This window comes from Cervus elaphus, chromosome 26, assembly GCF_910594005.1.
Source record: "Cervus elaphus chromosome 26, mCerEla1.1, whole genome shotgun sequence".
Lineage (NCBI taxonomy): Eukaryota > Metazoa > Chordata > Mammalia > Artiodactyla > Cervidae > Cervus > Cervus elaphus.
In genome coordinates, this window is record NC_057840.1 from 14,538,756 (window position 1) to 15,681,027 (window position 1,142,272).

Genomic DNA, 1,142,272 nt, shown 5'->3' on the forward strand with positions numbered 1-1,142,272 from the left:
TAAAGGGACAAGAAAACTTCAAGCTTGAGTGGAATGGAAAAGAGGCTTGGAAAACCAGGTAAGACTAGTTGTACATAGATAATTAGTGATAAGTCAAAGTATTAGCATTCTTCAATTAAGAACAATTAAAGCTATAACATTTCATATACTAGATTGAGCAGGATTGAGACCATTATATGTGACAAATAATACAAATCAATAACCTTATATCAGTCTTTTTATTCTAACCTTTTAATTAAGCTACCTCAAAATACATAATAATACTATCAACCTAAAATATAAAAATACTCATAAACAAAGAAAATATTACTTTGAAAAATTGTTGTGAAAGTGTTGCTTTATACCATATAGCTATTATCAATGTCAGAATCTATTGTTTTGCTATTTAGTCGTCCAGTAAAGAGAAAAGTACCTCTGGCAATATCACTTTCTTTATTATCTCTGCTGATGTTATCCAGAAAGCAGAATATTGAGTCATTGTCCTAAAGCAGAAAAAAATGTCTGCTGAGGTCTGCTCAGAGGTTTACAATATATTCTAAAGTAAAGTCTAATTTTGTAACTAGGGACTTCTGACCCAATTTCACAATCCTAAGAAATTTTAGGCCCATGGCAAAAGTCTTAATCTAATGAGTTGGGTTTTTATTTTTATTTTTTTGAGTTGGGTTTTAAATTCAATCACAATCTTATATTCTTCTTCTTTCATATGACATTTCTTTATCTCTTTATCAATTTTCTCCAAAAACAAAGCAATATCATATGTCAAAATTACTATATATTTTTGGACCTTGTGAGAAGTTAATTATGCAGTTATAAACAGTGTCCATAACAGGTAAGAGGGTGAATTTAGTATTAGATAGACCTGAAATGGAATTTTTTTTCCTGTTACTTATTAGCTGTGACTTCAGAGAAACTATTTAAACTCATTGTACTTTAATTTCCTCTCCAAAATGAAGTAACATAAGAACAAAATAAACATGTAAAAAGTTCATAAGAGCATATGGCGATGATAATAACTTGTTAAATATTAACAATTTATATTGAATGTTTGCCTTTCTGCTTGTTTGTCTATCATACAATCTTCCTATGCATAGTGAATTACCCATGTAAAAACCCTTGAGAAGAGAGACAGTCTACTGTCTTATATGGCAAGTATTTATGAAGCTTGCATGTCTAGCCTCCTTTGTATTTAGGCTTGGAAACCAAATGCATGTAGCCAGTATTTTAAATTGTGAGATAATGATGCAAAGAAATATCCACAGAAATGAATCATTCTGCAGAAGACCAAGACAAGTGTAGCAGCAACAACCATTGTCCGGGGCAGTGCCAGGGGTCCTGACAATGACCAAGAGTTGCCAGTGGTGTGTTTTCTGTGGCTTTGAATGTTCAACAGTGACAATGGCACCACAAGAAGTGGTCAGTTTCTAGGGTGCAATTTGGCTGCTTCTCTGGATTTGTGGCCTCTGAATCTGGCTCTCCAGCCCCCTTGGCATTTCTTTCAAAACATTCTTTTATCTTGAATCAGCCAGTGTCAGTGTTTGCTGCTCTCAGTGAAGATCCCTGACTAATTACAAAATTAGGACCAGAAATGTTTGCAGTCAACAAGCTTAAGGGAAAATAGGAGATGGGGTGGGAAAAGAGCTCCTGGACACGTGCATGTTGACAAGTTTGAGATTTGTTCACTGGCCTAAAGGCAGAAAAATTTTAGCAAATATTAAAGAGTAGAACTCTGATAGCCAGTGGCACATGATACCTGAGCCACTAATTAAATTATCCCCTGGGGTCATCTGCTATAACTCAAAGCAAAGCTGTGAGGGACCAGTGGCTGCTATAGTCAAGTATGAAGGGCAATTCAGTGAGTATGAGAGATTTTTTTCCTAAATGCCTGGACATCTCAAAAATAAAAAAGAGAGAATGGTTTGCTCAGTTCCAAAATTCTTGACTTAAGCCACAGACGGTAAATAAGAGAATCTTTAGGTCTGTGTTAAAAGAAAAAAGAAACTCTATCAACTTTTGTTATTGTTCATTGTTCAGTCACTAAGTCCTGTCTGACTCTGACCCAATGAACTGTACCACGCCACACTTCCCTGTCCTTCAGTATCTCCCAAAGTTTGCTCACAAGCAAGCCCTTGAGTTGGTGATGCCAGCTAACCATCTCAAGCTCTGTTGTCCCCTTCTCCTCCTGCCCTAAATCTTTCCCAGCATCAGGGTCTTTTCCAGTGAGTCAGCTCTTCACATCTGGTGGCCAAACTATTGCAGCTTCAGCATCAGTCTTCTAATGAATATTCAGGGTTGATTTCTTTTAGGACTGACTAGTTTGATCTCCTTGCTGTCTAAGGGACTCTCAAGAGTCTTCTACAACACCACAGTTCATAAGCATCAATTCTTTGGCACTCAGCTTTCTCTATGGTCCAATTCTCACATCTTTGCAGAGGCAAACAGGGCTGGTTACCATAAAAGGCAGTGGAACTAAGAAATCGGATTGGTCATAAACACAGGTGTTGTGATGGTGCTTTTCTTGTTGTTTTGAGGTGGCTAATTGACCATGGAATTTCTAGCACTGAAAAAGATAAACAGTTCTTTAAAGCCCTACTTGATTTATATTTACCAACAACTCTGGATCTAAAGAACAGAGGCCTGATTTGAACTCATAAGACCCGAGTCTATTTACAGGTTCTCAGTCCCTGGATTAAGGGAGGTGAGTTCTGCAGAAGGAGGACCTCTTAGTAACAGCACAGTACACAGGATACCATTAACCAGGATAACCGTGTCCTGTGGAAAGAGAAGTTCCCACAGGAATCAGGAATGGATGATAGCCTGAATGAACACTGGCTTTAGGGGACTAAGTATGCTGATGAGCCACTGGGAAGAGTTAAGATTTAAGGAAGTTAATTGATAAATAGAGTTCTGACCCATGCATACCTCCCATTAGGCTGAGATAAATCCGTCTGTATTCATTAGGAATTATGTATGCCTGCAGATGATAGAAAATCCAACTAGTGTGGTTTAAATAATCAAGCATTCATGTTGCAGTTATCCCAGGAGGTGTGGAGGTGAGAGATGTCAGTGAGTGGGACGGTTCCATGATATCAGAGGCTATAGCTCTGTTTCCCTTTGACATTCCCTCATGTCAAAGGACAACCCCTGCAATTCCTGCCTCTGCATTCATGTTCAAGGCAAGGTCAAAGTAAGGAAAAAAGGCTAATCTTATGCCTATTGCCCTTTTGGGAAACAAACAATTTTCTAGGAAGTAATATCAATCTAACACACTCTGTTAAGAGATCATTTCTAGGATTGTGTTGTGTGTGTCTACCCTGACAATAGAAAAGTGTAGGAAAAACAGGGAAGGTTGTCATGATGCATTCAGTTGGGCTGAGCAGCTTGCTCCCCTGAGTTAGAGTTAGAGTGAGGCTGTTAGCAAGGATGATGTGGGGAATGGATGTTACCAACCAATAAACTCTGCCTTATCACCCCATGTTTATCTTAGCACATCTTGACTGTGTGATTGGAATACATATATTTCATAATGAGTAACACCTTCTATTTACCCATCTGAACCATGAACTATAAGTTACTATGGTAGGGAGGAGAGCCAAATGAAATGCCCTGGAGCTTTCCTTTCCTAGCAAGATATTAACTTGAAACCAATATCTTCTCCCTGGTGGGTATCAGTACCATTATCAAAGATTTGAAAGAACCACAGAAATCCCAGCAAGTACCATGCTCCGTGTTTAATGTTGGGAGGTGTAAGATACACCTTGCAAAAGGATCTACCTGCATGTCCCCCAAATTTCACTAATATAGTAGAACCCTGAATTGTTATAGTTCCTTCTCCCTTTGTGGGGCTCATTTGTGTTATCAAGGCTTTGATGTAGCTGCCTCCTATTGTTTATGTGGCCCTTTTAGGATGATGTCATTGATATATAGGAAAATAACATGCTGCTCTGTGGTTAGGCCAGATGTTCCAGGTCCCCTCTAGCTATATTGTGATTGAATGTGTGTGAGAGAATGAACACGGACTGGGGACAAGATTGCAAATGTTTATGCCGAGAATAGGATCCGTGTCCTTAATTTTTCTTTAGATTTGAAAGCCTGAGTAATCACAGTCGTGTGTGTGTGTGTGTGTGTGTGTGTGTGTGCGCGCGCGCGCATGCGTGTGTGCGCGCGCGTGTATGTGTGCACGTGCGTGTGTGTGTGTGCATGTGTGTGTGTGTGCGTGTGCGCTGTGCTTAGTTGCCCAGTCATGTTCTACTCTTTGCAACTGCATGGACTCTAGCCCACCAGGCTCCTCTGTCCTTGGGGATTCTCTAAGCAAGAATACTGGAGTGGGTTGCCATGCCCTCCTCCAGGGGATCTTCCCAACCCAGGGATCGAACCCAGGTCTCCCACATTGCAGGCCGATTCTTTACTATCTGAGCTACCAGGGAAGCCCTTCTGGGGTGTGTGTGTGTGTGTGTGTGTGTGTGTGTGTCTGTGATGTACACAAAGACAACCGCAATATATAAATTGGCTATTTGGACCTTGGATTATTCCTAAATAAAAGCATATTTTATTCTTAATCAGGTTGGTTACTAGGTCAGCCCACAAAAGCTAATTTAGTCCTATTAGACTGTAGAGTAGATATAGTATGATAGTATGATGTAGATTTTAGATCCTATGAAAAGATAGCCATGAAATGCAGTAGAAGAAAGCAGAGATTTCTCCTTCCTTTAGGTCTAAAAACAAAACCAAGACAAAGCAAAATTTCCCGTCTTGATTATTGATCCTTTTGTACTTCTACTTCCTTGCCTGAACTTAGGTTGTTAACCTAGGTATTAAAGTATAGCACTGACCCAACCTTAATACATGATCTAAAGGGATCCATGTTTCAAAACTGTCAATTTTTAAATATTAATTTATATTAATATTTATGCCACTGTATTGGCATGCAAAAGTGGGAAAGCATTCGATTTAGGTTGCTGAAACACTGTGTCGGTAGGCTGCTCCACCTGTATGTCTCCTCCAAGGTTGGTTCCCCAAAGCTGTTCTGCTTTCTATGGGTCCTTCTTTTCTCCATTTCTAAATATATAGGTCCCTTTAAAAAATACTTTTAAGTTCTTCTGGAGATTCCTTTTGTGGCACAAGATTGGCTTCTGAGTCTGGAGACAGTGAGTAAAAGTAGGTGGTTACATTTTGAGATTATTTGTAAATTGAGTTCTAGTAAAACCAAGACCTGTAAAATAAACATTATCTTCTCATTAGGCAGATATCATCATTAGAGGGTTGATAGTTTTACTCAGGAATGGATGATGCCCTAGAGGTCCAAAAGAGGGGAAAAAAGAGACAAAAAACAGACAACTGTTGAAGGGGCAGGGCTCCAATTCTCTTCCCTCTTCCCTCCGATGGTAACTCCTTCTGCCCCACTCCCGACTGTATTCAGGTACTTTGATCTGGTTTTACACATTAGATTAACATTACTGGTTCTGTGTTTGATTTTCATTTCATACTTTATTTAAAGAAAGGATTCCATTGCACAGAGATTTTTGGGAAACACTAGATAAGATGATGTTTCACGTCCATTCCAAATCTGAAATTCAGTGGTTTGTTACTTAAAATCTCACCACTTATAACATCCTACAATATTTGAAATATGTGAAGTATTTTATTTGTATTTTCTAATTAATTTGAGAGAAATTAAATAAAATGTTTTTAAGTTTGATTATAAAAACAAAATTTAAATGTTAATAATAGTACATTAAATTTTAGAGCAAAAAAGTTTTTTATTTCTTGCAAGGTTTGATATTTTAAAACAGCCTTGAAATTCTATTCTATCATTTCCTAGCACTGTGAACTGGATGATTTGTCTTGAACTTCTTATTCTTCAATTTCCTTATCTGTAAAGTCTCCTTAGTAGTTAGACAAAATGGTAAGACATTTAAGAACTTCAGGAGGCTGATTGGAATATAGTATGACCACATAGTCATACCATACATAGTCATACATAGTATTACTAATAATAATTAGTAATTATTATTATTGCTTATGTTGAAAATCAACTCTGTTACTTGTTTGATCACTGAAAATTTGAGTGACTAATTTATAAAACCATTAAAAAAGAAAGAAGGATGAAAGAAAGGAAAATTAGGACATCTAGAATAGTTTGAAGTAGAAACACAAAAAAGGAGAACAGATGGGCAATATCCAGAAAGAAAATTTTGCTCTGTACTGCCCATCTGCTGCTCTTTGCCTGCATGCTTTGCAAGTAATATAAATTTTCAAACAGCCAAGCAATATAATCCTCAATCTAGTTTAATTTGTGTTTGCACCTCATTGGCTGCTGGCAAGGGAATGGTTAGATTCAGATTTGATGGTAAAGCCAGATAGTCCTCATGTTTATCCCATGAGAGGCAAAGCTGTAAAAAGATTAAAATTAGTAGGAAGCAATTATTCTCGTTATTAATCAATTCTAGACACATTTGGCAGCTTTTCTCTGGCAGCAGAGATACCATTCAAATAAAGGTGGTAGAAACTGTTTTAACAGTGTTATTTTAATTGAAAGTTTCAAGCTCTCTTTAGTAGCATAACCTTCTTTGCCCAAGAAGGTGTTAAGATTAGTGTTTCTCATTTGAAAATTACATAATTTTCTAAAAGCACCATTATTATTCATTCTCTTATTAATTTAAACCATGCTTATTCACAGTTAAGAATAAATAGATGTTTGTTTGATTCAGAAATTAGAGAATAATACAATTTCCTCTTAATGGGAAAAAATTGGTATTATTTTGTCTTCTTTTCACTCCAGGTCAGTTATCAGATGACAATTTTTTTTAAAGGTAGTACTAAAATAAATTTCTGTATTTAGTAGGAAGTTACAAGTTTTTATAGAAATAAAGATGGTAAGGGATTAAGTCTATAGTCTAGACCAAATGACCATTTTAGTCTAGACCAAATGATCATTTTCTCATATAATCAGTCAAGCACTTAAAGATGTATTTTAAAAAGAGTGATTTTTATTTACTTTTAATACTGAAGAGGAAAGTATACTGAAGGTGTTTTTTCTCTCTTCTCTTGGGTAATTCTTGGTACCTTTGGGGATAGGTATAGTCTAATGCAGTCAACAACAATTCCAAATTTTCAGGGTCTTACAACAGTAAATATTTATGTCTTACTTACACTGCATGTCACTCTAAATCCCAGGCTGATGGTCCTGGCTTACTTGGAGCATTGCTAGTCCTTAGGACAGAGTCAGGGAGAAGCATAGTGAAGCACAGAATGACAAATATCACACTTTCCCACTTCGCGGGCCAAAACAAGTCACACGGCACACCTGAGTCCCACACAGTGGGGAGCTGCGGTCCCCTCTGGTAGCGTCGATATCTTCTTCAGGACTTGTCACAAATACAGCAAAAACAGGTCCTGGCAAATTTCTTGTAGGCCTGCACTAAAAATGTGTAAGAAGAGAAGAATTTTAATTGTAAGTTGGTCATCTCTCTAGAGTGGAAGGGGTAGGAAAGATCAAATGAGAAGTGAGAAAGTTAAAATGGATGTTTTATTGTGAATATCTCTTCTGCTGCTACTGCTGCTGCTAAGTCGCTTCAGTCATGTCCGACTCTGTGCGACCCCATAGACGAATATCTCTTCTAGCCTTTCCCAAATTACTCTGATTAAGACTATGTGTCCTGACAAGAACAGAGTGTTAGGATTTTGTAAGGGCATTTTGCTCACTGATTTAAAATTAAGAGAGTCTGTCAAATCATTTTCTTTCTGAATACCTCTCTTGATGTGTTCTTTTAGTGGAAAATTTCTGTGGTCCTACACTAGTTATAATGAACCTATGAGTACTTTGTTATCCTTCATATGTTCCTTTTTATAATTTTTGCCTTCATGTAGATCATGGAAATATTTTGTTCTCAGTTAAACTATGATACAATGTGAGGCAAATAGGTTGGTAAGACATTGATCCTAAAGAACATTATTAGACATTAACATATAAATTTAAACCCTATTTTTTCTCCTCAGAGGAGTGCTGATTCAAGGATCATTCTGTATTCTTAAATAAGTCAAGGTTAATGATACATTTTATATTTCATTTAAGATTTTCAAGTTTATCTGCTAGAGAAGTTACATTAAAAAATCTGAAAGGAACAAATTCCCTCTGAAATAGTAGAAACTGTTTTATAGTACGCTTTTTAATTTATATTCATAACTGTGAGGTAATTATTCTTTGAAATGTTTCATCTCTTCTCTTAAGAAGAGAGGTGGTAATTACACGTTTAAATCTCCGCTTTTTCTCCTAGTCTCTGTGAGAGGGGGGTGGGCCTTCCTTTTACTTGCCTTCTTCTCTGGTGAGAGATGTGGTTCGACATTCCCGTTCTCTGTCTCCTCATTCCCTCTTCTCCATGGGAGGGTGGAGTGACCTATCTGGCTGATAAAGTGGTGAGTGGGAGTCAAGCGTGTGACGCTTGGGCCTTCTGCTCTTGGTGTTTGCCTGCTCAGGATCCCAGCCCCGTAACAAAGCTTTATTTGGGTGGGCTCCAAGGGGCTGCTTGTAGTTCCCCAGAGCTGACTGTCAGCAGGTGCATAAGTAACTGCCTCTGAGTTGGGGCTTGATAATTTGCGGCTACACAATTAAACAACATTCTCCAAAAGTACCATCATGTTATGTGTTATACTGATTTCCCACTGCTCTGCCTGACTTCCGTGTATAACTTTGAATTGATTCTGAGTTTAGGCAAGGAAACGCTTGCTGTTCTTTAAACCCTAACCATCTATGCCTCTTTTAACCACTCCCACACCTTGCTCACTTCTGTGGTTTAATGGCTCTACAATACCATGTTATTCTATCCAGCCTTTCTCTTCCTCTTGGCCAGATTGAACTGGAAGATCTGAGTATGGAGCTGGCATCTATATTTTCAGAAAAATACATATTTTTTTGATGTGCTCTGAAGTTAAGGAGCTATTGACTTATATCAGCTGTTTCGGTTGTATATATTTTAAAGTTTGTGCTTGTAGTCTCATTTTATTTATGATTTTTGAGATAGGTATGAAATTTACTAAGAAAGATTATTTGTCCTTTTTCACCTTTTGTTCATTTCTATCCTCTTCTCTCCTAAGAGCTAAAAATTTTCTTGTAGATCTTTAGTATTTGAATTTAAAGTAGGTTATTTAATATCACCTTAGCAAAACAATACCAAAAGCAAAAACAATACCCAGTTGTGGATGTGACTGGTGATAGGAGCAAGGTCCGATGCTGCAAAGAGCAATATTGCATAGGAGCCTGGAATGTTAGGTCCATGAATCAAGGCAAATTGGAAGTGGTCAAACAGGAGATGGCAAGAGTGAATGTCGACATTATAGGAAACAGTGAACTAAAATGGACTGGAATGGGTGAATTTAACTCATATGACCATTATATCTACTACTGTGGACAGGAATCCCTTAGAAGAAATGGAGTAGCCATCATGGTCAACAAAAGAGTCCGAAATGCAGTACTTGGGTGCAATATCAAAAACCACAGAATGATCTCTGTTCATTTCCAAGGCAAACCATTCAATATCACGGTAATCCAAGCCTATGCCCCAACCAGTAACACTGAAGAGGCTGAAGTTGAACAGTTCTATCAAGACCTACAAGACCTTTTAGAACTAACACCCAAAAAAAGATGTCCTTTTCATTATAGGGGACTGGAATGCAAAAGGAGGAAGTCAAGAAACACCTGGAGTAACAGGCAAATTTGGCCTTGGAGTATGGAATGAAGCAGGGCAAAGGCTAATAGAGTTTTGCCAAGAGAATGCACTGGTCATAGCAAACACCCTCTTCCAACAACACAAGAGAAGACTCTACACATGGACATCACCAGATGGTCAACACCAAAATCAGGTTGATTATATTCTTTGCAGCCAAAGATGGAAAAGCTCTATACAGTCAGCAAAAACAAGGCCAGGAGCTGATGTGGCCCAGATCATGAATTCCTTATTGCCAAATTCAGACTTAAATTGAAGAAAGTAGGGAAAACCACTAGACCATTCAGGTATGACGTAAATCAAATCCCTTATGACTATACAGTGGAAGTGAGAATTAGATTTAAGGGACTAGATCTGATAGAGTGCCTGATGAACTATGGATGGAGGTTTGTGACATTATACAGGAGACAGGGATCAAGACCATCCCTATGGTAAAGAAATGAAAAAGGCAAAATGGTTGTCTGAGGAGGCCTTACAAATAGCTGTGAAAAGAAGAGAAGTGAAAAGCAAAGGAGAAAAGAAAAGATACACCTATTTGAATACAGAGTTCCAAAGAATAGCCAGGAGAGATAAGAAAGCCTTCCTCAGAGATCAATGCAAAGAAATAGAGGAAAGCAACAGAATGGGAAAGACTAGAGATCTCTTCAAGAAAATTAGAGATACCAAGGGAACATTTCATGCAAAGATGGGCTCAATAGAGGACAGAAATGGTATGGATCTAACAGAAGCAGAAGATATTAAGAAGAGGTGGCAAGAATACACAGAAGAACTGTACAAAAAAGATATTCATGACTGAGATAATCACTATGGTGTGAGCACTCACGTAGAGCCAGACATCCTGGAATGTGAAGTCAAGTGGGCCTTAGGAAGCATCACTACGAACAAAACTAGTGGAGGTGATGGAATTCCAGTTGAGCTATTTCAAATCCTAAAGGATGATACTGTGAAAGTGCTGCATGCAATATGCCAGCAAATTTGGAAAACTCAGCAGTGGCCACAGGACTGGAAAAGGTCAATTTTCATTCTAATCCCTGAGAAAGGCAATCCCAAAGAATGCTCAAACTACCGCACAATTGCACTCATCTCACACGCTAGTAAAGTAATGCTCAAAATTCTCCAAGCCAGGCTTCAGCAATACGTGAACTGTGAACTTCCAGATGTTCAAGTTGGTTTTAGAAAAGGCAGAGGAACCAGAGATCAAATTGCCAACATCTGCTGGATCATCGAAAAAGCAAGAGTGTTCCAGAAAAATGTCTATTTCTGCTTTATTGACTATGCCAAAGCCTTCAACCATGTGGATCACAATAAACTGTGGACAATTCTGAAAGAAATGGACATACCAGACCACCTGACCTGCCTCTTGAGAAATCTATATGCAGGTCAGGAAGCAACAGTTAGAACTGGACATGGAACAACAGACTGGTTCCAAATAGGAAAAGGAGTACATCAAGGCTGTATATTGTCACCCTGCTTATTTAACTTATATGCAGAGTACATCATGAGAAACGCTGGGCTGGATGAAGCACAAGCTGGGATCAAGATTGCCAGGAGAAATATCAATCACCTCAGATATGCAGATGACACCACCCTTATGGCAGAAAGTGAAGAGGAACTAAAGAGCCTCTTGATGAAAATGAAAGAGGAGAGTGACAAAGTTGGCCTAAAGCTCAGCATTCAGAAAACTAAGATCATGGCATCTGGTCCCATCATTTCATGGGAGATAGATGGGCAGACAGTGGAAACAGTGTCAGACTTTATTTTTTTGGGCTCCAAAATCACTGCAGATGGTGACAGCAGCCATGAAATTAAAAGACGCTTACACCTTGGAAGGAAAGTTATGACCAACCTAGATAGCATATTAAAAAGTAGAGACATTACTTTGCCAACAAAGATCCATCTAGTCAAGGCTATGGTTTTTCCAGTGGTCATGGATGGATGTGAGAGTTGGACTATAAAGAAAGCTGAGCTCTGAAGAAATGATGCTTTTGAACTGTGGTGCTGGAGAAGACTCTCGAGAGTCCCTTGGACTGCAAGGAGATCCAACCAGTCCATCCTAAAGGATATCAGTCCTGGGTGTTCATTGGAAGGACTGATGCTGAAGTGAAACTCCAGTACTTTGGCCACCTCTTGTGAAGAGTTGACTCATTGAAAAAGACCCTGATGCTAGGAGGGATTGGGGGCAGGAGGAGAAGGGGATGACAGAGGATGAGATTGCTGGATGGCATCACCGACTCGATGGACATGAGTTTGAGTAATCTCCGGGAGTTGGTGATGGACAGGGAGGCCTGGTGTGCTGCAATTCGTGGGGTCACAAAGAGTCGGACACGACTGAGTGACTGAACTGAACTGAACTGACTTATTTAAGATCACTACAAAATTATCCATGAATATATACATATTATTTTTAACAAGCTTTAAATCGTTTAGAAACATATTTACTAAAACTTGAAAATTCTCCTCTAATAAAATTTGCTTCCTTGTATATAACCGTTGAGAATAATCTGGTACTTGTAGATATGGTTTTATATTCCTTATTTTAATGTAAATAATGCATATTACTTAGAGACATTGTAAACGATATATCTTGGTGAAATTTCCATGCCTCATTTTGATAATGCAATGGGATTCTATAGAAAAGACAGATCATAATTTATCTAACCATTCCCAAATGGATAGACTAGGTTTCTGGTCATGTACCATTGCAATCCCTCCTGCTCAGTTGTGCAAGAATAGGCTTTCTTCTTAATGCTATGTATGAGAACCTAAAAAAACCACATGTTATTCAAAATAGTGCAATTAAAATACCAGAACATAACACAGAGTTGTGCAGACTATTCAGTACTTCTGCAAATTTGAAACTAGAGCACCAAACCAAATTGATACTTCGGGAGATCATGGGGATGGTCTGGGCAAGAGAGCTTTTTGTGCCTGGTGGCTACACAGTGAAGATTAAAAATGTGCAAAATCACTAAATAACAACATCGATAAGTGTAGGGCTGGTGGTGCTGAAAGCATACAGATTAAGTGGAGCTGAAACTGGGTGTATGCCAGGAAGGCAGCAATACAAATTGCCAAAGATGAAAGTGACATGAGGCTGAGGGTGAGCCATCATGGGGGAGGCCTGGGCTCAGGCACTTACTTTATTTTCTAAAATAAAGCTGAATGGAGTCCTGATACTACTGCATCAGTCCAGCTAAGGTCTTTTCCCTTTTCTGCTTAAGGTTGTAATTTCTTGCTTTCTCTGCTTCCTTTGCCTGGAAAAATAATGTATAAATCTACACAGCTTTGGTGTTTTGCATCTTCCTCCTTAGGAATCAAATATGAGTAATTCACATTAGAAAAACAAGGGCTGAGGTAAAACAGACTGTGTTTATGAAACATACATTTCTGCAAGTGGAATAATTCGGCCAAAGGCAATGTATGTTTCACATGTGTGAATTCTGTCAAACTGTTTCTCAAAAGAATAATAAGATTCATGAACACAGAATATGAGAAAATCTGTTTTGCTATTATCATTTTTACCAGCACTAAGTTGAATTAACCTTTAAATTTTGTGATAAATTTATTTCACTTAGAGTGGAAAAATATTTTACTGTTTTCATTTAGATTTTCATTTAGATTTCTGAGATAACTGGCGGAACAATTTTTACATCTTTAAAAAACTGAATCTTCTTATGAGTTATTTGTTGATGTTCTTTGCCTAATTTTATATTGGATTGTTTACTTTCTTGTCAGTGGTTCATAGAAACTTAAAAAAAATGTACATAAACCATGTACCCATAAATGATTTGAAAAAAATTTCTCACAGTCTTTGACCTATAATTTAACTTTGCATGTGGTTTCTTACATTTTTCTGAGTTCAGGTAATTTTTCTCTTGTAGTCCTGAGCTTTGTGATTTGTTTAGAAAGAACTTTCAAGCCCCATATTATCTACATAATCTCTGACGTTTTTGTTTATACTTTTTAAGTGATTTTGTTTTGTTTTGTTGTAATTTGAATTCATATGGTATTTATTTTTATGTAAGCTATGCAGTCGTAACCTAATTTAATTTTTTTCTCAACTGATAACAGTTCTGGGTGCTATCCTTTTGTTATCAGCTCATGTATATTTATAAATCTAAAAATAAACTTAAATTGATCTGTTTCCCTATTGCTAAAGTGTTCCCTGGTTCTTTTTTTCCTTCAGTTTCCAAAGGTTTTATTGGTAAACTAGCTTTAGAGAAGAATGACCAATCCTACTGCATCTAAGCAAGAAGAGCTGTATCCAGGGCCACATCGAGTGGCGCCCAAGGAGGCTGCTCCCTTGTCCACCTCTTTTTCATGGATCCAGTCATAAGCACAAGACATGTCATCAACCAATTCTTCCAGCTGAAACCATAGGTTGGTTTCTTTTTCAGGACTTTTTACTGAATTACTACCACAAGTGACGTTCCTCCCAACTTGAGTGCAGAGGTCCCAAGAATGGTGCCCAGCTTAGAGTCTGCCGGGTTGCCTCCCCAAGCATCAGCCTCCCTGACCTAACTATATCCAGGCCCTTCCAGACCATGGCCACAACTGATCTTGAGTCCATGCACTTCTCCAGCCCTGGAAAGAATGAACGGTCTTGCAGGGCAACATATTGCTGCTCAAAATGTTCATCAGAGACCTGAAGGAACGTCACGGCCACAACATAGAATCCTTCTTGCTCAAAGACCTTGATGATCTTGCCCATAAGGCTTCCATGCACATCATCTGATGGCAATGAAGGTGCTCTGGATGTCAGCTGAGGTCCAAGAAGCTAGTGGGATGTGGATGACTCCTGTTCTGCTGTGCCAGAGCTGGAACTGGAGACTATCTTTAAATTAAAATTTTGTTTTGACTAATTGTTAACATTTCTTTTTTCCGCTAAAAGAACTTCAGGGTGACAAAGACACTCTCCAAACTTGACCAAACTGTAGTCAGGTGTTTCTGAGGTCTTTTCTAGACTGTGCCTCAACCTTGGGCTTTAGTCACCATCCTTGTAGTCGAGTTTTAGCAAGAATCTTCCTGAATCAGTTTAGACACTTTTCCCTTACCCCTGCTATCTGATCACCCATGATATATGATCAAAATTCTCATCCCCCTTCACTCCCCACCCTCCATATCTCATCACTCTGACTTGCCTTCTGCAACATTAAATGCATATATAAGAAATGTAAATAAACTTTCAAATGAGTTTTTTTGGGGTGAATTTGTAAAGTTTATGCATCTGAAGTTATCAAAGTTTAAAGCAGCACCAAGACATTTGGGACACGTTATCTATTGATTGAATACAATTTGTACAAGATGTCACTCAATATAAATTCTTTGAAGAAAAAGGATATTTCATTGTAAATGGAGGGGAAAAGTTTTATTGGTATTTTATCTTGAAAATAAGATAAAAATTAAAGAATAAATATTTTTCTTAATTTTATCAAAATAAGGGATATAATTTTTTTGGATCATTAATTTTATTTTGTTTTTAAAATTAATTTATTTTTTAATTGAAGGATAATCACTTTACAGAATTTTGTTGTTTTCTGTAAAACCTCAAAATGAATAAATCTTAGGTATACAAATATCCCCTCCCTTCTGAAGCTCCCTCCCAACTCCCTCCCCACCCCACCCCTTTAGATTGATACAGAGCCCCTGTTTGAGTTTCTTAAGCCATACAGCAAATTTCCATTGGCTATCTATTTTACATATAGTAATATAAGTTTCCATGTTACTCTTCCATACATCTCACCCTCTCCTCCCCTCTCCCCATGTCCATATGTCCATTCTCTCGGTCTGTTTCTCCATTGCTGCCCTGTAAATAAATTCTTCAGTACCATTTTTCTAGATTCTGTATATATGTGTTAGAATACAATATTTATCTTTCTTTTTCTGACTTATTTCATTCTTTATAATAGGCTCTAGATTCATCCACCTCATTAGAACTGACTCAAATATGGTTCCTTTTTATGGCTGAGTAATATTCCATTGTGTATATGTACCACAACTTCTTTATCCATTTATATGTTGATGGACATCTAGGTTGCTTCCATGTTCTAGCTATTGTAAATAGTGCTGCAGTGAACAATGGGATACATGTGTCTGTTTCAATTTTGGTTTCCTCTGGGTATATGCCTAGGAGTGGGATTCCTGGGTCATATGGTGGTTTTATTCCTAGTTTTTTAACGACTCTCTATACCATCTTCCATAGTGGCTGTATTAAATTTATGTTCCCACCAATGGTGCAAGAGTGTTCCCTTTTCTCCACATCCTCTCCAGCATTTACTGTTTGTAGACTTTGTGATGATGGCCATTCTGACCGGTGTGAGGTGATAGCTCATTGTGGTTTTGATTTGCATTTTTCTAATAATGAGCGATGTTGAGCATCTTTTCATGTGTTTGTTAGCCATCTGTCTGTCTTCTTTGGAGAAATGTCTGTTTAGGTCTTTTCCCCACGTTTTGATTGGGTTGTTTGTTTTTCTGGTATTGAGTTGTATGAGCTGCTTGTATAATTTGGAAATGAATCCTTTGTCAGTTGTTTCATTTGCTATTATTTTCTCCCATTCTGAGGGTTGTCTTTTCACCTTGCTTATAGTTTCCTGTGCTGTGCAAAAGCTTTTAAGTTTAATCAGGCGTCACTTGTTTACTTTTGTTTTTATTTCCATTACTCTAGGAGGTGGGTCATAGAGGATCCTGCTTTGATTTATGTCATCGAGTGGTTCTGCCTATGTTTTCCTCTAAGAGTTTTATAGTCTCTGGTCTTATGTTTAGGTCTTTCATCCATTTTGAGTTTCTATTCCATTACTCCAGGAGGTGGGTGGGTCATAGAGTATCTTGCTTTGATTTATGTCATTGAGTATTCTGCCTATACTATCCACTAAGAGTTTTATAGTTTCTGGTCTCAAATTTAGGTCTTTAATCTATTTTGAGTTTATTTTTGTGTATGGTGTTATAAAGTGTTCTAATTTCATTCTTTTACATGTAGCTATCCAGTTTTTCCAGCACCATTTATTGAAGAGGCTATCTTTGCCCCATTGTACATTCTTGACTCCTTTGTTAAAAATAAGGTACCCATAGGTGCATGGGTTTATTTCTGGACTTTCTATCTTGTTCCACTGGTCTATATTTCTGTTTTTGTGCCAGTGCCATACCATCTTGATGACTGTAGCTTTGTAGTGTAATCTGAAATCAGGAAGGTTGATTCCTCCAGCTCCATTCTTCTTTCTCAAGACTGCTTTGGCTATTTGGGATCTTTTTTGTTTCCATATGAATTGTGAAACTATTTGCTCTAGTTCTGTGAAAAAGGTCATTGATAATTTGATAGGGATCACATTGAATCTGTAGATTACTTTTGTTAGTATAGTCATTTTCACAATATTGATTCTTCCTACCCAGGAACATGGAATACCTCTCCATCTGTTTATGTAATTTTTTATTTTTTTCATCAGTGTCTTGTAATTTTCTGTGTAAAGTTCTTTTGTCTCCAAGATATTTAATTCTTTTTGTTGCAGTGGTGAATGGAATTGATTGCTTCATTTCTCTTTCTGATTTTTCATTGTTAGTATATAGAAATGCAAGTGATTTCTGTGTATTGATATTGTATCTTGCAACTTTGCTAAATTAACTGACTAGTAATTTTCTGATACTATCTTTGGGGTTTTCTATGTGCAGTATCATGTCATCTGCCAACAGTGAGAGTTTTACTTCTTCTTTTCCAATCTGGATTCCTTTTATCTCTTTTTCTTCTCTGACTGCTGTAGCTAGGACTTCCAGGACTATGTTGAATAATAGTGGGGAAAGTGGACACCCTTGTCTTATTCCTGATCTTAGGGGGAATGCTTTCAGTTTTTCACCATTGAGAATAATGTTTGCTGTAGGCTTATCACAAACAGCCTTTACTATGTTGAAATAAGTTCCTTCTATGCTCATTTTTTGAAGAGTTTTATTCATAAATGGATGCTGAATTTTGTCAAAGGCTTTTTCTGCATCTATTGAGATTATCATATGATTTTTATCTTTCAACTTGTTAATATGGTGTATCACATTGATTGATCTGCATATATTAAAGAATCCTTGCATCCCTGGAATAAACCCAGCTGGATCATGGTGTATGAGCTTTTTGTTGAGTTGCTGAATTCTGTTTGCTAAAATTTTGTTGAGGATTTTTGCATCTATGTTCATCAGTAATAATTGGCCTGTAGTTTTCTTTTTTTGTGTTGTTTTTGTCTGGTTTGGGTATCAGGGTGATGGTGGCCTCATAGAATGAGTTTGGAAGTGTTCCTTCCTCTGAAAATTTTTGAAAAAGTTTTAGAAGGATGGGCATTAGCTCTTCTCTAAATGTTTGATAGAATTCTCCTGAGAAGCCACCTGGTCCTGGGCTTTTGTTTTTTGAGAGATTTTTGATCACAGCTTCAATTTGAGTGCTTGTAATTGAATTATTCATAATTTCTATTTCTTCCTGATTCAGTCTTGGAAGATTGAACTTTGCTAATAATCCGTCCATTTCTTCCATGTTATCCATGTTATTGCCATATAGTTGTTCATAATAGACTCCTTTAATCCTTTGTATTGCTGCATTGTCTGTTGTAACCTCTCCTTTTCATTTCTAATTTTGTTGACTTGATTCTTCTTTTTTCCTTGGTGAGTCTGGCTAAAGGTTTGTCAATTTTGTTTATCTTCTCAAAGAACCAGCTTTTACTTTTATTAATCTTTACTACTGTTTATTTTATTTCTTTTTCATTTATTTCTGCTCTGATCTTTATGATTTCTTTCCTTCTACTAATTTTCGGGTGTCTTTGTTCTTCTTATTCCAGTTGTTTTAGGTATAAAGTTAGGTTGTCTATTCAATGTTTTTATTGTTTCTTGACATAGGATTTTATTGCTATAAACTTCCCTCTTAGAATTGCTTTTGCTGCATCCCATAGATTTTGAGTTGTGTTTTTGTTGTCATTTGTTTCTAGAAATTTTTTATTTCCCTTTTGATTTCTTCAGTAACCTGTTGTTTATTTAGAAATGTATTGTTTAATCTCCATGTGTTTGTGTTTTTTACAGTTTTTTTCTTGTAATTGATATCTAGTCTCATAGCGTTGTGGTCGGAGAAGATGCTTGATACGATTCCAATTTTCTTAAATTTACTGAGGTTTGATTTGTGACCCAAGATGTGGTCTATCCTGGAGAATGTTCCTTGTGCACTTGAGAAGAAGATGTGTTCTCCTGCATTTGGATGGAATGTCCTGAAGACATCAATGAGATCCATCTCATCTAATGTATCATTTAAGACTTGTGTTTCCTTATTAATTTTCTATTTTGATGATCTGTCCATTGGTGTGAGTGGGGTGTTAAAGTCTTCTACTATTACTGTGTTACTGTCATTTTCTCCTTTTATGTCTGTTAGTGTTTGTCTTATGTATTGAGGTGCTCCTTTATGTTGGGTGCATAGACATTTACAATTGTTCTGTTTTCCTCTTGGATGGATACCTTGATCATTATGTAGTCTTGTCTCTTGTAATATTCTTTAAGGTCTATTTTGTCTGATATGAGGATTGGGACTCCAGCTTTCTTTTGCTTCCCATTTGCATGGAATATATTTTTCCACCCTCTCACTTTCAGTCTATATGTGTCTTTAGGTCTGAAGTGGGTTTCTTGTAGACAGCATATACATGGGTCTTGTTTTTGTATCCATTCAGTCAGTCTGTCTTTTGGTTGGAGCATTTAATCCATTTACAGTTAAAGTATTTATTGATATATATGTTCCTATTGCCATTTTCTTAATAGTTTGGGGTTGATTTTCTAGATCCTTTTTCTTCTATTGTATTTTTTGACTATATAAGTCCCTTTAACGTTTGTTGTATAGCTGGTTTGCTGGTACTGAATTCTCTTAACTTTTGCTTGTCTGAAAAGCTTTTTGTTTCTCCATCAATTTTGAATGAGATCCTTTCTGAGTACAATAATCTTGGTTGTAGATTTTTCCCTTTCGGTACTTTAAATATATCTTGCCTTTCCCTTCTGACCTGCAGAGTTTCTGCTGAAAGGTCACCTGTTAAATGAATGGGGTTTCCCTTATATGTTACTTGTTGCTTTTCCCTTGCTGCTTTTTATATTCTTTCTTTGTGTTTACTCTTTGTCAGTTTGATTAGCATGTGTCTTGGCATGTTTCTCCTTAGGTTTATCCTATATGGGACTCTTTCTGCCTCTTGGACCTGATTGACTATTTCCTTTTCCATGTTGGGGAAATTTTCAACTATAATCTCTTCAAAAATTATCTCATACCCTTTCTTTTTCTCTTATTCTTCTGGGACCCCTATAATTTGAATGTTGGTGCATTTGATATGGTTCCAGAGGTCTCTGAGACCACCCTAAGTTCTTTTCATTCTTTTTACTATATTCTGCTCTTTAGAATTTATTTCCACCATTTTATCTTTCAGCTCACTGATTCATCCTTCTGTTTCAGATATCCTACTATTGATTCCTTCTAGAATATTTTAATTTCAGTAATTCTGTTGTTTGTCTCCGGATGTTTATTCTTTAATTCTTCTAGGTCTTTGTTAATTGATTCTTGCATTTTCTCCATTTTGTTTTCAAGGTTTTTAATCATCTTTGCTATCATTATTCTGAATTCTTTTTCAGGTAGTTTGCCTATTTCCTCTTCATTTATTTGAACTTCTGTTTTTCTAGTTTGTTCCTTCATTTGTGTAGTATTTCTCTGCCTTTTCATTTTTTTAAAACTTATTGTGTCTGAGGTCTTCTTTTCCCAGGCTTCTGGGTTGAATTCTCTCTTTCTTTTGGTTTCTGCTCTCCTAAGGTTGGTCCAGTGGTTTATGTAAGCTTCATATAAGGTGAGATTTGAGCTGAGTTGTTTTTTCCCCTCCAGTGGGCAAAGCTGAGTGAGGTGGTGATCCTGTCAGCTGATGATTGGGTTTGTATTTTTGTTTTGTTTGTTGTTTAGATGAGGCATCCTGCACAGGGTGCTACTGGTGGTTGGGTGATGCGGGTTTTGTATTCAAGTGGTTTCCTTTGTATGAGTTCTCACTATTTGATACTCCCTACAGTAGACTCTGGTAGTCTACCATCTTGGAGTCAGTGCTCCCACTCCAAAGGCTTGGTCTCTTCATCTAGGACTGATGAGATGAAAACGACCTCTTTGTTTTTCAGACCTCCTGTTGTAGTTATTTCCAAAATCTGGTCGACCACATCTTCATCCTGAGGCTTGCCTCGGGAGCCACAGTTCCTCTATTGGCAGGGATATCATTTTAATTGCTTTGATTTTTCGCATTCCCAAGGTATGAATCTAGAGTGTTTTGCCATAATTTTTTCTGAAAAAATTATATAAAAACACGATATGAAGTAATTTGCCTCATGTCTGACTTTTGCAACAGGGTTCTAAAGCAGGCCATTTTTGCTAAAATATGCAAGCTCTGTTTGCTAAACATTTCAATTTTAAAACAATGTTGTTTAAAGCATTTTTCTTGTTCCCATGTTTCATTTTCTTGTCTTTAATTGCTAATTTTTCATTTTTACATTATAATTGACTTGCACTGTATTTTTATTGTATTATTTGAAGTAACATCTGATAATAAGAGATGGACAAATAATGCAGTATGACATGTAGGAATATATAATTCACTTAGGTTTAGGAACTAATAATTAAGCTATTCAAATAGGCTATTTTAATACCATAATTAATAATTACTTTATTTTTCCCTATCTAGCCTCACAACTGTGTGGACTCAGAAAATTTCTATTCAGATAGTCTCCACATCCTTTTATCATGCAACTGTTATATGTTTTTTGGAAATTTCCTTATTTGGGTAAGTTATATATTGGATATTTTTCCATGTCAGGACCTATGAATATACTTTATTCTTTTACCTTGTATGTATGCCTCATAGGTTTATCTAGTCTTCTGTTGGTGAAAATTTGTGAAACCTCTTATTTTTCAATAATATAATGAGTATCTTGCATACCCTTTTTTAGAGATATGAGAATATTTCTCTAGAATAGCTATTCAGTAGACTTGCTGGGTTGAGGATAGGTATATTACATTTTCATGTATTTTATAAGTATGTGCTTTTCAATGCATTGGCCAATTATATGTTTCCCTGGACAGTATATGAACACCCCATTATCATGTTTGTCCAATCCGTGAATGTTTCAATGTTTCTTTTTTCTCAACCTGATGGATGAAAACTGACGTTTCATGTTTTGTTTTTTTTTTCCTGCTAACCAACAAAGTTGAGTTCTTTTTTGTATACATATTGCTATTGTTTCATTTTTTGTGAACATTCTTCATGTATATTTGCCCACTTTTCTGGTGAATTGTTTGACTTTTTCCTGTTGAATTTACAAGGCTATTTAATATATTCTAAGTACTAAACTCTAATCTCTTATATATTACACATATTTTCTACTTGACTATTGCTTGTCTGTTCATTTCATTTATTTTAATGTTGATCTGTTTATGATTTTTGAATTTTAAAAAGTTGTCTTCCCTATTTTTGACTGTATTTCCTTCTAATGCTTTTTCTATTTTATTTTTAACAGTTTTAAAAGCTAGCTTCTTAACCCACTAAAAATTTGAGTTTTTGAGAAGTGTGAAGCAAAGAAATCCTGTGGGCTCTATGTTTAAAATATATCCAAACCTGTTATTGCTCTCCACCAAGCTACTCCTCTGGTTCAAAACACCATCACGGGTTCTGGATTTCTGCTTCCCTGATTGTCTTATGTATACACTTGCTTCTGAGAGGCTATTTTCAACACAACCAGCAGGGACATCTTTTCAAAAAGCAGTATAGCAATAGCTACCCTTTTTACTCAGAGTGGAACCAGTGTTCTTCAGGCTAAAATGATCTGGCCTTATCTCCTCCTATGTGTCAAAGACCTCTTTGTCTACCCCTGCTTCTGCCCCTCACCATCTTTCACCGTGCATTGGCTTCAGTTTATACACCAGCCCAGGCCTGCTCACCTGCCCTGCTTTCTGCTTACAGTAGTGACTTTCTACTTACAGTAGTGACTTGCTGTGTCTCACTGGCCTAGAGCCGGGCTGCGGCTGCAGTAACTGCTTCTGCTTTAGATTGACATTCCTACTGTGCCTGCTGCTCCTGATCTCCCTTTAATACCTAGATACAACTTCCTCTTACTTCCTGTTTCTATGTTCCATGTTGCCACTGATTTTTAAGATACCAGTTGCAGCTCTCCATTTCACTAAGCACTACACATGTGCAGCTTGGAAGTGTAAGGGGCTAATTCATAAAAGATGGAACTTTGACTGAAGGGGAATGGGAGTGAGTGGATAAATTCTTCTCTCTTCTCCCTCCTTTTAAAGGCAGAGTAGCTTTATGTGATCTTTCTTAAGATGTCTTACATAACCCAGGCATCAGTTTATATAAGGCGGTGTCCCAATCCATAACACTCTGCCTTATTTTGTCCTATCTCATCCCCTACTAGAGCTTCACTGGTGGTTTAGATGGTAAAGAATCTGCCTCCAGTGTGGGAGACCCAGGTTTGATCCCTGGCATAGGAAGATCCCCTGGAGAAGGACATCTTCTGGAGAAGGGCGACCTGTTCCAGTGTTCTTGCCTAGATAACCTCCATGGACAGAGGTGCCTGGTGGGTTACAGTCTGTGGGATTGCAAAGACTCAGACACAACTGAGTGACTAACACACTCACACACACACACACACACTCACACACACATGCATACACTCACACAACACTCACACTCACATGCACGCACACACACACACGTGCGCACACACACACACTCACACACACATACTCACACACTCACACACACATCTCTACTCTTCCATTTTCCCAGTGTTCATGCTTCCCTGGTATTGTATTTCCCAATAAAATGTTAACAAAAATGTGTTTCCTTCAGAGTCTGTTTTCTAGTGGAACACAGTGCAAATATTTATTCTTAATTATTTTGTACGCTTACATTTGTTTCTAGGCTAGCTATGTCTTCTAGTTATTCCCTTCATACCCATTCCTCAACGTCATAGAGAAATCTGTTCCCTTGAATATGTGAACTGTTCATGGGAGGACTGTGAAATATGATAAAAGAACTAAAAATAACCAACTGAGCATCTCCAATAGCAGTTACCTCAACAGTTCTAACTCACATCTGACAGTCTTCCTGTATTTCCTATCTCAGTATTAACACTGCCAGATAGCCAGTTGCTTCACCCTGAAACTCTAGAATAATCCTTAAATCCCCATATCCGGTTGGTTAACAAGTCTTTCTAACACACTTGCTCAAACATCCCTCAAATATTTTCTCTTCTCCCTGATGACCTTGCATTCATCGAGCTCTGTGCTCTGTCAGATGTCAGCTTGTGTCACCCGCTCAGAGTGGCTCTCCTGATACCCTATTTAAAGAGCCTTCCCTTTATCGTTGTTGTACCCTGTTTATTTCCTTCATACTGTTATAACAAATCGCAATGACTCATTTAAACCTTTTTAACTAATTTATCAGCTGTTTCTTCATTGGAATGTAAGTGCTATGTTTTCTGAGGTAGCCACAGTGTCTCATTTCTAGTCGTAGCAGTCTCTCTGTAAAGAATGGATGACTGAAGAATACCATACTTTCTTATTGGGGTCTTTTGCTTCCACTTTCCTTACTCAGCTATTCTAATCCACCCTCCACACTGATAGAATTGTTTATCAGAAACAGAGATCTGATCATGTTACTTCCCAATTTAAAAACCTTAATTTTCATAAGTACAAGATAGACATCAATTTCTTCAGACTATAAAAAGAAACAAAAATGGATTAAAGAACTAAATGTAAGATTGGATACTTTAAAACAGAGGAAAACATACACAGAATACTCTTTGACATTAATCATAGCAGTTTTTTTGGATCCTTCTCCTAGAATAATGGAAATAAAAACAAAAATAAGCAAATGGGATTTAATTAAATGTAAAAGCTTTTGTACAGCAAAGGAAACCATCAGCAATACAAAAAGACAACATACTGAATGGGAGAAAATATTTGCAAATGCCATGACCAATCAGGTATTAATATCTAACATATATAAATAGCTTGTAAAACTCAATATAAAAAAAAAAACTGATTGAAAAGTACAAGAACTGACATTTTTTCCAAAGAGGAAATGCAGGTGACCAACAGGCATGGGGAAAAAAGATGCTCAACAGCACTAATCATCAGGGAGATGCAAATAAAAACCAAAATGAGATATCACCACACACCTGTAAGAATGGCTATCATCAAAAAGACCACAAATTACAAATATTTGTAAGTATGTGAAGAGAAGGGAACCCTTGTACCCTGTTGCAGGCAATGTAAATTGGTACAGCTATTGTGGAAAATAGTATGGAGGTTTCTCAAAAAACTAAAACTACATTAAAAAAATTATTTTTGCTGGGCACGGTCTTCACTGCAACACGGGCTTTTCTCTAGTCGCAGCGAGCTGGCGCTGCTCTTCACTGCGGTGAGTGGGTTCCCGTGGCGCTTCGCTCGTGGTGGGCAGGTTCTGGAGGGCGGGCCCAGTAGGTGCGTCCTGCGGGCCCAGGAGGTGCCCCTTGCGGGCTCAGTAGCTACGTCCTGCGGGCTCAGTAGCTGCAGCCCCTCGGCTCTCGGGCACAGGCTCAGTAGCTACATCCTGCGGGCTCAGTAGCTGCAGCCCCTCGGCTCTCGGGCACAGGCTCAGTAGCTACGTCCTGCGGGCTCAGTAGCTGCAGCCCCTCGGCTCTCGGGCACAGGCTCAGTAGCTACATCCTGCGGGCTCAGTAGCTGCAGCCCCTCGGCTCTCGGGCACAGGCTCAGTAGCTACATCCTGCGGGCTCAGTAGCTGCAGCCCCTGGCTCTCGGGCACAGGCTCAGTAGCTACGTCCTGCGGGCTCAGTAGCTGCAGCCCCTCGGCTCTCGGGCACAGGCTCAGTAGCTACGTCCTGCGGGCTCAGTAGCTGCAGCCCCCTGGCTCTCGGGCACAGGCTCAGTAGCTACGTCCTGCGGGCTCAGTAGCTGCAGCCCCCTGGCTCTCGGGCACAGGCTCAGTAGCTACGTCCTGCGGGCTCAGTAGCTGCAGCCCCTCGGCTCTCGGGCACAGGCTCAGTAGTTGTGGTGCTTGGGCTTTTGCTCCAAAGCTTGTGGGATCTTCCTGGACCAAGGATCGAACCTGTGTCTCCTGCATTAGTAGGCAGATTCTTTACCACTGAACCACCAGGGAAGCCCTAGAACTACTTTCAATCTACTTTAAATGAGGTTTTAAGAAGAATTGAATGTACAGTACTAGGTCAAAATAGTATAATTCATATTTGGCCTCAAATTACTCATTGAAAAAACTTGATCCTCTATAGTTTTGGAATTTAAAAAGCCCATGAATTTGTCTAGATTATATTTATCCTTTCTCCATAGACAATTTTTTCATAGATTAAAATTTTTTTTTATTTTTAGCGTTTCTTTCATTTCCTATTTTTAAATTTCAATTTTTTTCATATTTTAGAATCTTAATTAAACAGTATCATTTTCTAGATAGAGCTATAGAAATTACACAAAAAATAATTGTATTTTGTGATTAGTCTGTGGGGTTAATTTCTCTTATGCCATTCTTCTGCAGATTAGATGTTTAGGTGTGGCAATTACTAAAAATTTACATTTTAATGTCTTTTTCTTCAAAAATAATTTAAGAAGCATACATAATTGACATTAAGCTTTTGTATTGGCCGCGTAACTGACTTTTGATAGTTTTCTGTATTGGTCCTATAATAGTTTGGAAACCTTTTTCTTACTACAGTTATTTCCATGCAGGTTTAGAGAATTAATTTTATTTATTTATTCCTGGCTGTGTGGGGTCCCTGCTGCTGCACGGGCTTTTCTCCAATTGCAGAGAGTGGTGGCCACTCTGTAGTTGTGATGCACAGGCTCCCAGGCTCTCGTTAAGGGGCCTTCTCACTGCGGAGCGTGGGCTCCAGGGCGCATGGGCTTCAGCAGTTGCTGCATGCAGTCTCAGCAGTTGTGGCTCCCAGGCTTTAGAGCGTGGGGTCAATAATTGTGCCACATGGGCCCAGATGCCCCAAGGTGAGTGCGATCTCCAGGATCAGGGACCGAACCCGGGGTCTCCTGTGTTGGCAGGTAGACTCAGTACCACTGAGTCAGCAGGGAAGCCCCTATTTCCGTACAGTTTAATGGTGTGATTTGATTAATTAGTACTTTGTCCCTTTCAGATCTATGCTGTTCTAACATACATTTTTTTTTTTTTAAGTTAGTCTTTTAAATTACATTGACCTTTGAACAATGTGGGAGTGAGGGTTTCAACCCTCTCTATTCAGTTAAAAAAACCCGTGTACACCTTATAACTGACCCTGCATGTTGATGTTCTTTACATACATGGTTCCTGAATATCAGCAGTCTGCATTCTCAGATTCAACCAGCCGTGGGTCATGCGGCACCAGAATATTTAGTATTTTTAAAAATCCATGCACAATTGGACCCACACCTGGGTCAGACTGGTGTTGTTCAAGGATCAACTGTATATAGATAAAACACACTTTAAAAAAAAAAATTTCCTACCTTGTAAATCAACTCTTTAATTTTCTGATCTTTAATACTACTTTGTAGGATAAAATGTTCCCACATTCATTGCCAATAAAATGTTTAGTGATTAACAATTTAGAGAATACATTTTGAAAGTCCTTGGCATATTAATAAGTAGTGCTATGACCTCCCCATTATTTATAAAATGGATAAATTCAATAAATAATCTGACATAATTTTATGGATTGGTAAGAAATGTTAACATTGTTAGCTGAAATTATTTTCCCAATTATTTTCTTGATCTTCTCCTGTTTTTTTAAAGTAGAGTTTGTGAGAAGCTATTAAGTATAGTTTGAAAAAAATTTTAAACCCTGTAAGCCATTTCAAAGATCATATTATCAAATATGACGAAGTAATAGACTAGTCGGAGGCTGTGATCCTCAAAATTGTTCTGCTCATTGCATTTCTCAAGTCATTAGGATGGATTATTATTATTTGTATTGAACAGTCTTTTTTAAAAAATTATTTAAAAACTGTAACTTTGAGGCATTTACTCCTAGCCATGAGGGACTAATAGGTACTGAATTTCCTATATATGAACAACTAGGGAAAAATATGAACAACTGGGGAAATGTAAACATGCTATTTTAAGACACTAGACAATAGTGCCTTGAGAAAAAAGAATGTCTTGAGAAAGAAGAAACACACTAGTTGGTGCCAGTGATTGAACCAGCTTTCTGCTGGAAACAGCTGATGAATTGGAGGGCAGGCAGAGAAAACCCAAGCGAAGCACAGCGGTCCCGCTGGATTGCAAGATAAATACCAGAGTTTGGGGAGGCAACTTAAATTTGCAAAGCGGAGTACTGGCGAAGAATGATTTTGAGGTATAAACCTCTAGGAATCTACTTGTGGGTCCACTTGTATTTTTGACTGAATATCAAGTTTCTCCAGGAAAAATTGAAATTCTATGCAACCACGTGAAGAATTACATGGAACAATTCCAGATATGGAGGAACCGTGTATGTAAATTTGAAGTTGAACGTACAAGGTTGGAAGACTGTCAATCTACTGGCTGTAACTGTCATTTCCAGCCAGTTACAGTAGAGATGTATTACAGTTCTATAATCCTACACCTACCTTAGAGGAGTCACGCATTAATAGGAGAGCTAAACTAGACCTACAGTGAAGGCTACTGTATTTATACCCTTAAAAAAAATCTTAACAACCAACACTGAAAGGATCATGGTGATCCACAAAACACTTAATTTTAGCCAAAAGGCCAAGAAGTGATTAATATACAAAACAAAAAACATAATATTTGAAATGAAGAAATCAAAGTCCAGACACTCAACAACATAAAATTTACAATACTTCATCATTTTAGCAATCAGTCAGTAATTAATAGACAAAGAAGTGTAAATATATGATCCATGGTAAAAAAAAAAAAAAGTACAGTAATAGAAACAGAACCAGAAACAGCAGTGATGTTTGAATAAGCAGACAAGAACTTCAAAATTTCCACTGTAAACACTTTCAAAGCATTATAAGTTAAATAAGAATACAAGAACAATAGAAAAGGAAATCATAAAATTAAAACTTATAGAATCTAACTAAAAATGCAAATGAAATATAAAACATAAAAAAATGTACAGTAAAAGGGCTTGAAAACAGATGCTACAAAGAAAAGATAAGGCATAATGCTATAGACTGAATGTTTATGTCCTTCCAGAAATCATATGATGAAACCTAATCTCTAGTGTAGTGAAATTTGGAGGTAGTGCCTTTGGGAGGTGACTAAGTCATGAGAATAGAGACCTCATGGGTGACATTAGTGCTTTTATAAGAGGGACCCCTGAGATTTCAGTTACCCATCTGTCATATGGTCTATGAACCAAGAAGTCAACTCTCACCTTACACAGAGTCTGACAACCTCTTGATCTTGGACTTTCTAGCCTCTAGAACTCCGAGAAATAAATTTCTGTTGTTTATAAGGCACTAAATGTATGATAACTGGTTATAGCAACCCAAACAAAGACACATAGATACAACAATAGACAGTAACCAAACTGAAGCACAAAGAGAAAAAATTTTTTAAAAATGAACGGAATGAGAATTGATCTCAGAAGTAAAGGCAGGCGGGGGTGATGTGGGGAAGGACATAAAAGATTATAGAAGAAATTGCTTAAATTTTCCAAAATTTTATGAAAACTTTGAGCTCACAGTTTCAAGAAGCTTAATGATTCCTAAGCAATATAAACATCAAAGAAATCCGTATTAAGGTATATTCCCAGTTGGCACAGTGGCAGAGAATCCACCTGCCAATGCAGGAGATGTAAGAGACATGGGTTTGACCCCTGGGTTGGGAAGATCCCCTGGAGAAGGAAATAACAATCCATCCCAGTATTCTTGCCTAGAAAATTCCATGGACAGAGGAGCCTGGCAGGTTACATTACCCGGGGTTGCAAAGAGTTGGACACAACTGAGCATGCATGCTTGCAATAATAAAATTTACCACACCAGGGATTACATAATAATCTTAAAATCAACCAGAATATAGAAAAACAAAGAAAAGAATAATTTTGTAGACTTGTCATCAGCGTCTACATATGCAATTGTAGAGTTGCATATTGCACGCCATTTATATATAAATAGAATGTATGTACATATATGTAGACTATTATGTATAATGTGTTATGATGTATAACATTTATATCAATGTATATATGTACAAGACATATATGTTTATATGATGTATAATATATATGTACAGTAGTGCAGATGTAAATAGAATACTAAAAAATAAATAAATAATTCCAAAAGAAAGAAAAAGAGAAAAAAAGAATAAAGAATATATGGAGAAAATACAAAACACAAAAAGCTGGTTTATTTAACCCAATCATACCAATTATATGAAGTGTAAAATGTCTAAGAAAGAACTGCGTGATAGAATTTTCAGTTATAAAATAAGTGTTCCTTGTCCACATGTCACCTATACTGTCCACACATGGTTTTTGAACATTTGAACTATGGCTAGGTTGACTGAAGATCTCAATTTTTTATGTTTTTATTGTAATTTATTTTAGTTTAAACAGCTCTATGTGGTCAGTTGTCACTGCATTAGACAGTGGACATCTCAACACTCCAGTAAGAAGGCAGTAGTTATCAGTCTAGATGAAAAAGCAAGATTCAGTTTAATATTGGCTGTAACAGACATACTCTATATATGAACATTCAGATTGAAAAGTATAGGATAGAAAAAATATGTCAAGCAAACATTAATTATCAGAAATATGGAGTAGATATATGAACAATCTGATGACCTGAATCAAGATTGCCAGGAGAAATATCAATAACCTCAGATATGCAGATGACACCACCCATATGGCAGAAAGGGAAGAACTAAAGATCCTTTTGATAAAAGTGAAAGAAGAGAGTGAAAAAGCTGGTTTAAAGTTCAACATTCAGAAAACTAAGATCATGGCATCTGGTCCCATCACTTCATGGCAAATAGATGGGGAAACAGTGGAAACAGTTACAGACTTTATTTTCCTGGGCTCCAAAATCACTGCAGATGGTGACTGCAGTCATGAAATTAAAAGATGTTTGCTCTTGGAAGAAAAGTTATGACCAACCTAGATAGCATATTAAAAAGCAGAGACATTACTTTGCCAACAAAGGTCTGTCTAGTCAAAGCTATGGTTTTTCCAGTAGTCATGTGTGGATGTGAGTTGGACCATAAAGAAGGCTGAGTGCCAAAGAATTGATGCTTTTGAACTGTGGTGTTGAAGACTCTTGAGAGTCCCTTGGACTGCAAGGAGATCCAGCCAGTCCATCCTAAAGGAAATCAGTCCTGAATATTCTTTGGAAGGACCGATGTTGAAGCTGAAACTCCAATACTTTGGCCACCTGATGCAAAGAACTGACTCATTAGAAAAGACCCTGATGCTGGGAAAGATTGAAGGCAGAAGGAGAAGGGGATGACAGAAGGTGAGATGGTTGGATGGCATCACTGACTCAATGGACATGAGTTTGAGTAAACTTCGGGAATTGGCGATGGACAGGGAGGTCTGGCATGCTGCAGTCCGTGGGGTTGCAAAGACATGACTGAGCAACTGAACTGACCTGAACTGATATGAACAATAGGAAAATGGATTATAGATGAAAAATATCAATAGAGATAGATGCATTTCATAGTAATAAAATATTAGATTTTGAAGAAGACATAATAATACTAATGTGTATACACTGATAATAGTGCTTCATATACCAAGCAGAATCTTATAGGATTGTGGTCATTTTAAAACATACCCACAAATTTTTAATATTCTTCCTTCAAAAGGTGGAGGTTAATTAATTCCTTGAGTGTGATCTATGCTTACTTATCCTACTTCTAATGATTAAAATTCGACACAAGAGATGGTATGTAACTTCTGGAACTAGATAATAAATAGTATTGTAGATTCCTCCTTCCTTTCTCCCTCTCAGATCACATGCTTGAGGGGAAGTAGATTACATCACATGAGGCAAGGAGCTAAAGCTTCCTGCCAAAAACCACTTTAGAAGTGGATCCTTCAGTCCCATTATAGCCTGCTAGTAACTATGCGTGCATGCATGCTCAGCTGCTCAGTTGCAATTCCCTGGACTGTAGCCCTCCAGGTTCCTTTTGTCCATGGAATTTTCCCGACAAGAATACGGAGCAAGTTGCCATTTCCTCCTCCAGGGGATCTTCCCAACCCAGGGATCGTTCTGTGTCTCCTGCATTGGCAGGAAGATTCTTTACCACTGAGCCTATAGCCCTGACTAATCTCTTGACTGCAGTCCCATAAGAGACCTACCCAAGTGAAGAAAGCACCCAAATAATTGGTTCTGAATTACTGATCCACAAAAACTTTGAGATAATAAATGTTTATTTTTTATGCTTCTAAATGTGGGGCTAATTTGTTATGAAACAATAGATAACTAATTTCAGACTGGAAAGGTTAAATAGAAATACCATTAATTACAGTGGAGATTTAAATATTTATCTCTTAGTAGTTGATAGAACAAATAAACAACAAATGAATATGCATAAAAACCACTCTATCAACTAATTTGATTTAATTAACCTTTACAGAACTCTCCAACTCAGAACAGCAGAACACCATTTTCTTCAACTGAATATGGAACATTCACTTAGATTGTGTGCTAGAATAAAGAACAAGTCTTAATAAATTTTAAAGTATTTAAATGTATTCTCTGACCATAAGAGACTGAAGCTAGAAATTAATGACAATAAAATATCTAAAAAGACATTAAAAAATTAGATATTAACAATGGTCTTAATCCGTTTCTAACTGCTGGAGCAAAATATCAGACTGGGTAGCTTATAAAGAATGGACATTTATCTCTCAGACTGAAAAGCACAAAATTAAGTAAGATGTCAGAAAATTTGGTATCTGGTGAGGACCTGTATCCTGTGTCCTCATATGGTGGAAGGGGACAAGGAAACTTCCAAGTCTATTTTATAAGAGTATTAACCCTATTCATGAATCACCATCCTCATGACCACATCATGCCCCAAGGGCCTCACCTCCTAATACCATCATTGTAGGCTTTAGAATGTCAATGTATAACACATATGTCTGTATCTTGGGGAGATACAGACATTGAGACCACAACAACACACTTCAAAATAACATGTGTGTCAAAGAAGAAATCAGAAGATATTTTTAATAATATTTTGAATTGAACTTTTCAATCAAAAGAAAAGATTTGGAATTAAATTTTTTTAATTCCAAATTTGTTAGTTGTAGCTCAATTTGTTAGTTGTAACAAATTTGTTAGTTGGCTATGCTTAGAAAATATGCTAAACTTTAAAGTCTTTTAATAAATATTAACATAAGGTTACAATAGTGATTCATTATGTAAGAAGAGGAGGAGGGTGTGGCAGCCCACTCCAGTGTTCTTGCCTGGAGAATCCCATGGACAGAGGAGCCTGGCGGGCTACGTCCATAGGGTCACAAAGAGTTGGACAGACTGAAGTGGCTGAGGACACTTGTACACATTTAACAGGGCTTCCCGGGTGGTAAAGAATCCACCAGCCAATGCAGGAGATGCAAGATGCAGGTTCAATCCCTGGGTCAGGAAGATCCCTTGGAGTTGGAAATAACCTACTTCAGTATTCTTGCCTGGAAAATTCCATGGACCGAGGATCCTAGTGGGCTACAGTCCCTGGGATTGCAGAGTCAGACATGATTGAGCATGCACACACACGTGTAAGAAGAAATGTCTATAATCAGTGATCTAAGCTTCTACCAGAAGATGCTAAAAAGAACAGTGAAATAAACTAAGTAGAAGGAAGGAAAATTTAAAGATACAAGGGGAAACCAATGAAACAGAAAATTGAAAATAAATCAGTGAATGAGACCAAAAGTTGATTCTTTGAAAAAATGAATGAAATTAACAATGTTCTAAAAATGGCTGATTTTTTTTAAAAAATAGAGGATACCCAAATTACCAATATTGGGGGGAAATATCATTTACTACAGATGCCATAGACATTAAAAGGATAATAAAAATATTGAGAATAACTTTATGCCAATAAACTTGACAACTCAGCCAAAAAGATACTTTGCTTGAAAGATACAAATTATCAAAACTGATACAAGAAAGAAATTTGAGTCATACAAAAAAATTTGAGTCATTCTATATCTACTTAAAACATAAAATGTGTAACAAAAAAATTCCAAAAAAATCCCCAAACTGTGGGCCCAGATGATTTTACTAGTATGCTCAATAAAACACTAAAGGAAGAAATTGTATAAATTCTATACAAATACATTCAGGAAGGACCATATTCCAACTAATTATATAAGGCCAGCATTACTCTGATACCAAAACTAGATATAAATTCTACAAGAAAATTACAATAAACTAATAGCCCTCATGAACATAGACATAAAAATACTTACTGAAATATTTAGTAAATCAAAATCAGCAACATATAATAGGGATAATCTATAATTAGGGATAATAGAAATAATCTACCATGACAAATTGAGATTTTATGCCAGCACTGTGAGTTTGATTAACACTGAAAACTCAGTTACTGTAATTCACTAAGTAGAGAGATAATAACCAAATAGAGAAAATGAAAATTTATTTAAATAGATGAAGAAAAAGCATTGTCCCAATTTGATACACTTTTGTCACCCAAAAACTTCCAGCAGAAGAGTGGAACTTCCTCAACTTTAGAACAAGCACATGTTGAAAACCAATAGAAAGTGAAAATGAAAGTCACTCAGTCGTGTCCAACTCTTTGTGACCCCATGGACTATACGCTCTATGGAATTCTCCAGGCCAGAATACTGGAGTGGGTAGCCTTTCCTTTCTGCAGGGGATCTTCCCAACCCAGGGATCGAACCTGGGTCTCCTGCATTGCAGGCAGATTCTTTACCAGCTGAGCCACAAGGGAAGCCCTAAAAACCAATAACCATCACTATAATGATGAATGAGTGACTGATTTCCCCTCTGATCAGAAATAAGGTGAAAATGTCCACTCTCACTACTTTATTCAACTTTTTTATTGGAGGTCACATATTTCCTGGAATATGGCAAGGGAAAAATATGAAAGTCATATAAACTGAAAAGGAAAAAGTCAAATAGCTTTTATTTGTAGATGGCATGATCTTGTACGTGAGGTATACTAACACATCCTACATATAAGCTACTTGAAGACATTTTAATAATTTTGCTAGATCCAATGTATATATAACCAAAATTACTTGTATTACTATTAGTATGAAAATTAAATTTTAAAATACTGTTTATGATACTATCCAATATCATGAAACATTAAGAGGTAAATTTTACAAAGTATGTTAAAACATATACATTGAAAACTACAAAGGACTCCTTATAAATACTTATTATATTATATACTTATAATGAAAATGTGAATAAATGGAAACATATTTTTGTGGATTGGAAGGCATGGTACTGCTAAAATATCAATTTCCTCCCATATTTACTTATATATTCAATCCAATTGCAATCAAACTCCCTACTACACTATTTTTGGGGGGTAGAAATTGAAAAGCTGATGTTAATATTAAGCTGGTGCAAAAGTAATTGTGGTTTTGCATTGTTGAACTTTGCCATTTGATATAGAAGTAGATTAAATGGGCTTCCCTGGTAGCTCAGCTGGTAAAGAACTCGCCTGCAATGCCTGAGACCCCAGTTCTCTTCCTGGGTCAGCAAGTTCCCCTTCAGAAGGAATAGGCTACCTACTCCAGTATTCTTGGGCTTCCCTGGTGGCCCAGATGGTAAAGAATTCACTTGCAAAGTGGGAGACCTGGGTTTGATTCCTGGTTGGAAAGATCCCCTGGAGGAGGGCATGGCAACCTACTCCAGTATTCTTGCCTGGAGAATCCCCATGGACAGAGGAGTCTGGTGGGCTTCAGTCCACGGGGTCGCAAGGAGCTGGACATGGCTGAGTGAGCGCAGCTCAAACACAATGTGAATTTCTTGCCTAATGATTTTTTGCTAATGCCTTATTACTTGCTGTGTATTTTATATTTATTTTAGACTATGGAAATGATGTTAGACAAAAAGAAAATTCAAATGACTTTCTTATTAGAGCTCAAAATGGGTTGTAAAGCAGTGGAGACAACTTGGAACATCAACAACGCATTTGGCCCAGGAACTGTTAACAAATGTACAGTGCAGTGGTGGTTGAAGAAGTTTTGCAAAGAAGACAAGAGCCTTGAAATGATGAGCGTACTGGCCAGCCATCAGAAGGGGACAACAACCAATTGAGAGCTATCATCAAAGCTGATCCTCTTACATTAGAAGAAGTTGCCGAAGAACTGAACACTGACCATTCTGTGGGGGTTAGGTATTTGGAGAAAACTGGAAAAGTGAAAAAGTTCAGGAAGTGGGTGCCTCGTGAGCTGACCAAAAAAAAAAAAAAAAAATCATCATTTTGAAGTATTTTTTATTCTACACAACAATGTCCCATTTCTTGATTGGACTGTGACATATGACAAAAAGTAGATTTTATGCAACTACTGGCAATGACCAGTTCAGTGGTTGAACTGAGAAGAAGCTCTAAAGGACTTTCCAAACTTGTACCAAGAAAGGTCATGGTCACTGTTTTGTGGTCTGCTGCTGGTCTGATCCACTATGGCTTTCTGAATCCTGGCAAAATCATTACATCTGAGAAGTATGCTCAGCAAATTGATGAGAAGCACCAAAAACTGCAACACCTCCAGCAAGCATTGGTCAACAGAAAGGGCCCAATTCTTCTCCACAATGACCGACTGCACAGGACAACCAGTGTTTCAGAAGTTGATTGAATTAGGCTACAAAGTTTTGCCTCATCCACCAAATTCACCTGACCTCTCGCCAACCAACTGCCACTTCTTCAAGCATCTCAACAACTTTTTGCAGGGAAAATGCTTCCACAACCAGCAGGAGGCAGAAAATGCTTTCCATGAGTTCACTGAATCCCAAGACATGGATTTTTATGCTACAGAAATAAACATTTCTCGTTGGCAAAAATGTGTTGATTGTAATGGTTCCTACAATTAATAAAGATGTGTTTCAGCCTAGTGATAGTGATTTAAAATTAGAGTCCAAAGTCACCGCTATATTTGCACCAACCCAATAATTGTATTGGAGAACGCAATGGCACCCCACTCCAGTACTCCTGCCTGGAAAAGCCCATGAATGGAGGAGCCTGGTAGGCTGCAGTCCATGGGGTCGCTAAGAGTCAGACATGACTGAGTGACTTCACTTTCACTTTTCACTTTCCCACATTGGAGAAGGAAACGGCAACCCACTCCAGAGTTCTTGCCTGGAGAATCCCAGGGACGGGGGAGCCTGGTGGGCTACCATCTATGGAGTCACACAGAGTCGGACACGACTGAAGTGACTTAGCAGCAGCAGCAGTAATTGTATGGAAATGCAAAAGACCTAGAATAGAAAAAAGAGTTTTGTCTGTAAAACAAAATTGTAGGATTCACATTACTTAACTTTGAGGTTACTGTAAATCTATAGTAATACAGACTATGATATTGGCAAACTATCAAATTTATTTATATACATATATATGTATATACATATTTGGATACATGAAAACAGAGTCCAAAAGTAGACCCACATATTTTCAACTGACTTCTGGAAAAAGGGCCAAGGTAATCAGATGAGAAAATAATAATTCTCTCAACAAATGGTACTAAAATGAATGCATATCTGCATTAAAGAAAAAAAAATAAAAGCCCTTACCTAAGACCTTTACAGCAAACACCATTAAATCATAAACCCAAGGTTATAAAATTGCTAGGGAAAAACAGAAGAATAATCACAAATTTGGGGTAAGTGAAGATTTCTGAAATGAGATTAAAAAAACAATTAAGTGGAAAAGCAAAGTCTTAATAAATGGAATTTAGAATTAAGAATTGCTCCTAAGCAGTTATAGCATCACAAACTTGTCTCAGTACATGAGGTAACACCCACTCAGTCAAATGGGTGTTTACATTTTTAAACATACCAAGTGGATGTATTTATTTTGTGTAAATTGTATCTCAATTAGATTTATCTGAAAAATATATAGCTCTGATAATACTTTTTAATCTTAATTTTGGTTAAATCATTTTGTATTTCTTTTATCCCTGTGTTGACAAACGAGTTGAAAGATGAGATCAGTCTTATTCTCAAGATTTGGGCCATTTTCCATTTTGCTTTTACAATAACGAATAAATGATTTTAGTTTCCTAGTACGAATATTAATAAAACTTGGAAACATGGGTAACAGTGAAGGATATCCATTCACTTTGGCACCATTTGGCCAATGGGCGCGTAGTGGCTTCAGTCATGTCTGACTTTGTGTGACATGATGGACTGTAGCCTTCCAGGTTCCTCTTCCATGGGATTCTCCAGGCAGGAATACTAGAGTGGGCCGTCATGCCCTCCTTCAGGGGATCTTCCCAACCCAGGGATCAAACCCTCGTCTCTTATATCTCCTGCATTGGCAGGCTGATTCTTTACCACTAGCGCCACCCGGAAAGCACATTTGGCCAAGGGGTCTCAATCAATCCTGTTAGAAACAATACCTCCTTTATTTTATCGACAGGAAATTCATAGATATTATCACTTAACTTCATAATATTCAAAAAAATACATATAAAATCAAGTATAAAATAAAGAGGAAAAAGTTATCTGTATAAGACAACATGTAGTTCAGTGTGTAAATGCTTGGGTAAAACTAGCAGGCAAAACGACACAGAAGCCTGAACCTACTCGGAGTCATCGTCAATGTGACAGATGGGGTGTAGATATTGTATTGGTGTCAATACCGCCAGCAGAGCTGTTTTCAGTTATGAGAATTTTCTGGAATAAACAAATCTTGATAAGGTTAAAAAACACAGATATATTCTTCCCTTAATTTATATAGTAGATACATCCAGGGGGGGAAAATGATGCAAAAACTTATGCTTGTGTGCAAAATAGACTTAAATTAGGCTTCAAATATAATGTGAGGGTTGTTATCTAAATGAATGTCCAGTGGCCCTTACAGACCCGCGTGGGGCGGGCGGGGAGCAGTTTACGGTGTGGGGCTTACCCACCGGTGGCATCTGTCCGCAGTGCGCGCTGATGCCGGTAGCCCCTCCGCACTGGGTCAGCCAAAGAACACCCTGGATGTCTCATAAAAATCCAGTAAGGAGCTGCTCCAAATCTTATGAGAGCCACAGACCATGGAAAACACACACACACACAAACACAAAACTAGTAAGGAGCTGTCATCTGCACACGGGGTGGCAGAAACCCGTGCAGAAATTCTGCTGAGTTACAGGGAAGAAATGGGGACTCGAAGCAAGAGATTTTGAGTCTCAAGGGAAACGAAAAGACTTTTTATCCTCTTTGAATGCATGTTACCTGACTGAATGGAAAACCTTACCTTTTACCTTCACATTCGTCATAAACCTCGCAGTGGATAAAGGGGGCTTGTTTTAGTTTGCGATCCCCTCCCCGCTCCCCGCTTGCTGCCTGGCCAGCGCTAAGTCTCCTGGCCTGATCGCCTCATCCAGCTCACCCTCGGCCTCCTAGCAGCCCGGCGGTCCTCTGTCCTTTGGGACAGCCTTGTCCCAGCGTGGATCACCTGGATGCCCAGTGCTCAGGCACAGCTCTGCCAGGCCTTTCTCACGAGGTCCCACCTTCTGAGCGTCGCTAAAGATCTGTGCTGATTTCCCACAAAATCGAATGCTTTCCACGTGGAGGGATTTCACGGATCCCAAAGTGGTCTCATATCAATGACTTCCTTTCACTGGAAGTTCAGCTAACAGATGAAGCCCGTCTTTTCTCGCAGTGAAGGACCTCGGCTATAGGAAAAGGCCTCTGACCGAGGACCCTTTAAGGGCCTGGGGGACGTCGGTGGGGCGAGGGCCCGGGAAGGGGCGGGCCGGGGAGTGTCTTCTTTCTCCCCCCACCCCCGGCCCGGGTGGGTGGGGGCTGGCTCCTTCCTTTAGCCCGCAGCTGCTGCTCTCTCAGCTTACTAGCCCGGGCCGGCAGACCGGGCGGCAGCGACTCCGGCTCCCGAAAAGTGAATCCGCTCGGGAGGCTACCGCAATGCCCCGAGCCTTCGGGGTGCTCCTGGCCCTGCTGCTCAGCGGAGGCCTCGGGGGCGGCCAGGCGCAGCGCCCGGAGCCGCCGCCGCAGCAGCATCGGCGGCAGCCACCGGCGCATCAGCAAAGAGGTACAGTCGAGGCAGCGGCTCCCGGTCACACGCTCTGTCGGGGCCCGCGGCCCTTCTCTGGTCCCTTCGTCCTACGCTTGCTGGAGGGGGACCGCTTTCTTGCTTTGCCTTGGGGAGCGCGCTTTGGGGCGAGAGGGTCTAAGTTTGATGCAAGTTCACTTTTAGCTCCCCGGGTTCACCCACCGTCTGCCTCCCTCCCTCCAAAGAAAACGGAGCGTTTTCATCTTCCATGCGTTTCTGGGTCGACTTGCTCTCACTGAACATCCTGCAAATTAATTTCCTAAGTCTTTCTAAGAGGCAAACTTTCAACCAATTAAAAAACTTGAAAAAGTTTCCCCAAATCCGTTTCCATCCCCGCAGAGAAAGATCTCCCAAGCTGTGGTTCGTCTTGGAGCTTTATGGAGGGCAGCTGATACATCTTTATTTTTAGAGACTTTTTTCTAACTCTTTGAACAGGGCGTGTAAAGGCGTTTTTTGTTGTTCAGTCGCTAAGTCGTTAACTATGTGGATTTTCTTCTTTCTTGGCAGTGGTGCCCCCAGACTCACCTTTTCTTTACCGACATCCTATTTTGGGTATGCTATTTTATTATAGTGAGATGCCTCCCCTTGCTTAAACACGGATGAAACCTCTATGTCATTTGTGTTTTAATTAAGACCACAGTGCCCAGATAATAACTCTTCACCTGACTTTGGAAAACAGTTATACTTAATGTAACGCAAATTACTCTCCTCAGAGCGCCTTAATGTTTATATGCATATGATTTCTGAAACTCTGGGGAGACTTTGCCGGGTTAGTTTATGGTCATGAATTTTAAAAAAAGTGCACGTGCAGCATTTAATACAATAATTTATAATACAGCATTTGAGCAGACTTTTCTGTAAGTTGGAAAACATGTATCAAAGTAAAGAAAAAGTTTAAGAAATATTTAAGGTTTGGTTTCAAACATCAAACTGTTTACCCTGAGAGCACAAAATCTGGAGATTAGTAGCTTTTGAAAGTTTTGATGAGACCGAATCTGCCAGAATTTTAAAGAATACTTATCCCTCTTTTAGTTAACTGGAATAAGCTATGTCAACATTTCTGATAGTTTTTCTGCTTGCAATCTAGCATTTCTAGCATTGCTACTTTATTTTAAAGGGAGAAAAAAAAAAATGTACTCTAAGCTCCTAGCTATAATAATAACCCCTGATTAAAATTCCTAGAATAAAAATGACCTTACATTCACTATATAACTTTTTTTTTCCCTTCTATTTTGGCTTTTGCTTTTCTGAGAAGTCAAATGGGGTCAATGTGGCTTAATTAATAGAATTTATGAGAATGATTTTGAGAATATCTTTGGCAGCTGATTTAAAAAAGACCACTTTTAAATATTAACTTTACTCAGTTATGTGATGTTTTAACAAAACATAATACTTTAATGCTATTAGGAGCTGGGAGTGAAGATACCAAGATCACCAACCCTCTGTTCACTTGAAGCTCAAAGCCTGCGGAGTAGGGATCAAGTGGGTTCCTGAGTTTTCCATGGCACGGCCCCCCTTTTTCCTCTTAATCTCTCTCCTGTCTCCTTCCTCTCCCCAGTTTTATTTGAGGTAAAATTAACTCTGATTTCTATGGTCCAGGCACAAGATGAAATGAATTCAGAATGGAGAATTTATACTGCCATTCTGTTGAGACATCATTTGAACATTATGCACAATAAGGAATTCTGTGCAAAATAACTGTAATATAGAGTCCACTATACACTGCTATATTTTGTGTTCTAGCATCAATTATTGTGTGTTTTATAGATTATTTGCAATATATTTAGAGACTGGCTCGTGGATAAATGGCTAAAGCTTGTTAATATTAAAGTCTACATAAAATATATTTCATAATGCCTTAAATTTGTATAGTGCTTTATATTTTTAAAATACCTTACATATGTGAGATTATTTTACCTTCAGTCATTATTTATTGTTGGACAAATTTAAAACCTGAGGCTTGGAGTAACTGTGACTTAAGTTCATGCAACTGATAATAACTTAATTCTTAACCACCAAGAACACTTCTAGTATTGTTTATGCTCAAGTTCCCATTTTATGCTACAAAAGGTTTTTTTTCCATTAAATTTTTTGAGGCCATGTTTCCTTTTCAATGCTGCTCTGTTAAAGCAAGGTCTCAGTGAAGATTATTGGATATGAGTTTGATTGAAGAGGTGTTTTCTTGGCTATCATCAATTTTCTCTTTTCAATTATACTAGCACTGACCTTCCTGGCCAAGAATTAATTGTTTAGGATGAGTTCTGTTTTCCCTTATAGTATGGTACCAGTTTACTAAGAATGTTGACATGAAGAAACATTTTTAGATATTGTAACTAAGTTAGAAACTTAATCAGATTTTTTTGTTTTTTTTCTTGGAAATCTTGTGTAGTTTCTAGAACACAGTGAATTGTGGTATGAATAGTATTGACTCAGCAGGAAAGATATTCTAAGGAAATTCCTTAACTAAATTTAAGATTGACAGAATAGGAAAATGATGCAAAGTGGGTCTGTATTTCAGCAAGGCAGTAGATAAAATCTTATCCTGATATTTGTGTAAATGATGTGTGGAAATGGAAATGTAGGTAAATTGCAACTGAGTGAAAATAATTTCCAAAGACTATTGCATAGTAGATCAAGATTGAGCCAGGAGGAAGTCTTTAGGGCTATGACAGAGGTTTCCTTATGTTCATTTGTCTTGGTAATGGCTTGATGGAAAATGTAATATCCAAGGTTATGACAACTGCCGGTATTCCAAAATTGATTTAGATGGCTAAGCTGGTGAGTATCAGCTTCAGGAATCTATAGAGGTCTCTATAGGCTGATCCATGAACAGAACCTACGTGGACTTGGTTTTGTTATTTGTATCCAGATGTTAAGTAATTTCATGTTGCCCTCTTCTAGACATTTATAGTGTACTTTATATGTACAGGAATGTGTACAAAGACAGGTTGAGAAAGGCAGTCTGAACTGCAGCCCGTTCAATATGAACATACAGTGTGATATGGTGACAGAATAATTAACTCATAAAAAACTTAGAAGCTGGTTGGTTGGTTGGTTTAGTACACATTTGAGTGCAGCATTGACAAATGGATGCAAATCCAGAGGAGGAAGAGCAGAAAGGTTAGAAGTCTGAAAAGATTTTTAAAGGAGGATTATTCCAAGTAAAGACTGCTAATTTGGAGAAAGACTTAGGAAGTCATAAGAGATATCCTTGAATTTTTGGAAGGGTTGTTATTTGGAAGAGAGACTAAAATTTTCTTTCTAAAGCCTGAATTTGAATGCATAGAAGAGTAAGACAAAGAGGGAGGTTTAAGTTAAATAAAATGGGAGGAGACCTCTCCTCCCTCCTCTCCCTTCCCTGTTCTGAGCTGTTCAGAAATAACTGGGCTGTGCTGGAACACCCAGCTTCTGGAAATGTCCGTGCAGTGATCAAATGTGCAACATGTCAGAGATGATTTAGATGGAATGCCTCTGCAGAAAGGAAGTTAAGACTCAAGTCTCCAGTCCTTAACCAAGTCCAAGATTCTAGAATTACATTCTATTGTTTTGAGAATGCATATGTGTATTTGAACTTCTGAATTCTTAAAAAATGTCAAGAAAATATTCAATGAATATAAATGTGTTTTTAGATGTCTTCTGAGATTTAAAATAAAAACATGTTTGAGATGATTGTCACTCATGTTTGGCAAATTTAATATGTAATTTCCACATCACCATAAATTGCACAGTTCTAAAACATCCTGTGCTATAAAATGTGAGAACACTTTATAAAATACCTGAGAACTTTTCAGGGGATTTATTGTGGCTGTAAAGCTGTAATTGATTTTTTTTTTTTTTGGTATTTCCTTTTGTTACATATGGAACTTATTGGCTTGTTCACTACATATTGGCCTACTAGTTTGGTAAAAATGATTTATAACATGTAAAGTGTATGAGTAAGAATATGAACATATTCATATTCATTGACTGTTATATTATGGATGTGTTAGAATTTATTTAAATAACATACTTTATTCTTAAAATCTCACATATTGGTGTATGCAAATTGCTGATATATCTTATTCCTAAAATTTTTTTATTCTAAGATTTCCTACAAAGTAATGAACTGAATCTGTATCAAGAGTTGCTTGGGATTATGAAAACCTTGCACATGCTTTGCCAATACTGTCTCTTTTTTTGTTTTTTATATTTAACATTTTATTGTATAAACAAATAGTATATTATTCTATGAACACTGTAATATGCACATGAGAAAGATATAGGACCTTTCTTGCAAAAGTTTGAATAAGGTTTTGTTATAATTCTAGTTAATATTTATTAATACACATCATACTCTTTTTATGATATATTAGCTGGGTCTCTCATTTTTTTATTTTAATTTTTTTATTTGGAGTATTATTGCTTTACAATGTTGTGGCAATTTTTGCTGTACAGTGAAGTGAATCAGCTATATGTATACATACATCCCCCCTCCCTTGAACATCCCTCTCAGCCCCTACATCCCACCCCTGTAGGTCATCTCAGAGCACCGAGCTAAGCTCCCTGTGCTATATAGCAGCTTCCTGCTGCTGCTGCTAAGTCGCTTCAGTTGTGTCCGACTCTGTGCGACCCCATAGACGGCAGCCCACCAGACTCCCCCATCCCTGGGATTCTTCAGGCAAGAACACTGGAGTGGGTTGCCATTTCCTTCTCCAATGCAGGAAAGCGAAGTCGCTCAGTTGTGTCCGATTCCTAGCAACCCCATGGACTGCAGCCCACCAGGCTCCACCGTCCTTGGGATTTTCCAGGCAAGAGTACTGGAGTGGGGTGCATTGCCTTGTCCACTAGCTATCTATTTTACACGTGGTAGTGTATATACCTCAGTCATATTCTCCTTGTTTGTCTCACCTTCTTCCCCTTCCCACCTGTGTCCACATATTTGTTCTCTGTGTCTGTGTCTCTATTCCTGGCTTGCAAACAGGCTCATCTATACCAACTTTCTATAGTCCATGCATACAAGTTAATAGACAATGTTTGTTTTTCTCTTTTGACTTATTTAACTCAGTTTGACAGACTCTGCTGCTATGTCTGTGTCTCTATTCCTGAATTGCAAACAGGCTCATCTATACCATCTTTCTATAGTCCATGCATACGAGTTTAATAGACAATGTTTGTTTTTCTCTTTTGACTTATTTAACTCAGTTTGACAGACTCTGCTGCTATGTCTTTGTCTCTATTCCTGGCTTGCAAACAGGCTCATCTATACCATCTTTCTATAGTCCATGCATACGAGTTAATAGACAATGTTTGTTTTTCTCTTTTGACTTATTTAACTCAGTTTGACAGACTCTGGGTCCATCCACATCACTATAAATGACTCAGTTTCTTTCCTTTTCATGGCTAAATAATATTTCATTGTATATTTGTTTCACATCTTCTTTATCTGTTCATCTGTTGATGGACATTTAGGTTGCTTTTATGTCTGGCTTTTATAAACAGTGCTGCAGTGAGCACTGGGTTGCGTGTGTCTTTTTGAATTATGGTTTTCTCAGAGTGTGTGCCCAGTAGTGGGGATTGCTGGCTCACATGGTAGTTTTATTGTTAGTGATTGAAGGAACCTCCATCCTGCTCTCAGTAGTATTTGTATTAATTTACATTCCCACTAACAGTGCAGGAGGGTTTCCCTTTTTCCACATCCTCTGCAGCATCTATAGTTTGTAGATGTTTTGATGATGACCAGTCTGGCAGATATGAGGTGATACATCATTGTAGTTTTGATTTGCATTTCTCTAACAATTAGTGATATTGAGCATTTTTTCATGGATTTGTTGGCATCTGTATGTCTTCTTTGGAGAAATGTCTATTTAGGTCTTCCACTCATTTTTGGATTGGGTTTTTTTTTATATATATTTAGCTGCTTGTATATTTGGAGATTAATCCTTTTTCAGATGCTTGGTTGCAAATATTTTCTCCCATTCTGAGGGTTGTCTTTTTGTCTTATTTATGGTTTCCCTTTGCTGTGCAAAAGCTTTTAAATTTAATTAGGTCGCATTTGTTTATTTTGTTCAATTGTTTCTTAATTCACTTCAGTTACTCTGAAGTGTAAGATGAGATGTCACCTCACTGTAGTGACTACACTTCTCACCTTCTTTAGATATAATTATTTAACAACTCAAATAGATACCCCAAGAGTTCTACCCAGATATGATTGCTGTAAGAAAAACATGGATTTTTTTCCCCCCAGGGGTGGGTTTTAGTTAAATAAGAAGGATTTCTGAAGTAGTAGAATTTGGAATTTTTACACCTTTCAGTTATACTGTAATAGCTGCTACTCAAAAAAATTTCCTTTTTTAGTAGATTTCCCAGTATTTTCTCTAGCCCCATTTATCTAAAGTAGATCATTGCCACTTTTTTTCTATTCATATTTTTTAATAAATACTGATTATTCATGGAAATGTCTAATGTGCTAGACTTTTCAATGTGGACCTCTGAGAATGAATCATTGTTTTTTCTTCTAGTCCAAATAGATTTAGCAGTGACCTATAAAAAGAAATTCATTTAAGCTTTATACGGGGTCTGACATCTCCTTTCATAATCTGCTTTAGAATTTTGGAACTACGATGGTGGGCCACAATGGAACAGAAGGAATCGAGGCCTATTGGGTCCAGAACAGGGAATACTAATTTCAGTTTAGCCTGTGCATAACAAGATTAGTGGTGTGGTTATCTGTCCTTATAGAGTCCAAAGGACTTATCAAATCACACGTGAGTCCAGCCAGCATTGGCTGTCCAGTAGGATTTTATCCTGTGGGTAGAACATGTCTGGAAGAGTTTCCAAGAGAGTACTTAAATAAAATAGGTGACTCCAGGCCATCTGTCCAATTTGCTTTGTGCCTTGTTTACCACCTGGAGACCCCGTGGAAAAGATGAGGAAGAAAACGTTGTCAGTGGCCAAATTGTCCAGTTTCTAATCTGGAAGACTAAAGTTTCGAAGTCTTAGTCATAACTTTGAAATGGGTGGCTACGCAAGAACCAAGGCAGAAACCAACTGAGGTGAAAGGGAAAAGAAGGTGGGGTTAGAGAAGGACAGCGTTAGATAGGCACATGATTCTCCAAGACTCAGGCCAGGCTCAGGTATACCAGGCAGCCAGAAAGAAGATGGATTCTGGGCTGAGCCCATGGGTAACTCTGAATTCCAAGGCCAGAATTTGTGCCAGAAATTGGTGGGTTGGGCCTATGTATATTGGAATATGGTTAAAGAATGATTGTATTCAGTGAGCAAAAGAGAGCTCCCCCCCAACAACAAAAAAAACCCAAAATTCAACATATCCCTGCTTTTATGGAGTTTATATTCTAGTTGAGACAAATATGATGAATATATAATGAATAAGTAATATCATGAATACCTATATTGTGTAGAATGTAGCCAGTGATGGATTTCTGGACAAATACAACAAAGAGGAGTCAGGAGTTCTAAGAATGAAGGATGGTTTCTATTTTTAAATAGTGATAAAGGCTGACCTCACTGAGAAGGTCACCCTTGAGTGAACACTTGCCGGGTTGTGGGAATGATTAATACAGATATCAGCTGGAAGAGTTCTCTGAGCACAGGGAACAGGCTTACAAAGGTCTAAAGCACAATTTGAAGGGCTAGAGAGTAATGGGGGCTTGATCACTGTAAAGATTTTGCTTTTTAGTCTAACTCAGGTGGGTGGTACTGAAGAGTTTTGAGCAGAATAAAATGAATGAATTGAATAAATTAATATTTTTCATCTCAAGTAAGCTCTAATCCATTGGGCTAGACCCCCAGGATAAATGTAAGATTATTTTAAATTCATCTCCTGCCCCTAATTTTTTTTTTTTTTTTTTTTTTTTTGCTTTTGGCATCTCACTTCCATTCTACTATTAAAGAATATGAGTAGCTCAAAACTACTCAAGTTCGAGGAGCTTCTACATATCCTTTTATTTTGTCCCAGTGTTCCTAGAAATATGCCTTAGGTTTCTTGGAGCATTTTTAGTTAATGTACTCGTTTAAACAGAAATTATCTATGATCCCACATGGATATGTATGTACCTTTGAGTTCTCTTTTTTTTATCATTCATTTCAGTATCAGAGCTAAAGTTTAGGTACTATTATTAGAAATGACACAGTGATGTATTGATCTGATGACTTTTTTTATGAAAGGAACTTTGAAATGTTATCAATTTTTCTACAGTTAGAAGCACTCGATGCTCTGCTTCGATTTTTATAACTCCTTTAAGGATCTCTGTAAGTCTTGCAGTAATCTTTGGAATAAAGTAACTCAATTTTGGCCTGACCTAATTTTATCATTTAAAACAAACCATCTCTGTCTTCCTTCTTCGCTCCTCCCTCCCTTCCCTTTCTCACTACCTCTGCTTCTTTCCTTCCCTCAAACCCTTCCTCCCTCCCTTCCTTTTCCTTTAATATCCTGATTCTGAATACAATATGGTTTTCAAAGAGATGATTCTGACAAATTTAACTTTTTAGAAAGTATGAAAGGGTAAACTTCACCTAAATATTTCTTATTAAAAGTCACAGATAATTATAATCTAAAGATAGTTTTGAGACATAATCTAAAATTACAACCCCAATGTTTATCGCAGCACTGTTTATAATAGCCAGGACATGGAAGCAACCTAGTTGCCCATCAGCAGACGAATGGATAAGGAAGCTGTGGTACATATACACCATGGAGTATTACTCAGCCATTAAAAAGAATTCATTTGAATCAGTTCTAATGAGGTGGATGAAACTGGAGCCCATTATACAGAGTGAAGTAAGCCAGGAAGATAAACACCAATACAGTATACTAACGCATATATATGGAATTTAGAAAGATGGTAATGATAACCCTATATGCAAAACAGAAAAAGAGACACAGATGTACAGAACAGACTTTTGGACTCTGGGGGAGAAGGCGAGGGTAGGGTGTTGCGAGAGAACAGCATCAAAACATGTATATTATCTATGGTGAAACAGATCACCAGCCCAGGCTGGATGCATGAGACAAGTGCTCGGGCCTGGTGCACTGGGAAGACCCAGAGGAATTGGGTGGAGAGGGAGGTGGGAGGAGGGATCGGGATGGGGAATACATGTAAATCCATGGCTGATTCATGTCAATGTGTGACAAAAACCACTACAATATTGTAAAGTAATTAGCCTCCAACTAATAATAAAAAAAAAAGAAAAAAGAAATATCATTATAAAAGGAAAAAAAAAAATTACATTGCAAGTTAGGGGATTGCCTGCCAAAGATGTTTAATATGAATTAAAACATAGTATTTTTCCAGTCATCTTGAATGTGGATTTTAATATGGGAGCTTTATCTTGTTTGGCACATAACATTTAGAAGAAGATTGTAGAAGCTTGTCTATTAGTGGTTTCTTACTGATAATGCTGGCTTTCTGTAGCAGGCCTAATCTAGTACAAATAGCAAGTTAATCTGTGTAAATTCTGAATGATGAACACCTGAGCAGCTATTTCGTGCCTGGCTCTTGGGAGAGGCACCTTGTGGGAAGTTAATGACATCTCTCCTCTTATGGTCCTCTCAATTGACTACTGGGCTGTGTGATTTCCCAAGGCTCCTTGTTCAACTAGGTCTGAGTACCAGATGTTTAGATTGGTTTAATAGTATCTAGTGCATTGTAGGAGAAGGCGATGGCACCCCACTCCAGTACTCTTGCCTGGAAAATCCCATGGACAGAGGAGCCTGGTAGGCTGCAGTCCATGGGGTCGCTAAGAGTCGGAGTCTTCACTTTCACTTTTCCTTTCATGCATCGAAGAAGGAAATGGCAACCCACTCCAGTATTCTTGCCTGGAGAATCCCAGGGACGGGGAAGCCTGGTGGGCTGCCGTCTGTGGGGTCGCACAGAGTCGGACACGACTAAAGTGACTTAGCAGCAGTGCATTGTGAGTGTTAACACATTCATTTACACAGCAAAAGTTTCTAACAGGTTAATATAATGATCCTCATTTTAGAGAAGGAGAAATTTGTCAAGGACAAACACATGTTCCACTGTTAGTTTTAGAAATGAGAATATGTTCCTGTTCTTGGTTTTGTGGACCCTAAGTTTTCATCTCTTTTGGAGCTTTAGATCCTTTCTGATCTTTTATAAAATACCTTAAAAATCATATTATCAGTTCTGAATTATGTTAGTAGTCTAGTCTTAAATTGAAGATTCACTAGGTCTTATGGAAGAACAAGAAAAATAAAACATATAGTCTTCAAAACTCATTTTCATTTAAACACACACAACTTAAAACTATGCAGAAATACACATGCATAATACTCAAAGCTATGCATAAATTTCAAAGTATCCATCAAATTTTAGTCTTTAAATTTTTAGGATTTGGATTATTGGGTGCTAGACTATAACAAAGTATTAATTGATTATTTCTGTAAGTCACCTTATAGAAATTACTTCAGTAGGCTAGAAGCAATTGTCTTTATAACAGATTCTTTAAAAATAGTTATTATATATGTCTGTGAATGAAAAGAGCAAGAATCAAACGATATACATAAGAATAAGAGCAGAGTTAATCTCAAAATTCCTTCTGAAAAGTGCAGAACCCTGGCATCTTCATAAAGAGATTTAAAGAGTTCTGTTTGAAGTCAAACCTCTCAGTTAAGACAGAAAATTGTGCAAACATCCTAGATTTTGAGAGGATTCGTATGTGTATCTATGTACTCATTACAGTTGAATACTATCAGTACTTAATATATTTAATATATTATTTGATTGTTTAATCATTAGATTTTCAGTTTTATAAGCAAAAATATAGAATAAAGGAATCTAAAAATTTTCAGGATTCTAAATTTTCAAAAAAAAACATAGTTGCCTTGATAAATGCTTATAGACCACAGAATAAGCTGTAAATGGGATCATTATAGTTTTCAGTCTGGTAGCTATACTGTTAAAACTCTAAAGTAGGTTGCTTGTAACATATAAGCTCCTATGATAAAGAGGAACTAAGGTTAGTCGAGTTTGCCACATCAAATATATTTTTTCAAAAGCCTGTAGTAGCTACCCCAATTTTCTGGCTTATTGCCTGCTATGCCTTTTTCAATTACCAAATGAGGCTGAAAGTGTGAAGGTGAATGCAAGTAGTGCAATTGTCATTTCAGGTAGCTGCTTCCCCTCATTGGTTTATTGTGAGGAGTATATAAAGCAATGAATATAAAGCATGGTGCATCTATTAGGGACTCAGTAAATGTGAATTTTCAAAGTGCCTCAAGAAAAATGAATTAAGTCTAAAAGTTGTCTTGGTGTCTCTGGCTTGAAGCAGCCTTTTTTTTCCTCCAGCACTGTGGCGTACCAAATTCAGCTGAGGCTGTTTATGAAAGTATTTGCTTATCTACTTGAAAATACAAATGTATGAATTCAATTTTAATTGGAATTTATGTTGTAGTATTTCACTATTGTGAACTTCATAGCTTAACTTACAAAAAAGACTCTTATTAACATATACTTTTTTTTTAAAGGTATAGTTGATTTACAGTATTGAGTTAATTTCTGCTGTACATCAAAGTGGTTCAGTTATATACACATGTATACATTCTTTTTATATTCTTTTCCGTTATGGTTTATCACAGGCTATTGAATATAGTTCCCTATGTTACACACTAAGGCCTGGTTGTTTATCCATTCTATATATACTAGTTTGCATCTGCTGATCCCAAACTGCCACTCCATCCCTCTCGACCGCTTCTGCCCGCTGGCAACCACAGGTCTGTTCTTTACAACATATATTTCTTTATGTCTTCAATTTCCATATATATTCCTCTGCTTTGGAGATAACTTGGATTAGCAGAAAAAGTATAGACTTGGGAGATGGAAGAATTGGATTCATAGCCATGTTGACACTTTTCTTACTGAGACCAAAAACCTGAGTCAACAGAGTTTAAATTTTCCATTAGTAAAATAGAATTATGCTAGATAATATTTGTGAAAACTGTTGTTGTTGTTCAGTCACTAATTCATGTCCAACTCTGTGTGACCCCATGGACTGAAGCATACCAGTCCTTCCTGTCCCTTACCATCTCCTGGAATTCACCCAAGTTTATGTCCATTGAATCGGTGATGCCATCCAACCATCTCATCCTCATTTGTGAAAATACTTGGCAGTTAATCAGTAAATGTTAGCCAGTTTCTTCCTTCTTTTATTACCTGATCACAAAATCAAAATGATATTTTCAGTGCATATAACACCTCTTTTGCTTTGTGAAAGTCACTCAGTCATGTCCAACTCTTTGCAACCCTATAGACTGTAACCTGCCAGGCTCCTCTGTCCATGGAATTCTCCAGGTGAGAATACTGGAGTGGGTAGCCGTTCCCTTTTCTAGGGGATCTTCCCAACCCAAGGATCGAACCCAGTTCTCCCACACTGCAGATGGATTCTTTACCGTCTGGATTGTTTACCATCTGAGCCACCAGGGAAGCCCCTAGAAACGCACCTTCCCTGACCGGTGACTGGTGTTGGGGCCACAGCGGTGAAAGGACCGAATCATGGCCACTAGACCACCAGGACCTTCTGCTTTAGAAGAGCAAAATATTCTACAAGTAGACCCTAAGAGCTTATAGATGACAAACTATTCATGTCACTACAGAACAGTTGAAGAATTCTATCAAGGTCACCCAAGTCAGTAATAGAGGTAGGAAGAAACACAAAGTCCTATAATTAGCTAATGTTTATGCTAGTAGCCCAATATGAGAACTTATTTAAGCAGGCAAAAAAATGGAAATTTTAGTAGTACTTTGTGGCTATTTATATTTCAATTATAATATAATAAACTTTTAAAAGGAATTTCTCATTTTTTGACATGAATTTGTTAGGGATTGATAAACTACTTTTTAAAGAACTCAATGTATGTATGGCACATGACAAGTGCTTCATAAAGATTAGTTATTATTTTCAACCTATGAAGCATCTGTCTTCATTAACATCTTCTTGGGTAGAGGTGACAATTCAGTATGTTTGCCACACAGTGGGAATTAATTTTAGGATGGTCTTCAATGAAAAGTCTAATTGAATTGTCAAAAAGCTCTCAGTATAGACTCTCTTTATTTGGAATCTCTCTATTCACTATGGTGAAAAACCAGTCTGAATTGGGAGAAGTTTTAGTTTGTCTACCTGTGAAGTAAGTCTAATGGTAAATTTCTGAAACAAACAAACAAAAACTACCTCAGGAAATCATGTAACCCAAACAGATCCCTAGGAAAACCTGCTTTTTTAAACTTGGGGACGTCAGATTTTGAAGAAAGAAAAAAAATCAGACAAAACACTTCCTAGGACTCGGCTGTAAAGAACCTGCCTGCAATGCAAGAGACCTGGGTTGGATCCCTGGGTCAGGAAGATCCCTTGGAGAAAGAAATGGTAACCCATTCTGGTATTTTTGCCTGGGAAACCCCGTATACAGAGGAGCCTGGCAGTCTATGGTTCAGGGGGCCATAAAGAGTCAGACACAATTTAGCGACTAAACAACAGACTTGCTATAGTCTCCTTCCCTATTTAAAAAGTTTCAATCATGTTTAACATGTAATTTACAACTAGTTAATTTTTCACCGTGGTAAATTGGAAAAAAAATCATTGGATTTGTAATTGGAACTCCAGGATACAAGTTTTGCCTCTAGTCCTTGCTAAAACTGTGACCTTAAACAATAGTTTAGATTCATTTAACTATTCTGAAATTCAATTGCCATCTATTAATAAAGAAAAATTGAGAACATGATGTTCAACTCTTATCTCATGGGGTTGTTGTAAGGGTTACATAAACTATGCCATACAAATAGTATTGTTAATAATACTACTCTGTATTATGATAAATGATAGGTTTGTTCAAAGGCATTGTTGCCATATAAAGTTTTTCTTCACTCCTTTCCTTGAGTTTTTTCCCTTAGTGACTCTTAATACACTTAGTTCTTCTGTATAGAAAACCTTGGCACATCCTCCTTTTATCTTTATTTACTTACTTATTTTTTGCCACATACCTCCCAGTAACACAGAAAAAGTAAATTGGTGTGGAAAGGAAATATTTAAAATGCATATCCTATCTTCATTGGTTTTGCAAATAGTTACAGATACACTTTGTATGTAGACATGATATGTTGAAAAATTCTTCAAAATACTTTTTATTTCTTTTTACTATCTTTCTCAAGTTTATACAAAATATTTTTCAGTCAACTTTCAAGGGCAGATTTTATCCACAGGTTTCCTAGTATGTGCTACCTAAGATGTTCTGAGAAAGCAAAACTGTCCTAAGTTTCCATATTCATCCAGGAGTCCATAGTTTAAGGTCAAAGTTGGCTCATGTATATAATGAGTCTAACCTCTTTATGATTTTCATTTATGTAATAAGTTGAATGATGAATCCAATGTTGTACAAACTTCAAGAGCTGTTTTTATTTCAGAAAGCTAGAAGAGCATATAATTAACTAGTTACTCTTTCAAGATCTTCAGCTGTGTAATGGTTAGAAATTAATATGGTAAGTTTCATAATAATGGAACTTTTAAATTTTACTGCTCTTTTCTTGTCTTTTGACTGGCATATGGTAGGCACACAATAAAAATTGTAAAATGAAGCTACTCTTTTTGGGCAGACTAAAGGAATTGCCTTTAAAAATTACTGTACATGTACTATATTTCCTAATGCTTTTATCATTAGAATGAGTATTTTTATAAGATATACATTTCAAAAAATACTGGAACACAGTATGTGCAATTAAGAGGTGTTGTTATTGATGCCACTAATGTGATAAATAAAATATTTTAGAATGCTTTTTATGCTTTTGAGGCATACTTTCTTTCTTAGGATATTCCAGTAAGAGCTGAGCAATTTTTAAGCTTTGGATGAGGAATGCATATTTCTTTGCTTAGTCAGAACTTTTCTGTGTGTGAAGTCTTTTTTGGATGAGGATTGTAATATATAAGATTAAAATGTTTACCAGCTATCATTTGAAATATATATTAGACACTAATATTTCAGGTTCTCCAGCAGTTTTGTCCCTAACACTTTAACATTTTCTAAGCTTATCATTTGGAATCTAAGCTTATCATCATTCTAAGCTTATCTTTTTTACCTTTTCCAAATTGATCTGTTTTCACCCATTTTTTTTTCCAAAAAGGTAATCTTCACCCTCTATGCCTTTACTGACCTCTTTGAGCCATCAAGAAATCTTTCCTTTTCTTCAGCACACCCTACTTTTCAGCATGCTTCTTTCTCTTATCTTTTTAAGATGGAGTTAAAAGCACATTTCCTCCAAGTCCTCAGGTGTGAATACACCTCTGATCACTTCTGTAACTTTAGCCCCACTTATCATTATGTATAGTGTGAAAATATTCATCCTATTGTATACGTAAATTTTTCTTAGGTTTCTTGATTGATTTCTGTGTTTATGAGCTGAGAGGGTGGGAGGGAGGAGTAGGAACTTCTGTTGCAATTAGGTATGTTTTCTTCCTTTTAATACCAGATGAATTCCTAGTCTATAAGAACTCATCAGGCCATGGCAATACTTTCAATTGAGAATTTACTTAAAGGAAATAGAAAAGTGACATGCTACTCCAATCTTTATTCTCTCGGTGTATATTATTCATAGATGAAGAAACAGTAAAGTGATTGAAATGACAATATAAATCAAATAATAAAAACACTCGGCACTCAACTATTTTTTTTCAACACTATAGAATTATTAGCATACTGGAAAATTTCTTTCAAGTTAACTATTGCACTATAACTGGGAATGAATATTAAACACTTTAAAAATTTCTGTTCAGCAATTAATATAAATTTAACAGAGCAGATCCTAAAAACTAAATTTAAGTAAGCACATACCATGGTTATCATGATGTCTATAGAGAGGTACAGGTGAGCGGTGGACTGCCGCAGGGGCAGGGGCTCTGGGTGCAGCAGACCTGGGTGTGGCGTAAACCCTCTTGGAGGAGGTTGCCATCAACCCCACCGCTGAGCTGCCAGAACTTACACAGGACTGGGAAAACAGACTCTTCGAGGGCACAAACAGAACCTTGTGTGCACCAGGACCCAGGAGAAAGGAGTAGTGATCACACAAGAGACTGACCCAGATTTGCCTGTGAGTATCCAAGAGTCTCCTGCAGAGGTGTGGGTCGGCGGTGGTCTGCTGCAGGGTTGGGGTCCCTGGCTGCAGCAGTGCATGCTTGGGGCCTTTTGAAGGAGGTTGCCATTATCTTCATTACCTCCATCATGGTTTGTCCCCAGGTAAATAACAGGGAGGGAACACAGCCCTACTCATCAATAGAAAGCTGGATTAATATTTACTGAACACAGCCCCGCCAATCAGAACAAGACCCAATTTCCCCCTCAGTCTCTAAACCTCTTACCCTTCTCCATCAGAGGGCAGACAGACTGAAAACCACAATCACAGGAAACTAACCAATCTGATCACATGGACCACAGCCTTGTCTAACTCAATGAAACTATGAGCCATGCCCTGTAGGGCCATCAGAGATGGACAAGTCATGGAGGAGAGTCCTGACAAAATGTGGTCCTCTGGAGAAGGGAATAGTAAACTGCTTCAGTATTCTTGCCTTGAGAACCCCATGAACAGTGTGAAAGGGCAAAAAGATAGGACACTGAAAGATGGACTCCCCAGGTCAGTAGGTACCCAATATGCTACTGGAAATCAGTGGAGAAATAAATCCAGACAGAATGAAGAGATGGAGCCAAAGCAAAAACAACACCCAGTTGTGGATGAGACTGGTGATGGAAGTAAAGTCCAACGCTGTAAAGAGCAATATTGCATAGGAACCTGGAATGTTAGGTCCATGAATCAAGGCGAATTGGAAGTGGTCAAACAGGAGATGGTAAGAGTGAACATCGACATTTTAGGAATCAGTGAACTAAAATGGACTGGAATGGGTGAATTTAACTCATATGACCATTATATCTACTACTGTGGGCAGGAATTCCTCAGAAGAAATAGAGTAGCTATCATAGTCAACAAGAGTCCAAAATGCAGTACTTGGATGCAATATCAAAAACCACAGAATGATCTCTGTTCGTTTTCAAGGCAAACCATTCAATATCATAGTAATCCAAGTCTATGCCCTGACCAGTAATTCTGAAGAAGCTAAAGTTGAATGGTTCTATGAAGACCTAGAAGACCTTCTAGAACTAACACCCAAAAAAGATATCTTTTTCATTATAGAGGACTGGAATGCAAAAGTAGAAAGTCAAGAAATACCTGGAGTAATAGGCAAATTTGGCCTTGGAGTACAGAATGACGCAGGACAAAGGCTAATAAAGTTTTGCCAAGAGAATGCATGGGTCATAACAAACACCCTCTTCCAACAATACAAGAGAAGACTCTACACAAGGACATCACCGGATGGTCAATACCGAAATCAGATTGATTATATTCTTTGGAGCCAAAGATGGATAACCTCTATAGAGTCAGCAAAAACAAGACCGGGAGCTGACTGGCACAGACCATGAACTCCTTATTGCCAAATTCAGACTTAAATTGAATAAAGTAGGGAAAACCACTAGACCATTTAGGTATGACCTAAATCAAATCCCTTGTAATTACACAATAGAAGTGACAAATAGATTCGAGGAATTAGGTATGGCAGAGTGCCTGAAGAACTATGGACGGAGGTTCCTGACATTGTACAGGAGGCAGGGTTCAAGATCATCCCCAATGAAAAGAAATACAAAAAGGCAAAATGGTTGTCTGAGGAGGCCTTACAAATAGCTGTGAAAAGAAGGAAGCAAAAAGCAAAGGAGAAAAGGAAAGATATACCCATTTTGAATGCAGAGTTCCAAAGAATAGCAAGGAGAGATAAGAAAGCCTTCCTCAGCGATCAATGCAAAGAAACAGGAAAACAGTAGAATGGGAAGACTAGAGATCTCTTCAAGAACATTAGAGATACCAAGGGAACATTTCATGCAAAGATGGATTTGATAAAGGACAGAAATGGTATGGACCTAACAGAAGCAGAAGATATTAAGAAGAGGTGTCAAGAATACACAGAAGAACTATACAAAAAAGCTCTTGATGACCCAGATAATCATGATGGTGTGAGCACTCACCTAGAGCCAGACATCCTGGAATGTGAAGTCAAGTGGGCCTTAGTACGCATCACTATGAAGAAAGCTACTGGAGGTGATGGAACTCCAGTTGAGCTATTTCGAATCCTAAAAGATGATGCTGTGAAAGTGTTGCACTCAATATGTTGGCAAATTTGGAAAACTCAGCAGTGGCCACGGGACTGGAAAAGGTCAGTTTTCATTCCAATCCCAAAAAAAGGCAATGCCAAAGAATGCTCATACTACTGCCCAATTGCACTCATCTCACATTCTAGCAAAGTAATGCTCAAAATTTTCCAAGCCAGGCTTCAACAGTATGTGAGCTGTGAAATTCCAGACATTTAAGCTGGTTTTAGAAAAGACAGAGGAACCAGAGAACAAATTGCCAACATCTGTTGGATTGTAGAAAAAGCAAGAGAGTTCTGGAAAACATCTTCTCCTTTATTGACTATGCCAAAGCCTTTGACTATGTGGACCACAACAAATTCTGGAAAATTCTGAAAGAGATGGGAATATCGGACCACCTGATCTGCCTCCTGAGAAATCTGTATGCAGGTCAAGAAGCAATAGTTAGAACTGGACATGGAAAAACAGACTGGTTCCAAATCGAGAAAGGAGTACGTCACAGCTGTATATTGTCACCCTGCTTATTTAACTTATATGCAGTGTACATCCTGAGAAATGCTGGGCTGGATGAAGCACAAGCTGGAATCAAGCTTGCTGAGAGAAATATCAATAACCTCAGATATGCAGATGACACCACCCTTATGACAGAAAGTAAAGAAGAACTAAAGAGCCTCTTGATGAAAGTGTAAGTGGAGAGTGAAAAAGGTGGCTTAAAACTCAACATTCAGAAAACTGAGATCATGGCATCTGGTCCCATCACTTCCTGGAGAATAGATGGGGAAACAGAGGAAACTCTGACAGACTTTATTTTTTTGGGCTCCAAAATCACTGCAGATGGTGACTGCAGCCATGAAATTAAAAGACTCTTACTCCTTGGAAGAAAAGTTATGACCAACCTAGACAGCATATTAAAAAGCAGAGACATTACTCTGCCAACAAAGGTCAGTCTAGTCAAGGCTATGGTTTTTCCAGTTGTCATGTATGGATGTGAAGTTGGAATATAAGGAAATCTGAGTGCCAAAGAATTAATGCTTGTGAACTGTGGTGTTGGAGAAGACTGTTGAGAGTGCCGTAGACTACAAGGAGATCCAGCCCGTCCATCCTAAACGAAGTCAGTCCTGAATATTCATTGGAAGGACTGATGCTGAAGCTAAAACTCCAATACTTTGGCCACCTGATGCAAAGAGCTGACTTATTTGAAAAGACCCTGATGCTGGTAAATATTGAAGGCAGGAGGAGAAGGGGACGACAGAGGATGTTGAGATGGTTGGATCGCATCACCGACTCAATGGATGTGAGTTTGAGTAAACTTGGAGTTAGCATTGGACAGGGAGGCCTGGTGTGCTGCAGTTCATGGGGTCACAAAGAGTCAGACACAAATGAGCAACTCAACTGAACTGACTAAGAGAAAATCAAATTCTTTCTGATGGACTTAATTATAGCCTCCTGTTTCACCGTGCTGTTCTCATATGCTTTATATTTGTGTAGCATCTGGTATCTAGGATGTTTTATTTTTTCACCACCATTTCTGTGCCTCCACGCAAAGCTTTTGAGTCTTGTATGTAGCAGTGTACTCCTAGATTTGGAGTAACATGGGTGTCAGTACTTAAAATGAATGACTGAAGTTGATAAAAGTAAGAATGAATAGAAATAGAATCCCAGAGTTTCTAAATCCCAGACATGCATTTCAGTTTTATATAAACCTTCTCTCTAATATAGAAAGTAGCAGTGTTTAAATGGAGAAAGCAATATAAAAACTGAAGCTTTGTAACAGTTTAGGGAGGGTAGGGTTAAACACTGACTCTATAGATAATCTATAAAAAGTTTTTTTGATTCAGTCAAAAAAATGATGGTTTCTCATGTTTTCCGGAGAGAAACATTCATTATTTTTTCTGTGTGTTTAAGATAATTTTTACTTCTTCTGTCACTTAATTGTATCATTTAATTGATTTTTTTAACATTCTGTTCATAAATATGATCAGATACAGCTTAGGATATATATGCCAAATTGTCTCATATTAATATACATGCCTTTTTATCTTTCCAGTAGACTTGTGTATAGTTTCATATATTAAGGAATTATAAACTGAATTTATTATAATTCACTGAGTAAAATATTGATTTTAAAATCTAATGTTATTTTGAATATCCCCTTTGAGAGACATTGGAGACTTATAGTGAAGTCATCATTTCACTAAGATTTCTTTCTAATAAGACATTCACAGTACTGGAATTATATTTTATGCATTACATTCCATTGACATAATTTTAAATTTCCATTCTACTTCACTATAAATGGAATTTCATTATATGTAACCCACAATAAGTGGGTTACAGTATCGTTGACATTTAGTAGGATTACAGATCTTGGTGCCTTTGTACACTCTGCATTAAAATGCATTATGTGTGTTTTCAGTTCTGTTTCAAAGAAACTACTATTGATTTACATAGTTGTTGTATAGAAAAATTCTGTTAAACTCCATTGCTTAATTTCATGGTGGTGTTTTTTTTCTTTTTCCTTTCTAAAACCATTTGAAATATTTCTTAGTGTATTTTGCAACTATTGGATAAAAATGAGATAAAACTTACGGATTATAAATATATTTGTGGGAGTTTCCTCTAATAGTAGGTCTTTATAGAGTCTTTGTGGATCTTAAGCTGTAATTGTAGTTTTCTCTTGTTAACTGTCTTTTATTCTATATTTTATTATGAAAGTTCTTGTAGAAAATGAAGTATTTTACATAGTGCTGAGAAAGCCTTTCTCTTCTAAAGAGTGAAATTAAAATATTTCTTTTGTTTCAAGCTCAGGGGAGAGATCTTAGTGAGAATAGACTCTTTCATCTGGAGATCTGTTTCAGGGATTTGAAAGCAGAGCTACTGCTGTGGAGGCAGCAGAATGGGTGGGCTGAGTTGAAGAAGGTGACAAAGACAGTGGACTTTGGTTCTAAGAGGCCTGGTGTTGAGACCTCCTTATCTGTTAACATAGATAATAATCTCAGATGTAGGTATCCAGTTGCAGATAATCCTTTCTTTTTTTTTTTTTTGGTAAGGAGTGTTAGACTCAAAGGGGAAATTGCCCTAGAACAGTCTAAAAGCCATTAATTCTAGAACTATTTCCTCAAAGATGTGGGACCCAGGGATGACCAAGGCATGGGACACATCAACTCAGTTCAGTTTGAGGGGAGGAACATTTAAAATTCAACTAGGACTTCCCTGGTAACTCAGCTGGTAAAGAATCCACCTGCAATGCAGGAGACACTAGTTTGATTCCTGGATTGGGAATATCCCCTGGAGAGGGGATAAACTACCCAATCCAGTATTCTTGGGTTTCCCTGGTGGCTCAGACACTAAAGAATCTGCCTGCAATGCGAGAGACCTGGGTTCGATCTCTGGGTTGGGAAGATCCTCTGGAGGAGGGCATGAAAACCTACTCTAGTATTGTTGCCTCAAGAATCACCATGGAAGAGGAGCCTGGCAGGCTACAGTCCATGGGGTCGTAGAGTTGGACACAACTGAACGACTAAGCACATAGGTCAAGATCATCTGCTACAGCTGTTTTTAAACTTTCCCACACTTCTTCTTTATACTCTTTCTGTGGGGAGTGTTAGTAACCACCTTGAAAGAGAGCTTTATATTTAATCATTATGCCACCCCTAGTCTTAGTTTTCCAGCTTGGTTTGGATGTATCCAGTTTGTAACTTATGGTAACAGATTTGGAATAGACATGCCCTTGTAGTTGTTCAGTCACTAAGTCATGTCTGACTCTTTGCTACCCCATGGACTGCAACACACTAGGCTTCCCTATCCTTCATTACCTTCCAGAGATTGCTCAAACTCATGTCCATTGAGTCAGAGATGCCATCCAACCATCTCATCCTCTGCACCCCCATCTCCTCGTTCCCTTAATCTTTCCCAGAATCAGAGTTTTTTCCAATGGGTAGACTCTTCACATCAGGTGGCTAGATTATTGGAGCTTCAGCATCCATCCTTCAAAAGAATATTCAAGGTTGATTTTCTTTAGGATTGACTGGTTTGATCTCCTTGCAATCCAAGGGACTCTCCAGTGTCTTCTCCATCACCACAGTTCAAAAGCATCAATTCTTTGGTGCTCAGCCTTATTTATGGTTCAACTCTCACATCCGTACATGACTACGGGAAAAACCACATCTCTGACTATGCATTCCTTTGTCAGCAAAGTGATGTTTCTGCTTTGAATACACGATCTGTTTGTCATATCTTTCTTTCCAAGGAGCAAGTGTCTTAATTTCATGGCTGCAGTCGCTGTCTGCAGTGATTTTGGAGCCTAGGAAAATAAAATCTGTTCCCTTTTTCCCATTTTCCCCCACTGCTTCCACTTTTTCCCCTTCTATTTGCCATGAAGTCATGGGACCAGATGCCATGATCTTATTGTTTTGAATGTTGAGTTTTAAGCCAGCTTTTTCACTCTCCTCTTTCACCCTCATCAGGAGGCAAGATAGTTCCTCTCCACTTTCTCCCACTAGAGTGGTGTCATCTGTATTCCTGAGGTTGTTGATATTTCTCCTGGCAAGCTTGACTCCAGTTTGTGCTTCATCCAGCCTGGCATTTCACATGATGTACTCTGCATGGGGGTGGTGGTGGTTTTAGTCACTGAGTCGTGTCCAACTCTTGCGACCCCATGGACTGTAGCCTGCTAGGTTCCTCTGTCTCTAAGATTCTCCAGGCAAGAATGGAGTGGGTTGCCATTTCTTTCTCCAGGGGATCTTCCCAGCCCATGAATTGAACCCAGGTCTCCTGCATTGCAGGCAGATTCTTCACCACCTGAACTAGGAGGGAAGCCCCACATAAGTTAAATAAGCAGAGTGATAGTGTACAGCCTTATCATACTCCTTGCCCAGTTTTGAACCAGTCTATTCATGTCTGGTTCTAACTCTTGTCTCTTGATCTGCGTACAGGTCTTAAGAGACAGGAAAGGTAGTCTGGTATTCCCATCTCTTTAAGAATTTTCCAGTTTGTGGTGATCCACACATTCAAAGCTTTAGCATAGTCAATGAAAGAGAAGTAGATGTTTTCTGTAATCCCCTTGCTTTCTCTGTGATCCAGCAAATGTTGACAATTTGATCTCTGGTTCCTCTGCCTTATCTAAACCCAGTTTGTACAACTGGCAGTTCTTAGTTCATGTACTGCTGAAACCTGGCTTGAAGGATTTTGGGCATATCCTTGCCAGCATGTGAAATGAGTGCAACTGTGCAGTATTTTGACCATTCTTTGGCATTGCCCTTCTTTAGGAGTGGAATGAAAACTGTTTTCCAATCCTGAGGTCACTGCTGAGTTTTCCAAATTTGCTGGTATATTGAGTGCAGCACTTTTAACAGCATCATCTTTTAGGATTTTAATAGCTCAGCTGGAATTCCATCACCTCCACTAGCTTTGTCCATATTAATGCTTCCTAAGGCCCACTTGACTTTACACTCCAGGATGTCTGGTTCTAGGTGAGTGACCACACGATCATGGTTATCTGGTTTATTAAGACCTTTTTGTACCGTTATTCTGTGTATCCTTGCCACCTCTCCTTAATTTCTTCTGCTTTTGCTAGGTCCTTCTAATTTCTGTCCTTTATTATGCCCGTCCTTGCATGAAATGTTCCCTTGATGTCTCCAACTTTCTTGAAGCAGTTTCTAATCTTTCTCATACCATTGTTTTCCTTTATTTCTTTGCACAGAAAGAGATGCCCTTGACAACATTTTAATGAGCACTTACAATTTCACCATAAAGTAATTCAAAGAATTGTATTCCTTTGTCTCTATCTCCCAAGATAAGAGTGTCTGGAGGCCAGAATTCCAGCTGAGTTCCTTAGCATTATTGCCAGGTCAGAAACTAGGCCTGTTAACATGGGACATGTTGTTCTGCATCTGGAAGCCAGAATATAATAAGCATTGTTAATTTAGTTAGAAAAAGACAGCTGTATAAGTTTAGCCTTGTGTGTGTGTGTGTGTGTGTGTGAGTTAACAGAATAACATCTCTTTCCCAAGATATGCATGTTTTTCTTTTGCTTGTATGCAGATTTAATTGATGAAGGAATTAATGAGCTAAATGAAATAATCAACTATTTTATAATGTTAATTGGAAATTGATTGACAGATACTCATCTAAATGGTGTTACATAGTTTTAGAAACCATATCGCTTCCAGTGGTCATGTATTCTGGTCATGGCTTCCTACAATACAACTATTAAGCCAGATAAAGAGGCTCTATTTCTAGAAACAACCTTCATCGTAACCATTATTTAGAACCCTGGCCTAAATGACATCTGTCAGTTAAAACACTGCTGTTTTCTGGTGATGTAGTTTGATAATTATCTACATTAAACACATTTATGTAGATGTGTGTAATGAGATTTCTTTGGAAAATATAGTTTGTATGTTGAGTTTAAACCTGTTTCCATTTAACTTTCATAAGCTTTAACTATTTTCCTGTTCTACAGAAGGGATAGTACCAGTTATATATCAGACATTTTATTCTCTTTGTTTCTGTTTCTGAGATCCCTGAGGCCTGGTATTATGGTTACCATTCTAGAGTCTGAGGATGAGAAAATGAAGTTCATATGACTGTAAAATATTTACAGTATGATATAAAGCCACAACCTCTTTTTTTTAGCAACTTTTTTTTTTGCAGTAGAATTTACATAGAAAATAAAATTCACGCATAACTATACCTTTTGGGTGACAACTGACAAATGCACACACCTCTGTAACTGCCATCCTAGTCAAGAAATGGAACATTCCACTTTCCGAGAAAGGTCCTGCTTGCTCTTTTGCATCTCCTCCCACTCCTCCAGCCTCTTACCTGCTGCATTTTGTCTGTTCTAGAATTTCCTTTATCTGGACCACCAGCCATGTTCTTTTTTGTGTCTGCCTTCCTTTGTTCAGCCCAATGTCTGTAAAAGTCATCCACATTTTTGTGTTCATCAGTATTTGATCCTTTTAATTCCTAAGCACTTACAGTGTATCAGTATATATCAGTTTAAGATTTAAAACCTGTTGACAACTTTTAGATTTCAGTTTTTAGCTATTATGAGTAAATTTGCTATCTACGCATGCACACATGCTCAGTCATTTCAGGTGTGTCCGACTCTTTGTGACCCTTTGGACCATAGCCCACCAGACTCCTCTGTCCATGGGATTCTCCAGGCAAGAATACTGGAGTGGGTTGCCATGCCTTCCTCCAGGGGGATCTTCCCAACCCAGGGATCCAACCCGCGTCTCTTATGTCTCCTTCATTGGCAGGTGAGTTCTTTCCCACCAATACCACCTGGGAAGCCCCTGCTATGTGTGAGTCTTGTACAAGTCTTTCTACAGACATATGTTTCCATTTCTCATATTTATCTAGGAGTAGAATTCCTGGGTTGCATGGTCAGTATACATTTAATCTTATAAGAAGTGGGAAAATTGTTTTCCAGAGTGATTGTATTGCTTTACTTTTCAAAACAAAGACATGGTCTTATTCTAGTGATGTTTACTTACATAAAGCAACATAAATGTTTGGTAAGCTAAATTTTGAGATAAGGAATGACATGACAATTGATCATTTTTCTCTCTCTTTTTTAAAGAAAATTAAAAAAAAATAAGGATTAAAATCTTGCCTTATTTGGGGGGATCTTAATCTTTAAGTCTTTCTGATAAATTTAAGATTTAAAATTTTATAGGTAGATAAAGCAGAATAAATATTCTTTTTTGACTTTTAAAGTAGTTTATTGGGAGGCAGGAGCGGGGATCGGGATGGGGACCACATGTAAATCCATGGCTGATTCCTGTCAATGTATGGCAAAAACTACTACAATATTGTAAAGTAATTAGCCTCCAACTAATAAAAATAAATGAAAAAAAAAAAAGAAAAAGAAAGTAGTTTATTGGTCGTCTTATCTATTTTGCATGTACTATGATCATGTGTAAAGCAATAATAATATTATGGGAGAAGAAAAATCCCAGTTCATTGAACAAGAGTGTATTGAACATTTACTATAAGTTTTCTATACTGTAAGATGAGAGAGACATAATCTTTTCCTCTAAGAATTGTCTAAGTAGAGAAAAAAAGTAAATGTATATATATATAATGATATTAATACAGGCAGTATGTATGTGGAAAGGGATTTACTAAAACTATTTAAAATGCTTAAAAATTCTAGGGGAAACAAGGATTTTCAGCTCATAGGAGTAGAGACAGTTTCACAGAGAAGATGGAATTTGGCTGAGCCTAACAGAAGAGAAGAATTTTAATGGGCAGATCAGGAAAAGGGCAGTTCAGGAGAGGGAAGGGTAGGTCATGGGTGTGACTGATCAGACAGGCAAGTAAGCTACAGCATTGTGGAACTGAGAGAACAAAGGATGAAGTTTAGGTATCATCTTCTAAGGAAAGAGGTTAGTTTGTGATGAGAGAAAGAGAAGCTCAAAGTGAAATTTTGAAAATGCACTCACTTGGAGAGATTATAAAAATGGACAGTGAGGTCTCCTTCTGTGTTACTGAAATGAAATGCAGAGATACCAGTTGTTGGCTTTGATAATATCTGGGAGGTGTGAGAAAGGTCATCACTATGTCAGCATTTCTAAGTGGCTGGAGACTTAAACTTTCAAATTTCACATTTTGAGTACCTTTTCAAATTTGATGACTCTAGCCAAAGAAAAAGGCATGCCATTATTGATTTAACCACTTGTTATAATGGTTTATTTTACTGGTGTGCTTTTTCTTTAAATGACACATTCTTATGAAGAAAAAAAAAGATCAGTTTTACTCTACTCAGGCTTCTTTTCACACTGAATAAACAACCACAGGAACCTAAGCTGTTTCTTTATCCCAGTTGTTTAGATGCCTTTAATAATATGGTTTTTCACTTACTGCTATTAACTAGAGGTATTTTAATGGAAAATTCCTTTAAAAATTGTGTACTTGTAGTTTATTGCAGCATACTGTGTATTTTAAAGCTGCAGTAATAAAGCAATCAGCGTTAAGCTCTCACAGAAGATTAGACATGCTTATTAACAATAAAATATAGTCAGAATATACTAGGCATAAACATATTTTTATGTGGTGGAATTACCTCAGCACATAGTTAATCTAAATTAAATGAGTTTATAATTGAGATCTGTGTGCAGAAAAAGGGAAAATTTATCTGTTCTGTAGACTATATATGTTTTTAATATCACAGCCAAAGTTTTAGGTATCCTTGGAGAGTAAGTGTGATGCTGTTAAATGCAGCTATGCTCTTCGGCTGTTGGTATGGATATATGGCAAAACTGGAACAAAACTAGAAAAATTAAAAACGTATTGTGGGGAAATGGGAAACAAAATTAGAAGAGGAAAACTAGCTTCCTCATCCTTTCTTTTCTCAAGGTTGCTAGCCCAAATAATTTCCAACCATAATAGTTATGGAAAAAATAGAAAAAAAGAGACCTATTTTTATTTAGAAAATGGGTCTATATGGCTTGTTTTTTTTCAGTTATTTAACTGTCACAGTTCCCAAAAGCCACATGTTTTGGGCACATTATGTTAGATACTTCAAACCAATGGTTTATGCTCATTGCCTTCCTGGTGTAAATAGGGAGATAAATGCTATTTAAAGAGCCTTCAGGTTTTTTTGATTTTACACTTTAGAAACTATGTGTGTGTTTGTTAGAAAGGTAAATGTTGAACTTATCAAACATGTGAAGTGAGTGACAAAGAAGTACTACGATGATAAAAGCTGACCTTTTTAATTTAGCTGTGTAATCCTCCATAACAGAAGTATGTAATGCTTGCTTCAATTCACCATAGCTTCCGGGCCCTGTACATCCTAGTCTGGTCTCGAGTGTGTCTAATTTTGAAATAGTTATGCTCACTTCAAAAGAAGAACTTGCTTTATTTTTTATTTTATTTGTTTTAACTTTAAAGATGTACCACCTAGCTAGATAACAAAGTCAGCTTTCATGGACACCTCTATTTAGAGGCATCTAGTTGTTGTTCGGTTGCTAAGTCATGTCCGACTCTTCACAACTCCTTGGAGTCGTGATTGCGACCCCCAAGCATGCCAGGCTTCCCTATTCTTCACTATTTTCCTCAGTTTGCTCAAATTCATGCCCACTGAATCGGTGATGCCATCCAACCATCTCATCCTCTGTGGCCCGCTTCTCCTCTTGCCCTCAGTCTTACCCATCATCAGGGCTTTTTCCAAGGAATTGGCTTTTTGCATCAGGTGGCCAAATATTGGAGCTTCAGCTTTAGCATCAGTCCTTCCAATGAATATTCAGGACTGATTTCGTTAAGGATGGACTGGTTGGATCTCCTTGCAGTCCAAGAGACTCTCAAGAGTCTTCTTCAACACCACAGTTCAAAAGCATCAATTCTTCTGAGCTAAGCCTTCTTTATGGTTCAACTCTCACATCCATACATGACTACTGGGAAAAACCATAGCTTTGACTATATGTGCATTTGTCAGCAAAGTGATGTCTCTGCTTTTTAATATGCTATCTAAGTTAGTTATAGCTTTCCTTCCAAGGAGCAAGCATCTTTTAATTCCATAGTCATAGTCACTGTCTGCAGTGATTTTGGAGCCCAAGAAAATGAAATCTGTCCCTGTTTACAGTTTTTTTCCTTCTATTAGTCACAAAGTGATGGGACTGGATGCCATAATCTTAGTATTTTGAATGTTGAGTTTTAAGCCAGCTTTTTCACTCTCCTCTTTCACCTTCATTAAGAGGCTGTTTAGTTCCTTTTCACTTTCTGCCATTAAAGTGGTATCATCTGCATATCTGAGGTTGTTGATATTTCTCCCAGCAATCTTGATTCCAGCTTGTGATTCATCCAGGATGGCATTTTGTATGATGTACTCTGCATAGAAGTTAAATAAGCAGGGTGACAATATACAGCCTTGACGTAGTCTTTTCCCAATTTGGAACCAGTCTGTTGTTCCATGTTTGGTTCTGACTGTTGCTTCTTGACCTGCTTTGAATCTGACTTTTCAGAACCCCATGGACCTTAGCCCATCAGGATCCTCTGTTCATGAGAATTCTCCAGGCAAGAATACTGGAGTGGATAGCCATTCCCTTCTCCAGGGGATCTTCCTGACCCAGGGATTGAACCTGGGTCTCCTGCATTGCAGGCAGATTCTTTACCATCTGAGGCACCAGGGAAGCCACAAAAGAGTCTTGAGAGAATTTCTTTACCTGAGCCTTAGGGTTAAGATAGCATAGTCTTTAAAACAGACTGATAATTGAACATGAGTTAGTCATTCTTGAGTCCATTACTATTGAATCTAAGTATGTTTTAGTTTTTAGTATCTAAAATGTGTTCTTAAATTTGGTAGATATTCTTATAGTTTGCTATTTTACAAATTTCCAAATTCAACAGGATTTTCATAATATATGGTACTTTTGAATTTGTTTCTCTTCTACTAACAGTAATAAAAACATTTTCCCCAAAATGTTTTTGTACTTCATATACCTTGTTGATTTTGTGTAATAGTAAAAATACTTAAGGGCTTCTCAGGTGGCTCCGTGGTAAGAACTCACCTGCCAATGCAAGAGTTGTGGGTTTGATCCCTGGGTTGTGAAGATCCCCCAGAGAAGGAATTGGCAACACACTCTAGTATTCTTGCCTGGGAAATCCCATGGACAGAGGAGCCTGGCAGACTACAGTCCACAGAGTCACAGAGTTGGACATGACTTAGCAACTGAGCATGCATACAAGAACGCTTAAAACAAATGGCTAGATCCATTTGTGAATAGTTCTACTTGGAGCGGTTTGTTACTCGACCCTATTAGGTAATAGAGACAAGGTTGAGATGGGAAAAAGTTGACCTAATTCAAAATACTTTGCTTCACATGGAACTTTGCCTGAGTGCCATTGCTATATATTCAATATTTGGCCAACAGCTGAAAATCAACGTATATTTTCCTCTGTCAAAACATAAGCATTCTACTTAGACACTCACATGAAAATGAAAGAAAGGATAATGGAAAAGTGTAGTTGTTTTCTTAGAAAAATGATTACACCTGCATACATACTCACAGAAATATTTTCCCCCTTTAATTGCTAATCTGTTTTTCAGAATAGTCTGTGGTTGACTTTGAAGAGTTATGGGAGAACGGGGTAAGAGCTTAGGGAGACATTTTACCAAAACCTTTCTGTTCCCCTTAGGACTTTGTGGAACTGTGTGAGAAATCCTTTCCAATTGTGTAGGATAAGTACAGCCCACTGAATACTTCTTAACAGCAGTTTACCACAAGCCAGTTATAATGTCAGAAACATCAGAACCTTTTCTTTTCTTCTGTATTTAAATAACGATAAATGCCTTCATGCTGTGTGAGAACTGTTGAAGTGTGTTTGTCAGCGGGTAAACTTGGCGGTGTCTTATATAACTCCACTCAATGGGAGTAGTACTTAAACAGTGTGAAATACATTGTCTGACGAGAATTGTCTCTCAATTTGGAGTGATGTGTATGCAAGCGGATAGCATGCCACTTATTTGTAGTTTTAAAACGGACCTCCGAGGCCACAATATAAAACCCAAGTCTTTATTTGTGGTGAAAACTATAATTGTTCCTTGTGGGTTAATATTATAAACTCAATCATTTAGCCATAGTCCATCAAGTAGGTGTGATGAGAGAGAACTTCCCTGTTCTTTACTTCTAAAATAAGGTGTAGAATATAATTAATGTCACTGTTTTTTTTTCAAGTGTCTGAATATAATTTTGGTGAAATTGAAGCATTTAATTGCATGTGTCCCTAATACCTGATTATCTACCTTTTTCTGCTGTTATTTGTGATCTAACTGCTGTGCCGTTTTTTGCTGCTGGCTTGTCACCATCCATCTCCCTGGGTGATGGCAGTCCTGCTGCTTATGGCAAATTTCAGTAGTGATTTCATTGCCCTAGCTGGGCAGAATAATAGCCAGGTAGCTAGAAAGTGTGTTTGGCTAGTTGAGATATGAGAATGGAGGCCACAATTCTCAAAGTCCTTGAAAAATTGTTTGAAAGACTTCAATTCTGTTAATTCATGTTCTATTCATTGAATCTGTAGGCACTCCAGAATAAATGCAATGATCAGAAAGAATGCTAAGTGTTGATACCAGTTTTAGCAACTGAAATAGTTGGTATCTGAATCACTGAGCTTCTGATATACGAATAATTCGCTAGTTACATGACTACTTGCGAAATGGTGTATGCAATGCTCTTATAATTGGGCATGGCAATCGAGTAATATAATCTGAAAAGTCTCATCACTGTGATCATGCTTCAGTAAAATAACTAGCACTTTAATTCTTTCCTTGTGATTGCTTTGTCTTTATTCAATGACTGCTTTTATGTTAGAATCTGGTTGCGTACAGCTCCAAGGTCCATCCCTTATAGGGTGGGGTTACTCCAATAGTGTGAACATTGAGAAGTTTAGGGGGCATCACACAGCTCTGAGAAGCTCTTGTGTCCTGTCAACAGAGGCTGTGAGGCCAGCCCATGACTTAGGGCTGGAGGTGATGCAAAGTCTTCCCACCCAACTTCTTTCCCATCTGATCGATCAAGTAAAATTGGAAACGTGTTGGTTCTCAAGCTGGATCTTTCCTCTGTTTTAAAAGAAACAATTGTGATATCCAACAGCAAACCACTTTTTTTTTTTTTCCTAAAGAATGAGGAGATGAGTCACTGACTGACTTTGTGACCAAAAATCATAGAGGAAATTCAGAAACAGAAGCTGAATTGAGAGAACTGAAACAACCATCAAAGAAATAGAGAAATACATGTATATTTTTCATAAAAAAAAGAAATGATTTGAGTAAGTCGCTGTGTCAGTGATAAGTGGATCTGAAGGGGTAGGTGTTTGGGAAGCAGAAAGTTTTAAGCATTAGGTTTAAGACAGGTGAGAAGTATTGAGCACTCCTCCCCTTATCCCATTATCTTTACATTTATGTCTATTATTCCCCCTTCTCTAGCTCAACCCACTTCATTCTTGCTCTCTCTTTCATTCCTGTGTTGGATTTCTTTCCATTTCCTCTATATCTTGATATCTCATTGCCTCTCCTTGTCCTCCCCCTTCCACAATAGAACATGAAACTGAATCTCCCTCTTAAAAATAAAAAACCTGATAATAAAAGTCATGTATGCTTATTACTTACTGACTATAATTAGAAACTATAAGCAAAAAGGAGAAAACTTTTCATTTTTCCAAACTAGAAATTAATCAAAAGCTTTGAAGCATTGTAATTTTATGTAGAGAAGTATAATTTACCTTGTTTTCTTAGCTATTTAAGGTTTTATTCTATGTTCACAATTTAAAGCTTCATTTTGTCTTTTGCTTTCACCTTCCTCCTTTTCCATGCTGCAAAAGCTAAATTAAATTTTATTTGCTTTATATAGGCCTGTTAACCTCAGTGGTAAAAAGAAGCTCCTCTTGCTTGCTTCAAGATTTATGATTTTGATTTTGTTTTGGAGGTGAGGAAAATAAGAGGTTGGCATCAGCACTAGTTCTTCCCCCTGGAATTTTAATTTCACTACAACCCATTTACTGAATGTGTACAATGGTGAATTTATTTCATTTTCTTACATCTGTTTTTCTCTCTGTTTTAGACATCCTTAGATCTGTCTTCCTTTCATCTTAATATCCCTTATCTGTCCTCTATATTCCCTTTCATTTAACCTCATTGTTATAGAGTGGTGTGAGTCAACCTAGTGTGACAGAAAGGTGAGTTTCGTTATTTTCTTATGAATGAAAGGTTGGGAACAAAAGTAATTTCCCAAGATTGATGATGTTTACCAAACTAGCATCATTACTGTATATTGTCTAAACTTACAATTCAGTTTAGTGAAGTAGGAATTCTGTACTTGGTTCTAGAAATATTGGAAACATACACTTTAGGATCTAAATCAGCTTACTAGAATAAAGGTACATATATTTGCATTCCAATCTGATTGTGTCTGAAACTATAAAAATCTACATAATGCTGAGTTATCTGAAGAGAGGTAGGAGTTAATGAAAAGAAACAGAGGAATGTTGGAAGTTGAATTTGCATGCTGATCATCTCCTCCTCTTCCAGCTGTCCTCCACCAAGCACTAGAGAAGCACTATCTATCGACCAAACTGTCGTCCAGCTGTGAACCTTGTGGTCTTCCTCGTGTTCACGTTCTTCATCCCCTCCGGTATACCCAGCTTTTCCTTGTAACGGGAATAACCTTCATAGTGTTGTGCAAAAAATGTATGAATGCATTTCATGTTTACAGTATAGAATTTCTTTGTAGCTCAGCTTTCAGGGTGCTTAGGCTAAGCAATTTTATTTAGGTGTTTTTAGGTAATTTCAATTACAAGCTAGTACTTTTGGGGGAGGGGTCACTTTTCAGTTTAAAACTGAGTCTTTACAAGAGTCAGCCTTCTGATATTTCTCCTGATAAAAGATCTGAGTGACCATATATAGCATTCATGGTGTTAGAACAGGGAGGTGTGCATTTTGGATTCTGATTAAATGTATCAACATAGAGAGAGTATATTGTGATTGCCTCAACTTGTGGAGATTGGGAATGCCTTCTCTTTTTTTTTTTTCAAATTTATTTATTTTTTAATTGAAGGATGATTGCTTTACAGAGTCTTGTTGTTTTCTGTCAAACCTCAACATGAACCAGGCATAGGTATACATATGTCCCTCCCTCTTGAATCTTCCTCCCATCTCCTTCCCCATCACACCCTCTAGGCTGATGCAAAGCCCCTGTTTGAGTTCCCTCAGACATACATCAAATTCTCATTGGGTATCTATTTTACATTTGGTGATGTAAGTTTCCATGTTACTCTCCCTGTGTCCGTACATCTGTTTATGTCTGTTTCTCCATTGCCGCTCTGCAAATTCTTTGGTACCATCTTTCTAGATTCCGCACATATGTATTAGTGTATGATATATATATCTTTCTCTTTCTGACTTACTTCACTCTGTATAATAGGCTCTAGGTTCATCCACCTCATTAGAACTGATTCAAATGTGTTCCTTTTTATGGCTGAGTAATAAGGAATGCCTTCTCTGAGAGTTTAACTTCCCTGTTTGCTTCACCCACACATCTCATCTGGCACGTGGTTTTCTCCTAAGCTGGCCGCTTTGCACTGCACCCTGGGCATCTCTAGCAAATGAACTGACTCTCGTCTGTCTCCTCAGTGATGGGCCCGTGAGAGTGTTGGGAGTTTCCTTCTCCCTCCTGCCTTGGGAACCGTGGAGCACTCGGGGATTGTTGTTTAGATTGCTTCCCTGCCTGTGCCTGCGTGTGCAATCAACTGTTCTCCCACTAGCTGAGTGTTGTCGGTATCATTGCCCCTAATAGTACTGCTCATATTGCCACTATTACTATCGCAATCATCTACAATTGTCCGGTGATTAAAATTTGCCATATACTATTGAAAGTGCTGCAAGTATATTAACTCATTTAAATCTCAAAACAGTGTAATGATGTAGATAGTATTCTTTTAATTTTGTAGAAGAGAAATTTGGGGCATAAGGTTAAATAACTTATTAAGTGACAGAAGAAGGTAATCTGCCACCAGAGTCTGCCCTTTTAATTCCTAAATTCGATGCGGAACACCCATATGTTTGACTTTTTTTCTCACCTCTGCCAATTATTTTATCCTCAATGGTTCAGGGGCTGATCTAGCCCAAGGGATGGTGGTGGTGGGTTGTGGAGGAACTTGTTCAGGGAAGAGAAAATGTTATTTGCTTTCAGCACTACTCCACTAATTCTCACCTGAATTCTGACCTTTTCCGTTCAGAAACCAGATTTGAGATCTTTATTTGTTCTTTCCCTCCTCTTACCGCTAGTCTCTGACTCCTCCCAATAAAAGAATGCCCTTAGAGTCTAAGATTCAGCCAGTTTTGGTCACATGGGAGGAAAATCAGAGCGTATTAATGTTTCAAATTGTTAATTTGTCTAGCTCACACTCACTGAAGAAGTCCAATCTATCTGATTTCCTGCAAATCTATTAGTTGAAACTTATGAAACTGCCACTTTTGTACATTAAAAATGGTGAGTGGCAGCAATTTCATGTGCTTCAGCCTAATATTACTTCATCAATTTCGTTACAGGACTCACAGTTATTACAATGATTCAGGCCACCGTCACCTCATAACTAGATGTATCAGAGCAATCTTTTAATGCATCTTCCTGCTTCTCATTTCACCCTCTCCCACTTGTTTGTTACACTTCAGCTAGAGTAAGATTTATCAAATATATTGAATATTGAGCCACTTCTCTGTATAAAATTCTGTAATGGCATCTGTTTGACCTTAGTATAAAATCCAAGCTCAGTTAATGGGACTTATAAGTCATGTAGCCACACATCCCGGTTAGTATCTGACAGCCCTGGTCATCCTCCTGCCCCAGCTTAATTATTAAAGGTGCCCCTTTTAGTCTCACACATGGTCTGGTTTGGATGATGAATTATACGATCATCTTATTTATAAGGTACCTTATGGCCTCGGCATCTCTTTCCAGCCTCATCTCTCACTACTTTTTAGATTATAATTTGAGCTGTAGCCATCCTGAATTCCACTGGATTTATAGAACAAGTCATGCACTCTCTCAGTTTTGAATGTGGGCCCATGATGGTATTGCTGCCTACAATACCCCTCTGTTAGCCTAATTCGTGCCAATTTGTTACAATTGCATTTATATGCTTACACTAGAAGCACGTCCTGATCTCTAGACCTGCTTGAGTTACCTGGTTTTCTGTATTCATATTTGCTCTGTACTTCCAAGTCAAATCTTCTTCCCATTTCACCAGGTTTGTATCTGATTTCTGTGCTTCCTTTCAGAGTGTTAGTTCTGGCATGACAAAGCTCTCAGTTTATTTGCTACTGTATCTCCCAGGTTTAATAAATGCTGATTATTTCATGGTCGTGGTGTGGTGGTGGGTGGTAGATGCTACTAAATATATACTTATATGTGTTTAATGAATTTATGAGACAGAAACCATTTTAGGGAGCGTTTGTACTTTGACATTTGCTCCTGACTCTGTATGTTATGAGAGAGATTTGAGAGACCATACACTATAACCAGGAGAGGGACCAAGTCTTGAATATCAAGAGAAGAACAAATGGAAAAAAACGGAGAGGCTTTCAACTGACAGTTTGGAGGGACACCTACATTCCATTTCTGATCATATCTTTGCCCTGCTGCTCCCACGTATCTTAGCAGGGGCACTTAAAAAGCCTGAAACCCATGATATTTTGCCTGCAGTGTGCAGACTTATTAGAGCATCATATATAGTAACATAATTTTCAGTAAGTGCAGAGAAGTAATTATGTTTGAATTTGAGGAAGTATATGGAACTCTGATAATCTCTCCTTTTAAAAGTTGGTAACAGTTATGTCAAACAAAAACAAAACAATTTCTGAAATGGTGACTATAAGTAAGAGCTGTTTAAATCCAATTTATAGCATTCACTTCCAGAAAATGAAAGTGGGAAGCTGTTTGTAAGCTATTGTTGAAAGCTATGGTTTGCAAGCTATTCTTGTGGGTTAAATTGTATCTTCCAAAAAGAAATATTGAAGCTTTAACCCCCAGTCTTTGGGAATGTGACTGTATTTGGAATTAGGGGCTTTGCAGATGTAATAAACTGAGATGAGATCATACTGGGTTAGGGTGAGCCCTAACCCTATATGATTGGTGCCATTATCAGAGGAGGATGAGAGGCACCGAGATACCAGGAGAAGGCCATGTGAAGATGGAGATGAGATTGGAGTTAGGCACCTACAAGACAACCAATGCTAAAGACTGTTAGCCACCAGCCATAGCTAGGAAAGAGGATGGAATAGATCCCTCTACCTTGATTTCAGATTTCTAGCCTCAAGAACTACAAGAGACACAATTTTTATTGTTTTAAGCCACCTAGTTTGTGGTAATTTGTTATGATAGCACCAGAAAACTAATACAGCTATTTTAAAAAGAAAAGTATATCCAGTATATTTGACATGGAAAAGATGGAGAGAGAAATGGTAGAATGATCAGAGGAATGCTTATTTAGGACTTAAATTACGTTTTATGCTTTCTTATTGCTCTCAATCCCACTGCTAATTCTTTAAATAACCAGTTTCAGCATAGTAGTCTGATTAAGGTCAGGCCATGCTCTAGGAACAACCCCCAAATTGTAACAGCTGATCATGACAGAGGTTTAGTTCTCAGTCATGCAGTGTCCACCACAGGTCCATCCAATGCCGCAGGGTCCCCCTTCTCCTCCTCTTGTGATGCGTCTAACTCAGCCAGTGGTTCAGAGGGGAGGTTGGGGGACGGGGGAACAAGAATTCCAGTTCTTCGGTGCTTCAGCTAAGAAGTCATACATATTTCTCTGATCCACATTTTATTATCAAGAAATAGTCATATGCCCTTCATAACTACAAGGGGCTGGAAAGTGTAGGGGTCACAAGGAATATTTGGTGAGAAAAGCTATTTCTGTTTAATCATAATGGCAAAGGAAAATAGCTTTCAACATCCATATATATCATACTATCTTCTCAAAGATTCTAGTTACTCCCTAATTTTGGTTTCTTTTTATCATAGTAAGAATCTTTTAAAAGCTTCTTCTCACGTACATACAACTATTACACATCCTTCCATTGCCATCAGTTTTATATTTGTCTGTGCTAGGACTACTGACAACATTGATAAGAATTCTTTTCCATCTAAAATCATTCCTCATTTTATATTCATGAATGTTCAATTTTAATATGTTTGAAATGTTATAATGGAGGAAGGGAGGAGGAGGAGATGAGGAGTGAAAATAAAGAAGAACAAGGAAAAGAAGTGAGGGGCAAGAGGAGGCATCCATTACAAGTTTTTAGGGTGAAAGAAACATCCTGATGTTTTCACTTGTATTATTTTGTCTATCAATTGAATGATCAGTTATTGGAATTTTAGGAAAAAATTCCCTTATATAACAAACTGAAACTTTACCCAGCACTCTTCTTAGACTCACACACATTTTACACTCCACTGTTGGATTACTATAAGAGTTCAATGCACAGAAGTCTAGGGTTCCCCTAACTCCCCCTAGATTTGTAGGTGCAGTGTATTCCAGTGGGTTATTATCCAGCATGTAGATGCTTTATCCGACTCCACCACAAGCCAAACCACCCTTTCATATCAAGGTGGTTGCAATTACTCTTTATAGGATTACATCTGTTTTAGGGAAGAAACTCATTCAATGAGTTAACATTAAAAAGCCTTTTACAGAATATATATGCTTATGTCTCTCAGCAAAATTAAGATATGTGCTTGCAAAAGTCAAATAGGAATATATTTTGCTTGTAAAAATTCAAATGTAACCTCACACACATTAGAATGGCTATCTTAAAAAAAGTGTTGGTGAGGATGTGGAGACATTAGGACCTTTGTACACTGTTGATAGGACTATAAAATGGTGCAGCCAGTTTGGGAAAAAAGTATGGCAGTTTCTCAAAAAACTAAAAATAGAACAGTGAGATAGTCCATATCTAATCCTTTTTGACTCTAATATTGTCTTGATTAATAAAATATATTACAGATAATATTTTGAATATTTATGCTCCTTTTAAAAATTGATAATCTTTTTCTAAGTTTGAGAAATTTGACCTTTCTTCTGAACCTCTCACTCCTTCTGAAGTAGATAGAGACTACTTTGGCAATTAACAATATTTATTATAGTAGTAAATTTCAGGGTCAATAAGGGGCTTCAGTATTCAACAGAAATAATGCAGTGTTATTGGTAAGATTGTGAAACAAATCCCAGTACACGTAAGCTCTGCTAACAAAGATGAAATGGAAAATGAAGTATGTACATGCTGAATCTGATTAAGGTTGACATCCGGTTTGAATACATTCATTCTCTAAGGTATAGTTTTGGTTATAAATCATCAACCAAGCAGAAAATGATGAAGTTGAAAGCTGCAGAACATAAATACCTGGTGGATTTTAAAAAACTGAGAATATTCTATGGCTGTTGAAGTGTTAGCCATAAGTGATATTTTCCTGTAACTAATAAGGTGACCAAAGCGTTTCCTGATTAACGTAGCAGTCTTTCTCCTTTGTCCTCACTCCAGTAGAGCTGTGGTTTTCAAACTCTTTTCTGGTAAAAAAAATAAAAAAAATTATGACCAGTTCTCTCTAACAGATGCACACATACACACACACATTGAAAATGTGTCTTCAGGCAATACTTAGACTTATTAAATTCAGTGCACTCTAGTATTTTAACTCTACATTCTTTATTTTAATACTAGTTTTGGCCTACTAACTTGATTTAAATAATGCACTCACAGATCGTAAAGTCAATTTGAGAAATCTTCCCCAGAGTGTTTCATTGTATATATTTGACTTCACTATGAGGGTAATTGAATGTGTATTGACTGAGTAATGGATTGCTTCATATTTACCTGCACAGACAAGTAAAATATTGAGCTGGAAGCTGTGTTCAGGAAATTTGCTTGAAATTTTTTATAAAGGGTTTACCTTGTTACTTCTCTACTAAAAGCTTATGCCTGTACGTGCTGAGGAAAAAGGAAAGGGAAGCCTAATTTTACAAAGTGCAAAACTGTTACAGTGCCATCCAGAGGGTTATCTTAAGTATGTGCTTATTAATTATCCCAGTGGAGATTAGCAGTCTTCATTTTTATTTGCATGATGACCTTCTAGGAATGAGATATAAAAGCTGTAAGATTATATTAAAGAAAGTCTCCTGAAGGATTTGAAATTCATAACTCTTACCAATTTTATTACTTAAAATAGAAGTGTATCTTCCTCCAGAACACCTACAAATTTTTCCTGTCTGCATTATTTTTTTTTTTTTTTATCATTGGTAGTTTATTCTCTCTGGGACTATGAAGCCAGTAAAAGAAGATCAGCATTCTCTATTGGCTCAAGAATGTGGTAAGGTCAGTCTAACAAAGTAAAATTTATAGCCTCATCTGAGCCCATAGATTTAAACATTACACATTACTTCTATGTCATTGAATATAAAATCCTTATTTCCACATTTGAACTCTGCTTTGAACTTCAGTTCCTAATTTTCAACTGTCCTTTGGATATCCTTATTTACATATCCCTGGCAGAGCTTATAACTTCATGGAGTCTAAACTTAATAACCAAGTATTCTCTGTTTGAAGTTCCCCATCCTCTACACCACTCCCCACCCCTCAGATTGACTCTTCTTACTTCCTAATTTCTACTAAAGACACCATTAGTCTTCCAGGTTTAAGCCCTTAGAGTCATTCTAGATCCCTTTCTTTCCTCCTGTATCACTTAGCAAGGCCTTGATTCTGGTTCTAGAGTATTTGTTTTACTCTTCTACTTCTTTCGATTCCCACTGCCTACATCCTTATTACCTTTTATCTGAATTGTTGCAGTCGCCTCTTGATACAGTCACTGGTACTGTTCATGGATCTTTCCCGTTCTTCTCCTGGATTCATAGTAGGATTGTACTTGTCCATCCCCTAAAGGTAGGCACAGCTATATGCAATGTGAACCGAAGGGGCATGTGTTACTCCTAGACTGAGTCTTTTCAAATCCACTGCACAGTTCACCATACTATGGAGACAGATGATCTTACAAATGGATATGCGAGTGGAGAAGATATGGATGAATGCTACCCACCCACAACCCCATGGGCCCTCACATCACATGGAGCAGGAGCAAGGAATAAGTCTCTGTTCATTTAATCCACTGAAATTTGGGAATCTCTGGTTATACAATATCCTAACCTGTCCTGAGAGAGAGGATACCTTAATTAATTTTGCAGAGTCTCTTCCCCTTCCACATATTCTCTATCACTGTCAAATTAATCTTTCTAAAATATGTCTAATTATATAAATTCTTGCTAGAATCTTTCAGTATTTCTTGTCTTCCCATCACATATGTGTCTTAACTTCCTTTTAAACAACCCTGCTGCTTTTCTACATGCCTCACACTGAACACTTTGTACATCAGTTGCTTTTCTGTTCCTCTGATCCCGGATGCCATTCCCTTCTAGTGCTGTCCAAGTGCTACCGATTCTTAAGTAACAATGCTGTGAGGGCGCTTCTGGACTCTTGTACAAAAAGAACAAGAGATAACTCCCTCATTTCCCGAAGGACTTTGAATCTCCATTATAGCGATGGCACTTTGTACTTGGTAGGTTTCTAGTCATTTTCAGGCTGGAAATGGTCTATCACTTCCATATTATTTCAGATTCTCTTGCATGATACCAGTAAATATCTTAAAATTGAATAAATGAATAAATAGATTAAAGTTACATTTTAAAACTTCTACTTTGCTGTAAAGAAACTTTGTGGTATTGGCAAAAATGAGACAAGTGCTACAATGACTATTTCTTAAGTTAGAAAAATATAAATCCCATGCTGGTCATTGCCTTCCAAATGATCTTCTTAAAAATTATTTTTTCCTAAGATCTGCTTTGACATTTACTCTTTTACCTGACTTATTTGACTTTTAAGCATTTTTTTTTTATGACTCTGGGTTTTAAACAATTTGAGCATAACAATTATTTCAGAGGACTGTTATTTTCAAGTTGTTGCTTTCTAAATAGTGCACTTGGATGGTTACTATAAAATCTGTTCTTATTCATTTTAGATCTATTACTTTGTTTTAAAAAAACAGCAGTTGCTCATTATTTTTTTTTTCCTCAAGCTGCTTTAAATGCACCAACATTTTTTTCTGAGTATTATAACAACCTATGCCAATGAACGGTCTTCTATTGATACATTGCCCTAATTGCAAATATTAAAATATAAAAATCTAAAAAAATTTATTCTATAAAATCATCCTTAAATATGCCTCTATATTAGACTATAAAAGTAATCTTCACAGTAATAGACAAAAGGACAAGATTAAGTCATTCTTCATCACAAATTACAAGAGCTTTGCCTCTTCTCTATGAATGCTTTGGTGATATTTTCACAAGTGGAGCTCTGTGTCACTGACTGCATATTTGTTACTGTGAAGTCTTTGTATGAATGACCAGGCCTTAGGCAAATCTCTTCACTTGTTTCTTCCAGAAGTGATGCCTTGGAGCCTGACAATCAGTCACTCAACAAGTATTCACTGAGGGCTTACTGATACTCAGACCTTAGGCTATCAATAGAGAGAATACCAAGTATGGGATATAATCCCTGCCTTAAGGGCCTATGTTCAAGACAAGATTCACATATATTACAGAGAAATGTAGAAGTAAATGATTAAGTTCTAAATTGTACTGTATAGCCTATAAGTGGAAAGAACTGAGAAAAATGAGAAATCAGTAGGGAGATGATCATATAGCAGAGAAATCCTTCATAGAGGCCAGGTGTCTGTAGATGAGCACTTGAGGAAAGCTTATGGGAACAAGCAAGACTTTCCTTAGAACCTTGTGGGAAGTTTAGGGTCTCTTGGAGGTAATATTTCTGACTCCAAAGTATATTCAAATGATGGCTTCAGCATCTGCAAACTGTGTAAGATCAATCCAGTCACTAGAACTCTGCCTCAATTCCTTTACCTGTTAAAATGGGGATGGTTGTAATATTCATATTAATAGTAATATGAATACCTATCTCATTGAGTTGTTATGGTAGGAATGAACCATAGGAAGGTTCCAAATGAACTGGTAGGAAGAAAGTAGTTGGAACAGCACGCAATATATAGTGTTCATTATTATTCCTTACAACTAATGCTTTATCAGCCCCTTACAGTGCTGGACACTGTTTACACGGATTGTTTCACTTGATCTCCACCACATTTACACGAAGAAGGGTTTGTTGTCCCATGTTTGTGTTGCAGAAACACTTGGAAAGGTTAAGTCAGTTAGCATAGGGAGGAGCTGGTATGCAAACCTCAGGTTTTTTTGTCTAGCACAGGAATCTGAGCACTTCACCACCTCATCTGCCTGCCCAGAGAAGCTTGAGTTTACTGCCTGAATTCCATGGAAATAAGAAAGGACTAAGGCACTGGGCATTAAAATTTACAACTCAAACTTGGCAGAATATGTGCTTTTCAGAAGTATTCCCCCTCCTATTTATTTGTGTTTTGTTTGTTTATTTGTAAGCATCTGTTGGTGCTTTATAAGATACCACAAGGAAGTCCCTGGGAGTACCAACATTTGAGAGTAAGCAAGAGGAGAGCCAGCACAAAGACTAGAATTCTGTCAGCTTGGCTCCCGAAGCTTCCATGTCCGGTGATCTTACTCTTAGTTAATGACCCCTGGTGCCTGATTCAGAAACCTCAGAATGACTCCACTCTCTTCTCTCCATCTGCACAGCTTGTTACATCTTTACAGTCCAGACTTCAGTATTTTCTCCTTGTACTTTCACTGCAGACTGAATTCATCTTCCTGCTGTTAGCCTTTTTTTTTTTTTTTTTTAATTTTGAGCAATCCTCTACCCTACCCTGAGTCCACAGTTATTTATTTATTTTTTCTAAAAACCAAAGTTTCTGCAACTTTTAACTTCTCATTTCCCACTCAGATCTTTCACATGCTCATTACCCAATCTAGAAAGGCCTTCCTCCACAGTTATCTTTGGGAAACTCTTTCCTCTTTTATGACTCAACAAAAGAGTTGCTTTTTCATGAAAACAGACACTCTTCTACCCTTTTGATATTTAACAGTTTTCTTATTTGTTCCTGTCTCTATAACAACGCTTATCACAATGTGTTACAATATATCTTCTTTATGGCAGGAAAGAAGCCCAAATTAGCTAATGTCTTGTTTTACTTCTGTATCCATATGCTTGGTACATGGTAGCTATTCAATAAATAGATGTTGAGTGAAAGCATGAATCTAATTATAATACCTTCTTCACTTGACTTTGAGTTTTATAAGATTTGCAACTGCTTCTAATTCATCTGATTAGAAGAGTATCTGAGACACAGTACAAAACTTAAAACATATTAAATAAACAAAGGTTAAATCCCCAATTATTCTGGTGCAAGGCAGAAAAGAAGATTTCAGTATCCACGAAGTCCACTCAGAGATGAAAGAGCAGATGGTTATCATGGTTACCGGTAGGAAAGCAGAGTCCAAAGGGTAGGGTCATAATCCAAAGGAGAGAGGAGCAGAAAGGTCAAAAGAAAGAAATGATCTATCTGGTTGAGTAGAGACTCAAATATGCACCCCCTCCCTTATCTTAGTGACCAACTCCTACTTCTCCTAAGATAATTAACTCAGGCACACCTCATCTGAGAAACAAGTGTCTCTCTTATGCAGTTGCAGCTGCCCTTCATGCTTTTCTCTAAAGGCTCTGAGCAAGTCCCCATCATTTCCTTCTATAAGAAGACCCCCCCATTCTTGCCCCCTTCAATCTGTTCTGTTCACAGAGCCGGAGTTGTTGTCACCCTCTATTTAAATTTATGGTGACCACGGGGTAAATCCTCCACAATAAAAAGGAACCACAGACCTCCAGAATACAGAAAGCCCACTCCAGACACAGCAATCTAAACAAGATGAAAAGGCAAAGAAATACCCAACAGGTAAAGGAACATGAAAAATGCCCACCAAGTCAAACAAAAGAGGAGGAGATAGGGAATCTACCTGAAAAAGAATTTAGAATAATGATAATAAAAATGATCCAAAATCTTGAAAACAAAATGGAGTTACAGATAAATAGCCTGGAGAGAAAGATTGAAAAGATACAAGAAATGTTTAATAAAGACCTAGAAGAAATAAAAAAGAGTCAATTAAAAATGAATAATGCAATGAATGAGATCAAAAACACTTTGGAGGGAACCAAGAGTAGACTAACGGAAGCAGAAGATAGGATAAGTGAGATAGAAGATAAAATGGTGGAAATAAATGAAGCAGAGAGGAAAAAAGAAAAAAGGATCAAAAGAAATGAGGACAACCTCAGGGACCTCTGGGACAATGTGAAACGCCCCAACATTCGAATCATAGGAGTTCCAGAAGAAGAAGACAAAAAGAAAGGCCATGAGAAAATACTCGAGGAGATAATAGCTGAAAACTTCCCTAAAATGGGGAAGGAAATAGCCACCCAAGTCCAAGAAGCCCAGAGAGTCCCAAACAGGATAAACCCAAGGCGAAACACCCCAATACACATGTTAATCAAATTAACAAAGATCAAACACAAAGAACAAATATTAAAAGCAACAAGGGAGAAACAACAAATAACACACAAAGGGATCCCCATAAGGATAACAGCTGATCTTTCAATAGAAACCCTCCAGGCCAGAAGGGAATGGCAGGACGTACTGAAAGTAATGAAAGAGAATAACCTACAACCTAGATTACTGTATCCAGCAAGGATCTCATTCAGATATGAAGGAGAATTCAAAAGCTTTACAGATAAGCAAAAGCTGAAAGAATTCAGCACCACCAAACCAGCTCTTCAACAAATGCTAAAGGATCTTCTCTAGACAGGAAATGCAGAAAGGTTGTATAAACGTGAACCCAAAACAACAAAGTAAATGGCAACGGGACCACACCTATCAATAATTACCCTAAATGTAAATGGGTTGAATGCCCCAACCAAAAGACAAAGATTGGCTGAATGGATACAAAAACAAGACCCCTATATATGCTGTCTACAAGAGACCCACCTCAAAGCAAGAGACACATACAGACTAAAAGTGAAGGGCTGGAAAAAAATATTTCATGCAAACGGAGACCAAAAGAAAGCAGGAGTCGCAATACTCATATCAGATAAAATAGACTTTCAAATAAAGGATGTGAAAAGAGACAAAGAAGGACACTATATAATGATCAAAGGATCAATCCAAGAAGAAAATATAACAATTATAAATATATATGCACCCAACATAGGAGCACCGCAATATGTACGGCAAACACTAACGAGTATGAAAGAGGAAATTAATAGTAACACAATAATAGTGGAGACTTTAATACCCCACTCACAACTATGGATAGATCAACTAAACAGAAAATTAACAAGGAAACACAAACCTTAAATGACACAATGGACCAGCTAGACCTAATTGATATCTATAGGACATTTCACCCCAAAACAATCAACTTCACCTTTTTCTCAAGTGCACACGGAACCTTCTCCAGAATAGATCACATCCTGGGCCATAAATCTGGTCTAGGAAAATTCAAAAAAATTGAAATCATTCCAGTCATCTTTTCTGACCACAGTGCAGTCAGATTAGATCTCAATTACAGGAAAAAAATTGTTAAAAATTCAAATATATGGAGGCTAAATAACACGCTTCTGAATAACCAACAAATCATAGAAGAAATCAAAAAAGAAATCAAAATATGTATAGAAATGAATGAAAATGAAAACACAACAACCCAAAACCTATGGGACACTGTAAAAGCAGTGCTAAGGGGAAGGTTCATAGCATTACAGGCTTACATCAAGAAACAAGAAAAAAACCAAATAAATAACCTAACTCTACACCTAAAGCAACTAGAGAAGGAAGAAATGAAGAACCCCAGGGTTAGCAGAAGGAAAGAAATCTTAAAAATCAGGGCAGAAATAAATGCAAAAGAAACTAAAGAGACCATAGCAAAAATCAACAAAGCTAAAAGCTGGTTTTTTGAAAAAATAAACAAAATTGACAAGCCATTAGCAAGACTCATTACGAAACAAAGAGAGAAGAACCAAATTAACAAAATTAGAAATGAAAATGGAGAGATCACAACAGACAACACTGAAATACAAAGGATCATAAGAGACTACTACCAGCAGCTCTATGCCAATAAAATGGACAACTTGGATGAAATGGACAAATTCTTAGAAAAGTATAACTTTCCAAAACTGAACCAGGAAGAAATAGAAGATCTTAACAGACCCATCACAAGCAAGGAAATCAAAACTGTAATCAAAAATCTTCCAGCAAACAAAAGCCCAGGGCCAGATGGCTTCACAGCTGAATTCTACCAAAAATTTAGAGAAGAGCTAACACCTATCTTACTCAAACTCTTCCAGAAAATTGCAGATGAAGGTAAGCTTCCAAACTCATTCTATGAGGCCACCATCACCCTAATTCCAAAACCAGACAAAGATGCCACAAAAAAAGAAAACTACAAGCCAATATCACTGATGAACATAGATGCAAAAATCCTTAACAAAATTCTAGCAAACAGAATCCAACAACATATTAAAAAGATCATACACCATGACCAAGTGGGCTTTATCCCAGGAATGCAAGGTTTCTTTAATATCCGCAAATCAATCAATGTAATACACCACATTAACAAATTGAAAGATAAAAATCATATGATTATCTCAATAGATGCAGAGAAAGCCTTTGACAAAATTCAACACTCATTTATGATTAAAACTCTCCAAAAAGCAGGAATAGAAGGAACATACCTCAACATAATAAAAGCTATATATGACAAACCCACAGCAAGCATCACCCTCAATGGTGAAAAATTGAAAGCATTTCCCCTGAAATCAGGAACAAGACAAGGGTGCCCACTCTCACCACTACTATTCAACATAGTGTTGGAAGTTTTGGCCACAGCAATCAGAGCAGAAAAAGAAGTAAAAGGAATCCAGATAGGAAAAGAAGAAGTGAAACTCTCACTGTTTGCAGATGACATGATCCTCTATATAGAAAACCCTAAAGACTCTACCAGAAAATTACTAGAGCTAATCAATGAATATAGTAAAGTTGCAGGATATAAAATTAACACACAGAAATCCCTTGCATTCCTATATACTAACAATGAAAAAACAGAAAGAGAAATTAAGGAAACAATACCATTCACCATTGCAACAAAAAGAATAAAATACTTAGGAGTATATCTACCTAAAGAAACAAAAGACCTATACATAGAAAACTATAAAACACTGATGAAAGAAATCAAAGAGGACACAAACAGATGGAGAAACATACCGTGTTCATGGATTGGAAGAATCAATATTGTCAAAATGGCTATTCTACCTAAAGCAATCTATAGATTCAATGCAATCCCTATCAAGTTACCAACGGTATTTTTCACAGAACTAGACCAAAGAATTTCACAATTTGTATGGAAATACAAAAAACCTCGAATAGCCAAAGCAATCTTGAGAAAGAAGAATGGAACTGGAGGAATCAACCTGCCTGACTTCAGACTCTACTACAAAGCCACAGTCATCAAGACAGTATGGTACTGGCACAAAGACAGAAATATAGATCAATGGAACAGAATAGAAAGCCCAGAGATAAATCCACGAACCTATGGACACCTTATCTTCGACAAAGGAGGCAAGGACATACAATGGAAAAAAGACAACCTCTTTAACAAGTGGTGCTGGGATAACTGGTCAACCACTTGTAAAAGAATGAAACTAGAACACTTTCTAACACCATACACAAAAATAAACTCAAAATGGATTAAAGATCTAAATGGAAGACCAGAAACTATAAAACTCCTAGAGGAGAACATAGGCAAAACACTCTCCGACATAAATCACAGCAAGATCCTCTATGACCCACCTCCCAGAATATTGGAAATAAAAGCAAAACTAAACAAATGGGACCTAATGAAACTTAAAAGCTTTTGCACTACAAAGGAAACTATAAGCAAGGTGAAAAGACAGCCCTCAGATTGGGAGAAAATAATAGCAAATGAAGAAACAGACAAAGGATTAATCTCAAAAATATACAAGCAACTCCTGAAGCTCAATTCCAGAAAAATAAATGACCCAATTCAAAAATGGGCCAAAGAACTAAACAGACATTTCTCCAAAGAAGACATACAGATGGCTAACAAACACATGCAAAGATGCTCCACATCACTCATTATCAGAGAAATGCAAATCAAAACCACAATGAGGTACCATTACACGCCAGTCAGGATGGCTGCTATCCAAAAGTCTACAAGCAATAAATGCTGGAGAGGGTGTGGAGAAAAGGGAACCCTCTTACACTGTTGGTGGGAATGCAAACTAGTACAGCCGCTATGGAGAACAGTGTGGAGATTTCTTAAAAAACTGGAAATAGAACTGCCATATGACCCAGCAATCCCACTTCTGGGCATACACACTGAGGAAACCAGATCTGAAAGAGACACGTGCACCCCAATGTTCATCGCAGCACTGTTTATAATAGCCAGGACATGGAAGCAACCTAGATGCCCATCAGCAGATGAATGGATAAGGAAGCTGTGGTACATATACACCATGGAATATTACTCAGCCGTTAAAAAGAATTCATTTGAATCAGTCCTAATGAGATGGATGAAACTGGAGCCCCTTATACAGAGTGAAGTAAGCCAGAAAGATAAAGAACATTACAGCATACTAACACATATATATGGAATTTAGAAAGAAGGTAACGATAACACTATATGCAAAACGGAAAAAGAGACACAGAAATACAGAACAGACTTTTGAACTCTGTGGGAGAATGTGAGGGTGGGATATTTCAAAAGAACAGCATGTATACTATTTATGGTGAAACAGATCACCAGCCCAGGTGGGATGCATGAGACAAGTGCTCCGGCCTGGTGCACTGGGAAGACCCAGAGGAATCGGGTGGAGAGGGAGGTGGGAGGGGGGATCGGGATGGGAAATACGTGTAAATCTATGGCTGATTCATATCAATGTGTGACAAAAAAATAAATAAATAAAAATTTAAAAAAAAAAAGAAGAAAAAAAAATAAATTTATGGTGATCTACCTTTACTGCTGTCCATTCAGTCCAGTTCAGTCGCTCAGTCATGTCCAACCCTTTGTGACCCCACGAACCGCAGCACGCCAGGCCACTCTGTCCATCACCAACTCCCGGAGTCTACCGAAACCCATGTCCATTGAGTCGGTGATGCCATCCAACCATCTCATCCTCTGTTGTCCCCTTCTCCTCCTGCCCTCAATCCCTCCCAGCATCAGGGTCTTTTCAAATGAGTCAGCTCTTCGCATCAGGTGGCCAAAAAGTATTGGAGTCTCAGCTTCAGCATCAGTCCTTCCAATGAACACCCAGGACTGATCTACTTCAGGATGGACTGGTTGGATCTCCTTGCAGTCCAAGGGACTCTCAAGAGTCTTCTCCAACACCACAGTTCAAAAGCATCAATTCTTCGGCGCTCAACTTTCTTGATAGTCCAACTCTCACATCCATACATGACCACTGGAAAAACCATAGCCTTGACTAGAAGGACCTTCGTTGGCAAAGTAATGTCTCTGCTTTTTAATATGCTGTCTAGGTTGGTCATAACTTTCCTTCCAAGGAGTAAGCATCTTTTAATTTCATTGCTGTAATCACCATCTTCAGTGATTTTGGAACCCAGAAAAATACACACCAAAAAAGTCTACACCATTCTTGCCATAGTGGGTTTTGCCACTATTTTTCAAGTTATGCTTGTTCATACTAGACTCTTTTGATCTCTTAAATATGTTCTGTTCTCTCTGAGTTAAAAAGTTCTTATCTATGAGCCTTCTTACTGCTTCAGAAGATCACTCTCACCTAACTTACTTATTTTTCAGACTTCCTTGGAAAAGTCTCTTTAGATTGCCTCCTTCCTACCAACTAGATTATATTCCCTTATTAGGGGTGCTGTTTGTTCCTATGATTTCCCTTCTTTGCACTTTTCAAAGGTTTTAATTGTTGACTTTTATTTTTAAAATTTATTTATTTTGAATTGGAGGATAATTGCTTTACCATGTTGTGTTGGTTTCTGCCATACATCAACATGAATCAGCCATGGGTGAGTTTATCACTGTCCCTTCTTTCTCTATTATAGGTTTTAAGAGGGAAAGAACTATTTCTGTTTTCCTTACCATCTCTCTCTCTAGTGCTTAGCACATTGTTCGGCACTGGTAGTCACCCAGCAAATATTTGTTGGAATGAATCAACATTGAATGAGGTAAACAGATAATGCATTCATGAATGCATAAAGAATGTATCACAATTTTGTGCTAAATATTTTACCTCCATGGCTAAACCTAAAAGTGTGCCGTATCATGAAATATGACCTATAAGCCATGGAAAACACAGGGAGTATGTTAGATATGCAGAATGTTATTTTAAATCTTAATGAGAGCTGTGTAGTAATTACTGAGTTGCAGAACCATATATTCCATAGAGGAAGACGTCAAGAGCAATGGCATGGAATTAAGACTGGGGCTCTTAAGATAAGTTGCCTGAAAGAAGGTTTTCTTTGGGGATGGTGGAAAATAAGGCTTGAAGTAGAGCACATAAGTGGAAAAATTTCAGTCAAGAAGAGAAATTTAGATGGAATGAATTTATCATAAACTTTCCACAAATACTGACTTAATATCTACTCATTTCTGGCCATTTAATATTAGATGCTAGGGAAATTGAGGAAAATAGAATGAGGTGGGAGAGATTTATTATAAGCTCTTGAAAAGTAAAGTACACAATCAAAGTTTGTGTTAGGAGATTAATTTGAAAACTTTTGAAAGACAGATCAAGAAGAGAGAGGAAGTTTGTTGAATTAATGAATCAATAAATCAAATTAAGTAAATGAGTCATGCTTTTCATGAGTATTGTCTGCATCCTCATTTACTTTGGTTCTCTTTACTGTAAAATTAGGCTTTGTATTTCACTAATTCTTTGGGTCTCTTTGTTTTAAGCAATTTTCAAATATGGTTTATAAGATCCAAAACAACAACAAATAAATGACATTATGAACAAACAAATCAGCTCAGAACTAAAAGAAAAGTAATCATATGATAAATATATAAGTGAGAAACACGATAATGAATTTCATTATCAAGATACACCATTAAATGCAAACATGTTCTCATGTGGATAATAGTCTTATGCTCTGTGCTCACTATGCTATAATCTACTGATGGTGATTTTTCAAATACACCATGTAGCTAGGGGTCATCACACAACCTATATATACCTCTGTCACTGAGCAATTTGGAGGTAGAAGACAAAGGGGGACATTCTGGACCTCTGTTAATCTTAGCTTGAAAAGAACATCCCTAGAGAACACTGTCCAAACTTCGCTGTGTTTAAAGTTCTCCACCACAAAAGAGCAGGAAAAAAAAAACAATCTCATTAAAACAAGCTTGGAAAACAACTCCGTGATGTATGGTTAAGAGCAAGCCAAACAACTGAAACACAAATAGTGTGACCTTCCCTTGGCTTCTACTTTCACAGCTCCACGCATTCAAGTTCCATTTTGGACATTAAGCTTTGTTCATAGCCATAACTTTTGTAGTTATTCACATCCCGTCTATTATGTTTCCCCTTTGACTTTTATAGAGTTCTTTGAGGAGAAACTTGAAAAAAAATTTTATCAACAAAGGTTTTCACTCAAGTGCTTTTAAAATAACATATGTCTACAGTATCATTTAAAAATGTCTATTCTATTGTCATTTAAGTTACTGTTTACTGAAACTTCTCTGAAGACCAAAGAAATCCTTTACTTTCAGCTCAGTTTAAAAGAAAAAAGTAATAAAAGATGAACACCAGCCAGAAACATTGAATAAATTATTCTCCTTTTTATTTAATTCTTAAAGCTATGCATTGACTCATTTAATGAATTCTAAAAGTTTTAAATGAGTTCTGAAAGTTTCCCCCCTCCCTGAGTGTGTCTGAACACTGTTGTCATGGAGATTAAAATATTTATTTTTCAGTTGTATATACTGAGAATGGCAGACTACTTCTATTTTTCCACCCAGTGATGGCAGTTTCCTTCTAGTTGATGCTTCTGTGGAATTAAAAACAAAATTGGTGTCTGTAGAATTCTGTAGGTTAAACCATCTAGTTGATCATTTAAAGAATTTTTAAAAAGCTTGGGCTTCCCATGTGGTACAGTGGTAAAATATCCACCTGCCAATGCAGGAGACATGGATTTGATCCTGGGTTGGAAAGATCGCCTGTAGTAGGAAGTGGCTATCCACTCCTGTATTCTTGCCTGGGGAATCCCATGGACAGAAGAGCCTGGCAGGCTACAGTCCATGGGGTCATCTTAGTTAATGGAAATGTTTCAATGGAATTGTTAACATGTAGTAGTATTTGGTGGAGAAGGCAATGGCAACACACTCCAGTGTTCTTGCCTGGAGAATCCCAGGGACAGGGGAGCCTGGTGGGCTGCCGTCTATGGGGTCGCACAGAGTCGGACACGACTGAAGTGGCTTAGCAGCAGCAGCAGCAGTATTACTGGATAGCATTTTTTTTTAAATCACATTTTTATACTGTGTATTATGGAACATATTGAACAATTACCAGTTCCATTGGTAACTGCCTTGGTTGCAATTAAGCCCAAATACTTTTCAGAGGGGACCCACTTGGGGTAGCAGGACTGACTGCAAGGTTGGCTAAAAGACTTATAGAGACCTGTGGGCAATGTCCTTACTGGCTGGATTGTTCACTTGATTAGGAAGAGTGCCATATGTGCAAGCTTCTCCGCTGGGCTCTCATTGCTCTGAATTTCTACATACTCTAGTATTTTTTTAAAACGCAAACTATTTTTAAGACATCTAGTTTTCATTTCAGGGTAATCAGAATGTGTCTTGAGCAATTTCTACTTCCTGGAAGTAACTATGGCTTTCACTGTGGGCTTGTACATAACACGTTTTCCATGTGACTAGGAAACAACGAGGGTTTCATTAAGTTTTTGTTTACTCACTTTCTTGTCAGAGAAAATTAGTGGAAATAACATTAAAAAGAAATCAGCAATACTTCTCATGAATAATGTAGGAGAAAACAGTTCTATGGTTTAGATAAAGAGGAGGAGAAACATAGCTACCTGTGAGAGTACCATATGTCAAATGAGAAGCTCTTTGGGTAGGAGGCCTTTATGAAGAGAGACGCACAATTTAATAAAGAGTTAGAGAGGCCACTTATAAAATATATTTATGTGACAAGTTCATTAGGTATATATGTAATATGATGAAATCAAGATCTCAGAAAATCATCAAAGGTTAGAGTGAGACATCTATTATGAGGCACATCTGTAGTACTATGTCAAAGGCTTTGTGATTTGTCCCTCAAACTGATAGTTTCATATTGCCTGGTAACTCATATTTACAGCCTTAGGGGATTGAGTGAACAGGAAGTTCATTAGGTGTCAGTCCTCTAATAGGATTATACAGTAGCTAATGGAATCTTACATGATTTCAAGAGAGAAATTTTCTCAAATAGGGGCTTATGGCTAACCTGAGTCAAAATTGCCAGTGGTTCAAAGATGTACTTTCAGGGGACCCAACCGAGATTAAATAATCATCATCTCCAGTAATTTGCATGGTTACCAAAATCCTTACAGGTACCCCCCAAGTTTGGTTTAAAATAAGGAACATGATAGCTCTGATCTGTCTTTTGTTTGCTGAGTTAAATCTGGAGGACCTAAACTTCAGATATCATACCTCTGAGGAGGCATGTAGACGTGGAAATGAAGGGTTGTTTGAATAATGCCTGAGGAGATGGCCAATATTTATCATATATCTGATGAGGCACAGGAAAGGTATACTAGTTGTCTTCAAACATTTTGGAGAAAGTAGGAGTTTCCCCAGTGGATCAGATTGTAAGGAATCCACCTGCAGTGGTAAAGGATCTCTTGGAGGAGGACATGACAACCCGCTAGAGTATTCTTGCCTGGAGAATCCCATGAACAGAGGAGCCTAGTGCGTTACAGTCCATGGTGGCTCAAAGAATCAGACTGGACTGAGTGATTGAGCACACATGCGATAAGAAGTGTATTTATAGTTCAGTTCAGTCACTCAGTCGTGTCCAACTCTTTGCAACCCCATGAACCACACCATGCAGGCCTCCCTGTCCATCACCAACTCCCAGAGTCCACTCAAACCCATGTCCATTGAGACAGTGATGCCATCCAACCATCTTATCCTCTGTCGTCCCGTTCTCCTTCTGCCCCCAATCTTTCCCAGCATCACGGTCTTTTCAAATAAGTCAGCTCTTCACATCAGGTGGCCAAAGCATTGGAGTTTCAGCTTCAACATCAGTCCTTCCAATGAACACCCAGGACTGATCTCCCTTAGGATGGACTGGTTGGACCTCCTTGCAGTCCAAGGGACTCTCAAGAGTCTTCTCCAACACCACAGCTCAAAAGCATCAATTCTTCAGTGCTCAGCTTTCTTTATGGTCCAACTCTCACATCCATACATGACTACTGGAAAAACCATAGCCTTGACTAGACGGACCTTTGTTGGTAAAGTAATGTCTCTGCTTTTTAATATGCTGTCTAGGTTGATCATAACTTTCCTTCCAAGCAGTAAGCGTCTTTTAATTTCATGGTTGCACTCACCATCTGCAGTGATTTTGGAGTCCCCCAAAATAAAGTCAGCCACTGTTTCCCCATTTATTTGCCATGAAGTGACCGGATGCCATGATCTTAGTTTTCTGAATGTTGAGCTTTAAGCCAACTTTTTCACTCTCCTTTTTCACTTTCATCAAGAGGCTTTTTAGTTCCTCTTCACTTTCTGCCATAAGGGTGGTGTCATCTGCATATCTGAGGTTATTGATATTTTTCCTGGCAATCTTGATTCCAGCTTGGGCTTCATCCAGCCCAGCATTTCTCATGATGTACTCTGCATATAAGTTAAATAAGCAGGGTGACAATATACAGCCTTGACATACTCCTTTTCCTATTTGGAACCAGCCTGTTGTTCCATGTCCAGTTCTAACTGTTGCTTCCTGACCTGCATATAGGTTTCTCAAGAGGCAGGTCAGATGGTCTGGTATTCCCATCTCTTGAAGAATTTTCCACAGTTTATTGTGATCCATACAGTCAAAGGCTTTGGTATAGTCAATAAAGCAGAAATAAATGTTTTTCTGAAACTCTCTTGCCATTTCAAAGATCCAGCGGATGTTGGCAATTTGATCTCTGGTTCCTCTGCCTTTTCTAAAACCGGCTTGAACATCTGGAAGTTCAAGGTTCACGTATTGCTGAAGCCTGGCTTGGAGAATTATGAGCATTACTTTACTAGCGTGTGAGATGAGTGCAACTGTTCAGTAGTTTGAGCATTCTTTGGCATTGCCTTTCATTGGGATTGGAATGAAAACTGACCTTTTCCAGTCCTGTGGCCACTGCTGAGTTTTCTAAATTTGCTGACTTATTGAGTGTAGCACTTTCAGAGCATCATCTTTTAGGATTTGAAATAGCTCAACTGGAATTCCATTACCTCCACTAGCTTTGTTTATAGTGATGCTTCCTAAGGCCCACTTGACTTCACATTCCATGTTTTCTGGCTCTAGGTGAGTGATCACACCATTGTGATTATCTGGGTCATGAAGGTCTGTTTTGTACAGTTCTGTGTATTTGTGCCACCTCCTCTTAATATCTTCTGCTTCTCTTAGGTCCATACCATTTCTGTCCTTTATTGTGCCCATCTTTGCATGAAATGTTCCCTTGGTATCTCAATTTTCTTGAAGAGATCTCTAGTCTTTCCCATTCTATTGTTTCCCTTTATTTCTTTGCATTGATCACTGAGGAAGCCTTTCTTATCTCTCCTTGCTATTCTTTGCAACTCTGCATTCAAATGGGCATATCTTTCCTTTTGTCCTTTGCTTTTTGCTTCTCTTCTTTACATAGCTATTTGTAAGGCCTCCTCAGACAGCCATTTTGGTTTTTTGCATTTCTTTTTCTTGGGGAAGGTCTTGATCCTTGTCTCCTGTACAATGCCACAAACCTCTGTCCATAGTTCATCAGGCACTCTATCAGATCTAGTCCCTTAAATCTATTTCTCACTTCCACAGGATAATCATAAGGGATTTTATTTAGGTCATACCTGAATGGTCTACTGGTTTTCCCCACTTTCTTCAATTGAAGTCTGAATTTGGCAATAAGGAGTTCATGATCTGAGCCACAGTCAGCTCCCATTCTTGTTTTTGCTGACTGTATAGAGCTTCTCCATCTTTAGCTGCAAAGAATATAATCAATCTGATTTTGCTGTTGGCCATCTGGTGATGTCCATGTGTAGAGTCTTCTCTTGTGTTGTTGGAAGAGGGTTTTTGATATGACCAGTGCATTCTCTTGGAAAACTCTTACTAGCCTTTGGCCTGCTTCATTCTGTACTCCAAGGCCAAATTTGACTGTTATTCCAGGTGTTTCTTGGCTTCCTACTTTTGCATTCTAGTCCTCTATAATGAAAAAGACATCTTTTGGGGGGTGTTAATTCTAGAAGGTCTTGTAGGTGTTCATAGAACTTGTCAACTTCAGCTTCTTCTGAGTTACTGGTCGGGGCATAGATTTGGATTACCGTGATATTGAATGGTTTGCCTTGGAAACGAACAGAGATCATTCTATTGTTTTTGAGATTGCATTCAAGTACTGCATTTCAGACTCTTTTGTTGAGTGTGATGGCTACTCCATTTCTTCTAAGGGATTCCTGCCCACAGTAGTAGATATAATGGTCATATGAGTTAAATTCACCCATTCCAGTCCATTTTAGTTCGCTGATTCCTAGAATGTTGACATTTACTCTTGCCATCTCCTGTTTGACCACTTCCAATTTGCCTTGATTCATGGACCTAACATTCCAGGTTCCTATGCAATATTGCTCTTTACAGCGTTGGACTTTACTTCCATCACCAGTCACATCCACAACTGGGTGTTGTTTTTGCTTTAGCTCTGTCTCTTCACTCTTCTGGAGTTATTTCTCCACTGATCTCCAGTAGCATATTGGGCACCTACTGACCTGGGGAGTTCATCTTTCAGTGTCCTATCTTTTTGCCTTTTCATACTGTTCATGGGGTTCTCAAGGCAAGAATACTGAAGTGGTTTGTCATTCCCTTATCCAGTGGACCACATTCTGTCAGACCTCTCCACCATGACACGGCTATCTTGGGTGGCTCCACACAGCATGGCTTAGTTTCATTGAGTCAGACAAGACTGTGGTCCGTGTGATCAGATTGGCTAGTTTTCTGTGATTGTGGTTTCAGTCTGTCTGCCTTCTGATGCCCTCTCTTAGCACCTACTGTCTTACTTAAGATTCTCTTACCTTGGACGAGGGGTATCTCCTCACGGCCACTTCTCCTGACCTTGGACATGGGGTATCTCCTGTCGGCCGCCCCTCCTGACCTTGGACACGGGGTATCTCCTCACAGGTGCCCCTCCTGACCTTGGGGATGGGTATCAACTCACGGCTGCTGCTCCTGACCTTGGACGTGGGGTATCTCCTCTCGGCCGCCCCTCCTGACCTTGGGCGTGGGGTATCTCCTCACAGCTGCCACTTCTTAGCTTGGACGTGGGGTATCTCCTCTCGCCTGCTCCGCTCCTGACCTTGGATGTGGGGTATCTCCTCACGGGCGCCCCTCCTGACCTTGGATATGGGGTATCTCCTCTTGGCTGCTGCTCCTGACCTTGGGTGTGGGGTATCTCCTCACAGCTGCCCCTCCTGACCCTGGACGTGGGGTATCTCCTCTCGGCCGCCCCTCCTGACCCTGGACGTGGGGTGTCTCCTCTCGGCCGCCCCTCCTGACCTGGGGTGTGGGGTATCTCAGCTGCGTGCAACCAGGTGTGCCTCATTTACTTATAAATTTTTATTAACTGCGAGATGACTCAGAAACTTAAAAAATCCTTTTCAACTTGTATCTTTTCATTGAAAACTTTAGGGAGGAGGTAGGACTTTATAATGTTTACTCATTATAATGTATTTGTGGTGAAGCTAGGAATGCTCTCAACAAACACTCATGGGATTAAAAAAGAATTATTAAAAGTGTTTCTTTAGTAGATGTAATGGTGCCTTTTTCCTGGAATGAACACCTGTTTGAACTTTAAATGCCTCAACCTACCAAAAACTTGATGTCAGCCAGATGCATTTGTTATAGCAAGGTTTTCACTTCTGAAATTTTTAATTAGCATCACTACCATCAGACTGACCAACCACCTTGCCTGCTAATCCATTTGATCCACGTCGCACTAATTCAGCAGCAGGTGGAGAAGAGCTGCTGTTCTAATTTCATTTCTCCTTCTATCTGTCATAGCATCCATGTGCTAATAACCAGTGATAGGCATGTTACCAAAGAGTTTTTACAATATCTGGAACTCAAATCCCAACTCATTTCCTACAGAAGAAAGGTAAACGTAAAATGAAAGTGAAAGTCGCTCACTCATCTCTCTGTGACCCCATGGACTGTACAGTCCATGGAATTCTCCAGTCCAGAATACTGGAGTGGGCAGCCTTTCCCTCCTCCAGGGGATCTTCCCAACCCAGGGATTGCACCCAGTTCTCCCACATTGCAGGTGGATTCTTTACCAGCTGAGCCACACGGGAAGCCCAAGAATACTGGAGTGGGTAACCTATTCCTTTTCCAGCAGATTTTCCCGACCCAGGAATTGAACCTGGGTTCCTGCATTGCAGGCGGAGTCTTTACAACTGAGCTAACAGGGAAGCCCCAAACTTGAGTGTCAGTCTCAATAGTGAAAAACAGATCTAATGTTTGGAGTTCAAATTTAAATCTTTTAAATGACTGGTCTGGATGTCTGAGGATTCTGTTTGTACACAATCATATTTTGGGACAATTAGGTTATTTGGCATGATGAGCACCCAGAGGTTACATGTGCTATATAATCACTTCCTTTTGAGTGTGAGTGGCACCTGCGAATATGATGGAATATCAATTTCATGATCAAGTCCCATCTTATGACAAAGAAGAAAAGGAAATTTCAGACATAGTTCAGATCTCTAATTAGGTTACTTTGAATTAATCAAAGGAGGGATTATCCTTAAAGGGCTTGACTTGATCAAATGAATGCTTAAAAGAGCACCTAGAGGTCAGAAAGATTCCTGTGCTGGCCTTGAAGAAGCAAATAGCCAGGTTGTAAGAGGGTCACATAATGGGGAACTTTGGAGGCTCTGGGAGCTAAGAACAGCCCCTGATTGACAAGCAGCAGGAAACCCCAGCTGGGTCAAGACCTGGATTGCAGGTTTGTGAGATGCTGAGCAGAGGACCAAGCTAAGCAATGTTGACTTCTGTCCCAGAGAAGTCGTGTGATGCTAGATGCATGATGTTTTAAGTCATGAATGAGACTTTTGGTAATTACTATATAGTAACAGAAACCAAATATATCAAGATTAAAAAAACAATACTACAATTCAACAATCCAGTACTCAAACACTGAATATTTTCTCTATAATATTGAATATATATAGGTTCTACTTATTTATTCTATGATTGTGAATTTTAGAGAATTCAGTGACAATAGAATGGAAAAGTTTGAATAATTATGTGTGTGTGTGTGTGTGTATGTATATATATATATTTTTTTCTTTTGCTTTACAAGTTACTACATTTTGACATTGCCTAGTTTTAATTCTCAGGTTGTAAACTGCTGAAAGTTGAGATTTTCCTATTGATAATTCTGTTAACATTTGATAAATATGTCTCATTGGGTACAAAAATTAAACTATTTAAGAAGAATGAGAGATTTGCTGTTTAATCAAGGAAAAGCAAAGTAACTTAGTCATGTCCAACTCTTTGCGACCCTATGGACTGTAGCCTGCCAGGCTCCTCTGTCCAGGGGATTTTCCAGGCAAGAATACTGGAGTGGGTTGCCATTTCCTTCTTCAGCCAAGGAAAATAGAATTATAATTTGTATGACCCCTCTACTTCAAGAACATTAAATACTAATTTAATGGTGTTCACCGTCTATGGCTTGTTAAATTACTTGCTATTATATCGAGCTGGAAAATAAAACATACCACAGACAGCTTTTCCAAAGGCAAACCCATCAACTTTGTTTATTCATTTGCTCATCAGCCTTTGGCTAGGTATCTATCCTGTGTTAGGGAGATGTTTACAGGTGTTGAATTTTATAATGCAAAGCCAGGGCACATCCTTTTTGAAAAAATTACTTTATGTTAATGTAATAATAGTATTTAACATACTCAGATACCTTCAGTTTACTGTCTTAGATTATTCATTGCTGGACTTATGTAAGATTTATAATATAGGTAGTTTCTCTGATTAGTCTTCAGTTCCAGGAGACAGAAATCACAATTTGGCCTCTGCTGACAACTCTTGGTATTTTGTCCAGAGAGAGCAGAGGAGACCTGATTTAACCATGTGTTGGCTAGGGTTTACAGTCACTTCATTGGGACTCTCCTCTCTCTCTTCTCAGCTTTCCTTTTTATTGTTTTTAATTTCATTCAGGCTCTCTTCACAGGGTGCCTAAGTTACAGGGGTAGGTGATCTTCAGCACTTTAAATGTTAGAAAGTCTTTCTGCTTCCGGGCTCTGATGGGCTTATATAGATCCTGTGTCCAATCATCTGTTCACAAGGGCCAAGATACTTGGCCAGCTTAGGTCATATTTCCCTGAGTATCAGATAGGTGAAAGTGCCTGATGTGTATTCCACAGCTGGTCCATATCAACTGGGATTGGAATCTTGCAAAAGATCACCCTGTTTCTTTAATTTTGTGTGAAAACCTTTTATTCTGAATTTTATGTAAAAGCAGTAAAAAAGGCCCCATAATATTTTCTTCTGACAAAGAAACTAGCTTTCACATAGGGTGGATTTCACTAGTAGAGCTTGTATTTAAGGAAGAAAAACATAGTTTTTTTAAAATATGAGAACATTCTTTAATATTTAATGCCTCCTGGATTCTAACATAATTGACAGCCTATATGATCCATTTCCTAACCTCTAAATATGCCTCTTGTTAGGAAGAACACAACAGTTTGTCTGTAGTATATATGCTTGTGTGTATGAATGTGTATGCATATGGATGTGTGTGTGTGTGTGTGAGTATATGTGTATACACTGTGTGTGTGAGGGTCAGGGAAAAGAGGGAAAGAGAGCATGATATTAGCTTATTGAGCTACTATGATCATTTTGTTGAATATTTCTTTGTTCTCTTCCAAACTGATAAAAAGGCGATTTGGAGTGTGCTGTTTAAAGGAGATAAATTTGTTTCCACCCTTTTCTGAGGGCAATTTTAAAGGAAGCTCATTTCTTAGATGTTTCTAGTCAAAATGACAAACCTACATTTTCATTATTCTGGGTATATTTTTTTGGCAATATCTTTTAAATGTTGAATCCCTGCTGATTATTCTTGATCTTTAAAAAGTTCAGGGACCAAATTATACCCTGCAGATTTTTTGTTATTGTTGTGCTAAATTCCATGTTTCATCTCTTCTGCTTTAGTTCTATGGAATGTTTAGATCAAGATACTTTGAAGGTAGACTTAACTCCTGAAGTTTGTCTCCTAGACAAGTGGATTATTTCCTAATTTCTAAAAATGTACTCTGCATGTTAAAAAAGATGCTTATTTTGAGTATCAGTGTGTTGTCATTTTTAGGAGCAGAACACATTTTTCAAAGAAGAAAATATGGACCTCATAATGATGGCTTATAATATTACTCTTGAAGGTGGCTCTTATTTTAGCTGTTATAAACAGGAAGTAACATCATGGAACATTAAAATATAATATCTGTAGCCACAGTAGCATACCATTAAATAAAGTGAAGACATGAATATTTAAATTAGGCTGTGTTTTTTTATACTATATTATTTCAGGAAGAAATTGCAAGGTCTGGAAATTCTTTGTGTCTGAGTGAAAGAAGATTCTGGTTTTTATAGCTCTTTTAAAGGACTATCTGTATCAGCAAAAGATTACTAACAGTCATCATATTTGATTTTATTTAATATTTCTTAAACACATATAGTTGTTTTTCTGAAAGGGGGGTTTGTTTTCATTTTATGTTACCGATTCCTAGATTTAATTTTTACTCTCAGTGCTGACCCGTCATATGAGATACATCTACACAGCAAAGCTCTGTTGTTCTCAAGTACATTGCCAGATATAACACATTTGAATGAACAAAATTATAAAATCATACAAGGAGGTCTATTTAAGAGCTTTTCCAAACAATCCTTTGGTTTAAAGCAGAGAAGTATTCTACCATCAAACACTAGATTGCATGAGATGAGTTTGTACGTGTTCCAGCTTAATTTTCTTTATCGTTCTAAGTACTCTCCACATTAATTTAAATTTCAGCAGTGTTAATGAGCATTCTTGAGTGTGTTAGAAGAAGATTATGATTTATGAGCTAGATAAACCTGTAAGAAACAGATGGGAGCAAGGAAAGTCCTAAAAGTAAGAATTTCTCTTCACAGGGAAATAATAAATGATAAAATTATTTAGTAAAACACAAATGAGGCACAATGCCAGTGGAAGGAAAATCCTAGTGGAAGTTATGGCAAACCCTCACAGCATATTAAAAAGCAGAGACAGCACTTTGCCAACAAAGGTCCCTATAGTCAAAGCTGTGGTTTATCCGGGAGTCATGTGTGAGTGTGAGAGTTGGACCATATAAAAAGGCTGAGTGCCAAAGAATGGATGCTCCCAAATTGTGGTGCTGGAGAAGATTCTTGAGAGTCCTTTGGACAGCCCAGAGATCAAACAAGTCAGTCCTAAAGAAAATCAACTCTGTATTCATTGGAAGAACTGATGCTGGAGCTGAAGCTCCAATACTTTGGCCAGCTAATGCAAAGAGCCAACTCATTGGAAAAGACCCTGATGCTGGGAAAGATTGAAGGCAAAAGGAGAAAAGGGCGACAGAGGAATGAGATGGCATCACCAACTCAATGGACATGAATCTGAGCAAACTTCGGGAGAATGGACAGGGAAGCCTGGTGTGCTGCAGTCCATGGTGTCCCAAAGAGTCAGACACAACTTAGTGGCTGAACCCAGGCCTAGTGGGCAAGACTGGTAAGAGAGAACACTGAATTGGAAACAGGATCCTGAGTGCTGCCAGAGCTAAGCACAGATTGCTGAGAAAATGAAGTGGGGGGATGACCAAGTGGGCATGGAGTTCAGAGAAAAGTCATGGTGAGGACCTTGCACAGAGTCACAGATCTCAGCATTGACGGGGTTCATATTCTAACTCAAGTTGTGCTAGCTTCAAGGCATCTGCTCTCGGTCACTAGCTGTGAATTTTAGATGGAAATATCTTCATTCATATTAAAAGATTGGAAGAGGAGCTTAATTTGGATGTGTTTATACTTCAGTAATATGTGATTATTTTATAAAAGACCTATTGAATCCCAGTGCCCAAACTGCATTATGTTTCTAATATATATCTCAGTTCCTTTCCTGATAACAGTGCAGGAATATAGTGAGCATGTCTAAGTATGTATTTCTTTCAATTTTTTAATAGAAAAATTTACTTGGACAATTGTAGATTCACATGTGATTCCTGGATCAGGAAGGTCCCCTGGAGAAGGGATAGGCTCCCCACTGTAGTATTCACTATAGTATTCAGCTTCCTTGGTGGTTCAGATGGTAAAGAATCTGCCTGCAGTGCGGGAGACCTGGGTTTAGTCCCTGGGTGGCAACCTATTCCAATGTTCTTGCCTGGAGAATCCCCGTGGATAGAGGAGCCTGGAGGGCTACAGTCCACGGGGTTACAAAGAGTTGGACACGAATGAGCGACTAAGCACAGCACAGATTCACATGCAGTAATAACACATAGAGGGTCTACCTAAACCTCGTGTTCCACAAAGACCATTTTATAATACAGAGAATGGCGCCCAGCTCCAGTATTCTTGCCTGGAGAATTCTGTGGGCAGAGGAGCCTGGCAGGCTACAGTTCATGGGATCACAAAGAGTTGTACACAATTGAGCAATTAATACACACAAGCATGTATTACCAAAAACATCAAGTTGTATGTTTTAAATATATGCCATTTTTATTTGTTGATTACACCTAATAGAGCTAAAAAAATTCCAAATTGATAAAGTTGTTTGAGTGTATTTTGATGTTTTATTTATTCCAAGGTTGCATTGTAAAAGCAATATAAAAAGAAAAATTATTGAAAAGCTTCATACAATATGTTTTCCACTCTTGCAGGAACTACTGTCTTTAGAAAGATAAAAAGTTCAATCTGATTATTAATGCAGTTATTCTAAGGTAGTGATAAATCTTGTGTTTACAGATGATTTATTAATTTTCTCACTAACTGTGATAAGAAATGTTGTTATTCCTGTTACAGATGAAGTCATGGAGATAGAGGTTAAATAACTTGAGTGAGTCCACACAGCTATTAAGTGGCAGATCCAGGATTTGGGCACATATAAAAAGGTGGTGTAATCTTGGTTACTTAACCACTAGACTATTTGACCACAATAACCAAATTAGAGAGATGACAAGTTTTAGCTTTATCAGAACTCAAAAAAAAATGTGAAAGCACTCAAAATTGGAAATACATTAACAATAGAGTAAAACGCATAGAAAAAGCCACCTTTAATAGCTTCATTCTTATGTTACTTTTGTTGTTCTGTCACTAAGGTGAGTGCAGCTTTTTGTTCCCCCATGCACTGCAGCACGCGAGGCTTCTGTGTCCTCCGTCATCTCCCAGAGTGTGCTCAAATTCATGTCCGTTGAATGCTACCCAACCATCTCGTCCTCTGTTGCCCTCTTCTCCTTTTACCTTCAGTCTTTCCCAGCATCAGGGTCTTTTCCGATGAGTTAGCTCTTTGCATCAGGTGGCCAAGGTATTGGAGCTTCAGCTTCAGCATCAATCCTTCCAATGAATATTCAGGATTGATTTCCTTTAAGATTGACTAGTTCGATCTCCTTGCAGTCCAAGGGACTCCCAAGAGTCTTCTCTAGCACCGCAACTCAAAAGCATTAATTCTTTGCTGCTCAGCCTTCTTTACGAAGTCCAACTCTCGTATCAGTACATGACTACTGGAGAAAGCATAGCTTTGACTAGACGGACCTTTGTTAGCAAAGTGATGTTTCCACTTTTTAATATCCTGTCTAGGTTTGTCATAGCTTCACTTCCAAGGAGCAAGTGTCTTAATTTCATTGCTGCAGTCACTGTTCACAGTGATTTTGGAGTGTAAGGAAATAAAATGTCACTACTTCCACTATTTCTCCTTCTGTTTGCTATGAAGTGATGGGACCAGATGCCATGATCGTAGCTTTTTGAATGTTGAGTTTTAAGCCAGCTTTTTCACTCCTTTTTCACCTTCATCAGGAGGCTCTTTAGCCCCTCTTCACTTTCTGCCATTAGCGTGGTATATTCTGCATATTTGAGGTTGTTGATATTTCTCCCCGCAATCTTGATTCCAGCTTATGATTCATCCGTCTGGCATATGTGACTTTTACCATTCCAATTATGAGCATTTGTATCCAGTTTGGATTTCTATATTTGGTTTTTATTAAAATAAATAAATCTGTCATCTACCGATTTATCTCCTTTTGCAAGTTTTGTCTAAGGAGGGGCAGAAATAGAGCTACCCATGTAAAGTTTTAACATTAAATAGAGCCATTGATTTATCATTTCAGAAACATTTAAAATGCTTCTATTTCTCATATGAGAGTAGGTAGTGTGGTTGATTAGTATATCTAAATAAACTCTAGTTATAAAAAATTCAATAAAAAATATTTGGGGCAAAAAGGAAAAAATAAAAGCTCATCTGAATAAAATATATGAATTCATTTGAGTTAATAATTCTTATATTATCACAAATTTCATTATCACTTTTAGAGAAAAAAATTCACACAATTTGCAATGTGGAGAGGAATAAAAGATACCCATGACTCAGTGATATACCTTAAATTCATAAAGCCACAACAATAACGTGGCATATCTTTTTGGGCCATCGATTTTTTTCCAGGGCAATCTTAAATAATATTTTTACTTAACGAAAACACATTATATAAGAGTAGACCAGAGTTTATTTGAATTTTTGCAAGATCCAGTCAGACTCTTCCAAAAAAATTTCGGAGTTGTTGCTGTTAAGTTGGGGCTAAGCTACCAGACCCCAGGGTAGATCCAATTTATTTTTTACCTTGAGGGAAATTTTGAAAAAAAGTTTGAGAAGTGCTCAGATAATGCAGCTTTCCATAGTTATTCTGTTTATGGATTGCTAATAAATTTTTGATACTTATTATGAAGCTAAGAATGAAGATGAAACACATATATAATAAACACAGATTAAAGCTATGTGATATTTTTATTGTATAGAATTAAAATGTATGTATGTCTGATAATTTTTTTTCAACTTATAATTATTGCTTTTTAAAATATCAAGGCATTTTTACTGTTTTTCGTCTGTGAAGATATCATGGCCCATCCTGATATTATCATCCACTGCTTTCATTTTATTCACCATGTCATACAAATTCATGTTCACTTCTCAAATACTACTGTTCTGAAAGGCCACAGATAGAGCTTTTTTGAAAAGTAAGGGACACTGAAATTGAATGATGGCATGAATGAATTTTATATGTGGCTGAGTGTATGTGGAGTGAAGAGAAATTCAAACTAAAATGCTCTATAAGACACACTCCTTGGAAAGAGCAAAACAGTGCAATTCTTCCATAAATTAGAGGCTCTACTTTCATTCAGAAGATAACATTTTGATGGAGGCCTCTCTTCTATTTTTGATTGTGACACCAAAAGACTTTGCAGGAAGAGAAATGATTTGCCTTCATAGTGTCTGTCTCATCAAATTAGGAATGTTTTCCCAAGCATTCATTCAAGTTATTGGGTGATTATTATTTTTTCATCTTGTTTTTGGCTGCACTGGGTCTTCACTGCTGCACGGGCCTTCTCCAGTTGTGGAGATCAGGAGGCTAGTCTGTGCTTGCAGTGTGTGGGCTTCTCACTGTGGGTTTCTCTTGTTGTGGAGCATGGGTGCCTGGTGTGGGGCTTTAGTAGTTGTGCAGTTGCCTCAGTAGTTGTGGTACCTGGGCTCAGATGTGGAATCTTCCTGGAGGAGGGCTAGAACCTGTGTCCCCTAAATTGGCAGGTGGATTCTTATCCACTGGACGACTGGGGAAATCCAGGAAGTGTCTATTACGGACAATGCACCAAGCTAATTGCTGGTTAGATATAAAGGTATTTGGATTCCAGTACTATTCTCGAGCACATATTTTTTTCTTTGTTAAGTCATAATACTTTTTTTTATTGAGGTATAATTGACAAGTAAAATTATGTCAGTTTCAGGTTTATGATGTAAGGATTTGACATTTGTATGCATTGTGAAATGATCACCACAGATAATATCTAGTTAACATCCTTCACATTACATAGTTATACATTTTTTTTTCTTGTGATAAAATCCTTAGATCTAGTCTCTTGGCGACTTTAAAATATTCCATGCAGTATTGTCAACAGTAGTCACCATGCTGTACATTACATCCCTAAGACTTATTTATTTTATAACTGGAAGCTTGTACTTTTTGACCTGTTTACCCATTTTTTGGCTTCCCAGGTGGTGCTAGTGGTAAAGAACCTGCCTGCCAATGAAGGAGACATAAGAGACATGGGTTCAATCCCTGGGTCAGGAAAATCCCCTGGAGAAGGAAATGGCAACCGACTCCAGTGTTCTTGCCTGGAAAATCCCATGGACAGAGGAGCCTGGTGGGCTACAGTCCATGGGGTTGCAAAGAGTTGGACATGACTGAAGCGATTTAGCCCTTAGCCCATCCATTTTTGTTACCACCCCCCTCTTTGGCAACCATTTGAGGCAATTTTTAGTTAGTGTCAGTTTATAAGCCACCAAATCCTAGAGATTTATACTTGGAGTTCCTTTTTTTCTTTAGTTTACCTGCCCCACAGTTTAAGGGGTTATTTCAAGTACAACTTGGAGATATGGTGGGTTCAGTTCCAGACCACTTCAATAAAGCAAACATCACAATAAAGCAAGTCACACAGTTTTCTGTTTCTCAGTGCATATAAAAGTTACGCTTACACTATAGTCTACTAAGTGTGCAATAGCATTATGCCTCAAGAGCAAATCAGCATAATTTAAAATGCTCTATTGCTAAAAAATTTTAGCCATCACCTGAACCTTCAGTGAGTCGTTTTTTATACTAGTAGCATCAAGGATCTCTGATCACAATCACCATAACACATAAAGTAAGTAACAATGAAAAAGTGTAAAATATTACAAGAATTATGAAAATGTGGCACAAACATCAAGTGAGCAAATGCTGATGGAGAAGTGGCAGCAATAGATTTATTCGAAGCAGAGTTGCCACAAACCTTCCTTCAATTTGTTTAAAAAAAAAAAAAAGCAAAACAACAAAAGACAGTATCTACAACGTGAAAAAAAATGAAGCATGCCTGTACGCAGCTGGCGTTTGATACAATGTTTGTGTCTTTGTATTTACATCGTTAATTGTCTTCTAAAATCTGTTCTATAGCAACCCCTGGATTGTAATAATTGCTTTTGTCTTTTTTCTGGACCTTCCATTAGGTCAATGTCCTCTCAAATTTGTGGTTACTTATAGATGTGTGAGGGGCACTTTTTGGGGCAACAAATGTAGAATAATAGTTTCCCTTTGGTTTGTAATATCCTTCTTGAGGATGCCTGATGTTTCATTGATCTTATTGGCTGCCTCAGTGGCTTAGATGTGTTATCTTTGAGCAGCAGTTGACACTGTGTGCATGAGGTTCCTGAGAGCTCAGAGCTCAGTTTTTATTAAGTAGAGTTTGAAGTATTTTTCCTGGGGTGTACTATTTCATACCAATTTTCTGCCTATTTTATTGAGAGTTTTTCCTGAAATGTATTTTTCTCTTTGTATTTGGCTATCAAGAAAAGCTGTGTCATCTGCAAATATAAGGTTTCACTTGAAAATCCTCTTGGCTCATACAGATGATAATGCAGTTCATCTTGAGTTGGTTCTCTTTTTCCCTTTTCTGTTTCCTATTGCTAATTTATTGCTTTTAAAAATTACCATGTTTTCCTTTTCCTAATGACAAAGTATTGCATATTTACATTAAAATTTGGAAAATTCATAAAAGCAGAAATAAGTAATCCCACCAGTCAAAAATAATGTCTGCTAACCTTTAGCATATGTTGTAACATTTCTATTTGCAAATATACATTTTGCACATTTGTTATCACCTATACTTACCTTAAGGGTTTCCCTGGTATTTCAGCTGGTAAAGAATCCACCTGCAATGCAGGAGATCCCAATTTGATTCCTGGGTCAGGAAGATCCCCTGGAGAAGGGATAGGTTGCCCACTCTGGTATTCATAGGCTCCCTGGGTGGCTCAGATGGGAAAGAATCCTCCTGCAATGCAGACCTGGGTTTGATCCCTGGGTTGGGAAGATCCCCTGGGGGAGGGCATGGCAACCCACTATAGTATTCTTGCCTGGAGAATCCCCATGGACAGAGGACCCTGGAGGGCTACAGTCCATGGGGTCACAAAGAGTCGGACACGACCGAGTAACTAAGATGTATTCCTGAATACCTGGCAACATGTCTGGTGCATGTAGGAATGAAAAAGATATTTGTTGAATGAATGATTTTCTGGTTTTCCACATTGAAGCTGAGGACTTGCCAGTTTTCCCCATTCCATATTTGTGATCATATTTTTCCTTCTGTAAGTCTTAAGATTATTTATGGATCCCATTGTTCTGCAATTTGATGGTGATAGGTATGAATTTTTTGACACTGGAAACTCATACCTTTTATTCTTGGATTTTAATTTTTATTATTAATTATTTAATGATGTGTTACCTATCTTATGGATCTCATAGTTGGATATTGGATTGGTCCTCTAAATTTCTATCTTTTCTCTAATATTTTTATTTCTTTTTACTTTTTTTTTTTACTTCTTGAGATACTTCCTCATCTTTCTCTTACAAGACAATTTTTTATAACTTTTATTTTTAATAAATCAATTGTACTTTGCCCTTTTAAAAATTAATATATCATCCTATTCTTGTTTCATGTGCAAAATGCATTTTCCTAGTGTTCTGATGGTATTGAAGAGTTTTACAGTTTTTTTCTTACCTTTTGCTTTGTTTTCTGAGTTGCTTTCCTCGTCTCTGTTTTGTTTCTCGTCTTTGGTAGATGTAAAATGTCTGGGAAACTGTGACTGTCCAAAAATATTTGAGACACAAAATTGTTAGATCTGTGGGCATCAGAAAATCTTGTTAACTCACTAGAATATGATCAAGATGTATTTTAATTGAGAGGTTCCAAAATTCCTTGGGCTTCCCAGGTGGCCAAGTGGGTAAGGAATCTGTATGCAGCACAGGAGACACAGCTTTGACCCCTGGGTTGGGAGGGTCCCCTGGAGGAAGGCATGGCAACCCACTCCAATATTTTTGCCTGGCGTGTCCCATGGACAAAGGAGCCTGGTGGGCTATAGTCCATAGGGTCACAAGGAGTCAGACACAACTAATGTGACTGAAGTGACTAAACACACATAAAATTCCTCATCTGAAGGCTCTTTTGTTTTGCACAAATATTTTTTTTTTCCACTTTTGTCTTCTAGCATTCCTGTTGGGAATAGAGTAAGGACTAAGGATTAGGATGATCACAATCATACTATTTAGTGTGTTGATTCTTCCTTTTTTTTTAGCATACATTCTACCTTCATCCCTATCCTCCACTATGTGGGGAATTGAGACTTTCTGTTTTAATTTCTCTGAGGACTAAATCCCCTATATCTTGCTGGGTCAGCAATGGGGTGGTAGCTAGACTTTATGGGGTTGGTGAGAGCGCCTGGTGGCCTGGCTAGTTTTTAAAGACAGATTTTGAAACCTCATTTCTTACTGTTGTCTTATAAATTATTTGATGCTTCACATTTCAGAGACTTTCGAGGGATCAGGCTATCCTTTCTGTCTCCCTGTCCTGGGGGACACATCCTCACCCAGCTGTCTCTGCTCTGAGTTAGGACCATTCACTCAATCCACTTACTTTTAATTCTCTATGAATTTCTCCTCTGCTGTTTTCTTCTGTCTAGTTATCTTAAAGTGGCTGTATATCTTATTTTTATTATTATTACTTTACCTCTTACTTTAGAAGGCCTCGGAGGATGTGTGTGTTTGTGTGTGTTAGTCGCTCAGTTGTGTCTGACTCTTTGTGACCCCGTGGATTGTAGCCCACCAGGCTCCTCTGTCCATGGGATTTCCCAGGCAAGAGTACTGGAGTGGGTTGCCATCCCCTTCTCCAGGGGATCTTCCTGACCCTGGGATCAAACCTGGGTCTCTTGCACTGCAGGCAGATTCCTTATGGTCTGAGCCACCAAGGAAGCCTCTTTCTTTAGAAGGTTTTGTAGTTTATGTAGGATTTGAATGTGTTTGTGTTTGTGACCATTTTTAACCAAACTCCCAGGTATGGGTTTTTAATGTGAAGCACAGATAGAATATGTTTTTTTCTTTTTTTCTAATCTGTTACTTGTGAGAGGCTGTGATTCTGAACCCTATGTTTTCAGTCAAGTTATGTGCAGATAGTGTTACACTGCTTAATTCTGTGTGCATTTCATTAGTGCAAAGAAGTATATGATGACTTCACAGATTTTTCAGTTGTGTGACTGTGGTGAGAAGGATGTCAATGAGTTTTTCTTCGTCTCTGTGGAGACAAGGGCAATGAAAATTTAGTATAACTACATTAAAGTTTTCATTAGAAGTTAGGTAGTGGCTTTAAATTATTAAACCACAAAGTAAAATTTCTTTTTAGCCCATGTTTATAAAGACAAAGAACCCTGAGTGACTTAGTCCAGGACTTCATCATCCATGTGATGTGGACCTCTTGGTCCTAAAGAGGTCTATAAATACAAACTATATCTAGATTTAACTTAAAGAATTCTGTATGTATGTATGTATTTAGCCAATGGCAGAGAGAATCAGTTAACACTATGTCAAGTTTAATGGCTCCCTTTCTTTGACAACTGAATCTTCTGGAATGGCAAAGAGAAGGTTTGTCATCTTCCTTCCTTATTAATGAAAGAACAACAAATACCCATAGTTTTCTTCCTACCAAGTAAAGCAAACTAATGATGAGAGGTTATGCTAATTATTTTAGTGTCTTTATATATTTTTTAAGAAACATCATTCTGTTAGGGGAAAAATATTGGCCTGAGAAATAGCTGGCCATTTGAGGGATAGTTCTTTCACTAGCTGATGTATTTAGTCCCTGATATGTGACCACAGATAACTGTAGGACTAGATGATCTATAAGGTCCCTTTCTTTCCATTTTCCCTCTTTCTGTGTTTTTGCCTCTCTTCTCTTTTTGATATTATGATATGACTCTTGCTGTCAACTGACTTGCATCCTAGGGATAAAATTGTTGGTACACGTTATTGAAAGTATACAAATAAATAATATCATATGACCACATTATTACTATAAAAATGTATGTAGAAAATTCGGGGGTGATAAGTACTATTTTTTTTAACAAAATCTTGTTTCTTACCCTAGAAGGCAGTTATTATTTCCAGTTATGGAAATGTAATTAAAATAGTGTCTCATATGACTGAGATCTTTCACATATGGCTATTTTTAGATCCTATGTTATATAAAATTCACTGGGTATTTTTCACCAAGTGTTTTGTTGACTTTTAAAAGATCTTAAAACATTACATCAAAGGAAAACTTTCATCAAAAGAACCTCAATGAAACCTGAAAACAACCAAACACTCTATTCATCTATTTAATGCTTTCACAAAGATAGCCCTATTATCCCAGCTTATACGCTAACTAGACTCATCACTTTAGTCCTTTCATGTACGCTTTTCCCATGGCCAAAATTCTGCAAATTACTAATAAACACTGGCAAGGAAAGAGGTTAAAAACAGACAAACCATTTCATTTTAGCTGAAAAAATATTTATTGAAATGTTATCCATGTGAAGTACTGGGAAATTCATCATCTGAATAGTCTAAATCAAAGTCTCTGAAGAATATAACCTACTTGATGAGACATTTACTTTCAACATTCTCCTTCTAGGTTAATTTAAACCAACACATAGATGTTTTATATGCTGCTTGTGTGGTATCCCAGAAAGTTGTGGTTTTCCCCTTTGAGTTTTGAAAATGCTGATCACCTCTTACTAACAGTGCCATTCAATGCACTTAAAAAACCAGTCTTTGTCATTTGGTGTAAGTGGTGGGAAGAACAGTCATTAAAGACTGGAGTGTAGAATTGTTGTTGACTGAAAGTGTATCAAGTGAGTTGAATGCCCTGTGTTTCTAAAATGGGAACGATCTCTCCTGTTATTCAGAGAATCTGCATTTATGTGATACCCAACATGGAAAAGGGATGCTTGATGAGTAGCCAATGATGTTGAACTTGCTGTATTTTCCAACTGACTTGTTTTTCCTACGAAGGCGGCATTTTGTGAAATTGTGTTTGTTTTTCTTTCTGATAGGTTCTAATTGAAGTTTGAAGGTTCATTACACAGTGCCTGGGAATATGTTGTCAAATACAATTCACCTCTCCCATAGTGAATGTTGGCATAATTTTATAGGACAAGGGACTGCAGAGTACTCTGCTCTCATCGTATTTAGCTCCAATTTTCTTCATCATGGGCAGAATTTCTACAGTATTTAGAACGTCTACTTTCAAATGTCAGGACACTGAAGCAAATATTAAAGAACAGATTTGAATCTGAGTAGATGAACATTGGCATTCAAACAACACTTTGTAGGATAAATCTTATGTCTCTTTCAATTATGTTGAAAAAATACAACCTTGAGTCACCGATGTATCACCTGAAATTCAAAAAACATGCTACTTCATCAAAGTCATCTTCATTTAAGTTTAATAAGAAAAATAAAAATTAACAAAATGTTTGCTCTTATCACACACACTTCTCATGTAGCAGAACATTTCTGATTTTATTTGGAAAATTGAATATTTGTTGAGTAGGCTTGGGTTGCTCGGTAAATGAGTCTGCTTTAGTGTAAGTGCTATTTTTATCAACAGATTTTATAAACTGGCTTGGTAGTTTCCAGTTCTGTGGCAAGAACAATCTATCATAATAAACCTGTAACATAAATGTACAAGATACATTCTTGTTTCAAGAGTCTATAAGAGGAAGTCTCCTCATGAACAATTTATATGAGAGGATCATAAAGTGAGGTTCAGCAACGGCGCAAGTAACTGCATTGACTAGTGCGTTGTTAAGGTCCTTTAAATCATGAAAAAATATATATATACTTTCAAGGATTTATTAATCTTACTCCAAGTATATACATATATATATAGTAAATAATAGTTGGAAAGAAGAGTTTATATATTTTTTTAGAAGTACTGAGTGGACCATATATTAGAAAAGTAAAGCAGACAGGGCAGTGACCTCTTTTTTTGAGTGAGATACTTTGCTGTGTTTGACATTTGGGTGTCATATGACTGTGCCAGGATCATTTTATTTTTCTCTTGTGCAAGTTTGATAAAATTAGTTTATATTTTGGAAAACACAAACTCTGTTATATTTCAAGGAAAATTTGCCTCAAGATATGAATCAGATTTAATAATGTGGTCATCAATGAAACTATTCTATTTATTTAATTATTTGAAACATTAATAGGTAACGCTGGGAAAGAAAGTTGGGATATGTCAAATTTTATTTTACTCCTACCTTCATTCTTATTTATTTGAATCATTCATTTATTCTTTCAGCTCAGAGGGGCTGAGTTCTCTGAAGGAAATGAGAAGTAATTTAAAGTATATAGGTTTGTGAGTGTACATATTTGCACACAAACAAACAGTAGCAATGGCATTATTACTTATGGCAAGGACTTCACATTAGGTTCAACCTGGTGTCTGAAATGCAAATGTTTTGATTTGCCCTTTTGCTAAATAATGATCAGAAATTGTTCATAGATTTTAGAATGTGACTGTCATTATGTTCTCTATTAGTACAGTTGACCCTTGAACAACATGGACTTGAACTGTATGGATTCACTTGTACATGGATTTTGTTTTCAATAACTATAGTACTTATATTTTCATTTCAAGTATCTTTAAGTGTAGTAAAATGTTTTCAATTTGAGATCACAATATGTATAATCCAAAGAATGATTCTATTCAAATTTTTTCAGCTTCCTGCCTCTGGGAGTCATTTATCAATTCTTTTGTTTCTGAGGCAGAGACAGCAGTAGGCAGATATTTTACTGTATGGGGGTCAGCACCCCTTTGCTGTTTACCCCCAAATTATTCAAGGGTCAGTTGTATAAGTTTAGACATTAGACACTTGTTTAAGAGCAACTGAATATCTGAGTTAAATTCTTTTTAGAAAATACAGGTCTCCTCTTTGATTTTTACCTTCTGCAGACAACTTCTGGAGGTCTCTCCTGTTGTTCCTGGTTAGCACGCAGGCCATTCAATTCAGATAAACTAAAACAATGCATGAGAACAAAGACTGAAAATAAAAGAAAACTAATTTGAACTCAAGGGATTTCCTTGGGCAAGGCCTCAGAGAATGTGCCAACTCTTTTTAAGAAAGGCATTGTATTTAAGGGCTGCAGTTAGCTGAATAGGTTGAAAAATCCTTATTATTTTGATTAATGGTTCAATTGTTGTCTCAATGCTAAATATTCATAAAAAGTATCTATTCACTCACATTTTAAAAAAAGGACATAAATTAAGGAAAAAGTAGGTCAGTGTGCTGAGAAATGAGCTTTTCTTTATCAAATGGTTAATTCTGTGCTCTTTCGAAAGAGCAAAGATCAGTTCGGCAAATAAGGTACTTGGAATAATGAAAGTACTGTACACAGTGAAACTGTCCTTTTGTTTTGAATCTAGAACTGATTAATTAAATTTCATTGTAGAAGCATTGCATAAAACACATTTCACGGGCAAAATTCTCCCTCATTACACAAGCTAGTGAAGATCCAAATTTCAACGACTAACTCAAGTGTAGGTGGGAAAATGTGCTCCCAAACTTTATGCGGATTGTTAGAGAAACCTACACAAGATCACTGGACATGGGGACCAGGGATGTAGCCAGGAGTCCGCAGCCTTGGTTCACCCCTGATGCTACGGAGCTTTGAGGGTCAGGCTCTTTGCACTGAGACAGCAACGTGAAGACAGCTTCCTTACCTTGTGAGCCCAGCGGGGTTTTTGTGACTATTGATGAGCAGAGAGTGAAGCTCTCTACCATTCCCCAGAACATATGACCAAACAGTCATAACGAGAGAAATATTAACGAAATCAACTTTAAAAGGAAAAGAAAAGAATTTTTTTTCTTTTTTTTTTTTATTGTAGTGGTTTTTGTCATACATTGACATGAAAAAGAATTGTTTTTAAAGTTATCAAAGAACAACACAAAAAACAGTCAATATCTATTTTTTTATTCATTGATTGAGCCAGATATCTGTATGGGCACTGGCAGATTGACCTCCTGTGTTTTGCATGAATACCCACGTGCTATAAGTCAAACATGGAGACATACTGCTGACTAGTTTTCATGGTACATGTGACTCCTGTCTGATACTGTACTGAGGAGACCAGAGGAATCTATACTGGACAATACCTGATGAATGTATTTGCCAGGCATTTAAAAAACTCTCCCTCCTGCTCAAGAATGTAGGGGAATCCCTGCCAGTCAAGAGCACAAGGTTTGCAGAGGTTTCTAGGAAGAAGACTTGATTTTGTACCCAAGAAAGCAAACATTACTGCTCAGGGGAATGATGCAAATTTGAGTCTGAACTTTGCAGCTCAGGTTGTTTCTAAGTTACTCAGTCTCCAAAGAGCATTAAGTGTCTCAGCCTCAGGTCTAGCATTGCTCAAGGATAGGATTGCAGAGCTTGTTCCTGCATTGTTTTTCTCCAGCCCAAATTGTAGAGATCAGTTTTGCTACTTAAGGATTTACATTAAAGAAATCATTCATTTTATTTTCTTTCTCCAGGTGAAATGGGTTTATTCAATCAAAAACAAAACAAAACAAAGCAAAAAAAAAAAACCAACCTATTAAGGAAGGGTTTTTCCTTCAGTCTGGTGAGCAGCTGCCTTGCTGACTACCCTGGGAGGTCTTTACAATGACTGAAATGAAGTTATAACAGCCCTAATTCCTGGGCTTACCTGTCTACTCTGGGTAAATATGTATGAATAAGCATATTGGGATATAAAGCATATTCATTCATTCACTAGCTCATTCATTAATTGTTCAGAAATCTTATGAGAAATCTAAGGTGCGGGTGGTTTTGCAGGAACAGAAGATTCAGAGATCCTAAGATGTGAGAGAATGTCTCCTGTGGGATGAACAGAAACAAAGCCATAATACTGACTCGGGACAAGGGTGGTTAAGAGGTGGGATCATAAGACATGCGGGGGTCAGGTCGATATTATAGGGTTTTTTAAATGGTGGGGCTTTGAGTCTTGTTATAAGTACATGGGAAACCAGTAGAAGGTTTTGAATCTGTACTTGTTTAACACTGTGTTACTTTGCCTGCTCTTTGGAAATCATGTGATAGGGAGACAAAAGAGTTAGAAGCAGGCAAAGACTGCTAGTCGAAGACTCCATGGGAGACTTTGCCAAGTTCAGTTTCTGTTACTCCCACTCTGAAGGAGACTCTGGGCTTCTTCCTTCATTGTGGTCATTTGTTACAGGCCAAGATAACCGAGTAGACAAACTCTGGGAGCGCCTAGGACTGTTAGTTCTGGCTCACAGCTTGGACAGTGGAACAGTGCTGTGCGCTTAGTCGCTCAGTCATGTCCGACTCTTGCAACCCCATAGCCTGTAGCCCGCCAGGCTCCTTGGTCCATGGGGTTCTCCAGGCAAGAATACTGGAGTGGGTTGCCATTTCCTTCTCCAGGGATCTTCCCAACCCAGGGATCAAACCCAGGTCTCCTGCGGTGTAGTCAGACTCTTTACCAACTGAGCTACGAGGAAACCTAGTTGAACAGGGTTAACTGTTCAACTATAGGGAAATGACAACTATAGGGAAAATGACAAAGGGTGATCTCTTATTTATTTTTTAAAAAAACAACTTTGTCTTTGGTCTCTACAATATGCAATGACTTTTAAAAATAATCACATTTGTGCAATTTAACAGAACTTTTGAAATCTTAGTTTATCACTGGTATTCCAATTTCTAAAACTGGTTCTTTGAGAACATATTTTAGTTATTATATTACAGCTTGCTGTGTAGTTTTGAATACTTGGGTTACTATTTTTTATTTTAATGAAAAGTAACATTCTGCTTACAGAAGTCATTGCAACAATGTTATTATTTGTATAGACAAGGAAAATCACAAGTGCTTTGTAAGTGGAAGGTATCACGTTGGTGTTCCCACAGAGGTGGGCTCAGGTCTAAAGCTGGATGAAGATCAACACCAAATACAATTATAATTGGTATGCAGTTATTTTGAGGTCCAGAAAGAGATAATAAACATTGAGAATCTGGATAGAGAATTACTAGAAATAATTTTTATTTCAGAATTAAATATCTTGAGTGAAATAAAGAATCTGTTTTTTTGGGGAAAAGTATGATGCCACTTTCTTTAAAATGTATAAGTTATAAGCTGCAAATCCCTGGTATTATTATGATTGCAAGTTACCAAGTTTAATTCTTAGGAAAATTGAAATAATCTTCTAGTCCCACATCATATTTTAGTCACAGGTCTTTTTGTTTTGTTTAATAATCAGTTCTTGAAAGAATGCAAACTTATGGTGACTTTCATTATGCTACAAGATATTTTTAAAAATTTTCTCTGGATAGAATATCATAGAGTTTGAATTCAGGAAGGAAAGGTAGAAATTAAAGTGTGAATAGCCTTCAAATATACTGTCACTTTAAATAGTTCTCTTCTATATTGCATGACCTACCAGTGTTAAGAGTCTGTATGAGTTTTTGCAGCTGCATTTGATTTTACCAACCGCCTGTGGGTACAGTTAAGAAGATGGCTTATTTAGGGCTTATAACAGAAATTGGATAAGGTTCAAAGGTTCAACTGATATAAACACACCTTAATTAAGAAAAATAGCATATTAAAAATTACCCAGCTTTTCTCTAAAATTCATTCCTGAACATTAACAAATAAACTTGCATTCATGATAGAAAATTCAATTGTTAGAAATCATATTCTGTGTTATTCTGATAATTTATTTCTCTTTACTTGTTAGGATACTTGTTTTTTAAATATGATGGATGAGTAATGATAATTGTCATCACTACGTTGATCATTCCATGTGATTTTACCTATACTAGCTAGCTATCATTTGGTGAAATGAATTAAGTTGTAAGTGGCTCAGTGGTGAAGAATTCACCTACCAAAACAGGAGACACGGGAGATTTGGGTCCGATTCCTTGGTCAGAAAGATCCCCTGGGGGAGGAAATGGCAACCCACTGACGTATTCTTTCCTGGGAAGTTCCATGGACAGAGGAGCCTGGTAGCCTGCAGTCAGTGGGGTCACAAAGAGTCAGACGTGATTGAGCGGCTGATCACACACAAGCCTGCAACTATGAAAACAGGTAGCTAAAGTGTCTCTTGTGAGAGGTGCTAGCTCTCTTTTGCATGTCACTCGAAGCAGGATTCATTTGCTGAAGGGCTGGTTTTATTAATGACTGTGTGGGAAGGTCTGAACAGGAGTCCAGATTACTCCTGTCATTTCCTAGCAGTGGCATCGCGTCTTCTAATCTTCCCACTGACTCCGGACAGTTTGGGTACCCGAGGCTTCTGCAGTCAGGAGAAGCTCATCTCCCTTGTCTTCCTTCACCTGGTACTGGAAAAGTATAGTGAAGACTAAAGGAAAAAATACTTAGCTTTCTTGTATGGAGAAAGCATTTTACAGCATTTTGTTTCCCATATATAAGATTTAACATGATACTTCTATTGTTAGCTTAAAATTCAACACATTGTATTTCAGCAGGCATTTATTAACATATTTTATGTACTTAAGAGTTGCTGTAGGTTTAAATGAAGTAGGTTACCTACCCTTAAGAAAGTGTACAGTTGACTCTTGAACAACATGGATTTGAGCTGTGCAGGTCCACTTATACTCCCATTTTTTTTCAATAAGGACATGCTATTGTTGATCCTTGAACAATGAGTTGGTGTGGTTAGGGGTACAGATCTCCAAAACAGTTGAAAATCCACATACAACTTACAGTTAGCTCTCCTTACCTGAGGGTCCTCTGCATCATTGGATTCAGTCAACCCATGGACTGTGTCGCACTCTAGTATTTACTGCTGAAAAAGAAACCCCTCCTGTAAGTGGGCCCGCCCTGCTCACACCCCTGTTTTCAAGGATCAGTCACATAGTAGTGCTTGATCCTTGGCCGGCTGAATCCACAGGTGCAGCACTGAAGATACTAGGAACTGTGGCTATGGAGGACAACTATAAAGTTATGCATGGATTTTTTTTTTAATTTTAATTTTTAAATTTTTTTTATGCATGGATTTTTGATGCCCCTACCTGTGGTGTTGTTCAAAGATCAGCTGCATAATTATATTATGGACAGGAAAATAAATGAGTGTTCGCAGGACACTCAGCCTCAGCCTGTCCCATGGTGTGGTCTGGAGAGAGAATTGCATCACAGAAAGGGTTTACTTATTAAGGAATGGGGTGTCAGGGTTTTATTCTCCATGTCAGTCAGCCACTGGCTGCAAGCCAGGGGATGGGGTTAATGCAGGTGATGTACTTCTCTGGGTGTCGCAGGCCAGGTGACTCTCGCCCACAGAGGGCAGGTCTCTGGAATGGGCATAGCCTCAAGCCACTAGCGGCCAACCCTGGCAGCAGCTAGGAGAGGAGTGCTCAGGCCTGGCTAAGTGTTCTGGGCATGGCATCAGCGGAATTTCCTATGCTGGGGAAATTCATGTTGGGAACATAGAGTATTAGGTGTAAGGGATGAGTCCAGCCTGCTGGGCAGTATCCATTAATGAGGTTTGTCAAGGCTTCTAATTGATTATAATACTATATTAAACATTAGTTACTGTTCCTTTATGCATTTTGAAGAAATGAGAGGTTTTTTTTTTAAAAAATTTACTTTGTAAAAGATCCATATCATTCCCTTCCTTATAGGTCAGATGGCTTATTGATTAAGAACATTTTACTTAGACCCTGGCTTATCTCTTACTGTATAAATGACTTTATGTGAGTTACTGAACTATGCTGAACCTCAGATTCCATCTGTAATGTGTGGGTTATTATGTCTGCCTCCAGTTTGTTGTATTAAAGCAGTAATCCATGTGAAGCATTCAAGAGAATGCCTGGGACATGGTAAATGTTCAATGAATGCCATTTATTACATTAAGTGAATAAAAACTTTATTCTTTCAGTACTGGGTATTTGGAGCCACTGTTGATTCTTTCTGGGGCTTTATTGGCAAAGACTGTGACCAAGGTGAGGTGGATGAGATGTCTCGGGCATCTGCCTTCTTAAATTTTGTGTCATAGGGCACTTCCCTCACCTCATCATTGAAAAGTAAATCTTTATGCTTGAATTAAAAAAAATTACATTGAAAAGGATGGTTTATTGATATGCTAGAGCATCCACAAAATTCATTGCAAAGGTAAAAATCTTAATAATGAGATGATTTTAGTGATACTTTAATAATAGCTCTGATTCCAAATGATCTCTGTACCTCTTGTCTATGACTCTGTGTCTTTTGTAATGATCTCTTTAGTATTAATGTACTTTCATTGTTGAGATGCAAAATTTCAACTGGGCACAAGAGTTGAGAATACATAGAAACATAATGGATACAATGTAATCAACTAGCTTATTAATTTAAAGGTGGTTACTATTAAGTTACTATATTGCAGTAGAAAAAAAAAATTAAGACTGGTGATTCAACAATTGCTGCCCTAATAGCTAAAGTCATTTTTATGTGGGGCAATCCTAAATCAAAGTCCTTGTAAGACGTTACAGATCTCTTAATAGCTTGGCTCATGTGCTAATGAGCCCAGGACATTAGAGCTCATTTGAGAGCAGGATTCATGATTTCTTTATTGTGCAATGCTCCTACCTCTGGCTTTGGCTCAAAGACATAGCCGTACAGAGAAGGACACTGATAATAATAGAGCTTGACATTTTTATAATTTTTCTTCTCTCAGCAGCACTTTATAATTCTCGAGTCAAAAATAACAATGAAGTTATTGAAAAAAATAGAAGCGTAATTTGAAATACAGTATTTTGTGCCTTTTTCTTTCTTTCAGAACACCTTTAAAAACTATTCTGGTGACTACAAATATTGAAACCACAACAGTATTTATGGCATGATTTTAAAATCCTCCATCACACTATCTGCTTCTCTAGCTAAATGATTTAATATTTGCTTAATTGTCTCTAGATAATTATAAGAGTTTGCTGGGTTGCTTCATGGGAATTAGAAGCTGAAGGAGGAAGAATGGAGGTTTGGATGGAGGAAGAATGGAAACTGCCTTTTTGACCCATGAAAAAGCTTCAAATGGCAAGAACTAAAAGGGTCTCTGAGACAAAAGACCCTTTAAGTATAGGGTTGGCGCTTCCCAGGTGCATTAGTGGGAAAGAACCCTCCTTCCAATGCAGGAGACGTAAGAACTGTGAATTCTATCCCTGAGTGAGGAAGATCCCCTGGAGGAGGGCATGGCAACCCACTCCACTATTCTTGCCTGGAGAATCCCATGGATAGAGGAGCCTGGAGGGCTACAGTCCATAAGGCTGCAAAGAGTCAAACATGACTGAAGCAAATTAGCATGCATGCATGGGGTAAGAAAAGTATAAAAATTTTTATATTAGGCTGTGTTCAAACATATTATGGTATATAATTCTACACTCATATGCAATTTTCAGATAACCCTCCAACTTAATAAATTTTCTGAGGTATGAATTCAGACTCTTCTGCCAATAGTATTAATGCAGAAACATTTGTGAAGCATTGTGCTGGACATCATTGATTTTCAGAGAAATACTTGCAGAAGAAGTCAGTTAGAGCTACTAGAAATGAACCTATGGATTCACTGATTCATTTATTCATCCATTGATCCATTCCATCCATCCATCCATCTATATATCTGTTCATTCACACAGTATATATTTATCAAGTCACTCTTATGGGCTAAATCTTTTTCTTATTAACTTAGAATATCAAAATTAATTGAATAGGAATTCTGTCTGCTCCATGATGCAATCTATTGAGAAACAATTTTTAAAGTAAACAGCATATGGTGAGCAAAGTACAGCCATAAATGAAACAATATGTTGCAGAAACATATGACAGGAAAATAATACGTTTTTAGAAGAGTTAGAGAAGATTTCCCAGAGGAAGTACAACTAATCTGAGATTTTTAAGGATGAACAGGAGAATTTCAAGTAAGCAGAATTTGCAGTGAGGTTGGGGATGGGAGGATGGGGCAGAACGTTTCAGGCAAATCATTTAGCACTTTTTCTTGTGAAGAGAGCCCTTGGTGAGAAAGTGTCTAACTTTTCCCAGAACAGAGAGTAGTTTGGAATGGTTGAAATTTAAGTGTGGGGACAATGATGGGGAAGGAGGAGGAACAGGGATCAGAGGGAAGAAGTGGAATTATAGGAAAGAATCTGATCATGAACGACTTTGTAAAACTCTTGATAAAGAGATTCAGGAAATCCCTCTGATGGTAGTGAGGAAAATGAGTCAGATGGGTCAGGATGGGACAATCCATTAAGACGTTATTGAGGTAATTGAAGCAACTGGTGATAGTGACCCGAACTATGATGGTGACGAAGGAGATGGCAGGCAGGGATGGACTGGCAGATTGTTTTTTAACAGTTTGACTCAAAGAAACTTGGTAACTGATTAGATGTAGAATATGAGAAAGAAGGGGTTAGGCCTGACACTCAAATGTCTAAGTTGGTTAAAAGAAACTCAGAAAGATTTCAAGAGGAAGCAAGAGTTTCCACTTGGGATTTTTTTCCTTTTTATTTCCAGTGCCTGACAGATACCCACAGGCAAGTATTTAAGTATTGGTTGAGCAAAGTCAAAGCTCGTGGAGAACTCTAACTGGTAATAATGATTTGGGAAATTTTAACATTTAGTCATTGGAGCCCAGGGGAATGGGAGATGTTGCCCAGGACAAATTTGTGGGGTGAAAGAAGGCGTGATAGGAGCACTATGAAAGATATCAACATGGAAGAGGAAGATACTTTGCTTGAGGATATAATCTGCATCTTGATTTTTCTATTTGAGAGAAGCATCATAACAAAAGAAATTATTTTACTTCCATATTTCAGGCTATTTTACAGCAGTATCTCACTGATAAAGAAAGTATAATGTGAATGCTATTAGCATTCATAAGAAATGTGTTGTGGGGCCTTCAAATCTGTAAATGTCATTTTGGTACATATGAATCCCAAGAAATTCTAAGTTTTAGGTTCATGGTTGTATTGCAAGAGATTCTTCCAATATATAACTTATGAAACTAATCCATACAGTAGCCTGTGATCCAGTGCCAATATATGGACATAAGTTACTATTTCTATAACCCCAAACTGGGATTCCCAGTATAATAGATCAAAACTACTGTGTACTACCGAATAGAAGACATAATTTGGTTACTTCTCCTCTTTGGATATGTTCAGAGATGTATTTTATTCTGGTGATATCTGTGATGAATACCTTTTTTGGCCTATAACCTTTTCCTGTATGATCACCTTTGGTTAGAAAAAACTTCACAAGTCTACGTGATTGCATTTCAGCCTCTCTTCTTATTTTTTTTCTTTTTTTGAGAGAGAAAGATCCTCAAACTATGTGAACTGAATTTTATTAATACTTACAATAGGCAATGGTTCATTGGCTTCAGTATTACTTTCAGCTTCTGTTGCTTCAGAGGAATGATTACGTATACTTTACATTTCACCTGATTTAGGTTTCCGTTGAGACAACCATTTTCTGACTGTTTCCTTACTTCTCACAATTCATTTATTTTCAACCTGTCTCTGGTTTTACCACTATTTAGATAAATAGTCTTATAGCAGAGGAAAACATTGAAACAATTTCAAGACTTTAAAAAATTTTTCTTGTTTGCCTCAGATAATATGTTTTATATGCTCTCTCTCCAGACTGGAAATACTGTAAAATCAATGTTTTACTTTTACATAAATCCCAAACGTATCTATTCTAGTTAAGAACCTTTACCATTATCAGTTGACTTTCTTCTAAGGGGAACTTCTCTTTTAAAAAGAACCCATTAAAAATTATTTCCTGATTTACTCTGTGAGGGAAGATGAGTATGGAGTAGCAAGTCCGCAGTAGAAAAAGTGTCCTGGGTACCAGCAGCTTCACTGACTATCTAATGAACTCACACATTAACCAAACAATTTTGAGATTCAAAGTAGGGCCTGAGAGGAACTGCCAGTGAATATTTGTAATAGATTATTGGAATTGCCTGTAGATAGTTGAAACTTCAAATATCAATTCTGTGTATCCCAAAATCCAAGTATTCTTTCAGCAGTTACTTTTCAGAGCACCTACTCTGGGTCTTAAGCACAGACACTGAACTAAAACCAGACCTCTTCTTTCTTTAAAGACCTTTGCAGCCTATGGGAGAAACAGACTATACCCAAGTACTCAAACTAACAGAAATATAATTCAACATGAGGTACAATGAGAATTGGGGTTCTCCAGAGTGCATCACCAAAGAATATGATCTTCAGGACAGGCAACGGTCATGAGTCACTTCTCTGAGAAAGTGACTCAAGTGTGAGTAGAAACTAGGGAAGCAAATTGGGACAGTGGGTTGGGGAAGGGAGAGTGTTTAGAGAGAGACGTTTTAGAGATTACGTGAAGGATTTCGTTCATTATCCTAATTAAATAATGTTGGCCATTTAGGTCAGGGTAGACAAGCTTACTTTGTGTAGGGTCAGATAATAAACATTGTTGCAGTTATTCAGCTTTGTTCTTGTAAGGGAGAAGCAGCCATAGACAACAGGTGTGAGAGTCGATGTGGCTGTGTTTCAACAAAACTTCAAGGGCGGTATCTTGCATACTCCCTAACTGGGTAAAGTTCCTGCCTTATTTCCAAGTTTCTCCACTGGAACTGGCCCAGGGATATTTGGGGGGACATTAATAGTGCATAGTCAGCAAGCATAAATGCACTTTATATGTGGAAAATTGGGTTAAGAAAAAAAAAGTTGGACTCCTTTGATTTTCCTTTGAACTCATCTCGCAAGAACAAAGTGGCAACCTGATTCATCTGTCAAGAGAAAGAGCATAAGAGACAAAGTGAAACGCCAGAAACTGGATAACTAGAGGGAATGAATACTAAGAAAATGTTAAAAAGTTTTCTTGAAAAGCAAAAATCACTTGGGAGGTGAACTTATTCAGAGCGTGCATTAACTTGCCTCTCCCAAGACAAACTATGTTAGGAGGCTGTGCCCCAGCTTGTCTGTTACTTAGCACCTGTGGTCTGCATAGATAGCAGACCACAGTATTGAGTTTAGTGCTTGAAAAGTATTGAGTTTAGTGCTTGAAAAGTATTGAGTTTAGTGCTCCTGCTGTAGAGAATGATGTAGTGTTCAGATGAAGTGGTAAAACTAAAAACACGTTTAGTTTGAGATGCCCTTATAGTACTAACTTTTTAGAGTAATTTCACAAAACTTTTTATGCTCAGATGTCCAGTGCATAAAATGCTTGTCAAAATCACATCATATAATAAAGACATTTTGGAGTTATAACACTAGGCACAATGTAGAGAAGACCTCTGTTACTCAGGATGGCCTAGGTTTTGCTGCAAAAACAAACAGCCCTAAAATCTCGGTGGCTGTAAGCAACCACCCCTTTTTTTTTTTTTTTTCGTCCCTCACGATATATGTTCAGTGTAGTCAGCACGGGGCTCTGTTGACCTTAGTCACTAGTGGAGCTGTAATCATCTCAGTGTTGCAGGTGGCCGCGGTGAAAGACAGGGCTGGCTCTGGAGCAATTAAACACTTAGCCAGGAAGTGACTCATATGGCTTCTCACAATGCATTGGCCAGAACTAGTTCAATGGCCCCTACTTACCCAAAGTGAGCCAGGATATACAGCCTTACTATCCATATGCCCAGAAAGTTGAAAGCTGGGAATATTTGGCAAACAAGACTCTAGGCCATGACACAGTTTTATAGTTACCTGTACAACTGTTTTATTAATGCTTATCTCTTTAGCTTGATAGGGAAAAACATGAGCAGGGGCTGTAGTTGATTTTGCTCAGTTTCCTCTATGTGGTGTATTAAAACAGTGCCTGGCACAATAAGGGGCTCAAAAAACAGCTGTTAAGTGGATGAAACTATTTCTCTAGTTTAGCCCTTTGATAATAGATCATGCAAGATAAAGTGCCCTTTCTTGTCATCAAAGTCTTCAGAAATAGGAGTTCTGTGTAATATTATCCTCAAAGTAAATTTAAAGTCACTATTGAAAATTATAGCCCTATAGTTTCTCTTCGAAACAGATGTTTTTTAGAAGGAATTGAGGTTAATTTTTTAAAATATCCACCTTTTTCCCATGATAGCAAGGGAAACAGTTGAGATGGTGGCACATTTGACCTTAAAGGGTTTGCTCTATTTGTTCATGCTAATCAAGATTATTCTACTATAATAAGCAATCCCTCAATTTTAGTTGCTGAATACAGCAAGGGTTTTCTCTCTGTCTGTCATTACTGGTCCAACTTGGATTACTAGGGAGGTAGAGAGAGGAGCTTTGCCCCGTATGGCCACATTAGAATTGAAACTAATGGCTGCTCCATTGAGCGGACACCTGCTGGGCACCTTGACTGATGCAGGGACACTTGCAGGGCCCCATGCATGTCCTCCTTTCTTGGCCAGGATGACAAGTATCACTTACACCTGTAGGTCACTGGCCAGAATCCCATCACATGACCTCACCTAATTCAAGGTATCTGAGTGACGTGGACGAGCAGATGGGATGTTTGGAGAGCACCACGTTTTTACCACATAGATAATCTCTACAGAGATAGTTGAAAGGTCTAAATATTTACATGTAGATATGTGGAGGATTCCCTTTGGAACTGTAGGGGTTTTATTTTGGATATGGAAAGCCCTAGAAAGCAAACACATGTTCAGATCATAAGGGATAGAGTAGCTCAGTCATGGTTTGCAAAAACTATCAATGTAACTGATATGATAATAAAATGATAGGAAGAGTATCAAAGAGGAAATGAATTGGGTTTTTAGAGTCATGGCTGGTCCTAATAAATACAGGCTGTCTTTGCTGTTATGGAACAAACCAGTGAAAGGTCTGTCTGCTCTTAGGGGAAACGTTTTATGAATTGATATCAAATAGTCATTTTTGATATCATATATTAGAATAACGCAAGGGAAAAATGGTTATTTTTTTTCATAGATTGGTGTCATACACAGTAACATTTGTTCCATGTTTTAAAATGTTTTGTTATTTGACCTGTAGATCCACAGACTTCCTGCACTCTAGCGTACTTGAAATGGGAATACTTCACATACATGAATGACATGCCAGGTTCTAGACTTTCATATTGATTAAAGAGGTTATCTTTGGTATTTCATTTTCTTTGTAACCAAAAAAGTCCATTCACTTTTTTTTTTTTTTTTTGAGGGACATTTCTCATGGAATAATGGGTCATATTAGGTTAAGTTTAGGAAATTTGTGTTTATCAAGCTGTCCACATATCTGTTAAAAGAATTTCACATCTATAAATAAGTAAGCTTATTTTTCCATGGTGCCAGAGAGATAATGAAACTTTTATATAAAAATATTTCTACCAGCTGAAATATCATGATTGTTATTCTAATATTTCCTCTGCAAATAGTCAGTAAACTGTGTGTCTGTTTTAGAAAGTTGGAGTAGATTTTTTTTCTTCTTGCTTCTTGAGGACTTTCAACAACAACAAAAGCAGATTTAATTTTAATGTGTATATCTTAAGATTTCTTTGGACCGGGACTAGTAATGTGAAAATAACTCTGGGATACCAATCATTGAACAAATGTAGGATTGGACAAAAGGTAGTATTCAGATAGTCTTAGTTCTTATTCTTCCACTTTACAGTTGTGATCAACACTTTCCCCAAACCAAGCTACACATTCTTTCCGATATTCCATGTTTGGTGAAGGAAATCTCATTCATTCAGATGCCTAAGCCAGAGCCTGGCATCATCTTTCCTTTCTTTCTGCCCCATCCAGTCACATGTAATTTAGTTCTGTGGTTTTCAGCTCCCGAATACTTGATTCCTCTCCCTTTGCCCTGTGTTTCTCTGCCCGTGCAAGTCATGTTCAGACTCCCTGCAATGATCTTTCTATCACCTACACCTCGCGTTATCATTCCTCTGATTAAAAGGCTTTGGCTGCTCTCCATTTGTCAGGGTACAGTTCGGAGTCCTGAGGGTTGGATATATTTCCTTTCAGGATCTCATCCTTGTTTGCTTTTCTAGCCTCAACTCTCTTTACCTGTCCACACACTATCTGAAGCTAAGACATTAAAAATGACTTCTGGTTTCTCCGAAATAGTCTGTTCTTTCTTGCAGCCTTTCCTTCGTAAATGCGGTTTGTACTGCCTTCATTGCAGAGACACAGCCCCCAGCTCCCAGGTCCTCAACTTCCATCCATCTTATATTTAAATGTCGGGAAGCTGTCCTGGAACTCTTGGTCAATTAGATCGCTGCCTTCTCGCCTCTCACAGCTCCGTCTAGCCCTCTAGCCTGGCATTAGTGACACATTTTCATAAGTGTGCTTTCCCCTGCATGTGTTCTTCACTGCTTTGCTCTTTGAGGATATTAACTGTGTTTTCTTTGTTGATTCATTTTTTATACTGAGAAAATTTATTAATACAAAAGAAAGTAGTACATTCTTCTCAGAATTAAGAAGTCTTGACATGTCATGTTTCTTTTTTTCTTACAAAAGAATCAAAGCACAACTACTCTCTCTCTTTATCCTAAATCCAACTTCTTTTCTGGCTCCCTTACAGGAAAGCCCCATCATGAGTTTGTGGAGATTTTCCATTGCACTGAAAAATACCTTTACATATGTATTATGTAAACATAGGAAATATTGTACATTTATATTTTTACAGTTTTAAAATGATTTTGTACATTCCACAAGATACCATTTACAATTTTATTTCAATGTTATGCACATATGTTGTTGTTGTTCAGTCGTGTCCCACTCTTTGCGACCCCACTGACTGTAGCACTCCAGGTTTCCCTGACCTTCACTATCTCCTGGAGCTTGCTCAGACTCATGGCCATTGAGTCAGTGATGCCATCCAACCATCTCAACCTCTGTCTTCCCCTTCTCCTCCTGCCCTCAGTCTTTCCAAACATCAGAGTCGTTTCCAGCGAGTCAGCTCTTTGAATCAGGTGGATAAAGAACTGAAGCTTTAGCTTCAGCATCAGTCCTTCCAATGAATATCCAGCATTGATCTCCTTTAGGATTGATTGGGTTGATCTTGCAGTCCACGGGACTCTCAAGAGTCTCCTCCAGCACTACAGTTTGAAAGCATCAATTCATCGGCGCTCAACTTTGTTTATGGTCCAACTCTCAGATCTGTACATGACTACTGGAAAACCAGTAGCTTTGACTATACAGACCTTTGTCGGCAAAGTAATGTCTGCTTTTTAATATGCTGTCTAGGTTTGTTATAACTTTTCTGCCAAAGAGCAAGAGGCTTAATTCATGCCTGCAGTCACCATCCGCAATGATTTTGGAGACCAAGGAAATAAAGTCTGTCACTGTTTCCATTGTTTCCCCATCTATTTGCCATGAAGTGATGGGACTGGATGCTGTGTTCTTAGTTTTTGAATGTTGAGTTTAAGTCGCTTTTTCACTCTCCTTTTTCACTTTCATTAAGAGGCTCTTTAATTCCTCTTTGCTTTCTTTGAGGGTGGTGTCAACTGCGTATCTGAGGTTATTGATATTTCTCCCAGCAATCTTGATTCCAGCTTGTGCTTCATCCAGTCCGACATTCACATGATATACTCTGCATATAAATTAAATGAGCAGGATGACAGTATACCTCCTTGACGTACTCCTTTCTCAATTTTAAACTAGTCTGTTGTTCCATGTCCGGTTCTAACTGTTGCTTCCTGACCTGCATACAGCTTTCTCAGGAGGCAGGTCAGGTGATCTGGTATTCCCATCTCTTTAAGAATTTTCCACAGTTTGTTGTGATCCACATGGTCAAAGGCTTTAGAGTAGTCAATGAAGCAGAAGTAGATATTTTCCTGGAATCCCCTTGCTTTTTCTGTGAGCCAGTGGGTGTTGGCAATTTGATCTCTGGTTCTTCTGCCTTTTCTAAATCCAGCTTATGCCTCTAGAAGTTCTTGGTTCATGTACTATTGAAGCCTAACTTGAAGGATTTTGAGCATGACCTTGTAGCTTGTGAAATGAGAATTATTCAGTAGCTTGATCATGCTTTGGCATTGTCCTTCTTTAGGACTGAAATGAATACTGGCCTTTCCCAGTCCTGTGGCTACTGCTAAGTTTTCCAAATGTGCTGGCATATTGAGTGCAGCACTTTCGCAGCATCATCTTTTAGTATTTTAAATAGCTAACCTGGAATCCATCACCCCACTAGCTTTGTCCATACTAATGCTTCCTAAGGCCCACTTTGACTTCACATTTAGGATGTCTGGCTCTAGTTGAGTGATTACACCATCATGGTTATCCGGGTCGTGAAGACCTCTTTTATACATTCTGTGTATTCTTGCCACCTCTTCTCAATATCTTCTGCTTCTGTTATGTATCATTCTTAAGAGTATAATATTGAGTGAATATGTCAAGAAGTAGAATGTTGCATAGAGTTTAATTTTTGTCAGTTTTATCAGTGAAAATGTTATATCATTGCAGTCTTCATTTACCTTTTAGATTAGTAATGAATTGAACATGTTCCCATTGGTCTGTCAGATGCTGCTGACTCTGAGTTTCCTGCAAATTCATGTGCTTTTCCTAGAGAATGAAAAAGTGAATGTTTGCAGGTTTGAGGAAGTGGGAGTATTATAATATGCTTAGGCAGGCAGTGTGGTCACTAATCACTTTATTGTGAAAGAATGATAAAAGAAGAGGATGGTGAGGAAGATGGAAGGGCATGATGCTAAAAAGCTTGGATTTTATTATCTGGTGATGGGGATTTATAGATGGACTCTAACTTGGGGAGCAACAGCTTCAGAGCTGAGTTTTTAAAAATGAGTTTTGAAAGATAATTTGAAGGTCAAGGCAATAGGGAAGCAAGAAAAGGGCTTAGGAATATATTGCAGTGGACCAGACAAGAAATGATAATGCTCTGCAATGAGCAGAGGGAGTGGAGACAAATGATTGCACTTGCCAATTATTTAAGAAATTGAATTTCAGGGATTTGGGTTGGGTCAAATACACAGGTAAGTATTTTGTGCACATAATACAAATATTAATTGTGACATTTATTTAATATGTACCACAGACCGTTATTTTTCCTTCATTAAACTGAAAATTAGGGTAATCAGACCCTATTAAACATTGTCCTCTGTTAATCATTTTATATCCAGTGCTAATAAAAAAAAGTATAGAATGAATGAATATAATAGACACACGGCACACTTACTTGCATTTTGTAAATTGAGGTTATCCTTGCAAGTTCCACTTTTTCCCTTTTTCTCAGGCCTTCTTATTTCCCCATGCTCCAGATATGGTTCAACACACACATGGCTCTCATTTGTTTTCTTTCTTTCCTGCTGTGATGCTGGGACAATTCAGAACAACTAGCAGATTCTCATATTGAGTCTGACATGATCTTTTTCTGCTCATCAGCTGCTCAACCTCTTACTGTGCTATAGTTACTATGTATCAGTATAAGCTGTTTGACCCGTGCTTCCTCATTCCTGCCAGATGTTTAAAAAGTTACCTCTCTCCTTAAGGACATATTCATATGGGTTTAAACAAGAAGATCATTATAAACAGGTGTCTGGATGTGAACTCTCTCTTCTGCTTTCCTTTTCTCCAAGCTTCTCATTTTCTCTGTTCAAAACATGGCCATCTTTCAACTTTCTGGATACCTCTTAAGGAAAAATGCTGTGCCTTACAAATTCTGCATGATCAAATTATAAATTTCTCATGGTGAAAAGCATTTTTCTATGGAAGAAACAAAGTACCTTTGTAGAGTAAAAAGTTAATGTAGAGAAAAAGTTAATGAAGTTTTCACAATGAGAAAGACATTTCTCATGAATCTTACTGGTTTCCCTCTGAATTTCTCGGTAATTTAATCTTCATAGTCACTTTAGATGACGACAGACATGGCTTAGTTACATTTTATTCGATTCCTTAGTTTTCTGGGGGAGTGCCTGGGCTGTGTTTCTATTACAAAACAACATAGGTTGCCTATATACACCTTGGGCATCACTTGACTGCATTGAATTGGGATGGAAAATAAAGATTCATGAATATTTCAAAACTTTACTAGAAACCATCATTTTCTTGCTCTTCTGTGTAGATCTTCTACAAATTAATTAGTAGGTCTGAAATTCATGATTTTTATTATGCATTCAAAGACTGTATCACTTTTTATTCATTTGATATAAATCATAATGTAGTGTCTTCTAAGTACAGCTTTTAAAAAACTCTTGTTCGTAGCCTGCTTCATTCCTGTTAGATTTATATCCATGACGTGCATGGTCCTGAATGTGGAATGGGTCTCTCTGAAGAAAAGTGGGTCAGATGGTTGCCTGTGCAGATTGAGGAGAAACTGATAGCTTCCCGGGCTCTTTTGAAGGGCGCTGTTTTATAATGTGGATTAGTCAAGGCTTATAGTGCAGTTACCAACCTGAACGCTTCAAACCACTAAGCAATTTTAAACTATTCCATGCTTATGGTAAAATTCTGGCCTTTTGATGTTGGGGAAGGGGTAGATGTTGTATTGGAAAATGAGGTGAAAATAAAGACAAAAACATTGGGTGGTTTTGGGGAAGGGGATTGACTTTAATAAGAAATTTTGTCTCTTAAGATCTTGAAATATCAACAAAAGGCACATGAAAGCAAAGCAAAGCTTCACTTTGGAGCCCACTGAAGAAGCTGATTTAATCCTCCAATATTTAAGAAATGTTTTACCATGGAAAATTTCAAACATTAAAAATAACAAATATATATACAGAGCTCCCCAAGTATACACTGTGTTAGTCACTTAGTCATGCCCAACTCTCAGTGACCCCATGGACCGTATCCCACCAGGCTCCTCTGTCCGTGGAATTCTCCAGGCAAGAATACTGGAGTGGGTAGCCATTCCCTTCTCCAGGGGATCTTCCTGACCCAGGGATTGAGCCCTGAGTCTCCTGCATTGTAGGTTGATTCATATTAGTAAACATTAGTCACTTAAATAAGTATTACTCATCACTTAGTTTTTTTTTTCAGTCTGAAACCTTACTGACTATCCTCTTTCCTTACTGGATTCTCTTGAAAGAAACCCCGAATAACATACTATATATAATCTATAATCTGCAAATATGTAAGAATGTCTGTAATCTGTAAATATGTAAGAATCCTAAAAAACAAGGATTATTTTTAAAAATATAATCCCAATATCATTACACACTAAAAAGTAAACAATAATTATTTTGTATCATAAGTAGTCAGTGATAATCTAATGTTCCTTTTTAATGTATTTTCCTGGAATACTTATATTTAAAAAAAAAAAGCTTTTCATCAGTAACTATTTTTTTAAAGCCAGGTGGAGTTCACACAGGAAAACTGATTAAATACTTGCTATTTTCTCTTTATTTTCCAAGTTTCTGGAAAAATCAGTCAGTTGGTTCATTAATAACCATAAATGGTGGGCAGTTTGTTTTATGTATTTTTTTGAAAATTTTTGTTGGCTCATAGTTGGTTTACAATGTTGTGTTATTTATAGTTTTAGATGTACAGCAAAGTGAATCAGTTTTATGTATATGCATATATATTCTCTTTCTCTCATATAGATCATTAGAGTACTGAGTGGGGTCCCCTGTGCATGCATAGGTCCTTGCATGCACGTGTGCTAAGTCGCTTCAGTTGTGTCTGACTGTTTGCCACCCTGTGGATGGTAATCCCCCAGGCTCCTCTGTCCATGGGATTCTCCAGGCAAGAATTCTGGAGTGGGTTGCCATGCCCTCCTCCAGGGGATCTTCTCTACCCGGGAATTGAACCTGTGTCTCTGATGTCTACCTGAACTGGCATATGGGTTCTTTGCTACCAGTGCCGCCCTTACCAGTTATCCATCTTACATATAGCACTGAATCTATGTCAGTCCCCTGGTAGCCATAAGTTTGTTTTCTGAATCTGTAACTCCATTTCTGTCTTGTAAATATGTTCATTTATACCCCTTTCTGGATTCCACATATCGTTTTGAACTCATGGGTTTTGAACATATTTGATGTCTTTCAGTTTATTGTAATTTTCTTTTTCAATGTTTAAATTGCCCCTCCCTTGTCTAGTGGGACTTCCCTGGTGGCTCAGATGGTAAAGCGTCTGCCTACAATGCAGGAGACCCGGGTTCAATCCCTGGGTGGGGAAGATCCCCTGGAGAAGGAAATGGCAACCCACTCCAGTACTCTTGCTTGGAAAATCCCATGAATGGAGGAGCCTGGTGGGCTACAGTCCACGGGGTCGCAAAGAGTCAGACACGACTGAGCGGCTTCAGTTCACTTCCTGTCTAGTGGGAGTGTCTTTGACTTAGCTTTTTAGTCTTTTCAGCTCAATTTCCTCTGCTATTTTCTGTGCTTTCTGGCATCTGAAGATGTTGCAGAATTGTCTTGCTGGTTTCCTGCCCTACTCTTGGAAAGGGTCATTTCACTGAAGAACTCTGGCCCTTAGGGAATGATGTTTGGAGGCCACCTCTAGGCCTATGGGCCTCCCCACGGGGTGCAGTCGTAAAGAACCCACCGCCACTGCAGCAGACACAGAAGATGGGGTTTGATCCCTGGGTCAGGAAGGTCCCCTGGAGTGGGAATGGCATCCACAGCAGTGCATTCTTGCCTGGAGAATTCCATGGGCAGAAGAGCCTTGTGGGCTGTAGTCCAGGGTGTTGCAGAGTTGGACACAACTGAGTGATGGGCATGCACGCACACACGCTCTAGGCCTAAAGGGCAATTCACTGTTAATACGTTGGCAGATTTTAGGTCTTGCAGTGGGCCATGTGGGAAATATGTATTTTTTGACAGAGAAAATACATCATGAGTTCATGCTGGTATGTCCATTTAGCATTATGAGGCTGTGTTTAACCTTTTATATTTTATATTGTATTTATTTTCTCATCTACTGAAAGTTTTCAATCCTAATGACTTATTTGCTTTGCCATGTTCTCTGTCTGTATATGTGGTTTCAGAATAATAGGAATATTATCATATACAACATAGTTACTGAAATTGTTTTTTAAAAATTCCTAGTCATTATTTTGTATTTTTTAAACATCTAACTAGGCATTTACAGTCAAAGTAAATGTTTAAATTGGGTGGAGAGGGAGGTGGGAGGGGGGATCGGGATGGGGAATACATGTAAATCTATGGCTGATTCACATCAATGTATGACAAAACCCACTGAAAAAATAAATAAAGGGGAAAATAAATAAATAAAAATTTAAAAAAAAATCACTTGAAAAAATTCTTTTATAGTTAAGCTACCAACTCTATAATCACAGCTTCATTTGTTTTCTGTGATTTTTTTTCTTTCAGGCATTACAATTTTTGAAGTTTTATTTCATAAACATTTTAATAGTTCCAAAGTCAGAGAAATCTAGACTCCATCTCTCTCCATCCATCTTCTTTGTTCCCTCCCTGATGTGTAACCATTTTCTTTAGTTTTAGATTATCTTTCCAGTTTGGGGGTTATCTCAAAATAGTTATGCAAAGAGCCCACTTAAAGTATGTTTTCCAGTCTTTTGCTCCTACAAGTAGACTGCAAGCAGCTGTTTAGTGCATGTCTCTCTCTGCAAGCAGTTGTTTAGTGTAGAGACATATCTATTTCAGTATCTATTTAGGTAGATTCCTAAAAATGTGACTAGTCAAAGGATAAATGTGGATATAAATTAGATACTGTCAAACTCCTTTCTATGTGTGTAGGACCATTTTCCAAGGTCAAGATCAGTATGTGATAGTGTACTTTCTCCTGCAGATTAACAAATCGTGTGTCTAAACTCTGTGTTCCAGAGATTCTGAGTATGTCTGATGATGAGGGAAGAGGAAAAAGGGAAAACTCAATTTGAAAGGAATAACTTCAAGTTAAAAGACCCAGGTTCAGTTCCTGGCCAGTCAATGACGTTTTCGACCTTAGACAGGTTAGTTATCTTTTTTCATTTGTTCCATAGATATGTGGTGAAGATTGTGCTGACTAAAAAAAAAAAAAAAAAAAAGCACAATGTGAGCGTTGTGAGTTAAGTTTTGTTTGGGACAAATGAGGACTGTAGCCCAGGGGATAGCATTTCAGATGGCTCTGAGAAACTGCTCCAGAGAGGCAAGTGGGAAGGTCAGTATATGTACTTTTGGTGAATGGGGAGTACATGCAATGGGGAGTACGCACATTTTTTGCAGAAGGTTGCTGTTAGTCTCATGAAGACTACTGCTAGTCACAAGAAACAGACGTCACCATGAAGGATTTCAGTGATTTTCTAGAGATGAGGAGATACAAGCAAGAATTGGGCTTATAAAATCTCCTGAAAATATCTGACTATCTGAAGACTAGTTCTACCAGTTTTCCCCAGAGCACAGAGGGCCTCCTTCCTGATCTCCACCGTGAACTCTTTTCAGAGAGTGTTGAAGGTCAGTAGCTGCGGCAGCTCATAATTTAATTCTTATAGAGGTAAATGTCAAGTGCCAATTTGTATGTGACAATTGAATGGGGTGATATTATCAAATGTATGATAGAATACCTTATCATAGTAGATATTCAGCATGCAGTTTTTAAAATGTAAAGCAATTGAGACTTTTTAACTATCTGGAATTTTCCAAAAGTCTGATGACAACAGACAAGGTAATATCTATTACTGACCAGTGATTTTAGGATCACCACTATCCTGGATGTTATGATAATCTCTAGTGCTGCCTCAAAAGGCCAAAGTCCATGTTGAACAATAATTAAAGTAATTATTTTAAATAAATAAAGTTTGATTATTGTGCATTTAAAAAGTAATACATGTTTGATTAAAATAATAATAAATATGTATTACTCGTAAAACTTAAATGCCAAACACTTTTCCTGAATTAAAAATTATGTAATTATAATTATCACAGAACTCTGTCATATAGAGGGTGTTATTAACCCCATTTGACAGATAGGTAAACTGGGATAAGAAAAGCTTAGTAATTGCACAGATTCATGTAACTGCCTTGGTTGAATCAGTGTTTGAAATTGACAGTCTGCAAATGTACGTACATGAGTGTGTGTGTGTGTGTGTGTTTGGGTTTAGGGGAAGAAAAAAGTTCAACAAATCAAAAGCAATTTAGTGCCTTATAAGTAGTATGACTGTTATGTCCTTGTTTGCCCAGGACCACGCTTGTGTAAGCTTGATAACCTGATAAAACTGCTAGTAGCCCCAGCTCTCATTTTTATTTTTATTTATTTATTTTTATTAGTTGGAGGCTAATTACTTCACAACATTGCAGTGGGTTTTGTCATACATTGACATAAATCAGCCAAATACATGTAGCTCTCATTTTTAGAAATGACCCCACTTATGAGTGAAAAGAGACTGCAACCCTGTAGACAGTTTGTGGAGTGGTTTAATGTTATAGTTGTTCAAAGTGTTTAGTGGAAGAATCTTCTCTCCTAAATTAGAGGAAGACCTTTGGATACAGCACCCTCCTGGTGGGTGGTCTGGTAACTCCTTTATAGTAGCTGGGGGTTAATTCAGCCTGCAGCTGTGATAAACACCCCCTTAGAGTCTGGGTCCTGGTGGGGCTCAGTCTGAAGTAGAGAAGAAACGGCTCTGCATGCTGGTCAGTGATTCCTCACGTTTTAACAGTTCATATATTCCCAGGGCTGGGATTAGCTAGCGCTTGGCGCAAACCGATCACTCAATGCTTTTTGAATGAATGAATTGGTCTCTTGCTGCTTTGATGAAGATAAAATTTTACTTAACCAGAGTACACACTTAGGTTGAATACTCACCTAAATAGTTACATTCACATCAATTCACCCGCTTCTTTCAGAGAAAAGTGTCACCATTTTTACATGTACATATCAGTTCAGTTTAGTCCCTCAGTCATGCCTGACTCTTTGCGACCCCATGGACTGCAGCACGCCAGGCCTCCCTGCCTATCAACAACTTCCAGAGTTTACTCAAACTCATGTCCATTGAGTCGGTGATGCCATCCAACCGTCTCATCCTCTGTTGTCCCCTTCTCCTCCTGCTTTCAATCTTTCCCAGCATCAGGGTCTTTTCAAGTGAGTCAGCTCTTCACATCAGGTGGCCAAAGTATTATAGTTTCAGCTTCAACATCAGTCCTTCCAATGAACACCCAGGACTGATCTCCTTTAGGATGGACTGGTTGGATCTCCTTGCAGTCCAGTAGACTCTCAAGAGTCTTCTTCAACACCATAGTTCAAAAGCATCAATTCTTCAGTGCTCAGCTTTCTTTATAGTCCATCTCTCACAATGATACATGATTCTCTATAGTCCAAATCACACAGCCATACATGACTACTGGAAAATCCATAACCTTGACTAGACAGACCTTTGTTGGTGAAGTAAAGTCTCTGCTTTTTAATGTGCTGCCTATATATATAAATGTATATGTACACATACACACATACACATACTCTTTTCCATATTCTTTTCCATTGTGGTTGTTCACGGTCTGTTGAAAACAGTTCCCTGTGTTGTGACAGTAGGATCTTGTTGTTTAGTCATAGCTTCGTTTTATTTTCTTTGTTACTTTTAATTTGTGCAATTTCTGCTGAACATTTGATCTGGTAATTAACACTTGAAACGTTAGTCTATTTAGAGAGTGCACCATGAAAGGACACATGAATGAGTTTTAAGAGGGGGTTTGCCCAATGCAAGTTTAGTGGGGAAAAAATAAAATGTTCACTTGTGTAACACAATAGGCTCGCTAATGCCAAACCCATGCATAGGCTATGAAAATGTGATTAAGGGCAAGTAACATTTTATTTTCCCCATCAGATGCATTTTTCAATAAAAAATAAAACACATGAAGTAAAGATTACTCACAGACAAATGTTTTACTAAAGAAGCTTTAGTTATGACATCTGCCACTGTGGGCACAAGAAGGGCTTGAGCGGCCTGAATACCTAAGCACTGAATACTGAGCCTAAGCCTGAATACTGCCTAGGCATTGCCTGGGCAATTAAGTAGGATTGGTATTTTCACAAGTTATCAGAATGTAAACTCAATTACAAATTTTTCTTTAAATCTCTGAAATCACAATACTGAGAGAAATTTGTTTCTCCAAATTTATTTTTGATATTGATGGAGAATAAATTTCATCTGAGATGAGCCAAATAAATGAACACTGAAGCATTTGATTTAGAAAACTCAGAGATTTCTTTAGGCTAAATTTGTCTAAATAATGGCTAAATATTTGTGGCTAAATAATGGCTAAAAATGTCTAAATATTTGGCTAAATAATGTCTATTAGATTCAATTCAAATTCCTATTGGATATGGAATTAAAATTAAATTATCCTTTCCTAGACAAATGAAAAAAATAAGATAAAATTTTTCTATAAAGTAACACATATTTAGTTTCTGGAGCAGAAAGTATTGTCTTCACACACAAAATAAAGCATTTTAGGGAGAATGGCGGTGGTAGTGATGTATGGATGAAGGCTGCTGAAGAATAATGATTATACAGAAGACATTGTGACTATGTTTGAGTCTGGCTTCTTGAATTCTGCAGTATTTAGTTAAACAGGTTTGTTGATACTTTATATGTGTTTTTGTTTATTTTAATGGCTGAAATAGGGTCCATCAAAATTCTAACAATTGAATGGTTCAGTTCAGTTCAGTTGCTCAGTCGTGTCTGACTCTTTGTGACTCCATGGACTGTAGTATGCAAGGCTTCCCTGTCCATCAGCAACTCCCAGAGCTTGCTCAAAGTCATGTCCATTGAGTCAGTGATGCCATCCTACCATCTCATCCTCTATCGTCCCCTTCTTCTCCTGTCCTCAATCTTTCCCAGGTCAGGGTCTTTTCCAATGAGCCAGTTCTTCACATCAGGTGGCCAAAGTATTGGAACTTCAACATCAGTCCTTCCAATGAATAGTCAGGACTGATTTCCTTTAGGATGGACTGGTTGGATCTCCTTGCAGTCCAAGGGACTCTCAAGAGTCTTCTCCAACACATAGTTCAAAAGCGTCAATTCTTCTGTGCTTAGCTTTCTTTATAGTCCAACTCTCACATCCATACATGACTACTGGAAAAACCAAAGCTTTGACTGGACAGATGTTTGTTGGCAAAGTAATGTCTCTGCTTCTTAAAACACTGTCTATGTTGGTCATAACTTGTCTTCCAAGGAGCAAGCTAATTTCATGGCTGCAGTCACCATCTGCAGTGATTTTTTAGTCCCCCCAAAATAAAGTGTGTCACTTTAAAGTCTATCTGTTTCCACTGTTTCCCCATCTATTTGCCATAAAGTGATGGGACTGGATGCCATGATCTTAGTTTTCTGAATGTTGAGCTGTAAGCCAACTTTTTCACTCTCCTCTTTCACTTTCATCAAGAGGCTTTTTAGTTCCTCTTCACTTTCTGCCATAAGGTGGTGTCATCTGCATATCTGAGGTTATTGATATTTCTCCCAGCAATCTGGATTCCAGCTTGTGCTTCATCCAGCCCAGCATTTCTCATGATGTACTCTGCATAGAAGTTAAATAAGCAGGGTGACAATATACAGCCTTGACATACTCCTTTCCTGATTTGGAACCAGTCTGTATTCCATGTCCAGTTCTAACTGTTGCTTCCTCACCTGCATACAGGTTTCTCAAGAGGCAGGTCAGGTGGTCTGGTATTCCCATCTCTTTCAGAATTTCCCACAGTTTATTGTGATCCATACAGTCAAAGGCTTTGGCATAGTCAATAAAGCAGAAATAGATGTTTTTCTGGAACTCTCTTGCTTTTTTGATGATCCAGCGGATGTTGGCAATTTGATCTCTGGTTCCTCTGCCTTTTCTAAAACCAGCTTGAACATCTGGAAGTTCATGGTTCACGTTTTGTTCAAGCCTGGCTTGGAGAATTTTGAGCATTACTTTGTCATCTGAGTAAATTCACCCATTCCAGTACATTTTAGTTTAGTCCCGTTGAATTGTACTTAAGAATATACATGTGAAACATTTGTTCTTAATTTAAGAATTGTGAAGATTAGATATAAATTATGAGAATGGAGTAATGCAGAGAAGGATCATGTGAATTTTAGTTTTTTTTTTTTTTTTGAGTGAATGAAAATCATGTATGATGCTCATATATGCTCAGGTTATAAATGTCTGTTTACAAAATAGCATTCAATTTGCCTTAATACGCTATATAGGCATAGAGCTTTGAATTTGTGTTAAAATTTGTGATGTATCTTTCTTAGCTGGGCACTTAGCAATACACTTTCCTCTCATGCCTCAGGTTCTCTTTCTATGAAATCCCTGCCTCACAGTTCTGTCCTAAGGATTACAGATAGTACATACAAGGACCTGGCACATAGTAAGGGCTTATACAGTATAACTCAATTATGTTTCACTTGTTTCCCTTGTGGCTCAACTGGTAAAGAAGCTGCCCACAATGCGGGAGACCTGGGTTCAATCCCAGGGTTGGGATGATCCCCTGGAGAAGCAAAAGGCTACCCACTCCAGTATTCTGGCCTGGAGATTCCATGGGGTCGCAAAGAGTCAGACACGACTGAGTGACTTTTATATTATTTTTATATAAATATATATGTTTCACCTCACATCAACTTCATTGATATTTATAAAAGCCAGCTTTCTTGAAAATTTGCTGAATAGAATGCAAAGTTCTTGTAAATATTTATTATTTTAAAATGACTTCTATTTATTATGGTCCCTGCTAAAATATTACCAAGCTCAAAGTTGTAGCATTAGCCAGGATATCTTATAAAGCCATGTTTCTGAGGAGTTTTTATCAGACTTCCACAGTCTAAAATATGTAGGTAGCTTTTTTTTAGTTTTCAGCTCCTCAACCTGTGCTGTTTTGGAAAAAAGTATTCTCTTTTGTATTTCCTGTTGGTTCCCTGAAGGGTGCAATTATTGATTATTTATGGTTTAATGGGGGAACATTTTATTGTAACTCATAGGAATGAAACAACAACAAATGAGATGCATGTGAAACATCTCAGAAATGTGTATCCAACAATGAAAACATACATCTTCAAATATGAATATGCATTTAGAGCCTGGCTGGCTGCCCAAGCTTCTAACAAGTTGTTCTGTGCTTCAACTTCTTATTATAATAGATTCTGCTAATGGAAGTTTTGGATCTACAGATAGAGGTAATAACACCCGCCTGAGCTTTGTGTTTGGGAATAAGTGGACTTCTTTGTGGTAGAGGTATTAAATATTTATCAGTTTGCCTTAAGCCAAGTACATGGTAAAAGACTAGTTTGTATTTGTGTTTTGTTTTCAAGCAGGCCACTTTCACTTTTATTTATCTTGCTTAATCAGAGAGTTCATTGTTGAATGCTTTAGTCTAAAATACTTTCATTGTGTTGTATGTTTGCTACCTAAAACAGATAGCTAAAAATAGTTTTTAATTGAGCTGTAAGTGAAGACTTGTCAGTACATAAATCACAATATCGTATACTGCTATATAAGCATACAGAGGATATTTTAATTAGCATGTGTTCCAATATTTAAAGATGGAAAGAATTACTCTACAGAGCTAAGAATATAGGTGTTAAAAATGCTTTGCAATCATTATAAAAAGAACAGTTTCAATGTTGTTTCTTTATTATTGGGTAGAAGGTTGTGATTCAATCAGTTTAAATAAGTATAAATGTAGAGATGATCATTTAGGTTGAATTTTGATTCACAGAGTAAATTCTTGACATCTGGGCTATTGTACAGTCTGTCCCATACAAGGGGAAAATCAGCTTCTTGTGATTTTTGCTTATTTTTTTTCATGAGAGCATCATCCTGCTTGGAAGCTTATTTTATTCTCCTAGATTTGCTTCCTTCTGCTTACCCCCTACTAATGATTACTGGTTTGCAAATAGAAATTTGTATTAATTGACACAGTCCTTTTTCCTTCTGCTGTCCTAAAATGTGAAACAGTATTGCTATAGTATTCCCCAAAATATAAATGGATGAAAATGCTACAATCTATTATGGAAGCAAAAACATCTTCATATTTGCTGTACAAATTTTTCAAAGTCAAATACAGTCATGTTTGTATCGTTACATAAAATTCATTTTAGAATTCTTCACAATAAATTAAAGAAGATAACACAATCTGTTTCTTATATTAGTGAAACAAAAGGCATGATTTTAAAAAGCTCTTCTTGTGTGGTTAGGTACAAAAGTCTGTGACAGTTGCTGACTTCTTTAAGAGGTCTTTCAGGAGAACCTTACAGTTAGCTATGAAATTTATTTTAGGACAAAATAAAATGATATTGGAATTACATTTCTAATTAAGTGGTGAAATATTTGAGCAAATTGACCATTTAAGTCTTAATTTTCATAAGTATTTCCTATGTACTCTTGATATCTGTACATGTGTTTAATTTCCAATGAATGCAAAATCCTGGAATTAGGTTTATTTGAGTATTAACTTGAGAAGTTCATTCATAGTCTGTAATATTCTTTTATGTCCATATTATTTTAATCACAGCGTAAATTTGCCACTGTGTTTTATGTCCAGAGCACATTTATTTGTGAATTATTTAACCCTGTTTATGTTATAGCTTATAGTATAGAACAATCAACATAATTAACTTAGAAAGTTTTAATACAGTGATAGAGCCTTGGCATTTATAGATTTATCCTTTAGAGTTGTAAATCTTTTAGTTTCAGATATTTGTGAGAAATCTCCATGGTATGTAAAATAGTTTGAAATTTTCTAGGACAGTAATTTGTGCTCTGACTTTAGTCACTAAGAGCCTGGAAGTGAGACCAGCTGACTACCCAATATCAAAATTGCAGTGTGGTTGTGAAGTAATTGGCACCTTATATTAACTTCTAAAAAGTAATGAAAACTTTGTTTTATAGCAGGAAGTGATACTGAAAAAGAAGTTTAACTACTAGTTATTTAACGTTTTATGTGTTATGAGATTTGTGATCTCAAGATACACCCCTCAAGAATGTTACGGTTTTACTAAAGTTAGTGGTGGTGGTTTAGTTGCTAAGTTGTGTCTGCATCTGTCCATGGAATTCTCCAGGCAAAAATACTGGAGTGGGTTGCCATTCCCTTCTCCAGGGTACCTTTCCCACCCAGGAATCGAACCCCAGTCTCCTGCATGGCAGGCAGATTCCTTACCCGCTGAGCTACTGGAGTTAGAGACATTTCTTATTCTGTGATCAGATTATTTTAGTAGTTGGAATGTAGCTCTCCATTAAATTAGAAAAATTGCAAATTAGAAATAGTTTGCAACTACAACGCATTCGAGTACTTATCATCTTTGATCAAAATCTTAGGGTATCTGTATATGAGACCCAGGAAATGGCATTTAAGGAGAACCACAGACGTGCATGGGGTTTCCCTGGTGGCTCAGTAGTAAAGAATCCACCCGCAATGCAGGAGATGCAGGTTTGAGCTGGGTTGGGAAGATCCCCTGGAGAATCAAATGGCAACCTAATCCAGTATTCTTGCCTTAGAAATCCCACAGACAGAGGAGCCTGGCGGGCTACAGTCCAGAGAGTCACGAAGAGTCAGACACGACTGAGCAGCTACATGACAACAATAATATATGCAAACACACACACATCATGCTTCCACATTTAAATGTAAATAAAATGGCTATATTCTATGGTATCCAATTACATTTATGTTTAGTGAAGAGAATGATGAATATAATTCTTGCCTGGCTAGGTTAGGGTAGGAAGAAACGAACTGTATATTTTGTGCAGTGACATTTCAGTGTTTCCTCATGGCCTTTGTCCTTTTTGTCTTCACTTTTTATTGACAGTTTTGTTGTAGGTACTTCATGTACATCGCCTCATTGAATCTACTGCTGTGAAGAAAAAACTGTAACTAAAGTTGAGACAATGTCATAGTAAGGTCCAACTCTCAGTTATATATAGGGCTATCCAAAAGGGGAATGGATATTTCATTTAGGATAGCATAATGTTTTGTCTTAAGTAAAGATAGTTTGGGTTTCATATGCCAGGTACATCACTGGTACTGTTTAATTTCTCTACCTGTCAATGAGAATCATCCCTGAGATACATTGCAAAATCTTTCTGTGGATGAAATCACTTAACCCCAGCAGTGAGTGCCATGGATTATTTATTTTAAATGACAACAGCAACATTTTTATGCACATATATCGATCATGCCAAAAACATCTTACCTGGAAAGCTGAAAAGAAAATGAAAAAGCACTCTCTTATCCATATGAAAACATTACTAGCAGCAGAAACTGAAAGACTATCCACAAAGAATTTAGATTTAATGTAGATAGGTAGGTCCTGACTTAACAATGAGTGAAATTGTTAATTCTCACGAATTTCAGTAACATTGTCTTGACAGTGTTTCTGGGTGCCTTCATGTTGCTAGGCAACTCAAAAGGGGATGGGAAATTTACACTCAAATTTACTTATATATGTTAGACTTTATATATTAATATATTGAGAATGTATTACATCATTACAGGCTAGCTGTACATTTCTATTCTGTTTCCTGTGAGTTTCTCAGGACTTGCATCCTGAGATGCACTCTTACTTGCATCCTTGCTCCACTTTATGTTAATTTTTGAAAATTAACATAGGCCTAATATACACAGTGTTATGGTTGAGTCTCCTGGCTGCATGAAAGAAAATATGTAGACTTTTTTGATGCAGAGTAATAATTAAAAAAAAAAAACATAACTTTTACAGTGTGTCTTGTGTGTGTAATGTGTCTGTGTCCGTGTGTACACGAGAGAGAGATTCTTAAACAAGAAATCTATGAAAGGAGCCGTCTCTTCATTCCACATGCTCTTTTCATTTAATTAATGTGATTTATAGACTCAGAAGAAAAATTAATAGAATGTTTAAATCCAGTGAGATATTAAAAGTCCAAATTGTGGATATTTGAATTAAATCCAAGACTAATCAACTTGGATTTTTTGAACAATATTCTTTGGCATTTAATAAACTGATGGCATAATTTCTAGCGGGAAAATTATGCTTGAGAAATGCAGCAGTTTTGTGAATCAGATTTTAAGGGTTAGTGCTATGTCAATGCTATGAACCAGAGAATTAGATATTTATGACAGTACAACTTTAAGGAATGGTGCATAATGGATTGTGATAACTGAAACTGCTGAAAATTGATGGTCCCAATCAAAAAGATAGATTAGGAATCTTTGTGGTATGACTACATACCTATAACTCTGTGAGAAATACAGGTGAGAAAAGCAAGGAATATGAAAGATTTTTCTTTGAAGAACTCCGGGGATTTGGGATACTCGTTATTTTATTAGTGTAGTCAGTTTCCCACTGGCTGAACGGTCCAATTTTGTGAATGGAGATGTTTTTAGTGTATCACACCAAGGTTATGGAACCATTCTGGGACCATAGGCCAGAGTTTGTAATGTGAATGCTAAAGGAATACTCAAGGGGTTGAATCTGAGCTATTTAGAGTCTGCTACACTTTGAGTTCCTTATGGTAGTTTGAATCAGTGTTTAGTTGAGTACTTTTGGTTTATTGATTAGTATTATTCCCATTTAATCGAACCTATGTAGTTTTATCTTTGAAACTGAAGATTAAATTGAATGTAGGTTCTACTGTATATTGTGCCAAGGTTACTTTTATCAATAACACATACAAATCCTGATCATGTATATAGTATAATCTTCTACCCTGTAGAAATTTAAAAATAGTTAAAAATTATTATTATAGATATAGTTTTTTGGCAGAGGAAATAAAGAGCATGTAAACATCATATTGAATTATATAGACAGCAAATAGAAATCATTTTTGTGAATGAAAATTCTCATAGATATTATATGTCAGATGACATATATATTTAACATACTTTTATTATACCTAGCATAATATTGTATTTACCTGGGTAGCTGAAGAAGATTTCTGTAGGATGAGTTTGAGAGACATTGGTAAGAACCAGTATTTAATAAAGAAATCCCATGATTCTTTAGATTTATGACTCATAAATGATATATTCAGTTACTTAATATTTGTGAATCTCAGCATTTTATGAAAATATGATTTAGCATATCTTTGTTATTTAATAATTTAAATCTGATTCTCTTACAGGTGAATTTCTGATTTCTATCTATATATTTTTCATACTACTTTGATTTCAGTTTTCAAAAATTAAATTTATATATTGCTTTCTTATTATATGAAACACCCCCCGTTTGACTTATTTTTCTCTTTTTTATTAGTGAAATTTTATGTCCATTATAACCAGTTTTTGTATAAAAGTACATTTGTATGACTTATTTTCTTCTTTATAGCAACGAAAATAAAAGTGTAATTAGTAGACTTGGTGTGTATACTAATTTTTGGGGGGTATTGATGGGTAAATAAATATTGAACTCTTTTTAAACTATTTTTAGTTATTCTTTCTAAATCAGTTTTTACTTATTCATTTATTTTTCTTCCAGTTATATTGAGATTTAATTGATATAAAGCACTGTATAAGTTTAAGGTGTACAGCATAATAATTTGACTCACATACATCATGAAATGATTATAATAACAAGTTTAGTGAATATCCATGAGATAAAAAGTTAAATAAAAAAATTTGTATGTGGAGAGAGCTAACAACTTTTATGTTTAATATACTGCCTTGTTAATTATGTTTTTCATGTTGCTTACATTCCTAGTACTTAGCTTATAACTGGAAGTTTTTATTATGTTTTGATTGCCTTTATCCAGTTTCCTCCCCGCTCCCTTTTTTCTTTTTTCTTTTTCACTAGTTTTAGATTTTTGAGAGGTATATAATAAAACCTTACCCTCATCTTACTTCCCTTTTATTCTTTCTGTTAATTGTATACGAATTTAATATCTGTTAATGTGTAGCATTAAAGTAAACAAAATAAGGCCCTTGTCTTTATGGAGTTTTTAAGTCAAGTGCAGGAGATAGCCAGTGAGTAATTAAACAATATAGCTATATAATCAGTATGTGCTATGAACGAAATAAAGCAGTGTAATAGAAAGTCATCGTGTCAAGTTATTTTAGATGAAATGGTTGGAGAAGACTCTGTGTAGAGGTGACATTGCAACCGACACAAAAAAGAATGAGAAAGAGGCTAGCAATTCAAGAGTTAGGGAGATAAGGTCATAAGGCAGAATGGTGAAAAAGTGGATAGGCATAATAGTAAGAAATGGTTTGATGGGTTCCAGAAATGGCCAGTGTGGCTAGAGTGAGGGGAAGAGTAAAATGGGTCAAGATTGGAACTGTAGACACAAGCTGGCTATTCGAGAGTCCATACCTATAATAAGATATTCAGAATTTCTCATGAGTTTTAAGCAAATGAATAAAGTAGATTTCTTAGAAGAGACGTAGAGGTGGGGAGGTTTGTAATGCAGTGATTTTAATGATGGATCTTAGAATCATTAAGCCACAGGAGGGAATGATGGCAGGTAGGAGGAGATTGAGAATAGAAAGGAATAACTTGTAATGGGATACAAGAGTGAGTGATGGATAATAGTAAAACAGTTCGAGGAAGTCAGGGACCTGAATACTGGGTGAGTCACATGTGTAGATTTTACAGTAGAGGTGGAAGGAAGGTGAACTGAAAGCTATACTTTGAAATGACTGAAAGGGTGGTTTTTTGAAAGCAAATGAGGGACATAATAGGTGGGATAGCTTGATTATAGAAGATTCAAATAAAGTGAGATTTGTGGAGGGAAAGAAAACATTGATTTGGTAGTAGCAGTAAAGCAGAACAAGGTGGACATGTAAACTACTGCTAGCTCTTGAAATATCTTTTAGAAAAATCAGTTTCCAAACCAGGGGTATGATGGTGATGGTCATTTTCAGTCAAATAAACCCCTGTCTCAGTACTCACTGATTTATACCCATATGTATTTCTGAACAATTTAGCCTGAGGCATTCTGTGAGAGCAGGGATCATGTTTGTTTTGTGGACTGTTAAATTCTTAGAACCTGACATACTGTCTTTTTAGTAAATAGAGTTTGACCTAAATTCATTGACTAAATTATAGACTGAGTTTCTTGTTTTTCTTATTTTGATTTTAATTTGAAAATTAAGAACAATGTACTTTTCCTATTTTCTAGCTTTATTTCTAAATTTTTTATATCCTATTACAGTATATGCTCATGTTTTGACACATTCTAATTACTGTCAAATTATAAATGCTATTAATATCTTTGATGGTTCATAATCTATTATTTGAAATTTAACACATTTCCCACTAAGTACATTCTGGGACATATTCATAATTAGTGCTTATTGACATAATTTCATCGTGATTTCAGTTTATGTGATCCAAATTTTCAAGTAAAACCTTAAGGGATTATCAAATTCCTCAATAACATTAGAAACTTGTATAAAATATGCTGAATTTTCAGAAATTTTTTTTGGAAAGACAATGTAATGGAAATAAAATTCTATTTAATGTGTCTTATTTTGGATAAAAACTTCTGTAAGTTATGTATTTATTGTTCTTTTTGTGTAAAAACACTAAAGTTCCTTTCCCAGAGTTTATTCACAGTCTTAATGTTGGCCACTGTGTTTATGTTGATTAGATTTGTATAATGCAGTGAGTTTAAATTCTCCTTCATTTTCCTCTCCGTACATCCTTCTTTCTTTGTTTTCTTCCTTCTTCATTAATTTTTAAAGATATACATCTCACACATTTTTCTTGGAGGAGTGGATAGTGACTGCCTCATTCTTAGCCCACTCAAATAGCTCAGCCTTGAAATTTAAAAAAATGAGTTACTAACATTATCTATTGTTTTTACGTAATAACAATATAAAGAAAACTTGCTATTTTCACATTTTAATACTGGTATTTTCCACATTTTGGGGTAATCGATACCTTGCTGATTTCTCATTACTTTAAAATATTTCCAGTAATAGTAACTATACAATTTTAATTCTAGCTCCTGTGCAAAATACACAGGGACTAATAAATTGTGCTTGAAGGAATAGTTGCATTAGTTTCATTCTGGATAAGATTTCCAGTCATTCTAAAGTTTTATAGACTGACCCAAAGATGCCTCAATGAAGGGAAAGAGTATATATAAACACATGTTTGCTCAGTCGCTCAGTTGTGTTCTGACTCTTTGCAGCCCCATGGACTATAGCCCACCAGGCTCCTCTGTCCATGGAGTTTTCCAGGTAAGAATACTTGAGCTTGTTGCCATTTCCTACTCTACGGGATCTTCCCAACTCAGGAATCAAACTCTTGTCTCTTGTCTCCTGCATTAGTAGGCAGATTCTTTACTACCGTGCTGCCCAGGTGTTGTGATTTCTTATTTCTTCTTCTGTATTCCTGATCGAGGTGAATGGCCCCATTCACCCACTGTCCACACCACAAGCCTCCCCCTGGCGCTGGTGTATACAGCTGCTATCCACTCAGCCACCAAATGCTGTGGGTATTGCCTCTAACCTCTTTCTAAAATCCATCTGCTGCTTTCCAGTCCTACAGTCAGTACCTTCATTTGGAATCTAAATATATTTCTTCCTTTGATTTCTGTACAGCCTCTTAAGTTAGTTATCTGCCACCCTCTCTTCCTTCTCCCATTATCATATCTCTCTTGCTTAGTATTCTGTGGGTATCATGATCTTCAATATAAAATCTATATTTGGACTTTTAATAAGACAAGCATCCCCTTTATAATCTGGTCCTTGGTTCATCAGCCCAAGCTAATCTTTGACACGCCTCCCACTGACACATTGAGCTCTTGTCATGCTGAGCCCTTTGTAGTTATTGTGCAGTCAACTTGCGCACACTGTCTCAAAGGCTGCCCCTCTGCCTGCCTTCTCCTAAACTTCCTCTTATTTACATGGGTAATGTGTCCTCACCCTTTAAGAATTTCCTGAAATTATCCCCTGATGTCCTAATCCCTTACCAGTCATCACTCTGGGCTACAGTGATCTTTGTAGTTATGTCATTTATCCCATGATATTGCCACTGAAAGTTTATGTCTGTTTCCCATCATGGGCTTAAGTGGCCCTGCAGAGGGCTTAGGGGAAGTAATCTGGTAGAAGGGGGCCAAGGAGACTTGTCTCTAAGATACATTGGCAGAGCAGTGTTTTATTTAGATCATATTTAGTTGAGATGGTTTTAGGGAAGCTCAGAGAGAATACTGGGGAAAGGCAAAGTATGAGGATCCTAAGCAATTCTTGGTAACACTGCTGATGTTTCCTCTACTATAGATGATCTCCTGGAAAACAGACTGCGCCTGTCATCTCTGTGTCCCCTGAGCATCGCATAATGTTGGGCAAATACATTGCATGCCTGGCACATAGTAGGTTCCTTACTATTAAGTGAATTGGGGATTCTAGATGCTATACATGAAACTTAATTGCTTTCAAAACATAATTTCCCTGTAGCATTGGAATCTATTGAAAATACATCCTTTTTTCCTCATGAGATATCTGATCACTGCTATTTGATTAAGATATGTGGACTCAAACAGGATTATCAAAGTGTTGCCATATATATGTAAATCACACATGAAAACTAGTCTAACATTCTGACCACTAATGGAGAGTTAGTGAAAGGAATCTCTTTGGCCAGTGCTTTTCTGGTGGAGGATTACATCAAAAATATTAATAGCCAGCTTTCTCCATTTTAAGCTGCCATTTTTCCCTAAGAGCTGCTACACATCAAGTATAGCTAAATTGCCTTTCTGAAATACGGGAACACAAGAGTATTGTCAGTAAAATGGTCTGTGTTGATTAGTTTGTCTTTGGGGTGCAGTCGATTCATCAGATGATGGAGATGCTGCTGGCGTTTCATGCGACCTGCCATGGTGCGCTGGCTTTATTGGCTTCCAAGCAGCATCGCTGACACAAATTGTCAGATTTTATGGGCAGTTTTAAACCTAATGAAATAGATCCTCTAGAAACTTCCCTTACTGTTTTAGCAGCTGTACTGTTTTAAAGAAAGGAACCAATGTATACAACACAGGATACTTCAGGACTGAAGTCATGGAAGATGGTGACAACATGCTTATTTTGTTCATGCACATACTGTCATTAAACTGTGCGATGGGATGCTGGTGTTGCCTTAGAGGCTGGTATTAATCTTCGTGGCAGAGCTTGCAGAATCCCTGCATGCCTTCACTGATGTAAGTGTCGCTGTCCATCTTTTTGATCATAAGATTACTCCTTTAGGATATAGGGGAATATAAGGCTGCCAACCTTTAAAAAAACATCCAAAGTTAGTAAAGGTAAAAGACGTTTGTTTTCTTCCAGTACTGAAAATCGAGTACAAAGTCACATAAGAATTGACATCCATCATCCAATTTCATCATAACTTTGGGAGAATGGAAATATTGTTAGTCTGATTATATCCATGAGAACTATAAGTTTTGCTTGTATTTGATCCTAGGTCTACAAGAACCCTAAGATGTTGCTTTAATTTGACTATATGGAGTCTCTTAACAAAGCAGTTGTTTATTAATTCTTGCTTTTTGTTAAACCTAGCTACAAAAACAAAAAATTCTATTTCCATAAGTAAAGGAATGCTGACAAAAATCTACATTCAAAGATAGCTAATCTTTTCATTTTTTTTCCTAGCTTTAAAATGTTCCCTAAATAGTGATAGAGTCAAGGTCTGTGTATTGCCAGGATCTTTGTCAGGGAACGATTACATTTTGGATAGAATCACTTGTAGGAATTTTCCAAATGATTCACACAGAATCAACTTAATCTTCTGGAAAACATTGTAGGGACTACAGATACACATTGTACCCAGGATGTAGAGTGCTTACTGCAGCGTGGTCTGTGAGTTTTCCATTGGCATGCATAACCCAAAGACCTAGGTAGAAGTGGCTGATTTTATCACTTCTACTGTAAAACAACTTCCTATAGGAGAATAGCTTCATTCCTATTAAACATGCCAGTATCTACCAACTACAATTAATTAAGAAAGACATACCATTGAAATCTCACTTGGTGGTGTTGAGGAAACTATCTTCTCCCTTGGATGTCTTTGGAGAGTACAGATGTTAACTCTTTAGTAAAAGAAAGACTCACTTAGTATAAAAATTGCTTATAAAATACTTGAGTCAGTGTAGAAATAAGTTAACTATCTTCCTACCCAGACCAAAATCTCTGAAGTGTTAGGAATTCTTTTTGCTTCCAAGCACTTTGGAGATAGTGAAAGTTTTTAAACACTAAAAATGGAATTTATTTTTCAAACTAGGATATAAAAGGATTCTTCACTTGTCAGAAGGATTCATCTTGAGGTTTTTTAATATTGATTTTTTTCCCCTAATGTATTCAGAGCTTGTAATTTTATTTTTCAAATTTCAGTTCACACAAATTTTCAAGAGTACCACAATTGCAGAAGATAAAGCATGCTGGTGTTACTTCTGTGTCATCGATAGTAAAAACTGAGTCTCCAAGTCTTGCTGAGAATCACAAAAACTCAAGAATAGAGTCCCCCAAATTTTGACTAATATTCCATAATTTCCTCTAATTGGGATAATTATTTTAAAAAGTCACAATGTACTCACTCCAGAAACCCAGGCTGGAGATAGACATTAAAATGAGTCTTCAGAAAAATGAAGAAATTTTTTGAAAAGCAGAGTCATTAGTTAAATATTTGACCTTTTGTGGCTTCTCAAATGTCCATTTTCAAAAAGGTAGAAGCAGTTAGAAGGAAAAGATATGAATGTAGATTCGGGGCCAGAGGACAGAAATAGTTTAAATTGCCTTAATATATGTTCACAGATTGCAAATGAGCACTTCTTAAGATTTAAACCCTTGAATATGATATCTCAGGCACTGAGTTTTTTATATATACAATGTGATTCTTACTGCCTTCCAGCTGCATTCCGATTTCAGAAAATGACCTTCCCTATAAGTTTTATATGTAACTCATAAAATGCATGACTCTGGAGAACAATTATCAATGACAGGGAGTATGCTTTCTTGATGATACGGTGGGGTCCTGTTTCCCACCTCTGTTTTTGAAGGGCATTAAGGTAAGATTAAAAATGCTCCAGTTGTTCTGCTTGCTCGACTGTAACAGTGAAGGAGACAAAACTGATTCTAGATTCTGGCGCAGTGTTTCAGGGTTATTCGGCTGCACCTGTGGGCCAGCAGCTGTTGGGGATTATTGCAAGTTTCTTTGTTAGGAACAATGTAGCAACAGTAATAAATCAGATTTAAACTGGTTATTGAATTGGTTTGTTTAAAAGGTTTAAACATCATTTTATAATCAAAGATGTTAATTCTAAATTGTGAACTCTAAAGAACCTGCATATATCTTGGGGCCAAGTTATATTTTCTAAATCTGGGTAATAATGGACCATACGTGTACTAAAGCCAGGACAATTTTCTCCCAGAAATATAGCAACATTGAAAGTATCCCTATCAAACACTCCTGAAAAGATGGGAAAGTTACAATATTCCTTTAATTTGTTTTTTCTTTTTGGTTCAGGTGAAATGGAGGATACAGCTCTGATAATTAGAATTTTTGTATGGCAAATGCTCACATACATAGTGGATTTGAGGAAATCAATTTTCACTAATTTAGAAACTTCTCTCAAGAGAGAAGGGATTTAAAAACTTTCATGATCTATTTAAATTCAACATACCTTTCTCCTATTTCAAATAGGGAAAAGTGACTCTAAGGTCATAATGTGGAATTGACTTCTCACTTCCTAGTATATTATGACATTTCACATTAAGGCAAAATAGGAAAAACATTCACGGGTGAAGATGGAGGAGGCAAATGTAGTTTCTTTATTTTTCATGGTGATAGATATTTTATGCAATCCATCATTCCTGGTTCTCTAAATATGTATTTTCCCTAACTTAGAGTCTCAGAACTTTTGGAAGATGTTTTAGTAGTTCTGCTGGGATGGTGAATGGTCTAGAGCTAAAGCAAGTGTCATATGACTTTTTATTTAATGTATTTGTTTCCTAGTCTATGACTTTATCTCTGCATACATGTACATCCATATGCCAAAAATTCATGTTTGTTTTTTCATATTCAAATTTTATTAGTGAGAAAAGCAGATTTATTCCTAATTCTATTTACCTGTGTGGACAATAGCCCACCTCGCTCATTTTACTTTGCAAACCCACTTGCTTTTCTTCTTCTCTTTCTTTTCATTCTTCACTAATAGACCCTTCAGCTCTAAGGCCAGACATCCAGGACTACTTTCCTAGGAGTAATCGAAATTAAACTCATACATCATTTTGGTGGCAAACTTGGCAGTCACCAGTCATTTATAAAATCAGGTCCCTGCTCTTTTGGTAACTGGTGTTAAGAAATGCTCCCCCAGCTCCTTCTGTGGAGAAAAGAGCTCTGCTGATTGTTCTCTTAGGAAGCCTTAACCCACCCCTACATCTTTGCACATTTATGAAATTACTGTGAGCTGTCTTTTCAAGTATTTATGTAATTAAGTTAGGATACACCTAACAGAGAGAAGTTGCTCTTACTCTGTGCCCAGGTGGTTCATCCATCTTTGTGTCTTTCCGAGCATCAAAGGTGGCAGTCATGTGCCTGGTATCAAGACTGAGCAAAGAAAAGACCTTCACGAAGATACACTCTTGAAATCTGTTCTGAGAACACCTGTTTTTCCTACTGTTGTTTACTTCACTTTCAGGGTCAGGAGGAAAGCTTTTCAACAAATCTGGCTCATTTATAAAACTATTTTTGGTAGTTTTTTTTTTTTTAAACATGTTCCTGGTAATTCATTTTAAATGGTAAAGGGAGGGGATAATGAGTAGATAGAATTCTAAATGCACTGAGACTCTTTTATCATTCTGGTTTTTTTTCCTGTAAATTTTATCTAACATGCAAAAGTTGTAAAAGTGAGTAGGTTTAAAGTTGAATACAGAAAATTTATTTAATGAGGGCAGGACAGTACTGAGTTCCTAGACAGACTATGGCTTATGTTCTCCCTTTATTTCCTCCAACCCAGGACCCTACTGTAGACTTTCAAGGCTAATTTTAGTCATTTCATGCAATACCATACTGTACCTTGTCTTTCTGCAAAGCAAAGATAATATTGTAGTTCAAAACTCGGCCATCCACAACCCTTAGATAATGTGTTCTTACTATTTCTCAGTAGGCGACATTTAAAATTTCTTTACCTAGATTTTGCTCTTATTTGAAATTCTCATACACAGAATATAGATGATAAATTTACTGATTTTTGTAACTCATTTACTATTAGTATAGTTATAGCTCTGATATAATACAATAACATTATGCACTGTTAATCTGTTTAAAACTATCTCTCTCAGCAAATAACTCCAGTCTCCAGGACTATTGCCCCCCTTAAATTGTTTCCTTAAAACTGCTATAATTTGGAATTAAAATGATTAAAATTGTTATAATTATTTATGAAGAAAATAATTTATCCATTTTCCTATAGATAAAATGCATACTTATTTTGGATATTAATAATATTTTGTTCATTTTTGGCATGCTTCCTTCTTAGATATCACTGGAAATAGTTATCATTTTTACATGTCTCTCAAAATCATTTCATTTTCATTAATGATCATGGGTTTTTGTCTTAGTGAAAAGATACTGTGAAAAAGATGCTTGCTCACTGAAGGACAAGAATAATATTGTATTTCTTTTTTCTGGTTCACCAAGGTGGTGGTTCATAAAGAATAAATAATGTTCCATTGACAATTCTAGTTATGTTATTTTAGTTTATTAAATAAATTAAAGCACAATGGAAAGAAGATCATTTTCAAACCTGCTGTGCTTGGCTCAAAAACTGATTATGTTTTTGTCTGTGGGATATAGATTTTAAAGGCTTTATTTAGAGTCAGTGGCAAATGCACCACTCATATGTGATAATATATAAAATGTTTACCTTAAGTAGGAAGGTGAACATATAAAATGTTTACCTTAAGTATGCTGTAATGTCCCCTTCTCCTTCAACATAATCATATTACAAATTTCCATCTCTTCTTGAAGTATTATCTATAGCTATCAGACTATGTTATGAAACTCACTTTTAAAAATGAAGCTAAGTATGTCCAAATATCACTAGTCTTTCAACCTTTTTTTATGTTCTTAGTTTTATTAAGTTTTTAAATATGTAGACTGATAGTATAACAAATGACCAAATAGTTTTTAAGGTGATCAGGGAAGACCTAGTAAAATAATCCAGAGTTGCAAGTTATAGGAACCAGTAGAAAGCTGGTATGACTGGAGCATTGAGGGTATGGGTTAGAGAAATAGAATGTTCCTATTCTAGAAAGAAATGTCCAGAGAAGTGAAGAGGGCTAGAGTATATAGGGCTTTGTAAGCCAAGAGAGACATTTGCATTTTATTCTAAATAGATTATAAGTAGAGATGTGTATTATTTCTGACATCTTTTAGAAATATTTCTGTTGCTGCCATATGGAGAACTTATCATTAGGATGCAGAAGCTGAAGTAGGGAGACCAGCTAGGATGCTGAGGGAACCCAGATATGAGGGTGGCTTATGTAGGGTGGATTTCATGGAAATGAGAAAAAACAGATGTATATGGGATACTTTAGCAGGCAGAATGAACAGTACTTACTGCTGAATTGGATGTAGGTGATAAGAGGAAAAGGATAAAGTTCAATTAAGGTAGTTAGGGAAGGGAAATCAAGGATAGATCCTGATTTTCATCTGGAGCAATTACACAGATAAGGATGCCATTGAAAGTGCTGGAATAGATTGGGAGGAGAGTAAGATTTTAGGGAGGAAAGGCTGGGGAATAGAGAGTTGAATTTGAGACATCTTTTAGACATCAAAATAGAGCAAGATTTCCTTGAGAAAGTGGGAGAGGTTGTAATACAGACTTTACAGACCACATGTGGAGAGGTTGGTCTTTGATAAGAAGAGTATTGTTTCCTCTGTAGCAACAGTGGTATGAACATGGGAGGACTGTCTCGTTGCTTCTTATTTCTTGAAGGGATGTGAGGCAAGACCAACATTGGAAACTGAGTCAGAGGAGAATGGAGTCTAGTGCACTTGAGGAGAAAGATGATATGGATCCCTCAGCTATGCCTTTTCTGGTCCTCTTACTTTGTAACCAGGGCTTCCCTTGTGGCTCAGCTGGTGAAGAATCAACCTGGAATGCAGGAGACCTGGGTTTGATCCCTGGGTTGGGAAGATCCCCTGGAGAAGGGAAAGGCTATCCACTCTAGTATTTTGGCCTGGAGAATTCCATGGACTGTATAGTCCTTGGGGTCGCAAAGAGTCAGACACGACTGAGCGATTTTCAGTTTCACTTTACTTTGTAACCTATGTACTTTTCACATTTGTCTGAACTATCTAGCAAAATCAGGAGCTAGGTGCATCCCCTTTACACTTTTACCACTTCAGTAGGCAGGTCTGGTTTTAGGTGCAACATCTTTTGGTTCATTATTCATTCATGCACAAACATTCATTGTTTCAACTTATTGAGTACCAGACATCACATTTAATCATTCTAACTTCAAGTTTTTCATCATTACATCATCTAGATTTCAGCTGTATCAGAAGAATTCATATAAAACCTGCCTTCAGATGGCTCTTTAGTGTTACTAAGATTCCCTGAAGTTGTGTTTTCTGAGTACAAAGCAGAAGAAATACACCATTTATCCTGTGCACGCTTTCTAGATATTTGACTATGGAAGAATTATTTAACTTCCCATATTTAAAACAAAGAATATAAAATCTACCTAGTAAGCAGATAACATAAATATGAACAAGTAAGGACATAAGGATACTATGAAATAGTGTGTGTGTGTGTGCTGAATCGTGTCCGACTCCTTGCGACTCCATGGACTGTAGCCCACCCGGCTCCTTTATCCATGGGATTCTCCAGGCAAGGATATTGGAGTGGGTTTCCCATTTCTTTCTCCAATATGAAATAATAAGCATTCAATGTTGTCATTAGACTCTAACCAATAATGAATATATCAGGTATTATATTCTGATTTTAGTATATGTGCTGCCGAAGCGAGCACACAGGTATTATATTCTGTTAGGAAGAATTATCAAGCCTTAATGCTTTGAAACATAACTAAGGAATCTCTTCAAATGATAAATAAAATTTACTCCAAGGTAACTGATTAATGCTTTTCAAAATAGCTGAGAACACTCTTGTCTGAGATTGAACTCAGTATAGACCATTCATCATTAAAAATGTAAAAATAGTCACTAAATGATACTAATTTAGAGGTTAAAAACTGAGTATAATCTTATTTGGAGACACATGTCAAGTACGGATATTAAGGAGAAGTTATCTGAGTTAAGCATATCAAATCTCCGGAGATTCCCCCCTTTCCGTTAAAAACACATGTATAAGTTTAGGCTGATCAGGATTGTCACTGTGGTCTTTACTGTGAGATCATGAATATCATGTGTAAATGTAAGAAGCATTGGTGACAAATGAGAGGCAGAAAGGGGGAGGAGGCTTGTGAACCCCTAAGGAAAAGGAAACAGCATCTCAGCCACTTTTGCTTCTCCCTAGTTTATCTTTATTATAGATTATAAAGATACTTTTTTAAAAATATTTTGTTTAGTGTAATATTGTTCACAAGTATTTCACCATGAAATTGCAACCCACTCCTGTATTCTTGCCTGGAAAATCCCATGGATGGAGAAGCCTGGTAGGCTACAGTCCATGGGGTCGCAAAGAGTTGGACACGACTGAGTGACTTCACTTTCAGTTTGACTTTCATTGCACCATGGAAAGTACTGAACATTTTAAATGTATATAAACACACCATCTTTGATAATTAATTTTATTGACCATATTCTTGTCAACTCTAACTTTATTAAGAAATTTAATACCCTAACACTCCAGAATTTTAAACTTGTTCTAGTTTTTTAAAATTTTTGTATGACTATGAAAGGAAGGCATTTCTTTAAATAAATATACTTTTCCTCATTGTTCCTAATGAAAAGATCTATTTTATGTCGTCTGCATAAGAAAATGGAAATGATGCACAAAAATACAGCTTTTTATCTTGCAAGTTGTTTATGCATCTTGGGTTTGCTTATTTTTGCAATAGTATGCATTTTAAAAATCACCATTTGTATTTTGTATTCTAGCTTTTGACTGTAGTGTAAATTTGGACTGAAGACAATGGAAACTAGATGTACAATATATAAGCTTACTTCCAACCGAGAAAAACCACCACTCTTGCCTGTACTTCAATCAGCAGGAGATTTTCTTTGTTTAGAAGAACCAGGTCCTGTCATCTGCATAGAATACAATTTTGACAGAAAAATTTTCTTTTACCCTTTGTGGCTTAAATGTTGAATGCCACAGAAGCTCTGTCTAGCTGAAAAACAGTTTAAACTATCATCTATGATGATGGATAACAATAAAACCAAGTAAAATTTTAAATTACTATGTATAATAGAACAAGAACCATTATCTGAATAACAAACAGAGCCAAAATTTTCTCTAAGATTCAGATTAGACATAAAAACATTTTAAAAACAGGTATGCAGGTATGTAGTATAAACCACTTTGGAAAACTCATTGGCATTATTTACTGAAGGTAATAAATAATACTCTGTGAAGCTATAATTCAACTTGTAGGCAAATAATCAAGAGAAATGTGTACTCCAAACACACATTCCAAAATGCTTATAACAGGGCTATTAATAATGTCTAACACTAGAACTAACCAATGACATATATATTAGTGTGGATAAATATTTTTGGCATAATTATGTAAGGAATGCTTCCCTTGTGGCTCAGCTGGTAAAGAATCCGCCCACAATGTGGAAGACCTGGGTTTGATTCCTGGACTGGGAAGATCCCCTGGAGAAGGGAAAGGCTACCCACTCCAGTTATTCTGGCCTGGAGAATTCCATGGACTGTATAGTCCAAGGGGTGGCAAACAGTCAGACACAATTGAGCAACTTTCACTGACACACATGTAAGGAATACTCCTCAGTTCAGTTCAGTCACTCAGTCGTGTCCAACTCTTTGGGACCCCATGGAGTGCAGTGTGGCAGGCCTCCCTGTCCATCACCAACTCCTGGAGTTTACTCAAACTCATGTCCATTGAGTCGGTCATGCCATCCAACCATCTCATCCTCTGTTGTCCCCTTCTCCTCCTGCCTTCAATCTTTCCCAGCATCAGGGTCTTTTCGAATGAGTCAGCTCTTTGCATCAGGTGGCCAAAGTACTGGAGTTTCAGCTTCAACATCAGTCCTTCCAATGAACACCCAGGACTGATATCCTTTAGGATGGATTGGTTGGATCTCCTTGCAACCAAGAGACTCTCAAGAGTCTTCTCCAACACCACAGTTCAAAAGCATCAATTCTTCTGTGCTCAGCTTTCTTCACAGTCCAACTCTCACATCCATGCATGACCACTGGAAAAACCATAGCCTTGACCAGACGGACCTTTGTTGACAAAGCAATCTCTCTGCTTTTTAATATGCTGTCTAGGCTGGTCATGACTTTCCTTCCAAGGAGTAAGCGTCTTTTAATTTCATGGCTGCAATCACCATCTGCAGTGATTTTGGAGCCCAGAAAAATAGTCTGCCACTGTTTCCACTGTTTCCCCTTCTATTTGCCATGAAATGATGGGACTGGATGCCATGATCTTAGTTTTCTGAATGTTGAGTTTTAAGCCAACTTTCTCACTCTCCTCTTCCACTGTCTTCAAGTTTATACATGTATAATGGGCTTCCCTGGTGGCTCAGACAGTAAAGGATCTGCCTGCAATGCAGGAGATCCAGGTTCAATCCCTTGGTTGGGAAGATTCCCTGGAGAAGGAGACAGCTACCCACTCCATTATTCTTTTCTGGAGAATTACATGAACACCAGAGCCTGGCAAGCTATAGTCTATGGGGTTGCAAAGAGTCAGACATGACTGAGGATATATATAAATATATAAAATGCATAGCATTTGTAATATATAATATGTTGGTATGTTGTTGTTGTTCAGTCATTAAGTCACGTCTGACTCTTTATGACCCTATGGATTGCATCTCACCAAAGTTCCCTGTCCTTCATTATCTCCAGAGATTGCTCGTCCATTGAATTGGTGATGCCATCCAACCATCTCATCCTCTATCGTTCCCTTTTCTTCCTGTCCTCAATCTTTCCTAGCATCAGGGTCTTTTCCGATGAGTCGACTCTCATTGGAATGTTGAAATGTAGCATGTACTAATTTTAACAATGCTTTAAAAAGAAAAAAAAATAAGGATATAAAAAAAATTTCATTTTCTTTTCATTAGAGATAATTCAATTATGCACAAGTTGTGTATATAGTAGGTATATATAGTAGGTATATAGTAGGTGTATATGTGTAAATAAGCAATTCAACAACCCCATTTAGATTTTCTGATGGACCACAAAATAGAACTTAGTTACATTTTTTAATCACTGAAAATTAAAGAAAAAATGTTTTTTTTTCTTAAGTCTTCAAGTACTTTAAACAAATTTAACATGATTTAATATTAGTTTAAAGGTTTATAACTCAGAATCTGTTAAATTTATCTCAATTTTCATTAAGTTCAACAAGTCACTTTAATTTTAACTAAAACATTTTATTTTGCTCCTACTCCATGTGAGGCACTATGGTTTTTATATAATAAATGTTCCTATTATGGCATTCCAGTTAGAAAATTTTGTGCATAAGAGTACTGTTGATTTCAGCAAGTGAGTATATATATGTGCATCTATGGATTTGTCACCTGCTGATCAAAAAGTACACTATGAAAAGTAGAAGATCTGTGTAAACATGCTTGGCATCTTGCAACTCAATTTGGTAACATAAAGTCTAAGAAAATTTTATTATTCAAATGCATAATGTATTACTAAAAATACATTCATAATCCCTTGGGGTGCATTATGTAAGAGGATGATAAAGATGGTACTGAGCTGCTATTTTCTAGGCAGTCATGTGCCGGGAACTTAGTGCTGGGGTTGATAATATACATGATACCTATATTTCCAGAAAGAATTAATTTAAGCAAGGATTTTTTTTTTCTGTTTTCCAAATTTGTCAAGTGATTTTCCTAAAACCATTATTTCCTTTATCTTTGAAAGAGAAAATTGTTCATTTTTAAAGAAGAATGCCATCCTTGAATAGTTATCGTCCTGGATCTTTAAAAATTCTTTTAAAAAGTTAGCATTAAGGAAGAACAAAAGCAAATGTAGTTATCTTACCTTAGACCTTATAGATCTAATACATGCACAGAAATATCTAATATCCTGAAACTAGCAGTTTTATTAACTGATAACATCTTTTTCCATTGCATAATTTAAAAAATTTAGAGGGATGTTCCTGTCTACTTTGTATGGGAAAAAATAGATTGAGAATATTTCTTTGTCAAATCTCTTTGCCTTGGAGCAAGAATGAATGAGTGTGTTGGACACTGTAAAGTGTTTTTGTTATTTCAAGTTAGAGTTGATTGTGAAATAATAGTGTCACACTGAATAACAGATTTCTTTTCAGAAACAATAATTATTTTAGAAAAGGACCTACTCAAAGAAAGCATGTGATGGATGATCTTTTATGTAGCTTTAAGAAGCATAATTGTTGTTATTATTGTTCAGTAGCTAAATCATGTCCTAATCTTAAAAATTTCTATTATCTTGTCCTAATCTTTTTATAAGCTTCTATTCATATTTTTCAATTTGTCAACTTTATATCCTTTCAATTGATATTCTGTTTTTGTAAGTCACAACTTAGCTTTCTTACACACCATCTTTCTGGCCCGTTTGTTGTTTAGTTGCTGAGTTGTTGCCGACTCTGAAATCCCACGGACTGTAACTAGCCAGGCTTCCTTGTCCTTCATTATCTCCCGGTGGTGGCTTTGTCGTTAAGTCATGTCCGACTCTTGCGATCCCACGGACTGTAGCCCTCCAGAGTCCTAGGCAAGAATACTAGAGTGGGTTGTCATGTCCTTCTCCAGGGAATCTTTCCGACCCAACGATCAAACTCAGGTCTCCTGCATTGCAGGCAGATTTTTTACCCACTGAGCTACAAGGAAAGCTACTCTCTCCGAGTTGGCTCCAATTCATGTCCATTGAGTCAGTAATACTGTCTAACCATCTCATCCTCTGCTGCCCCCGTCTTTTGCCTTCCATCTTTCCCAGCATCAGGGTCTTTTCTAATGAGTTATCTCTTTGCATCAGTTGGCCAAAGTATTGGAGCTTCAGCTTCAGTCTTTCCAATGAATATTCAGAGGTGATTTCCTTTAAGACTGACTGGTTTGATCTCCTTGCTCTCGGAGGGACTGTCAAGAGTCTTCCCCAGCACCACAATTCAAAAGCATCAATTCTTCAGCACTCAGCCTTCTTTATGGTCCAACTCTCCCATCCATACATAGCTTTACTATACGAACCTTTGTTGGCAAAGTGATGACTCTCTTTTTAATACACTATATTTGTCATAGCTTTTCTCCCAAGGAGCCAGCATCTTTTAATTTCGTGACTGCAGTCACCATCCACAGTTACCTCATTATTTTATTTAATATCTTTTTATGATGTATCTTAAATAGCTTTTATGATGTAAATATGGTTCAGTTTTAAAATATCAATAATTCTGTTTACATGCCTGATCTTGAGAGTTAGTTTTTATTTGTTTGTGTTTCCTGGGTTTCTAATTCTTCTACTTCTTGTACTGTTTGCAGGTATATTGTTCTATCTCTCAAAAATATGTAATACATTAGTTTGTTTCTAAGTATTCCTACTTTTCTTTAGATCTCTTTGCCCAGAGTCCTCTGTATTTTGCCTGAACTTGAATTCATTACTCCCTAGTGTTCTGTAATGTTTTCCTATATTAAATTCACTTTGTCTCGGAATTCACACCTTCCTCTTTCTTGGTTTATTTTCTCATTTTGCTGGAGTACATCTTCAAATCGTTTCTGAAGAAATGTTGCATGGACACTAAACTTTCTGAGTCCTTCTAATAAAGTTTAAATCATTATATTATATAAAATTTCAAGTCTGGGTAATTTATCTGTTTTTTCTTAATAGAATTCCTTCCATCTAGTTTCTTCATTGTATCTTTTTGAAGTTCCTTTTCTTCAAACTTTACCTTTTTGTATTGATTTTCTATTTCATCTTTCTCCTATTTTTAATCTATTTTCTTTTGTTTTTCTTTTATAGGCAGTGCATTCATATCTGTCTTCAAAAGTTGTATTGAAACTTTATTTTAGAAATAATTGTAATATTCCTTTTTCACCTTATTCTTTTTCTCCTTTCAAATCTCTCCAAGAATATTAATTAGATGTTTCTTTAAAAAATAAAGTATTATCAGTCCTTGTTTAATCTATCTTCCAGTTTTTTTCCTGCTTAATCTTGGTTCTTCTTTTCTATGAAGTACTCTTTACTAAAAAATCTGCATATCTTTATTCCTTATTAATATTTTGCTGTAAGATGATCTGCTTGAGGAGCTAATTGAGAGAGCTGAGACCCTGGGCTATAAGGGCAGGACATCAGGGTGATTAAACAGGGTATCAGGTTCTTCTGCAGGGGACAGTGTCAAATGCAAGAAAATGATTGTTTTCCTGTGGGATTGCATCATTTCCCCAGGAGGTAACCTTCATTCTTTTTCCTGGGGGAAAAGTAGCTACAGTTATTTGGAGCCACAGCTGATCTTGGCTGCAAATAGAAGTGTTCACCTATAGAGAAATGTTTTCATTACTTGTGTCCAATTACACCTCTTAATAGCATCACATCTTATGAATAACTTTTATTTCACATAACTGATTCATCGAAGAACATTTCATAACTTGAATACCCTAGTAACTCTTTGAAGTTTCTCCCTTTTGGATTCAAACTTCAGTGTGTAGTAGGCTTAACTCTTAGTGTTTGCAAAAAATCCCAGTTTTTGAACTATAGTCCACTTAATAATGTGGCGCCCTGGTTGCTAAATTATAGTATCTCATGCAATGAACAAAATATTGAGTTGTTTAGCACATTATATCACTTATTTCAAAATATTTTATCTATAAGTTGACTGCTCTATCATGTTGAGTTTTCTTCATACAAAAATTAACAAAGGCAAATTATTCTGAAATTGCATTTTCATTGATTTCAAGTAAATTATAAACTGAGAATTAGATGCGTGCTATATGTAACATAGCTTATTTCTTAAAATTATATGGTAAGTGCACATAATTCTGGAAATAAAAATGTTCAAGTGCTACTTGGTATAAAGGGGTGAAATGGGAGTCCCACTGGAATACCAGCAGCTTTTAACATGGGACCTGTGGTTCCCACCTTCCTGTCCCTGTCAGTGCTTATCTTTTGGCTAGCTTTCTGTGGTGTTTTTCTTTCTTGAGTTTATAAACTGGTTGATAAAGTTATTATTGCATTATAGTATACTTTCAGAAAAGCACACGTGTTATAAGTGTATCTTTTGCAAACTGAACACATCCATGGAGCTTGTACTTGGACAAAGAAATAGAGTATACAGCAGGCAGCATGCCCCTTGTATCCCCTCAGAATCAATGTCCAAGTGCTAAGATACTCTATCCTGTTATTTTGTCATTTTTTTTCCATTTGCTACACACACAGACACACACATACATATAGTGTATTTACTTCTGTAGCCATAAGAATTAGCAGCAGTTTGGGAGAGAAAAGGGAAGAGAAAGAATGCCCTGAGCATCCTTTTGAATAGCTCAGACAAGAACAGGTGTTATTATCCCAGGAGGAAGCTGGAAGTGACTTTTTTTGTAATTGGAAGTGTGTCCTGCCCTGATAAGAACTTGTGGATCAGGAAACAAGAGGCTGGTAAATAGCCAAAGGGAAGAAAGCCAGAAGAGCTTGCTGTGTTCCTCCACTTAAATATATGTCATTTCTTTAGAGATTGCAGGTTTTACAAAAAGATAGGGACTAATTTGGGATGCTACTTACCTCTGTTTCCAAAAGAAAAAGACTCCTCTAAAATATGATTTTAAGTAGGCCATGGACCAAAAGTAGGCCATAAGGCTTGTCAGGCAGCTTTATGAACTTCATGGTTCCAGGAAATTTCCTCCATTGGAGAGTTCCCTCAGTGTTTTACATAATATTAGAAAGAAAAGCAGCAATGAAAACTCAGCCACGCTAGTAAATGCCTCCCCAGCAGGACATCACGGGCAGTAGCACCGAGGCACTCACTGCTGCTCTTAGTTGGTTAGATGGTTTGTACTGGATATTTGCTTAATTCTTGCCTTGTTGATTTTCCATATTTAAATAAAACTTTGCAAGGCCAGGAAGCTTTAAGATACTGTACATTTTTGAGGATTTTAAAGCTGAGATCCTATTGATATTTTACTTTACCTAAAAGGAATGTTATAATGCTGCACATTTCCACTTATTCTACATTTTTGCTTATTCTTGAAACTCACCAGAAATTCTGCCTATGGACAAACTCTCACTGTGTATTAATCAGGACAAGAACTCATTTACTCTCAAGTGTTCAGCGCGGTACATGTTATAAATTCACTCTCAGTGGCAAAATTTTCTTGGTGCTTAAGATATTGTATTATTATCACTTTTAGCCAAGACATTTAGCAAAAATAGCACTTTGACATCAATGTCAGCATGTTCTTAGATTTTTATAAATGCAGACAAAATTGATAGATGTAAGAAGAGTGTCCACAAAGAAGTATCATACTTCAAAAACTTTTCCTAGGGTAACTCAACAGTTGTAGACTTCTCCCTTCAGTAATAAGAAAAAAGTGTTGATAACTAAAAAAACAAAAAAAGCCCCAATAACTTCAAACTACTCTTGTACTTAAAAGTATTGTGAGTTTTAAACAAATGGGACCTAATTAAACTTAAAAGCTTTTGCACAACAAAGGAAACTATAAGCAAGGTGAAAAGACAGCCCTCAGATTGGGAGAAAATAATAGCAAATGAAGAAACAGACAAAGGATTAATCTCAAAAATATACAAGCAACTCCTGCCTCTCAATTCCAGAAAAATAAATGACCCAATCAAAAAATGGGCCAAAGAACTAAACAGACATTTCTCCAAAGAAGACATACAGATGGCTAACAAACACATGAAGAGATGCTCCACATCACTCATTATCAGAGAAATGCAAATCAAAACCACAATGAGGTACCATTACACGCCAGTCAGGATGGCTGCTATCCAAAAGTCTACAAGCAATAAATGCTGGAGAGGGTGTGGAGAAAAGGGAACCCTCTTACACTGTTGGTGGGAATGCAAACTAGTACAGCCGCTATGGAGAACAGTGTGGAGATTTCTTAAAAAACTGGAAATAGAACTGCCATATGACCCAGCAATCCCACTCCTGGGCATACACACTGAGGAAACCAGATCTGAAAGAGACACGTGCACCCCAATGTTCATCGCAGCACTGTTTATAATAGCCAGGACATGGAAGCAACCTAGATGCCCATCAGCAGACGAATGGATAAGGAAGCCGTGGTACATATACACCATGGAATATTATTCAGCCATTAAAAAGAATTCATTTGAATCAGTTCTAATGAGATGGATGAAACTGGAGCCCATCATACAGAGTGAAGTAAGCCATAAAGATAAAGACCAATACAGTATACTAACGCATATATATGGAATTTAGAAAGATGGTAATGATAACCCTATACGCAAAACAGAAAAAGAGACACAGATGTACAGAACAGACCTTTGGACTCTGTGGGAGAATGTGAGGGTGGGATGTTTCGAGAGAACAGCATCAAAACATGTATATTATCTAGAGTGAAACAGATCACCAGCCCAGGCTGGATGCATGAGACAAGTGCTCGGGCCTGGTGCACTGGGAAGACCCAGAGGGATTGGGTAGAGAGGGAGGTGGGAGTGGGGATCGGGATGGGGATTACATGTAAATCCATGGCTGATTCCTGTCAATGTATAACAAAAACCACTACAAGATTGTAAAGTAATTAGCCTCCAACTAATAAAAATAAATGGGGAAAAAAAAAGTATTGTGAGTTTTAAAATTGTTTAGTGTTTCCAGTTTAGATATTTAGAAACACTATTTACATCTACATGCCAACATTGAGTCACACCTTGGATTTGAATATTCCCCATAATCTGATCCCATTATTTTTTTTCTTCTCTCTTAGTTTTCCTTTTGATATATTACTCTATTTCTTTTCCTTCAGCATTTCATTTGCTTAAATGTTTCCCTTTTAAAAGATAAACAAGTAAGCCAGAAAGATAAAGACCAATACAGTATACTAATGCATATATATGGAATTTAAAAAGATGGTAATGATAACCCAATATGCAAAACAGAAAAAGAGACACAGATGTACAGAACAGACTTTTGGACTCTATGGGAGAAGGCGAGGGTGGGATGTTCTGAGAGAATAGCATTGAAACAAGTATACTGTCAAGAGTGAAACAGATCACCAGCCCAGGTTGGATGCATGAGACAAGTGCTCGGGGCTGGTGCACTGGGAAGACCCAGAGGGATGGGGTGGGGAGGGAGGCGGGAGGGAGGATTGGGATGGGGAATACATGTAAATCCATGGCTGATTCTTGTCAATGTATGGCAAAAACCACTACAATATTGTTAAGTAATTAGCCTCCAACTAATAAAAATAAATGAAAAAAAAAAAAGAAAGTGAAAAAAAAACAAAAGCATTTAAATTAAAAAATAAATAAATAAAACATAAAAAAATTATACACTATCCCCTGCATCTGTCTCCATACGTGCTCTCTCATATCCATCCACTCTTTGACTGATGTAGTCTACATTCTTTCCATCTCTCTATAAAGCAGCTCTCATTAAACTCACCAGTAAGGGCATTAGTATCTGAAGAGTGAAGTTTTTTATTTTCCCTGAATTCTTTGTGACATTTAACCTATCTAAGCACGCCCTCTTTCTTAGAGAACTCGCTTCCATTGACTTCAGAGATGACAGTTTCTTTCACCTCTGTAGGGTCTTCTGTGTAATCTTTACATACAACTGTTTTTCTGAATTCCATCTTTGTTTGTTTTTTTTCAGTTCCACAGAATTTCTCTGTATATCTGCAAACATTTTCTTGGCTTCCATTCCAAGTGTATATTGGAGATTCTTAGGTCTAGACCCTCAACCTTATCTGTCATTCTTTCATGGATGCCAGCAAAGAAACTTGGGGGATCACCCTTGAGCCCCTTCTCAAGGGGAAGGGAAGGGGATCACTTCTCTTATACCCCTATTTAAGCAATTACCCCTCTCATTAATGTTACTTTCTTAATATCTCTTGAATTGTTGGTTTTTGTCTCAACATACTATTGTCAGTATCCTTCAGACATGATTATATTCCTCCTGCATTGCTAGAATGGCAGTCCACTTTGCTTTCTTGTCCCCAGTCTTGCCAACCCCATTCAGTCTATTGCTTTCGTCTCTATCTTTTTTAACATTTATCATATCACATATCAATTTTTAGTATGTATTTGATTTTACTTATTCACTTATAAGTCATGTTCTTTGTTAGCTTACTAGGTATCAATTTTATATCAACATTATTTTTGTCTTTGTCATTCAATCCATATCATAGTACTTGCTATAAATACTTAAAAATACATTTTTTTGGTAAATAGTTAGGTGAATGGAGCTTCCCAGGTGACACAGTAGTAAAGAATCTGCCTGCCAATGCAGGAATGCCGGAGACACTAGAGATGTAGGCCCGATCCCTGAGTTATGAAGATTGCATGGAGTAGAAAATGACAACCTGCTCCAGTATTCTTCCCTGGAAAATCCTATGTACAGAGGAGCCTGGTGGGCTACAGTTCATGGGGTCAAAAGAGTCGGACACAACTGAGTGACTGATCACACGCACACTGAGATAGTGAGTAAATACAGTCTCACTGCTCCAAAGCTAGTTGATAATGAACACGTAAGTAGTGGGGCATGGATACGAGCTAGTCACTGAAATGGGAAACGTCATTCAGTAGCTGTTTTAGCAACAATCTGGGAGAAGTTCTTTTTCTCTTCCTTGCATCTGTGAAAGCTGACTGTGTTGAAAGCAGGGTTATTCATACATTTAATATAGAACTTAAATATAATTCAATGCTGAATCTACTTAAGTATTTATTATATAGAGAGTATATAAATGAAATCATGTGAAAAAATTTAGGAAGTATGATTAACTTATTTTCTAATTTCTAGAATAGTATGCCCAAGGAATGGGTTCAATCCAATTATTGTGTAGATAAAGATTTATTTAACTAAATTGACATTATGTCATGATGTTAGTGGTATGTCCAAATGTCTTTCCATTTCTTGATTATGCAGAAATGTGCTTAAAGTTGGTCAAAATAAAAGGTTAAGTGCCACAAGAAATAACTTCTTTTAACTTTAGAAAATATAAAAATTAATTTAGTACTAAATATTTTGGGGATCACAGTGTATAGAAAATAATTTTGCAGTGAGAAAAATTACATGTAGTATGTCCATATCTGACTGAATTTATTAAATCTATTAGTTTGAGTCATTGGGAAAAGAGAGAATTGAGGTATTATAAAATGTAAAAAATTAGATGAAATGTATATATTTCTACTATTTTTGCATAAATTAGACTTTCTGGTGCCAATTAGGAACACCTCCCTGCCCCCGTAGCTTGTTATCTTTAGCAAGTAAATTTCTGAGAAAAGTGCAAATATTCATATACATTGTTTTTACATTTAAAAGAATATATAGACAGACAGTGCTACCGTTTAAAAACTTAAATGCTTAAATCATGAATTTTGTTTTATTAAAGTTTTTTTTAAAAAATAGTGATCTGACAATAGTTATTGCTCTTTTATAAAGGTAGAAATCTCACATTTAGCTTTAATATAGCCACAGTTACTCTTTTCATCAGTAGCTTTGTTAGTAGGTCAAGGAGAAATCATACTTAAGAAGGGTCCATGGGGTAGAGATGAACCATATCAGAATTAAAATTAAATTGAAAAAATTTAAATCAAGGAAACCATTTTTGCTTCTTTCAATATGATGTGCAAATTCATGCATTTAAATGGGAAATGGGACATTTCAAGCTGCTGAGCAGCGGTGATGTTAGAATGTGAGCTCTGTGTCAGGGTGGAGACAGGGTACAGTGTACCCGTGGCAGCTTTTGCTCCTTTAAAAAATTACATTTGAAATGTTCTGACTACTTCATGGAGCCACAAGAAAATTTACAGTGATTCCTTTTTAATGGAAAAAAGTACTTGCTCTTTGTCATCTCAGAATCATTTTGCAATCTTGCTACCCTTAAAGGGGAGCGCAGATTCAGTCATAGATACATTTACTATATGCACACCTGAACACACAGTCACATGTCAAAGTTTACCAGCTGTCTATATATTATTTATGTGTGTGTGAAATTTAGCCATCAATTCAAACTTATGTTTTAATTTGAATATTAATTTACCTCATCAGCAAAATGCTCTTCATTTTCTTCCTTTCTAGGCTGTCTTATCTAAGATGTATTTGTGATTTTTATTTAATAAAATTTGGAATAGAATGGAAGGTTGTAGGAAATTAAAATCATGGTATTGATTATCTTTCTATCATGCAGAAGGAAATAAGTATTTTGACTAGATTTAAAATGTACCTATGACAGTTAAATACATTTACACTATAGCAACCGAGTTTGTAGAATACTGATTTCTCTGCTAAGTTATATAACTTTTAACTGGGCTATTTGCAATTTGATAGTGCAAGTAGGCCCAGTGGCAAAATTTGCATTAAGACAGTTGCATAAATGTGCACTAAAATTGAATCTAACAGCAAAGATGAACACAGTGTTGATGAATTTAAAAAGAAATCCAAAAATAAAGCTGTTTAGAAACAATTAGTATATATGTACTTTGTGAATAGGTATGTAGTAATTCTTTCAGATATAAAAATTCTGTTTCCCAAGTAACTCCATTCCTGTAAGCAATACACTTCATGTGAGATAGGTTTCAGCTTCCAGCTGTTTTCTGATATTGGAAAGTAAAGTACTAGGACTTGAAATGGTCCTGGGGACACAGTCTCCTGTCAGGGATTCTGGCATATGCTGATATAATTTAATATTCGTGGAAGACAGACCAAATATAGAATAGCATCAAATTGATTTTGCAGTTTTCAAGCCAGATGTCCCTTGGCATTTACATGGAAAAAGTCTACAGTGTACCAAGTTGCATATTTTTGTGTGCAAGTTCTCAGCCATGGTATGTAGACACTGGTGTTTTGACAGCCATCTGCTCAGTCCCTACTTTCTCTATTCAGCCATAGCTAAAATTGAACATTTTTCAAAGTGGAAAATTCCAGGTAGTTTTCATTATAAGACAACATAAAACTAGTATTCAATATTAAAAAATAAAAGCAATATGTATCTTGTGCCTGGCCCTAACCCTTATATTAAGGAGAATGTCATAAATAGCTGTGAAAAATAAACAAGCTCTTTAACAGAGCACTTATCCTCTTATTGATTGAGTAACACAATATATATCTTTTACCTGGCACTAACCTTTATATTGGCCACCTCATGCGAAGAGTTGACTCATTGGAAAAGACCCTGATGCTGGGAGGGATTGGGGGCAGGAGGAGAAGGGGACGACAGAGGACGAGATGGTTGGATGGCATCACTGACTCGATGGACGAGTTTGAGTAAACTCCGGGAGTTGGTGATGGACAGGGAGGCCTGGCGTGCTGTGATTCATGGGGTCGCAAAGAGTCAGACACGACTAAGCAACTGAACTGAACTGAACTGAACCTTTATATTAAGGAAAATGTCATAAATAGCTGTGAAAAATAAACAAGCTCTTTAACAGAGCGCTTATCTTCTTACTGATTGAGTTTGTTTTAATTATGAGTAAGGCTCTAGAGAGACACTAAGTTATAGAAGTGAATAATTCCACAGTGATTTAGGCCAAGACCAACCTTGTCTTGTATACAAGACCTCCATAAATATTTGCTGAGTGAGTGAATGAATGAACATGTTAGAAACCATATGTAGTAACCAGTTTATTTGTAGAAACTTTCACCCAGTAACTTACAGGTTTTAATATGTGGAGATGTATGCCCGCACACTCATACACATGTGTGTGTGTGATAAGTAAGTTTGTATACTGTAAATGAATGAAGCAGAATTTGATAAGAACTTTTGAGCACTGTACCAATTTGCTAGGCATCCTGGTGATTTAAAACAAGTATGTAAAATTTTTTGTCTAATTTTGTAAGTATATTTCCATAAAAAATGTAAAATAAAGAACATTTATTTAAAATGATAAATTGTATGGTAAAGATTAATTGATTTTTTTATTCCAAAAGATTGAGAAAGGATGGATATATTTTTTTATCAAGATTTTGAAGGAAATGTTAAATTTAGACCCATGGAGATTAAGTCAGGTAGGGAAATTAATACAACCTAGGCAAGGGGGTAATGAGATAGTGTTTTCAGAGTAGGATACAGAAATTACTTGAGCATGAAATTTTCATTGAGAATAATAGAAAATTTTAGAAAAATTTAGGTAGAGAAGGTGGATTAGAGCAAGATTATGGAATACTTGAGATATCTAGATGAAACAATTATATTTAATCTTAGAATCATGTGAGAGTTATTAGAGGATCCAAAGTTGAGCAAGAACTTGAATAAAGTGGACTTCTGTGAAGGTTATTTTCACAATAATGCACAGGAATCTAACATATTATTATAGTCTCTGCTTTTAACAAAAATTGGATTTAGGCTGCATCAGTGCAGATAGAGGATAATGTAAATTTTGCTTATATTTTGAAAAATAAGTATAAGACCTGATGATTTAAAGATAGTAGGCTTTGTCTTAGATCACTCTAAAACAATGTGAATACAGACACACAGTTTAAATTAAATTGTAAGCTTATTCTCTCGGATGTGAGTTTATCTAATTCATATTGGAAACCAGCCTTTTAGATTGAATTCATACATTACTTGATTTATTTACTGACTGTGTTTTTTGAATATTTTCTTGGGTCCTGCATTACATTAAGCACTTATGTTATTAAACAAGTTTTCAGTTTAGTTCAGAAGGATGGAGACATAAGCAACTATTATTATAAATGTCTAGAAATCTTAAATCCCTAAATCCATCTATCAGTTTCATGAACATGATTTACAAGCCTACTTCATTCCTCACAAGGTTGACAAATTATACATCTCAAAAGAATAACATTTTACTGGGCATGTTTGTTATAGCCAAGCAAATATATAGTATTCTGAAAATGTTGTTTAAATCTCTTGTTTCAACATGCTTGGGACCAGTTAATATTTACAGTTTTGTGAGTGAATAAATCTATATACTGAAAACATTTCATTCAACAAGTTAACCTTCTTGAGTTTTTAATAAATTTTGAAGTCTTAAGTTTAATCTTTTATATGTGTCTGCATTTAATCTTTTTGTATTGCTAACTCTTTATAATTAATATTTTAAGTAAAATAATTACCTTTTGGAATATTTTACTCAACCAGTAACTTCTGGCCATAAGCCAGACTGGTAGCAATGATGAGATTCAGTATGAACAAGAAAAAATAATCAAAAATGACCAACCCTTGGCTGTCTTGACATGACTGAATCCAGTGATACATATACATACATATATATATATATATATGTGTGTATCACTTCTAAAATGATTCAAGACATATTATCTAGATAGGATTTTAGATGATGTAGTGTATTATTAATCAATAGTGCAAAACAGGTTAAAAATATTAAATATACAAGGAGAGAAGTTAGAGAAATGGGAAGACAGAAATCAAAAGTTACTTATATAAAACTGAAGAGCAATTTACTTTGGAAGCAAAAATCTCATGACACTAAAACAAGATGAGGGAGAAATTACTGTGTGTGCAAGTGTGGAGAAAAAAATAGCTTGTGATACCATAGTGATGTGAGAGCTCATTATACATCAGCAATGAAGAGCTCTAACTACCATGCAATTAAAATACTAGAGAGTATAAATAAGAGTGCATCATGTGTGGTGGCATATAAAAATTCAGAAGTGGATGGAACTTTAGTAGAATGATACTCTTGAAAAGCAAGACTGATTAGGAATATTTAATTAGAGAACAGTTACATAGACAACTTCTGTAATATCTTTCAAGCAAGAATGTCTCATTTTGGATATCATAGTAAGAATGATCTGCCCAAGATGCATCATCCCTGGTTGCTGATAGCGATGTTCTGGTTCATGGCCAGTAGTGTATATCCTAGACTCCATTAACATCTCTCAGTCACTTGACTACCAAACAAGATTGAGAACTGAGTAAGTTTCAATGTGGATAACTGCAAACTATACAGAATCCTATTCCTCTGTTCTCTGTGACCCAAACTCATGGATTCTAGTGACAATAAAACACTTTTTAAAGATCTTTGACATATGTATAATGGTATTTATTTAGGGGCAGGGGCAGACTCTAAAGAAAATTAAAACATTTACAGTTGACTGAAGTTTGGAGAAGGAAATGGCAACCCACTCCAGTACTCTTGCCTGGACAATTCCATGGATGGAGGAGCCTGGTAGACTACAGTACATGGGGTCATAAAGAGTCAGACACGACTGAGCGACTTCACTTCACTTTCAAGTTATTAAAGAACATAAAGTTTGTGAGGATGATGTCTTAATGCTGCCGCTAAGTCGCTTCAGTCGTGTCCGACTCTGTGCAACCCCATAGAGGGCAGCCCACCAGGCTCCCCCAATCCCTGGGATTCTCCAGGCAAGAACCCTGGAGTGGGTTGCCATTTCCTCTCCAATACATGAAAGTGAGAAGTGAAAGTGAAGTCGCTCACTTGTGTCTGACTCTTAGCGACCCCATGGACTGCAGCCTACCAGGCTCTTCCATCCATGGGATTTTCCAGGCAAGAGTACTGGACTGGGTTGCCACTGCCTTCTCTGATGTCTTAATGTCTACTAATAATTGAAGAAAAAAGACATGCTTCCACATAATTGTGAGAAAAACTGGGGAAAAGCCCCCGTAAGACCAAAGACAAGTTTTGAAAATGTTTATAACCTGCAAGACTAAGCTATTTTGGATCATATTTTGACAGTAGCTTTTCAGAAATTTTCAAATTTTGAAAAAGGTAAGTGGATTTTTAGGAATGGGATAGTTACTTTTTCCTCAGATTTCTAGAGCAACTAATGGTAGAGCTATTTTGCCTTTACTCATTGCAAAGGCTCCCTCTAGAGCAAAAATTACAGTTTTTCCCTTTGAAAGTAGCTAACTCAGAATCAGATGGGCTTCTCTAAGATCCGTAACTTAATAGCTTCATCGCCAAACTCAGATTTCAGGTCCTTGCTCGCGTGTCTAAGGTGAAGTTTAACTGACTCTGGTTTCTCTGGGCTTGTATCCACGTTTACCTTGGGATACCCTCTAGGCTTGACCGCTTGACCTTTGACCACACTTATTTTGAGTATCTCTGAAATTCTCTCCTTGCTACCTGTCTCAGCCCCTCCTCTAGTCCTTCATTTATTGTTTCCAAGGTGAAAATTTTTCTAATATAACTTATACAAAAATTCTACTATAGAATTCTCTTGTACTAGTCTGAAGCTCTGTGAAGGTGAGAGGGCTGCCTTGGGGTTCATTCTTAAATTCGCTGCCTTGCTGAGTGCCTGGACAGTTGGAGAAATTCAATGAATATGTTCATTGAAATATGATTTCAAAGAGAAATCAGGATTGGATTTGAAAAACACAAGCTCTATATTTAGGAAATGGTCTAACATTACTGATGTTCTGTTATTTTATCTATATATTCAAGTAAATAATACCTATGCTATCTATTTTATAGTTTTGTTGTGAGAGTTAAGAGATAATATATTTTATAAAATTCAGTGCTACACTTTTAAAAAAATTTATTTATTTTTGTTGTTCATGGGAATGTAAATTGATATAGCCACTGTGGAGAACAGTATGGAGATTCCTTAGAAACCTAGGAATAGAACTACCATATTACTCAACAATCCACACTGGGCACATACCCTGAGAAAATCATAATTGAAAGAGACCCATGTGCCCCAATGTCCATTGCATCTACACTTTTATTATGATCAATGAATTGCATTACTCAAACAAACATTAACAGTACATACTATGCAACAAAGGAAAGTTTATGGTTCTTAGTTTTATTTTTGTTTTAGATCAAACTAGAACAAATATACTTCAGAATTTTAAAAAGGAAATTAGAACGGATATGATGAAATCAATATACAAATGTCATTCATTAATGAGATTCATTAATATTTGAATCTTAACTGAGCATTTGTTTGATGTCACTTTTACCGGTTGTCTCTGAGAATAAAAAGTTTTGTAAATTATGCTCTCGGTCCTCAAGGAACTTAGAGTTTAGTGGTCAAAGAATGATGGTAAAAAGGCAAAAGCAAAATTGAAAAAACCTCGTTATATCTGAGTTTATATGTGCTTGGTAAATGAAAAGTATTATTAGCAACACTATGCTAAATGACTGTAAAATGCTGATTTTTTCACTTCAAGTATTTACAAGAGCAAACAGAATATTTGTGAGTTTTCTTGCATATTTATGTGTGTGTTCAAACAGCTGTTGGAGAACAAAGTGTTTTGCTATAAACACTGTCAAATCTCACTTTGAAAAAAATTTGTCTATAAAACAAGTATTTCCATAGATATACTGAAGCTGCGTAGAATTTGCTTTTAAAGCATAAAACTGAATTAGATGCTTGAGTCAGCTGTGAAGTGTTTTTTCATGCAACTCGCATTCTAAATCTTCACCCTATGGATCAGGCTAAGAGCCTGTACAATTTGGAAGGGAGGAGACACATAAAGTTCCAGCAAAGGGCTTAACTTTGTACTTATTAGAACATTTATATTCTAAAGGGTTTATTTTTGTAGGGAGACTTTTGGAGGAGAATGGACATGGACTAGGATATTGGGAAATACATCATTCAATAAATCTAACTTCTGGTTTATCAACCAAACCAATCAAATCCCAGAGAGAATTCACAGTGGTTCACACAAAACACAAAAGACAGTTTGTTTATTTTCCAAGACAGAAAATAAGAACCTACCCAGAGCTAAGGGACATAGATTTAAGAAGACAGTTAACTCAGTGAACTTTAAGAAAATAAGCAAATTACTTATTTTCTTGCTTTTTTCTTTGCGAAGAAATTGGCAACCCGCTCCAGTGTTCTTGCCTGGAGAATCCTGTGGACGGAGCAGCCTGGTGGGCAGCTGTCCTTGGGGTCGTATAGAGTCGGACACGACTGAAGCGACTTAGCATGCATTCCCTTTTTATAATGAAAATGACAATGCTAATAATAGCAATAATTGCCTAATAGGGTTGATTCTCAGACTAAATTAGGTAATGTACAAATAAAATAATTAGTTGAGTAAGAAATATTAGTCCTTTGGTCCTTGACTGTATTCATTTATTCAACAAATATTTCTGAACCTCTTATCTCTGTATATGTTATATTATAGATACTGGTATTGTAGAAGTAAACAAGAAAAAGTCCCTGCCTTGATAAATTTTTCATGCTAATGGACAAGTTAGATAATAAGCATAACAGTATAACATGGAAAAGTGATAAGATCATTAATCTATTGTGTGGTGGTTTGTTTGTGTTGTTTAGTCACTGGGTTATGTCCAACTCTTTGTGACCCTGTGGACTGTAGCCCACCGGGCTCTTTTGTCCATGAGATTTCCCAGGCAAGAACGCTGGAGTGGGTTGCCTTTTCCTTCTCCAGTGGTGGTTTGTAGCCAATAAAAATAGTTTATTTTTCAGTTACACATAATGCAATACTCATATTTATTTTAAACTCTAGTTAATTGTGGTGACAAATATATGAGCAAAAGCTCAGGCTTCAGCAAGGAAGACTTGGGTTTGAATTTTCCCTCTGCTCTAAATTTACCTTTAATTGAGTTTACTTAATATTTTTGCTTTGATTTATTTACTGTAAAATGTGGATGATGATACCTCTCTCTCAGAACCTTGATGAGATTCAATAAATTACATGGCATATTGAAAAAAAAATAAAATAAAAAAAAAGAAAATAATGGTTTTAGCCCTGGATGCTAACATTATTATCTTGTGAAGTCACTAAAACAATAAGAGAGGTATCTATTTTTTGTATGTTGTTCTGTTGTGTTTTGCTTGTTCCATGTTTTATTGTTTTGTATCTTGACAAAAGGAAGTTCTCCACGTCTTCAGAATGTGACTATACCCTAAGTTCTGAGATAAGTCTCCTTTGAGGGTATTTTGAGCACCTCTGTGCCCAGCCATGGCTGGACTCAGGGAACACAGGGGTACAGAGTAGGCGAAGGAACATGTTCCTTTCATCACGGAGCTTCAGCTCCAGCAAGGGAGATAGACCTTGGGCAAATAATCATTATGTAAAATTACACATGGGAAAAACATAACATAATTAGGGATTGTAATGGGGAGTTGTTAAGAAACTCTTAGGAACGATATCAGAAACTTTAAGGTATGAGAAAGAAAGATTTGTAAAAGATAGGAAGGTATGAAGAGTGGAGGAAAATTAAGGGACAAGGATTTCTAGGCAAAATCCTGAGGAAAGAAAAAGCAGAGCCTTGTTTTAGAAGCTGACTGAAGGCAATTTCTTTGAATATGATGAAAGAATATTATATAAAATAGGATAATTTAAAATTTTAACCTAAGTGAGATGGTACTCCCATGAAAGATTTTAAGAGGAGTGACTTGATCAGATTTGCATTGTAGGAAAATCCATCTCATTGAAAATGGATTGAAGAAAGGCAAAGGGTAATCAGGAGCTATTTAAGAAGCCATTTAAGAAGCTATTGCAAAAGTCCAGATGTTAAAAATGCCTGTGGCTTGGTATTGGCACTAGGGAGAAACATACGGATCTGAGATTAATCTTGGAGTTAGAATGGTGTTTGGTGATGGAATGCGTCAACAATGACTCCTAGCTTTCTGTATGAGACACTGAGTGAGTGGAATAAAATGTGTTGAGCCAGAGAGAACGCAGGAGTAGCTAACTCAGGATGGCTATTAGGGGGATGGTGGTGGTGCTTTGACCCTGGAAATCACAAGCTCTTCTTTGGGTGAATTAAATTTGGGATGCTAGTGAGAGACATCTCAGTGGAGGTGTCATGATGGTATTTGGATAATTAAACCTGGAACTTCAAAAAGTATCTGGCCTGGTGATATAACTTCGGTATTGTTGACTATGCAGATGGTATGTAAATATCTTAGAAGTAGATGAGATTACTGGGGATTATTTGGAGATTATTTGAGGATGAGAACGAAGTAAGAACAGGGTTTAAGATCAAGCCCTGAGGAATTCTGATACTTACTGATAAAAACAAATGAAAAAAGAGCAAAGTAAATGAATGTGACTTTTTCTTTTGGCTAGATCTTCTAAGCCAAAGGAAGCACAGTGTAGGACAGTATTTTTTCTTTTAAACTATCTGTTTCATCATTAGAAATAAGAAATTGTGTAGCAGTTCTTAAAGAGCTTGACCCGTGGGGAACAGCATCTTTCGCACCTTATTATGTGCATCAAAGCTTACATGAGCCCCTTTTGATATTTTTGTTTGAGGGCCATAAATACAAGCTCATGCTCTTTGCATAGCAATTAATTTAGAGATTTGTTATACTTTTATACTTTGGATTGTCAACAGCAGACACAGAGGTTTTTAAGTTTGTTTTCTATATTATAAACACCTCTGTTTGGGGGTAATTGCCAATTTAAGGTTCTAAATTTAATTTTCAGTGACTTAAAAGTGTTTTGCATTTCCTCTCCTTTGCCTTTTTTACTTCTCATTTTGAATTTGCAGACAGGCCTGCGAAAGAGACATCTAGTTTGTAGGCTTGGTTTTGGAAGCCAAGCAGGAGAGAAGAGGAGATAATGAACATATGCTCTGCTGATATTGCTGAAGTGAGGTTGGAAGAAGGAGGGAAACAGTCTATTTCTCCCCAGCTGCCACCCCCTCAGTGAATATTTTGGGTACCCTTATGTTAGTATATACTAAATAAATGCCCTAGCTATAATAATTACTTTTATCATGTGATTTTGAAAACCTCTAGGATGATTCCAGATTTTTCTACAAGTGGAGCATAAAAAAAATTAAAGCAGTTTGTGGATACTGATTTTAAATGGATAGTAAGATTTCTATGCAGATTGAAAGGACTAGAAATTCTGTGACCAGGGCAGTTTCCACCAGGTCCTCAAAAAATAATTGAAATGCCAATAGTGGGAACCTGTATTTTGGGGATATAAATTTAAAGTTAGATAAAAAATCTATTCAGTCTAGCCCTGCAGATGATATTTGGCTGAACAAAGATCATCTAGTCAAAGCTATGGTTTTTCCAGTAGTCATGTATGGATGTGAGAGTTGGACTATAAAGAAAGCTGAGTGCCAAAGAATTGATGCTTTTGAACTGTGGTGTTGGAGAAGACTCTTGAGAGTCCCTTGGTCCTCAAGGAGATCCAACCAGTCCATCTTAAAGGAAATCAGTCCTGAATATTCATTGGAAGGACTGATGCTGAAGCTGAAAGTCCAATATTTGGCCACCTGATGTGAAGAATGTACTCTTTGGAAAAGACCCTGATGCTATGAGTGACTGAAGGTAGGAAGAAAAGGGATAACAGAGGATAAGATGGTTGGATGACATCACTGACTCAATGGACATGTGTTTGGGTAAACTCCGGGAGTTGGTGATGGACAGGGAGGCCTGGCGGGCTGCGGTCCATGGGGTCATAAAGAGTTGGACATGACTGGGCAACTGAACTGAACTGACTGAACGAATTTATCCATGTCAAGAAGTCTTTATTGATCAGATGCAATGTGGTCAACTTCAATTTACTGTGCAAATAGTAGTTAGAGATTTGGTCTAAAAAATATATTTGGAGGTGTTTGAGAAACTTTGAGTACATACAAATGCCTTACTTTGAGTCATTGTGTTAGAAATGTCATGTCCTCCCTGATGTATCTGTTAGTGTTCTTAACAGAAACCCATATCATAGTGGCAGTTATTTTCTTATGTGTATTGTTTTAGATGATTGAGTATTGATGATGTAATCTTACCTTAATAAGGTCAATGTTTATCCTTTGTCTGAAATTCAATAAAATCCTATAGCCGCTTGGTTGAGTCAAGAGGCTAAGATGGCACTTGAGTTCACCATGGCTCGTGGAGTCCTTGTTTTAGCCAGAATATCTGTACACAGAGTTGATATTTTAAAAGCAAAACTTGCGAAAGACCCATTGGAGTATGTGCATTTACATCTGGTTTGTTTCCTGTGATATTCAAACTACTTAAATGTTCATCTTAGTCTGTTTAGAATGAACAAAGTAAACAATTTTTAACATGTACTTTTTAAAAAATTTTATAAAATGTACTTTTTATAAATGTACTTTTTTATAAAATGTACTTTTTCTGATTAAAAAAGTAGAAAGGAGACTAGACCAACCCTTAAGCCTCCAAAAATATCCATTTATTTTTGGAGAACCAAGCTGAAAAGGGGAGAACTAAACAACCGTATAAGACACATTTGAAAGGCTGGGTAGGACTAGAATAAGTGCCCCCTTTTTTTTTCCTGAACAACTGGATTTAGCATTCTTTTTTCCCCCAGTTTACAAACATTGTTTTGTCTAGATGGCTATTAATTCAAATTGGACTGATTTTCCAGTTCTATAAAACTCTTCATCTGCATCATGGATCAAGAGCATTAAGTTGCTTCTTGCAGTGCACAGCTGGAAATCATTCTCTTCAGCAACATTTTGTTTTGTCCCATTTTTGTTTTATACCAGTGTGTTCCTACACACCCACATAGCTAAGGATTTCCGTCAAGTATCTTCCTTTCTTCCTTGACAAGTCTTAGAACATTTTAAATTGGCAGGTTCTCTTTTGTCTTTCAAATGCTGAATTACTCGCAAACATCTCTGTTTGCCGCAAGAAATTTTTAAAAAATGCTCCACAGACCTAGAGACTGAAATGGAAAGTTAGAAACATTCAAACAGACAGTTTTTTCTTATTCTTTTGAGAGGATAGAGATGCTTAGCATAAGCAAGCAAGAGAAATGTTGTGAACCAAGACTAGGATGACAGACGAGGAGAGAGAAGGAGAAATGTGTATTGTGTTGTTGTAAAAAATATGTGATGATTTTTAAAAGTTATTTATAAATTGAATATATCGGAGAGAATTCATTGATTGGATGACTTTACCATAGCAAACTCTAGGTACTGTCTGTAATCAATTACATTAATGATGGCTGTTGTGAGCTGGACTGTAGATGTTAACAAGAAACGTTTCAGAAATTAAAATACATATATCAATATATAAATATGTTTATCAATATCTCTGAATGTTAATTAAAAATATAGTAATATGCTAGGCAGAGGCAGTGAAGACAGCTACTCAACAATATTCATTTAGTCTAAACTGATGAAGACAACAAAATGTATTTAGGATTTCTTTTAGCCAAACTATATTAGGAAGATTTTAAGATATGAATTAGATCACTGTCATTTTAAAATGCTGGTTTACCAAACTTCACACAAAGGTAACCAAAATAAAGTGCATGTTGGAGACAAAACAACCTGGAAGGAAATTTTCATCAGGAAATATTTAAAGTGATGCTGTGGCCGCTTTTGGACGTGACCATTAATCAACCCTGGGTCTGTGTGTAAAAGCTGATTATTTTCACTACTATTGTTTCACACTTTATCCTAAAGATGTTTAGATGAAGTAGCTATATATATAATATATTTATCCATACTGTTACTTTTAATAAAGTTGTTTTCTCAATCTTCCTATCTTCACTGTATGTGTGTGTGTGTGTGTGTGTATGTGGAGACATAATATATGATCTCTATATCCCTCTGACTTCTTGATCACAAGCAACAGAAATCACCAAAACTGTTTAACTTAAGCATAAGTGTATTTGAAATCTATCACAGAACTGGCATAATTGCTGGAAAGATTTGAAAACCAGGCTTAGGAGATGATGAACTTCAAGGTGATTCCTATGTGTCACTGCTTGAAAAGTCTAGTCAGGGTCCCTTTGTAGACATTCCTGTCATCACTTCCTGTCCTACTCATCCTGGTTCTATTTTCTCTTGCACTATTATGATCTTATTTTCCTTTTCTCCCCAACTCTATGCGTCAGGTGCTCCAGAGTTGGAGCCCAAGGCCAGAATCATGTGCACAAATGGCCCAAACTGCTAGAGGGAGGGAAAAGAAAGACCTCCCTGACTTCCATATCCTTGGCGAATGGTGGGGTACTTCATGCCTTTTGTACTGAATACAAGGCCAGTTTGCTAAGAACAGAAATGGAGGCTGGGTGTTGGACAAATAAGCAGTGATAGAGGTCTACTGCATTTTTAAAATAGCTTGGGTTTCTTGAATTATTTTAGTGAGCTAGGGTACCAAAACAGAGTTCTGTATTTTTGCTAAATCAAGGATCTGATTAGTTTAATAGTTTTATTTGCCAGATTTCTCTCTAGAAAGATTATACAAGTGTACAAGTGCATGAGTTTATTCTCATTGAATAAATTTAAATTTGAGTGCTATTATATGCTAAATGTTATAGACCAGAGATCCACTGTAAAATGTATGAAAAGTTTCAGTGTGATAAGGGTTAGAATAAAATATAAACTAAGTACTATGTAGACACCAGGAAGGAAATAACAAATTCTGTGTTGCAAAGTCAGGAAATACTTTCACAGAAAAGTGGATATTTGAGCAGAGTCATGCAAGATGGGTAGATGACCATGTATGCAAAAAAGGAAAATACTGTATGTAGGAGGGACAACATAATGTCATGACAAAGAATTTTCAAAACATCTGATATGTCTGTAAGCAGTAAGATGCCAGTACTCTGGACATGTAGGAAGATATTAAAGAGGATGGAAACAGTTGAGTTTCCTAGAGTGGTAGATAGTGCCCTGATTACAAACATTCAGATTATCAAGAAATTTGACTGCTTATCTTAGGTAACCAGCAACTCACAGAGGTTTAAACAAGAAAATGATGTGAGTAGATTTAATTTTAGGAACATAATTTCCCTAGCAGTTTTGTAGATGAGTGGAAGTGGACACTAGTGTGAGTGATGTTGTATTGGATGTATGGCGAGGTAGTATTAATATATGCTTATCTGAGAGTAAGGATAGATAAATAACATTAAGCTGGAGACAAAATAATTCATTGGAAGCAGAAATCTTAGAATTATGATTAGAAGTAAGACATATTTATCCTTAAACTCCCATATTAATATTTTCTGGTTTCTATGCAATAACATTTTATTATTTTATGTTCACTTATTTAGTAAGAATGACAGATTTGGAGGATAAAGATTATTGTGAATCAGTTATCAATGTTTTTGTTGATGGTCTTCATGAAATCAGTTAACAGGGATGAGCACTTGGAAAACTTGGATGATTTGACTTTTTAAAAAGTTTTGAATGACAGTGAGAGGAACCAATTCATAAGTAGCATTTAGAAGCCAGAAGGAGGCTGTTTTTCCTCTCCCAGTGATTCTAGGGATCCACTGGGGAGATCTACGGAAGTGTGATTGTCAGAGGGAATCAAGACTTCAATTACGATAAGAAGCTTGAAGGAGTTCTTTCTTAAAATGGAAACTTTGAAATAGATTATGGACTTGTAAAATTGTGAAGTTGGCTTGTGGTGTGCATATAGAAGAGAAAGGGAGAACTAGATGATGCAAATCTCAGGAATGACATAGGAGGAGAAAAGGATTTTCATTTAGATCAGGAAGGGGAATGAGGGTGGATCTTTAATGCTGAAATTAGTTCTAACTTATTTGGGTTTGCAATAATAGTGTTTGAAAACCAGCTGTGCCACTTAGGTTCTGGGGATTATTTTCCTCATTTGTAAAATTCACATTTGAAATAGACTTCTTTTTCCTACTGGATAACAGCATTCTAGATTATCACCTAAAGAAACATTGCCTAAATCCTAAGGAATGAACCTGAGTCTGCCACACAGTAGATCACTTACTGATATGTTAAATGCATTTCTCTCTGACTCACTTGTAGTTCTTCAAAAGACAACACTTACATATTAAATATGATGCTAAGTCAAAGTTCTTCATTTTTATGAAATAAAAACTGGAAGGACTGGAAAGCTGTATAGGGAAAATAAATTAACCTGCTAATTGCCAGCAAGTGTCTTGGAGAGACATTCTACTGTTTGGCTAATCCATTGCTTTCTTTCGCTCAGTTTTTCTGATTCTGAACAAAACTGAAAAGACTATTTCCCTTTATACTGTCTAAACAGATTTTCCACATTTGATTTGAGAAATGTCAAATTGAAATTTTATTGTTGCTGGTATTGAAAACTTATAAAACCCAAATAATGACATAAATCATTTATACAGAAATGTATATACATGTGTGTATGTGTATATATGGTTGTACACAGATATACACTTATATGTGTGTGTATATATAGTATTTTTGTATGTTGCCAAATTTTAAGAAAAATTTTCCCCATGTAGAAAAGTTGTAAGAATCATACAATAAATATCCATATACTTAGCCTCTAGATTCTAAAATTAGTATAAGCTTTATCATACTTTTTTCCATTCATATATAAGTATCCATCTTTATACTTTGATCTGTTGCACACTTTGTGCCAAGCACTTCATCGTGAATATCATAAATTAAGTTTAATATCGGCTTACTTTTTTATGGTAGAATTTATACACAGTAAAATGCACAAATGAGTGCAACATTTATTCATCAGTTTTAACACTGAGTTTTAAAAAACATATGTATCTGTATAATACAAACTTAAGAATATTACCGTAAGCCCAGAGATTTCTTTTATGCCTTTTCCCAGCCTCTCCCCTTAAAGTCAGCCATTTAAAAATTCTGTTTTATTCTCACAATATGTTTGCCTGTTCTAAAAGATCACATAAATGAATAACAACATATGAACTGTTTTGTAAACTGTTTTGTCTTTTATTTGGCATAATGCTTTTCGGATTCATCTTGTTGTGGCATATATCAATAGTTTGATCCTTTTTAATGCTGAATAATATTCCATTGTATACCACAGTTTCTGTATGAAGTCTCCCATGGATGGAAACCTGAGCTGTTTCTTTATTTGGCTATTATGATGAAAGCTTTTATGGATATTCTTGTATAGGCCTTTTCATGGTCATATACCATTATTTCTCCAGGGTATTTTCTTAGGAGTGGGATTTGGGGGTCATGAGGAAGATCTAGGTTTAGATTTACTTAAAAATGCCTGTTTTCTAAAGTGGTTGTGCTAATTTACACTCCTAACAACAATGGAGTGGAATTCCAGTTGAACCCCAAAACATTTAAACATTTGGTACTGTCAGTCATTTAAATAATGTCTGCCTAATGTAAAGCGTAAGAGCCACACTGACTTGTGTGTCCATTCACTGTGATCCCTTCATCCACCGCTGCTTTGATCTAATTGTCGTGTCTTATGTTGTGCCTCCCATGGGGTCGCAAAGAGTCATACCCAACCGCACAACTGAGCATGCACATATGCAGCATTACAATTCTTCTTAACATTGATATATATTTAAACAACTTGGGAAAAATCTGTTAAATTATATTCAAGTTTAGTTGATACTGACATTTTTCTGCTGATCTCATGTAATGATTTTTTTTATCCTAGATATTGCATTTTCTAGTTTTAGAATGTATATTTGGTATTTTTGTAGTTTCTATGGACTTTATTTTTTATTATAAGCATTTGTGTGTGTATGTCTGTGATCATAGTTATGAAAGCTGCTTAAAATTGTTTGTATACTAATTTCAACATCTGGTTGATATCAGTGTTGTTTTCCATTCACTGCTTTTCTTCTAAGTATGGGTGGCATTTTTTTTTGTTTGTTTCATTGTATGTCTATCTAATATCTCTTTTACACAATTGCATTCTGAATGTTATAAACAGTCCATGGTAGAAAACCTAGGATTCTGTTATATTCTTTTGAAGAATAGTCATCAGTCTTTTAGTTTTGTGTTATATTAGTTACTTATCTGTACTCCAACTCCAAACTTTTTGCATGCTTGTGGAATGCAGCAACTATGATCACTTGTTCTGATCATTTGTTCATTTATTCCCAACCAGTGAACTTGGAGCCTGCCTAGGGCATATATGTGTATCTGGTATTGATAAGAGACTTGGGAAGAATTTATATGCATATTTTGAGGTTCCTGTAGCTTTCTCTTTTGTAGTATTTCTTCCTCACTTTATAGCAACTGTAATTGTTCTTAGTTCTGTTTCTGGTTCTTTAAGACAGTAAAGTTAAAATAAGGCAGTGAAATGTGGGTTTGAGTTTTAGTCACCTTACATGCGCAGTCTAAGACATCCATTATCTTCCTTCTAAGCATATACATCCCTCCTGGTTTACTTACCTGTTTTGGGTTGCTCTTCAATGTCTTCAAGTATGAAATTTTAAAACATGTATTTTGTTTAGAATTCATTGCTGTTATCTGTGAACAGTTTAATAGTAGCTACTCCACAATTGGGCTTCCCTGGTGGAGCAGCAGTAAAGAATCCGCCTGTAATGCAAGAGACGCAGGTTTCATCCCCGGCTCTGGAAGATCCCCTGGAGAAGGATATGGCAACCCACTCCAGAATTCTTGCCTGGAAAATCCCATGGACAGAGGAGCCTGGCGGGCTACTGTCTGAGGGGTTGCAAAAGAGTCAGACAGTGAATGACAAAACAACAGCAATTCCACATTAATAGAGTAGAATCTGCATATGCAGGTTTTAAAGATGTCTCTGCCATTGCAAACCAAAATGTGGGATTTTAAGTCAGATCATCAAGATCATGCAAAATTGCATGAATATAGCACAGTGTTTGAGCAAGCAAATATAGTGTAAAAACATTCAAATAAAAACAGTGAAAATTTGGCGCATTTCTAAATGTTTACCATATGATAGCAGAATTTCTATTTTTCACATTACATAAACTTAGCCTTTTTCTAGATTATTTACTAAATATATATATTACAGAAGAGTATGTTTTTTATTCTCTAGTGTACATATTTTAATCTCTAATGAAATATACAGTATAGTGAAAATAAATATTATTTGTTTTTTTGTTTAGACTTGGTTTTTTAAGCTACAAATCCATATAAATTTACTTAGTCTAGATACTATTCAGAAGAAAAATGTCAGTCATAATTGTGTGGGTAATGGCTTTTATGTCATTAACATTACATGACCTCAATTTGAATTGAGGTTGTAAGTCGATACACTATAAAGGTTCACCATCTACTTGTAGTTCATTTACACTTGCAATGTTTCTATAATCTTTAAGTAACCCATATTGCATATAGCAATAAATATTACTCTGCTGCTTTTAAGTGGAAATAAATAGGTACAGTCTAACAGATTTAACTTATAATGAAGTGAGCTGCATTCTATAATACAACCTGCTGAAGATTCAATAAAAGCTCAGATATTGACTGACTCTTCAAATTGGTCATTAGCAGCTAATTGGGGACTTTCCTTGACCAGTACACTTTACTGACTTTTAAAAATAAACAACAAAGTAGCTAATAAAATTTCAAAAGGCCACTATTCCTTGACCACAAAGCAAGGCAAATAAATTATGAACAGGTTAATTTTGAGCACATGATCAATAAAAGTAACAGAAACAAATCAATGGAAAGAACTGAAAGATAGTAAATGTAAGTTTTATTGACGTCTTTAGTTTATGATTGGAAAACTCTATGAAACAACAAAGGAGTGGAGGCTGGATAAGTTATTTCTTTTATTAAGTATGTAAATTGATAAGCTCTGCTGAGAACCAGGTTTTGGCTCTTCTTTAAGCCCCAATGAGAATTAGCCTTCTGAGTTAAAGAGCTAAGTTCAAATCTTAGTTATTGGTCTTGCTAATTCATAACTTGGTGCATGTTGTTTGTCTTCTTTGAGCTGCATTTTCTTCACTTTATAAAGCGGGACTAATAAAAAGTACACAATGGGATTAGTGGGGATTAAATCATATTACTTATTGAATATGAAATAGCTTCTTAATCAATGTTACCTCTATACCCATAATCCTTTCATAATCATGTACTTTTGCTCACATTTTATATATTTAATATGTGAGAAATTTAGGATATAATTCAATTCTATATTTTGGAACATAACAATATACAGAAAAATAATTTTCACCAGTCACCTTCTCCTTTTGGCTTCCTCCCATGATTCCTCAGATCTGAAAAACTCCAGGCCTAACCAACTCCAATTAAGTCCCACAGTTCAGTTCAGTCACTCGGTCGTGTCTGACTCTGAGACCCCATGAATCGCAGCCCGCCAGGCCTCCCTGTCCATCACCAACTCCCGGAGTTTACTTAAATCCATGTCCATTGAGTCGGTGATGCCATCCAGCCATCTCATCCTCTGTCGTCCCCTTCTCCTCCTGCTCCCAATCCTTCCCAGCATCAGGGTCTTTTCAGATGAGTCAGCTCTCCGCATCAGGTGGCCAAAGTACTGGAGCTTCAGCATCAGCATCAGTCCCACAGGGCTGCATCACAGCAGGGCATGGGGAGTCTCACCCACACCTTCAAAGTGGAATCCAAAGTCAGGGTCAGGTCAGGACTAGTCAGAGGGGAGGGAGACAAAAATCACCAAGTAAAACTGACAGTGTCCTGGGGCAATTTTAGAGGTATTGGCTCCTGCCTGAGATGAATTGTTTGCAAATGAAGTTGTTTTGTTTGTAGAAGCTTGTTCAGTTGCTCAGTTGTGTCCAACTCTTTGGGACCCCATAGACTGCAACACACGAGGCTTCCCTGTTCTTCAGTATCTCCTGGAGTTTGCTCAAACGCATATGCATTGAGTTGGTGATGCCATCCAAACATCTTGTCTGTCCTCCCCTTCTCCTCCCGCCTTCAATCTTTTCCAGCATCAGGGTCTTTTCCAATGACTCGATTCTTTGCATCAGGTGACCAAAGTATTGGAGCTTCAGTCTCAGCATAAGTCCCTCCAAGGAATATTCAGGATTTATTTCCTTTAGGCTTGACTGGTTTGATCTCCTTACTGTCCAAGTTACTCTCAAGAGTCTCCTCCAACACCACAGTTTGAAAGCATCAGTTCTTCGGTGCTCAGCCTTCTTTATGGTCCACCTCTCACATCCATACACATGACTACTGGAAGAATCATAGCTTTGACTCTACAGATCTCTGTTGGCAAAGTAATGTCTGCTTTTTAATATGCTGTCTAGGCTTGTCATAACTTATATGTGTACCTATATCTATATATGATCACATAATCTAATAGATTAGAACAGTTACAAACTCAGTCCTCTGGCAGTCACTCAGCATCCACATAAGCTTTCAGAATAAAGTCCATGCTCATATCATATTCCCTCTGCCTGGCATGTTTGCTTTATTCCCTTCATTGTCTATACCAAATACATTTCTATTTTTCCTCCAAGATACAGTTTAGGATCCCTTCCCACAGTAAGCCCCTCATAATGGTATTTTCATTCTCAAATCTTTTATGGTATCTGGTGTAGTGTGTGCTCAACATATATTGTATAAAATAATAATTGTACTGATGGATGCAAAACTGGAGTAGGAAATGGCAACCCTTTCCCATATTCTTGCCTGGGGAATCCCATGGACAGAGGACCCCGGCAGGCTACAGTCCATGCAGTCGCAAATGAGTCAGACACGACTGAGCGACTAAAGCAAAATAAACAGATGCAAGACAGTGATGAAAGACAGAAGAGAAACCTTGTTTATTTAATCACATATTATTTACTAGCATAGAGAATTTAGTGTATAAAGGTAGATAGAGTATGTTCTGGGATGAGCTAATTATTTTAGAAATTGTAACCTGACAAATTTCACAGAACAGCTGAAATGCAGGATGGAAATTTCAGTAAAACTTGTGCCAATAACATGAGCAGACTTTTTAAAAGTGTATTTGAGAGACAGGACTTTCTAATTAAGTGGTAGAGGTTAAAAATTAAGAAGATAGCTTTAGAATTCATATTTAAGACCCAGCAAAAAAAAAAAAAAAAAGGAAATGCTAGTTTGATAACATATGCTATTTATGTAGTATACTTAATTAAGTCAGATATTTAATTATCACTGATTATTCTATTTTCACTTAATGCTCTGGAAAGCATCCTATCTTAATTTCATTTTAAAGTGCAATAAAATCATCCCACACACCTTCATTTGTTCATCTTTTTCAGGTTTATTCCCTGCTGTGCTGAATCTTGCTTCCAATGCCCTCATCACCACAAATGCAACATGCGGAGAGAAAGGGCCTGAAATGTATTGCAAGTTGGTAGAGCATGTCCCTGGGCAGCCGGTGAGGAACCCTCAATGTCGGATCTGCAATCAAAACAGCAGCAATCCATATCGTATGTATTTAGGATTACCTTGTATGGAATTGGGTGGAAGCTACCACTGAGAATGTTGAGGCCAAAGTGCATTAGTCAAAGGGCTTGTCTTCTCAATTTCTAGATCTTTTCTTCCACTGTGAGCTTTACAGTCCTTATCTGTCACCGACAAATATTAAAATTCCCTATGTGTAGCAGGTATGGTGCTTGAGGATATTTTTCTAGCTGAAGACCTGTGGCAGTCATTGACTTTACTGCCTGCAGAAAAGTATCTGAGGGTGTGGTTATGAATAAAGGCTTTAGTAGGTCAGTGGTCACAGTACTAGGAACACAGCAGGAATAAGATGTGGTCTCTGGCTCAGTTGAAGAAGTGGCAAGAAGCAGATTATTGCTGTAGAGGGTGGTAGGTATCAAGGAAAGAATGAGCAGAGGGGCTTCAGGGAGGAGAAGAGTCATGGATTCAGTCCCGGTATAGCTGGAGGCTTGCCAGAAGGGCATCTGAGCTGAGATCCAAGGGCAAATATGAGCTGAGAATGTAAAGAGGAGACAGAGGGACGAGAAGGAACCCCAGGGGAGGGGCTCAGAATAAGATAGAAAACACACTCGCTGGGAGAACTACAGATAGTTAGAAACGGCTGCAAATGGAAGTGTCAGAGGGCTGGGACCAGCCTGTATGCTTAAATACCACAGGAATAGTGTTTTAAGGAGAAGTGTCATACAAAGCTCTCTTGGTTGGCCTCTAGAAACCACACTTATATCTCAGACTCATTCATGCATTTATTCAGCAAGCATTTTAAGACAGGCTCCTGGTAATGCATTGTTCTGAAGCTGAGTGTTGAATCATACATAGCCCTTGACGTAAAGGCTTAGGAAGGGAAATAGGGGAGACAGAAAAGTAAATTGAGTGCTAAGGGAACACCCAGGGGCTCCTGGGGAAAAAAATGACGCATATGCTTAGAAAATAAGGGTTAGTAAGACAAAAAGGGGAAAATTAATGTATATAAAAAGCATACAGAAATTTGAAGACAGGAAACAGCATGATATATTCAGAGAATTATAAGAAATTAGGTTCAGTCAGTAAAGAATTTATATGGATAAGGGGAAAATGGTGTGAGTTAATTCTAGACATGGGAGTTGATTTGTAGACATACATTAAGAAATCATCAAATATTGGAGATATTAATGCAGTGAATACTTACTATCAGTGAGGTGAATTACAATAGAGATACAGTTTCACAATTATATTATTTTAAAAATTAGTTTTTCCTCTCTTTTGGTTCAAAGTTGAGATGCTTATAAAGTGAAAAAGCTTTTTCTCAGAATTTATATATTTTATCTTGAAAGAAAGCTGGGAGGTACCCTGCATTCTTTCTTGGAGCTGGTTAAAGGGAAGATTGCATAGTCCTATCTCTATTATGCAGTTTAGAGATGCTGAAAACTTTAATATTGTTATGTTTGAAGAACTGGGACTTTTGTGAATATGGTTTCTGGTCTTATATATTACAGAATGTTTTTAAGGAAAAAGTTAAGAAACCAAAGATGCCAAGTTTCTGAAACCTTTCTTACCTTTTAAATAACTCTCATTATTTTCTAAGATGTAGATTGTTATTGGTGTAGAAGGGGGAATATTAGAACATATCCTATCTATTTGCTATAGATCAAGTGTAGTATCTGTTCTTATCAGTTTAATATCTGATACGTCCTCTATCCGAGGACAATGTATTAAATGGATTTTTGGAGCTGGGAGTTGGAATAGGAGCTTGCTCCATCCACTCCACGCATCGACCTGGTATTGCAGTACTTCCAGGAACGGTGCACCAAAGAAAAAAAAAAACAAGAAAAGAAAAGAATAGTATGGGCAAAAGCTGAGGTCAGAGCAAGGGGAAACATCAGAACAAGAAAATTGAGGTAAAGGCTAGAAAATAAATGAATTGATGGACTATGAGCTGTAGGTTCATTAGGGAAGAAGATGAAGCTTCATGGGAAGAAAATTGCCTTTGGTGCAAGAATTGGTGGCCTTGATTTCATTGAATGTGAGAAAGCCTGGAGACATGAAATGATTGGGAGGGGATTATAGGGGTGGTTGAGGGTGTTTTGAAGATGGGTTGGGCAGAGAGAGAGTTAGATAAAGTTCGCAAAATCATATATATGTGTATTTGTGTGTGTGTGCATATATACATGCATGTGCATATATGTAGGGCTAGCTATACATGTATGTATATAAATATAAATATTTATAGTTCCTGTCTACAAGTACAATGTTAGGATAAACAGCACTTGGGTATAAAAGGCAATTTAACAAATATTCAAGGGAGTAAACTCAGGTCTATACCTTAGGGTACATGTCATCAATGATGTCAAATTTTGAAGAAAGAAAACATCAGTGGGACCCGAGGTAGCAAAAGAATTCCAAGAAGGTTGTCAGACTCAGGTTTAAAAACCTGAATTACCTGTGATAAGAGGGAGAGGCATTCCAGAAAAGGAGAAACTGAAGGAAATGTATATATAGATACAGATGGAAGGAAGGTACAAAGATTCAGGTAGACAGTAATTGAGTAGACATTTTATTGGGAAAACGAGATGTATTCACCAAGTTAAGTCCTTGAGTGAATGTCACTCTGCTCTTCAGAGTTCCATATTCGGGGTCTTTTATGTCTCAATGGAAGACATCTATATTTTGGCAAGACAAAAAGTGAATAATTGTTTTAGCAAAGCAAAACAAATATGAGTTACATTTCACATTTCCCATTTTATTTACTTGTGGTAAGTTTTTAAAACTTATCACAGCCTAGATTTACTTCATGTGGTTAATTTTGTATGAAATGTAATGCTTCATTACATTTCAAAATAATGTTTTTGGAATCAGAAATTTAGAAAGACTAATACCCTATACGAATTTAAAAAAATTTAGCAGTAATCCACATGGATATAGTTTAGTAAAAGTTGGAGCAACAGATGATAAAATTCCACAAATTGACTGAACAGCTAGAATGAATCTGGAAGGTCTGTACTTAATTACACACAAATAAAGGGAAATTTGAACCTCCTGGCTATTAACGGATTGTGCTTTCCAATTAAAATAGCAGTTTGAAAGTTTTACTTCATCAATGATTCCCTTGCCAATTTTCAGTTGCAGTTAGCCTTTGGATTGACGAGTAACTATGAGAATGTTTTAAGTTTCTATCTCTTTTTAAATAAGGGAAATATGCCAAAATTAATCAGTATTTGCAAATTAATTATGATTAAAACTTTCATAATAGGGATTATGGTTAATTGTTGATTCATCTCCCAGTCTTCCTTTTCATGATTAATTTTCATATCAATTTAACCTGAGGTGGTAGATTTCAACATTTCCAATTAGATAGCTCCTCTCACAATTACCTACAAGCCACAAGTGTGATTTGGAAATGTGATTGTGTACGTATTTTTCTATCACGTGTTAAACCCACAACTGGAAAGAAGGTTCTGGAGGATGTTTAAGGAACATATGCTGTGATATGTATTTTCCTTCAGAAGCAATGCGAGTAATATTTCATTTATGGTTCTGATTTCTAATGCACTGATTTCAGTATGAACCACCAAAGGCATTTATTTGATATTTGGTTATCTTCAGGTATTTGTTGTTCTTATAAAGACCGAACACTTTCCCTGTCTTCAGCAGAATAAGTTAACTAGTGCTAAATTATTACACTTATTCAGCAATTTTGCTTTTCATTAATGAAATAAGGTCTCTCATCTAAGTGGACTGCTACTATAATAAGACGTGGTAGAAAACAAAGTCCATCAAACTGTTCATTTGAATTAAATAATTTACCAATATAAATAGATTATTTTTGTCTTGTCCTGTAAGCTCATATTACCATAAGTAAATCTAAGATAAAAAAACCTTTATATTTTCAGTTAAAGAAGTTATAGCAGATTGTGTTAATAAAATTAATTTGTAATAAAAATGTTCACAATCTGAAAATGGCAAATTTAATAAATATTCCGTTTTTATAAACTTTTTGAAAAATGATTTTATTTTGCCCTCAGATTTCTTTTGCATTGAGGCCTGCTTGGTTTTTATTTTAAACATTTTTATTAAATATAATTTATCCCCAGTAAAGATTCAGAATTCTGCATATTTTGAACAGATATATAATTCATTCTATGTATATGCTCCAGTATTGTTTCCTGGAGAAGTCAATGGACAAAGGAGCCTGGTAGGCTACAGTCCTTGGGGTTACAAAGAGTCAAATACAGCTAAGTGACTTTAACTTTTCACATATACATAATAATGGTTAGAATATTAACGACTATAATGTTCTTCCGGTAGCTCTGTGAGTTGAGAGTTCCCATCCAAAATATTTTTATTGGTCCATGGCAAAATGAGAAAATGAGAATAAAATTCCAATTTTTTATGAGGATAAAATAAATACCTGTTGAAGAATTTTCTTTCATTTTAATATTATGATTTTTTAAAACTTTTGTTGTTTTTAAACATCCTCCATTTTATGAAACAAGTGATGATATCTTAAATAGTAGTCGTAGCAAGACTAGACTGGACGCTACTATTACTTGGAGAAATAAAGGGCTGTAACTCCGATTTGAGTTATATCACAAATTGTGGTATAACTCCACAATTGGTATATATTTTGGAGTCATATCAATTCCACAAATCTCTTTCACATACATTTTTTTAAACTTTTTCTGAAAGTTAAGATTTTGGGAACTTGTACCATGAATAGAGTTTGATTATCCTCACTTCAATAATGACACAGAGTTTAAGTGACTTGTCCATGGACAGTTAAATGCTAAATGGTGGATCCAGGTGGACTGTCCAGCTTCTCATTCTCCAGAGCTTCATGGCTCAAACCTTACGTGCTTTTATCACCAGTATCTTGAAACGCCTGGCTGTGTTACCGCATTATGTCCACAGACTGAGTCCATGATTGTTCCTCATAGTGATACGGTTTGCTCATTGTTTGAAATATTCCTTCAGTCTGCAAAAAAGATGATGTTCTAATAAAAGAATATTCTTAAGCCATTCATTTGAGAGAGCCTTCCAAAGGATTAGTGTTATAAAAGTTCTCAGGACTGACGCTCCAAATAATTAATCCATATTTACCAGAGAGTAGCAGGGACAGAGGAGCCTGGTGGGCTGCAGTCCATGGGGTCGCAAAGAGTCGGACACGACTGAGCGACTTCACTTTCACTTTTCCATTCATGCACTGGAGAAGGAAATGGCAACCCACTCCAGTGTTCTTGCCTGGAGAATCCCAGGGACGGGGGAACCTGGTGGGCTGCCGTCTGTGGGGTCACACAGAGTCGGACACGACTGAAGTGACTTAGCAGCAGCAGCAGCAGGGAAGTCAACCTCTTCCCTGTTTACATTTCTGCACGCAAATAGGCTGACTCCAAGTGGGATGTTAGGGAGTTAAGAACTCTTATTGCAGCCCTGGGAATAGAAATAGGAACAGCCTCAACAGCCTTTCACTCTTGCCATCCTCACCCATTCCTGAGCTGGGCCGGATTAGGAGCAGAACTTGTATTACTTGGGAAATAAAAAGCACAGATACAGACAAGAACGAATGACTGTAAACCAAAAAGGAACAAGAATTTTGGCGTTCATTCCAGAGGTGGTTGCTGTTGTGAGATGCTTGGAACTAAGCAGAAGACAAGGAGTCCATGAGTTTTGAGGATTGTAAGAAGGAAGGAGCTGTAAGAAAGGACTGTCAGGGATGTGGCAACAGTTATCCACACCTCCTCTTTTCTGTTCCAGTCTTGCTTTAATTCTCACAATAGGTCCTGTTCTCATCTATTTGGAGTAAAGGCAAGGGAAGACACATGCTTTATGGGTCTTTATGCTTTATGGGGTAGGATGGAGGCTCATGTGCCGTCCTATCCTTGTCTTTATTGTCCAGAACGCCACTGTTAGTGATTATGGGGATGAATGGGTATCATCCTGATTGGGAGATTTGGAGTATCTTTCATTTTATTTTTAAATAATGGCTTAAATACAAAGTTGGCAAATTGAGGACTGACTGCAAAAAGCCTCATAGGATGGATTTGACAGCATTTTATATTAAAACCAGATACATATTGAATTGCCCAAGTCTTGGTAATAATGTATGTGTCAGAAGGGCAAATCTTCAAGTACCTTTCAACCACAATTCAGGATTTTATGTTTCTGTTCACAAAGTTGATGGCATACTAGAGCCAGCTCAAACAGTAGAGTTTTTGCTTCTGTGAGTGACTGACACATCAATTAGATTTCAATATTATTTTTTCACACTTAATTTCTGTAGTTATCTTTAAAGTTGCCCATTTTAGTTGATAGCCAGAGTGCTGAACTGCATCTTCTCATATAGTTTAAGTATTTAACCATTTCATACTACCTTGCAGAATGCTGTGAAAAAGTCTACATTACACCAGTTCTTTTAGAGATACAAATTGCTCTCTGTTTCTATTATTTTAATGTTTGACATTCACATGGTGATGGTTTTAACTTCCTTTTGCTTTTTGCTTGTAAAAACAGCTATAAATTCTTTATATGATCTTTTCTTCTTTCATATGTTGCCGCTGATTCAACAGAGAGGCACCCGATTACAAATGCTATTGATGGCAAGAACACTTGGTGGCAGAGTCCCAGTATTAAGAATGGAATTGAATACCATTATGTTACAATTACGCTGGATTTACAGCAGGTATAGTACCTCTTTTTATTTATTGATTTTATCATTTTCTTGTTTGAAATTGTATTTGCATTTACTATTTGTTTACTTACTAGTTCTTGGGTGAAAGGATACTCTTTTATTACCTTCTGTTATTTTCTTGACTCAGTGACAAAAGGACTTATTCATTTAGTATATTGTTATTTTAAAATATTTGGCATTTATTTCTAAAGCACAATTAAAATGAATTCACATGAGGAATTTAAAACTGAATTAGGAACTGACTCTAACTAATGAGGGTTAATGATAAGAATATTGGTCAACAAAATTTTACATAAAATGTAACAGTACCATTTAAATTTTATTTTTGTTGGTCACACCTCATGTCTTGTGGATTCTTAGTTCCCCAACCAGGGATGAAACCTGCACCCTCAGCAATGGAAGTGTGGAGTCCTCACCACTGGACCACCAGGGAATTCTCATGTTTTCACTTTTAAAACAGTAGAGTGCTGCTACACTGTTCATGGTGTGTATACTAAAAGGTTCTTCGATAACCAGGCTCTTGAGTGAATTGCCTCTCATTACTGAGAGTTAAACAAGCTGTGGCAGTTGATTTCTTAACTTACACTTGGGCCAGTAAATGAGGTAACAAGCGTTGTAGTTGTATAAAAGTTGATGTTGGAGTTGGTTAGTGTTTGTGACACACAGGTCTAGGTACCTTCTATGCCTAATTTCTTTCTCCTTTCTGTTCACCGTATTCAGCTCAGGTTGAAATGTTTAGTCAAGAATAACCATCACCCCAAGTTATTTAGGGTTGCAAATAGGATGGAATCTGGAAGCATGTTCCTATATTTTACTGTTATTCCAAATACAAATTTTCTTTGATTGTCTGAAGGCTGAGACTGGAAATATTGAGCCTGGATGACTTCTTTAGCTCAGCCTGTTCCTCCCTCACTCTCTGCAGTCAGCTCAGAAAGACTCAGCCAGTCCTCCCTGCACTGTGGGTGCAGAGCGGCAGAGGAGTGTGGGGTTCGTGGAGAAGATGTAGCTAAAGTAGCCAATGACAGACAGTGTTCGTGGGAGAGGTTGTGTTTTCACGTGTGGTCACAGTGGAGGAAAGCACCAGCCAGGGGGAGTTAGTTACGCTCTCAGGAGGCCACATGGGCACCAGGCATCTCCCTAATGGGTGCTGTTTGTCATCAACAGTACAAACTGTCCCCCTTAGGTTGAGGGCCCGTTATGGCCAGGGTGCCCAGATTCAGGAATTGCACAGAGCTGGTTGGTGGGCCTCAAGGCAGACTCTCTTTCCACCTATCTGGAACTCATTTTGACCTGAGCAGCAGGATAGTGGCAAGGACTCAGTACTGTAGCAATTGCCCACAGGTGTGGATTTATTTCTACTCATCATACTAAGTTGCTTCAGTCATATCAGACTCTGCGACCCCATGGACTGTAGCCCGCTAGGCTTCTCTATCTTTGGGATTCTCCAGGCAAGAATAAGGGAGTGGGTTGCCATGCCCTCCTCGAGGGATCTTCTTGCATTGCACGTGGGTTCTTTACCTCTAGCACCATCGGGGAAGCCCTTACTCATTTTCTACTTATGTGGGCAACTGAATAACAGCTTTGAGTTAATAGTATTTGTCAGGAAGTCTCAGAGTACAATCAGGGAAGGAAGGCAAACCACTACACTGATGAATTATGCTTTAGTGAAATCTTGTACATGAATTCCCTTAAAAATCCTAACCTCAAAACGGGCTTCATCCCTCTCTGGATAAACACAGCTTCGTCCTTTGCCAGGCACAGCAGTCGTTCCCTGTCATATGGTCACTAAAAGTTGCAGTCTAACTTTCCAGTCAGGAATGAGTCTGCTGCCTAGTGTCTTGGGTCATCTCCTGGGATAGAGAAGCAACAAATAGTGACGTTTCATTGCTCAGGTTTACTCTTCACCTATGCTTTTAGATCACACATGGAGCAAGACACTCAACTATTAACATAATTTGCTCAAATCATGCAGACTATTCTTTGAGCTCAACCACAGTAATGTTAACAGGCAGAGCTCATTTCATTGTGATTCATTTTGAGTTTCACAGGTATTGCATTTTTTTTTCTTTTTTTTACAAATTGGAGGATTGTGACAACTCTGTGGCCAACAAGTCTCTTGGCACCATTTTTCCAACTGTCTCTGCTCACTTCATGTCTCTGTGTCATATTTTGGTAATTCTTACAGTATTTCAAACTTTTTCATTGTTATTATATTTGATATGCAATCTGTGATTAGTGAGCTTTGGTGTTGCTATTACAACCTTTTTTTTTTTGACTATAGCTCACCTGCAGTGAGCTTGTTTAGATGAGGCGTCCTGCATAGGGTGGTTGGGTGATGCTAGGTCTTGTATTCAAGTGTGTATTCCTTTGTGTGAGTTCTCACTGTTTGATACTCTGCGGCAACCCACTCCAGTACTCTTGCCTGGAGAATCCCATGGACAGAGGAGCCTGGTAGGCTGCAGTCCATGGGGTCGCTAAGAGTCGGACACGACTGAGCGACTTCACGTTCACTTTTCACTTTCATGCATTGGAGAAGGAAATGGCAACCCACTCCAGTGTTCTTGCCTGGAGAATCCCAGGGATGGGGAGCCTGGTGGGCTGCCGTCTATGGGGTCACACAGAGTCGGACACGACTGAAGTGACTTAGCAGCAGCAGCAGCAGTGTTACTTCTCTGGTAGTCTAGGGTCTTGGAGTCAGCGCTCCTACTCCAAAGGCTCAGGGCTTGATCTCCAAAGGATTTTTTCTCACTCTTGCAACATGATTGTAAGAGTCAGCTGTGGTTTTCCTCTGCATCATCTTCATTCTGTGACCCAAGTGGAAGAAGCAATACCCTTGCGACCCTGGCTTGTGCCAAGTTAAGGCTGCAGCCCGGATGATGAGACTTCTCATTCAGTCTCCTTTCCTCCTTTCCATTTCCCCAAGTGTGGCTGCTTGTAAAGATGCTTACGAGGAGGCTGGCACTCTGCCCAAGCCAAACATGGAGGCCTGGGCTCTGGTACCCTACAGCAGGAGATATGAAGGCGAAGGAAGCCAGCAGCCTTCCTTGCGTGGAACTTGCCCTCGGTAATGTGGCAACAGCAGGGATGCTCGCTACCCCAGAGGCAGAGGGTACGGCAGAGCACACGACACAGTGGCAAAAGGCCTTGTGTTTCAGGTGCCAAAGCCACAGAGCCCTAAAGACGCCAACCCGGTGCTGCAGGTAGCGGGGAGAAACCTCTTCACCCAGACCTCACGAGAGGAGCCGGCCAGACCTCACGAGAGGAGCCGGGTCAGGTGGGAAGGGGTGGACCAGCAAGCTCTATTATGACTTTTTGGAGTCCATGAACCATGGAGCTATATAAGAAGATGAACTTAGTAACTGTTGCATGTGTTCTGACTGCTCACTAATCGGTCATTTTCTCATCTCTCTTCCTCTCTTTGGGCCTTTCTATTGCCTGAGACATGCAACATTGAAATTCCTAACCCTGCAGTTAATAACCTTGCAATAGTTTCTGAGTGTTCAAATGAAAGCAAGAGTTGCATAACTCTTACTTTATAATAAAAAACTAGAATTAAATAAGCTTAGTGAGAAAGGCATGTCAAAAGCCAAGATAGGCGGAAGACTTGTCCTCTTGCAACAGTTAGTCAAGTTTTGAATGCAATGGAAAAGGTCTTAAAGGAAACTGAACGTCCACTGCACCAAACACACAGATGAGTAGGAACCAAGGTAGCATTATTGCTGACCTGTGAACATTTTATTGATCTTGAAAGGAGATCAGACTAGCGAGAGCCTTCCCTTCAGCCAAAGCCTAATCCAGAGCTAGGCCCTAACTCTGTTCAATTGTGCAGAGGCTAAGAGAGGTGAGGAAGCTGCAGAAGAAAACTGTGAAGCCAGTAGAGAATGATGTATGAGGTTTAAAGAAAGAAGCCATCTCCATAACATATAAGTGTCGGGTAAAGCAGCAAGTGCTAATGTAGATGAGATGCAAGCTGCAGCAAGTTATCGAGAGGATAATCATGAAAATGGGGACAACAGATTTTCAATAGTCTTCTATTGGAAGAAGATACCATCCAGGGCTTTTATAGCTAGAGACAAGAAGTCAATACATGGCTTTAAAATCTTTAAAGGACAGGCTGACTTCCTCTTAGCCTGTAAGGGCTAATGTAGCCAGTGACTTGGAGGTAAGGCCAATGAAAAGAAAAGGCCATTTACCATTCCAGAAATCCCAGGGCCCGATTGAATCTTGCATAATCTATTAATACTGTGCCTGTGCTCTATAAATGGAACAACAAAGCCTAGATGATTGCAAGCTGTTTTCAAGGTGGTTTACTGAATATTTTAAGCCTACTGTTGAGAACTATAGCTCAAAAAAAAATTCTTTCATAATATTACTGCTCATTGGCAACACATCTAGTCACTCAAGAGCACTGATAGAGATGTACAGTAAGATTTATGTGATTTTCATGCTCGCTAACGCAAGATCCATGATGCAGTCCATGGATCAAGGAATAATTTCAGCTTCTATGTATTATTATTTAAGAAATATATTTCATAAGACTACAGCTGTCATAGATAGTGATTCTTCTGATGGATCAGGGCAAAATAAATTGAAAATTTTTGGAAAGGATTCAACATGCTAGATGGCAGTAAGAAATTAGTGATGCCTAGGAAGAGCTCAAAATATCAACAGTGACAGGAGTTTGAAAGAAGTTGGTTTTAACCCTAATGGATAACTTGGAGCAGTTCAAGACTTTAGTAGAGAAAGTAGCTACAGATGAGGTGGAAATAGCAAGAGAACTGGAATTAGAACTGGATCTTGAGATATGACTGAATTCCTGCAACCTCATGATTAACAGATGGGGAGTTGCTTCTTATGGATAACCAAGGAAACTGATTCCCTGACTTGGAATCTAGTCTTGGTGACAGTGTTGTAAGGAGTGTTGACATGACAAAAAAAGGAATTAGAATATTACATATCTTAGTTGACAAAGTAGCAGCAGTGTTTGAAAGGATTGACTCCAATTTTGAAAGCATTTGGGTGAAATGTTATCAAATAGCATTGCATGCTACAGAGAAATTGTTCATGAAAGGAAGAGTAAATCAATGCAACAATATTGTCTTGTTTTAAGAAATTGCCACAAACACCTAACCTTTAGCAACCTCTACCTTGATATTCAACAGCCATTAACTTCCAATCGAGACTCAGTACCAACAAAAAGATGGTGACTCGCTGAAGGATCAGATATATTTAGCATTTTTAGCAATGAAGTATTTTAAAATTGAGATATGGTATGGTATTTTGTTTTTTTCTTTTAGACACAGTATCGTTACTCACTTAATAGCCTTCAGTATAGTGTAAACTTTTATATGCACTGGGAAACCAAAAAAATTCATGTGACTCACTTTATTGAGATATTCACATTATTGCAATGGTCTGGAATTGAACCTGCAGCATCTCCAAAGAATGTCTGTATTTGTTATTAAAAATAGCAGCATTTTTTTCCTTCTAATTCATCACTGAATGATGCAATCACAAGTTTTTACTAAATCATTTTTATTCAACATACCGATCATTATTAATTCCACAGGTCAAAGTGTGCATCTGAGAACCCATTTTTCAATAAAGTTATTTATATTTTCCTATTTTCTTTGCATCTCCCTTCATACATTCCCACATGGTATCTCAAGAGGTATTGTGGACTTGTTTTCCTGTTCTCTCATTTACCTCTTTCGTTTAATGGCCTTAAAATGAGTGAATACTCAAGACATCTTTTTTGGTTCAGTCTTCATAACAAGTGGCAGAAATATGTTTACAACATCGATTTGCCTGTCTCTAAAGTCTGAAATACATTTAGTGGAAGTGGTATGGAGATGTGTCCTCATATGGTCTCATAACCCAAGGTGGCGCCCACTCATGTCCTTATTCAGCCCTTCTTACTGCCTATAAATCAACTCATCCTGTGTTCAAGAGAAGGGGAAAACAATCTGCAAAATAAAATAAATCCTTATTTCTGCTTGTCTCAAGATTTTAATTTAGTCAATGATTTAATGATATAAAAAGCTAAACAGGTTTTGTTACCAGGTTTTATATGGGAATTCCACAGACAGAAAAGGACTTTAGACCTCTTGTTTGGCTTCAGGCTTTGGAGTAACAGACTGTGAATAGGTTCTCAGAACCTATTCAATTAAGGAGCAAAGCTGCAGGAAGGCATATTATAATGCGCTGGCAACATAGAAGATGTGGACATCTTTGTTACTTCATTTATTTCTCACAATTAGCCTGTAAGGTAGCTAGCATTATTATCTCTTTTAATAACAGAAGCACACGGACACTTTAAAAAGTTAAGTGACGGCCTTTTATAAAGTCTGTACAGGCAGGACTGGAATGTCGTCCTGAGTTTGTCTGAATTCAGACTCCAAACTAGGCCAGTGTTTACTAAGCTGGTCTCTGAAGACCTAATTTAGGGAAAATTTTTGGTATATAGTTTCAAGGGGTCCATACATTGTTTGGGTTCAAGAAATACCGGATTATCCTCTCACTTATGGGAGAGTATAGCCAACATCTCTTTTGTCATAAAACAGATCTCCTTTTCTACTACACTTCAGCATGTCTCCAAAACAGCATGACTTCAGTCTTTTTAACCTACAGCATGAAGGATTAAGAGGTTATTCATCATTATATGGCTATTATTCAGCTGGGAGACAAGGGCATCAGTTTTATAATGAATAGGCAAATATCACTAAATGTTTATTTGCCATTGATTCCGCAAGAGGTTTGACCAGTTATTAGTTCTCCTTTTTATTTTGAAATGCATGAATTTCAACAAGTGCCCTTTTTTTTTTTTTTGGTCATTGATATATAGTTGGCTTCTCTGTGAAATACTTTTGATAAATTACTATTTTTAATAGCAGTCACCATTACATTTCCTTGATTGCATCATTACAGATTACACTGGGGAATTTCTCTGGTATTTTAACATTCAAGGTAAGTACTAGAAAAATATAATACTTACTGAGAAGAAAGTAGGTACTTATTTTACAAATTGTTTTGCGTTTTTACTACTACGGAATTATTAATTTTTCCCAATTCTACTATTTATTCATATCATATATTGAGCAAATAATTTAATCATGCTGGTACCCTGAGTTCTAGATTAACAAAATAAATATTATAACATCATGGCAAGAAATTGAAATAAGGATAATAGCAATGTAATGACTAAATTCCATCTGACAATTACAGTTATTGTAAACAACCTAGTGTCAGCATAAACTTGAAAAAAAACAAATCCCCAGTATAATGGCAAAGAAAAATATACATCAATTTAAATGATAATAATAAAGAAGTGAAGATTAATAAGATGTCTATCCAACCAGATTTTCACTATAATATGTGTTATAATATCTGATCTCATTTTGTAACTTTTAAAAATCTGGCCAATTTCTTAGACCTGCCTTTTGGTTTGTTTAGGAAGAGAGTTGATTGGCAAGTAGGTTAAAACAGAGAGGGGTAGCTTTTTAAAAGACCTTTAAAAAACATATTCATATTCATTCCTGTATAATCCAGGTACACTGCAGAATTAGTTATGTGGGGATCTCCATTATTTCAATAAGTAATTCCCTTCTCTTCCTGGTTTATCCCCCAAAACTAAAAATATGTTTGTCAAGAAAGATTGTCTTCCAACGGCAGAGGCCAACTCTATATCTTATTGACCTGAATATTTTATTCATTGACCTTGCAGAACCATATCTAGTGAGACTGGTTAACAGTGTAAAAAGACAGCTATGTTTTAGAGGAGGTTGAATTAGTATTTCTATATAAATATTACTGTAATTTTGAAATCTGTGTGAATAGTCTGCTATTGTCGTTTAGTTGCTCAGTCATGTCTGACTCTTTTGCAGCCCCATGGACTGTGGTCTACAAGTCTTCACTGTCTATGGGATTGCCCAGACTGTAATACTTGAGTGGGTTGCCATTTCCTTCTCCAGGGGATCTTCCTGACTCAGGAACTGAACCCATGTCTCCTTCACTGGCATTCAGATTCTTTACCACAGAACCATCAGGGACTCTTGTGAATTACATGGAACCATTTTTTCTTGAACTGTTAATGTAATTAATCCCTTATGTAATAATAAAGCATGAAAAGCATAGGATAGGTACAGTTAACAGGTAGCAAGGGATTGTAAATGATATTCCTGCATTTAATATCCCATTATATAAATAAAAGGGCTTCTTAGATGGCTCAGTGGTAAAGAATCTTCCTACCAGTGCAGGAGATGGAGGAGAAGCATGTTCAATCCCTGGGCCGAGAAGATCTCCTGAAGCAGGAAATGGCAACCCACTCCAGTATTCTTGCCTGGAAAATTCCATGGACAGAGGAACCTGGCAGGCTACAGTCCATGGGATCTCAAAGAGGAAGGCGCGAGTAAGCACACACACATCTATAAATGAGGAAGACACACATGTGATATATTAAAAAGTCAGGCAAGATTTACGTAGTCCTGTTTGAATATGATTCTCTTCAACAAAGTCTATTTGATCTGTCTCTTGGAGACCTGCTAGATTGCACATTCTTGAAGACAGAGTTCACAGACTGTTTCTATCCCTCATGGCACTCAGCATCTGTCAGGAGCTCAGCAGATGTGAAGAAAGTATGATTCATGATTGCTCTTCAAATCACTGAATTTTTTTCTTGGTATTATTTGTGTCACTGCTAAATGGATGAATATAGAACTATAGTGGAGATTATAATCTACACACTCAAAATGTCCTATATGACATGTCTTTTTTAATATAGCAGAATATCATTAAATTCACAGTTCCTTTAGTTTTTTTTTTAAGATCATTGCTTCAGTGTCACAAGCAAGATATGTGGTTAATTAGAAAGCATATTCTCTCTCTCAATGAATTTGTGTTGACCTTTTAATCATTGCTTTCCTATGTGGCTCAGTTGGTAAAGCATCTGCCCACAATGCGGGAGACCTGGGTTCAATTCCTTGGTTGGGAAGTTCCCCTGGAGAGGAAGTGGCAACCCACTCCAGTATTCTTGCCTGGAGAATCCCATGGACAGAGGAGCCTGGCAGGCTACAGTAGTTCATGGGATCGCAGGAGTCAGACATGACTTAGTGCTATATTTCTTTTCTTTCTTTTTAATCACTAACAAAGGTGACTACCAAAAAAAAAAAAAACAAAGGTGACTACCAGCTTTAGTGTCTATATTGTGCAGAACATTAGTTATGGTTGTCTCCCCTTCACTTTACTTTCAACACTGCACTCACATTGATATTAGCACAAAATCAGATCAGATCTTAAAAATCAGATCAGATCACTCCTTCCACGAAAGCTTTAATGGCACTTGATGGAAAAAGCACAATTACCCACCAGGATTTACAGGCGCTTTACCTCACCTGCTTTCATCTCTGGCCTCAATCTCCCCTCTTCAGTTACTCCACTGGCTACTTTATTGGTCTTGAAATCCTTTGCACTTGCTGTTTCTTCTATCTGGAATCATGTTCCTCTGTTTTCTTTTTTTTTTTTCTTTTTTTATTTATTTATTTTTTTTTCTGTTTTCATATAGTCTGTTTCCCTATTTCTTTTGGATTTTTACTCAAATATCCTGTTCTTTGTGGGAATTTCCTTGATAATCCCATTTAAACTTGCAAACCCCTCCCTACTTCCTAGCCCATTTCCCTGCTTTATTTTTCTGCATAAAATTCATGGCTGTCTTGTTCATTTGCTCATTCATGTCCAACTCTTTGTGACCTCATGGACTACAGCATGCCAGGCTTCCCGCTCCTTCACTATCTCCCAGAGTTTGCTCAAACTCATGTCTCTTGAGTCTGTGATGCCATCCAGCCATCTCATCCTCTGTTGCCCCCTTCTCCTCTTGCCCTCAATCTTTCCCAGCATCAGGGTCTTTTCAAATGAGTCAACTCTTCGAATCAGGTGGCCCAAGTATTGGAGTCTCAGCTTCCGATGAATATCCAGCATTGATTTCCTTTAGAATTGACTGGTTTGATCTCCTTGCTGTCCAAGGAACTCTCAAGAGTCTTCTCCAACACCACAGTTCATAAGCATCAATTCCTTGGCAGTCAGCTTTCTTTGTGGTCCTACGCTTACATCTGTACATGACTACTAGAAAAACCATAGCTTTGACTATATGGACCTTTGTTGGCAAAGTGCTGGCTCAGCTTTTTAATACAATTGTTTTGTTATCGCTTTTGTTTCAAGGAGCAAGCATCTTTTAGTTTTGTGGCTGCAGTCACCACCCACAGTGATTTTGGAGCCCAGGAAAAGAAAATATGCCACTGTTTCTACTTTTTCCCCATCTATTTGCTATGGAATGATGGCTGTCTCACTTACTAATGTGGCTGCCTAACTTACTGCATATATTTTTTTATAGCTCTTCCTTGGCTGATGATGGGATCACATTCTAATGAACCAATAGCAAATGGAAAATATTATAGGCTGAAATGCGTTTAACACACCTAACTTACCAAACATCATAGCTCAGCTGAGCCTGCCTTAAACATGCTCAGAACACACACTGGAAAAATCACCTAACACAGGCATTCTTTATAATAAAGTGTTAAATATTTCACCAGTAATTTATTGAATACTGTACTGAAAATGAAAAACAGAATGGTTGTGTGTGTACAGAGTGTGGTTATAAGTGCATCACTTTCTTACTCTCCTGATCCCGTGACTGGCGTGGGACTTGTGCTCACAGCCCTATGTGCTCACAGCATCATAGGAGAGCATCGTTCCACTTATCTCAAGGCTGGAAAAGTTCCAAATCAAAGTCAGAAGTGAAGCATAGTAAGTCCAGGACCATCTGTATTTATGTTGAATGTTGTTTATCTCACCTTTTAAAATTTTCATGAGAGTGGAGATACTTTTTTGTTTTTTGTTTTTGAATTGCCACATTCTAAACACTTGGAATAGTACTCAACATATAAGAGATAGTCTATAGATTTATATTATATTTGTCTAGATTTATATTAAGTGAATAAATGATTGAATGAATAAATAGCTAAAACATCAATTCATAGTGTAAGAATTTTATTAAAGCTGAAACTTAAAGGAAGAAATATTCTTTCCGTGTTTCTTATGATAGAACATGCTATGAATTTTTAAATGTATGCTTTTTCCTTTAAGTCTAAGGTTAAACAGCATGAAATAAGTTTTCTTACTAATCCTTTTACTAAACATGTTCTAAATTTCAGTCATATTTGTCATAATCTGTGTGGCTTTACCACATTTATAGCTTTATTGGAGTAAAGCAGATTATAATAAATTTTAAGTCTTCCTTTGTAACAGAGAAGTCTAGAACTGTAATTTTTTAATTGACATTTTAAATTTTTCTAGTGGAAAAATGTATATAAGGGGGAAAATGCCATCAGAGTGCTGTTTAAACAAGATTCTAGACAAAGGATATTTTGTGTTTTGATGTAAATAACTAATAAACTAAATTCTTGCAACATCATGAAAATGTAAATTTTTTGGAGATGCAGGTCCTCCTTCAAATAGTGTCAAGATGATTGCCTTGGGAAGTGATTCTTGAAACCAGGGAGTAACTTAGAGAATTGTTTTTTTAAAAATAGAGGTAATAATACATGATGAAAAGATGTTAAATATCTGTGGGAAAATATCTGTTAAAAATTTTAAATCATACTGATTCTGTTATGGAAAGTCTGAACAGGACTGCCTAAAATAGACTGAATGTGGGCAATATTTCACAACTGTCTGATGACTTCCACACATGAAATACAACCATTTCCTCATGTTGGTGGAATATTGTGTATTCTCCCACTATATTGTTGGAGTCTAGTTTTCACTTACTATAATAATTATATATAGTTATACATTATATGCTGTGCTTAGTCATTCAGTCATGTCTGATTCTTTGCGATCCCGTGGACTGTAGCCCACCAAGCTCCACTGTCCATGGAGTTCTCCAGGCAAGAATACTGGAGTGGGTTGCCATGCCCTTCTCCAGGGAATCTTCCCAACCCAGGGACTGAACCCAGGTCTCTGCATTGCAGGTGGATTCCTTGCTATCTGAGCCACCAGGGAAGCCCAGTTATGCACCATATGCACATATAAATTAGAGGTATTTCCCTAGAAGTTGACTATATGTTTAAGTTACGTGATAACATGTGTGTTTTAATTTGTAGATAATACCTGTTTTCAGTATGATCCTGAGTCTTAAAAATACAAAAACGGCAAGAAGGATGAGTATGAAGCTAAGGAAAAGGAGTAGATATAATTTTGCCCACTTCCATTTCCTGATCTATCACTTGTCAGTTCATCTACGTTTGGTAAATTGTCCTACTTTTATACTCCTCAATTTGGTCATATGGAAAACAGAATTAATAGCACCACGTCTTTCCGAAGAAGACTGTTGTAAGAATGAAGTGACGTAATATAGGCAAGTAGCCAGTACGCTGCCACACAGTAGTTGATAGTAAGTAATACTTCCTGGCCTTCTACACTGGTAATAATGCTGAGCAGAGAACAAATGGACTTCCCTGGTAACTCAGCTGGTAAAGAATCCACCTATAATGCAGGAGACCCTGGTTCAATTCCTGGGCCTGGAAGATCCTGTGGGAAAGGGATAGGCTACCCACTTCAGTAAACATGGGCTTCCGTGGTGGCTCAGATGGTAAAGAGTCCTCCCGCAATGAGGGAGACCTGGGTTCGATCCCTGGGTTGGGAAGATCCCCTGGAGGAGGGAATGGCAACACACTCCAGTATTCTAGCCTGGAGAATCCCCATGGACAGAGGAGCCTGGCGGATTACAGTCCATGGGGTCACAAAGAATTGGACACGACTAAGTGACTAAGAACAGCACAGAGAACAAATGGGCTAGAATTGTAGTGAGCGTGACTTAAAAAGCAAAAGAAAAACTGGTTTAGCAGTCCAAAAACAGCTTAATTGTTGGGATATTTGAAGGCTACCTCTAAATTTCATTTGGCATGCAACTTGAAGAAATTATTGATTCTATATATATTTAGTATTATATGAAAATTAATATTTATATAGAGGAAGCCCAAAAAGGGGTCACTTGAGTGTTGAAACTTTTACAACACCTTCTGTACTATTTTGTTGTTATTATATCCTCCTGAAGACTTGAATTTTTAATCATTGAGAAGTAACCTTATTCATTACCAGTGTGTCCTGTACTTAAAAGCTGTCTCTGTCTGGTATTATTTCACTCGGGCCTCCCAGGGGGGCAGCAGCGGTGAAGAATCTGCCTGCCCGTGCAGGACACGAAGGAGATGTGAGTTCACGTCCTGGGTTGTTAAGAGCCCCTGGTGGAGGAAATGGCAACCCAGTCCAGTATTCTTATCTGGAAAATTCCATGGACAGAGGAGCCTGGCCGGCTACAATCCATGAGATCGGAAAGAGAAGGACACAACTGAGCGCAGTCTCCATTATAATTTCCCACAATACATGATTTATTTGGAGGCAACATACCCCATTCCCAAACTATTAAGTGTTTTTCTCATCTCTTTTTGTTATTTTTTCTCACTTTAACTCCACTGTGGTCATTATATTTTAAATTCTTTGAAATTCAATTTTTAGAGACATTTTCATTTATAATTTGGCCCATGAAATTTGTGCGCTTAGAAAGAATATGGATTCTGTAATCATTGGTTGCAGTTTTATAAATATATCCGTAAATTTTTGTTTATATATATTGAAACTATTTTAGGGTCATAAAAATTTAGGATTTGAGTTGTATCAACCCTTTTCAATACTATTGCTAGTTATAATTCTACCTTTAAGATTTACATTTTGAAAAATGTATTTTTAATTGGAGGATAATTGCTTTCCAATATTCTGCTGGCTTTTGCATACAGCATCCTGAGTGAGCCGTAAGTACGCATGCGTCCTCTCCCTCTTGAGCTGCCCTTTACCCCACCCTTCCCACCCCTCTAGGTGGTCACAGTGCTGGGCTGGCCTCCCTGTGTGATATAGCAACCTCCCTGAAAAATAAGCAATTCAATTATAGACTACTCACAACATGTACTCCTCCAGTATAAAGACCACAGAATAAACCAAAAAAACTTATTATGTAAACACTAACCAAAAGGAAGCTAGTGAAGCTACAGAAGTAAACCTTCCATATGAGAGTGTAGGATTGAAACACACATATTACCATATGTAAAGTTTACTTCTGTAGCTTTGTTTGTCAGTGTTTACACAATATAGATTTTTTTGGTTTATTCTGGGGTCTTTATATTTAAGAAGTGTCTGCTGTGAGCAGTATGTAGTTGAATTGTTTATTTAACCAGTCTAGTGGCCACTGCCTTTAAATTGGATATTTAATTATTTGCATTTAATATCAATCACTATTAATATTTGGGTTCAAAATGCCATATTCCCATTTGTTTTCTATTTGTCTTATTTTTGTTATATTTTTCCATGTGACTTTAGTTTTTTTGGATATTAAAGATTTTTTCCCATTTACCCTGTTTCTCCTTTCATTAATATGTGTCCTATGCAATCCTTTATTACTTGCATTAATTACCATAAATAGTACAGCATGCATTTTTGATTTCAGAATTTGCTATAAATTGATACTTTTACCACTTCCCAGACAAGGCAAAAGACCTTATGACATTTTAACTCTATACTCTCCATTCAACCCCCATTCTCCCTCACTCCAGTTATATTTTGACCTATAGTTCTGGTGTGCTTAATCCTATCTATATATTAAGTTCCAGAAATAGTCATTATTACTATCATAAACAGGCCATCGGAGAAGGCAATGGCACCCCACTCCAGTACTCTTGCCTGGAAAATCCCAGGGACGGAGGAGCCTGGTAGGCTGGGGTCGATGGGGCTGCTAAGAGTCGGACACGACTGAGCGACTTCACTTTCACTTTTCACTTTCATGCATTGAAGAAGGAAATGGCAACCCACTCCAGTGTTCTTGCCTGGAGAATCCCAGGGATGGGGAGCCTGGTGGGCTGCCACTACGTGTATGGGGTCGCACAGAGTTGGACACGACTGAAGTGACTTAGCAGCAGCAGCAAACAGGCCATATTCATTTAATTTTAAACACATGTTTAACTTTTTCTGTTGCTCTTTGTTAATTCTTTTGTTAGTATACTTTTGTATAAGCTCATTTTCCTCTTTTTATTTTTTAATGATTTGCTGGTGACAGATTCTTTCAATTTTTTCCCAAAAGTGTTTATTTTCCCTTTAATTTTGATTTATATATTTCATTAGTAACAAAATTATAATTTATAAGTTTTTCCCAACACTTTTACAGTTTTATATCATCATTGCCTGACTGATAATTTATATGGTAAAGTCAGTAAGTGTCTCATTGCTTCTTCTTTGAAAGGAAGGTGTCTTTTTCTGACTTTGAAGGTTTTATTTCTTTGTCTTTGATTTTCCAAGTTTTACTACAGTGTGTTTAGGAGTGATTTCATTTATATAAATAAACTGGTTGGGATTCAAAACCTTCTAGATTCTATGTATTTCTCTGGTTTGGAAATCTCCCAGCCAGTATTTCCTCAAGTGGTGTTTCTGTCCACTTTTTCTCTTCTATTTCTGGGATTTCAGATACACATATGTTAAATTTTTCCTAAAAATTTAGGAATGTTCATTATATATTTTACACTTGTCTCAATTTTCTTCTTTTCTCTCTCTCAGGCTTTCTTTATACATTTTCTGGTGCCCTATTTTTTCAGTATATTAATGCTTTCTGTTTTTTGATCTAATCTTGTATTAAATGCATGTACTGAATTCTTAATTTCAATAAATCTATTTTCCAGTTCTAGGTTTCCATTTGACACTTTAAAAATAGATTCCAGGCTACTTTTTTATTTAGTCATCTGGAACACATTTATTATAGTTATTTTTAATTATATGTCTGATAACTAACATTTGAAACATCTGTGAGTGTGTTTCTATTTTCTTTTTCTCCCTTCTTGGTTTACTGATTCATAGAAAACTTGGTAGTTTGTTTTTTTTTTAATTAAGTAATATACATTGTGTCTGAAAATTTCTATTCATATCAATGTATGACAAAACCCACTGAAATGTTGTGAAGTAATTAGCCTCCAACTAATAAAAAAAAAAAAAAAAGAAAAAAAAAGTAATATATATTGTGTCTGAAAATTTCTAAAAATTCTCATAAATGACTTTATTTTCATTCTGGCAAGAGTTAGAGTAGGATCAGATTGCCTTGATTGAATCAGCTGTTTAGATTTTTGTGGCCTGATCAGGAATTCTGATGGCTGTTTCTGATTTTCCTTTATGTGTAGGGGTAGAACTTCAGGGTTCATAATTGGAAGATTTTTGGCAGAGTCTGAGCTTTAACTTTTGTCTTCTAAGCTCTATGAAACTTACCAAAGATCTGCTTAGCTCTTCACCGCTTGTGAGTTAATTTTTGCATGGCGTTTATCTTCTGGTTCCTTTACCACTCAACTTGTCAAATCTCTTGAAGACAAAAGCTACGGAGAATGTGAGGTTTATGTCCCTATGGCTCATGGCCCATCACATTCTAGCTGACTTCATAACCTTGATCTTCAGTGTTGATCTTTTCATCCTGTGAGACTGGGGGGAAGCTCAGGATGTAACTTTGCGGAGCTTTGTGGATGTGGAGGAACATGCCCCACTCATCTTGGTCTGTGTCTCTTTAATCAAGTCTGGCTGCTTTGTTTGCTCTGTGATGCCTTAAAACAGCTGTTTTTAGTGTTTGATTCAGTGTTTAACAATCTTTCTATTAGAAAGAAAATATGTATTTGTTTTATTTATATTTAAAAACCAGAGGATATTATCTGATAATAATTTTTCAGGGTTTTGGGGTGAATTTAAGGGGCAGTTTCAATTATTGCTTCAATATTTAAATACACTAATTATTGGAACATTGTGATGGATTATGAAAAAGGCAAGAAAACATATTTAAAACAGGGAGCATCCTGAAAAATCTTAGAGGCATAAAATTATCATCTGAAGCAATCCTAATCAAAACAGAGGTGTGATCCTAGGTAGGAAGCACCATGCCCTAAATAATACATAAAGAAAATAATTTAATAGTAATACACTTGAAAAGTATTTATTGAGTACTACATGATGGACACTTTCTAAGCCTGAAAGTCTGATTATGAATGAGACAGAGGTTCTTGTTTTCCAAGATATTAAATTCCAATTGCAGGGGTTGTTAGGAAGAGGGAAGGGACGTGGAAAATTAAGTAAATAGTTTACAGTAGTGAAAATGGCATGGAAAAAATGAAAGAGGACAATGTGATAGTAATACAAGTGGCTGATTTATCTGTATGGTCTATCTATGCATTTTTTTACAAAGTGATATTTGAGGTAAGAATTACCTAACAGAAAGTGTCAATCATGAAAAATGCCTAGTAAAGTTTATACCATACAGGAATAAACTTGATAGGCTGAGGAATGAAAAGAAAATCAGTGTGGCTAGAGCATGGTGATGAATAGCAGGAGTTATATGAAATGATATCTGGGAAGTGCCCAGGTCTACTTACAGTAGGAAAGAGTTGTCCATCACGATAGGGAGGTAGATTTGATTCTAAGTGTAATGAGAGAACCACAGTGGGATTTAAGAAAGAGGTACTATGATTTCATTGATTTTGTTAGAGATATTATTATGCCTGCTAAATGGAATATGTTTAAAGTGAAATAGCAGTGAAAACTCAGTGACAGGAAACCATTGAAATGTTCTAGCCAAGAGGTGATGGTGACTTGGACTATAGTGGTAGGATCACAAGTGGACGGAAGTGGTAGTTTGGGATTTACTGTGGAGGATGATGTGACTAGATCTCATGGTGCAGTGGAGAAAGGAGTGGGGCAAAGATGTAGACTCCTAGGACATTAGCCTGAAGAAATATAACTTACTGAGATAGTCATAGACTCAAAGAGTAACAAGATAGGGATGGTAGGTAGTAAATAAGGGCTCTGTTTTAATGTGTTATGTTTGAAAAGCATATTAACCATCCAAGTGGAAACATTAAAGGCATGATTGAAATTATTAACACTGTATTTAACACTAAGGCCCTATTTAAGATCACCTAGAAAGAAAGTATAGAGTTAAAAGGAGGAACTGGAAATGAATCCTAGGCACTTCAAATTCAGTGGTGAGTGGAGTAGGGAGGACAGAAAGGTGAAGTCAGAGAAGCCAAGATAAAGTCGATCAAGAAAAAGGCAATGGTCAGCTATGGCAATGTAGCTGCTAAGAGGGATGGGTTCAACCACTCAGGTATTGGAAATATCAGAATATAGGGGGAAAAAAGCCCCATATTAAATTTCAGTGAGTGACAGCATTTTTTATTAGATTTAATAAAAGTTGAATGGCTCCAAACACCAAGATTTAATTTGAAAACTTTCACCACAGCACCTATCAATGTTCAGTTTATTTAAACACACGTGTTGATTGTGTAATTTTCAAATTAAGGTGATAGCTAATAAGACAGTACAGAAAAAATAGATTACAGCATCCTTTACTTATTAGCCAGCTTGTGTCTAAATATTAAAAGTAATATGTGTCCTGTCAAAATACTTCAGTTTTCTTTGTTTTTACAAATATTTTAATGTGATATTTCAGCCAAGTTTGCTATTGGAAGGTCATGGTAGACTAGTCTCAAATTTGCTGAAACAATGAACTCAACTGAAAGAAAAATCAGCACCGTAATGTAGTATAAGCAAGGAAATCAGTCCCAAACCCTAATGAGCAGTTGCCTCTCTGCATTGGGTCATTATGATTATATTAATTTAACAAGCCAGGTGGGGAAGCACAGATGAATAATCTTCCAAATGCACAGTAAATGCTTAATTTATAGCAATCTGCCCTCATAGTGTTGACTGTTTCTGTGATAAAATCTTGTATTCGAGGGATGGAATATGTCACCTTCTCAGTAATACTACATAAATACAGTTTCCATGATTGCTTCGTCATCATCATCACTGCCACTTTCCTCAGTTAATTCATTTCAGATGATAAGCTTTTCCATCCATCAGTGTTAAGAATGATTTATTTAATGATTCTGGGAGTATAGCACTGTTTATAAAATAAATTAGGAAATGGAGTAAGACATTAAAAAGGTATTTTCCACTGCTTTTAGAATATACTCAGGAAACTTGGTACCCATTACATAGTAACACTGCCAGTTGCAGCCCTGCCAGCCACTCTTCTACTTTCTGTCTTGAAATTTAACTATTCATACAAGTGGAATTATACAGTATTTATCTTTTGGGCTAGTTTATTTCCTGGCAACCACTGTTCTACTTTCTGTTTCAATGACTGTGACTATTCTAAGTACATCTTATCAGTGGAAATATACAATATTTGCCTTTTGGACTGGTTTATTTCGTATAGCATAATGTCCTCAAGGGTCATCCATGTCAGAATGTTGTAGCATGCCAGAATTTTCATTCTTTTAAGGCTGGAACAGGTCCATTGTATGTATAGACCACAATTTGCTTGTCTGTCCACCCATCCGTTCATGAAGACTTTGGTTGCTTCCTTCTTTTGGCTATTGCTAATAAGGCTGATATAACATATGTACAAAAATCTTTTTGAATCCATGCATTTGTTTCTTTTTTGAGTGTATACACAGAAGTGGAATTACTAGATCATGTTCTGATTCTGTTTTTAACTTTTTGAGGAGCCATCCTAGTTTTCCATAGCAGCTACATCAATTTATGTTCCCAACAGTGCATGAAGTTTCTCATTTTGCATACCCTTGCCAACCCTTGTTATTTTCTGCATTTTTCTTGAGAGTTGCCATCCCAATGCTGTGAAGTGATAATGGTTCAGATTTTCTTTCACAGTTTTTAATCTTTCTTGTGATAATTCAGAGAGAGAGATAACTTTTAGACCATATGCTGTTGGAAAGAATAGATGTAAAGAGTGCCTATGTAAAATTTGAGACTCTTGAAAAATGACAGATAAAAGAATTACATGAAAGGAGGTTAATTCTGGACAATTTTGTTCATCTTGCTAAAATGTGTCATCAATAAGAGGCCTATGATAAATCTGAGTCAGTTAGAAAATAAACTGTTTTGCTTATAATTTATTTGTATAAATTATGTTTTTTATAATATAAATAATGTTATAATATATAGAGTACCTGTGTTTAGAAATGCAGCGGAGGCATTTTTATCTAGGGAGTTACTAGTGGTACTTTTTGCAAACTTGTTTTGTCCAAGACATGGGGCAAAATATTTTACATGGGTCATCTTCAACTTTATAAGACACTGTTACAGATGAGAGATTTAGTAGCTTGGTCAGAAGTTCACAATTGGCAAGAATAGAGCCAGAGTCCAAGCCCAGTTCTCTCTGCTTTCAGACCTGCCCTCTTTACTCCCAATAGACATTCATGTAACTTAATTCCTTACCTGAATCTTAGAGTAATTAAGAGCATAGAACTTCTCTGTATATCATATACATTTGCATGTCAAATGGCATGTATATGGCAGTTATCGCATTATTTAATGCTATTCATTGCTCAATTTAAATATGTTTCATTTAAGGAATCATGCAGAATTCATGGATCTCTATATGCTCTTTGGGCAGTTAAAACCGTAATAGACTAAACACTGTGCTAGAAGATTTGAAAAAGATTATCATTGATTCAGTTTGGTTAAAATGATTTCCAGAAGTTTACATCCCTATTTCTTCATTTTTAGTGTTATTCGTTGATTTTCCTAAGGAAGGGCTTTTAAACTTCTCTCCTGTAATCACAGTGAAAGCCTGCCTGAATATTTGCATATCAGCATAGCTTTTAAAGTTCTTAGTGCTTACTTATACCAGGGCTTTCCTGGTGGCTCAGACAGTAAAATAATCTGCCTGCAGTGCCTGGAGACCTGGGTTCAATCCCTAGGTTGGGAAGCTGGAGGAGGGCATGGCAACCCATTCCAGTACTCTTGCCTGGAAATCCCTGTGGACAGAGGTGCCTAGTGGACTTCAGTCCATGGGGTTGCAAAGAGTTGGACACGACTAAGCGACTAAGCACATAGCCCAGTACTTACATTAGATAGAATTCCATACTCTGAATTTTATAGAAGAAGTATCTGAAGGTACATAAAGTAAGTATAATTTTTTAAACAATAAAAAATGTTTTATTGTATCATTGTTAAATATAGAAAATGAAGGTTAATGTGCTAAAACAACTTGCTAGGAAACAATGATCTATTATAAACTTTTTTTAACCTGTATATAAAATAGCTGGGGCTTTTAAAAGTCATGCATACCAATCAAAATATTTCCAGAAACATGGTGATACCTTTGACAAATCCCAACAATCTGTGGAAAATGCTTAAAGAGACAGTGCTTAACACCAGACCACCTTACCTGCCTCCTGTGACACCTGTGTGCAGGTCAAGAAGCAACACTTAGAACCAGACATGGAACAATGGACCGGTTCCAAATTGGGAAAGGAGCACTTCAAGGTTGTATATTGTCACTTTGATTATTTACTTCTATGCAGAGGACATCATGAGAAACGCTGGGCTGGATGAAGCACAAGCTGGAATCAAGATTGCCCGGAGAAATATCAATAACTTCACATATGCAGATAACACCACCCTTATGGCAGAAAGTGAAGACAAACTAAAGAACCTCTTGATGAAGGTGAAAGAGGAGAGTGAAAAAGCTGGCTTAAAACTCAACATTCAAAAAATGAAGATCATGGCATCTGTTTCCCATCACTTCATGGCAAATAGATGGGGAAACAATGGAAACAGTGACAGACTATTTTCTTGGGCTCCAAAATCACTGCAGGTGGTGACTGCACCCATGAAATTAAAAGATGCTTGCTCCTTGGTAGAAAAGCTATGACAAACATAGAGAGCATATTAAAAAGCAAAGACATTACTTTGCCAACAGAGGTCCATCTAGTCAAAGCTATGGTTATTGCAGTGGTCATGTATGGATGTGAGAGTTGGACCATAAAGAAGATTGAGTGCTGAAGAATTGATGCTTTTGAACTGTGGTGTTGGAGAAGACCCTTGAGAGTTCCTTGGACTGCAAGGAGATCCAACCAGTCTATCCTAAAGGAAATCAGTCCTGAATATTCATTGGAAGGACTGATGCTGAAGCTCCCATACTTTGGCCACCTGATGCGAAGAGCTGACTCATTGGAAAAGACCCTCATTCTGGGAAAGATTGAGGGCAGGAGGAGAAGGGAGCAACAGAGGATGAGATGGTTGGATGGTATTACGGATTCAATGGCCATGAGTCTGAGCAAGCCCCGGGAGTTGATGAAGGGCAGAGAAGCCTGGTGTGCTGCAGTCCATGGGATTGCAAAGAATTGGATATGACTGAGTGAACAACAACAACCTTTACAAAATAATATTTTATACTTGAAATAAAATGTATACTGAATGATTGGGTTAAAAGTCATAATTGCATATGATACTATTTAAATATAGAAATATGTAAGTTTTTGGTAATTCCTTTACAAATGTTCACTACTCTCTAGGATCTGTGGATATTGGTGACTGACAATAATAGCTGTCTAGTAAATAGCTGATGAGTGAACTGATGGCTTTGCTGAATCCTTCTGTTTCTCTGATAACTCAGTTGCTAAAGAATCTGCCTGCAATGCAGGAGACCCCAGTTCGATTCCCGGCTTGAGAAGCTCTGCTGGAGAAGGGATAGGCTACCCACTCCAGTATTCTTGGGCTTCCCTCGTGGCTCAGCTGGTAAAGAATCCGCCTGCAATGCAGGAGACCTAGGTTCGATTTCTTGGTTGGGAAAATCCCCTGGAGAAGAGAAGGGCTAGCTACTCCAGTATTCTGGCCTGGAGAATCCCATGAACTATACATATACAGTCCATGGGTCACAAAGAGCTGGACACGACTGAGAGACTTTCACTTTCTGTCTCTGAGCTTTCTTCTTTGTGTTGCTATGTAATTATCTTCTATCACTCCTTTATAATAAGATTATATAAATTATTCCTTGCTTGGGAATAACATAAATTGCTAATCCAGCTTCTTAGACATAACACTGGTTTTCAATAGTCTCTTAAATGCCCAATAAAGTTAGGATATCACGTGTGACTTCTGTAGTGGGTACCTACTTTCAAGTTTCAAAAAAAAGCTCAATTTCAACAAGAAATAGTTAATATCTATTGATTATATAATGTCAGAATTCTGTTTTGGGAACACAAAGTAGATGATATTTTAAATTTTAAAAAATAGGACTCATACAATCCTTTCTAAATGAGTCTGTTTTTAGTTTCCTAGGAATAGCTTTTTTTATTCCCTGTCTGAATACTGACTGTATTGACTATCTTTAATTCTTTTGATTTTCATTAAAACTCTGCACTCCAGATTAATTTGTAAACTACATGACAACATAAAAGTATACTTCATCAAACACCTTTTTCTTTATCTCTTCAAAATCATTTCATTTTACTATTTCCAGTATGGTTTACATGAGCAATTTAAAATTTTATTCTTGAAACATTTTCTTTTTTCCATCGCTACTTTCCTGTTGTTTCTCTCTTGTACATATCAGGATTTTTTACCTAGGTTTCATAGCAAGCTTGGCTATACTTACAGATTCTTCTTCTCATGAACTAACTTCTTGATATATATATTCTACTTTATTAATAAGAAAAGTTAATAGCAATAACGTTCAGTTTTATTTTCTTTCAGTTCTCTTCTACACACATGTACATACTCACACATATACCAACACATGTGCATACACAAGTACATATACATTGTAAATTGGTAGCCTGCTGTAGATAATTTTATCTTCTTTTCAACTATGTTTTTTTTTTTCAACTGGATATTATGAGCATCTTCCTCAATTATTATTCTTGGAAATCTAGTAATTTAAAAATTAAATAGCAAATATATAATCTCATAGACTATCTTTTTCCAGACTTCCTAGAAGTTGTGGACTCTGAAGTACAGGGGTAATATTAGTGTGACAGACCCCCTAGCCAGATCACAGGAAAACCATAGACTATGGTACCTGCAGTATCATGGGAGCAAACAATATGAGCTTTCAAAACAGGTAATAAATCTCAATAGTAAATCAGTTTAAAAGTGTTTCCTACCTTTGCATTATTTACAATCTCTTTTCTTCATTTTTTATTTCTTATCATGGTAAAACAAAAAAGTGAAAATGTTAGTCACTCAGTTATGTCTGACTCTTTGTGATCGCATGGACTGTAGCCTGCCAGGTTCCCCTGTCCAGGTAAGAATAACTGGAGTGGGTAGCCAGTTCCTTCTCTAGGGAATCTTCCTGAACCAAGCATCAAACCTGGGTCTCCTGCATTGCAGGCAGATTCTTTACCATCTGAGCCACCAGGGAAGCCCCTGAATACATACATAGAATACATACATATTCTATGTATTGGCTAGGAAATGGGTGAAAGTCTGGCTACCTAATATTTAATGAGTATGTACTATGGGCTGGACACTGCTGTAAAACTTTATGTGTATTGAACTTTGTAATTTTCACAATTTTGTGATGGAAATGTGCTATTATTTCCATTGTCCATATGAAAAAAATGTGGTACAAGAAGGATATGAAATTTTCCAGGTGGCAGTAACCCCTTTAAAACTGTTCTGTCTTGGCCTCTCAACCAGCAGCTCCACTTGACTCTCTAGTGGAACACCACATATTTTACAGTTCAAAACAGAGATCTTGATAATTTAGTTTCTCCAAACAGATACCTTCTCAGGAATAACACCCATTTTAATCCTGTTTTTCAGGCAAATAAATAAATACAAACAAAAACCTTTGGAATTATTTTTGATTATCCCTTTTTCTTCATCCCCCTTATCCATGTTCTGGAAACTCAACCAGGATTATTCACAATAATCAATATATGGAAAATATTCAAAATGTACCCTGAATTTGGCCACTTCTCATCTGTACCACTATCACCCTAACCTAAACCACCATAATCTCTCACTTGGATTGCTAGACCAGTCCCCTGACTAGTCTGCCTGCTTTCCCATTCCCTATTTATAACCTCCTCACCAAGCAGCAGTCACAGTAATCTTTTAAAAATATATGTTGGATGTTATCGTCTCGTTGCTCAAAATTCCACAGTGATTTTCTGACATACAGAAAACAGAATTTACACTTCTTTCCATATCCTGTAGAACCTGCAAGACCAGGCTCTTGTGTACTTCTCCAACATCATAGCTGACAAGAATCTGTTGCTACTATTTTAGTCTAGCCTCATTGGCCTTCTTGAGAGGAATCAAGTTCATTTTTGCATCAGGCTCTTTATATATGCTATTTCCTTTGCCTTATATGCTCTTTCCCTAGATCTTGACATGGCTTCATCTGTCATGTCCCTGGTTTCTACTCAGTTCAAACTTCTCTGATCATCATCTACTATAGAAATCCCTACCTAAAGTTGCACTATTGATTCATTTATCTTGTCTGTTTCAGTGGAGTCCTGGCAGATGTTGAACAGTTGATTCTCTGGGGGTACAAAAATCCTTGATTTGTAGTGTTGGCCAATGTTCATGGTGTAAATATTCACATCGGGACTGATTTCAAGCTACTAACATGATTTCACTAAACAAGGAATTAGGAAGAGATAAACACTAATGGCTTTTTAAAAAACTGAAATTTATCTCACAGACAACATTGTGTAAATCTGATATGTACATGTTAATGTTATACATGTATATATAATGATATGAGTGCCATTATGGCAATAATGAATATCTCTATCATGCTATATAACTATCGTTTATTTTGAGTGGTTGTAATAATTCTAGTTTCTTTGTAAGTTTGTTGATTTTAATGCTATATTGTCTGCATTCACATACTGTACATTAGATCTGTGGGACTTAGTTTGCCACACAATGGAAGTTTGTACCTTAAACCACATCTGTCCTATTCCCTTCCTCCCCACCCCCTAGTAACCACCATTTTACTTTCTGTTTTCACTAGTTTGGCTCTTTTAGATTCTATATATAAGTGATATCATATAGTACTTGTCTTTCTCTGTATGACTTTTCTAACTTAGCATAATATATGTACTCAAGGTCATCCATGTTGTTGCAGATGGCAGGACGTCCTTCCTTCTCACAGAGAAATAATAGTCCATTGTGTGTATGTGTGTGTGTGTGTGTATATATATATATAATCTCTTCTTTATGTATTTATCCATCAGTGGGCACTCAACCATATATTGATTATTGTGAATAATTCTGCAGTAGAGACAGGAGGGCATATATCTCTTCGTTACTGTTTCCAGTTTCTTTGGGTATAAACTCAGACATGGAATTGCTAGATCACATGCTAGATGTGTTTTTAATTTTTGAGGAATCTCCATGTTGTTTATCCAATTTATGTTTCCACCAACAGAGCACAAGAGTTCCCTTTTCTCCACATCCTTACCAAAATTGGCTTTTGAAAGTCAGTGCAGGCTGGCTCCAGCAGACTACTGGTGTGTTGTCTGTTTTTCTGAGCCACCAGAGGATCCCCATATAATCCCCATGAGAGAACAATGTTGCTATCCTCATTCTGTATTTCAACTCTTAGGTTAAGGGCTGGCATAACAAATAATGTTTGTCTTAATGCTATTTGTAGAATAAATGAATCATGAACTAATTTATATATCATTATGTGAGCCTTTAAAATATGTATGGAAGTACAGAATTTTAGAATCCATAATAGAAATCTTGGAACAAAAAGGTGAGAGTGCAAGTGAATTTGACTTAGGTATAACTGTCTTTCCCATCCTTCTTAATCAAGTCATCCCAGTTCCCATTTGAATATATTTTAAGCCTCTCTAAGTAGATTACTGAGAATGTGGACATCGAAATGTCTTCTGTTTATATTTAAATAATTTCATTTATGTTTAGTCTGCAAAAATTTACCTGAAGTTATTCCAGTATGTTGTGTTCTTTAAGCACTTGATGTATTTTTAAAGGGTTGTCCATGTCGATAATATATACAATTCAAATCATGACCTTCTTTTGGTTTGTACTATTATTTTAAAGTGACCTAGACACCCAAAGGACTAGATTAAAAATTGTTAGTAGTCATATAGCTATTCTTCATTTCTTTCACTTCTTGATACTTGATAGTGTGCTGTGCTGAAAAGGCAAACAATGGAAAAAGGGGCTCCTTCACCCACAATATGGTAAAATCTGCTTTCAATAAGTAACTGTCTTTACGACCTGCTGTTCATGGTCACTATTTGTGATACCATATTTATACTCACTGCAGATATGCGGCCTGGAAAAGAAAAAGCCCCTCAGTCTTCATACCTCTTATAATGCTTTGCTAATAGCGGCAGTTAATTTGCAATAATCCACAGTAGAGTGTGATAGTTGCTTAGTCGTGTCTGACTCTGCAACCCCATGGACTGTAGCCTGCCAGTCTCCTCTGTCCATGGAATTCTCCAGGCAGGAATACTGGAGTGGGTTGCCATTTCCTTATTCAAATCCACAGTATGTTTAGGTTTAATGGAATCTGGGCTTAGTAATGAAACACTTCATTAAAATGTTGTTTATATGTTTCTATTCACAGTATTTCTATTCCATATATGCTTATGGTAGAATTGTATGGATGTTCTGCTGTCATCCATTCTCTGCTGTTTAGACAGATTCAGTTTATAGTGTCGGATTTTACTCTTGATGATTTTGCAGCTTTATCATCTGACGTTGAATAATCGTAGTCAGTCAAACTATGTAAGAAGCCATATGGATGCTGTCTTATGACTTGGGTATCATAAATGAGATAGAGTTTGATTCCATAGTGATGAAATACTACTTCTCTTTCTCCAAGATATATTGTTCTTTACAATTTGTTTCTAGACATTGTGATTAAATGTTCTATTGGATAGCAATTTCAGTATCAGAGTACAATGACATTTTGTCGTGCTTTAAATGGAAATGTGTGTAGTCTTTTTCTAGTGAAGGCTTTTATATAAATTAATCATGTTCAGGGCTGATAGAATGTTCACAGCAGGACATGTAGTATTACAGAAAATGTCCAAAGCCATTTGCTCTTTTTCAGGACAACTATAACCATGACTTTTTGTGACATTCATAATCTGCTTAATTGGATGAATTTCAGTGTCAGAAAATTGTTCTATGTCACTTTTTAAACTTTTCTCCCCTCCCTCCTGTGCTGAGTCCTAATCTGATTAGACTTGATTTTCCTCTAGGGGGTGAGAGTTTAAAAGGAAACAAAAACTTTTTTACTTTGGTGCAGCCAATTAATTAGTCCTGCATGGAGAAGTTTGGAAAAATCAATGAGCAGTCAGACTTGCTGACAGAGTAAAACACACATTTGTGAAGGCAGCACAGAGAAGACAGTGGGATTCCCCAAGTGTTAACTGGGCCCCATGGATCCTTTTGGAGATTTGGAAATCCAGCTCAGCACTTCATAACTCATTTCTGCCTTGACATCACCAAAGTTCTGTGATGATTTGGTGCATATCTAATTCATAAAAAATCAAGAGCTATCTAGGCAGGATAAAAAGAGCAAAGAATTTGCAGGGTGGGTTTTGTAAGAACTTTGTGTCCTCTTGGAATGGTACCCTTTCATACATATTTGTCATAACTGTTGGCTTTCAGTCTTTAGAAAATATCCATACAGTTAAATGAGTGGCATCTCCTATCTTTATTTTAAAATCTCAGGCAAAAGGATACCAGGTTCTGCAGATCTCTCATTTTTCATTTCATTTACACTCTTCATACTTCACTGGCAAGTGAAGTCACCAGTTTAAAATATGGGGTAACATAAATCACAGCAGGATCCTCTATGACCCACGTCCCAGAATATTAGAAACAAAAGCAAAAATAAACAAATGGGACCTAATGAAACTTAAAAGCTTTTGCACAACAAAGGAAACTATAAGCAAGGTGAAAAGACAGCCCTCAGATTGGGAGAAAATAATAGCAAATGAAGAAACAGACAAAGGATTCATCTCAAAAATATACAAGCAACTCCTGCAGCTCAATTCCAGAAAAATAAATGACCCAATCACAAAATGGGCCAAAGAACTAAACAGACATTTCTCCAAAGAAGACATACAGATGGCTAACAAACACATGAAAAGGTGCTCAACATCATTGATTATCAGAGAAATGCAAATCAAAACCACAGTGAGGTACCATTACACGCCAGTCAGGATGGCTGCTATCCAAAAGTCTACAAGCAATAAATGCTGGAGAGGGTGTGGAGAAAAGGGAACCCTCTTACACTGTTGGTGGGAATGCAAACTAGTACAGCCACTATGGAAAACAGTGTGGAGATTTCTTAAAAAACTGGAAATAGAACTGCCATATGACCCAGCAATCCCACTTCTGGGCATACACACCAAGGAAACCAGATCTGAAAGAGACACGTGCACCCCAGTGTTCATCGCAGCACTGTTTATAATAGCCAGGACATGGAAGCAACCTAGATGCCCATCAGCAGATGAATGGATAAGGAAGCTGCGGTACATATACACCATGGAATATTGCTCAGCCATTAAAAAGAATTCATTTGAATCAGTTCTAATGAGATGGATGAAACTGGAGCCCATTATACAGAGTGAAGTAAGCCAGAAAGATAAAGACCATTACAGTATACTAACACATATATATGGAATTTAGAAAGATGGTAATGATAACCCTATACGCAAAACAGAAAAAGAGACACAGATATACAGAACAGACTTTTGGACTCTGTGGAAGAAGGCGAGGGTGGGATGTTTCAAGAGAACAGCATCGAAACATGTATATTATCTAGGGTGAAACAGATCACCAGCCCAGGTTGGATGCATGAGACAAGTGCTCGGGCCTGGTGCACTGCGAAGACCCAGAGGGAGCGGGTAGAGAGGGAGGTGGGAGGGGGGATCGGGATGGGGAATACATGTAAATCCATGGCTGATTCATGTCAATGTATGACAAAACCCACTACAATATTGTAAAGTAATTAGCCTCCAACTAATAAAAATAAATGAAAAAAAGAAAAAAAGAAAATAAAATATGGGGTACAGGCCGCTTAACAAACCTCAACATAATTCTATTTTTTTTGCAGATTTTCATTTCAGAGGGAAAATATGTGAGTTAGACATATATAAGATTGTTATCTTGGTAGCAGTTCCCAAGGAAATTGGGAATGATGAAGGATATATCATCTGTACTTATTAATATTTAATGGTGCTAGATACAGTCACTCTTTAGGTGCTTGTAGAAATCACTCTTGAGGTTCCTTAAATTATTTCAGAGGTGGCATTCCAATTTTGATCACCTGTTCTGTTGAATTTTAAAAATAATTGATAATCTATTATGTGTAAGGCATTAAAAGATATCTGTAGAATATTCTACAGTTTCTACTGTTAGCAGTCTGTGTCTTACTTTTGATTAAACTTGTCTTAGTTTAAAACAAGGGCAAAATTAATTTTTTACAAAGCAAAATTAAATTGTTATCAAAGATGTTCAGTTGTTTGAAATGTAAAATGGGACATGAGAATGTGGTTAGATTAGAAATTGATATATGGGAAATATCTGTGTGAAGGAGTTACTGGAAATAGTCATTGACATGGAATGTATTATTGTACAAAAGCAAAATTTGACAAAACCAGATCTCTAAAATTCATCCATAATTTACTAGTCACATGAAATGGAACAAGTTACCTAGTGTGCTGGTTTTCCATTGCTGTCATAACAGATTGCCATGGATTTAGTGGCTTAACACAAATTTATTATCTTACATTATAATAGGTTAGAAGTCTGACATGAGCCTCACTGTCCTAAGGCCAGGTGTGGGCAAGGTGATATTCCCTTTTGAAGGTTCTAGAAGGAAATTCATTTCCTTGATTTTTCCAATTTGTGAAGATTGCCTTTATTCCTTGGCTTGTGTCCTCTTCCTTTGGCTTCAAAACCAGAAATGGGCTGGAGGATTATCATGTTCCATCACTCTGCCCACCTCTTTCACTTCCATCATTTATTTTTAAGGATCCTTGTGATTATTTTGGGCTCACTCATACAACTCAGAATTATCATTACATCTCAAGGTCTTTAACTAAATAATATCTACAAAAGTCCCTTTGACATATAAGATAACGCATACAAAGGTTCCAAGAATTAAGATATAGACATTGTTGAGGGGTCACGGGAGAAATATCAATAACCTCAGATATGCAGATGACACCACCCTTATGGCAGAAAGTGAAGATGAACTAAAAAGCCTCTTGATAAAAGTGAAAGAGGAGAGTGAAAAAGTTGGCTTAAAGCTTAACATTCAGAAAACTAAGATCATGGCATCTGGTCCCATCACTTCATGGGAAATAAATGGGGAGACAGTGGAAACAAGGTCAGACTATTTTTGGGGGCTCCAAAATCACTGCAGATGGTGATTGCAGCCATGAATTTAAAAGACGCTTACTCCTTGGAAGGAAAGTTATGACAAACCTAAATAGCATATTAAAAAGCAGAGACATTACTTTGCCCACAAAGGTCCATCTGGTCAAGGCTATGGTTTTTCCAGTGGTCATGCATGGATGTGAGAGTTGGACTGTGAAGAAGGTTGAGTGCCGAAGAATTGATGCTTTTGAACTGTGAGGTTGGAGAAGACTCTTGAGAGTCCCTTGGACAGCAAGGAGATCCAACCAGTCCATCCTAAAGGAGATCAGTCCTGGGTGTTCATTGGAAGGACTGATGCTGAAGCTGAAACTCCAGTACTTTGGCCACCTCATGCGAAGAGTTGACTCATTGGAAAAGACCCTGATGATGGGAAGGATTGAGGGCAGGAGGAGAAGGGGACGACAGAGGATGAGATGGTTGGATGGCATCACCGACTCTGTGGACATGGGTTTGAGTAAACTCTGGGAGTTGGTGATGGGCAGGGAGGCCTGGCGTGCTGCGATTCATGGGGTCGCAAAGAGTCGGACATGAATGAGCGACTGAACTGAACTGAACTGACGGGTCATTATTCTTTGTACCGCACAAATTAGTGTTAACTCTCTCATTTCAGTTTCTAGACAAACTTCTGCAGGCCGAAGTGCTTGGCAGAAACTAGGCACTAAATAAAATGCTACTTTCCCCAAGAAAAGATTGTTAGGATATAGAATACTGGGATACAACTTAATGAAATAAATTCAGATGAAAGGAACCACAGCAGGCACACCTCCCCCACAGTGCTCTCTTCTGAATATTCATTTTATCTTCTCTCATTTCTCTCCTATTGTTTACTTTCCATTTTAGGAATAATGTCATCTTAGGAAAACATGTTTTTCTTTTAAAAAAAAAATCCCTGAATTACAAATAAATATCATTTTTCCAAAGATAAAGGGAATTTCAGATGGGGGAGAGCAGTATAGGCAAAGGCTACAGAGATTTCAAAGAAGATGAGGATGGAGAAACAAAACATGTATTTTCTGACCAGGTAACTCTTTTGAAAATAATTCAAGTAGGATGGTGAGTGGTGCATGTGCTGTAGAGGGTTAAATAGAGAAGAGGTGCTAAGGTGATAAACAGTGGAAGTTACAGACTACTCCTAAGAAAGTCCCTAGAGAAGGACAAGGAAGCTGGGCAGTATATAAGCATGAAAATAGCTGATGCTATTTCATTTGTAATAGCTAAAACTGAATAAGTGTTAAGTGACTCTGATCTGTTGAAAGAATTCATGAGCCAAGATCAGAAAGTTTCATCTGTCTTTGATTTGTTATTCTTGGCTGTTAACATTATATTTCCAACTCTTCTCATTACTACAAATCTTTGCTATTATTCCCCAAATGCTTTGAACTAGAGTGATTCATTCATGTCTGCAATGTCATAAATTGAAGAAGGCTAGGTTCTTCTTACCCTGGTAACTATAGAAGCACAAAAACAAAGGCAATGCTGGGTATTTCTCCAGGGTGAATAATTTTTAGAAGGGAGGCTTTAAACTGTCACAGTTCTGATTGTCTGTGATTCACACCAATATTGTGCTCTGTGATGGCTTCATTGAAAGGACTGTCGTGTCCTATAGGGGACTCAGCATACCTGCTCTTTTACCAGTGGCTGGTGTGGAAGCCATGCTGTGCCAATGGCCTGTTCGCAGGAGGCAGGTCAATCTTTGGAAACCATGGATTGTTTCAGATGAGAGAGAAATATGTGAGAAGAGAATAGATGTCAAGGGCAGTGCTGAAGAGAAGGAAAATGCTTGTCTGAGTTCTACCTGCAGCTGACATTGTTAAAAATGATAGCAACTTAATGAAGCATAGAATACTAATGCATTAATAAGCTGAGGGAGGACCTTTGCTCATTGCAATTTGGATTCTATTTATTCGTGTGCCTAGTTTTTTAAGACAGGACTAAAATTTGGGGCCAGCAATGCCCTTTAGAATTGATAATTAATTGGAAAGAATTAAGATACATTTCTTAAGCTCTGAATGCAATGTAGTTGCAGTATGAATCAGAATTAATCATTTATCAAGACAGTAAACACATTAAATATTTGCTTTTTAAGAGTGGGCACTGAATTGCCAATAGTGTAAAATCGTTATGTAAGAAAGTCATGTTTATTAAAATAAAATATATTGGTAATCTTTTTAAAAGCTCTGATTATGATAATTTCCTAATACATAGAAGTATAGAGAAGAATACTCTAGACCCACATAACCAATACCCACCTGTAAAAATTAACTCATGGCCCTTCCTATTTCAATTCTACATTTATCCATACCCCATCCCACTCACCAGATTATTTGGAAGCAAATTCCATACATATTACATCCTCCAAATCCTATAGAATTATAGGAATTCAGTGTATATTATAGAATTCATCATATATCACTGAGCTTTACAGCTCTTTTGTAAACAAAATCATTGTCATACCTAAAAATACTATTATTCTTCTTTAATACTAATAAATATTCATTCAGTATTAAAATACATCACCTTTGCCTCCAAGCTTTAAACAGTTGGTTGAATCAGGATGTACCTGAAGTCACATACTGCATTTATTTGATATATCTCTTAAGGTCTTTTAATCTATAACCTCATTATTTTTTATTGTCTTGCAATTTAGTTTTTGAAGAAGCCATACTGGTTGGGTAGTGAAGTTTCTCACATCCTGAATTTTGCTAATTGTACCTCTGTGGTGCTGTTTTCATGGTCCTTAGATACCTTATTTCCTGTAAACTGATAGTTAAATGTAGAGACTCACTCTGATTTGGGTTCACATTTTTGGCAAATTACTTTATAGATGGTGCTGTGTCCTTCCACGACATTGCAGAAAATATCCAGGTGTCTCTCTTTTGGGGACATTAGTGGCCATTTTGACCGTTAGTGGTCACCACAGATTCATCATTTCAAAAAAGGTCCTCTTAGTAAACCACAGCATCCTGTATATTGTAATTGAATTTTCTCCAGGTTGATTTGTTTCATTTAGTAATGTATTCCTGCATCCATTGCTCTTTCTTCTCAGGTTCTCTTGGCTATTTCTTGCTTGTTAATTTTTTCAAATCAGCTTTACAATAAACTTATCCAGTTCTAGGGACTAATAATGAAAATTATATTCATTTAGATTTGTATATTAACTTAGAGCTGAAAAGAACCTCATGTTATTTTTCAGAACGGGAGGTTGAGATTTTCTTTATTACATAATGAAGTGGAGCAGTCCTTCAAATACTTTCCCATGGATAGTTAGGCATTAATTAAAACTCTTTTCAAAAAACAAATTCAGCAAATGAACATTTTATTTTCAGAAGCTTATCTTTAGTCATCCAGTTAGATCATTATTTCTTAGAAATTAGATAATGATAGAGTAATTCATTTTCAAATGTATAAACTTTATATGAGCTTAATGTGAGTATAAAAAAATCTGTTTTGATTGAGGGCAGAGTATTTCTGTTTCTCTGAAAACAGAGGAGCCACTTACCCCGAAGTGAAATGGCATATTTGCTCACCTGCAACACATTAAATTCACACTCAGCAATTGTAGTGTACACTGAGGGGAGGGAATAAATGTCTTGTACATTATAACTGAGTGACAGGTACAAATCATTTCAGTCTGTGAAATTATTGTCAGTAAATTTGTGTGAAGGGACAGGCAGACGGGGGTTGTCCATATGGACTCCCCACCAATCCTAGGTTTATTGAAATAAGTGTTAATTTGCAAGGGAGATAAAACTTATCCAAAAAGTAATAATTGAAGTCATTTGTAGGTTAATTGCTTTAAGTTTTAAATTTAAAGCATCATTTAAAAGCTTCTGTTGTTTAGTTCAGTTCATTCGTTCAGTCATGTCCAACTCTTTGCAACCCCATGGACTGCAGCACGCCAGGCCTCCCTGTCCATTGCCAACTCCCGGAGTTTACTCAAACTCAGGTCCATTGAATTGGTGATGCCATCCAACCATCTCATCCTCTGTTATCCCCTTCTCCTTCTGCCTTCAATCTTTCCCAGCATCAGGGTCTTTTCAAATGAGTCAGTTCTTCACATCAGGTGGCTATAGTATTGGAGCTTCAGCTTTAGCATCAGTCCTTCCAGTGAGTATTCAGGGCTGATCTCCTTTAGGATGGACTGGTTGGATCTCCTTGCAGTCTAAGGGACTTTCAAGATTCTTCTCCAACACCACAGTTCAAAAGCATCAATTCTTCGGTCCTCAACTTTCTTTATAGTCCAACTCTCACATCTATTGTTTAACCTTGATCCAATAGGTCCAGTAATAGTATTTTCAAAATCTGTCTAGAGATCTCTTCAGGTAATTTTTAAGGTTATAGTGAGCCACTTGTTTCCTGTGATTGCTTAGAAATTTTTGCTGGGAAGTAATTTGGTTAAGCTTCCCAGGTGGCACAATGGTAAACAATGTGCCTGCCAATGCAAAATATATAGGAGGCAGGGGTTGAATCCCTGGGTTGGGAAGATCCCTTGGAGTAGGAAATAGTAACTCACTCCAATTTTCTTGCCTTGAAAATTCCATAGAAATAGGAGCCTGGTGGGGTCACAGAGAGTCAAACATGATTGAGCATGCATGTGCACGCGCACACACACACACACACACACACGAATTTGGTTAGGGCTTCCCTGGTTGTTCTGCCAATGCAGGAGACACAGGATTGATCCCTGGAGAAGGAAGCGGCACCTCATTACAGTATTCTTGCCCGGGAAACACCATGGACAGAGGAGTCTGGCAGGCTACAGTCCATGGGGTTGCAAAGAGTTGGACAGGACTTAGCGGCTAAACAACAGCAAAAGAATTTGGTTACATGTGTTTTGGTGGGGTGGGTCTTTGAGTGAAGCCTCTATTAAACTCAGACTTTAGATGAATTTCCTGCATTCAGCCCCACTTCTCACCCCTGCTCTGGTCAGACCTGCTTTCGTGAGTTTCTGCTGGTCTTGACCGAGGGAAACAGCCTCTCTGAGTACTTCAGGCCGTGACCTCTGCTCTTCCTCTGCAGCTGACTCTCATGGACCTTCCAGAAAAAATAATGGACCCGCCTCATCTTCTTTGTTGTTGTTTTTTTTTTAATTTATTTATCCTTCTTTTAGGTCTCAGGTGAAAGATCAGCTAATTATATGAACTATCAACTCAAACACAGAGACATGTGTGTGTTTCTACAAGGCTTTCCAGATTACTCTAGTGGGTACAAAGCTTGAAACTCTTGATTCCGAGGATCCTTTTTGGTTCTAGTTCTCATTGCTTTCTGAATGCCAACATACCTGTATAAATGAATGAGTATCTAACACACATACTGCTAGAACTAATAATACACAGAAGTGTCCAAAACATATTAGAGATGGCATCAAAGTTTGTGGAAATGTTTAAATTCATAACATTGGCAAGAGCAGGCATTAGAATATTGCAGAGCCTCTTTCACAATTAAGCAGTTTTGTTATGTGGACAGCTATTGGCTATAGGCAGTTCACAGACAGATAGCAATAGAGGGATAAAGGCAGAGCTTATCAGTGGCAGAAGTTAGATGGCCATGTGTTCATCTCTTGACAAATTAGGAAACAGAAATGGAAGAGAGTAATTCAGGTTAAGTTCTAAGAGAAAGATGAAGTACTATCTTCCTCAGAGAGTGAAAGTGAAAAAGTCGCTTAGTCATGTCCCGACTCTGTGCAATCCCATGGCCTGCACAGTCAAGGGAATTCTCCAGGCCAGAATACTGGAGTGGGTAGCTGTTCCCTTCTCCAGGGGATCTTCCCAACCCAGGGATCAAACCCAGGTGTCCCGCATTGCAGGCGGATTCTTTACCAGCTGAGCCACAAGGGAAGCCCTGTTTATAATTAATTAAACACACACACACACACACACACACACACACACACACACACGGGAAGTCCTGTTTATAATTAAACACACACGAATGATATGAAGCTTTTTTTTATGTTTAAAAAACGTGGCCGTTTCATTTATCGTCACAGACCATTTTAGTTTTCCCTCTCCACGGCTGGTGACAGAGGTTGCAAACAATGCTGGTCGTATATGCCCAGTTGTTTGATTTTTAGTCTCAGAGATGTGACCTAGTCTGCTGTCCCATAGACTGTAGCCGGCCAGGCTCCTCTGTCCATGGGTTTCTCTAGGCAAGAATACTGGAGTGGGTTGCCATTTCCTCCTCCTGGGAGTGGTTTTCATTTCCTCAGAGAGAGTGGTTTTCATTAGTAGTTTTATGGCTTCCATGGGGGGGTCAGCCTATAGGAAACAGAGGCCCTCTGTCCTTTGTGCATCTTTGGGGCGTCTTCCTGTGGCCTGGCTCTTTTAACTGTGTTCCAGTGACACTCAGGAGTATCAGTAAAATCTCCAAAACACAATACTATTTGGTAGCATTTTTCTAGATCCATGATTCTTCCAAGGACAAAGGAACTGGGATAAAGTAGGTTCCTGAGAGTCATAACAGAGAGTATTTTTTTAAAAATGCAGACCCAGCAATGTATGTGCTAGAAATTGATCCTGGAGATCAGACTTACCCAAATGGGTTATGAGTGAGCCAATGTATATTCTGCCCTAGGACAGTGTGTAGAGTGGCCAAAGTTTCCTAGGCTGTTCATTCCAGGCTGTGAGGTCTCCTTCAATGATGTGAAAAAGATGGGAAAACATCACCATATATGATGGTCATTGAAGGTTGCTTGTTATTTTGGGACTGAAGGATTCTTCAGAAAGACTATTCTCCTTTTCCACCTTAAATGAATTCAAATTCTTAAACACTCTAGGAACATCTGATTTAATGCTACATTAGTGACATAGGATTGTGATTACATGATATTTTATTTTATTTATTTATTACATGATATTTATTTATTACATGATATTTATTGTGCATTGTAATGCACAAATGGAATATGAAATAGGAAGGTCTCTATGTTACTGTAAAATGTCAAACATTTGGCCTTATTTCAAAAGTTATTTGGAATTTTTTAGCCACCAATATGTAAAAAGTGCCCTCCTACAACAAAAAATTGGATATAGTGTATTGAGATCTATGATTCATAGAAACCTAGCCGTCTTAGTATTTTTATGCTTATCATAAGCTATTTGCTTGCTTTGCTGCATCCCATACAGATTTTTTTTTCCACCTGGAAATAAGATTTTATAACTAGTGATTTTGAAGGGTCTTTATGCTGAAAACACAAGACAGAATTAATTAAAGTAACATAGGTACACTAGAGAATTATTCTGTTGGAATCATTAAAAATTTGGCATACTTAGAAATTCAGTTAGAATTTTTACAATCTTTTTCTGACACCTTCAAAGAATGCTTCTTCTATTCATTGTGTTTTTCAATAATGCTGTCTACCACATTTTAAAAAGTTTATTCAAATACTACATGCCAACTAATTTAATTAATTTTGCATGAAATGTGAAAGAATCCATAGAAAATAAGTGAAAGAAGGATATTGTTTTGAAATGAGGTGACTTTAATATTCTTGAAGGCAATGACTGCTTTTCCCTGTCACTTAATGCTGGCTGTTATATTGAATTATAGAAAGAGTCTGTGTGGTTTCTAGTACAGCTTCTTTTTCAGAGCCAACCAGAAGCTCTGAAGTCATAAATCCATGTTGTAGCTCCAAGACAATGTGGCCTTTTCCTATATTTGCTTGCTGAGTTGTTTCTAAACAAAGTTCTTTATCCATACATCAGTGTATCTTTATTTTTCTTATTTGTACCTGCAATCTGTAATTATGCTTTGATATTTCTCTTTTGGTTTTCCACTGAAAAAAAATCTCTGTGCAGTTTTTTTTTTTTCTTCTGGATGGACATTTGCTAATTTAAAACATTTATAGAGATTCTTTTTTCCAAAGAACACATAGTACTTTATTATCTTTTCCATGGTTCTTACTTTGAAAAAGATACACTATGAAACAGAGGGGAAAAGAGTTTAAGACATTTTCTCAACTCATAGAGATATTAACTGAATGAACATGCAAGAAATGTATGTCTTAGTTCCTGCAAGTGACAAAATATGCTGATTGACTGGAATTCAAGTTCTAACAAACAGAAAGAATAGTATTAGTCTAGTAAGAAGTCATATGGAAGCATGTACACTGGTTTTGATTATTCAATTAAAGCTAATAAATGTTAAATATACATTATTTCAAAAAGAATTTTACTAAAGGTTATAGCACCTCTGCCCTTTAGGAGCTCACAATTTAGTTATTTATATTCTTTACCAATTTAAAGATTTTTGTCACGAATAATTTAGAATTACTAGAAATTAGGAGCAAAGTGTTTCAGATTTTCATAGAAACAACTATCTTTCTGTGTTCTATCAGATTACTCAGTAGGGTTTGTCTTTTAGAGAATTCATTTTTAAAGAGGTTCCATGTGTATGTATTGAATACAGTGTCTAAGAGAAATAATCCCTAATGAATAGCACCTAAAAATGCAGAAATAGCAAATACTCTAGATTATGTTTGGTTGGCTTCTGTGCATCTTTTTTCTGCCCACATAACCTGTATTGGGAGCTTCCCAAGTGGTACAATGGCAAAGAATCTGCCTGCAATGCAGGAGACAGGAGTTCTATCCCTGGGTCTGGGTTGGGAAGATTCCCTGGATAAGAAAGTGACAACCTGCTTCAGTATTCTTGCCTGGGAAATCCCATGGACAGAGGAGCCTGGCGGGTTACAGTCCATGGGGTTGCAAAGACATGGCTGAGTGACTGAGCATGCATGTGGGCACATGATTGATAGAGTATGTTCCATCTTACTCCCACTCTTGTCCTTTCTTTGATGCTTATTTTAAAAAATATTTCCTTACTTTAAGAATAATTTTATTAAAAACTGAGACATTTATGTTAATGCAATTAGTATAGCAGGATAGTAGAAGAATTTAAAAGCTCTTTTTCTCTCCTTGACTCCTTATCCCCAAACCCCATAGGTCACATCTTAAATATGTCCATGTCTGCCCTTCCCCACAATGTCTAAGTGTATTCCAGTAATTACAAATTCATACATATATGTACATGTCTGTCTACACTTATCTGTATACCTTTGTAAATATTCATAATATTTCCTATATGGAGTGATAGTACATAAAATAGAATGGTCAAAGCCCAGACTAATCAGAGTAGGTGTCTTGGCTGTTCCTTGCACTCCCTAGGTTACCCAGATGTTCTCTGGAAAGAGAAGGCATTTGGGAGGCTTGGACAGCAGTGATTTACCAAGTACAGAAGTATTTCAGTATTTTAACTACCAGTATTTACTTAACTGTGCCTAAGAGGCAAATGGTATCCTTACTTTTGCTCATTAAATGACTCATGATTTTCCCCTCAGTGCACACAGATAGAAATGCTCACGTTTCAGTAAGGATCTCAAAAGACCAGCATCAAGCTAGCCGGAATAGCTCAGTTAGGAGAGCTTAGACTGAAAAGACGAGCATCTGAGTCACCTCTTTCATTTTAAATACCAACTTTTCATATTTTTAAATTCAGTCCCTTAGAGTTTGTCATAGACAGTGTGCATGTATTCCTGAAAGTCTCATGTCAAAACTGTGAAGCAGAAAAGGTATATTTTCAGAACATTACTTTCAAGCTCCCCTCTAAACAGACCCATTAATCATCTTTTAAAAGGTTTGTCCTCCAATTGTATCTTTTCAGTGACCCCAGTCACCCACAATTTAGGGTTGGCAAACTCCCCATGTCTCACTGAATGTACTAAAAAGACCATATACTATTGCTTCTTACTAGCATACTTTTAATGTATCTCATTATTGCAATTTATTATCAACTCATAGATAGTGGAACTATACCTTGAAAGAAAGTTGCTCAGTTGTGTCTGACTCTTTGCGATCCCATGGAATGTAACCTGCCAGGCTCCTCTGTCCATGGAATTCTCCAGGCAAGAATCCTGGAGTGGGTTGCCATTTCCTTCTCCAGGGGATCTTCCTGACCCAGGAAAGACATATACTATTGCTTTATTACTAGTGTACCTTTCATATATCTCATTATTGCAATATATTATCAACTCATAGATGGTGGGACTATATAAACTACCTTATATCTACCTTTCTACCCAGGACATCACAAAAAAATGTCAGTCAGTAATGTTTATGCATTATTTTTTTGGACTTTTGGATTGGATTGGTAAAGATGCACATATGGACCATCACAAAACATCTAGAATATTTATTTTGTATGTATTCAGATATTATGTAGATTTGAAAGCAGAGGATTGCCATATTCCCCTCAGTGGTCACTCTGTTGACTTATAGTAATTTGATGCCTTTATTTTCTTTTCTTTTTTTTTTTTTTATTTTTTTATTTTTTTTAAATTTTCTTTTCTTTAACACATGTTTATCTCTTATACAGAAGGTATAGAAATGCTTCATTTACTATATTCCAGTTTCAAACAGCTGCTGCGTGTACTAGAATTTCTTCTCCACTATTTTCTATTTGGGAATGTGGAGGGATCGACACTGAGTGTTTACAGCCAAGCCCTTTGTAGGTACTTTTGCAGACATTGTTGCATTTGGTCTACACTGTCTCTCCATTGTGTACTTAGTATTCTTATTATTGACCCTAATTAACAGAAATGGGAGTGAGTGTTGACAAAGCAAAATAATCTGCCTGAGGTCACATGAATGTTAGGGTCACAATTTAAATACGGGACTGTGCCTTCAAAGTGCTATATTTTGTTTTGTTTTGTTTTCCTGGGCCACAGTAATGCCATCTAAATGGTACTTGTCTGGGGATTAGGTGATACATGTAACTGTCTTCTAAACTATCAAGCACTATTCACATATGGAATTTCTAACTCAAAATCTCCAACAGAGTAATGTGAGTAAATTGGTATGTATCAGATACTGTAAGTGATTGTGATTACAATGGAATTTCAAAAATTAGATGAAATGATGTTAATGAGTTGTTGGAGAACTAAAATTCAATTTTAACCTGTTTCTTTTAAAGTCATGGGTGTCAAAATGGAACATATCATTTTAGTAAAAAGGTATTAAATATGGAGATGTAACTGTAAAAATATTTTTAGAGAATACGATTTTGTTGTTTAGTTGTTAAGTAGTTTCCGACTCTTTGCAACGTGTGGACTGCAGCCCGCCAGGCTGCTCTATCAATGGGGCTTCCCAGGCAAGAGTACTGGAGGGGGTGCCATTTCCTTCTCCAGGGAGTCTTCCTGACCCAGGGATCAAACTGTGTCTTCTGCATTGACAGGTGGATTCGGTACCACTGAGCCACCTGGGAAGTCCAGAGAATATAATAGGGTTATGGAATAATACCCGAAGTAAAAGTATTGTAGCCTTAGGCCTATATTTGATACGCAGCAGTGAGAAACTTTGGAATTCTGAGTTACATGTTGTTGTCACACTTCTCCAGGTGTTCCAGATCGCGTATGTGATTGTGAAAGCAGCCAATTCCCCTCGGCCTGGAAACTGGATTTTGGAACGCTCCCTGGACAATGTTGATTACAAGCCCTGGCAGTATCATGCTGTGACGGACGCAGAGTGCCTAACCCTCTACAATATTTATCCCCGCACTGGGCCACCGTCATATGCCAAAGATGACGAGGTCATCTGCACTTCGTTTTATTCCAAGATACACCCCTTAGAAAATGGAGAGGTAAGATGAGAAAATTCACCCTCAATACATTTGAGATGGCAAAATAGGCCTGTCAGAAAGACTTGAATATATCAGTCACTGGTGTCAGGGAGATTTTAAAATAGGATTTAGCAGAAGTACATTTAAAATAAGTTATTAAATAAAAAGGAAAAACTGAAGGGTATTAGAATTTTAACTGCCTTCATCTAGTATGTATCTTCTGTGTCCAATAAATATCAGAGAAGAGGAAATGGACTTAAGTTGGAAAGTCAGTGACTAATTTTAAAGAAACTTTTCTGACAGTGAGGCTTGCTAGTTATTGAAGGATTGAGACCTTAAAAGAAACCTTAAATCTGTGTGTGCTCTAGTCTGAAGATAGGGACAAAAGAGATAAATTCTGGAAGAAATAATTCACATGAGGGACCTAAAGAGAATGAAATGGTCTCAGTTTTTATGTTTTTCTACTGTTGCTGCATAGGGCTGCAGTGGGCTTTCTTTCCTTTGTTCAAGTTTTGCTTATTATATGCTTAATTCAAATCTGTTCAACTTCTCCATAGCATCTTTCTTCCTGTGGTTAAGATTTTGAATTGATCCATTGTTTTTCAGCCACGTTTTGTTCATTGTTTCAGCCATGTTTTTCATGGTTTTTCAAACCATGACTTCACCTTTACCAACTGCGCGATCTTGAATCAGTGCCTTAAGTTGCCTGTGCCTCCGTTTCATCTCCCAGAAACTAGAAACAATAGCAATAGTTCTTGTTTCTTATGATTAAATGAGATTAAATGAAAATGTTTAAAACATTATAATAGTACCGACAAACACATGTACGTCGCTTTGTTAAGCATTAACTATTTTTGTTGCTGTTATATAACAATCGCCATTGAGATCGGTGGTCGTGGTGTTGGTAGGAGTAGCCCCCTCTCAAGTACCCAAACCTAGACCTCGTGCCTCTTGGATCTCTAGTTTTATTTCCCTAATCAGTCTCCCTTCAGTATATAAGGCCTAGCTCTTTTTGTCCTACTTTCTTATGTCCATTTCTGTTTATACTCATGGCTAATATTCTCTCCTCACCAGTTCACGTGCTTGAAGCTAGTATCATTTTTCACATCTATATTTTCAGAAAACCCATATTCATACACTATCATGCCCACCTCAAGCAATCTGAGATTATTTCTTTAAACACTTCCGGGAGTAAGTTAGATTTTTGACATATATTGATCACACTCTCTTTTGGCACTATTATTCTATGAATGTATCCCAGTGCCTCACTATATTTCAATTTCATGTTCAAAAATATCAGTTTTGGGTGAAGAAAATTCCAAATGATGCTCTCAGCAGAGATCTCAATCTGCCAAACAATGAGTCAAAAGCAGTGAGTCAAACAGCTATTCAACATGCTTTGTGCCCAGAGGCATCCAAGTCCTGGCCAGACTGGCCTGAGGATATGGGAGTAGGGAGGGAGGGCAAGGAGAATATATTTGAGTTAATTTGTATAATTTTTTTCTTGGATCCAGTGTTGACCCAGGACTAATAATTATGTAATATTTATAAAGCTATTCCTTATCTTTAAAAAATGAGCCAATTCAGAAATGTGTTTAACAATATAAAATGTACCCAGATATGTAACACACAAGTTGCATACACACTCCAAAGCATGCTGACACTACATAGATGGTGGGTCTCCTTTCTTTAGACTTTGTCAACTTACCAATGTGGAACAGATATTTTATTTGTTTGTGTTTAACTGGCTACACTGTTTTAGACACTCACTATAAACTAATCATTACTGTTGACTTTTAAGAACAACTTATTCAACTGTCTCTGTGACATGCTTTTTAAAGTCTATTTCTCTCATTGGAAAGTGAATGAGGTGAGGAACGGAAAGTAATTCAAAGTATTTGAAGTAGATTGATAGTATTTAAAAATATGAATGGAATCCAGACCTCTCCTGGAATATCTGTTTTATTTTATGCCTTAGTCTGTGAAACATGGTACTTTTTGGAATGGACAGGTTCAGCGAAGGTAGGGGCTGGCCTCCCAAGACTGCCAGATCAACTGGTGACAAAGTTGAGATAAGAATCCAGATCCCCTGAGTCTTACATTAGTGTTTCCTTCATACTCTAGTAAAGACTGAAAGTTAATTTTTTAAAAATCTTGGTAATTGCTAAACTCAAAAATGATTTAGAAGAGATATTGGCCTGCTGGATCCATTAAAGTAGGAAGATTTCTAATCCTGAGATATGGTGCTATAGAAGAATGGGATGAGAAGATTGGGTTCTGCTTCTGCTACTAGTTTTTATGGGACATTGAACAGGTCAGTTAATCTCTGAGTTTGAATTTCTTTAATATATGAATTAGTTTCATATATAAATTATCCTAAGGCATCTTTTGGTTCTAAAGTAGTACAGTTTCAGATATCACCTACAATATAACATTGGGAATATTTTACGTTTTCTGGATGCTTGTCTCCAATATTTCCCAGACAAGTGATTGTGAAATAAATCTTAGTATCATTAACTTTTAGTTTTAAAAGCATTCACTTTTAAGTACCATCTGAAATCTAACTATTAGGTGCTTATATTCAAAACTTCCCAGAGAAGTGACATTCAAGTAAGAAAAATAAACATATAAATGAGTAAATGCAAAATGATAGTATAAATGCCACCACAGAATTGTTTACAGAAAGTGGTAAAGTTCTTCTGGGTGAGTTAAAGGAACCATGCTGAGAAGATGAATTCTCAGAGTATAGAGAAACATACAAAATTTCGTAGTATTTCCAAAGTTTTGAAGACAATTGCAAATTTATTGCCAATATGCTCCAGACATATGACAGAATTCACTCCATTATTGAAGGATATTTTTATTTGGTTTGAATTGTAGGCTTGTTATTATTTTAAATGTACATAAATATAAGAAGAGGACAGAGAATCCCTGTGTCCCTTTTACCCAGCTCCCACTAAGGATAGTATCTTTCATAATCTACATTCATTTGTCAAACTAAGAAATTATTATTATTTATAAATTATAAATTACAATTATTATTGATACTCTATTACCTACAGATTTATTCAGATTTCATTCAAATTATCATTAATGATTTTTTTTCTCTTTTGGGATCCAGTTTGGAATAGGACGTTGCATTTATTGCATCATTATGTCTCTTAGTCTCCTCTAATCCGTGACAGTCTTAATCTTTTTCTGTTTCTCTTGACCTTGATCACTTTTTAAAATTGCTCTTTGTTGTAATGTTTTTGTTTATTTGACTGCACTGTGTCTTTGCTGTAGCCTGTGGGATCTTTAGGTACGGCATGCAAACTCTAAATTGTAGACTGTGGTGTCTAGTTCCCTGACTAGGGATCAAAACCAGGTCCCCTGCATTAGGAACATGGAGTCGTAGCCACTGGACTGCCAGAGAGTCCTAGGCCTAATCAATTTTAAGAGTACTGGTCAGATTTTTTGGTAGCATATTACTCATTTTGAATTTGCCTACTATTTGTTAATGATTAGACTGGGCTTCTAGGTTTGGGGGAAAAATACCACAGAGGTGAAACAACTTCCTCATTTCATCATTCCTATTTATTTTTATATCCACATCTCCTGTCTATTTCCTTTTTATTGGTTTATTAGTCTTACTCTTTTCTAGATAGGATTTTATTTTAGACAGTGCTATCTAGATATTTACCATGATTTGAAATGTGTATTCTTGACTAAGCATCAAATGATCATTTGCTTCCAGATCTTCAAAATACTCTTGAAATATGAATTTAAGTCAGAGAATAAGAGAAATAACAGTGGAGTATTTTTAAGACTTTGGAAACTTGGATTGGGAAGATCTCCTGGAGAAGAGAAAGGCTACCCACTCCATTATTCTGGCCTGGAGAATTCCATGAACTCTATAGTCCTTGGGGTCGCAAAGAGTCAGACATGACTGAGCGACTTTGACTTCATTTCACTTCACTGTGAATAAGGCATTAAGAAATAAACATACATCAGTGATAACACACTAAGCAATAATGTTTATGTTATAGGTACAGAAAATTAATAGAAAATAGTCTTCTGTGACTGACATCAGATCTGTTGAGTCTAAGGTTTATTACATTGTCACTTGTCTGCAGAATTTTGGAGACATGTGCCAAAATGTTTAGAACATTCCTGTATATCATGTTTTAGATGAAAAGGGCATCATTTTAGAGCCGAACAATACTTTGGGTGAGTTCCTCATCAATATATTAAAGGATATCATAGCCTTGACTTCATCATCTGTATCCAAACTTCAATACTATCCTCTGTCCATATTATAATTGAAAGCTATTTAGCCTTTCCTTACGGCCTCTTGAGTCTTAGCAGCGGCATCTCTGCCTGTTTCTTCAGTATTGTTCGTTGCTCCAGCCACTCCCACTCTCCTGCCCCCACCCTCTAGCTTGGTCCATTCTCTGCCCTCTACCTCACTTTGCCTGCAAGAGATCAACAAATGTTGATCATGTGGATCCACTGGAAAGGTAGGACAGGGCACACACATCCAGCCTTCTGGATGACTAGGTTCGCCTGCATCCAAGGAAAAGCGTAGCCCTTCAGGTACCATCCTGGGCTTGCACCCAAAGGGAAAAAAGGGAATTCACTGAGCTGTGAGATCATCACATCCCAGGGCTGGCAAAGAAAAAGTAATACAAGGCAATGAAGACAATGGTAGACCCAGTATGTTGTTATCCAGACTATAAACAGAAAGAGACTTTGAACAGAAGCCTTCCAAGAGCTTCATTTGAGAAAGGCAATTTGGTGTCTATCAGTACCGAGAGAGGGCTCGGCAGGAACCCTGCTTGCCTTGCTTTGTGAGAATGGTCCTGAGCTCCAGAGTAGGAGTTGTGTGGTGTAAAGTAACAGATGGCAGCGGGCCTCCATCACTTTGAGGCCAGCCAAAGAGAAAAACTGTGGTGGGCACAGCTGCATGGACGTCCATCACCAGCAGTGCCATAGGGAGTCAACTCCGTCCAGAGCTGCTGTCTGCCTAAGCGCGGCCTCTGCTGAAAGCGTTTGTCCCGGGTGCTATTAAGAACTGCTAACAGGAACCTCCACTTGAAGGCACCACTGTGTGAAATATGATTGCACCCCTGCGTGTGTGCTAAGTTGTTTCAGACATATCTGCGTGTTTGCTACCCTATGGACCGTAGCCCACCTGGCTCCTCTGTCCACGGAATTCTCCAGGCAAGAAAGCTGCTGCCGCGGTAGCTGCTAAGTCACTTGAGTCATGTCCGACGCAGTGCGACCCCATAGACAGCAGCCCACCAGGCTCCTCCGTCCCTGGGATTCTCCAGGCAAGAATACCGGGGTGGGTTGCCATTTCCTTCTCCAATGCATGCATGCATGCTAAGTCGCTTCAGTTGTGTCCGACTCTGTGCAACCCGATGGACAGCAGCCCACCAGGCTCCTCTGTCCACAGGATTCTCTAGGCAAGACTGGAGTGGGTTGCCATTTCCTTCTCCACCAGGCAAGAATACTGGAGTGGATTGCTATGTCCTCCTCTAGGGGATCTCCCCGACCCAGGGATAGAACCTGTGTCTCTGATGCGTCCTGAATCATTGGGGCCATTTGAAAGAGCTATTTCTGGGACCAGGGTTTTTAATTCAGTAGTTTGGGAAAGGCTCAGAAGCTCTATGTATATGTTAAATAAGTACTCCTGGAGACTTTGATGCTCCTTGCCTTAGCTCATTGTTCAGATATTTCTAGCTTTCCCAAACCCTGGAGATAATAGATCATTAATATTTAGAGAAAGAGTATCAGACATGCTAACTCCTCCTAACTGAGGAAAGAGACTGATATTTTCCATCAGGAAACATCATTGGCTTTGGTGGACTGAATCTGTGGGTGGGTTTGAGTTGAGTAAATCAGCATTGAGCTGTCCCTAAGTTATAGATAATTGAAGGAGCGGCTGGGACAGGATAATCACATTGATAATACTGACAAGAATGGGGCTGAAGAGATGGCACCACTTTAGGGTTCCTAGAATTAAAATCGTAGTGATTGTGTTTCTGTTATATGAGGCTCCTCTTTCTATGACTGGGATTATTACTTTTATTTGGATTGTCACTAGACTGATAACTAAATATTCATGGTTACCATAGTAATTTTTGCTTCAGCTTCCTCATACAGACACCTTTAAGTTATTTACATATGATTTCCTCTCATTTTTACCGCAACCCTTCCCAGCTCTTGGGACTGCAACTCAATTGGAACTTAGATTCCCTTTGATTCTGCTTTTGAAAGATGGCAGGCTTGTATAGAAATTCCCTAGAGAAGCCGTCATTAATTCTTGAAGATACCTTTTTTCCCTGTAAACTGTGTGTAGAGCTTTGATATTATTTTGATTTCATATGTGACAGAGTTTTATATATACAGACAGAATATTTTTTCCCCTCTTTTCATCACCTGACATTATGGTGATCCTTAGAATTGCAAATACTGGAGAATGAAGAAACAAGTCCAACACTGTGTAAAAAAACCTTTAATGAGATTCTTCTTTGATGTGATATTGTTCAGGGTATGGCATGATTGCATGGGTGAGTTTTTGTGGAACTGCAGGAACGGAAGTGAGGAATCAACCTTTCTCAATTACCCTTGGAGTTGCTTCCTTACGGAGAAGCAGCAGGGTGTCACTAATTTATATTGGTTATGAATAGAGATTTGGGGAAATAATGATTGGAGGTTTCAGACTTCCTTCCTCTAAAAATAATTCTTGCATTAACCAACATGGAGTCAGTTAGTACCTGGAGCAGCAATGTGAAAGTGCCTCATTACAATGAGTTTACATGGCTTCCTTCAAAACCCCACTGCATATTTTAACTGCAGTTGAAATATACAGAGCACTTGAAATGTTTTGGAATTACAAACACAACTCATTTTAGGTAGCTGTATTATATTTCAAAAACATGCATGCCTTTGACATTAAGATGAAATTAAAAGATTGTATTCCTCCTTTCTATTAGTCAGTTTATAGACTCCTGCCAACAATTCAGTGCCTAGAAAATATCCGTAAATCCTTGTTAAATTAATACAGTGTTACTGAAAAATCAAAGCCCAGAGAAATCAAACAAGAATGGAGTCTTGAGGAGATAACACCAATTTTTAAAAAACCCTTTATTTTGTATTGGGGTATATAGCCTATTAACAATGTTGTTAGTTTCAGGTGAACATTGAAGGGACTCAACCATGCTAATACATGTATCCATTTATCCCCCAGATCTTGAGGAGATAACACCAATTTTTAAGACCTGATTATCTCAGTGTTGTAAAATAGGGTCTTCCATGATTCACTAAAATGGAACAAAATAGGCTCATGTTAGGCTGGGTAGGAAAGTTCAGGGTTGTGGTAGAAGACACACAGAAACTCTCAGATATAGCTCTGCCACTGATTAACCAGGGGGCTTGGACAGATGAATCAACAATCCAGTGTGTGCCCCAGCTAGTTCACATGACTATAATGTGTTAGTCATTGCTCAGTTGTGTCTGACTCTTTGTGACTCCATGGACTGTAGCCCACCAGGCTCCTCTGTCCATGGGATTCTCCAGGCAAGAATGCTGGAGTAGGTAGCCATTCCCTTCTTTAGGGGATCTTCCTGATCTAGGGATCGAACCTGGGTCTCCTTCACTGCAGGCAGATACTGGAGTAGGTAGCCATTCCCTTCTCCATGGGATCTTCCTGACTCAGGGATCTAACCTAGATCTCCTGCCTTGCAGGTAGATTCTTTACTATTTGAGCCACCAGGGAAGCCTTCATTATGACTATAGTGACGATCAAGTTAAGTCACTTATGGTAACGCCTCCTTGTGATCTATATAATAGGACAGTAGATGCTCTTGCTCAGTAGCTAACATTGGCCTAAGCCCCCCACCCCCCAGCGGTGAGATGTCGGATCAGTCAGTGCCAATGTCACTGTTATATAAGGAAATCTGCAAAGGGCAAAATAAAATTTAATTCCCTGATGGATCAAGGCTTCCCCAATGGCTCAGCAGGTAAAGAATCTGCCTGCAATGCAGGAGACACAAGTTTGATCCCTGGGTCAAGAAGATCCTGTGGAGGAGGAAATGGCAACATGCTCCCGTGTTCTTGCCTGGAAAACCCCAGGGACAGAGAAGCCTAGCGGGCTACTGTCCAAAGGGTTGCTAAGAGTTGGACACGACCAAGCACACTGGCCCGTTGATGCAGCTTATACATTTAATAATTTTTTCCCACATAAATATTGTAGACACATGTGCACAAGTTTCAAGTTTTGTGAGCACCTTGTAGAGGAATTTCAAGGAAGCTGGGTAACCCAAATCCCACTTGTACTCATTGGAACTTGTCATAGTGAAACCTGTTAAAGTTCTCTATACTGGAAATTATATTGTTAGTATTTTGAACTCTAATTCTAAAGCACATTGAAATTATAAAATTATGAACCAGGAATTTGTTTTGTTGTGTACATAGAGAGGAAAAAGCTATTAAATGTACAGGAAGTTATAAGAAGCATTTGATACTTATTTTGAGGCTTTTAGAATCAAGTCTGAAGTCTTGAGCAAACATTCCATAATAGAATGGTAGAATGGCAGGTCATACTAGACTTAATGTTGTCATCATTTTTTTTTTCCACATTACCAAGGTAGGGAGTCTTTCAGTTAAAGTGTAAATCCCACGGGAAGGAAGAGGATTTGTGGGTACTGTTGTTATTGTTATCAATAATGTTGGCAATGACCATTTTGGGTATGGTGCTTCATCAATTACAAAGTGCTTGTCATGCATTCTTCCATCTGAACTTTACCAAAGCCTTGAAGACACTTGAAGTCAAAATATTTATCATTCTCATTTTATTGATGGAAGTTAAATAACTTGTGTGGTCACATGATGATAAAAATTCAACGTTAATCTCTGATCTAGGTCTGGCTCAAATTTTCTGATGGCAAATCTCATAATCTTTCTACTTCATAAACTGAACCCTTTGGTCCCAATCAGCCATCTTCTAAATGTGTGTTTATTTACCATTTGTCACCAGGGCTGTGTGACATTGTGTGGTATTTAAGTGCCATGCACCATCTCTACTGGGAAAAAGCTGAAGACCTGAGTTGGTTAGTTAATTGGTTTCACATAGTAAAGATAATATGCTGTTATCTTTATTGCAGAAGTATACTTGAAAATACAACAAAGGATCTTGAAACTATTAAAATAAACTTCTGGTCCTTAGGGAAACTATTTCAATACTAGAGCTATCATCAGAAGTCCTTGAGACAGGTAACCCAGGAGTGGAATAGTTATGATAACACTTTACAAGCAAACCTAAAAAGGTACCAGGAGCTGCTTTACCAGGCTCCCTGCTATGAAATGAAACTGGAGAAAAACCTACTGCAAAGCATTTTAGCCTGAGGATGTGTACTGTTTTGCACTGTGGTGGGCTGAAGGCAGTCAAATATTTTCATTGGAAATACCTAAATGAGTAACTGCTGAATTCTGCTACGTGTGAATCACATTAGACATACAATTTAAGCTCTAATCATGGGTAGCAAAAATCTTATGATATTCATTTTACAACGGAGAGTGGCAACCCTGGCAAGATTACAAGTTAGAAAATTATATTCCTCTTGTATAAATTTGTTCTTCAGGTTCATTCAATAATAATAATTTATTTTCTTATTCAGCAGATAAGTGCCTTATAAAAGCAAGCTTACTTTCAGGTTGAGCCATATGAAATTGCCAATATTTGACTGGTTTTAGACAATAAATATGCAGTTTCATATGGTTTTAACTAATGTACACTAAAGCAAGAATGGAAATATTTGCAGAGATTTAAATTGTCCTCAACATAACCTCAGTTGAACACATTATTTTAGCAAAAGCATTAAAAGGAAATAAAGTCCCTTCACTGAAACAATAATTTATAGTAATTTATATTAGTTATTTTGTGAAGGTTTTTTTTTAAAGTGTGTTAGTTATATGGTAAATAGTAAGCTAAAATGAATCATACTGCATTTGTTTCTTGATTTTGAGTGAGGAGGAGAACAGCAAAGAGCACTTTGATATGAATAATGAAGTGTTACATCAGGTACCATGGGGAGCCATGTAGGAGTTGAAGATATATTGGTTACTAGGAATAGGTTTGGGAGCTGAGTAGTTTTGGCTCATAGGATGCAAAACATGGTTGTGTATATCTGTGTTTCTACACAAACACATTCCATTGGCCATATATGTGCAGCATAATCATGCGAGTCACTGTTAGTTGGGTCAGGAGTGAGAGCTACCACCTCCTCAGAGGCATTGCAGATAAGCAGATATTTTTAACCCTGGCATCTGTCTTATAGCAGTTATCCACTATTCTCTTCAGAGCTTCCACGAAGGCTCAGTTGGTAAAGAATCTGCCTGCAGTGCAGGAGATAAGAGTTCAATCCCTGGATCAGAAAGATACCCGAAGAAGGAAATGGCAACCCACTCCAGTATTCTTGCCTGGGAAATCCCATGGATGGAGGAGCTTGGTAGGCTAACAGTCTGTGGGGTCACAGGAGTCGGCCGTTACTTAGCCCCTAAACCACCACTACTCTTTTCAGTATGAATTACCCTTGTCATAAGATTATTGGTGACAATTCTTTTTTTTTTTTTTCATTTATTTTTATTAGTTGGAGGCTAATTACTTTACAATATTGTAGTGGGTTTTGTCATACATTGACATGAATCAGCCATGGATTTACATGTATTCCCCATCCCGATCCCCCCTCCCGCCTCCCTCTCTACCCAATTCCTCTGGGTCTTCCCAGTGCACCAGGCCCGAGCACTTGTCTCATGCATCCAACCTGGGCTGGTGATCTGTTTCACCCTAGATAATATACATGTTTCGATGCTGTTCTCTCGAAACATTCCAATTCTTAAAGATTATGTTATGGGGGGGAGTCATAGCAATGATTCCATTTTACTTTCTTATCTCTACATTTGTTCTTTTTGTCAGTGGGTGAAAAAACATTTTGTTCTTCCTCCTTATGATTTGTTATGTTGCATCCATTTATCTCATAAAGATAAAATTTAGTATTGAATTAGCTGCAGTAGAGCAGGTTACACATAAATCACTACAAAGCCACTGCATTACCAAAAAAGATAGGACATAAAAAATATGGCCAGGATACAGTTTCAACCACCAAATGATTTGATATTATGAATAAATGTTGCAGGTATATATAGCCTGTGACTAGTCCTTAACATTTAGCTATTGTTTTTTTCAATTAACAAATACCGATCACCAACTATGTTGCAATAAGTCTCTTAGGTTTGGGGGGATAAAAGACATATGTGAGGGGGTAAGATAAGAGATTCAGTAAATCAGGGTGGTAAAGGCATGCGTAGCACAGATAAATTCTTGGTTACAGAGGGGGTGGGGGGAGAAGAATGAGAATGAATGGCAGTAACCTGTCACTCTAGGGAATGAACGGTGCCACATAGAAAGCGTGGGGGAGGGGGTGATGGAGACAGGGTTATGCTCGTAGCAATTGCTTTGACTCACCATGATTACTTCAGCTACTGAATATCTGAATAAATTGAGTAGAGAGACTGTCTATATTGAACTGAAAAACAGTTTCAGAATGAGAAAATTCAATTTTAAAGTTATACCCGGAAAAAAACCCAAACACCTGCCTTGCAGAAACATATCACAGAAACAGATTTTAGGGCAGCAGAATTCTTTCCTGTACAATAATTATGGCTAAGTGCTTGTTAAAAATAAAAAGAAAAGGATGCTTATCAGCCCAAGGAATGAAAGCACTTTACTTTTATAAAATGTATGCTGTTTTGTAATTCTTTTCCAATAAGACTCAGGTACTGTGGGGTTTACCCTTTAGCATGAGGGACCTTTTACTCCAGTTGTGATGTCTGAGTCCATTTTTTTCTCTGTTCTAATCAGCCTTTTCATCAGGAGGTAACGTTTTTACAGAGTATTAACAGAGTATTAACCTCCAAGTTACTGCCAGAAATGAAGCAGTCCACTTGGTAAAATATCCATGTACCCCTTGTTAGCAGGGCTCTACACTAAGGAAGCATCTACATTTTTCTTGAGACAATAGCTAACTGAAAACATCAGAGACCTGAGAAAGAACTAATACAGCTGTAGGAAGAAAAGCCAAAATCAAAGTACTGCCCTTGGCGTTCCGCATGCATGGGCTCCGACTATCCTGTCATCTTATAAGGGACTTGAGTATCTGCTAAGATGCTAAGATCATGGCCTCCTGTCCCCCCATCACTCTATGGCAAATAAATGGAGAAACAATGGAAACAGTGACAGACTTTATTTTCTTGGGCTCCAAAATCATTGAAGATGGTGATTTGCAGCCATGAAATTATAAGACCCTTGCTCTTTGGAAGAAAAGCTATGATCAGCCTAGACAACTTATTAAAAAGCAGAGATGTTACTTTGCTGACAAAGGTCCATCTAGTCAAAGCTATGGTTTTTCCAGTAGTCATGTATGGATGTGAGAGCTGGACTATAAAGAATGCTGAACACCAAAAAATTGATGCTTTTGAATTGTGGTGTTGGAGAAGTCTCTTGAGAGTCCCTTAGACTGCAAGAGATCAAACCAGTCCATCCTAAAGGAAATCAGTCCTGAGTATTCAGTGGAAGGACTGATGCTGAAGCTGAAGCTCTTACATGTTGGCCACCTGATGTGAAGAACTAACTCATTGGAAAAAACTCTTGATACTGCGAAAGATTGAAGGCGGGAGGAGAAGGGGACGACACAGGATGAAGTGGTTGGATGGCATCACTGACTCGACGGACATGAGGTTGAGCTAGCTCTGAGAGTTGGTGATGGACAGGGTAGCCTGGCATGCTGCAGTCCATGGGGTCGCAAAGAGTCGAACACGACTGAGCAACTGAACTGAACGGGCAGAACATCTGCAGATTTTGGTAGGTAGTCCCAGAACCAGTGCCTCGTAGATTTCAGGGACCATTGTAACTCATTTGTCCGCACTTATATTGTGCTGTCTAGGTGCTATGACAAAGTCTCTTCTAGTTATTTCCAGGCATCTGATGTGTACTGAACTACTAACACGGATGACGTTAAATACAGGCAAACAGATGAATGAAAGCACCTCTCTGTGACCACCTTACGAATATCTAAACTTGGACTGAGGATCATGAGCAGTTTTTTCAGGAAGCCAGATCATTGGGGCAGTAGCAAAATGAGGGGACATGGTATCCAGGGAATGCAATCTTCTTATCCACGGAGCCATTCTGCTGAAGTTGGCCGAGGCTCACTAGTGTCTTCATGGTCCAGAGGGGAGGGGTGCCCAGGATGTCGGGCACCCTCAGCCTGGCCCTGATGAAGGCTCTGCATTGGTGCTGTGAGGAGAGATGTTTCAGGGCATTTTATCTCTATCAGTGGAGAAACAGCACAGTTGGTGCCTCACTTTCATTTCTGAAAATAGCACAGGTGATTTTTCAGCCAAATGAATTTTTATCAAAAGAGGAAACAGAGGCAGAATGTGGAAAGAGGCTGATATCAGCTTAAAATATGCAAAGAGTTGTTTTAAAATAATAAGAGAAACAGTATCCCCAGGCACTTTAGAGTCTAAAATTGGAGGTAGATCAAATAATGACAAATAGGATATTCATCCTTTAAAAAGAGGAGATGCATAAAGCATAAGGTAAATGCAAATCAGTTGAAAAGATATAAAATAATTAGGTAAGAGCAATCAGTAAAATGTGTGCCAAACCAAACAATACTTTGATATTCTGGTCTGGAATGAGGATTTGGGGTTATTTTGAAAAATAACGTCACTATGACTCTGTCCAGAACTTAACAGCTGCAGAAACAGAAGTAAACAAGTCATCCTATTAGAAGATGGGAAGGTTAACGAACAACTGAAGACTCAAAACTCAATGAAATTCTTCTTGGTGCTCAGTGATATGATTACCATGTATACAAGTCCCTATAGGAAAACTACAAAAGAATGTTTCTAGAGATAGGAATTCAAATACTATTTGTTCATCTGTTTGTTTTTAAATCAGATAACAAGAATGAAGATGAGGTAAAAGATGTTTTCTGTATTTGCTTTTAAAAAGTATCTCCATATTTTATAGTCCATCATTTAACATAAAATCTTTTCCCACTGTCATAGATCATTAAGTAAATGACGGATACTGCTGTTGTCCAAGCATTGCTAAAAGCTATTGAATTCCATGAGGGAGGGAAATATGACTTATTCTTTTTTGCATTTTCACGTTCCATAGTTTATATCATGTATTATATATATATATATATCACATATATAAATGTACACACATTTATATATGTGTAAAGTCTTCCGTGCCAGCAGCCAAATTGATTTATTCTTGCCTGGGAGTAGAATGTGGAACTTGACTTAATCTAGTTTGACTATCTTGACCAATAAACCTGATAACTTTCATATGTGTAACAGGAAAGTAACACTTTAGAATTTTTTAGTATTTTCATGTGTCATTCATTTATGTGCTAAAGTGACATTGAACTCCCAGGAAAATAAAGAACAAATTCTTAATTTGAATTTAAACATTTACATAGGAATATTAATGTTGGTCACTCATTCATGTCCGACTCTTTGTGATCTCATGGACTGTAACCGGCCAGGCTCCTCTGTTCATGGAATTCTTCAAGCTAGAATTCTGGATTGGGTAGCCATTCCCTTCTCCAGAGGATCTTCCCAACCCAGGGATTGAATCCAGGTCTCCCGCATTGCAGGTGTATTCTTTACTATATAAGCCACCAGAATAGATAAAATATATTTGTATGATAGTTTTTGAGTCTCATATCTCTCGGGGGTACCTAAGAGACCTATACTTTTTCTATCTGAAAGTAACACATAAGCAAAATGCTACAGAGACCCCAGAATATTATCTGGAAGACTGTGCATTAATTACTCATCAGGAAACTTAATTTTACAACCCAATTCTATCATATGAGAGAATAATTTCTAAAAAGTAGAGAAATACCCAGTCTCCTGTAACTTAGCAAAAAATAAAATTGGTATCTTCACTTTGATTTCTCTTTTGAAATTAATTTCCACTTTGGTTTTCTTTTGCCTCTAGTGCTCTGGATGATCATTTTGTAGCATCTGGATAATTTTATGTTAACATCTGGAATTGAGAGGTTTTTTTTCCCACTTATCTGCTGCATATAGAATACTTCTGTAAGAAATGTTATTATCCCAGCTGCTGTTTATTCATTTCAAAAAGACATGGTTAAGTGAGTGTAACAGCCTCTAAAATTCCCGAGGAAACACAAAGCATGTTTAATACAAAGTCCTGCCAATTGACTGTCTCTCCTACCAGCTTTTCCCATGGCAGACATGGTTGAGAACTGTATAGGAGGAGAGTTTTGAAAGGTAACAGGTGGTGTCCTTGAACACATGGCCTTTGAAATCAGGCTTGGTTTGGAATTTTGGTTTGGTGGCCAAGAGCTCTGTAACCTTGGGCAACTCTTTGAAGTTCAGTTTCCTTATCTCAAAATGGAGAAGTATAAATACATGTCTTCTAATGTTGGTCATGTTAAATTAGGCAATTTATATAAATTATCTGGATCAAGGTGGGGACTTAATAGGTGACAACTGTTATTAATATTACCATTTAGTTGTGTGCATTATGGAGTGCAACTTAGAATTTCTTCTTTTTCTGACCTCCTAGGGCTTTTATGTATCTAATCAGCAGTTTGGTAATTTGTACAGGTTTTTGAGAACTGTGATGGAATCTTTTCATTTAAAAAAATTTCTCTTTAAATGGAAAGAAATGGAAGGAATCAAGCTAGGTAAAGGCATTATTGAGGAAATCAGAGAACACTTCTTTCTGAGCTTCTATAGCACAGGCTATGGTGTGTGCTTAAAACGGAACTTGAATTTTTAAGCAATTCTTTGGGATTCATATACCAAAATAAAATCTATTAATTTACTACCTATTGTAATGTGAGGTATGAAAGAGTTTTACATTCATAATCATGAGTGAAATGTTGTTTAAAATGTTTTAGAACTCTTATTGGAGTCTATTATTTTTATATTGACGACTTCATTATCCACTCTTCACTCTAAATGATTTTTCTTCATTCCCCTACCCCTAAATATTCACTTTCAAAGATGAAATTTTGTAATCTTGACTTAGTTAAAGGAATGTAGTGACGGTTCTGAACATAGCCCTGAGGAGTTAAAAAGTCTCTTGAGTGCTGTTGGGATATGTGTAGAACCAAGGCAATTAATGTAAAATGTTTTTCATTCATTTCGTTGTAAGATTTTTTGATCTCTTTGTTAAAAAATTAGCAGCTTCATTTTACATTCACAGAAGGCAGTTTTCAAAGGAGCATGAGTTAACAGAGGTTCAGAGAAATGATTTTAATAACATGGGTTTCACACATTGATCTGAAAAACCAATGCTTTTCCTCAATATTTCTTTCCTTATGCTCTTATGCTATGGGTTTACAGACTTAATTTTTCATTGTTTCCCTGATACTTAGCAGGGTTGGTGCTCAGTAATACTAGGTAATAAAGATGAGTGAATGAATGAAGAGATGATGAAATAAATGAATATATTACCATAAATAAATATTATTTAAAAATAAATGAATTATTTTAGAAGCCACATCCCTTCTCATACCTCCACTTATTTCCAAGAAAAGTTTGTTGTGTTATGGTGTACGTAACACACCACTTTAAACTGACAAAAAGAGATAATTTAACTGAACAACAAAAATTTCAAGGGTATGTTTACTTCATCTGGAATGAGTTAGTTATTGCAGTTGAACTCTTAATTCAGAATTTTCAGATAATTAGGACAAAAAAAGAGAAAAATGTTAAATTGTATAGCTTCCTTGTCTGACAAAGGACAGCTTCCAAATTTTCAAGATGAACATTTTCTTAGCGATGAATTCTCAGAGAACATTTTCATGCAATCCTTATGTAAAGACTTCAGATAGCAGAAAGTGCAAGCTCTTCAAGCATAACTAGAACTATTACTTATTTATTTCTTCCACATAAGAAAGGTAAGAATATAGTCTTAAATTTTTTACTCAATAATGATATACATGTCTTTGAAGAATTAAATTAATATGATTGAGTTTCATAACTTCCTGACACGTGTGCTGTGGTCAGTTGTGTCCTCCTATGTGTGACCCCATGGACTCCAACCCACCAGGCTCCTCTGTCCCTGGGACCTCCCGGGAGATCCCATGGGCTGACATTTCCCTGGAGTGGCTTGACATTTCCTTCTCCAGGGGATCTTCCCAACCCAGGAATCAAGCCCACATCTCCTGTGTCTCCTCCACTGCAGGCAGATTCTTTACCTGCTGCGCCACTTAAGCCCTTCTAACTTTCTGACAGTCTAACTTAACCCAGGAAGGAATTCTGGGGATGGATGGGTGCTGTCTTCATTTTGCTGTCACTCTCAAATGTCAAATGCACAAGCAAAGCTTCAGGGTTGAATTACTTGACAGAGACTTAAGCATCCATGTTCTTAATGAATGTTGTTCTGGGCAGTCTTCTCGGTGGTTAACATAAAGAAGGAACTCCTAGACAATGGAGAGCCAGCCTCCTACTACCCAGAAGTGCATTGTCAGATGGCCTGTGGTTAGAACCAATATATTTCCCCAAGCATTAAATTTTGAGTGAGAGTTGCTAATGTTTACTGATTACTTGGCACATGCCAGATACCATTCTAAGTGCTTTGCATCTCTTGACTCATAAAGCTTCCATAGTAACCTCATGCCAATGCCATGGACATTGTTATCATTCCCACTTTATGAATGAGGAGATTGATGAATTGATGATTGATGAATCATTCCCACTTTATGAATGAGGAGATAGGATTAGACAAGATCACCTTGTCTAAGCCTATACTGCTAATAAAGGACCAAGACAGGATTTGAACCCAGGATGATGTGACAGCCTGGGTGCTTAACCATAGTCATGAACTTAACCTGTCTGTGAATTTGTATTAGCATGTAGGCTGGACAAAAGAGAGACTTTAGACTCTTGTAATATATAGTATGGACATGATCAGTGACTGATAAAGGGAGTAATAGCTAAACTTTTCTTGCCTTAACCGTGAAAGAACATCACTGTGACTCCCTGGTTAGTATCTGTTTATGAAGAGAATTGTATTATCAGCAGGTTGAGATGAAGAAAGCAAGAAATGTATCCTGAAATAGCCAAATGCATGGATCAACTTATTGCATGGCCTCAGGCTCAAAAAGAATGCTCATCTTATGAAAATGGTTGTGGTCTAATTGACAGTGTATTGGATTTGAAGTAGAAGCTAAATATAAACACTGTTTAATTTCCAGTTCTACCACTCATGGCCTCTTTAATCTCCTACTCTTTACTTTTTCTGCAGCCTTTGATGTGCCTTCTTAAAAGCTCAATTTTCTTATCCGTAAATTGGATAAAGATTCCTGCTCTTTCTACTCTCAAACTTTGTTGTGATACCAAGCAAAATACTGTATGTGCATACCTTTGCAGATTCTAAAGCAATCTACAAGTGCACAACATTCAAACATCCTTATATTAGGTGAAAGGCATGCATCCATAATAATCTACAAGTAATCTACAAAGCTGTACTAGAATGGCAACCGATTCCAGTATTCTTGCTTGGAGAATTCATTGCCATGGACAGAGCAGCCTGACAGAGCTACAGTCCATGGGGTCGCAAAGAGTTGGACACAACTGAGCAACTAACACACACAAAGCAATCTAAGTGTACAACATTCAAAATGCTTATCATAGGTGAAAGGCACGCATCCAAGTAATGTACAAGCTGTACCGAGTTATTTTAGTTCAGTTGAAAAGACGAGCAGCTTATCTATAGGCCAATTTCATGGTATTTAAAGTTGGAATTTCATCATTGTAAATTTGTTCTTTACTCTGATTCTGTCTTTAAGGAAGCTTTAATAGACTGGAATATATGCTGAGAGAGTATAGAGTCAGAATCTCTCTAAGAGTTGAAAGCTGATGAAAAACTTTGCAAAGCTGTGGAAAGCATGTTATCATTTTGAACTACTTCCCCAAAGAATGGAAGAGAAGCTGGACTAGTAGAGCCACTGATCTGCTCCTTATGGGTAATGCTCAGGCGTGAGGGATCCAGTCTAAAAATTTCTTTAAAGAGGCAAAAAGTTTTATAGCATGCATCAAGTTTTGTTTTAATGCTTTTTAAATGCCAATTTAAAAACGGACAGTACAAAATTATAGAACGTAATTATGTGAGGAGAACTGCACTATGATCAATAGGCCAAGACTAGAGGGAGAGTCCTCACTTCTCCCCCTGCTCTTTCTGCTACTAACAGCTGGTAACAGCTTGGTGTGTGTCCTCCTGGACCTCGCTTGTAATGCATATATGAAAATGTACAGAAAATGTATTGCTGGGTTTAGTCGCTCGGTCGTGTCCAACTGTTTGCCACCCCATGGATTGTGGCCCACCAGGTTCCTCTGTCCATGGGATTCTCCAGGCAAGAATACTGGAGTCGGTTGCCATGTCTTCCTCCAGGGGATCTTCCCAACCCACGAATTGAACCCAGGTCTCCAACATTGCAGGCGGATTCTTTACTGTCTGAACCACATGTATTCTTTTTTTTTTTTTTTCCACAAATGGAATTATCCTCTACATGTTATTTATATTTGCTTTTTCACTCATGATGCTATAGACAGGTTGTTTTTTTTTTTTTTCTCCCATTTCAGCATTGGTAAATTTACATTGTTTATTTTCATTGTGATACAGTACTTCATTGGAAAATAGGAGCCCTACCATTTATTTAATTATATCCTCATTAATGGTTCTTTATTTCCAACTTTTAATGATTATAAACAATGCGGTAATGGACATCTTTTACAAGTATGGTTATATTTGTCCCTAAATATATCTGTAAATAAATCTGATAAGATGAATCACTAGACAAAGGATATACACATTTTTATTTTTATATGCACTGGCTCAGAATTGAGTGAATAATCAATAAAAAGATATTTCTAGGGGGAAAAGAAGTTATAAATTATTATAAGTTATCACTTATATTAGTTCTAATTATATCTATGATGCGATCAACTTAAAAAACTTTATGACATTAGTATACAAGTACTGGAAATTGTATTTTAAAGGTGTTCTATTTATAACCAGAAACTTCCAGATCCACAGGAAAATCAAATATGTCAAAAGCTTTTTTAAAGTTGTCGGAGCAGATTTCAGGATGTACTAGCCTGAGTCCTTCAGATACATATTTTTGTACATTCAAAATAGTCAAAAGAATTTATTTAAATACCCAAAATTTCATTCTCTCCCTTTTCTCCTTTCTTCTCAAGAGTCTCTTTATAAGTGAGACATTATTGACATGGTAATGTAAAGCTCAAAATTAAGTTTTAATGTTTTGGGATTTCTGAACCCAATTAGTGAAAATCTGTAAATGGGTTAGCATTTTTTAAGTTTTAAAAGTTTATTTTCCAAAAAATGAAAAAAGTCAAACTCAAATAAAACAATAGGCTTTGTTCTGTGAAAACAGCATCACACATAAAAATTGGTATTAGACTAATAAAATTTTGAACTGACAAGATTTTATGAGAATCATACTGAGTGAAAATGTGTAATTATTTTGTAAATAATAGTGTTAATGATATTTCAGATTAAATCAATAAAAGTGAAAGAGTTTATTAAAAGATAACGATTACTATACTATGGATTTTAGATATGAGTTATGTGACATTACAAGTCAGACCTTTCTCCACAGGTTACTTTTGTCTTCTAGTGTTGTTTTGTTTAAAGACTTATTTATCCTCCATCAAGTGGTCTTTCTAAGGCTTTTCAGCATGTCTTTTCTGATTGATTGAGAAATCTCCTTCAAGTAAATTAGTATCCTCAGCAGTCTCCATTGTCTTTGGCTATTGTATTTGCTGTGACTTAGAACAAAGGCAGAATATCATACACAGGGAAATGTGGACGTGAACACTCTAGAAGAATCCAAATGTACCTAATGTCTTCTCATGCTGCTGCCTTATTGCCTTTAATAAAAAAATAGCTTTTGAACTGCAAGGATATTTTTAAGCCACATGAATCAGTATGCTCCTTTAGCTGGACTTTTCAAGGAGACTTTTTGAATGCTGAAATGATTAACAGTATCTGAAGTGAAATTGCGCAAACTGTGGTGTAGTAATAGTGGGTGGGAATACATATGAGCCTAGAGGCCCCTGCTGAGCGCAAGACGAAAACCTCCTTCCCCATTGTCCCTCACCGATGGTGGGCCTGGGATTTCAGAAATAATTACTTACAGAGCACTTATAAAAACAAATGACTCAACTTCTTCACGGTGCTTGTTGTGTTTGGGGAAGTTTGTCAACTAGGCTGTTAAATTGGGAGATTCACCAATTTAATAAAAATATTTGGTATCTTTTTGAAGACCTCAGAGTCTTCCGCAAATACAATTTCAGTGTTTTATTACAAACCTCCATGATACTGTTGTTTTCCATATATTTTTACTTACTCTGGATATTTTAATTTAGCATGAGTCATTCCTGTAATGACTTTTCATCCTAGCTCTGTCTAGCATTATCTTCTATGTTTTCAGCAGTGTGTCTGCTATTCCAAAGTTCTACCTAAACTTTTCACATTAGACCTGCAGAGCCTCATGACACTTGGAGTAAAAGCTGAGAACTCTGGAAGGAGGTGCTAACAAATAACCTGAATTCTGGAAAATGCTTTAGGAAAATGAAATCATCTTGTTAGTGAAGTTCTTGATTAAATCTGCTAAAAACCAATGTAAATCAATTTTAAGAAAATTGTATCTGGAGCCTCTAAAAACTATGGAAAATGCTGTGGAGCAAAGAAATTAGAAGGTATAGCAAATTGTAAATAATATATTTTGAAATTATAATTAAAATTTACCAGGGTTAATTTTCTGAGGCATTGAGCTATTAAAGATTTATGTTACCTAAATCTCAAATCTCTCTGAGGTAATCGCTTCAGTTGAGATAAAGGGAAGTTATCTTATTTGCTGCTTCACTGCTTAAAGCAGTATGAAAAAAATCAAATTTATGATTATCACCAATTACTGTGTTTATTTGAAAATTATGGTTAACTGTTAGTATGAAAAAAAGGATACTAAATGTTGTTTTGGTCTTTCGTTAAAACTTATAAACAGAACTTAACAAGTTTCCTATTCCAATTAATCTCTACTTGAATATCCTGCTCAATGTCCTATGAAAACTTCAGGTTTAACTCTATATAATACTTTCATCATATCAGATGAAAATTTTAAATGGTTAACAGAATATTGAAGGAAATGTATTTTTTTCTCCTCATCACATTTATGCAGTCACCATTTATAATGTGATATTGAAAAAAATCTTGTCTCAGAATTGCTTCCCTGTTTGTCAAATGTTCCTTCCTGAGATTGCACTGATACAGACAATGGAATTGCATTCTGGGGCACTTCATTGGGAAAATGTGGTGGAAAAATTATTGGAAACACAGCCTTATTAATACTTGTGGCCCAAAGTGACAATTCAACGAAATGGGCTCAGAATTCCTTCACGCTATTCTTTGTGCCCTGTGTTCGGAAATCTTTGGGAGGCCTAATAGCACTAGACAGAACATTGGAAAGCAGGAGGATATATGGAGTTTACAACCTGATTTTTGTAAATGGTGCTTATGTGAACATTTTGCAACTTGTGCTTTTGTGGGGACTGAACAATGTCTGGGTTTGTGGGACAGGAGTTGTGCAGAGGAGTTGTCTGTGGCGGGCACATTCCACTTGCGTTGCCTGCCCCAGCTTAGCGGCACAGCTCCGCCGCACACACTCACAGTTGGACTGTCCTAATTCTGTCACTTCCAACTTGTTTACTCTTGGGCAGGTCATTTAACCCTCTGAGCCCGTTTCCTCATCAGCAAAGATGAGGAACATAGCGAAAGTGAAAATGTTAGTTGATCAGTCATGTCCGACTTTGTGAGCCCATGGACTGGAGGCTGCCAGGCTCCTCAGTCCAGAGAATTCTCCAGGCAAGAATACTGGAGTGGATTGCCATTTCCTTCTCTGGGGCATCTTCCTGACCCATGGATGGAACCTGGGTGTCCCTCCTTGCAGGCAGATTCTTTACTGTCTGAGCCACAAGGGAAGCCCTCTGAGGTAAAATTAAATGATAAAATTAGTTTATCAATACCCATTTTAAAATTATTACAACTTGAAATCTAATTCATGTGATGTTTTCTTGAAATAATAGTTATATTTTGGTTAATAGTTGAGATTCGAAGCTTACACCTAAATTCAGATGACACACCTTGACAAATTGGTTATAAATTTTGACACCAGAAACATTGATCTTTGTCTTGGACTATCTTTTCAAGACTATGTCTAGAGGGAACATTCCTAGGAAATAGTGATAGTGTCCCCCTGTGACGTCAGGCAGGTTTGCTTATAGCCTTGGAAGATGTAAGTGGTATCTCCCTCCAGAGTAAAAGATTTGGGTTTCTTCTGCTCAGAATTCTTCATCTGTAATAGAACCTGCTGGAGCGCCAGTATCAGCTGGTTATCACTATATCTCTCTGTGTGGCAAAGTGAGGCTCAGGGGCTGGCCTCAAATATGCTGATGCTCATAATACCTCCCGTACTCAGAGTGATAAAGACCCTCTTCCTGTTGTTGGAGTCTGATAGGTTCTGCCAGCAACCAGCAAGCTGTGTTAGTCTAACTTGTTATCTTACAGGTAAGGTAAAATTGGAAAATCTTACCTTAACAGTTTATTTAGATATAATTCACATACCACAAAAATCAGAAATTGAAAGTGTACATGTCGGTTATATTTAGTATCTTCACCAAATTGTGCCACCGTCATCACAATCTATTTGTAGAACATTCTTAACACCTCAGAAAAGAAACCCAATACACTTCAACAGTCCTTCCCCTTTCCTGGGCTTCTGCCCCTCTCCCTGGCTGTCTTGGGTTGGTTAGCACATAGATGGGGAGGGTAGAAGCAGGAGAGCAGTTAAAGAGACATTTGCAGTACTTCAGGGGTTAATGATAGTGATTTAGAGCATGGTGGCAGGAGCAAAAGGTGCTAAGAATTGTCTGAATAGAGGATGTATTTTTAAAGTAGTGCCAATAGGATTTCCTGACCAATTGCATCTGCCAAGAGGATTTGCAGATGAGTTTTCCATTAGGTGTGTGAGAATGAGATGAGTAAAGAATGAGTCTACAGTTTTTGGCTGGAGTGACTGGAAGGATTGAGTTGCATTAAGCTTGTTGGGGAGGACTGTGAGTATATCAAGTTTTGATGGGCAAGAACAGGAGTTCAGTTTTGGATATGTTAAACTTGAAGTGTCTATTAGATATTATGGTGAGGTTGAATAAGTGGCATATAGTATTCTAGAGTTCAGTTGGTAAATACTGCTGTATTATCAAGGGTGAAACAGATCACCAGCCCAGGTTGGATGCATGAGACAAGTGCTCAGAGCTGGTGCACTGGGATGACCCAGAGGGATGGGATGGGGAGGCAGGTGGGAGGGGGGATCAGGAGGGGAACACATGTAAATCCATGGCTGATTCATGTCAATGTATGGCAAAAACCACTACAATATTGTAAAGTAATTAGCCTCCAACTAATAAAAATAAATTTTAAAAAAAGCTGCTGAAATATATGAATTTGAGAATTTAAAGCTGTAAGACTGCATGAGATCACCCAGGAAGTACATGAAAACCAAGAAGAGAAACAGCCCTAGGACTGAGCCCTGAGGCATTTCCACCTTTAGAGGTCAAAGAGATGAGGTAGAACTAGCAAAATCAAAGAGCAAACATACAGTTTTGGACAGAGAAATTTCTCACAAGAGCATTGCAAGCATTACATATTCTCTTTGTTGCAAGATGTGAAAATAATCTTTTGGGAAATGTGCACTCAGACCTTGGTGTGATTTATATAATAAGCAATAGACTATTTGATAATTCCATTTGATTCCTAAGAAAACTAAAATGTTATTTGTTATTAAAAAAAATCAGGGAGAAGGGCTCCAGGCTCATAAAGGAGAACTTGATTAGGGTTTTCCAGAAAGGTGTAGAAAGCCCAAATGTTGTTATATATTAAACAAAAGCAAACTAGCATATACTGATTTTATGTCCTTCAATCTCCACATTCCAAGTTGTTATATCAAATCTTATATATCATGTATTCAAAGTTGTATCACAATGGTACATTGTTGAAATAAGATCTAAAGGATGAACTCTGAATTTAGAGACTTGCTTTGAGAGAGACACAGATATATTGAACAGTCTTTTGGACTCTGTGGGAGAGGGCGAGGGTGGGATGATTTGGGAGAATGGCCTTGAAACGTGTAAATTATCATATGTGAAATGAATCACCAGTCCAGGTTCGATGCATGATACAGGGGCTGGTGCACTGGGATGACCCAGAGGGATGGGATGGGGAAGGAGGTGGGAGGGGGGTTCAGGATGGGGAACACATGTACACCCATGGAGGATTCAAGTCAATGTATGGCAAAACCAATACAATGTTGTAAAGTAAAATAAATTAATTAATTAAGAAAAAAGAGAGACTTGCTTTGAAAAACTGTTATGATATAAATAATTTAAATAATTTTGGTCTAGCTCTTGGCTGTGTTGATAAAACTTTGAAAGACATTTATTTTTAAGTGCAGTTGCATTTCTCTATCTTCAAAGCCTTGCCAGTCAAGTTTTACACATTAAGAAAAAAATAAAGCACCCGTCAGATCATTCATATTAGTTTCTCCTCCACCATAAAGTGCCAGAATTAAAAAAAAAACAATTTGGTAAAACTAAGTTGGTATCTTCTGTAATGCCAAACATCTGAGTGAAACAGAAAAATATAGTCATCAGTGTTTATTACCATCTTGATATTTTGTGTCATGGACATGATAAATCATAATTAGTTTTTCAATTTGTCAAACAGATGTTCACTGAAATACAAACACAACCTATTCCACAAGCTGGAAGGACATTTTAGATGACCCATGATTGTTCTTCTGCTTCTCAAAGTTAAAAAGAAAAATCTTAACATCATTCATCCAATGATGTGCAAAGATAGGGGAAGTTAATTTATAAAATGAGAATATACACTAAAATGATAATGTGTTGAAATTAATTTGACTCATTGGGTTTTAATGACATTAATGACTGAAAACAGCAGACAGAATGATATATTACATTAAAGATTCAAGCATGTATATTTTTGTCAGGTTTTCTTCTTTTAACTCTGTCTGTTTTTAAATAAGTGACATTAACAGAGTAAACCCCTTTCCATCATAAATGATTATTTATTTTCAATGGGCTAACAAGTATTTGATTTGAAAAGTGAAAAGATTTCTCAAGTAAATTCTCTTTGCCAGTTTCTTCCTTAAATGTGTAATATTTCCCAAAGGCTTTCTGTTGCTGATTCTTTAAGAATACTAAAGCTGTAAGGAATTCTGTAATTCTGGGTAGTGGAGGGAAAATGTAGGCAGGCTTTGCTAGCTGTATCTTTCTCTATTTCCAATTTGAATTTTTTATTTCTATCCTGACCTTTAATTTTTGTGATTCAGTTTTCTTTTCCCCAATAACCTTTGTTTTTGAAGTAGTCGTCCTTCTACCACTTAAAGAAAAACTTCAGGAATAGAGAAAAATGCAAGGAGTGTTAAAATGATTAAGGAAAAGATACTATTGTTATAAATAGAACACTGAAAATAATTATTCTAGAAGAGCAACATTCATTTGGGTGTATAAACTCTGTAATGCTTTTTAAAAATTTTTTTCACTTGTTTGTTGTATATTTATTTAAAGGAGGAATGGCATTGCTGGTGGTATATGTGCACTTCTGTAGATATTATAAACTGATGATTTATATAAATCATGATGGTGTTTATAAGAGAATATTTTCTCTTTGTCAATGCCATTTTTCCTAAATGGACTAGAGGAAGGAAATACGGATTTACAATTGTGAAGGAAGAGATTCTGGTAAAAACAAGGTGGTAATTTAAAATTGAGGGTAATTTTTATTTAAAATATGACATACTTTTGAGTCCCAATTAAAGGGACTTTAAAGAAGCTGAGGTATAGATGTAGCAGTTGAAAGGAAAGGTTATTTCTGCTACAGTGAATTACTGGAAGACAGAAAGGTCATGAGATAAACCAGTGAAAGAACTCAATTATGATAGAGAAGAAGAGGAAGGGGAAGAGAAGCTGGATTGTTAGGAAAGAAGGAATGAATATTGATCAGATTTTCAGAAATATCTGTAAATAAACAACAGCCCATACTAATGCCAGTCATAGGCCTTACATTTTTGAAAACTAGTTTTATTTCATTGTGAATAAAGGTGTGCTTTGAAGCATGGCCTTTGTGGTCTCTGGGCCTGGGCTATGGAGTGTGATGACTGGATAAGAGAAGTCTGCCTAACAGGGATGCCTATAGATAAGATTTCAGAAATTCTCCTTTGTGTCTCTCAAAAGGCTGCCATAACTAGTCATGTAATAAGGAATGACATCTATTAATGAGTCTATGTTTTAATAAGCACCTCATCAGACTTAGAAATACTGAAGATGGCAGGGATGCCGATAGTGGTGGGACACGGAAAACCTAGAGAAAAGATACAGAGAAGTCTGTGATGAGAGAGAAAAGGTAATTTTGGAATGGAGAGATTGGAAATCTCTTGTGAATATTCACCAGACTTACAGTGTTCTTTTATTTCAAGGAACCAAGTTCACAGCTGTTAGAACTACAAAAGCAACATAATCACGACGTATGCCTATTTTTAATATGTTAGATATCATTAGTTATCTTAGGTGTCATTATTATAAACTAGCTCAAAAAAGGGATTTAATGTTAACTTTTTATTTTAGAAATATACATAATAAGAGGAAAGAAGAAATGAAATAGTCTGGTTGCCAATTCTCATTGGAGCCAGCTTGGAAAGAAAACAAACCAAAAAAATCCTTAAGCCCAACAGCGACATTTATAACAATTTTCCTAATTTAACTGCTTTTCTCTTTTGCTAAGGAGGAACAGTTGTATTTTTGTCATTAACAGAAAAGGGAACAGTGCCTAAACAGCCTATTATAAATTCTTCTGGGAAAGCATATTACAAATAATTGAAAACAAACCTGATTCTGTGAACTTGGCAGTGAATATGTAACAGAAAGCAGTTCAGCCCTGGCCCCTAGATGATTGATTAAATGCTTTATTCCCTTTACCTTTCATTCATGCTGTGTTTGTCAGAGGAAAGAGAGAAGGGAGTGTTGCAAAACAAAATCCACTTTAAACAAATAACAGGATAATGATCAATGACCTCCAATTTTTTTTATTTTTATTTTTCTCGAGGTTTAATGTCTCTGAATACTCGTCATTATGCGTGGGTTCCTGCAGAAACTGAGTCCCTGAATTTGAGCACCCTTCCCTCCAGCCCCACCTCCCCCAGCTAACCAACAGCACAAGCTGTATTTGAGCTTCTTGGAGGGCAAGGCTCTGCAGCTTCCTGTGGTCAGTTATTAGTGTGAGTCCAGAGGAACAAGAACACCATGTACTCCTAAATCTGCAGAAAACCTCCTCTTCCGGTTGTGTGGGTGGAGAGGTCCCTTGGTGCATTCTGTTTCTTTGAAGGGACTAGAGATCTGTTGGTGCTATGCAGATGTCAGGGGTGTGAGAGCCAACATCTTACAAACCTAGTAAATAAATGATCATGATCCAGTTCTGTACAGAGAAATGGTAAGAACCTGAACTTAAACTACTGTTGACATGGATCATATTTGTTGTTCAATTAAGAGTGTAAAATTAATACCAAACCCCTTCAATGAAACATTCCCTTAACATCTTGATATTTTCAATGATATCTAGTCATCTGTGTACATCACAGTACTGTGTTCCAAACCTGGTGACTCCCAACAAAATTTTAAGTATGATGGCACATTTATAGAGTCTCTTCCTGTATCAGATCCTCTTCCTTTTCATCCTGCTCATCTCAAAAACGACTGCTCAGATGTTGGTAATTCTGCAGCCTCCGCTTCCCATAGCCTTTGTGTTGGCACTTGGTTACCTGCTCTGTCCTTAGCCCCAAAGCTGTCACATCAGGGGATGGACTATATGCCATCCCCAAAGCGGCAATCCCAGCACTGAGCTGGAGGGGGTAGGAACTAGAAAGTCCTGTGACCACTCTTTCTCTTAATTGCTTATCTGGAATTGGTGATGAACTAGGAGGCAAAACACAGGCAGAGGTCCTGCTCTTTCTTCTTGACGCAAAGTTTCCCACTGAAGTTCAATATTCTCAGCACTTCCAGAATCACCTCTCCATTTCTGAGCGGGGACTTTGTCACTACTACCTCCTTTGTCTGAGACTATTCCCAGGTGGCGCTAGTGGTTAAAGAAACCGCCTGCCAATGTAGGAGACGTAAGACATGCTGGTTCGATCCCTGAGTAGGGAAGATCCCCTGGAGGAGGGCATGGCAACCCACTCCAGTATTCTTGCTTGGAGAATCCCATAGACAGAGGAGCCTTGTGGGCTACATACAGTCCATGGGATTGCAAAGAGTCAGACATGACTGAAGCGACTTAGCCCACATGCAGATTGTTGATAAGTAACTACTGCAAAGGGGGCAGCACATACTGCTTAGCAGAGACACAACCAGTTGTGTTATTTTCCTTACTCTTTTGAAAGTAACAACAACTAACAGTTTTCCTGTGTGCCAGGCATTTTCCATTCAGGTTGCATGAATTATCTTCTTTAATCTAGCAAACAACATAATAAGTAGATATTATTATTATTATTACATGCCTTTTACAGGGGAAACCGAGGCATAGAGCAATTAAGTCAATGCCTAAATTCACATAAGTAGTAAGTGACAGAGCCAGACTTTGAACCCGGCAGTCTGCCTCAACATATATGGTCTTCAACTGTGATTAACTGAACACATGCAACACATGTCCACACATTCATTCATACAAAGCACCAGAAATGTAATTAGCCCAAATTAAAAAAGCATATATATATACAACATCTTTGTAGTCTTATAGGCAGACTCAGTGATACTCAGATTTACACTTCCACTGAAATAAAAATCCTTCTGCAGGTATAAAGTTTTGCTTTGTAAGAGAAAACAACTTATTTTGTTAATTATTTTACTCTTTGTATAATGAAAAATCTTAGGATTGGAGAGATGAAATCTGTAGTTTCTTCTCACAAAGCTAAGGCTACAGGCCATATTTAAAATAATAGAGCATGTGATTTCACTTACGCATAGAAATGTGCTCAACTGTAGATTGACAGTTTGTCTGTAAAGATGAAATAAAGTGAAGCAGAGCAAGAATAAGAAGCATGGAAGGTGAGCAGAGAATAAGCAAAGCTATGAAGAAGACATCAAAGAATTAATGATGTGAAGGCAAAAAAAAACATAAAGAGAGAGAAAGGTGGCAAAAGAAAAGAGCATTCAAAGAATGAGCCTGTCTTTGCGCTGGTGAGAGGGTGGTGTGTGTAGGCAGTCACCCTAAGTAGGAGACTAGTTTGCATACACTAGGGTTAGGGATGTTAGACACAGGGCTAACCTAGGAGGCGTACTCTATCTTGAAGACCTTGTGCTATATTTGGTCCCATCCCTAAGTATTAGTGTATGCTTCTGTCCTTTAAAGTCTCTGACATCTTGTGATTTGACATCGAAACTTTCTGAACATTAAATTAGTTCAAATTGCCAACGACCATCCCCACGTGCTCTTCTATGTAAGTGGAAAAAAAAATGAAGTAATGTATCTTCACATACTTCATTTCTATACTTGCAACATACACACACATACTTCTCTGAGGAACCCTTGAGCCAGAGAAAGAATGAGAGGCTGCATTTCTTTTTCAAGTACACATCTAGGTTTTGTTCCAATCTGATGACGCAGGATCTGGCTTTGTATCTAGACCTCTTGCTCCAAGATTTTATTTTAATTTTCAGCAAGTGTTCCCACACAGGGACTGAAAACAAAACAGGAAAATGTTGCTTAAGCTTTCCTTTGTGCTGTTATTATATGTCTTTCAAGTGTACTGATTGTTCTGTTCCACTAATGTAGGTCATTTACTCTCAGATGCTTTTTTTGCTATTTGGAACTGTCTCTAACAGTCCTCCACAGTAAGGAAGAGCATGTTAGTTTCACAGATACTAAGTTTTGATATTAACATATTATTTTCCCCTTCTCTCTATAACTTGAAATTTTCGTACTCCCTACTTAGTCGAAATTGCCGTAAAGTATAAATTAATTTATTTTGCATACCAATGTGTGGTTTTTATTTACAAAGATGCTTAAGTATGAAACCTGTCATAATCAATTTCATTTATTATGATGTTAATAAGACCTTAGGTGTTGGTTCTTTGAAGAACAATGAACACTTTGGCCTTCAATTCCTGACAGGCTTTGATTCTGGTTTTATTAATGCAGAGCTTTGCTTCCATTTACCAGAAGGTTCTCTACTGCTGGGGATCAGTGCCAGGAGACCTGATCTGGATCCCAGGTCTGGGACTGTCCCTCTGTTTTGTGATCCTCTGTGCTTTATTATATTTCATTCCTGCCCCTTTGCATTAGCCTCGACATCATCTGACCTGGGGATGGGTCCTGAGTGGTGACCTGGGGCACAGTAAACCGTTTACCCAAAGAACTCTAAAATGGATAAAACTAGTAGGATAAACCTGGTGCAACTTTGTGAAATAAAATCAAGAGCTGGGGAAAGTGAACAAGCTAGATAATCCCAGAGGAGGAGGAGCAGATAATAGAGAGAAAATGAAGTTAAAATACCAGTGTCAGTTACAGACAGGTTTGGAATGGAAGTGAGACAAATAAATAATGGAGGGAGTGCATGGAGAAGATTGTGTCACCAGTGGTAAGCTTAATGTTGTTCCAAGTCTTCAAATAGTGCCTGGATAACCAGCTGTTATTCATTCAACAAATGCTTATTAAACTCTTACTCTGTGAGATAGTGAAATGGTGAGCTGAGGAACTCAGCCAATGAGGTTGGACTAGAATCTGAACACATCTTGGCTATGTGAGCTTAGCTATGCTTGTTAACATTTCAATGTCAGTTTTCTCTTAAAAATAGAGATCATAATAACACCAATCTCATGAGATTGTTGTGCTTACAAAAATTGAGTTAATACTTTATGAGTTAGTATACACAGATCACCTGCAAGAGTCTCTGTGTGTTAAATCACTTCAGTTGTATCCAACTCTTTGCAACCCCATGGACTGTAGCCCGCCCGGCCCCTCTGTCCATGGGATTCTCAAGGCAAAAATACTGGAGTGGGTGGCCATGCCCTCCTCCAGGGGGTCTTCTGACCCAGGGATTGAACCCATGTCTCTTTTATCTCCTCCATTGGCAGGCGGGTTCTTTACAGTTAGCACCATCTGGGAAACCCACTAGAGTGTCTGGTATCCAGTAAATACACAATATAACCACTATTCTTTTCATACGAAAGCTCCTGGATATTGCAGAGCAATTTCTTAAATAGCTATGAGGTGGGGATAGATGCCTAATGATTTATTCTCTCAGTCTATCTTTGGTTGCGGCACACCCAGAACAAAATTCGGAGCAATGCAAATGTTTGAGGAGAGTCAAAGGATTTTTCTTCTGGTAGTTTTCCCCTCATGCTCTTCTCCGAAGCTACTCCTCTTAGATTCTTTCCTTGCTGTGAATTTCAGATGATGTCTCTATCCCTGTATAGTCTTAGTTTGACAGCACAAAGATTTAGTAATGACATCTGCATTTGATACAGTTTAAATGAGATATTCCCAAAACAGACTGAGGAAACTCATTTTGACAATTTTTCTTTTATCCATGCAAATATTGTATACTTTAACTGGTGGAAGAAAAACACAAATGATAAATGAAAAGTTCGCAATTTGGAGTACTTATATAAGTTGTTATTTGAAAATATTTATTAATTTTAAAATGAATGTAAAATGAGCTCATGTGAGTCAAGGTTCTTTTAGAGGGAAAAAAAGGTGATATTTACATTTAGTAATTATTTCCTTTTTTGAAAACTTCAGGATCTTAATTGTCATTGTTTCTTTTATACATCATGACCAGTGGGGTATTTTATTCAATTATGATGGATTACATGTCACCCATCTGGACATGTTTCAGATGTAACTAATTAAAGATCAAAGTACTTAGAATTAAATGCTTTGCTGGATTGTTTTGACTTTAACAAAGGAAGAAGACCATCAGAAGCTTTTTGAAGGAAGGACCATACCAATTTTGAAACTGAGAAAATTGAAACTCCTAAACTAACTAAGAATTTGCTTTTATTTTTGATCTTTCCAAACCACTTAGCCCTTCTATATGTTAAATCCATAGGAGTTAGAAACTACTACCACATGAAATCTGGTACTGGTATAAAAACAAATACTCTAAATAAACTCTTGATACAGAGAGAGATATAGAGAGAGAGACAGAGAGGCTGAGACAGAGAGAGGTGCTTTTCTTTGACCAAGAGAGAAGCTATACAACCTTTAGAGCACAATGTTTTAACTAGTTTCACTAGGATAGGAGAAAAATAAAAACAAGATGACCGATACATTGAAGAAAACTGATTTTCTTAATCTACTGCAGTTTGTTAACAACCATTGCTTTGGCAATGATGAATCTGCATAAATATTTCTTGGATGGAAAGGAAAAGCTTTCATCCAGAAATAACAATTTCAAGAATTGTAATTCCAAAGAAGAGAAGGAAAGCAATTTAAGTCTCAGGGGCAACTGGAACCAGCTCAGTTCAGTTCAGTCACTCAGTCGTGTACAACTCTTTGCAACCCCATGGACTGAAGCACGCCAGGCTTACCTGTCCATCTCCAACTCCCAGAGCTTACTCAAACTCATGTCCATTGAGTTGGTGATGCCATCCATCTCATCCTCTGTTGTCCCCTTCTCCTCCCACCTTCAGTCTTGCCCAGCATCAGGGTCTTTTCAAATGAGTCTGTTTTTTAAATCAGGTGGCCAAAGTATCAGAGTTTCAGCTTCAACATCATCCTTCCAATGAACACCCAGGACTGATCTCCTTTAGGATGGACTGGTTGGATCTCCTTGCAGTCCAAGGGACTCTCAAGAGTCTTCACCAACACCACAGTTCAAAAGCATCAATACTTCGGCGCTCAGCTTTCTTTGTAGTCCAACTCTCACATCCATACATGACTACTGGAAAAAGCATAGCCTTGATTAGATGGACCTTTGTTTGCAAAGTAATGTCTCTGCTTTTTAATATGCTGTCTAGGTTGGTCATAATTTTCCTTCCAAGGAGTAAGTGTCTTTTAATTTCATGGCTGCAGTCACCATCTGTAATGATTTTGGAGCCCCCCAAAAATAAAGTCAGCCACTGTTTCCACTCTTTCCCCATGTATTTGCCATGAAGTGATGGGACCGGATGCCATGATCTTAGTTTTCTGAATGTTGAACTTTAAGCCAACTTTTTCACTCTCCTTTTTCACTTTCTTCAAGAGGCTCTTCTTCTTCGCTTTCTGCCGTAAGGGTGGTGTCATCTGCATATCTGAGGTTATTGATATTTCTCCTGGCTTTCAGCACAAGCTGGAATTGCAACCAAGTAGGTGTCAGAAGGCAAATATCTTATGGGAGAGTGAAAGACTATTAAGACTTAGCTCAGGGTACATTTATCAGGGATACAGTCATATTTCTTGTATAGTTCATTAAGCTGACATTTCCTTGTATTCTTGGAATAAGTTAGTTAAGGGAGTTAATATCATGCACAGTCTTCAGTATTTTATATATTAATCTATTACTTTTCCAACATCATAGTAGTCATCAACCTTGGAAGTGTAATTTTTGTTGGGCTTATAAACATCTAATGATAGTATGATATTTATTCAGGACTTTTCAAAATAATTCAATACATTGTGCATGAAAAGAAAATCTTTCCAATTCTGATAAATAGGAATATTGAGGCACCTAAGGATATACAGGCATATTACATTATTATTAGATTAAAAAATGTCTCTATAAGTGACTTAAATAATATTTTTGATGATTCATCCAAATGTTGGGACTACAGGAATCCCTATATATTGTTTTTTAGGTATTTGAATTATTATACCCATAGTGAAGATTTATCGAAGTATGGCAAATAAAATATGTACTAAAATTCTTGATGTAAATCCAATAAATCCAATTAAAAAGATCAGTGAAATATATACAAAGTCAAAATTTAAATAATATACACAATGCAACAGTTGTGAATGTTTGAAGAATTAGTTCATTGGAAATTCTATCACAATCTATAACATTTAGGCACTGATGATTACTCATTCAAATTATTGAATCTATTATGCACTATTCATTAGTTTAATCAGTAAAACTGTACTGTAGATAAGACAAAGTTCCCACTCTTGGCAGAAAGAATAAAGTAAATGGGCAGTGATAATAGTGGAGCTTGCAGAATTCATAGGAAAAGTCCTAGACAGCCATGGAACTATGCATGGAAGAAAGAGAATTGACATCTCAGTTGAGACCAGAAGGATGTGTAAAGTACATCTGTGCTAATAATGGGAGCAGTAGGGAGACATAAAACATGTTTGACAAAGGCTCAGAAATGAGAGAGATTTATGACACAGAAGGGAAAGTGAAAGTAATTCAGTGACCTGGAATGTATTAATAGTAAGCATCTAATAAATATTTCTGAGTGAATGAGAGACTGACTGACTAAATGAATGAGTGAGAAATATTGAAGTATGAAGAGGTAGACCAGAGATAAAGTTTTGTAAGCATGTGTGTTAGGCCTTCAGAGAATTTCATTTTCTGGATATACAAATGAGCAGTATTTGAGTGAATAAAAATAACCATAAAACAACAACCATTAGTTGGAGGAAATAAAATATAGGGAAAAGAAAATGAAAAAAGGACTTCAATAAACTGTGCCTGATAGAACTGGAAATAATGGCCTGAAAACTGGTTATAATACCCTATTTTCTCACCAAGATCCTAAAGATTCTTTCACAGTGTTCCTTCTTTCCTTTGGCTGTCCTGGGTCTTCGCTGCTGCATGGGCTTTTTCTCTAGTTGTGAACAGGGGAGGCTCTCCAACTGCAGCGTGCAGACTTCTCTCTGGGTGGCTTCTCTTGTTGCAGAGCATAGGCTTGAAGGCTCTTGGGCTTTGGTAGTTGCAGCAATGGGCTCAGTAAATGCGGTTCCCGGGCTCTAGAACACAGGCTCAGTAGTTGGGGCCCACAGGCTGAGCGGCTCCATGGCATGTAGGATCTCCCTGGATGAGGGCTCCGACCCATGTCACTGGCATTGGCAGGTACATTCTTTACCGCTGAACCACCAGGAAGCCCAAGAACCTAAAGGTTCTTGATAGGGAAATCTCTAGTCTGAAATGTTTAAATATTTTATTAACTGGTTTTATACATGACATTTTGTAAGTTGTATTATTTATCCAGTGTATTTTTATTACCCATGCATTAATTTTCATATATTCATATATTTTCATATTTTTAAGACTTTAAAAGTATTGCATTGATCTGGAAGAGTTTTAAAAACAAACTGCACTGCAACTTTTCTGATGAAATAAAAGTTATTTTTCAATAACTATTTAGTTGCATATAGTAAAAATAGTGAAAACCCATAAAGATAATACATTTACTAATAAAATATTCTTCTAGAGACAAGGTAGTATGTAACTGTTAATTAACTTTATTGATAGCTATTGCATGTTCATAGGGCTTAAAGAATCTATAGTTTAAATATACTGATGTGTTTTCATGGACTCTAGTGTAACTAACAGCACATTGATTTATAGTTTGAACTATGAAATAGAATATCAATGGATAGATTTACTTATCTTGTGTTAAAATTAAGTTGAATAGTCCTTAAGTTGAAATACAATGTCTTATGACATTTGTGTATCTTTCTCAGCTAAAAATAGCCTGTTGAAATAAAGCTTAAAGTTAACTAATGTTTAACTAATATTAGCAAATATAGTAGACCTTGATGTAAGTAAATTGCAGATCAAAGCTGTTAATTCCTAGTTATCTCTAAATCAACTTAAAATGCTTTGACAGAAAATGATATAAAGGATTACTGACTTTAATTTCATACTATGGAAATACCATACTCAAAGATTTACTCATATAAAAACAGAAAAATTGATTAATTATTCTATGAAATTGATCTTCAGGTAGGAGGCTACTTAACTATTTAGAATTTATGTTTCTTTATCCAAATGTTTTTACTTAGCACTTATTTTTTTAAGGTGCTGTACTTTTTTCTGGGGATATATCAGTTAACAAAGTAGATTAAAAATCTCGAAATGCTTGGGACTTGTGCTCTAGAGAGTGGAGAGAAATAATCAACAAAGTAGAGAGGTAAATCATATTCATGGTATGTTAAGAGGAAACGTATTGTGGAGAAAAATGAAGCAGGTAGAGGAAAATAGTGAGTGCCAGGATGAAATTTGCACTGTAATTAGATAGTCTTGGAAGGACTCACTGAAAAGGACTAATCTAAGCAAGATTTGAAATGAGAAAGTAAGCATTGCAATATCTGGGAGAATAACATTCCAGGCAAGGGATCCAAGTTTAAAAGCCCTGAGGTAAGATCCTATTTGGCATACCCAAACAAAATTGGCAGCCTGGTGGGAGCAGTGTGGATGAGGGAGAAAGTAGGAAAAGAGCTCCAGAAAGTCATTGTTTTCTTCTTTGGCAGTTTTAGTGGGTGGGGATGGGGAGCTGACATTGCATAGTATAGGATCTCTCAGTTCATTGTAAAAATTTGGCTTTTATTGACAGTAAAATAGAGCAGCACTGAAAAGTCTTATGGAAAAGTATGACATGACCAGAGTTATATTTTATAAGGAATATTTAGAGAGGTCCCTGAAACAGATGCTGACCTCAACACAATTTGAAAGCCCATATTTGAGGTACCAAATGATGAGGAGAGAATAAAAGCTTTTGCTCTCATTCAGGAAATAATGACTTTTGGGCAGTTTGATGGTGATGAATGTGGTTATGGCATGAGGCTTGAGATGAGAATGGACCTCTTTTGCTATGGTTTATACCATTTTCATAAAGTTGATGACCAGCTTTTAGCTCTTGCATGAACCTATTGAAGAAGAATTTCTTTGCAGAAGTTATTGAAGATCATCTGGCAAACAGAAGGAAAGAAATCATAAACCAACTTACAATGTGACTGAGAGCTGGTTTTGTTTGGTCTACAGTACTTTAAATTATTAATGTTAAACTTGTGGTTTTTGTTTTTAAGAAATACAGAGAATAAATTGATGGAAACATTTACCAAAAACTTAGGGGAAAAAAAAAAAGAAAAAAATATCTGCTATGTTGCCAAAAAACTCCTAAGGAGCTAAGAGCAGTAGCAGGGTGACCTGTTCAGATCATTTTTGTAGTACAAGAGTTCAAGATGATGAAAGCCTGGACCACGTGGCTTTAGGGGAGGTGGTGAGAAGTGCTTGAATGCTGGATATGTTTTGATGGTAAAGTCAACAAGGTTTGCAGAAAAAACTGGTGGTAGGAAGAAGGAAAACAAAAGCAGGCAAGCATGACTCCAAGTTGTGAGTCCTGGGTAGTTGAAAGGATAAAATTATTTAATGAGATTGGAAACACTGGGAGATGAAGACTAGAACGCAGTTTGAGATACAAGTTTGAGGTACCCATTAGACAGTCACATAAAGGGATTCAGAAGGCAGTTGGATTCTGTATCTGGACCTCAAGAGGAGAGATCAAGCCTAGAGATGTTAAGGGTGGGAGGCATCAGTGTAGGTGACATTTAAATCTGCAAGCTTTGGTGAGATCGCTATCTGAGTGAGTGTGGATCAAACAGAAGACAAGGCCAAGGACTGGGCACTGTGGTATTCCAAGTTTAGAAAGTTAAGGAGGATAAAATGTAGGAAGTCTTGAGCGGAATTGAGAAGAGGTAGCTGGGGATGTGAGAGGAAAAACAAAGACAGTGTGGCATCTTGGAAATCAGTGGAACAATCAATTGTTTCAAATGCTGCTATTAGATCGAGTACGGTGGAGACCGAAAGTTGATCATTTGGGAGTTTCTGTGGACCACCTAAAGCCCGACTGCTCTGCGCTGGAAACAGTGACACGCTGTCAACTTTTCTTAACCTTCATATCGCTCACTCCCTTTCTCCAGAGATATGCTTGCTTTCTTTTTTCCCTCCCACTGGATAAAATACAAGTGATTAGGTTCATTTTTCAGAGTTTTTAATTGTGATCTTATTCTCCTTCTCTGAACTAATATATTAATTATGATTAGATCTAAGAGGTTCCTCAAGTTTTAGCCACTCATTTACATACACATTCTTTGACCACACCTATAGATGGTTGATCTCATCCTACACGTATGAACATTATTGTTATATCTCCTGGTGTCACCTTACTTTCAAACTATTATACCAGTTTCTTTGACACACCTAGAAATTGATGAATCAAAGGGGATTTCAAAATGTTCATCAAGTTGTCAGTTTCATCTACTTCCACTTCTCATTTTGAAGATTCTTATTGTTATTAATGATCCTTAAGTAGCCTTCATTCTTTCACCTATCCATTTACTCAACAAACTTGTATCATTGGGAGGGGTATTAGGAGTGTTGCTCTTCCAGTAATTTAAAGCAGATGTAGTAATATAATAGAAAAACATAATAATAATAATATGAACATAATTACCTAGACTAAAAATTGGATGGCTTACTTCATAAATCATTTTTAGTTATATTCTAATCATTAAGGTAAAAATACCCATAGAGGCCCCCAAATCTTATCCATCTGCAAGTAAATGTGATTTATATGGTATCCTTATACTAAAAAAAGATAATGGTTTCGATGGGTAGAGCATAATATTCATTTGGTCATTTGGTCATAAAAAGAGTTACCTCTCATAAGTTTTTTTTTCTTTTTATCTACAAAAACTAATTTCCGAGAAGAGTGATTTTTAAATCTAAAAACCAGTTGTTTCATCAGGCTGATATTTTCAGTTGGAATGGATTCCTTTGACAGCTTGAAGATATATTCACCGACATGTCTGTAATGGAAATCATTTCAGAAGATGCTAGACTGACACAGGCTTCCTACAGCCTCGCAGCAAGACAGTGGTAGTCTTGAGGAATGATACTTTTCATCTTTTTGAAGATAGACACTCTACAGTTGTCACCCCACAGGAAATCAGGAAGCATGCTAAACTCCAGTGGACTTGGAATTACACAGCCAAGTGCCAGTGGAAATAGCCTATCCAATATTATGATTTATTTTGAAGGAGAGCTTTAAAAAAACGGAAAAGGGAAAAAATGGAAGTAAGCTGCACGCAACATGGCCAAACATCTGTCTGGTTTTCTGTCTCAGAAACAGCTTGGAACTAACTATTCTCACAAGATCTCCTGGCAGAGTAGCTTGATGAAAATACCAAAGCTGTGAGGAGAAGTGTTCTTTTGCTGAATCCTTTCTGTAGCTATCATATGGTGTATTAACCTAAATGAGAACATGTGCACCTTTTTTAAAAGTTCCTTTATGTTTAAATGGGGCACTTACTAATTCCATGAACAGCACAAGTGCAGTTCACTTAGCATTAACACCAAATAAGCCTTAATAGTTTTTAGAAACATTAATCCTAGATGTGTTCTGATTTCCTTTTTTCAAATGGCTTTTTTAGAAGCAGTCAAGGAAGAGCTTGATAAGACAGAAATTTAAGTGTGAATTCAAGGACACTGGTGATTTCTTGGGTGCCAAAATTAATCTCTAAGGGGAACTCATTTTAGCTGCTGTATACATCTATTTATTCATTTTTTAATGTTTAATGGATACCGTCTTAAGTAATAGAGACAACTTGATTTTAAACACATTTCTGGCTCACCTGTTAGACGCCAGAACTGTGAAATATACAAGATCTATGTTACTCTTCAAATGTTCGGTGTCAGAGGGAGGACATTCAGCATTTCGAGATTCATTATTTTAGAAGACCTTGAATTTTATCATCCTCAAATGTTGATTAAGTGAATTTATTTTTTATTAAGTATTCAAAGTAGACTCAATTAGCTGGGACATTTCATATTTTTATCACGAGGCATTTTGAGTCTATCCTTTGTGACATCAGAATTAGTTTCTCATCTCAGAGTTTGCTGTGTTTATTCCTCTAGTGACTCAGATGTTTATTGGCAGTCAGTTTGTAAAATGCTCCCGGGGATTATCTAAATGCAGAATGTTGGGAATGGAAACACATATTGCCTCTCCTGTCAAAAAAATGTAATTAACACACATGATGTATCATCTTGCAAAAGTGGATGAAAATTCCAGCGGGTGACCTCAAGTCACAGTTCCCAGCGCACTTACAGACCGTCATGTTTCTGAATAGCTCCCAGCCCAGCACAGGACTCCTTTCTTCTTGTAATTCTGTCTCTTTAGCCTCCTGTGTGTGCATACACACAGTATGTGCATGTGTTCACCCCAAAACCCACCACTCAATTTCAATTTCTTTAACAATTTTAATTGATTTGGTTTATTGCATAGGTAAGAATGCATTTACAAAGTACAAAAAATTGAATGTACTTTTTCCTATCTTTATTTTGAGAGTTTCCTCATTCTTTTGTGTGGTACACTTAATTCACTGTATAGATGCATAATTTATTTAACCCGTCTCTTATTGATGCATATTAGGTTCTTTCCAGTCTTTTGCTATTATTAAAAAATATTATAGAAATTCAATGCATTTTTACATATCATTAATTACATGTTAATTGTATACACACACACACATGTATTAATAAAACATCTGTGTAGTGTAATTTCCCAGAAGTGGAATATCTAAGTAAAAAATTCTGTGCATTTGTAATTTTGACAGTTATTGCTAAATTCACCTTTATAAGGATTTATGCCATTTTACATTCAACCTTTAAATGTGTAACAATTGCTGTACCCCCTTTAGTCTTGTCATCAGGAAGTATTAATAATATTTTAGGATTCAACAATTTGAAAAAATGGTGAAAGCTTTTAGAGCGGATTTAATTAGCAGTTCTGTTATAAATGAGGTTCACTATCTTATCAGAAGTTTAATAGCCATTTATATTTCTGTGTCTTTAAATAGTTATCTTATATCTTTTGTCTATTTTTGTGTTATGTCATTGGTATTTTTTCTTGTTGGTTTATAGAAGTTCTTTAGGCATTAGAAAAATAGCTTGTTTATCTGTGATAGAAGTACTTCTTATTTTATATAATGGTTTACCTCCCCCCGACTCCCATTAGAATTCTCTGCTCTCATGAAATCCCTGTGAGAGCATGTGGGCCTCAATGCACCTTTGAAGGGTAATAATTTTTCTGATTTTTCATGGAAAATGGTATGGTTAGATTTGATTTCTTCTGGCGTAAATTTTGCAAAATTATTTTCCTAAAAAATATTCCATTCTACTCAAGTTTTAATATATTGTCAAAGAGCATATTTTTCATAGAACGTGTTATAGCCTTGGTAAATTTTGCCTTCTTAAGCTATCAATTACTAAAAAAGAAATAAAAGCCACCTTATTGAAATGTCTGTGATTGGAGATTTGTGTAATTTTTCTGGTAATGTGTCGATTTTTACTCTCTTTATATATTTTAAGACAATATAATTAGATACTTTCAAGCTCAGAATAAAAAGAAATTTGAGTTCCTGATGGTTTCTTGTTTTTGTCTGATATTTTGTTTTCTGGTTTCCCACCAGAAAATATATGGGAATATATGCCAGAATCTTAAATAATTTTTGGCTGCAATAATTTTCAGAAAAAGAATGACTGATTTAAGAATTTTTGGAAATCCTAGAAAGTTCAAGTAGATGCACTGACTTTATAGAAATATAAGCAATTGCAGTATAGAGAAAACACCTGAAATATAAACAAATAAATTGCAAGTACATGTACTAAAACATTCATAATATTCCTCAATTACTTCACTGCATTCTAGTAAATATAAACCTGTATCTGCTTAACTGAGAGAAGGGGAGCTTAACTATTTGTCTAAGAAAAGTTAAATGAAACCAGATATGTAAGTCTTGGTAGCCTTAATTGTTAAATTATTTCCCACATTGTGTAGATTCATATCTCTTTGATCAATGGGAGGCCGAGTGCTGATGACCCTTCTCCTGAACTGCTGGAATTTACCTCTGCTCGCTACATTCGCCTGAGGTTTCAGAGGATCCGCACCTTGAATGCCGATTTGATGATGTTCGCTCACAAAGACCCGAGAGAAATTGACCCCATCGTCACACGAAGAGTAAGTTATGATGAATCATATTGGCATCTGTCATTAACATTGGGCCTGTTGTTTTAATTGTCTGTTAAATAGTTTTGTTTTTAATGATTGTATTCATTTACGGTTGTGCAGGGTCGTCATGCTGCGAGGGCTTTTCTCTAGTTGGGCGAGCAGGGGCTCCTCTCAGTGATGGGGCGCAGGCTTCTCACCGCGGTGGCGCCTCTTGCTCCGGAGCACGCACTCTGGTACCCACGGACCTCAGTTGCGGCTCCCGGCTCTAGAGCACGGCCCCTGGTGTGATGCATGGGCTCCGCTGCTCTGCCACGTGGGGTCTTCCCAGCCCGGGGATTCTTTACCACTGAGCCGCCAGGAAAGCCCTCAGGCATGTTTTAGATTCTAGTTTTCCCCGGTCCTATCTGGTGAGAGAGGCCTGGGAGCTGGGAGTCCTCAGCCACAGTCCTGGCTCTGCCATCCAAAGCTCTGGGGCCTTCGGGGCGCGCCTGCTCCTCCCTCAGTGGTGTCTGACTCTTTGCACCCTGCGGACTGTAGCCCACCAGGCTCCTCTGTCCATGGGATTTCCCAGGCAAGAGTACTGGAGTGGGTTGCCATTTCCTTCTCCATAACTGTCTGTTAAATACTTTTAAAAAATAGTTTTCAGTGGAGGCATGAAAGACTAAAAATTTCATGGACCTTCCTTTGTTTAAATCCAAGCTCTGGGCCACTTATTAGATGTGTAACAAATATCAAACTTTTTAGCATTTCTAAACTTTAGTTTCCTCTTGGTACAGTGGAGCTCATACTGCCTAGTTTATTCTCTTGATTTTGAGGACAAAGTTAGTTTTTCCACACTTTGGGTGATCTGTACTATTATAATTGGCCTTGTGGGCTTGTAACCTGCACTAAGAAATGCATTTTATGTCATGACTTAGTACACACACACACACACACACACACACACACACTCACACCACATCACATCCTGATAAACTTTAATATGCATGGAATCAACTGGTGATGTTGTGGAAATGCAGATCTGAATTCAGTAGATCTAGGACAGAACTGAGAAACTGAAATTCTAACAATTTTGCAGGTGATATGGATGCCACTGGTCCATGGACCATTTTATCTAAATAAATAATTTAGTTTCATGCTTCTCTAATGAATCACAATGTACTTCTAGTTCAAAAGAATACAGATATTAGGGAAAAAACTGATTGTATACACTTTCATTTTCCTTTATGAATTGAATATCAGGAGAAAAATGGTTATAGCATCCTTTCAACATATCAGTGGAAACAGAAGCTAGTAGAGATGTTGTTTTCAAACAGGAATTTGAGAGATTATGACATAGATGATCTGCCCAGGTTCAGTCAGTTCAGTTCAGTCGCTCAGTCATGTCTGACTGTTTGTGACCTCATGGACTGCAGCACGCCAGGCCTCCTTGTCCATCACCAACTCTTGGAGTTTACTCAAACTCATGTCCATTGAGTTGGTGATGCCATCCAACCATCTCATCCTCTGTCGTCCCCTTCTCCTCCTGCCTTCAATCTTTCCCAGCATCAGGATCTTTTCAGATGAGTCAGTTCTTATCAGGTGGCCAAAGTATTGGAGTATCAGCTTCAGCATCAGTCCTTCCAGTGAATAGTCAGGACTTATTTCCTTTAGGATGGACTGGTTGGATCTCCTTGCAGTCCAAAGGACTTTCAAGAGTCTTCACCAACGCCACAGTTCAAAAGCATCAATTCTTTGGTGCTCGGCTTTCTTTATAGCCCAGATTGCTATGAGTCATAACTATGCTTCCTCCTATCCATGACCTGCCAGGTTCTCTGGTTTATATCATCTCCCTTATATGCATGTATACAATCAAGACAGTATTAGCTAGAGACTCAGTTCAGTGGTAAATCCGTAAATCAAATACAGGCAAACAGAATATCTACTGTGACTAGAAGCAAAGGAGAAAGGCGGATTGTAGGGAGAAACTGAGATTGTTCTACAGAGACCCTACTGGGCTTCAGCTCTTGCCACCAGTTAGCAAACTGCTGAGCCTACAGACTGAATATTGAAGGACTGTGCTTTTCACAAATATGTGAGGACTCCTCATATATTTTTTCATTGCTTAACTTCCTCACACCTAACTTCTCCATCATTAAAAAATAACTTTTAAAGTCTTATTGTCCTCATACAACACATGTTGGACGTTTTAGTGCCCTTTCCAAACCTGAAATAATTTTGCCTTGTGTTATATTTCAGTCTATTGTAAATTGTCTTCTGCAAAAGTAATCATTATTTCACAGCAAAGTTTAGATTCTTCACTTATTAAAAAGTCACTTTTAATTATAATTTTGGCATGACTTAAAAGTATACACCAAGGAAGACTGAATAATTTTGAAGTGAAATTTAATCTTTCCTGACAGTGTATCTATCAACGAAAAAATCAATGGAAGAAAACGTGTTCCTTTTATCATCTTTTGCTGAAGGCAGAGAGGGTATTGGGGTGCACATTTAATATTTATAACTTCATTGTATATGAACCTTTAAAATAGTGCAGTAAAATTCAACATATAAATATGGTTTTGAAAGTACTCAAGTTCTGTAAACACATTAAATTTAAATATATAAAAATAGGATATTGAATTTTAACTCCTCTTCATGACTTAGAAATGAAGCATTACACATATATATTTAATGCAAATGTTGCAGTTTTAAAAACATCTACAAAACTTCTGTATCAGCTTTCTGAGCAACTATGCCTGGTTTTATCTGTATTATTAGGTGATGAAGTTAGTGAAAAGCGGAGTTTAACATCTAAATTAAATCTAAACTTCCTTGCAAGTTACAATAGTGTGAGGTATAAGTTTATCAAGTCAGATAAAGTAACAAAAGTATTATAAAAGATACTGTATATAAACAGCAAAAACAAAAAGAAAAAATTTTTTGGAAAGAAGTAAATTAGAAAAGAGAATTTGTAGTCAGGGAACTCAGACTTGTATCCATCTATTTATTCTCACTAAATATGTGTTTGTGTGTGTTTAGTGTAAATAATTGGAATAATAGAACTATCTACAACTGTGATGGCTATTTGGATTCCACAAGATAATATGAAGTACTTTCACAACTATAACTTGTGATATACAAATTTGTTAAAATTTTTAAATTGTCCAGTTGTATAAATTATGAATAACCTTTCAAAAATAGCTAGGTAGATGAAGATAATTTGAGGCAGTCCTATGTTAACCCAAACAGGAAGGTAACTGCATGGACATTTTAACATAATAATGAAGAAATAGTGTTCTGCACATCCAGTTTACTCCTTGCATTATATTAAACCAATCTTGTAGTTAATTACTTTTCATGTGCTTCTTGATGTGCTTAAGAAATGTGTCATCATGAGCACCATTTCCCTTACATTGGTTGATTCTTTTCAAATTCATTAAGTAGAACAGTCTGCATATGATTCGTGAACACTGGCATTCCTAAAATGATGATAAAAGAAGTTTTCTGTCTTTGAACTTTTATGGAGAATTATTGTCCTTGCTTCCCCTCACCCCACAACAATTTGCTTTCAGTAATAAATGCTCCAGCATGGAGTTTGTGTACTGTGCAGCACTTTGTGCTGTTATGGGAAATAAATTTCTGAAATGCCCACCTAACATAAGCTATAGAGGCATTCTGCCCCTGGGTTTCAGTGTGAGGAGCTACTGGATACTCTTGTGAGCCTTCAGTTGTTCTCTCGAGCTTCCAACTAAGGGTAGAAGCATAAAGCCAAGTTTTTAACTGAATGCTCCTTTCACCTTGCAGTAGTCTTAACAGGATTTCTCTCTGGATTGCTTTTTGCAGTATTACTACTCGGTCAAGGATATTTCGGTTGGAGGGATGTGCATCTGCTACGGTCATGCCAGGGCTTGTCCACTTGATCCAGTGACAAATGTATGTATATTTTTAGGCTGCTTAGGTAAAATGAAGCTCTGAACTGTAAAATGCTTCATGAGAAGCTTTGCTGGCAGGGATGCTATAAATGGGTGTCAGGTCCCCACTTAGACGGTGTAACAGAAAACCAAGCCAGGGTGAAATAGAGCTGGCAGTTAGGATGATAGACTTTGAAGGGAGCCATTACAGTATCAGAAAACAGATTAGTTTTTTCCCAAAAAGGCTCCAAACCAGTCTATCTATTTTGAAACCTCTCTAGCTATGACAGCCTGCTATATGATTTAGCTTTAGAGAATGCCTGTCATCAATCAACCTGTTTCTTTTATGAATTTTCATAAAAAAAAATTAATGCAAACAAATGAAAAATGTACCTGGAAGTAAATATAAATGACCATGGAAGCAGAGACTGAGGTTAGATGGGGCAGTAAGGAGTAGAGTGAAAGAGAGTATTCAAGAGGGCTTGAAATCGCCAGGTCAGAAAACGCTGGAATGGTTTTGGGTTGCATTTTTCATTAATGACAATGTATTAAGTGAACATAACCTAAGCAAAGAAGATGAATGAGCGTCCATTTTTCTCAGGCATAAACAATCTGGTGAAATACAGAATCATCTACTCTATGTATGGAAGAACTATTTTGGATAGTGAGATCACTAGGTAAACACTTTTTCCTACTGCAACTGTTATACAAATGATATTTCTTTCAAAGCTAGTTTTCTGAGTAATGCATCATAGTATTACCTCCTAGGGAAGATTCAAATCCCTGGCATAGTATTCCTCGCAAGATTGTGGTCCTGCTTTCTGCAGGGTGTGGGCACTGTCTATCAGATGTACTGATGGGCAGTATTTCCTGAGATTTGAGAACCTGCACAGCAGCCTTGGAAGGACGGCTCCATGCAGTGAAAAAGACTGTACTCAAAACCCTTGCGGACAGGAGATGCAGGCTTGGAGTATTAGATTTCTGCTCTATCCCCGCCTCTCCACGCCTAGCCGTCTACTCTCTCCCCTCTTCCTATGCTAATTGCTGATAATCAGTTCACTTCAGTCGCTCAGTCGTGCCCGACTCTTTGCAACACCATGGACTGCAGCACGCCATGCTTCCCTGTCCATCAACAACTCCCAGAGCTTGCTCAAACTCATATTCATTGAGTCAGTGATGCCATCCAGCCATCTCATCCTCTGTCACCCCCTTCTCCTCCTGCCCTCAATCTTTCCCAGCATCAGGGTCTTTACCAATGAGTCAGCTCTTCAGATCAGGTGGCCAAATTATTGGAGCTTCCACTTCAGCATCAGTCCTTCCAGTGTTAATAGTACTTTGATGGAAACCTTAAATTGGATACATCCAACCCAGAAAACCTGTGGATCTCAGGAATTAGAGAAGTGATTCTAGTCTTCAAGACCACTCCTGATTCTAGTCTTCAAGACCACTCCTGATTGGGCCTTCATTCTCTGCTCATCTGAGCCCAGTGATTCCAGTACCAACCATGAACCTCCCTCCCAAAGCTGGTGTTGATCAAATATATTCACTCCCACTGCTGACACCTCTTCCTTCCCAGACTGACAGGAGTTTTAGGTTTTGGTACAGAGGCTCCATGTTTTCTCTTGTCTTCATTCTACCTTTCAGGAGAAACCCCTCATTTATGCTTCCAAAGGATGCTGAAAGTATGCTTCCCCACCCTGCCCCCCACTTTGTTTTTTTTTTTTTACTAGAAATCCCGCTGTGAATGTGAGCATAACACGTGTGGTGATAGCTGTGACCAGTGCTGTCCTGGATTCCATCAGAAACCTTGGAGAGCAGGCACTTTTCTGACCAAATCTGAATGTGAAGGTATGTTCCAGACAGGCCAACAGCATGTGTAAGTCTTCCTTTCCTGAGGCACAGGTGATGTAAACACTTGCTGATTTCAGGTGAACTATATGTCAAATTCATATGCATTTTATCCAAGATAGTAGTGGTAAGCTCTTTAACTCTCCTGTTTTAGAGTTTTCAAGATTTTATTTTTTTGACAAATATTTACAAAACACTCATGAATTTACCACTGTGTGAGAATTATGAGAAGTAGATAAAACCATAATGTACACTTACTGTTATCAGGGGTGAATCTGAAGCTTATAGTATAACATATATGAACTTCTGAAAGTGTTAGTCACTCAGTCATGTCCAACTCTTTTGTGACCCCATGGACTGTAGCCCACCAGACTCCTCTGTCCATGGGATTTCCCAGGCAAGAATACTGGAGTGAGTTGCCATTTTCCTTTCCTGGTGATCTTTCTAACCCAGGGATTGAACCCAGGTCTCCTGAATTGCAGGTGGATTCTTTACTGTCTAAGCCACCAGTGAAGCCCCCATATGAACTTCTGCTGAACTGTAAATCCTAACTAGCCAGAAAGCCAGATTCAATTGAATTCAAATATTAATGTTTTAGTGAATCAGTCCCAATCACATTTTTTCAAAGTGTCTATGGCCTTCAGAACAGGCAGACATTTTAAATAATGCCAACTTTATATATGAATTGAATAAAATGTATGTACCGTGTATCATGTATCAGACATGATTGGTCCTTAAAATTATTGAACTATAGCAGGCTTTAATCACATAATATTTCCTAACTATACATTATCTTTTCAGCCTAAGATTCTGCATATACTATCAATGTCTTGAGTCTCTTAGTTTTCTGCCCTTAGCTCTTTTGCTTTTTGATTTGTGTCTGGGTGCTTGTGAAGATATTTTGGGTTAGAAATCAGTCATTGTTCTGAGAGGTACCTGGAGGAATGGGGCCCCACTACACAGTGGTGTAAAGGGGTAAACCTTGACAGCATTGGATGTCCAACCTTTGTTTTTATTCCTCTACTACCAGCTCCATTCCTGATGATCCCTCAGGAGCTCCACAACTTCTCCCAGTTGAGAGCAGACTTTCATTCCTAAAGCTGAGTTTAAGTTGAATGACACCATGAATATCTCTTCTCAAATTTCCTTACATTTAATAAATTTCTCTTCTGCTTGTGGAATATCAGCAGTTACAGGGGGGAGTATCATTGAGGGTAGGGATTCCTCCTGTTGTCTCTGACCTTCTATCACACAGTTATCATAATGCTATGTTAAGTGGATCTGCAAAACTCTTTACCACTCTCCACTAATATGTATCTGTTTAAACAAAGAAACAGAAAGGTTAGATCAAACTTATTAGGGATAGACAAAGCAACACAGAAGGAAATTTCCACTTGCCGCTCTATACATTTTAAAAAATACTGTTATTATAAAACAATTTTATCTTTCTTTGTGGGAGAGATGGGAGGTTGGATTTCCAAACTGAAAAAAAAATAATTTAAAAAATCTACAAAATAAAGATAGGGTTTTTAACCCTAAAACCTTGTATATATAGTGCTTTTGGTGATATATATATTCGTATGAGTTTATATGAAAATTTTAGCTTCCAAGCTGAGTGGTGTTCCAGTCACTTCTGAAGATTTAGAAACATCTTTCTGCAATATGACAAATCCCTCTGTAAAATGAATCACTGTTGTTTAGTCACAACTTACAACGATTGTATAAAGTTGTGTCTAACTCATTTGAAAAGACCCTGATGCTGGGAAAGATTGAGGGCAGGAGGAGCAGGGGATGACAGAGGATGAGATGGTTGGATGGCATCACCAACTCAATGGACATGGGTTTGGGTGAACTCCGGGAGTTGGTGATGGACAGGGAGGCCTGGCGTGCTGCGGTTCATGGGGTCGCAAAGAGTCGGACACGACTGAGCGACTGAACTGAACTGAACTCTATGTGACCCCATGGGCTGTAGCCCGCTAGGTTCTTCTAGCCATGAGATTTTCCAGGCAAGAATGCTGGAGTGGGTTACCATTTCCTTCTCCAGAGGATCTTCCCAGTCCAAGGATTGAACCTGTGTCTTCTTGATTGGCAGGGAAATTCTTTACCACTGAGCCACCAGGACAGCGCAACCTCTCATCTCTCCTGCAAAGAAAGATAAAATGAATAATTTCCTTCTAATTCACTTGAAATTTGGATTTTGTCAGTCTAGCTTATTTGAGGCAGGGTCTATCTATAAAGTGCAAAGGATATGTATTCCATTGCTAAGCCTATACTAACAGACAGTTTCTATCATGTGTCATGAACATTCAATGAAATAACAAACTGCTGATGGCCGAGTGTAAAATGGTTGTTTGTGAGTAGCTACTCTCTGGGTCCTCTGAGGCTTTAGATGGAAGATGTGCAGGTCCAGGACCTTTAAACAGCAACCAGAGCTGTAGGCAGAGGGCCCTCATATGTGGAGTGTACGCTTCTCAAGCATTAGTCTTTACCTGCCTTAGCTCATGGTTATAAGTACAGTCAGCAATACAAGTTCTAAATAATGTGAGAATAAATTTGTATTCCTCTGCATTTCTCTGTAGTTACGCTGGTAGCAGAAATCTTGACAGTTTCTTGCAATATACTTTTACAATAAGATTTTTAAAAATTCTTGTGTGTTGTCCTAAAGATATAAAACTGCATATCATGCCTAGTGATTTATATTTGTGATTATATACTTCCCTAGAATAAAATTTGAAAACTCTCCATTAATACCGCAACAGTGCTATATCCTAAATCAAAAGCCAACAAACTGAAGAAGCTATTTGCAACAAACTGGACAAGGGAGAAAATATCTAGTGTATTAAGAGATCCTCCATAGCAATAAGAAAACTTTTTTTAAAAACTGTTAAAAATGAGCAAAAATTGAAATAGGCATTTCTCAGGGAAAAACTATGACATGACCATATAAAGAAATTGTCACAGTTTTTATGATTAAAGAAGTATCCATTAAAACAATGAAAGTACTTTTTAAAAACTTACCAAGATGTTCTTTCATTCACTCAACATATGTTTGAATGCTTACTATGTCTAGGAGCTGAATTAAAAATGTTGATAATACACAGTGTAGGTGAGGCTGTGGGGAATCAGTTTTAACATGTCTGTTAGAGGGAAAGTAATCTGATATAGCATTTTTAGAGAGAAAATTTTCAAGTTAGTTAAAATTAAAATTCTAGCCCCTGACTAGAAATTGCGCTTGCAGGAATTTAATCTGTAGATGTACTCGGACTCTCTATAGAACCTCTTATAATCCTTATATTAGCTGTTTAGTCACTAAGTGGTGTCTGACTCTTTTGTGATCTGCTACTGATATTTACGGGCTTTCCAGGTGACATTAGTGGTCAAGAATCCATCTGCCAATGAAGGGGCCATTTAGAGACACAGGTCCACTCTCTGGGTCGGGAAGATCTCCTGGAGGAGGACATGGCAACCCACTCCAGTATTCTTGCCTGAAGAATCCCATGGACAGAGGAGCCTGGCGGGCTAAGGTCCATAGGGTCACAAAGAGTTGGACACGAATGAAGAGAGGATACCCAAATCCAAGACTGGCACAAAATAGCATGATCTCATCACTGAACAAATCAGCTCTCCTCTTGTCCTGATTACTTTGCACTAATTGTACATCTTTTTTCTCTTATTAGATAACTTTTGAAGGGATTGTGGTAGAGATTGACCCTGAGACTCTGGAGCCTAACTTCAGAGTCTGGCTTACAATTCTGATTTGGTGACTTTTTACAAGTGATGGGTTAGTTGGTAAGTCGTATCCAACTCTTGCGACCCCATGGACTGTAGCCTGCCAGGCCTCTCTGTCCATGGGATTTTCCAGGCAAGAATCCTGGAGAGGGTTGCCATTTCCTTCTCCAGGGGATCTTCCCGACATAGAGATTGAATCCGGGTTTCCTGCATTTCAGGCAGATTCTTTACTGACTGTACTATATCTAAGCCTGCTTTACAAGTTATGGGTGGGTTTTTGTTGTTGTTTTTTTTTTTTTTTTTTTTTTTGCTAAATGCAGACAGCAGAGCTGCAGTTCTACACAATCTTCAGTTGGTCAAACTGGGGGATGAGAAGCCAAGTCAGGAAGGGCTGACTGCAAAGTCACACTCCAGTTTTGAATTGTGCAAAGGGTTAACACCCTTAATCCCTGTGATATTCAAAGATCAAATGTATATACACTAAACATCCTTCTTTACCCATAGGATCTAATACAGAGATTCACATATAGTAATTATTCATCACAGATTACACAAATGTTATTTATTCAGTGTCATACTTCAATAATAATCTGTTTGTTGTAATAGGAAGCTATAGGTTGAATTATATGAAATATCAGTTTTGTAAGATAAAATCAGTCAAATATTGGCAATTTCATACTATTCAGTTTAAATTATTTGTCTTAAGTTCCATTAATATATATTTTTTAATTTGTTTAATAGATTCATGCCCTTTCTAGGCATATTTGTATTGGCTTTGTATGTATATACATATCATATAATATAATTTGCTGTATGGTATACAAATCTCTTATGTAACAAGAATTATTTTTATATATATCTGAAATCTGAAAGTTTATGAATTTATTTTTCCCTACTGCAGCCTGCAATTGTCATGGGAAAGCTGAAGAATGCTATTATGATGAGAATGTTGCCAGAAGAAATCTGAGCTTAAATATACATGGAAAGTACATTGGAGGGGGTGTGTGCATTAATTGTACTCAAAACACTGCTGGTATAAACTGTGAGACATGCATTGATGGTTTCTTCAGGCCCAAAGGGGTAAAGTATGCTTTTTCTTTCATGAAGTATTATTTTGGATTTTTCAGACTGAGATGTATTACAGGAAAAAATAATTTTGATTGCTTCTTTAAGTAGTTGGACTTCAAATTTCAAAGGTGACTAGAAATATCTCATAATAGAAGCTGATATAAATCATTGAGGATGTGATATAAAATATTACCATCCCTCCACAAAGTCCCATGGTGACTCATTCCAGTCAATCCTTACCCCTCGGCAAACTTTGTTCTGATTTTTAAAGCATAAATTAGTTTGCCTCTTAGTGAATTTTCTAAAACTGAAATCGTAAGTTCACAAAATTTTTGGTCTTCCTTTCACTCAGTGTAACAGGTTTAGATTTACCCATGTTGTACACACTGATAGTTATTTCTTTTTTAAAAAATTCTAAGGAGTACTCCTCTGCATGAATGTGTCTTACTTTTTAATCCATTCTCCTATATATTTGGGTCATTTCCAGTTTTTGGTTAGTTCCTTCAAATCAATGTTATATGAGTCTTTTTGTGGTCATGTGTCATTAACCTTATGTGTGTCTAGGAGTATAATAGTTGTTTCATAGAATTAGATGTATTTTTGACTTTATAAGATACTGCCAATGTTTCATCAAGGTAATGATACTGTTTTACATGTTCACCAAAAATACATGTGAGTTCTACTTCTTCCATCTCTCTCTAACATTTGGTCTTAACTGACTTTTTGAAATAATCATCCTGGTGGATGTGGGTGTAATGGGTCTGGCAAGTCGGTACTAGGCTGTCACTAAGTCAGTCCTATCAATGCTGAGTGCTACAGCACATCTTCTATTATGAATTTATAGCAGTTTTTTTGTACTAAATTTATTTTAAGTACCTGCTGGCTATTCCTGTATCCTCTCTTGTGAAGTGTTTCTTCAAAATTTTTCTTTTTGATTCTAGAAAAGTCGTAATTTTAAGTTTTAGGGCTGTGGCCCATCTCAAGTAAATCTTTGTGTGGAGTGTGAAGTAATGATTGAGGTCTCCATGTTTCACCTGTTGTTCCAGCACCATGTTTTGAAAAATACTTTTTTTTTCTCTTTCAAATTGTTTTGAGCCATTTTTTGAGAATAAGTTGATCATTTGGGTTAATATCTGGAGCCCCAGTTCTATTCCATGGATTTATTTTTCCATCCTTGTGCTCACAGCACACTGTCTTCATGACTAGCTGGTTCCCATGACTTCAGAAACACTTTATGTACATCATTATAATTTATTTAAAATAATTTTTAAATCTACATTGTGATTTGTTCTCTATTGTTTAGTTTCTAAGTATTTGGGCTTTATTAAGTAAGTCCAGTGTTAGTCACTCAGTTGTGTCCAACTCTTTGCAAGCCCATGGACTATATCCCTCTAGGCTCCTCTGTCCATGAAATTCTCCAGGCAAGCATACTGGACTGGGTTGCCATTCTCTTCTCCAGGGGATCTTCCTGACACACGGATCAAAGCCAGGTCTCCCGCATTGCAGGCAGATTCTTTACCATCCCAGCCACCAGGAAAGTCCCATGTATTAATATTACTTATTATTAACATGGAAAATTTATATTTTGTTTTCATTTTTATAGATGTAATCACTGAGAAACACAGAGCAGCTAAATAAGTAGACAGAACTGGGAGGGAATTTGTTATAGCCCTGTACTCAGTGTATTATGGTCTTTTTTGGATTTCATTTATTCTTATGAGAAGGCAGCCATCATTTGTATTTTTGTTCTTCTGTATGTAAGGTGTCTATCTTCCCTAAATGATTTCAAGATATACTCTTTATATTTATCTTTTAGCAACCAAGCCATGTATTGGCTATGGCCCCTAGATAAAATTTGACCCATAGCCTATACTTGTATGGCCTGCAAACAAACAAAAAACAATTTTTTCTTTATATTTGTAAAAATTTATTTTAAAAAGAGGGGGAGGAGGAGGCGGGGGGAGGAAATGAAGGGAAAGGGAAAGGAGGTGGGCGAGAAGAAAAAGAACAACCCAATTAAGAAAAAGAGCAAGAATAAGATGGGACAATAGCTAGGAGGAAGAGGAGGAGGTGAGGAAGGCAAGAAAAAGAAGAAACAGACCTTAGATGACTTACAAAACCTACAATGTTGCTATCTAATTTTACAGAAAAAGTTTTCCAATCTTGGTTAGACCATGTTTGTCTAAATGTGGCTTTCTCTGTACGTATATTCTTGGTTACTAAACTTCTTGTAATTATAAATTGAGATTGCTGCATTTTGGAAATTTTAGGCCATTATTTCTTGACATATTTTTTTGAACTGTGCTCTCATCCTTTTATGACTCCAGCTACATACAGGCCAAGTTGCTGGACTGTGCCTATAGGTTACTGAGGCTGTGATAATTTTTTTTTTCTTTCTTTGTGCTTCAGATTGGATAATTTCTATTTATCTGTAAATAGCTATACTACTTTTCTGCATCCCATCAGTTATCTGTTGCTAAGCATATGCAGTTAATTTTTCAACTTTATAGAGTGCTTATATTTTTTTATAGTTTCCTCCACTCTGCTGAAAAAAATCCATGTATTCACTCATTATAAACCTTATTACCTTTATGCTCTCTTCAGCCTATCTAGAGACCTATACAAGTCCTTGTCTATTGATATTGGGGCACCTCACTGTTTTTGTTGACCTGTTTTTTTCTTGAACAAGTACCATGCCTTAGTTTTTCTCCTCATGTCTAGTAATTCATGATTAACACAGGAAATTTTGGTTGATACGTTGTAGTGACAAAAGATTCTGTTATCTTCTTCTGAAGATTTTTGGATTTTGTTTCAATTTGTAGTCAGCTTACTGACTAATCACTATGAAACTGGAAGCTTGCTTTTATACTTCTCTAGAGCAGATTAATAGAAAACTAAAGGTATGTATCTAACCTTACTTGGTTGATAAACAAATTTCTATTTAGGTCATATCATGTGAACTAGAAAGTCTATTCAGGTCATTCAGCTTTCCTGCTGTTGCTTTCCAGTGGGCCCCTTGGAGTCCCCAGAATTAATGTGCAATTAAGGAATCCGTTAATAATGGAGGGATATATATATGTAGATTTTGTTATTACCCTTATATGAACATGAATCTCATCTAGTGTGTTTTTTCTTTCAAATCTCAAATCCTTCTAATTTCTGCATGCTTTTAATTATTCTCCCAAGCCCTCAAATATTTGATTTTTTATATTTCCAGAATTCATCATTGTCATTTTAGGATGTGTTGGACCTATTAAAGACACTCTGCCATTATTAAAACTGGAAGCTTGATCAAGTTTTTAATACAACTTATTAAGTGAATCTGAATCTAGAATTTCATATTTTAGCACATAAAAATATGTATGCTCTATTTTGTGCTAAAAATTCAAGTATTTCAAGTGTTTAGTATTTGGGTGAAAATTCCTTATGTTTTTATGAAGATATAGAAATAAAATTTTTGTACACTGTGAATTTTATATCTTAAAAACATATATCTGCATTATTAAAAATAATTGCCCTAAAATCTCATTTTAGATATATCTACTAAGTACATATATTTAAAAATTAAAACATATATGTATATATATGCTTATGGCCATGTTTACTTTGAGAATTAATTAGTAATCTTATTTTAGTAAAATTAAAAATAAAGTATAAAGTAGATATATTTATAGGATATCTTATGTTAGAAGGTTTCCTTTGCATCATTTCTTTTTAGATCCCACATATAAGGGATGTCATACAATGTTTCTTATTCCTCTGTCTGACTCGGCTTCACTCAGTATGACTCTCTAGGTCCATCCATGTTGCTGCGAATGGCATTATTTCAATCTTTTTAATGATTGAGTAATATTCCACTGTATATATGTACCACATTTTCTTTATCCATTCCTCTGTTGATGGAAATTTAGGTTGCTTCCATGTCTTGGCTCTTGTTAGCAGTCCTGCAATAAACATTCGGGTGCATGTATCCTTTCGGATCATGTTTTTCTCTGGATGTATGCCCAGGAGTGGGATTTCAGGGTCATATGGTAGCTCTAATTTTAGTTTTTTAAGGAACCTCCATACTGTTCTCCATAGTGGCTGTACCAATTTACATTCCCACCAACAGTGTAGGAGGGTTCGCTGGAAGTTCTCCTGATCAGCAATCTGATTCAAGCAGATTTTCCCAGTTACTGTAAGGAAGGATAATAAATTAAGAGGCTTTGATTTACTCAAGCTCATCATTGTAATCATAAATTATATTCATAAAAGCTAAGAATTTATCCTAAAGAAATTTATTGCTATATATCCCCATAGAGGTGTTTTTTTGTTTTGTTTTTGTTTTTGTTTTTGGTGTTGCGGTTCTCTCTTGGTTAAAAAGTCCTCCCAGTTCTGCCCTCAAATTGCTACTCACGTCAAGCTCAAGTCTAAATGTCACTTTTCCTGTGAAACGTTGTTTGTCTTCATTGTGTTCGTACTCTCTCTTCTTTTGCTCCAGAACGCTCTTCTCTGTGTCTATCTTATCACTTGGCATATTCTACTTAATCAATATCTTTCAAGTCTGCTTTTCCAGTAAGCTTCTTTAATGCAGAAAGCAGGCCTTACCTATCTGGGCTTTGCACGATCCTTTCTTCACAATAGAAAGTAAATGAATGAGTATTAAATAATGATTTTGAAACTGATCTATAGACTTAGAAGATTGAGTTCTATCAGATGTGTAAATATTTTTCTGCTTATGACACTTTGACCTATTAACAATCAAGTTTTCATTATAAATTAAATCTGGATATATATATATGTAAACTATATTTGGGGACTTCCCTGGTTGTTCAGTGGTTAAGACTTTGCTGCCCGACCTTGCAGGGGTTGCAAGTTCAATCCCTGATCAGGGAGCTAGGATTCCACATGGCTTCTGGCCAAAAAAGCAAAACATGAAACAGAAGTAATACTATAACAAATTTTAAAAAGACTTTAAAGATGGTCCACATCAAAAAATAAAAAGCAGTATTTTATGGGAAATAGATTATATACATAATTATATGTATATTCAGCAGTATTTTAGTATTTCCTAGGCAAAGAATTTAGTTGCTTTTTTATTCTTATCCTATTGCATCTAGAAAATAAATCTTTTATATGTGGTACATTGGCACAGTCTAGGTTTGTTTAATTAAAATATTCTAACGTTAAAAACTACTTGTTGTATTGAATATTTGATATATGTGAGAAATCTTATGAGATGGTTTCTGTTATTCCTCTTAATGTTAATTTAATAACATCACTGTGATTGCTATTATTAATCTCATATTACCAGAAGGTAAAGTGCAGGAGATAGCGTAGTCAGTAAGTGGCCACAGTGGAATGTGAGCTTAAGGCTTCCTAATTATAGAACCTACATTCCCCTCCCCAGATCATGCTCCCTCCTGAGAAAATAAAAATTTTAATGTAAATATTTAAGACTACGTTTTCTCAAGCACCAAATTTAATTAGTTGTATTGTGATCAATGTGAAAAAGGTTTTGAAAAATAAAAATTTGGGGGAAAATTACTAATTTTGAACTACATTGCAGTAAAACAAAACAGTAAAGAAGATTTTATCATGGAATGTGTATTTCTCTTACATTTTCTATATAAGCAAACATTGCTATTTTGTTTCTTATGATAATTGTGATTATAAAAGAAAGAGGTACATTCTAAAATATGTAGATATTAAAAGACTATTTGGAATTTTCTTTAAAAACTTTAGCAAAGAATAAAGCATGGTGAAAGTTATATGGTGAAATTCTGGTAATCATTGAATCTAGGTAACAGTTACATAGGAGTTTATTATATTATTCTCTTTACTTCTGTATGTCCACCTAGGAGAAATGGATTCTGGCAGTTTTGAAAATATAGCAAAGAAATTTTCTTATGGATTATTTTCCAATATAGTTTCTTATTGCATATCATTAAGTTGTGAGAATAAAGAATTTTCTTATATTATCATTTTCTCAATATAATATCTTACTATATATCATTAAAATGATCTCTAAGGCTTACTGGATCAAAAAATATTAGTGTTTTTATTACAGTTGACCTAAAGCAATTTAATATTTTTGTTAGGTATCTCCAAATTATCCGAGACCATGCCAGCCATGCCATTGTGATCCAGTTGGTTCCTTAAATGAAGTCTGTGTTAAGGATGAAAAACATGCTCGACGAGGTGAGAATTTGGTAGAGGGCTGTTGTTCTGATTAAAAGTTAAAGTGTTTGTTGCTCAGTCGTATCCAATTCTTACATCTCAATAATTGCGTTTATGTTTATACTTTAAAACCAAGAAGAGAAAAAAAAAGCAAGAAGAGTTGAATTGTTTTACGTTAGTTATACATGTATATGCATATATATTTGCATATCTATGTGTGTATATATACATATATACAAACACCTTCTAGTCAATTATAGATCTGTGGTGTATGCACCTTTTGATGTTTTGTTGTTTATTAGATTACTTTGTAGCTGGTATGGTTTTTGGGGTGAAATGACAGTGCTCCTTGAGGGATGTGTGTACTACAAAGGAAGAGCAATAGATGAGATCACAGACTGAGCTGCAGTTAATAATACAGAAAGCAAGAAGTGTGCATAAAGGACTATTAAAGGCATTTCAGTTCAATTCAGTCGCTTAGTCGTGTCCGACACTTTGCGACCCCGTGAACCGCAGCACGCCAGGCCTCCCTGTCCATCACCAATACCCGGAGTCCATCGAAACCCATGTCCATCGAGTTGGTGATGTCATCCAACCATCTCATCCTCTGTCGTCCCCTTCTCCTGCCCTCAATCTTTCCCAGCATCAGGGTCTTTTCAAATGAGTCAGCTCTTCGCATCAGGTGGTCAAAGTATCGGAGTTTCAGCTTCAGCATCAATCCTTCCAATGAACACCCAGGACTGATCTCCTTTAGGATGGAAAAGGCAGTAGGAATGAGTTAATGAAGGAAAAGAGGCTGACATTAATTTAAGCTAATACCTGCTTTGGGGATTGAAATTCATGGTGAAATCCAAACGTTAGGGAATCAAATGCCAAAATAACTTCTGGATGTAAAAATGTTTACAAGCTACTTTCAGGAAAGTTGCTTGCCAAGGTTAAGTAGAAAATTCATAGAATATATCTGGAACTATTTCTTTATGTTTCCAAGACTGGATTCTTCTCTCCTGTGCAAAGACTAAAATAAATCATGGTTATGATATAGGCTTTTCCCCCAAAGACTTTTGAGTTAAAAGGCTGGCAACATTTCTTTGGCAGTTGAACTTGCTTTCTTTACAAAGCTCTGTGATTATGTATTTAGGCCTTAGAGTCTTAAATCTTAAAAGATTAAAAAATGATTATTTAAAAACTCTGATGGTGAATTATTGGTATCATTTTTGATTTTATGGTTCCTTATCTTATTATCATAATAACTAAATCACATTATTTTTATGGTAATTTAATTTTATTCCCTGAGTTTAAACAGTAAGTATTTTGCTATTGAAAAAGTGATTTTAAAAAAAGTAGAAAAGTAGAAAAATGGGTATTCAATGCAGTGGTAACTCAAATACTATTATTAACATTTGTGTGTTAACTTTAGATGGTGACTTTTTCCCCACATCTGTTCATATTTCTCTGAAATCTGGTTTTAGCTCTTAACTCTGAAAGATATTGTTTCCAAATTTTGTATATTTTAACCAATCTGTAATGAAGATCTTTGTATACAAGATATTTTTCAATTATTTTTTTCCCTCTGAGATCTAAATTCTTTTTTTTTCAAATTGAGGTATAGTTGATGTACAATATTATATATGTTACAGTTGTACAATACAGTGATTTTTTTCAGTTACAAGGAAAACAACACATGGTCAACTAAAATTTTAACAGTACGAACGGAATGAAATAGCAAATACAGTCCTCTTTAACCTATTCAACCCTAGTCTCATTTCCAAATGTAATCACAATTTAAAATTTTTTATATCATAACGTACCAAAATTCAGAAAACTCACCTTAGCTATAATAACGACATTATGTTAAAATCATTATACATATTAATTTTTGTATTGGATTTCTTATGTGCCTTTATAATCTTCAAATTCTTATCTACTCCAAGATAAGCAAATTATTTATTTCTTTAGTTCTTATTTCTTTCTATTCTTCCAGTTTTATTGCAATATAATTGACATACAGCACTGTGTAAGCTTGGGCTTCCTTTGTGGCTCAGCTGGTAAAGAATCCACCTGCAACGGCAGACCTGGGTTTCATCCCTGGTTTGGGAAGATTCCTCTGGAGAAGGGAAAAGCTACCCACTCCAGCGTTCTGGCCTGGAGAATTCCATGGACTGTATAGTCCATGGGGTCACAAAGAGTTGGACACAACTGAGTGACTTTCACTTTCACTGTGTAAGTTTAAAGTATTCAACACGATGATTTGACTTTCATGCTTCATGAAATTATTACCAGAATAAGTTTAGTGAAAATCCATCACCTCAAGGATTACTTGAACAGAAGCGCTGCAGTACCTTGACAGTCAATCTGAGAAACAAGATGGCTTTCTAAGTGATCAGTGGGTTGGGATCTACTGGGAAAAAAATGACTCATGCCCTGGCAGGACAGAGTGGGATGATGCAAGATTTCATCACTTACTCAGGATGCAAAAATAATGAATTGTTTATTTCTGGAATTTTCCATTTGATATTTTTCAACTGTGGTTGACCACAGGTTAACTGAAACCGTGAAAAGTGAAACCACAGATAAGAGAGGAAAGATGTATGTTTATTTTATAATTTGTATATTTTAGTAGTACTCTCTGCTATCTATTTGATTCTGCAGTTTGATTTTTTTGGTAAGTGTTTATCTGGGCCTTGTTTTCTTGTGTTTTTCCTAACTGTGGGGGTGTGTGTGTGTGCATGCACATACATGTGTATTTCCTAGTTTACCCTTTCGGGACTCCTCAGTTTATATGTAAAGTTCTCTGATATGTCATCCTACCTTGAATTGTACCTAGAATTTGTCTTTTGTTCAATAAGACCATGCTCCACACTCTAGACTAGTTAATCACAATTAATTGACTTTAGGAAAGACACTGGTCTGAGAAATGGCTTACTACTCTAGAAAATAATTATAGTTTCTGATCTCCATGGGATTTCTCTGCTTCATAACAGCACAGTCATTTTATATATATCTCTCTCTGCCAATTTCAACCCTCACAGTCAAGTGTTCTGAACAAGACATTTAGTTTGTAGTACTTTCAGAAACAAATATTGAAATAGACATTTTTTATTGCATAGAGTATTTCTCTGTTTAGTCTTGAGGTCTGGAGATTTTAATATCAGAAATAAATATGAATTGAGTGGAGTGTTTCTGTGGCCTTTATTAAAGTGGACATATTTCTTTTTCATTTTACTTCTACATATGATTAAGAAAATAAATTTATTATTGTTCAACAGTGCAGACATAGCTCAGAGATATTACAAGTTCAGTTCCAGACTACTGTAATAAAGCAAGTTCCACTAATTTTTGGTTACCCAGTGCGTATTAAAGTTATGTTTACATTATATTGTAATCTACTAAGTGTGTAATAACATTATGTCTGAAAATACAATACCTTAATTCAAAAAGACTTTCTTGCTAAAAAATGCTAACCGTTATCTGATCCTGTAGTGAGTTGCAATTTTTTAGCTGACAGAGGATCTTGCCTTTAGGTCAATGGCTACAGGGTGGTGGTTGCTGAAGGTTGGGATGGCTGTGGCAATTTCTTTCTTTTCTTTTTTTTTTTTTTTTTGGCAATTTCTTACTATAACTAAAAAATGATGTTTGCTACACTGACTGACTTTTCCTTTCATAAACAATTTCTCTGTAGCATGTAATGCTGTTTGGTAGCATTTTATCCACAATAAGACATCTTTCAAAATTGGAGTCAGTCTTCTCAAACCCTGCGGCTGCTTTATCAACTCAGTTTAGTCAATTCAGTCGCTCAGTTGTGTCTGACTCTTTGTGACCCCATGGACTGCAGCACACCAGGCCTCCCTGTCCATCACCAACTCCCAAAGTTTACTCAAACTCATGTCCATTGAATTGGTGATGCCATCCAACCATCTCATCCTCTGTCGTCCCCTTCTTCTCCTACCCCTAATCCCTCCCAGCATCAGGGTCTTTTCAAATGAGTCAGCTCTTCCCATGAGGTGGCCAAAGTATTGGAGTTTCAGCTTCAGCATCAGTCCTTCCAATGAACACCCAGGATTGATCTCCTTTAGGGTGGACTGGTTGGATCTCCTTGCTGTCCAAGGGACTCTCAAGAGTCTTCTACAAGACAGTTCAAAAGCATCAATTCTTTGGCACTCAGATTTCTTTATAGTCCAACTCTCACATCCATACATGACCACTGGAAAAACCATAGCTTTGACTAGACGGACCTTTGTTGGCAAATAATGTCTCTGCTTTCTAATATGCTGTCTAGGTTGCTCATAAAATTTCTTCCAGGTAGTAAGCGTCTTTTTATTTCATGGCTGCAGTGATTTTGGAGCCCCCCAAAATAAAGTTTGCCATTGTTTCCACTGTTTCTCCATCTATTTGCCATGAAGTGATGGGACCAGATGCCATGATCTTAGTTTTCTGAATGTTGAGGTTTAAGCCAACTTTTTCACTCTCCTCTTTCACTTTCATCAAGAGACTCTTTAGTTCTTCTTCACTTTCTGCCATAAGGGTGGTGTCGTCTGCATATCTGAGGTTATTGATATTTCTCCCGGCAATCTTGATTCCAGCTTGTGCTTCCTTCAGCCCAGCATTTCTCATGATGTACTCTGCATATAAGTTAAATAAGCAGGGTGACAATATACAGCCTTGACATACTCTTTTTCCTATTTGGAACCAGTGTGTTGTTCCGTGTAGAGTTCTAACTGTTGCTTCCCCTCCATAGAGCTTTCTTAAGAGGCAGATCAGGTGGTCTGGTATTCCCATCTTTTTCAGAATTTCCCACAGTTTATTGTGATCTATACAGTCAAAGTCCTTGACATAGTCAATAAAGCAGAAATAGATGTTTTTCTGGAACTCTCTTGCTTTTTTGATGACCCAGCAGATGTTGGCATTTTAATCTCTGGTTCCACTGCCTTTTCTAAAACCAGCTTGAACATCTGGAAGTTCACAGTTCACGTATTGTTGAAGCCTGGCTTGGAGAATTTTGAGCATTACTTTTCTAGCATGTGAGATGAGTGCAATTGTGTGGTAGTTTGAGCGTTCTTTGGCATTGCCTTTCTTAGGGATTGGAATGAAAACTGACCTTTTCCAGTCCTGTGGCCACTGCTGAGTTTTCTAAATTCGCTGACATATTGAGTGCAGCACTTTCACAGCATCATCTTTTAGGATTTGAAATAGCTCAACTGGAATTCCATCACCTCCATTAGCTTTGTTAATAGTGATGCTTCCTAAGGCCCACTTGACTTCACATTCCAGGATGTCTGACTCTAGGTGAGTGATCACACCATTGTGATTATCTGGGTCGTGAAGATATTTTTTTGTACAGTTCTTCTGCGTATTCTTGCCACCTCTTCTTAATATCAACTAAGTTTATCAACTAAGTTTATGTAATATTTGTTGTCAGTTCAATAGTCATAGCACCTTCACCAGGAGCAGAATCTATGCCAAGGAATCAGTTTGTTTCCTTACTCAGGAGGGGCAACTCTGCACTTCTTAAAATTTATCATCATGTTGTGGCAATTAAGTCCTATTTTCAGGCTCTACTTCATTTGCTGTTTCCGCCACGTCTGCAGTGACTTTCTGCACATTAGTTGAATCCTCCATAGTTCTCCATAAAGGCTGGAATCAACTTCTTCTCAACTTATGTTAATGTTGATACTTTTGACCTCTTCCCATCATCGGGGAGTTTGTAGTTTCCTCAATTCTGTCTCGTTGCAATAAAAATTTGAAGCGATGGACAGACCAGCATTACAGCCCTTGGACGGACCAGTGTTGCAGCTCTTGGATGGATCACTGTTACAGCTCCATGTTACAGCTCGGTTTTATTTAGAAAGTAAAGGAAAATACATCCTTGAGGTGTGAGGGCATGCTGCCCCAAAAGACAGGAAGAGAATAGAGGCCCCCAGCCCAATTTTGGCTCCTCTTTTTATGTTTTTTTCTCCTCCCCCTGGGCCTGCCCTATGTAAATTGGGCTAACCAGGAGTGCTGTTTGTTTTACCTGAGGTCCTCACTCCTGTGCTCGGACCTTCCTTTGTTCCAATTTTGCAGGCTTTTTCCTTACTTGTCTTTTAGCCGCCGGCATTCTGGACTCCTTTTACTAAACACCATTAACCTCTGATGTTCTTAATTGCGTTTAGAATAGTGACTCCTTCTAGAAGGTTTTCAATTGACTTTGCCCAGATCCATCAGTGGAATCACTATCTAAGGCAGCTGTAGCCTTAGAATACACACACACACACACACACACACACATATATATACACACACACACACATGTATATTAATAATAGGATTACTTTTTGATCCATGGGCTGCAGAATAGATGTGTTAACAGGCTTGGAAACAATGTGAATCTCACTGTACATCTCCATTGTAGCTCTTGGATGACCAGGTTCATTATCAAAATGTTCAGTAATATTTTGAAACTTTTTTTTTCTGAGTAGTAGATCTCAACACTGGGCTTAAAATATTCAGTAAACTGTGTTTTAAAGAGATGTACTATCATCCAGGCAGAGTTGATTTAGCAGAGGGCCCTGGGATTTCTGGAATGGTAAATGAGCCTCGGCTTCAACTTCAAGTCGTCAGCTGCATTAACTCCTAGTATGAGAGTCAGCCTGTCCTTTGAAGATTTGAAGCCGGGCCTCAACCTCCCCTCTCTAGCTATGAAAGTCCTACATGTCATCTTTTCCCAATAGAAGCCTGTTAAATCTACATTGAAAATCTGTTGTTGAGTGTCCTCACCTTCATCTTAGTTACATCTTCTGGATAACTTGCTGCAGCTTGCATCTGATCTGTATCAGCATTTGTTGCCTCATCTGGCGCATTTATGTTACAGAAATGGCTTCTTTCCTTAAGCCTCATGAACCAATCTCTGCTAGCTTCAGACTTTTCTTCTGTGACTTACTCATGTCTCTCAACCTTTATAGAATTGAAGAGAGTTAGGGCTACCTCGGGATTCGGTTTTGGCTTAAGTAAATATTGAGACTGGTTTGCTCTTCTATCCAGACCAATAAAACTTTCTCCATATCAGCCATAAGGCTGTTTCACTTTGTTAACATTTATGTGTTCACTGGAGGAGCACTTCTAATTTCCTTCAAGAAATTTTCCTTTGCATTCACAACTTGGCTAACTGGTTAAAGAAGACTAGCTTTAGGCCTTATTTCAGCTTTCAAAATTCCTTTCTCTCTCAATTTAATTACTTCTAGCTTTTGATTTAAAGGGCTTCCCTAGGGGCTCGGTAGTAAAGAATCCATGTGCAGAAGACCTGAGTTTGATGCCTGGGTTGGGAAGATCCCCTGGAGTAGAAAATGGCAACTCACTGCAGCGTACTTGCCTGAGCTATAGTTCGTGGGGTTGCAGAAGAGTTGGCCATGTTTATTTTGGGTTATCTCTGTTAGATTTTGATGTCATATATTCATGAGCTTTATAAACTGAATTACATACCTGTTTTTTTAATATGTTCCTTACGAGTTTCAGACATTGAGAATACAGTAAAAATTAACCAGTACTGAAATAGTTTGTGGGAATTCTTTCATCGTTTGCTTTCCTTTGATATCCTTAATTAGCCTTGTCTAAGGTTCCTTTTTATTTGCTTCCTTTTCATTTTTTTTTTTAATGTTTCAAATATCCCTTGCTTCCTGTGGTATTCATTTTGTTTTACATTTTTAAAAACTACATGAATTAAGTTTTAATTTGTTTACATTTTTAAATAATGAAAGTATTTAAGCCTAAAAGTTTGGCTTCAGTTTTTCCACATCCAATTGAATATAGCTCTCTGTGCTACACAATAGGACCTTGTTGTTTATCTATTCTCTATATAAATAGTTTGTATCTGCTAATTCCAAACTCCCAGTTCATCCTTGCCACAATCCTCTCTTATTTGGCAATCACAAATCCATTCTCTATGTCTGTGAGTCTATTTCTGCTTGGCAGATAAGTTCATTTGTGTCATATTTTAGAACCTACATGTGAGTGATAGCATATGGTGTCTGTCTCTTTCTGACTTATTACTTTACTTAGTATTATAATCTCTAGGTCCATCCATGTTGGTGCAAATGGCATTATTTCATTCCTTGTTATGGCTGAGTATTATTCCATGGTATATATGCACCATATCTTCTTTATCCATTCATTTGTTGATGGACATTTAGTTTGAATACCCTTAGTCTTTTTCTTTGTTTACTTAGATGATTGACATTAGGTTTTTATTTTAAAGTAGTATATTTTTACCCCCAAGCCACTTTTCCATCTTGTGGTAGTCTCGGAAGGTTTCTGAGTTAATTTGAAGATACTGATATGTGTTTCATCTTTTTTTAGGTCTGGCGCCTGGATCCTGTCACTGTAAGCCTGGCTTCAGAGGCGTGAGCTGCGATCGTTGTGCCAGAGGTTACGCTGGCTACCCAGACTGCAAGCCCTGCAACTGCAGTGGTGCTGGGAGCACCAACGAGGACCCCTGTTTTGGACCCTGTAGCTGCAAGGTACCTCGTGTACTCAAATAACGTCCCATTGTTTAGAGCAAAGGTTATTTTCCTTAGTTTCTCTCTTATGTTTGTATACATCAAGCGATTGGAGCTTCTGTAAATATCCAGTCTCTATTCCATGGCAGCACTCCTCTAAGTGTCTTTAGAATCAGGTTTGGTTCAGCAAGACACATGCCTTTGGTTTAAAAACTTACAAATACAGAAGAGAAGTCATCTTAAGAATGTGTTATTTTAACAGAAACACATTTGCCCCCTTATCTATCTAGTGTGTTAATTTTAAAATATACAACACTAAAGCTAGCAACCCTTTAAAACTACTATACACTCAAATCTACTTTAGCTTCATGTCTTATCTAATTCTGAAAAGAATTCTCTCAAAGATTTCATTCTAGATTTTTAAATCATCTTCTGAAGTTTGAACCCAGACAGGTCTGAAAATACCATGTTCAAAATCGTCTATTTAATTACCAAAAAATGTGAGACACCCTAGTGGATCTGATTACATGCTCAGTAATTCCTCACAAGAGTACTTTCAGAAATGCAACTTTGTTTATTGTACACACTCAGAGAATAGGACATCATGCTGTCACCACGGGACACATTGTACCTGCAGCTTACACATAGAGGAAACATAGAAGCAGGTACAAATTTGAAATTATAAAACTGGTTTGCGTGCATGCATCGCTTCAGTTGTGTCCAACTCTGTGCGACCCCATGGACAGCAGCCCACAGGCTCCCCTGTCCACGGGATTCTCCAGCAAGAATACTGGAGTGGGTTGCCATCTCCTTCTCTATAAAACTGGTTTACTTTACAGTAATCAGTTCCAAAACATTCAGATCAGACAATGTTAGCTATATTAGCTGAGAGAATAAACACTCCATTAAAAAAGTTAGAATCCCATACAAATATAAAAATAAATGTTACTTTTTTAAAGAAAAAGCATAGATGAAACTTTATTAAGAATATTTCCTTTATTAATTCATTAGCCTTATCTGCTGCTGCTGCTTAGTCACTCACTTGTGTTTGATTCTTTGTGACCCCATAGACTCTAGCCCGCCAGGCTCCTCTGTCCATGGAGATTCTCCAGACAGGAATACTGGAGTGGGTTGCCATGCCGTCCTCCAGGCTCCAGGGGAATCTTCCCATCCCAGGGATCGAACCCAGGTCTTTTGCATTGCAGGTGGATTCTTTACCATCTGAACCTCTAGTGAAGCAGTCTTATCTAGACAACTATAAACTATATACTGATAGTTTGTGTTTACGTGTGCATATGTATACAAACATTAAACCATAAAATAAGTAAATATTAGTATCCATGTTGAGAACATGTTTGTTGGGACAAGAAGCTAAATATTGTAATAGTTATATAATTAAATATATGTTATATCCAGGGCTATTTAGATACCTATCTTGGAACACTGAAACAATAAAACTCCTGTCTACATAAACATGCAGAAAGTCTATAGTCCACGGTAAAGAGTTGCCATGTGTTGAAAAATAGTAAATTAACTACATCTAGTACCTTTTAGTCTAATATTATCTAGGATGAAGACTTACTTGTAGATCAATACCAGAGTGGTCTGTGAGTGATCACTTGCTAATGGACACCACCTGTCTTGTGGTGTATATCTTTTGGAGTAATCCTAGAAGCATCTCTAATATTTATGAAATATAGTTCCTGTATGTGCTTTATTCCTTTCCCAAAACTCCACAGAAATCTCTTAGCTTTATCACTTGTTCAAGTAAAGGACAAGCACAGCTGAGCTTCAAATGAAAGAGAAACCTTCTGAGTCTCTAGAGTATAGGAAGTAAAACTGGAAAAAAAGGGAATGTTGTCATACACATATTATTCATAGAGGGAAGATACCTGGTATTTGCCACGAAAGAACAACGGCTGAAGGAGGCAGGCCCCATTCATTTTCTTTGATACATATATCAGAAAGGCTAGAACAGGAGAGTTGTCATCATTAGCAGAGCTCCAAGGGAGAATTGCTCAAGCCACTGGCTGGTCTCTGCCTGCCTCAGAGAGTGATTCCAATCCTAATAAGAAAAATGCCTCTTACAGTCACTTGAAACTCTACATAGACAATTAGAACACAACAATAAATAGTAATTAAGAAATAAAAGAGAATGAAAAACTAAGTAAGTAGCATCATTAAAAGAGTTCTCTTCAACTATGTGATATTTTAAATAGATGACTATAAGCTCTTATAAACTAGAATGCTTTATAGGATAAAAACTTGCAGAAAGCAAATCTCATTAGATATCTAAATAATTTTAGAAGTGTTGAATTTTATGCATGTTTCACAAAAACATCATTTGACATAGGATTGTCAGCTGATTACTCAAAACAACATGGATCAGAATGCTGTTTAACAGATGAAATGTTATTTGGAAGCTAAGTAGAGACTTAAATTCAAATATGATGATACCTATAAAGGCATTCATCTTCAAAATGTGTATTAACCAGTAAACATTTGCACATTTATTCTTTTTCACTGTAATATATATTAATTTTCCAAAATTTTCGTTAAAAAAAATACCTTAAGTCTGTGAACATTTTAAGAAATCACCTTGTTGTAAAGTCTCGGGCCTAAATTTATTTCTAGTGTAAATTGTAAATGACTAATGTTCTATTTAAATGCAGTACTGAGAAGAGTGGACACCTTATTCCCATTTCTTCCATTTCGCATACAGGTATTTTGGATAAAATGGAGCAAAAAAATTTGCAATCAGGTAGATTCAGGAAAGAAAGGGAATTTCCTAGATATCAGACCAAAGAAGGAAATCTGAGTTAAGCGTGGTGCTGTTTAGTCGCTAAGTTGTGTTTGATTCTTTGTGACCCCATGGACCGTAGCCTGTCAGCCTCTGTCAGTGGGATTTCCCATGGCAAATACTGGAGCAGGTTGCCATTTCCTTCACTTAAAGCATGTGAAGTGAAGAGAAAGTGTTAGTCACTCAGTGGTGTTTGACTCTTAGTGGCTATAGCAGCCAGGCTTCTCTGTCCATGGGGAATTCTCCAGCCAAGAATACTGGAGTGAGTAGCCATTTCCTTAGCCAGGGGATCTTCCTTACCCAGGCATTGCACCCAGGTCTCTTGTATTTCAGGCAGATTCTTTACCATCTGAGCCACCAGGGAAGCCCATAAACTCAAACAAAACTATGCAACTAAGGTCATGGCTTTGGAGATAGGAGGCTGGTCTTAATGCTGAGATAGGAATTCAAGTTTAGAGTTTTAATGGCTTCTCTGAACCTTGACACTAAGATTTGAACCCACCGAGGGAAACAGGAACTGAATTCATTTAAACCTGGACTCTAGAAATGCTCCCTAGCAGTCAACAAGCAGGCACTAGAAAATTACACCCAGAGGCGAGGCGTGTCAACCAGAAAACATTCTCTTTCCTTTGGGGCTCTAGGTAGGTGAAAATTAGGGCACTGTCAAAATCCCAAATCTGAGTGCCACATGGAATGGGGTTGGTTTTAATCTCCCTTTAGGTGCTGGAATTCTTCAACACGTCAAGCAAACGGTATTTCCACAGGAAGAAAGTATAGCCTTAACTGACTGTGAACTCACCATAAAGTAGTATACTGCACAATAGGAAAATAACTGCAAGAGGAAATTGGAAGTCAAAGAAGTCAGAATGTTCATAAACTAAAAACAAGAAAGAATCAGACAACCTGAAAAAATTGCACACACATAAAAATATTTAAACAATTTAATAATATATATCACAGAAATAAAATATGTAGAAAATGAATAGTCATAAAAATATGAGTAGAAGATAAAAGCACAAAGAAAGAAAAACAGGGGAAAAAACAAAAACTAGGGTACTATATTAAAAGAATAAGCAGGTTTGGAAAAAAGTTGATGCAATTTATTTCTAGAAATGAACAAAAAAATTAGATGTAGTCATTGAAATTTAAAATTCAGTGAGTGGGTTGAACAAGAGGTTAGAAAACTGTTGGATAGAGGATCAGAAATACAGAATGGGGTAAAATACTTATACATTGTCATAGGGAGGTAAAGAAATAAAAACATGAGATGCCAAGTGGCATGGTTGGTAGAACGATAAAATTCAATATAAGTTTAGCAGAAGTGGCCAAAGAAGATATTAGATGAAATTGGGGAGAAACAGTATTCAAGAAATAATTGAGTAAAGAATTATGAAGATTTAAAGAAGATTATATATGCTCAGTTTGAAGAAGATAAAAAAAAGTCCACCACCAGGGTTTAGTAGAATCCCTGCCCACCAGTCAAGGAAAAATATTAAAACCAGAGACAAATATCAGTTTATTGTGAATGTTCACCACCAGCAGTTCAACTTCACTGAAAAAGCTTCTCAGTGACATATGTACTTTAGTCAAAGAATATTGAACCCAGAAGAATTTCAGTGGGTTGAAGACTGTAAGAATCAGTCTATGGAAAGCAGTAGCATTTCTGTACACCAGCGATAGCCAATTAGGAAATGTAATAATATTTAGAATGCAACAAGACGATGTGGTACTCAGGAATAAATGTTCTCAATTAGAGGTATTTTTAAAAAGATTATAGAAGATCATAGGTAATACTTAAAATGGGGAGAAATAGCTGCTAATTTTAAGTGCTGGTAAAAATCTGGGGAGATGGAAGTGTTCACCATTGCTCTTATTAGAATGAATTAGGGACTTCCCTGGTGGGCCAGTGGCTGACTCTGCAACCCCAATGCAGAGGGCCCAGATTTATTCCATGAGGAGGGCATGGCAACCCACTCCAGTATTCTTGCCTGGACAATCCCTATGGGCAGAGGAGCCTTGTGGCCAGCAGTCCTTGGGGTCACAAGGAGTCGGACACCACTGGGCAACTAAGCATAGCACAGGAAGGAACTAGGTCCCACATGCTGCAGTGAAGATGATGGAGATCCCACATGGCACAACTTAGACCGGGTACAGCCAAATAAATAAATAAATAATTTTAAAAATTAGGATGAAGTAGTATCAAAACTCAGAGAAGGCAATGGCACCCCACTCCAGTACTCTTGCCTGGAGAATCCCATGGACGGAGGAGCCTGGTAGGCTGCGGTCCATGGGGTCGCTAAGAGTCAGACACAACTGAGCGACTTCACTTTCCCTTTTCACTTTCATGCATTGGAGAAGGAAATGGCAACCCACTCCAGTGTTCTTGCCTGGAGATTCCCAGGGACGGGAGAGCCTTGGTGGGCTGCCGTCTATGGGGTCGCACAGTGTCGGACATGACTGAAGTGACTTAGCAGCAGCAGCAGCAGCAGTATTACCATTAAAGGTATTTAAAACCTGTCAGCCAGCAACTCCGTACCTAGACATTTACCCTAAAGAATCTTATGCTATGTGTACAAAGAAGAATATGAAAGATGCTCAGCACACTCCTGCTTGTTATTATGAAAATTAGGAAAAATCTAAATATCCATAGATAAGAAAAATAGTGATATATTCATATAATCTGATACAAGAGCAAGTGAGTGAAATAGGTCTTACATGTAAAAACATTGATAAATTTCAGGTGAAGTGAAGAAAACAAACGCCGTTATCATTTATGTAAAGATGTAAAACATAAAAAAAACTATGAATACACAAATAGAAATTTTAAAATTTTAAATACACTGATATGATGTGTACTAATTTCAGCAAGACAAGGCTCAAAGCTTTTCCTTCTGCCCTCTTACTGTATCCTCCTCCTCTCCTACTATCTTCCCCTCCCAAAATTTGCTTCATCTCTCATATCCTAGCCTGTCTCTTATTCTTCCAGAAGTATATTACTTAACTTGGGCTCTTGTTGGATTTGATTTGCTGTTTTGTTGACTATATTTGCATCCACATTCCTCAGAGAAAGTGGTCTGTAATTTTCTTTTTTGTAGTATCTTTGTCTGGTTTTGGTGTCAGGATGATGGTGGCTTCATAGAATAAATTTGGAAGTGTTTATTCCTCTTCAACTTTTTGGAACAGTTTGAGAAGGATAAATTCTTTATTGTACATTTGGTAGGATTTCTCAGTGAGGCTGTCCAATTCTGAACTCTTGTTTGGAGAGATGTGTCTTGTTTTGTTTTGTTTTGTTTTGTTTTTACAGATTCTATTCCACTTCTAGTGATGATCTGTTCAAGTTAACTATTTCTTCTTGACTCAGTTTTGACAAGCTGTATGTTTCAAAAACTTGTCCATTTCTGCAATTTGTTAGCATAAAACTGCTCAAACTGGAGAAGGAAATGACAACCCACTCCAGTATTCTTGCCTGGAGAATTCCGTAGACAGAGGAGCCTGGTGGGTTACAGTCCATGGAACTGCAAAGACTCAGACATGACTGAATGACTAATTTCACAACTGTTCATAGCATTCTCTTATGATTTTTTGTTGAGCATTTTTCGTGTCTATATTCATCAGTGATATTTGCCTGTAACTTTCTTTTTGTGGTATCTTTACCTGGTTTTGGTATTGGGGTGATTGTGGGGCTGGGGTTGGGGAACTGTAACTGCAGGAAATGAGATAACTGTGCTGCTGCCTAGGATCTGGGCTGCCTCTTTGGTAGACTTCTTCTGGGACCTGTCTACTCCAGATCTAGTTCTCCGCTGTGGTGTGGAGTGAGCAGAGCGCATGTATTCTTGCTGGAGAACCAGTCACTGAATCCTCCTGCCCAGAGCCTCTCTGCCCAGATTTAGCACGTGTCCACTGTGTGTTCCTGTGGCACTAGCTGGTGGATGCGTTGACAATGGTCGTCTCAGCTCTGCCCAGATCACACCCCAGCTGCCCTGGTCTGTCTCTGCATAAGTAGACTGAATCGTTGGCTTGTTCTTGCACCAGGCTGTAGTGTGGAGCTGAGTGGAGCTGGGGCATTCACCCCTTCAGATTGGGAAGTGCAGCAAAGTGGCAGCCGCCATTGCAAGGCTCTCTCTGTTCGGACTGTTAGCAAGCCAGCGCTCCTCACCAGTAGAGTCAAGGTTTCCACTGCCCATCTGTCTTAGCAGATTTTCCAGCAGGCAAGGGGGCTTGCATCCTCCATGCAGGACCCCAGGACTGAGATGCACAGAGTGAATTAATCTGCTCTGTCCCCAAGGTGAGAGCCGCCAGTGTGGCCCTTCTCTTTCTTTCAGATCTTTCCAAGGGGAGTGGGTTCTGACCTGATGCCTCATTTTCCCACTCTAACCTGGTGGTGTGGAGGTCTTTCTTACAGTTCTGGTTGTATAGGAGATCTTCTGCCGGTCTCCCATTGGTTTCTCTGAGGATTGTTCTGCATGTAGATGTATTTTTGATGAGTTTGTGGTGAGCTCCCTGCCCACCTGCTCTACCACTTTGATCCCATTTCAGACCTAGATATTTAACTTACCGGATTTTGGGGGGTGGATGGGACATTCATCTATACTTTTTTTTTTTCTAGTTTTCAACTATTCTAGAGTTCCTAGAATAAATTGTAGCTGGTCTTATGCTTGGGGGAAAAAAAAAAAAAACTTAACTTGCTCTCTTTGACTACCAGTAACAGTCATTAGTACAGTCTTGCCTGGAAAATCTCATGGATAGAGGAGCCTGGCAGGCTGCAGTCCATGGGGTCACAAAGAGTTGGACACAACTGAGCACTGAACAGAGCTGAAACACACATAGGAAAATATGCATATTTTTAACTTCTAGATTGTGGATAATGGATAGTTAGCATATGTACTTTTTTAATGCTTTGAAGTAATTCTAGATTTAAAGTTTCTCTAATTGAAGGGAAAAAAAGGATTTCCTAATTTAAAAAGATATAAAAGCAATTTTTAGCTTACTACAATATCAACTACTGTAATGTCTACACATAAGATTTTCTGTTATATCCTTGTTTAGATAATGATATTACTGAACACTATCCTAATTATATTTCAAAATAAGAAAGCAGTGCAACTCAAGACACAAAAATATTTACTAATTTTATGTATTATTAAAATGTTTAAAATGTCTCTCCTGGTAAATTGCAAGAGACAAGCTAATTTCAGATATATGACAAGTCAATTAAATTTAAATGCTCTTCTGACTCTTGGCATTTATTTTAAGTACTACATGCTAAAATTTGGCTCTTTTGAAGTTTAGTATCATATTCTCTATTCAAAGTGAATTGAATTGCAGGCTCTGATAAATAATATAAATGGACCTTGATCTAGGTAGAAACATGCTTTTATTTTTATCAAAGTCATAATAGACAAATAGTGAAGTAAAAACTGGAAATCAAAGTCTATATTTTTATCTTGTTTTGCTTTTTTTTTTCGACTGCACTTTTCATTAACTTCTTACTGGCACACAAAATGATGTGATCTGACCTTGATTTACCTCTCCAGAATATTCGTGAGCTTCAGCCTCTGTCTTCTAGCCTTGCTTAAATTTCTTGAGTCACCAAGCTCTTTTTAACTCTGGAATTTTACAGATTCTATTCAGACTGCTTGGAAAACCTAACTCTGACCTTTTCCCTTTGCTTACCTAAGCAGTTTTCAAGGTTCAGTTCCTTTTCTCGGTAAACTATCCATTATCCCCAAGAGAAAATTATTCTTCTGCCATAGTCACTTGTCATCTTTTTCCTTGATTATCTTTTCACAATTTGCAATCCAGTGATGACATCAATTCTATGTATTTTCTTCATCATTAAAAACTAAGATAACACAGTGGCTCATACATAAAAAAGAAGGAAAGGAGAAAACTAAAAAGAAGTATGAAGCTTTGACAGTTGCTTAAACTGATTCATATTTCTTAATCCATAAAATTGTATTGAATCTTTCTTGCCTAATTCTCTATAGTTGTAACATTGAAACAAAATATAAAGTATAATCATAAATGCCTGCTGGTTCATCTCTTGTTTATATATTTTTATAAGTAGAGATAAGTTTCCATTCTTTTCCCCAATGGGATTTTTAAAGTGTATGCTAATATTTTTATTAGTCTGGATTTCCCACCTCTTTTCCATTTATGTACAGGGATGTTTATCTTACTTTCTTGTTAGGTTCAAACCCAGGGCATTTTTACAAAGGCATTCAATTTATATATTTGATCCCAAATCTAAATTACAAATGTAAAATTTTCAGCATAAAAAGTCTATGCCATAATTTGTCTTCTGTGACACAGTTCAAAACTATTATGTTAATTGTCTTTTTATATTGAAAGTTAAGGTTGTAAAAAATTGAGAACTAATTTTCATTGCTTTTCTTCTCTTTTTCTAACCCACCAAGTATTATTTAGCCTTAGAACAGTGTATTTAAAGAGTAAACACTCAACAAATACTGCTAATTATCTAATTATTCTTCTTTTGTTAACTTCTTTTAATACTAGGATGCATTAGAATGAAGGCCATAATAGAGGGAAGCTTTAATTGACTACAAACACCCCAACCAACAGTCATGGCTGCAAATTTTTCTGAAGAAATTATCACAAAAAAAATAACTTAAATGTCAGTGGAGATAGTCCTGGTAACTTCGTCAGTAGAATTCCCAGTTGGCTAACAATCACAGATAAACATGTACTGTTGAAGTTGTCCCTAATTTGTAAGAAGGTAATTTCATGAGAAAGAATACAGGGAAACTATTATGACTCTATTTCTCTAGAGAGAAACTGTGCTGAGGAAACTATAGCAAAAAGAAAACTGATGTAAAAAAAAAAAAAAGAAAACTGATGTCAACCCAACAGTCTCTAACTTCAAAAAAAAGGATCTAGTCATATTTTTCTAATTCAACTTTATTTTTAGGAAAAAAAAAAGAGCACTAAATAAAAAGGGACAGTTATTACATACTTTGTGTAGGGTAGATCAAAAAATATCTAATTAGATACTCAGCTAAATATGTTCAACAGAAATATGTATATAAAGCACATATTTCTCCCTAAGGAGATGAAAATTTGTTCTTGAGGGGCAAAAATATATCCATTTTGTGTATAAGGCAAGCATATTCATGCAGTGTGTTAACACATACCATGTATCTGTAGAATTAAAATTTCATTTTGGTGATGATTAGAAAAACATGACTAAGAGGTTCCTTAGGGACAAGATAATGAAAACTAGGTTGAGAACCATGGGTCTGAAGTGACAGTTTTTATTATCAAAATATGTAAGAGAATAAAAATATATGCTATGTGGATTAATTTTTGACAATGAAAAAATAGTTGACTATTATTAGTTCCTGTCTAATTTTTGTTAATATAACCAACTGGAATAATGCTTTAGAAATGAAAGAGCTAGAATATTTGGTTTCAGGAAAATAAGATGATATATGGAAATGTTAATCTCTAGAGTGAAAGTCTGGAGCACTCTGAAAATTAAATGTGGAGCATTTGGGAAATTACCTAGTTCAAAGGCCTATCTGTAAAAAAATTACCATTAAATTTTGAAATTAGAAAGAATACTCTTGAACTCTAAATAAATATTAAATTACTGGATTGATGAGAGCTGCACATTTGAAATGCCAAGAGACTAGATTTGACCCCATTTTGTTTAGATAAACAGTTAAAAAGACTTTAAACATTTTTATTAAATTATATGCTGACAACTCTTTTTAAAGTTGATCAGTATAGAGAGCTAAAAGAGAGAAATCTCATAATGACTAAATTAGTATTTGGGCTAAAAGTCATAGACTGTTACCATCATTATCAGGTATTTAGGATCAGTTATTTTCACAGCCATGCTTTAGAGACTGAGTTGGAGGTGACATATAAGAAGATAAGGTGCTTGTCCTCGAATATCTCAGTAATATAAGTGGCAAAAAGAGAACGTAAATGATGGTTTTATTGTTTGGGTTGATTGATTGACTTAAAAAAAAAAACTACTTAGACATTCTTACATCTGTAAACATTCTAATTATAGAGAACAGTGCTGCAGTGGCCCGTTTAAATCTGATGTTGCAAACCTTAGGATATATTACATTTTTTTCTTTCAACCCTGTGGCCTTTCTGTCTTATTTTTCCTTCAGTAGGTTGGAAAACTTTGGTCATAAATCTAGTGTCAGATCCAGAGCATGTACTCAATACCCCTCTTAAGACAGTAATTCCCTTGTGCTTTGTATTATACTTACTGGTCCACGTTCTTACTTCCTTTGCTGTAATTCTCTTGAGGACATTTTTTATATTCTCTTTGGCATTTCATATAATGCCTTGTATGTAGTATGTCAGCTATGATTTGATGAATGGGTGAGTAATAACAGAGAATAAAGGAACAGTGAGAAGTGATATACAGATCATTTATTAATAATTTAATATTGATAGCAAAGGAAATTAAAATGCTCAAAGAACCTACCCATAAAGCAGATAGTTCATTCTCAAGTTGAAAATGAATTAGGAATACAATCAGGGGTTGCTTCATGGGTGATAGTTGCTGATGACTCCTAGAGAAAGTTTGAAAAAGCAATTATGTACCTGGGAACACATAAAAAGAACTGAGACCCAAGCTTCCAAGATCACGTGTATTAGAAAAAAATAAAAACTACTAAGAAGTGGAGAACCTCTGTCTCTGTGAGGTGTAATAAAGGCCCTGGAGTGCCATGCTTCTGTGTTTGAATTGAGCCACTCTAAAGTGTATTAAATATCAAACTGTGATGTTCTCTAGTAAGCACTGTTTTAAAACTAGTATCTATTTAAAGAAAATTCTGGAGTCCTTAAATAAGAAATTACTTAGATATGCACTCTCTTAAGGGAGATTAGAAAGCTAAAAAGGAAGTAGAATTTGATGTAATAATCAAGTCTATACATATCAGAAAGCAGAGTGCTAGTGAGGAGCTAAAAAGATGTTCTCCCTGATTCATTATTTTCTTAGAAGCATCAATAGGCTCTTTAACCAGTCCATAAGAACACACATAGAAGAATTAATATATCCACCAATGGATCAAATTGCCAACATCCATTGGATCATAGAAAAAGCAAGTTATTTCCAGAAAAGCATTTACTTCTGCTTTATTGACTATGCCAAGGCCTTGACTGTGTGGATCACAACAAACTGTGAAAAATTCTTAAAGAGATGGAAATACCAGACCACCTGACCTGCCTCCTAAGAAATCTGTATGCAGGTCAGGAAGCAACAGTTAGAACCAGACATGGAACAATGGACTGGTTCCAAATAGGAAAAGGAGTACCTCAAGGCTGTATATTGTCACCCTGTTTATTTAACTTATATGCAGAGTACATCATGAGAAATGCTGGACTGGATGACGCACAAGCTGGAATCAAGATTGCCGGGAGAAATATCAATAATCTCAGATATGCAGATGACACCACCCTTATGGCAGAAAGTCAAGAGGAACTAAAGAGCCTCTTGATGAAAGTGAAAAAGGAGTGTCAAAAAGCTGGCTTAAAACTCAACATTCAGAAAACTAAGATCATGGCATCCAGTCCTATCACTTCATGGCAAATAGATGGGGAAACAATGGAAACAGTGAAAGATTTTATTTTCTTGGGCTCCAAAATCACTGCAGATGGTGACTGCCACCATGAAATTAAGACGCTTGCTCCCTGGAAGAAAAGCTATGACCAGCCTAGACAGCAACATTAAAAAGCAGAGACATTACTTTACTGACAAAAGTCCTTCTAGTCAAAGCTATGGCTTTTTCCCAGTAGTCATGTATGGATGTGAAAGTTGGGCCATAAAGAAAGCTGACTGCTGAAGAATTGATGCTTTTGAACTGTGGTGTTGGAGAAGACTCTTGAGAGTCCCTTCAAATGCAAGGAGATCCAACCAGTCAATCCCAAAGGAAATCAGTCCTGAGATACATTGGAAGGACTGATGCTGAAGCTGAAACTCCAATACTTTGGCCATGTGATGCAGAGAACTGACTCACTGGAAAAGATCCTGATGCTGGGAGAGATTGAAGGCAGAAGAAGGGGACGACAGAGAATGAGATGTTTGGATGGCATCATGGAGTCAATGGACATGATTTTGAACAAGCTCTGGGGGTTGGTAAAGGACAGGGAAACCTGATCCATGGAGTCGCAAAGAGTCTGACATGACTGAGCGACTCAACTGAACTACTATTTACCATATTTAGTATTGACTTAATATTCACTGTAGTAGAGGCTGAGAAAAATCAGAACCAATGACTTTTCTGTTGAGTGATTCTAACTCAATCGATTAGGAACTACACTCAATAAAGAAAAAGTATGGTATAGATTCAGGACTAAAAATGAAGAATTCTAGAAGCTTAAAGTTGTGGTTTCAAGCTGGGGTACTATGCAATATTCTATAAGGTACATGCAGACTTAGAGCTGATAATTGTTTTGAAGTGAGTTGAAGTGAATTGAATGTAGGATTCACTGAAGTAAATTAGTGTACAGACTTAGAAACTATAGCAGGATCTAAAATATTTTGCCTCAAGATTTGTCACAATAAACAAAGTAAAACTAACAGTTGGTTAACCTGTTTTTATAGGTATAGATATCCTACTATCCTTACCATGTTGTGTTGGTAAAGACCACACTCATTTTGAATGATTCACTAGAAAGAGTCATAACTTTGAAAAGCTGTTATAGTCATGGTTTATTAAAGTAAAAAAGGGGACTAGTGGTCCAGTGGTTAAGACTCCACACTTTCAATTCAGGGGGCACAGGTTCAATCCCTGGTTGGGAAACTAAGATCCCAGCTGTGCAGAGTGCAGACAAAAAAATAAAAAAGATAAAATGAGAAGGACACAGGTCAAAATCCTGTATCCGTTTGTATGCAACAAATTTTGTATGCAGCAAAAGGTGCATAGGAGAGAATCAAGGAGAGACTAAGCATAAACTTCCAGTCGTCCTCTCCCAGTGGAATCACACAGAGAGTGGTTAATTCTTCTAACAACACTGTTTTGCCACACATATGAGTTATTATCAACCAGGAAAACTCACTGAAGTCTGTGTTCAAGGTTTGTATTGGGGGTCAAATTAAGTAGATATGGAGTACTTATATGACTGACTTTGTCTACTCAGTCTCAACTACCCCAGGTCAAACTGACACATAATGGCAAGGACCCCAGGTAAACAAAACTAGGCATTTACCATAAATCATATCATTAGCATAAAATATCTCATATGACTCCTGGTTTCAGATATACAAAGACATTTTTATCAGGCAAGATATTCTAAGGGTTTAGTGGTTATGTCCCAGGAGCTGGTCAAAGGACAGTCTTTTCAATTTAGAATGTGCAAGGTTTGAATAAGACCATTGAATTAATCCTTTACTGCACCTTATGATATTGAAAATTTTCTTTGTTCTAGTGTCTCATGTTATGGATACTTTACTTACTATTGCCAGGTTTAACACCTCAAGTATAGTTGTATTGATTTGTCTCCTACTGTATACCTTTTAATGACCTTTCATCAATTCCTATGGGATAAGATCCGATCTCTTAAAGGTTTATTATGTGAAGTTAGGGGCCCTGGAACCCAAGTACCAAATTAAGATCCTTGGAGAAGGAAATGGCAACCCACTCCAGTACTCTTGCCTGGAAAATTCCATGGACGGAGGAGCCTGGTAGGCTATAGCCCATGGGGTTGCAAAAAGTCGGACATGACTGAGCGACTTTTCTCTAAATTAAGATCCTAGCATAAGGGAAATATTCAATATAGTTTTTTTTTCCCCAATTATTTTTATTTGTTGGAGGCTAATTACTTTACAATATTATAGTGGTTTTTGCCATACATTGACATGAATCAGCCATGGATTTACATGTGTTCCCCTCCTGATCCCCCCTCCCACCTCCCTCCCCATCCCATCCCTCTGGGTCTTCCCAGTGCACCAGCCCCAAGCACTTGTCTCATGCATCCAACCTGGACTGGCAATCTGTTTCACACTTGATAATATACATGTTTCTATGCTGTTCTCTCAGATCATCCCACCCGTGGCTTCTCCCATAGAGTCCAAAAGGCTGTTCTATACATCTGTGTCTCTTTTTCTGTCTTGCATATAGGTTATCGTTACCATCTTTCTAAATTCCATATATATGCATTAGTATACTGTATTGGTGTTTATCTTTCTCGCTTATTTCACTCTGTATAATGGACTCCAGTTTTATCCATCTCATTACAACTGATTCAAATGTATTCTTTTTAAAATGTCTGAGTAATATTCCTTTGTGTATATGTACCACAGCTTTCTCTGAATGAAACCTCTAAGTTTTGAATTATTTCTTATTCCTATTATCTTTGCTACGAGGTCTCTCTTCTATCCCCTCCATCAGGATGAACTTTTAAACCATGCTTGAAGGCTTAGGTCAAATTCCACTCTTGTCATAAAGCCTCCTCAAGCCTTCATAGCAGAAACCAGCCCTTTATCCTCTGTGCTCTTATAATTTATTTCTGATATCTTCTTTTCATGTTCCACCTTGCATTATGTTGGTTGTAAATGTATCTTTTTACTCAACTCTAGATGTTGGCTTTTAAAAACAGAGATCTTGACTCACTCATCTTTAGAATACCTAGACTTTCTACCATAATGTGATGCTTTGGTTTATTAAATTGAATATTGCAATTACTTAATCATTACTTTTCAAGGTCATATTGCCAGGCTAAAATGTAGCTAAGAAAAATGTAACTAATGTCTGAAAGTTTCTAATTGTTAGGCTCAGTATGAATCTCAAAAAAGTGGTATTACAAGCTTTCAAATCAGAGTAAATGAAAGTGAATTAGACCAAGCATGTAAGAACATAGTGTGCAGACAGCTGTACTGTGTCCTTAATGGGATAAGCGAAATTATCACTATTGAAAGTTTCATCTTTCCTGCCTCTGTCCTCTTCTGAAGGTGCTCTCAGGTTCAGGATTTGGGGGATGTATTTGCCATCTTAGGTCTGAAGTTAGTTCAGTTAGTTTTGTTGACATCTATCATCTCAAAATATCTGAAATTTACCTTAAAAATAGCGAGAATACTAGCAGGAAGATTAGTGCAATAATTACATTTGTGTGCATATTGGGAGGCTGAAGTTTGACATGTGAAACATGTCTAGAGACACTCTTTTGTTTAGGCTCCTGGCAGTGTAGAAATGGTTGAGGTGGTAAGTAGCACATAGAAATCAAGCCCAAAACTTAATTTCAAATATATCATTCTCTTGGATATCAGGAGAATATCTTTATTTGTTTATTTTTATAAATGTCTCTGTTTTTCATGCTGTTCTTCTTTGATCTTCCCCCCTATATTCTCGCATCTTTATTGCCCCATCTTCTGCCCAGTCTTTATTCAAATATGTTTTTATGAATCACCTGCTAGGTACACAGCGCTTCACTGTGCCTGAAAAATATGACCACTAGGAGATTTATTCAAAATTAATAAAGCTTTATTAAGCTAGTGTTCAATGTTGTGCCAGAAACACTTCCATGTTTGGGTATAATAAAGGCAGGTAAGACAGTGTTCTACGTCTGAATAGATTATGGTATGGCTGGAGTGAATGATCTTAGAAGATATAGCAGTACTTTTCTGTGGTTATAATAGAAGAATGGCAGAAGGCTGCTGCTGCTGCTGCTAAGTCACTTCAGTCGTGTCCGACTCTGTGTGACCGCATAGACGGCAGCCCACCAGGCTCCCCCATCCCTGGGATTCTCCAGGCAAGAACACTGGAGTGGGTTGCTATTTCCTTCTCCATTGCAGGAAAGTGAAAAGTGAAAGTGAAGTCACTCAGCCGTGTCTGACTCTTTGTGACCTCAAGGACTGCAGCCCACCAGGCTCCTCCGTCCATGGGATTTTCCAGGCTAGAGTACTGGAGTGGGGTGCCATTGCCTTCTCCGTGACAGAAGGCTATGGGAACACATTTGAGAAAGAAGTTAGTTTTCTAAGGAAAAGGAAAATTTCAGAATTGAAGTAATAAGAGAATTCAAGGAAGAGGGAAAATGTGGGGCAAATTCATATGTGGGGACTACTATGAATCTATCTCCTGAGAAGCAGGGAACTTTCATATAGAAGCCATTAGGCAAGAGTAACCATTCTTTAACTAAGAGATTATAGCCTTCCCAGTTTTTCATCATATAGTCAGCTTTCTCTGGCTTGAGTCCCATGTATAAACAATCTTTCAGTATACTGGGTCTAGGATTAATGAAGCCAATCTAGAGAGCAGTCACCGAATGAGAATTATTTTTTCCCCATAATGTTACTCTATGATTAACTGACTATACCAGTATGTTAAAGGAAACACTGTGAAAATTAACTAGGGAAAACTTTCTTTCTTTGCTACTGTATCTCATCAGGGAAATAGTGTGACTATTTGCCCAGTTTCTCTACCTGTCTCATTCTTAGGCTTGCTTCAAGGATTTGTATTTTTCATATGTGGTGTGAAAAATATTTTACCATCTGTATAATATCAATGTTCTATTCTACATTTATGTATCAGCTTAATATCTTTTATTTTATCATGTATCATGTGTTCTAAGAGGAAGCAGTTCAACAACATAGAATGGTAAACACTGAACCAAATGTCTAAGTTATTGCTGGATTTATCATGACATTGCTCCCCTCTGGACAAAAATGAAGATCAAATTGTAACTTGGTGCAGTAGATTAGAATCAAACATTATTTCCTACTAGTGTGGTTAGGACAGCATCTAGTTAATAAGAAATTTTTGAGAAGATTTTTAAAAATATGATTATACATTAAATAAAGTTGAGAGGTAACATGAAGAATATACAACTTATATTTTTCTTGAGCAGAAATAGAGACAATGTTCTATTTTGAAGGGCACCTGTGTTAATAACCTACTTCTCTGTTTATAGGAAAATGTTGAAGGAGGAGACTGTAGTCGCTGCAAATTTGGGTTCTTCAATTTGCAAGAGGATAATCATAAAGGTTGTGATGAGTGCTTCTGTTCAGGAGTTTCAAACAGATGTCAAAGCTCCTACTGGACCTATGGCAACGTAAGCAATAAATAGCCTTTGAATTCTGTGTGCTGCTCCACGGGGCTTCTTGCTATTGTCCTTCTGTAAGAAATTAACTTTTTTTTCTTGTAGTGAGCTTCTACTTAAACTTATCTTGGAGAAGTGATGGAATTTTCTTTCAAATGTTCGCTGTGTCTCTTTGACCAAAGCCTTTAAGGTTTTGTACCAGTGTGTAAACTGGAACCTCTTATAATAAATCAACACTAGCCTTTTCAGTCTCCATGATTAGTATGTGAAGCAATGATGGAATTAATGCTGCCTTTGCCTCAAAGGCAGAGAAGACATCTAATTGTGATAGGAAGGATTATGAACTGCATTCACCAGTATTTTTGGTATACACATTAAGAGAAACTCCTTTAACAGCTATGTATATAATACCTATTACCCACCAGTCTTTAGTTGTGATTTTATGTTGCCATAGCTCTTTCTTTGTTAAAAGGAGAAACTAAATTTGAATATTTTCATTCTTAATTGATTTGAAAAAGTTCAAGTTATTACATGTTTAGTGGTGGTGATGGTGGTTTAGTCCAACTTTTGTTACTCCGTGGACTGTCGCCCGCCAAGGTCCTCTGTCCTTGGGAAGAATAGTGGAGTGGATTGCCATTTCATTCCCCAGAGGATCTTCCCGACCAGGGATTAAACCTAGGTCTCCTGCTTTGCAGGCAGATTCTTTACCACTGAGCCCCGGGAAGCCCTGGAGTGTTCTTCCTCTACCATAAACATGAACCTTTTTCCTCCTACCTCCTTTGCCTGTCATACACTCATTGATTTTTCATCCCTTCACAGACAGCAGTTTGTCTCCTTATGAAAGAGGACCTTCAGGGAATTTCAAATAGTTTGTGTGGCAGCACTTAGGAGTACAAAATACCAGGAAACAGGCTGGAGAAAGGAGCAGAAACCTACGGAGGGAATGAGAAACTAGACACACATGGTTGAGTTTACTAAGAAGTTGAGCTCTTATCCTTGGAGAGTAACTGAAGGATTTTAGCAGGGGGGTGTTGGGATTAGAGTTGGATTTTACAAAGATCACTATTTTAATAAAACTGAATTCCAAACACTACTGCCTTTCAGCTTTAATGAGATAACTAATCCTTAATACAGCTATGAAAATTTTGTCTACTTATGTTGCTTTTAAGTCTGAAATATTATGAGTAGTTTCTGATTGTACTCTTCATACCTAAATGAACCTGTGCATACTTTACCAAGTATTGCTTATGGAACAGATTGTGTAGAACCAACGGCAAATGAACAGTTAGTCTAACTTCACCTTCTAGACTGTTCCATTAATGTACAAAAGTTTTATGGTTAGCAGAGGAGCAGAAGTAGCATTCAGCCTTGTACTTCAGAAACTAGGTTTACTGATATTTGCATTTCAGGCATTTTTCTGGAAAGAACTTTCTCTGAATCTCATTGGGCTGTCCTTGGAGGTCTGATGAGGGATGTTGGAAAGGGAAGAGCAGTAGTATGTATCTTGCTGCTTTTCTGTCCAATAAACCTTCACTGAATCTCTCTCTTTTGACAAGGGCAGTCCCAGCAGTTCCACAGCTTTAGGAGATACAGAGTCAAATGACCTCTTCATGAAGAAATTTTAAAAATATTTCATCCATGTGTGATCACCATTACCATTCTGCTACCCATTACCCACAACGCCAAGCAGCTCACACATGACTTGTGGGTTCCTGGTAGCCGTAAACCTCAGTATCCAGTCTTGTGGCCTGACTAGGTAGGACGGTTTAAATTTAGAATTGTAGCCATGTGCCACGCATAGCTGGAGAATAAACATGTAAAAACAAGTCATCTTTCCCTAATTCCTCCTTAAATGTTCCTTCCTTGTCTGGGCCAAGGATCAAGACTAGGAGTTCTCATAGCACTTCTGACCCCACAGGAAGGAATAGGAACAGTATTGTGAGCTGGCGTTTTTAACTATCCTGGAGCCTCAAATTGAAATTTAAATATATGAAAAGGAAGGAACTAGTAAATGAAAATCTACCTTTCATATCTTATCTCTTTTCTTCCTCTTCTTTACAAATGCATATATAATACCTTTTGAAATAATTGTTTCCATAAGAAACTGGAAAGCACTAGTGGAGTGAAAAATGGGCAATTCAAACTTCAACTATTTGGTAATTTATACAAAATTATGTGTGATTTTAAATAACTTTTTAAGAGTGTAGTATTTGAAATCATAATTTTTAAAAATCACACTGGATTAATAAAAACAGATTACGCTGTAATATCATCCAAACTCCTAGAAACATCAAGGAAAAAAATAACGGTGAGAACATATGAGACGTTTAATGATATACACAACTTTTATATTTTCCTAAACGTTCATAGTTTTTGTGTTATTAATTTTCAAAATAGGAGCACTACAGAAATAGGAAAGAGAAGTGTCTGGGTTCTTTTCTTAAGTGACAATGATTGTGTGTTTTCTTTAAGATACAAGACATGAGTGGCTGGTATCTGACTGATCTTTCTGGCCGTATTCGAGTGACCGCCCAGCTGGAGGACTTAGACTCACCGCAGCAGATCAGCATTAGCAGCGTGGAGGCCCGCCGAGCCCTGCCCCAGAGCTATTACTGGAGTGCCCCCGCGCCTTACCTGGGGAACAAGGTGAGTCCCTTCAGTGCTTGCTTCTTGCTACTTTGCTTCAGTTGATCAATAAGGAGAATGGGTTTTATATAGTCTTTCTTTAAAGGAAGATGAGATCAAATATGTACTGATTGGATTGCTGGAACCAACTGAATCAGATTAAGCTGGACTTTTCCACCCTGCCCCATGGATGCTTGCATCCCCACATCACAGTTCTATATAGTTGCTATCCTGTGTCAGACATTTTAAAAGAGCAAATAAAGCAATGAAGCCTTTAGGTATTTTTTTTGCAAAACAGATGGTAGATACTGGAAGACACGGTGTCATGTTTACTTGAAATAGCTGTTTTTCTAGAATTGTCGGTGGTGGAATACTTACTGAAGTCTTTCTCGTCTGTTTCTATTTCATTTCAAAACTGGTATTCAAGAGAGCTACTTTCTCTACCTTGTCAGAATGTTAATTGGAAATGAAATTTATTACATAACTAATTTAATACTTGCCATGAAGCTTATAATAAATACCATATTTCCTGGAGCTCAGGAAGAGAACTACCATAAAAGAAGAGCCAGATTGAAAGCACATGTTTGTTTTCAAGCCCACTGACACACATGGAAAAACACACTCACAGATAAACAAATGTAGCGCTTTCAGAGATGAAGGTACTTCTTTCTTCCCCTCTCTTGTGAATTAACTCTAACTAGATAGGTTCCTTGGCTTTTATCACTTTATTTTATTTTGCTTAACAATTCATTGAAAACAAAATTTGATATAGAAATTCTAAATGAGAATACTTGCTTGGTCTGTGGAACTTAATACCTTGTCAGCTCATAATTAAATGACCTGATCACACCAGAAATTGTCAGTCCCAGAAAAATCCTTTAGCAAATTGAAACTATTTAAGACTAGTTTTCAACTATAAGAATATAGCTTACTTTGGAGAAAATCTTCATGATTAAATAAAAATATTTTAATAATTAGTGGTGTGTGAGCATTAAGACAGAAAATCTTGCTAGTTCATATCAATGGAAACTAGTGGTTTTATCTGTTTGAAAACATTGTAACTTTTGGCCTGTTTCTTATTTTTACAGGCCTCTAGATACCATTATGAAAAATGTGTAAATGAGTAAAACACATTTTTCAATGAATATTTATTTTTAAAGAGACAATGTATGTTGCATAAAATTTTCCAGCTGTAATAAAAATCTAATTAAACTGTTACTTCAAAGCCCTTTCCAACAAGAGGTCTTTCTATTCTATTCTATTTAGGAATTTCCTGAATACCCAACAAGAATAAAATAGCACATAGGACTCAAATGTCTAAAGCTTAAAACTGCCAAGAGACAAACAAATAAACAAACAAAAAAACCAGGAGCTGTCTTTTTTTCCAACTTCTCTGAGGACTTTAGAGAAGAACCATGGATCAAAATTGGATGAGTTTCAGAGGTCTTATTTTTCTTACCACAGTGAAGTTTACTTATATAGGTAGTTTTTTAAAATAGAATATCCTTTGCCATATTTTCCATCATTTTTTCTTTGCCCATATGCTTTTTCTTTCTGTTGGCTGAAAATCAAACTGACAGAAGGAAGGCAAGCAAATAGGACATGAAATAGCATCAGAGCAAAGCATTTGGACATCCTGTTCGTAGTATTGGTTCCCAAAGATAACTTTCCTTATCCTGTCTGGACTGCTGCTTGTTAACCACCCACGATGAAGTACTTCACATCCCGCACAGATCATGTTCACATCAAAAAGCTGTGCTTGCCTGGGCTTCAGTTTCTGTGAACTGAGTACTTTGTTCAGTGAACCAAGTACTGATAGCCTGGTCTGCAAATTGTTTGAATATGGAAGACATTTTTTAATGTAATGTGGAAGCCCTCGGTGGTTTACTGTCAGACATCTCAGTATGAATGGAACAATTTGCTTTAATAACTGAACCATATAAATTTTTGATACTACAATAATACTGCAAGCTCTCACAAATTACCACAGTACATCTTAACTGTCATGTCACATCACGTAAATTACAGTCATGATGACATGCTTAGCTTGGTTGATATAATATCTTGCTGAGGAAATGGAAGATTGTAGGGCCTTGTTTGTAAATCTGGTAAAGTCACTTTTCTAAATAGTTGAGGCTAAATTCTTTCCCAGTAATTGCCGTTGGAATCAGAACCATTGCCAGACTCTGACAGAAATAGTATGTCAAGAAACTAGTATATCTGCTTAGATACTAAATCTGATTTACATCCATGACCAGGAAGCTCTGGATATATAATCCTTCCTTTGCCTTTTTCGTGTTAATTTCTAAGTTGAAAAAGTATTTATGAGATGCTATTAGCTTTTCCCAAATACTTGTATAACCGATTTTCAAACATTTTCCAAGTTCCTTGGTGGTAAATTCACGTGTAACAGATGGAGGATGTGTTGTACATATTTCATTTTAATGAAGGTGCCACATGCCAGTCTTCCTGTGTTTTGGTAACCTAACCCCAAATAATAAGACTGTTCTAACTTGAGATCCACTTTGCTAACATAGAAACCTGCCTGGGCATAATTAACTCAAGAGCACTAGCCAGTTTAGCAAAGGAATACTTTTCATATTAAGAAACATTTTTATTAACGACAGTCCCTCTTTGGAATAATGAGGAATACATAGGTGGATATAGTTGTGTATGTAGATAGTAGATGACGCCTGGAAAAGTGAGTGCGTTTTTATACTGCTCTTTAAAAAATTTCCATAATCTTGTTGTCTATGGCAAGTTTGTGTGCTGAACCCACAGTGAGGCCAAACAAACTGAAACATAAGAGTTTCGAGCTGAAAAGGGTTTATTGCAGGGCCGAGCGAAGAGAGTGAGGCAGCCCATGATGCTCAAAAGACCCAAACTCCTCAGAGCATTTTTAGAGGCAAGGTGATGGGGCTAGGGGGGTGGTATGTCACATGGTATGTGATCAGCTTGTGACAGTTCTCTGATTGGTTGATGGTGAGATAACAGGGCCGTGTTACAGGGGTTAACACTATCAGTCCTCAGGGTTCAGTAGGGGGCTACGTGCTCATGGTCATCAAGTAGTTAGCTTCTTCGATTTGATGGAGGGTTTAGCATCTGTAAAACAACTCAGGGAATGTGCATTAGTTTACTGTTATCTAGGTGCTTTAGGGAGCAACTAAATATTCTGTGGCTGTCATATGTAAGATTTATTGTTTAAATTCTTACCAGTTCTCCTGGACCAACTGCTATTTTTGTTACTACATGTTCAATTCCTTCAGTCATTACTTTCTTTTTTGTTTTTTCTTTTTGTTGTTGTTCTGGACTTTATTATTAATTCTTGAGCCAGGCTTTTATGACTCAGGAGGCCTGGGAGACTACAGATTTCCTAGAAATAAAAGACCAGCAGATGACATGGGGAAGGACTCTGTCCTGAGAAGGTCCCATGGAGTCCCACTGGGTTACAATCTCAACTAAGAGTTAATCCCTCAACAGCAACCTCGAAAATGTTTTTTTCTCATATATGTGTGGGCATTCAGCACAGTGGTCACAATCGAGTGTTAATTCCCTGCCCCTTTCATTGTAGACATTCGAAGAAAATTAAGTCAGGCACCCACAGGGCTCTACTTGGCAGCATCTTATTTTCTCGAAACACTTGACAGAGGTTAATACTTGGTTTTAGGGCATTTGTGTAAGCCTGGAACCAGGCATGAATGTAAAGTGCTAGAGCACAGAGTCCTGCTGATTTACTACAGGCCACAGCTATTGAGAGACAGTTTGGGTATTTCAGAGTTGGAATAATTCACTGCTTTAGTAAACTAAGTGCTATTGGAACATTGAAATAGTTATTTCTTTACGGTTACCCTAGTGGTCTGAAATAGTGCAGCCTCCAAAACCAGTTCTCTTCCTGTTTGTAAAGAGCCCTGAGAATCTGACTTGGCCTATCGACTGTTCCCCCATTTACCAGTAAGGTTTGCAAATCAGTCTCTGAGTGCTATTAAATTAATTTTGTGTGATTTGGTCTTTATGAAACAATGCTTATTTCCTACAACATGTATACTATCTTTTTCTGTTTCTAGCTTAGAGGAGCTTTTAAATTGTTTCATTGTAGTTGCCAAGAATATCTATAGTTTAGCATAAGCCTCTTATTATGAGTCAGCTGACAAAATAGCATCTGGTTCTAAAAGTAATCTCTGGTATTTCTTTGCTGTCTTGCTTGACTTACAGTTCTACCTCTAACATCCCTAATTAAAGCTGTGGATTTGAAGGAGATTGATATTTGAGATTTATATGACAGGATAGTTCTTGTCAGATGAAAGGAACTTCACAAATATTTTGTGCTCAATGCTACATTTTTAACAACAACAGAATAGTTTTGATTAGATTTCTCAGAAATGACTCTTGAGTTGAGATTTAAGTTAGAATTGAAAGATGATTTCCATCTTAGTTAAAAAATTAAAACCTCACTAATAAGCATGAGTTGCTCTCCTTTCAGCAACATAATTTATATTTCTGACTTCTTTGATCTATATGCCTCAGAATTATTCAAAGTAAAGGTCAGACTCTCTCCCTCATCCTTAATGTCCTCTGAATTAAGTCTCAGATTAAATGGATTAAGAATGTATTATATATGTGAAGAATGGCATGGCTATAAAGGTAAATAAGATAAACTGTGATTGAATTTTTATTCCATAAATCAGATCACATAAAAATGATTTGGCAATAGAATAATACCAGAAGAATATCTGTTGTCAAGAATAAACCAAATATATTGTTAGGGGCAAATGTTTATGAAAAAACAAACAAAAATCATAAGAACTCATTTATTACATGTAGTTCTGGTAATGTCTACTCTGCAAAGTTAGCCCAACTATGAGGACTCACAGTCAAATTTCTATAATAATAAAAATTAATAAAACTGACTGAGGGGGAAAATGTTAAGTCATATGAACATTAAAGCAATTGAATCAGTAGCCAAAAAAGTATTCCCATAAGGAAAACAATGGTTTTATTTATTTCTGTATAATTTGTAAATCAATATTTGAACCTAAAAAAGGTTTTTCAATCTTACACAGCTTTACAGAGAATGAAATAATAAGGACTACTCCTCAAGTAATTTTATGTGGCTTAATATGCTTGATATCAGGGAGGCCTGAAAAAGGAAATTTCTGCCCAAACTCACTCATGAAAATCGATGCAAGTATCCTAACCAAAGCATGAATAATCAGAATCCATAATCTATAAAAATGGTAAAATTAGCATTTATCATAGGAGTTCAGTGTTGATTTAATATTAAAAAAGTGTAATTGACAGTATTGATTAAATAAAGGAGAGAAACTGTTTCAATAGATGCAGAAAAATAGATAAAATTTAATGATGATTCATGATGTTTTAAAAAATGTGTAAACTAAGATTGGAAAGGTGCTTCTTCATCTGATAAAGAATACACAAAAATGAATAACATATCTACTTTATTATAAAATATGGAAAGAATTATTTAAGATCACAAACAATTTTCACTCTGACCACTTTTATTTAACATGGTACTAGCAGATTTGGACAGTGCATTAAGATTTAAAAAGAAGAAGTTAAAAGATAAAGAAGTTAAAAAGGAAGAAATAAAATTGCATTTATAGATGATATGATTATCTGCTTGATATGATTATGAACTCAGAAGATAAATTACTAATAGGTGAATCAAGAAGGGAACTGTATACAAAGTTAATATGTAAAAGCCCGTTGACTAAAAAATTAGTCACAACCAGAAAGTAGAGAGTCATTTTATTTGGTGGGAATGTTAACGACTCTGAGCCCCGGAGGTGGCATCTCAGTTGTTGTTCAGTCTCTCAGTCATGTTCTGCTCTTGGCAACACTATGAACTGCAGCACGCCAGATTTCCCTGTTCACCATCTCTCTGAGTTAGCTCAAACTCATGTCCACTGAGTGGGTGATGCCGTTCAATCATCTCATCCTCTGTTGCCCCGTTTTCCTCCTACCCTCAATCTTTCCCAGCTCAGAGTCTTTTCCAATGAGTTGGCTCTTTGTATCAGGTGGCAAAAGTATTGGAGCTTCAGCTTTAGCATCAGTCCTTCCAGTGAATATTCAGGGTTGATTTCCTTTAGAAATGACTGGTTTGATTTCCTTGCAGTCCAAGGGACCCTTGAGTTTTCTCCAGCACCACAGTTCAAAAGCATCAATTCTTTGGCACTCAGCCTGATTTATGGTCTAACTCTCACATCCATGCATGACTACTGGAAAAACCATAGTTTTGACTCTACAGACATTTGTTGGCTAAGTGATGGCTCTGCTTTTCAACACACTGTCTAGGTTTGTCATAGCTTTTCTTCCAAGGAGCAAGCATCTTTTAATCTCATAGCTGCAGTCATCATCCACAGTGATTTTGGAGCCCAAGAAAATAAAATCTGACACTGTTTCCACTTTTCCCCCAACTATTTGGCATGAAGTGATAGGACTGGATGCCACAATCTTTGTTTTTTGAATGCTGAATTTTAAGCCAGCTTTTTCACTCTCCTCTTTCACCTTCATCAAGAAGCTCTTTAGTTTCTCTTCACCTTCTGTCATTAGAGTGGAATCATCTGAATATCTGAGGTTATTGACTAATCTCCCTGCAGTCTTGATTCCAGCTTGTGATTCATCCAGCCTGGTGTTCCGCATGATGTAATCTGCACATAAATTAAGTAAACAGGGTGACAATACACAGCCTTGTCTTACTCCTTTCCCAATTTGGAACCGGTCCGTTGTCCCATGTCCAATTCAAACTGTTGCTTCTTGACCTGCATACAGGTTTCTCAGGAGACAGGTAAGGTGGTTTGGTACTCCCATCTCTTGAAGAATTTTCCACAGTTTGTTGTGATCCACACAGTCAAAGGCTTTAGCATTGTCAATGAAGCAGAAAGTAGATATTTTTCTGGAATTCTCTTGCTTTTTCTATGATCCAATGGATGTTTGCAATTTGATCTCTGGTTCCTCTGCCTTTTCTAAATCTAGCTTGAACATCTGGAAGTTCTCAGTTCACGTACTGTTGAAGCCTAGCTTGAAGGATTTTGAACATTACCTTGCTAACGTGAAATGAGCACAGTAGTGCGGTAGTTTGAACATTCTTTGCCATTTTCCTTCTTTGGGATTGGAATGAAAACTGATCTTTTCCAGTCCTTTGGTCACTGCTGAGTTTTCCAAATCTGCTGGCATATTGAGTGCTGCACTTTAACAGTGTCATATCTTTTAGGATTTGAAATAGCTCAGCTGGGTTCCATGACCTCCACTAGGTTTGTTCACAGTAATGTTTCCTATGGCCCACTTGACTTCACACTCCAGGATGTCTGGCTCTAGGTGAGTGACCACACCATTGTGGTTATCCAGGTCATTAAGATCTTTTTTGTATAGTTCTCCTGTGTATTCTTGCCACCTCTTCTTAAACTGCTGTGGAAGGCCAGAGAGAGGGAGTCAAGCTATATACAGCTTTGCAACAGTGAGGGCAGACAGTCTGAACATCAAAGATTATTGTTAAGTAAGGAAAACCAGATATCAAGCTAAGGGACAGCATTCTTCTGTGGGAATTTGCAAGCCTCTGGGCTCACTGAATTCTTTCCTTTCATATGTACTGCACCTATCTGGGACCACTTCCTGTTTCTTGATTGTTTATATCAGTAATTCCTTGTTCACCATAAGGAGTGGCAGAGGATAGTTGCTTCTTGCATTCCTCTGAGCTCCTTTGAAATCATTGCAGCGGTGGCAGCATTTGCTGGGCCACAGGTATTGTGTTCCCTTTCGGGAGCCCTCATTCACATTTGGAGCCCCAAGTCACTGATGGCTGTGACATTTCTTGCCCACTGGTGTGGCAGGAAATATTTCATTTCACAAGTCGATTGTATTTCTTTACATCAGCAAAAACCAATTAAAACAGCACTTTAAAAATAAGTCCTGGGCTTTCCTGGTAGTCCAGTGGTTAAGGATCCATCTCACAATGTAGGGGACACTGGTCTCATCCCTGGTCCAGGAAGATCCCACATTCCGCAGGGCAACTGAGCCCCTGAACCACAACTATTGAGTCTACGTGCAGCAACTAGTAAAGCTGGTTACCCTAGAGCCCAGGGCTACGCAGCAAGACAAGCCACAACAGTGAGAAGCCTGAACACCACAGCCAGAAAGAAGCCCTGCTTTCTGCAAGTGAAGAAGGCCTGCTCACAGTAAGGAAGACCCAGTGCAGCCAAAATAAAATAAAATAAAAATAAATAAATATTTAAAAATAAGTCCTTTACAATAGCAACAAGTCACAAAATACTAAGGATAGAACCTATATAGAAAAGCAAAGAGCTTTTCAAATAATAAAAGGAAATCCTAAAGAAGGAAAGAGATGGAGTTTTAATCGAAACTTACCTGATAAAAAGACTTAGGACTCATTTTAAAAAAAAAGAAATAATGATTGAGACAAAGTGCTATTGGTGTGAAAAAAGATATAGAAATGATCAATGGAGTTGAAAAAATAGCCCAGAAGTATCCCATGCATATATGGATACTTGATTATTAAGAAAATAGAAATTACAGATCAAAGACAGTAGAATAAACCATATTACAAATGCTATCAGTATCTGAGTATCTGAACAGACAAAAAATGACCATCCTGCATCCCTACCTCATTTTATACATAAAAATAAACTCTAGTTGAAACAAAGATTACTGGTTTCAAAAATCATATTATAAAGCATGGAATTTTTACTTCTGGCCATGACTGAACAAATCTTTCTTAGACAACAAGATAATTTGAGAAAAAATGTGAAACAAGTTTTTAGACACTTTACAGCAGATGTTGTAGAACTTTGATCCCTGAGAGAAAAAAAAGCTCCAGATGAATTGAGGCTTCTCAGCTGTCAAGGCTGATGCCTGGGTATCGTATCCAAGGTACAGGGCATTGAGGGAAAACCCCAAAGAGCAGTGTTTGAAAGCCTGAGAGATGGAGATGGGAGTTCAGGGAAGCCCAGGAAACTAGAATTTGTGGGACAGAATATTAAGGAAGAGGGATCTGGAGAAAAAATTAACGAGAGAGAAAGAGAATCGATCCAGGTATCTATAAAGATGTAAAGGAAACTTCCACCCTGGCTGTGTTGGATGGGAAAACTTGCCTATCTAAGGATGGTGGAAGAATTACCAAAAAAGTAGCGAGAGTTAACAATTCCTAGCTCATTTCCTACCACCTAATTGAAACTCCAATACTTTGGCCACCTCATGAGAAGAGTTGACTCATTGGGAAAGATCCTGATGCTGGGAGGGATTTGGGGGCAGGAGGAGAAGGGGACGACAGAGGATGAGATGACTGGATGGCATCACTGACTCGATGAACTTGAGTTTGAGTAAACTCCGGGAGTTGGTGATGGACAGGGAGGCCTGGCGTGCTGCGGTTCATGGGGTCGCAGAGTCGGACACGACTGAGCGACTGAACTGAACTGAACTGAATAATAGCACCATAATAGAGAGGACTTCTGGCAAAGTTTATTTAGTATTGTTAGCAAAGGAGCTAAATTAGCCCCAGAGTACAGGCTGTTCTATGTTCACCTTAACAAATCTTAAAAGCAAACCTTAAAAAAATTATTCCAAAACTGCATGCCAGAACAAAATCCAGTACTAATTAATTATAACAAAATTGAGCACCCAACAATGTGACATCCACCATGTCTGGCATCAACACAAAATGAGAAACCAGCAGGCGCATATGAGCCATAACCAGAAGGAAAAATAGTCAGTGCGAACAGACCAAAAATGACAAGGAAATAATGCAAAGTATGTCAGAATCAATTTACTATTTAAAAAAAAAAACCACAGTAGAGATAAAGAAATCTTAAAAGCATCCAGAGGATAAAAGACAAAACATGCAAAGAGGAATAAAGATAGAAGATTCTTGTTAGACATCGCAAGGACCAGAATACAGTACAGAGATATGTTAAAGTATTGGGGGGAAAAGAATCAACAACAAACAAACAAAAATAATTAATCTAGAATTTTTACAAGGCCAAAGTATCTTTGAAAAAGGAAGGCAAGACAAAGAGACAGTCCAGAAAAAAGGCTGAGATACTTTTTCACCAACATGTCTGTACGAGAAAAAAAGTGTAGAAACTTCTCATAAAAGTAATATAATAGTAGATGGAAATTTGTCCCTACAAAAAGAAATTAGGAATAAATAAATAGTAAAAACAAGTAAATAATAAAACTTTTTCCATGGATTGCCACCTACCACAGGACCTCAAGCTGGTCACCCTTTACCTTAAGGAGTATAATGGTTATTGAATAAACAACGAAACACATAGTGAAAATAGAAATTTGGGTACTCTGTATAATTTTTTATTTGAAATCATAAAATGGAAGACCATGCAACCCCCATTCCTATCACACAAGTAAAGAAAGCAAAACTGCCATCAATTTGATAAGGTTTCAATCAAATCTTATATTTTTGTGATATCCTTTTCAATAACACTTTTATACTCTTGTTTCTTGTGCAACTCAGTGGAGAATTATAGGGAACCAGTGGAGTGCTGGTTCTGATGTTCTAGCCCAAGTCCAAGTCCTTGTGAGACGAATCCCCAGTGTGCTGGCCTCTGCCACTTGTAATAGATCAGACCCATCAATTGTTGTTATGGTTTAGTGGAACAGTGTTATGCTCTTTCTGAGCCTATCATGGCCAGAGAGTGTTTTATGTACTGAGTTTTCGTATTTAACCCAGTGTGTATATAGTGTTTAATTGTTGATGGTAGTGGGAGAAGCAAAAGATGGTGGGAAGGGATGGGACACAGATTTGGATAAAGGAAGAGGGTCTTCTGTAAGCCAAGGAGAGAGGCCTGGAGCAGTTCCTTCTCTCATAGTCCTCAGAGAAGATCAGTCCTACTGACATCTTGATTATGGACTAGCAAAGGAATATGTTGGGCGTCCCAGGCGGTGCTAGTGGTAAAGAACCTGCCTGCTAATGCAGGAAACATAAGAGACTTGGGTTCAATCCCAGAATTGGGAAGATCACCTGGAGGAGGGCATGGCAACCCACTCCAGTATTCTTGCCTGGAGAATCCCATGGACAGAGGAACCTGGGGGGTTACAGTCCATAAATTCACAAAGAGTTGGACACGACTGAAGTAACTTAGCATGTATGCAAAGGAATACTTTATTTCTTCCTTTAATTTTCTATACATCTGTGTCCCATCCTTCCCCCTCATTCTACTCTTGACTCAAAGCTATTATTTATGCAAGGGAAACTCTGGTCAGTTATTTCAGTGTTTTGATCCTTATGCTTTTCACAGATCTGATTCAAATGCTGCATCTCTTCCTTATTATTTCTGTAATCTTGGACACATCCCATTATTTAGTTGACACTGACTTTCAATATCTGCAAATTGAGAGTTCTAGCACCTCCTCAGAGTTGTGCAAAGTCCTCAAAAATGCCTTTAGCACACAGAAGCTCTTCAATAAATGCCAATTACTTTGAGAACTTCTGTAGTTGTATGGTGCGGCAGTTTATATCAGAGGTAAATCTTTATATCAATAAAGCACATTTGTTAGAGAACACTTTGTCCCTTGCTTGTTATTTCTATCTAACTGAGCATCTGGTGGTGGTAAAGACAAGACAGCATTAAAAATAAAAATGGACAATCACAGAGAGTTAACTTTAGAAAGTAAGTCAATTATGTGACGTAAACAGCAGCTTGTGAAAATGTGAAAAAATTAAGGCAGTTATCTAGCTTTTGGAGAAACCTACAGAGTGTTTTGTACTTTATCTTGAAGATACCAAAATAAAGCAAATGAGCATCATGTCACGTCTTTCTAAGCAAATGATATGATAAGTAACTATTTCTGCCTTACAGAAGTATTTAAAGGGATTTAAGATTTCTGCCCATCAATAACTGATTAGGGAAGTAAATTTTATCGGCATTATAAGCAGCATCAATACCTTGTGGTTATAGTGTAGCAAGTTAAAATAAGGGCATTAAAGTAGACCCAAACTCAGTATGACTATTGTTTAGGTGCTACGTCGTGTACTGCTCTTTTGCGACCTCATGGACTGTGGCCCCTCAGGCTCTTCTGTCCATGGGACTTCCCGCTGGAATGGATTGTCATTTCCTTCTCCACGGGATCTTTCTGACCCAGGGATCAAACCCGTGTCCCCTGTTTTGGCAGGCAGATTCTTTACCACTCAGCCACCAGGGAAGCCCCAATATAATTTATATCCTTGTAAAAAGGGAAAACTTGGAAACAGACACTTATACAAGGAGAATGCCATATGAATATGAAGACAGCCATCAGCAAGCCAAAGAGAGAGATCTGAAACAGATCCTTTTGCCACAGCCTTCAGGAGGAGCCAACGCTGCTCCTTTGGTCTTGGACTTGTATCCTTTAGAGCTGTGAGACAATAAATTCTGTTTTTTTGAGACATGTAGGTTATGGTTTTGTTGTGGCAGTCTTAGTAAACAAATCAAGTAAAATATCAATTATTTAAAAAATTCAAAGGTTTTCATTTTGTCTTAATTTGTTGCAAACAAAAGCCTAATCTAATAGCAAAAGAAATTATAGACGTTGATAACAAAGACCAACAGTTCAACAAAGAAATGGGCAACACATATGAATGAACAGTTCGTAGAAAAGGAATACAAATGGCCCTTAGGTATAAGAAACAGCATACAACCTGCCTCATAATATAGCTATACTGAGAAACTGCCATTTATCTTAGAAGAGACAACAAAATGGTAAATGGATAGCATGCTGTTTTAAAAATTATTTATTTATTTGGCTGTGCTGGGTCCTCATGGCTGCACAGGCTTTCTCGAGTTGTGGCAAGCAGCGGCCACCCTGTAGTGACCATGTGCGGGCTTCTCGTTGCCTTGGCCTCTCTTGTTGCAGCAAATAGACTCTAGGGCACAGGGGTTCAGCAGTTGCGTCACGTGGTGGAGTAGTTGCAATTCCCAGACTCTAGAGCACAGGCTTAACAACTGCAGTGTGTGGGCTGAACTGCTTTGTGGCATCTTTCCCAACCAGGGAGTGAACTTGTGTGTCTCCTGCACTGGTAAGGCAGATTCTTGACTGTTGAGCCACCAGGGAAGCCTGGATAGTGTGTTATTACTGAGATGTTTAAAGGACAAAGATCCTTATAATATTGGTAGTGGGGATATGTATTAATGCAATCTGAGAAAACTAACTTAGAAATTTTTACCAAAGTTACAAATACACATGTGTTCATATATTTCTCTCCTGGAAATTTTTCCTATAGGTAGATATAAAGTGTGAAATACAAAGTTATTCATTCACAAATGTTTGTGATAAACACAAAAATGTTACTGATAGACTGATTAAATGCATTTTGGTACATACGCACAAACACTGTAATAATGTGGAATGCTCTCAGGTATATGGTTAAGTAGTTAAACCTAGAAATAGAACAGGGTATATGACCACCATTTGTGTAAAAAAAAGTAGTGGAAAAAAAGAATCTGCGTGTAATTATAAAGTAGCCTAGCTGTTTAAAGTCACAGCCAGCATTTGATTGGAGGTGAACTTGTCTGAGACTGTCTGCTGGCCCAATCAAGAACATAATATTGTTAAAGTTATAAAATAAATTAAGTATATGGCAAAAACCAACCCGACATTGTGAAGCAGTTATCCTCCACTTAAAAATAAGTTTTAAAAAGATATTTTATGTAGGACAATATTTTTGTTTTGCTCTATTCTATTAATTTTCTAGTCTAGACTTCATTGTGAAGATTATTGTTTGATGAGATCATTTAAGATGAGCCTCAATTCTATAAACTAAAAGTTGATTGTCATGCTTAATTAATCACAAGGATTCCAGTAACATTCTTATCTTTCCAGATAGTTTCAGCAAATTCTGTTAATATCAGTAGGGCCTGTTGGGGAAGCATAAAGCTTACATTTCTAGGACTGCGGTCTTCCCATGACTTCCAACCGTAGTAGTTGAGTAGATACCCTTTCACCTTATCTTTTCTGAAGTTCTTCCTCTATTACTTGGGTCTCAGATTCCAAGGAGTTAAAATTCAACATTTGCCACATGGAAAAAGGAGCTATGTGATAAGACCCCAATCTGAAATGTGATGAATTATTAAACAGGTAGTTTGTTGAGTGATTGAAAATTACCTGTGAAAGAGTGCTTATCTCCTTGAGGCACGTCGAACACTGACGGAATTGAGCCAATTAGACTGACTGTCTCTTCAATGAGTTGTGACCTCTCGATGGTAATAGCTTATTATGATGATAAATGAACCCATCTCTTCAACTGAAGCCTGAGTACACACTTCAGCAGTTTCCTTGAATCATGAGGCCATTACCTCTCAACTTCAGATCGACAGCAGTGACAGCCCTGGGAGCAGACGGCATGCATGACTAGACACGGATGATTGTTTTACGCCTGTGAATATATTTACAGCTGTCTCCAAAGAAACGACACCTCCTTGTGCATTGTGTGTTCACACCTGAAATAGTTGCCATATGACGTCTCCTTTAACAGGAAGAAGGCTGCATCAGTTTTGAGATAACTAGGTGTTTTTTTATTTTTAGTTTTTGTTTGTTGTTTTCAGTGTTTAAATTGCCCAGTCTTGGTCTCCTGATGGAATAAAATTTCAGAATAAAAAATATATTCTTTGCAATAAACATGTTTGTAGTATACAAACAGGTTTTTTTTAAATTAATTAATTTAATGTTACTAAATCTCACAATTTGTATTTGGTGTGAATTAGGGAAACTACTCAGAGATGACTTTTATTTGTAGAGAACTTTTGTAAGGATCTTTGTTTTTAAGAATCACACAAGCATAAATACTTTAGTTTTTGTATTCTCATATTAAGGAAATGTCAGAAGTTCTTTTTTTAAGTAGTAACTGAAATTTCATAATCAGTTTCTTTATTCTGCTATACTAATACCTCTGGATTGAGGAGAATTAGAGGACAACAGGTTGTTATTTTTATAACAAAATACAGTCTTCTAATTCCTGTTAATTATTAGACAGATGTAAGTTGCCAGCTTCTCAAATATAGGCCTGAAAAAAGCCCTATTAATCAAGCAAAACTAAGTTTATGAAGTTACTGCAATAAGGGAAAACATAAACCACCTTGACAAAGTCCTAGTAGTGTCTCAGAAGAGGAGAGATCAGAGGAGGATTGTCGCTGTTGTTTAGTTGCTAAGTCATGGCCAACTCTTTGTGACCCCCAAAACTGCAGCATGCCAGGCTCCTCTGTTCTCTACTATCTCCCAGAGTTTTGCTCAAACGCATGTCCATTGAGTCAGTAATGCTATCCAACCACGTCATCCTCTGTCACCCCCTTTTCCTTCTGCTCTCAGTCTTTCTCGGCATCAGGGTCTTATCCAGCAAGTTGGCTCTTTGCATCAGGTGGCCAAAGTACTGGAGTTTCAGCGTCAGTCTTTCCAATGAATATTCAAGGTTGATTTCCTTTGGGACTGACTGGTTAGATCTACTCACAATTCAAGGGAGGAAGATACTCATGGGTTTTAGGGGAAAGGTTGGATGATTTCAAAGCAAATCTTTCATTGTAGGTAACTGGGTAGAATTTGTACCATAGCTTTGAGTTTGTCACATGAGTCTTGAAGTGTTGAAGAGCTTGTTGATAGTATATAAGTAAGCTAGTTGAGACAGGTAAGGTTTTCTCAGAGCTTGTTTGCAGAATTTTTTAAAATAAGAATTGGAAATTATACTTGTTCCCAACCTCACCATAGGAATAGGGAATTATGTTGACCTCAGTTCTTACAGACAATAGCTGTGGGATCACAGTAAAGTCGCTTAGTTTTCCTTTGCCACTGTTTCCTCATGTTTAAAGTGGAGATAATACTAATGCCCATTCAACAGAATCATTTTGAGGATTTAATACATATACAGCACTTAAGATAGTGCTTGATAAAAAATAAGCACTCAGTATTAGCTATTAGTTTTTAAACTTCTTTTTAATTGAAGGATGATTGCCTTACAATATTGTGTTGGTTTCTGCCATACATCAGCATGAATCAGTCATAACTATTATTTTTAATTCCATCTTGGCCTATTTTGAGGAGAGACATAATTCCACTGAAATTTTAGGAAGGCTATCCATGAAGAAAGGGAAGGAAAGAAGGAAAGAAAGAAGAGAGGGAAGAAGGAAGGAACAGAGCAGAAAAGAAGAATCTGTTCATATATATTTCATTTTTAGGGTATTTTATAGGTTAGAAAATAACTATCTATTGGGACCTACTTCTTTTAGCCCAACTCTATCAAGAAGTGGTTTGGTCTTTGAGTAAAATACCTTTTTGTTTTCCAGTTTTCTTCTGGGGCTGAGTTTGACATGATTATCAGTCTCAGTGTTCCTGAAATAAGTCCTTTATAATGAAATGGAACTGGAACTAAAAGAAGTTTTGGCAGGCCATTGAAGGTCTCTAAGACTGTTTACTGCATTAAGCTTATTTTTGCTTATCATCACAGGAAAAAAAATGAGTAGAGGCATTGTTCTTATACCAAACAGTTTTAAATTAAGATGTGATTTTTAAAATAAGAGTCACAATGCTTTATTTTGCTTTTTCTTTCAAAACAAGTATAGAGATAAAATTTGATTATGTTAATATCTAATCTTAATTCTGCTTTTGAGAAACTTGAAACTTTAAACAGGAAACAACATAGCAATTTAATGGATCTCGCTGTCTAGCAAATTTTTGGAGGATGAAGGATAGAATAAGTGTTTGGAAAAAGAAATAACTTTCTATTGTGCCAAACACATGAACTTTGTGCTTGGTCAAAGATGTTTAGACTAAAGAAAACATAAACTATGCTGGGAATGAACCCCATGACCACTTGATCCTGTAAGATTTAGCAGGGATTGGGTTTGTTTGCATGTCCCTGACTTATATGGTGCAATAATTTTACTTAAAAGAGACAAGCCAGGTTAAGCAGTTCAGCAAAACCATTTAGATCAGCCTTTCCTTTAAAATCTGGTTAGATAGAGTTACAGCAGTCTCTCAAATGTGGCACTCAGACCCACATCAGAGTCATTTGGAGTCTTTATTGAAAATGGATATTTTTGACCTCTATCTTGGATTCACTCAGTCAGGAGATCTGGGGGAAATATGTGGAAATCTACATTTCTAAGCAACCTCCCCCAAATGATTGTTTACTCATAAAATTTTGAGTCACTCTTATGTGATTATTTTTTAAAATTACCAATGATCAAATAGGTATCCTTAGATGGTTCCTGAGACTAAAACTTCCCAAAGCTTAAAAAAATTTTACCTGTAGTTGAGATCTAATCTTACTGCACTGTGGTCAGAAAAGATGACTGGAATGATTTCAATTTTTTTGAATTTACCAAGGCTAGATTTATGGCCCAGGATGTGATCTATTCTGGAGAAGGTTCCGTGTGCACTTGAGAAAAAGGTGAAATTGATTGTTTTGGGGTGAAATGTCCTATAGATATCAATTAGGTCTAGCTGGTCCTGTGTGTCATTTAAAGTTTGTGTTTCCTTGTTAATTTTCTGTTTAGTTGATCTATCCATAGGTGTGAGTGGGGTATTAAAGTCTCCCACAATTATTGTGTTATTGTTAATTTCCCCTTTCATACTTGTTAGCACTTGCCTTATATATTGCGATGCTCCTATGTTGGGTGCATGTATATTTATAATTGTTATATCTTCTTCTTGGATTGATCCTTCGATCATTATGTAGTGTCCTTCTTTGTCTCTTTTCACAGCCTTTATTTTAAAGTCTATTTTATCTGATATGAGTATTGCGACTCCTGCTTTCTTTTGGTCTCCATTTACGTGAAATAAATTTTTCCAGCCCTTCACTTTCAGTCTATATGTGTCCCTTGTTTTGAGGTGGGTCTCTTATACACAGCATATATAGGGGTCTTGTTTTTGTATCCATTCAGCCAATCTTTGTCTTTTGGTTGGGGCATTCAACCTGCTTACATTTAAGGTAATTATTGATAGGTATGGTCCCGTTGCCATTTACTTTGTTGTTTTGGGTTTGCGTTTATACAACCTTTCTGTGTTTCCTGTCTAGAGAAGATCCTTTAGCATTTGTTGGAGAGCTGGTTTGATGGTGCTGAATTCTCTCAGCTTTTGCTTGTCTGTAAAGCTTTTGAATTCTCCTTCATATCTGAATGAGATCCTTGCTGGGTACAGTAATCTGGGTTGTAGGTTATTCTCTTTCATTACTTTAAGTATGTCCTGCCATTCCCTTCTGGCCTGAAGAGTTTCTATTGATAGATCAGCTGTTATCCTTATGGGAATCCCCTTGTGTGTTATTTGTTGTTTCTCCCTTGCTGCTTTTAATATTTGTTCTTTGTGTTTGATCTTTGTTAATTTGATTAACTTGTGTCTTGGGGTGTTTCGCCTTGGGTTTATCCTTTTTGGGACTCTCTGGGTTTCTTGGACTTGTGTAACTATTTCCTTCCCCATTTTAGGGAAGTTTTCAGCTATTATCTCCTCGAGTATTTTCTCATGGCCTTTCTTTTTGTCTTCTTCTCTAGGACTCCTGTGATTCGAATGTTGGGGCGTTTCACGTTGTCCCAGAGGTCCCTGAGGTTGTCCTCATTTCTTTTTATTCTTTTTTCTTTTTTCCTCTCTGCTTCATTTATCTCCACCATTTTATCTTCTACCTCACTTATCCTATCTTCTGTCTCTGTTATTCTACTCTTGGTTCCCTCCACAGTGTTTTTGATCTCATGTATTGCATTTATTCATTTCTAATTGACTCTTTTTTATTTCTTCTAGGTCCTTGTAAACATTTCTTGCATCTTCTCAATCCTTGTCTCCAGGCTATTTATCTGTAACTCCATTTTGTTTTCAAGATTTTGGATCATTTTTATTATCATTATTCTAAATTCTTTTTCAGGTAGATTCCCTATCTCCTCCTCTTTTGTTTGGCTAGGTGGGCATTTTTCATGTTCCTTTCCCTGTTGGGTATTTCTCTGCCTTTTCATCTTATTTAGATTGCTGTGTTTGGGGTGGCCTTTCTGTATTCTGGTGGTCTGTGGTTCCTTTTTATTGTGGAGGTTTCTCCCAGTGGTTGGGGTGGGACGAGGTTTTTGGTTGTCAAGGTTTTTTGGTTAGGGAAACTTGCATCGGTGTTCTGGTGTGTGGAACTGGATTTCTTCTCTCTGGAGTGCAATGGAGTGTCCAGTAGTGAGTTTTGAGATGGGTCTATGGGTTTGGTGTGACTTTGGGCAGCCTGTATGTTGACGCTCAGGGCTATGTTCCTGCATTACTGGAGAAGTTGTGTGGTATGTCTTGCTCTGGAACTTATTGGCTCTTGGGTGGTGGTTGGTTTCAGTGTAGGTATGGAGGCTTTTGGATGATCTCTTATTACTTAATGTTCCGTGTAGTCAGGAGTTTTCTGGTATTCTCAGGTTTTGGGCTTAAGTCTCCTGCCTCTGGATTTCAGTCTTATTCTTCCAGTAGCCTCAAGATTTCTCCAACTATACATCACTGATAATAAAACTTCTTGGTTAATGGTGAAAAGATTCTCCACAGTGAGGGACACCCAGAGAGGTTCACAGAGTTACATGAAGAAGAGGCGAGGGAGGAAGGAGATAGAGATAGGCAGGAGGATAAAAGGGGGGACTCAAGAGGAGAGAGACAGATCTACGCAGTACTCTGTTCCCTAAGTGTTCTCCATAGCCCAGAACACCCACAAAGATTCACAGAATTGGATTGAGAAGAGAAGGGGAAGGGAGGAAATAGAGGTGATCTGGGGGAGAAAAAGGTGAGTCAAAAGGGGGAGCGAGTAATCATCACACTCCTGAGTAAAAATGGGTACTGAAGATTGGATTCTTAAATGTCCAAAATTGATATCAAATACTGAAAAACAAAGATTAAAAATCTAGAGTAGAGGTTAGACTCTTAAAAATACAATATTAAAAACAAAAACACAAAAAATTTAAGAAATATATATGAAGTTTGCTTTAAAAATAGGGTCTCTTTTCTTTTGCAAGGTTATAGTGAAATGAAAATGAAAATTAAGGAGTAATAGAGGAGTAATAGGGAATTTTAAAAGAAAATTTAAAAATTTTTTAAAGAAAAAAAATTTTTTTTTTTTTTTTTAGTAAAAAAAAAAAAAAATAGTAAAAATATATCTAGGAATTTCCCTGGAGCTGTTGCGGTCAGTGTGGGTTCAGTTCAGTTTCAGATAGCTCCTCGTTCCAGCTTACACTTCTCGATATCTATAGGCCCCTTCCGGTGTCGTCGGTGTTACCTACAGGTATTTTAATCTGTTGCAGTGGTCACTTCTGAAGCGGTTCCCTTTGTTTATTTGGCTTCTGTTTGCAGGTCTCTTCAGTGTCTAATTTCCACCCTGACACAAGCGAGCGGAGGTGGTCTCTTGTTCAGGTTCGCTTGTTCAGTCCTGCTGCGGGGAGGGAGGGGCGCTGCAGACAAATGTCACTGGCGTGTGTGGGGAGCACTCACCTGTGTTCCGGCCACACTGGGTTTGCCCCCGCTCACGGGTATGTGCTTTCCCGTCTACACTGCTCAGGCTCCCGGCTGCTCTATAGGGAGTGGGCCCTGCATTGCATGCGGTTCCAGTTTTCGGATACTCCACCAAAGCGCGGACTCGATTGGGCCTGCGTTTTGTGCCTTCCCCCGCCCGAGCAGCTCAGGCCACCAGGAGCTTGACGGGCGCACTCTCCCCGGGTGTGGTGCACCTTCTCCCCTCCGCGGCCCCAGCCTCGGTTTCTGCACACACTGGTCTGGTGAGCGTTGTGTCTGTTCTCGGGAGCTGGTCTCTAGCCGTGACCCTCCTGGCAGATGTCAACCATCCTGAATCTCAGGACGTCTTTGGTTAGAAACTGGAAGCCTGTTTGCAGTTTGGCAGGGGGTGCCGTCTCTGGGGCCGAGTTTGCCCCTTTCCCCTCCCCCCTGCCTCCTGCCTCCGGAGGGGGATGGGCCGGTCCACCACCTGCTAGCTCTTCTCTGGAATTGCTCAGTCCTTCCTTCGTTCCTAAGCAATGCCGCCGGCTCCTCTCCATTCAGCCCCCACTTGCTGGTGGCCGATGTGAGCGACTGGGGTACTTATCTGCTGGGAGTTGCTTTTAGGCACGTAATCTGTGGGTTTTATTTATTTTTCCTCCCAGTTAGGTTGCCTTCCGAGATTCGAAAACTTCCCCCCGACTGGCCAGTGAGAGGGTTTCCTGGTGTTTGGAAACTTCCTCTGTTACGACTCCCTTCCCAGGACGGGTCTCTGTCCCTAGCTCTTTTGTCTCTCTTTTTATCTTGTATATTTTGTCCTACCTCCTTTTGAAGACAATGGGCTGCTTTTCTGGGCACCTGATGTCCTCTGCTAGCAATCAGAAGTTGTTTTGTGGAGTTTGCTCAGTGTTCAAATGTTCTTTCAATGAATTTGTGGGGGAGAAAGTGGTCTCCCCGTCCTATTCCTCCTCCATCTTAGCTCCTCCCTTAAAAAATTTTTAAAAATTAAAAAGTCCCACATCATGTTTTATCTGAATTTCAAAGTTGGCTTTTTTACCCAATGATAATAGTTTTGCTTTTGCCAGGGAACCCTCAAATAATATGTAGTTAGCTACCACAAAGTGTATAAATCCAAATCTATGTGTCTATCTCATTACAAACAGATACACACACACACACACATACACAACGCACACAAAAACACATATTCACATGAGAAGAAAATGAATCTTAGAAAGAAGCTGTTTTTTAATGGAAAGTCTAAAATGCACTGCCATTACTATCTGGAATGAGGAAATTCAGCAAGATGAGAATATAACTTGGGGATTAGGGGCAGTTTCAGATTCTAGCAAAGTTTCCAACTCTTCCTGAATGTGTATGAGCAGTTTTGCTATTTGAGCTCACCGACTCAATGGACAGGAGTCTGAGTAAACTCCAGGAGTTGGCGATGGACAAGGAGGCCTGGCGTGCTGCAGTCCATGGGGTTGCAAAGAGTCGGACACGACTGAGCGACTGAACTGAACTGCCCTGAAACACAAGCAAGATCCTCAACTTCATTGTGTTTAAAATTTATATTAGTGAAGTTAGGAGGAGGTTATAGTTTTAGTAACAGAACCTGTTTTACAAGCAAAATCTTTATTAGAACACACAAAATCAAGAAGAATCATTCAAGTGGGTGACGGGGCTGGTGCTGGTTACTGGGAAGACGGGAATGGTGCTGGTTACGATGACTGGCAGGGTGGGTTCTGGTTATACTGGGTGACAAGGACAGGAGCTCTGTGTGCATTGGTTCCCCTAGCCTTTGTAGTTTCCCCAAGAAACACCAAGGTTTTGGAAAAGACCTAGCATGAATACAAACAGACCAAATGAATGAGGAAGTCTCGTACAGATTTTAAAATTTTATGATTTAACACCAAACAGAATCATCCACTCAGCTGACTACTAACAATGAAATAATAACTGTGCAAAGCATGGTAAAGAGGCTACTTGATACCAATTGAAAAAATAAATGTTTCTTCTCCGAGCTATTGTCCATATCCAGATACCTTGATGATACATACTCCCAGTCATAGAAAACATGGGACGTTATCACAGCAAAGCAACCAAAATGATTAAAGACACTGAATAGTCAGTGTTGAGCCCACATCATTTCTTACCTAAATTACAGAAAAAGTCATTTAACGTTCTGCCTCCAGCCTTTGCATGCTAATGCTTTATTCACATGCCTGATGAAAGAAGATCTTTATAAAACTCAAATTATATTGCCTTGGCACCCCATTGAAAAGCCCTCTGTCTTAAGAATACGAGAGGTCTCTGAGACCATTCTGGGCTTGTACTCAGGAAGGAACTCCATGGACATTGAAACGTCCGTATGTATCCCATGCTCCCTCAGACTTTCGCATCTCAGTCTGAGATTCTCTTGTACCAGTTTCCTGAGTGACTAACTTGTGTTCATCCTTCAAAATGCAGTTCAGGTATTGACTTCTATAGGAAACTTTTATGACCCCATCTCCCAGAACAGGCTGAGTTAGGCCTTCCTCTATGTACTTCCGCTGATACTTCCCACCACCCAGAATTCAGAAATCTTCCCCCCAAACTGTGAGTTTCTGGATAAAACTGGATTCTGTTCACCTTTGTACTTCTAGGACATGGCTTAAAGTTGTTTAGGAGCTTAATAACCCCCTGTCAAATAAGTAAATAGATGCTCTGTGTGAATTGTTATTATTTCTGTTTCTATAGAAGATGAACGAGTGTAAATATATGTGGAATTGTCCTAAATTTTAAAAAAAAATTTATTTTGAAACCATAGAAAAAAGAACTTGGTTGGAGCTTCTTTGGAAGTTCCTGTCTGGATTTTATAAATATTTAAAAAAATACTTCTGGGATCATTTAAGGCCACATCCATTCAGAGCCAGGCAGATGACCTATATCATCTGCCAAATTCTTTTCTAGCCCTCAGATTTTATGAGCCTGAGCAGCATTGTTTGAGTAAAGGTCTTGTTCTCTCTGTGGATCAGGAGGAAGTTATGATGTTGTGAATGTTTACAGAGAAACAAAGAATTTCAGAACTGGAAATCATCTGAGCCATATTCTATCAAATGTTTTTTGCACAGTGTTCTGTGTGGTCTTCCTCTGCTGGGACAGGAGGCAGGATGGAGCAGGCAGGGAGCCCCCTTCCCTCTTTGACCAGGGGGTCTTTATCTGTTTTGCATGCTGAGAGTAGGTGGGATGGGATGGGGAAGACATGACTGTGAGAGTTTAAGTCACTTGAACAAAGATATACAGCTTCTCCAGAGACCAGGCTGACATTCGCGTTATGATTCCCTGACTTTCCCTGCAGATCTCTCTCCATTTTTCTATGCAGCACATGGTTAAATAAGAGCAGGTTATTTACTTTATGGTCAAGGTGAGTTAAAATCATGACATTGTTTTGAAACATCAGTTTAGAGTTCATGCCATCAAATTAAGTTTGTTAACTAAGTTTAATTTGCTTTCACTTACAAAGAAGCTGTCTTTCAAGATAAAAAAAATTAACAGATACAATAATATTTGGCCAGCTGCAGCTTTTAATTTAAATGTTTGACTCAGTACTGTTTAGTCTGCTGGATTCCAGAACTTTTGGAGAGAGGTATATGCATTTAAAAGCATTTTAAATGTTTCTTATGATGTTCTAGGTCTGGCTGTCTTTCTGTTCTTCTTTGCTTAAGCAGACTTGGTGTTGCTTTGGAAGCACATATTTTACAATGTACATGTTATTTTCATCATCTATATATTTTAAGGAGAAGTAACAAATATGAAACAGGCCATTTTCTTCTTTACTGTCTCCATAGTTTTCTCTTTCAGAGTGTTATATAATTGGAATCATAAGTATATAGTTTTCCCTGGTGGGTTTATTTCAATTAATAGAATACATTTAAGGTTTATGCATGTCTTTTGATAAATCGGTGGTTCATTGCTTTTAGCACTGAGAAATATTCCATTTGGGGAGTACACTGCAGTTTAGTGATCCATCCGCCTGTATCTTTGTTGTTTCTATGCATGTTCGGTTGCTCAGCTGTGTCCCACTCTTTGCAGCCCCATAGACTGTAGCCCACCAGCCTCCTCTGTCCATGGAGTTTTCCAGGCAAGAGTACTGGAGTGGGTTGCTATTCCTACTCAGTGGTTGTTTCTGAGTTTAGGCAAAAATGAATAAAGCTGCTACAGACATTCATAGGTAGGTCTTCCTGTGGGCAGAGAATGTTTTATGGGCTTCAGTTTTCAATCTCTTTAGGTTATGGTAAGAGAATGTTTAGTTTTATAAGTAACCGCCAGTGTCTTTCCAATGTAGTTGAATCATTTTGCATTCTCACCAACAACAAGTGAGTGTTCCTGTTACTCGACATCGTTGGCAGTATTTGGTGTTGTCAGGTTGTGAATATTAGGTGTCCTGACAGATATGTTGTTTAGTTACGAAGTTGTGTCCAGCTCTTTTGAAACCCCGTGGACTGTGGCCCACCAGGCTCCGCTGTTCATGGGATTTCTCAGGCAAGAACACTGGAGTGTAATAGGTGTATAGTGGCATCTCATTTTTAAAATTCATGATTCTCTAATGATGTATGATGCTGAGCATCATTTTATGTTTCTTTGCTATCAGTATAAAATCTCTGGTGAGTAGTCTGTTTATTTTGACCATTTTTTAAGCTGGATTGTTGATTTTTTATTGCTAAGGTTTAAATATTCTTTGTGTGTTTTGTAGATAAGTTCTCTATCGGATTCATCTTTTGAAAATATTTTGTCTCAAACTGTGACTGTCCTCTCATTCTCTTGACAGTGTCTTTTGCAGAACAGATCATTTTTCATTTTAATAAGTCCAGCTTATTAGTTTTTCTCCCATACTTTTGATACTATATCTAAAAACTCATTACCAAACTTCAGATTATCTAGATTTTCTCATATGTTATCTTCCAGGAATTAAAGACTGAATAAAGCCCCAAGGGATTATTCAAATTAGAGATTTTTATTCCCAATAGAGTCATAAAGAATTGTGTACAGTATGCTAGCTGCAAATATAACCCAATATCAAAGCTTCTGATTTAGACCACTCCCCCATAACCATAAGTCTTTTTCTTTTTGTCAGTAAGAAGTAACTGGAAATACTGCTTGCCACAACTCCATGCCACAATGCTGTATTTCTGGAGAATTCTAGGATACCCAGCTTGTACATACTTCTCAAGGCTATGTAGCATTGGATTGGCTAGAGAAGTTTGCTCGGGGTTTTTTCTGTACGACGGTATGGGAAAACCTGAACAAACTTTTGGCCAACCCAATATAAAATCAAAAACAGTGGAGGCAAACAGACATGATTTTGTTTTTAAACATAAGATTTACTAGCTGTGAGATTTTAGAAAAAATTCTTTCACTTCATGTGCTTCATTACTTTAGTTATAAAATGGAGATTGCAAATGCTACCTCATAGAATTAAGATGATTTCATTTAATAATACATAAAACATCTGGTATGTAATAGGAACTGGATTATTGTTTACCCCTTTGGTTTTCCTTGATAGTCCCATAAAAAATAACTTGATTCAATATGCAAACTTATATGATAGATTCTAGTTGAATAACTGAATCTGGGGGAAGAATTTTACCACTTATTTTTCTCTTTGGGTTTTAAAAAGTATCTGTAGAAGAAACAGAATCAGTGACTCCTAAAAAATCGCTGCCTACTGATTCAATATGAACAGGGACAGCACTGGTTGTCTGTGCCCTAATGTGCAGGCAAAAATGAGCTTACTAAATGACAGAAATCATGGGTTAGAAAGCAAATTCTGTTTTACAAATGATGGATAGCTCCAAATCACCTAGGAAATGCAGTCTCTGGTTATACAACTATGGTAACCTGCAGCTACAGTCTAGAAATAAACATCAGTGTAGAGATGGAAACTTTATTGTTTATATTTTATGAAAATGGTTCTTCTTTGTTATCATGTGGATTTGAGGATAGGAAAATATCCTTTAGGGCAATACATGCCTTTCATATTTTAGGGCTGCCTAGAGCACATTCCGGTACATTATATAAATATTAAGTAATTCCTATAATTAAAATGATGTTCCTTGAAATGAGGAGGGAGACACATGATCACCTAAATAGCCTTGAGGTAGCTCTGCAATAAGTAGTCTTTTGCTTTTCTAGAATGTGTAATGAATAATGCTATGTTACAAGTAGGTATTAATTGATGGTTGAAATACAAAAGACATTTTCTTGGGATTATATAATTATATTACAACTACAGGTATTTATCATGATAAATGCCAGTTAGTATTGAATCATGGAGGGATATAGGAGATCCATTTTCCTTCTTAATGGAAATTATTATTGTATTTTATTAATATAATATTAATAAAACTTAAAATTGTTAAGCTTTATCAACTTAATAAATAATAAAAGAACATTAATATAAAGTACCATCCTTAATATTATATTTATTATGCATGATTTTTGTTGCAAAATTATAGAAACTTTAAAGTTATTGAGAATACTTGAGATAAATTGCAATTACTGGAAACACACACTGTATCCTAAACATGGGTTAGGGCCGGTGTTTTGAAGTTAGATTTTGGATCAGGAAAATCAGCTGTATAATTATGCTTAAAATGCAGATAAAAACAAAGGGTGTGTTTTGAATACAAAATACATGTTTTTAGAGTCTTAAATCAGTAAGTTACTTCTTTTCATATGTAAGTCCCAGTATTTGGCTTTTGTACTCAGTTTATGTCTATTAGTCTTGTAATGATGTTAGTTATGTGAATGCATGTGAATATCAAATCATTGAATCAGTTTTAGAAATCTTTTCAGCAATCTAATCTTGGGGTTGAATTCAGCCTTCCCTTTAAACTAGAGCATAGAGTGTTAACAGACTACCTTCAACAAGACCACCATAGTAATATGGAGAACTACACCTTAGTTTACCTAAACAATTTTTCTCCTATAAATGTTTCCATTGGATTTTCCATGGAGTTCATCAGTTACTAACTTGTAAATAAATTCAAATCTTTCCTCTTTTAAAATACTTTGTTCATATTAAAACATGAAATGTTTCTTACTTTGAAATAAGATTGTTAAAAGATCTGGTTGATACCCTTTTGAATATTTTTCAAAGAGAAAAAAATGAAGACAAGTTTAAACAAATGTCAGAGTTTCTAAAAACTCTAGGATGTAATCTATTCTAGACTGTCATTCACAAAGACAGCTTCCTATTTATGGACTTTGGGCAGTTCAGCCTCTATAACTTGAAGAATTACTTCCAAGCTCAGATATAAAGAAATCTTGTCACATTTTGCAAAATGTTTCTAAAAGTCCCTTGAGAAAAATAAACTTGGGCCAGTAACCAGTAGTCTGTGTTCCAGAAAATTCTGTGTAAACCTAATAAAGTCAAAAAGTGTCTTTCTCTCTTCTTAGAAATATACAGAGCAGAAGATAATTGTCAATTGTATGCCAACCACAATTCTAGTGCCAAAAGCTCTTGGGTCACATCGCCAAAATTCACCAGAATTCATACTTTTAATTCCCAGATATTAGAAACATCAAATTTTTTTTGCCATAGCGTTCACAACATAGTTTCATGAAATGCAAAACCTATGAGTGATGAATCAAGGCTTAAACTGCTGAAGTGTACAGTGTAAACTACATTAAGACAGATAATATCCCCAAATTCATTACTGCAGATGACATTAAAAACAGTCTTGCTATTACCACAGATGGCATGGCAATGAACCCCTAATATATCAAAAATACAAGTGCACTCATATAATCAGTAGTATGATTATGACAAGCCAATTGAAATGTCTTACTGTATCATGAAAAAGTATCATTTGTATGATGTTTTCCCTCCTCTCAACTTTAAATTTCTTCAAGGAAGGAGCAGTATTTTATTCATCTTAAAGTGACTCTTTTCAGGCTGCCTTAAAGCTAAAGCAGTTCCACCCTAGTGTGTGTGTGTGTGTGTGTGTGTGTGTGTGTGTGTGTGTGTGTGTGTGTGTGTGTGTGTGTGTTCAGTCATTTCAGTTGTGTCCAACTCTTTCTGACCCCACTGACTAAAGCCTGCCAGGCTCCTCTGTCCATGGGATTCTCCAGGCAAGAATGCTATAGTGGGTTGCCATTTCCTACTCCAGTTCAACAGTGTTAACTGTATTCAATTGAATTGAATAAATCTGAGTTAAAGTTGCTTGATATACATTCAACCTACTAGTGCAAATTTTAAAGCATTTCTTAGAAACTGGCTAAAGGATATTGAGTTGTTAAAATTCTAGGGAAAAAAAACTGATTAGATGTGAACTACCTTCACATTATAAAATAGTGATAGGCTGCGAGTTAAAATAATGATTTTTCAATCTTTCAGTAACATTTATTAAAAGCCTATTACAATTCTGTACTTTTTGAAAATTTATCATGATGAAGAGATCCTGGCCATTATAAAATTGTCATCTAGCCACAGATAAAATAAATGAGAGAATTATAGTGATTTAACTGCAGAACCATTTAAACTGAAGAAAAGATGAATTTATACTTTTAAATATCTTAGTTTTCATTTTTGAATTTTATGTTAAGTAAAATAATATGGAAATATGTTTTCATTTATAGATGCTTAAATTTAGATACATATTTAAAATTAATCATTTTAATTAACCAGCAGTGTCATTTATTATTAAATATTGCCATATAAGGCCTTAAACTGATATATACTTTAATGGTGGCATTGTCATTAAAGTACTTGTGTATAGTAGAGATTTGTCAATTATTCCTTCAAGCATTTTTGGCAGTTTGCTAGTTTTCATGAGTTAGGTTAAAAAGAATGCCCTAAATGTAATGGCTTAAAGCTTGTCAAAATATATCGGTGTCAGTCTAAATCAGTAGCCTTCAAGAACTTAGGAGGTGTTTGATCTATATATGTATATGTAGGAGGAACATTAGGACTTATACATTCATATCTTATTTAATAATTAAGAAAAAATAAAGGCTTTTCTAACGTTCGGTGTATGAATTGACACTAGCCCATGCACTTGGCTGGGTACCATGCTCAAGATGTTCTGAGAGAAAAATTAGCATTTAAAGTCAGAGGGTTTGTAGTGGTTTGACTTGTTCATTCACTGACGTATTCTTGTGGTGTGTTGAGTCGCTCAGTTCTGTCGACTCTGCATCCCCATGGACTGGAGGCCACCAGGCTCCCCTGTTCGTGGGGATCCTCCAGGCAAGAATACTGGGTGAGTTGCCATGCCCTCCTCTAGGGGCTCCTCCTAGCCCAGGGATCATATCCAGGTCTCACACATTGCAGGCGGATTCTTTACCATCTGATCCAGAAGGGAAGCTCAAGAATACTGGGGTGGGTAGCCTATCCCTTCTCCAGGGGATCTTCCTGACCCAGGAATTGAACCAGGGTCTCCTGCATTGCCGGAGGATTCTTTATCAGCTGAGCTACCAGGGAAGCCCAACTGATGTGAAATATTGTACTTCAGTTTTGTTGAGCTAAGCTGTTTTATGAGTTATATTACCTAGTTTTTTTTAACTAATATAAACTGACCAAAAAAATGCATGAGTGTGCTATATCCCTTAAAAGAGTTACAGTGAAGATAGTATTGCCAATGCACACAGAAGAGAAGAATAAGAAAATATTAATGTTTTCTATTACTTTATGTAAGAGCTTTTCACAATCATTAAAGAGGAAGTAAAGACAACATCAAACATGAAAAAAGTTGATCAATGAGTAAGAAATTGTTTTTTTCAAAATCAGCTGTTATTATAGAGAAAGAGTTTTGAAAACAATTGTCCAGAAATTTTGTCTTTTTGTGGCTCAAATTAATGATACCCTACAATGATAGCCTAAATATTTTAAAGTAGTATTTATTTTTTCTCATACTTTTAAATCCTATCTTTGTTCTTATATAAATATACAACATGTCATAGCATATTATTTAAAATATAAATAAATATATGCAAGGAGTATATAGATACATGTGAGCATGTATATACACGTCTCTCTGTATATTTGTTGTTGTTCAGTCACTAAGTCGTGTCAGACTATTTGCGATCCCATGGACAGCATCATGCCAGGCTTCCATATCCTTCACTGTCTCCCAGAGTTTGCTCAAATTCATGTCCATTGAGTCAGTGATGCCATCCAACCACTTCATCCACTATCATCCTGTTCTCCTTTTGCCTTCAATCTTTCTCAGCATTAGGGTCTTTTCCAGTGAGTCAGCTCTTCACATCAGGTGGCCAAAGTGTTGGAGCTTCAGCTTCAGCATCAGTCCTTCCAATGAATATTCACGGTTAATTTCCTTTAGGATTGACTGGTTCAGCAAACTGATGTCTCTTCTCTTTAATATGCTGTCTAGGTTTGTCATAGCTTTTCTTCCTAGGAGCAAGTGTCTTTTAATTTCATGATTGCAGTCACCATCAGCAGTGATTTTGGAGCCCATGAAAGTAAAATCTGTCACTGTTGACACTTTCCCCCCAGCTATTTGCCATGAAGTGATGGGACTATAACACTTCTTGGTGATAATCACTTCTTTCCATGATCTTGGTTTTTTGAATGTTGAGTTTTAAGCCAGTTCTTTCATTCTCCTCTTTCACCTTCATCAAGTGGCTCTTTTAGTTCCTCTTCACTTTCTGCCATAAGGGTGGTGTCATCTGCATATCTGAGGTTATTGATATTTCTCCCAGCAATCTTGATTCCAACTTGTGCTTCATCCAGCCCAGCATTTTGCATGATGTACTCTGCATATAAGTTAAATAAGCAGGGTGACATTATACAGCCTTGACATACTCCTTTCCCATTTTGGAACCAGTCCGTTGTCCTATGTCCAGTTCCAACTATTGCTTCTTGACCTGCATACAGATTTCTCAGGAGGCAGGTCAGGTGATCTGGTATTCCCATCTCTTGAAGAATTTTCCACAGTTTGTTGTGATCCACACAAAGGCTTTAGTGTAGTCAGTAAAGCAGAAGTAGATATTTTTCTGGAATTCCTTGCTTTTTCTATGATCCAACGGATATTGGCAGTTTGATCTCTATTCCTCGGCCTTTTCTAAATCCAGCATTTACATCTGGAATTTCTTAGTTCATGTACTATTGAAGCCTAGCTTGAAGTATTTTAGCATAAGCTTGCTAGCATGTGAAATGAGCTCATTTGTTCAGTAGTGAATATTATTGGCACTGTCTTCCTTTGGGACTGGAATGAAAACTTTTTCTAGTCCCATAGCCATTGTTGAGTTTTCCAAATTTGCTGGCATTTTGAGTGCAGCGCTTTAACAGCATTATCTTTTAGGATTTGAAATAGCTCAGCTGGAATTCCATCACCTCCACTAACTTTGTATTAATGCTTCCTAAGGAAGGCCCACTTGACTTCACACTCAAGAATGTCTGGTTCTAGGTTAGTGACCACACCATTATCTGGGTCATTAACACCTTTTTTGTATAGTTCTCCTATGTATACTTGCCACCTCTTCTTAATCTCTTCTGCTTCTGTTAAGTCCTTGCCTTTTCTGTCCTTTATTGTGCCCATCTTTGCATGAAATGTTCCCTACATATCTCCAATTTTCTTAAAGAGATCTCTAATCTTTCCCATTCTGTTGTTTTTCTCTATTTCTTTGCATTGTTCGCTTAAGAAGGTTTTCTTATCTCTCCTTGCTATTCTCTGGAACTCTGAATTCAGTTGGGTATATCATTCCCTTTCTCCTTTGGCTTTTCATGTCTCTTATTTTCTCAACTATTTGTAGGGCCTCCTCAGACAACCATTTGCCTTCTTGCACTTCTTTTTCTTAGTGAATGTGGTTTTTGTTCTGGAGGCTATGGACAAAAACCACAATCACAGAATGCTAACCAAAATGATCACATGGATCATAGCCTTGTGTAACTCAGTGAAGCTATGAACCACATTTTGTCAGAACTCTCCACCATGACCTGTCCATCTTGGGTGTCCCTGAACATCAGAGCTGTGTGTATATATGTACTCTCATATATAGGTGTATGTGCGATGTGCTCAGTTGTGTCCAACTCTTTGAGACCCTATGGACTGTAGCCCACCAGGCTACTCTGTCCATGGAATTTTCCAGGCAAGAATATTGGAGTGAGTTGCCATTTCCTCTTCCAGGGAGCTTTCCTGTTCAAGTCTGTGTCTCTTGAGTCTCCTGCATTGTCATGCAGATTCTTTACCACTATGCCTGGGAAGCCCATATATGTGTATATAAATGCTAAAAAAGCATTTTTGTTGATAAAATTGTAAAACCAGTTCTGGCCACCTGCTACTGTAGGTAAGGGCATAGTGCAGTAAATCCAGCCCTAAGAAAAATCTATGGAATAGATGAAGCATATCTTCCATGTACAATTAACACCCTTCCATCTGTGGCCTTCATTCTCCAGATGATTATCTTGGATTCTTCTATTCATCTTTCTGTTGATGAGTGGGGCTGTGTTCCTTCCTTTTTATTTGACCTGAGGCCAAACTATGGTGGAGGAAATGAAGATAATGGCGACCTCCTTCAAAAGGTCCCAGGCACGAACTTCTGCACTCAGTCCCCCCAACCCTGCGGCAGGCCACCGCCAACTCACAAACAAGACCCAGCTTCCCCCTCAGTCTCTCCCATCAGAAAGCTTCCATAAGCCTCTTATCCTTCTCCATCAAAAGGCAGACAGAATGAAAACCACAATCACAGAAAACTGACCAATCTGATCACATGAACCATAGCCTTGTCTAACTCCATGAAACTATGAGCCATGCCGTGTGGGGCCACCCAAGATGAACAGGTCATGGTGGAGAGTTCTGACAAAACATGATCCACTGGAGAAGGGAATGGCAGATGACTTCAGTATTCTTGCCTTGAGAAACCCATTAACAGTATGAAAAGGCAAAAAAGATTAGGACACTGAAAGATGAACTCCTTAGGTCATTAGGTGCCCAGTATGCTACTGGAGATCAGTGGAGAAATAACTCCAGAAAGAATGAAGAGGCGGATCCAAAGCAATAACAACATCCAGTTGTGGATGTGACTGGTGATGGAAGTAAAGTCTAATGCTGTAAAGAGCAATATTGCATCAGAACCTGGAATGTTAGGTCCATTGAATCAAGGTAAATTGGAAGTGGTCAAACAGGAGATGGCAAGAGTGAACATCAACATTTTAGGAATCAGTGAACTAAAATGGACTGGAATGGCTGAATTTAACTCAGATGACCATTATATCTACTACTGTGGGCAAGAATCCCTTAGAAGGAATGGAGTAGCCCACATAGTCAACAAAAGAGTCTGAAATGCAGTACTCATCTGCAATCTCAAAAACAACACAATGATCTCTGTTCATTTCCAAGGCAAACCATTCAATATCACAGTAATTTAAGTCTATGCCCCGACCAGTAATGCTGAAGAAGCTGAAGCTGAACAGTTCTATGAAGACCTACAAGACCTTCTAGAACTAACATCCCAAAAAGATGTCCTTTTCATTATAGGGGACTGGAATGCAAAGGTAGGAAGTCAAGAAACACCTGGAGTAACAGGCAAATTTGGCCTTGCAGTACAGAATGAAGCAGGGCAAAGGCTAATAGAGTTTTGCCGAGAGAATGCACTGGTTATACATCAGATCATAGCAAACACCCTCTTCCAACAACACAAGAGAAGACTCTACACATGGACATCACCAGATGATCAATACCGAAATCAGACTGATTATATTTTTTGCAGACAAAGATGGAGAAGCTCTATACAGTCAGCAAAAACAAGACTGGGAGCTGACTGTGGCTCAGATCATGAACCCCTTATTGCCAAATTCAGACTTAAATTGAAGGAAGTAGGGAAAACCACTAGATCAGTAAGGTATGACCTAAATCAAATCCCTTATAATTACACAGTGGAAGTGACAATTAGATTCAAGGAATTAGGTATGATAGACTGCCTGATGAACTATGGACGGAGGTTTGTGACATTGTACAGGAGGCAGTGATCAAGACATTACCCAAGAAAAATAAATGCAAAAAGGCAAAATGCTTGTCTGAGGAAGTCTTACAAATAGCTGTGAAAAGAATAGAAGCTAAAGGCATAGGAGAAAAGGAAAGATACACCCATTTGAATGCAGAGTTCCAAAGAATAGCAAGGAGAGATAAGAAAGCCTTCCTCAGTGATCAGTGCTAAGAAATAGAGGAAACGATAGAATGGGAAAGACTAGAGATCTCTTCAAGAACATTAGAGATACCAGGGGAACATTTCATGCAAACATGGACACAATAAAGGACAGATATGGTATGGACCTAACAGAGGCAGAAGATAAGAAGAGTTAGCTAGAATACACAGAAGAACTGTACAAAAAAGATCTTCATGACCCTGATAATCACAATGGTGTGATCACTCACCTGGAGTCAGACATCCACTTGACATTAAAAGACAATTGCTCCTTGAAAGAAAAGTTATGACCAACCTAGACAGCATATTGAAAAGCAGAGACATTATTTTGCCAACAAATGTCCATCTAGTCAAAGCTATGGTTTTTCCAATAGTCATGCATGGATATGAGAGTTGGACTATGTAGAAATCTGAACACCAAAGAATTGATTCTTTTGAACTGTGGTGTTGGAAAAGACTCTTGAGCATCCCTTAGACAGCAAGGAGATTCAACCAGTCCATCCTAAAGGAAATCAGTTCTGAATATTCATTGGAAGGACTGATACTGAAGCTCAAACTCCAATACTTTGGCCACCTCATGCGAAGAGCTGACTCATTTGAAAAGATCCTGATGCTGGGAAAGATTGAAGGTGGGAGGAAAAGGGGATGACAGAGGATGAGATGGTTGATTGGCATCACAGACTAAATGGATATGAGTTTGGTAAGATCCTGGACTTGGTGATGGACAGGGCAACCTGCTGAGCTGTAGTCCATGGGGTTGCAAAGAGTAGGACGCAACTGAGTGACTAAACTGATTCATGTTAATTATACTATTAAGTGTTCAAGATCTAGGTGTTCAAGATAGACACTTAAGAGAATTATCATTGCAGATTGCCATCTTAAGACCAATGTATGTATTCATTAATCAGGAACTTTCTATCTCTCAGCAGTGAATGCAACAGACAAAATTCTGCCATCCTATAGCCTGAAAGTGAAAGTCGCTCGGTTGTTTAACTCTTTGTGACCCCATGCATCATAAAATCCATGGAATTCTCCAGGCCAGAATACTGGAGTGGGTAGCCTTTCCCTTCTCCAGGGGATCTTCCAAACCCAGGGATGGAACCCAGGTCTCCCACATTGAAGGCAGATTCTTTACTAGAAAGCCCCCCTCCCAAAAAATACAAAATTGATTAAGTACATAAACAATATGTTAGGAAATTATAAACGCTGAGGAGAAAAATAGAGCAAGGAAGGGGTAGGAAGAGCAATGGTAGGCATAGATGGTGGTACAATTTTAGATAGAATATTTAGTCAAAGAACTGAAGATGATACAGGAGCAAGCTATGTGGATATCTTGGGGAAAAGGGTCTTAGGAAGAGAGAAAAGCAATTGCAAATGCCCTAAAACATGACTAAGTCTGGAATGTTAAAACATATTCAGAATGGGGTGAGTGAGAGTGAATATAAAAGTAGATGGGGATAAGGATACTCTTGCAGGACTTTTTGTCATTATAATGTCTTTGAATTTTTCTCACAATGAAGTGGGAAGCCATTGGAGTGCTTTGAATACTAAAGTGTAATTATCTGATGTATCTTTCAATGTGAAAGGGAATCGAGAATGACTTCAAAGTTATGAGTCTGAACAGACGAAAGAATACAGTTACCATTTACTTCAGTGAGGAAGATTAGTAGCTCAGTCTAGCTGGTCCTTTTAAGTTAGAAAAGTCTTTTAGATATCCAAGGAGAAATGTTAAGGTGGTAATTGTCATACATGTCAGAAGCCCAGTGTGCGTGTTTGTATGTCTGTAGGGAAGGGAGGGCATTTGGACTTAATTTTTAAAATGTTTTCATCTTCTGTATGGATGTTATTTAAGCCTGGAAACTAGATATGATAACCAAGAAGATGAAAAAAGAGAGGTAAGAGAGAACGGCTGAGGATTGAGCCTTGGGCACCCCAAAACTTAAATGTTGGTAAAGTGAAGTGAAGTGTTGTTCAGTCATGTCTGACCCTTTGTGACCCCATGGACTGGGGCTTGCCAGACTCTTCTGTCCATGGGATTCTCCAAGAAAGAACACTGGAGCGGGTTGTCATTTCATTCTCCAAGAGATATTCCCGACCCAGGGACCGAACCCAGGTCCTGCATTGCAGGCAGACTCTTTACCATCTGAACCACCAGGGAAGCTCTAGTAAAGTGAGAAGAAGCCCCAAAAAATGAGTGAGAAGGATTGGCCTTAAAGATAGAAAGAAAACTAGGAGGGAGGAGTATTGAAAGCCAATTGAGTTAATTAAGAGTGCACAACTCTATCAAATACTACTGATGGGTCAAATAAGGTGCAGAATGAGAATTAACCATTGGATTTAGCAATGGATGCTACTGGTGACCTTGGAAATGAACCTTCTATAGAGCGATAGGTATGAAAAATTGACTGGGATGAATTTATGAGAGAATGACGAGAAAGGATTTAGAGACAGCAGGCATAGACTTCTCTTTCTAGGAAGAAAATAAAGACATACATATATGCTTGGATACAAATTGAAGTGGTTCTGGAAGGATTGAAGTTTTCTTCCATTGGCCTTCATGTTCTTAGAAAAATAGAAAATATTTGAGCATGAAGATATGGGAGGAGGAGTTTGGAGTTTTGAGAAGAAAGGAGAAAATATGAAATAGCAACCAAGGAAAATGGACCAGGCAGTACCTAAGAGTCACATGAGTTTAGTGATCACAAATTTGAGGCACGTTCAGTCAACAAGATGGTATGTGTTTCTTAAGATAAGTCCTGTTCAACAGTTGCAGATACAAAGAAGATGGAGAGTTGGGTTTAACTAAGGTGGAATTAGCCAAGAGAATACAGTGAAACTAGAGAAAGGCAAGGGAGTTGAGATTGTATGCAATGGAGAGATTAAAATTTTTGGCCATGGAGTTCAAGATGGTGATAGAAAAGTCTCAGGCCATACACTTCCTCATTTTCCCCTCCTTCTAAAGTATTATTGGTGTTTTAGGTAAGACAAAACCTAAAATAAAGAAACCTTAGTTTTATGGGACTATATAAAGCAATACAAAATATTTAGTATCCTTGATCCCCCCAGACATTAAATACCAGTATCTCTTCACCAAAATCAAAGGAAAAGTAATTGTGAACAGTTTTTTAACCTCATTTACTTTTCTTCTTTTTTGAAATGGATTTTTTTTTTTCTACATGCCCCCTCAAAACAAAGCTACTTTGGAGTAAGTGAGAAGAAAGTGTCAGTCACTCAGTTGTGTCCGACTCTTTGTGACCCCATGAACTGTAGCCCACCCAGGTTCCTCTATCCATGGAATTCTCCAGGCAAGAATACTGGAATGGGTAGCCATACAGAAACCAAGCCAATCATCTATTTGTTGTATCCAATACAAAATATGACATCAAGGAAAATACAGGTGAATGTTTTGAAATTATACACGCCAGAATATTTACCAAATATTTAAGCAATTGCCTTATTCAATACATATACTAATAACAGTAATAACTGGGATTTAATAAGTAGTCATATCTGAAATTCATTGTGTTCACATGTGTATATTGCATAGTGCCAATTGTTTTACCTACACTATCTTATTTTATCTTCACATAATCCTCTGAAGTATGTATTATCATTATTCTTATTATATAGCAAATGATTTTAAAATGTGCTTATTACTTGGGGGATGGAGGAATGGTTTGCAAAGTTATGTACAGTTGCTCACTTTTCATTCATATATGTTGACACTGAATAATTTCAGGCTGATAAAGCAGCATTGGAGAGTACACTCTTTTTTCCAGGAATAAACACACTTTATCCTTTGTCTTTTTTTCCCTCAAACTGCTCATGTACTTCCTTCCTCTTTCCTCTTTACAATGGTGATTAAAATGGAGAGCTTAAACTTTTTTAACAAAAAGCCAGCCAATGGGAGTCTATGCCCTCCAGAGTGTTTAGAGCATCTTAAACATAAAATGATTCAACTACTTAAAGAAAATGTTCGGCCACTGGAGTAGCATTCCATTAGATATTAGTGACGTTTACTTGTAAATGAATACATGTGTTCTGCCTCGCTGTAATTGCCGTCACTATATCAATTTGGAAGTTCCAAATTGATACTTCCAAATACATTGCAGAAAAATGATATAAAAATAATAGTGGTCACTAAGGTGCCCTTGATTGAAATGCATTCTACAATGTTCTTTCTTTTTAAGCTCAATAACATGAAAAATATAGCTGTCTATTTAAAAAAGACATTTCCTTGTTTGGCAGAATATTGTCATCACACAGTTTATGTATAGTATAGTCCTAATTTGTGTCTATATGTGCTAGGCTTATAAAAGTCACTTTAAGTTTTACTAAATTTATTTTGGAGTTTAAGTCTTACTTTTGACATGATTTATATTTGAAGGAGATCTCAGCTTATTCCTGCTTGAAACTCAGCAAAATGTCATTAGATACATAGGAAAGTATATGTATCTTATTATAGCTGTGTCTGCTAGGTCTGCTGTCCTATGTTAGAAACCTGTCAGAATTTTCAGTGTAAGCCTTCCTTTTCTGGGTGTTATGATTTAATCTGTTAGTTCCTATTGCTTCCTGAAAATTGTGCAACCATTCTGTATCTTAGAATGAAATCTATAATTGCAAGTTCCCGTTTTCTTTCTCCATATCTCCCCTCCCCCATGTTTTATTTTTATTATTTCAATATTACAGTGCTTGATTCCAAATTGGAATTCTCAGTCTGTTTGCAGAGCTGGTGACCAGTGACCCCTGAGGAATTTCTTTATATTGAATGATATGTGTAATAGGCCAAAAATGACCCCTTCAAATATGTCCTCATTCTAATCCCCAGAACCTGTGAAATTTACTTCATGTGGCAAAAAGTTCTTTGCAAATGTGATTAAATTTAAGGACTTTGAGATGGGGAGATTATCCTGAATTATCTAGGTGGGCCCAGTCTAATCACATGAGGCCTCAGAAGTAGAAGAGGAAGGCAAAAAAGGAGGTCAGATTGATGTGACAATAGAGGAAGAGGAAGGAGATATTCTAAACATGAACAAGATCCTGTCCCTTATTGCTGGCTTTGAAGAAGGATGGGTGCTTGGGCCAAGGAATGGAGATATTGTCTAGAAACTGAGAACGGGTTTTGTTAATCTCTAGTGAAGAAATGGGGACCTTAGTTCTATAACCACAAGAACTGAATTCTGCCAATACTGATGAGTAAGGATGTAGATTCTCCCCTAGGATCTCCAGAAATGAATACGGTCTGGCTGACACCATGATTTAGCCATTTTAGCTCAGTGAGGCCCATATTGGAATTCTCACCTAGAGAACTGTGAGATGATAATTTTGTGTTGCTTCCAGCCAAGTTTCTTATGACAACAATTGGAAACTAACATAATATATATGTTTGCTTGTATTTTTAGACAGGAGGGGGTGGAAGTAATTTTGTGCAAAAAACCAGGAAGAAATAATGGGATGAAAAAATCAATAGCAAATATGTCACAGTTTTTGTCCCTTTTTCTCCTCTCACCTTCTTGGAGGGTCACGAGAAACTGGTGTTTGAATCCTCATTACAATAGAGAAAAAGGTGGAGGACTAAAAATAAGGAAGATACTTTCTTGTGAAAAGTGTTATGAGACAAATTGTGAAACAGGGCAGAGGAAAAGCCCATTTTCTCCAAATCTGACCAAGAGCAGGTTTGATATCCAGAGACTAACAGCAATTTTGCAGGAATCTGGGTTTCTACTATGGGCACCAGCAGCCACATAAAGAAGAGATGTCATAATGAGGGTCTAGAACAGATTTTCTTTGAAAAGGAAAGAGGCCTAAGATTATCTTTATTGAACCCAATGTCAGTGAGACCTCATTTCTATCCATAGGTTCGTGAGGCCTGGGAATATGAAGGTTATGTAAAAAAGGCTATCTTTATCATTAGAAAAGCCTGAAGTAATTACTGTCTAAATATTCAGCCATTTTAGATGATGTATACATATATATAGGTGAAAACCCAAAAGATGAAGCATTCATCATCATAATTCTACCAATCTGTTTGTTTTTATGTAGAAGCTTCTCAGAGGGCACCTCTTGCTGACTTTTGTGTTTTCACTTATATCACAGAGTAAGGATATTCAAAGTGTAACAAAAATGGGAGATAAATTGAAAAAATAATGCAGTAATGGTATTTCTCCTCTATACACATGTTATATTGGAGCTATTTTTGTGATTAGAAATCCATTAATGTGAATATAGTTTGAATTGAATAAGTATGTTTTATTAAAGCAGCAAAATGTTTATTTGGGAAGGTACATTTATGAACAATTGAGAAATCACTGCATTTTTAAAAATTAAACCATATTGATGTGAAAAAGTCAGTTAATCTGCTCATTACTAACTATGTATATACTTTCATGCTATATAGAAAATCAGTTACATGGAATGTGTTTTAAGCATTCAAGTGTTAAGTCACCTGGGCATTTACTAGGAGGCATAAAACTGATCATTGACTCTATGTCTTTATGAAATTATATAAATAAAAGAAAAACCGGTCAATATACTCAAGTGAGTTCATCTCTAAATTTACCTACTGCAAATTGTGTCCTGTGTGTTTGAGTGAATGAAATGCAGTAAACTAAATTAATCTTAACTTATTCTAGTTTTAGATAAAATATATGATTTAAAAGCTGGAAGTAAAATTTTAAACACACCTCTGAAATGTTAAAAAAAAAATTTCATAATTCCGGGCTTTACAAGAATGTACTGACTCAGCTGAGTATGTTTTATATTCACAATTGAATGCTCACATTGATATGATTGACAAGCAAGAATATTCCATTGTCTGGGAAACTTAGAACCAATTGAACTGGAAGAATATAAGCATTAGGTATTTCAGTATACCTAATATAATGAACAGAGTTTGTGGACCAAAAAAAAAAAAAAACGATAATGGATTCTTCTGAATTATTATGCTCCTAGAGTTTGGGACTGTTTTGTTTTACTTTTAGCAAGTCATGGTGAGGGACCAGTGAGCTTTCAGAGGATGACTCAAAGAGTCTTGATGCTCTTCTGTTTTCCTCAAGAGCTGTGTGTGCATAATGAGCACCCCTCCAAAGGAGCAAGCTTTGCTTCACGCTGACTTTTTCATCCTTGACAAAACTATCAGGCTTTTCTATCCTCCTACCTTAATGTTAAAAAAGATTCTCATTTTATAAATCGCACCAAAATAGAAATACATGATTCTTTTTTGCTATATCCTTAGAGTTACACATACTTTTGCATAGGGCCAAGCCATATGTAAAAATGGATTTATTGAATTACCCAATAATAACTAAAGTTGTAATGTAATTTTATTTATTTCAGAAAAATGATCAAATTTTCTTGAATGTCAGATGTAAAAAATAAGATAGAAAAAGTTAATGAAATGATGAATGTGCTGTCCTGATGATTATGATACACATTAACATTTCTTCAATTCTCATTAACTAAATGTAATGTAATTTTAAAAATGTCTATTATGGCATTAATTTGTTAAAAAATTATTATGTAAATTACCTTGCATAAGAAATATTTTGCCTAGATGTTCTTTTTCCTCTCATTTATGAACTTAATGTGTTTAAAGTATGCTGTCAGATTTGATAACATTTTTAGAAATAGTGAAATTTCTTGTTTTATGTTTAATTATTTGATTTTTAAATTTACAATTATAAATAAATGGTTAGTATATTTTCTTATAATTACTTGATTGTTAGAAATGCTCTAAATGTTGTCTTATAGATATGAAACGGTACATACTATTAGTTTACCCTAGGCTTGTTTTGTTATAATTAAAACTATGCCATTAGTTTTAAGAATTTCTTCTTGTGTTTGAGGAAGACTCACCGTGTGCTCCTTGATACTTTTTAGTTGATATGTGAGCAAACAATTGTAGTAATAATAGACTTTAATACATGACAATTTTTGAAAGATGAGGAGAGAAAATGTAAACATTAGCAAATAAATGTTATTAAAGATTTAAAAATAAGTGATAGTATCTCTGAACACCTGTGGAGACATAGAACTGAAACCAGAAGCCAGCATCACTGCCATTATTTACACTATGGTCTCGGGCAGATCACATATCTTCTCTGGCCCATTTTTATGATAAAATAAGTGTTTGAGGGCTAAAAGACATATCAAGTCTTTTTGTTGATGAGGAATAATTGAGGTCAGTAAGAATTTCCATCAACTTCTTCATATGTGATTTCTTTCAGAAATATTGCTGTAGATTTAAGTGATGGGAGGTTCTTCATGTTATCAAACTTTTGCTTACTCATAATTGGATAAATGAGTGCTGTAGATCAGACAGTGATGCATATAGCTTTTCTTTTTACCTACTTTTAGTGAATTTCTAAAAAACATATAATATTTAAAATTAAACCTGTTACTTTCAAGAATTACATGAGTGGCCTAAATGATCTGATTTAGGAGAGAAAGGTCCGCATTTTTATGTCTCAGCAGTTCAGGGATAGATTAATTCAAAGAGGTGTTTTTCTTCTTCTCCCTCAGGGGGAATAGAAGATGCTGTTAAATGGACCAGAAAGCTTATGAAGTTTTGCTGTTGCCATTTACAAAGTATATGGGGTACTATACATTTAATTGGAAATGTTTTATATTAGTCATTAGTAGCTGGAGATAGCCTTCTGTTTTAACTGATAATACAAGTCCCATGCTTTTCTGCATAACATGATATAAATGGTAGCTCACTGAGAAAAACTGATGAGGAGCCTAAAAATTAATGAGACATAAAAGCTTTTGACTCTGACCTTGAGATGCAATTTGGTATTTATGATGTTAAATCACTTGTCTTCTTCAGAGTAGAGAAACAGCTGGTCTGTGTGGGAGGGATGTTCAGTTATGATTGAGAAGAAAGAACAGAGATGTTGAAACCTTTAGAAATAGTATATATAAAACAAAGTAAGTGTTACAAAATTCAATGCAGTATGCTAAAGTTCAAAGACTGTATAAATGTTGCCCCTCACCCAGAAAAGTATACAGTTGCTGTGCTGATGTGAATTTGTGTGAGGAAAATGAGTGTCCAAAGCTGCATAAATATTTGCACCCCTGTGAGAGTGTGAGAAAGTGTGTGTTTCATGTTGTGATTGATGGGACTGCTTTTATGCCCCTCTTTGAACTCTGAGCAGAAATTTTGGAGTGTCCTGAGGGTCTGTCTGCCTTTGTATGGCAGGAACTCTGTTTTCTTAGAAAATAGTAAGGAACACTGTTTGTACTCCCTTTGTTATAAAAGGGTACCTACAGTTTATTGGAATTGGGGAACTTGTAGAAAAATCACAAACTTTCTTCAATATCTTACAAGGAATACTAAGCTTTATTTTGAAATTTTGGCTATTGTGTTTCCCTGTCTTCTGGAATTTTTTTAGTTTTGTTTTGAGTTAAGGAGTCCATAGTTTGACATATTTTGATATATGTGTGATGAAATTTGTGGATTCAGGTGGTGGGTAGTTTAATCTAATGATTTATCTATTAAAAACAAAAAGCAATGAGGGCAAGGCAGATCTAAAATATTGTGTGATATATTTACTTGAATGCAATCATTGCTGCATGTTAGAGGCTTTCACTACTGAAGCAAGAAGTCTGATATATCAGATTTCCGTGGTCATTTAAGTCAGAATTTTAGGACTGAAAGTATCAAATAATAAAAATGTTACATGTATGTAGTCTCCAAAATATACTATATAACTATTACTTCATAGAAATCTCAAAACAATATGGTAAAATAGGAAAACCATTAAAATTTGCACAGGAAAAATGATAATTTTAAAGCTCTTTCAGATAAATATTTGTGAAGTCATACTTCTGTGAAATACTCATGAGCTGACACATTATGTCACCTCTTCTTGCTTTCATATTCAGAGTGTGGTTTTGTTCCTCAGAAACAAATGTTTTTAAATTGTACATCTGGTTGCAGTGGGGCTAGCCAACACTCAAGTCTCCTGACTTCTTTCTTTTGTATTTTCTTAATGTTACTCTTCTAGAAACCCCTCTAAATATATTTTCAAAGCAGTCTTAATAAAACACACTTTCTACTTGGTTACCACAGCCATTTTGCAGGTACTTAAATCACAAATATTTGACCTCTATCAGATATTTCAGCTAGTGATGATGAGACTGTTAGTTATGTCACCTGATAAATTAAGAATAAATAGTATCAAAATAGTAACTACCATGTATTTTGGGGTAACACTTATCTTCCCTATATCTACATTTCTTCTCATGTATATATGTTATAAATGCATAGATACATAATTTTTCTCATTTTATACAAGTGGTAGTATGGCAAACCTATTAAAAAAGCAGATTATAGTTTTACTTAATATAATAAAGATAATTCTATATTAATGAATAAAGGTTTTTTTCCTCCCTTTATAGAAATGTATATATGTACATACTTGTATACATACAATTTTTGGTTAGTTTTATTCTGTTGAACAGATGCATGCAAATTTGTTCAGCAATCATAAGAGGTTAAATTTTGACTCTAGTGCCAGATCGTGAGGTTCAAATCCTGGTTTTACCACCTGCCAACTTTATAACCTTGAGGAATTTATGTAATCACTCCGTGCTTCAGTTTTCTCATCTTCAAAATAAATGTACTAATGATCACAATATGCCTATCTCATATGGCTGTATGAATATTATTTTGAGAATTAAATTAGTTAATATATGTAAAGCCACATTGCAGAGTATTTGCCATCTCCATTATTTTCATTATTACTATGTCTATTAATGATCACTATTGATGGACATGAGTCCGCTTTCAATATTTTTCTAGTACAAACATTGTTGCAATGAATAATCATATGCTTAGCTATATCTTACATGTGCAAGTATCACTGTTGGATTAATTTCCAGAGGTAAAATTGCATATCAAGTTGTGTGTGCATTTGTGCTTTTGCTGTTACAAGTTGACCCCATAGACTGTAGATATACACCACCAATGTGGGTAAGCTCTTCACTAATAGAATGTGTTATTAAACATCTGGATATTCAATGAGTGAAAAATGCTATTTTAGAAAAAGTTTTGCTTCATTTTCTTCTCATTATTAATGAAGGTAATATATGTTCATCTTTAAGAAAAATAATCTTTTCTTTCCTACACAAGCATTTAGACTCCAATTAACAAACTTATTTTAAACTTGCTTAATTTCCAGAATAATTATTAGAGAAAATGAGACTCTGTTTGAATAAATTCAATATGCCTGATATAAATATTGAGAATAGGATTTACATAGTTTCTCATGTGAATTCTTTATAAAAACCCTTCAAGGTAGGTAGTTTCATTCTCTTTGAGACATAGCACTATGTATACTACAGAATTAATCTGTCCAAAGTTCACACAGTAATTGTATGGACTAAGATTGTAGAGTGGATCAGTTTTATTCTGGAGCAAAAGACCTTTGTATTATACATCCCATGCTCACCAAGTGTGTCTGTGTGTGTGAGTGTGTGTGTGTGAGTGAGCGCGAGAGAGGTGGGAGAGGTAGTCTTTTTTTTTTTTTTCATTTATTTTTATTAGTTGGAGGCTAATTACTTCCCAACATTGCAGTGGGTTTTGTCATACATTGACATGAATCAGCCATGGAGTCACATGTATTCCACATCCCGATCCCCCTCCCACCTCCCGAGGTAGAGTCTTGAATTGAAAAAATAAGCATACATCAAGGCTGCATCTCGGCATCCCTAGAGCATGACTTTGAATAGGTTAACCTCTTGAAGCCTTCATCTCCCGCTGTATATCATATAATAACAACAATATACAGTATTTGTTTTTCTCTCTCTGACTTCACTCTGGCGGGGTTGTGGAGACAGTAGGATGAATGGACAAATAAGCACTACTATGTGTAACATAGAGAGCTGGTGAGCAGTTGCCATATAACCCAGGGAACCCAGCCTAATTATGGTTGTATTGTTGTATAGCAGAAACCAATGCAATATTGTAAAGCAACTTTCCTCCAATTAAAAAGTTATTTTAAAATGAGATAAATAACAACAATAATACAAGATTTTTCTAGAGCAAACAAAATGGTGCCAGAATTGTTACTGAAATTCTAAAGTTTCATATAAATATTTGCTTGATTACATAAGGCTTAGTAATTGAGTCCCTTGATTGTTGAGACCTACCATAGTTTTATGTTCTGTATATCTTCCTCAGGGCTTCCGAGGTAGCTGAGTGGTAAAGAATTTACCTTCCAATAGAGGAGACATGGGTTCGATCCCTGGGTGGGGAAGATCCTCTGGAGAAGGAAATGGCCACTCTTGTATTCTTGCCTGGGAAATCCCATGGACAGAGGAGCCTAGTGAGTTATAGTCCATGGGGTTGCAAAAGAGTAGTACATAGCTTAGCATCTAAATGGCAACGTAGTATCTTACTTAAAAATGTGGCAAATGTTTGTTTTCAAACTTAAAAATATCCAGATCATACTGATTTGTTGCAGTGTTGTGGTAGTCAGAGAATATTGCTGTCAGTTCATTTTAGTTCAGTTGCTCAGTCGTGTCCAACCCTTTGGAACCCATAGACCATATCACACCAGGCCTCTTTGTCCATCACCAACTCCCAGAATCTACTCAAACTCATCTCCATTGAGTCAGTGATGCCATCCAACCATCTCATCCTCTGTCGTCCCCTTCTCCTCCTGCCCTCAATCTTTCCCAGCATCAGGGTCTCTTCAAGTGAGTCAGCTCTTCACAACAGGTGGCCAAAGTATTGGAGTTTCAGCTTCAGCATCAGTCCTTCCAAAGAACACCCAGGACTGATATCCTTTAGGATGGACTGGTTGGATCTCCTTACAGTCCAAGGGACTCTCAAGAGTCTTCTCCAACACCACAGTTCAAAAGCATCAATTCTTCAGTGCTCAGCTTTCTTTAGAGTCCAACTCTCACATCCATACATGACTACTGGAAAAATCATAGCCTTGACTAGACGGACCTTTGTTGGCAAAGTAATGTCTCTGTTTTTTAATATGCTATCTAGGTTGGTCATAACTTTCCTTCCAAGGAGTAAGCGTCTTTTAATTTCATAACTGCAGTCTCCATCTGCAGTGATTTTGGAGCCCAAAAAAAATAAAGTCAGCCACTGTTTCCACTGTTTCCCCATCTATTTTCCATGGAGTGATGGGACCAGATGCCATGATCTTAGTTTTCTGAATGTTAAGCTTTAAGCCACCTTTTTCACTCTCCTCTTTCACTTTCATCAAGAGGCTCTTTAGTTCTTCATTTTCTGCCATAAAGGTAGTGTCATCTGCGTATCTGTGGTTAGTGATATTTCTCCTAGCAATCTTGATTCCAGATTGTGCTTCATCCAGCGTTTCTCATGATGTACTCTGCATTTAGGTTAAATAAGCAGGGTGACAATATACAGCCTTGACGTACTCCTTTCCCGATTTGGAACCAGTCTGTTGTTCCATGTCCAGTTCTAACTGTTGCTTCCTGACCTGCATACTGGTTTCTCGAGAGGCAGGTCCGGTGGTCTGGTATTTCCATCTCTTTCAGAATTTCCCACAGTTTATTGTGATCCACACAGTCAAAGGCTTTGACACAGTCAATAAAGCAGAAATAGATATTTTTCTGGAATTCTCTTGCTTTTTCGATGATCCAATGGATGTTGGCAATTTGATCTCTGGTTCCTCTGCCTTTTCTAAAGCCAGCTTGACCATCTGGAAGTTCACAGTTCACATATTGCCAAAGCCTGGCTTGGAGAATTTTGAGCATTACTTTACTAGCCTGTGAGATGAGTGCAGTTGTGTGGTAGTTTGAGCATTCTTTGGCATTTCCTTTCTTTGGGATTGGAATGAAAACTGACCTTTTCCAGTCCCGTGGCCACTGCTGAGTTTTCCAAATTTGCTGGCATATTGCATGCAGCACCTTCACAGCATCATCTTTCAGGATTTGAAATAACTCAACTGGAATTCCATCACCTCCACTAGTTTTGTTCGTAGTGATGTTTTCTAAGGCCCACTTGACTTCACATTCCAGGATGTCTGGCTCTAGGTGAGTGATCACACCATCGTGATTATCTGGGTCATGAAGATCTTTTTTGTACAGTTCTTCTGTGTATTCTTGCCAGCTCTTCTTAATATTTTCTGCTTCTGTTAGTTCCCTACCATTTCTGTCCTTTATTGAGCCCATCTTTGCATGAAATATTCCCTTGGTATCTCTAATTTTCTTGAAGAGGTCTCTAGTCTTTCCCATTATGTTGTTTTCTTCTATTTCTTTGCACTGATCACTGAGGAAGGCTTTCTTATCTCTCCTTGCTATTCTTTGGAACTCTGCATTCAAATGGGTATATCTTTCCTTTTCCCTTTTGTGCTTTTTACTTCTCTTCTTGTCGCAGCTATTTGTAAGGCCTCCTCAGACAGCCATTTTGCTTTTTTGCATTTCTTTTTCTTGGGGAGTGTCTTGATCACTGCCTCCTGTACAATGTCATGAACTTCCATCCATAGTTCATCAGGCACTCTATCAGATCTAGTCCCTTAAATCTGTTTCTCAATTCCACTGTATAATCATAAGGGATTTGATTTAGGTCTTACCTGAATGATCTAATGGTTTTCCCCACTTTCTTCACTTTAAGTCTGAATTTGGCAATAAGGAGTTCATGATCTGAGCCACAGTCAGCTCCCGGTCTTGTTTTTGCTGACTGTATAGAGCTTCTCCATCTTTGGCTGCAAAGAATATAATCAGTCTGATTTCGGTGTTGGCCATCTGGTGATGTCCATATGTTGCTCTGGATGGTTACAAACTTTTGGGTATTGTTTACATAATAGCAACAAGAACAAGAATAGCAGCTAACCTTTATTCAACACTTGTGAAATGTCATGCACTGTCCTGGACCATTCAGTTGAATTCTTACACAGCTCTGTGTGGCATTTACTGTTGTGTCATGTCCATGTTTCAGATGACGATTTGAGACAGAGAGATTAAGTAGTTAGCTCTAGTCATACTCAGTTAACTGGAGAAGGAAATGGCAACCCACTCCAGTATCTTGCCTGGAGAATCCAATGGACAGAGGGGCCTAGTGGACAGTCCATGGGGTCACAAGAGTCGGATGTGATTTAGCGACCAAACCACCACCACCATACTCAGTTAGTAAGTGGCAGGACTATTTCTCCCTCAGAAGTTTAGCTCCAGATCATGATCTTTTCCCTCACTATTCCTTTCTGTCTCTCCGATACTTATGTATACAAGCAGTTTTCTCTTAACAAAATGTGCTGCTCTCCTATTAATTCTGTATCTCTAAAATCAGAGAGCGCGAAGCAGATGTACATAAAGCTAGTAGTATTCTGGTGTTCTACAGTAGAAATTGCAAAGGCTTACTTACCCTGGTATTTAATCAACCCAACTATTATTAATAATAAAATAGCTGTAAAACATCATGGTAGAATTGCAAGTTGCCTAGTGATTTCAGATCTAAGCTAACCTTTCAGAAGTGGAGGCATTTCTCCTCCATCTTCCCCAACGGATGGACCTCTATTCACATATCTTCAGGGCTGTGAATACCCTACAAGGTAGTTCATCCCATTTTCAATAAGGTAGTTCATTTCATTTTCTAGGTATTATGTTAATTTTTACACATAACCAAGCAGTACTCCTTCGCCTCACTTCCTTATATAGGCTCAAGTTCCACGCTACAAACAGAGCAAGTTTTCTACCTGTGGTACACACTAGACCTTCAACCATTTGTGAAAACAATCGTGTTTTCCCTGGTATTTTCTTATAAGGTCAGACATTCCCATTACCTTTCTAAACCTTTTGCTCAGCTTTTAGAGCCATCACCATCGCGGTCATTCCTCTTTGAATGAACTCTAATTTGTCAACTACTCTCTTAAACGGTGACATCAAGAATGTGTTCTGACTGGCTATGATCGCAGCTGGATCATTGCTTCCTTTAATCTGTATGCTAGGTATCTTCTTAATACAGAGAGTAGGTTGTTTGCCAATTTATCAGAGCATATTGAAAATGTGTTTGTGGCTTATAAAATATGTATTTGTGGGCACTGGAAATTGCACTATTATCCTAGCACATAGAAGCTAATGAGAAGTAATGGCATATAGTTGCTTCCTGTGTGTAAATGTCTAAATGACTTAAATATTGATTTTTCCCTTCAACTGCAGATCAAGCTTCCCAATGCTAAAGGTTCCTTATTTTAAAACAAATGCACGTATTCTTTGCCAGTCAGCAGTACAGTAAGTTCCTGTGGTAAGCTCAAATCATTAAAAAGCTCAAATAGGCATATCTAGTTTGGTTTGTTTTCTAGGACTGATTGAGATAATAGAGAGACCACTGAAGACCTACTTTAATAAGAACTGAAAGTTATCTCATGGAGTAGTATAAATTTTCCAAGTTTTTTTAATAACTTCTCCATCTATAAAATATTGAAATGATATATGACATAGAATTTGATTAAAATTCACAGATATTTATGTACTATCTACTGTCTGTGAGATACTTATGCAGAATACTGGAGGGAAACATTAAAACGTGAATAAGACCTGAATCCTGCCATCACTGTGACACTCCAAAAATGCTCAGATTTTAAAGTGCATGTAAAATTGTGAAATAAATATTATTAAGAAAATCCTCAAATTTTAAAGTGAATGTAAAATCATGAAATAAATATTATTAGGTCTTTTAGTGTGAAGTTTGTATATATTTAATTTTGAAAAGATACTAAAGCAGTATAGCATGTAACATTTATTAAAATATATTATGTGCTAAGTACTAGATGAGGAATTTAATGTGAATTTTCTCATTTCATCCTCAGAACAAAATTCTGAGGTAGGTGTAATTCAGCTCATTTAAGAGAAAATTAACTGAGACTCTGAAGGCATAAATAACTTTCCCAAAGGCCACACAGCAACTTAAAGGCAGAACCAGAATCCAAAATAAGATATGGAAAATCTCCAGGAATGGGTTTGATCTTTTGTGTGATTCAGAACTGACTCCTATATTAATAGACATGTCAGATAACTAACACAGCCCTTTATCTGTTCTTTCTGGAAGAAGATACTTAAAGGTATTTTATTAGCCTGTTGATTCTTCTCTGGGGTGTGACTTAGTTTCCACTGCACGTTTGGGAATCTTTTCTTCTAAAATTCATAATCAGCTTCTGCTCGTAATAAAGAATTACCTGCAGAGATCACGAATGAAAGAAGAAAGAAAAGGAGATAGTGGTAGATCAATTTAACCTCAGGTCAAAATAATATTCCAAGATGTGTCCTGGCTTCTGCTTTTGGGGAAGTAAATTGACGACTATCTCAAAATAACCTCTTTTTAAATAATATAACCTAAAATTAATTGAACTTATTTAAACACACAGCACTTACAACCATAGTGTTGCTAAACATACAAACTGTTAGAATTGTCTATGAGCAAAAGGAAGGCTATGTTTATTATAATTGTTGCTATTTTTGCAATAAGAAGGGAAAAGATTATACAATAGTCATACTATCCAAAGTAATGAATATACTTAAAAGACAAAATACTTAAGCAGTAAGGGAAAGATTAACTAAAATTCTCATTCACATAGGAAATAGCAATGTTGGTAACTCCTTTTTACAGTGTTTTCATAAATTTTCCACAAGGATTGTATGTTTTGTTTTCATTCATTTGTCATTTATGTGAAAAGAGTAAGTATGTTTCTCTTTAACTTAATGGAACTTGGATTAAAATGGGTTCTGTTGTTTTAATCACATTAATGTTGTATATCATGAGGAAACAGTTTCTGTTTCCTTGGCAGAGAACTTTAAAGAAAAAAATTAAGCCCTAGTCAATAAGAAACTTATGTTTATATAAAACCATAATTTATGGTTTATTTGATTAGATCAATGTTTAACTATGTGTTACATGTATTTTTTGTACTGAATATTTACTCATAAATTAATCCAACCCACAGCAGGAGTACTAATAGAAGCTTCCATCCAAACATAATAAGTAAACAGAAGACAAGCAGCTGTTGCAAACATCCTATTTTTGAGACTGGGCCTAACAAAAAATAACAAAAAATAGTTCGGAGAATTGGCTGCTACCATACATGCACATCTGTTGAAACTGTACTATTTCAACTCAGTACTTGATCACTGCATGTCACAAGATAGCAAGTAGTTCTCTTAAGTCAGAGAACTTAGAGAAAACACTAAATGCTAATTTATGTTTGGGATGTTGTGCTTCTAAGCTCTTCATCTTCTATGTAATGTTTAGTGAATTTATTCATGAGATGTTTATATTTTTAAGTATCCTCCGTGGATCTAGGTGTTTGTCAAAATATATTAAGTAGAAAAAATTTAACCCATTTAATTGTAGTATTTAGTAATTTGACCTGGGGGACTTCCCTGGTGACCCAGTAGTTAAGACTCTGCGTTTCCACTGCAGGCAGCACCGATTCTATCCCTGGTCATATAAGATTCTGCATGCCACACAGTGCAGGCAAAAATCATTTTTTTTTTTTGATCCTTCAACTTTTAGTGTTCTTGTTCTAGGAAAACCACTAAGTGTCTGCTTTTCAGTTGCAACCAGAAATGTGCTTATCTGATCAAACTCTGATAATTCCTTTTGCTTTGAATCATAACTGAATATAGGGAAAATATAACTGGGCCTTGTTTTGTTACACAGGAGACAGAAAGCTTATGCTGAAGATAGGTAGGCATTATTCAAGTGAATAAATAATTAAAAAAAAGTTCATATGGGAATCTCATATTGACTTCTTAATTCCTTGGGATGTATCTCTCACAATTACTTTGTCTTTCCTCTGCCAATGAGAACACTGTAAAAATATCTCTCGGCAGTATTTGATGGGAAACACTGTATATGAATACTGGCTAGGAGGTAGGTTGTGAGAATTTGGAAGGCATGGTGAGAGTTAGGAAGAATAAATGAGCTTAGGTAGTTCCATACGGAGTTGAGGGACTGTGCCGCGGGGACACTGATCGGTCAATGAGTGAGTGTTACACTAAGGGATGGGCTTCCTTTGGTGGCTCAGATGGTAAAGAATCTACCTGCAATGTGGGAGACCTGGATTCGATCCCTGAGTCAGGAAGATCCCCTGGAGAAGGGATAGGCTACCCACTCCTGTATTCTCGCCTGTGAACCCTCTGGGCAGAGGAGCCTCGCAGGCTGCAGTCCCTGGGGTCATAAAGAGCTGGACGTGACTGAGTGACTCAGCATCACGCACAGTGAGGGGGTCTCCTGCGGCCGCCACAGAGCTCTGTCCTCGGCCCCATCGCATCATGATTTTTGTCACTGCTTTGAACTTACGTGTGAACATTATTTTTTAATTTATTATATTTTTGAATTAATTTTTATTGGCATGTAGCTGATTTATAATGCTGGGCTAGTTTCTGCTTACAGCACAGTGAATCTGTCATACACATACATATATCCACTCTTTTTTAGGTTCTGTTCCCGTGCAGGTCATTACAGAGTATTGGGTAGAGCTCTCTGTGCTATATAGTAGGTTCTTATCATCTATTTTATATGTAGTAGCATGTATGTCTCAATCCCATCTCACGATTTACACCCCCCCTTACTCCCATATAAACATAAGCTTGTTTTCTACATCTGTGACCCCATTTCTGTCTTGTAAATAAGTCATTTGTACAATTTTTTTTTTTAGATTCCACATACAAGCAATATCACATGATGTTAATCTTTCTCTGTCTTACTTCCTGTATGAACTTTAGATGATACCAAGTACAAAGGAATGCAAAATTATCTTATCAGGTTGAAAGTGACCAAGTCTAAAAGGAAAAAGTTCAGAAGCAAGGTGAGAGGGAGATGGGCAGGGGGAGATATAAAATGAGGAAAGAGGGCAGGAAAAGCAAGCAGAAAGGGGGAAAAGGAAAAAAAGAAAGGGAGAAATAAGGCAGGCAGAAAGTAAAATTCCTCAAGAGTTCCCCCCCCCCATGTTTCTCCTGGAATACATAAAGAAGGTTCTTCCCTTCCAAAGCAACATTTCTAGAATGCATTATCTCCATCTGACACCCACCACTCCAAGTCCACTTTCTATGTATTAAAGATGATGTAACTTTATGATGTCTCATGTAAATTCTGTTTGTTTTCTAATTTAGCATCCTCTTGCATCTGGTCTATTCTAGTAATTATTGTACTATAAAATTAAAAGACACTTACTTCTTGGAAGGAAAGTTATGACCAACCTAGACAGCATATTAAAAAGCAGAGACATTACTTTGTCAACAAAGGTCCGTCTAGTTAGGGCTATGATTTTTCCAGTAGTCATGTATGGATGTGAGAGTTGGACTATAAAGAAAACTGAGCGCTGAAGAATTGATGCTTTTGAACTGTGGTGTCAGAGAAAACTCTTGAGAGTCCCTTGGACTGCAAGGAGATCCAACCAGTCCATCCTAAAGGAGATCAGTCCTGGGTGTTCATTGGAAGGACTGATGCTGAAGCTGAAACTCCAATACTTTGGCCACCTGTTGTGAAGAGCTGACTCATTTGAAAAAACCCTGATGCTGGGAAGGATTGAGGGCAGGAGGAGAAAGGGATGACAGAGGATGAGATGGTTGGATGGCATCACCGACTCAATGGACATGGGTTTGGGTAAACTCTGGGAGTTGGTGACGGACAGGGAGGCCTGGCGTGCTGCGGTTCATGGAGTCGCAAAGAGTCGGACACGACTGAGCGACTGAACTGAACTGAAAGGAGAGAATGTGCTCTCATTGCAATGTTCTAAATGTATGGAAGAACAGAACAAGTCCTGAAGTAGGACACTTCTGTTTTGAAAGAGATCTCCGTGAATGAATGAAGTAGTAAACACTTAAACAGGAAGTCCCTTTTCTGAGTTTAAAGCTCTGGGACTTGGAATCTAGAAAGATAAATCACCTGCCCACTTTGTGATACTAAATTGAAATTGACAGGTATGTTTCATTTATCTTGCTCAATATTACAAAGCCTTTCCCTCCTTTGATTTTAGTATATCCCTCCTGAAATATTTGCTCTGGTAAGAAAAGCAAATATTGGGTTTTACGCCCCACTTCATGAAGTAAGAATGATGATATTCTAACATCAGAGAACCAAATATTCCAGGCTTATTTTTCTGAGAAAAAATTTCCTTGCAGATAGATTGTCCTCCGTAGATCATCCATTCTTCACCCCTCAATTCATTCGTATTTCTTGAATTGGGGGAAAAAGAGAACACACAAAACTTAATACAAAATACTTTCATAAAGCTTAGCTTTATGAATTAACTTCAGCCTTTTCCACTCATGAGGGAAAACTTTCCTGCTTCATTAAATCTTTAATGCAATGCGCTGCCTGCACACTACATTATTATGTGTGACATTAGGTTATATATTGCATAGTAGCTATAATGTTACTTGCAATCAAGCTGTTTCTTTTCCCTGAAGGTAGAATTAAAACAGGTCCTCGTGGGAAACAGCTACCTGTGTTGCTGTCTTCTTAATGGGGTGAAATTGAGGATCAAGAGAGCGAAGGGCATAGCACTGAACCATCTCCAGGAAGGGATGGGTGCTGCTCCTTGGTCTTGCGGTGCCTTTGCAACTTGATATCTGAATCTCCGCAGAGAGAATTTTACTTCATAGATAAGTGAAAAAGTGAAAATGTTAGTTGCTCAGTTGTGTCCGACACTCGGCGACCCCATGGACTGTGGTCCACCAGACTCCTCTGTCCACAGAATTTTCCAGGTAAGTATACTGAAGTGGGTACCCATTCCCTTCTCCAGGGGATCTTCCCCACCTAGGAAGAGATTGAACTGGGATCTCCTGCATTGCAAGCATATTCTTTACCCTCTAAGCCACCAGGGAAACATAATTAAGGGGAAAAGTAAAAGGCTAGGTCTCTGGGGACTCCTGTGGAATGAAATATCTTCATTAAATTCACTTTCTCTTTGTATTTAAAAGAGATACAGTTTTCATCTCTGGGAAATATAGTCTAATCCATCCAGTACGTATAACAATTGCCCTAAAGTAAACTGGAATTGCACTTATTTCTACCTGTGGGAAAGCAAATATTTCTAGCTAATAGATGATGACAACTTGGTTTTTAATAGCCAGAGAAAATGAAATCTATTCTCTGTACATGGAGTGCTTCATAAAATTAGAGAAATCAATGTTGTCCCCAAGATGAACTAATATGAAGATGTCAAATATAAAACTGATAATTAAGTTTACAAAGTCCAAAACTGTGGAAAGCTTAAGTTACGCACAGTACACATAACTCAACAATGTTGTGTGATGTATTGTTAGGATTCTTTATTGCTGTGGGATGAGTTGGTTCATACAGAGTTCTGTGTGTTTTTGTTTTTTTAATCCTTTAGCTCTTTCACCACTTGTGGCTGCTGCTGATGTCTTGGTAGATTTTAAGAACATCACTGAAAGAGCTTCTTCTTCCTAGTCTTCTGTCCAGCGGGATATTTTCCAGGCAAAGAAAGAAAAGCAGCATTTCAGTGGTCAGAGAGCTGTAAGAATGAGAATTTCAGCAGAAAAATTACCTTAAGTAAATATCAGTAGCAGAATGGATATAAAAATAGGCTAGATTGGGAATTCCAAAACTTTTTCAACTTGTGGTTCTCTTCAGTTCAGTCGCCCAGTTGTGTCCGACTCTTTGTGACCCCATGGACTGCAGCACACCAGGCCTCCCTGTCCATCACCAGCTCCCGGAGCTTACTCAAACTCATGTCCATTGAGTCGGTGATGCCATTCAACCATCTCATCCTCTGTCATCCCCTTCTCCTCTTGCCTTCAATCTTTCCCAGCATCAGGGTCTTTTCCAATGAGTCAGTTCACTTAGCATCTCCATATTTTTTTCACATTGCCTTCTAGATCAACTGAAATGTGCCACAGTAGTTAGGGCTGAACAACAATAAATATTTGTAATTTAGCAACTTAGCAGTCGTTAAAAAATAATGCACATAAATTTAAACAATATGATAATTTCTTTTCTTCATAAATTACTGCAGTTACTTACTAATGGGATTTTTCTTGATGAGTAATATTCAAATTCTCAAAACCTAGAATCAGATGAGACCCTGCTACCCTTATTTTCTGTTACACATTAATTTTTGTACAACACTTGGTTTTTATTCACAACATTCACTGAAAACTTTCCTTAACAAAGATATGACATGACTGAAAATGCAAGTAAACAAAAACATAGCTCAAAATTTTGAGACTATCCCCTGGAGGAATACAGTATTATCTGTTAAAAGTGTGAACTACCCAGAGCTAGTTGCTTATGTGGTGTCCAATAGCTACATAGCATTTCTCTGTTTCCTTCAAACATTTGTAGCATCCCCCTGTGCCTTTGTGAGTTTACTGCAGTGCTCTGGGGCATCTGTGTGCGGAGCTGGTGAACAGGGTGCTAGATAGATCCTACAGTGTATTGAAATTGCACAGAAACGTCAATGATACGACAGATCTCAGGGCCACGGCAGGTTCTTCATTAAGGAAGTGCAACAGCAGAAGTAATTGTTGATAAAACTTTCCCCAACAAGACAAGAGTCAGAGAATTGAATTTGAATGCTTGATGAGAACCTAGTGAGTATGATATAGCAATGGGAACAGAAAGTTAAACAAGAAGCATCTCAAGGAATAGGATTGAGGCACTAATCTGATATAAATAATAGAGTGAAAACAGTATTATGTAATATCTATAGTTTCCACTTTACAACAGAGAAATGAAGCAATGGCTTGACTCATGTGACTCATGGAGGTTGGCAAAATAGTTGTTTATTTCCTGGGAAGAGCCAGATAATAAACTTCGGGTATTCTGAGTATTTGATATGTTATCAAACAATCATTCAGTACAGAACTGTTAGAGGCTGAACTGTCCCCCTGAAATGCACATGTTGAAGTCCTAATTTGAAGAAAGGATCCTTTATTCTGATTAAGCTAAAACGGGGCACTTAACGTGGTCCCTGATACACTATGAATTTTCCTTATAAGAGGAGGAAATGAGGACATAGGCAGACACAGAAGGAAGATCGTGGGAGAACACAGCAGAAAGAGGACCATCTACAAGCCAAGGTGAGGGGCCTAAGAGGAAACCAGCCTTGCTGACATCTTTCCTTTTTTCTGATAGGCAAGAAGTAGATTTATTAATATGGAATGCTAGTGATCGATGCAAGTGGGCAGGTGAGGGCGGTTCTCCCAGCTGACACCTTGAGCTCGGGTTTCTGTTGTTTTCCCAGTTTGGGGACCTTTGTTATGGCACCATGACCAGATTCATGCAGGAATGTGGGTCAGGATGGGAGATACAGACTGAGAAACCAGAGCTGAACACAGTTCAATCCATGAGAGGAATGGAAAGTCAGTAAGAAAGGATAACCAAAAAAGGGAGGGAATCTTAGAAACAGCCGTATACTGAGTACATATATAATAAAAGAAAAATGTATTTATAGTGGAGACAGAGGTACCTCTGTCATACTCCAGAGAAAGAAGTATCAGAGAAGTTTAGTGCAGTAGAAAACCAAGGAGTCAAGAATCTCAAGAATTATCACACATCACATGGAACTGAACAAAAGCCCGTCCGTGGTTGCCAGATAGAGCTGGTAAATGACTTTTCAAGACATACTGTTAGTGAAGTTCTAAGTGTGGAAAGCAGGCTGCAGTAGATCAAATAAGTAAGGTTGGATGAGTAGAAGTAAAGAAAATGAAGTAATACCCCATACTTGAGAGTTTGACAGCAAAACTAACAAATGCCCAGAGATAATAGCTAGCGGAGACAATAAAGTCAGTTGATGACTTGCAGCTCTGTGCACATTTGATTTGATGGAGATAGTGAAGACTGGGACATTCAAGGAATTATTGAAGGGTGGAGAAGCAAGCAGGTGAAAGAGCCAAGTCAATATGGCATTTGGAGTATGGAGCAGAATATAGATGGAGAAGACAGAGAAGCCTTCATCCAAAGCTATATTTGAAAGGACAACTTATAGCTTTTCCCCCAGAAAACAAATATTCCATAGGAAAGAAGTTTTTATAACTTTATTTAATTGGGCTCCAAAATCACTGCAGATGGTGACTGCAGCCATGAAATTAAAGGACACTTGCTCCTTGGAAGAAAAACTATGACAAGCATAGACAACCTATTAAAAAGCAGAGACATTACTTTGCCAACCAAGATCCATCTAATCAAAACTATGTTTTTTTTTAGTAGTTATGTATGGATGTGAGAGTTGGACCATAAAGAAATCTGAGCACCAAAGAATTGATGCTTTTGAATTGTGGTGTTGGAGAAGACTCCTGAGAGTCCCAGGACTGCAAGGAGATCAAACCAGTCAATCCTAAATGAAATCAGGCCTGAATATTCATGGGAGGAACTGATGCTAAGTCTGAAGCTCCTATACTTTGGCCACCTGATGCAAAGAGCTGACTCATTGGAAAAGATCCTGATTCTGTGAAAGATTGAAGGCAGAAGGAGAAGGGGACAACAGAGGACGAGGTGGTTGGATGGCATCATGGACTCGATGGACATGAATTTGAGCAATACTCCAGGATATGGTGAAGGACAGGGAAGCCTTGTGTGCTGCAGTCCATGGGGTCGCAGAGAGTCAGACACGACTGAGTGACTGAACAACAAATAACTGACTTGTTACAAAGACTGTCTCCAGTGATATGAACCCTTTGGGGAAGACGCATTAGCTGGAAACAATACTAAGAAATGCTTGGTTTCATTTCTTATAAAGAGATGGTTTCATTTCTTATAAAGAGATGGATAAATAGAAGCAAAGTTTTGTTGTGGTTCAGTCGCTCAGTCATGGCCAACTGTTTGCAACCCCATGGACTGCAGCATGCAAGCCTTCCCTGTCCTTCACCATCTCCCAGAGCTTGCTCAAACTCTTGTCCATTGGGTCAGTGCTGCCATCCAACCGTCTCATCCTCTGTCGTCCTCTTCTCCTCCTGCCTTCAGCCTTTCCCAGCATCAGGGTCTTTTCTAATGAGACGGCTCTTTGCATCAGGTGGCCAAAGTATTGGAGCTTCACCTTCTGCAGAGAATAAATAATTAACCCTAGGAGGTGTGCTAAGTCATTCAATATGTCGGACTCTTTGCTACCCCCGTGGACTGTAGCCCGCCAGGCTTCTCTGTCGATGGGATTTTCCCGGCAAGAATACTGAAGTGGGTTGCCATTTCCTCCTGCAGGGTATCTTCCTGACCCAGGGATCAACGCATCTCCTGTATTGCAGGCAGGCTCTTTGCCACTAAGCTACCCAGGAAGCCCTATTCCTCAGAGATGCAGTTTTTCAATTAAAGGATGATATTAAAACAAGCTTTTTAAAAAATTACTTAAATAAGTACTTGACTAAGTAGTTATATAGAAATATATCATCAGTATATACCTTAGGGTGAATGAAATAGACAATGATTTTAATATTATGGAAATGAACACTTGTAGCTTGGGGAAAAAACATCTGGTAACAATATCATGCATCTATTTAAAATTGCCTATTATTTCACAACCTAGGTGGAAGCAAAAAAGATTCACTCATGAAAACTGTTAGATGATTAAAAAACCAGTTCTAATGATGCCTAAGCATGAATATCAGAGATGCATGAAAGAGTATAGAAAAAAGTTGTTTAATGAAATATGAATGAGAAAGCAATCTCTCATTAGCATTACTACTATTACTATAAGCCCTCAGGTGAACAGGTTGAACGAATTCTGCTCCATTGTTTGTGCTATATATTATTGACCTGTAAAAGGCCCCTCTCTTTTTCTATGTAGTTATTTGTTATTTCCCCCCCATTTCTACCCTCATTACTTTCTCAGTGTTATATTACTTTATATGACTTTGTTATAAGTAGGTATGGAAAATACACTGATAATCAAATGTTGTAACAAATCAAACATTTTTCTTTTCATGTTGAGTCTCAACATCTGGGATATTCAGATTACATTTTGGCTCTTTTCTTTGGCAAAATGGGAGTTACCTTTAAGTTTCTTAAATTGAGTTAAGGAAATTAAGAATTAATTTACCTTGATCTTTTTCTTTTTTTAAGGAAACCTGTTCTGGAGGGATAATAGCATGTAATCTAAATTTTAATAATCAAAATACATTTAGAAGCTCAAAAGTTTGCGACATTATATATCTGTCCCAATGTCTTTTCCAAACTCATCCCTACCTCCTATTAAATATTTTTATTAATTTAGGAAATTCTGAATGATTAAGTCCTCTTTGAAATATATGAAACATTCTTTGCTGATGCCTTTCTGGACTCCCATCATTAAGAAAATGTCTGGTTGATTTTTGAACAAGCATGTTTTGTGTAATTTTGGAAGCTTATCTTAATAGAACCAAAAACTTTTACATAGATTCACACCTCATTACTCACAGTAATGCCAAGTGCTGTAGTCCAGGCAGATATTTATTATTTTAGATATGAAAAGACATTAGAATAGGGCTATTTTTCAGTGGAGCAGGGAAATAAAAGTTTTCTGAATTTTTGTTCCTTATAGAGCTCTCTGTAATGAGCTCTTAGAAGACATTGAGAAGCTGTGATTTAAAAACCTTGTTTAATCAGCCATGGCGAGCTGTGTTCTATTCCCAATGGAACAACTCTGAAAGGAATCTGGGTTCCTCCTCTTCCACCCGGAGCATCACCAGGAGTGGCTTTGTGGTCAGGGTCTGCCATGAGAAGCCACAGAGAGCCCAGGGCTGCGAAGCTCGGCCTCTGCTTGTCAGTAAGGAGGAAACGGCAGAATACAAATCATCAGCTTTGTTTTGAGTGTCTATTTACAATGCTGGGGTGGAACTTTTTAGAAAAGCACTGCAACATTTGCATCGTCTGTCATTCAAGTTCCAATGTTGATTCCTGTCCTGTAAAGGATCTTGCTTTCCTGTTTTTTTTTTTTAATCCTTTGTACAAGGTTACTGTCAATGTCAGCAAATATAAACCTCAAGCATACATTGTATGGGGTTCAGCATGCATGTTGGAAGGAAAGAATTTTGTGTAATGAAAAAGGATGACAGCATTCATTCACACCAAGCATATTTGATTGCACAAGGGAAAGTGTATCTTCTTTGGGAATTTTGATTAAATTTTATCATGATATAAAATTTGCTGCTTTATTTCTTTTTCTTTGACCAACAACATTCTCCAGCATAGCTTATAGTCTAGGTAAAGTACCTGTGAAATGGAGTGATGTCTTTGTTGGAAGCGTTCAGACCCACAGAAAGTGAGTGACCCTCGGCGATGAGTAGAAATCTCCCAGTTTTAGCAAAGATCCTTCTCTGTTTGGGAATTGTAAAGCTCAAGCTACACACTAGGAAAAATGACAGGAGGGGCTGTGTTTGGTTCCCTGGAAATTAACCTATTTCAGCAAGCCTGCAATACCAGGAAAAAGAATGCATGAATTTACATGTGTGTCAGGCTTGCCATTGATAGGTAAGGTTCGTATAAAGGTTACTCCTAAAGAAATGTCTATCATTCTCAATCCGCACACTCATGATTTCTGTTTCTTCCAAATCCTGCCCTCCAGAACAATAAAATAATTTAAAAATAATAAGCACAGCATGGTTTAATAGCCCATCTCCTGTCCTGTAATGATGACGCATCTTCTCTCTTGTAGCTAACAGCAGCTGGAGGACAGTTGATGTTTACCGTATCATATGACCTTGAAGAAGCAAACGAAGATGCAGAACACACACTCCAGCTTATGGTTATTTTAGAGGTAGAGTATGGGAAGTGTCATTTATGTTTAACTGCTTTACACTCATGTAATCTGAGGTTATCCTTCACTAACTAGTTTAACATTCATTTATGCACTACTAGAGAAAAATATTGTATCTTGGGAATTTTTTCCTGCCATTCACTCTGAGACATATCTAGAAGACTGAACATAGGTTTTGGGTTCCAATGGTAAAGGGGATTTTTAGAGCAAACTTGAAATTTAAGTTTAAAACCTAATGACCATGTTCCCCAGAATATAAGGATACCAAAAGTGTTTGAGCAAATGGCTGATTTATGTAGTTGTAGTTTTTCCATCTCTCCTTGCTTCCAAGTAGATTTTATTGTTTATACCTTTGTTTATATTATGTAGAAGTCAATGGAAAAAGGGAAACTTACCTGTTTAGGTACAGTTGAATCTTGACTTCAAAACTCTCTTAACTAAGAAAAATATAGGAGAAACTGCTTTGAGCATTTGGAGGGACACAGGCGGTTCCCAAAGGCTAGAAGCCTAAAGTTATCACATAAAAGCCTCCTTCCTTTCTCATATTCTTCCTTTCTTCTCCTCTGCTCACACAAAGGCACACACTTCATGCATATTTATGGGTCCAAAGGGATCTATGTTGATTTAGCATGGGGCTCTGTTGTTGTTTTGGTCTTGAAATGTTCATGCGTGAGAATCAATATTAAAAAAAGTCTTTCCCCAAAATGAATGTTTCCAGTATTAGGTGAAGTGATCTGAGTGATATATATCATTACATATGTGTGTGTGTATGAAAATAGAAGTATGTCATGGAATTCCTTTGAGATAAAAGGGGTTCTCTAAATGTAAAATATTGAGAAGCTATATATTATTAATATGAATGAACTAAGATAAAAGGTTAACCCAAATGATAATAATGCCATTATCTGATTGTAATCATGAAACAGTAGGATTTTTTCCTGTTTCTTTTTTCCCCAGATTGAAGAGTCCCTTAAAACAATAGCTTCATACACTGTTTTAACTTTTCTTCCCCATTTTCCTATATAATCCGCATTCACCATAAAATAGTATATCTGAAATATTTGGTTTTGCGCACTTCTATAAAATTGATGTATTTGTTTATAATCATATATATCTAGACTTACCAAGTATTAATTATTTTAGTTAATAGGGGAAGCAGAGCCGCCACGCATAACCAAGAAGCTTATACTTTGTGGTACATTGAGTTAAGGCTACTATTTAAATTGTTTTCTCTGCCTTTTATACCTGCTAGAAATATGCTGACAGGGAAAGCTAACCTGAAATAAACCTACTGAGGATAACCTACAAAGAGGAGAATCCCTTTTTTCACAGTTTTATCGTTTTATACTCTCTTTTCCCCTTTAGGGAAATGACTTGAGAATCAGCTCAGCCCAAGATGAGGTGTATCTGCAACCATCTGAAGAACATATTAATGTGTTGTCACTTAAAGAAGAATCATTTACCACATATGGTACAAATTTCCCAGTCAGTAGAAAGGAGTTTATGACGGTGCTTGTGAATTTGCAGAGAGTCCTCATACAGATCACATACAACTTTGGGATGGATGCCATCTTCAGGTAAATTCAGGAATTGCATCTCCCAGCTCTTAACACATTTGCCTTGGGGCAGACATGCAAGTGCTAAGTGACTGAAGATCCCTAAGGTTTGCCATCTTCAAATAATAGTTAATGATGGAGCACTGGTTTTCTGAAAAGTGTTTCTATTGATCTTTAAAATTTTACCTACCCAGGATGAATTTGTCTTAGTCCTTTTTCAGTATTGATGATTCTCAGTTCTGCCAGACCATGCAATAAAAATGATCCCTATACTGAGAAATGCGATACTGGAAAGAACAGTCTCCTTTATGATGACTCAAATAGTGGAAAAGTAAAGTGATATAATTCCAGGATACCCATATTCAGAAAGTGGTTTGCAAAATGTTTTCTTCCATTAATTTATTCCGTAAATTCTGACAATAGTATATGGTTGATAATGAGAGATACAAGTACCTTCATTTGAATAACCACAAGTTTTTTTTGTGAAACACTGTAATACTATAATGGCTGCATGATATCAAGGAAAATAAGACTAAGAATTCAATTAGCTCTATTGCTTATTATATGTGTGACCTTTGGCAAGTGGTTGGTCCTTATGGAAACTGGATTTCTTCAAATGTGGAGTGGAGATAATAGTGCCTACCTTTCAGGGTCATTGTGCAAAGTATATGTGATAATTATGTAAAGTGCTCATTACCTTGAACACTTTCAATGGACTATTCCTTTCTACTCTCTGTTTTGTTTCCTTAAAGAGAGAACTCCCCAACGTGAGCTAAACATGTCCATAAGAGGCACCCTAAAGGCTGCTTTCCATTAAAAAAAGAATGACTTACAAACTTCATGGCAATATTCTCCGCACGTGTGCCTTCTAAGTCGCTTCAGCTGTGTCTGACTTTTGCAGCCCCGTGGATTGTAGACCTCCAGGCTCCTGTGTCCATTTGATTCTCAAGCAAGGGTACTAGAGTGGGTTGCCATGCCCGCCCCCAGGGGACCTTCCAGACCCAGGGATCAAACCCAGCATCTCTTAGGTTTCCTGCATTGGCATGCAAGTTCTTTACCACTAATACCACCTGGCAAGCCCAATTTTGCCTTGAAGCAGCTTAAATTAGATGATCAAATGTGACCCCAAACCGACAGCTTGGCATACCCATCAGCACAGCAATGTCTCCAATGCTGGTTTATCTACAAGAGGGTTTTTTAATTGCTGTTGCTCCACACCCCCGCTTCATCTGCCTGTGCTGTCTAGTTTGTCTTTCACTTGTAGTATTTCAACTAAGTGTAATCATCATTACCATCTCCCTAAGGAGAGAATCACAGATTCAGAAACAGAACCACTGCCAAACAATGTGCCTCTTTTGCATAGTCAATGCTGCTAGAAGCTGGGTTAAAATGCCGTGAAGATGAGAAGCAGCACTTCGGAATTAATTATGTTTTTTCACATTTAGTAAACAGAGACTGTCATGATGTTTAACGAGTACAAAGAGATGAGTCCTCTGGATTTCAAAATAAATGACAAGCAAATTGACAAAAAGTGGCTGAGGGGTTTGTTTATTTTTGCCAGCCTTGCTTCTCAGACTAGTTAATCCAAAGCCTTTCTGCCTGATTCATGTGAGATAATTTTAGTGTCTACTCATCTTAAAATCACTGGCTTCATTTGAGCCTTCTGAGCTTTAAGCATACATGAGCAACATGTTCACAGAGCATGGCTGTGGGATCCGACGCAGGAACTAATCCATGTAAGTGATGCTGCTCTCTGCAATCTACATTACACAGGGCGCTATCGTTCAGGAGTCAAAGCCATGTTGTGTGTGAAACTCCTATCCACTCAGGTGAGCCACAAGCCAGCATGAATCTTGAGTCAGTAAGCTTGTTATATTTTATTTATCTCTCATCTATGAGTGGATTGAGTCCTATTTGTAAAACATCAGTTGAATTGATTCCAACTTGTCTTGCACAGTAGGCTTCCAACTTGGTATATGGCTTGTGTGTAAGCACAAGTAAATTGAAGCTATCACAACAGAAATTCATGTTTAGAATTATTTAAGGAGGATTTACTTCCATGGTAGTTCTCTCAGCAAATGGGCTTATGTTCCTCCTGATACAGAGGAACTGGAATTGAATAGTGGAAGGAGAATGGGGCGGCAGGTTAGAATTTTGACTTCTGTTTTCAAGTTAGCTGTTTAATAGTTGTGAACATAAGTGTTGTTTTAGATCTCTTTGGATTTCAGTCATCTCATCTGTAAAATGAGGTGGACGATTGCTTGTCAGTGTCAAAAAGTCACTGTGAGAATGGAATTAAAGCAAAAGTGCTTCACTCATGGCCAGTCAGCACCCAAATCTGAAGCATTTCCACCTGACCTGCACATTCTAGGAAGTACCATTTTCTCCAACTGCCCTTAAGACTTGAAGATATCTAGAATAAAGAACGGACTGGTATTTCAAAATTGAGACCATTTTTGCTGTTATTCTTTTCCACAGTACTGAGGGGCCCGTGTGATAAAATGAATTGATTTCCTTCTCATTGAACTCATTAATAAATGAAGATAAAAATGGAAAACTTTTCATTCTTCCTTTAAGAATGTAAGAGAAATCAACTTAACTGTGAATCTTTCTCCTTTAAATTCTCCAAACCTTAGTTTCAGTAGCAATCCTTGATATTTAACTTGATATTTTTCTTATCGCCTGTGAAAGTGAAAGTGAAAGTGTTAGTCATTCGGTCGTGTCCGACTCTTTGCGACCCTGTGGACTGTAAAGCGCCTGGTTCCTCTGTCCACGAAATTCTCCAATCAAGGATACTGGGGTGGGTAGCCATTTCCTTCTCCGGGGGATCTTCCCGACGCAGAGATTGAACTGGGTCTCTTGCATTGCAGGCAGATTCTTTATCATCTGAGCCACCAGGGAAGACCTTATACCCTATAGTAGACATTATAGTACAGTTCGTCAAACTTTTAATCTCCTTCTTTTGAAATATTGCATTTCCTTTGAGGGTAGATGTTATCATAGGTCTTGGTTTGGCCAATGAAATGTGAGCTGAAGTGGTGTATTATTTCTGTACTACTATCCCCACTCCCAACCCTAGAAAAGCATTGAATTGCCTGTAGGAGACTATGGAGCTTACACCGTTACCAGAACATAAAAACAGTCTGAAATATTGACAGCACGTGCAGGTCAGCTGCCCTGAAAGGTTACCCAGAACCGTAGAGGATTTTCCATGAGTAAACTTTTGTTTTTTGATAAGCCACTGAGAATTCAGTTGTTTGTTAGCCCAGCGTAACTGAGCCCATTGTGACTTTATTGTGATACAACCCATATATCTTTATTGTTTGAGAATAAATTTCTCCAAGGCTAGACATTTTCACATGACTTTTAAGAGTGTTCCCCCTCTCCCCCGTATCAAAAACATTACACAGAATTTATCTAATAAATTATCCAATAAATCATCTAGAAAAATCCATATAAACAAAGGAGTGTTTTGATGATTATAGAAATAGTGCAGATAGTATACTTTTTTTTTGGATAGTATACTTCTACCTTATGAAAGTAATAATCCAGGTAATCACATTTGAAGAAATTATCACAATGAAGGCTCTAATGATCTTAAAAAGATTTCTATAACTTGCTTTGGGGAAGAGGTTCAGCCAGGTTTTATACTAACATGTGCTTTTTTTCCCCATTGCCTTTCACTATCTCCCAAATCTATTCTGTAATATTGGATTTATTCAGTCTGCCAGCATTTACTGAGTGCCTTCCCTGTGTATTTGAATCTCAGCTTCCTCTTTTGTAAAATGGCAGAAGCACACCTAAGTTTCAAGATTGAATGCCCAGTGAGAAAACGGTGTATCTGAGACATCTGAGCTTCTGTCTGCTGAACAGTGGGAGACAGTGTTGGGCAACAGGCTAACCGTTGGTTTTTGGTTTCAGCCTGTGCTGCACAATATTTGCAGACAGTATTATATAGACAAAGCCCTTTACTTCTCTGAGCTTCGGGTTCTTCCTTTGTAAATGTGGGCAGAAACATGATCACCGCATTGGTTTCATTGATTTTTTAAAATATAATTTTATTTATTTCTTTATTTGGCTGTGCTGGGCCTTCGTTGATGTGCTGGCTTTTCCCCAGGTGCAGAGAGGAGGGCCACTCTCTAGTTTTGCGTGGGCTTCTCATTGCGGTGGCTTCTCTCGTGGAGCACAGGCTCTCGGGAGCACTGATTCGGTAGTTGCGGCGTGTGCTCGGTAGTAGTGGCTCTTCGCCTTTAGAGCACAGGCTCAATAGCTGTGTCACACGGGCCTAGATGCTCCACGGAATGTGGAATCTACCCAGACCAAGAGATCGTACCTGTGTCTCTATATTGGCAGAAATATTCTTCCCCACTAAGCCAGCAGGGAAGCCCTGTTTCATTGATACTTAAGGGAGATATGTCTCAAGTTCCCATTATAATGCACAGAAGTGATAATTATTATAATGCACACTCAGTACACAGTAATTATGATGTGGTAGTTCTAGGCTAAGGAAAGAGGGTTCAAAGATGGGTAAATGATCAGTGAATTCAAACAAGGTATAGTCCATTATCAAAGTCAGATGTATGTTTGTGGTATATATTAAGAGTGCAGTGGAAGTGAGCCCCATGCATATTGGTAGGACTAAGGAGAAAGAAATATGAATTCCCATATTAGCATTTAGTATATATTTGATGAATGGTTTGCAACAGTAGTAGATTCTGTTTGTTATTTCCCTTAGTTGGCATAAGACTGACAATGTTTGGGGGAAATGTCTAGCTCATACCAACATAGCTCACTCAGACACTGACTGAGTTTGTAAATGATTCTGTTGCCTTTTTAGGTATGAGATAAAAAATGATTAGATTTCATTAACTGAGTGGTACTTTGTGGAACTTTCACAAGACAGAGGCTAAAGGAAATTCTAAGTCATCATCTTGTGTTGCATCAAAAATGAAATAGAACAAAGCCCCTGAACAACAATAAAATCTTTATCTATAAAACTAAGATCATGTGATCTGGTCCCATCACTTCATGGCAAATAGATGGGGAAACAGTGGGAACAGTGTCAGACTTTATTTTTGGGGGGCTCCAAAATCACTGCAGATGGTGATTGCAGCCATGAAATTTTAAGATGCTTACTCCTTGGAAGGAAAGTTATGACCAACCTAGATAGCATATTAAAGAGCAGAGACATTACTTTGCCAGCAAAGGTCTGTCTAGTCAAGGCTATGGTTTTTCCAGTGGTCATGTATGGATGTGAGAGTCGGACTGTGAAGAACACTGAGCACCGAAGAATTGATGCTTTTGAACTGTGGTGTTGGAGAAGACTCTCGAGGATCCGTTGGACTGCAAGGAGATCCAACCAGTCCATCCTAAAGGAGATCAGTCCTGGGTGTTCATTGGAAGGACTGATGCTGAAGCTGAAACTCCAATACTTTGGCCACCTCATGCGAAAGTTGCCTCTTTGGAAAAGACCCTGATGCTGGGAGGGATTGGGGGCAGGAGGAGAAGGGGGCGACAGAGGATGAGATGGCTGGATGGCATCACCGACTCGATGGGCATGAGTTTGGGTAGACTCCGGGAGTTTTGATGGACAAGGAGGCCTGGCATTGGGGTCACAAAGAGTTGGACACAACTGAGCGACTGAACTGAACTGAACTGAACAAACCCAAAGTAACATTTATTTAGTAGAATTAAATGGAGGTCTTTCTATATTTAAAAAAAAAAGTGAATTAAAAAAATAATTATTTAAAAGGGTTTTAAGATCAAATGTCCTGTTATTTAAAAAATAATTTGGATTTTTTTTTTCCTGTTTTGTGAAGCATGATATACCTAACTCTGGTTGAAAATATAGTAAAAAAATATACAGAGCACTCCTTAAGTTGGTACCAGGGCAATGTTTCTTATATGATTCCAATATTTTCAATAATAGCTTATATAATTATGCCTTTGCTCTTCATCCATCATCTTATCTGTATTTCCCTTTCATAATAATTAGAAAGAAACGGCTAGAACATTTGACAAATCTTTGACAGTTTGTGCATCTCCAACAATACTTTATTACTACCAGCATTATGTATTTTAATGAATACAGCCTGTATCAAGAAAAGAAAATGACCATACTGAAAGGGGAAGAAGAATAAAATGCAGACGTCTTCAAGAGTAACACTAAAAACTATTAAACACATTAAAATCCCATTTAACAAATATCAGAACCTAATGAACATTGGGACTGCTCGGTGAATACTAATGTGGAATATTGCTGGGAAAGATGTTTGAGTGCTGAAATTTCTCATAGCTCAAAATGGTTACATAGATTAAGAAGAGGAACATCTGTTGTTTCAAAGACAAATGAAAGTTGGTAATTCACTGAAAATATTTTTGTTTTGTTCCATTTTAAATTGTTTCTTAATGTAGTCATTTACTTTCTTTCTATTCTAAAATGTTGCTTTACTACAGTCCACGCTTAGCTGCTTTGACTGAAGTGTCTAACTCTGCGACCCCATTTACTGTCGTCCACCAGGCTCCCCTGTCCATGAGATTTCCCAGGCAAAAATACTGGTGTGGGTTGCCTTTTCCTTCTCCTTGGATACTACAGTCCATAGGATCGCAAAGAGTCGAACATGACTGAAGCAACTTCAGTTTGGTTCATTTCAGTCACTCAGTTGTGTCTGACTCTTTGCGATCCCGTGGACTGCAGCACGCCAGGCTTACCTGTCCATCACCAACTCCCAGAGCTTATTCAAACTCAAGTCCATTGAGTCAGTGATGCCATCCAACCATCTCATCCTCTGTTGTCCCCTTTTCTTCCCACATTCAATCTTTCCCAGCATCAGGGTCTTTTCAGATGAATCAGTTCTTCACATCAGATGGTCAAAGTATCAGAGTTTTAGCTTCAGCACCAGTCCTTCCACTGAATATTCAGGACTGATTTCCTCTCGGATGGACTGCTTGGATCACCTTGCTCTCCAAGGGACTCTCAAGAGTCTTTTCCAAAACCACAGTTCAAAAGCATCAATTCTTTGGCACTTACCTTTCTTAATAGTCCAACTCTCACATCCATACATGACCACTGGAAAAACCAATGCTTTGAACAGACAGTTGGCACCACTTTATTGGTAAAGTGATGTCTCTGCTTCTTACTATGCTGCCTAGGTTGGTCATAACTTTTCTTCCAAGGAGCAAGCGTCTTTTAATTTCATGGCTGCAGTCACCATCTGCAGTGATTTTGGAGCCCCCCAAAATAAGGTCTGTCACTGTTTCCATTGTTTCCCCATCTATTTCCCATGAAGTGATGGGACCAGATGCCATGATCTTAGTTTTCTGAATGCTGAGTTTTAAGTCAACATTTTCACTCTCCTCTTTCACTTTCATCAAGAGGCTCTTTAGTTCTTCTTCGCTTTCTGCCATAAGTGTGGTATCATCTGCATATCTGAGGTTATTGATATTTCTCCTGGCAATCTTGATTCCAGCTTGTGCTTCATCCAGCCCAGCATTTCAAATGATGTACTCTGCATATAAGTTAAATAAGCAGGGTGACAATATATAACCTTGACGTACTTCTTTTCCTATTTGGAACCAGTCTGTTGTTCCATGTCCAGTTCTAACTGTTGCTTCCTGACCTGCATATAGATTTCTCAGGAGACAGGTCAGGTGGTCTGGTATTCCCATCTCTTGAAGAATTTTCCAGTTTGTTGTGATCCACACAGTCAAAGGCTTTGGCATAGTTAATAGAAGTAGATGTTTTTCTGGAATTCTCTCACTTTTTCAATGATCCAATGGATCCTGGCAATTTTGATCTCTGGTTCCTCTACCTTTTCTAAATCCAGCTTGAACATCTGGGAGTTCACGATTCACGTACTGTTGAAGCCTGGCTTAGAGAATTTTAAGCATTACTTTGCTAGTGTGTGAGATTAGTGCAATTGTGCATTATTTGAGCATTCTTTGGCATTACCTTTCTTTGGGATTGAAATGAAAACTGACCTTTTCCAGTCCTGTGGCCACTGCTGAGTTTTCCAAATTTGCTGGCATATTGAGTGCAGCACTTTCACAGCATCATCTTTTAGGATTCAAAATAGTTCAATTTAGCATGTGTGAATACTCTTTCTTAATTTTTTGTTTATTAATCTTATGTTGATTGTCTTGGAACTATATCTATATATAATTGACCAGGCTCCTGGTTAGTAAGCTGTGATAGTCTTTTATATGATAATCAACTAGTGTGCATGCATGCTAAGTCTCTTCCGTTGTGTCCTCTTTGAGACCCCATGGACTGTAGCCCACCAGGCTCCTCTGTCCATGGGATTCTCCAGGCAAGAGACTGGAGTGCTTTGGCAAGCCCTCCTCCAGGGGATCTTCTGTTTGTCTCTGGCATTGGCAGGTGGGTTCTTTGCACCACCTGGAAAGCCCAATGAACTAGTATTGTTGTTCAGCCGCTAAGTCGTGTCTGACTCTGTGACTCCATGAACTACAGCATGCCAGGCTTCCCTGTCCTTTCACTATCAACTAGTATAGTAATCATGAAATCATCTATTTCTGAAATTAAAGTGATCAGAAATGCAACTTTGTCATGTGACAGTCCATTAGTTGCAGGCAATTAGATGTCACAATAAATTCAGATGAGTTCTGGCCTTTGGCCTCAAGTCCTAATGCTAACAGCTTTCAATTTATCTTTTTTGTTAGATCAAATAAGTAATTTTTCTTTCATTTGTCTGATTTTATTCATCTAAATATGAATGTTAAACTTCATTGTACTGTTTTGGAGTATGTTACTCACTACTCGTCATGTAATTTCATTCCATTCCTCTATCCATTTATTTATTCATTTATGGTGTGTTTTTAGTCTTGTATCCATCCATTTATCCATCTGTCTCTTTGTCTACCCACTATTTGTCTATCCTCCTATCCATCCATAGATTCATCCATCCAATAAAAATGTGTTGGGTGTGTATTGAGGTGATCAGGCTAGGTTTAGAGATAACACATCAGAATCTCTTTTCTTAAGAACTAGCTTATAAACTCATTTTAACATAAACAAGTAGTATCTTTATTTTAGTAACTCTTGCAAGCCTTATGTTGTATTAAGAATCACCACATTTAGAAATTCCACTCCTAGTTATATACCCCAAAGAATTAAAAATGGGTACTCAAAAAGACGTATACACAAATGTTTATACCAGTATATTTACAATAGTGACAAAGAGTAAAAATAACCAAACATCCATCAACAGATGAATGGGTAAAGAAAATGTGGTATATTCATACCACCATGATAGAATATTGGGCTTCCCTGGTGGTTCAGACAGTAAAGTGTCTGCCTGCAATGCGGGAGACACGAGTTCAACCCCTGGGTTGGGAAGATCCCCTGGAGAAGGAAATGGCAACCCACTCCAGTACTCTTGCCTGGAAAATCCCATGGACGGAGAAGCCTGGTAGGCTACAGTCCATGGGGTCACAAAGAGTCGGACATGACTGAGCGACTTTAGAATATTACTACCATAAAAATAAATGAAATATTGATATGTGCTACAACATAGATGAACCTCGAAAACACTATGCTAACAGAGAGAAGTCAGACACAAAAAGTCATATATTATATATGCCCATTTGTATGAAATATCCAGAATAGGTAAATCCATGGAGACAGAAGCAGATTCACGGTTGACAGGAACTGAGGAAATGGTGGAATAGAGTGTGCCTGCTTGATAGACACAGGGTTTTATTGTGGAGGGGGAAAGGGGGGCTAGTGAAAATGTCTGGAACCAGAGATGGTGGTTGTACAACCCTGTGAATGTACTAAATGCCACCTTAAAGTGATTATGTTATGTGAAATTCATCTCAATTAAAAATAGTGCCAGTGACACTTTATATACAAGTTTATTTGGTGGGAGAAAAAGACTGAAAATTTGTTTAAATCTCTATGTAACCTGAATGCTGTAAAACAGTGATTTTTAATGCTTGCCAGTTTAGAACCTTCTGCCAAGCTGTCTTAACTGTGCCCCCAGAGAACTGTGCATCCAAAAAATGGTGTCAAATGAGTCAATCTGTAGGTAAATATAATTCACTTGTCTTTAGAGAATGCCAGCTAGCACCCAGCACCTATAGCATTTCCCATCCAAATGTTTGTTTTCTATGATTTCAAGATGATTTTCCTTTTCAGCTTCTCAATTATGTATTAACTTACACATGTTCCAAGGTATTATCAAGTCTTGCTATTGTTAGCGGCTCAGTCATATCCAACTCTTTACGATTCCATGGACTGTATCCCACCGGGCTCCTCTGTCCATGGAATTCTCCAGGCAAGAATACTGGAAGTGGGTTGTCATTTTCTTTTCCAGGGGATCTTCCTATAGATTATTCATGTAGTCATTTTGATTTGATTTCAACAGTCAATGTATGTTAATAAAATGCCTAGCATTTTATGACCACATACATGAGTTAGGTACTACATCAAGAACTTTGCATTCATTCTTTCATTTAATCCTTTAATCAATTCATTATGTATGGACTCTTGTATTATCTCTGATACATAGATGACAATTGAGACCTAGAGATTTTAAGTCATTTCTCCTAGGCTATGGGACTGGTAAATGTCAGAGACAGCATGTGAATCTTGATCTCTCTGGCTCTTGAGTTTGTGTTCTTAACTATGAAGATTTTGTATTTTCTTTAAAAAAAGAAAAAGTGAAAAGCCAATAAGACATCAATGACATTTATTTAAATTGTGAATGTATATTGGTTGCATGTTTTGGAAGAAATACATACACACAACGTACATATATACCAGTTTATGTAATGGCAGTTTCAATTTGGCCAAATCAGCGTTTTCTCAAAATACCGAGTGATACCAAATCTCTCTGCTAAAATCACCAGATCTGTACAGAAGTACCAATAAAATGAAACTCATAAATACAGAAAGCAGTGAATTTAATTTAGGCCTAAAACAATTTAGGAAAATAGATCTAACTAATATAACTGAACATTTGATAAAGTTTCACTTTTACCTATTAATATGCAGATTTATTTCTGAGAAAAGGCAACAAAAATAATTAGCTTCTTTCTTTTCCTTTGCTTCCATTTTTGTTTGAATTTAAAAGATTGGACTGAATATTGTGTCCCTCTGCTTTTCTAGTTTAATTATTAAAAATAAATCAGTCATATGAATATTTCCTGTTTTAAAATTTCCTTCAACTATGATGTTAAACTATCTCAAAAAAAATAAGGAAAACATATAGCCAAAAACCAAGAAATGAGCAAGAATGGTCTTATATCTTTTCAGCATTTGATTGTGGTACTTGTTGTGAGCACTTTTAACTGGGCTGACTTTGCCTGATATGATGAATGGCCAGAACTTCAAGTAATATTCATTTGCCTTCTTTCGCATCATAAACATGTGCTTATACTTGCATCATTGTTCCTGTACTATTCCTCAAGAGATGTAACACCTAGGAGCTTGTTTGCTTACTTACCATCTCTTTTTCCTTCTGCTCAGGCTGAGCTCTGTTGACCTTGAATCTGCAGTCCCCTATCCTACTGACGGAAGCTTTGCAACAGCTGTGGAAGTTTGTCAATGTCCACCCGGGTACACTGGCTCCTCCTGTGAAGTAAGTTTGCAAGAATATAGCTTCAGTGCATTCTAAGTTCTTTCAGCATTAACTATTAAACTATTCTAAAATGAATTTCCTTTTTTCATCAAGGATTACACAAGTGATAATGTCTTATTACTTGAAGAACTTCAATGTCTGCCAAAAGTCATGACTTTCAAATAGAGTGTTACTCATATGATGTCATCTTGAAATCATATTTTTCCTTATGACATAATAGCTAACAATCTGATGCTTTTGAAAGTTTTTGTTTTCTCGTTAATCTGTTGATAAAATGGGATGAATGATGGTGGAATACTATTTCAATATATTTCTCCTTCATTTCCACCTGAGTACTTGAGAGGAATTAAACACTATTTTTTTTCTTTTTCACTTTCTCCATTTTTTAATCCTATGTACCACATTCTTTCTCTACTTTATTCCTAAGAATACAACCAAGTCACAGTCATCTGAAGGACTCAGTCTTTAAAATGTCAAGAACATAATATACGGAAGAAATACCTTGATTCGGAAAATTTTCTACAGGTCTTTGATTTGTTTAGCACCTAAAGTTTGAGATATTTATTGTTGTCTCAGTATTCTAGATTCATGGTCCTTACTTAATATTGCAATGTGTCCTTCTAAGGTAATAATTTTTATTTACTTTTATGTATGTTTTAGGTAGTTTGAAAATTGATTTTACTTGAAATCTGCTCAAAAAATATAAGCACCATTTCCCTGATAGAGGGCATAGCTTGCATATAAATAGGAGCTTAAATTCTTTAAAAATGGTGCCTTTAAGGAATCATCTGAGTATACCAAGATGTTCCACTTCAGCACACTACCCCATTAAGCCATTTACAGAAATACCCTAGGCCTTGCTTTTCAGTTCTCTTGTATTCTAAAATAATGCTTGCTTCCAGAGGATACACAGGGCTTAGAGTCATACTCATGTCAGACGTGTTTTCTTTAACTGAGCTTGGATTCACCTATCTAAAATTAAAACTAAATGTAATTCGCCATCACTTTTTAAAAATTCATATAGAGAATACAAAAATAATAATGGAAATGAATTAGCTCTGTCAACCCAAATTTGATTTCACATATAAAATATATGCTGTATTTGATGAAACATATTCTTTGATTAAGAACCTAGCAGTTTTTATTTCAAACCAGAAAGCTCTCTTTGGCCCTCTAAGTTCTTATTTCAACTGAAATAAACTACTCTTATTATATTCTGGCTATCACACTTACTTCCACATTGGTGATTCTCAGTACTCTTCATCATCTTCTGTACAAATTTCAAATGCCCATTGAATCTAAAATTGTCTATATTAGAATTGTTTCATTGGCTATGCATTTTGTTTCTTCTTTTCTTTCACCAAAATATTTATTGAGAATCTTTGGTAAATTCTGCCCTAGATGCTGAGGGGATTATCAAGATTACATCACAATCCTTACTCTTAAGGAGCTAACAGTCTGTTTAGGAAGACAGAACACATACCTATGATAAATTGGATCACAGCCCTATAGAATTAAGGCACCAATAAGTGGTACAGAACATGAGTGCAATAATCTTTCAAAGATGTGATCAGTTCCAGTAGGGAGAGAGGTCACAGAAAATGTCCTGGGGTGGAAAATTCTCGACTTGGAGACTAAATAATGGTAACAATTAGGTAGGAAGAGAGAAGCAAGTGGGTGTGGAAAAGTCAGAACAAAGAAACAGAAGGATAAGAAAAGCTTCCTGTGCTTCTCACACAATAATGGATAAATAAAGTTACCTTGGAATCCATAAAAGAAATTAATCAAATCAGAAGACAAGGAACTCAAACTCTGGAGTTTCTCTCAGGCCTCTTCATTTCTTCTACTCTCTAATAATCCTTTCTTTTCTTTATTGAAGCTTCCGGTCGCTTAGCTTACTCTTATCTATCCATATCTTTTCCTGATTTCATTTGCTTTTTTACTGAGTTTGAAAGCACAGACATTCTAGCTTTGTTACCACTGATATTCCCAGATCCTTTAAGAGCTGAGTAAATTCCAAACACCATTGTTATTCTTGTTCAGTCCTAAGTTATATCTGACTCTTTGCGACCCCATGGACTGCAGCACACCAGGCTTCCCCTCACTGTCTCCTGGAGTTTGCTCAGATTCATGTCTGTTGAGTCCGTGATGCCATCCAACCATCTCAGCCTCTGTCACCCCCTTCTTCTCTTGCCCTCAATTTTTCCCAGCATCAGGGTCTTTTCCAGTGAGTTGGCTCTTCGCATCAGGTAGCCTAAGTATTAACATCTTAATTCTAGCTTGCCTAAAACAGATTATATGATTCCATGATAAATCATTCTTTTCTGTTTTCTTTGGGGCCATAAATGTTGATTCAGAATTTTTAAATCATTTCTACCTTTTATAAATCCCTACACATTTTATTTTTCAAATATTTTCATACTTTCCTGGAATTGTCATAGTTCATTTCACTTAACAAGTGAGACAGATGAGGAAGTGAAAGCAAAGTTAGGTACTAAAAAAGTTTTTTAATTAAAATCTCAGCTTCCTCTTCTACATGATGGAAATATTAACTACTTCATAGAAGCTTTCATACTTTCATTTTAGCTAACAGGTATTGATGACCATGTATTTTGAGATGATTAAAACTCTTGATATGGATGGTAATATGATGAACAACACACATACAGTCTGTGACCTCAAGGACATTGTATTTGATGGTAGACTAGACAATATGCCAGAAAGAAAATTTAAATAAATGTGATAAATTCCATGAAGGCAACAAGCAGGGGGCCTTGATAGAGGTTCTGAGAACAGGTGTAGGAAGATTAGATGGAAGGGACTATATTATGAGAGGTTGTTGGGAAGACTGTCTAAGGTGGTAGCATTTCAACTGAGCTCTAGGGTCTTCTTAGGTAAAGGGAACCAATGAGGAGGTGAAACACAGTTTGGAATCTGCAAGGACCTGAAAGAAGGCATGTATGGCTGGAACTTAATAAGCAAGGGGAGCATAGCACAAGACATGCCTGGAGGAGCCAAACCATTCAGAGCTTTGCATGCATGATTAAAAATTTGTAGTAGTATTCTAAATGCAATGGAAGGAAAACTTTGCCACTCCTGCTGCCCAGTCATGTCGGACTCTCTGCAACCCCATGAACTAGGCCAACAGGCTCCTCTATCCATGAAGTTTTCCAGGCAAGAAGACTGGAGTGGGTTGCCATTTGATATGATACCATGATCTGAGTGAAATTTTTTGAAAAAAGTCATTATAACTACAGTGTGTAGAACATACTGTATATGGCAGGGATGGCAGGAAGTAAAATGGTTAATATGCTATTTTGTTAGAATGTAATGATGATAAAGGTTTGTTAGGATAATGGCAGAGGATGTGAAAAGACATGTTGTTTATTTTAAACAGATTTTGATAGTAGAACCAATCAGTCTTACTGATAGACATGCCACGGGAACATTGAAAGTAATAATGATTTTGAGAATGAGTCAGATGTCGAGTCTGAGCAGTTGAATGTGGTGCCGTTTACTTAGCTGAGGAAAACTGAGGGAAGGTACACCTATGGTGGGGATGATAAAATCAACAATCCATTTTAGAAATAATAGGTTTGAAAGAGCTATGAAGTATATTCTCAACATCCAGTTAGAATATGTAGGTCTTGACCTCAGAATATCTGTGTGGTCTAGAGATATGTATTTGGAAGAAATCATCAACTAGACGGCTGAATAAAATTATCCGGGAGCAAGTGTGGAGGAAAAAAGAGGAAATGACTAAGCCCCCAAGAGCTCCTGACCATGAGAAGTGATTTGAACCAGAGGAGATAGCAAAGAGATGGGCAGGAACCCGGGACATCATGAAAACTGTGAGAAGAGGGCTTTTGAGGGAGATAGGAATCAACTAAACCATAGCTTGATGAGAGATCAAATAAAATGTTAATCGTAGAATTGTTCATTTGATTTGGTTCCCTGGAATTCGGTGGCATGGACAAGAGCAGTTTTAATCCAGTGACTATGGCACAAAACAGATGAGGATGGAGTGAACCATTGAAGGGAAATGAGAAAGAAAAGATATTTTAGAGCCGTCTTACCTAAAAGCAAAAATAGGTAGGCAATTGAAAGTTATGGGATATTAAAAGAGTATTTTTGTCTTTTTTTCTGTTAGCTAATTTTTTACAGAAATACAAGTCATATTTTTGAGCTGATAGTAATGATCTAACAGAAAGGAAAGCTATTATTGATGCAACACAGAGTGGGTATATTGGGAAAAGAATTACAAGTGGAGTGATAATCCTTTGAGAGTATGAGGAATTCTGCATGCCTCATCCCCATTTTTCCAGAGGGAAATATGTCTAATGGAACTATGGGCTTATGCTTGTGTACTTGGTAGTAGAAAGATAGTTTCCACTGCCTTCAATATTCTCTGTGACTAATGAGATAAAATCACTGGCTAAGAGAGAGGTATAAAGAGGAAATTTAAAGAGGATGCAGGATAAGTAATGTATTTGCAGATATATATGTGTGTGTATATATATATATACCTTGTTATATATATATGTGTGTGTGTGTATATATATATATGCCTTATATATTATATATATACCTGTATATAATATATATATATCTCATTAATGACAATCCTATGCATATTTTTCCTCAAAACGGTAAACCAGTTCTCTCCCTATTATCAACACCCTTAACTTCTACTCCCTTCTGATTATATAGCTTCACCAGTTTTTAGAAATATATATTACATTATAAAATCTATTCTATAATGAGTCTAGGGTGACAACATTTTTAATGAGGAAAAATTATTAGAAAGGGTTAGAAAATTGGCACCTTCTTTTCTCTACTGCCCAAATTAAGAAGAAAGTTGCTTTTGTTTTCCTTTAGGATATGAAGTATCAGATCATCCTTTTTTTATGTCTTTGCTATCGATGTTCAAATTTAAGAATCCTCCTATCCTGAGGCAGAAGGAACATTTCCAACAACACACAGCACAATTCTATATTCTTTATTACCTCAGTGGTTTCTCTCTCAGCTAGGAAAAAAAGGCCTTTTCATGATATACTGTGTTGTAGTTAACCATCCAGAAATATAGTAAATAACCCACAAGATGCAGTTTTAACTTGAGGGAGATCATAAGCTCCTACAGGGCAGCAGTGTTTACCCCCTTTATTTTGTACCCCGTCCAGTTGATAGTGACCCCCGCAGAAGGGATACTTACACATGACAGTGAACTGAAACCCAGCACTGACACACAGATGCTCTGTGACCCAAATACCCCTTTTCTAATCAGAAGTCTATTTTTGTATGAGAAAGTGTTTTACACTTTAAAAAGGAATGATGGATATAACTAGAGTTCTAGGAGAATAAAACCATAAAATAAAATATCTAAGGAATGTATGGTAAATAAATCATAAACTATTTTGTGTAAATTTGAGAAAGTATAATAGGATGGAAGAAGTTGAGAATGAGAACTATAAATTATATATGTGTAGAAGTCAGCCATGTAGGTGATCAAATGTAAGAGTGAGTGCTACCTTTTTTCCAGATGATTGCAAAGATTTTCTGAAAGTGACAGAGTTAAGGGCAGTTTGCATGTGAGAGAGGGAAGACATTCCAGAGAATCTACAATCCTTGGACAGGACATTAAATGCTCTAGGAGGCTAAGGTTCTGAAGAGTCCATTTATGTTGGCTGCTTCTTTTCAATACTTTTTCTTCCGTTTTCTTGTCTGTGCTTTTTACTTTGAGACTGTCATGGTTCAATTCTTTATATCTCTGCTTTATTTTGCTATTTCAGAAGAGTCATCAAGTTAATGCTTCCTCTAATCCCATACCTGCCAATAACACTAAGGTCAGTACGAAGCCCCAGGTCAGGAGGAATAGCTCTGTAGCCATGTCTCCATAATGGCAACGCTTTGACATGCACATTTCCTGGGTTTGCTACCTAAATATGTTTCTTTATCGGCTAAAGACAAAAGTAAGCTTTAAAAATAAAAATCCCTGAGACTAACTTGAGACCATGTTTTCCTTTCAGTCTTGTTGGCCTAGGCACAGACGAGTTAATGGCACTATTTTTGGTGGCGTCTGTGAGCCCTGTCAATGCTTCGGCCACGCGGAATCCTGTGATGATACCACGGGAGAGTGCCTGGTGAGTGCGTACTCCACGGGGGATGCTGACGGGCAGGGCTGACATCAGCTCATAAGCCCTGCAACTCGGCTACTACCTTTGGGACCATAAGCACTTGAGTCAAGAAGGGATTTGACGGCGATCTTTGTATTGAACTGAGTTGGAAGCTGAGAAGTTCTTTCATATGTGGTCTCCCTGACTAAGAAGCATTAGGAAGTGTTTACTCACATTATTCTAAGGATTGAGTTAAGATCAGATATATCATAATAAAACATAACTAATGACAAGGATACATATCTGCCACAAATATATATGGTTTCAGTCCCTTACATAATTCTACCCCAAAATTGACTGCGTTTCTGTAACAGGAAATGATTTGTAACCCCATAATATGAAAAGTATAAAATATAACCTCTGTAATAGGCATAATTACACTTTTTTTTCACTTTGAAAATGAGGGCATACTACATTCTTTTTTATTGGAAAATTTCAGCATTTAACTAAATTCAAAACATTGTGTGTATATTAAAAATAATAAATGTGTGCAATACATATTCACCAGAGCTGCTTACTCCTTCTACTATTAAGTCAATACTGTAACCAGAAAAAAAGCCCTGTACAGGGTGAAGCGCTTTCCATCCTGCTAAGAAGCTTTTGGATTGGAGATTACGCTGAATAGACCATTCTGTTTAACTCAAGGGCATGTTAGTTTTATATTGTCTGACATGACATGAAGCTTGAAACAACACTTCTCATTTCATTAATCTTGCAGAAACACAATTTGAAATGGTGCCAATTTAGGAGGATATCATATTCTCATTTCCCTGCAGAATTTAAGACAGTCTCTGTTATCAGGATTTCTTAATGTTCTCTCTTTCTCTTGCTCATTCTTCCCCCTCCCCTACCCTTTTTCTTCCATTTAAAAGCTTCTGGGAAAAATCCAAAATGAAAATTCAGGGCTTTTGTTTCAATTTGATTTGACATTTAGTTTTATTGATGCTCTTTCTGTTTTCTCTATAGAAGACTTTGTTTAATTGCATTTCAGGGTAAAGCATGATAGCCTTAATTTGTGGATCAGTAGATTTTTCAAATGGCATTGTTATGAACAGAAAGACTAAGTGATTTTCATTTTAATTATACAATAAGTCTTTTAAAATGTACTTTGGGAAAAATATTGAGTTACCTTTAAACCTTTCACTAAAGTACAAGAGGAAATAGTCAGCCCAAAACATATATAGATTTGTTTTACTTAAACCTAAAAAGACAAAAATTAATATTTCATGATAGCAGACTCATAATGCTTCTAATAGCAAATATTTCAGGCTGCATTCATTAAGATTAAGTCTAAAATCATGCTGTTAGTCCATTTGCTTATAGGATATTTCTAAGAATGAAAGCCCATTGTTTTAGAGTAAGATAGTTTCATCCAGCATAATTTTGGGGGGGAAGAAGTGAGGGGAATCAATGATTATCTAGGGTCTTCTACTAATGAACTTTAGTTTATTGACTTTGTTTCATGGACAAGGAGATAGGAGGCTACTTCAAATAAGCAAGGAATCTTAGGGAAGCAACAGAGACCTTAATGATTGACCTTAATGACCTTAATCTGGCATGTTTTCTGAATTTTCCATTGTAGCTGATAAATAGATAATCATGTAAGATATATTCTGGAGACTTCCAAATGCTCTTTATCAGTCGTGCCCTACTCTTAGCGACCCCGTGGACTTCAGGTTCCTCCATCCATGGGATTTGCCAGGCAAGAGTACTGGAGTGGGTTGCCATTGCCTTCTCCGATCTGAAATGATACTGATAACTAAATGCTGCTGTCCCAATTTGAGCATATTAATTCTAACATGATCCACAAAGATAAAAATATTTAAGTGCTGCACATCCCCAAGAAAAAGTGGAAATTGTTCAAGGAGGAGCCACTCAGCAGTGGACCTGAAGAGGCTGCTGCCAGCAAGAGCAGTGGCTCATAGAAAAAGAAAAAGCTCCAAAAGCTATCCCAGGAAAGTTAGAATGGACATCTTCCTAGTGGGACATAACTTACAGAGGTATTCCCTATCCCATCCCCTAGAGCCCAATACAAATAAAAACAAATTTAAAAAAAAAAAAAAAAAAAAAGCAATCTTACAGTTCAGTTGCTCTGCATTTTAACTTCTTTTTAAAAAAATTATTTATGCTTTCCATCCTAGCATTAAACAGAAAAATTTTGAAACTTTTCCAGATAAGCTACATTTTAGTTAGTTTGGCTTTGAAATCTAATTAGAAATAAATTGAAATATTTTTTGATATCAGACCAAAATCCAGATCTCTTTTATAGTGTGGACCTATATTGAAAGGTTAGTTTGACTCGCAGTACTTTTGAAGTGACCTAAGAAACAGTCAAGTCACATGGGAAGATTGCATACTTGCTCCTTGTCACTGTTCTTGTGATAAGTGATGTGAACAGACATTTGGAGAGCACTTTGGAACAGGATACTTATAAGAATCATCAGCCCATCAGAGTGAAACTTTCATCTTTTTTTCAGTTTGAGTTTCCATTGTATTGCTGTCTATTACTGTTTTATGGTTTCAATTACAAAAACAGTGGAGTTTTAAGATTAATTTTATTATTTCCATTCACTGACATATGACTTTAAGAAATGCAAGAATTATGTTATTTTTCTTCCAAATTAGTAAAGCAAAGCAGGGTCTCTGGGTTGTACAAGATCTTCAGCTGAGTTTTAGAAAAACCATTTTCAACATGGTTAAAACATAATCAGTTTTATGATCTTGTTTTTTAAAGCCCCTAAATCTTTGAAGATATAATTTTGATTGTGGCAGTATAACAATATACAAAGAATATTGAAATAAACATAGTATTTTTTTTACTAAGAGCCAACTTTAGTTAAACTTGAAAACTGAAAGGAACTAATATGAAGATGAAATCAAAGAGAAAAGCCTTTCATCAGATTGATCCATGTCTGGCAACTTCCAACCAGATGTGCTGTTATTTAGACAAGTGTTGATAATAAAGTTAACATCTTTGCTACTTTGATAGAAGGTTGATAAACAAATTTGAGAATTTTAAGTACCTTAAGGAAAAACCTATTTTCAAGTATTAACAGATACTAAAGAATCACCTATTCACTTGTAGTGTAAACTGTCATAGGATTTCAGAACTTGAAAGCTTCATACATTATGGGCTTCAGCTCTCACATTTTACAGAATGTAAGCAATTGATTCAGAGTTAAATTATTGGATTTTCATTTCATATATTCTATTCAGTAAAGAATCTGTCCCTCTCCCCAAGGAATTTGACCAACTGTTTTCTGAAATGTTATTTATGTGGTTTTAAATTAAATATATTTATTAAATGTAATTAAAATAGAACTTAAAATATACTGGAATAAATAATAACTCAGAACTTTCATTAAGTCAAACTGGCTCTCCCATTGGTCATCAAGGTTAATAAATTTTTACTTTATGCTTAAAATGAATTCATATTTTGGCTGTTAGCTATTTCCTCTACATATTTGGTTATTGATGATAAAACTAAAGGTTTTACACTCCAAACTCTGATGAACTCTTTTGAAATGAGAAAAAATGGAATTTTCTATGCTTGTAAAATTAAAAATATATTTCAGTCACAATAAATCTATGTTGTGTGATATTTAATAGGCATTATATACATTTTATTGTATTATGGGAGTTTGAAGAAGTTATGTCTACACAATGCCAAAACATCATATAAATTGATCAGATTGTGCTATTGAAAACTTTATAGACAATTTCATTCATTAACTGATTGTTCACCTTCACCAGTCTTGATGAATTTTGTGAACACTAAGTTGATAAGTCTACTTTAGTTAATATGAAGAAATCAAGATATGTTACTTTATTTTGATTTTTTTATTTTTAAAAAGTACATGGTTCCAGAAAATACTAATTGATGGAAAATACTATTTTATTTTAAAAACCAATGTCTGAGGGAAATTGTTATATGCCTTGTGGTTTTATTGTTTATTAGTATACATTTAAAAGTTTCTCAGTCTTCCCATCTTTTAATCATGAGTCAAGCAAGGCCCTCACAACTGTAATACATCAGTGCATTTTCCACATCATCAGAGCATACTGAGGTCCAAATTAATCTCAGACATAGGAGGGCTATAGTCGCAGAGGATTTGTGTGATTAGCCACAGTTCTCATTAAATCAGCAGTTTTAAGTTGAACAATTAATTTTTACCTAAATCAGGTACAATTTCCATTAAACATATGTCATTTAGACTCTGTGTAGAGTTACTACGCATACTCATACATATTTCTTTAAGAAAAAAAGAAAAACCAAAAGATACATAATGAAAAAACTTTATAGTGAATTTCAGTCATCTTTTTGTTAAGTATGCATATGCTGAAAGTAGCATGTAGTTTATAAGCTAGATATTAAATTAACTTTCAATGCTATTTCGCAGCTGTAAAATTGACCATTTTATGTGGGAAATTACTCTTCCTGGCGGGGAACAGACTAATGATGCTGTAGACCTACTTTTGGTAATGCGTTGATGCTAGAGACTGGAATAATAAACTCTGATGTGCACTTCTTCCTCAGAATTGTCAGGATCACACTGCTGGCCCATATTGCAATAAATGTCTTCCTGGTTTCTATGGTGACCCTACGAAAGGAACATCTGACGACTGTCAGCCCTGTGCCTGTCCACTCAATAGCCCGTCCAATAAGTGAGTAACAAACTTACCTCTTTCCAGAGTTGGGAATCTGGTTCTGCAAATGTATTTTTGATACAGAATTTACCCTTTCTCTTGTCATACATAAATAAATAATAAAGATGTGCATAAATTTCTCAGGAAGATAATATGAATTTTTCTAAATATAAAATATTTAAAGTCATGGCCGTTTATTCCATGAAATTTTTAATGTTTTTAGCTCTAGTTTTGGGGATTTAGTATCTAAGAGACAGAACTCAAATAGAATTTCTAAACCAACTCCAAAGAACAGACATATATTATACAAACTTAGACACGTACCCACAGACACACACACACACACACGCACACACACACACCCCTTCATACTGTATTAAAAAATACTACTAATAAAATGCTGCTTATTTGGGTCCCAGTCACACACTATTTGTAAATCTTAGGCAAGTCATAAATCCCTCAAAAAGGTAAAATAAGAAACAAATCTAGTGGACCTTTAAGCAACAGTTTTATCCCTTAGTTACTGCATGGTTTATCATATTGTCATATTGTCATATAATATCATGTTGTATATATATGTTTATCTTATTGAAATAGTTTAATGGTATTATAAATTATAAAATATTGAAATATGGGTGACCACATCATTAAAAGTTTAATGCAAACTTCATACAATTTTTCTATTCATCCAGATATATTTGTTTTTTAAAAAATTTTCTGCTTGTTCATCTGAAACAATAACTTTGTGTAGCAGAGTTTTTAAAGTATATATTTTGTCTGATCTTCCCTTCACCTTTTAGGGGAACACATTATTTCAGATGCTGTAACTCACTTTCCCCTCAGGGGCAACCATCCCATAAGCAAATATGTAAGCAAGACCCTGAAACCAAAAATCTCTTTTTATTTTAATTAAGCATATTAATTATAATAATAATCAGTACTTTTTATTAATAAAAATTGTAAGTAACTGTAGCTTTAAATCAAATTTTTAAAAATTTTCTTAAAGGTTAGCTTAGTGCTTAATAAAATTCATATTTTTGTGTGTAATTTTCATCTATTTCTGAATGCTGTAGTAATCCTTGAAGAGCAAAAGTTTTTCATGATGATTACATGTTACATGTTAAAAAGTTACAGCTTTTTAATGTGAAAGTGTTACCAAGTTGGTCATATTTTGCAGTCTTCTCCACAATATTCCTAATAAAAATGATCTTTTATTGCTAGAGTCCATGAATACTACAATTAAAGATTTTGAGATTAATTCTGTCATTGAATTTAAAAGTTATCTTAGGAACTATGCTTCCTGCACTTCAGCCACGTGAAATCCTTTTCCTCTTCCCTGGCAACATCCCTCCATCAGAATTTCCATCTTAGTCATTGGAAAAGAAAAGAAGAACTAAGATTTAATGAAAGCAGACTACTACATTCTAGGCATTGTACTTGGCATTGTTTTACACCCACTTATTAAACTGTTTCTGAAGGTTAAATAATGCCAAATATAATACCTGACCCTATACCTAGAATGTAGTAGTCTGCTTTCATTAATTATTAAGAAAGGAGTTTTCAGGTGGGAAAAGAGCATTATAGTGCCAGTTTCTGGAACTGGAATTCCTTGATTTAAATGCTGAATTTCATTCTTCCTAGCCATATGACTCTGGGAAAGTTACTTACAGTCTCTGTGCCTCAATTCTCTTGTCATAATTAGGACCCTCTCAGAGGGTTGTGAGAATTACATAAATTGAAATGCACCAAGCACCTAAAACCATGATTGAACATGGTAAGCGTAATACTGAGACTGATCATTTATTAAGTAAGTTACTGTCATAAAATATTAAAGTATCAGAGTTGAAATTTTAAGTTTAAAGTCATGTGCTTTCCATTCCCCTACAGTCTTACATTAAGAGCTTCTTTAAAAAAACACTGCATTATAAGCAATAACATTAAGAGACTTAAATGGGAAATGGGGTAATGTATATTAGTGATCAGCATATTTTCAGAATTTAGGGTGTGTGCCTGGATGGTTACTAAACTGAAGATCTTTTGGCAACCAGGGATGTCAGAGAAGAGGAAGAAAGCTAAAAGGAAATCTGGAAAATAATGAGTACGTTAGACATCCATGACACAAATCTTGCTCTCTGGTGTACTTGTGAAGGGTTACATCAAGCAATGGAGAACGTACTCACTCACTTCAGTGGAATTTTCCAGAACCATCCAATTTACACAAAACTTTGAGGAAAACAAAGGGATGGCATCTGGTTACTCATCTGCATTGCATTCCTTCTCAACCAAAATATCAGTGGCGTTAGCATTTGCTGTCAGTTCAGCAGAGCTGGCCATTCATAGTACCACATGAATCCTAGCCTAAAACATTTGCAGAATTATATAATCAAGTGAATATAAAGACCATATGAATTTATCCTCAAATTGGACTGGTATTATTATAAATATGGATGAGCCATGAGGGAGAGAACTTTGCTTGGGTAATTATAGGCATTCATGACCCATCCTTCTCTGTTCACTGTGCTTCTACTTTAAAATGGATTCTAATTGTGCTCCTGAAAGAAGAAAGTCAGCAAGCATTAAAACACCATCCATCATCTGTCAGTGATAAAAAGAATTGAGGTTCCAGTATCCAGTGATAAAATGTTCCTAAGTATGGTATTCCAGTTTGGTATATTGTGCAGATCTTGATTCTTTAAGGGAAAGCTCAGTAATAACAGTAACAAAATATTTAAAGATCCTTTCATTTAAGATGCTTTCATTTACATTAAATAATTGTTAAATTATTAGGTTATAATTTTATCCTTACAAGTAGAATTGGCAGTAGAGTGCAAAAACCTATTTAAATGCCAGCTTTAAATGTAGCATTTTTAGAGGGAATTATACCCAATACTTGTAATAACCTAGAGCGGGATATAGTCTGCAAAAAACCTGTATCACTTTTCTGTACACCCAGAACTAACAACAATATTGAAAATCAACTACAATAGAAAGGTGGCTTTCTTTTAAGTAAAAGAAGGCACAGTAACAATTTACTTTGTTTAAAAATTAAATTTACAGGTATTGGGTTTTTTAAGTTTACCACAATTTTACCACAATGCAGAATTCAGCTGCACAACTGTGATGAGACAAAATTTTATTTTAATCTAATAACCTGAATTTGTATTCACTAAATAATGGGATATTTTTTTTTGAAAAGTCATTATTCTTATAATCTGAGTTAGAAACTCTGAGGAATAAATTGACCAGTCACATATTATCCAGGAGATGTGATCTGAATGTTCACAGACTATTTAGGAAGAAAAAAAAAATCAACTAAAGGTTGCTGCAACCTTCATCTAGAAGTGTAAGGCTTAGTGATAGTTTTGCCTTGTGATTTATCTATTTAATCCCTGGTCATAAATCTTATAGATCACAAGCATTTTGGCTCCAAATTTCTTAGATAATATTGCAAAATAAATCAAATGTGTAGGGAGATAAAGATAGATTGGTATAATTATTATGATGTATGAATACAGACAAGCATATAATATTTAAATTATACATATATATCACTTTATCAGCTATTTACAGTGTCCACTATTTGCTTAGCCATCTCATCTTGGTGATGTATATATTCCAGCTATAGATTGTAACTAGGTAGTGATATTTATCTCGAGAGAAGCAAATAAAATTGTAAACATTTCAAATGTTTATATTCTTTTAATTCTGGCATCACATAACATAGATTAAATACGATATGAAAGAGACACATGACTATCCTTGAACACTTAGAATATGTGTGTTATCCAATAAAATTAAAGATATTCTTGGCACAAAGCTGAACAGAGAGTAGGCTCTTAATAAGTTCTGTATACTTATCATTGTGAATACTACTTCTTTGTGTGCATCAGAAGTACTAAACTTTAAATTTTTGAGAGAATTGACCACTTTTAGAGTTGACTTTGGGGCTCATCCTAGAGGCCACATTGAATTATAGTTGTTAAGTTCAGTTCTCTTCAGTCGCTCTGTCGTGTCCGACTCTTTGCAACACCATGAACCACAGCACGCAGGCCTCCCTGTCCATCAAAACTCCCGGAGTTTACCCAAACTCATGTCCATCAAGTCGGTGATGCCATCTAACCATCTCATCCTCTGTTGTCCCCTTCTTCTCCTGCCCTCAATCTTTCCCAGCATTAGGGTCTTTTCAAATGAGTCAGCTCTTCACAACAGGTGGCCAAAGTGCTGGAGTTTCAGCTTCCGCATCAGTCCTTCCAATGAACACCCAGGACTGATCTCCTTTAGGATGGACTGGTTGGATCTCCTTGCAGTCCAAGGGACTCTCAAGAGTCTTCTCCAACACTACAGTTCAAAAGCATCAATCCTTCGGTGCTCAGCTTTCTTCATAGTCCAACAATCACATCCATACATGACTGCTGGAAAAACCATAGCCTTGACTAGACAGACCTTTGTTGACAAAATAATATCTCTGCTTTTCAATATGCTGTCTAGATTGGTCATAACTTTCCTTTTGAGGAGTAAGCGTCTTAAAATTTCATGGCTGCAGTCACCATCTGCAGTGATTTTGGAGCCCAAAAAAATAAAGTCTGCCACTGTTTCCACTGTTTCCTCATCTATTTGCCATGAAGTGACAGGACCAGATGCCATGATCTTAGCTTTCTGAATGTTGAGCTTTAAGCCAACTTTTTCACTCTCCTCCTTTGCTTTCATCAAGAGGCTCATTACTTCTTCTTCACTTTCTGCCATAAGGGTGGTGTCATCTGCATATCTGAGGTTATTGATATTTCTCCCGGCAATCTTGATTCCAGCTTGTGCTTCATACAGCCCAACGTTTCTCATGATGTACTCTGCATATAAGTTAAATAAGCAGGGTGACAATATACAGCCTTGACATACTCCTTTTCCTATTTGGAACCAGTCTGTTGTTCCATGTCCAGTTCTAACTGTTGCTTCCTGACCTGCATACAGGTTTCTCAAGAGGCAGGTCAGGTGGTCTGGTATTCCCATCTGTTTCAGGATTTTCCACGGTTTATTGTGATCCACACAGTCAAAGGCTTTGGCATAGACAATAAAGCAGAAATAGCTATTTTTCTGGAACTCTCTTGATTTTTTGATGACCCAGCGGATGTTGGCAATTTGATCTCTGGTTCCTCTGCCATTTCTAAAACCAGCTTGAACATCTGGAAGTTCACAGTTCAAGTATTGTTGAAGCCTGGCTTGGAGAATTTTAAGCATTACGTTACTAGCATGTGGGATGAGTGCAACTGTGTGGTAGTTTGAGCATTCTTTGGCATTTCCTTTCTTAGGGATTGGAATGAAAACTGACCTTTTCCAGTCCTGTGGCCATTGCTGAGTTTTCCAAATTTGCTGACATATTGAGTACAGCATTTTCACAGCATCATCTTTTAGGATTTGAAATAGGTCAACTGGAATTCCATCACCTCCACTAGCTTTGTTCATAGTGATGCTTCATAAGGCCCACTTCACTTCACATTCCAGGATGTCTGGCTCTAGGTGAGTGATCACACCATCGTGATTATCTGGGTGGTGAAGATCATTTTTGTACAGTTATTCTGTGTATTCTTGCCAGCTCTTCTTAATATCTTCTGCTTCTGTTAGGTCTATACCATTTCTGTCCTTTATCAAACCCATCTTTGCATGAAATGTTCCCTTGGTGTATCTAATTTTTTTGAAGAGAGCTCTAGTCTTTCCCATTCTGTTGCTTTCCTCTATTTCTTTGCATTGATTGCTGAGGAAGGCTTTCTTATCTTTCCTTGCTCTTGTTTGGAACTCTGCATTCAAATGGGTATATCTTTCCTTTTCTCCTTTGCTTTTCACTTCTCTTCTTTTCACAGCTATTTGTAAGGCCTCCTCAGATAGCCATTTTGCTTTTTTGCATTTTTCTTGGGGATGGTCTTGATCCCTGTCTCCTGTACATTGTCACGAACCTCTGTCCATAGATCATCAGGCATTCTGTCTATCAGATCTAGTCCCTTAAATCCATTTCTCACTTCCACTGTATAATCAGAAGGGATTTGATTTAGGTCATACCTGAATGGTCTAGTGGTTCTCCCCAATAGTTGTTAAAGATAGTACTTATTCCAAGATGAAAGGAAAGTTAAGGAAATGTTCAATTCAGCAACATTATTCAGAAATTTTAGAACGTTAGGCATTTTAGACAATTTGCCACATGTTTTGTGTCCATGTATGAGATTATCATGTATATTACTGGTCCCATCTATCAGAAGGAAAAAGTAAACTCCAAAGAAATTAAATGCTTTGATCATATAGCTTGCTTATGGCAGAACAAATATTAGAACCCATATATTCCGATTCACCTCTCTGTGCTTCTTCCAATGGGGCTATAGTAATAGAAACAATTATAGAGACATTGAAGAGAGGAAACAAATTTAATCGAGCTCAATGTCAGAAAAACTGTGAATGTCCATTGTAAAAATTGACTGCTGTTTGGTGATAGCTATGCTAACTCAAACTTAAGAGACTGAAGCAGGATGAAAAACTGCAGGTTTAGTTATTAATACCTAATAAGTAACTAGGGCTTCCTTTTTGGCTCAGACGGTAAAGAATTGGCCTACAATGCAGGAAACCTGGGTCCTATCCCTCACTCAAAAACATCCCCTGGAGAAGGGAATTGCAACCCACTCCAGTAGTCTTGTCTAGAGAATTCCATGGACAGAGGATCCTGGTGGTGTCTGTGGTGTTGCAAAGAGCTGGACATGACTTAACGGCTAACACTTTCCACTGAAATGAGTAACCAAATGCCTTCAATATTAAACAAACCAACATATATTGGCAAAATTTTTAACTGTCCTTAAATTATAACTATAACTTATTGTGGCACTATGCTAAGTATTTGCTTTCATACTTTATCAGCATGTGAACTTTACTCAGATCATGTTCTGCTCTTGCTGAATGGGAAGCTCATATTTAGAGAGACACAGAAAATATGCAATTCTAATTACAAAATCCAATTATGGATATTCCATCAGATTTCACACTATTTGAAGACAATTAAAGAAATATGTTTGCTTAATGAGTCATGAGAATAAGTAGAGCAGAGGCCATTGAACTGAAATAAAGAAAAGCCTATGGACAATTTTCAAAAATTCATGTGGCCCAAACCATAGTCATGAAGTAAGATGAGTTTTCCCTTCATTTTTCTCCTCTTCCTCTCAGTCTTCCACTCCTTCAGCAGTTATGCATGGACAGTCTCACCAAATTAACCCTAGTTTCCTCACTCACTGACACATTGCAGCATCTTACCCATTTTATCTTTCTTCCCCCATGCAAGAGTTCCAGGTAACAATTAGTTAAAAGGAGTATTGCTCCACTATTGTACATGCAAACATAGAATATGTCCTGATTGTCTAACTTTCAATGTTGAAAACTTTGTGCTAGTGATGAAAAAATTCATTATTTCCTATCACATCACAGGAACCAAGAGTTTCTGGGTTCCCTCTTGCATTGGCTGGGAGAAAGTTCAAAGCCACATATTGATCTGTCACTCTCCAATGAACATATTGTACAATATATATATGCCTATATAAATGCATTTTTATAATATGAATTCTGTACTCTAAATATAACCTTAATTTTTATGTTAATTTTTAGTTTTGTTCTCTTTTGTTGCATCATTTTATATTAATGTACATATTTTGGTAGTTAGGATTAAATACTTTCTCGAACAAAGTGGATTGTATCTGTGTTTTTACCGTGATATATGTAAATACACACATATGCTCATATACATATTCATTTATATGTACATATATACACTTACTTATAAATGGATCAATATAAATATAAAAATCTATATTCAGTCATTTAAAAAGATCTTTTCTTTGTGTAGATACTTACTATTTTTTCTGGCAATAGCTTCTCTTGCTCCCTGTTTGTGAAAAATGCCTGCTATTCTTGATCTTGTGTCTACTGTGAGCAACTAAGCCAGGAAGCAAAACAGTGCCTCTGCTGATGTGGAGCCGGCCAATTAGAGCTAGGTGACATAATCTTGGAATCTCCTGAAGTTAGCAAAGATCTTCCAGTTCCCTCTTTCTTTCATAGAACAGTTAGCTTCATATATTTGCCAAAATCAGTGTCAAGTTGCTGCATTTGCCAATCCAAATTCCTGATGTATATGTTTATTTCTCATTCTAATTTTATGTTTGTGGCTGAATACCATCTTCGCCATAGCTACAACCACAGTTACAGCAGTAAGGGAATGAACCCTGTTTAAATTGTTTAAAGGATATTGAAGCACAAATACAAACATATTTTTATGAGGAGCTTTTTAGACTCATTGTGTCAAGTAGTTACACCACTAGAAGTCTGTGTGCTAAGTCACTTCAGTCAAAGTTTAAATTTACTTCATTCTGAATTAAGAAGATGTGAAGGACAGAGAAGCCTGGCATGCTGCAGTCCATGGGGTCACAAAGAGTCGGACGGACATTTCACTAAACAGCAACAAATAGGGAAAAGAGACCATCAAGTTAGAAACAAAGTTCTGGATTCCGTGCTAAATTCTTCTGGAAATTAGCATATGACTTTGGACAAGAAAAATTATGCCCACCCCAACCAGCTCATAGGATTTTGTGAAAATTTGATAGAATTATTCGTAAAAATTCACTAAAATTGTAAAGAGTTAGCCAAATCTGATATATTGTTATTGTTTAATTTTTTCTGAAAAAGCATTGTTTTTTGTCAATGAGTGCATTTTATATTACTTCTGTCATTCTAACTGAGGCAGGAGTATAAAAATTTGAAATCTATTTTATGAATAGTTTTAAGTCTCAGAAGCCTTGTGGAGCACTTTTTACATGAATTATAGTAAACTAATTTAGGATTAAAAAATAATCGATGTGGTTTCCTTTTTTATTTATTTATTTTAATTAATTTATTTATTATAATTGGAGGCTAATTACTTTACAATATTGTGGTGGTTTTTGACATACATTGAAGCAAATCAGCTACGGGTGTATATGTGTCCCCCATCCTGAAGCCCCTCCCCCCTCACTTCCCATCCCATCCCTCTGGATCATCCCAGTGCACCAGCTTTCATGCATTGAACTTGGACTGGTCATCTGTTTCACATATGGTAATATACATGTTTCAATGCTATTCTCGCAAATCATCCCACCCTCACCTTCTCCCACAGAGTCCAAAATTCTATTGTTTATATCTGTGTCTCTTTTGCTGTCTCGTATATAGCATCGTCGTTATCATCTTTCTAAATTCCATATATATGCCTTAATATACTGTATTCGTTTTTCTTTCTAACTTACTTCACTCTGTATAATAGGCTCCAGTTTCATCCACCTCATTAGAACTGATTTAAATGCATTCTTTTTAATAGCTGAGTAATATTCCATTGTGTGTATGTACCACTACTTTCTTACCCATTTGCCTGCCGATGGACAGCTAGGTTGCTTCCATGTCCTAGCTATTGTAAACAGTGCTGCGATGAACATTGGAATACACATGTCTCTTTCATTTCTGGTTTCCTCAGTGTGTGATTGCTGGGTTGTATGGCGGTTCTGTTTCCAGTTTTTTAAGGAATATCTACACTGTTCACCATACTGGCTGTCCTAGTTTTCATTCCCACCAACAGTGTAAGAGGGTTCCCTTTTCTCCACACCCTCTTCAGCATTTATTGTTTCTAGACTTTTTGATAGCAGCCATTCTGACCCATGTGAAATGGTACCTCATTGTGGTTTTAATTTGCATTTCTCTGATAATGAGTCATGCTGAGCATCTTTTCATGTGTTTGTTAGCCATTTGTATGTCTTCTTTGGAGAAATGTCTGTTTAGTCCTTTGGCCTATTTTTTTGATTTGGTCATTGATTTTTCCGGTATTGAGCTGCAGGAGCTGCTTGTATATTTTTGAGATTAATTCTTTTAATTAAGGTCATTTGTTTATTTTTGCTTTTATTTCCATTTCTCTGGGAGGTGGGTCATAGAGGATCATGCTGTGATTTATGTCAGAGAGTGTTCTGCCTATGTTTTCCTCTAGGAGTTTTATAATTTCTGGTCTTCTATTTAGATTTTTAATCCATTTTGAATTTATTTTTGTGTATGGTGTTAGTGTTCTAGTTTCATTCTTTTACAGGTGGTTGACCATTTTCCCAGCACCACTTGTTAAAGAGATTATCTTTTCTCCATTGTATATTTTTGCCTCCTTTATCAAAGATAAGGTGTCCATAGGTGCATGGATTTATCTCTGGGCTTTCTATTTTGATCCATTGATCTGCATTTCTGTCTTTGTGCCAGTACCATACTGTCTTGATGACTGTAGCTTTGCAGTATTCTCTGAGGTCAGGCAGGTTGACTCCTCTAGTTCCATTCTTCTTTCTCAAGATTGCTTGGCCTTTCGAGGTTTTTTGTAGTTCCATACATTACCGTTGGTAGCTTGATAAGGATTGTGTTGAATCTATAGATTGACTTGGGTAGTATACTCATTTTCACTATATTTATTCTTCCAATCCATGACCATGATATATTTCTACATCAATTTGTGTCATCTTTGATTTCTTTCATTGATGTTTTATAGTTTTCTATATATAGGTCTTTTATTTCATTAGGTAGATTTATTCCTAGTATTTTATTCTTTTCATCACAATGGTGAATGGGATTGTTTCCTTAAATTCTCTTTCTGTTTTCTCAGTCTTATTGTATAGAAATGCATGGGATTTCTGTGTATTAATTTTATATCCTACAACTTTACTATGTTCATTGATCAGCTCTAGTAATTTTCTGCTGTTGTCTTTAGGGTTTTCTATGTAGAGGATGATGTCATCTGCAAACAGTGAGAATTTTACTTCTTCTTTTACAACTTGGATTTGGTTTATTTCTTGATTTTCTCTGATTGATGTGGCTAAAACTTCCAAAACTATGTGAATAGTAGTGGTAAGAGTGGGCATCCTTGTCTTGTTCCTGACTTCAGGGGAAATGCTTTCAAGTTTTTGCCATTGAGAATAAGGTTTGCTATGGGTTTATCATATATGACTTTTATTATCTTGAGGTATGTTCCTTCTATGCCTGCTTTCTGGAGAGTTTTTATCATAATTTTGTCAAAGGCTTTCTCTGCATCTATTGAGATAATCATATGGTTTTTCTCTTTCAATTTGTTAATGTGGTATAAAACACAGATTAATTTGCAAATATTGAAGAATCCTTGCATCCCTGGGATAAAGCCCACTTGCTCATGATGTATGATCTTTTTAATATGTTGTTGGATTCTGTTTGCTAGAATTTTGTTGAGTTTTGCATCTATGTTCATCAGTGATATTGGCCTGTAGTTTTCTTTTTCTGTGGCATCTTTGTCTGGTTTTGGTATTAGGATGATGTTGGCCTCATAGAATGAGTTTGGGAGTTAACCTTCCTCTGCAATTTTCTGGAAGAGTTTGAGAAGGATTGGTGTTAGCTCTTCTCTGAATTTTTGATAGAATTCACCTGTGAAACCATCTGGTCCTGGGCTTTGTTTGTTAGAAGATTTTTTATTACAGTTTCGATTTCCATGCTTGTGATGGGTCTGTTAAATTTTTCAATTTCTTCCTGGTTCCGTTATGGAAGACTATACTTTTCTAAGAACTTGTTCATTTCTTATAAGTTGTCCATTTTATTGGCATATAGTTGCTGATACTAGTCTCTTATGATCCTTCGTATTTCTGTGTTGCCTTTTGTGATTTCTCCATTTTGATTTCTAATTTTGTTGATTTGATTCTTCTCCCTTTATTTCATTATGAGTCTGGCTAATGGTTTGTCTATTTTATTTATCTTCTCAAAGAACCAGCTTTTAGTTTTCTTGATTTTTGCTATAGTCTCCTTTGTTTCCATTTCATTTATTTCTGCTCTAATTTTCATTATTTCTTTCCTTGTGCTAACCCTGGGTTTCTTTATTTCTTCTTTTTCTAGTTGCTTTAGGTGTAAAGTTAGGTCATTTATTTTATTTTTCTCTTGTTTCTCGAGGTAAGCTTGTATTGCTATTAACCTTCCTCTTAGCACTGCTTTTACTGAATCCCGTAGGTTTTGGGTTGTTGTGATTTCATTTTCATTTATTTCTATGCATATTTTGATTTACTTTTTTATTTCTTTTGTGATTTGTCAGTTATTCAGAGGCATGTTGCTTAGCCTCCATCTGTTTGTATTTTTAACAGTTTTTTTTTCCTGTAGTTGACATCTAATCTTACTTCATTGTGACCAGAAAAAATGCTTGAAATGATTTCAACCTTTTTGAATTTACCAAGGCCAGATTTATGGTCCAGGATGTGATCTATCCTGGAGAATGTTCTGTGTGCACTTGAGAAAAAGGTAAAATTTGTTGTTTTGGGGTGAAATGTCCTATAGACATCAATTAGGTCTAACTGGTCCATTGTATCATTTAAAGCTTGTGTACCCTTGCTAATTTTCTGTTTTGTTGATCTATTCATAGGTGTGAGTGGGGTATTAAAATCTCCCACTATTATTGTGTTACTGTTAATTTCCCCTTTCATACTTTTTATCATTTGCCTTACATATTGAGGTGCTCTTATGTTGGGTGCATATATATTTATAATTGTTATATCTTCTTCTTGGATTGATCATTTGAGCATTATGTAATGTTCTTCTTTGTCTCTTTTCATGGTCTTTATTTCAAAGTCTATTTTATCTGATATGAGTATTGCTACTCCTGCTTTCTTTTGGTCTCCATTTGCATGAAATATGTTTTTCTAGCCCTTCACTTTCACTCTGTATGTGTCCCTAGGTTTGAGGTGGGTCTCCTGTAGACAGCATATATAGGGGTCTTGCTTTTGTATCCATTCAGCCAGTCTTTGTCTTTTGGTTGGGGCATTCAACACATTTACATTTAAGGTAATTATTGGTAAGTATGATCACATTGCCGTATGCTTTGTTGTTTCGGTTTCAAGTTTATAAACCTTTTCTGTGCTTCCTGTCTAGAGAAGATCTGTGATGAAGAGCTGGTTTGGTGGTGCTGAATTCTCTCAGCTTTTGCTTGTCTGTAAAGCTTTTGATTTATCCTTCATATCTGAATGAGATCTTTGTTGGGTATAGTAATCTAGGTTATAGGTTTTTCTCTTTTATCAGTTTAGGTATGTCCTGCCATTCCCTTCTGGCCTGAAGAGTTTCTGTTGAAAGATTAGCCATTATCCTTAAGGGGATCCCCTTGTGTGTAATTTGTTGTTTTTCCCTTGCTGCTTTTGATATTTGCTCTTTGTGTTCAATCTTCATTAGTTTGATTAATATGTGTCTTGGGGTGTTTTGACTTGGGTTTACCCTGTTTGGGACTCTCTGAGTTTCTTGGACTTGGGTGGCTATTTCATTCCCCATTTTAGGGAAGTGTTCAACTATTATCTCCGCAAATATTTTCTCATAGCCTTTCTTTTTGTCTTCTTCTTCTGCAACTCCTATTATTTAATGTTAGGGCATTTAACATTGTCCCAGAGGTCTCTGACCTTGTTTTCATTTCTTTTAATTCTTTTTTTTTCTTTTTTCCCCTCTGCTTCATTTGTTTCTACCCTCCTATCTTCCACCTCACTTATCCTCTCTTCTGCCTCAGTTATTCTACTGTTATTCCCTCCAGGGTGCTTTTGATCTCAATTATTGCATTATTCATTATTGATTGACTCTTCTTTATGTCCTCTAGGTCCTTGTTAAACATTTCTTGCATCTTCTCAATCCCTGTCTCTAGTCTATTTATCTGTAACTCCATTTTGTTTTCAAGATTTTGCATCATCTGTACTGTCATTATTTTGAATTCTTTTTCAGGTAGACTCCCTGTCTCCTCCTCTTACGTTTGGTTTACTGGGCATTTATCATGCTCCTCTACCTGCTGAACATTTCTCTGCCTTTTCCTTTTGTTTAGATTGCTGTATTTGGGGTGCCCTCTCCGTAGGCTGGAAGTTCCTGGTTCCTCTTTATTGTTGAACCTGATCCCTGGGCGGGGGGCGGGGGGGGGGGGGGAGGCTAGTGGTTGTCAAGGTTTCCTGGTTAGGGGAGCTTGCATTTGTGTTCTGGTGGGTGGAGGTGGATCTCTTCTTTCAGGAGTGCAAGGAAGTGTCCTGTAGTGAGTTTTGGGGTGTCTAGGGTTTGGCATGGCTTTGGAAAGCCTGCTCAGGGCTGTGTTTAATGCTCAGAGCTGTGTTCTGCGTTGCTGGAGAATCAGCCTGGTGGTCTTGCTCTGGATCTTGTTGGCTCTTGGGTGGAGCTTGGTTTCAGTGTAGGTATGGAGGCCTTTGGTTGAGCTCTTATCTATTAATTTTACCTGGAATCAGAAGTTCTCTGATGTTCTCAAGTTCTGGAGTTAAGCCTCCTGCCTAAGAATAAAGCTTTCAGTCTCATTCTTACAGTAGCCTCAAGACTTCTCCGTCCATACAGTGCAGATCATAAAACATCTAGGTTAATGGTGAAACAATTCTCCACAGCAAGGGACACCCAGAGATGTTCACAGAGTTACATGGAGAAGAGATGAGGGAGGAGGGAGATAGAGGTGATCAGGAGGAGCAGAGGGGGAGTTAAAACCAGAGAGACTAATATAGCCAGAAATCAGTTTCCTAAGTTCCTAAGTTCCCCACAGCCCAGAACACCCAGAGAGATTCACAGAGTTAAGTAGAGAAGAGATGGGGAGGGAGGAGATAGAGGTGACCTGGGAGAGAAAAGGGAGAATCAAAAGGGGAGAGAGCAATCAAACCAGTAATCACACCCCTAAGTGAAAATGGGTACGGAAGATTAGATTTTTAAAGGTACAAAACTGATAACAAATACCAAAAACAAAGATTAAAAATCTAGAGTAGAGGTTAGACTCTCAAAAAAACAGTATTAAAAATGCAAAACAAAACCAATCACAAAAATTATGAAAAATATATATATGAGATTTGCTTTAAAATGGGGTCTTTTTTTGCAAGGTAATAGTTGGTTATAAAAATAAAAATTAAAGGAGTAATAAATTATAAGAAAAATTTTAAAGTGATAATAGTAAAAATATGTCTAGGAATTTCTCCGGAGCTGTTGTGGGCAGCGTGGAATCAGTTCAGTTTCAGATCGCTCCCCGTCCCAGCTCTTACCTATTCTGTGTCTGCAGGCCCCCTCCAGTGCTTAGCCAGGGCTAACTACACGGCTTTAATCTGTCACTCCTCTCACTTCCAGAGCGGTTCCCGCTTCTTTATTTTGGCTTCCTCTGTTTGCAAGTCTCTTCAGTGTCTCACTTCCGCCCTGACATGAGGGGGCGAAGGTGGTCACTTATTCAGGCTCACTTGTTCAGTTGTGTTGTGGGGAGGGAGGGACCCTGCAGACAAACGTCGCTGGCGTGTGTGGGGAGCGCGCGCAGTGTACGGACCACACTGGGTTTGCCCCAGCTCGCGGTGTGTGCCTTCCTGGTCTACACTGCTCAGGCTCCAGGGTGCTCTGCAGGGGCGCCATCCGAAGCAGGGTCAGCGTCTCGTGCCCTTCCCAGGTCTAAGCGCTCAGGTTCCCGGGTCTGCGCAGGGCACAGACCCGGCTGGGCGTGTGTTCCTGCCCTTCCCAGGTCTAAGCACAGACCCGGCTGGGCGTGTGTTCCTGCCCTTCCCAGGTCTAAGCGCTCAGGTTCCCGGGTCTGCGCAGGGCACAGACCCGGCTGGGCGTGTGTTCCTGCCCTTCCCAGGTCTAAGCGCTCAGGTTCTCGGGTCTGCGCAGGGCACAGACCCGGCTGGGCATGTGTTCCTGCCCTTCCCAGGTCTAAGCTGCTCAGGTTCTCGGGTCTGCGCAGGGCACAGACCCAGCTGGGCGTGTGTTCCTTCCCTTCCCAGGTCCGAGCAGCTCAGGTGATCAGGAGCTTGCCGAGCGCGCTGTCCCAGGTGGGCCGTGCATCTTACTCACCTCCCGGTCCCAGATGCTCGGTTTCCGGGTGCGCGGTGAGAGCGCATTCCAGGTGTCCCCTGTGTCTCCTCTGGGGAGCTGATCTCAGGCTGCGACCCTCCTGGGAAATGTCAACAGTCCAGGAGCCCAGGGAGATGTGTTTAGCAGCTGGGCGCCTGCTCACAGTTTGGTGGAGGACGCCTGTCTCTGGGGCTGAGATTACCCCTTGCCTTCTGGCTGTGGCTGTCACACACCTACCTCTCTGCCTCTGGGAGAGGCCTGTACACAGCCGGCTAGCTCTCCTTTGGTATTCATGCACTCTGTTCTGTGAGCATGCCAGGCTGCACCTTAGAGCCTTTTGCGGGAAATTTCTCTTTTTTTTCTCTCTGGTGATCCCACAATTTGGGTTGCTGTCTCACATTAGTTCCCTCGGATTGTCCTCAGGGCATTCAGGCCCAGTCCTTACCCTAAGCATTGATTATGCAGTCTGCCCCTCCTTGTCCAGCACCCTCTTGCTGGTGGCAGACACGAGCATCTGAGTTACTTGCTGGCAGTTGTAGTTAGGCACTTATTCTGTGCTTTTTTTTTTTTCCTCTTGGTTATGTTGCCCTCTGAAGATTCCAAAATCCCCCCTCAGACCCACCTGCAAGAGGGTTTCCTACTGTTTGGAAACTTCTCTTCCTTCATGACTCTCTCCCCAGGACGGGTCTCCATCTGGAACTCTTTTGTCTCTCTTTTTGTCTTTATATTTTGTCCTACCTCCTTTCAAAGAGAATGGGCTTCCTTTCTGGTGCCTGGTGTCCTCCGCCAGCATTCAGGAGTTGTTCTGTGGAAGTTGCTCAGCATTCAAATGATCTTTTGATGAATTTGTGGGGGAGAAAGTGTTCTCCCCGTCCTGTTCCTTCACCATGTTTGGACAGGAGAGCATGGTTTCCTTTCAATCCTTGTAGTCCCACATGGGTGGGAAACCTAGGGGGTTTTTTTAGTTAAGAATTACTTTCTCTGTAGAAGATAAGGCAATTAAATAATGCCAATTTTAAAAGAAGGCATACATGCATTCTAGAGGTTTGTCAAAATCCAGTCCTCCTTTTATGTCTGACTACTGCTACTGCTAAGTCACTTCAGTCGTGTCCGACTCTGTGCGACCCCCGTGCCTGGGATTCTCCAGGCAAGAACACTGGAGTGGGTTGCCATTTCCTTCTCCAATGCATAAAAGTGAAAAGTGAAAGTGAAGTCGCTCAGCCATGTCCGACTCTATGCGACCCCATGGACTGCAGCCTACCAGGCTCCTCCGTCCATGGGATTCTCCAGGCAAGAGTACTGGAGTGGGGTGCCATTGCCTTCTCTGAAGACAATAGTAAATCACAGGATGAGGAGTTAAAAAAATGTTTCTTTCCATTCTTACGTGTGCCTCTTCTCTTCAATGCAGTCATCCTCTTGCCAAGAAAATCCCCCTTGCTGTGCTCCCATTCGGTCACAGGTCACAGGCCACAGGCTGCATCTGAAAGATGGGTCTCCTCTCATAGATCGCAGGCTGAGGATGGCTTGTTCTTCTGCTTGTAGCAGCCACCTTAATGTGAAATCTTTAATTTGAGTAAGATTTGTATACTCAAGATGTATCAGACCAGACTTTTCCCCACTTACCTCAACAGATGCATGTAAAATGCTTCACTGAATTGAAAAAACTAATATTAATTTTTGTTGGGGTGTAGTTGATTCACACTGTTGTGTTAGTTTTGGGAGTACAGCAAAGTGAATCAGTTATGCATATTAATGTCTCCACCCTTTTTTTTAAGATTTCTTTCCCATGAAGGCCTTTACAGAGTACTGAATAGAGTTCCCTGTGCTATACAGTAGGTTATTATTCCCAGCTGGCTCTAGTGGTCAGGAATCCACCTGCTGATGCAAGGGATGCAAGAGATAAGGGTTCTGTCCCTGGTTCAGGAAGATCCTCTGGAGGAGGGCATGACAATCCATTTCAGTAGTCTTGCCTGGAAAATTCCATGGACAGAGGAGCCTGGCAGGCCGTAGTTCACAACTGAGTCTGGACACAACTGAGCACACGCAGGTCCATGTTGTAGAATTTACATACAGTCGTGACCCTAATCTTGCAATTCATCCCTCCCCCTTACACCCTGGTAACCAGAAGTTTATTTTCTACATCTGTGATTGTACTTCTGTGGGTTTTTTTTTTTTTTTTAATGATAAAACTACTTGGTTCTAATAGCTTGCTACTATCAACAGATAAGAATTATTAAATCTTTAAAAATAACCCAATCAAAAAATGGGCAGATGTAAACAGACATTTCTCTGAAGAAGACATACAGGTGACCAGTAGGTGCCTGAGAAGATGTTCATTGCTAAATATTGGAGAAATGAAAAGCAGAACCACAGTGGGTTATTGCTGCACGCTGGTTGGAGTGACTGTCGTCAAAAAGTCTGCAAATAATAGATGCTGGAGAAGGTATAGAGAAAAGGGGGAATCTTCTTACACCACTGGTGGGAATCTATAAATTGGTGCATCCACTACTGAAAATAGCATGGAGGTTCCTTAAAAAACTGAAAAGAGAGCTACCATGTGATCCAGCAATCCTACTCTTGGACATATATCCAGAAAAAAACAAAATTCTTAATTTGAAAAGATACATGTACCCCCGTGTTATAGCAGCACTATTTGCAATAGCCAAGACATAAAAACAGCCCAAGTGCACATCAACAGACAGTTGGTTTAAGAAGATGTGGGGGCTTCCCAGGGGGCTCAGTGGTAAAGAATCCACCTGCCAATGCAGGAGACATGGGTTCAGTCTCTGGGTTGGGAAGATCCCCTGGAGTAGGAAACGGCAACCCTTTCCAGTATTCTTGCCTGGAAAATTCCATAAACACAAGCCTGACAGACTACAGTCCTTAGGGTTGCAAAGAGTCAAACACAATTGAGCATGCATATGCACACACACGGTGTGTAAGTATATATATATATATTTCTCACCTACAAAAAAAACAAAATACTGCCATTTTCAGCACCATAGATAGACCTAGAGAATACTATACTAAATGAAGTAAGTCAGACAGAGAAAGACAAGTATTATATCACTTATATGTGGAATCCAAAAATATAACACAAGTCAATGTATATATAGAATAAAAATAGACTCACAGATGTAAAAAACAAATTTATGGTTACCAAAAGGGAAAGTGAGTGGGGGAGGGATAAATTAGTAATATGGGATTAACAGACACAAACTGCTCTGCATAAAATAGATAGCAACAAGGACTTACTGTGTAACACAGGGAACTCTTCAATATCTTGTTATAACCTATAATAGAGAATAATCTGAAAGATATACACATATAACTGAATCATTTTGCTGTATACCCAAAATTAAAACAGTATTTTAAATCAAGTATAGTTCAATTAAAAAAGACCAATACAGTATACTAACGCATATATGTGGAATTTAAAAACAAAGAAATTATTAAATCTTTACAGGACTACCATGAGTTAAGCCACAGGGATAATATTCAAAAATAGTACCCATGATCTGATCTGCACAAAAGTTAAGAAAGTATTTCAAAGCCATGCAAGTGTCAAAAATAAAATGAACTCAAAACTTGTGGTTAAATTTGTTGTTCTTTTTTTAGTTCCTTTAACCATCAAGCAAGATTGTACTGAATTGTCCTGTCATATATAATAGAAAATAAATCTACTTAGGGAAAGCATGATGGGAGAAAGATTAATTGGGGGCATATCCTTTTAAATTGGTTAAGTAGCAGAACTCACAGAATTCAAAACAGTTGATGGCTCTTCAGAGAGCCATTGTGTCACTCTTGGGGTAAGGGTCTATGCGTGAAAGGTGTCTCTCACAAGACAAAGAAGTATGGCCAGAGTTGAGCATGTTGGTGAAGGCTAAAGCTAGACATAATCACTCTGTTGATTCCTGACTTGGTATTCAACTCTGTTATTTCAGACCCCGAATAGGAATACGTGCAGAGAGGCAAACTTTGGAACATAGCAGAAATATGAAATGGCAACATGGTTTTGGTTTGTTTGAATTTGTTAGAAATTTAGGCAGAATATGCTTGATCTCATCTGAAAGCGTTTCCAAGAGTTCCATCTGTGTAAACAGATGACCCATGAATGGGCAGTGGCCTGAACACACACATGCGTGCGTGCACACACACACACATGCACGCACGCACGCATGCACCCAGCCACCCATGCCAGCAGTACTGGGCAGAGGAACCCCATCACCACCACCACTACCACCACCACTGCTTCCATAACTACATTCTGAGTTTTCCAAAATCTGTATCAGGTTCCTTTGGGTTGCTTCAAATCCATCAGGATTTGGCTGGAGAGAAAACATGTAAGAATATGTTTTGCCAGGCCTGAGGAATCCCTCAAGAGCAGCTATAGCATCCCATTTGTTCCTGATGTCTGGGGACACAGAACAGTCAAATATCAATTACTAACATGTTACAGGGACACTTTTCCACTGGACTGTATTCACATCTGCAGAAATAGGCGTATCATTTCATCCTTGATGTCCCAGACCCTAATCGCTGTCTGTGAGATGAGAATGACTACCCTGTACCCTTTTGTCACAGCAATGTTGAAAGAAGAGAAATGAAAATATTCTGCTAATGACTTTGTATTTGTGTTTCTCCCTTGTCCCTGTTGTTCTGCAATGACAACAACATAGCTTTAGCCCGACATGCCATTTGGACCGGAGTCTTGGCTTGATCTGTGATGAATGCCCTGTTGGGTACTCAGGACAGCGTTGTGAGAGGTAAGCAGATACTCAGCTGTCTGTCACTGTGATTTCCACCTTGGGAGTTATAAAACTTCAGGCATCATCATCTTTTGCACTGCCCCGGAAAAGCCACCATACTTGGTGAGTTGAAGTAAAGTTTCTTACCACACTTGTCAAACAAATGCATTACATTCTTATAGTTTATTTATTTTCTAGAAATTGCACCATAAATCTCCATTCACTCAGAGAATGTTTGATTAATGTTTTAATCTTAAAGGTTAAGCATTAACCTGCAATCTTTCTAGAAAGTATTGCTCAAGTGGAAAGTCATGCACTTTAAGATTTATCTTGCTGTCTACATTGGCAACATTTGTTTTTCATAATTAGCTTTTTGTCCTTAAAATGTAGCTTAAGTGTGTAGTTCATAGTTCAGCAAGTGGTCCATAATTCACCTTAAATATATTTGAAAATTGAAACCAAATGTAATTTATTATCATGATTTATATGCCCATCTAATTGTTTCTAAGTCAATATTTTAATTCCTTTTGATTTTACTTGGTTGTTTTGCATTGGAGCAAGGATATTATTTGATGTAACTTGTGTGATTATTTTTTCTCCTAAAATCTTTCCGAGGAAAAGATTCTTCCATATTTCAGGCTCACTGAAAATGCAACAAAGTTCTCCCATGATATCATTGACAACTCTCTGATTGTAGCATTGAACAGTTCCTTCTGCTCCCGTTACCAGAGAGTAGGCCCGGGTGGGAGTAGACGGGGGGCAGAGGAAGCGACCGGCTTTCACCCAGCATCACCACGGTGAACGCCTCAGAAGGCTGTTCCTGCCTGTCCTTTCCTGTCCTCTTGGCAGCCAGCAGGCCTGTTTCAACCAGACTGCATAAAGTTAATGGAGCAAGGGCCAATCACCCAGAGAGAATTTAGCCAGCAGCTAGCAGTCTGTGGACAAGGCGCCCATGACAGCTCTAAGCAGCAGCAAATCCTATTTGTGAGTATGGCAGCATTTGTAAATTCGTAATGGAGGAACAGGGCTGAAGTAAAGAGGACTCAATTCTAATCGAGAAACTGGAAGTCTTTGATTGTGCTTATTTTTTTAAAAGGAGGGGACGTGCATGTTACTTACTGTGATAGCAGAGCGTATCCTTGCCTGGACAGTCTACATCCAGTGCCTGACCCCTCTGGCTCACTATAGGCAACCTTCTTCTTTTTTTTAGCAACTGGAAAATGGCAGCTCTGCTGTCATACAAGGCCATTTGATCCACTAATCTAGGTGGGCTTAGTCTCTGATGCATTTGTACTGCTCTGCTCCATAATATATATTTTCTACACGTTAGACACTGGTTTCTGAGCCACCTACAACTTAAACTCCTACAATTTTATTTAATAAATATTTGTTTATCAGCTATTACGTGCTGAGCACAGGGCTTAACTAAACATAGGCTATAAGCAGATGTATCCTATCATCCTTGCCCTCAAGCAGCTCACATTTTTAATGTGAGTGAGAATAGTTGAATGTATTCAGGAGAACATTCTAGTCTGAATAATAAAATTCACCTAGGAAAGAGATGCTTGAAAGAAAGGATGATTTCCTTTTTAAAGTCTATTAATTTGATTCAAAAGAAGGTAGAAACATGCATAGGCTGCTTATCATGCGGCATATCTTGCCTCTAACTCAAGTGTTTCAAATATAATCTTAAACTATTATTATATGAAATATGTGATGTTATATTTTTCTAGCCAAAATTTGGATTAGGGCTTCCCAGGAATATTTAGTCTATCATTTCTCTGTATGAGCCAAAAAGTACATTTGTGTGCATTGCATGCTCAGTCGTATCCGACTCTTTGTGACCCATGGACTGGAGCCCACCAAGCTCCTCTGTCCATGGGATTTTTCTGGCAAGAATACTAGAGTGTGTTGCCAATTCCTACTCCAGGGGATCTTCCTGACCCAGGGACTTAGGGATCAAACCTGTGTGTCCTGTATTGACAGGTGGATTCTTTTTACCTCTGAGCCACTGGGGGATCCAAAATATTAGAAACATTTTGGCAGATGTGCCGGCTGAAGTAGATGTGAAAGAGAATAAGGGTCAGGGAATGAAAGAGATGTGAGTTGCACTGAAAATTTTGTAATCAAAACTATTCTGGGAGTGATTAGAGTAATCAGTTATGCACATCATTTACAAAAAATCAGCGTTGAAAAACTGTGTTTCACAAGCTATAGATGTTCTTGGAATAGAGTTCTATGATCATGGAAGTCTGGGAAGCATCTATTAACTTGTCAAAAGTTCTGACCAGTCCTAGAGTGAAAAACATCTCTTCAGTTTGTTTAACTCAGCATTTTCTAATCTTAGGTGTCCATAAATCCCCTGGTTTTATTATATAGCTAGAATGCATCTCAGACTATAGCTCAGATAGATGGAAATTATAACTTTATATTTTTATCACAGTTTAATTTCTACTTTGAGATCAAATTCTTCATATGTAAGAGCTGTGAGAGCTTGGACATATAATCTTAGTCAAGTATCCTTTAAACTGAAACCCAATGTTATATGTCACTTATTTTCAAATTAAAAAATTTGTTTTAGCATTTTTTTCTCTTCTATCCTGCTTTCCACCTCTAGATTTGGTTAGAACCAAAGTCTAATAAGCTTACTTAGTACCAAGAGGCTTGAATGCTTGAGTGTGTGTGTGTGAGAGAGAGAGAGAGAGAGAAAGAGAGAGAGAGGCTGGCTTTTGGGCAATGGACACATAGTGGAGTCAGTCTGTCCTGAGTAATTCATCTAAGCGCATTTCTGCTGACCTCTTTCTGTTTACTGTCCACCTGATCACCTCTTCCCCCAGGTCCAGTAACTCTCTCCACTACTTTCCTGTCACTTGTGGGATCACAGGACACATACTGCTATTTACTCTCTACACTGGGACCCACCAACATTTCTGCTCTCATCATTTCTCCTCCATTTGCCTCTCTAACTCCATCCCTTTCCTGTTTGGGTGTGCACTGCAGAAAGAGTTGCCACATTCATAGAAATGGTGATTTTTTAAAGCCAAAGTCCAGAAGGTTCCGGTATTTCTGCTTTCCTTTCCATCAGATCTCTTTACTTGGTCATGCAGCCCACGCGGCCTTGCTGCTTGAATTGAGGGAATGGAGAAAAATCGAGACCAAGAGCATGGCAAAACAAAACATGACAAAATGTGAACCAATGGTCTGTCACATGTAAGGCACTAGTTACAGTTTTCAGAAACTTCTGCTTGGGGCCAGAGCACTCGTATTTTGAGAGATTACTGCCTTCCTCTGACTAGGGAATGTTTCAAACAAAAGTAAAAGAAGAGAACCAGGGGTGAAGGAACTGGGCATTCATCATGGCACTTTGCTGAGATTCTAGGCTTTTATTGTCTGGACAAGAGGAGAAAATACAGAAAATCAAGGAGACAGTGTTTTGATGGTCAAGAAAGGATAACTGTCAGAGCATCAAGAGGAATTAAAAAGAACATGGAGGGAAAAAAAAAGTGAGCTAAATGCTGATCACCCTGGCTCTACTTTTTAATTGCTATTGAAACATTTCTGTAAATATCTTAAGAATACTAGTCTCTGTATAAAAATGCACACACACACACACACACACACACACACACACGCGTAATAAAATCTGAATGCTCACTTTTAGTGAAGTGGCGTATGAAATGATGTATCATGTATATTCAGTAAGTCTCCTTACATGTCCTACAACAAAAAGACGGATGTTTCTTCAGTGATTCTATTTAATTGTAGTTATTTTCTTGTGGATTGAGTTGGTTTTTTAAATTATTGTTGTGGGACAATTTCAGACTGATTAATTGGTGTCTGTTTAAAAAAATTTCCAGATCTTGTTACATAGTGCCATCTCTCCTGAGGGCAGCAAGTCAGAAAAGTGAGCTGAAAATAATGGGGTTTTGTTGTCTGTGATAATGATCATTGTATATTGCTATTCTAGTGGAGCAAAGTCACTCTCTTAATGGTAAACAAAATGAGATGTGAATATATGTGGATGTGATCATGAGCTCTGAATATCAAGTGAGGCAAGAAGAATTGGGTTAAAATTTAAAAGGATTTTCTTGTTATCTTTACTGAATACCACTCCTTGAGGGATTGGGGGGGGGTGGATTTTATGCACTGAAATATTAGTTCATATTTTACAATAGAGAATTAATAAGCAATTGTATTTGGAGGTGTCAGTATTCTTCCAAGCAATATTTATATCATGACTTTCACAATTCATAAAATATTTTGTTAAAACTAGTAATCTTATTAAAAATTATGATAAATGTTTAATTCTACAAGCTTATTATGGCACCTGTAAATTTTCTAGAAAACTTTGAATAATCAATGTATCTTACTTACAAAATTAATAACTTTCCCTCATAATCATATTACTAAAGTGTCCTTATATGATGCACTGGATTTAAACCATTTCTGTCTCTATAGTAGAGAGCATTTTTCTGTACACAGTGACTTTTATATCTGTAAGTAAGTGAGCATAAACACAGTGTATTATTGAAATATATTCTCCCACGTTGTTTTTATTCCCCTTCAATTTTGACCCTCGCTGTAAAGGACTTTCTGTTTTGCTAAGATGGCACAGATAACAGAGCTAGCTTGACCACAAAAGTTCAGATGCGTTGTTTCATGTCTCCTTTGGCAAGTAAAGCTTAATATGCAGCATGAGCAAATGTAACTGAAAGAGAAGACAGAGTAGATTACAAATAAGTGCTTCCTGTAAAAGGTGTTGGGCTGCCGTCTATGGGGTCGCACAGAGTCGGACAGGACTGAAGTGACTTAGCAGCAGCAGCAGCATAAAAGGTGCATCTGTAACATTAAGTAACATTTTAAAACAGAACACATGGTTAAAGGGAAATCTGATACAAAATTTAAAACAATCTCTCCCATGCTTCCTAAATAATATGAATTTTTATTTTTCCAATAATATATAAAGTAGTATTTAGGCCTTTAAAAAAAAAAAGAACTAGAGTCTGCTAATGGGAAATGTGGGCACAATTAAGCCTCACGTTATGGCATTTTACCGTGATATGCAGCATGCCTGCTTCTCCTTGGTAAAGACTCTTCAGTGGAAATCTGCTTCTGTATGGACATGCAAATATATAAAAGCCTATGCAGAGACACAGCCCCCATACAAATAATGAGACTCTTTCAATTTTCTACTTAATACATTCTGAATTCTCACTACTGTACTTCCTTGTGAGCCTGTTTCCTCATAACAAGCTCTTGCTGCAACAACAACAAAAAAAATGTGAACCTTACATATTTGTACGGAAAACAACCAATTGGAGTAGATACCTATGATGTGTTGTACTACAAAGGCTCTCCAGCGTGGGCCTGGCTCCCTCCGGAGTGCCAGCAGCAGATTTCTTATCATGCTTTGGTCTCATCTTCAGTGCCAGTGACAGATTTTTTTTTTTTTTCCCTCTGGCTGAAATCTAATTACTATAGTGAAACTGGCAGTATCTACACTGCAGTAACAGAGAAAGCATTCTTTTAATCACCTTGCATTTGAGAAAAGGAGCACTTAAAGGGAAAACATATCCTGGGAGAGAAATAGAATAAAAAAATACATAAACAATGCCCCCAGTGGGTTTCATGGGTTCCTCCCAAATACTCACTGATGAAATGTTTCGCCTTAGGTGTGCGGAAGGCTATTTTGGACAACCTTCTGTACCTGGAAGATCGTGTCAGCCATGCCAATGCAATGACAACCTTGACTTCTCCATTCCTGGCAGCTGTGACAGCTTGTCTGGCTCCTGTCTGATATGTAAGCCAGGTACAACAGGCCGGTACTGTGAGCTCTGCGCTGATGGATATTTTGGAGATGCGGTTAATGCAAAGAACTGTCAGCGTAAGTCGTGAACTATTGATGCCCCTGACAGAATTGATGCATTGCACCTCAAAGTAGCTGATGAGTTCTTGAGTGGGGATTGGAGAGTAGGAAATTACCTGTAATACATGTAAGATAGATATCCAGCCTATACACAGAGTCTGAATATTCTAATACATTTCCTTTGTACCAATAGATTAAATCCTCTCAAAGTTGCTGCGTTGTGGAAGTATCATTGTTTTTCAAATGATACACATATTTCTGTCTACACATGGAATAAAGATTTTTAAGTAAATTTTTGTCTATGACAGGAAAGAAGAATTTGAAAATTAGGCCCTATTTATCCTTATTGTTTATCTCAAGTCTAATCATTTTCTTGACATACATTGATTTGCCCATATTATTTCATTAGTATCTGTCAGTAGGTTTTAATCTATTATGCTTTCATATGTAAACTTTACATTCTTGTGTTTCACAATAGGTGAAATGTTCTGCAATATTCTTACACACCAGCATTTGTAATTGTTGAGTGATTAACCATCAGCTTAAGACTACTCATAGAATGCCATTTCTGTATTTTACTTCCACAAAATTAGCTATTGTCGGACTTTATTCATATTAGTCAGTACATCCCTACCCTCGTCTTGAATTTCTCAACTATATTCTTTGGTATTGCATAGAATATTAGTGGTAACATGCAAGAGAAATCTCATTGTGGAGAGTCAAACGGAAGGAGCATCCTTGTTAGAACAGCTTAGTGCCGGACACTGCCATAATCAACTTCACGTACTGTGATAATCCTCAGGAAGAGCAAGTTATGATACCAGCTTAACAATTCACTTCTGCTGACTTCATTATATAAGAAGGGATCCTTCTAGCCATTCAGTTGGGTCCCAGGACCTGCAACTTTACAGAAACCACTGGCAATGTTGTGCCTGTTAGCATCTCTGCTATAAATACCATGACCTGCTAGGGTCCCCCACTTCAAGAAGAAACGTGTCTTTCTCCTCACAGGTTTGGAAGATGAGTGCCACCATTTTGTCGTTTAAACACGACAATTTGTTGAATCAAAACCAAACCACTCTCTGGAATAGTCAACAGCTATTAATATCACGTGTAAATTGTCAAGTTTTTTCAGCAAAATTTCCAACAGGCTCAGAAGCACCTTTAAACACTGGGTTTGTGGCATCTGTGTAAAATCATAAGGAGCTCAAGAAAGTCTCCAGTTCAAGCATATCATCTAGGATCTATACTTTCTACCAGTGTGACTCTGCGCAAGACGTTTGAGCTCGCTGAGATTCAGTTTCCTCATTTGCATAAAGCACTCTAAGTTTCTATGGAAATTAAAGGATCTAACACATGAAACTGTCTAGTGAGCTGCCTGGGGTATTCTCACCTGTTGGCTCCTTTGTAGCGATGCTGACAATAGTTGTGAATATTTATGGCTCACCAATTCTAGAGCTGTGTTCTTCACTGAATGACCTCATTTTCTATCTTCCAATAACCCCTTCTATAAAGTTGAAGAGACAGTTCCACTCTTTATTGTGGTGAATTCAGAATCTGCAGCATGAAGTCTTAAGAACACATAGAATAATATAGTATAAAACCATTTTTGAATCATCACCAATTTTTTTATCACTTGCCATGAAGTATAGACATGATTATGTTTTAATGCTCTTTAGCATATAAAAATATCAGAAACTTATTTATTATCTATTTTATGACTATTCATAGAAATAATAGCTGCTCTGTGCATAATTAGCAAACCTTTACAAAAAGAAAATTCATAATAAACTATTATTTTAGTTGCCTCTGCATCTGTTAAAAAGTACACCTCTACCAATTTGCCCTTTAAATTTACATATGTTGTTTGTGTCATACATTTTATTTAAAAATTGCACTAAAATTCTTCATTGCTTTATTTTTAAAAATTATTTTAATTGGAGGATAATTATTTTACAGTGTTGTGGTTTTTGCCATTCATCAGCATGAATTGGCCATAGGTATGCATGTGTCCTCCCCCCATCCTGAACCTCCCCACCCTATGCCCCTAGGTTGTCCCAGAGCACCGGCTTTATTGCTTTATTTTTAAAATGACTTTATAGTAAATTTAATCATTAAGTGTTCCCCACTCTAATAAAAAAGTGATGTTTAAATTATAAGGTATTTGATTTTTAAAATTTATATATGTATATAAATATAAAACATGTAAAGAAATTAGAAGTATATATAATAATTCTCGGAATTACCCTGGTAGCTCAGACAGTAAAGAATCTGCCTGCAATACAGGAGACCGGAGTTTGATCCCTGGGTCGGGAAGATCCCCTGGAGGAGGGCATGGCAACCCACTCCAGTGTTCTTGCCTGGAGAATCCCCATGGGCGGAGGAGCCTGGGGGGCTACAGTCTATGGGGTCACAGAGTTGGACACAACTGAGCAACTTCATCTTTCTCTCTTTGTATAATAATTCTAGTAGTCAAGTGAAATGGATCTTTAAAGAAAACATATCCTTCAGGCTCTTCTCACATGCCAGCTATACACTGTACTGCGCTTAGCTACCCAGTCGTGTCCGACTCTTTGTGACCCCGTGGACTGTAGCCCGCCTGGCTCCTCTGCCCATGGGGATTCTCCAGGCAAGAACACTGGAGTGGGTTGCCGTGCCCTCCTCCAGGGGATCTTCCAAGCCCAGGGATTGAACCAAGGTCTCCTGCATTTCAGGCCAATTCTGTACCATCTGAGCCACCAGGGAAGCCATAGACTATCCTGAGGCTACTGCCTGAGGAAGATAACTGGCTGGAGACAGTTTTTAATGGCCACCCAGCTAGAATCAGGTTCGCAGACACTGAAGGCCAAGCTACTGGAAGAAGAATCAAGCAATTTTTAAGAAAGCAGTAAAACTAAGTAGCACCTCCAGTCAGAGGAATAGAAAAATAGCATAGGCTGATAGAGGAGCTATTTATAATGTATTTATAAATTATACTCAAATTGACGTATTCAGAGATAAGAAATATTGTACAAAATTTACCAAAACTATCTATGAATAATCTATATGCCTGTGTCATCTCCCACTCACATTTTTATTCTGGGATCAGTGCAATTATATGTACTGATAAAAATACACTTGCAGAGTACAGAGTGAACCATTAATTGCTATTCTATTTGTGAAAAAGCCTCTTAATTTTTAGACTGATTTATTATATGTTTCAGAATAACATCAGACAACTCCATAACAGAAAATGATAAAAGATTAGTGAAATCAAATACATTTTCTATTGTTGGAGATAGTATATAAGTTATAAAACAAATATGATTTTTAAAAATTGTAATGCTGTACTGCTAATACTTTTGAAAAAATTTGATCTTATATACATTTTATTCAATGTGTTTTTATAAATTTAAGGTGTACAACCTTTTTGATAAATTTATACATTGTAGTGTGGTTGCCATTGTAGCAATATTTACCCTGTTACATAATTATAGTACAATATTTTTGTCTATGTTCATTATAGCTGTGCATTAGATCACTATATCTTATTTACTACTTGTTGCAAGTTTGTAGCCCTAACATCAGTTTTACCCCTCTACCCACCCCCCATCCAATGGTAACCGTCATTTCATGCTGTTTTTTATGAGTTTGACTTATTTAGGTTCCACATATAAGTGATATCATGTAATACTTATCTTTCTCTTTCTGACTTATCTCACTTAGATTAATATGCTCAAGGCTTATCCAAATAGCAGGATAGCTTCCTTTTTCATGGCTGAATAATATTCCTCTGTGTGTGTGTGTGTGTGTGTGTGTGTGTGTGTGTGTGTGTGTGTGTACATGCACACATGGGTGTGCATGCACATGCTTTGTCATTTGGTCACATCTGACTCTTGTGATTCTTTGAACTATAGCCCGCCAGGCTCCTCTGTCCATGAGATTTCTTCCAGGCTAGACTACTAAAGTGGATTGCCTTTTCCTTCTCCAGGGTATCTTCCCGACTCAGGGATTGTACCTACGTCTCCTGAATTGGCTGGTGGATTCTTTACCACTGAGCCACCTGGGAATCCCTCCGTTGTGTATACACCACATCTTTTTATCCACTTATCTATTGATGAGCATTTAGGTTGTTTCCATTTCTTGGCTATCGTGAATAAAGCTGCAATAAACATGAACGCATCTGTCTGTTCAAGATGCCGTTTACATTTCCTTTATGTATATATCCTGAAAGGAGATCACTGGAATGTGCATAGGAGTTCTATTTCTAATTTTTTGAAGAACATCTGTATTGTCTTCCATAGTGGTTGGACCCATTTACGTTCCCCCCAGTGGTGTATAAGGGCTCCCTTTTTCACTACATTCTCACCAACACCCACTGTCTCTTGTCTTCCTGATGGCAGCCACTTTAGCAGATGTAGGTAGCTCACTGTGGTTTTGATTTACAATTCCCTAGTGATTAGTGATGTTGAGCATCTTTTCATGGCCTGTCTGTCACTTTGATGTCCTCTTTGGAGACATGTCTACTTAGTTCTTCTGCCTTATATACTTTTCTAATCTTGAATGTTTTTCAGATTTATATATTTATTTTATATTTCATCTTAAGCTCATTTTTTTTAAATTAACACAAAAACTGGCATGTAGTAAATAATCATTTGGAAATAATAATGTTGCTTCATTAATGGTAGCATTAATATTATTCCATGGGTGCTATTAATTTTGATAATTTCTCAAAATTATTTCAGCTCTAGAATCAGTATGCTCTAGAGTCAGTGTTACTTATATGGAGATTATAGTATTTTCTGTGTTACCCAAATGCATCTATGAAGAGGCAAAACAGCTGAAGGAGTGATGGAAAGAACATTTTTACCTGAAATCTTCTAGATCACCTACTAATCATGTGGTCTTGTCCGACTTTTAATTTCAGTGTCTTAATTCTTACAACTGGAATAATAAAGGTGACAATAATATTTATACAACATATGGTGTGCCAGGAACTGTGCTGCTGTTTTACATAATTCATCTCTAGAGCTTATAGGGTTGTTGTAAAGATCAGATGATATAATGCCTAACCGAACGCTTAGCAATCAGAAAGCATTCTATTCTAAAACTTTGTGACCATTATTTAATAAACCTATGAAGACTATTAGAATACATTTCCCAAGCACAGATCTCTCCTCTCTTTGCAGCTTGTCACTGTAATGCCAACGGCTCCTTCTCTGAGATCTGCCATCCTCAGACGGGACAGTGTGAATGCAAACCTAACGTGCAGGGGCGGCGGTGTGATGAATGTAAGGTAAGAAGTTGGAGCTGACCAGTGAATTACTTCTTCCATCAGACTTTTCATTGGCTTTCAGAAATGACCTACACCTGAGTATATTAAAAGACAAGTTCAGGAATATCTCACTCTACATGTAAAATTACTGTGATCACTGAAATTAAAAAAAAAAATAGAACAACATTTGCCATACAATAGCATTTGACCCTCAACCTATTGACACATTTCCTTGGTAGTGAATTTGTGTAGTATTTACTCTAATTTAGACGTTTCTGAAAACATACAAACTTAATCCCTGTCTATGGTAAGTCACATACTTTTTTCTTTGCCTTTATGTTTTTCGCAGGAGAGAAAAATGTCATACCTTTTGCTTTTATCAAGCACTTTGTTCTAGTTCCATCATTTAAAGTTCCAGTGAGCATTCTACTCAACAAAATTTTTCTGTATAGAAGCAAATCAAAGGATTTTTTGGATACCATTTTGCTAAAATGAAACAAAAATTAAAATATGTTGCTTTCTTTTCCTGGGTACATTACCCTGCCTTCAGTATGCCGAGCACCTTGAGATTCCTCCATGAGAGTACATGGATTTGCACTATTTCTTTCACATAAATAGGTAATTTCTCATGATAGACACTGTTAAGGAGAACCAAGCACTTCTCAGATGCCAGATTGGCCATTCTGTAGGAGGTTTAAAAATATTATTTGCTTCTATCTCTTGAATAACGTGTATGCTCTCTTCTGTGTTTTTATTTTCCGTTGGCTTTTAAAGCCCAGTATGTGGTGGGACCCAAAGAAGCGATTCTGTGTGTCCTGTGGATGCAGTCCCATGGGCTCTGTGACCCCGCGGTGCGATATCACAGGAAGATGTGTCTGTAAATCAGGCTTCGTAGGGAAACGATGCAACCTCAGCAGGCAGGTGCAGCGACAGGAGGAACAGCCACAGAGAGCGCAGTGGGTGCTGGGGTCTCCCCAGAGGTGGGGCGCCGGCAGCTCCAGCGGATGCCCTCGGGGAGCCTACCGGCCTGCGGCTCCGGTAATTCGAGAGGCGCTGCATGGCTCTTGCCTCGGCATGCTGTGTTCCATGTGCTACTGCTGACCTGTCCTGGTGCCGTTTTACCAAATAGTGGTTGCTAAGTGTGTGAACTGCAGATGCGAAAACTTGGCAATTCCTGATTGAAGTCTTGCCTTTAAAAAATAGCTACTGATAACGTTTTTTAAATCCCGTTCAAATTCATATGTTCATAAAAGTTTCAAGTGATCATTGATATGTAGAAAACACAGAAAGTGACTTGCCTAAGAAAATCCAGCCCACTGATCTGACCTTTGACTGACCTTCCATCATCATCAGTGACTGTTACATTACCACATTAGAATTTTGTCCATGCATACAGCAAACACAAGACACACATTTTCAAACACTGGAAATCTACAACATGCACATAAGAAGGCAGCGTATCTTCCACTATAAAAGTTTGATCCCCCTTCTCATGGGGCAAGACAAAACAGATGGTGGAAGGAAGGAATTTGGGAAGGGAGAGAGAGGAAGAGAGGAATAGGACCGAGGCCAAGATGCTGAGTACCAGGAGACAGGACCTGTCAGTGGAGAATCAGAGCTTATGTGAGAACTGAGGGTAGGGAATAGGAGGAGATGGAGAAGGAGTAGGAAAAGAAGAGGTAAAAGAAGGAGGAAGGGGGATGGGAAAGGGGGGAAGATGAGGGAGGAAGGCAGAAGAACAAATTTATAGTTTTATTTCTTGCCTCTTTATTGACATTTTAAAATAACTAGTTTTGATATCAGACTGCCTGAGGTCAAATCCCAGCTCCAACACTTCTGATCCACCGTAAAACTGTTTCTTAGATCTTTTTGTAATTCAGCTTCTTCATCTGTAGTAGGACCTACATCATAGAGTTTGTGTGTTGGCTCAGATCCTTCAAGGAGCAAATGCCAAGAGATTTACTGGAGGAGGCTCCAGTGAAGGGTGATGGGGATGGAGCATCATGTGCAGGGAGACTTCTGCTGAAATGTGGGTCTGCCCATGTGGAAGGAGAGAGGGAAAAAAAGTATGGATAGAAAAGATTCACTGAATGCATTCTGCCCAAATCTCAAATTCTTGGCCAGGCCAGTTGGAAGTGCCCAAGCAAAATTTACCCATTGGAGGAATCTTGGATGGGGCAGGAAGATTCTAGTACTTCAGTGTACCAGTAACTGACTAGGAGAAGCATGACTTGGTATGAGCTCCTTCACTAGATTCAAGAGAATGGAAGCTGAGGCTTGTCAATGAGTGACATTCCCACTGCAGGCTCTCTTGCAGGAAAGTCTACCCAGGCACATCTATGGCTGTCTCCAGGTTGTTGTGAGAGGAGTGTGTAAAACACACATCGGAAGAGTTTTTAGTAATGATAGGTAGTGTTGCTGTTATTATTACTATTGTTATTAAGTGGAGAAATCTTTAAAAGAGATTATGTTTTTTCAGAAATAAATGCATACATTTAGAGTAAAAGAAAGGGACAATAACTGATCACTATGTCTCCAAAATGGGCTTTCCCATGTGGCTCAAGTAGTAAAGAATCCTCCTGCCAATGCAGGAGACTCAGGAGATGTGGGTTCAGCCCCTGAGTCAGGAAGACTCCCTGGAGGAGGAGCTCGCAACTGACTCCAATATTTTTGCCTGAAAAGTTCCATGGACAGAGGAGCCTAGTGGGCTGCAGTCCATGGGGCTGCAAAGAGTCAGACATGACTAGCATGAGCATGCAAAAATGTCTCCAGAACATAAATTTAGCAGAATTATGAGCCCTTATCCATGCCCTCTTCCTACATATCCTACAGCACTGATGTATGGAGTGGTGTTTTGTCCTGAGACCACTTTTCCTCTGAGACAGTATATGTGACAGCTAAGAACACAGACTCTGAAGCCAGCCTGGCTGATTTGGAATCCTGACTCCACAACTGGCTAGCTGCTGACCAAATTACTTGACCCTTCTGTGCCTCAGTTTCACCACTCTAAGAAGTTGATGATAATAGCTATCTTTCAGGATTGTCTTGAGAATTTAAATGAGTTCATATTTGTAAAGGGCTTTAGAAATGTTGCTTGGCACATGGCAAGAACAATATGTAAGTGCTGGTTTTTATTATTATCCCAAATGAGAATAAATTATGTGAGCTCATCAAACTTAGCACTGAGACTGGGCAGGCACTCGCTTCTCTGTGTGTTTTACCTCATTAATCTCAATTACTGACTAAGAATGTTCTTTAAAATTTGTTTACTACAGCATTTTCCCTGGACTGTGAAATAGATTTTTGAACAATTTATTAAAATTTTATTACTGAAATTTGGTAATATTTGTTTGGTATACCTGTGACTCACCTGGTAAAGAATCCGCCCACAATGCAGGAGACCCCAGTTCGATTCCTGGGTCAGGAGGATCCCCTGGAGAAGGGATAGGCTACCCACCCCAGTTTTCTTGGGCTTTCCTTGTGGCTCAGCTGGTAAAGAATCCGCCTGCAATGCAGGAGACCTGGGTTTGATCCCTGGGTTGGGAAGATCCCCTGGAGAAGGGAACAGCTCCCCACTCTAGTATGCTGGCCTGGAGAATTCCTTGGGCTGTATAGTCCATGGGGCCACAAAGAGTCTGAAATGACTGAGCCACTTTGACTTTCAGGTTTTAAAACTATACTAGGTAAATATTAGAAAAGTATGATGAAGACATTACTTCTCATATATTTCTTTACATAATCAACTTTGGAATTTTTTAAATAAGTAATAATTTGAAAGTTTACTATTTTATTGGTCTATCCACTAAAGATATTTGTATAGATATAGATAGATATGCTAAGTAAAGCAAACTTAGGAGGTAAAGATGAAAGTAAAGTACTATCTCTACAATGCACATTCTAAGTCAAGAAAATTTAGGAAATAAAAACAAATGCAAAATATTACTTTTTTAAAAAAAGTTTTACTATGTAATGCTCTAGTCTTTTTTTTCTATGTATATAAGTTTCTATTTGTTTGTGTCTGAGTGGTATGTGTACCTTTGTGGGTATGTAATTAAAATCATAGTGTATATGTAGTTTTGTATTCTGCTTTTTGAAATTTTACTTAATGCTATATTCTACCCATATTCATATCATTAAAACTGCTTCAAACCAGGAATTTAAATGATTTTATATATTTCATAACATGAATCCCTCATAATTTAATTTATTCAGCTTTTTCTCTAACATTGAACATTTAAGTACCTCTACAGTTGCTCATTATTAAAATAAATAATACTGTAATAAGCATGCATGCATTTTCTCAATTTCTGACTACTTCTCTAGGCCTGGTATTTAGAATTGTACACTGAATTGCTTTTTATGAATAAAAATATTATATGTTTTCTTTTCTTATAATTAATTTCAGAATCAAGTATTAGGTCATTTGTTACAAGTGTCACACAATTTCTTTAATTATACAGTGAATCTGAATTAGAACTAAAAATAAAGTCAAGAACTAAAATAAAATAAAGAACTATTTATTTTATTTATTTTATGAAAACAAATAAAGAACTAAAAATAAAGACAAGAACAAATGTAAAGATTAAAATGATTATCAACCATGATCAACCCATTTTAGATTTAAAAAGAAAACTATTCTTAGCAAGTCATTTTAAGAGACTAACTTTCAGTATGATTTTGTTTTATAGGACTTATTTTTAATATTGTTAACAATAATGGCAAAAATACATAATGAGGCTTAATCATGTCTCTTTGGGTGGTTCACATTAAATAGCTAGATTTATTTTTACCAAAAAGTAATTATTAAGTCTAATTTTCCAAAATAAGAATTAGTTTTACAAAGAAGTAATTACTGAGACTAATTTTCCAGATTAAAATATCATAATAATGTGACAAACTTCTACTTAAAAGACAGCCCTGACATACTTTAAGTAGGATATGTGCTTTTTCACTTTTCTGGTAGGAATGATTTTTAATCCATCAGCATTTTCTAATGTAGTCATTCTAGGTCTGATAACATGCATTTCCAGAAAGTCAGCCAAAGCTAGTAATGCTGGACCATGGAAGGTCATTTGTTACAAATAGATAAGAGATATGCATATGAATAACTCATCAGAGATGAAAGTTTCCCTTCATCTACCTAATTTGGTGCTTTGATATGTGTTCTCACAAATCAACTTTGATTGTTAGGATGAAACCCAAGCAACTAGATGTTAGTTGCACCAATTTTTTTGTCAGTATAGGCATAACCTAAGAGTTACATTTATAATGTAATGATGATTAGAAGTATTCATGGATATATGACAAAAATTAGACCCAATATAAGAGGAAAAAGATTTATTTTAACTTTAGGCTGCTGTCCAATAATATTGAAAGCTTTTTTACCAAGTAAAAGGACTTAAAAATATCTGAAAATAACCAATTCCAATTATTAGAAATGAAACCAAAATTTTCTTTAAATAGAATTGCCATCCTCACTTACTTCCACATTGCCATTAGAATCTTGAGACACATAGGGAAAGGCTGGTGAAAATATCACAGACTGAATGAGAGCACCCTAATTCCACCAATAATCTCAGTGAAATTTCAGAGTAATTGCACTTTTCTCTTGGACATCGTAGAAAAAGTCCACCAGGTTAAATGACAGTCCAATTCTCATAACATCACTGGAGAACCTTTACAGCCAACAGGCTCCTCTTTTCCCACCTGATCTTACAGTGCATCTAGTGTCATTGTGAATTAATTGATTTAAATTGAATTTTTCTCATTCCACTTCTATGCCAGCCTGAGACCTTTGGCCTCCAATCGGCAAGAGGGTGCGTCCCCTGCAACTGCAATTCCTTTGGGTCCAAATCATTTGACTGTGAAGAGAGTGGTCAATGTTGGTGCCAGCCGGGAGTAACAGGAAAGAAATGTGATCGCTGTGCCCACGGCTATTTCAACTTCCAAGAAGGCGGATGCACAGGTCTGTAAATGAGACTAAGCTCAATGCATTCATTACCTGGTTTTGGTATTTAGGCATCTGTAGCAGTTTGTTCTACAGGATTCCCGGAGATTAAAGGAAATACACCTTGACAGCAGGCAAACATATAATACAAAAAAATGCTTAACCTAATGCTTTACATATGTTTTTAATAAGTTAAAGGAAATACATTGTAATTTGAAACACTGCCCTATAAATAGCTGTGCCTGCAATAAAAATCCACCAGTAGATCCCAGTTCTGCTGTCTCCCTCCCTAACTGTGACCTCTGTTCAGCCAGTCACTCAAAGGCTACTGCAGCTTGAAAGTCAGATGCTCAATTTTTCTGGTGCCAGTGTTATCCTAGTTTAAACTTTACTCCCAAGCTAATACAGTTCAACTTTCCCTTTTCCTGTTGCAAAATTGGTACAATGATCAGAGAAGTTAGTATCTTTTTCTGGTATTGTAAAAAAATATATATATATTTTTTCATCCACTTTCAGGTGCCTTGAAAACTGTGATGTTCTGAGAAAGAAATAGATTGGCTGTAGATGTTTGTTAGCTCCAGAGAAAATGAAAGCTGGGGTTGCTAACTTTATATCTTTTTTTTTTTTTTTAATCCTTTCACCTGTGAAGCTTGTGACTGTTCCCATCTGGGTAATAACTGTGACCCAAAGACTGGTCGGTGCATTTGCCCACCCAATACCATTGGAGAGAAATGTTCTAAATGTGCACCTCATAGCTGGGACCACAGCATCACCACTGGGTGTAAGGTGAGTGAATTGCTTTATTTCATCTCATAATGTCATTTAAGGATTTCTATTTTGGTAGAACTCTGTAGGTGGGCATTTCAAGAGTCAATATTACAAAACGATACAGATCCATTGCTATAGCATCATTGCAGGAATCGATCACTATCTTACATTTTACTTGTAGGAAAGATGATTAAAGTAAGTACACATTTATACAGCTTCATCCAGGATACTTTCCAAAAAGGAGAACAAAGAACCAAAAATTCTAAAATAAAACTAGAAACATCTCTAACTTCATACCTACACACAATGAAATGTTAATGTATCTCCAAAGTACAAGGAAATTAAGAATGAATTTTTTAAAAATCCACAAGAGTTTCCCCAAAATTTTACCTGGATATCAGTTTTCAGGAGCTAGTTGAGAGGATTCTGAAGTCATTTAAACAACCTTTCCTTACAAAATTCCCCATTTTTTTCCATGAGTGAACCATAGTAAGTGATATGACCAGACTCACGTTTAGAGAAATCTATACAGCTTCAGGCTAGAAGGTTGCTTATAAGGCTGTTGCGAAAGTGTTGGTGAACATTGATAGAAGCTTGTGTGTGTGTGCTAAGTCATTTCAGTCGTGTCCTACTCTTTGCGACCCCATGAACTGTAGCCTGCGAGGCCCCTCTGTCCATGGGGTTCTCCAGGCAAGAACATTGGAGTGGGTAGCCATGCCCTCCTCCAGGATATCTTCCCAACCCAGGGATCGAACCTGTGTAGACTGTGGCTTCTGCATTGCAGGCGGATTCTTTACCACTGAGCTACCAGGGAAGCCCCGTAGCAGCTTGGCCTCAATTATCCACTAGTGTTTAGCGGGCAGGTTAAGTTACAACTCTTATGACTGAATAAGATATGGCTGAATTCATTTATTTAAGGAATGAGAAAGCAAAGGCTTAGGGATGACTGCCAGGTTTTGCTTTGCAACAGATGATGGATGAATGCAGACCAAGTAAGGTTTTTTCAATAACTTTATTTATTTATGTTCTTTCAGCTATTTTTGGCTGTGCTGGGTCTTCGTTGCTGTGGGCGGGCTTTCTCTAGCTGCAGCAAGTGAGGGCTGCTCACTCATTGCGGAATGCGGATTTCTCATTGCAGTGGCTTCTCCTGTGGAACATGGGCTCTAGGGTGTTACAGGCTTCAGCAGTCGCTGTGCCTGAGCTAAGTCGTTGCCAATCGAAGGTTCTAGAATCCAGGCTCAGCAGTTGTGGTGCACAGGCTTAGTCATTCCACGGCGTGTGGGATCTCCCTGGACCAGGGAATCTGACCTGCGTCCCATGCATTGCAAAGCGGACTCAACCACGGGACTACCAGCGAAGACCCTAGGCCAAGTTTTTAAAAATATTTGTATGTTTTGTATCTTTACATTTAGTGATCATTGAGTAAATACTATGTTGACTGAAGTTGAAATTTTTTAATTACTTTGAACCACTGTTACAAATCTAAATTTCTGAATAGCTAGACACGTCATCATTATGAACAATTACAAACAATTTCTAGAGCCCTCACAATTATTTATGAGGATGTATTCTACTATTTAAAATCTTGTATGACTATAATCTCAATGAACAGTGATTTTTGAGATTTATAGCTTTCCTTTCTTTGTGTCATGGATAATTTCTCTGTGCTGAGGTGTGAGCACACACATCATTTGAGCCTTTATTGAAGTAGAATATAAAGCCTGCCATCTTTCACTAGCAGGGGAACAGTGCGTAAATCCTCTATTGCTAAACAAACATTACAGCTAATTATGATTTAAGTTTCATGTTGGCTATAGTGTCATCTAAACATATGGTTAATGGTCTCATTTATTCTCTACTATAACTTCCTGAATAAACTTCCCAATTTGAAAAGGTCCCAGTTTTTTTACTAGTTTTTAAGAATTAATGCTTTCATTTTATATAATAAATTGAGAAATAGATACTTCATATTTTAAAGTCTAAAGAAAGTTATTTTAGTTAATAAAGTCTAATACATTTATTTTAGTTAAATATATCATAAGACAATTTTAAAATTTATTGTGTGATTATAGTTTCCATAACATATCATAGATTTATATTTCTGATTATGACCAATTTTGTTTAAATAAGTAAGGAAAAATTACTTAAGTGGATAAGTCAATCATCCTTATTTTGAATTCTCATTCTACATCTGATGTTCTATCAGAACAAGTTACTTGGCGGGATGACAGTGCTTTGTTCTATGCTTTTGAAACTATGGCGATGTTTGTAGTGTAATAAATAATCACTTTTAGTCCTTTGATTTAAAATAACTTTTAGCAGCATTCCATACTGCAGGTCTTTTTACTGGAGAACAGTGAAGACAGAAAAATACTGAATCATAAGGATACCAGAAATAAGGCCAGGTGATATTTTAACATCAGAATCTGAGAAGATATTTTACCAAACATTTGGACAGGAAAGAGATAATAGATGGGACGCTGGTGATTGTACATCACATCCTGGAAAGAGGAGTCCCATAACTCAGCTGTTGGCAGGAGCAGAAGCACGCCTTGCTTTAGTAGCGGTGGATGTAAGAATTGAGCTGAGCAATGAAAGTGTGAGAAATGGCAAGTGAGATCCAGCCAGACTTGGATCTGGAAATCTGGCGAGTCACTATGTGTATGAGTCTTCCATAGAGCTGTAGTTCTGAGGAGGAAGATTAATAGGAAAGTCCCAAAAAGAGTCAGGTCATAGACTTAAGTACAAACCCTGATGGAGGTAAACTCAGACACAGAGAGAGGTGATACCCTCTAGGGAGACAGAAACCACACCAGGGAAACTTAAACAGGGAAAGAAAGAAAGAAAGTGAAATCGTTCAGTCGTGTCCAACTCTTTGCGACCCCATGGACCGTAGCTTACCAGGCTCCTCCATCCATGGGATTTCCCAGGCAAGGGTACTGGAGTGGGTTGCCATTTCCTTCTCCAGGGGATCTTCCCAACCCAGGGATTGAATCCAAGTCTCCTGCATTACATGCAGACGCTTTACCATCTGAGCCACCAGGGAAGTCCAATATAAACAGGGACAGTAGAATATAAAGAATTGTTAACTGGTAAAAGTTAGTTACAAAAAGGATAAAAAAAAGGGATATAAAAGATCCTGAAGTGGTAGGTACAAAAGAGTAGCTACTACTTCCAGGGTGAAGGGAAAGTGAAAGTGTTAGTCACTCAGTTGTGTCCTACTCTTTGTGACCCCTTGGACGCGCCAGGATCCTCTGTCCGTGGGATTCTCCAGGCAGGAATACTGGAGTGAGTAGCCATTCCCTTCAGGGGAATCTTCCTGACCTGAGGAGCAAACCCGAGTCTCCTGCATTGCAAGCAGGTGGTTTACCTGAGCTGTCAGGGAAGCCCCAAGAGTAAGGGGGTGGACCGGAAAGGCAGCAAGGTCTTCCCCTGTTCCCCACTCCCAACAATACTCGGGTTCAGACATCTCTGGAGAGAGTGTGGCAGCCACAGGGATACGCAGCCTGCTGGTGGTACAATGACAGCAACAGCAACAAAGATAATAAATAACTTCCCGGAGTTTATGGGCAAGTGCTGGCCTGTAGACACTGCCCATCGTCACTGGAGGACGCAGACTTGCTGGGGCTACTGAGAAGCAGCCTGTCATGGTCAGAGCTTGAGTGCAGACCTAAACAGCGGGGAGAGAGTGGCCTGATGGCTCAGCTTGGAATCCTTGTGGACCTCTGGGATCCCATGCTAAATAAGTCAATAATAGTGATGACGATAGTAACGAACAGCCACAACCCAGAAGAGAAATGTCTTTCTATCACCATGGCCTTCTTTGGGTCTCTCCTGGACCCTCTAATGACTAATTTTAACATTCTGCTACTGGCCAGGGGGAAATGTCCATAGGGGTCTAACTATAATGTCATAAAACAAGGCAAAGAGGAGTGAGTTTAGAGCTCAGAGACAGCAGAGAGATCCTTGGCACAGCTCATCTCTGAAAATGATGTATTCCAAGATCTTAAATAACATTTTAGTAATTCACTTAAATTTTCATTTAAATTCAAGGAGCTTTGAGCTCTAAATCAGAAGCAGAAAGCCTTAGGGAATAGAAGACAAGACACGTGGATGAGCAGCAAATTGAAAATTGCTGCTGAGATGAAACCAAAAAATTATTGAAAAAAAAAAAGAAAAAAAATTATTGAAAAGAAGCTAAAAATGCAATACCGTAATTAAAATAAGCATTGATGGTATGTACATACAGCAGAGTTTTCACTGTGTAGGCGAGCAAGGGCAAAGTGGAGAACAAATTTGAGAGGCAGAGAGGGAGGTGACTGCAGAAGACATTAGTACATTATAGATTTGACAGGTAGACAGAAACTATGTACTTTCAGAATTACAGGTGATCCTGAAGAAGAAAATTGATAAATTAGAACAGGAGTAAAAATCGATAACAAAGTTAAAGAAATAGTACTGCATTAAAAAACAATTGTATTCTCAAACTGAACGAGCTCACCATGTTCCAGTAAATTAATTTTTTAAAAGACTCAAACTTGTATAAATTCTAGCAAGATATCACATTACATAAATTAAGAGAAGATCCTATGTATATCTAGGAAGAAGAAAAAAAGGTTACCAGCAAGACACCTCAAATCGGGCTTGTCTGCAAAACTTAACTCTAAAAAAAAATCCTAGTATCATTTTTCCTCTAAATTCTCCCTGGCTTCCCCACATCTGGTTTGGTACTTTTTATATACTTTCATAGGATTTTGCACTTCGCCTATTATATCATGTTTATTCCATTGTGTTATATTTATATATTCTCTCCCTTGACGAAACTGTAATATATGTCTCTAAACAATAAATGCTGTAAAAATGAAATGATAAGGTAAAATGGCTTTGTCAGAAGTTTACTCTGAAACAAGAGGTGTTTGAAGAAAATCTATACCTAACTTCTCCTCACCACAAAGAGAGAAAATGCAGTTTCTTTCTTATTCAATAGCTTTATGGTTTCTGGACACTCATATATTTTAGTAAGTGCAGGAAGCAATTTTAGCATTATGTTCACCAATGTTTCCCAAGCGACTCAACTAGAGCAGTACAAAGCATATAACAGACACATGATTAATATGTACTTAATGGAAGCATAGAAGCATTAGAATTAAAATTTAAAGATATTGCCTGTGAAATGGTGTTAATTGTTGCTGTTTTTATCTCCTCTATAGGCTTGTAACTGCAGCTCAGTAGGCTCCTTGGATTTCCAGTGCAATATAAACACGGGCCAATGCAAGTGTCATCCAAAATTCTCTGGTGCAAAATGTACAGAGTGCACTCGAGGTCACTGGAACTACCCTCACTGCAGTCCCTGTGACTGCTTCCTGCCAGGGACTGATGACTCAACCTGCGATTTAGAGACTAAAAGATGCTCCTGCATCGATCAGACTGGGCAGTGCACTTGTAAGGTATGTGCTGCTGAAATTCAGGAAGGAAAAAGAAAACAAACACCTTACTCAGTTCTATTTGCATTGCTGTTTTAACTTCAGTTATTTATTCCTGCATAATTTAGCCAAAAAGAATGACATGTGAAAATTCATTGCCAGACACAGAGACTTTTCCTGACATACAGATAAGCACTGCTTTTTAAGAACTTATTTTCAACCAGAACCAAATTTTTTTCCCCTAGCTCAAATGAATGATATATTTTCGAAAGTAAAGTTTAGTTTCTCTTTATATATTCACTTTTCTTAAACAAAAATAATCTGGAAGAGAAAAGAAGTCAGTTCTCTTAAGCATCACTAGAGAAAACCACAGCTAAATGATAAAGTTTATTTTTTAAAAAAGTTACTCTTCAAATTAATCCGCAATCACTGTACACTGAAAAATATATTTACTGATGTGGAAGTTCAGTAAAATTTCATCAAGTATAAACACTGACATTACAAACAGTGACTATATGCAAATTTCAGCCCTCATTAATATTGTTAAGTGATGTAGAAAAACATTTGATTAAAAATGATAAGAAGGATTTTTTCCCCCTAAGATATTTCTGGAAAATCAATCCCAGGATAAATGCAGTAAAGACTAGATCAGAAGTATTAGTATATTTTCAAGAAAAGTCTATGCAAAGAGGGTCCGAGGAAACAGGAAGGTGAAATCTGGAGAGGTTGTGGAGTCTTGAGAATTTAGGAAAATGAAAGCTTCTGCCATTAAAAGTCCTTGACAAAACAAAAAGTATGATGGTGCATTATTACATATTATGGTTATATATTACATTTAATACATGCTATATGTGTGTATATTCAGTATTCCAGAATAACTATATGAATCTATATTTTAACATCTTTCTTGCTTTTCACAACTTTGCATCACATCACTGTCTAGGAATCAGTGAAATTTCATTTCACTTTCAAAATTCTAATGACTCTTTCATAATTCTCACCTGGAATAGTAGGAAATGTGCTGCTTAAATTTAAAAGAAAATAATATACAATATTCTTAATAACATATGTAGTTATAAATAAAATGTTTTCTAGACCAATGACATGCTAACAGAGATGACCTACTCTGCTATTTGAGATGTGAGTCTAATATACAGTGTTCTTTTATTTATTTATTTTTGTTTCATTTTCTTTAAACATTCTCCTGAGTTTAGTTCTCTCCCAACTTCCCCATACGGACTCTGAAGAAGTCTCCTCTTTCTTCAGGTGAATGTGGAAGGGATCCGCTGTGACAGGTGCCGGCCTGGCACGTTCGGGCTTGAGGCCAAGAACCCACTTGGCTGCAGCAGCTGCTATTGCTTTGGCGCCACTACCCAGTGCTCTGAAGCCAAAGGGCTGATCCGTGCGTGGGTGAGTGAGGCCCTGCTGGGCCCTGTAATGGTGTAACGTTGGCTCCTGCTGGCGTCTTTTAGCCAGGCACCAAGGGGCAGGAGGAAACGGCAAAGCATTTGAGCAGCCTTTCCCCGAGCACGTTTAGAGCTGGTAGCGGGGCTGTGTGCCATTAGATGATGGGAGTAGATGTCTTTTTTATTCTTTCTTTAAAAGTATTCATTTGCTGTGGATAAGGAAATAGATGCCAAGTGAGCAAGGAAAACATTACAAGGGAAATGTTATGTCTGGGGATGGGAAGAGGCTGCCTTCTGCAGAGCGAGAGCATTATAGCAAGAAAGTAGATGTGTGCTCATGTAGTAATGAAAATCTGAACTGGTCGCTCATTTATTCCAACCAGCCTTAGAGAATAGTCGCTCTTTAGGGTGGAAAAATGTTCATTTTTAACCTTAATTTTCCTTTAACCCTTCCTACTTTCCATCTCTACTTTTTGTTAGTGTGAAAGACCAGTTTCACTGATGTTGTAGATTTCACTAGGCAAACAAGTCCAAAGGGTTTATCGCCTCTCCTGTCTTCATTGCCCGTGAGTTATGTTTCTCATGAGAACACTTCATCATAAGGCGGCCGGGCCGCAGATAGACACGCAGTCCTTTTACAGCCTGAGCTACCAGGGAAGTCTCTACGCAGTCCTTTTAGAGAAGACCTCCAAAGACTTACACTCAGCCCCCTGCTGTGTTCTGATTCCCACACAGGTGACGCTGAAGCCTGAGCAGACCATCCTGCCGCTGGTGGACGAGGCCCTCCAGCACACGACTACAAAAGGCATCATTTTTCAACATCCGGAGATCGTTGCACACATGGACCTGGTGAGACAAGAGCTCCATTTGGAACCTTTTTATTGGAAACTTCCAGAACAATTTGAAGGAAAGAAGGTAAGGACAAGAATGTTGAAGTCACATGAGAGCAAAATAAAACATGCTTTTAGAATAATGCTATTCGGAGATTTGTCTAACTCATCATTTCTCATTTTATTTCGTCAGTTGATGGCCTATGGCGGTAAACTCAAGTACACCATCTATTTCGAGGCTAGGGAAGAAACAGGTTTCTCTACATACAACCCGCAAGTTATCATTCGAGGCGGAACTCCTGCTCATGCAAGGATTATCATCAGGCATGTGGCTGCTCCTCTGATTGGCCAGTTGACAAGGCATGAAATTGAAATGACAGAGGTAAGGTGGTTAGGTGTTGGGTGCCATGTTGCCAAAGGATTTGCACTGAGTTTCTTCACAGTGGTTTCTTTTCTTGTTAACAGAAAGAATGGAAGTATTATGGTGATGATCCTCGAATCAGCAGAACTGTGACCCGTGAAGACTTCTTGGATGTACTATATGATATCCATTATATTCTTATCAAGGCTACATATGGAAATATCATGAGACAAAGCAGGTAAACTATAATAGATCTCCAAGTTAGTTTCTTCTTCTCAAGTCTATAAGAAAGAACAGTGAGATATGAGACAAGAAAGATTTAGAAGTTGGGTTGCTAGTGTGATGACAGAAGATTAGTCAAGAATGACATCCAGGTCACCTGGTGTGAGTTATCACCGCCATTACCCCAACAAAAGAAACAGAACCAGAAGCAAGATTAAGGGGGCAAATATTGAACTGATCCTCAACATGGTGAATTTCAGATGCTAAGCAGAAATTCAGGAGACGATGTCCTGCAGGGTAGAGAGAGTTTGCTGCTGGGCTATAAATACGTTGTGAGATTGCTGAGAAAGTGTCCTCCTTCAACCCTCAGGGGAGCTGGGCAGGGCCAAGTTGGTCCTGTCTCTTCCAACCATATGCATTTGCACCCGCTCACTCCAGTGTATCACACGATATAGCCATCTTCCCTCTGCCTTATGATGTGAAAGATTGGGGATCACATTGGATAAGAAAGTACACAGAAAAAGAGCAAAAATGACTGTCATGAAAGCCAAAGGATGAGAGTACTGTAAACGTGTGGGTGTGGTTTTTTAATGACCCAGAGAGGACAATTAAAATGAGGCTCTTTGAAAGTTAGAATCACCAGTAATAATTACCATGCCAGTTTTAGTGAAGTTCTAGGGCAGAAGGAGCCTCAAAGTTTTGACGAATGAATGGGACACAATGAATCTAATATTATGAGTGTAGACTATTGTTTTCTGTGAATAAAGTTGTAAAAGAGAAAAAAGAGGTCATGTCAAAGGTCAAGGGATGATTGTTTAATCTGAGAGACAAGTAAGCATGTTTATATACCATGGACCAGGGAGGGGGAAGAATTAGCAGCAAGATATACATAAAAATGATAGAATAACGAGAAAATAAATAATGGAGAAGTGGTGATACTTCAACATCTTGAGTACACATGTTTACTTGAGGTCATGTGCCTCAAGTATAACAAAAACTTTATCTATTGAGATACAGTGAGGAACTGTACAGATGTAGCTAAATGTTTACCATGGAGGCAGAAAGTTAATTTTTTACAGATAGTCTGTTTCTCTGGCATGTTAGTGTCTCTATTATATATGTAAGAATATGTCAATAGATATTTAAAAATAATCTTATGTAACAAAATAGTAGATCAATGCAGGAAAGCAAAAGAAAACAAAATTATGAACCCTCTCATTGACAAATCAATAAATCTAAAAATACCATGTTTCAAATGTTTCCATTATTAAGCATGTGGCAGAAAATCCTTTTTTTATTGTAGAAGATCCATATTGCTCTTGTGATTATACCAGAAGTAGAGACAAAATCAAGGACCAAAATTCACTTTCAAGTCTGTATTGCTTTGATTTGTTTTTCATATTTCTTATTTCTGACAGGAGATTATTTTTTTTAATCATAGGGTCTTGTTGGATATCTATTGGTATTTTAAATATAAAAATGTGTATATGTCAATCCCAAGCAGGAGATTCTTTCCATGAAATAATTTTAAAAAGCCTGAACTAAAATATCCTGTCAATTATATTGTTAATTATTTTAGAATATCAAATATAAATTAGGTGACAGAAGCCAAACAGGTTCACATATTGTAGAAGACCGCAAGTAACCTTGTGAGTGTGCAAATATATTATTTTGAAAATTGTTCCCTGCTTTAGTAAAAAAGTTTGCTAGTACACAGAACATTTTGTTAGTAGATCTGATAGAAATGATGTTGTCCTGCATTTTTCATCATGCTTTCTTCACCTCTCACACTGATCCCACCTTTCTGCACCTTAAGTCTGCTTTTTCCCATAAGTCCCTTTCTCTTATCACTTTATTTCATATACCTCACTAAATAATATACTTTGGCTTAGGATTTCCTTTTTAAAAACATTAAAATAAGTAAATACTTCACTTTTTCTAGAGTCAATAAAAACTAGAGTGAACACCTAGTAACGATAAAAACAAAGAAACCAGTGGATCAGCACTTGATTTTGTAAGACAAGGAATTTTGACAAAGATCAGAAGTATGTTTGAGTCTTCCTCTCAACATAGTTAAGACAGAACCCCACTTCTTTATTCAGTTACAAATTTAGACAGTCTCAGAAGCAAAGAGTTTTTTATATATGTGGTTTGAGATTCCAACTTCATACATGTCAACGCTGAAATTTCCTTTTTTCTTTGCTTTTTTACTCTCTTACAAAAGTTTATTTGAAGATCTTAACAACTTTGTTTTTTGGAGTTTGGCTAAATCCTTGATTCAGGCAAAACAGTCAGTCTCTCATTCCCCGGGAGAAAAAAAAGATAATGTGTTACAGAAATGTCTATTGATAACACCATTCAGGTTCCATTTGATTTTTAAATATTCACTAGTCTGTTGTGTGTGTGTATGTTCCAGAGGAAGGAAGATGATGCTAGTAACTCCTCAGGTTATAGAATACCATGAAATACCAGCTGAGATGATTTCTCAACAAACACCAGGTTACCTTCTTACTCCTTCAGAGAATGCAGAGTCCTCCTTAAAGGAGGGGAGTGGTTTATTTACATATCACAAATGCTATGCCTCTCTAAGAAGAGGAGAATGAAATCTGAATTTTAACTGAACATGTGTTTCATAAAGGCTGGCTGGTCTTCAGATCTCAGATTACAATAGGAGCCAAATCAGAATGTGCATTCATAATTCAGTACCAATAAAACCTACCTATGCCTGTTATAAAGTTTATGATTCAAGCTCCTTAAGCTTTTAGAGGTGCCTTTTATTGAAGCAAAACTATTCATTGTCTCATTTAAAAGTTTATTTGCAGAACATTTCATGTTACCAGTTAGTCAGTCATGAAATAGTCTGAGTTTATGGACTGCATATATTTTTAATGTATAATTTCAAATTACTGCAAAAAGTATCAGTATTTTCACTGTGAATAATTTTTTTCAATTACAAGGACCTTTCCACCAATAGGAAAGGTGGGTTAAGTTAGAGAGGTTCTTTATCTTCAGAAAGAGATCAATATTACTATATTATGCTCAAACATTGTTTTTCTAGGTGGTGTTCTAAAGTTCTTGAAAGAATGTTCAGAGATCCAAGAGCAAGAAATTGGGACCAGTTGCAAAGTAAAAGCAATTTAACTAGTAATGACAGGAGATTTGCCAACAGAGAATGACCTTGGGTTGTCTGTTTGAAAGAATGAAAATATCTAATTAATTGGCCATGTCTACCTGAAGCCACTCACATTTTTAGAAGCAGAGGGAAACTCTTTATAATAACTTCTCAACAGGACATCAGACATCTAATTTCCTAAACACTTTATGATTTATGTGAATATTTTGCTAATGTGGAATCTCACGCTTTGAGGAAGTCAAAATGCAGGGGTAAGATGTGGAACATAGCGCCCCTAGAATTTAGCAGCTTCAAAACAGTAGAATGAGTTTGTGGTTGTTAACAAAACCTTGGGAAGACCCCTCTTGCAGGATTGAGTGTTCGCTAGGTGAGCTTAATTTACTGGTACTGCCATCTAAATATTTGCTTGCTGTTTCCAGGATTTCTGAAATCTCAATGGAGGTAGCTGAACAAGGACGCATCACAGCAGTGACTCTTCCAGCTCACTTGATAGAAAAATGTGATTGTCCCCCAGGCTATTCTGGCTTTTCCTGTGAGGTAAGCTGGCTCCGACTAACCTGCTTAAGCCCGACTTACTTAACCAGCTGAATGGAAATACTCCCAGGACTACCTTTGGTGCAATCGGTTTTACTTTCAGGCATACCCTCAACCTATTTTATTTGATCTTCCACTCACAGTATGTGATTGCAGTAAGAAGATGATGTTATTGTTCCCTAGAAGTAGGAATCACAACTCAAGGGAAATATTTAATAAAAATTAAAAGATTTGTAAAAATATGAAACAGGAAATAATATTTTCTTAAAGCCCATTTACTGCATCTGATCTGTTTTCTTGGCACTTCTTTATGAACAGTTAGAGACATTGAAACTTCAGTGATTATGAGATAAGATTATATTGGGATTTGAGAGAATTTGAGAGATTGTTTTTAAATACAGTATGTCAGAACTTAGGCAATAAATATCAGACTGTTCCCTTTAACATAGGCTTCTCAGAAGGACATATATTGTTCCGACAGTGCCACTCTGCTTCAGTCATTATATTTTTAAAACTGCATTTGTTACTTTCTGAGATATTCATTTGACTATCTTCAGAACTGGTGAATTTTCTAGATTTTTACTGTGTGGTGGTGGTTTAGCTGCTAAGTCGTGTTCAACTCTGGCAATGGACTGTAGCCCACCAGGCTCCTCTGTCCACGGGATTGCCCAGGCAAGAATACTGGAGTGGGCTGCCACATCCTCTCCAGAGGATCTTCCTGACTCAGAGATGGAACCTGGTCTCCTGCATTGCAGGCCAATTCTTTACCAACTGAACCAATTTAACTTTTACAAATATTAAATCTTAATTGTGCTGTACTAAGTCACTTCTATGAAATTAAAAGACTCTTGCTCCTTGGAAGAAGAGCTATGACCAACCTAGACAGCATTTTAAGAAGCAGAGACATTACTTTGCCAACAAAGGTCCATCTAGTCAAAGCTACGGTTTTCTCAGTGGTCATGTATGGATGCGAGAGTTGGAGTACAAAGAAAGCTGAGTGCGGAAGAATTGATGCTTTTGAACTGTGGTGTTGGAGAAGGCTCTCGAGAGTCTCTTGGACTGCAAGGAGATCCAACCAGTCCATCCTAAAGGAGATCAGTCCTGGGTGTTCATTGGAAGGACTGATGCTGAAGCTGAAACTCCACCTGATGTGGAAGTTGACCACCTGATGTGAAGAACTGACTCCTTGGAAAAGACCCTGATGCTTGGAAAGATTGAAGACAGGAGGAGAAGGGGATGACAGAGGATGAGATGGTTGGACGGTATCGCCAACTCGATGGACATGGGTTTGAGCAAGCTCTGGGAGTTGGTGAAGGACAGGGAAGCCTGGTGTGCTGTGACTTAACTGAAGTTGCTTCTGTCATGTCCAGCTGTTTGCAACCCTATGGACTGTAGCCTGCCAGGCTCCTCTGTTCATGGAATTCTCCAGGCAAGAGCACTGTAGTAGGTTGCCATCTCCTTTTCCAGGGTGATCTTCCCAACCCAGGAATCAAACCCAGGTCTCCTGGGTACTCCTACATTGCAGGCAGATTCGGGGTATGATCTAGGGAAAGGTGGAACTGCTGACAACCTGACCTGGGTTTGAATCTCTACTTCATTATATGCTAAGGCTGAGACCTTATGCAGCTTATAAACTTGCTTGGGCTTCAGCTGGTAAATACCCAAGACCCTGAGTAAGTGCCCCCACGCCTGGTTCCTCCCCTTCAGACCCCTCAGTGCAGCAGCTGGCTGGCCTGGGAGGGGCCTCCAGGGCTTGCTCCAGCTCTACAGCACAAATTCTTTCCTCTTAGATTGGTTGGTGGCCACCACATACACCAGTTAGATATTTTTAACATCTCTCCCTTCTACTGCCCAAGAATCACAGAAAGACTAAATGAACTAGAACTTAAGCACTTATCACAGTGCCTGGTGGAGTCACTATTAGTTAATGTGGTTAATAGTATTATTACTGGAATAAATAGTTATACATCTGTGTTTTATTTTCAAACATAGTGGACTCCTGAACAACTTTGAACTGCCTGGATCCACTTATGTATGAATTTTTTTCAGTAAATATACAATGGGTCCTCCACCAGTTTCCATTCCATGGATCCAACCACCTGCAGTCAAAAATTCCATCCGTGGTTGGTTGAATCCACTAATGTTGAATCCATGGATATGAGAGAGCCGAGTCAGATTTAAGGATCAACAGAGACTCCTGGAACTAATCTCCTGGCAGATAATGAAGGAGGACTCTAATTTTGTATAGCTTTTGTAAATAGGATTTGAGACGTTCTATTAAGTATGGCTTTCAAGGCAGGTGAAATACAAATTTAAAACAATGACTGTGACTCTCCTGAGAGGTGGCATGGCATGATGAAAAGAGAAAGGCATTTTGTTTGGGTGAATCCCCCCTAACTTCTCCAGCTGAACAGGGCATTTGCTTTTTGTTACTGGACTTTGGGGTTTTTTTAACCTGTACAATCATCGTGTAGATTAATGTAAATGAAAATATACATATAAAATCTCCATTGTAAATTGAAATGCCATTTCAACTTAGCGATCATCATATGAATTTCACATAGTCAGAAAACCATTTCATAACTGTAAATATCTGTGAAATATTTTGGAATAGATTTTTAGCTCTGTGACTGCCCTGAACAGCAATATTTATTTGAATGAACAAATAATCCATCTCCTTATTGTCATAACTCCTTCATACACGTATATACTTTTGCACACACACCAGTAACTATATCCCTGGAATAGGAAATGGCAACCTGCTCCAGTATTCTTGCCTGGAAAATTCCATGGACAGAGGAGCCTGCTGGGCTACAGACCATGGGGTCACAAATAGTTAGACGCAACTGAGTGACCGAGCACAATAAGTATGTATATTGTACTTAAAATAACAATCCATGTGAAATATACATACGTACACACAGTGGAGATGTGAAAAAGGCACATACAGAATATGCTACCTTTTCAATGAACATGAAAAAAGATAAAAGATGGAGAGAATTTGAGATTTTTCTAGACAAAAGGTGGAATTTTATTTATCCCAAGGAATGTTGGCTGCACTGCTGTCTCACTGTGTGACCTTGCTCAATCCCTTAATTGCTATCAGCCTTAGTTATTATATAGTTATCCAATCTGTAAAATTACAGGTTGGGTTTTGTAGTTCCAACATTCTCTGGTTCTACAATATTATTTTTCTATACAAGATACTGAGTAAGTAATCAAGATTGACCTTTAGACATCTTGAAGAGAAACTTACAACAGATATATTTTCTGCATTTATTAAAAGAATACTCTTCCCTTATGAAGAAAAATATTAGCAAAGAAGCAAATGATTTTAATGTAATCTACTTTCACTCACATACACACCCACACACACACACCCCTTCCATTCCAGATTTTAAATGTTAAAACTCATCTGGTTATAATCAACAGGCTTATTTAAAAGTATATTCTAAATATAATATATTATTAATAGTATATTCTAAATATAGTATGTTATTATCTAAATATAGTATATTATTAATAGTATATTCTAAAATGTACTTTCCCATTAATTTTAGGAACTTTCCGTCATTATATGAAAATATAAATTAGCACAAATAAAGCAAATGTTATATGAAAAAAATCAAGAAAAACTAGACATACATACAAACTATGATCTGCATTGGTGACTTACCTATGTCCTGTGAATTTCACTTAAGCTCCTATGGACAGACAATAACTACAGTAATATCTTTAGTGGCAAGATTAGGGGATAAAGACCGATCTCTTATAATAAGGTACCTGAGGTTTTCTCCACAACCCATTGCCTCTAATCCATTATGCATCTTGTTTATAATTCATCTTGATTTTAAAGTATAATTACTCAGGCATAAAATCTCATCATCAAAGCAAGAACCAAGGACAAGTTTAAAATAATACATCCCATTCTAGTAACATATGCTTTGGGTCATGAATACACAAAGCAATTCCTTTACAATATTTTCACCAAATGTAAGGTATTCTAGAGACATCTGCATTTGCAAGCTACTCAGTTCATGTTTTTGTACAGAAATGTGGTTGCAAGTAAACAAAATTAAGTGTTAGTTACCATGGTAAATACAGCCAGTGTGAGGACCTAGCATTGTTGATTACCTGTAGGATTATAATACTATAGCCCTGTTCATTGAAAATGTCAGTTCTAGAAATGATTACTTTTTATAATTTATCATTAGAAGTAGAGACTGGATTACCTTTAGATATCAAATAAAAGCCACAATTTCCTCATCACATTTGCTGTTGTGGGAGCCTTTTAGATTACCATACTTTACCTAAGCTGTTCCTCACTGTTATCTCAGTTAACATTGTTTTCTCACCTGACCTAATCTCAGGTTAGTGTGTATGCAGAAACTGAAACTATTCAGCATTGAATATGTGGTTCTCTGCAATAAGATCATGGAAATCAGATATTCATAGATGATCTCTTGATGACGCTTTGTTCATTTCATCTTCTTTCCCCTTCCATCATGTTTTAATAGTGTTTCTGACTCACGGTTGAATGGTTAGTATATACTGGATCATCTCCCACAAACTGTCAGGTGACTGCCAAAAATAATTTTTTAAATCCTCAATGTATACCTATTACCAGCTCATAAAACTCAAAAGACAAAATAGTAAGACTAGACTGTTTTTCTTATACATGCATACTTCTGGGGATGTCCTTTACCACTTTAATTGTGCATGGAAGACCCAAAGACTCTTTTCATGGTCATTAAATATTAAGGAACATGGTATGGGTAAGCAGCATACATTGTGTGTTTCCCGATGCAGTAAAGAACAATTACCGTTGCCTTTTTTTTTTTTTTGGTACATTCTCAATGACTGTATCTAAAAAGTTACCTGGAATAGAAAAAACTCATATTGATTTATTAAATTTCAAGCACTGCACACACACATCATCTCATTTAATCCTCACAGCAACCCGGTTAAAAAACACACACACAACTGACCGTTTATTGCATGCTTACTGTACCCTTCACAGTGTTGGTGCATTCCCTAATGTAATACACCAATATTGAGTGTATTGTGATTCTCATTTTATGGGTGAGGAAGTGAAAGTCCAGGCAGGTTAGGAAACATGCCCTTTATCACACAGTGAGAAGAGAGCGAACAGCTATTTGAACCTGGCTGAAAAAACCTAGATACATGAATATGTGCTTGCATGCTAAAGTCACTTCAGTCATGTCCAACTTTTTGTGACCCTATGGACTATAGCCTGCCAGGCTTCTCTGTCCATTGGATTCTCCAGACAAGAACACTGGAGGGGGTTGTCATGTCCTCCTCCAGGGGATCTTCCCAACCCGAGGATTGACCCCACATCTCTTGTGTCTCCTGCATTGGCAGGCGGGTTCTTTAGCACTAGTACCACCTGGGAAGCCCAGATACATTAATACTCAGCCACTAAGTTCTGCAACATCCTTACATTCCAGGTGAGGGAACTTCAGTCCACAGTATTTAAAATCTGTACAAGTCATCTGTAGTAAGTGGTGGAATAGGAAGTAAACCCAGGATTGTCTGACTGTAAAACCTATGTAAAGATACAAGAGAGTGTTTTTACCAGCAACAGCACAAGTGTCTATTTTTGTTATTAAACTCTGAGGAGGATGGAGGGGTGTTGTGTAACCTCACACCTGGAGCATGTTGGCTTCCTACTCCCTTTGTATCACGTTCCCTTTTTTCCTCCCTCCCACATTTTTGTACAGTTCAGTTCTAACATTTTGATGGGATATTATGAAGACAAACATGGAAGAAGAGCAGAAGAAAATTGAGCTCTGAATAATTTCTGCACAAGAGAAGAGAACTTGGGGAAAGTTTGAGTTGGGAAAAAAAAAGGGATAATATTAGGACCATGTTTATTTACTTGCCTTTCAATAATTCTTTATTTTGTTCCAGAAAGGATTTTTAAACAGGACTTTAAAAAGTAGCTGTTATCTTTCCTCTTTTATTCCTAACTCAAACATAATGATTCTCATGAATTTTGCCCTAGTTGACTGAGAAGAAAAACATCTGATTTTAAAAAACATCCTCAGCAATGTGAAAAACAGAAAAAAATAAATACAAATAAGATCCACAAGAGTATGAGATTAAAGAGGAATAAATGCATTTACATTCCTTTACAAAGTGTTTTAAATTTCCCTTGTATTGTGGAGTAGTCTTTTTTTTTTTTTTTTGCTAACTCTTAGAAATTTGATCTATAAAGACACACAATTAATCTGGAGTGTTAGAACTGTAGAAACTAAAGAAATCAACTGAGTTAATACATATGCTCATTTGTGGGATGAGGAAACCACATCTCAATGACACCAAGTGATTTGCCTGTATCCCTCAGGCAAAACAAACTTGGAAAATCAAGGCTTCTGTATTCATTGATGTCACACTGCCAGAGTCTGTATGCCCTTCAAAGACACACACTTCCAGCAGAGAGTGAGGAGCGTGCCAGTGATTCTCAATCCTGGCTGCTTATTAGACCCTCCTGTGAGTTTTACAACCGACGCTGGCCCAGCTTTCCACCAATTATATGAGAATCTCTGGGGGCAGAGCCAGGTATCAGTAAAACGCTAAAGTTAAAGCTCCTCAGACGATTCTGTGTGCAGCCAGGGTTGAGAATCACAGAGACGGGCCTAGAAGCTTCCACACAGAGCTTGAGTTGAAGCCCAGACTTGTACTCCCCCTGGGGTGCTTTTCTACTTGGTCCTGCTCTTTCCAGAGAAGAGCCATAGCAATGGAGAAATTGGGTGGATTACAGTAAATGTCACCTGCCAGGGCTGCTTTCGATTTCAGTCCATAACATTGAATTGCATATGATTCCTCAATGAAAATGACCATCTCTTAATGTTATTCTTCTTGTAAGACTTGTTTTAAACTTCTGTTTGATTTAAAAAATAGAGCTAGGAACTCTCAATTTGTGTGTTTTTTAAAGACACCCCCCCCAAGAAAATATGCCAGTAAAATAACAGTAATTATATAGGTATCCAAGGATGAAATCTATACAAAGAAAATCCAATTTTATTCTACAGTCAGCATGCACCAGAGTTAGAACAACCTACACTGTGTAACATTTTCAAATACACCTTAGATTGTTGCCTCAATTGTGCTTAAATGAATTCCTGAGTCATAATTTCCAGACCTTACTTGGTAACAATAGCAAAATGAACCTTGATTTTGAATAATATGAATAAACTTATTCATGTATCTGATTTTTCCACCATAAGATAAATAGAACTCCAAATATTTTGAATACTATTCCTGGTTTTATCAGCTTGCTCAAATCCAGGACATTATTACATCTCATTAGAATTTCCTACAGGCCGAGATAAAAGCAGAGAGAATCTTAAGTGCTTAATTGAAGTACTCTCAAATTATCCAAATCTAAACAAACAAGAGAATGCAGATTATTGATCTATTGATCGTTTTCTTTTTCTAAGGAACCTCTCTACCTACTCCACCCTGGTTTGGTTCTTTTGGTCCAGAACCAAAAGAATGCAAAGGCATTAAGAAGTTCTTAATTTAATATTTTCCCCTGCTTATTCAGCAGTCACTTCTCTTTATCAGTGGGAGTAAGATATCCTATGGAAAAAAGTTGACATGGATAACATCCCTTCATAATCTTTAGTGGAATCTGAAAAACTAGCTCCTACCTCTTACTCATAAATCAACAAAGGCTGATAAATGCAGCAGCTTTGCATACTAAGAGATCTGAGCCCAGAACACAGGACTGTTCTCATTTCCTCTTCAGAGCGATGGGCTTTCTTCCAAAAAGCCAGTGATGTTTCTTGATAAATTTACATAATAAACCCGAATGAAGATGGAAGCCTTGATTTTGTGTATGTCAGCTTTGTTAGCAGTTTCCTGTTTGCTCTCAGATTTTTATTGCAAGATGAAAAAAACTACATCAAGAAAAGATACATTTTATTGGTGGCCTAATATTCCCAAGACGTGTAAAGCTCTTATTATTTTGAATTTCTTACTTTTATAGTCTTTAAATTATACCTATATAAATAATGCAACCGCAATACTTTTTATTTATTTAATTTTTTGCTGAGTCTCATTGGACTCATCAAGCTACCCATCAAGCACAGTGGAGACAGCTTTTAGGCTGTCAAGGACATTGGGATTCTCTCTTTAGTCCATATGACAATTTTATTTAAAAACAAACTTCTTCCTCAAGAAAAAAGACTATGTGAAGTTTGTTCAGGCTGAGTGGTATTTGCAAATGACAACTTTCCTTTGCTAACATCTGATAGCACAGATGCTGCCTGTATACTTGATGGACCAGGCAGAAATACACATTAGGAATCAAAAGTGACATTCACTGTTTGTAAGTAGTGTTGCCTTTACCACTGATGGGACGAAAAATATCTTTCTTTTTAACTACTGAAGAACCCAAGGTTTGCTAAAGAAAGCTTTCTAAGTTGGCTCTCCTAATTGGCTCCGTTTTCTTTCAGACATGCACGCCAGGATTTTATCGACTGCGTTCTGAGCCAGGTGGCCGTACCCCTGGACCAACCCTGGGAACCTGTGTACCTTGTCAGTGTCATGGACATAGCAACCTGTGTGACCCTGAAACCTCCATATGCCAGGTACTCACCTGAGCCTTTCTTGGATAAAGCCCATGCTCTCTTTTCTCCTTACACGTATTCATAAACTGAGTGCCGAGATCAGCTAACCTGCAGGGAACTTAATTGTTTGTATACATATGTGTGTGAGTGTGTGTGTAAGAACATTTGAAGAAAAGACATCATACTATGCATTTTTAAAAATAATGTAAAAATTATAACTGGAAAAATCACTGCTCATGTCAAGAAATAGTACATTAATACCAACAGCATCTTAGACAAGTACTAGAATCACAAGGGGTTTTTTTCTGATTATTACTAAAAATAAACTCTTTGTAAGAAATTCAGAAATTATAGAAAACTATTAAGGAAAAAAAGTAGTCTAAAATTTAAGATAGACATTTAATATTTTATGTGTTTCCCACCAATTTTATGTATTTGCTTATAAAGAAGATTTATATGATACCATAGGTGTAGTTTTATGTCCTGCGTTTTTTTAAAATGTACATTTCACGAGCGTATTATGTTGCTAGTCTTTATCATCTTTACACTCTTTGATTTGATATCCATAATTTAACTATTTTTTATGAGTTTTTAACTGCTCTTTTTTTTTTTTTAATTGTTGTGATATTCCTGCTAAACTCCATTTTTCTCATCCCTGGAACAATCAGAACTATGGAGAAATTCAAGTTTTCTGTGTCACTTGGGGCCCCCGAAATCTAATCCCCACACAGCTCTGGGTGTCTCAGTCGAACTCCTTCACCACCTCTCCTAGTCTTCTGAAACCCCTATGGAGCCTTGTGGAACTCAAGACCAGAAATAAGCAAAATCCCTACATAATCTCCCTCTTCCCTTGATTTCCTCTTCATTTGCTCAAAGTGAAACGTGGTTTTCCAGCACACTGCTCCCCCAGCCACACTCTCCAGTGAAAGCCACTGTTTTTTCTCACAGTCTTCATTCCCCTGACCCTGAAGGTGGGGCCACTTTCTTTTTTTTTTTTTCATTTATTTTTATTAGTTGGAGGCTAATTACTTTACAATATTGTAGTGGTTTTTGTCATACATTGACATGAATCAGCCATGGATTTACATGTATTCCCCATCCCGATCCCCCCCTCCCACCTCCCTCTCTACCCAATCCCTCTGGGTCTTCCCAGTGCACCAGGCCCGAGCACTTGTCTCATGCATCCAACCTGGGCTATATCACCTTTTCTCCTCTGTAATAGCCCCCAGCTTTGATTCTCACATCTCCATTGATTTGCCCACTCTACCTGCTTGTTGAAACCATCTTCTAACCCTCGGGTCGCCCACCACATTCCTAGAAGATTTTTCACTTGCATCATTGCCATTCACTGTAGCACCACTTCTGGCGTAATTCCTGCTGATTCCGATGTCCGTAAAATGAACTCTTCCACACCCTTAACTTTAGTGTCTTGTCCTCACTCCACGAGCCTTTCCAAGGACTTGTCATTATCAGGAACTGAGAGCCTCTATAGTCTCAAGGTAAACCATCCTCTCCTTTGACTGGGAATGGCTCCCCACTCCATTATTCTGCCCTGGAGAATTCCATGGACTATATAGTCCATGGAGTCGCAAAGAGTTGAACGTGACTGAGCGACTTCACTTTTCATTTCTTGATACTTCAGTGTCAACATTTTTAGTCTCATCATTGACATTCACATCTTTTATCATTCCTTGTGTCTCCCATGCCCTCACTTTCTTAACCAGCTTAATATTCATGACCCTTCTTTACTATCGCTGCTTTGTAATGTTCATTTCTCTTATTACTACTCGTTTACTAGCATTTACTCAGTGAATTCTAACTCTGGCTAAATCCTACTCCTCGAATGCCTGTGCCTTCTAAGCTGAATGTGGCTGTTGAAAAACACATGATTATGCCGACTAGTCTCACCATACTTTCACCATCACTGACTTCAAATGGAACCTCTCTGCTGCAATTCCACCATGCCATATCTCTCCAGTCCAGCATCTTGATCACTTTTCTGGATGATAATTTGATACCTTCTCTTCCCTCTTCAAGCTTCAAACCCTTCCCAGACCCATTTCCATCTTTACTTTTAGTTGATGGCCTTGCTTCTTCTTATTTCACTGGAAATTAGAAGCAATCAGAAGAGAACTAACCCAAGCTCCCACTAACACATGCACCTATTTTTTCTGCATCTGTATGCAATTACTGTGATTCTTCCATGAGTTTGGATAAACTGTTCTTGTTTCTAGAAAAAAACAAGTGTGCCACGTACGCCCTTCTCCCACTCAGGAGCATCACTCTGTCCACCATTATTCTCCTCTCCCTTCTGAATCACATTTTGATTCTTCTATCTAGAAAATCAATCAATCAATCTCTCTTGACTCCACTTTCCCTCTTGACTTGTATTATTTCATTCATCTCCTTTAACATAGAAAAGAGTTTATACTCCATCTACAATTTCTCTCCTACCATTCCCCCTTGAACTACTAACATCAGGCTTTCCCTCTACCACTTACCAACAATTAGTGTTCAGGTCTTCATTGTATTGATTTATCAGCAGCGTTTGCTACTCTGAATCACCCATTCCTCTTGAAGCTTTTCTTCAGTTTAATTTTCTGGACATGGTAATCTCGGGATTTTCAAAGTCTGCTCTTTGATACTTTTCTTTGCTGTTTTCTCCTCATTACCTGAAGTCAATATATTGATATTCCTAGGACTGAATCCTTGGAGCAATTTGCTTCTCTAACAATATTCATTCTCATGGTAATCTCCCCTGGGCAATGACTTTAAATGTCTATACTGAGATTGCATAGTATTTACCGTTATTTCTATGATTGCATTTTAGATCCAACTTTTTAATCTTTCCAGAATTTATTATAATGTAAGGAGATGATTTTTCTTCAAATATGTTACTTTAAAGAAACATTTACTTAATAATATTTCCTTTTCTCCCTGACACATCATGGTGTCTGAATATATACGTATTTCTTTTGCTCATGTTAAGATATGTTTTAAAGAGCATCTTTTCTTTTCTCCTTACATTTTAGTTCCTATTATAATGCCCTGATTACCTTCATTTTATGGTAAATTATAAATTCTAGTAAAGCAAGGCCCTTTGCTACACTTTTTTTTCTAATTTTCTTAGCTTGTTGTACTTATAAATTCTTTCAAATGACATTTTGATTCACTATTTCCTCTCTTCCCCAAAAAATAGTACTAGAATTTTTATTTGAATTGTGTTAAGCTATTCGTAAACAATCATCATCTTTACACTATTGAATTATCCTCCCTAAACCTAAGAATATGATACTCTTCACTTTCAAACATTTTATGTCTCACAGTTTTTTTAGTATTACCTATATGGACTATGCATTTCTTATGTTAAAATTATTGCCATGTATCTTACATTTTCTTCTTAATGGTAAACATTACATTTTTTTGTTTCAATGTATTTATTAACTGGTCATTACTGGTAAATATTGACAAAATAGATTTTTTACATGTTTTTTAATATCCAACCACTTTCTTTCTAGCTCTAGACATTTCTTAGTTGATTCAGTTATTTTTATATTTACAGTATTTTCAAAAACCTATATATGTGTCTTCCTTGCCAGAGCTATCTCTCATATAATAATTTCATAGTTTTGATTTGATTAAGTCTCAAAAAAATGTTATATAGGAGGGTGGTCAGCTTCCTATCTTATTAATGATTTTAATAAGAATGACTCAGATCTTTTATCACAAAGTACAATTCTGGTGATTAGTTTAAGGTAAAAGTTTTCATCCTATTAAGACAACGTTTTATTCCTGACTTCTTAAAGGTTATCTTCTTTCTACCAAGGCAAAATATGGAAATTTATAATATGCTTATTTGTGAGGACTGGAGTGGAGGTGAAGATACTAACCATCCTTGAATTCTTGAAATAATTGTCATTTGGTTTAAGGGTAATATTTTTTTCCAACCTCTGGCTTGTAAAATTCAATGGATAATTTCAGAGGAGGTGGTTAACATACATTCTTAAGTGAAAATTAAATGCATTTTTCTTTCTTATGCTATCTTCACTGGAAATTATAATAGTAATGTCACTCCATATGATGCTGGGAAAGATTGAGGGCAGGAGGAGAAGGCGGGCAACAGAGGATAAGATAGTTGGCTAGCTTCACTGACTCAATGGACTTGAGTTTGAGCAAACTCCAGAAGATAGTCAAGGACAGGGAAGCCTGGTGTCCTGCAGTTCATAGGGTCGCAAAGAATCAGACACAACTTAGCGACTGAACAACAATGAATAATTTAGAAGTCCTCATAAAAAATACAGTCTAATTTCATTTTCATTTCAGATAAAAGTTGTTGTATTTATACTGTCTGTACTCTTTTGACCAGCTGGTTATTATAACTATTTTTGTGCCAACAATTCTTACTATAGCTCTATTTTCTGAGATATCACTACGTGAAATAAAAATAAATGCATAGGTGCATCAGACATGCACAGCTAGTATAAATTACTGTGCTCTGAATTTTTATATTTTCCTTCAGGCAGCTTACAACTTTTGGGTTTAGGCAACTTCGTTCATTTTTGAAACAGCTTCATGAGGCAAATAGGAAATAACTATGACTACTCCAATGCTATAACTGAAGCAACTGAAGCATACTGATTTCTTTACTATTTTTACTGTGTTTCCCAGTTAAATATCATATCACCTACACAGTGCAATGCCCTCTATGTTGGCATGGTGGTTATAAACATGACCCCTTGGTCAGACTGCCTTGATTCAAATTATGGCTTCATCCATTATGGTCTGTGTAAGCTTAGTCAACTTATTTAACCTCAATGGTGTCTTAATTTCCTCATTTATAAAATGAAGATAATAATAGTACTGAATCATAGAGTTTTTCTATGGATTCAATGAAATGCTAGATAAAAGGCTTAGAACGTTACTTGGCACATGATAAGCTCTATAGTAGAAGTGATAGCTATGATGATTAATGATAATAAAGATGATAATTACCATACATATTATCCACCATTTATAATCTAAGAACCGATCAGATGATAATTAATAAAAAAATTACTGTAAAAAGCAATGCTATATCTAGTGCTATGCTAGATTTTCTCTTATCTTGTTTTTTCTTTTCCTTTATTCCTTTCTTCAAAAATAAAGAGTAGATAAAAGTATAGAAATTTTCACAAGCTAAGTATTTGAACTGTAAAATAAAACTCACATCACTTTGTAACTACTCTTAATAATTCTTAATGACACTTACAAGAGAGCTGTTGCTTCTTCGTAGATGCTAATAAATCCTACACATAGGCATGTTATTACCAATATCTAAGTTACAATTGCTTCTTAAGGAAAATTTTCTTCAAAATGAAGTAGTAAAACCTACAAGATATTGAACCTCATGCCAGAAGGGGGAGAAGAGGTAGGTGAATTAATACTAATCCATACACAGACACACACACAATCATAAAAATAGATAAGATAGAGTTTTAAGAGTTTATATAACACTAACACACATCTATAGCTTTGTCTCTTTATACACAATATATTCTCATTTAATAGTCACTACACCTATAGTCAATATTGGGCTTCCCAGGTGCCATTAGTGGTAAAGAACCCACCTGCCGGTGCAGGAAACATAAGAAACAGTGGTTTGATCCCTGGGTTGGGAAGATCCCCTGGAGGAGGAAATGGCAGGCCACTCCAGTATTCTTGCCTGGGAAATCCCACAGAGAGCCTGGCGGGCTACAGCCCATAGCGTCACAAAGAGTAGGGCATGACTGAGTGACTTACATAGTCAATATTATTTCTCCTATATTTTACATGGGAATATTGAAATCTCAACTGGCACAAGTAACATTCTCAAGACCAAACAATTTGTGAAAATATTATTTTTACTCTATCACAATTCTTATTTTAAAATGAAAGGATAAAATAAATATTGATCTGCTCTGTTGTCTGTAACACTGTCAGCCTCCATGGTTAAGCAATTAGCTCCATCTTCAGTAAACTCATAACTAGAATCTTCTATGTTTAAGGTCTTTTAAAAATAAACCTTATCTTATTTAATCTATCTTACCAAGATAGAAATTATTAGTATTGTATTACAGCTCTGAAAATTAATCCTAAAAAATATTAAGTAACTTGTAGACCCTTGAGTAAAAAATATTAGAATCATGTTTCACATCCAGTACAAAATAATAGTTGCTGATTGTAATCATACTTTTAGCTGATGGAATGACTGTGATTTTGAAGGTCCAGGTGAATTTTACCCCAGTGTATTAATAGAATCTGCAATGTGATTAAGAACCATATATGAAAAAAATTTGCAAAATCATGAAAATATGAAATTCATCATAGGATGGAAAACAGTAAAGTATCATACCAGGTTTTAAAAAGGAAAGTAGAATGTAAGAGACGGATTGAGTTTGATCTCCAGTGAAACATAAATAATGTTTATTACCAATCAGAATAGGTTCCCTTAAAATAAGACGTATCAGGCTAATTGCTTGAGTTATTATGTATATAACATCTGAGACTGTAGTTCCGTGATTCTCAGTATAATTTCAAACTCATCAGAGAATGTGATAAGTCATGTGTCAAATTCAGCAAAAAAGATTAACAGCTACCATGTGTCCAACCTTATGTATGTACCAGAACCAGGGCTTGCCACTGGAGATAATCTTTTCTCATTTGTTCTTACCATAGATTGATGAGAAAGGATTATTCCTTCTAATACAGCTGATAAAATGATGCTGAGAAAAATTAAATAATTTGCTTAAGTCATAAGCCTAAGAGATCTATGGCTCAAACTCTGGTTTGTTCAAATAGGCATTTGATAGAACATTTCTTTATATGCTCACAAACAGGGCTGAAAATATAGGCCAAATAGTAATCAGTTCCCAGGTTCAGTGGGTGTAGAAGCCACTAAACAGCATACCCTACAATAAGGTCTATCAATGTCTCCATTGATGAGGCATAGGATTTGTGTTTGACCCCGTCATGTTCAAAATCTCTATTAATGATTTGGTTGAAATCTATCAAATATTCAGATGATGTAAAGCTGGAAGTGTTACCTACAGTGTTGGATGCTGTCAATAATCAAAAAGAGCCTGGCGGGTAGAATTATGAGCCACAATTAACAAGCTTAAATTAATAGAGTAGGTTTTGAACTTAGGCTCACTTGTTTATTCATTGTTGAGGCATTTGTTAATAAGTATTACCATGTTCAGGCATCATCATGGGTTCTGGGAATATAAAGATGAGGAATGTGTGGGCATTGCCTTCTAGGAATTTATATACTAGTGTTTAAGGGAAAAAACAGAGGGAATGACACATAATAGCAATTTCTATGAAATAGGAGTTCTTACTTGACTACAGATTCACTTGTATAAGATCAAGATCAGGGATGGAAGTATGTTAAATATATTTGTGAGACTTATAATCTCTATTTTAAGAGAAATTCTGACTAATCAGGGTTGTTAACTGTTTAGCTTGAAAAAAAGATTTAGGAAGTAATAATGTTCTTAAGATATTTGAAGACTTTCCCCGGGAAATGGAAATTAGACTTAATCTGTATAGCTTCAGGAGGCAGAGCTTGGGTTGCTAATTGAAATTAGAGTGAAACAAGTTTCCAAGCAGCATAAGGAAAAGCTTTGTGAAAGTAAAAGTGTAGTCACTCAGTCCTGTCCGACTCTGTGACCCCATGGACTGTAGCCCATCAGGCTCCTCTGTCCATGGGATTCTCCAGGCAAGAATACTGGAATGGGTAGCCATTCCCTTCTCCAGGGAATCTTCCCAACTCAGGGATCAAACCCAGGTCTCTTGCACTGCAGGCTGAGTCTTTACCTTCTTAGCCACCAGGGAGGATTTAATCTGCAAAGCTTCAGAAGGCAGAACTTGGTTTTCCCATATTCAAAAAACAAAAATGAAAGCTATATATTGTAATCTACTATTGAAATGATACTGGCATATATTAATCTCCAGATCATTAAACTTCTCTTTAGGCCTCTAACACATAAAATTTTTTTCTAAAGACTAATTTCTGTATAAGAGAAATATTATGTCCTCTATTTCAAAGCAAACAGGAAAGTTATATGAAAGATTGATGTCAAAAGTTTCAAAAACAGCATCATGATTTGTGTGCTGTGTTTGTGGGGCTAAGTGGGACATTTGATTCAGTTAACCAAGTTTAGTATGTCAGCAACCCTGTGAAAGATTGACTGTCCAGAGAAAGTTCAAATATTTGCTATCTCTTTGTAGAAATTATACAGAGTTGTAGGTATAAAAGAAGCAAACCATATTTTTTAATATCTGTATTTTTAGTAATGATTAGCATTATTTTTTGTGTTGACTCACTTATCAGTATTACAGTAAGTTACATAAATAATTTATTATGCAGGTTTTCTTTTTTTTTTTTTTACAAAGGCAAATGTTAACAATTATTGCTTAAGATCCCATGTATTTTGGGGCATCTGCTCATTTCTATAACTATAAAGTATATTCTTAAAGCACTCCCCAGTTAACACTCTTTCATCATTTGGCAACTTGCTGAATGATTTGAGACTGGAATTCACAGATAATTATTTTATCTTGGAATCATTATCTCTCACCATGCTACTGTTAAATATGAAATGGCTATTTTCTTGCTGAAATACAGTGGTTCCTTTGGATGACTGAATAAGAGAGGATTATGGTACTTAAATCAGTATCCAAATATGACAAATCCTCTCTCCCTGCTAGCCACCTTACTGCAAATTCTTTAGACTTGAAACTGACCTTTTTCATCTTAAGAAGCCTAACCAGTTTTTATCTATAATACCTAGAAAGTACATTCATTTATGCAGTCATTCAAAATAATCATTGAATGTCAACATATTTCAGTCACTGTGTTGAGCGAGAAGGAGAATTTAGCCCAGACTTCAGGCATCAGGGAATGTTTATCAGAGAAAGTGACAGTGAAAATGAGAGCTGAATGAATATGTGTTAGCCAAGTTAAGAGGAGGAAAAACATCCCAGAACAAGACATTTGCATATGAAAACTCCCAGAGGTAAGGGGAAGCACTGCATAATTTGAGAATTTCAGATAGTCCCATATAGCTTTAGCATACAGTGTGAAGGTTACAGGAGCTAGACAGAAGACTGGAGGAGTAAGCAGAGAGGCTGAATTATAAAGGTCTTTCTTGCTATGCCAGGGAGATGATAGTGACCCCGCATTAAATGGGAGGTACAGGAGCATTAGGAGGTTTTGAAAGAGATGAACTTAATTTTTGAGATTTCTTATTCAAATACTTTTATGTTATACAAGAAGACTATCTAAGAAGCAATTAGAAACTTAAGTATGGAACTCATTAGAGATAGATATTAGGCAGAATATATAAAATTTAGAGTTTGGGACAGACAGATGATAGCTACGTGCTGTCACATCGGTCGTGTCTGACTCTTCGTGACCCCATGGACTGTAGCCCACCAGGCTCCTCTGTCCATGGGATTCTCCAGGCAAGAGTACTGGAGCGAGTTGCCATTTCCTCTTCCAGGGGATCTTTCTGACTCAGGGATCGAACTTGCATCTCTTATGTCTCCTGAATTGGCAGGCAGGTTCTTTACCACCGGCACCACCTGGGAAGCCCTGATAGCTGAAGTTCTAGGAATGCTTGAAATGACCAAGGTAGAAAATGTAGGAAAGAGAAAGAGAAGAAACGAGAGCCAAAGTTAGGAAGGGCCAATCTTACTCAACAGAAAGGGGGAAGAAATCCATGACGGAAGATAAGAAAGAGTAGCCACAGAGGAAGATAATCAGTCAGTACACTGTACTATTAGAGAAACTGTATTGTTGTTCAGTCACTGAATCATGTCCAAACCTGTGACCCCATGCACTGAAGCACACCAGGCTTCCCGTCCTTCACTGTTTCCCAGAGTTTGCTCAAACTCATGTCCATTGAGTCAGTGGTACCATCCAACCATCTCATCCTCTGTCATCCCTTTTTCCTCTTGCCCTAATCTTTCCCAGAATTAGGGCCTTTTCCAATGAGTGAGCTCTTCACATCAAGTGGCCAAAGTATTGGAGCTTCAGCATCAGTCCTTCCAATGAATATTCAGGGTTGATTTCCTTTAGGATTACCTGTTTTGATCTCTTTGGTGTCCAAGGGACTCTCAAGAGTCCTCTCCCCCCCAAAAAAAGAGTCCTCTCCAAAACCACAGTTTGAAAGCATCAATTCTTTGGCATTCAGCCTTCTTTATGGTTCACCTTTCACAGCTGTACATGACTACTGGAAAAAGCATAGCTTTGCCGATGTGGACCTTTGTCAGCAAAGTCATGTCTCTACTTTTTTAATATGCTCTTGAGATTTGTCATAGCTTTTTTCCCAGGAGCAAGCATCTTTTAATTTCATTGCTGCAGGCACCATTCACAGTGATTTTGCAGCCCAAGAAAATAAAATCTGTCACTATCTTCACTTTTTTCCCCATCTATTTGCCATGAGGTGATGGGACTGGATACCATGATCTTAGCTTTTTGAATGTTGAGTTTTAAGCCAGCTTTCTCATTCACCTTCATCGATAGGCTCCTTAGTTCCTCTTCACTGGTTCCTCTGCCTCTTCTAAATCCAGCTTGTACATTCGGAAGTTCTTGGTTCATGTACTGCTGTAGAAAGAGAAAATTTCAACCTAAGGATGGCCAGGAATATCAGCTGCTGCAGATGGTTCATGTGTCATGAAGGCAGATTATTGTCAGTAAATTTTGATTTAGCCAGAAAAATAATATTCATGAGCCTGGATGTATCTTTCAGTGGTGAAATCAGAAGCCTGTTTGGGGTCAGAGGGGAAGTAAATTAGGAGTTTAGGGTTAATATATACACACTACTATATATAAAATTAAATAAACAACATGTACATACTATATAGCACAGGAAACTGTACTCAATATCTTGTAATATCCTATAATGGAAAAGAATGTAAAAAAGAATATATATATATATATATGTATGTGTGTGTGTGTGTGTATGTGTGTGTGTTTAAAGCCTGTTTAAAGAATGAAGAGGTGAAAAAGAGATAAGGAAGTAGAGACTAGCAATGTAAATAATGTTTTTTAATAAACCTATCAAAGATAAGATGGAAGTTGTCCAGAAACATGAGATCCCAGAGATTTTTTTTTTAAGATATGAAAGGCTTAACCAACCTCAACTGTCAGTGGAAGTAAGCCATCAAGAAGGAGAAAATGCAGATGCTGGAGTTAATAGGAGACAAAGAAGGCCTTTTTTCTAAACCAGAGTTTAGGAGGAGAGCAGCTTTAGACAAAGAACAATGCACCACTTCTTGTGGACGGAACTACACATTGAAAGGAAGGAAAGTGAGGCAGAAAAGATAGTCTGTTGTTTGGCAGGAAGATGAGAGAACACCAAATGAGGACTTCCTTTTCCCTGAAAATAAGAAGCTAACATCTGCTGAGAGAGAGGTGGAGAATTAGAAGATTTGATATTTGTATCCTGTTAGAAAAGTAGATCAGTTTAACAGTGAATTATAAAATCTTATTTGTAACACAATGTATTTTCAACATAACACCAAAAAATGAAACAATAGACAGGGTTCCAAAATTCATTGTGATAATGCCATGGTTTCACCCCAGAGAATAGCATAAACTCTCAAAAAGAGTCAGAGGAAGTGACTTAAGTTATTGTTTGTGGTGAAACTATATTCCAAAACTGTTCTCATTCTCTTTTGGAAATGTCTTAAAGCATATTACCCAAATACCTCTTATTATGCAAACATAAAAAGAAAATACTGACTTGAGATCCCTGGTTTCAGATTGGGTCCTCTCTTTCTGTAGAGAACAATCAACACTTGGCAAGAATTAGATGAATAATATTCTTAATCTGGAAACAAGACTGACCTTTCTTTCTTTCTTTTTTTATAATTGTTTTCTCTTAAGATACTTAATGCTTTCCACCTTGGTTTGGTTTCAAAAAGCCCATTGATGGTCAGGCACCAAGACCTTAGGACTTTTAGCGCTTTTTTAACACTTGGTAGAGAAGAAACATAAATAGCCAGATGATACAATACATTTTAGAAATTTGTGAAGTCTATTCTCCAGATTAGAATAAGAGGAAAATTAATTCAGAGAGACTGATGTAAGGAAAAGAGAACAGAAACTCTTGCCATTATAGCTACAACAGCCCAGTATTAACTTCTCAAATGAAAGAGCTTCTTTTAAAAAATGTGTACATATACACAATGAAATATTACTCAGCCATAAAAAGGAACACATTTGAGTCAGTTCTAATGAGGTGGATGAACCTAGAGCCTATTATACAGAGTGAAGTAAGTCAGAGAGAGAAAGATAAATACCTTATACTAACACACATATGTGGAATCTAGAAAAATGGTTCTGATGAATTTGTTTGCAAGGCAGCAGTGGACAAACAGACATACAGAACAAAGTTATGGACGTAGGCAGAGGGGAGGAGAGGGTGAGATGTAGGGAGAGAGTAACATGGAATCTTATGTTATCACATGTAAGATTGATAGCCAATGGGAATTTGCCGTATGTCTCAGGGAATGCAAACAGGGGCTCTGTAACAATCTAGAGGGGAAGGAGATGGGAGGGAGGTTCAAGATGGAGGGGACTTATGTACACCTCTGACTGACTCATGTTGAGGTTTGATGGAAAACAACAGAATTCTGGAAAGCAATTATCCTTCAATTAAAAAATAAATTTTAAAATATATGTAGAGCTAATAGCTGAGTTCTGTCAATGGGGTGTGTGTGTGTGTGTTCACAGGAGCACACAGACTCCGAGGCGGGGAGCTCCGTGATAAATCACCTTCTGTCATTACTTTAAAAACAAACTCCTCTTCCTTTACAGAACTGTCAACATCACACTGCTGGTGACTTCTGTGAACGATGTGCTCTTGGTTATTATGGCATCGTCAAGGGATTGCCAAATGACTGTCAGCAATGTGCATGCCCTCTAATTTCTTCCAGCAACAAGTAAGGCTGAGAAATATTACCATATTTCCCAATCAGTAACACCATCTGTGTAGCACATGGACTTTTCTGTGATTTAGCTATTTTTTTCATGTAGACAAAAATCTCAATTTAAGATAGATTTTTTTTTAACAATATAAAAACAGGACAAAAGTGAACACTTAATACTCGATGGCTCCTTTTTCCTTTAAAACTCTGTCCCAAGTAAATAATGCTTATTAAAATGTAAATACCAATGTTAACGTATATTTATGAAATAAGTGATTTATGTACCAATGTGTATTATAAGTTTTTAGAAAGACCTAGTGTTTTCATATATTCTGCAATAACTTCAGCTATGAGGGATTGTTTGATGCATATTATATAAATTTTATAGCTGTTTTCATTCATTTTCTGTGTTTAATTCATGACTGATAAAGAATTATCAGGCAGATAATTGAAAAATAATGTGGTTACAGCAAGATGACTTATTGTTATGCTCCAAAATAAGTCAGTATCTCCCATAATCACAGCCCCTTTCTGTTAAGATAATCCAAGCTTGATACCATGGAAACACAGCCATAAGGGGAAACAAATGCAGGCATATTTTATTTCAGTGCTGTCAGAACGTTCTGCTTTGGTTTATGTATTGATGGAAACCCCTAGGTGTTTTCACTTACCTTTTTCCTAAGACTATCTGCACTTTCTTCTAAATGATTTATAGAATTCAATCTCTACATGGTAGGGTAATTTTTTCTCTAAGAATCTGCTTTTGAAGGAATGTAGGGCACTTTGTTCAGAATTAGAATCCTAGACACCTTTAGTATATAAGAACCATAAAGCAACTCAAATGAAGAGATAGTTCTACCTATTCCAAGTTTTTTTTTTTTTTTCCATCTTTGGCTTTGTTTACATTTTGAAAACATTTTCGTGTGATTATCTCCCTTTTCTCTGCAAGCATCCCTTTTTGGTTGAACAGAACATAAGTCTTGCATAGGATATCAAATGTGAATTTTTAGATAAATGGGATATTGATGAGGATAAAATACATGATCCTGTCATTCATTGAGCAAAAGTGGTTGGTGTGTGAAAGATATTATTTTCATCCTCCTTTCCCTAATCTACCTCTGATAAACTGATCTGAACAAGAGAAAGGTACTTATTTTATGGTTTATTAAAATGGGAATTAATAATTAGTTGATAATTTTCTGTAGGGTGAGCTATAACAAAAGCTACAGGATATATAAAAAAGAAGCAGAACACCTCTTGGAGAGGTTCACAGTTAAATGGCTGTCTGCAGAGAGGTCACCTCTTGGAGAGGCTCACAGTCACACGGGTGTCTGCAGAGAGGTCAGCTCTTGGAGAGGCTCACAGTCACACGGGTGTCTGCAGAGAGGTCAGCTCTTGGAGAGGCTCACAGTCACACGGGTGTCTGCAGAGAGGTCAGCTCTTGGAGAGGCTCACAGTCACACGGGTGTCTGCAGAGAGGGCACCTCTTGGAGAGGCTCACAGTCACACGGGTGTCTGCAGAGAGGTCAGCTCCTGGCGAGGCTCACAGTCACACGGGTGTCTGCAGAGAGGTCAGCTCCTGGTGAGGCTCACGGTTACACCGATGTCTGCAGAGAGGTCAGCTTAGATCTAAAGGAGACTTGAAGGCACAAAGTACCACACTTGAGTTTGGAAACTTAAAGAACATATTAAAAAATTAATAATATTCATAATAAATTTTTGGCTTCCTAGGTGGTTCACTGATAAAAAATCCACCTGCCAATGAAGGAGCCACAGGAGGTGCAGGTTGGATCCCTGGGTCGGGAAGATCCCCTGGAGGAGGAAATGGCAACCCACTCCAGCATTCTTGCCTGGAGAATCCCCTGGACAGAGGAGCCTGGCGGGCTACAGTCCATGGGGTCACAAAAAGACGCAACTGAGCATGCATAATAAATTTTAAATTTATTTTAATTATTAAATTACAATAGATTGAAGAGTTTTTACTGGCAGAGATAGTAGAAAATTAACAGAGTAAAAGCTTAGAAGCAGGAAACACAAATTATGTATAAAAACCAGTGAGAGTCTGGAGCATGGGTTGAAATAGAATTTTATAATTACAGGTGAAGGAATAAGAGAATGGAGGCCATACTGTAGAAATCCTTGAATACCAATCTAAGAAATTGCTATTTAATTTTCTTTGTAATGAGGAAACACTACAAATTTTTATTTAAAATAAAAGATTGATGTGATCAGAGCCACGCTTTAGGAGACTATTATGATGGAATTGAGTATAATGAACTGAAACAGGAAAATAAGAAAAGCAAAGAGACTAATTAAAAAGCTACTGCACTAACTTAGGCAAAAGATAATTAGAACCTGAAAATAGGTAATAGCAACAAAAAGAGAGACAAGGGGATGGATGTGAGGAAAACACAAGAAGGTAGATTGTTGAATGTGACCCTGTAGAACTGATAACTCATTAGATATGACAGGTTTAGGCAAGGCAGGAGTTGAAGCCAGGGCTTTGTAGCAAAATTGACCTACAATGGTAGTCATTAAAAGAAATGGGGAAACCGGAGAGAGCTGCTGTAGAAGAAAGACAATTTATGTTTCAAATAAGTTAAATTTATATGAAAGGTCTGTCTGAATGGAAATATGCAAATAGTCACAAGAAATCAAAATCTGAAAATTGGAAGGGCAGATGAAGAAGTGCATATGTGCTCAATTGTGTACAACCCTTTGTGACCCTGTGGTCTGCAGCCCACCAGGCTCCTCTGTCCATGGGATTTCCCAGGCAGGAATACTGGAGGCTGTTGCCATTTACTACTCTAGGGGATCTTTCCAACCCAGAGATTGAACCCATGTCTCCTGTGTCTCCTGCATTGCAGGCAGAGTCTTTATTGCTTGAAGCCATTGGAGAAGCCTAGATGAAGATAGAGAAATTTCCCAGGGTCGTGTTATTCAAAGGGAGCACATGAGAAGAAAATAGGAGTTCATACATTAGAGAAGTCAGAAGAGAAAGAAAAACCAAGAAAAGAGCTGTCAGGGAGGCAAGGACACTGAGGCCAAGCCATTGCCAACGTAGTGAGAGAAAAGAGCAGCAGAGGATGAGCATGGATGCTGCTTTCCCAGGAGAGACTAAGTACAGACCATGACATTAACCATGTGGGTCCCCAGTGGATTTGGACAGTCAACAGTGGAAGCAGACGTTAGGTTACAAGGGTGTGAGTAAACAGCTCTAAGAAATTTCAAGAAGGGGAGGAGAGAGTGCTACTTTGATGGTCAGCAAGATCAATAAAAAATGTTTTCATATTTGTTTCATTTTTGCTTTATATGATTTATGCAACATGTTTTTTATGCAAAGGACACTGTAAGAATCAAATATGAAATCAAGGCAGCTATTTTAATGGCTTTCCAACTTTATTGATTACAACCACTCTAAGAAAATCTTTTTTTTACCTCATAAGCTAGGATACAAAAAAATGTATGGATATCTATCTATCCATACATATGCACGTGTGTGTGTGTGTGTGTGTGTTAGTCATGTCCGACTCTTTGTGACCCCATGGACTGTAGCCCAACAGGCTTCTCTGTCAATGGGGATTCTCCAGGCAAGAATGCTGGAGTGGGTTGCCATGCTCTCCTCCAAGAGATCTTCCCAATGAGGGATGGACACAAGGTCTCCCACCTTGCAGGCGGATTCTTTACTGTTTGAGCCACCAAGAATACTGGAGTGGGTAGCCTCTCCCTTCTCCAGGGGAACTTCCCGTCATAGGAATCATACTGGGGTCTCCTGCATCGCAGGCGGATTCTTTACCAGCTGAGCTACTTGGGAAGCCCGTCTATATTATGTATCAGAGTTTATATTCAATTTTACTTTCTTGCATTATTAGAAGAAATTTTAGTCAAAACCCCTGAAAGTGATTTCATAACTCACTAAGGTCATCACATAAAGTTTGGAACATTAATTAACATAGCAAAGACTTTCATATGATGAGAAGAGAGGCGCTTCTCCCCGAGATAAGAAAAACAGATTCTAAAATATACATAGAGGAGGCTGAGATATCTCTCTGCAGAGACTTTGGCCAGTGATTACTAACTCACCCACTTTTTAGTTCAAGTATTCAATATCTCTTATCAGGACAAATAAACTTTTAATCATTGTGAAAGTATGACACTGCTCACATACCCTCAAGAGTTTCCCCTGCCTACCCAAGGAAAAGTCAGATGTTTTCTCAGAGTGTTAGAAACCCTCTGCAATCCAACCCCTTTTTCCAGGCTCAATGCCATCTCCTCTCTCTACAGTTAGGCCAGGTTTGAGTTTCTTGATATTCTCCAAACATGCTCAGCAATTTTTGCCAGATAGAGAATGAAAAATCTGCATGGTTTCACTTGGGGTGGAACCTAAAACAAACAAACTCATAGAAACAGTGTGCAATGGTTGTTACCATGGACTGGGGAATGGGAGAAGGTGATAAAAGGGTGCAAAGTCCAAGTCATGAAGTGAATAAGATCTAAGGATATAATACATAGTGTAATGACCATGGTTGATAATACATTATTGTATAATGGAAACTTACAAGGCTTCCCTGGTAGCCCAGATGGTAAAGAATGTGCTTGCAATGTAGGAGACCCAGGTTGAGTCACTGGGTCTCCAGTCATTCCCTGGAGAAGGGAATGGCTACCTACTCCAGTTTTCCACCTGGGCAATCCCATGGGCAAAGGGTCCTGTTGGGCTACAGTACATGGGTTGCAAAGAGTCAGACACAACTGAGCAACTTAGCACTAGGAGAGTAGAACCTAGAGTGCTACTAGAGTAGCACCAGTAGGAGGTAAATGTATGAAGTAATAGATGTGTTAATTATCCAGATGGTGGGAATCCTTTCACACCATACACATGTATCAAATCATCACAGGTACACTTTAAATATAATACAATTTTATTTGCAGTTATACTTTAATAAACCTGAAAAAAAATCCACAAATTTATTATGTAATATCAGTTAGTGAAAGTGCCAGCCTCAGTGAATTTGGAGAGAATAGGGTGCTCTTTTCATTAGCGTGTTCGATGGAGATCTTCACAAACAGATGAGGCTTGTCCAGAGCCTTGAATAAGTCATGGAGAGAGTCACATGACCATCTAAAGGAAGAGCCACCCAGCCAGAGGAAAAAGTAAGCACAATGGCCTGGAGATAGCCCACACTGGGCAGACAGCAAGTGTTCAGGGCAGCTAGAGCAGAGTGCGTGGGGATGGGGAAGGGTGACAGGAGGTGAAGGCATGGGAGCTCCAGTGAGTTAGTAAATGTCATGAAGGCTAAAAATCTTCCAATGGCAAGAGGTGGCTTAGAATAGGATAATGCAATGAATTAGTGATGGTAACACCAGCAGCATTTGCAGATAGAATATCTGTGGAATCTGAGAGAAGAAAAAGGTGATTCTGTGGTTTATGGCAGAGCAGATAGAAGCCACGTATAGCCATTGATTGAGCTGGGAAAATGACAGAAAGGTCAGTGGTAATTTTGGGAGGACAGGAGCTCAGTTTTAGATCTATTGGGATAGATACAATATTTAGAGCCTTTAAGACTAGCTGACTTTATTTTTGGGGGCTCCAAGATCACTGTAGATGGTGACTGTAGCCATGAAATTAAAAGACACTTACTCCTTGGAAGGAAAGTTATGACCAACCTAGACAGCATATTAAAAAACAGAGACAGTACTTTGCCAACAAAGGTCCATATAGTCAAGGCTATGGTTTTTCCAGTGGTCATGTATGGATGTGAGAGTTGGGCTATAAAGAAAGCTGAGTGCCAAAGAATTGATGCTTTGGAACTGTGGTGTTGGAGAAGACTCTTGAGAGTCCCTTGGACCACAAGGAGATCCAATCAGTCCATCTTAAAGGAGATCAGTCCTGGGTGTTCATTAGAAGGACTGATATTGAAGCTGAAACTCCAATACTTTGGCCACCTGATGTGAAGAGTTGACTTATTTGAAAAGACCCTGATGCTGGTAAAGATTGAGGGCAGGAGGAGAAGGGGATGATAGAGGATGAGATGGTTGGATGACATCACTGACTCAATGGATATGGATTTGGGTGGACTCTGGGAGTTGGTGATGGACAGGGAGACCTGGTGTGCTGCGGTTCATGGGGTCGCAAAGAGTCGGACACGACTGAGCGACTGAACTAAGCTGAACTGAAGACTGAGTGAGGTCATCTAGGGGAAAGAGGACAGGACAAGATAGGATAGAAAACACCTGAAAACTGAACCCTGAAGCATATTCAGAAGTCAAGGACATGACATAGATCCAGCAAAGCAGACTGGAAAGGAACAGTCAGTGAACTGGGATAAGGGAGTGGAACCCAGGAAGTCACTTCATTTCAGTAGACTCCACAGGAGATGACAGAGGGTAGCAGACTGTAAGTCCTAGAAGTTCTGTTGAGTAACTTAGGAATTAACAGACCTAAGGTAACATAAAATGGCCACAGAGAAGAGAAACTATAGGATTTCTAAGTGGCCCTGCAGACAATATGAAAATTAAGAGGAGATAAGGGATTCGGGACCGTAAAGAATAAACCCAAACCTCAAGTAAGATGTAATTCCTACATCCTCTTTCATAAGTCCATATATATGATGTAAGGAAAAGTTTGAGTCCACCATAATATCATAATTCAAAACAGTTTACATCAACTATCCAAGGAAAGTTATGACATTCTGGCATCATAATTGAGACAGATACATTACTATAAAGAAATACAATTTAATCATGTTGGCTCTATAGAATTTCACTTGAATGTATAAAACTCTGTTTCCCAAGTGCCTATATATGTATATGACTTTGTATGTGTGTGTTTGTGTGTGTGTATGTACAGATGAACTCAGCATCCAGCTTTAAAGAGCTAGAAGCTTAACAGAATGTGTCATTTACATGTCTGTGGGTCTATTTTTGTTAAGGCAAAAAAAAAAAAAACATAGCTGGATAATGAGTTGTGAGTAGTAGATCCCATATTATGCAAAGGTTAAAATTTATTACTCATTCATGTTCTACTTATTTAATGTATTAGCTGTTGTTCAGTCGCTCAGTCGTGTCTGACTCTTTGCGACCTCATGGACTGCAGCACACCAAGCTTCCCTGTTCTTCACCCTCTCCCAGAGCTTGCTCAAGCTCATATCCTTTGAGTCGGTGATGCCATCCAACAATCTTGTGTTCTGTCGTCCCCTTCTCCTCCTGCCTTCAATATTTACCAGTATAAGGGTCTTAGAATCTAATGTGTTGGCTCTTCTAATCAGGTGGCCAAAGTATTGGAGCTTCAGCTTCAGCATCAGTCCTTCCAGTGAATATGCAGGATTGATTTCCTTTAGGATTGACTGGTTTGATCTCCTTGCTGTCCAAGGGACACTCAAGAGTCTTCTCTAACATCACAGTTCAAAAGAATCAATTCTTCAGCCCTCAGCCTTCTTTGTGGTCCAACTCTCACATCCATACATGACTACTGGAAAAGCTGTAGCCTTGACTAGATGGACCTTTGTCGGCAAAGTAATGTCTGTGCTTTTTAATATGCTGTCTAGGTTCGTTGTAGCTTTTCTTCCAAAGAGCAAGCATCTTTTAATTTCATGGCTGCAATCACCATCTGCAGTAATTTTGGAGCCCAAGAAAAGAAAATCTCTTACTGTTTCCGTTGTTTCCCCATCTATTTGCAATGAAATGATGGGACCAGATGCCATGATCTTAGTTTTTCTTAGTTTTTTGTATGTTGAGTTTTAAGCTGACTTTTTCACTCTCCTCTTTCACCTTCAAGAGACTCTTTAGTTCCTCTCCTCTTTCTGCCATAAGGATGATTTAATCTTCATATCTGAGTTAATTGATATTTCTCCCAGCAATCTTAATTCCTGCTCATGCTTCATCCAGTCCAGCATTTTGCTGATGTACTCTGCATATAAGTTAAATAAGCAGGGCAACAATATACAGCCTTCACATACTCCTTTCCCAATTTGGAACTAGTTCACTGTTTCATGTCCAGTTCTAATTGTTGCTTTTTGACTTGAATGGAGGACAATTAAAATAGGGTCCAAATGGCACCTGAGCAATAGGAGTTGCAACTCTGGTCTACATACCTTATTGCTTTTTCAGCATCAGCTGGCTTAGCAGACCAACAAAACGCAAAACGGTGTTTGTAGCATTGCTGGTTTGCAACATTACCATTGTTTTTTCTTTCTAAATTTCCAGAGCACCATGCATTTTGTCCAGTGGAAATGAAGCAGTATTTGTATTTGAAAGAAATTTGTTACAACCCAAAACTACATTTTAGCATAGTTTTGTTTTCAAATCTTCTCTAGTCTTTCCTTTGTGGGGTAAGGTGATCAAGAATCTGGGAGCAAGGCTCACTGGCCAGTCTATCAGTGTTGTCAAAACCAGGCATGTTATACGAGACTTGCTTATTAGAAGGGTTTCCCTGGTGGCTCAGTGGTAAAGAATCCCCTGCCAATGCAGGAGATGTGGGTTTGATCCCTGGGTTTGGAAGATCCCCTGGATAAGGAAATGGCAATTCACTCTATTATTCTTGCCTGGGAAATCCCATAGACAGAGAAGCCTGGTGGACTACAGTCCATGGAATCACAAAGTTGGACATTACTTAGCAACTAAAGAACAGCAACAACTTCTTAGAAGAGATTATAAAATTGTTAGAAAATCATACTAATTTTCATGCAGAAAGATTTCCTGTCTTATTTCCTTACACTAGATCACATTATTTTGTATTTAAAGTAAAATCTAGTTTGAAATCCACATGTAAAATACAAAAGACAGTCTTTATTTTAAGTGAAACATCTATTCACACTTAATGCATTGAAATCCAGTGGCAATTTGATCTAAGTTTTAAAAAATTAAATTACTTTTATGTCCCCATTTTTTTTTTAACCTGAAAGATACTCAGTAATACTTATTCTACTGTCTGACAAATGTGCAGGAATTCTCATCATGTTTTTATTTTAATTCAAGAAAAATAGCACCCTTTTTCTGGATGTTTGATATTTTCATGACTGTCATATAATTATTAAAACTTCACAGTTGTAACATGGTCAGTGTCATGCATTGTTAATTCACCAAAAAGCAACCATCTTTACTTGTTAACTATTATTAGTAATATTTAGTTGTGATATCCTACCCTTGAATGTTGTTGTTCAATCATTAAGTCATGTCTGACTCATTGCAACCCCATGGACTATAGCCTGCCAAGCCCCTCTGTTCAAGAGATTTTTCCAGACAAGAATACTGGAGTGCCATTTCCTTCTCTAGGGGATCTTCCTGACCAAGGGATCAAACTCGCATCTTTTTGCAGGCAGAATCTTTACCACAGAGCCACCAGGGAAGCCCATTACCCTTGAATAGGAACTTATAATTACAAATATGACATTTGTAACCATCAAAAACCAGTTCCATTCATCTAGATATTAGATAGAATTGCTTAAATTTATAAAAATAAATAAGTCAAATGATTTTTTCGATCTTTATTTTTTTTCTGATTCAGTTTCAGCCCATCTTGTGTCATGGAAGGCCTGGGTGATTACCGCTGCACAGCTTGCCCACGGGGATATGAAGGGCAGTACTGCGAAAGGTACGGACAGTCGTGAGACAGAGAGCGCAGTGATGCATAGAGATCACATAGCAAAGGATCGTAGGAGAAAAGTATCTGTTATTTTTACAAGGTCATTTTCATGTTCTCTCATAGTTTATAAGCTTTCAAAAGTATTTTTGTATCTTTAGAGTTTATCTAAAGAAACTTTATGTTTTAGCACATATATGTATACATACACACCCTAGTATAGATTAGAAGGGAGAAAAAGAGCATTTTACAAGAATGAATCAATTTCAAAATGTTATGTGTAGTTAATGATAATAAAAGGCTGGTGACACATAATTCTAATTTTAGTTCATTGGGAAATATTGGTGGGCACTTCCTGCATGCATGTTATTATTCTGAGAACTCTGGCACTACATCAGCAAGTATATACATAATTCAGAATATAAATTGTATCAAGCATTCTTAATTAGTACAATCCAAATATTAAAGTGTTAATTGGTTCTCCTTTTCAACATACATACAAAAAAATATTATTTAAAGTCTTCCTCTCACCATATTTTTTACAAATTCTAATCATGCGTGTATGTAGTTGTCAGTTGAGCTATTTCAAATCCTAAAGATTGATGCTGTGAAAGGGCTGCACTCAATATGCCAGCAAATTTGGAAAACTCAGCAGTGGCAACAAGACTGGAAAAGGTCAGTTTTCATTCCAATCACAAAGAAAGGCAATGCCAAAGAATACTCCAACTATTGCACTATTGCACTCATCTCACAAGTTAATAAAGTAATGCTCAAAATTCTCCAAGCCAGGCTTCAACAGTACTTGAACTGTGAACTTCCAGATGTCCAAGCTGGTTTTAGAAAAGGCAGAGGAACCAGAGATCAAATTGCCAACATCCACTGGACCATCAAAAAAACAAGAGAGTTCTAGAAAAACATCTATCTCTGCTTTATTGACTATGCCAAAGCCTTTGACTGTGTGGATCACAATAAACTGGAAAATTCTGAAAGAGATGGGAATACCAGACCACCTGACCTGCCTTTTGAGAAACCTGTATGCAGGTCAGGAAGCAACAGTTAGAACTGGACATGGAACAACAGACTGGTTCCAAATAGGAAAAGGAGTACATTGAGGCTGTATATTGTCACCCTGCTTATTTAACTTATATGCAGAGTACATCATGAGAAACGCTGACCTGGATGAAGCACAAGCTGGAATCAAGATTGCCGGGAGAAATATCAATAACCTCAGATATGCAGATGACACCACCCTTATGGCAGAAGGTGAAGAGAAACTAAAGAACCTCCTGATGAAAGTGAAAGAGGAGTGTGGAAAACTTTGCTTAAAGATCAACATTCAGAAAACAAAGATCTTGGCCTCTGATCCCATCACTTCATGTAAAATAGATGGGGAAACAATGGAAACAATAGCAGACTTTATATTTTTTGGCTCCAAATCACTACAGATAATGATTGCATTTTAAATTAAAAGATGCTTACTCCTTGGAAGAAAATTTATGATCAACCTAGACACCATATTAAAAAGCAGAGACATTATTTTGCAAACAAAGGTCCATCTAATCAAAGCTGTGTGTTTTCCAGTAGTCATGTATGGATGTGAGAGTTGGACTATAAAGAAAGCTGAGTGCTGAAGAATTGATGCTTTTGAACTGTGGTGTTGGAGAAGACTCTTGAGAGTCCCTTGGACTGCAAGGAGATCCAAGCAGTCCATCCTAAAGGAGATCAGACCTGGATGTTCATTGGAAGGGCTGATGCCGAAGCTGAAACTCCAGTACTTTGGCCACCTAATGCGAAGAACTGACTCATTGGAAAAGACTCTGATGCTAGGAAAGATTGAAGGCGGGAGGAGAAGGGGATGACAGAGGATGAGATGGCTGGATGGTATCACTGACTCAATGGACATGAGTTTGAGTAAATTCCAGGAGTTGGTGATGGACAGGAAGGCCTGGCGTGCTGTGGTCCATGGGAAAGAGTCGGCCATGATGGAGTGACTGAACTGAACTAAACTGTAGTTATTAAGTGGAATGCTAACTGTAATACAAATGGCAAGTTAAGAAACACAGTTCTATATCAAAGAACTCCTGATTCCAGGGAACATTAGTAGAAAAGAGCTCACCCAAAAATCTCGACACCTACACTGAAACCAAGCTCCACCCAAGAGCCAACAAGTTCCAGTGCAAGATATAACCACAGTAATTCTCCAACAAAGCAGAATCATAACCCTGAGCATTAAAAGACATGCTTCCCATAGCCATGCCAAACCCATAGACACCCCACAACTCACTACTGGACACTTCATTGCACTCCATGAGAAGGGCTCCACCCACCAGAGCAAAGACACAAGATCCCCTGACCAGGAAACCTTGACAAGCCACTAGTCCAACCCCACCCACAGGGATCAGGCTCCACAATAAAGAGAAACCACGAACTTCCAGGCTACAAAAGGGCACCCCAAACACAGCAACTGAAACAAAATGAAAAGGCAGAGAAATATTCAGCAGGTAAAGGAATATGAAAAATGCCCACCAAATCAAACAAAAGAAGAGAAGATAGGGAGTCTTCCTGAAAAAGAATTCAGAATAATGATAGTACAGATGATCCAAAATATTGAAAACAAAATGGAGTTACAGATAAATAAACTAGAGACAAGGATTGAGAAGATGCAAGAAATGTTTAGCAAGGACCTAGAAGAAATTAAGAAGAGTCAATCAATAATGAATAATTTAATAACTGAGATCAGAAGCTCTCTGGAGGGAAGCAACAGTAGAATAAATGAGGCAGAAAAGAGGATAAGTGAGGTGAAAGATAAAATGGTGGAAATAATTGAAACAGAGACAAAAAAAGAAAAAAACTTTAAAAGAAATGAGGACAATCTCAGAGACCTCTGGGACAATGTTAAATGCCCCAATAGAAGAAGCTTGGGTGTCCCAGAAGAAGAAGACAAAGAGAAAGAGCATGAGAAAATCCTTGAGGAGATAATAGTTGAAACCTTCCCTAAAACGGGGAAGGAAATAGCCACCCAAGTCCAAGAAACCCAGAGAGTCCCAAACAGGATAAACCCAAGGCAAAACACTCCAAGACACATCTTAATCAAACTGACAAATATCAAACACAAAGAACAAATATAAAAAGCAGCTAGGGAAAAGCAACACATTATACACAGTGGATCCCCATAAGGATAACAGCTGATCTTTCAATAGAAACTCTTCAGGACAGAAGGGAATGGCTGAAAATACTTAAAGTGATAAAAGAGAAAAACTTACAACCCAGATTACTGTACTTAGTAAGGATCTTATTCAGATATGAAGGAGAAATCAAAAGCTTTATAGACAAGCAAAAGCTGAGAGAATTCAGCACCACCAAATCAGCTCTTCAATACATGCTAAAGGATCTTCTGTAGACAGGAAGCACAGAAAAGATTTATAAACTCAAACCCGAAACAACAAAGTAGATGGCAATAGGATCATACTTACCAATAATTACCTTAATTGTAAATGGGTTTAATGCCCCAACCAAAAGACAAAGACTGGCTGAATGGATACAAAAACAAGACCTGTAAACAACAGACTACCTCAAACCAAGGGACACATACAGACTGAAAGTGAAGGGCAGGAAAATTATATTTCATGCAAATAGAGACCAAAAGAAAGCAGGAGTAGAAATACTCATATCAGATAAAATAGATTTGAAAAATCTATTGAAAAAAAGATTTTGAAAAAAATCTTTGAAAAGATTTTTGACTTTGAAAAAACAGCCGTGAAAAGAGACAAAGAAGGACACTACATAATGATCAAAGGATCAATCCAAGAAGAAGATATAAAAATTATAACTATATATGCACCCAACATAGGAGTACCTCAATACATAAGGCAAATGTTAACAAATGTGAAAGAGGAAATTAACAGTAACACAATAATAGTGGCAAACTTTAAAACCCCACTCACACCTATGGATAGATCAACCAAACAGAAAATTAGCAAGGAAACACAAGGTTTAAATGATACAATGGACCAGTTAGACCTACTTGATTTCTATAGGACATTTCACCCCAAAACAATGAATTTCACCTTTTTCTCAAGTGCACACAAAACATTCTCCAGGATAGATCACATCCTGGCATATAAATCTAGCCTTGGTAAATTCAAAAAAATTGAAATCATTTCAAGTATCTTTTCTGATCACAATGCAGTAAGATTAGATGTCAACTACAGGAAACCATGCTATTAAAAATACAAACAGATGGAGGCTTCTGAATAACCCACAAATCACAGAAGAAATCAAAAAAGAAATCAAAATATGTATAGAAACAAATGAAAATGAAAACATGACAACCCAAAACCTATGGGATTCAGTAAAAGCAGTGCTAAGAGGAAGGTTCATAGCAATACAAGCTTACCTCAATAAGTAAGGGAAAAATCAAATAAATAAGCTAACTTTACACATAAAGCAACTAGAAAAAGAAGAAATGAAGAAACCCAGGGTTAGTAGAAGGAAAGAAATCATATAAATCAGAGCAGATATAAATGAAAAGGAAACAAAGGAGACTGGCAAGAATCAACAAAACCAAAAGCTGGTTCTTTGAGAAGATATATAAAATAGACAAACCATTAGCCAGACTCATCAAGAAAAAAAAGGGAGAAGAAGCAAATCAACAAAATTAGAAATCAAAATGGAGAAATCACAAAAGACAGCACAGAAATACAAAGGATCTTGAGACTACTATCAGCAACGATGTGCCAATAAAATGGACAACTTGGAAGAAATGGATGAATTCTTAGAAAAGTATAACCTTCTAAAACTGAACCAGGAAGAAATAGAAAATCTTAACAGACCCATCACAAGCATGGAAATTGAAACTATAGTCAAAAACCTTCCAACAAACAAAAGCCCAGGACCAGATGAGTTTACAGGTGAATTCTACCAAAAATTTAGAGAAGAGCTAACACCAATCCTACTCAAACTCTTCCAGAAAATTGCAGAGGAGGGTAAACTCCCAAACTCATTTTATAAGGTCATCATTACCCTAATACCAAAACCAGACAAAGATGCTACAGAAAAAGAAAACTACAGGCCAATATCACTGATGAACATAGATGCAAAAATCCTCAACAAAATTCTAGCAAACAGAATCCAACAACATATTAAAAAGATCATACATCATGACCAAGTGGGCTTAATCCCAGACATGCAAAGATTCTTCAGTATTTTCAAATCAATCAATGTATACACCATGTTAACAAATTGAAAGATAAAAACTATTATCTCAATAGATGTGGAGAAAGCCTTTGACAAAATTCAACACCCATTTATGATAAAAACTCTCCAGAAAGCAAGCATAGAAGGAACAAACCTCAACATAATAAAAGCCATACATGATAAACACACACCAAACATTATCCTTAATGGCAAAAAATTGAAAACATTTCCTCTAAAGTCAGGAACAAGACAAGGATGCCCACTCTCACCACTACTATTCAACATAGCTTTGGAAGTTTTAGCCACAGCAATCAGAGAAGAAAAAGAAATAAAAGGAATCCAGATTGGAAAAGAAGTAAAACTCTCACTGTTTGCAGATGACATGATCCTCTACACAGAAAACCCTAAATACACCACCAGAAAATTACTAGAGCTAATCAATGAATATAGTAAATTTGCAGGATATAAAATGAATACACAGAAATCCCATACATTTCTATACACTAACAATGAGAAAGCAGAAAGAGAATATAAGGAAACAATCTCATTCACCATTGCAATGAAAAGAATAAAATATTTAGGAATAAATTTACCTAAAGAAACAAAAGACGTATATATAGAAAACTATAAAACACTGATGTAAGAAATCAAAGATGACACAAATAGATGGAGAAATATGCCATGTTCGTGGATCAGAAGAATCAATATAGTGAAAATGAGTATACTACCCAAAACAATCTGTACATTCAGTGGACTCTCTATCAAACTACCAATGGTATTTTTCAAAGAACTAGAACAAATAATTTCACAATTTGTATGGAAATACAGAAAACCTCGAATCACCAAAGCAACCTTGAGAAAGAAGAATGGAATTGGAGGAATCAACCTGTCTGACTTCAGACTATACTACAAAGCTGCAGTCCTCCAAACAGTATGGTACTGGCACAAAGACAGAAATATAGGCCAATGGAAGAAAATAGAAAGACCAGAGATAAATCCACACACCAACACCTTATCTTTGAAAAAGGAGGCAAAAATATACAATGGAGAAAAGACAATCCCTTTAACAAATGGTGCTGGGAAAACTGGTCAACCACCTGTAAATGAATGAAACTAGAATACTTTCTAACACCGCACACAAAAATAAACTCAAAATGGATTAAAAATCCAAAAAGTATAAGACTAGAAACTATAAAACTCCTGGGGGAAAACATAGGCAGAACACTCTCTGACATAAATTATAGCAAGATCCTCAATGACTCACCTCCCAGAGTAATGGAAATAAAAGCAAAAATAAACAAATGGGACCTTATTAAACTTAAAAACTTTTGCACAGTGAAGGAAACTATGAGCAAGGTGAAAAGATAGCTTTCAGAATGGGAGAAAATAATAGCAAATGAAGCAACTGACAAAGAATTAATCTCAAAAATATACAAGCAGCTCATGCAGCTCAATACCAGGAAAATAAATGACCCAAGCAAAAATTGGGTCAAAGGACTAAAGAGACATTTCTCCAAAGAAGACATACAGATGGCTAACAAACATATGAAAAGATGCTCAACATCACTCATTATCAGAGAAGTGGAAATCAAAACCACAATGAGGTACTATCCCACACCAGTCAGAATGGCCATCATCAAAAAGTCTACAAACAATAAATGCTGGAGAGGATGTGGAGAAAAGGGAACCCTCTTACACTGTTGGTGGGAATGCAAACTAGGACAGCCAATATGGAGAACAGTGTGGAAATTCCTTGAAAAAACTGGAAATAGAACTGCCATACGACCCAGCAATCCCACTGCTGGGCATACACACTGAGGAAACCAGAATTGAAAGAGACACGTGCACCCCAATGTTCATCGCATCACTGTTTACAATAGCTAGGACATGCACACAACCTGTGTGTCCATCTACAGACGAATTGATAAGAAAGTTGTGGTACATATACACAATGTAATATTACTCAGCTATTAAAAAGAACTCATTTGAGTCAGTTCTAATGATGTGGATGAAACTGGAGCCTATTATACAGAGTGAAGTAAATCATAAAGAAAAACATCAATACAGGATATTAATGCATTTATATGGAATTTAGAAAGATGATAACGATGACCCTATATGCGAGACAGCAGAAAAGACACAGATATAAAGAACAGACTTTTGGACTCTGTGGAAGAAGGCGTGGATGGGATGATTTGAGAGAATAGCATTGAAACATGTATATTACCATATGTGAAATAGATCAGTCCAAGTTTGATGCATGAAACAGGGCACTCAAAGCCAGTGTGTTGGGACAACCCAGAGGGATGGGATGGGGAGGGAGGTGGGAGGGAGTTTTGGGACTGGGGATACATGTATACCTGTGGCTGATTCATGTCAATGTATGCCAAAAACCACCACAATATTGTAAAGTAATTAGCCTCCAATTAAAATAAATTAATTTTTAAAAAAGAGAAGAAATAAAGGTTAAGTGGGGAAAAAAAAGAAACAGTTCTAGACTGACTGTCTAGGAAGAGTGTAATTTATATTTTCTGGATCCATTATTTTCTATAAGGTCAGTACTATCTTGGATACTCAAACTTATCACCATCATCTTAGTAGGCTTTATTATTCACAAAGTAACAGAGAGCAACTAATATTAGCTATTAACTTTAAACACATCACAATTGTAGCATGATTGATAGCAATATAAAGTTTTATAAAGAATCGTGGACATAACTGAGCTCCACAGACTTTTCTGGGTCCCACTTTTCTAGTGTATAATATCAGAATAGTTCATGTTGTACCTACTTTACAATGACATTGTGAAGATCAAGTATGTAGAGGATACCCTGTCTGAGTACCTACATAATCTCCTCTCCCATAGGAGAGGCAAAAAGGCCTGAGATTTACCCCTAACCCCTTCCTCTAGTGGTCCAATAACTCACTTGTGTGTGAGTACAAAAGTCCAGCTCCTTTCCCCTAAAGCTGAACAAATTTTGAGATGTTATTTATGCTCCAGAGCTTTCCCTGGATTGGGCTGAGACTGGAACTTACCTGGATTCATACCATTGCTTGAATCCTTTCTTCTCCATGTCTTGCTTTACCTACTCCTTTGCTGAATTCTTCTATGAGCTTTCTTAAATTATGAATCTCTTTGCAAATATAAACCAATATTAATTTTATCATTACCCATTTAAGAATCTTCTTTTAATATAACCAGCAATGATATGTTAATAATGGAAATAAATGCACTTAGTAGCTCAGTTGTGTCTGACTCTTTACCACCCCATGGACTGTAGCCCGCCAGCCTCCTCTGTCCATGGGAATTCTCCAGGCAAGAATACTGGAGAGGGTTGCTGTGCCCTCCTTCAGGGGTCTTCCCAACCCAGGGATCAAATCCAAGTCTCCCACATTGCAGGTGGTTTCTTTACCATCCAAGCCACCAGGGAAGCCCAAGAAAACTAGAGTGTGTAGTCTATCCCTTCTCTAGGGGAACTTCCCAACCCAGGAATCGAAGCGGGGTCTCCTGTATTGCAGAAGAATTCTTTACCAGCTGAGCTACCTGGGAAGCCCATGGAAATAAATAGATAACTAAATAATTAAACATATGTTTATAAAGTTCAGTGCAGTTTCTATAAGTTTGCAAAATAAATTTCTCAATAATTCTGTATGTGGTAACTCTAAACACAAAAAAATATTCACTACTTGCATATATATATATATATATTGTATATATAGAAAACATTCACAGTTTTCATGCCAACAGAAATTAGTAACAATGAAATAACTAAAAGCAGGCAAAATCCAAAATATTGCTATTTGTTGTGGAGATATATACACCATTTGAATATATATATATTTTTTTCATGTCCACAAATGTGCTGTAGCGTTCATGCTTAGCCTAATATCCATTTCATGCCCCTGTAAACACCAGTAGGAGGACAACTAAAAGCATCCCTGGACACCAACAGGATTATCTGGCATAATTTATGAAAAATGTTTGATACTATAGCTACATTTATAAATTGGAGTTTCCAATATCTATAAAAGCACGTATATAGAAGAGATTGGAAGGGTACATGGAAATGACAATTATTGTTCTGAGCTAGAGTGATTATAGAAAATTTATATTTTTATTATCCATAAATGTTTAATCAATAAGAGTTGACAGTTTGTATAGCATAGAGATGAGCAGGGTCTTATGCTATCAAATGGGAATGGCTTGAATAGTTTTTGCAGTTCGCAAATGTTGTTATAGCTCTACATTCATCATTTCTAACATATAAATGATCAGGCTATATTTCCCTGAAAAATTACTTTTATTCAGCTAAATTAAACTAAAGGTCTTGCTTAAATTTTTATTGTAACCTTCCAAATAAATTTGTTTCACTTCTGAGAGCATCTTAAATCATTTAAATCACCTTATGACCTGCCCAAACTCATCAGGTCTAAAGCTGCTTAAATGTCTTGAGTGTCCCTATATCACAGAAACCGCTACCCATGCTTTATCTCTGTTACTCTTATAATAAACTCTGAACATTTAATCAATCTGAATCTGTTTGGAATTGAATTCTTTCACCAGCAAATGTTAAGAAACAATTTAAATGGACTTATTTAATGATACTTTATTGAGCATTTGTAAAAGTACATTGGAAATAAAATATTAAAATGATAAATGTATAAAAACCTAATGTTACAGATAATTTTCTTCTTGCTTTGCTTTTTCTAACCAGCACAGGGAGAATTAACATTCACAGTCAGCTGTGCAAATTTCGACAGTCCTAGGCCACTAAAAATGGTCCAGGATTATTTGGCTAGTGTTTACAACTTTTGGATTAAATCTCCTACTGTCTCTCATCTTTTTCCTCTGTTTGCCTGTTGAACAAACATCTTTCAGTTCAGTTCAGTCACTCAGTTGTATCCTACTCTTTGTAACCTCATGGACTGCAGCAAGCCAGGCCTCCCTGTCCAACATCAACTCCCGGAGTTTACATAAATTCATGCCCGAGTCGGTGATGCCATCCAGCCATCTCATCCTCTGTCATCCCCTTCTCCTCCCGCCTTCAATTTTTCCCAGCATCAGGGTCTTTTCCAATGAGTCAGATCTTTGTATCAGGTGGCCAAAGTATTGGAGTTTCAGCTTCAGCATCAATCCTTCCAGTGAATATTCAGGACTTATTTCCTTTAGGATGAACTAGGTGGATCTCCTTGTAGTCCAAGGGACTCTGAAGAGTCTTCTCTGACACCACAGTTCAAAAGCATCAATTCTTCAGCACTCAGCTTTCTTTATAGTGCAACTCTCACATCCATACTTGACTACTGGAAAAACCATAGCTTTAACTAGACTGACTTTTGTTGGCAAAGTGATGTCTCTGCTTTTTAATATGCTTGTCTAGGTTTGTCATAACTTTTCTTCCAAGGAGCAAGCGTCTTTTAATTTCATGACTACAGTCACCATCTGCAGTGATTTTGGAGCCAAAAAAATTAAAGTCTGTCACTGTTTCTACTGTTTCCTCGTCTATTTTACACGAAGTGATGGGACCAGATGCCATGATCTTAGCTTTCTGAATGTTGAGTTTTCAGCCAGCTGTTTCACTCTCGTCTTTCACTTTCACCAAGAGGCTCTTTAGTTCTTCTTTGCTTTCTGCCGTAAGGGAGATGTCATCTGCATATCTGAGATTATTGAAATTTCTCCCAGTAATCTTGATTCCAGCTTGTGATTCATCCAGTGCAGCATTTCCCATGATGTACTCTTCATATAAGTTAAATAAGCAGGGTAACAATATACAGCCTTGACATACTCCCTTCCCGATTTGGAACCAGTTTGTTGTTCCATATCCATTTCTAACTGTTGTTTCTTGACCAGGGTACAGATTTCTCAGGAGGCAAGTCAGGTGGTCTGATATTCCCATCTCTTGAAGAATTTTCCAGTTTGTGGTGATCCACACAGTCAAAGGCCTTGGCATAGTCAATAAAGCAGAAGTAGATGTTTTCTACTTAGTGATCCAGTGGATGGGAATTTGATCTCTGGTTCCTCTGCCTTTTCTAAATCCAGCTTGAACATTTGAAAGTTCACAGTTCATGTACTATTGAAGCCTGGCTTGGAGAATTTTGAGCATTACTTTGCTAGCTGTTGATTATATTTAGGCTGAACTACTTATATATAATTGATTGTGCTATCCAGAAAACTGAGAGACTCTGTGTTTTTAACACTTAAGCCAGGACAACAGGCAATCTGGGACCATCCTGGGTAAATCAGAGCATATAGTCTTGTCAGCATCTTTTACAAGTTACCCAGCTTACTTGGGCTTCCCAGGTGGTGCTAGTGGTAAAGACCCTCCCTGCCAGGGCAGGAGCCTTAAGAGATATGGGTTTGATCTCTGAGTCAGGAAGATCCCCTGGAGAAGAGCATGGCACCCACTCCGGTATTCTTGCCTGGAGAATCCCATGGACAGAGGAATCTGGTGGGCTACAGTCCATGGGGTCTCAAACAGTCGGACACAACTGAAGCAACTTAGCTCAAAAACTTACAGTAATGTAACCAACATATACTTAAGTGAATTGTTTCACTGAAGGGTGGAAGATTGATGAACAGTTGGCATTTGGAGTTCATTCAGTTGGATTTCCTTTAGAATTTCTCAAGTTGCTGTTACATATTTTATTTACATCAAATAATCCCCTTCCAGAGAGACACAATAAAAAAAAATCTATCTTGAGAAAGATGTGATTGAAAGGAAAGAATTAAACAGAAAATGTAGCCATTTATTGCCACTTGCTTCCTTTTTCTCATTAGTAAAATTAATAAGTTGAATTATTTGGTCATTTTGATCCCTAAAATGAATGCATCTAGGTAAGCCCAGGAGTCAATGTAAATTTTTATTCATTTCTAATTTAAAAATGAAGACTTCAAAAAAACTTTTTGTAGTCTAGAGCAGTAGTGGGCAAACTGGACCACACAATTTGGCCCATTGCCTATTTCTGTATGGCACCCAAGCTGCAAATGCTTATTATAGGCAGACTTAGCCAATAGAGAACACTAAATATTTAGCCCCAGTTATGTAAATTTGTGGAGAAGGAAATAGCAACCCACTCCAGTATTCTTGCCTGAAGAATTCCATGGACAGAGGAGCCTGGTGGTCTACAGTCCGTGGGGTCATACAGAGTTGGACATGACTGAAGTGACTTTGCACCCATGCTTGTAAATTTGATACCTTGACAAGAATCCCATTCTTATTATTATATTGGTTTTCCATTAGTAGATTATTATAAAACAATTTATACTTGATTAATATTCTGATTTGAATCCCTTTAGCCAAAAATGTTTGAAAATTTCTTTCTCTTTCACTGCACGAGTTTGATTTTGCCTCTTGACCTACAAAGCCTGCAGTGTTTACTATCTAGCTCTTTGCAGGAAAAATTTGTGAACCCCTGATCTATTGATTTTTGCTATCAATTTTGTTTCATTCACAACAACAGACACACAACAACAATAATTTTGAGACATGACTTATTATTGATCTCATTTGCATTGTCACTGTTTAAATTCAGGTGTGCCCCCGGCTATACCGGCAGCCCAAGCAGCCCTGGAGGCTCCTGCCAAGAATGTGAGTGTGACCCCCATGGCTCACTGCCTGTCCCCTGTGACCCTGTCACGGGGATCTGCACGTGCCGACCCGGAGCCACGGGACCGAAGTGTGACGGCTGTGAACAGGGGCATGCGCGTGAGGGCATGGAGTGTGTTTGTACGTATACTAACTTGATTATTGGTTTTGGGGGCTTGGTTCCATTTCTATCTCATTTCCAGTGAGAAAGACTGGCTTTTTTTTTTTCTTATTTTTCAACATTTAGTGTTTCCCTTGTTTTTCAGTAGCTACTGCTACTCTTCCTTCTCCCTGTCTGTCCACCTTCTGCTGTTTGCCTGCTGTTTTTGTCTCCATCCCGCTGAGCCAAGAACGGCTGAGAAAATCCTCAGCATGCTTTAGTCAGTTCATTGAAGACCTACAGCAAAGTTCCCGGAGGCAGATTCTATTTTATTTTGCCCATCTAAGAGTTTGCAGTTTTACCTAAAGCTGACGTTGCCTTTGTGACAGATTAAAGGTCTGGGTTTGTTAAATTTTTTTAGAATCCTCTTGAATTTGTAATCAAATGGACAGGCACTATAAGCCTTGAAGTACAACTGGCTTTTCTGAGTTTACAGAAATCCATGGGCATCCTTCTTCTTAACTTTCTCTTCCACTACAGAACCTGGAAGTAGTGACAATGAACTCAAGGGTTTCTACTCATGTATTTCCCTTTGTTTTAATAACTGCTTCTGGATTCAGTAATGACATCCTGAGTTTACATAGACTGTTAGTATTAAATAGAATTCTTAGATCTTATATAATCTAAAAAGGTTATTTATAAATATAGGGAGGACCATTATACTGTGGTGTTCTTTTCCTTGAGGAAATTTACAATAGTGGTCTTAATTCTTTATAACAAATATAAGTATGAATTATTTAAGTACTTTTTATTTCAGTATTTACATATTTTAGTGTATTTACATATGCTTGTATTTCTGGTTTTAACATCTTGTGTGTCTAAAGCTTAATAACATTTTCACTAGAATTTTTGTTTGTGCTTTAGTTTTATGAGTTACCCCAACATCTAAGCCTGGCTTTTTAGATCTGCCAAAAGGTAAAGACTGGGTTTATTTGGGAATATAATTTTTGAACTTCTTCTTTTCTGTGTATTTCAACAACCTTTGATAAAAATTTATTGCATTTAAAATAAAAATAAATGTCAAGTTTGATGGGGGAAGAGAGATGAAGTGTAATATGTAATATACATTTACATTATCATATTCAGTTATTGGTATATACATATTCACTCTTCTCAAGTGAAATGGCATATTTTAATGATAATTGTATAGACTTCCAGTATAGTACAACTAGTTTTAATATTGCTATTAAAGATAAACTATTAACATGGAAATATTCAACTAAATAATATATGTTCATAACCTAAATGCTAATCTAACAGACCTTGAATTTTAAATTAATTAATTTTCTAGGGGTGAGATCAGAAAAATCTGATCTCTTTTTCTATGAGTTCATGGTTCGTTTGCTATCTTGTTCCACTGATTTATATGTATGTTTTTGTACCAGTACCATATTCTTTTGGTAAATGTAGCTCTGTAGTATAGTCTAAAGTTAGGGAGCATGATCCCTCCAGCTCTGTTCTTTCACAAAATTGTATTGGCCCTTTGAAGTCTTTTGTTTTTCCATACAAATTTTAGAATTATTTGTTCTAATTCTGTGGAAAATACCATTGTATTTTGACAGGGATTGCGTTGAATCTGTAGATTGCCTTGGGTAGTATGGTCATTTAAGCAATATTTATTCTTCCAACCCATAAGCCCAGTATATCTTTACATTTTTTTGTGTGTTGTCTTCCATTTTTTTAATCAGTGTCTTATGGTTTTACAAATAGAATCCTTTTATATTTTTAGATTTATTCTTTTTGGTGCATTTGTAAGTGGGATTGTTTTCTTAATGTCTCTTCTCATAGTTTGTCTTTAGTGTACAGAAACACAACAGATTTCTGTATATTAAGTTTGCATCCTGCCACTTTACTGAATTCACTGATGAGTTCAAGTAGTTTTTTGGCAGTGCCTTTAGGATTTTCTATATAAAGCATCATGTCATCTGCAAATAGTGACAGTTTTACTTCTTCCTTTCCTTCTTTCTAAATCCTTAAGCTAACTTAGAGCAAGAAACCAAAGAATGGATTCACCTAGTACATTGATCTGCTGGTCCTGATTTGTCACATGTGACTATAGTAGAATTTTATAACGCCCATGAGTGGGAGTGGATGAAGTAGCTTGATTCTGGCAAGAGAATATTTATGTAGTAAGAAAAGTGTCCTCTGATACAAATAAAACCTTTTTCAGAGCCTGGAGTCCATGTTACTTCACTGAAGAAAAGAGATGAAATAGTGCTCTTAATCTGTGCTGACTATAAAAACAAGATGTTTGTCACATTTGATAGAAATAAATTAAAACCCAAATCATTAGTAGCATGTATCATGTAGTTAGTTCTTCTCTCTTTGGCTGATTCTTTAGAAAACACAGTTTAATTTGGCCCACATCATGGCTGTGTATATTTTAAAAAAAAAATGCGCTGGGGAATGATCATTGCAGTATCTCAGGTGAGCCACATATTAGTAGAAAGAATTTATGTACTCCCTGTAGAGTTTATGCTCTTCAGTCAGTCAGTGAGTTCAATCGCTCAGTCGTGTCTGACTCTGTGTCCCCATGGACTGCAGCATGCCAGGATTCCCTGTCCTTCACCAACTCCAAGAGTTTCCTCAAGCTCATGTCCATTGAGTCAGTGATGCCATCCAACCACTTTATCCTCTGTCATCCCCTTCTCCTCCCACCTTCAGTCTTTCACAGCATCAGGGGCTTTTCCAGTGAGTCAGATCTTCACATCAGGTGGCCAGAGTATTGGAATCTCAGCTTTAGCATCAGTCCTTCCAATGAATATTCATGATTGATTTCCTTTAGGATAGACTGGTTGGATCTCCTTGCAGTCCAAGGGACTCTCGGGAGTCTTCTCCAACACCACAGTTTGAAAGCATCAATCCTTTGGCACCCAGTCTTCTTTATGGTCCAGCTCTCACATCCATACATGACTATTGGAAAAACCATAGCTTTGACTAGACAGACCTTTGTTGGCAAAGTGATGTCTTTATATAGATTATTGTCTTTATTTTATTTATTTTATTGAAGTGTTGTTGATTTACAATGTCAAATTAGTTTCAGGTGTATAGCACAGTGCTTCCGTTTGTTGTTGTTATTTAGACACTAAGTCATGTCCAGCTCTTTGAGCCCACCAGGCCTCTCTGTCCATGAGATTTCCCAGGCAAGAATACTAGAGTGGGTTGCCATTTCCTTCTCCAGGGGATCTTCCCAATCCAGGGATTGAACCTGCATCTCCTGCTTTGCAGGCAGATTCTTTACTACTGAGCCACCATGGAAGCCCATGATTCAGTTTATGTATATGTATAAAATATATATAAAAAATATGAATCTTTTTTATTCTTTTCCCTTACAGGTTATTGTTGAGTATAATTCCCTGTGCTATACAGTAGGTCTTTGTGTTAGTTATTTTATTTAGACTATAACTTTTAATAGCCAGTTGTTAGCAAGAATCTATCACAATAATGCAGAGGCCTTTATATATTATCACTAGAGCACTGCAGTATTCTTATAATCAAAGATGATTACTAATATCAGTTAGTATATATGTTCCCTATATATGAGAGCAGGAACAAAATAGTGGAAGTGGTTGATCACTGTAAAGAAAATGAGACTTTCTGTAATGAAAGATGATGAAAAACCATCAGTTGACCTTTATTTGCTATTTAATGAATGAGGTTTTGTTTGTTAGACTTGTGATCACCCTCCATCCTAGCCTTTTAAATGCCATCCTCCCTCTGTCTCTATTTAATCCCCAAGTCCTAGTTCCTATTCAAAGGTCAGTATGGCACAGTGGCAAAGAATCTGCCTGCCAATGCAGGAAACACAAGAGACATGGGTTTGATCCCTGGGTTGTGAAGGTCCCCTAGAGTAGAAAATGGCAATTCACTCTATCATTCTTGTCTGGGAAATTCCATGGACAGAGGAGCCTGGTGGGCTACAGTCCATGGGGTTGCAAAGAGTGGAACATGACTGATCACATACATACATGTCTGCTATAGTTTTCTGTCATTCTAAACCAGGGCATGTTATTCAAATCCAGGCATCAGAGTAGCTATAAAAGTAATTTCTGTTCACCCTCCTTTCACCTTTTTCACACCTATTTTGTTTGAGAAACATGTTTTGAGTTTCTTGTTGCCAGTGTCCTTGACCTACGTTCAGGTTAAAAATGTAGAACAGCAACTATCACTGACTCCAGATGATTTTCTTACTGGCTGTCAAGTCCCAGGAGTTTGTGTATCACACTGAGAAAGCCATTCCATTAATCGATTAAGGAGTTGTACTGTTGAACTGTCACACAGAAGAGGTGGATCACTATTTAATTTTCAGTCAGGCTTTGTGAGTAAATGCTATTTGATTACAGTTTTCACTCTGCAAGATCCAGGAAGTTTATTAACCTTGAAGAAAAATTGATCACATTACCTTAAAGTTAGAAGTCTTATAAATGAGGTAGTCTAGTCATCTTCTCCTATGTTATGGTGTCTCTGAAACAGAGCATCTCCTAATGCAAGGAAGCATGCTATTATGAAGTGCTTATAGAGGCTTTGAATTCTGACTGGACCCATGAAAGTTGTGTGACATCTGATTTGTTAATTTTTCTAAGCCTCATTTTACTACCCATAAAATCTTATGCATTAGGTGACAAGTCTAAGCATAATAGATGTTTAGCAAATTCTAGCCATTCTTATCATCATGGTTATCATTTGACCATTTTTTTCAAAAGCATGATGTTTTGTGCAGCTCCTCCATTTCTGATGAGATATGCTAAATTCTGGGTTTTTAAATAATTAATTCTAGGCTCTTCAAGTCGCAGAAAACCCCTTTTTAGTCACCTTATATTTGCTCTTCTCTTTAAGTCCTTCAAGTACATTATTTATGGATTTGTAAACACTGTGACTGTAACTATTTTTCTCATCTTTAAAAGTAGGGCATTAAAGGTACTCACTTCATAGAATTTCTGTGAACATTGGATGAGATAATGAAGTCAAGACACAACATATTGTCTGCCATATAATGGATGATGTGAAGATAAAAGTTATTGTCCCATTATTACTTGTAGTAGTTTCAAAGCTTCCCTTTTTTTTTGTTGTTTTTTTTTTTAAACAGTATTTATTGACATGAATCAGCCATGGATTTACATGTGTTCCCCTTCTCGATGCCCCCTCCTGCCTCCCTCTCCATCCCCTCCCTCTGGGTCTTCCCAGTGCACCAGCCCTGAGCACCTGTCTCATGCATCCAACCTGGGCTGGTGATCTGTTTTACCCTTGATAGTATACTTTTTTCAATGCTATTCTCTCAGAACATCCCACCTTCGCCTTCTCCCACAGAGTCTAAAAGTCTGTTCTGTACATCTGTGTCTCTTTTTCTATTTTGCATATAGGGTTATTGTTATCATCTTTTTAAATTCCATATGTATGCGTTAGTGTACTGTATTGGTCTTTATCTTTCTGGCTTACTTCACTCTGTATAATGGGCTCCAGTTTCATCCATCTCATTAGAACTGATTCAAATGAATTCTTTTTAATGGCTGAGTAATATTCCATGGTGTATATGTACCACAGCTTCCTTATCCATTCGTCTGCTGATGGGCATCTAGGTTGCTTCCATGTCCTGGCTATCATAAACAGTGCTGTGATGAACATTGGGGTGCACATGTCTCTTTCAGATCTGGTTTCCTCAGTGTGTATGCCCAGAAGTGGGATTGCTGGGTCATATGGCAGTTCTATTTCCAGTGTTTTAAGGAATCTCCGCACTGTTCTCCATAGCGGCTGTACTAGTTTGCATTCCCACCAACAGTGTAAGAGGGTTCCCTTTTCTCCACACCCTCTCCAGCATTTATTGCTTGTAGACTTTTGGATAGCAGCCATTCTGACTGGCGTGTAATGGTGCCTCACTGAGGTTTTGATTTGCATTTCTCTGATAATGAGTGATGAGCATCTTTTCATGTGTTTGTTAGCCATCTGTATGTCTTCTTTGGAGAAATGTCTGTTTAGATCTTTGGGAATGGAACTGGAGGAATCAAATCAACCTGCCTGACTTCAGGCTCTACTACAAAGCCACAGTCATCAAGACAGTATGGTACTGGCACAAAGACAGAAATATAGATCAATGGAACAGAATAGAAAGCCCAGAGATAAATCCACGAACCTATGGACACCTTATCTTTGACAAAGGAGGCAAGAATATACAATGGAAAAAAGACAACCTCTTTAACAAGTGGTGCAGGGAAAACTGGTCAACCACTTGTAAAAGAATGAAACTAGAACACTTTCTAACACCATATACAAAAATAAACTCAAAATGGATTAAAGATCTAAATGTAAGACCAGAAACTATAAAACTCCTAGAGGAGAATGTAGGCAAAACACTCTCTGACATACATCACAGCAAGATCCTCTATGACCCACCTCCCAGAATACTGGAAATAAAAGCAAAAATAAGCAAATGGGACCTAATGAAACTTAAAAGCTTTTGCACAACAAAGGAAACTATAAGCAAGGTGAAAAGACGGCCTTCAGAATGGGAGAAAATAATAGCAAATGAAGAAACAGACAAAGGATTAATCTCAAAAATATACAAGCAACTCCTGCAGCTCAATTCCAGAAAAATAAATGACCCAATCAAAAAATGGGCCAAAGATCTAAACAGACATTTCTCCCTTTGTTTTTTTGAAGAGCTGCACCATACTTAAACCATATTGAAAGTGAAAGTCACTCAGTCATGTCTGACACTTTGCGACCCCATGGACTATACAGATCATGGAATTCTCCAAGCCAGAATACTGGAGTGGGTAACTGTTGCTTTCTCCAGGGGATCTTCCCAACCCAGGGATCAAACCCAGGTCTCCTGCATTGCAGGTGGATTCTTTACCAGCTGAGCCACAAGGAAAGCCCAAGAATACTGAAGTGGGCAGCCTATCCCTTCTCCAGCAGATCTTACTGACCCAGGAATTGAACTGCAGTCCCCTGCATTGCAGGCGGACTCTTTGCCAACTGAACTATCAGGGAAGCCCGAGAACCATATTGAACTTATTTTAAATATACACTTATGTACATAAGTTTATTTAATATTTATATACCTCACAACTTGTTATATGAATAAATTATCAGCCTCATCCAAAATCTACAGAAAATCTTTCCCTCTATTCAAAGAACTAACAGGCAAAAGAAAAAGCCTTTTTAATGGATTTAAAGCCACATTTTTATGTTAGAAGATATTTATCTGTAAATAATATAGAATAACTGAATTTGTTTAATAAGTCTTAAATAAATGCTAATCTAAAACTTTCTTCTTGAAGAGGAAAGAGAGAAGCATAAAATCCATACCCAGAAACTTTCCTCATGGTCCAGTGTCTAAGACTCCTTGCTCCCAAATCAGGGGGCCTGAGTTCGGTCCCTGGTCAGGGAACTAGCTCCCGCATGCCCGAAGCTACATGCTACAGCTGAAAGATCCCATGTGCTGCAGCTAAGACCCAGCACAGCCAAATAAATAAATTTTAAAAAAAATTTAAATCCATATACAAGAAACAATCAATGGCCTTAATGTAGAAGAATTAAATTAAAATGCACATTAACACACAGCTTTTTTCTTTTGTTAGAAATGTGTACTTACTCATTTTATCCCCATTTGCTTAGAGTGGGCAATCTGTGTATCTTTACCTAAAATTGGTTAATAGGTTTGGCCTTTTTAAAACTATGCAGTGCTCTCATTTCAGCTTCAGATTATTTGGTTTGGATGTGGTGGGTGAATTTTTTGTGACAGTAAGCCGGTGCTTATTATGCGTGGGGGATTCTAGTAGAAATGCAATATTTTGTGCTAATTGCTAACAGAACGATCTGTAATTTCAGCTGCATGATTTGCCCCTTACATGTGCCCAGCTATAACAATCTGAATTTAGTACTGCATTTGTTAATATTAGACACAAATTTATCCTGACATTTTCACAGGCAAAGCCTTAGAAACATTTAGTCATGTAAAATATAATCATAGTCTTAAAATATTTGCTTTTTGCTCCCATGCATTTCAGGCAGAATCTCATTTTATAACCTTATCTCTATTGCTGAATGGGAGAATGGTTTGGAGAGGTTCCTTGGGGATCTTGATTATATGATAGGTGTTATGAGTGGTTACTGCACCCTTATCAAAGAACAATGTTTATGTAATGTGAATATTCCTTGTCTCTATACACACTTCAGACCTTCCCTATCGTACTGAATTAAATATGGTTTTAATTTGCATCCCATTTCCAGTGTTTGTTGCCAGACATTTCAGACTTTTTGAGGACAAATGAAAGTAGCTTGTGGTGTAAGTTAAATATTTTGTGTCAGGATAAAATTAGCAAACCATTATGTAAAGGGCACATTTCCCCATGTGTTTATCTTATAACTGCATGAACTAGACTTGTACAGAAGCTTTTAAAAAACCCCATAGCTGTCACATTCATAAGTCTTCCTGACCCATTTGGATGTGTGTTAGTATATTACTTGGAGCATGCTGTAAAACTTAGCCTTCGCTTATGGAAATGTGCTTGTACTTTCTTCCCCCAAAAGCAAATACAGAGACCATAAGACATAGTATAATAATAGACCTTTGGACGCAGAGACATAAAATGGAATTATGAGTCCTTGAAAGAGCAATTAAATACATTTTCATTTCAACAACTGAAGATGAGGAACCAAAACAGATGGACAGGGGGTAGAATAAATGAGAAAAAAATCCGTATTCATCATGCCTCTTGGCATTCTAGCTCGCCAATTTACTCTGCAGTGTTTTACAGTAAATCAGATCTAGTTCTGCATTCCAGCCTCTGATTTATGCTTGTATGAAGTAAAAACTGAAATTACTGAGAAAACTTTTCCCTGGAAGTTTCTGGAACCATCCATGAGGAGCCTCAAGCTCCTCAATACAATTATCAATGAGCTGACTCAATTCCTCTTAGAAATGGGTAGGTTATAAATTCTAAATAAGTTAGAGAAAGAACTAGCAATGTATTCTGAAGAACACCCTACCCTAAAAAGCATAGTGAGATGTCATATTATCAAGTATCTTTCAAGATCTTGAAAGCGAAAAAGAGCACACTGCTTGCTTCTATCCTGAGAACATCTGCCCAAAATACATGTTCACTAGAGGTTGAATGGAACTTTTAAAATGGTGATAACTCTGTGATCTTCTCCAAAATATTTTTTGCTCTCCTTTCACAAAGATAGTAGTAAACAAGTATTTGTTGACTACTTACTATGTGCAAGACACTTTCTTAGGCACCGTGACCAAAGCTGACTAAGGTCCCTTCTCTGGTGATAAAGAAACAATATATAAATGCCTAAAATGAAAAGATAGCTTATACATGCATGCGTGTTAAGATAACAAGACAAAGGGAATACAATAGTGATGTGTGAGGACAGTAATTTCAGTCATCAGGGCCGACTCCTCCGAGGAAGTAACACTTGAGCCCTGGCCCTGGTTCTCCAGGAGTCACACAGCTGAATATGAAGGAAGAAGTGTTCTTGGTGGAGGAGACAGCAAGTCAAATGACCTCTTTCTTCCAAACCCTATCTCCCTTAAGGATAGAGAATCTGTGAAGTTTGTCGTCTGACCCAGTGGTTCTAAACTCTGCTATCTGATAGAATCATCTGGTATCTTTTAAATGTACTGATGCCTGGGCCTTACCTCAAGCCCATCAAATCAGAGTCTCTGGAGGTGGCTAGGGGAAACACCAGACATCTGTATTTTTGTAAACGGCCATGATTCCAATATGCAGCAAGATGGAAAGCTGCTGACCCACAGCAGTGCATCTCAAACATTAACATGCAGAGATCACTTTCTGAAATGCAGATTCTGATTCACTGGATCTGGGATGGGGCCCAATATCCTAATAAGCTCCCAGGTGATGTGATTGCTACTGATATTGTAGTTATCCAAAGTGTGGTGCCCAGACCAAAGAATTAATATTTACCTGGGAGCTTGTTAGAAAAGCACATGTTCAATCAGAGAATCAGAAACCAGACCATTCAATCACCTCTCAAATCAGAAATGCTAAGGGTATGGCCCAGCCTTCTGTGGTTTAAGAAAGCCCATCAGATGCCTCTGAAACCCATTCAAGTTGGAGGACGAAATTGGGTCTTGGTGTTTAGACAGAGTCAATTTGGTGCCTAACTGTGTTCCAGGTTGCATGTTCCATGACTGTTTCATGTTGACAGGTCTGTTGAAACTTCTCAAGCACTTAACATTGAGCCGGGGATTTGAGGCCACAGCCTTCTCTTCCTTTTACTTAGTTTCCATTTTTAAATGCAAATCGTCTCTCATTCTGGATAGAAGAGAAAGAGATCCAGCTCTAGTTTGTCAGACCTCACTTCTTGCTTCCAAAGCCTCTTTGTTCACTCAGCTTGCAAGGCTCCAGGATCTGAGCACCCCTGGAGGTGACGCTCCCCACTCAGCGGAGTCACCTGCAAGGAGCTGATACATGATAGCCCTGCTGGGGCAGTTTTGTCCCTGTGAAGGGGATATTACTCATGTCTAACTGCCATCCTATCAAAAAATCACTCTCTGTACTACTTCTTTGTCTACAAGCATCAGTTAATGGTTTTCTCTCCATTGGGCAGCTCAAGGGAGTTTAGTTTAGAGAACGAATTGAATCCTTGCCAGTTTGGGGCATAAGGCAAAGCTGCTCCAGATCTCAGTATTTTTCGTGGTATGTATTGTCCTCTCTTTTGACTTGTATGTAGTTTTGATACCTCCATATGCAGAATGTAAGCTAGAAATTGTATCTATATGCTGATCACTTACGGTGAACAATGTCAGATTCATGATCTCAGAAGAAGATTTAGTTTCAGGATCAGGCACCAGGCTTGATCACTCAAGATCTTTTGTGTAGACAGAGTTTTATTAAAGTATAAAAAGGGACAGAGAAAGCTTCTGACATAGACATCAGAAGGGGGCCGGAGAATGCTCCACTTGCTAGTCTTAGCAAGAAAGCTATATGCTTTTTCAGTTGGTTATTACAGTAAATCAAAAGAATGTCTCAGGATTGTAAGGGTCTTACCAGACCCACTCCAACAATATACATTTAAAGATAACAGAATTAGAACTAACAATAGAAAGATCTTCCCAATTTGCATTTTAATAGATGACAGGATTAGTCAGAAGGTTCTGGAGGAGGAAAAACTTGTCCTCAAGCAGGCTACATTCTTGTTAGATAATCACTGGTACAAAGTTCAAGGAAAAACAGATCCTTGAGCAAGATGAGTTGTTTTGTTGTATAATCATCAGCTCTGGACTTAAAGCAAAAAACATTTGTCATTTTCCCCTCAAGATCGCCAGACCCCTTTCTCCTCAGGGACCCTGGACTTCTTATCAACCTACCCAAGAATTGACTCTCTCAATACATAGATGCATATCATAAATATGTTAGCACATGCTTCTTGGCATGGAGAAGCTATACCTCATTTCTCTGATGGTCAAAGAGTGAAAAAAAATTTTTGAACTAAAAATCCAAACTGAATAGGTACATTTTATAAAGTCTCCAAAAGAATCAACATATTTTAATTTTAGAAATTGTACTATTTATGAGTTAGTGTGATAGTGGTGAAGAAACCTTTTTTTTCTCTCTGCTACCATCCAGACCCCTTCCACCCCTACCAACTTTGAATAGTCCCTCTTTCTAATCATTGAAAAAATATATACGTAGAACACTAGCACTCTTTGCTACTTCAAGAATAAAGTTTTCCTGACTTTCGGCAGTTATTTTTCCGTAAGACAGGGTTAGGTTAATCATCAAAGTAGAAATCTGTGGGACTCCATCTAATCGTGAGTGATAATGCAGTGAGTGACTAAAGAGGAAGAGTTGGCAAATACGTAAGTGAGTAAGTGAATCAGTAAGTAAATAAATAAATTTCATCAGGAGGGGAAAAAAACACAAATTGCCAAGAGAAGAGTTCTTTTGACTTGTTAAAAAAAAAAAACTATCAGTAGAAGTTAAGCTAAAGAGTCATACAGTTTTTGCATATTTAATACATGAAGCATGTGGAGACCCAATAGCTACAGATTCTCCACGCTCTATCTAAGGGACCAATGTATGCATTTTTAGATTCCAAAGCATATTTTATTCCCAGTTATGGATTTTCTGTACACTGCTCAGGTGGCATTTCTGGGGTATTTATAAATGCTGTATTCCATGTCTTACATCTTTAATACTTAGGCAATGCACTCATTTCCTCTCAAAATCCACTGGCTCCTCTTCTCTGGTTGCTGTCTGTATCATCATCCACATCTCAGGTTCTGGGTGACACGCATGTCTGCTCTTTTGTTGTTGGTTTCATCTTTTTTGTACTGTCATCCATTCAAAAGTGTTAATTATTTGAGGTGAGAAACATCATCTTTCTCAGGATACTTAGCCCATAAAATATTTCATAGCTGAAATCTTTGCACGTCTGTCTGGGATGCTTAGCAGAAGTCAATATTCTCTGCCATTTGCCTTTCACAGTTTGTGGAGATGAATGCACCGGCCTTCTGCTCGGTGACTTGGCTCGTCTGGAGCAGATGGCCACGAGCGTCAACCTCACCGGTCCACTGCCTGCTCCGTATAAAATTCTGTATGGTCTTGAAAACATGACTCAGGAACTCAAGGTAGGTTGGAGTAGTAACAGCAAAAGTTGGGATAAAAGATGACAGAAGCTTCCCCAGGGGAAATTGCCCTAATTGGTAAATGCACTTCCCATTGTCCCAAATTAAGGCAGGCCTCTGTTAGGGTAATTCAGAGGCTTTCTAAACCAGTGTTTTTCCAACTTGAGAACTACAATTTACTGATTGCTCTTAAGGGAAAAGAGGCTCATGTACCCCCAGTGTTTGGCCTAAATCAATTTTATTAAGTTTGTTAAATATGTGCAAACATAAAATCAGATATGAACTCCTTATACTTAATAGCTCTATAAAATCAAAACAAATTAATTCTTACAAAAGTCTTCAAAACCAATAAAATTCAAATTAAAAACATTAATATAAAGTAACATGATTTTTGCTGAGTGCAAAGTGCTACTTACAACAAGAATTTGATACTGACTACTTCCACGCAGGTTCTTTCATTAGCATGTGACATGTGGTAACTCAATTCTGCCTTTCCACAATGTGAACTACAGAACTCCTTGTGAGAGGACCTGAGTTGACATTGGCATCATCTGACAAGTTCGCATGATTTCTATGCCCAGCCTGCCCTGTGATCAAACAGGCATGCAGATCTAGGTGCTGGGATCAGGTGGCTGTGTGAATCTCTCAGGTTCCCAGCCTGGGTTCCAGAAATGCTTGCATTAACATTTAAGTTTCCTATCAAAATGAAAACACAAGGTGAAAATTTTGTACTGGAGAATGAGGAGACATTTGAAAGTACTTCAACAAGAACTATTTTTGTTGCAGGGGAAACCCCATTCTAAGACACTGTTACAGCTTTCAGTAGTAAATGGGATAAGGCAGAAATGTTAAGGAAATTGAGGTTGTTTCATCTAAGTAAAAAAAAAAAAGATGAAAAGTGACAACTTACATACTATCAGTTAATTACCGAATATTTATTGAGAAAGTCTGGAATGCCCAGTATTGTACTTGGTTCTCTGAGGGTTTCACAACCCCTAATGCATGCAGTCACCACCTTTAGGAAGGTTAGGGTCTATATGGTTTAAAGAAATAATTAAACAATTAGCAAAACTATATAATTACCGCAAACTTTATAGGCATTTGACATACAATAGCATTCAAGATCGGAGAAATAGATAAGATCCAGAGTAAGCAGGGAATACATCATTAATGAAAGTGTAATTTGTGTTAGAACTTGAAAGATAGAAACAATTTCAACAGGCAGAGAATTATTGGTAAGACTGGAGGAGAAAGTCTAAGATGTATTCATTAGGCACTGGCAGACACTTTTCTAGGAAATAATACGTTCTTTAATTCAGACCACAGCTTTTAAAGTAAGTATTATTATACCTATTTACGTGTATTGATATAGCATGTATTGATAGTATAGGTATCATGTATAAGATTCTAATGAATCTTATCTAGAAGGAAGGAAGAAAAGGAGAAGTTAAAGCTACAGTTAGGAGGCAGTGGTCACTCACAGTAGCCAGAAAATGGGATTCAGGGTATTTTTGAGTAGCATGTATTGATGAGTATATCTGTGCTAGGCAATTGACTAAAGTCTTACATGAATTATCACACATAGACTGCTAAAAATCCGAGGAGTAGGAAAGGAGTAATGTGTCATCTACGTTTTTCTCACATAGGCAGGGACACTGCGTCATAGAGAAGTTTCAAGTGTGATGAAAGGTCACGTGGTTGCTAGGTACAGAGCTGGGATTTGAGAAGAGCCCGTGTATCTGTAGGGCCTGAGACAATGACAGCGCCTTCACACAGCTCAGAGGGGAAACGGCTCAGTCGTGAGATCTCTTTGAGCCCCGGCCCATCTGTTCATACTCTTGCCCCTGACTCTGTGAGGGCCCTGTGCGCAGAGGTAGAGGTATGAATGAGCACCGCCTGTTTGGAGACGTTACAAGTCAGGTCTGCTAGTGAAAGATAAGGCTGGAGGCTTCGGTGGGGCTGGGTGGTATGAAGGACAATCTGGAAAGCCAGGCAGAGGAATCTGAGTTTACTTTAGAGGTCTAGCATTCAGGAATGCAAAGAGTCCTAATAAAGAAAATGCTGACCAGTTATTATATATGGAAAGAACACAAACACAGAAAATTGAGCTAGAGAAGCAAATACCTCAGTGGGACATAAAAAAATTTAAATAACTTATGCAATGAGTGAATTTCTGAAGGGCCCTCTGAAAGACATTCCAATCAGTGGACCTCAACCAAGCCAGAGGGTTCAATTTCCTGTTTGCTTATGGCTGGGCGTTGGTCAGAATGATCTGATTTTCCTTAAATTTCAGTCTTTCTTGATTCTGTTTGTGTTCCTCTTCCATTGTTTAGTATCTGGAATCCCATTGTAATGTTGTAAATCATTAAGCAAGTTAGATATGCCCTGTGTTCGTTTCCTTTACCTGGAACCATCAGTGCTCCCTGGGTTCCAGTCCCAGACGACCTGGAACACACACGTGATAGAGCAAAGCTGGATTCACTAACTTGATGCCACAAAGGCCACTTCACAGCTTGTGGGGTTTGGGCGTGTCTCAGTAACAGGGCATTAAGAATCACTTAGAGTATTGGGGTTTATGCTAAGGAATTGGGGAGCAGTTTCAAGGAAGCAGAGGTTTGTATTGGATTGGGTGCTCTTCTTAGGAAGTGGAAGTAATTCTGTAATTAAGTATTCTAATGAATCTTATCTAGAAGGAAGGAAGAAAAAGAGAAGTTAAAGCTATAGTTAGGAGGCAGTGGTCACTCACAGTAGCCAGAAAATGGGATTCAGGGTATTTTTGTGATCTGCACGGAGACCATGATTTTATCTGCGTTTAGACAAGATTATGGAGTGGTCTCAATTTTTGTTTCATTCATCACTGTCACAGAGTGATCCCATCTACTGTTAGTGTTGTGAGATTGATAATGTTCAGGAGGAGAGGAAAATGTCCCAGCTGTGAGTACCAGGCCAGCTCCTACAACGCGGACACCATGCAGTGAGTTAGCACCCAGCCAGGTCCCTCGGTCAGGGCTCCTGTCCTCAAAGAAAGAAGTGATAAACCTGTAAACTGTATCTCTGGTGACTAATGTAGGGGCCTTGAAGATTCAGACACGGTTCGTCTTGACTCTGCTTCTTACTGGCTATGAGATCTTGTATACACTTTTAGGTCTCTTCAAGCCACAGTTTTCTATCTACAAAATGAAGTGACATTTTTATCTCATAGAGCGTTCTAAGAACTAAATGAAACAAATCAAAACAAAAAGCCCTGGCACGCAGCAGTGTCTTAATAAACTGCAGCAGTTTGCGTTGTTTGCCAGCTTATTCTGCACAGTGCGTTGTGTGTGTTAATGCCCAGTTGAAATAGTTCCTCTCTTCTTTGAAGGTGAGAAGGCTAAGTTCTTTGTATTTAAAGGAAAAATGTGTTCTGTTAAATGTTCAACCTATGATCACTGCAAGACCATTTACTCAAAGACATATGGAATGAAATCTCTTTCAGCATTTGCTGTCACCTCAGCGGGCCCCAGAGAGGCTCATTCAGTTGGCAGAAGGCAATCTGAACACGCTGGTGACAGAAATGAACGAACTTCTGACCAGGGTAAGTTGGCAAAATCATGCTTCTTCTTAAAGCAGACAGATTATATATAATTAAGGAAAATTGCTTCAAATTTCTGAAATGCAAATCTTGTTCTTCCTAAATCCAAATTTGGTGCATGAAATCGATGTATTTTTGACTTGCTCAAAATTTCTGCCTCAGATAAAATCTGAGAACCAGTACCACAAGAAAAGATTGGGATACAGACTTGGGAAGTATCAAGGCCAATGGTTAGAAATACCAGAATGAAAATATATTTTGAGAACTCTATCCACTAGCTTCCGTAGATTCTGGATTCCCAAATCCCTGTCTCTGACTACATAAGGAAAAAGATAAGCAAATGAAAATACTTGTAGTCTGTTTGATTTTATCATGGGATATTTGCATTTGTATGTTAATAGAAATACAGTCTAAATCCGTATTGCCCCACAAAAGAGGAAATCTTCTTTATCAAGAAAATCCAAAGCACTTAATACACTTTTTAGAGTCAGAGTGTAAATCCATGTTGTGTTTATCAGACTTTTTAAGATATTGGGAGTTTTAAATTTTCGAAACTGCAAAAGGGTTAAGGTTCTTTTCCCTTGTAGAGAAGAAAACAGCATAAAGTTCGCCATCTTGTGGCCAGAAAAATGCATGAACTGGAAAACTGGCCTTGTATTTAGGGGTCCAGTTTGATTCTCAAAGAACTTCAAATGACAAAAAATATTGGAGCTAGAAGGTTCTTGCAGATTATCTAGTCCGTTTTTTAAAGAAGAAATCCCTCAAGCCATAATACCGAAATGACTTAGGAATGGCCGTATAATTCACCAAATTCAAGGACCTCAGGAGGACCTAGTTTACGGATTCCCACGGTTGCAATACTGTTTTCACCTAACCTGCTGCTGGCTTATTAGAATTTCCACAGGGAAATCAAATAGAATTCTCAGCACATGATGCTGAACAATGGCCCTCAGGTTACAAATAGCCCACTAAACACTTTTTCAGGATTTCTCCCCAGTGATGTGGAATGTACAAATACAAAATTTCTTGCCAAATGTAGTTAGGTATTAGATTAGTGAGTCCATTTATCTCGTATCAGTTTAATATTTTGAAATTTTATGTTTGTTCTGTGAATACACTACATAAGAACTTTTAAGCGGATAATGCGAAAGTGATCTCAGTTCAACAGCACACACGAATGTTCCCCACACACAAAGCCCGAGTGAAGTGTTGGCAGGTGACAGATAAAAACGAGGCCCAGTCTGTCTTCAAGGAGCTTGTAGTCTCGTGTGTGTGTGTGTACATAAGCATTTAAGTGTGTGGAGACAAATACAAGTAAATATATAATACAGCATGAAATAAAAGAATGTAACTGAGAAGTACAAATAAATAGATTAATTTAATCTTGTTAAGGGTTATTAGGGAAAAATTCCATGGAACAGTGGCCTTTCATTCACTGATTGATTTAATTGATCCTTCCTAAGGATTGAATATGTTCTAGATACTATAACAGTTGTACAATCTTTAGATTTTGACAAATGTTTTTGACTTGTCTCCACCTTTATAGTATCGTTTAGAGTACTTTTACGGCTCTAAAAGTCCTCCATGCTCTGCCTTTCACCTCTCCCTCCTCCTAACCGCTGGCAACCACTGATCTTTTTACTATCTCTGTGTATCATTTATCATATAGTTAGAATTACACAGTATGTGACCTTTCCAGATTGGCTTCTTTCACTTAGTAATGTACATTGAAGTTTCATTCATGTCTTTTGGTGTCTTGATAGCTCATTTCTTTTTAGTGGTGAGTAGTGTTCCATTTTCTGGATGTACCAAGTTTATTGATCCATTCACCTACTGCAGGACACCTCGGTTGCTTCTAAGCTTTGGCAGTATTTGAGTAAAGCTGCTATTAGCATCCAAATAAATGTTTTCAATTTATTTGTGTAAAAACCAAAGAATGCAATTGCTCTATCATATGGTAAGAGTATGTTTAGTTTTGCAAGAAATCACCAAACTGTCTTCCAGAGTGGCTGTACCATTTTGCATTTCCCAGCAGCAATGAGTAAGAGTTCCTATTGCTCCACATCCTCAGCTGCATTGGTGTTGTCAGTGTTTTGAATTTTGGCCACTCTAATAGGTATATGCTGGGAAAGTCTGAGGGCAGGAGAGAAGCGGTTGACAAAGGATGGTTGGATAGCATCACCAACGCAGTGGCCATGAGTTAGAGCATATTCCCAGAAACAGTGAAAGACAGGGAAGTCTGGCGAGCCACAGTCCACCAAAGAGTCGGACACTACTTCGCAACTAAACAACAACAGTAGGTATATAGTAGTATCTCAGTCTTATATTAATTCACAATTCCCTAAGGACAGATGATGTTGAGCACTTTTATATGCTTGCTTGTCATCTGTATAGCTTCTTTGGTGTGATGTCTATTCAGGTCTTGCTGCGGATTGAATGCATGTATCCTCTCCAAAATTCCTATGTTGAAATCCTAACTGCCGCCCCAAGGCAATGATATTAGGAAGTGAGGCTTTTGGAAGGTCATTGAGGCAGAGCCCTCATGAAGGGACTTAGTCCCATATAAAAGAGGCCCCAAAGAGACCCTTTGCCCTTCCTGACCATGTAAGCACAAAGTGAAAAGACCCTGCCTATGAACCAGGAAGTGGACCCTCAGCAGACACCAAACTGGCCTGAGATGTTATTTTGCAGCTCTTGATCTCTAGAACTGTGAGAAAACACTCCTGTCATTTACAAGCCACCTAATGTGAGGTGTTTTGTCATAGCAGCAGACTCTACCGTCTGGGCTTCCCTGGAGGTTCAGATGGCAACCAGTCTGGTTGCAATGTGGGAGACCCAGGTTGGATCCCTGGGTTGGGAAGATCCCCTAGAGAAGGGAATAGCTACCCACTCCAGTATTCCTGCCTGGAGAATTCCATGGACAGCGCAGCCTGGCGAGCTACAGTCCGTGGAGTCGCAAAGAGCTGGACACAACTAAGCGACTAACTCTTCACTTAAATGACTAAGACAAGATTTTTCTAATTTTTTAATCAAGGTTTGTTATCATCGTTAAGTGTTCTTTGTGTATTTTGGACCACAGTCTTTTATAAGATAACAGTCTGTGACTCGCCTTCTCATTCTCTAGACGATATTCACTACAGTGAAAAGTTTTTAATTTTAATGAAGCCCAGGTTATCAGTTATTTCTTTGACTGATTGCTTTGGTATTATCTAAAATGTCATCACCATACCTAAAGTTATCTAAATTTTATACTATGTTATCTTGGAGTTTTATAGTTTGCATTTTATATTTAGATCTATTATCCAATTTGAGTTAATTCTAATACTATTTTAAAACAAACTTTTTATTTTAAAATAGTTTTAGATTTATAGAAAAGTTATTGCAAAGATAGTACAGAGATTTCCCATATACTCCATACCCAGTTTCCTCTACTGTTATATGTTAGTATGATGTATCTTTCACAACCAATGAACTAATATTGATTGATTATTATTATTAACTAAAGACTACTTTATTCAGATTTCTTCACGTTTATTTAATGTCTTTGTACATTTCAGGATCCTATCCAGGATACTACATTACATTTAATCATCATGTCATCTTAGACTGTGTCCGCTAGGCTGTGACAGTTTCTTAGACTTTTCTGGTTTGTTGATAATTTTGACAGTTTTGACAAGTTCATGTATTTTGTATGATGTCCCTCCATTGAGGTTTGCCTTACATTTTTCTCATGATTAGAATAGAGATATGGGTCTGTGTGGGAAAGACCACAGAGATAATGTATCATTTTATCATGTCATATTAAGAACGCATATAATCAGTATGTCTTATTACTATTGGTATTTATCTTGATCACCTGGCTGAGGTCATGTTTGCCAGATTTCTCCACTGGAAAGTATTCTTTTTCCCCATTTCCATACTTCAATACCATTTTTATCTACCCATTCAAATTTTGTAACTTGAAAAGCCTAGAAATAAGACTTCTGTAAGTAAATATCTCCATGATGAAGTGAGGATGGGGAAGAAATAAAAGGAAATCCTCACTTATTAATTAACCTTGTCCCCACCAGAAAATCATGGAGAGCTTCAATATTCAAGTCAAAATGATCAATTCTTTCTTTTCCTGTGGTCAAGCTGCACGATAATTAAAAGTTGTATCGATACCCATGGAATCATAACTAGAGGATTAAATGATGTAAATGTCCAGTGTGTATGCTGTGTTGTGCTTAACCACTCAGTCGTGTCCAACTCTTTGTGACCCCATGGACTGTAGCCCACCAGGCTCCTCTGTCCTTGGGGATTCTCCGGGCAAGAATACTGAAGTGGGTTGCCATGCCCTCCTCCAGGGGATCTTCCCAACGGCTGAATCCACCAATACCTTTATCTCACAGCCGTGAATGATTCAGCAGCTGAGATCAGAATATGAGAAGTACAGGGGCCATGACTTCCTAGTATCTGCGGCTGTGTTAGAGGAGACAGTGCCTTAAACTAAAACGGCATCTTGGAGTTACCTGGTGCTCAGTCTCACCCCCAAATGTGATGTAATCAGTCTGGTGCACAATATAAAGGTGTCTCAGCAGTAAAAGGATCCACCTGTGATGCAGGAGGTGCATGTTCGGTTCCTGGGTTGGGAAGAGACCCTGGAGAAGGAAAGGGCAGCCCACTCTAGTATTCCCACCTGGGAAATCCCATAGACGGAGGAGCCTGGTGGGTTACTGTCCGTGTGATTTCAGAGTCGGATATGACTTAGTGACTAAACAACAATAGTATGAACACCGGGACATTCATGAGCTTCCAGATGACTCTGTTGCCAGTCAAGGTTGAAAACTATTGTCAGCCTAGAGTTATGTGGTGCTTACAGCTCCCTGTCCTGTGGAAAGTGCTTCCACTGGCATAGACAATCTTTTTGACAATCCTTCTCTCTACTTTGTTATCTGACCAGTCGCTTTATGATTAATACACTTTAATTGTTAAAATATCTGGCGAGTCTGATCCTGCACAGCTGGGATGAGCTGCCCTCTCTCCCTCAGGTGCTTATATATTTTGTGCTTATATTTTTCATGATGCAGTTAAGTTCTCTAATGTGGGGTGGGGGGGTTAGTCACTAAGTCGTGTCCGACTCTTGTGACCTCCCACGGACTGTAGCCTGCTGGGCTCCGCTGTCCATGGGATGCTTCAGGCAAGAATACCGGAGTGGGTTGCCGTTTCCTTCTCCAGGGGATCTTCCTGACCCAGGAATCGAACCCAGGTCTCCTGCCTTTCAGGCAGATTCTTTACCCCCTGAGCCAGGGGGGAAGACATTGCTAAAGAAAATAATGTTCCTTCCCCAAATTAATGTGTTAAACACTTATTGTATATAATGTGCAAATATTATATAAGCAAAATGTTGTATAATTATATATCTTTTAAATGTATTTTAATTTATTATCATTTTATTTTTCCACGTGGAATGTAAGTTGCTTGAATATGGGAATCATATGTAACATATTCATAACATCAGACAGTATGATCAGTATGGAATATTGAGGTGCTTTTTGATGATAACTCTGTATGTACCTCTGTCGCTACTGTCCTGACCTCCATCTTTCATTTCACAGCCAAGTTTTTTGAAAGACTTGGAGGAGTTCTGCTTTATTTCCTCACTTCCTGTAGTCTAGAGTTCCACTCCCAGCTTGCTCCCAAAACTGTTTTAACAAGGTAATCGATGGCAAGCTGCTCACTAAATCCAGTGGAAGCTTTATTTCACTTGAACTTCCTATAGCAATTGCTGCTTTTGACCCTATATTCCTTCTTAACACACTCTCCTCTCTCTGCCTTTACCTTAATTCTCAGACATTTCATTCTACCACAGAGCTTTTCTGCACGGGTTTTCTTTTGTTGTTGTTTAGTCTTTAAGTCATGTCCAACTCTGAGACCCCATGGACTGTAGCTTGCCAGGCTCCTCTGTCCAAGCGATTTCCCAGGCAAGAATACTTGGAGTGGGCTGCCATTTCCTTCTCCAGGGGATCTACCCGACCCAGGGATCGAACCTGCTTCTCCTGCTTTGGCAGGCAGGTTCTTTTACCTCTAAGCCACCAGGGAAGCTATGTTTTCTTTAACCCTGAACTAAACCTCAGCACATCAAAGTCTATAGTAAGCCTTCTGTGATATTCCAGGTGTGATGGGATTCCTCTTATAATTGTGTTATACCACTGTGTTTTCTTCAGTTCATGATTATAAATTTATTTCATGATCATTAAACAAATGACTCTCTACCCCACCAGCTCCAAAAGGTTTAAGTTGCCAACATTTTTTTATTTCTACTATTATATTTAAAAGAGAGAGAGATAATGTATAACAAATCATACTTATTTGGAAGTTTCAAAACTGACACCTGAAATATTTAAGGAGAAATTTCACATAGAACTGATTTATTTTTCCCCAGGGTCAGTTGACTGTCTCTGTTCTTGGGCACTGTCTGTCCTAGTAGCTTATCCTAGCACTTCACTGACCCTTGGATATACAGAACCAGTAGTATCTGAAGATGACCTTTGAGAATATCATGTAAATGATTAGATCTGAAATTTAATTTCAGCAGGAAACTGTGTAAGTCTGCAAATGCAAAGGAGGATGGCAACTAAGCAATATTGTCTATTCAGTAGTTAGATTTGCTCCATTAAATTCTAGTTTTAACATAAAGAAGGCAGAAAATGAAAGACACTAGTAATATCCAACCAAGAAAATTATGTGCAGGTTTCAAGAGGCACAGTGAGAACTGCTTGAGCTAAAGCAAGAAAGTAACAGCTACATTGTTCAGAAGTAAATGAACGAGTGTCTAATGGTAATGCATGCTGCCTGGATATAAATACTCTAAAAAAAAAACACACGAAACAACCACAAAGAAAATAGAAGAAAAATAAAAGGAAAAGATACCGAGTTGAGTGAACTTGAATATAAAAAGATAATCAAAGGAAAGAGAAATACTTACAAAGTTGTGTATAAGGCATCATTTACAAAAGAACACTGGAAAAATTGTAGAACAGAGGTAAGAAAATGTCAAAATAAGAAAGTCTAATGTAGAGAATGGAAGATTGTACATATTAGGGTAAATGAGAAGACATTTGTTAGATACTCAGGAACAAGATAATAGTGAGTAAGGAGGAAGCTGACTAAGGGATGGGGATGATAATTTAATAAAATGCAAGAAGAGCCAAACAGAATCAGACAGATAGCTCCTATCATGTGGTAGTTAGCATTCATCTGTCACATTATCAATGGCCTGTCCTGGGTGAAACTGATTTTTTTGTGAATTTCGCTTTTATAGTCTAGCACCACTACCCATAGATGGTAATATATTTGTCACTGGCTTCCTTTATAGAGTCTCTCCTGGGTGGGTTTTGACAAGGTGACTCTTCAACTTAACTACTGGGTAATGAAACATGATTTTGAGAAGTGTATCCACATGGTGTTCTGATATGGATTTTCAAATATGTTAATTTACTAAAGCCTAAAGCTTCCCAGGTGGCGCTAGTGGTAAAGAACACGCCAGCCAGTGCAGGAGACGCAAGAGACACGGGTTCAATCCCTGGGTGGGGAAGGTCCCCTGGAGAAGGCAATGGCAACCCACTCCAGTACTCTTGCCTGGAGAATCCCATGGATGGAGGAGCCTGGTGGGCTACAGTCTGTGGGGTTGCAGAGTCAGACACGACAAAGCTTACGCACTTAGAGTACCGCAAAAGCTGGGCCACGTCCCCCCTCCCACCCAGAGGGTCTTCCCTGTCCTCCTGGGTGTTAGCCAAACAGAAGTTAATGTTTGATGCTGACAGAATACACGGCTATGCGACAGAAAATGTGTGTCTCATCCCCAGTTCCCTACGTATGTGTGCGTTCAGATAAGTCACTTAACCTCTTCATCTTCCTCCTCACCAGTATGAAAATAGGGATCATGCCCTCTAGGGGGAGGCTTCCCAGGTGGCGCTAGTGATAAAGAACCTGCCTGCCAACGCAGGAGACATAAGAGATGTGGGTTCGATCCCTGGGTCAGGAAGATCCCCTGAAGGAGGGCAAGGCAACCCACTCCTACATTCTTGCCTGGAGAATCCCAGGGACAGAGGAGCCTGGCGGGCTTCAGTCCACAGAGTCGCACAGTCAGATATGACTAAAGTGACCTAGCACGTACGCCATCTATGCATCTCTAAAGGCAGGAAGAGTAAGCGACATGCAAGAGAGGACTGTCAGCCCTTCTGAACATGCGTATCCACATGGGGTTCAGCTGAGCCTGGCTGTGGAACCCACCTCTTAGATGCCATAAGTCAGTATCTTTTGGTGCCAGGAATCTCAAATCCCCTCCTCTCCCGGAACACAGCCAAGAGGGAAGCATGTCTTCTTCCTTACAAGTACTGTGCTGGCCCTAAAGATTTCTGCCCTCCAAGCTCTGCCTTCACTAGCGTGGTATTTGGTGTGCAGTCACCTAATTGCTGTAGTTTTGAAACACTGGGAGGCCAGTGACTAGAAGGTAGTGTCGTTGTGACCACAGGCTCCAGGCTTGGGTCTCCTCCTAAGCACTCAGCAGTAGCTCTTCAGCATCTGCATCCTATGAGGCTCTGAAAAATGTCCAGAAAAAAAGCGCCCAGCCATCCATATTCACTGGCAAGCACCACACCAGGCATACGGCCAGTTTGAATGGTATCGGGAAGGCATATGGAAAGTTTTTTTTTTTTTTTCCTCCAGCAGGCTTTAGAACTTCAAAGGGATCATTTGTTTGATTATCATTACATCAGTCTATCACCCAACATCTTTGACCCCCTACAACTTGCCAGGCACTGTGCCTGGCTCTCGGAGGAATAAAAGGAAAGAAGACATAGCCCTCGCCTCCAAGGATTGAAATTCAACAGATATGACAAAATACCTAACAAAATAATTACCTACAGCAGTCATGAATAGTGCTAATGATGGCTGTTTTTGAAAATCTAAGAAAGGAGGATATGGGTCAAAATCATCAAGGATGTCTTCACAGGGAAGATGAGGTTGGAACAGAATCATCTTGGGGTCTGAACTTATTTTGAGAAGGGAATTAGGGAGCAATTGTATGAACAAAGCTTTTTCTGGGAATGTTCCTAGAAAAGTGGGCAATAAGAATGGCAATAAGATCGGCAAGATTAGTTAGGAAATTGTTGCTTAGTCATATATTTGACAGCATTCATTTTTATTTGCTAACAGTGAGGGATCATACTAGAAGCTGGATATCAAGCAATGAACAAACAGACCAAGTTTTTGTCCTCTTAGAGCTTACCCTTTAGAGAGGAAGCCAAGGGACGTCCCTGGCAGTCCAGTGGTTAAGACTCTGTGTTTCCAATGCAGAGGGCGTGAGTTTGATCCCTGGCCAGGGAATGAAGATCCCACATGCCATGGAGCATGGCCAAAAGAGGAAAAATAAATAAATGAAATATAAAAAAAAAAAAAAAAAAAAATAGAGAGGAAGCCAATGCATAGAGATGTCAATGCATAAAGAGTAATTCTAAAATGCATGGTGCTATGAAGGCAATATTCTTCTATAGGAAGTTGAGGAACCTAACCTAGGTGCCTGGGGATGACCACACCAAGAAGAGATACTTATTAAACTGAAAGCTGATGGAAGACAAGGATGCAACCACTAAAAGTGTTGAGCAGAAGCTCAATCCAAGTAAAGACAATAGAATACAAGAAGGCCAGAGGAAGGCAAGAGTATGGCATATTACACATAAAAGGAGGCCAGTGAAGCTGATTGCATGGGGTCTTAGTGATAACATTTTTTACTTACTTCTTATCATGGGTTATGTAGAATTCTTGACATCTTAATATCGGAGTATTCATGTAATTGATAATTAGTTTGTCAATGATGATTCTTACATATTTTTATAAATTAATTTGATAAGAAGTCGAGGCAATGAATACTGTCTTGATCATCCAGAATTTTGTATTATCAGTATACATTTATTTTCAAAAAATTAGATGCTTTGGACATAGAAGAGTTGGAAACTTGATGGTATCAATATTTATGGGAATTATTAACTTTGGGTAATATAAATAAGATATTGATGAAGCAAAAAGTAACTTTTAGTTCAAATTATAATGTAACTTTCTGTGTAATAAGAGATACTAGTGCTAGTGATATATTAATTCTTAAGATATTGAAAGATGATCATAATGTAGGTCAGATCTGTTATTATAATTGTGTTCTAATATGATATGATATGTGAAAATAGTAGTGATTATTACAGAGTACAGTAAAATCCAGACTAGGCAAACATCTAAAGCAGTTTAGATGGCCAACATCTTAAGCAGCTGACCTTAGGAATACAAAAGCAACATTTAAAAAATTGTGTGAGTGTACGTTGGTGTGGTGTGTATGTGTAAAGAGTTTCTTGACTCAACCTCAAATCTAAAAGTTAAAATAATGTCAATATTAATGTTTTGGAAGAATTAATCCAGAGCATTCTAATATATTAACACTCTCCAAATCATTTTGTATATATACTAAAGCTATTATTATAAAGAAGAATTTTTAAAACTTTCAATGGATTCTTACCCTTTCATTCTTTTATTTGTGATAATGCTTGGAGGTTAAGAAGTTATATGATAATAGTTGGACTTTATAGTCTGCCTTTTATTTAAAATGTTGAAAACCTCCATGAATTAAACCTCTTACTGCCCCCGGGAAATCACAAAATGCATTCTAATTCCTGCAGCACCTCCTGCCATGTTCTATGTTGGCCAGACATTTAGTTCTATTTTAAGTCCTATTTAAAATCCATTTATGTATAAAACAATTTAGATTCTCTGGGCATGTCTAAAATGCAAGCACTCTGGTACAAGATTGTGGAGTATTAATACCCTGCCAACTTGGGTCTTATTCAAATTATATTGAATCAGTTTGTGATTCTTTGGTTCATTATCTATAGTTAGATTATCCCTATTTTTTAAAAATAGGAAGTCACATTTATTAGCATATGCATACACATGGAAAAACGAAGTGTAGACCTATGATAAGGTGCTCTAAATCTCGTAGTATCTGAAACTTTTAATGTTATGCTTGCCATTTTTATTTGACTCCATATGGTTTATGTTCATGGTTAACCATGAACACATTAAATGGACTCCATTGTGTCAAATGGTATTTTCAGTGTGGATAGGGGTGGAACTGTAAGAGGACATTCTTTGGGAGGTGGGGCTGTTGTAGTGTTCTGTTTTATTTTGTTGACAGTAACACATGGTCCTGTGATTACCAGAATCTTTTTTGGTGATGTCATATGGGAAAGTTAGCATTTATTCTTCTTTAACATTTTACTAGATCTTTAGAGTGTTATAAAACAAGCCTTTACTACTTAGTAGTTAAGCATTTCCTCTCTTTGTTTAATTAATGTATTGATCAGAACCAAATCTATAGGAGCAAGCTTACTGAGACAGACTATCTGTGCCTCTTTCAAGAGATCGTTGCTATGCTCCACACTTTTCAGTAAATAAAATATGGACAAAACTGCAACATATGGAGCATCCATTACAGACTTTTGGCAATAGTACCTTAAAGATATTTCAAAAATAATTCCGCTTTATTACTTCTTCTGTGCCATTGCATATAATGAGGGTTTTAAAAAGACCAAATACAGCTCTCTGATTTCCATTTAATGGAAGAAGTAATAAAGTTTAATTGTATACTTGAGCACGGGGCGTCATTTCCAGTACATCTGATCAATAATTCATCGATTGCCTTTGGCTCAAAGCAATATTTGAAAGAAAATGCAACCAGTGGGAGTTTATCTAGCTGTAGCTCATCATGTCTATTAATTATGCTTTTCCCGAATTTGGATCATTAGGCTACCAAAGTGACAGCGGACGGCGAGCAAACTGGACAGGATGCTGAGAGGACCAACACGCGGGCAGACTCCTTGGGGGACTTCATCAAGGACCTGGCCCGGGATGCAGAAGGTATTAGCGAAGGCATAGTTTAGTCATTGTTTCTCCCAGTAGGAAAAGAGGAAAAGAAGGATCAATGAAGACTGGAATTTCTCTAGTAAGAGCTGGCCTTTCTAAATTTGAGGGTTGAGTTTTTAAAAAGTATTTTAATCAAGATATTCTAGGGCATTATCAGTTGAGAATCTATGGCTTTCAGTGTTCAATCTGTAACAACAGTCAGTGAATTAGGAATTATGAGTGCAAACCAGCGATACATTGAATGCATTCCTTTGGGAACGCTCTGATTCTTGAGGAATATTGTGATCAAATATGATTAAATCAGTTAACGGGCAACTTCTCCTCTGTTCTCGTGCTGTTTTTGTATTCAAAACTATTTAAAAGATTCTTGATTTTTTAAAAAATTAATGTAATAATTCCACTCAGTACCTTACAGCAGTACTTTAATTTCTCAAAATGACTTTTAAATGCTTGGTTCTGGTTTTTAATGAACATCTGTTGCTTGGAATTTGGAGGTGCTGCCTTACCAGAAGCTACACTGCATGTAGTTCACGATTCTCTAGGAGTTAGCTGTTGGCATCCACCAATCTGATTTGAGAATCAAAGTGGAAGCCATTGTGGGGCAAAGCCCAAATTAAGAAACTCAAAGAAAAGAGATAATACAAAAAAAAAAAAAAGCCCTCAAAAAAAAACAAAACAACAACAATTCTTAAATATCTATTAATATATCATAAACATCCATGCATGTTGAGAAAAATAGGAAAAAATGTTTTTTTCTTTAAAAAATAAAACAACTTAATTCCTCCACAATGTTAAACATTTTAGACGTTTTGCTTTCTAATATAGCCAAATAAATCAGGACATGAGAACCTTCAAGGCTTTCAAGATCCTGATAAGTCTTTCTTAGGAGTCACAGCCAAGAAGAGGCAGGAACTTCCAATGATCCCCCATAGTAAGAAACTGCAGAGTTTTCATCTGAGGCACCATCTCAGGGTATATATGTCAGGATCTGGAACAGAAATTACTCCTACCAAAACGAGTTAACTCGTTAACGTGGTTTCTCCTCAGCTAGATGAAGTTGTTGTGGTTTCCTTGATTTCATTTTCCATTAACGTTGTTTTTATTTGCATGTGTTCCCCCCCACCCCCCGCAAAAAAAAAAAAAAAGAAAGAAAAAGAAAAATAGAAAAGAAAAGAAAAACCATTGCAGACAGAGCCGGTTCGCTGTATCTGAATACCTGAAGATGTTAGTGCTCTAGGAGCGTTCCTTTAGCTTCCATCTTATCTCAGACATTAAGCAGTTTATTCTGGGATCTCATCTTCATTGTTTCAATCAAACATTGCTACGTAAGAATAAATCCTAACGATGCATGTTTTCAATATACTCCAGTGTCAGCACTGCCTACCTCTCTAGGCTGCGCCCTCCACCTCCCAGGGTGTGCGTACCACAGATACACCAGCAGGGGGCAGAGTGGAGACAGTATTTAACCCCGGCTCGGCTCACCATCCAGTCTGTCAAAGAAAAGGGTTATGTATCATGGAAGATGTCTCCCAGTCCCTAAATTTGTCTATCAGTCAGGTGATCTTATTGTGTCTGTCCAAATAGGACACCTTTTCCTAATTCCTGTAACGTGCCATGTGGACGGCTGTGATCCTGTACCTGAGGACAATGTGACCGTTACTCTCTTCTTCCAACAGGTCCTAATGAAGATGATAACAAAAATGATAATCACAGCTCTTTATAAAACAGAATCCAGGGGGAGTTCCCTGGTGGTCCAGTGGCTAAGACTCTGCACTCCTGATATAGGGGGGCTGGGTTCGATCCCTGGTCAGGGAACTAGATCCCACATGCCACAACTAAGATTCTATGCAGCCAAATAAATAAAAATAAAATGTTAAAAAAAAAAAAAAAAAACTCATCCTGGGGAAAAAAAAAAAAGAATCCAGCTGTTAAAATTTCATGAAAATTCAAATTTGTATATGTCAGAGTTAAGCTAAATTATTTCTGTTTTATATATATATATATATATATATATATATATATATATAACAGGCTTGGACATTTAGGGGATTTAAAAAAGAAGAAAACTCACTAAAAGCTTTAAGTGAGTTATATACAACATACCTATACCTTTTTTCCCTCTAGAAACCATAATAACAGTGGATAATCATCAGTATTTTTAGTTTTTATTAGTGGTAATAAATTGCTGTGGGAAAAGTGAATACTTCAGCCTGGCATTTGTCTATTTCAGTTTTCTTTTTAGATAGATGAAATACTTCACTCATCCTATATTCCATTTTCAGTCTATATAGAAATCAACTTCTATTAATCTAAGGCATTCTTATCTCACACAGTTTTATAAAGTCTGCTTTGTGCTGACTTCTGAGTCAATAAAATGAATAAACTACACTTTATTCCACACACTATTAGAATTAATGAGTGAAGGTATATAAAACCATTAGCACATGTCCCGATATAGAATAGGACTTAAGAAATGCAGGACAGCCTTCTTTCCTGTTCCTCAGGTCACAATAGTATTAGCCGTTCATGATAAATTTACCCGTTACAGGTTCTTTTTCTCAGGTTCAGCATGAAAAATAGCTTTGTTTCTCCTGAGGAATTAATTTATTCAGTTTGTATGTTTCGGGTACTGTATACCTCTTAAATACTCCTCTTTATCCTGATGCTTTGGCTACTAAGATGCTTAACACCAGATTCCGGACCCACTACCCTGGATATTATAGCATGCGTTATGCCTTTCTGTCTAGTCACTCTTTGGTTTACATTAACATTTTTATCTTTGCCCCATCTCCTTTTATATTTATCTTGTTTTAAAGATATTTTAACCTAAATTCCCTTTGTAATAAGGTAGAAAAGATAATGAAATTAAAAGATGTGTTTCTATTGCAAGTATTTTTAATACCATTTAAAATGTACTGAAGTCATAGTGAATATCTTGGAATAATAGACTACATAACACATTTATCTTAAACCTAAAAGTACTTGTAAAAGTTCCAAATTCCATATATAGAAGTAATGGAGCAATGAGACATCTATAAAAATAATACTTGCTTTCTTAACATAGCCTCATTTTGCTAAAGCAGTATTTGTGTACCCTAATGATTTCTTCTGGTTGCTTGCACATTGCTTTAATTTAAAAGAAATTATATAATCCATATTTTCCTTTTCCCCATCATTCTTTGTGCACCACATTCTTCTCTGTAGAAATTTAACTTTGAGATTAGACTACAAGAGAAATAGTGTGATTGTATTTCACATTCTGTGCTTCCTTGATAACACCTAAATTCAATCAAATTTCCAAAAACATCTTTAAGCAAAACTCATTTATATGTTCATTTAATAATGAAAAAAATATACAGCCTTGTCAGGTTTAGAAAGGGGGAATTATCCATTTCACTTAAGGAAATAATGTGAATGCAAAGGATGTCAGTGGTTACTTACATGCTACAAGTAATTAAAATCAACTGTACATATAGGTGTGCACTTAGACCATATGACGGGGCTCTTTTATTGGTAGAGTGAAGTCTAGTACCATCTTTCTTGAAATCTAAAAATAGGAACCTTCTAACATTTAATCACCCAACATTTTGGCATGACTCCCACATAGTCTGCTGGTCCAAGGTACATTCTAATCAATAGTCCGTGGTCACCATGATTCCTTAAAAATTACATGTCCAAGGTGATGTCTTACTAATCACAATGGTAGAATCTTGAGAAGGTTCTTTGTCATCTATCAAGGGATGACTATGAAGCAGACAGCCAGAAAGAGGCACCCTCATTAACTTCTAGGAATAGCTCCTGAGCAATAATTTCTACCACAGGGCTAAGAACGGCCATATTTGTTCTTTAAGACACCTGATTCAGATTGTTCCATAGATTTTAAACTATGACTATCAGAAATAGCAGGTTGGTTGCAGCAACTTTTTAACCAAAGATATTTATCGTTAAAAAAGAATTAGAAAGATGCTTTCTGGAAAAGGTAGAAGTAGAGACTGAAACTGTTTCTTCCACCAACCCCAGATACTCAAACGCTAGGTGCATCAAGATCCTGGAGGGCTGGTTAAAGCACTAAGTGTCGGACCACACCCTAGAACTTTTGACTCAATAGATCTGTGATGGGACCCGAGAATCTGCATTTCTAATGGTCCCAGGTGATGGATCTGATGTTGTTCACTTGAGGACCACATTTGGGGACCACAGTATTAACCCACGTCACACTCCTGCTGCTGGTCTGTGTGGCCTAAGTATGTGCAGTTGTTTCAGGTCTGTCCATACCATCTTGGAACAACTCTGACCAGTGTTAATCAGAAAAGTTCCTCCAAGAATAGAAAAGAGATTTGAAAATTCTTTAGATCTTAAAGAGGTCTTAGGATACAGTCTTGAATGGTAGAAAATGGTCTCTTGGTCAGCCATAGTCTTTATTCTGGGGATTGTCTTTGGGACTATTAGAGACAAAAGGGCTCAGCAGACCAAAGAGTTAAAAAAAAAAAATCTGTCTTCAATTTGCTAAATTAATGCTCCGTAGAACACACTTAGAACACACTTCAGAAAAAGTTGGTCTAAAACTAAGGCAGTACTGTGTACATGTTTCAATGCACCAATTTTTCAAACTTTTATTTGACAGAGAATTCTTTTTTCAAATGAAATCTTGCCCAGAACATCAACCTATAAAATAGATTCTTGGCAGAATAGACATCATTTGTAGAATACCTGAAGTGCCTGGAGAATCCTAAGATTCCAAAGAGCACAGTTTGAAACCCCTTTTAGTGCATAATAAACACAGATTCACTGGAAGGCTGTTATTGCTGAAAGGTATCTTTGAGCCCTGATGTATAATACCTGTCCCAAGGCTGGGGCTCCTTCCCTCATTCCTTTGCACAAATCAACACAGAACTGTGTGGAAGTGCAAGGGCAGTTTCATTTTCAGAGATCTCATCACAGATAGTGTTTCTCTACTCAGGGTTTTAAAATTGCAACTGATTGTGCCTTATCAGCAATGCAGACTTTGTATTTTCAGCTTCCAAGTATTAATGCTACATGTCTCATTTTTCACTCTTACCTGAAGAGAGTTTGAGCCACTTAAAAAGTAGAAACACTGTGTTTTAATTACTGTGTCCCCCTAAAAGCAACATAATATAGAGAAATATGCCACATTTCCTTGTTTCTTATGGATTGGTGTAGCAGCTGCCTCTCTTTCTCAGCAGGAACACCCATGACAAACAGCGGTTCTCTTGGAGATGGTTGAGAAGAGCAGATGCTGGCTGCCACTTTTACATGCAGCATTTTGTTTGCTAATTTGCAAAATTTGTTTTACCCCCTGCAGCTGTAAATGAAAAAGCTGTAAAACTAAATGAAACCCTAGGAACTGAAGACAAGGTCTTTGAGAAAAATTTGCAAGAGCTTCAGAATGAGGTTGATCAGATGATGACAGAACTGAGGAGGAAAAATCTAGACACACAAAAGGAAGTTGCTGAAGATGAGTTGGTGTGAGTAGAAGCTCTATTATTTTTTTCATTTGATAAACTGAACTTTGCAAATTGTTGGTTCGAGTTTTCTAAATTTTCCATCGCACGTATCAGTAGGAGATACTTTTTATGCTCTTTGTTTTTCATCTACTTAGTTATAATTTATCTTGCTCTAAAATGGATCAAAGGCACGTTTATTCCTATATATAAATAATTAAGTAAATTATCTATTTTTTTGGTGCTGTCCCTTCTGCAATTGGGCTTTCCAGGTGGCACTAGTGGTAAAGAACCCTCCTGCCAATGCAGGAGACATAGGAAATGTGGGTTTGATCCCTATGTTGAAAAGGTCCACTGGAGAAGGGAATGGCAACACACTCCAGTATTTTACCCGGAGATCCCATGAACATGTAGCCTGGTGGGCTGCCATAGTCCATAGGGTCACAGAATCAGACACCACTACAGTGACTGAGGACGCACACATCTTCAATTAGGCTCCTGGGCTTGCTTTATTAATTTCCTGTATTAGGGGCTTTAAAACTGTTGTTTTTGTTTTAATGAAAATATTTTTGGATAAATAAATTTATGAATTTAGCAAGTCATCCTGTACATTTTGTCATCTTGGGAAATATTGAATAGAAGAACTGTCAAATAATACATACTAATACTATGAAATAAAGATTGGGGATTTGAGGTTATGAATAATGATAGTGATTTTACTAATGCCGATGAATGCCAATGGTTGTATACTCAATAAAAAGTACATTTTTACATTTACAGTCAACTACAAAGTGATGGTATTATTAGTAATCAAATAATATCTACTAAACTAGCAACATTAGCAACACCTGAAAACTTGTTAGAAAAGCAAATTATCCAACCCCATCTTCAGTTCAGTTCAGTTCAGTCACTCAGTCGTGTCCGACTCTTTGCGACCTCATGAATCGCAGTACACCAGGCCTCCCTGTCCATCACCAACTCTCGGAGTTTACTCAAACTTCTGCCCATCGAGTCGGTGATGCCATCCAGCCATCTCATCCTCTGTCATCCCCTTCCACTCCTAACCCCATCCTAGACCTACTCAATTAGAAACTTTTGGGATGGGGCCCAGCAATCTGTTTGACAAGTGCTTCAGGGGATTATCATGCCTGCTAGTTGAGAACTACTGTTTTTCAAGTAGTTAGCCTTTCTTAAAGGGCTCAAACAGAATCACTTTAGAAAAACCATTAAGTTGAATCCAGGATACTCCTAGAACTCAGTTTAAAGGAAAAGAAAAGTAGATCAAAATTACACTAGCATGTCAACAGCATGGCGTTATATTGTTTCTAACCAAACGTATCAGTATTCACATCTTGTATTCAAAGTAACAGAAAATATCTCATGGTTAATCATATTTTATTTTTGGTATATAATATACACGACAAAATTGATTTCATCAGCCAGATTTTGAGAATAGCTTGAGTTCCTTTCCAAATGAAAATGTTGTTATTAATAAATGTACAATGTGTGATTTTTTGTACTTTAATTCTAAATGTTCTTGCCACTTTTCAGCTATCAGTTTTCAACTTGGTTTAGCACACAGTCTGCCTTAAATATTGTCATGTTTTTCCATACTTCTAGTGTTACAAAGTATCTCTTTGTAACACTGTTTAATACCAACCAACTCTGAGGCAGTGAGGGCTTATTGTCTCTTGTTGGGCTGGGGTCTTAATAGAGCTGCAGAAAGCCTCCTGAAGAAAGTGAAGAAGTTGTTTGGAGAGCCCCGGGGGAAAAACGAAGAGATGGAAAAGGATCTCCGGGAGAAGCTGGCAGACTATAAAAGCAAGGTTGATGATGCTTGGGACCTACTAAGAGAAGCCACAGATAAAATCAGAGAAGCTAATCTCTTATCTGCAGAAAACCAGAAAAACATGACTGCTTTGGAGGTGAGTCCTAGAGTTCTTTCATCTGAATCTGAGAGTGTGGTGTAGGGGTCTGACCGTGGCCAGGTAAGTCAATGGATGCAAGTTGATACATGTTTATGAGATCAAGTTTGACGACTCTGAAAGAGGACTTCTAAGAAGCAGGACAGAGAATGACCCTTCTTTTGTTTTTTAAATTAATCATCACTGCCCATATAATCAAGTAAAATTTAGATAACTTAAACTATTTAAAAATTTTAAGAACAGTGTGACACAGTGGAATGAGATCTTTGTTGGAAGTCAGGGGTGCTTGGTCTTAATGAAAACTGTGCCACTAACTAGAATACAAGCCTGAGCAAGTCAAAGTCCCAAAGCACCAGTCTCTCAACCAGAGAGGGAGTGCATTATACTAGAGTATATCCAGGGTTTCTTCAAATATTACTACCTTGATTTTACAACCCACCCAACCTAATGCATGAGCCATGGTTCAGACACGGGCTGCCATAAATCACAAGAGTGTCAAGAATTTTCTAATGGAAAGTGTAGTGAAAGTAAAAGTGTTAGTCATTCAGCTGTGACACAACTTTGCGACCCCCATGGACTGTAGCCCGCCAGGCTCCTCTGTCCAAGGAGTTCTCCAGGCAAGAATACTGGGGTGGGTAGCCATTCCTTTCTCCAGGGGATCTTCCTAACCCAGAGATCAATCCCAGGTCTCCGGCATTGCAGGAACATTTTTTATCCTGTGAGCCACAAGGAAATCTGAGCATAAAAGAAACAGCTAAGAGACCAGAACTTGGGAACATTTAGGTTCTCTTCTTCTTTGCAACATGTTCTATGAAAATGATACTTTACAATCAGTTCAAGTCTGAGTTCTTTTCTCTCCTTTTCCTCAGCCAAGAGATAGTTCTCTCCTCATGTCGATGTATGGCAAGAACCATCACAACATTGTCCAATTAAAATAAATTAATTTTAAAAAAAGAAATGACAGGCAGTTTCTGCCTTTCTTAGAGCACTATGAAGCTGGATTCATTCCAGCTTCAGATCCTTCCAGTCCTTCCTTCTTTCCTCCCTTCCTTCTTTCCTCCCTTCCTTCTTCCCTCCCTTCCTTTTTTCCTCCCTTCCTTCCTTCTTCCCTTCCTTTTTTTGCTCATTCGTCTCCTTCTTTCTCTGTCACTTCCCAAGAGTGAATTCAGTACTTATGCTGACACAAACCTGTGTATGTGTGTGTGTGTGTGTGTGTGTGCACGCGCGCTAAGTCACTTCAGTTGTGTCCTACTGTGTGTGATCCTATGGACTGTAGCCCGCCAGGCTCCTCTGTCCATGGGATTCTCCAGGTAAGAATACTGGAGTAGGTTGCTGTTTCCTATTCCAGGGGATCTTCCTGACCCAGGGGTCGAACCCGCGTCTCTTATGTCTCCTGCATTGGCAGGAGGGTTCTTTACCACTAGCACCACCTGGGAAGCGCAGACCTGTACTTGGCGTTTAAAAAAATAACTTCCTCACCAGAAACAAACTTAGAGTTGTTCTTTTCAAAATATTTGACCCCAATAGATCTGAAGACAGTGGCAGACCATTTTCTCTTCTAACGTAAAATTTTACCTTCAACTCTGAGTACTCTGTGGCATTTGTTATGCTCTCAAAACTGTTTGTGGAATGACAGTTGAATAAAGAAAAAAGTCTGCATGTTTTATCTATTCATTTTTCTCCATTTTCCTTTGGATTAAGAAGTAACAGGATGAATTAATTTTTAAAAGAATTTTTTTTTCTGGGTCCCTCTCCTGGGACTTAGCCTTGTCATTTTGATGGAGGATTGAGAAGACTCACTGATGTATCTAATCTTAACCAATTTGGAGTCTACTGACATGCTGGCAATATTAAAGAAAAAGCACCGTCTTGTTAGGCAGGTTGCGGGGCTGCCTTTCTATCACAGGCTCCTGCATGCTTCATCTTCCGCAGTGACACACCAGTGATGTAACTTACTCGGAGGTACACTGCTCCATTTTATGGCAACAGTTTAGGAAATTAAAATTACCTATGTAGAAAGTATAATAAGCATTTGGGAAGTATTTCAAGAAGAGTTATAGTGGCACAGTAAATGGTGCTTTGAGCTATTCCTTCATTTTAGTGATGTTTAAAACCAAGAGCCATCATTCTTGGGTACCTCTGGAGATGCCTGGAGCTTATGTAGTCAGTATTTAAGTGTAAGTGGTCCTTTCTGTATTTTCATTTTATATGCCATGCTTAACTAAAGGCTTGTTTAAAACTTACTAGAGTAAATAGATAAAGTGACTAAATTAATATGAGTAAGACACAGCTTATTTAAAGCTGCTTGCCAAGGCTGATTAAGGTTGATTGCCAAGATTGATTCTAGACTGGCCAATAAAGAATCACCTGGATATTTTACTAAAGAGATGGGTGCCCTGAGCATCCACCCAGAATCTGAGTTAGCTGGTCTAGGGTGTGGTCCATATTCTAGAACATTCCCTGTGTTAATCCAATTTGCAATAGGTATAAGAAGAGTCGATAGGTTGTATCCATTTGACTGAGTAATTAGTTGTAATTTAAATAAATGAATGAAATAAATGACTTCATTGAGACTGTGCCCACAAAAAAGGTGATGCAATTAAGACCCAAGGCATTTTTTTTTAATTATAAGAAAGTAAGCATTTAATTTTTACTATGTAAAAACATTTATCAAGCCCCTACTAAGTTCAAGGAATATACTAAACAAAAACTGAATATATCAAACACTGCTACGCTCATGGTGTGGTCCTTGGAGTAGCAGCATTGGCATCACCTAGGCACTTGTTAATAATACAGGTTCTCAGGTCCCCCCAAACCTATCAACTCAGAAACTGAGAGTTGGAGCCCGGCACCTGTGTTTTTTAAATCCTACCAGTGATACAGATGCAGCCTTAAGCTTGAAAGTCACTGATGTTTATATGATGAATGAAACACCATCTCTGATAACTTCCAGTGACTTGTACTTAGTGCGAGATCCACCCAATTAGTCTGTGCCCTACAGAAGTTCTGTTGGAGGTTTGTGAAGGAAGGGCATCGAAATCACACCTGGATTTAGGAACGGCTTCATGGATCTGACACATGTGCTACGTCCTGAAGCATAAGCTCTAATTGGCCAAAGTAGAAGAGGAAGAACATTCCAGAGAATTCCAGAGAAGGAAATGGCAGCCTACTCCAGTATTCTTGCCTGGAGAACCCCACGGACAGTGGAACCTGGGTTACAGTACGTGGGGTCTCAAAGGGTCAGACAAGGCACGCTGTGACTAGTACACGCTGATAGAATCAAACACTAAGAGGAGGACATCAGAGAAGTTGATAGAAACGATGGTGCAGCATGAGCAGAAACACGGAGCTCCCAGAGTGTGATCCTAGGAAACGTCAAATAGGGCAGTAACAGTCACTTGTAAGCTTCATAAAAGTCTGCAGCAGAAGATGGCTCTGAAAATGGCCTTTGGAGCCAGTTCATAAAAGATTTTGAAAACTTCTAGAACAGCACAGGGTTAGAAGGCCATTTCCAGCTATGGAAAAAAGGTGAGGAGACTGGGCTGAGGGGCAAAGAGAAGATGAGCAATTCAGTTCAGCAAAGTAACATGTATTGAGCATTCTGTCCCCAAATGTACCATTATAACCTGGAACAGGAAGGATTTTGAGGGAAGTAAAAAATGAGTTGCTAGATAAAAATAGACAAAAAAAATAGCTTTTGTAGGTTCTTAATCCACCCCTTTAAAAACCCCAGCAAAAACAGAAAGTTTTAAACTTAAAAGCTCTGGAATGAATTAAGATCTAATTAGAAGTTAAAAGTAGAAATATAACAACTTTGTTGTCTAATGAGAGTCACTTACAATATACTGTGGTATATACTGGGAGAATTTGCTTGTGAAGTTGCTCTGTCGTGTCCAACTCTTTGCAACCCCATAGACTGTATGTAGACTGCCAGGATCCTCCATCCACGGGATTCGCTAGGCAAGAATTCTGGAGTAGGTTGCCATTTCCTTCTCCAGGGGATCTTCCTGACCCAGGGATCGAACCCAGGTCTCCCACACTGCCATCTAGGCCACCAAGGAAGCCTGGGAGAATAATGCTGTCTAATCACAAGCCCTGTTTTTGCTTCTCAAATTCTCAAAGCTTCCTATCTTAAGTATTTTATATCCTACATCCTTTTCTATCTATCCCTCTCTTTATTTATTTTTATAGCACTCATCATTAAAAATATATTATACATTAACTTATTCATTTTTACCCTCCAGCCAAGCCATGAGCAACGTGTTTTCTGGCCTGCTGTGTCTCCAGGGCTGAGAACAGTGTCAGGCACAAAGACAGAATAGAAATATTCTCTCTCAATGAATAAAGTATCATAAAGCAAACACAAATAAATGTTATATCAATACTTTTATCAATATTTAGGCACTCCAGATGGATCCATCTTTCCCTGATACAAAACTAGCTTTCATTAGTGTCTAATCTGAAATTAGCCACCACTGAAATTGCCTTAATCCCTAGATCATTCCTGCTTCAGTGTGATTAAAAACACATTGTGATCTTTGCAGAACAATGGGTTCCCTAAAGTAATTCAAATAGAGCTTTTTATAATGGATTCTTTCCCAGCTGAGCTACCAGCGAAGCCCAGAAAGATTCTAACTCACTGCTTAATTGAAAACAAGATAAATGTAGCTCTTCACCTCACATATGGGTGGAAATATTTTAAGTTACCTTGATTCATAAATGCAAACAAACCATGCTGAAGAAAGACTCCTGAGTGTCTGCCCATGGTCAACTTTAAATCAGTTTATATAAAAGCTAAGGGCTAGAATTGATAGTTGTGGAAAAGAATGTCAGAACTTGAAAAATAAGGTATGACTTATAACCAGGAGCCTCAGTACTACCTCTCTATTTGTTGTTCATGAAGGGGAATTGAAATTTCTCTGATTTAGCTGGGGTGGGGAGAAGTTGAATGAAACAGAAGTCACAAGTGCAAACAGAACTATTTATTGAGGAAACTCTTCTAGGTACTGGAGATAGAGTGATGCAAAGACTGTTGAAAGAAATCTACATTATAGTGAGAAAGTCACTAAACCAATAAATTAGTATATAATATGATCATAAACTGGAACATGGGCTAATATACATAGCAAGTGACATGTTCTCAGCATATTGCTTGATGAATTCAATGTTACCCTTCATCCGCTAGATACAGCTCAGGAGACTATCCATTTCATCCAATACTTAATGCTCGCATGTTGTGGTGAATCGGTATTAATGATCGTCGTTAAATAACTTGTACTTTTAGCAGCTCTTAGAAGAAGCAATCAAGATGATTCAAGCTATATAAAAAATAAAATATGATTATGTTTCTATCATTTATGGCCACTCTATAAATACAATTCAGATAAATGAGTGCTAGGAAAAAGAAAATAAGGTAATTATAAGTTAACAATTCTGTAGTGTTTACTGTGTGCTAGGCTGTATTCCGAGCCAATTTCTCTCAAATTTTATCGTGTATATCAATCACCTGGGGTTCTTGTTAAATACAGATTCCAAGTTGGTAGTTCCCAAAAAGGCACTAAGATTGTGCATTTCTAAGAAGCTCCCAGGTGATGCTGATTCTGCTGGTCAATGGGCCGTATTTTGAGTACTGAGGGAATATACATTTTACATGAGGCTAAATGAGGGAGGTTTCCTCCAAGGCAGGGAACTGGGGAAGGGCAAATGGTGAAGGAAACAGCAACCGGAAAGGCGCAGAGGCAGAAATAAGATGTGTGTCCCGGCAGCAAAGTGAAGTGATGGGTGAAGAGGTAGAGAAAGCAGGGTGTGAAATTAGCCCTGTCCCAGTGCAAATAAATGTGGTTTCCACAACTGGAAAGTCAATGCTGTCACAGCTGAAGACCCAGACTCTGTCCCTAGGTCATTGTTGCTGTTGAGCTGCTACATCCTGTCTGACTCTTTTGCGACCCCGTGGACTAGAGCCTGCCAGGTCCCTCTGTCCATGGGATTTCCCAGGCAAGAATACTGGAGTAAACCGTTTCCGACTCCAGCGCTTCTTACCCCACCAGCGATCGAACCCAGGTCTCCTGAGTTGGCAGGCAGATTCTTTACCACGGAGCGACCAGGAAAGCCCATCCTTAGGGAGACTGGGATTCACATCTTACCTATACTATGTGACCTTGGTAAATCACTTCACTTGGAGAATTTTCTATTCAGTTAAAAGATGATAAACACAGAACCTGTAGAGCTAATGTAGAATTAAGTGGGAAAGCTTATAAACTACCTGGACCATACTGAAATGAATATATAAACTAGCATGATTATTCATCTCAAAAGGCATAAATGGCAAAGGCTTAAATTTATAATTGCTGCAGTTAAATCCACAGGTAGGAAAAGGTGATTGAAAGAATGAGTCATAAAGAAAAAGAAGGCAAAATTATACTCCAAATGGAGAAATAGCACCATTTCTTTCCCGCTGATTTTACTCGTCTAGACTAGGAATGAGTTTCATGTGGTTTCAGGACAAGCTATCAGTTTCAAAGAAAAATTAGAGTCTGCTCTCTTTTTATGGAACAGTCCATTAAGTTTATTCTTCCATGTGAGAATTTCTCTTTTTTTTTTGAAAAGTACATCCCCTCAGTTCCTTTTAAAATCCCACTTCTTCCAGTTTTTACAGAGCTCCCATAGAATAAATCTGCTCACATTTATGCTCACAAAATATTCATTTGGACACAGATTCTGGAATTTAATGTCTAGTTCCAATGTAATTCAGCATACTTCCACATGCTCAGTAATGCATATTCAGCACTTGCATTTCAGTTAAAATGGATGTCCATCTTGCTTTAAAAATCTTTTTTCATTCCTCATCTACCATCACATCAGCCACCATTCTCTTGGATGACTTTCTCACAATAGGAGAAAGAAAGCACCTGTACAGATATTTAAAATAAAGTAACACTCGAAGGGTTGGCTGGGTAGTTTTTATCATTCTCATGTAATCTCATAGTCAACATGACATATCTTGATTGCAAAGCCCTGATCAGACAGCTCAGGAAAGCCAGGAATACAGGGCTAGATGGGGTTTTCCCCAAAGGGCATTTTGATGTTTTGTTTATACTGTCTTACAGAAAAAGAAGGAGGCTATAGAAAGTGGCAAACGACAGACTGAGAACACTTTAAAAGAAGGCAATGACATACTTGATGAAGCCAGTCGTCTTGCAGATGAAATCAACTCAGTCATAGTGGTGAGTATCTTATGAAGCCCAAGGTTAAACGCTGATAATAATCCAAGGGCTCTTGAATGGGAACCAGTGAGAAATTCAGTAGTGTACGCAAACACTGTTACTTTCTTTTGAGTGTAAAGTTGTTTTTGTCTCACTCTATTGTGACCATGCCCACCCATTGGTAGCAATTAGAACTTCACAGTATCCTCTCAGTAATGAGGGTACTCACACACTCACACCAACCTGTATTTTTTTTCACAGTGATGAAGGGCATTTGTCATTCCTAGTATAGAACTTAAAATGTGCTTCAATATTCATATAACATTAGTTAAACGAGAAATGTAAAGCTACAAACAGACTTTCAACATGCTGTCTCATTCAGTAAATGCTGATATATGATGACATATGGTAATAGGACTGCAAATAGTCTAAAAGATCCTAATGACTATCATTTATGCATTTAGACCTATGAAGTAGCATTTTTTTAAAAAAGATTGTTAGGTTCTTCTTGGTATAAATTCCCTTTGCATATTTTCTAATCTCTTCCATTAAATAATAGCTTTTATTCTCTATTCTTTTTCTTGCTAGATTAGTAGATTTTAAGTGTTCTAAAAACCTAAGCATGTGTAATTATATATCCAAGAGACACTAATAAATGAGAGGAAGCTGGATTCACTTATTTAAAATGCCTTCTTTTCTCTACATATCAGTACGTCGAAGACATTCAAACTAAATTGCCACCCATGTCCAAGGATCTGAAAGATAAAATAGATGACCTCTCCCAAGAAATAAAGGACAGGAAGCTGGCTGAGAAGGTGTCCCAGGCTGAGAGCCATGCAGCTCAGTTAAATGATTCGTCTGCTGTCCTTGATGGGTATGTCATTTGTGGCTGGAAATGTCTATTTATCTTGACACTTGCCCAAAAGTTTTGACTAGCAGAAATGGTTGAGAGTTGCTTTCAAATCTTGATTTTTTGTAACTATTAACATACAAACTGCATGGCCTTTCTATGGAAAAGCCTAATTAGAAGGGTCTGGACAAAGCTCTACTGGAGCACCATCAAAAGTCTGAGTTAAAAGTGAATTCAAATACTGCATGGTGGGGAGCGAACATTGCCTTAGGCTACACTTAGAAAAAATATTTTGTTCTTTATTAGAGAGCACAGCAGCTGCCTTATTAGCATTTTAAATAGTAATGTATAAACACACATTCTGCTAAAAATTTCAGTTTTATAATTTAAAGAAATCAAAACTATTTATTGTTAAAGGGCTGGCTTTTGAAAATGTGGTTCCATCGGTTCAGTTCAGTTCAGTCGCTCAGTCATGTCTGACTCTCTGCGACCCCATGGACTGCAACACGCCAGGCCTCCCTGTCCATTACCAATTGCCAGAGTTTACTCAAATTCCTGTCCATTGAGTCAGTGATGCCATCCAACCATCTCATCCTCTGTTGTCCCCTCTCCTCCCGTCTTCAATCTTTCCTGGAATCAGGGTCTTTTCAAATGAGTCAGTTCTTCACATCAGGTGGCCAAAGTATTGGAGTTTCAGCTTCAGCATCAGTCTTCCAGTGAATATTCAGGACTGATTTCCTTTAGGATGGACTGGCTGGATCTCCTTGCAGTCCAAGGGACTCTCAAGAGTCTTCTCCAACACCACAGTTCAAAAGCATCAATTCTTCGGTGCTCAACTTTATTTATAGTCCAACTCTCACATCCATACTTGACCACTGGAAAAACCATAGATGGACCTTTGTTGGCAAAGTAATGTCTCTTCTTTTTAATATGCTGTCTAGGTTGGTCATAACTTTCCTTCCAAGGAGTAAGCTTCTTTTAATTTCATGGCTGCAGTCACCATCTGCATTGATTTTGAAGCCCAAAAAAATAAAGTCTGTCACTGTTTCCACTGTTTCCCCATCTATTTTCCATGAAGTGATGGAACCAAATGCCATGATCTTAGTTTTCTGAATGTTGAGTTTTAAGCCAACTTTTTCACTCTCATCTTTCTCTTTCATCAAGAGGCTCTTTAGTTCTTCACTTTCTGCCCTAAGTGTGGTGTCATCTGCATATCTGAGGTTATTGATATTTCTGCCAGCAATCTTGATTCTAGCTTGTGCTTCATCCAGCCCAGAATTTCTCATGATGTACCCTGCATATAACTTAAATAAGCAGGGTGACAATATACAGTCTTGATGCTCTCCTTTCCCGATTTGGAACCAGTCTGTTGTTCCATGTCCAGTTCAAACTGTTGCTTCTTAACCTGCATACAGATTTCTCAGAAGGCAGATCAGGTGGTCTGGTATTCCCAACTCTTTAAGAATTTTCCACAGTTTGTTGTGATCCACACAGTCAAAGGCTTTGGCATAGTCAGTAAAGCAGAAGTAGATGTTTTTCTGGAATTCTCTTGCTTTTTCAATGATCCAACGGATGTTGGCAATTTGATCTCTGGTTCCTCTGCCTTTTCTAAATCCACCTTGAACATCTGGAAGTTCACAGTTCACATACTGTTGAAGCCTGGCTTGGAAAATTTTGAGCATTACTTTGCTAGTGTGTGAGATGAGTGCAGTTGTGCGGTAGTTGGAGCATTCTGTGGCATTGCCTTTCTTTTGGATTGGAATGAAAACTGGTGATTCCATACATAGCCATTAGGTCTTTTTTTTCCCCTTTCAAACTCCATGAAGACACTACTATTCTCAGTACTGCCCTGTGAAATAACAGCTCATTATAACTGGTATTCTTGTATGGGTCAGTGGGGGAGGGGCCACTAGGGAGATGTGTTTGACTAGTGAACAGCCTTCTCAATATAACTGGTTTGCTTCCCTACAATTTGGGGGTTGTCATAATAAAATAGGTGTATTAACCCCAAGAATAATTTTCATAAATAAATCTGGATGTAATATACTCCATGTGAAAGGTTCTGTTTCAAAACTTAATACTCTTGATACAAAGGAAAATATTAATGTTTGAAGACCCTGGGAAAAATTCATATATAATTCATTTTATTATAACAGTTCTAGCTTGGTTATTTAGGAATATGAGTTTAAACTGAAAGCTACAATATAATACAATTAGTAGATACCTCACTATGATTTGGGATTATCATTATTATATTGGCCATGATCGTTTGGAAGCCTTATTTGTTATACGTAAGTTCTTCAAATATTCTTCATTCGAGTACCAACTGCTCTGATATTCTCTTTTTGGGTAATCCCTACAGAATCCTTGATGAGGCTAAAAACATCTCCTTCAATGCCACTGCAGCCTTCAAAGCTTACAGCAATATTAAGGACTATATTGATGAAGCTGAGAAAATTGCCAAAGAAGCCAAAGTTGTTGCCCATGAAGCCACAGAGCTGGTAAGAAACAAATAGTGCTATGTACTGAAGTCAACCTTTTCAAATAAGTATCTAAACTACATTTCTCCAATTTAAATAAGCTCTGGAAAATTCTGGCAAATTAGAACATTAATTTTAAATTATTTTCACAGGCTCCTTTTAAATTTTATCCAAAATAAATTCTCAATGTGCTGTAATCATCACAGAACTCTTCTCAGTTACACGCTACTTTCCACCACTAATAAGCGTTGTGTTATTATCCCAGGTGACAAATAGGTTTGTGCCACCAACTCATAAAGGAAAATGGCCACACATAAGACTCTGAAGAGGGAAATTTATCACAATTATTCCATAAATCTTCAATAAGAAAGTGCTTTGAATATTAACACCATTGCTTATAGTCACATGTAACTTGATTCTATATAAAGTTTAATAACAAGGAGCTCATTTTACAAAACATGGCAAATCATATACTTCGAAACTATGATACTATTTTTATCCATTGAAATATTTACCTTCAAAGCTACTTTCGGCTTCTGTCATTGTTCAAAATAGATTTTCAATTAATATTTTAGAGTTTGGGGGTTCTAGGTATAGCACATTATCTGAGTATCTTCAACAGTGACAAATTTTTTTCCTTTACATGTAGAGCAACATTTTGTCAACAGGTTGTATTTGGTAAACATTGGCAATACTTTTTAGGTCAACTTTCATTTCATAGGAATCACACAGTTAGTTAAAATGTTCAGATCCATCACTTATTCCTTTGGCTTCACACAGAATCCTCCAAATACATCAGAATTTCAGGAGAAAAAAAAACTTGCCTGGACATTTGACTGTTAATGAAATATGCAGAAATAGTGGGTGTTGAAGAAACAAATCAGTATTTGCTTTGGTATTTAGCACAAATGCTTTCTTGGATTTCAGAGATAGCTTGCTTTGGTATTTAGCACAAATGCTTTCTTGGATTTCAGAGATAGCAGAGGTATTTGCCACATACTTAGACGGTATCTTATGGTCAGTGAAAATATCATATTCCATCAGCCATTACTACTGTTTGGTTTCTCTGGAATGACTTTACCAATACTGTGTGTTCTGTTTATTTCTTATTCAAAGTCATGACACAGTTATTACAAAAACGTACCTATGTTCAGATGAACCATTTTTCATATCTGTTTGAAGATCCTAATCTTCGATTTCACCATTTTCATCTGACCTAAGTCTTACTGGATGTTTTCAGCATCTAGGACAGTGCCTGACAAATCATAGGCCAGGGTGAGTGAATGCCCGTCATTCTAATTGACATTTTTCATGCCTGTTTACAAAATTTTGTACAAATAAAAATCTCTATGTTATCATTGTTTCGTTTTTAGAAACCTCCTGCATTTTATGTTAAAGAGCTGTTTATTTTCACCCAAATTTACTACCGTCACTTCTGATAGCTTATGGCGAAAGGTATCAGGATTCTTGATCTCTGAAGAAGATTTAGCTTCCAGGGACCAGGGACCAGGCTTGATCACTCAGAAGCTTTTGTGTAGCAGAGTTTTATTAAAGTCTGAGAAGAGACAGAGAAAGCTTCTGACACAGACATCAGAAGGGGGACGGAGAGTGCCCCCCTCACGAATGTTAGCAAAGGAGTTATGTACTTTTTAAATTAGTTATTACAGTAAATCAAAAGAATGCCTCAAGTTTGTAAAAATTTTACCAGACCCACTCCCACAATTTACATTTTAGGATAGCATGATTAGAACTTAACAATAGAAAGATCCTATCAGACCATATCAGGATTAGTCAGAGGTTTTCAGGAAGGAGAAACTGTCCTCAAGGAGGATACATTGTTGTTATATTGTTATAGCCACGCTTTCCGGGAAACAAACTCACTCAGAAGGACAATGCAGGTAGTGGAGTGCAGTTTATTACGCCGGCGGGCCCAAGGCAGAGTCTCCTCTTAGCCAAGGACCCCGACCAGCATTTGTGAACATCTTTTATGCCTCATGTGTACGTGTCTAAACCCACCACCCCAAATCCCTTGAGTCTTACAAAGGAAGGGTAAATACAATCACAATAATCCCATCATTCACATGTTATGTGTTCAAACAGTTAATAATCAATAAGCCCGAGGTTACATTCCAACCAGTTAATAACCGATAAACCTGTGGTTACATTCCGATAAATACTGTCCAGAGGCAGGGGTGATTAGTGTCTGTTTTCTCTTAGGTGATGAATAACCTGGATACATCTTCAAGGTTCCCCTGTCTGGAGGGGGTCTTATCCTTCCATTGTCGTTCCCACAGGCACTAAGCTGAGAGTTCAGAGTCCACTGGAGAGGTGGCCGAGCACGATCAGCATGGACAGGCTTCAGATGGAGTCAAGGCCCTATGAATTCCTTCTTCAATATAATCCTTAGTACAGAGTTTAAACTGAGTTGGTTGTTGTGTGATCATCAGTTTTTAAAGAAACTTATGTGATGTAGCAAAAAAAAAAAAGAAGATGTTTGTTCTTTCCTCCTCCTTGAGAATTCCAGACCCCAGAGAAGGCAATGGCACCCCACTCCAGTACTCTTGCCTGGAGAATCCCAGGGACTGAGGAGCCTGGTAGGTTGCAGTCCATGGAGTCCCTATGAGTCGGACATGACTGAGCGACTTCACTTTCACTTTTCACTTTCATGCATTGGAGAAGGAAATGGCAACCCACTCCAGTGTTCTTGCCTGGAGAATTCCCACGAACAGGGGAGCCTGGTGGGCTGCCGTCTATGGGGTCGCACCGGGTCGGACACGACTGAAGTGACTTAGCAGCAGCAGCAGCATCTCTACTTCGGGAGCCCCAGACCTCTTTCTCCTCCTCAGGGACCCTGGACTTCTTATCAACCTGCCTAGGAATTGACTCTCTCATTCCCCCCTTTTCTTTTAGGAGAATGATGTTCCCAAGGGAAAGGGGTGTCGTTTTCATTCCATAACTACTTCCTGCTGTTGAGGGGCGTGGTCCCTAAATTGTTGAGACAACGTATTCTCATGATCCTCATATTGAGGGTCTCTGATCCAAGGGCCCCAAGTAATAGTTGGAGGAGCTCTGTAGTTGTGGCTCTTGTAGGAGCCTGGACAACCACTTGTAACTTAGAAGCTTTCAAAGGGTTAGAAACAAATCCAGTTACACAGTTACAGATGAAGGGAGCAAACAGTGAAAACAGAACAATTAGAGTTATTATGATTAAGGTAGTTTTCCACCATGCAGAGCTAGTTAACGTTTCCCCAAAGTGGGGTGACTGAGGCTTCAGGGGAATCCATAGTCTGAATCACCTTGTTCATGTGTTTAGTAAAATGAGTAACATTGGTGCTCATATCTGGTATATATGTACAACATTGGGTATGAATAATGGCACAAGTTCCTCCTTGTGCAGCTGTTAGAATATCTAAGGCCGATCTGTTTTGTAAAACCACCTTTCTAATTTGTATTTGTTCAGCATTAATGGCTGAAAGTTAGTCAGAGCATCAACTCATAGCATAACATCTAATCTGTAGTTCCCAGAGAGGGAATGAATACTGTAGCCAGACAATCACACCAGTGAAATACAGATCTTGCCCAATGAGTTTTAAGGTGGGGCACATTAGTCTTCTCTGGAAGCTCTGAAAATATGGAGCCATGAGTGAAATTTAGATCTAGGGTGCATCTTCCTACCAGCCAGGGGGAGCCATGCCCATGGGTAAGAGCCACTTATCCAGGAGGTCCCGTTTGGAGCAAACCTGCATGACTGAGGGATCGAGTCCCAATCAGTTCCTGGCCAGGCAAGAGGGGGACCTGAACTGGGATTGGAAAACACAGGAATGATTACATTGTATATTTCTTGAGGCAAAAATCCCAGTTCTTTCCAATCATTATAACTAACTTGTTGGCTAACTTCTGGGGATGGCTCTATTTTTTTTCCAGCATATGGGAGCATTAGATAGTAGGCATCCCTTTTTAGGAGTTAGCCATATGACCTCATCCCATATTTGATAAACATCAGGTAGAAAATCACCAGATCTAGACCCATTTACCTTCTTATGTGCAGCAAAATAGTCATTAAACCAAGTTAAAACACCATCAAAAGTTACATTATGTTCATAGTTACATCACTCCATCTTTAGGATTGTTAGACGTCATCAGATCGAAAAGAGGTGTCACTTACGATTGTTGTTGGTGAAAGTATTCTCAGAGTTGAAGAAAGTCCCTTCCATGAAGTGGAGAAACTCACCATGGGATGTCTTCAGTTGATGAGGAGAAGAGTGCTCTTCAGATCCAGCAATTAGACCAATGTGGACTGCAGTGTAGGAATGAGTCCAGGACAGGAAGGCGCTGTCTTGAGGCTCAAACGGCAGACTCAGGACTTCTGGAGTCAGCAGAAGCAAGCCCACCTAGATTCTCAGTCCCATCTTGGTTCCTGGCTCAAACAGCGGCTAGTTTGACTCCAAGTCTGGGTCAGGAGTTACCCTCCCGGAAATGTCTGTTGAAAAGCTAAAAGCTGAGTTACATAGTAAATTTTAAGGCTCTATGGCAGTATCTGTGTGCAAAAACAGTCTATCATAGAGACAGACCCTTCTTCTTGGGGTGGTTTGAGCCCTCATTAAAGCTATGGGTAGAACTTTAAACCAACTGTCTTATGTTTCCTGAGTTAGCTTACACAGGTGTCTTTAGCCTGTTCAACTTTTTCTGAAGATTGGGGTCTTCAGAAGGAGTGTAAGTGATACTCTATTCCTAGAGCTTTTGACACCCCTTGAGTTACAGCAACTTTAAAGACGGATCATTGTTGCTCTGAACTTTATAGAGTGTAAGATCCCTCTCACATCATGAGAAGTCAGTACAGTAAGATTTTATCCATTCATTAACCTCGGGCTTTAGTTAATACTGCTTTTGATGTGAAAATAGGTGAGGGTCTTTGAGCTTGATAACGACAGGAAAAGCATTTTGTGCTCGACTCATAGTTTTTCCATCGGCCCACACTCTAAGATTTATATTTTGTTTCATTAAAAAGAGCTGGTTCCATATTCGTGAAAACAGAGGCCTGGACCTTGCTCAGTATATCCCTCCCCAGAAAGGGTGAGGGAGACTCTTGCACGATTAGAAACTCCTGAGAAAACAGCACAGAGTCCCAGGTTCCACTGAAGGATGACTGACATAATCATGTTTGACTCGTCCAGACAGTCCCATTACGGTAGTGGACTGGGAGGAAAGTGGGCCAGGGCCTTCAGTGAGCACAGAGAAAGTTGCCCCGGTGTCCAAAAGAAATTGACTGATTGGCCCTCCACAGTTATTAATACCTGGGTTTCCTCAGGTGTAATTAGGATGGGAGCATGTGTGGGGACCCCCGGGCACCTTCAGTCCAGATTGTCTTGAGAGTCTGACCCTGGGGTCTACACCTCGGAGGGCAGTCCCTTCTCCATTATGGTCCTTTAGAGACTGGACAGGGAGCTGGGGACAGCTTAGAAGCCTGAAGGTAATCCCGCTTGAGATGCCCCTCCTTTCCACAGTAATAGCAAGGCCATCCCTTTCTACCTGGGTCCCTCTGGGCATTTTTCCCAGGCTGTTTCAGAGCAGGTCTAACAGCCATTGTTGGGGCATCAGTATTTTGCCTGGTTCTTTTTTTGCCTCTTATTTTCCTCCTCATATTCTCTACCGTAATATACCATCTGAGCCAGCTGCAACAGTTTTTCAAAGACTGATTTGACCCAAACGCCTGTTTTCATAACTTAACAGCAGATATCTGGAGCTGACTGAGTGAGAAATCTATCTTTTAAGATCATTTCTCCCTCTGTAATTTCAAGATCAACGTCAGTAAACTTGTGGAGAGCCTCCCATAATCTATCTAGGAATTTATGAGGAGTTTCCTCCTCTCCCTATTCTATGTCAGCCAACCTAGCATAGTTTAAAGTCTTAGTTTGCGCTTGCTTGAGTCCTTTAAGAATATATCTGGCAAAGTGGCTCTGCTTTGGGAACCATTTGGCTCCCAATAGGAAGGAGGACTATTTCGTGTTCCCTCTTTCCCCTTGTCTCATGTTCAGGCCATTCATCTCCGAAAGTAGTAGCTTCCCCCAAAACTCAAGCTGTCAAGTCAGGAGTTAGCGTCTGTCCCAAGACATGCATTACATCTCTCCAAGTAAAGTCATAAAGTAAAGCTAGTCCCGTAAAGGATTCTGTGTACCTTTTGGATCCTCTAGATAGTCTCAACTGCAGTTACTGTTTGAATTTCTACCGAGACTGAGGCAGCCCCTCCTGGAAGGGTGTCCTAACTTTCAGCTTGTTCAGTTGGGAGCCCCAGATAAAGGGATAAAGGGGCAAAGTAAGAGAAGAGGAGGCAGCTGAAGCTTTCATGCCAAAATCTGCACCCTTGGGACGTAAGTCTGGCATGTCTCGCAGAGAGATAAAGAACAACACATAAGGCACTTCTACCTATTTCCCTTATTTTCTATGGAACCGGTCTAGTTGTAAAACCGTATCATAATTGAGAGACCTTTAACAGGCCAGTGTTCCCCATCTTCCAAAGGCTACCGTGGCCATTCAGGATCACAGAAGATCAGGCATGTCTTTTAAATTCTGGGGATCAAGCTTGTCCCAGCATTTTTAAAAATACATTTTAAAGAAGTGGTTCTGGAACTGCTAGCTCCCATCTGTAAGAGAGAAAAAAGCAGTATCCACAGCCTTGGCTTTTTTCTGCCAGAAGCATCCTTCCCTGCTCTAGACAGGGGTGTAGCAGACTCTCCACCAAAGCTTTCTTTCCGTAGTCAGACTTAGTCTGTCCCTTACGACGCAGGCGTCTTACTCGTCTCTCCCAGTTCTACCACTGAGGCGGGGTAGAGATGCACCAGGGGTAGACCTGATGGCATCCCAGATTGATTTAGTTCCATACCACTGAGACCTTTGTTTGATTTGCCGGAGTAATTTCCGGGAATGTTTCCCAAGCTAGGACTAGGGAGAGCATCCGTCTTACGTGTGTCCGCACACATTCCTGAGTGTCGTCCTGACCTCATTAGAAAGGGTGAGTCATAAAGAGACAAATAACAACCAAGATGTCCCTCCTGAGTGTCACCTCACCAGTATATGTGATAGCTAAAGAGGTGGTGGAGGGTTGGCCAGCAAGGAAAAAGTGATTTTTGTTCTCAAGCTATTAGGGTCAATCCTTCCAGCTCATTTCTACAGATTCCACAAAAGGAATATCTAAGGAGTTGAGACAGAAGCCATCAGAGAGCCTCCTCTGGTCCACTAAGACCTTGCGCTATCAAAGGAAGAAGCGCATTGCATTTCCAATCTGACCAGATTCCACAATTCCCACCCTGTGTCCTCAAAAACCTCATGGTCACCAGCAGTGCTTCTGTCCATACAGACAGGAGGCGCAGCCATAACAGACGCACTTTCAGGTTGCTGGCCCCTGAGACAGGCAGCCAAGAGAGTAACTTCTAGCCTGAGAGATGTTCCTAGCATTCTACCTCGCTCCATATGTGCTTCTAGTACCTTTCAGCTCCTAGCAAGGCTAGGCGCTTCTGTACTTGGGGTCTAAGTAAAAGTACATAGTAACAGCATGGATCACTACTCCCTTGAAAGTCTATGATCCAGAAGATTAGGTTAGCAGTCCTAATTTCTCATGCAATTATGAAATGGTCAAAGAGACCAGGAAAAGCTGACCAAGAAAGCAAAGTTCGGTCCACACACTTTGCCCATTTCTGGTCCCTCCCCTTGCAGGGACTTTGGGTGTCTCTTGGCATTGGCAGAGACAAGGCTCCGCTTTTTGGGGCTGCTTTCAATCATTATTCTTGCCACCTCTTCTTAATATCTTCTGCTTCTGTTAGGTCCATACCATTTCTATCCTTTATCAAACCCATCTTTGCATGAAATGTTCCCTTGGTGTCTCTAATTTTCTTGAAGAGATCTCTAGCCTTTCCCATTCTGTTGTTTTCCTCTATTTCTTTGCATTGATCGCTGAGGAAGGCTTTCTTGTCTCTCCTTGCTATTCTTTGGAACTCTGCATTCGAATGGGAATATCTTTCCTTTTCTCCTTTGCTTTTCGCTTCTCTTCTTTTCACAGCTATTTGTAAGGCCTCCTCAGACAGCCATTTTGCCTTTTTACATTTCTTTTCCATAGGGATGGTCTTGATCCCTGTCTCCTGTACAATGTCACGAACCTCTGTCCATAGTTCATCAGGCACTCTGTCTATCAGATTTAGTCCCTTAAATCTATTTCTCACTTCCACTGTATAGTCATAAGGGATTTGATTTAGGTCATACCTGAATGGTCTAGTGGTTTTCCCCACTTTCTTCAATTTAAGTCTAAATTTGGCAATAAGGAGTTCATGATCTGAGCCACAGTCAGCTCCCCATCTTGTTTTTGCTGACTGTATAGAGCTTCTCCATCTTTGGCTGCAAAGAATATAATCAATATGATTTCAGTGTTGACCGTCTGGTGATGTCCATATGTAGAGTCTTCTCTTGTGTTGTTGGAAGAGGGTGTTTGCTATGAACAGTGCATTTTCTTGGCAAAACTCTATTAGCTTTGCCCTGTTTCATTCCGTACTCCAAGGCCAAATTTTCCTGTTACTCCAGGTGTTTCTTGACTTCCTACTTTTGCATTCCAGTCCCCTGTAATGAAAAAGGACATCTTTTTTGGGTGTTAGTTCTAAAAGGTCTTGTAGGTCTTCATAGAACCGTTCAACTTCAGCTTCTTCAGCATTACTGGTTGGGGCATAGGCTTAGATTACTGTGATATTGAATGGTTTGCCTTGGAAACGAACAGTGACCATTCTGTCATTTTTGAGATTGCATCCAAGTACTGCATTTTGGACTCTTTTGTTGACCATGATGGCTACTCCATTTCTTCTAAGGGATTCCTGCCCACAGTAGTATATATAATGGTCATCTGAGTTAAATTCACCCATTCCAGTCCATATTAGTTCACTGATTCCTAGAATGTCGGCATTCACTCTTGCCATCTCCTGTTTGACCACTTCCAATTTGCCTTGATTCATGAACCTAACATTCCAGGTTCCTATGCAATATTGCTCCTTACAGCATTGGACTTTACTTCCATCACCAGTCACATCCACAACTGGGTATTGTTTTTGCGTTGGCTCCATCCCTTCATTCTTTCTGGAGTTATTTCTCCACTGATCTCCAGTAGCATATTGGGCACCTACAGACCTGGGGAGTTCCTCTTTCAGTATTCTATCATTTTGCCTTTTCATACTGTTCATGGGGTTCTCAAGGCAAGAACAGTGAAGTGGTTTGCCATTCCCTTCTCCAGTGGACCACATTCTGTCAGACAAGAATACATAGAAGAACTGTACAAAAAAGATACTCATGACCCAGATAATCACGATGGTGTGATCACTCACCTAGAGCCAGACATCCTGGAATGTGATGTCAAGTGGGCCTTAGAAAGCATCACTATGAACAAAGCTAGTAGATGTGATGGAATTCCAGTTGAGCTATTTCAAATCCTGAAAGATGATGCTGTCAAAGTGCTGCACTCAATATGCCAGCAAATTGGAAAACTCAGCAGTGGCCACAGGACTGGAAAAGGTCAGTTTTCATTCCAATCCCAAAGAAAGGCAATGCCAAAGAATGCTCAAACTACCGCACAATTGCACTCATCTCACAAGCTTGTAAAGTAATGCTCAAAATTCTCCAAGCCAGGCTTCAGCAATATGTGAACCGTGAACTTCCAGATGTTCAAGCTGGTTTTAGAAAAGGCAGAGGAACCAGAGATCAAATTGCCAACATCCGCTGGATCATCAAAAAAGCAAGAGAGTTCCAGAAAAAATATCTATTTCTGTTTTATTGACTATGCCAAAGCCTTTGACTGTGTGGATCACAATAAACTGTGGGAAATTCTGAAAGAGATGGAAATACCAGACCACTGGACCTGCCTCTTGAGAAACCTGTATGCAGGTCAGGAAGCAACAGTTAGAACTGGACATGGAACAACAGACTGGTTCCAAATCGGGAAAGGAGTATGTCAAGGCTGTATATTGTCACCCTTCTTATTTAACTTATATGCAGAGTACATCGTGAGAAACGCTGGGCTGGAAGAACCCCAAGCTGGAATCAAGATGGCCGAGAGAAATATCAATAAACTCAGATATGCAGATGACACCACCCTTATGGCAGAAAGTGAAGAGGAACTAAAAAGCCTCTTGATGAAAGTGAAAGAGGAGAGTGAAAAAGTTGGGTTAAAGTTCAACATTCAGAAAACTAAGATCATGGCATCTGGTCCCATCACTTCATGGGAAATAGATGGGGAAACAATGGAAACAATGTCAGACTTTATTTTTTTGGGCTCCAGAATCACTGCAGATGGTGATTGCAGCCATGAAATTAAAAGACGCTTGCTCCTTGGAAGGAGTAAGCATATTAAAATAGCTTTTAAAATAGCATATTAAAACCTAGACAGCATATTAAAAAGCAGAGACATTGCTTTGCCAACAAAGTTCTGTCTGGTCAAGGCTATGGTTTTTCCAGTGGTCATGTATGGATATGAGAGTTGGACTGTGAAGAAAGCTGAGCACCGAAGAATCGATGCTTTTGAACTGTGGTGTTGGAGAAGACTCTTGAGAGTCCCTTGGACTGCAAGGAGATCCAACCAGTCCATCCTAAAGGAGATAAGTCCTGGGTGTTCATTGGAAGGACTGATGCTGAAGCTGAAACTCCAATACTTTAGCCACCTCATGCGAAGAGTTGACTCATTGGAAAAGACCCTGATGCTGGGAGGGATTGGGGGCAGGAGAAGGGGATGACAGAGGATGAGATGGCTGGACAGCATCACCGACTCGATGGGCATGAGTTTGAGTAATCTCCGGGAGTTGGTGATGGACAGGGAGGGCTGGCGTGCTGCGGTTCATGGGGTCGCAAAGAGTCAGACACGACTGAGAGACTGAGCTGAACTGAACTGAACTGAACTGAACTCAGTCCTTATGAGACACCGCAAAACCACAGAGCTGGGCTCTGCTTGCCTTGCGCAGGGCATGTCATTCATTCGCTCAAGCGCGCACCGCAGAGTAGTAAAGTAAAGCAGAAAACTTGTGTATGGAGAAAGCAGAGAGCCTAGAGCTCTGAATGTTCTTGCCTTGTCCTGAAGATCCCAGACGAGCCCCCAGGATGATAGCTTATGGTGAACACTGTCCGATTCTTGATTTCCAAAGAAGATTTAGCTTCGGGCCCAGGGACCAGGCTTGATCCCGCAAGAGCTTTTGTGCAGCAGAGTTTTATTAAAGTCTGAAAAGAGACAGAGACAGCTTCTGACACAGACATCAGAAGGGGGACAGAGGTGCCCCCCTCACTAGTGTTAGCAAGGGAGTTATATACTTCTTTAATTAGTTATTACAGTAAATCAAAAGAATGTCTCAAGGCTGTAAAAATTTTACCAGACCCACACCCATAATTTACATTTTAGGATGACAGGATTAGAACTTAACAATAGAAAGATCCTACCAGACCCATTCCCATAATATACATTCTAAGGATATCAGGATTAGTCAGAAGGTTTTCAGGGAGGAGAAACTGTCCTCAAGGAGGATACATTGTTGTTATATAATCCTTAGTACAGAGTTTAAACTGAGTTGTTTGTTGTGTAGTCATCAGTTCCAGGCTTAAAGAAAAAAACCTTTTATGTGACTAAGGAATGTACAGGGGGGAAAAGGTGTTTGTCCTTTCCTCCTCCTTGAGAATTCCAGACCTCTATCTCTGATTTGAGAGCCCCAGGCCCCTTTTGCCGCCTCAGGGGCCCCAGCCTTCTTATCAACCTACGTAGGAATTGACTCTACCACTTCACACTTAGGAGACTCATTTTCACGCCAACATGAAATATTCACTTTTCCTCAGCACTGATGCTTATACATGATAGGCTAGCCAAACTCAAACATGGAGCTAGGAGAAGTTTTAATGCATACAGCATGTCCACTTATTATTGTTATTCCGTCCCCATAAGCTGTGTAAAAATAATTAAATGTCTGAAAAATTGCTAAGTAAAGGCTAAAGAGAATCATTGATTTATTAAATGGCTATCAGCAAACACACAGAAGACTGATTTGGTCAGAAAGATTGGTAGACTGTGTTTCGGGAACAGAATAAATAAAGTTTTAATTTTAATAATTCATTATAATGTAGTTCTATTGTGCTAGAAAAGAAATATATTTGCCATTAAATTGAGCAATTACCTAGGTAGAACTAGCATTTCATAAATGTAAGAGCTGGTATTATTGCTACAGCTATAGATAAACATAGAAGAGTAAGATTAAGTTTATTATTTATGTATGAAAGAGTCATTTGAATCTAGGCCTACAAAGAAGGAAGAAAGTCTTTAATGAATTAAAAACAAAGTACAAAGAAGCAAAAGAGGAATTTATACAAGAAGGAAAAAAGACCTGTTAGACAAGCAATAAAACAACCAATTATTACTGTGAAGAAAATGGATGTGAGATAATATGAGAAGGAAAAAAAGCATTGAAAATAACATAGGGAAAAAAATCCCCAAATGAATGGTGGAATAATCTTAAAGCATAATTGACATTTTTAAAGCCACTTCACTTTTAAAAATCTGCTTAAGTTTACCTATTTGTAATGCACACATAATCAACAATGTAATTGAAAGGAAAATATGAGTGAGAAGAAAGTTGATCCTTTATTTTAATTAAATAGTGAGCAGGTGGAGTCTATAAACAACTAAATATTGTAGTATAGTTGCTATGTAAACAGCAACAACCTCTTATCTTGCATATTTAATTTATTTACATCTCAAAATGAAATATTATTTTAGGAGCATGTTGTTGTTCAGTCACCCAGTCATGTCTGACTCTTTGCAACCCCATGGACCACAGGACGCCAGGCCTCCCTCCCTCACCATCTTCCGAATTTTGCCCAAGTTCATGTTCATTACATCAGTGTTGCCATCCAGCCATCTCATCCTCTGATGCCCTCCCTCTTCTTCTGCCTTCAATCTTTACCAGCATCGGGAGCTTTCCTAGTGAGTCAACTGTTCACATCAGGTGACCAAAATACTGGAACTTGAGCTTCAGCATCTATCCTTCCAATGGGTTGATTTCCCTTAAGATTGACTGGTTGATCTCCTTGCTGTCAAGGACCTCTCAGGAGTCTTCTCCAGCACCACAGTTCGAAGGCATCAGTTCTTTGACACTCTGCCTTCTTTACAGTCCACCTCTCACAGCCATACTGGGAAGACCATAGCCTTGACTATACAGACCTTTTAGGCAGAGTGATGTCTCTGCTTTTCAACACACTGTCTAGCTTAGTCATAGGAACATAAACTTTATGAAAAAACAAACACTACTACTTTTCTAATGGGCTTCCCTTATGACTCAGATGGTAAAGAATCTGCCTACAGTCAAGAGACCCAGATCCATCCCTGGGACAGGAAGATCCCCTGCAGAAGGGAATGGCAACTCACAGTATTCTTGCCTGGAGAATTCCATGAACAGAGGAGCCTGATTGGCTACAGTCTATGGGATCGCAGAGTCAGACACAACTGAGTGACTAACACTTTCATACTTCCAATTTTCTATTAGTGTTGGGTGGGAAAATTACTATTATTGTATTGTTGGTATAAAATTATTGTTTCCCCTATACACAGTCTCAAAGATAACATCTCATTTCATACTTCTCATTGGTGGGCACAAGGAAAAAGAGAAGGGAAATATATCACTCTTTCAAAAATAGAATATGAAGGTCCAGTAATTTCTTTCTAATCTCAATTGCTTTGATGCTATAAAAAGTCCTCAGACTCTAAAACAACAGAGAATTAAATCTTGAAAAACATTTCCAGATCATAGGTGAACTTAAAACCTGTTTTATCAACCAGATCTGATTTTAGAAGTAGATGAGGAATAGATTTTATATGCTGCTGGAGCCTTGGGATGACAGTAGTCATGGTTTCAGGGCATTGGGAGATGAGACCCTCTGCCCTTTTCCACTGGGAAGTTCTTAGATGATGTACACTTGAATCTGGTATATCCAAACAGCAAGCAACAGCGACAAAACGGAAGGCTAATGTAGAATGGATTCTATTGTTCTTGTTCGTTAAGATCATGAAGAGTTATCACATAATAACCACACAGTCTCCATCAACCTGAAACGTTGCCCTCCTTCCTTTCTTAATTTCCTTCCTCCCTCTCTCTTTTTCTCAGAGTGAATGGAACGTGTTCTGTGATATACACTTCAGGGTAGAAAACGTAGGCAGTCCAACCTTCCCTAGGTATCTTGCATAAAAAGAATCACTTTTTCATGTCCCGTGGTAGCTGAAGATTTCTTTATTTTCTTCTGTACCCTCTTCTTTACACTACAATCTCTGTTACCATCTAAAGCTCTCTCCCTCTCTCTCTCACATACACACTCTTTAATCCAGAACCCTCTTTCTCAGTTATTAATAGTCTCAGGCTCAGTGTTTAGTCTGATCTTCTCTAAGAATCAGCATTAGAAATTGAGAATTTATACTGACTTTCAACTCCAGTGCTCAATGTGGTCTTCCTCTTTGTTCTCCAAACCATGTTCTGTCAGCTGATGCAATTATGCATCATTCCTGGAAGCTGTGAGTCTAAATATCTGCAGCATGATCTTTCCCAAACAAAAATAATGTAAAATGCAGAAGAAGGTGAGGGTAATTTGTAAGTAATTCTTTTTCTCATAAAAAAAATAATAGTGGGATAGTTAGTAAAGAACAGTGCTGTGTAAATGTTATGTAGACTTTATAGGAATTACAGAGAGGGGGAGAAATCTGGAAAAATTATCCAAGAGAAAAATATACCTAAAATTAAGTAGGTTTAAAGCCTTAGATCGGAGAAGGCAATGGCACCCCACTCCAGTACTCTTGCCTGGAGAATTCCAGGGACGGAGGAGCCTGGTAGGCTGCAGTCCATGGGGTCGCAAAGAGTTGGACATGACTGAGTGACTTCACTTTCACTTTTCACTTTCATGCATTGGAGAAGGAAATGCAACTCACTCCAGTATTCTTGCCTGGAGAATCCCAGGGTGGTGGGCTGCCGTCTATGGGGTTGCACAGAGTCAGACACAACTGAAGTGACTTAGCAGCAGCAAAGCCTTAGACACCTGTTCCAAATAAATACGTGAACTGCTGTTGTAAAGTGACTTCCCACTGTTAATTCCTTAATGTAAGGAGAGTAAAAATCCATAGAAACTTCAAAAGGAGTTTTTTCTTGCTTTTGGGTTGAGAGTCTAGAGAATAAATTGGATTTTTGTAAATTTACTCTTATGTAGCAGGTTGATAGAAAAACCCTGTTAGAAAATAAGGATACTAGAAAGAAATTGTCAGGGAGCTCTGATAACATAGCAGCCTGAATTAATTAGATCCCTCCTAATGTGAGAAATTCACAGAAATGTTAGATAAAGCTCTAACTCCCAAAATTTAACACATACTTTATTTTGGAAAGAGGAAACAAAAGGGTAATCTGAAAATAAAAACAAGAGAAGCATAATAGCACATCCTAAAGCTGGCATCTTAGTGACTCACTGAATTTGGAACATAAATATAGATCATATGTCTAGAGGCTGGATTTTAAAAGCCTGAGCAGGGAGAGAAAACATCAGAAACATCATCCTAAACCTATAAACGAAGGAGTCTTTTTTGACTATTTGAAAGTATGCAAAATTGTGAGACTTCCAAACAATTTTCTCATCAATGAGCACTCCCTCTAGACCAGAGCATGCCAAGGAATCTTGGTTCTTTTCATGCCCCAGTTGTGAAAAATGTCTCTCATAAGCTACTAAAACCACAAGCCTACAGATTGAAGTCCAAATTATACCATATATTTTTACATATGGATTGAAGTTTGCATGGTACAAGACTTTCCAAGCTAAAATTTTAACAGAGTAGAGAGGAATTGGTTCTTGCAACCCTTAGAATATCTAGAAAGGCACAGAAAAGTGGTCTGTTTAGCTACACCGTAAATAATCAACTAGGAAAGAGGGTAGGCAGGCAAAGTATATAACATGATCCTGAAGTTTTTCAAAAATCTGAAAGGATATACAATAAAAGTGTTTAAAATTATTGCAATGTTAAAAAATAGAAAAGAGTGATAAGAAAAACTACAGAAGATTATGGAAATGTATAATAGAAGCAAATAAAATTTCTAAAAATAAAAAGTATATAGTAAGTATAACTAAAAATTAATGGGAAAGCTAAACAAGGGAGAAAGAGAATGAATTAATTGAAAGAGTTGATACATTACCCAGAATGCAGCAAGCATGGTAAAATATAAAAGAAGTGTAAAAGACAAGGAATATACCTTGTAAAAAAGCAATGTAAATCTATCAGGGGTTCAGAAGTTGAAAGAGTGAGAACAGGGAAGTAGTAATAGTCAAAGAGAGACTGAAAATTTTCAAGGGCTGGTGAAAGATAACTTCTCAAAGAAAGCCCTTCACGATAAATGAGTTTCTCCGGTGGCTCAGACAGTAAAGAATCCATCTGCAATGCCAGAGACCTGGGTTTGATCCCTGGGTCGGGAAGATCCCCTAGAGGAGGGCATGGCAACCCACTCCAGTGTTCTTGCCTAGAGAATCCCCATGGACAGAGGAGCCTGGTGGGCTACAGACTACGGGGTCACAAAGAGTCAGACACGACTGAGTGACTAAGCACTCACACTTCATGAGAAGTAAAATTTAATCTATACCTGGCAAGATCATTGTTAGACTATGGAAGTCAAAGAGAAAGAGAAAACAATATCTTAAAATAATCTAGAGAAAAAAGACTTTGGGTCAGACCCTGAGCGCACAGCTGCAGCGTCAGGAGTTTTAAAATATGCTGAATCTCTGCTTGCTTTCTGCTCTGTGACTTCAGGTTCTGGTGACCATGGCATTCTGTTTAACTCCTACCTCCTTTTCCCAAAAGAGAATGTCTCCAGAATTAAAAGTTAAGCTAAAAATAGCCCTCATGAGGACAGAAACACTAGTAACTCTGTGAGAATTTCACTTTTACTAGATTCTGTGATCTTCATGTAGGTAATACTTGGTGTTCAGTAGCTGATCACTAAATGTCAGTTGCTCCCTCCCATCTCCAAACACTGATACTAGGAATCTAGAAAGGCTAGGATACTCCAGATTTTCAGAATAGATTAGATATTTACACTGCCACAAGGGACTCCTTGAATAGAGAAGAAAATTTCAAAAGAAATATAAAATTTATTTCCCTACTTAGATTGAAATCGTCTATGAATATTTATTTAAATGTAGTCTAATAGTAGTTTAATTTAAATGTAGTCTTGTAAGTTGTTTGTTTGTTTCTTTTAGTGATTAGAATTAAGTTCAAGGGGTGTGCTGAAATTTCCTAATCAGGATGTGGGAAGAAGATAGTCAGAATTTGAGGATTAGAAGATCTGCCTACAAGTTGGATGCTGAGCTGTGTCAGCTGAAGTGTAGCTTTCTAAGAAACTGCACATTCTCTTCTGATCTCTTTCTTGGCTTAATGCCAATAGTTAATAATCCCCAAAGCTTAAAATTTATTTTTTAACCTGGTTTGATATTCAGTCTCCAATTATCCTTCTTTGATGCAGTTGTGGTGCTTCTAATAGGTAACTTCTGAACTGTTTATTAACATGAGGTGTTAAGCATGTCTACATTTTCAATGTTTTCTTTGTTTTTAAACCTTTTTTTAAGCCACATATTTATTGTACTTCATATATAGAGACATTATGAAACACATAGGAATAAAGATAAATAGAATTCCGGCCTGTCCTCAAACCATAAATTATCATTTAAGTTTTTATTGTCATGTTAGTAAAAATAACACTTTCCAACTTTTACTACCTTATTTATTCTTTTCCTTTATTACATTTTTTATTTTCTTATTATTTTTATTATTCTTTCTTTTAATATTAGTAGTGTTATTCCTAATAATCTCTTCTTTTTAAATTAGTTTTTGAATCCTTACATAGCTAAATTCTTTTAATACCACTGCTACTGGTCAATAAATCATATAGTCAAATACTGTGAATTTTGCAATAGTATGATTAAACATTAAGGTATTTCTAATGAGTATTTGTTTAGAAATGTGGTCATAGCTTCTCTTCGGTCTGTCTTATTTAATATTTGCTTTGTGTAATTGGATGAACCAAAATACATAAAGAATACTTGCAAGGTCATTTTTGAGTTTTTATTTCCTACATAAAGAACTGCAAATATTAGCAGAATACACATTGCAATCAAAGGCCTGATAAAATATAGTGTCAGTTAAGTTTTAAACTTTAACTCACATATACCTTGTATTTTATTCTGTTAGCCATTACTTAGAAGTTATTCAAACAGTAATTTTGACCTCTTATTAATATCTATAATCATTGGAATTTAAATTCTATACCAGTGTAGTGTTAATGGAAAAAGTAGTATAATCCGTAATAGGTTTGACAATTGAATCTGTCAATAAAACTGGTGAGCATTTTTTCTCCATCAGCAATTCAGCAACTTATCTAAGAACTGACTGATTTGTGCAAGAGCAAATATGAAAAAGTCAGTGAGGGTCTAAGTTACACAGAAAAATATTGAATCTGTGTTTGAAAATGGTATTCCTTAAGCCAGCTAACATGATATACTGATTTGAGTAAGTAACTTTTAAAAATCTATTGGAAGCAGAGAAACAAGCTTCTGTTTTATTACCCAGAATGTGATATATTTAAAATTTCAGGGCATAAATTGTTAGAAATGAAATCAAAGAGTTTGATTAGTCAGCAACACAGAAACTCTTTGGGGTGATGCTATAATACAATGTAAATTTAAACTAATTTTATTCAAGACAGCAGTGCTCTCAGACCTGCTACTTGAGATTTCCACCAACAGGAATAAATATAGGACTAATCAGGAAGTGAAATTGCCATGTTGAGTTTGATTCTGGACATTAAATGGAAAGAAAGGCATAAGCCCTCTAAGGATGGTCTCTAAATCAATAGACATTTCTCCATTGTCTTTACTCAGAATCAAGACTCATTGATACCCACCAATGCCACCCTCAATAGCTTGTCTAGTGCCTACTCCATGGCAACAGTCAGCGGCGTCCAGAGGCGCTGGAGCGATGGCGCTCAGACTGTGATTGGTGAAACCTGTTTCACTCAGTTACTATACCTGTTGTTGTTTTCCAGTCTCTATGTCACGTCTGACTCTTGGCAACCCCATGAACTGCAGCACGCCAGGCTTCCCTGTTCTTCACTATCCCCCAGAATTTGCTCAAACCCATGTCCATTGAGTCAGTGATGCCATCCAACCATCTCATCCTCTGTCGCCCCCTTCTCCTCCTGCCCTCAGTCTTTCGCAGCATCGGGGTCTTTTCCAATGAGTTGGCTAAGGTGTTGGAGCTTCAGCTTCGGCATTAGTCCTTCCAGTGAATATTCAAGGTTGAATTCCTTTAGGATTGACTGGTTTGAACTCCTTGCAGTTTAAGGGACTCTCAAGAGTCTTCTCCAACACCATGGTTCAAAAGCATCAATTCTTCGGTGCTCAGCCTTCTTTATGGTAACTCTCACATCCATACATGACTACTGGAAAAACCACACCTTTGACTATATGGATCTTTGTAGGCAAAGTCATGCGTCTGCCTTTTCATGCTCTGTCTAGGTTGGTCATAGCTTTTCTTCCAAGGAGTAACCATCTTTTAATTTCATTGCTGCAGTCACTGTCTGCAGTGATTTTGGAGCCCAAGAAAATAAAATCTGTCACTGTTTCCACTTTTTCCCCATTTCTTTACCATGAAGTGATGGGACCGGATGCCGTGATCTTAGTTTTTTGAATGTTGAGTTTTAAGCCAGGTTTATTCTATATACTATTTTTTTTTAAAAAAAGATTTATTTATTTAGTTTTGACTGTGCTGGGTCTTTATTGCTGTGGCCTTTCTCTAGTTGCCGAGAACAGGGGACTCTTCTTCACTGTTGCAGAGCCGGGGCTCTAGGCATTCTCTAGGCATATGGGCTTCAGGAGTTGTGGCCCATAGGCTTAATTGCCCACTGCATGTGGGATCTTCCCAGACAAGGGATCTAACTCATGTCCCTTGCATTGGCAGGTGGATTCTTAACCACTAGATGACCAGAGAGGCCTAAATATACTTTTAAATCCTCTCTTGATTGTCTTTCTTGGTATTATCGAGCTGCAAATTCACAGTCATGAATTCTAAATTCTCATAAGTAATTTTTAGAGGCTTTCTATTCCATCATTTGGTCTCCTTTCTCAGTTGCCTTCAGTCCTCCAGAGGCTCATTTAACCTCTGTCCCATCTTAGGATATTATGTGATGCCAGGATCTACAGCCTTTCACCAGATTTTTGACCAGAGTCATTCCTTTGGATTGTTTCTGAACTCATTTTTGATTTAGTGTTTCATTTTAGTATCCTGCAGATTTTTGAAATGTAGGTTATTTAAAAACACATTTAAAATCAATACACGGTGATTTTCTTATTTTAAAATTGAAAGTGATCTTTTATGACAAAAGCAGTTCATATCCAGTATACAAAAATAGGAAATACAGACAAGCAAAAGGAAGAAAATCTAAAATGTGTATAATCTCACTAACCACGATCACTTTTATAATATTGTTTATCTGTCCATATCGTTTCCTGTACAGATGGTTTTTGTACAAATGGATAACTTTTGCATAACTGTTTTTATAGCTTAATATATCTAATTAGCATCACATACATTTTTTCAATATTTTCAAAAGTTATATCTTTTAAAATATATACAAGACTAGACCCACCATTTTTTCTAAGAACTTGTTTTCTTATAGTAAGAAATTTCTCCCTAATTTTTAGCAACAGTCTAACATGCCCAAATATAAATTTTTTCTGACATATATTTTACATAAACACATTGCGGCTAATTATCAGTCCTTACATATACCTCTGCACATTTTGGACAGCTTTCTTTATTAAAAATATTTTAAGTTTATAATCATCTAAGTCACATATTATCTTGACAAATTATCCCCTTTGGAAATGTGCAAGACTTGTCTTCTAAAATAAATTATTTCATAACAAAATAAGTTATAAACCATGCTGATGAATTTTCAGCTAGTACTTTCTATAGAAAACAAAAACAAACAACAATTATATGTCTCTCCTTAGTGCCAACTTTTTCAATGAATTCAGGAAATTTATCTCTAATAAAGAAGTTATTTGAAGGCCACTTAGAAAAATAATAAGAATATAGAAAGAAATACAAACAATAACTTTAAAATTTGCTTATTTAAATAATAAATCAGTCACATGTGGGTTATCTTCTTCCCTAAGAGCGCCTCCTCTGACAACACACACCTAGATATTTCCATGCTCCATTGTGGCAGTAATCATTTTCTGTATAAGGAATTTTGCCACTGCACTGTACCACTCCACTGCACTTCGGTTAGAGAAGGCAGTCATTCCGTCTGTGAATATCAGAGCTTACTCCAGTGCTTGAAAGAACTGCTGCTGCTGCTGCCGCTAAATCACTTCAGTCATGTCCGACTCTGTGTAACCCCATAGATGGCAGCCCACCAGGCCCCTCTGTCCCTGGATTCTCCAGACAAGAACACTGGAGTGAGTTGCCATTTCCTTCTCCAATGCTTGAAAGTGAAGAGTGAAAGTGAAGTCACTCAGTCGTGTCCAACTCTGCGACCCCATGGACTGTAGCCTACCAGGCTCCTCTGTCCATGGGATTTTCCAGGCAAGAGTACTGGGGTGGGGTGCCATTTCCTTCTCCTTGAACGAGCTATAAACTTTTATTAGGTAAATCAATCAATTCATTCAGCTATTAATCAATGACATGGTGCCTTAACAAGTCACTATGAATATTTAACAAATAGTAGAAAGAAGAAAACTAACATGTATTAAAAGCCAATTAAGTGCCAAGCCTCTGTTAAATCTTTGTAGACTTTATCGGTTTTTTTCTTGTATTTTTCCTTCTCTAATGATTTAAATTATCTCACATTTTCCATAAATGATTTATTAGCTAACAAAACATGTAGCAACCTATATATACTACTAGATCCTATTTTGTGTGATGTAATAAAAGATTTTAGGTAATTTATATATATATATATATATATATATGTATATATAGAGAGAGAATAACTTATTTATAAAAATACAATCTCTAAAAAGCAGGAAACAAAATATCTTGCAACTCTAAGAACCTCATTTATATTTCACATATGCTGTAGACAACGGCTCAGAAACTCAGATGTGGTGCTTATAAATATGTATGAAGTATAATTAGCTTGGAAAATGCTGCTTCATCAACAGGCCTGATATTGTTGATGTGCTTCAGTGACTTACTAAGCAGTGTTGGAAAAGGAACTCTCCAGATTCCAACAAACTGAAGCAGTTCTCTTCACCCATATCATGTTAGTCTTTTCCATTCTGTCATCACATGAAAGACTTGTCTTTTAAACCTGGACTGTTGGTACGTTGCTGTTATGCCATCAGCTCTTTATTATTTTGGAGTGCTTCTTTGCCCTATACTTATTAAAGAATTAAATTTGTATTTTAAAACCCTTATATACATCCACACCTGCACATGCGCACGCACACACACACAAACACCACACACAATTCAGTTCCACATGATTTCACTGGTGAATCTACCAAACATTTTATAAAGAAGTAATTAATTCTTCAGAGTATTGAAAATGAGGAAATATGTCCAAGTCATTCCATAATGCCAGTATTACTATGGTACAAACCAAAGACATTATGAAAAAAAAGAAAATTATAGACCAATATCCCTCATAAACCTAGATGGAAAAATTCTGACAATGTTAAAACACAGAACCGTTTATTAAGATAATCTACAAATTAGAAGAATGTATTTGCAAATTACATATCTGATGAAGGATTTGTATCCATATGATACATAAATATCTTTCAAAACTCACTAAGAACAAATAACCCAATAAAAACTTGTACAAAAAATTTTAACAGACACAGCCAAAGAAGATGGTGAAAAGCGCATGAAAAGATACTCAGCATAATTAGTTGCAAGGAAAATGCAAATTAAAACCCAAATGTTGTACACACCATTAGAATGTCTAAAATCTTAAAAAGACCGACTATATCAAGTAGTGACAAGGATATAGTTACATTTGTAACTCTTACCCACTTCTAGTGAGAATTAAAAATAGTACAGATAATTTGGAAAGCATGTTGATTGTTTCTTAAAAGCGTAAACATATATCCACCAAATAGTCTAGCCACGCCACTTAGAGGTCTTTCATTCCAAGAGAAATCATCATATGTTCATGCAAAGATTTGTATACAAATGTTAATAGTGACTCTGTTTAGAATAGCCAAAGCTGATGCAATCCAATGTCCATCAAGAAGTGAATGAATAAATAGATTGGGACATCTCCATGTGGGACTTCCCAGGTGGTACAGTAATAAAGAATCCACCTACCAGGGTGGGAAATGCAAGATATGCCAGCTCGAACCCTGGGCCAGGAAGAGCCCCTGGAGTGGGAGATGGCAACCCACTCCAGTACTCTTGCCTGGAAAAAATCCCATGGACAGAGGAGCCTGGCAGGCTATAGTCCATGGGGTCACAAAGAGTTGGACATGACTGAGCAATGGAACACACACATGTATTTATGTAAATAAAAAAGAGATCACATCTTGATACGCACACAACATGGATAAATGTCAAAATAATTACCCTGAATGAAAGAAGCCAAACAAGCAAAAGAGTACTACATACTGGATGATTCTAATATATAAAAGTCCATAAAATACAAACTAAAAGTTTTGGAAACCATAGTAGTGCTTATGTGGAGATAAGGAAGGATGAGGAGTGGGAGGGAGGGTATGAAAAGAAATGATGAGTATGTTCTCTACCTCAATTGTTTGACGGTTTCATGGGTGTATAAATATCAAAGCTTATCAAATTGAAAATTTTAAGTATGGTAAGGTTATTTATACCTCACTGAAACTGTTGAAAAGTGTAAGAAAGTAGAAAAAAGTGAACATTGCCCATCACTCTTCCTAGTCCCTCCGAATTTCCACAGCTCAGACTAGCCTTTTTCATGTTGTCCGGCCCTTCTTTTCTCTCCCGTCATTTCATTAATTTTCTTATGCATAGCAAGTCAACTCTATCTCCCTCCTTTACCCCTTTGCCTCCTTTGCATATCCAAGATCAGCTGTAAAATATTGGTTGTTAGATTCTCACCAGACCATGGTCCTGTAGAAAGGAATTCATACCTTAAGACTCTGGGGAAAGCTTGCTCCCTTGCTTGATTGCTTTGTCTAGCTCCATCTAGTATTATCCTGATGGCTCCGGATCATCATTGTCAATATTGGCATCTACTGAAGCCTGTTTCATCCTTATCCAAATAGATTTGGATTGCTGAGATTTAAAGATTCTCCAAGTCGGTGTTCTTTCCTCATTGTCACTTTGTCAGCTGTTACTTCGGCTGCTTTCATGTGCTTAGAGAATCTTCATTCTTCTTTCTTTGTAATTTCCTTTCTCTAATCTGTTTTGATTCAGGAAACCTGTAACCAAGGGAGTAAGAATGGCATATAAATTTGGAACAATTCTATATGAAGCTTCTATATGAAGCTGAGTAGGTAATGGAGGCTTATTTTTTTGAGTAAGGTACATTGGAGTTGTGCCATTGATATTGACACTCTTACCTTTTTTTCAAAATAAATGACACTTAAATGACGTTACTGTATCTAATTCCCCACAGACACCATAGAACCAAGAATTTCTGTATTCTCAGTTGAAGAGAGTGTCCACTTCCCACAGCATAATTTGTCAGAGTTGTCAGGCAGCTCTTTTTGCAAAGGCTAGATATAAATGCACAGATTCTTTTTGTTTATGTAGATGTTTCCAATGTGGCCTTTTGTAGATATCATAGTATTAATCAATCTGTTTTATAAGCAATAGATTATTTAAGTGAAAGCTGTTGGAATAACACCTTAAAATAAATTTTACCACAACAGTAGCAATCTCTAATCTCTCCTAGTTTAGTGTTCAAATGGTATGATAAAAAATGTTGTTAAACCACTGGAAATGTAGTTGAAGAGTATTATGTCTGGGCTAACCTGAGTTCAGATTTATAACTTCAACAGTAAGTATTTAGCATTCACTAGCTTTTCTTATACTCTGAAATACTCTTCCAATTTAGAATTTACAAGATCTAAATTTGTAAGACCCTATTTGGTTTATCTTTTGGTATGTAATGACTCTTGACATGCAAACATTATTAAAATGGATAACTAAACATTCACTTTAAGCAATCCTTTCCCATCTCACTCTATTATCTTTGTGACACCTCTCTTAGTTCAAGCCTCAACAAATCTATCTTTGCTAGGAGATGATTGTGGCTCAGAGCCTGTCATTTAGAAGGTTTTATTTTAATACTTGGAGATACCTTCAGAAGAGGAACACTGTTCTTCCTCATTTCAACACCTAGGGGACAGGAGATGCTTCCTCCACTTATCCCACAGCTGGAATGAGACGTGCTTAGGGATCAAGTCAAGGATGCGCTTAGTTCTCAGTCTGCTTGGCCGTTTGACAGCGCTGGACAGTCCTGACCAGTTACGGCCATTCAACACTGCCACTCACCACGCTCTGAGCCACTTCTGTGTCTCTCGATTTCTGATATCATGCTCTCCTAGCTTCTCTTTGTCCTTTCTGGAATCTCAACCACCTTGCCAGTCCCACTTTCTGTACCTGCCTTTAAATAAGTGTTGGGACTCCCAAGGGTTCTCTTCTAGACTTTCTTCTCATCTCCTCACTTTAATCACAAATACATGATGATAATGTATTATTCTGCATGCATAGTTCAGAATGCTTTCCTAAGGGTGAACGGTGTACCAGCTCCCTTCAGGGTAGCTCGACTCCTTCATTCTTTGGTTTTAGAAACGTGACACTTCTTTTTCTGCCCACAGGCAACAGGTCCTCAGGGTTCATTAAAGGAAGGTGCCAAAGGTTCTCTTCAGAAAAGCTTCGGAATTCTTAATGAAGCCAAGAAGTTAGCAAATGATGTAAAAGGTTAGTGTGATCTCTTTTTATTATTATTTTCAGTGTAATTGTAGTTGTAATTGGTAGGATATTTTATCAGATTATTGGAAAAATGTAATCGTTGCACCGTGGTTGTTAACGATTATTTTTACTATCTAGATTTAGTGCAAGTATACTATCTTATCAGTTTTACTATATTTTGCCTTCACACATCAATTTGTACTGGGCATTACTTCAGATTTTTTTTTTTTACTTCAGAATTTTTAAACCTAATTTCTGTAACATCATTTCATCTGTGTCTTAAGTAGAGGAACTTTTAATTTTTAAAGTATGGCAACTTTTAAAGAGCATCAAATGCCACCTATTTTGACTTTAGAAATTATAGTCACAAATGAGTGAATAAGTATAAATATCTTTGTGCAGCTTTTGATTTAGTGGGGCACATCTCTGAAAAAGTTTTTGCCTCCTAAATACATTTTTGTGTATTTTATCCCTAATTCAAAGATCAAAGTGCATAAAATATCTGCCTTGATATGGCATGGGTTTTGCATTAAAAATTCAATACAGCCCACATTCTAGATAAGTTATTATATTTATTATTTCATTCAAATATCTCCTGTTCTCATGTAATTGCCTCCTGTTTCTGTCTTTGGTCTCACTCCTTCCCCTTTTCTGGCTTGCATCCAGCTCCCCAGCCTTACTGAGATATTCATGCTCTCTGAAAACTTGCTGCCATTTCAAACCTCCACGTTCTGCAGTGTTCATACTTCTCTTTGGAGCTCCTCCCCATCCCTTTTTTCCAACCAACTACCTTCTACCAGACCTTCAAGATTTAGTCCAAATGTTATCATCTCTGGGAGGCCTGGCACCCCATCTGGATTACATGCCTCCTCTGTGTACCCCTTTCTCACAGAGTTGTCGAATCATCACAGCCATGAGCTTAGCATCCATCTTCTTAAGGACAGTAGCAGGATCTTCTTTTTAGCTTTGTATTTTGGTGTATAGTATCACAGTGACTATCTCAATTCAGGAAATAAGCATATTTTTTAAATAAAAGAATAATGTTTGTCTTTACTAACCTTAGGAAGAAAAGATATTTTTATCATTTATATTTGCCAATGCTCTCAATGAATAGTCTTTGATTTCCAATAGAGGCTGGCATGGGATTACACGTTTTGTCTCCATCATGGATAGCACTCTGACAGTAAATGCTTTGGATTGCGTATCATAGGTGAAATATGACCCCTTATATGTATAATCCTATTCAGGAAACTGCATTCATCTCAGCCTGAACAATAGCTGTAGAGTCAGACCTGCTCTCCTCACCTGGCGAGTCGGGTCACCCCGTTACTTGGTCATCATGCCTTTCACCCCAGTGCGCTCGCCCAGAGCTGAGATCAGGGTGAGGTGGGAGGTCCGGCCATACAAGTGCAGGGTTAGATTCTGCTTCTATTGAAAATGTTTAATATTTTGCTCATATTGATCTTTTTTGAATTAAATGTGATTAAAAAAATACTGCATGAAAACGTTTTATCTTGAACACTGAGTCTTGGGGGGCCCCTTTGAATTCCACACCTAGGGGAATGCTGAGTCTCCTCACCCTGCTCCCAGCCCTGTCGTTGACTCTATTTCCCCACAAACACTGGTGTTATAAAAATGGAAAAAGAATCTTATGTTTCAAGAGTTTTTTCTCTAAGGGAAAAAGAAATCCAAGGACAGGTGTGGTAGCCAGGGTTAGGTGACAGAAAGGTTCATTAGTTTAAATGTCCTTTTTTGTACTTCAGGTAGTACATTATTTAAAGTAATGAAAACCCACAAACTACTCAAGTAATAATTCCTCCAGAAATCCAAGCCAAGGCTCTGACGGAGATGGGAATGTTTTCCTGCTACATTATGACATTCCCCTGATTTGTGGCCAATTACACAAGTTATAAAATGGCTCTTAATCAGGGAAATGCCATATATTGCCACCAGGAACTGCTGAAATAGGCCCTACAGAGCAAAATACTTGACAGCAGCTATTAAAATAGAGATTTAGTCATTTCTCTCTCCATGGAGCCTGGAGTTAGAAGGAATAAAGATGGTGAGGCAGTATACCCTCCATATTTCTAATGTGTTACTTGGTTCTCGTCAGTACAATCCAGTTAGTTCATGAGCTTTAGTCGTGAATAACTTAGAGCTGCTCCCTGCCATCTTTATCTGTCCTTGCCTTCAGAGAACCTGAACTTGCCAGGAGCAGTTTGTTTTGCCTTTTAAGTTTTGAGTATACATTTATTAAAAGTAAATTTGCAAAAAAAAAAAAAGTAAATTTGCCCTTGTGCACATTTGCCATTTGAGACCAGTCTGTATCAAATTGATTGAATGTCCATGGAGATAAAAATTGTTTTGTTGATGGATATGGGACTTGATACAAATTGATGACCAAAAAAGCTAGAAGACAGATTGATGCCACTGGGTGAATTAATACTACTTTGCAGATTGACAAAGGATTTTGTCAAAAAAAAAAAAAAAATAGCCAGGTGAGGCTCTCATGGAATGTGTACAAGGCAAAGATTGAAGTTGAGGATGGTATATTAGAAGTCTGAAAATACTAAAATTCTATCATTATATACCTTATCTTATGTAGAGTAACTTTTTAACTTTATTTGCCTCTTAATTTAACCCTACTTTTCAAATTATGCTCAAAATAAGTGAAATTATTTAATTACTTAGGAACAAATAGATAACATCTCTATAAAATGAATGACATGCACATTGAATAAAAAGATCTAATCTCAAGCCCAAGGATATGGAATCAATGAACTGTATGACTTATGATGTTCTGCAAAACACAGAACAGTGCCAGAATTACCCGAAACATTAATCAAATTAATCCATATTTTCTTCTGTACCATGAGCCTCCAGACACTGAGTCATTCAGACCAGACAAATGTATCAAAATGGTTTTGCAATCATGAATATAACACACTTGCAATTACTAACCTGTTAAGAGTCTGTGTTATTATTTCAGATTAGATACAAACAGAATAAACAGGAATATTGTAGTAATATTAAACTGAAGAATGATTTAGGAGTTAAAATTTGCAGGACACTAACCTTCTCAGTCTGCTGGCTTTCTGAATAAAGTAGCTATTCCTCTCTCCCAATAATAAATAAAAATATTTTTATATTATTAAAACTAGACTCCTCTTGGGAATTCCCTGGCAGTCCAGTGGTGAGGACTCCATGCTTTCATTGCCAAGGGTGGGGGTTCAATCCCTGGTCAGGCAACCAAATCCCACAAGCCGCATAGGACAGCCAAAGTATTATACATATACATATATATATAGTGGTTTAGTTACTAAAGCACTCTTGCAACCCATGGACAGTAGCCTGCCAGGCTCTTCTGACCATGAGATTCTTCAGGCAAGAATACTAGAGTGGACTGCCGTTTCCTTCTTCAAGGGATCTTCCCAACCTAGGGATTGAATTGGGGTCTCCTGCACTGCAGACAGATTCTTTACTGACTGAGCTACCAGAGAAGTCCCAGTATGTATGTGTGTGTGTGTGTGTGTGTGTGTATGTATGTATGTAATGCATATATAATATATAATATATTAATATACATACATACATTAATACATAATTATTAATATAATGTATAATATACACATATATAATATATATTATATATTTATATTGTATGTATATATATCAGTTTTAACTCCTTGCATTAGACATCTTTTTTTGCCTTAGAAAAATTACTTCTTGGGCTTCCAATAAGTTCTCAGTTCAGTTCAGTTCAGTCACTCAGTCATGTCCGACTCTGTGATCCCATGAATTCAGCACGCCAGGCCTCCCTGTCCATCATCAACTCCTGGAGTCCACCCAAACCCACATCCATTGAATTGGTGATGCCATCCAGCCTTCTCATCCTCTGTCGTCCCCTTCTCCTCCTGCCCTCAATCTTTCCCAGCATCAGGGTCTTTTCAAATGAGTCAGCTCTTCACATCAGGTGGCCAATGTATTGGACTTTCAGCTTCAACATCAATCCTTCCAATGAACACCCAGGACTGATTTTGTTTTCTTTTTTTTTAATTTGCATACTACCATTTGCCAGAATCTGCCTTCCCAAAAGTATGCAAGTGAAAGACAAACAAGCCATTCCATTGACAAAAAAATAATTTTGGATTAAATGGATAAAACCAACCCTGGATCCCCTAGCCTATTGTAGTCCAGAGAACAAGCTAATCTTTTCCTGTATAAATTGCTGATTCCTCATGCAGAGTTTTAGTTCCTCCTTAGGTGTATGAATAGAGAAAATTGAGAAATGAAAATAAAGTTGGACTTGGTTTCAGAGTTTAAATGAGAAGTGGCAAAATAAGGGCCAAACACAGAATGACAGAAACTAATAGAACCAGAAAGTACTTGTCTCACTTAAAGATATTTAAATTACATTTGTTTTGGAATACCTTGCTGGCCAAAACAAAAGGAGCCTGCAAACCCACACTCAGGCTTTGGAGCTTGTCCTAGAAAAACCACGTGGAGTTTTTGATGTCTGGATATTTTGGTTTCTCATTCAACTGGCTGAAGAAAAGACTGTCCTCTATCCTGATATCTTAAGACTTTGGAGATAATAGTGAAAGTGAAGTCGCTCAGTCGTGTCCGACTCTTTGCAACTTTATGGACTGTAGCCTACCAGGCTCCTCCGTCCATGGGATTTTCTAGGCAAGAGTACTGGAGTGGGTTGCCATTTCCTTCTGCAGGGGATCTTCACGACCCAGAGACTGAACCCAGTTCTTCCACATTTCAGGCAGACACTTTAGTGTCTGAGCCACCAGACAAAGCCCCCTTCTCTCCTCTCCTCAGGCTTCAACTATAATCTGGTGGTGGGAGGGAGAACATGTTCCGTTCCAGCGAACAGCTATTGAGGGCCTAGTGAGCACTGTGGCCAAGGCAGACAAGAACAGATTTGTCACTTTTCAATCAGGACAAAGTTTCCCAGTAACATGCCTTCCTATGAACACAGGCCCTATTTACTGATCTTAGGGGTTCCCTTGCATGGTACATGTAAGGGGCATGTCTGGGCAAAAGAGGAAATCAGAGATAGGACATATCCCAAACTTGTGACAGCAACTGGGAAAAGGTAAGCATAGGAAAAATGTGATGGAAGCAGGCTAGGTGTGCCCCAGCATGGAAAGACTGGGTGGAGCAGCCTCATCAAATCCACTGAAAGGAGGCCAGTGACAAGAATGGGATTTTGGATTTCACCCAGCTTTCTTCCTTACTCACCTGCTCTTCCTTCACTACGAGTGTTGGGATCATGCGCTCAATGGTGGGGTTGACTTGAGGGCAGGTTCATGTAAGTGGATGAAAAATTACAGTAACGTGGCTTGAGAGAAATTTTACTTCTTATGTTCTCAAAACATTCAAAGGTAAAAACATAATATAATATAATAAAATTAATAAATTGTATAGAGTAATCAAGGGCTTCCCAGGTGGCTCAGTGGGAAAGACTCCAACTGCCAATGCAGGAGACATAGGAGATGCAGGTTTGATCCCTGGGTCAGGAAGGAAATGGCAGCCCACTCCAGTATTCTTGCCTGGGAAATTCTATGAACAGAGGACCCTGGTGGGCTACAGTCCATGGAGTCACAAAGAGTTGAACATGACTAAGTGGCTGGGCTCGCATGCATAGAGTAATCATATTATAAAATGTAGTCAAGTTACCATTTTTGTATGTAAGTGAAAGTATTAGTTGCTCAGTCCAATTCTTCGCGACCCCATGGACTGTAGCCCGCCAGGGTCCTCTGTCCATGGGATTATCTAGACAAGAATACTGGGGTGGGTAGCCATTCCCTTCTCCAGGGGAATCTTCTTGACCCAGATATCGAACCCAGGTCTCCTGCATTGCAGGCAGATTCTTTACCATCTGAGCCACCAGGGAAGCTACAATAGAATCATTTAATTCAAAGAAATTCTGTTTGAATACACTGCATACGTATAGTAGAGCCAACACTTTAACTAGCCCAAGTTAATGTGGTTCCAAAGATGATGTTCTTAAGCACTGCTGAATACAAACACTGGCCTTTTGCCATGGTGTAGAGGTGACACATTAACATTCATGGCCCTAAAAAAGGTTTGATACATGAGTGAATGGATGAGCATTGCAGGAATCTCTCATTACCAGAAAGGTCAAAATCAAGGTGTTCACGTGACCTCATACAGATCCCTTACCTCTTCCAAACTCTGCTGCAGAACTGTGGATAAAAGCACTGCAGAAGTTAACCTGCTCTCTAATTCAGAAGGAATGCTGGGCTGAACAAGTTATAAGCTGGAATCAAGATAGGCAGGAGGAACATCAACAACTTTAGATATGCAAATGATACCACTCTAATGGCAAAAAGCAAAGAGGAACTAAAGAGTCTCTGGATGAGGGTGAAGGAGGAGAGTGAAAGAGCCAGCTAAAAACTAAATATTAAAAAAAATAAAGATCATGACATCTGGCCCCATCACTTCATGGCAAATAGAGGGGGAAAAGATGGAAGTAGTGACAAATTTCCTCTTCTTGGGTTCTAAAATCACTGTGGATGGTGACTGCAACCATGAAATCAAAGACATTTGCTTCTTGGCAGGAAAGTTATGACAAGCCTAGACAGTGTGTTGAAAAGCAGAGACACTACTCTGCCGACAAAGGTCCATATAGTCAAGGCTATGTATGGTCTTCCTAGTGGTCACTTACTGTGGTGAGAGCTGGACCATAGAGAAGGCAGAGTGACGAAGCACGGATGCCTTCGAATTGTGGTGCTAGAGAAGATTCCTGAGAGTACCTTGTACAGCAAGGGGATCAAATCAGTCAATCTTAAGGGTAACCAACCCTGAATAATCATTGGAAGAACTGATGCTGAAGCTGAAACTCCAGTATTTTGGTCATCTGATGTGAACAGCTGACTCATTGGAAAAGTCTTTGATGCTGGGAAAGATTGAAGGCAGAAGAGGGCATCAGAGGATGAGATGGCTGGATACACTGATGCAATGGACATGAATTTGGACAAACTTCGGGAGGTGGTGAGGGACAGAGAGGCCTGGTGTGCTGCAGTCCATGGAGTTGCAGAGTCAGACACAACTGGGTGACTAAATAGCAACAATTCAGAAGGAGCCTCTACAACAAAAGATGAAACATATTTGTTACTTTGTAAAATATTTGTATAAAAAAAATCTTAAAAGAGAAGCCATTCCTCCATTTTTTGATAAAGAAGCAAATCAAAAGTGATACTGAGTTTAAGTAGTAGCTCATAAGACAAATTTCGTGATAATGAAAATTTTGTTTGCAAAATGTTATCTATATGGTAATTTGCAATAGTTCCATTTAACTAGACCCCTTCAATATTGAAAACAATTCTACAAACTTCACCCTTATGAATGAGAGATTCTCTCAAGGTATTTATTTGTGCTTTGTTGTCTACTCCAGTATTCTGGCCTGGAGAATTCCATGGACTGTATAGTCCATGGGGTCACACAGAGTCAGACACAACTGAGTGACTTTCACTTTCATGTGAGTAAAAAGTTAAAAATTGCATTTGAGGAACTTAATTAGATGTGTTTGAATAGTCAAATAGAACATTCCCATTAAAATATGTAAAATCATTCTTATATTTAGTTGATAATGGGAGCTATATATTAAGAACATGTAGAAGGAAAATGAACAACTTTAGATTCTAGATGATGCAGTTTAAACACAGAAGAAAGTAAATCATAAATAACATTACTGAAAACTGGCAAAAATACCAAAGCAGTTCTCGACCCAATATGAATTACCCAACCAATGTAAATTATTTTGTTACCTTTTAATAACTGCATAATAAATCCAATACTTCCTCATACATCCTTCAACTGGTTTCTCGTAACAGTCATATGAAATTATCTTCATTTTACATTGTAAAAATGGATAGAAATGACATTTGAAGCCACATCTTCCAACTTTAAGTCCTATAATTATTTCATTGCACTATACTACTTTAATGGCTAGATTATGTAAAAGAATGCATCATCAATGATCAAAGAAATACCTGTAATAGCTTTATTTTGAATTATTACATAGTTTAATGTTACCAGTTCCAAGTTAGCTAAACTCTAATACGTTCAGCACAGTAACAGGAACATGGTCAACCTGAGTAAATTAGTATTATTATTAATGGAAGTAACTTGCAACTCTGTCTAGCGATTTTCATTCTGAATACGTCTACCTCATTCGATGTTACACAACAAGGGGAAATGATGTTGTCAGGCGTGTTCACAGTCCAGCCTGGCTGCTCTGCCTGTTTTCTCTGTTTATGAGCTCTGTCTTTGCCAAACTCACTCCTGGACACTTGTCTTCTGGTGTGTGGGAGTGGATGAGAAAGGGACTGCCAAAATTAGAGCGTGTGTATGTAGTTAGCCGTTGAGGTTCAGTGGATGTTGTATCTGGAGAGAGCATAGGTGACTTGGCTGTAGCTACTGGGTATGAAAAGTGAGGAAATAAGGAGAGGAAGGTGTGCAAGGTAGTACTGTGGATTATAATTTGGCTCCTTTTCTTGTTCATCAGAAATTGTAAGAGTTGGATTGGATTTATCTTAACTACCAATAATTCTCTCTTTGTCCATGTTACCATTCAAACTGCTACACATGCGTTCTTCCTTTCATTTTGATTATAGAAATCTCTGCCTCAGGTATCTTCATTTAAAGGCCGCCTTGGATCATTTATTTTCCTAGTTTTGCATGGCTAACATTTTATAAGTTTTACACTTTAAAATCAGCAATTATTTTCTGCACACAACTTCTGTTTATCTGAAGAATTAGACTGACAAAGTGATAAAGTGATTAGACTTGGTTTGAGAAATTCTAAAAGGTACTTCAGAGAAAAATAATTAGGGTATAAAAAAGGATAACCTAAGAAGAAAAGAGTCAAATCCTGAAACAAAGAAATCAGAACAGGCTCAGAATATTCCCATTTTTACTTTCTAGTACAGAAAGCAGAGGAACAAAATTACTGCTTTGAAACTTGAGGAATGGCAGTAACAATGTTCCTCAAATCAGTCTTTGTTCTGAATAATTGGCCTGATTGTTCAGCCAGTATTTGTTATCAGAATTCATAAAATAGTATAAACCGAGTGATGCCCTTTAAATTAATGGTTTTCTCAGTTGTACATGAATATCTTGCTTGCCAGCACGTTTTAAATGTTTCATTGTTTAAAAAGTCAAATCCAATCAAGAAACTAAGAAATGAAATTTGTACTGTTCCATTTCCCTAATTGATGAAGGCTTCTAAATTATTATCAAAAGAACAGCCTTTAACTATTCTCAGGGAATTTGTATAGATATCACAGTCATAGTGAGATTGTCTTTATTTCAAAAAGTATTCTTTCTATAACCTATTCAAAGATTTTATTTTAGTACAGTGAAAATAGCAGAAGTATTAAAAGAAAGATAAATTGTGATTGACAGAGGAGAAAATCTAATTACTTGGAAAGTATATTTTGAAGGACTAGCATTGAAAATAATATCTTAGTGACTGGAATGGACATATTGATGTTTTAGAGCCATGTTTTTCTGGAATATTTTATGCTTTATTTTTCTATGATGTTAGGTGTTTGGCTTGGAACCTAAAAGCAGATGCCTCCAACAATATTATGGGCTTATATTACCGTGGTATAACAGTGGTGTAATTCGTCTGCCTATAAAACCCTGATATGAAATGGAATGGATCATTAATTAATATGCTCAGTACTCTTTATCACATCCAGAACACTGATAGTTAAGAATCTTCCATCTATCTTCCCTTCCCTTTGCTAGTCTTCCCAGATGAACGCCAATAAAGACAAAGATTGTTCCCTAAGCTGCCAGCGGCTTGTTCCGTTCCTCCCAGAAGCCAGATGCACCACCTCTGCAAGAGGTGGCCACGCAATCCAATCAAAACTGCTCTGCTCTGTCCAGTGAGGGGTAGTCTCCTGGTCTGCCCACTCTGGGTACCAGGAAAGTGATGAGAGCAACAGTCGGTGTTGGTAGATAATGGTCTTCAGCGTTTCAAGTTACTTTTTTTCTTTAAATTCTTTAAATGAAAAAACAAAAATATTTGCACAGAAAAAGCAAATTAACCAGCACAACCAGGTGTAAAATGAAAGTACATCATTTAGTGCGTCATCCTTCACACCATCGTTATCTGTCTTTCTTGTGTCATTCCTGGTTTTTATCTGCTATAAAATGCAATGTTATATACAAACTAACTTAACATTTGAACATGTTAAAAAATTAGTGGAGAGAAGCTGGGCAATTTATACTAGTAATATTACATTATCTGACTTCCCCTGTGAATGAGAGGGTAAAGAATCTGCCTACAATGCACGAGACCCAAGTTCAATCCCTGGGTCAGGAAGATCCCCTGGAGTAGGGAATGGCAACTCACTCCAGTATTCTTGCCTGGAGAATTCCATGGACAGAGAAGTCTGGCAGACTACAGTCCATCAGGTTGCAAAGAGTCAGATACAACTGAGCAATTGACCCTTCCACTTCCACAGTAAATGATACATTTTAATGTTAAAGAAAGCGTGCTAAATAGCAAGAAAAAACCTATATAAACCCTACTTAAAATAATTTGTAAAATGTTATTTTCTCTATAAAAAAACAAAAATGTGCCAGAGGCTATTTTTTCATTCCTTTGATTTTTATTTTTTTCAAATACTACTAAGTGATGTTTAGTAAAGTTGGGAGATTCTGCTTAACAGTCATGTCTACTTGAGATTTTTAAAAACTAATTCAGTGATCCATTTTGATAATAAAGTTTTGAAAATAATGACATTAATTTGAGTGATATCAAGAGGGTATCATTATACATGCAATAAAAGACCAAATCTTTCAAAGTTTTTCTCCATAGAAAACCATCAAATTAAGTCAAATAACAATAAGTTACCAGAGAAAATATAATTGTTGAATATATTTGTGTGTCACACAGTCATATAAATACATATTTTATAATCTGATCTGAAATATATAATTTGAAATAATATAATAATCTGAAATATATATAATTTATATAATATATAATCTGATCTGAAATATATTTGTATACAGATGCCAATAAGTTAAAATAAATTAACTTTCTTATTAAATAATTTTATATTAAAATAACCTGAAATTGTATAATACTGCTTTTATGTGGAATCTATAAAAATGATGCACTCACTTTTGATGAATGCACGAAATGAACTCATTTGCAAGGCAAAAATAGAGACACAAACAATAACAGATGTATGGATACCAAGAGAGGAAGCAGGAGTGGGATGAATTGGGAGATCGGGATTGACATATACACTCTACTATGTATAAAACAGATGATTAGTGAGAATCTACTTTATAGCACAGTGACCTCTACTCAGCGCTCTGCAGTGACCTAGATGGGAAGGAGACCCAAACACTAGGGGTGCATGTGAACGTATAACTGACTCACTTTGCTGTACTGCAGAAACGATGCAACATTGTAAAGAAACTGTGCCCCAATAACAAGTAATTTTATAAAATAACCTGAAATTGTATATCCATCTGTAAGTTCAGAGAGGATTAAAATTGTTTCATCCTTTTTTGTTTTCTGTTCACAGAAAATGATGACCAGCTGAATGGCTTGACAGCCAGATTAGACGATGCCAATATCAGAAACGGGGATCTCCTGAGAGCTTTGAATGACACTTTGGACAAGCTAGCAGCCATTCCAAATGGTAAGAATTCCAGACACTGCAAGCTATCCTATCCTAATGGAAATGAACTTTTAAAAAATGTTCCACCTCTGCCTGTATTTCTTAGCACTATCTTTGTACCATTGTCAGGCTATTAGATAATGGTTTTTTCTACTTAGGAATTCTTCGTAAGAATGAGAAGCTAAGAAACACTTTTCACCAGGATGTGTATCATTTGTTAACTGACATTTGTAGGAATAAATTACAAAAAAAGAAAATAATAGACATCTTGTCATTGTATTGTTCTTCCACATTTCAGCCCAGGAAATCGTACATTGGTGTGAAAGAATATCATACAGACACTATCCTCTAAAATGTTCATTTACTACCACAAAATTGCAGTTTATTACAGTACCTACAGGGCTTTCCAGGTGGCCTAGTGGTAAAGAACCCACCTGCCAATGCAGGAGACATAAAAGCTTCAGGTTTGATCCCTGAGTCGGGAAGATCCCCTGGAGGAGGGCATGGCAGCCCACTCCACTATTCTTGCCTGGAGAATCCCATGGACAGAGGAGCCTGACGGGCTATAGTCCATGGGGCCACAAAGAGTTGGGCACAACTGAAGCAATTTAGCACATACAAGGTACCTACAGTAATAGGTAAGAACCAGCTGCCTTTCAGCACACTTTTCTTGGCAAAAACATTAAGACGTTAAGATTGAACCATGTCTACAATATCTTTTTACGCATTACCTGTTACTTGGAGTTAATGTTTGTTATTAGTTACTGAAAGCATTATTGTTTTGGAGATACTATTTTTATATTTTAATAGCATGATACAAAGGTAGCAAGAGTTGCTAACATTTATTAAGCAAGGCTTATTCAGCATGTTTGCGTTAAGTGTATGTTACCCTCATACTAATCCTACAAGGTGAACAGCATTATTATCTCCACTTTACAACAGACAAACTTAGATGGGACACTGAGGGCCGTTGTTAAAAGAGACATAAGATTCCAACCTCGCAGTTTAACTTCAGGGGCTGTGATCTTAACACTAATCTACAACATATTAGTAGACACGTAAATATATGTACAATGTACATTTTTTATAAAAATTATGGTGAAGGAAACACGTCTATACCAAACAGGAACTATTAAAACCTTAATGATTTTTTTACTTTTTTATCATTAAAAAGCCTAAGTAACTTTACTGATTTTCATGTCACTTCCTCAGTAGTAAATATGTTCATAGAAAACATCCAATGCTGGTAACAAATATAAATTGTTTACACAAACACATGGTCTAATATACCTGAAAAAGTCTCTCTCCACCAAAATTGAAAGACATTCGTTCCCTCCCCGCCCCAAACCCTGGAAGTGCAGATTAAATGTTAAAACTATTTTCGATGAGCCTATATGATTCAGATGGATAAACTTCTCTCTTTAATATGTTCAGCAGCAAATCACAATATCGCCTTCCACAATGAACTTTTAGAATAATCACGTTGCTATTTTAAGGGCTAATCAGGTATTCATAACGAAGGTCCCTGAGAAAATTCAATTTCACTGAAAGTGTGCTTCATTTGCTGTAGCCGACTGAGGCAGAGTTCAGCCTTTCCCTCATGCCTGAGTCCCTGAGGTCAGCCAGGCGCAGCCTCTCTCTGACAAGCGTGGATTAAGCCACTGACTTCAGAGTCTTTGTTTTGTTTCTCATCTTCTGCTTACAGACACAGCCACTAAACTGCAAGCCGTTAAAGACAAAGCAAGACAAGCCAACGACACAGCTAAAGATGTACTGGCACAGATTAAAGATCTTCACCAGAACCTTGATGGCCTGAAGAAAAATTACAATCAACTAGCAGACAGCGTAGCCAAAACAAACGCTGTGGTAAAAGATCCTTCGAAGAACAGTAAGATCTCCTTTTTCACTTTGATTATTGCACTTATTTCTTCACACTCTATAAGTATCCTAGGCTCATCACTGCTAGAGCAGGAAGGGGCCCTCATAGTGATGCAGTCTGCCTTCCTCCCTTCATAGACTGGCCCCAGCAATTGAATGCCTGCGGCTCCAGAACTGGAATATAAGACTCCCAGCTCCTCACTCAAGCTTATCTTATTCAAATTTCATCCGATAAGAGGAAATTAAGAATTCTCAAAGCCTGCATGGTATTTGGCATAGGGATGCCAAATACTTTTTAATCCTTCAGTGTAATTGAAAATGCAGTTATACTTGGGAAATTATATCCTCAGAGCTGTTGAAATTCCATGGAACCAAGAGGTCAAGGAGCACTCTAATTAGCAGGCCTGTTAGAAGAGAATACTAAATGGGATCAACTTGAATGCATTCAAGTTTGGAAAATACTGGTCTTTTATTACTTAAGATTCTAGTTCATTAACATTATCAGGAAATTAAAATATTTAGTTTATCAAGAATATTTCTTCATGTCTTTTGTATATTGCATTAAACTATATTGAGTTAAATATGGATTTACTGAGAAAATGTGGGAGAACTAAATATAGTAATTTAAATTATTAAGTAATAAGCATTATAATTTTTAATATTGTTTTATTCTTTCAAGTGATAAAATGCTATCTTCATATATGCTTGTACCAAAGGAGATGCTTGATTCTTTGTACTTCACAGTCTCAAGAGATTAACCTTCTTTATACAGAACAGTGTAGTTATTGGGAATTTAAAACATTTGTAGAGTGTAATAACAAAAACACAGTTATTGACGTTATACACTGTATAATCCAGATTACAAACACTGTTTGGGGAGTGGAGCCTGGTTTTTCAGCATCTGTGACTCAGATCAAAGGTTCATGATACTTTGAAATAATAGCTACTGCTAACCTAACTCCTTCCTGGGCAAGGAGTGCAGACATAGCTAAGTGCCCTTCAGAGTTAGGGAAAAGGGTTTCACTCCTCGTCATTTCTTCAGGGGAGGGAAAGAGAAGACATACAGTTTTTCAGCTTTTATTGTGTAAGCCCAGAGCTAGGCTCCCCCGGTGGTTCAGATTCCATCTGAATAACTGGTTCACAGGCATGCCAAGTCACAATATCCAACCCCCCAAAAAAATGAATGAAAAGATGTTTTAAAGTAAATAATACTCTTTTATGCTATCATTTCATTCATTTTCAGACTGATTCTCAAATGAGAGTGGCCTTATATAATATTTATCTCCCTTTTGTGATTCTATCATCTATGAAAAGAAATAATATCTATGAACACTAATTACACTGGATCTGTTTCTATCTTATTAGAACATGATAATAAAACTCCTTTTAATATGAACAGTGGCCTGCTAAGTGACATGTTTTGTGGATTTTTACTTGATAACTCTTGTTTGATTTAAAATGGAGTGAATTTGTAATTAGCACCTGTTGTGAAAAGTACTATTTTTCTTGACAGTTACTATGTTATAATATCTATGAAAAATATTTTCTCATGAATTTTCTATTTTTCTCTGTTTTACTTCCATATGAAATTACCTGCAGAAATCAGTATGTATATATTTACTTGCATACCTTTTAGTAATTTTTATGCTTGATTGCTTATTACAAAAAGCTTCAGCTTTGCATGTTTCCATGTTTTAGTATGGCTTTAAACATTGGATACTCTTCTTTCCAGTGTCACAGTAAGAATGCTAGATATAGAAAAGGAGTTAGTGTGTGAATGTGTGTTTGAAAAATTAGTGAAATATGTTATCCATGTAAAAATAGAACATTGAATTCTTCCATAGATTTAATTGAATTATGATGCTTCTGATAATACAAATGCAGTCACTGAAGTCCAAATGACTTCTTTCTAGCGGAATTAAAGTAGATCAGATCTACACTGTTGTTGTTGCTTTTCCCCTGAAGCTCACTCCCCACTCCTTACAAGCAATTATTCTCAACTTCAAGAGAATTATACTTGGAGAAGCATAAAATAGAATTAATAAAATTAGGTCTTACCAAATGAGCAATCGCTGAGATATAAAAATTATCTGTCTTAAACACCTCATAGTTTAAATTCCAAGTCAAAAATAAAACTTCAGAGTAGAAAATAATGAAAATAAAACTGAACATATCTAAACCTGAGAAATATGACCAAGTCTATCCTCAGTGGAAAATGAGTGCAATTATATTACTAAAAAGCTTTCAAATAAACAAGTTAGGCAATCAACTCTAAGGGTCCGACAGAATAACTAATTAAAAGAAAGAAGATGAAAAAGAGTTAATAAATTAGAAGACAGAAAATAATAGATGTGATAAATTCAAGAGATGTATCTTTAGAAATATAAAGATAAAATATTTTAAATGCTTGACCTGCTTAAATCAAGGAAAATGAAGAACAAATAGGCAAAGTTCTGCAGGAGATACAACTAGATAAGGGAAGAAATTTAGCACATAGGAGAGGACTTGGCAAAACTCTAGGCTAATATATTTTAAACTCTAAAAGAGAGAGTTTTCTAGTAAAACATTGTTATCAAAATCTATCTTCAGAAGTAATTTTAAAATCTACACAAATAATCATAGGAAAAAGTGAGAAGTTTCCAAATACTACAGCATAAGAGAACATCAGACTCAAAATCACAGGTGATTTATTTTTGAAAACCTTCAAGAAGATAATTTCTATATTACTTTGACTGTTCCAGAAGATGGGGGGGGGGGAATAGCAAGGGATAAGGGGACTTCCAGGTTCCATTAGGTAAAAACTTCTGAGAGCTTTAAAAGAAAGGGATCTATTACTTGTCTAAGCCTAGTCCCTGCATAACAATGTTTTCATTTCCATGAATCTAAGTCTAAATCCCTTTTTCTCACTTCTAGAATGATTTGAAGAATATCAGAGTAATATTAGGGAATTAAAGGAAGGGAAAAAATGGACAAATGGTTTATTTAAAGTGTAAAACTGAAGGGGTAGCTATGCTGACTCCCTATACAATTATGTAACAAGAGTTTTGAACTCAATAACCCTCATTTCAGGAGAAAATAGTCCTTGATCTAGCAGCTCTATGATTAAGGTTAATAGTAGACCTATGTTCTTTTTAGACATCATGAACAATATAACTCATATTTGTGAGCATGAGTTCAAAATGCTTCAAAATATTACTTACTTCCTTTTGCACTCATTTGATTTATTCCTAAAGATTCAGTCTCAGATCACTCCTAGTTCATCAGGGCCAGTAACCTTGGACCTTAAGCAGTTTCACTTTTTCATCAGAGTCACAGTGACAGAAAACAGAACAGTACATGCTTGGTCAGATAATAAATGACATAGTTTGGATAAGGCTGCCAGCATCCTAGGGACAGAATAATTGATTTTCCATGTGTCATGTGCCCCCCTATGAAAAATACAAGCTGGAAGTCTAAGGATCAGTAATAACCTTCAATTGTTTTAGGGTTAAACCCCTTTCTAATTTATCAATATTCAACCTCCTTTAAATTTTAGCTACAAAAGTGACAGTTTAATGTGATTCAACCTAATGTAGAGAGCAGGAGAATCAACTATTTTTCAAAACAAAAATGAACTGCAGCATGAAAGATATAAAGTATAACATCGGCCTTCAGTCTGAGGGTTGCTAAGCATTGAAATGTTTTTCAGAAGGCGTTTTAATAGCTTTTCTCTTTAAGATGTACAAAGAAAGACAGTGAGAAAAAAAAAAAAAACTAATTTTGTGTGAAAACCCTGATTTAAGTACAGTTCTGGCTTGGACAGACTCAGTGACATTTTAAAGATGCTTCCAATTCCTTGATTCTTTGACTCAATTTCTGTGCTATGAAGGTTAGTTTGGGGACTGAAGCTAAAAATTAATCATTGAATTAAGCTGATCATATTCTCCATCTTTAATGCTGATGTGCACGTTAATCCCAAAGCCAAAGTTGTCAGCCCTCTTTCTCTAACATCATCTCCTCTGGCCTACTTGCGTCCCATCATCTCCTCTGGCCTACTTGGGTCCCAACTAAAATATTTCCATTTGCTACCACAGACTGCTTCAACTGCCCTGGCCTTGCCTTTGCCTTGTGGATAAGATGCAATCCTTTCAATTGTTTAGTTAAGCATACTGCTATGTTCATTTCTGTGTGTGTCTGTATGTGTTCATTTCTGAGTGTGTCTGTGTGTGCAGCATGTGTGTGTGTTTGTACATGTTCATGTGTCTGGGTGTGTGTATATGTATGCATGTTTGTGCATATGTGTGTGTGTGTGCGCATGTGTGTGTGCCTGGGTGTGTATATACACGTGTTTGTGCATGTGTCTGGGTATGTGTATACGTGTGTGTGTGTGTGTGTGTGTGTGTGTGAGATATGCACTCATGTTGTTCTGTGCAGTCGCAGATGCAGGTGCCACTGTGAAAAATCTAGAACAAGAAGCCGATAGACTGATGGACAAACTTAAACCCATCAAGGAGCTTGAGGATAACCTGAAGAAAAATATCTCTGAGATAAAAGAACTGATAAACCAAGCCCGAAAACAGGCTAATTCCGTAAGTTCCTTCTGTTTTCAGTATTAATAAATGATTGTAATGTTTGTACTATTCCCAGAAAAAATACTTTCCCCAATGTATCTTGTTGAATGCGCTTTGGTCCTTTTCCTTTAATTTGAAGCTATTTGTGGGGGAGGTGGGGAATGGAAGATTAGATTTTTTCCCATATATTTCAAAAGATATTTCTTGAGAAGAATAATCACCACCTACTGTTTTGGAAATGAAAGTTCTGATATATTTTATTATAGTTTGAATAGAGTTAATACAGATTGCAAGAATGGAAGCCTTATTTTTGTATACTAAACAGGCATGGATGAGAACTCCTTACTCTTGATGAAAGCAAAAAAGGCCAACCAATGGGGTTGAAGAAAGAATGAACAGACAAGCTTGTAAGAAATAATAGCAAAGATGAACCATTTTTTTCTATATATTTTTTTATTTGAGTCCAAGCAACCAAAAATTAATTTGGTTACAATTTCTATACTTTTTTGGAATAAGAGTAGGAAGCACTTTACGTGTCTCAAAATTTTGCTCTTTATTAATCCAGTTATAAGACTATAAATATAGAGGCAAACTTTCTGAAAGATAACAGTTTAATGAGCCAGACAGAATTGTAAATGCCAATCTGAAACTTTAGTGAAGTCATCTTGTGATTCTTCTAGAAATAGAATGAATATCAGTTTTCATGTTATTGTGCTTAAACTGAAATCTGAAATCTTTGTAGATAACCAAACCTCCCATCTCCAAATTAAACTTCCTCTAGGTTTAGTTTGATCTCCTTTCAGTCCAAGGTACTTTCAAGAGTCTTCTCCATCACTGCAGTTCAAAAGCAGCAATTCTTCAGATGCTGAGTCTTCTTTATGCAACTCCTACATCCATACGTGACTACTGGAAAAGTCATAGATAGCTTTGACTATATGGATCTTTGTCAGCAAAGTGATGTCTCTGTTTTTTAATATGCTCTCTAGGTTTGTCATAGTTTTCCTTCCAAGGAGCAAGAGTTTTTTAATTTTATGGCTGCAGTCACTGTCCACAGTGATTTTGGAGCCCAAGAAAGTAAAATATGTCACTGCTTCCACTTTTCCCCCTTCTATTTTCCGTGAGGTGATGGGACTGGATGCCATAATCTTATGTTTGAATGTTGAGTTTTAAGCGAGTTGTTTAACTCTCCTCTTTCACCCTTATCAGGAAGCTATTTAGTTCCTCTTCACTTTCTTCCATAAGAGTGGTATTATCTGCATATCTGAGGTTGTTGGTATTTCTCCAGACAATCTTGATTCCAGCTTGTGAATCACATTTTTAGCCACAGTTTTTGACTTAGTTACCAAGTGGAAAGATATGGACATTTTTATTATTTCTTCATTGTAAAGGAATTTTAAAATATGCCCATATATTCATCAATTATGTGTGCTTCCTCATCCCATCCCCACCCACTGGGAAGAAAGATAAAATTCTGGCATATAAATACATAAAACCTGTCCCCAAATACAAAATTAATTACTTCACTAAGTATGATATCTCCAGGTCCATCCATATTGCTTCAGATGACATGATTTCATTCTTTTTAATGGCTGAGTAATATTCCATTGTATATGGGTACCACTTCTTTCTCCATTCCTGTGTCAACGGACATTTAGGTTGCTTCCATGTCTTGGCTGTTGTAAACAGTGCTGCAGTGAAGTTTGGGTGCATGTCTCCTTTTGAACCATGTTTTTCTCTAGATATATGCCCAAGAGTGAGATTGCTGGATCATATGGTAGTTGTATGTTTAGGTGGTTTTTTTTTAATTGGAGGATAATTGCTTTACAATGTTGTGTTGGTTTCTGCCATACATCTACACGAATCACTCACAGGCATGCCTGTGTCCCCTCCCTCTTGAACCTCTCTCCACCCTTCCACCCCTTTAGGTAATCCATCCTACCTCTCTAGGTAGTCACAGAGCGCCAGGTTTGGGCTCCCTGCATCATTAATGGAATATCACTCAGCCATAAAAAGGACCACATTTGAGTTTGTTCTAATGAAGCAGATGAGCCTATTCTTATTTTTTTAAGGAACCTCTCTACTATTCTCCAAAGTGGCAGTACCAATTTACATTCCCAACAATGCAGAAGGATTCCCTTTCTCCTCACCCTTTACAGCATTAAAAAAAAAAAAAAATTAAAGAAAGGTATAAAAGTAATGCTTGAAAAATATCCATTTTCCATGCCTTTTAAGGAAACTTTCAACTACTTTTTGAAACTGAAGTTAACAACAAAGAGCCTTGTTTTTTTAAGATGTTAGAAATTTGTGAGCAACCAACTTTTTTTCCAGTGGGTTTTATACTCATTGAAGATTACATTTTCCTAGTTTAGAAATATATTTGTAATCTGGCATGAGTGTCTGGATGTGGCCCTAACACATTCTCAGTATGACCAAGAAATTAAAGATATTTATTTTTAAGTAGATTTCTTTTGGTTTGTTGGCTCTGAAACTGAGCGGCTGACATTCTTTTTAAATGAATGGCCTAGTTAATTGGATGAAAGAGTGCAGTGAAAATCCAATAGATATAATAATGGAATTCTCAATAATGTTTAATTGAGTTCATGATGATGAATTGGTAAACAATGTTGGATGAGAAATGCCTTAGAGATACCTACTTCTTACTGATTTTTGTTTAGAAGTCTTATTAAGGATCGACTTTAGAAATAATTGATACAGGGCTTTCCTGGAGGTCCAGTGGTTAAGACTGCACTTCCAACACAGGGCACTTGGGTTCAATCCCTGGTCAGGAAACTAGGATCCTATATGCTCCCTGATGCAGCCAAAAAAAAGAAAAGAAATAATAATTGATAGAAAAAAGTAACGTGAGGATATTTGTGTTTCAAAAGTCTCTCCCCTCTTATGAGAGGGATTATATGTCAGTGATTTCTTTTAGAGAAATGTATAAATAATGCCCTTTGATTTACTTGTTTTAAGATAGATAAAAGAAACATTTATAATTGGAAAACAAAACACAAGGTATTTAAATGGAGAAATCAGTAGCTACCAATGGGTTACCAATATTTTTGAGCAGATACTGAGGGTATGTTCAACATTGCAAGCCAGAGAACAGAAAGTCCAGAGAGTTTCTGTACAAATGTGTAAGAGTTGAGCAATAAATAACTTTACAAGATTAATTCCTGGTGTATTGGGTATAACAACACCATTTTGTTCAGAGAACCATATATTTTCAATAAGTAAAGCTGCCATAAAGCAGATGAATTGTAACTCCTAGAGACATTAAACACCCTTAGTTCTAAAATGGCTACTCTCTCAGACTTTCAATCCTCAGATGAAGTTTCACCAGTTGAATTAGGCTTCTGTACTGGGCTCTGTCTAATACACTTTGAGAACCCCCTTTTCAACATTCCAGTCATGTAATACCCCTGTCATTTTTACCAAGTATACCCATGCAAGGACAGAAACTCATCGTAAGCAGTCATGCATTTCACCCATATCCAGTCACTTCTTCTCTAAGCAGTAGCTGAGAAATATTACTATTAATATGTTGTGTTCTTTATAACACATATGCATGCATGCATGCGTGCCCAGCTCCTCAGTCGTGTCCAACTCTTCACAACCCTGTGGACTTCCAGGCTCCTTTGTCCATGGGATTTTTCAGGCAAGAATACTGGAGTGGGTTGCCATTTCTGTCTCCAGGGGATCTTCCCGACCCAGGGATCGAACCTGCCTGCATCTCCTGCCTTGCAGGTGGGTTCTTTATCACTGAACCACCAGGGAAGCCCTGTATAAGCTCTATGGCCAACCCTATAAGTCATTATGAAATAGAGATAAAACAAATTACACACATAGTTACTTTTGATGCCTAATCTAGCCCCATCAGGAATTTGGATATGATTTCCTGCCAGAGATAGTTCAATCCGTTACTCAGTTTGATTCATGAGTTCCCGTCACATCTTGATTTCTTCCCTTTGATCTTTTTATGATGTCGGTGGCACTTACAGCCCACTTCAGATATTAAATTTGCTCAGTGACAAGATCTCTGCTGATGATTTTGGTTCAGTTGCTGCAAATTCTAAAAACTCACTGTATCCTATACCTCTTCCTGAACATCAAAAATATCTGAGAACTGCATTTTCCCTACCTGCCCTTCACTCGATTACCTTTCTCTTGCTTCACTTTATCCCTTTTTTAATCTCTAAGCCCCTGGATAACACTTTGTATAGCTGCAACTTATCATGTAACAGCCTTTGCCAACCTCTACTGCACATCTGCTTTATAGTATTAACTTCAGAGTAAAAGTTATCCATTTTCTGGTTCTATTTCTCTGTAACTTATTTTGATTCATGTACTCTTAGCATTTTATGTAGAAGGGAAATCCTGTCATTTGTGAAGCAAAGAACTAACCTCTTAACTGAAAACCATGTAAGCAGGAAGACAAAATCTGCAGCACTTTAAGGCAAATACTCGTGACCGAGTGGCCTTCAGTACTGGGCTCAGTTAGCAGTCTGGGTCCCATTCTTAGGGGAAGGGGAAGGGCAGGCAGAGCCGTCTAAGCAGCAGGCTTCCTAGGTGATTCCAGCCCAGGCCTCACACAGAGCCCCTGTTTCTTCTCAGCACTCTTTTCTTTACTTGGGGGTACAGCTTGGAAAGCAAATTAGGTGAAGAAACAGTACAAATATATGACTTACACTGGATCTGTAGGAGATTCAAGAGATCTGCTATATCCCCAAGAGTTCTCATATTTTTGGGGACCAAAAATCTCTCCTTAGCTTTCTCTTTTGAATCTAACCAATTTTGAATCCAGCACATCCTCTTTGTGGTCTGCACCACCCTTGCGAGGGGTCCTGGTACTGTCTTACACCATCCCTTCTTAGACTCTTCAGGATACCTCCTTATCTCACCAGAAGAAGGAGACTGGTTTGGTGTCCGAGGCTATCTCCTTGGAGTCTGCACAGCCCTTTTATGGAGGTAACAGTGATACATACCCCTTGGCTTTCTCCCATGTGTGAAAAGTGCCATAAGGAATGAAAAAATGAAAATTCACCCCCAGTGAGGACTAAGAGGCTTCTGGAAGCCAGGAATTTAAATCAGTGGTGTAGAGAGGTTATTATGTGTCTCTACCTCCTACTTTGAGCACTGACACTAACAAACTAACAGAATCTCTCTCTGAGTCCAAGCAACTGCATTGCTGTCCTAAAAACACCCCTTTGATGGCACACAGGAATGAAAGAAAATTAAATGGAATAATCAATTAGTGTTATTTGTGATTGAAGAAAGGCTCCCTCAATGTAAGTAAAAACTGGTATGAACAGTGTCAGCTCTATTCACATAGGAATTTCTTTCTTAGCAATTTATAGTAATTTTTGAAGTACCAGTCAAAAGAAAAGGAGCTGTTAAATACATTAGTGATGCTAGCCACTGGAAATTATTTCTATCCCATTTCCTGGCAGCTTAATAAAAAGGTATAATTTATTCTGAAATGTATGCTCAGAGTGGAATGATTAGATCCTTCTTATTGCTAGAACATCTAGAACAAAATCTAGTTGGCCTCTTTCAACTATAAGAATATGGGAAGGTCGGTAATTTCCTCTCAAAAATTAAAAGAAAAATGATTTCCTATTTTAAGTGATACCACAATCACTGAAATTTGAATTATAAAATTTCATTAAACTACCCGAATGAAGATCTGTACCATTAGCTTCATGTAAAATCATCTTTTGAGAGTGTTCTGCTATTCATAAAGGAGTAAGGTATGAAGGTAAGAATTTGTTAGTTGAATGCTTCCAAAAATAGTGATGGGCTAGCAAACCATGGGACTGTGAACAGCTCATTGTCAAGATGCTGGCGGAAAGGTGCTTTTCTGGGCCATCATTAATGAGTATAATGGTGTCTGCATATGGGCATTTAGTGATACTATTTGACGATAGAAAATAACTTCAAAGAAGAGATGATGACGGCTCTGTGGTTGTTTGGAGCTACTTGCTACTTCAAACTTTCTGAGAGATTTAGCCTTGGTTCTTTGTATGTTGTTTTTCTTGAAGATCAAAGTGTCTGTGTCTTCGGGAGGTGACTGCATTCGAACATACAAGCCAGAAATCAAGAAAGGAAGCTACAATAATATCATTGTCAATGTAAAGACGGCTGTTGCAGACAACCTCCTTTTTTATCTTGGAAGTGCCAAATTTGTAAGTCTAACATTCACCTTTTCTGTGGCCCACTGTGTGTGTGTACAGTCAGGTTAATCCCGGTAGTGTGGGAAATGTATAGACTCTAATGACATTGCCCCAAAATTAAATAAGGTAGCCTTGCAGATTTGAAAACCTCAGAATCTTACCTCACAAAGTTCTGACGTGTCATTGGAAAGCAATTGGAATGAAAACTTTTTACAGTGCTTAGGCACATCTGCTTTCATGTGTAAGTACACCAACATTTATTTTTGAACTAAATTTTCAGATCCAACTATTCAAGAAAAAAGATTAATAGGGATAAAGCTTTTTTTAAAAAAAAACTTTTAAGAAATTACAATGAATGTAATTTAGAAATTACAATGAACAATGAAATTTCACGTTCATGTGAAATGAAATGGAAAATTGTGTACTGATTTCTTATCAGTGAAAACTCTTCTGATTTGTGTTGAATTTATGACTCAAATTGAAATAACAGGAATTGTATCTAGACAAGCTCACCCCAAACTTCTAGTTCCTTTCAGTTGACCCATGTGACTTTGTATGCATGGAGACCTTCCAAAATGAATGACTTTTCAACAGAACACTGATCACATAAATCAATACTTGGAATTTAGGTGAGAAATTCTGGATCACCTTGGGTGAAAAATCATATCTGGCCCCTCAAAAATGTCAGCACCCATGGTGAAAATGATGAATTCTGAACCCAAATATTTGCTTTTATCTCCAGGATCAGTGTGAGAATCATTTGTCTCAATGTTAGACCTAACTAGAATTGGTTGAATTAACATGTTTGCCTCAGCACTGCATCATACATGTGTATGGACATTGTATTATTAAGATACAGTAGTAAAGTTATTTATTGTTTAATAAATAATCGTAAATCATCTTATTTGGGGATTTTTATTGTGATGCTTCTAATTATTTCACAAATCTGTAAATAGCACCCGTTGAAGACTCTGCTGGCCTCCTTTTTCATGGTGCCTTATATCTGATACCTATTGTTTTGTTTTTGTGCACTAGATTGACTTTCTAGCTATAGAAATGCGTAAAGGCAAAGTAAGCTTCCTCTGGGATGTTGGATCTGGAGTTGGGCGTGTCGAGTACCCAGATTTAACTATTGATGACTCATACTGGTACCGTATTGAGGCATCGAGGTAACTATCTCAATAGAGATTAAGATCATTGACAGAATTTTGAAGTAGTTTCCTAGATCATATGAAAATTTTTATTTCTGTTTCAAGAGGGTAGTTGTGTAGGTATGTAACAGATATTTTACACTGTATACAGATATTTATATGGTATACATGTTAAGTGTGGGTGATGGTATCTTTGTAGAACGTGTTAGGAGCTAACAAACTTTGAAGATACTGAACAGAATGACCAGTCTTTTCTGACCCCCTCATTTGATTGTTCCATAGAAACATTCAGGTTAAGTTGTTTTCTGTCACCTGAAAAAGTACTGAGACTTGCCCTCATTCAGTACAATCCAGAGCATAAGAGCTACCTTTTTTTATTTTGAGCTGAATGGGCTGTTTGTGTAGTTGAGAGAGTAATCCCTTGTCTGATGTTTTAACATATATACTCTGCTATGTGTAAAATAGGTAATTAGTGAGAATCTACTGGACCACACAGGAAAGTCTACTCAGGCCTTTGTGCTGACCTAAACGGGAAGGAGATCTAACAAAGAGGGAGATATGTAAATGCATAGCTGATTCACTTTGGTGGATCAGCCTATCTTTGGTGCAAAGCTCCTCCTCTAGTCTCCGCAGCAGCCTTGGCTTACTGTGTAGTTATCTACAGGCTGGCATGAGTGTATAGTATCAGGCCCCCACTATTTAACATGAAAGGAATAGGAAATTGATTAATTCTGTCTTTGATGCTTTAATTAATTAACTTCTAACAGTGTGCAGATTACTTGTAGAATCCATTCTTATCCTTGATACTTGCTCTTCATTTCTCATCTCCTTTTTCTCATTTTCAATTGCCTACTATATACAAAACAGAGAGGTTTTTTTAAAGGCCAAGGGAAGTTGATCAAAGTTGGGTACAGAGGACTTAAAGATCTGGTGATTGTTGAATCTAGGTTATGGATACATAGAATTTCATCCTATGTGTGAATATGTTTAATTTTTCATAATTAAACGTTTCTTGAAGAAACTTAATATGAAGAAATATCTTTAATTCCTTTTAAGATCTTAAATAAAACTGTGAGAGAGAGACAGAGAGACAAAGACAGGGAGGAGAGAGCAATAGATAAAATGCTTGCATTTGTGATGGTAGGGGGATTAAGTACTTTACAGGACTTAAGAATGCTTATATTTGCAAAGTACAGTTCTTCTATTAGAAGAGATATATTCTGTTAAACAAGAACCTTTTTTGATAAATTCATTCTATTTTTCCATGTATTTCAGTTAATGCTGCACCCTCAAAGATAGAAAGCTTACCAAAATGAGACGGCAGGGAGAGAAAAATGACAAAGTTTTGTTATAACTGCTTGTCTCAGAAAAGAGTTCAGATTTTCATGTTTAACAACTCATGGGAACCAATCAATTTTAAAAAAGAATGAAATACAATAATAATAGCTTCTGAAATTCTGTTAATTGAATCTAAATGTGAAGTTCTTCTGTGCAATTTGTATGCACAACTCTGAAGCCTGGATGTTACAGTGTACACATTAAGATGGTTTGCCAAACAGTAAATGATGCATGATTCCAGGAACAACTACAGCAAATTTGAATCCAAGATATAGTCAGGGATTTTTAGGAGAAATTATGCAGCTTATAATGCAGAAGGGTGGCTTATTCAGAGTTCACTTGCCGAATTAAATTAGGCAAAATGCTAAATGAAGTAATATAGCATTATTTAAACAGTCCATGTAGGTAAATAGCACATTGTTTTGTAAAGCAAAAGGGAAAAGACTGTCCATCTAACCAACTAGCCATTCCATCGGCTAGTTGCTACTATGTCATTTCCTATTAACGGACTCAGTCAGAATCAGGGTATGTTGCTCAGTGGTTCTGGTTGAATTTGATGGTAAACATACAGCAGAGATCAGACTCTGGGTTTTGATTTGCAGTTTAATGAATCTGGAATATTTGAAGCTAAATTCCAAAACAAGTCTCTACATTTTATATCTTTTAAATCTGAAGTGATCAGAAATGTGATACATACTTCATTTTTCTCTATTTTCTCTCATTTCATTCCAACACATACCCTGGAAGAACTGGGAGAAATGGAACTATTTCTGTGAGAGCTCTGGATGGACCCAAAGCCAGTATTATGCCCAGTACATACCATTCAGCATCACCTCCTGGGTACACTATTCTCGATGTGGATGCAAATGCAATGCTGTTTGTTGGCGGCTTGACTGGGAAATTGAAGGTAATGTGCTTCTCCCCATCCATCTCTGTAGACAGTTCCTGGCATCGTGACTTTGGGCAAAGACAGGACACAACACTGCAAAACTTGACAGCTTTTTACTTAATTTGTTTTTATGAAAACATGGATATATTTTGAGTAAGAATTTTCTTCCTCAAATATCCAATCTGAAAACAATCTTTTTAAACCTGTGTGTATTTACTTACACATTTATTGTTTTGCCCTAATCTGTGGCATCAATTTTTTGATATTCTTATTTTAGTTACCTCAAGAGCAAAGTGTTTTTTAACGATACCTCATTTTCTGAATCAATTTATGATTTATTGATATGAAGTGCTATGAAGTTCAAACTCATATCTAATTAAAAGATTTATGAATACCTTGGGAAATATCACAGGAGCCATAAGCCTTCAAATCATGATCCGATTTTTAAAGTTTTCAAGTTGCTCTTCTCATTCTTATTGAGTAGTGCACTTAATATTCATAATTGCTTCGTGACAGGTCCTTGTGCATTTCAAATTGTAAAGTGCCTGCATTTTAAAGACGCTCATGTTGATTAGATGGAATTAGGTGTTGGAAAACGACCTGTGGGTGAGATGTAAGAGCACAACCAAATATAATGGGTAATCCTGAGCTTGTCAGAATCATCCTGGGATAAGATTAGTCAGAAAATGTGAAAAGCCAGGGTGACCCCAAATTTATGAGAAGTCAGCTTCATATGAAGTGAGGCTGTTTTGTTTGCTTTGTGTATGAGATGTGATTCTAAAGTATTGGAATGGGTTCCATACCTGCACGTTAAAATCACCCTCTTTTCTTAGAGCTGCGTATAAGTGTATATGGTACATAGTAATATACCATCATATTGCCAATTTCTCTCCTCCTCAGAAAGATAAATACAGGGGTAGCACCGAGTTATATTTGCCTGCAATGTAGGAGACACAGGAGATATGCATTCCATCCCTGGGTTGGAAAGATCTCCTGAAGGAAGAAATTGCAACCCACTCCAGTATTCTTGCCAGAAAAAGCCCATGGATAGAGGAGCCTGGTGGGCTACAGTCCATGGGGTCGCAAGGAGTCAGACACAGCTTAGCAACTGAGCATGCACACACACATACACAAAAAAAAAAAAACCAGAAAGAAATTTTGAAATTAAATCCAGGCTGAGTTCCCTGATGTATCACTTGCTAAAATATGATCTTAAGCAAGTCACTTAACCCCTTGGGCTCCAGTTTCCTCAACTAGAATAGTAAGATTAAAATATCTACACTGCTTGCATACTGTAGGATAATATGCAGTAATAAACTCATATCATTTATATAATCCTTACTATGTGCTAAGTAATGTTCTGAGTAATTTACATGAATTAACAATTTTTATAAGAACCTGAAAATGTAGATAGAAGCTTCATTTTATACTTAAGAAATCTATGCAAGAAATAAATTAAATGATTCACCCAAGATCATGTGACAGTCAGTGGTGGAACTGGAATCTGAACACTTGTTACCACGCGTAAGAATCTCTGTTCTTAACCACCATCCCTTCCTACCACAATGAATAGTGAGATTATATGCATAAAGTTTATAACAAATGCCTAAGATATGGTGCTATGTGTTGTCACTCCAGTCATGTCTGACTCTTTGCAACCCTCTGGGCTGTAGCCCACCAAACTCCTCTGTCCATGGGATTCTCCAGGCAAGAATACTGGAGTCGGTTGCCATGCCCTCCTCCAGGGAATCTTCTCAACCCAGGGATCAAACCCAGGTGTCCCACATTGTAGGAGGATTCTTTACCATCTGGTAGTCACACCTTAAATTGCACCTTAAATAATTCTTATTATGCAGATGTCACCAGGCATAAAGAAGGAGAAGGAAATGGCAACCCACTCCAGTCTTCTTGCCTTGAGAATCCCAGGGATGGAGGAGCCTGGTGGGCTGCCCTCAATGGGGTCGCACAGGGTCGGACACGACTGAAGTGACTTAGCAGCAGCAGGCATAAAGAAACTGATTTATGCCAGAATGAGGGGGGGAAAGTAAAGGCAAATGCAATCTATAGAAAACCTTAATCATTTTGACCAAGAGTTTCAAGGTTCCTGACATACCATTACATGAACCAAAAACTGAAACAAGTAACTAAATCGACATGTTAATGAAAATTCACAGGAGCAGGAAAATACCCCAGGTATAGTTTTTATAATGCAAGAGGAAAAACAAAAAGCAAGTAGAATTCACAAGTAGGATAATCAGCCTTCGGAAAATTAAGGGAAGCTTCCACAGATAACAGAGAATCCCAAGGACTGTCCTTGACTTGTAAATGTCTGTGTCTGACCAACATTTCTTCTCCATGGCAATGCCCCATTTGATTATAGCAGTAGCAAGATGTATATGTTCATGAGTTTAATCTAAATTATAACTACAAATGTTTAACTACTCCATGACTATCTTCGTATATTTGTTCTAAAACCCAAATATATCAATTCACTTTTTCCTTCCAGGTTACTCAGATAAATGTGGATTCACTTTGACAGAGTGTTGTGGAATTGTAACATTATCAATACCAAAACGAACAGTTGTTTAAAGTACAGCAAGTCTCTCTAGAGAGAACTGAATCATTCTCCTCCTTCTTGAGTGTTATATACCAAGAACTGACATGTACACACTGCTGTATTTAAAACAGATAACCAACCAGGACCCACTGTGTAACACAGGGAACTCAGATGAATATTCTGCAATAACCTAAATGGGAAAAGCATTTGAAAAGGAATAGATGTATATGTATAACTGAATCACCTTGTTGTACATCTGAAACTAACACAACATGGTTAATCAACTATAGTGTATGTGCTCAGTCATGTCTGGCTCTTTGGGATCCATGGACTATAGTCTGCCAGGCTCCTCCATAGAATTCTCCAGGCAATAATACTGGAGTGGGTTGCCATTACCTTCTCCAGAGTATGTTCCCAACCCAGGAACTGAACCCATATCTCTTGCTTCTCCTGCATTGGCAGACAGGTATGCTCCAATATAAAATAAAAATTAAAAAAAGACCTTTCCCTGTAAGAATGACACTAAGGTTGTAATTCAACAAATATTTATTCTGCCCTTATTAGATGTCAGGCTCTGTGCTGTGTATGCCCCCAAGCAACAACCACAGGGTCCTACTTGAATGTAAAAGGAAATGAAAAACAGGACAGCAGTTTCATAGGGTAATCTCTATGCAAGCATTTTTTCCCCTTTGTCAGTATCTACCATTTCCCCTATGGAGAAGGAAGTGGCAACCCACTCCAGCATGATTGCCTGAGAAATCCCATGGACAAAAGAGTCAGACACAAGTTAGCAACTCAACAACAACCCTTTCTCGTAATCTCTGGGGAGAAATCTTTTTAGTGGTGCAGGAGCACTAGCATTTATTAAACACCCATCTCTGTGCCAGGCATTGAATGTGGAACCATAAATAAATTCTCTTATATAATTGTCCTAATAATCCTATGTTATAGACCAAGAAGAAAACAGAATCTCAAAGAGAATAAGCAGTTCATTTAGTCAGAAACATGAAGTGTTTGTTTACTAATGGTGATAAACCGATATAGCACAGAATAACCAGGATCCGAAGATATGTTATTATACAGTTAAAAAATGAATATGTACACAACCAAGATTTTTACAAAGAGTGGATAATAACTACTCAAGATTCTTCTGCTCAGATAATAAGTCTCACGAATACTGTAGGACTTTCCTGGTAGCTCAGTGGTAGAGTCCGCCTGCCAACACAGGAGATGCAGATTCGATCCCTGGGTTGGGAACATCCCCTGGAGAAGAAAATACCCACTCCAGTATTCTTGCCTGGGAAATCTCATAGAGGAACTTGGTGGGCTACAGTCCACGGGCTCTCAAAGAGTTGCACGCAACTAAATGACTGAACCCCGGGTTTAATCCTTGGGTCGGGAAGGTCCCCTGGAGAAGGGAATGGCAACCCACTCCAGTATTCTTGCCTGGAGGATCCCACGAACAGAGGAGCCTGGCGGGCTATACAGTCCATGGGGCCGCAAAGGGTCGGACACGACTGAGCGACTGACACTTACTTACTTACTGAAGCAACTAAACAACACCAGCATGGATTCTCCTAAGATTTTTTTGTGAAATTCTAACAAATATGTTTCTCTCCGCAGAAGGCTGATGCTGTGCGTGTGATCACATTCACTGGCTGCATGGGAGAAGCATACTTTGACAGCAAACCTATAGGCCTGTGGAATTTCCGAGAAATAGAAGGTGACTGCAAAGGGTGTACCATCAGGTTAGTTAAGAGGAGGACTCTCCCAACGTCTGTCTGGCCTGTGCGTCACAAAAGCTTTAATTTTATTGTGCAGTGTTCCATTACCATGTGGATGATAAGCAACAAGTTTGAAGTGATTGTGTCCAAAGGTGGATTTACCAGGAAGCGAAGTGACCTCGAGTCCTCTCCCCAGTTTGTGTAGGCACTGTCCAAGGCCTTGGGGAGTACCCTAGTACTTGGACACAGCCGTGTGTTTTTGTAAAATTTGCAAAGGTGAGATATTTCAGGGCTTCCCAGGTGGCTCAGTGATAAAGAACCCACCTGCCAAGCATGAGATGAGGATTCGACCCCTGGGATGGGAAGATTCCCTGCAGAAGGAAATGGCAACCCACACCGTTATTCTTGTCTGGGAAATCCCATGGACAAGGGAGCCTGGCAAGCTACAGTCCATGAAGTTGCAAAGAGCTGGACGTGACTTAGTGACTAAATAACAACAGCAAGGTATTTTAGCCTCAGTCAGTTAAAACTACTATCTCTTTCCACTCTAGCTCACCTTTGTGTTCAGTAAGTGTTGGGTGTCTGTGGCTCTTTTATAGTCATATTTCAGTTTTACTTAAAGAAAGCTCTCCCTAACTGATTAAACTGCAGGCCCCTGAGAGCCTGGATTCACTCTGTTTATGTTTACAAGAAAATAGAGAACCATACTGCAGGTTTTGTCTCCTACAGGGTTTATGAAATGACACATAGCATCCGGTAAGTATTTCAAGTGGAAACCCATGGGGCTTGAAGATTTTAAGCGGGAAAGGAAAAACAGAGGTCAAGATAGACCAGGACAAAGTTTCATAATAACCATCATTAAGTATAAGATAGAGATTAGAATGTTGGAGTTCAAAAATATTTATCAAGTATATAAAGCATATATAAATATTTTATATAAACCTGAATAGAGTACATAAAAAATTAAGTAGAAGTACAGGATTTCTCTGCATAAAAACTTAAAGGCCACTGATCAACTGAGCCTACACCAATTTTAATTATATTTAGTTAAAGCTATAAAATGTAAATTAAAACCTGGAAGCTTAATCAACACACATAGTAACTCTAAAATAATTAGGTGCTAAGGAGTTTATAGTTTTTATTTCTAATATAAAGAGAACATGTACATTGCTAGGACCTAAATTCTCCATTAATGTAGCAGAGAGTACTTCACATTTTCTTCTCAATGTCTCTAGAGTTTTATAGAAGAAAGTAGCCTCAAAATATACTCTCCCCAAAAGTTTTAACTTTCATCTTTCTATTTTTTTTTTGGTCATCATGAACTTTTCAACTTAGCATTGAAGACAATTTGAAAATCTGATCCATTCATGGTTTATAGTGGTTTTGGTCATAATCTTTGATAAAATCTAATATAGAATGTTGTCTGTAAAATTATTTCAGTAGAAGGACAATGAGGTCTACATTATCATTCTGCTACTCACAAATCAACACCAACTTTTCCCTAAACATTTCTTCAGTAAATTTATAAGTAGAATTTTCAAAAGTTTATTGTCAACCAGACATCTAAAGCATTTAAATGTCCTTTCGGCCATGCATATTATGTAAGACTATAGCATCACTAATTATCAATTCTGCAAAGATCTCAGGCCTTCATGTCCTCCTTTCCCAATTTTGAACCAGTCTTGTTCCATGTCCAGTTCTAACTATTACTTCTTGACCTGCATACAGGTTTCTCAAGAGGTAGGTAAGGTGGTCTGCTATTCCTATCTCTTTAAGAATTTTCTAGTTTGTTGTAATCCACACAGTCAAAGGCTTTAGCATAGTCAATAAAGCAGAATGAGATGTTTTTCTGGAATTCTCTTGCTTTTTCTATGATCCAGCAGATTTGATCTCTGGTTCATCTGCCTTTACTAAATCTAGCTTGAACATCTGGAAGTTCTCAGTTCAAGTACTGTTGAAGCCTAGCTTGAAGGATTTTGAGAATTACCTTGCTAGCATGTGAAATCAGTGCAACTGTGTGGTAGTTTGAACATTCTTTGGTACTGCCTTTTTTGGGGTTGGAAGGAAAACTGACCTTTTCCAATCCTATGGCCACTGCTGAGTTTTCCAATTTGCTGATATACTGAGTGCAGCACTTCAACAGCATTGGTTTTTAGGATTTTCAGTGGCTCAGCTGGAATTACGTCACCTCTAGTAGCTTTGTTCATAGTAATTCTTCCTATGGCCCACTTGACTTCACACTCCAGGATGTCTGGTTCTAGATGAGTGATCACACCATCATGGTTATCTGGTTCATGAATATCTTTTTTGTATAGTTCTTCTGTGTATTCTAGGAACCTCTTCTTAATATCTTATGCTTCTGTTAAGTCCACACCATTTCTGTCCTTTATTGTGACCATCTTTGCATGAAGTGCTTCCTTGGTATCTCTTGAAGAGATCTAGTCTTCACCATTCTATTTTTTTCCTCTGTTTCTTTGCATTGCTCACTGAGGAAGGCTTTCTTATCTCTCCTTGCTATTCTTAGAACTCTAAATTCAAATGAGTATATCTTTCCTTTTCTCCTTTGCCTATAGCTTCTCTTTTCTCAGCTATTTGTAAGGCCTCCTCACACAACAATTTCGCCTTTTTGGATTTCTTTTTCTTGGGGGTGGTCTTGATCCCTGCCTCCTATACAATGTTACAAACCTCTGTCCATAGTTCTTCAGGCACTCTGTCTACCAGATCTAATCCCTTGAATCTATTGTCACTTCCATTGTATAATCATAAGGAATTTGACTTAGGTCATACATGAATGACTTAATGGTTTTCCCTACTTTCTTCAATTTAAGCCTGAATTTTGCTATAAGGAGCTGATGATGTGAGCCACAGTCAGCTCCAGGCCTTTTTGCTGACTGTATAGAGCTTCTCCATCTTTGGCTGCAAAAAATATAATCAGTCTGATTTTGGTATTGACTATCTGGAGATGTCCATGTATAGAGTCATCTCTTGTGTGGTTGGAAGAAGGTATTTGCTATGACCAGTGTGTTCTTTTGGCAAAAATCTGCTAGCCTTTGCCCTGTGTCATTTTGTACTCCAAGGCCAAACTTTCCTGTTACTCTAAGTATTTCTTGACTTCCTACTTTTGCATTCCAATCCCCTATGATGAATAGGACATTTTTTTTTTTTTTTTGGTGTTAGTTCTAGAAGGTCTTATAGGTCTTCACAGAACCACTCAACTTCAACTTCTTTGACATTAGAGGTTGGGGCTTAGACTTGGATTACTGTGATGTTGAATGGTTTTCCTTGGAAATGAACTGAGATCATTCTGTTGTTTTTGATATTGCACCTGAGTACTGTATTTCCAACTCTTTTGTTGACTATGAGGGCTACTCCATTACTTCTAAGGGATTCTTGCCAATGGTAGTAATCAGAAATAAATTCTCCCATTCCTGTCCATTTTAGTTCACTGATACCTAAAATGCCAATGTTCACTCTTGCCATCTCCTGTTTGACCACTTCCAGTTTACCTTGATTCATGGACCTATGGATTCCAGGTTCCTATGCAATATTGCTCTTTACAACTTTGGACCCTACTTTCACCACCAGATACATCCACAACCGGACATTGTTTCTACTTTGGCTCAGCCTCTTCATTCATCCTAAAGCTATTTCTCTGCTCTTCCTCAGTAGCATATTGGATACCTACCAACCCGGGAAGCTCATCTTCCAGTTTCATATCTTTTTGCCTTTTCATACTGTTCATGGAGTTCTCGAGCCAAGAATACTGAAGTGACTTGCCATTCCCGTCTCAAGTAGACCATGTTTTTCAGAACTCTCCACCATGACCTGTTCATTTTGGGTGGCCCTGCGCAACATGGCTCCTAGCTTCACTGAGTTGTACAAGACTGTGATCCATGTGATCATTTTGGTTAGCTTTCTGTGGTTGTGGTTTTCTTTCTGGAGGCTGTGAGATTATCATTTATTAATTATAAAAGAATAGTCACTCTTCCTAGTAAATATATTGAAAATGAATAGGAAAACTCTAGCTGTTGAAAACATGAGCTGTTTAAATTTTATGGACTGTGATTGGAAAGATTCATTTTTCCCCAACCTCAAAGTCACCAATTTGAAGCCAGGTTTGCCTGGAGCTTCCCTGGTGGCTGAGATGGTAAAGCGTCTGCCTGCAATGTGGGAGACCCAGGTTCAATCCCTGGGTTGGGAAGATCTCCTGGAGAAGGAAATGGCAACCCACTCCAATATTCTTGCCTGGAGAAGCCCACGGTTGGAGGAGCCTGGTAGGCTACACTCCATGGGGTCGCAGAGTTGGACACGAATGACTGAGCGACTTCACTCACTTCCCTTACCTGGTTTTTGGTTAATGAACTAAAATAGCCTGGTCTACAACCATATGTTTTGCTGCTCTTGTACAAAACTGCTTGCAGATTTGTCTGTTGCTTGAACAGAAAAGTCTCTTACAGGGTTGAAGTGGGAATAGGCTTTAGAAATCGTCCACTGATCTAAACCTCTCATCTCAGAGTGGAGACAGAGACCTGAGGTGTTGCGTGACTCTGAGATTCCGTGTCAGACTCCAGGTTACCTGCCATCTACGCTGCTGTTCTCTCCATTATGTGCTGAGGAAATTAATAGATTAAGGCCATAAGAACATCAGGATACAAATGTGACATGTTTTTTATTCCAGTGCTTATTCTGACATTATGTAGTGAAGTTTTATGTTTTTTTCTTTTTGAGTTGTAAGTAACAATGCTTTGGGCCAAAGCATTTGGGAAACTGTCAGTGGTGATCCCCACACCCTTTCTGGGGTTGTTGTTGATAGCATGGTGGTACATAATTCAAAATCCAAGTATTTGAGACCCTCATGGACCTTCTACTTGGTACTGTAGCCTACCAGGCTCCTCTGTCCATGGGATTTTCCAGGCAAGAGTACTGGAGTGGGTTGCCATTTCCTTCTCCAGGGGATTTTCCCGACCCAGGGATCAAACCCAGGTCTCCAGCATTACAGACAGACGCTTTACCATCTGAGCCACTGGGGAAGCCCAGAGTTTACATTACATTTTCTTATCTCTAACATCATGATATTCCAGATTTTAATGGATTTTTAATAATGATGAAAGGTGACCAAATTCATCATTTATTCACTGAATTTATTCACTATAAATTATATTGTTAATAGGCTGATTTCGTCCCTCAAGCCTTTCAGTTAACACTTTTCATGAATATTGAAAAAGCATCTTTTAAGCTTTAAGCTACATTATGCAAAACTATATCAATCTGATTTTATACCTGTTTAAATATAACTTACAATTACATGATTGTGAAGAACACAGATAAGACTCTTCCCTGCCTTTTGTCTTCAGAGTTTTATTTCTCTCTTTTCCAGAAACAGGGAGGAAGCCAACTTGTCTAAAATGCAAAACAGTTATTCCTCTACAAGCCCATTAATGTTTGTACACTATTATTTTTCTCATTAGCCAAGATTTCAAACAAATAATAGTCTCAGTTATTGTTATTTTGCATTGCTGTATTTCTCAATAGCTCCTCTCTACTGTCAAGTTCATACAACAGTCCAGTTTCACAGATTCAAATATAAACCAAGATGCAGATATTTAAAGTTTAAAAATATCTCCACAATCAAAACTTATCCTGTTAACATCAGTTAGGTAAGATAGATGATAACTTTTCTTTTGAAAAAGAAATCTTTTTAAACGTTATATTTACAAGAACTGTCTCAGATATTCATTAATTATTCAACCAGTGTTGATTGAACATGTATTCTCTGTGAGGCAATTTGATTTACTGATATCCCCCTCATTCCACAAATATTTACCAGCTTCTACTATGAGCCAAGTATTGCACTGGATGCTGAGGTTGTGCCTGAAATGAAGCCTGACCCATAAGCACTTCATAGAGCTTACATACTGGAGAAGAAGACAGATCAACAAACACACACAGTTAGAGGAGCCGTTCATTGTCTGAATCTAATATGTCCCAGAAAATCCAGCTGGAGAATTCAGAGAATAGGAGTCTATATTCCATCATGGCTTTTCTTCTTACAGCTTTTAAGTTAGCACCTTTCGACCACCTTTACCCTTTTCATCCAGCCCCTACTCCGTGTTATGTTATGTATTTGGTAAATGTAATAACGCCTTCTCAGCATGTCCCAAAATCCCTCTGGTTCACACCACTAAGATTCACTTAAGCACCGACATAACCATCCATTAGGCACCTCAGCAAAAGGATTTAAAACATCATTGACCTGGTTATTGAACACCTAATGAAGTCCAGGTGAGAGATGGTGGTTACCTGGCCTGATGGTGGCACTGGAGAGAAGGGGAAGGATGGAAGATGGATCTGGGCTTGTCCCTGCCCTATAACAGCCCACAGCCCAGTCTCACAAGATAGAGTGTGACGTATTGAAAACGCATGGGCCATGTAGACATCGTCTGATTCACATGAAATGTCTCTCTTCAGTCCACAGGTGGAAGATAGTGAGGGGACCATTCAGTTTGATGGAGAAGGCTATGCATTGGTCAGTCGCCCCATTCGCTGGTACCCCAACATCTCCACTGTCCTGTTCAAATTCAGGACATTTTCTTCAAGTGCTCTCCTGATGTACCTTGCCACACGAGACCTGGTAAAGATTTGCACAGTTGATCTTTCACAATTGAAGATGTGGTTTGCTTCTTTTTTTGTAAGGTTCCAACGCAGTTATCAGTTATTGTTGAATTATCGTTATTGTTCAGAGGAGTCGGATGAGTGTGCATAGCAAAGAGTGCTGCATAGTATTTATGTATTCCCATCAATAACTTTAATTACATATATAATTTAATTATCATTTATTTTCAGAATAATTGCCTTATAATTCTTTAAAAGAAACACCCAGTAAAGATTCTCTCTATAAGGAAACTTGCAGCAGAAAAACACCCTTCCTTAGCCTTCTTCTAAACACCTTAGTGAGAAGGTAGTTCTAAATATCCTTATTATTTTTTCCAGGTCAGTGTTTCCTAGTAACTTCTTTCTGGGAACATCCTGTTTAGTTTGCTTAATACATTTTCAAAGGAACCCACTCTTTACTCCTGTCATAAAAGAATACATCCTAGTAATTCAGCTTTGACCATTTGCACCATAACATCACACCCACAAACATTCATAAAATACTGATACTGATTCTATTTCCAAAAATGGATTTCACTTACAGATCAACACATTCAGTAATTTAACCATAAAGGCCTATTACAAACCCCACAAAGGGAATACCCATATATTTCTCTGTGTGTCTAATCACTGGTGTATTTTTCCTCTATTCATAGAGGGATTTCATGAGTGTGGAGCTGACTGATGGGCGCATAAAAGTCAGCTATGATCTGGGTTCAGGAGTGGCTTCCGTGGTCAGCAACCAAAACCATAATGACGGGAAATGGAAATCATTCACCTTGTCAAGAATTCAAAAACAAGGTGAGTTTTTATAGTAATAATGCACTCTGAGCCTTCATCATGCTATCTAAAGCTCCCACGTACCTAATCATGAAGAAGACCCTGTCTGTCATTTTAGATACTCACAGATTCTGTGAAAAATTGATACAGTCATTTCTTTGGCTTAGATTACAGGTGGTTTGGGTTAGACATGACTGATTGAAGAGCCAAATGGTACTCTGTCATTTTCTTTTGAAAGTGAGACCTTAATTTGAAAGCATAAAACACTTACAACTTGTAAAATTATATCCTGTAGTAGATTTGAAAAGCTTGCATGCTTTCCTTTTCTTCCCATTTTGCCGAGAAGTTTCCTGTAGCAGGGCCCACAGGTAGAGTTCGTACAGGCAACAGAGCGAGGCTACCAATTCTTAGCTGTTTGAAAGTGCCAATTAATAATTTATGTATGTATGTATTTATGTGTGTATAAATGTATGTATAATTATACATACATTAATTATAATTATACATACATACATAATTACATACATACATATTATGTATGTATGTATAATAATTTATGTATAATTCATAATAATGTAACATTTTTATGGTTCTGGGATGTCTTCAAAACACTTCCCAAACATTACTTCATTTGCTCATGTATTTTGTTCTGGTTTAGCGAAAAGAAAATGTAGACTGAAGCTTATATGTGGTCCCACACATTTATACATAAAGTCTTACAACCAAGACAGAAATCCAAGACTATTAGGTGTCAGTGTGATGTTATTGTTATCTTAGTATAATCCCCCTAATTCTGGGTACTATGGCCTTGCTCGTATCTACAAATGAAACTTTGATGCTTCTGTTTATATAATTAGACTTAATTCATTTTGAATATGCTGGTGTGACATTTCACAAAAATTTAGATATAACCTTGCACCGTCTTTCGTTCCTATGTTTAACACGTATCTGGCAAACACGTAGTAAGTACCGTGCTGTGCTTACTAGGTGTTTGGCAGATACCGCTACAGTCATGTCATGGACTATAGCCTGTCAGGCTCCTCTGTCCCTAAGGATTCTCCAGGCAAGAGTACTGGGGTGGATAGCCATTCCCTTCTCCAGGGGATCTTCCCAACCCTGGTCTCCCTCATTGCAGGCAGATTCTTTACCATCTGAGCCACCAGGGAAGACCAAGCATATTGGAGTGGGGAGCCTATCCCCTTCTCCAGGGGAGCTTCCCAACCCAGGAATCAAACCAGTCTCCTGTATTGCAAGGGGGATTCTTGACCAGCTGAGCTACTAGGGAAGCCCAGTAAATATTAAAGAAAAAAAGTGAAAGCGAAGTTGCTCAGTCGTGTCCGACTCTGCGACCCCATGAACTATAGCCTACCGGGACCCTCTGTCCATGGGATTTTCCAGGCAAGAGTACTGGAGTGGGATGCCATTATTAGGCAAGAACAAAGTGAAGTCTGTGATAAGCCCGTGTCTTTAAGGAACTTGCAGTCTAAAGGGTAAGACAGACAAGTCAATCAGCAGTTAGAGAGTAAAACTAATTACCATATGGAGACATGTACAGCAGGCTAGAAATCTCAGAAGAGAGAAACACTCAAGTCAGATCCAGAAGTCAGCCCTCAGGGGAGTGCCCTGATGCACAGGCAGGAGCTGAGGAGTTCTGGGGGTGAAAAACTCCTTTGGACAATTCAGAAAATTGAACGTTGTGTGAAGGCCTGGAGGCCTCGGGGAGCATAATATTAATACAACATCATACATCATTCTCTAACTCCTTTCCTTGGAATAGGAGACCCTGGAAAAACTCCTCAGTTTGGACAAGAACTGGTTTTGCATTTGTATAATTAATTGGAATAGCTGTCTGTATACATTTTTCCCAAGCAAGAGAGGCTCAAGGCACATTTACAGACTCTGGACAGGAGCTCAGAAAAATGTTTGACTCTAATCTGGCATTTCTGCAACTTCTCTGATCACCAAAATCTTCCATACCATATCAGCATTTGGCTGAACACACTTTGGCAAATGCTTTGGGAACTATAAGACAGTCCATAGGCTAAGAGGATGAATGGTGGCAGAGAATGATCAGATTAGGCTGGAGATAACAAAGCCAGGTTATAAAAGGCCTTATGAGCTAAACTGGGCTTCCCAGGTGGCGCTTGTGGTAAAGAACCTGCCTGCCAATGCAGGAGACATTAAGACACGTGGGTTCCATCCCTGGGTCAGGAAGATCCCCTGGAGGAGGGCATGGCAATTCACTCTAGTATGCTTTTTTTTTTATTTTTGTATTGAAGGATAATTGCTTTACAGAATTTTGTTGTTTTCTGTCAAATCTCAACATGAATCAGCCATAAATATACATACATCCCCTCCCTTTTGAACCTCCCCCCCCCCATCTCCCTCCCCATCCCACCCCTCTAGGTAGATGCAGAGCCCCTGTTTGAGTTTCCTGAGGCATACAGCTAATTCCCACTGGCTATCTATTTTACTTATGGTAATGTAAGTTTCCATGGTAGTCTTTCCATACATCTCACCCTCTCCTCCCCTCTCCCCATGTCCATAAGTCTATTCTCTATGTTTGTTTCTCCATTGCTGCCCTGTAAATAAATTCTTCAGTACCATTCTTCTAGATTCTGTATGTATGTGTTAGAATACGATATTTCTCTTTCTCTTTCTGACTCACTTCACTCTGTATAGTAGGTTCTAGGTTCATCCATCTCATCAGAACTGACTCAAATGCTTTTCCTTTTATGGCTGAGTATTCCATTGTGTATATGTACCACAATTTTTTTATCCATTCATCTGTCAATGGACATCTAGGTTGCTTTTGTGTTCTAGCTATTGTAAATAGTGATGAAGTGAACAATGGGATGCATGTGTCTTTTTCAATTTTGGTTTCCTCAGGGTATATGCCTTGGAGTGGGATTGCTGGGTCATACGGTGGTTTTATTCTTAGTTTTTTAAGGAATCTCCATACCCTCTTCCATAGTAGCTGTATCAGTTTACATTCCTACCAACAGTGCAAGAGCATTCCCTTTTCTCCCCCTCCTCTCCAGCATTTATTGTTTGTAGACTTTTTCATGATGACCACAGTGGCTGACTTTATTTTGGGGGGGCTCCAAAATCACTGCAGATGGTGATTGCAGACATGAAATTAAAAGACACTTACTCCTTGGAAGGAAAGTTATGACCAACCTAGACAGCATATTAAAAAGCAGACCTTTGTCAACAAAGGTCCGTCTAGTCAAGGCTATGGTTTTTCAAGTAGTCATGTATGGATCTGAGAGTTGGACTATAAAGAAAGCTGAGCACTGAAGAATTGATGCTCTTGAACTGTGGTGTTGGAGAAGACTCATGAGAGTCCCTTGGACTGCAAGGAGATCCAACCAGTCCATCCTAAAGGAGACCAGTCCTGGGTGTTCTTTGGAAAGACTGATGTTGAAGCTGAAACTTCAATACTTCGGCCACCTGATGCAAAGAGCTGACTCATTGGAAAAGACCCTGATGCTGGGAAAGACTGAGGGCAGGAGGAGAAGGGGATGACAGAGGGTGAGATGGTTGGATGGCATCACCAACTCAATGGACATGGGTTTGGTTGGACTCTGGGAGTTGGTGATGGACAGGGAGGCCTGGCGTGCTGTGGTTCATGGGGTCACAAAGAGTCGGACACAACTGAGTGACTGAACTGAACTGATTCTGACTGGTGTGAGGTGATATCTCATTGTAGTTTTGATTTGCATTTTTCTAATAATGAGTGATGTTGAGCATCTTTTCATGAGTTTGTTAGCCATCTGTCTGTCTTATTTGGAGAAATGTCTGTTCAGGTCTTTTCCCCACTTTTTGATTGGGTTGTTTTTCTGATATTGAGTTGTATGAGCTTCTTGTGTATTTTGGAAATGGATCCTTTGTCAATTGTTTCACTTGCTGTTATTTTCTCCCATTCTGAGGGTTGTCTTTTCACCTTGCGTATAGTTTCCTTTGCTGTGAAAAGCTGTTAAGTTTAATCAGGTCCCACTTGTTTACTTTTGTTTTTATTTCTATTACTCTAGGAGGAGGGTCATAGAGGATCTTTCTTTGGTTTGTGTCATCGACTGTTTTGCCTGTGTTTTCCTCTAAGAGTTTTATACTTTCTGGTCTTACATTTAGGTCTTTAATCCATTTTGAGTTTATCTTTGTGTGTGGTGTTAGGAACTGTTCTAATTGCTTTCTTTTCATGTAGCTGTTCAGTTTTCCCAGCACTATTTATTGAAGAGGTTTACTGAAGAAGTTGTATATTCTTGCCTCCTTTGTCAAAAATAAGGTACCCATAGGTGCTCGGGTTTATTTCTGGACTTTCTATCTTGTTCCATTGGCCTATATTTCTGTTTTTGTGCCAGTACCAAACTGTCTTGATGACTGTAGCTTTGTAGTATAATCTGAAATCAGGAAGGTTGATTCCTCCAGCTCCATTCTTCTTTCTCAAGATTGCTTTGGCTATTCAGGGTCTCTTGTGTTTCCACATGAATTGTGAAATTTTTTGTTCTAACTCTGAGAAAAATGCCATTGGTAATTTGATAGGGGTCACATTGAATCTGCACATTGCATTTGGTAGCATAGTCATTTTCACAATATTGATTCTTCCTACCTAGGAACATGGACTATCTCTCCATCTATTTATGTCATCTTTGATTTCTTTCATTAGTGTCTTATAATTTTCTGTTTACAGTTCTTTTGTCTTCTTCTTAGGTAAGTTTATTCCTAGATATTTAATTCTTTTTGTTGCAGTGGTGAATGGTATTGATTCCTTAGTATCTCTTTCTGATTTTTCATTGTTAGTATATGGAAATGCAAGTGATATCTGTGTATCGATATTGTATCCTGAAACTTTGCTAAATTCACTGATTAGCTCTAGTAATTTTCTGGTACTATCTTTAAGGTTTTCTATGTAGAGTATCATGTCATCCGCAAACAGTGAGAGCTTTATTTATTTTCTGATCTGGATTCTTTTAATTCTTTTTCTTCTTTGATTGCTGTAGCTAGGCCTTCCAAAACTATGTTGAATAATAGTAGAGAAAGTGGACACCCTTGTCTTGTTCCTGATCTTAGGGTGAATGCTATCAGTTTTCACCATTGAGAATAATGTTTGCTGTAGGCTTATCATATATGACCTTTACTATGTTGAGGTAGGTTCCTTCTATGCCCATGTTTTGAAGAGTTTTAATCATAAATGGGTGCTGAATTTTGTCAAAGGCTTTTTCTGCATCTATTGAGATGACCATATGATTTTTATCTTTCAATTTGTTAATATGGTGTATCACATTGATTGATTTGTGTGTATTGAAGAATCCTTGCATTCCTGAAATTAACCCAACTTGATCATGGTGTATGAGCTTTTTAATGTGTTGCTGAATTCTGTTTGCTAAAATTTTGTTGAGGATTTTTGCATCTATGTTCTTCAGTGATATTGGCCTCTAGTTTTCTTTTTTTGTGTGTTTTCTTTGCCTGGTTTTGGTATCAAGGTGATGGTGGCCTTGTAGAATGAGTTTGGAAGTGTTCCTTCCTCTGCAATTTTTTTAGGCATTAGTTCTTCTCTAAATGTTTGATAGAATTCTCCTATGAAGCCATCTGGTCCTGGGGTTATGTTTTTTTGGGAGATTTTTGATCACAGCTTCAATTTCAGTGCTTGTAATTGGGTTGTTCATAATTTCTATTTCTTCCTGATTCAGTCTTGAAAGATTGAACTTTCCTAAGAATCTGTCCATTTCTTCCTGGTTATCCATTTTATTGCCAGATAGTTGTTCATAATAGTCTCTTATAATTCATTGCATTTCTGCATTGTCTTTTGTAACCACTCCTTTTTCATTTCTAATTTTGTTGATTTGATTCTTCCTCTTTTTTTCTTGATGAGTCTGGCTAAAGGTTTGTCAATTTGTTTATCTTCTCAAGGAAACAACTTTTAGTTTTATTAATCTTTACTATTGTTTCCTTAATTTCTTTTTCATTTATTTCTGCTCAGATCTTTATGATTTCTTTCCTTCTAGTAATTTTGGGGTGTTTTTGTTCTTCTTTTTCCAGTAGTTTTAGGTGTGAAGTTAGATTGTCTATATTATTGTTTTTCTTGTTTCATGAGGTAGGATTGTATTGCTATAAACTTCCCTCTTAGAACTGCTTTTGCTGCATTCCATAGGTTTTGAGATGTCATGTTTTCATTGTCATTTATTTCTAGAAGTTTTTTTATTTCCCTTTTGATTTCTTCAGTAACCTGTTGGTTATTTAGAAATGTGTTGTTTAATCTCCATGTAATTGTGTTTCTTACAGTTGTTTTCTTGTAATTGATATCCAGTCTCATAGTGTTGGAGAATATGCTTGATATGATTTCAATTTTCTTAAATTTACTGGGGTTTGATAGATGACCCAAGATGTGGTCTATCCTGGAGAATGTTCCATGTGTACTTGAGAAGAAGGTGTATTCTTCTGCATTTGGATGGAATGTCCTGAAGATATCAATGAGATCCATCTCATCTAATGTATCATTTAAGACTTCTGTTTCCTCATTAATTTTCTGTTTTGCTGATATGTCCATTGGTGTGAGTGGGATGTTTAAGTCTCCTACCATTGTTTTGTTACTATCAGTTTCTCCTTTTATGTCTGTTAGTGTTTGTCTTATGTATTGAGCTGCTCCTATGTTGGGTGCATAGATATTTACAATTGTTATGTCTTCCTCTTGGATTGATCCCTTGATCATTATGTAGTGTCCTTCCTTATCTCTTGTGATTACAAGAGATGTTTTATTTTATTTTAAGATCTATTTTGTCTGATATGAGGACTGCTACTCCAGCTTTCTTTTGCTTCCCATTTGCATGGAATATATTTTTCCATCCTCTCACTGTCAGTCCATATGTGTCTTTAGGTCTGAATTGGGTTTCTTGTAGACAGCATATATATGGGTCTTGTTTCTGTATCCATTAAGTCAGTCTGTGTCTTTAGGTTGGAGCATTTAATCCATTTACACGTGAAGTAATTATTGATATATATGTTTCTACTGCCATTTTCTTTACTGTTTTGGGTTGATTTTGTAGATCTTTTTTCTTCTCTTGTATGTCTTGACTATATAAGTCCCTTTAATATTTGTTGTAAAGCTGATTTGGTGGTATTGAATTCTCTTGACTTTTGCTTTTCTGAATAGCTTTTTATTTATCCATCAATTTTGAATGCGATCCTTACTGGGTACTATAATATTGGTTGTAGATTTTTCGCTTTCAGTACTTTAAGTATATACTGCCATTCACTTCTTGCCTGCAGAGTTTCTGCTGAAAGATCAGCTATTCAGCACATAGGGTTTCCCTTGTATGTTACTTGTTGCTTCTCCCTTGCTGCTTTTAATATTCTTTCTTTGTCTTTAGTCTTTGTTAGTTTGATTAGTATATGTCTTGGTGTGTTTCTCCTTAGGTTTATCCTGTATGGGACTCTTTGTTCCTCTTGGACTTGATTGACTATTTCCTTTTCCATGTTGGGGAAATTTTCAACTATAATCTCTTCAAAAATTTTCTCATACCCTTTCTTTTTCTCTTCTTCTTCTGGGACCCCTATAATTCAAATGTTGGTGCATTTGATACTGTCCCAGAGGTCTCTGAGACTACCCTCAGTTCTTTTCATTCTTTTTACTTTATTCTGCTCTTTAGAAGTTATTTCCACCATTTTATCTTTCAGCTCACTGATTCATTCTTCTGCTTCAGATATTCTGCTATTGAGTCTTTCTATTTTTAATTTCAGTAATTTTGTTGTTTGTCTCTGTATGTTCATTCTTTAATTCTTCTAGGTGTTTGTTAATTGATTCTTGCATTTTCTCAATTTTGTTTTCAAAGTTTTTGGTCATCTTTACTGTTTTATTCTGAATTCTTTTTCAGGTAGTTTGCCTATTTCCTCTTCATTTACTTGGACTTCTGTGTTTCTAGTTTGTTCTTTCATTTGTGTAGTATTCCTCTGCCTTTTCATTACTTTTTTTTTAACTTATTGTGTTTGAGGTCTCCTTTTCCCAGACTTCAAGGTTGAATTCTTTCTTCCTTTTGGTTTCTGCCCTCCTAAGGTTGGTCCAGAGGTTTGTGTAAGCTTCATGTAGGGTAGATTTGTGCTGAGGTTTTGTTTGTTTGTTTTTCCTCTGATGGGCAGGGCTGAGTGAGTTGGTAATCCTGTCTGCTGATGATTGGGTTTGTATTTTTGTTTTGTTTGTTGTTTAGATGAGGCATCCTTCACGGGGTGCTGTTGGTGGTTGGGTGATGCCGGGTCTTGTATTCAAGTGGTTTCATTTGTGTGATTTCTCACGATTTGATACTTCCTAGGATTAGTTCTCCAGTAGTCTAGGGTCTTAGAGCCAGGGCTCCAAGTTCTTTCCCTATAGCTTTCAGGAAGAGTTGAAACTCCTTCCTGAGCCAAAGACTCAGGGCTTGATCTCAAGTTTTGCATGGTTCAATATATCCTTTTCCCCTGGTCAGGTGGTGTTCTTCATGCACTTTTGTGTCTGAAGGTGTATTCCTGGTGTATCCTTGCAGAGAGAGATGTACTCCATATCCACCTACTCCTCCGCCATCTTGTTCTCTCCACTCTAGTATTCTTGCTGGGGAGTCCCATGGACAGAGACAGCTGGCATATTATGGCCCATAGGGTCGCAAAGAGTAGGACATGACTGAGGTGACCTGGCACTGGCCTGAGCTGAACTATAGTAATTCTCCTGCATACAAACAAGTTCTCTTCCAAGAGCACATTTGTAAGTCCAGTTTGTTTGTAAGTCCAAAAAAGTTAGCCTAGACACCCAGCCAACACAACTGGCTATGTAGTGTTGTACTGTAATTAGTTTACGTTACTTTTCATACAAATAGTACATACAAAACACACACACAAAAATAAAGTATTTTTAACCTTACAGTACAAAACCTTGAAAAGTACAGGGTACAGTCCAACAGCTGGCATACAAGGGCTGGCATCAAGTGGGCAGGCACGAAAATTTACTGACTGGAGGGGAAAGAGGTGGGAGACGGTAGAGCTGAAGTGTTGTCAACAATCGGAGACAGCGGAGAGGGCAAGCTGCAGTTTGATTCACACCTGACGCTGATGGCACATGTTCAGAGCTTGAAATAAAGATATTGCACTACTGTGCTCTATACAGTCCTGTGCAGTGAGGTACACAAGACCGCAACTACACACAAGTGTGCAGTGGACGCACACGCGTGACAGTGTGCTCTGTGAACATGAATTAGCTCACGTGACTGGACACACAAACACACGTTTGCATCTTTGAAAGTTCACAACTTGAAGCTTTGTATGTAGGGGACTTACTGTAAGGAGTTTCAACTCTTCCTGAAAGCTATAGGGAAAGAACTACTAACAGTTTCAATCAAGAGTGTGATACTGCCAGATTTGTGTTTTAGTGAACTTTCTTTAGCAGCAACTTGGAGGGTAGATTGGTGACCATTTCAGATCCTATTACAATCTGCAGGAAACCAGCGGAAGACCAAGGAGAATGAAACTATAAGAATGAGTAGGAAAAAATTGAGTTGAAAGATATTAAGCATTTTTAAATTGAGAAGCTTTATGAACTACTCAATGTGAAGAGTAAGTTTTTTTTTAAATAATTCCTTTATTTTTCTTAAAATAACAAGAAAATATATCAGTGCCATTTACCAAGCAATTGGATGCAAGAAGAAACATAGTTTTTAGAAAAGAAGCTGAGCTTTATTTTAGACATTGTTGTATTAAACTCTTAGTAACTTTAGCAACCTAAGGAAGCTGTGTAATTGACAGGCAATTCATTATGCGCATCTGAGGATTAACAGAGTTCTAGGGGAGAGATGGATGGCTGCAAAGCATTATGTTTTAAATAGTTGTAGCTTAATAGAGATGAGAAAAACCAGTCTTATCTAGAATAAGATTATCCAAAGCCCTGGAGCAAACAGCAATATCGAAGCAGTATAGTAAAGGAAGACCCCACAAAGGAAGCTATAAGGAAATAATCAGAGAGAGGAGAAATAAGAAAAGTAAATTTTCAGAAGGTTAAACTGGAGGCAGAGTGACCAATTAAGAACAATGATAGTTCAGACAGGAGATAAATGATGGCTTGAAATAAGAGTTGCAGTGGGATTTGACAGCAGAGAAGTGCAAAATGAATCCACAATGTGATACCACTATACGGTTACTAGAATGTCTATAATTAAAAAGACTGAACATACCCAGGGCTGGCAAGGATGTCAAGCAAGTGGAATTCTTATGCACTGCTGACAAGGATGTAAAAATGGTACAGCCACATTGGAAAACAGGTTGGCAGTTTCTTAAAAGGTTTAATATAGACATGTCATATGAAGCAACCATTCCACTCCTAAGTATTCACCCAAGATTTGTGAAAGTATATATCCATAGAGAGACTTGGACCAGAAAATTTATAGCACCTTTATTTGTGATACTCAAAAAAACAAAAAACAGTGCAAACATTCATCAGCAGTTGAATGGATATACAAGTTGTTGTATATCTATACAATGGAATATTGTTTAGTGGTAAAAGAAAATAATGAGCTATTAATATGCACACAAAATAGATTAATAGCAAAATAATTTTTCTGAGTAAAAGAAGTCAGACAAAAAAGTACATTTATGTAAAAATTACATAGAAAACACAGACTAACATATAGCTACAGTAAGCAGCTAGAGGATATTTGTGGATAGGGTTTCATTGGGAGGGACAATGGAAGGAAGGATGACAAAGAGTCTTAAGGAAACTATTGGAGTGATTGACATGCTCAAGTTTTTGACTGTGATCATTTCATGAATGTATAGAGATCTCAAAACTTGTCAAATTGTACATTTTAAACATGGACAAATTATACCGTGTCAGTTTGACGTTGATAAAAGTATTTTAAAACAGGACAGAGTGAGTTCCCTGGGGGCCTGATAGTTAGGGTTCCAGACTTTCGCTGCTATTGGGCTCAGCCCCAGGTCAGGGAGCTGAGTTCCTAAGGCATGTCTGCTCAGCCACTCAGTCGTGTTTGACGCTTTGCCATCCCCGGACTATAGCCCCCAGGCTCCTCCATCCTTGGGATATTCTAGGCAAGAATGGTAGAGTGGGTTTCCATTTCCTTCTCCAGGGCATCTTCCTGACCCAGGGATCGAATCCACATCTCCTGCTTCTCCTTCATTGGCAGGTGGATTCTTTACTACTGAGCCACCAGGGAAGCTCATAAAGCCATGCAACACATTGAAAAATAAAGTAACTAATTGCTTAAAGGACAGATAATAGAGTTATTTAGGAGATGAAATTAGTAGGGCTGTTGATGGGTAAGATACAGAATGGTGAAGAGAAAAAATGACTGATTAGGAGATTGGATAGGGGTCTTAGTGCTACCAGATAAAATAAATAATACAAATCTGGGAGGAAAAAGATAACCATTTTAATTCAGAATATCAGTTGGGGTGGTATATAATGAATCACCTGCTGAATGTGGATTTTTTTAGGCAGAAATCAGGTCCAGGCATGTATATTTCTGAGTGGTCAATGTATAGTAAGTAGATATAAACTTGAGGCTACTCAGATAGCTGAAACCTGACAAACAGCCAAATGAAAGCATTCTGGTGACCATCAACATTTCAGAAGTGTTCAGAAAAATAGGGTCCCAGGGAAGGAGACTGAGAATGAGGTTGGAAAGGCAAGAGAAGCTGGAGAAGTTGGTATTATGGAAGTCAAAGGAGGTAACTTCTAGAAGGATGGAAAATTTAACCTCACATACTGCACAGATTTGGATTAAGGTAAGGACCAAAGGATATAAAGATGACACCACCCTTATGGCAGAAAGTGGAGAGGAACGAAAAAGCCTCTTGATGAAAGTTAAAGAGGAGAGTGAAAAAGTTGGCTTAAAGCTTAACATTCAGAAAACTAAGATCATGGCATCTGGTCCCATCACTTCATGGGAAATAGATGGGGAAACAGTGGAAACAGTGGCAGACTTTATTTTGGGGGCTCCAAAATCACTGCAGATGGTGATTGCAGCCATGAAATTAAAAAGATTCTTACTCCTTGGAAGGAAAGTTATGACCAACCTAGATAGCATATTAAAAAGCAGAGACATTACTTTGCCAACAAAGGTCCGTCTGGTCAAGGCTATGGTTTTTCTAGTGGTCATGTATGGATGTGAGAGTTGGACTGTGAAGAAAGCTGAGTGCCGAAGAATTGATGCTTTTGAACTGTGGTGTTGGAGAAGACTCTTGAGAGTCCCTTGGACTGCAAGGAGATCCAACCAGTCCTTCCTAAAGGACATCAGTCCTGGGTGTTCATTGGAAGGACTGATGCTGAAGCTGAAACTCCAATACTTTGGCCACCTCATGCAAAGAGTTGACTCACTGGAAAACACCCTGATACTGTGAGGGATTGGGGGCAGGAAGAGAAGGGGATGACAGAGGATGAGACAGCCGGATGGCATCACCGACTCGATGGGCATGAGTTTGAGTAAACTCCGGGAGTTGGTGATGGACAGGGAGGCCTGGCGTGCTGCGGTTCATGGGGTCGCAAAGAGTCAGACACGACTGAGGGACTGAACTGAACTGAACTGAAGGACCAAAGGACCCCGTAGGGTTTGGATGTAGAGAGGACACTGTGGGTTTTAGCAAGGTCAGAATCCATGGAGTAGTGAGATAGGAATTCAAGTAAGGCTATTGCTCCTTTTCAGATACCTGATTATTTGTTTTACACAAGTTATTCTCAGCTAGTTTGTAAAAGCACTGTCCCTTGTGAAGTTCAAACTGTCTTTTTCAGGAAGCACTCCCACCTTCTGAGTCAGTTAGTAGAACCACAGCCACTAATAGAGGTGCCCCATGTCCCCCCAAGTGCATTGATATGGACGCAAAATTGATCACTTAGCTTTTCAGTGGACTAAGAGAAGAAAAGACCTGCCAAAGTGAAAACGATTCCTTTATAACGACTCAGTATTGATTAGAAAATACTTGTTAAGCTCCTACTCTGTGTCTAGTATTGAATAAAACCCTTAATTCCCTGTTTACCCATAAATGATGTCTGAACTCATCAACTCTAAAATTTTATGTTAATTGCTGTTCTGTAAGGGAAAGAAATAGGGCAAGGAATAAAAGCAAGTGTTAGCATTCCATAACAGAACCCGCTCCACATCTGTCACTCATGAAGGCCAGAGTAGAACCCTTTCCTTAAATCAGTAAAAATATGCCATCCTTCGTCTCAATACCAAAGCTAATACTTCAGTGGGCCAGTGAGTTTCACTTCAATTGTGTTTCTACTTTTTAATCAGTTTTTCTTAGAATGATTTCTAAAAATGCATATATTCACTCAGGGATAAGGAGGAAAACTACCTCCAGTCACTGGCTTGCCTATGATAGACAGACAACATCTCATTTTCACAGACATTATTAAAATGTATACCAGGTCTATAGAAAAAAGCCTATTTTCACATTCCAGTCAACAGCCCTATGTGAAAACTTATTTCCTGATCTGGATTTTTTAAAAAAAAGGATATGTATGAAAAAGTTTTGAAAACATTTTTATAAATCTTTTTTATTTTAGCTGCCAGTCTGGTCAAAAAGATATGTGAGTATGAAATTGATATGTGCTGGAAAGTAATTAACTTTTTTAAATCTTAACTTGCTTAATAGTTTTTAATTAGGCAGTTATTTTTGAAGTAATTTTTTTTGTTTATCTTTGTAAAGTTCTTCTTTGAGGATCTGAGGCGTTAATAGGTTTGGGTATTTTATTTTGGATATTTTTTAAGGTAGTTATGTTTGGTTTTACTGAGGATACTTCCTTTTGAAATGGAAGAGCTACAGATTACAATGGAATTTTGGAGTTTGATATTTCTCTTTATTTTTCAAAGAACACTCTGCTAAAAAATGGTGAGTTGGGAGAAAATAATAATATTTCAAGATCAAACAAACGAGAAATACTGCTTGTTCTATGTCCCTTTTTTGAAGCATTACTTTTCATATTAGTGTGTTGCAAGATCTGAGCAACCATAAAATTAAGATCTGTGTTTAAATTTGCTTAACCTAGTGTTTGTCATATTTATTTGATCCAGCAATATCCAAGAAACTAATGCGCCAAAAATAAACACTTCGAAATGCCCTTAAAACTCATTGGTTCGAGTGGCCATTTTTAGACCCTTGCTAATTCAGATGTTATATCCAGGAAAGATTTAGAGGCCAAATTTGTCTTGTTAATGAACTGATGCCTCAATATGCATCAAGGATTCAAAATATATGAAGCAGTTAAAGGTTGGGCCTAGGCAAATATTATGGTGCGATAGCACATAATTCAGAGAGAACCTAGCCTGACTCTTAAGAATGAAGAGGGTAAGAATCAGTGAGATAAAGTGTTCTCATCTGCTCTCTGAAGAAAGCAGTTTAAACAGAAAAGGGTCTCTCTTTTTTCCTTTTTCCTTTCTATTTCTAAATTCTTATCCTCATCATATTGGGAATATATTTAGAGACCTGAGAGAAAAGCAGTAAGCAATGAAAACTGTACCTCTCTTGAAACTCTCAGCATCCTCCATCTAAAATATAACTTAACAATGGATGTGGATCCTATTATCTTGCAAAATCAAACATTCCCATCTCTCCACTTCCAGGCACAATCACGTCATCCTCATTCCTCTAGGGGTGAGCCTCAGCTCCAGTACTTCTGTGGATACTGAAATGTACAGACAGAATCACAAATTTTGTTTATTTCTAATTCATAGTCTGATTTCTAGTTAGATATTTATCCTATCATTAGTTAATTATTTTTATTTTCTAACTACTTGTATTATGGAAAGCTGTGTCAATGAGTTCTCTGTTGTCCATCTAAACATTTTTATTTTATCTTGACTGGTTTCTGTTCAGGCCACTATTTTCATGCGTTCTTTGTGGATCGTATAACAATGTATTTTATTGATGTTGTAGTTTCTGCAATTATTAAAAAGCTGTATATAGTTACACTGTTAATTTGAGAATTAAAGTAAAAGTATCTTGAAGAAGCAGAAATGATATAGATGTGGTTGGTATTGCTCAAATAAAATGTGAAACTTTCTCCTTCCTTTGCAGCCAACATATCAATTGTAGATATTGATACTAACCAGGAGGAGAACATAGCAACTTCATCTCCGGGAAACAACTTTGGTCTTGACTTGAAAGCAGATGACAAAATATATTTTGGTGGTCTGCCAACACTGAGAAACTTGAGGTAATTTGATGTATATTTAAGGCTAAGGATTAAGTTTTAATTAAATGGTCACTATGCTCACTAGAGTTCTGAAGTTTAATTATAACAGGAATATCATATAACCTTTAGTTGCAGAAAAGGCCTAATCTAAAAAATTGTACTACATGTTAAAATAATACCAGGATTTTAAAAACCAGAGATTAATTGGATATCTTTATTGAAGAGGTGGAGGGGAATCACTGTTACCTTTCCAGTCCAGATAAAAAGAATTATAAAGTTATTAAAGGTGGAAACTGGAGTTGAATGTAATTGCCTTTCTGCGTACATTCACCAGAGATAATGGTGCACTGACTCTGCCGAGTGTTCTGAAAACTAGGCAGTGTTCCAGGACACTGTGAGTGTAACCTACTTTATGGCCAAGCACGAGCATGATAATAGTGTAATGGGACGTTCCCATGTACTTGATGCTAAGCAGTGTTAGTTGTTCTTGCCCATGTCGATATTTTTCAAAACTTCACATATATTTTTTAGATAATAGGATGGGGGGATATATTTAGTTTAATAGTTTAATTAATTCCAAAATAAAAGTAATTTAAAAGTGTCAGAAAATATTTCATGTGATATTTCATTGATCTCCTGCTTGTTACAAAACAGCCTATAAGAAATAAAAGTTATAGAGTACTTGGTGCTCAATAAAAGTTAATTGAATCTGATTTGGATGGGATGAATTGATTTGGCCAAACCATAACAGTTTACTATAACTGTAGACCACCATATTTTTAAGTTTTATTTTGTTTAGTTTGCTAGTTTTCATGATTACAAAAGTCCTGCGTAGGTGTTTCTATACTAAAAAGACACATTACAATTGGAATGGTCTCAGAATAACTGAAAAGGTTGATGGTCAGTTCTTCTCATATTTCTCAAACAAGCAGTGGAACTTCAGTCTCATTTATGATATTGAGCATGCAAACTGAGGTTTGTGTTTCTTTCTGTATCTAAATTCATAAACCAGACACCTGTTCAGTTTATCAGGTGTATAATTTGATAAGTTTAATGCAGATAAACTGGCTCTGCATTCATCCACATGATATTGTACTTGTGTTAGGAATATATATTTTAAATGTCTGGTCAGAAAAATTATTGCAGATCAAATGTATTTGAATAGTGGCATAGTTATTACTCCAGAATCCGTTTATTCATTCAACAGGTGTTTGATAACCATCTACTATGTTCCAGATACTATTTAAATACTGGGGATCTAGCAAATTGTTCAAGTCTAAGATTTACTTTGCCAGATTACTAACTAAATTCTCTATGAGTGAATTAAATGTAGCCAAAATCAGGCTATCCAAAGATCGCTTCATCTATTCTGGTGGTAATGTAGTTTTAATTACCATAAAGTGATTTTTAGGAATTATCCACAAAAGCGTATATGTTAACTTAACTGAGATGGGTTTATGTATTATTAAATAGTTTGCAGACTATATACCTAGTGAGTCTTTCTTGCCACAATGTTTTTTTACTTCCACAGTATAGCATTTCATAATTATAATATTACTATGGTATGACACATTATTTCAAAACAATCTTTAGACATTTATTTGTGAGACATATATTTGTGACTGTTCAAGGAGCCATGCATTTGTAGCTGTGATTTGCCCACAGGCAAGATCTTCATATGATAAAGTGCAAAAGATGTGATGGACATGAATTATTTTATATGTATTAAGTTCAAGCTAAGTTCAAAGAGGCAATAAGCTCTCCTTATAAGCTACTCATGAATATTACAGCACGGGAACATTTGTTCATTTTCCATTCATAAAAATGATAAACATGAATGCTTTAAATTCAATTCCAAAATAAAAATTTTCTAAGAGAATGGTGTGGGAGATGGTCACCACTGGATTCTATTTTCTTTACAGTCAAGGGTGTATGCCTGTGTTCCTTTCTTGTGGTATTTTACTTTCCTTTGTAGATCTCTGTGAAATGCTTTTTGTTTTAAAAGATTTATGATTATAGTTTATTGTTTTACTAAATGAAAATGCAATTATAAGTAAATCATTTTTTTCTCTTTCCTTTGACCTAGTATGAAAGCAAGGTAAAATTTAAATTTATGCATGCCTTTTTCAAGTGCATGGGTTGGGTCAGTGTGGCTTCTTAGATAAAGCGGTGATGCAGAAGCAGAGTGACTCCTCTCCAGCTTTATTCATAGTACATTTCACCAGCAAGTGATGCATTCTGAGATGATTCTCATGCTGCCCTTTGCTTACAAAAATGCTGCTGCTTACCCACCATCACAGAGCTGCAGTTTGACGTGTTTCACCAGCCGTGATGATGAATTTGCTCTGCTTATTTGTTCAACAGCCCACGCACAGTGCCCTCTAGCGCACACTTGCAGCAGCGCAGGCCAAGGGCAGCGGGTCAGGTTTATGGGCACAAATCTAGTTCTGGGGAACAAAGTGATCTTCTGGGCTGAACCTCAGACTCTGCTCTCCCAGGTACTGTACTATCTGCTGAATAAGCAACTGTGCCCCCAAATGCTTAGATTGCTTTTTGCAAGCCTGCAAAGATGCACATGTTTACACGGCCCTTGCACCTCTTGGCAAAGCTGCTTCTTTATTGCCTTGTTTATTTAGAATTTATGGAGTCAGATAAAAGGAGCCTCTAGAAATACTGTATGTAAAACAAATGTTTGCATTAATGATGAGAAAGTTTGCAGACAGTCATCCTAGCTACTCAGGAGCATCTCAATTCCGATTTGCAGGCGGGCAGTATTAGCCTGGAAGTTTTAAGCATCAGGCCCCTTGTAAGTGGCTGATCAAACACCAGAGATGTGTGCAAGGCTGGCGCAGTCTGGCTAGAGTTACAGCTGACTGTTTTGGTATTTCAAAACCTAACAGTGCCAAATTTCCCAAAAGGACATAGTGAAGCTGAGCTGATCAAAGAAATTTTCAAAGCAAAGGCTAGATTTTTAATACCAGAAACTAGACTATGTAGAACTGAAAGTGTGGAAAAAAAATAAGTTGTTTCATCACGGACCAGTCAAGTGCTGTTTGCTGAGATGGCTAAAAGGCAAAGGCTGGCTTTCAATGAAAGTATATGCTAATAAGGCTCTGGAATGACACTGTGTAGCTTTGTAATTTTGCCTCTGAGGCAAACAGAGGAAACAGAGGCCTGTGGTTACCATTAGGAGTCTGATCACCATATGTGATTACTTATCCCCTGTGATTTTCATAATGTCGAGCTTGCTGAATCGTTGTGTTTTGAAATAGTTCTTTGTATTTCCCTGAAACAATGAAGTGTGTAACTTGTAGGAGTGATTTATTTTATTGATAAGACCTCTGAGAAACTTGTGATAAATCAGACCTCCTCTCAACAAACATGGAAGCAAATGAATGTTGAGAATGAAGTTCACTGGCTTCCTTTACACAGGAAGGATATATAAGCAAGATTCTCACTGTCCAGCGGGCATGTTTTTGTAATAACCAGCTGACCGAACAGAAGGGAAGACCTTGGGAACAAGTGGAAATGATCAAAGAAAATAAAACAGTCCCAGAGAGGAAGAAACAGCAGATAAATCCCCGGATGCACACTGCCAGGCGTCTGACTGCTGGCCTCCCTGTTTGTCCTAATGCCATGTGTTTTTTATTAAGGCAAAAAAGGAATCCTGCCCCCATGGGACAGTGAGGAGAGAGTTAATCATTATCCAACCAAGTATAATACCTTGGTATTGATTGGACACGTTTTAGAGTTGCTTGCTTGTGTGCGCGCTAAGTCACTTCAGTCATGTCCAACTCTTTATGACCCTGTGGACTGTCGTCCACCAGGCTCCTTGTCCATGGATTCTCCAGGCAAGAATACTGGAGTGGGTTGTCATGCCCTCCTCCACGGGATCTTCCCCACCCAGGGATCAAACCTGCGTCTCCTGAAGCTTCTGCATTGCAGGTGGATTCTTTACCACTGAGCCACTGGGAAGGCCCTTAGAGTTGCTTATTAACATTTAAAAAAAAAGTATTATTTTTTCTCTTTCTGTTGACCTGCATCATTCAATATGGTAGCCACTAGCCACACTGGCTGTTTAGCTTTAAATTAAAGAAATTTCTTTTTAAAAAATGGTATTTCCCTGGCTGTCCAGTGTTTAAAATTATACACTCACACCTCAGGGGGCGTGAGTTTGATCCCTAACTGGGGAACTAAGATCCTATATGCCATGCAGTGTCGCCAAAAAAAGAAAAGAAAATAAAATTAAATAGCAATAAAAATCCAGTTTCTCATTGGCACAAGCTACTTTTCAAGTGTCAGCAGCCATATATGACTACTCATTACTGATTTGGACAGTGCAGGAAAGAATATTTCTACCGTCACAGAAAGTTCTACTGGACAATGCTGCTATGGATGAAAAAAGTATCACCGTTAACATCCTGTTAGCTTGTGCTTATCAAGCACTTACTGCATGCCAGCATGTTTATACTTTTTTAAGAAGTAGTAAGCAAAAAGTAAATATTCAAGTGTCTTTTGGATGTTGAAGCCATTTTCAACTTTATTGGAAAAATTAAATGTATGTTTTGTCCTTTGGTTGCTTTATTTTGTTACTGCTCCAATACAGAATAAATACTTTAGGGTCAATTTGTAAACTTAAAGTATCTTTTTTGAAACTGTAATCCAAAAGAATATTTCTCAGGTTTTATTTGACTTAAAATTTTTAAAGAGAAATATGACATTATCTTATTCTCAGCTAACCCCTCAAAAAAAAGTCTCAATGGCAGAAATATTGTCTTTTCAAAATAAATGTTTCCAGATTTTTAAATTTTGAGCAAGATTTTATTTAATATTTTTTTGTTATATAGTGTGATTATGCTGTCCGGTACAAGTATCTGCTCTTGGGTGGAAAAAAAACAAATACATTTCATTATGCATATGAAGCACTTCCAAAGAAGTCAGTTAATTTCTATACCTTGTATTGAGATGCAATAGTTGAGGTTATTTTTTAAAAGGAGAGAAAGAAGAGCTACATAAAGACTCCTTGTGCAAGTTGGTGCTAATATCCACCTATCCAACCAGTAGCTCATGGAACACAGTTTTCTGGGTCCATATGTGCCCCTGTGCAGTTTGAGAGACATACGCCTGCCTGTGCATCCGTTTGCTCCATATGGCTTGCATCCGATTGTCACAGACACTATACTGCCACTGTCCTAACGATATTGCTTTTGTTTTCCATTTAACTTTTCAATAGGCCAGAAGTAAATGTGAAGAAATATTCTGGTTGCCTCAAAGATATTGAAATTTCAAGAACTCCGTATAATATACTTAGCAGCCCTGATTATGTTGGTGTTACCAAAGGATGTTCACTGGAGGTTGGTCTCTTCTTAATGGCTTCCTAAATACCTTCATATCAGATTTCACTTATTTAGTTTGGGTCTATTACAGGGACCAGTCCTTGTTAATCTGTTTTAAATTCCTACTGACCCTAGTCTTGCTGTTCTTTAGTCGCTAAGTCGTGTCCAGCTCTTTTGCGACCCCTTGAACTGTAACCCAACAGGGTCCTCTGTCGTGGAATTTCCCAGGCAAGAATACTGGAGTGGGCTGACATTTCTTACTCCAGAGGATCTTCCTGACCCAAGAATTGAACCCATATCTCCTGCATCTCCTGCACTGGCAGGCAGATTCTTTTTTTTAATTTATTTATCTTAATTGGAAGCTAATTACTTTACAATATTGTGGTGGTTTTTTGTCATACATTGACATGAATCAGCCATGGGTGTACATGTGTTCCCCATCCTGAACCCCCCTCCCACCTCCCTCCCCATCCCATCCCTCTAGGTCTTCCCAGTGCACCAGCCCCGAGCACTTGTCTCGTGCATCCAACCTGGGCTGGTGATCTGTTTCACACTTGATAGTATGCATGTTTCAGTGCTATTCTCTCAGATCATCCCACCCTCGCCTTCTCCCATAGAGTCCAAAAGTCTGTTCTTTATATCTCTGTCTCTTTTGCTGTCTCACATATAGGGTCATCATTACCATCTTTCTAAATTCCGTATATATGCGTTAATATACTGTGTTGCTGTTTTTCTTTCTGACTTACTTCACTCTGTATAATAGGCTCCAGTTTCATCCACCTCATTAGAACTGATTCAAATGGATTCTTTTTAATAGCTGAGTAATATTCCATTGTGTATATGTACCACAGCTCTCTTATCTGTTCTGCCGATGGACATCTAGGTCACTTCCATGTCCTGGCTATTGTAAACAGTGCTGGCAGGCAGATTATTTACCACTGAGCCACCAGGAAGCCCCAACCCTAGCCTTGAAAGTGAAAGTGAAGTTGCTCAGTCATGCCCGACTCTTTGCGACCTCATGGACTATAGCCCACCAGGCTCCTCTGTCCATGGGATTTTCCAGGCAAGAATACTGCAGTGAGTTGCCATTTCCTTCTCCAGGGCATCTTCCCAACCCAGGGATTGAACCCAGGTCTCCTGCATTGTAGCAGACGCTTTACCGTCTGAGCCACCAGGGAACCCTAGCCTTAGCTCTGCATAAATGATAAAGCAAGATTGAAGTACTTCTAAAAATTATCATGATCAACTAAACTTAGGAAAACAGTATTATAAAAGATTCCAAACTCCTTTCCACATGGACAGCACTTCATAGTATGTACTTCTTAATATTAATCTCTTTTCTGGTTCTTTCTTCCTTTCCAGCACTACTTTTGTCTTTTCCTCATTATCATGTCATCTGTATTAGATTTAGTTTATCTTCCTGTCTTGTATATAGCTTTATTATCAATCTTAATTTTTTTTTCTGGAATCTGTTAGTTTACTCAAATAACAAGTAATAATTTATACCATGATCATTGGTATTTAACAACTTGTCCACAGCTTAGAAGTCAAGCCACCTTTTCTTTGAAAATGGCATGTAGCGGGAGCTATCTGCAAAGACTTGGCTTTGATGGGACTGCAAAGTCCCCTGTTATCAATATCTTCAGTATCTTTTCTTTATTGCCGCAGCAGCCTAGCAGCCCCTGATTCCACTTGACTATTCTGCATCGACTCTTCAATAGGCACTAACCCATAAGAGAGAGAAACACAAGTCACAGCTTTTCTCTCATGTTGGTTGGCCAGAAATTTTGTTTAGGTTTTTCCATAAAATGAAAGTGAAAGTGAAGTCGTGTCCAGCTCTCTGCGACTCCATGGACTGTAGCCTACCAGGCTCCTCCATCCTTGGGATTTTCCAGGCAAGAATACTGGAGTGGGTTACCATTTCCTTCTCCAGGAGATCTTCCTGACCCAGGGTTTGAACCTGGGTCTCCCGCATTGTAGGCAGACACTTTACCATCTGAGCCACCAGGGAAGTCCACCTTTTCCATAAGGTGTTACAGAAAAACCTGAGCAAACTTATTGATTAACCCAATAAAATCTGATAAGAATCATCATCGAATATTAGTAAATTTTTCAATTCAGTTCAGTCACTCAGTCATGTCTGATTCTTTGCAACCCCATGGACTGCAGCACACCAGGCTTCCCTGTCCATCACCAACTACCAGAGCTTGCTCAAACTCATGTCCATCGAGTTGGTGATGCCATCCAACCATCTCATCTGTCGTCCCCTTCTTCTCCTGCCTTCAATCTTTCCCAGCACCAGGGTCTTTTCAAATGAGTCATTTTTTCGCATCAGGTGACCAAAGTATTGGAGTTTCAGCTTCAGCATCAGTCCTTCCAATGAACACCCAGGACTGATCTCCTTTAGGATGGACTGGTTGGATCTCCTTGCAGTCCAAGCGACTCTCAAGAGTCTTCCCCAACACCACAGTTCAAAAGCATCAATTCTTCTGCGCTCAGCTTTCTTTATACTCCAATTCTCACATCCATACATGACTACTGGAAAAACCATAGCTTTGACTAGATGGACCTTTGTTGACAAAGTAATGTCTCTGCTTCTTAATATGCTGTCTAGGTTGATCATAGCTTTTCCTCCAAGGAGCAAGCATCTTTTAATTTCATCACTGCAATCACCATCTGGAATTCTAAAAGTAATGAGTTTGTTTTTAAAAAGAAAATGCCAGACATCCATGGTGGTTCAGTGTTTAAGAGTCTGCCTGCCAGTGCAGGGAACATAGGTTCCATCCCTGGTCCAGGAAGGCCCCACATGCTTCAGAGAATAAGCAACACAACTGCTGAACCTGTGCCCTAGAGCACATGCTCCACAGCAAGAGAAGCCACTACGATGAGAAGCCCACACACGGCAACTCGAGCGCAGCCCCAGCTCACTGCAGCTAGAGAAAGTGTGCACGCAGCAACAAAGACCCAGAGCAGCCAAAAATAAATAAATAAATAGGAAATTTTATAAAAACAAATAAAAATAAAATGGTAATCATACTTATAAATCGTTAATTATCCTGATATGACCCAACTATTCATTTTAGCTGCTTCCTCCAGTTAAAATTATTTTAAGGCATTGTGATGGGAGACAAAGGGATTTGGGAAAAAAAGAGAAAATCACCACTGAGCTATGAGGTTTAAAGACTGGAACAGAACTTTTGGGGTCTTCATTGTGCCTAGTTACAGTTTCTGACCTGCAAATAGCCATAGACACCCACCCTGAGAAGCTTGGGGACAGGAAAAAGGAAAGTATGTACAGAATTTAATCCCTAAGAATCCATATTGACCTCTTTTTGCTCGGAGTTTTAATCTTCCAAAGCCTGACTCTCATCCACATGCAAAAGGTATATACATGAGAATGGAAAACTGTCCAGAAAATGAATAGCCTGTATACGTGGAAATGATGGTTCTGTAAAGGTACTTTTCAGTAATCAGGAATTATTTGCAACTAAAATATGAAGCAGAAATTGAAATATTTGATAAATATTGAAAAGTCTGCACAGTAGTTTTATTTGAACTATCCAAGACTCTATGATTTGAAAATTGGAATCAAAAACAGATTATACATTTTATAACATTTATGTCACTTAACTTGGCCTGGAACACTGCTGGGGAAAATAGCCTGCATTAAAAGATTCCTTGTTTTCACTCCAGCAAAATCCAGGACTTTTCAAATGAACATTTTAAGCACTAAATGCCCAACTACAGGGGGTTGCTTAAATAAATCCTTGCACATTCCTACAATGGAATGACCTGCTACTAAAAGTGAGATTGAAATCTAAATTTTCTGACAGAGATATCCCCCACATATAAAGTGAGAAAAAAGAAGTTACAAATGAACGTACCTGTCATGATTCAGTATGAATATAGAGAGGAGGAGAGAGGAAAGGGGCAAGGTTGTAAAAAATAAAACAAGTGAATGACTGCATGGCTGCATGAATACACGAATGAATGGATTATATAGATAGAAAGTTATGCTCTACACAGCTTTGGGATGGGAGTGATTTTTACACTCTTAGCTTTTGTACTTTGTTGCTGTCTCCAATGTTACTGTTTCAATTTTATCAGCAAAGACTGATACTGTTTTCATTTTAAGAAAATTAAACTATGAAATATTTGGTTTATTTTTAAAATCTAAATTGTATCTGATTTTTAAAAAATTCCTCCAGAGTGTCTTTATTTAGTAGCAATGAACATCTTTACCCTGGACTCATCACTGAGAAAGAATGCAGACAGAGACTACGGTCAGACTCAGCTATAAAACATAAGCAATTAATTGGTAAAAGGATTCAAGGGATCAATGAGAGTGTTTTCAAGGAAGATTTAGCAAGATAGATTTAAATCAGAAGAAAATGTTACCTATTAGTGATAATCAGTAATAGTCTTTTATATTTCAAATCAAAAGTTTTAGAATAAAAGCAGAACCCCAAAGTTTTATTTTAACTTAAACTGTTCAGGAAATTCAATGTTACAGTTTGGAATAATATTTCTTAAGTTGCTGTTAAGCGTAACTGAGTTTTCATGCATTCTGAGTTGTTGTGCATGACAATATGTTTCATAGTAACTTTGAGCGCATTGAGAGGGTGAGTGAGATGGAGAAACTAAGTGTTCATTCATTTCTAATCTTTCTTCCCTTCTTTCCTTTTACTGAAGAACGTTTACACGGTTAGCTTCCCCAAACCTGGTTTTATAGAGCTGTCTCCTGTGCCTATTGATGTTGGAACAGAAATCAATCTGTCCTTCAGCACCAAGAATGAGTCTGGGATCATTCTCTTGGGAAGTGGAGGGACACCCATTCCACCTAGGAGAAAACGACGGCAAACTGGACAGGTAATTACAACACCTAATTAATACAATAAAAATAATAATTAATAAAAAATACAATAACTAATTAATAATGCATTTTCCCTAATGCTTACATAAACAATTATTTTACAAAGAGACTCAGGAGAGGTATTTAGGATTTATAAATTGTCTTTGTATTTTTTTTAATTTGTATCATTTATTTCTATTATCATCTTCTTAGGACAATTATCTCCCCAAGGATTTTTCTGTTGGTCAATTCTAGGTGTAGGTGCACTTGTATTTACATCCATATATCATATGAGTTTGAACATACAAAGAGAGAAAGCTTAAAATATATTCAAATTGTATTAGTATTCTCTTGTAAGTCCAGTTTCCTACTAACTCTGTAGATATCCAAGGGGACCCTTAAATTTAAATTCCCTTTGGATCAGTTTCACTAGCTAATGATGCAGTCTGTTGGCGCCTAACTGCTCCACCTTCTCTGGACACGAAGAAAGCAAAGAATGGACCTGGGTAGGAGAAGACAAAAAGAACGCAACCAGCGCAGGCATGCACAATAGTGACATCAAAATAAAGCCTACACAGAGTCTGCTTTGTGAATGTCTGTTTTCATACCCTCTAGCCATTCAGTTCTATTAAAGCCATCTCTTAAGTGTCCACATCTAGGCACCATAAGTCTTTTACTGCATGGATATTCCTCCAATACTTTCAATCATACTTTCAAAGATAACACATTTTTTTCCATTTAGTCTAGTTTTTCTCAGTGAAAGGATTCTTAGGAATTACCTAGTCTACCATGGCCAAAGCATAGAGTACATTATAAATATGTTCTTTATAAATATGCATGCATCCCTGTAAATCAGGTTGTATTGCTTGTGATTATAGGATTTTTAAAATCACTTTTAGCATTTAAAGTTTAATAATTTAAACCACTATTTAATAATAGCATATAATAATATTATTTTCTCCCCACCACCAAAAAAAGAAAATAACAAAATACAATTGACCATTGAAAATATGAGTTTGATGACACAGGTCCACTTGTATGTGAAGTTTTTCTTCAATAGTAAATGCAACAGTATTAAAGGTCCAAGGTTGATTAAAAGTGAGGATACAGAATATCTGGTATGGAGGAACTGAGTAAATGAAGGGCCAACTGTAAGTTATGCTCTGATTTTTGACTGTGTGGAGGGCCAGTGCCTCATGTCATTCACCTGTACTGACATAAAATCCAAAAATGTACAACCATGAGTAACTTGCATTATCTGTTTCTTTACAGATAAAAAGTAAAAAGTCTGAAAATAATATAATCATCTTGAGAGATGTAGAGAACACCTGTAGCTAAATTAAACACCCATTCCTGATCAAAAATAACAATAACAAAAGACTTAGTAAATTAAAAAGAGGATGATAGGAAAGCATAAACATTTCCTATAAAATCAAGCCCAAGAAAAGATAAATATTATTGCTATACTGGTCTTAGCTGATGCAATAAGAAAAGAATGAGTAAATATAGTACAAGAAAAAACATATAATTTAACAAGAAATATAACAAAAAAACATAAGACCTATACTGGAAAAATTATAAAATTTATTGAAAATGTATAACAGACTACCTAATAAGTCATTATGTTAATGGAAAGACTCCGTGTTAAAAATAGTTCAATTCTCCATAAAATGATATGTAGGTTTGCCTTCAATGAAAATACCACCTTATCTTTTTGTAAATCAGAACAAATTAATTCGAAAATTTATATCAAAAGTCCAAGAAAGTTATGAAATAGAATAAGTTGGAGGACTGTCCTAGCAGTTTTGAATCATGGTTGTGCAGTATTAATAGGTGGATAACTGTGTCAGTGGAACATAAGAGAGCCAAGTTTAGATGGAAATGACATTTGGCAGTAGGGGGCATTGCACATAATCAGGAAAAAAGTGAACCTTTAAGTGAATGATTCTGGGGCAATTCACTATCCATTTAGGAAAACCAAAAAATGAAGTAATTTCTATTTCATGTTAAACAGAAAAATTAATTCCCAATGAATTAAAGTCTTAAGTATGAAAGGAAAAAGCTTTAAAATGTTTAGAAGAAAATGTAAAAGGACAACCTATGACCTTAAGGGAGAAAAGAATTTCTTTGGGAAGAAAAAAACAGAAAACATTTTGTTTTGAAGATTAGAGGGAGAAGTGGTGTTTTATCTCATTTTATATTGTGCATAACAAGTACAGAATAAGTATAATAAAAATAAACGTTCTCCTAATGTCTTTTCCTTTTAATCCAAAAAAAAAAAAATTATTTTCTCACTGCTACAAATAAGCCAATTATTATAATAAAAGGACCAGATCAAACATTCTGAGATAGATTTTCACTAAAGGATATCTGTGCCCTGGACCACAGTCAAGTAATTAAATACTGCCTTTCAGTTTCAGATTTCTCCTCATCAGAACCAAATAAATAGTCTTGGATCATCAGTTGTCAGGATAGTTCTTAAAATAAAACTTTTTCATTAAAACAATTAAAATGAGAAAATATTAAGTGCTACAGTACAAATTAGAAATAACATGTTAATGCTTCAACATTTTAATGGATATCTGTTTTAAAATCTCACTGTTATTGCTGTCTGAAAGAGGAAGCAATGTTAAATAATTCATTTCTTTTATAGAATCAAACTGGTTAAATGACATACTTTATTTTTCAAAGCTACCAGTTTTGATACCCACAGGGTCATTTGTGATTATGTTCTGCTAACGGGGTTTGAGACCTCAATCAGCTAAAAAAAAAACTTTGAGTGCTTAGATGGCAGTTGCCCCTTTCTGATGGACGGCGACACTAATCCAGGTCCTCGGGCCATTTTGCATTGGACACACAGCAGCACTGCTGATTTTGTAAACTACTGGAGACATTGTGATGTTTGAGTGAAACCATCTCCACCTCCTTGTGGTGACCGGCGGAGGACCAAATGATGGAGTGTAGCAGGTGGCCGTGTGCTCCACTAGAAAAGGAGCACACAGGAGTGTCAGCTTTGGGGATGAGGACTGCATTCAAGCTCCCTGGGGTTCATAAACTGATCTCAGAAACCACGCTGTTGCTATAGTAACAGTGGCAAGAAGAAAGCAATCGTGTTTGTGGATGAAAAATTGTCTGCCTTCTTTCTAAATGTGGGGGGCAAGTTACGTGTTGGTGATGGCAATCCATTCCACCAGCCTGGAGAAGGAATTGAAATCTAACACTCCAAATGCCCTGAGGTTGGGAGTGAGACCTGATTTCCAGAAGCTAGCTGTCCATCTGTGAATGCAAGGGAGAGGGGTTTTATTAACCCCCTTTGTTTCCTGATGGGTTTTGTGAATTAGAAGCCCAATGCGAGCACAGCTGTTCCTTTCAGCATGGCAAATCTGCTTTGCAGAGATGGCTCTCTTACTATCTCCCTTTCCACATCACCTAACAAGCAAAAATGGTAAGTGATTGTAAAGCTATTTCCAGCTGCTTTAAATACTCTGTAAGAAAATATTGAGTCTTAACTTCTCAGGTAAGCTCTCAGAGCAGATGAATCTGCCGTTCTTTCAGGTAACTAAGCTAAGTCGTAGATGAGACTGCTTTCGTCTTCAATAGCCATTTGCTGTTGCAGGTCTATTATGCGATCTTCCTGAACAAGGGCCGTCTGGAAGTGCATCTCTCCACAGGCGCGCGCACAATGAGGAAAATTGTCGTCAAACCGGAGCCGAGTCTGTTTCACGACGGGAGAGAGCATTCTGTTCATGTAGAGAGAACTAGAGGGTAACGATTGTTCTGGCAACTGACTGCCCTGTCGTAACTAACACGAACGTCTTTGCTCACCTTAACTGGACCTTTGTGTGTATGGACAGACGACGCATCGCTCAAGTGTCAAGTAGCTCAATTTTATCTTCTTTGTATTTCATACTTTGGGAACTTCATTTACCCTGACCCTTAGGAGTTTTATTCTTAACGTTTTTTCTGCTGAGCAGCTGTCCTCTCCACCTCTGGAACACCAAATGCATCTTCTGAAGCCATAGCTAAGAAAAATCTCTCCCTCCGCACCTCTCAAATACTCTCTTCTCCAATAAAGCATATGTGGGTGGTGAAAGGCGCAGAGCGGCTCAGCTGGGGCCCGCAGCCTTTGGCAGCTGCCATTTCATTCGGGTTCCAAAGCAGTTATGGCAGCTGCTTAGAAATCTGTCCCACATCAGAGCAGGGCGGCTGCGGCAGGAGCCCCGGAGCCTCGCGCCTGGCCCCTGCCAGGGTGCCCGGGGTCCCTGCCGCAGCTCCGTAAGGGGCCGGGGCTGAGAGGGGCAGGGGCTGGTGGCTTGCCACCGGTGCACAGAGGATGCCTCTCCGCTGATCCCCCAGAGCACTTGCTTCCCGGCCCTGACTCAGGGAATTGGCTGTTAGTGTTATGAGTTGATGTCTTATGTTTTCAGAATGCTGAAGTGCTTTATACTTACTTTATTGAGAAAGTCATTTGTTGTTATTTGATTTTTTTTTTCCAATCAAAGTGTATACAGCTCAGGTAAGGGGCTTCCCTGCTGATTCAGCAGGTAAAGAATCCCCCTGCAATGCAGGAGACGCAGGAGATGCACATTCTGTCGCTGGGTGGGTTAGATCCCCTGGAGAAGGAAATGGCAACCCACTCCAGTATTCTTGCCTGAAAAATCCCATGGACAGAGGAGCCTGGTGGGCTGCAGTCCATGGGTCACAAAGAGTCAGACATGACTGAGCAAAGAAGCACACAAGCCCAGTGAGTTTGGAAAGACAATTGGAGAAAAACAGAAGCCCAGAGACTCCAGACCTCCAAGCCAACGACCCATTTATTAGACTGAAAACATAGAAAAGAACTGGAAATCAAACTTGATGAAACCTCAAAATATAGAGAATGCTTTTAAATATAACAGTATGAAGGTGTAGCAAAAGTTCAAGCAAGCAGATGTTATTCTGTACATAAAGACCACCATTTTCTAATCATCCCCTTGTGTGGACAGTAGTTTAAATAAGTAATAAGAATGTCTTGTAAGTAAAGAAACTTTCCAAGCTTTGCATTTTTCTGTTATATAGAGCATTATCTTCTGGGCTGAATTGATGCTCAATTACTGAGTATCTACTAACTGAAATGTTTAGAAACCATGATTAAGACAAATGAGGGATCAATATTTGGACAAAGTAAGAACATTTACTAATCTTCTAGGCACATATTGCAGTCAGGGTCTCTGAAGAGAAGTGCAAACTGAATTTTCTCATTTGAACCTTAAGGAATGCTCTAGAATACTGATTTTGCAAGTCTTCTAGACTTTACTTCAGGTCCTTTGCCAAATGTTAGTCCTTCTCATTGTAGGAAAAACTTGTTTTAAGTTTTTAAATAATTTCAAGAAGCAAATGCAGATCTGAGAAATATAGTTGGCCAAAAAAATCATCCAAAATATGTTATTTTGTAGAGAAAGGATTCTGACATTCCCAAGTGCATTTTGATGTTATGCTAAGGTGTCCTTTTAACAGGTGTCTCTTCAAGAAGGGTATTTTACTATGCCAGCGTCACAGCTGTTGGCCATCAATCCAAGCTTTATTTGATTAAGCTCGGTGTAGTACATCCCTGAAAACTGGTCATTCAGTTAATTGACCATATAAACAAACTGTTGTGCCATTCGCTATTAATTAAAGGATAATGTATTGGACATATTAGTGTGTTGTCACTACACTCTGTGGCAAAACAAGAGCTCATTTGCCACCATAATGTCTCATTCAGCACTCTGAGGTCAAAAAACAATTATCACCTATCCTTTAAGCAAGTGCTTCAATTAACTGATTAACCGGAGATCACTAATGACCCTAAGAACATCACCTAGAAATATATTTTAATGCTTCATATCAATTTTATGGCATGCCCTGTGTCAAATACTACAAAAATTATGTCCTTTAGTTATTCTAAATATATATGAGATATGTATTCATATCCTTTCATTGCAGATGAGGAAATATTAACTAATTTACCCCAAATCACATAGCTAGTAAATAACAGGCAGGATTTAAACCCAGATATACTTGACTTTCACACCTCTATCTGTGCTTGCTAGGTATTTATTCTTACCCTGTTTGTGACCTCAGAGGTTTTTATTACTTGATGGTGATGATGATACTCTTGTTAACTTGGAAATACTCGCTTTATTCCAACACTATTTAGACTGTAAATGTCAATTGTTTCCTTTCTTCGAACTTTGGATAAGATAGTAATTTTAATACCTTTAATACCGCCTCATAAAATTAGTAGATTTTTACCAAACAGAGGCAAGCTTTTCAGTATTTACTCTCTTTATGCTTCCTTTCTCATCTTCTTTCCTTCTCTACTCCTTCCTCTGCAAAAATCTCACCTCCTTTATTTGGTGTCTAATTCCCCAGTACTCCAGTGATCCTCTGCCTTTTATAACTGCTTGGCCCTCTGATCTTCCTCCTGGAGTCCACCTAAATGGCCAGTAGTACTAACTGGATAAAAATAGTAAACCCTAAGAGCCTGGAGGAGAAGCTTAGGCACATAGGTATTCTCCAGGAAAACATTCTCCACACAGGTACAGAATTGGGCTAACGACCACAAAGTTGAAGCAAAATATTTCAGGAGTAATTTGAGGTTTCCAGAATTGGACCAAGATTTGAATACTGCAACCCAATTATTTCTTTCTAACCATCCAAAATATGTTCAATTTAAAAATTTCAGGTTTTGCTTCTCATGTAAATTGTAAATTTTAGGGCACTCCTCTTAATATTTTTACCATGTATGCAGTTCATTTGATGGTGATTTGAAAAAAAAAATCTTGGATCAATATTTCATACAAATGAATATAAGTAATAAAATATTATAAAACTTCAAGATTCAACTATTGAAATTTTAAGGAAATACAGCTGACATATGACAATACTAATAGTATTGTAATGATTCTTATAATGCTATTTGGTAGGTCCATAGTAAAGAATTTTTGAACAAATATTTTTTAAAAAACACACCAGAATCATAAAGGACATGTAATAATCCCTCTTTACAAAGTGCTAAATAAATGACCTAGATTTGATGCTCCCAGGATGTAAAATACAAACTGGTTTCAACTATAGTCTTTTAACAGTGTCCTTATTAAGTAATACAACCTCAGTGCAATGCCTTAGTTAATGTTTTCCATGGTTCAGAGTCGGGGTTCTCATCCTCCTTTTATAAAAGAATCAGATGAGGCTGAGCAAGATTAAATAACTAACCCAAGGTCACACAGCTACTAAGCTTTCATGCATGCTAAGTCGCTTCAGTTGTGTCCTACTCTGACTCCATGGACTGTAGCCTGCCAGACTCCTCTGTTCATGAGGATTCTCTAGGCAAGAGTACTGGAGTGGGTTGCCATTTCCTCCTCCAGGAGATCTTCCCAGGGATGGAACCTGTGTCTCTCCGTCTCCTGCATTGGCCGGTAGTTCATACTAGTGCTTAAGTCCAGCCTGTTTCTTCTGAACATTCATACTCACTCTGCATCTCCACCCTGTGACCCAGGAAGAAAGGGCCATTGTTGTGGTCTTGAGGGGCAGAACCAGGCTAGAGAGGGTCCACATGAGAAAGACGAGAGACTCTGGATCTTTAAAAATTCTAATCAAAAGCAGAGATTTGCTCTCCTCGGACAGTATTTAGTAGTGGCTTAAACCCTTCATTCAAACCCTGAGGAACACTGGCACATAGGAGATTACTTTTAGCAAATGGAAAAAAAAAAAAAGGGAGTCTGAGGGGTACTTCTCAATGAGTCACACATATCCAGAAGTGAGTGGTTTTCTAAAAGTCTCATAAAACCACCCACATTCTTAGCAATAAGGTTAAACTCTTGAATTTTGCCAACACAATCTTCCGGAGTCTGGCAAAACATCAATATATCGTTCCCCCTATTTTGCCTTTGAAACTAAAGCCAATCTGCTCCCTCCATGCCTCCTGAGCAGTGACATTTTAAGCCACAGCAATATCTGTTCTTTCTTCTATTCTCTTAAATTTGAATTGTCTCAACGTGGGCACGTTGTTCAGTGCCATTTCAGAGCATCTTAACCCTGATTTATTGTTTCTAACTCTATGTGTGGTTTTTCTTCTTTATAAAATCAAGTAACATAACATTTTAGAACTGAGTTTGCTGCCTAAATACTTCAGATTTTCTCTCCAGATGTGAATTAGTTTGTAGTAATCCCCATTCATGATCCTCGAGCTATTGACTGACACTTATGACTAACAGCCCCATGCTGACTATTGGGACTGAAGTTTAAAACTTGCTTCTAGAACAAAAGAGAAAATGCCTTTGGTCATTTTCATCAGCAGAATTCTTTGCCTCCTGATTTTCTTCCCCAGGATCCACAGAGTGAATAAGTAGCGTGAGGTTCTCAATTAGTAATGTGTAAGTTATCTCTCATAGGCAAATTAAGGACAGTAATGAAACAGCCACTAAAGAAAATCATTGCAGAGAACAATTAGCATGGTGTTCTAGCCTGCCTCTTCCATTCGAAAGCCAGCAGCTACATTCTTTATAAAACATCCTTTAAGCGTTTGCTGTTGATTCCTACAATCTAAGCTCTCAGGAGTACAGTTTGTCCCCTAGCAAGAAGATAATAGCTGGCACAAACCAAGAAATAAAGAGCCAAACAAAATGTGCCCCCATGCCGTGCTAAACCGACTGAGCCTCATACGATTAGACATTACAACCCCACACAGAAGCCTCCACTCCACCAGCTCATGTGTAGGACCGCTGTTGTCAACACCATCAGAGGCTAATGCTGTAGCTACACCACTGCCTTATTTCAAGAAACTCTCTAGGAGAGCTAACAAGGAAGGCAGAGGGACAATATCCTGAGAAACAATATCATTTGCTAAGTGTCAAATTCCTAATCATCAGATATGGCTCTCTTTTTTTTTTTTTTTTTTTTTTAGATATGGCTCTCTTAAAAGCTACTGGAAGAAGGGGTGCGGGGTGGCAGGAGAGAGTTTGATTTCTGGTTGTATAGGACATTGTGTGTTTTACACTTGTTTACTTTCAATATTTTATCAGCATGTTTACTGTTCAAGTGGATGAAGACAGAAGGCATATGCAAAATCTGACAGTAGAACAGGCAATAGAAGTTAAAAAGCTTTTCATTGGGGGTGCTCCACCTGAATTTCAACCTTCCCCACTCAGAAATATTCCTCCCTTTGAAGGCTGTATATGGAACCTTGTTATAAACTCTGTGTAAGTGAATCTCCTTGTTACTATTTTTTTTTCATAGGAGGATCACTATGGCATCTACATTATCCAAAACCATGGGGTGAGGGAGAGGGGAAACAATGAAGATCTTCAAGTCAAATTTTTGTTTAATTGCACTGATGACCTTTGAAGGGGGAAAGGGGAAATGTGATGTAACAGTAGGGAAGCAGGACAATGAAAAATAAGAGAAAGTATTGAACTTTTATTATGTTCCCTTAGCCCGATGGACTTTGCACAGCCTGTATCCTTCAAAAACGCAGACATTGGTCGCTGTGCCCATGAGGAACCCCCTGAGGAGGAGGCTGGAGCAGTTACGGCTGAAACGGTTATCCAGCCAGAGCCGGTTCCCACCCCAACGGTTCCCGCACCCACCCCATTTCTGACACACGTAAGTGTTTATGTCCCATTGCTTTCTCATTTTACCCCTGTGTTTGTAGTCACTTTCTGAAGGAAGGTTACTCAGGCCATCTAGTACACTCTACTGCAAGAACTAGAGGAAGGGTCACCTATCATAAAAACCTATTCTCCTTACCTCTTCCTTGAATTACTTTCATTTATATTTCCGGTCTCCTTTAATCTTCTTGTTTATAAAGTGGCACATGTTTCCAGTTGAAAAGTTAGCACAGAAATGTCTGTGGAGTCAAGAATAAAATTCACCTATACTAGCACTACCCAGAGGTAATCATGTCAATTTTCAGCCCCTTTTATTTGCATTTTACACAGTAAATCTCCTATCATGTATACAACTTGGTATTCTGTTTTTAAGAACCAGTTGTACATAGGTAAAACTGTTTCTAAACATCTTGCCAATGTGTATGTCTAATATGATGTATATGTATATGTATGTTTGTGTGAGAGAGACATAAAAAATTCTTCATAGAATGGAAGGTAGTAAGTATATCCTTGATTAGAACATGGGTCCAGAGTCAGACTGCCTGGGTTCAAATCCCAGCACATCTGTATGAATTGGGAAAGCTACTTAGCCAATCTGTTCCCCTCAGTTACCTCATCTGTATAGTGAGTATAGAGTTTTTTAAAAGATGTTTGTTAAACACCTAGCATTATACTAAACATTTAATAAATGGCATAATTACCATATAGTAATGGTCATAGTGACAGCTTTTAAACAATTTCTGTTCAATATTATAAGTAATTTTCCTAACAGCTGTCTAAAATGTATACATATATATCATCACCCCATTTTTAGCTGAGTGAATTAAGAATTAGTTAGCCTAAATAATAAACCCAGAGACAGTCCGTCAGCGGCAGGACAGGAATCTTAATCCAGTGGGTCTGATTATATAATCTGATTCCTTATTGTGGCGACACTCCGTCTTTACAGCTCGTTCTATGTCTTCCTCATTGAGCAGCTACCATTTAGAGCATTTCCAGTTTTTTGCTACTAGAAACTATTGTAATCAGCTCTTCTGTACGTCAGACTTTCTCATTGTTGCTAATGATGTTCTTAAAATAGATTCTTCGTTGGGTAATTATGAGGCCAAGTGAAGAATATACCCAAGATTCTCAACAGATATACAGGAATTGCTTTTTCCAAAGGTTATACAAATTTTCATTCTCACTGCCAAAGATCTCACACTGCTCTTGACAGCACATGCACCGTACTTATGATATTTGCCAGTTGACAGGTGGAATATGTTACCTTGAGTGCCGATTTTGAAACTCTCCAACACTTTGTTCTTTTCGTTAGTTTTCATGATGGAATTAGTTGTTCTGTAGAGTGGTGTGCTCATTGTCACTAGAAATATTTATTAAATGAGAAGCCAAACTGGCCGTTTATTCCAAGCATCATTTCCTCCTCTGTAAAATGTGGGTATTATACCTACATTGCCTAATGATGGGATTATTATAAGAATCAAATGACATGATTTATGTGGAAGTTCTTTGAAAAGTAGAAAAGTTATGCACGCATAGATACTGTAGGAAGGTTCTTTCTTGTGGGCTTCTCTCTAGCTGCAGGGAAAGGGGGCTGCTCTCCAGTTGCAGTACATGAGTTTCTTACTGCGGTGGCCTCTCTAGTTGTGGAGCATGGGCCCCATGGCATTCGGGGCTTCAGCTGTTGCAGCCCATGTGATTGAGCTGTGCAGCTCAGTGATTGTGACTCACGGGCCTAGTTGTCCTGCAGCATGTGGGATCTTACCAGACCAGGGATTGAGCCCTTGTCTCCTGCATTGACAAGGTGGATTCTTTGCCACTGAGCCACCAGGGAAGCCCCAGATACTGTGAGAAATCTCTGCGTTTACTAAGGAACTAGTATCTGTCCAGTGCTCTGCCAGGCATAGTATATCCATTATTTCATTTGATTTCCACAAGTTGTTAATCATTTCTTGTTTATTTATATTGTTGGAAGTATTATTAGCCCCATTTCACAGAAGAAAATGCCTCAAATCACACAGCACAGCTCGCAAGTGAAAGGCTATCAGTCATCTGGGGATTAGTTCGAGGAGTTGCTTTTCTCCTAAGACATGACTGAGACCTGCCACATGGATTTTTTTTTCCATTTATTTTTATTAGTTGGAGGCTAATTACTTTACAATATTGTAGTGAGTTTTGTCATACATTGACATGAATCAGCCATGGAGTTACATGTATTCCCCATCCCGATCCCCGCTCCCACCTCCTTCTCTACCCAATCCCTCTGGGTCTTCCCAGTGCACCGGGCCCGAGCACTTGTCTCATGCATCCCACCTGGGCTGGTGATCTGTTTCACCCTAGGTAATATACATGTTTCGATGCTGTTCTCTCGAAACATCCCTCCCTCGCCTTCTCCCACAGAGTCCAAGAGTCTGTTCTGTGCATCTGTGTCTCTTTTTCTGTTTTGCATATAGGGTTATCATTACCATCTTTCTAAATTCCATATATATGTGTTAGTATGCTGTAATGTTCTTTATCTTTCTGGCTTACTTCACTCTGTATAATGGGCTCCAGTTTCATCCATCTCATTAGAACTGATTTAAATGAATTCTTTTTAACGGCTGAGTAATATTCCATGGTGTATATGTACCACAGCTTCCTTATCCATTCATCTGCTGATGGGCATCTAGGTTGCTTCCATGTCCTGGCTATTATAAACAGTGCTGCGATGAACATTGGGGTGCACGTGTCTCTTTCAGGTCTGGTTTCCTTGATGTGTATGCCCAGAAGTGGTATTGCTGGGTCATATGGCAGTTCTATTTCCAGTTTTTTAAGAAATCTCCACACTGTTTTCCATAGTGGCTGTACTAGTTTGCATTCCCACGAACAGTGTAAGAGGGTTCCCTTTTCTCCATACCCTCTCCAGCATTTATTGCTTGTAGACTTTTAGATAGCAGCCATCCTGACTGGCATGTAATGGTACCTCATTGTTGTTTTGATTTGCATTTATCTGATAATGAGTGATGTTGAGCATCTTTTCATGTGTTTGTTAGCCATCTGTATGTCTTCTTTGGAGAAATGTCTGTTTAGTTCTTTGGCCCATTTTTTGATTGGATCATTTATTTTTCTGGAGTTGAGCTGCAGGAGTTGCTTGTATATTTTTGAGATTAATCCTTTGTCTGTTTCTTCATTTGCTATTATTTTCTCCCAATCTGAGGGCTGTCTTTTCACCTTGCTTATAGTTTCCTTTGTTGTGCAAAAGCTTTTAAGTTTCATTAGGTCCCATTTGTTTATTTTTGCTTTTATTTCCAGTATTCTGGGAGGTGGGTCATAGAGGATCCTGCTGTGATTTATGTCGGAGAGTGTTTTGCCTATGTTCTCCTCTAGGAGTTTTATAGTTTCTGGTCTTACATTTAGATCTTTAATCCATTTTGAAATCCCTTGCATTCCTGTACACTAACAATGAGAAAACAGAAAGAGAAATTAAGGAAACAATACCATTCACCATTGCAACAAAAAGAATAAAATACTTAGGAGTATATCTACCTAAAGAAACAAAAGACCTATACATAGAAAACTATAAAACACTGATGAAAGAAATCAAAGAGGACACAAACAGATGGAGAAATGTACCATGTTCATGGATTGGAAGAATCAATATTGTCAAAATGGCTATTCTACCCAAAGCAATCTATAGATTCAACACAATCCCTATTAAGCTACCAACGGTATTTTTCACAGAACTAGAACAAATAATTTCACAATTTGTATGGAAATACAAAAAACCTCGAATAGCCAAAGTAATCTTGAGAAAGAAGAGTGGAACTGGAGGAATCAACCTGCCTGACTTCAGACTATACTACAAAGCCACAGTCATCAAGACAGTATGGTACTGGCACAAAGACAGAAATATAGATCAATGGAACAGAATAGAAAGCCCAGAGATAAATCCATGAACCTATGGACACTTTATCTTCGACAAAGGAGGCAAAGATATACAATGGAAAAAAGATAACCTCTTTAACAAATGGTGCTGGGAAAACTGGTCAACCACTTGTAAAAGAATGAAACTAGAACACTTTCTAACACCATGCCACATGGATTTTAGAATATTTCCTTAATGGTTCCATAATATGGCTTTATGCTAGATTTCTCCCAGCAAAGGGAAGGTGAATGATCCCTACCCCTTCTCCCTCATATACCACTCTCTGAACTGTTATCCTTCATATCTGTCCCTTGGTCTCAAGTCAATTAAAGAATTAAAAACACTGTGGGTAAAATAAGCTTTTTAGACATTGGATGCAAATATCCATTTAGATTCTAAAGGAAAGTATATCCTAAATTCTGAACAACTAACTTAGAATTATAACAAGCAGAAGCCCTAGAGACCAGCTGGTCCAATTGCCATCTTAATACATGAATCTTTTTATATGATACTTGATGTGGACTTACAGATTTTGCTTGAACATTCCATTGACAAAGCTCTTCCAGTGTTACAATAGGGCAGGCTCTAGTTGTTAGAAAGCCATTGGTTATAATGAAGTAAAACCACATCCCTATAACCTCCATGTAATGATTGTGTTTCTGTAGCCAAACACATTAAGTTTTTATCTTCTCTAACATCCCTTCAAGCATTTGAAAACAGCTGTGCTCTCCTTTCCCAGGCTAAATATTCCATTATCTCAAGCATTTTTCTTAATTTCTAATTTTGTTATTCCCACTGATGGTATTCTTATATTTGAAATATCTCTTTCAAAATATGGCACCTAGAATAGACCATACCACTCAAAATGGAGTACACAGTTCAGAGGACAGCAGAGCTCCTCCTTCCGCTGGTCTGTCATCATATTCTACTAATACACATGAGAACATTTTAATGTTTTAAACAGATGTCCCATGCCATTAATTCCTCATTAGGTACTGTATTCGGTCAACCAAAACCTTGAGGGCCTTTGAACTTCTCTCAAGTCAGATGTCTCAGCCAGTACACATTGAACTGGTCTGGTTTATTCATGAATAACCCTGCTGGACCTTCTTTTTCTCTTTTTAGTGATTACCTTTCTTAGTTGTGTTTCTAAAACACAACCTTTTAGGAGATCTCTAGCATATCCTAGAGATCACATTGGTTTCTAGAGATCACATTTTCCTCCTTTTTCTGAGAACAAAGATCCTTTCGCATCTGGACTAGAGATTTTTAACTCATTTAAGTTTTCTTATAACTTTCTGTTTTAATTCCAGTTTCCATTTTCTCTCAGCAGTGTATGTTTAACTTCTACAAAAAAGAACAATCCACTTAATAGACAAGACAAAACCAAAAGAGAGGTAGAGTAACAGTCCTGTGGGTTGGTGTAGAAAGACTCATAGACAGCAGACTTGCACATTGTAATACTTATGACTATGTGGCCAAATCTGTGTATTTTAGAATCTTTCATCTCTGTTGCATTGTACCATATTTTCAGAGTTTCAGATCATGGGACCATATATATTTCCTCTTTTAATTTGGTTTCTTTCATTTTCATTCATTATTATTTTGTGTGTGGAGAGAAGTCTCTACTTTTTAAAGGCTATTTAAAGGTTTGATAATATTTTATAACAAATATTTACTAAGAGCCTACAAAATGCAAAGATGAATAAAATATCATCATTTATTTTATGACATTTATTTCAAATATGTATTAAGAGCATACTAGAGAAACAGAAATGGAGAGACATATCTGAGAAAGTAGATATTAACATAAATAGCACAGCAACCAATATGCAAGGAGGTCAGTCAGGATAAATGCCAAGTATGGACTGCAGACACAACTGGCTAGCTTCCAAGATGAAAACTAGAAGCATGTCTGGGGACACCGTTAACCTCCATCTAGGTTAGTGGTACCTGGACGTGTGAAAACAGATCCATAAAATTCAAGTTTTAGTATGTCACCATACTCTTGTACTTAAAATCTTTCAATCGAAACAATATAAAATGACATACTTATGACATTATGTTAAGTGGGGAAAACAGGATATAAGACTCCGTATTCTGCATCATCATATCTATATCAATAGTTAGAAAAACATGTAAGGAAAAAATCTTTTCAAAAAATGCATCAGATGCTAACAACAGATGATGGATATGGTCCAGAGATGATTTTCATCATTTCAAAAAATATTCTTAAATGTGTTTTGCTTTCGTAAATGTTTTAAAAGATAAACTGGAAAGCAATGGTTTTTCAGCATTTATTTCTCCACAGCCACCAGTTATGTAGCTGATTTCCTCCCTGGGGAAGAGAAACGTGCTGCGTGAGCCCCTCTCAGCTCAACCAGATTGAGAGTCACTGAGGAAACAAACTAGGTCTTTAATCCAAGTGATCCATGATAGAGGTCTGCCTGCCCACCTGCTGTGGCCCGCCTACCCTTACTCAGTGAACTCAGGGGGCTCGCTGAATAACTGCCTCGTCCTCTCCAAACGGAGGAAACCCTGCTGAAAAAGAGGAGAATGTTTACTCTGAGGATTGTTGCTATTGTTCAGTTGCCAGGTTGTGTCTGACTATTCATGACCCCATGCACTGCAGCACACCAGCCTTCCCTATCTGTCACCCTCTCCCAGAGTCTGCCCAAGTTCATGTCCACTGAATCGGTGATGCCATCCAACCATCTCATCCTCTGTTGCCTGCTTCTCCTTCTGCCTTCGGTCTTTCCCAGCAGCAGGGCATTTTCCAATGAGTTTTTGTGTCAAGTGGCCAAAGTGTTGGAGCTTCAGCTTCAGCATCAGCCCTTCCAATGAGTATTCAGGGTGGCTTTCCTTTAAGATTGACTGGTTTGATCTCCTTACAGTCCAAGGGACTCTCAAGAGTCTTCTCCAACTCCACAGTTCAAAAGCATCAATCTTCAGTGCTCAGTTTTCCTTATGGCCCAACTCTCATCCATACATGACTACTGGAAAAACCATAGCTTTGACTGGACAGACCTTTGTAGGTAATGTCTCTGCTTTTTAATATGCTGGCTAGGTTTGTCATAACTTTTCTTCCAAGGAGCAAATGTGTTTTGATTTCATGGCTGCAGTCACCATCTGCAGTGATTTTAGAGCCCCAAAAGAGGAAATCTGTCACTGTTTCCAACTTTCCCCCTTCTATTTGCCATGAAGTGATGTGACCAGATGCCATGATCTTAGTTTCTTTAATATTTAGTTTTAAGCTGGATTTTTCACTCTCCTCCTTCACCCTCATCAAGAGATTCTTTAGTTCCTCTTCACTTTCTGCCATTAGAGTGATATCATCTGCATATCTGAGGTTGTTGATGTTTCTCCAGGCAATCTTGATTCCAGCTTGTAACTCATCCAACCCTGCATTTCTCATGACATGCTTTGCATATAAGTTAAATAGATCAGTGACAAAAACAGCCTTGTCATACTCCTGTCTCAATCCTGAACCAGTCAGTTGTTCCATACGAGGTTCCAACCATTGCTTCTTGATCGGCATACAGGTTTCTCGGGAGGCAGGTAAGATGGTCTGGTATTGCCATCTCTTTAAGAGTTTTCCACAGTTTGTTGATCCACAAGGTCAAAAGCTTTAGCGTAAAAAGCTTTCGCGTAGTCAGTGAATCAGAGGTAGATGTTTTCCTGGAATTCCCTTGCTTTCTCTATGATCAAGCAGATGTTGGCAATTTGATCTCTGGTTCCTCTGCCTTTTCTAAACCCAGATTAGACATAAGGAAGTTCTTGGTTCATGTAATACTAAAGCCTAGCATGCAGAATTTTGAGCATAACCTTGCTGGCGTGGGAGATGAGTGCAATTGTCCAGTGGTTTGAACATTCTTTAGTACTGCCCTTCTTGGGAAGTAGGATAAGGATTGACCTTTTCCAGTCCTGTGGCCACTGCTGGATTTTCCAAACTTGCTGATATAATTGACATAAGTGCAGTGCTTTGATAGCATCATTTTTTAGGATTTTAAATGGTTCTGCTGGAATTCCATCACCTCCACTAGCTTCATTAACAGCAGTGCTTTCTAAGGCCCACTTGACTTCACAGTCCAGAATTTCTGGCTCAGGGTGAGTGACCACACCATCGTGGTTATCTGGGTCATTAAGATCTTTTTTGTTCAGTTCTTCTGTGTATTCTTTCTATCTGTTCTTGATCTTTTCTAGATCTCTTCTACTTCTGTTAGGTTTTTACCATTTCTGTCCTTTATTGTGCCCATCTTGGGATGAAAGTTTCCTTTGATATTTCTAATTTTCTTGAAGAGATTTCTAATCTTTTCCCCTTCTGTTTTCCTCCATATCTTTGCGCTGTTCATGGAAGAAGGCCTTCTTGTCTTCCTTGCTGTCCTCTGGAGTTCTGTGTTTGGTTGGCTGTACCTTTCCCATTCTCCTTTGCTTTTTGCTTCTCTTCTTTCTTAAGCTACTTGTGAAACCTCCTCAGAAAACCACTTTGCCTTCTTGCTTTTCTTTTTCTTTGGGATGGTTTTGTTCACTGCCTCCTGTACAATATTACAGACCCCTGTCCATAGTTCTTCAGGCACCCTGTTTACTAGATCTAATCCATTAAATCTATTCGTCACCTCCACTGTGTGTATCTATAGGGATTTTAATCGTACCTGGCTGGCCTGGTTTTTCCCCACTTTCCTTAATGTAAGCCTGAATTTTGCTATAAGAAGCTGATAGTTTGGCCCACATTCAGCTCCTGGTCTTGTTTTTGCTGACTGTATACAGCGTCTCCAACTTCAGCTACAAAGAATCTAATCAATCTGATTTCGGTATTGGCCATTTGATGACTGATGTCCATGTGTAACGTTGTCTGTTGTGTTGTTGAAAAAGAGTGTTTGCTATGACCAGTGCATTCTCCTGGCATAACAAGGATTATTATGACCTAAATTATACACTGTGTACAAAGTAGCTGCTCACAGTAACACTCCACCCTTCTTCTAAGAGAACTAGTTACTTTAACTTTTCACAATTCTAAGGTGAGAGCAAGGGTTAGGGAAAGGAGGTGAGCATTCCGGGTTTAAATGAACTCCAGCGTGATATGGTTGTTATCTCTCGAGTCTCCTATCAGTTTCAATTCTCACCATTTTCTCTTTTTAAATCAAAATTCAGAATTTTAGGAATTCATTTAAGAATTAAGATTTACGTGTTAATTCCAGAAGTGGCAACTATACCTATCCACGTGTCCCTTGTTGGTTCCAGCACAGTTGACAGCATCCTCTCCTATTCTGTTTCTTTCATTTCCTTCTTTACGACATCATACCTGTCCCCACCAGCAACTTAGAGCACAAGGACAATGTTCCCTCTCTTCCAGGGCAATTTAAGAGTATTTTGAGAAAGCCCTGCCCTGTGAAATGGATTAATGTCAATCCTATTATTAATACATGCCAGAACATCATAGATCAGAGCGCATGTTTTCCGCATATTATCTCATTTGGTAGTGTGGTAGCTATCTTCTCTTCATACTGCTCTCTTATTCTTTAGCCTGTTTAGCACTGGATAAAAAAACATTTCTGCATATTCTATTTGTGGATATTTCTCATGGAGGACAGCAGGGATAAGAGTAGATAAGACTGTGGACTTCTAGTACTACAGAAAATTATCAAAATGTGACAAGTTCTCTGCAGGTATATATGCCATGTATACCAAGTCTTTGCAACCAATGTGGCCTGTGTGGATTTGTATACAATGCGCTGGCTGCATGGTTGTTCTTTTTTGTTTGCTTAAACTTGAATATTGGAATGTTGAACTTTGAATTTCAAAGTCTAAGAGGTGAATACTAAGAGGAGTGGATAAATAGCCATGAGGGGTCCCTGCAGTTCAGGGCTCTTGGGGGAGTTGTGAAAAAGAAGTAGAAAAGAATAGAGCAAAGGAAAACTATTCCTCCTGCAGATTTAATGCTGTGACTTTAAAAGCTAAGTACAGTCCTGGCCAATAAATCGATTGGATACTGCTTTGTATTTAAAGGGGAAACATACATTTTCCATACCACAAGAATTACTCTTCAGACATTAGTGTGTAGATGGAACTGCAAATGCCCACTGTTTACCAAAAGAGCTTATATTCAGAGAGTTAACATAACTCAGTTTCTCAGTAAACAACTTGAACAGCGGTTTTGTATTTCAGAATATTAAAGTCTGTACTGTAAAAATTATCTTCTGCTTAGTATTCATGCCAAAAGAAGAGCATCACAAAGACGCATCCGACTTTGAAGAAGTCATTTAGTCATTTGTTTAGAATTTTTGACTCATGAAATAAGAAAATGATGCTACTTTTGGAATTAATTTTTATTAAAGTATAGTTAATTTACAATATTACATCATTTTCAGGTATACAGCATAGTGAATCAGTATTTTTGCAGATTATACTTCAATTATGCAAGTTTTAAATCATTCATCATTTGGTGCTTTGAAGAACAGAGATGCCAGTTTTGGTCAATACAATTAAAGTCTCTACTCTGCACCAATCTAAAGTCAAGCAATGCTTATCCACCAATCCTATGTCATTCTGAATCCAATAACTCATTTCCAAATGTCACCCAACAGTCAGCAGTTGGAAGTGACCCCTGCTTTATTCTGATCTGAAATTAATTGAGTGACAGGATGAAGGTGAAAATGTGAAGTCCATTGCCAATCCGAGGCGCTATCCAGTTGCCTAAACGTGGCTATGGGAAGCACAGCTTCCTTCAGAGTCATGTCCAGCCGCATCGCTGCTCTCACCAACAGGTGCGTGGCCATGGTTAGACTCCCCACCCAAGTCCTGTCTGCCTGCATCTTGTCACCTGCCACGCAGAGATGTACATGGAGCAAGCACATCCTGTCCCGTCACATTTTCCCCATATGTACTTTAAAGAGTCCCCACAAGGTGGCAGGATTGTAACGTGCTGAGATTGATGATCCCCTGATATTTGTATTATTAACACATTTCAGAGATCAGTGTTTCCAAAATAACACAAGTCACGTCCATAAAGATGATGCCTCCCCTAGAGTTCCCACTGGCTTGAAGGAAGACAATTCATCTTGCAACAACTATTCTTTAAAGGTTACTTAAAATTTTCTCACTAGAAGACCCTTAGTTTAAATTTCTTTGGGAAGCAGGGTTGAAGATGACTTTAACGACAAAATCATTTTACTCGTGTGCAAACCTTGGGGCACTTTCTATCCCATCTCACATGGTCCCTCTTCAAAATGTGATTAGAAAGAAAAGAGCCACTTGAGTGGCCAAGTGGGCACTCTACCCTCTGAGGGGTTTGAGGGAGGAGGAAGAGGAGATACGACAGGTAACCTTCTGGGAATATCGGGCCTGGGTTCAGATCTTCCCACAGGAAAGCAGTTTAGACACAGTCCATCCCATCTCCCTTTAACCAAGAGAGAGGAGGTGTTGAGGCTTGCAGCAGAAACATTACCAGACTAGAGACTGTTGGAGAATTGTCTTCTCGTTTAAATCCTGAAGCAGAGACACAGAAAATTCTCTTATCCTGGCACTTCTCTGTCCTGTTTCAACTGCCAATTTTATAAAAGAACGTGCTAGTTTATTTAAGCTGTTTCCATATCCATCCCATTGCAAATTGATGATAGTAAACATCAACTGGGCTATCCTTAAATAAAAATGAACTTATATACTGGCTTTCTACTTTGAGTTTACCAAACAGAGTGATGGACTGCCCTGGTGGCTCAGGGGTAAAGAACCCACCTACCAGTGCAGAAATACAGGTTCAGTCCCTGGGCTGAGAAGATCCCCTGGAGAAGGAAGTGGCTACCCACTCCAGTATTCTTGCCTGGGAAATCCCATGGTCAGAGGCGCCTAGAGGGGTCACAAAAGAGACAGACACAACTTCGCGATGAAACAACGGCAACAAGAGAGTAATGCATTTGCTATCAATGTCTTCTATAAAACTTACCCGTCAAGAACACTGTTTTATTAGCCACTGTTTCCACCTGCTTCTCAAGATCCACCTGTTGCAAAAGTGAAGCAGGAGCCTGTTCAAGTAATACTGTTCTTTCTAATTTTCAAGTGGGTGTATCATGTAACCCTTCTTAACAGGCCTCTTACAAAGTCAAAGGTTTTTCTATAAAAACAAAAAAACAAAGTCAAAGGTAAAATAATGTAAGCAAGGCCTTTTTCATCTAGAAAATCTGGTAACATGTAACAGAGCTGTTCAGATCAAGACCAGTGTCAAAATCACGTCCCGTCTAGCGGTCAACAAGGTTACATGGTATTCCAGCCATGGTGCTCAGAACATGTCAAGACAAAACCTCTTGACCACACATAGCTGCCACCAGTAAAAGACCTAATCTTTACAGTTGCCACTTTGATCATTTAAAAAACTGCATTAGAAAAGTCATTTTATATTAACATATACATGCAGCCACTAGACGATGTGAACAGTAAGGGAAATTACCTGCTGGCGGTTCCCTTTGAAGGCTACGTGTTGGAAGTTGAAAGTGAAAGTCGCTCAGTCCTGTCTGACTCTTTGTGACCCCATGAACTATACAGTCTATGGGATTCTTCAGGCCAGAATACTGGAGTGGGGAGCTGTTCCCTTCTCTAGGGGACCTTCCCGACCCAGAGATCGAACCAGGGTCTCCTCATTGCAGGCGGATTCTTTACCAACTGAGCTATGAGGGAAGCCCTTAGGGCTACACGTTATAGTTCCCTAATTCCTCCACATAAAGTGACATTTTCAAGACCTCAGTTTTCAGAGCTGAGGGTTTAGAGATGTTTTAGCTAAATTCTGCCCTTTGATGGGCTCCCAGCAGGTCAGATTCTCTTCAAGGTTTCTGAGGAGGACTGCAGGCTACTTACGTGTGTTGTGATGGTCGTCTCTACAGAAAATATTGAGAGGCTGATAAATGATCCAGTTCTATTAAGAGCATCACTGAAGGCTGAGACATTAAGCTTCCCAGATCTTTCCACGTGGGCTCTTTTTTGCAGGCAGTGTAATAAGAAGGGTGCCATGTGTTGATTCCAAGAGAGGCCCAGTCAGAGCTGCATGAATAGACAGCGTTTTTCTGTCCTACCCGCTGAGTTTTTGCATATCTGTGTGAATTTGAGCCACAGTCTGTTCTTTGTGACTGACCATCTCCTGGGAAGCTAGGTCGGGGAAATACTTCCATAAAGGCTAATTTTACAGCATTTCAAAACACTTAAAGCCTTTTACCTGCTGTAGCAGAGTGCTGCATTTGACTGAGCTCTAGAGAAAAGAGGGCAAGGCTTTTCCTCATCAAGGAAAAATTTCCTGTGCGCTGATGAGTCATCTCCAAGGTACAGTCTCTGGGGAGAGCTTCCTGTATCCAGAGCCCACCTTGGGCTCAGCACGCACTGGGGCAGAGGCCCGACCAGTGCTATTAAGTGCAGATCTCTAAAAACAGATGTAGTGTTGGGAGCATGCGGGTTATTTATTTTCTAGTGTACTTCGTGTTCTAAAAGACTTCTTAAGCAGCTTGTACTTGGAATTATTTTGTCAAAGTAGAGACCAGGGAAAGATGGTTTTGGTAACTTGAGAAGCCTTGATTATCTACTGAGCTGAGGGCTATTGTAGCCAAGTAAGGTCCACCCAGCCAGGTCCAGCTATATAGTTGGCAGAGCCCAGAGCCCAGCGAAAATGCTAGGCACCTTGTTCAAAAATTATTAAGAATTTCAAAATGGTGAGAGCAGGGCATTAAGCTCAGTGACTGCACAGGTAGCCTGCCTCTGAAGCTAGCCCTGCAGCGAGATCTCCCTTGTAAGCACCCTAGGAAGCTGATCTTTGAACAGTGGCAGATGAAATGGTATATGGTGGGTTACATTAAAAACTGTGCGGTGTTGCCTAGCAACAGGCTAAGGGCCTGAATGGCTGACTTGCAAGTTGAGAAACACCAACTTGAAAGTCTAAATTCACAGAAATCTTCTAGCACTGATAATTTTCAAGAAAAAGTAAGACAGTGGGAGACAGAAACGGGGAGGGGAAGAAAGAACATATTTTTCCACTCTTACAACCCGGTAGCGGCTAGCTTGTCACTTTCCCTGTTCAATCGTCTAAGCAGATAACTCTTCATCAGTGAAGTAGAAGTGAGAAGGAAATTCCAGTTTTCTTAGAAGTATAAATAATAGTTTTCCTTAAAGGAGAAAGAAATGGCAACCCACTCCAATATTCTTGCCTGGATAATTCCATGAATTCCATGGACAGATTAGCCTGGCAGGCTACAGTCCATGGGGTCACAGAGAGTTGGACACAACTGAGCGACTAACACTTTAAAGGATGGTGGAAACATGAATTAATCAATGCATATTTTTGAGCACATTCCTTTGGCAACTCAAGGGTACAGTATAAGAAAATGGATTCACAGTTATGGAACATTTAATAGTAAGTACCTCCTATGCAGTAGATTCCAGAGATGAATCAGAGACCACTTTTATTTCTAAGAAACTTAGAGATTATGTGAGAACATGAAACTGAAATATAAGAAACCATTAGACAGCAACATTACATTTTAAAGAGTATAGTCCATAATCTCTGCTTCTTCTCTCCTTGGTATTTTATAGGGTCCTTGTGCAGCAGAATCAGAACCAGCTCTCCTGATAGGGAGCAAACAGTTTGGGCTTTCGAGAAACAGTCACATTGCAATTGCATTCGATGACACCAAAGTTAAAAACCGGTATGATTTATTCTGAGATATTAGATAAGAACTGATAAATGGAAGTACTAAGCATGTGTTTATTCAAGTTTAATTAACTAGACTTATTAATATATGAGGTGAGATTTTTTAATTCACTGAGTACAGTAAAGAATAGAAATATATTTATCTGAGCCCGAGAAGCCCAGTTTAGAAACTCAGCAGACCTGGAAAGTCCTCACCTCTAAAAAGGTTTTGCTATGTTTTATGAAATGACTTCCCTGGTGACTCAGCTGGTAAAGAGTCTGCCTGCAATGCAGGAGACTAGGGTTTGATTCCTGAGTTGGAAAAATCCCCTGGAGAAGGGAATGGCTACCCACTCCAGTATTCTTGCCTGGAGAATTCCATGGACAGAGGAGCCTGGTGGACTACAGTCCATGCAGTTGCAAAGAGTCGGACATGACTGAGCGACTAAGTATGTGTGCATCCTTTATGAAAAGGCACCATGATCTGATGACACCCTATGCTAGAGTAAGAACGCTCTTATTCCTGTTTTATTTTGCATACTTTTATTTCACAGTCTCACCATTGAATTCGAAGTGCGAACTGAAGCTGAATCAGGCTTGCTCTTCTACATGGCTCGGATCAACCACGCTGATTTTGCCACAGTTCAGCTGAGAAATGGATTGCCCTACTTCAGCTATGACTTGGGCAGTGGTAACACCAGCACTATGATCCCCACCAAAATCAATGATGGCCGGTGGCACAAGGTAATGGCCCCAGCATGCCAGCAGCGCCCGACAGCGGGGCTACCGGGGGCAGCCATCAGCGTTCCCCCGGTCCCGCTACTGTTTTGCCAGTGCAGACCCTGACTCTGGTGCTACTGAAATGTGGCAGGGGCTAAAAATAAAGCAAGTGCCATATACAACTGCCCAACCTAGGAAAATGGGGTCAGGCCTGGATAGGTTTATAGTGGAACACTTACATGCCTCATCATGGTACCCCAAGAATCCATCGTTGCTATATAGCTGTGGTTCCCAAACATCTGTCCACAAACCAGGCAATTGAAGACATCCCCAGTACGCTAAGGTTTAGCACTTAGAGAAGGAAATGGCAACCCAGTCCAGTATTCTTGCCTGGAAAATTCTATGGACTGAGGAGCCCGGCGGGCTATAGTCCATGGGGTCACAAAGAGTCAGACAGGACTGAGCAGGCATGCATGCAAGTATTATTATGGGACAATGGAATGTGTTGATCATGAAGCTCTATGTATTCAATGTAAAGGAATAATATTTATTCTGAAATTCTATTTTCCCATTTTTAAGGGGCTAAAATGGCCTCTCTTTTATGAAATAATATTTGACCAACTCAAAAGCTAGCAACACTAAAATGAGCCTTAAAGCTCCCTTCTCCCACTCCCACCCCTGCAGGTCTGGGCACACTGAGAGCTGAGAATCCGCCACACCGCGTTTAAAGTCCTCTAGGGCACTATTTCCACCAACAGTCATTTGGAACAACTTTTTAAATGTTGGCCTTACACCCAGAAGCTGGTACTGTTATGGGCACAGAAGGCTCATTTGCCAGCTTACTGTCCTCTTTGGCATGACTGCAAGTAGATAATATACTGCCTGATTAAAACAAAATTCACTCAGAATTTGTCTCTGCACCTGTTGTAGCCTATTAAGTAAAGCTTCCCTAGGTGGACCAATTAAAATTTTAGAGTAAGATATTATTAGCTATTGGATTTTACATATTAACATACTTGAACTTGTCATATCATATAGAAAGCCAAGGAACCTGAAAAAAAAAATGATATAAACTCAAAGTCAACTAGTGTGTTATCTAGAAATAAGAAATTTTCTAGGGAGCTTATAACTAGCAAATATTTTATGCAGGAGCTCTATTACAGTTTATTCTAATCTCTGGCTAATAGAATAATAAATATGATACTTGAGAAAGAGACATATTGTCAGGCCACAGTGAGGCTGGGATTAAGAAAGATAGTTTAAATGCTCTAAGTAACCAAATGAAGGAGGGGTTTTATCCTAGAGGGTTTTTTAAAAATCATTTCCAAAGCCAGCATAGATAAGTGTAAAATAAGGTCTTCAATTACTCTAATCCTGATGTAGATTTGTTTTTAAACCATTGTTGTCCTCCAGCGTTTCACAGGGTTACATACTCCTTTTCCTAAATTCAGACTCAGGGATTTTATGCTCAAGCTAGTCTTCACACCATTTGCTTCACTCTGCCCCAGAAGATAAGTCACTCCACTGTTGTAATTTCAGCCCCAGTCAGCTTTCCATCTTTCTCCCGACTTTGTACTAATCAGCGGCTGCAGAAACGTCAGTGCAACGTGGACACAGCACCCATCCTCCAATTCTGCACAAGAAGTGCCTATTAAGCAGAGGGATGTAGCGTATCTGAAATTGTGCTGGGGAGACCAGGCTTTGCTCAATCAAACTAATGCACTTCTGAAATTGGACATGAATTTTGCAGCCCACTTAATTCTTGACAGGACTCTCCAGGGGCAAGTTTCCTTACAACAAGCATACCTCTGGATGCATATGCTCACCCAGCAACTGTGGAAGGGTCTGCAATCCAAAACTCACCCAGAAAGACTGTGTACTCTTTGGGAGATGGTACTAATGGAAAACACAGACTTTGAGATGTTCTTAATTCCACTTATTATCATGGGTTTAGCACATATTAGGCACTCAGTAAATTACTTCATTTTTTCCTAAGGAATACCCTGAAAGTTCTTATGTCTTATACTCTGCATATCTGAAATTATCTGTGAGTGAAATGAATGACTCCTCTTCTTTTGGTAGATTAAGATTATGCGAGTTAAGCAAGAAGGAACTATTTATGTAGATGATGCCTCCAACAGAACCATCAGTCCTAAGAAAGCTGATATTCTGGATGTTGTGGGAATGCTGTATGTTGGTGGGCTACCCATTAACTATACTACTCGAAGAATTGGTCCAGTAAGTATCTAATTTGTTTCCTTTGTTGCCTAAATAGATGCCTGAGTCATGAATGAATTTTGAATTATTAGATCACATTGACTCAGATAGATGAATAGAAAGTCATCTTTCCTGAAAAGTGACAATTTTTCTAGATAGATCTATGAGAGACAGTATTAAAAAACAGTGTGGACCCTGGAGCCAGACTCCCTCGGTTTGATTACATGCTTAACTGTTAAGTAGCTGTGTGCTTAATTTTTCTTTGACAAAGTCCCCTTTTATGTAAAATAGTATAATAATAATACCAAACAAACAAGGTCGCTGGAAAGATTAAATGAGATAGTATATTAAAAATGCTCAGAAGAATACCAAGTGTCTAGAAGGTACTAAGACAACAAAAGAGATGATAATGATGATATTGATGGTACTCTTTCAGGAATAGAGATTTAGCAAATACTGAGAGATGCTGTATCTATCTTGTTCAATACTGGGTTCAGAATTTAAAGTTCCCAATTTTGTAAATCAATATTCACAGTAATTTTTTGCCAGACCACATATCCTGGTTTGCTTTGGAAAGCATTATTTTCTTTAAGAAAGGGATTAGTGTTTTTTAAAAATGTGCTACACACACGTGTGGTTCATTTCTTTGCTCAGATTAGAACATGTGATGATGTGTGATTGTTCTTCATCAAAGACAGTTGTTCATGATGGTTACAATTCTCAGTGTTTAACTCCTCTTGTGGATGATCAGTATTCCTTTCCTTTCATAGCTACTGGCTATGATACCCAGGCTAATCAAAATGAGATTTTCTGAACACTCCCTTCTGAATGAGAGTGGCAAGAGTAATTAACTTGCCTCCCTTAACCCAAATAAACTATAATGAAGCAGAGGATGACTGATTTATTTCTAAAGTCCCTAAACTTTGAACATTTCATGCAAGCTTTCAAGTTTCAAGTATATGTGCGTTTTCTTAGGAAAGTGTCCACTGTTTTCATTAGATTTTCACAAGGAAGAAGCACTGATCCAAACCTAATTATCTTTTCAAGTAGAATTTGAACACAGATTATGAAAAAAAAGAAGTATATATAGTAAGGTTAATAAACTGTCACTCGAAACATGAAATAGAAACATACTAATTACAAGTTACAATATCCAGAGGGGGCCCAGAGCTTTATCAAACCAGGGGTCCCACTAGAGATATAGTGTGCAGTATTTTAGAATATCAAAGCAGTCATGTTCCCCAGCTAGATGCAGCCTAGTAGAGAGGCAGGACATGGGATTCCTGCAGCCCTGCCCTGAAGCCTTCGGGGACAGGGCTGATCCAGGGAGTCTGGGGATGCCTCAGGCCAATCAGCTGATGATTGCTAACACAGAGCACCCTACCAGTGATTGCATTCCACATAAAGGCAGACTTCTGCTAAAACCTGGCCTGTGTCTCTTCTGACCTGAACGTTTAGGTGACCTACAGCATTGACGGCTGTGTTAGAAATCTTCACATGGTGGAAGCGCCTGTGGATCTTGAACAGCCAACCTCCAGCTACCAAGTCGGGACGTGTTTTGCAAATGCTCAGAAAGGAACATATTTTGATGGAACAGGTTTTGCCAAAGCAGGTGAGGTGCTTCCATCTCCTTCCTGTTGAATATTAACTAAGTGCAAATATTGACTTCTGGTTTGTATGGGAAGATAAAAGTCCCTGGGTCCCTAAACTAGCATCCTTTATTTAAACCAGAAATAAAAACTTGTAGGAGTAATTTTTTAAAATGCCTCGTAAAGATTAATGCATCAGATTCTAACAAAAACTAACAGAAGAAATAAAGTAAAAGGCTATTTGGAGAGTTTATTCTGTCTCTTTCCCTGGAAATCAATAATAGCAAAAAAAAAAAATGTAATTTTACAAGAAGGATCATATGTTTCTATTGTATAATGTATCTACTTTTCAGTTTTCCCCATCTGCCTTTCTTTCTGGAGATGAGATAGTATTTTTCTTTCTTTCTCTCTTCAGTTCCTTGCATGGTTCCATTTCTTGTTCTCCCCTTATGCACAGGGAAAGAAACCTTTCCCTTTCTTTTAGTATCTCCCTCTTTCCAGTGAGCATTTCTAGTCCAGATTTGGATCACTGACAGTGAATATACAATTTGGAAAGAAAAATATGAAATAACTTCTACATAATAACAAAAAAATCTGATATAACATACTTTGAGATACATTCAGTCCTATAGTTACCATAGGAACATGCATTTGTTTGTTAGAAAAAAAATTGAGTACATAATATGTAGCAGTTACATGGGAACAGAAATAATTAAGATGTCATTTCTTCTTTCAAGAATATATGATTAAGATTCTTCATGCTCAGAAATAAGAAAACAAGTTAAAAAAAAAAACTAGAAACTGTAGAAGACATACAAGCAAGGTTCTGGGGATATTTTAAAAAATGATTAAGTTAGGTTGAGAAAATCAGGAAAGGTTTTATGGAGGAATTGACATTTGAGGTTGGGTTTAAAAGATGAGTTGAAGATACATGCAAAGGTTGGAGATAGAAGAGCAGAGCTCTCCAATAAGTGAGAAACGTCCCCTCTGCAGAGCAGGAAACAGAGAAACACAGAATGAGTTAAATATTGAAATGTTGGGGGTTATGTTAAACCCCAAGTTCCATGTTCTGTGAAAGCCCAAAGCTTTTTTCAAGTTTTCTACAAATTCAGATATCTGGCATTAGCATGGTCAGATTAGATTCAGCTTCAGCCTCTGCAGTTAATATCCACAGATTGACTTGCCGTCTTGTGTGGGCTCTTTGGGTTCCAGATCAGACTGGACTGGAAAATGTGCAACATCCCTAGTTTCTAATAACTCCTGCCATCACCTCAACATGTAGTGTAATACAAGCTATATAAGACTTGGGTGGTCAGAGGAGGTTATGTCACTGGAAAACGATACAAGTTTAATTAAACCCTTGACATCTTTGTCCTTAGAAGCTCTCCAGTTGCCAGTATCTGGGGGTTCCATGGTTTCCTCACTCCCCCTGTCCTCTGCTGACCTGCTTCACGTCACTCTTCTCTTTTCCTTATTTCTTCTTTGGAACAGAAACACAATTGTTCTCTTTTCCAGGACAGTTCAGCTTCTTCTACCTTTCATTCTCAAAATCTGTTCTGAATCCACTTTTATTCATCCAAATCCATCAAGTTTCTCAGTAGGAAAAAAAAAAGTATTTCATATAACAGGTGCCTCCCTTCATTGAAGATAACTGTGGTTACACATAGCCTTATTTTTTGCTTAATAAATATGAGACCTGGAAAAAAATTTCATAAGTTTCTCCCTAATATTTCATGCAGGTGATATAGTCTAGCCTGATCTTAATGAATCACTTTGTTTCTAAGAAGCATGTCTTAAATACTTGCTAAAAGATGAAATAAACCAATGAATTAAATATGGAATATTACAGAGAAAAGGCTTAACTTGATAAACTAGAAAAGCCTATTTATGTCCCAGAATCTTCTCCTTCAAAATTGCAATTGCTTTCTTTATAAATAAAATGTTTGGGGATATTTGAGCCTTTTCAGGTTGTTGTGGAATCATTTAGAGTGCTGTAGCAAAACTTTCGGAGAAGGCAGTGGCACCCCACTCCAGTACTCTTGCCTGGAGAATCCCATGGACAGAGGAGCCTGGTGGGCTGCAGTCCATGAGGTCGCTAAGAGTCAGACATGACTGAGCAACTTCACTTTCACTTTTCACTTTCATGCATTGGAAAAGGAAATGGCAACCCACTCCAGTGTTCTTGCCTGGAGAATCCCAGGGACAGGGGAGCCTGGTGGGCTGCCATCTATGGGGTCACACAGAGTCGGACACAACTGAAGTGACTTAGCAGTAGCAGTAAAACTTTAGTGAAAAATCATTGAAATGCTTGATTTCATCCAATAGCAAGACTTCTATCAGTCACACCTGGCTCTGAGATCTTTGGAGTCAATCTGAATGTACATTCATTCACTGATTCAACAAATGCATATTAAACCTCCACTCTGTGCCAGATACTATAAGCTTAGGAATAAAATGGTAAGCATTATAGACAAAGTCCTTGCCCTCACAGAATTTATAGTCTAGGAAGGCAGCCAGCCAAGAAAACAACTATGAGGTGTCGGTCATGTGAAAGTCTAGAACTTATAATTGTCTAACACATGAATTGAAAGCTAGTAAAACTGATGCACTGTATGAATTTGAATTCACAATTCCTAAACTTGAATACACATTTCTTTTAATCTTCATTTTACAGTTGATGGATTCAAAGTGGGATTGGACCTTCTTGTAGAATTTGAATTCCGCACAACTAGAACCACTGGAGTTCTTCTGGGAATCAGCAGCCAAAAAATGGATGGAATGGGTATCGAAATGATTGATGAAAAGGTGAGCATCACGTCTGCATATTCCTGCCTCTTCATGGTATTGTTGTTTACAAGTAGAAAGCTCTGTTTTGAAGCATTGCTCTGTTCTTTGTTGAGAGAAGGCTAATTTTATTCTTTTCATCCTTCTGGAGTATCTCAAGTGTTCTGTGTTTTCAACATACTTATTCTGTGTTGTGGTTGTTCAGTCACAAAGTTGTGTCTTCACGACCCCATGGACTGCAACATACCAGGATTCCCTGTCCCTCACAATCTCTCAGAGTTTGCTCAAGTTCATGTCCATTGCATTGGTGATGCTACCACAACCATCTCATCCTCTGTCACCCTCCTCTCCTTCTGCCTGCAGTCTTTCCCAGCATCAGGGTCTTTTCCTGAGCTACTCGCATCAGGTGGCCAAAGTATTGGAGCTTCAGCATCAGTCCTTCCAGTGAATATTCAGGGTGGATTTCCTGTAAGATCGACTGGTTGGATCTCCTTGCAGTCCAAGGGACTCTCAGGAGTCTTCTCCAACACCACAGTTCAAAAGCATCAATTGGTGCTCCACCTTTATGGTCCAGCTCTCACATTCATACATGACTACTGGAAAGAACATAACCTTGACTATACAGACCTTTGTCAGCAAAGTGATGTCTTGGCTTTTTAACACACTGTCTAGGTTTGTCATAGCTTTCCTGCCAAGAAGAGGAAATCTGCCACTGCTTCTACCTTTTCCTCTTCTATTTGCTATGAAGTGATGGGACCAGATGCCATGATCTTAGTTGGTTTTGGTTTTTTTATTTTAATACCTAGTTTTAAGCTGGCTTTTCCACTCTTCTTCACCATCAAGAGGCTCCTTAATTCCTCCTCCCTTTCTGCCATTAGCATGGTATCATCTGCATATCTGGGTTTGTTGAAATTTCTCCTGGCAATCTTGACTCCAGCTTGTAACTCACCCAGCCTGGCATTTCTCATGATGTGTTCCGTGTATAAGTTAAATAGGGTGACAATAAACAGCCTTGTCATACCCCTTTCTCAATGTAGCACCAGTCAGTTGTTCCATACAAGTTTCTAACTGATTCTTGACCCGCATACAGGTTTCTCTGGAGACAGGTAAGATGGTCTGATATTCCCATCTCTTTAACAGTTTCCCACAATTTCTTATGATCCACATAGTCAAAGGTTTTAACTTAGTCAGTGAAAGACTCAGGAGGCAGGTAAGATGGAATGGTATTCCTGTTGTTTAGGAGTTTTCCACAGTTTGTGTCAGTTTGCTCACCGTGGATAATTAATGCTAAACACCTTTTCTTTCCCTGCCTGCCTGTGACCAGTGACCTGCAGTGAGACAAGTTTACATGTACTTTGTGCTGTGGTGCATAGGTGAAAAGAGGGCGGCAAAGTGAGAAATTTCACAACTTTCCTATTTGATTCCTCAGCAGGAATCATACTTCATCTACGTTCACATTTCCACTCGTAGGGTGCCATCCCTTCCCAAGAAGAAAAAACACATATTTCTCTGAAATATGCTTTTCTTTGCCTCTTCCCTCCTTGCTCTGTCTTGAAACCATCCTCAGGGCAGTAAAGCAAAAAGATGCAGGGCACAGAGACAAACGGTGGGGAAAATAAGCAACACGTAATAGCTTGGCCAGATTTTCAAAACACAGTTTCACTGCATCTTGTTGGAGTAAGTCTTACTTCTTCACCTGCTTATTATAGAACCATGGTTCCCTTCAGCTCATCAGAGTATCAGGTTCCATCACGATCCACATGGATTTCTCACCAAGCTCTTTTTGTATGCAGAATTCCATTATTACACATTCCACCGAATATAGTAAAATCTTAACTGATATCTACATCACTGTATAGTTGACAAACTTTTTACCTATTTACTTGCACTTTTAATCTTGTTTTTAAAGCCCTTGTTTCTTTTTTTTAACCTTGTCAAATGTTTTGCCAAATTGACTGTATTTAATGTTTCAGTATGTTTCTTTTCCACATCAGCTTCAAAAGAATTCTGTCCTCTCAAGTTTCAGGGGCCATTCCATGTTACCAAAAACAGATTTTTCTCATTTAGACAAGAACTCCAGTCTAAGTTCCTAATTGTTAGGAATTTAACTGGACTGCCTCAAAGTCTTGTTGTAGTGGTACCTACAACATGGATCTTGCCCCAAAATGTAATTTATGTAACTCTCAATCCTGTATATAAAATAGATTCTGTGAAGGAAAAAATATACAATTAAAATATGAAAATCTTAAAAAAAATCCCCTCAAATTAATTTATAAATCATCTTCCTAAGAACTCCCACCCTCTAAACAGACCTGTGGTAGGATTTTCCCCATGTATACCATGTCTTTTTTGTTACCTGCCCTCAAATTGTATTTCACATTTTCAGAAAGCTGAGTTGTTATCTGCTTCACACATCTTTCCTATTGCTCCCAACAATATCCACAAGCAAACAGCATAATTTGTGACTCCTGGTCATTAAATCTGTATTTTAATTTCTGTCAAGTTTTTTTTTTTAATTTAATATGTCTGAGTTACATTGATGTCAAACTATTGCATCTAATAACTTTCCTAGAGATCGTTTCTATTTTGTGAATCACCATGATACCCTTCTAATGACACCTCCTGTGACCGTTCAATGCCCTACTTTCTAGCTCATGTTTCATGTGGACAATGGCGCCGGTCGATTCACAGCCATCTATGATGCCGGGATCCCAGGGCATTTGTGTGATGGACAGTGGCATAAAGTCACAGCCAACAAGATCAAACACCGCATCGAGCTGACAGTCGATGGGAACCAGGTGGAAGCCCAGAGCCCAAATCAAGCATCTACGTCTGCTGATACAAATGACCCTGTGTTTGTTGGCGGGTTCCCCGGTAAGTGTTGCCTACCCCAGCAAGAATTTCTTTGCTCTATTTCGTTAGTGGTTTTGCACACATTTATATTCTATAAGTATGTCCAAGAATGTGTGCTTAAGTCTACTTGCATCCCAACTTTAGAATCTGCTCCAATAAATAACACCTTATCTGACATTTCCAGCATGTAAAATGATCATTTTCCTTATATAAACCACATGGGACTGGACTTCTCATGATAGCCTCCAAACTTTCATTTGTGGGAAGTGGAGGCTAGAGGAAATGAATTTGGCTTATGAAAAATATGAGACATTTAACAGCAATCAGGGCCAGAAACGGTGTTCTGATTTTTTAAAAATTAATATACCAGAGGAATCATAAAATGTTATGGAACTTATTTCCCTAAGTTCTGGAAATCATTGGGTTAAACATAGCTAATTTGCCCCTTAGGCTATTATAGAGTTTATATTACAAAGAAACCCAAGCAATAAATCTGCATTCAAAACTACCTCTCCAGCACATTAAATATAACATTTGAACCAGAGTTACTTAAAGTGCCCATAAACAAGAGTGCTCAACTTGATGAGAAATAAGCCAAGAGCCTCTTAATAAAATACTGTAATAACACAGACTCCTGGAATGGTCTTTCAGTATTTTGGCAAGAGGAAACTTTGTCTACAGTTATATAGAGCTCCTCTCCTTAACAAACCAGCCAAAATGTATATTTAGCAGCAGTTGATGAAGGAAAGATACAGAAGTCATGGGGACCAATTCTGAGCTCCTCTTTTCAAAGTCACTCCTGGCTTTTTGAAGATATCACCTTCTGGGACTTCTCTGGCAGTTCAGTGGTTAGGACTCCATACCTGCATTACAGAGGGCACAGGTTTGATCCCTGCCCAGTTGGGGAACTAAGATCCCATATGTCATGTGGTACAGCCAAAACTAATAATTTTTTTTTGGAGGGGAAGAAAGGAAATATCTCCTTCTGATTCAGTAAGGATAAACTCCACAGTATTATGAAAGAGATAATATACTTCTCCATTTACAGTCTACAAAATGGGGTTTTAGTTAGCACCTAGAAGCCCTGCTAAAAGAAGGGACTGTCTCCTTGATAAGAGAAAGATTTTGTGTGCACTCATAACCAACTTAACCTTTGGGGATTTATTTTTATAATAGAAATAATAAAGTCACTATTAAAAGTCCACATCCTAATTCAATATTTAAACTATTTCATCAGTTACTTTAGTTCATTAAATAAAATTTAATAATTTTAAGTCACTCCTGTCAACTTGTTCCTTCAAAACAAAATTTTGTGTTTGATGTCTTCAAAGGCATCATTAATTGTAGATGTCCCCATATTTCAAGGGCTTCCCAGGTGGCGCTAGTGGTAAAGAACCCACCTACCATGAGTTCTATCCCTAGATTGGGAATATCCCCTGGAGGAGGAAACGGCAACCCACTCTAGTGTTCTGGAAAAATTCCACGGACAGAGGAGCCTGACGGGCTACAGTCCATGGGGTCTCAAAGAGTCAGACAAGACTGAGCAAACACTATATTTCATAATACATAGCTATAAAAAAGTTAATGTTTCTCTACCAGTTCAACTGTTGGCGAAGCTAAGAACAAAAGCACGTAACATTCTCATTGCACCTTAGGCCAACAGCTGACTGATATAGCCTCTTAATATGTGCTAAGTCACTTTAGTTATGTCCTGCTCTTTGTGACCCCGTGGACTGTAGCCCACCAGGCTCCTCTCTCCATGGACTTCTCCAGGTAAGAATACTGGAGTGGGTTGTCATGCCCTCTTCCAGGGAATCTTCCTGACCCAGGGATTGAACCCAAGTCTTTTATGTCTCCTGCGTTGGTATGCAGGATCTTTACCACTAATGCCACCTGGGAAACTCCACTCTTATCATAGTAGCTGCATTTCAAAATTGAGCTCTTTCTGCTTTGTTTTTCAGATGGCCTCAACCAGTTTGGCCTGACAACAAACATTCCTTTCCGAGGTTGCATCCGATCCCTGAAGCTTACCAAAGGCACGGGAAAGCCACTGGAGGTGAATTTTGCTAAGGCCCTGGAACTAAGGGGTGTTCAACCTGTATCATGCCCAGCCAACTAATACAGATAAGTTCAACTCCAAGGAGGGTCCTCCAAAACAACCATTATCAAGTAAAACAAATACATTTTATTTACGTATGCTATCAAAACTAATTTGTGCATGCATGTTGAATGCTTTCTATATTCCAACGGTGCTAATTCAGATCCCAGACTGAATTTTAATTCAAGTTCTTTCTCAAGTCCATAACTATTAAACCATTTATTGCATTCTAAATAATTGCTTGTTTTGTGTGATTTTGAAGATAAAAGGCAACTGATCATAACTTGCTGTATTTGTAACATGCTCTGGAGTCATCTCAAGAAGAGCTCAGATGTAATTTGTGAAGGCAACAATTTTTTTTTTTTTAGTTCTATTTTGAACATCTCTGGTGGCTCAGTAGTAAAGAATCCACCTGCCAATGCAGGAGACCTGGATTCAATCCTTGTATTGGGAGGATCCCCTGGAGAAAAAAATGGCAACCCACTCCAATATTCTTGCCTGGGAAATCCATGGGCAGAGGAGCCTGGTGGGCTACAGTCCATGGAGTTGCAAAGAGTTGGACACGACTGAGCAATTGAACAGCAACAAGTTAATACCTTTATCATCCTTTTCCCACAATGTCAGCTTTAGCTTTCTGTAGAAGTCACTAAAAGCAGCAGTGGATTTGGCGTGTGTGATTGGGAGGGGATCAGCTCCCTACTACCTATGTTTGTAAAAGCATTAGCAAATAATTTCCCTGATCCAGGTTCATTATTAGAGAGTTTAACTAGCCATATGAATGAATATCTTTTTATGCTGCAGGTAGAGAGTATAGATCACATTCAGGCCAGAGAGCTTAATTACTTGATTTTCGTGTTTGATGATGATTTATAGGCTTTGGGGACACACCAGAACCAAGCTCCAGAATGACAATTAAGCACACATTTGATCCTACAGTATTGACGCTCTCTGCTCTTTAGGTTTCCCATGATTATCACCATCTATACAATCACAGAGGAATAATGGGAAAATGCATTTTACTTATGAGGAAACAATAAATCAGACACTTAAAAGGCATACACCTTTGAGTCTTTTTTGAGTTGCAATTTAACCTCACAAATTCATTTCCTACAAAAATTTCTGTGTTCTGTCTTTTTTTTTTTACTATTTCAATCAACTTCAAAGGGATCTATGAGAAGACAGGCCTAGATTTTACTCCTCAATTTAAGGAAATGTTTCATTTGCCATCTTCAATAGAAACAGAGATGAAATTGCTCAGTCGTGTCTGACTCTGAAACCCCATGGACTGTAGTCTGCCAGGCTCATCTGTCCATGGGATTTTCCAGGCAAGAATACTGGAGTGGGTTGCCATTTCCTTCTCCAGGGTATCTTCCTGACCCAGGGATTGAACTCAGATCTCCAGCATTGCAGGCAGACTCTTTACCCTCTGAGCCACCAGGGAAAATAGTTGTAGTCTGATAATGCTGAACATTTAAAAAAATAGGTTTTCCACACAGTGGTAATTTTAGCAAAGGAAGAATAATCCTCTTTGACAATGTTATCCACAGGGGAAAGGGAGGTGCTGTTTCTAATCAAGGAGATGGCTAATGCACTCAGCATTTCATCACTTGCTGGCTGCTTGACACAATTTGTCCACACAACTTCATTCTAGAGCAATTCTCAGCCCTAGCTCTATTTTGGAATTACCAGTCAAACTTTCAGAGAATTAGTACCTAGTCCAGCGATTCTGATAGCCTTGAGCATGAGGATTTTTCAGAAGCTTCTCATGCAATTCTGAAGTGCCATCAGGATTGAAAACCACTGTTCTAAAGAGAAAAGTTATTGACTATGCCAACAAAGAGTTGTGGAGTCATTTGAGAAACCTGCTATTAACTTTGTGTTGGCCATTTTCACACACACATAAAAATATATAATACTGAATGTAGAGACTACTCTGGTGGTCCAATGGTTGAGAATCAACCTGCCAATTCAGGGGAGATGGGTTTGATCCCTGGTTCATCAACTAAGATCCAGAAACTAAGCCTGAGCATCTCTAGCCCACGCGCTGCAACAGGAAAAGCCACCACAATGAGAAGCCAGAGCACCACAGCTAGAGAGTCGTCCCCTCTGCTGCAAGTAGGGGAAGCCTGCACATGTCAACAAAGAACCTATACACATCAAAGACCCAGCACAGCCATGAAAAAAATAATTTTAAAAAATACCAACTCTATTTAATGCCTTTGATCAACCTCTAAGCAATAAAATTATTTGAAAACCAATGCGTCTTGAAAGTGAAGATATTACTTCTATACAGACACTGACATGACTGTAGGCTGATTCTGGATTATCAATGGATAAGCAGGAATAAAGATGCTAGGCTACTGTATTAACAGCTAATGCCTTTCTTGAACCTTGAAACAAAAGATACATCAATTTGAAAGCAAAGGTACTTAATTGGCACTTCTATTGGAGTCAAGCCCGGCTGGAGTCAACTTATAGGTAAGTGCTTTAGAAATGGGAGTTGGAAGGATCCTTTGAGATCAATAAATATAGTGATTCTTAACTCTAGCTATAAACATGAAAACTGCAATGGGTACTTGAAAAGAACTTCCTTGATGGTACAGTGGATAAGAATCTGCCTGCCAATGCAGGGGACATGGGTTCTATTCCTAATACTGGAAGATTCCACATGCCACAGAGCAACTAAGCTTGTGTACCACAACTATTGAGCCCGCATGCTACAACTACTGAAACCCATGTGCTCTGCCACAAAAGAAGCCACTGCAAAGAGAAGCCTGTGCATTGCAACAAAGAGTAGCCCCCACTCATTGCAACTAGAAAAAACTCACTCCCAGCAATGAAGACCCAGTGCAACCAAAAAAATAAACTGGAAAGAAAAATCTGTTTAAAACAAAACTGACATCTAAGTATCACCTAGATCTTAAATGATAATCTCTGGGTAAGACCCTAGCACTGGCAGTTTTGAAACATCTCCACTTGTTTCTATAATGTGATTCTAAGCCTGAGAATTCCTAGTCTTCTACTGCCTCCATATTTTATGGGGAGGGACTGGAAGGAACCCTGGGAGACTTAGTGGTGTGCTCAGAGTCCCACATTAGTTAAGTTTCCCAAAGTAGTCCCAAGAAAATCCATCAGGATCCAAAGAGCTTACACTGAATCAAGTGAAAAAGTGAAGATGTTAGTCACTCGGTTGTGTTTGACTGTTTGTGATCCATGGACTGTAGGCCACCAGGCTCCTCTGTCCATGGAATTCTTCAGGCAAGAATACTGGAGTGGGCAGTCACTCCCTTCTCCAGGGAATCTTCCCCACCCAGGGATCGAACCTGGGTCTCCTGCAATGCCGGGGATCAGGTAATGGATAAATTTGTCCACACAAAATCCACATTCCAAAGTGGCTCATGAATTTGTGTATACAAAGCTAGTCCAAATACTAAGATGAGAAATAAGGAAATGTTATGAAAGGGACAAGTTTCTCTACCATATTTTAAATTAATTTTCTACCTCAAAAAACAATTTTTATTCCAAAACAAGGTAAAATATATTTTTCACCCAACTTTATACCCTTAAAAATGTCCTCACCTCCTGCCACCTCTAGCAATCATGAAGAAAGCAGAATACTTTTCATTTGATTTCTTTTCCAAACACCCATTCCTACCAGGTTGTCAACCTTCTTTAAAAAGGTGCTTTGCACTTTAGAAGAAAAACATTTGTGAGGGGAGTTTTATTGAAGTTGCCATGGTGAACACCACTGACAAAGGAAAGTAAGGAACAGAGCCGATTTCAGCCCCAAATCACCAGAACACTGGAAGACACTTAAAGCTTCAATTAGTGGTTTTAAAAATCATAACTATTTTCTTCTTTTTTGATTTAGCCTATTGTCTCCAGCTAGAGAACTCTTCTAGATTTTCCACTTAACAACAGAGAAAAAGACTACTTTCACAAATTGAAAAGTGTCTTGATTTTATGTGCATTATTTACTGAATTATTTTGTATAGAAAATTGGTATCTACAATTAATGTGAAAACAAAACATAATAGTCAGTCTTGGCAAGTACAGAGTGCTGTCTTCTTTTCCACTACCACTTACAAAGGACAGGACTTGCAGCTTTTTTATCTGTGTTTCAATCTTTTCATCTGTGTTGAGTCGAGAGAAAGATGCGAACCTAGGCACTGTACTCGTTTGCCGGGCTGGCACTGGTAGATGCCTCAGACACGGGCAAGTGAAGGTAAGGGGTGCCCCAGGCTGGGCCCTGAATTCCATTATTTTGGAGTTTTTCACACACACGGTGGTGACTCAGATCACTATTTGGCACTCCTGCCCGTTTTCTAAGTGAACATGACATTTGGGCCACTACTTAAGTGAAAGTGTGGCAAGAACGATCTCCCTTCAAAATTCATGTGTTGAAGTTCTAACCCCCAGCACCTCAGAATATGACTGTATTTGGAAATAGGTTCTTTTAAGAGGGAATTAAGGTAAAATGAAGTCAAATGGGTGGGCCATGATCTAACGTGACTGACCTGCTTAAGAAGAAGAAAATAGGACCCAGATGGGAGTAGAGGGAAGACCGTGTGAAGACAGAAGAGGGCCATCTACAAGCCCAGGAGAGACCACCAGGGAGAAAACGGCACTGCTGACATCTCAACTCAGACTTCGGGGTTCTCGGATTGTGAGAAAATTATTATCTGTTGTTTAAGCCCGCCAGTCTGTGGTACTTTGCTATGGTAGTCCTAGCAAGCTATCACAGAACCTTTCTACACATGCACATACACACACACATAGCTAAAGCATCAGTGCATTTCAGGTTCCCTGAAGAATGGCATGTGCATCAGAAAAATCAATTATTTTGAACAGTGACTATTATCACTTGTGTAAGCGAACAGAAAAAAATTAAAAGACTGAAAAACATAAAAGAATATTCACAGATTTCTCTGGTGGTACAGTGGATAAGAATTTGCCTGCTAGTGCAGGGGATACAGGTTTGATCCCTGGTTCTGGAAGATTCCACATGCCACGGAGCAGCTAAGCGCGTGCAGCACAATTATTGAAGCCTGCAAGCTCCAGGGCCCATGAGCTACAGCTGATGGCCCCTGCACCAAGCTACTGAAGCTCACGCTCCGAGAGCCTGCGCTTCACAGCAAAAGAAGCGACGAGAAGCCCTGTACCCCCAGGACGAAGTAGCCTCTGCTCGTCAGAGCTAGAGAAAGCCCGTGCACAGCAATGGAGGCCCAGCACAACAAAAATAAAAAATTCTGAAAACTCGTATCTAAAAAACAAAATATCCACAACATACTTCAATAGAGGAAGTTGGGTTATACATTCTTGGGGAATATTAGGATTAGCTACATGGTAATTATATAGCTATGTAGCTAATTATAATTATATAAATCAAAGAAATAATGTCCTCCTCAATAAATTACTGAACTTTTCAGGAGAACAGGTTTTCTGGAGGGGCAGTGTGTCTATTCAGATTTAGAGAACTATTCCTTTACCCTTGAACAAATCAGAGCTCTGCTTTACTTGGGAAAGTTATCTCCCTGAAGCTCACTCCTTCTGCCTTGGCATCCCTAATGATGAAAAAGGTGGTGGCAGTGGGGAGGATAAGGAGATTCTGATATATGGACGTCATCAAAATGTTTATATAATTTATAACTGCAAGACCGACTAAAATCACTAAGGGAGTGAGTACAGAGGATTATGGACAGTACAACATTAAAAATAGTAATATATGTCAGAAAAATTATTCAGAACTTGAAAATAGGCAAAAGAAATTATAAAGTGTTCTTTCAGTGCAAAACTGGGGTTGGTTTTCTTTTCACTGGGCTATTTTACAGCTTTATCAGATCAAAGATTTCTTGTAGATTTTTGTCTAGTAGAGATGTAAATAATTTCTTTTGGTGGAAGAGATAACCCCAAAGGTTACAATTTTGTATCTAACTGAAAAATCTTATCCTTATATTGCTTTGTGTATGTGGGTGTTTGTGGATTCTCAAATGTTCTTTAGACCACTTTTAGTATCTTACTGGTGTCCTCATTAATTAATGAGTTAAATGAAATTTTTGACATGGATTCACATTATACTTGCCAGGGGGTCATAAACATCTAACCTTTTGAAAACTATGCTGTAACAGGGGAGAATGAGGAACCAGCTAAACTGCCCAGCTTAATTAAAAAATAAAATCCAGGTTACACAATTTGTTCGTGTATGATTGAATTTTCTTAATTCTGTAACCCTGTCTCCATTGCTACATTTCTTGTGAAGTAACAAATGGTGGCAAGGATGTGGAGAAAAGGAAACCCTTGCACACTGTTGGTAGGAATAGCGCAGCCACTGTGGAAAACAGCATGGAATTTTCTCAAAAAAACCAAAAACAGAACTATATATGACCCAGTAATTCCACTCCTGGGTATATATGTGGGAAAAAAAAACAACACTAATTCAAAAAGATACAAACACCCCAACATTCATAGCAGCTTTATTTACAGTTGCCAAGATATGGAAGCAACCTAAATATCCATCATTAGATGAATGGATAAAGATGTAGCATATGTGTGTCCACACACGTACAATGGAATATTGCTTAGCCACAAAAAAAATGAAGTTTTGTCATTGGTAACAACATGGATGGACTTGGATGGTATTTTGCTAAGTGAAATAAGTCAGACAGAGAAAGACAAATGCTATATGATATATATGTAGAATCTTAAAAAATATATATTGTAAAGAAATTAGCCTCCAACTAATAAAAATAAATGAAAAAAAAATAAAATAAAAATAAAAAAATATAACCCAGGGAACAGGAAATAAGTATATAAGTAACAGAAAATCTGTTGATAAGTACCTTCTGTTTGGTCTCAGTATATAGAATGTACACGAATACTTTGAGATTTTAGTGTTATATCATTAAAAATGAGTCAAAACTGTGATCTGATATCTGCAGTTCTTATATTTTTGTGGTTTAAAATATCACTTGGTTCAGTTTGATATTTTTTATTGTTTCTCAATGACAATTCCAAAGAGGAATTTTTATACTACTACATATAGGCACTTCTCAAAAATAATTCATTGCTCCTGAGAACAGGTTAATCCCAGTAAATAAAAAGTAAATGATATAATTTAACAATTTATTTTCACTTATAAATTGGTTTCTAATGTATTAGAGATAATTATGCATTATATAAAAATTTTTTATCAGATGAATATAAATTATACATCTCATGATGCAGATTTGCAGAAATTAATTGCATAACAGTCAAAACATCAAGGCACCCAGAATTGCTCTGTCGGGTCGTAAACCACTGAACAGCTGAATCAGGATAATATTTATCTGGTTTTATTCACTGCCATGTACTGCCACTAGATGTGCTCCAATGGGCTTTCAACTGTGTAGTTAAGGGAAATGTTTTAACAATCATTTTATTTTGTATAATGTCCTTTTAAGTGGAAACAGAAATATTTGCTATTTTGCTTTAGCGAAGACAAAACCCTTTTTAGTTCAATCATAAAACCCTGGGGCTAAAAACTCCTAGTATGTAAGTACCACTTTAGCAATAATTTTCAAGTTATATTATTGAGACACATCAGTGGACCATGAGGTCAAATTACAGGGTTATAAAGGAGCAACTTATATAATAAAGTTGAGTGGAATAGAACAAAACAGAACTGACAACATCCAGTTGAATTGTACAGGTAAGTTGTTTTGTAAAACTTGTTTTATATATGTGTGTTTGTGTATATGCTGGGTCATAATGTATATTGTATTGTGCTTAATCGCTCAGTCATGTCCAACTCTTTGTGACCCCATGAACTGTATAGCCCACCAGGCTCCTCTGTCCATGGGGATTCTCCAGGCAAGAATACTGGAGTGGGTTGCCATGCCCTCCTCAGGGGGTCTTCCCGACCTAGCGATGGAGGCCAGGTCTCCCACTTTGCAGCCGGATTCTTGACCATCTGAGCCACGAGATAAGCCTGTATGTGGTATTAACATATATAAAATGTAACTATTTCTGTAGGTTACAAGTTTAAAAATTTTAAGTAGCGATGATCAGAAATAATAAAATGAGAGAATAAAATGGGGACAGAGGAATGGGGATAATTAAGGAATTGTTTTCAGGAAGATTAGAATAACAAATCTGTAGAAATTGCTAATCTAAAAATAGTGGTTTAAGCCAATGTAATGTATACTATTAAACTGAATTCTTAAACTGCATTAGAACATATTTAAAAGTGAGGATTAATAAATAGCTTCCCAGATGTGATTCTCTGCTTCTACCAGATGCCAAGAGGTTCAGTTGTATCCATAAGCTCATCTCTGAAAAGATGTGGTAACAAAAAGTAAGGGTCATGGGAGAACAAAGCTCTTAAAGGAATAATTGAACAGGAAAATTTTACAGGGACCAAAGACATTAGGATCCATCCCATTAAGATGAAGAGTTATTTTTTTGAATTAAAATTTTGCAAAAGTCCCATTTCCTTAGAAGATCTGAAAAGTAAAAACCTAATGAAATTTTTTAAAAAGGCCAAATAATAAGTTGTTCAGATCAACCTTTCAATTAAGAATATTGCTTAGTACCCATTTCTAAACAACTACATTGAGGTACAGACTAATGAAAGTTATACAACTGTGAGAGCTCATATGTAATAAAATATTGGGGAAGATAGTATAGTCTATTGTATAGTCTATTAAAATTCTTCTGAAGGTACATTTGCTGAATTTATTGGGTTGAAGAAGACATCTGTATCCAATCTATCCCCTTCACTTATGGGGACCTATCCTTCCTACGATCCCTACAGAAGAAATGGGTGCTGGTTTGGGGTAATTCATCAGTTAATCCCATCCCATTCTCCTCCCTATGTTGACTGAGGTAATAAGGAAATCCAGTGAGAATGAAATGGCCCATTTGAAAACAGACACCTCTCTCCTGAGCTGAGGCAGAAGGCTGTGACAGCCGGGACTGTTGCATCCAATTTCCCACCATGCAGGGTGAACCCAGATCTGCCGAGAGAGCACAGGGTGGAATTTAGGGATGAGGCTAACATTGAGAAGAGCAGAATGGAGAAACCATATCGTCAGTGAGTAAAACCTCATCTGAAGGCTGTCATAACTCTGGTCTTTTCAGCTACATATAGCAGGATGGTTTTCTGTTGTTTAGCCAACTATCAGAGTTTTCTCTCACTTGCAACCATCAATTCTAACAGACATGCCAACTACGTGCTGGGCACAACACAGTCTCCAAATTAATTTTCTCAACAGCCCCTCATGGCAGTGCTGTCATCAGCCCCATTTTAGGTATTTAAAAAAAAAAAGAGGCTTAAAATAATTAAGTGACTTGTCCGAAGTCACCCAGCCAGAAGTCTTGGAGCTATCAATTTTAAATTGAAAATATTCACATTAGGTTTAATACTGTCTGAAAGCAAAGTCCTAGATTATTATTTTTCTTATATTACTTTAAAAAAAAAGTAGAACTTGCAGAATTAAATTTGATTTGAAATGTAGTTATTGTGAGCCTGGGGGTGTTCTCACTGAGAAAAGAGATAAAAGTTATCATTCCTGATCTTTCCACAAATATTTTCAACTCCTAAAATATGCAGGCACTGTTGAGATGAGAAGCATATATCTTATCCAAGTTTCTGCAGTGCATAAGTATATCCGTCAAACCAGCCAAATCAACACAAGGGTGTATGTTATCAGAATATAAGGGGGTTTTGTTGAACCCAGGAAAGGAATAGAGACCTGGCCCCTCATAAGTATGTGCAATCAAGGACTAAAAACCCCCAGGTTCCGCATCAGCTATTCTGCCCTCATCTCTACTCCCCACTGTGTGGTCACTTCATTCTTACCTCTCTCCAGATGGGATACCTTGCAGTGGCTGCCTATAAAAAGACAACTTCTGATTGCAGAAGTCATTTTCAAGGACTCCCACAGGAAGCACTAGCTGCTCTTGATCCAAATTTTAAATTTCCTAAACAGAAAGTATGATTGGCTGAGCATGACTCCAGTGTTGAATACTTACAATCAAATCAGTGTGGTTGTGGAAAGAATCAGATAGAACAAATATACCTGTATAACCCTCCCTAGCGGCAGAGAGGTGGGGGTGGTCCCAGAGAAAAGGAATGTTGACTCATAGAAACACAAAAGACTGGCTAGAGCATCACAGCAAGACAAAACAAGCCAAAGTCAGTGCTAACTCTAGAGTACATAGAGATTCAGGGGAGAAGGGGTGAGGTGGGGCCACTACGAGAGGTTTTGAGACCCTGGTGAAATTCTGACTCTGATCCAACTTCTGATCACCAACTCCGCACCCAGTTCCAGGGTATAGGGTTTTCCCCCATATCACCAGCAGGGTGTCCTACAACTGAATCAGTTCTAACGCTATCTACCTGGAGATAGTGTCAGATCCCACAGGTTAAAGCCTCAGCCACACAAGACTACTCCTACCCCCTTAAAATGCCAGCCGCCAAGTCCAGGCCCTCACCTATGACCCAGAGGTTCCAACCACCTTCTCCTTGGTTCAATTAATTTGCTAGAGCGACCCACAGAACTCAGGCAAATACTTTACTTACTAGATTATCAGTTTGTTATAAGAGGATATAATTCAGGGACAGATGGAAGAGATGCATAGGACATGGATGGGATAAGAGTTATGAAGCCTCCATGTTCTCTGAACATGCCACACTCCCCAAATCTCCTAGGCTTCACCAACCTGGAAGCTCTGAATCCCCATGAACCCCATCATTTTACATTTTTAATAGAGGCTTCATTACATAGTCATGATTGATTAAATCGCTGGCCATTGGCTAGTGACTCAGTCTCAGGCAAGGATGGTGCCTATGAGACTGAAGTTTCATCTATGGTTTTACCACCCTGAACATGCCCTATCTCGTCTGATCTCGGAAGCTAAGCAGGGTTGGGTGGTTAGTACTTAGATGGGAGACTGGAGTTTCTCCAGGCAACCTGCTCCAATCTCTATCCCAAGCTGCTCTCCGCCCTCAACCCCCTCCAAAGTCATCTCCTTAACAAAAGACCCTTTTTTATTGCTCTCACAACTGAGAGATTCCAAGGGTTTTAGGAGCTCTGTGCCAGAAATGGACAAAGACCAAATGTGTATTATATTTCTTACCATAAATCACTGTATCCCAGACTTGAATTTGGCCTTAAGGGACTTCCAGAAAAGAAAAGGTAATCCAAACAGGGAGATCTGAAACCTAGACTCTAGAAAGTGATCTGATGAATGACAGTATCATATTTTGATAAAGTATGTAACAACAGACATTGGGAAAAAAAATGAATTGGCATGCTGAAACTACAGCATTTTTTATATTCCCAAAGAGAATTTTACAATGTCTCTTAGAATCCGTCAAAAAGTTAGATGATAAATGAATTTCTCAACCAAGTATTTGCTTTGAAAGTTTTATTGTCACAACCAAAAACTATTTAGCCATTGATTAAATGTTTTTAAAATTCTTCTTTTTCTCCCTGCCTTTAAAGAACTTCACCTGCCTAATAAATCTAAATGACTCTGTAATTTAAAGGTTTACTCAAAATGTTTGGTTTATGTTTATTGCAGTCTACATACTGCAAATATGAAAAAAATCTAATTATCTTAATGGAAGATCTATAATTGATTCAATCTAATGTATTTCTGAAAGATTAATAAAGTACTTTTCTCATGGCAATAAGTTCGGTGTCTGACTCTTTGTGACCCCATGGACAGCAGCACGCCAGGCTTCCCTGTCCATCACCAACTCCCAGAGCACAAGACAGATATTAAAAACCTGTCTCAAGGATGGATAGTAATCCCGTGACCTCTTTCTCATTATGAGCAAATGCTTGATAAACACATACAAGTGGATATGGTCACTGGACCCATAGCCATCTCTACTGAATTAAAGTAGATTGTTTTCCCAGTCAAATGGAATAAAAATGGTCAAATTTGTATATTGACCTTCATTTATGATTTCTAGATCAAACATTCTAAAAATGAGGTAGTTAGATTCATAGGGTGACAAATTATTAAATGGCTTTTCCACCCTTTCCCTTTTCTCTTACTCTGATTGCTTTCCATTTCTCTGCCTTTCCACTATGTCACCCTTTCTTTTTAAAAAACTAATCTTGATGAATGCCAGTTTAAGATCAATAGACATAACTATTAAAAATAAGAAAAAGAAAAGCTTATCACTCTTCTCATCCAGAACCTGTTACTGAGTGCCTCCTCTGTGGAACACATTGGCTAGGTGCTGGAGACCCTATGTTGAATAAAATGGATGGAATCCCCTATCTCTTCCAATCTTTCTGTGAACCTGAAGTTGCTCTAAAAATTGTCCATTAAAATAAAATTTGGGTTCTGCCAGTAAGAAACATGAGACAGAGATGTATAAGTGGCTAATAGTATCTTTAATTAGTGAGGGACATAACCATGCTTCTTTTTGGACAAACTGAATTTGAGATACGAAGAAGCACATGAATATGTCAGGCTGGCAGTCAGAGGTGTGAATCTGACACTTAAAAAAAAAAATAGCAAAATCTCCTAAGGAGAAAGGAGAGAAAGAAAGAAAAACAGAGAGACTCAGGCCCAGGCTTGAACCACCACATTTATAGGTTGGACATGGAGGAGGTGATGTCAACAAGGCAGAATGAGAAGGAGCAGAAAAAGATTTCAGGAAAATGTGATGTCAGAGGAAAGTGCCCGGCAGGACAGCGGTTAGGACGCTGTGATCTCACTGCCGAGGCCCTGGGTTCAGCTCCTGCTTGGGGAACTGAAATCCCACAAGCTGCATGGAGCAGCCAATGTGATGTCAAAAAGAGAAGAGAATGTTTCAAGATGCAGCTACTGTTGAATGTGTTTTTTGAAAGACAGAAGATAGTCTTTAGGTAGACAACGTGGGCTTCCCTGGTGGCTCAGAGGGTTAAAGCGTCTGCCTGCAGTGCGGGAGACCCGGGTTCAATCCCTGGGTCAGGAAGATCCCCTGGAGAAGGAAATGGCAACCCACTCTAGTATCCTTGCCTGGAAAATCCCATGGATGGAGGAGCCTGGCAGGCTACAGTCCATGGGGTTGCAAAGAGTCGGACACAACTGAGTGACTTCACTTTCACTTTTAGACAACGTGATGACCTCAACAAGAGCTGTTTCTGTGGACTGGTGAAGGAAGAAATGGTTTGAACAGTGAATGGAAAACAAGAATTAAAGAGAGCTTTTATGAACATTAAATATTTCTTATTTTTCTGTAAAGTGATTATTTTGTGTCAGCCCAATGATTTGCATATAATTTTGCCTCTCACCAAAGAAGTAAAAGAACATTAAACTATTTGAACACATGTGTGCCAACACAATTCTGATAAAAGATACTGGTTCATTAAACAAGCTTTTATGACTCCAAAAAAGGCACTGTATCTCAGAGAGATAGGCTTCCCAGGTGGCACAGTGGTAAAGAATCTGCCTGTCAATGCAGAAGACTCAGATTCGATCCCTGGGTTGGGAAGATCCCCTGGAGAAGGAAATGGTAAACCCACTCCAGTATTCTTGCTGGGAAAATCCTATGGACAGAGGAGCCTGATGGGCTACAGTCCACAGAATTGCAGAGTCAGACACGACTCAGCACGCACACACAGAATGCTTCCAAGTTGCTAGAGCTTAAGTAATTCAGTTAAATCACTCTCCAGCCACTCTCTTATATACGTAACCGAGTAGAATAAAAGCAAACAAGATAAAACATCAAAATACAAGATAAAAATGTAGGTAATGTAATAGAATCCAGCAGACACAAGGATTGAGTTGAATAAACTGCAAGCGCAGCTAACCGCAACCTCCTCGCCATCTCCCGCCTCCCCCCCCCCCCACACAAACTTAGGCAGGGCCATTTAAGATGAGGCTGCTGCAAAAAGCAGAAAGGCCACTGACACCACTTTGCAAGCTAAGCTTCTACAGGCAAGAACACTTGGCAGTTAACTTCTCAACTCTGAGAGGACCACAAAATCCAACAAAAATTTCTGTGGATAAATCCAGAAACCATAAATAAAATGGACTTTATAAGCAAAGGCCTTACCTGACATCATTTCCATTCCTTCTTGTTTCACTTCAATAGTAAGGTAATTTCCCAGGGAAGGAGATGAAGTGGATGCAGGGGGCAGCTTAGGGTACGGGGGCAACTGCAAAGTTCCTGCTTCGTGGGCAGCATGCAGAAGGCTGTGTCAACCAAAACAAGCAAGAGTGAGATGAGAAGACAGAGTGGAAAGGAAATATTTGATGGCAACATTTACTCTGAGGGCTATTTTGGAAGTATTCAAATATAATTAATATGTGTCAGATATTACAGACTCAGAAGCGAAGGAGAGACATTAAAAAAGTAGAACCATAACCTACCTGAAAGGCAGAAGATGAGAGTTTGGTTCCTACCACTTAGGTGTCTGATTTTAGATAAATCTCTTAAACAATTTGAGCCTCATTTGTCTCAATTGTAAATAAAAATAATAATACTTACCGGACCCTCGGGCTTTGGTTTTGTGTCTCTCTCTCCTTTTGTCCTGCATTATGTTGAATAAATAATTCTCTTATTTCCTTCTGGCTATACAGTAATCATTTTTAATCTATCTTAATTTTTAAAATGTAAGGTTAATTCTTTAACCTCAAAATATTCAACTCAAACTCTAAAGCTGATTTAGAAAAAAGAATAGCCTGAAAGAACTTGGAATGTTCCATCTTCATCCTTTCCACTTTTTCAGTTACTTTTGTATAGTGCTTTATTTCTACCTTGCTTTTAAATTCACCAAAATAGGTTGCTGCTGTTTTTCTGTTGTTGTTTTGTTTTCTTAAATAGATATTTCAGTTTAAAAACTTTTCTTTGTTTACACTTCTTCATGGCTTTCACCTCTTCCTTCTGGATTCTTTTGTCTAGTTTTCTTGCTGAGGAATATTATTTAAGCACTTCAGTGAAAGTCGACTTCTTAATTTTTAAATATCTGGAAATGTTTTTGTTTCTTAATCCTGAATGACAGCTTGGGGTATAGAATTCTGTGTTAACATTTTCGCTCAGCACTTTGAGGACACAACTTCATTGTCCTCCTGTATCAGTTGTCACTGATGGGAAGTCTGTTTTTATTCTTATTGACATCTTTCTAAGTTTTCTGTTTTCTCTAATACTTTTTAAACTGTTCTGTAGTTTCACTGTAATGTACTTAGGTGAAGATTTGGTTTCCTTGTGCTGTTCAGAACTTCATGTACTTTTTAATCTAAAACTAGTTTTCTTGCAATTGAAGCAAATTCTCTAACATATCTCTTTTTTATTCTCCTTTATTTTTATTAGTTGAAGGCTAATTACTTTACAATATTGTAGTGGTTTTTGCCATACATTGACATGAATCAGCCATGGGTGTACATGTGTTCCCCATCCTGCACCCCCCTCCCACCTCCCTCCCCATCCCATCCCTCTGGGTCTTCCCAGTGCACCAGCCCCGAGCACTTGTCTCATGCATCCAACCTGGGCTGGCAATCTGTTTCATATATGATAATATACATGTTTCAATGCTATTCTCTCAGATCATCCCACCCTCACCTTCTCCCATAGAGTCCAAAAGTCTGTTCTGTACATCTGTGTCTCTTACATTTAGGGTTATCGTTACCATCTTTCTAAATTCCATATATATGTGTTAGTATACTGTATTGGTGTTTATCTTTCTGGCTTACTTCACTCTTTATGATGGGCTCCAGTTTCATCCATCTCATTAGAACTGATTCAAATGTATTCTTTTTAATGGCTGAGTAATATTCCATTGTGTATATGTACCACAGCTTCCTTATCCATTCGTCTGCTGATGGTCATCTAGGTTGCTTCCATATCCTGGCTATTATAAACATTGCTGCGATGAACATTGGGGTGCACGTGTCTCTTTCAGTTCTGGTTTCCTTGGTGTGTATGCCCAGGAGTGGGATTGCTGGGTAACATATCTCTTTAAATACTGCCTATTCCAAATTCTCCTATTCTCTCCACTTGAATCCTACTTAAATTGGAATTTCTCTTTTTATCTTCCACAGCTCAACCCATCTTTCATACTTCCAGGTTTTGGGAACCTGCAATTTGCACAACCTGGGAGTTTTTAAGAAAAAAAAATACAAAGTATGAATAGAAAATTAAACACAGATTGAATATTTATAATGAAAAAAAGCTACACAAAGTCTAAATCAAAACAAATACTACAAACCCAATAAGCTCTGGGAAAATATAATTTGTATGTGAACTGCTAGAATATCTCTGTAATAATTATCCTTCATTTTTGGCTGCACATTGTTTTATGACAATAATTATGTAATATCTTTTTCAGGTGAAGGAATAGAAGGATATTTTGGTTTGTTGTTCTCTAGTTTGTTTCTTATTTGTTTTTAAAAAGGTTCCTTTTAGGGCCACAACTCATCATTAGTAATATCTGTGTTTAGGATTGTTGTCATATATGGGGAAAATGGCTAGCACATTTCCTTCATATGTAAACTGGAAGACCGCCATCTGACTCTACATATAGAAGTCTTGTTTCTTCTTCATCATCCTTACTGTTTTAGTGCCATGGGCTAGAGGATATTTTTCTATCATAAAATCATCTCTGGTTCTGTTTTTCAGTGACACGATGCTAGATACTTTGTCCCACTGGGGGTAGAAGTAATCCTGGAACGAGGGATGCCTGCAGTAACTCAGCTAGAAAGCGAGGTTACTGCAAACTACACAAATGTATCCCATCAAACACAAACCAAATATTCCCAAGTCGACTTTCTCAAAAATGTACGTAACTACCCAATATGAGGAAAGTGCGACAGGGGTCTGATTGGAATGGAAAGACATAGCAGTATTAACCAACTGCAGTTTAAAATCATACTTTTTTGGACTTCCCCAGTGATACAGTGGATAAGAATCTGCCTGCCAATGCAAGGGACACGGGTTTGATCCCTGGTCCAGGACAGTTCCACACGCTACGGAGCAACTAAGTCTGGGCACCACATCTACTGAGCCAACTCCAGAAGCCTGAGCCCCGAGAGACTGTGCTCTGTAGCGAGACAGTCCTCCACAGTGAGCCACCCTGCAGCGGAGAGCGGCCCCCTCTCACCACGGCTAGAGGAAGGCCCTGGGCAGCTACGAAGACCCAGCACAACCTAAATAAGTGTTTATTTTCAAATCTCACTTTTTAAAATTTTACTGAAACATATAATAAAATGAACACATTACTGAGGAGAGGCATATTGCTGGAAGGGGCAAGAGAAGAGCCTAGACATAAGCATCATTATTTCATTTACAATGAATTTTCATTTCATTGTAAATCCAGTAAATCTGTCTCTATACTTTCCCCATTTCTTTATCTCTTTCCCACTGTATTCTGGCTCCTTCAGGTTCTATTTTGCATTTCATGAATTTCCTATTCAATGAAGTTAGTCTACCATGTATCCCATCTGCTCGTTTTTCATTTCAATGACTTATTTCTGAAATTTTTATTTTGTTGTTCATTTCACCTTCCTGTAATTAAAATAATATCCAATTCTGGTCTTATGTATTCAACTTCTTTTTCTCAATCTGTAAGCCTGTTAAAGATACTTATATTTTTATTCTAAATATATATAATTCCTTGAGAGGAACACTCCCAATTTATGATCCAGAGAGCATTGGGAATGCTCCCAATTTATGATTAATGCTCCCAATAATCTCAGGGTGGTAGAGTGCCGTGTGTGTTTTTTAGTTTCTGATTGATTGCTTATCATGATGAGAGTCTTAGGTTTAGGAAGTCATCCCTATGGGTAAGTTTCCCATTTCCCTTTATGACTAGAGCCCAGGTCTGGCACTCTGCCATGTAGGAGGCCTACAACCTCAACATGTGTATCTGCTACTGGTATTAAAACCACATCCCGTTGTTGCAAAAAGATGTGAGTCAATTTGCTCATTCAGCAAATGGCAGATTTGGGAGGTAAATGCTATCTTCCTGTAGCTTGAAGTAGGTAGCAGCTGATACCACACAAACATACATATGCCACACAGGTATAACCTCGATAACAGACAGTGTATCACAAAGCAAGCAAGTCATGAGCCAAATGCTGCTCCCCAGACTCCTGAAAAAGAGAAGGCACACCTTTATTAGCACCAAGTAAAAAAATAATTACATGCTGTGGTCTTTGCCTTACTGCACCTTGCATGAGAACCTTGCTCCAATACAGAAATAATCTTCTCATGGAAGAACTACCTAGACTTATAGTCAGTTCAGGGGTGGATCCCCCATGAACTGGAGGAACATAGGGCCAGTGATGCTATAGACCTCAAGCACTACAGTAACTGTAGAAGTCTTTGGAGATACCTGGATTTTTACACCTTGAACTTATACAATGTTTCTAACCAAACATCTATCTTGAACATGACTCATTTCACCAAGATATGCTTCTAATGTCCCTTAAACTAATAACAATCTCTCTGATGAAGATTTTGAGAATAATTGAAGTGCTAAGCAACTAGCTTTAACAGTGTGGATTCCTGGTGAATGTACTTCAGAGACTAACCATATCTATCTCTGTATTTATCAGCTTCAGTCTTTCATGTTGCAGAAAAGTATCTTCATAAACTGGAAAGATAGATACCAGCAGCTCCCAGGATCACATCCCAACAAATTTCTTCCTGATTTCAGTTTGAGAATTCCAGTGTACAATGCCCCTCTTAAATATGATTTTCAGAACCAAATGACCTAATGTAAATCAAACATCATCGGGGAAAACATGACTCCCAACCACTTTCCACAAGGCATTAGTGGTAAGGAATCGGCTTGCCAAAGCAGGAGAAGAAAGACGCGGGTTTGATCCCTGACTGGTTTGATCTCCTTGCAGTCCAAGGAACTCTCAAGAGTCTTCTCCAGCACCATAATTCAAAAGCATCAATTCTTCAGTGCTCAGTCTTTTTTATGGCCCAACACTCACATCTGTACCTTACTACTGGCAAAAACATAGCTTTGACTATATAGACCTTTGTTGGTGAAGTGATGTCTTTGCTTTTTAATATGCTTTGCAGGTTTTTCATAGCTTCCCTCCAAGGAGAGTTTTCCAGGCAAGACTACTAGAGTGGGTAGCCATTCCCTTCTCTGTGGGATCTTCCCCACCCAGGGATCAAACCCAGGTCTCCTGCATCGTAGGTAGGCAGATTCTTCCCCATCTGAGCCACCATAGAAGCGCTCTCTGTGTGTGTGTGTGTGTGTGTGTGTGTGTGTGTGTGTGTGTGTGTGTGTGTGTGTGTGTGTGTGTGTGTGTGTGTGTGTGTGTGTGTGTGTGTGTGTGTGTGTGTGTGTGTGTGTGTGTGTGTGTGTGTGTGTGTGTCCCTTTTTACATTTAATCTTACAACTTTCCCTCCACAATGTCCAAGGTTTTTTTTAGACTATTTATTCTGCCATCTGGGTGAACAGATGGATGGATGGATAAAAGATCCAACATTACTCCACTCAGTAGACCATATTTTACAGTCAGCAAACTATGCTGTCCTAAAACTATTTCAAGCTCCCTATCATTGCCCCACTTTCTCTCTTTTTTGGATACTGCAAGCAGTCACCACTAGCAGCCCCGGAAATTGCAACCAAAAGAAAAGCTTACCATGAAGAAATAGTAATTTATGAAGTAGTACCCTGGTGGCCTGGACTATTACAGGTTCCCAATGAGTCTAACTCCCTTTGGGGGAGCAGTTTGTGCAGTAGTGGAAGCTGATTCAACACATTTCTGATTCTGCCTCCTCTCCTGGTACTGAGCATGCTGTAACCAACTCTGCTAAGTGATTAAGTTTCATGGCACATGTGATGATAGCACAGCAAGACTCTAGCAAAATAACAAAAATTAGAGGTAGCTAGGGAAAGCAAACAATTATGGAAAAGTTAAGGATCAGAGAGAGGCACTTCCTAAGGCAGAAAATTCTTCCTGTTTCAGGCTGGAGTCTAGGGGAACAAAACATGATGGCCTATTGTACAAATGCCCAATTTTTTTTTGTTTTTTAAAGTTTTTTTTAAACTTTTTATTTTGTATTGCAATATAGTCAACTCACAATGTTGTGATCAGTTGTCTAATAGCAATGGGCTTTGGTCAATACCAGCCTGGGAATGTTGTACCAGGCAACTAATTAGTTATTAATCTTTAAGCAGTCCTATCATTCTCTGCCAAATGATCATAGCAATAATAATTATTATTATGAAAGTCTTATAGCAATGAGCTTTTAAATATCAGCACGCTTTAATTCCTAGCAAAATAAGACATGATAAGAGATATAATAACAGATTACTTATCTCTCAAGATTTCTTGAAGGATACTGTTATCCAGTTGGATATCTGAGATGATAGTATCTATTAAATGAATTATCTCCCTAGAGAGGAGTTTAATGGATGCCTAAGACTTGATTCTTTTATTCAACTTTTTTCTCCAAACGTTACACACAGGTTTCCTGTGTGTATATTTAAATTCTAGAATTTGTTATATTCCCCTTTATATAATTGCCCCAAACCAAAAATGGATATAAAACCTACCAGACTTCTCTTTTGATTGTCTTCACTCTTGTTTATGTCCCTTCAATGTCTCTGAAACCTCCGTCATTCCAAACTTTCATTTTATTTTCATTTTATATTCATTTATTCGTATAAGGAAGATCTGTTTCTTGGTTTCCTGCTGGTGTTTAATCCATACTTTCTCTTAATAAAATGAATATTTAGAATAGAAACCACTGCAGAGTGAAAATTGCTGACAAGACCACAAACATCACTAAGTCCAGAAAAATAACCATTATGAACTGCCTGGAAATCATCACGATCCTTTTTTCTTTTTTTAGCTGTCTACATTTTGATCGCTTTCTTGGTAAAATACATATAGCATCTAATTTACCATGTTGTTAGATGCAAAAGACTACCATTTGTCCAATGCCATGTGCTGATAATTTTGAACAGCTCCCTTATAGGTCCATTTTCATGTTTGAAAGGTGCTAGCCAAATGACTCACTAAACAAAGAAGAAATTGCTTCTTCTGCTTTCATTGTGGATTATCTTCTTTATGACTCTCCAGGAGTCATGAAAGCAAGGAGGGTGGACAAGTCAATCACTGTGGGTAGATCAGAGAATCCCAGTTCACGTGGAACTATCATCTCCAGCTCTGATTGCCTCCTTGCTATCCTTTCTGAGCACTGAAGTACGCAGTTTGCTTGTGCAAAAGTCTTATTGGGGGACTTACTACTCGGGGTTTCCCTGATAGCTCAGTTGGAAAAGAATCTGCCTGGAATGCAGGAGACCCCGGTTCGATTCCCGGGTTGGGAAGCCCCACTGCAGAAGGGATAGACTCTACTGTACTGCTTTGTGAGCACGTGAGTCTGTTGGAGCAGGGTGCATAGAGGGGCAACCTTTAGCTCAGAAAATAACAAACCAGCAAATCTACTCAAATCCACTGAAGAAGTAATCTCTTCCCCAAGTAGGTGAAGAAGTATAGGTTCTGATTTGATTTCAATTGCTGAGAATCCTATTAAAAAGACCAGATTTCAGCTTTTCTGTGTTAAGACAAAGTGCCTTTTCTTTTGTGTTAAGAAATATACACAGAAAATAAATACAAAAACTATGTTGACCTAAATAACTTATTTGCCTTGTGGTCTATAGATGTGATTTGAAGGAGCTGATAAAGAAACTAGAGCTCCTTAGAGACTTCCATGTAATTACAAAGGAAACACTCCAGAAAACTAAAACGGCAAATATATTTAAGGTAATTCGCTGTAAATAGACTTTGGCCGCCACCATCCATTTTATTATTGCTTTTCTAAATTGCTTTCTTGCTGTTCTCTACCAGAGCCTCAGATCAATCTCTACGTATTGTTGTGAAGACTTGTCCAAAGTAATGACACCTGGCACAGAGCTGGAATTATTTTATGTGAGAGGCATGTTATGCCGTGTACTAAGTCTTTTTCTTCATTGAGAGACTTTGAGTCTCATACTATGGGCTTTACGCACAAAAGAGGGCACCTTGCAGCAAATGTTTTAGTTTAAATAGAATTCCTCCAGAAAGCAAAGGGCACAGGGTCACCCTCATTCAGGGAATGAGGGGTGGTGGGGAGACATCTAGAGTGAGGTATATGATCGATTTATTACCTCTTGGCTCCAAACTCACTTTTCTTTCCATTCTGCAATAGTGGAACTGAAGTCTATGCACCTCTCTCCACTGATAGCTAGCTGTCCCACTGTTCAACGCTATCGGGGGAGGGATGCTGGAGGAAGAAGAGGTTTCTCAGCCTGGTCCACTATGTTCAGCTTTGTTAGGCTCCTGCAGGGTGAGTGATTTTTTTCACCAAGGCCTAGAGCCAGCAGCATGTGGCCTCTATCTACAGCAGCTTCCCCAGCATACGCTGTCCGGGAGATATCATAGCCGAGGGTCCAATATGGTGCATCTCAGCCACCATCTCAGAGACTGGCTTCTCAGCACACCAAGCCCTGACCTCCGGGAGTTTCCTAGCAGAGAGCCACTATCCAGCACCTTTTTGTGAACTGTTGATGGGCCTGGCATCTCCCTTTAACAGCATCCCCAGTCCCCCACAGCCTGCAGAGTTCTGAGGCCCTGCATCTCCTGAGGAGGCCCAACTCAGCACCTGGGCTGACAGCGTCTCCTATATTCACTATTCTTGCGTTTGTTAGCATTCTTGTGGCTTGAATTAGCCAATGGCTCATTCCTGGCAATTCTTTATATTAAGCTTCCTCAATTTGTTGGTGTATTTTCTGTCTCCTGTTGGATGAATCCCTGACACAGCCTCTCAGAGGGAAGAAAGAGAAAGAGTTTGGCAGTGCTGCACATACGGAAGAGTTACTTCATCCCTGACTTTTCTCCCATCTTCCTAACAACATCCTCGCCCCCAGTGGGTGCTCTCTACTGTGATATTGGCTTAAATCTACCAAATGCTGGCCCTCTAAAGGCTCCCCCTCCCTCACTCCCAGAGTTGCCCCAAATCTCTGCCCATCTTAGACACCTCTAAGGGATGTGAATAAGAAGAAATCACTTTAATTTCTGCACAAATTGTACTGTGGTAATAGCCGTAACCTGACCTTTAAAAAAAATTCACAAGTTGATATTTTGCAGCAAATACTTGCATAAAATTCTGACTTGATCAATACTGCAAACTGGCACGTTAGTGAAAGTCTTGGAAAATCATGATGAGAAACAGCAAGAATTTGTTCATCATGTGAAGGTCAATCAGGAATTTCTGAATGCACTGGACAGTATCACAACCACAGTGGCTTGATTTTGACACTATAATCCATCTCCACTATGGCACACAGAAAATCAGTGTTCATTAAATAATTTTCCAGTGCATGACCAGAGCAGTGACAAATTGACTTCCCATGATGACTGTAAATAAAGGAAATGCACTCTAAGACTCTAGTCTAGTGTACTGTAGTTGTCTATAGGTAAGTTAGACATTAAAGTTAGAGGATCTGAAAGAAGCACTAGCTATTTCTTTGATCTGATTTTTCTACTGACCTTATTCTCTTGGATCCAATAGAAACAGGCTCCAAATATTCCTCTAGCTGTAGGTTACTTTAATCTCAGCAAGTGATTCATCTGAAAAATTAAAATCTGAGCATAAAATATGAAAGAAATTACGGATTCATGGCCAGATTCTATTCCACAAGTATTCTGCAAAAGGTGCAAAGTCACATTTTTATATTCGAGATGCTTTCACTTCATGAGTATGGCATAAAACCCAGTTCCTGAAGTCAGTACTGATATTATACTGAGGCTCAGTTTTGATACCGCACAGGCCCAAAGTACAGGGTCCAACCTGACATAATTGCAAAGTACACCATTTACAGAGGACACACGCAAGAGTCCATGGAGTTGCAGGAGGACTATGATAGTCTCGCAGAGGGGCTGATGGTAACTGAAGCAAAAGGCACAAGCAAAAGGCTGAGAGGGAGGAGGTGCTGTGGCCTGAAACAGGGGTACAGAACAGGAGGAAGCAGCTGCAGCTGAGAAAGGTTAGGACAGAGGAGGTTCTGCCTTGGCTCCTCAAGTCAATTCACTTAAAAAATGAAGACTGGTTATGCCCCAATTTTTTGGCCCTCTGAATAATCTCATTCATGCTTAGATTAGCAGTGGACGGGTCCTCCTTCCGTGAATCTACCCCCAAGACTCCATTTCCACAAGAGCCTCTGGACAGATTTGTTCAGTTAGCTTGTCTAATTCCACCCCCTTTCTGGGAGAGTTGCACAAAACAGCCACTCAATGTCCTCCCAACAAATGACCTTTCTCCAGCATGGAGAATGGAATGTGGTAGGAACAGATATAACAGCTCACCAGAATCACAGCCTCTGATCAAAGAGGCACTTCTTCCTGAGGTCTGGTTGATTCTTGCCCTGTCTTCTCAGAAATCTACTCTCTCTTACCACAACTTCCCAGTCTTTCATTCAGCTGACCTAATATCTGTTCCCATTAAATAATAATTCCCCATTTTCCCCTTTTCCCCAGCCCCTGCAATCACCATTCTATTTTCTGATCATACTGTATTTCCCAGTCCATTCACTCTCTACTCCCCTAAATGACTTTTTTCATACCTACTCACCTCTTAGATCCCCAATACATCCTCATTCTCAACTGATAATCTTGATTTCTACTTTCCACTGGGAAAATGGAAGCATCCAGGGAAGAACTTCTCAGTGTCCTACCGCCACCACCTACAGTTGCCAGTGTCGGTACTCAACATCCTTTGAGGTCTCTCCTAGTGCTACAAAGGAACCCCACATGCACAGCCATATGCCAGCCGCTTGTTTTGTGAACTGCATCCTTTTCCTTCTGCAAAACGAAAAGAAAGACAACCTTCCCTTGACCCCACATCTCCTGTCAGCCATTAACCCATGTCTCTGCTCTTCTTTATAAGCAAAACTCTCTGAAACTATTTCCATATTTTTTTTCCAATTCTCTTCCCCATCTCTCTTAAACCTTCTTCAATCCTACTTTCCCCCTGCCATTCTGTCAAATCCACTTTCCCCGATCACCAAGGATAGCCATGTTGCTAAATTCAACAGTTAACTGTCAGTTGTCCTCCTCCTTGTTAACATTTGCTAGGTTCTATCTGAAACTCAACACTTAAAACATGAAGACCATGGCATCTGGTCCTATCACTTCGTGGCAAATAGATAGGAAAACGTGAACACAGATTCACATTTCATTTTCTTGGGTTCCAAAATCAGTACAGATGGTGACTTCAGTCATGAAATTAAAAGACGACTGCTCCTTGGAAGAATACCTATGACAAACCTAGACAGTGTATTAAAAAGCAGAGACATCACTTTGCTAGCAAAGGTTCATATAGTCAAAACTATGGTTTTTCCAGTAGTCATGTATGGATGTGAGAGTTGGACCATAAAGAAGGCTGAGTGCTGAAGAATTGAAGCTTTTGAACTGTGGTGCTGGAGAAGGCTCTTGAGAGTCCCTTGGACTGCAAGGATATCAAACCAGTCAACCCTAAAGGAGATCTACCCTGAATATTCATTGAAAGGACTGGTGCTGAAGCTGAAGCCCCATATTTTGGTCTCCTATGCAAAGAACTGACTCATTGGAAAAGATCCTGATGCTGCGAAAAATTGAGGGCAAGAAGAGGAATGGGCAACAGATGACAAGATTGTTGGATGGCATCACTGACTCAATGGACATGAGTCTGAGCGAACTGAAGGAGATGGTGAAGGACAGGGAAGCCTGCTGTGCTGCAGTCCATGGGGTCGCAAAGAGTCAGACATGACTTAGCAACTGAACAACAATAAAACCTGATACAGTGATATAACTGGTGATTCCCTCCTACCTAATACAATTTTTTCACTTAGTTGGTTTGTTTTTATTTTTTTCACTTCACTTTTGGATGCCACACTCTCTGGGTTTCCCTGCTATCTCTTGGCCCCATTTTCCTTGACTTCTTAAAAGCTGAAGTGCACTGGCTGTGTTTCTGGCTCTCATCTCTTTTAAATATGAATTTTATGCTCATACTTTCTATGATCATATGCAATCTCCTGCCTCTAAAGATGGTGATGACTCTCAAGTTTACCCTCCAACCCAGACCTCTCTCCTGAACTTCAGATGCACTTTTCTTAACTGCCTAACTAACATCTCCCCTTGGAAGCCAATAGATATCTCAAATGTAACATAACCCAGAGTAAAACATACAATATCCACTACTCTCTATTCCCAGCCTTCTCTTCCTGAAGTCTTCCCCATCTTAAATGATGGCAAACATATCCATCTACATTCTCAAGCCAAAATCTTTGGAACCATTAGTGAATCTTGTAATTCCCGCATACTTCACAGCCAAGCCATCAGAAAATCCTATTTGTTCTACCTTCAAAATAAACTCAGAGTTGCGTTTTGTCTGTGAATCTCTGCCACTGTGTATGTGACAGCTGCGATGCTTACCTAGAGCTTCCTCCTGACAGCTTCTCTCCTTCAACCTTGGTATTTTCAAAATAATAGAAAAAGAGAGAGAGCTAATGAATAAAAGGGCATGGTGTGGGTGTGAAACTATAATTGCTTTTCAGAAAGTCTTTGTTTTCAAGGAAGTCATGCTTAGAAACACAAACACTTAAGAAGAGAAATTAGAAACAAAGATCACATATAAAGGTTTAGCATTACGTTCTGAACATGATCTATCACGTTCAGTGCTTAATGAAGGCTAATTGACACAAATACTATCTTATAATACTAAAATAGTAATACTACTATTTACTCTAGGGCTTCTCTGGTGGCTTAGACGGTAAAGTGTCTGCCTACAGTGTGGGAGACCGGGGTTTGATCCCTGGGTTGGGAAGATTCCCCTGGGGAAGGAAACGGCAACCCACTCCAGTACTCTTGCCTGGAAAATCCTATGGATGGAGGAGCCTGGTAGGCTTTAGTCCATGAGGTCGCAAAGAGTCAGACACGACTGAGCGACTTCACTTTCACTTTCTATTTACTCTTTACAACAATCCTATCATTCAATCCATCTTGATGTCCTTGTAGGCGGAGACTGCTCTGCATCCCCAAAGGCTAGCACACACCGCTTGCCTAGGAGATGTTTGTTGAACTGGTTGACTCACTGACATAGGCTTATTATCCTCATTTTATAGATAACAAAAGTAAGACTCAATGATTTGGTCAATATCATCAAATCAATAATTGAGAGTAGGCTGTTTTCTAATGTCTAAGTTAGTGTTCTCCCAAATATTAGATCTAAGGCTTAAGATTAGGTTTCTTGTTTCTTACAATAGAACAATTTTTTATGGAAATTTTGATTGCTACTGTTAGGTAGTTAGAATAGGAAACAGGAGTCCAGAATGGCGGTGGCTAAAAGCCAAGGGAGGGAAAAGCCCGCAAAAATAGAGCGAAGGAAGGTCAAAGGGAGGTCCGAGGACCGAGGACCAGAGTGAGGATCTCAGGTAGAACAAACAGCACTCCTGGCTAGCCCAATTTACATAGGGCAGGCCCAGGGCGGAGGAAAAAACACGTAAAAACCGGAGCCAAAGGGCCGGGCTCTCTCTTCTCTTTGCATCTTTGGGTTGGCATGCCCTCACACCCCGAGGATGTATTTTCCTGCTATTTTCTAAATAAAACTGAGCTGTAACATGGAGCTGCAACACTGATCTGTCTAAGAGCTATAACACCGTCTGTCCAAGAGCTGTGACATGCCGAGGGCTTTAATGTCTGTCGCTTCAAATTTTTGTTGAGATGAGACAGAGCCAAGGAGATTACACTCGCCTGACACTACCATTATCTTCTTCCACTGTCTTTCAACTTAACCTAAGAAACATTAGTTTTCCATTATTTTCAGTTGGAGATAAACCTAGGAAACACAGTAAAATAGGTGTAGACTTCTTGGTGACTGTAAGTGCCATGAAATGCCCACTTCATTATTTTAGGAATATTCTACTTTAAATAGAATAAATAGTAGCTTGCTATTGAGCCTCAGTTTCTTCTCTGTAATATGAAGTTCATATTATCAGCCTCATCTGGCTATTGCATTGAATCAATGAGAATACACATAAAGTACTGTGTTGAGCATATAAACTGTGCTGGCTACTGGCACTGTAGCTCTGAATTGGATTTTAGCTATCCAGTGCTAACACAAAATTACAAAAATGCTTCTTAAAAGGAAATAGGGTTTCGATTACATCTAACACAAGGTGTTTAAAAAACCAATAAAACATTGACATAAACATTGACATAATCACACTGGGACAAGGACCTGGCCTCTGCACTGTCAGATTAGGCAAAGAAAACATGTCTGTAAATACCTCCTGGTAAAGGAAGTAAGAGATGACCATGAGCTCAGAGAGAACTTGGATCTCAGATTTCAATAATAGCGAAACAAGGAGAAACCAGACCACCACTGGGAATTTTGGCTGCCAAAGACTAAATATTATGAAAATGAACAATGCTGAGGGTTCTCAGAAATGCTTCCTTTGTGTCACCAAGCGATGAGTTTTAATAGTATTGTGTATAGAAGCACAGACTTAGGCAAGACTAGTGGGCTCAAGTCCTGGCTCTGTCACTTACTAGGTTTACAATTGGGAAAGTTACTTTAACTCTGAGTCTAGGCTACTCTTTCTGAAAGTCGAGATAATTATAGAAATATCTGACACACGAGTCTTAAGAATTTAATGAGAGAAGGTTTACAAAGTGCTAACACAGTGCATGGCACAAATTAAGTACCCAAATGTTTGTTATTGTTAGTATTAATTGCTGTAGCCTTTTTTTTTTCTTATATGTTTATCAGTCCAATATCTTTCAAGGAATTGCAAGTAGCATCCTGAAAGGTGAGGGAAAAAGGAAAGAGGCCATCAGGGAAACAGCACAGGGAATGTGAGGGTCAATACCAAGTCATCTATACCAAAGACATATTCGCCTATGACTCAAGCAAGGATTGACCTGGGTGAGCAATGAGCAGGCTAAGAGCAGGACAAGGAAGAAGTAGGCAGGAGCCAAGGGGAGAGAGAAGGACAGTTTTGCTGCACCAGGAGAAGCTCGTCTGAAATGCCAGGCTCACTATCAGCAGGAATAAATGAGAACACTGCTCTCTGAGCTGCAGCTGCCCTCTAAGCAAACACACAGGCACATTAACCCTCTTTCCATGAAAGGTGGGAAAAAGCTGTTTGCAGCCTTCTCCAGAAGGCATTGTCAGAGTATGAAAAAAAACCACTTAAAAATAACAAGACTGCTCTTGTCAATAAACACAACTCTGAAGACAATCTCAGATATACCAAGACAGCCCATGTTGCTGAGCCCTCCCAGTGGATTTGGACAGCCAGAGTTTGTAAGTTGCATATGATCAAGAAAAAAAAAAAAAAAGATAATACAATTTTCCAAAAGCCAAAGGGTAAGCTCAGATCCAGGATAGGCAAATGAAGAGGTTGGGGGAGGCACTGAAAGTTCCCAATCACTAATTACAATTGCTTCTCCTGGCAACCAGCTCCGTCCCTTGCTGAGTTCCAAATCACCTCATTAACATAACAAAAGATACCTTTATTGCTCTCATTATTAGGGAATTCCAAGGTTTTCAGGAGCTCTGTACCAGAAATGGAAATGAAGACAAAATTCATATTTTCTTACCATAAATCACAATATCACAACGATATTGCTGAATTTAGAGTTGACAAAGCAATTAAGCCTCATGCATGTTGTCACAGAAAGGCAAATAGTCAGGAGTGATCACTTACTTGTGAGCTACAGGGCCTGCAGGTGCTAAGCATGACAGGCTTTGCATGGCCGCCTGCTGACCCCATTCAGGGCCTTCTCATGAGATCTCCTTTAAGACACGGCTAATCGGAAGCATTTAGGAAAGGTCAAAGGGAGACACCACATGTCTGACCACCTCCCAGGATCCTTCTTGCTGGCCTCCATCTTGACTGAGCAATGTGTGTACCACCAGGAAGGACCTCGAGTCAGAATGATTGGCCAAAGACAGCCCGGAAACTATTCCCATCACCATAAAACCCACGACTGCAAGCCACAAGACAGCGTACTTCTCCTGGGTTCCCTTCCCCTCCTGCTCTCTGCCCAGGCGCCCTTTCCCAATAAAATCTCTTGCTTTGCCAGCACATGTCTCCTCGGACAATTCTTTCCCAAGTGTTAGACAAGAGCCCACTCTTGGGTCCCTGGGAGGGGTCCTCCTTCCTACAACATTCTTGCCTGGAGAACCCCAGGGACAGAGGAGCCTGGCAGGCTACAGTCCACAAGGTCACAAAGGGTTGGACATGACTGAAGCGACATGGCATGCACACACACTAGGCCACCAGAAGGGGGAGCTCTCATGCCTGAGGACAACAGCAGAGCCCAACAAGAAGACGTCCTTTTCTTGCTGGCAAGAGCTCAGCTAATGAAACTGTCAAAATGTAGCCAAAAATAAAAAAGCCACTGTACTTCCAAATCTCGGTTCCTCAATGGACTCTTTGCTGTAACCCTCTCAACTTATTCTTTCCCCTCTTTAAAAGAGTTCTCCACTCCATTTTCATTGGGAACTCGTTTGGGGTTCACCAGGATTGAGAATCCTGAATTACATTTTTTTTAAAAATATTCATTTATTTATTTGGCTACGACCGGTCTTAGATACCTTATGTGGAGTCTTTGATATTTTTATCTTTGTTGCAGCACACAGGAGCTTTAGTTGCAATATATGGGATCTGAATTATAATGCTTTGTTGATCCCTAATAAAACCCATTTTTGCTGGAGAAACAACTGGCAGTCTATTGGGTTTCTTTAGGTCAACAATAACCAACATTCAGTGGGTACCTACCATATGTGAATTACCATATTGAACACTGCAGATACCAGATGAAAAAAGACTCTATTCTCAATGTAGAGACGATCTCATTCTTAGACACATTACCAACTGTAACAGTTTGATGCTCACTTCATGTTTAGATCTATGACTTATGATTTCGCCTCTCAGTCTTCACATTCACACTGAAGCATCATAAACTCTTCCAGCTGACAGCATCCCACAGGCCATCTCGGCAAGTCTTACTCTGGACTTGCTCTGATTCCATTAAAACAGCATGATCACCACTGCCATCATCATAACTAATGTTCATAAAATGATGGGTACACCTTGAAGAGTTTATTCACATAACATACCTCACTTACTTGTATGCAGACTTCTCATGTGGGTTTGTTTACCAAAGCTCCACAGGGTGCCGTCTCTGTGGTTTTTTAGTATCTCTTTTGGTAAGTCTAAATGCTTAGTACCTTTTACTCACAACAGGTCACAGGGTCTTTGTCTCCATGGAACAACCTACAAAACGTCTAACCAAGCTTCTAATATAGGTTCATCTTAGTAATATATTTTACGTCTTAAATTTGAATTTAATGCTTCCCTCAAATCCTTGACTTTGTACTTATCATCCTTAAAAAGTACCTGCTACCTTTGCACCCATTCGGAGATTTGCAAGTTTGTCTTACAGTCTGAGCTCAGATGCCAAAAGATCCTTCTAGGCTGAGTGTATGTTGTCCTGGGACTGAAAGGTGCTTTTTTTCCCTTTAATTTTTATTCACCAACCATAAGATCTCTGGAATTTTAGTCACTCAATTTCTCTACCTATATAGGTTTATGTTTCTTACTCTTTATTATTGCCTTCACATGTAGTTTCCTAGCCAAATGACTAACAGTTACATCAAAATTATAAGAATCTTATAACAAGTGGTGCTGGGAAAACTGGTCAACCACTTGTAAAACAATGAAACTAGAACACTTTCTAACACCATACACAAAAATAAACTCAAAATGGATTAAAGATCTAAATGTAAGACCAGAAACTATAAAACTCCTAGAGGAGAACATAGGCAAAACACTCTCCAACATAAATCACAGCAAGATCCTCTATGACCCACCTCCCAGAATACTGGAAATAAAAGCAAAAATAAACAAATGGGACCTAATGAAACTTAAAAGCTTTTGCACTACAAAGGAAACTATAAGTAAGGTGAAAAGACCTCAGATTGGGAGAAAATAATAGCAAATGAAGAAACAGACAAAGGATTAATCTCAAAAATATACAAGCAACTCCTGAAGCTCAATTTCAGAAAAATACATGACCCAATCAAAAAATGGGCCAAAGAACTAAACAGACATTTCTCCAAAGAAGACATACAGATGGCTAACAAACACATGAAAAGATGCTCAACATCACTCATTATTAGAGAAATGCAAATCAAAACCACAATGAGGTACCATTACACACCAGTCAGGATGGCTGCTATCCAAAAGTCTACAAGCAATAAATGCTGGAGAGGCTGTGGAGAAAAGGGAACCCTCTTACACTGTTGGTGGGAATGCAAACTAGTATAGCCACTATGGAGAACAGTGTGGAGATTTCTTAAAAAACTGGAAATAGAACTGCCACATGACCCAGCGATCCCACTTCTGGGCATACACACTGAGGAAACCAGATCTGAAAGAGACACGTGCACCCCAATGTTCATCGCAGCACTGTTTATAATAGCCAGGACATGGAAGCAACCTAGATGCCCATCAGCAGATGAATGGATAAGGAAGCTGTGGTACATATACACCATGGAATATTACTCAGCCGTTAAAAAGAATTCATTTGAATCAGTTCTAATGAGATGGATGAAACCGGAGCCCATTATACCGAGTGAAGTAAGCCAGAAAGATAAAGAACATTACAGCATACTAACACAGATATATGGAATTTAGAAAGATGGTAATGATAACCCTATATGCAAAACAGAAAAAGAGACACAGAAATACAGAACAGACTTTTGGACTCTGTGGGAGAAGGTGAGGGTGGGATGTTTCAAAAGAACAGCATGTATATTATCTATGGTGAAACAGATCACCAGCCCAGGTGGGATGCATGAGACAAGTGCTCGGGCCTGGTGCACTGGGAAGACCCAGAGGAATCGGGTGGAGAGGGAGGTGGGAGGGGGGATCGGGATGGGGAATACGTGTAACTCTATGGCTGACTCATATCAATGTATGACAAAACCCACTGAAATGTTGTGAAGTGATTAGCCTCCAACTAGTTAAAAAAAAAATTAAAAAAAAAAAAAAAAGAATCTTGTACTTACGTATATTTGGTATAGAAGTTTGAGAAACCACTTTTACATCTCAAATACATATATAAGTTTACCTCTACCCAAATACCTCTTCATCTTAACTTTGACAATACATGCAACAAAAGCTTTAAATATTCTTACACTCTTTGAGTCAGTAAAAATTTTTCTGGCATACTTCTTAGAAACTGACAAAATGAATTACCAAAAGAGTTGGGTGCCAAATCCATATACAAGTCAGATTGTTTCAAATTGTTTGCTTTCAGTAAATGTAAGAAGGACCTATTAGTTGGTAGATCATTACAAATAATCTGTTAATAGACCATTCTGATTTTTGGCATGCAATACCCCTGGGAAAGGGAGTGGCTACCCACTCCAGTGTTCTTGCTTAAAGAATTCCATGGAGAGAGGAACATTCAGGGCTACAGTCTATAGTGTTGCAAAGAGTTGGACGAAGCAACTAACACTTTTCAACAAACTTTTAAGGGAGTTAAAAAACTATCACTATTATAACTAATTTTTAAAAATTCCAATCTATATTTGTATGTAAACAAGCTTCTCAGTGCATATATATATATATATATTTGAAAAATAAAAGATGCTAAATTTATTAGGGATAAGCAATATCGATACATAGATAATTAAGCTGAGAAAAAGCTAAAACTCCTTTTCTCATTAAGAGCCCCACTTTCAATAAAACAAACTTTGTATTTATTATCAAATTTTATGATATATTTTTGTTGTTGGATCAGCTATAACTTCAGTATATATGATTTTTTGTTGCAGAGAAGTGGATTAATCTGTACCATTGACTAGATTAGGATAAATTTGTAAGGAGAAAGTACAATGGATATAGAGGTTCAAAGAAAAAACAGAACACTTTAAAGTATCTTACCATTAATGTAGACATTTTAAGCAGTTGTTAACATAGATAACAGGGTATCAAGTCACTATGGTATTAAAATTCCTCTTGAAACATTTTAAAGTATTATAATGTCCTTTGCAGTTATTTACACTTATGAAAGATTTTGCATTTTAATTAAAAATATGCAAGATATTTTTTAATTCTATAGTATTTCAAACAAATACACAGTTTGTAAAAATTATTTTAGAAGGTGTGTGAATAAAAAAATTTGGAGAATTACAAGCACTTCAGTACATGCTGTTTACCTCTCCATAATCCAAATTTGGAAACAAATCTTATAACACTTGTCCTAAATCTTGTCTTACATAGCATCATATTTTCCACTTTATCTAATATATATTCCTCAGCTTTTGCTAGATACATTACAGTGGGGAGAGCAATGCCTCTTATTATACATGGCAATGCAGAAAGGCAGGAAGAGACTCCGAACCAAGGGTATTTTTAACAGAGCTGCTAATGCGGAAGAAGCTTTACTGTACAGTGTTATCAGCCCCTTTAAGACGAGCTTCCACACACACTTACTTTAGCACCATTTGATTTTAAACTTGGGAAGAATCTTAAATTTAAAAATCATCAAAATTAAACAAAATTAATAATCTCTCTCAAGGACTGGCAAAGTCCTTGGGGAATTTTTCATCTTTCATTCAGTTTTCTTTTTTCTTTTTATTTAACTTTTTGAACAGATAGTGTTTTAAAGTTTTTAACTACTAATTCTATTCATCTGTAGTATTTCTTTTTCTTTTAAAATGTTTTTATTGAGGGATAATTGCTTTACAGAATTTTGTTGTTTTCTGTTAAACCTCAACATGAATCTCATACATGTATCCCTTCCCTTTTGAACCTCCCTCCCATCTCCTGCCCCATCCCACCCCTCTAAATTGATAGAATCCATTTGAATTTCCTGGCCATATAGTCAATTTCCGTTGGCTCTCTATTTTACATATGGTAATGTAAGTTTCCATGTCACTCTTTTCATACATCTCACCCTCTCCCCCCCTCTCCCCATGTCCATAAGTCTGTTCTTTATGTCTGTTTCTCCATTGCTGCCCTGTAAATAAATTCTTCAGTACCATTCTTCTAGATTCCGTATGTATGTGTTAGAATACAGTATTTATCTTTCTGACTCACTTCACTCTGTATAATAGGTTCTAGGTTCATCCACCTCATCTGAACTGACTCAAATGTGTTCCATTTTATGACTCTGAATGGAATATTATGGAGTAATATTCCATTGTGTATATGTACCACAACTTCTTAATCCATTCATCTGTCAATGGACATCCAGGTTGCTTCCATGTTCTAGCTATTGTAAATAGTGCTACAGTGAACATGTTTCTTTTTCAGTTTTGGTTTCCTCAGGGTATATGCCTAGGAGTGGGATTGCTGGGTCATATGGTGGTTTTATTCCTACTTTTCTAAGGAATCTCCATACCATCTTCCACAGTGGCTGTATCAATTTACATTCCCACCAACAGTGTAAGAGTGTTCCCTTTTCTCCACATCCTCTCCAGCATTTACTGTTTGTAGACTTTTTGATGATGGCCATTCTGACCAGTATGAGGTGATATATCTCATTGTAGTTTTGATTTGCATTTCTCTAATAATGAGCAACGTTGAGCATCTTTTCATGTGTTTGTTAGCCATCTGTATGTCTTCTTTGGAGAAATGTCTGTTTAAGTCTTTTTCCACTTTTTGATTGGGTTGTTTTTCTGGCATTGAGTTATATGACCTGCTTGTATATTTTGGAAATGAATTGTTTCATTTGCTATTACTTTCTCCCATTCTGAGGGATGTCTTTTGACCTTGCTTATAGTTTCCTTTGCTGTGCGAAAGCTTTTAACTTTAATCAGGTCCCACTTGTTTACTTTTGTTTTTATTTCCATTGCTCTAGGAGGTGGGTCACAGAGGATCTTGCTTTGGTTTATGTCATCAAGTGTTCTGTCTATGTTTTCCTCTAAGAGTTATAGTTTCTGGTCTTACATTTAGGTCTTTAATCCATTTTGAATTTATCTTTGTGTGTGGTATTAGGAAGTGTTCTAATTTCATTCTTTTCATGTAGATGTCCAGTTTTCCCAGCACCATTTATTGAAGGGGCTGTCTTTGCCTCCTTGTATATTTCTGCCTCCTTTGTCAAAAATAAGGTACCCATAGGTGCATGGGTTTATTTCTGGACTTTCTATCTTGTTCCATTGGTCTGTATTTTTGTTTTTGTGCCACTACCATACTGTCTTGATGACTGTAGCTTTGTAGTATAATCTGAAGTCAGGAAGGTTGATTCCTCCAGCTCCATTCTTCTTTCTCAAGACTGCTTTGGCTATTTGGGGTCTTTTGTGTTTCCATGTGAATTGTGAAATTTTTTGTTCTAGTTCTGTGAAAAATGCCATTGGTAATTTGAGAGGGGTCACATTGAATCTGTAGATTACATTTATTAGTATAGTCATTTTCACAATGTTGATTCTTCCTATCCAGGAACATGGAATATCTCTCCATCTGTTTATGTCATCTTTGATTTCTTTCATTAGTGTCTTATAATTTTCTGTGTACAGTTCTTTAGTCTCACTCAGTTAAGTCACTCAGTCGTGTCCAACTCTTTGCAACCCCATGAACTGTAGCACGCCAGGCCTCCCTGTCCATCACCAACTCCTGGAGTCTACCCAAACCCATGTCCATCGAGTCAGTGATGCCATCCAACCATCTCATCCTCTGTCGTCCCCTTCTCCTCCTGCCTTCAGTCTTTCCCAGCATCATGGGCTTTTCAAATGAGTCAGCTCATCACATCAGGTGGCCAAAGTATTGGAGTCTCAGCTTCAACATCAGTCCTTCCAATGAACACCCAGGACTGATCTCCTTTAGGATGGACTGGTTGGATCTCCTTGCAGTCCAAGGGACTCTCAAGAGTCTTCTCCAACACCACAGTTCAAAAGCATCAATTCTTTGGTGCTCAGCTTTCTTGATAGTCCAACTCTCACATCCACACATGACCACTGGAAAAACCATAGCCTTGACTAGACAGACCTTTGTTGAGAAAGTAATGTCTCTGCTTTTTAATATGCTGTCTAGGTTGGTCATAACCTTCCTTCCAAGAAGTAAGCATCTTTTAATTTCATGGCTGCAATCACCATCTGCAGTGATTTTGGAACCCAGAAAAAAAAAAAGTCTGCCACTGTTTCCACTGTTTTCCCATCTATTTGCCATGAAGTGATGGGACTGGATGCCATGATCTTAGTTTTCTGAATGTTGAGCTTTAAGCCAACTTTTTCACTTTCCTCTTTCATTTAGTCTCGTTCAGTTTTCTTCAAAAGTCATTCAATTATTTTTGAGTAATATTTTAGATAAGAAGGATCAAGAAGCTCTTGAACTAAGTATAGAAATATAGATAACATCAGAATCAGAAAATTATATGTGAAAACTATTTTTGATCAAGTTTTCTCTGTAAAATATGAAAGAAAAAGGAAACTTTGATAAAATGTCTTCCTTTTCCCCCTTGTCTTAACTATCCCAACTAAATTCAGCAGCTTCCAAGTACTGGCGATAGTGGTGATTTACTTGTTAAGTCATGGCTGACTCTTACGACCCCACAGACTGTAGCCCGCCGGGCTCCTCTGTCCATGGGATTCCCCAGGCAAGAACACTGTAATAGGCTGCCATTTCCTTCTCCACGGGATCTTTCCTGACCCAGGGGTCGAACTGGTGTCTCCTGCATTGCAGGTGGATTCTTTACTGACTGAGCCACCAGGGGAGACAGCTTCCAAGTCCTATTTACATCCAATCTTGGTCTCAGGGTTTCCCTGGTGGCTCAGCGGTAAAGAATCTACCACCTGCAATGTGAGAGGTGCCAGTTCGATCCCTGGGTCAGGGAAGATCCCCTGGAGAAGGAAATGGCAACCCACTCCAGTATTCTTGCCTGGGAAATCCCATGGAGAGAGGAGCCTGGTGAGCTGTAGTCCATGGGGTCACAAAAGAATCAGACAGTACTTAGCAATTAAACAACAATTTGGTCTCTATGAATCCATCTGGCTTACTTCTCTCAATTATTCAACATAGTTGACCATTCCCTCCTTACTAGACCAGCTGCATTCCCTAACGTCAATGACTTTCCCCCTCTGACACTACTACTGTGGTTTGAATGCTCTTCCTTAAGACCCTTTAAGTGGGAGATATACCCCAAAGCAGCCTCTCTTGTCTATATACCCTCAGGGACTGTATATTCCTATGGTTTTACTATCACCTTCGTGCACACTTTCTAAATATACACCTTCCAAATGTGTTTAGATTCTTCACACACCTCAGCATTTCCTCATTTTCTCTCCTTTCCACACCCATAATACATACCTCTCTCTTGTCCCAACCCCTTCATCCCAAATTGGTACTTACCTTGTTCTAGGACTCAATATAAAGCACCACCATCTCCTCCTAACGATCTTTTGGAGACCTCTCTCCTCCCCATACAGTGGAATCAACAAGTCCTCTTGACCCAAACTCTGCAACATCAATATAACCCATTCTCCTCCACTGTCATTGCCATAGGGCTAACTCTGAATCTTATCCCTTCAAGCTTGGGTCAATCTGTGGTATCCTAACTGAGCTTTCAGCTTAGATAACCCTTTTCTCTATGCCCCCCAGTGCATTTTATCTACAAATAAAGTATTTAGTAGCATCCATTTCTGCCTCCCTCAAATCAGAGAGTAATTTTCTGAGACTACCTCCCCTAACACCAGCCTGTATTAACACTACCCACAAATCTAATCTCCTGTGGAAAATCATCATACCCTATGATTGGTTTTTACATCACCACAATAAAAACCATAGTGCCCTACGAGCAAGCGCTAAAATGCTCGGAAAGCAAAGGAAAGAAGAAAGAGTAACAAATAGTTACAGTTCTTACTGAAGCTTTAAATTATTCCTTATCATAATAACATCTTCATTGAATTCGTAGTATGCTTTAAGGCATTATCTACTAATGTCTAATAATTTCTTAATGATGAAGGATATGAATTCCTTTCCTCTCAATATGAAGACAAGAATGAGGATGAATGAAGCATGTTCATAGAATGTGTCAAGATTCCCGGACAAAAGTGATACACAATCTCTCAATAGTTAATTCTTCTCTTTCTCAGTAGAGTTCTTAGAAGAAATGCTGAATACAAACTGTGTGACACAAGCAATCAAAGGCAAGATGCACCGAGACTTCGCCCACAGAAACGAGCATTTTAAAGCCACAAGTACTGATGAAATCACTTCCCTTAAAAAAAAAAAACTTGTAACAAGGCTGCTGTCAGGTGAAAAAAGAACATTTTAACTGATTGTTCAGAATTGTGCCATTCTTCATAGCTTTCCTTAGGAAATTCCCTTCCTGGGAAATTCTTTGTTCACTTTGGCCCTGGCCAGAGGGGATCATGACTTAGGCAGAGATGACATGAAAACTGTCATTTTGTGAAGGAGCTGCAACAGAAGACAGAACTGAGCTGCCTCGGGGCAATGAGGGGTGAACATCAAGAGCAGTAAGGACAGCAGAGGGGGACTGCTTCTTCTGAAAGCTTACCTGAGTGCCTTCGGTTAGGAAATCAAGACTTGAAATCCCAAGGTAAAAAGCTAGCTTGTGTCAAAGCCAGAGTGTCTTGGCTTTAGTGGGAAAGACCACAGAAGCAGCTTTTATTGCAACCAACCTGGTTCTCTTACACAGTATGCAGGTATGTGTGAAAAAGCCAGTGGAACCTCTCAAAGACGTCTTAAGTCTTAAGGAGTTTTAAAAAATAACTACATGGAGGGAAGTGCGTTCTAGTATTTCACATGAAACCCTTTCTAGCAGATCCAAGTTATCCCAGACAATACTTTAGGTCAGAAGAGAAAAACCAACCAAACAAAAAACAAGCAACAACAACAAAACCACCCCCTCCCTCCAAAAAAAAAAAGACCCTAAATGCCAAATCCAGATTTTAAGATATGAGACTAACTGGAATGGAAGGAAAATTCTTATTGCTATATTTTTTAAATATGAAATTTGAGAAGTCACAGACTCAGGAAAGTAAAGACAATATAGTGGGACCTCTGTCTGCTAGACCAGGGATTGCCAACTGAAGACGCCCATGACCATCCCAGGAGTGAAAAGGAGCCAAGTATGGAAAATACATCGAATAAGAGTTTGCCTTCTTCCCGGGCCTCCTGGCCTGAGATGCAGGGAGAGAACTCTGTCCCTATGTCAGTTTGTTTTTAAAGTTAAGCTGACCTCACTTGAACCAAGGAAAAGAAGTTCTGAAATGATTTTTGTGCTCTTTACAGTGCTCCATATGCCCTGAGGAAGAGTTACTGCTACTGATTATTATTATCTTTTTTTTTTTGCCACACCACGCCACTTGCAAAGATCTTAGTCTCCAGACCAGAGATTGAAAGCACTGAGTCCTGTGCTGAGTTGCTCAGTCGTGTTCGACTGTTTGTGAGCCCCTGGACTGTAGCCTGCCAGGCTCCCCTCTCCATGGGGATTCTCCAGGCAAGGATACTGGAGTGGGTTGCCGTGCCCTCCTCCAGGGGATCTTCCCAAACCAGGAAGACCAACCACTAGGAATTCCCTAACCACTGAGAACCATCAGGGAATTCCCTCCTGATCTCTTTTCAGTTTTCAGTTCAGGGCTCAGTCGTCTCTGACTCTGAGACCCCATGGACTGCAGCACGCCAGGCTTCCCTGTCCATCACCAACTCCCAGAGCTTACTCAAACTCATGTCCATCCAGTCAGGGATGTCATCCAACCATCTCATCCTCTGTCGTCCCCTTCTTTTCCCGCCTTCAATCTTTCCCAGCATCAGGGTCTTTTCAAAGGAGTCCGTTCTTCACATAAGGTGGCCAAAGTATTGAGTTTCAGCTTCAGCATCAGTCCTTCCAAAGAACATTCAGGACTGATTTCCTTTAGGATGGACTGGTTGGATCTCCTTACAGTCCAAGGGACTCTCAAGAGTCTTCTCCAACACCACAGTTCAAAAGCATCAATTCTTCAGTGCTCAGCTTTCTTTATAGTCCAACTCTCACATCCATACACGACCACTGGAAAAACCATCGCTTTGACTAGATGGACTTTGTTGGCAAAGTTGTCTCTAATTTTTAATATGCTGTCTAGGTGGGTCATCACTTTTCTTCCAAGGAGCAAGTGTCTTTTAATTTCATGGCTGAAATCACCATCTGCAGTGATTTTGGAGCCCAAGAAAATAAAGTCTCTCACTGTTTCCATTGTTTCCCCATCTATTTTCCATGAAGTGATGGGACCAGAGGCCATGATCTTAGTTTTCTGAATGTTGAGCTTTAAGCCAACTTTTTCACTCTCCTCTTTCATCAAAAGGCTCTTTAGTTCTTCTTCACTTTCTGCCATAAGGCCTGTGTCATCTGCATATCTGAGGTTATTACTTCTCCCAGCAATCTTGATTCCAGCTTGTGCTTCATCCAGTCCAGCATTTCGCATGATGTACTCTGCATGTAAGTTAAATAAGCAGGGTGACAATATACAGCCTTGACATACTCCTTTCCTGATTTGGAACCAGTCTGTTGTTCCATGTCCAGTTCTAACTGCTGCTTCCTGACCTGCATACAGGTTTCTCAGGAGGCAGGTCAGGTGGTCTGGTATTGCCATCTCTTGAAGAATTTTGCACAGTTTGTTGTGATCCACATAGTCAAATGCTTTGGCATAGTCAATAAAGCAGAAGTAGATGTTTTTCTGGAACTCTTGTGCTTTTTTGATGATCCACCAGATGTTGGCAATTTGATCTCTGGTTCCTCTGCCTTTTCTAAATCCAGCTTGAACATCATGAAGTTCACGGTTCACCTACTGTTGAAGCCTGGCTTGGAGAATTTTGAGCATTACTTTGCTAGTGTGTGAGATGAGTGCAATTGTGTGGTAGTTTGAACATCCTTTGGCATGGCCTTTCTTTGAAACTGGAATGAAAACTGACCTTTTCCAGTCCTGTGGCCACTGCTGGCATATTGGGTGCAGCACTTTCACAGCATCATCTTTTAGTATTTGAAATAGCTCGGGTGGAATCCCATCACCTGTACTAGCTTTTGTTGATGTTCGCTCTTGCCATCTCTTGCTTGACTACTTCCAATTTGCCTTGATTCATGGACCTAACATTCCAGGTTCCTATGCAATATTTTTCTTTACAGCACTAGACTTTACTTCCATCATCAGTCTCATCCACAACTAGGGGTTGTTTTTGCCTTTGCTCCTTCTCTTCATTCTTTCTGGAGTTATTTCTCCACTGATCTCCAGTAGCATACTGGGCCTACTGACCTGGGGAGTTCATCTTTCAGTGTCCTATCTTTTTGCCTTTTCATACTGTTCATGGGGTTCTCAAGGCAAGAATACTGAAGTGGTTTGCCATTCCCTTCTCTAGTGGACCACATTTTGTCTGAACTCCCCACCATGACCTGTCCGTCTTGGGTGGCCGTACACAGCATGGCTCATAGTATCATTGAGTTAGACAAGGCTGTGGTCCATGTGATCAGGCACATCATAATCTCTTGATAATTCAATGATTCCTTCTTTTTTTTCCTGGTTCCTTCTCCTTTTTCTCACCTCTAATATTGGGTAGCTCCAAGGCTCACCTCTTGGTGATTTTGTCTACTACATGCACACTCACAGCCTTGGCAATCCCATGTAAGTTCATGGTTCAATCCCATCTACAAGCCAGTAACTCCAACCCAGACCTCTCTCCTGAATTTCAGCACAGGTAACTGCCTACTTGACACTGCCACTTGGATGTCCAAAAGGTACCTCACATTCAACACATCCACAATGCACTCCTGAATCCTTCCTCCCTCCAGATGCCTGACTTCACCTTCCCTATTGATGTTGTTGGAAAGTGCATTCTTCCTACTGCTCACATCAGAACTCTTGTGCTTATGCTTGATTGAAAATTCATTCTCTCTCATACTAGAAATCCTTTAGGCTCTACCTTCCCAAGTTTATGCAGAACCTGACCACTTCTTCTCACTCCGCAGCTACTGCCCTCAGCAACAGTGCCTTGATTCACTCTCAAAAATGTTTTGATTTGAATGAATTATGGTCACCCTAATATAAGGCCCTCAAAGGTCTCACTCCCCAGCCCACCCCAGTGTTCCCTCCATTACTTTCAGGGGCTCTCATTACATTCCAGCCATGATGGCCTCCTTGCTAATCTTTGGTGAATTAGGCACATTTCTGCCTTTGGACCTTTGTCCTGGGTATTCCCTGTCTGGACTGCTTTCTTCCAGATATCCGTGTGGCAAGTTCCTCACATCTTTTAAGCCTCTGCTCAGTTTTTAAATGTTCAGTCAGACCCCCAGTTTACTATTGGAATGAGCCTATTCCTCCATTGTTGTATTTACCCTGCTCTTCATTTTTCTGTCTCTATTGTACTTACAACCTTTCAACATACTATATAATTTTATTTATAACTATCCCTTTGATCAGCAGAGGACACGTTCCAGGACTCTGGAAGATAGAAATATCATAAATGCTCAAGTATTATACATTATATAAAACGGTGCAGTATTTGCATATAACCTATGTATAGTCTCCCATATATTGAGTTGTCTCTACAACACATAATACCTTCTACAATGTAAATGCTATGTAAATATCAATAGCTGCCAGAGCTTGGCAAATTTTCAAGTTTTGCTTTTTGAAACTTTCTGGATTCTTTTTTTCCCAAATATTTTTGACCCACAGAACCTCTAGATTTGGAGGGCTGACTGTATTTATCAATTCATTTGTCTCCTTTCATTAGAATGGAAGCACCTTGACAGCATAGCTCATCTCCTCACTGATGTGCCTCAAGGGTAGACTCTGCCTGGCACATATATGTAGGTACTCAGTAAATGGAGAAACAAACACGCATATACTAAAGACATTGGTCATTATGTCCCTCTTTATAATTTCCCGGTTTGTTGTCTTCCTCTTATTATGATCCTTCCGCTTGAAACAGACATTGACAAAACATTTAACTGTGGCTCAGAAACCACCCCACCCCTCCACTCAACAAGGATAAAAGCAGACTAACAGACTGAACATGAAAACCCTGGCATTAATCACTATTTACAATTTTCACAGTGATCCAAGAGATCCATGCTGTTCTTACCTAATTGTCTTGCAGATACCTGGCACTGAGTCTTCACCTCCTATCATGAACTCAGGTTCACTTTCAAAACTTCCCATAGTTGAGCTGCAAAGGAATTCCTGACCAAGAGTGCCACCTACTGATCAATAGGTGAGAGATCAGGACAATGAAGTAAAAAGTACAATGCAGTATACAGTCTAACTTGAAAAGTAGGAAAAGACAGGAATGAAAAATCCCATCAAGTCAGTAAAATAAATTGCTTTTCCTAAAGAGTGTTAGCCAGGAGTTAACTCTGAATTCTACAGCAGAAGTAAGTAAATATTGTTCAATTGTAAAGAATCATAATAACCAGAGGGTTATTATTATCATAATAACCAGAGAAGAGGAAACATCTCCAAAATATTAACAGGGCAACTAGTTTTCTACAAATAACAGCAAATTTTCACCAGTAACTTAACAGTTATGATATTTGAGATGCAAAGCAAATAGATCTGTTGTTTTAATTTCCCCTCACATACAAATAAAAGCTAATCTAAGGAATTTTCTGTGGTGCAGTAAGAGTCTGCCTTCCAATGTAGGGGGTGTGGGTTCAACCCCTGGTTGGGCAGCTAAGATCCCACATGCCTTGGGGCCAAAAAACCAACACATAAAACAGAAGAAATATTGTAACAAATTCAAGAAAGTCTTAAAAAAAAAAAAAAAAAGAAAACCTAATCTAACTTGAGATTTAAAATTCACTAGAAAAAAATTACAGAAAAAGCATTTGAGATAATGCCAGAGCAGTTATATTGGAGGCTATATACTACACTTATTTTTTGGAGGGGGGAGGTCTTATTTCCCTGGCCAGGGATTGAAACTGTGACCTCTGCACTGGAAGTGCAAAGTCTTAACCACTAGACCCTGAGGAAAGTCCCCGAGGCTATACATTATAAAGTTTCTCCTCTTTAAAAGTGTAGATAGACATTTTCTTGGTTATTTAAATGCAATATTGTTCAGTGTCAGTGAACACAGGTCATGAATTCTAAGAAGGGCTCAAAAAATAAATTGGCATTTTCATGTTTATTTGCCAATATCTGGTACTTCTTCATTATCAAAAGCCTCTCTGTCTCCTCTGTCTCCCGGTTTCCTGCCACGAGTACTATTTGTGATGACAATTGGCTGACATACGCCCTAGGAAGCCATTTATTTAAATCATTTATTCACTCCTAACTTACATTCTAAGCACTTGATTTTGCTTTTATACTGTCTTCATTAAACAAAAATGTTAATAAAATATTTCACTGAGAAATTAATATTTGTTGTTGCTGTTCAGTCGCTAAGTCATATATGACTCTTTGCGACCCCACAGACTGCATCACACCAGGCTCCGCTCCCTTGACCTCCACTATCTCCTGTAGCTTGCTCAAATTCATGTCCACTGAGTCAGTGAAGCTATCTAACCATCTCATTCTCTGCCACTCACTCCTCCTCCTGCCCTCAATCTTTCCCAGCATCAGGGTCTTTTCCAATGAATCAGCTCTTTGCATCAAGAAGCCAAAGTGTTGGAGTTTCAGCTTCAGCATCAGTCCTTCCAATAAATATTCAGGCTTGATTTCTTTTAGGACTGACTGGTTTGATCTTGCAGTCCAATGGACTCTCAAGAGTGTTCTCCAACACCACAGTTCGAGAGCATCAATTCTTTGACACTCAGTCTTCTTATGGACCAACTCCCACATCCGTACATGATTACTGGAAAAACCATAGCTTTGACTATAAGAATCTCTGTCAACAAAGTGATGTCTTTGCTTTTTAATATGCTGTATAGGTTTACATTGTCAAAAATCAGAAAGAGAATAATACAACATATTTTTTAAAACCCTAAAGAATAGAAATTTCATAAGGAAAAACCTGAGGAATGAAACAAGTTTACACCTCCCATGTGTCTTCCCACTTTAAAAATTACACAAGAGCAGTAAATAGGAGAAATAAAAGAGCAGAAGTGGCTTTTAACCAAAACAAAAATAGCCCATTATTATACTCATGAACAGATCGGGTTAAACATAATAAATTCCAAGAGAAGATAATTTAGAAAAATGCATTTAATTATAAAAAAAATTTTTAAATAAAAAAGCAATGGCACAAATCATCACAAAGGTATTTAAGTGATCATATCCACAGGCTGCTCTTAATTAAAAATTAAAAATTTGACTGTTCTCATTAGCAGCATTTTCCCCTCCTAATTAGAGTGACATCAAGAGCTTCTGAGAATGCGCAATGTTTCTTAAAGTCCTACTAAAAAGTATCATAAACACAGTTTGTGCAACATTCATGTACATTACTTTTATTCACTACACTCTAAACTCATAAAATATGGAACATTTCTCTCTCACTTCATTCCTCTTATTTACAGTATGGAGGCTCATCTCTTATCATAATATGGTTTGTGCATTAAAATCTCTGGGAATGGTCTTCCCACAGCATTTTAATAAATTTGCTCTGACTAAAATAAGTACACCAAAAAAAGCTTGTTCATATGATGGTGTCATACTCAGAAGAATAATTCTTCCTGCAATTCATTTATGAGTAAAAAGAAAAAAAAAAAGGTTCCTCTTTCAGCAGAACACATTCTCAACAATGACGGGATCACACTACTGCACGTATTTGTGCTGCTAACACGACAATAGGTAAAGCCAGCTACGACTTTTTAAATTTCATTTAGGAGACTACAGCATACACGAAATGATCTTCCACTCTCTCATTATCCATAATCCAGTTATTCCACATGGATATATTTTATTTATTCTGAGTACGTAAGTCTCAAACAGTGCAGTAATAATTGGCAGTTTCTGACAGTTCTATTTTCTTGATATTGGATACAGTTCTGAGCACATATGTCAGCTGAACTGAAAAAAAAATGCAAGTCTCTTCATGTGATACAGCAGTAAGGAGTGGGATGCCACTGTCTGAACAAATGACTCAAAGAGATGAATATTAATGTACGATAGAGACAGAAATATTGCTGAACTCAGTCTGTTTCCAGAGGTACAATCTTCACATCTTGCCATACCTGATCCCGGTTACCTTTCCGGTTGAAAAACAAACCCATCTGGGGGGAAGGCAGGCATCAGGAGGAGAGAAGGGTGAAAATCCACATTACTGTATACATCGTTTCAGAACAGAAAGAGAGGAGGAACAGAGTATATTTTCATATTAAAAAAGGATGTCGCATCTGGACACATTCCATGGAGTGGATGAAAATAGCCTGCAAGCTAATTAAGCGCCTTTCTTCTCACTCCAGAGATTTTTTTCTAATGTGAATAATAATAACTAACATAATCTGGCAGCAGCACAAATCTAGAACTTATTAAGGCTCAGTGTGTGACTATTCAAGAGTAGGGTATATCTGAACAATAAGAGTCCCACCATTTATTTTGTTTACACTCTTGACCCAGCAAGTATGATTAAGGGAGTCCTTATGTCTATCTTCAGCTTAAATCTTCTATGACGGCTTTGACTTTATAACCCACTCAGCACTGGGGTTGAGCTGATATAAGTCCTTCATGTAAGTGTCGTCATCGAGGCAGCGTTCCCCTGGGAAAGAGATGTTACATCAGTTTAATACAGTGAGTGGGAAGATGGAGAGGCAATTTTAAATTTAAGCCTCATGGTTTAACTCTGGAGTCTTACACTTTGAAACAGTTATCATTTTTTCCCACCTCCCATAATAAGGCTTGGGCCAATAATGGAAAAATTAATTGAGTAATCCTTCTCCAAATGCGGCTCAGAGGTTAAAGTGTCTGCCTGCAATGCGGGAGACCTGGGTTTGATCCCTGGGTCAGGAAGATCCCCTGGAGAAGGAAATGGCACCCCACTCCAGTATTCTTGCCTGGAAAATCCCATGGACAGAGGAGCCTGGTGGACTACAGTCCACAGGGTTGCAAAGAGTCGGATACGACTGAGCAACTTCACTTTCACTTTCTCCAAATGCATAGGGTTCAAATGAAGTTAGGAAGTTGAAAATACTGTCTGTGATGGGCTTTTAGATGGTTCCTTAAAAGTTTATTCACCTTTATTAAGTAAGAAAACATGCTTAATTCCCAATATCTAATAGCAAATGCTCAAATATACTAATACTTGATTAACAGAGTTAACAATCCAGATTTCTAGTAGAATTGTGATTTATTTAAATTTTTGAAGGAAACTTCATATTCTTGTATTCAAGTTTCAATATTTACTAAAATTTTTTAAGTCCTAGAAAAGAATTCTACAAAACTTATCTTAAGGTATTTTCAATGACTATTTTGAATTTATTTGTTGACAATTTCACTCTTACCATTTGAAGGATCAAAAAAAGAAGGAAGTTTTACTTTAAATTTTAATAATATGAGTACAACCTATTGATAGTTATAAGTGGGCAAATAAAATATGAGACATGGTCAAAACGAATCCATTTATCCTATTTCTATTTTATAAGGTACCAATGTGTGTATGTATACATATGTGTAATATGTAGTAGGCAATCAATAGAAGCAAAATAACTTCTGCTTTCACTAAACAATACCCAATACTATACCATAATAAAAGTATCATCTTGGTCTTAAATAAGCTCACTCCCTTTATTAAGATGTGCTCTCAGCACACACACACAAAAAAGAGGTTTTGAAAAAATTCATTGACCATTTCAGCAGTTATTCCTATTTTAGGGAACTTGCCTTTGGCTCAGGGTCCACATAGAAGGAGCTCTAAAGAGCCAGAACAGAAAGGCCACATCATTAAAAAAAAAAAAAAAAATCTCATCAACTATAATACTCATCAACTGTCTACAGAGTGTTATATTTTACTTCAAATTCCCTTTTCTGTCCCGAAGATATAAAAAACAACCACTGGCAATGTCAAATAAGCATATGGAACAAAAGATTTTTAAAAAAATGTGCTTACCAATATTTCCTCCGATTTCATACAAAAAAACTTCCCCATTCTTGAGAGTCTGGGCAACTCCACTAGCAGGGACAAAACAAACTCATTAGTTGCATCATCAGACAGCTTGCAAGTAAATCACTTTAATGTGCTTGGGGAATTCTAGCTTGTATGGGAAATTCATAACTTAGACATACTGTAATTATCTACACGTTTGTATTTTCCCATCTGTTAAATGTGTTGAACAGTAATAAAAATGTCACACCTGTAAATTAAAATAAACAAATGGAATCGTACATCCAAAGGTGAAATAATAAATCAGTACCTAAATTTGTAAAGTTAAAAAGAAAAGTAACATCTTAGCTGTCTGTAAAATTATTAATATGGTCATCTATTTTGCATAGGGGCCAAAAAGGTCCTCATGAAACTCTAAGGAGAAATGTCTGCACATTGCATTTATTCAATAGTATTTCTCACAGGTTTCCTGTGCTGACCACTCTAATCGTGTACAAGATGAATATAAAGAATACAGCACAGTTCATAAGCCTCCCTGTGCTAACTGTTCCAATATGGGAGGTAAATGCTCTCAAAATAGAACCAAATACTCATTATGATGACTTTACAAGTAGAATGCATCTACAGGTTTACACTCTTCAAAGAATAAAGTCTCCAGAACATTAGGTTTAAACAGTGGCAAAATTAAGTGCTTTACAAAAATCTCTATTATCTAGAAAACTTGCCAAAACCAGATTCAGAGCTCTAGAAAATCTGATTTTATATGCCTAGATCAAGCCCTAGAATCTGGTTTTCAAACAGTCTCTGGTAGACTCTGATGCACATGCAGGGTTTGTGAACCACTCACAGAGACACTGAGGACAGACTCCCTGGAACTGACAAGAGAAAACCAGGGCTGACTTTTCCCATTAGAAAGATGTGATGCAGCAGAAGCTCTCCTAACCCACCATTCATGGTTCCTCTCGTTACCCAGCTCCATCTTCTCTGCTGTCCACAGCACCCTGACCACTCAGGGCTACGCGCGTTCTCAAGCTTACGATACCCCCTGTTGAGCCATATCCTGACCAAGAGACAACTCACCTTGCTTCCAAACTGGTGTATGCTTATTTTTGAAATTAAATAATTTAATGATTACAGTTTCATTTTTAATATAGCATATAACCTGATAAACTATAATAAGAGTCATTATTTTCATGAAAACCAAATGGAATGTTTTGGGAGACTAGGAAAAAAATCTAGTCAGGTTATTGTTCTCAGATTGCTTCTCCAATATTTATACTCTTATTTTAGTTTAAAGAAACCTAAACTAGATTTCCTGGTATACATTAGCTTTCACTTAATACTAATCAACCAATCCATAATGAAAGAAAAGGCAACAGCTATTACCAAAGACTGGTGAATGAATGTGTCATTTATTGCATGTTTACTTTATGTCACTTGTGTGTTCTTGGCTTCAGTAGAGAAAGCAGGGGAGGAAAAGGATGGAGGGAAGTGGGGTTTCCCATTGTCCCTATACAAGTGGAAGGCAAAGAAGGAGGGCACAGTCATGGAAGAAAAGATACATGTAAGTATTTATTGAAAACATCACTTATTAGATGGCCCAGACAGATAATGCTGTGTACTTCATGGTCATTTTCCTACTTAATTATCACATGACTTTAAGTAGGTCCACTTTTACAATGAGGACCTGAGACTTACAGAGATGATAAAAACTAGCCTAACATAAAACAGGAAAATCTGGTATTTGGATCCGTATTATCTGGTCCCAGCATCCCCAAGCATAAAAGAAAGGGCTGAGGACTGGAAAGAGAAAAGGCAAATGGACCAAGAAGTTTGTTAGACTTCCCTTTGGGTGGAGCAGGATGGGGAAAGGAGAGGGGGTAGAAGAAAGGATTCGGCTTTAGTGGGTAGCAAATGTTTGCTTAATAAAAGCACCACAAGCAGTAAATCCAAATAGACAAAGGGCAATTGTCACAAAACTAGTACTTTCTTATAAGAATATGTCTACCATTATCCTCCATTACCAAAAACTCTGGGAGTTGGTGATGGACAGGAAGGCCTGGCGCGCTGTGATTCATGGGGTCGCAAAGAGTCGGAGATGACTGAGCAACTGAACTGAACTGAACCAGTATCCTACTCTACCCTAACTATAAAAGTCACAGTGGAATGCATCATACAACTTGAGAGTCACACCTCGTATTACCTACAAGTAGAGAAGCACAACTGCAGACTAAATTGAGCATCTGGGTCCTGCAAGTAAACACTGCATAAATTAAACTATGTCCAGCCTGGAAGAGCCACTTATATCTGAAGTCTGGCCAGACCTTCAGGTACACGCTTTGGGAGAGGATGGGAAGCCATTCCCGGTGGGGAGAATGGCATCTACTTGGTCAGTTCAGGGAACAGAGAGGAAGTGGATTGATTTCCTCGAGGCAGAGAGACCTTTTAGGGAGCAAAGACATCCAAGAAAGCCCAACTGCTCCCAGGACCTAATCCTACTCCCCCAAATTCCAACTGGTCCAGGAATTAATCCCCCCAAAGTCCATCTACTCCCAGACTCTACATCAGTGGTCCCCAGACCCATGATGACCTCTTGGTTCCCGAGCCAGTAAAGAGAGGGATTAAAGAACTTCCTTTGGGGACAAACCCCAGATTTAGAATTCAGCTCCAACACCCAGGTGACATGTGACCGTGAAAGTCTCAAGTTTTCTTATCAGTAAAATGGAGGTAATGATAGTACTTCCCTCAGAGTGTGGTTGAGAGGGGAATTTAAGCCCAGAATTACCAATAAGCCTCTCTTTTATTTCATCACCATCTGTTAACTACACAGGCTCATGTTTTCTTCCAATTTACAAACCGCAAGGGAAGACACTTTAAAATATTTTTTATACCCTTTTCAACATCTAGCAGAGGGCCATAGACAGAGCAGAGACATATTAAATACATGCAGTTCTGTATTAAAACTGGAGAAGTTTTGACAGAAAACTTGAATGAAAGAATGAAGAGATTAAATTCTACGGGAGATGAAATCAGTATAAAGAAGCTAAACAGCTAATGCCTCTGAGGTCTCTGTCTTTAAAAAAAAAAAAGTTAAGATTTGTTTAAGTGGAAATGAGAAAGGAGAGCATTAAAATATAATTTTAGCTAAAAATAAGAACTTGAACACTGAAATAGCCATACCCTGTTCGAACCTCCAAAATTCAAGAAAAGACATCTCAAACATGTCTCAAAAAGTGTGTATTGGGGAGGTGGGAGGGAAGTTCGAGAGGGAGGGGACACATGTATACTGATGGCTGATTCACACTGTTTGTTATACGGTGGAAACCAATACAACACTGGAGAGCAATTGTCCTCCAGCTTAAAAGGGATGCCAATGTCTTCCCTTTGGACTCCTCCTGCCTCATCAGCCCCTAACAGAGGGGAAGACTTGGTGGTCTCTACTGAGGATGGGGTGCCTGGTCCTGTGACTTCAGAACTCCAAGGGCCAGTGGTCCCCTCTGAATTCTTTATACCTTCTGTCTTAAAATTTAAGCATTTCTTTGTATTCACTATATTTCATTGAAAAAGTTGTATCTTTTGTTTTAATTCCACTGTATCCCAATGAGTGGTTTTCCTAACAGACTACACATAGTAATTAACCTCCAATCACCATATTCTGGAAAGAATACTGAGTAATGTCATGCGCCAAGTCCACTGCAGACACAGTGAAGGAATGCTCAGACCTCCTGCCTGCAACAGGCTCAACTTGAACACAAACTACACGCAATGAACTCGACTCATTCCAACATTATTATTTTTAAGTCTCCTTTTTTCTTCTGCTAACATTTTAAGCCCTTCACACCAGCCATCGTTTAAAAAAAAAAAAAGGGAAGACAAAAAAGAAAAAAGAGGGGAGGGAGAGAGAGCAAGTGAGTGATACCATGGAATAATTAAAACAAAACAGGCCTCTACCTTTCTTGGCTGAGAAACCTGGCAAGTACATCACTGGCTTTGAGTTCTTCAGTTAGCTGTATTGCCATGGAAACTTTCGAGAGATGGGGAGCTTGTACGCGAATCACTCCCTGAGGAACGTCAGCCTGCAAGGCAATAATGACACTGGAACAAAGCTGGCAGCAGCTGGAACGTGTAACTCTGTACAATGCATTATACGGTAAGTGTGCTTAACTACTATGCATTTTACTTCACTACATAAAAACCTTAACTACTGTATAATGTCATTTACTAAATTACATCAAACCTCAAATATCCTCTTAATGGTGATAGGGGAACTTTATAATGCCTGTGCAGTAATGCTTAATTATTTTTAAAGATGTAAAGAATGACAGCAATAACCATTACTGCCATATTAAATGCTGATTTCTGAGTATTATCTACTGGAGGGTGTTTCTTCATGTAGCAATTTATGAAATTGAATCAGAATGAAGTTACTTTGCAGGCTATTGCAATGTATGCATTAAAAAAAAAAAATCTTCCTGCACATTCACAAAACTTCACAAAAATTCTGTCCCTGAGAGTATTAAAATAAATGAAACATTCCCAATACCTTTGTATTGTGTCAGCTGCTCACTTGGTTGATAAGGACTCACTGTGACTGCACACTTTGAACCCGAGAAGACTCATTCTAAATCCTGTGCCCACAGATGTTAAGAACATTTTATGTATTTGGGAGGCTATCAAAGAAAGATTTTGAGGATCATAATATCAAAACATCAACTATGGCATTCAAAAATATTAGGCTTAATTAAGTCCTAATGGTTCTGCTAAAATAAATATTAACATTATTTATAACCATATGCTCTTGAACAAACCTTAGACCAAACAGCATGCACAAATTATGTTTAAACGTAACGCTTTAAACACTACAAATACCCTGTTTAATTCAACCGGAATTTACTAAGCATCTACTGAGTACGGCATCGTGCTACTGGTGCTTAGCAAATTTATTTACTTAGCCAGTAAATAAATAAGACACAAGTCCTTTGGTGTACAATATAATTTTTGTGCTCACAGCATCATTTTTTAATGTATATAGTCTTGAATTTTTTTTAACAAAGTATAAATATACCATAGGTGGAATTAATGTGATACTTTCCAACATGTAACAAAAATAAGATGATTTTTAGATCAGGTTGCATAAAAACATAGGTGTCCTCAAAAGATGTAAGATTGCTTCTCAGCAACATCTGAGATGTAGTATGGGAATAACAAAGAAAAGTGATACGGCACAGGACTATCAAAGGAGCAAAGGATGGTGTACAATGACAATGGTATTGTTCCCCCAAACGAATCCCAAACACCGGTTTCACCTATAGAGACAGGCTGCGCCCTCATCTGACCACTCGGTGAAGCCCTAAAGGGTGCAGGCCCCTCCCAAGCCACACAAAGACAAATCGCGTGGGGTTGCCCACTGGCCATCCAGCTGGGGATGGACTGCATTCCCAGCACCCTGGCCTGAGTCCTCTCCCTGGGGATGGACTGCATTCCCAGCACCCTGGCCTGAGTCCTCTCCCTGGGGATGGACTGCATTCCCAGCACCCTGGCCTGAGTCCTCTCCCTGGGGATGGACTGCATTCCCAGCACCCTGGCCTGAGTCCTCTCCCTGGGGATGGACTGCATTCCCAGCACCCTGGCCTGAGTCTTCTCCCTGGGGATGGACTGCATTCCCAGCACCCTGGCCTGAGTCCTCTCCCTGGGGATAGACTGCATTCCCAGCACCCTGGCCTGAGTCCTCTCCCTGGGGATGGACTGCATTCCCAGCACCCTGGCCTGAGTCCTCTCCCTGGGGATGGACTGCATTCCCAGCACCCTGGCCTGAGTCCTCTCCCTAGGGATGCTGTGTCAGTCCATCCCTGATCCCAGCCTGTGCCCGGACCCCTCAACTCCTGCTCAATTTCTCCCATCCAGCCTGGACCCCTGCCTTGTTTGTTGACTTCCAGCTTCTGGGGCTTGTAGTTTAGCCTGATACCTTACCGAGTCTCTGACCTCCACCTCACCTCTCATTTACAAGGCTAATTTGCCATTTTCCTTGATTCTACGACACATTTTATTTTCATCTGTAGTATTTTGGAAAATGAGCAGATTCTTACAATGATGGGGGCATTTCATGTGGTACTGTTGCCATCCTTTTCCAAAGCAGTTATTCAGTCAATGAAGCATCTTATAACTCAAGGATTATGCTATACCCACTTCTCCCTTGGGGTTCATCTCTAGCTTCTATCCTGCTACGGTGATTTTGCCTGCTGGCCTGGCCTCAACTCCTGGCCTCACCTCCTCATAGGACGTGAGAAACAATAAGCTAGGCCTGATAACTTGAATGTTGGAGTGATAACTCTAAGAGCAACAGCCGGAAGTACTGAGTCTGCATTCATAAAATCCAACTGACCGTGCCTACTCAGTGAAAAGAAATATTGGTATTTTGGTTTCTGTTAGTTTATTATTACCGTACTATAGGAGGGTCCTAAATAGCAGGTTAGGGTTTGTAGATCAGCACCTACTTTATGCTGATTTAAAAGTTAGGAAATTCCGCTCAAGTCATAGTGCCAACTATCCTGACAAAGAGGGTTTCTTTGGTGAAAGTCATAGTTGCAGAAATTATTTCCATAATTACATCTTCTATAACCCTAGACTATCAAAAACGGCAGGAAAACCTATACTGACATTTAAAGTGAAGTAAGATGATATGATTAAGTTTTTAAATATAGAAGGTCCTACAATAAATGAATTATAAAATCAAAATGACCCAGAAAAATAATAAATTTGCCACAGAGAGTTCAGGAATATAGCAACCTTCCTCTGCTCCCTGCCTCTCCCCACTATTCCTTGTGGCACATTCCATTCTTTGCATAAAAAAATAACAGTCAAAATTTGCTGAAAATACCCATGCTTTCCTGTATTTATGTACATTCTCCTCCCCTTCTGAAATATCCCCTGGTATCCATCCATTTTTCAAGGTCAAGCTCACATACCTCAAACCCTGTGGAACACTCCATAGATGGTTTCTGACTCCACAGAATCAAAAGGAATTTCCTCTTTCCATCGAAATTCCCACTGAATCTCTTTTATAATGGAGATCCTAATTTATGACACTTGTATTCTAGTTACATGCCACACATCTGAGTCACATCTGTAGCCATCTATCAATGTTTATTGATTAAATGAGTCACTCAAAAATATTTTTCACTAGGGACTTCCCTTGGGGGGCCAGTGGTTAAAACTCTATGCTCCTAATTCAGGGGGCATGGGTTTGATCCCACGTCAGGGAATTAAGATCCTGCATGCACATAGTGCAGAAAAAGAAAAAGTCTCACTCAAAATCATATGCTAATAGAAGTAAAATTTCTCCAGAATAAAACTATAGCAATGAGCACTTTCCTTAATAGCAAAAAATAGTCTTAAGAATATTGTCTAAAAGAAAAAAGTTAAGTTGCCTCTGTCTACCACATGATACTACTATTCCCCTCCCTACTGAGAAAAGACAGGGAGGGAAAAAGAACAGAGGAAAGGAGTTAAAGATGCTACAAGGGATAATTCAGTTATCTGGTCCTGCAGACAGTAGCCAACATTAGCATGAGCCTGCCTGGGAACGCAGTCACTTTCCCCCCAAGGCATCCCAAGAACAGCTGAAGACCCCTAATAATAGGACCACGGCTACACTTCCCCAATGAGTTCAGGGATCATACTGTGGAGAGTATGGCCAAGTTTTCTTGCAAAATACAACAGTGTGATCAGGATGGTGTGAGAAGTTGTACCCGACAGACAGCACCTACCTCTCACGGGCATCCTGGCTCTCTTTGACTGTTAGTTTAGAAGGAAGAGGCCCAGGTACCAGCATCTGAAGGCACTTGAGAGTTCTCAAGTGTATGTGAAAAGTCAGGTAATTGCTGTATTTTGGTTTTGCCAGTATATGGGAGTAGCTTGTGTATAGGTTGCTTACGGCTATGAAATTAAACATTTCCTACACTTTCCCTCAAGTGTGTGTGTGTGTGTATGTGTGTGTGTTCATGGGAGGGAGGGAGAGACGGAATTCTCAAGAGTGTTTATTTCCATGGTAATACATCTCATCCAAATTCTCACTACACTACAATAAAAAGATTGTGAGCCTCGCTCAATTTGAATCTATTCTGCTCTTTATTGTTGGAAGAGAAATGAGCTTAGCTGATACATGTAATAGTTAAAAATGAAGCGTTTAAAAGTTGTTTCTGGAAAGTTTTTCCTGGTATCTTGACAAGGATAGAAAAATGGTATTTACTAAAGATGACAAACAGTAAATGATGTCAAAGTTCTCATTTAAATAGTGCACAACAATTACTATCAAGCTCCAGAATCATGGTGTATCAAATACTAATGATGTTAGTATACTAATTACACTGAGCTGCCAAGCTTTGAATGGACACAACATGCCTGATCATTGGAGAAGGAAATGGCAGCCCACTCCGGTGTTCTTGCCTGGAGAATCCCAGGGACAGAGGAGCCTGGGGGGCTGCCGTCTATGGGGTCGCACAGAGTCAGACACGACTGAAGTGACTTAGCAGCAGCAGCAGCAGCCCAATCATTAAGCCAAACTGTTTGCTCTTAGCTGGAGCCACAATAAGAACTAAACCTGTGAGCAGTAGAATCTTTGTAACCTTCCTAGTTCACATTTTGTTTGTCCAAGCAGCTGACTCTGTCCCTTACTTCTTAGAATTCTTTTGGTGTGCTTGTGAGGTGAAGTTTTATAATGCACAAAAAGACTGGAAAAGAGCATTATTTGACTAACATGTGATTAAAAATTAGTCACAAAGGATTTTACAACTTACAAAACAGTTAATTTCTTACGTATGCAAAGGCTGTTAAAATAGAGAAAATAATCTCATATGGTCCTCATATGTTCTACATATTGAAGTCAAGTATATTTTTAAAAACAGGATTTTATTTCTTACTATTTGATAAAATAAACAATGATTTTAGCATTTTTTTCAAAAGGTCTAGACAAATACTGTGTTACTCATATTTTTATACCCTAGAGATTAGAAATTTAATGCCAGACCCTTAGAAGAAACATTGATTTCCTTTCTTAAATTAAAAGATAATTTAAATGTAAAGATGACATCTTTTAATACTACTCCCCCCCAAAAAAAAACCACAAAACCCCTCTGTCTTCAAAAGGGCAAATTGGAAATACAACTTTCTCAAAACAAGGCCAGATATAATATGTATTTTGGAAAATTTAACAAGGACATTTTAGCAGGGTATCTTCAACTAAAATGACATATTTATCACTTTAGTCTGACTGGAGGTGGAGATACAAAAATCATTCTCTGTTATCTTAAACTGTCTAATATTAATTGGGCTTTTGTAACCCAAATGCTTAAACTTTTATCCACCTGACAGACACAGAGAATTTTAAAGAAAGGTCTGAAATAAGTTTTATCATTAATAAGCACTTAATTGACAATGAAATAAATTCTGATATTTTTCACTTTTAATATGGTATTTTTTTAGGCACTATAAAAAATCAGAGAACATCTGAAAGAAATAAGATTTTATGCTTGATACTGTGATTTGATTTTCCATCTGGGTCCCCCCAAGTAGAGCCGGACACTATTTCTAGACCCAAGGCAGACGCTTGAAACAATACCTGTGACAATGCTCTGGGTCTGAGCTGTTACATGAAACCACAAATGGGATTCTGAACAGAGTTGTGATTAGACACACAACCTCGGCTGTGAATGACCCAGAGTCGACACCACACTGCTGCCAACTCCAGGATTCTTCTGAAATGGCAGAAGATGAGAGTAACAGATTTCTTTGTGTCCAAAACCCCAGAAATGTCACAAGATCATTTTGGAACTTGTAGCAAGTCATGTAAACTCTAGAGCTCAAGTTCCTCAACTGTTAATTAAGGGTGTGACCAGCAGATCATCCTGAGTTAACACTGAAACTCAACCTCAGGGAAGAAAATTTTTGTTTCCTCTATAATGATGGCAGATGGAATGAGCAGCTTGCCTTATTTCACAGAATCTCACAGAGCCCTGCTCTGTGCTCATGCTCTCTCATAAATGCAGAGTTTCCTTTTACTTTTAGAGGTATACTTGACTGATAGAAGAAAAATCACACAGATCTAAGTCCACAGTGGACTTGAAGCCTGTGTGATTCAGCAATTCATAACCAGATGCTCATCAAAGTTGCCCAAGATCCTTTTTAAACAGAGATGCAAAATAAGGTAATTACAGGTGAAATGATGAAAGGTCTGTGATTTCTCTAAAAATACTCAAAGGAAAAATGGTGTGGAAGACAAGATGGAACAAGATATAAAAATGTGTTTGATGGTTGGTGATAGGTTGATGGAAGTTCACATACTATTCTATTTTTGTGTATGTTAGAAAAATCCCATAATAAAATTAAATATATATGCACACAAACACATGTACACCAAATGGGGGGAAATTACCCTGACAGTTTTTTTTTAAACCCTGACAGTTTTTTAATACAAGACACATGTGCATGCCCTGTGCTGAGAGATTCTGATTCACAGGGTCCAGGAAGTGGCCTAGTCAGGATTTTTTGCTATTTACTTTTTTAAAAAAATAATCCTACAGAGGCCCCTACTGCATACTTCTGGCTAAGCACCATTAAGCTGTTCTTACTCTCATTTTATAGAAGAAATTGAGACCCAGAGAGAAAGTGATTTGCCATTAACGTCTCATTAATGGCAAAGCTAGGGCTATATCAAGCCATATGACTTCTGGTGCTTGATGCAGTGTGTTTATATATATATGCACATGTGTGTGTCTGTGTGTGTGTGTGTGTGTATATATGGTATCAATCCTAACTCAAGTTGAAGGTAATCAGAAAATGGTTCTTTTCAAGTGGTCGATAATTATGTTATTTTTCACCAAGTGTTTCCTCCTGTTGTAATTAATAGATAAGTCTCCTTAGTACTTGGAAATTCACATTTGTACCAAACAATTAATATGCTGCAGCCATTATAAACATTGGTCTTGCTAAGTAGATTGAGTGTGTCCCTTACAATCTGGTTCAGACTATTAATCCACCTAGTCCAGCATATCTTAACAACAGGAATACCTTGCTATATACAGTTAGCATTAACAGTATACAGAGGGCTTTAAAAAATATATATATTACCTTGATAAATTTTCATTGTCTACAATCTCTCATCTTTCGCTTTCCAGTCCCTAGCAATCATGGATTCTTCTACCAACAGTCACTGACAATGCTTTGGGGAAAGTCACAACTAACCTTTCAAATGCAAAATCCAGATGATCTCTTATCCAAGGCTAACCTTATTCAACCTCTCTGTAGCATTTGATACTATGCCCCAGGGCAGCTACAACACAACCTTCAACTTTTTCTTACTTCCTATTACTTCCTGGCCTCTTCTACCAGTTCCTTTTCCATGGCCCACTATTTGAATATTTGCATTTTTGCTTTTTTATTTTCTTTTTCATTTCTTACCCCATGTACCCACTTGTGTAACAAGAATCACTCTATGGCTTCAAGTACAGTCTCTATGTTGGTCCCAAGTGCATGTCTCCAGTTCCGTCCATCCCCCTGAGCTTCAGGCCCATGTAGGCAACTTTTACATAGGCATGTCAACCCCAAATGCCAAAAACTGACTACCCCAGAGTCTGTTCCTTTTGTTGGATGTTTTATCTTAATGGCAAAGTCTCCCAAGGTAAAATCAGCAAGTCATTCTAGATTCCTTCTTCTTCCACATTCCTCACATCCAATCAGTTTTACCATCTCACTGATAAGGGTCTTACAGGCTCACAGTCAAAAGTCACCTCCCAAAGCTGGGACTTAGCTCAGCCCAAGCCTGTTTTTAAAGCTATATATTAAACATATGTAATAATGGCAGTAAAACATGTTCATTTTATTACTACACCTAAGCCCAGGATTTGGGATACCTACATATATATATGGGTGTGTGTGTATCCGTCTCAGAATTTTTCTGTGCTCTGTGGGTAAGGGAGGCTAACAGTAAAGAGACCTGGATTTAAAGTCCTATAGACTTGGTTTCAAATTCCAGTTCCACAACTTCCTATCTAGATAACCTTAAGTAAATTATTTACGCTTGCTAAGCCTCACTTTCCTGATCTGTTAAAAAAATGAGACTATTTTAAGAGTAAACTCCAACTAAACTGCAGCAGCAAACTGCAAGGAATACTAAACAGAATGTGGGTAAAATGTTTAGCAGCATACCCGACCTCTGATAAGCATTCGAAATGATGATAATTATTATCCCTTACAAATATAGCAATAAACGATTCACTGCTTTGTAATTTCTTCCTTCAACATATTACAAATATCTTCCAATGTCATATACACACTTTTCCACTTTCATGTATTTCATTAAATAGATACGTCATAACATATTTAACTGATCACCTCTCTCCTTTTGGATTATTTCTAATTTTGACCCATACAAAGAAAATGGCAATGAACTTAAGCATAATTATTTGCATGTTTTTGAGGATTTTGCCACATGCTCTCCAGAGAGATTTGACCAATTTATTTATATCTATTCCAGTTAACAATGAACTTAGCTGGCATCTCCTACCTAATCTTCTCTCACATTCTTACCACATATCCTTCACCTGCCAAGCATAACAACTGCTCTAAAACACAAATACAATCATGTTACCTCCTGGGGGGGGTCACAATTTTCAGCAGTCCCCCACCACATACACAATAGAAGCCCGGCTCACCCTGGAGCCCCATTCCTACCCTCTTTCTATCCCTGCCCCTCTGTGCACCTCACTGGCCAGGATGACTTAATTTTCCCTCCAAACACCCCCAGTCATCCTCACTTAGATATCCAACACACACCTTCCACTCAACAGACCCTAAACTGAAATTGTGATCTTCCCTAAGTCTCAATCCCATTCTTCCAATTTCTTAGGCCAAAAACTTCTAAATTATTCTTGATTTTTTTCTTTTCTTTTTTTTTTTTTTTTACAACTCATCATTTCAGCATCAAGATATCCCAGGGGCAGAACCCCTTGGCAGTCAGTGGTTAGGACTCTGCGCGTCTACGAGAAGGGGCACAGGTTTGATCTTTGGTTGGGGAACCAAGGCCCCACATGATGTGTGGTGTGGCCAAAAAAAGAAAAAAAAAAAAAATTAAATAAAAATCCCAGTGGTCTAACTTCAAAAAATATCCAGCATTTTACCACCTCTCAACCTCCTGGTCTGTCACTCAGATTATGACATGAACCTCTTAGAAGGTCTCCCTAGTCTACCTTCATTCTCCTAGAGTCTGTTTTCAAAACAACAGACCAAGGGATCATTTTAAAATCGATTTTCAAGCCTTTCTTCAAAGGCCTGAAATGATCGTGCTTCACCCGGGGCAAATCCAGATTCCTAACAATGGCCTACGAGGCCCTGCATAACCTGGTCCCACTGACTTCATTTCATACACTGTCCCCCTTGCGGGCTCCACTCCACTCCACTCACTCCCTGCCAGTCCTCAAGGGCCTTCAGGCTTTCGTGCAGTCTATGCCTCCACGTGGAAAGTGCTGCCTAAAGTACAGACCCAGCTTATTGCCCTGACCTCCTGCACATCATCCCCTGAATGCACAATACCCAGCCCAGCCAACTTAACACTGCAAGACGCTCCCCGCTCCCGATTCCTCTTTTTCTGCCCTATTCTTTTTATTATTTTAGGTGCATTTAACCACATACTAACATATGATATAATTTATTTATTATATTTTAATTTTAAAATTTAAGCTGCATAAGAGCAGCGAGCTTTATCTGTTTTGTTCATATAGTGTATTTTAAGTGTCTGGTGCATAACAGGCACACATCCAAGAATTTTTTAACAAATAAAACATCCCAGGCAGTTTCATTCAAATGATTTGGGTGGAGAGTCAAGACACACAAACCAACATGAAAAATCTGGAGTGGGCAAGGGGGGGTAGTTTATGGAAACATAGATGGCCCGTGTTCCTGGTGTCTCAGATGGTAAAGAGTCTGCCTGCAATGCATAAGACCCAGGTTCGGCCCCTGGGTTGGGAAGGTCCCCTGGAGAAGAGAATGGCTACTCACTCCAGTATTCTTGCCTGGAGAATTCCATGGACAGAGGAGCCTGACGGGCTACAGTCCATGGGGTTGTAAAGAGTTGGACATGACTGGGTGACCAACACACACATGTTCCACCCAAATGAATAGCTGCTGCTCAGATCCAAGCAATTGCTACTCTGCAGGAAACAGATTCCCCTGGGGCCAGGAAACATGAGGATGCTCCCACTTCCAATATGTCCAGTTAAGATGGATGTCCAGACTTTCAGGTTAAAATGTTTTAAAATGCAGGCAACTGATGGGACTTAGATAGAAAATGGACTAATTGGTAACTCGCCACATAACCATAGTACTTGACATTATCTTGTACTTTGTTGTTCTGTAATTGTTTCCCAATATTTTTTCTCCTTAATAACATGAGAGTAGCTTGAAAAAAAAAATTCTGGCAATTGATGAAATTGTTTCAACCAAAACGACAAGCTAAATGACCTCCACTGTGGGCCATGATCACCTGTGGACGATTACTCTGCCCCTTGATGTCCACTTCCTGCTTGTAGCCCAGGGTCTTTTGGTCAGGCTCCATCACACACTTCTAGCATCTCTGAGCTCCACTCTCCTGCATCCTTCTCTTGCTCTCTGTGGGAGAGCACCAGCCCCATCTCCCCCTGAAGACCTAACAGGGAGTGGGGGCTTGGCACCAAGGAGGCATTTACTAGTATTTTGTCAGCAGAATCGCTGAATTTCCCAGAAGAGAAAATCAAAACTCTAAGATTAAGTGACAGCTGATGCATGATGAAACAGAGTTAAATCCCACGCCTTAAACTGACAACATAGCTTTTAACTAGTGCAGACATGATTCCCAGGCCAGCTCTTATCTATTTAACCCAAAGGTGTTCCCTGGCGGCTCAGCCAGAAAAGTGCCTACAAGGCAGGAGACCCAGGCTCGATCCCTGGGCTGGGAAGATGTGGAGAAGGGAATGGTTACCCACTCCAGTATTCTTGCCTGGAGAATTCCATGAACAGAGGAGCCTGGCAGGCTACAGTCCATGGGGTCTCAAAGAGTTGGACATGACTGAGCGACTAATACTTTCACACTTCACACAACTAAAAGAAATCCAAGTTAATGCTATTTTTCTATAAATGGCCAAATCATTTAAACATTTCATCTCCAAAAAATTAACATTTTTTTTTCTTCTCCAAAAAATTAACATTTTAATTTCTGTCTAAAAAGAATTATTAAAAAGGTACAGCACCAAGTCCGTTTTCTTAAACTGTTCCTCAGAGTATGACATTATAACTGTCTCATTAAATATTAGAAAGACAAGAGTATAAAGTCACCTAAATTAATGTGAATAAGCAGGACTACAAAAAAAAAAAAAGATGTTCGCGTATTCATGATGTCCTTAGAAGTAACAAAACATTCTAAGTTAAATAAGAATGATATCTTAAAAATCCTTTCTAACCTGTATCATTTCTCAAAAAATACCACAGTATGTACAACTCCCATTTATTAAATTTTACATTTTTAAGATACTACAAATTGACCCAAAAAAGTTTAATGTCAAGAAAATGCTGTTTTTAAGAATGAGACCTATAAATCAATAAAGGAGAGAAAAAACATTTTTTGTGTGTGGTTACTGGATCCCTAAGTAAGCCAAAGCAGGAAAATCAGACAAAGGCTGGTAAGTGCATTTCCATGTTATTCCACAAGATGTCAGCATGTAACTGAGGAACCTCAATGGTGGGGCTGGTGGTGGAAGGGTGTCTTCACCATAAATAGAACAATAGAAACCCTCGCATTTCATGTTCTTAAGTTAGAGCTTTCATAACTCACTTCTAAATGTGTTTTCATGTACATTTCATTATTTTAGCCCAGTTCTTGATATTCTTACAGAAGTTTATGATTACTAATATTTAGATATCCCTTTTAAAAATATTTTAATTTTCTGTGTTCCAACATAACTCTTTCCAGATTTTTATAACCCCATTAAGACTTTTTGAAGACTTACTGAAGTCCAGGGAGGATCTTAGGTACACCACCAATACTGACCTATTTGTTTTTGAGGGTTAGTTATTTTTCCCCATTTTACAGATGAGAAAAGTGAAGAAAAGGTCAGTGGTTCACACAAGGGACTCTTTAGCCATTAAACGTTACAGCTTGTGGACAACTGCTATCTCCAGTGTCCTCTGTGTGTGTGCACGTGGTTGGGTGAGGGTGAGCGTGTGATGAGACATTCCTTTCTTGTTATCTTCCTTTGTTCTTTATCAACAAACTCACATGCTGAGTCACCAAGACCTGTGCAACTATCCCTACTTATTAGTACTAATGAGCATAGTTACCCTTATTAATGCTTTTAACCTATAAACAATACCAGAGCTTAGCAAGTGTGTAGAAAGTCATCCTATAAAACATTTAAAACTCTCTGTTGTATATATGATATTAAAAGCAGTTCTGCAATCTGCATAAATACATGTATCTTCAAACTGTTTCTTACATCATTTGCACTCTTATCTTGTTTTTCATATTTTTCTCGATCATAAGCCATTTTCTTCAGCAATTTCTTCATGGCTTTTTTATCTTTTCTATGATTTTCCGTGTTTTGCTTTCTCACTTGGTTGACAATAAACTTGGGAATCTATGGAGAAATGAAATTAAGTTTGGGGAGGAAAAAGAAGTAGCAACATTGTCAACTATTGAAATAATTATATTTCTCATCTTTGGAGAGAAGCAAAGGTTTTATCCATGTGGTAAGACTATGCGATCCATTAAATCTATGGGGGAGAAATGGATCGCACTACTCACCACGTGTTCAGAGCCTCCAAGTGATGCAGGTCACCACCCACTGTCTGAGGTTCAGAGAGGCCATTTCCTATGCCAAGACTGGAGACTGCTTGGGGTGACTGACCTCAACAGTGGGCTCCTCTGTGTGTGGGCTTCCCTGCTGGCTCAGGGGTAACGGATCTACCTGCAACGCAGGAGACCCGGGTTCGGTCCCTGTGTTGGGAAGACCCCCTGGAGAAGGGAATGCCTGAGGTAACTGGCATTAGGGGTCACCACCTCAATGGTTGGCCCCTTTAGGGGCTACCTATCTATAACCTTACCTCTTTAACCTATAGACCTCTTCTAAAAGCTAACTAGCTAGCCTCTCCTGTCAGAAGAGAAAGAAAAACTCACCAAGAGCTGATGGATGCCTAACAAAAATCCAGGAAAAAAATAACCCTCAGAAATTCCATTAGCAAAAATAATATATTTTAGAAGTTACCAAATTGAAACAATAAAATCATGTTGGCATTTTAAGAAATGAGATTTAAAACATTAGTTTGTTTTTTTTTAAACTGCATTTGAAATCACCTATATTGGTTATTTTGCAGAGACTATAACAATATAAAAATAATAAAGACTTAAGATCTAGATATTATCACTCATTAACAGAGCTTGAAAATATATACTTACTGTCCACAGGAGTTTTTGATACTTAATCAGTAAGTGCATGATATTAGCTATCCCAGCTGCCATTACAAATTCTCTCTGTTCGCCGGACTTCAAACCCAATGTGTGATACATGAAGAGATTTGGGGCCATGACCATTGCTACATTCATGACTGTCATCTTATTTTTCTCTTTATTGTCTACGACTCTTTGGAGAAATTCAAGCAGGGCCTGAAACAGAAATGACTCTTTGAGATCTGTGTCATACATGAAGATAAGTGATTAAAGCACTGTAGCACATGAGATTTTTATTTACTTAAAAAAAAAATAACTAAGTTGAACATAACCACAGTCAGCTGGCCACATCCAGTGGGCCTTGTCCTCAAAGCTGCTCCATGGGTTAACACAGCCTGAGGTGGTGCTGTGTGTCTGCTAAGGACTATGGCCCCGGGGAATGATGCAAGAGATACATATCTGAGCTACCGGTGGGGAAGGAATGAAACATCAGACCGCGTGCCTAGCAAGCCACGGAGCACTGAAAAATAGTTAAAATATCAAACAAATATTCACTCGCTGCAGGAAGTGCTGTACTTTATCCCTAGGAATTAAAATTTTAAAAAAGAAAAGAAAAACCTTAAAAGGGTTCATTCAATCTCAGTTGCATTTGTTTTTAAGGGATTCAGTAGCTGGCTGACATGAAATCCAAAAAGAATGGAGGCTCTGATGGGGAGGAAGAGGAATAGCTAAAGACAAAAAGAAGAGAATTAAAAAAAAAAAAAAAAATGAAAAGAAGCTTTACACCAGACCAAGCTAGTTTATGCTCCGTTTGATGCCACCCACTTCCCACCTCTATCACCAATACTTAAGTTTCCTCTGAGCTCCACAACAACCACAGGCAGCTTAGACCACCCTCTGCCAGGACAGAAAAAGCTTCCAGTTCTTCTGCGAGTCAGTTTTGGTCTAAACCATTAACAACAATAACTGCACAGATAGTCAATGATATCTATGAGCAAGGTATTGCTTTAAGAACTTCACAGGCATCATTTCACTTAATCCTGGTTGGAAATCGAAGCTGTAATGATTTCCATCATACAGATGAGAAAACATGTAGCATGTAACAGAATGGATGTAACTTATCTGATGTCATAGAGTGAGCAAATGGGGGAGAAGTAACCCAATTGCCTATCTATCTGGCTTTGTTTCTGAACTCTTAACTATTAAAAGAAGCATGTTTTCATATTTAGCGTAAAATTCCTCCATAAAAAAGGCCAAATAAACTATGCCAAAATGGAAAAATAACAACAAAAAAACCCCTGTTCTCTCACAAGATTTTTAGGGAAAAAAAATTCCTATAAGCTCTAAAAGCTTGATCTTGAATCCAGTTTAGCTCTTAAATAGACTCTCAAAGTTTGAAACAAACTAAAGGCATAGCCTTACTATCTAACAATGAGATTCATGTATCTAATTTTTGATCCAGTGCTCAGAAAGTTAAACTGTAATACAAGAATAAGGTTATGTAGAAACAATACCGTCTCAAATTAGGACAAAAGATTAATTGGTAAGGTTTGGAAAAAATATTTAATTTTGTTCCAGAGACCAGAATAATTATTCAGGGAACAGTGTCTTTCTTTACAAGCATGAATTACAGAGTTTAGGTAATAAACCACTTAAAGGTAGTGTGCATAATGCAATAAAGTTAATCAAAATACTACTATCAAGATATTAGAATGTTATGTGTGTAGATATAAAACTAATAAAATGTCAGCCTAGGCTTTGCTAAAAGAACTTCATCTTTGGATGTATTGTCTCTACATCTGATCTATAAGAGCTGCCTTTTCTTAAAAGTATCTATCACCAGGACATCCCTGGGTCCAGTGGTTAAGACTCCATGCTTCCAATGCAGGGGGTACAGGTCGATCCCTAGTCAGAGAACTAAGATCCCACATGTGGCATAGTAAAGCCAAAAAAAAAAAGTATCTATCACCAGTCTGGTGTTATATAAATGTCACTGGGCCGATTCTCTGAAAACTCAGTTTGAGTCTCAGTACAGTTGGTTACTAATTAGCTAATTAGTAAATTAGCTCTGTGCGATCTTAGGGTAACCCTTTTGGCATCCCGTTCCTTAATTTCTTCTCATTCATAAAATGGGAATACTAATTTCCTAGCCTGCCAAGATTAAGCAACAAAATATATACAATGAATCTGCTGAAACTACAAAAAAGATAAATGCTTGTCAATAATAATATTAACATGGATTCCCCACTGTTAGCATTAGTCTTTGTTATTCCTCCAAGTCAAAGGTAGGTTTGATCACTAGTCCAAATGCACAGAATCCACGGTTAAAAAAAAAAAAAAAAAAAATCCTGGTCAACAAATTGCCTAAAGACATCTGTTGCCTTAGATTTAAACTAAGACATAGGGTTTAATATGGTCCCTCCAAACCCTTAGATGTGTTGTAGAAAGTCTATACAAGTCATGTACATGATCCTATCCCTCCAAATGGCAATAGAAAAAGTGGCAAAATTGGAAAAATTGAGGAAGTTTGCATTAAGCTTCCTGAAATCACCTTGTGATCAAGTTTCCCTTCTCTTTTAGAGAACTAAATTTAAATGGTTTATTCTCTTCTATGCATGCTATACTTGTTTCAGCATTATTGTTATTAGAAATGTTGTTGAAACCTTTACCAGATCTGGCTAATTAAACTATTAAAGCTTAAGTAAATTAGTAAAATTGTTTGGCAATTTCCAATTTTTTACCCCAAGAAAGTATTTTCCACTTATTTATACAATTGTGCTCCAGTAACTTCATATCCTAAAAGTAAAACTAAACCTTAAAAAAAAAAATACACTCTTAAACAGATTTTGTCTTAAAAGAATGTGTCTGGGGTTTAAAGGCAAAATCCAAGAATGAGTTCTGGGCCAACCTTGCCCGATAGTAACCATATTGGAATAAGTGTTTCCTCCACTACTAGTTGAACTCTTTTGAAAGTAGGCATATTTTAAGTAACTCATGTGTCTTTCGATTTCCATTTTATATTGGCCACTCACAGGGCCATCACACAGATAAGCACCTTTATGTGAATCAGAAAAAAGACGGACTAAATTCCTCCTTCTGGGTAGTTGATGTCCTGTGGCAAGGTCATGGCTGACAAGCAGGGAACAGACTGAAAAATCAGTCCCCACTTCGTCCTGGGCCCGATGTCCCTGTTTCAGCCACAGTCTACCCACCCATACACAGCAGCCCTCACACGTGGTGCTTCAAAACACCCCCTTCCTGGAGCTGGCCTCTGTCTCCAAAACCAAACCAAACCTAACCTAACCGGCCTTCTCAGCTACTCACAGAGTTAATCAGTGAAGTGGAAGATTATTTTCTGACTTAGTAAAGGGAACAACTCATTGGAAGTTCTCTTGCAGAGATGTAATGTTTTATTCCAGTAATCCTCATCAACTGCTTCAGCCAGAAAAGTTAAGTATTGACATTTATTCCAAGGGCATGGAATTTGCTCACCTGGTTTCAGTTCAAGGAGTCTTAATGAGGTACAGAAAAACATTTCCAAGGTTTACCAACTGGTGGTTTTGTTTTCTCAACAGGAAATTTTTTGACATGATTCTTTTTCATTTTAAATATAAGGAACTATAGGGGCAAATGGGCAAAGCTTGCACCCTTACTTGTATAAAAAACTTTTTTAAGGTAACAGTAAAACATAAGGTAGATATGCTTTCTAAATTACATTAAAAACTTTTTTTCTAAGAGTTTATAATTAAACCTTTTCTAACTACTCTAAAATTTTTTTGCCATTAAGGAAAACTAATCAATGTAGAACAATCCACTGATTATTATGAAAGGCTCTGATGATACATATTAAAGGGTATTTAATCATATGCCTCTCAGACCAAATCACTGTGAAATGATGATACAGATTAGAAACTCAGGGTAAGCCCTTAGAGAAATGACTAGAATTTGAGTTGGTTTATCTTTTGGCTAATCAAACATTTCAAGTTCATCATTAAGACTTATTTCAAACTCTACTGCTTGGAACTACAAACACATGTAACATCTTTAGGCAGTAATGGGCTATATTTGGTGAGCTTTAGAAGTTCCTTTTTAAACATTCAATTTTTACCTTACTAGTACATGCTCACTAAATAAAACTGGAAAAAACAGGAATAATAGAAAGAAGAAAAAAATAAAATACTTTCATGTTTTTATTAACAAATGAACCTCAATCACCAGTAGAAGATATGTTATAGTTGAAAAAAAGACAAAAAAAAAAAAAAACCCAACTGAATGATACTATTAACATGACTAACCTGGGTAATAAATTAATTAATTTAAAATAAATTAAATAAAAATTAATTAAGTTAAAGACTTTCATCATCTCTCCTTAAAAATAGGTCTTCACTTTATAGACAACTACTAACATTTCCACAATAACATTATTTTGTTTTGCCACAAATAATGAAAAATGACTCTTAGTTCTGAGGGATATTTAGGGTAAATGAAACCAGCTGACCTTGAGTGTGTCTCTGTTTGCATCGGGCAGGAGAATGACAAGAAGGTTCAAAGCCTGTAGTTGTTGCTTCCTGGTTGGAAGATCTGCAGACAGATTAAATACATCTGAATTGTTGTCTTTACCAAATACTTCTCTTTACTTTCTTTTTCTGTTTTGCAAGAAAAAAGTTATTTGGCATAAACGTCACTGTGAAATGTGAGACACAGTGAGTGAGCAGTAAGCCTTGTTGAGAGTGTGGGGGGACCAGGAGAAACAGCTGGTAAAGCAGAGCTTCCTCTCTCGGAATGCTCACTTCCAACTGTGAGCGTGTGACGGCGGCCTTGTGTTTGCAGACACACAACAGTACTTTGGAAATAATTTTAACTTCCGCATGATAGTTACTCAATGAAAAGGCAGAGGAGATTGGACCTTTTATAATACAGTGTCAGAGCGCACCTATAACAGTGAAGCTTCTCATGGTGAGTGAACAAATTATGTGGTGTACATGGTTAAAAGCCTATTAATTCCAACAGGAATGTGTAAAACAGCCTGGAACACAATAAGTGTTTGATAAATATTTGTGGAATGAATAAGAAAACCAATCAGCAATGAGAGAGTTGAAGAGATACATTATTATTATTGATATTTCCAATTTTCAGTACCCCCATCCCAGTAAGTAATACTTGTGGATATCTGGAATCAGATAAATTTGGTCCTTTAATCCATATATAAGGGCTATATATTCAAAATAGCACAACTTAACCATTAAAAAAATATTTTAAATGACAATTTCAGTCATATTTCCCTAAAAATTCTGAATAAATGTTATGATATGGGATAAGCCATGGGAAACATCTCAATATGACATGCTTTAAGAATAGCTTGGAACATAATGGAATAATATTCAGTCATTAAAAAAAATCTGGCCATTTTCAACAACATGGATGAACCTTGAGTGCATTATGCTAAGTGAAATAAGATGGAGAAAGACAAATATCTTATGATCTCACTTATATATTGAATCTAAAACAAAAACAAAATAGCTCATATACAGAGAACAGATTGGTGAAACAATCTGGACCACCATAGGTATTGGGGTCAGGCGGGGAAATGGCTAAAGGCAGACAAAAGGTACAAACTTCCAATTACAAAATAAGTAAGTCTCAGGGAAACAATGTAAGCGTAGCAACTATGGCTTTCCAGGTGGCTCAGTGGTAAAGAATTCACCTGCCAATGCAGGAGCCGCAAGAGACACAGGTCTGTTCCCTGGGTCAGGCAGAGCCCCTGGAGGAGGGCATGGCAATCCTCTCCTTGTATTCTTGCCTGCAGAATCCCTTGGACAGAGGGGTCTGGAGGACCACAGTCCATAGCATAGCAAAGAGTAAGACACACTGAGAGACTATGCATCAGACTATGCGTGGCAACTATAGTTAATACTACTATATTTCATAAAGTTACTAAGAGTAGATCTTTAAAGTTCTCATTACAAGAAAACATGTTTCTACAATTATGAATGGTTACAGATGTTAAGTAGACATTATGATGATCACTTTGCAATGCATGCAAATAACAAATATTGTACATGTGAAACTACTATAATATTATATGTCAATATACTTCAATTAAAAAAAAAGAACAGCCTGGAACAGGTCTGGTCGACACTGCAGCTCAGCGTAATCATCACTAGTGCTTCTCTTTCACTCTTAAAAGTGCCCCAATCTGGAACTTAAAGTATGGCTTGGTCACTAAAATGTGGTGACAGCATTTTTCCTTTTTGGATGGTCTCTATGACTAAAAGGGATAATTATGCCAGTGCATGAACCTCATCAGGTCTCTCTGTTCACTGGAAAGGAATTGAGAACTATTCAAGACGTTAATTTGGAGCCTGCCCAAGACCACAAAATGGAAAGGCATAAGAAATCTGCTGCCCCCCAACCAATGAAGCAGTCAAATGATTTGTTGCATGTTTCTGCATGACAATTTCAGAAGTTAATTTTTCAGGAAATAATCACAGACTCTGTCACATCTCCTTGTGCTTTTATGATAACTGTTAATCCACAGCTTCTCCAGTAAGTGTTGCTTTTAACACTTGGCAAGAAAAATGTATCAGAGGGCTTACGTGATTCATTCTATTAAAAAAGAAGTATGACGTTTCCAGCTTTTAATATGAAAATACGTACACTGTATTGCTTAAAGGGCATGCAATTAGTCTGTACCTGAAAAGATACGGATACATCTGCTATCTATTTATTCTTAGATGTATATTTATAAAGGAAAAGAAAACATCGAGTGGCATTTTATTACTCACACCAAATGAGTCAGTGTGTCTACCCAAATACATCTGGTTATGTTCTTCACAAAAAGCAAAATGCCATTAAAGCAATTAATATGGATGGCGCTGACACAGGGATTGCTTCAAAGAGGGGTGGCACTTACTCTGGACAGCCTGGAAAGCTTTGAGATATTCTACACTGAGCAGCGGCTGGGGCAGCTCCCGGATGAAGAGCTTCAGCAGGCTGGCGGCATCATGCTGCTTGACACTTTCCCAATTAAAAGTCCCTTCATAGAACTTAGCTTCTAGTTCTTGGCAAAGATTCTGAAAGGCAGAAAAAAAAAAAGGGCGGGGGGGGGGGGGGGGAAATAGCTACCAGTAAGTTGATTTTTTTTTCCCTTGCTGAGACTGATATACTTCCCACTTCAGAAGAGGTTCTACCCTTTTGTGGCTTTTTATTATTTGCTTTTTAAATACTTATCTATTAATTTGGCTGCATGAGGTCTTTCGTTGCGGTGTGCAGGCTCTCTAGTTGTGGCTGGCAAGCTTAGTTGCCCACGACATGGGGGATCTTAGTTCCCCAACCTGTGTCCTCTGCACTGCAAGGCTGGTTCTTAACGACCAGGCCACCAGGGAAGTCCCAAGATGTTACTTTTTTGAAAAGACATCTGAAACCACTGAAAGCCAACACTTCTCTATTACTCAGAAAAATATTCCTTCTCCTACCCCAAGTATAATTCATCAATGAAAATGATACCTAAGGTCTAGAATTTCAAAACTTAACACATTTTCCAGGATAGGCAACAAACATTAAGCAGTAGAGGCTGAAATAAGAGAACAGTCAAAACAGACTTTACACTTGGGGGCTTTACTTAGATACTATAGTTTTTCACCAACTTTTAAAAATTTATTTAAAGAAAAAGTCTGTGCTTTATTTAGAAGTACATTATATAACAAAATACTTAATCAATCCATCTATGGACCTAAAGCAAAAGGCCACCTCTGATTAGTCACCTCTGGGAAATGGAAAACCAAATTCCATAGCGAATGAGGTACGAAAATATACCCCATCCTAAACATGTACGCTGTCAGTGACCCAGCCATCCTGCTGCCAGCTGCAAAAAACAGCTGGAGTCCTTGTGGAATTAGAAGTACCTAATTCATTTACCTCAAGGACTCCACAAAATCTGCCAGACAAATTATTAATAATAAATCAATTTTGTTTCATAATTACTATTTTCTATATGCTTTTTCACTGTGGCATAAATCCTATTATGTTAGAAACCCTTCCAAGTTTCTGTCACTCCCCTCTAATATTTGAAACTGTTCTCCCAAGAAACGTTCTTTGTTTTTCCTGTAAGGTGAATTTATTACACTTTCTCTTCCCAACACAATTCCATCCTCTACCCTAATTATTTTTTATAATTGGTGAAATACACAAAGGTAAACCTAGAAATGGGGGGAGAGGAAGGTGGAAGGAGAGAGGGATGAAAGAAGGGAGGGGGGAAGGAGGTGAGGAGGAAGGGAGGGAAGGAAAGGCCTGCGGAAGAGGGAGAAATGGGGCGAGAGAACGAAGAAGAGGGAAAGGAGAGGAAAGAGAAGAGGAGGAGAAGAAGACGGAGGGGGAGGGAGAGTCCAAGAAATTTGGTGGGGAAGGGAGAAGAATGACAACTCTAAATTTTGCAAGTCATCTTTACATTATGCACAAAACAGAGAACAGCTGCTATATCATTCAGTCTGTGATAACAGGCTGTGTTGAGCCAGTTGAATCTACTTTATTGACCTTCTAAGAAGTTACATATAATTGAATTCACGCCTCTGCCAGAAATCTGGTCAAAATGTGAAATCCACATTACATCCATCCTTGTGTACTAAAGTAAACATGTTTATGACTCTGCTGAGCTGGCCATCACATTCTGCTAATGCGGGACATGAACAATGACCTGGGAACCCGTGTTCTTGCTAAGATGGGTAGAATGGAGTCGTGTAGCTGGCTTCTGTAGGACTCTTCCTCTGTTAGAGAATGTATTTCTCCATAGGACTCATCTCCCAATCACATACACTGTCCCTGATTGACTGGTGGTGAAACCACCACAGGTGTCAGCACATGAAGTGAGACAGTGGACATGTATCAAAATTACAAGAGCACCTGAACAGTTTTGGGGACCTCTGTGCATCAGACATCAGACGCAGGGGGTGTAAGTTGAATGACATTTGTGAGCAGGGTATATATCAGTTCAGTTCAGTTGCTCAGTCGTGTCTGACTCTTCGGGACCCCATGAACCGCAGCATGCCAGGCCTCCCTGTCCATCACCAACTCCTGGAGTCTACCCAAATCCATGTCCATTGAGTTGGTGATGCCATCCAGCTATCTCATCCTCTGTCATCCCCTTCTCCTGCCCTCAATCTTTCCCAGCATCAGGGTCTTTTCCAATGAGTCAGCTCTTCGCATCAGGTGGCCAAAATATTGAAGTTTCAGCTTCAGCATCAGTCCTTCCAACGAACACCCAGGACTGATCTCCTTTAGGATGGACTGTTTGGATCTCCTTGCAGTCCAAGGGACTCTCAAGGAGTCTTCTCCAACACCACAGTTCAAAAGCATCAATTCTTCGGCACTCAGCTTTCTTTATACTCCAACTCTCACATCCATACATGACCACTGGAAAAACCATAGCCTTGACTAGACGGACCTTTGTTGGCAAAGTAATGTCTCTGCTTTTTAACATGCTTTCTAGGTTGGTCATAACTTGCCTGCTAAGGAGTAAGCGTCTTTTAATTTCATGGTTGCAGTCATCATTGGCAGTGATTTTGGAGCCCCCCAAAATAAAGTTGACATTGTTTCCACTGTTTCCCCATCTATTTGTCATGAAGTGATGGGACCAGCGGCCAAGATCTTAGTTTTCTGAATGCTGAGCTTTAAGCCAACTTTTTCACTCTCCTCTTTCACTTTCATCAAGAGGCTCTTTAGTTCTTCTTCACTTTCTGCCATAAGGGTGGTGTCATCTGCATATCTGAGGATATTGATATTTCTCCTGGCAATCTTGATTCCAGATTGTGCTTCATCCAGCCCAGCATTTCTCATGATTTATCAGGTTGCTCAAATCCAATTAAACTGAGATCACAATGTGGTAAGAGCCACATAAGCCAAAACTAGTGCTTTAAACTGAAGAAGCTTATCAAAATCAGCAAGTGATGCAAACGGTGGAATCTTTGCACACATCTGGCACTGTCACGGCCAGAGTGTACACCCACCAAGAGTCATTTCTTCCTGATCTAGCTCAAAAGAGCTCATACAGAATACATCTTTCGGAGATGAACAGGGAATATCTCTTCCCTTTATCCTATTTTTTCTTGGATTTACAAATTCAGGAAGACAAAATATTGGATGTGGTCAGTGACTTGTGTTATCTTTTTAGAGCCAGAGCTGAATTTGGAGGATAAGGGTTAAGGAGGTTGATAAAGACTGATAACCAAAAAATTCCCCAGATAAGTTTTCCAGATAGAGCTACAATTCCAAGTACGAAGTCCCCATAAAATGCAAATCACTGGAGAGGCACATTCCATCTACATCATCCGCAGGGTAATTCTACTTAGACCAAGCATTCATTGGATACTGGATTCCCCAGAGCAGGAGTCAGGAACAGAGAAAGGAGGAGGACACACAGTATCCTAGGAAAGTGGGAAGGAAATATCATCTTGAGAAAAAAGCAAGAAGGGGAGTGAGAAAGGGGGTTCCAACTGGAAAGCCTGGGAATCCCCCTGACTCTTTCCCAAGCTGGACTCAGGCTACCCTTGGATCCAGTGAGCCAAGGAACTGGGACAGCCAGGAGGGGTTAAGACAATCTCATTTTGCCAGCTCGCTAAGACTGATCATGTACAGAGACTAATGTCAAGTCCCCGACTCTGTCTACCTGGTGGAGTTTACCATCCTGCCCTTTAAAAAAGAAAAGGAAATAAATCTCACGCTGTTACGCAGACCGTCAGCAGTCCCCTCTTAGTGTTTTGACCCATCATGTTCTCTTTCCATCAGCAGGACAGAGCTGCTCTTATCTTCTGCTTGTTTACTTTTGTCCCTATTTTATATCTGCACAGTCGGAGAGTAAAATCATTTGCCTCTTTATTTATCACAGTATTGTTACTGGTAATAGGGTGATTTTGGGGAAAAAAGTCAAAATTTACAATCAGAAGAGACTGTAGAAAAGCTAATATAAACTGTATGTTAGGATGTTTTTGTGTTTTTTCATTCTTCTAAAATGGGAAGAAAGAGTGGGGAGGACAACTGAGCTTTGCCGATGCAAAAAGTTTAATTAAACAAAGTTATTTCCATGAGTAGAACCAAAAAATCACCTTGATCCGAACAGCAGCTCCAGGGATTCTTAAGAGACCTTCGGTTTCCAAACCTCCCTCTTCAATGCGAGAAATCAGCTGTGTATAAACAGAAGGACATTCTGATTTTGGCATTCTTAACAGGTACAGTCTCAAATTTAACATCTCCTTCATACATAAATAAATAAAAACTGAATACAGTGACATGTTAACTGGATTTCACTAAGTTTTGAATGCTATGGCACAATCACTACTCATCTTTAAGCCAATATATCCCCAAACTTTAGTTGTAATTTGGAAAAAGTTGGGTCCTTTGGAACAAAAGTATATAACTTCACACAACACCTGCAATATCCTAGATAGAGACTGACCCATGTTCACGGTTTCAAAGTAACTAAGACAATCCATTTCTTCTGCTTTTTCAGAAACATACATTCTGCAATCAAATACATCTTATGAAATTACAGTATTTGCATATGTACACCTCCTTTTCAGTTTGTTCAAAGAAAAATTTGTCTATGAGATGAAGGAAAAAAAACTGCTTGCAAATATTCATTTTTAGGCTTTAAGGTTTTGGTGGTAAACTTAAAAAAACAGTTCTGGTACGGGTCTATATCATACCTGATGAATACACACAGATCTCTAAGTTTCTTTTTTGTTTGTTTTAATAAGGCAGAAAGCCACAAGAAGAAGAAAATGGAGAAATTTCAATGACATAACACTGGAAGCTAGGAAGTGGTTAGTTTCTTAGCAGAGACTTTCAGTTGGAATATGCATTCCCTGGGCAGTACACAAAAGCTTTTCAGGGGGTACTTGACTATTTCAGCTTCCCTTGTGGCTCAGCTGGTAAAGAATCTGCCTGCAATGTGGGAGACCTGGATTCAATCCCTGGGTTGGGAAGATACCCTGGAGAAGGAAAAGGCTACCCACTCCAGTATTCTGGCCTGGAGAATTCCATGGACTGGCCGCAAAGAGTCAGACACAACTGAGCAACTTTCACTTGACTATTTTAAGGGCTTCCCTGGTGGCTCAGATGGTAAAAAATCCAACTGCAATGTGGGAGACCTGGGTTTGATCCCTGGATTGGGAAGATCCCCTGGAAAAGGGAATGGCTACCCACTCCAGTATTCTTGCCTGGAAAATTCCATGGACCAAGAAGCCTGGCGGACTACAGTCCATGGGGCTGCGTGATTGAGCGACTTTCACTTTTCACTGACTATTTTAAAGAAATAGTGAAAAGTGAAAGTAGCATCATATAGGCTTTCCTTACCATCCATTCCCCTCCTTTCACAATAGCCTTCTTCTAAAAGACAAACCTACTTTCCTCTCAGCCCCAAACTTACTATAATACCCTCTGCATACCCTGAGGCACAACATCTTCCAGAGTGTCCAAACAGTATAAAATTTTAATTTTTTTTCCCAGAGAAATCTCCTTAATGATTTACCAAGGCTTTATAAATAACATAAAGCTTACTATTTTCCCCATGCTTATAAAAATGTCTATTAGGAGCAAAGCATGGCATCATGAGTGAAGTCTTTGACCTTTATCTAGATGTCCCGAAATAAAATTTATTGTAGCACATAGATACTGGAAGAGGAGACAATTGTTCCTCCATGACCCCACCTCTTAGATCCCTGGATTATGGCCAAAGTCTGTACTAATTCTGAGTTTGTCAGGTAAGAACAAAGCAAAGAGTAGTCTCCCAAGTATTTATTAGTGACTGAAAACAGAAGGGCTGAATTTCAAAAATTCAACTGGAATGATTTTCAAGACAGTTTTCAAGTTACACTGGATAAAAACTCATGGGAAAAAAATATTTAAATGAATTATTTTAGATTAGATGAACATTATCCAATAAATTATTTAAAACTAAATATATCAAATAATACCCATGCAACATTTATTCAACATACAAGCAATTTGCTGTATTTCATCTTATAAAATGTTTAAAATATTCTATTAACAAAAAATAAAATTGCATGCCAGTAGCTGGATCAAATTAGTTTTTAGCAATAAGACAAATTTTGCTTTTATTAAATACACAGGCAAAACTGATGATTTCTAAATAACTGAATGAGAATAATTTTTACATTTTTATATTTTAATGCTTTTTATTATTCTCTAATGCTGAATACTAGCATTCAACAGAGAACGTATATATACACTTGTCATTTTTCTCATTATTTCTCACTTTGAAAATAACATATTTTAGCTACATTCTATTGTCATTGTTAAAATACAAATAATACTTTATTATGAAAATATGATTTACTAATTTGCCAGAATTTTGCCAGAGATAAAAGTTCAGAATATTTCTATTTCTCCAGTGCTTTTGGGAATAGGGTTTAAACAGTGTGTTTCTAAGGTGTGCGGTGGGGGGAGGGGGGGGAGTGGTATGAGGAACCAGATACAACTTATAGATATTAGATAAGCTTTGTTAAAGCCTCTTTGAGTATATTTCTCAATAACTGAGAAAATATAATCTGTTAAGACCGATAATAAAAATTTTTGCAAATCAGTGGTTTTCAATTATTTCCTTTCAATAAAATTAAGGGAATACCTAACTGCATTGTCAGCTGATAAAATAAAAAAATACTTTTTGGGATAGATCACAGTGATTTTTTTTGCTTATCATTCAGAGGGGATACAAATAGATGAGTGTTATCTAATAGAAAGCTCTGTATATACTCTTTTATTTTTTATATGAACCCAAAATCTTTAAGGCTCTTATCCAAAGACTTCAAACTGGTGGGTAGTCTGAGTCTCTGAAAAGTCTGAAGAGACCAACACTGTAAACTAACTAAATACGAAAACAATGTCAAGAGAAAATGATAGGGGGCTGGATGCAATCCTGAGCCTGACCAGCAGGCAACACTGACTTCCGCTGGGACCAACGCCTGCTCTCCGCTGATGAGATAGTGAATCTGATGTGTCAACTGGGCTGGGCTACAGTACCCAGCTATGTCGTCAAACACCAGTCTAGGTGTTGCTGTGAAGGTGTTTTTTAGATGCGATGAACGTTTCACCTGTAGACTCTGAGGAAAGCACTGCTTTCCGTACAGTGGGTGGGCCTCATCCAGTCAGCTGAAGGCTGAATCCAGACTGAGGTTCCCCAAAGCAGCATAACTCTGCCTCAGGACGGCAGCACCGAAACCCCACGGGAGCTTCCGCCTGCAGAGTTTGGACTCGACCCTGAAATGTTAACCCTCGCCTGTGTTTCCAGCTTGCTGTACATAATTCAGACTTGACAGGCCCCACAATTGCAGAAGCTAATTCTTTAACATATAATAAATCTCTCTCTCCCCCTGCCCCTGGCCCCAAAAGAGAGACAGATGCTCAATAAATATTACTGAATAAGAGAATGAAGGAAAGCACGTGTGTGTGTGCATGTGGTTGCATGTGTCTCTTTCTCTCTCCCCCTCCCCAACACACACTCATTCCTTCATTCACTTAATAATATTTATTGAGCATCTCTCTCCAAGAGAGAGAGAGAGAAAGAGAACTCTCCTACTGGTGCTGTTTCCCTGAATAGCCCCAATACACTGGGAAACGGTTCTACTGAGATCCATGCCTTGTCCATCTGCATAAGTAACTCGCACCATTTACTGCCATTAAAACAACTTGAATCTATGGTCTCCATTTATAAGCATCTCTCTGGTTATCACAGACATCATGAACAGCTATCCGCAAAGACACAGGTTCTGCAGGCAATGACTAGAGGAACCTGGTGAGTAGAACAAGCTGTCTACAACAAAGTCCAGCAGGAGAAACACTGAGACACAGGTTTGGATGTAATGGTGAGACTATGAGGAATGAAGAAATCAGAGCTTAGTATTAATAGGCAAGATAGTAAATGACTGGCTTAGAATAATGGAAGAATTGGTGCCAAGTAGATTAAGCTTAAGTATTAAATGGCTTTGTTGAGCCACAACAACTGAGAACATTACTACTGCCATTTTTGCTACCCATGAATTTTCAGAAGCTGAGATGCCTGAGCTGTTGCAAAATCTGCATCTTGGGTAGCCCACAACTGATGCGACTAGCCTTCCTCAGGGGTATTCCCTGTCTTTTATCCAATGTAATCTGTTTCTGAACAATGATGGCTCAGAGGTTAGACTGAAATTTTTATATTGTCATAGATAATCTCCTTATGAATAATTGAGTGTTGACTACACAAGTGACTTTATAGTTTAGCAATCATTTTCTAATTCTACTTTATGGTTTCTTTGCCTACTTTGGAAGAAGGCACTAGTAAATTAAATTGGACATCCTCACTGTAAATAGGAAAGCTTGGGAAATACATACAGGCATAAAATATTCATGAGGATTCAATTCCCTAGAAATTTACCAGCAGTCCCCACTCCTATGTATTATAGAATTGAAATCTCAATTATACAAAGCCAGCTAATATAAGACAGGACAATGATGCCAGGTAATCACAGTTACAAGAAATAACACTGAAAGCATCACCATGAAATAAAAATTATGAGCCCTTGAAACAAATCTGTTTTCTGAATAGAAAAACCAAAGCATAAAATAAAATAGCATATCAATTGGAAAACTATATTATAATAGTATGAATGCAAAAACAAAAACAAACGCCATTATCTCAAGTATGCTATCTCTATGCTGACCCATTTGGGCCTACTTACTTTTTGAAATATCAAGGGTATTCGAGTTCCTGGTATCTTCTTCTGATCTTGTTCTAACAATACTGTCAATGGGACACAAAAAAGGCCAGAATCTGCCAAAACAACAACAAAATCCTTCACTTTCATTAACCTATGAAATATTAATGCAAAAATGTTAAGGCACCAGATTCCTGATGCTGTCATTCAATCAGACAACTATATCGAGCACCTAAGTGGGTGACATTGTCTATCAATTAGGTAAACACAACTTAATTGGAAGATTTTGGCTCCACCTTATAGAGCAATCTAGCAAGCAAAGACAACTAAACTAATGATTATAGATCATCACCAAAATAATTAGAAAAGTATAAACTGTTACAAAAGAGAAATACAGGGCTGTGGGAATAGGCAAAATATGCAAATAATTTACTAAATGTAATCAAATTAAAAGTTCTCGCTTAAACTAAATACCACTCATCTCTTCCATACTAACTGACATTCAACATTCTATAATACAGCAAAGTATAAATATTTGCTTTTTGGAAAATCAGCCAAGATTATGAGCTTGCTCTACAAATGTTCTTCTTTAGAGAACATAGTAGATACTTGGTCTTTGTGAATTTAAATTTGTTGTTTTATATATTTGGGAATAACTCCAGAAGACATGACAGGTAATAACTTATAATTTTTCTAAATTAAAATTATATGCTTTCAGTCTGATGTGAGCATAGCTTCTACCCAGCACCTCCTACCCCACACTCATCAATGAGTGAACAGTTACAACAAAAGAGTTTAACACACATCATTGGGGAGATATAAATCATTTGTGGAAAAAAAAGGGGGGGGGATTATCCCATGATATGAAAACAGATATTGGAAATTGTGACATTCAGAAGAATGTCAGTAACTTAGCAAATAACTTTTAGTTTAGGAATTAAGAAAAGCATAATCTTTAAGCATGTCAAATTCTAGTTTATAACATAAATATCTTAGATAAGATACAAAAATATAAAAAAGGTGGAAAGAAAATCTATTATATTAATAGTGGTACTTTTAATGAGAATGGCTTAATATTTCTCTGTCTGGTAGGAGGCAATTCTGAGATAAAATTAAAAGGCCTCTCTAAGTCACTCTGAAAGTCTTGAACATTGAGTCACAACAATTTTTTTCCCACAATTATTTAAATTAAATTTTTATTTTGTATCTGGAGAAGACTCTGTGATGAGCTTTTGAAAAAGCATCTGAAGTCTTTATCCATAATGGACTTGTGGAAAACCAGAACTATTTGACTCAGAAATTCACCATCACAAGCCTTAAGCTAAAATACTCACTCAAAGGAACTAAACACAGAATGGGGTCTTCTGGGGCCCAGCATGGCAGAGAGGACTTGAGGGAAGGTACACTTCAGTCCTACAGAGAAATTGCCTCTAAAACTTACATCTTGTCTTTGCTAACGTTACCATAGCAACTCAATAATCCCCATTCTTGGTTTTTCTTTAAGAGATATCTTTAAAGTTAAATGAGATGTCAGAGATTCCTACATAGTAAAGCTTTATCAACAGAAAATTATCTGGATTTTCAGATGAATAAAATCTTGGGAAAAAAAACAAGAACTGAGGAGGTGTTTGTTTTCTATTATATTATTAAAAAACAGTCTATTTATATAATGGGGAAAGCAAGCTGATTACAAAGAAAAAAAAAAACTATGCATCCCCAAGAGATGCACAATTTAGGGATATTATATGCCAAAATCATGTTATTGTCTTCAAAGAGGGAAGAATATTTTTTGCAAAAGAGTTAAAAGTAGATTGTAAATGAACAAACGGACATACTACTGCCTGTGCATTTGCTATCAAATAAATAAAGCAAAAATAATTGATCAGGATTAACCATATTAAAGTCACTTGTCAAGATCCAGTCTTAGAAATAAGTACATGTACCAAATGTTGTTTTTAAATACAGCTTTCAAAGGAGAGAACATTTAAGAATCCTTGATCAGAATTTCCTTTTCTTTCCATGGTAATTAAATATTTGATTATGCCTTTATCTTCTATAATCTAGGAGACAGATTTATCAAATTACAAAAATTTTGGAAAGAATGTTTTAGAATCCGAACTTTAGATGTATTTATGTGCGGATTACAGGCAATTTGTTACGTGTGCATTTCCCACACCCCAGAAAGGATACTTCTAAAAAGCCAAGCTCATTCTTACTAGCTCAGGAGTAAATCCAGCTGGTTTTTGTTTCAAAATTACCTTTTGTTTTGATTTTCACAGCTTTCTGTTGTTTCAGTTCAATACCCAAGACATCATAGAGGGCAGTCAGCTCAATTAGGGCTAAATGGCAAACTTTCTTCATGTCCTGGGGTGCCAGGTCACCAATCCTGGTGGTGCCTGTTTTGTCCTTTGGCACTCTGTAAGTCTAAAATAAACACCATTAACATAGTAAAGGTCTACAGGACCTAACCCCTTTTTAATGAAAGATGACAAAATTATAACTATGAAAAGAATTCATTCTCAAAGTGGTGACAGTGAAAGCCATGGAAGAATTTCTCCAGCCAGAATGAAGAGCAATCCTGTCTTAATGATGATCCCAAACCTGCAGGGAGTCAATATGTGAAGTATGACAGGCCGCAGAAGCAGACCATGTACTAGGAGTGTGACTATCAGTGGCCAAGAGGACAAAAGAGACAGTAAAACCAAAGGAGAGAACAAACAAGTTAACTGACCTTTAAGAGCCAAGAAAAATGACAAGTCAAGACAAGCTGTGAGGAGGAAGACAGAGGAGGTAAGGGAAGAGTGGGAGGAACCACGAGTGCACCCGGTACCGTTCATCTGCACTGCTTATTAACTGTCTCATGTATAATGTGGCGTTGTGTTGATATAATATTGTATATTCAGATATATGATACCCAAATAAGGCAGGTACAAAAGGACCATGCAGCACTGGGGGGAAGGGGAGAGCAGAGGGGAAACCAAAAGCAGGGACTTTAGAGCCTCCATCTACCAGCCATCTAACTGCCAACTCGCTGTGTGTGACTTCTGGCAATTCTATAACCGCTCCTTTTTGTAAAATGGACATGCAAAAGCCATATCCTAAAGTAGCAGTTTTCAAAGTGTGGTCCAGGGAGCCATATAGGTACCCAATACTCTTTAAGGAATCTAAAGAGGTCAACTTCCACTTCCAGATGTTCAAGCTGGATTTAGAAAAGGCAGAGGAACCAGAGATCAAACTGCCAATATCCGTTGGATCATTGAAAAAGCAAGAGAATACCAGGAAAACATCTACTTTTGCTTCATTGATTATGCCAAACCCTTTGACTGTGTAGATCACAATAAACTGTGGAAAATTCTTCAAGAGATGGGAATACCAGACCACCCGACCTGCCTCCTGAGAAATCTGTATGCAGGTCAAGAAGCAACAGTTAGAACTGGACATGGAACAACAGACTGGTTCCAAATCGGGAAAGAAGTACGTCAAGGCTGTATATTGTCACCCTGCTTATTTAACTTTTATGCAGAGTACATCATGTGAAATGCAGGGCTGGATGAAGCACAAGCTGGAATCAAAATTGCCAGGAGAAATATCAATACCTCAGATACGTAGATGACATTACCCTTATGTCAGAAAGCAAAGGAGAACTAAAGAGCCTCCTGATGAAAGTGGGAGAGAGAGTGAAAAAGTTGACTTAAAACTCAACATTCAGAAAACAAAGATCATGGCATCCAATCCCATCCCTTCATGGCAAAATGGAAACAGTGAGAGACTTTATTTTTCTGGGCTCCAAAATCACTGCAGATGGTGACTGCAGCTGTGAAATTAAAAGACGCTTGCTCCTTGGAAGAAAAGCTATCACCAACCTAGACAGCATATTAAAAAGCAGAGACGTTACTTTGCCAACAAAGATCTGTCTAGTCAAAGTTATGGTTTTTCCAGTAGTTATGTATAGATTTGAGAGTTGGACTATAAAGAAAGCTGAGCACTGAAGAATTAATGCCTTTGAACTGTGGTGTTGCAGAAGACTCTTGAGAGTCCCTTGGACTGCAAGGAGATCAAATTGGTCAATCCTAAAGGAAATCAGCCCTTAACATTCATTGGAAGGACTGATGCTGAAGCTGAAACTCCAATACTTTGGCCACCTGATGTGAAGAACTGACTCACTGGAAAAGTGCCTGATGCTGGAAAACACTGAAGCCGGGAGGAGATGAGATGGCTGGATGGCATCACCAACTCGATGGACATGTGTTTGAGTAAACTCCAGGCGTTGATGATGGACAGGGAGGCCTGGTGTGCTGCAGTCCATGGGGTTGCAAAGAGTTGGACAGGACTGAGCTACTGAACTGACTGAAGAGGTCAACACTATTTTAATAACACTAAGACATTACCTGCCTTTTTCACTTTTATTCTCTTATGGTATATAGAGGAGTTTTTCAGAGTTTTTACAAGAAATGTGGTATTGCCAACAGACTGAACACAGAAGCAAATATGAGAATCCAAATGACATCAACTCAAGCCAGACATTAGAGAGTTGCTAAAATGTAAAATGCCAGTACAGTATATTAATGCATATATATGGAATTTAGAAAGACGGTAACGATGACCCTATATGCGAGACAGCAAAAGTGACAGAGATATAAAGAACAGACTTTTGGACTCTGTGGGAGAAGCGAGGCTGGGATGATCTGAGAGAACAGCACTGAAACATGTATATTGCTGCTGCTGCTAAGTCGCTTCAGTTGTGTCCGACTCTGTGCAACCCCATAGACGGCAGCCCACCAGGCTCCCGTCCCTGGGATTCTCCAGGCAAGAACACGGGAGTGGTTGCCATTTCTTTCTCCAATGCATGAAAGTGAAAAGTGGAAGTGAAGTCGCTCAGTTGTGTCCGACTCACAGCGACCCCACAGACTGCAGCCCACCAGGCTCCTCCATCCATAGGATTTTCCAGGCAAGAGTACTGGAGTGGGGTGCCATTGCCTTCTCCAAACATGTATATTACCATATGTGAAATAGATCGTCAGTCCAAGCTTGAGGCATGAAACACGGCACTCAAAGCCAGTGCGCTGGGACAACTCTGAGGGATGGGATGGGAAGGAAGCTGGGAGGGGGGTTCAGGATGAGGGACACATGTACACCCATGGCTGGTTCATGTCAATGTCTGGCAAAAACCACTACAATATTGTAAAGTAGTTAGCCTCCAATTAAAATAAACAAATTTTAAAAAATTAATTAAATTAATTAAAAACAAACAAAAATTTGTTTTGGAAAAATGACTATTTTTAATAAAGATATTATTTATGTTCCCCATGATATTATATTTTAAATGGATTAATAGTTTAAATTTTTTTCAATTTTCATTTCTAACATGGGCTTCCTTGGTGGCTCAGATGGTAAAGAAACTGACTGCCATTTGTTTTGGAAAATACAACTTTTTCATAAAAATGTTATTTATGTTTACCATAATAATAAATTTTAAATGGATTAATAGTTTAAATTTTTCTATTTTAATTTGTATCATGGTAAATATCCATAGATATAACTGACATAAAGAAAAGCACCCCCTGTTCCTCCCCACTACACAGACAGTATTTTTAATTATTCATCAAGAGAAACTATTCCCTAGACTACTTATTTATATTTCAGAGCTCAAGAGCGCAGTCAGTGACCAACTTCCACAGAACTCAATCCAAAGAAATTCTTTACATTCCAAAATCACTTTGTACCAGCCTTCTTCATCTCCTCAGAGTCTTCCAAGGAATCGCAGCTTCTGTAGAAATCTGTTTATGCCTTCTTTCTTAGGCCAGCCAGGGCAAACACAGAGAGCTGCGGCCTATAGGGAGACAGTGAATGCTCCCACAATACGGAATCAGAGATTCCTGGCCAGAAGGCCATGCCTCTGAGGTTTCACCAAAGCACTGCAAAGGTGCGGCAGTTATTCTCCTCAACACCAACATCTGTCCTGACTGATTAGACAAAAGCTTTTTGAGGTCCTCAATAATTTTTTTAAGAGTCTAAAGGGGTTATAGGACCAAAATGTTTGAGAGTTACCATCCTAGAACATTTCCTAAAACCTACAACTTTTGGCAATTAAGCAGCTAATTCCTTTCAAGCAAATTCAACTCTAAGAGAATCTTCTGTAGCTCACTGTGGAACCTTTGACAGAACTTTCTTTAGAATCTGCTATATTCTCAAGAGAGTCCACTATAGGAGAAAAGAGATAATTCTTCTATTTTTGTGATATATCTTCCCCATAAAAACATTAAAAGAACAACAGTAGATATTATTCATATGCAGCCTTAGTGAATTTTCAGCATAATTTCCAAGGTCAGTAGTACAGTACATAGGAGTTGAGAACATGCAGATATCACGGTTTTTCTTTTAACTATTACTGCAAGGTAAGACAAAAATGGTAATACTCATTTTGATAAATAGTTTTTCATTTTATCCTGCAAAAGTTCCAATAAGACAAGTATTATTACAGCATATTCTACATGGGGAAACTGAGGCTCATTAAGAGTCTAAAGTGAAGTGAAAGTGTTGGTGCCTAGTTGTTCCGATTCTGTGAAACTCCAGGGACTGCAGCCCTCCAGGCTCCTCTGTCCATGGGATTTCCCAGGTAAGAATACTGGAGTGGGTTGCTATTCCCTTCTCCAGGAGACCTTTCTGAACCAGGGATCAAACCCAGGTCTCCAGCATTGCAGGCAGATTCTTTACTGTCTGAGCCAATGTCCACACAGCCAGTGACATAAGGAGGCAAATTCAGATCTTTTAAATCCTAAATTCAGTAGTCATCCTATTCTGCTCCATTTTCCTGAGCATACGGTTCATACCCCGCAATAGGCAGGAGGAATCGAGGTTGACCAGTATTGATGCAGGACAAGAAACCCCCAAGGACAGGAACCCTATCTTAACCACCTCTGTGTGCCCACTGTCCCACAGCCCTGACACATTGCAGGAGTTCTGTCTCTGTGTATTCAATGAAGATAAACACCCAACAGGGAGAAAAGCAGAGAATCAAGCTCAGGGAGGGGTGGGGTCACTGGCTTGATGCTCCCCCAATTTCCTGTGATTTATACTGAGCTTCATTTTCAAATCACACAAAACTCTCCCCGTTTTCTTCTTGCCTGGTCCAGAGTTCTGCTAATTGCTTTGTTTTCTGAAGGACTGAACCAATACTATTTACCAAGCATTTATTTTAAAAAAGAAAAAAAAGTCCTACATACTTCATTAAAATCAGTTGCATCTGGTCTAATAAGCCAAATACATGTAATATAATTATTTAAAGCAGTACCCAAGGTAAATGTTTAAAGAAACCTGAAATATTATTCGTTCAAACATTCAATTTACCTAGCAATATGTCATGAGCTTTATTTATTTATTTATTTAACAATGTACTTAATGAAAGGAGTTAGTTCTTTATCCCAATGTTTAATTCATAGCAGGAGTTTTAAATATTTATGAAGTTTCATGTCATTTTTGTTTAGTTAATAGACTGGATGGTTCAGTTCATTGGCTAAGAGAAGGCAGTGCAATTTCAGCAAAAGGAAAGCTCTTTACCTTTTGAAAAATGTGCTTTTAAAAGGGGAGTGAAATAAAATTTTTCAAAACACATAAGGTCTTGGCTCCCATGTGTCACCATAAATTAATCAGGCAGCTCTCCCTGGGTGCGCCCCTCTTCTGTAAGCTTTGAAATATGAGGGGCCCGTTAGAAACCTTACCAGTAATGACATACTTGACTTTTTCACTCATCAAGTCACTCTAGCCTCAACTCGGAAAGCAAGAGAATCTACTCTTACTTGGTCAATTTCCACAGATGACTTCTTATCACCTGCTAGGAAATTCATTTCTTACCTAAGATTTTTCCTTGTGTAAAATGTGATTTTATTACAGTATTTCACTCACTATCAACCTAGAGAACCTAGAACTTTTCTAGATAAATGAAATTTTAGGAAACTTTCATATTTACAGTTTTTAAAAAGAAGTTTTAATGGCAAGGAATAATCATAATTAAAACTTTTCTTGACAATTCAGGATCACGATCCTACAGCCATCTCACACATTTGTGCACAAATGTGTGTCTGTCTTAGGTTCTCATTCTCCTTCCTCTATCCCAAACTAACATTTCTTTTACTGTCCTTCTGCTTCCTCCAGAGACGTTTCATTTTCTAGCAAACTCTCAACTTGGGCCTCCATGCAAGCCTGTGGCCTTCAGTATTCAAAGAGCTTTGTTACAAGACAAGCAAAGTCACCATAAAACATGAATTTACTTGAATTAAACACAATTCAGTAAGAACCCAAAATACACTGAATAAAGACAAGAACTAGTACAGGCCTCACCACAGTTATCATTTCAATACTATGATCTTAAAAATTCCTAAATAAACTCTTATTGATTTTAGTCTGCCAAGATAGGATAAAGGAGTGCTATTAAATTTCTACTGTATAGATGGACTTGACATACCAGAATCTTATTCATGTAACCTCCCACGCTATCCTGAAGTTGTCAGTAGCACCAAAACAAGGACACTTAAACTCACGTCTAAGTTAAATGGACATATACCTTTAGGGCACATGTCATCAGGATCTTCCAGAAAAATTCCAGCTTCAAAACATTAGGCAGTTAAGCCAAGACTTACCACACACCTTCTAATCTAACTCGCTACTTTGTATGAAAGTGAGAATCGTAATATCTATCTCATAGAGATCACTTGATAAATGAGCAAAGTAATTACACAGCATACTTTCTAAGATATTATGGGTACATGAAACACAATATGTAATAGCTAATTTTCATCCTAACACACATTAAAGTTATAAAACCTGATCTCCAAATTTAAGAGGAGAAATTTGAATCTGCTGTGAGAGGTCATAAAGAATTAACAAAGACTGCTCAATGCCGTAAAAAAAAAAAAAAAAAAGAAGCAAATACAAAATGAGGTCAACAAAGAACAATGTATTACATAAAACCCACTGCTTATTCACAGAAGCAGGAAACCATGGAGTAGAAATGGAAATTAAAGTTTTATCTGCTTAGACTCTCACCTCAGAGTTGAGGAATATAAATATTTACCTCACCAACCATGTTTATGACTTGTAGAAAGCTTATAGCATACACACGCTTTCCAGAAGATATACAAATAAGTAAATGGTTGTATAGATAAACTGATGCATATATACATAAATAAATGCATGGATACATTGACAATAATTATCAAAAGTGTTGAAAATTCTGAAAGAGATGGGAATACCAGACCACCTGACCTGCCTCCTGAGAAACCTGTATGCAGGTCAGGAAGTAACAGTTAGAACTGGACATGGAACAACAGACTGGTTCCAAATAGGAAAAGGAGTACGTCAAGGCTGTATATTGTCACCCTGCTTATTTAACTTACATGCAGAGTACATCATGAGAAACGCTGGGCTGGAAGAAGCTCAAGCTGGAATTAAGATTGCCGGGAGAAATATCAATAACCTCAGATATGCAGATGACACCATCCTTATGGCAGAAAGTGAAGAACTAAAGAGCTTCTTGATGAAACTGAAAGAGGAGAGTGAAAAAGTTGGCTTAAAGCTCAACATTCAGAAAACTAAGATCATGGCATCCGGTCCCATCACTTCATGGCAAATAGATGGGGAAATAGTGGCCGACTTTATTTTTTGGGGCTCCAAAATAACTGCGGATGGTGACTACAGACATGAAATTAAAAGACGCAAAAAAAAAAATCTTTTTAAATAAAAAATAAAAGACGCTTACTCCTTGGAAGGGAAGTTATGACCAACCTAGACAGCATATTAAAAAGCAGATACATTACTTTGCCAACAAAAGTCAATTAAGGCTATGGTTTTTCCAGTAGTCATATATGGATGTGAGAGTTGGACTATAAAGAAAGCTAAGCACTGAAGAACTGATGCTTTTGAGCTGTGGTGTTAGAGAAGACTCTTGAGAGTCTCTTGGACTGCAAGGAGATCCAACCAGTCCATCCTAAAGGAGATCAGTCCTGGGTGTTCGAAGGACTGATGTTGAAACTGAAACTCCAATACTTTGGCCACCTGATGCAAAGAGCTGACTCATTGGAAAAGACCCTGATGCTGGGAAAGATTGAGGGCAGGAGGAGAAGGGGATGACAGAGGATGAGATGGTTGGATGGCATCACCGACTCAATGGACGTGAGTTTGAGTAAACTCCGGGAGTTGGTGATGGACAGGGAGGCCTGGCGTGCTATGGTTCATGGGGTCCCAAAGAGTCGGACACGACTGAGCGACTGAACTGAACGGCATCTTAACAGCTTAAAAAACGATTTTATATATTTTATTAATGTAAGTTTGAAAACAGGAAAGTGCTAATAGTAAAGCTAGATATTGAGCTAGACCCCAAAGGATGGGTTAAGGATGATAAACACAGAACAACAGAGGGGTAGAAATGGGAAGGTCACTTTCAGCTTGAGGCAAAACATGAATAAAATCTAGAAAGTAGGTGAGCAAAAATCAGTTTGTTAGCAGAGAATAAAGTGAGAGAGGAAGTTTTGTCTTTAAGTTTCTGAAGTACAAGTGAATTCATTTTATATTCCACTATTTGAATCAACAACTTAAAAGTCAACAGTGTCTTTATCTTGTTTAATTAGACCACTTTCACTTAAACTCCCTTCCATCTGTTGAGAAGACCATCACTGTCATTTACTTATCTGTCACACAGTGTGGCACGTGGGATCTTAGTTCCCAGATCAGTGATAAAACCTGCAGTGGAGAAGACTATCACTTGCAAAAGATACTTTTGCTAAGGATGGTCTGGGAGCCTGATTTATCTCTTTAGGCCACATGATGCAAATGCCTTTACTTTTCCCACTAGGCATGAAAATAGATCCTTAAAAATTTTTGATAAAGCCTGAAAACAATCTAGAAGCCCATTGTCAGATGACTGGTTGAATAAATTGTGACAGAGCTTCATAACATGGTACAATGTAAAAATAAAAAAGAATGAAAGATATTTCTCTATACTACTGTGGAGTGATCTCCAGGACATGCTGCTAAGTCATAAGTAAATAATCAAGAGTGTATCTATCTAAGAATGGAAGGATAAACCATTAAATTAAAATAAAAAGGAATTGACCTGTAAGGCAAATTAACCTGTAAAGGGGAGGGAGAGAAGAAGGTGATGGCTCAAGAATGGAAGTGAGACTTCTAATACACCTTGTTTTTAATTATGACCTTGGACCACTTAGATAATTCACATGTTTACAAAACACAATTAAGTTTCAACAAAGCAATCCCTAAACATTCAATATAAAATGAAATTAACCAACCGGGTATACAGTGAGTGGCATAACCATATGGAGAATAACTATCCTAAACAACCTGAAGCAGACTAATTTGATTATTACAGTCCTTTTGGGATAAAACCCTAAGGATACAACCAACTGAGGAAAAGAAAACAAGTTTAAATTATTTTTTGGTTATCATATTGTTGATAGCAGTGTTAGTATTTCTATTCTGAGAATGCTGTGCAATAATAAAGGATAAAACACACAAGCAATTATGTGATCTTCTAATTATATTATCTGCTGTATCCTCAGAACCACTATTCTCAGCATGGAAGAAAGAAGATACAGTTGTACTTTTGTCTTCCGTAAAGGCTTTAAGCAATAACCAACTCAGAGAAGGGAACGTTCCTAGTGTCCTGAACACAGTAACAAAAGTATATTTCTACTAAGTAGAATCAGTGTTTCTTGAGGAAATAGATAATTCTAGGTTTGGATCTATGAAGTGATGGGACTAGATGCCATGATCTTAGTTTTTTGAATGTTGAGTTTCAAGCAATCTTTTTCTCTCTCCTCTTTTCACCCCCATCAAGAGGCTCATGAGTTCCTCTTCACTTTCTGCCACTAGAGTGGTATCATCTGCATATCTGAGGCGGTTGGTCTTCCTCCCAGCAATCTTGATGCTACCTTTTGATTCATCCAGCCTGGCATTTCGCATGTTGAACTCTGCATAGATGCTAAATAAGCAAGATGACAATATACAGCCTTGTCATCCTCTTCTCCCAATTTGGAACCAGTCCGTTGTTCCGTGTTCAATTCTAATTGTTGCTTCTTGACCTGCATACAGGTTTCTCAGGAGACAGGTAAGGTGTTGTGATATTCCTATCTCTTAGTCAATGAAATAGAAGTATATGCTTTTCTAGAATTTTCTTGCTTTTTCCATGATCCAACAAATGTTGGCAATTTGATCTCTGATTCCTCTGCCTGTTCAAAACCCAGCTTCTACATCTGGGAGTTCTCAGTTCACATGCTGCTGAAGCCAAGCTAGAAGGATTTTGAACATTACTTTGCTAGCATGTGAAATGAGTGCAATTGTGTGATAGTTAGAACATTCTTTGGCATTGCCCATCTTTGGGATTGGAATGAAAACTGCCTTTTTCCAGGACTGTGTCCACTTGTGACACATTTGTTAACATATTGAGTACAGCACTTTAACAGCATCATCTTTTAAAATTTTAAATAGTTCAGCTGGAATTCTGTCACCTCCACTAATTTTGTCCATAGTAATGCTTCCTAAGGCCCACCCGACTTCAACTCTAGGATGTCTGGCTCTAGGTAAGTGATGGCATCATCATGGTTATCGAGGTCATTAAGACCTTTCTTATGTAGTTCCTCTGTGTATTCTTCTCTTCTGCTAGGCCCTTACCATTTCTGTTCTTTATCAGGCCCATCCTTGCATGAAATGTTCCCTTTATATCTCCAATTTTCTTGAAGAGATCTCTAGTCTTATCCATTCTACTGTTTTCCTCTATTTCTTTGCATTGTTCATTTAAGAAGGCCTTTTTATTTCTCCTTGCTATTCTCTGGAGCTCTGCATTCAGTTGGGTAGATCTTTCCCTTTTTCCTGTGCCTTTTGCTTGTCTTCTTTCCTCAGCTATTTGTTAAGCTTGCTCAGACAACCACATTAAAAACAACACAAAACTAAGATCATGGCATCCAGTCCCACCACTTCATGGCAAAATAGATGGGGAAAAAGTGGAAGCAATAACAGATTTTTTTTTTCTTGGCTCCAAAATCACGGCAGACAGTGACTGCAGCCATGAAATTAAAAGGCACTTGCTCCTTGGAAGGAAAGCTAGGACAAGCCCTACATAGCATATTAAAAAGCAGAGATAACACTTTGCCAACAAAGATCCATATAGTCAAAGCTATGGTTTTTCCAGTAGTCATGTACAGATGTGAGAACTGGACCATAAAGAAGGCTGAGCACTGAAGAGTTGGTGCTTTCGAACTGTGGTGCTAGAGAAGATTCCTGAGTCCCTTGGACAACAAGGAGATCAAACCAGTCTTAAAAGAAATCAACCCTGGATATTCATTGGAAGGACTGATGCTGAAGCTTCAATACTTTGACCACCTGATGTGAAGAGCTGACTCACTGGAAAAGACCCTGACAAGCCAGTAAAGATTGAAGATGAAAGAAGAAGGGGAGGCAGAGGAGGAGATGGTTAGATGGTATCACTGACTCAGCGCACATGAATTTGAGCTAACAGCGGAGGACAGAGGAGCCTGGTGTGCTACAGTCCATGAGGTCACAAAGAGCTGGACACAATTCTGTGACTGAACAACAAGAACAACAACATGTCTCGAGCAAAAAATATGCTGAAACACATGAGAAATTATCTCTAGGGTCATGTCACACATGTATAAACGTGAGTTAAGATACTATTTTTACAAAGAAAATTAAAACGACACTAGTTGGTCATTAATGAAAGGTACTAGGGAATCTAAGCAAAGAAGAAAAAAAGAAAACTGGTAAATGAAAGAAGTAACCCTTGAGAAAGTGAAGTTTTTCTTAAGAGAGATATTCAAATTAAGAAACGAAAAAAGAAATTAGAACATGATTTTATAACCATTAATAAATGGAGATAAGCACTGATCAGCAGCCACTGCTAATTTCACAAACAAGAAAGACAGAGATATTGCATCTCTTGCTACATGATCACAAGAAGTAATCTTGACCAAAAAAAAAAAAAAAAGAGCATGAATCTGATAAATCTAGAGTCAACCAATCTACAAGAAAGAGAAGGACATGGGAACAGAATTAGAAACTGAATAAGCAGGTTTCTTCAACAAACAAATGCTGAGAGGAGGAGAATGGGAGGAAAGAAGTAAAAAAGGATAGGGGAAAAGATCTTAATGAAGAGAGAGAGGGAGGCAGAGACAGAGATACACTGACAGGAGGAGGAAGGAAGGGAGGGAGTAAAAGCTTCTTGAAAGGCACTTTCAACCAAGTCAACCAACTGCAATGCATGAACCTGATTTGGGTTCTGATTCAAACACACTGCAAAAAAAAAAAATTATGAAATTTGCAATACAATATGAAATTTAATATTCAGATATTTGAAATTAAGAATTGCTAGCATTTTAAATAGGTACAATAATAGCAATATGAATTAAAAAGTAACCTTTTTTCTTAAAGGGAACTGCTTGGGGGTGTGCCCAGGACAGAACTAGTCATGGGCTAGTGAACGTTGGGGCTTGGTGGGGGGTTCATTATACTATGCCTATAGCTTTTATGTATGTGAAGTCTTACAAAATAAGTAAGTGTATTTTTAAAAAAATATAAGACATTCGGTATCAATGAGAACACTCAGTACACAGAGGCTGGTTTCTAAATACAATATGCTTCTGAAAAAACAAGGGTTCCTTGAAGAAATAGATTCTTCCTAATCTGAGGGGAGAAAAGTACAAGGTGAGCCTAGAATATCTTGTACCAGAAGGCAGAGGAGTAAAACGAGGAGTACATGTTAAAATGGCAAAGGAACCAGCTTGAAGGGCTGCCTTTGGTCAAACTTGGGTAAATTTAAACGTCAAAGAAAAACAGTAATGATTTATTAAACACTGAATGAAAAAAGGAAGCTTCTGCGCAGTGACATTCAAAAACAAGAGAAAAGGGAGGAAAAGCAGCTATCACAGAAGACTGCCAGCCAGTCAATACAGAGGGAATAACACAATGAGAAAAATCACCGTTTCGCTAACACTAGTCTGTTTTTTCAGGTAAGGATTACAAATGCATGGTAAAGCCACTGGATGATAGGTTATTACTGGCAGATAGGCTATTCATTCGGTTTCAAGGATCACAAATTAGCATTAGTTACCAACAGGAAAAGGTATTTTTACAATGAGGACAGAAGGTGATACTTCCATTCCCAATAAGAGGGCTATCTGACATCACACACCTCTTCTGATGATGCGATGGGAGGCATAAACAATCTAGGCATCTAGGTTTGCCAAAACTGTTGAACTTGAATTCAGTCATCAAAAACAGACAAAATCAGAAATTTGATTTGGACTCTTTAAAATATACAAAAAATCAGAGGATCTAATCTAAATTTAAGAAACCAAAAAGATATGACATCAAACACAACCCATAACCCTTGTTTGAATCCCAGGCAGAGTGAGGGAGAAGCCATTAGGACAATATTGCGACAACTGGGAAATTTTTAATACGGTCATATATTAAAATATAATTGTTTTAATGATCAAGTTCTTAAGCAAAACAACTGCTTTGTTTAGTATGGCCTTGTTAGGCTTAAAAAAAAAAAAGTGAGTGTATATGGCACGACCTATACATAGGTAGATACAGAAAGTAGTGAAAGGTGAAAGTGGTAGTTGCTTAGCTGTGTATGACTCTTTGCTACCCCATGGACTGGAGCCCGCCAGGCTCCTCTGTCCATGGAATTCTCCAGGCAAGAATACTGGAGTGGGTTGTCATGCCCTTCTCCAGGGGATCTTCCCAACCCAGGGATCAAACCCAGGTCTCCTGCATTGCAGGTAGACTCTACCACTTGAGCTACCCGGGAAGCCCAAGAAAGAGTAAAAGTTGTACAATGTTATAATAACTGGTGAATGGGATCTACAGGGAGGCTGTAGGGGTGTATCTATGCTATTCTTTCAACTTTTCTAGGGACTTAAATTTTTCAAAATAAACAGCTGATGAAAAATGTAATCTGACAGTGACATCTGAATAGTGTACTACATACCAGTAACATGGCATCGTCACCTTTGCTCCTCTGGATCTTCTCTCTGGAGCTCTCTTTCTGACTGACAGCTTGTTCTGCAAATGATACCTCCAGGTTGATGTCTGTTTCAGAGGCAGGTGCCCCTTCGGGCACCAGTGGGGTTAGCTCCTTTCCACCAACACCTAGGTGAGATGCCTGGTCTGGGAACAAAATAAAAGACTTCATTCCTGTGTTTTGGTTACTTCTTTAAAAAAAAAAAAAACAAAAACTTCTAACACATCAACTGTATAAACCTTTAGGAAAAGTACTACTTACTGTAAGCAATAATTAACCCTTCTTTCCATAGTAAAACATATACTCAAGGAATCCTAACAATGGCACATGGGGGACGGAGGAAGCCAAGGTGGGGACCAGAAAGCCGGAATCGTGGAATTTCTCTCTGAGGTCACAGTTCTTAGATTGAGTCCAATTCGAAAACATTTCCTGGATGATCTCAAGCTCTGAATGAAAAACTCATAACAACTTACTAAACTTAATTGTTGTTTTGTATTATACTGGGAGATAAAAATTTAGTAAACTTAATCATTGTTTTACTTTATACTCAGAAATGAGAAGGTGGTTAGTTTTACTCTCTTAAAACCCTGGTAGCTCAGACAGTAAAGAATCCACCTGACAATGCAGGAGACCTGGGTTTGATCCCTGGGTGGGGAAGATTCCCCTGGAGGAGGGGATGGCAACCCCCTCCAGGATTCTTGCCTGGAGAATCCCATGGACAGAGGAGCCTGGCAGGGTAGCATCCACAGGGTCACACAGAGTTGGACATGACTGAACAAAGGTTTTTAAAACTATGATATACCACTTAACTTCCTCACAGTGGAACAGATTCCTGAATGTTTTCTTTCACGCGCTGCATGTCCTTTCTGGAATGCTATCTATCTATCATAGCAAAAATTCCAGGCACCAAGAATGTTCGCAGTGGGAGTCAGTTCTGGAGGTACTGGTTCAGGAATCAGGCTATTATAGGGATTATAACAGTTCTTACAACTATAAATCTAGTCAAATGAGTTCCAGGTATTTACATCGACACTTTAAAAAAAATTTAACATTTTTTTTTCCTTGCTTTATTTGCTGTTAATCCTCCAGGGGGGTGAAAAAATTAACACTTGAAAACTTCTTTGCTGAAAACATCAGGTTTAAGCTCGGAAGAAAATACTTCTAAATTTGGCTATTTGGTAAGTTTTTGGTATTAACACAACTCACACTAGAAAAGCACCAGGCATCAATGACAGGATTACTGTCATTTTCTCACTGTGACCTTTAATTCATGGTGAGCGGCTCTAGATTACATCAGTAAGCTTATGCGCGACATTCAAATGCTTATATACTAACACAACAAGGTGATAGAAGGTAAGTTAATTTTTAAATTTAATAAATGTTATATATACACATTTACTATTAAAAGTCTGATGCCTTCAGAAAATATATTTTTATTACCTTCTATGTATTTTCTATATTTATAGTCATTTAAATAAAAAACACAAAAATTATTTTACTCAAAAGAAAATAAGAATAAATCTAAATCTAGCCTTTTTCACTCCCACTTAATAAGCAGGGCGGGCTGCATGCGTGTAGGACTTTCCCAGTGCTTGGTATGGGCCCTGCGGGTTTAATGCTCTGCTGTTGCCTTCTTGAAATTTGAACGAGAAGCTCTACATTTTCAGTTTGCACTAAGCCTTGCAAATTATATAGTTGGCCTGGGTCACATCTCAGAGTTAAGAAAGTAAGAAAGAACTGACCTATGTCAAGTCCAAAAATAAGAGTAAATTTGGAGCTCTGATTGTATTCACCTGTTCCTAACTATGCTACATTATGCTTTTTCAACAGCCTCTGACAATTTTGTTTAAAACTAAGGATAACTAGACCTCTCTCTGATTAATTTTTAAAGTATTAACTTAAATGTCAAAGCACAATTTGAGTTTTATTTTCCCACTGGTTTATACTACTTTATGTTTTACTGTGAATATGTATGTTGGTTTCCTAGGAAACCATTCTGAGAGGAAAAAACTGATTAGCCATTTTCTTAAATTAGAAGCTACCTTTCCAAAACCTGAGTGTTTATGAACAAGCATGTTAAATGGACTCCCTGTTCTTAAAAGCCCCACATCAGACCTACAATAAACACTACCTCCCCCACCACACACAAATAAATGTTCTGTGCTGAATTCAAAACTGAGGAGAAAAATTATAATCAAGTTAGAATACGTTTAAAACATATGAATTTCCTCCAAATATTAGCAAAAACAAAAAGCACAAAATAGAGAAGGATTAAGGATTAAATGATAACTCCACTTAAGGCAGATAGCAGGAAAAAGAGTTTCAGGATGATATAAGAAATGGATGGTTAATTCGCTAATAAAAGCATTTATGAATTAATCATTTACTCTCCCTGGTGGCTCTGGGTAAAGCGTCTGCCTGCAATGTGGGAGACCTGGGTTCGATCCCTGGGTCAGGAAGATCCCTTGGAGAAGGAAATGGCAACCTACTCCAGTAATCTTGCCTGGAGAATCCCATGGACGGAGGAGCCTGGTAGGCTACAGTCCACGGGGTTGCAAAGAGTCGATACGACTGAGCGACTTCACTTTCACGTTCTCAAGGAGAAACGTTAATGGAGAATGCTGAGATAAACCTTTTGGCTCTTCAAGCCCTGAAGGGTAAATAATACAGTTTTAATCTATTTTCTCCTTTGGTTTTTAAAGTGGACAATAGCACCAAGTTACAACTACTTTAAAAAACTCAAAGTTTTTCAACTGTCCAAAATAAATCCATGTCTCTATTTAAAAAAATAATTTTGCTTCCTCCATGGAACTCAAAAAAAGAAGATATATATTACATGAAAGTTTTAAAAATTATTTGGGCATTATTAACACTTCTAAATGTATGTATTAAACATGGGTCTTTCAAATACATAATGTTGTGCAATTTGGTGAGAAGATTGATACGCAGCAGTAGATAAATGAATTTGAAATGCAACAACCCTGGCAACGTTAAAATGTTATAATTTTCATTTAGAATAAGTAATTTTCATAGAACATGCATAAAAGCCCAAGTGTAGAGAAAACATTTAAAATAGACTATGTAGTTCTGGTTTTCATATTTCTAGTGGAAAGAGCTCCACTTTTGAACTTCAGACAATATTTTCCATGCATTTCATTCAGAACCTTTCAATGTTTGCATAACGCTGGGGAATGCGCTGGCTAGCAAAAGAGCTCGGCATTGCCCAGAACAGGTGCAGCAGTAAATCCTCAGTGGCTCGGATGGCGTCATACACATTATCTTATTATTCTTACTGGAGGCTCTCTGCCCACATCATAGGATTCCAGCAAAAGCAGATGTAAATCAGGCAGCAAGCTTGTCACATTCCAGCCGGCTGCCGCAAGCTCGGTTGGAAAAAGCTGCTACAATGAGCCCGTCTTCCAGAACGTCTGTTTACATAGGCTATATCGCATCTCTGGCAAAGGAGGAAAACACCAAGAAAGGACAATGTCTCCTCAGTATTCATTCAGCAACTGCCAGTCGCTCTTCCCCAAAGCCCAAAACATACTGACACTGGCACAAAAGGTTCATCTGTCTCTCTTGACAACCCAGCTCTCTGTCCAGCCAGCAAGGGCTATTCCAGCCTGCCTGCCATTCCAGGGTCAGCAGGCACACAGGCCTGGGGAAACACCCAGTCGTTTTAACCCAATATACTTATGTAACTGAAGAAATTTCCACAGAATAGTAAAAAGCAGGGGCTTTTATGAATACAAATATAAATATATAGACCCATGTGTCAATATACGCACATATATGTGTCTACATATGCACATATACATACACACACACACATACATATACACACACACATATTATGTGTGTGTATCTATTTGAAGGCAGGGGTACAGGAGAGAAGTTCTGAGATAAAAGCATGGAAGGAAAGATAAAGATATTAGATGCTCCAAGACTCCAAAATGTCCCAAAGTGACAAATTTTCTTTTCTTGGTCTCCGAAGTCACTGCAAATGGTGACTTTGTAGCCATGAAATTAAAAGACGCTTGCTCTTTGGAAGGAGAGCTATGACAAACCTAGACAGTGTATTAAAAAGCAGAGACATCACTTTGCTAACAAAGGTCCATCTAGTCAAAGCTATGGTTTTTCTGGTAGTCATGTATGGATGTGAGAGCTGGATCATAAGGCAGGCTGAGTGTCAAAGAATTGCTGCTTTCAAACTGTGGTGCTGGAGAAGACTCTTGAGAGTCCCCTGGACTGCAAGGAGATCCAACCAGTCCATCCTAAAGAAAATCAACCCTGAATATTCTTTGGAAGGACTGATGCTGAAGCTCCAATACTTTGGCCACCCGATGTGAAGGGCCAACTTGTTGGAAAAGACCCTGATGCTGGGAAAGATTGAAGGCAGGAGGAGAAGGAGGCCAACAGATGACAACCATGGGCAAAAATTTGAGCTAACTCTGGGAGATAATGAAGGAAAGAGGAGCCTGGGGTGCTGCAGTCTATGGGGTCAGGAAGAGCTGGACATGACTTAGCAAATGAACAACAACAGTAATTTTGGACAAACCTTTGATTTTTATTGGAAGGTTGGGAACACTTTCTAGGCCTCCACAGTCTTCCTGACACTCTTCCTTCACTAGTTCCAATCCAAACATGACACTAATAATGCCATGAACACCCCAGGTGCTGGGTATTAAGAACATAAACAAAAGCAAAGTCCCAATCGGGACTCAGGCAGCCATTAACCATCTTTGTTATATTATTTAAGTAGCAACACATTAAGGATTAATCTATGACCTTAATTTAGAACATTTTTCCTTTTTGTAAATCCATTAAATAGCTTTAAATTCTTTCTTGTTAAGTACTAATAAATCCTTACTATTTATTTTCAACCATGCCTTGAATTTCTAATCCATTTCTGAATAACAGATACAGAAAAAGGAATGAAATGGAGAATTATAATCAACTTCCGCCCTCTCCCACCCTCAGATCTTAATTTAAAATCTTTCTAAACTTTCTTAAAAGCAATCCATTTATGAGCTAAGAACTAAAGATTTGAAAATGAAGTTCCAAATTCACTGACTCCCCTTACTAGCTGTATTGCCTTGGGGAAGTGACTTTATATCTCAAAACCTTACTTCTCTCATCTGTCTCATGGGTTAAGAATAATATTTACTACAGAGCATTCTTGAGTATATTAAATTAGGCAAATGTCTCTGCATAGCACCTGGCACATGGTAAACATTCAAGAAAACTGACTATGTATAGAAACATTAAAATAGATATAGACAAGTATTTTTAAAAACTCAAAAGCCAACTATAAGCTCAGTCTTATGTAATTATCTACTTGGGTACTTGATATTTCAATTGAATTTGCTTACTAGAATTGAAGACAAATGTTTCTAACGGTCTTATCTATTTGTTATACTAATAAATGAGAAAATACAAGAGAACGGGTCCAACTTACCATCTTTCCCTCGGTATTTGTTTTCATCTGTTCCGACTGATTGTGATTCTGTGCCATCTGGAGCCTAAAGATAGAAAATGGGCCATTTATTCATTTCCCACTCACAACCAGAGAAATGGTATGGTACATAACTCTATTACTAACCTGTAGAGCACAAGATATGTATTCAGACTTATACCACAGAAATAAAAGGACTACGGTTACAATTAACAAGCAACCAGCCAACAAATATGTGATCACCCACAACATACAAGGCATACTATTAAGCTCTGTGGAAATACAGGCAATATCAAGTGTCCCTACCATCAGGAACACCATTAAGACATCTCAAAAAGTTAATATCCATTAACAAATGAGTAGATAAATAAAATGCGAGCCACCCACACAATGGAATGTTATTTGACAATCAAACGAAAGTAAAGAAAGCACAGATGCATGGGACAACGTGGATGAGCCATGAAAACGTGACGTGACGTGAAAGTCACCAGGACCACATTCTGTGTGGTTCCACTTCTACGCAACCTTCAGAACAGGCAAGTCACAGAGACAAAGATCAGTGGTTGCCTAGGCGTAAGGAGGGGAAAACAAGGAATGAATGCTACGGGTATGGGGTTTCTTTTGGAGATGATGGACATGTGCCAAAATGACTGCGGTGATGGTTGCATATATATAACTACACTAAAAACCTCTGCATTGTAAACTTTAAATGGGTGAACTGGATGGTATGTGAATTCCCTCTCAATGACATGGCTATAAAATAAAATTATAAACTGACATATAGGTAAAAAATAGAATACTTCACTTTTTAAAAAATAAAAGCTAGTAATAAATGTGAGAGAAATTAAAACTAATTTGCCAAGCAGGTAATAAGAGCTTAGACAGTCAAAAGAACTCCTCTTTCGAGGGGTTGGGACAGTGACACCCAAAGAAATGAAGCCTTCCAAGGGTTTATGGACACAGTAAGATGCAGCTAGAGCCTCTCACCAGCGTGGCCACGCAGCACTTCCTCCTCGCCAATAAGGCTCTAGGAGGAAGCAGGAAGGGGAGCCCAGGTCAATCATACACAGAGGTCTATCGGAACGAATTGTTTTTTAAAATACTCATTCTAGCGGATTGTCACTTCAATACAAAAGAAGGGCACCTCTGTAGTCCCCTCCCCCCACATCGCAGCTCAAGTGTTAGCAGAGAAGGACTCCCCTCTCCACCTGCAATCTAAGAAGGGCCAGAAGAGCATCAGGGCAGGCACGTGCAGGCGCTCTCCTTAGACTCTGCAGGACAGTACCCAGCGACTATAATCACAGAGGGACACGGCAGAGCAAGGCCACCTTCCTCCCTCTCCCACGAGCCTGCAGAAGGCTGGCCCTCCACGGCACAGTGAGTAACTCTAATCTCACATGTGAACACGGATTTCGGAGCATGTGGTTGAAATTGTTTTCCTAAGCAATTGAAGATGACAGTGCAGATGGTATTCATTTCTGCATTTTATTTCCTAGTGTCAGCAAGGGCTTCGTGAGGAAGCATTTAACACGGAAGAGCTGAATATGGACAGTCATCGCTCAGTATCTGTGGGAGATCAGTTAAAGGACACCGCCACCCCATGAATGCCAACACGGGAGGATGCTCCAGTCCCTGATAAAGAATGGCAGAGCACAGTCAGCCCTCCCTATCCACAGGTGCAGAAGCCAGGGATATGGAGGACATACTACGTTTACTTGAGAATAGAAGAAATGCAAGTAAAGATGGCTGGCCCATGTTTACTTGAGGATTGGAGGACATATTTCTAACGGGTGGTCATATTTCAATTAAAGGCAGAAAGAGTAAGTTAACATTATTTTAATTCACTTGTGCTGTTTCTCACTTATTGACTCCATCAGCTGATACAATCCACCAATCACCTTGAATCAAACTATGTGATTCAGACATTAGCAAGGACTTACTAAAAAATGTTGCTTCTAGCACTGAGAAGCAACATCCTCTTCAAGACTGGCAGGAATCCCACGGAGTATGGTTTGCTGAGGCTCAGTTCTCTGTCCCCTCCCACTTTTGGCTTCCTCTTAACTCCCTCAGGGAGGGCTCTTTAATTGGGAGGGAAATGCCAATAACACTAGATTTCCTTATTATTCATTATTTTTCTGCTGTAAAAAAGCAGTCTAGTCCTTCAACCCCAGTGGATGTTCCAAATAACAAATGGGTGGCACGCAAGTGTCTAACTGCCTCACAGCAGCAACAGATCTATCTGGAGCAATCCTGTGACCCCAAAACTCCCATAAAATGGACTGGATTTGATCTACAATTGACCATGCAAACAGAGTAGCAATCTGCAACTATGCAGGATTTCTTAGAAGAATGAAATGTTTACAAAAAGCCAAAAAACCCTCTATATGACAGAAAGATACCTTAAATGTGTCTTCTTATTCCCAAAATTTAAAAAGACTTTTGTTACCCTTTCTTTATAGTGTAAATACAATCTCATGTATTCACTGGGACTACTTAATATCAGAATTATATATGTAAACCCAAATGTAGTAGGATGTATAGTGGTTAAAAGCACATATTTAGAGTCTGACAAACTTGGGTTTACTATCTATGGGACCATTGAGCAAGTTACTTGAAGTCTATGAGCCTCGGCAGTAGTATAGAAGTGAAACCTCACTCATAGGACAGCTCTAAGAATGAAAAGAAATAAGGCATGGAAAGCAGTTAAGTTTTCAGTGGTGGTAGCTACTGCTCTGATTGCTATGATCATCACTACAACCCTCACTTAAGATCCCTTCTGATTGTTCTTACTCCATCCACCCCACTGGGTCTTCTGGACCAGAGCTATGCTAACTGTCATCTGAGAAGAGTTCAACGTGTAAACCAACTTTGACCCTAAAAATACCATTAGGTTCAGCTGACCTTTTTTTCTCTTTGTAGCATCACTGTTTCTTGCCGGAGCAGATATTAATTTTCATTTTGGGAAGCTCTTTAGGTCCTCATGGGCACTCCATAAACAACCTACTAAATGGCTACCCTGAGTAACACTGTTCTAGACCATTCAGGTCTCCGACTGGTACCACACTTTCTCAAGAGAGCCATCAGCCCCAGATCTGCACCAGACTCCAACAGCTCCCACTAATAAATTCATCATTTTGGCAAATATCTATTCCAATCCTCTACATCCTAGGCACTAGACACAAAGGGGAAGTTATTTCATGTTCAGGGTTCCTGTTTTATAATTCAGCTGCAATTAGCTTCCCTGCATTCCACTTCCATTCATCCCCATGTGAGTCTTTAAAAAAAGCAAATTTTCCTACAAGAGTAATGTGGAAAAAAGAACCTCCTGCCTCTGACTTTCTCTAAGTAACAACTAACAGTCACACTGTCCAGGGGGTTGGGGCACTCCCAAAGCTCCAAGGACACTGAATGCAGGGACTGTCACAGAGAATTTTAACTTGTTTCATTTTTTTCCCCATCAGCAGGTAACTCAGAGAAGGCAATGGCAACCCACTCCAGTGCTCTTGCCTGGAAAATCCCAAGGATGGAGGAGCCTGGTAGGCTGCAGTCCATGGGGTCACGAAGAGTCAGACACAACTGAGTGACTTCACTTTCACTTTTCACTTTCATGCATTGGAGAAAGAAATGGCAGCCCACTCCAGTGTTCCTGCCTGGAGAATCCCAGGGAGGGGGGAGCCTGGTGGGCTGCCATCTATGGGTCACACAGAGTCGGACACGACCGAAGTGACTTAGCAGCAGCAGCAGCAGGTAACTTCTAGAAGGACAGGGATCGAATCCCTCTTGATCACGGCCAGCATGGAGCTTCTGTGCCTTACATATGAAAAGTGAAAGTGAAAGTCGCTCAGTCATGTCCAACTCTGTGTGACCTCCATCCACTATAGAGTCCATGGAATTCTCCCGGCCAGAATACTGGAGTGGGTAGCCTTTCCCTTCTCCAGGGGATCTTCCCAACCCAGGGATCAAACCCAGGTCTCCAGCATTGAAGGCAGATTCTTTACCAGCTGAGTCATCAGGGAAGCCCAAGAATACTGGAGTGGGTATCTTATCCTTCCTCCAGCGGATCTCCCCGACCCAGGAATTGAACCAGGGTCTCCTGTATTGCAGGAGGATTCTTTACCAGCTAAGCCACGGTGGCTTTACATAAACATGCCCATTAAGTTTATAACGATACAAATTTAACTGGATGCGTTCAAGTGAGTCTGAACCATTATTCCTCTACGTTACTGCGAAAGAAAACCTACCTCCTTTTCTTTTGACCCTGTCTGTTGAGCAAATATGTCTCTGACGTCAGGGACCTGGTACTGTTTGTTTTTTTTCCTCAAGGTCTGGGAGACTGTCTCTACTCGTTTCTGAACAGCTGCCGCCTGCGTCCGGGTCAGCGTTGATAAAAACACCATGCTCTCTTGGGGATCTCCAGCAGCCTCTCCAAAGAGATTGGACAAACCGGCCTCCTTAAGCCACTCTTCTTCCAACTCTCCCTCTGAGAAAGCAGAGAAAAAATGGCATTTAAATCACAAAATAGGAGAACTTCTACATTTTTAAAAACCGTTTTAAAAACTCTTACTGAAACTCTTGTACCATAACCCAACCACAGTGCTAAGAATCATTATCTGAAACTTGGACCACTGCCATAAACTCTAGCCATAAAGATATCAAGTTTTAGATCCATTTCATATATACTCAATTAAAATTTTTAAATGACTTCACATGTGATTAACCTCTATAACTTCCCTGCAGATTAACTAGGGGAAGATAATACTGTTCCCTTTCCAGAGATGAGCAAGCAATGAAAAGATAACTTACTTCCATCAAGTTACAGAAGGAAGTCGATGCTGGGGATGGCCATTAAAGCCCTGTTTCTTGGCTTACATTCAGCACTATCCCAGAGTTCGACTCTAATTGATGGAAAGGCTTATTTTCTCTGCTCTCTGTAGCTGACAGTGTGGCAAAGAAGTAAAAAGCATCTGGACATCAGGAACTAATCAATTTCAAATTAATTTTTTAACCGCCTAGTCAGCATACCAGAGTCCTGCTTTTCTTTCTTTACAATTTTTTTTTAAAAAACAAACTATTTTCAGGGAAAAAAAAAAGTAGATTATAGGAAACTAATTAAACAACTGAATCAATTCAAAACACTGAAAGGGAGTAACCAGTACTGCAAATATCGTGTAAGATCTATTGGCAATTCAAGACTTTCCCGATGGTCTAGGCTCCTACTGCAGAGGGCGAGGGTTCAGTCCCTGGTCAGGGGACTAAGATCCCACTTGCTGTGAGGCATGACCAAAAAAAAAGTTATTGATGACTGTAGAAAAACTGAAGGACAACCAGAATGGATTTACTCCAAGCTCCACATTTAGAGAGGACATCGAAAAACCAAGGACTTGGGACACAAAAGGTCTGTCCATACTCCACTCCTGCACCTTGATGGCCACATCACTTTGGTCAAGTCACTTAGCCTCAAGCTGACTCTGTTTTCTCATCTTTTACAGATGAGATAACCAAATGTGAGCATGTCACATGGAAAGAACTTCGCAGAGCTCCATTATAGCCCGCAGCACAAGCTGGAGCACTGACCAGCGTGCCTGTCTATAGCTTCTCTACTATCGAGACTCCATGAGGGCAGAAATAAAGTATCAAAAACCTTGACGTCAAGAAACATAAGGCAGTGAGGGGCATTCTGCCTTCCAGGCAACAAAAACTGTTCACTGACATAAAAACTCACCATGATTATTAAAGATATTAAAGTAGAACTCAGTATAAATAAGTGGTCAGAAAAAGCTGATACTGCCATAAGGGAAGTAACAAGATTACAATATAGAGTGGCTTGTTCCATTAAAAAGTAGAGGTAAAATTCAATTTAAAGTCCAAGAAAAGGCATGGGTGTGTATAAACACTCCCAATTCTTGATAATCACATCATGAACAACATTTTATGAATCCACGTTATCCTTGGAGAGTTATGATGTAGCTGACACACAGCTGTGTATCGGGATTGAGGGCTTCTTTCCACAGATTGTTTTCTCCTTACTAACCAGGCCACCGGTATGCTGCTGTCATCTTGAAACATTGATCAGAAAGGTTGAAAGATACTATTATTACAAATAAGCTTAACTGGATTGGTAAAGTGAGAAAGAACGAGAGTAAAATGAAAGAGAACCCAAACGAAAGAATGAGCTGGGTATCATTTTCTTTTACAAAATCAATGGGTTAAATTAAGGAAAATCTCCAACTTTCCTCTTTCAAGTATTAATGGTTGCTTTTTTTCCCCCAAGCAATGTTATAGCAAAGGAGAAAAACCTATGCAGATTTTAGTACTAAACAACTTGATGCTAGGTCATTTAGCATCATTAAGAAGTCTTCTGTTGAAAAACAGGTCACTTCTAGCTGTGGGTCCCAAGGTACTGACCGTGGCTCCTTTTTGGAATCTGTATCAGCCTGTACACCAAAGATACACTTACAAACTTATGGTCGGCACAAGGCATGGAAAGAAAGCTAATATAATAGGTGCCAGAGTTAGACATGATAAACCTAGTGTCTACTTGAATTTAACGTTGATTTTTTTTTAAAAAAAGCATGAAATTAAAGAGGGGGAAAAAAGTAAATTTTTCCATGCTTCTTTCAGAATATCAAGTACAATAGTGGAGACTGTGGGAAATGCAGATAGAGATGACAGCAATTATGAACAAAATATGAGAAGTAAATAGGGAGGCTAAAAATGCTAATACCATCTTCCACTTTCACTTGTCGAAATCTCTACCCTAAACTTAGCTGGCTAAACTGTGGCACTGTTGCCAGTCTAGAAGACAACAGTTTGAAAGATAAGATGACCAAGACTAGGATAGATTTGCAATCCACCACCAAGGACTGATTTATGTAAATCTTTTTCCTTCTAGAAAAAAGTTATTTGTCTAGTAACAAGATAACTATAACCATCCTCAATCATTTGAAAAGCTGTCATGCAAACAACAGAGCAGATTTGTTCTGCTCTTCCACAGAAGGTAGATTGACAATAAATGAGTCAAAGGTAGTGTGGAACAGATTGTAAATCAATAAAATAAAGAACATCAAAACAGCTCAAGCTGGCTGAACAGTGGAAAAACATCAACATCATCAGCATCTCTACTCACTTGAGGCCAAACAACCATGGGGCTAGGATCCCACAAATGGAACTTAAAGAGACGTTAGATGATTTCAAAGATCAAGTCCAGCCCTAAGAGTCTATGATACAGTAAGCTTAGCCAATAAGAGTCTAGCCATATCCAAAACTCAGTGAATTTACTTATATCATTTATATTTGGCAGCTGCATCTATAATTTGCCACAATTAAGTCATTTTTAAGTTGAAAGGCAACTACCATTTTTTTTTTTCTGGTTTTCCTCATTTTAATTTCTTTCTTCCTATGTATTCATTTCCCATCAATACATACAAAATAAACTAATAAAAAGTTTTATTAATTTCATTATTACCATCAGGCTCTTTGACAATGACCACCTGTTGATCATCTTGTCTGTTCTCATGAGATTTCTTGATATTTTCTAGTTCAGTCCAATAAGCTTCCATACAGAGTTCATCCAAAGAATCCTGGGAACCTGATCGATCAAATGGAGGTCTTTCTGTGACTTTGGTGACTTCCTGGTTCATAGTATACTGGCCATATCTTCTACTGTAAAGTCAAAAGAAAACATGGTTCATTTTAGTACATGAAGAAGTAGTACTGTTTCTACAATATCATAACACCAAGCTGAAGAACTTGGAAACTCAAGTTCTCCTTAACAAAACCAAAGAGATGCTTGCTTTGAAACTGTTTACCTTGAGAGGCTACTGATTATTACATGCCTGTAGAATGAAAAGTTTTATTCTCTACAGAAAACTTTGGCAATGAACAAACAGCTATGTGATAAATATTTTTCCATTTCCCTTTCACTTCAATTATTTTAAGGCTCTTTTAAACCTGAAACTTTGTTCTTAGAAAGCAACAGGCTAAATCTTGATTAAAGGTTAATAAAATTGGGATTGAATTTACACTGTATTTCATATTTATCATTGATAATTATAAATCAAACTCAGTCAACCTTTAGACAGCAAATATCTGCAAACAATGAATGAGGTACCGTTTGAATTTTCCTTTTATTTTTTGGAATCAAAACAAAAAAAGGATAGTATATTAAGTTTACTGTTACACCCTATTTTAGAAAGCAACATTTAATCTTTACACTTATAAATGTACCTATTACTTACATATATTTTAAAAAGTGGTAAAATGCACTTATTGGCAATTCTGAATAAGTTGACAATTACCTCTTAAACATTTAGCTTATAAATATAATCTATGAAAAAAGGATACATGAATATGGTGGTTTTTAATAACTTCAACTATATTTTTTCTTTATAAATCATATCCTACCTACTACCAAAATTGAATTAAAAGGCCTAAAAATAAAAACCCATATAGAAGAGAAATACTGAAATACTGAATTGTTTCATGATTGTTTATATTGAGATAGAAGAGGAAAAGCCTTATTACTTGAAGGGGGAAATTTTTCAGCTATGTTTTTCCCCTTTATATTCAATAATTTTTTAGAAATATAATTTGAGTAGAGATAATAATTGGTGAACAAGTATTTTGTTATTCTAATTTCAAATCACTTTTTTAATCTCCCAAGAGGACATTAGGAAGTGATACACTCTTTCGAGACTGGTTTTACTAACTGCACATACAGAAAATAAAAAGAAATGCAATAAAATGAAATTCTTTAATAGTGTGTGAATATTTTCACATTGAAACTGGCCTCTAATTATTTAAAATAGTAGGATTTAATATGGCATAAGGAAGAAGGTCACTAAACTCTAGTGCAATCTACCCAGTAGTTTAATTCCAACTGACTTCTCAGAAAAAGTCAAAGAAGTTAATTACTTATTGCTGCAAATAAATGCAATATAACTGACTTAACTGTAATATGCTAATTGGCCAGTTTTAGCCCCGTAAAAATGGTTCTCTCTGCCTTGATTACACATTTTATTACTGGAACAACTCCTATCATCTCGCCCCAGTAGCAGTCCTGGGGTGGTGGGGGGCGGGCGGGTGTTAGATGAGGGCCAACAGGAGGAAGTCTAGACGTGTTTGTGTGAATCTCTTTCCTCTAGCCTCCATTGTGTATTGTTTGCCTCCCCATCCCTTAATTCAGAGACACTTCCTCCCTCCCTGCCCCAACTCCTGTTTACATCCTTATATCCCACTCTGGTCCCTTCTCTCACCCCGTGGCCATGATACCATCAGCGTTCTCCATTTAGGGTTTACACTTCTGATTCTTAAATTAAAATGCAAATGAAAATGCTCTCTTTCTCTTAGGAATGAAAAGTAAACTATATTTCTTACTTCTGTGATCACCAGTTCAACTGATCTTTGGTTCATAATCCTTAATCCTGCTTTATCATCAGGACTAGCTCAAACTAATTTTATAGAGTATCTGCCAAATTCACTTTTGATTTCATGTCAGATATATGGATGCCCTTCCTTGCTTTTGTTTTACCTCTCATTTTAAGATTGTCTACTATATTCCTATTTTCTACAACCTTAGCCCCATGATGAGAACTGCGGAATGTATGAAGTATAATGACTAATGCCAAATAATGTGTTTTATCTGCTCACAGGAAAGAGGTGCTGTTGAACGAAAAGTACATTAAGCCTTTCGCTTCTGAAGGAATGTGTTTATTCTGGCAGGAATTTTCCAGTAAATTTCCATTAAGATAGCATGTGCAGAAAAATGCAAGGGCATTGAGCAATAGCACTGTTACGTAAATAAACCTTCTATATCAAGGCCTGCTTTCAAAACATGCATAAAGCAAAAATCTAATCATTTAGTGCTGGTGAACCGACTCAATATTTTGACTCTGCTAAGATTCAAAAGCTGAAAAGGTTTGTTGTAATAACCTGACGATACTGAGTCATGGAAAGGGAAGATTTTATTTATTTATTTATTTTTTGGATCACTGGCAAATTTTGCAAGAAAACAATTTCTTTTTTAAATATTAGGGGATGAAGTATAGGAAGGAGGCAAGCATCCTGTGAGAGTCCGCTCCTTAATCAGCTGCTGAATATTTTACATGTTTTCTAAAAATGTGACTGAACATTCTTTATTTACAGTTTACATCAATAAACATGTCATGTCACTGGTTTTCTTCTTAGATTATTCTCACTTTTGTAGTTCAGACAGGCCACAGCTAAAAGCCTGTCCCTTCTTAAAACTGTCCTGGTGACAGGCCAGTTAACTGATTTCCTCTCTTCTGTTTTTAGGAGTATGCTTTTATGACACCATGTTCATTCTGCAAATTGAACTCAAACACATAAAAGCAACATCTGCTAGACATAATGAAGTATGGAGCAGAGATATTCTGTATTTCCAAAAGATCCCAACCAACACATGGTGCTCAAATCAGAGAAACACACAGTTTGCCCCACCACAGGCAACTACCAATTATCTCCACCTGACCCACTGCCAATGCTAATCCTCTTTTCATCCTTCCTCACTCCCACCCAGAATCCCATGTGCTAAATATCCCATGAACACTCTTCTCCAACTCCCCCACTTCTCATCTTTTTACAACTAGAACTACAGAACTAGACACTCCTCTAAAAGAAGCTGCTTCTTAGCCTGCTGGACAAGGCATTACATTACAGTATTATCACTTGGGCTCTTTTTCCCTGGGCACTAACATACCAGCAAATACTCAACTTTACAGGCCCCCGCTGTCCCCTGGGCCTTCATGGTGTGTTATCCTCTTGCAGGATGTCCTCATGCTGTGTTGATATAAATTGGGGATCTGTTTCCTTGTATTTTCCCCAGGTGTATTGTATTTTCTCCCATTTTTCTGTAATTTCTTTTTTTTTTTTTTTTCCTACTTGGTGAGTGAATTTCAAATGTACTGACATCATTCAGGGTATTAGCGATACCTGTTACTTATTTTGTCATAGAAATCTTAAACTGATCTGACAGAAGTTGTCCTCCAGAAGGAGGCAAACTTTACCATGCACTTCACTGTGGTCCACTAGAAGAACACTCATGATCCATCCTAGCGCCACTGCAGTCAGTGAAATGATGGGGAAACATACAGGACTGGGAGTCCTAAGCACTAAATGATTCCAGCTTTACTTAACTTTCTTTCATGATCCCTGGAGGAAATCACTCCTCTGATTCTAACTTGCTGCTATCTATAAAATGGAAAGAATGCCAATAGCCTTGAAGACTTTGTTGTAAGTCATCAAATAAGAGCTTCCCTGGTGGCTCAGCCGTAAAGAATCCGCCTGCCAATGCAGGTGATGTGGGTTCGCTTCCTGGGTGGGAAAGATCCCCTGGAGAAGGAAATGGCAACCCACTCCAGCTTTCCTGCCTGGAAAATCCCATGGACAGAGGAGCGTGGCAGGCTACAGTCCATGGGGTCACAAATGCATTGGATACGACTTAGCAACTAAACAAAACAACATCAAATAAGAATTCCTACTGAGGAATGACCTTAGAGGTAACCAAGGAGAAGGCACTCAAGTTAGTATCATTGCTAACTTCTGTGTAACTGCTAACTACAGATAACTGCCTCTCCCACAGTTTAATAAAGTCACCTTTGCCCTCTTCTAAGGGTCAGAGAAACTGCTTATCCTCTAAGGATGGTCATTCTTAAACCTTTGGTCTCAGGACTCCTTTACACACTTCCTAATTTTCAAGGGTTTCCAAAGAGTTTTTGAGATAGATTATATTCATTGATATGTACACTATTAGATCTTAAAACTTAAAAAAAAACTTTAAATACTAATTCATTTAATAAGAAGAAATAATCTTATATTTAAGATGTTATTTAAGAAAACATCATAAATAACATTGGGGGGAGAGTTGGGGAGAAGCCCTATATTTAAAAAAAAAAATAGATAAGTAGCACTGTTTTACATTTTTGAAACTGTTTTTAAGGTTTAGTTTAATAGAAGACATATGGATTCTCCCATCTCCCTCTACATTTACTCTTTTGCGATATTCTAAGTCACGTAGTTTCTGGGAAACACCACTGTATTCTCAGGAAAGCATTAGAATGAACAAGGCCAGTTAACAGCGAGGGTTATTATGAAAAACCCTTTGAAGGGTCTTGAGAGCTTCAGGGGTTCCACGGCCACACTTTGAAAACCACTGCTCCAGGATTTCTCAAAAACACCTAATGGATCTGAGAAAGCACTTTTCAATCCTGCGGGCAATGTTCCAGAAAGCCCTACTGAAAGAAACAGACATGCTTTCCCAGTGACCCTTGACCTACATCTTTGTTTATTTTAGTTTAGTTTTATGGCCTTTCATCAAAACTGGGACTTACTCCAATGATATATTCATTTTTAATTCATACTACAATGACAAAGAATAAAAGCATATTTAAAAACCCCTGCCTCGCCAATGTCTTCCATCATCCACTTTTATCCATTAGGCACAATGGGCAGAAATTCTAAGCTTCCCCTTTTGGCCAGTGTATTTGAAAATAGGTATTTTCTTTAACGCTCCTTTGCCATCTGTACGTCTTCCTATAATCATCTCAAGGCATTTATTTAGAACTAGGACACTTCTTTGCACTCATTTAACTACATGATCCAATCTCCACTTTGTGCACTCCACCCCATCAACAGTCATGCTGCTAAACGTCACATCCAATCTGTCTCAGTCCTGCTCCTTCTAGAAACATTTTTATGGCTCAAAGTCTGCTTTCTTGAAGTCCTTTGATGCTAGAATTTGGTTTTATATTCTTACAAGATCCTTTCTAAAAGAAGTATACTCTCTTTCATGCTTCTTATTCTACTTTCACTTCCAACACAGGAAAAGAAGGGACTGGGTTGAGAGATATGAGGATAAGGCTATTTTTGTTTTGTATTGGTTTGGGTGGTTTTTTTGGGTTTTTTTTTTTTTTTGGTTCTGTTTTTAAGGCACCAAAAAAAAAGTTCTTACTGAGATCACGACTTATTAACCATGATGACCAAGTATATTTTAGATAAAGCCATATTTATTGAAGTATAAGCTTTAGAATGTTATTGGACATTAGAGATTTAAAGCTATCCCATCATTTTCTAGATGAGGTAATGAGTTGCCAGGGTTAAATCTTCTTCAAAATCTCAGCAAAGTGATGGTGGAACCAAAATTGGTGTTCTTATTTCTTCTTCTGCAGTCATTATACCAAACAGACTGGAAAGGGTAGAATTTACTTTTTTTCACATCCAACGTTCCAGTCTTAGTGAGTTTGTATTGCACATAGCAAAACCAAAAGTGATCTTGTTGACACAGCCTATAATTAATGTTTTTAAATGACCACTATACTTATCTAGAGAAGAATACATTTAACAATCAAATCATACCTCTTTAAAATGCATGAGAAACCTTTTCCAATGCATTTTCTAAAATGTGATTTGTGCCATGCTGGGGCATGACTTCAAATATACTTTTTGTTTTTTTTTTAAAAAAGCTTTGTTTCAAAGATGTTTAAAATGTTTTAAACATTCACTCTGGATCTACATTACCTCTAGGCTGGGGTGGGGAGGAGTGCTTCTGATGTGTAGATTTTTCTCTTTCATTTTATCAGTGATATTAAAGAAGTAATCACTGCCATCTGAGACGGTGAAGCTATTAATACTCCGTAATGGCCTTGTCCATCAGACTACGTTGAATTTGAGTGACTAGGAAGAACTGCAGCCTATGAATGACCCATGTCATTTCTTTTTCCCTGTGAACTGAATGCCTACTATTGTTTAGTTGAAAGCAGTAATTATTAGAAGTGGCTCTGACACCGGGAAGAAAGAACACTGACAATGCTTTAAGGCAGGAGGAAGTTGATTAGGAAGCAATCCCTCTCTGGCCTTTCTTTTCCCACTCCCAGACAGCCTTCAGAGCCCAGGAGAGAAGTTCCTCACATCTTCTTCCTGACCCAACTGCTACAGTTTTAGAAACACACTAATTTTCACAATCCAAGTAAGCTTACTTTCCTCCTTTGCACATTTTAACCCTTTCATTTGGGGGAGTAGGGTGGGGGGAGCCGTAGTAGTTGTATTAATCCTAGCGTTAATCACTCAGTTGAGTCCAACTCTTTGCGACCCCATGGACTGTAGCACCCACTCTGTCCATGGGGTTCTCCAGGCAAGAATACTGGAGTAGGTTGCCATTCCCTTCTCCAGGGGATCTTCCTGATCCAGGGATTGGATCCAGGTCTTTTGCATTGCAGGCAGATTTTTAACCATCAGGGAAGCCCATGGGGTGGAAGGATAGAGCTAAAATGTACTCATTATTTCTTTCAGCTTTTTCTTTAAAAATAAAAATCACTTAACATCTGCATAGCACACTGCTCTAGTCACCACAGAGCGTCCACCCAACTTTGACACATGGCAAAACAATGAACAAATGAACTGATGATGCACCATTTACCCAACACTGCCCAAGTCAAGCTGGGAAGAGAAGCACATTAGTAAGGTTGCTGAGAGAAAGCTTGGAAAACTTGGCTTTATCACTTTTACCAAAAAACTATGGTAGAACCAACCCATATGTGAATATCACTAACAGAATAAGGCTATCGGCAGCAGCCAGAACCACCGGGTCTAGCAGAAAGGAAGGAAAAAAGGTATGAGGCTGAAAGGCATGTGGAAGCATCATGAGGCAACCAGAGTAAGCTGGAAAAACTCCCTTCCCTTTTAAGTAGAGACACAGGTTATGTAAAAGGGAAATCATGGGCAAACACCAACCACCAGACATAGGACTTTCCTATTTTCGAGGGCTTCTTCTCAGTAGATGTGAGATCCTCTTTGTCTGAGCTCCCCCAATCTCTCTCAAGAGGCAGTTTTTCCTTCCTCCACTAGAGACACGACTCAACAAGTAGCCAAATGGAGCCAGGGAGGGATCTTAACGTCAAAGTCATTTTCCAAGACGAGGCTGGAGAGACCTGAAGTGGGACTTTAACTTGATCTTGGAAGACTGGTTCAAAGCACATGGGACTGAGTTTGCATATGCACGCTGCTCAATCTCAATTCTCCATCACCAGGACGTGTGTCTACCTGACACTGGGGTGCAATGACACAGCTCAAGTCCAGAACTCTGGCCTCTCCGCGTTCTGGTTAGTTGTGAAACATCTGGAGGTACAACACCACTCATTTGGTGGCTCTCCAGTTGGATCTGTTCTCCAGCTGTCATATCTTGGCACCTTTTTCCACGGGGGCTGGAATAAAGACAGACATTTCCTTGCTCCTTCAGTCTCCCCCCAGCCCTGACCACAACTCAGACTGTGTTACCCACACTTGTATTTCTACCACTACACTATGTGTTCCTTGGGGCAAGTATCTACAGAGTTCTTTTTTTTTTTTTTTTGGCTGCTGTTGTTTTTTCATCTGGGTGTCCCTGGGTTTAGCCAACCATTTACCATAGCAGATGCTTGGGAACTGTTTGATTACTAATTACTGAATTATCGCTGCCTCTGGAACAACATCCTCCTTTTAATTTCTAAGGTGTTTCTTATTTAATTGCACAAAACTACAAAGGAATAAAACAGGGACATGAAAAGTAGACAATAAAGAAATTAGTCATCAGGAAACCCTAAAAGGTAATTAATAGGTAATTGTTCTATGCCACTGTAACTCTTGAGTGTTTAATTTGAAAGTAGGCTTCCTTATATGAAACATATAAAACAGCCAGTTTCCTTATCAGACTGTACCTGATATTAAGTCACAAATAAGCACCGGCATACAGTTTCTTAAGCACACATTCCCTGGTTCCATCCTGTCAACTTAATTGCTAAAACAAATAAAATATTTTTTGAATGCCTGCAGAGTGTTGGGCACCTTATCAGAGATGCCTGTTCAACCAACCTGCTCAAGTCTGTGCTGTCAGAGAGGTTAGAAATGATACTGACACTAGGCAAAGGTGGAATTTTCCAGTTCCTCACCGAACCAGCAGCCCAGACAACCCTCAAAAAGGGCCTCTGGTTCATGACCTCTGCTTCAGCACTGCCCCTAACACGCTTCAGGCCCTGCTATGGTTCACCTTTCCTTCCTCAGGATTTCACTTCCTCTCTGCCACTATCCACGCACCTCCACTTCAACCTCTGCCCAAATAACCATTTCCGCAAATTCAGATCAATAATTTAGGTCACCTCCACAGCCCATCCTGGGACACCCCCTCTCCCCAGACTGTTTGCCACAGTCCTCCTGGATTTGCCTGAAGCCCACTCCCACCGGTCCCTAGGCTCCACAGGCTAGTCTTTCCTGAGCCGGAGTCTGGTTTTCTCACAACTGTCTAATGCCTGATTCTTTTCTCACAAAAGTTGTGAGGCTTCAAAGGTAGCTATTAGCACCCAAAACTGTCACCAAGCTTATACCTATTTATTTTTCATTGCTCTTGAAAAACCAAATTTTTGCCTTTTGGGTTTCAAAGACGTGCTTTTTTCTTTCTGAGGAGTCTATCAAGTTCTCAACATGTTCGCAGAGGTAAAAGACCAAAGTCTTCCCATCTTCTCTAATATGCTTGAACTCCTCATTCAAAAGTCCCCTATCATGCCCTCCATTAGCTTAGAATCTCAACATTACAGTTAACCACATGCCTTAAAAATACATTAAAGCAAATGGGTAAATTTTCACCAATGTGCAACTCTCTCACATACAAAACTTAACAATATACTTCAAGATCTAGGATCCAGGATAGATGTTTAACTGTTGGCCAGGACACTCATTCTGGGCATTGGCTGACTACAGACTGACAAATTACAATTTTCTGATAAATTTTCTGATAAATTTTCCAATTCATAAAGTAAGCTGCTACTGATTCATAAAGCCTGCCACCATACATTGCTCCTGTTTTAGTCACTCAGTCATGTCTGACTCTATTGTGACCGCCAGGCTCTTCTTCCCATGGTATTTTCCAAGAATACTGGAGTGCGTTGCTATTTCCTTCTCCAGGGGGTCTTCCTGACCCAGGGATCAAACCTGCATCTCCTTCACTGGCAGATGGATTCTTTACCATGAGCCACCTGAGAAGCCCGCACCATCACATAGGTACTAACAAAATATTTGTTGCTGTAACACAAAACTGTGAACACTAATATTTTAGAATACTGTTGGATAATGGTTTCACTTATTTCTATGGGCCACTCTCTTGCCTTTCTATAAGACTTTATATACATATTAACATTAATTTTCCTATGCCAATAAAAACATGGACACAAGGCAAGACTGGATTTAAAAAAAACACCTTTTGATAATAACTGAAGCTAAATGCATGGGCATATACTGTGGAAAAGATGGGGGCACTATTATTAAACTCTTTTCAGTCTTTTGTGATTGTCTGTTACAATAAGGTTGGGAAATCATTTATCTCAGTGGGGCCACAGTGGCATAAAACCAAGCTTCCACCAATCAGCATAAGGACCGCTATAGACAAACACTGAAAAAAGTGTTCAAAGTGGAAGGATGTCTGCATTTATGCTACACAATAAAGAGGGAGAAGACATGTATTTCTACATCATTTCCAAGTCACGCCGGTGAACAGTAACAGCAGGACAATTTAAAACAGCAGTAACTGTGTGGCAAATGCCTGGGTAGGAGAGAGAAAGCTGCTTCACTAAGGCTGCAAAGTGTGATTTTATGGATAGCTCCAAACGACCCTCAAAGGCTATAATGTCAACTGGTGAGTTCTGAAGGCCAGGAAGTATTTTCATAAGCCAGGTACTAAAAGTCAGCTGTACCAAGGAGATGGAAGGGGGTGGTAAAGAAATAATTTCCAGCTCTTGAAATAATTTAGCCAAGCTTAGAAATAATTCATCTGTAACATTTTCCACTAAGTGTTTTCAGAAGTCAGTTACAAAGTACACTATGTGAATATTACAGGATATTTTTTTCCCTTTTTCAATGAGATTATCTGAGATCACCTTTTTCTTAGTATGCTTTAGAATCTAAGCTGACTCAACATAAGAGAGATATGAACACAAGTAGCCTCAAAAAGACATGAAATATAAAATAAAATATGGAAACTAAAGGCAATTTCTAATAGTAAAATGTTGCCTGAGGGGTGGGGGCTTTAAAACTAATTTTTGAGAGACCAAAACTAATTTTTGTGAGACCAAAAATCTCACAAAAACAAATGTTTTTAGTCCAAGTCGCTGAGCTCTGTTCAGAGGACAGGAACAAGGTCCAAAAGACAGAGAGACCTAAGGTGACCGTGAGGAATGGGCAAGGGCTTTATGGGAAAAATTACGGGAACCTGCAGAAGGGAAAGAAAAAATACAAATAAGAAAACATAACTAGGACTTCCCTGGTGGTCCAGAGGTTAAGAATTCATCCACCTGCCAGTGCAGAGGACGTGGATTCGATCCCTGATCAGGGAGATTCCACATGGCGCTGGGTCACGAAGCCCATGTTCCACAGCTACTGAGCCCAGGCCCTAGAGCCTGGGTCTGCAACAAGAGAAACCGCAGCCTGAGAGACCCATGCACCACAACCAGAGAGCAGCCCCTGCTCACTGCAACTAGGGAAAACCCACGCACAGCAGCAAAGACCCAGCACAGCCAAAAATAAAGGAATAAGTTAAAAAAAGAAAAAACCTAACTAATGCGATTCCCACATCATCCAGCACACTTATAGGCACACAGAGCTCTGGTAAATCCAGTTCTGGGAGGATTAAATCCTTCAAGCTGGATTTACATTTATGCACCTGTCCTGGTTGAATTCCTCTCCTGGTCCTCTTAGGAAGTCTGAGAGTCTCCAGCTCATCATCAGGCTTATGCAAGCCTACTGTCAACCTGTTATTTACATGGGGCAGCAATATTCCCACTTCACCAAAAGTAACATGGCATCTGGTTCCAAAATGCCATTCCTTGCGGGAATTTGAAACCAGTTAAGAAATTCACAAGAGTTCCCTCCCTAGCCATGGCCAAGGCTGTTGGCATTCTATAAAAAGCTGATGATAAATCACAGTCCAGCTCAAGGACTCCAGCCTCCCAATGCTCTCTACTGTTGACCCCACTACTCCATACATGGATTCTCCTTTCTGCCCAGTCCCTACAAAGAAACAATCCAGACTGAGTGGTCATCTGCTGAGCTGCCCTCTCGAATGAATCCCATACACTGCCCAGGCACGGTTCCCAGGAATTCACATCCTGGCCACGAGTGTCACCCATGCCCCTTCTTGCCAGGACAGAGACGTGGAAGAAAGAACTGTCATTTCAGGGAGCTAACACTGCAGAAGAGATCAGCAAGAGGGTCACTGACTAGAGAATAAGCCTCTCGAGACAGAACAGAATCTGAGTAAGTTCTACAAGGAGAAGAATAAAAGGATGTAGTGCCCCTAAGGCAGAAGGTGGTATTTATGCAGGGCACCTAGGGCCTGGTAGCCAGGGAGGATGATGGGATCAAAGATAGACTTCCTTTACTATCTTGTCCCAGTAGGTTAGAAAGATCTAGGCCATCAGACACTGCACAGTAACCATCCAAGACTCAGAATTTTTCTAGTTTTTCTTTCAATTTAGATGTTTGAGGGCCAACTATTAAGTGTCCTCACCTCATAAAGGACTTCAGTTATTTGCTAAAGATGGTTCTATAAAGTAAATACACAGATCTTACTAGAAATACTTGTGAAACTCTAAGCATAGGCCAACCAATCTAATACAGGAATGTAAATTTCTTAATCCAATAGCTTTGTGAATAGAAAGTTTCACTGAAGAATACCTACATTCAATCTTTGGTCTTCATTATGCTATTGCCTACCTGCTAAATTACTTTTAGCTTGGTCCAACTCCATGCAACCCCATGAATTGTAGACTGCCATGCTCCTCTATCCATGGAGTTTTCCAGGCAAGAATACTGGAGTGGTTTGCCATTTCCTCCTCCAGGGGATCTTCCCCACCCAGGGATCGAACCCAAGTCTCTAATGTCTTCTGCATTGGCAGGTGGGTTCTTTAACACTGTGGCACCAGGGAAGCCTACTTAATCTACATAATTAATTATATTTTCCATTCAAGTAATAAAGTGAACATTGGAAAGAACAGTGGAATTGGAATTAGGTCAACACTTCAATGTTTTGGTGGAATGACACTATAGAACTTGAGTTCTCACTTGATAATAAACAGATAACCAAGTTGTGATTCATACATTCATTCAACAAATACTGGCTTCCTCATTAGCTGCAAGGTATTATGCAAGTTGAGGGTTTCCCAGGTGGCGCGAGCGGTAAAGAACCCACCAACAATGTAGAAGACATAAGAGACATGGGCTCAACCCCTGGGTTGGGAAGATCCCCGGAGGAGGACATGGCAACCCACTCCACTATTCTTGCATGGAGAACCCCACGAGAATCCCTCCTCCACAGAGGAGCCTGGGGGACTATAGTCCACAGGGTCACAAAGAGTTGGACACAACTGAAGCGATTTGGCATGCACATATACAAGTTGAAGTCCAAAGCAGTACAGGGCCTCACCTCTGATCCCTAAGAGTTTACATGGTATTAGAATAGATAAAACACATAGGAAAATAATAGTCCAGGGAACACTGACTCCATGCAAATGAGCAGTGCAGACAGCAGGTGCTGCAAGTTCAGCCCAGTTAGAGGCAGACAAAGATGCAGGGAAGTATACAAAACGTGTGTATCACAACAAGAGGCAAGAAGAAGGAAGATTCCAGGCTCTCGCTCTCCCTCATTCTAATTTTATAAAGCTCTCCCCAGAGCCAACAGTGTCTTCCTGTTATTTGATTCAACTTTACTTCCCTCCAATTTAAGCCCATTTCCTCCAAGCAAATAAAGAATTAATCAGTGTCCTCTTTATATTAACCCCTTAGCTGGGAAGTTTTAAGTCAGTCTTTTACTATACCTTGAATTGTCCAATGAATAACGTTCATTTACCTTTTCCTCCCAAATTTTAAAAAGCAATGTCTTAGAAATATACACTATAGTACACATTCTTGGTGGTACCTGAATCATGATACAGGTACCTGTATATAACCTTTGTACCCGCATATAACCTTTGGGCCTTTTCCAGATTGATTCTTGATCTGCAAGTGAAACCAAGCAAGCACCAAAAAAGGCCCAGTTGGGTGGTCCTTGGCATAGATACCTAAGTAAGAAATGTAGTCATAAATGTTTCTCCTTCCTAACTGAGGACATAAACACTGCTTTGAATTGCTTTCCATGGATGGTTCTGCTTTCCTTCTTAAAAAGCCTTTGCTAATGATTTGCATTAATATTATGCTAATAAAAGTAAGGGGATGCTAACTAATTCAGTCTCTTCAGTAGTAACTAAAGATCAGAAAAAGATGTAATTTGCATATCTTCATGAACTGGCATTTAACTACTTGTCGCCATTTCTGAAGAAAAATAATAACGTTGGGCCAGCCGGGGCAGAAGTAATTCCTCGGTAGAACCATCTCAAACCCAAGCATTTCAAGAGATGTTTGGCTTGAATCTCAGATGACATGGATGAACGTTCAAACACAGGGCAACCATCTGCATATAAATACATTTCAGTTCCTCTCTGCAGAAGGAACTCATTTACTGTTGAAGGCCATTCACTTCCACTTCTGAGTGCTTATTCCTCAAAAAGCTTCCAAGTGTTGTGGGAACAATGATTAAAAGAGGATCTTTCCATCTGTGCATTAGGCTGCAAGACAGCTCCTGCTGCAGAAATAGCTTTTGCATAATTCATTGTGCCATTTTCAACCCTAATCAGTGAATTGCAAGAAGCTATGGAAAGTGAGTACAGAGGCAAGAGAGACTGACATTTTATTGACTGCCTCCCTAAGCGGTCACCCCATCCTCACTTTGGGCTACTACTCCAGGAGTCACGGTGTAAATGCCCTCACTTTCTCTCCAACAGCTTAATACCCCATCCTCCCGTTTCAAGTGCTGTCATCATTGTTTGTCCATACTAATGTCCCAAGAAAGAGTATTTTTTAGGCTATTATTACAGGAAAGTGTACGGGAAAAAAGATTCTACTGGAAGTCAGAAGAAATCAGCCTTTCTCCAGGCCTACCGTTCACTGTGTAAGCAAGCATGACATAAAATTCACCCTACAACAAGAATACCTCAATTCTATCCTTCAATTAACAATAAATACATTTTAAAAAAGAAAAATAAAGAATACCTCAAGTCTTTTCTAAATCTAAAAATTATATAAGTCTAATCTGTTCACATTGATGTTTTCATGTATAAAGTCTGAATTTAACCAGTCACTTTGACTTAGAGTTGCTCCCCTCACCCCACAACCCACCTACCCACACTGAGCAATTTGTGAGACCTCAATTCCCTGACCAGGGATTGAACCTAACTGAAGCACCAAATCCTAACCACTAGACCACCAGAGAACTCCCAGAGTTGCATTTTTTAAGGAAGGAGAAAATAAGGTTATGGAAATGAACCTCTCTGTGTTCCCCACTTATCCCTTCCCCTCAACTATAGAAACTCCGATAAATAAGTTACCTGGCAATCCATTTAAGAATGTACTGGAAAAGGATCCTATGGCTATAGAAAATTAGAAAAACAAGTGCTTTAGACATCTCAAGTTAAAAAGAAAAAAAAAAAAAGCTTTTATAGAATCCTTAAGCTTTAAACACTGAATAATGAAGCAGAAGATTTTTATTATGGTAAGGAATGTATGTGATTTTAAACCAGCAAAATTTTCAAGAAACCATGCCTGGTGATGATAGGGTTAAAGATGTGGATTTTATAGCGCAAATTTTAGAGTAAACTTTCTAATTTTCTATTTCTTACTACTCCATGTATCATGGTAAATAAAGAAATAAACATTCTGAGTTTTTATTGATTGCTGACGTATACTAAAGTTACTGAGATTTAGTTTGGTAGTTCAGTAAGAATTGAAAGAATCATCTCAAAAGACACTACAAATTGAAAAACTGAATTCAGCAGTAGTATTTTCACATAAATGATTTTTTTTTAAATCAACAACTCATAATTGAAAACTTAACCCTAAACCTTAAATACTTGACAGAATATTAAAAAGCATAATTAGAGGGAGGGAGGGGCAGGAAACCTGAGTTGTTCTGAATGTGACAATAAATTGTTATTTTACAGTAGTGCTGTCTAATTGAAATAAAAGGCAAGCCACAGTAGTACTTTAAAATTTTCTAGCAGTCACATTAAAAAACAAAAAGCAAACAGGTAAAGTTAATTTTGATGGTGTACTTTAGCCCAATATACCCAAAGTATTATTGCAATGTGTCATTAACATAAAAATTGTTAATGAAATCTTTTGCTTTTTTTTTCCATTTTGAATCTTCAAACTCCTGTAACTTATGCCAGTATCCCAGCACAGTTTGGACCAACCACATTTCAAGCGCTCAGTCACCACAGACAGCTCGTGGCTATGGTATGGACAGCGCCGCTGCAGAAAGGATGAGGCGGTGGGCAGGTTTTCCTCATACACCCAAATATATACAAGTGAAGTAACTCTCTCCTACTCCCAACACACAAAATTTCACGTCTGTCTGACTACAGAATATTTGCTTTTTCAGTGACTCAGCAAACACTTAGGGAAAACCTACTTTATTCCACACTATGCTAAATAATGGGATGTAGGTGTTATTTCAGACAAGGCAAGCCTAGGATTTGGTAGATAACAAAGACCCATGCAATGAACTCCAAAACAATAGTGCAAGTGGGGACTGCCATGTGAGCAGAGACCAGAAGTCACAAGCTTTAGGGAAGAGACTTGGCCAAGGAGTTCAGAGAAGAGCGACATGAGCTGGAGTGTGCAGCCCGAGCAATATTCTGCTAGGTAGAATGTGATGAGAAAGGCATTCAAGGCAGTGACCACCATAAAAGCAAAGACACACTGTGAGCTTGGGGAACTGTGACTGGATTGATACAGACAGACTATACTGGCTTCCAGGGAAGTGAAACCAGTTGGGAGGCGAGGGGATGGTGTTAGGCATTGGGGGCAAGAAAGGGCCACAGCCAAACTGTACTGAACCTCGACTGTCATACTGAGACACTTGGAATGTGACAGGGGAAGGTCTTTCAACAAGCAAATGTCACTCCAAATTAATGTTTAAGAAACATACTTTGAAGAAAAATAAATAGTGAGACAGCCTGGAGCTGTGATGCTCTGGAATAAGGGGATTTCCGAAAGATAAGGATCTGAACCCAGAGGCACTGCTAAAAACAAGAGTGAAAGAGCAAATTCAGGAAGCTTTTTTCAGGTAGACGCAAATGACCTTGGTGACCAGTTAGCCGAAGAGGATGGAGGACACAGAAGAAAGCAAAATGATTCCAGTGTGTTCTTGGCCAGGCAAACAGGTAACATCATTAACTGGGAGCGAGAATGTAGAACACAGAACAGGTTGGACAAAGACTGTGATGGGTTCACTTTGGACCTGCTAAATTTGAGTTAGAGATTCTTGGGTGACATCATATACCTACAGCTCATACCCATCTTATCCAAGATCCATTTGTCTTTACCTCTGTGCCTTAATTAATGACCCTTTGGGTGTGAAGTGTGTTTCCAGGACTAGCAGCGTTAGCATCAAGTTTGTCGGAAAAGCACAATCTCAAACCGTACCCCAGTGTGAATCCCAATGTGCATTTTACCAAGATTCCCAGGTGACTTTTACAGACATTCAAATTAGAAAAGAACTGCTGCAAGGATTTGAAAATCTAGATTAGGAGCTCCTAAAAGAGGTACTGACTGAAGGCAGGATAATTGGAGAAGTCATCAGCATATAGATGAGAAGTTAAAACTACAGGAGGGGAAGAGCGCTTATTCCCTGAAAACAAAGAACTTTAAACAGGATAGACAAGTCCGTGTGTTGAGGAGAGCGCTGTATGTTTCTAATTAAAGAATCAGCATGAAGGTACACAGTGATTCTCTCTTGCTAAGTACATCAAATAAAAACTAAACAAGAAGAAGAGGAAGAAGAGAAAACGGAAACAAAACCTTTAAAACAGTGAAAGAACCACAGAGGTGAATCTGCATTAAAGCTATAAAGAACTTCTATTTATGATTAAGATACACACACATTAATGTTCCTTAATATTCAAGGATGTTTGTTGAGCAACAAATTGGTTGAAAAACAAATGTGATATGAGTGGAGGCAGAATTCACTGGAGCTTTTGGGGCCACTGCTTGCCGGAGAAGGACCGAGAGCCTGGGGCAGAATCAGAAGGCCTGGATGCTAGGCTGGCTTCACCTCAGGCTGGCATCTGCCCTCTATGCGCCACTCAGCTGTGTAATGCAGGGGCTTAAGAACAAGACACTCTCTTCCAAGATTTCCAGCCATGACTGGCTATGTGGGGAGGTGAGGTTCATTTGTCGCCTCCAAAGACTCCCTGACAACAGCATGAAGAATGTTCTGTTTCCCACCCTCGGCCCATCCCCGCCAGCTCATCCCATCAGCTCACCCAGCAAACAACTTTGCTGAAGTTTCGTTCAGAATCAAACAGCTGTTTAGAGCTGGTTTCAAGTTCACCAAGTGGATCTTCTGTGTACTCTGTTTCCCAGGCAACGCTGACGTCGCTGCCCGCTGTTGCCACAGACGGGATCAGCACACCCAGGCCTGCAAGCAGGAAAGTCCCTCTCAAGCCCCATGCAGACTGCTGCTCCCTGAGGCAGAAGACCCTCTGGAGGCTTCTTGCTAGATGCCAAGCCATTGACAATCAGTGTGCATAATTACCATTCCATGTAAAAGCCTTACCATATATACTTTTAAAATTTGGTTTTACTGCAGGTCACCGAAGCAAAGGTGGGAATACAAGCTGGGCTTTTATGTGGGGGACTGTGCATCTGAATACAAATACCGCAGAAGACGAAAGTGCCGAAGATAAGGACTGGATGCTCTTTCAGTAGCCAGTGCAGCCCAGTATGAAGGGCCACAGGCCATGATGCCTGCTTCTTGCCTCCCTGAACAAATACTCGGTGTGAACCCGCACTCTCCTTTTAAAGTGGAGGCAATTTGTCTATTGTCATCCTCCTGCCTTAATTAGACTCCAGCATGGATCTGGAGAGACATCTTTGTTCTCCCAGTGCAGAGGCCCTTCACAGTAACCTATAAAAGCTACTGAAACATCATCTTCGATAATAAACTCTTCCCTTCACTGCAAAGTGGCATCGGATGATCTTTGAGATGGATACCAAGTCCACATGTGCAAGTGGTCTTTCCGTTTCACTGTGCAAGGGCTTCCAGGCATGTCTACCCAGCCACATGGCCAAAAGTGAGCTCTGCTGTTAACATCGGGTCCTACAGCTCATACCCATCTCACACAAGATTCATCCGGCTTCACCTCTGCTGTAATCAGCTGGTACTGATCAAACATTGAGAGTTCACACCCACACTGTCCCTCACATCAAGGTTCAAATAACCTTGCCAGTTTTTAATTCCAACACATCTAAGTTCTTACCAAGAAATTTAAAAGCCCTAAATCTGCTGGGAAAGGGGGGAAATTCACATGCTGTGTTTCAAATGTACATGTTAATAAAATTTGATTTTCATTATCTATGCCACATGGTTGCTACATGACAAGAATAAAAGGAGAGAAAAAAAAAAGAATAGAAGGAGTATTTAATAATTTGCCAGAATAATGATCACAACAGCAGGACTATGAGATAGTCTCCATTATTATCCCCATTTTAAGGATGAGGCAACTGAGGATTGAAGAAATAAATCAAAATGAGAAGGAAAGCCAGCATGCAATCTATGCCACTGGCCCCAGAATCCATGCTCTACATGGCAGAAGCCTGTGAAACCTGTCCTCAGAAACAGCGATTCAAGTTACGATGGAGTCTGGCGCAGAAATGACCCTATAGATCATTAAGCAAATCATTCGCAACCTGCCTCAGCTTCCCAGCTGGCACGTGAGCAGGACCACGGCAAATCCCCGGCTATTATCAACACGCTTAAAGACGCAGGCGATAAACTCAAACCATCCAAGTCTTCTCTGCCTCTCTTCGTTCTGACAGCACTGGTTTTTTGTCATCACTGCTGATTTGTTTTAGAAGCAAAGATAAAGAGCTGGGTTTAAATCCTGCATGAAATCCTCGGGATTCTTTGTTTCCCTAGGCCTTATAAAATCCAGCCCTTAATTATTCAAACATGAATACAGCAGAGTAGAAAACCAGGTGATTTGCCCAGTGACACAGAGGTACAGTAACTACAGATACACAGTCCTGCCAAATCGCCAAGATTTCCTGATCCTCAGTCAGTAAACAGCATAACCAAGTACTCTGCATAAGGACAGATGGTATTATGACAGAGAAAACACATTACTCTTCAACTTTATCAGCAGGGTAATAAAGATGGGCAATAAATACTCCTTTTATTGATAATTATTTTCCCTCTGTGAACTTTGACAGCCCAACCCACTGATCCTTGGGCTAGTCTAAAGAACAATTAACCACAGAGACACCACTTTGCATATTCTCCTACACAGCCCCACTTACTGAAACTTACTCCTTTGGAAAGAAAAGAGCTATTAACACTAAAACTTTAGCAGTCACAAACTGGGAGCCTGCAGGCAAGATCTGGCTGACAGAAATGTTTTGTTTGGCCAGCAGGGTATTTCCAACATTTTTAGATTGGTTTACCACCTTTTTCTCTTGTAACATGTTTCCCTGGGCAGGCAGTTTGCCAGAGTTCCCACCGGCAGCTTGACTGTTATGCTATCTGCTGGTCCCTGTGGGCATCTGGTTTGCAGTCTCTGCTTTACTGCATTAATATTATGGCATTAAAATAACAGGACCCACTATTTCACACCCATCACCTATGACCGATACCTGAATGCTGCATCAAAATCGAGCTCACTTTATAAAGAAAAAAGTGAATGCAGAAGGGTACCGAGGGCTAGGACTGAACTGGGAGACTGGGCATCCTGATTCTGGTCCTTTCTCCATCAGTAAATAGTGGAATTACTTTGATCGTGTCACCTACTCTCAATCGATCAGAGTCATTTCCTCATTCGTAAAACAGGGAAGTTGGCTGACTACTTAAGATTTTTTTTGCTAACTCAAAAAACCTGTGCGCTATCTCTTTCCTCAATCACATACAAATAGAGGAATCTTCCCAGATTAGCAAAGGTCTTTAGCAAAGGGGGGATTTTAGAAGTCACATAGACTAGAATTTATATGTGGTTCCATCAATTGCCATGAGATTTTAGGAGAGTTATAAAACTCTGAGGGCCTCAGTGTGAGGACTTACTATGTACTTACACTCAGGTACCTTCTAAATTCTGAAGATCCATGAGTGAGCAAAAAAAAAGACCCTGTTCTCATGAAGCTTACATTCTAATGGTGAGGAGAGAGAAAATAAAAATTTGTATAATCTGTCAGGTGATAAGAAGGGCTATGAAAATAAATTAAGTGGGTTAGGAGGATGAGGAAGGAGAGGTCAAGTGATTGGAGACGGGAGGAGACGATCTGACAAGACACTTGGACAGTGACCTGAAAGAAGTGGGGACAGGGATGGTCTAGCCATGTAGATGCCTGGGTATAGGCTGCTCCAGGCAGAATACCCAGGAGTCGTAAAAATTAAATGATGTGACAAGCAGAACTTCTGACAGAAGCTTTGTGATAAGCGGCTTTCCTCCCTACCCTCTCCCTCACCATGTCCCTCCTAAAAAACGTGTGTATGGTCTTCAGGATCTCCTGTCTGCCTTGATATCAGTCCCAAATATCTCAAAGCAAAGCAGACCAGGGGTAAGAAAAACCTTACCTCTAACCAACATTCTAAGCAATGACAACCCATATCTGTCAAATTCTACTTTTGATACTCAGGTAAGACAGGCAAACCCTTCCTCAACTGTGCTTTCAGGAAAATCTTTTCATAACAAAGTACTCCAAAATATATTGTTGTTTTTGTTCAGTCGCTAAATTGTGTCTGACTCATTGTGACCCCACGGACTGCATTCACTAACTCCCGAAGTTTGCTCCAACCCAGGTCCGTTGAGTCGGTGATGCCATCCAGCCATCTGCACAGGAAGCTGATGGTAATGACCTGCATTCCTCAGAAGGTGAGAGAGAGCGCACAGACCACAGTCTCCGGGTAGGAAAGCCTGGATCACACTCCAGCTCTCTGCTTACTGCCCGTGTGATCCTGGTCAAGTTACTTAGCGTCTCTGAATCTCAAGTGTTTCAGCTGTAACTGGGGACCGACATTATCTCCATCCTGAGTTGTGTGCGACCCGAATGTCACCTGAAATTCTCCTGGCACAAAGAATGGTGCCCGATGATACATGTGTATTTCTATCAGGGCTTCCGATGGCAAGTTATAAGACACCGGCTCTGACCACACAGAAGAGAATGGCATTAAACATCAGGCAGTGGGTGGCTCCCGAAGTGGCCGCAGCCAAATGTAACGCCCCCAGTAGTGCTGCGGGCTGGCCCAGGGACACTGCGCGGGAGCAGACCACACAGCTCCCGGCGCCCAGCCTGGCAGCACCAGGCCCTGCGTCCCCCAGCACAGCTCAGACAGTGAGGAGCTTCCCAAAGCAGACAGGAGCTCAGACGCCCGCAGCCGAAAGAGGGACAGGGGCTTTACTGCAGACCACCATCACTACAGCAGGGGTGAGGGCTGCCGAGGCCCCGACCCTCATGCAACCAAAGATCTGCATCTAACTTACAGTCAGCCCTCCACATCTGTGCTTCCTCCGCATCCATGGTTCTGTTTCCTCGGGTTCAACTGCAGACCAGGCAGTATTCACCACTGAAAAAAATGTGAAGTGGACCCAACTCAAACCCATGTTGTTTGAGGGCTGCCTGTACAAATATCCTTTGGGGCATCTACCAGTTTCCTCATGCGTATTCCCTCCTGGAGGCTCCCTACCCTGGGAAACTTTCTCCCCAACTCCAAAGCCTGCTTCCTCCCTTCTCCCGCTAATTCTCATTACAAGGCACCTCATTACAGATTGATTTACACACCCTAACTATACACACTCATATACAAACAGACAGAAATCCTTTGGAGCATACACAGGGTAGAGATTAAAAACAAATGCATATATGGTTATAAATAACCCTGCTTGGTTCTCTAATCATTTTATGTGTGTATATCTCAACCCACAAATGAGGTTATAATTCCTTCTTGACAGGGAGCACCATCCTTTTCTCTCCTGTTAGAAGCCTGTTTCCTGTTCTATGCCAATGCTCAATACCTCTTCCTTTAAAGCTGGGATGATGCATAGTTTTTATATTGGGGGTCAAATATATAATTCATCTACAAATATTCCTTTCTTAAGAAAAACAAATAAAAACTCTCATATAAAATGGGGACAGTTACCAGTGTCAACAAATTGCACAAAATATTGAAACATGTACAAATCAATTATTTTATGAAATCATTTTTACTCATTTTCAGATTAAAAAAGAAACACTATCCTCCTACTTAAAAAACTGGGGAATCCAACACTGTCCCAATTTTACCCAAAAAAAAGTAGGTTCCCCCCTCCCTTTGAATAACATCCCCATCTTAAGAGCACTATTGCTCAATGTTGTCAAAAACCATGCTGACATTTTCAGAACTGTGATATCTCTTAATACTGCTCAGGGATAGATAGACTTGAACTACAACTCCTATACAGCCCATAAGCCAAAAGTCTTAATATGTCTTTAATAAATGCTTTCTATACAGAGTACTTGTAAATTTAAAATAATTATAAACTTACAATACTGAGTCAGGAATCTATCAAATCTACAGAAAAAGAAATATATATATATATATGTATATACATATATGTATCTGGAGAAGGAAATGGCGACCCACTCTGGTATTCTTGCCCAAAGAATCCCATGGACAGATGAGCCTCGTGGGCTACAGTCCATGGGGTCGCAAAGAGTCAGACATGACTAAGAGACATATATATATAGAAATGTGTATATATATATGTGTATATATATATATATCAGGTATATAATATACATATTAGATACCTAAAGAGGAAGTTCTCCCATGAAGAGTTCTCTTCTCCCAAGGAGTAATGAACTCCTTCAGGAAACATTTACTGAGATCCAAAGTGTCCATGCTACAGGCTATTATCCCCTGGTCAGAATCTGCCAAGCCAGAAGGCGATACACACGTGAAGGGCAAAGAGAATCTGACAAGAACCTCAGTGGCCCCGGCAGGCTCCCGGCGAAGCGGGGCAGCTGATAATGCTACCTGGGCTCTCGGCCAAGAGGAGGAAGGTTAACAGGCAGTCGGGAAAGCGCGTGTGTGGAAGAGTTGGAAACAAGAAGGGAGAGGAGCGTGGTGAGACGCTGGAACAATGGAGAAGTCAGAGGAGGGAACACTGGAGGTATCTTTTTCATCAAGAAGAAGGAAGGGCATGTACATCTATCAAAAGGAAGTAAAAACAAACTACGAGAAAAGAGGCTCGGAATAGTGCCCATCTCTCTTCTCCAATGTGCTTCAAACACACCCTGGGTATACAAGCAAGTCTGCAACTTGCAGATACCACATATATTTAAAGTTCCCTCGTCACTACCTTCCTTCCTTATGGAACTGTCATCATGTGACAAGCTTATTTGGTCTTGCTTCTATTCATTTTCCCACATGCAAAGTCTCTTCCTAGAAATAGAGAGAACCATGCTTCCCAAGCCAGGACATGATGTCAAGCCCACTGTTTTCAGTGCTCATTTATTTCAGAATCACCTTTTCTGTTGAAGAAGGTTATCACTGCAATGCAGATCACGCACGCCATGTAAATGTAGCGTCATCTTTAACTGTTAGCTCCCAACCATCGGTTTGTCCAAACACTCACCAATAAATATGCAAAATGCTCTGTGACTCCAGCAGGTTTCATCATCTCCAAACGCTCTCTTCATCTCTTTGTAAACCATAAAGTCAGTCAGTACCAGAGTGGCCTGGTTCACCAGGTCCCCAGGACCTTCAGTCTGCATTCAAGGCACTTGGAGCTCGGCCCCAGCTACTTTCCCCATCAGGCCTCAGGTCCATTTCCCACTTCTGTCATCAAGGACCCAACCTATGCAAACAGTACTGACTTGCCAAGCCCAGCTCTACCCAGGTCCCTTTCCTGCCCCAAGAACCTCTTCTGCATAGTCCTCCCCAACTTTATGCCCTCCTGACCCTCCCCCAATGCCCACCAGCAAATGATGCAATCCTTGCTTCTGATGAGATCCCTGTCCTGAGAGTCCAGAGCTTCAGGGACAAAGGAAGGCTTTGGAGTCTAAACCCTGCCACTCACTGCACATGGCGCCTTGGCCAAACCACCTAACCTTTCCATATCTGTAAAATGAAATAACAACACCTACCTTGCAGGGCTATTATGAGGACCGGAAACAATTTACAGAAAGGGCCAAATACTATTCATCCACAGTAGTTACTCAAGAAAGGAGGATTATGAGTCCATCAAGAACAACACTGTGAATGTCTCAAGTCCAGAGAAATAAGCCACTCACACACAGGGCTGCAGCATCAGCTGTTGGCTCCTGGAGAGCAGGGCCCAGTCCTTCCCTCTCCAGAAATTCAGTGCTCCATCCACTCATCTTTATGTTTAACGGGCATTTTATAAACAGCAACAGGGGGAAAAAAGCTAAAATAATATGTACCCAGCGTTAACGTAACTATCTTCAGGCACTGGTTTTATAGGAGATTTATGAGGCTTTTTAATGTGTGCCTTTTGATATTAACTACCTTTTCTAGAGGGAACAGATATTATAAAAGTCTTGCCAAATGTATTCAACATCTCATCAAAATTTTAGGGTCTCAATCCCCATTATGAACCCCAAATAGAAGTTACATTAACAACTTGATTTTCACTTGGCTTAACCTCTATCTTTCAAACTTGTCTAATTTTTCTCCTGAAGCGTCTCAGTCATGTCTGACTCTTGGCGACCCCATGAACTGCAGTCTGCCAGGCTCCTCTGCCAATGGAATTTTCCAGGCAAGAATACTGGAATGGGTTTCCATTCCCTCCTCCAAGGGATCTTCCCGACCCAGGGATAGAACCCGGTTCTCCTGCATTGGCAGGCAGATTCTTCACCATCTGAGCCACCAGGGAAGCTCAAGCAATAATGCCTCCAATAAAGCACCGTTTTCTAGACTGAGACAAAGACAGTTTTTATGACAAGTCCTCTTTGATTTAACTCCAAAATATGACCTCAGAATTTCATGTGTGCACATAGTGAGCATTAACATTGGAGGTCAAGTTCAAACTATTTCTGGTCTAAAAACCAACTTAACAACATCAAAACAGGAAGTAAGCCTAAAAATGGAGAAGGAGACAGCAGCCCACTCCAGGGTTCTTGTCTGGGATTCCATGGACAGAGGCGCCTGGCAGGCTGCAGTTGCTGGGGTCTCAACGAGTCAGACACGACTTAGGAACTACACCAACACCACCACCACCACCACATCTAACAAATTTCACATTCTAGTTTAAAAGGATGTCTTATTATTGTGACATTCACACGTTTTCATACGGCAGGTGGCTGTAATCGCTTCAGTTTTCATATTTTCAATATGAACCTTGCTATATTAGATAAGCTAACAAGTAGAAGATAAAACTACTCTCCAATTAGACGCTGAAGAGGCAACAGTGTGACTATTGAAATAAAAAGAAAGGTCACATATCATGGGTCACTTTTTTCTCGTACTCTGAGAGAGGACTTTCGCACAAATGATAGATGATGGCACTGCGTCATGATGTAAAAGCAAAATTAGTTTCCAGAAGAGAGGGACACATGGGTGGGTAGCTAAATTGTTTGAAAAGCCTCTTCTACCATCTACTTTCCATCAAAAAGAGGATCACCCAGATGCAGCTTCAAAAAATCAGTGGTAATTCCCCCTGCCCTCCTCTGTGGACCGCGTGGACAGCACACCCTCCCATCTGCCTGCACCCACGCTCCCCGGCAAGGACCCATCATGGGCCTTTCCCTCAGACAGATTTCAGCTTCTCAGGCTTTCATGAACTCACAAGAAGTGGCTGATTTCCACCGATTCCCAACCCAATGCTGTCAGTTTTTAACACTTCTCAGTACAGAAAACCTGCCTCTTCAAGTGGAGCTGTAGTATTTTAGAGATGTCAGGAGTGAAAAACCTGGGGAATCATTTAGGGAAGCGGTGCTTGACCTTAACAGACTTGCCCTTAACATAATACTTTGTCATCTCTGCCGTTAACCATCCTGAAGTGAAATTCTGATCATTTATCTCTACACCATTTTAAGATACGTGTGGCTGCCTATGACCTTTATCATAATATTGAGGAACAAAGGAAAATAATTTTCAAAATTATGCATTTCAATAAGCGGATTAATGCTCGGACACTATAAGACACAAGGAAGTGGTCAACTGCTTCCTTCTACTTACTACTTCTAATGAGTGACTTTAGATTTGGAGAAAAACAAGATCAGAAAACATGGCTCATAAGAAAAACAGAAAACAAGAGAACAAGGAGACAGGTGGTAGATGGAATTAAAAGCTTGAGTTAAGATAAGCAGAGATGAGACGTTTATATGACATCCTCCAGGAATGTCCACTGGGTCATTCATTCTAAAGACACGAAGGACACCACATAATTCTTTGTTTGGCAGGCCTGTCCTAAAACTGCAGGACGTCTGACACAACTGGAACCTACCTGGCAAACAATGAAACAACATAACACACTCCCACGAATTTCCAAAACGCCCTCTGGAGAGCAATACTGCCCCCACTGAGAAGTCCTGACAAAGTTCAACTGCTCCCCTCATTCTGGCTTTGAGAACACAGAGGCCCTGAGAGGTGAAGTGATTACACTCCCAGCAGGCTACTGACAACGACACAGCTGGCTTCAGAATGAGACTTATAATCCACACACTCATACCCCATCCCTACTCCTAAATCAGATTTTTCACTCCCGCCCTCTGCAATCATCATCACCCTTAAAATTGAAACACCTGAGTCATGCTGATCCCACACCTCCTGTATTCTTCCCTCATCATGTATGCTGACTTGTTCCCACTGCACACGGAGTCCCGTTAGCATGGTCTGAGCCTTATTAACTCACATCACAAGAAACACGCATTGTGTTCCCCTTCTGGAAGCATAACCAACATCCTGGCTGTCTCTGGGACCTTCCAGTTCCCAACCAGCCGTTGTATCAGTCCCTCCCTCCCCGCACCTCATTCTCTCCGCATCCAGAATGCTTCCCACACTGCTCCCTTGGCGCTGCCCATCATAAGTCTGCTAAATTTTGGTTTAATGCCTCACTGTCAGCTTTTTCCTTAATCCTTGCTGCACAGATGTGTAGGTGTGTTAAATTTCATATCTAAGCAGACCTGTGTTATTTCATATTCATCAGCTACAATATAATTCTATTCAACGTAGTTTCTTCCAGCTACTTAAGAAGTTATCTTTCAATGGCTGTTCCAAATCTGCTGAGTCAATCCCTGATTCAACCCACATATTCTGCTTCTATAATGATTGGGCAATAAATTATGAGGATGCCCCCTTCCAATGACATCTCTGTTCATGCTATAGGTCCAAGCAGACTGTCCTCGTTTTGAAAAAGTAATTTTTATCCTTCCTCCAAAATCTGGCTCCTGTTAAAATCCTCAACAAAGCTTTCAAGCTCCTGGCCCATATTGATCTCTGAATTCTCAAATTATTAAACAGAAATGAAAGTAATTTTTAGATGACCTAGCCAAATCATTTTACTTTATACATGAAGAAACTGAGATTCAGAGAAGCAAAGAAATAGTCTCTGGGCATATAACTGGTCACAAACAAGGCTACAACTCAGGTCTCCTCCTTCCTGCCCTGTCAGTTAATTTGCTAATATTTACAGATGTTTCCAAAATATCAGTTAAAAAAAAAAAAAAAGAGAGAGAAAAGGAAAAAAAGAAAAAACCTCCTCTTAAAAAACACACTTTTGTGTTTTCATTAGGATAATTCTACATTCCTTCATATTGTCATTCATTCAGTATGTAAAAATAGAAATGTTTTATTTGCAATGTATTTTCACACTAAATGGAAATTTAATGCAAATATTCAGTTCCTATTTTGCTTGTTCATTTCAGGTTTATTTCAGTTAATAACCATCTCCAGTTTGCTTTCTAGGCAACACAAGCTTGCCAAAAATTCCTAAATGGGGCCACAAAATAATCATCTCAAATGAAGCTTTTTAACTTTTATAGCCTATTTCCGTTTCAAGCCAGGTTTACTTCACAAGTGGTTTTCGTTTTTATTTTATGACTATATAAAAGGACAAAGTAAAATTACAATATTTAGTCTGAAATCATTTCCTAAACTTCTGAGCAGTGCCTTCCATGCCTCAACTATTGTTAATTAGTCAGCAATGATTCACACACCCTTTAAGCACATGCTGTCCTCTTGCAATTTCTCAGTCCTCAATCATTTAGGTGGTGAATCCACTGTGAGGTGACTAATGTATTAAATCATCAGATTACATTATTTCTATTCTTTTCATAAACTTATTTTTACTACTGGCTTCTTTTACATTAATATACCATCAGTTGACTCTTTAATGTTATTTCTCTTTTTAATGGTATCTGAAGAGACCAAAGTCAATATCCAAAAAACCAACTCCTTTCACACCCGCAGGTACACATTACTATCCTGAATGTGTTTCACCAGCCTTGAAAAGCTGATGTTTCTATCCTTTGAAGAAACTCTCTCCTTTGAAGTTATTTTATGCTCTATTTTAAACACAATCAAAATGTGGAAAAGAAAAGTGGATATTCTCCCAAAGCCACTCAACTGAATGACAAAATAGGGAAAGGTTTCAAAAATACTGGCTCATATTTCATTTTCTTAATCTCTAGACCCATAGAGTAACTTACACACACACACAGCTTCCTCTTTGAGAAAGCTGTTAGTCACCAATCTGTTTTTAGCTAGTTCCCAACTCTGCCTCAAGCTTTTAATCTTGCCTTCATCATTAAGGAGATACACCTTAAGTATTTTATAAACTGTCTAAAAATTTCAATTAGCTATTTTTATCTCCATGAAAATTGTTCAGTAAAATTCTCATTAATACAACCATTCAACACTGAAGGAAAAGAGTGTAAGATGTTAGCTAGGCAGCTGGCACACAAGAGGATCTGTAACACATGTCTGTAACTTAAAAGAGAGGGGGCAGACTGCCTGTCTGCCTACATAACTAACTATCTAATCTTGAAGATGGCACTTCTATCTCTGGCCTACTTTCTTCCCTGTGAATCAGGGAGTAAAGAATGCAAACACAGTATCTGTTTAAGTTTTTACTATTTATGATCCTAGGAAATTACAAAAAATATATCGACATCTTTCTATAACATGACTAAATGAAGAAAATATGCTTCCTTAAACATATGTATTTATTCTGTTTATTTAACTTAGAAGCAGAGTACATCATGTGAAATGCTGGGCTGGATGAAGCACAAGCTGGAATCAAGAACGTCCAGAGAAACAGCAACAACCTCAGATACGACCCTTAGGGCAGAAAGTGAAGAGGAACTAAAAAGCCTCTTGATGAGGGTGAAAGAGGAGAATGAAAAAGTTGGCTTGAAACTCAACATTCAAAAACAAAAATCATGGCATCCAGTCCCATCACATCATGGAAAGTGGAGGGGAAAAAGTGGAAGCAGTGACAGATTTTATTTTCTTGGGCTCCAAAATCACTGCAGGCAGTGACTCAGCCATGAAATTAAAAGACACCTGCTCCTTGGAGGGAAGGCTATGATAAACCTAGACAGAGTATTAAAAAGCAAAGACGTCACTTTGCCAAGAAAGGTCTGTATAGCTAAAGCCATGGTTTTTCCAGTGGTCATGTATGGATGTGAGAGTTGGACCATAAAGAAGGCTTAATGCCAAAGAATTGATGGGTTTGAACTGTGGTGCTGGAAAGGGCTCTTGAGAGTCCCTTGGACTGCAAGGAGATCAAACCAGTCCATCCTAAAGGAAATCAACCCTAAATATTCATTGGAAGGACTGATGCTGAAGCTCTAATACTTGACCACTTGATGCACATAGCTGACTCATTGGAAAAGACCCTGATGCTGGGAGAGACTGAAGGAAAAAAGAGAAGAGGGCAACAGGGGATGAGATGGTTGGATGGCATCATCAACACCATGGACAAGAATTTGAGCAAACTCTGGGAGATAGTGAAGGACAGAGGAGCCTGGTGTGCTGCAGTCCGTGGGGTTGCAAAGAGTAGAACACAACTTAGTGAATGAACAACAACAACAATATATACATTGCCTAAGAGCCAGTGGCAACCCACTCCAGTATTCTTGCCTGGAAAATCCCATGGATGGAGGAACCTGGTAGGCTACAGTCCATGGGCTCACAAAGAGTCAGACACGACTGAGTGACTTCACTAAGAGCCAAACTATGAATTCCTTCTGTTTATAACATCAGCTCACTATCACATATTGTTTGGCCAACTGAATCTGTAAATAATTTATGTTTTATTTTCATAAGGTGTTGCTTCTACTTTTCATTTTTAAAATGTTGACAAAATGCTAGTAATGGAGTAAAACAGCCAAGAAAGAGTAACAATCACAATGATACGAGTAGCTTGTACTCAGAGCCATCGCCATCAGTCAGGAGCTCATTGAAAACATCTGCACAGGTGCTTTTGCATTTACTCCTTATAACAACTTTATCTACTGATTTGTCAGTTGAGAAACAGAGGGACAGAGTGGTTAAGTAACTTGACAAGGTTACATCATAGGTTGGAGAGCTGGATCTGGATGCCGGACAAGGCAACTTCGGCTTAATTGGGAGGTTAACGCCTTCACTTTACTGCCTCTTGATAAGAGGCTGAGTGACAAAATGAAGGTTAGTTCAGTTCAACACTAACCAGATACATTCCGCTGGAACTCACTTTCCATATCTATTGATACTATGAGAATACTATTCATAGTATGAGATTTGGCATTCCCGTATCTGGTGCTTGGGCTTCCCTTGTGGCTCAGCTGGTAAAGAATTCGCCCGCAATGCGGGAGACCTGGGTTCGATCCCTGGGTTGGGAAGATCCCCAGGAGAAGGGAACAGCTACCCACTCCAGTATTCTGGCCTGGAGAATTCCATGGGGTCGTAAAGACTCGGACATGACTGAGGGACTTTCACAATCTGGTGCTATGATCTAGAAAATCCATGTAAGTATTTACACAGACATCTAAAAAGATTGGTATTTCTCTCTGGAGCATCTCTTACAGCATAGTCACCTGCCTTCTGCCCTACTTCTCAGGAATGAATCTATGACCAAGCAAATAGCCTTGGTTCCCAGCCATAAGAGATATGAGAAGGTTATTTCAGAAAGAAAAGAAATAGAGGCTTAATTGCTCTTCCCCACCCCTTGCTCCTTGGACGAGGTGTGTCATCAATTCTCCTCCCTCTGTCCCTTGCCTACCTGAGCTGCCAATCAAAGAGCCCTCAATTCCAGACCAACACCCACTCCAACTTCAACCAAGAGCCACTTCACCCCGCCCTACTCCACCCCACTCTGCCAACTGGAGGCACAACTGTGTCCTGTGGAAGAACTGACTAATACGTGGCCAGGGATCGTTTTAAATGCCAGCTCTTATTTCTGCAGAAAGTGTAAAGCCGATGCACTGAAAAAAGCCTGCTTAGAGTCACTGGGTTCAGGCTCTTGACCTAGCACATCAAGTGCTTGACCCTGATTCTTGTCTGGCTGTCTTCTAGAAGAGGCTGCAGATGGGTAAGAAAAGTAGGAGAGAACGGGGAGAGCAGGTGCGGCCAGGCTTCTTCACAGCTCATGCAGTTGGTCAGTGTTCCGGGTTAGAAGGGAAAGCAATAAATCTATGGCAAACACAGTCACTGTCTTCTTCCAAGTGGTAAGGACTGCTGCTTTTGTTTTCTGATCACTCCTAAAGGTTAAATGCCCCCCAGGAGCTGCAGAGGGGGCAGCAGGTCAAACTCCACTACTAGCACCTTCATCACTCAGTAATCCTTTAAATACAGCTAAAGGTACTAACCACTGAATCTTCACAGCTACCTGGAACCACCACACTCCAAAACCAACCACTCACTGTCTAAGAAAGGTGTGAGTGCCATGCACACCGCATGGTTTATGAGCTTCCATGTCCTTAGCATGGCTACAGTTAGAACTCAGGCTAAAAACATCCCTTTTCCATCCCTGTTCATGAAGATGGAATGAAAACATTCTACTCAGTCATATGTAAGTACTACACTTTGTAGAACTTCAACACTAGATTGCTGCAATAATAGTCTTGCGGCAGGCAATTAACAAAGCTCATCAGGGATTACAGGCTCTGGTCCTCCCACCACTAGCAGGATGTGAGAAACCTTCAACAGCCACTAAACACCCTTAGTGACTCTGTTCTTGGGTCCATCACCAGCTAGCTGTGGGTTTACCTCCCCTGACTTCCATCTCCTCACACTGTAAAAGAAAGAGTTCAGACCAAATGACACTTGGATTCCCTTAACCACAAAAATCTGTGATTACAAGGGGAAAGTATTATCCTTGACAGTGACCTACAAATCAGTGGTTTAATCTGGAAAAAAAAAATGAAGAGCTGCTTATACATTTTTCAAAAAAAAAAAGACGAAAAAAGGATATTTGGGGATAACACCACTGAATTTTTATATCGTTGAACCTAAGAAAGCAAATCACAAAAAAAAAAAAAAAAAGAAAGAAAGCAAATCACAGGCCTGATCTAAAACTGCAAATTAGTGTCAGGGACCTAGCACCAAAGGTCAAATTTAAATCAAAAATTACTACTGTTGATATATAGTCTTCACAGACTTTTGCTGCTGTTGTTCATAAAGACCATACTTGATGATTATGAGTAGCTAGCTTTAAGCAGCTTGAGAACTCTTACTTTCATGAAGCATGAAAACAGAATTCTGGCTCTGAAAGAAATAAGGCACCATGTTCAAGCCAGTTAGATTCTACCTCTCGTTTAGATTAGACTTCGGTGTGCTATCTGTTAAACTCCTGGAGCTGTCCTAAAATCGAATGTTGATGCTTGGGGAATATTCAACGGCAGACATAAAATAACACTGATTAAAATATTTCTCAGAATTTTACCACTGATTCCCTTGCTCTTGCAAAAACCTAGGCTCTCAAATATTACCATTCTTACCATCAGCCAGAATTTAAACTTCCCACACAGTAATACTAATACCATCAAAGCTATAAATAATCTTAATATGTCAAAGGAAAGGGGGATGCAAGGCAGAATAGCTGAAACGTCAAAAATATAACTTATGCAAATGGCACAATTTGATTCTTTTTTTTTTTTACAGCTGAGTAATATTCCATTGTATATGTTATAGAAAAAACTTTTGACACAATTAGGCATACAATCACAATTTTTTTTAATATTCAGCAAGAAATGAACTCCTAGAATCTGCCTGCAATGCATGAGACTCAGGTTCAATCCCTAGGTCAGGAAAATCCCCTGGAGGAAGGAATGGCAACCCACTCCAGTATTCTTGCCTAGAGAATTCCATGGCCAGAGGAGACTGGTGGGTTACACAGTTCACGGAGTCACAAAGAGTTGGTCATGACTGAGCAACTAACACACACACACACACACCAAAAAAATCTAGAAAATGTGATTTTTCATGGTGAAATATTAAAGTTTTTTCTGAGAAAAAATTGAAAATTAATAAATAAATGAAACTTATGTATTGAGTGCCATCCATGTTTTCTTTACTGTGCTTGCTTCAGGCTTTCACAAAGTATAATTAAACCCATTGGTACAAAAAAAAAGGTGATTATGTGCCTATATGAGTATGAACTCACCCTGAGGGCCGCCTTCAAACTGGGGTTTTTTCAAACTGTGTCCCACTGAAGCCCAGGGACCCAGACAGGTAAACCCCTCTGGTCTCTGAGCAACGTGTACACAAATCACATAATGAAATTTTACTTTACATCTCTGCACATGTTGCTGCTGCAGCTGCTAAGTCGCTTTAGTCATGTCCGACCCTGTGCGACCCCATAGACGGCAGCCCACCAGGCTCCCCCATCCCTGGGATTCTCCAGCAAGAACACTGGAGTGGGTTGCTATTTCCTTCTCCAATGCATGAAAGTGAAAAGTGAAAGGGAAGTTGCTCAGTCGTGTCCGACTCTTAGCGACCCCACGGACTGCAGCCCACCAGGCTCCTCTGTCCATGGGATTTTCCAGGCAAGAGTACTGGAGTGGGGTGCCATTACCTTCTCCTCTCTGCGCATATTTGAACCTAAATGTACCATTGATGAGGAAGGTGTAGTTCTCCATTCATCTTTTCCTAAATCCAGGGTGACACATTTTTGCTCAAGTAAAACCATACAGATAAAGACATATCCAACACACCTGGCCCCACCAAGCGCAGGAGCCATGGATTAAGTTCATGCAACCTACAAATATTTCTCAATGACCTACTCGGCCCAGCCTCTCTCCTAGACACTGGGGATACAGTGAGCAGACAGGCATAAATCCCTGTCCTTGCAGAGACATTACAACCAAATAAATACATAGTTTAGAAACAAAAGCAGATATAAAAGGTAGCCAGGGAAACTGTGAAAACCTTAGTATGGATCATATACTAGACTATAATTATCTTTGGTGTAATAATAGTATATTACAGTGGTTTTTCAAACTTGTCTGCACACTGGAATCACCTGGGAACTTAAAAAAAAAACAAAAAACACTGATGCCTAAGACCCATCCAGGAATTGAGATTTAATTAGTCTGGTGTATAATCTGACCTTTGGAATTTTAAACTTTTTTTAAATTAAAACTTTGAATCCAGACGTAAGATTTATGTGTATCTATTATCCATTTTAAAACAGTCCTAAGTACTTAACTTTTTTTGTAATAAAAGCTGAGGAAACAAAATCAATCATCTAGTTCACTTGATTATCTTAGGATGTTGTCCTGAGTATGAAATTCAACAATTTACAAGCAGAAAACTACTTTCAGATAATGGGCAATGTTTCAGAATTCACCAAGTGAATTTTAATTTTAGCTTGATATAATTGCTTTACTACAAACTTTTTGTTTCAATGTTTTAAAACCATCCTATCTTTAAAAGAGCAGTGCCTCACTGACAATGTTTTGAATATTCACTGCTTCTAAAGAATGCTACAGGCATAGGATTCATTAGGGTTTTATCTACACTGATCCTAAAAACATGAAGTACATTTTAAAAATAAATCCTTAATATAACTTGATTTGTCCCAATTTGCCTCTCTTTCCTAAAGATGTAACAAAACGTTTCAATTAATATTATACAGTCTATTCCAATGCCATCTGTCATTTGGACAGTTATTATTCAAAAGGGAAACTATAGTTACTATTCATCATTTGTATCTCCCCAACTTTGGGTGTTTTTTTTTTTTTCTGCCTAACAAGAATACACATACATACACAAACAGAGATAATATGAAAGAGAGAAGGCAGGAGGGGCAGGGGAGCGGCGGATATAGCTGGAAAAGAAGACTGAAGCGCTAATTGGAAAGATAGCCACACTTAAGCATGTACTCATCTGGAAAATACTTACTAAGAACCTACTATGTGCCAAGCAATGTGGAAACAATTATAAACAAGCCAAACAGAATTCCAAATTGATAGTCACGTTGGGAATACGGACAAGCAAACATGACACAATCAGAGCACTGCTTTTGCAAAGTTAATCTGATGATGAGGATTAAAACCAACTAGACCAGGTTTGCTTTCAAAGTGGATATTATACATAAGTAATAAAAGGGGATTCTTTCTAAAAATTAAATCTGACAGTATAGTCCTGATCGAGTTGCTTTCCACTTGTATTTCTTCTCTTTCACGTGGTTGCTAATTGCTACAGACTTGGTGGCTTAAAGTAACAGCAATTTACTCTCTCATAATTTTGCAGACTAGACACTCAAAATCAGGATTGCTGGGGTCAAGGTGTCAATGGAGACAAACTCTCACCAGAGCCTCTGGGGGATCCATTCCCTGCTCTTCCAGCTTGGGACAGCTTCTTTTGCTCGTGACCTGACCTCTCACTGACTCCAATCTCTGCCTCCATTTTCACCTGGGTGTGCGGGTGTGTGTGGGAGTGTGTGATCTTCCTCTTTCATAAGGACCATTATGATTGCATGTGGGGCCCAGCTGAATAATCTGGGATAAACTCCCATTCCAAGATCCTTCACTCAACTGCATCTCCAAAGACCCTTTTTCTAAATGGGATTCACATATTAAGATTCACAGATTCCAGCGATTAAGACGTAAACCTCTGGAAGCCATCACCAAAGCCATCACCTACCAAGAAACCTTAAGAGGAGCAACGCACAACAGGAAAAACTTGACTAAACCAGAGCATTGACAGAGCTGTTCCCAACATGGCTGTCTGACAAAGTGACCTGCTTCTGTACAGACTCCTAAGTGCAAGGTGCTTTACTCCTCAGCTACATTTATGTTTATGGTGAGAATTTAATGAGATGAGATGAGAAAGCACCACGCAGATTGAAAGTAATATCAGCTTTTTCCCTCTCTTCTGCCTCCTCAGCTATAACCTCAAATACCCTTATGAAACAACTCCTGTGATTTTCACTCACCCATTTTGGAACCCTGACTTGACTTCTCCACATACTGAATCTGCAAAGAAAGAGCTCAAAAAAGTTCAGTAAGCCAGGCCAACATGGTACCAGTTCTCAGGAGTCTTCAGGACCAGGGGCAAACCTGGGCAAAGCTAAAGCCTGGTCTGGTGGAACTCTGGAGCTGGAACCTCTCTGATCGCTAGAACGGGAAGGTGACATGACATGTACCCTGGGGTCACTGCGTGTGTGAGCACATGCACACTCAGTCATTCCGTTGTGTTTGACTCTTTGTGACCCCATGGACTGTAGCCTGCCAGACTCCTCTGTCCACAGGATTTCCCAGGCAAGAACACTGCAGGGGGTTGCCCTTTCCTCCTCCAGGGGATCTTCCCAATCTGAGAATGAACCCGTGTCTCCTGCTTGGCAGGCAGATTCTTTACCACTGGGCCAGCAGGGAAGCCCTGGGGTCACTCTACTCGCTCATTTTTCCCTAGTTAAAAAAGTAAGTCTTGATCAGAGATGCTAAGAAATCTAAGACCAAAACTGCCTGGATAAGAAGGATGGTACAGAGAAGCTGAAAATTTCCAGTCAAATCGCTGAGGAGCCATTCTGCCTTCTAAGCTTCAGCAATTGCTATAACTGAGGCTCAGCCAAGTCACTGCCTTCCGGACCAAGCTAGTTGAGTAGAATCAAAATCCTGACTTGTCTCAACCTCTAGTGACCCTGATACGAAGAATGTCTACTTTCCCATAATCCACTAAGCAGTGATCCTTAGCTGAAATTCTTACTCGGAAGTATTTTTTTTTAATGTATTTTCTGTTTCATTTTGTTTGGGTTGTTTTCTTCAGATGTATTTCTTAATACTGTTAATATATAGGGGTATCCTCTAAAAATGAAAACATCCTAATGTAGGAAACTTAAATAAACCAACAACTGCTTATATACAAGCTCCATCTACTTTCTTCTCACTCCAGACCTGAAACTAGTGTATAAATACAATCCTCAGCCTCTCGAAGAAGAATGAAAATAGCACCTCATAAGCTATGATGCCATTACAAATATATTTCCATTTTATTTGAGCTATTAACATTGTTTGCTTTTATAAACAGAATAAATAAAACAATTCAGGATTAACCCGGCAGCTCAGTGGTAAAGTATCCCCCTGCCAATGTAGGAGACACGGGTTTGATCCCTGATTCAAGAACATCCCACATGCCACAGAGCAACTAAGCCTGTACACCACAACTATTGACCCTGTGCTCTAGAACCTGGGGGCCACAATTACAGAGCCCATGTGCTGTAATGACTGAAGCCCTCTTCCCCTAGAGCTCACGCTCTGCAATGAGAAGCCGCCACAACGAGAAGCCCCACACACGACAACCACCGAGTGGCCCCCACTCGACCCAACTAGAGAAAAGCCCACAAACCAATGAAGATTTAGCATAGCCAAATATAAGTAAAATTAGTTTAAAATATATAATAAATATATATATATATAATGAAACAATTCATTTCATTATTGCATTGGCTTAAAATACAACATGAAGGCAAATGTCAAACGAATGAAAAACTAAAATCTACAGGATATTAGTCAAAGGCTGTCTGATGCAGGACAAGCTCTGTGGCACAATCCAAAAACACAAAACACCGAATTTCACCTTCAGTTTTCCAAGAGCGTGGTAAGCAAGCCCACAGGAAGGCAGTCTATTATCTCCTCTTCCTCATTCATGGCTTGCCTTTGGTAGCAAATATTCCAGACAGCTACATGATACACCTATTGTTTCTTCTCCACTGTCTTACCATTCAATCTCCTTCCACTTTGGTGAAAAACCTGTATTCGCCTGTAGAAATGATTTTAACCTACTCAATGCAAAATCCAACAACTGCACCAACAGAATGCATCATAATTATACAATCATAGACTATTTTAAAGATTCGGTATTTGAAAGCAGACACTGCCTCAGCCCTATCATACTTTCTGAACAAAAGTCCTATCACCCCTCTCCCTCAGTTCAGTTCAGTCACTCAGTCGTATCTGACTCTGTGACCCCACAGACTGCAGCACGCCAGGCTTCCCTGGCCGTCTCGGGGAGCCTACTCAAACTCATGTCCATTGAGTCGGTAATGCCATCCAACCATCTCATCCTCTGTCATCCCCTTCTCCTCCTGCTTCAATCTTTCCCAGCATCAGGATACTTTCCAATGAGTCAGTTCTTCGCATCAGGTGGCCAAAGTATTGGAGTTTTCAGTTTCAGCATCAGTCCTTCCAATGAATATTCAGGACTGATTTCCTTTAGGATGGACTGGTTGGATCTCCCTGCAATCCAAGGGACTCTCAAGAGTCTTCTCCAACACCACAGTTCAAAAGCATCAATTCTTCTGCGCTCAGCTTTCTTAATAGTCCAACTCTCACATCCACACATGACCACAGGAAAAACCATAGCTATGACTAGATGGACTTCTGTTGGCAAAGTAATGTCTCTGTTTTTAAATATGCTATCTAGATTGGTCATAACTTTCTTACAAGGAGCAAGCATCTTTTAATTTCATGGCTGCAGTCACCATCTGCAGTGATTTTGGAGCCCAAAAAAATAAAGTCTCTCACTGTTTCCATTGTTCCCCCGACTATTTGCCATGAAGTGATGGGACCAGATGCCATGGTCTTAGTTTTTTGAATGTTGAGTTTTAAGCCAACTTTTTCACTCTTTCACTTTCACCAAGAGGCTCTTTAGTTCTTCTTTGCTTTCTGCCATAAGGGTGGTGTCATCTGCCTATCTGAGGTTATTGATATTTCTCCCAGCAATCTTGATTCCAGCTTGTGCTTCATGCAGTCCAGCATTTCACATGATGTACTCTGCATATAAGTTAAATAAGCAGGGTGACAATATACAGCCTCAGTGTACTCCTTTCCCAACTTGGAACCAGTCTGTTGTTCCATGTCCAGTTCTAACTGTTGCTTCTTGACCTTCATACGGATTTCTCAGGAGGCAGGTAAGGTGGTCTGGTATTCCCATTTCTTTAGGAATTTTCCATAGCTTGTAGTGATCGACACAGTCAAAGGCTTTGGCGTAGTCAATAAAGCAGAAGTAGATGTTTCTCTGGAACTCTCTTGCTTTTTCGATGATTCAGCAGATGTTGGCAATTTGATCTCTGGTTCCTCTGCCTTTTGTAAATCCAGCTTGAATATCTGGAAGTTCATGGTTCATGTACTGTTGAAGCCTGGCTTGGAGATATTTCAGCATTACTTTGCTAGAGTGTGAGATGAGTGCAATTGTGCGGTAGTTTGAACATTCTTTGGCATGGCCTTTCTTTGAAACTGGAATGAAAACTGACCTTTTCCAGTCCCATGGCCACTGCTGAGTTTTCCAAATTTGCTGGCCTACTGAGTGTAGCACTTGCACAGCACCATCTTTCAGGATTTGAAATAGCTCAACTGGAATTCCATCACCTCCACTAGCTTTGTTCATACTGATGCTTTCTAAGGCCCACTTGACTTTGTATTCCTGGATGTCTGGCTCTAGGTGAGTGATCACACCATCATGGTTATCTGGGTCATGAAGATCTTTTTTGTATAGTTCTTCTTTGTAGTCTTGCCACCTCTTCTTAATGTCTTCTGCTTCTGTTAGGTCCATACCATTTCTGTCCTTTCTTGTGCCCATCTTGGCATGAAATGTTCCCTTGGTATCTCTAATTTTCTTGAAGAGGTCTCTAGTCTCTCTACAAGCCCAATGTTGGCTGAAGCCAGAAGAGGATGAGATTAGTGTCTGTGAGTGTGACGGCACACTAGGACACAGAAGAGAGAGCTCCACCTTAGAATATAAGGGCCTCCCTTGTGGCTCAGATGGTAAAGAATCTGCCTGCAACGCAGGAGACCGGGTTTGATCCGTAGGTTGGGAACATACCCTGGAGAAGCAAACGGCAACCCAACTCCACTATTCTTGCCTGGGAAATCAAATGGACAGAGGAGCTTGGTGGGCTACAGTCCATGGGGTCGCAATGAGTTGGGCATGAATGAGCGACTAACACACATCTTGGAATATAAAACCACCCATGCAAGCTCTCTTTGCCAGGCCAGCACACTGACATGACCACAGAAGCACATTTCATGTGGTCTCAGGCTAGCTCTCTTTTTAGCTCAGTCCCCAAAGCAAAAGAAGAGGTCTTTAAAGCCAAGTATCAGCCCGAGAGGAATCTACTCCCTGCTGTCACCAACATGGGTTGCCAATGAGATATCCTTGTGAACCACTGGATGCCATTTTCTATAGTTGTTGAAACATGGATTTCTGATGCTGGTGTTACAGAATCAAATTCTTCATTCTGTTGGGTAAAAATAAACTAAAACCCTGGAAATATAAAAAAGACCATCCTGTTCCTAAACACTGTCATATAATCAGCAATCATTTGTTGACTATGCACAGCATGCCAGGCACTAACTAGATGTTGAGATTCAAGGATAAAGAAAATAACAGGCTCAATGCTTTCATGTTCATTATTCTAAGATGGATACAATACCATAGAATATTACGGTTAATATTCTTCTCATCTGTAGCTAAGAAGAAGGGACTACACAATAAAACACAAATAGAAAGTATTTTCCCTAAATTAGCACACATTTTTATCAAAGAAAAACATACTCATAATAATGCACTCTTATCAAAGGACACAGCTTGCTAATATTACTATCTCTTACTGGCTGTCCTATTCTTTATCTCTCCTCCTCCTGCTACTTTTTCACTGCTACAGCTTTAAGTAGTTATTCCCAGACTTACATATTAGGGGAAAAAAATTTTTTTTTAATTTGGGGTGGAGAGTATCAATACAGAGTTGCAACTTTTTATAAGCCAACTAAGAGCAATTTTAAAAAAATAGAAACTATATCTACTTGCACTAACTTTATTTCACTAAAAGACATTTGATCACATAAAACAATATGTGATCCTTTCACATCTGACTGGAAGTGTGAATTATAGAGCAAGAACTCCAAATGACAAACAGGAGGAAAGAAGAACCCTTGTGGTTAAAAAAATATAGTGGAGGACAGAGGATGGAAATGGAAAAGACTTTGCTTACTTCACAATTTTCACTAGGGCCAGTCCAGATTACTTTGAACAAGGCAATAAGAAGGACCAAAGTGTGTCTTTGCCTGGCATGAGGTGCCAGGCAAAGTGGATGAGGTGAAAGGATGCATGGAGGATCTGAAACCACGGCAGAGACAGCCAGGAAGTAATAGAGAGGTGGCATCGTCATGGGGGGAGTCCTGCTAAGGTTAGGATTCGGGGGAAACACTTAAGAGAAAATTTCTTTTTAAAGTGTGGATTGAACACAGAAGCAGCTCAAGGTCCAGAAACAGACACTGGACTGCAGGAGATGGCTGATGGGGGGGCAGCAGTTGAAAAAGTACAGATCTGAGAAACTTCAAGGAGAAGAAAAATAACCAAGCTCAGTAACAGGCTCCATGAGGAAGCCTGGGGACAGCGATGTCAGCGATGACTCAGATGTCACGAGTGGAGAGCAGACAGGCCAGTAGGAACATTGCCAGTGACACCGAGGAAGTAAGGGAGGAAATGATGCATGAGATCGCTAAGAAACACTATAAATAGTTACATAGCTGTGGTTTCTCCAGCAAAAAATGCATGTGCAAAATACCCTGTGTTCCACACCTTGGTTAAATTCTAACTCAGAGAATAACGACACATTAATGACCCGCACAATTGCTGTAAGAGAGCATGTCTAGGAATGTGTGTGTAAGGAAAAAAAAAAAATAGAGGGAAAGTAAATTTCAACAGTGGCTGGCTCTGGAGCAGTAGTAGACGTGACCTTTACTTCCTTCTTTGCACTCTTAATTTATTTTTCCAGATATCCTCTCAGGAGAATGCTATTTTTGTTGGTAAAATGTGGGTGATTTCATAATTGAGCATGTCAGCACGTTGTGTTAGTTTGTAGGCTTCATGGAGCCACAGGCAACACACACAAAACATGTCCACCTACTTTAAGAATTATGGAGACTTTACCACACCAAGGGAACTCCAAATCAGGGTTCACATACCCACTGAAGTCAACATGAATCGTCCTAGTCTGCCATCTGGGGACTTTTCACGTTTAACATGTATCAGAAGCACAGGGCTTCCCTGGTGGCTCAGAGGCTAAAGCAATGTGGGAGACCTGGGTTCGATCCCTGGGTCAGGAAGATCCCCTGGAGAAGAAAATGGCAACCCACTCCAGTATTCTTGCCTGGAGAATCCCATGGACAGAGGAGCCTGGTGGGCTACAGTCCATGGGGTTGCAAAGAGTCGGACACGATTGGTCTCACTTCAGCTAAAGTTAATCATGAAAGCCAAGAAATGTCAGCCCATTATGCAACCAAAAGCCTCCCAATGCCAAGAACTACTATTGCAAGGAATTTTTCACCAAAGTCTGTAAAAAGTACTTCTTAGAGAAGTGCAGAGGATATATGCATGAAGATTTTCTAGTGTTAAATAAGGTACTTTATTGTCTTAGAGAAGTGGGATGGGTACTTTCAAAGTAAACTGGGCAAATCCAACGTGCAAGGAACTAAAGAACAATCACCATTCCTGCCTCTAACCCTCTGTGGACAGTGGACACAGGGCAGCCATTAAGAGAACAAACTCTGGAAAGCAGGCTGCCAGGATTTTGAACCCAGCTCTGTTCTAGTGCCTTCCTAGCATGTCATCTTGAGCATGTTTCTGAGTCTCAATTTCTTCCATCATAAAAGAGAGACAAAATTATACCTATCCTCACAGTATTGTTAAGTGTAGAGGAGTTAAAATTCACATATAGGATATTGTAAAGCAGTAGAAAAGCACTAGGTAAATACAGGGTACTATTATTTTTTTAATTTATAATAAATACTATTGAAAAAGCTCAGCCGTCTCAAACACCACAATTAAACGCAACCATAAACTGTGCTAGTCATGCTGGTGATCACTGGATACCGTTCTGCCATATTCAAAAATACAAAGTTGCTTTTTTCCTTCTCACTTCCTCTTATTCCCTCCTGACCTACATTCAAAGATTAACAGAGCAGATACTAGAGTTCCTCAAAAATAATAACACCTCAAAATTGAGAAGCCTGGATGTCTCCTGTGTCATGCTCCGCCCTGCTCAATCCCTCTCCTAGGAAACCAAGGAAACATCTTTACTCAACAATCCTGTATGTTGGCAACAACTTTCAAAATCAAAAAACAAGTTGGCTCACTATTAAAAAAAAAAAAAAAGTCTGTGCTAAAGAAAAATTAAGTAAATATATTTTTGCAAAAAGCTCTAATAACTAACTCTCCTGTGGAGCAATGCAGCCTCTGAGAATGCAACTCTTCAGTACTTCTTTAAGTCACCTCTCGAGAGAGAAGAGAATGAATTTTCCCCAGCAGGACTGTCCATTTGTGTACCAAGTGCAAGCACAAACTGAAATACTAATTCCCACTAGAGCCAACCCCACTACTAGTGGTTGGCTCTGTCATTTACACTTGCCCTCTGCAGGCTGGCCTGTTCATGTCCTAGAGAGCTTATCTCTTCTCAGCCATTCACATGAGGCTCCCTGAGTACTCCATGCATGATTATTAGGGGGCCCTAGAAAGCCCACCCCATCTCCAAATGTGGCCAATGACAGTAGCTTCTCTGCCAATAAGATGCCAGGCCAAAGGTTCCCTGTTAGGTAAGTTGACAAGTGCCAAAGGCTTACCCAGAGTTCCCTTGGCTCTTCACAGGCAGCTAAGTGTCTTCCAAGCTGAGTCTCTTTCCTGGGATATTAAAAAAACCAAATACCTGGAAACAGGCTGAGAGCCTCCACAATCCTCAGAATTGCAACCACAGAAGTATTTATACAGACTTGTGGTTTTCTCTAGATTTACATTTCTTTCAGAAGTCAAGGCAGTCACCAAGTCAACTTTCACTAAACTGTCTCCCTAAAAACCTATTCTTTATAAGCACAGAGATTCATCACTTCAGGACTATCAGCTGCAGACACTGGGCAGGCATTCCCTGCTCTTGTCAGAGCCTGGCTTCTACACATTGTATCTTTAGGACTTGCAATTCTGGTTCATGGGTCTCAGAAACTGTAAACAACCACAGTTTCCAACTGTCCAAGTTGATAGACAATACAAATGTTAGTTCTGAAAATACTAGGGTCTGAAGACCTACTGACAGAGCTTGTTGCTGTTGTGACTCTTTGTGACCCCATGGACTGTAGCCCACCAGGTTCCTCTGACCATAAGATTTCCCAGGCAAGAATACTGGACTGGGTAGCCATTTCCAACTCCAAGAGATCTTTCCGACCAAAGGATCAAACATGTGTCTCCTGCATTGTAGGTGAATTCTTTACCGCTGAGCCACCGGAGAAGAAAATTAGCTGAACCTTATCCCACAAAGTGTTTTTTTGACTGCCTGGGGCTGAAAACGGACCAAGTAGGACTTATGGGGACACTGAAGCTCAGGCTCAAAGCCTACCTAAGCAGCTAGAGCCTGAGACTGTTTCTTTCCTTCTCTTTTCTGAATACGGGAAAGAGATGGGCCAGAACCTTTGTTCGAGGAAGTCAGACTTCACTATAGGAAATAAACCTACAGGTAATTACTCCTATTTCACGCAAAAGGCCATGCTTTCTTCTTCCCTACATCTTACCTCTGTTGCTCATCTCTTCATCTCTTCACTGCACTTTGTCTATCTCTGGATTCATTCACGGGCCTCCCTGGTGGCCCAATGGTAAAGAATCCACCTGCAATGTGGGAGACCTGGGTTCGATCCCTGGGTTGGGCAGATCCCCTAGAGGAGGGCATGGCAACCCACTCCAGTGTCCGTGCCTGGAGAATCCCACGGACAGAGGAGCCTGGCGATCTACAGTCCATGGGGTCACAAAGAGTCAGAGCTAAGCTCCTAATGGGACAGAAAGGGGAGGAGACTGTCTAAGATGGCATAAGAGGTTCAATAGCAACCAAACTTTTTTTTTTTTCCTGATTATTTGCAATGCTCTTGTGTGCTTTACGTGGTTTACCACATTTAATCCTCATACCACCAGTGAAACACAGAAAGGTTTAGTAACTTGCCCAAGGTCACATAACTACTAAGCCTTGGGTCCAACGTATGAAACCACGCTGCCTCCTAAGCCAGAGCTCCCTCTTTTCCCGACAGCACTATTCCATCACCCCAGTCCCAGTTCAGAGGACCCAGGGGTCTATGACGGAGTCGTCAGCTATTCTGAAAAGGGGGCTGATTACATGCAGCTGAAAGAACTCCCAACTCCTCAGTCAAGGCTGACCTTTAAAGCTTGCCACAGAGTGACCTCAACCTCCCCTTCTTGCTTTTCTTTCTGCCTCTCCTCAAGCGGCCTGTCGCCTAACGAAATGAGAAATGAGAATCCTCATAAAATCAACCCCCATCTGAACCTCCCTCTCTTCAAAATGCATCTCCCACTTCTTCCCCTAAAGCCGAATCCTACCCAATCATTCCAACAAGATGAAACCTTGTTAGGGAAGTTGACAGGTGCCAGAGTCTTACCCAGAGTTCCCCTGGCTCCTCACAGGGCGTGAGGAGTGCTCCCCTCACTAAGCTGTGACTAAGAAGTGCTCTCCCATCCTTAGTCAAAAAGAGGATGTCCTTCCTCTGCAGACATTCAGAGCGGGGTTATTGGTTCCTTTGTTTGTTTTAACCTCTGTTAAAGTGATTGTAACTTTCTCTAGTGATTACAACATGTGACACAGCTCGGCATCCTCAGCAGAAACTTGAAAACCCCTTATAGGGGTTTATCTCGGAAGAGCACAGTGTACCCAGCAGAGGAGAGAACCCAGTTTCTGTTCAGCAAACTTCACAGCAGAGTTAACATAGTACAATTTTTTGGTGTTTGTTTTTAAGGATGTCTCAACACTGGCAGCTGCTACACTGGGTAATAAAAACAAATGGAGCTGCTACTAGTGACAATAATTCCATCTTCTGGAGATTCAGTAAACTGATTCTAAGTGTGCTCCATCTGAGTACTATCTAATATAAAAATCTCTATTTTCTTCCTATCTCCTAAGGCTCTCAATGTCACAAGGTCAAGAAGAGGAAGATTCTAAGTTAATTCTTCAACATCCAAAAAATGTTTTTGCTGTTACTCTTCTTTGTCTGGAATTTATTGAACAAACACAACCAAGGGGGCTAATTTTAAATTTCTAGAGGAATTAATAGTTTGTTATCACTAATGATGGCTCCTGAGCCTGGCCTCTGAGCCCTCCTCAGCAGCTTAATGACAAATTTATCAATCTCTAGCACTAGGACAAACCTGACAGTGAAAGGCAATAATTCTCCTCTCAGATGTAGATGGGAACTCCCCACCCCATCCCGCCTCCGGCCTCCTCCCTCCTCCCCAGGAAGGACAGAGGTGAGGCTATTGTTTTTGCATTTGAAAACATCACCAGAGTATCTTTCCATGAAAGATATAAGAATGATAATCCACTTGCATATTATTCTGCATTAAGATGTCCTTTTGGATTAACTTCAAAAATCATTGCAAGTGTGAATGTACATAAATCTTTTTCTACTTCTCTTTCTCATCGCTTGGAAAAATCATACATTTTTCCATTTGTTTTTCATGAGGACCTGAGAAAACAGCATCACTGGAAAAACAGGTATTTCTCTACCTTCCTCACTCCTGTCATCCCAGCCTTCAAATTTTCATTCTGAATTCTGAAACTACACAGGTCTGACCATTTAAGTCAACTTGCCATTCAATTTTAAAAGGGAGCTAGATAATTTGTTTTTAAAAGAATTACATAAATTTAAATTATTACTCTAATGCTAATAACAAGCAAACATACCAGATTGCTTTGGCTAAAGAGTTAAATTAACATTTTATTAATCACAAAACCAATACAAATTTCCTGCCCATGTAAACCCATATGTGTATATGGAATTATTTATATGGACATTATAAGTAAAAATTAACCAAATGGCTAATTCATACAGTACTAAAATTACCTTCCTATACATGCAATGTAAAAATGCATAAAATCACAGCCGAACTGAATACATGCTTATCAGATATATTACTATAAACGCTATACTTAAAATGGAAAACTCTTAAATATATGACATGGATTTAGCAAAAGTGGTAGATTTTAACCTCAGCTCAAATCATCTGTCATTACATACAACATATAAAATTGTCTGAGTATAAAATTATTTATGTTCTAAATATAATAAGATGACAATTCAGATAGTAAAGAAATAGTTGATGGTTTACATTACAAGTATAATTCCAGAATCTATAGATCACCATTTATGTAATACAAACTACTTGAGTGATTAAAAAAAGATGCTAGTGGTACATGAAAACACAGTGTAACAGTGCATTATATCTTGGTCATTTATAGATGGGGGCTCAATTTAAGCTGTTCTTTGATGAGCAACATAAGGCATGTTATAGCAGTGCACAAAATCCTTGCAATTTAACAGGTTGTTCAGTTCTTAACTTAGTTCATTAATAACAAGGAGATGGGGGAAGCAGCAGGAAGTCTGTGAGGCAGGGAGGAAGGAGTGACTAACCCAGAAATGGTCACCTGCAACACAAACACACCAAAACTTTCCCTAACTCAGTCCTCAATAAAGGATGACAGGCTTCCAGCACACCTTTTCAACATGGGGCCCTTAGAACCCTGAGGAACTCCTCTCAAAGAGCAAGATGGCAAGGATGGGATGGGGGAGAGGCAGGAGAAGACACTGAGTCAGGCAGACCCTTTGCTTCAGCCGTCTCCATGGAAGATCGATCTAACCTGCGATGAATTTGTCCACTTGCACATTTTGCTTAGCAAGCTAGCTCTTCCTAATGAAATTCACTCTTTTGAGCATGTCTTCAAAATACCTGGACTATCAGCAATTCAGGTGGAAATCTAAAGGCCAATTCTCCCCCAAGCTTTAAAATCAGGGGCCAAGTTTTCACAGAACACATTTTTCTAGAGATATTTTAAAATATCAGTACTATTAGTTAAAAAATAAAAGGTATGCCTGAAGAGGTGCTTCCCTGGCCACCTCCCCAGGAAGCGGAATTGAGGGGATGTGAACTACCCCATCACAACGGTGCAAAGAAATGGTCTCTGGTTCCCAAAAGGCTGCTGCGAGGCTGCATACACACCTCCCCATGTCCAAGAACTCTAGTGACCACGCTCCACTCCTGGTCAGCCCACAGCGCCTTCTGGGCTCTTGACTCACTGGAAAAGACCCCGATGCTGGGGAAAATTGAGGGCAAGAGGAAAAGGGGGGTGACAAGAGGATGAAATGGTTGGATGGCATCACTGACTCAATAGACATGAGTTTGAGCAAACTCCAGGAGATGGTGAAGGACAGAGAAGCCTGGCGTGCTGCAGTTCACAGGGTCACAAAGAGTCAGACCTGACTTAGCAACTGAACAACAGGCCACTTTGCCTCCCCAGGCTGCCAACACCGCTGTAAGGTGACTGGAGCAGTCGTCCAATCGTCCTTTACTTCCATCACTGCGCTCCTCCTCCTCCAGGCCCAGGTCCATTTTTCTGTTCTTGATCTTGAAGCCCAGGGACCACATCGATCCCTTGACTGAGACCTCTGGAACCACTGGCCTGAGACGACGATTGGGCAGCCTGGGCCTTCTTTGTTAAATGTTTACATTGTAAAACATTTAATTTTCTGCAAAACATGTCCTCCCATCCTTCCTTCTCCCCAAAGAGGCAGACTGTCCATGGAGCTAAGCCTGCATGAGCAGCCTCCTTCATCGAGGCCGCCCCATCACCTGTGGTGAACCCGGCAGCACAGGTTCATCTTTTCCTTCCCCGCTCCTGGTCCTTCCTGCACTGGGACTGCAGACTTGGCTGCTTGGGAAGATCGCTCCATGCAAACCATGTGCCTGGGTCCAGAGAAAGGATACCAAGTCAAGTAGCTTAAAAAGGCAGAGGCTCTTGGGAGACGAGCGGATTTCTCTGGGTGACGTCTGCACGCCTTCCTGTGTGGCAAAGCAGCCCAGGGATGGCATCCTAGGAAAGCAGGGCAGCTCTGGGCAGACAGAGAATTCTATTTTGGCCAAGATTAGCAGTTTGTGGCAGCAGGACATTTACGGGAACATGTCATACAGGGACAGCCTGGCCTGCAATTCTACTATTTATAAGACAGGTCTAGGTTTAGGACCAAGAATAAGGTACTCCCCAATGTCTGGCTTTCGGACCAGTTTCTAATTACTTTGCCTAAAAGCAAGGAAGCTCCAGAAAGAGCTGTGGTGGAGTTGATCACTTGGTAAGTAGTTATAAACTAAGAAAATCTATTGACATTTGCTGTGAAAAATCTCCATGGCTAGAAGATAATTCTACGTATATGCTGTTCAGTCAGTCACTCACCACCTTCTGAAATATTTTCAGTAATATAATCAAAAGCGCTTTTGACACACCAAATAGGTCATTTTATTTTGAGACTTTCAGGTCTGTGGTAGGCCAAGATTTTAATGGCCCTGCATCCCTGTGAAGTGTTTGGATGACTTTAATAAGTGAAAAGGAGATGCTCGGTAGCAACTGCGACATGCCCAGACTTTGACAGCTGAAGAGAACAGCGCACTTGGATTTCAGAGGACAGTTCTCAGGCAACAGAAAGGGTATTGAGACTACCTAGATGGCTGGGGAAGACAGAGACGATATAGCTTCACAGTTGTCTTACTGTCCTATTTCTCTAGGACTAAGGAAAATCTGATTATCAGAACTTTATTGAAAAATACAGCCACGTAATGGCAAGGACAGTTGGTGATGATGGCAGTATTTTAAATACATATCGTGTTAGTGTTTCATGCTGGTTAGGGAGATCTTCAATGCCTTTGAAGACAGTTTCCAGTTTACAAAGACCCACTGATGGAGAGAGAGGAGAGGCCCCAGCCTGGGGCTTTCTCTACATTACCTACAGGAACCCCTACATCCCCCCGGCTCCCACAGCCCCCACCATAGCACCACAGGCTCGGGCCGCTGCTCTGGAAGACCCAGCTCTGGATCTGCCCCAGAAGGCAGCTTGCCGTTTCAACTGAGTCTCAAGTGTCATTCAGACACAAGTGCTTGGAAAAGAGAAAAACAACAATGGCCCTTCCTTACTCTACAGCAGTTAGTAATGAAAATGACCAAGGTTCCAACCAGGACTGATGTGTATACATGGTGTTCCATCTCCAGCCAGCCATCTCATGTATTTATGTGAACTTTCTCTGTCTTAGGATGTGGATGGTTATTCTCACTTTATGAGATTAAACAAGTCCATTTTAAAGGGCTCTGAACACAGAGTGTACTCAATAAATATTTGTTTTTCTTTTCCTCTGTGATACAATTGGCCCCAGTTACGTGAAGAGCTGACCACAAGAGGCCAGGAGACACCTCAAGGAAGGCCACACAAAATTACTTGCTTAAATGGTAGAATTTACTAAAACTATTTACGACATCATTGCAGTAAATGGTATCACGGGGTTTTGAAAGTAGCTAAGGTTATCTTCCAAAGTGCCTATTTTACTACCAAGCAAATTGCTGAAAATTCAGATTCACATAAGCTTCTCTTAACAACAAAGAGAACAAGAGTTTTACTATAAACACACAAACCACCAGACAACAAAATGTTCTGTTGTAATTTAACTTGCTTTGCATATACTTCCAGAAGCCATATTCGGTTTACAGAAGTTGGAAACTAATCATTTTTGTGAACAGCACAGTGAAGACCCTGACAGCAGATTGCTTGGGTTCAAATCCTAGTCCTGCCAAACTTAGCTCTAGGCCCTCAAGTGAGGTTTGTTGCTCCCTGCCTCTATTTCTCCTTGTATAAATTAGCAGTGATATCACCTGCGTGCTTGGTTTGTTAACCTGTCTATAAAGTAGTGGCAGCAATCCTTACCTTAAAAAAAAAAAGAAAAAAAAACAACAAACACTGACATTGTCCTCTTCTTTCAAATAGAGAAAACGTGTAACCCATCTACCCCAGACCCTCAACCTGTTTTTGAAAACAAAACACACAGCAAAACTCCCATACGTAACTAACAGACTATCATGTTGAATGTAAAATGCTGAAAATGCTGCTTACTGAGACCAACCATTAGTAAGACCAAGTGTTGTGTCTAGCTGGCGACATGGCATATGACCTCTTGGCTGACAATGAGTGTGGTTTTCAAGACGTCCATGTCATACTAAAAATGTAACTCAAGCTATTTCCCCCACATTTGGGTTTAATATGTCATTATTGGGTTTGGAGGCATACATATAAATTTTCCCTATAAAAACATGAGCTACAAATATTGTATTAAAAGATGTGCATGCTATAAAGCTTGGGTATTAAAAAAGCAATAAACATTCTTACTGTGGAAATATGTTCACCAAGAGGAGCTTTAAAAGAGCATACTTTTATTGATAAAACAGTGCCCACAGAAGGGTAATTTTTAAAAATCCATTATACTATTACCAAGACCAGTACTACCACAACAAATAAAGCCCAAAATATGTTCCTAACTCTAAACTATACAATTTTTCAACATGTTTCCACTTATAAAGAAACAATAATATTTGGGGATTTTACAAATTGTGTTCCCTGGAACATTGGTAACAAGTGGCTTTTTTATTTTTTATTTTGAAGTCTCCTTGGTGCAATCAATTTAAAATATGATTCCTGCTACAAGTTTGTTTTTTTTTTTAGAAATTCATGATACTAACTGAAATATATGCTATAAGGCATCTTGCATAAACTTGACTTACACCTAAGTATTAGACCACGAAATACTTTCTTCTTTCTTAACGGAACATCTAGTAATAATATTCCACACAATATGGGAAAAAGAAATCTATCACTTTGACTTATTTATTGAAGGAATTTTGTTTTAAGCAAATTAACAAAGTACTGTTTTTTTCCTGAAATGTGTAAAAAACCTATTAGAATAAGCCTTTAATTTCAACGACACGTAGCCTGGCCTTGGCTCCCAAGATAAGGCTACCAACTAAGCTCAAAAGGGGTCAGTCTCTTTTCTTTGCCTGCAAAACAGAGATGATATGATTCCAATCTATAGTATGCATGCGTGCTCAGGCACTAAGTCATATCTGATTCTTCGCAACCCCATCGACTTTAGCCTAAGGACTCCTGACTATAGCCAGGCTCCGCTGTCTATGGCATTTCCCAGGTAAGATTACTGGAGTGGGTTGCCATTTCCATCTCCAGGTATTGGGACAGAAAAAATGTATTTCTCCAATGACCCTAAAATCTTAGGAACTACGTGAGCTGATAAAACATTACCATCATTGCTATAGACAAATAACTAAAATTTACACAGCAAGTTCTCACAAAACAGTGGCAGCTCTAAGCTGGGGATACAAAGTATTTTTAAAGAAATGCTTCCTTGGTGGCTCAGACGGTAAAGAATCTGACTGCAATGCAGGAGACTCGGGTTCAATCCCTGGAGAAGGATCCCACTCCAGTATTCTTGCCTACAGAATTTCACAGACAGAGGCGCCTGGTGGCTATAGTCCATGGGGTCGCAAAGAATCGGACATGACTGAGCAAATGTTTCAATTTAGTTTCATACATATTCTAATCTTTAAGCACGGTTTTAAAAAAATTTCCCCTATATAAGGAAAAAACACCCTCTGCCCTCCAGATTTCAGAGGGTGTTCTAGCCACTTATTTTCCTCTTTGCTTTGAAGGACACCTTAGAGAAGGAAGTGGCAACCCACTCCAATATTCTTGCCTGGAGAATCCCATGGACAGAGAAGCCTAGAGGGCTACAGTCTGTGGGATCGCAGAGTCGGACATGACTGAGCGACTAACACTCTGAAGAAGTGTGGTGAGAGGCAAATACGGTGTAATAATTGGTATAGTAAAGCAACATTTCTGAACAAGAAAGAAAGGAAGTTCTACAGTGATGCTATTTAGGTACGCTGACAAGCAGTGATAAGAATTACTGGACGACTGCTAAATTTAACTAATGTTCTGGGAGGAGAAAAAGCAAGCAACTCAAATACTGGCAATTAATTTTTATACAGCCTCTGGGATGGTTTCCATATGTACTATGTGATCTCAAAAATATTATGTACTCCAAAATACTACATCTGTATCCAACAGTCCCTTAGAGTAAATATCACTGGATATAAACAAACAAGGGCCTTTGGCAACTCTGCTGCTATCAAATAGAGGGAACATGTTTCTCACAAGGAAGAAGATCTCATTTCTTAGGACTATTCTTTCCAAATTCAAATCCACTTGTGCCTAAAATCAAATTTAGAACCTTTTGTGAAAAACGTTTTTCAGAATCAATTTTTTTTTTTTTTTTTTGGTGGAAAGGAGAAAAGTCTCTATATTAAATTTTTTGCAAACATAAAACTCAGCCTTTCCAAAATATAAAATATCAATCAATGCACAAATACAGTTGAATTCCTAGGATATACAGGGTACTGAATCCATCTAGTACTTAGGATAAAGAAAAATTAGGCCTAAGCTTAAGGCATTTATGCTCTTGATAAGTAAAAAAACTTTTCCAACATAAATTTACCTAATAAAGCAAGGCAGAACGGTAAGTGTGCATACGATGTGCACGTACTAGTAGAAAATTTTAAAGTCAAGCTCCACGGAAGAGGTTTCTGTCTACAAGAGCAGTTGGCCTAAGGCCAGAAAAAGCAGGTAGGAGATGCAGAGAGACTGGAATGATAACTGAGTAGCTTATTGCCAAATATGACCTTGTTACCCAGCTGAGTAAGCCTCTCCTTCACCGAGAGGAGGTGAAGCCTGTACCTCCATGCTCTTAAATTCGAGATGGGCTATGATTCATCAGCCCACAGAATATGGGCAAGTGGAACTGAGTAACTTCTGAGGCTAGGCCCTAAGAAGCCAATGCTCACTCTGGTGTAGGCCAACAAGAGTGTAGAAAGTCTGACTCCTCTGATTCTGCCATGCTGTGAGGAAGCCCAAGCCAGTCATTCAGAGAAGCTGCAAAAGGAGAAAGAAGACCCAGCAGCACAGATGTCAAAGCTATGCACAAAGAAGCCTCTGAGGACCCCCACGCCTCAGCCCACATTGCTTGATGGATCCCAAGAAAGAACTTGATTGTGATCCTCCAGAACCGAGAGAAAACTCATAAGTCACTAAGTTTTGGGTAGTATATTACACAGCAACAGACAATTGAAACAACCACCTTGACCTGCAGGGTAGGGGTCACATACAAGGGTACCTGGGTCAGATCCAAACTGCAGATCAGATTTTGAGGGGGTTTACTCTGTATTTTTAAAATTCTAGCTAACACTTTCTAATTAAACCTATATTTTTCTGCCTGTATTTTCCAATCATCTGCTTCACTTATTATACAATCTGCCAGGCCACTATTGATTTTTAAGTATATAAACCTTTTTTCTAAAAAATGGGAAGCAAAGGATTAATAGGGCTTCCCTGATGGTTCAGACAGTAAAGAATCTGCCTGCAATGCAGGAGACCCAGGTTCAATCCCTGGGTCAGGAAGATCCCCTGGATAAGGGAATGGCTGGCTACTCACTCCTGCCTGGAAAATTCCATGGACAGAGAAGCCTGACAGGCTACAGTCTATGGGGTCGCAAAGAGTCAGACATGACTGAGCAACTAACAATGAAGGATTAATATACTTATACATTTACCTAAATATATCCAGTCTGATGACATTATGTAATTACACTATATTCCAGAATGATTCAAAAATGCTATAATTAAAAGCATTTTAGCCTGGAGATATTAAAGCATATATATCCCCATTTTAACAATCAATGATTTACTTAAAAAAAAAAAAAGACATCATACAAACTTACTTCTACTTTGACCTAAATAACTTCTATCAGATGATGGACAATAGCTTTGACAGCATTATTTGGACCAGAAAGAAATAAAGAGACACTCACTTAGTAACTCTAGTCTAAACATTAATTATAGAATAAGTTGATCGAGTTACATGTTTCTATACCACCTATAAATAGACAAAGCTCCTTTCAACTTTCAGTTCCCAACTCACCTTGTCCTACTCAAACCAAATCTTAATTACTCAATAACAAATTTCTGTGAAGTCCTATAGCTCAAAAAAGAGAACCACAGCATTGGCTTCCAAAATATGATACTGAAAACGTTGTTTCAGAATCCATCTGAACTATATTGCAAGCTTCCTCAGAGTAGGAATTCTTACATTCATTTTATTCTAGGCTTATCATATATACTCAGCAAAGATCTTCACAGTTTTTTATTAAAATACATATTAAGATTTTTTGAATAATTTAAATTTTAAGACATTCTACATTTACATATTTTTAAAGCCTTTCTAAATTACCCAAATCTTGTTCTAGGTAGGATTTCAATTTTATGCTGCTCATCAAGAATAAATAATTCTTACTATTTTTTTCAAAATACATAGATGATATCTGAGAGACATTAGCATTCAGAGATAAACCAGATCTCTACAGCCAAACCACCCAAACTTCAAAAATTCTTGCTAGTGTGGATTCCATTAATTTTCTACACAGCTTCCCTTTTACAGCAGCATGCTATTAAAGCATTTCCCATTTTAAGTTAATTACATTTTATAGTTCTAATCTGATTCAACTAGAGACAGAACAACATATATCAATTTCCACATTTCTAAATCTTCCAAAGAAATGACAAATCTCGGCTAGTGCCTGCTCCCTAATGGAGGACAGGTACATGTTCAGGGTATGCAGCACTCCCGTGTACCTTGAGAAGTGCACTGTGCTACAGGAAGACAAACCTAAAGGCAGCAGAAAAAACATCTCTTTCACGTCTCAACGAACAGATCCTAAAAGGCAGCAAAGAACATCATCCCCAACTTCCGTGAAGATTTTACTTAGGTTTGAAACATGTTATTGGGAACTCAGGACACATTCTCCCATAGCAACAATGCCACAAACATATGGTGTTTTGAGTTTTCCAACTGGCGAAAAGAACTCTATGAATCCAGAAAATGGCGCAACTGGAGCTCTATGGGATTTGGTTACCATCTATGATGCTACTTTTCTGCCCATGGAAGATGGCTTCTGCATAACTCCGTGGATTGCACCTCCCTCCTCTCTCCAGCTCACCATCTCTTTCCTTCCTCCAGGTTCTCCCACCCCACCACTGAAGTCCCCAGCCTCTTAGAGGTGGAAGCAGAACAGCCGACTCTGTGAGCCACTCATGTGCAGGCGCTACCGAGTTAACAGCAACTTGAAAGGCAGGTGTGACGGATTTGAGAAGAACTGGCTGAGGGGACAATTTCCTAGGCTAGGCCCAGTGCACAGTGAGCATTTAAAGTAATGTATTATGTATGATCCAGAGGAAGAGAAAAATCAGTAGTCTTTAAATGTGTGCACTATCTGGGAAACGGGGTGTAGCTCAGTGGTAACTGGGTGAGGATCTGGGCTGCGGGTATCACACTCTCAGTTTAGCTCTGCTCCATGAAATATCACTGCTTAGTTATAAGATCAAGAGTTGTTCAGAAAGTACACAGGTACATTTTAAGGGGGAAAAGTGTAAACATTACCCTGTCTTCAAATATTTTAGCTATGGTGATATATTGGGGCTTTTACCTACAAGTATTCAAATAACCTAAAGTCAATTTGGTCTTTGAGGAACATTAGCAAATAACTGTTCCTTGCTCTACATGAGATGATTTTCCACATTCTTAAGAGTAACAAATGATTTAGAAATTTATATCCACCCAAACTACAAAAAGTTGTTTAAAACAGTCACCTGGGCCTAACAAGGGTTCAGTACCCTTTAAGCCCTTTTTTTAAGATAAGTATTCTTAGTATTTCTTAAAATTAATATAATCTGATATCTTTATAAATATCTTAAACTTATTGCAAAATACTATTTCTCAAATTAAAAAATTATACTGCATATGTATTAAAGCAAACATTCTTTTCCCAAACCACTTACAACTCAGTTTCAAAGATGCTTTCTAGCAGTATTTCCAGATTAATTCACCAACATCTGCGACAGAAAGTAAAAGCGTTAGTCCCTCAGTCATATCCAACTCTCTGGGACCCCATGGACTGTAGCCGCCAGGCTCCTCCATCCCCTGTATCATCATAGACAGTCACTGTACTTTAGAACACTCTTAAGAATGTTACACATACTAACACATTCAAACCGCATAACTCTTGAATTATGTATTCATATGCCCAGCTTGCAGAAGGAAAAGAAAAAACTGAGGCTCTATGACATTAAACAACTTGCCCAAGATCACACAGCTATTAAATGACAGAACCAGGACTCTGACCAAGACAGTCTAGTTCCAAAGTCTATGCATGTAATCACTACACCCTACTCCCTCTCACACTCATTCAAATTTTTATTACCTGCGTAGAGTAGGTCAAGCCCTTTGCTAAACCCAAGTAAAGAGACAAAATGAGCAAGGAACTTACATTTTAATCTAATACACAGCAAAAAAGGAAACTGCAAATTAAAGCAAAAAGTTCAGTATGACAATTCTGGTTAAGTGAATTGTCCTGGGAAAAGTTTTGAAAATGATTCAGCAATAATATTCCTGATGTGTACATTTTTTTTAATGCTTTCAAAAGCTACACAGTTGATCTTTATAATTAACATTGTGGAGCAGAACATTATCGCACTCATTTCATAGATGAGGAATCAAATCAAATTCTAAACAGCTTAGCAAAGATGCCAAGTTACCTTTGGAGGGAAGCTGCCCCATTGACAGAATCTGCTTCTCTAAAAAGACCCCAGATGGTCAAATCATAGGCTTCCAGGGACAGCTGAAAAAAAAATGAACTGGGCAAAACTGATCCCCGTTCAAATATTTGAAATTAGCTCATACACAATGAGATGTAAGATCTGAGAGGGCTACACACGTGGGGCATCCATTAAAAGAGGCAAGCTCAAGCTCGAAATATGATTATAAAGCCAGTGTACAGAAAAGAATAGAGTCCCAAAAAGACAGCAACTTATCATGTGACCAGTCCTGAGGGAAGAAGACATGGTCTTTTCCTTATGACCCAGATGCCTGCAATAAACCTCATTTCCCCTAGAGACAGAAGTGTTCTTTGCAAAAGCAACTACCGAAAGAGCATATGTCAAAGGAATGACATGTCACCATTTTTTTTCCAACACAAAAATTCAGATGTTTGGTGGACTTGAGTAACAACTCCAGATGTAGTAACTGACCATGCAGATCTCTATGGTTTCTGTTTACTTCTTTCAAAAAAGGGGATAAACTTGGCCAGTTCCCAGCAACAAATGCAGAAGTCAAAAGAATGTGTCTTCAGAATTATGCACACATCACCCCGTCTGCTCCCTCTGCCCTAATCCACCCAACACCTTGACTTGTCCCTATCTGTGCTTTGTGTTCAGACTCTCTTGTGACCCCATGGACTACAGCCTGCTAGGCTCCTCTACTTATGGGATTTCTCAAGCAAGAAGACAGTGAGTTGCCATTTCCTCCTCCAGGGCATCTTCCCTACCTAGGGATCTAACTAGTGTCTCCTGCATCTCCTGCATTGAAGGTGCGTTCTTCACTGAAAAGACTGGGAAAGCCCAGTTCCCTCCTGTAAGAAAACTCCTTACTTTCTATCTCCTCTTATCAAAAGTTATAACAAAGTCATTAAATAACAGTATTGACTAAAACTTTGACAACAAGCCATTTTATCTCGGAGTATTTGTATGAAATGAAAGGTTTAGGTCAGTAAAGAAATTACCCAGAGGGGAAAGTTCAGGAAGGGACTGGCATCACACCCTGTCTAGGACACCTTCTTCCCCAAACCAAGCTTGGAGGCCACGCTGCTAACCCTTCCCACGCCCACCCTCCACCGCACTACCACCGAAGCCACAGCCTGGAGGCCTCAAGTTTCTGCTGTTGCAAGCTTTCTCACAGGCCACCACTAGGGAATAAGTAGAGAGGCTTCTCCAGACCTTTGGGTAGCGTTCAAACAAGATCTAGGAGAGCAGAGGCTGCCAGGGTGAGACCTTACAGATCCACAGCCAGGGAACTTCCACTCGGCACAAGTGTAGCCTCGGCCTCTAGGACGCCCGGTCCTTTTTCTAACCTGTAAATGATACTCAGGTGTACAGACAATGAGGAATTTTAAAACAAGAGAAAAAGGTAATTCATTTTGGTGGGCTAATTATTATTAAAAACTCTTTAGGTCTAATTGCCAGGCAATCCAGAAGCCATCATGAGCACTGTTAAATGCATCAGTCTTTGTGAGTTCATTTTGCTGCAACTCTCAAAAACATGAGAAATACTAAGAATTTAAAAGAGCAACCATAAACCTTGAAAAGCATTAGCCTCGCTCAGAAAAGAGAGATGAGGGTAAACGGTGAAAAACGTTAAGTGTGCCATTGAAGTCGAGGAAAGTTTTCAGCAGATTCCTTTCTTTTTTTTCTTTAAAGGTGGGGTTCTTGAGATTTATAAATCCTTATACTTGAAAGACATACACCTAGTATAAGTCCCATGAAGATACTTTAAAGAGACCCACAAAAATCAGAGACCTCACAGACAAGGGCGGTTAGAAGGCAAATACCACACAATTCTAGATGAAGGCAAGACCTGTCTAGTTAGAATACTGGGTGTATCTTTTAACAACTCAAGAGAAAATTACGAGTAGGACTTTTAAATGACACAGTAAAGAAAATCAGTTTTTAGAAAGCACTCTTACACCAGGAAATGGAGGACTAGATTGATCTAGAAAACAATTATCCATATGGGCAGGTTAAAAATGCTTTTGGTCACTAACTCCTGCAAAATCAGAATGACAAATCACCCTTAAATGCTAAAGTTGAGGAAAATAGTCCACATATTACATAATTTCATTATAAAAACTCTTCACCATTCCGTCACCAAAAATATATAATTTCAAATAATACATATATTCAAAAGGAAAGAACTCTATCTGTGGTATCATACTTTTTTAATGTTATAAATTCAACTTGAAAGACAAGAAGGTGGCAGCCCTCTTTAATTTGGCACACTGGAAGCAGTAATTCTTTTTTTTTTTTTTTTGGGAAGCAGTAATTCTTAAAGGAGGAGGACAGAAGCATGGAGGCAGCAATTAGTCCCGCTGCCAAAAGAGGACCCACCCACATTCCAGCCTGCCATAAAAGTCAATGTTTGCAGACCTCAGCGTGGCCCATCAATGCCCCAAGGCAGGCCTGTTATAAGTGGCTGTCACTAGTTCAAATTGTAAATGTTGCTTTGGATCAAAAGGACATCTCCAAGGTCTTTTAAACTTCCAAGGCCTGAACTTTTACATCATTAATTGCTGGTTATCTCATTTTTAGTTAAGCACATGGATCATGCCCATGTTTCTTAACACGTGACAAAATATTATTTGTAAAAATACTTCTAAAATGAAAAAGAATATATTCTACACCACAAAGCTCAATACGTTCTTTTTCTGTATCTACTGTGAAAAAAAGCAGAGGCTAGCCATAAACTCTTCCCTGTTCTATGGGCTTTACACGGATCTTCCCACTTAATCCTCCCTGTGAAGTGAGTACTAACATGAAGTTCAATTTACAAGACAGTTAAACAATCTTTCTAAGGCCAGGCTGCTAATGACTGGCAGAATTGGGATTCAACCCCATGCAGCCTGGCCCCCACACCCAGAGTTTCAGGGTTTATGTCACTGCGACCTAGGGCCTCTTGGTTCTGCCTGCCCCACACCAATGGCAAATGGCTTCAACAAAACAAAATCTTTCATGACGAACACCATACATGTACTCATGGAAGACATAAAAATATCTCATATGATAACTAGAGTCAGAGGTTCAGTAAGAAGAAAAATACGACTGACGTTAATATTTATCAAATACCAGCAAAAACTGATAAGAAGCAAACAGAACAAACAGCGCTTCTGAAAATGACAGGAAAGTCAAGGGAGAAAAGTAAGGATAGCCAAAATGCAGTATTTTTTGAAAAACTGCTTTGCAAAAGTAAACATTAAAAAACCTACTTGAAAATTAACAAGTAAATAAAGTCTTATAAATATAGCTACTCATAAAAAGTAGTTTCCTCTGGAAACATTTGACTATGTACAACTCGGTCGGAACAACTAGCATTAGCATATTTCTTCAAATCCTAATGTTTTCAAGAAGGAACATAACCCAAAAAATTGAAAGCAGGATTCTGTAACTATTTGAAAGACTCTAACGAGGATGGGCTTCTCAGGTGGCACAGTGGTAAAGAATCACCTGCCAATGCAGGAGACGCAAGAGATGTGGGTTCGATCCCTGGGTGGGGAAGATCCTCTGGAGTAGGAAATGGCAACCCACTCCAGTACTCTTGTCTGGAAAATTCCACGGACAGAGGAGCTTGGTGGACTACAGCTCAGGGGGTCGCAAAGAGTCGGACACGACTGAGCACACACACACAGCAAAAACAAGTGTAGCAAGAATTCCTTAATCAAATAAACAATGATTATATCCTGATAAAGAGGGATAATGGAATGGAGGCAATTTTAGACTAACAGATAACTTACAAAATTAGCTCCTTACTATCTCAGCTTTCCCAAAGACCAAAAGAACATTAAAAAACAAAAAAAGAAAAAAAAAAAAAAAACAAAAAAACAAAAAAAGGATTTGGTAACATTGGTCTAAAATTCACTTTCTATAAATATCCTAAATCATATACATAATCCTTTATACTTATCAAATGGCATATAATGAGTTCATCTAATTGAACTTTTGAATAAGTAGCTCATCAAAGTGCATATTATTTAGAGACAAAGTCTTACAAAAAGCCAAATTAGACTTCTGTGCTGCCTTCAACAACTGTTAAATAAGTGGACGGGAACATGGAGTCTACTGTCTCTTTTTCAGAGGTTTTGTTTTAATTTGGTTTGGTTTGATTTTTGAAGTGCTTTTCAAAGTAGGCATTACCTTGCACCTTGGGGCAACTTGCCAGGGCTTAAAGTACAAGCTGAGCACCCCAGCCAGAGCCAAAGCCCTGTGTCCTGACTTTCCTTCAACATCATCTTCAACGGATCACCCCTGACACCATTTCTCTCTCAAATCCCTCCGCCCTCCACCTACCCCAACTGCAATATCTCAACCCTTCCAAACTAAAGAAGATGCCTCCCAGAGAAACACTGAGCTTATCTGATAAATTAGTTCATGTGCTTAAGGGTAAAAGCAAAAAAGGACTGTCCCTTTTCTCGCCTTTCCTCCCAGCCCTAAAACAAAGGCTCCCATCTTCTGCAGCAGAGGACTCTGATTCAGTGGTGGGAACTGGCGCCAGGATGGGCAAGCAATATGGCAGCCGGTGGCGGGGGAGGGGGGGACCTGCAAAACAGATCTGGTGCTGCCACCCCATGGACAGCACTCACTCTGAGCAGCTGCCCACCCTGCAGCCTCTTGACTTTGCTCTAACCTAAGCTGAAAATGGGGGATTCCCTGGTGGCTGGATGGTAAAGAATCCAGCTGCCAAAGCAGGAGCTGCAGGTTCCATCCCTGGGTCAGGAAGATCCTCTGGAGAAGGAAATGGCAACCCACTCCAGTATTCTTACCTGGAGAATCCCATGGACAGAGGAGCCTGGCAGGCTACAGTCCATGGGGTCTCTGAATTCGGACACAACTGAGGGACAACAAGGCTGAGAATGACGCATCCGTTCCTCTCTTTTGTTCCCTCAATCCACACAAGTATAGGTCACTTAAGTATAGGTCACCCACAACAGGCAGCTAAGCTCCAAACACAGGGTAAGTCTCCGTATCTCAATAGGCAAAGCCCTAGAAAAGATCTTGCAAAAAAGCCTAATTCCTGGAGTTTGAGTCAAGCTAAAAATGAGAGATCAGGCCTCAGTGTCCCTAAGGTTCTTTTCACTCAAGATCCAAAATTCAGCTCACATCCTCAGGTCATCCCAGAGTAAAGTCTCTGGAGAATGTGCTAAGTCTGCACAATTCTGGCAATTTGGATTGTCAAGTGGAGTCCAAGTTACGGACAATAAGGGGTTGGCATTGCTGTCTGCTTACTGCTGAAAGGTTACTATCCCCTTAGTGCACTACAAAAAAAAAAAGGTTGAAAACACGTTACGAGCTCTCAGACAAAATAGTTAAAAAGACAAAATAACACACCCAAAGCACAAGCAGCAAATCCCTTTTATCTTTGGAAATAAATTAATTCAACAGAAAACATATGGTGGCTGCTATGTAAGGAATAATTCTGGTCAGCCTGGGAATCTAAGGCAGAGTGTTACAGCCATTCCTTTGATTTTTATTCCCCTCCCCCATATCTGGGGATTTTAAAACAAATGAAAGAAGGCATTATTCCAGCTTAAGGCCTAAGCATAAGTCACAAAAGAACAAAGAAGGTTTTATTATCACATTAAACATCAAGGAGGAAATGTGCTTACTGATAATTAGTGTCCTACTCTATCAGGTTAGCATTTGCTGTTTGCAAGCTACTGGGCCAATATTTACAATTTATATCTAATAAGGAGGTAAAAATGTTCAGCTAGTGAGAAGGTCATTAAGGAAAGGTAAGGGGGAAAAAAAAACTTGAAAAAACACAACAAAGTACACACAGAGAAAGGTACTCTTTGGGCGTCAGTGGTCTATGGAATATTCTCCCCCTCCACCTATAAAGTGAGTTAACATTAACCACAGGTCACTCTGGTAGCAGAGAACTACTTCCTGACAAAACCTTTCTGGAAGCTCCCCCCAATAACAACAACAACAAATCTACATACACCAGAGAATGTGAAACATACTGCCACAGGCCAGTGTCTGGGGCTCTCTGCCTAAGAAGTTTGCTTTCAGCCAGAAGAGAGGGGAAAAAAAAACATACTGTGACAACAGATTGTACAATGAACAGCCCTCCTTGCTTGTTGGCGCTGTTCCCAAGCAGCAGTTTCAGTGGCTGGGCCTTGGGCCCATTCAAGAATTCCATCTCACAGGAAGTGTTTCAAATATAGTTATTTGATCTTTCAGCATTTGCAAATGCACCTGCTGAGCGAGGTGACAGCCATCGCCCCAGTTCCTTCCTATCCGTCTTCACCAGTCATTGTAGAGGCGGTTTCGGACTCGAACTAGGTGAGATGTAAAGTCCAGAAAGCCCCAGTTAAACACTTCTGCTGCCGCACGAGGTTAGGCGCGACCTGCAGCTGTCGCTTGCTTTCTACCCACACCAACTTCCCTGTCACTTTCTTCCCGGAGGAGCAGGTAAGGGCGTTTTGTTTTGTTCTCTGGCTTTCGAGCGCCCAGGCTTACCTCGAGGCGGCTTCCTCCCCGCCCTTGCCATGGCTCCCCCCCAGGGCCTGGTCCTTGCCGCTGGGGTGGTAGGCAGTGAGCACAACTGCCTGGGAATTGGAGAGCCAGCTCATGGTGAGAGAAGGGACATAATTTCTGCGATCCTGACACAGAGCAGGGAATGAAGTTCGGGGCTCGCCGGGCCACTCGGCTCATTAGCATGCGCCGGCTCCGCCCACCGAGGCCGGCGATTCACACGGGAGGGGCGGGGCCTCTGGGCGCGGGGCCGCGCCTGTCCAATGGGGAGGCGGTGACTCAGCCCGGGCCCCGCCCCGGGACCAGCCCGGTCCCAGAGGCCGGATTAGAGGCGGGTGTAAGGGGCTCCTTGTTGCCCCCTCCCCCAAGTTATTCTCATCTGATGAAACTGCCAGGTTGTAGCCGCCTCTCATCCTTGTAAGCACAAGTCGTCTTGGTTAGGAAACAATGAATTGCCGCAGAGCCTTTTTTTTTTCTTTCCCTTTCTTAATTCCTGTTTCCATCTGATAATTTCTGCTACTTCATGTAACACGAAGTGAAGTGAAGTGAAGTCGCTCAGTGGTGTCCGACTCTTTGCGACCCCATGGACTGTAGCCTATCAGGCTCCTCTGTCCATGGGATTTTTCAGGCAAGAGCACTGGAATACCGGTTACCATTTCCTTCTCCAGGGGACCTTCCCGACCCAGGGATCGAACCCCGGTCTCCCGCATTGTAGGCAGAGGCATTTACTGTCTCAGCCACCAGGGAAGAGCCCATGTAACACGAGTAAGGGCTTTTATTAACCCCTTCACGTCGACGTTAAAATTAACCACAGCAAAACCCAATGAACCTGCCCCGCCAAACAACGCCATACACGTGACGAGAGAGGCTACCTCTTGTGTCCGGTTAAAAATGTCCTCATTAAAAAGACGGGCACCTGGAATGTCACCTTCTTTCACATAAAAGCCAATGCCAAGTTTACCTTTTGCTTTTAATAGAATACCCTTCAGTTCCAAAAAGATGCATCTACCAGAAGTGTTAAATGGCATTGTTGAGAATTTTTTTTAAAAAAAGTACTTACTATTTGTTGAGCACCTGCTATATGCAAGGCTCTCTCTGTGACAGGTGTTGTACATGTACTATCTCATTCAATTCAGTTAAATTCTCTCTCTCCCTCCTGCCCCTCTTTCTCTCAGACCTTGTCTCTCCACCAGTGGGCCGATGCTCCCCTGGTGTCTCAGTGGTAAAGAATCTGCCTCCCAGTGCAGCAGACACAAGGACAATCACTAGGTCAGGAGGATCCCCCAGAGAAGGAAATGACACCCACTCCAGTATTCTTGCCTGGGAAATCCCATGGACAGAGAGGAGCCTGGGGTCCATGGGGCCGCAAAGAGTTGGACACCACTGAGTGAGTGTACAACTAAGATAACAATTGTTCTATGCCAGAGCTAGATTTGCACAGAATTCAAGGCTGAAATCCATTCTTTTTAACCACTATCCTGTTCTTTGCCCTGTAGATAAGGAAACAAATGCAAAAGTTACGAAAAATGTAAGATTTTTCTGTCCTTTCTCCTCTAAAAATAAATTCTGTTCTCTTCTATATATCTAGTAGCCTGAAGTGGGTTTTGTTGTTCATTTTCATGTCTATTAGTATTTGTATTCAAACTTTCTTATAAATAAGTTGTCAGCTTCATCATTCCATAAAAATACTGTTTATACTTGTTATTATTTAAAATGATCATAAGAAATAAGTACTTTATTCATACTTACACATCTTAAAGTACCAAAACATTTTTTTATTATTTTTTTAAATCCTCTTTGGTAACTACTGTGAACTTCCATGTATAAGTCTTCCTTAAAAAGTTTATCATAGCTCCCTCCCTCCCCTCTCTCCATAACTAGTTAGTCAATGTTTGCACAAACGCCTCCATCAGGCTCTACCTATTGTCTTGCTCCCGCCTCGAAATTACCTGGCACATTATTATCACACCCAAGCACAAGCCCAAATAATGTTGCTCCACACTTAAAAACTTCCACTGGTTCCTCACTGTTAACAGAACCAGTTCCAAACGTTTGAGAAGAGTACTATATGTTCTTGCTCCCTTACTCACACAAGTCTTGCCATGGCTTCCGCCAGACGCCACTCTCTCTGGCTCCACTGTCATTCCTTTCTGTCCCTTCTATATCTAACTTAATCCTTCCACACAGTGGGCCTTTAGTGACTGCTGACCGGTAAAGAACTGAATGAATTTAGTATGTCCTTAGAAAGTACACTAGTTTTTGCTGTTGTTGTTAAAATTGGTAAATTAGACAAACGATCCTCATGCTTATAGCAGTATGAACCTATGATGCGATGTTTATTAGTTCAGGCAAGGAAAACACAGGAAGGCAAAAGGGAAACTGATTGTATGAGCTCCTTTTAATTCTTTATGTGGAAAAATGAGTAATGTTCCCACATTCACCCTTCTTTCTTATGTAGCTCCTCTGAGATGCAAGAAAAATCCAGGAATCCCTACCTTCTGCATTATTGGTAGGCCATATATTCTAGAGGCTTCCCAGATGGTGCTAGTGGTAAAAACAAAAACAAAAACCTCCTGCCAATGCAGGAGACATAAGAGATGTGGGCTCAATTCCTGGGTCTAGAAGATCTCCTGGAGGAGGACACGGCAACCCACTCCAGAATTCCTGCCTGGAGAATCCCATGGACAGAGGAGCCTGGTGGGCTGCAGTCCATGGGGTCTCAAAGAGTCGGACACGACTGAAGAGGCTTAGCACACATGCGTTGTTGATCGGTCTCTCCGTCATGTTCGGCTCTTTGTGACCCCAGCATGGACTGAGGCACACTAAGCTTGCCTGTCCTTCGCTATCTCCCAGAGCTTGCTCAAACTCATGTCCATTGAGTCAATGATGCCATCCAACCATTTCATCTTCTGTTACCCACTTCTCCTCCCACCTTCAATCTTTCCCAGCATCAGGGTCTTTTCCAATGAGTTGGCTCTTGCCATCAGGTGGCCAGAGTATTGGAGCTTCAGCATCAGTCCTTCTAATGAATATTCACAGTTGATTTCCTTTAGGATTGACTGGTTTGATTCCTTGCTGTTCAAGGGTCTCTCAAGAGTCTTCTCCAGTGCCATAGTTTGAAAGTTTGCTTCTCTATTTTTATCTCCATCACTCCATCCTTTCTTTCCTTTCTTTCCCTGGACTTTTTTTTTTTTTTAACATATTTTTCTATTTTTCCTTCTTCTTTCACTGTCTCCTCAGTCTGTCAGTGTAACACACGCCCATCGAGTGCCCTGAACACTACCAACTCTTATGAGACCATTTATGATAAAGGGGCCTTTTGTCTGGTTTTAACCAAAATGATGATTAAGTTATATCTTTACCTAATCATAGGCTCTCCATTTGTTTAATAACAAGTAAATCACAATGTGTAAATCAAATCATAACTACTAGCTCAAAATAATACTTGAGTTCATAGGGTATGTGTGTGCTCAGTCATCCAGTCCAGTCTGACTCTTTGTGACCCCATGGACTGTAGCCCGCCAGCCTCCTCTGTCCATGGGATTTTCCAGGCAAGAATGCTGGAGTGGGCTGCCATTTCCTCATCCAGGCAATCTTTCCAACTCAGGGATTGAACTCTCACCTCCTCATCTCTGCATGAAGACAGATTCTTTGCCACTGAGCAAGCCGAAATAACAGTAGCCAAGTTTCTTAACTTTGTGAGGCATAAAATAAAACGTGGTACAAATTGATATACATAGTTTGGGTACATAAAATTTGAATCCTCTTAAGTTAACTTTCAGGTACAAGGAATCTTCTTGACTCCTCCTCCTCTCCTCCTAATAAGCCCTGCTGTTACTGATCTGAGAATGTTTCCTATAACAGGGAGACAGCTTGTGCCCTGGTGTACTTAACTTCAAATATAGGCTCAAGTAGATGAAGAACAGTTTTCAGAATTTTCTTATGACCATCACAGAAGGAAATCTCACTACCAAGATGCTCTCTTGAAAGGCTTTTTGTTTTACACCTAAAAGCCTACCAAGAATTAGGTAGTCTTCCTCACAGAGACACATTTTATGGAAAAAATAAATAAAAGTATTATTTTACTCTCTTCTTTAACCGCTTTTAAATAAATGCTAAGACCCTAACATCCTTGAAGATGTTACTATTCCAAGCTATTGATTGCATGCCAAAGTCCTTCCTGTTATGAAACATCTCACAAAGTAATTAACAACATCAAGATGGTTGCAACATTCATTTCATTCATTCCCCTCAAATGGGATGTGACCCCATGGACTGTAGCCCGCCAGCCTCCTCTGTCCATGGGATTTTCCAGGCAAGAATGCTGGAGTGGGCTGCCATTTCCTCATCCAGGCAATCTTTCCAACTCAGGGATTGAACTCTCACCTCCTCATCTCTGCATGAAGACAGATTCTTTGCCACTGAGCAAGCCGAAATAACAGTAGCCAAGTTTCTTAACTTTGTGAGGCATAAAATAAAACGTGGTACAAATTGATATACATAGTTTGGGTACATAAAATTTGAATCCTCTTAACTTTCAGGTACAAGGAATCTTCTTGACTCCTCCTCCTCTCCTCCTAATAAGCCCTGCTGTTACTGATCTGAGAATGTTTCCTATAACAGGGAGACAGCTTGTGCCCTGGTGTACTTAACTTCAAATATAGGCTCAAGTAGATGAAGAACAGTTTTCAGAATTTTCTTATGACCATCACAGAAGGAAATCTCACTACCAAGATGCTCTCTTGAAAGGCTTTTTGTTTTACACCTAAAAGCCTACCAAGAATTAGGTAGTCTTCCTCACAGAGACACATTTTATGGAAAAAATAAATAAAAGTATTATTTTACTCTCTTCTTTAACCGCTTTTAAATAAATGCTAAGACCCTAACATCCTTGAAGATGTTACTATTCCAAGCTATTGATTGCATGCCAAAGTCCTTCCTGTTATGAAACATCTCACAAAGTAATTAACAACATCAAGATGGTTGCAACATTCATTTCATTCATTCCCCTCAAATGGGATGTACTAGATGACTTAGGGAGGAAAAAGGAAGCTGTAATTTATGTACCCTAATCGGTTGTGAAAAATAGGGTGGAGATGGTACTGCAGCCTGAGATAATTTGACAGTCATGTTAAAAAATAATGAATAAAATTCTTAGCTTCAATGATAGCAGTATCAAGAAATTTATTAACAGGTTTTCATATTCTGATTTAGGAGCCTCGTTAGTAGTATGGAGTTATATTTGCAGGGTACCAAAACTGCAACAGATCAACATATTTATATAATTTTTCCTTAATTGGTTTCTGTCATTTTAAATGGAATTAACCAAGGAGAATGTTTATATTCAAACAAACACTGTAAGATAATTGGAAGCCTTCTTTATGGTCCAACTCTCATATCCATACATGATTATCAGAAAAACCATAGCTTTGACTATACGGACCTTTGTTAGCAAAGTGATGTCTCTGCTTTTTAATACACTGTCTAGGTTTGTCATGGCTCTTCTGCCAAGGAGCAAGCGTCTTTTAATTTCATGGCTGCAGCACCATCAGCAGTGATTTTGAAGCCCCCCAAAAATAGAGTTTACTACCAATAAATAACAATAAAATAACAGAGTGATGTGAAAACCGACCTTTCAACAGGTAAAGCTAAACTCAATTTCCAATATTATAACAAGAACTTGGATAACTTAATCATCAACTGAAGTTAAAGTTTTACATAGGTGATAAAACCTAGATTCCTACAACAGAACTAACTAATGAAGAGGGAGTGTTCGAATACCTCCCGCCTTATGTCTTATCAAGCTTTTGTATGAATAATTCTGTAAGCTTGCAAGTGAGCCAGTTCTTATTGAGGAGCTGTGACTGAAAATTATTCCATACACAGAATCGAAACCTACTCCCTTGGAAACTGCCTTCATTATTACTAATTCTGTTGCTGGAGTAACAAGGAAAAAGCCTCCTCTCTCTCTCTCTGGACAGCTCTAAAAAGTTCTCATTATTCTCAAAGGTATTTTCTTAAGGATTCCTCCAGGGAAAAAATACTAGTCATGCCTGGGATGATTTCTAACTGCTTTTGCCAGAGGCTACTTTAGGTTTCCTGGCAAACACCTGGAAAAAAATCCTACAGCTAAAAGCTTACTACCAATAAATGATGATGTTGTTCAGTCACTAAGTCATATCTGACTCTCTGAGACCCCACTGCTTCCCTGTCCTTCACCATCTCCTGGAGTTTGCTCAAACTCATGTCCATCAAGTCGGCGATGCCATCCAGCCATCTCATCCTCTGTCGCCTCCTCCTCCTCCTGCCCTCAGTCTCTCCTAGCATCAGGATCTTTTCCAGTGAGTCAGCTCTTCGCATCGGGTGGTCAGAGTATTGGAGCTTCAGCATCAGTCCTTCCAATGAATATTCAGGGTTGATTTCCTTTAGGATTGACTGGCTTGATCTTTCAGTCCAAGGGACTCTCAAGAGTCTTCTCCAGCACCACAGTTGAAAAGCATCAATTCTTTGGCTCTCAGCCTTCTTTATGGTCCAACTCTCATATCCATACATGACTACTGGAAAAACCATAGCTTTGACTATACAGATCTTTGTTAGCAAAGTGATGTCTCTGTTTTTTAATAAGCTGTCTAGGTTTGTCATAGCTTTTCTTCCAAGAAGCAAGACGCGTCTTTCAATTTCATAGCTGCAGTCACCATCCCCAGTGATTTTGGAGACCAAGAGTATAAAAAGCTTACCGCCAATAAATAATACCTCATGTTTGAGCACTTGCTTTTTGCTAGACATGGTACACATAGTCTCTCATTTAATTGGCACAAGTCTGAGAAATCAACATTAGAATTCTTCCCACTTTGAGAGGAAGAATGTGAGGTCACTCCATTAGTAAGTGGCAGAACCAGGACATGTAAGCCTGAGTTTATAGGACCATTGAACCTGAGCTCTGAAACATTATAAAGGTCACAGCTGTTCTGCAACTGACTTTTGTTTATGAAAAAGTCTACGTGGATAATCAATGAGGTAGAATAATCTACAGCACATCTGAAGTGTTAAAGCAAATGGAACACTGATGTAAAGGAAGTGCTTTGGAGAGGAACATTAAATTAGCCTTAAACACATTAGTTTTGTTTGCTGTGTTTTTTTTTTTTTTTCTGGAATTTCTATTTTTATGTCAAATTACTAGGGGAGTGTGGCATAGTATACAGCCTACTGTACAAGGTCATCATTATTATGTCATTATATCTAAAATTGTTTCTGCTCATAGAACTGAAGGGAAAGTCCTCTGGCCATTATGATTATAAACATCCTTTTCTTTTAATTAAAAAAAAAAGTTTTTTAAACACCAGGTAAAGACAGGTCATAAACTTAGGTTTATGAACCCTAAGTTCAGTTCAGTTGCTCAGTCGTGTCCGACTCCATGGACTGCAGCACGCCAGGCCTCCCTGTCCATCGCTAACTCCCGGAGCTTACTCAAACTCGTGTCCATTGAGTTGGTGATGCCATCCAACCATCTCATACTCTGTCATCCCCTTCTCCTCCCGCCTTCAAATCTCTCCCAGCATCAGGGTCTTTTCCAATGAGTCAGTTCTTTGCATCAGGTGGCCAAAGTACTGGAGTTTCAGCTTCAGCATGAGTCCTTCCAATGAAAATTTAGGACCGATTTCCTTTAGGATGGACTGGTTGGATCTCCTTGCAGTCCAAGGGACTCTAAAGCATATAGAATTTCTTAGATACGGGGCTTTGGAAGGGGCTTGGCAAGAGCAAGACTGGAGGGTTAACTTCATTTAGCTTCATGGTAAATCCACCTCCAGGGCTTCCCAGGGTGGCTCAATGGTAAAGAATCCTTCTGCCAATGTAGGAGATTTGGGTTTGATCCCTGATTTGGGAAGAGTCCCTGAAGAAGGAAATGGCAACCCACTCTAGTATCCTTGCCTGGGAAATTGCATGGACAGAGGAGCCTGGCAGGCTACAGTTCCTGGGGTGCAAAGAGTTGGACATAATTTAGCAACAAAGAAACAAACTCCACCTCCTGCCAAAACTAAATTGGAAATTACCTGCTATAAGTAAAAGCACTGATCTTCAACTTTCCTTTGGTTTTCTCTTCATTGCTAAATACATTGGGACCCGTGTTGCAAAACACTTGCATTTAAAAGCACCAAGTCAGGGAGACTAAAGTGTATTTTGGAGGTAGGTACATTCTGGAATGGTCGTATTTTGCTTATGCACAAAGATTCACTTTGAAATATCTAAAAGTATAGCAGTGTTTAGGTTTGCCCTAGTACAAAAGCCTCATTCTGAAGTAGATTGCAAAGAATACTTATCTCCTTGTCAAGTAAAAGAAGTCATGATGATTGGGAAAGATTTGGGAAGTTGAATATTGAAGGAAAGCACTATAGTTCTATTAAAGTTTAGTTTTTATTTTAAGTAAAATAAGTTTTCATTTTATTTATCAAAGTTTTAGAGAGGTCCTAGAGTAGTGATACTATTTTTATTGACCAAAATACTTGCTAAAACTGTGAAGATATTATCAAAGAAGAATTTCTATTTTATAAGCACTTTGGGAAATCTCTAAGGTTAGAAATGTCTCCAAAGAAAAGGGAACCTCCTGCAGTGTTGGTGGGAATGTAAATTGGTGTGACCACTATGGAGAACAGTATAGAGGTTCCTTAAAAAACTAAAAATAGAGCTACCATATGACCCTGCAATCCCATTCCTGGGCACATATCTGGAGAAAAACATGATCCAAAAGGATACAGACAGGCCAATGTTCACTGAAGCACTGTTTACAGTAGCCAAGACATGGGAACAACCTAAATGTCCATCAACAGAGGAATGGATAAAGAAGATGTGGTCCATTTATACAATGGAATATTACACAGTCATTCAAAAGAATGAAATAAGGCCATCTGCAGTAACACGGATGGATCTACAGACTGTCATACTGAGTGAAGTACATCAGACAGATAAAGAGAAATATTGTATGGCACCCCTTTCATGTGGAATCTAAAAAGAAATGACACAAATGAACTTACTTACAAAACAGAAAGAGACTCACAGACTTAGAAACTGAACTAAGTGGGGAAGGGATAGTTAGGGAATTTGGGATGGCCATGTGCACACTGCTGTATTTAAAATGGATAACCAGCAAGGACATACTGCATACCACATGGAACTCTGCTCCATGTTATGTGGCAGCCTGGATGGCAGGAGGGTTTGGGGATAGTGGATATGTATATGTATGGCTGAGTCCCTTTAATGTTCACCTGGAACTATAACAACATTGTTAACTGGCTATACTGCAGTACAAAATAAAAAGATCAAAAAAAAAAAAAGAAAGAAAGAAAGAAAGAAAGAAATGTCTCCAAGATGGTATAAAATAATTTTACTGGGGGAAAATAAGTCTCATTAATCAGCTTATAGAAGGAGCACCTAGAATGTAGGGCAATACCTCTGGTTTTGCTTTCTGGTATGAAGAAATCAGACTCATGTAATCATGGATCAGTGCTCCCTACACATGCACACACTGGCAGCAAAAACTATTCTAGAACCATGCAAATTGTCAACATCATCAGGCCACTAACTTTTCAAAAGGGGGGTGTCAGTAAATAATAGAAAAATATTAGCTGCCTTTTGATACACAGGGCTTCAGTAGTTTTCTAAAGAATGTCTAGCTATGTTTTGACTATTTCATGGAAAAGATTTTGTTTTGTTTTGTTTTCTATTTTTAAAGAGAAAAGGGAAACCTTCAAGATAATCTCACAGAGGAATTTAATCAGGGAGTTGGCTCATTTAAAAGTAATTATTTCTGGCCAGTTGAATGAGTAAATCTTTTCAAGTTGTAGAACAAGCAGAGTTGCTTTGGCCCAGCAGCCATCATGCTCATAGAGGTCAGAAACTGAAATACTAGACAAATTTCTGGATGCCATAATTGAATGCTAACATAGAGAAAGACAACTACCTCTCAATTTCTCGGCAAGCAAACATCTCAGGAGAACTCTTTCTCAAGTTTGCTTCTACTCAGGTGAATGAGAGAGTAATAGTTCTTGACTTCCTAACAGGACTTCAACTCAGCGTCTCCTGGGATTCTTGATGGGCCAGTCTTGCCATAAGCCTGTGTCTAACAGAGCAAGTCATACGAATTTTAATTTTCTACACTTCTACTACAAGGCTTTGAGAACTAGTGTTTTCAGGAATTGTTATCAAAATAAAATCAAAGGAATTATATATAAAAAATATAAGTGCATTACTTGATAGAGAAGCAGTCTTTGTATTAAAATTTATTTGGGGAAGAATTTGCTTTGTTTCTTGTTTGACCAGTTGGGATTTTGTTTTTGCTTTTAGGAAATAATTTTTTTTTTTTTTTCAAATAAGTGAACCATAGTTCTTGGTTTAAAAATAGTTTATACCATATTCCCTCAATTTTAAGAAACAGATTTTAACATTTTTAAAGCTACCTTAAAATAAGTTTTTTATGGTGACTATACTTTTTTTTAAAAAAAATCTATTAACTTGATTTGTTTTACATTTAATATAATCTATAATCATAATATACAGTCTTCATTGGATATTATGAATTTTCTTCATTGGTTATAATTTACTTATTTCACTAGAAATTTATTTCACTGTGAAAGAATACATTTCCAATGAAATAAATTATTTTTAAAAATTTAAGCATAATTGTTTATAATAATTTTGTTTTGAACCAGCACCCATATACTTTTAGAATTCTCAATAAGCTTCCAAAAAGGATGAAGAACCATTACTCTATATATTACTAAAAAGGATTTCCACCCAAATGTTAATTGAGAAACTTTCCCTCACATAATATCCTAGCCCTAAAATTGTCTGTGCTCCTGAAATATTGCTCTGAAAATATCTTAAAAAGCTATTTGCCTTCATTCTGTTTAATAATTTGGCTAGCTGGCTTGTTACAAAGGCTCAAAGAACATAGCTATAATCATGAGGATTTTGGCTTTCCAAAATTTTAAAGCAGACTCAAAATGAGTCTGTTTTGAGGTTGGCCAGAGGTTAAGTATATCTACTCCAAACTACTTCCGGTACAGAAGCAGCTACTAAGGAATAGGTTAGACAAAAGCTGGCAGGCAGATGGTTACAGTCAGGACTTTTAACAGTTGAGGAACACACCATATCCGGCCTCCAGAATATGTACTTCCTTGCAGTATAAGCTGCTCAGGTTCAAGGATTGCCTCAACACACAGTTCCTGGATCAGTCAAAATGCCAATTATAAGAACGGACATCTGGTTCTTGTGAATCACTCCTAAACTGTGTCTTTAAAATTTCTATTCCCCCTCCATACCCTCCCCAAAATCCATAAGGTTCTCTACAATTCAAAGGGTGAAAGAATTTGAATTACACTACATAAAGGAAAAAATATATTATTTTCCATTATCAACCTATCTTCCTGCTAACTATGTCTCAGTTTTGCATTTTTCTTTAAAGTCTGTAAGATACATATTTTTTCTTTCCCAATAATGAAATTATGTGTTTAATATTAGATATGTCACATTCCTGCAGGTAAAGATTAATAAGTAACAATAAATATAATAAAATTTCTTTCAGTCATCATCCTTCCAAGCATGTCACAATACATTTTATATATACATCCAATATCCACAAACACTGTAAACTAGATATATTCATAAAGAACAGCTTTTATCGCAAAGTGGCATGACAAAAGCAAAGCAGGAATGACAGAAGAAAAGCAGGAAGAGAGCGTGTCAAAGGTAGATTATTCTTTCGGTTTCCAAACACACTTTATATCACATTGCCTCTTCCTCTGAATTTTTAAATTTTTTTTCCAGAAAGTGAATATAACCTTCAAAGACTTGAATTTAAATCACATTCTCTGATGTTCTGGGAAATTTATACCACCGTAGTTATCAAGTATTCAAATCAAGGCAGCAGAGCCACATTTTTTATAACATTTACAACATTTTTTATTTTTTATAACAAAACTGAGACATGTATCAGAATTCTCCTTCCTGCCAGTCTGCCCCTCTCAAAAGTAATACTTGCAACGATCATCAAAATAAAGCTGTGATGAACAAGTAAATACATCATTTACAGAAAACAAAGTGAAATGGGCAGAACACTAAAGGGCTTTTCCTTCGAGAGAGACAGCCACCCTATTATAAGCATTCATATATTAGAAGGTAATCAAAAGAAACCAGAGGCATCATCAAACACGTTCGAAGACTTTTTCAAAGGTGTCAGTCCAGAGCAGATGTTCTACCACCTCCATGGGAACTAGAGGCACAAAACGAGCCCCCAGAGACTCCTCACATGTCCCAAGAACAGTTACCAGACACCGGCAATGGCCGGCGGGAGCACTTTGAAGAAGACTAGCAGGACTGCCTCTAAATAGTTCTCCACCAGCCCGTGGTTTCACCACTGAAGTCACATGCAGGGTTATATTGCACAACCACTGGCCCCCTTCAGACCGATAAGCTAAGGCAGTCAGACACAACTCAGTTCCAGTTCACTCTTAGGTCGGGCAGACAAATGCGTATGTATTTACAATATCAAGCATTGTACAGTAAATAAATAAACAAAGGCATACCCAAATGCTAAGAGAACAACTCATAGGAGGTAAATAATTCCAAGACCCATTAAGGTGGCGAGGAAGAAGGCACCATTACGGTGCACGTGTACTTTCCCCCCAGGCTTGCTGCCTTAAACATTGATTATTTTACAATCAAAGAAAATACTATTAACATACATCAAGTCCTAACAGCCCACTAGGGCTCCAGTGAGGGTGGGCAAAGCATGGCTTCTTACAAGGAAAGAGAACAAAAGAGGCAAAGGTTCTGGATGACCGCTTATACAAAATCAAGGAGTGTTCACAGCAAATCACTGTAAAGAATGCAAATGGGGAAAGGGAGACAGGAGAGGAAGATTAAGCATAAAAGTATGTAAATGCCTACCAGATGTTTGGGGACTTCCAAGACCTTGCAAATAGTCCACATTCCATAGGCAATGGGGAATAATCAAAGGTTACTGAAAGAATGACGTAATCACCTGTCCTAGAAGGAAGGACTTATGGTAGCTGTGAATAGCATGGATGAGAGGGAAAAGATGGAAGGAGATCCAGTGGGTCATCACAGTAGAGCTTCTCAGTTAGGACAGCGCAGTAGCGTTACAACAGGGCAGATCTGCCTCCTCTTCACGTCCATTCTCAAACCATGCCACCTACAGAAGTGGTGATGTGCAGGCTGCAGCCACAGACTCCTAGGAACTGGGAAACGGGAATAGACAGAAAGGGGTTCTAACCTAGATGAATGGAGGTCAGATTTTAGACACAGATGGTTAAACACAAAGTTGTTTTAGAGGACAGCTGACATTTCCCCACAGCCGGAAGGCCTCAGGAAGCACACGGTTATGAAATACCTGGTGGCAGCTTGTAGGTGAGGAAAAGCTTTGGGTCTCAACCCAGCTCTTCCACAAGAGAACTGGTGGCCCAAAGGGTTTATTCTTGCGCCTGCCTCATTGGTGAGGAGGAGCATTTACCCATTTCTTAAAGATGCTTCATTTCTGCACTGGAAGTCCACTTAGATCCGTTAAACTTCAAAACTGCTTCAGACAATGAGAGTCTTTCATTTTTATTTCTTTAGTTTATTTTAGGCTGCACCAGGTCTCTCTGGCTGCATGTCGCCTTGCTCATTGCGGTGGCTTCTCTTGTTGTAGAGTATGGGCCCTAGGTGCGTGGACTTCAGTGGTTGTGGTGCACAGACTTTGCCCCACGGTGTGTGGAATCTTCCTGGAACAGGGATCAAACCAGTGTTCCCTGCACTGGCAGGCAGATTCTTATCCACTGGGCCACCAGAGAGGTCCCCAGACAATGAAAGTTTTCAATCAAGAGTGAGGGATTAAAAAGGGAGAGAATGGGACTTTCCTGGCGGTCCACAGATTAAGACTCCCAGCTTCCGATACAGGAGACTCAGGTTTGATCCCTCGGCAGGGAACTAAGATCTCACATGCTCTGTAATGCAGCAAAAAAATAAAATGAATTTTTTTAAAAAAGAGTCTTGCTTTCATTGCAGCCTAACTTAAAAAAAAAAGAAGAAAGATGGGAAAGGTGAATTTTCCGAGCAACTATCAAGTTTCAGGCACTTGCTAGGCCCTTTCAAATATTTTTCTCTTAATCTGCCATCTATAGGGGCACTAAAGCTTTAATATGCATCAGTGCTTTGTCCCTAATCATAGAGCTTGCTAAAGTAGGTTAGGCTCACTCAGAAACCTGATTGCCATTTCAAATGAAAAGCACATCATTTTCATTTAATTTTGGTAAAGTTTTATTATTAAACCAAATCAATTTCCTTGTTATTTGATTCATTTGCAGCTTAATTTTAAAAATGTGATTACCAAATAGAAAAAAAGGCTGAGGCTTAAAAAAAAAAAAAAAAAAAAAAAAACCTTATAATTGAAAAATTTCAGGCTGAACTGAGAAAACACAAAAGCAATTTCCACAGCATCTACCAGTGATTCCACCCTGGATCTTTGAGGCCTGAAGGTCTAATATCCATTGGCTATTAGTCTATTGGTCTATCACAGTAGAATCCTGATAACTTGTTTTGGGTTTTGCAGTAAGCTCCAAGGTCCTAGTGCTGGCTGATCTTTAATTTCAGTCTAACCTCATCGGTTTGCTCTATCCAAATAAAGGAATAGTGTGAATTGCTTTATGAATCACAGTATTTTTGAACATGTGGTTTATACCATCTTGAACCAGTTTTCTGGTGAACAATGAGATGAGGAAAACATCTGGCTCAGAAATTGCGAGGCCAGGTGATAGCACATCCTCTTCCCTCTTCCTTTTCCTCCTCTTTAAATAGAGGCCCATCCTTGTTTACAGGATGAGGGCAAGAGCTAAAATCCTTTCCAGAAAGGATACAGTGTGTGATATTGTTATTAAGGTATTGTGTAAAACTGTTACACAGGCTGCCTAAGGAAATTTATCAACAAAAAACTAGCTAAGCTCTCCCCGAAGAGAAGTCGAATGGAGTGCTGGGGGATGGGAAAGTCAGAAACTCCAGGGAGGGCTCTCTCCTAGCTCACCTGTGCTGCTAAGCCTGTCTCTCTGAACCAGGAAAGTGGAAGTTACATGTTCCTACCTAACAGGGCTGGTCTAAAGCACACGTAAGCTGGTGAAGGGGGCTGAGAGAAAAAAGGAGGAACTCACTGAATTTGCTCATTAAACTATTAATTTATTATTAATAAATTTAAAAATGAGCAAAATAAATTAATTTTATTATTAATAAATTTTAAAATGAGCAAAATAATAGTTTATTTTGCTCATTAAATTATCTATTAATAACAGATCCCTAATATGAATGCTTTATTCCCATCACATAGATGAGAGCACTGTGGCTCAAAGACTAATGACAGGGCAAGCTCTTCGCTCAGATTTTCAAAAAAAGTCAGGACCAGGATTCACAATAAAATCCCTTTGATATAAAATCCATGCTCTTTCCATTATTCCATTATTCTATTCTATACACATGGCAGCACATGCATTATCAAGGTGAGCTTATATATTATTTTTACAGCTTACCGAATCTAAGAAACATATCCCTTTTTAGACTTGCCATTCATTATCTGCAAACCATTAGCAAAGAAAAACACTGCTGATATTATGAAAAGCACCAACTGTAAGCTGCATCAGAATTTCAGTGATATTCAAATGTGAATGAAACAAATACACATCTTAGAGAAAATACAGAAATAGAATGACCAAGTAGAACCAATTTTTTAATTTCACCAAAAAGTCAGAAATTTGATTCTTGTAAGACTTGCCAAGTATTTCAAAACTTCAATACATGATTGCTGTTTAATCACTAAGTCGTGTCCGACTCCATAGCCCTTCAGGCTCCTGTGTCCATGGGATTTCCCAGGCAAGAACACTGGAGTGGGCTGCCATTTCCTTCTCCAGGGGATCCTCCTGATCCGGGGATCGAACCCAGGTCTCCTGCAGTGGCAAGTGGATTCTTTACCACTGAGCCGCCAGGGTAGACCTCAATACATGATACTGATACATTTATTCAGTCAATAAATTACACATTCATTTAACTACTGTGTACTTAGCACTGCCTCAACCCTCAAGACCATGTTATCAGAAAACACGAATCAAGTTGCCAAACATGTTACTGGAAAACAACAATGTTAACAACAACATCAATCAAGTGCGTGCTCTGGGCATGAAAGAAGACTGCAAAGAGGGCGCGCAAAGCACTACCAGTCCCCGCTTCCCCCAGTTACTCTGTCTTAGAGATGACTGCCTTCAAATGCAAAGCTCCCGTCGTTAAGATGAAAACCCCTATTCTAGATGTCTTCATTTGGTCATCTGTTTATCCTACTTCGTCTTTAAAAAGAAGGCTGTGGCCTTTCAGAGTAGCACAGAAGTCCTTACAAGCGGGCACAGTTCAACTGGAACCTGCCCCCGCCTGGCCTAGAGTGGTCCAGACTTTGCATGTCACCTCCTGGTGACATGTCAACCCATCACATTCCCGGCTTGGTTTCTGGGCTCCTGGAAACATCTCTTGGTTGACCCACACACCCCAGCATCTTCATGAGCCAGTCCTGTCGGAATGAGATTCCATGTTCTCTAGGAGTACACACGAGTATACACTTCCTACCCAGGGAAGCCCTAGAAACCATCTGATGTGCCCTGGGTAACTCGGCAAAGACATAGGCTTACTCTTTTTTTTTTTCTTTTTTGGCCACATCATGCAGCTTGCAAATCTTAGTTCCCAGACCAGGGATGGAACCTGGGCCACCAAAGTAAAAGCACTGAGTCCTAACCACTGGGCCACCTGTGAACTCCTGGACACAGTTTACTTCCTCTCAGATTTGTTGTTTGCAAGAACCAGGGAACAATGACAGATTTCAGGTAGAAATACCTAAAATTCCTTGGAGAAGGAAATGGCAACCCACTCCAGTATTCTTGCCTAGAGAATCCTGTGGACAGAGGAGCCTGGTGGGCTGCTGTCCATAGGGTCACATAGAGTCAGACACAACTGAAGCGACTTAGCATGCATGCTTGCATTGGAGAAGGAAATGGCAACCCACTCCAGGGCTCTTGCCTGGAGAATCCTGTGGACAGAGGAGCCTGGTAGGCTGCCGTCTATGGGGTCACACAGGGTTGAAGCGACGTAGCAGCATCAGCACAGTCATTCCTTTCTTAACATCAAAGCAAATTACCTGTTCCATTAATTGATATAGCAAGCTTTAAATTAATTAATGCAAGAAAATTGCTAGCTACCTTTTTTTAACTGAAGTATAGCTGACTTACAACATTATATTAGTTTCAGGTATACAACATAGTGATCCAACATTTTGATAAATTACACAGTTATGATAAAATATTGGCTATATTTCCTATGCTGTACATTAGCCTTGTGATTCACTTATTTTATAACTAGCAGTTTTTTCCTCTTAATCCCCTTCACCTATTTTACCCTTCCCTCCACCCCCACCCTCCTCTGGCCCCACTATTTTTGTTCTCTGTATCTGTAGCCTATTTCTGTTTCACTGTAATTAGCTTTTTTTAGATTTCACATATGAATGATAACACACAGTATTTCTCTTTTTCTGTCTGACTTATTTCACTAAGCATAATACTTTCCAGGTCCATCCATGCTGTTGCAAATGGCAAGATTTGTTTTCTTTTTAATCTAACTAAATACCTTTGGATAGTTGTGGAATTCTTAACTATTCATTTCCTGAATTAATGTGAAGGTCACTAGATTGGCCTGAAAATATCATTCATGGCATAATTATTGTGAGTTCGTTGGTTTATTTTTCTATGAGACTATGTTCCTTGGCCATTTATCAATTTATTCATTTGGCAAATACTTTTGCCTTGCACTTACTAGTGCCAGGCACTATATTAGCTGATGGGAATAAATTGATATATAAGAATGAAATAAAGAACTTACTAAAAGCTATTGGGCCCAAATTCTTAGATTTCCCCCCATTAAAAATAAGTGAATTTAGTAGATGCCAATTACATGCTACTCTGTGCTATTTTACTTCTTCTCAATCAATCCTCATTTCTTTGTCTCTGACAAATGAGGGAACTGAAAGATTAGTTAGAAAGAGTAAGTAATTTACAAGAAAGAGGACCACCAGGGCTCACATTTGAACTCACATCTCCTGACTTTAAATCAATCATACAGTCTTTTTACTAAGGCATATTGCTTATGCCATTTGCCAAAAGGAATACTATGGTGCAGTTGGAAGTTCCAATCTCAAGCAGATTTGTGTTCAGTTTGAGCTCTGTTGTTTTCTTAATGGAAACTTGGAGCAAAAATTACTAGCAGCTGAGCACAGAACCAGAGCTCTAGTCCTCTGAACACTATTATGTTTTATGATTAAATATACAATTTCACATTTATTTTCATTTGACAGAGAAATACCATGTTCCCATAAACTAACCATACAAATGCTCTGCACACTTATGTGGTGAGCATGTCTTATTCTTTCAAGGGAAAAGGTAAGCTACTAATATTTCTCAGCCCTTGTATGTGTTCAAGTTATAACACACTCACTGGAATCTCATTATAACAAATTCTAGGTTCATAAAGGATTGTTCCAAAGGTGACTTAATCTTCCACCAAGATAATACTTGGTGCCAACGAGTAAATCCACTTGACCAGAGTCAGCTGTATAGCAAAGCATATGCCCTACTTGCTCACTTTCTTCTCTCTCTGTATCCTGTCCCATGATAAGAGGGATTTGAGGCTGTTTCCCGCCCCACCCCCCAGGCATTTTAGTTAAAAGTTTACCGCTAAGACATGTACTTTGCCTAGCATTTTAAAGAGTGAGAGCCTTTATGTCTCACAATGATATTCTAGGCATTAACTTAGATCTCCCTTGGACATTCATTCTAAAGAAAGGCTGAATTACTGAAGTATGAACAACACGCCAATGTGTGATCACTCCACCAACAACATGTTCCCACAGTATATGAAAAAGTGAAAAATGAAAGCGTTAGTTGCTCAGTTGTATCTGACTCTTTGCGACCCCATGGACTGTAGCCCACCAGGCTCCTCTGTCCATGGGGATTCTCTACGCAAGCATACTGGATTGGGTTGCCATGGCCTCCTCCAAGAGATCTTCCCAACCCAGGGATCGAACCCAGGTCTACCGCATTGCAGGCATATTCTTTACCATCTGAGCCATCAGGAAAGCCCAGGCCTGGTCCTCTATTCTACGTCTCAACTTCTTATACCGAAGTTATTTCTGATAACTCAACCCCCAACACACACACACACACACACACACACACACACACACACACACGCGAAGACTCTAGGATTATATGGTCCTTAAGTCTCTATGCTCTGAATATAATGTCTGGACATAGTCACTTTTCAGTATTTATTGACTGAATATGCTGAAGTATCCACGTTAAAGCCACTGGGTCTGGCCAAGGACACAAGCGAAAGCTTCAAGAGTCCTTCCCCACAGGTGAGGGTGGGTAGATCAGTGAACACCCTAAGAACAGCATAATCAAAAACTGCAGTAGATTTGAATCTCTACTAGAATAGTTTCTTGGCTGATAAGATAAATGTTGTGGTAAGAATAAGCTACTCCACTGAATCAGTCATTGTTAATACAGCCCTATATCACCGGAGAAGCAACGTCAACTATGCATTCTGAAATAGGAAGGAAAAATATCGTTTTCACTCTATTCTTTTACCTCCCCTTTCCTAAAGAAACCAGAATCACTATCACACTAGAATTGACCAATTTTTCAACCTGCCTTTATTTTGTGGAGCATCAGGATATGCATGAGAAAAATGCACCAAGAGAAGAGCACAAAGTCTGTAATTCTCCCCACAGCACAGCATTAAACTACCACTGGCATCACTAATCAACAACTATAATTAAGCCTAATTATAAATTACAAGTATCTAATTTTAGAAGACCTTTGCTTTATAAAGCCTAGACATTAGAGATGTTATTAACTTAGCTACTTCAAATTATTCCAGAGCCAGAAACATCCTTTATTCATTGGTGCCTCATGAATCTGGCCTGAAAACATTCCAATGGTCAGGATCCTTTCCTCAGGTCTGTAAGGACCAGGGGCAGCAGTCCACTTGCTGTTGTAAGTTGAGCATCTCTGAGAAGGCAGCTGCATGCTACCCACTCAAATCTCTCTTCTACTTACCCCTGTAACATCTCTGCAGTTTTCTGATTTTCTTTTACTTGCTCCCCTGTAGTCCTATTGTGATTTTTGATGTGAATAATCTCAGGACAATTTAGCAAAGACTTGAGTGAGGGAGAGCCCTGAAGTGGGAAAAGTGTCTGAAAAGAAAGAAATAAGTCGAGCATAGGATACATAAAGATCCAGGTGGTGCTAGTGGTAAAGAACCTGCCTGCCAATGCAGGAGACATAAGAGAATGTGGGTTCAATCCCTGAGTTGGGAAGATCCCCTGGAGTAGAAAACGGCAACCTATTTCAGTATATTTTTGTTTTTTCTTTTGTATTGGGGTATAGCCAATTTAGGGCTGCCCTGGTAGCTCAGATGGTAAAGCGTCTGCCTACAATGCGGGAGACCCAGGTTCAATCCCTGGGTCGGGAAGATGCCCTGGAGAAGGAAATGGCAACCCACTCCAGTGTTCTTGCCTAGAAAATCCCATGGACTGAGGAGACTGGTAGGCTACATCCCATGGGGTCGCAGAGTCGGACACGACTGAGCGACTTAAAAGAAAAAGGATAGCCAATTTACAACGTTGTGATAATTTCAGGCGAACAACGAAGGGATTCAGCCACACACACACATGTACCCACTTCAGTATTCTTGCCTAGAGAATTCCATGGACAGGGGAGCCTGGTGGGCTACAGTCCATAAGGGTCGCAAAGAGTTGGATGCAACTGAGTAACCTAACACTTTCACTTTTCATAGAATACATACTAGCTCATGGCAAAGTACTTAAGCCCCTTGCGGCCAGCCTTAAAGCACCATCATTTAAGTTTTGGTTGGGCTTTGAACATTTCCAAGTAGAATTGAGATGACCAAAGTATTATCTTTGCCAGGTATGAGGACTGGTACAAAAGAAAGCCACTGCAGTCATGAGGGATGCCAGGCCCAGTGAAGTTCTGCTGGGTTTTCTGATTTGTAAAATGTTGGGCTGCACAGCGCATGGGAACTCATGCTCCCCCTAGCCGCAACGTGATCACGTTGTGAGTGTCCCTGACGGTGTGATGGACCACACTTCCCACATTGGCAGGTTAGATGGATATGACGGTAACAGCTCCCACCTGATTCAAGGCCCAGTGTCCCCAAATCCCTGACCTCTAGAGATACTAGAGGGCTAAGAGTGGCAAGCAGCAAGCCAAATAAGGACAGGGGATGTTTGCCCCTCTGTCTAGCACTTCAAAAGCCTTTCATAGGAAACTGAAGACCATTAAGGGGAGCTACAGATCAGCAGCTTTAGCCATGAGGGTTGCGAATTCTTTCTCTTGGAACACAGCTGGTGGTGGTGACATTGAGCCATTCCTGACAATCCCAGGATGCTGAACATGGATCAAGGACAATGGCCAGTAGGTCTGGTCTTCCTGTTGAGAGAAAGGGGACACAGCAGGAACTTGCTTTGGAAAAGGAAGCTGGTAGGAGGGGGTTATCTTACTGTTTAGACTTTATCTCAAAGGATAGCAGAGGCATGTATCGCGTGACAGTGCTTTGATCTTGACCTGCCTCTTGAAGACAGTCGTCAGACCATCTGCCATGCCCATTCCCCTGCCCACAGGCCCGAGAAAAAGAACAGTTGTCCCTGAGCATGGACAGCCATGCCCTACAGCATCCACATCCAGGTGGAGCGAGCTAATGACCCACCCCAGTATCCGTGTTAGAAAAGAAGCCTGGCTTCAGGAGAGCTGGCTTCCAGAACAGATGCTTAATTAACTGTGCCTTTGCGCACAGTACCTTTTCTATAGCTCAGTTTCCTCACCATATAAAGAAATGCAGGAGACCCGGGTTCAATCCCTGGGTCTGGAAGATCCCTTAGAGAAGGACATGACAACCCACTTCAGTATTCTTTTCTGACAAATTCCATAGACAGAGCAAATTCCATGAACAGAGGAGCCTGGCAGACTACAGTCCATGGGGTCACAGAGTCGGACACAACTGAGGGACTAAACCGTCACCACCAAAGGAAAGGTTAGTGAGATCACAGGGATCTCTTACTTTCAGGGATTCTGTGATAATGATATAAATCATCTATGTATTATAATATTTTTTTTTGGTCATGTGGCTTGCAGGATCTTAGTTCCCTGACCAGGAATCAAACCAGGGCCCCTAAGTCCTAACCACTGAACTGCCAAGGAATTCCTGATAGTAGGGTGCGTAGCATAATAAATGGTACTAAGTGTTTTTCCCACATCCTCTACTTTAATTCTTCCAACAATATGTGATGACAGTTTTATTCACGCTTTATAGGTAAAATGTAACAAAACAAGCTAAGGTGCAAGGATAGGATTTACCAATGGTTCTATCCTGCTTATACCTTTTTATGTCTTTTTAGTAAAAATTTGTGCTTTGTTTAAAAATATATATATCACACAAATTTGCAATGGGCAAATCCTCCAAAATTCACGTAAAACCAGATTAAAAATAAAATGAAATAGAATTTTTATAGCTGTTCTATTTTATAATTGATAACTTTGCTTTATACTGTTTCTTAAACTGCCAAATCAAGTGAATAGATTATTTTCAACACAATATTGCATAAATCTGAATGATTTCTCTGACAAGTCTCTGGGAAGATGGATGACCGTCGTCCTCAAATCAAACGCAGCCTTAAGAGAATGGTTCTTCCAGGTCTGGGGCCTCGTGTTAAAAATGCCTTCACCAGGAGTGACTCCAGAGCCAAATGTTTTCCATCCACAAGTCACTTCCATCAAGCATTAATACAGAGAGGCAATATTTTTACCATTTGTCACAATGAGGTGAACTTTTAGCTTTAATTTGGTTGCCACCTGCTGGCTAAAAAGACAAAAATCTCTCTGCAGCAAAGGCAGCTTGGGAACGCAGGACAAATGGAAACAAATGAATTCTCTATTATGACTAAAGCAAGTTTGGATGACATCAGATTATCTTCTAAACCAGAAGAGGTGAGTATTTAATGTCTCTTTTCTTTTCCCGGTACTGTTAGGTCTTCAGATACACTATTACATGTAATCAGCTCCAAATGACTGACTGACCTAAGTATGAATAACACCATTTTAAGTGGCTTCAGGCTCCACAACCAAAAAGCAGCCATGAATTCAAAACCAGTTCTCACCCAGACATCAGCTTTTCTTCATCAACGTATACCCTTTCCATTAACCATGGTTCTTCTCAACTGTGTCTGAACAACCTTTATTTGTGCTAAGTTGCTTCAGCAGTGTCCGACTCATTAAAATGAGAAAATAGGTGTCTTAATTTAACGGCTCTCCTGTTTTCTTTCATCTTCCTATTGCTGTTCAATCGCTCTCAGTCATATCCAACTCTTTGCGGCCCCATGGACTGTAGCCCGCTAGGCTCCATCATGGGATTCTCCAGACAAGAATACTGGAGCGGGTTGCCATTTCCTTCTCCAGAGGATCTTCCCGACCCAGGAATCGCGGTCCCTCTCTTATGTCTCCTGCATTGGCAGGTGGGTTCTTTACCACTGCCACCCTCTGGGAAGCTCTCGATCTTTATTATTTAATTTTGGTTACTCTGGGTCTCCCCTGCCGCACACGGGCTTTCTCGAACTGCGGCGAGTGGGAGCTGCTCGTCACCGGGATGCCCAGGCTTCCCACCGTGGCGGCGTCTCTCCCCGCGGAGCACAGGCTCCGCAGGTGCGGTGCGCAGGCTTAGCTGCTCTGCGGCGTGTGGAGTCTTCCCTGACCAGGGACGACCCGTGTGCCCTGCATTCGCAGGCAGAGCCTTATCCACCGTTCTACCCAGGAAGTCCTTTCCAAGTAATCTTACCCTGCAGGGAAGAGGCTTAGGAGCCGAGCTACAACTCACCACGGGCAGTCTCAAAGCTTTCGTGACAGTTCACAGGTTAAGCAGAGACAAGTCAGATAAATACTTCATTTATTTGGCAGGAAGGGCACCAGTGGTGAGCAAGAATGAGAATACTGGGAGAATCATCAATAAAAGTAATTTCAGGTGATTAGAGAAAATAATGCATTTTACAGTAAAATTTCAGGGCTTCTCTGGTGGCTCCGTGGTAAAGAATCCACCTGCCAATGTAGGAGACGTGGGGTCAATCCCTGATCTCGGAAGATCCCACATGCCGCAGAGCAACCAAGCCTGTAAGCCGCAACCACTGAGCCTGTGCGCTAGAGCCGCAGCTACGGAAGCCCATGCTCCCTGGGGTCTGTGCTCTGCAACAAGAGAAGCCACCACGCGAGGCCTAGGCGCCAGGAGGAAGAGTAGCCCTGCTCACCGCAACTAGAGAAAGCCCACTCGCAACAAAGATCCAGCACAACCGAATTTCAAACCTTTAGGAAACACTCACCAGCGCACCATCTCTTCATGGTGTACCGCACGCCCACGTGATACCGCACGCCCACGCGGCGCCACACGCCCACGCGGTACTGCACGCACACGTGGTACTGCACGCCCACGTGGCGCCGCACGCCCACGCGGTACTGCACGCACACGTGGTACTGCACGCCCACGTGGCGCCACACGCCCATGTGCTACTGCACGCCCACGCGGCGCCGCACGCCCACGTGGTACTGCACGCCCACGCAGCGCCACACGCCCACGCGGTACTGCAAGCATACGCGGTACTCCACGCACACGCGGCGCCGCACACCCACCTGATACTGCACGCCCACGTGGCACAGACACAGCCCAGACCCTGGTATCAAGAAGCTCGCAATCTAGTTGGCCAGACACCAATATAAAAGCAAGCTTCAATACTCTGAGCCCCTTTCTCTCCTCTCTTAAGAGGCACTACCATTGAAAAGAACAAAGGCTGGTGTTTGAGTTATAACTCTGTACTAGACACTAAGTTAGTTAATATATGTAAAGTGCTTAATCTTCATATAATGGTATGAGATAACTACCATCTGTTATCCATCACACAGGGGTAAGCAATTTGCCTAAAACCACACTGATCTCTTCAGTGATTAAACTGGTGGTGTTCAAACCCACAAACTTGGCTCCACAGCTCAGATACATAGAGACCAGGCCATACAGCCTGTAAGAGAAGAAGCATCACCAACTCAATGGACATGATTATGAGCACACTCTAGGAGATAGTAAAGGCCAGGGAAGCCTCGCAGGCTACAGTCCACCGGGTTGCAAAGAGTCAGACGTGACTAAATGACTGAACGACAAGAGAAGATGAGTGCCCTGGTGTCAAAGAAGAGGAACAAGAAGGTCAGGTAACTTAGCAGATGTTGCACATCAAGTAGCCAGAAGTGGAACCTTTTCTCCCACCATTAGTCCTGTTCTTAACTACTACCATCATGTTGCTTCTGAAAATAACAAAAATTATACAACAAGCATGAAAAATACTCATCTATATCACTTAAGGAAGTGGAAGTTCAGGTTATTGGGGACAGAGCCTTTAGCAGTGATGACTACAGAGTAGGCTTATTCCCACTGAGGCTGCTTGGAGGCTTTGAGTTACTTCCAGACCCATCCACCTGTGAACTAACTCCTCTTTTACCTTGGATGCTCAGCTTCCAAAAGAGGCCTGGCACAAAACACCAGTTCTGCAGGTGAAGAGAGTGACTAACTCGACCTCTCAGCCCCTATGCCCTGAGGAGCCATGTCAACTTCCATCTATAGAATGCACACGGTTCATCAAGTTAGAATGATCATCAGTTTCTGAGGCAAATTCAAAGGGCAGTTTTACATTCTGTAGCCAATTGGAAAGAAATGAGAATTAGAATCCACTCTGTACACCCTGTGGAATTAACACCGACACAAAATCATTATCCTCAGATGAAGTTTTACCTAGAAGTTTTAGGAGGAATCACATTATTTAATAACCACATCTCACATTCATCTAAAACAGTTATAATTGGAAGATACAAATACTATTTACCACAAATCAAACAAAATATTGACACTAAGTAGTGTGTGAATAATGAGATAAACAGACCTGGAAGTCAGCCTGTCCAGAATGAGAAAGACACAAAATCATGGCTAATAGTCACCCATGAGTAGATCTAAAAATTTGACAGAATTTTTTTTCTTTCTTTTTATTCCATTTATCAGGACATTAATGCCTATATAGCTCAATGCTTTTCTTTTTTTTTCATCATAGAATGATGTGTCTGTTTTCCTTTAAGAGGGCTCTGAAAAGAAGAAAAAGAAAAATGTAAGTGGAGAAAGGAAAAGCATACACTGTGAAATGCAGGTGAACCCACAGAGAATTTTACATGTGAGTTATAATTTTCATTGTCCTAAAATACTTTATAATCATTGCTAGTAGCTTAAAGATAGATACATCATGCTGTGTCCCTGAGCTAAATAAACTATTTGTTTTAAGCTCTAATATCACATTTCAAGAAAAATGTGCATCTAGAGAGATTCAGGATGGTATGAAACTCCCAAAATATATCATATGAGAAAAAAATAGAAGGAAATAGGGATGCTTGTCCTCCGAAGGACAAAAACATTCAGAAATAGTAATAGCAGTCATTATGCTGTAACCTTAAGTTGACACAATGCTATATGTCAATTTTATCCCAATAAAACTAAAAAATGATAATGGCATTTACTGAATCTGTATTATACACCAGGCATTGTGCTAAATAATTTATGTGCATTATCTCATTTAATCTTTACCTACCACCATATGAGGTAAGTAATACCTTTTATAGACAAAGAAACAAAGATTAGAAATATTCCCTGAAGATCATTAGTTGACAAATGGGGTAGGTAAAACCATTCTGAAGGTCTGCCTTACATCCAAGCCTAACGTCTTACTCAATCTGCTACAGTGGCCTCCACTTAAGAGACAGCAAGCAGCCCAGCCTCGACTGTATAGGCCAGGGTTCTGAGACCAACTGCTGCCGCCACCTGGGAACATGACTTTAATAAAATGTCATCTCAGTGCATCATTCTTCGGTCACGTACAAAAAGAATTGGGAGGACCACTAAATATGCTTATAGCTCAAATTACATAATTTCAAATATTTGAAAGTTTACTTAACAGAGAATGAATTTTGCATTGCTCTAGATGACAGAACTAGAATGAATGTGATTACTCGGAGACTGATTGTCTATAATACATGGGTTATTTTGGCACTGCTCAAGAATAAGATGGAGATTTGAAGAAACAGAGAATATGTGAATGAAAATATAGATCTCAAAATTATGGTCTATGATACATGAATTTTTCTGGCATTGCTCAAGAATAAGATGGAGGTTTGCAGAGGAAAATAAAATATGAATGAAAATATAGATCTCAAATTCATTCATTCATTGTTGAATACATACACATTTTAGCAGTATTTTGACATAATCCTAATGGTGGAATAGGGCCAAAAGTAGACTCAGAATTTAAGTTTTATAATAAAATTCTAAAATTATACTCTGTGTACCTTTGGTTATTTTTCCACCTATATTCAGGGCAGTGTCTTTCAAAAGAAAACTAGTCAAATTCTGAGTCCTCTAAACACTAAAATAATTTTAGTGATGTGAAATGCTTTAGACTATAATTTGACAGTGCTAATGAACAGTGTTTTGAAACATCTGCAGACAACAAAAATTTTCATGGTAACATTGTCAGAACAAGTTTTAGATGGCAAATTTAATTATTTTCCCACAAAACTCAGATTGTGATTTTACAAAGTTATAGACATTGATAGAAAACCCATGTTGCAGCCATTCTACTCTAAAAACTAAATCATCACATCTATAGAGATGATGTGCAGTCTGGATTTCTAGTCTCAGCTCCTCTCCATCTTTAATATTCCAGCCTTGCCTTTCTGGCTACCTGTTGGATATCTGTCTTTATTGGGCATTCCTTCAGCATCTTAACTCCATGTGTCCATGCCATGAGTCTGTGGAGATTACAGAAAAGTGCCTCAAAGGACTTTTAAAAATGACAACAAGCAGTCTTCAGTCTGCTGATCCACACGAACCGAAAGGCTAGATCAGCTCTCAAGACAGCAGGACCCTGCCAGTGGGACAAGTTTATAACCCTATTAACATATCTAGAAAATAATCAAAGGAGTGAGGGAAGAGAGGCTGGAGCAGAGCAGGTGGCGCAGATAGATGCAGAGGAAACGGCAGTTTCTACCCAAATGATATTCAGGAGGCCAAGAGCCTCACCATGTGGGGTCATGGAGACTGACTAGTCCTTTTCCATGCAAGAGACATCCCAAACCTAATGCATCTTCCAGCACCCCTTATTTTTGTTGACAAGCCTTTTGGCCTAGTTTGCCATGCTGGCCTGCCCAGGAGATATTGTGTTAATCGGACAAACTTTTAAGAACTTCCTATTTCTGTGTCACTGGTCCCTAAAAATGTGCCAGTAAAACAGTTTCAGTTGACTTTATAGAGTATGAACTGATCATATATCTACTAAATACTGCAGTTCCTGTGACAAGTCAAATACAACACACACAAAGAAAAATACACAAAAACAAAACTCCATGCCTCTATGATTTAGGGCTTCCCTGGGTCCTGGGTAACTCAGCTGGTAAAGAATCAGCCTGCAATGCAGGAGACCCTGGTTTGATCCCTGGGTTGGCAAGATCCCTTGGAGGAGGGCATGAGAACTCACTCCAGTATTCTCGCCTAGAGAACCCCCATGGACAGAAGAGCCTGGTGGGCTACAGTCCACGGGGTCGCACAGAGTCAGACATGACTGAGAGGCTAAGCACAGCACAGGTGGTGCTCGTGATGAGGAAGCTGCCTGCCGATGCAGGAGACATAGGGACTCAGGTTCGATCCCCGGGTCAGGAAGATCCCCTGGAGAAGGAGATGGCAACCCACTCCAGTATTCTTGCCTGGGGAATCCCACGGACAGGAAGCCTGGCAGGCTACAGTTCATGGGGTCACAAAGAATCACACACGACTGAAGTTACTTAGCATGCACATGATTTATCACAATGCAAACATTCAAGTAAACAGTTAAGAAACAGGATGTTGCTAGCCCTCAGAAATCTTGCACCCTTTCCTTTTCAATCACCAATCCCTACTTCTTGAATCTATATGATGACCAATTCATTGCATTTTTGGGTAGAATGACCACCTAAATATATATTCTTAAAACCGTGGCTCAGCTTTACCTTATTTCTGAATTTTATGTGAATATAAAGTCACATAATACATATATTCTCTACTGCCTGGCATTCTTTCCTTATAATTTACGCTCACAAGGTTCATCCACATTGTTCAGATAAGTGTAATTTATTCATTTTTATTGATGGGTAGTGTTCCATTTTATGGAGAAACATAATTTATCCACTCTATAAATAAAAGTTAGGGCTGTTTTCAATTTTTATCCATACAAATAAGGTCTACAAATATTCTTGCATGTCTCCTGTTTCACTTGTGAACACATTTCTATGGAGTTTACACCCAACAGTGGAAAGCTGGCTGGGACTTAAACTTTGCGCCCTTGTACCTCTTTGTCAGTCTGGTAAAATCTCTGGACACCATATCAGGAAAACATTTTTAAATATACATAAAATAAGCAGGATAACAAAGGAAATCAACCTCTTCAAAATATAGTTATCAAAATGTTACAAACAATTATGATGTTTTAACAATTGTTTCTTTACCAGTACATTCAACAGCAATATCTAATGATGGTTCCTACAACCTCCATAATTTAAAAGCAATGATACGCACAAAGAGCTTTCCAAAGTATTTTCAACAATGGTTATATGATATGAAAATATCTTCCATATCTACTGGTGACAAAGTAACAGGTTTTCTAACATTACTGTAATGTATTGCCTACATTGTTAATTAAAAGAATCATTCAATTTCAGTGAGACATTAATGAAAGTAAGTTTGTCATTTTTTTCTGTCCAAGTTCAAAGACATACTGAACTCCACCCATTAAAGTATTCATGTTTCTGGACCATCTACTAAGAACCTCTGCTTCAGATTGTCAAATTAGAGATGAACCTGAATTCCAGAAAGTGCTAGGATGTTGTTCTCACTTCCAGCTTCTTGCCTCCTGCTTACTTCTCATGTGTTCTCCCCTTCCTGTTACCTCTGCTCTTTCTCATTCTTTTGTTACTGTTTAGTCACTAAGTTGTGTCCAGCTCTTTGTGACCCCAGGGACTGTAGCCCACCAGGCTCCTGTGTCCATAGGATTTCACAGGCAAGAACACTGGAGTGGGTTGCCATTTTCTCCTTCATGGAATCTTCCAACCCAGAGATTCAACCTATGCTTCGTGCATTGGCAGGCAGATTCTTTACCACTGACCCATGAAGGAAGTCCCTTTCTCACTCTATTTCATAACAAATTAATAATCATCTCGTTATTCCCCAAGTGCTTTTTCACCAAACTTTACTATCTTAGTAAATGATATAACCATTTTGTTAAGAAATATGACTGTTTCCTTCTTTAAATCCTTAATGGAATATGTTTCTCTTATGGCATTTATCATGCCTTTTACATTATGGATGTTTGGTATACTAGCCTTATCTACATTACTAGACATAAATTTGTATGAAGCTTTCATGCAGTATGAAAATAATTTCTCAAAAAATATTTGTTGAGATTATATAATTCACTTTGTATCTGAAAAACTTTATCCTCTAAAACTATATTCATCCTTGAGAAAGCAGCAGAGTGAGAGAAAAAAGTTTTGCCTCTGATATTTCCTTTTTATTACCTTACTCTGTCTTGAATAATCTAAACCTAGGTGAGACCCTTCATTTTATTTATATCAGCCAAAACCTGGAAACCATCAAATGCCCATTTGGGTAAATGCCCAAATGGACAAAGTGTGGTATTTCCATAATCAACCGTTAAAAAAAAAAAAAAAGAAAAATTAGCTTCTGATAGAAGAACCCATACAGGTGAATCTCAAAAGAAATACATTATGAAAAAAGTCATATACAAAAAATCAGCCAGACACAAAAACACACATGTATTTCATTTTAAACAGACAAAAATAATCTATGGTGATAGAAGTCAGAATAGTGGGACTACGGGAGCAGGATCTAAAAAGACCACAGGAGACTTTCCAGAATGATGGGTATACAGTTTATCTTAATCCAGATTGATGGGTACACAGGTGTATACATGAGTATCCATTCCAACTGTGAACTTAACGAGTTTACATGTTGCCATAGGTCAATTATGCCTCAAAAAGTTAAGGAAAAAAAGCAGCATTTTAGCTAAACAGTCTACTGCCATGTACTGAAGACAAAGCAGTAAATGAAACACTGAGATAAAGAGCAAAGTGAATGACATATTGCAACTGCAATCTTCTTTTGACTAGAGTAGAATATATGGCTAAGTGACATAGTCTGAATGGCAACACTACTTGCTGACTTTCAGTTTTTATTACCCAGTTTCTTGTCTAGTGGCGCTAGTGGTAAAGAACCCGCTTGCCAGTGCAGGAGACTGAGAGACAGGGGTTTGATCCCTGAGACAGGAAGATCCACTGGAGTAGGAAATGACAACCCACCCCAGTATTCTTGCCTGGGAAATCCCATGGACTGAAGAGCCTGGCGAGTTCCATCAGACACGACTGAAGTGACTTAACAGATGTCTTTATTAATACACATGCAGTAAGCATTCATTATAGAAGACAGAAACTCCAATAAGCACAAAAAATAATTATCTATATAATCCAATCACAGAGGATATTTTCTTTTTATATTGGCCAAATAAATTATTTGTTCTATTATTGAGCTGTGTCCAAGTTTTAACAAGGAGTTTCTAAACATAAATTCCAGGATCCCCTTAACATTGAAAATATTCCATTCTAATCAATTCATCTTTCATTCGTAAAACAAAATGAACAAGAAAACAAGAAACTCAACTGAGATATGTTTTATTGATGATTCAAGAAATAAAAGGAATATGGATCTATGCAATAATCACAAACTACATTTCACTCACATTAAAAAATATAACTAAGTCTTCTGGGGCTCTTCAGCCTTGAGGATCCCTTATTTTGCTACTCATTTAGTCTTGTCCGACTCTTTGTGACCCCATGGACTGCAGCACACCAGGCTTCCCGGAGTTTGCTCAAACTCATGTCCACTGAGTCAGGGATGCCATCCAACTATCTCATCCTCTGTCGCAAGCTTCTTCTCCTGCCCTCAATCTTTCCCAGCATCAGGGTTTTTTCCAATGAGTCAGCTCTTCATATCAGATGGCCAAAGTATTGAAGCTTCAGCTTCAGCACCAGTCCCTGATTTTAGCCTGGTTTTGGAAATGGTCATACACAGAGGATCCATAGACTTACAGAGAAAATGAGGTGGAAACAGATTCAGTCTAAATAACAAAAGTATTCTAATGGGTTCCTAAGGATTATAGCAACATCTCCCACTGAAGGGTGGGGGAGAGGTCAGTTGTTCTATGATCAGTATATGTAGGAAACAGGCCGGGCCATTTCTTACCCTAGGGAAATAAGAATTTGCACAGTAAAGTAACGCTCTCAGAAGTCCTCCCACAGAAAACACAAGACCTTGTTTTTTACTGAACATTTCCCTTTCCTCCCACTTTCTGCTCAAGGAACACCTGAGAAAAACTCAAACAAAGACCAGTCTTTGGAAACACCAGCAGACAGCTGATCAGGGCCCTTCAGGAGGGTCTCCATCAGCACGATAGCCCACCTCTACGTTCTTCCGCAGATACACCTGTCTGCCACCACAGCAAGCACGCCGCCATCCCCACACACACCTGTTGGATCACACACCCCACACCTCGGCACATGCTGTCTCCTCAGCAGAAATGCCCCGCTGACCTCTGGCCTCCCTACTTATCCTTTACGCTGAGTAAAACACGCTCTGCTGAAGAAACTTGGGCAAACCTGCCTCCAGGGCTTCCATTCACATTCCAGCCTTCTTTATTCTAGACATTTCCTCAATATATTATAATTGTCTTCTTCTGTGGCTCCCTACACACAGGTCTAAGTGAGATCTCTAGAGGGTTTTTCCTGTGGGTCTTTTATGAAGGTAGACTGGCAGATGGGAGAGTCTTAACAAATAATGATTAAATGAATGAATAAGGTGGCTCAATGGTTAAAAAAAAAAAAAAAACCCGCCGCAACGAGGGAGACCCAGGTTCAATTCCTTGGTGGGCAAGATCCCCTAGAGAAGGGAATGGCACCCCACCCAGTATTCTTACCTGAGAAATCCCATGGACAGAGGAGCCTGGTGGGCTACAGTTCATGGGTCACAAAGAGTGGGATGCTACTGAGCGACTAAACAACAGGAAGATGAACCAAAACAGAAGAGCCGTTAAATTAAGACACCATTTTCTTATTTTAATCCACAAATCTGTGGTGTTAGAATTCTTACTAAAAGTGTATTTCTGGATGACTCCAGATTTCTCCATTTGTTACCACGTGAAAAAGCAAACGAACTTAATGTCCCTCAATTGTATACTTAAAAATGACTAAAATGATAAATTTTACAGTCCATGGGGTCGCAAAGTCAGACATGACTAAGCGACTGAACTGAACTGATGTATATTTTGCCACAATTTAAAAAAGCAAATGGAAACAAATATTTAGAAGGTTTTTCCTTTCTTTTCTGGGGGGTTGGGGGCCATAGTAGAATAATATAATACCTATAATCTTTTTAAACCAATTTCCTTGAATAAACCAGCAATTTTAAAATGTGCTGAGCTGAAACTGAAAACTGACGGTAAAAAAAAAGTAAATAAGTGAAAAAAGTTATAAAAGATACATGTTTTTATTATGAAATTAACAAAGAGCCCCTTAATTAGAGAAAATAGAGAAGCATTGCTGCAAATGACACCCCTATTATTACCACTTAAATTGCAAGGGACAGCTTATAGCTCACAAGTGACTATAAAGTTAGTTAACTGGTTTTACAATAAAACATATCCAAATACCACATAAGAACTGTCTGTGAGAGAGATTTTTATGTGACTCATAAGCCTATTCCAAAAGATATCCCAGTAGAGGGGTTCCTGGAGGACTTTGATCCATGAGAGATGCTTGTAATAACAGATCCCTAAGGCGTTTACTCCCCATAAATTTTCTTCAAAGGGGACAACATCTCTGGTTTGTTTTAGAATAATCTGTAGTTGTAACTTTATAGGCAAGCTGCTTCTTTTTTCTAGATCCTCAATCAAAAGCTCTAGTATTTATAAGATATGCAGAAAAATCAACTACATTTAAACTTGATCCATCATTCACATGACTCATAAATACACAGACCAGTACATCCTGGTACTTTTATTTTGTTACCCTTTAAAAAAAAAGCATTTTTTAAATGGACTTAACTAAGGTTTTCCAGGTTTCCTTTATAAGTAAAGAGATATGTAACTAGGATAAAAATAATCAATGAAGAAAATATTGATGTCTAAAACAGAAAAGGGCTTCCTGGTGGCTCAAATAGTAAAGAATCTGCCTGCAATGTGGGAGATCCCAGTTTGATCCCTGGGTATGGACGATCCCCTGGAGAAGGGAATGGCAACCCACTCCAGTATTCTTGCCTGGAGAATTCTATGGACAGAGGAGCCTGGCAGGCTACAGTCCACGGGGTTACAAAGAGTTGGACATGACTGAGCGCTAACACTTTCATTTAAAATAGAAAAGACATTTTTCTAGAAACAGTTACAGCATAGCAGGTAAACAGCATTAATAACTTTCTAAAACAAACACAAAACATTATCCCATATTTTTTTCTCTGTTCATATCTTACAGCTGCTGTTTTTGTTAATAAAATGTGAAAATATAAAGAAAAAAGTATTATTCATTTACTGGCAAGAGTATGATTTGGCAAGAGTCAATAAATTTAGTACTTTCTATCACTTTGCTTTTATCGAAACTAAGGCCAGGAATTTTTGTACTTTTAATCTTTACACCACAATCTGTTATAGGCTGCATTGAGTCAATGGATCTTTTTTTTTTTTCCCCTGTATTTTTTGTAGACTGTTAATCCAGGATGATAAATTAGAAGAAACCAGTTCATCTAGAGAGAGTGAGTAGAGCCAAGCAGCCATCAGCTGCTGCTTCTGCACCCCGCTGAGCAATTACTAAATAGCTGAGCTGCACAGACATTAACTGAACATCAATACACCTCTCACTTCCGTTTCTTGCTTCCTACTCCTTTAAAGATTTGAACCAAATAGATAAATTTTGCTGGTAACTAAATGACTAAGGAGAGGAGTACAAAGTAAAATCTATTTAAACAATTCTGCATGACTTGCCATGTCCTGTCATTGATTATGAAGGCATAATTTCCCCCAAATGAACAAAGCACAAAATGTCATTCTTTCACTGCAACCTGATCTACTACTAAGGTTGAGTGTTTAAATTCTGACACATGGACTCATTAAAATGATCTTCTAACCTTCTCACTGGGCAGTTTTCTCTGCTTGGGCCCATGACTACCTACCACAGGACACTAAACTCGAATTTCTGACTCACTGCGCTGTTGATTTCTTGGAGTTGACAGTGTCCCAGCTTCTCCCCAGCCCAATTCCTCCAAACTTAACTTCTGACATGCCAGATTTAGATACCAACCAGTCTACCTTCTAGCTGACCTAAATTTGGACATTGACACTCCAAGCCTGCCACTCTGATTGTAATTTCTAGACTGGATAATCCACAAAATATGAAGTTACTCTACAGTAATGCTTCAAGGTAATTTGGGAGGTAGGAGAAGAGATCCATTTGCCACATCCAAAGACACAGACTAGATCAGAAGGACTCTGATTCAGAAAGTGACATAAACCAAGGGAAAGATTGGATCTTGTTAGCAAATTATAAAACATGTAAGAGATTAAACAGAGCTATAACATATGATCCACTGAATAAGGTTTATCATCAAAACATAAGTGAGGAGAAACTGGTTCCTGGTATCAGATTATTTTATGTTATTTAAAGAACATTCTATATTATTTAAAGTATGCAAAGTAAGTGTGTTTGGTTGTTCTCAACAAACCTTGCTCATATAATCACAAATTTAAAACAATCTCTGGATAATATCACAGGGGTGAGGGTGATGGAGGGAGACACAACTGCATGTATGGTCTCTATGAGTGAAAGTGGAGTCGCTCAGTCGTGTCTGACTCTTTGCGACCCCGTGGACTGTAGCCCACCAGGCTCCTCCGTCCATGGGATTCTCCAGGCAAGGATACTGGAGTGGGTTGCCATTTCCTTCTCCAGGGATCTTCCCGACCCAGGGATCGAACCCAGGTCTCCCGCATTGCAGGCAGACGTTTTACCGTCTGAGCCACCAGGGAAGCAATTTCAGCAAAAATCAAACTTGCTGGAAGACTAGTTCTCTCAGCCCTGCATATAATCCACTGGTAAAAACACAGTGTTTGAAATCTGTAGGCTTCTGTCTGGGCTACGGGAGCTCTTCTCTCACCATTTGAATTATATATGTTTACTAAGAATTAGGAAGCTATTCAGGCTAATTGGTCCTATTATCTTCATTAAGTAATTTAATTACATATCATTCAAACTAATAAAATATGAGTTCAAAAAGAATTGTGCCTATGAAAATTAAATGGAATGCCTTGGGAATATTTTTTAAATGCAACCTGCCAAGAAAAATGCTGTTGAACTGGGTACAAGTAGGAAATGTATAAAAATCTAGCATTTTATGCTCATCTCCACAGAGGTTTCTAGCTCTAGGATTACAAGATTTTTATCTTTTATAAAAGAATACACCTCAAAATACTTTATGCCCATATGTTTTTATATGATTATATGAGCACAAAGACAGACATAGAAAGGTACACAGGTTATAAATATGGGTTTCCTGTTTTCATATCATTTTGTTTCGAAAGCAGTTATGGCCTGGGGGAGAGGTGAGGGAAGAAATGACTGTACATGAGAGAAAAAGTTACACAGCAAATAACATCATGGATAAAGAAAATCATGAAAGGATGCTCAGTGAAACAACAGTGGGGGTGATTTTGAAGCAATTTTAGTTATCATACATTTCTTTTATATTTGAGTATTTTACAGTGAGCAGGATTTTACATAACCACAAGAAAAATGCAACTTTTTTTTCATTTTGAATTTTTTTTACTATTAAAAAGAGACCATGTGACTAATTTTAAGGAAAAATCAATGATTAGACATTGTAGGAAAATGACTTCTGATCCTTGATGATCTGGTCTTAACCAGACAGGACAGACTGCAATGAACCACCCATGTCCCACCCAATTTCTATAATCAAAAGTTTCATTCTTCAAGGAGCCAAATGATCTGCTGATTTCAAACCTCTTAAACTCTCATTCTGCAATACTTGACCTTAACTCTACACTTTCTTCTCCATATTTGTTTGCATAATTTTAATAGAAAGTTAGAATTACTTTTTATATATCAACACCCCAGAGGCCTACTTATAATTCCAAGTCAGTCGGCCTACTGGAAGATTTTCAATACTTATCTCTGGGCCAGTGCTTCATTCAAGCAGTGTTTGTCACAGGTTATAGTTTATTTGTATGTGCAATGAATTAGCCTTTGGCTTCGCAATAGATAGGGAGCATCAGATCAGAAGGTGTTAATTGGAAGGGTTAGAAGACTTTAAATTCCAATGATACAGTCTCAACTGTATAAGGGAAAAAACCCTAAAGAAATCTTGATTTTTTTTTAAGTCTGCTTAACAGGAAGAACTTCATGGAGAACAAATTCTTTAAAAAGAAATAATGACCCTGCTATATTGCAAACTAATAATTCAACAAGATCTGAAACCTGAGACTTCCCAGATGGTTCAGTAGGCAAGGAATCTGCCTGCAATGCAGGAGAAAGAGGAGACTCAGGTTCGATTCCTGAGTCAGAATGATCCCCTGGAGGAGGAAATGGCCACCCACTCCAGTATTCTTGCCTGGAGAATCTGATGGACAGGGGAGCCTGGCAGGTTGCAGGCCCATGGGGTCACAAAGAGTCAGACACAACTGAGTGACTAAGCATGAAACCAGAGATCAAACTGCCAACATACACTGGATCACAAAAAAAGCAAGAGAATACCAGAGAAACATCTACTTCTGCTTCGTTGTCTATGCTAAAGCCTTTGACTGTGTGGAAAATTCTTCAAGAGGACGGAATAACAGACCACCTTACCTGCTTCCTGAGAAACCTGTATGCAGGTCAAGGAGCAACAGTTAAAACCAGACATGGAACAACAGACTGGTTTCAAATTGGGAAAGGAGTATTTCAAGGTTGTCAGTGCAGTTCAGTTGTCCAGTCATGTCCGACTCTTTTCGACCCTATGGACTGCAGCACACCAGGCCTCCCTGTCCATCACCAACTCCCGGAGTTTACTCAAACTCATGTCCATCGAGTTGGTGATGCCATCCAGCCATCCAGCCATCTTATCCTCTGAGTCCCCTTATCCTCCTGCCTTCGATCTTTCACAGCATCAGAGTCTTTTCAAATGAGTCAGTTCTTCACATCAGGTGGCCAAAGTATTAGAGTTTCAGATTCAACATCAGTCCTTACAATGAATTTTCAGCACTGATTTCCTTTAGGATGGACTGGTTGTATCTCCCTGCAGTCCAAGGGACTCTCAAGAGTCTTCTCCAACACCACAGTTCAAAAGCATCATTTGTCAACTCAACTTTCTTTTTAGTCTTTGCTCAACTTTCTTTTTAGTCCAACTCTTACATTCATACATGGCTACTGGGAAAACCAGTTTTGACAAGACAGACTTCTGTTGGCCAAGTAATGTCTCTGCTTTTTAATATGCTGTCTAGGTTGGTCATAACTTTTCTTCCAAGGAGCAAGTGTCTTTCAATTTCATGGCTGCAGTCACCATCTGCAGGGATTTTGGAGCCCCAAAAAATAAAGTCCCAAATCCCAAAAAAATAAAGTTTGTCACTGTTTCCACTGTTTCCCCATCTACTTGCCATGAAGTGATGGGACCAGATGCTATGATCTTAGTTTTCTCAATGTTGAGCTTTAAGCCAACTTTTCCACTCTCTTCTTTCACTTTCATCAAGAGGCTCTTTAGTTCTTCACGTTTTTCCATAAGGGTGGTGTCATCTGCATATCTGAGGTTATTGCTATTTCTCCCGACCATCTTGATTCCAGCTTGTGCTTCATCCAGCCCAGCGTTTCTCATGATGTACTCTGCATATAAGTTAAATAAGCAGGGTGACAATATACATCCTTGACTTACTCCTTTCCCGATTTGGAACCAGTCTGTTGTTCCATGTCCAGTTCTAACTGTTGCTTCTTGACCTACATACAGATTTCTTAGGAAGCAGGTCAGGTGGTCTGGTATTCCCATCTCTTTAAGAATTTTCCACAGTTTGTTGTGATCCACACAACAGTTTTGGCGTAGTCAATAAAGCAGAAGTAGATGTGTTTCTGGAACTCTGTTGCTTTTTTGATGATCCAACAGTTGTTGGCAATTTGATCTCTGGTTCTTCTGCTTTTTTAAATCCACCTTGAACATCTGGAAGTTCACGGTTCATGTACTGTTGAAGCCTGGCCTGGAGAATTTGGGTCATTACTTTGTTAGTGTGGGAGGTGAGTGCAATTGTGCTGTACTTTGAACATTCTTTGGCATTGTCTTTCTTTGGGATTGGAATGAAAACTGACCTTTTCCGGTCCTGTGGCCACTGCTGAGTTTTCCAAATTTGCTGACATATTGAGTGCAACACTTGCACAGCATCATCTTTTAGGATTTGAAATAGCTCAACTAGAATTCCATCACCTCCACTAGCTTTGTTCATAGTGATGCTTCCTAAGGCCCACTTGACTCTGCATTCCAGGATGTCTGGATCTAGGTGAGTGATCACACCGTTGTGATTATCTGGGTTGTGAAGATCTTTTTTGTGTAAGTTTTCTGTTTATTCTTGCCACCTCTTCTTAATATCTTCTGCTTCTGTTAGGTCCCTACCATTTCTGTCCTTTATTGAGCCCATCTTTGCATGAAATGTTCCCTTGGTATCTCTAATTCTCTTGAAGAGATCTCTAGTCCTTCCCATTCTATTGTTTTCCTCTAGTTCTTTGGATTGATCACTGAGGAAAGCTTTCTTATCTCTACTTGCTGTTCTTTGGAACTCTGCATTCAAATGGGTATATTTTTCTTCTTCTCCTTTGCCTTTCACTTCCCTTCTTTTCACAGCTATTTATAAGGCCTCCTCAGACAACCATTTTGCCTTTTGGCATTTCTGTTTCTTGGGGATGGTCTTGATCCCTGCCTCCTGTACAATGTCATGAACCTCTATCCATAATTCTTTGGGCACTCTATCAGATTTAATCCCTTGAATCTATTTCTCACTTCCACTGTATAATCATGAGGGATTTGACTTAGGTCATACCTGAATGGTCTAGTGGTTTTCCCTACTTTTTTCAGTTTAAGTCTGAATTTGGCAATGAGGAGTTCATGATCTGGGCCACAGTCAGCTCCCGGTCTTGTTTTTGCTGACTGTATAGACCTTCTCCGTCTTTGGCTGCAAAGAATATAATCAATCTGATTTCGGTGTCGACCATCTGGTGATGTCCATGTGTAGATTCTTCTCTTGTGTTGTTGGAAGAGGGTTTTTGCTATGACAAGTACATTTACTTGGCAAAATTCTGTTAGCCTTTGCCCTGCTTCATTCTGTACTCCAAGGCCAAATTTGCCTGTTACTCCAGGTACTTCTTGACTTCCTACGTTTGCATTACAGTCCCCTATGATGAAAAGGACATCTTTTTCGGGTGTTAGTTCTAGAACGTCTTGTAGGTCTTTATAAAACCATTCAACTTCAGTTTCTTCAGCATTACTGGTCAGAGCATAGACTTGGATTACTGTGATATTGAATGGTTTGCCTTGGAAACAAACAGATCATTCTATCATTTTTGAGATTGCATCCAAGTACTGCATTTTGGACTCTCTTGTGGACTCTGAGGGCTACTCCATTTCTTCTAAGGGATTCCTGCCCACAGTAGTATATATAATGGTCATCTGAGTTAAATTCACCCATTTCAGTCCATCTTAGTTCGCTGATTCCTAGAATGTTGACTTTCACTCTTGCCATCTCCTGTTTGACCACTTCCAACTTGCCTTGATTCACGGACCTAACATTCCAGGTTTCTATGCAATATTGCTCAGACTTTACTTCCATCACCAGTTAGCCTTTGCCCTGCTTCATTCTGTACTCAAAGGCCAAATTTGCCTGTTACACCAGTCACATCCACAGCTGGATGTTGTTATTGCTTTGGCTCCATCTCTTCATTCTTTCTGGAGTTATTTCTCCACCGATCTTGATCTCTAGTAGCATATTGGGCACCTCCTCACCTGGGGAGTTCATCTTTCAGTGTCCTATCTTTCTGCCTTTTCATACTGTTCATGGGGTTCTCAAGGCAAGAATACTGAAGTGGTTTGCCATTTCCTTCTCCAGTGTGTATTGTCAGCTGCTTATTTAACTTCTATGTAGAGTACATCATGCAAAATCTTGGGCTGGATTGGAGAACAAGCTGGAATCAAGACTGTTGGGAGAAATTCCAATAACCTCAGATATGCAGATGACACCACCCTTATGGCAGAAAGTGAAGAGCCTCTTGATGAAGGTGAAGATGAGAATGCAAAAACTGGCTTAAAACTCAACATTCAAAAAAACGAAGATCATGGCATCTGGTCCAATCACTTCATGGAAAATAGATGGGGAAACAATGGAAACAGTGACAGACTTTATTTTCTTGGGCGCCAAAATCACTGCAGATGGTGACTGCAGCCATGAAATTAAGACTCCTGCTCCTTGGAAGAAAAGCTATGACCAACCTACACAGCATATTTAAAAGCAGAGATGTTACTTTGCATCTAGTTAAAGCTATAGTTTTCCTAGTAGTCATGTATGGCTGTGAGAGTTGGACCATAAAGAAAGCTGAGCACTGAAGAATTGATGCTTTTGAACTGTGGTGCTGGAGAAGACTCTTAAGAGTCCCTTGGACTGCAAGGAGATCCAACCAGTCCATCCTAAAGGAAATCAACCCTGAATATTCATTGGAAGAGCTGGTGCTGAGTTCCAATAATTTGGCCACCTGATGTGAAGGGCTGACTCATGGGAAATGGCTCTGATGTTGGGAAAGATTGAAAGCAGGAGGAGGAACGACAGAGGATGAGATGATTGGATGGCATCACTGACTCAGTGTACTTGAGTAAGCTCTGGGAGATGGTGAAGGACAGAGAAGCCTGGTGTGCTGCAGTCTATGGGGTCGCATGGAGTCGGACAAGAGCGAACAACTGAAGAACAAGTGAAGAACCCAGCTCTTCTTACTATGTTCCAGCAAATTCTCTGAAGATCTTGAGAAGTGAACAGTCACACATTCTTGAATACTTTGTTCTAGTCTCTTCCCTTTTCCAATCAATCTCATTCCTTAGGTTCCAGTACTGCTAAAAAAAAAAAAAAAAAAAAAAAATGGCCACCCTCTACACAGTCTATGCTTTCTTCTCTACTAATTGAATTATTTATGAGATGGGTTTACATTTACGGTGTGCCTCAAGTACTTGACCTAATATCTAACTCTTGTGTGTGTGTGTGTGTGTGTGTGTGTGTTAGTCACTCAGTCATGTCTGACTCTTGACCCCATTGGCTGTAGCCCACCAGGCTCCTCTGTCCATAAAATTCTCCAGGCAAGAATATTGGCGTGGGTTGCAAGTTCCTGCTCCAAGGGAGGAGCAATTCAGGCCCAAAGAAGTTACTGAACTTGTCTGTGTTTCTATATGGAGAGTAAGTGGTAAAACTGAAATTCAGACACATCTAAAGCCCCCTGGTTTCCAGGTGAGAGCAGGTACAACATGTCCAAGACAACGACATGAATTTTCCAACCCTCCATTTTTGCTAATAGCTCAGTTAATGAAATTCTACCTTTAGAGTAGATTCCATAAAATTAGGTGTACCTTGCAGTGGTTCCATCACCTTGGTTGGGATCTAGAACTGTCTATTAATGTCCCCACGATTTGAAAATTAAAAACAGAGCATTCTTACGCTATTGTAGACTGACACCAACTTAGAGGTCCACTGCAAAAACTCATTCCATCTACTCAAGTTATAAGAATGGTGACCAAGAAGGAACCTTGCTCATGAAGTCCTATAAGTTCATACCAGACTATAATGAAGCCACTTCCCATTTTATTAAAAGTCACCTGGAGTTAGAAATCGGGAGTGCCTCTCAGCACTGCTGCCTTTGGCTTATGCAAGAGTCCTGACACTGATCCAGCCTGTCTCACTTCATGGCTGTCCTCATCTTGTCTTATTCACTTGGTTTTACCTTCACTTATACACAAACATACATACACCACACAAATACATCACTAGAAGTTATTACTGTATTTAATATTAATGTTAAGATCAAGTATTCCAAATCCAACCAGAAACACAATTATTTTTCACAAGGAAGAAAATACGGTTAATTCCATACATCTTTTCTCTTAAAAGCAATAATTAGATTATTCAGATGCTATACACACCGTAATGCACAAAACCAGATCTTTAAATCTCATGGTTTTGAAAGCAGTAATCAAACATGATATCATCTAGTTTGCAAATGATCGGCTTTCCAGTTTTCTTCTCTATATCTAATTACTGCAAAGACAGACACCATGGTGTGGAAGTGGACTTATCAACTTGTGTGTCACGAATCCCAGGTTCTTGTTCTGGCTCAAACACTAACCTGTCATGTGACCATAAGCAAATGCCTAACTTCTCTGGTCTTAATCTCCTTATACGTAAAAAGAAATAGGGATGAACAAGTAACTTCTAAGACCTCTTCCAGTCTGACTAACCCCTCTCATTCTAGTTTCCACTTTGGACCCGCTGGCCCAGCCTATGACGATGCCTCTCTAAACTTTTTTTTACTGATACTAAGAAGTTGGTTGTTTTCCAGCACCATTCCATTAGAAAGAGACGATCACATTGTTATAAGACTGAGCAAACATCTGCGCTAATTCTTCCCCAATTTTATTGAGATGGAACTGACATATGTTGTATTAGAGGAACACAACAAAATTATTTGATATATATATACACACACACACATAGTAAATGATCACCACAATTAGTTAAGAATAGCATCCATTGCCTCACATCATTATAGTTTTTTTTTCTTAAGATGAGAACCTTTAAGACTGCCTCTGCTGGCAACTTTAAGATATACAATACAGTATTAAGGATCAGGCTGCACACTACAGCTCTAGGACTTTTTAATCTTATGCCCGGAAATTTGTACCTTTTGACCCCCCTCACCCATTTCCTTCGCCTCTAGCATCCACCAATATGGTCTGTTTCTATGAGTTCCATCTTTTTTAGATCCCACATAAAAGTGAGATCATACAGACGCAATAAATAAAGAACTGATGAAGTAGGAGAGATGGAGTACTACCAAATTCTCTGTGAAATGAAATTTGTGGTTATTTGACACTGTTGACAAAGGATGTTATTAGACTGTTCAGAATTACAAATGAGGTTAGAAGGATTGTTAGATATTAAGCAGATTCTATTTCACAATAATTAACAAGGATAGAAGACTACGCAAGCTAAATCACATCAGAAATTTCCTTTGGCTCTTTTCGGCATGCCAGGAAGAATTTGAGTCACTTTTATTGCTTATCCTATCCCTGTGCCCCTGAAGGGCGAAGAAGAGCGTTAGTCATCTGCAATTAATTACTCATTGAATTTGTTAAGCCATGATCGTCTTTCCTTTTGAGCTTTCATCTAAGGATCTCTAAGAACTTTTGAATATTAATTATAACAACACTGTCCTGAAATAATTTTTGGCTTTGATTAAAATTGCATGCCCTACTTTTGATTACTCTCTTCAGGTGTGGAGCCTAAAAAAAATTCTAGACAGTTAAAGCTTAGCAAGAGAGTAAGCACATCAAACCCCCCACCTCACCTCTTACAGATGAGGTTCTGAGACTACAGAGGTTAAGAGACTTGCTCGATTTCACCTAGCTCATCACAAAGCAGATTTAGCATACAATGAACCACATCCTGTTCTCTGAGGCTCCTTTGAGCTTGTGCCAAAATAACATATTTCATTATAATCTTCCACTCATTCAGCCCTTAAATTACTAAAAAACTTTAATTTTATGGATGACTTTCTTAGACACAAGTCTAGCATGTTGGTGGGCGTGCCTCTGCTTCTGTATCATGGGTGATCTGGGAGCCTAAGCAAATATATTTTCCTTCCTAAGACTTATTTTTTTATATTTCTGTCATCGTCTCAAAATTAATCAAGATTAGGTTAATCACCAATACATGAGAGTTGCATACAACTAGGGAGCTGAATAAAATGAACTGTGTTCAAATCTAAGAAAGCAGCCCCTAAATATAAAATTTTTTTTCGCTCTATCTGGCTTAGTAACAATAGACTCTGAATTCAAGCATCATGTTACCTGCAAGGGATCACAATCACGCGTGAAACAGTTTTGTTTTTTTTAAAGTAACCATGGCTTCCCTAGTGGTTCAGATGGTAAAGAATCTGCCTGCAGTGCTGGAGACTTGGGTTCAATTCCTGGGTCAGGAAGATTCCCTGAAGAGGGGAATAGCAACCCACTCCACTGTTCTTGCCTGGAAAATTCCATGGACAGAGGAGCCTGGCAGGCTACAGCCCATGGGATGGCAGAGTCATACACCACTGAGTGACTTAACACTTTCACTTCACTTTGACGGTAACTTCCCAGGTGGCACAGGTATAAAGACCCTGCTGGCCAAAGCAGGAGACATGAGAGATGCAGGTTCGATCCCTGGGCAGAAAGATCCATGGGATGGGGAGAATCCCATGGACAGAGGAGCCTGGTGGGCTGCAGCCTGTAGGGTCGCAGAGTCAGACATGACTGAAGCGACTTAGCACACACACAGGCAGGCGTGATGCTTCAGCCTCTCTGGGAAAGAGGTGGGAGGTGAGGAAGAGCGGCAAGCAGGGGAGGACCCTGGAGTATGACTGAGAAAGAAGAGAACATTGAGAAGGTATCTAAAGAATATTTCAATTAATTCACCATATGCCACAGGTCTGACGCTTTTCTCAAGGGAAGACCATCCTATCACGGTTCAAAGGATTAGACCAGGCTCCTCCCAGCAGTAGTCACGAGACCCTAAGCTTATTACTTTACTCCCTTAAGTGTCGTTTTTCCATCCATAAAATGAGGGTAATAAATGAACCCCTTCCCTGACAAACTGTTGGGAAAATTAAAAGAGATAACGCAAATAAGCGACTGTTGAACAGGCCGTAAGCAGACAATAGACTAACTCTTTGACTTGTTTCAAAACAGGTGACCTGTCTTTACATCAACTGGTGAGTGCCTAGTAGTTTATCTAGTTGTGAAGAGCAAAGAGACTCATGAGGCATTTCCTTAAGAATGCTATTTTTCTTCTCTCCTGAAAAGCTGTTTTTAAAAATTAACACAGCCTAGCATGGCCCTTTTACTTTTGGTTTTAATTTGAAAGTACAGGGCTTAAACAAATCTACGCACCATTATTTTTTATTTTTCAGAAACATTCAGAAAATGATATTAAATTCCATTGCCCTGGGTTGCATTAGAGCTTCTCATCTGAATGCTTCATCCTTTATCTCCACCCTTGTAATTTCTTTCCTTTGTTTTCTACCTTTTGCTTTACTCTGTCTCACTAGGCTCTGTAATTCCTCAAAGCACAGATGATCAAAAAAGAAATGAAAAAAAAATTGAAGTAATAGTTGAAGATACACACAAACAGAATTAATAGAGCCCAAAACTACGGAATTTTCATGACCTAAAGACAAATACTTCTAGAGAATAAATGTGCACCCTTTTTGGCTATTTTTTTTGTGTGTGTGTGCATTGAATAATGTCACAAACACACATTCCTGATAACACATATTGCAATGTCCAAGAAAGCATAGAAATTCATTTTATATAGCTCCTAGGAATATTCCATGGCTATATCATCTCTTTCAGATATTCAGTTTAATTTTGCTGCGGTAGGGCCAGAATTACTTTATAGAAATGATGCCAGGACATCTGTATGGTTAATGTTCTGCTGAAAATAAAGAACGGGCTTTGGGCTTAGATTTATCCTGGTTCTGCTCCAAATTGGAGACAAGGTAGAGTTTTATATCGGCAGAATATCAAGTCCGGTGTTCCTCAGGTTAGGTATCGGTTGCCTGAAATCAATGATTCACGTCAGAAAATAAATTCTATTCTAATTGAAAGTAAGGGTTGCATGCATCCTATAAATGGCTCCCAACTCTTTTGTTCTCATGCGCCATCTAGTGTTGCTTCAGGGAATATTTAGCTAAATTCGCATCCTGGCTGGAAAGATGAAAGGCTTATTCTGGAAAGAGATCATCCAGTCAAGGCCTGGCCTCATTTTTCATATGAAGAAGAATCACTGCTTTCTGAAGGTAAAGCACAGATAATTAATATATTTCCTTATATATGGGATTATACATTATTCTGGATTAGTGGGGGGGGACAATCTCCATAACACCCTGTTGACTTTATTTACTGCTCACATGTGTGTGAAAGCTGCTCAGTCGTGTCCAACTCTTTGTGACCCCATGGACTATACAGTTCATGAAATTCTCCAGGCCAGAATACTGCAGTGGGTGGCCTTTTCCTTCTCCAGGGGATCTTCCTAACCCAGGGATCGAACCCAGGTCTCCCACATTGCAGGTGGATTCTTTACCAGCTGAGCCACAAGGGAAGCCCCTTACTGCTAATAATCATCATTTTTTACTAACAGTATTAAGGGCATAGAACTAAGGTATGCACAACATTCATCACAGAAACTTAAGGATACAGTGGCTTTGGAGTCAGACAAATAGCTGTGATTTGGAGAAACTTACACACTTCACTCAGGGCTTCCCCGGTGGCTCAGATGGTAAAGCGTCTGCCCGCAATGGGGGAGACCTGGGTTCGATTCCTGGGTCAGGAAGATCCCCTGGAGAAGGAAATGGCAATCCATTTGAGTACTTTTGCCTGAAAAATTCCATGGATGGAGGAACCTGGTGGGCTACAGTCCATGGGGTCGCAAATAGTCAGATGCGACTGAACAACTTCACTTTCCTTCTTTCTTTCTACATACTTCACTCAGACTCTGTTCCATCATCTATAAAATGGGCATCATAATATGTATCACCATCACTGTATCTCAGATGGATGTTATGGTTTTTTTTAAGAGAAGAAATATGTAAGGTCCCTATTATTCGAGTTTATGATGCATGTAAGCAGTCAATTAATGGCAGCCACTTTTAATACTGTGTTGAACATTCCTATACAATGGAATTCCAAGGAGCCAATACTTGGGTGACTGCAAGGAGATCCAACCAGTCCATCATAAAGGAAATCAGTCCTGAATATTCACTGGAAGGACTGATGCTGAAACCGAAGCTCCAATACTTTGGCCACCTGATGGGAAGAACTGACTCATTGGAAAAGACCCTGATGCTAGATTTACCCTACATTTACCAACAAGATTCATGAAGTGAAAATATTTAAGTTCTAGGGTTTTCAGTATTTTAGACCACCTGATCTGATCACTCTCATTTTTTTAAACTTTTTATTTTGTACTGGAGTATAGCCAGTCAACAATGTTATGATAGTTTCAGGTAGACAAAAAGGGACTCAGCCATACACATCATTGGAAAAGATCCTGATGCTGGGAAAGACTGAAGGCAGGAGCAGAAGGGGGAAACAGAGGATGAGATGGTTAGATGGCATCACCGACTCAATGCATGTGAATTTGAGCAAGCTCTGGGAGATGGTGAAGGACAGGGAAGCCTGGCATGCTGCAGTCCACGGGGTCACATAGAGTCAGACACAACTTAGCTACTGAATGACGACAATTCTTGGTTGGATCAGCACCTGTTCGGGCCAAACAAATGCAGATTTGTACAGTAACTGGAGTACCCTCGCTTTCTACTTACTAGCAACTCTCCTGTGATGCGTGTACCATGTGAAGGGTGGGAGTACTGACTCCAGTCCCAGTAGGTGGGGCTGAAACCCCAGCTTCTCCACACAGAGCCCGGGGACCTCAGACTTCCCACTCGACCTCTCTGAGGTGAAGTTTCAACATCTGTCACGCAGGGATCATGATAAAATCTATCTCACTCGGGTTTTTCTTTTGTGGGGATTAAATGTGTTGATATATGTACTTGGCACATAGCAAATACTATATAATTTATCTGTTTAAGTATTAGCTGCAGTTTAAAGCAAAATAAAAGTCATCTATTTGGTCTAAGTATTAATAACACTTATAGAACTACTAATTGATATTTAAATAAACCTAAATTTTCAAGAAAGATTGCTACAATGTAACAGTTGATTTTCATAATCAGAAAGAACTAGGAAAGCGTCTATATTTTAAATGTTTCTAATACATATTGTCTAAAAATGCCAACTTTTGGAAAGATCCTTTTTCATAGAAGTATTTTAGACAATAAAAACAATTCCACCTGATTTCTTTCCCTATGCTCCATACATTATAAAACTCACTTGTTTAATTCTACACATTCTTCTCTTAGCTTATTATAATGAAATATTTAACATTAAAAATGTCATCACTTTAACCATTTACTCATTAGCAAGTCTTGATTTCTGTATTTCAGTAAATATAAAATAAGGGGGAAGTCTGCCAAAAGTCAACATAAATGTTGGCAGACAAAAACATCACCTGCTTAGTATTTTGTTTTTATCTTCCTCAAGCCAGCCAGACATATTTATTAGGAAAACGAAGACAATAATGTTAGTTTAACCTCTCACTGTTAGCATTCAATTAACACATCCAACAACCGGAAAGGAGCTACTTGCTATTATAGGACTGACATAATAGCACTGAAGTCAGCCTAAACCCTCCAAAATCGTCCTGTACAACCAAACTGTTCAATGGCCTGGCCAAGAAGGCGAATTCCACCTTGGTACCTAAGGCTAAGGGAACTGAGTTCTTGACAAGTTAACACATCAGTGTAGCAACTACATTTGGTATGGAAGGAAGAGAAGTTCACATCCCCGCTCACCCACTGCGAGGTCCATAACCTTTCACACACACTATCACATTCTCGTCACAGCACTCATAACTCTGACATGTTTAGCAAAGGTCTCTCTTACCCCATCAGAATTCAGGTTCCATGACATCAAGAATTAACTCTTTCTGTCACCTCTGTAGCCTACCGCCTGACATAGTATCTGACACATAATAGATGCTGGGAAAATATATTTACTAAGTAATAAGGTCAATGCAAAGAAATAGTGGAGAACAACAGAATGGGAAAAACTGAGAGATCTCTTCAAGAAAATTAGAGATACCAAGGAACATTTCATGCAAAGATGGGCTCAAAAAAGGACAAAAATGGTATGGACCTGACAGAAGCCGAAGATATTAAGAGGTGGCAAGAATACACAGAAGAACTGTACAAAAAAGATCTTCATGACCCAGATAATCACGATGGTGTGATCACTCACCAAGAGCCAGACATCCTTGAATGTGAAGTCAAGTGGGCCTTAGGAAGTATCACTATGAACAAAGCTAGTGGAGGTGATGGAATTCTAGCTGAGCTATTACAAATCCTCAGATGATGCTGTGAAAGTGCTGCACTCAATATGTCAGCAAATTTGGAAAACTCAGCAGTGGCCACAGGACTGGAAAACGTCAGTTTTCATTCCAATCCCAAAGAAACGCAATGCCAAAGAATGCTCAAACTGTCTCACAATTGCACTCACCTCACACGCTAGGAAAGTAATGCTCAAAATTCTCCAAGCCAGGCTTCAGCAATACGTGAACTGTGAACTTCCAGATGTTCAAGCTGGTTTTAGAAAAGGCAGAGGAACCAGAGATCAAATTGCCAACATGCACTGGATCATTGAAAAAGCAAGAGAGTTCCAGAAAAACATCTATTTCTGCTTTATTGACTATGCCAAAGCCTTTGACTGTGTGGATCACAATGAACTGTGGAAAATTCTAAAAGAGACAGGAATACCAGACCACCTGACCTGCCTCTTGAGAAACCTGTATGTAGGTCAGGAAGCAACAGTTAGAACTGGACATGGAACAACAGACTGGTTCCAAATAGGAAAAGGAGTACATCAAGGCTGTATATTGTCACCCTGTTTATTTAACTTATATGCAGAGTACATCGTGAGAAATGCTGGGCTGGGTGAAGCACAAGCTGGAATCTAGGTGGCCAGGAGAAATATCAATAACCTCAGATATGCAGATGACACCACGCTTATGGCAGAAAGTGGAGAAGAACTAAAGAGCCTCTTGATGAAAGTGAAAGAAGAGAGTGGAAAAGTTGGCTTAAAGCTCAACATTCAGAAAACTAAGATCATGGCATCCGGTCCCATCACTTCATGGCAAATAGATGGGGAGACCGTGGAAAGAGTGTCAGACTTTATTTTTGGGGGCTCCAAAATCAGTGCAGATGGTGATTGCAGCCATGAAATTAAAAGACTCTTACTCCTTGGAAGGAAAGTTATGAACAATCTAGATAGTATGTTAAGGAGCAGAGACATTACTTTGCCAACAAAGGTCCATCTAGTCAAGTCTATGGTTTTTCCAGTAGTCATGTATGGATGTGAGAGCTAGACTATAAAGAAAGCTGAGCGCCGAAGAATTGATGCTTTTGAACTGTGGTGTTGGAGAAGACTCTTGAGAGTCCCTTGGACTGCAAGGAGATCCAACCAGTCCATCCTAAAGGAGATCAGTCCTGGGTGTTCATTGGAAGGACTGATGCTGAAGCTGAAGCTCCAATACTTCGGCCACTTGATGCAAAGAGTTGACTCATTGGAAAAGACCCTGATGCTGGGAAGGATTGAGGGCAGGAGGAGAAGGGAATGACAGAGGATGAGATGGTTAGATGGCATCACCGACTTGATGGACATGAGTTTGAGTAAACTCCGGGAGTTGGTGATGGACAGGGAGGCCTGGCGTGCTGCGGTTCATGGGGTTGCAAAAAGTCGGACACAACTGAGCGACTGAACTGACATAATAAAAATAAATCATGCAGGTTGTTGAAATATTACTTTCTATTTCTGGATAATTTTTATCCCTTACTGTTAGCTGTTGTCTCACTTACCTCTCCGCCCACTACTTAGTGGATCTCAACTTTCCAGCAGGCTGTGGCAGGCTGGTGCTTTATGCTACTGCATGGTATGTAATGCCAACCTTCACCTCAGGCTTTGGGAGCATAAACCTCATAGACTCTCATACTCCTTCCAATGGGTGTAGAAGTGATGGGAAAAATGGTAGCCCCATAGCTATCACACAGGATCATCTTGGGCTTGGGAGTGTTGTGCTAATTCTTAACCTGGTTATACCCCACTATCCTCTAAATTATACTTGATGTCCTTGAAAAAGGCCTTTTTCTAGACAGCCTTGACAAGCCAGAAACCCACATCCACAGTTGGACACAGACCTACAGGCCTTGCAGAGTTCCCTGAGAAAAGATCGCAGTCCTTGCCATGTATGAGAGGACCGGAGGAGTTTTTTAAAGGCATAGATTCCTGGCCTTTATTCTCATGGAATTTTGATCCAGGAAGATGAAGAGAATCTGTGTTCATTAAAAGTTTAAAGAATTTTATTCACTGCCACTTCTACCCACCACTCAACCATCCACCTCACCATATCTGTAGTAGATTGACTTTGGGAACCCATTCATCTAAACCATATTCCTATCAGCAATGCAGCAAGCAACAAAAATTACTTTGTTTTGTTCTCGGAATAAAGGGGGCACTCATTCATTCATTCACTCATCTGTGCGTCCAGCACAATGCTGAAAATTTGCAGGAAAACAAAAGATGAATAAGATACCATCCTGTTGCCAGGACTGACTGTGTTAGTTATGGGATCCAGCGCAGAATAAAAACACGGGGCCCCTTGTTCAGAAAATATTTATTAAGCGCTTCAAGACAGTGACGGCAGAGCATTAAACCAGCACATGGCCCATCTGAGCGTGGGCAAAGCATGTTCATTTTGGGAACCCACTGACCTAAACAACATTCCTATGAGCAAGACAAAAAGCAACAAGAAGTACTTTGTTTTGCTCTCAAAACAAGGAGAGCCCCCAGCAATGCTGACAACACTGGCCCTGCTTATGTATAAAAGAGAAATTTAGAACATTCCCACTTGAGAAATGAAATTCAAAAAATTAAGAAAGAGTCTTTATTTCACTCAATTTTTCTAGTTGAATAACTAGCCCTGACTCTTCCAATGATTGTGCTCAAATAAGAACAACAGAGTAATGAATTAACATCTTTTATTACTTTGGGTTTTTCCTGGGTGCTACTGCCTTCTAGAAGCTGTAACTATGAGTCCTTACAAATAAAAGCCCCCTTTGTAGAGCTGACTTGGGCGTAGCAAGTGACTTCCATGCCTTCATGAAAAGGAAAGAATAAAAGTTCTTCATTTTTATGTAACTCACAATAGTTCCTAAGTACTTCCTCATCTCCTAATGAAATGCAAAAAAAAAAGTGAGAATTTTCACTCAAGACAGCTGACTTCAAACTTGAATTAATTCAAATTCCTTTAACAAATGAGTTCTTCCATACGTTAGTACATGATTTTTATAAAGCTATTTGTCAAACTCATATTCTGACACTTCATGTTAGTAATCATCATGATTCCATATGCAGAGTTATGTAATTGAAGTTGATGGCTATTTTGTTGTATGGATTTGGGGATCCATAAATTCAAATCTTTGCATTTATTCCTACCCTTTTAAGGTCAAAGAAAATTTTTTTTAAGTGCAGACCAAAAACATGACTGCACTGCTCCACCTTCCTAAACACAGGGCTTAGGAGTTCTTTGTGTGGCTCCCGATTGTTGAGGCAACTACATTAGCAGCCAAAGTGCCGAAGAACTGTTTCTTAGACATTTACTATTTCATGGTTGTTTTGCCTTATTTGTATTCTGACATAAGACTCAGCTTCAGAACATTACAAATAGCAATCAACGAAATTAAAATGAATACAGCGATATAGCATGCGGAAAAGGCAGTAGAGGGGAAACAAAATCTCTAAACAAAAGCACATACAGAGCAACAGGATTTTATTCTGTTTAAAAAAATACCTACCCAGATGGTAAGGGATGCTTTCTCCCTGAAAATGGAGGAGGAAGAGCCAGGAAAGAAGACCTCTTGGGTATTTCTAGCCATTTTTAGAAGGCACTTGAACAGTGAAACTTGCTGCAGTGAAACCGTGGAAGGATGGCAGAATGTGAGCTGTCCATGACCCCCCACCCAGTGCTGAAGGATAGCTGATTTACAATGTTGTATTGCTCCCAAGTATGCAGCAAAATGATTCAGAGAGACAGACAGATAGATAGTAGCTACACAGATATACTCTTTCAGACTCTTTTCTGTATAGGTTATTACAAAATACTGAGATGAGTTCCCTGTGCTACATTGGGTCCTTGTTGGTTATCCTCACTCACTCTAAGGGAAATTATCAAGTATAGAATCACAACGAATTTTACACAGTGAAAAAATCAAATTTACAAATACTTCCCAAAGTTAGTAAGAAAAAAGGAACTCTGCTGAATTGAGTGCACTTTTTAGACTATAATTTTTCTGCAGTCCACTGACAAATATAATATACATACAATATTCCAGTTTAGTTTTACTTAAAACTAAGAAAGGAATGATACCTGGATGTAATTTTTTAGAACTTATTGTAAACAAAGTTTGTTGTCATCAAAACAGCTCGTGTACACCTTAGCCAGCAAAGCCCGCATGACAGTTCTAAAAGCAAGATGATTATTCTTCAGAATTACTCTTTTTAAAATACAAACTCTGGGGATTGATTTGTAAGTGTGGGGTGAGGCCGAGTATGTTTTATTTTTAAAATAAAAAATGTTAAACTCCCTAGATGGTTCTGAGATGCAACAGAGGCTCAGAATCACAGCTCTGAACTAATGGTTCTGAAAGTGTGGTCCCCAGACCAGCAGCATCAGCAACACACAGGAACCAGTCTCAATGCAGTTTCTGGAGCATCACCCAAGGCTACTGAATTAGGAGTTCACTCAGGGGAGGCAAAACACTCTGCAGTCCAACAAGCCCTCCAGGTGATTCTGATTCATGTTAAAGTTTTAAAATTGGCTTGGGTCAAAAGCATCTGTCTTGTGGTTAGTAAAACAAAGTTACCAGATCTTTAACCAGATTTGTTTTTATAGTTTCTACCTGCAACACTAATCAAAATAAATCTCAGAAACATATTACTCCATATAAGGATCGAACATGGTCCCATCACTTCATGACAAATAGATGGGGAAACAGTGGGAGACTTTATTTTTTTGGGCTCCAGAATCACTGCAGATGGTAATTCCAGCCATGAAATTAAAAGATGCTTACTCCTTGGGAAAAAAGTTATGACCAACCTAGACAACATTAAAAAGCAGAGATGTTACTTTGCCAACAAAGGTCCATCTAGTCAAAGCTATGGTTTTTCCAGTGGTCATGTATGGATGTGAGAGTTGGACTATAAAGAAAGATGAACGCCAAAGAATTGATGCTCTTGAACTGTGGTGTTGGGGAAGATTCTTGAGAGTCCCTTGGACTGCAAGGAGATCCAACCAGTCCATCCTAAAGGAAATCAGTCCTGAATATTCACTGGAAGGACTGATGTTGAAGCTGAAACTCCAATACTTTGGGCACCTGATATGAAGAACTGACTGATTTGAATAGACCCTGATGCTGGGAAAGATTGACGGCAGGAAGAGAAGGGGATGACAGAAGAGGAGATGGTTGGATGGCATCACCAACTCAATGGAGATGAGTTTGGGTAGGCTCCAGGAGTTGGTGATGGACAGGGAGGCCTGGCATGCTGCAGTCAATGGGGTCACAAAGAGTCAGACACGACTGAGCAACTGAACTGAACTGAAGGATCTAACAGCTGATACTTTGGAAAAGTCCCCTCAAGCAATGACTTCTGCCACCTGATCTCAGACTCTAGCTTCTTCCCCAATTACAGCAGGGGTCAGAAATCCTCTGCTGTAAAGGCCAAGCAAATATTTAGCACAACAGGTCATATGGTCTCCCTCTCTCAATCACTCAAGTTTGCCAGTCACGTTACACAAATAAATGGGCATGGTTGTGCACCATTAAAACTTTATTTATGAAAATGAGTATCAGGACAGATTTGGCTCAAGAGCTGTACTTTACTGACCACTGGGTTTAAGAAGTGATGGCAGGCTAATAGAGAAAAAGCAAAATAAAATGCACACTCTCCCATAAGCACAAACTTATCCAGTCTGGAAGCTGCTTCCAGGTGAAGGACAGACTACAAGAAAAAGAAAAATTATGTATCTCATATATTCACCTATGCCTTATTCCCACAACAACCATTAATTGGGCGCATACTATAATATGTGCCTGGAACCAAACAAAGCCTTGACCCCCTAAAGACCCAAGTCCAACAGAAGAAAAAAACAAAAATAATTAGAAAGAATGCACTGTGGTATAGCCACAGACAATGGAATATTATTCATCACTAAAAAGAATGAGCTAGTAGGTCATGAAAAGACAATGGGAAAATAAATGCATATTACTAAATGAAGCCAGTCTGAATAGACTACATACTGCATGATTCCAACTATATGACATTCTGCAAAAGGCAAAACTCTGCAAACAATAAAAACATCAGTGGTTCCCAGGGGCTGGGGGTAGGGAAGGGAAGAAAGGAATGAACAAGCAGAGCACAGAGTGCTTTTAGGGCCGTGAAAATACTCTGTATGATATCAATGATAGATACATGTCATCATGTGTTGTGTGACTTAGCTCAGACACTAAGTCACGTCCAACTCTGTGACCCCATGAGTTGTGGCCCACCAGGCTCCTCTGTCCATGGAATTCTCCAGGTAAGAATACTTCAGTGGGTTGTCATTTCCTTCTCCCGGGGAGCTTCTCGACTCAGGGATCAAACCATGTCTCCTGAATTGACAGGCAGATTCTTTACCAACAAGCCACCTGGGAAGCCTGTGTTATCATACATTTATCCAAACCAATATAGTATAACACTAAGAGTGAACCTTGTTGTAAAGTATGAACTCTGGGTGATTATGAGGTATCACTGTGGGCTCATCAGTTGTAACAAATGTTATCATTCTGGTGGGAGATGTTGATAATGGGGAAGGCTAGGTATGTAATAAATGGCTGTATCATCATCTCAATTTTGCTATGAACCTAACAGTACTCTAAAAGAAAGTCTATCTAAAACAAATAAAATAAAAATATACGCAGGGAATGAGAAAAGAGTATCTATTAGGACTATTGGTTGAGCAACCTTAAAAAGTAAAAATGCCAGTTAGACATCTGATACTATATTTTTGTTCCAATCATGATGGTTCTATTCCAATAAGTCACACTCTCTGGCCCTTTAATTCACAGACCTAGGCCCACGGTTTCAGGATTAAGTAGACTAGTTGCCTAAGTGAACCCACAGGGCTGAAGAAAGAAGCCTAGTCTAAAGAAGGACCAAACTCTGTAGTAACAATAGTAATAATGACCCCAAACAGCATCCCGCTTTCACCCTCTTGAGTCTCTCACTTTGGAGGTGTCTCGCCACTAGACATTCATGGAGAGAGCAAGTCCGCATATTTTCATTCCTGTATCTTCAGGAACTAAATGCAGTATCTGGCAAGCAAAAGGCACACAATATTAAGTATTAACATGAAGTGGAAAACTACCAATAATTTTAGTGATCACAGAAAAAAAGAAAAGTTGAAAATGTTAGTCACTCAGTCATGTCTGACTCTTTGCAACCCCATGGACTATAGCCCACCAGGGAAGCAACTGCTTTAATATTAATCAGGTTGTTGCAGGAGAAGCTAAGAAACAGACAAATTAGGTCTGGATCTCCAGGAATGAATAAAACACACCACTTGGAGAAGATGGAGAAAGATATTACAGTAGAAGACACAGGAGATAAAGGCACAAGATTCATACATTAAAGAAACAAAAGATCAACACAGCTAGATCATGGGATAAAACAGTGAGAAAAGGAAGGAGATAAATTTAGAAAGTGAAGGCAAATTGAGATGTACCTTGTACGTCTGAGAAATTCACAGATGATCTGGATGTGTGGAAACCATTGTATCATGTAATCTGGAAACCATCATGGTCAGGCACCTAAATTTTTTGAAAGCCCAAGTAGACCACTCTGGCTGTAGCACAAACAGAAGACCAAAGAGCAGAGTACAACAGAATGCTTAACAGAGCCGGTGAAAGATGCAAGGAGCTGATTGAACCATAACCAGCAGAACAGATGGGAGGGAAAGAGCTGAGAGGATTTTCCTAACTTGCTTATACATTATTTCCTATCAGATGGAGAAGAAAGAGCTCAAAGAGATTCTCCCCTTTCCTACCTGGGAGACTTTAAAACAGATAGCGTTAGGAGTGACAGCCAGAGAAGCAAGCGTGGAACACAAAGATAAACCTCAGTCTCTTGGGTCCATGTTGAATTTCAGGCATTTGGGGAAAGATAGGGAAGTGTAGGTCTCAAATGTTTATTTAATAGAGTAACCTACATGAAAACACTCAGTGTAAAAATACAATGCAAACAAGTACTAATATTTTTAACAAGTTTATGACGTGCTTGAGGAAGTGATTAAGATTGTGCATTTTCCTTCTCAGCATGCCCTGCCATCATCACTGCCCATTTGTGTGATAAATGGTAGTAGAAGCAGAGAATGGGCATTTAGTTTGGACTCTTTTTGAATGCTTTTAGCAGGTGACTTCTTAGAATTGAAGGTTTCTAAGAGATTCATCAGGTTAACTCTGCAATGGCTTACAACTGATATTGTAAATTGATATAAGCAAGCTTAAAATTGATATAAGCAAGATATTCAAACATAATAATATAAGCAACTTAAAGATGTAGGGAGAGGTGGGCTTCCCTGGTGGTCCAACGGTTAAGAATCTGCCTTGCAATGCAAGGGACAGCAGTTCAGTCCCTGGTCCGGGAAGATTCCACATGCAGAGCAACTAAGCTTCACACCACAGCTACCGAAGCCCACAGGCCCTAAAGCCACAGCAAGACAAACCCCTGCAATGAGAAGCCCAGGCACCACAACGAGACAAAGCCTGCGCACAACAAGAAGGACCCAGCACAGCCAAAAATAAGCCAATTTTTAAATGGTTTTTAAAAGAAGATGTAGAAGGAGGGAGTGAAAAAATGATGATTTGTCCCAAGAAATGCAGATATTCAGATGCTAACTAGGCTTGCACCTTCAAAAAGACATCAGCGTGACCTCTACTTCCCCATTCCCCACTCCCCACCTCCCCCACCCACATTGCTGAACTATTCCACAGAAAAGAATGTCACCGAGAATCAATACTATCCTAAAACCTTAGGATGCATCTATATTCCCAGGTTGAATTTCTAGAAATGACAACGTGAAAATTGCTGGCTGGGCTAAAAACTAACTATGCCCTTGAAGATGACAGACTCCCCGGGTTTTTTGGACACAAATATATCAACTCTAGAACTAGTTTGATATTGCTGGCTTCTTGCCCAGACTCCAGTTAATGTTTGAGTATTTCTAATCCTGTATAGGCACAATGTTCCTTTCCTTAAGTTGCTAAAACCAAAGCTAAGAGTCAGCCTAATTAATGGAAAATTCATGTATTAAATCAAAAGCAACCAGGGACAAGGATGAACATCTTTCAGGCTATACAAGATAGTTGATTAGCTCTTTTCAGACTGCTACAAAAAAAAATTTTGATGAAGTGTACATGAAAGTGTTCTATATTATATTATTAAAATACATGTAGTCTCTCTATTAAAAAAAATACTTGGGGGTGTGTACTGATCTAGGTTTTAAGAATGAACAAGAGCTGTGTGCGTGCTCAGTCTTGTCTGACTCTGAGACTCCACCAACTGCAGCCTGCCAGAGTCCTCTGTCCACAGGATCTCCCCAGGCGAGAATACTGGAGTGGGTTGTCATTTCCTCCTCCACTGCATCTTCCCGACCCAGGGATCAAACTCCCGTCTCCTGCGGCTCCTGCATTGGCAGCATTCTTTACTACTGAGCCCCTTGGGAAACACAAACAGCAGCTGAGCCTTGTTCAAATCCTAAATAGTAGTTGCTGCGACTGCTATTTAATCATGCATTTGTGCCGGACATTTTGTGACCCTGTGGACTGGGGCCCACCAGGCTCCTCTGTCCATTGGATTTTCCAGGCAAGAATACTGGAGTGAGGCCATTTCCTTCTCCGGGGATCTTCCCAACCCAGGGATTGAACCCAAGTCTCCTGCTTGGCAGGCAGATTCTTTACCACTGAGCTACCTGGGAAGCCCCAAACACTAGTTGAGTCTGTGGTACATATACACCATGGAATATTACTCAGCCATTAAAAAGAATTCATTTGAATCAGTTCTAATGAGATGGATGAAACTGGAGCCCATTATACAGAGTGAAGTAAGCCAGAAAGATAAAGATCATTACAGCATACTAACACATATATATGGAATTTAGAAAGATGATAATGATAACCCTATATGCAAAACAGAAAAAGAGACACAGATGTACAGAACAGACTTTTGGACTCTGTGGGAGAAGGCGAGGGTGGGATGTTTCGAGAGAACAGCGTGTATATTATCTATGGTGAAACAGATCACCAGCCCAGGTGGGATGCATGAGACAAGTGCTCGGGCCTGGTGCACTGGGAAGACCCAGAGGAATCGGGTGGAGAGGGAGGTGGGAGGGGGGATCGGGATGGGGAATACATGTAACTCCATGGCTGATTCATGTCAATGTATGACAAAACCCACTGCAATGTTGTGAAGTAATTAGCCTCCAACTAATAAAAATTAAATGAAAAAAAAAAAAAAAAAGAAATAAAGGGGCAGATATAAGTTCTTCCTTAATAAAGGAAAAGACAAGGAAAACATACACACTGGGACTGAAGTTCTAGTACTATTCTCTGTTAAAAGGGAAAATGAAATTTATATTTCGAGCATTGGCTTCAACCACTGTAAGGCAGTCCAAAAATCACATTTTTCTTTTTTCTGTCTCACATGGAAAAGACACCAGCAGTGGCCAGTGGGGCTGGGACAGCAGCAGAGGCTGCAGCACCGCCCTCACTTTGCACCTGAAGAGTTTTGCTCCTTCGTAATTGGACAAGAGGAGAAAGAAGCAGAGAAAGAAACAGAACTGTCTGTCTATCTCTCAAAACCCAAATGATGGAATGACCTTTTTTTTTCCTGTTTTCTTCTTCAGATTGATTGATCATTAAGGTATCATTCTAGGCAACTGCTGATTGGAGTCCTTAGCATTAGAACAAACTTAATACCTAACTAGAACCAGAATGATCATTGCTGATAACGGGTGGTTGGGGGAACCTCCCAGAAACTATTCCACTGATAGAGACCAAGAACAGAGGCAGGCCTTAGGAGACAGTTTTTCCTCAGTAAAACCATAGGTCCTTGGGAGCTATAAAAATGATGCTGAAGTTAATTCCACTGAGGATCTCCTGGGCTGGGGATCTGGGAACTCAGCTGACATGAATAGCTAAAGATAAGAGATCAGACTATTACCATCAGCGCTCCCAGGCAGTTTTTGTCTTGGTACAGGTCAGCTGAGAGCTCACAACTCAGGGAGCTAGAGATGCATGGAGCTGGGATATTTACACCAAAATAGGAGGAAGGAATGGATTTCCCTCAGCTCCCAGGCTAATAATGAGACTGTAAAGAACTCTGTTCCTTCTGTAGAACCAAGTCTTTTGAGTGAATGCAGCTGGCTTCCAATCCCTCCAGAATAAGATAGAAATAAACATTTAGGGCCTCCCAGGTGGAGCTGGGGTAATGAATCTGCCTTTCAAAGCAGGAGATGTAAGAAATGAGGGTTTGATCCCTGGGTCAGGAATACCTGCAGTAGGAAGTGGCAACCCACTCCAGTATGCGTGCCTGGAAAATTCCATGGACAAAGGAGCCTGGTGGGAGTCCATGAGGGCAGCAAAGAGTAAGGGCTGAGCACAACATTTTAGCTCTGCACAAGCTTGAATCCTCACCCTTTCTTCCTAGAGTTTACTTGTTCATAGTTCAATGGGTCCACAGGAGAATGCATCACAAACACTGAACTATATTAAAAAAGACTTTATAAGCAACAATCTATCCAGAGACTAGCTTTTTTTTTTTCCAGTCAAGCACTTACCACTCAATATCAAGTATTTACTGGTCTTTTCCGCTTTATCACTGCAAGATTTGTAATTTGAGGGTTTTAGTTTTGATAAGAAGAAGACATCAAGGGGATATCTCAGAGAAACAGCACATAGTTACTGTTTTAAATGACCCATTATCAATAAGGATTATTAAAAAAGGATAAGACTAGGCAGGAAACAAAGAAATCTAATATTAGACTATAAAGAAAAAAATTATAATCAAATGGGATAGAAAAATGTTATGTGTTAAGCAATACTTGTAGACCTACTACTAACTTATTAATTTGGGATTTACTTGGAAAAGTGATGCTTTCTCGCAAAACCTCCAAACAAATTAACAGTAACTGAAACTGTAGTTAATATTACATGGCATGTTCGTTTTTCTTTGGTAGCACAGAGTTAAATACAGTTATCTGAATGCCCTTGGTTTATATTTCAAAACCTCTATTTTTTTCTTTATATGAAAAGTCAGCTAAAGATGTTGACTCCACAGTTTTCATCAACAATGTTAATTTGCAACCACAAAACTACACTTTGACAGTGTTTCTTTACTTTTGAACTGACAATGCTGTGGAGACGCTCTCTCAATCAACACCCAAAGGACAGAAGGAGTGCTAATTTTTTGTTTTTCTTTAAATTTGTGGGCTCCTATTTCTCAAGAGTAACCCCCGACCACTTGTTTTTGTTTTCACAAATAACCAGGTAACTGCACACGGTATGCACATGTCCTCCAGGCAACTTAAGTTCAATGCTGCTCAAGACTGATCTTCTTAGCTGTAATTGAAATCATAACCATCCTGAAAAGACTACCAATTAAAATATCCATTTGCCTATATGGAAAGTAGCTCCCCTAGAATATCCCAAAAATCTTTAAAAAGGAAGAAGAAAAAAAAGTACCTTAACCTCATCGTGCAAACAGAGGCTGAAGTTTTACTAAGCAGGTCAGGGACAGGGTCAAGAATAACAGAGGTCAAGAAAGAACACTAAAGCTGATTTTTAACCTCAACCCCAAAGGATTTTTATTTTATTTTATTTTTTCCAAAGGATTTTTTAAATCACACAAAAGCTCATTTTTCTGTCTTCGTTAGAAAACAAACTTTAGCAGTTAAAAGACCTTTCCCGGTGTGGGTTTCGGACCTAACACGTGCACAAAACAGAGAAAAGCACGCCAAGCCGCCTGCTTACCCAAGATGAAAGCAATGCACCAGCTTTGTCACGATTATAACCATTTTCCCGGCCAAGGGCGCGGAACGCCCGGGGGACGAGAAGTGAGGAGACAGCGACGAGGGGGAGCCGCCGCGGCGAGAGCCTTCCCGGGCGCTGCTTCCCCGACACACCGCCTCTCTCCAGCTCGGAAGAGCAGCGGCGCGCACCCTCCTTTCACCGGGAGCCGCGGCTTGTCATTTCCGCTGGATCACCCGGCAGCTGCTGCGGGCCGCGCGTGGAAGCGCGGGCGGGAGGACCAGGACCACGAGACTGCGCTGCGGGGCGGGCGGAGCGGCTGCCGCTGAGGCTCCGGCAGCCTCACGATGCGGGGCAGGGGAGGTCAGCTTTCCAGGAACCAGGATCAGCTGCCGCACGAGCCCCTCGCCCCGCCGAGCTCCCTGCGAGCCAAAGCCGGCTGCCAGGGCGGAGCGGCCGCAGCTGTGGAGCGTGCTCGGCTCCGACGAGGGTCTTGCACGCGGTGAATTTTTTGCCTGATCTGAGAACCAAGAGGTGGGCCAAAGGTGAGATTTAGTGGAGGTGATTTCTCGAATAGGGAGATGAACTCCTCCCCATTTCTTTCCTTTGAAAGAAAGAAAGAAGGGAGGAAGGGAGGGAGGCCTCCTAAGATGTTCTTTGCCAACAGAGTCAAATCCAGAGTGAGGGGGGTGGAGGGAAGGGAGGTGGGTTGGGGTATGGGAGGTGGGAGAGAGGGGGGTTGGGGGGGGGGGGGCAGATGAACACACTGCACTGCACTTAGCACATTTTTTTGATGGGTAGGTTGATGGAGATGTTTGGATGGTATCAGTGATGTTTAGTCTTTATCGCTCTTCCTGCACCATTAGGTTGCCTCTGGGGTCAAGTACGTGGTCTAGGGAGTGAAGGGGTTTTAATCCTAGCAAATCACTGATTATCTCAAGGATTAGGTGTGGAATTGCCTATGTTTGAAAATCTAGACAGCTGTGCTATGAATTAATTGATCTCTACACAAGTGAAATCTGCCTACAGATAATTACTTTAAAAACAAGCGTCTTATAAAGGTGCAATTTTAAAATTTAAATGTTAACTCGTATTATAATAACATTTTGAAATTTCAGTCTTTCAGGTGGCAAGCTCAGTGAAAGCAGGGAATGTTGCTTATTGGTGAATCCTTTTACCTGGGCTTGGTGAATGGCAAATGCTCATAAATGCATGTGTGTGACAATGAACTGTGGGTTTGTTAGTTAACCTGGCAATGGCACTTTCATGAAGGCTGAAGTTCTTGAATTTGGTGTGAATGTTATTCTAACTCGACCTCAGCTTTGCTTTTTTGGCCCAATGACATTAATTTTTGTCATAAGTGTCCAAATGCATAAGCAAATTGGCTTTTAACTAGGATTTTCCTTTTGTGTTGCTGGGTGTTCTCTTTTCCTCTCTTTCAGGCCAAGAGGAGTCAAATCCAGAGCATATTCTCTCTGCTACTATTGATATCAGGGACATTGACTCTCCACATTTGCAGATCACACCATTATTTAGTTTTGAAAAACTACTAGCCAGTCAGTTCTGGTTAGTAGACTAGCCAGTGGAGGGCGGAGGGTGAACCCCAGAGGATTTCATGGCTGAAGTGGAGCTATAACCTGAAAATCTGGACAGGAAATAGGGCTGAGCTGGGAGTCAGATGTTTCTTGAATCCTTGGTGAAGCCTTGACCTATTGATCCAATCCCTTAGGTCAGGAAAATTCTTTCTCCCCCCTCCCACCTCCATATCTGTCTCTCTTCTTCTCCCTCTCTCTCTCTCTCCTCTTTTCCTAGTCCTCCATTCTCTGACTACTTTCCACACTCCTTTTAAGAATCAGGTGCTGTTGGACTCTAGAGCCCTACCCCATCACCCCTTCGAGCCCCTCACCCCAAACCTCCAACTCCCTCACCCCTCCAACCCCTGACCCCACACTCAGCCCCCTCATGCCCCACCCTCAACTTCCCCCACTCCCACCTCTCCAAAGCATATTTTTAGCTTTCTCACACTTTCTGGATTGTCTTTAACTGAATCAGGCCCTACCAGCTGTGAATTCCTTAAGATTAGGGACAACACTGGCTGTTTCCATCTATACAGTCATATACATCTCCACAATTACTGGTCTTCACTTGTTTTCAGTTTAGATTAAGGCACAGGTGGGAGTCCTAATTGTGGTGACCAATTAGAAAATTGGTGGAGTTAATTTAGGGACATTTTCTAGGAGAAGTGATTCTAGTTGGATAAATTAAAATTTCAGTATAATATAACCAAATCAAATATTTCATAACTGGGAGGGAAGACATAGAGCTTTTTGTGCAGACCTGATACATACAAATAATCAGGGTAGGGCTGTTTATTTAATCCCTGCTTTGGCCACCTGATGCAGAGAGTCAACTCACTGGAAAAGACCCTGGTGCTGGGAAAGATTGAGGGCAGGAGGAGAAGGAGGTAATAGAGGATGAGATGGTTGGATGGCATCACTGACTCAGTGGACGTGAGTTTGAGCAAACTCCAGGAGATGGTGAAGGACAGAGAAGCCTGGTGTGCTGCAGTCCACGGGGTTGCAAAGAGTCAGACACGACTGAGCGACTGAACAACAACAAATCCCTGCTTCTTGATCCCAAATAGAAACAGAAGAGAAAGCAATTATTCTCTTACCATGGGCCCTCTGGACCCACTCATTTTATTTCATAGCAAAGATTCCTTATACGTTATCCTCATTCACCTCCTACAAATTTTTGCTATTCATTTTTTTCAGTAAAGCTGGTTCTCAGAGGTTATCTGGGGTATCCAAATCACCTGAGTCAAGAATTTGTTTTGATGACAAAATCATAGCCATAGTTTCTTTGGCACTTTATGCTCTTCCAGGCACAGCTAAATTCTTTACAAAAATTGCATTGTGTTGTCACATGAAGCATCTTTTAATAGTACTTACCGCAATTTTATATTTTGAACTTAACAGTGTATAATAATATGTTTGCTGAGGAACAAAAGAAAACAGGCACAAACAATAATTGGTCATGGATATGGATAGAATATTATCATCTCTGATGATGGAACCAAGGCTCTGAGAGCTCAAGAAATAGAGCTGTAGGGGGAATCAGGTTTGAAGTCCATGTGGTCAAGTGTCAGAGTTCATCAGAGCTTCACCAGTGGAGACTGCAACCACTCTTCCAGAACCCTGAGCCTTGCTAAGATGGAGGAGCCCCAAAGGAAGCAGAAAGATTCCGCCTTGAGAAGCTCAGAGTTGTAGAAGGCAACACTGTACAAAGTGAAGACTGGAGATGGAAAACGTGGGTCTCTAGTGAGTACCATTGAACTGACCTGTTTACCCAATGCCTACCTTTACCTCTCCTATTGGAATGTGAGCTAGTGAAATATGTTTAAAGTCACTTTATTGTTTTTGATTATTTAAAAAAATTAATTTTAGTTTTTTTTACAGTGTTTTTTTTTTTTTGCCACATGTGGCATGTGAGATCTTAGCTCCCTGACTAGGAATCGAATCCTTCCTCCTGCAATGGAAGTACCGTGTCTTAACTGCTGGACACCAGAGAAGTCCGTAAAGTCACTTTAAATTGGGTTTCCTTGTGGTCAAAAACCTCCTGAAATAAGCTGGTTTCAATTTCTTATTCAAAATGTTAAAATGATTAAGAATTAACTCAGTGTCTTAGCATAGCATGTGAGTACTTTCATCACACTCAGCCATGCATTTTACATTCTGGCTGAGCTGGACTGCTTGCTCTGACCGTATCCTCTGCTGTCCCGCAGTCCACTCTGCCTTCCTCCTGCTCTATCTCCTTAGCTCTGTTTGCCATATACTTGTGCTGTGGTGAGTCGCTCAGTTATGTGTCAGACACACGCTACCCCCTGGGATTCTCCAGGGAAGAATACTGAAGTGGGTTGCTATGCCCTCCCAGAGGATCTTCCCAACCTAGGGTTCGAACCCTGGTCTCCTGCATTGCAGGTGGATCATTTACTGTCTGATCCCGCAGGGAAGCCCGTGCCATATACAGAAGTCTCTTCCTTACTGAATGATAAACTCCTTAAAGGCAGGAATTGGCCCCATCTTTGTGCTTCACTGTTGTGTTTCTTGTTGTAGGGTCCGTGTGGAGATTTGTCATGTTACTGAGAGGAATTCTACAAAGCGTGACCTCAAACTTTTGTGTTAGTAACTCCTTACCCAGGTATCTCAGGCTTCCCCAGTGTCTTAATGGTAAAGAATCCCCCTGCCAATGCAGGAGATGTGGGTTTGATCCCTGGGTTGAGGTCAGGAAGATCCCCTGGATGTGGAAATGGCAACCCACTCCAGTATTCTTGCAGGAGAAATCCCATGGAGGGAGGAGCCTGACAGGCTACAGTCCATGTGATCACAAAAGAGACATTTAGCAACTAAACAGCAATAAACTCCTTATAAAATAATGAGGATAATGCCCTCCTCAATTCCATGAGAACTTGCTTTTGGAAGATATAAAATGCTATTCCGTGATTCATATTTTTTTTAATTTTTAATAATTTTAAAAAGAATTAACTTAGTCTCACTCCTATGGGCCTGTGTGTTTCCACACAGCAGTTCTATTCGATAACTTCAGAGTCCAGTGTCAGGTGATAAAGTTGAGCATTGGCTGTTTAACACTCCCTTTTCCTCAAACATAAGGCCCACAGACAGTGGATTATCACATTTTTGAGTTAAATGTATAATGTGCTTCAATTCTTGACTGGGAAAATAATTTTATCTTGCATGATACATTATTTCCTCAACATTCATCTTTAGGAGAGATGTCTTGACCTAAAACAAACAGACTCCCAGATATTTCTCCAGGAAAGAAGGAATTTATTCAGTATCAGCAAGAATTGTTATGTATCATTGTTAATTTAGAGTCAATAATTATGGGTAAGATATAATAATAGTGTTTATAAGTTGGAGCCTGGCAAGGAGATGGAAACCCCAGAGTAATTTGAAAAGGGAAAGCTTAATATGAAGAATTATTCACTGTTTTCAGAGAAAACTAGTGAAAAGGGATCAAAAGAGCTCTAAAGAATACCCGGAGGCTGAAGAAGTATTCAAGGAAGGAGACTCTTCCCAAGACTGTGACTCATTTCTCTGTGAGGTAGTTGCTGCCCATTGGATAACGGAGAGGTTTCCTGAGTGCCCAGGCCAGAACTGGTCCATCCTCAGCAAGCCGAGGTCATGAACAGTCGGGGCTGGGGTTCCCGAGCTAGAAGGCTTCTGCAGTGATGCTAGAAGGCTCAGGCTAGCTGGTAGGACACGGCTGGCTGGGTACCCTGCTGGGCGGCTACCTGGGGAAGCTGCCGTTGAACTGGCTGGGCAGCTAGTTGGATACTGGCTGGACTTAGCAGAATATTGCCAGGAAGTCAGCTGCGAGAGGTGTTGAACTCTGGGCACCCACAGAACCCAGCTGAATCCCGCCGTGAGGATGTGCCAATGAACTTGTAGATGTGTATGTAGCTGCAGAGACTATAGAACACTCCAGAAGTTGCTGCCTGGAGATGATAAGATGCCAGTAAACCAAGCTAGGATGACTCCAGAGCTCACCTACAAACTGCTTTGGGAGGTACTGCTGCAGTTAGTGCTGGAAATGCTCTTGGGGCTGGAAAGACTTCTACAGGAGTGTTGCTAGAAGTCACTGGAGGTGAGCTCCACTGGATGTCCTGCATGTTAGCCCAACATTGCAGGAGAAAGCAGGCTGGAGTGCCCTAGGAACCAGGACGAGGCAGCCCCACCTCCTGCAGTGTCCCTCCAGCGCCCTCTGTTGACCAGCTTTAATGCCATGCCATCTGGAAGGAAATATTTCAGTATCACAAGCAGGCAGAGAACAGTGGATTTGGAGTTGAGAATCAATAAACTAATAACTGACTGGCACTATGCTTTTGTCCAAATCACTACTTTATATTAAAATTATCTATTTACTCATTTGTCTCTTCCACTAGCAGATGATATGCCAGGGTTTCAAAGGTAAGGAAAATATATTTTATGCATGGCATAGACTTTGGCACATGTTATGTATTTAGTAAACATTTATCAAAATGTGGTACTACATTATGTAAATATTGCATCCTGCGCTGAAAGGCTCACTTGGTCTGACAAACCCTCGGTGTGCCCAAGTTTAGTTGGCATGAAGGGAGTTATTTCTGTTATTGTCATCATTTACACAGAGAATGAAAATTGCCTTAGTGGCAGTTGACACAGTGGATATCTGTAGAGTCACTGTTTTCTAAAAATGAGCTTATTTTAGTTCCTTGAAATTTTGCTTGAGGTTGACAGACAAAATCCTCCATGAATCACTAGGATTAAAAAAAAAAATCCCCCTTCTTTTGAGAGGAAGAATATTCTACTCAGAAATATATTGAGGGGAAAAAAGCAAATATACTAGTAAGTTGAAAGATGCCCATTTCACAGATTTTAGTAAAATAGAAAAAATAAGAACGACTCATATATAACAGAAGTTGTGTACTTCAGTATGCGTCAACAAGATCCACTTCTTGTTGACAAGAAGTGTCAAGTTCTTCTTGTGACATTCTGATTTAAAGACTGAATTTCATCTCATGCCGAAGATATCTGCACTGAATGAGTTTGGGAGTTGAATAAAGAGATGAATTTATTTAGCTGATATCAAGTATCAAGTCAATGTTTTGTGTAGGATAGAAATCGAAGTATAGTTAAAACATAGATTTAGCTACTACAACAGTGAGACCCCCAAAAAGATAGAAATCAGTTTCTTTCTCATGCTACACCTGTGTGGTGGGTTCTGCTTCGTAAAGTCTTGGGAAGGGCTCAGGTTTCTACTTGCCTGTTGCTTGGGCATTACTTGGGATGTCATCTTGCCCCACAGTAGAAGACAGCTCACTGGCACAAATTTAGCCCAAATTCTCCTGTAGCATTGGTCAGGGACAAGAGGAAGAAACAGCAGTTTTGGCCATGAGTTTGTCCAAAGGTATGAATCATCTGTCCAAAGTGACTGTTTTTATCAAATCCAGTGGCACAGCAAGGACATCTTTATTTTCCTGGAGCAGCCATGTTTTAAAATTTCGGCAAAGACACCCGATGCTAGTTTTGCCTTGAGCAGCACCTCCCAGGTCCAGCCCACAGAGAAGAGAGTGAAAGCAGCGGGTAATTCCCTCCGATGGAAATGGTGTCGAGGTTGTGCTTGCACTAGGACCCATCGGCTGGAACATAGTCCTGTAGTCACAACTTTCTGCAAAGTCAAGTGGGAAATGTAGCCGCTAACTAGAAGGGGCTTTTACTATCAAAAACAAGGAAGAATAGATACTGAAAGTTATCTGTCTCTGCTATACTAAGATACACTATTCAGAGATAATTAAAATGTTTACTCAGTTTTAAATACCTTTAGGAATATGTTGAATGTTCTGTAATAATAACATTGATTAATATTAGCTATAAAGTAGTGTTTACTATTCTGAATATGTTAAGTGCTTAGATAGAGGATCAATGTCAGCCCTCACAATTTCAGTTACCTTGTTTTACTAAATTGATACATAGGCTGCTAAAAAGATGATCATTCACCTTTAATAAACAAACTGGTAGCTAATGTGCCAAGAAACAAGCAAACACATGAAAAAATGGGGAGAAAATGAAGCAAAGGAAATTTCTGGAGAAACATCGTGAGGTAGGAGCAGAGGTACAACACTTAAGTGAAAAGGCGAAAATTATTAAGCAACAGCAAAAAGAATACCAATGGCCTTGGAGGAAGGACAGTAACATCATTAATGTTTGAAAATGTCATCTGGGATGAACCAGAGATATGAAGAGCAGGAGCAGAGATGCAAGTTGAAATCACGCTGTGATGCACTCACTGAAAAGTAAAGTACTGACCGGAATAACCACAATTGAAAAGAAAGCATAAGATATTATATGACAATATTTTACAATACAGTACATATCACGGGTTAGATCCCTGGATCAGAAAACTTCCCTGGAGGAGGAAACGGCAACTCACTCCAGTATTGTTGCCTGGAAAATTCTGTGGATATAGGAGCCTGCCTGCAATGCGGGAGACTTGGGTTCGATCCCTGGGTTGGGAAGATCCCCTGGAGAAGGAAATGGCAACCCACTCCAGTATTCTTGCCTGGGAAATCCCACGGATGGAGGAGCCTGGTGGCCTACTGTCCATGGGGTCGCTAAGGGTCTGACATGACTGAGCGATTTCACTCACTTTCACTCACTCAGGAGCCTGGTGGGCTACAAGCCCGTGGTGTTGCAAAGAGCTGGACACAACTGAGCATGCATGCATGTACGTTTTACAGTACTGTGCAAACAGATTTGGAAAACTGAATAAAATAGATGATCTTACAGAAATTTAAAAATAATTGACCCCAGAAGAGATATAAAACCTAAACAGATGAGCAGCCTCATAAGAAACACAGGAAGTAATCAGAGAAACCTCAAATAATAAGTTGTTTTGTGGATGACTTTTTTCAAATTTTCCTAGTACCAAGAATGTCAATGTAATTTAAATTGTTTCCGAGATAGAGAAAGAGGAAGGCATCTGTATCAGTCAAGGTTCTCCAGTGCCATACCAAAATATCATAGACAGAACGGCCTAACCAGCAGGAGGCTGGAAGGCAGAGACCCGGCTGCCAACAGGATCAGGTCTCGGTGAGGGCTGTCTCCCTAGTTTGCAGATAGCCACCTTCTCACTGTGTTCTCACACCTTAAAGGGAGCAGGTTCTCTGGTGTCTCTTCTTATAAGGGCACTAATCTCATCATGAGGGCTCCACCCTCATGACCTCGTCTAAACCTAATTACTTTCCAAAGGCTTCATCTTCAAATACCATCAAATTGAGAGTTTGGTGCTTAAACATATGAATTTGGGGGGTGCAATTTCAATCCACAGCAATTTGTGTGTACATATTGAGAGAGAAAATATTAATGAAAAAATCCTAAAGAAAATATTAACATGTTGAATTTATCAGAGGCCAATATTAGGAAATATGTTTAATTCCAAGAGTAGATTGAAGGATGAAAAAATAAACGTGTGATTGTCACAGTAGAGCCTGGTAGAACCATCTTTTCTGGTGAGAGGGACGGAGAGAAGAGGACCTTAACCTGAGAACCTGGGAGAAATCCCTGAACTGAGGGATCTGGAGAAGAGGACTCCTTAATTTTATGTGTGACCAGACGCACATCAAGCTTACACCTGACCTGTGCATGTACAGAACAGACAAAAAGAAGCACAGCAAAGGCTTTGGGAACTGAATTATGATATGAAACAGTACCCAGTTCCCAGACTGGCACAGAAAGGATGCACATGTGGGACAGACAGACACAGCATAGCAAAGCTTTGCAAACTGAACTGACAATGGAACCACAGCCCACAGGTCGCAAGATGGAACTTTCAGTCTGAACGTTGACTGATTGCTAACATCAGTCAACATTCTCCACGGGGTTTTAACAGGATCCAGAGTCTCACAGCATAATATTCAAAATGCCCATGGTACATTTGAATTTACCAAAAATTACCAGAAAAATAAGACCACAACTTAAAGGAAAAGCTAATCAACAGATGCCAACCCTGAATCAACCAGATGTTGGGATTATCAAAACTACTACTTAGGAATCGAAGACTGGAATAGTGATGTATGCAACAATGCGGATGAATCTCAGTTTTATATGTTACATATAAAATAGGGTACATTCTCTGTGATTCCATCTATATGACAGCCTGTAAGAGGCAGAACTACAGAGATGGTGAGCAGAGCAATGGTTGCCAGTGGTTAGGAGTATGGGAAAGGCCTGACTATAAAGGAGGGGCAGGGTGGAATTTTCTGAGTAATGGAACTCTTCTCTTCCACCTTGTTGGCAGTTTGACTCCATGTATTTGTCAGTAAGTAGAATGAACTTCTTGTGTAAATTAAAAGTAAATATTAAAAATATTCTAAAAACTTATTCTTTCTTCCTTCTGAAGAATGATCTAACTACAACAATCCACCTATCTTACATGCTAATATTGCCCAGTATTTTCATATCACCTTGGTTTATAGCTATGAATTGGTAATCATATTTCTTATTCTTTTTTATATTCAACTTTTTTAAGACTTACCAATATGTAAAACATTTTTTTTCTTCTTACCTGTCTTTCCTTTCTGCAATTACTCTTCTCCCTGAAATAGTGATACTTCCCTTAATAGTTCATTCAGCAACATTTAACTAAATTTACTGATTATTATCCTAATAACCCTTTAAATTGGCCTCATATTTGGATGATAGCTTATCTGGATATGATATCTAGATTCTCAGTTATTTTCTTATGAATATTATAACTACATTATTTTATTGTCTTCTTGCAGGTATTGATGCTATTTATGGTAAAAGTTGGACCATAAAGAAGGCTGAGCACTGAAGAATTGATGCTTCTGAACTGTGGTGATGGAGAAGACTCTCGAAAGTCCCTTGGACAGCAAGGAGATCAAACCAATCAATCCTAAGGGAAATTAACCCTGAGTATTTGTTGGAAGGACTGATGCTGAAACTGAAGCTCCAATCCTTTGGCCACCTGATGTGAAGAGCTGCCTCACCAGAAAAGACCCCGATGCTAGGAGAGACCGAGGGCAGGAGGAGAGTGGGGCGACAGAAGATGAGATGCTTGGATGGCATCACCAACTCAATGGACATGAATTTGAGCAAACTCCCGGGGATGGTGAAGTACGGGGAAACCTGGTGTGCTGCAGTCCATGGGGTCTCAAAGAGCCAGACACAACTGAGCGACTGAACAACAGCAACAAATGCTACTTATAAGTCTGTACTTTTTTGTGCCTCATTGCTTAATGTCTCCTTTTTATTTCTGAGATTCAGTAGTCTAAGCATGTAGCTTTGCTATCCTCCAGACTTACTTGTTTTGACTTTCTATCTTAGATTCCTAACTTTATTAAATTCTGGAGAGTTCTGTGTTTATGCATGCATGCTCAGTTGCTTCAGTTATGTCTGATTCTTTACGACCCCATGGACTGTAGCCCGCCAGGATCTTCTGTTCGTGGGATTCTCCAGGCAAGATTACTGAAGTTACCATTTCCTTCTCCAGGGGATCTTCCTGACCTAGGGATCGAACCCACGTCTTCTGTGTCTCTTGCATTGGAAGGCAGGTTCTTTACCACTAGCGCCACCTGGGAAGCCCTCTTCTATGTTCATATCATTTGCAACATTTGCCTCTCTTCTATTCTCACTAATGTCTTCTCATGGTGGACCAGTCACACATATGTTGAACCTTCTCGCTCTGTCCTGCATGTCTGTTCATTTCTTTTTCACATTATTTTTTTTATCATATTGCCCATAGTTTTCTCAGTAAAATCTACCAATTCATTAACACTCTTTCTATATTCATATAATCTTAACATATTCAATAATTGTTAAATTCTAGTGACTATTTCTTTTGGAGAAGGAAATGGCAGCCTACTCCAGTATTCTTGCCTGGAGAATCCCCATGGATAGAAGAGCCTGGCAGGCTACAGTCCATGGGGTCGCAAAGAGTCAGACACAACTTAGCAACTAAACCACCAACCACTATATTCAGTAACTTAAACTCTAGTGGCTGTATTTCTTTTCTACAAATTTCTTTTTTCTTTTTAAAATTTGCTTGGCAATTTTCATAGTAAAGTATCTTTCTCATGTTCTTGTTTGTTTAGTTTATATACTTTACTTATTTAACGTGTTTATTTTATTGTTGTGTCTGATAATCTTGCTCTTGGAGGTGGGGTCCAGTCATACCTTTTTTCTCTGCTGATCTTTTTCATGGTAATTTTTTTCCATGTGTGTCTTAGAACTTTAGAATGTGAGCTTATCTTCCCAGGATTTATGTGTGGTAATCCTATGTAATTTGATTTAAGGTATCCTAGGATTGTAACTAGTCTAGGTCCATATTTATGTTGGTATATAGTTCACAGATTTACAATGATATTGTCAATTCAAACCTCAAAATTGTGTGATCAGGTCTATGATCATAAATTTACAACAAATTATTAACGTTTTTCAACAAAAGCCTTGGCTGAGACCAAAAGTTTTCCTTGTCACCTTCCTATGTTAGGGACAGATAACTTTTAGTTTACCTTTTCCATTTGTGTAAATAATTTCTAACTGCCTATCTTTTTGTAGGCTCAATTCCCTACATGCCATTTCAGCATGGATTTATGCTCAGTTAATTTCCAAGCCTCTGGTTCATCAGGATTCACAAACCTCTCTTTGAAAGACATTCTTTTTTATTCAGTTTCCTTTCTTTCCTTTTTGTCCTCTGGAGACTCCCCCCATTTTCTTGTGAGTGTAGCTGTGTATGTTAAAATGCTGTTTGCTGTCTTTCATTTATAGTTTCTGTAATTTTGCATTGAAAAGCTTTTCATTTACTGTCCTATTTTCAGAAAACCTTTTCAAGATGATATTAAAACCACATTACTTTGTCTACAGCTTTACAAACTCTTTTAAAATATTTTGGTATTAATTTTGAAGATATTTTAATAGCTTCAAATCAAGACAACATGGCCAGTAAATGGTTCATGTGAAAAGACTAAAACCCTAGGTTAATAAACAATGTAGCATCTAGGATTTTTGCAACCGGTTTCTTTTAAAGAAAGCTGAATGGGGAAATGGTCAGAGTAATATGATTGTGTAAATAACTTGAATTCTTCTCAGGCAAAATCCTTTATTACGAGATCTTAATTCTCACAAGATAACTGTCTTAGAAATTTGAAGGTCTCGTGTGCAAATTAGTGGTTCTGGAAGTTTGCTGTTCATCAGTTCTTAGAGACATAAAAATGATTTACCTCAATGTTGGCAGGGCTGCAAGGAAAAGGGTAAGTGCTTTTATGGCTGATGGTAATATAAATGGGTGCTATTTTTCTAACGATCAAGAATGTAATATGTAACAAGATCTTAAAAATACATTTGTATCATCTGACAAAAGAATGCTACTCCTGACTATATGTCTTTCTCCTATTTTCTTAGAAGTGTTCAGTAGTGTCTATATGTAAAAATCAGAAATTTATATGCATTAAAAACATAAAATTCAGTAGAACCTAATTATTTTTATTAATACAATTGATGTAATTTTAAAATGAGTAAAATTACATCAATTGTATTAATAAAAATAATTAGGTTCTACTGAATTTTGTTTTTAATGCATTTATTATACATTGCTGATTTTTACACACAGATACCACTGAACACTTCTATGAAAATAAAATAAAGATATATAATTAAGGTGTAGGATTCTTTGGTCAGATGATATCAATGTATTTTTAAGATCTTGTTACATATTACCTTCTTGATGATTAGAAAAATGGCACCCATTTATATTACCATCAGTCATAAAAACATTTATTAATAAAATTGGTGTAACTTTTAAATGAGTAGAACTTAAAAACATGACAACAATTGCAGCTAAAGTAAAAAAGGGAGGTAGTTTACTGGCCCTCATTATCATGACCTGGCCTTTTCCCTTTCTTTTTTTTTTTTTTTCCCCATGTATTTTTATTAGTTGGAGGCTAATTACTTTACAATATTGTAGTGGTTTTTGCCATACACTGACATGAATCAGCCATGGATTTACATGTGTTCCCCATCCTGAATTCCCTCCCCTCCCACCTCCCTCCCCATCCCATCCCTCTGGGTCTTCCCAGTGCACCAGCCCTAAGCACTTGTCTCATGCATCCAACCTGGGCTGGTGGTCTGTTTCACACTTGATAATATACACGTTTTGATGCTGTTCTCTCAGATCAGCCCACCCTCGCCTTCTCCCATAGAGCCCAAAAGTCTGTTCCATACGTCTGTGTCTCTTTTCCTGTCTTGCATATAGGGTTATCATTACCATCTTTCTAAATTCCATATATATGTGTTAGTATACTATATTGGTGTTTATCTTTCTGGCTTACTTCACTCTGTATAATGGGCTCTGTATAATTAGAACTGATTCTAATGAGATGGATAAAACTGGAGCCCGCCCTTAAAAAATTATGTAATCTGATTTCTTTTCTATGATTTTTATTTGGCTGAAATGATAAGTATTATAACTGATTTATTGAACACTTACAAGATTAGCACATATCTCTATTCATTAACAGATGTTTAAATAAACTTCTCTAAAGTAGGTGAAATGAGATAACTATTTATTAAGGCATCATGTGCTAAACAGTAAACAAGGCATTAGATAGTCATGATAAAGTAATAGAGTATAATAGCAACTGATATGTTGTTATGATTCCAAAGACAAATTGTCCTCAAACTGAGGTGACCTATGGTCCTATGTCAAGAATTGCCCTGCACCTACAGGTGAGAGTTTTCTGGTGCCTCAGAGTGTCCTTCAAGTTACAATTTCTTCCCATCCAAATTCATGTGTAACAACAGGGAAGGAGAATGAATTTCACAAAGATATTTGGGGCACATTTCCTTCAGGCCCTTGAGAACTCTTATCTAGAATATGACTTGCAAATAAAGCACAGAAACACTGACTTGAGATGACTCAGTTTCTAGTAGTAATGAAGAGAATTCCCATCCAGAAGAAAACACAGTTGTAGCACTTTCTTTCCCCGCACGCACTGTATCGATGCTACCCTTCTAGGTGGGGATCCTTGTGTGGAGCAGTAGGGTATGTAATATGATTACTATTAACACAACTGAACACACACACGTGATTACTGTCACTATTACTACTACTTTGTGCTGTGCTGAGCTGCTTCCGTTGTGTCCAACTCTGTGCGATCCCATGAACTGCAGACCCCCAGGCTCCTCTGTCCGTGGGATTCTCCAGGCAAGAGTGCTGGAGTGGGTTGCCATGCCCTCCTCCAGGGGATCTTCCCGACGCTGGGGTACAACCCGCATCTCTTACCTCTCCTGCATTGGCGGCGGGTTCTTTACCACTAGTGCCCCCTAGAAAGCCCTGCCAAGCTGCTACCACTACTATTGTTATTGTTATAGTTATTGAGGTGTGCACTGAAATCCAGACTAACTAGCCTTTCCCTGTCTGGGGTTTGAATCTGCAGTGGAGCTATAACACAGACGAAAGGAAGCCCCATGAGTCATTTCAGATACAGATGTCCCTGAGTTCTCACTAAAATGCATTATTAGTATCTGTTTCCAGGAGCACATATCTCCCTTCATAAATACTTTCCAGATGTGTTCCTCTTGTTTCTAATATAAAAATACACTCATTTCAAAAAAAAAAAAAACCTATGAATAGTGTAACATTTTAACTAAAAACGATCTAGGACTACAATTCATTAAAAACTCAAAATGTAAAACCAGCTATAGACACAATCTGTAACTATCACACACCCCTCCAACTTAGATGTATGACCCTTTCTGCAGCAGAATGCAAATACTTAACCCATTCTGCATCTTGAGTCTCAGCACATTCTCTCTCCCCATCTAACAGACTTGCCATGCGTCCTGTAACTCTGTCCCTGTGCTTCTCGATCAGTTTCAGCTCTCCTGACTCAGAACTTTGGCACCTTTATGTTTTTGTGTCAGAACCTTGTATTGATTTGTTATGTTCTCCTTGGAGTTACTCTTTCAAGTTCAGGCTAGCCCTCTACTATTCTTTCTCTAACCACAAGTGGCATTTGTTCATTCAGTAAACTGAAGGACTAGTCTAACATCTATGTAAGAAGCCATCAAATGCACAGCTACATTCCACATAGCTGGGCAACTGTTTCTTACCCACACAGGAAAAGACAGTGGGCTTGTTCCCATATCCAGGCATGGAAGTCTGGAAGAAGGTGTGACCTCTGAAAAATGGGCCAATTAGAAGATGTAAGCAGACTGGCTACTGAAGCTTGCAGGTTTTATTCTCCACTCCTGGGATTCGGAAAGCCATTTTTCAAAACCAGTGAAGATCATTTCTTATAAAACCTGTGAACTTTCCTTAAAATGTAGAGCTTGCAATCACTTGAAAAGGACAGAATAAGAACAGGTGCCCCCACCCCCATCCTCATCTTTCATGGCACAAACAAAACTGGATAGAGCCTTAGCCTCCCAACCTCCAGGTCAGCACTCCTGTAAGCCACGTCGGCCCCATCTTGGTTTGCCCAGAGCGGTCAACTGGATCAGGGATTCTGATCCGCCCCAACTTTAAATGGAGCGCCTCCAGGCCCACGCAGAATCTAGCAGTGGTCCGCTCCCAGCTCTGGCTCGACTTCTTTTCTTGATTTCCTTTCTTCCTAAGGCAGGAAAGTGGAATGGTTTTCTTTAGGAAATTTCTGAGGCCTAGGGAATGTCCTAGAAATACCAACATCAGAGGTTCCACAATTATGTGGCCCAGTCAGATCACCTGGTGATGAATCTCAGTTAACACACCTCACTCATGGACCCAGGGCTTCCAATCACCCCACCCCCTACAGTATGCACAGACAACTGGTGTTAACAGGCATCTCAGAAGGCCCTCTGATATGAAAGATAGAGAGCAAAAAAAAGTAAGAAAGAAAAGCAGAAAGAAGCCACTTAGGAGAGAAATATATTTAATAGGAAGAAAGAAAAAAAGTCTATCATTAATATCTTCAACTGTGAATAGTTTTATATAGTTTTAATAATGTATAACATTGAATGTCAATCCAACATATCAAGCCAAAATTATGATACAACTCTATTGGGAAAAGGGTGGTTGACACACACACATATATAGAGAGAGAGAAGGGAAAGGGAGTTAAGTCCTCACCCTTCCTAGTGGAAAGTCAATAGAAAATGCTTAAAATTGAAAAAAAAAAAGCAATAATACAGCTTATTATTTAGTAGCTAAATACCTGGGCTTCCCTGGTTGTTCAGTGGTAAAGAATCTGCCTGCCAATGCAGGTGATGCAGGTTCAATCCCTGGGTCAGGAAGACCCCCTGAAGGAGGAAATGGCAACCCACCCTAGTATTGGAGAACCCCATGGACAGAAAGCCTCACAGGCTACAGTCCGTGGAGTTCCAAAGAGTCAGACACAACTTAGCTTCTGAGCACAAGCACCTAAATTATCAGCTAAAATTACTGATGATTGCTCCCTCTAGGGAAATGAAGTAGGAGACCAGTGTTGTTTTTCTTAACAAATTTTGTGAAATCTTTTGCTACTTTATGTACATGTATAACCTCAACATTTTTTTTAATTAAAAAAAAAGATAAAAAGCAGCCAACAATGGCATATCATTTAGAAAACTTTTTTGAAGTCTATGCAAAAGTGATGATGTCTTGAATTAGGATCATGGTAGAGGAAATTAAAAGAACTGGACAGATGGAACTATTTTATTGATTTCTAGCATTGTGATCAGAAAAGATGCTTTGATATGATTTCAACAGATAAACTATGAAGTTACAGGATCTGAAAATAACTTAGATGTGGATATCCAGTTGGAGAGCATGAAGCATCCAGGATGACCACTAGGTGTTTAGTTCGAGCTAGTGGACAGATGGTGCCATTTGCTGAAGGAGAGAATCAAGGGAGCAGAGCAAGTTTTAGGGGAGAAAATACTGAGTTCACTTTATTTATTGGTCATGCCACATGGCATGTGGGATCTTATTTCCCCAACCGGGTATCCAACCTATGCCCCCTATATTGGAAGCATGAAGTCTTAACCGCTGGACTTAAACCAAGGGAGTCCTGAGTTCACTTTTAGAACTGTTTCACTTAATTTGCTTATGTGCATGCTTAGTCACTCAGTCATGTCCAACTCTTTATGACCCTGTGGACTGCAGCTCACCAAGCTCCTCTGTCCATGGGATCCTCCAGGCAAGAATACTGGAGTGGATTACTACTCCCTTCTCCAGGGAATCTTCCCGACCCAGGGATCAAGCCTGGGTCTCCTGCATTGCAGGTGGATTCTTTACCGTCTAAGCCACCAGGGAAGCCCCTATACATTTCCCCCAAAGAGCTAGGGCTGAAAAGTTATTTATATGATCTTCTGGAGCTCAAGACTCATAGTTAAGTTAGAAATTATAGACAAAAAATTGACAAAAAGTGATAAATAAGGCCATGGATATGTATTCTGTTTTCTTGCCCAATAACTCTTTCCCCTCCTTAGAGTTCTTGTGAGGACATGCATGTGTGTTGGTTGGCACTCTGCTCTAGCCCTACTGCAAGGCTAGGACCCAGACTGGCCCTCTAAGTAGGCTTTCACTCTGGCCACAGTGCTTTGGTTCGGGAAGAGAATGTAAACTGAGTTGAGTTTATCAGAACCCTTTTAGAAAAAGTGGAAATGGATAATAATGAATATTAATTTCTTTTCTTCTAGAATTCTGAGCCAGGAAAGTCTGGAGCTGCCTGTGGCTCTCTTGTCTATTCAAGGAGCCTGGCTGTGGATGAAAACAACATTGTGTAAATCAGGACAGATTCTTACTATGATTAGTCACCTTCTTGGACCGAGCCAAGTTTCATTCTCTGAATTCCCCACTTATATGAGCCAGTAGTTTCCCTTCCTAAGATGGTCTGGGTTGCCCTGACAGTGTCCTGTCTTGTGGGTGGACATGGATAAGGTGGTCATGTGAGAGAGTGAGGGGTAAATAGAGAAAGTATCTGGATCTTCCAAGCCTGACAAGCCTATGAGTAGATGAGGAGCTGGCAGGAGAGACAAAGAAGAAACTGTTGAGTAGATAGAGGGGGGAAAAAAAGGAAAGGAAAAGCCATGGCAATCATAAGACAGTGTTTCCAGAAGCGAAAAGGAGTCAACAGTATTAACGTTGCCCAAAGTCAATCAACACCTTGAAAAACTGGCTGACCTTGAAGATGTTGGTGACAGCAGTTTTGGGGAAGTGAAACTTTGTGGAAATGGCTTGGGGGAATGTGTGGGAGTTGGAGAAATTGAATTAATAAATGGGGACAAGTCATTCAAAAGTAGAATTTGTTGAAGGAGAGAGATCACATAGAAATTACCAGGGGACAGGTCTAGGGAACATTTCTTTTTCCTTTTTCAGGGTTCTGTTCTAAGAAAAGAGAGGCATAAGTATAATTAAGTACTGATGAAAAGGACCTAGTGAAAAGAGAGAAACTGAAGTAGCAAAGTCTAATAATTTATCATGGGGAATCTACAAGACATTGGGGAAATGTAGTCAGGAGCAGAGTAGCAGGATAAACATAGGAAGAGAGAAGATGGTGATGTTGATGGGTAAGATGAAATTGACTTTATAGGCTTGGTTGAGAGAATTCCTATCATATGAATTTGTTTTCACTGTGAAATAAGAAGCACATTTATCTGCTAAGAATGAGGAGATGTGGAAGATTTGACTGAGGCAGGTAAGACCTGAAATAGTCACTGGGCCGACGCGTGAGATAATACTGGATTGTTGGGAAGAGTTGAGGGCCTAGATCAGGTTGTGTCCAGGAATTTAAAGAGGCACAACCTGCAGAACTGAAGGAGTTTGTCAAGCAATGAGGGGGCGGTGTGGGTGCGAGCAGGGAGGGAAAGCTGGGTTTGTCTAGGATTCACATAGAACGGCAGTTCTGTCACTGTTTCCTACAGAGTTTGGGAGAAAGTGATTTTGGGGGGCATAAAATTTCTTTCTTTAGAGAACAACCCATCTTTTTTTATTACCCAAGGGTGTTTCAGGGAGAGTTGATGGAGCCTATTAATTGAACAGTGGCGTGGAGAGTGGAGGGATACATTTTTATCAGGAATAATAAAAATAGGTATTTATCAGGCAGGCTCAGTCATAAAGAGCCCGCCTGCCAGTGCAGGAAATACAGGAGATGCGGGTTCAATCCCTGGGTTGGGAAGATCCCCGGAGTAGGAAATGGCAACCCACTCCAGCATTCTTGCCTGGGAAATCCCATGGACAGAGGAGCCTGGTAGGCTACGGTCCATGGGGCCGCAAACCACTTAGTGACTGAACAACAGCAAAAAATTCAGGCAACGAGTAATTGATTATTCATCAACTAATCTAATCTTCATAAAACTCTAGGATGTAGTTTTACTGAACCGATTTTATAGCCAAGACTTGGAGGATTACTAATTTGTCTGGGGTCTCTCAGCAGGAAATGGCAGACAGACTACTATTGTAATAGAAAAAACAAGATTTCTGGTGAGTCAGAGACACATGAAAACCCAGTCAAGCTCTTCTCACTGTGGAAGAGCTACACATGTCATCATCTCTGGGCCTAAACACTCTGTGTGATGAGTGGTGTATCTCTGGGGACAGCAGCCCTCGGGCGGGGCAGTGATGGCGGGGTCCAGACATCCCCCTAGGACTTGGGCCAGAAAGGCCCCTGTCCTGGGCCTGGCGCCTCAGAGGGCCACGAGTATAGTAGACTTCTGTGAGCAAGTTGCCACAGAAGTGGCATCTTCTATCAACTTGTCATCTGTGTGGTGCTCCTTGCTGACATGGCAGAACCCACGATCCTAAACATCTGCTCTCGGAACGCTTTTCATCCTTGGAGAGACACTGCACTTTTCTCTCCTGTCTCCTCCAGACACATGCTGGCCGCCCCTAAATGCTGTCAGGGTTTGGGGGTTGTGTCTCGGACACTGCTTCCGAGTGTAGGGAGGATTCTCCATGTGGAAGCAGGTAGAAAACAGAAAATGCAAATTAACCTATTGTCAAATCCTTCCTCTCAAATAAGATTATTGCATCAGACTCTGACAGAATGAAATTGCCCTTCCCAGTGGTATCACGCATCCGTGTTCTTACTCTCCTCGTCTTCTACATTCACTATTGCATGTGGCACCCAGGGAGCATTTTGTAGTATTAAACAGTCTGTATCACCCTCATATTTTATTGTTTACATGTCTGTATCTCCATTTACATAAATCTAGACAGAATATGAGTAAAGCATAATCTAAATTTTGTAATGACTAGATGAACATTAAAATCTGCAACTGCAAATAGTTCGGTTTTTGTGAAAGTATTTAATGAGATTTTATTAACTTGCCCCCGAATAAATAATTTCAGGCTCATTTAAATAATTTTATGTTAAAATTTTAATCAATCATTATAATTTTTTATTGTATTTTACTTTATATACCATTTTGAATATTTTAGAACATAACATTTTTGAAAACATGTAGATAAAATTTTAATTTCCACTTTTAATGAAAAAGGTCAAACTGAGTTTAATCTGAATATAATGATATTTTATTTTTTAGTCCTTTAGGTTAGTGAGAATGAATTCATATTTCTAGTATGCTAGAAATTGAAAATACAAAGTAGAGGTTTGGGAGAAGAAGGTGAAAAGCATCAAGAAATAGGAAAGGTTCAAAGAGGCAACTTGCTTAAGCTTTTAAAAACTCAAAACAATAAAAGTGAGATTTTATTGGCCATAACCCACATAAAATTTACAAACAGGATATTATAAATACTTTATTAAATAAGGGTTTAATTACTGACCAAAACACTGAAAATGAAATGAAATTATTCTATTAGATTCACTTTAAACAAATCCCAGCAATAAATTAAGATTTAATGAAAACATTACTAAAAGAGATGGTGAATATTATTGCATAAGTAACATGATGAAAATAAAATGTTTCATAAAATTTTCTTTAATAATGTTTAAATTTTGTAATATTTTTGTTTCATTCCCAAGTATGTGTATTGCAAATTTTATTAATTGTTTTGCTATTTTTCAGCTGGGTAGTTTTTCCAAATTTACATTAATTAAACATAGTTTAGGACCTACAGTGACTCAGTTCAACATTGCTGTTAATAGAACACAAATTCTAAGAAAATCCTGATTTTAACAACCTAATTGGCATTTTGCTTCCTGAAATAAAGCCATGAGAAATAAATTGTATGGAATAATTATACAATGATGTATAATTATGGAGCATCTCCATTGTATTACTTACTCAAACATCATCACCTCAGTCAACAAATCACCCAAACTTGTACAATAATAATAAAATCACATTTTCTTGAAATCTTGTTCTCTTCAGGTACATAAAAGCTTGTTTTACACAGTGTGTACAAATTTTATTGTTATTAAGATATCTTTGTCAAGATGGGAGTAAACATTTTATTTAACAGTTTGATAGATTTTACTATTTAAATGTTGACTTATGTGGTATGTGGGCCTCCGTTTATATTCTTCCCACAGACCATTTAGTAATTAACCATGGACTTGAGACTGGTCAAAACTTGTTAAATCAGAACCTATTAACTTAACCACCTGTAGACTTAATTTAACCAAGGGATTCCAGAGAACCAGCTGACAACCACCCTGAAAACCCCGCTGGGATGGTTTGGAAAGCAACAGTGCAACCAAATTAACCTACGAGATTCAGCTGTGGTAGAAGAAATTGGAAAAGAAGGGCACGTGTAAGGAAAACGATCTCCAAGTCACTGGCTCACACCAGAACCTTCATGAAACATTGTATAGAACCGGCAGAGATAGTTAAAAACTTCACCTGGAAAAGGTTTCGGCAAATTATTTTTGACTATATGAAAATCTAGAGTGATGATGAGTTGCTTATTTATTTTTGTTATATTTTCCCTAGAAAATGATAATGGTGCTAGTGTATGGAAGCAATTGAATAAAGGACGCTCTATGTGACTCAGCGGCATCATCTTCTCACTGAAAAATACCTCAGCCTCATTCTATCTGTAATGAAAATAGACTATTTCTTTAGTGCATGTAATGGAAAAAAATTACAGCTGTCAGAAATGATAGCCTAGACTACTCTTATAAAGCATTTCCTTAAAGCTGTAAATCACTGGTGTTAGTACAATCTTAAATTTTCTTCTCATTCTTTTTCTGTTCTTCCTGTTTACATTCCTCCCCTCATTTATTTCTTTATATTATCCTCCTTATAAGTGTTTATCCATGCTGTCATTTTGAGTAATGCTTCTCATTAAAAATTTTCACTTATTTTTCACATTTTGAACATATTAAGCCTCAAAAATCTGGGTCTTTGTGATTCAGTGACTTCTGTTTAGATGTCCAACATGTTAGAGAAAAGGATACTTTAAGTTTTGACATTTGAGCAAGTTTTTACTTGTATTAAAACATATATGATAATACTTCATAGGATTTTTATTTTAACATGAACAAATGTAAATAAGAAAGCGAAAATAGCAACAATGGTTGAGAGCACTGGTTTAGGTTGCACAGACCTCAGTTCAGTCTGAGCTCTCCATTTACTAGCTGTGTGACATTGAAGAATTTTCTTAATCTGCATTAGCCTGAATTTTTTCATCTGCCAAGTGGGTATAATAATAGTTTCTATCTCACAGAGATGTGAGAATAAAATGATCTATGTACTGTGCTTATAACTGTGTGAAGTACATAGGCAAGTTTGTCAACATTATTACTGATTCCACTGTTATTCTCATTTATTGTTATTAACTGCCTCTGACCTTCTTTTATGGGAGGAGAAAATGGCAACCCACTCCAGTACTCTTGCCTGGAGAACCCCATAGACAGGGAGGCTGGTGGGCTGCAGTCCGTGGGGCCCCAGAGAATCAGACACGACTGATCCCACAGAGGACCTTCTTTTATAAAATAAAGGAAGACATACCCACAGGAGAACATTTAGATGGTGCAGAAGCATCAGTTGAAGAGCCTTCTTTTCTTGTGTCTGTTATTCCCCACCCCCTACCTCTATTAATGGTTTTTCTTCTGTTCTGCCCCCAGATTAGGTTGGGAACCAGCATATATACAGTCCTTTCTGAAACTACACAGGCAGATCAGACTTTGCACCCCATTTTGCTCTTTCATCATTTATCTTGTGTGTCTTTCTCTATGCACACCTATCTATCACCCTCAGTCTTTATAATAACTGTGTCATGTCTCATCATATAAATGTACTATGAGTCATAAAACTGATCTTCTTTTGCAGTTTTTTATCTTACTGTTATGTCTGTAATAGTAAGTAGAATAGCAGTAGAATTTCTCAATTGAAGCATGCAGGTGTTCTTTTTTTTTTTGATACATTTTGCCAAAATTACCCTCCCAAAAGTTTACACTAATTTACTTTAGTGGTAAGGATGCATTTGGATATGCTCCTGAAAGCATATATATAAAAATAAGTTATTTGATATATAGATTTTTTAAATTAAATTAACTAGAGATGTGACTTAAGTTATAGCAGGGCCCATGACTTTCTTTGATCATTTTTGAAAGATGCAAACTTTCATATTTCTAACAATTTACAATCCAGAAGACGCATGTGTGCATATCCGTTTAGGGGAAGTCCACCTATGATAGACTGGACAACGCCCGCCCCCCAAAGATGTCCAGTGAGACCCATCTCAGACTTCTCACCTCCAGAACCAAGACACTGAAGTTGTGTTGTTTTAAACAACTAAGTATGTGGTAATTTGTTACAGCAGTAAGAAGAAACTAATACATCAACCATATACCCCAAATGAGGATTCAGCTGTTCGGGCAGATATGCTGTATTGGAATATATGAGAGCACAGCTTTAGAAAGCCAAAATCCTTGGGTACACAAAGCAGCAAAAAGTGGAGCTGGCCAGTCCACCCACCCTGTCCTCCCACTGTCATAGTCCTGAAAACATCTTTGTGGAACTTTCAGCGTTCCAAGAAGTAAACTGAAAACTACTCCTTTAGAAAGTTAAATAAGCTTTCTTCTGTGATTTGAGAATGTGTTCATAAATTGGACCTTTTAAAACTGTATTTTTCAATTAGTAATTATCGGTATCTATTTAAGGTCGTTACTGTACTAGACTCCAGGATACAGCTATAAACGAGGCAGACTTATTCCTGCCCTCACAGGCTACAGTATAGTAAGGAAGATAGCCAATTCCAATAGAATGTGACAAATGCTTTGCTGGGAAAAGACTAGGGAGCTATGTGGATGCACAGAAGGGATACTGTCAGTGGTCTGATAAAGGCATAATAGAAATCTTCCTGAGGGAACATCCACGCTGAGATTAAGCAGAGTAAGAATGAGCCTGCGCAGCTGCCTAAGAAGGGGTGGGGTAAAGATGAGAGGTGTGGCATGCTGAGAGTCACTCTGTTAGAAAGAATGTGGTTTCTAAAGACCTGGTAGAGATAGATGAGGGTACATTTGGGAAACTAGCATGGATAAAGCACAAAATACAATGAAAAAATGGAAGGAAATGAGGCTGAAGTTCTTAAAGGGGTCTTGGTATTCCTGCAAGGCATTTCCTCTTTATTCTCCTATCCAGGCAGAGACACCCCAGTAGGTCTGGAATGGAGCCCCATTCACATTTAGAACAGTTGCTCTGTACAGAAAGTGGAGGACTAATGAGAAGTCACGCTGGAGGCTATTGCAGAAATCAAAGCTAGAGCCGTAACAGTGTGGAATGGCCTGGCCAGATCTTTAGGTCACATGCTTGACAGGGCTGGTGATGAGTGGGTCCGTGCAGTGGGGGCTGGCAAGAAGAGAGAGGAAGCCAGAATACACCTGGATTCCTGCCTTGATGAGGAACACAGGCGGCTTTTGTCCTGCGGGTTGAGTTTGAGTGCTTGTAGGACGTTCTTTTCTGTGCTTAGTCGCTCAGTTATTTCCAACTCTGTGACCCCATGGACGGGAGCCCGCCAGACTCCTCTGTCCATGGGAATTTTCCCAGGCAAGAATACTGGAGTCAGTTGCCATTTCTTCTTTCAGGGGATCTTCCCAACCCAGGAATTGAACCTGTATGTCCTGCATCTCCTGCTAGGTAGGCAGATTCTTCATTGGTGAACCACCTGGGAAGCCAATGGAGAGATCTAAAAAATAGGTGCATAAATAGTTATGGAGCCCCAGAAAGTAATACGGAATAGAGATGGAGATTTATGAGCTATTAGTTTATCAGTGAGTTCAGTCACTCACTCGTGTCTGACTCTTTGTGACCCCATGGACTGCCGCACGCCAGGCTTCCCTGTCCATCACCAGTTCCCAGAACTTGTTCAAACTCACGTCCATCAAGTCGGTGATGCCATCCAGCTATCTTATCCTCTGTCATCACCTTCTCCTCCTGCCTTCAATCTTTCCCAGCATCAGGGTCTTTTCCAATGAGTCAGTCCCTCGCATAAGGTGGCCAAAGTGTTGGAGTTTCAGCTTCAGCATCAGTCCTTCCAATGAATATTCAGGACTGATTGCCTTTAGGATTGACTGGTTTGATCTTCTTGCAGTCCAAGGGACTCTCAAGAATCTTCCCCAACACCACAGTTCAAAAGCAACAATTCTTCAGTGCTCAACTTTCTTTATAGTCCAACTCTTACATCCATACATGACCACTGGAAAAACCATAGCTTTGACTATATGAACATTTGTTGGCAAAGTAATGTCTCTGATTTTTAATATACTGTCTAGGGTGGTCATAGCTTTTCTTCCAAGGAGCAAGCATCTTTTAATTTCATGGCTGCAGTCACCATCTACAGTGATTTTGGAGCCCAAGAAAATAAAATCTCTCATTGTTTCCCCATCTATTTGCCATGAAGTGATGGGACCAGATGCCATGATCTTAGTTTTCTGAATGTTGAGCTTTAAGTCAACTTTTTCACTCTCCTCTTCACTTTCATCAAGAGGCTCTTTAGTTCTTCTTCACTTTCTGCTGTAAGAGTGGTGTCATCTGCGTATCTTAGGTTATTGATATTCCTCCCGGCAATTTTGATTCCAGCTTGTGCTTCATCCAGTCCAGCATTTCTCATGATGTACTCTGCATATAAGCTAAATAAGCAGGGTGACAATATACATCCTTGACGTACTCCTTTCCCAATTTGGAACCAGTCTGTTGTTCCATGGTCAGTTTTAACTGTTGCTTCTTGACCTGCATACAGATTTCTCAAGAGGCAGGTCAGGTGGTCTGGTATTCCCATCTCTTTAAGAATTTTCCACAGTTTGTTGTGATCCACACAGTCAAAGGCTTTGGCATAATCAATGAAGCAGAAGTAGATGTTTTTCTGAAACTCTCTTGCTTTTTTGATGATCCAACAGATGCTGGCAATTTGATCTCTGGTTCCTCTGCCTTTTTGAAATCCACCTTGAACATCTGGAAGTTCACAGTTCATGCACTGTTGAAGCCTGGCCTGGAGAATTTGAGCATTCCTTTGCTAGCTTGGGAGGTGAGTGCATTCGTGCTGTGCTTTGAAAATTCCTTGGCATTGCCTTTCTTTGGGATTGGAATGAAAACTGACCTTTTCCAGTCCTGTGGCCACTGCTTTGTTTTCCAAATTTGCTGACATATTGAGTGCGGCACTTGCACAACATCATCTTTTAGCATTTGAAATAGGTCAACTGGAATTCCATCACTTCCATGAGCTTTGTACATAGTGATGCTTCCTAAGGCCCAATTGACTTCGCATTTCAGGATGTCTGGCTCTAGGTGGATGATCACACCATCGTGGTTATTAGCTTATACTTAGGTATAAAGCAGTGAGGTGTGTGAATAAAATCCCCCAGGCAGAGAATGTAGAGTGGGATGAGCGTTTAGGACAGGCCCACAAAGAAGTCAGTACTTATTCAAGGAATAACAGAAGAGGTGCCCACCATGACACTGATGAGGAACTGCTGGGGAAGGAACAGGCAAGGGTGCCAAGTATAAGGAAGTGGTTGGTAGGGCCCCTGCCAGGCCATGCCCCATGGAGGGCTGAAATAAAATCATTGCTAAAAATGTCTCTTGAGTATTCCACTGAAGGAGGGCTCAAGTTTCTCTAGGATAATTTCAAGAGTGTGATGGGGGCAGAAGCATGACCTGAATAGGCTGAAAAGTAACTGGGAACTGAGTCCAGTGAGAAGGAATGAAATTCAGAGCATAAGTGGAAGAATGAACTGCAGAGGTGGGAAAGAAAACTTGCTCCATTGCAATAGAAGGAAAGGAGAAAGGATGAGAGCACTTAAGTTTTCATAAAGAAAATTTAGTCTCATCTTCAGCTATTAGAGAATGATTTTCTGATATCTAAATTATAAGCAAGAGCAATTAGAAATCTTGAGTTGTCTCAAATGTCAGAACCAATGTCAGGACCAATGAGGAAACTAGAGAAAGATCAGGTTTGGCTTGACATCAAGAAGAACTTGTTAACGACAGTTCCGCAGAATGGAATGCTCTTGTTAGCAAATTGTGAGTTCCCTGTCATGGGTATGATTGAAATGAACACAGTCACTACTGCGAGGAAGAGTAAAAAAATGTAATGGGAGAGGGGATGGAGGAGAAAAGGATTGACGACATGTTTTTGAAAATCCCCTCCTGTTTTTCACATTCAGTTCTGTAAACCACAGCAAGCCTGCTATGTATTGAGTACTGTCTCTCAATTCCTTTTTCTTGGACTCTGCCCAATTACTGGTGGTAAAAATTTCATCCTTTAGACATTCAGCTTCCAGATTCAGAGACAGTTACAAGTATATCAAACCCAGAAACTGCATCACCTCCAGAATGGGGACTGGAATTAGTCTTCTGACCTATGTCTAGTTTCCAGGGTGTCTGAATGGAGATCCACAGGTCTCTAAAAGGCCTGTGATGCTAATCACCACAACTGTTCGTTATAACTGAACATCTTGTTTATTACTAAACACTTCCTATGTTCCAGGCACTAGTCGAGGTGATGAAAGGGTGAGGTTGAAAGTACATTTAATAAGGATGCAGATATTTGTCTGAAGACAGTTCACTGATGTATTCTTCCCACACCTAAAGCAATGCCTGGCACAGTGCCAGTCTCAATAAATTTTTGTCCAGTGAATGACACAAACTCTGCCTGTAAGTTGCTTGAATCTAGTGTACATGACAAGCATCTTCATTGCCTCCTGTGATACAATGTGACAAGTACAGTTATAAGAAATCACACAGAACGTACAGGAAGGAGACGCCTTCCCCAGCCTAGGATTCTTGATTTGTGTTCCAGTTCCCAAACAGCATGGGGGCCTAGCCTGAACAGCTTGCCAACCTGTCAGTCTTTGCTATTCCTCTAGACCTAAAAATGAACCATGTCATTCTACCCCAAATCATTTTCTGGGACTTCTCTTTAATCAAGCCACAGACATCATGATGACCATGAGTGGCTATTGCTTCTGGTCAGAGGTGGGAACTTATATCTAGCAGATCAGAGTTCTTTAGAGAGAAGCCTGATAGTCCTAACTGTTCCTTGTAAGTCACTCAGTCATGTCTGACTCTTTGCAATTCCATGCTCCTCTGTTCATAGAATTCTCCAGGCAAGAATACCAGAGTGGGTAGCTATTTCTTTCTCCAGGAGATCTTCTGGACCCAGGGATTGAACCCTGGTCTCCTACACTGTAGGCAGATTCTTTACCATCTGAGCCACCAGGGAAGCCCATTGTTCTTGGTAGATATCATACTTTGGGCAGCTATACAAGTTCTTAGAGGCCAAGGCGCACTGCCAAGACAGCATCTCTAGGGCAGGCCACTCTTCTGGCTCCTGTGCTGGTTACCTTAGAATCCCAGTATGACTCATACAAGTGTTCAAGCAAATTCTCTAGGAATCATTGCCTCTGCTAACATACTACTACAATGCAAAATGCAGTCACAGGGAGAGGGAGGTGTGGTGGAAACAGCAGGAGTTTGAGCCCTAAACAGCTTCTTTGCCTCTTTCATATGACTTTGGAAAAGTCGCTTAAATCCTCTCATTCTCCCATCTCTCTCTCTCTATTCTTAAATAACTTTTCTCTATTTTGACATATCAGACTTATAGAAAAATGGCTGGCTGTGGGTCTCTGTGGTTCCAGAACTGGTACCCACCCACTGTTGGGTGAAGCTGGGTCCTGGGCCAAGTGTCAGCCTACAGGTGATGGGATCTGAGTCCTGGGGTCTCTGGTTGTAAGCTCTGGAATTCCAGGAGCTGGCTTCAGCCTGATGGTGGCTAGGGTTGGATCCCAAACACTGGGGCTAGTGCCAGCCCACAAGTAGGTGGGACTGAGTCCTGGGCCCTGTGGTGGGTGGGGCCATGTCCTGGGATGGTTGGGGGCTCGGGAAATAATAGCGCAGCTGGTCTGCTGATAGGTGGACTGTGTCCCCGTCTAGCTGGCTGCTTGGCCTGACACATTCCTGAACTGTTGCTGACTGGCTGGTGGGCAGAGACAGAACCTGGTGCTAATAAGCTAGAAGGAGGATTCCAAAATTCCACTTACCAGCATTAGTGTTCTTGTGGCAGAACAAGCTCCCCCAAATGGCTGCCACCATTGTTTCTGTCCCCAGGGTGAGCTCCAGTCACCTCCTGTCTCTCCAAGAGGGTCTCCAAGATCAACAAGTGGGTCTCACTCGGCCTCCTCCTAAATTATCGCATCTGCCCTCGGTCTTAGAACGTGTGAGATTATTGTGTGAGTCCTTTAGAAGTGGAGTCTCCATTTCTTACACCCCTCTGATTCTCCTGAAAGTAAGACCCACTGGCCTTCAAAGCCAAATGCTCCAGTGGTTCATCTTTCCAGTGCAGGACTCCCACGGTGGGGAACTTGATGTGAGGCTCTGACTCCTTGTTCACCAGGGAGAAACTCTGCGATTGTAATTATCCTTCCATTTGGGGTCAGCCATCTGGGGATATGGGTCTTGACTTGATATACATCTCTGCCCCTCACGCCCATGTCACTGTAGTTCCTTCTTTATATCGTTAGCTGTAGAAGACGTTCTCTGCTAGTCTTCAGGTTGTTCTCACCAACAGTCGCTCTGTAAATAGTTGCAGTTTTGGTGTGCCTGGGAGGAGGAGGTGAGCTCAGGTCTCCCTACTCGGCCACCATGGCCACTCCTTTATCTTCTTTGCTGCTAATGCAAATGGGGTTTTCTATACCATTGTGTCCTCTCTGTTATCATTTTGTAAGTAACTGCCATTGATTTCTATGTTAGTTTTATGGCCTGCTACAGTAGTAACTTCTTTGACTGTTTGAGTTTTATCATTGATTCTGTAGGGTTTTCCAGGTATAAGATCATAACATCTGCCCATAGAGATAATTCTATTTATTCTTTTCCACTGATTATGCCTCTAGTTTCTTCCGTTTAATTGCTTGGCTGACAGTGCCAGTACACCGTTGATGCTAATGGAAATGATGGTTGACTTTGCTTTAGTGTCTTGCCATTAAGTAAGATATTGGCTTTAGAACTAAGGAATGTATATTTTGTCATGTTAAGAAAGTACCAGGTATTATAATCTTAAGTGTTTTTATTAGGAAGGGGTGTTGATCTTTTTCAAGGACATTTTCCAGCATATATGGAGATAATCGTAGATAATTTTTCTTCTTACAGTTTTTAACATGACATAATATATTAATGAGGGCTTCCTAGGCAGCACAGTGGTAACGAATCTGCCTGCCAATGCAGGAGATGAAAGAGACATGGGGTTGACCCCTGGGTCAGGAAGATCCCCCGGAGTAGGAAATGGCCTCCCACTCCAGTATTCTTGCCTGGGATATCCTATAGGCAGAGGAGCCTGGTGGGCTACAGTTGATGGGGTGGCAAAGGAGCTGGATTTTTCTATTTTTGAAATAACCTTGCATTCTGGAAATAAATCTTACTCAGTCATACTGTATTTTATAAAAGAGTGGAATAGATTGCTTCTGCTAATATTTACAACTTTGTATCAGTACTCATAAGTGACATTGAGTTGCAATTTTCTCTTTTTGTACTGTCTTTGTCAGGACTAACTATTGTTATGCCTGCTTCATAAACTATTACAATGTTTTCCTTCATTTTCAGTTAACATGTTAACAGTGGAGCGTTGGGGACGTGTGATATCTGGAGCTTAGATAGTGCTTTTCCGCTCTCTAGCATAAAATGAAATAGTTATAATATGTCCGTCCCAGAAAGTTGTGCAATCAATTGAGTTGATGTATTTAAAAATGCTTTACAAATGGCACGTTACTAGTTATATGCTGTTACAATTTAGATAAGAACAAGGGCTTCCCTGGTAGCTCAGCTGGTAAAAAAAATCCTCTTGCAATGCAGGAGACCCAAGTTTGGTTCCTGAGCCAGGAAGATCCCCTGGAGAAGGGACAGGCTACCCACTCCAGTATTCATGGGCTTCGCTGGTGGCTCAGACAGTAAAGAATCCACCTGCAATAGGGGAGACCTGGGTTCAATCCTTGGGTTGGGAAGATCCCCTAGAGGAGGGCATGGCAACCCACTCCAGTATTCTTGCCTGGAGAATCCCATGGACAAAGGAGCCTGGTGGCTACTGATCATGGGATCATAAGGACTTGAACAGGACTGAGTGACTAAGCAGAGCACACAGGTAAGAACAAAATGTGGGCAGAATGGGTAAATAAGTCAGCCTATATTGGGAAAAGGATAGATACATAAGAAGGTTTCATAGAAATTATCCTTTAGTTTCAAATAGGATATTTGAATAGGATAGTTTCAAATAAAGAATAGGATTTTATTGAAAGTGTACTGAAGTAAATATTCCAGATAAAGGAAAGAGCATAAGTTAAGATTTAAAGCTTATGATTTTAAAACTTACTAATTTTGTGATATACATTCATGACCCACAGTTGACACTTTTACTTGTTAATCTGAGTTTTGGGGGAATATAGATGGGTGTTATTTGCATCTTAAGGTCAGGGAGGGCAGTGACTTCATAAGAAGTGACAGAGCCCAGCATAGGACCTGGAACAGTTGCTAAATAATTGGGGCATTTTCTGATGATACAAAGCCACAATAAATTTTTGTTTCTTTTGGACTTTTTCTGTTCCTCTGTTATTTTTGTGTATTATCTAATTAAACAATTATTACCAATGTATAGTGTTGTCTTGTATACCATATTGTCCATTCACTATTTCATTTATGTTTTTCTTTATCTGTGCAAATGGCAGCTCCTTTTAATAGGCAGAGTACACATTTGCAGTCTTGACTTCTTACTGACAGAATTTCATTCTTGTGTTCTGCTTCCTTCAAGTAGCTCATGAGTTTCAAGAGAAGCTGACACTCTTCCCACCCTCCTACCCTTAGACAGGAAGTGCTCAGATTGTGACAGGAAGTGCTCAGATTGCCCTAAGCCAATCAGTGCATCCCATTGCCCTGGCCACAGTGACTGGCTCAGGACCCAGAGTGAGCTAGTAAGACTGGAGGCTTCTGGGAAAGAAACATCCTTGCTCTTTCCCACTGGATCTAACAAGGAATATGAGCAATCAAACAAGAAACACCAAAGGTGAAACCTGCCAAGAATGAACCTATGCAAGGGGACAGATTGGAAATTAGAAAGAAACAAACAAAATCTTGAGCTGTCATTTCATACCTCAGTTGAAGTCACATTATCTTGGATTTTTCAAACACATAAATCAATAAATGTCTTTATTCTTAAGATCAGTTTCTGTCATTTTCAATCAAAGGTTCTCACTGATATAATTTATATAGTGCTTTATATATCTGATGTACTTCATTGGAAGTAAAGAGGTAGGCTAAAAATCATTAACTGAACTTCTGTGAAAACTATAATCATAGTGTATCTATTCATTTATTCATTCGGTACTCACTGAGCAGCTACAATGCCACTGTTATTCAGTTATTCATACAGAAATATTATAGAATTGAGTTACCATTAATATGGTCTTGGACTTATTTTTCCACAAGTGACCATTCATTCATTCACTCAACTCAAAAAATTGTTTTTGAGCATCCATTATGTGTTAGTGCAGTATTTCTCAGAGACCATTTCCCTGTGACTAGCAGGACTCATTTGTAGGAAGCACATCAGTTAATAAAGGTGAAACTATGGCTGATTCATGTTGATGTTTGGTAGAAAACAACACAATACTGTAAAGGAATTATCCTTCAATTAAAAATAAATAACTTTTAAAAAATAACTACAAAATGAATTCACATTACCAGTCCAAATGATAAAATCAAAACTTTGCACCACTTTCTCAGTCCTTTTCCCTATATAAATAAAAGCACAAAAAAGAAAAATGAACACAGTGAGTTCAACTTTCATATAATTACCACATCAGATTGTTTGGATTTTATAAGCAGTATGAAAAAAAGCTGAGTTTAAAAATTATTACAACTCCTTATTATACAAAAATGTCCTATAAAAACTGGAAGTGTGTTTGAAACTGACTTCATAGAAAAAAGTACATCGGTCAGCAGCTCATTATATTCCACTCTTTGTATTCCACTCCTAGAAACCATAACCACATGTCCAGGCAATTGGTATCAAGAATTTGATATGAATCACCGCACCATTCCTGCCATATATCTATACACCCATACATAATATGCAGCAATATTTGTGTGCACGTTAAAAATCTACACAAGAGAATCAACAAGTACTTTTATTATTTTCACAAACATTTCTGAGATCTATTATGTTCACTTATCAAATTTCTATTAGTTTCTTTAAAGTGCTACATAGTATTTCACCTAATAATAATTTTTTAAAAATCAATGCTCAGTGATGGACATTCATGTTTCTTCAATTTACCTTACTATAAACAATGTTGCAGTTCACATTTTGTCCTTGTGCAGGAGTTTTTCTAGGGTACCCACGTGCAAGTTGACATGTGGGGCTCCTTTATCTTCCACAGGCATACGTCACAGATACTGCTTTCCAAAGAGGTTGTACCTACTTAATTCCTATCAGCAGTGTTTGAACAATCTCTTTTCTCTTCATCCTTGACAACATTTAGTATTGTCAGATGCACTTTCAATTGGAAATTTCCTAATCTCAAAGCACCTTTGACAAGTCCCCAAAATATAGTATCTGCAATATAATCTGTCATGCCACTAGTTGCCTCAGTGTTCCTCTATTAGCCTATTTGTTATTTGTTAGTCGCTCAGTTGAGACAGAGAGAAGGCAATGACACCCCGCTCCAGTACTTTTGCCTGGAAAATCCCATGGATGGAGGAGCCTGGTAGGCGGCAGTCCATGGGGTTGCTAAAAGTTGGACACGACTGAGCGACTTCACTTTCATTTTTCACTTTCATGCGTTGGAGAAGGAAATGAAAACCCACTCCAGTGTTCTTGCCTGGAAATTCCCAGGGACAGGGGAGCCTGGCGGGCTGCCGTCTATGGGGTCGCACAGAGTCGGACACGACTGAATCGACTTAGCAGCAGCAGCAGCTGTTGTGTCAGACTCTGTGATACCACTGTCTGTAGCACACAAGTCTCCTCTGTCCATGGGATTTCCCAGGCAAGAATACTGGAGTGGGTTGCATTCCCTTCTCCTGACACCAACACATCGTACAAGTGAAAGTGAAAGTCCCTCAGTTGTGTCCAACTCTTTGCGACCCCATGGATTATACAGTCCATGGAATTCTCCAGGTCAGAATACTGGAGTGGGTAGCCTTTCCCTTCTCCAAGAGATCTTCCCAACCTAGGAATCAAACCCAGGTTTCCCGCATTGCAGGTGGATTCTTTACCAGCTGAGCCACAAGGGAAGCCCCACATCATACCTTACTAGACAATGTACACACAGTCTTTATGCATCATAGCTGGCATGACAATCTCTGGGTTTTCTATGCACTTTATCCTTTCCTAAAGATGGATCTTTTTGCCCTAAGTAACTCAGCCTCAAACTCAGCCTGATGGGTTGAGTTAAAATACCTGCAGGTGAAACCAGTTTTTCCTTTGTAAACAAGGAGATGCTCCCATCTTGTCAAATATAGTAGCCACTAGTTTTAAATTTAAACTAATTAAAATTAAATTAAAATTCAGTGCCTCAGTCATGGTACCTACCTTTCAAGAGTACAGTAGGCATATGAAGCTAGTGGCTACTCTACAGGACAGTACAGATAAATGGAACACTTCCATCACTGTAGAAAGTTCTGTTGGATAGAGATACCCCAGAACACAAAAAAAAGTATTTCCATTTTAGTAGCAAAATTTGGCCCTGAGAAGAGACTAGATTTCTTTTGGTGGGGTAAATATTTTGGAAAGTAATTTGGTATAGGTTAAAGTGATACCCTGAACTGACATAATTGGAAAACAAAGAATAGTTTTCCTTCAGGCAATGGTAACTATTTTTTAATAGTTTTTAAAAAGATTTTTTTATATGGACCATTTTTAAAGACTGTATTGAATTTGCTACAATACTGGTTCTATTTTATGTTTTGCCCTCTTGGCCTTGAGGCGTGTGGGATGCTCCCCGACCAGGGAGCAAACCTGCGCCCCCTCCATTGGAAGGCAAAGTCTCAACCACTGGATCATCAGGGAAGTCCCAATGATTAGAATCTTCTTTATATTACTAGTATAAATTAGCCGCAGTCAGAATCTGATTTGCTGCGGACTTACAGTGTTTTTAGAGGCTGTGTAGAGACAAAGTGAGGGAAGGAACAGAGACCCAGCCATTGACAGCAGCTAAAGAAGGAGGCCAGGATGTCTAGTGAGGAGGCAAGTAAGAGTGCTGGAGTGAGTGCAATCCAACCCTCTTCTCATCTCCTCCAAAAATCTTGTATAAAATATGCATTACTCACAGTGCTTTAAGAGGTGAACATGTTTTTTGTTTGTTTTTTTTTTCTGAGTCCACTTTCAACATGAGTACAATGAAGGTACAGTGTGTCCACTTATATTCAGTTTAACATTTTATTCCCTTGTTACTGGGTACCTTCTTTGTTCAGAGAGCAATCTATGCTTCTCTTTTCCTTTTGACTGGATCAGTAAAACAATCAATCCCAAGTGCCAGGGGAGTTTTCCAATGTGCAACTAATTTGAAGGATTGTAGCCAACTGCTCTGAAGCAAGAAAAAAAATGTATTTGCTTTTCCTCCCCATTTAATTGTGCCTCTGATAGGTATGACAAAACTCAGACACTGTTCTAGGAGCTGGTACATAGCATTGAACAAACCATATCCCTGCCTTCAAATAGCTTAAAGTTCTCCTTTAATGCCCTACCATCTACCCAACAACAGCTGGTTAAAGATCAACAACTACTTAGGTATGATGCTTTACCTATGTGATACTTGAACATCCCTAGTGCCTAGGAGATGATGTGCATCATAAAATTATCATCTTATTAGGTGCATGTTAATAGTGGAAAAACGACAGTCCCTAAGGTGAGAGGGGTATGGTAAAATTGGTACTCATACTTCTGTTGGGTGAACACATTGGTTCAAACATTGTAAATAGCAATTTGGAAATATTTTTCAATAATTAAAAGATATTCATGCCATATGGTCTAATAATTTCACTTCTGCTGATCCATTTTATCTGAGAATTCGAGGAGCTGCCTAATGTCTATCTACTTAATGTGAGAAAAAAGTATACAAAATTTAAGCATCAGTAAAAAGGAAATGGCTAAATTAGTTGTACTGTATTTATATTATAGAGATATATACAGCCATTAAGAACACAGTAAATATATTATTGTGATGATCAAATATGATACCAGCTTTGTGAAAACGGGCTAGATTAATAAGCTGATATTTTGTGCAGTTTCATTTAAGATAGTTATTGGATAATATTTTCAGTTCCTTCCTGTTTGAAGTATTGAGCATATGCGGCAGGGTGAATATTCTTTACCAAGAAGAAAGTCAGATGGTAATTAACTCTGTTTTTAAAGATGATTTGGTTAGAAACCATTTTACTAAACCATCGGGAAAATTTAGATAGAATAAAGGCAAACTGAAAAGGAAGAGCTAAGGTAAGTGAGGCATAATACTTGGAAATACTTTATTGTCCTCTATTCAAAATGTGTAATACTCCCAAATTTTTGCATATTTTATGAGACCTTTTCTGCAGTAGAAATCTGTAGAATATATTATCTTCACGTGAACCAAGTTGCATTTCCTCATTTTCCTGACAATTTTTACTAAAAGGATCTATTTATGCTTTTGTTATATATTATTTTACCTGGCAATTGAGCTATACAAAGTTTATAAAGCAACAACTTTAGGAAGTGCCTTTATTTGTTCCTTAAGAGTTGCTATAAAACCCACTGTCACAAAGTATATGTCTTCTCACTTCTATAGGATGATCTCTGCAGCTTTAGAGGGCTACCAAACAACTTTTGAATTTATCAATTCAGCTAGTAAGGTAAATCAGTTGAGCAAAACCCATAACATTTTAGATAGAAGTTTAATCTTTAGACTACAAATGTGAAAATAGTCCTCATATATATTTTAGGATCACAGTCAACACAAGTAAAGATAGGTTCATTCACTTATGAAATAATTCTTTTAAGTAAAATGTTGTTTTAACATGTTAGAATTAATTTATACAATAACACTGTGGGGTATAATAACTTCAGAGCATATTTAGGGAATGGTTATACATAATACAAAAATATTACCATTCTTTAAACTATGAAAATAGTATCAATCTTGCCTGAAAAATATGCATTAAAATACAGGATAGGATTCTACCAACTTATGATTCTTTATGGAATACTGGTAAAGTAAATTAAATGGGCATGACTCTTGACCTTTGAGAAATTTATATATATATATATATATATATATATATACAGCAATAAAAACCAAAGTGAATATATAGTTGATATGTCAGATGTATAGTATTTTTAAACTAAAACATGCATCCCAATTGTATTTTAAATTTTTGTGTATTAAATGGTGTCATCTAATAGACAATAATAATTATTTTAATGAGTAGAAGAAGAAAACCAAAAAAAGAAGAAACTTGTGATCAGGAGAAAAGAAAGAGAAAGATTAACATAATGGTAATTACCTGAGCAGATGGGTTCCTAATCCTAGAAATAAACATGCTAATTAAGTTATACTACAGAATGACAAGATTTTAAGGTGCTCTGAGTCTAGAGAGATTCTTATTCTAATTTACTAGTGTAACTTAATTCTCATTATATTAAAAAGTACTTAATCAACCAAATCTTTTTTAATTATCAAATTTACTTAGACAGCTTTAATGTTTCTGTAAATTTCTTCCAAGTGTGAGTTAATATAGGGGCAGTCTTTTTCATCAGTGTATTTATGGTTTGTTTGATATTTGCATTTTTCACAGAGCAAGATTCAGTTTTATGTATCACTGACAATACACTTCTTTGCGCTGTCAATGGGGTTTTAACCAAGGAATCAAAGATCATAATGCTTACCCTTTCCTAGTTACTGTATCCTACCTTCCTTTAAGGATGAAATTTATAGCCCCTTGACTGATTTAAAGAGTTACAAATTTTGATACTTCTATAACCAAACATTTTGAAGGAAATTAACAGGAAGCATGGGAATAATGGATGGAAAACAAAAATTTGTGTGAGTCAGTAAATGTGAAACAGAAGGAAGGGAGACAGTATCATTATTTTCATACTTACATATGCACAGGAAGCTTACATTATTTAACAAGTAACTGATCAACACAAGTAGTTTTTGGAAGGTTACCTGGAATATATACAATTAGCATGACGTTTCTTAGAGGTTGAATGCATGTCTTTAAGGAAGAAATAGACTTTTAGGATAAAAAGACCCATTTTGGAAAACATTCTAGAGATAGCTTCCAATTGTTTCCCAAAATGTTTTTGTGGGAGTGTGTGTGTGTTGGGGGTGGGGGTTGGGGGACAAGGAGAGCTGTCACTTTCGTATCATTTTTCCTATGCTTACATTTTAGCTGTAATCATGCTATGCATTTCTTTTGTATACAGACATCTTTAGCTGTAGTAAAAAGTGGGAAATATTTGACATATAAATATGCCTTAAATATATAAATTTTAGATATATAAATTTAACTCAGCTCAGTTTTAATACAATTCAACAAGCATTTATTGAATAACCATGATATAAAAACCATAGGATGACAGTACAGAGGTAGGCAACCTTAAAAAATACATTGTTCAAACCGCTGAGACATTACTTCTTAGAGTGTGGTCCGCGGACTGGCAGAACAGGCATTTCCCAGTAATTGTTAGGAATATAGAACTTCATGCTCCACTCCAGCCCTTCTAAACCAAATCCACACTGTAACAGATCTCCAGGTGATTCAAATACACATTAAATTTTGAGAAGTATTATGTTAAAACACCATAATCTAAAGAAAGATGTAGGCACTAACATTTTTAAAAGACAATACTCTCATAAGAAGTGCTCTAACAGATACTGTGGGACAATAGTAAAAATCTAATTCCGGTTACAGGGATTTGCAGTAATTTCAAATCTGCCTTTTTCTATGTTACAGTTTCCACATGACATATTAGCATTTTCTAGACTGTGTCTCTGGTCAAATATGTTTGAGAAACAGCACAAGAGGTTATCAACTCCTACTTAGTGATGCTGTGTTCACAATAGCATGTTAAAGATTCTAAGAAGTCCAAAATAAATAAGTCTGTTTTACTAACATACTTAAACATGCAACTTTTCTTTACAAGGCATTAGTAACATTGTTTGGAACTAGGGTTCTATGGAATATACTTTGGGAAACACTGTATTTATGACTTTGCATATGTTGCTCATGAATTCTTTACTAGGATTCTTTTGCTCTCCATTAATTTCTCTTGTTTCTTTTTAAAGTTAAAAACCATCTAATCTTTTTACAGTTAAAAAGCATCCAGAATAAATTCAACCTTGAATATAGGTATGAAGAAAAAATACAATCTAGCTTGGATACCATGTATGTAATAACATAGAATTGGCTGTTCTGTTAGAAATCATCCAGATCTGGATAGATAAAATTATCTTTGAACAAACAGTATGCTAAAGTCTGGCCTCCACATATCATTGAAATTAAGCCGAATCCTGCAAGTAATGAAAGGGAAGTTTTGGTTAACTACTAATAATGAATAATTCATTGGTGAGATTATGAATAAGAACAATCATCATGACTAAAATAATGTTCCTGAAACTGACACAGCATTTGCAATAGAGGAGTTTATAGATTCAGCTAAAAGAGAGTAGGTATGTATTCTGTGCTGGTAAATTATTGAAATTCAAAACTTCCTTCAGGGAATAGGTGTGTGGTTCTGTCAAATTAATGGTAAGGAGCTCTTAAAACTCAGAAATTCAAAGGCAACAGAGTCAAAGCACATGCCAAGGAATTTACAATTCTCAATTTTTTCAGCTCATGTGACCTGCTATTTATTTGTGTTGTTGCTATTTTAAAATATCCTTTATAAGGTATTTTTCCCCTCTAATTATAAAAGAAAAATGTGCTTACTAATGTGGAAACTATTTTTGAGTATAGAAATGATTTTGAACACAAGAATTCCACCTACCTGAGCTATTTGGTTTTATGAAAAGGCCTTTAGCTCTGATTTCGTTGGCCTGATGATTCTTGTTTGTTTTAAAATATTAATCTAGCCTTACAGGGCTTCCATTAATCTGTTGTTCCTTGCAAGGCAGTAACTCCATAACTCCCATCAATAGTAAAAGTCCCTGAGGTAAGAGCCCTTTGTGAATCAGAGGCCTGGCAGGACCACACAACTTCCCCACACAAAGACACACATCCAGTGTGTGACCACGAGATAGAATTTCCAAGATGTTTGGCCACTATTCTCTTACTTTTAAATTGCTAATTGAAAGAAAAACCAAAGAAGGCTACCTTGGACATCATTGGGCAACTGTGCTCTGAGGAATACAAACTTGATTATTGAAACTGAAATCATTACCCAATTATTTTAGCAAATTCTATTAGTTCTTTCATTATGCCAAAGTTGACTTTCCTTGTCATCAGGGTTGCATTTGATATATGACTAAGTTGGCTAGGCCTCAATAAATTTTGCAGTATTGTAAATAAAATCGCAAGAGAGAAGTTCTTGTTTTCCATACAGTCAAGATGATTTCTGCTTGGGCTTATTAAAGTATTTCTTTCAGTATCATATTTTCTGATATATTAAAAATTGACATCTTGGGAAGGTTTATGCAAAATAAAACATCTACTTTCTACAAGTGTTTTCTGTAGGCACTAAACAATTTTGGAGAATTATGGATATGCAAGGTAAGTAGAGAATTAAACTTGAGGGAACGGCGTTAGTAAATAATATAAATAATACTGGTACTAAAAGTAGATAACTTTAGAAGAAAGAATGTGGTAAAGTGCTGCATTTCCATTTCTCATTGATAAACATGACAATAATTAGATAACAACTATTGCCAAGCTTACTGAAAAGAGAAAATCTAAAAATATTTTGAGGCCAGTGTTTGGCTTAATCTAAAGAAAAAGCTTTAGGGAAGTCTACTTTTACTTGGCTAATTTTCTTACTACATATGTGACTGATGAATTCAGTTGTTCAATTGGTGGATAAAAAAATTAATGAGATAAAATAGTTTCCCTTCTTCTGTACTATTATAAAGACTATATTATCATTCATGGAGAAAGATAACTAAAAGAATATGTCACAAATATAAACCCAATGTTTTATCCTCTATAATTTTAGAATGATAAAACCATTGAGTAATCTTCTGGTCCAATTATCTGACCCCCATAAAAATATTTTTATGCCATGAGTTTATTTATAAATATATATTTATATTAAATAAGTATCATATATATGTATAATATATATGTATATCTAATCTCTATATATATACCTAAAGCAGCCCACCAATGTGATGTCAAGGGGAATTCCAACATAACTGCAATAGAAAAGAAAAAGGCAGTGTTCATTTTTGAAATACACATTATTGTTTTACTCATGAAGAAACACTTGTTTGGTCAAATCATATCTCCATAATGAAGAGAAATCTTGTCTATATTCAAAAAATCAAGTAGCGCCAAAGTGGTACTTAAGTCATTGTCTAAAAAGGTCATTTGTTAAGTCAAGTATTTGAAACTCCTCTCCTAGGAATGATGTCATGGTCTATGGGATTCTCAGGTCAGCTTCACACAGTCGACCTGAAGTAATACACAGCAGGGATGATCCTAAGACTGTTCAGAATCCTCAGTGCCTGCTCTCTGGAGCTCTGGGTGACCTTCCTTCTGCTAGATCTATTGAGCAATATTTTTAAAGTGTTTTCTATGTGCCATGTGTTGGATAATTAACTTGTAACTTTTCTGGATCCAGAAAACCTATTGTCTGAAGGCTGAGACCCTGAAGACTGAGCCACCGTATGCTCCAAAATCTTTTTTGCAAATATCCTATGACTGTCTTCCAGGAATACTTAAGCCCCAAAGTAAAATAGAGAATTTGAGATGGGCTTCACTGATCCTCCAAGTTACTAAAAGAGTTTGTATCTGAGGAAACTGATGCTAGCAGATTGATGTACTGGCATTTTCTCATAGCACTGAGGCTGAGACCTAGCAATTCATTTTTTTTTTTTTTAAATTTTTTTATTAGTTGGAGGCTAATTGCTTCACAACATTTCAGTGGGTTTTGTCATACATTGATATGAATCAGCCATAGATTTACACTTATTCCCCATCCCGATCCCCCCTCCCTCCTCCCTCTCCACCCGATTCCTCTGGGTCTTCCCAGTGCACCAGGCCCGAGCACTTGTCTCATGCATCCCACCTGGGCTGGTGATCTGTTTCACCATAGATAGTATACATGCTGTTCTTTTGAAACATCCCACCCTCACCTTCTCCCACAGAGTTCAAAAGTCTGTTCTGTATTTCTGTGTCTCTTTTTCTGTTTTGCATATAGGGTTATCGTTACCATCTTTCTAAATTCCATATATATGTGTTAGTATGCTGTAATGTTCTTTATCTTTCTGGCTTACTTCACTCTGTATAAGGGGCTCCAGTTTCATCCATCTCATTAGGACTGGTTCAAATGAATTCTTTTTGACGGCTGAGTAATATTCCATGGTGTATATGTACCACAGCTTCCTTATCCATTCATCTGCTGATGGGCATCTAGGTTGCTTCCATGTCCTGGCTATTATAAACAGTGCTGCGATGAACATTGGGGTGCATGTGTCTCTTTCAGATCTGGTTTCCTCAGTGTGTATGCCCAGAAGTGGTATTGCTGGGTCATATGGCAGTTCTATTTCCAGTTTTTTAAGGAATCTCCACACTGTTTTCCATAGTGGCTGTACTAGTTTGCATTCCCACCAACAGTGTAAGAGGGTTCCCTTTTCTCCACAGTCTCTCCAGCATTTATTGCTTGTAGACTTTTGGATAGCAGCCATCCTGACTGGTGTGTAATGGTACCTCATTGTGGTTTTGATTTGCATTTCTCTAATAATGAGTGATGTTGAGCACCTTTTCATGTGTTTGTTAGCCATCTGTATGTCTTCTTTGGAGAAATGTCTGTTTAGTTCTCTGGCCCATTTTTTGATTGGGTCATTTATTTTTCTGGAATTGAGCTGCAGGAGTTGCCTGCCTGACTTCAGACTCTACTACAAAGCCACAGTCATCAAGACAGTGTGGTACTGGCACAAAGACAGAAATATAGACCAATGGAACAGAATAGAAAGCCCAGAGATAAATCCACGAACCTATGGACACCTTATCTTTGACAAAGGAGGCAAGGATATACAATGGAAAAAAGACAACCTCTTTAACAAGTGGTGCTGGGAAAACTGGTCAACCACTTGCAAAAGAATGAAACTAGAACACTTTCTAACACCATACACAAAAATAAACTCAAAATGGATTAAAGATCTAAATGGAAGACCAGAAACTATAAAACTCCTAGAGGAGAACATAGGCAAAACACTCTCCGACATAAATCACAGCAAGATCCTCTATGACCCACCTCCCAGAATATTGGAAATAAAAGCAAAACTAAACAAATGGGATCTAATGAAACTTAAAAGCTTTTGCACTACAAAAGAAACTATAGGTAAGGTGAAAAGACAGCCGTCAGATTGGGAGAAAATAATAGCAAATGAAGAAACAGACAAAGGATTAATCTCAAAAATATACTAGCAATTCATTTTGAAATTGTGTGTTCTTAACTCAGAGACTGATTATACCCATTGATAGATCAGAGCACTGAAAATATGAGTGATATTTAAGTAGTTACATAGTAGTTAAACAGAATCTCCTGCAGCAAGAGGACAGCTCATGGATTCCGGAGAAAACAAGAGTTGACCCCAAGTCCTACTGGGACCTGTGAGAATTCCAGTGCTCTCTTCCTTCCATATGAAGGCCTGTTGAATCAGGAGCATGGACTCAGGCATCCTTCAGTGCATCTTTTCTTCTGGATTTAGGCAACAGTTTGAGGGATTTCAGTGAGGAGAACTTCACATCAAAACTGGTTATTCTCATGAAATTAGAGTTGGGAATCATTTATGTGGCTCAGTGGTAAATAATCCACCTTCAATGAAGGATGCATGGGTTTGATCCCTGGGACAGAAAGATAACTTGAAGAAGGAAATGGCAACCCACTCCAGTATTCTTGCCTGGGAAATTCCATGGACAGAAGAGCCTAGTGGACTACGGTTGATGGGATCACAAAGAGTCAGTCATGACTGAGCAACTAAACAGAAGTAGTTAATAAATAATAATAGCATTGAATTATAACTTGTGGTTGATTACCATTCATGTTTTTACTAATGTGTTTCTCTTTAACAATGGAAGGCAGTAAGAAATAAAAAGTTACAAGGGAAGAGTAAACCTTGAATAAATGGATGAAGGAATGGATAAAATTACTTTTACTCATTAGTTATAGGCCAAACACCATGTCAGACAACTTCTCGCACACAAGCTTCATAAGATACCATCCATTTTGTAGATGAGACAATTATATCTTGCCTCAGACAAACATCTGACAGAAATTTAGGACTGGAATTTGAATCTGTTTTATTCAAACTCCAAAGCTCACAAGTAGAAATAAAAACCCTTTAATCTTAGAACCTGATGGTGTTAGTGGTTTAGTCGCTAAGTTGTGTTTGACTCTTGAGACCCCATGGACTGTAGTCCACCAGACATCTCTGCCCTTGGGATTTCTCAGGCAAGAATACTGGGCAGGTCGCCATTTCCTCCTCCAGGAGATCTTCCCTACCTAGGGACTGAACCTGCATCTCCTGCATTGGCAAGCAGATTCTTCACCATTGAGCCACAAGGGAAGTCACATTTTTGTTAAAATAATTATTAGGAAGCTTTCAAGCCTGCAAGTACATATTTCCTCAGGCCCCAGCTCCCAGTCTTTGGACAATATCTGCTTCAAGAAAGGATTTGGAGAGAAAGAATCTAACAGCTGCAAACCCTTTACAACTGATAACAAGTTGAATGGGAGCAACTGATAGAAAGTTGAATGGGAGAGAATAGGAAACCGCTACATTTCAATACAGTTTTGAACTGGACAATGTAGGTAATCAAAACGTCTCTGAGGAAATGGTAGAGGAACTTGATGGGGGAGAAGGTGTGAGGGAGGTGATGAAGAACTTTTATCATCAGTTTTTATTATTTCTCCATCAGAGGACACTATGCATACATCAAAGTTTTACTCTTATGTATCGATTTAGGTACAATGTCCAGATTGAATACATTTTGTTTCCTTTATTTTAGTTTGCTTACCAGTTGAAGTGATAGCAACATGAAGGATAGTTACTGAAATACCATAATCCCAAACCCACTCTTCCACTACCAGAACGAAAAGTAATCCGCAAACAAAGTAGGTGACCTCTGTTGAGACTAAAAGAACTGCAAATAAAAGGAAGAATAATGGAATTATCAGGGATTAGAGCAATTAATAATTCTAAAACACAATTAGTAACAGGACCACCACAATTTGTTCTGCAAAAAAATTTTTGTAAGAAACTTTTAACATTTCATCTCTTAACATTCCTCAAATTTGAATAAGAACTTTAAAAACATTCCATCTCTTAATAATTGTTGGACTTATAGAGAAATAACAGTACATAATTTCTCTTTCATATTCTTTATATTTAGCATTTTAGAAGGTAAAATACAATAAAGAAAAGTTACAATGTAACTGATGCACGCTGATCTGTAACTAGATTTCAAATCTCATTTGAAGATATATTAAAAACTAATGAAAAATTCAGCTCTGGGTTTTCAGAAAAAAAAATGTTAATAGTTTATTGAACAATAATGTTTCTTTAGTACCAGTTATTGCCTAACTTGGAAATGAGTTCCTTTGTGTCTTTGTAATAAAAGGGTATGTTCAGATAGTCATCTGGGGAGCATAATGGATAACCATGGATGAAAGAACGTTTCATAAATGACTCGTGTGGATGGAAGTACTTTTCTAAATCCAGAATGCTTTTTCAGAGTGCTTTCCCTCAACATATATAAAGAGCTAGTTATTCCTAGGTCAGTACCATAGATCTCTAAAAGCCTTTAACATGTGAAGAGTCAACCTTTGCCTTTTTCCTTGATATAGATCTTAAGAGTGTGGTGGTTCCAAAGATGAGATTCATCAAACTTTAAAATGAAAATACATGTGACATACCCCCAAGGTTCCTTCATAATGATATCAATGTCCATAAAAGTTACCTTTCTTTTAAAACACAGAAAATGATAGGTATGCTCATATAAATAATTAATGAATTGATCAGTCCAGGCAGGCAAATTGTATACTTTTCAAAGCTAAAAGTAAGATAGTCACATGATCTGTTATTGTGCAGAAGTAATTTATTAACAGACATGCCAGCCATTGCCTAGTGGGTCAGCAAGACATGAAATAAGTAAGCAAGTCTCAGGTGCCAGCCTTTTAAAAGACCTCACACTTATTCCTCTTCAATTCTACTTCATTCAACTCAACAGATTTCTAAAACGGAATGGAGAACTCCTACTAGCTCCTTTTCTGTTGTATGGAGTTACAATTATTGCATGTCCTAACCTCTAAACTCAAGGCTGTGGACGGAGCTATATGGTGGTATCACACTGTCATTAGCGCTGCCCATCACACCTCCATTTCTGCCTTCACCGGGGCTAACGGAGTCTCTCCATGTTACTATAAGGAAATAGATATGTCTCTTTTATCAGTATTTACAGATTTTCCGAGTTAACTTGCAGCTGCTTAGAGACAGTGATTTCAGTCTTGAACAAACTGTATTCACATATATTAATAGAGGAGGATTCTGCTTTGTCTATGATATGGGATAGCATGATTTAAAGGAAGTCATACAAAATTTGAAGTTGAGGTACCAGTGTTCTAGTCTCACCTTATAGCATAAGAGTGCTATGATCTTGAGTAGGATTATAACCTCTAGGTCAGTCTAATTATTCCTTGATAAATTGGGAAATGGATTTCTATCATATCTACCTCAAAAACTGTTGAGAGGATTTTATTTTAAAATGAAAACAGTTTATAATCCAGTCTCTATGATGCAAGAGAAAGTTAGTAGTCAAATGTCTCAATTGGACCCACACTTTTCAGTGTCCTTGCTAAGCCTGATCTCCTAGGTAACAAAACTGTTGAAACAGACAAGAGCCTGACCCTCAATACATGCTCAAGGCTCTGAGATTACGCTTACATTTTATCTCCAAGATTAAACAAGTCTGGATTCTCAAAGCAATAACTTTGAAAAGTTATGACACTTATCTCTCCAAGACCAAAACTAAAGATCTAATAGGCTAAGGGTTTACTGATATCTTTGTACAAATGTTAGTTGTTTTTTGAGAGAGGAAAGAACAACTTTGACTGTGCGTGGCATTCTGAGGATTTTCACTAATCTCTGCTATGTCAAAACACAGCTTTCTCCAATAAGCCTGTGTCATTGTCCTATCTATCACTAACAGTCTCAAATGCAAGAATTAAATAACAGTTGGATTTTAAATCTCTCTCCCTACCCCAAACACACAACCCATATGTAACTCTTTCTTGTGACTATTTCTTTATCATTTGTGAATCGGCTTGGAAGAAAAAGTTAATTCAGTCTTCAACAGGGAAATGTGTGAGGTGGAAGTTAAGATAGAATGTTAGAACTTGTATCTCATTAGAATGAAAGTTTCTTGTTCTAAGATATCTTTGTCTATCCCAAATTGAATCAATAATGGCACGAAAAAAGGTTACCCATTTGAAAAGGCTGTTCTGAAACTTTTAAATTCAGTAGTTCTAGCTGACCAAGTTTCCTATACAAGTCACATTTGGCTTCAGGCAATTTTCGTATATTTGCATATTTGTTCCAAAAAAAAGATGTCCAGTGGTTTTCTAAAGAACTTTACTGTTTGAAGAATCCACAATTTCATTTTTTAAAAATGTGGTAAGAAATTTAACATAATGTTAAGAATAATTATTTCTTCAACAAAAATAGTAAGTTTAAGAGAGATAAAATTTTTTCCTACTATATTCTTTCTTATCATTTTTCCTTTGCAACAAGTTTTACACTATTTTGGGGAAGGAAAAAAATCAAACTAAGCAGAAATGTACAAAGCAGAAAATGAAAGTCCTCTGTCATTCCAGCTGGGAGATAACAGTTTGTTGCATAATTCTCCAGATTTCTTACCACTGACATGATGCATTTTACTCTATTCTACAAAAATGAATAATTAGACTATACAAACTCTTTTCTAGTCTTTATTTTCCATTTCATATGTCATAAATATCTTTCTACATCATTCCATTAAGCCATTTTTCTGCCTTTTCTTTGAAAAATATTTAATGCACAAAAATTTATCCATAATATCACTAAAATAAAAATTCATTTAGGAAAACTATCCTCTTATTTCATCCTATTCCATCTTTTAGCAATAGTCATTTAAAAAAAATTTGATGGCACTTTTCCACATTTTTGGAGTCGGATATAGGATACAGATGGCTGAGAAGAAGGCTTGATATTTTTAAAATTTTTTAAAACAAAAACTATTTTGATTTTTGGAGGCATTTAGTTCACTAATTAGCAAAGATTGGAAACTAAAATCAGTTACCTTTATAATTTGTGTTGAGCCATGAAGGATTTGTTTTGAAATCAAATGGTGCCAGGACATCCAACTCATACACCCTGAGGATGTTACAAATGAAAAGAGTTTACTCTGGAGGAGGTAGTTCATAAAGTTGCATGTTAACATTTTGCACCTCAAGTGTTCCCATACAAGGACAAGTCAGCTTTAATCACTTTGTGGCACATTTGAAAACTGGCTGGCTTGAATGGGAGCCGAACGCCTTCCTTACCCACACTGTCTTCTTTGTCCAGTGGCATCTGCTCTCCAAGGGGGCTTCATGGTATTTGAGGTCTCCGCTATAGTCTTGGAGGTCCCTTCCATCAAGTGTGGGTGTAAAACCTAACACGGTGATGAGGACTTATACTGGGAAGCAACAGGGCCCAGCTGTAATTCTGATGATGCTGTTAACTATGAACTTGGGCAGCTGCTTAACCTCTCTGAGCTTTCATTTCTTACCTGTACATTGAAGCAATTAATCTCTGAGGTCTCTCTCTGTCTAAAATCTGAGTCTACACTCACATTAGACATAATATGAGCCTACATTTTCATAGTAGACATAGAGAACAAAGTTTGAGCTACCAAAGGGGAAAGGGTTGGCGAGGGATAAATTAGGAGCTTTGGATGAACAGATACATGCTACCACATATAAAATAAACAACAAAGACCTACTGTATAGCATAGGGAACTATATTCAATATCTTGTAATTACTTATATGGGAAAAAAATCTGAATCACTTTGTTATACACCAGAAACTAACACAACATTGTAAACCAACTATACATCCATACAAAAGTAAAATGATTTAAAATGAAAAAAAAAAAAAGAAAATTAAATCTGACTATAAACTCTGCATCTCCTACCATGCCCAAGTTTGTAGCTGTGTGTAGCTGGTCAATCAGTTATCTGCCTCCTGGGGCTTTAAGGCCTGGTTACTCCAAATTCCTCACCTCTGATTCACATTAACTAAAAACCCTTGGAATCCCACGCTCAGAGAACTCAGAGTATTCTGAGACCTTCACTGCTCTGGGCGCCGCCTCACCCTCTCCATTCCCAGGCAATAGTTGAAACTGTGTGTGAACACACCAGACTCCTCCTCAGTGGGCTTGCCTGCAAGCAAGCTTTATAGCATCATTCCCACTGCAAAAGTCAATATAATCATTTCTGGGCATTGATTTCCACACTGAAAATGAAAAGTCCCAATTCCCTGCTTACACAATAAAATTCAATTGTATAAACAATCAATTTCTAGGAAATTCTTTGTAGCTATACATAATGTATTTCAAAGAAATCAATGTATTGGCAAGCTAAATTTGTAAAGATAAAATTCAACCTTAGAAAGACAAAGAAAAATTACCTTTAAAAAAATGCCTCACACTTCAAAATATCTTTAAAAATACATGTATTACTTGGTCCTCATGATAACTATCTTTTGGATTATTACTTTCACTTGACAAACGAAGATAATTGAAGTAAGAGAAGCTCTATGGCTTAGTCAGGATGATTCAGGAAGTTAGTAAGAACCTGGGCTGGAATGCAGATCTCCTGACTTCTCAGTCTAAAGCTATTTCCAGTATGTAGCAGAAAATATTTAAATTGGATGTAGATTATATCTAAATTCCCTTCTAGTTCAAATGCCCTCTGATCTCTGATGCAACACCAGCCCAGGGAGTAATAGCTTCACTTTCTTTCCATGATCATCCTCATAAGAGGAACAGTCCTGCCTGATTCTACTCATTTCATGATTGCTACTTGTATCATTTTCAAAGGTGACATATTTGCTTATTTTCACTTTTTAAAAAAAGAAAGAAAGTATACCATGGGGAAAAATCTGCACCCTTTATTCTATAAAGACACGTTGAGTATTCTACGTGAACTTCTTTCGTGTTGGACCTGAACTTTTGAATTGTTTGAAGGTGATGTTATACTTACTTGAGCATCACACAGCACACGCCCAGAACCACGTAGTACACAGTGTAGAAAAGGATGACACATATGAGAAGGTTCCTCCAAATGACCTGCAGAGAACATAGGGGTGAGCTCCAAGAGCCTGGGCTTTTTCCCATGGTTGTTGGTAAGGAGGCTGACAAACAAAAGACAATGAATGACTGCTAGGTCACGTTGGCTAGCCTTGTTTTGCCTGCAGACCTATGTGGTGGGAAGGACTTCAAAGTACACAATAAAAGTGTTGCCGGCTAAAGAAGCTGTCATAGTACATGTCTGCAGCAAGGATCAACGCAGTACATAAATCCGTACTACCTATCCGTCATCTACCACAACAATATTTGTGTTTTTACATAATTACATAAATTTTACAAAATTTATGTTTTACTATATTGTGTCAATATTTATGTTTTTACCTGATAAAATGATTCTAAATCTCAGCTGCCATGACAGTAAAATACAAGAAAGGCTAAGAAATTTTGAAAAGTATAAACAAAAAATTTATACAACAATAGCTAAATTCTTCTGCTAGAATTTATAGAGCAATTGGCTAAAACAGAATAGATGGTCCTGAGACGAATTTTACCACCTGTGAGACTTAAGAAGGAAGCACTGCAGATGAATGAGGAACAGATGGATTATTCAACAAATAGTGTTGTGAAAATTGTCTAACTTCTAGATTAAAAAAAAAAATCTCATTAGATTGCAGTCTTGTATGAAACACCAAAATAAACTTCAGATGGATTTAAGGTTTAAATGTCAAGAACTAGAACAGGAGAAAACATTTGCAGCATATATCACAGGCAAAGGATTGCTATCTGCAATATTTAAACACATTTGAATATAAAAGAGACAGACAAACCAATGAAAAAGGGACAAGGTATATAAATAGGCAGCTCATATGAATAAACATTTGAAAAGCCGATGAGCAATTGAAAATGTTTAGAAGACCTCCTTGCTGATCTCTTAAAGATATATTTTTGTGAATATAGTAAAAATGTTCACATTTCATATGGGGTTTTTTGGTTTGTTCTTTCCCTTTGGAATCTTTTAAGAAGTCATCTTGTTTACTCAAGACTTTAACACTTCAGGATGGCTCTTTTCTCTGAATAACCAATCCACCAACTTGACCAAGTCTTTTAACTGGCCTGGGCACAGAAGGAGCCCTCCTCTGTAGAGGCAAGAAGAGAAAACAGTAGCACAGAGCCCATCACAACCAACTGGCTGAATGGATTAAATTTGTAGATTTACTAACAATTCACTTCTTTCAACTACTAAAACTAGGTGACCTCTTGGGCCTAAGAGGGCCGTAAGAAACCCAGACTGCGGGGTTTTGACCCCTTCAGAACCCTGCCTCTCTCTCCCTATCCCACGTCACTCTTGGCCTCTCATACCCTTTGCCTGTAGACTCCTCTTTGCTCATCAAATCCCTTCTCTTTCTGCCCATTGTTCTCAGCCTCTCCCTCCCATTGGTCTTCAGTATTTCGCATTCTTTGTCTTCTGTTCCTTCTTCCTTCATGATCCTTCTTCTGTGTGTATTCATTCCCTAAGTCATGCCTGATTCTTTGTGACCCCATGGACTGCAGCAGGTCAGGCTTCCCTGTCCTTCACTCTCTCCTTGAGTTTGCTCAAACTCATGTCCATTGAGTCAGTGATGCCATCCAACCATTTCATCCTCTGTTGCCCCCTTCTCGTCCTGCCCTCAATCTTTCCCAGCATCAGGGTCTTTTCCAATGAGTGAGATTTTTGCATCAGGTGGCTAAAGTATTGGAGCTTCTGCATCAGTCCTTCCAGTGAATATTCAGGGTTGATTTCCTTTAGGATTGACTGGCTTGATCTTCTTGCAGACCAAGGAACTCTCAAGAGTATTCTTCAGCACCACTGTTCATAAGCATCAATTCTTTGGTACTCAGCCTTCTTTATGGTCCAGCTCTCACATTGGTACATGACTAACAGAAAAACCATATTTCTGACTATATGGACCTTTGTTGGCAAAGTGATGGATGTCTCTGCTTTTTCTCATTTGTTAAGAAGATGACTTAGCGGTCAAGAGAAAATATGAAAGCTTCACCTGAGTTGAAGGTCCAGATACTGCTCCCACATTTAAGTTGGATCAATTCCTGCCCAGCTGTTGGGATAAGAATCTGCTGATGGAACATGAGTATTATGATAGGGAGCAACTTTGGGGCTTCTGCAGTCTTACAGTTTTCTGGAAGGTCATACATCTTTGGATTTGCTTTACTTTTTATTCTATACATTAATATAAATTTGATTTTCTTTTAATTTGGGCATTAATAACCTTTAGTTGAAATATTTCTAGATGATTGTTTACTCATTTCCAACCAAAAAAGATAAATAACATGTAGTCTCTATACTAATATGTAGTCAGACATGAAACTTTTCTTATTTCTATGTTAATACTGAAATTTAAGTAACATTTTAATTTTTAAATATACTCATTTGCTATAGAATTTTGCTTTCATAATCCAAACAGAGGATTGTGCTTCACACTTTGAAAACACAAAAATGCTAAAAATGTGTAAGATACCTGGAACTACTTTTTAATGAAATCATAATTTGTGAGAGAACACATTTATTGACAAATTTATAACATATAGGTATACCTACTTTCCCCAACAAATTTATAAAACACTACTTACCAATAGAATGGTATAATACACATTTTAAAACTGTTTTGAATGGAATATGTTGAAAAACAAGGCACTCTTTTTGTAAATAACTATTTTTCCTGCCTGCATAATAAATTTAGATTTTCAAATCATAATTTTCCTATAAGCAAATTCAGTTGCCTCTAGTAATTTCTGCCTGTAATCTTTTCTCTATACAGCCTACGAAAGTAACTTTATAAAAGGCAATCAGACCATGACATTCCCCTACTGGCTATCCTTCGATGGCCCCACACTGTCATCAGGATTCATTCATCCATTTTTTCATTTGACAAATAGTCACTGGGCTGGGTGGCATTGCAAGATGAATTGGATGTGGTCCCAGGCATAAATACCCAGTGTAGCAATGTTTATCAAATGTATAAATATCAGAACTCACATTGAGGCCCTGTTAAAACAGACTTCTGGGCCCTAGCCCCAGAGTTTTTATTCAGTAGTTCTAGGGTGGGCTCCAGGAATTTGCATTTCTAAGAAGTTTCCAGGGGATGCTAGCACTGCTGCTTCTAACACCAAGCTTTGAAGACTACTGATCTAGAGGCAAGACTGGTGGCTGGCTATAACACAGACAGAAAAGCGGGGATTGAGGAGTGCAGAGTGGGATGGAGCTTCCCCGGTGGCTCAGCAGAAAAGAAACCATCTGAATGCCAGAAACGTGCGTTCAATCCCTAGGTCAGGAGGATCCCCTGGAGGAGGGCATGGCAACTCAATCCAGAATCCTTGCCTAGAGAATCCCATGGACAGAGGCGGCCGACAGTACAGTCTACAGTGTTGCAAAGAGTCTGGCACAACTGAAGCGACTTAGCACGCATACACTCACAGAGTGCTGTGGAAACCCAAGGCAGAGACAGGGGTTTGTGGAGGGTGGGGTGGCAAGGAACATTTTTCCAGGAGGAAACATTCAACACTAACATTCACTGTAGGTTAGCCGTGTACTTCCCTCATAGCACAGTTGGTAAAAAATCTGCCTGTAATGCAGGAGACCCCAGTTTGATTCCTGGGTTGGGAAGATCCCCTGGAGAAGGGATAGGCTGCCTATTCCACTATTCTCGGGCTTCCCTTGTGACTCAGCTGGTAAAGAATCTGCCTGCAATGTGGGAGACCTGGGTTCGATCCCTGGGTTTGGAAGATCCCTTGGAGAAGGGAAAGGCTACCCACTCCAGTATTCTGGCCTGGAGAATTCCATACACTCCAAGGGGTCACAAAGAGTTGGACACGACTAAGGGACTTTAAAAACAAACAAACAAAAAAACTGTGTACTTGGCACCATCTATGCATTATCTCAGGCTTCCCAGGTGGTGATCGTGGTAAAGAACCCACCTGCTAATGCAGAAGATGCAAGAGACATGGGGTTTGATTCCTGGGTTGGGAAGATTCCCAGGAGGAGGGAATGGCAACCCACTCCAGTATTCTTGCCTGGAGAATCCCGGGGACAGAGGTGCCTGGCAGGCTACCGTCCATTAGGTCGCAAAGAGCTGGACACAGCTGAAGAGACTGAGCAGCACGCACGCATTATCTCATTTAATCCTCATAAACGTTTTGAAAGATAAGTCTATTCACTTAGTCCAAGTCTATCATTATTATTATTATTTTTAGAGAGAAGAACAATGAGGCTCAGAGAGGTCTAGTTAGTTTTTCAAAGCTTGTCAGTAAATTGCAGAGCTGGGATTCAAATTCTGCTAACTCTTAACCATTACGCTGGGGTCAGGGTTCTGCTCAAGGCAAAAGAAGTACCTGCAAAGATGTGGGGGTCTGGGTGGGGGTGAGAGGTGGTAAGAGAGTTTAAAGAGGATGGGGAACACATGTACACCCGTGGCTGATTTATGTCAATGTGTGGCAAAAGCCACTACAATCTTGTAAAGTAATTAGCCTCCAATTAAAATAAATAAATTTTAAAAAAATATCATGAAGGGAATTTTATGCTTTAATAAAATTTCCAATGTCTCTGAAGGGAAGACTGTGAAACATTCAAGAATAGTAGACTGGAAATGGCAACCCACTCCAGTATTATTGCCTGGGAAATCCCATGGACAGAGGTGCCTGGTGGGCTACACAGTCCATGGGGTCACAAAGAGTCAGACATGACTTAGCAACTGCACATGTAGACTGGAGAGGGGCTAAGGAAACCATTGAAAGAAATGCTAACTTTGTGACATGATAGAGGTGTTAGCTAATGCGCTGGTGGTAATCATACTGCAGTATATAAATATATCAAATCAACTTTCTGTGCACCTTAAACTAACACAATGTGATATGCCAATTACATCTTGATTAAAAATGCAAAGAATAAAATAAAGGGGTTTTTAATACTCTTGACCAGCAGTGGAGATGGAGAAGATAAATGTGAGGGCCAGTGAAGAAACAGAATCAGCAAGTTGTGGGGGCTTAAGGAAGAGGGTCATTTGATCTAGCCCAATTCTGTCCAATAGATTTCTATAAATAGTAATATATAGTCTATAAATAGATATTTATAATGCAAGCCACATGTATGTCATCTAAATTTCTCCATGAATCACTTTCATAAAAGTAAAGAAAGAAAAACTAATTTTGATAATATTTTATTTAACCCAATATATCCAACATACAATTTCAACATATAGTAAATATTAGAAGTTATTATTGTGGTATTTCTTGCTTGTTCACAGTACATCTTAGAATCCCAGGGTGAATTTTACTAACACATCTCAACTTGGCCTACTAACATTTCAAGTGCTCATAGCCTTGTGTAGCCAACGGGTGCTGTATTAGACAATACAATAATATATTAGCTCTAACCACCGCCTTTCCTTCCAGCCTCCTCCTCTTAACCTTGCCCCAAAGTCTTGAGAGTCTAACTACACTCACTATTTATTGTGGGATTACTATGTGGCAAGCACTGTACCCACATACTCTCATTTTATCCACCCTCCTCATACCACTCCATCATGAATCTGGGTAACTATCAACTGTACTTCACAGATTTAGAAATGGAGGCAGAGAGAGGTTAAACTTATCCCAGCTCACACGGCCTGTATGTGGCAGGGCTCCAGTCCAGATCTGCTGGACGTCTGAACTCTCTTCACCCTGGGCTGTCCTGCCTTCCACGCGGTAGGCTTGGAAGAAAAGCATGCTGAATAATCAATCTTAGTTCAACACTTTCTTTTTAAAATTATAGAAACAGATTTGGATAGGTTGAGTGAGTGCCCCAAGGTCAAACCTTTATTCAGTGGCAGAGGTGAGTTAGAAAAAAAAAAAACAAATGGTATTAAATTACCAAAGGAAAGTAACTTAAAAATGCTGCCCAAATGACTGAACACAAAATTTCATTCTGATACGAATATTACTACTGTACTTTAGGAAAATTCAATATATAAGAGTCAGAATTTGTTGCAGTCTCAGTACATAACTAGCACCAAAATGTTAATTTATTCTTCTAAAACATATATTTGGATCTTGAATCAAACTATGAAATATAAGATATTTATGAGAGTTTTGGCTACTTGAATTCAACTGGATATTTGATAATGCTAAAGAATTCTTGTTAATATTTTAAGGTAGTATGGTGGTATGATGACTATTTTTTTATTTTTAAAGACACATATGGAAATACTTGCAGATGAAATAATATGATTTCTGAGTTAGCCTCAAAGTAAAAACATGGGAGAATAGGTGGTGATGTAGATGTAACAAGATTGAACAGGGTTGATAGTTGTGAAGTTAGGTCATGGATAAATTAAATTCATTCTACTTTTCTATTTGCATTACTATATGCTTATTTTTCCATAATAATTTTGTAAAAAGTTCTAAGTCTATGTAACCAGTGAACATCTTTACAAACTGTAAAAATATAATTTTATTAATAAAAATTTGAGGAACACCCCTGTTTCCTAGGGGTGGGGTAGGGGATTACCCTTGTTTAATACCTACATGTACCAGGGCTGAGCTAGAAGGACTTTGGAAACACCTCATTTTCTTTAATCCTTACAACAACACTGCCCAATAGGATGTCTTATCCATATTTTATAAGAAAATAAATGCTGCCACTTTGCCTTGTGTGTCCCTCTGGGATCAAGGACACCACGGTTTCAGGGAGGTTATGAACATGTAATATGGACCATTGAGATGGAGGAAGAGGGTCACCTGGGCAGTTCCATAGACTCAGCAAAGCCCCAGGGACTGGAGGGTATATTGTTTTGCTGGACTCTCCAAGGCAATGAGGAGGCATTTAGCTAAAAACATTGTATGTTCCTTTGGGGTGCATTCCTGGGACAGCAAGCCTAATTCTTCAGATTTTCTCTCTCTCTCTCTGTCTCTCTCACACACACACACACCACACACGCACACACACACATGTTTCTCAGTATTACCTTGTACCTATCAAAGGTCACCTTTTAGATTCTGCTATCTCCTTGGTGTTTACCTCCTCTTTGTCATTCTAGCCATCTTTAAGTACTTCCTTTTCCGAGGAATGTTCAATGATATCCCCTAATATAAAATCAACTCCTTCTCTTTGGAAAGCTAACTCTCACTCACTTTGTCAGGTCGCCTCTGAGACCTCACTTCCGCCAAGAAGTTTTCCCTGGCTTATTATCCTTTGCTGGGTGCTCTCTTTTGTCCCTAACATAACCCTCATTAGTGTGAATGTGGGTAGTAATTGATTGTAACTGGAGATTTATCACGTTCACATATAGATTAATAATGCAATTTCTTCATTAAAAAACATTTCCCACCTGGAGAAGGAAATGGCAACCCACTCCAGTATTCTTGCCTGGAGAATTCCATGGATGGAAGTGCGTGGTAGGCTACATACAGTCCATGGGGTCACAAAGAATCAGACACGACTGAGTGACTTCACTTCACTCACTTCACTGGGGAACTAAGATCCCAAATGACACACGGCCAAAAATAAATAAATAATAAACAATTAAAAATAAATAAATAAACATTTCCCCTTTTGTATTTGTGAAAAATTGCAAAATTATTTTCAGAGTGGAATATAAATTCACAAGTCTTTAAAGTGTGCAAATGTAAGCTATGATAAATATGTTTCTTTAAAAAAAACTGTCTGCTACAACTAGTCTTTATCATCTTTTGTGATTAAGATATTTGGATGCCAGACTTCCTTCTTCTGTCCTAAACAAGAAAACATTTTTTTAATGAGTTGAAATTAAGGAAGAACTGTGCTCACTATAAAAGAATAGAGGAAAGTTCTATTCATTTTAGGCTTCAGAATCTGGCCAAACCAGGACCATTTCCTTTGTAAACACTAGACTAGGACTAAGAGAGTGTATGAGTTTGTGCAGGTGGCTCCTTGAGGACTCAGAGCTTCATTGGAGCCTAAGAGCTTCAGCTGCATAGCTCACTCTACTGTCTTGCCAGATCCTATCCTGGTTTGACTGGGCGTAATTAAAAAAGGAAAAGCTCCTACTAATTCCATCCTTCTGGAATTGATAGCTACATTTCACTCTTTTTGTCTGTTGAATTTCTCTTATTGTCTGATAACAATTTGATGTGATGTCTTCCACATGTATGGAATTTCTTCAAGGAATTGCTAAAAGAGACCATGTGTAATTGCTCTATGATACCCATTTCATCTAGAAGGGACTGGGAGGGCAGGGATTTGTCCATTGTGCTCACTAATGTACTTTTAGGGTCTGCTGTGGTTCCTGGCACATAGTAGGTACTCAGGGAAATGAACGGAATGACTCATTACAGTCTTAGGGTTAATAGAAGCATGGCTGACGTCCAGTCGGCACAGGAATTGTTTGAGGAGTATCCATTATGATTAGTCAGAACCCAGACCACAGTGAACACCACCTCATATTAAAGCAGTCTTTGATGTACCTCGAGATGGTAATCAATCAGTAGATAATTATCGAGTGTTGATATTGTGCCCAAAGTTGTTTCAGACTTCCTGGCATTACAAAGGAAGTGAGGCAGCCAAAATTACCATATGATAAACAATTAGAACAAGAAAATATATCCAACATTTATATGACCATTTACAGTATACTTGTGTGGGTTAGCTCACCCTTCAAAATAAACACATGAGCTAGGATTATAACCACCTCTTTATAGATAAAGAGAAGTTCATAGAAATTAAGGGTATTTACAAAGCGGGTCACTGGTAGATCTGTACTTTTATACCAAGTTTATTAGCCCTGAAGCAGAAATTAAACTTTATAATGGCAAAATTACCTCATAGAAGAGAGATAACCTGGGTTTCATAGAGATAGAGACTTTTAGTATGAAATATAAAGTACACACACTTTATATTTAATATCAGCCTACTTGTCCCTTAAGTAGTCCTCAAATTTTATTATTCTTAAGAAATATGAAGTGTCTGCATGTTAAAAGCACAAATTTCTCACACCCATACCTAGACATTTGGATTCTGCAGACAGTGGGTAGGACCCAGGTATTTACATTTTAACAAACCTCTCAGATAATAGCAAAGCAAAGATCTACTGAGAATGCAAGAACAAATCCAGGAGATAAACAGAAAACTTGTTTCTCCTATAGTTTTCTCCTGAGGTAGGATTTCTTAAAAGGATTGGATGGACAGCTAAGAAAACTGGGTTCTTTATGTAAATGGACAAGACAGACAAGAGACTTATTTCCAACAGAAATAAAAAAAATAAAATCTTTTTCTTCACTAATAATAAAAACACACTCTACAACAATGAGACACTATTGAACTCTTGCCAAGTTAGCCAAAATATTTTCTATTTTAAAAAAAGAATAAATTGTTCTGGTGATAAAATACTCACTATTCTAGATTTCTGATGTGAGCGCAATTTAGTGCAAGTCTATTAGAAAGCAATATATCAATATGTATTTTCAAAAGTGTTATTCTGAACCCAAACGTATACTGCTGGTAAGAAATAGAAACTTCTTAATGGTGTTTGTCCTTACATGTTAAAAGCATTTCTTCTTTTTCTTTTTTACTATATTTTATAAATTTTTAATGACAGAATGAAAGAAACCTAGTCTCTAGTAGTTACAGATTGCTAGATTGTGGATAAATTACTCTGAGTGATATTTTTATCTGTAAAATTAGGCAGTGAGGTTTTTAACCCTTTTGTACTTAACTGTCTTGTGGAATAGCTAATGAAAACTATCGACTATGTGGAAAAACAGATATGCTCAACTATACACACACCAAAAAATGTGTGCAAATTCAGTATTGTCCAGAATCTCAGAAGCCCACTGTGGATCCCAGATCAAGAATTCGTAATCTTGAAGGGTAATTCCAACTCTACCAGTCAATCTTAAATGAAATCAACCCTGAATATTCACTGGAAGATCTGAGGTTCCAGTACTTTGGCCGCTTGGTGCAAAGAGCTGATTTACTGGAAAAGACTGATGCTGGGAAAGACAGGGCAGGATGAGAAGTGGGAGACAGAGGATGAGATGGTTAGATGGCATCTCAGACTCAATGGATGTGAACTTGAGCAAGCTCCGGGAGCTGTGATGAACAGGGAAGCCCAGCGTGCTGCAGTCCATGGGGTCGAGAAGGGTCAACACGACTTAGAGACTGAATGACAACAATTATACTGGTGTCATTTAAGAGCATTTAAAATTCTGTAGATAAGTGATTATCTCCATCCCCACTAGAAGAGCTAAAAAAAAAGCATCGACCTATTCATCTTGTCAACAGTTATGGCAGATACTACAGCTGTATAAATATTATTTGTAGGACTAGTATTTTAAATTATATTTCAAATTTCAATATGTTCATTAGGCTCTTTTTCTAGTTGTACAGAACTATCATGGTGACAACTGAAAAAATTTCAGAATCAAAAAAATCACTGTAATAGTTGCTCGACTATACTTTGTCACCATTTAGGACCAGCAGCAACTCAGAAGATAAGCGAACAATGACACTGCAAGCCCACAATATGTTTAGGACTAAACTCCTGGTCTCCGCTTCCCTCTGTTCCTTCTTTCAACGCTACTCTCAACTAATTAACTCCCTCTTGTGCAAAACAAAAAAGAGAGAGAGAGAGTGAAAGTGAGAATCTGATTAGATAAGCCAATCACTATCTGGTATATGGCACTCTGGTCGGATAGAGTGTTATCAAAAGGTGGTGATGAACAGCTGGCTGGGCTCTGAATGGCTGTCTTTGCAGAAAATGAACTCCTCTAAATCAAATAGGGGTGTCCAGTTATAGAGTTCACCTCATATGAAGCATGGCAACCTATGTAAAAAGTAACCCATGAGTAGGGACCAGTGCATTTTCTTGGCAAAACTCTATTAGCTTTTGTCCTGCTTCATTCTGTACTCCAAGGCCAAATTTGCATGTTACTCCAGGTGTTTCTTGACTTCTTACTTCTGCATTCCAGTCCCCTATAATGAAAAGGACATCTTTTTTGGGTGTTAGTTCCAAAAGGTCTTGTAGGTCTTCACAGAACCATTCAACTTCAGCTTCTTCAGCATTATTGGTCAGGGCATAGACATGGATTACCGTGATATTGAATGGTTTGCCTTGGAAATGAACAAAGATCATTATGTTGTTTTTGAGATTGCATCCAAGTGTTGCATTTCAGACTCTTTTGTTGATCATGATGGCTACTCCATTTCTTCTAAGGGATTCTTGCTCACAGTAGTATATATAATGGTCATCTGAGTTAAATTCCCCCATTCCAGTCCATTTTAGTAGTTCACTGATCCCTAAAATGTGGACGTTCACTCTTGCCATCTCCTGTTTGACCACTTCAAATTTGCCTTCATTCATGGACCTAACATTCCAGGTTCCTATGCAACATTGCTCTTTACAGCATTGGACCTTGCTTCTATCACCAGTCACATCCACAACTGGGTGTTGTTTTTGCTTTGGCTCCATCCCTTCATTCTTTCTGGAGTTATTTCTCCACTGATCTCCAGTAATACGTGAACCATGAGCTTCCAGATGTTCAAGCCGGATTTAGAAAAGGCAGGGGAACCAGAGATCAAATTGCCAGCATCCGTTGGATCATTGAAAAGGCAAGAGAGTTCCAGAAAAACATCTACTTCTGCTTTATTGACTATGCCAAAGCCTTTGACTGTGTGGATCACAACAAACTGTGGAAAATTCTGAAAGAGATGAGAATACCAGACCACCTGACCTGCCTCTTGAGAAACCTGTATGCAGCTCAGGAAGCAACAGTTAGAACTGGACACGGAACAACAGACTGGTTCCAAATCGGGGAAAGGAGTACGTTAAGGCTGTATATTGTCACCCTGCTTATTTAACTTATATGCAGAGTACATCATGAGAAATGCTGGGTTGGATGAAGCACAAGTTGGAATCAAGACTGCCAGGAGAAACATCAATAACCTCAGATATGCAGATGACACCACCCTTATGGCAGAAGACGAAGAAGAACTAAAGAGCCTCTCCATGAAAGTGAAGAGGAGAGTGAAAAAGTTGGCTTAAAACTCAACATTCAGAAAACTAAGATCATGGCATCGGGTCCCATCACTTAATGGCAAATAGATGGAGAAACAGTGGAAACAGTGGCTGACTTTAACTTTTTGAGCTCCAAAATCACTGCAGATGGTGACTACAGCCATGAAATTAAAAGACACTCCTTGGAAGGAAAGTTATGACCAACCTAGATAGCATATTAAAAAGCAGAGACATTACTTTGCCAACAAAGGTCCGTCTAGTCACGGCTATGGTTTTTCCAGTGGTAATGTATGGATGTGAGAGTTGGACTGTGAAGAAAGCTGAGCACCAAAAAATTGATGCTTTTGAACTGTGGTGTTGGAGAAGACTCTTGAGAGTCCCTTGGACTGCAAGGAGATCCAACCAGTCCATCCTGAAGGAGATCAGTCCTGGGTGTTCATTGGAGGGACTGATGCTGAAGCTGAAACTCCAATACTCTGGCCACCTGATGCGAAGAAGTGACTCACTGGAAAAGACCCTGAGGCTGGGAGGGATTGGGGGCAGGAGGAGAAGGGGACCACAGTGGATGAGATGGTTGGATGGCATCATCCATCTCTCAATGGAGATGAGTTTGAGTAAACTCCAGGAGTTGGTGATGGACAGGGAGGCCTGGTGTGCTGCAGTCCATGGGGTTGCGAAGAGTCGGACACGACTGAGCGACTGAACTGAACTGAATAGGGACAATACTTAGAATACTTCCCAGAAAGTAGCAGAGTAACCAGCAGGTCTGTGTATTTGTATTTAACAGCAAATACAGATTTGTATTTGTATTTAACAGCAAATAACAGGCCTGTATTTAATAGCAGGTCCTGTTAAACTATTAGTAAGACAAAGATCTGGAAAACAGGTATATAGACTTTTAAAAAACTATATGATAATGTTGGTTTTAAGATTGAGGTAGTTCTGGTGGGTAGGAGAAGACAAAATCAATTCTCTTGTTTTCCTGTACTGGTTAGCAGTTTTCAGTCAACTCAGGTCTTCTCAATTCTTTTCCTAGCTTCTAAAGTTCAAGAAGTTCTAATGTGCTAAAGAGGCCCCAGTTGCCTCTTTGATTTTCTAAATTCTAGAGATTTAAATAATATACATTCATTAATTCAGTCCCCAAAGTACTTCCTTAGTACGAAAGATAAAAATATAAACAAATCTGACTGTCAACCTAATAGTCGTTGTGGAAACCTTGTAAAACAAAAACATGAAGCAAAAAAAATGAAAATCACCCATAATTCATGAATCAAACAAACCTAGGTTAAACTGCTATTCAACAACAATTTAATTGCTATCAATTCCTTTAGTCAATATCTGTAGCTTCCAGAGATTAGAAGTCAGTGGGGGCTTTAGGTCTATACCATATCCTCAATTCAGTACCTACAAATTATAAATCTGATAGAAAACATGAATGTCTTAATGGTGTTTGTCTATAGATGTGGAAATCATGGGTATTCTGTTCTCCCTCTTCTGTATTTCATACATTTCTAATGAAGGAGAAAGGCCAGATTTCTGTATGTTACAATAATAGCAAGTCCTACGCAATAATAATTGCAAGTTCTACTGTGCCAAATATACTGACATTTATTAGCAAACAAGAAAATATTTATACAACCTGTTTTGAAAACTTGGGGAAGTGCCACTCTCTTAGCACTTTAAACAAACACTTTGAGTTCGTCATGTTGACTCTGAGGCAGTCACAGTGACACCCTGAAGCCAGATTACCCCCTACTCCGGCCAGATCAATTGACAAATTCCTCCAGGAAGTGGGGGTACCACACAAGAACATGCAGTTCTCGATCTTGGGTGCTTCTCCGATGGTATTACATTAATGAGCTTCCCGGATTCTGAAATGGCAAGGATTTCGAGGCCTGCTCAATCTTGCCTATTTTGACAACACTCATCAGTAGAAAAAATATCTTGTACTTATATTCATTAACAAAGTCTTTGGTATTGGTTTCAATAGCAATTTTTGAGCTGCATGACAACCTCTTCAAGTGAGGATTCCTCATAGGGATATTTCACATGCTAAACAACATCGACTGGGATGTAGAGTAACATTAATTTATGCATACAGATCTCAAACTGTATCATACCAAAGTATTTTGTGTTTCACACAAAACCTATTTTTAAAATAAATCTTTTTTACATTAATATTCACATTTTCCCCCTTTAAATTGCTTAAAACTTAACTATAAAAAACTTTGCAAAAAAGATGACTAGGTTTAATATGCAAGGGTAAATGAAATCGTAACATTTATTTCTCAATGGAAGAAAGTGGAAATAACATTTTCAAAGAATTTAAGTGTTTTTTCCCCAAACTCTCACAAGAGCAAGGACACTTTCTAATAATATAAACACAAGACTATTATCATATACAAGAAATTTTACACAGATATAAAGTCTTATTCATATAGAGTCCACATTGAAACTTCTCCAATTGTCCTTAAAATCTAAAGAAACTAGAATCAATTAAATGTATACATTACATTTGGTTGTCATATCTCTTTAGCGTCATATTCTAAATTTGCCTGATAGTTTCCTCATGATTAGAGTTTGGGGGAAGAATTCTACACAGGTTTAAAGCTCAACATTCAGAAAACTAAGATCATGGCATCTGGTCCCATCACTTCATGGCAAATAGATGGGAAACAGTGGAAACAGTAGCTGACTTTATTTTGGGGGGGCTCCAAAATCACTGCAGATGGTGACTACAGCCATGAAATTAAAAGGCACTTACTCCTTGGAAGGAAAGTTATGACCAACCTAGATAGCATATTTAAAAGCAGAGACATTACTTTGCCAACAAAGGTCCGTCTAGTCACAGCTATGGTTTATCCAGTGGTAATGCATGGATGTGAGAGTTGGACTGTGAAGAAAGCTGAGCGCCGAACAATTGATGCTTTTGAACTGTGGTGTTGAAGAAGACCCTTGAGAGTCCCTTGGACTGCAAGGAGATCTAACCAGTCCATCCTGAAGATCAGTCCTGGGTGTTCATTGGAAGGACTGATGCTGAAGCTGAAACTCCAATACTCTGGCCACCTGATGCGAAGAGCTGACTGATTGGAAAAGACCCTGATGCTGGGAGGGATTGGGGGCAGGAGGAGAAGGGGACGACAGAGGATGAGATCGCTGGATGGCATCACCGACTCGATGGACATGGGTTTGTGTAGACTCCGGGAGTTGGTGATGGACAGGGAGGCCTGACGTGCTGCAATTCATGGGGTCACAAAGAGTCAGACACGACTGAGCGACTGAACAGAACTGACTGAACATTGTGCGTTTCCCCGTATCTCATGAGGAATACATAACATCATCTTGTTTCATTATCAGTAGTGGTCAATTTGATCGCTTCATAAAGGTAATGTCTACCAGATCTCCTTATTTTAACTGCACTGTTTATCTTTTGTAGTTAAGTAATCTGTGAGGTGGTACTTAAGATTGTGTGAACGTCCTGTTTCCTCAAAACTTTTTACCCGCTAGCTTTTCACAACCACTGATACACCTTGTCTGAATCAACTGTGGACACTGGTGTTACAAAATGGTGATTTTCTAGTCTTATTTTTTCTTCTACATATTAGTATATGCTCATCTATAAAGAGGTTTCCCTTCTTACCACTGAACTTCTGTATATATTATTTATTTGTCCATTGTTGATAACATGCTCTTTTTTATATTCAATATGCTAAAATACATTAATACCATGACTTTTTGTTGATGCTAAAATTGTCCCAAACATGAGCATCTACAAGATATCTCTTATGTTCATCTTATGTATCCCCATCATTTTTTTTGTACTCCTTTGCTTTCCCTCATAATCTGACACTCCAATGAGATATTACCTTTTTCATCACTATATTTCCAGATGATTTTCATCTACTTGTGAGCTTTCTATTCTCCCCCACTACTTTCTCTTTCTATCTATTCAAGAATCAATATTACACTGTTTTAATTACAGAAGTCTTACAGTATGTTTTAAAAGTCGTCCTTCATTGTTCATTTTTTAGAAGTCTCATGGCTATTTGTATGTTTCTTTTTCCATATAAACTTCAAAAATCTACTTGAACAACTCCATAAAGTAAACTTTTGTTATTCTTATTATGATCATGTGAAATTTATTAATAAGAAGGGAATAAATGATAGTTTTATAAAGTTCACTCATACTATTTAAAAATAAGAAAAATCTCCAAATTAATTCAGATTTTCCTTTCAAAAGTCTTTAATTTTTCCTCACATAGATTTTACACAGTTCCTGTTTAGGTATTCTTAAATGAATTCTTTTTTTGCTATTAATGTAACTGAAGTTTTATCTTCTGTTACATCACGTCATGAGCTATTGTTTGTGTATAAAAAGGCTTATGATTTGTTTTCAGCTGAATATTCTATTACTTTACTGAATTTTATTTTTTTTATTTTTTTTACTTTACTGAATTTTAAAAATGATATTAGTGTTTTCATTAGCTGTCTTGTATTTTTCCAAATATACTGCAATACCAGCTGTAAACAGAGATAGTTTCACTTCTATTCCAATTCTCGGAGCTCTGTTGTTTATTCTGCATTGACTAGTACCTCCACTATATTTTTATTTATTATTATTTACTGATAGAAAATTTTAATAAGTACAGAAAATAGTAATTATACTGGAGTGGATGTGTTAGTTGCTCAGCTGTGCCAGCCTCTGCACCCCCATGGTCTGCAGCCCACCAGGCTCCAGTGTCCATGGGACTCTCCAGGCAAGCATACTGGACTGGGTTACCATTTCCTTTTTCAGGGAATCATCCCAATCCAGGGATCAAACCTGAGTTTCCTGCATTGCACTCAGATTCTCATGTCTGAGCCACCAGGAAATACTGAGGTTTCCCAGGTGGTGCTAGTGGTAAAGAACACACCTGTCAATGCAGGAGAGGTAAGAGATGGGGGGGTTTGATTCCTGGGTCCGGAAGGTCCCCTGGAGTAGGAAATGGCAATCCATTCCACTACTCTTGCCTGGAGAATCCTGGGGACAGAGGAGCCTGGCAGGCTACAGACCATAGGGTTGCAAAGAGTGCACAGGACTTAAGTGACTTAGCACACAGGAATGAAAAACAGATCGCTAGCAGAAAGCTACCGTGTAACACAGGGAACCCAGCTCAGTGCTCTGATGACCTAGAGGGCTGAAATGGGGGAGTGGGGGAGAGACTCCGGAGGGAGGGGATACATGCATACACATGGTTGGTTCATGTTGTTGTGCAGCAAAAGCAGCATTGTAAAGCAGCTATATTTCAATTATTAATACAAAACATAACTTCCCTCATTCATTGCCACATCCAAGCATGTGTGCATGCTAGTTCTTGAGCCTGGAAACCCTTCCTTACCTCACCCTACTGGGTTCCAAAAATTAGAAGTGCTCCAAACAATCCCTGGTCTGGATGACGGACGATGCTCCAAGAATGACTCGCCTCTGGACACCCCGAACTCTAGGGCAGAGACAGCGAGAGGATAAAAGCCCTAGGGCGACCCAGCCCTGAGGCTGTTGGACTACCGACCCAGTGGCGGGCTGCCTGAAGCCCACCCACTCACTGGGGTCCAGCTCGCTCCCGGGACTCAGTTTCCCGCGTGTAAGCTTCCAGGCACCCGGAGGAAGGAGGGTTGGTGCGGAGCAGAAAGAGCAGTCAAGCGGGGTCGCGGCTTGCTTAAAGGCGCAGAGGTAGGTCCTATCTTCTCCCCTCTTCCTTGGCTGAACCCTAACAGACCCTTGGAAAGCAGTCCCGGCCCAGGGCTCGGGTCACTAGCAACGCGGTGCACTGATCCCCGCCCCCGCCCCGGCCTTCCTCCCCCCTGCCCCGCATTCCCCCTTTCTCAGACACATTTAGTATAGTTTTAAATAACAGTGAAGTTAGTGGGTGGTTAGTGACCTTAATACGAATGCCTCTAGTATTCTCCTAACATATTGGGTCTGCATTTTGTGTGTGTGTATGTCTAGTTATAATCATATATTAACATCAAAGAAGAATTAGTTCCGTTCCTATTTTATTCAGTGTTTTGATAATTAGAAATGGGTGTTAATTTTTGTCAAAGGCCACTTTAACATCTGAGAAGATGATCGTATGATTTTCCTCTTAGATTTTGGGAATAAGTATCACTTGATCATGCTGTTTAACTTTTATGATGAGTTCTTGGATTCTATTTGCCCCTATGTTATTTAGATTTTTACTTCCATATTTATAAGTGAGACTGATCTATAGTTTATTTTTTTTTGCTATCTTTATAAGGTTTGGACTTCCCAAGTGGTTCAGATGGTAAAATATCTGCCTGCAATGTGCGAGACCCGGGTTCGATCCCTGAGTCGGAAAGATCCCCTGGAGAAGGAAATGGCAACCCACTGGAAAATTCCATGGAGGGAGGAGCCTTGTGGGACTGTCCATGGGGTGCAAAGAGTTGGACACAACTGAACGACTTCACTTTCACTTTCTTTATAAGGTTTAGATGACAATATAATTCTTGTTTCATAAAAATATCTTGTGGCTTTTCATCTTTTTCTATACTCAGAAATAATTTAAGTAAATTGAGAGTATATCATCTCTGCAGATTTAGGAGGGTTCCTTTGTGAAAACTGGGCCTAGTCCTTTTATAATAACCTTCTCCATTTATTCTATGGAAACTGGAAGACATTATATGATTCTACAAAGCAGAATATTCCAAGCAACTAACAGCTTTTCAGGGCGAGTATCTATATGTTCTTCCAGTCTCGCTCACATATTATATTCACACTCCACCCTCCACTCAAGGACAGACTCAATCCCTCCTTATTTCTTTACATCCACAGCATTATGCATATGTCTTACAGATTTGATCACATGTGTTGTAGCATACTTATTTATGGAGGTGACGGCTTTCTCTAGACCCTCAAAGACAGAGATACTAATTTAACCACATTTGATTCTTCAGCCACAAAATATTGCTTAGCCCTTGGTAACTGTTCAAGAAATATATTCGGAATAATAATGAATGAAGAGAAGGGAAAAAAAAAAAAACCAATGAATGCCCACTTCAGTGGGAAGTGTCTGTTTATTAAAAACGTGGACTCTGGGATCAAATATACCAGGGTTCTTCTCTGTTTTCTCACTTGCAAGTATGTAACCTTGGCCAGTTGCTCTGTGTGTTTTTTCTACTCATATGTAAAAGATAGGTGAAGTCTCATGGGGGGTTTGTATTCAGAACACAGGTAAGATTCCTAGCATTACGTGCCTGATATGCTCGCAAGGTAACATGTTGTTCCCGTGTGAAAGCCTGTTGTTTGGTTCTTTGGAAAATTCCTAGAGAAGACATGAAGTTTAGCAAAGGAAACAGACCCTGCTGATGGTAGTTCCCTCTGAAAATGTCTGTAGGGATGAAATTCTCCAACTGAGGTCAGCAGCCATAAGGAAATGCAAGCATGCGTTGTGCCTCTGAGATTTTTCCAGGCAGTATTTGTTTTAGAATGGTAATTTTAACATTAGTTGAATATAGTTTTGAAATGAGTCTTCCACTGGAGTTCTGAAAAACAATGCACTGTATCCTGAACAACTTAGCAGTTCTCATACCTGGGCTTTCTTCCCAGTTCCTGTGCTGTTTCCCCAGACAGCAAATTAATTAAATGGCCTTTGGCCATAACTCTTTCCCTTGAGTCAGCTTTTCTCTCATTTAAAGTGTAGAGATAGGGGGGATTTAATTAGCCCAATGCCTGGCACATGACATGCACTCCATAAATGTCTGTTGAGTTTTGGAATTCTCTTTAGACGAAGGTCACTTTTGCTATTACTATTAATTTATGAGCGTATCAGTAATTCCTGTGCTGATAATACTGACAATGAGCAAGGACTTAAGAAAAGTTAACTCATAATTTATAGGACTGTATCATGAGAATTCAGATTTTCAACAACTCTCCCTTGAACATATTCACTACTGGTTTAATGTTCTAAGACGGTATTCTACACATAAAGCTCTGGGATTCTATAAAGCTCCTCCTCCTGGCAGGAGTTACCTAGATATTTCCACTAGAAAGAGTATATGTGTATGTGTGTGTGTGTAAGACCAGACTAAATATAGAGTCTTCATTCTTTAAGCTACTTAAGGGAAGGATATTGTCTTTTAATTTTCGCTTCTCAAGCAAAGTTATAACTGCTAGTTCAAACCCAAAACTACACACAAATTATGAACAGTTTAAAATCTTCTTAAAAATGTTTTTTAAAAATATTTCGCCTAAAATACTGTTTTACTGACCTAGAAAATTTTTCTTAGTTGCCGTGCTTAACATTTCTTACTGATGATCTATGTTGTGATGATGGCAGTAAGCAGAAAAAACTTAAGAAAGTACATACAGCACTGATATTTCACTAAAATGAATGTAGCACTAATTCATAATCATAATTTAAATTTTAAATAAAAATCAGACTTTCCAGAGTGTCATTCCCTTAAGGCTGAATGTTTATAGCCCTGAAGCCTACGTGAATTTACACAGCTGTTTTGAGGCTTTGCATATTTCCTTGTTTTAGGTACTTTGATTTTTTAAAAAGGGGTATTTTTATACTGAAATAAAACACAGCTATTAACACCAGCCTCAAGGGAAAAAAGAAACTAACAAACCTACAGATTAAAAATGTTTCAGTACTTTGCCTTTAAAATCTTGTACATCCTTTAGAAGTTGGAAAAATAAAAACCACCCCCGGCCAAAAAAAGACTGAGGACAAACTGTCATGATTTCAGAAGATGATAGCAGAAGTGCAGGTGTTAATACTAGAAAGTCTGCCTGTGAGTAAAATGATCCCTCTGAAACAACCACTATTTAGAGGTTTTTTTGAATCTTTTCTTGGGCCCGGGTGCCTCTATATTGCCACCATTAGCACACAATGTGAGGACGACTGCAGAATGTTTTCTGCATGGTGCCCAGCCAAAAGTGAAACAAGTTGCCTACAGACAGAGAGGCCATTTATAGAACATATTTGCTTATCCCCGAGCTAGGCAGTAACTCAGAGGCAATGCAAAGAAGTCATTTCTCTTTACCTTGCTGGGTGCCACTCTGACCTGGAGAGCCATGTACACATCCTATGGCAAAGCCGTGGTGAAAGCCACCCTCCTTACATCCTCGACATCTGGAAGAAGAGACAATTGTCACGGCGAGCTTTGCAAATTACTCCTGAAGACTGTGAGACGCAGTAGTGCAGGATGATTGGATTACACAGAACGAGACAGAAGCCATCTGTGAGCCACGCATAAGCTGCTGAGTGCCAAAATGAACATCCTTATTAGGCGACCGAGTTCTCATACCATTTGTAGTTTGGTCAAGTTTGGAAGATGAGCCGATTGTTTTTAGACAGGGCTACAAATAGGCAGGGACTTAACATTCTTCCTGGCTGGAAGAGTAATTACTGTCTCCTACTTAAATTAGAGACTTGGCTTTTCAGTTAGGAAGTCCTGAGGTTGTCTCTAAAGGAGGCTGCTGCCATTCATGTTAAAGCATGACCTCCTCTTTGTTTCATTTGCAGAGATCAGAGACAAATGGAGAAAGAAATCATTAGTCCCTTTCACGTCATAACAAAGCAGTGTAAAAATTCTGACTTTCTGTTTGGAGTGGAAGGAGTCTCATGTCCTAAAATAATGGCTTTTATACAGTCAATGAAATGTTTTCAAGAACTGCCAAGATGATGTCAGGATGGGAACTCTGTGTCTCTCTAGAACCAGTGCTGCATTTATCACATTTCTTCCCCCCATCTTTTGATTGACGCTCACTTGTAGATGGGAATTCAACTGTGTTCTGTAATTCTTTTCCCATCACATCTGCTCAGCCTCTATATAGATCACATTATGCAATACATATCCCTGGGACTTCCCTAGTGGTCCAGTGGCTAAGACTTCAAGTTCCCAAAAGAGGAGGCCTAAGTTCAATCCCTCGTCAGGGAATTATATCCCAAATGCTGCAACTAAAGTTCCTGCAACTAAGATATATGTATATCCCCATACATTAAAGTATGTCTCTAGTAAAGGTGAAAAGAGTGTCTTTAGCAATCCCAGCACTTGGTATTTTTCTTCTCAAAATGTTTTAAGCTTGATTTTCGTAATGGGTTTTATTGACTCTATCAATATTCTTTTATTAATATGCCTTAGATAATTCCTTTAATATGTGGTTGCCCTGCATCTTTTATCATATTGTGAGTTCTTCTGAAAAAGGCTCTTTTGCTGGCGGGTAATTTTGCAACAGGTCCCAGTGTTTGCTTCAGATTTTGACACTTGGTGGACCTTCAGTAAATGCTGATTCCCTGTTTGAATCCTGAGCTTTGCCTTGTTTGTGATAGCAGCTGGCCAGCCTTTCTCCCCAAAGAGGGCAGGAAGACATAGCCCAGTGCAGAGCGAAGTGCTCACTTGCTGTTCTCCCAACACATTCAGTGTTTTGTGTACAACTCAGACTCCATTGGAATTATTTAGTTCAATAGCATCTACCCCAAATCCTCAGGAAGTTGGCACTATACATTGGGAGCCAATACTAATTTTATTACAACCATCCCACTGGATAAAACATTGAAAAGTACTAACTTTGTATAATTATACTAGAAAAATTAAGTGGCCCGTAGAGTACATTGAATGGAGTGTGTGGATGTGTGCGTGGTTGGTTGCATTTGCAACAATAAGTGTATTTTATTTGAACTACTAATATGATCTATTGTAAGAATTTAACATTGTGTACACATTTAATAGCTCTAATTCTGTTTTTCAAGTTTTCCATTAGATTGATAAAATATATGCATGTGTACCTACTATATGTGTGTGTGTGTGTATTGTCATTGTTGTTTAGTTGCTAAGTCATGTCTGATTCTTTTGCAGCCTCATGGACTATAGCCTGCCAGACTCCTCTGTCCATGGGATTTCCCAGTCAAGAATACTAGAGTGGGTTGCCATTTCTTCTCCAGGGACTCTTCCCAAATCAGGGCTCGAGCCCACATCTCCTGCATCGCAGGCAGAATTTTTAGCACTGAGCCACCTGGCAGCCCCATGTATATATGTGCGTGTACACACATATTTATTTCTTTTTATTCAGCACCCACATATGGAAGTGAAGACATAAAATATGAGAAACCTCACGCTCTTGGATTCTAAGATTATACCCCTTGACATGCAATCATATTTTTAAAATTTATTTATTTTTAATTGGAGGATAATTGCTTTACAGAGTTTTGTTGTTTTCTGCCAAATGCCAACGTGGATCAGCCACAGGCATACATAGGTCTCCTCCCTCTTGAACTCTCCTTGCAATCCTATTTTAAAATGTTCTTAGTCCTTTTGTATAACTTTAGTCCAAAGTTCTTCTTTGTTAAAACCTAATTTAGCTACTTCATAGTGGAGACGTTGAAAAACTAAGGTATTAAAGAGATAGTCTCAAGATAATAAATAATTTTCAACCTCTTCCTGAGAAAACCAGAAGAGAAAATCAGAAGAGAAAATGAGTTCAGGTCCACAATCACCAATCCTAAATCTCTGGAGCCAGATTGTTTCCAAATTTAGAAAATTTGAATTTTAGAGAGATAATAGGATCCATATAATATATTACATCACACTCCCAAGAGGACTGGAACTTCATTCTGTATTCAGATGCATTGTTTGAGCAGCAAAATGTATGAATATTCACTGAAAGGAAGATACATAAAAATGGTAAATAATTTTATGTCAGTTCAGGTAAGGTTTTGTCACCAATTTAATTTAGGTCAGGTGGCTCAGGCAGTAGAGAATTTGCCTGCAATTCAGGAGAGCTGGGCTCAATCCCTGAGTTGGGAAGACCCCCTGGAGAAGGAAATGACAGTCCATTCCAGTAATTTTGCCTGGAGAATTCCACGGACAGAGGAGCTTGGCGGGCTCCAGTTCATGGGGTCACAAAGAGTTGGACTGAGTGAGTAGCACACACGTAAGAGAAAAATAATTAACCTTCAGAACATTTTAGATTTTGGGATTCATAGCTAACAAATTGTGGACATGTGCAAATGTAACCATAAGAATCTGAAGATTGGTATTGATGATAGAACTCAGAATAAAATTTAAAATGATGTGATGAAGATAAAGATGCTTCTTTTATAAAGTCAAATTATCTGTGAGAAGTAAAAAAGTAAGATTCTTTGCCTCCTGTGCCAGGACTGAATGAAACCAGTTCCCACTAGTGCTTTCTCTTCCTCTTTTACAGTTGGCTTTGCTTTGGGAGCTCAATGCTGTATATTTTTAGTTTTAACTATTTTTTTAAACCCATTTCTCCTTTTCATGGCCTTCTACCACATCTGTTGTTTGCTGCCTTTTTGAAATTAAAATAAAGTACTCTACAGGATATCACTAAACCATAAAATATATTAAGAACAAGCAGGCTCTATTTTATTTCAGGGAGCCATGGAAATACCAATCAAAATTGAGGTGAATTTTTTTTCTGTTTATAGCCTTAATGGAGTTTTCTTTAGGTTTGGGTCCATATTAAAGAGAAGATATATGTCTACACTTATAAGTACACACTGATTTCATTGTTTCGGATTTATGAAGTAATAAATTGTGTCTTGAAAGATAAAATCACAATAAGGGACAGTACGTCTAAACAGTAATGGCACAGAATGAGAAACAGTTGGCATGAGTGAGTAGTTCTGTGTATTTAAACCCTTATTAGATGGCGGCTTTTTATTCCTCCCGTGAGCTTAAGCCAGGGCTACTAATAACTGCAAATGTGGACACTTGAGTTTTAGTATATCACTTTAGTCCTCCTGGTGGCTCAGATTGTAAAGAATGTTCCTGCAGTGCGGGAAGACCCAGGTTTGACCCCTGGGTTGGGAAGATCCTCTGGAGAAGGGAATGGCTACCAACTCTAGTATTCTTGTCTGGAGAATTCCATGGACAGAGGAGCTTGGTGGGCTATAGTCCCTGGGGTCACAAAGAGTTGGACATGACTGAGCAACCAACACTTTCGCTTTACTTACCTACTTGTAAGTCCGTTGACTGCAGTTCTGGGGCTGAAATGGGCCTTACACAGTGGAAGAATTTGAAGAGGTTATAGGAAAGAATGGATATATCCATTGTATCAGCTTGAAATAATGCCTGGAAAAGAAATGTCCAAGTTAGGGCAAATTTAATACAATGATCACAGGGTGGAAATAAATACTGAATGATTAAGTTAGAGTCTTGATTCAAAGAATGCAAATTGGATTTCCGATAGGAAGAGAACGCAGAGTGGAAAGAGAGGAAGGGAATTCCAGATAAGAGAAATGTAAAATACACAGCAGGGAGCAAGCCAGTGAGATCTGCTTTGCTAGAAACTGATGAATGAGACTAAGGCAGTGGAAGACCGCTTATTGGTGGATGTCTGAAAAGACAGATAATTATTTTTGGTTCAAAATAAAATAGCATTGTTCTTGAGTAGTGGTTTAACAAATGAAATCATCATGTAAGGAAAATCATTTTAAGAGCAGAATAGAATAAAAGACCACAGAGAGGCGTCGGTTGGCTTGTTAGAGAAGGCTTGGGATTTGATTTTTGTGGGCCTAGAATAAGTGAGAAGGAATAGATTTTTAAAAATATCTTGGGTACAAAATGGGCTGTTTTCATGATAAAGGACTGAAAAAGAAGACAAAATGAAAAAATAAAAATGACTTCCAAGATGCTGATGGCAGCAAATGAAGGTGATTGTGATGCTATTAGTAAAAATGGTGAGGTTAAGAAAACAGGAAATGAGAAGCAAACTGTTGGGTTTAACACATAAAGTTTCAGAGCCAGTTCAAACTTCAGTGAGCATCAGAACCACCTGGCAATCTTGCTAACAGAACACAGATTGCTGGGACCCACTCCCAGAGTTTCTGATTCCACAGGTTGCGGATGAGCCCAGGGGTTTCTGGGTACCAAACTTTGAGAACCATTTACGTAAATCATGTCCCTCAATGACAATTAATGATGATGGAGAAAGGGGGTCTGAGGCCAACAACATAAGTATGGGAATTATCCATACCTAGGTCATGGTTGAAATTGTGTTGTGGAAATTTCTGATTTATAGCACTTTCCATCATTTTTATACCCTCTATCATCTGTTTCCTTAATTATATTGCTGACATTAAAGCAAAATAAATGTGCAGTCTCTGGCAGTGGGGGAAAAGGGACTGATAGTTTAAGAAATAAAAGCACTGATTCTGAAAATAGATGGGTGTATAAGGGAATATCAGGCATAGCTTTCAACGGATGCAGCAGAAAGAGATGTAGGAACAAGTTGCATGTGGTAGTAGGAATAAAGGACCTCTAGGTACTTGGCAGTCTACCCTAGAAACTTCCTTTCACTCTCCGTGAAGAAGCAAAAGGTAGAAAGTTAAAAGGAAAACTTAATAAGTCTACTTTGTATTTTAATTATTGTCAAGTACCCAGGTGCTTCAGTGAAGAGTTTCATGTACATATAAATTACTTCTGTGCCCTTGCATATTTGCAGAAATCTAAATGAGATGTTGTTCCATTTAAAATTTAAATAACTCTCTTGAGAAAATGCCAACCAGATTGCTTCAACTAGAAGCCAATGCATAAACATGTGTTTGTTATTTACTTGTTAATGTGTTCGGCATCTTGACATATTTTGATGTTTTTCACATGAAACCTGAAGTCCTCTATAGTGTGACTTGATGCCCCTACAGTGATGTGTAAAGAAGTAAACAAACAACGCAGTGGAAGAGGCACAGTACGTGATTCACAGGAAGACTTTTTCCTTTTCCACTTCCAGAGATGATGGTTACAAAGTGTGATGTTCCATTGTTCCCAAAGGGTTCAGATCTGCCTAACTCACACTTTTCACAAAATGGCAGGTTTAGACCCACAAGTGCAGCTCTTTAAGGGGTGACTCAGCAGAGGGAAGTTCGCCTGAGACTTAAGGGGTGATTTTGGCTTTGTTCAGCAGGCTCTGGTTGATTGAGTCAGCCTCGGTTCTGGCAAGGCAGCTGCTGGCAGAAATGTGCACTCATTTCACATTCTCTGTATTCTGATTGGAACTTACCTCGTATAAGAATAATTTGAAGTTAACTAGGGGTGGGGGGAAGTTCAATGCTTAATACTTGAAAATGCACAACTTCCATGCTCCAACAGGGGAAAAATTTGACCAAAAACAGATTATTTAAAAAAAAAAAAAATGCCCCTAGGGTTTCTTGGACATAAAATTGTTTTTTGAAAACAACATTATGATGAGTTAAGAGTGAATGAATCAGAAACATACGGATTAAATTTTCCCTGAAATTTACATGGATTTGAAAGTCATGGAGAAAAGGGCACTTGGCAAGATACCTTTGAGATTTTATCCAACCAAAAACATTTGAGAAATAATCTGAGGTGCTTTGGTGGACACAAAACAGTGCCAAATTCTTTCACTTTTATAAACTGCACTACAATAAAAATGAAAAGGAAAATGACCTAATTGTAATTTAATGAAGACATGAAATACTGCTTGTACATCAGCTAGCAAGCTCTGCAGATAAGCACCAGCTTTTTAAGAGATCAGGATATGGGTGGTGGTGGTTTAGTCACTAAGTAGTGTCCAAGTATTGGGTGTTTGACAACAAATTTCAATCAAGCAGGAGCAATAGTTTTGCAAGCTACAAATGCTGTGGGCCTACAGATACGGCCTGAACACAAGCTGAGGCTGGGAGGGAATATTTTATTTGCTGGCCATTTTTCTTCCTCACCTAAAGGAAATTAAGATCAGCAACAGCAATAACTAAAATATGATTTTAAGAAGAACACATAGTGTTGCCTATTTATATTATACTACTAGCTTTTGGTTTGTTTGTTTGTTTGTTTGTTTTGGTATTTTTCTTACACAGCATGTCAGTAAGATCAAAGTCTGGGGCTGAGACTACTGTAAGTGCGTCTGGTGCTTCTAGTTAGTATCAGGTAAGACAGAGCCAGATCTGTACAGACACTGGCACTTTAACAAGTCAAAACAAGCTTTGAGTTACTTTATAAGCATTTACAAAGTCATTAACAAAATGTTTATGAGGAAAATACATGAAAATCCTCAGTTTTTTTGGTTTTCATTGTGCTAAGTATTTTTGCAGCCTCAGAAAAGTTCTTCATGTAACATTTTTTCCCCCTGCCTTTTTCTGGAGGATCAAATACTAACATCCCATTCATACAGGACTCATGTGAGATCCTATTCAATAACTACATTCATGTAATAGCTTAGAAAGTAACTACTATATGAAGACAGACATTTTCTTTTTCTTTTTTTTTAATTATTATTATTATTTTTTTTTCCAGTGGGTTTTGTCATACATTGATATGAATCAGCCATGGATTTACATGTATTCCCAATCCCGATCCCCCCTCCCACCTCCCTCTCCACCCGATTCCTCTGGGTCTTCCCAGTGCACCAGGCCCAAGCACTTGTCTCATGCATCCCACCTGGGCTGGTGATCTGTTTCACCATAGATAGTATACATGCTGTTCTTTTGAAATATCCCACCCTCACATTCTCCCACAAAGTTCAAAAGTCTGTTCTGTATTTCTGTGTCTCTTTTTCTGTTTTGCATATAGGGTTATCGTTATCACCTTTCTAAATTCCATATATATGTGTTAGTATGCTGTAATGTTCTTTATCTTTCTGGCTTACTTCACTCTGTATAAGGGGCTCCAGCTTCATCCATCTCATTAGGACTGGTTCAAATGAATTCTTTTTAATGGCTGAGTAATAGTCCATGGTGTATATGTACCACAGCTTCCTTATCCATTCATCTGCTGATGGGCATCTAGGTTGCTTCCATGTCCTGGCTATTATAAACAGTGCTGCGATGAACATTGGGGTGCACGTGTCTCTTTCAGATCTGGTTTCCTCAGTGTGTATGCCCAGGAGTGGGATTGCTGGGTCATATGGCAGTTCTATTTCCAGTTTTTTAAGAAATCTCCACACTGTTTTCCATAGCGGCTGTACTAGTTTGCATTCCCACCAACAGTGTAAGAGGGTTCCCTTTTCTCCACACCCTCTCCAGCATTTATTGCTTGTAGACTTTTGGATAGCAGCCATCCTGACTGGCGTGTAATGGTACCTCATTGTGGTTTTGATTTGCATTTCTCTAATAATGAGTGATGTTGAGCATCTTTTCATGTGTTTGTTAGCCATCTGTATGTCTTCTTTGGAGAAATGTCTGTTTAGTTCTTTGGCCCATTTTTTGATTGGGTCATTTATTTTTCTGGAATTGAGCTGCAGGAGTTGCTTGTATATTTTTGAGATTAATCCTTTGTCTGTTGCTTCATTTGCTATTATTTTCTCCCAATCTGAGGGCTGTCTTTTCACCTTACTTATAGTTTCCTTTGTAGTGCAAAAGCTTTTAAGTTTCATTAGGTCCCATTTGTTTAGTTTTGCTTTTATTTCCAATATTCTGGGAGGTGGGTCATAGAGGATCTTGCTGTGATTTATGTCGGAGAGTGTTTTGCCTATGTTCTCCTCTAGGAGTTTTATAGTTTCTGGTCTTCCATTTAGATCTTTAATCCATTTTGAGTTTATTTTTGTGTATGGTGTTAGAAAGTGTTCTAGTTTCATTCTTTTACAAGTGGTTGACCAGTTTTCCCAGCACCACTTGTTAAAGAGGTTGTCTTTTTTCCATTGTATATCCTTGCCTCCTTTGTCAAAGATAAGGTGTCCATAGGTTCATGGATTTATCTCTGGACTTTCTATTCTGTTCCATTGATCTATATTTCTGTCTTTGTGCCAGTACCATACTGTCTTGATGACTGTGGCTTTGTAGTAGAGTCTGAAGTCAGGCAGGTTGATTCCTCCAGTTCCATTCTTCTTTCTCAAGATTATTTTGGCTATTCGAGGTTTTTTGTATTTCCATACAAATTGTGAAATTCTTTGGTCTAGTTCTGTGAAAAATACCGTTGGTAGCTTGATAGGGATTGCATTGAATCTATAGACTGCTTTGGGTAGAATAGCCATTTTGACAATATTGATTCTTCCAATCCATGAACACGGTATGTTTCTCCATCTGTTTGTGTCCTCTTTGATTTCTTTCATCAGTGTTTTATAGTTTTCTATGTATAGGTCCTTTGTTTCTTTAGGTAGATATACTCCTAAGTATTTTATTCTTTTTGTTGCAATGGTGAATGGTATTGTTTCCTTAATTTCTCTTTCTGTTTTTTCATTGTTAGTATATAGGAATGCAAGGGATTTCTGTGTGTTAATTTTATATCCTGCAACTTTACTATATTCATTGATTAGCTCTAGTAATTTTCTGGAAGAGTCTTTAGGGTTTTCTATATAGAGGATCATGTCATCTGCAAACAGTGAGAGTTTCACTTCTTCTTTTCCTATCTGGATTCCTTTTACTTCTTTTTCTGCTCTGATTGCTGTGGCCAGAACTTCCAACACTATGTTGAATAGTAGTGGTGAGAGTGGGCACCCTTGTCTTGTTCCTGATTTCAGGGGAAATGCCTTCAATTTTTCACCATTGAGGGTGATGCTTGCTGTGGGTTTGGAAGACAGACATTTTCTAACTGTTTGGTTGTAAAGCGAGGTAAAGAAGGGGAAGCATTTATGGATATGGAGATCAGGAAGGATGTAGTATTTAATCCATGGACTTAAAATTTGAACTTACTCTATAGAAATAAGCAAGGACATTAGAAACCTTGACTTTCTTCAGACTTGCTCTTGACCCCAGGTAAGTAACTCACTTTTTCTTACCTTGCAGATAGATGCTAGCTCTTCAGAAGAAAGGCTCCTGTGAGCATAATAAGATCTATCATAAGCACTTCACTTTCTGACTAATAAGCTAGTAATAAGGGCAGTTTTTAAGTGGAAACCAAGGTGAACTGGGGAGTCATTTTCAGAGCAGATACTGCTAGGTGTGTACATTATTACTTAGGCAGACTAAATTAGTTGTATAAATAACATTTGAAATACTTGACACTTAGTCCCTCTGGCTTTTTAACTCCAGTAATATCATATCATATGTAGGGAAGGGAAACTTGGAAATGACACTCAATGCAAAAGTTAGCTCAGAAGATGGTAACAGAGACCCAAGATACAAATGCTGGGTTTCTGCAAGTCTTTCTTGAGAGAAAGTATTGTATCCAGCTGAAGGGGATAATACCCTTTTGTTTCCAAAGAGGAGGCTCGAACCCTTCATGAATGTCAAACTCTGCAAAGTTCATCATAATATACTGTTTATATTTTCTCACAAAACAAAAGCAAAGCCACAAATGAACATCAGTGTACCTCTTCAGACACGCAGTGATTTATCTCTCTCACCTAATAAGTACATTTTACTATTTCTGGTACTTGCTGAGTCTGTTTTACAGTCAGCTTTTGTGTGTTTCCATGTAGAACGCAACAGGGGAGCTCAGCTGCCTTATAGAGTAGAACCTTTGTGAACCCCAACATGCAACATGACACTTTTCAATACATCAGAGATTTCTGTGTCTTGGCTGAAAGCCTTGGATTTTTTTGTGCCAGTTTGCTTCATCTGCACTTCCATCTTTGGCCTTGACAATTGACTTTCTTTTCAGGGCCCGTTTTTAAAAATGAATACAATTTTTGTCTCTGTATCATGTTAGAACATTTCTGGCATGTTCCACATTAGGAGAAGAAAAGATGCTACATTGAGGTGTGACTGCTGATTGAATGACTGGGCTCATTCTTAGGAAAGTGACCAGTTCTTACCAATAAGTTTCATAGCATATGCAACTCAAACTGGGGTTTCAGCCTGGAAGGCACCTCCTCTAGCAGGATTTTCCAATACTATCTCTCACCCCAAGTTGCCCACCTTCTTATTAGTTTGTGCTTATGCCTTTGTGTTCCTATGGCAACCTGAACATTGCCCATCACAGCTCGTCACTTTCCATTGAGATTGTCTGTTTACTTATGTTTATATCATATAGATTGTAAGCTTCATGAAGGCATGTACTATATTTGACCTAGTTTATTCATTTCTGTAACTGAAGCACATAGAAAGTTGTCTGGGATAAGGCAAAAACTCAGTATATTTTAATATTTGAATAAATGTATCTGGGTGACAGTATATATAATGTGATAGTGAATAAGATGTGATATTTATTAAAGGGCTGTATACATTTAAAAGTATGAAAACATGACTGGTATCAAAGTGAAGTGAAGTCGCTCAGTTGTTTTCGACTCTTTGCGACCCCATAGACGGTAGCCTACCAGGCTCCTTCTTCCATGGGATTCTCCAGGCAAGAATAGTGGAGTGGGGTGCCTTCCCTTCTCCAGGGGATCTTCCCGACCCAGAGATCAAACCTGTGTCTCTGGCATCTCCTGCAGGTGGATTCTTTACCACCGAACCACCTGGGAAACTGTGTACCTTTTCTTTTAGAAACAATATTCAACAATACATTAATCCATTTTCTTCAATCTTTAATTTTCTTGTATTCCTCAGTGTTGAATACACCACCGACTGCTTTAGAGTTCATTGAGAAACCACTGAGGCTAAATTTTTTTGCTTTCAGCATGCCAAATGATATCCATCTCTGTCTCAAGATGTCATGTTAAAGAGATCCATGCTTTTTATCACCAACACCAACATTTTTCATTTTTTCCAATTTTTGTTTTATAAGATAATAAGGTAAAGGTTAGTGAAGGTTTAAATGATTGTACAAACAGTGCTGAACGGGCCAGAAAGGTGACTGTGCCAGACAGCTGAGGTTTGGCAGGCAGCTGTAGACCCCCGCATGCAATCCATCAGCAAGCTCCTCGCGATCTTCTTCCGAAGCACGCCTTGTATATATCCACCTCTTTTCCACCCTATTACAGGCTCCAGAGTCAAGGCACCATCAACCCTCCCTATCTTGCTGTGTCAGTCTCCAACAACCCTTGCTTTGAGTTCTGCCCCCAGTAGAGTGTCCCATATACCACAGAGCGGCCAGAAGGATCCTTCAGAAATATGTCATTGGCTAAAATCCTCATTGGCTTTTCATTGTTTTTTAGAAAAAAGACTGATTTCTTACTCTGTTGCACAAAGGCCTCGCTGATCAGGCCAGTCTGCCTCTCTGACCTCACCCTGCACCATCCTTGCATCCTCCTCTCCTGCCCACAGGTCTTCATCTTGTCCCCAGATGCCAAGGGGACACCTTAATGCTCTGCTCCTGCTACCTGTGATGTTTTCCTTTCCTCTTCACCACCCCCCCCCCCTTTTTTTCAGATCTCAGGCTCTCTGGCCTCTAAAGCAGCCATCTCTCTTATTTTGCATCTTGCGTGGAAGTCATTGCTCTGTACTAATTTTCCTTTTGGTTGTTGATTGTCAAGTTTCTCATAAGCATGAAGTGCTTTGAGAGTAGGAACCTGTCTGTGTCTCTTGGGGAAGTGGAAGCCATTGGTTACTGGGTAGTTCTCAGATTTTCTTTCTGCAAACCAGAAGCTGATTACATCCTTAAAAAGAAAATCATGTCAAGGAGATTCTAAATGCTGACAAACTCCCTTTGTTCATGATTGCCTCCCCCCCCCCCCACCCCCAATACATTGGATTATTAGAAAGGTAAAGTGTGTGTGAAATACTACAAAAAGGACTGCACTTATACAAAGGCGTAATGTGAGTGGAAACATGGAACATAATATGTGAAACATTTAACACAGTGCCTGACACATATTAGGAACCAAAATCTGCTCAGAGGTCATATTTATCACACATTATTCACTAGTAGCTTTATACATTCACTCAGTAGATGTCGTCCATCAAACCCAGGGGCACCGGTAGATATTGATAGTGAAAGGGACAGGTCTTCAAAGAGGAATAAGATGTAAATCCAACAAGCAGTTAAAGGCCAGAAAAGCCAGCCCAGAATTTTAGTGGTCCAGAATTGAATATACTTAATATACAAACTTCTCTAAGATGAGAAATTTGATAGAAGATTATTGAAAGATTTACGTATGTGCTTGATCTTAGAGTTTCTATTGATTTTCTATACTCTTAAAAGTGAGAACTAAATCGGTAAATTTGCTGCATATTTAAATATTATTCCAGTTACTGCAATGGTATAACAGATTACCACAAAATTTAATGGCATAAAATAAGGAGTTATTATGCTCACAAATTCTAAGTAAGTAATTCAAGAAAGGCACAGTTGGTTAGTTCTCACTTAGGACTCTTTTGTAATGGGAGTCAGATTAGGGTGACAGTCATCTGAAAGTTTGACAGTGGCTTGAGGACCTACTTCCAAAGTGGCTCCCTCACAGCTGTGAAAAGTAGATCAGGTGCCTCAGTTCTCTCCACATGGGCCTCTTCAAAGTACGGCTTTGGCGTCCTCTTAAATGTGCCTAGCTTCCCCCAGAGTGAGTGATTCCAGAGCTCAGACGACCTTGAGAGTCATATACTGTTGCTCCTATATGCTGTTGGTGACACACAGCCAGTCTGAATTCATAAGAGAAAATGACACAAGGATGTGGATAACAGGGGATGTGGACTGTTGTGGGCCATTTTGGAGGCTTGCTAGTGCAGATTTCATTAAATATTTGCTTTTGGGGTAGATAATATGCTTAGAGGATGCCCAGGGACCATAAAAGAATTTTTTCTGTAACTAGAGTTAAGGAAAATGAATCACTTGTAGCCATCAGTATTGTAATTTTTAAAATATTTCATATATTTTTATATATTTTTTCTTTTTTTTAAATTTATTTTTATTAGTTGGAGGCTAATTACTTTACAGTATTGTAGTGGTTTTTGCCATACATTGACATGAATCAGCCATGGATTTACATGTGTTCCCCATCCCGATGCCCCCTCCCGCCTCCCTCCCCATCCCATCCCTCTGGGTCTTCTCAGTGCACCAGCCCCAAGCACTTGTCTCATGCATCCAACCTGGGCTGGTGATCTGTATTTTTTTTTTTTAATAAAATCTTATTTTTAAAATGAAAGTACATAATTATACAAAAGAATACAAAATTGTACTAATCATAAAAATTCCAGATATCTTTTAGATAGCATCTTTAATTCATTCATTTAGCCAAACATTCATTTTACTAAAATTTCTTGAATAACTGCTCTATACATAGTCCTGTGAAAACAGCTGTAAAAAAAATGATTTTTATCATCCTCTTTTCTAAAAGAACTTAGGCCAATAAATGTATTGGTGCTTTGACCAAGAAATTACAGAAAGGAATGACTCTGCATAGATTGCTGCCTTAAAAAAAATTAGTTCCAAAAAAAGTTTTGGAACATTTAGATCTATTTCCTGACAGTTTTCCACTGTTCCTTCCACTGCAAACCCACAGTTAGGGAGGAGGGGTAGGAGCCTTAAAACTTGATTTGAATAATCACTAGTTTTAATGTATAGTGTAATTTTTATTTAAAGACACATACTAGCATACACACACAAACATGCATACACGCACATGCCCCACATGCATACACACAACTTATAAAGCGTTGAGTTGACAAAAGTTGTGCAGCTACATTTTGATCTCCAGGTTCTCTGAAAATCAAGTCCAGATGATTGTGAACCAAGCTGACTGTAGGAAGGAGAGAATAGGTTTGAGCAAATGTAGGCCCACTCTGAAACTTCCTGGAATCTGTTTGGAATAAACCAAATTTTCCAGATCTCTCCAGATTTTGCTTTTCCTAACACCAGGGAGATCATCTTTCCAATAATTTGAAAGAAGAATAGGAGGAGAAACAGCAGCGGCAGTTTGAGAAATAACTTCTGCAGCTTCTCAGAACTTAAGCAGTGCAGATAAAGCAACACTCTGATAACTCGCTTAAAATCTTAGCAAGTAGCTGTAGAAGGATTTCATTACCCTTCAAGGTATGAATAGCTCCAGATGGGTGAGAGTAAGAGGATGTTTGGTGAAATTCTTCTGAATTTTACCAAACTGGAAGCATTTGAAAACTACCTGGAAATAAATGAGCCCAAACTACTACTGGATTTATAATAGATTCTATGTTACAGAATTGAGCATATTCAAAATTTATGAAAAGAACCACTCAATAATAGCATTGGAGACTGCCACATTGCAGACAGGTGTTCCATAAATAAGTCCATAAGCTCTGTATTTGCATTTCCAGCGTGGTGTTCTTGTGAAATCCAATCAGAATGGCTTTTGAGCACAGTTAAACATATACAAACTTACATAGAAAGTTTTGTGCCTACACAAGATATTTATGTTTGCATGTAGCAATGACATTCCTGGATGATCTGAAGTTATTTTTAACCCAATTATTAATTAAAGTTGGCTAGCTTGAACAAATTGCTATGATATAAACTGACATAGCTTCTTCATCATGCATTAAAAAAAATAGCAATCTATTACAGGAAGTGAAACCTGATTGCATGAAACTGAACCCACGCAAAACTGAAGCTGTCGAGATAAACAGTTTCCTCCTGGGAAGCTCTCCTGTACCCTGCGACCGGCATTGAATGCTTAGTACAAGTGTGATACAAACTTTTCAGTCGGAAACTCTACAAATAGAATATTTGTCTTATAAGAAGATTTTTGTTTCTTCTTTCAGCTACAAGGTCACAGTTTTTTCTTTATGCCTGCTTACTTTGGAGACATTTATTATGTAAGAAAGAGAATTTGAAGAAAGTCATCATATTATACACACCATTCTGTTTGTCAGAGTTTATATAAATATTCATTCACAGGCCTGATCATCCTTGTGACATAATGTACTCTGACATACATAACATTAGTAAAATTGATTTGAGAAAGATTTCTCCTCTTTTCTGTTACACCAGAGTTTTGCTTTGAATAAATTATTAATCATTTAACTCACAGCAGTGAGTAAGCTGCTCAAGAATGACTGAAAGGAAAAAGGTTTTCTTCCTATCAGGCCTTCCCCTTGACCTTACCAAGAGAACATTGACAAAACAATGGCAACCAAAACCAAACCCCAAAAAACAGACCAAACTGAGACCAGGAAATAGTGATGGGTCACCATTACCTATGACAGATGTCATGGCAACAGGACCTGGCCAGGATGGGAATCTAGACAAGAAATGAATCAAATTTAGTGGTACCTCAATAGTTAATACTTAGAGATGAGACTGGGGGAATATGTCAAATTCATAGGAAAATTAAGGGAATATGAAAATTCACAAAGAAGAAAGTAAAATCTACCAGTAATTGCACCTCTCAACTATAATTATTAAATTTCAGAGTATTAATATAACATTTTTAAAAATAGAGATCATATTTTGTGAACTCTTTATTGCCATTTTCATGTACCAACAGTTATTCTGTGTTTAGAACGGCTATAAAATATTTCATGGCATGAAAGTATTTTACTTAACAAATCCTTTATTGCTAGACTTTTACCATATACAGATCTGGTTGTACTGTATATAATTTGAAATTGTTGCATCTTCACTATTTTAAGTGATGCTGTGATTTGAATTCTTTTATGATGGTGAATAAATCTTTGTATATGGTGAGTTGTTGTGTTGTTTTTGTTGTTTAGTCACTAAGTCTTGTGCAGCTCTTTTGCAGCCCCATGGACTGTAGCCCACCAGGTTCCTCTGTCTATGGAATTTCCCAGGCAACAATACTGGAGTAGGCCTCCATTTCCTTCTTCAGGGGATCTTCCTGACCTGGTGATCGAACCCCTGTCTCCTCCGGATTCTTTACCACTGAGACACCAGGGTGAGTTGCTAAAAGTGAAATTGCTAGGCTTGTGGGTTTGCACATTATTTTCTGGGCATCTGTAGAGTATTGAAAGTGTTCTCCTAGGAAGATTTATGTGACATAACCAGCAGTGTAGTCATATGCGTCTCTTTCTAAGGCCTCAGCCCCATTCCTTGTAACTGTGCCTCAGTGGTTCTTACAGGGATGGTACCCAAGGCTTAGCATTTGGGAAAGAAAGGGGAAAGCCCAGCCAGACTTGAATGCAATCACACCTCCTCAGATTTCTCTGCTTATCCCATATCATCTGTTAAGGGGAACACATTACAGATAGGAGAACTACTGGACAGTGTTAAGTGACAAAAAGCAGGATGAAATTAAGCTTCATAATTTTTATCTTAAGACTGGGAGAAATTTATTGACTTTCTGAAGGTTATGTAAACAAATCAAGCCTTGACCTGAGAATAAAACGCAAGCTGGTGACTATTCAGATAATTACCAAACCAATTTTTCTTTCTAATAAAAGCAACTCCCTTTAATTTCTAGGTTAATTTAAAATTAATAAAAGATGTTAGGTGAGTAGCTCAGAAGGCTCCTACCTTCTTAATCTGTGATCCAAACAATAGCAAGCTTCTAATAAAATAATGCACAAGTGAGCTAGGACTGTGTCTTCTTCATGGCCATAACTCAGGACTGTGGTGGAATTTCACATGTCTAAGAAATTCAGTCAGATCAATATCTTGCGACTTTTTAAAATGCCCCGATGAATAGAAAACTGGAGGGTGGGAGTGGGGCTGGGAGGAAGCACCTAGACAGGCACTGTTAATTGAAATGACTGAATCACTTTGATGATGTTTAATCTTACCACAGATTATCTTTCTAAATTTACTTTCTGGCTTTCTTCACATATTATACAACTGGGAGGCAGCACACTTTTGAGAAACACACTCAACAGGAAAACCGGGATTCTTGGCTTTGCTACCAGCTAACCCAAAGACTTGGGATAATTCCTAAGGGAATTGTCTAGTCCTAAAGGTCCTAAGGGACCTTTCTAGTCCACTGTTACTTAGCTTGTCACGTAGTAACTTTTGTTTATAACAAGCAAACACCACTAATTAATGTAGATAGGAGCCAGGCTAGCCTATATGGTGATTAAGATATTTGACAATGATGCCTAATTATAGGTTCAAATCCTGGCTGGATACCACTTAATAACCATGTAACTTTGGGAAATTTGCTTAACCTCTCTGTATGTCAGTCTCCTCACTTATAAAACACGATTATAATAGAATCTACCTCTAAGAGTTCATGTGAGAATGCAATGATATTGTTCTAGCGCGTCATCTGACAAGCACCCACCAACTGTTAGCTGTCAATACTGTAGACTCATCATAGTGTGGTAGTAATTTATTACATAAGACCCCTTAATTCATCTAGTGTAGAAATTATTTGGACTAATGTTTTTATTGCATCTATTTGAGCACTATTTAGTCTAGCTTGGCATCTTTACTAGCAGTAATGATTTGTTTATGTCATTAAATTTGCTTCATTTTCTGAATAACCCTTTTTACTTAGAGCATCATTTTATCTTTGTCTTCTTGTTTCAAAGCTGCTTTCAGAAAAACACTGAAAAAATTGCTTATATTAACAATATAACTATTCAATTAACTTTTAAAATATGCTTCAAATTTCACGAGAGCCTAAAATTTGTAACTTAGTTTTGAAAAATTACTTTGATTCATATTATTTTGTTAATAATAGTTTAGACTACACACTCTACTGCAGTGAAATTTATCTTTATGTGACTACATTTGGGTCAGCCTCTAAGGGAGATCAGTTATCAGGAAAGAAGAGAAGCCTCATTACAGTATGATTCACCCCAAAATGGTCCTTCAGGTGTTTTCAGAGGGCACTTAGACTAAGAAGTAAGGCTTTTCACAAATGTAAAAGGAATATGTAATAGTATCCAAAAGTTAATGCCATATCTTACATTGGTTCAGTTTTCATGTGATAAAAGTCAGATTAAATAATAAGCTGCTAACATAAATTCAGATAGGGCCCTGCAAAGGTTTTAGTATTTTGATAGTGGAATAGTCTTCCATGTCAAGAGGAAATACGTTAAAACAATACAAGTCACTAATGAAGCTAATAAGAGTTTACTAGGTATAGTACATTGCTGTACATTTCTTTCTAAATCTTAGAAGCAGATTAAAGACCAATCGGGAAAAAAGAAAACTATAGTATAAGCCGTTAAAAACTCCATTATTTGAGTTGATGAAAGAGTGGCAACTAATAAAATAGACACAAGAGAAATGTTTTCTTTCTTTCTTTCCTTCTATCTGCCTATCTTCTATCATCATCTATTTATCTAATTATACTAGCAATTAAAAAGATAAATCTGTCACTCTCCTACATTTGTGATCTTTTAGTTTTTCTTGGATTTATATCAACAAGGTAAAGAAACAAAACCATTTCTGAAAAAAAAAAATCAATCCTCCTTACCCCCACTTGGTTAGTTAAGAATAGATTTTTCTTCAGAATACATTTTTGAAGTGAGTTACTGAAGTTTGTAATTTATGATTATTTGCCTCAACCTGCATGTAAAAAGGGATCATTTTGTGTATTTTTATCTCTTTTTATCATACCTAAGTAAACTTGGGGATTCTTTTAAATTTCATATTTAAAACACACAATGCAGGGAAATCAGAGCAATAACTAAATTTGAACATCAAGCATTCTGATGAGGATAGCATCTCATCAATTTGAACTGCTTTCTAAATATGCAAAGTGTTTAAAAGATATGTTATTTTATTTTTTTCTTTTGGCCAAGAAATATTTTATTGAGAATCAGGGACACAGCCGTAAGAGAGGGAAGCACACAGGACTGCAAACTAAAACCCAAAAGCCAGCAAGGGCCCCTCGGGCCGGAACCCTGCACCTGGGGTCCTCACAGTCTCCCACCAACAGACACACAAGACTGGGTGGGCATCCAGGGGAGCGGGCAGCGGCTCTGGTGTCCCGCAGAGTGAGAGGATATGCGATGCCTCATTATGAGTGACAGGGCCAGGAGGTAAGATAGAGCAGGGTCCATCACTGCCGAAGACCACCCCTCCTCTCAGAGCCAGCCCCAGATGCAGGACTGAAGCGCTTCACATCCTGTGACCAGCTGATGTCTTCCCAACGCTCATCCGTCTGCCGCGGTAGAGGAGCCACAGCTGCCCGGAGGGAATTCCCTCTGTCTCCTCCGCACACTCCCTGCCTGGTTCCACCTTGTCTGTGGGCCCAGTGTCGATCTCCATCGCCCTTCTGGTCCGTGTCTTTACTTTAATTAGCATCTTCCTCCCAGTCTGGGGCCGCACACAGATAAACTAATGCTTCTACTGCTGCGGTCGCCGATGCCTCTCCTAGTCCCAATGTTTGCTAGTAAAGCATTTCTGAATTTCATGCAATAAAAGGACCTTACTTGTAACATTTTCTCATAAAACTTTATGTGATTCAAACCACCAAATTGATTTTATCCAAAGTAAATTTAAGAATAAATTGTGTTTGAAATTCATATATCAACAGCTAAAGATGAAAAGGAATGTATATATGGCACTGGATCAAAGCAGTTAGTGAGTTATAAATGCCAAGTGTACTAGGTGTGGTGTAACAAAACAAAAGTAGAAAATCTAATTTAGCTCTCAAGATAATTCATACATGTATAAAAATCTATGGTTCGACTGGAGCCCATTATACAGAGTGAAGTAAGCCAGAAAGATAAAGACCAATACAGTATACTAACGCATATATATGGAATTTAGAAAGATGGTAACGATAACCCTATATGCAAAACAGAAAAAGAGACACAGATGTACAGAACAGACTTTTGGACTCTGTGGGAGAAGGCGAGGGTGGGATGTTTCGAGAGAACAGCATCGAAACATGTATATTATCTTTGGTGAAACAGATCACCAGCCCAGGTTGGATGCATGAGACAAGTGCTCGGGCCTGGTGCACTGGGAAGACCTGGAGGGATGGGGTGGAGAGGGAGGTGGGAGGGGGGATTGGGATGGGGAATACATGTAAATCCATGGCTGATTCATGTCAATGTATGACAAAAACCACTACAATATTGTAAAGTAATTAGCCTCCAACTAATAAAAATAAATGGAAAAAAAAAATCTATGGTTCAAGCCAATATCTCCACAGTAGAAAGATGGACACATTATGGTGAAGGTGTTGCCCATGGAATTTTGCAGGCAAGATTGCTAGAGTGGATTGCTATTTTCTCCTCCAGGGGATGTTCCTGACCCAAGGATCAAACCCACATCTCCTGCACTGGAGGCAGATTCTTTACCGCTGAGCCATCGGATAAGTTCCCAAAATGTCTTAACTGGGTTTTATTGTTACCTTACTTCTCACTGAGAGACATTTCAAGAAATACTAGTATGAATTGACATTTCTGAAAATATTGCCTTCTTTATCTCCTACTGCCTCTTCAACTAGAAAAGTTCCCTGGGGAACTTTTTTCTTCTCTAAAGGAAATGAGATCTTTTTTTTTTTTTTTTCCTTCCTTTTTTTGCTTTGTCTTCCTGGAAGCTCAGAGCCAAAGTTGTTCTCAAAATATAACAGCTCTGTTGGATCTTAGGACCTACTTACATGTATTTTCCATTGTGTTCTCTTTTTCCCTCCCCTGGACCTGTTTTCACTTTAGAATGTAATGAATTCTTTGTAGAAAGGTCATGGCTGGAGAGCTAGCTAGCTAGCTAGATGTGATTGATAGATCTGAGGAACATGGTAGGAATCAGAGTTAGTTGAGGTTAATAAACAAAGTCTACTGGGAGAGAACAGGTTATTAAAAGTAATATTTTATGTCAATGGTAGAAGTATATGTTTGTTCATTAAAGAAAATGCAGACAAATGAGAAAAATATAGAATTTCCCCAATCCTACCAGCCAGGTGGATCAGATGGTAAAGAATCTGCTGCAATGTGGGAGACCCAGGTTTGATCCCTGGGTTGGGAAGATCCCCTGGAGGAGGAAATGGCTACCCACTCAAGCATTCTTGCCTGGGCAATTCCATGGACTGAGGAGCCTGGTGGGCTACAGTTCATGGGGTCGCAAAGAGTCAGACACAACTGAGTGACTAACACTTTCATCTTTCACTAGCCAGAGATATTTGCTGTTAATTTTTTGGTGCCATTCTCCTTAATATCTTGTCTCCATGAAGAATATGCATCAGATGGACCTCTTGGCCTCCCCTGTGGCCATCTTCAGAGCCGTCCTTTACTCGACACTCCTGAGGTGCAAGCCCTAGCCTGGGCAGCTCCCGTATGCTATCATAGCATCCTCACCCCTAGGCGAGGGCTACTACCCTCTGCCCACAAGCCATGAGTGAGGAAACTGAGACACAGACAGACTATGTAACTGGCCTAGAGCTAATAATATTTAAACTCTGGTTTCAGTCTAGGCAGACTGCCTTGAAAAGTATATGCCTTGCCTGAGCTACCATTGAGAACAAGTATTACATTTATTGAAAATCCTCCTAAGTTCTATATACTTAAACCTCTTTCAATGTACCTGATTAATTGGAAGCTCGGTCTTTTCCTGAGATGAATCTTGTGACATTACCCTTCTGGAAACTTCTGGGAGGGCTGGGCATGATGCCTTTCTGCACATATTCAGAGCCACTGCCTTCAACTCTGCACTTTCACATGCGAGGGGACACCATGACTTATTCATTGTGTCATTCACTACTGCCCATCTTGATACCACGTTGCTGGAAGTGTCCAGACTACTGATTCCACAATGTTCACTTGGCTGACACTGATTTCCTCCAACCTGGGGAAATACATATGTATTACATATGACAGACAAAGGCTAACAGCCTTCAAAAACAAAAAGCACTTGATAATCAATAAGAAAAAAACTCACTGGAGAAACCTCAAAGGATAAAATGCATAAAAGGCAGTTCATAGAAGGAAAAATATTATCTGTTCAACAAACATATAAAAATGTGTCCAACCTCATTTTTAATTTTTAAAATGCAAGTACAAATAGAAACCAATCTCAGCTTCCTCCCTTCACTGTTGATAAATTGGCAAGCCAGAGCATTTGGGTGTGAAGAAAATAAGCATTCTCATAAACTGTTAATAAGAGAAAGGTTGATAGCAAATTTTTCTGAGATAATTTGGCATTATTTATCAAATGTTTAAAGAATTGGCCTTTTGATTTTGCAACATCACTGCCAAGCATTTATCCTGAGGCTATCTTGCATGTTTATACAGAGATAGATGATAAATGCAATTTTTTGTAACTTTTTTATAATATGAAACTGAAAACAACCAAAGTACTTATAAATAGTAGATTAGATTTATAGATTTATTGGATCATGGTTATTCATGAAATGAAATATCACTCAGTTATTAAGAAAGATGACGTCTATGTATACAATGGTGGTGGTTTAGTTGACTGCTAAGTCGTGTCCAAGTCTTGTGACCCCATGGACTGCAGTCCACCAGGCTCCTCTGTCCATAGGATTTTCTAGGCAAGAATACTGGAGTGGGTTGCCATTTCCTTCTCCAGGGGATCTTCCCAACCCAGGGATCAAACCTGGGTCTCCTGCATTGCAGCCAGATTCTTCACTGACTGAGCTACCAGGGGAGCCCATGTATACACTAAGATTATATATACTGTCTGTACATGCCAAACAGAGGCTCAGCTTAGTGATTAGAAGTGGATTCTGAAACCTCAGTGCAGACTCTGGAGCTATACTTTAATTCAAAACCTGGCCCCACCACCATAGCACATATAATCTCTGTGCACCTCACTTTGCTTGTCTGTGAGGTGGACACAAGAACAGTATCCATCTCATAGGTTTTTATGAGGATTAAAGGATTTAATGTTTGCAAAGTGCTAGATGATGGCTTAACACATAGAAAGCATTACATAAAGTTTTGTGAAATAAAACAAATACTGATAGGAAAAGTTAAAGTATAGGGAGTAGAAAGTAAAATGATGCAGAAGACTGTAACTCCATATACTAAAAAATGATAAGGGTGAGATCCATACTTGCATGAGAATACATTTCTGGAAGCCACCGCAAGAAATGTTGCATTTACCTCTGGGATATGGAAAGGAGGTAGATGATCTCAGAGCCCTTTCATCTTCACCCTTCTTGCAGTTTGGAGTTCTTTTGTTTCTATTTCATCAGCAACAGCTCCTGGTTTTGACAGATTTTATGACAGGCAGAAGACTGGTTTGCCCCAAACTCACAGAAGACTTCTGCCAGGTTGTGGTGGATTAAACGCCTCAGGTGAAGCTCACATAATCTCATCTCTGACTCAGCCAAAATATCAGTACTAACACATACACACACACACACTCAAATACACTCACATGCGTACTCACATATATGCATACACACATATTACAAAATTGCAATCATGTGGTAAACACAATTTTTTGTCACTGTTTTTTTCAGTTAATGATTCTTTAGGAGTATTCTTCCATCTCATTAAATTTTCTTTGAAAACATCATTTTAACAACTGCACGATATTCTACCATGTACGCATTCCACATGCTTTCCTGGACTGTTTTATGGGACCAGACAGCCCTAGTTGCAGAGAATCAAGCCAGGGTGTTGTGTGAGGAAGCCCTGCACATGTCCCCACAGCCTCCCTTTTCATTTTTTACTGGCCTGTGACATGCCTTGCTCGTCATTATAAAAATGCAGCCAAGCTAATTCACTTTAAGGCACGGATTACTAATATGGTGCGGGAACAAATAGATACTGATATGGAAAAAAAAGTCTGTATTTTACCAGAGAGCTCACCATTCATCTAAAGAGTAATTTCCAGGGGTAGATTTCCAGTCATCAGGAAGAAGAGGAAGGGAGCATTGAGTAAAATAGAAGAAACAATGAGAGTTAACATTTGCCATTGAGGCTCGGGAAATGCTGGTTGAATTGAAACATTTGGAGGTTGGCACAGATAGGCCTTCAATTTATCTTCCTTGGATTGTTGCAAATCGCTGCAGCATACAAACCATAGGAAGTAAAGGAGTCACAACAATAACAGGAAGTCACAGAGATTTCTGGAATATAAAGCACTAGCTTTCCAATTTTGTCTACTCATGCTTTCTAGCTTTGTTATAACCTTGGGCAAGATTACTTGATTTCTCTGTGCTCGCTTTTATCGTCTACACAATATGATCTACCTTCAAAGATACTGTGAGACATCAAGGCTCAACGTGCTTCTTGATTTCAGGCTTTCCTCGCAGGGAAGGCTGAATGTCAGAGTAGACAACACAGAAAACCCTTGACAATAAATATGAATTCAACACAGACCATCTAAGTGGGCAACTGATCTTAGCCTCACTTTGGTAATCAGTATATAAATTCATGGTTTAACTTAATTGAATGTCAACGACTAACTCCTGACACTTTTTAAAACTTGGAGTCACCCTTGTCTAAAATTTTTATTTATTTATTTATCTTGGCCATGCCACAAGACTTGTGGGATCCTAGTTCCCCGACCAGGGATCAAATCTGTGCCCTCTGCATTGGAAGTGCAGAGTCTTAACATCTTGACCACCAGGGAAGTCACCCACTCCTTTACACTTTTATTGTTATTGAAAGGGGAAGCAGAGGGATAGAAATACTTCTAATATTTGGGAGCAAAATACGGTTTTTTGTTTGATTACCTCCTTTAATCCTCAAAGTGGCTGTTTTAAGGTAGATTCTTTACACAGAGAGAGATGAAAGCTTAGCACTTACCCAAATGCACATACTTCAGAAGGAGTATAGCTGGAATTAAAATTTGAAAGCCTCTATTTGCGGCTCCACACTGCCTAGGTGATTTTCAGAGGTCTGTAGAGGCACATACAAATTAAGCATTACTATTATCATATTACTCAAAAGGTTATAAAACCAAAGTACCATGAGTCACCAAAATGAGAGTGACTCACCAACATCTCTATTGTGAGAACTTTTTGTTCGGGAAATCTTCCCTCTACATGGAAGGGACTAATTTATGATGAAGTGTTTCATAAAATAAAACCATGATATGTCAGTGACTATAACTGTGTATACCAGCAAGAGCTGGATTTTTCTATACAGATAACTAAGCTTCTTAGGGGCCTATAAAGTATATTTGATATAGATATTTACATACAGATATTTATATATAGTTATTACATTGGTAAGATAAAATTGTATATGTATTTTGTATGTGTAAACATGTACAAATATGTCTGTTGTTGTTGTTTACTTGCTAAGTCATGTCTAACTCTTGTGTGACCCTTGGACTGTAGCCCATCAGGCTCCTCTGTCCATGGAATTTCCCAGTCAAGAATACAGGAGTTGATTGTCATTTCCTTCTCCAGGGGATCTTCCCAATTAGGGAATCAAACTCACATCTCCCGCATTGGCAGGCAGAGTCTTTACCACTGAGCCACAGGGAAGCCCCGGAAATACATTTGTATATGTGTGTTAGTCTCTTAGTTGTGTCCGGCTTTTTGCTACCCCATGTGGTGTGTGTAGCCCACTAGGCTCCTCTGACCATGGAATTCTCCAGGCAAGAATACTGGAGTGGATTGCCATTCACTTTTCCAGGGGATCTTCTGTACCCAGGGATCAAACCTGGGTCTCCCGCATTGCAGGAAGATTCTTGACCATTTGAGCCACCAGGGAAGCCCGCATATATGTATATGTTTATATATAAATATACAAAGGGTATATGGCTGCACTTTTACTTTATTCCTGATCTATTGATAGTTAACATTGAGTAAAACACTTGAAAATAGAAGAATTTAATTATTTTTCTTCCTCTTTGTAAAGTGAGCTGTGCATGTTCCAGCTCCTTTCCCAGACAATCATCTTAGCATTATGTCCATTCATATCATTTTGCCTTTCCCACTCATGTCATTCCCATGGAAACCAAGGGAGTGCCTCTTATACACCTGTCTCCTCTCCCTGTTGAATGTGGCGGGTTGTCCTCCCATCCATTGAACAATCACTTCGGAGTCCCCGCCTCTGTGCCCCTTGCTGCGCCAGGCCAAGCAGGGTGAAGAACCAAACTCACGTGCAGATGTAGGTCACTCTTCCTCCTCTCCAGAAACTCTCAGTTTAATGACATGAAGACACACCGGGGCCATGCCGAGGGCGCAGCTGAGAGAGCTCCGTGAGATGGGAAGCTGAAGAAGGGAAGTCCCCTCCTGAAAGTAGAGGGCCAATGACTATTTTTTTTGAGAAAGTGTGAGAAAGCTGGTCAGGAAGTGTCGAGAAGACCCCAGAAGGATGTGTGCTTAAAGAGTTTCAAGCCACATGGTTTTATAACATTCTTCAGCTGATTTTGAAAAGAAAGAGATTAGAAAACAATCTCTATATTCAGGAAAAGAAGCCTTGAGGCATTTTTTCCCACCTTGATATTGACACCCCCGCCCCCATCACCTGTGCCATCAAAAAACTCACCAAACATAAATGGCTGGTCCTGACCATGGTGCCAACACCCCCCTCACCCCCACCAGGTAAGAACAATCACAGCCTTTCTCCCCTGGTACAGCTGACTTGTGAGGTGATGACTGGGTCCTGCCTCATTCGGGTCAGACAGACTCAGCCTGTCATTTAGTCGCGTTGCGACCCTCACCAACTTGCTTGAATTTTTGAATTCTCAGTTTCCTCACAGGTATAATGGAAGTATTAAAACCTGTCGCACAAAATTTTGAGGGAGGAATGCTGAAGATTAAAGAAAAAAATGTATCTAAAGCACCTAGCCTGGTACCTGGTATATTGTAAATATTTTAAACTATATTTAATGCTGTTTTGATTCTATACATATATCATTTTCCTCCCTAGTCTAATCTTAATATCCATGGTTTCTCATTTTATAGCCTTATTTTTGCAGCATTATCCCCCCTCCACTGCCTTCTGTTTAAAAGTGCCTCTTGACTCCCTCACGCTGTCCAGAGCCAATGTTCCTTGGCCTGATGCAGCCTTCTCTGGGTCCCTCCCTTAAAGGACTATCTGTGTCCTTTGGGTCTGCCCCCTTCCTCCATCCTGGTACTAAAACCTGCCCTTGGTCATTTATGTTCCTATTCTGGAATATTCTGCGGTTGCTAAAAAAGCACAATATATGTGATGTGACTATACTGAAAAAGATCTACTAATGAAAAAAGGAAACACAAATCTGGATGTATGGTATGATCTCAGTTTTGAGACAAAATCTACTTCTCTTGTTGCTTAAAATTTCTCAAGAAGCATGTACTTTTACCACTGTGTGTGTGTATATTTTCAAGGAAACTGGTATAAGTTATAGGCATTGCAAAGACAGGTGAAATGGAAAATATAGGTTAAAATGAAGGGATGATGGTAGGCAGTTCACTAAAGCTAGTGTTTTCCCAAGTGGCTGTGAAAGGCATGTTTGGCAGATATTAATGGCTTTCTTTGTGGAAACAAAGGTTACTTAATCAAGTAAGTCTGAGAAGCACCAAGTTAGGTGAAGTCAACAGGTGTATTTGCTTTGCACAGGTTATCTCTATAGCTTTAAGGTGCTCTTATTCCCCGTGAGTCTGCAAAGTGGAGTAAAAGGTGGTCTGACAACACCATCATTCTCTATGGAGCAAGCGCAACACTGCTTCCCAGGATGTGCTAGTGGTTAAGAACCTGCCCGCCAATGCAGGAGACGTAAGAGATGTGGGTTCGATCCCTGGGTTGGGAAGATCCCCTGGAGGAGGGTATGGCAACCCACTCCAGTACTCTTGCCTGGAGAATCCCATGGACAGAGGAGCCTGGAGGACTATGGTCTCTAGGGTCACACAGATTTGGACTTGACTGAAGCAACTCAGCACACAGCCCACAAGCCCAGCTTTGTTTTCCCACTTGAGATAGGACTCTCAGATTTTGACGAATGCTGACCACAACTATTTCTCCCCTTAAATATCTCTATTTTTATCTTGTTCCCTTTTAGTCACTTCCCATCTATATTCCACCGAGTGTTTGTATCAGTTCAGTTCAGTTCAGTTGCTCAGTCATGTCTGACTTTTGTGACCCCATGGACTGCAGCACGTCAGGCCTCCTTGTCCATCACCAACTCCCGGAGTTCACTCAAATTCATGTCCATCAAGTCAGTGATGCCATCCAGCCATCTCATCCTCTGTCGTCCCCTTCTCCTCCTGCCCCCAATCCCTCCCAGCATCAGGGTCTTTTCCAATGAGCCAACTCTTCACATGAGGTGGCCAGGGTATTGGAGTTTCAGCTTCAGCATCAGTCCTTCCAATGAACACCAAGGACCGATCTCCTTTAGGATGGACTGGTTGAATCTCCTTGCATTCAAGGGACTTTCAAGAGTCTTCTCTAACACCACAGTTCAAAAGCATCAATTCTTCTGTGCTCAGCCTTCTTGATAGTCCAACTCTCACATCCATACATGACCACTGGAAAAACCATAGCCTTGACTAGACGGACCTTTGTTGGCAAAGTAATGTCTCTGCTTCTTAACATACTATCTAGGTCGGTCATAACTTTCCTTCCAAGGAGTAAGCATCTTTTAATTTCATGGCTGCAGTCACCATCTGCAGTGATTTTGGAGCCCAGAAAAATAAAGTCAGCCACTGTTTCCACTGTTTCCCCATCTATTTGCCATGAGGTGATGAGACCAGATGTCATGATCTTAGTTTTCTGAATGTTGAGCTTTAAGCCAACTTTTTCACTCTCCTCTTTCACTTTCATCAAGAGGCTCTTTAGTTCTTCTTCACTTTCTGCCATAAGGGTGATGTCATCTGCATATCTGAGGTTATTGATATTTCTCCCGGCAATGTTGATTCCAGTGTTTCCTTTAAGCTCAAAACTTTGTCCATTTAATAACTATATATTTAAAAAAATCTCACATAACATTCCTACAGTGATTCCAATTGGCTGAACTATTTCTCTGTTACTGGATGATTACTTGTCTTTCATTTTTTTCTCTGTAATAAATAAGACTGCAGGGAGTAAAAAAAATAAATAAAATGAAACAAATAAAAAAAAATCTCAATGACCATTTAACTTAACATATAAATAACTTCTACAATTAGCCCCAAACAAAAATCATTCAGCTAAAAAAATTGTCTCTTCTGTTTGAGAGAAAATTTCCTTTGCTAAGAAAGAAAATTTTGTTTTTAAAACAACTGCTTTTTTTTTTCTTTTTTTTCTTGTATTGTTTTATTTTTTCTCAAAATATTTTTTTCCATTTATTTTTATTAGTTGGAGGCTAATTACTTTACAATATTGTAGTGGTTTTTGTCATACACTGACACGAATCAGCCATGGATTTACATGTATTCCCCATCCCGATCCCCCCTCCCACCTCCCTCTCCACCCGATCCCTCTGGGTCTTCCCAGTGCACCAGCCCTGAGCACTTGTCTCTTGCATCCAACCTGGGCTGGTGATCTGTTTCACCAAAGATAATATACATGTTTCGATGCTGTTCTCTCGAAACATCCCACCCTCGCCTTCTCCCACAGAGTCCAAAAGTCTGTTCTGTACATCTGTGTCTCTTTTTCTGTTTTGCATATAGGGTTATCGTTACCATCTTTCTAAATTCCATATATATGCGTTAGTATACTGTATTGGTCTTTATCTTTCTGGCTTACCTCACTCTGTATAATGGGCTCCAGTTTCATCCATCTCATTAGGACTGATTCAAATGAATTCGTTTTAATGGCTGAGTAATATTCCATGGTGTATATGTACCACAGCTTCCTTATCCATTCATCTGCTGATGGGCATCTAGGTTGCTTCCATGTCCTGGCTATTATAAACAGTGCTGTGATGAACATTGGGGTGCACGTGTCTCTTTCAGGTCTGGTTTCCTCAGTGTGTATGCCCAGAAGTGGGATTGCTGGGTCATATGGCAGTTCTATTTCCAGTTTTTTAAGGAATCTCCACACTGTTTTCCATAGCAGCTGTACTAGTTTGCATTCCTACCAAGAGTGTAAGAGGGTTCCCTTTTCTCCACACCCTCTCCAGCGTTTATTGCTTGTAGACTTTTGGATAGCAGCCATCCTGACTGGCGTGTAATGGTACCTCATTGTGGTTTTGATTTGCATTTCTCTAATAATGAGTGATGTTGAGCATCTTTTCATGTGTTTGTTAGCCATCTGTATGTCTTCTTTGGAGAAATGTCTGTTTAGTTCTTTGGCCCATTTTTTGATTGGGTCATTTATTTTTCTGGAATTGAGCTGCAGGAGTTGCTTGTATATTTTTGAGATTAATTCTTTGTCTGTTGCTTCGTTTGCTATTATTTTCTCCCAATCTGAGGGTGGTCTTTTCACCTTGCTTATAGTTTCCTTTGTAGTGCAAAAGCTTTTAACTTTCATTAGGTCCCATTTGTTTATTTTTGCTTTTATTTCCAATATTCTGGGATGTGGGTCATAGAGGATCCTGCTGTGATTTATGTCGGAGAGTGTTTTGCCTATGTTCTCCTCTAGGAGTTTTATAGTTTCTGGTCTTCCACTTAGATCTTTAATCCATTTTGAGTTTATTTTTGTGTATGGTGTTAGAAAGTGTTCTAGTTTCATTCTTTTACAAGTGGTTGACCAGTTTTCCCAGCACCACTTGTTAAAGAGGTTGTCTTTTTTCCATTGTATATTCTTGCCTCCTTTGTCAAAGATAAGATGTCCATAGGTTCATGGATTTATCTCTGGGCTTTCTATTCTAAAACAACTGCTTTTTAATTTGATCTTAAATTTGTCACAACTGTCATTATTTTGACCTCATGTTCAGAGACTGAGTTGATCTTCATCATCACTGGTTCTCAGTTTAAGGCCCATTATCACCATGGATCCCTGTGAGATCCTTTCATATTAGCTGAGTTATGCATCCCTTCACTCGTTCCTTTTTATATCAATTTCCCAATTCCATGTCCTTTTCCCAGGTATTCTAATCTGCTTAAATAGATTAAATATATGTGCTATACAGTAGGATCTTGTTTGTCTATTTTGTATATAGTAGTCTGTATCTATTAATCCCAGACTCCTAATTTATTCCTCCTCCATCCTCTTTCCCCTTTGGGGGAAATAAATTTGTTTTCCATGTCTATGAGTCTGTTTCTGTTTTGCAAATTACTTCATTTGTATCATATTCTAGATTCCACATTTAAGTGGCATCTATGGTATTTATTTGTCTTTCTCTATCTGACTGACTTCACTTAGTATGATCATCTCCAGGTTCATCTATGTTGCTGCAAATAGCATTATTTCATTCTTTTTTATTGCTAAATAGTCTTTCATTGTGTATATGCTACATCTTCTTTATCCATTCACCAGTCAGCAGACGTTTAGGTTGCTTCCATATCTTGACTATTGTAAATAGTGCTGCTATGAACATTGGGGCATGAGTATCATTTTGAATTAGAGTTTTCTCCAGGTATCTGCCCAGGAGTGGTATTGCTGGATCACATGGTAACTCCACTTTTAGGTTTTTAAGGAACCTCCATGGTGGCTCAGTGATAAAGAATCCCACCAGCAATGTAGGAGACGCAGGAGATGCTGGTTTGATTCCTGGGTCAGGAAGATCCCCTGGAGGAGGACATGGCAACCCATTCCAGTATTCTTGCTGGAAAAATCCCATGGACAGAGGAGCCTGGCGGGCTACAGTTCATGGGGTCACACAAAGTTGGTCACGGCTGAAGATACTGAGCACACACACATAGACAGCAAAGGAACCTCCATACTTTTTTTATCACAGTGCGTGCTGAGTCCCTTCAGCTCTGTCTGAGTCCATGTGACCCTATAGACTGTAGCCCACCGTGCTTCTCTGACCATGGGATTGGAGTGGATTGCCATGCCCTCTCCCAGGGGATCTTTCTGACTCAGAGATTGAACCCATGTCTCTATGTCTCCTGTATTGACAAGCGGGTTCTTTACCTCTACCACCACTTGAGAAGCCCTTTTTTTCACAGTGGCTGCATCAATTTACATGTCCACCAATAGTGTAGGAGGGTTCCCTTTTCTCCACATCCTGTCCACCTTTTATTGTTTATAAACTTTTTAATAATGACCATTTTGACCAGTATGAGGTGATATTTCATTGTCATTTTGATTTGCATTTCTCTAATAATTAGTAATGTTGAGCATCTTTTCATGTGCTTATTGGCCATCTGGATGTCTTCTTTGGAGAAATGTCTATTCGGGTCTTCTGCCCATTTTTTGAGTGAGTTGTTTTCTCTTTGTTATTAAGTTGTATGAGCTGTTTGTATATTTTGGAAATCCCTTGTCAGTCACATCATTTACAAATATTTTCTCCCAGTCTGTAGGTTTTCTTTTCATTTTGTTTATAATTTCCTTTGCTGTGCAAAAGCTAGAATAAGCATATACTTAAGTGTTGTCATATTTCTGGCTTGCATGGTGGCACTGACCTATATTTCTACCAGCATTGCACAAATTTTTCACTAGCCAGATTCTAATTTTTGCTAGTCTGATTGATATGAAATACTATCTTATTTTTATTTGCAATATTTTAGAATTTTCTTCTAACCCTGCTGCCTAGTATTTTACATTTTGACTCCATAATAACTTTTAATAAGATATTAAAAGTATAAACATGACCACCAGGAACAGTGCCTAAATCCTCAGAGTCACATAGGCCAAAAAGTGCTTGTGATAAATCAATGAGTTTTGCAACTCTGTATGTGTATTTTGCTAGGCAATATTGAAAGCAAAACAGAAAACCACCACATCCAAAGAACATCTTAGTATTATTTACTAAAAATTAAAATATTCATTTTATCATTCTCTACATTCTTCTTGCAACAGGAAATGACTTCTGAATACACTGCGTCATCTGTCATTGTCAAGGATTAAATACAAAGCAAACTTGCAAGGTATTTTTTTTTAAAGATTGCTAGAGCAAAATAATGTCATTGTCAACACTTTTAAGCGTTTTATGACTTTGGGATCTTTCCTTAAAAAAAACTAATTAAAATTGGTCATGAATATTAATGTTTGAATTGAAAACGACTGCCACTAGGTGGCAAACAATCTACACATAGAATTACACAAAAGAGAAAATTTTAAGTATTCTGTATCATATATGCGTATATGACAGTGCAGAATATCTGGTTAATACAATGTCATCTGTGTATTAAAGAAATGTAAGCCTAATGGTACAAAGAGTGACAAATGGACTTGGTGAGAAATTGAGCTTTATTTTGTCTTAAATGAAATCTTTTCTTTTTTTTTTAAACAATGGGGATAGCAGATATTTGGCCTTAAAATCAAACATTTGTCATTACCGTGGAACTGGAATATGGACATATATTGTGTTCGATCTCATCTGTGCTTTCCCAATAAGGTATCTCTCTGTGATTGGAGATGCATCGATGACGAAATACTGTAGCCCTGAGTGACCTTGAATTTGTCCTAGGGCTTCTTGTCTGGCTTCATGTATTCTATATGGGCATCAATTTTTATAGCATGTTGAATATAGGAGAAAAGTGCTGCTGGGATTTTATTTCTCCATTTGATTCATCCCTCTGGAAATAAGAAATATGATATGCTGAAGAATGCAGACTTTGGTGCTAGACTGCCAGGTTTGGATATTAACATAGTTACCTACAAGTTGTATAATTGTGATAGACTGCATTATTCTTCCCAAATAATAATTTCCCCTTCTTGTAAGAGGATAATACATTCCTCACACTATTGATCTTGGGCTTAATCATGTATGTGCCCTGGCCAGTGGTATGTGTGGAAACATGATGTATACCATATCTAGCAAGCAGCTTTAAGAACTGTTGTATGTTTCCACCGTTTCTCTTGATCTTTCCCTCTACCAAGAAAATGATGTATCCTCAGTTAGACCTGGCTACTCTTTCAACCTGGGGTCTGCATTGAGAAGACCCATAAAAAGAACTGAGGAAAATGGCAGGCAGCTACCAGAATATAACTTCAGTGAGAAATAAGTGTGTACTATTTAAGCTACTGAAAATTTGAGATTCTTTGTTATTACAACAATATCTAGTGAAAACTGATAATTACAATGACCTTGGGCCTCAGTCTCTTTACCTATAAAATGAAGCTGATAATTTTACCCTTCTCATAGGGCTTGGGGGATAAGTTAATATAGACTATAGAACAGTATATTGCATCACATTGGTTAGATATCATTATTAAAATAGTCTATATGTATGTATGAAAAGAGCTTTCATCTACTGAATGACTGCTATAGTCTAGGTGATTTTACTTATGATTTTATATAGTCATACAATAAATTTCTAAAGTATTGAGGTTCTTAGTTCAAACAGAGGAGCCTGAGACTCAGAAAAATCTCCTGCTTCAGTGATTCTCAAATCATATGTGGCTAAGGACCTTTTTATTCCCCCTAATAAGTCATGGGCTAATACTTTGAGGAAATACTATAAAAATGAGTTATTATACTCAGTATCAAAAAACCAAAGAACCCAATCTAAAATGAGCAGAACTAAATAGACATTTCCACAAATAGGCATTTAGTATATTTTTAATTTCCATTTCCCTTAAATACTGATATGCGTGAGGTCTTATCTGCATTACCACTAAGAGTAATTTAAAGTACGGACATATTTGTAGCATTAAATGTTTTCAGCCTAGAATAATGGAGTAGATTTAAAGAATGTATTGACCATCTTTTTGTTTCTGAGTCACAGAAATAAACACATACTGTAAACTGTATTTGAGTTCAACTTTCTTGAAAAAACATTTCCCTTGACCTTCCTGAGGAGCTGATATTCAGTATAAAGACAAGCAGAAACACTTTATCTTATTCATGAAAGAGTATTCAGATGTTAAAAAGGTGAGAACTGTATATAGCATCTAATTTCAGTACCTGGAAAGCTTAACTTTCTCTAGGTGAAGCAGGGACAGTGTCAGGAAGCATCCTTTAGTCCAGGAAATTCAGTTTTTGCTCATGGACTTTCTTAACCAATTTTGAAAATATTTCTATCCTTTCAAATATATATTTATTCAGTCAGTAAGTTTTTGTTTAGTTTTATTTTTAGCATCTTTTATGGAGATACAATTGAATACAATAAACTGCGTATGCTTAAATTATCCATTTTGATAAGTCTCCCCATGTGCATATCCTGCTAAAAAACCATAAACAGTGTCAGAAGAGTGAATGTTTGAAAAAAAAAAAAAGAGGGAATGTTTCCATCACCCCCAAACATTTTCTCCTGCCTCTCTTTTTTTTTTCATTTTTTCTTCTGCTTTATTTTTATTTTCATTTTTTTGTTGAGATAAAAATGACATCCAGCTTTATAGTTTCAGGTGTACAACATAATGATTCAATATTTGCATATATAGTGAAATGATCATCACAGTAAGTCTAGTTAATATCCATTAACACACATTGTTATAATTTTTTTTTCTTGTGACAAGAACTTTTGAGATCTACTGTCCTCAGTTCAGTTCAGTTCAGTCGCTCAGTCGTGTCTGACTCTTTGCGACCCAATGAATCGCAGCACACCAGGCCTCCCTGTCCATCACCAACTCCTGGAGTTTACTCAAACTCGTGTCCATCGAGTCAGTGATCCATCCAGCCATCTCATCCTCTGCCGTCCCCTTCTCCTCCTGCCCCCAATCCCTCCCAGCATCAGGGTTTTTTCCAATGAGTCACCTCTTCCCATGAGGTGGCCAAAGTACTAGAGTTTCAGCTTCAGCATCAGTCCTTCCAATGAACACCCAGGACTGATCTCCTTTAGGATGGACTTAGCTACTTTCAAATATACAAGACAGTATTATTAACTATAATCACCATGCTCTACCTTATCTTTTCAAATATTTTTAAATTGTTGTGTTATATTAAGCATCAAAAGTTGTTTTAAAGTTCAGAAGATAAGAGATCATTGGCCTTTTAAAATAAAAGAACATTGGGAACACTGGCCTTTTAAACTAAAAGCTATGTTGCTCTTTTAATTGAAATATTTTTTACCAAAGCAATTTTATCTACCCATATACATTTTAAATATATAAACAAATTGTTCCTTAAATGTAAGAGATCTAATTTTTTTCCTTTTTATCTTCCAAAACATATTTGTAATTTCCTCATGAGAACTGTAATATATATATATATATATTTATGATGCATATTTATCATCATAAATGGCTCCTTTATGGATGGATAAAGATCCATAAGGATCCATCACTTAGGATCCTTTTATTAGTCGATAACACTTTATCTGTATCATTTGCATTTAAAAATTTAGTGAACAGAGACTCTAGGTATTAAAAATTCTATCTGAATTATCATTCTGATTATTAATATTCACATGATCAAAGCAATATTTATTATAAATATTGATAAATGTCCATTAAACAATACACATTTTTCAGAAATACATCTTTAAATGAGGTAAATGAGGTTATATCTATATATGAATATTGAAAAAAAAAGTGAAAGTGTTGCTCAGTCGTGTCCAACTCTTTGTGACCCCATGGACTGTAGCCCGCCAGGCTCCTCTGTCCATGGGATTCTCCAGGCAAGAACACTGGAGTGGGTAGCCGTTCACTTCTCCAGGGGATCTTCCTGACCCAGGGACTGAACCCGGGTCTCCCACATTGCAGGCAGATTCTTTACCATCTGAGCCACCAGGGAAGCCCCACATATGAATATTACTTATTATTAAAATGGAAAACATATTTTGGCTTCATTTTTGTAGCTGTAAGCACTAAGAAACAGTGCAGCTAAATAAGTAGGCAGAACTGGGAGGGAATTTGTTACAGCCCTGTTACTCAATTCTTTGAACTCCTGAGTTATGTAACAAATACTGTATACATAGTGATCTATTACAAAAATTGCTTTTTAGTGATCTATTGATTAAGAACTTGTTAGATTCTTGTTTAATTTTGATGAAAAAAATTTTTAAGGAAACTCCTATTTAGAAGGATTTGTTAACCAATCACCTGAGTTATTCACTTTTTCACCACTCTTTGAAACTGTCCTCTCCTTTTCTGCTTGTGAAATTTTTCAACCAAGAAAATTACAATAGAGCAAAATTCAATTCAGGAAAGGTGGAATCCTTTACTTTTCTTTCATAGAGTGTGAGAAAGGGAATTATAAAAGAAGACATGGAAAATAGGAAGTACAAAACACAGTTTTAACAGAGTTTTGGGACAGCATACATGTGGAAGTTGAAGATCTGGAAACTGATTTCCTTAAAATCACAGTTCTATTCCTGGGCCTTGGAAAGCTTCCAGTACTCCCAGGTGTCCACAAACTCTAATTTGAAGATCAGTCCTCTGTTGTTAGCAGAGTAATTCTTTTTTGAGATAGATAGAGGAGACTTTCCTTTACAAGTTTATCAAAGTCTACTCTCCAGTCAATAGACCTAATAATATCATTATTTTACAAGTTGCTCTGTTGAGACAGGATGGACAACTCATTAGTTATTGTGTGTAAAAAGAAAGCTCTTGGCTAAATTAAGTAATATAAATGATTATGTTCTTGCCAAAGGACAAAACCATCTTTATTTCTAAAATTACCTTTCCTGCTGTCCAATGTAGTCAGAACAAACTCTTTTCTAAACTCCAGGGATATTGAACTGCACCAGACCTGGTGGAAAGATATTGAGAAAGTCTTCCCTTGAAACCCCAAGCTTGGCTGATTTCCCCTCCCCTCTGTCATCCATATCTGTAGACCTCTATCGAACAGAAAGGTATTAAAATTATTTTCTTATCATCTGTCTTTCCCAACAAACTTGGAAGTCCTGGAAGTGAAAGAGTCATTTTGTATTCATCTTTAAACACCCTGTTTCCTGCGTGATACTTGTTATGTAGAGTTGCTCAATAAATATGTATCAGAATGAACTGTCCTGAGTGAGGGAGAAACAATTATATTTGCATGGTATGATGTGAGAGATGGAGAAACTTTTCTGATGTAAAACATTAGCTCTACCAATTATTCTTAATTCCTTTGATAAAAGCTTTTGCTTGTCCTGGAATCCTAATATTAAAAAAAATGAAATATGACAAAGATTTAGCTGCAAAAATAAGAATAGCGAGAACAGAAATTGTTCCCTACCATGGGATCAGCCTCTGCAGTCTCACTGCAGATAACACAGGAGCACAGCCCGGAGCAGAGCTTTCCAGGGAGAGGATGTTCCAGGAGGACAAGGAGGAGCTTGATCCCTCCATGATCACCAGGGTCTGTTGTGGGGTTTGGGGTTTGATCATAAACCTCGTGAGTAGCTGTTAGAGATTATTAAGCAGAAAGATGACATGATCTGGTTTGGTTACTAAAGGATCACTCTGACAGACTTCTCTTCCATAATTATACCAACTCTCCTAATAAAAACAGTCAGAACATCTAGAAAAGAATATCTTTTAAGATCTCTAGAAAGCACTGAAAGGACAATAACTGAATCAGAAATTTCCCGACCAAAATCAAATTAGAAAAATGGGAACCCTGAGAAGTCATTCAATAAATTCCAAGTAGGAGAAATCAAAAGGAGCCCACTGTTAGATATAGCACAGTGAAGCTGCAGAACACCAAAGACAAAGAAAAAAAAAATTCTTAAAGCAATCATAAAAATAATATTTGTTTTCTTGGGGCAGCCATACTGCATTGCCACAAACTGGGTGGGTTAAAACAACAAAAATTTATTCCATCATAGTTCCAAAAGTGCTGGAGACCAGAATCTGAAATCAAGGTGTTGGTAGGGTTGATTCCTTTTTGAAGTGCCGAGTGAGAATCTGTTCTGTGCCTCTCTCCTAGCCCCTGCAGGTAGCTAACAATTTGTGGCATTCCTTGGCTTGTAGCGGCATCACTCCGATCTTTATCTCCTGCCTCACATGGCATTTGCCTCTCTGTCTCTGCGTGTCCTCTCCTCTTCTTCTCAGGGCAAAAGTCATTAGATCTAGGGCTCACACCAAATATAGGGTGATTTTGTCTTGAGATTCTAAACTTATTAGTGATACAAAGACCATCTTTCAATGTAAGTTCACATTCTGAGGTTCTGAATGAACATCAACCTTAAAGGAACACCATTCACCACAATATGGTTAAGTTATTTTAAAAACAGAAGAGTAGACTAATTTTCAATACTATTAACAGAAACTGAAAAATAGCGAAATGATATTTTAATATTTAAGAAATATTATATTCAATAATTCTGCTTTATTGACTACACCAAAGCCTTTCACTGTTGTGGATCACAACAAACTGGAAAATTCTTAAACAGATGGGAATACCAGACCACCTTACTTGCCTCCTGAGAAATCTGTGTGCAGGTCAGGAAGCAACAGTTAGAACTGGACATGGAACAACAGACTGGTTCCAAATTGGGAAAGGAGTGCGTCAAGGCTGTGTATTGTCACCCTGCTTATGTAACTTGTTGGAGAAGACTCTTGAGAGCCCCTTGGACAGCAAGGAGGTCCAACCAGTCCGTCCCAAAGGCATTAAGTCCTGAATATTCACTGGAAGGACTGAAGCTGAAGCTGAAACTCCAATACTTTGGTCACCTGATGTGAAGAACTGACTCATTTAAAAAGAGTCTGATGCCAGGAAAAATTGAAGGTGGGAGGAGAAGGGTACAACACAAGATGAGATGGCTGGATGGCATCACCGATTCGATGGATATGAGTTTGAGCAAGCTCCGGGAGTTGGTGATGGACAGGGAAGACTGGCATGCTGCAGTCCATGGCATCGCAGAGTCGGACACAACTGAACTGAACTGACTTTTAATATGCTGAAAGTGACTTCCAAGTTAAATCCAGTGAGAATAGATTCTAAGAGCAAAGACAGAATAAATATGTTTTCAGACAAATTCAGTGCAAGCTTGCTACAAGTAGAAATTTGTTAAAGAAAATCCTAAAGAATTTATTTTACCTTTGCTCTTAAAATCTATTTTCCTTGGACCTAATTTGGAAGTCACTTTCTTTCATTATATTAGAAATATAATTTCACTAGCTTTCAGATAAAGGCTATACTTCAGCATAAGGATATTAGGCCTAGGTACTGAAAAGAATGAAGAATATAGATAATGGTAAGTATGTGAGTAAATCTACAGGAGCAGTGAAAGTATAACTTGTAATGATAATGATAGTAGTGGAATTTTTTCAAGGTAAATGTAAAGAAAATGACAACTAAAAGTATGTGAATCAAGATGGTGTAAACTGAGTTCAAAATGTTCTAGGAATCTTATATTTTCTGTAAGGAAGGTAAAAGTTTGATTACTTTTTTGCTGATTTTTGTTGTTCAGTCACTCCGTTGTGCCTGACTCTTTGCGACCCCATGGACTGCAGCATACCAGGTTTCGCTGTCCTTCACCATCTCCCAGAGCTTGCTCAAACTCATGTCCAGTGACTCGGTGATGCCATCTAACCATCTCATCCTCTGTCGTCCCCTTCTCCTTCTGCCCTCAGTCTTTCCCAGCATCGGGGTCATTTCCAGTGAGTCAGCTCTTCACATCAGGTGGCTAAAGGATTGGAGTTTCAGCTTCAGCATCAGTCCTTCCAGTGAATATTCAGGACTGATCTCCTTCAGGATGGACTGGTTGGATCTCCTTGCAGTCCAAGGGACTCTCAAGAGTCTTCTCCAACACCACAGTTCAAAAGCATCAGTTCTTCGGTGGTCAGCCTTCTTTATACCCCAACTCTCTCATGACTACTGGAAAAACTATAGCTTTGACCATATGGACCTTTGTTGGCAAAGTAATGTATCTACTTTTTAATATGCTCTCTAGTTTGGTCGTAACTTTTCTTCCAAGGAGCAAGCATCTTTTTTTTTTTTTTAATATTTTATTATTTTAATTTATTTTTTTTTCATTTATTTTTATTAGTTGGAGGCTAATCACTTTTCAATATTGTAGTGGTTTCTGTCATACATTGACATGAATCAGCCATGGATTTACATGTATTCCCCATCCCAATCCCCCTTCCCACCTCCCTCTCTACCTGATCCCTCTGGGTCTTCCCAGTGCACCAGGCCCGAGCACTTGTCTCATGCATCCCACCTGGGCTGGTGATCTGTTTCACCATAGATAATATACATGTTTTGATGCTGTTCTCTCAAAACATCCCACCCTCGCCTTCTCCCACAGAGTCCAAAAGTCTGTTCTGTACATCTGTGTCTCTTTTTCTGTTTTGCATATAGGGTTATCGTTACCATCTTTCTAAATTCCATATACATGCGTTAGTATACTGTATTGGTCTTTATCTTTCTGGCTTACTTCACTCTGTATAATGGGCTCCAGTTTCATCCATCTCATTAGAACTGATTCAAATGAATTCTTTTTAATGGCTGAGTAATATTCCATGGTGTATATGTACCACAGCTTCCTTATCTATTCATCTGCTGATGGGCATCTAGGTTGCTTCCGTGTCCTGGCTATTATAAACAGTGCTGTGATGAACATTGGGGTGCACGTGTCTCTTTCAGGTCTGGTTTCCTCGGTGTGTATGCCCAGAAGTGGGATTGCTGGGTCATGTGGCAGTTCTATTTCCAGTTTTTTAAGAAATCTCCACACTGTTCTCCATAGTGGCTGTACTAGTTTGCATTCCCACCAACAGTGTAAGAGGGTTCCCTTTTCCCCACACCCTCTCCAGCATTTATTGCTTGTAGACTTTTGGATAGCAGCCATCCTGACTGGCGTGTAATGGTACCTCATTGTGGTTTTGATTTGCATTTCTCCAATAATGAGTGATGTTGAGCATCTTTTCATGTGTTTGTTAGCCATCTGTATGTCTTCTTTGGAGAAATGTCTGTTTAGTTCTTTGGCCCATTTTTTGATTGGGTCATTTATTTTTCTGGAATTGAGCTGCAGGAGTTGCTTGTATATTTTTGAGATTAATCCTTTGTCTGTTTCTTCGTTTGCTATTATTTTCTCCCAATCTGAGGGCTGTCTTTTCACCTGAGCAAGCATCTTTTAATTTCATGACTGCAGTTAGAGTTTCTGGGGTAAGCATTAAACGAAAGGAGAAGAGTGAATAAATCTCAAGTTACAAAAAAGAGTAAAAAGTGATTTAAATACATACTCGCACACAATCAATTTCAAGAAAACAGAGAAAAGGAAAAGTAAACAGAATATGTAAGACAAATAGAAAGTATAAAATAAGTTGCTAAATTTGCACCATGTATATCTTCAGTAATTATATTAAATGTAAGTAGACTAAGTGGGCTGTTTAAATGACAGAGATTGTCAGAAAGAATAAAAAATGCAACTGTTTGATGTTTGTGAAGAAAAATAAATATATGTATACAAAAGATTGAAAATGAATAGATGCAAAAAAGAGATACCATGGAAGCACACTTATAATATACATTTTAAAGCAAAATATATATTAGAGAAAAGATCATTATTTCATATTTATTAAGATCTTTCACTTACCAGGATGGTATAATAATTTTATATTTGTCTTCACTAATAATAGTGCTTCAAATTCTACTATTCAAAAACAATAATTAAATGAAATAAAAAGAGAAATCAACAATTATACCCTATGATTTTAACACACTTCTCTCAGCAACTGATAAAAAATACAAACATGATTATATAAGATTTGGAAAATATTTCAATCAAAAACTGACCTAAGGAACAAATTCTACCATTGTTTAATACATTGTTTTCAAGAACAAATGAAATATTTTAAAAATTGGCCATATATATTGGCCATAAATTAATTTCAGTGCATTTCAAAGAACTGAAATAATTGAAAGTACATTTTCTAATCACATACAATTAAACTAAGAATAATTTTTTTAAAAAGTATCTGAAATATTCCCATGCTTATAAATTAAGAAATATGCTTCAAACAAACCCGTGGGTCGCTTCTAATTAATTCTTACAGAATATGAAATAGTTCTTAGAAGAAAATATACAACATTAAATGTGTATACTCGAAAAATAGGGGCTGAAATAAACACAAGAGAGAAGATAAACTCTGCCAAAAGTGTGGTTTTCAGAAAGTTTGAACTGTCAAAATTCTGTTATTACTGAATGTGAGTACGTGTGTGTGTAAGAAAAAAAGAGAGAGGGAACTAAATTATTACTGTTAGGAATGAAGAGGGAGATATTACTAGATGCATTAAAAAGCTAATAAGAAAATATGAACAATGTTGTGCTGACAAATTTGAAATTTTAGACCAATTCAAAGCAAAAAGTGCATCTTATTAAATTGACTAGAGAAGAAGTAGATAACTAAATAGTTCTCTTGTATAGTTCTTCTAATGAATTTGAATCACAAAATACTTCCATACAAAAAAATCCCTGGATTCGTATGTTTCCAAATGTGAGTTCTGTCAAATATTTTAAAATGTCTCTATCTTCTTAAACTTAATTTTACCTCTAAGAAAATTCCCCAAATCATTTCAGTAGGCTAACATAACCTTCACAGTAAAACCAGACCAGCTTACTATCAGAAAGGAAAATTAAAGGTCAATTCCACTCACAAACATAATTACAAAATCTTTAAAAGATAAGTAAGTTAGGATTTTAGCATCCTTTATATATATGTATATATTTAAATGCCCTGAAAAATTAATAATAGAAGTGAAAATCACTAATCCAATAGAGGGTATGTACCAAACCCTACAGCAAAAATTCCTAATCATGGAGGATTAGTATCTTTCTCTTTAATATTGAAAATTTGATGAGAATGCCTGGTAGCACTTCTATTCAACATTTTATTAAAGATCTTAACTAGTACAAGTTAAGATCTTCCCTGGTAGCTCTGCTAGTACAGAATCCATCTGCAATGCAGGAGACCCCTGTTCAATCCTTGGGTCAGGAAGATCCCCTGGAGAAGGGATAGGCTCCCCACTCCCGTTTTCTTGGGCTTCCCTGGTGGTTCAGCTGGTAAAGAATCTTCCTGCAATGCAGGAGAGGTGGGTTTGATCCCTGGGTTGGGAAGATCCCCTGGAGGAGGGTATGGCTACCTACACCAGTATTCTTGCCTGGAGAATTCCATGGACAAGGGAGCCTGGCAGGCTATAGACCATGTGGTCACAAAGAGTTGGACATAACTAAGAGATTTTAACTTTCAACATCACTGTCATTTCCAGGCAGTATGGTTGGGAAAACAGAAAGTCCAAAATAATCTGGATGCAGAGGTTTCCCTGGTGGTTCAGTGGTTAAGAATCTGCCTTGTAATGCAAGGAACACTGGTTCAATCCTTGGTCTGGGAAGATCCAACATGCCATAGTGCAGCTAAGCACATGTGCCTGTGTACTGCATCTGCTGAAGCCCATGGGCCTAGAGCCTGTGCTCTGCAACAGGAAAAGCCACTATGATGAGAAACCCACAAATCACGATGAAGAGTAGCCCCTGCTCATGGCAACCAGAGAAAGCCTGCAGATAGCAGCAAAGACCCACCACAGCCAGAATAATAAAATAAAATAAAATTCTCTTAAAATAATATTAAATGCAAATTATTAAAATTAATAGTTGTATGTAGAGTTATTGATGAATATATATATACAAAATCATGTGCTATATAACTATATATCTGCAATAACCATGAAGTTGTTCAGTTGTGTTTGACTCTTTGCGAACCAATGGACTAAACAGTACATGGAATTCTCCAGGCCAGAATACTGGAGTGTGTAGTCTTTTGCTTCTCCAGGAGATCTTCCCAACCCAGTAATCCAACAGGGCTCTCCTGCATTGCAGGAGGATTCTTTACCAATTGAGCTACCAGGGAAGCCTGCAATAACCACACTGAAGTGAAATTTTAATTTCACTTTTGCAATAACCATACTGAAGTGAAATTAAAAGATACCACTTACATAATACAAAAATGCAACTATTTAGGATTAAATATATTAAAAGATGTATACACTTTCTCCAAGAAACTTACAGAACATTATTGAACATAATTGCTTGCTTGAGAGAACACTTAACTGGTTAACTTTTTTATAATTTGAGCACAAAGTGAAAAATGACTTAATGGACTACAATGGATGGCATTTTTAAAAAAGAATCCATGGGTTCATGCTGATAGCAAAAACATTAAAAGGGAAGGTGGGGAGAATGGAAGGGTCTTCTTCACAAAAGAATGTCACCTAATAAAAAATGAATGATGGAATTTCAAATCACCATTCTGCAACCTTCATAGTAATAACTGATCATCAATGGGTGCTAAAATGATTAGATGAAAGATTACTAGGGAACCAGATGTGCATCCAATATGATAATCTCATTTGGTAGGTTATGTATTAATTTCAAAGGAAAAAAGTAACTTTTAAAGGAAAAAAGGTGAAATCTGGCAGAGGTCAGTTCTGTGAAGAGATCAAACTTAAGATCAGTAATAATGAGGCATCAGATCAAGTGTGTTCTGAGGTGAGCATGGAGCAGGGAATACTGCCTCTCATCCAGTACATCTGCCAAAATCTTTGTTTTTTTAGTTGGAGGCTAATTACTTTACAATATTGTATTGGTTTTGCGGTACATTGACATGAATCCGCCATGGGTGTACATGAGTTCCCCATCCTGAACCCCCCTCCCACCTCCCTCCCCATCCCTTCCCTCTGGATCATCCAGTGCACCAGCCCCGAGCACTTGTCTCATGCATCCCACCTGGGCTGGTGATCCATTTCACATATGATAATATACATGCTTCAGTGCCATTCTCCGAAATCATCCCACCCTCGCCTTCTCCCACAGAGTCCAAAAGACTGTTCTATACATCTGTGTCTCTTTTGCTGTCTCGCATATAGGGTTATCTTTACCATCTTTCTAAATTCCATATATATGTGTTAGCATACTGTATTGGTGTTTTTCTTTCTGGCTTACTTCACTCTGTATAATAGGCTCCAGTTTCATCCACCTCATTAGAACTGATTCAAATGTATTCTTTTTAATGGCTGAGTAATAGTCCATGGTGTATATGTACCACAGCTTCCTTATCCATTCGTCTGCTGATGGACATATAGGTTGCTTCCATGTCCTAGCTATTATAAACAGGGCTGCGATGAACATTGGGGTGCACGTGTCTCTTTCAGATCTGGTTTCCTCGGTGTATATGCCCAGCAGTGGGATCATCTGCCAAAATCTTTAACCAAAATCTAATCACGAGGAAAGAATAATCTATCCAAGTTAAAGATTTACAAAACAATTGACCCAGGTTCTTTAAAAATGTCATTGTCATGAAAGACCTCCCCGCCGCCACACACACACAAAGAGAGGGCTGCAGGACTGCTACTTTAGACAAATGGAACTAGAGATACGTGTCAATGAAATACTTTGAATGATTGTTTCTGAATATTTTTTTAATTCCCAAGTGTATAGATATTTGTTTCTAGGCTTGATCAGTGAAGTGGACTTTGAATGATTTGTTATAGCAATGAGATCTTATGCAATTATGGAAGCTCATGAAGCAGTCTGTGCTGGCCCATTGCCTCTGGTTCTAGTATTAGCCCCCAAATTGCTTTAGGTTAGCTAGTCTAGCAATCAGGAAAGAAAGCTGTGTATGGTAGTAAGCCAAAAGCTGAGTCTGTTTCTCACTACCTCCAATCTCAGCATGATGGGAGACCAGCAACAGAAGCTAGCCCTTCCACCATGGAGCTGTGCATGCATTTGGCTAGGACTTGGAGATGAAGAAGGAGGAGAGTCAGCAGGAGACGAAAGAGCATCCAGCCCAAGTGTTGTCACCTACCAACAAGGTGAGCTAACAGAGCAGTGACAAGATATGTGAATTGCCACAAAATCTGGTACCCAGCCCCACTGACATTACATATAGCTGCGACTTCACATCTTCCTTCCATATCTCATGCAAGCTTCTCTTATGGCCAATGCTAAATCAGAACCAGACAGAAAAAGAAAATCTGAGAAACAGTTAAAAAGTGTACAAAGCTACCACAATTTACCCTTTACCAAAGTGGCATTTGTAGCTACCTCATTTGATCATACTTATCTTACAAACAGGGCCTCCCTGGTGTCTCAGACAGTAAAGAATCTTCCTGCAATGCAGGAAACCTGAGTTCACTCCCTGGGCTGGGAAGATCCTCTGGAGAAGGGAATGGCAACCCACTCCAGTATTGTCTGGGAAATTCCATGAACAAGAGGAGCCTGGCAGGCTACAGTTCATGGGGGTCACAAAGAGGAGGACATGACTGAGTGACTAACTTTCACTTTTCACTTTCAACTTACAAAAAAGGCAATAACAAATGATGCTTCTGCCTAACTTGATGCAAATATTCTCCATGCAACGAAAAGACACGTGGGTGCTTTCTCCCAAAAGTTGATGTAAATCCTTTTCTCCTTCTTTCAGTGATATTCACACCTCTTCTAGCTGAGCCCCAGTCTCCTGTCAAAATTCTATAATTTAATACTGAGATGTAAGGTTAATTACTATCAACACATCTTATTTTAGATGATAGGGGAATGTTGGAGGGAAAGAAAAATTAAAGTAAGGAAAACTTAAAACTACTACGGTTCTTGTTCTGCAACTGATCACATGGTCATGGCAGTTATGTTTAACTGTCTTCTTCAGATATACTCTCTCTTCCTTTTGTCCTCAGGGAGCACCTCAGATGGGCATGGTCCTCGCCTGGTGGGATGACTCAAACCTTCATTCCTAAAGGTCTAGGCCAACAGTAGCCTGTATTGGGTCAGTGTAGCTTTCCATTGACTTAATCTCAGGATATGGGAGTACTAAGAGGTACCCCTAGAGGATCTCCTGCATTCTAGACCCATTCTTTCTTACACCTGTGGTGTAGTAAAACAATCCCTGATAGTTGGGATCAATCACCACTGTCAAACTGTAACCCCAAACCCTAAGATTAACGGGTGTCCTTGGCATTTATGACACAAAGATGTTAGCAAGAACAGTGTTGACCAGTTTTATGGGTGGAAGCAGTAAGGAATGAGTGGTGGCAAAGGAAATGGAATCTGTGGATAAAGAACATGTTTTTCGGAAGTTTAATGGAAGGGGCAAAAAGAGACAGCCATAGCTGGAGAGAGGTGTGAAGCCCAGGGTGTGTGTTTATGTGACTCTGGAAACACTCCCTTCACTTCTAGGGGTGGCAATGTTGCTAATTTCTGGGTGCTGTAATGTCTCTCTTATGTCTCTTAACATTGCTGAAGTCTCTGTAAGTTGTCTCATTAAGAGTCTTTTCATTAGAACCATAAGAAATATGCTAGTTATCTTCTGCTTGTCCTTTGAGATCAACTCTCCACCTGTTTTGCTTCCCAGAAACCTGCAAATAACATCAGGAAACCAAGGGTAGGAGACAAGGGAAATCATGATGTTTATTCCCTGTCTCTAGTTACCAGGTTGTCTCAAAGAAGTGCTTTTCTCCCCCCAGAGGACTTAGGTCCTGTGAGGAAGTTCACACTTACATCCAGAGTACTCGCTGCCCTTGTCCTGTTAGACCTGGGCTGCAGAAGGCTCCTGATTTCTACAAGTTGAGGGGTGTTGTTCTGCCCCTTCCTGTTTTCTCTAAACCTTGTCCACATCTTTGCCTACAGTCCCTTTATTAAACTCTCTGTGAGTGACTCAGCTTGGCTGTGCCATCCGTTACATGCCAGGGGCCCTGACTGGTAAATAACCTGGTGGTCTAGTGGTGGAGAACCCATCTGCCAACGCAGAAGACGCGAGAGATGCAGATTCAGTCCCTGGGTCGGGAAGGTCCCCTGGAGGAGAATGGCAACCCACTCCAGTATTCTTGTCTGGAGAATTCCATGGACACAAGAGCCTGGTGGCCTACGGTCCATGGGACCCCAAATGACCTGAGACCCCCCCCCATTACATCAGATGGTGCCTCTCCAGTTCCGCTGTCTGCAGCTTAATTTATTTCCATGCAATGGATTGTGCGTGTTATTCTCGTTCTTTCCTCTCTCACTAAATAATCGTGACTGGGTCAAACTCAGAGCAGACATACTTGTGGGATGAAGGGGCATGGGGCAGCTCTGCCCGGTGAGATTTCTCCTAACGCAGGTTCTGGTTCTTTACTAACCACTGTGTGTGGCCCGCTGATGCTGTCTGCTCTGCCGTGCTGAAGGGAGGGTGTTCTGGATCTCAGGTGTGTGTTGGACGGCCAGTTCCTGTTGCTGAGCTGACAGTTCTTCATCTCTTATCTACAGCTGCTTAAGATTCACCCTTAGCTAGTCAGCAGTTGAGGCTGAAGCCATGGTGTGTAGTGGTTGACAGCGTGAGAGCCAGATACACCTGGGAGTGAGTTCTGACTCACCATGCAATTGCTCACCACAACCTCACACTCATACTGATGCTAACTCTGCTGAATCAGAAGGACGTCCCTCTGTGACAGATGGGTCACAGTGTTTTTATCCTCAGGAGTGACTCCTTTCTTTGGCGCTTTTCTTGTGCTGTCCTCTTCTGTTATAGTGAGGGTAGGAGTTTTATAGACCAGTCTGAATTTGTAGGGGAAGGAGACAGCTTCCTGGCTTTCCCGGTGGCTCAGTTGGTAAAGAATCCGCCTGCAGTGCAGGAGATGCGGATTCTACCCCTGGGTTGGGAAGATCCCCTGGTGAAGGGCCTGGCAACCCACTGCAGTATTCTTGCCCAGAGAATCCCATGGACTGAGGCACCTGGTGGGCTACAGTCCAGAGCATCGCAGAGTCAGACACGACTGAAGTGATCGAGCAAACAGGCATGCATGCAAGACAGCTTCCAGGTGGAATATTCCTTGAAGGTGTGTTCTCCTGCTGGCAGAAATCACTGATTCTGCGGAACACCAGCTTTTGCCTGAAGCAACCCAAGTGGTACCTTATTAGCATTCATACACACAGTCCAAGGGCTGCAAGAGACCGGGGCTCGGGGTGTTGAAGAGTGTCAACATACGGGCATTTTTAATGTATACTTTTCTACATTAAAAAAAGGTCACAGATATCATGGGTCCTAGATGACATTGCAGAAACACAGCCCACACACATCTGAAAGACTGCAAGGTGAAAAAAATAGAGTCAGTGTTGCTTGTTTCAAGTCTCTTTTAGATTCTAAATTCTGACTCTGCCTGTCATAAGCCAGAGTTCAAAAAAGAGTGTCTTTCTGATCCACTTTAGGCATGGCTGGAAGTTCATGTGTAATAGTTAGGATTTGTTTGCTACAAAAAGCATGGTATTTTCACGGTAGCTTTCACATTCAAGAACTCAGTTTTCTCTCCTAATGAGAAGACTTGTCCAGGAAGGTATAGCTACTTGATGAGCCTGGCTGGGACCCAAACTTAAAACTTTTGGTCCCGCCATACTCAGTTCGTAACTTTAGTAAGCACAATGGCAAAATGATGGCTGAGGCCAGGCAACACATCGGTGTAGCTAGCAGGAAGAAGGAGGAAGGGATGAAAAGCCACAGGAAGGCCCACTAAGTCTCTCCAGTGATTCCGGATGGTACCTCATTGTATAAGGTGGGTCCCGTGGTCACCCACTGCTCCAAGGGGATCCAGGAAAGTTCTTTTAACACAGTGCATTGCCATCGTGACAAACTTGGGGTTCCATCACTAAAGAAGAGAAGAGGTTAGTGAGGCAACTGGCAGTATCTGACACATAGTAATTTCTTTTTCTTTTCTTTCTTCCTACTACATATTCCTTTGCATCTTCTGATATAGTTACTCTTTCCCCCTAGAAGTATGTTTTATATACCCAAACCTGGAGAGTTTACTCTCAGTTGCAGTAATATATGCAGGATATTTGTTTGGGGGATGGGGTGGGGATAGACACTCAATTATTAATATTACCTGAATTAAGGTATTGGATTGGCCAATTCAGGTATTTCCAACTGAACTTTTTGGCCAATAGTATGTCTTTTCTGATAATTTATTTTATTTATTTCTGCCCCCACCAAGTTTCTTATGTTGATTGTCATTATAGAGTTACAAAAGTATTTTTTAAAAAATTAAGGAAATAGAGAAAACAAAAGGGTAATTGTTAATAACTTTACTACCCAATACTTATAACTATTAATATGCTTGTATATCTCTTGTTATTATTTTACTAGAGATATTTAAAATCATCAGTTCAGTTCAGCTCCATCTCTCAGTTGTTTCTGACTCTGCAACCCCATGGACTGCAGCACACCAGGTTTCCCTGTCCACTCCTGGAGTTTACTGAAACTCATGGCCATCAAGTTGGTGATGCCATCCAACCATCTCATCCTCCGTCGTCCCCTTCTCCTCCTGCTTTCAGTCTTTGCCAACATCAGGGTCTTTTCAAATGAGTCAGTTCTTCACATCAGGTGGCCAAAGTATTGGAGCTTCAGCTTCAGCATCAGTCCTTCCAATGAATATTCAGGACTGATTGCCTTTAGGATTGACTGGTTGGATCTCCCTGCAGTCCAAGGGACTCTCAAGAGTGTTCTCCAACACCACAGTTCAAAAGCATCAATTCTTCAGCACTCAGCTTTCTTCACAGTCCAACTCTCACATCTATACATGACTGCTGGAAAAACCATAGCTTTGACTAGATGGACCTTTGTTGACAAAGTAATGTCTCTGTTTTTTAATATACTGTCTAGTTTGGTCATAGCTTTTCTTCCAAGGAGCAAGCGTATTTTAATTTCATGGCTGCAATCACCATCTGCAGTGATCTTGGAGCCCAAGAAAATAAAGTCTGTCACTGTTTCCCCTTCTATTTCCCATGAAGTGACGGGACCAGATGCCATGATCTTTGTTTTCTGAATGTTGAGTTTTAAGCCAGCTTTTTCACTCTCATCTTCACCTTCATAAGAGGCTCTTCACTTTCTGCCATAAGTGTGGTGTCATCTGCATATCTGAGGTTATTGATATTTCTTCCAACAGTCTTGATTCTAGCTTGTGCTTCACCCAGCCCAGCATGCCACATGATGTACTCTGCATATAAGTCAAATAAGCAGGGTGACAATATACAGCCTTGACGTACTCCTTTCCCAATTTAGAGCCAGTCTGTGGTTCCATGTCTGATTCTAACTGTTCCTTCTTGACCTGCATACAGATTTCTCAGGAGGCAGGTTAGGTGATCTGGTATTCCCATCTCTTTCAGAATTTTCCACAGTCTGTTGTGATCCACACAGTCAAAGGCTTTGGTGTAGTCAATAAAGCAGAAATAGATGTTTTTCTGGCAACAGATGTTGGCAATTTGATCTCTGGTTCCTCTGTCTTTTCTAAATCCAGCTTGAATATCTGGAAGTTCACGGTTCACGTACTGTTGAAGCCTGGCTTGGAGACTTTTTAGCATTCCTTTGCTAGCGTGTGAGATGAGTGCAATTGTGTGGTAATTCGAACATTCCTTGGCATTGCCCTTCTTTGGGATTGAAATGAAAACTGACCTTTTCCAGCCCTGTGGCCACTGCTGAGTTTTCCAAATTTGCTGGCATATTGAATGCAGCACTTTCACAGCATCATCTTGTAGGATTTGAAGTAGCTCAACTGGAATTTCATCACCTCCACTAGCTTTGTTTGTAGTGATGATTTCCTAAAGCCCACTTAATTTTGCATTCCTGGATATCTGGCTTGAGGTGAGTGATCACACCATTGTGGTTATCTGGGTTATTAAGATCTTTTTTGTATAGTTCTTCTGTGTATTGTTGCCACCTCTTCTTAATATCTTCTACTTCCGTTAGGTCCATACCATTTCTGTCCTTTATCAAACCCATCTTTGCATGAAATGTTCCCTTGGTATCTCTAATTTTATTGAAGAGATCTCTAGTCTTTCCCATTCTGTTGTTTTCCTCTATTTCTTTGCATTGATCACTGAGGAAGGCTTTCTTATGTCTCTCTGCTATTCTTTGGAACGCTTCATTCAAATGGGTGTATCTGCTCTTTTCTCCTTTGCCTTTGGCTTCTCTTCTTTTTTCAGCAATTTTAAGGCCTCTTCAGGTGACCATTTGGCCTTTTTGCCTCTCTTTTTCTTGGGGATGGTTTTGATCTCTGCCTCCTGTACAATGTCACAAACCTCCATCTATAGTTCTTTAGGCATTCTATCAAATCTAATTCCTTGAATCTATTTGTCACTTCCACTGTATAATCATAAGGGGGTTGATTTATAGCATACTTGAATGGTCTAGTAGTTTTCCCTACTTTCCTCCATTTAAGTCTGAATTTTGCAATAAGAAGTTCATGATCTGAGCCATAGTCAGCTCCCAGTCTTGTTTTTGCTGACGGTATAGAGCTTCTCCATGTTCAACTGCAAAGAATATAATCAATCTGATTTTTGTATTGACCATCTGGTGATGTCCATGTGTAGAGTCATCTCGTGTTGTTGGAAGAGGGTGTTTGCTATGATCAGTGTGTTCTCTTGGCAAAACTCTATTAGCCTTTGCCCTGCTTCATTTTGTACTCCAAGGCCAAATTTCCCTCTTACTCCAGGTATTCTTGACTTCCTACTTTTGCATTCCAGTTCCCTATAATGAAAAGGACATCTTTTTTGGGTGTTAGTTCTAGAAGGTCTTGTAGGTCTTCATAGAACCATTCAACTTAAGCTTCTTCTCATTACTCGTTGGGGCATAGACTTGGATTACTGTGATATTGAATGGTTTGCCTTGGAAATGAACAAAACTCACTGTGTTGTTTTTGAGATTGCATCCAAGTGCTGCATTTCAGACTCTTTTGTTGACCATGATGGCTACTCCATTTCTTCTAAGGGATTCTTGCCCACAGTAGTAGATATAATGGTCATCTGAGTTAAATTCTCCATTCCAGTCCATTTTAGTTCACTGATTCCTAAAATGTCAATGTTCACTCTTGCCATCTCCTGTTTGACCACTTCCAATTTGCCTTGATTCATGGACCTAACATTCCGGGTTCCTATGCAGTATTGCTCTTTACAGCATCGGACTTCACTTCCATCACCAGTCACATCCACACCTGGGTGTTTTTCTTTTTTTGCTTTGGCTCTGTCTCTTCATTCTTTTTGGAGTTATTTCTCCACTGATCTCCAGTAGCATATTGGGCACCTACTGACCGACCTGGGGAGTTCATCTTTCAGTGTCCTATCTTTTTGCCTTTTCATACTGTTCATGGGATTCTCAAGACAAGAAGGTGGTTTGCCATTCTGAAGTGGTTTGCCATTACCTTCTCCAGTGGACCACATTTTGTCAGAACTCTCCACCACGACCCGTCTGATTTGGGTGGCCCTACATAGCGTGGCTCATAGTTTCATTGAATTAGACAAGGCTGTGGTCCATATGATCAGTTTGGTTAGTTTTCTGTGATTGTGGTTTTCATTCTTTCTGCCCCCTGATGGATAAGGATAAGAGGCTTATGGAAGCTTCCTGATTGGAGAGACTGAGGGGGAAACTGGGTCTTGTTCTGATGGGCGGGGCCATGCTCAGTAAATCTTTAATCCAATTCTGTTGATGGGCAGGGCTGTGGTCCCTCCCTGTTGTTTGACCAGAGGTCAAACTGTGGTGGAGGTAATGGAGTTAATGGCAACCTCCTTCAAAAAGTCCCATGCACGCACTTCTAAATCATAGTATTCATTAAATTTCTTATTCCAATTTTACAATTAGCAAGTCACAAGCATTTTCTGTGTTATTAGAACAGTAATGTCATGTTATAAATTATATATACATATCTGTTTAGTTATACTAGAGTGGGTAGCCATTCCTTTCTCCAGGGGATCTTCCCAACCCAGGGATAGAACCTGGGTCTCCTGCATTGCAGGCAGATTCTTTACCATCTGAGCCACTAAGGAAGCCCCTCTTAGTTATGCATATATGTGACTAAATGGTAAAAACCAATACATGCCATGTTATAAGATTGTTGACATTCAAATAAGATCAAAATAATAGCCACCTCTTAGTAAGCACTTACTGTATGCCAGACATGGTTTGAGCACAACTTCAAATACAATATTTCATTTATTCCTTATAACAACCCTCTGAAAAGGCGTTACTATCACCTTGTGAACAAATGAGGAAACCGAGGCACAGACATGGTTAAGTCATCTTTGTAAAATCACACAGCCAGTGTTCATTTCTGTTTTAAATTGAAATACAGTTGATTTACAATATTGTGTTACTGTCTGCTGTGCAGCAAAGTGAATCAGTTATACATATATCTGTATCCTTTTTTTAGGATTCTTTTCCTGTATAGGTCACTCCATTTCATTTTTTAAAATAATAATAATATGATATTAATATATACTTCTGAAAGCATAAAATTAATACTATCTCTAGTTCTCATTTCTTGCTTCAATTTTATTATAGAAATCTTGTTTTGAAGCAGGACTCGTAATTCTATTAGAAAGATCTTACCATGAGAGCTAAACATGTCAATGTGGTCACATGTAAGATGACAATTTGAAATATCCTGTCAAGTTAATGAATTATGTCTGTTTTATACAATTGACCCATCCATTGTATTCAAATTGCTAATACTTTGATACATAAATAAGCTTTTAAAAAACAAATTCTTATATATTTGACAATTCTCTGTCTCTCAGCTTAATCACGTTTACAGTTTCCTGCTTATTTTGTGGCATTTATAAAATAAGAATTATCCATATCAAAGCTTAAATAATTTTTCCATCCCTTTTTAAGACAACATAAATGTATTTGGAGTTGGGAGGCTCGGATGACCTATCACTCTTTTCAGAAACGACTGAGTCAGTAAAATGGAAAAGTCAGAGTGGCTTAGGATTTTCTTAGATTTTTAATGCCACAAAGTGGTAAACTAATAAATGATATTCATAGTAATTTATCAGTACATTGATTTAATACTTTTTTTAACCTTTTTTCTTATACCAGGAAAGCTCATCTAGGAAGACGTCTCAGTGTTCTTATTCAAAGTGATTAAAGCAGAAAAAAGAATTAGAAGACTCTTGTGATCTTGTAGTGAACTAAAACAATGAAACAAAAAATTTATTTATTGTTTTTAATAGGTAATACATTCAAATGAGCTTTTAAAAACTACAAAAGAAACATTTAGCAAAGTATACACTGAGATTTTTTACCACTTTCTAATCATCTACCTCACACTCTACTTCCTAAAGCCCATACCCCTCATAGTTAAATTAATTGTTGGTATTGAGTCTTCCATTTCCTATATAAAATGTGGCCCTCTTCTGCACCTTGACTTTTACCCTTAATAATATCTCGAGATCCTTCTCTACCAGTGCATCTCATGCTTCCTCACCATTTTTTACAGATGCCTAATATTCCATTATGGTTATGTACCATAGTTTAATTAACTACTCCTCTACTGATAGATAACTTGGGTTGTTTCCAATCTTTTGCTTTTACAAACAAAGCAATATTGAATAACCTCGGACATAAATCATTTTGATGTGTGCAGATATGTAAGTAAGATACATTCCCAGAAGTAAGATTGCTGGGTCAAAGAGTAAATACATTTGTAACTATTAACAATATTGCCAAAATGTCCTTTATGGCGGTTGTATTTTGTGTCCTTCAGCTAGCAATGTATGAGAGTACCTATTACCCCATAGCCTTAGAAGCAGAATGTTATTCAACTTTTTGATTATTGCCAAGCTGATAATGAAAAAAATGATGTTGGTTAGCATACTCTGGTTTTAATGAACAGAGATAATGTACTGTTGTGAAGCACATAAAAGGGCTTTGGTGGTTTTTAAATGTAATCTATGTCTTTGCCACACACAATTGTCAGGTTTCATATCACACAATCAGTGCTGTAAGAGGAACTGTGTTAATGAGGGCTTCCAGAATTTATATTCTTAGCTCTGTAGTATATAAAGGTATTAGTGTGGTAACAAGAGCCCTTGAACATAAGCCAGGAGAAAGATGCAGAACAAGGAATCAATCCCTGGATCTTCCAGGAACAGAGCATGTGCTTTGATACAGTCATTGAATCACTAGGGGTTCAGTAGCCTCAGCTGACAGAGAAGGCAATGGCACCCCACTCCAGTACTCTTGCCTGGAAAATCCTATGGATGGAGAAGTCTGGTAGGCTGCAGTCCATGGGGTTGCTAAGAGTCAGACACGACTAAGCGACTTCTTTCACTTTTCACTTTAACTCATTGGAGAAGGAAATGGCAATCCACTCCAGTGTTCTTGCCTGAAGAATCCCAGAGATGGGGGAGCCTGGTGGGCTGACATCTATGGGGTCACACAGAGTCGGACATGACTGAAGTGACTTAGCAGCAGCAGCAGCAGCAGCCTCAGGTGATGGGAGTGTCAGTAAGCAGAAGAATGGGAAGGAGAGACACAAAGTTTTGATGACTGTGGCTGGGCACTGTTGGAGAAGACACCGATGTGAGACAGCAGAAACATGCCTGGCCGAAACCATCAATTGAAAACACAGACAAGTGATGGTCTGGAGGAGGAAAAGACATACTCTATTGGAACTCCATTTCAGTTCCAGTATGGCGAGATGCTCATATGGACCCTGTGATACCAAATTCTGGTTACACTGAGACCAAGGCAGTGTGGAAGTTTAAAAGGGACTGGTGTTCATAAACACTTAGCTTTACAACCTATGATTAGATGCAAATGAAATTTATTTTATTTTGGAGATCATTCACATCTTATGACAATACATTGAGTTAAATTTCAATTCTAAGATAGTCTGCTTAAAATTAGATGCTAGATTTCTGGACGTTGATTCTTCAGTTCAGTTCAGTTGCTAAGTCGCGACTGACTCTTTGTGACCCCATGAATCACAGCACATCAGGCCTCCCTGTCCATAGGCAACTCCCAGAGTTTACTTAAACTCATGTCCGTTGAGTCGGTGATGCCATCCAACCGTTTCATCCTCTGTCGTCCCCTTCTCCTCCTGCCTTCAGTCTTTTCCAGTGTCAGGTCTTGTCTAATGAGTCAGTTCTTCGCATCAGGTGGCCAAAGTATTGGAGTTTCAGCTTCAGCATTAGTCCTTCCAATGAATATCCAGGGCTGATTTCCTTTAGGATGGACTGGTTGAATCTCCTTGCAGTCCAAGGGACTCTCAAGAGTCTTCTCCAACACCACATTTCAAAAGCATCAATTCTTTGGTGCTCAGCTTTCTTTATAGTCCAGCTCTCACATCCATACATGACTATTGGAAAAACCATAGCTTTGACTAGATGGACCTTTGTTGGCAAAGTAATTTTAGTCTTGCTTTTTAATATGCTTTCTAGGTTGGTCATAACTTTTCTTCCAAGGAGCAAGTGTCTTTTAATTTCATGGTTGCAATCACCATCTGCCGGGATTTTGGAGCCCCCAAAACTAAAGTCTGTCACTGTTTCTATTGCTTCCCATCTATTTTCCATGAAGTGATAGGACCAGATGCCACGTTCTTAGTTTTCTGAATGTTGAATTTTAAGCCAACTTTTTCACTCTCCTCTTTCACTGTGATCAAGAGGCTCTTTAGTTCTTCTTCCCTTTCTGCCATAAGGGTGGTGTCATCTGCATATCTGAGGTTATTGATATTTCTCCCGGCAATCTTGATTCCAGCTTGTACTTCATCCAGCCCAGCGTTTCTAATGATGTACTCTGCATATAAGTTAAATTTGTTCCCTGGTTGCCAAATGTTGTTTAGTCGCTTAGTCACATCCGACTCTTTGCAGCCCCATGGACTGCAGCACTCCAGGTTTCTCTGTCCATCACCAACTCCTGGAGCTTGCTGAAACTCATGTCCATTGAGTCAGTGATGCCATCTAACCATCTCATCCTCTGTCATCCCCTTCTCCTCCCACCTTCAGTCTTTCCCAACATGAGGGTCTTTTCTAAGGAGTCAGCTCTTTGCATCAAGTGGCCAAAGTATTGGAGCTTCAGCTTCAGCATTAGTCCTTCCAATGAATATTGAGGACTAATTTCCTTTAGGATTGACTTGTTGGATCTCCTTGCAGTCCAAGGGACGCTCAAGAGTCTTCTCCAACACCACAGTTCAAAAGCATCAAATATTTAACTGATAATACATAAGAGACTCACTTCTGAAACATCTACTTGAATGTAGAGTATAATCCTATTTTATTTGAACCTTGTTTGCTTATTTGTATCTATTTATATAGAATAATATTGACAAGACTATACGGTAAAAAGCATATAGACTTCCAAACCCATTCTATCTAAGATGTAAAGTTACAAGTAATTTTATTTTTTGCTTGCTTCTATGTATTCCTATAATTTTTCTACATCAGACATATGAATACTTGTTATCTTTGAAAATAATTTTATAAAGTCAAGGAAAAATGCTTCTGAGGTTAAAAAATGGAGGCAGGTGAGAATCTCATTGTTAAAAGTTCAGAAAGCTCTCATATCTGGTCAATGCTCTTAAACTAACTAGAGGCACTTTGGATGAAGTAGGGTAACAATTGCTAAGTCTAAGTGCTTTTTCCCTTTATTAGAGATCTATCTGAACACTTTCTGAAGTATAATTCTTTCTTTGTTTTACATTTTTTATTTGAAGTAAAAATAAAGAAAGTCATAGAGCTTGAAGGTGAAAAAGCCTTTCAGCATGCCTATTTGGCACATAAACATAGTATTTCAACCACTTTGTTTTATTCCTCTCATGATTTCCAACAGATATAATAGGTCTTAGTTCCATTTTCTATTGTACTATAATGGTTATTTTCACAGGATGCTGTTCATAGTATCTTTTTAACTGGTCTCTGGGCAATCCATCTGACATAGAACCAGATTAATATATTCCAAAAATACCACTTTTATTATGTAACTTTCCTGCTCAAAAATCCGCAACAGTTTCTGTAATTTATAGTCATGATTTTCAAGTCTTTAAATAGTAGAACACTTTTTTCCCAAAGGAAACCTTATGTGTAATCTCCATGTTTAAAAAAGATGAAGATAGTATTTTATGAGAACTTATAATGAAGTCATTCAATAAAAACCATGAGACTATTTTGATGGGCACAAAAAGAAAGGCTAAGTATATGGTTGACCCTGAAAGTCTTCAGCTTTCAAAATATTCCTGAATTTTATTTTGGTTGCATTGATCCAAGAAAATTTTCAATTTATTTAAAATATGTAGATGCTGTTAATAAAAAGCCTTTTTAATAATAATGAATCACAAATTATGTCAAAAATTTGCTCCATGCTTTACAGTGAAAGTTATTATGTTTAGAAGTTACTGGGTCAAAATGTGATATCACACGTTTCAGTGTGGGTACTGTTTTGTTTGTCTGTTTCCTTGTGTCTTTCAACTATAGAATTTGAAATTCAGAAATTCTATTTTAAAAATATTTAATATCAGATTTGTTCTAAAAGGCATCTTAGTTCATGGAAGGATTTTCAACAAATTAGAGCCAGTTTGTTCTTTGTGGCCTGAAAGTAGCATTCTTTTTTCCTTCTTCACCCCATGCCTGCTATCAGAAAGCTTAATAAAGAAGAAAAAGAAAAAATCAGTCTTGAGTAAATTGGAAGTCTGCGTAAGTGGGAGATAGTTGACCTCTGCAAATGCTGACCTCTGCAAATGTAGGGAATTGTTTTTGTGATGTTCACACCTTTTCTCACTTTGATACTGTGCATATTTCAGTAGAAATTTGCACCTATGGAAATATATCTTTCATCAAAAGTTTCAAGACCTTTTACTGTGGTTATCTGGCCTTCAAATGTGCAAACTCTGAACGTCATCTCCAGAATACGTGTTATATAGAAGGCTTTGCAGCCTGCACCCCAGACCACTGAGGATCATCCGGGCTATAGAAGGCTTTGAGGTCGCCCCTTTCATCTCGCTCGAGTATTCTCATTGTGCCATTTTTACATTTTGTCTGTTGATTACTCCCAATCACAGAGCAAAGTACTTTTCTTGTGTCACAATATTTATTCTTAATTCTTCGGAAGACACCCTTCTAATGATTTGTCCCATATGCACAATAGCAAATGCATTTTCATATCACTTTTTCTTTTAAAATTATTTTTATTTTTTGTCATAAACATGTCACTTTTGTTACTTACACTTATAGCACACTTAACTGCTTCTTTGCTCTCATTGCTCATGATTGGGTAAAAGCTGATTGAAAACACTTTAAACACACACTTGGCAAACACACAGTAACCTCCCACGGATAGCAGTCAAGGCTGAAGGAGACGGCACAGTGGTTGACTCCGTCTGTTGGTGACAGACAAAGCTGACTGATTACTGCTCCGGATAGTCACTGCATGTGCACCTCCGGCCGGGTGAAAGTTGCAAGCTTCTCAGTTGGCCCTTCCTAAGGAGTTTTATAGTTAACAAGTACATTTTAAAAAACAATTCAGGACTCCCTGGCAATCCAGTGGTTAAGAGCCCATGCTCCCAATGCAGGAGGCATGGGTTCGATTCCTGGTTAGGGAACTAAGATCCCTCAGGCCACACAGTGCTGCCTAAAAAAAAACAAAAAAACAGCAATTCAGATCACACATTAGCAGTTAGCATATTTATCCTATGAAGGCCCAGATAGTAAATATCTCTGATTGTGCAAGTTTCAGGGTCTTGATTTTGACTACTCAACTCTGTGGCTGTAGCACAAATACAGCCATGGGTAATATGGAAACCAGTGAGTGTGACTGTGTTCCAATCAAACTTTATTTATAAAAATAAGCAATGGGCCAGACTTGGCCCACAGGCTGTAGTTTGTCAAACCCTATGGAGGAATATAAGCAGTTCTCATTTGTATTACTGAGTGTACATTAATACGTAAAAAATCACTGTGGTAGATTAAAGATGATGTAAAATTCTTTGCGAATTCTTCCTTCGAGAAGTAGTCTAATTTCCCTTCCCTTGAATTGGAGTTGTCCTTAATGACTTGTTTGATAACCAGAATGAGCTTAAGAGTCATTCTGGAAACCCTGAGGCTAGGTCATAAGAAGCCTTGTAGCTTCCTCCTGGGCCTCTTGGAATGCTCGTTTTAAGGAAGCCAACTGCCATATAACAAGTAGCTCAGTCACTCAGTTCTGTTCAACTCTTTGAGACCCCATTGACTATAGCCCTCCAGGCTCCTCTGTTCTTGGGATTTCCTAGGCAAGAATACCGGAGTGGGCTGCCATGTCCTCCTCCAGGGAATCTTCCCGACCTGGGGATCAAACCTGCGTCTCTTGCGTCTCCTGCACTGATGGGTGGGTTCTTTGGGTTCCATCTCTGGGTTGGGAAGATCCCCTGGAGGAGGACATGGCAGCCTGCTCCAGTATTCTTGCCTGGAAAATTCCATGGACAGAGGAGCCTGGTGGGGGCTATAGTCCATGGGGTCTCAAAGAGTCGGACACGACTGAGTGACTGAGAACAAACACAAAGTAGCCCAACCCTTGTGGCAAAGCCCTCGAGATGAGCTACAGTGTGGAGAGAAAGAGGGAGAGAGGAACAGTCATATGAGTTAAGAATCCATCTTGAAAGGGGACCTATGGTTTCAGCCTCCAGTTGATGCCAAGTGTATCAGTGAGAAGTCACCCGTACACTACACTCTATCCAAATTGCAAATTGAGTCAAATAAATGTTCTTTTAAACCACTGTAATTTGGGGTAGTAGAGTTAGTTCGAGAATTTCAGGGCTCATCAAGAAAAAAACAAGCCCCTGCAAGGCAGTAGCAATACCAGCTTTATTGGGTGGCGGGGGGAGCGCTTTGACAAACTTAGGTGTAAGTCCCGCAGGGCAGGAGACCTTCCAGCCGCGGCTGGTATGAAGCCACCACTTAGGAAGGGACGCGGACACAGGCAAGTCCAGGGACACGGAAACCAGAGAGCAAGCTTACACGCTAACTGATGAGCTGCTTACGAGGGCGGTGGCAGTGAGGGGTCTATGACAACCCCTTGCCTTGTCTTAATGTGTGACTATCAGATATTGGGTACAGTTTATGGATTTTATGCCAAGCAGGCAGGCTCTCAATGGCTAAAAATATGCTCTTTTGGGCTATGTATTTTTAAAATTGGATGTATAAAATTTTAGCTTAGTGCCAGCAGGCTTTGTGCTAACAGTCAGCCTACTGTGAAGATGTAAACAACATGGGGTCAATATACAAGGGTCATCTTTGGCTTATTCATATGACAGGTGGCTTATTATGCAGTAATAGATAAGTAGAACAATCACACAGCTATGCTATAATGCAGTCTTTTCAGGTACCTATATTTGGTTTCCCCAATTAGACTCCACATTTCTTCAGCACACAGCAGATATTGTGAATGTTTTGTATTCTGCAGGGGATCTAACCCAATGCTTTGTAAACAGTTGCTAGGTAATAAATATTTTTTAAATGATGCAAATTTACATATATTTCTGTGGCCAAGAAGTCAATATTCTGATTGGTGGGCACAAAAGAAAGGGGTCTGTTGTCATGCAAAATGCAAATATTCTGGAGTCAGTGAAAGAGAGCATTTTCTGCAAAGGTTTGAGAAGAGATATGAAATTAATCTTTAGCTCTGTTGATCAGATCTTATTCTTTGAAATTTACTATATTCTTATTATCCGACTGTTACACATGCTTTGAAGAATATGATTAAATTTCAGTGGTAAGCCATATAATTTTTCTCTGTACTATTTGAAGTCTTGTCTATACTTAGCACTGTGCCATAACTGACATTAGTTGGTGCATTTATTCAGTTAAGTAGTAGATTTTAATCCCTAGAGATGTAGATACGTCAGCTTTGTTAACAATATATCCCTCAGACTCATATTTATTTGATCAATGTGAGTTCTTAAAAATTAAATCACTTATTGAGCTACTATTTTGGACAAAAAACCATATTAGGTACTTCGGGGACCATCAATATATGAACTAAACAAAAGGCCTGTCTTCAAAGAGATTACAATCTAAGAAGAGAGCTAGAATGAGTGTGAAAATAAGCATATGGTAAGGAGTAATAAAAATCATAGGAGATGAAGAAACATTGGGAAATAGAGAAATACAAGTTAATTTCATGAATCGGGAAAATCAAAGAAAAGGCAGATTTTAGGATGGATTTTACTGACAGATAACTTTCCAATAGCTAATCTATAAAAACTCGTATTATTTTCTAACCTATCAATATGCAAAGATTTTAGGCACTTCTATTTAAGAACAATGTCTTAGACAAAAGATCTATAAATATTTTTATGCCATTTGAAATCATGAAATACATCACTGTTCTCTTGAAAAACAGAGGATAATATGAGAAACTTCTGTTGGCCATGGAACACAGTGAACATGTGTATCCTACAAAGTGGGCCAGACCCACAGTAGTGTACTTTGACACTTGTCCAGACACCTAAAGCAAATAACCAAATGAGGTCAGGAGAGAGTATTAACAAGTAGTGGAAGACAAAACTGCAGATGAGATAGTGACACCATTTTGTCCTTCATTGGCTAGACAGTGGGGAGTTGTAGATGGTTTCTGACCAAGAGAGTGATGGGTTTTTTGAAGATCAGCCTGCTGGGTTGGAAACAGGAAAATGAATGCAAGAAGTTTTGTAATACTTCTGTGAAATGAAAGATCATGATGACTTACTAGAGTGACAGCCGTTCTAGGAAGTGTTGGGATGGCTGTGAAAGAAACTTTCAATTAGGACTTTTTGGATTGCAAGAAGAAGAGAGCCATTTAAGCTAGCCAAAATAAAGGTGGGTGGGAGTATTTGAAGGCATATGAATCTTTGGTGAGTATTCAAGAAGAAAATTGTAGGGGTTGGGGGCAGGAGAAGAAGGGGATGACAGAGGATGAGATGGCTGGATGACATCACTGACTCGATGGACATGAGTTTGAGTAAACGGGAGTTGGTGATGGACAGGGAGGCCTGGCGTGCTGCGATTCATGGGGTCGCAAAGAGTCGGACACGACTGAGCGACTGAACTGAACTGAACTGAAGACGAATCTTTTAGAAATTGGAGCTGGAAACCCAACTTTGTCCCAAGGCTGCTCTGTGTCTGAAGAGATGCCTCATTGCTTGCTTCTCTGTGGGTCTGCCTCCTTCTCCAGTCCATTTGATCATCTTCTTGTACTTGCCCAGAATTTTCTGGTTCGTAACTTAAACTTGCCTCAGAATTTTAATGTATGCCTCAGAATTTTATAGCCCCGATGTTGCCATGTGAGCCCTCACCTGCCCCTTCTCTAGCTAATTGGCAATAGTTTGTTGGCTTTCTGAAGTTCCTGCAAGTGACAGCTAATTGGCCGAGATGGTCTTTTCTCCCCAGATCACTGGTCATTCTATGGATGGGCTGTCCTTGATAAGGGTGGACCACATCTCTTTAAACAGTTATCAGTGCTAGAGTGAAATCAGCGATCAGTAACAGGTACAGGAAATGGATCATGGTAGACGTGATGGATTGGGCTGGGGGGAGTCAGAGGCCTCAAAATATATCTTATCAATTTTTGTGGTTTATTGTCAACTTGACAACTGACTATGTAGAAGTTCAGAGTTAAAGCCTGGACATCTGGGGAAAAAAGTGGTATCATTAGCCGAAGTTAGGAAAGCACATGGGAGAGCCAGTTTCACGAGATGATGAGTCTCTGATCTTCAGAGAATAATGTGAAGATATTCTGTCTGGATTTTCTTATAAATGGATAGAGATCATTCCTGAAGCATGACTAAATTATAAATGTAGATTTTCAGGACATTCTTCCTTTGTTAGTGTAGCTAAACAGTGAATGAGAAGGTTATCAGACAATTTTCAAATGGGAATAAATTTTTTAAAAAAAATTTATTGCTAATAGCTAGGTAAATGATGCCCTGTCTTCTAAGCCCATTAACCTCAGGAAGTTTGGTCACAGCACAAAAATGACAAATAGTGCTGACCACACCTTTGAACTTCTAGGGTGTCAATAATAGCATTATCCAGGCATTTTTTAGGTCAAAGGAGTAAATTAAAATTTACAAGAGATAAGCATTTGCTTCATTGCTGAACTGTCATAATTCTGGATACCTTGACTTGGAAGATGAGGCAATAGAATAAAAAACACCAGGCAGGGAGTGGACTTCTTTAAAAGGCTCGCTCAAAGACACAGTCGTATTGTGGGCTGATGACACTGATAAAGTGCATTGGCTTTCTTGTTATAATGCCGTCTGATTGAGCATTTCTGGAGAGGGAACACTCAAGTAACAATAAAAGAGCCCAGTAAGTTTTCAAAATGTTCTCATCACTGGAAATGTCTTTCTTACAGTAAGTCAAATTCTGCTTCCTATAACTACTCTCGCTGATCCCAGTTCTTTCCTCTGAAGCTGTACAGAAAAAAAAAAAAAAAAGCCATTTTCTTCAATCATTTCTTATCTGACATGATTTTTAGATGCCCCACCAACTTCTCAACCTTCTGAATCTACTGATGACTGGCTTTGCTGATTTCTTAATGTGGTCTGAGGAGTAAAATTCAATTAGCACTTACAAACACAGTGGCCTTGTATCAGGTAACTCAAGAGTTCAGAAAACATGGGAACAGATTTTCTTTTTTAAAGTTACAAAATAAAGAGTTAGTCGCTCAATGTCCAACTCTTTATGACCTTGTGGAATATAGCTTACCAGGCTCCTCTGTCCATGGAATTCTCTAGGCAAGAACACTGGAGTGGTTTGCCATTCCCTTCTCCAGGGGATCATCCTGACCCAGGGATTGAACCTGGGTCTCCTGCATTGCAGGCAGATTCTTTGCCATCTGAGACACCAGGGAAGCCCTAAATATTCAGTTCAGTTAGTCTCTCAGTCATGTCCAACTCTTTGCGACCCCATGAACCACAGCACGCCAGGCCTCCCTGTCCATCACCAGCTCCCGGAGTTTACTCAAACCCATGTCCATGGAGTCGGTGATGCCATCCAACCATCTCATCCTCTGTTGTCCCCTTCTTCTCCTGCCCTCAATCTTTCCCAGCATCAGGGTCTTTTCAAATGAGTCAGCTCTTCACATCAAGTGGCCAAAGTATTGGAGTTTCAGCTTCAGCATCAGTCCTTCCAATGAACACCCAGGACTGATCTCCTTTAGGATGGACTGGTTGGATCTCCTTGCAGTCCAAGGGACTCTCAAGAGTCTTCTCCAACACCACAGTTCAAAAGCATCAATTCTTCTGCTTTCTTTATAGTCCAACTCTCACATCCATATATGACCACTGGAAAAATCATAACCTTGACTAGACGGACCTTTGTTAACAAAGTAATGTCTCTGCTTTTTAACATGCTGTGTAGTTTGGTTATAACTTTCCTTCCAAGCAGTAAGCACCTTTTAATTTCATGACTGCAATCACCATCTGCAGTGATTTTAGAGTCCAAAAAAATAAAATCAGCCACTGTTTCCCCATCTATTTGCCATGAAGTGATGGGACCGGACGCCATGATCTTAGTTTTCTGAACATTGAGCTCCATCAAGTATTTTATCAAAGAAGACTAATGGTGATAATGACAGCTAACAATGTGTGAATCTCCAGAATTTCCTAAGTTTTTTCCTAGTTGACATTTCTCCCTAGTTCCTATTTGTACTACAATTCTAGTCTTATTTCTCATACTAAGTCCTCAGGATCCAAATAAAGTAGGCAGTAACCATGCATGCTTTGATATAAAGAGAATGGAAAAAAAAAAACAAAAACCTGCTACTTATCGATACTAATCCTATCTGGTCTTGAAGATGTTGGAAACTCTACTGTTAATTTTTGAATATGTAATTCATACACATAGTACAAAACTCAAAAGATAGCAAACAATATATAAAAGATAATGATTCTCCATCTGACAGGAACTCCCAGCCTCCCCAGACTCCCCCAAAGGCTATGATTTTGGGGGATACCAATTCCTTTTGAAGACTTCCAAAGATAGTCTAGGAATATGTGAACACATACGCATTTTTTTTACATATATGACTTAAACTGGTTTTGAACACAAATTGTACCAATACGTTTTGTGGACCATTTCATAACAGAGCACAAAGTCACCTCATTCTGTAATATCCATTGTACTCTGGTATCACAACTCATTGGACAGCCTATCTATGTTAGACATTTTGGTTGTTCCCATTTGCTGGTAAAAACCATGCTGCTGCGGTGAATATCTTTGTCCACATTTTGTTGTCCCTAGGTGCAAGTATACCTGTAAAAATAATTATTGGGAATGAAATTGATGTACAGTGGAGCATGGGCATTTTTTATTTTAATGGATGCTATGCCAATACTTTCGCCACCTCATGCAAAGAGTTGACTCATTGGAAAAGACCCTGATGCTGGGAGGGATTGGAGGCAGGAGGAGAAGGGGACGACAGAGGATGAGATGGCTGGATGGCATCACCAACTCGATGGACATGAGTTTGAGTAAACTCCGGGAGTTGGTGATGGACAGGGAGGCCTGGCATGCTGCGATTCATGGGTTCGCAAAGAGTCAGACACGACTGAGCGACAGAACTGAACTGAACTGAACTGAACTGAACTGATGTCATCCAGAGAGTCTGTGCAAGTGTATGGGCTTCTCCACAAACTTGTCACAACTGTGTGTTATCAAATTTGTTGATCTTGCACAGACAAAGGGTGAATATGGTGAGCTGCATCTGACTTTCATTTCAACTGGTAAGTTTCCTATAGTGATACTGAACTTCTTTTCAGATTTTAATAGTTGTAAGTATTTTTCATTGGGTTTCCCAGGCCGCGTTAGTGGTCAAGAACCCGCCTGCCAATGCAGAAGATGTAAGAGATGCATGTTCAGTCCCTGGGTTGGGAAGATCCCCTGGAGAAGGAAATGACAACCGACTGCAGTATTCTTTGCTGGAGAATCCCATGGACAGAGGAGCCTAGCAGGCTACGGTCCATGGGGTCGCACAGAGCCAGACATGATTGACGTGACTTAGCACACATAGCATTTTTCATTATTGGACTGTTTCTGTTTTCTAGTGTGTTTAATAGTCTCTAAAAGACTCATTTGTAGGAACTTTTAAAATGCGAAGCTATTAACATTTTGTCTGTAACATGACACAGTATTTTGCATGTATTTTTGTATTTTGGCTAGAGAAATTTTGAGATGCAGATTTTTCTCCTTTCTGAGTTTACATGAAAGGTCTCCCATTTTCTTATAATACTGTTACCATTTTATTTTACGTTATGAATATTTGACCCACAATTTATTTGGGTCTGCAATTTATTTTGAGGTAAGAGGTGGGGTAAAAATTCAGCTTCATTTTTTCAAACATCAATTATCCCAGAATTATTTATTGAACATTCTAATTTTCCCTAATGATGTGAAATCTGACCTCTATCACTTACTGAATCTTGTTTGGAGATTCTATTAATAGATCCACTCTTCTATTTCATTGGTCTATTTGTGTGTACATGTTGCAGTAAAACACTATTTCAATTACTATAATTGGTGAGTAATCTTGCCTCATGGCTGAATTTTTTTTTTCACAGAATTTTCCTAACTATTCTCATATACTTATCTTCACATATGATGTTTACAAGTTTGTTTAGTTAAGAAGATCTATTGGTATATTATTGAGATCATGAAAAAAATGATATATTACTTTAGACACAATAGATAAAATGTTCCTTTCTCTGTAAGACTAGATACACCTTGTACATCTTTCTTTTTGGTCCTTTAGTAGCATTTTAAACTTGGCTTTACAAAATTTTACACATTTTTTATTAAGTCTGTTCTCAAGTGTTCTTTTTGTTGTTATTGCATCTTATCTTTTACATTTTTAAACTAGTTATTGTTTGTATATAGAAAGGATATGTCCCAGGGACTTTGCTGAATTATCATATTATCAAGTAAAAAAATTAATGTATCTTGTTGTTGTTTAAGTAAATGTTAACATTTTATCATTTTTTCAGCATCTGTAAAGATGAGTATTTTTCTCATTTGATTTATCAATATAACGAAATATATTACTAGATTTGCTAATACTGAAACATTCTTATATTTCTGATATGATTCTTATTTAGTCAAAATCTATTACAGTTTTTTAAAATGATCAATTTTTCCGACTATTAATTTTTAGAATTAAAAAAATCACTTCTCATAAGTGAAATAGATCTGTTGCTTTCTGTTTGTATCTGTCAGATTTTGGTCATAATATTATTCTAGCTTCTTGTAAAGAATTTGGAAGTTTTCCCAATTTGTCTATATTCTGGAACAGTTTAGTTAGATTAGAGTTCTCTGTTCTTTAAAGTTTCAGAAAAATACTCTGATGAAATAGCTGGACATTGTACATTTTGGGAGGAGGAGAGTGAGAACAAGATGGCTCTTTTTGTGATTTTTTTCTGTTTTTATTTACATTTTCTACCTCTTCTCTGGTTAGTTTTGATAATTTATATTTTCTGTTAAATTACTCTATCTCTCAGAGATTTTCAAGTTATTTCTCATACAGCTGAGCAAAATAACCCCTTATAGTTGAGTTAGTTTCCCATTTTCTTTCCTAATGGTGTATTTCTCCCCTTATCTTAGTTGCATTAGCTAAATCTCTATTTTATTGTTTTCTTGTTTCCAAATAATCAACTTTTAGATTTACTCAATATTTCTATTATTTTTTTCTATTTCTTAATGCATTTCTTTCTAAAACATTTTATCTTAAAGCTATGATTCATATAATATTCTTGGGAAGAATCATCTTTAAAAATTAACAAGAACCATAAGAAGAAATAAAAAATAATAAAAATAGAACTACCATATAACCTGGCAATTACGGTCCTGAGTATATATCTGAAAATACTTAAAAAACTAATTAAAAAAGATACATACACCCCAGTGTTCATTGCAGCGTTATTTACAATTGCCAAGACATGGAAGCAACCTAGTTGTCCATCAACAAATGAATGAATAAAGGAAATATATATAGTGGAATACTACTCAGGCATAAAAAGGAAAGAAATTTTTCCATTTGCAGCAACATGGATGGGCTTGGAGGGCATTGTGCTGAGTGAAATAAGTCAGAAAAAGACAAATACAATGTCATATCATGTGTGTGTGGAATCTAAAAAATGCAACAGCGTAGTGAACATAATATAAAAGAAGCAGACTCACAGAGAGCAAGCTAGTGTTTCCCAGTGGTTGGGGGGGACAATATAAGGTTAGGGGAGTGGGAGGTACAAAGTATTGTGTGTAAGATAGGCTCAGGGACATATTGTACAATACAGCGAAGATACCAATATTTTTTAATACGGCTCAGCTGGTAAAGAATCTGCCTGCAATGCGGTAGACCTGGGTTTCAGCCCTGGTTTGGGAAGATCCCCGGGAGAAGGGAAAGGCTACCCACTCCAGTGTTCTGGCCTGGGGAATTCCATGGACTGTATAGCCCATGGGGTCCCAAAGAGTTGGACACAATTGAGCGATTTTCACTTTCACATATACTTACACATAAGTATATACTTACGCACATAATGGAAAAGTAACCTTTAAAATTTTATAAAAATGAATATTAAAAATTAAAAAACACCAAAATATATTCCTTATTTTTTACTTCTTTTTAATTTATCGAATCATGATATAGTTTTGCTTATTTGAAAGCTGATTTTCCATCTTTTTACAACAAGCAGGTGTTTAGCTTAATTAATTGGCTTTAAAATTCTGAGGCTGAAGCTGAAGCTCCAATACTTTGTTCACCTGATGCAAAGAGCAGATTCGCTGAAAAAGACCCTGATGCTGGGAAAGACTGAGGGCAGGAGGAGAAGGGGGTGACAGAGGATGAGATGGCTGGATGGTATCACCGACCCAGTGGGCATGAGTTTGAGCAAACTTTGAGAGATAGTGGAGGACAGGGAAGCCTGGCACGCTGTAGTTCATGGGGTCACAGACAGCCGGTCACAACTTGGAGACTGAACAACAACAACAAAATTCTGATAGCAGGATCTCACTCAAATTGCTAAAGTTTATGTTTAAATCATTAAAGTTATAGTCCCTACCCCTTTCTGAGAGCAAGTTGAAAGTCTGTAGTTTTACTTAGGGATTCCTCCCTTGGGCCTGGGGCTTGCCAATCAGTATCATTTTTTAAGGAAACTTTCCTCCTTTGGTTACTCATTTACTCTAAATTAAACTGAAGCCTTAGGCCTTGGATATAAAGCATCCGATGCAGCTCATTACAGTATTAAATGTTGAGTGCCAGGGCTGCCTTTGAAATGAAGCAGGTGAGTGGTGCCTCTTGTTTTTATTTTCATGTTTAATCTTTTTAAAAAAATTCTGTGCTTCTGAACCTTTTGAAGTTTCTTTGATGGTAATACACAAGGAAGATTCAAGATTCAAAACACAAATGGAAATATTGAAAAAAAAATCCGTCTCTCCTGTCTGTCTCCAAGCCTCAGCTCCAAGTGTTAGAGACACCAGTGTTACCAAAATGTTGATTACCAGAGAGGTGTTTTTTACCCACCTGCAACCCCCATCACTCGATCCGAGACACTATTCTGTATCAGTGTATCTGTATCAGCTGTTCCTCGTTCTTCTCCTCTTCTGCATAATATCCTTTGTTTAGATGAATCGGTTTTTTCCCAACCAGCCTCTTCTGAAAGTTGTTTGGCTTGTTCCTAGGCATTTGCTATCACAGTGAGGCAAATGTGTCTGTCCATGTGAACTCTTCCAAGAGTAAGTAAAGAGTACATTTCTAAAATGAATAAGCTAGCTCACATGTTGTCCAACTCCCGGCAACCCCATGGACTGCACCATGCCAGGCTATCCTGTCCACTCTCTCCTGCAGTTTGTACAAGTTCATATCCATTGAGTTGGTAATGCGATCTAACCATCTCATCCTTTGCCACCCCCTTCTCGTTTTACCTTCTGTCTTTCCCAGCATCAGGGTCTTTTCTAATGAGTTGGCGCTTCGCATCAGGTGGCCAAAGTGTTGGAGCTTCAGCTTCAGCATCAGTCCTTCCAATGAATATTCATGGTTGATTGTCTTTAGGATTGACTTGTTTGATCTCCCTGTATGCACTTAATTTTGCTAAATATCATGAAATTGTCTCAAAGATAGAAGTTCTACAAATGTATTCTCCCAACAACTCCTGAAAGTACTGGTGCCTTTGTACCCTTCCCAGAACAATTTCTTATCAAAACGCTTTTCTTTACTATTGTGATAAGTGAAAAATAGTTTCTCACTATCATCTTAATAAGTCCTCTTCTTATGAGGGAGCTGAGTATCTTCTTAAAAATAATATAAAATAATATTGATAAGTAATAGGAAAATTATTGCTAAAATACTTACACACATAGGAAATGCAAATATGATGATAACAATAAAAAATAAGCACATCCCATTGGGCTTTAAAACATCATTAATCAAATGAAGAACACTGTGTGCCTTTTTGTAGTTGAATTTTCTCATTTCTTCTTTTCAGAAGCATTTGCTGCCCTGAATTTAGTATTTTTTTATGCCTTATAACTCACATATGTGCTCCCTAACTACATGTATGTGTATATAATTAGTTTGCATGTTTTTAAATTTCATACAGTGTTATCTGCATGTATTTTTCAGTGATGGTTTTTAATCCTCAACGTTATTTTATAAGAATGCATTCATGATATCTATATAGCTCAAATTCATTTGTCTTAGCGCTCAATATCCCATTGAATAAAATACATCACAATTTATTTATTTTACTGTTGATGTTCATTGAGTTTTTTCTCCAGTTGTTGCTCTTTCAGACAGTGTTGCTATGACCATTCTTATAAATGTCTCTGTAATGGAATACTCAGGCCTGGGAGTGGATCTGCCATGGGGTTTGGCATCTTCAACTTTACTGCACGTTGCCAAATTGCTTTGGAAGTAATTGCCCCAATTTATACTCCCATCAGCAGGGTAGAAGAGTTTCCATTGTTTTTCATTCTTGCCAGAATGTGGCATTAGGATGTATTAATTTTTTGCCAATATGATAAATTTGAAACAGAATTTCATTGTGGTTTTCATTTGCATTTCCCTGATTACAAATGGGAATAAGCATATTTATGTAAAAGCATTTGTATTTTCCTTTTATGTAAATAGCCTTCTTGTGGTCTTAGCTGTTAGGTTATTAAGTTTACTATTAGGCCATTGTTGTTTTATTTTTCATTGCTTTCCAGGAGATTTTTTATGTTATTTAGGATATTAACTATCTTAGGTCATTTTTATCATAAATAGTTTTTCTAGATTTTCATTTTTCTTTTGTCCTTATTTAAAGTAACCTTTATTCTAAAGTAAAATATTTGAATGTATACATTTATACATATTTTCACATAAATAAAACTTTATATAAACGCATAAATGTGACCATATGTAGGAATTTTGTGCATATTTTTTTCCTGTTTTTGTCTCTCTCCATTTTCTTCTACTTTCTCCTCACATGAATCTCCTTTCCCTGCAAAGATAGTTCATATTAAAGACTTTCTGTAACATCCATGTTTTTCACTATATTCAGGTAACTCTATATGACATAATTTACAGACATGTACATTTATATACATACCATATGAGGTATTTTAATTTTGTCATTATTTGGTTTATAAAAGTAGGATTCGATCCCTGGGTCGGGAAGATCCCTGGAGAAAGGAATGGCAGCCCACTCCAGTATTCTTGCCTGGGGAATTCCATGAACAGAGGAGCCTGGGCAAGTTACAGTCCATGGGGTCACACAAGAGTCAGACACAGTTGAGCAACTAACACTAAGCTAATATGATTTTTTAATTTTTATATATTTTCACTTGATAATACTTTTTGAAAATCAACCCAAGTCAGTTTGTATAGTTTTAATTCATTCTTTCAGTGGCTCCTAAATTGCCTTGCATTAGCAAAATCTTTGCTAAGAAAAAGCCAGAGTGTAGAAACCTCCAGAAAGCTAAAGAAGGATAACGATACTTAGTCAAGATTTTAGTAAATATATTTTGGACATGTGTTTGTATGCATGAACTTTATAGTGACACTAAGAAGTACACATTGCCCACAAAATTTTGTCGTTGTAGAAATTAATCTAAGGTGAATATATGTATACAGGGCAGAGAACCAAGTAATGCAAAGAACCTTCTATTCCATTCCCAACTCAGTAGTAGATGGCTGTGTGAACTTGGGGGGATAATTTACCTTTCTGGACTCCAGTTATCTCATTTGTAAAATGAAGGACAGAATCAGATTATAGGCTGTGTTCCTGGTGTAGTCATATTATGAGAAAGTCGATTCAGGGCGAATTCAGGGCTTGCCGTCTTTACACCAGCTGACGTGGCGCCACCGTGTGGAAGCAGTGTGAACACAGCTTAAAATCCATTTCATTCATCAGCTTTCAAATGACGGTTCTTCATCAATTTCTAATTTGAGGAACTGGCATCATTTCAAGTTTTGCACAAGAACTGGGATCTCCTTAACATGATTATTTTTCACTATTTCAAGTTTTTCTAAAGTGTGACCACACTTTTTGAAAATTAATTTTTGTTGGAGTATAGCTGTTTTACAATGTTGTGTTGGTTTCTACTGAATCAGCCAAACATACACAAATGCCCCCTTCCTTCCGGATTTCCTTCCACACTTGATAGTCAGAGCAGGTTTGACCTCTAATGTTCTTTCAACACCGCAGCGTAGCAGTTAATCACGTGAGAAAACGGAAAAAATATAATAATCAGAGAAAATTATTCATACTATGAGAGTGAATTTTAGATAAAAGTATTCAATAGCTTTAGCAGTTATATGGCTAAAAAACTTATCAAAATGTCTGATGTCCCTTAAATTGGGAAGTTAGGGGAACCAGAAAAATTGGGGGCAGACTTAGATATAAAGATACAAGCCACTGTATTAAAATTCTGTATTATCACTTAGTTTTCAAAGTATTTGAGACATATACTAAATTGAAGCACATGACACAATCCAGGAATGAGATGGTAAATAAAGGATAATGTCAGTTTTTATTATTTGTTCTAACACTTATGGATCTATTACTGTTTATTGAAAATCACTGTGTCAACTCTTTACTGACATTATGTATTTGATTTTTGTTTATTTTAAAGTAAATATTAAATTTTAGAATAGTTTCAGATTCATATAAAAGTTTCCAAGATAAGACCGCGAGTTCCCATGTACCTTGCACTCAGCTTCCTCCTTTAATATCTTGCTTCACTCTGGTACATTTCTCAGAACTTGAAAGTAAACGTTTGTTGTTCAGTCACTCACTCACGTCTGACTTTTTGTGACCCCATGGACTGTAGCACCCCAGGCTTGTCCATCACCCCTGCCCATCACCATCTCCCGGAGCTTGCTCAAACTCATGTCCCTTGGGTCTTTGATGCTATCCAACTATCTCATCCTCTGTTGTCCCCTTCTCCTCCTGCCTTAAATCCCTCCCAGCATCAGGGTCTTTTCTAATGAGTCAGCTCTTCGCATCAGGTGGCCAAAGTATTGCAGCTTCAGCTTCAGCATCCGTCCTTCTGATGAATATTCTTTCAGTAACTCAGTAGCCCCACTATAGAGCCACCAAGCAGATGGCCCACAAACTGCAGAACAATTATACTGAAGAAAGCAAACCTTGGAACCTTATTATTACCCAAAGTCCACACTCTGTTCAGATTTCCTTATTTTTCACCCCATGTCCTTTTGCTGTTCCAGGGCCCCATGCAGCTTTCTGGGTTACACTGAGGCATCGTGCCCTTTGTGCTCCGACTGGCTGCGACAGTTCCTCAGGTCTCCCTTGTTTTTGAAGATGTTGATGGTTTTGAAGAATACTGGTCAGGTGTTTTGTTAACTGTTCCTCAATTTGGGTTGGTCTGCTGGTTTTTCTCATGATTCAAATGAGGTTATGGTTTTTTGGTGAGGAAGACCACGAAGGGAAAGTACCATCCTCGTAGCTTCAGACCAAGGGTACACGCTGTTCCCGTAGCTCATCACTGTTGACGTGGGTCTGCATCACAAGGCGCGTATTTGCCAGATTCCTGACCAAAGTGCTGGTTGCCAGATTCCTCCACTCTAAAGTTATATTTTCCCCCTCTTTCCATACAGTATCCTTTGGAAGGAAGTCACCATGCCAAGCCCACACTTAACAAGGTAAGGAGTTACACTTGGGCCATTTAAGTGCGAAGCATGCACACAGATTGTTTGAAATTCTTCTATATGAGATGTTTGTCTCTTTTCCTCCATTTATTTACTTATTTCATAGGGACCTGTGAGTATTTACTTTGCACTTTGGGTTACAGCCCAGGACTTTGTTGTCTATTCTGATGCTCACGTTGTTCTGGTTTTGGCCAGCGCCAGCGCCTTCGAGTTAGCCTCTGTGTCCCTTTGACATGCCCCATCGTTTTGTTTTTGGAAGACTTCCTTGCTTTCTGTCACTGCAGTCTGCTCCAAGCTCATCTTGTGTCTTTCCAGCCCCAGCGTTAGAATCAGCCATCTCTCCAAAGAGCTCTGGTTCTTTTTATTGGAGAATGTTATTAGAAACTAAGATCTGGGCACAAGATGTGATTTTTGTTAACTCTGAATCTTTCTTCTGTGTGTTTTTACATATATAGTTCCCTCTTCATGTCTTAATCGTCTTAAAACTGAGATGAATTTTTCAAAGCTTTGAGCACTTAAGGATGATTTTCGTTAATAAGATTTGTTTCAGTCTGGCTAACTGTTGTTTTGGATGATTTCTACTGTTACCAGTACTCCATCACTATTTGTAGAGTTTGTCACTCACAGATATGAATTCAGGATAGAAGCTTTCTGGAGAAAAATTATAAATTATGTATGCAGTTTTTCTCACTGTGTTACTTTTGACTAAATCAACAGCCAACAAATATGTTTCCGTAGTGAATAAACAGAACTACGTGTATATATGCATACAGGTGTTTCCCTTTAGGCTTCTTATTGGATCACATTTCGGGAAGAAAAGTGCAAAAATTATTAGCCTGTGATTTGCTTGAAAGTAGCACCTGTGTGTTCTTTCCCTATCTTTATGTTTCCAGGGCTTAGCTTGTACTTGACACAATCCAGGGGTTTCCTAAACATTGGCTGAATAAATTACAGAGACTCCTAGAACATGGTGAGGCCTACCATCAATAATTTAAGTGTGTCTAAGGGTTTTTTTGTTTTGTTTTTATTTTTGTGGTTTTTTTAATTGGCCTGCTTTGTTTTGTGGGCTTCAGTGCCACTAATTAAAAGAATGGTGGTCACTATCTTTTTCAGGAGAAACTGTTTTCATCCCTCAGATTATGTTTCATCATGAGCCATGGTAAATTAATCAGTTTTAGGCTTCTTTTCCAGTGATGAAATAAGGCTCAAACTGTTCATTTAAGAGAAAATGCTTGCCCATAGAAAGCCTATAAACCAGAGTGTGTTTTCCCTTGATTCACAGTAAAACATGAACCCTTTATTTGAGCTCTCTATTACATGGAAAAGCATTTCAATGTATCGTGTTGAATAAGCTCTTCTTCTACTGGATGGTATTGAATTTAATTAGAAGAAAATATCTTCATGAAAATAAGGCTTAAATGATATGCTGTTTCATTTTAAGACCATAAGTCATCATATCCTCTAACTGGTGAGATAATGACACTGAAACAAAACTCTATAGCAGAAAAAGTATTCGTTTGGTGCTCAGTCTTTCTGGGGGAAAACATGCACGTTTTTATTCTTTATCTCCCTTATATTCCTACTTCCAGTTTCCCATCTGAAAGAAGGTTCTCTTGTATGTTTCATTTTAATTCTACTCTAGATTCAGTATAATCTTCATAAAATGAAATTCATTTAAATATACTTGAGGAACTGAGCGGTCCTGGGTGAAAGCGTTTGGGGCAGCACTCTGTCTTCGGTATAAACACTAGCACCACCATCCGTCCGTCTGTTCATTTGTCCACCTATCAACACTGCTGCGTGTCCATTGCTGTTTCGGCGCTGGGGAAACACGGATGGGGGAGACAGATTGTGCTTCCAGTGATCAGCAGGGAGGCATTAAAAGAAACGGAATAATGTAGCAGAATGGTTCTGGTTGAGCAGAGGAAAACGTAAAACCTGGATCTGGCCTATCTCGTTATATAAGGTCGCCTTTAAGGACCGTGTGTTGTGTGTAGCTGCGAAATAACTGGGGTAGAGGAGAACCGGGGCGGCCTGGAGTCTTGTCCCTGGCCAGTAGCTTTTTTTTTTTCCTTTTAAGACAATAAGTCACATTGACTAAGTGTTAGCCCATGTCTAGACACTGTTCTAGGGACTCTGTGTGGTCTTAATTGGTTCATTTTTCACAAGAGCGCATCCCAACAACTAGCTTACTGAGATGACTCTGTGGTCTGGAATAGGCACTGTACCTCCTGTTTCCATTTTGCAGATGAGGAAACAGAAGCGCTGAGAGTTTAACGAATTTAACTAAGACCATGCAGCTCCATGCAGCTCCATGCAGTGTCCTAGCCAGGAGGTGGACCCAGGCAGCGTGCTCCAGAGCCAACCTCTCACTGTAATGATTATCTGCACTCTTTCTGAAGTCTTAAGGAGAAAGCGACAACAGTCAGAAGCTAAAGAAGCTGTTTTTCCAAAGGGCTCCATGAGTCAAGTAAAAGTAGTGGGGGGGAAGGAGTGCGGAATGCACACAGTGCTTCCTTTGAGCGGCCAATGGTGACCGAGAGTCTGGGAGAGGGAATTCAGCCCTGCCCCTTGAGACTGATGGAGTCGGGAGGCCTGAAAGCTAGCATCTCAACATGGACACCATTGTTCTCACCTGGGACACCAGCCGCCCTGAGCGGAAACATCCTCTGTGAACTTCAGAAGCCAAGGACAGTGACAGAGCGCAGAGGAATAGGGGAGTGGGCAGAGTGAAGCAAGAGAAGAGCCCCGAATCTTCAAGGGGACTGTCCGTGAAGCTGGATATACTGATATGGCTTAAGTTGCTTTGATGCGGTGCACATTTTGGCTGACCCCATGAGAGCTATGAAATCATGGTTTTGCTGTTTGTTGTTTGTTTTTCCAAGCAGTGCATATAACAACCTTAGTCTGCTCTGAGGCTCACCGAGATTATAAGAGATTTACGTTTTCCACTTCATTAAATATAATTTGAATGTTTATGGATTTGTATTTCTTGTATAAATGAAAAAAAAATTTCCCTATAATTTGATAGAATTGGGTTAACTTCTAAAGAAATTATAGTACAAATTTATTATTCAGAATAAACTTTTACAATAGCAATCATGCTTTATTAGTATTACTGAGAGAAATGTCAGAAATTTAATCGAGCATTATTGTGCCATCCAGTGCTGAGAATGAGGATCAAATATGTGGACCAAATAGTCTCCTCCCTGCTCTCTTTAACTTTAAGGGAGAGATGTGAACATTTTATGCAGCTCATTCAAGATGCAAGGGAATTCTCAGAGATGAGCAGATGCAATGCTTAGAATGATTGATGGTCTTTTCTGAGATGAGCGAGGTACAGGAAACAAGACCGTGTGACCGTGTTTCTGCCAGGGGTTCCAGGCCCGTTCTCCTTTTATCTCTGGCCTCCCTCCATCACAGACTACCCCCTGTCATAGAGGAGAACATTTGGATGAGTTTTCCCAAGGATAGGGTGAAGTGGTTTATTTTTATCATCACCTAGTAATACAAACTGTTAAACAGAAAAAACTGAGATAAGGTTTTGTCCAAACATCTCATCAAAATGTCCCTGCTTTGGAACACGTGGCACCTGAGGGACTGTTTCAAAGATTCTGAAGTCAAAACAGCTGCATCTGAGTGACTGCCTCAAAATGAAAAACAGCCCCATCGAAAGGTCAGGTACCTAGAGCCCATGGGAGATTCTCTCTTGACATAACGGGACCAAGATCTTATAGTGTGTTCCCCCATGCCCACAGTCCCTTGGGGCTTCGAAATCTCTGTATTAAAAGTATCACATGAAAAAAAAAAAGTATCACATGACCTAAGTGTCAGGGAAAAATTAAGCTCAGTGTTTTAGAGGAGGGAACCTTGGAAAGGAGATTTCCTGGAGGATACAGAAGTGATCTAGGGGACTGGAGAAATGGGGGTAACTGGGAGGAGGGACAAGGGGGAAGGAGAAGGTACCAGGCTGTCCATCATCCGTTCTTTATTGAGCACCTACTGTGTGCTTCACTGCACTGTCCCCATCCTTTTAGAGAGGACATGATGCGTGGTTGACCTAGCACATGGTTCAGTCTTTTTTTCCCTCCTCTCAAAGACAACAACAATATATACTTGATCCCTAAACCAATTTCAAAAAAACAATTTGATTTTAACCATATATGGCTTCCCCTCAAATATGTTCTACTTAATTTTTAAACCACTTTAATATGAATTAAACAATTCAGAAAACATCATTGTTTTCTATTTATTTCTGAAATCACCTTAATCTGAATTAAATACAGATGAACTACTTGGTTTATTTTGAAAAATACAATTACATTAGAAATACAAACAAATTGCTGACCAATTAAGTTATTAAGCATCCATTTAGTATGCCATAACTTACGAAAATATCAGTAATTACTCAATCTTAATAATGATACTCTGTATTCTATAGAATAGCAAAGTATGCTGAAATATTTTAAATACTCTATGTCAATCTTCTTAAAAAATGAATCTTGACATGTGGATTAAGTTTTCTGTAACATTGCTATTAACCGGAATATGCCCATGGTAACAAGAGATATCTAACAGAATACAAAGCAGATAACTTTCAATATTTAATACAAATTCATAAATAAAATCATATTTGTAGTTGTAAGAAAGTTACACATTAATCCAATCTATCAGGTATACAGAAATCTTTAGAATCATATTTTAGAAAATTTTGTGTTAAGACTTTATAATTAATTTCTGATTACAAAAGTAAGATATGCTTTCTGTAAAAAAATGAAAAAATCAAAAGGAGAATTAATCTCAGATTAATATTTGTTTGTAGACTATTTGCAGTCTTTCTTGTATGTTTTATTTATAAATGTTTTTAAAATTTTGTATCAAATTATAAATTTAGTTTTCTATCTTTTATTTTTTACTTCTTCCTGTGTTGTGAATTAGCTTTTACATTTTTTTTTTTTTGGTAAGTAACAAATTTGTGACATCCTCCACAATGTAATCATGTACTTCCTGTTTAAGGGATTTTTTTTTGAAGTCTTAGCCACAGTTAATCTAATACTAGCAATTATGAAGCCATACTCTGCCCCCTCAAAAAATAATGACTAAATAGTTAATTTCTTTATGTCCTTTTTTATTGATTTTATCAGGTGATTTCTATAAGCATCCAAAGTTGATTGACAGTGTTTCAAACTTACTCATTCTTACCAAACACGTTTTGTGTGTGTCTAAAACAGAGCAATTGAGAGAACTTCTAGAAACTCAATCATAAAACAACTAACCTCTGAAGGAGAACTTAGGGGAGGCATTGCCATATATTTCAGCATTTCTAGCACTCTCCCAGAAAGGCCATAGTATAGAATTTTAAGTATGTTTTACTACTTTGGTACACAAAGAAAAAATTATAGTCAGAAAATGCCCTCTACTTGGACATTTTCACTTTAAATATATCTCTGTTTCCATTATTTTAACTTTGAAATAATATCAAACAGCAGATTATATCTATATAGGATAGATACAACATAAAGACCCTAAAATCTAACAGGCCCAATTTACTGGAATATAAATGATCAGACAGGGAAATGATGACATTGCCTTCCTCTGGTTGCAAAGAGCAGCAGAAAGAGAAATTTACAAGTTAGAGAAGACCTCAAGCCAAGAGGAGAAATGCAGTGGAAGACCAAGAACTTTGGAAACCAAGATTGCCAAGATTTGGGAAAATCTAGGAAGTCCTCTTCTTCCCCAGAAGTCTCATTTCAGCATATCTGTGCCCCTTGATTCATGCTGCTTTCTCTGCCGAGCAGCTTCTTCCGCTCCTCAGTCACAGCTTGAGAAGTGGTGGGTGATACCTGCAGCTCCAGGACTTGCAGGAAGTTACATACAGGTACAGCTACAAGGAGAAATGGATTTTCTCTCAGTCCTATTCAATAGGGGCTAGAAACTGGGTGTTTGTGCCCCGGCAAAATGTCTAAGTCCAAACTCTAATCTCAAATGTGATAGTATTTAGAGATGCAGCCTTTGAGAAGTAACTGGGTCATGAGGGTGGAGCCCTCATATGGGATTAGTGCCCTCATAAGAAGGGGCACCAGGCAGCTCTCCTGTGTCTGCTCTTGGCCTGGAGAGGATACAATGAGGAGATGGCTATCTGCAAACCAAGAAGTGGACTTGCGCCAGACACAGGATCTGCTGGCAGCTGGATCTTGGACTTCTCAGCCTCCAAAACTGGCAAGGGCAAGAAACTATTGTTTAAGCAAGGGCAAGAAACTATTGTTTAAGCTGCCCAGACTATATTATTGGTTATAGCAGGCAAAACTGACTAAATCACCGGGTAGTTGTCTCAGCTTGACTCGCGTGCTGAGTCCTATGCCCATCAGCTGTGACCAGGGTCCAGAGTCAACTTGGAATAACCTCCGAATCCCCTCTGATTACTGCAGCAGGGGCCAGATGATGCTTATAATTTTTCCCACTGCAGCCAGGTATCTAAGCAATAGTTTCTGAATTTGTACAAAGTATGAGTTTCTTTTTACTATTTTTTTTCTTTTTTGAGAATTATGTTAATAGTACCCAAATACATTTTCCTTGTATCTGGTCCATAAGCTTCCAGACCTTTTCCTTTGGAGAAATCTTACTGTAAATTTTGTTCTACAATTTGTTTTTGTTTTGTCACTTGCCAATATATCTTGGGTGTTAAAGTTATATATTTTAATGAATTAATTTTTGAAGGTATACAAGTAATACTTGAATTCATCTTTATTGTAAAAAATTCTAGTAATGCATATCACATGAAAGAAGAAGTCAAAGTTCTGTTTCACACAACTCCTGAATTATTTTTTTTAATTTTACTACTATCATGGTTATATACAGTGCTTTGCAACTTGAATTAATGCGTAAATGTATATTCATTATTTTACAATACATTACTTAATGAAACATTACTTTAAAATATATGTGCACAGTGAAAAAAATAGAATACCTTTTCAACACCCTCCTGCTACCACAATCTACCTTGCTTTCTCAAAATTACCATTAACAACGTCTTTCTGGTTTTTAGAAAACATTCATACAAAAATGTATAGGTGGGATTTTTTCTTTTAATATAATTGGGACCAAAGTATCAGTACTAAACAGAACTTTCCTCTTCAGTTTACAGATGTATTTTACAGATAGTTCCACATCAGTACATTGATGTTGTTCTTCATTCACCCAGTCACGTCTGACTCTTTGTGACCTCATGGACTGCAGCACGCCAGGCCTCCCTATCCCTCACCGTCAGTACGTACAGACTTACTAAGTTCTGCCTAGCATTCCATATTATGAATGTGCTGAACTATTCCTCTACTGATAAATTTTTGTTTTTAATTTTTCTCTGTTAAACATTATGATGAATATATTTGTACATATTTCTCCATGCTCATGTGAGAATATTTTTCTATATTAAATAAACATAAATATTACAAAAGAGTCCTTCAGGAAAAGCTGCAATAATTTAACTCCATTCCACATGCAATGTTCATTTCCATACAACCTTGCCAACCCTGGATATCAACAATCCTTTTTAATTTTTGCCAACATTAATAGTAAAAAAAAATTCATTTTCTTGTAATTTGTGTTTTCTCCTCATTAGTGAGCCTGGGCATCTGTATCTGTTCGTTGGTCATTTATAGTTCTTTTTTTTTCTCTTGGAGTTTTTACCCTATTTTAAAAATCAATTTGTTGGAACAGTTTATTCATCTGTCATTTTTTGTTTTGCAAATAACTTCCAGATTTAACTTTATTCATGGTATCTTTATCATGTGAAGTTTTAATTTTTTTAAGCAGTCAACACCATTAGTTTTTTCCTTTATGGTTTCCAGATATTGTGCATTGACTTGGAAGTTCTTTACCACACCAAGACTATAAAAACATTCTCTGGTTTATAAATACATTGATATATGTTTAAAGATTTAACTTTTAAAACAATCTAGAATTATTTGAGTATGTCTGTGCTGTACATTGAGAGCTAACTTTGTTATGAATAAGTGATTGTCTTATTGGTTATGTAACTGATTAATAACCACTCACTGACTTTAAAATCTACTTTTCCTATAAATTGAATTCTTACACATAATTGTTCTGTTTTCAAATCTTGTTTTCTACTCACCCCTTTCTATTGATAGTGCTACACCGTTTCACTGAACATAATTTTATATTATACTTTGATATGTGATTTTTCTTTTCTCAACTTTTCCTTTTTCAAATTTTCTCTTAAAGATAAACTTAAATACCTTTAATTAAGTTACAGAGAGTCTTATTGGATGTTTTCCTAATTTTCTTCCAACCTTCTGTAGGACTTTTTATTGGAATTGTGTTAAATGTAGAGACACATGTGAAAAAAAAAATGCCTGTAGGATTGGAAAAACTCACTTGTAAACCCATCTCAGACTGGTGCCTTTCTAAGACTGGTCTTTGACTCGTTCCAATCTCTGCTATGGTTATTGGCCCATCTTAGTCTTCTACTTCCTTTCCAGTCAAACATAATCGTTTGTATTTTCTAGAAAACCTTCCCTTTCACCAAGTTTTTCAAATTTACTTACATACAAATCTTCCTCACTCATTTCTTGTATTGGTGATTTTGTCTTCTCACTTTTGTCTCAATCAGACATGACAAAGATCTGTTGATTAGTAACTAGGCAGCTGGCTAAGATCTCTTCTGAATTGTGTTCCTTTGTTTCCCCAACTAGCTTCTTCTCCAAGAGTCACACTTATGTTCTGTGTGAAGTTGGCAGGGCATTCCAACTGCCACCTTTCATTCTAGGCAGGAAGAAGCTAAGGAGGTTGATGAGCCCTGTTCTCCTATTCCCAAAATTAGCAGAGCTTTGATTTGGGGTGGGTCCCGTGAGTGTCATTAGGCACATGTTTCCTTTTTCTTTCTTCCTTTCTGTGTGTGGTAGAGTTCCAGACGAGCCCCCCAGCCTCTATTCGGCTTCCCCAAGGCAGGCAGTTCTCTGAGGAACCCGCGTCCTCCTGTGGCAGATTATCCACCCTCCAGAGAGGGTTTTTCTGATTTTATCCAGGGACAAACACTGCTAATCCCTGCCACTCAGAATAAGTGAGAAGGGAGAGAAAAAGAAGGTGCCCAACTGGCCTAGCTATTTCAAGAATGTGTTGACTCTGAGTGTGGAAAAATCACTGAAATTCTTTCAACACTGTAAAATGTTCTCTTCCCTGTGTTTTAGCCTGAGGTTTTCTCTAAGCTTGTTTCTTCATCAACCTGATTCCATTTTGTTTCTATTTGTCTTCCTAGAAACTTTAATTTTCTGGACAACCTCTCTCATTTTCCAGCGCTGACACAGATTTATTCTTGGGAAACAAGCAAATGAAATCTTCTCTGTCATTTCCTTCAGGGATTGGGAGGGAGGGGGAATGCACACATGTGCGCTCTTCCGCCGTGGTTCGCCTGTCTCTGCTTTTAAATTTGTTTACCCTGAACTAAAGGGGATAGTCTCATAAGTAAATAACTTGAACAAAATAAGGAACGATGAGGCTCTTGAGTCACTCTGCACTTCCTTGCTTGTGTTAGTCGTGAAACCTGCGCTGCTGTTTGTCACTGGGAGGAAGGTGATGGCATCCCCCTCTGCGCTGCTCATGCCTTGGTTCACAGCATTGGCTCCATCACAGTAAACGTTCTGGAATCGGCCAAATAGAGACCTGAATACATTATTCTACATGCGAACCCCAAATACAGAAATTCAAGAAGAAGACCGCTGGAGGATCAGATGCAGGTGGACACAGACAAGTCTGAGGCTGGGAACCAGGATGACTTCTCTTGGAATGCTCTCGTTTTAGTTGACAACGGCAGCAACTGCCACCCTGCCTCTCAGCTCACATGAGCATCCTTTCTTACGTTACCACTTCAGGGCACCAGCTTGCATAGCTTCATCCTCCTACCTTTGCTCTCATGTCCCATACCAGGGTAATCAACTGAAGCTTAGGTACGATTATCTTGTAAACTTTATCAGCATTTCTGGCCTTTAGTGCTCTTCCAAAGGAAAAAGATGTTGATTAGACTCCGTGTGTGGGTGTGCGGATCGGTGAGTGGGTGGGTGCGGAAGGCTTGTGTATCTGTTGTTTTAAAGCTTAAGCTCAGAGTTAAGGAGAACTGTGAATTGGTGAGCCACTGGTTTCCTAGAATAAGATTGTTTCTTTCCAGAGAAGGGTAAAATGGCCCTTTTCTGTTTTGTTCCAGCAACATAATAACCATGGCTCTTTGAACCTAATAGCTGAATCCATTTATTCACCAACATCTTGCCATAGGTAAATAGATGTTATTTGTCTTGTCAGGGATTATGCCATTTATACGCCTAATGTGGATGATAATTTGGATTGAGCAAAAATATTTTTGTTTGCTTTTGTTATAATTTATGTTTTGTTACTTTTTTATAACATAAACAGTACATATAAATTTTGTGACTTAGGGGTATGTGCCTATCTCTTTCTTTTTTACAGATCCATAATATGTATTATGGATCTTGGAAGGTGATTATTACTGCAAAATGGTAATTAATTGATTATTACCATATCACATGATATAGACCAGACCTACTGAGATTGTTCATGAAAATGTTAATTACCTTATGAATAAAATTTTAGTTGATGTATATGGTAATTTCCTCTTACTATTATGAGAAATCTGGCATGTTTTCAGGTTGCAGGATCTAACAGAATTGAATATATCTACTTCATATTAAGTAAAAAGCTGCCAATAACATTTTAAATTATTTTCAGAATTGGCTTTCACCAGTTTGTACATAGAATAGTTGTACCTAAAAAAAATGAACAACTATTTTCTTAAAAATAGGATATGTAATTCCAACTTAACTGGAAAATACTACTATAGAAAACAGAACAAATCTAACACAATATCTCAGACTTGTCATAGCAATATAACATCATGAAATCATGGGTTGTTTATAGATGAAAGTTACCTTGAAGATATATACATGTATAATATGTATTATGGATTTGCTCCATGACCCTTGAATATAAGAAAAAATAAAATGTCTTAATTTTTACAAGTCCAGTCAAATCTTTCTAGGCCTTCAACCTTTAGGATTATTGAAAATCTATTCTTTATTATTTGGAGTGCTGGCCTCTTCCTTGATTTAGGGTTGTACACAGACCAGGAAATACTGGCGGAGGACTTCCAGCTTTCCGTCAGCTTTGTCCACACATGATGGTTAATTTGTCAGTTTTGCTAAGCTATGATGCCCAGGTGTTTTATCACGTACCAGTATAGAATATTGGGCTTCCCTGGTGGCTCAGACGGTAAAGCATCTGCCTGCAATACAGGAGACCAGGTTTGAATCCGGGGTTGGGAAGATCCCCCGCAGAAGGGAATGGCAACCCACTCCAGTTTTCTTGACCGGAGAATCCCATGGACAGAGGAGCCTGGTGAGCTACAGTGTGTGGGCTTGCACAAGAGTCTGACACAGCTGAGCACCTCACACAGACACAGCGTAGATGTTGCTGCAAAGGATTTTTCTTCTAGATGTGATTAATATACAAAACTGTAGACTTTGAGTAAATCAGATTACTTTCCAAAATGTTGGTGGCTTCATTCAATCAGGTGAGCAAAAACTGAGGTTACCCAAAGAAGCAGAAATTATGCCTATAAAGACTACAGCATAGGAATCCTGTCTGTTTCCAATCTGAAGATTCCTGACTCGAGACTGTAGCACCAACTCTTTCCGGAATTTCCAGGTTGTTGGTTTGCTCTACAAATTTCAAGCTTTCTAGCCATTATACTCACATGAGTATGCTGTGTGGTGTGTGTTGCTCCTCTCCTCATGGAATTCTCTAGGCAGGAATACTGGAGTGGGTAGCTATTCCCTTCTCCAGGGGATCTTCCCAACCTAGGAATCAAACTCAGGTCTCCTGCATTGCAGGCAGATTCTTTACCATCTAAGCCACCATGGAAGCCCTCCACTCTGGAGAAATCTGATTAAGAACTGATTAATTATCCTTTAGGGCTTCCCAGGTGCTGCTAGTGGTAAAGAATTGGCCTGCCAATGCGGGAGATGCAAGAGATGTGGGTTAGATCCCTGGGTCAAAAAGATCCTCTGGAGAAGGGAATTACAACCCACTCCAGTTTTCCTGCCTGGGAAACCCCAGGGACAGAGGATCTTGGCAGGCTACAGTCCATAGCATCGTAAAGAGTCGGACACAACTGAGCGGCTGAGCACACGATGCAGTAACCCCGTAAGATGTTCACTGACAATGTGCTGTACCAAAGTCGAACCATTTTGCTGCTCTCCACATCTTCCCTTATGATTATACAGCGGAAGTGAGAAATAGACTCAAGGGATTAGATCTGATTGACAGAGTGCCTGAAGAACTATGGACAGAGGTTCATGACATTGTACAAGAGGCAGGGATCAAGACCATCCCCAAGAAAAAGAAATGCAAAAAGGTCAAATGGTTGTCTGAGGAGGCCTTACAAATAGCTGTGAAAAGAAGACAAGCGAAAGGCAAAGGAGAAAAGGAAAGATATTCCCATTTGAATGCAGAGTTCCAAAGAATAGCAAGGAGAGATAAGAAAGCCTTTCTCAGTAATCAAGGCAAAGAAATAGAGGAAACAATAGAATGGGAAAGACTAGAGATCTCTTCAAGAAAACTAGAGATACCAAGGGAACATTTCATGCAAAGATGGGCACAATAAAGGACAGAAATGGTATGGACCTAACAGATGCAGAAAATATTAAGAAGAGGTGGCAAGAATACACAGAAGAACTATACAAAAAAGATCTTCATGACCCAGATAATCACTATGATGTGATCACTCATCTAGAGCCAGGCATCCTGGAAAAAGAAGTCGAGTGGCCCTTAGGAAGCATCACTATGAACAAAGCTAGTGGAGGTGATGGAATTCCTGTTGATCTTTTTAAAATCCTAAAAGATGATGCTGTGCAAGTGTTGCACTCAACATGCCAGCAAATTTGGAAAACGCAGCAGTGGCCACAGGACTGGAAAACGTCAGTTTTCATTCCAATCCCAAAGAAAGGCAATGCCAAAGAATGCTCAAACTACCACACAATTGCACTCATCTCACATGCTAGTAAAGTAATGCTCAAAATTCTCCAAGCCAGGCTTCAGCAGTACGTGAACTGTGAACTTTCAGATATTCAAGCTGGTTTTAGAAAAGGCAGAGGAAGCAGAGATCAAATTGCCAACATCCATTGGATCATCAAAAAAGCAAGAGTTTCAGAAAAACATCTATATCTGCTTTATTGATTATGCCAAAGCCTTTGACTGTGTGGATCACAACAAACTGTGGAAAATTCTGAAAGAGATGGGAATACCAGACCACCTGACCTGCCTCTTGAGGAATCAGTACGCAGGTCAGGAAGCAACAGTTAGAACTGGACATGGAACAACAGACTGGATCCAAATAAGGGATGGATTACATCAAAGATGTATATTGTCACCCTGCTTATTTAACTTATTTGCAGAGTATATCATGTGAAATGCTGGGCTGGATGAAGCACAGGATGGAGTCAAGATGGCCGGGAGAGATATCAATAACCTCAGATATGAGATGATAACACCCTTATGGCAGAAAGCGAAGAAGTAAAGAGCCTCTTGATCAAAGTGAAAGAAGAGAATGAAAAAGTTAGCTTAAAGCTCAACATTCAGAAAATTAAGATCATGGCATCTGGTCCCATCACTTCATGGCAAATAGATGGGGAAGCAATGAAAACAGTGACAAACTTTATTTTCTTGGGCTCCAAAATCACTGCAGATGGGGACTGCAGCCATGAAATTAAAAGATGCTTGCTCCTTGGAAGAAAAGCTATGACCAAACTAGACGGCATATTAAAAAGCAGAGACATTACTTTGCCAACAAAGGTCCATCTAGTCAAAGCTATGGTTTTTCCAGTAGTCATGTGTGGATGTGAGAGTTGGACTAAAAAAAAAGCTGAGTGCTGAAGAATTGATGCTTTTGAACTGTGGTGCTGGAGAAGACTCTTGAGAGTCCCTTGGACTGCAAGGAGATCCAACCAGTCAATCCTAAAGGCAATCAGTCCTGAATATTCATTGGAAGGACTGATGCTGAAGCTGAAACTCCAATACTTTGGCCACCTGATGCCAAGAACTGGCTCATCCGAAAAGACCCTGATGCTGAGAAAGACTGAAGGCGGGAGAAGGGGACGACAGAGGATGAGATGGTTAGATGGCATCACCGACTCAATGGACATGAGTTTGAGTAAACTCCGGGAGTTGGTGATGGACAAGGAGGCCTGACATGCTGCAGTCCATGGGGTCACAAAGAGTCGGACATGACCGAGCAACTGAACTCATCTCAACACAGCTCAACATCCTCTCTCTCCACGCTGCCCCTGACCACTATGATGCTTGCTTTGGTCCTGAAGTCATGGCCCTGAGTGTTCAGTCCTAAGTTCCACATGCTGGCCTTGCTATATCCTGGGCCAGGTAGTGACAGGATACTCATTTTCACCACACTGAAGTCTCACTACTCCTCTATCTTCTCAACCACTGGGAATTCAACTCTGCCCTAGGGCTGAGTCTTTCCCTCAACCGTCCATCACCCTCTTGTCGAAGTGTTAGAACCCATCCTTTCCCACCCACGCCAACTCCCATACCTTGGGCAGAACCAACTCCCTCCCACCAAAGATCCAAGTGAAGATACATTTAAGAAGACTTCTCAGACACAGTCAAGCTATTCATTTCACCTTGGGCAACAAACTCAGAATACAAAATGTTGGCATTAAGTGCTTGGAAATTACCCATTTATTCCTTTGAAGTGAGAATAGACATGAATTAATGTCTCATTAAACTATCCTGCTTTGTGGGTAAGGAGTCAAGACCCAGAGAAATTAAGTGGTTTCCTCGAGTTTACCAGAACATTCTTATTTATACAAAGGAGAAGCTGCTATCGGATGCCATGTCCCTCCCCACTACCTTCACCTTATATCTGGCTATAAGCTGCTGCAGACTTGTGCACAAATTTGTGGAAGCCCTGGTGTTGACACTACTTTGCTACCTTGATATGAAATGGCAGGTTGGAATCTGATGCTTAAATGTATCACAGTCTTTGTGGGTTTTGGCAGCCATAGCTTCCTCCAGATAATTCAGCCACAGGCTTTGGAGGGAAGAGGGTCTTTACTGAAATGTGTGATTTAGTCAAGCTTGAAATTCAGTGGGCGCTACCTGGCATTCGTGGTTAGAATGTTGTACCAAGTGTAACTGCTTTCTCTCTGCTCTCAGTGAGCAATCTCTATAGTGGTTTTTTGTTTTTTTTTTTTTAAGTTTAGCAGCTCCGTGAAAAGACAGTGCAAAATGTGGCTTTGGGCTGCAGCGTTATAACAGGCTCTTCCTATTGATCTCAAGGGCTCCTTAGGTAAGCTTATTTCTTCTACTGATACAGGAGCAAAAATGGCTGACTTGTGACTTTTTTCCTATTGCACTCAGTTGTCCAAACATAAGACATTCAACAGTACATGAGCAGCCAGCCATTTGGTCTTTTGACCAAAAAGGCTGTGGCTGGAGTTGCTTGAGAAAATAGCTGCTTTTGATCAAAATAAAATTCAAACTTCAAACAAATATAGTTCATTGCCTATAATAAGCCTTGTATCTTAGGGGTCACAATAAGATTGTCAGCCTTATGTGTCACTCTCTCTTCTCTTTTTCCCTCACTCTTAGTCTCATTATTTAACTACTTTTGTAGCTAAAGGTCTCTATGTTTCTGATTGTTTTTCCTTAGAGACCTGCTTTCTGTAGAGATGATCAAAGGTGTCCTTGAATTTATGCATACATACATGTACGTATATGGGCTTCCCAGCTGACTCAGTGTTAAAGAATCCACTGCCAATGAAGAAGATGCAAGAGACTTGGATTCCATTCCTGTGTTGGAAAGATCCCCTGGAGGAGGAAATGGCAACCCACCCCAGTATTCTTGCCTGGAAAATTCCATGGACAGAGGAGCCTGGCAGGTTATAGTCCCTGGGGTCACAAGGAGTTGGACACTGATGTTGGGAAAGATTGAGGGCAGGAGGAGAAGGGGGCAACAGAGGATGAGATGGTTGGATGGCATCATTGACTCAATGGACATGAGTCTGAGCAAACTCTGGGAGACAGTGAAGGACAGGGAAGCCTGGCATGCTGCAGTCCATGGGGTCACAAAGAGTCAGGCACGACTGAGCAACTGAACAATTCTAAAAGAAAAGAGTGTGGGTGTAAACTGTTAGGCAGTTGGAAGACATAGCATTGTTTGAAATCAGAATATCAGAATATGTCTTCCTGGTATGATACCACTAAACACATCAGCCAGGTGTGGAGAACGCGAGATTGCTCCAAAGCCTATTTATGCCAGATTAGCACCTGTGACCACTGCCTTGGGACCACGCAATTACTGTAAGAAGCAGGTTGTGCAGATTCTAAAACCAGGCTGCCAAAGTTCAAATCCTAGCTTTACTGCTTGTTATCTCTTTATAAAACTTGTATAAGTTACTTATTTTCTCCATGCCTCCGTTCCCCACCTGTAAATTGGGGATTTCAAAGAAAGGACACATATCACAGAGATACTGTGAGGCTTTGGTGAATCACTGCATGTAAAGCCTCGGCACATAAGCAGTGATTTAGGGTTAGTGTTATTAACTAGATTTTTGAGAGACTTTCATACTGTTTCACCAAACACTGGAATAGAAGGTATGTTTTTTATATTTGACTCTATTACAAACCCTGATCTAGAACACTGTAATATCCCTTCAGTTTTCTCGATGGGAAACTGTTTCCTGTTTTCCAGGAAAACTTTCCTGTTCTGGAAAATAATGATTTCTTCTGGGTTGGTTTGTTAGTTGGTTCACCTCAAGCAAGTTGCTCTTGAAATCCCTATAGCCGAGAAATTCTTCAGATCATTCAGACCCCCACCCATTTCTTTATGGTTTGGAAAGAAAAATAAGAAGAGATAAGGGTAATGGACTTAGCTTAAGATGGGGGAGGTTTAAATTCTAGGCTTTATTTGGTTGTGTAATAAAATATCCGCAAGAGTCAGTTTCCTCATCTGAAAACTGAGGATGTCCCTACAAAGAAGCTATTTTTGGAAATAGTCCTGTTGCAGCACTAATTAATAATATAATAAATATAATTTTAAGTTGTACATATAGAAAAGAGTTAAATATAAAAACAAAATTAATCAGCACAAAATATAGATGAAAATCTGATCCTGGGATGAAAAGGATCTTCCTAAGAAACATCTCAAAAAGGAAGAAGTTGAGGTGATCATCAAAATTTTTAAAATAACTTCTACAGATCAAAAACTTCAGGAACTATAAAGGCAAACATCACAATCATATCAACCATGTAATAGGGAAATATGTATACTGTATGAGTAATTCTTAAAAATCAATGAAAAAGATGAAAACATCAACATAAAAATGAATAAAAAGTATGAAACCAATCACAATATGTGGATTTGATTTTGATTTTGGTCCTGATAAAGAAGCTTAACAAAAAAGTTAAGCTGGCAACTGGAAATTGGAATACTTTATATTTTCTGATAAAAATATTATTGTTCATATTTTCAAGTATGACAATGATATTGTGTGTGTGCTTTGGAAAGAGTCTTTACACTTTAAAGATACATTGTGAGACATTTGCAGATGTCTGAAGCTTGCTTCAAAATAATACAGGGGTGGGGTGTGTGGCTTTAGGGTATAAATGAAGTAAGATTGATCACTACTTGATCATTGTTAAAGATGCATGATGGGTTCCTTATTCTAACAACCTTTATATGATATTTGATATTTTCAATAACAAGAGTATAAAAGGTATAATACTGTTTATGAAAATGATGATATTTAAAATATGTACATGTAGATACATAAATGTATGATTTGGGGGCATGCATGCACATGTGTGTGTGTGTGTGTTTATGTGTAAACCTTACCTTTGGATTGGGGGGAGGCGTTGAGAAGGAGAGGAGTGTGGTCAAGAGGGGTCCATGGGGACATAACTGGACTGTTAATTTTTCATTTCTTAAACCAGATCATAAAGTGGTGATTAAGATATTTTTTTAAAAATTATGTGCACCTTTATTTTTCCTTATATTTAAAGAATTTTTTTAACTGTTGTGGAGAACATTGGAGATGTTAGATACAAGGTTTTTTAAAAATATGAAAAGATGTTTTTTAACAAAAGAAAAAATAAAACTACAATAACTACAGGGGAAAATGTTGAAACTTGTTTTTACTGAAAGAAATATAAATTTAAATAAGATACTTTTTTCCTAGCCCTTTGAAAAAAATTAAAAATTATAGTAATCAGTACTGGCTAAAGCATAGTGAATTAGTCTCTCATACACTGCTGGAAATAAAGATTATTTCAAACTTTCTGGAAGACAACTTGGTGTACAGATCAAGACAAAATATTTCCATTTGTTGCTATTTATTGTTTGAAAGTAACCATGGGGAAATACAGAGTTTTTATTAAAGAATGTTCACTGCAATTGTATTTTACAGGGAAATTAGAAATGTCTATGTCTTGCAATTGGGATTTAGTTAAATGTATGATGGCATGTTCATAAAATAGAATTCTGTGTAGAACTGAAACATCGTGTTTTTTAATGACATAGAAAACATGGGTGACATAGTATTATGTTTTAAAAAACATGGTAAAGACGGTGCATATAAACACGATCCCACTTTCATAAGCGACAAGTGGAATCTGAGTGTGAACGTGGTGGGAGAGCTGTCTCTGGGATTGTGTGTCTCCTCCTGAGATGTAAACAAGTCTAGGCAGGCTTAAGGGACCAGCGGGTGGCCTTCTGGACTTCTTTCAGTTTGCTTAGGGGAATGAAGGAACCTCCTAGAAAATAATTCATTCTAAGGGAAAAGGGAGTTGTGAGAAACAAAGTTGATTGTAAGACAAAACCTCAGGGTGAGACGCTGCAGCAATTCTGAGCCCGAGGGTGTCGTCCTGCATCTGTTCTGGCTCCACCTCCATGGACTTGGGGCTCGTCTTGGGAAACAGGACAGTATGCAAAGTGCAAGGATCTGCCCAAGTACAGACTTTGCACAGCCTGGGAACACCCATGACAGAGTGCCCACAGCAAATGGAAGATAAACAGGAAGAGAGCTCCCTTTGCTGCTTTTCTGTTGGCCTGCACCCAGCGTGGAGTTTTGAAGGCTTCATCCAATGTCTTGAGAATCCAAAGCAGTCAAGCTCTGCGGAGACAGCACTGGGGCCTGGGGGCTGCCACATGGGTGTCGCCTGGGCCGGCACCTGGGCACCTGTATGCACTCTCTGGAAATCACAGGAACATGCTGGGAGCAGGGCAAGATTTTCCAAGGGGCTGAGGTCTGCAGTTCACAGCAAAACAGTACTGCTGAAGCGACACCTTATTTAACTCCCTCCTGGGGTGGTTGCATGTGCGTGTGAGTGTATGTATGTGTGTGCACGTATCCCAACAAAATAAACCCAGGTATTATTGGTGCTTATTATTATAGCTGATCTCAATTTTTTTTCTTTTGTGTGTAGATTGTGATAGTGTCAGTGTCAGATTAAATGTTTCTATCACTGAGGTTTAGATATGACAGAGCATGCCCAAAGAACATTGTAATGAATGCAGTGAAAAATCCACGTTTCTAGCTCAGGGAAGGCCTGAGGATCCCTCTAAAGATTTTGACTCTTAAGAAAAAGAGAGAACATTTTCTTTACGTTTCTGTTATCAGAAAAATATTGGATATATCTCCATTCTCTTGAAGGTCAAATACTCTGATTTTACAATTCTGTGAAAACACATGTAGGCCCATGATTAAATATTTTTACTGAACTAGGAAAATGAAAGTATAATAAATAACTTCTGTTGCACATGTTATGTTTTACTTGTAAAATTCCATTTGTCTCCTGTGGAATTCACAAAAATAGTTATGGAGACCATTAGTTTAATTCTTATGAGAGATCCAACAACTAAAATTTCTAGAGCAATGAAAAATAATGAGAAGTTGCTTAAATTGTGTTTTCATTTACACTTCAGTTCACTAGTCTTCTGAATCCTTTGCATATGTAATAGAGGCTGTGTACTTTAGCTATTAATATACTAAGCTGCTTTGTATTTCTCAATTAAGCTGGGATATGAAAATAGTGCTTTTGCATATTTAAGGGATAAACTCTGACTCATATGTGATAACATATGATAAATGCCTAAGGTTCCTAAGGGGCAGAGAAAGTGGACCTTACAAAAAGGAAATTTGAAAAAGGCAATTTTTTAAAGAGGATACAATTATATATGTTCAAAAGGTATCAAGGTAATACATTTAGAATATATAAAGCACACACAGTCTTTGCCTTAGGGAGTACCACATTAAGAATCTTTACTGGTTGAGATCTTTAACTTTTAGAATATCTATTGTTTATGGAGGAACTGAGCCTTCACCCTACCTCAAGGCCAATGCAGGAGACAAGGGTTCCATCCCTGGGTCAGGAAGATCCCCTGGAGAAGGAAATGGCAACCCACTCCAGTATTCTTGCCCAAGAAATTCCATGGACAGAGGAGCCAGTTGGGCTACAGTCCATGGGATTGCAAACAGTTGGACACGACTGAGCAATTAAACAACCACAAATATTAAATATTATTAATACTAAAATGAGTATATTAGTATTAAGATTAAATCATATTTGTTTTTCAAATGTTGGTTGAAAATCAAAATAGATCTGATGCTTTTTCATATGGTCATCTTTCCAAATGCTTACAAGGGTTTATTTTCTGTTCAAGTTCTATTCTTCTTGGTCAAATGTGGTAAATGTATTAGTCAGAACAGGTCATGCTACACTGCAGTAACCAAACACTAAATTTTGAAGCTTAACATGGTAAGAGTTTATTGTGACTCACATCATAATTTGAGATGGGTCAGAGAGCCCTCTCTGGCTCTCTGCATAGCTAGTAGCTCTGTAATGTGGAGTCTGTGTCTTCTAAAACCATCAGATGGAAGGACTAATGGAACAAGCAGGATATGTTTAGGTGCCAGACCCTGAAAATGGCTTATATCACTTGTATTCTCACTCATTTGATGGGATCTCAGTCTCATGGTCTCGACCTCATAGCAGGAAGTCTCAGTGTCCATGAAGAAAATATAGGAAGTAAAATAGCATCTTTCTACCCTAATAGTTTTATTTTTCCAGGAAATCATCTAGTTTCTCTTGATTTTCAACTTCATTACCACAGAATTGCACATAATGTTCTTTTATAATCATTTAAATTGTATCCCTATCTCTAACTATATCTGTTTTGTCGTTCTTAATTTTGCGCATTTTATTTTATCCCTTTCATCCTAATTTGTGCTTATCTGCTATTTGATTGGTCTTTACAAAACACAAGCTTTTATTCTTATTTATCTTCCCATTGATATCACAAATAATTATTGAGTGCTATTCTAAGTAAGTGAACATTTTGTGACAAGAGGTAAAAGAAAGTTCCTGCTCAGGAGGAACTTGGACTCCTCCTGCTTCTTTCAGGTTATTTTGTTGCCCTCATAGCATAAGTTGTATGCTTTTCTCATTTATCTTTAATCTTTCTTTTTATTTTTAATAAAAGCCTCTAAGACTATAAAATTTCTTTTTTCTTAACTGTGTTCTATAGGTTTTGGCATCATGACTTCTCATTTTCCTTTCTTTTTAGCTCATTTTCTTTCCTTCGGTTAAGATTTCTGTTTTGATTTAGGATTTTTTTTGATAGCACATTTTCATTTCCAAGGAGTTAAGTTTATTGATGATGATTTATTTTTTCTCTCTGTGTTGAATTATTATCAGAGAATGTAAGTCTATAAAATCTCTGCTTTATAGAATTATTGTTTTCTTTGTGGCCAAGAACATGATTAATTTTTATACATGTTCCATGGATTTAAGCAGAGAATATATGTTCTCTGATGTAAGACACAGTTTTTTTTATAGCTTGTTGATTGTATTATTAAAATAATCTATGTCTTTCCTTATTATTTGTTTACTTGAGCTATCAAATTCTAGAAAATTTACATTAAATTCTTCCACTATATTTCTTTAAAGACCTAACTATACTTATAAACCTTTTTATGTATTGATGGATATGCTATTTTGTGCATAAATTATGGGACAAACCTTTCCTGAATCTAGGTGGATTGTATCTCTTGCCATGAAATTATGTCTCAGTTTAATGTTTTTGGTCTTGTTGTTTATTGATATTTTCACATTTGCATTCTATTTGTATTTACTGCTATATCTTTGCCCATATCTTCATTTTCAGTGTTTCTTTGCAACTTTGTTTCAGATGAATTTCAAGTTTAAATTATTTTTAAAAATGGCCATGATAGGGTAGAAAGATTAGTTAGCATTGATATTCCTAATTTTATTCTTCCCATTATGTTGTATGTTTTCTGACTATTTTACTTTGTTCTCATTATTTCCTCTCTTCATTACCTAGTCTGTCAATGTCCAATTTTTCTTTATTGCTTTTTAAAATTTGATAATTTAGAATTTTTTCTCATGTTTAAATTCTGCTTGTGATTAAGCCTATAGCTAAATCAATATTTACCTATTATGAGACTATAAAAGCTCTATTTAATCCTATATATTTTGTTTTTTTATTTCTCTTTTTCCCATACCTGAGAATTAGAATATTTTTGTTTCCTCAGTCTCCCACATGTTCTATTCTTGTAATTGTTTATTCTCAAATTTCAGGAATTTCAACATGATAGTTGAACTGTATAAATGAGGACATTTGTAGAGTTCATGTCATTTGTTTCCTTTTTTCTCATTGATCATGGTTATTGCATATAATTGTCTGGTTTTCTCATTATTTAATGTGAGGGGGTAAACCTAGTTCCTCTAAATTCAACATAGTTAGAAGTGAAAGTGTGTCTCTCTCTATTATAACAGTAATCTTCCCTAAAATTTGGTAAACCTCGTTAACTCATACCTCCAGTCTCTTGCTACTCAGGGAAATTTCATTTCATAATTTAATTTCTACTCCCAATTTGCTTCCTTCTAAGTTCCAGAAGTCCCAGATGTTGAATTAATCCCTGTTGGGTTTCCTAAATCTGTCCTCATATTTTCCTTTCCCTCTTTGATTCCACCTCTTTGTATTTTGCTCTGTGTTCTGACACGTTTTTCCCAGTAGATTTTCTGCACTACTAATTTGCTTCTCAGCAGTAAACATACCCTACAGTAAGTTGTTTGCCTGACTGTGGTGTTGGGTTTCCTCAGCACTTCACCTGGGTCAAGCTGTGGGGTCCAAGGAGCAGAAGAAACAACCGGAGGGTGTGAGCTAGAGCAGAATCTTTCTGCCATTAAAAAGGAGCAAACAACTCCTTTCCACACAATGAGGAAAAAAAGGAATTTTGGATGGCTATCTATGTGGATGCATTAACTTTTTTCTGAAATCCCATGGTGGACAGTCTTGGGAGAGAAGTAAAGCTTTGGATTTCTTACTCTGGGTAAGCTAAGAAAACATTCAAAGGTTCAGCATAAAGAATGAGTAAGTGTCACCTGGTGATAAGTATTCCAAAGCCCAGTCATAGGCAGACTATTCTTGCATGGAGAATCCCATGGACAGAGGAGCCTGGAGGACTATGGTCCAGTTCCATTCAGTTGCTCAGTCGTGTCCGACTCTTTGTGACCTCATGGACTACAGCACGCCAGGCCTCCATGAACATCACTAACTCCCAGAGTTTACTCAAACCCATGTCCATTGAGTCGGTGATGCCATCCAACGATCTCATCCTCTATCATCCCTTTCTCCTCCCGCCTTCAATCTTTCCCAGCATCCGGGTCTTTTCGAACAAGTCAGTCCTTCACATCAGGTGGCCAAAGTATTGGAGTTTCAGCTTCAGCATCAGTCCTTCCAATGAACGCCCAGGACTGATTGCCTTTAGGATGAACTGGTTGGATCTCCTTGCAGTCCAAGGGACTCTCAAGAGTCTTCTCCAACACCACAGTTCAAAAGCATCAATTCTTCGGTGCTCAGCTTTCTTTATATTCCAACTGTCACATCCATACATGACTACTGGAAAAACCATAGCTTTGACTAGACATAACATCTCTCCCAAAGAGCAAGCATCTTTTAATTTCATGACTGCAGTCACCATCTGCAGTGATTTTGGAGCCTCCCAAAAGTAAAGTCAGCCACTGTTTCCACGGTTTACCTATCTAATTGCCATGAAATGATGAGATGAGATGCCATGATCTTAGTTTTCTGAATGTTGAGTTTTAAGCCAACTTTTTCACTCTCCTCTTTCACTTTCATCAAGGGGCTCTTCAGTTCTTCTTCACTTTTTAGTTCTTCTTCACTCTCTGCCATAAGGGTGGTGTCATCTGCATACCTGAGGTTATTGATATTTCTCCCGGCAATCTTGATGCCAGCTCATGCTTCCTCCAGCCCAGCGTTTCTCATGATGTACTCTGCATACAAGTTAAATAAGCAGGGTGACAATATACATCCTTGATGTACTCCTTTTCATATTTGGAACCACTCTGTTGTTCCATGTCCAGTTCTAACTGTTGCTTCCTGACCTGCATACAGATTTCTCAAGAGGCAGGTCAGGTGGCCTGGTATTCCCATCTCATTCAGAATTTTCCACAGTTTGTTGTGATCCACACAATCAAAGGCTTTGGCATAGTCAATAAAGCAGAAATAGATGTTTTTCTGGAACTCTTGCTTTTTTGATGATCCAGTGTATATGGGCAGTTTGATCTCTGGTTCCTCTGCCTTTTCTAAAACCAGCTTGAACATCTGGAAGTTCATGGTTCACGTATTGTTGAAGCCTGGCTTGGAGAATTTTGAGCATTCCTTTGCTAGCATGTGAGATGAGTCCAATTGTGCGGTAGTTAGAGCATTCTTTGGCATTGCGTTTCTTTGGGATTGGAATGAAAACAGACCTTTTCCAGTCCTGTGGCCACTGCTGCATTTTCCAAATTTGCTGGCATGCTGAGTGCAACACTTGCACAGCATCATCTTTTAGGATTTGAAAAAGCTCAACAGGAATTCCATCACCTCCACTAGCTTTGTTTGTAGTGAGGCTTTCCAAGGCCCACTTGACTTCACATTCCAGGATGCCTGGCTCTAGATGAGTGATCACACCTAGGGTGTGATCATGAAGATCTTTTTTGTATAGTTCTTCTGTATATTCTTGCCACCTCTTCTTTATATATTATGCTTCTGTTAGGTCCATACCATTTCTGTCCTTTATTGTGCCCATCTTTGCATGAAATGTTCCCTTGGTATCTCTAATTTTCTTGAAGAGGTCTCTAGTCTTTCCCAATCTATTGTTTCCTCTATTTCTTTGCCTTGATCACTGAGGAAGGCTTTCTTATCTCTCCTTGCTATTCTTTGGAACTCTGCATTCAAATGGGAATATCTTTCCTTTTCTCCTTTGCCTTTGACTTTTCTTCTTTTCACAGCTATTTGTAAGGCCTCCTCAGACAACCATTTGGCCTTTTTGCCTTTCTTTTTCATGGGGATGGTCTTGATCTCTGCCTCTTGTACAATGTCATGAACCTCTGTCCATAGTTCTTCAGGCACTCTGTCTATCAGATCTAATCCCTTGAATCTATTTCTCACTTCCACTGTATAATTGTAAGGGATTTGATTTAGGTCATATCTGAACCCACTCCAGTGTTCTTGCCTGGAGAATCCCAGGGACAGAAGAGCCTGGTGGGCTCCTGTCTATGGGGTCGCACAGGGTTGGACACGACTGAAGTGACTTAACAGCAGCAGCATACCTGAATGGTCTAGTGGTTTTCCCTACTTTATTCAATTTAAGTCTGAATTTTCCCAGTAAGGAGTTATGATCTGAGCCATAGTCAGCTCCCAGTCTTGTTTTTGCTGACTGTATAAAGCTTCTCCATCTTTGGTTGCAAAGAATATAATCAATCTGATTTCGATATTGACCATCTGGTGATGTCCATGTGTAGAGCCAACAGGTGGAAATAACCCAAATGTCTACCATCAGATGAATGGATAAATAAAATATGACACATATACACAATGGTGTATTATTCAGCCTTAAAAAGGAAATTCTGACACATGCTACAACACAGATGAATCTTGAAAACATAATAGTAAGTGAAGAAGCCAGATGCAAAAGAGCAAATATATGATTCCACTTCCATAAAATACTTAGAGTAGTCAAATTGATAGGACAGAAAATAGAATAATGTTTTCCAAAACTGATGGGGAGTTCCTATTTAATGGGCAGAGCTTGAGTTTAGGATGATGAAAAACTCTGGAGGTGAATGATGGTGACGGTTACATGACAATGTGAACGTGCTTAATGCCACTGAAGTGTGCACCTGAAATGCTTAAAATGATGACTTTTGTTATGTATACTTTACCACGATAAAAACAAATATGGTGGTAATATATATGTGATAAAATTATATATATATAAAATAGACATTGCATATATAAAACAAAATTATATACATATAATTCTCAAAGAGTTACAGTAACTTTGTTCCATTTCACTGTGACCCTAAAACTGCTCAAAAAAATAAAGTCTTTTTTAAAAAACACTAGTTTATCTAAATTTTAGATTGTGGTGGCAAAGAGTATGCAGATGAGTACTATAAAAGACAGAAATATGTGTAGGGAAAAAATCTAAGCCTCTTAAAACAGTTAACTGGGAAAAAGAACAAAGGAAGGTAATTATACGGTTACATTGTCATTCAAGGCTATTTGACATTTTTTCCAGGAGATAATGTCAGATCCCTGGTATGAATGACAGGGAGAACGGGATTAGAATGTGACCTATTAGCCTTCAGAGTTCACACTAAATATGCTTCTTTTTAAAAAAAAAAAAAAAAGCTTTATTGAGGTATAATTGATACACAAAACCCTGCACATATTTAATATATACGTCTTGGTGTGTTTGGACACACACATATACCACAGTAAAGGTAATAAACATATTCATCATCTGAAAAGTTTTCTCATCCCTTCCCACCCTTTGTAAGTGTGTGTGTGTGTTTGTGTGGTAAAAACACTTAGCATGAGATCTACCTACTTAGCATTAATTTTTAGTGCTCAGTCTAATACTGTTAGCTACAGGCAATATAGGTAAGCACATCTCTAGAATGCATTCATTTTGCATAACTGAAACCTTATACCCATTGAACATCAACTCCCCATTTACCCCACCCCCAGCCCCTGGAAACCATCTTTCTACTCTCTGCTTATATGAATTTGACTATTTTAGGTACTCCATACAAAAAGAATCATGCAATATTTATCATTTTATATATAGATAGATAGATAGATAGATATGGCTTATTTCACTTATCAAAATATTAGGATGGCTATTATAAAAACCAAAAATATTGTTGGTGAGAATGTGGGGAAATTAGAACCCTCATACACTGTTGGTGGAAATGTGAACTGGTACAGACACTACCACAGCAGTAAGAGATTCCTCCTAAAACTAAAAAGAGAACCAGTGTACCATATGATTCAACAACTTTATGGCTGGGCATCTATCCAAAAGAACTGAAATCAGGACCTCAAAGAGATATCTGCAATTTCACGTTCCTTGCGGCACTATTCACTATAAGCAGTTTATGGAAACAACACAGCTGACCATTGGCAGATGAAAGGATGAAGGAAATGTGATATATGTGATGGAATATTATTTGGCCCCCTTAAAAAAGAGAGTAATTCTGCCATATGCAACAACATGGATGAGCCTGACTAGGGAGTGCTGAAGGGGTTTCTTTCATAAGGGCATTAATTCCACTCATGAACTCCACCCTCATGACTGAGCATCTCCCAAATGTCCCACCTTTTAATTTAACCCTATTGGGAATAAGGATTTCAAAATATACATTTTGAGGCAGTGGGATACAAACATGCAAACGATAACTTCCTCTAATGGATAGATTTCCTAGATTTTTTGAAGGCGCTTCTTACGGAAGGCCTCCCGCTGTAGTCACCCACACTGAGGCAATGCTTCTAATCCTGCAAGCTATATAGGTTTCATTCGTTAGTCCCAGAGCATCACCAGAACTTCCTTCCAGGAAGTGCTATTGACCCTGGTTCAACAAATATCTAAGCTAGGTCCACATAGCCTCACTGTAGTCCCCCAGAGCTACATATGAGTCCGTGTCCACCATTGCAAAAAAGCAGGAAATCCCCAGTACCTCTCTTTCCCCCTCTTGCTCAGCCACCTTGGGCTGCCCCAGGTACAGCTTCTCCACCAGGCTTCCTGCTCCTCACCTTCTGGAAGTATAGGTTAACTTCTCTAAGAGCCTTGCACACAGGCACCGCTCCAGCTTGCCTTAAGGTAAAGACACCATTTTCCCCTCTGGACAAAGTGTGGTCAGGGAAACCCCAAAGTCTGCAACAACCTTCTCCAAAGAAATTCCCTCTTTCTCTCCTTTTGCATCTTTAACTTCAAAAAGGTGCCTTCAGGTGAACAGTGAAATAGGGATTTCAGTAACCAGTTTTAATAGGGGCAGTCTAGCACCTCCCCTTAGAAAATCAAAGATTTTAGAAACCACTGTTTTGTCGTTGGTCTTTGTTACCACAGCCAAAAACTCAGACGAATTATCTCCACATGAAGTAGAGTGTTTTAGTTTATACTGCTTTAAAAATTATTGGCCCAGGTGATATATTTTAAAACATGTTACTTCCATTGCCTGACTCCCTTCTCCCCTCACAGTTTTGGTGCCTTAAAAATGTCTGAAAATTTAGAAGAGTAACAGGGAAATACTAATTACTTTGTTGTAAAACAAAAACAGAACCTTTTTCCTCTCTAGCTTGACAAATCATTCAAGAACTCTCTCCACTGCATGAGTAAGAACAAATGTTATATTGGTAAATACAAATATAAAACATAATTAAATCTTACTTAACTGGAACATTTTGAATGAACCACTCTGCTAAATTGAATTTCCAGGTTAAGCAGCAACCCCTTTTTGTTTCAACGTCCATCATTAAATATCTTCCTTCTATTCCTCAGCTGCCTTAAATTCCTCATGGGATCAGATGATAGGCAAGTCCCTCCTCATCTGCTGATTTGCTTTCCACAATTTCATTTACTCATGGACAACTGCGATCTGAAAATATTAAATGGAAAATTGGAGAAAGGAACAATTCATGAGTTTTAAATTGCATGCCATTCTGAGTTGAGTGATGAAATCTCACACGGTCTTTCTATGTCCCACCCAGGAAGTGAGTCACACCTTCAGTTCAGTTCAGTCGCTCAGTCGTGTCTGACTCTTTGCAACCCCATGAATCGCAGCATGCCAGGCCTCCCTGTCCATCACTAACTCCCAGAGTTTACTCAAACTCATGCCCATTGACTTGGTGATGCCATCCAGCCATCTCATCCTCTGTCGTCCCCTTCTCCTCCTGCCCCCGATCCCTCCCAGCATCAGGGTCTTTTCCATGAGTCAACTCTTCGCATGAGGTGGCCAAAGTATTGCAGTTTCAGCTTCAGCATCAGTCCTTCCAATGAACACTCAGGACTGATCTCCTTTAGGATGGACTGGTTGGATCTCCTGGTAGTCCAAGGGACTCTCAAGAGTCTTCTCCAACACCACAGTTCAAAAGCATCAATTTTTTGGCACTCAGCTTTCCTCACAGTCCAACTCTCACATCCATACATGACCACTGGAAAAACCATAGCCTTGACCAGATGGACCTTTGTTGGCAAAGTAATGTCTCTGCTTTTTAATATGCTGTCTAGGTTGGTCATAACTTTCCTTCCAAGGAGTAAGCGTCTTTTAATTTCATGGCTACAATCACCATCTGCAGTGATTTTGGAGCCCAAAAAATAAAGTCTGACACTGTTTCCGCTGTCTCCCCATCTATTTCCCATGAAGTGATGGGACCAGATGCCATGATCTTAGTTTTCTGAATGTTGAGCTTTAAGCCAACTTTTTCACTCTCCTCTTTCACTTTCATCAAGAGGCTTTTTAGTTCATCTTCACTTTCTGCCATAAGGGTGGTGTCATCTGCATATCTGAGGTTATTGATATTTCTCCCAGCAATCTTGATGCCAGCTTGTGCTTCTTCCAGCCCAGCGTTTCTCATGATGTACTCTGCATATAAGTTAAATAAGCAGGGTGACAATATACAGCCTTGACGTACTCCTTTATATAAGAAACACCTGGAGTAACAGGCAAATTTGGCCTTGGAGTACGGAATGAAGCAGGGCAAAGGCTAATGGAGTTTTGCCAAGAGAACACACTGGTCATAGCAAACACCCTCTTCCAACAACACAAGAGAAGACTCTACACATGGACATCACCAGATGGTCGACACCGAAATCAGAATGATTATATTCTTTGCAGCCAACGATGGAGAAGCTCTATACAGTCAGCTAAAACAAGATCGGGAGCTGACTGTGGCTCAGATCCTGAACTCCTTATTGCCAAATTCAGGCTTAAACTGAAGAAAGTAGGGAAAACCACTAGACCATTCAGGTATGACCTAAATCAAATCCCTTATGACTATACAGTGGAAGTGAGAAATAGATTTAAGGGACTAGATCTGATAGACAGAGAGCCTGATGAACTACGGATGGAGGTTCGTGACATTGTACAGGAGACAGGGATCAAGACCATCCCCATGGAAAAGAAATGCAAAAAGGCAAAATGATTGTCTGAGGAGGCCTTACAAATAGCTGTGAAAAGAAGAGAAGCGAAAAGCAAAGGAGAAAAGAAAAGATATTCCCATTTGAATGCAGAGTTCCAAAGAATAGCCAGGAGAGATAAGAAAGCCTCAGTGATCAATGCAAAGAAATAGAGGAAAACAACAATGGGAAAGACTAGAGACCTCTTCAAGAAAATTAGAGATATCAAGGGAACATTTCACGCAAAGATGGGTTCGATAAAGGACGGAAATGGTATGGACCTAACAGAGTCACACCTTAGTTCAGGGTATCCCCTCCCGCCCCACATTAGTCATTTAATAGCCGCCTCTGTTATCAGATTCACTCTCTTAGTGTCACGGTGCTTGTGTTCAAGTCACTCTTGTATTTAATGGCCTCAAAGCACAAGAGTACTGATGCTGGCAATTTAGATATGCCTAAGTATTTCCTTTAAGTGAAAAGGTGACAGTTCTGGACTTCATAAGCAAAGATAAACACTCTTTTGCTGAGATTGCTAAATTCCACAGTAAGAATAAATCTTCTATCTATGAAATGGTGAAGATGGTAAAAGAAATTTGTGCTAGTTTTGCTGTTATACCTCAAACAGCTAAAGAAATGGCTACAGTGAGTGAGGAGTGCTCATTTTGGATGGAAAAGACATTAAATTTGTACAATAAGATGTTTCAAGAGAGAGACCACACAACATTCACATACCTTTCATCACATTATATTGCTATATTGTTCTATTTTGAGTTATGGTTGTTACTCTCTTACTGTGGGTTCATGCTGAGTTGCTTCGGTAGTGTCTGACTCTTTGCAACACTGTGGACTGTAGCCCATCAGGCAACTCTGTCCATGGGCCAGACAAGAATACTGGAGTGGGTTACCATGCTTTCCTCCAGAGGATCTTCCTGACCCAGCGATCAAACCCGCATCTCTTATGACTCCCGCATTGGAGTTCTTTACTTCTAGCGCCACCTGGGAAGCCCGGTCTCTTAATGTGACTAATTATAAATTAAATTTTATCATGTCTATGTATATGAAGGAAAAAAATATAAGTCTATATAGAGTTTTCAGCAGGGCATCCACTGAGGGTCTTAGGATATATGCCCTGTGGAAAAGGTGAGGACTATTGTATAAGAATGAAATGAAATGAAAATACATGTCATTGCGAACTTTATACGGCTTAGAGTAACGTAATAATGGTTGAGAATTATAGGAAACAGCAGATAGTCGGCGTACCTCTGGCCTTCCTCTTTTGACATTGTCTGGGCCTGGAGGCACCTATACTACACAGGAAAGTGAAGCAGCAGGATAGGGCAGGCATCGTTCCTGAGCTGCTAGGACTAAAATCAAGTGCTTAGTCTTAAACCAGCTGCTGCTTTGTACATGACAATATGGAGAACCCAACTGGAAGCTGGGTTCTGTCTTGGGAGACAACTGGATGAGAAGACTGGCAGAATGATAGACTGCCAGTCATATGTGTTAATAACATAAAGCCAATATACAGGTGTTCTCCTGTATTCTCTTATACTCCTGTATTCTCCTGTATTCCATTACACTATTTCATGCAAGTAGCCAGACTTAAATTCCTTGATCAACAATTTTGGGGAAAGATACCTGAGGTCAGCATTTTTTTGGTAATGCCTATTAAAGGGATTTTGCAATGTGGCTATAGAGACAATGAGGAAGAGGGATTCTAAGAGACTGACAAAAACAGGAAGTTCTGTAGACTGGGAATGAGAAAGGGGTCAAGGGTCTCTGGCAATTTCTCAGGGGTGGTGAAGGTCTGAAGAAGGGTTGACGGCTTAGGATACCTCAGCAGGAGGAATCTAGGCATGGGTTTCTAGCTTGGGCAAAGAGATCTGTCCTTCCACCATGATGAGTTGTTATAAAACCTCACAGGTTTCTGAGAGCTGAATTTTCTTTCTTTTTCCAGGTTTCCGAATGGAAGCCATGGTTACTGTAAGCAAAGTTCTAAGGTGGGTGACAGTGTCAAAGATGGCTGGCTACATGTGTGAATGACTAGATGGCTTGTCAGAGATCTAGGGCGATCTGCCTACAATTGGTTGTCTGCTCAGCAGGTGTAGCTTATACTGAATGGTAATTAAGTCAACTGAACTTTTCGTCTTGGGGGTTTTAAGTGTGAAAGACTAGAGTTAATTATTAGTAGTAAAGGCAAAAATTTATCTATTCATTTATTCAATAGACAGTTCTTGAACTTCTGCTATTTTTCAAATACACTGGTAGATGATGAGAATATAGTCAGTGAACAAAACAAAACTATTTCCTGACCTCCCAGTACTCATATTCTAGTGGTAGAGACAAACGTTATTATATTTAATTGATTTGAAGACATGCATTTTTTCACACTTTAAATTTCTGGAAAAAATGGAATGCATTTTAGAGTCATTGGCCTCTTATAATCACAGTTGGACAGAGAGCAGTCAGAGTCATTTTCCTGTGTGAACTTAGTTATCTGTTTGTAGCTATAAACACAATTGAATTACATGCATTGCTGGTACTGAATATGTGGACTTTAAATGCTGTTTAAAATATCTTCAAAATGTGGTATTCTGATATAGCCGAAAAAGGAAAGTTATTGGTAGACATTCAGGCTCAGAAATAGAGCAATGAGACATAAATTTGATATTAGAGAAGCAAGTAATATTATTTGAAGAATGACCACAATTCCATGTTTCTTGCTTTATGAGTCCTAGGAAAGAAAGCCACTCACAAGTAGATGAAGCTGTGTTGCATTTTATTAGTGAGATAGCATGTGGAAAAACAGTGACATTGAGTATGAGATGAAGAATATATCAGAATAATGAATTCCGATTGTATAGATGTCTTAGATATAATTTAATTTTATTTATTCTGCTTATAGTTTCCTTTTTTGTGTGTGAAGGATATATGATTTTTAAAAAAAAAAAAACCCTAAATAAGCCTAAAAGACCAATTCCAATGAGTATAAAATAAAAATTCTAAGCGATAAGAAAGATGACATGATTTTATTTGTCAGAGTTTCTCTTTCTCGATGGGTATATAAAATAATGGCACATGTTTCAACTGATAACATCTTAGAGTCACTGAAATTCACTAGCTATATAATGTCAGTGCTAAGTGCCACAAGAGAAATAAAGTAGATAAGAGGATAGAGAGTAATGGACAGATTATGCTATTTTGGGATGTGGTGTTCAAGTAAGTTCTTTCTACTAAAGAGACATTTGAACAGAAATCTGAAAGAAGTGAGAAAATAAGTCATGCAGTTATCTAGGGGAGGGCTTTTCCACATGGAAGGAACTTCAAAAGCAAAGGTTCTGTGGAAAGAGCATGTGTGGAGTGTTTGAGGAATCAGGAAGAGTTTTCTGTGTTTGGAGCATAGCGGGGAAGTGGGAGAGTGAAGTCAGAGAGGCGGTGGAGGATGTACATTACGGGAGTCCTTTTAGACCATGGCAAGGACCTGGGATTTTATATACATTATGGAAGTCCTTGTAGACCATAGCAAGGAACTAGGATTTTATTCTAAGTGTGATGGCAAGTCACTGAGGATTTTTAACACTCAGAATGCTGCACGGGGAATAGACTAGGGGGCAAGTTAGAAGATTGTTACAGTAAACCATGGAAGACATGATGGCAGCTTGTAATGGAATGTTTGTGGAGACGGTGGCTTTTGAATACATTTAGTAGGTAAAATCCATAGGATTTATTGATGATCATTTATGAGGATGTCAGGGAAATCAGGAATCAGGGATGGTTCCATGGTTTTGGGTATGAACACCTTGTTAATGGTGGTGACCTTATTGAAATAGGCAAGATTATAGGGTAATTAGGACCTATAGAGGGTTTCAGGGAGAGGATTAATAGATTAAGACTTTGTTTTGGACTTGTTAAACTTAAGCATCTAAAAGAAAAAGTTAAGTACACAGTCATATATAAGAATCTTTGTTTGGGGGAGGCTAAGGCAGTAGAAATACATTCAGGAGTCATCAGAGTATGGATGGTATTTAAAGTCATCACACAGGATGAGATCACGATGGAAGTGAATAAAGAAGATTGAAGAGAGGCACATAGGCAGTGATACAGGGAGTCAATTAGAAGGATTTGGAAGTCAGGTGAAGAAAGTGTTTCAAGAAGATGACACTAATTAACTGTGTCAAGTGTTGATAAGAGTCAGTTAAGATGAGGCTTCAGAATTGACCTCTGGATTAAGCAATGTGGCGGTCATCAACAGCTTTGACAAAAACAGTTTCAGTGGAGAGGGGGGAATAGAACTTGACTAGGGTAGATTCAACATAAAATGAGAGGTGGAAGGTGAAGAAAATGAGGCTGAGGGAAGATAGTGTATGTGAATTTTTGAGGGAGAAAAAAGAAACAAGTCAGACGTTGGAGGAAGACATGAGGTCAAGAAGGTTTTTTCTTTCTGCTCCTTTTAAAAATTATAGGAATTACTACAGTGTTTAGTTATGGTTGATGATATGAATGATCTAGTAGAGAAAAGAAATTGAAAGAGAGATATCAAGGAGTAGGCAAAAGAGATGGGATTCCCTCTATACAAGGAGAGTTTGTATAGAAGACTTAGATAGAAAAATGACTGTGGTCCAGAACCCAGTAATATTGGGAGACAATTCATGAGTTGCACATGGTTTTGCACATTTTGAAAACAGAGGCACTGACTCTTTTGCTTCCAATTATCTTTTCAAGAATGTTGGTATAATGAACAGTCTTGGAAAATTGTGATTTTGTCTCTCTCTGGAGAAAAAGGTAGGCTAACTTGCTACCTATTATAAAAGATATGGGTCCGTAGTCCGAGGATTCCTCTCCTATAACACAAGCGATAGCATGCATAAGCATCTATCTGGGCTCACCTGTGAGGGGCATGGGACAAAGGGAACTGACGGTAAATATGCTGACGCATGTGTTGTCTGCCATGCTATGAGTGATAAAGTCTTTGTCTCCTACCCAGGGGTCATGTGTCTCCTATTGGCATTCATGGCCCTGTGGTAAGCTAAGTTGTCAGCTTATAAGTAGGGTAAAATCTCAGACCATCAACTCTCCTTGAAACATAGGTTGGCGAAGGGATAATGAGGACATCCTTGTTTGATTAAATATAAAGCAAAGTCATAGGTTAAGAATGAGAATGGGGAAGATATTTTTGAGTTTAAGAAACAGAAGATAGGCATGAAGTAGACATTTAGGGAGTAAAGAGATTAAAGAGATGGAATAACATTGCAAAATTATATTGGGATAATATTTGAATATTTTGAGATATAAAGTGCCATCAGTCTATATAGAATTTATCCAAGGTGTGGATGCTGAAGAGAGATTTTTTGGTGGACTTGAAGAATTGCTGAAATAGACATACTGCAGGGTGTGATCTGGAAAGGTGTCAGGGAGTGGTTTAACAACAATATACCTGACACTGAAATTTTGGAAGCAGTTACATTATGGGTAATTTGTTCCTGGATGGGTATTGATATAGGAAGATGATGATGACTAAGGTAGTGGTAGAGAGGAAGGTGATAACTCAGGGATAAAACTTACAGTGAATGAAGGAAATACTATAGACGACTACAATAATGAGATGAGGTGGTCTGTCAGGGTGGCTGCTAGTCCATACAGTGGGTGCCTTCACAGAAATTAGGAAATCACCCTGTTGATAAATGCAGCTTTGCCTAAGCTTGGCTTATCAGATGGTCTGTCTCTGTGTAAATTAAAAATGGTGCCCTTCCGTTGGCCCCGGCCATCACCCTCCCACCTTATGCAGGTTCTGGCTACACAATGCTGTATTGTAACCCTGAGTCAGATGGCATATGTCTCCTCCGAAACAGGCTTCTGGGGGTAAATTTTTGCATATTTAAGAAGTGGGTTTTTTCCCCCAGAAATGGCAGTGGGAAGCAAGGATGTGGACTTTCATTCTACCTCAAGGCCAGGCAGTTTGTGACATATAGGAAAAGAAGCAATCATCACTTGTCAGGATTTCAGGGTAAGCTGAGTCCTCAAGTGAGAGTCAAGCTATAGTGAGAGAAAGAAGGTTCAGAGAAGAGTTCAAAGTCATAGAGTATTTAACTGATGACATATTGTGAGTGGCTTCCCTGGTGGCCCAGATGCAAAGAATCTTCCTGCAATGCAGGAGACCTTCCTGAGTCAGGAAGATCTGGAGAAGAACACAGCAACGCACTCCAGTATTCTTGCCTATAGGATTCTACGGATAGAGGAGCCTGGTGGGCTACAGTCCATGGGGTCACAAAGCGTCAGACAAGACAGAGCTATTAACAGTTTTAATTTCTTTCATACTATCAGTATTGAGGGGTAAAATTTCATTTTTTCATTTCATTGAGTGATTGAACTGAACTGAGTACTTTTATTCTTTTTATTTTATAACACACACTTTTTCTATCCAGTTCTATTCTCTGACTGAAAATACCTGGACTCCTTTAGGATTCTTCTTTTTTCAGTCACTCAGTTGTGTCCCTCTCTTTGTGACCCCATGGACTGCAGCACGCCAGGCTTCCTTGTCCCTCACCATCTTCCAGAGCTTGCTCAAATTCACGTCCATTGAGTCAGCGATGCCAACCAACTATCTCACCCTCTATAGTCCCCTTCTTTTCCCGCCTTTAATCTTTCCCAACACCAGGATCTTTTCTAATGAGTCAGTTCTTCGCGTCAGGTGGCCAAAGTATTGGAGTTTCAGCTTCAACATCAGTCCTTCCAATGAACACCCAGGACTGATCTCCTTTAGGATGGACTGGTTGGATCTCCTTGCAGTCCAAGGGACTCTCAAGAGTCTTCTCCAACACCACAGTTCAAAAGCATCAATTCTTTGGTGCTCAGCTTTCTTTATGGTCCAATTCTCACATCCATACATGACTACTGGAAAAACCATAGATAGACCTTTGTTAGCAAAGTAATGTCTCTGATTTTTAATATGCTGTCTAGGTTGGTCATAGCTGTTCTTCCAAGGAGCAAGCATCTTTTAATTTCATAACTGCAGTTATCATCTGCAGTGATTTTGGAGCCCAAGAAAATAAAGTCTCTCACTGTTTCCATTGTTTCCCCATCTATTTGCCATGAAGTGATGGGACCAGATGCCATGATCTTCGTTTTTTGAATGTCAAGTTTTAAGCCAGCTTTTTCATCATCTTCTTTCATTTTCATCAAGAGGCTCTTTAGTTCTTCTTCACTTTCTGCCATAAGGGTGGTATCATCTGCATATCTGTGGTTATTGATGTTTCTCCCGGCAATCTTGATTTCAGCTCGTGCTTCCTCCAGCCCAGCATTTCTCATGATGTACTTTGCATTTAAGTTACATAAGCAGGGTGACAGTATTCAGCCTTGATGTACTCCTTTCCCAATTTTGAACCAGTCCTTTGTTTCATGTATGGTTGTAACTGTTGCTTCTTGACCTGAATACAGGTTTCATAGAAGGCAGGTAAGGTGGTCTGGTATTTCCATCTCTTTCAGAATTTTCCACAGTTTGTTGTGATCCACACAGTCAAAGGCTTTGGCATAGTCAATAAAGCAGAAATAGATTTTTTTCTGGAACTCTCTTGCTTTTTTGATGATCCAGTGTATATGGGCAGTTTGATCTCTGGTTCCTCTGCCTTTTCTAAAACCAGCTTGAACATCTGGAAACTCATGGTTCACACATTGTTGAAGCCTGGCTTGGAGAATTTTGAGGATTACTTCACTAACATATGAAATGAGTGCAATTGTGCGGTCGTTTGAACATTCTTTGTCATTGCCCTTCTTTGGGATTGGAATGAAAACTGACTTTTCCCAGTCCTGTGGCCACTGCCGAGTTTTCCAAATTTGCTGGCATACTGAGAGCAGCACTTTCACAGAATCATCTTTTAGGATCCTTACAGATGGCCAAGAGCAAGAGATTGTAGAAATTCTGAGTAAGCAGAAACCCAGAGGTAGAGAGGGAGATGGAGTGGCTGAGCTTTAAGCACAATGGCAATCTGCGACAACTTTTCAATCACCGGAGCTTCTGGTGATCACTAGGACGACCACTGGAACTTTTACTCTAGGAACTGCCTCCCACAGATCTCCCTGAGGCTAGGTGGACTATTATTTTGCTATTCCTTCCTTCCTGGGTATTCTTACAATAAACCTCTATTATCTAAGGTAGATTTAACATATTTGTGGCATTTGAAAACAGAAAAGAACCTAACTCACAATGACTGTGGTAGTTTTAGTCCTAGTTTTTTAAGGTATCTCCATACTGTTCTCTATAGTGGCCGTTATCAATTGACATTCACAACAGTGCAAGAGAGTTCCCTTTTCTCCAGCAATAATTCTTTGTAGATTTTTTGATGATGGCTATTTTGATTGATGTGAAACGATACCTCCTTGTAGTTTTCATTTGCATTTCTCTAATAACGAGCTATGTTGAGCATCTTTTCATGTGTTTATTAGCCATCTGCATGTCTTCTTTGGAGAAATGTTTGCAGGGCAGCAATGGAGACACAGATAAAAAGAACAGACTAGCGGACACAGTGGGGGAAGGAGAGGGTTAGAGAATTGAGAGAGCAGCATTAAAACACATAATTACCATATGTAAAATAGGTGGCCAGTGGGAGTTTGCTGTTTGACACAAGGATCTCAAACCCTGTGCTCTGTGACAAGCTAGAGGGATGGGATGGGGTGGGAAGTGTGAGGGAGGTTTAAGAGAGAGGGTACATATGTATACCTACGGCTGATTCATGTTGATGCATGGCAGGAACCAACACAATACTGTAAAGCAATTATCCTCCAACTAAATATAAACAAAAATTTTAAAATGAGTATGAATCACAATGCCTCAAACATACTGGTTAGTGATAAGCAAGCACAGTAACAAAGCAGGTCTTACTCCAGGATCAAATGTATCTTTTCCAAGGCAGTGCTTCTCTAACTTCAGCATGTCTTTGTATCACCTGGGGATCCTGTAAGGGTGTGGGTTTAGACTCAGTGGATCTGGAGTGAGGCCTGATAGTATGCATACTAGTTTTCATATCATACTTTGACCAGGGAGACTCTAGAGTAAGGTGTGGAAATTCTATGAACACCCAACTTTTAAATATTTAAGGCCTGGGGGGCCATACAGTGGCTGTCACAACTACACAACTCTGCCATTGTAGCATGAAAGCATAAAGCCACACACAATGCTTAAAGAAATGCCCCTATGTTCCAATAAAACCTAGCAGGTTTATCTCAGCGATCTTGCAGGTTTGGTTCCAGACCATCCAGACCACTGCCATAAAGCAAATATCTCAATAAAGTGAGTCACAAAATTTTTGGTCTCCCAGTACATATAAAAGTTACATTTATACTATACCGTAGTCTGTTAAGTGAGCGATAGCACTGTGTTTAAAAAAAAAATCCTAACACCTTAATTAAAAAATGCTTTATTGCTAAAAAGTGTTAACCGTCATCTTATAATGCAGGGTTGCTACAAGCCTTCATTTAAAAAAAAACACAGTATCTGTGAAATGCAATAAAGTAGAACTAAGTAAAATGAAGTATGCTTGGACTAATGGACACTAAAATTTGAATGCTTATAATTTTCATAGGTCACAAAATACTGTCATTCTTCTGGGTTTTTTTTCCCAGCCATTTAAAAATATGGAAACCATTCTTAGTTCACACACCATACAAAAATATGTGACAAACCAGATATGGCACGTAGGCTATAGTTTGCCAGCCTCTGCCCTAGAAGGAGCTGTTTTCACTACTCGGAATTCCCCCCATAGTTGGGGGGAACTTGCTCTTGGCCCATCTATTCCCATTTTAGTGGTACCATGAATATTATGATACCCTGACCAAAGAGCAGGCATCCGACCCGAGCTGGGCTATTCTCTCCCAGGAATTTAGCTCTTGGGTGAAGTGATCTAAAGGACTTACCGTGTTAGTTTCTCCTACAGCGGGGCTCTGAAGAGACTGTCCTCTAGTTCCTGCTAATGACACCCAGGAAGCAGAGATCATTCCTTGCTGCAGAATTGTTTCCTAATAGTGTGATACACACATATGAAACGTTTCTAGGTATAGCCTTGTCAGTTCCTTTATTATCATGTAACTCCAAATTCATCTTTATTTTTGCCAGCTCCATCCAAATAGAACCAGGTTCTTTAAATACTGATAGGAAAGTTATGACCAACCTAGATAGCATATTAAAAAGGAGAGACATCACTTTGTCAACAAAGGTCTGTCTAGTCAAGGCTATGGTTTTTCCAGTGGTTATATATGGATGTGAGAGTTGGACTATAAAGAAAACTGAGCACCGAAGAATTGATGCTTTTGAACTGTGGTGTTGGAGAAGGTTCTTGAGAGTCCCTTGGACTGCAAGGAGATCCAACCAGTCCATCCTAGAGGAGACCAGTCCTGGGTGTTCACTGGAACGACTGATGTTGAAGCTGAAACTCCAACACTTTGGCCACCTTATGTGCAGAACTGACTCATTGGAAAAGACCCTGATGCTGGGAAAGATTGAGGGCAGGAGGAGAAGGGGACGACAGAGGATGAGATGGTTGGATGGCATCACCGACTCAATGGACATGGGTTTGAGTAAACTCTGGGAGTTGGTGATGGACAGGGGGGCCTGGCGTGCTGTAGTCCATGCGGTTGCAGAGTCAGACACAACTGAGCAACTGAATTGGACTGAACTGAACCTTTCCTATTCCAATTGGTAGAGTGTTAAGTAACATCAGAGGAGGAGGATGGAGAGGCACCGCAGGAGCTGCTACAGTGGGGACTGGTTCCTAAAGCATGGACAACTACCACAGCTCATGCCTTCTGCAGTATGTGGAGCTGCTCAGCATCAGACCTTTCCAATACACTGCAGCCAGCAGCACGGAGTGGCCAGCAGCTGCCCCTGGAAAACCCCTCAGATGGTCTGCTGCAGAGTGCCTCTGGTGAGACACTTCTTGTGAGCAGCTCTCCTCAGCACGCCCAAGGGTGGATTTCTGGCAAATTCCAAAGGGCGCGTTTCCAGCAAGTTCCTCTGGTGTGTGTGTGTGCATACTGTCACTTCAGTCATGTCCGACTCTTTGGGTCCCCATGGACTGTAGCCCACCAGGCTCCTCTGTCCATGGAATTCTCCAGACAAGAATACTGGAGTGGGTTGCTATGGCCTTCTCCGGGGCATCTTCCCCACCCAGCGATCAAACCCACGTCTCCTGCGGCTCCTGCATTGCAGGCTGATTCTTTACTGCTGAGCCCCGGGGGAAGCCCCTCCACTGGTGTGGCATCTCATGAATTCTCTTCCGAGTCAACCTGCTCCAACACCGTCTAGATCTCAGCTTTGAGGGATGAGAGCTCTTCCTTGGGTTTCTGTTTCAGCCCCAAAGCTAGTGGCTGCTTCTTACATCTGCTCTGCCCCCGTGTTCTTCAGAGTTACTTCTTACTACCAATCCCGTTTTCAGTCTAACAGGATTGGAGTAACAATTCTTTATATTAAACTTCCACTCTTCAAATAACTGTGTGGTTTCTGTATCCTGTTTGGACTCTGGATGATATATATGATACAATAACCGATTTAATTTCCAAAATGATTATACCAATTCACCATTTTATGAGTTTTCATTTCCTCAACCCTTTGAATCGGAAGATTTTTAATAATTGCGCATTTGATGAGTTTTGAAATTCTATCTCCTTGAAGATTGAACGTGTTTTTTCCCAATCATAAGCCCCTTCGCCAGTCTCTCTAAGTAGTTTCTGCACCATGTTTCTGTATACCAGCCAGAAGTGTGCCTCCTCTGGGTTCTTCATGATCATCCCCTAGATGGTATGCTAACAAAGTACATGGAAGCAGCAAGGCATTTTCTTCATAAACTAAAAATTCAAAGCCTAAATCTGACTGCCATACCAAACCCGCAGATTCCTATGGCTACGTTCTAAAAACCTCAGCTTTCCATTGTTAGCATTTTCTCACATCTACTTTTATAGATATGTGTATGAATCATATTAAAATACACATATACTGTTTTCACATTATATGAATATACACATATATTATGTTTATTATTATTTTTAAAACCATTTGAGTGTAAGATACAGATGTCACATCCCTTTATCCCAAAATATTAAAATTTGCATAATTTATAAACAGGAACAATATCTTCTATGGTCATGGGTACAGTTCATTTATAAAATAGGAAAAGTTTAACAGGAATAAATTTGGTGACTGTAATATACAGTCAATATTTAAATAGTCCCCATTTTTTCCCTTACCTAGGATCTGATATAGGCTCATGAATGGCATTTAATTATCATGTCTCTTTAGTCTTTAATCTGGAGTAGACTTTCTGTCTCTTTTATATTTTACAACATTGATATTTTTGAACAATACACAGTAGTTGTTTTATACATTGTTCCTCAGTGTGAGTATGTCTGATGTTTCCTTATTATTAGATGAAGATTAGGCATTCTTGAATGAAATATCACAGAAATTATGTTCTTTCCACTGCTTTATATCACAAGGCCCATGGCATCAGTTTCTCCCAATATTGGTGATGGAGACTTTAATCTAAGTGGTATCTATCAGTTTCTCCATATAAAGTTACTATTCCTCTACTTTGTAATTAATAAGTAATCTATGGGGAAATACTTCGGGCCTATGTACTTATCCTGTTTCTCCCCTTCCCCAATGTAATTTTTTATAGTCCCTCCTCCCACAATGAGAACCCTAGTGCTCCACTCATTTGCTTTACCTTATAAATACATGCAATGTAGTTTTATAATTACCACACTGATGCCACTAACAGCAACAAACTAGTTACTGAGTAAAATTCAAAAATTCTTTACAGTCCTTTTTTTGATAGACTATGTCCTATTGAAGACGTATAGAGTAGTACTGAGTTCAAAGTTACTTGAATTATGGTTTTTTTCTGTTTTTTATTATTTTGATTTACATTTAGGTTTATTCATTTCTGTTTACATATTAGTTAGTGATTTACTTTTTTGTCCTTTTAATTTTACATTTTTAATATTTAAAATATTAAATAGTTTATTTCTATCAACCTCTAAAGAAAACCAGTTTTATGTTTATGGTTTATTCTTTCACTGTTTCTCTTCACAAAAATAAACATATATATGCATATGTTTTTATTTCTCTTCTTATACAAAAGGTAATATACTATACAAACTCTTTTTTGCTTTGCATTTTTCATTTAACTATGTTTCACAGAAATTTACATAGCTTCATAGGGATCTTCCTCACTCTTCTTTACAGCTTCACAGTTCTCCATTGTGGGATGTATGATAGTTTATTCAACCACTTTCCCTACGTGATCATTTAGGTCATTTTAATACTTTCCAATTATAGACAATATTGCAAATTAATGCTGTACATATAAATTTTTGAGTTTTTGAGGTATAACTTTGGGGTAAGCTCCAAGAAGTGGTATTTCTGCATCAAAGCAGAAATGTGTAAGGTTTTTTTTTGTTTTGTACTATTTTGCATTCCCATGAGGAATATATGAGGGTGTCTTAGGCCAACTTTTGAGGCAAATGCTTTTCTATCACCTGAAAAATTTAGTCTATTAGTTAAAGAAGGCCAATAAAGGAAGTTGGGATAGGAAGACACCTTTCTATGGTCTCCACTGGGAATAATGAGAAATGAATGGAACAGAGGAAAGTGTCAGAAACAGACCAAAGTATTTGTTGAGCAAAACATAAATGTGACAAGTTTGAAACCTGTGTGGAAAGGATACTTTTTCAAAAAATGTTATGGACTAAGTGGTTAATCATTGGGAGAAAAATTTTTGCCAGATAGCAATCACAGAATGTGCTATTCAGATGAACCTGGATCAACCCCTGATGGAAATAACTAAAGAGCCTGAATAAAATGTAAAAAAAAAAAATTTCCTAAAAGCATAGAAGACATAATGAGAGAGTAAAAAAATTTCTAGACTCAAACGGAAAGAAAATAAGAACCAAGATTAATCCCATTGACTCAGAAGTGCCTTGGCCTTCAGAGCATTTTCTGATTCTTGAAAAGTAGAAGCTTAGTTTTGACAACTCATAGGGTGAGGGAAAAGGAAATCAAAACCTGTAACTCATCCAAGAAAGGTGTTCTCCCTACAATAAACTGGCACTCCAAAGGGCTACACCACAAGGTAACGGTGAGCCAGAAATTAAAATAAACAAAAGCAAAGTAGACGTAAAGCTCAAATTCAAATCACTCAAGGTGGCTGAATATAGCCCTAGTCTGTCACTGCCCCCAAGTGTCTGACCGAAGCAAATGTAAATCCTCTGGAAGAAGGATTTATCACAGGTCTCAGATTATTTCCACAAAGATTTTACAAGTATAATGTCCAACACATAATAAATAATAACAAGGAAACCAAGGAAATGAAGCTCTGTGACTGAGAACCAACAGAAAAAACAAACAACAGAAATAGATGCACAAAGACTTCAGATATTAGAATCATTGGATGCAATATAAAATAACAATGTTCACTATGCCTAAAGAAATTTTGAAAAGGCTTGAAAACATCAATAAAGAAGATAAAGTTATAATAAATGATATTTCAGATTAAAAAAAGAACCATGTAGAATTTCTATAATTTAAAAATATAAGCAGAATTAAAACTAAATAGGCACCTAAATCACACCATATATGAAAATTAACTCAAGATGGATTATAAAAATCAAAACCATAATGCTTTCAGAGGAATACATAGAGCAATATCTTTGTGATTTGGTGGCACACAAAGTTTTCTTAGGTCATAAGAAGAAAAAATATTTAACAACAAAAGAAACTTATATATAAAGGAAAGAAGAAAAATAGAAATTGTAAACATGCCAGTAAATATAAAAGACCTCATTTTCAATGCTCTTAAATTATAGTCAAAGCAAAAATAATAACAATGTATTATGACATTTCTAATAGGCAAAATTAAATGTATGAAAATAATAAACAGACAGAAGGGAAAATGGAAGTGTACTGTTTTCAGTTTCTTGTGTGAAAAGTGAAGTGGTATAATATTATTTGAAAGAATAATGAAAAAGATAAAGATGCATGTAGTAATTAATAAATAACCACTTCAAAATAAAATGAAGAGGCAGAGATAATAAGCCAAAGGTATGGATAAAACAGAACAGTGAAAACGCAAAAGAAGACAGGAAAAGAGTAAAAAAGGCAAAGAACAGATAAAACAAAAAAAAATAAAATAATATCATTATGTTGACCACATTAAATGTAAATGATCTAAGCACTGCAATAAAAGGCAGAAAATTTCATACTGGATAGAAAGCAAGAGCCAATTACATACTGCCTGTAAAAGAAAACACTTATATGTAAAGATACAGGTAGATTAAAAAAAAAAACACAACTTGCAGACACTAATCATGAGAAGGATGGAGAAGCAGTGCTAATATCAGAAAAATACATCACAGAACAAAGAATATTAGCAGAGATAGAGGGACATTTCAAAATGATAAAAGGAACAAGCTATCAAACATATGTTCAGATCTCAGATGTGTATGTACAGAGTAATAAGCTTAAAATATATATTTTAATAATATATATATATTTATTTAATAATATATTTATTATAATTAATTATAATTAATATATTTATTATAATATATTTATTATTTAATAATAATATATAAAATATATAAAGCCCAAACTGACAGATATAGAAAGATAAATAGATAAAAACACATGAAAGTTGAAAATGTTAATACTCCTATCTCAGTAATGGATAGATTAAGCAGAGATAAAACTAGTAGGAATACAGTGGAGCTAAACATCACTATTAAATGGTATTTAGAAACACTATATCAACCAAAGGCAGAATATACATTCTTTTCCAGTATACAAGAAATGCTCATTAAGATACATGATATGCTAAAAAATTTTAGTGTATAAATGCATAATAGAAGTTTCTATATGTTTAAGTAGACTGAAAACATGCATAGTATGTTAGCTAACACTATAGTGGTAATTGCTTCGCAACATGTTCATTGCATTAACATGTTGTACACCTTAAGCTTACACAGTGTTATACGGCAATTTATATTTTTTAAAAGCATACACAATATGTTCTCTAACAGTAATGAGATTAAATTACAAACTCGTAACAGAAATGTCTTGAAAGTTCCAAATTTTTGGAAATAAACAATACACAAATAACTCATGATCAAAGATAAACCACAAGTAAAATTAAATCATATTTAAACTAAAATTTTAAAATATAAATGAAACAGACAAGATTTAAATGGTACAGCTAAAGCAGTGCTTAGAAAGACAGAAATAACTTTAAAAGCTCATGCCAGAAAAAAAAAGTTTTAGTATTGATCATCTAAGCTTTTATCCTAAGAAATTAGTCAATTAAATCAAGAGTACATTAGTAGCAAAGAAATAGTAATAAGAGCAGATATCAGTGAAGAAATAAAAGGTTCAAACAATAAAATTAATGAAACAAAAGCTAGTACTTTAAAAAGACCAATAAAATTTATAAGCAATTACTTAGACTGAGTGAGAAAATAAGAGAAATCACAAGATAAATTAAAATTACCAAAATCAGTAATAAAAGAGAGACAATCACTACAGATCCTATAGATAGTTTAAAAATCACAAGGGAATATTATGAACAATCTTAGGGGAATAAATTTGACATTTTTCTAATGTCAAATAAATTTGACATTGTATCTAATGACATCATTCATTAGATACAATGAATGAACTCCATGAAAGATACAAATTACCAAATGTAATTCAAGAAGAAATAGAAATTTTAAATAGCTCTATATTTGTTAAAGATATTAAACAATAATTTTAAAATTTTCAACAAAAACTCTGTGCCAGATAGCTTCACTGGTAAATTCTGTCAAACATTTACAAAAAAATAATATAATTGTGGACAAATTTATTCAAGAAACAAGAAGGACCACATCCCAAACCTTTCCCTGACACTGAGGCAAAACAACATCTTTAAAGTTCTGAAAGAAAAAAATGTATCAACTCAGAGCTTTATATATGCCAAAATATTCCTCAGAATTAAGGCAAGATAAGGGAAAACTAAAATAATTTGTTGCCAACAGCCTTGCAATATAAAAAAAAAAATGCTAAAAGAAGTCCTCAAGGCTGAAGCAAATGGTGATAGAAGGAAATTTTTATTCAGATCAAATATCAAACATCAGACATGATAAATATCTGAATAAGTATGGGTCTATTTTCTCCCTCTGAGTGTTGTAAAATACATATGACTTTTTAAAGCAAAATTATGATGTTCTCCTGCATTACTTTCAATGTATATCAATATAGTGTGCATGTTTTAGTCACTCAGTTGTGTCCAACTCTGTGACCCCATGGATTGTAGCCCACCAGGCTCCTCTGTCCACGGAATTCTTCAGGCAAGAATGTTGGAGTGGATTGCTATTCACTTCTCCAGGGGATCTTCCTGACACAGGGCTCAAACCTGGGTCTCCTGCATTGGCAGGCAGATTCTTTACTGTCTGAGCCACCAGGTATACCCATATCAATATAATGATTACCTATAACATAAGGATGGCAAGGGGAGGGTAAGCAGTCTGTATCGTTAAAAGGCTTTTATATTCTGCATGAAATTGTTAGTATAATATTAGTTTTAGATAGACTGTGAAAGGTGATAGATAGATATAGAGTGTAATTCCCAGATCAATTTCTTAAAAAAATGCAAAAAGATATCTTAAAAACCAGTAGACAAAATGGAATACTGAAAAAAATAGTGAAATAATCCAAAATCAGGCAGGAGTAGGGGAAGAGTGAGAGAAAATAACAGTGAAGGAAAAAAAAAACAACAGAAAACAAAAAGCTGGCATACTAAATCCATCTCTATCAATAATTGTATTAAATGTTAATTGGACCCTAAACATTCCCAATTAAAAGAAAGACATTGTCAGACTGGACAAAAAAAATTATATCCTACCTTTAAAAAGTGAACTACTGATATATATATATATGTATAAAACATATAAAAGCATTTTGCTGAGTGATAAAAGCCAAATACATACGATTATAAGTCATTTATATAAAATTTTATACTAGGCAAAACTAAAATGACAGAAAGCATGTCAGCGATTGCCTGGGGCCAGGAATTAAGAGGTGGTGAAACTTTATGTGTGATAGAAATGTATTTTTTTGATTTGGATGATGACTAAAAGGCATATGCATTTGTCAGACTCATTAAAACTGTAAACTTAAGATGATGAATTGTATTTTATATAAATTATCTTTAATAAAGTTGAATCAAAACATTAAAACATAAGTTAGAATTTAGTTACAAGCCTTTAAGTTTTTTTATATGTATATGTTTATGTATATTTTAGTTTCAGAAGAAACAAATTAGTTTAATTCCACTCCCCCTTCTGCTTTGTGCTACACAAAATTATTTTGAACTCAGTTGTCTAGTGCTTGGGAAAATAATACTTCTCACTGTTTGGAAAACATAGCTCATCAGAGGAGGAAAAACTTATGCCATGGCTTCAGATTTGGATTTAATTCCCATCTGATGTTTATTAGATAAGTCTAGATAAACCCCTTGTTCTTGTGGAGTTACTCTCCCCTGACATGTAAAATGGTCCTGCTGGGCTGCCAGAAGTAAACAAGAGAGGGTGTGTGAAGTTCCTGGTCCGGATAGAAAACCTGAAAGAAATGACCGCCCCCTTTTTAGAACTACAGGTTCTAGACTTTTAAAAACAAGCCTAATTCCAAGTGTTTCATTGAATCTATAATCTCATGTATACTTTTCAAAATATGCATTCTGGAGTGTTTCTTTAAAAAAAATAGATGACTGTATTTTTGAAGCAAAGAAAGATAGAGTTTACTTTAGTCATTGCTAAAAATAAAAGTCAACAATCTATTGACTACCCATTACGGGTCAGGCACTTTTCTAGCCTATGGGGTTATTGTTGGAGGGAGTGGTGTGTGTGTGTGTGCGTGTGTGCATGTGTGTGTATGTGTGTGTTTGTGCATGTGTGCGCACGTGTGTGTCTATGTGTGCGCGCGCGAGTGTGTGTGCGTGCATGTGTGTGCGTGCGTGTGTGCACGTGTGTGTGCGCACGTGTGTGTGTGCGTGTGTGTGTGTGTGTGTGCATGCACGCCCGTGCTCAGTGCTCAGTCTTATCTGACTCTTTGTGACTCCGGTACTGTAGCGTGCCAGGGTCCTCTGTCCATGGATTTTTCCAGGCAAGAATACTGGATCTGGTTGCCATTTCCTACTCCAGGGGATCTTCCCCATCCAGGGATCAAAGCCATGTCTCTTGTGTCTTCTACCCTGGCAGGTGAGTTCTTTACCATTAGCACCACCTACGGAGAAAGCAATGGCACCCCACTCCAGGATCCTTGCCTGGAAAATCCCATGGACAGAGGAGCCTGGTGGGCTGCAGTCCATGGGGTCGCACAGAGTCGGACACGACTGAAGTGACTTGCAGCCGCAGCAGAAGCACCACCTGGGAAGCCTATATACATGCACACACACACACTAATTGTATGAGTGTTTATACACACACACATCCAAATGTAACATAGTGAACTTGTACAAATTTTGAAACATCTTGGAGTATCCCACACAGTGATAAGACTGTACGATTCTGGTTCAGTTCTGTCAAAACTGATGTCATACTGGGCAAGAAACTACATGAATTCCTCATCTGTAGAAGAGATTTGAGCTATGTTTCCTTTAAACTCTAAGACACATGTATATAAAAATATCTGGTTTTTTTCTGATTTTCAAAATCATTCATTTATATATTTTTTTTCCCACTCATTCTGGGTGTACATTATTAATCAGTTATAGGTCTATAGATAAAGAAATTAGGTTTCTGAATTATCTTAAACCAAAACAAAATTTTCGTTCATTCCTTCATTAAGTATCTTCTGAGCACCCTCTATGCATAAACAGCCACGCCAGATTCTAAGTATCTAGTAATGATCAAAACAATGTTGGTCCCTAACCTCATAGGACATAATAGGTGTAGAGGATAAGGAAGAGGTTCTCTGATTGGGGAAGAAAATAAATTCAATTTTGATAGGTCAACTCAGAGGTTAAGTTAGGATGGTATACGTCCCAGTGGAGCTGGCAGGTAAGACAAATTAGGGAGATATTACCAGAGAGGCAATATTTAAAACCACAAGACTGGATCTAATTAACTTGAGACAGTGTGTATACTGAGAAGAAAAAAATTCACAGGTTTACATTTTCGGGAAAGTTAATTTTAGATATTAGGCATATGAAGAGTTGCTAACAAAGAAGACTAAGAAGAGATGGAAGAGTTAGAATGAAAGCTAGAGTATAGCATCTCCCAAAGAGGGGATTGTTAACTGTTTCAAATATAAATTAAGTGAAAGAAAGAGCCATTGGATTTGGAAAAACTAATGTTACTGCTATACTTGGCATACATAGTTTCAGTGGGCTGGCTGAAGCAAGATTGGAACGTGCTGAGGAGTAACTGAGGGTGCAAGGTCAACCCTGGACAAGATTAAAAGAGAAAACTCCAGTGGTTGGGAGGAAGCACAGGCCTGCCAGTTACTGTTGTTTGCTGGCTCCTTAGTGTGACTGCTTTATTTTTGTGTTTTAGAATGAGTAATACCAGGGCTGAAGGGAGGTTGAAGGTGCAAAAGACAGAAGAGAACTGATGAATGAGACTTCTTGGATGGTGAAGAGTGATGTGATCCAAGGGAGAATGGGAGAGGTGGTCTTGGACAATTTTCAAAGACTGAAAGCAGTGGAAGGATGAAGATGCAGAATGGTTTGTAGAAGGATGAAGGGAAAAGAGGCGGCATGGTGGAACGTTTAGGAGCCAGACTATGAAGACGGGCTCAAATCCAGCTTCTTCCACTTACTAAGTTTGATTAAATGCTGCTCTCTGAACTTCAATTTCTTCATCAGTGACATGGAAGCAAAGTGTTACCTATAAGGTAGATTTGTGAATTTTTAAATGAGTTAACATTTTATAAGAGCACTTAAAAATATCCAGCACCTACCAAGTGCTCTATGGGTGGTGGGTGTTCAGTTGCTCAGCTTGTCCAACTCTGTGACCCCCTGGACTAAAGCACGCCAGGCTTCCCTGCCCTTCACCACCTCCCAGAGTTTGCTCAAGCTCATGTCCATTGCGTTGGTGATGCTCTGTTTATGTTATTGTGAGAGGATAAAGAAGGTCTTGTGTGACGGTTTCTACTTTATCCAAGAAATGGGATGAAGAGGAAAAAGCTGTTAACCTTTCCAGAATGCAGAATCATGTAAACAATGAGAGCACCTTTTTGCTGTTAAATCGCTAATGATGTAAAAACTGTAATCCCCACTGTGCACGATGGTGGGGTGAGTCAGACCCACACCTCCACATCTGGTGAAAGTGTAACATGTACATCCTCTTCAGGAGGCAACTCGGTTCTATGAATCACAAGATTTTATTATGCCAATAACACAGAGGTTCTCAGAGGAGGGGTGTGTGCTGTGCAGAGGGGGTGGAAAGCCCTGCCACTGAGAAGGCCAGCTACTTACATGTGAGTCCATCCCCAGTCCCCTGACTGGTGAAACTCCATCTTCCCTGCGGCTCCTGTTAATTCCCAGGTTTATGCTCTGCGGGGTAATTGGCCTCGGGCTACTGTGTTTGTATGCTGTCTTTGTTTCTCTTTCCAACAATTGGGCTTCTTCACAAGTCTCGGAAAGAAATCCACACAGAGGCAGGGGGTCACGTCCTTGGAGCCCACAGTCTTATATTTTATTTCTCTCTCATATTCTCTGTGCCCACCCCCAACCCCTCCATGCTGTCTCCCTCCTGCCATTGCCGCTGGGGATTCAAAAGTCTTCTCCATTGTGCAGAGCACTTCAGCTCTTCCAAATTTCTAATTCCAAAATTGCACAGTAAGCGCTTCAGAACATCCTGGAGAGTATCGTAAGACCAGCTGTGTTCCTAGAAGGGTCATCAATGACAAGATTTTACTACTGCTTCAGCTATTCCATGTCCGGAGCTAATATTCAACTAAAAGGGTTAAAAATCATAATATATATCGTGTGATGGAATGTCACTCAACTATTAGGATAGAGTGTGACAAGCACTTAATATGGGGAAAATTTTGCAATACATTTTTTTTAAACATACACTGAAGTACCAAAAAATAAAACAACCAAAAAGGGGTAGGTCCTAACCTCCCTTCTCATCAACACTTTAATAAGGAATAATGCTTGTATGAGGTTATAACATTTAAACAGTGCTGAAAGTTCCAAAACAAAAAGCAAAAGGCTTCATTTCCGTCTTTCCCCTACCATCCTCTCCGAGTGAACAATTGCTTATTATACTTCCTAATTTTAAAAAGCATAAATCTACATAAATTCACATCTCTCTTTAATTTTACACAAAAGAGAGCATACAATTTACATAGTTTTATACCTTTTTAATGTTTATGATACATTTTAGAGATCTTTCAATAGCAGTAAATATGTATATTTATGGATACCCATTAATATAGCTTTAATAATATTTCACATTATTCCACTGTATCAATATACTCTATCTAGTATCCTATTTGTGGAAACTCTGGTTGATATACTTTCTTCCAAAAGATTGCTCCAATTTATACAGTTTTCCCATATTTTCACTGTATCTGTGCTAAGTATCATTAAAATTTACAATATATATTTAAAAGAAAAAAAAGCCCAGTATAAAAATATCAGTAAAGTCATTCAGTTACCCATGAATGAGAGCATACTGTCTGAATTTGAAAATTATGGCATGGTATTATACAACAATTATAGGGATTAGTAAAATACAGTCCTTAATCTCTGTCCTCAATCTAATAATCTAGGGGTAGGGGGAGAGAAAGATGTAAATAAGTAACAACAATACAGAAGAGAATAGAAAAGAGAAGAGTGCAAAAGAGAGAGAAATAATTGCCATACTAAAATTAAAACAAATAGCAGAGCATGGAGGAAGAAATTATTTATTTCCACTGGGATTATAGACGCATTCACAGTACAGGTACATTTTACATGGTCATTGTTAGAAACCATAACGGCGTCCATTTGTTGATGGTACTAGGCACTATGCTGATTTACCTTAAGTGCACTTTCTAATTTAACCTCCGTAAAAATATGAGGTAGGTAAGATCTTCACAGGCATTTTACAAGTAACAAATCAGAATCTGAGAAAAATTAATCACTTAACGTCACTCAGCTGTTACCATACACCTTTCCTGTGCAGCTCATTTCATTTCATCCTCATAATGTTCCTATGAAGTAAGAACTATTGTTACCTCTGTTACAGGTGATAAAAATAAGGCACAGAGGGCTTAAGCTATTTGCTTAAGGTCACAGTGACAGGTAAGTGTCAGAGCAAGGACACAAACCAAGGCAATCTTAGAGCCCAAGTCCATCACGGATTTGTTGTGGGAGGGGATAGGGTGAGGGAGAGGCATGGTAATAGAAGAGAGCTGCATGATTCTTGTGAGGGATGGGTTGGCTCAGCCACACTCTGGAAGCACAGTGACCAATAAAGGAGCCATTCGCTGGGGACTGCATAAGGCCAGTGGAAGCGACGGAGTTAAGTTCCTGGAAATGAGACAGTGCAGAGGTGGAACAGAGAAGACTGTGATGACTAATCGGATGCCTCAATCACAGCCCTCTCAGCCTTCACCTCTCTAAACTAAGCGTTTTACTCCTTTTAGTCAATGCTCACAGGCTTGATTATTTTAGAGGCCTGTTTCGAGATGCTTCTGTTAGAACTGAGATCCATCTTGTGCAACGTGGGCTTGAGAAAGGATGATGCTAATGAGTTTTGTGATTGGAATAGTACTTCTCCCTCCCTCACTCAAGAAGGCAGCAATCATGAGGTTAGGATGGTGGTTATTAATCAGGTTGCAAGAGAAAAGACATCCTACCCTCCAGTAGTTGCTAAGATGAATGAAGAGATATGTCCAATTGCCATTTTCCTCTCATCCTAAAACTTCTTTCTGTAGCATCGGACACTGTTGATTACCCCCTCCTTGAAGTCCTCTCTGCCATTAACTTCTGCATTATTACTCTTACTGATTTTTCTCCTGCTTCTCTGACTTGCCTTCTCATTTCCCTTAAATAGCACTATCTGATGCTTTGCCTCTTAAAGGACCATGTTCCTCAAGGTTTGCTCAAGGCTTTCTCCTTCCGTTGCTACCTAAAATCTCAAATAAATTTACTTAGAATCTTTCATCTGTCAGTTCATAGAAAGCAGAGGTCTTGGACCTCTTTGTTTCACTGCTTTTATTCAGAGAACCTCATGCTTATAACTAGGACTCTAACTCATTTCTGAGAAGGTCACGTGGGTCAGCTTTACTTATCTCCTCTTTTCAGCAGCCTCGATGATTGGTCCTGATTCAGCTCTGACCTGGACTCTGCTCCTTGACTACATTCATGCTACACCTATGACTGCCCTGCTTCCGGCTACTATGTATAAACACTTCACTTGTAATCAGTTGTCTAGTTATCAGTAATCTACATCAGTAGTTCCCAGATTTTACAGCACATCAAATCACCTAGGGATCTTCAAAAATCTTGACACCTGTTTCCTGCCCCAAACATGCTGACTTAACTGGTATGAGGGAGGGACTTTAAAAAGCTCACCACATTGTTCAAATGTGCAGTAAATTCAGAAACTACAGCCTATATGGTAGTTCTCATGCCCAGTTCTTGTGGGAATCACTTGGGGAGCTTCTTTTAAAAAATACAGATTTGGGGGTTCTACCTTAGACCTCAGCCATGGGAACCTAGGAATTTACTTTTTATGTCTCCATTTGAATGGAATGTTGAGATTGAGTCCCGTCATGTGAGCAACTTGAAGCAGGCCTTTATGGCCAGATTACCACTGCCTTCATTCCAGTTTTTGTTTTTGTTTTTTTTAATGCCTCCATGATATAAATTCCATCTGTACCTGAAGGAAAGCCAGTCTGTAGGTTTTCTTCCTGTCCACATTCTGTGAGCCAGACTTGCATATATAAGATCCCAAATATATTTGGCTGTCATGCCACATGCACTTCAAAGTCAACATGGCCAAAACTGAACTCATCAACTTTAATTTTTTGTCTCATCCAGGTGAACTTCACCCGTACCAGTACCAGGGTACATGGCCCAAGCCTGGTCACCATGTTTGTGTCTTACCCATAGCTAATAGCAACTACGTCAGTCACACTAAATTCTATCCTGTTGATTCTGTTTTATGATGACAGCCTTAATTCAGACCCATATTATCTCTCTACCAGAGTACTTTTTAATAGCCTAACGGGTCTTCCTGCCACTGATTTCCTGACTGTAATCTCAGCTTTCTTCCAGTCTTTTTTGTGTTAGTCGCTCAGTCGTGTCCGACTCTTTGCCACCCCGTGGACTGTAGCCCACCAGGCTCTTCTGTCCATGGAGTTTTCCGGACAAGAATACAGGAGTGGGTTGCCATTTCCTTCTCCAATTCTTTACTGCTGCTTGAATGAACTTTCTAAAGTGCAAATCTGATCTTATCACCACTCTGCTTAAAATCTTCCAAAGGTTCTAGCTTGCCATTAGGATACAATTCAAGTTTTCAAGCTTACAAAGCCTCATGCGTTTTGCCTCCAGTCTCATTCTTCGGGACAAAGTTTCCCTTTTATGAGAGGCACCTGGGCCCCACTCCAGACCTCCTACTGAATCGGATTCCTGGGAGGAAGAGACGAGATATCTAATATTTAACAAGCCCTAGGTGATTCTGCTGATCAGGCAAGATTGAAAAGCAGAGCCCACACATACACGCATAACACTTCAGAAAGCCAACCTGCGTGAGGCTTCTGGAACATTCTACACTGTGTCACATCTTACTGTCATTTGCCTGCGTCCTTCCACCTGGCTCTCTTCTACTTATTCCCTCAAGGTCCGCTCAGGAGATGGAGTTTCCTGACTTCCAGTACTGCTGTCCTGGACTTTGGTGTTTCTGTAACGTCCTGTGGCTTCCTTATTCCACTGTTTGTGTGCATGCGTGCTAACTCGATTCAGACTCTTTGTGACCCCATGGACTGTAGTTCACTAGGCTCCTCTGTCCATAGGGTTCTCCAGGCAAGAATACTGGAGTAGGTTGCCATGCCCTCCTCCAGGGGATCTTCCTCATCCAGGGATCGAACCCATGTCTCTTGTCTCCTGTATCGGCAGGTGGGTTCTTCACCACTAGCACCACCTGGGAAGCCCCATTCCACTGTTTACCACCTCATTATTTTCTTATCTAGCTTCCCCATTAGAATTTGAATTCCTTGACGGCAAACATACTGTCTTGTTTTTCTTTTTTTTTTAATCCCCAGATTTCAGCACAATGTTGAACTTAATGAATGATCGTTGAATGAATTACTAGAAAATGAAAGCGGAGGAGTCCATTGTTAAGTAAACAGGGTTGGCAAAAGCCTGGGCAGGATTAGCAATACAGACAAGTATCTGGATTTGAATTTAAGTCTGAAGGTCCTATGCCAATAATTTAAAATATAAGTGTGTAGAATCATAGTGTAAATACAGCATACATCAAAGTTTTTAATGCAGGTGATAGACATGGGCGAAGGCTGATTGGAATAGAGAAGGAATTTATTGAAAGGTTGTTGGAAAGCCCACAGAATCTCCAGGAAGACTAAAATGCCAGGCTTTGAAAACAGGCAGGAACAAAGGACGGCTGTGCAGCTAGAATCACGGCCACGGCTAAACAACGGAGGCTGCAGCTCACCCACCTGTCTCCGCCAGCTCAGGGCTCGATGCTGCAGTTGGTGCTGCTTCTGGTGAAGTTGCTGTGGCTAAAATGATTTCTCCACTGACTATTTCATCGCCTCATTCACTCCACTGGAATTGCTATGCTACGCTATGCTCAGATGCTCAGTCATGTCTGTCTCTCTGCAACCCCATGGACTGTAGCCCACCAGGCTCCTCTGTCCATGTGATTTCCCAGACAAGAATACTGGAGTGGGTTGACATTTCCTCCTCCAAGGGATCTTCCCCACCCAGGGATCAAACCTGGGTCTCCTGCATTCCAGGTGGATTCTTTACCAACTAAGCAATCAGGGAAGCCCACTGAAATCTCACACTGGTTCAAATGGCTGGACAAGTGTCCACGTGGGTGTGTGTGAGATGGAGTTTCTGTGAGAGTGAGCTCCTGGACTTCTCAGCATCAGCATCCCATGGAGCAGAGAGAGGTTCATAGCTTGGAGAACTTCCCAAATAAAGGCAGGAGTTCAGGTTCTGGGTAGCCAATTTAAAAATAAAAGTTTCCAATTTTATGTAGTGTTACAAAATAGTAAAATTAATTAAAATCCTAGGGTTCCCTTAATTTCTGAGTAAAATAACATTCACTACATATCGTGATATCGGACTTGCAGAAATCTTTAGGCAGAAAAAACTGCAGCCTACTTCCTCTAGGATACTTGGAGCATGAATAGGTATCCAGAGGAGAAAGTTAGGTTCCAAATAAGGAGGACAGAGAGGCTAGGGGATGAGCTCAAAATTGGGACTGCAAGGTCAAGAGTTTGTAGTTGGGGAGATCAAATTGAAGCAAAAGTGTGAAAACAAACATAGGTTCTGGATGATTGCCTATATAAGGGGAAGTATTCAAGGTTAATGGTTCACTTCAAATTGTATTTCTTTTTTTTTATTTAAAGAAAAATGTTCTTTGCAAAAAGATTATATGCTTAAAATTTTTCAGCAATATTGAAAAACACAAAGGAAAATGTTGAAACAATCATTTCATATCCACCCCCCAAGAAATAACCATTAACACTACGGCAACATCATTCTGACCATCATTCCACACTTGGTAGATGTGCAGAAAATGTATACATGTGTATACAGATAAAAGCATCTGGGCTGCCACATTGCACCACTCAAGTGGTCATACATCCAGAATGTATGTGATAAGGAGAGTCGATTGGATGGATGGATGAACTTTCGTTAAATGATCTCATTTTAAAAATAAAAGTAGCAGCTTTAATTTTCATTGAGAGAAAAAAATTAAAGGAATTGGTGGACTTCAAATATGTTTTTTTTTTCATCACAAAATACATTATTTCCTTTTTATAAAAAGTTAAAAATGAATTTGTTAAAAATAAGAGGTTGAAATTGGTTTTTTTGTTTCAGTTAAATGCTTTGGTTTTAGACAGTGTCAGTTGGCTCACTGCTTGCTATGAAAGATGAGAACTGCAGCCCTCTTAAGCTTGTTGTCTCATACCCTTCACAATTTTGCCATGTTTGTGAGGTTTTTTTTTTAATACTGTCAAGATTTATTACAGTTGTATTCTGTATTTTCCAGTATTCTATTTGGAAATGGATTAATTGCTCACATTTTTTTTTTTTTTGGCCACCATTTATCCATTTCCCAGTTTTTACTTTTGATTTATTTCCTAATCAGCTGAGTTTTTGTCATCAAATATATTTCACAAGAAAAGCTCAGTATGTTAAATTCCCTGAGGTCTTCCTTTTTAAAGTATGTTTGTTTTTACTTACATGACACCATGCCTGGGAAAATATTCTTTGGTCCTACTTTCTTTGCTTCAGAACTCTGTTTCACATTTCTTCATCAGTTCTCCGGCACTGTGGAGAAGAGTGTGATGCCAACCTTTCTCTTTTTTTCTTTTGTACATGATTTGGTCTTTTGCCTTTGAAAATATTTCAAGCTCAACAAGTGAATTGGAAGTTTCCTGGGGCTGAGACTTCCTTATCTAATTATTCTCATCAGAATTTGAGGTGTGATTATCACTCTCCTGTCTTTGGCAGTCCTGAGAAATAGTCTTCTAGCAAGTCGGTAGAGCCAGGGACTATGAATGCATTAAGAAAAATCCCAGATGGTATCTCTGATCCTCATTTTGTCTTCTAGGTCCATTGCCTTTGGTTTTTGTTCCTTTTCATGTTGAAGCGAGTCCTATATATTTTCCTGGGTAGCTTGGAGTGATTTCAGAAACTCAGCAGTTGCTGGAAAGGCAGTAAGGTAAACAAGTAATAGAAGTAGAAATTATTGACAGTGTTCTTGGTGGAGAGTTGTCATGAATTCTGCATATAGGAAGTGTGGTAGGTAGACCAGATAACTGTTAGGAAGATGAATTTTGTAAGATTCCTTCTGCTGGCCAATGGTCTATGATCGGCTGTAGATAGATAGATACAAATGGATGGAAGGCTCTGAATAGAATTCTCTTTCAGGAATAGGTAGATGAAGTAGTTGACAGTCCACTGAGCTAAAATACTTCTGTACTGTCCTCTCATACAAAGATAATGCATGTCAATTTGATGAGGGCGTGTACTTCCACCAAGATAACTTCTAACCTTAGTAAGGAAAAGGGGAGCAGTCAATGATAAAATACATGGTAATATTATCCCAGAGGTGCCTGGGGGCGGGAAGAGTCAGAGGACTTGAAACATTATTCTGGACCATTAAATCTATCCTGCCTATTTGTGACATAGTTGTTTGCATTTTAGATGTCAATATGCCAAAGACCAGGCTTCCTTGGTGGCTCAGACAGTAAAGAATCCGCCTGCAATGCAGGAGACCTGGGTTTGATCCCTGGGTTAGGAAGATCCCCTGGAGGACAGCATGGCAACCCACTCCAGTATTCTTGCCTGCAGAATCCCATGGACAGAGGAGCCTGGCGGGCTACAGTCCATGGGGTCGCAAAGAATTGGACACGACTTAGCGACTAAGCACAGCATAGCACATGCCAAAGACAGAATTATCAGAAATTCCAAGAGGATAATTTTAAATGTTTTTAGTGGGCCTCACTGACCCCAGATGCAGAAGCAGAGAATTTGTGGTTATGTATTTCATGCCAAGACATATATCTATTTGGTTTGTTTAGAAGTCTATCTCCTATCACTGAACCACACTACTGGGAGCTCTGGATACTGACCAAGCGCTGGGCCTCGAGGCATTGGTTGGCTTCTCTTGGATTGCTTTCCTTAACTCTGAGTGAGGCTGAAAGATCCCAGAGTTTTTATACAGGAATATTCCTTGTGATGGGCTGGAATGGTGCCTATAGAGCCGTGTGTACGTGTGGTTGTTTGAGCGCCTGTCTTTTGTTAGTGGTGTGTGTGTACGTGTGTGTTCAGTCGCATCCAACTCTTTGTGACCCCATGGACTGGAGCGCGCCAGGCTCCTCTGTCCATGGGACTTCCCAGGTAAGAATACTGGAGTGGGTTGCCATTCCCTCCTCCAGTAAATCTTCCCAACCCAGGAACTGAACCCGCGTCTCTTGTATCTCCTGCATCGGCAGGTGGATTATTTACTGCTGCACCAGGGGGGAAGCCCCGTATTAGTGATACAAACAGCAACATGGAGCTCCCCTTCTCTGAGACAAGCAGAGTTCTCAAGATCACTGTGCTACTCACAGCCGTCAAGTGAGATGTGACTCTGTCAGGGTGTTTTAATTTAGTGTACTGCCAAACTGTCTTTGTCAGTAGTTTTTTGTTCGACACCCGCTCCGCCGCCCCCACCACACTGGGGAGTTACCCTTGGCTAGAATGGGCTGCCCCGAGGAAGAGAAACAGGTTAGCTGCAATGGAATCCTCTTTGGGCCCCAAATGGCATTCACAAAGATATTAGAAAGTTAATTTAGATCAGAGATATCAAGCTATAAACCTATATTATGAAATCAGCCCACAGGCACTTTTTCTTTGGCCAAGATGCTCTTTGACTGCACACAGTCCTTAAAGGATATTTCTTTCAATTAGTTGCCTATTTTCAAAACTTAGAAAATGTCCCATTTTAAAAAATCCAGATTTCTCTCTCTTCTTGTAAAATGTGAGATATTATAATCACACCGACAGCACACGTCTGCTGGCAACACCAGACCCAAAGCCTTCAAGAAGAGCTGAGGGGCAGGCATCCTCCCGACATTAGCCTTGCTCACCACCTCCCCAAGGTCCCACCAGTTATTATCCTCCTGACAGCGAGTCCAGCTGTCAGTGCCCATTTATTGTTACACCTGAACTTTTGTTTTTCATGTGGTAGAATCAAGAGGAACATGACATATATCCTACTGTAAGTGGAAATATATAAGACAGAGGGCAATAGATTTCTTCTTCTTGGCCTGCTTTACTCATTACCTGCTGGTAACCTCTGAGCAGCTGAGTGTATGACTGTTGCTTTGGATGATAGAAGGTAGGCCAAGATTAGGATACACGCAAACATGATTTATAGAAGAGGGCAGCCCGTTCCATGTGACCAGCACTTAGCTTTGTCATGGAGACTTACTGCTTCGCAGTAGGAAAGGGACTGCTGGGGAAAGAAAAGTCAATGTGGGACTCCCCTGGCAGTCCAGTGATTAAGACTTTGCCTTCCAATGCAGGCATGCAGGTTCAATCCCTGGTCAGGGAGCTAAGATCCCAGGGGCCTTGCAGCTCAAAAGCCAAATAAAAGAGAAGCAATATTGTAACAAATTGAATAAACATTTACAAAACAAAGAAAGAAAAGTCATTGGTAATCAGGGATGATTGACTATCCTCAATTGTTTGCAGTAACATATAGCTTTGTGACTTTTCTCCCTGAGAGTTACTATAAAATTATAATGTAATTTATTGTAACTCCACTGTTCACTCTCCAGGCCTGAACGACTGGGCCAATTAGCAGTGTGTGTGTGACCCTAACCAATGAATCTCAGCTAAGCCTCCTTCTGAGCCATCGGAGTCTTATACCAGCCAGCCACTTTGCAACTATGCAGCCATGCACAATATTATCTTTGTAAAAATACAAGCTGTCACCTTACTTTCCTTTGTCCAGCTATCAAGTTTCTTATGCTCTTTAAAATCATTTTTACATTTATCTTAGAATGACTAATACATTCCCTTGGTATAAATTCAGAAAGTAAAAAAAGGGTTTACAGTGAAACATCTTCCACCCTCACCTGTCCCCCAATTATCCAGTGCTCCTCATTGAAGGAAAATAATGTTACCAGTTTCTAATTTATTACTCCAGAAATTGTTTATGCTAATATTTTTTTCACACTGTGATCCACGGGACCCCTGTGTGTTTCCAAGCTGCATTGAGGAAATCTGTGAGGTCAGAACTAATTTTTTTATGATAATAAGAAATGGTGATGCAAAAGCAGTGGGGGATAAAACCACTAGTACCTCGACATGAGTCAAGACAGTGGGACTAAACTATACTAGGAGTCATTATTGTATTTTTCCCTACCATGTATTCACAGTGAAAAACATTCAAATTTCACTTAAGAATGTCCTTGATGAAGTAGGAAAAGCTAATAATTTTGTTAAATCTTGACTCTAGTGTGTCTTTTTAATATTCTATCTGATGCAAAATGAAGTACGCACGAAGCACTTTTGCTCTACACCAAAGTACCAGGTTATCTCAAGGGAATGCTCTTGCATGGTTGAGTTGCAAACCCAACTAGCTGCATTTTTCATGGAACACTATTTTTATTTGAGAAAATGACAGACAAACCACGGTTATTCATACAAGTGTTTGGGAAACATTTTCTTAAAAGTGAACAAAATGTGCCTGTTGATTCAAGAAAAACAAATGACAGTAGGAGCTGCAAATTTTAAAATTTGAACTTTCAAGCAAAAATTAGAATTTTGGAAAAACTTGTGTCCACCAGTGTGAGCTCAGTATCTTCACAGTATCTAAGAACTTTCCTGATGAAATTGGTGCTGATACAGCAAATGCAGTTTTTTGATGCTGTGAAATGAGATGTGTTAACCTTTGGAAGATATGTGTAACTCAGTGGACCAAAATTTCCCAAGTGACCAACATGTGATCCTAAAAATCGTGCATGGGTAAAAGAACTATTCAAAGAGCAAAGCAGACCAGTGGATTTTAATGTAATTGGGGATGAATAGTTCTTTGATAGTTTCAGATACTACATCAACTTTTAAGAAACTATTAGTTGTCGAGTTTTGGTGTAATAGCAAAGAAGAATAGCTAGAAATCATATGAAAAGTATTTAAAAATACTTCTCTGTTTTCCAGCCTCTTATCTGAATGAAATCAAATTTCTTTCCTTATAATTCAGTCAGAACAATGTATAATAGATTGAATATGGTAGCAGATATGAGAATCCAGATGTCTTCTAACAAGCCAGATATTTAAGAGATTTGCTAATATAAGCCACTCATTTTTAAAAACCCAGCTAATATTAATAAAATGTTATTTATGGTAACATGTAATTGGTTCATTATTTCTGTATTCTCACATAGTGGAAGGGGCAAGGGAGCTCCCTAGAGTCTCATTTATAAGGGCACTCATCACTTCCCTAAGACCCCATCTCCTAATGCCATCAAATTGGGGACTAGATTATCAATATTCATATACTTAGAGGGGAAAAAAAACATGCTGTCAATAGCAACATATATTAAATATAAATACATATATACACATATGTTCTTTATGTATTCTTTCTTATACAAAACATCCTAGACTCACTGATCCCGCACCTTGCTTTCTGAACTTAACATGTCCTCAAGAGTTATTCCATTATCAGGACATATAGATATTCTTTTTATAGCTACATGTTATCTCCTTGTAAGAATTTGTATACTTTAAAAACTAGTCTTTTACTGATGAATTTTTGAAGCTTTTTTGTTCTTAGGGACATGCCACAGTGAATAACCTGATACCTATCTCATGTCACACATGAGTGAGAAGGTGTGCAAGAAAGAAGTAGAAATGCTAAGTATTCAAGTGCATATGTAATTTTGATATATGTCCCCAAACATAGAAGCCTATACTTTAAAAAAAAAACCAAGTAATCAAATTGCCGCTTTATGAAAATTGCTGTTGTTCAGTCACTAAGTCGTGTCTGACTGTGACCCCACGGACTGCAGCATGCCAGGCTCCTCTGTCCTTCACTGTCTCCCAGAGTTCGCTCAAATTCATGTCCATTGAGTCGGTGATGCTATCTAACCATCTCATTCTCTGTTGCCCCCTTCTCCTGTTGCCTTCAGTCTTTTCCAGCATCAGTGTCTTAGCCTTTCCCAGCATCAGGGTCTTTTCAAATGAGTCAGACTTTTGCATCAGGTGGCCAAAATATTGG

The 1,142,272-nt window shown here is 38.3% G+C and overlaps 3 protein-coding genes, 1 long non-coding RNA gene, 2 other non-coding genes and 1 pseudogene across 18 annotated transcripts; 3 read left to right on the top strand and 4 right to left on the bottom strand.

The window, feature by feature from the left end:
• Nucleotides 1–13,908: 13,908 nt before the first annotated feature.
• LOC122684108 lies at nucleotides 13,909–27,118 on the bottom strand (annotated as a pseudogene).
• A 12,587-nt stretch (nucleotides 27,119–39,705) lies between these two features.
• Nucleotides 39,706–688,553, top strand: LAMA2 (laminin subunit alpha 2). Of its 7 annotated transcripts, XM_043888298.1 has the most exons (67): nucleotides 137,733–137,864; nucleotides 138,278–138,345; nucleotides 194,904–195,074; nucleotides 201,627–201,739; nucleotides 244,457–244,699; nucleotides 287,702–287,881; nucleotides 291,698–291,787; nucleotides 293,496–293,613; nucleotides 298,244–298,422; nucleotides 304,491–304,590; nucleotides 312,898–313,058; nucleotides 330,727–330,867; nucleotides 333,328–333,501; nucleotides 396,627–396,728; nucleotides 398,094–398,305; nucleotides 409,773–409,884; nucleotides 415,911–416,024; nucleotides 420,595–420,722; nucleotides 441,248–441,334; nucleotides 446,989–447,200; nucleotides 452,351–452,457; nucleotides 453,211–453,474; nucleotides 458,221–458,401; nucleotides 459,033–459,169; nucleotides 464,362–464,598; nucleotides 465,841–465,984; nucleotides 466,716–466,895; nucleotides 467,004–467,192; nucleotides 467,276–467,409; nucleotides 470,946–471,063; nucleotides 479,544–479,678; nucleotides 492,502–492,626; nucleotides 502,114–502,200; nucleotides 514,915–515,108; nucleotides 527,586–527,728; nucleotides 531,201–531,299; nucleotides 543,128–543,239; nucleotides 548,569–548,731; nucleotides 550,422–550,632; nucleotides 557,739–557,855; nucleotides 558,545–558,708; nucleotides 561,047–561,185; nucleotides 587,046–587,148; nucleotides 598,728–598,844; nucleotides 600,529–600,711; nucleotides 602,301–602,306; nucleotides 605,115–605,269; nucleotides 611,293–611,436; nucleotides 612,460–612,593; nucleotides 614,661–614,820; nucleotides 618,983–619,107; nucleotides 625,552–625,714; nucleotides 626,391–626,535; nucleotides 641,560–641,698; nucleotides 643,764–643,775; nucleotides 646,911–647,031; nucleotides 651,706–651,882; nucleotides 655,482–655,630; nucleotides 660,910–661,086; nucleotides 661,321–661,489; nucleotides 675,962–676,074; nucleotides 676,613–676,802; nucleotides 678,861–679,016; nucleotides 680,454–680,607; nucleotides 683,259–683,389; nucleotides 686,020–686,242; nucleotides 688,183–688,553. In XM_043888298.1, exons 1-67 carry the CDS (start codon nucleotides 137,755–137,757, stop codon nucleotides 688,338–688,340), a joined length of 9,699 nt encoding a protein of 3,232 aa, XP_043744233.1. In that variant the 5' UTR covers nucleotides 137,733–137,754; the 3' UTR covers nucleotides 688,341–688,553. The 7 variants fall into 7 exon arrangements, with proteins under 7 accessions (XP_043744239.1, XP_043744240.1, XP_043744235.1 ...); XM_043888300.1 differs by lacking the exons at nucleotides 137,733–137,864; nucleotides 138,278–138,345 and adding an exon at nucleotides 39,707–39,943; XM_043888299.1 differs by lacking the exon at nucleotides 643,764–643,775.
• TRNAC-ACA lies at nucleotides 136,034–136,105 on the top strand. The gene has a single exon. It is a non-coding gene; the product is annotated as a tRNA-Cys (tRNA).
• On the top strand, nucleotides 196,691–196,876 carry LOC122684531. Its single transcript, XR_006338077.1, has one exon. It is a non-coding gene; the product is annotated as a U2 spliceosomal RNA (small nuclear RNA).
• Nucleotides 393,956–406,639, bottom strand: LOC122684293. Its single transcript, XR_006337966.1, has 3 exons — nucleotides 406,546–406,639; nucleotides 406,261–406,264; nucleotides 393,956–394,107 (listed from the first exon to the last, which is right to left on the bottom strand). It is a non-coding gene; the product is annotated as an uncharacterized LOC122684293 (long non-coding RNA).
• A 45,868-nt stretch (nucleotides 688,554–734,421) lies between the features above and the next one.
• ARHGAP18 (Rho GTPase activating protein 18) lies at nucleotides 734,422–928,183 on the bottom strand. Of its 4 annotated transcripts, XM_043888108.1 has the most exons (16): nucleotides 812,100–812,110; nucleotides 805,483–805,489; nucleotides 799,415–799,611; nucleotides 796,191–796,429; nucleotides 791,953–792,016; nucleotides 786,462–786,640; nucleotides 772,702–772,867; nucleotides 770,468–770,559; nucleotides 765,836–765,913; nucleotides 761,653–761,812; nucleotides 759,238–759,320; nucleotides 754,749–754,955; nucleotides 753,790–753,930; nucleotides 741,224–741,348; nucleotides 737,279–737,340; nucleotides 734,422–735,931 (listed from the first exon to the last, which is right to left on the bottom strand). In XM_043888108.1, the coding sequence occupies exons 3-16, from the start codon at nucleotides 799,587–799,589 to the stop codon at nucleotides 735,840–735,842; spliced, it is 1,863 nt and encodes a 620-aa protein (XP_043744043.1). In that variant the 5' UTR covers nucleotides 799,590–799,611; nucleotides 805,483–805,489; nucleotides 812,100–812,110; the 3' UTR covers nucleotides 734,422–735,839. The 4 variants fall into 4 exon arrangements, with proteins under 4 accessions (XP_043744043.1, XP_043744041.1, XP_043744040.1 ...); XM_043888106.1 differs by lacking the exons at nucleotides 805,483–805,489; nucleotides 812,100–812,110 and adding an exon at nucleotides 927,999–928,183; XM_043888105.1 differs by lacking the exons at nucleotides 805,483–805,489; nucleotides 812,100–812,110 and adding an exon at nucleotides 864,586–864,771.
• A 7,056-nt stretch (nucleotides 928,184–935,239) lies between these two features.
• TMEM244 (transmembrane protein 244) lies at nucleotides 935,240–1,000,977 on the bottom strand. Of its 4 annotated transcripts, XM_043888110.1 has the most exons (7): nucleotides 1,000,768–1,000,977; nucleotides 1,000,504–1,000,592; nucleotides 979,392–979,477; nucleotides 977,447–977,520; nucleotides 974,129–974,254; nucleotides 970,255–970,299; nucleotides 967,497–968,463 (listed from the first exon to the last, which is right to left on the bottom strand). In XM_043888110.1, exons 2-7 carry the CDS (start codon nucleotides 1,000,534–1,000,536, stop codon nucleotides 968,369–968,371), a joined length of 459 nt encoding a protein of 152 aa, XP_043744045.1. In that variant the 5' UTR covers nucleotides 1,000,537–1,000,592; nucleotides 1,000,768–1,000,977; the 3' UTR covers nucleotides 967,497–968,368. The 4 variants fall into 4 exon arrangements, with proteins under 4 accessions (XP_043744046.1, XP_043744045.1, XP_043744044.1 ...); XM_043888111.1 differs by lacking the exons at nucleotides 967,497–968,463; nucleotides 970,255–970,299; nucleotides 1,000,768–1,000,977 and adding exons at nucleotides 935,240–935,273; nucleotides 938,121–938,151 and having other exon boundaries at nucleotides 1,000,504–1,000,759; XM_043888109.1 differs by lacking the exon at nucleotides 1,000,768–1,000,977 and having other exon boundaries at nucleotides 1,000,504–1,000,759.
• Between the last annotated feature and the right edge of the window lie 141,295 nt (nucleotides 1,000,978–1,142,272).

Coding starts and splice junctions, on each gene's coding strand:
- LAMA2 (XM_043888298.1), top strand. CDS start 137,755: ATGATGAGGGAAGAGGAAAAAGGGAAAACTCAATTTGAAAGGAATAAC. Junction 313,059..330,726: donor TTGGACCCTGTAGCTGCAAG/GTACCTCGTGTA, acceptor CTCTGTTTATAG/GAAAATGTTGAAGGAGGAGA. Junction 680,608..683,258: donor AACAGGTTTTGCCAAAGCAG/GTGAGGTGCTTC, acceptor TTCATTTTACAG/TTGATGGATTCAAAGTGGGA.
- ARHGAP18 (XM_043888105.1), bottom strand. CDS start 864,698: ATGAGCTGGCTCTCCAATTCCCAGGCAGTTGTGCTCACTGCCTACCAC. Junction 792,017..796,190: donor CAGGGTCAAAAGAAAAGGAG/GTAGGTTTTCTT, acceptor TTCTATCTTTAG/GCTCCAGATGGCACAGAATC. Junction 741,349..753,789: donor AAGATAAGAGTGCAAATGAT/GTAAGAAACAGT, acceptor ATTGCCTTGCAG/GCTGACGTTCCTCAGGGAGT.
- TMEM244 (XM_043888110.1), bottom strand. CDS start 1,000,536: ATGGCTCTCCAGGTCAGAGTGGCACCCAGCAAG. Junction 974,255..977,446: donor GCTCAACACAAATTATAAAG/GTAACTGATTTT, acceptor TTTTATTTGCAG/TTCTTTTAGTCTCAACAGAG. Junction 970,300..974,128: donor TGTTGCTATCACTTCAACTG/GTAAGCAAACTA, acceptor TTTCTATTGCAG/TTATGTTGGAATTCCCCTTG.